Raw genomic sequence first — 1153433 nt, 5'->3', positions numbered from 1 at the left:
TCCCATGCTTCTGTAATGCAAACCATTAAGCACTTTCTGTGAGTATACTTTACACATTATATGGATGCTCCATAAATTCTGTTGACTGATTAACAAATGAGAGAGTGTTTTAAAAAATGATGAAAACAAAAAAATAATTACTGGCAGATACTAAAAAGTATGTATTCTTGAGATCTCTAGATCCATTTTGTAAGTCATACTATCCAAAAATGGAACTCATAAGAGATCACAAACTCAAATCATCTCATTATCCCAATCCTAAAAATTAATACTTATTGAGCATTTATTATCTGAAGTTTTTCCATGTAAACTTTATGAAAATAACTTGATTGGTTCTCCCCCAATCCCCTTAAGGTTGGTGAGCTAGAGGTAATTAATTAGGGTGGTTAAAGCAGGAGTTCTGTACTGCCTGGATTCGAAATTTGGTCCTACCACTTACTTGATGTAGTGCCTTGTGCCATTTAAATCTTTCACACCATTTTCATTGGTACAAATTATAATAACAGTATATTCCTCCTGGGTTTGTTCTAAAAGTGAAATCAGTTCATCTAAGTAGTTTAAGACAGGTGCCTGGAATTTTTTATAAATACTAGCTATTATTATTAGACTACATTATTTTTCTATTCTGCATTACTATATATGTACTATTTCCCCCCATGTCACTTCGTTTGCAATACATACCAGGCACAAGGCCTGAACTGAGGTGTATATGGGATAGGTTTACTCTGCCTCCTCTTTTTATACAGTCAGTGCAAGACCATAGCCTTTGGTAAGCACCAAGCGGTCCTAAACATGTACTTTTTTTAAACATATCTCAATCTAATGTGCACAAATTAAGAGATTAGTTTGACTCTAAAATTCAAGAGTGCAGGGAATAATCTTTCTTGTTTTCATTTTATTTTTTTCCTTGTCTTCAAAATACTCCATAGGGACACTCCTTTTTGGAAGTGTGTATTTCCACTTTTTACACTGGATAATAAATTCAGGATAAGTATGATTTGGAAAAAAAAAAGTTCCTTATGGCCATAAGAGTAATAAAGCAACGAATTGGGATGATTTCTTGAGTCCTCATCCCAAGAGAAATCTAAGAATAGAATTGGCCACTATCTATCCCTTATGACAGCCAGAAAACTAGATGAGCTGATCCCTTGTGGCAATACTTAGCTCTAAGTTCTGTGATTTAAAGAGCTCAGAATGAACACATTTCAATGCCTATATCTGTGAGTATGTGTAAACATGGTATATATTTACAAGAAAAATTATCATAACTTATTACATCTTATACTTTCATCTGATTATATATTTAATCAGCATTTGTTGGATTCTGGTTGAAATTTGTTTCACAGATTTAATATAGTTTTTGGTTACATCCTCATCTGGCGAGGATTCAAGTTACTTCTGCAGATGTACTTGAAATATTAAGCTCCTATTTAATTAGCTATCTTAATTAGGAAAAAAAATCTCATTTGTATTGGTATCACTGTTAGGAAATATTTATCGCTGCACACAAAATGTAATCCAAGCTTCTCTCAGAAATGACCTACAGCAAACCACATAAAGTATTCAGAACCTGGGTTCTCTGTTTTTATAGCCTATCTATGACATTTGCACTCCACTAATGACTTTAAATGTTAAATTAAGCCACATTCAAATTTCCTCAAATCTGCTTTCCTTCTTATCACCTTTGGCAGCCGGTTTCCAAATCCTCTCTCCTGTACTACCAGAATCCTCTTGTGTATTGTCCGTTTGACAGATGTGATGAGTTTATGGTGATCCCCTTCTCTTGGACTCAAAATATTAAGTTTAAATCTAAACACAGTTTGCAAATAACCAGAGGGCCTTTTCCAAACATTATTTAATACACTGAGCTACAGTGTAAACAGTTCCATATCCACTCAGGAAGGAGATTGGTTTGCTCATATAAACCACAGCTATGTATTTTTTTAATAGTCTCCTGAATTACTTACCTGAAAGTTAGCCTAAAAACGAAATTTTATTATATTTAAAACACATATCACCTTACTTTTTTCTTTAAGATTAAAAGAGCATTTTACAATAAATTGAAGAGAAAATATAATTTATGAGCTATGAATCTGTGTGGTTTTGCAAAGGAGAGTGAAGACTAACAATCTGGAGAATAGGGTAAGTATAAATTTCAAAATAACCCCTTTAACTCCTTGTTAAATTTAAAATAAAATAACTCTCCCCACCACCTAACTAAAATAAACAAACTGATCTCCATTTTAGGTCATTCTGTATTTTCCTATTTCTTCTCTTACTCCCTGCCTCATAGTCTGTGAAGATATGCTGGGCACTAGATGAGTTTTCATTCGGACAACATGTATCAAGGAATGACAGTATTCCTTTAATCAAAAATATTTTTAAAAGTGTGATTAACAGATATTCAACATTATTTCTCAACAAATTTGAGTATCAAAATATACATACAATTTAAAACTATATCTTCTCCCTATTTTTATGATTCAGTTGAAATTTCGGGCATTTTTTAGTCCCACCATAAAAAATCATTCTGAAGTACCCTGTTATCTTAAGGTATCTAAAATAATACTGACTAATAATTAATCTCATATTTATAAAACTCTATCCCAGACACTGTTTTAAGCCCCTTACATGAACTCATTTCACTTTAAGAACAACCCTGGAATGAAGACACTATTATTGTACTTTGAAGAGATTTAAATTGCCAAAATTAAATGTGCCATAAGTGAAGAGGATTAATACATATGTATCTGCTGAAAGTTTAATTACTTAAATAAGTCTCTCATATAAATGTATTTAGTTATCCTTGTTATCTTTTTCATACAAGCAGGAGAAAGAATGTCCAAGGTAAATATGGTCACATTGCTTTTAAAATTATTTGTGACTGTGGAACCGACAAAGGAGAATTAGCAACTTCATACTTAAATCCTACCCTCTTATTTTTTATTGTTGACATCTACTCCTGAGATCTTCATGAACATGCTCTGTGGGGTGGAGCATTGTACATAACTGATTCATGTAAATACGGAAGAGTTACTCAATAACTTAAAATATCTTTAAAAGGCCAAAGTAATATGTAGCTATTGAACTCCTCAAAACCTTCTATCCATTCTCTTATAAATAGAACAATTTATTATTTTACCCTGTGGATGGTGAATATAAATTTGTGGGAATTATTCTAAAATCAAGAAATACTGTTTACTCTCTATGTAATTATTTGAACATTAAAATATATCTAATGTAACAAACTACTCTCCAGCGTATTGTAAAATTTGCTTTTAGATAATGGTCATTATCTAAAATAAATGAAGTTAAACTTCAATATTTAGGTATTAGGGACCAAAATGTGCCAGATACCCTTTTCCTGCTAGGGATGTGAAAATGAATAAGGTAGTCAAAATTCCTGACCCTAGACTCATCATTCTGGACAAGAATCTGAAGCTACTGTTAATAATTAAGTGTATGCCATCTTGCCTTTAAACATGATGAAGTTTAAATGTTAGGAAGCTGGTCCCTGCAGGCAGTACCAACGATAGCTCGGAACACGCTTTTCTGCACAGCCTGCCCTCAGCCTGCCCTCAGCCAGCCCACACAGCTTCTCCACAGATCCCTGGAGTGGCATCTGTTGCCCTTTCTGTACAATCCCATTTTCAACCTTCTTCTTGGTGAATGGTTCCTCATCTTATCTAAATTTCACCACTTCTGTAAACGCCCCAGTGACTACTCTAAGAAGTGTGACACATTTTCCTCACTTTAATGTTCCCAATAAATACTTGGTATATAGAAGATATTAAAAAAAAAGTTTTGATGAATGAGTGAATTAATTAACTACTCTAAATTTATAACTGGCTAAGGCTCCAACGGGTTTCCTTGTGAGAAAATATTATTAAAACTATCAATAAAAAATAGAACAACAACCTAATCTATATCCTTCAATGATATTAATCAAATTATAGATGTTGGAATCTCTTACACTGAAGGATTAAATAAAAAGCTAAGATTTTCAGACACAGTGATAATATCTATTTCTTTCAAAAAATGTATCTACATGATCATTCTAATTAGAATAATTCCCATTGGTTTTGCCAGGTACTAACGGTTGCTCTCAGTAAGTATAAACAGGTAACAATCCTCAAAGGTCCCTGTGTCAATCAATACCTGCTCGTTGCAATTGTCCACAGTTTTTAGAAATCAGACCAAAAAATTTGCTAAAAGAATTCAAGAACTGGCTCTTTGTAAACATTAATATAATAAAATAGCTCTTTGTCAATCCTATTGCTAAAACATAGAAAATTGGAAATAAGAAGGTGCTGAAAGGAAACTTTTTTTTTAATATAGTATATGGCTATATAATTAGAGCTAATAATTCTAAAACTTTAAGTAAAATATCTAGTTCTCTGGGAAATACATATTTTCTCAAAAATAGAATTTACTCAAAAATAAAAAAAAAAATGGTCAAATGGTCCAAGAGATATGAAAACAATTTAAGTTAATCAAAGAAGAAACTTTGGATGGAAAGATGGAGTCAAATATGTTAGATGATTTGTTTTCCAATACTTCAATCAATAATCCTATAAATTTAAAGTGTTTCAGAGCATAAAAAATAGAAAACTTATTTAATTCAGAAATGTGCGTAAATATTTATGCTTCAGGATATAATTATATAATTCATGGTCTTATTTATGATAGGAAAAAATTAAGTGTTACCTACTAGGAATTAGCTAAAGAAATGGCATTCAAGTGAAAGCCATTCAAGCACTAAAAGTTATGCTAAAAAATATTTAATAATATGGGGAAATATTTACAAGAAATTAAAGTTTTAAAAAGTTACTATTGTGTGAAAGTAAAACTTGAGTGTGCTTATACATATGTATAAATTGGTATGCACTGAGAAAAAAACTGTGAAGTTTCATTGCAATATTTTAACAGTTTTATCTCTTGAGAATAAAAATAGTAGCAACCTAAAAGTGTCCCTAAGAAAAATATGTATCGTGTTTATGGTACTTAGCACAATTTCTGGCATAAAATGAGCTAAATCTTAGCTATTTTTAATATAAGCCACAACTTTGACTCATAAAATTATAGGGTGATATTTATTTTCATTTCTATAGTTTTTTCATTGCTAAATTTTCTAGAATTAATTTGTATTTCTACTGTTGTCAGAAAAAATAACATTAAATACTATTCTAATCATTATGAAAAAATTTTAAAAGAGCACTCAACATAGAAAAAATATGCTACAAAATTCTTGGAAGGAATTATTCTATTATCTACTCTGTCTCTCATAATCCCCTTTCTTGGGGAATTCCTTGCTAAATCTCTTTTTTATACTTCTCTTCTCCTTCCTTGTAGGTATCACTTGAAAGAAAAATGGGTCATGTGAAGAGAAAGAGCCCGAATAATATAATTAAAACTTTACCATATACCATGTAACTTATCATCCCATTGGCCACTTTAAAATGTTGGAGTGGGTACTGGTCAACTGGGAAAGGGAAAGTGTTGAATCCTGTGATGCATGTCCCATATTCCAAAGACTCTGTGACAGACCTATAGTTGTCCTCCTTACGGTGTCCACATTTTCAGACACCATATTCCTCCAACTACTACTTGTGGATGTTATTTTGTAAACACCCACCATGTCTTCCTATACAATATCAATTTTATTATAGACATTGTTTAGGTGCAAATTGGATTAAATTTCAAGAGATAATGTTCATAGATTAAGCCCACATCTAGTTATAAATGAGAATGCCTGCCACTTACCAATGAGCCATAATATCAAGAGTAGTTGTGTCAGCCTGTAAGGGAAAAGGATCTATCTCTTCTTCTGACAAATACCTTTGAAATTACACAGTGTTCCAAGTGGTACTTTCTGAAAACAACCTTATGGAGGAGAAAAACAAGTCTTTTGGCTGCTGTTGTTCAATATTTTATTTTGCTTTTCCATTTTGTTTCTAAATTGAGTTCCAGTACTAAGATATTTCTTTCTTGTATAACTTGAAGATAGAAACAGGGGACATTTTCTTGTAAATCAATTTTGAGTACTGTGGATATTTTTCAACCTAATTGTTTTATGGCATTGCAACAATTCATGTTTGTCCATCAGGAAATAAAACATTAAGCATCAGTTGGGAGTACTATAGAAAGGTAGTTTTAAGAGGACCATTATAAAAGAAATAATTTTCATCACAGTTGTTTTTACAGAAAAAGCAAAGGCTAATTACCTTGGACTTAGTAACATTTGAATAAAGAAACTGTGAAAACTGAAGTGTAGTTCGTCAAAAGGGAAATCAGAGTACATATGCAATACTGTTGGAAAATCAGAATTAATTTTCAATAAGTAACTATCAGCCAGTAAATTTTCATTGGCAGAATGTGAAATGGGATATTTAAATAGAAAGATGTGGTGAACTAGGAAAAGAGGCTCAAGTAAATTATAGACTAACAGTGCCAGAATATAATAACTTGTATTTTTAAAGTGACAATAGTACAGAAGATTTTAAATGCTCGTGTTAATCAGGTTTACTGGGCAAACTGCTCATTAAACCTGAATCATGGAGTTTTTCATTTTCACAATTCCTACTGCCATATTTCACTCATCTCCTTATTCTAGAAGTTCAGGAAACAGAAAAGCATACAATTTTTTACCTAAGTGAAATGGGAAAAAAAGAGTATTTTTTATTTCAGTCCAGTTAAAAAATACAAGAGCAGATGCTGACATATTAGCAATATTTAGGCACCACATATCCCTTAATGATTCCTCAGCAGGAGTGTTCTAATAAAGGCTGTTCAGCACGGGTCTTCTTCCCATCATTTTCCCATATTAATCTTTTTGGATCTTAGTCCAGTATCACTGAGTGGAGGTACAAACACATGCTGTACCACTCATAATGTAGAGAGGCCATTAGTGATAGTGCAACTACTGTGGAAGACAAATGGAACAAAGATTTTGAATGTATTTAGCAGGCAGAATTCAGAGAGAATCTCAGTTTATCTACACTTCATCAGTCAGCTTTCTCTTGCCCTTGGCAATGGACACACTCTTCATCTGTTACAGAAGTTTTTCACCAACTTAGTTGGTTTCCTTTGTTTCAAATATCAAATGCCTTATTTTTAACTGTGTGTGTGCATGTGTGTGCTTGTAGTAATTTATTCCCCATTTTAAAAATATCCTATGCATTGCAATTCCAAAGGGTGGTCCCTTTCATTGCCATTGTTACCTTTGCTTCACAATTTTAGTTTCAGAGCAATTCACTATCTTTATCACATGTGCAAAAACTGTCTTCCTACATTCTGATCTTTGAGGAAAGGAGGGAAAATAGAATTGGCTGGCAATTCCATCTCTGTAGTGATTCAGAATCATATTAAGCATGTCATTTGAAATGTTGTGACTGATTTCTTTGTTAATATATATAAATATATTTTCTGGCACTACCCAGGCCAGGTATTGAACCCAGGACCTGTTATGTGGAAAGCCAGAGCTCAACCACTGAGCTACACCAACTCTGTAACTGAATTTAATATAGTCATGCCAAACCAATTAGCCATTGAACTTACTGCCTTAGATTTCCAAGGGTTTCATCATTATGCATATTTTTGAATGTTTACTCAGTAAATATGGAAACCATACATTCCTTTCTAGCCAAACTCTCTGCTCAAATACTCCACCTATCTCCAAAATATGTTAACAACTCATTTTCAATACCTTATTTTCAGTATTTTTAAGGGTACAATTCTCAAAATTCTCTTAAAATATCTGTCCTTATTTTAGCTTATATTATAAAATTATGAAGTGAATAATTTGCTATATTCTTTTCTCTATTCACCTTAAATATACGTGGATTATTGCTTAAAATTAGACTTGGGTAAAAGGATTTCCACTTTCAAAGAGAAACAGTTATGGAGAGCAGAAAGGGAGAGAACATACAGGAGAACTTTGGGAGGTAGAAAATTCCTAATTGTAGCTCCCTAAAGCATTTCTCTTTAACATTCTAGGACATTCAGCCTAAACTTTCTTCATATGCTTTCTGTAGATAAAAACAAAAATTGGGCGGTAAGATTCCTTAGTATTTTTTTTTCCTGTGGAAATCTGCTTTATGGAAGCACAACACATATGTTTCAATGCTTACATTTCATTGTGTCTTTTTTTTTTCTCTCCTTTTCCAACTGGGCACACAATATGTGCCCAACATACCTATAAAAGGTTGACTGAAAAATCACATTTTATAGTCTGCCAAAGGAATGTTTGTATTAAATTGCTTCAGTCAGAGAAAGTTTCATTGTGATCAGAACCCAGGAGATATAAAAGGACCATAAAGTTTGGGTCATAATATGAGTTTATAAGCCAGGCTTCTACTTAATTTAAATTATAGTGGCAGTGCAAGAAATTGTGGTTTACCAATAGCAGTAGGCCTTGGGCCAAATGCTTTCGTTCCACTAGCTGTCTCGATAGCCTGCCTCTGTCGGAAACAGTTAACTGCCTTGCATAGATATTTCTTGTAACTTGTCATTTGAGAAAAATAAAACTTAGTTATCACATATAGGCACACGAATTACTGAGGTTTACAATTATGAAGCAGCGAGCAAATTGCAGTGTAGACTCCATTTCATGAACTTATTCTTGGTTTTTTGTTTGTTTGTTCATTTTGTTTTGCTTTTTCATTCCTGGATTAGTGCCAGTGTTTAAATATCTGCCTAGAACTGGTACATGAGCTTCAGAGAGAGAATGAATTTAACATCCTATTGAAAATTAAAGTTTACTGTATAATTTAGTCCGATTTGACTGAATATGTCTGTGATTTATAGTTTTTCATATTGGATACTCCAAATCAAAATTACATTTACACTAAGATGACTCATATTCATGTTTGCTACTATATCTATTTGACTTTGAAAGCATAAAGCTTTCTGTACAGAAGAGGCTGGAAAATAACAGATAAACTTGGCTGCCTAATCTTTGACCATATCTGTTTGGCAAGTTTTTTAAGAGATGGAAATGACAGAAAAGGCTTTGATCAAATCCAGGCTTTAGGGCTGATCCTACAGTCTAATATCACAGCACATTGGCAAAAATATCAAGAGGAAAATAGTAGGAAAAAGCAGTTTATTTTATTATTATTTTCCCAATTAAACATGATATATTTTAGACTTTTGAATAATAATCTGAAGACATATACTTTATAGTATAAAATAATGTCAGGACTACACATAAAGAGAAATAATATATATTGATATTAGGGAAGGAAACAGTTTTAAATATCGTCATGACATCTATACTTATGTTTCAATTAATGTATAAAAATGATTTTTATTGTGAATTCAGTTTAATAAAATATTACCTGAATAACTATCTCATAGATAAAATACGTGGTAAACAAAGAATAATAGCAAATATCCTATACATATGCTGCAGCAGACAAAAAGGCATTATTTATTTATAATTTATGAATCATATTTATTACCAATGATATATTTAGGTAATAAAAATTGCATTATAGGAAAGACATTGCCTAGTAAGGCAATGTAGTTGCATAGGGATTTACATCATGCCTAATTCCTGACCTTAATTTGATCCTTGAAATATGCCACAACTTGGAAGGAAATTGAGAGATTATCTAGTGAAGAAATCTTTTACACTGGTAACTTGAATTTCCAGTATCTTCTTACACACTTTCAGTAAAAATGAATTCCGTCTGCTTTTGTAAGACCTCCAGTAAACTTGTTCCTTCAATTGAATCAAAAGTGGTCTTTCCATTGCTTCCTTTTGGAAGTAACATATTTTCTGCCAGCAAAAAGAATGTAGGGAAGTGGATGTGAATCAACTAGTTGCGTTCATACCTACCACATGGGAGGTCCCGGGTCAGTTCCCACTGCCTCCTGAAAAAGGTGAACAAACAATGAGCAGACAGATGAGAGAACCATTTGGGGGATGGGGAACAAATAAAGAAAAAGAAAAGTAAATAAATCCTTTAAAAAAATACACTTTAAACCCTGTGGTAAAAAATGGACTATAGTTAACAGTACAATTAATAAAAATGTGCTTTCACCAATTATAACAAAATGTTAATAATAGGGTGACATATGGGAACTCTGTATTTTATGAATGATTTTTTGGTAAACCTATGATTTCTCTAATTAAAAATATATATTTTATTCATCTTCCATATAATATCCCTTTAAATAGCATATAACACCCATCATGTAGTCCCAATATCTTCCCTTCAGCAGATAAAATAACTCATTTTCTTCAAATGTTTATCTGTCCTGGTGTTTATTATAATGTTCCTGGCATAATTTGCTGAGTGTATTCAGTACCAGTGATAAGTGATCCCTTGAGATAATGCCCTCCCTCTTTTTTTTTAAAAGTTTTATGCCAACTTCAAAGATTAAAATAACAGACATAAGGCAACTTAACAAATTATAGAAGCATTACTTTAAAAATCCTGTCCAGGCACATTTTTTTGACACTTTACTTCTATTAATAAAAAATAAAACTGGATTGTCTTTTCTGGCATAATAACCAATGGTTGACAAATATTGAATTAGCACTCAATGAAAGCCATTAAGTAAAACTACAAGACTGAAAATATGCATTTTCTATCCTACACGAACACAGTAAGTATTTTGAACCAAGTCATGAGATTTAACAATTATCCCTATAAAATTTAATCTGATTAGTTTCAATCCATTCCTTCAGCTTTTTGAGATTTCATTCAGGCTTTACACTCATATGGCAATTCCTTAATGGCATAACACTGCCAGTGACTGCAGCCAGCAGCTGTGGCATACCACTAATGTCCTAACAGTTGATATCTATTTATTCATCATCCCCTTGGGAACACAGTTTAGCCAGATATTAATTTAACCATTTGTTTCATCAACAAGCTTATACTTCTCTGTCATACTCAGAAGAAAATATGAGAGATTCTGTTAAACATCTAGCTTTCCTCTGTTCTTTAAAAATCAAACTCATTTTATCTGAAGTTTTTGTTCTTTAACTCAGTAGATAAATCATTCTTAAATGTTTTAACTGTTATAAAAGTAAAATGGTATTATGTAAAGGTTTTCTTTTCATTCCTAATTACATTTTCTTGTGTTTTGATTTTTTTATATACTTTACCTAAGTAAACATGAGTAATTTTTGAAAAACAATTAATATGAAAATAAACTCAGGTATGTTTTGAGCACTCCAAACTCAAAATCATGCACGCTATTAACATAACTGTAGCTAAGTGCAATTGAGAGACATATGAAAAGCTAAACAATCTTTCTATCTGGAAATTGCACATCAATATAGTTTTTATGTTAGAATATTTTCTTGACCTGTGTGAGAGCTGCTGTTTGAAACCCTCCCCTCTGATTTAATTTCGCATCAATGAACTATGCTCCACTTTATTTTTCCTTCAGGTAACATTTGGATTAGCATTCTTTTCTTTCTTCTCAGATCTTTCATATAAATTCCAGACTTCAATCCATATTGACTTTGTGTTCAACCTACTGTTTTTTATGTGTCTAACCTGTTTGTGTCACACTATGGATGTGGGCACATGTATCTCTTTTCTGTTAATGCTATAGGCAAAGGGTAGTGTGGGTGCAAATAAGTTGATATAGACACGTTCAATAGGAGATGAAGCAAATAAAATCACCAAATTAACCTGAAGTTTCCTTTGTTATAATGTATTTGTTTATTTTCTACACATATATTAATTGTATTTCAGAACCTGATTTATTTGCAAACAGAATGAGAGATGATGGCCTGAAAGACGTTTGAACAATAGCAAGCAAACATCTCTCTCCCACCATTGGTCATTGTTGGGTACCTCTGAACCAGCAGCGGGATTTTCCCAAAGCAAGAAATAGAGAAAGACCCTGCTGGGACTGTCCCAAACCTCCCAAAAATAGGAACGGTTGAAATTCTGAATAAAGAGGCACTAAATGCCATGATAATCAGTCCAAAAACATTTAGTAGGGGAACTGACCTACGGAAAGCTGCAGCTACCTTGCAATGGGCAGCAAAGATGGCAAGACGTTCAATCAAGTATGTCTGCACCTATGAAGAGCTCTCTATGGAATATATATGTTTAAGGAACAAAAGTAGCTAAATACCAGGGGCTTGTGTGCAAGTATTGGGGAAACATTTGGATATGTGTTCTTTTCTCAAAAACAAGATGTGCTTGGGGATGAACTGTACCCAGTGTTATAGGAGCCAAAGCTCAGCCTGATTCCAGGGTGTTACAGAAAGGGATATCTGAGGGAGGATGATGTGAAGCATATTGTGACACAGAACATCATGGGAATGCAGGCCCAGGCACAGCAGAAACTTTCAGCAAATGACTACTTTATTACTTACATAGCTCAAAAGGTCTACAAGAGCAGGGGAAGAGAGCCCATCATGGCCAGTCTCCTAGTGTTTTAATCTGCTAGACTGTTGAAAGCAATATACAATAAATGGGTTGGTTTTTAACAATGGGAATTTATTCACTTTTAACATTAGTATTTTGAGGCTGAGAAAGATATCCAAGTCAAGGCATCATCAAGTAATGCTTTCTCCCCAAAGACTTGCTGCCAGCAATCCTAGACTTGGCTGTCACATGGCAAAGCACATGGCAGCATTTGCTTGTCTCTCCGTTACCTTCTGGGTTTCTTTGCTTTCAGTGTTTTGGTTATGTCTCTTTCTCTTTTGGCTTCTGTGACTTTCTCTCTTTTTTTCTCTGTATTCATCCCATTAATAAAGACTTCAGGAAGAGGATTAAGACCCACCCTGGGCCACACTTTAACTGAAATAATCTAAAAAAAATGTCCTGTTTACAGTAGATTTACACCCACAGGAATGGATTAGCTTTAAGAACATCATTTTCTGGGGTCCATACAGCCTCAAACCATCACTTCTAGGAAGGCCTAACTGTTTGGGTCAGGATTAGTGGACAGCAGCTCCTCATGCCAAACTTTGTGTCAGATGGAAGAGGCCCTGTGCTATTTGAATGAGTATTTATCTACCCAAGGGGGAGTGGAAACTGCAACTACAATTCTGGCCCTAATAATCATCTCAAGTTGCTTTTCTTGGTTTCCATGTTTCAGGTCTGAAGGGTCTTTTCATTAGACCCCACACCATCCTCATATTGTGTAATGGAAACAGACTGAAACATCAGCACACAATAGAAATGGAGGCAGGAAGTAGGCAAGGGCTTAGATATGGCCACTAAGGGTGTGTCCATGACTTTCCCAGCAGAGGAGGCATGGTTGAGGTCAAACATCAGTCAAGTAGAAGCCGCTTTGTGTATCACACAGATATTGCAGCATTTCTATGGAAAGTGGTCAAAGTGAAGGCCAACAGTCACATTCCATGATGCCATTCATCTAGGTTTAACTTTGTACCAGCATTGTAAAAGAAAAAGAAATAGGCATTCCCCTCCATGAATCTATTACCCACTTCCTTCTCTCTCTCCTTGTTGTGATCCATTCCAATCATCATCTCAAGAACATGATTAAGCTTTTGTAAAATATACTTCACTGTTAAAAAAACGAAATTAGGTAGATCTTTGCTTGAATACCAGCTCTTCAAATTCTGTTTGGGTGTCACTGAGAAAAGTCTGAACCCTGTACTTCCTCTATCCAGGACAGGCTACATAATTTTCAAAGGCCCAGTACAAAATAAAAATGTTGACCCCTGTTCAAACAGCAGGGGAAAAAAAAGCTGCTAAAGGTACTAAAAAAGATACAACTATTTCCTTTCTTTCCTGATGTCTTTCTCAACTTGTCATGGTGGTTTTTATTTGCTATATACTATCATCTAATTAAAAATAAATAAAGTATAAATTGCTAGCATGAATTTTACCATTCTTCTTTATGGTCTTCAATGCCAGTTTCACGTGCACATATGAAAGTGTTTGTTTTAGTTTCTTACATGATAAAATAAATACCATACAATGGGTTGATATAACAATGGAATTTATTAGCACATGATTTTAGATGTGAGAAGGCTTGTTTCCTCTTGCTGGTCAGCAATCTTTGTGGTTCCTTGCCATTTCCATCTCATGGCAAAACACAGAGTGGTGTCTTCTCCTTCCTCCTCTAGGTTCCATTGACTTCCAGCTTGCAGCTGCTCCCTGTGACTTCTCCCTTCACCTGATTATCACTCTGCTTATAAAGGACTCCAGTAATTCATTGTGGAGCTCAACCTGATTTATTTGAGGTACACCTTAACTGAAGTAACATCTTGAAGATAACTTATTTATAGTGGGTCCACACGACCAGCATAAAGACCAATAAAAAACATGTCCAAATTGGGGTACACAATTCAAACCACCACAGGAAATATTAAACTCATTTGCAGGCTCACTGAAATCATACGTTTCATATTTCTTATCTTGCACATACTCATGTCTTTCATTCTTATCAGAACAATAGAAATCCCATGCAAAACTATCTCAGTTGTTTTTATTACACTTTTATATATAGACTCATTCTACCTGCATTTTCTACCTTGACTTACTGAAGAGTAGGGAAAGACCCAAAGGAAAAGGAACTCTGGGTTGCCTTATCTTTCCTTTTACTTCTATGTCATCATTTCCAGCATAAGTTATAGGCTGATATAGGGAAATAACAGGCATAAGAATGGATATAATAGGATTACTTGACTGTTCATGTTTCTTAGATTTCCATGCTTTCTTTCTATGTTTGAAGCAAGTTCTCGTTTGAATGGCAAATGCACTCTCTCAGGGCTATCAGTGCCCCCACATATTTGTAGGTATAATATGGTTATCTTGTATTCTCTTTTGAGTCTTGCTGATTTCCCATGCCTCATAGATCTCCTGAGACATAGTGAGTGTTACATGAAAATAGGGAGGAAAGGAATTACATCAGAGGCACATTTTGTGTGCATCTCCTGTGCTCACATGATCCATTGCCCCACTGTGCTACACTTAGAAAATATGAGCTCAAAGACAAAATTATTAAGAATTTCCATACAGAGACAGCAGAGCACTTAACCAAACATAGGCCCTTCTGAGTCCCATGTCCTGTGTGACTGCACACGATGTATGTCCTTGAAGCTGTCCCTGCCTCTGTCATAGCATTTAACCACCAGTTTACTATTCTGTTCTTCCCAACTAGGTTATATGGTTTCTTAGAATTGCTATACCAATACCTAGCACAGTGTCTGACCTGAAAGCACTGATTATTTACTGACTGAGCGGATAACTCAATGAATGGATAAATAATATTTAGTCCACCTTACCTTCAATTTCTCCCTTGCCAAACAGGAATTAAAAATCAAAAGTAAATAGACAGATAAAATGATTAAATGAGATAATATTAAATGTGTACAAACTCCAGATAACAAATTTTGTTCAGAATTTTAAGTATCAGCTAAATGGCAACAATATAGTAAATTAATAGAGGGCAAAAGTTCTGAAGTGAACACCTTGGATCTAAATGCAAATGTCACTCATGACATAAATAGATCAGTCTGATAACAATTTTGATAACATGCAAGTTCCATGAAGGCAAGGACCTCTGTTTTATTCCCTTACTCTATTCCCACTATTCTATCCTATCCCACTACCTTTCACTAAATATAACTATTGATATATATGTATAAAATGAAATATATGAATTAGTGAAAATGTATGACTTGAATGTCAAACAAAATTAATGGTATTAAATTCCTGTCTCAGGGATTCTGTGAGAAGGTATTCTGATATGTTAATTATAAAATTAAATAATGAAAATGAGAATTTCCCAGCACATAATACTTCTTCCTTCTCCAGCTATAACTCCTCTTTTGCATCAGATATAGGGAAAGAAGCCACTTTCTTAATTTCCCAGAATATCATCTCTAAAGATCCTCTTCTGGAAAAGGACTGGTAAAAGAAGAATGGAAGGGAGGGTAAAATCAACTCTTAGAGCTATGCATAAGAAATTTGTAATTACTCCTTTTTAACTAGTCATCAATTATTCTGAAGAGAGCAGTCCTGTTAATATTTACTTATGTCATTACAAATAAAGTAATCGACTACCCATGACCTATTGCCCTGCTTATGTTTTTAGAGAAAAGTTTTGTCCAGATAGTGATAGATTCCTTCCCTGTGACTCATACATTATCCAGATGTTTCTGGCTTCCCAGAATTTTTGTTCAGAATTTCAAATGTCTTGGCATTAATCACCCATTTTAGAAAAATAGGCTTTAATTTTAAAGAAAAATAAATATTGCAAGAAACTGATCAAAATAACTTATTTCTAGTTCTTTGCAATATCAAACACTGTCCATGGCAAAAAAGAAAAAAAGCCACCTTTTCAGATTCAAGACTGAGCCTTAATTTTGCATGTGTGGGTCATCTGTGGTAAGTTGTCTATATGGAATTGTGTTATCAAGAAATTCAACCTTCCTTACCAAAACTTATCTTCTACATTTTTCATTTCTTATATATTAAACTTAGCAAACTGCAGTGGCATAAGAACACTAAGAGTAAACACACACAATCTTACTCTCACCACTCTGAAGAAACCAAAGGTATAAGAGTTTGGTGTTTGTCTTTGCAAACCTCACTTATCAAAAATAGGATCATTCTGTACCCAGAACTCTGCTTCTTGCTTTCAGCTTAAAACTGTATCATGGACTTCCCTTCAAATCAATATGTATAGATTAAATTTGTTCTTTTAATAGCTAACTGATATTTCTCTGTGGACATATAGCATACATTTTTTAACCATTCCCTTATCAATAGACACTCAAGATACTTTGAGTTAAGGGGTTACTGGAAAGAATACTGCATTAGATATCTTTATGTGTGTACTTCTCATGATTTTATATTTTTATTAACAGTCCCTAAAAGTAGGAATGCTGTTTCACAGATATGTCCTTTTTAAAAAAATTTTAATAGATGCTAACAGATTACTTCCCAAATGAGGTCCAGTATTCTACATTTCCACCAGCTTTATTTAAGCAAGGATTTCCCTTGCCATGCTTAACACTGCAAATTTGTCAATACTACTAACTTTTGCTTCATTAATAAGTTTTTATTTTGTTCTTATAAGATGAAAGACAATTATTTCATTTTGCTTTTCCCTAAGAGGAAGGTTAATGTGTTTTTAATATGTTCAGTGTCCATTGCAGTCTCTGGTGGTAACTCTTTCAACCCTTTTAGCAAGGATGAACAGAATTGCCAGCCCTTCTTTTATCATTTTCCCAGTTAGTCCTTACCACACCACTGGTAGAGAGCTGCTTAATCTAGATAATATACAGGAAAAGATTTATAAATTCATCGCCTAGGTATGAATTGAAATGCTTATTGTGTAAACATTTTTGGGGATATTTCTATCTGAACAGAAATCAAATGCTAGTAAAAGTTTTCTGGTGAGGAAGCATCATTATAGTGAATGCAAGCCCTCTTTAAAAGGAGAGGATGATGTAGAGAAGAAGAAATGTGTGAGATGTCTTACATTAAAAAACAAACAAATAAATAAAAGTCCATTAAGACTTCAACTTCTCCAATTTGCCCTCACTATACAGTGTGCATTAAAAGATAAATAATTCAGAAGATGAATTAAAACTCTTATCAGATCTCTCTTAATTAGTATATATGATTACTGCAATTTCAATAATTTTTTCAAAATGAAATAAATGATTTAAGCATTAATTTGGAAGACTGCATGATTGAAAGAATGGATGGATGGATGGATAAAAGGTGGATGGATGGATGAATGAGTGGACAGATACATGGATGACTAGAATCAGCCTCCTAGTTGCTTGAGAAGAGTAGTTTGACAGAAATTGAAGTTTTTCTTAACTCTGAATTCTTCCTCACTTTCTATATCCAACAGTTATTATTTTCTATGTCAGTCCTTTAGATCTCAGAAAACCTTTCGCCTTGTGCAGTCTGATTCTCTCTTACTGGGACATGTAATAATATCTAATTTGACTCCCTGATTTGAATGCATCCAATCTATACTTTACCTCTTATTAGATCCTTGTATTTAAAGGGGATCTGAAGACCACCTACATCAAAAGCATATTTTTAAATGTAAATTTCTTATTTTTATTTTTTGCTTATTTTTAAAATGTAAATTTCTGTGCTACTCCACCCAAGTACTGAATCATGTGCAAGAGATTGCATTCTTAACGATCTTTCCAGGTAATCCGTATATATACCAAATTTTGAGTTTTATAAGCAGTATTATATGTCTTGCTGTTCCCTGAACTTGCCTCATTGTCTTAAAAAATGCTAATCCACTGACTATAGTCTCACCCCATCCTTCTGCCTATCAAGTTACCATTCTTATTTTAAGACCCAATTCATCACCTTATAACTCTGTCCTTTATGTTTTTGTGACATTCCGTACATAAATACAAGGATTTATTCTAGTACTTGTCCATTTGTACTTTGATAATTACCTTACCCTTATTATATTTGAGATTATTTGAGGAAATTATTGTATTTTATTTGCCTTTGCCCTAATATCATGCTTACACATTCACCCAATTATGATTATGATTATTACTACATCTACTATTTGTTGAGAGCCTACACTTTTCCAGGAATTTTACTATGGGTTTCATATGCATCACTTTAAAATTCCCAATAGGTATTTTATTTCCATGTTACAGACATGGAAAATGTAACTCAGAGGGTGAACTAACATATTTAACTTTGCACAAAGAGAAAATAGAGCCAGGATTCAAACCCAGGCCTATGTAATTCCAAAGCTCATGTTCATTTCACAGTATTTCACCCAACTCAGTAAATATTGGTTAAATGATTGATTACTTTATATTCCTGGCTAATTCTCTAAGATTGGTGATTAAACAATCATCAGTCATTTCTCTAAACCTGAAAGGATCTATGGAAAAAAAATGCTTTCTTTTTCCTCAGCACACATTCTTGTTTCCCATGGAGATTGGTGCAAGGAAAACAAAAAGCTCTATTTTAAACAACTATAATCCCATCTATGACTTTTAAGAGTCTAGAAATTAACCTGAAAATTGTCTCATCACTATAAGCAGGACAGGTGGGTCAGATGGTTACCATCTTAATATATTTATTTTTAAGATTTATTTATTTATAACCACCACCACCCCACCCCCATTGTTTGTACTCACTGTCTGCTCTCAGCTCTCCGTTGCAGTGCCGGCCAGCTTGCCTTCGCCAGGAGGCCCTGGAAATTGAAACTGGGGCCTCCCATATGGTAGATGGGAGCCCAATCACCTGAGCCACATCTGCCTCCAATTACCATCTTTATTCAATGAAAAGAAGTGCTGCTAACTAAATATTTATTAATATAAAATAAGTAATTCAGTAGTGGATAAATTATGATCATCATTTTGACTCTTCACACATGTCTCTCCTTATTCTCACAGCAACATAGAAGTTAGATATTAGGCCCACTTTAAATATTATGGAATGAACTCTCAAAGGAATAAGGTGCCCAAGTCACACAGATGAACATTATTAGAGTCAGGTTTTGAACCCAGGTCTTTATAACCTCAAAACTAACATTCCCTACCCACTCCAACCCCAAATTTATTCTCTTTTTATTCTGCTACATTACATGTGGGCAATCACCAATACCACCTGGCTTAACTGAAGGTCAAGCATACTGGCCATGAATTAACCAAATGAAACACACAACAAGGTGACTTGATACATATTTAACAATATCTGAAATTATTATTATGCTACACAGTTTTTAGCAGAATGTTGAACAGGACATGTGAATGAATACAATCACATTTATTTTAGTCAAAGTAAAGGATTCCTAGCATTATTTTGGAATAATAGTTTCAAAAGGAACATAGGAGAAGTTGGACAGAACAAAAAGTTTTCTAATTTTGAGGAAGACACAGATGCCCTTACTACTTCAATAAGCAGTAGGAGCAACCCAAGTTGCCTATCAGTTTGGAATAATGGAACTTTGCTTCTTCTCTCCCTCCCAGAAGCTACTCTCACACATGGAAGGGATGAACTGAGTTGCTATTCCATTTGAGTAGAATTCTTCAAGCCCCAAATAAAGCTCCCCAAGGTATACTTTAAATTAATCACACTGTTTTTCTTAGACTTGAACTTAGAAGTGAGTAACTAAAGGCCACAAAAAATGGTTACCTGGGGGTATTGTTTATTAACTTAAATTCTAATGATTCAAAATTTTAGCACTATGGGGGAGCTAAACATAGATTGGGGTAGGGGGTTACAATTGGTTTCTGGAAGTAGTTAGAGGACCAGGGACAAATAATTTACCTATTGTACTCCTATTTGCAAAAGCAACTGATTTCTACCTCATACATCTAGTCTTGCCTCCAAAATTTAATTTCCTCAGTGTTATTTGGCTATATAAACTGGTGATTCAAGTCTATGCCCTTATGCCATTCCCCTCCACCCCTAAGTTTGCTTCCTTTAAAATGTGCATATTTCTAGCTTATCTTTTATTTCCTACCCCATTGCCAAAGTGAAAAATCCTCACTTCTTACTGTAGATTGTAGTTGAGCATTAATGAAGGTTAGAAAAGCTTTAAAAAAAGAGGAATCTTCCAAGCAGTGCTCTACAAATGTTAAAAAAGAGAGAAGATTGGACAAGATGAGTTTGAATAATGGTATTGCTCTTCCTGAGAAGAAATTAAGATGTAGTTTGAAAAGCAGAAGCCATAGCCCTTGGAAAAAAGTCACAGATAGGGAAAAGATATTTGTAAAACATATACTAGACAAAGTATTGGAATCTGAAATATTTATTTAAACTCCCACAAAGCAATAAAAGAAAGAATAAAAGCTAGAAAGGGGCAAAAGCATTGGTAGTCATTTCAGAGAAAAGAGACATTAAATGGAAAATGAATAAATGGAAAGATGCTTAACCTCATTAGTAATCAGAAAAATCCAAAGAACATTAAGAAGGTGCCATTTTACAAATATGAAATTGGCAAAATGTCTGAAATATTCAGTGTACAAAGAAGATACCAATGAACACAGTCTCTTAGATTCATGGAGGGAGTAAAAATTGGAAAAATCTTTGTGGAAAGCAGTTTAGCATCAACTTGTAGAGTTGTAAATTCTTATCTCCTATGACCCAGCAATACCACTTCTAGGTGTATGCCATTATACTAAAAGGTATATCTAAGTATATATTTCTTAAGTTAGGAAACATGTACACACATATTCATAGCAGAACTGGTCATAACAGAAAAAAAAGTGAAAATGACCCAATTATCTGTTGATGGGAAAATAGATAAATAAATGTGGCATATTCACAGGACACTATATTTTAGATCAATAAAACATGAATGACTCCTAAAATTCACTGTTGAGTTTTCTTGCTTGTGAGATTTTTAAAATAAACAGTATCATGCTAAATGTCAGTTTCTAATACCTGCTTGGGATGGGAGCTTTCTTTAGAACTAAGGGAATTCCACTTAAATGGAATTGGTGATTCTATACCTCACCCATGTGTTCCAATGGTTTCTTTGTTTCTAGTGGTTTTTGGTAATATATTGTTTAGGTGACTATATATATATTTATATCTATATAAAGAAATCAAGGGAATGATAAGCACTAAATTTAAAGCTAAAATAATTGTATTCTCAGAAGAAGTGAGGAAGGGATAGGAAAAGGGAAGATCACAGAAGTAGCTACAATTATATATTTAGTTGAATAGTGGCCCAAGGGGATTCATTTAATTATTACATTGTATATTTTATAAGTAAATTCATATTTTTATTTACCAAGTTTACTTCCAAAAGGATAGTCAAGGAAGGAATAAAAGGAGGAAGAAGAAGAAGAAGAAGAAGAAGTGGAAGAGGAGGAGAATAGGAGGAGGGGAAGAAGGAAATGGAAGGGGAAAAGAAGAAGACAAGAAGAAAAGCAGGAGTTTTGCAGTATAGACCTCAGTGTAAATCCTGATTCTAATAACTAATTACTGTTTGAGCTTAAACAAGTTCGTGATGTCTCTGAGACTCAATATTTTCAACTGTAAAATGAGAACTTCACTTCTGGGTTTAAGTGAGTAGTAAAGTAGATTAATTCATACAACATGGTCAGTTATTACCGGCACACACTTGTTCTTTTTCTTTCTCTTCTCTACTTACAAGGAATAGACTGAGGGATTGCAGTGGATGGAGATGGGAGAACTAATCTCTATTATTTTCCAATTGCTTGTTTCTTCAGGAGGTATCCATCTCAGCACTTTCCAGATCCCAGTCCCCTAAGCCTTAGAATACAACACACCTAGTTTTTGCTCTTCAGGACTGGAATTCAAACCTAGTGCTTTGAAGGTTCAATTTTTTTGTTTTTAACAAGGCCTAATTAAGGAAATTCGCAGTAAGGTGAGACTGTGGTTAATTTTCCCTGTGGGGAGGGGCAAAAGGGTCCAATTCAAAAGAAGAGCTTGTTAACTCAAAAGTCTCTCTATCTGGTCAAAGTTGGGCTGGAAGTTTTTGTGAGCACAGTTGCACCCAACCCCCCACACAGCCGTACCTCATTCTGACCTTTGGGAGCAAAACATAACGAATCAGCTTTACAGCTGCCGTGGATCCACATCGAACTCTGCCAGGTCAAGCCTTGCAGGCAAAATAAGCACAAACATTCATAAATCCAGAAAACCCAGACATCAATGGTGGGGTCTTTGGTTTTATCATTTTGCATTAAAACCCGGTTATGTTGAGCTCATTTGTTCTCAACTGAGTAGGGAGGGGTAGATTTTGCCCCCAGGGGACATTAGGCAATTCTGAAGATCTTTGTAGCTTCACTACACACTGGGTGGGGGTCTGGGTGTGGTGCTGCTGTCATCTAGTGGGTCCAGGGGCCAGTTATGCCGCTAAACATATCACAATGCACAGGGCCACCCCAACAACAAAGAATTATATGACCACCAAATATCAGTAAGGCTGCTGTTGGAGAAGCCTGGTGAGGGGGCTTTCATATGACCTAGGCGCCCCAAGCTAGCTATGTACTGTAAAGGAATTTTATGTCATGAGACTCATAATGCGTTAGTGCAGGAGTTATTAAGCCAAAGATCCATGGGTTGGCTTAAGGCAATTTTGATCATATGTGCATTTTTTAAAAACATGGATCTAAAGTTAAAACCTTTATGGGAACCCTTTCACATAGCTCATAGCTCTTTTTTTTTTTTTTTAATATTTCTCTCACAAGTCTGTTTATGTGCTAAAAGTCTTAGCAAATAAATGAATCCCTTAAAGTTTTGAGATATCATTTTGAATAGAGATTTAAGAAAATGCCATTTAGACTCAAACAGATCAGGTTTGAAACCAGCCACGTGACCTTTGAGTTTTAGTTTCCAAATCTATAAAGTGGAAATTAATTAATCAAATAATTAATGGTGTTTAAATCACCTAGTCACACAGGCATTTAGTAAACTGTAGCTTTTTTTTGGTTGAAAAATAACTTGACTTTAAGGCTTTGCTTGTGGAAGATCCTGGATGGCATAAAACATATCTAGTCGTGTGTGTTTATGTGGTTTTATTTACAGCATATTTATCCATAAAGTGAGTTGTTAGTGGAAGGAAGACGAAAAACATTGTTTATATAAAGATTGATAAAGCGTTTTCCATACCTTACCTCATCTTTGTCTCACACAAACCCAAGATGAGAAAAGGGAGGTGTGGATATTGAAGTAATTCACTAAATAGGCCGAGAATCAAATCCAAATATTCTAGAGACCTCTTCCCCTCCTTCCCCGCCCTATTCCATGAGAAACAAGAGCAGGCCCTTCAACATTCAGGCATAAGGCAGAGAAGTTTTAAAGAAAAGAACATTAATCCAGAGAATGAACTGCTTTTTTGGAGGGAATCCAAGCAGTCATTGAAGCCGGAAGTTTGAACAGAGCATCTTTTAGAAAAGCAATATCCCAAAGAGAGGAGACATTTAAAGTAAAGCTTAGTGGCGAAAATTTCAGAAGCCACCTTTACTTCCTTTCCACAGTCTTCTAGCCCAGATGCTCTTCTCTAATTGTCACTCTTATCTGCTTGCATTTCCCCTCATTTTCTTCTCATTCCAGGTAACCAAAGTAAAAGCTAAAGACTGAGCTGAGCCGTACTGAGTATGATGTGTGATGAAAAGAAGGAACTCAGAAAGGCCCAAGACCTTTTGTCCCTCGGATCTCCTGTTTGAATTGCCCAACCTAGTTTTGTTATGTAAATGAAGGTGTATGGAACTTACCAGTAAAGTCATAGTTTTAAAGGAAAAATTTGTCACAATCTAGACAGTTGGGGAAAAGGTTTTTTAGTTTTTGTTCATTCATTCATTCATTCACTCAATCATTCATTCAATTATTTTTTCATTCAACAAATAATTATTGAGTGCCTCCAACCCAATGGGCGAGAAACTCTGCTGACCACTAAGAATCTGAACAAAACAAATCGCCACCACCCAGACAGCTTAGAGTGTGACCTAGCAGGGGAGACAGACATTAAATACACAGTTCTTGCTTAATTATTAGACACATAATGTTTAACCAATTATAAATATAATAGAATCTGTGTATTAAAAATACAAACATCTATGACAGCCTATAAAACAGACATGATCAACTTCAAGGTATCTGTTCTGATAGGCATTTCCAAAGAATTCCCCAAAAGAAGTAGCAGGAAAATGTTCCTGGCAGAGAGAACTGTATCTTCAAAGACAAAGTGAGGGAAAAAAAAAAAAAAAAAGGATAAAGAAAGATAACTTGTTACCAAGTTACACTATGTGGAAACATTTATGCTGCTCCAGATGTTTCTGAGACTTCAAAGAGTTTCTTAGCCTTTCCCCTCTGATAGAATTCAAAATAAAAAATGAGCCCTTGAACTCTCTATTATCAATAATTTTTTTATTATATGAACTGATGTCAGGGTTAAAAGGAAAACCTCAAGTTAAAAAAAGTTCAAGGAGAAAATATAAACCTTCAGTGGTGAATTAAACATACGAGCCCATTTAAAAATATGTTTCTTTTTCTACTAATGGGTCATTTTCACCTGCTCCTGCAGTCCCACCTGGCCTCGGCTGGGCAGCAGCGGCTCCTGAACAATTGAATGAGCTATCATTGCAGCTTGATCACCAGGATGCAAGGGTGACCAAAGGGTCAAAGGAACAGAAGCTGAGCCATTACAGAAATGGGTAATCCTCAAACATGAAAATCCACTCCCAGATCATTTGGAGCCAAATGTAGACCTGCTAGGTTCAGGGAATCACCAGCTGGGTTTCTATTTAAAATGTGTAATCATCAGATACACTCGAAGCCAAACCCCACACCGAAACCTTGTGGTTAGCCATATGTTTGGGACACCTTTGGTGTTTACTAATGCCCCAGAACTGTGAAGCAGAAGATCCACGGGAGAAAACGAGAGCACTCTGAACAGAGAACACAAGGAGGTTGGACGAGAGCCCCTTTTGTTTGTGTATTCGTGATCAAAGCTGGAGCTTTTCAACAGTTCTCTACTGTGCTGAACATAAGAAAACCAATGCTTTAAAGTAAGACCGTTAAGGTTTCACAACATATCTTTAGGAATCAGTCTATTCTTAAGAAATTTTGTAGAATTGCTTCATAGTTTACTCTTCCTAGACAGTTTGGTTATTTTTATTTATTTATTTAACATTTAAAGGCCTTTATCTGTGACAAAAAAACTGACGCAACCACTTTGGATTTGAGGGTTTGATTACAAGCACTTCTGCAAACAGAGATATTTCCCTTATTTTCTGCCTAAAAAGACTTTGAGGGAAATAGAAGACTGAATATGTATCCTGGACACACACATACACACAAAGTCTGATGAAAGCCATTTTTCATTTTATTTCCATGCTGTGAATATATATTCAGGCTATTCAAACTACTGCAGCCGTCTGCTTCTCAAGTTAAACCACCAACCACCAGTCCATAGGGGTGAAAAACTATTTTTATGCGCTGTGACATTTTTAACTTGTAAAACACTGCAAATGTAGGTGGTAGTTCTCACAGTCTGGTGTATTTTTGGAGTTCCATAATCCTCCTAGTCAGAGTTCAGGGGCTGCTTTTTTTCAACATTTTGGCATGTTGGGCCTTTTCTCCATAATTGTACATGTTTAAAATATAAATCTTTTTTCTCACTGCTCTTCCAGTCCTCCTGTTGAAAGGCACTGAAATGGGAAATAGAACACACACATTTTCACACTTGATCCTGCCCTGTCCTCTCCTCTCCTCTCTTTTCCTCTGCTTCCTTCTCTTCTCCTTTTCTTTCTTTTGTCCTCTTCTTTCCTTCCACCTCTCCCTCCCTCCTCTTTTTTATTTCTCCTTTGTCTGGATAGTTCTAATACAACACCCTCAAGAAATAACTGCCCTGTATTTGACTGATTGGGTTTCAGTACTTCCCAAAATAACAACTTCTATTATTGGGAACATCTAGTTGTTAGAAAGTTCTTTTTTATATTAAAACCAGCCATACTTTCCTATTAGCTACCACATACTGGTCCCAGTTCTGCCTTTTACAGCAATGCAGGGTAAGAAACAAATAGGCAGCATGGAGTCTATTCTTTCCCTGAATGTACTTTTCTATTCCTTAGTCTCAGATCTGAAGTGTTTCACTTCAATATTTCATCATTATCATGATTTTTTAAAGAGCGTCTGCTATTTCAGTACCCCCCTTTTAAAAATATTCTATTTTGTAATATTTCACTTACCTCTATGAGACTATCAGGACAGGATGCTCCAGGCGTGCCTATGATTTGGTATCCCTCTAACAGACTTTTCTTATTAAGTATTGGTCAGCACTTGGAGAGGTAGAAACATTTTTAATAAATACAAATTTTATCTTTTTTGTTGATATTTAGAAATAATGTGTGCCAGTCATTCCCTTGACCTCTTCTGTGGGCTTTCCTCAATATACCCTACAATGACCAAAGAGCAGTATTGAATTTGCAAAAGTTATCTTGGTAGGGGTGAAAGAGATATTTTAAGTTAAACAGAGGATATCATTTCCCTTGCAAAATCCCCATTAGACAAATCTTTTTAGTGTGCTGACTCCTATTCTTCTCTCTTCCCTTTCCAATACACAGGCTTCTCAGCTTCTTTTCTCTACCTCAGATTTTCCATTTCCATCCCCTACTCCCCAGTTCACGCTCCCTTAATTAGAGCAATTTTGTTCTGTCTTGCTTCAGTCTCACACACTCTACCCCACACCCACTACTGTTTTCCAGAGTGCCAGAGACCATTAGGATAAAGATGACAATTTTGTGCATGTGAGCTCAGAAAACAAAAGACCCTATAGTTAGTATAACTCACCCGTCTTAGAAAGCGATGGAAGGTTATAAATAATAATTTTTTTTCTGTCACATGTTCAGATTCAAAATAAGGGATTTCTTACAAGCTCTGGAGCTGGATCATTTTCCTTTTTGACAGTTATGTTAGCAGTTTCTGGTGCAAACAGAAACTAGAACCACATTTCTGACCATTTCCTAAGAATGGATTTTTAACACCTCTCATAGACTGGCTGTCCAGGAAGTTGCCAGTCTGGTGTTTCTTGATATCAGCAATGACAACATGAAACTATTAAAGCGATGTAATCTAATCAGTGAAGAATACAATGAGTTATTGTACTCTACAATTGATCATAATATTTCAATAACTAAATGGTTATTTTATTCCTTTATCATTTTGTAATTCATTCAGTTGTTTAATGTCAATTGCTAACACCGTTACACCCTCCTAAAATGGGTTTTTACATTCAAATACCTGATTATTTACATCTAATCTTGTTCTGTTGCCCCTAAATTCTAACCTCTAGGGGTTATATTTAATCTCAAGTAAGAAACATTAAATGTATTATCTTTTCCAGGGTTGGGTATCATAATTTTAACAAATAGATTTCAAAATCTTTATATGAGAAACATAATTTCTTTTCACATCACCAGGACAGGACAATGTACCACCTGTCACAACAGGTAACACACATGTCCAGTTTGATACCAATCTATCAATATAGAATTTAGCTATTCAAACAGGCTGAAACACATTTATTTTTGTAGTTTAAATATAAAATTTGAGTCATATCTGTCTTGAGACATTCTCAGAGATGTACTAAATTAAAATTTCATATTGAATTCTATAACTCCAAATCCTCAAGAAGAGGAAGAAAACAACAATAAGCAAAGCAAAGCTTATATGCCAAGTATAGTTCTTACTCTGCTTCAAAGACTTTCTGAACAAATGGAATATGAACATGAAAATCTTGGAAATAATACAGGTAACTCTGTAGCAGAGTTTCTATACATACATCATGAAAGAAAAGAAGATGGGGACAAACTAGAACTGCCTTCTTTGAAACCAAACCTACAGTTCAATACCCATTCCTGCCAGAAAGCACAACATTTTTCAGAAAGATTTCTCAGTTATCAAAAAATAGATGGAATTATTTGAAGATGTAAAATTCAGAAGTAACTATTTGGAGCTACCTCATAAATATCCCCTCATATTCCCCAGCTATTATAGACTCAGAAAGTGTGTTACAAGCAATGTGAAAAATTTGTGCAAAAATACACTTGGGACTCAAAAATGACACCACTGATGTACTTTATTGAAAGCACTTATTTTAAAAAGATTAAATAGCATTCAATTTTTCAATTATCCAAGCTTAGTTACATTTTATTTGTTTTTATGATGTGTTCAATTTGCTTCTAATAATAACTTAATTTCTAATTGTGTCTGTTACAACTGAGTTAAAAGAGAATGCATTGTTTAATAGCAATTACTTTATTTTATGTCTTAATGCTCATTCTTTATATTGTAAATGTATTCACTGTTTTTCAATATTTAAAATAAATATTAAACACCTTTTTCGGCACCATGTAAAATTAATAATAAATTACCAGTATAACCATTTTTCTCAGCTGGTGTAATCTCCAGAATTTAGGGTGTTTCTGTTTTTTTGCTAGCAGCTGCCTTCCACTAAAATTGGTTATCATTCAAATCAGTTATTTTTATCATTCAATTCAACATAGATGCTGCAAAAAAAATTGTAAAATGCCTTGAAACTGTTAACATTTTTCTTATTTTGCAACTAATTAATTAATCATATTGCAAAAGTTAAATGAAGATGCATTGGTCCCTAGTAATAATTATATTATTTTCTGAATTCTTACAAACTGCTTATAATAATCAATTTTACATGAAAAATGACGCTCAAACTCACTGGACACAAGAAAATGGAATTCCATTTTTAGTGCATTGGATTGACAAATCTTTAAAATGTGGATAATATCTAGTGCTGGACCCTGGGAATGAGAATGGCACTATTTCTCTTGGTGCTATTTACGTTACCCATCAGAATTTTAAATATGTGTGATCTTTTTCCCAGCAAATCACATCTAAGAATCTATCAGGTGGCAGACTTGGCCCAGTGGTTAGGGCATCGTCTACCTCATGCGAGGTCCACGGTTCAAACCCCGGGCCTCCTTGACCCATGTGGAGCTGGCCCGTGCACAGTGCCGATGCGCACAAGGAGTGCCCTGCCACACAGGGGTGTCCCCGTGTAGGGGAGCCCCACATTTAAGGAGTGCACCCCGTAAGGAGAGCCACCCAGTGTGAAAGAAAGTGCAGCCTGCCCAGGAATGGTGCCGTCCACAAGGAGAGCTGACACAACAAGATGACACAACAAAAAGAAACACAGATTCCCGTGCTGCTGACAACAACAGAAGCGAACAAAGAAGACGCAGCAAATAGACACAGAAAACAGACAACTGGGGCCGGGGGGGGGGGGGGGGGGGGGGGGGCGGGGAGGGAAGAGAGAAATAAATAAATAAATCTTTAAAAAAAAAAAGAATCTATCATAGAAATACTAAAGCATGTTTTCTAGACATATGCATAAGCCAGTTCCTTATAGTGTCATTAGGGACAATTTATTAAACCATGTTAATCTGTCACTATGGAATGTTTTTTAGCCATTCAAAGGAACAAGGGAGGTGCACGTGAGCAAAGAAGGGACTGGGCGAGCCAACACAAAGTTCCTGAGAGCAAGTCTACCTTATGTTAAGAGTTCCTTTTCTGTTTTTTTGTTTCACATGTGTTTCTTCAGATATCTTCTGGAGAGTAGAAAATCTGGGAGCTAGAGCTGAAATATCCATATCTCTGCTGTCATGCAAAGACAAGAACTAGTCGGGGCTCAGAAGTCGACAAATTGGTAGCTGCTACTGCCCTTTAATGACCAAGAACAGAAGTTATACCCTATTTTACCTCTACATCCTTCCTCATTTACCTTTCTCCAAAGTGAAAGCACATTAGGACACTAATAATGTTCAAATAGATTTTTTTTTCTTTTTTACTAATGAGTCTTTAGTGATTATGTAAATACTGAATAGATTTAAGATAAAGGGGGAAATAGACTGTTTTCTTAATCTAACTCCTGTAGTTTCTTGTACTACCATAAATAGGGGCAAGTTTTCATTGTCAAGGCTTTCTAGAATTTTCCCAATGAATAGCCACCAGGTCTTTGGAGGGTCTCTAACATGGATCTCCGTTATTTCTGAATGTCTCCCTTGTTTACTTCTACAACTCAGTCTCCATAACCAGTAGAGGCAAAAAAAAAAAAAAAAAGACAGGAGAATATCTCTGACCACGGAGATGTTACTTGCACTAATTGGTATTGACTTATCCAGTACTACATACAACAACAAACACGTAAAGAAACAAACTGACATGTAGTGATTTATTCTCTGCAAAATCTACATTTAAAAGCAAACACACACACACACACAATTTGGTAACATTCCTCATTGAAATCTGGTTTCCAGTTTCTTTTGCAAACCTGGAAGGTAGAGCAATGTCGCACCCAAATACCTAAGTGGTGTTAATTATCTGGACTGCCTCTATTGGTCAAAGCATATGTCCTCCAGTTTGCTACAAGACCCAAAAATTCCAATTGTGTTCTTGACACTGAGACTATATGTCCATTATCATTTATCATGTTGCTTTATAGATTATATATTTAGGAGAAACAAATACTTATTGTACCAATGTTGCTATCAAAATAAGGGGAATAGAAAAACATGATTCTGTGATTCAGGAGAATAGAAAAACAGGGAGAAATGATTTCACAAGCACCTGCACAGTTTCATTTGTATTATATGCCTGCCATCCTCTCTATCTTCCTCCATGGGCATTTGAGTTCATAAAACTTGCTTCAAGTGTGATGTTCCTTTTTTTTTCCTTTTTCCCATTCCTACCAAGAAAAATAATCAAATTATGGTCTCCATCATTCCTTTTTAGTATCCTGCAAATTTTACAGCCTCAGAAAAATGTTCCTGCTCTGAATAAATTTTATTCTACAACGTCCAATTTGGGGGCTATTCTTCTTCCTGGAAAAGATGAAAGCAAAATAGAAATTCTTGCCTTCTGGCTAATGATAACATCACTTCTGCCCTAACAAGTCTTTTTCCTTGTGGTTCTGCGTGTAGGTTTTCAGAGACCTCCTTTTCATCCTTGTATTTCCTATGAGCATCCATTAATGCAGAAATTTATCACTTTGATAACATTTGTTGTAAAGTATCTTGCAGACACTCTCGCCTTTCCATGCGACCACACTCCCAACCCTAACACGGCTTTATTCATTTCAAAAATAAACATATGTAAACATGTCCTTTATTTTAGAAAGTCACCTTATTTTAAACATTTTGCATGAGATAACTTTAAAAGAAAAACCTCTTATCCCTATTTGACACAATAATTCTCTACGTTTGAGATGGAAAGAATTTGCTCTCATTTCTACAAGCTTGCTCTTTTAAAATTATTTAATGGACCACTAAAATAATGGCCAAGGAGTCTGGGGGGCTTGTCTTCTGGCAGACGTGTTCAGTGACAACACTGAGAGTTCTGGAATGCCTCAGGGAAATAAATACTTTCAAAACAGCCTCTCTTTAATATCTGTTTCAAGGGAAAGAGGGACATTGGTGATGCTGAGATGAGGAGATTTTTATTTCCATAATTTAGTTTGAGTGTCTCAAAGCACAGTTAGTTTGATTTGTCTTCTTACGTTCCGGACCACAGGTGTTTCCCATTAAGACAAGCAAGCTGACTTGAATGGAATCCAGCAGAGCGGTGGGCACAGAATGCCTTCTGTGAACTGCCAATAATTATTTGTCCTAGCTTTGTTTCTGGAGATTCTACTTAAATTGGTTCAAAAGCTGATAATCTGTTTCATCCCTGAAGATTAACCCCTTAAAAAAATGAGTGTGCTTCCACATAATTGGACTGAATAAAAGAGCTCTCTTAATATCGTTGTTAAATTAGAGAATGATTTTTAAAGTGTGATAAAAGGAGGCTTCGGAAGAGCACTCAATATGTAGCACTGCTAATAAAATAGCTTCATCAATTCTCTCAGTCTTTGCAGCAGACAATGGGATGAGTAATAAATCTAAACTGGCTAGTACCTAAATGCTTATATTATAAAACATGCTGACTGCTGAGTCTGCTCTAGAATATGAAGTTAAACTTAAGACATCATTTACAAACTTATTCTAATTTGCAGTCCTCTGTGAACCAAGATGCACTTTTTAAATCCTGCTTCTCAGCAATCCCATAGCCCTAAAGTGGCGCATATCCTCTTCTCAAAGAATGAATTGATATATCACTTTAACAGGAGTTGAGTTATGGTACAAATATTTTATTGTAGCGTACTTCCCCTCCTTTGGTTTAAATTGCTTTACTCAGTTTCTTCTATAGTGGGCTTAGATGAATCTACCCTCTTTAAATATTCTTTGAAACTATCTGCTTTTTCTGAAAAGAGAGAAGATCTCACATCGACAACCTGGCTGGTATAGCTTATGAGTAGGTATAGCTTATGAGTAGCCAATGCAATATAATCATTTCAAAGTGTAGTTCTTGGGGGACTCTAGGTAATTTTGAAGAAAAATTAAAGCTTTTGGCTATATTGCAGTCTTAACATTATTCCTTATTTGTTTTTACTAATAAATTTCTACTAATGTAAATGGCTTATTTACTTATTTCTCCTTCTCCTATTGTTTGCACTTGCTGTGTGTGCTTCTTGTGTGCTCTTCTTCTTTCTGGAGGCACCGGAACCAAACCTGGCATCTCTTATGTGGGAGTGAGATGCCTATCACTTGAGCCACCTTCGCTCCTTGCTTCGTTTTGTTTCTCATTGTGTTTTCTTCCTTGTGCATCTTTGTTGTGTCATCTTGTTGCATCAGTTTGCCACACCAGCCCATCATGTCAGTTTGTTGTCTTGCTCATCTTCTTTAGGATGCACTGGAAAATGATCCGAAGACTTTCCCTGTGGCAGGCAGGAGCTCAATTGCTTGAGCCACATCTGCTTCCCTGATTTTAAATCAGTTTATTTTTCGGATCCAGAAAACCTTCCAGGAGATTTAGAATTTGCAAGGATTATCTCAGATCACTGTTGAGAATCTGTGAATAACCACAGAGAATAGGAGCAATGGTAAAAAAAAAATTAGAAAGACAGATGTCCAAATTTTCAAGACAAGAGAAAATGGAGGATCATCAAAACTAAGGGCAACTGTACTTTTAATGTTTCTGTGGGAGAACAATGTGATGTAGTTATTAAACAAATGGTGAATGTATATGAAGAAAATAAGCAGATCGTTGGTAAGAATCAAAGGTGTTCAGAAGAATAAGTCAAATTGACTTAACCCCATTTCCTTGTTGATATGATTGCTAGAGGGTTAATCCAGTGAATGCTAGAGAATCTTAATTTTTTTTTTCACAAGAAATCTATTTTTATTTTTTACATTAGTCTTTGTGATAAGATAGAAGAATTTGGATTGGACATCAATTGCCGTCAAGGACTTTAACATCTAACTCCACTGTCTTCCCTTCTGTTTCCTCTACTTTTTATATAAAACTGCAGATGCTCTTGGCCTCATTGGTCTCTCCATCCAGCTGCTGCTGCAATGATCGGTTCTGCTTGGGCTCCTACCAGCTTCACACATGTTCACCTGGACCACACTTCCATCTGCGTCCACACCACGCACCTCCTATATCCCACCTGGAATTTCTCTGTGGAACTTGATGAAGTTGTAGCATGCTATGGAGACTAGATTGGCACAACCCAGTATTCTGGGTTAATTCACTGTAGGGCAAAATGTTGACCACTTCTCACACTCTTCTTTGGGATCAAAGAACTGTTTCCCCATAGCATAGTTAGCTTGATAACACAACCTCTCCCACATTCTCTGCTTTATGGTCCTCTCTTTCCCCAAAACCTTTCTAGGTCTCACTGTTTTTTTCCCCCTTTTGAATCTCGGTTTGATGACTTGAATTGCATTCAGCATCCTGATCTTTCTCTTCAGTCTGTAAATATGTCCAAATTTCTCTCACCCCAAATGGAAAAAAATGAAAAATAAAAAGCATTGTGTTGTGATGGCATGTACATCCCTCTTCCTTTCCCATCAAAGATCTGAAAAGAATAGTTATGTTCAGAGATTCCATACCTTCATCTTTCACCTGCTCATCCAACAACCTTACCCTGATCCAAAACATCTTTAAAATTCTTCCTGCTAACACCACTGAGTGCATCTAATTGCTAAGTTGTTGTTTTTTTTTAATACTCTTTTCATTCTTATCTTACCTGATGTTTTGCTTCTTTGATAGTTCTGAGCAATCTTAAGACTGTTTCTTCTAGGCTTCTCTGACACCATGCTTTCCTTGTTGTTGTTGAATATCCCTGGAAGTTCCTTTGCAGTTCCTTTTTTATCTGCCTCTGTAATGTTATTGCCCTTAGACTTGTTCAGCTTCTCTTCTCTCCTATGGCACTCCTGGTTTAAGCAACAAGCCCTCCTATTTTTTGCTCCCAAATCTATATTTCTGGGATTGACTTCACAGAAGACTTTTAGCTTCATGCATCTACCTAGATGTCCCACAAGCAAATCATATTTAATGTGTACAAGATTGTACCCATGATTTTGACCTGCACACTCATAAAATTGGTCCCTCTACTCTTTCCCATCTCCATTGTTTGTTTACCGTTAAATAAATCTGTCTCTCCAGAAGTGTTGGAATCTTTCTTGATTTTTCTTTTCCTCTCACCATCAAATTCATTAAATATAAAGACCTATCAATTTGTCTTCTGATAGTTCTTGATTATATCAGCATTGTCACTGATCTTTTATTACCCTTACTTTCTTACTTACATTATTACAATATATTCCATAGTAGATAAGTGAATTACAGTATTATATTCATAACTTTTTCTAAGAGAAACTGCCTTTTGAAGGGGCAACTCTACGTAGTGTAAGTGTGAAAATGTTTCCTCTGGCTGTAATTGATTGGCTTTGGTGGACTTATATTACTTAAAGGCAAAAGACACACAAGGGGGTCTAGTGTGGAAAGCTATGTTTGAATATAGAGAATATGGAGGGAGTTAGCCAGTTGCTGTATGAGCAGAAATTAAAAGATCACTAACCTAGGGAAAAAAACCTTAAGGGTACTGATGGCTATTACTAAGCTAGTTATAAGAATGGCAATGCTACAAGGTATGGAGAAAGCATGTGACAGAGGATAAAGAAAGCAGAAGTTGATAAAACCTCTTGAAGCAAGAATAAACATACTGAGATGCATGTTGAACAAGATGCTGAAAAAAGCTAAATCACATTATCTGTGAAGCATTTCAATGAAACCCTGTGAACTCTTGCCACTGAGGGTTACAACTCACAGTATCCTTAGATTTTCTTGAAATCCCATTTTCCTTATCAACATGTGTACCCATGTAATGAGACCCATTACTTAAACTAGCCTTTGTTTCTCACAAGCAAAAGTCTTACCAGAGCATACTCTTCCCTGATTTGACATTCTCTAGTCTCTCCCTCCCCAAATCCAGCATTAATATTGTTGAATTAAGTGACTCATATTAATATATATGAAATGATATGTTTTTCCCCTGCTTAAAATGTTTCTTTACTTCCTCCCTCTTGCCTTTAGTCACAAGACAAAACTCAATTTTGTAAGCATGGCATCCAAGATCTTCCCTGGAGATCTGACTTTCCCCCTCCATTCTGCCCTTCCTTTCATAATTCATACTCAAACAATACCACATTACAAATACCTTCCTAAATCCAACATGTCCTTTCACTACAATGTGCCTTTGTTCCTATTGCTCACTATTACTGGGTTGTCCTTCAACACATTTTTCTCTCAGCCTGTTTTACTCACCTTTCAAAGCAGTACATGTTTAATTGAACTTAGCCTTTCTCTAGCACCCTGTACATAAATATTTTGTAAAGGATATCACATTGTATTTAAATTAGCAGTCTTCTCCCATCTCTGTCTCCCCTCTCTAAATGTGATCTAGTAGTCTATCTTTTTTATTCCCAGATAAAAACATAAAACGTGACATATGATAGAAACTGAATAAATCGTTCTTCCAAAAAACAATGTATAATACAGTATATTTGAAAATAAATAAGTAGCTTCAAAAATAGATGGCTAATGCATTTTCCTACAATGCACTTGTAGGAAATCTCTAATGGACTAGGTACCCGTTTCTCAGTCTCTTTAACATTTTAATCATTTAATATTAGCAATTTTTAGCATAGCTCTCCTGGGCTCTCCTTTGTGTTGACCCTTATTCTAGATGAAAACATAAACTATCTTTCTAATCATATCACCCATCCCCTCTCATATCAAATCTTATCACTCATAACCTTCCTTATATTCAAACATTTCACAATTCTTAGAATACACACTTAGCTTTATTTTTAAATTCTACTTTGAGTGTCTTCCTCATCTGCATTTTTATTTACCCAAATCATGCTGGTCCTTTAAGACACTCTTCCGTAAAGTCTGGCTTATACAAGGGCCTTAAAGTTGAACACTGGCTTGGATTCCTTATTCACCATTTATTAACTATGGCAAACTCTTTAACTCACTGGACCCTGTTTTCCTTCATTTTTGTAAAATTGTAGAAATAACAACTCTTTTAAAAAGGATTAAATACAAAAGCATCAAAAAATTGCCCCTTTCATTTCCTTCTCTGAATTTTTACCATACATATAACTATTATCATATACTGTCCTTCCTACTTATGTACAGGACTTAAATCCTTAATTAGTGAGTAATTTTGGGGATTGGATGTAAAGGGGTGGTAAAGTTTATCACACTTTATTTTCATATAGTATTTTGCATAGCACATTTCCTTATATAAATATATGTGGTTAAAGATTAAAAATTCATTTTTATAAAATTTATAAATATTTAGCTGAAAGAAGGAACTGTGAGTTTTATGACAGAATCAAGATTCAAAATATCTCATTGAGGTGAAATTAGAGTTCAAAATTTCCATGGTTACAATAATCCTGAATTGTTACTAGTAATGTTAGCCAACTACAGGAGAAATATCTAGACGTGTTTTATTTATTTTACCATAGAATTGACCATGTGGGCATTAAGTTGCTAAACCAACATGAAATTGCTTAAATTAATTGAACAATCATAGGCACACAGTGAAAATTACAGATTCAATGTTCTTGATCTTAGAACATGGTGTTCTGCTTTAGAAACTTCTAAACAGAATTGAAGAATGTCCAAAGAAGGGCAGCCAGAATCGTGATGGCTTTGGAAACCACATCTTTTATAGCTCTGCTAAAGAAACTAGGGTTGCTTAGTTAGAAGAGACAAAAACAGAGAAAACATGACATCTGACTACAAGTATTTGAATGGTTGTAATTTGAAAGATATTAGATTTAGTCTCTGAGATTTTCAATGACATAATTGTACCAATGGGGAGAAGCAGCAGAGAGGAGAGGCAGACATTGACTTGATATGGAGAAAAACTTCAAAATTTTTAGAAGACAATAAATACAATGGCTGTCCAGAAAAGAAGCATGTTCCCGTGCATTGGACTGCTGAAATTAGAAAAGTATCTAATAATGGTGTTACAGAAAGATTTTACCTCTGAGGGGAAAATTCAATTAGAGAATATACAATTCTTGGAACACCATTCAATTAATCTGTAAAAACAAGATTTAAGATCTTAAAATTTGTTACTCTTCTCAATTAAAATTTCAAGCATGAATATATAAGAAAAGTATGTATTAAATATCCCTAAAATGCAAATGAGGTTAAAAAAATGTGAAGATGAGATAAAAAGAAAGAAAGAAAACACCTCAGATTTAGTCAAGTAAATATTTTTTTAAATATTCATAACCTTGGAAAATAAACTAAAAACCAGCCACATTTATGAAACATTGAAATAATTGGTTCCATACCTATTATAGTGCTTATATGCCCATTAACCTAATTAACTCTGAAATCTAGTAATTAACTGGCCCATGAAGTCACAGGCCAGTGAATAAATGAATTTTTTAAGATTAAAAAAAAGTCATTGATTTATGTTCAGGGATCCATCCTTAGGAAGTGCACTCATTCCTTGAATTTTGCATGAAGTTATGTGAATTATACAATTAGGCACTATGCATTTAGCCACAGTCAACAGAGTTCTGATTTGACTGGCAATTAGGGCCACATGTTGACTACCACTTAAGTGAAATATGATGTGGAGGGTAAAGGATTACCTCATCAAGTCTGCGTCCATCTTTTTCCTAACATATTCAAGCCTACATTCCGTGTGCAATTAAATCACAAAATACTAGACAGAGTGTGACCTCTGTGGCATTTATTAGTATATGTTCACTTCCTAGTTGGCAACTGATATAGTTATTTTAGAGAAATTCAAGTGATGTTCAATTCTGAGACTCCCACAAAATTATACACCATAAAAACTCCAAGTAGCTCTGGGATCGATTAAAAAAAAAAAAAAAGGTGGGGTTTGAAATGTTAGATTGAAGAACAGGTGAAGTTACAAAAGAGTGAAGAGTTACTGAACTCATTTTGACATGTTTTAAATAATGGCCAGAAAATACAAGGGCACGTACAGTGCAGTTAAACCTTTCCCACTCATTAATAGAGGGAATACAAAGGTCACTGCTGTGCAAAGAGAATTGACTAATCCTTTTGATGCATGGTGTATCCAGTACCTCTTTTATTTAATTTTGTGGAGGAAAGCTGGTCTGAATTAAGCCTTCAATAATTATTGCAAGGATCTGACACAAAACCTTAACAAGTCCCATAATGGTCTATCTATATAGTCAGGCCAATTATTACATACTGACTCAAGCAGTTGGGCTGCAGACAGTGTGTTGTTCACTCAGAACCTCTTTTGAATTTTTTATATGTCACATGACACAAAAGAAAATAGCCATGTAAATTAGAAAAATAAGCAGTGTACCACCCATGGGAAAGAAAGTTGATTCTTAATGCTATGTTTAAGTGAAATGTAAGTGATTTCATCTTTGATGCCTGAAATTGTGCTTGAAGTTGCAATTATACTCTTCCTGACATGCTAACATGTTATAGAACGAGATACAGTATGTGTTTTAGAAAGGGTAGGAGACAGCCTCATAGGTAAGACCCACAGTGGCATTCTCTTCCAAAACTGAGGCCAAGAAGTTACAGAGAAGTAAACATGATCTCTCTGGGAACAAACGAAGAAGAGAAGACATGGGTGAACATCAGAGCAATTTCAATTCCTGCCACATTATTTCCAAAAAAAATTTCAAAGACAGGTCAACTTGACCCTTATTCTTCGTCCCAATTATGCTGAGCATTCCTAAAATAAAATACATGCATTGGTATTTAATTTACCACCCTTGGGGTAACACCAAACAGGATTTCTTGTTACAAAGCAACCACTGTCAAATATTTCTTTCAGATCAGTAGGTAGGGTGCAAATGCTTCTACCTTCTGATTTGGAGAAGACATTCTCTTTTTTTCCTCTGTTTGCTTACTCATCACTAGAAGGTTAATGTTAAAGTGACACTTAGTTTTGCTCCTTTAGAGCAAATACTTTCCACAACTGTTACTTAAACTTCTTCTATAGATTTTATTAAAATATAGGAAAATGGAAACAGTGTTAAACATGACCTGTACATGACCTTAAACACAATGGAAATGAAACTATTTCTCTTGTTTGTTACGTTTTTCATCCCCTGTTTAACTAGCTATTTCAAAATGTGCTTTCCTTTCCTGCAAAACACATCTTTATGTCAAAAATGATGAAAATAGTGTAATGTTAAAAGAATACAGAAGCTCACTTGCAGTATTTATTTATTACTCAACACATGTTTCTCTTACTTTTGTTTTGCAAATCTTATAGATTTAAAATAAACTACTCGATGGGGTGAGAGGCTGCAGTTCTATGTCTATAAATAATGCAGCTTACTAAATGCAAATGTTTCTTATAGTCCAATGTTTCTGGAGTAATTTTTTGCAGCTCTGTTGGGAAAAAGTGGTTTTAATACCTTTCTTTTTGATTTTTTTTTTTATCTCTGTGATTTAAGTTTTAAAGAAAAATATTTATAAATTGAGCCCCATATGTCTGATTTGCAATAGAAATACACTACTTTTTTTTTCAGAGAAGAACATTAAAATCAGGATAAGGATGTGCTTGCAATTTACTTTCAGCTTGCAAGTATTAAAAAAAATTATTTAGCCTCTGGGGGTAATGCAATCTCTTTCATAATATTTCTACCCTTAAAAAAATAGTTTCTAGATTTAATCTATGCAAACCAATCAAAACCATACATCCACATAAAGCCTTTAAAAATAAGTTCTTTGGGCACTGTTTATAAAAGAAAGCTTGGTTGCATTAAAAAAAAAAAAACATACAAAAAACAAAACAGAACATGTTAGCTCTGAGTAGAAAGCAACCGTGAATAATTTCCCCTGAACCTTTCAAACACAAATGCAGCATACAAAAAGATTTGGTCTCTATGTAAGTACTTTTTCTTCTATTCCCTTATAAATGAAAAGTATGTGTACACACACATGCGCACACACACACACACATACATATTGCTGCTGTTGGAAGGAATCTTGCAACAATTTCAGTTACCAGAAGGCCCAAGGTCACCTGAAGCAGGACCATGACAAACTTTAACAGTAAATGAAGATAATTGAAATGCAAATACAATTTTACTGAGGGCCAATATAACTCAGGAACAAAAATGAGGCTTCTGATGTGTGTATCTGTGAACATATAAATGAAACATTAGTAGAACTTGGAAACTGGCCAATAGAGAATTACAATAAGGTTGTGGAAAGGAGGGAAAGAAAGGAAAGGAAAAGAGAAATAAAAAGGAAAGGAAGGGGGAAAGGCTTAAAAAATAAGAAAGCAAAACAATCAAAATAAAATATTCTTGTTTTTTGTTTGCTTATTTAGCTGGTTGGTTTTTTGCTCACTGAAAATATAAGTCATCACAGGTAGTAACAGACATGGAAAACATTCTTGTTTTATTCTTTTTAATGATTATTTTTGTAAAGGAAGAGGAAGATAAAAGATACTTTACAGAAACATGTCTCTTTACAGAGAACTAGATATACTACAAAAATATTTATAAAGGAAGATGAAAATGATTGGAATTTTGTTTAACAAATTGAAAGGGCTCCAAATTTCATTGCTTTCAATGCAATGTTTCTTTCATATATACTACAGTATGTATATGTGTATGTACATTTCTGTAGATTTGTGTGTACTTGTGGGGTAGGAAGGAATAGTAGAGGTGGATCTGAGTTGCTTAACCCCCTTCAAGATGGGCTATGGCAGTGTGGGCAGTAGATAACCAGCAGCTAGCCTCTTTTTCAGGGTCTGCAGAGAGCCACCTTGGCTGAGAAACCCTTTCCAGGGCAATTCATAGCTGGTAATTAAGTGAGGTGGGTATAGAGTCCTATCCAGCTCCACCTGAGCCTAGAAGCTTTCCCACACATTAACTTCCAAGCTTTCCTCCAGGCTGGTGGAAACTTTGATGGCCTTCACCATAATTTACCTGCTTCATCCATCTAAACAATCTTCTTCCCTGTTTCCTACACTAATGGGAATTTACATCTTAGCATCTACTTCTAGAGAATCCAATCTGTGACAGTTATACTAAACTTCAGAGACACCAAACTTTGACAAGGGAAATTATGATGTATAACCTTCATTGGAATGTAGTTTCAGGGACTCTGCCAAGATTTTCTATATATTATCTCAGTTAATCCTCATCACCCACTTTACAAATGAAGAAACCATGATTAAGAGAAATTAAAACCATGAAGTCCACAATGGATAAAGATTAAAATGAAACCCAGGAGTCTATCTCTAGAGCTCGTGATTAATTTTCAATATGCTACAATTCTTCAAAAATAGATAGCAGGCAAAATTTGTATACAATGTCTCAATTAGCCAGAAAAAAATGTGAAAAATTCCACAATTAAAACTAACCAAACTAACCAAACTAACCAAAACTAACTCAAAATGGATCAAAAAAACTAAAAATAAAAGCAAGAACCATAAAACTTCTAGAAGAAATTATTGGAAAATATCTTCAAGACCTGGTGGTAGGTGGTAGATTCTTAAAGGAGATAAGAGAAGGACTGAGTGGACTACTGATATTTAATGGATGTAGAAGTTTTAATGAACTTTACTGTAAAATTGTGGAAATTTGTAGAGTGGATGGTAACACACCATGAGTAACAGCTAGTTTATAAACGGGGATGTGACTGAAAATGGTAGTCTAGGTATGTAAATGCCAATTGACAAAATACTTGAGAATAATCTAGGACCTGGATAGCACAGTAAACCAAGAGGTGGGTGAGAATTGTGCTTGATGGTACAGATTCAAGAGTGTCCTTTGTGAGCTAGAACAAATGTATATCACTACTGCAGGTGTTGGGAATGTGGAGAAGCATGGGAAAAATCCAGCCGGAGTGACCTATGGACTGTGGTTAGTAGTAATAATATAATATTCTTGCATCTATGCAAAAGACATACTGTGTTGATACTGAGGCAGTATGGAAAATGTGAGCCAAATGTGTACTATGGACATGGCAATAATCAGATGATATTATTCTATCTGTAGCAAATGGCACATCACATTGTGGTGTCTTGATGGAGGTGTGTTGTTTGGGAATTCTGCACATGTGCATGATTGTTTTATAAGTTTACAACATCTGTCATAAAAAATATATTTAAAAAATAATAATAGAGTGGGTTGGGGGAAAAACATACCAAATGTAAGAAAAGAACTGATTGGTGGTAAGATTTTGACAGTATTCTTTCACAGTTTGTAACGTCTCATGACAATGCAAGGTGTTGGTGGAGGTTTGATGTATGGGACGCCACTATGATGTTATGCATGTTTGCTTTGTAAGCTCACAACTTTTGTTATACACTAGTTTATGCATGTTCCTATAAAAATGATATAAAGTTAATAATAATCAGATTGGTTAGGGGAAAAATACTTTGTTTAGTAGTAATATTTTGACAATGCTCTTTAATCATTAGTTAAAAAGTTTTAAAAGCAATGCAAGTTATTGGTGGTAGGGTGAGATGTTATATATGTTTGTTTTGTAAGTTCACAACTATTATACATTTATTGTTTATGTATGTTTATGTATGAGTGATATATTTCAATAAATTTAAAAATATATATATCCCCATGTCTGAGTCCATGTAAGAGGGACATTTGGATAAGAGGTATACATTAACAATTTTCAGGGTGATGTTGTACATTGAAAAATTCAACAAACTTTTATTATACAAATTTCTGTAATCCAAGAACTGTAGGCACAAAGATGGGAGGGAGGTGCAAAATCCTTACAGTAAATGGGGACTGCAGCTCAACAATTATAATCAATGTATCTGGTACTAAAATGAAGGTGCAAGATTCAAAAGGTTCACAAAAAGAAGAAGGGATGGATCTGTCTGGAGATGTCTGAGTAGACTGATTTCATACTGGAGACAATGTTAGTTTTGAGACTTGAACACAGAGAAGTCATTCTTGACAAAGGGGACAGTCCAGGAAAGATGCAAAAGCAAGAAAGAGCATTGTATGAAGAAAAGCAAATAAATCTTCAGACACTTGAATATTTTTTCCACTGGGATTTCATTTGATGGTCAGGCCAACTAAACTTGTAACTATTGTATAAACTTCTCCTTTTCTTTCTGGATCTAGACCTTGGTTTAGAGTGGTTCCATTTTAAGTATATCATTATATCATTTTTCCCCCTCCACTTAAGAAATGGGAGAATGATAATGTTGCCTCATGTACCACATTTAAACTTCTAATGTTCAGTATCTACAGAAAACAACCCTGCCCACATCCCATTCTCCCCATGTACAAGCACCCAGGCTATGCCATGTATTCTCACAGCACTCAGTAAAGCTCCTAATCTAAGCTCTTATCATTCTTTATTGGTTTTGCTTAACTATATGTCTTCCATGCTAGATTACAGATTCCGTACAGCAGGAACTCTTTCTAGCTTGCTCACCAATCACACAATCCCCAGTGTTTGGAAGTTAGCAGGTTCTTAATAAATATGTGTGAATGAATGAATGAATGAATGAATGAATGAATGAAGGCATTGATACCTAATATTTATTAGTTTTTTTTCATTGTAAATAAAGAAAAGTATGTAAATTTCCACACAGTATAGTGAAAAGGGAGTGCACTTTGGCGTAGGTCTAACTTGATTTAGAATTCTATACTTTTTACTTGGTAGCTCTATGACCTTTGGAATGTTAAATTAAATATATTAGCATCAATTTCCTTACTTGTTTCATCCATCTGGTAATAATTCCCTATCCCAGAGTCTTAGTGAAGATTACCTGAACTCTTATATGTAAAGCATTTAGTGTACTTCCTGGTACATACTATTAGTTCAATCAATATTGGCTTTCTGTGCTAATTCTTAGGCTAACCTAACCTATCAGGATAAACACAACTTCCTTATCCCAAGTTACCATCTCACCTGTTATGCAGAATTGAAATCATGCCTCTGATGACACCTCATTTTAGATGACCTTGGGGATTAAGTATCAAAATGAGTTTATGAAATGTCTTCAATGTGATAGTTAGAAAATGTACGTTGTTTTGTATGTTAATATAAATACCAAATAACTTATTATATGTACATTTTCAACAGAAAGTATTTGTATTATTATTATTATTATTATTTTACTGCCTAATAAAAAGCCAAATAGATGATAGCATATTCATAGGCACTAATTAAAATTTACAAACATATATTCCACATTTTTTCCCATTTCTAATTCTAGTAAAGGATTCATAGTTCTCAACTAGTCTACTAGTTTCATGGTTCATACTAATACTCAAGTGTAATAGTTGGCAGCAAATTCTAGAAAAGAATAAAACAATGAGGATATTGACTGAAGTGAGTACAACAGTTATGTTGAAATGCATGACACATGAAATGTATTATTAAAGTCATTTACTTTTTATCCTTTTATTCTTTCTAACATTTAATCTTTGGACCTCATTTTTCTTACGTCCAGCAATGAAATTTAGTGTAAGTTCCATAATGTTTTGGTTGCTTTCAGTTGTTGAAAACAATCTTTGTTCAATAATTAATATTATTCATAGTTGTAATAATGTAAACTTTACATATTATTCAAACATAGCCTTTCTTTCCCTTTACCCTCTTGGGCCTTGTCTTAGATTTCTAGGGCTATTGTAACAAAGTACCACAAATTAGATGGCTTAAAACTCCAGAAATGTTTTGTCTCACAGCTCTGAAGGCTAGAAGTCTGACATCAAGGTGTCAGTGGGTAATATTTCATCTAAAACCTGTGGGAGAGAATTCTTTCAGCTTCTGGTGTTTGCTGGCAGTCCTTGGTGTTTCTCGGCTTGTAGATGCAATACTCCCATCTGTCTCCTCCATCTTCGCAAGGCCTTCTTCCCAGTGTCTATCTGTATCTTCTCCAGTATCCAAATTTCTGCTTCTTATCTGGACACCAGTCATATTGGATTAGGATCCATGAAATCCAGTCTGGCCTCATTTTAACTAATCACACCTCAAAGGACCTAATTCCAAATAAGGAACAAGGGTTAGGGCTTCAGTGTCTTTCTTGGAGGACACAATTCAACCCATATCAGGCCTAATTTATGCTAAGCCCCTTCACTAAGGGAGTAGAGTGTAATTGGCATCTTCTCCCCCAACCCCTAAATTGCTCTTTTATCCTTCTTCCTCCATTTTTCTCACTGATGTTTTCTAACTCCAATGGGGGAAGGGAGGAAAAGAGGAAAGGGAAGAAAGTTCTTTCTTGTTTAATTGGCCATATTCTCTGGGTCAGTCAGATCTTTAGACCGACCTCATTATCTGATAGGGAATACGCAAATATTAGCCAAAGCATCATCATCCCTGACAAATTCTTACCTGTATTCCCTTGATGAGAATAAATGGATCACTTCCTGCTCTTTCCTTTGGTTCTTTCCTCAGTGCTTTACCTCACTTAGTCCACCATGTTGGAAACATAGACAGCCCGGGAGAGGACGGAAGCTGGCCCGTGTACATCTTACGCTAATGTACTCTCCTGTAGTCTGGTTTTGGTCCATGGAAGACCTTATACTTCATTTGCCAATGTGGGGGTTATGTGTTGCCCAAAGGATACACTTCTTTGATCTGTTGTTCTGATTTCTCAGGCATTCAGAGTTGGCAGTCTATTATGTATCCCAAACTCCAGGACACACTGCGAATTCTAAGGGGTTCAGCTGAATATTCTTTCCCAATGATTTCAGTGGGCTTGGATTCCCCTTCCCCAAAGCTGCCATTTGAGAAAGTTGAATGTGACTTTACATCCATTTTTTTTCACCAAAAAATACTTTCTCATCTCTACTTTTATTGCTTTTGTACATGCAAAGAGGCTGAGAATGTTTGGATTCGCAAAATTGGCTTCCATAATTTCTTTTGCAAATCCTTCATGGTGGTCTCATAGCTCAGCTTGCAATGTGGCATCAATTGTGTCCTCAGCTGAAACTGACATTAACTCTTTCTACTTTATTATTCGGTCACATACATTTTTCATAAAGTTAAATTTATTTAATTTCTCTTATTTTAAGATTGTCTTTCTTTCCCAGTTTTTGTGTGGAAAAAAATTATCTTTTATGAAATCTTAATGATAGAGTATTGTGGTTCTTTTTATATTATAATTCCTTGATAAAATAAATGTTTGAACACTGACTCATTTGACCCTTTATTTTAATTTTAATTTACAGGTTGATTTCCAAATGCCCAGGAATATTCATCTAGATAGTTCCTTCATTTTTTCAAAAATAAAGAAATTAAAAACCTGAAGAAGTGAAGTGAATTTCCAAGCCAAGCCCAGAGAGTAAGTGGCATATTCAGAACTAGTACAAAGTGCATAGTTATCCTGATTCCCAGTCTGGTATTCTTTGAACTGTTAAGATTTCTTTAAAGAGCTAGGCTAGGTAAATTGTTTTAAAAAAATTGAAAGTTTAAACAAATGAGCAGAAAGATGGTAGTTACAGAAGTGAAAGCATGTAGAAAATTACTGGTACTTATACCAATGAACATTAATCCTAGTTTGGTCCTGATATTGTCCTCATGTGGTCCTATTTGGTCCTTTTGGTCCTTATATGGTTCTTGCCTCAGATTAACTCATTTAATATTCACAGCAGCTCAATGGATAAATACTGTTGCTATCCCCAGTTTACAAATGAAGAAACTGAGGTACAGAATGGCTTTATAGCTGACCCAAGGCCACAAATCTAGGGTTGCTCTTAATCGTGACACTTTATCACAAACATCTGATTAAAAGCTGGTTATATCCACTATGGAAAGTCATTTCCGTTTATTAAAATAAAACTACATAAAGTTACAACAAAATCATTAGGTAATAGAAAGGTGAAGTAAAAAGGAAATCACAATAAAATGAAAAACTAATACCTGATTGCAACTTTTTAGGCACTTCTTAAAATACAATTAATTGCAAGGGGAAATGAATAGAGGAATCAAAAATATCAAGAGACTATAAATGAATAAAGTCTGCTGATTAAATTATCATGTCAAAATTTTGTATTTCCTCGTTCTTTTCCCACAATCCCTAGATTTTTAAGAAACATATTAGTGTTCAACCTAACACACTTATGATGTAAGATTTTACAGTCATGATATTTCCACTAAAGCTTTCATATTTTAGGAGTTCATAACAATCTACTTACAATTTGTATTGAACCTACAAGTTCTAAAAACACATGCTTTCAAAAATATTTTAAATCAGTTGGATATATAGAAAGCAGTCATAGAACAAGGTTCATGATTTCCGCTGTGCACAGTTTTCTTCCTCCACCTTCTTTTTTTTTTTTTGTAAATAGCATAACAACTTGATCTTAAACACTGACACTGTGCAGGCTTTGTTGGATTGTTCTTTTCCAATTTCAACAAAACATAAAACAGAGGAGATATTTATCTTTGAAGAGTGGCTCTCACCATTGGGATAGCGCCTTGTTCTCTATTACTCTCCAGGAGTTGAAGATGCAGGCAAAAATATATAGCAGGGCTAAAACAGCATATTTCAGTGAAAAGAATTAATTACCCAAGAAGTCAAAGATTGCTTGGAGCAGAATGAAAGATTTCTGGAAGCTTTCCTGTAGAGTTACAATGCTGAAAAATAGACTCCATGTTGAGAAACTAGTCCCGATTATATTTTACCTAACCTTTGGCTGAGTCACATTCACATATTCAAGCTCACTTACTTTTTTTATCCCTAATATGCTCTCCTCTGGAGTTATGGTATTGCTTTTTTTTTTTAACTTGCCCCCCGCTAAACATCAATTTTTGGTCCAGAAGAAAAGATACCTCCAGTATGCTTGTCCTTGGCTTCTCCATTAAGATGAGAGTTTAATTCTTTCGTCAACTTATATTAAATTTCATCAGAGTAAGAAATACTTTTTGAAACAAACTGACAGTGAAATGCCTTTCAAAATACTGTTTTGGCTTAGAACTGTCATTCTTTAGGCTTAATGGCTGCAGCCCCAGGGCTGAAAAGTTATACTAGTATTACAGCTGCTCAACGTACTCTTCAAATAATGTTTGCTATTGATTTAGAAGATTCAAACAGCTTAGATTTTGTTCTCTTTCATTTACATTCTTAGTATCAAAGCCACAGAATGTTAGGGTGGTAGAGTAATGCAGCTAAGAAAAAAGTTTGAATTTTTCTGACAGTAGGATCTTGTGTTTTTCGTTGCTGTGGCTTAACAATATTTGTGTGCTCACCATTCACCAGAACATAGGGGAACGCCATTTGTAAACCTGAAAGAACACTGAATTATGAAATTATTCTGACAGTTCATTCATATGAAGAAGACCTTGTGCAAAACAAAGATGCAATACACTCCCTGTTGACTCAAGGCCTCGTTTGTAAAGGGCTTAACCTTGTGTTACTTAATAAAATTCAACCCTAATATGGGTCAGTTTACTCTGCAATGAAGCCTGAAGGGATCACTTCTAAGAGCAGTGTGGTTTAGAGGAGAAAATGCAGGAGCGAAGAATAAAAAGATCTAAATCAGCAGTTGACATAGTAGATGACCTTGAGCAAGTTGCTTAACCTCCCTGAGCTTCAGTTGTGACATCTGAGAGTGGGAATAACATTTTAATATAAGTATAAAAGAGCCCACTACTTTGTACTTCATAGAATAGGAGTACGGATTAATGAGATAATGTATGTAAAGCAATTTGATCTCCTGAGGGAAAGGCATTAAAATACATAATATCAAGCATTATTACTAATAATTATTCCAGTTGACCTATGTGTAAAGGGTAGAGAGTAGTTTGAACTCTTTTGGTTGAATAATTACATAGGGATCAGGTTTATTTATTTATTTTCTTGCTCTCCTCAAAGAGCCAGAAGTTAATTGTGTTCTGAAATTAGAAGACAAGATTTTGACTTGGACATGGTAAACAGTTCACTTGAGCAGCTATTGAGTTAGATATTAATAATGTGTCCATCCTGTACTTAGAGCGGAATGTTGGGGATTTGGAAAAAAGTAAGGGGAGCTTTCTTGCAATAAGATATTATTTTTTTAATTAGTGTATAGAGATTAAGAAATGTTTATTCTCCCAATGGAAGTGTGATTGATGCTTTCTCCCACACCCTTATCCAAACTCTTTGATGACCTTGACTATCTGGTATGAAATGCAAGACATTTTAAATAAGAATTTATCTTTCATGATCTGCCATCAAGGCAGGGTCTCTTGCTCTAACAATTGGAGGCATAAGCAGGAACACAGTCAATGAATTTCCTAACTGGTTTTCTTTCCAGCAGACATTAATTAGCATTCTGTCTAGACAAATGTGTTCATTCATTCACTCATTCATACATTCATTCATTCAATATTTACTGGTTTATATCTACTATTTTTCAGGCATTGTGTAAGGTTTTAGGGATATAGGAGAAGGAGATATGATTTCTTTAGGGATGTAGGGAAGAGAAGTTAGGAAAAATCTCACAAAAAGGTGGTAAAGATTGAGTTTTGATGGATTAAAAGTGGTCGAAGTTCATTTAAATTGTTAACTCAGGAAACAGCAAATAGTCAAGGGAGGCTAAAGTATAAGGACCGTGGAGGAGAATGGAAGTATATGAGGCTAAAGTGACAGTGTGGGCCCAGTGATACTGGTCAGCAGAGATCAAATGCTATCTAGCAAGCCAGTGATTCTCAACAGGGTATGTGACATGTCACCCTTGGAGAGCATACCACCTTCTTTCCCACTATACATATCCTCACTATAGACAGACACTATTATTGATTAAAAGATACTTTGTATTTCAAATGTATCAGGGAAATTTAAAAGGCAATAGGAGCTTCTGCCTCTTAAATATAAGGACATAAAACAAGCAAATCATTTATGACATCTTTGATTTAGCTTATATAATCCTATAATTAGATACACAAAATGAATAGTGTTTGTATAGTTCTTTCTCTCCATAGAAGAGGGCACCCCTTTACAAACGTTATTTGGATCTGTCTTCAGTGCTTTTGAACATCTCTGCATACTTTCTCATCTTTTGTTTCCCATATATACTTGAGCCAAGGAAAATTTTTATATTTATAATTATAGTAAATATATATTATCAACCTGTCCAAACTTCATGTACAAAAATTCCAATTATTTTCAAAGGAATTCCCCAAACCACAATCTCTGTTTTGTACATCACCAACTAAAGTCATTAATAACGATTATTCCCTTGGTATACTTTTTTTCTTTTACCTTATTTTGTTTATGAAGTGTAGAAGAAAAAAGACAGAGGTTGAAAATCTGAAAATAATATTTCTCTTCCCTATAAAGCAAGTTACTATCCAGATGGCCTTGGTACTATTGTACAGGATAATAGTATCTGTCTGGCTTAATTTTTAGAGGTTTTGCCAATACTGTATGAGAAAATGAATATGAAAGTCCTTTGACAACACATAAGAATGGGGAAGAAAGGATTTACCAGCCAGTGACCTAGCAAAGCCCTGTGGTTTCCCCCTTTTGACTGGAGAAGTATCATAAAAGACCAAATTTATAGAAGTCTATGAGGGAAGTCAGGCCCAAAGAATGGCAACAGCCTGTTTTACAATGTCCTTCGGAAGCTTGGCTAAAAATTACTTTCTAGAATAGCAATATGTTAGAGTTTTGTGAAAGCCAAGAAATTTCTTTTCCGTCACATATAAATTTGCATCAGACAAAGCGTAGATATTTCATAAATAGGATTATTGGAGGTGATAACAGGGTAAGTCGCAGAAATAGAGTATATTCCAGTGCTATTTACAGTGACTGGGATTTCCTTGTATTCTTTCTTTTATTTATCTTCATATTCCTAAAACTGCAAAGTCCCTGGCTCATAGTAGTTATGTGATCGATTTTAAATAAACTAAAATTTAAGACAACTTTCTCACACATGCATAAATACTGCAAATACTTAGTGAACAAAAATAAAATAATCCGATTCTACCAATATTATATCTACATACAAAACATAGAAAGCAACTGTTTTAAACAATTTGCTCCTAAACATATATTTAAAACAAATTAGAGGGGAAATCAAGTAAAATGAATAATTAATTTTAAGTCGAAAAAATAGACTGATTGCCTATTCCATATGCAGCATCATGCCTAGTACTGGCAGAGGCAGAAGGAAGAAAACAGCATAACCTTTCCCTCAAGGAACTAACATCAGATAAATGATTTGTGTACAGGTAAACAAACAGTTACAAAATGAGGCATAATGTACTAAGTATTATAGTAATAAATGCTATGGGATCACCGAAGGATGTAAGAACAAACCTCCTTCTCAAACTAATTTCTCTATGTTGAATTTTTTCAGTTGTCAGTCCTAAATCTTCACTTTACACTCTAAACAATCTTAACCATTCTCATAGTTTTAAAAAGCACTTTAGCCAAACAATTCCCAAATTCTCTTTCCTAAAACTTCTCTTTTGAGTTTCAGCCTTGTATAGCTAATTCTCTGTTTAATGCCTTCCCTTGAAAGTCCAACAGGCATATCAAGTTAAACGTCTTTTTTCAGTTATGGCTCTTAGTTGCAAGCAACAGAAGCAGACTCTGAAAAATTTAAAAAGTTGAAAAAAGATGTCGAAAAGCTCACAGAATTGTTTGGAGGTCCAGAGAACCAGGTTCAAGGCTAAATTTCTAGTGAAAAGTCTCAAATCCGCAAAACAGAACTGGCCTGTTGAGAAAACCACTGTCCCTGCTGCTGCTGCAGCTGCTGCTATTACTAAACTTTAGAAGCTGCTGTTTGTGTGGCTGCCACAAATTTAAGCTTTCCACACTAGCTGCCTGTACTGATGTCCTAATCCAGGAAGATGGCATTGCTGCCACTGCCCCCAAGGTGTGGTAGCTAGAGCCTACTGCCACTACCCTCCTCAGCAGAATGGGTCTGCAGGGATCCTTCCCTCTCAAATGCCTCAATAGTCAATCAGCATTTTGGCCAAGTTTATAGGATTCATAGACATAATGCCATGGGCCTGTGCCCATGTGGCAAACAAGGCTGAGAGGGGTACTTTTTGGCTTTTACCTTGGATATTCAGAATTAAAAAGCATAAAATTCCCACAAAAATAGCAACATGGTGGTGAAAAGGTAAAAAGAGAGAGAGATGGGACACATTTTACCGAAGTCTGCAAAACAGAACTTTAATTTTCCCTTCCCATAAATCACTCCACGTTTAGTCTTTCACATTTAAGTTCATGGCATTTCCATTGACAAAGTTTTTTTATATAAGAAATGTAAATGTCCCTTTAAATCCCATTCTTCTTCACACCATTATATCTCAAGCCCATCGACTTATCTACATTTTCACTATTATTATTTATCATGACCTGAGATCTGCAAACTTTTCTTAAAGGTTCCTAACAGTATTTTATACTTTGGGGGCTACATACAGTCTCTGTCACATAGTCTTCATTTATTTTTATAACTTTTATAGTGCAATATGCCTTTCTAGTTTTTGGACATGCAAAAGCAGGCCACAAGCCAGTTTGTGCCTATAGGCATCTAACTGACCTGAGGTCTTGGTCACGCTATCAACTAATTTCTGTATTTACACTAAAGGCTCTCTGCTTCATTATCCATATTTAAGCCATTCCCAAAGAACAGTATCAGTGATGTCTTAAAAGCATAAATCTGATAATGTTGCTTTCCTTTTTAAAGTTCACTACTGATTGTTCATTGCACTTACCATGAAAAATAAAATTGCTAAATGGCCTTTAAGGCCTGAACTAATCTGGACCCTGCCAACCTCTTCACATTTATTGTATGTTCACTTTCACATGCTCACTACATCCCTGCTATATCAAAATTACTTCCTTTCCTTGAAGGCCAAGCCCTTTCCCAATCCAGGGACTTTGCATAGGTTATTCTCTGCCTTGAACCACTTTTCACTTTTCCTTCTTTGAAGTATTCAGAGTCACATTCTCCAGGCCTTTTCTGATCATCCCAAAGAAAGTTAGACTTTTTCTCTCTTTCTCTCTAAGAATATTATGCTGTTTTCCTGCCCAGTACATATTGCAATCAGGAGTTACTTAATTGCTTGTTTCTTACCTTTTTTTATTTACATCTGTCTCCTCCTTTGGACTGTAAATTCCAAGAAAACAGGGATCATATCTGATATACTCATTGCTGTAAATCCCATGCTTAACATCTTTTCATATGCTCAAGTAATAACTGGTTGAATGAATGAATGAATGCATGAAAACATAAATTCAGATGGAAATATTCAGGGATGTTTTCATGAAACTTTAAGTCTTAAAGTATTAGAAGAATATAGAGAGGTAAATTAATAAAGTTTCAGATGGAAAATATAGGGCATATCCAGAAAATAGCGGGTTATACAGTATATTGTGTTATAGGGTATAGAATGGATTATAATGGCATCAATCAGAAGAGTAGGTTGGAAACAGATTGTAGTTCATACATGCTGACAGTGGCAGTTTGCTAGTACTTATGATTTCCAAAAAGATATATTGATTATGTTTGTAATGTTTGTAAGGTTTGTAACCTGGTCATTTCCTCTGGGCATGATGACCCTTTGATTGTATTAGTTTCAGCTGAGAAGTCTGATTAAAGTATGTTAAGATTCTGGCTTTGATTTAACCACGTCATTAGAATGGTGACTGAGCATTGAGTCCCTGCTCCCTTGGTGGGCTCATAAAACAGACTCTCACATGGAAATAGAAACACAGAGAAGAACACAGAGGAAGAGAGACTAGACACAGCAGAGGCCCTGAGAAGAGAGCTGAGCCTAATAGTCTACAGCTGACCTTGTAAAGAGACCAGAGAAGGTAAGCTTGGAAAGACACAAGTCCCTGGGAGAGAGAGGAGACTTATGCCAGCCTACAGCTGAGATCAAAAGAAGCTGGGACCATGAAGCCTTAGGGGGAAGAAGGAAGGCTGAACACTCACAGGCATCGCCCTCCTTCTTGCTTCAACATGTGGCAAATGATGTTGGGTAAAAAAGTACCTCTATGGTACCTTGAGTTGGATTCTTTAGGGCCTTGTGATGTAAGTTTATACCCCAAATAAACACCCTTCATAAAAGCCCACAGAGTTCTGTACTTTGCATCAGTATCCCCTTGGCTGACAAATACACTGACATAGGAGTATAGACCTAATCCTGGTATGTTTATACCTTTGGCATTTGCTATGAGGCCATTGTTAACCAACCAGCAAGAAAATGAGTCTCTCATGCCAAGAGACCACAAAAAATTGAATTCTGCCAACATGTATATGAGCTTGCAAGTAGATCCTTCTCCAGTAGAGCTTTGAGAAAGGACTACAGCCCTGAATGGTTCCTTGATTGTAGTTTTATGGTAGACACAATTGAACTATTCCGATTCCTGGACCACAGAAATGAGACCATAAATGTATGCTGTTTTAAGCCACTGTTTGTGGGAATATTGTTATGGAGCAATAGGAAAACAATATAGGGGTTATATTATGCAGCATCTTTTCTTTTAGGGAACATCTGTTTTGGGGGTTAAATTGTGTGAAAGTCTTAATCCCCAGACCTCCAAATGTGAACTTATTTGGAAATAGAGTCATTGCAGATGGAATTAGTCAAGTTAAAATGAGATCAGACTGGATTAGAGTGGACCTGAACTCAGTATGACTAGTGTCCTCATAAGAAAAGGAAAGATAATTTGGGCACAGAGTGACAGAAAGAAGATGGCCATGTGAAGATAGAAGAGGCAGAGATAGGAGAGATGAATCTACAAGCCAAGGAAAGCCAAGGATTGCTTGCAACCACAAGATGGTGGGACAGTTCCGGTAGGATTCTTCTCTACAGGTCTCAAATGGAGCATGACCCTGCTGACTCCTTGATGTCAGCCTTCTAGCCTCCAGAGCTGAGGGATGATATATTTCTATTGTTTTAGGGACCCAGTTTGTGGTACTTTGCTATGGCAGCCCTGGAACACCAATACAATGTGGAAGACTACCAGAAATTTGAAGAATCAAGTTTAACCAAAACTGCCGTGGGAAATGGAGGTATTGAAGATTGAACCAGAATTTGACATGAGCAAAGCTAGTTAGGCAAATTTCTCTTTATTCTCCTTTTTCCTGACTATGGTTCTAATACTTTCTTCACTCTACTTTGTTCACTACATCTATTTCTTTTGAAAGATTTTCCTTTACCCATTCCTCAGATCTGCATTCAATATATCCACGATAGATGCATATCTCATTTTATTGTGCTTCACTTTACTGTGCTTCACAGATACTGCATTTTTTTCACAAGTTGAGGATTTATGGCGACCTTGCATATAGCAAATCTATCAGCACTATTTTTCCAACAGCATGTGCTCATTTTGTGTGTCTATATCACAATTTAGTAATTCTCACAATATTTCAAACTTGTTCATCATTATTATATCTGTTGTGGCGATTTGTGATCTTTGATTTACTATTGTAATTGCTTGGGAAACCATGAACCACATCCACATAAGACAGTGAACTGAATCGATAAATGTGTACCTTCTGAGGGCTCTATCAGCCTGTCATTCCCACATCACACTCCTTCTCCTCCCTATTCCCTAAGACAAAACAATATTGAAATAAGGCCAATTAATAACCCCACAATTGCCTTTAAGTGTTCAAATGCAAGAAAGATTCATGCATTTCTCACTTTAAATCAAAACTAGAACGTAACTAAAGTCAGTAAGGAAGGCATGTCCAGAGCTGAAACAGACCAAAAGCTAGGTCTCTTATGCCAAATAGTTAACAAAGTTGTGAATCCAAAGGAAAAGTGATAGTCCAGTGAACACATAATGAAAAAAACCAAAACGACTTTTTTGCTGGTATGAAGAAAGTGTTAGTGGTCTGGATAGAAGATTAAACCAACAACAACATTCCCTTAGGCCCCAGGCTAATCCAGAATAAGGCCCTTACTCTCTTTAATTCTGTGAAGGCTAAGAGGTAAGGAAGCTGCAGAAGAAAACTTTGAAGCTAGGAGAAGTTGGTTCATGAGATTTAAGGAAAAAAGGCATTTCTGTACAATGAAGTACCAGATGAAGCAGCAAATGCTAATAAAGAAGTTACAACAAGTTATCCAGAAATATCTAGCTAAAATAAGTTATGAAGGTGGCTACACTAAACAACAGGTTTTCAATGTAGACAAAATAGACTTATATTGGAAGAAGATGCCATTTAGGACTTTCATAGATATGATAAGTAATTCCTTCCTTCAAAGCTTCAAAGGATAGGGTAACTCTTATTAGGGGCTAATGCAGCTGGTGATTTTAAGTTGAAACCAATTCTCATTTACCACTCCAAAAATCCACAGGCCCTGCTTGTGCTCAACAATGGAATAATAAAGCCTGGATGACTGCACATCTGTTTACCACATGGTTTATGGAATATTTTAAGTCCAGTGTTAAGAACAACTGTTTAGGAAACAACATTCCATTCAAAATTTGACTGCCCATTGACAATGCTTCTGATCACCCAAGTGTTTTCATGGAAATTACAATGAGATTAATAATATTTCCTTGCCTGCTAACATAATATCCATTCTGTAACCCATGGATCAAGGAGTAATTTCAACTTTCTAGTCTTATTATTTAAGAAATACTTTTCATAAGACTAAACTGCCCATAGATAGTGAGTCCTCTGATGGATCTGGGTAAAGAAAATTGAAAACCTTCTAGAAAAGATTTATCATTCTAGTTGCCATTAAGAACATTCATGATTCATGTGAAGAAGTCAAAATATCAATGTTAACAGGAGTTTGGAAGAAATTGATTCCAACCCTCATGGATGACTTTGAAAGATTCAAGACTTCAGTGGAGGAAGCAACTGAAGCAGCTGTGGTGAAAATATCAAGAGAATTAGAGTTAGAATTGGAGCCTGAAGATATGACTGAATTGCTGCAATCTCATGATAAAAGTTGAACAGATGAGGAGTTTCTTTTTGTGGATGAGGAAAGAAAGTGGTTTCTTGAGATGGAACCTATGCCTGGTGAATATGCTATGGACATTGTTGAAATGACAACAAAAAAAATTTATTACACAAATTTAGTTGATAAAGCAGAGGCAAGGTGAAAAGATTGACTCCAATTTTGAAAGAAATTCTACTGTGGATAAAATGGTTTCCAGCATCATTGCAAGCTCCAGAGAAATCTTTTGTGAAAGGAAGAGTCAATTGAAGTGGCAAACTTCACGGTCTTATCCTAAGAAATTCTACCCCAAACTTCGACAACCACCACCCTGATCAGTCGGCAGTCATCAAGACTCTCCGCCAGCAAAAAGATTATGACTTGCTGAAGGCTCAGGTGATGGTTACCATTTCTAGGAATAAAGACTTTTTACATTAAGTGATTTTTTAGATATAATGCAATTGCACACTTTAAACTGACTACAGTATAGTGTAAACATACCTTTAAAATGCACTGGGCAACAAATATTCATGTGACTCACTTTACTGTGGTATTTGCTTTATTGTGGTGGTCTGGAACCAAACCTGCAATATCTCCAAGGTATGCCTGTTAGTTTGTTAAAGGATAATCCTTTTTAAAACTGACTATAAAAAATTAGTCTAAATATTCCTAACATGGGAAGCATAATGAAGCAAAGCCATTTTAAACAGTTAGGAACACTGGTTTCTTCACAGTTAAATGTGTACATGTATATAAAATCAGGAACAGAGATAAAGAAATGCAGTCAACTCATGAGATTATTTACTGGACTTGGCAATATCACTCAGTAGTCTGATGTTTGGAGAAAATTGATTGAAATTATTGCAAATAGCCTTTGTTTTCCCTTCATTTCAGGTCATATCAGGGTTGTTTATTCTCTTATGTATAATAAATGTCAAAGTACTCGTGGGTGGTTTTTAGGCAATGTATGTGGTTTCAACCAGTAATTTCCAAGTTTTGTTTGCAAAATCAGGCTTCTAAGACAGGGTTCTCAGAAGCTTTGATGACATATTTTAGCTGAATGTGTTTGAAATGGCTTGAGAAGTAGTTGCCGCTTGCTGGGGGTTCCTCTCCATCTCCTTGACAGTCATCCCCTCCTCCTTTATGATTTAGTTCTTCCTGTGAGTCTCCTACATCAGGATCATGGTGTCCCTTTGTTGACCTCTGATTGGTCTCCAACTGTGGTTATTTACTGGAATCAACCTATAGGTTGTTATGTTGGCTGAAGTTTTCACTTAATCAAGAAAATACCCTTTCTGACTTCTGTTTCCTATCAGGGCTGCTCTCTTTGAAAGTTTGTACACTCTGTCAAATTCTTCACATTTCATTAAGTCTTAGCTACTGAAATAGGATTTCTACTTTTATAACTCCCCTGAAAGAGCTCTCCCCAGAGTCACCAATGATCTCCTATTGCCTCCAATGGACTCTTTTCAATACTTCTTTTATTTGTTATCTCTGAGCCATGTGCAATTCTGTTATTTGACATCTCTGTGTTTCTTTTCTTTTGGCTCACCTGATATTGTTTCTCCAGTTCTCCTTTTATCTGTTTAATTAAATCTTCTTAGTATTCAGGGTGAGATACTCTTTCATATCCCATCTTTTAAGTATCATCATACCCTAGATTTTCTCTCCTAAGAATGTCTTCATTCTTCATGCACTCCTAGAATTGTCTAACTTAATGCTATTACTCCAAAGACAGCTATATCATGATTATATGATGACTTCAAAATTTATACCTCTAGCTCAAACTCCTTCACTTAGTTCTAAACTGGTATATCCAACTGTCTTTTGTATATCTTCAAATGAATGTTCTCAAGGAAGCTTGTACTTCACATCTCCAAAACTATACTCATCAACTCAGCTTACTGTCAAACCTATTATGTTTCCTGTAATCATTATCTTGTTATCTCAATTAATTGTGTCAACAGTCCTTAGGACCAGAGCCTTCTCCTATCCAATCTCTTACTCTTATTCCACTGCCACTTACCATCCTAGATCAAGTCTTCATCATCACTCACTTGGACAATGATAATAATTTCTTCTAATTGTTCCTTCTGTATCCAGTCTTGTGCCACTTTGATACATCTTCCATGCTACTGCCAAATAGACTTTCTAAAATATAATGATTATACTTCTTCAGTGTTCACATGACATCTATACAATACTTTGAATACTACAAAGATCATTCATGATATGTCTTCTATCTTCTGCTCGGTCTTAATCCCCTCTTTCTTTTCCCTATATTCTCTACCCTCCAGACACTTGAACTCCTTTTTGTTTCCTTAATGTACCATTTTTGCCCTTGCATACCCTGCTTACCCTATATCCTGCTTCCTGACATGTCCCCTTTATCTCATGTGCCTAAAGAATATCTAATCATCTCTCATAATTCAGCTCAACTAGTTGTTGCTCTCAACTGCTTTTTTCAAAGTACTAGATAAAACTGACCAATTATCTTTTGGCCACACTAAATATTTCTTTTATAATATTTTAATCATTCTATTACAGTGCTAATGAACATGTAAGTGTAGTTGATAACCATGCATGACTTGGGAGGTTGTTAGAAATCCAGTTCAACAACCTGTGCTACCCCAACCTTGTCAATCAGAATTTCTGGGATGGGCCCCAGGATGTGGTGCTTTAACTAGCTCTCCAGATCATTTGCATGCTCACTAAAGTTTGAGATGCACTACACCGCTCTGTAATTTGTTTAAATAAAAATTGAATAAATTGTATAACATCAGAAATTTAATATGGTGGGTGGAATTGTGATTGAAAGACAGTCTGAAAGGCAAGAGAGGCCTTTGGAGGATCCAGTGGGGGAAAAAACTCTCTAGCTAAGAAACAAAAAGTTACGTAGCGAAAGAAATAATGTGGCGCATATACATAATGTGACTAAGTTCATCTCTCCCCTGACAAAATTAGAGTGGATTCCTGCTATGTATGCATATTGGATGGGGAGTATGCCAAGCTGGTTGCTGTGAGGCCTCTGTTCTTCTGGAAAAGAAGTAAAACAATTGCAGCTTGAGCTGCTGGAAATGGAACTACTGCCAGCAGAGAAGCAAGAGAGCGATTAGATCCAGGTAGAGCTAAAAGTGCATGCTTGGCCTTTTTCAGCATTTAGTCCCTGTGTATTCCACTGGAATATGACAAAAGATCCCTACACTCAGATACTTTTTTCTTAAATTTTTTATGACTTAGTACATAATGTAGAAATACTTGTCAAGATATTCCTAAGAGAGTGAGAGAAAGTAGTAACAGGAGAGGAAGAATCAGGTGAGAAAAGCAGACGTAAGTGGTACAGAAAATTCCATGAAATAAATTGGTTAGGGGAATTCATGAAAGATGAACTTAATTATGCAATAAATTTTTGTATCTATTTTTTTAATAATTTCTGTAAACTTGTTGAAAGTAAGAATGATGTTTTATTTATCCTTGTTTTTCCTGGAACATTGTAAGCTTTCAATAACAGCTGGTTGAACAGTGAGAAAACATTTTCTATTCATACTGAATCATGAAATTCTCAAATTTTAGCTACCAAAAAAAAAGTTTCAATAGAGATGATAATCTGTTATCTAATTTGAATATCATTTTTAAAATCCACATTAGGTTGTTTAATTGAATTATTTCATTACCATTTTAAAGATTGCCCTACAACATCATTTCATAGAAATGGACAAACTGGAAATATCACTACCCTCCAATGCCTACACCAAGAGGCTGGCCTACATGTTCAGTGGTAACTGACTTGTACAGTCTCTGCTTATATTTAATTTTATTCAATGATCAGAAATGTGTCTATCTGTGCATAAAGCCACCTGTGTAAAATAATTTGATAAATCTGATAAACACATGATAATACTAAAATTTATAATTTAAAAAAATGTGTACAATTCAAGCATTAGCTAACCTCAATGTTATGTTTCTCTTAATTCAAAGGAATATATTATAGCAGAACAGTAAATAATATAGCAATTATAATTTTGATTGCCTGCTATAAGGCCCATCCATGGGCATTCATGTTTTGATCTAATTATCAAATTGAGACATGATACTGTGGGAATAAAATAAAATTCCTTGTAAAAATTATCTATTTACAAATTAGCCCCTTTAGAGATAAAAGCACCTAGAGATTCAGACTGTCTCTGCTCCATTTATGTAATGTTGTTTCATTAATACCATTATCTCAGGTCTCTCTTCTATTATATTTCTGTCCATCCATTAATTCCTTCGCTCACAAAAGCTCAGAAATATGCTGTTTTATTTATTTTAACAATGTTATCAGAAATGTTCTAGATCTTTCTTATTAGCTGGCCATGACAATGATGGAGTATTTTTATGATTTCTTGTTGAGTGTAAAAAACCACGAAACTACAATCAATGTGACAAAGATAGTGGCTGGAGTGAGATATTTCCAAAGTCAGAGAGAGAATTTTAAATGCCTTTGCTTACCATTAAAATATTGAGGGAGAAAAAATTAACTGAACTTGCACTGACAGCCTTGATCTGAGACACATCAATCCTCTTCAAAAAATAACTATTAAGTCTTCCATTATGGCTTCTTTTGTATTGGATATTTGCCTGATTTCCTCCAGAACAGACAATGATTTTTCCACAATATTTTTCCAGGTCCCTTAAAATTTGCTGACACATAAGAGTCATCCAATGAATGTTTGAAGGATAAATTAATTTATTAAATAAATTTAAGATACAACAAAATTATTAATAGTTTTGGGATAAATCCATACAAATATTACAGACAGTTTGTTGCTTTTAGGTCAGAATTTTGATAAAGTTTACTACAGTTGTTTTATATGTTTATATTGCATCTTGTTGAAAATTAAATGAATACAAATTCAGTGGCCACTTCATAAAAATTGGATTATTTGGAAGATAATGTAATTATTTAATGCAGCATTTTATGAACTGTGATATTTGTTTAATGTCATATTTTTGGTAAGTCCTTGATCAATAACTTATCTCTCAATTGTAACACTATTTTGATGGTGAAATACAACCAAATTTATGATACACTTAGAGGTATAGTCTGTAAAAAAAGCATTGTGAAAAAATAATGGGTAAATTGGATTAGTCACGTGGAATATTTGTAAAAACGAAGCACATATTCAATTCATCAAAAATTGTAGTTATTATGTTTTTGTGTGTGACAACCTTAAGTTAAAGGGATGTCATTGACTGGCGTTTGTTTTTTTTTTTTTTTTGGTAACTTCTTTTATTTTTTATTTTTTTATTTTTTTGACTGGCTATTAAGTCAGCCAAATGCCCAGGCTCACTTCAGGAATTCCACATACAGGGAATGCACATTTCTTTTTACCATTCAGAATAAGCACAACAGACCTTAGGGGTAGAAACCCATTATTTCATCTATCCAAAGGAAGGAATAGTATCCCAAATTCTAATGGGGAATATTCTGTCATCCCAACCTAGAAATTTCATTTGCAGCTCCCATGAATTTATAGACCATACCAATGCCAAGTTGATTAATCTAGAGGTAAGGAAGTTGATCCAAATTGGACCTATCATATGCCATATTCCTAACAACAGTAAATTTAATTGTTGGTGGATACCTGTCCCCTGAACCAATTAGACCCCTTTACACGATTCTTTTCTTTTAAATTTGGGACAAGAGTCAGCATATTCCAGGACTACTCTCCTGCACATTATTTTTATACATATATTAATGTTGAGGACCCTGAAGTAGATAAGGGTAAAGTGACTTGCCATGGTTTACACACCTAATAAGCATCAGAGATGGAATTCAAACAGTTTGGCTCCAGTGTTTGACATTTAACCACCATCTTCTGCTGGCTTTTAATGTATTATTGACTGTTCAGGTAGTCTATATGTGCAGAGAATATCAGAGAAAGTTTAATCCAGGTTAAAATAATGGAATAATATATACCAATACAAAATCCACAGGGTAGCCAAAATTTACAAATGAATTTTTGCTCAATTTCATAGTATTGTCGATACTGCTTTAGAACAAGTCCCTTGAAGTATGATCATATTAACATCTAGAAATTCTTTTCCTCAGACTTTCTTGCCATTCCTATTCTTTCTATTTCATTCTATACTTTAAGCCTCAGTTGTCATCTCTTTGCTTTTTCAGTATAGCCTCTGGGTATCCCCATTTAAATCTTAAAGGGTCACAAAGGTGACTCCCTACTCAACTTGTCAAAGATAGAATTATACCATTGCCTTCCTATTCAATGGAATCACAGAAGCAGGGCACAATTGATATGTGTCTTACTCAGGACCTTTTCCTTGTAATGAATTTGATGAAAGGTCTGTACATTTTTACATCTCATGTGTTTTGACTAGCTTTTCCTAAATCACCATATGGCTATACAATGCTGGTACAGAGTTTGAGGATTTATTAGGTACAAATCCTGATCTCAGTTTCGGGTAATCAGGAAACAGAGCAGTTATAGTTCAGCTATTATGAGGTAGCAAAGAAGCAATGAAAAGGTGGTCAGCAATTTTCAGGAATGAATTTGGGAAATGAAAGGCACAGAGCAAAAACAGTGACCTAAATTTCAGAGGAGACCAGTTATTAAAATGCCATCATTGTCATCCCAGTGGAGAGCTAGAAGTGTGCTCACAATGCACCTGCCCCAATTCTCCCCTCCCTCTTGAAAGAGCAGATTTATTCATACTGTCTGTATCATCAACAATGATATATTCAGGAATTGCTTCTCTGGGGGAAATAATGAGATAATAAGCAGTGGGTGGAAAATTTGGCAAGGACTGTGGTAATTGCAGTGTTCATAACAGAATTTGGTTCCCATTGCTTCATGTTTAAATGAAGCTGTGTTGGAAATAGATTCATTTCCATTCCTAATTCATCACAAAAGTTGAGGTTAATTGTTATAAATTTTGTGACAGCACTGTGCCACTGTTTTATTTTTTCATTTCTAAAAAAGACATATATAAACCTTGTGCTTAATTTTTTATGAAAATCTTTTAGAATTACTTGTAAATATCTAAAATGATCTTTGAGCCATCAAGAATACAAAGGATCTTATTTTTAAGAGACTAATTTTCACTATAGCAGTTTTATCATTTTTTGCCAACTGAAAATGCAGTGGCATTATGACATATGTATCTACGTACAGATTTATTTTTATGATTGCCAAGTTACTCTCAATACATTCAGAGGATCTCATTTATTTTTTCATTTCCTTTCCAATTATCTATAAGATGACATTTCAAAATATCTGAAATCTATTTTGTATTTGATCACCATGAGAAATCTATACCATATATGTATAATACATATAAACATAAAGCAACTAAGCTGGCAATATTTGTTTAATGTAATTGTTTCCTATCAGCCCATTTTCTATTCTTCCTACCATTTTATCTTAAGTAGCAAATAATCACTAGTACCACACCAGCTCTCATACAATCTTTTTTTAAATAAAATTTTATTGAAGTATTCCATTCATACATGAACATATATAAACAATAAGTTTATAGTAAAAGTTGTGAACTTAAGAAACAAATATGCATATCAGCATACGGGGATCCCATACATCACCCCAGCACCAACATGTTGCACTGTTGTGAAACATGTTACAAACTATGAAATGGAATCATCAATATATTACTAATAAGTATAGCCCATATCTTACATTTGGTGAATAATTCCCCAACCAGATTATTAACAACCTGTATTAGTATGGTGCATTTGTTATAGTTCATGAGAGAAAATTCCCATATTAACCAGAATCTACATTCCACCCCTGGATTCCCTGTGTTATACAGCCCCATGCTCTGTACAGTCCATTTAAAGTATAAACTCAGTGGTTCTCATTTTCATCTCAAAGTTGTGCTGCCATTACCTTAGTTAATTTTAGAATGTTTGAATTACACCAAAAGGAAAAATTCAATATCCCCTTTTACCCTCTTATGTTTGCTTCTTAGACTTGGTATGTCTTCTTTGCCATTGTGTCAAAAACATTACAATATTATTGTTAACTGTCATCCATAAATTACAGTAGTTGTAATTTTACCATGTATCATATTCTTAATACTTTGCAAAAGAACTTTCTTTTATTTATATTAGTAACCACATCTTCATCTAACACTGAAATCACTGTAACAGACACCCTACATTATTCTCTAGTTTCCTTACAATTGACTTTTAAATCTGCAGACTACCCCTTTGAGCCAAAATCTAATTTATAAATCAGGAATGTTATATTCACTATAATGTGTTATCATCAACTCCATTTCTATACTTTGACAATAAAGTTCATTAAAAATTCTACATACAGTGAGCCTCTGCTCCATTCTCAACCCTCAGTCTATTGCCTAATAACCTATACTTTAGAGTTGACCTCCATAAATTTACTCATCATATTTAGTTCATGAGATTACACAGTATTAGTCCTTTTGTGTGGCTTACTTCATTCAACATAATATCTTGAAGGTTCATCCATGTTGTCTTATACATCCTAATTTCATTTCTTCTTACAGTTGAAGAGTATTCCATTGTATGTGTATACCACATTTTGTTTATCTATTCATCAGCTGATAGATACTTGGGCTGGTTCCATAGTTCAGCAATTGTGAATGATGCTGCTATGAATATTGGTATGCAAATGTCAGTTCCCATCCTTACTTTCAGATCTTCTGAATATAATCTTAAAAACAGGATTGCTGAATCATACAACAGTTCAATATTCACCTTATTGGGGTACTCCATTCTACATTCCCACCAAGAGTGAACGAGTGTTCTTATTTTTCCACATTCTCTCCAGCACTTGCAGTTTTCTGTTTTTTTGTTTTTTATTTTTCTTGATGATGGCCATTCTACAAGGTGTGAAATTGTGTCTCGCATTTTGATCTGCATTTCCCTAATAGTTAGTGATGTTGAACATTTTTTCATGTGCTTTTTGGCCATTTATATTTCCTCTTTGGAAAAATGTCTGTTCAAGTCCTTTGCCCATATTTAATTGGGTTGCTTTTCTTTTTTATCATTGAGTTGTACAGTCTCTTTAAATAACATGGATATCAAACCCTTGTCAAATATGTGGTTCCCAAATATTTTCTCCCATTGAGTAGCCTGCCTTTTTACTTTCTTGACAAAGTTTTTTGAGGCCCATTTATCTATTTTTTTATTTCCTTACTCATGCTGTGGTATAAGGTTTGGTAAGGTTTAACAAATTACCACCAATCACAAGTTCCTGAAGATGTTTCCTTACATTTGATTCTAGGAGTTTTATGGTTGTAGCTTTTATATTTACGCCCTTGATCTATTTTGAATTAAATTTTTTTGTAATGTGTGGTGAAATAGATGTCCTCTTTCTTTTTTTTTGGATATGGATATCCAGTTTTCCCAGCATTTGTTGAATAGACTCCTCTGGCCCAGCCTTGTCAAAAATCACTTGACCATAGATGTAAGGGTATATTTCTGAGTTCTCAATTCAGTTCCATTAGTCAATATTCTACATTTATGCCAGTGACATGCTGTTTTCACTACTATTCTAAGTAATATACCTTAAAGTAAGGATGTGAGAGTCCTTCAATTTCATTCTTCTTTTTAAAGACATTTTTGGCTATCCTTGGCCACTTACCCATCCAAATAAATTTGATAATTGGCATTTCCATTTCTTCAAAAAATGCTGTTGGGATTTTTATGGGGATTGCATTAAATCTGTAAACCAGTCTGGGTAGAATCAACATCTTAACTATATTTAGTCTTCTAATCCATGAACACAGAATGTGCTTCCATTTACTAAGATCTTTTTGGTTTCTTTTAGCAATGTTTTGTAGTTTTTGAATACAGGCCCTTTATGTCCTTGGTTAAGTTTATTCCCTGATATTTTATTCTTTTAGCTGTTATTGTAAATGGAATTTTTTTCTGCTTCCTTCTCAGATGGTCATCAGTACAGAAATGCTACTGATTTTTGCATATTAATCTTGTATCCTGCCACTTTGCTGAACTCATTTATTAGTTCTAGTAGATTTGTTGTCAATTTTTCAGGATTTTCTAGATATAGAATCATATCATCAGCGAATAGTGACAATTTTACCTCTTCCTATTGATTTGGTTGCCTTTTATTTCTTTGACTAACCTAACTGCTTAGCAAGAACTTCTAGCAAAATATTGAATAATAATGGTGACAGCGGGCATCCTTGTATTGTTTCTCATCTCAGGGGAAGATTTCAGTCTTTCACCATTGAGTATAAGGTTAGCTGCAGGGTTTTCATATATTCCTTTTATCATATTGAGAAAGCGTCCTTCTATTCCTATCTTTTGGAGTGTTTTTATCAAGAATAGATGCTGTATTTTGTCTAATGGCTTTTCAGTGTCAATCAACAGGATCATGTGATTCTTTTGTTCAATTTATTAATATGGTTTATTACACTAATTGATTTTCTTGTGTTAAATCACCCTTGTATACCTGGGATAAATCCCATTTGATCATGTGTAATTCTTTTAACGTGCTTTTGGATTCAGTCTGCAATTATTTTGTTGAGGATTTTACATTATATTCATTAGAGAAATTAGTGTTTAATTTTCTTTCTTCAGAGTATCTTTACCTGGGTTGGTATTAGGGTGATGTTGGCTTCACAGAATGAGTTTGGTAGTGTTCCTTCCTGTTCAATTTTTTTGGAAGAGCTCCAGCAAATTTGGTACTAAATCATTTTTTAAATGATTGGTAGAATTCACCTGTGAGGCCATCTAGGCTTTTCATTTTTGGGAGATTTTTGATGACTACTGCAATCTCTTTACTCATCTTTTTTTATTACTATTTGTGTGGAATAAGTTTTTCCAGCCTTTCACTTATACACTTGTTGTGTCGTTACACTGGGATGAGTCCTTTATAGACAACATATGATGGCTCATATTTATCCATTCTGTCATTCTATGTTTTTTGAGTGGGGAATTCAATCCATTAATATTCAATGTTACTACTGTCAAGGTATTACTTATTTCAGCCATTGAATCCTTTGGCTTCCTGTTGTCATATATTACTATTGCCTGTCTTTTTACCCTTTAAATCATTTCTACACTTTTCTCCAAGTCTTTTGTCCTTGTATTTACCTTTCAGGCTGTAGCACTACCTTTCATGTCTTCTACAAATCTGGTCTTTTGGTCAGTTTTTGTTTGTCTGTGAAGACTTTAAACTCTCTCATTTTTGAAGAACAGTTTTGCCAGATAAAGAATTCTTAGCTGACAGTTTTTTCTCTTTTATTACCTTACATACATCATATCACTTTCTTCCCATCTGCATGATTTCTGATGAGAGATCGGCACTTAGTCTTATTAAGGTCCCCTTGTATGTGATGCATTGTTGTTCTCTTGTTGCTTTCCGAATCCTCTCTTTATCTCTGGTATTTGTCATTATGAACAGTAAGTGTCTCAGAATAGGTCTATTCAAATTTATTATATTTGGGGTAGGATGTCCTTCTTAGGTATTGATATTTATGTTTTTCCTAAGGGTTGGGAAATTTTCAATCATGATTTCCTCAAATAGCCTTTCTGGTCCTTTTCCGTTCTTCTACCCTTCTGCGATACTGATAAAGTGTATGCTTGTACATTCCATATTGTCATTCATTTCCCTGAGACCCTGTTCAATTTTATCAATTCTCTTCTCTTTCTGTTCTCCTTTCTTTTCAAGTTCAGATATTCTTTCCTCAATTTCACTAATTCTGTCCTCCATTAATTTAAATGTGCTGCTTTATATATCTAATGTATTTTTTAAACAATCATGTTTTATTGATACACATTAATAAAGCATACATTTATCCAAAGTATACAATCAGTGGTATTTAGTATAATCATATAGTTGTGCCTTCATCGCTTCAATCATTATTAAAGCATTTTCATTACTTCAATAATAAAAATAAACAAAAAACCGATAAACAAGAAAAATTCCTTACCTCTCAATCTTTTTGTTTCTCTACTGTACATAGCTGCTATTTCTGGCTCTTGCACAATTATTTATCTGTTTTTTAAACAGTTTTATTGAGATATATTCACATACTATATGACCTAGCAAAAGTGTATAATCAATGGTTTATTTTAGTTCTTATAAAGTTCTTTTTTTGTAAAATAAATAGAAAAATAGATTGAAAGAAATTACAAATTTTAAAAGAGTACGAGGCCAGGTTAGATTTAATATAACCAATTAAAAAAATAGATAGAATAGCACCACACATTTATAAATGTAAATAATAATTCAAATATAAGATAAATTAATTATAACCTAACTCTAATTTTTATATTAAGCTCTAACTGTTGGATAGAATAATCTCTAAGACTGAAATAAATTATTGGTTATTTTATTTCCACTTAGGCTATAATTCTTTCCACATAATCAAATGTCTATTTGGGAATTCTTCACATCTTATTGAAATGAATTACAGCAGATAACAACTCATAATTTTGTGAAGCAGAAAAACTCAATCTTGTTCAATAGTAGTCATGCTAATTCATTATTAATTGATAGATTATTTTAATTAAAGAGTATGAATAAGAAAGGGTTAAAGAAAAACAAAGTATCCAAAAGTATATCTCTTCTCCATCCCTCTTCAATTAAAAGCAAGTGTTTATTTTATATGAAAATAATTATGGAATACTTATCACAGGAACATTTGCCAGTTATGCTGAGTTATTATAGAAAAGTAAAAGAACACATGGGAATGATGGATGAGATTAAAAATACATTAGAGACACATAAAACCAGATTTGAAAGACTTAAAGGCAGAATTAGTGATTTTGAAGACAGAACATCTGAACTGGAAAAGACAGGAGAACAGAAAAAGAGAATGGAAAAAATGGAACAGAGTCTCAGGGAACTGAAAGACAACCCAAAATGTACAAACATTTACATAATGATTTACCTGAAGGAGGAGAAAATGGAAAAGGGTCAGAAAGAATATTTGAGGAAATAATGACCAAAAACTTCCCAACCCTTAAGGATATAAATATCAACATCCAAGAAGAACAATGCACCTGAAACAAAATAAATCCCAACAGACCCACCCCAAGATACCTACTATTTTCCAAATATCAGAGATAAAGAGATGATTTTGAAAGCAGTAAGAGAAAAGAAAAGCATCACGTACAAGGGGAACTAAATAAGATTAGGTGCCAACCTGTCATCAGAAACCATGGAGGAGAGAAGAAAATGGTATGATATATTTAAGGTAATGAAAGAGAAAAACTGCCAGCCAAGAATTCTGTATCAGGCAAAGCTGTTCTTCAAAAATGAGGGTGAACTCAGAGTCTTCACAGACAAACAAAAACTGATAGAATATGTTACCAAAAGACCAGATTTGCAAGAGATATTAAAATGGGTGCTTGAGCCTGAAAGGAAAAAACAGGGGTGAGAGATTTGGAGAAGAGTTTAGAAATGAAGATTATTAGAAAGAGTAAACTAAAGGATAAGAAGACAGACAAAAAATGATATGGCAACAGAAAGCCAAAGTAAAAAATGGATGAAGTAAGTAATGCCTTTATAGTAATAACACTGAATGTTAAAGGATTGAACTCCTGAATCAAAAAGCAGACTGATAGAAAGGATAACAAAATACAAGTAGTCTATATATTCTCTATAAAAGACCTCTCTCAGATATGAGGACACAACCAGGTTAAAAGTGAAAGGTTTTAAAAAGGTATTCCATTCAAATAGTAACCAAAAAAAGAAGAGCCGTAGTAGACTAGATAAATGTAAAATAACAAGTCTAATGTATTTTTAATCTCATCCATTATGTCTTTCATTCCCTTATGATCTGTTACTTTTCTTTACAGGCTTTCGAATTGTTCTTTTTGTTCACCTAATATCTTCTTAATACCATTTATTTCTTTAGTCATATTTTGCTTCAACTCTTACAGAGGGGGCTAACTTGATTTGGAACAAAGCACAGCCCCAGAGAGGTTATTAAAACAATAGCAATCTTGGTAGCAAAGATTCAAGTAAGGTCAACATCATAACTGGCCTAAGCTTATGTTACTGGTTGTGTCAAGCAATAGACTAAGACACTAGGCAGAAATTTAAGAGGGAGATTCAGAGAATAAGATCACCATATTGGGCTTTCATATGCATTCCTATATTCTTGCAACCAGGAATGCTAGCTATATTCATGCACAAAGGTGCATACGTGCTCAGAAGACAGAGGGGAAGTCCTTTAAAATCTACTAATCTCTTTACCTCTAGCTGAATTTTAGGCCTAGTGCACAGAGAAGACATTAGAAAGCCTAGCAGAAAATAAAAGCCAGAGCTAATTTTTAACAGTCTGTAATTTGAATGCATAACCTAACCCATGCAAAAATCCACTGGCAAGTGGTAGCAACTTTATTGACTCAAGATGTTTAAGCACAACCCCTAACCAATCATTGACTGACCACTAAGATTCATGGACCCACCTAAAAGAAGTCAGAGTTATACACTTTAAAGATAAATAAATTAAATAAAATAATCCTGAGCAGAGACATCAGCTACCAGAGAGAGAGAGAGACTACAGAATTAACCCAGTCAAGTCATTAAATAAATAAAAAATAAAACAAAATAAAGTTTAATAATGAAATTCCTGGGGAGGTAGGGGAAACAGAATCTAGATTTGCTAAAGTATATTTTTAAGGTATCCAGTTTGCAACAAAAAAACTGTGAATCCTACAAATAAACAGGAAAGTATGACACATACACAGTCAAAAATTAGCAGTCAATAGAAATTACCTCTGAAGAGACCTAGATATTAGTCTTGATAACAAAGACTTTAAAGTAACTATTGTAACTATGCTCACAGAAATAAAGGAAACCATGCTTTAAAAATTAGAGGAAAGAATATTAAAAACAGCATATTGAATAGAGAATTTCAATAATGAGATATAAATTATAAGAACTGTAGCAATTGACATAATTATGAATCCAAAAATAGATATTGGATTATGTTTGTAATCTGGTCTGTACCTGGGTGTGACTGAGTTATGATTAGGGCTTTGATTGGGCCATGTCATTAGGGTGTTGGGGACTCACAGATAAAAGGCATGGCAAAGGACAGAGTTGGGGGTTCTTACTGTTGGAGTTTTGATGTTGGAGTTTGATGCTGAAGTCTTAAGCTGGAGCCCCAGGGAAAGAGACAGAGCCATTCACCTAATAGTCTATAGCTGACCTAGTGGTGAGAGGCAAAGCCTAGAGAGCCTCATAGTCTACAGCTGACCTTGTGGAGAAAACAGAGGAGCTGAACCCAGAGGAACCCAGGAAGCCTGAACCCTCACAGATGTTGGCAGCCATCTTGATCCAACACATGAAAATAGACTTTGGTGAGGGAAGTAACTTAGGCTTTATGGCCTGGTAACTGTAAACTCCTACTCCAAATAAATACCCTTTATAAAAACCAACCAATTTCTGGTATTTTGCATCAGCACCCCTTTGGCTGACTAATACAAGAACCAATTGGAAAATCTGGAGTTGAAAAGCACAATAACTGAAATTTAAAAACTCACTAGAAAACTTCAACAGCAGATGTGAGCTGGCAGAAGTATCAGCAAACTTGAAAGTATATCAATAAAATTATTTAATCTGAATAATAAGAAATAAAAACAGGAAAAAAGAGAACAGAGCCTCAGAAACCTGTGTGACATCAAACACACCAATTTATGCATTAGTCCAGAAGAGGAAAGACAGACAAGACCAGAAAGATCTGTGAATCTATCATGGCCAAAACTTCCCAAGTTTGATGGAAACCATTAAGTTATTAATCCAGGAATCTCAACAAATTCCCAGTAGGATAGCACAAAGAGACCCACATGTGTAGATCATAATAAAACATAATCATAATACACATAATACACATCATAATAAAATTACTGAAAGTCAAAGACAAAAAGAAAATCTAGAAATCAGTCAAGAGGGAAATGACTCCTCACATACTGGGAAACTAAAATAAGATTAGCATCTGATGTCTCATAAAAAGGGAGACTGGATGGCAGCATGATGACATATTCAAAGGGCTAAGGGGAAAAAAAAGAAAGAAAAAAAATTTCAACTAAGAATTCTACAGCCAGCAAAACTCTTCTTTAAAAATGAAGGTGAAATAAAGTCACTCCCAGATAAACAAAAGACTGAGAAAATTTGTCACAAACAAATCTGCCTTATAAGAAATACTAAAATAATCCCTTCATGCTTAAAGAAAATGACATCAGACAGTAAATCAAATTTACACAAAAATAAAGAACATTGGTAGAGGTAATCATTTAGTTTATACAAAAGTAGTACAAATTAATCATAATAGGGTTTTTTTGTCTTAACTTATTTAAAATAAAATTACATAAAACAAGAGTTTCAAAACCATGTTTCTGGCTATAAAATATAAAAATGGTAAATATATGACAATACTATCCCACCACACATATGGTGACCACTAGGGAAAGCAATGGGGAAATAACAAAAAACATATAGCCAAATAATGAAAAAAGAAATTAAATAATACACTACAAAATATCAATTTAATTCAAAACAGGACAGCAAATAAAGAAGAATAAGAAGACATGAGACATATAAAAGACAAATAGCAAAATGGAAGACATCTTCAATCATATCAATCATTACAATAAATATAAATGTACAATGAAAAAGTAGAGATTGTCAGACTAGAAAAAAGAAAATAGTTAGTTGCATGCCACCTACAAGACACATACTTTAGATTCAGTGACATAAATAGGTTGAAATATTATGGAAGAAAAAATATATGTGTCATACAAACAGTAACCCTAGGAGATCTGGAGTTGCTATGTTGGAGGTTTGGACCTGAAGGGTATTGGGAATGAACAAAAGAGAAAAGGGGGAAGGAATGAGCACCCATGTGTCATGTACATGTACACCCCAGTGTACATGACAACAACCAGGAACACATAGCCTATGTGCCAATAAGCAGGAACATGTAGCCTACATGACATCAAGCAGCATTACCCATAGTCTAAGGAATTTTTAAAAAATCTTATCTCAAGGTACAAAGTCTAAGTGTTCTATTCACTATAAAATGTATGTGCTCATCTTTTCTTTCAGCTTTTAACAGCTTCATCCCATTTGCTGAGAACTCTTAATTACCACATTCCTTAGGTTGCAAGCAAAGCCATGAGACAGCACTAGCATGGAGACAGCACATCTCTCCTTGTGAGGCCACTGTGCCTCAGTTTCCAACATCTCCCCCTTTTTGTTTTAGTCGAGGTGACTGTGCCTGTCTTAGGTTGCCTTCCTCTGAAAGTCTTACCCATCATTGACTACCGGCCAAGCTCTTTGACTTGGGGAAATTATTGAAGTGCTTTTGCTAATACCAGATTATTTGCATATCCCATGGCTGTTATGTTTTGCAATTTTCTTTGAAAGCACTGTCCACCACAGGCAAGAATCATGAGCAACAGAACAAATATGACTAACCCTATTCCTAAAACTGACAGGAAATGCTGTGATTTCCACCAATTAACTGGGTTAAATTTTGTAATATATGAAATCATATCTGAGAAAATATCCTTATCATTGGTTACATGAATTTGATTTTGAGACATTTCTAATGTTTGTCTTTGTAATTCCATTATTTCCAGAGAGATATTACTTTTATGGCCTAGCAAATGATTTTTAATTTTTCCCCATTCTATATGAGATGAATTATAGGCAAGAGGAGTAATACAAAAGTTGCTTTCATTCCAATCACATTTCAATCCTCTTAACAAGTTTAAATTATACAATGATATCAAATATGCAAAACAGCAGATTTGAACTCATTAACCCATTATTTAACTGTTCATCAATGTGCTCTTGGCTATGACACAAATCACTAGCATTTTTATGCCAAACATGTACATATTGCTGTGTTTGTACTTTCATGTAAAGCTACCACAGCAGTAGCAGCAGCTGTAATGATTCCAAGTAGTCCCAAAATGCTTACAATAAGCAGTCCATTAAAGGATTTAGTCCATTTCAAGAATTCTTATGTAGCAATAATTGACTTTCAGAAGACAACTGCCAAATCTGTGTCATTCTCACCAGTATCCAGATGCCTTTTCTTCTTCTAGTCATTGCTATTGTTTCTCCATCCTGCAACACACTTCCTGATATGTATACAAGGCACAATTTTCATAAAACAGAGAATCATTCTTAATAGTTATCTTACCAGTTATGAAAACAAATGGATCTCCAACACAGGCTTTAAAATGATATGTTTGATTAAGGGTCAAATACTGTCCTGTGTTATTTATATTTCCCAGACATTCATAGAGAGGGGCAATTCCAAGAGATACTTTCCACAAATTCTTTAGTAGGTTATGACTATGACTGTCATTAGTCCAAGGGACTGGTATCCATTTTCCTTTTTAATGTTAAGGGTTCCTGCCACAATAGCATAAGGAGAGAGCACACAGGCCCAAAGTCCATAGGCAGACACAAGCTGCAAGTTCACAGTTCCAGGAAGTAATGAATACAGCTCAGGTGTTTTTTGCTGTATTACTTCCTGGAGGGTTTGAATTGTGCATCTGAGGGCTCATTCCTCTCAAGAGCAGGAGGGATCTGATCTGATGTTTCAGTCATTGGAGTAAGCATGAAGGAAGTTATGGGGATGTCTATGAGCTGTTGGTGAATAACAGGCAGCCTGAACTGCTTGGCTAGGCAGCACAATATTTGGTACTCATGATGTTTGCCTTTTCAGTGGAGCTACTTTGCCTTTTTTCAGGTTTCAGTGGTAGAGCCCTGGATCTTCACAAAGGCATCTGCATCAACAGTCCTAAAAGGGATGTTAGTGGAGTGGGCAGGGACATGACAGACAGTTACCTGTTACTACTAGCAGGTATCCCAGATGTTTTTTTCATAATTTGAGGGTGATTTACAACAGTCCATCATTTCTGCCTTGTTTTTAGTATTTGCAATCCACCCCTGGATAGGGATGGCAGTCTTTAGAGTGACTAAACACTATTGGGTTAAGTTCTTCACTTTTAGCAGGGCCGCCCATGCTGCACACAATTGCTTTTTTATATTTTGCTTTTGGCCTCTTTTTAGAATTGTGATTAAAACCCAAGGGCTACTTGTTTAGAATTTTGCTTTTGCCACAAACTTCACCCAAAGCCAATATTGGTGCTTGCTACATCCAGTTCATTGGCTAAGTTAATATCCACAATTTACCTTCCTTTGATTATTTTTTAAAGCAGCTTGCTGGAGGTTTTCCTCCTCCATGAAGGACTTTTCCCAATTAATGCATACAATGGTTTTAATATTTGAGCTAAGTGAGAGATGAAAGATTTTCAGTATTTCAACAATATTACAAACTACATTAACATGAGAAAACATTGTACTTTATCAATTACAGCAGGTTATAGTTTTGTTTTATGGAACTAAACATCATTGAAGAATTTGATAGAGCAGCAGGGGCCCTGCAGCCTGTCCCAATTGTTTGTTTAGTTCAGGCTCTTAAGATAAGATAGTGTCTCTGATGTTTCTTTTCATTCTGAAAAAAAGGATTCCTGGTTAACATAATGTCATCAGTAGAGTTTCAGCCACCAATTTTATGCAGCTAGATTATTATCACCATGCCAGGACAGATGGTTGGGCTATGCACACAGCCTTGGGGAAGCACTGCAAAAGTCCATTGTTGGGTTTTCCACAGATAGAAGAATGCAGGCTGGCTTGACTTGCCTAAGGAAATACTAAAGAAAGTCTTAGCACATTTTAAAACAAAGTGATAGTGACATAGTTGGATATTAATTTTTTACAACAAACTAACAATATTTGGGATTGCTGCATACTACAATGTTATTAGTTTAATTTATGATAAGAGGTTGTTTCTGCAACACATAACTTTTTATAATAATTAAAACCATAATTAACCACATTGTACTTCTTTTTAATATTATGCTGAAATATTGGTAAATTTATACACTGTTAAGTACTCATTTGAAACTTTTACTCATACAACTTTAATTAACAGAGGGTTAAAAAATCCTGTTAATTTTATAACACTTTTAAACACTCTCTACTTAACTTATAACATATTAAATGAACTTAACTGCTACTTTAATTTTTCTTTCAAGGTAAAAGAACAAATCTCTTGTAACTAGTTTGGAATAAAAAACTACTTTTCAGGATTTGATTTTTAAAAAGCAGGTTTAAACATTATTTTCCTTTAAAAGGGATAAGACCCTTTCTTCTTCAAACACTGAGGAAATGATGAGGTTAAAGCAGAAGAAGCTGTTTTGATAAAACAGACTTTTTTTGTATACTGATTATTAGGGAAACTTTTACCAAAACAGACTAATGACTTGAGTTGACTTTGAAAAAGGACAAAATTTTTAACTTTGTATTAATATATTATTTGATACTAAATCTTTTAAAATCTTTTAAATATTTTAAAACTTTATAGACCCATCAAATCCTACTCCACTTTAATCATAAAAATTTCTTTTCCACAAACCTTCTACACTTTCAGTATTCATTCAGGTTTTGTCCCACACTCTACTCTTTCCCAGTAATCAATCATTTTATCTTAGGACAAAATCATCTCCTGTTTCCTTAACAATAAAAATACATTCCATATATCCCACATACTAAGTTACCAGGCAAACTTCTTACAGCATATAATTGCCATCAACACTAAACAAGCTTGCTAAAATAATGAACTTTGCTTCACTTTAAATACTCAGTAACATGCAATACCAGAAACAGTCTTTTAGAAGCAAGTTGGCAGGGGAGGCTAGCTGCCGACAAGTTTTCCTGTTATAAAATTACCTTTTCTTATTAGTACTATTAATTCAGGTTTTGTTTAATAATGACTTTTTGGAATTAGCCATTTAAATACCCTAATTTAAACAATGCTTCATTAAACTTATTATTATTTATAACCATATAGACTATATTTATATTATTTTAAGACAAATTTTACCTTCACAGAACTCATTCACTTACTTAAAGTTACCACAATACCTTCTACAATTTGCCCCATGCATTTAGGTTCCAAGAGTTTATGAAAATTAGTCATCCTATTTTAAAGCAAAACACACTTTTTAGAAAAAACTTATTAAATTTCAGTCAGCATTTCCACAAACTCTTAACCTTCTTTAATATTCATTTTAGTTTTACATCCTTCATTTTATCCTGTGAAGAAAAATAAACTATTCATTTCAATCTAGGCAAGAACAACTTTTTATGAAAAAACTTATAGTAATTCTGTTAATAGACTATGGGTAATTTTGTTAATCAAGACTTAAACAATTTTTATCATTGTAGATATCTTATTAACATTTAAATTTATCTATTAATATAAGCACTTATTTAATTTTTGACCATTTGAATAGAGCTCTTTTAAAAAGTTTTACTTATTAATTTAAATCACCATCTGCAGGTATCAAAATATACACTTGACATTGAACAAACAGACAAACACAAAACAATTACAACACATTAACAGAAACATACACAACATTCTTACTTTCTTGGTATAGCTGCTTTTTAAGTTCTCCGTTATATCATCTTAGATTGTACTTTGTAAGATTTCTTCTGGAATCCATGTTGCCTGTAACATGCAAGCTTGTGCTTGGAAACATTTTTTTAGGTATCAGCTATCAGTTAAGATAACTTGAACAGCATAAATGTAGCTAAGCTCTTATTTAGCAGTTTAGACAGACAGTTAACACACATTTTTGGATTACTACTCTGCAGACTATACTGAGCACCTCAAGCTCCTGTTCTTGTTCCGATTTACTTTCTTTCATTTCAAATTTACTTATGGGCTTAGGAAATAGAGTAATTTCATCTTTCTCTCCTTCCTCAGACTGTAAAGGATCTAAAGCTGCCACTATCTGGTGGCATAAGGCCCATACTGATAATAGAATGAATTCCCTTTTTTGATATGCTCTTTGTAAAGCTTTCATTACACATCTCCACTGTTTCAAATTTAAAACATTACGCCCCTGAGGATGAAGCCACCAACAATGTTTTTGTATTAAAGCAAACAATTCTAGTAATTTATAGCTTTTTACAGGCACCCCATTAACTTTCAGTAAAGTTTTTAACACTTGCGAATATGCTTCCACACATCCCATTTGATTACCCATTACCCTGATGACTTTGTGGAAAATGTTACTTACTTAAAAGAAGATTCGAGTCACACAGCTTTGGATGTCACATGATCCTCAACAAGGTCTTTTCCGTGGTTCCAGATACTGATTTGGAAGACTCACTAACTTCTTTGGGCCCCATGTTGGGCACCAGATGTTGGAGATTTGGACCCGAAGGGTATTGGGAATGAATGAAAGAGAAAAGAGGGAAGGAATGAGCAAGAGAGCTGGGATCAGGGGGTCTGCGAGTAATAACTCCTCAGACAACTTTATTGTTTACAAGGGGCTCTCTATATACCCCAGTGTACATGACAACAACCAGGAGCACATAGCCTATGTGCCAATAAGCAGGTACACATAGCCTACATGACATCAAGCAGCATTACCCAACGTCTAAGGAATTTTTAAAAAATTTTATCTCAAGTACAAAGTCTAAGTGTTCTATTCACTACAAAAGGTATGTGCTCATCTTTTCTTTCAGCCTTTAACAGCTTCATCCCATTTGCTGGGAACTCTTTAGCATGGAGACAGTACGTCTCTCCTTGTGAGGCCACTGTGCCTCAGTTTCCAACATTGCTATACCAACATCTGACAAATAGTAGTAAAGATAAAATTGTTACTAGAAGTTTAGTGGGACATTTTAAAATCAAAGAAGTGCTTTTTCTTCAGGAAGATATGGCAATTTAAATATATTTGAAACTACCAATAGAGGCCCAAAATGCATGAAGCAAAAGCTGACAGAATTAATGAGAGAAATATACTATTTAACAAGAGTAGACAGAGACTCAAAATATCTCTCGTCTCAATAATTGGGATAATAACTAGAGAGAAAATAATCAAAGATAAAGAATGCTTGAACAATATTATCAACCAAGTGATAATTGATTGATATCTATTGAACACTATACCCAACTGACATCTATTGAACACTTTACCCAATGACAGAAAAAATACATTCTATACAAGCACACATAAAATATCCTCCTGTGTATAGAATATGTTAGGCCATACAAACTAGTTCAAATACATTTAAAAGGATTTAAATCATATAAAGTGTTTACTCTGACTAAAATTCAGTTATATTACCAATCAACAAAGAGAAATTTGATAACTCCATAGTAATTTAGAAATTCAACAACACATTTCTAAAAAAACTCATAGCTTAAAGAAAATATCAAAAGGGAAATAGAAAGTTTTGAAAGTGAAATATCAACTCTAAGAGCTGAAACTACAACAGTGCTCAACAGAATAAGATGACTTTGAATGCCTATATTAGAAAAAAAGAAAGATATAAAATCAATACTTGTTATTATATAAAATATTGTGGCAGTTCCTCAAAAAGTTAAACATAGAATTATCATATTACCCAATAATTATATTCTGAGGTATATACCAAGGAAAATTGAAAATATATACTCATGCAAAGAGCTGTGCCTGAATATTCATAGTAGTATTATTCATAATAGTCTAAAAGTAGAAACAACCCAAATGTCCAACACAATTGAGAAATAGATGAAGAATACATCAATACAATATTATTCAGCCATAAAGAGGAATGAAATACTGTTACATGCTATAACATGGATGAACCTTGGAAACATTAAAATAAGTAAAAGAAATTGAACATGAAAGGCCACATATTATATGAGTCCATTAAGTTAAATGTACAAAAGAGGCAAATCCACAGAAGCAAAAAGTATACTAGTGATTTTCAGGAACTTATGGGGTGGAAATTTATTAGAACTGACTACTAATAGCTGCACAATTCTATTTAGGGTGATGGAAATGTTCTGGAATTAGACAGTGGTGCTCATTGAACAACATAATGAATATACTATTACCTACTGGATTTTATATTTTAAAATGGTGGATTTTGCGTCATATGAATTACATATTAAGAAAAAAATCATACCCTGAACATCCACCTTTTAAAAAACTAGATAAAAGAAGAAACAATGACAGCTAAAGCAATCTGACATGTAAAGCAATCTGAAGTAATAAAGATTAAGGTGGAAGTCAATGAAATAGAAAACAGAAAAAACAATGGAGGAAATAAATAAGTCAGCAACTGATTTCTTGAAATTATCAGAAAAACTGACAAAACATTAGCTACATTGACCAAAAAATGAAAAGAAAAAGAAGTCCCAAATTATCAAAATTGGGAATGAAATAGATGTCTCTACACAACTTAGAGAAATTAAAAGAATAATAAGGTAATGTCATGAAAATTCTACGCTGACAAATCAGATGGTATAGATGAACTGAATATACTCCTGGTAAGTTTCAATTTACCAAAACTAACTCAAGATGACAAAAAAACCTGACTAGATACATAATTAATAATGAATTGAATTACAAACCCATTATTAATCCCAAATGGCTAATACCAAATGGCTGGCCCAGATAATTCTATCAAATATTTAAAGAAGAAATAATTTCTATCCTTCATAAACTCTTTTAAAAAGAGGCAAAATTTCCCAACTTACACTATGAAATATTACTCTAATACCAAAGCCAGACATTTCATGTTACATGAAAAGAAAACTAAAGACCAATATTCCTCATTAACATTGACACAAAAAATCGTCTACAAAATATTAGCAACATATAAATTCAGCTACATATAAAAAATATCATGCCATAATCAAGTGGAATTTTTTCTTAGGATGCAGGATTGGTTCAACATCAAAAATCATTAATAAAACATTAATAAAATAAAAGGCAAAACACAGTTATCTCAACAGAGCAGAAAAAATTTAACAAAATCCAACACTCATTCATGATAAAAACTTTCCACAAACTAGGGATGGAGAATAAATTCCTTAATCTATAAAGGGTCTCTATAAAAGTTCACAACTAAAATCATATTTATTGGTGAAACATTAAATGCTTTTCTTCAAATACCAATAACAAGGCAAAGATGTCTGCTCTTGCCCCTTTTAGACAGCATTGTACTGGAGATTGTAGCCAGAGCAATCAGGCTAGAAAAAGAAAGAAAATACATCCAGACTGAAAAGGAAGAAGTAAATCTGGCATTATTTGCAGATACACATGATCCTGTATATAGAAAATTCTAAGAAACACACAAAAACAAAAACTGCTAGTGCTAATGAACAAGTTCAGCAAGACAGTGGGATACAAAATCTATGCCAAAAAAATGAATTGTTTTCCATATACCAACAATAAATAATCCAAAAAAGAAATTAAGGGAAAAATTCCATTCAGAAGAGAATTTTTTTAAAAGATTTATTTATTTCTCTCCCCTTCCCATCCACCCCAGTTGTCTGTTCTCTGTGTCTATTTGCTGTGTCCTCTTCTTTGTCCACTTCTGTTGTTGTTAGCGGCATGGGAATCTGTGTTTCTTTTTGTTGTGTCATCTTGTTGTGTCAGTTCTCTGTGTGTGCGGTGCCATTCCTGGGCAGGCTGCATTCTCTTTTGAGCTGGGCAGCTCTCCTTACAGGGCTCGCTCCTTGTGCGTGGGGCTCCCCTACGTGGGGGACATCACTGCGTGGCACAGCACTCTTTGTGTGCATCAATACTGCACATGGGCCAGCTCCACATGGGTCAAGAAGGCCCAGGGTTTGAACCATGGACCTCCCATGTGGTAGATGGATGCCCTAACCACTGGGCCAAGTCTGCTGCCCAGAAGAGAATTAATAGTAACAAAATATTTAAGTATAAATATAATAAAAGAAATTCAAATCTGCTATAATGAAAACTGCAAAATATTGCTGAGAAAATTAGATAGATAGATCGATAGATCAATAGATAGATATCCCATGTTCATGGATTGGACAAATCAATACCATTAAGAAGTAATTCCGCCAAATGTATCTGTAGGTTCAAAGCAATTTCCATAAACAGCAGAGGCTTTTTTCTTGGAGATTTTATAAGCCAATCCTAAAATTTATGCAGAAAAGCAAAGGTTCCAGAATAGCCAAGACTATTTTGGTAAAAGGGAATTTGAAGGACAGACACATTCCAATTTCAAAATTTACTATAAAGCTACAGTAATCAAAACAGGTCACTACTGACATAACACTAGACATATAAATCTATGGGACAGAATTAAGAGTCTAGAAATAAATCCTTATATTTGTGGTCGATTGATTAGTACAAAGGTGCCAAGACAATTCAATGAGGAAAAAATAGTATTTTCTAGAAATGGGGCTTTGCTAATTGGCTATCTGAAAAGATGAAATAAGAACCTTCCTTCACGTAAAAAAGTTTAACTCAAAGTGGATGGTAGACATAAATGCAAAAGCTAACTATAAGTCCTTTACAATAAAACATAAAGAGAATGTGTGCATCAACTTGGGTAAGGCAATGCCCTCTTAAATGGAACACCAAAGCATGAACTATTATGGAAAATTTGATAAATTGGAGTTCAAAAAAATTTTAAACTTTCAACTTCAAAAGTCAACATCCATTAAGAAAATGAGAAACATGAGCCATAGACTGAGTAAAAATATTGCTAATCATTTATCTTATAATGAGTTCATGTTCAGAATATATAAAGAACTCTTAAACTCAGTAAAAAGATAAACAACCCATTTTTAAAAGGGCAAAAGATTTTAATACGCATTTCACCAAATAAAATAAACAAATGGCTAATAAGCATATGAAAAGGTACTCAGCAACATTTGCAATTTGGGGAATGCAAATTAAAACCACAGTGAAATACCACTTCATAGTCACCAAAATGAACATAATTAAAGAGAAAGACCATAACTAGTGTTGATGAGGATATGGAGAAGCTGAAGCACTCATATATTGGTGGGAAAGTTTAATAGTGCAGCCACTTTGTAAAACAGATTGGCAGTTTCTTTAAATGTTAAACATAAATTTACTATAAAACTCAATAATGCCACTCCTAGGTATCTACCCAAGAGCAATTAACCATGTACACAAATATTCATAGCAACATTATTCATAACAGCCAAAAAGTGGAAAACATCCAAATGTCCATCTACTTGGGAAAAGATAAAGAAAAAATATATATCCATCCAATGGAATACTATTTAGGCATAAAAGCAAATGATCTACTCACACATGCTACAGGTGGACCTCAAAAACATCATGCTAAGTGTAAAGAAATCAGATACAAAGAACTACATATTGCATTATGTCATTTAAATGAATTGTACAGGAAATACACAACTTTTGAAACAGAAAGCTGATCACTGGTTGCCTGGGACTGGGGTTAGAATGGTGATTGACCAGAAATGGGCACAAGAAATTTTTTTAGAGGGGGCTGATAGAAATGTTATAATATTGGATTGTGGTGATGATCACACAATTTTATAAAAATACTAAAAGGTTTGAATTGTAGGTGAATTTTATAGTATGCAAATTAAGATCAATATAACTTAAAAAATAAAAAGTAAACTAAAGTTATCTTGAACTTTTCCCAGTCTTTTTGCTTTAGTTGATATTTGGGTCCCAGAAGATCATTGTCTTTGTTTTTTGTTTGTTTGTTTGTTTTTTATTTTTTTGAAGATACATAGATCACAAAAAATGTTACATTAAAAAATATAAGAGGTTCCCATATACCACACACCCTACCCCCCCATTCCTCCCACATCAAATACTTCTTTCATCATTGAGGCACATTCATTGCATTTGGTGATTACATTTTGGAGCACTACTGCACTGCATGGATTATAGTTTACATTGTAGTCTACACTCTCCCACAATAATTTCAGTGGGTTATGGCAGGATATATAATGTCCAGCATCTGTCCCTACAATATCATTTAGGACAACTCTAAGTCCTAAAAATGCCTCCACATCTCATCTCTTCTTCCCTCTCACTGCCCTCAGCAACTACCGAGGCCATGTTCTCCACATCAGTGGTACAGTTTCCTCCATTACTAGTTACATAGCTCTATAGTAAAATACCAATAAGTTCACCCTAAGCCATATTTTACTCCTCCATCCTATGGATCCTGGGATGGTGATGTCCACTCCACCTCTATATCAAGAGGAGGCTTAGATCCCACATGGCTGATGGATGCAATTCTCCTGGCTGGGGCTGTAGGCACTCTCAGTTCCCTGGTGTGGTGGTTGACCATCTTCACCTCCTTGTTAGCTGACCTGGGTAAGTCCAACAAACTTGAGAGTAGTAATTGCAACTTTGCTGAGGCTCAGGGCCCAGCTGGCACATGGCCAGTCCAGAGATTCAAGTCTCCTGAGTATACACCAACCACAGGTTCAGTAAAAGTGACAGAAGAGGCATGTGTAGAATGGTCACATCTGAGTCCAACTCCATCATGCTCAGGAACAGAAATTACAAAGTAGGGTCCACTGACAAGGAACTGAACTCCAGAGCCATCTGCCATGGCCATAGAACCTGTGTGTCTCCATAGCCCTCAGGACCACTAGTACCTGTGGTTGCATCTATTTTGGATGTCTCTGGGATCCTGCTTAGGTGTGCATAAGTGTGACCCCTCTGATGACCTCCCAACTCTTTTTTGAAGACTCTTAGCCATATAAATTCATTTGTCTTTACCATTTCCCCCTTTTATTCAAGATCTTTTTCTAGTTGAATCACCAGTTAGTGATTGGTAGCAACCCCTCAGCACGAGGGAGGCTCACCCCCAGGAATCATGTCCCACCCTGGGGGAAAGGTAATGCACTTACATGCTGAGTTTGGCTTAGAGAGTGGCCACATTTGAGCAACATGAAGGTTCTCAGGATGTAACTCTTAGGCACCCTGCAGTTCTAGGCCTAGTTCAAATTTCAGGTGCAAAGGCTCATAAGAATAGTCATCAGTATCAAGTGCTCATCATTGGCCCATCTAGAGATCACTGTTCTTGAACAAGTTATCCTTTTAAAAACATCATTAAAATTAGAAGACAGAATAAAACACAAGATTAAAAAAGAAAAATGACAGCTGCAATTATGCCAATCATTTTTCAGTTTCTTCTTGTGTTCAACATGAGTATGTTATCTGGAGCTGCAGCAGCTATCTTGTTGCAGCCTCGAAGTAATAAGCATAAAGGTAAAAGCCAATAAACAATCAACAAGCAGAGGAGTTGGAGTGGAAAGTTAGGAAGGACCTGTGCAAGGGACAGCACCAAACAGAATCTTACTTCTAGACTTGTTAAACAAGAAAATTAGTCAATATTTTAAACCATTTTTTAGTGATGGTTTCTGCCACTTGCAGCTGAAAACATCACAAAATGATGAGAGATTGATGCAGATATAAGATGACAGAGATAGTGTCATACAACCCTTCTTTTCCATGATTCATAGTGTAGCTACATCACAAAATCTAATTTTGTCTTTAAATATCACTTGCCATGGCCTAGGTTTCAGAACCAGCCAAAGTCCTCAAGCCTCTGAGTAAGTGGAATATGATCCTAGAACTAGGCAAATGAGCAATTGTTCATCTTGGGAGGTTGAGATAAAAGCAAAGACCCAGACTGAGTCAAACCAGGAGCACAGGGTGAAACCCAAAATTGCAGTCAGCAGGTATAGGTTCTAAGATATTATTTGTAGGCAAGGATTCAGGTCATATATAACAGCAACGAATAAGTGTATATAAGCCAAAGCAAAATAGCCAAAATAGGCCAAAAATAGATATAGGGGTGACTGGGCAATAAAGATTAGGTAACACAAAGAGACTTAGGGACTAAGATGGATGAAAATCAATGGAGTGAAATGAGGACATAGATAAGTGAAAAAGAAGTTTAAAAAGAAAGAAGATAAACATAAAAAAAAACAAAAACAAAAACCCCAAACCAGGCAAGAACACAGAGGGCAGAATATTTGGGGGTAAAGGATTATTGTTTCATACATCTATTAGTTGATGGGTTCTTTCTGTGTGTGTTTGTTTCTACTTTACCAATATTTTGCAACAGTAATGATGAATTTTGTTTGAGAGTGAAAATTATTCTATTGCTAAGCAGCAGTAAGACTTATATTTTATTTGGTTTTGCCTATTAATGAGAATATAATGAGAATATATTTTTGACTAAATTTTCTACAATCTCTTACTAGTTCCTATTAAAATCAATGGAACATATTGTGAAAATTATGACTACAAAACCAAGGCACTCCAATAGCTATGTGTAGAAACTCAATCTGCAACCTGAGACTTATCAAAGAGCTAGAATTAATCTGTCATCCTAAATACAGAAGACTCTAGTTTTGATTCAAGACATTTTTAACACCTATGCTGTGAATGGAGCTACTCACAGATGCCCCTCCAAATATAATCTCAAAACCTTAACAATATGACCAATGGAAATCTGATTTATTCTGCCTAAAATTATTTTTGGGTAAATGTGCAAATGGTTATTTAAATATTCAATGGTGTATAAATTTCACAAACATATGATATATATTCAAGTGATATTGAAAGAAAAAGGTGATTTTTACATAGAAAGATTAAATAAAGTGTTTTACATATGAAAATACACTATAAAATTTTCCTAAGTAGTGATTCAGACTTCAAGTTGGGACTGTAAATATGTCAGATTGTTTAAATGCAATGCTGTTTACTATACAATCACTATACATCAGTTTTTATATTCATTTTTCACAATGGTATATCATATTAATTTTATTGCTTTACTATTTGCACAAAGAGATTAGTTACAGTTACTAAGGGAAACATAACTTGGAATTTTCTGACTTGTGCATTTAGAATGCTCGGCCTTAATGTTCTATTAATACAAGGTTTTGCAATTAATTTTCCAAAGCAGAAAATAAATGAAAGGAAAAATTTTAAAAAAGCTCTGCAAAAAATGTAAACTCATAATTCACTTGTAATGGGTTTTCTCTGTATGTGTGATTTGGAATTCAGCTAACTTTTAAATGCCTAATTATGTATCTTTTTATGAATTTGTACTCATTATAATAAATGCACCTGCTATACTTTTCCATTCCCCAGAATTTGTCACCTAAAATAAAAACAAATTCCACAATTTAAAGAGCCAGTTTAGTATAGAATTTCTGAAGTCAGCAATGAGGCATCATCAATATACAGGACTTGATTGCCCTTCTACCTCTTCTACTCATTTCTTACATATGCTTCAGGTTCCTCATCAAATTCTAGTTCCTTCATTTTGCCTTCTTTGATTTCAGTCGCAGGAAGCAATATTTCCCTCTTTTGTTCTTTTAAAACTCTATCTGTTCCTCCTTCAAGGCATTTATCACTTTGAACTTTATATCAGGTACATTCTAGAGCTTAGAATTTAACTCTAGTATCTTCTACAATATCTAAAAAAATTGATTAGAGGACATACTCTATAATATTTGTTGGAACCAAATGAATAATTTACCACAATCTAGTATCATCACCTGTGTTTTTAACCAATCTAACAAACTCTTGTGACCTTCCCCTCAATCCCGTTCCCTACAAAACTAGTGAGCTCCAAGATGAATTGGACCCCAATTTCACAGTACATCCCAGCCTTTAAGACACTGTCTTGTTTATTAACTAAAACATAATCATTATATTTTAAATGTGGTAATTTTATACATTTAGATTTTCCTTTTATTTTTGTCCCCAAGTATAAGGAATAATGAATAATTTCACTAAATGAAGTAATGAAGTCAATAAAAATCCCAATCAAAATCCAAAATGTTTGTTTGTCCTTAGGAAACTTGTCAAGTTAAAATTTTTTTAAAATTACAAATGCAAAAACTCAGGAAAAGACAAGATATTCTTGAAGAACTATGTAGTAAGACTACTGTACTAATTAGTGAGACTTATAAAGCTAGAGTAATGAAGACAGTATGATACTGGTACACAGATAGAATGGGAAAAAGTATAAAGACATGAAACTGACCTGTCCATATATGGACATTTGTTTTATTGGAAATGTTTGTTATCAAATACATGAGTATTCATCAAAGTTAGCTGGTATTCTCTGTAGGAGGATAATGCATACACTAAATTGTTTAACCATTGGCTGTGTACTAGCTTTCGCCGTAGAATCATGATAACTGAGTATCACATTAGGGCAAAAGCTTCAAGAGCCTGTGCATGCTTCCTTCCTGTCTTTCCCTTCTGCCACAAAGACCAGCAATGTTCCAAACGAAGGTCATGGTCAGAAACCACCCACAATGGTCAGGAAGTGTTCATGTGAAAAAAACTTTGTAGTTTTAAGCTGCCAAGATTTGGGAATTATTTATAGCTATAGCAAAATCTAGCCTTTCTCAGATGATATGAGTCTGTACTGTAGAGGAAATAATAGCCTTCTCAATTAATGATACTAGAATAATAATCCTTCCGAATGGAAAAGAATTTTTGAAAACTCTGCCCTACCTCACATCATACACGAAAGTTGATTCAAGTGGATTACATATCTACAACAAAGCAAAAAAGACCTGTAGAAGATAATATGGGAAACATTTACAGCCTTAGAATAGCGAACAACTTTCTAAACAAAATGCGAAAAGAATTGTCTATAAAAGAAAAGACTGAATTTAAATTAAAATGTTTCTTCGCAAAAATATATCATTAAAAACCATCAAGTCAAAAAAAGGTTTTTGTAATTTCTAGAACTGACAAAGGGCTCATATACAAAATATCACATATTTTTTAAAGGCAGAAAACCCTTGAATAGCCACTTCATCAAGAAGTTAATCAAAGGGCTAGTAAGCATATGTAAAGGAGCATCACTTCCTTGGTAATTAGTAAAATGCGAATAAATACCAAAATATAACATCACTACAGACCCACAAGAGCAATTAAAATGAAAAAGACAGATAATAGCAAATGTTGACATAGAAGTGAAACTCTTGTACACACTATAAGATTTTAACTTGGTATAACCACTTAAGAAAGAGTTTGGCATTATGGACTAAAGGTAATGGTACACTTATTCTTTCACCCAGAAATTCCATTTCTGAGGTGCACACTCAGAAAACACTTGCACATTTGCTAGAATTGGAGAGCTATCAAGGAAGGCCCCAGGTGCCGTGAAGTTAGTCAGCAAACAGCCTCCAGATATCTTTCATTAGGGTCTACCTTAGCTGCAGACTTACATCATCAGGCGACATCCTTTCCATGACAGCAACTCATATTTGGTCACTGAATGAGGCAGGTCTATAAGGGCCTAGCCATTTTGGCCTTATGTACTGAGTTCAGAACTCTCCGCCTTGTTTGCTGAGACTTTTTCAGACTTGTATCTTTCTTCATCTTCTTTCTCTGCCCAATGCTGCCACCACCATCCCCTTTCCTTCACAGGTGTTAGCCCATAAAAAAATATATATATACCACCAATTCTAACTCGATGTCTGACTCTGGAGAAACAAATCTCCTGAGAAGGAAGCTGGCAAGTTGGGATTTGAAGCTAGATCACTTGCAGCCTGGCTGGCAATGGAGACCCATCAAGAGGATTAGTGGCACATGAACAACCCCCAGCACAGATGGAGAGTGAAATGGGAGTATGTTCTAACACCTTTTATCAGGCGTTGGAGATGTTTGGAGATATTTGGATAAAAGAGTTCTTTGCACCATTAAATCTCCACAGAAAGATAATGAATAGCTGCAGATAAGTAACTGGCAATTCAAAGCCAGCTGCAAAACCCAGAGAACCTTTTGGGTTGCATACAAAGAATCTTTCATCAACTCTATTGGAAGAGTATTAGAAAGCTGAGGACCAAGCCCAGGACTGAATAGTCAGAGAATCTGAATTCCAAAGCCAGTTACATGCCCAACTTAGGCAGTTTAGGGTCTTGGTTGAGAAAATTTTCAGTTCACAGCCTTATTGGAAATTCTGCATGATCAACTGAATGCTGCCACAGTATGAAAAGCAGCATCAGGAGTGGAGATTAAGCATTCCCAACATGCCCCAACATTGTTCCTAAGGTTTTTGTTATTTTAAGTCATTTATCTTACCCATTAAACCTAAGAACAATGGGAAGTAATGGCCATTTCACTTAGGAAAGCTGATCAGCTGTCAGGACAGTTTTGCCCCATCTTCACGAAGTCATTCCCTCAATACCTAACCTCTTGGGTGTCATCTTGTATCCACTGGTGGGCAGTAAAAATTTGATTCCCCAAAGTCTGTGAAATTATTACACAGTACATTAAGCACATCCACTCCAAAGGCAAATTTATAGCCAAGGCTTAAAATTTACTCTATTTCTCATGCCAACCATGTTTTCAAACATAGGCAGATCAGAGTTTTTGTAATAAATGAAAACATTAGGATAGCCTAATAATTACATGTCAACTTAGAAATAATCCAATAATAAAATGTCAAATTTGAATATGAATCCCTCTATAATTACCAAATTTCCAGGGAGAAATTCAAATCCAAAGATTAATTCCCCTTGTAAACCAGCTGTGTTCCAAGAAGGAAAGCAATGAAAATGGAGTCACATAACCTACCTCCCTCAAATTTTTTTGAAGAATTCTGGAAGTCTCAAATATTACTTTCACTTGTATTTCATTAACTAGAGTTTCATCATTTAACTCAATAGAGCTAGAAAATGTGGTCTCTATCTTGATGACAACTTGCTAGAATAAAAATTTGGATTATTTTAATATGAAAGATGGAGAATAATATTAGGAAGGAACTGGTAGAATTTGTGAAAGGAGATCCTATTTGGCAAAATCGCTTAATTTTCATTTTGTGTCTGAGTCCTCTGTTTATAGCCCACCACTACTGAAACGAAAGCCACAGTTGCCATATTTTCTGGGGCATTCTCAGACTTGTGCCTCAGTGCCTATTTCCACTTATGCTTGGTACGATTTGCTAAGACCTTAGATACCTTCCTCTTAATGATATTTCTCTCTCATACATAATTAGACATATGTAAATTCAGAAACTGTGTTGTGTGGGGTAACTTTTGAGCCGGTGGGTTATTGTCTCTTCCAAAATTATTCCCCAGAAAACTCTGCATGCAAATTTCAGTTTCTGAGTCTATTTCCAAGAAATGCAAACTAAGACTCACACATTCAATTGACTTAGTGGCCTCCATTTTGTAATTATATCTATTCATATCCCCGAGACTTTTCTTACCCTCCTGCTTTTCTCTTTTTTTCTTTTTTTTTGTTCAGTCTTAAATGTCCTTTTCCAACTTGACTTTCACAGTGCTACTCATCTTTTAAGGTCAAGATTCAAATGTGTTTCATTACTACTTACGCCAAGTAAATTTAGTTACACTAACAATTGCAATCCTAAAGCACAAATGTGGGAATCTTTCATACTCTTCTCTTAACTTTAGGTAATAAAATAAGTTAACATTTTTAAGAGAAATGCATACTGTCATAGATATATGCATACCATTTCATTGTTGTATGTGTGCCTGTGTGTAATATGCAAGAGTCATGGGGCAAACAGAGAGGCAAACACTTTGAACATTATACAAGAGAAAAAAAAATGTAATCATTTAATTAATTTATGAATACATAGGTTATGTTTCTCTTTTTGCCTCACATCTTACTTTCCCTCTCAACCTGGAGAATAAGTTTTTGGCAGAAAATAAAATTGAAAAACCATAGTATTAATAATATGTACACTTTGAGCATTTTTAAGCACCAGGCACTACCTTAGAAGCCTTCCCAGTGTTAATACATTAAAACCTACCAGCAGCAAAGTAAGCAAGGTCCTATTAATTATCTCCATTTTGCAGGTAAAAAAATTAAACTCAGGAAGACTAAGCAACTTGCTGCAGTCACATAGCTCATAGTGGCAGAGCAACGATACAAAAGAAACAACATTTTAAACCACTACAATCGACTGCCTAAGAAAGACTCGGTTTCCTTGTTTTTATTAATGTACTCATGGCTTTAGAAACAGTCATTAGTTACAAGAAAAAGGTTCATTTGATTAACAATTAAATATTCTCCCTTGAAAAAATCTGAAATTTTCAGTTTACCTACTGCTGTCATCCTCAGAGGATGACATAACCACATGGTTCTAGAATGGAGGCTGGACCTGAGCAGGAGACAGAGTGATAGAAAAGACGGAGGAACTTGGAATGATGAGGAAAGGAGGAACAAGACTGTTGTGGTGAGTCTCTCAGTCACTCATCACATTTTTGTTGTCCTCGTCAAGAAATGTTTTTGCAACATCCTCTGGACTCCATGTGTACATGTTGTGTGCTAATAGCAACACTGATTTCTTTCTCATGGTAGATGAGACCTGCTTTTCCTCCTGGACTTTCTAAGCACAACCTAGGGGTTACACCTGGATCCAAGTTTTCAACACTATGTCTAAAGCAGTTTCTTTGCACAACATAAGCATCTAATAGATGTTTGACTTCTTTAACTAAATTGTGTCTTAAACATTTGATGTTTTCCATGTGAAGTTTAGCATTCATTTTGACATAATCAATAGGAAGAGGAGTGAGACTAATAAGATATCATCGTAAATAATTAACAGGTTTGTGATAGTGGACCTAATGATAAGAATAGATAAGATGAGAGCATTTTCAAATAGTAAGAAAAAGTAAAAATTTCACTTTCAATATGAGGCAGAGTTTTCACTTTCATTGAGAAGCAGTGGGTTATAGTGGAAATATCCCTAGGCTAGTAGTCTGAAGATGACATTCTATTCCTTGATTTGCCATGAAGAGGTGTACAATCTCGTACAAATTACTTGGGCTTTCTTTAACTTTCTTATTTCAGGTATGTTGGGACCTGTGAAATAATCCATGTTACAGCCCTGCCAAAACACTGACGTTTTGGAAAAATGAGTTGTTTTATTATTGATCACATAGCGTTATATACATTATCTAGTGTTGATCACATTAATTTGTTAGGCCTTCCATAAATACATATTTACCAAAATTAATTTATTTTCATTTTAACATTTCAATGACATGTATATGTATGTTCCTATTGATGCATAAAATATAACAATAAAAGTAACTAAAATATCTAATGAAAAATCACTGTGAGTTCCCTATTCCTGTTATAACCATTTCACAGAGGAAGAAACCAAGTATTGCAAAGATTACATAATTAGTTACAAGGTTCCATAACTGTTAAGTGGTAGAGAAAGGATTTAGCATAGGTCTACTGGACAAAAATATCCATACCATTTTCATCACGAAATATTTTTTACCAAGTATTTGATGCATAATTCTTGGAGTCCCTAAAAGATATACTCTCAGGGGCTCACAGTTGCAAATCAACACCCCAAACAATTCAAATATGTTTTAAAGTCACACCGTAGTACATATATATCTACAAGATATTAATGAATACTGTGAGAATAATGCCTTTCTTTGATGAAATTTATGTTCATTGAGCTATTTCCCATTCTATAATTTATTTACTTTACATAATTACACCCCCTTACAAAAATGAACATAGTTTGAAATGTTTTGGTTAGGAAACTTTCTATAAATTAAAAAAAAATGTTCTGCTTGCAATGCTACTAAGATAATGAGAACAGGTAAACCAAAGGAATAATATTGTAACAAGTCACTCTCCTATCATAAACCACCATTCCCCAAGCAGAGTCTCAAAAAAATAAAAAATAAAAAAGTTTTATTCAGACAGCAATATTTTATTTTAAATATAGATAGAAATATGTACTGAACTCTTCAGAAAAAATCTGATTATCTGTGAACCCAGGAGGCAGCCATCTATACATTAGCATAGATGATAATTGGCTGCTTTTTGATGAAGGGCAGGGATTTGACATTCCAGTTACCTGTTTCCACCGAACAAGTATAAAATATTTACTACTTCTGGCATCTGATCAACTAATTACTTGCTATATGATGCATCACGGAAACACAGACGCAGGCACAACAGAAACTTTCAGCAAATGACAGCTTTCCTGCTCACAGAGAACAAAGGGTTTGAGAGAGCATGGAAACAGATCCCACCGTGGCCTGCCTCCCAGCGAGGGCCAGCTTCTTGGGTCAGGGTTGGGAGATGGCAGTTCCACATTTCCCTTTCATTGCTGAGGGGAGAGACCAGTTGTGCTGTCTGAGGGAGCTATTTACATACCCTGGAGGGAGGGGGTCCCTGCCACTGAGAGTTCCTGCCTTGATAAGCATCCCTGGCTGCTTGTTCTCATTTTCCCAGTTTAAGGTCCAGCCAGGCCTTTTCATTAGGCTTAACATCTCCATGGGGTTCTGGAATGAAAACAGTCTGGAATATCATCGCACCTTGCAAGAGGAGGTGGGGTAGTGCGTAGCAAAGGGCAGGGATATGGTCACTGAGTGGGTGTTCATGACATCTTCAGCATTTACTTTTAAAAATGCATCCAGAATCTGCATAAAATATAAAATTAAAACTTTAAAAATGGTTTCCTTATCATCTTTACCTTTGTATTCTCTTTTAATTGTAAATTTCTAAGTAGCCCTTGGGGCTAAAACTCTTAGGGTGCTAAGAAAGTTACTCAGTGATCCTAGAAAAATAACTAAAGTAGTCTCAGTGGTTTTTAAATACACTTTATGTTTTTAATTGAAAGTCACATTTCCTTTACCTTCTTCTTGCATATATTGTACTTAACACTCTGAACATTAGCCCTCGGAATAAAGAAATGAATAATATATGAGTTGCTCTTTATTATGATTTTGAGGTCTGATTTAAAATTAATTTTCAAGACTGTTATGGAATACCAAATGTCATATTCACTAGTACCTGTACGCTGCTTCCCAATTGCAATGTGCTGTTTACCACAGCCATCTGTTCATACTCTCTTTCTTCCAATTTGAAAGAATATTGTCGGAACCTCTTTCTAAATGGAAAGAATTAGGGATTTGAAGCTCTCCATATTTTGCAGAAAGTTCATATAAAATTTGCACACTGTAGCTAAGAATTATACAAAAGACACTATTATAGGAATTCACATAAAGTTATTTGTGCTGTGTCTGGGTATGCCAGAAAGCTGTAGAATTATATTTAAGTAATAGATCTTGTTGCTTTAATACTCTAAATATGTAATATAAAGTCTATAAGGACTATGGACAATAAATAAAATGAATAACCATGGTGTGAAACATAGTTTAAAAAATAATCTTGGAAAAAAAGATTTTCTTATAAATGGATCCTAAAAGCCCAAGCTAAAACCTTCAATACATCATAATTATACTCATCAAGTAAGAAGGACATCTTAATGTTTAAATAAGCATTTCTTGGCTGGAAGATGTATCAGTAACTGTGAAAGTGATGTCCCTTATAAGCATTTGACAGTTTCAAATTTGTAAAGATTTGTATATACAGTCAGATTCACACAGTGATAAAAATTTTGTGTCTACTCTATATGGAGCCTTGTACTAATTTGGGGGAAAGGAGAGAGAAAGAAAGAAGGTACAAAGAAAATAAATGATAAAGTACTTATCCTTAGATTTGCTTTATATTTAATAGAATATATGGCCTAATACACTGCAAGGAGAAAGACTATTGAAAATCTTAAAAACTAACAAAAAATAAAATAGACAATACAAGCAGACCCCATCTCCACCAATCTTCTGAAAAGCAATATAATTTATACAGAAACAATCCTTTTGGGGAAAAAAAATACGTAATCTAAAGAAAACAACCCACGAATATATCATCAACGTGTTCCTATATTCCCAAAGCAGTTTAGGGAGTTGTCTTTGGCAAATTGTACAATATGAAGATGGCAGGCCTTGGATACTCTCTCTCCCCTTGCTGATAAATTATAAATAATGTTATATTAGTTAGCCAAAGGGGTGCTTATGCAAAATATCAGAAATCTGCTGGGCATTATAAAGATTATTTATTTGGGATAGGAGCTTACAGTTACCAGGCCATAAAGCATAAATTACTTCCCTCACCAAAGTCTATTTTCACGTGTCGGAGCAAGATGGCTGCCGATGGCTGAGGGTTCAGGCTTCCTGAGTTCCTCCCTTCCAGGGTCTTGCTTCTCTCTGTGTTCAAGTTTCCTTTCTTCCCAGGGCTTGCTTCTTCCTGAGCTCAGGGTTTCTCTCTTCCTGGGGCTGGCTTCTCTTTCCTCTGTGAGCTTACTTCCTGAGGCTCCAGGTTAAGGCTTTAGCATCAAATGCCAACATCAAAACTCCAACATCAAAAACCCTCAACTCTGTCCTTTGCCATGCCTTTTATCTGTGAGTCCCCACCCCCAAAGTGTGAAGATTCAATGACCCAATGACATGACCCAATCAAAGCCCTAATATAACTCAATCATGCCCAGGTACAGATGAGATTACAAATATAATCCAATATCTATTTTTGGAATCCATAACTATGTCAAACTGCTACAGATGCCTAGTGCCCTTCTCAGGTCAATTGCTCAATGACTTGGAATGAATTTTATAAGTGAATATTATTTGCCAGGGATATCTTAGTTCCATGACTGGTATAGAGAATGGAGTCAGCTCCACAGGCATCCCTTCCTCCTTCATCATTGAAGTGTGCCACACTAATGTGGAAATTCTCAATCAATATCCAAGTACACTTAAAATATTTTAAAGAATTGCTATATGAAGGGTTGAAGTCTCTTGCTGGAGACTCCATATAAATTTTATTGTTAGATCTTTTACTCAATTCACCTAATTTGAGACTGTAGTTTTTATTAGCCATGTAACTCATTATTTTTTTATCAAATCTATAAAATCACAGAATAAGACTGAATCATATCTCTGACAACCATGTCTGTAACTTTTCCATTTGGAATGAATGGCCAAAGCTGAATCAATTCTACCATAATCCTCAACAATTGATGATGTGCTCAAAATACTCTGATTGTCTGAGTGCAATATAATTGATTCTTCTCTACATATTCAACAATATGAAATCTTTAGTTTAGTAGAAGTCTAGAAACAACTTGAATTACTAAGTCCCTACAAAGAACTATTGTTGGAGAAATACAAGATTGGCCAAAGGCACAGTTTCTCCCAGATGAAGGTTGGAAAGCAGACACAAGTGGAAAAGTTTCAGGACTGATAACTCTCTTAGTTTGTGATGACAAATACCTTTCAGTGGGTTGGCTTAAAGAGCAAGCATTTATTTGCCCATGGTTTGAAGACTAGTCCAAAATCAAGGCATTGGAAGGCTGGGTTTTCTCTCAGAGTTTGCAGCACTCTTAGGGTTCCTTGACTTTCATCTTTGCCTCTTGGTCATGTGCCAATCTCTCTTTCCTTATATCCGCTCTTCTTGTGTCCTCTGACTTCTGGCTTTTTTCTTGTGTTTCCCTCCCTGGGGCTTCTATTTATAAGGCCTGACTCAGTTTGTCTATACCTAAATAGGATCTTAGAAGACCCTATTCCCAAATGAGACCACACCTTAAGTGACAATGCATCTTCAAAGTGTCCTATTTACAAATGTGTTCACAACCATTAGAATAGTATTAAGATAAAGAATGTCTTTCTTGAGGGTACATAATTAAATCTACCACAATGGCAATCAGATATTGTACAGATAAGGACAAACACAAACCTCATTCCTTATGAGAAAGAAAATACACTCTATCATTAATCATTAATTGGATATTTTATGGGATAGTCATCAAAGACAAAAAAGAAATGTGCATCTATATGTATGTATTTGAAGTTTTTTGTCCATTACTGAAAAGAGATTACTCTAAAAGGTATCCAAGAGAGCAAAAAAAGAGACACTAAGGTCATTTTTCCTAACTCAAACCATTAAGTAAGCCAAAATAAAGAGTTTGATGTATCAGCCAGGGTTGTAGCTGAATGTGTCAGCATGGAATACAAGCACTGTAGCAAGGGAGAATGGATGATGTATTTTCAAAACCAATGTACATTACATAATCTACCCTGTGGTGACCACGGGGTGAGACACATAAGGTGGGTATAATCAAACAAGCTTTACCAGTAAACATAACCATGTAGGTATTTTTTTTCTGTTAAAAACCACATTTCCAAGGATAGCTTTTATTCAATTCAAACAACTCCTATTTCTAATAGCTCATTTAAACCTTTTTTCTTTAACAATTTATTACAGACTGAAAAAGCCTTTGGTGCAGCATTTTGAAATGGGCTTTGCTCTAATGTGATAAGAGATATCTTTCAAAAAATAAAATAAAAGCCAGTCGAGCATATGGTGCTTACTATGCACACAAGTCATTTTTATACTAGGATTCACCAGAGAATACTGAAGTTTTTAAAAAACAAACAAAAATATTGCCATTACATACAGAGATGATCTTGCTTCTCCCATATTTTAATTAGCTTTAAACACCATATCACTGCATCTTTTAGAAATAACCTTAAGAGGTGAGTAAGGAGGAAACTGACATTTATTATAAACCTACTGTTTTTGTGTATTGAGCCTGGCATTTTGCATGTCATATCCTATTAGATTCTTGCAACAACCTATCAAGGGTAAGCACTATCACCCCATTTTACAGATGAAAAAGTTGGAAATTTTCTCAACATCTCATGACTTTGGCAAGTCACAGGATATATACCCAGACCCCTCCTAATTCGTGAATTCAAAATCACATGCTAAGGAAAGTGTGTGAAAGAAACCAAGTTCAAGAGAACTAGCATGCCCCTGCTTTAATGGCCTTGATTGAGTGATAGTCAGTACCACCAACAGCAGGAATCTTGGAGTCTTTCCCAAGTGTCCTACCTTCAAAGTCCTACAGGGTCTCCAAGAAAGCCCCAAGGCTATCATACTGGGGTTCTAACAGTTCATACCCAGGAAAATACCCAGCAGAGATTACAGACACAGACCGAAAGGGCATTTGCTCCAATCCCTTTGCTCAACTCTCTGGATTCTCTTGAGTTTGGTGTTCTATTTGGGTGGGTAGAAGAATTAGGAAAGGAATGAGAGAGTGAGGCCCAAGAAAACTAGTTTCTTCAGTGACATCTTTTAGATGAGATTTTTCTCTAAATATCTTCATTTGACTGGGGAGAAAAAAAAAATAACAAAGAACATGGGAGAGAGTCTAAATGATTGGGATAGTATAAAGAAGAGAAAAAAGGATGTTATTCAATGAGCTGAAGTTCATATTTCTTCTGTGGGTGAGCCAGATGCAGCAAACTTTTCAGAAGACTAAAAAGCACTAAAGATGATATGAAAAATGAATAAGAAAGAGGTGAAAGGGGAGTTATTAGCATTTATGGAATGCCTTCTATTACCAAGCACTTTACATAATTTTCACATATAGTGATATTGTATATATAGTAATCACAATAATACTAGAAATATACAGTACCATTCAAATTAACAAATGGTTAATCTAAGGCTCAGAGATTAAGCAACTAGTCCAAGGTGTCACAGCCTGCTGGACAGGCTTTTCAAGCCAGATGATTTGACAGCAAAGGCATGCTCTAGGCATTACCATTCTTCAGCCCTAGTTTTACTGGCTGTAGAGATTAGAGGTGCATATGTGGCTGTGTGTATATGTGCTTCTATAACCCAAACACAGAGATTTTTGCAAATAACTAGAAACATTGGTTGGCATCACATGTTGACAATACTGTGTGCTTATCCATTCCAAACTCATCCCCACTGTCACCATAGCTTTCTGATGAAAACAACTGATACTGCAACTCTGGCCATTAGAGCTACCCAGGTAGGGCCAGGGAGGCCAGATGCACTGGGGAATTAATCTACTCCCACCTACCTCCCAGCAATCTCAGCTAATGACAGGTAAGAGTCACTGGGTAAATGTCTCAGCTTCCTAAGCCAGCAGGTAGAATAATTCTGAGGCATAATTTTTGCCGTCTCTCAGAAATCCCCAGCAAGATTGAGCTTCAGCTGCCCACAGAGATACTCACATTAACTTACCCTATTTTGACTTCCTTTCTTCCCTTTCTTTCCAACACTTGCTGTCTTAGTTTGCCACATGGCTGCCAATAGAAAGTACCAGAAATGGGTTGGCTTTTATAATGGGAAATTTATTAAGCTTACATTTCTGAGGCCATGAAATGTTCAAATCAAGACACCATCTTAAATGCTTTCTCACCAAAGGTCATCTGCTGACAGATCCGGTAATCCCACCACATGGTGAGGCAAAACACGGGTCTGCCAGTCTTGCTCTACTTTATCCTTGAACTCTGCTGTGGCCAATCAGTCATCTCTCCCTGGGCTGAGGCTCCTTGAGCCTCTCAAGGCTTCTCTCCTTGAGCTCAGCTGGTGACAAACCTGGACTTCTTTCTCTCACATGACCATGGTCGGATCAAATATGGCAGCATCCTTTCTCTGTGTGTGTGTCTCTCTGTGTCCCTTTATATCAGACCCAGCAAGAGGGCAGAACCCCAAGGTGAGTCACACTTCACTGATGTAGTCCACTCTAAATTGTCTCACACCCACAGGAATGGATGAGTTAAAAAATAGTCTTTTTCTTTTTGAAATTCATTAAAGAACTTCAAACTGTCCCACTTGCCAATTGATGTTTCCTGGCACCATTTTTAAAGTAAACTACTCATATGTAATCCTTATGTCAGGTTCAGCTTTGGAGGAAATCTAACCCAAGACAGTTTGGGACACTTAGAAGACAGAATTCAAATTGGACCTTGAAAGTAAGTCGAATCACAAAAGAGAAGGGGAAAAAATAGATGAATGGAAGCCAGATGGAAAACATAAGTATATTTAAAAAACTAAGTCAATTTGGAGGTAGACAGAATAAACCAGTAGATTGAACAGGGTACATCTTTAAGAATGTTACAAAGTAACATTATAAGTGTTCTTCCTTATTTCTCTTTTGCTAGGCAATGATCTTAAATAACTTATTTGTTCTTCCTGTTGCTTTTTCTTACTGAGAAAAATAGGGATGTTTATTGTTAACTGTTTATTTATATCCTCTCTTATTTGGGAAAAGATTTGAGAAGACTAAAATGTTGAGGTTGATGAGACTAAAATGTTGAGGTTGATTACTTACAAATTTGAAATTTTAACTTATTGTCCAGCTCAATTCTTATAGCTGGCCTATTGATAGAATTCTTCAATGAAACTCATAAGGAAAAAAATAAATAAGAAGAGAAGGCAGTATTAATGCTCCAACTGATATAAAGTTAATTTTGAATTCCTGATCACTTTGTTATTTAATGACAATTTTCTTAAATGGCATTTTTTACTTTGCATTTGTTTATTGTCTTATTGAGATATAGATATAATGTCACTGTCAGGGGTGTTGACTTAATATGCTTATCATGTAATGTAATCAAAGATTTTTTTTCTTGAGAAAGGAAGAAAAACTTCTATTTCGATGCCACATACATTTCCCAGGGAATATTTTTGGTGTGTGGAAGATTTAAAGATGAGGTATCAAAGTGTCAATTCTTGATCGTCAAGGTAAAGGGTTACTATTTTTTATCTTTGGACAAAAACATTTTATTTAAACTACATCTTTTAAAGGTACAATATGGGAAAGGATTGATGCTGTCCCTCTCATATTTTTTTCTTTTTTTTACTTATTATAAACATATATTTTAATGCCACTTACTCTTAACCTGTTTTTAAAGTCTTGGAGGAACATTCAATTGCAGATTGTAAGCACACATAAACAGAGTAGATAGCATGCAAAACCATAGTTTATTTTTAGGGCTGGCAATTAGGACTTTGCAAAGTCAGCAATTGCAGAAGGATATCAAAAATCACCATTACGGGTGCCATTAGGTCTGAGGAATGAACTGCTTTGCCTGGACAAAATGCTATTTAAGAGCTGCATTTGGAATTGGGCAAAGGTATCCTATTTTCTCCTGCCTGCTTCCATGAGGCAACTGCACTTGAAACAAATTGTTTCAATGCATGGACGGTATTATTACCAGATTTTGTCTAGATTCTCAACTAAACTGTAAGAAATGAATTTCAAGCATAAACTACGTTGATTAGGCCAGTAATTTATTAAGATACGGAGAGGAGAGAAATGGGAGAAAATAACAGATCTTGGGTCCCAGGTAGAGAGGAAAGGGCTGAAAATTGATAAAGCGGGCTGTTTTACAGAATATAGTTCCCCATAATAGATTATAAATCCCCAGGTTTACTTGAATATTGATCCAGGTGGGGAAAAGAAGGCCAGAATGTGGCATGAACAGGCACAGTGACAGTCATTGGGACAGGGTGAATGCAAGAAGACTGATTTGGCTTCCTGCTTACTTGTTTGTTTTTTTTAAATGATGGGTGTGGGGGGTTGGGAGTGGGTTATATGGGAATCCCTTATGTTTTTTAATGTAACATTCTTTGTGATCTATTAACTTTAATTTCTTTTTTAAGATTTATTTTTTATTTATTTCTCTTCCCTTCTTCCTCTCCCCGCCCCAGTTGTCTGCTCTCTGTGTCCATTTGCTGTGTGTTCTGTGACCACTTCTATACTTATCAGCAACACAGGGAATCTGTGTTTCTTTTTGTTGCACTTTCTCCTTACAGGGCGCACTCCTTGCTCGTGGGGCTCCCCTACGTGGGGACACCCCCATGTGGCAGGGCACTCCTTGGGCGCATCAGCACTGTGCATGGGCCAGCTCCACATAGGTCAACGAGGCCCAGGGTTTGAATCGCGGACCTCCCATGTGGTAGACGGATGCCCTAACCATTGGGCCAAGTCTGCTTCCCCCTGCTTGCTTTTTAAACCACCAATTATTCTGCCCCTTTACTAGTGGCAGGGGAGGAGTTCCAGACGTTTGCTGTTTTGATTGATTACCCCACCTATCAATCCCCTGGAAAGGCCCAATGATAAGGTCCTTGCAGAATATCCGGAGCTTCTGCTAACTTCCGGAGGGAATCTCATTCTGAATGGAATTTCTCATGAAAGTCTTCCAGCAGCCATCTTGGGGTACTGAAAGAGACATGTTAATGGCAGCATTTTTTCTGTAAGGTTCCGGATCTGTCCATTAATTCCCTATCTAGCCTGCTTCAGTATTTGTTCTACCTGTAGTACACCTAATTGACTGAACAGTGTTTGTGATGACTTTGAGCTTGTTGGATAATGAAAGCAGCATCTAACTCAGCAGTTTATCTCAAGTTACGGTGAGAAGATTCCTAAAACTTCCTAAAAGTGTCTACCTATGTAGACATCTTGCTACATCACTAGATAAGAGAAATAAGAGGTATAACATGTCCATTCATCTGGAAAAGTGGTTTATTTTGCATAAAGGGGTGAACTAGTGATTTTTTCAAAATGGGAGTATTTTTATTTTTGAAGATGAAGGCGATTTTTTCTGTGTTTCTCAAAGGTGCAAGTATATTGAGTTGGTTTTTTTCCCATAACACAACAAAAGCAAAACCTTCACACCTGCATTTTATGAGCACAAATACAGGGTTAATATAGATCTCTTAAAATTTGACCTTAAATAATCATAATCTGTACTTATTCTTTCCTCATTATGGAGATTAATTTTGAGAGGCATAAAAAATAATCTGGATACATGATAATGATTAATTATAATATTTGTGATCTTAACCAGATGAAATTCCTAAAATTTAAATATTTCAAACTTAGTGTTTTGGCATATAGAATAATGGCCCCCCAAAGATATCTATGTTCTGATACCCAGAACCTGGAGTTATATGATTATCCATAACAAGGGCAAATGAAGGCTGCAGATAGAATTAAGGTTGCTAATCAACCGACCTTACAATAAATAGATTATCCTGGATTATCCAGGTAGGGCCACTGTAATGACAAGAGTCCACTTTAAAGAAAAATTTATCTTTCTCTTTCTCCTTAAATTTTCATACAATGATTCCCTAGGAAATTCTTTGTTTCATCAGCCTTTTAAAGCTTCTTCATTTAACCCCTTTCAGATACAGTATCATTGCCTTGAGAACATTTGGAACAATATTTAAACACTGTTTGTAATAAAGAGTTGAAACAGGAAGGGAAAATGGGTCTTGCTCCACCTCAGCAGGGAATGTAAGCACCCAGTACGTGAATTCTTTGCCACTCAGCACGTGACCTTGAATCATTCTTTGAATACAGAATCTGTGAATAATAAGGATCTAATGTAAATATGTGTTACTTCAAGCTCCTAGGTTTGTGGTAATATATTTCAACAGTAATGGGAAACTAATAAGTGTTAATGCATCATTTTAAATGTAAAATACATCTACGGTTAATTTAATCAACATGACAGTCTAAAATAGTGTTGGAAGTGTAGGGAAAATTTTTTGCTTCAGTAGAAATCTATGCATTGTCTATGCACATTCCACTAGTTTATCTAATTCTTATTGTACCTGAACAGGTTTACAGCTCTAAATTGTAGATAAGATATAAATGCAAAGTAATTCTTTTGTATATAGATATAAATTCTTTTCTTGTACAGGTTCAACTCACTTTCCTCTCCCTCTAGACAGGAAGCTAGTTTTGCCTCGAATTACACTTTAATTTCAATATTTCTGATCTATTAATGTCCCTTGGATTCTCCATTGGTTGTAATGCCTCACCAATTTATTGAGTTAAATAAAATATTTTATACATATTCATCTTATATCTCTATGTTAGTAATGATTTTTACCTTTTTTTAAAAAAATACATACCTTTTAACTAAAATTCATCATACATCTATTACAAGCTTTTTTAAATAAAAAGAATTTAGAGATTCACTTATCTCAATGTGTCCTACAGTGTCCTGGAGTGGGGAAAGCTGGATAGCAGTGTGAGATGTTTACCAAATTTAATTTTCTTCCATGTGAGTTGTATCCTCAGGCAAGCTCTTTTTACACGATGAGAAGGATGTTCTTTGGCAGTCATTCATTGATTTTAAAAATTGGTATGAAATGTCTATACTATCATCTATTACTTTATTGGAAAATTTCGGATGCATCAGTGAATACAACAAAGACTTATATGGACTAGAGTGGACTTACTGATATTCTACTATAAAACTATTGTGATGAGTAATAAAAGAAATTTTAGCATAGAGGTGGAGAAAGTGGCCACAGTAGTTGCTGAGGGCAGGAAGAGGGTAGAAGATATGTGATGTGGGGGCATTTTTGGGATTTTAGTTGCCCTTAATGATATTGCAGGGTCAGACGCTGGACTTTATGTATCCTGTCATAACCCATTGAATGTACTGGGGGAGAGTGCAAACTACAGGGTAAACTATTATCTGTGTAGTGCAACAGTGCCCCAAAATGTGTTTACCGAGTGTGATGAGGGTGCCACAATGATGAGGGAGGTTGTCGGTGTGGGAGGAGTGGGGTGGGGGGGTGGAGGGTATACAGGAACCTTTTATATTTTTTAATGTAACATTTTTTGTGTGATGTATGTATCTTCAAAAAAATACAATTCTCAGAAATGATGTGGTGAGGGGTGGGAAGTGGGTTATATGGGAACCTCTTACGTTTTTTTGTTTTTACGTTTGTTTGTATTATAACATTCCTCGTGCTCTATTAACTTTAATTTTAAAAAAAGAAGGTAAAACATGAAAAAATATATACATAATAAATAAATAAATAAATAAAGGACTGACATGCTTCTCGAAAAAGCAAAACAAAGACTTGTATCTTTATGAAACCCATCCTCTTAACAGAGACAAACTTTGAATAATAACCATAATAAAGGAGGATATAGCCTAGCATATAAGAAGGTGATAGTGCTGTGTTAAAAGAAAAAATATAGAAGGAGGTCCTGGAATTCTAGGGCTGGTGGTGATGTTGGAACATTAACTAGGGGTCAGGTAGGCCCCATCGAAAGAGTGCAGTTTGAATGAAGACTGAAAATAAATGAAGGAATAAACATGTTGATCATAAGTTGGAAGAGCTTCAAAAGAAGTGTACACTGGGGTACCTGCTTGCTGGTGCCAATCTGTCTATGTTGGCCTGAAGGAGTGAATCTGAACACACTTCTCTGGCTTGCCAGCCCCAAACTTGCCCTCAAGCAGAAGCAGCTTGCAGAGAGCTAAAGCAGTGTAAAAAAACAATTAAACCAGGCAGCCTGGAGAAAAGGATTACTGACATTAAGACATATAAATAGGTAAACTGGGGGGAGGGAATCTATTCTGTAGGTATTAAAGGAGACATCAAATTCCTGTTACCATGGGAATTCCTAAAGCCATGAATGCATGCTCAGACAAGATGCAGGCTCGGAAAAGACTGTGAGTGTCTGGCACTTTAATTTCAGGCTGATCTGCTTGAAAGGAGTGATAAACTCTGACAGAAAGCACCAGCCAATCCAGAGCCAATTTCCAAAGACTGTGGAAGGTTTATATATATATATATATATATATATATATATATATATATATATATATATATACACAAAGCTTTGTTTATTTTTGTTAGCTTTTGGCACTGAAGTAAATCTCTGTGACATCACTAACTGGGCACAAACTTAAAAAAACAGTTCAGGTACTAAATCCCATCATTAACACATTAAAATAGTAAATGTACGGTGTTCAATGAGAGAGTATAAGACGAGAGAGAGAGAGAGAGAGAGAGAGAGAGAGAAAGAAACAAGAAATGTTGGCAATTCAAATAAGATAAAACTTCAGAAACCTTCAATGAAGACCAGACTTTGGACTTACCAAAAAAAGACTTAAAAAAAAAAATCTTCAGTATGCTCAGAGATAAAGGAAAATGTGCAGAAAAACTAAAGGATATCAGAAAAATGATGAAGGAACATAAGATTCCCAATAAAGAGCTAGAAATTTTAAAAAGGAACCGAACAGAAATACAAGTTGGGAAACACAGTAACTAAAAAGAAAATTCCCTAGTGACTTTCTTTTTTCTTAAAAGATTTATTTTTATTTATTTCTCTCCCTTCCCCCCCCCAACCCCAGTTGTCTGTTCTCTGTGTCCATTTGCTGCATGTTCTTCTTTTTGTCTGCTTCTGTTGTTGGTGGCATGGGAATCTGTGTTTCTTTTTGTTGCATCATCTTGCTGCATCAGCTCTCTGTGTGTGTGGTGCCATTCCTGGGCAGGCTGCACTTTCTTTCGCACTGGGCGGCTCTCCTTACGAGGCGTACTCCTTGCACATGGGGCTCCCTTACGCAAGGGACATCCCTGCATGGCAGGGCACTCCTTGCACGCATCAGCACTGCGCATTGGCAACTCCACACAGGTCAAGGAGGCCCGGGGTTTGAACCGCGGACCTCCCACGTGGTAGACAGACACCCTATCCACTGGGCCAAGTCCACTTCCCTAGAGACTTTCGATAGATGATTAGAGCCGACAGAATAAAGAAGCAGTGAACTTAAAGATAGGGACAATTGAAATGATTCAGGCTGAGGAGCAGAAAGAAAAATGAATGAAAAAAGAAAAATGAATGGACCCTAAGAGATCTGTGAGATATCATCAGCTGGACCAGTATATGCATTAGGGAGTCCCAGAAGAAGAAACAGAGAAAGGGGCAGAAACAATATTCAAAGACATAATGGCAGTAAACTACCCAAAGAGACATACATATCCACATTCAAGAATCCCCCCCTCCCCCGCAAAATTCCAAACAGAATAAATTTGAAGAGAACCATGGTCAGATATATAGACAAATAATTGAATGACCTGAAAAGGAAAGACTTCTTTTAAACCTGCAAGAAAAAAAATCAGTGGGTATGCACAGGGAAGTCCCAATAAGTTAAATTTCTCATCAGAAACATGGAGGCAAAATCACAGGTGGTTGCAATACTCAAAGTATTAAAACTAATTGCCAATCAAAAATTTTGTATTCAGTAAGACTTTCTTTCAAAAATGAAGAAAAGGGGAGCTGATGTGGCTCAGTGGTTGAGTGTTGTCTTCTAACATATGAGGTCTAGGGTTCATTCCCTGGCCCCAGTACCTTAAAAAAAAATGAGGAAGAGATGAAGATATTTGCAGATAAACAAAAGAAGTCACTACCACTAGACTTGACCTATAAGAAATAATATAAGGCATATGCCAGACTGAAAAGGAAAAGACACTAGAGTTGCATTATTCAGGGTTCTCTAGGGAAACAGGACTGACAGGAAATACCTGTAAATAGTGTGAGATTTTATAAAATTGTCTCATGTGAGCATGGGGATAATGCAGTCCAAATTTTGTAGGGCAGGCTGCAAACCAGGGACTCTGATGAAAGTCCTTGATCAATTCCCTAGGAGACACTGGCTGTCTGAAGTAGATGGGAAGTCTCTCTGAATGCTGAAATCAGTTCCCATTTTAAGACCTTGATGGTAATCTCCTTAGTTGATTGCAGATGTAACCAGCCATCAATGCAATCAACTCATTGATGATTAAATCCATAAAATGCCCTTGTATTACAATTAGCCCAGTGCTTGCTTGATCAAACAACTGGGTACCATTACCTGGTGTAGTTGACACATTAGCTTAACTGCCACAGTCCACCCCTTGTAAAACTGGCAACCATACATATCAACTTAAACCATCCTTAATTCCTAAATAAAAACTATCAGATAAATATATTTCCCCCTAACAATATTAAACATATTATAAAACAGAAGTGCACTAAATTCTTCCAGAATAGGGTACAAGTCCTTGGGTAATATTCATTCTTTTTTTTTAACAAATCAATTTTATTGATACATATTACTAAAGCATACAATTCATCAAAAGTGTACAGTCAATGATATTTGGTATAATCACATAGTTGTGCATTCATCACTTCAATCATTTTTATAGCATTTTCATTATTTCAATAATAATGATAAAAAACAGATCTACAAACAAATAAGAAAATTCCTCTCAGTCTCTGTATGCTTTCCCCATTGTACATAGCTGTTGTGTCTGAATATTCAGTACAAAGTGTATAAACAATGGCTTTCAGTATAATCACAATGTTGTACATTCATCATCTCAAACAATTTAGAGCAATTTTATTACTCCAAAAAGAAAGACTCCATACCCCTTAGCATCCCTTTCTCTACATAACCACTAAACTCATTTCATCTTTATAAATCGATTTATATTTACATTTCATATAAATGGAATCATAAAATATTGTAGTACTCTGTGTCTGGTCTCCACTTACTATAATTTTTTTGTTTTATTTTTGTCTGATATTAATATTTTATAATATTAATTACATTTATTCAGTTTCAAAGAAAAATGTTCCTATATATGCATTTCTACCCATATTCATATTACACATAATATATTTATATTTCACTAATTTGTATAATTTGTTTATCCATTCATCATTTGATTGACACCTGGGTTTTTTCTATGTTTTAGCTATTGTGAATAATGCTGCTGTAAACACTGATGTGCAGATATCTATTTGTATTAGTGCTCTCAGTTCTTCTGGGTATAGACCTAGCAATGTTATTGCCAGGTCCCATGGCAAGTCTGTATTCAACTTCCTTAGGAACTGCCAGACCATCCTCCACAGTGGCTGTACCATTCTACATTCCCACCAAGAGTGAATAAGTATTTCTATCTTTCCATATCCTCTCCAACATTTACAGGGTTTCAACTTTGTAATAGTGACCAGTTTAATAGGTGTGAAATTATACCTCATTGCTGTTTTGTTTTCATTTCCCTAATCCCTAGTGATGTTGAACATGTTTTCATGTGCTTCTTTGCCATTTGTATTTCTTCTTTGGACAGTTGTTTTTTCAAGTCTTTTGCCCATTTTTAAATCAGATACTTTGTCTTTTTATTGTTGAGTTGTGTGATCTCCTTATACATTATGGATATTAAACCTTATCACATTATGATTGTCAAATATTTTCTCCCATTGAGTCAGTTGCCTTTGCACCCTTTTGACAAAATCCTTTGAGGTGCAAAAATGTTGAATTTTGAGGCGGTCCCATTTATTTATTTTTTCTTTTGTTGCTCATGCTTTGGGCATAAGGTTTAAGAAACTACCACCTACCACAAGATCTTGAAGATGTTTTGCTACATTTTCTTCTAGGAGTTTTATGGTTGTTTTTATATTAAGTCCTTGATCCATTTTGAGGTAAGTTTTGTATAAGGTGTGTGATAGTGGTCTTCTTTCTTTCTTTTGGATATGGCTATCCTGTTCTCCCAACACTATTTATTGAATAGACTGTTCTGGCACAGTGGGTGGGCTTAACAGCCTTGTCAAAAATTGCTTTACTGTAGATATGAAAGTCAGTTTCTGAGTTCTTGATTCAGTTCCATTGGTCAATCTGTCCTTATGCCGGTACCATGCTGTTTTTACCACCGTAGCTAAGTAATATGCCTTAAAGTCAGGAAGTGAGAGTCCTCCAATTTTGTTACTCTTTTTAAAGATATTTTTGGCTATTTGGGGCCACTTACTCTTCCAAATAAATTTGATTATTGACTTTTTGATATCTGCAAAAGAGGCTGTTGGGCTTTTTATTGAGATAGCATTGAATCTGTAAATCAGATTGGATAGAATTGACATCTAAATGATATTTAGTCTAACAATCCATGAGCACAGAATATCCTTCCATATATTTATGTCTTCTTCAGTTTCTTGTAGCAATGTTTTGTTGTTTTCTATATACACGTCCTTTATGTCCTTTGATAAGTTTATTCTTAAATATTTGATTGTTTTAGTCTCTATTATACATCTTTTTTTTTTTCTGATTTCCTCCTCCAAATTCTTGGCATATCAGTAGTGAATAGAAGTACTATTGTTTTACTTCCACCTTTCCTTTTGGGTGCCTTTTATTTCTTTGTCTAGCCTAATTGCTCTAGTAAGAACTTTTAGCACAATAATGGGCATAATGGGAAGCAGACATGAATCAACTGATAGAGCATCTGCCTGCCATATGGGAGGGTCCAGGGTTTGATACCTAGGGCCTCATGACCCGTGTGGTGAGCTGGCCCACACACAGAGTTGCAGCAAGCAAGGAGTGCCCTGCTATGCAAGGGCGCCCCCACATGGGGGTGCCCCAAGCACAAGGAGAACACCCTGTAAGAAGAGCCACCATGCATGAAAAAAGCACAGCCTGCCCAGGATTGGTACCTCACACATGGAAAGTTGACCTAGCAAGATAACACACACACATAAAATAAGAGATGCAATGTCCCAACGCCACCAAGGGTGCAAGGGGACACAGAAGAACACACAGTGAGTGGACACAGAGAGCAGACAATGGATGTGAGGGGAGAGAAATAAATAAATATTTTAAAAATATATATTGAATAATAATGGTGACAGTGGGTCTCTTTGTCCTGTTCCTGATCTCAGCAGGAAAGCTTTCAGTCTTTCACAATGGAGTGCAATGCTAGTTATAGGTTTTTTATATGTGCTCTTTACTGTACTGAGAAAGCTTCCTTTTATTCTCATCTTTTAGAGTATTTTTATCAAGAAAGGGGGCTGTATTTTGTCAAATGCCTTTTCCACATCAATCAAGAAGGTCATGTGATTTTTCTTCTTCAATTTATCAATGTGGTTTATTATACTAATTGATTTTCTTGTGTTGTACCATCCTTGCATAACTGGGATAAAACCCACTTCATCATGGTGTATAATTCTTTTAACGTGCTTTTGAATTCTGTTCGCAAGTATTTTGTTGAGGAGTTTTGCATCTATACTCATTAGAAATATTGATCTATCATTTCCTTTTTTCATAGTATCTTTAACTGGTTTTAGTAAGGTGATGTTCATAGAATAAGTTTGGTAGCATTCTTCCCTCTTCAATTTTTTGGAAGAGTTTGAGGAAGATTGGTATTAGTTCATCTTTGAATGGTTGCTAGAATTCAACTGTGAAAAGAAAACATCTGCTCCTGAGCTTTTCATCTTTGGGAGGTTTTTTATGACTATTTCAATCTCTTCACTTGTGACTGGTATGTTGAGGGCTTCTCTTTCTTCTAAAGTCAGTGAAGGTGGTTCACGTGTTTCTAGGAATTTGTCCTAATCTACATTTTCTATGTTTTAAGCATGCAGTTGATCGCAGTCCTCTTATGAACTCTCTTATTTCTATAGGGTCAGTGGTGATGCCACCCTCTCATTTCTGATTTTATTTACTTGTCTTCTCTTTTTTTCCTTTGTCAGTCTAGCTAAAGGTTTGTTGATTTTGTTACCATCTCAAAGAACCAACTTTTGTTTTTGTTGATTATCTTTATTGTTTTATTTTTCCTTTTGATTTCATTTATTTCTGCTCTGATCTTTACTGTTTCTTTCCTTTGGCTTGGTTTGGGATTAGTTTGCTGTTCTTTTTCTAGTTCTTCCTGGTGTACAGTTAATCATCAATTTTATCTCTTTCTTCTTTTTTAATGTAAGTATTGAGTGCTATAAATTTCCCTCTCAGCACTGCCTTTGCAGTGTCCCATTGTTTTTGGTATGTTGCGTTCCCATTTTAATTGATCTCAAAATATTTGCTGAATTCTTTTGCAATTTCTTCTTTGGCCCACTGATTGTATAAGAGTGTGTTGTTTAATTTCCATATATTTATGAATTTCCCTTTTTCTGCCCATTAATGATTTCCAGCTTTATTCTGTTATGATCAGAGAAAATGTTTTGTATAATTTCAATCTTTTTAAATGCATTGAGACTTCTCTTGTGGCCCAACATATGGTCTATCCTGGAGAAAGATCCATGAACACTTGAAAATAATGCTGCTTTGGGGTGCAATGCTCTTTAGATGTCTGTTATGTCTAATTCATCTTTCCTGTTATTCAAGTTCTCTGTTGCTTTATTTATCCTCTGTCCAGAAGTTCTATCCAATACTGAGAGTGGTGTATTGAAGTCTCCAACTATTATTGTAGAAACATCCATTTCGCCCTTCAGCTTTGCCAGTGTGTGCCCCATGTATCTTGGGACACCGAGGATAGGTGCATAAATATTTAGAATAATTCTTTCTTCTTGTTGAATTGCCCCTTTTATTAATATATAATGACCTTTTTATCCCTTATAACAGTTTTGCATTTAAAATCTATTCTGTTTGATAGTATCACTACTTCAGCTCTTTTTTTGTTTCTGTTTGTGTGGAATATCTTTTTCCAGCCCTTCCCTTTTAACCTGGTATGTTCTTACATCTGAGGTAAGTCTCTTGTAGACAAGATATAGATGGCACATATTTTTTAAAGTCTCTTCTATCAGTCTGTGTCTTTTGATTGGGAGTTCAAGTCATTAACATTCAATGTTATAACAATAAAGGCATTACTTACTTCAGCCATTTTGGCCTTTAGCTTTCTGTTGTCATATCACATTATTGTCTATCTTTTTTACCCTTTCTAATAATCTTCATTTCTGCACTCTTCTTCAAAACTCTCACTCTTGTTTTTCTCTTGAAGGCTACTGCACTGCCTTTAGTATCTCTTGTAATTCTGGTCTTTTTGCAACGTTCTATCAGTTTTTGTTTGTCTGTGAAGACTTTGAACTCCCCTTCATTTTTTTTTAGCAAATGTTTTATTGCCTTTTTTTAAAAAAGACATAGATCACACAAAATGTTACATTAAAAAATAGAAGCGGTTCCCATATATCCCATTTCCCACCCCCCGACTCCTCCCTCATCCACAACCTCTTTCTTCAGTGTGGCACATTCATTGCACTTGGTGAATATTTTTTGGAGCATTGCTATACTGCATGGACTATAGTTTACATTGTAGTTTACTCTCCCCAAGTCTATTCAGTGGGTTATGGCGGATATATAATGTTCTTCATCTGTCCCTGTGATATCATTCAGGACAACCCTAAGTCCCCAAAATGCCCCCATATCATACCTCTTCTTCCCTCTCCCTGCCCTCGGCAACTCCCACAATTGCCTTCATTTTTGAAGGACTGCTTTGCCAGATACAGAATTCTTGGTTGGCAGTTTTTCTCTTTAAATACCTTAAATACACCATACCACTTTCTTCCCTCCTCCATGATTTCTGATGAGAGGTTGGCACTTAATCTTATTGAGTTTTCCAGGTATGTGATGCTTTGCTTTTCTCTTGCTGCTTTCAAATCTTCTCTTTATCTCTGATATTTGTCCATCTATATACTAGGTGTCTTGGAGTAGGCCTATTTGTGTTTATTCTGTTTGGGGTGTGTTGTCATTCTTGGATATTGATATTTATATCTTTCAAAAGAGTAGGTAAGTTTTCAGTCATTATTTCCTAAAATATTCTTTCTCCCCTGTATTTGTCAGCCAAAGGAGTGCTAATGCAAAGTACCAGAAATTTGTTAGCTTTTATAAAGGGTATTTACTTATGGTAGAAGCTTACTGTTAGCAGGCCCTAAAGAGTTCAAATCAAAGAACCAAAAGTGGTAATTTCTCACCCAGAGTTTGTTGCCACATGTTGATGCAAGATGGTAGGTGATCTCTATGAGGGTTCAGTCTTCCTTCTTCCTCTTAAGGTTCCATGATTTAAACTTCTTCTAATCTCAACCATAGGCTAGCATAAGACTTTTGTCTCTCCCTGGGGTTCATTACTTTCCAGGCTCCACTGTTCTGTTCTCTCCACAAGGTCAGCTGTAGACTATCAGGCTCATCTCTTAAGCCTTAATCTTAAAATAATTTAATTGGATGTCTCAACTGAATCTAAAACAATCAAAGGGTATCACAAAAAAGGAACCAACCAGTTTACAAACATAATCTACATTTCTTTTTGGAATTTATGAATAATATCAAGCTGCTACATGCCCTTTTTTCCATTTTCTTCTCCTTCGGTGCACCAATAATGTATATATTTTTGCATTTTGCATTGTCATTCAATTCCCTGAAACCCTGTTCCATTTTTTTCATTATCTTCTCTTTCTGCTCTCCTGTCATGTCCATTTCTGATGTTGAGTCTTTGAAATCACTAATTCTGTCTTAGAACTATTCAAATCTGCTCTGATGTGCCTCCAATGTACTTTTAATCTCATCCATTGTGTCTTCCATTCCCATAAGCTCTGTTCCTTTTGTTTGCAGACTTTGGAATTTTTCTTTATGTTCACCAAGTGTCTTCTTAATATCCTTTATCTCTTTAGTCATATTTTCTTTCAATTCTTTAAGTTGATTTAGGAGAGTGTTGTGATTATTAAAAAAAAAAAAAACAAATCTGTGCCTCTAATGTATTTTTAATCTCATGTAATGGGAATACCCATAAGGTCTGTTACTTTTCTTTACAGACTTTCAATTTATTCTTTATGCTCACCCAGTGTCTTTTTAATATCCTTTATCTCTTTAGTCATATTTTCTTCCAATTCTTTGAATTAATATAGGAGATTTCTGTGATCATCATTGATTATCTTAAATCCTGAATCTCTTCAGGACATTTGGTTTGTTCCTTTGACTGCATCATCTCTTCCTGTTTCCTAGTAAGGCTTGTAATTTTTTGCTGATATCTAGGCATTTGATATGTTGGTGAATTTAATCTGATGGCCTATTTCTCTCTCTTACCTATTGCTATTATTTTTTCACAGTTCTTTGATATTTGGTTCAACTTATCTAAGTTATCAAAATTGTGTCAGGGACTCACTAATAAGATGCAGACTTTCTCCCAGGGGTGGGGTAAAGAGAGCTCTAAAAGCAGTTTCTGTCTACATAAATTCCAGACTGGCCAGCAGATGGTGTTCACTGGTGCACCTTTCCACTGCTGTGTATCTCTCTGAGTTTTCCTTTGTTTCCATCTGGCCAGAGCCAAGATTCAAAGTAGTTCTGCTGATCAAACTCATTGAAGAAAAGCTCTTCAACTCCTTTCCCTTTTCCCTTGTAACAGCTGACAGGGAGGAAGATGTCTGTTCCCTTTCAGTCAGGTGAAATGAGTCAAGGGTTTTTACCCCCACTGAGTACCTTGGAGGTGGGGAAGGGGACCCCTTCCCAGCAGCTTTTGGCTCTTTCTCTGTTGTTTTGGGTAGTGGTCTGAGCATTATCTACCAAATCCAATGCCATCATCCCCCAATATTCCCTTTCTTAAACTTGACAACCTTAAGTACTATGACATCAGTTAACCGATTTCAAGGAAATCCCCAAGTGGCCTTAGCTGTGGAGTCAGAAAGTGAAAGTAACATGGCAGGAGTGGTGATCATAGGCATTTGGGTCACTTCCTCATGTTACTTACTTATGCCTTCAGGACCCCTCCTTGAGCCCTATCTCATTATATCACTTCCATTTATGAGGAGAAAAATTAGAATTGTTCTGCATGTTAGTCACTTCAGGGCATTCTCTTGCAGTTTCTTCTGTTGAGACAGGATTAATCCCTTCTTGATGGGGCGGGGGGTGTTGAATGGCAGGCTTTTCAGGGCAGGGTGTAGTTTGAGAGATAGTATGTTCAGGCCAGGGGGGAGGTCTGGACTCCTTGGGGCAGGCTGGAGGCTGGATGATGGAAGCTGGACACTGAGTGGTCTCAGCAGAGCAGACTGTTAGAGGTTCATCTGACAATATCTCTGCAGAATTTAAGATTTCAATGCCCCCACCAATATCATCATCAATCTATATGTCTCCATCCCAATCCTCAGGTTTCTACTCCTTTCCAATTAATTTCCTCACTTTGATAGCAGACACCATGCAAGGTTGAGATTTTAGTTTCTGCTGTAACTCTGTTTCTCATACAATGAGACTCTGAGTCTGGTTTACAGAGATTTCAAGTCTGCAGGTACACAAAATAAGATAAACTTTCAGAGCACACATAGAAACTTTCATATCATTCATGTGGCACTAAGTGGAAAACTTGAAACCTTCAGTTCATCCCTTTTTTTTTGTAACTGTTTGCTCCGCATATTTAGGAAGAGCCAGCCAGCATCATTACAGCTCTTAACACTACTTAACTCTGTTAAGGTGTTAAAAACATTTCTACCTATATCCTTGCCTTTTATAAGCATGGAAGTATCATATCCAGTGGTGATATTTTGATATTTCTATTGCCAACTCAGTAGTGGATTGTCAGTGGATCCTGGATTTTTGGAAACAGAGGCATTAGTATCCTTAAATCTAGTCAGAGTAGAGAGCCAATTGCAAAAATCCCAGAACTAATTCAGAAATCCAATTTTTAAGCTTCTGTTTCTCAAGACCTATTCCCTGTACCAAGCTGTATTAGTCAGAATTCTCTAGGGAAACAAAACTGATAGAAGATATCTGGAAATGCATGAGACTTTTTTAAAAAGATTTATTTATTTATTTCTAATTCTCCCCCCTCCCTCCATGGTCTGCTCTCTGTGTCCGTTCGCTGTGTGTTCTTTTGTACCTGCCTGTACTCTCATTTGGCAGCTTTAGGAACTGATCCTGGAACCTTCCAGAGTGGGAGAGGGGTGATCATTCTCTTGCTCCACCTCAGCTGCCTGATCTGCTGCATCTCTTATTCTCTCTCCTCTGTGCTTCTTTCTGTTGCATCGTCTTGCTGCACCAGCTTTCTGTGTGGGCCAACACTCCTGCATGGGGCAGCATTCCTATGTGGGGCAGCACTCCTGCTCAGGGCAACACTCCATGTTGGCCAGCATGCCTTTACCAGGAAGTCCCAGGCATTGAACTCTGGACCTCCTATATGGTAGATGGGAGTTCAATTGCTTGAGCCACATCTCCTTCCTCTATGAGATATTATAAAATTTTCTCACACAACTGTGGGGAAATTCCACAAGTCCAAATTCCTCAGGTCAGGTTATAAACCAAGGACTCTGATGAAGGTCCTTGATGAGTTTCCCAGGAGACTCTGGCTTTCTTAAGTAGAGATGGGAATTCTCTGTGAATGCTGAAATCACTTCCCCTTTTAAGGCCTTCAACACATCAGATGATAGGTTACTCATTGCTGAAGACAATCTCCCTAGTTGACTGTAGATGTAACCAGCCATCTATGCAATCAACTCACTGATAATTAAAGTCCATGAAATGCCCTTATATTACAATTAGCCTAGTGCTTGCTTGACCAAACAGCTGGGTATCGTTACCTGGCTGAGTTGACACATGAACCTAATCATCACAAGAGTAAACTGATGCAGCATAAAGGAATAAAGATCTTTGGTAAAATAACCATATGTGTAATTATAAATGTGTGTAATAATGTACTGTTTCTTAGGGGGTTTTCTTGTATTTAACTCCACTTTTTACTTCTTACAGTTATTGTGGAATAAGTTGCTACAATGGTGCATCTTGGAAACAGGTTCATGGACACAACAGAAACTTTCAAAAATGACCTCTCTATTAACTTCACAGATTCCAGAAGGTCAAATAATCTCTTCGCTACTTACATAGCAGAGGAAGAAATCTCATCATGGCTGGTCTCTCAAGTGGCTGAAAACTACTCTAGGTCAGGGTCAATGGATAGAAGAACCATATGTCCCATTTTGCACTGGAGAAGAGATACAAATTTATACTGTTCGAGTATGGTGTTGATAACCATCTGGGGCTGCTTATTTCCAGTTTCCAGGCTTAAGGTCTGGTAAAGATTTTTTAGATGTAACATCTTCTCCAGGTTGTGGAATGGAAACGGCACAATAAAAGAGGAGGCAAGGTTCAGTGAGGGCGGGAAAATAACTATGTAGCCTGTGATCATGACTTCAGCATAAAAGGATGTTGGGGTCAGTGAGTTCTGGGTGATGGCCACTTAACAGGTGTTTGTGAATTCCTTAACAGTTTCTAAAATGCAAATGCATAAAAAGTCATGATACATCTATGATTTAGGAGGTACATTATATAAAGATAAATTTGTAACAAGTAAAACCATACTGGGGTACCAAAGGGTATAGGAATGGCATTTGTGCATGCTATTGAAGTTACATTGGTATCAAATAAAACAATGGAAATGAATTTATTTCTTATAGCTTTGAAGCTAAAAGAAAGTTTAAACTAAGTCGTCTTCAAGGTGATGCTTTCCCCCTGAAGACCAGCATTCTGAGGCTGGTTGCTGAAAATCCTTGGCTTCTTTGTCACATGGCATCATCTCCTAGTCTCTCTTTTCTCTTCTAGGTTGTATTGATTTCAACTTCTTGGTTCCTATGGCATTTATCTCCTGGTCTGAATTTCATTCTCTTTCAAAGGGCTCCAGTAATAGGATTAAGACATCCTGATTGAGGTGGGACATGTCTTGTGACAGTTTGAGAGTGTTTATGAATCCCAAAAAGAGAAAGATTATATTTGTAAATGAATCCATTCCCCTGAGTGCTATATCCTTTGATTGTATTAAATTCAGTGAGAGGAGGTGGGGCAAGATGGTGTCTGAGTAAGTACACTATTGTCATCTCTCCTGCAAAGGACCAGTGGAGTGGCGATGAAATCCTGCTGGAGTAGGCTGTTTCGGGAACCTACAAAGCAAGAGGTATCTGGATGTCGATCTGGAGAGACTACAACAACATTAGTGCTTGCTTAAGGGAACTTAGCCAACAACAAGGAAATAGAATAAGAAGAACAAAGGGACAAAGAGAAGGCTTAACATGCACACAAAAACAACAACTAATTAAACCCTGAGACAAAGAAGCTAATCAACTGAATAAACCCAAAAAGATAAAATGATGAGGAGACAGCAACAAAAAACTACAGACCATACTAATAAGCAGGAAAGCATGGCCTAATCCAATGAACAAACTAAAAACCAGGAAGAGGAGTGGAACATCGAACAACTAATTAAAGCTCTCAAAACATGTATCATGGACCAATTTAATGAAGTGAAGGAAGAGATTAAGCATATTAAGAAAACACTTGGAGAGCATACAGAAGAAATTGTAATCATATGCAAAAAGATAAAGATATGATGGGGATCAACAACACAATCCAAAAAATGAAAAATACACTCACAGCAAATAACAGCAGATTTGAAGAGGCAGAGGAAAGAATTAGTGATGTGGAAGACAGTACATCTGAAATCAAACAGTAGAATTGATGAAAAGATAGAAAAAGTGCAGCAGGGACTTAAGGACCCGAATGGCAATGCAAAATGCACAAACATATGCATTATAGACAGAAGGAAAAGAGAAGGGAAAGGAGACAGAAGGGGTGTTGGAAGAAATAATGGCTGAAAACTTCCCAAACCTATTGAGGGAGATGCATGTACATGTCCAGGAAGCACAATGCACCCCAAACAGCATAAATCCCAACAGGCCTACCCCAAAACATATACTTGTCAAAATATCCAATGTACAAGACAAAGAAAAAATGCTAAAAGCAGCAAGAGAAAAGAGAACCATCACTTACAAGGGAGGTGCCATATGATTAAGAACTGATTTCTCATCTGAAACCATGGAGGCAAGAAGGCAGTGGTATGACATAATCAAGGTACTAAAAGAAAAGAATTTCCAACCAAGAATGCTCTATCCAGCAAAGTTGGGCATTCAAAAATGATGGAGAGTTCAAAATATTCACAGATAAACAGAAACTAAAAGAGTATGCCAACAAGAAAACTGCCCTTCAAGAAATACTTAAGGGAGTTCTACAGGAGGGAAGAAAAAAACAAGAGAGACAGAGTTGGAGGAGAGTGTAAGAACTAAAATAACAATAAGAGGGAAAAAAATCAAAAGGCATATGACAAACACAAATCCAAGGAAAATATGGCTAATATAAATAATTCCTTAAAAGTAATAACACTGAATATCAGTGGATTAAACTCACCTGTTAAGAGACACAGATGGGAAGATTGGATAAAGAAATAGAACTCATCTATATTCTGTCTACAAGAAACACATCTTAGACTCAGGGATTCAAGGAGATTGAAAGTGAATGGCTGAAAAACAATCTTACAGGCAAACAATAACCAAAAAAGGGCAGGAGTAGCTATATTAATATTGGACAAAATAGACTTTAATGCAAGACTATTGTGAGAGACAAAGATGAACACTACATATTAGTGAAAGAGATAATCTTTCAAGAAAAAAGAACAATCATAAACATTTATGCCCCTAACAAGGGCACCTCCAAATACATGAGGCAGACACTGAACAAACTAAGGGAAGGAATAGATGTCTCTACACTTATAGTGGAGGACTTTAATACACCACTATCACCATTGGACAGAACATATCAAAAGAGAATCAATAAAGAAACAAAGACTTTGAACAATATATTAGAAGATCTGGACTTAATAGACATATTCAGAACATTGCACCCAAACACAGCAGGATATACATTCTTCTAAAGTGCATATGGATCATTCTCCGAGATAGACCGTATGCTAGGCCACAAAGTCTCAATGAATTCAGAAAGATTGAAATCATACAAAATAATTTATCTGACCACAGTGGAGTGAAGCTGGAAATTTTCAAGGGCCAGAGACCCAGATTTGGTGCCAAGATATGGAAGTTAAACAACATACTCTTAGAAAAACAGTGGGTCAAGAAGGAAATCTCAGCAGAAATCAATAACTACCTTGAAAATAATGAAAATGATAACACAACATATCAAAACCTATGGGATGGTAACAAAAGCTGTACTGAGAGGGAAATTCATAGCCATAAATTCATACATCAAAAAAGAAGAAAAAGTTAAAATTGAAGAACTAACTGCACAATTGGAGGAATTAGTAAAAAAAAAAAAGAACAAACTAACCCCAAAGAAAGACGAAAGAAAGAAAGAAAGAAAGAAAGAAAGAAAGAAAGAAAGAAAGAAAGAAAGAAAGAAAGAAAGAAAGAAAGAAAGAAAGAAAGAAAGAAAGAAAGAAAGAAAGAAAGAAAAAAAAAAAACAAAACAAAGATCAGAACAGAACTAAATGAAATAGAAAATAAGAAAGCACTCAGAAAAATAAAAGAAAGAGCTGGTTGTTTGAGAAGGGCAATAAAATTGACAAACCCTTAGCTAGACTAACAAAGAAAAAATGAGAGAAGATGCAGATACACAAAATAAGAAACAAGAAAGGGGGTATCACAACTGATTCCACTGAAATAAAGACTATCATAAGAGGATACTTTGAAAAATTATATTCCAACAAGAAAGAAAATTTAGCAGAAATTGACAAATTCCTGGAAACACATAAGCAGCCTACATTGACAAAAGAAGAAATCAATGATCTCAATAAACCAATCACAAGTAAAGAGATAGAATCAGTCATTAAAAACCTCCCCAATAAGAACAACCCTGGGCCAGATGGCTTCACAGGTGAATTCTACCAACATTCCAGAAAGAACTAACACCAATCCTGCTTAAACTTTTTCAAAAAATTGAAATAGAATAAACATTGCCTAACTCATTCTATGATGCCAACATTACCATAATACCAAAGCCAAATAAAGACACCACAAGAAAGGAAAACTACATACCAATCTCTTTAATGAACCTAGATGCTAAAATCCTTGACAAAATACTTGCTAATCATATTCAACAACACATTAAATGAATTATACACCATGACCAAGTAGGTTTCATTCCTGCTATGCAAGGATGGTTCAACATAAGAAAATCAACTAATGTAATACACCACATAAACAGATTGAAGGGGAAAAAAATCACATGATCATATCTAAAGATGCAGAAAAAGCATTTGACAAAATACAACACCTTTTCTTGATAAAAACACTGCAAAAGATCAGATAGAAGGAAACTTTCTGAACATGATAAAGGGTATACATGAAAAACCCACAGCTAACATCATTTACAATGGTGAAATCCTAAAATCTTTCCCTCGAAGACCAGGAACAAGACAAGGATGCCCACTATCACCCCTTCTATTTATCATTGTGTGAGAAGTACTTGCTCAAGCATTGAGTCAAGAACCAGATATAAAAGGCATCCAAATTGGAAAGGAAGAAGTCAATTTCACTATTTACAGATGACGTGATCCTATACATAGAAAGCCCTGAGAAGTCTACAACAAAGCTTCTAGAAGGTATGAAGAAGTTCAGTAAAGTCACAGGTTATAAGATCAATGCAGAAAAATCAGTAACATTTCTGTACACCAATGATGAGCAACATCAAGAAACAAATACCATTTACAATAGTAAATAAAAAAATCAAATACCCAGGAATAAACTTAAAATTTAAAATAAATTTAAAGGTAAAAGACTTACACATAGAAAACTACACAACACTGTTCAAGGAAATCAAAGACCTAAACAAATGGGAAAATATTCCTTGTTCATGGATAGGAAGACTAAATACTATTAAGATGTCTATTCTACCAAAACTGATCTACAGATTCAATGCAATTCCAATAAAAATCAACACAGTATTTTTTAATGAAGTAGAAAAACTAACTATGAAACTTATTTGGAAAGGAAAGAGGCTCTGAATGGCTAAAGACATACTGAAAAAGAAAAACGGAATTGGAGGAATCACACTACCTGACTTCAAGGCATACTACAAAGCTACAGTAGTGAAAATGGCATGGTATTGGCATAAAGATAGACACACTGACCAATGGAACCAAACTGAGAGTTGTGATACAGATCCTCATATACACAATCATCTGATATTTGACACGTCCACCAAGCCCACTCAATTGGGAGAGAATGACCTCTTCAACAAATGGTGGCTAGAGAATTGGATAACCATATACAAAAGGAGGAAAGAGGATTACCGTCTTACACCTTATACAAAAATCAACTCAAGATGGATCAAAGACCTAAATATAAGAGCCAAGACCATAAAGACCTTGGAAAACAATGTAAGGAAGCATCTATAGGACCTTGTAATAGGAAATGGCTTCATGAACTTCACACCCAAAGCACGAGCAGCAAAAGAACAAATAGATAAATGGGACTTCCTCAAAATTAAAGCCTTCTGCACCTCAAGGGAGTTTGTCAAGAAAGTGAAAAGAGAGCCTATCCAATGGGAGAAAATATTTGGTAACTATATATCTGATAGAAGACTTATATCCTGCATATATAAAGAACTCCTATTTCTTGAAAATAAAAAGACAAACAACCCATTTAAAAAATGGGAAAAAGATTTGAACAGATACTTCTCCAGAGAAGAAATAGAAATGGCTAAAAAGCACATGAAAAAATGTTCAAAATCACTAGCTATTAGGGAAATGCAAATCAAAACTACAATGAGATACCATCTTACTCCCATAAGACTGGGAGCTATCAAAACTACAATGAGATAGCATCTTACTCACATAAGACTAGGAGCTATCAAAAAAATAGAAGATTACAAGTGCTGGGGATGATGTCGAGGAATGGGAACACTCATCCATGGCTGGTGGGAATGCAGAAGGATCCAGCCATTCTGGAAGACAGTTTGGCAGCTTCTCAAAAAGTTAGCTATAGATTTGCCATATGACCCAGCAATTCCACTACTGGGTATATACCCAGAAGAACAGAAAATAAGGACACAAACTGATATATGCACACCAATGTTCATAGTAGCATTATTCACTATTGCCAAAAGTTAGAATCAACCCAAATGCCCATCAACAGATGAATGGATAAATAAAATGTGGTATATACATACAATGGAATACTACTCAGCTATAAGAAGGAATACTGTACAAACACATGTGATAACATGGATGAATCTTGAGAACTTTATGTTGAGTGAAGCAAGCCAGGTATTGAAGAACAAATACTACATGAGCTCTCTGATATGAAACAAGCAAACCAAGCTGTCTCAGAGAGCTAGAGTCTAGAAGATAGACTTAAAGAAATTTGGAGGGGAGAGGAAGGTTACAAGCTGACGCCTACATGGGTGAAGTCTATGATAAGCTGGAGGTAAGTATTTGTACAAGGAAGGGGTAAGATGGGGGGCATAGGAATATCTTTGGGTGAGGCTTTGCAGACTTGAGGGGGGCTAGGGTTGGGAGGATGGGTCAGATGGCCCAAGAAATTGGGGGGTAGGATGGGGTGAACAGTTGAATATGGGAGACTGTTAGGTATATGGTTGAAACTACAATGTTGAGAAAATTCTTTAGGAAATATAATAAGGAAGGATTACATGCTTAAGGTGCTTAAGGAGGGTATCTAATACAGAGGCAGGCTTCTAGGGAGTGTGTGAGTGCTCATTTTGTCATAGTGTGTTATGTCATTAGTTGGAGACCCATACAATGAGTGTGAAGGTGTACCCACATCCTGGGCAGACCTGATGTTCTCAAACAGAGGGAATTGTGTCTCTCGAGAGAATCAGGGGCTCCCAATCCGTTAGGGCAGTCTAGTATGTCAAGTCCTCATCATTGTTGCAAGTATCTGTAAATCTGGCCCCTCAAGTAGTGAAGATTGACTGTCACTGTGTGCCCTGAGGGGACAGTGAGAGAGATATAGAGTAGATGGAAGCAGGGCAACTGGGGGGCGATAGAAGTGCTCCACAAGATCATGTAATGATACATACAGGATATGTTAACTTATACCAAAAGTGCATAAAATTCTATAAGCTAAAATGTAAGCCAAAATGTAAAATATAAGGAAACTAAAAATTTGAAAATGTGTACAGTCTAAAATATAAAACCATAATGTAAAATGGAAAAAAATATAAATAAATAAATTCAGTGAGAGACATCTGATTAAGTTTACATGATAAAATCAATTTAGGACTTCTAATTGGGCTACATAAGTAAGACATAAGTCAGGTTGAGTCCCTGCCCCCATGGTAGGCTGATATCAACAGACATTCCAGAAGACACTGGAAGAGAGAGAACTGTTATTTTTTATCCTGGGGCCCCAGGAAGAGATGAGCCATTCACCACATAGTTTGCAGCTGACCTCAGAAAGAAAGCCAAAACTGATATAGAAGTGCTGGAAAGAGAGGCAGCCTTGAAAGACAAGCCCTATGCCAGTCTGCAGCTGAGAGAAAGGAAGCCCAGAGGGAAAGGCTGAACCCTTGCAGAGATCAGCCACCATCCTGCTTCAGCACGGGACAACTGACTTTGGTGAGAACGCATCCTTGAGTTGGACTCTTTAGGGTCTTATAACTGTAAGTTTTTATCCCAAATAAGTATCCTTTATAAAAGCCAACAGGTTTCTGGTACTTTGCATCAGCACCTATTTGGCAGACTAGTATATACCTTAACTAAAACAAAAGGTCCTATTAAAATGAGTTTACAACAACAGTAATAGGTTAAATTTAAAAATATGTTTTTCTGGTACATACATTTTCAAACCATCACAGAAGACTAACCCGAAACCTGGAAAAATAGAAAAAGAAGAGCAAACTAAACACAATTGAAGCAGAAGGAAAAAAATAAGAAAGATTAGAGCAGAATGAATGAAATAAAGAACTTTTTAAAAGAGAGAATCAAGGAAATGAAATTTGGTCCTTTAAAAATGATCAATAATATTGACAAACCTTTAGCTAGAGTGAAAAGAAAAAAATAAAGAGGATGCAAATAACGAAAACTTGAAATAAAAGGGGGGCATATTGCTACTGATCCCATAGAAATAAAAAGTATTATACTTTTTATAATTTCTTGTACATCAACAAATTGGGTAATCTAGATAAAAGGGGAAAGTTCCAAGTAACACACAAACCACCTATACTAACTCAAGAAGAAATAGAAGATTTCAGCAGATGAATAATGACTAAAGAGATTAAATCAATTATCAAAAATCTCTCATAAAAGAAAAGCCCAGAAATAGACATCTTCACTGGTGAATATTACCTGAAATTCCAAGAAAAATAATCAGCAATCTTTCTCAAACCATTCCAAGGAATTTCATAGGAGGGAAAAGTTCCTAACTCATTCTATGAGGCTGGTATCACCAAAATACCAAAGCCAGATAAAGATTCTATCAGAAAAAGAAAATTATGGACCAATATGTTTTATGAATATACATGTAAAAATCCTCAACAAAATACTGGCAAACTGAATCCAATAGCACATTAAAAGAATGATTAAGTAGGATTTATTTCCAGGGATACAAGTGTAGTACAACATAAGAAATAAATTATTGCAATACAGCATGTTAATAGAACAAAGGAGAAAAACAACACGTTTATCTCAAATGATGCAAAAATGTAATTTGACATAACCCAGTCTGCCTTCTTGATTAAAGAAAAAGCCTTCAGAAAACTAATAATAAAAGGAAACTTTCTCAGCATGATAAAGTACATATATGCAAACTCACAGTTAATAAATATACTCTACAGTGAATGACTGAAAGCTTTTCCCTTAAGATCAGGAACAAAACAAGGATGCACGCTGTCACCACTATTATTCAGCATTGTACCAGAAGTTCTAGTTAGAGTAATAAGGCAAGAAAAAGAAATAAAAGGCATCCAAACTAGAAAGGAAGAAGTCTTTTCCTATTTGCAGATGGCATGACACTATATATAGAAAATCCAGAATAATCCACAACAAAGCAACTACAGTTAATAACATATTCAGCAATTTGGTATGGTACACAATTGTAACAGTTTGAAATTCTTTTGAGTCTCCAAAAATAAAATGATTATGTTTTTGAAATATTCCATTACTTGGGTGTAGGGCCTTTTGATGGGACTATGTCAGTGAGGCCTGAGCATCTTGGGTTTCTGCTCTCTTGCTGGCTCTGATATAATTGGAGACAATTGAAAGAGGAAGCCACTTTCTTTTTAAAGATTTATTTTATTTATTTATCCTTCCTCCCTCATTGTTTTGGACTCACTCTGCTCTCTGTGTCCATTCACTGTGTGCTCTTTGTGTCTGCTCATCTTCTCTTTAGGAGGCACCAGGAACTGAACCTTGAACTCCCATGTGGGCACTCAATCATTTTAGCTAACTATGCCCCCTGCTTTGTTGTCTTTCTCATTGTGTTTCCTCTTTGTGTCTCCTTGTTGTGTCTTCTCGTCACATCATCTTGTTGCATCAGCTCACCCTGCCAGCCCATCACACTAGCTCACTGTCTTGTTTGTCTTCTCCAGGAGGCACCAGGAACCAAACCCAGGACCTCCCATGTAGTAGGTGGGAGCTCAATCACTTGAGCCATATCCACTTCCCAGAAACAACCATTTTTGACCTTACAATGTGAAGAGTGGATTTAAGGATCACTAGCAGTCAAAGCTTAGTACGAAATCCCCAAAAGTCTGTACCCACTCAGAAGTTCAAGGTTGAGGAGAAAAGCCCAGGTTGAAGGAATGAGCTTTGGCCTGATGGCTCATAGGTAAACTCAGGAAGAAAGCAGAGCAGCTGAGACTAAGGGAGGAAGCTCAGTAAAAGAAAAACCCTATGCCTGGCTCCCAACAGCTGAATTCTGGGTAATGGTAGATTAAGAAGGGGAAGGCAGGAACTTTAGCAGAGATCCATGGTCATATTCTCTACATGGCAGGACCCCAGAACCACCTGTACCTGGCTTTGATGAGAACGCGTTTCCACTGATGCCTTAATTTGGACATTTTATGGCCTCAGAACCTTAAGCTTTTACCCCAAATAAATTCCCTTTATAAAAACCAACACATTTCTGGTACTTACATAGGCAACACTGTGGCAAACTAAGACTATGGTCAGCATGCAAAAATCAGTACTGTTTCTACATATTAGTAAAGAAGAATCTGAAGAGGAAATCAAATAAAAAATTCCATTTACAATAGCAACTAAAAGAACCAAATATCTAAGGAATTAATTTAACCAAGGATGCAAAGGACTTAAACATGGAAAAGTACACAACACTGCTGGAAGAAATCAAAGAAGATCTACATAAATGGAAAGACACACAATGTTCATGGATTGGAAGACTAAATATTGTTAAGACACCAATTCTACCCAAGTGATTTACTGAATCCATGCAATTCCAATAAAAATTCCAATAACTTTCTTTGTATAAAGGGAAATGTCAATCATCAAATTTATATGGAAGGATATAAGACCCTTAATAGCCAAAACCATCTTGAATAATAGGAATAAACTTGTAGGGTTCATGCTTCCCAATTTTAAAACTTATTACAAAGCCACAGAAATCAAAACTTTTTTTTATTATTGTTTTCTTATTGAGGGTTCTCTAGAGCTCGGGGCTCCTCTGCAAACTACAGCCCATGGAATTATAGTTGGAAGAAAACTTAGAATTTAATCCAGTATCCTCAATTTATGTATGTATGAAACAGAAATACAAACAGTATAGTGAAGCCAAGGCCTCCTGAATTAGGCCAGGTCCTTGCATTCCCTTGAAATGGGCTCTTTCTGATTGTGCTCCAGACACTGCTTATGCTTTCCACTAGCTCTCTTGTAGCATTGGAGAACTGACTTGGAAGGGGGCCCTGGTCCTGCTTAGGCTCCAGCCCCTCTAGAAGAGTCTGGACAATCACATAGACCATTGGAATCAAATTGAGATTCCAATTTCAGCCCTCACATGTATGACCAACTGATTTTTGCCAAGATGACAAAGACCATTCAATGAGGATAGAATAATGTGTATAACAAATGGGGCTAGGAAAACTGGATGACCACATGGAAAAGAACAAAGGTAGACCACTACTTCAAACCATATACAAATGATTCAAAATGGACCAAAAACCTCAATATAAAAACTAGCCTATAAAATTCCCAGAAGTAAACATAGGGAAACATTTTCATAACCTTATGTTAGGTAATGATTTCTTAAATTTTGATACCAAAAGCATGAGTAACAACAACAAAAATGGAACTTCACCAAAGTTAAAAACTTTTATGAATCAAAGAACTTTATCAGGAATGTAAAAAGACATCCTACAAATTGGGAGAATATATTTGGAAAACACATAACTGAAGAGGGTTTAGTCACCAAAGTGTATAAAGAAATACTACAGTTCAACAGAAAAAAAAAGCCCCAATTAAAGAATGGGGGAAAAAAACATAACTAGACATTTCTTCAAAGAATATATGCAAATATATATATATACATATATATATATACATATATATATTTCCTAGAATATATGCAATAGGCTTATGAAAATATTCTCATCATCCTAAGTCATTAAGTAAATGCAAACCAAAACCACAGAGATTCCGTTTTGTACACACTAGAATGGCTATTATTTAAAAAATGGAAAATTGTTTAAGTGTTTGAAAGGATGTGGAGAAATAGGAAAATACATTCATTGTTGCTGGCAATGTAAAATGATGCAACCACTGCAGAAAACAGTTTGGCAGTTTCTCAGATAGTTAAGTAGAGAATTTCTATATGACCTGGAAATCACACTTCTAGATATATACGCAAAAGAATTGAATGCATGGACATGAACAGATATTTGCACACTGATATTCATAGCAGCATTATTAATGCCAAAGATGGAAGAATCCCAAGTGTCCATCAATAGATGAATGGATAAACGAAATGTGGTATGTATATACAATAGAATATTATTCAATTGTGGAAAGGATTGAATGTCTGAAACATGCTACAACATGGATGAATCTTGAAGAAATCATGTTTGGTGAAATAAGCCAGACAAAAAGGACAGATATTGTATGAACTCACCGACAATGGGGAAAAAATCGAATATGCAAATTGATATAGTCACAAGCTAGAATGCAGGTTACCAGGGACTGGGGTGGGGATAGAGAATAGGGATTTAACACTTAATTGGTACAGAGCTTCTTTTTGCACTGATGGAAAAGTTTTGATAATGGATGGTGCTGATGATAACACAACTGAACTGTATATGTGAAAGTGGTTAAAATTGGAAATTTTAGGTCATATATATGTTACCAGAATCAAATTTTTTAAAAAACTATAGAACTGTAACGTACATACAGTGAGGGCATAAGGGATCTCTGTATTTGATGCATGACTTTTCTGTAAACCTATGATTTCTCTAATTAAAAAATTTAAAAGGCCAGTGTAGCTAGAGAAGTCTGAGAATTGGAAGAGTAGAAGGAGATTGGGGTGGGAATAGGAACAAATCGTGTAGGTTCTCCTAGGCCATTTTACAGACTTTGGCCTTACTCAGCATCAAATGAGAATTCTTACAGGGTTTTTTCAGCAGGCAAATAACATGATTTAATTTATAATTTTAAAAGTTCCATCTGGCTGTTGTGTTATGTATTGACTCAGTGGGGAACACATAGATGCAAGCTAGGAGGTCATTGCAGTAATCCAGATAAGAAGGGAGAGTGGCTGGACCCACAGTGACAGCAATGGAATTAGTAGTCAATGTGGTCAGATTATAAACACATTTTGAAGATAGAGCAAATGGGTTTCCTAACAAATTTTTGTGTGTTGTGAGAGAAAGAGAAAGGAAGCAGAAATGATTCCATGATTTGGGGCTAGAGCAAGTGGAATGAAGGAGTTACCATCAACTGAGAAGGGAAAAGTTGTGGGAAATCCAAGTGTTGTAGGAAGATTGGCAGTTTGGCTCTGAATGGGCTGAATTTGAGTTGTCCATTAGACAACCAAATGAAGAAATCAGTAGGCTGTTGCGTACGAGTCTGGAATTGAGGCCAGAAGTTTGGGTTAAAGATATCAATTTAGGAATTGTCTTAGTTTGCCAGCGCTGCTGTAACAAAAGCTATGACTGAATAGTTTAAGTTAAACAGGAATTTATTGTCTTACAGCTTTGGAGGCTAGAAGTCCAAATGAGGTTCTTGACAGACCATGCTTTCTCCCAAAATCTGTAGTATTCTTCTGCTAGCTTGCTGCAATTGTTGGGTTTCCTTGGCTTGCATCTCTGCCTCCATCACATGGTGATCTGACTCATTTTCTGGTTTCTTCTGAATTCTGACTTCCACTGACTTGACTGCATTCTAATTTCCTCTGCTTATAAAGACTCCAGTCACATGGATTAAGACAAACTCTGATTTGATTTGGCCTCAACTGAATAAGATCTTTGAAGTTCCTATTCACAAATGAATCAACAACTTATCTAAAAGTATCTTCAAAGGTCCAATTTAAAAATGGGTTTAGAACCACAAAACCAAGACCCAACTTGTATTTTTTGTGTGTGGATTACACAGTTCAATTCCCAATAGTCATCATCCACATATGGATTTTATTTGAAACTTTGAAGTTGGATAAGTTTAGCAGAAGAAAAGCATTTAAAAAATATTAGCAAAGAAGTATCGATAGAAAAGATAATAAAGAACTAATTACTTTAACATTAAGAGGTTAAGAAATAGAAGAAGGACTAGCAACCTTGAAAAGAAAGTGAGATTATAGGAAAACCAGAGAGTGTAGTGTACTGACAGCTTGATGAAGAAAGTATATCAAGAAGGAAGAAATAATTAACTGTATCAAATGTCCCTAAAAATTGCAATGAAGACTAGGAATCGGGAATTGGACTTGGCAGCATGGAGGTCATTAGTGAGATGGACAAGAGCAGCTTGGGTGGAGTGGTGGAGTCCAATGCCTGATTCAATTATATTTAAGAGAGACTAAGAAGAGAAAAATGGAATAGAGACAATTCTTGAGTTTTTTTGTAATAGAAGAGAAAAGTGGGGTGGTAGCTGGTGGTTGAAGAAGTCTCAAGAGAAAGGTTTGTGTTTTGTTTGTTCTTTTATGGCAGAAATAATTGTATGTGTATATTCTCAAGTAATGATCCAGTAGAGTGTGAAAAAAAATGACAATGTAGGAGATAGAAGGGAAAATTGCTGGAGCTATTTCTTTGAGTAGATTTATGTTTCAGGGGTAGGGGAGTTCAGGATTGAATCTAGTATTCCAGGGGAGGGATTGGCTTACATAGGACTAATGTTACTCACTTACAGAAACAAGTAGGAAAGCAGAATATGTGACTGTACAAGACAGTGTAGGAGGTTGATTTTGGTGGGTGATAATTATCTACTGAATGCTTTAATTTTCTCAATGAAGAAGGAAGCATGATACTTAGCTGAAAGGGAGGAAAGGGAGGAGGTGTTGGGGTTGGAGAAGAGAAATGGGAAATAGTCATCAGAGTGGGAAAATGAAGAGATTTGGGACATACGGTATGAAGTCTGGCTGTATAAAGTACCCTCTTGAGGTTCGCAGTCATGAATTTAAAATGAGACTAGTCATCAAGATCGTGTGTTTTCCTCCAACACTGTTTATCTGCACAAGTACAGGTACAGAGTATGCAGAGTTTAATTTAACTAGGGCTTTAGCTTTGCCAAGGGAGTTTAAAATTCCAGGACACACAGGATATGTTTAACTTGTCTAAATCATGTAAAGTTAAAGGAATTTCAGCCTCTTGGGTATCATATTAGAAAACAAAAGTGTCTTATTCCTAAGGGCTTGCTTACCCGGGGAATGTTAAGGCTCCCACATATCTGGCAAGAATTCAGGAGCATGCATTAATTGTGAGGTTGAGCTTTCAAAGTTCATGCATTGGCCAACTATTTAAAAGTTATTTACAAGGGGGGAAACTGTGCTGATATAGTACATTTTACTACGACAAATAATTCAACAGTCTATTGTTGTATCAGCATAAAATGTAGTTACATATACAGCTGTCTTTTTCATTTATTGTTGGGAATATCTATGTTTTATCTCCCAACTAAGCTGTATGTTTCCTTTAAGGAGATACAATGTTTTATTCTTTGAATTCTCTACTGAATTTAGCATATTACAAAGCACATGGACAATTCCCTCCACTCCCCGCTGAAAATTTATTGATTGAAATGAACAACTTTATGGTTTTAGCTACTGTATTCCTATATTGAAATAAAGCTCCCATTGTAGTTTGTTTAATATTACCCAAAGACTCAGATTCACATTGAAGATTTTAAATGATCTTTAAAGAATATTTTTCACTTGAAATCATTTCTGAGTATTAGCTAAACAAAAGTTTAAATTCAAATTCTGTTCATATCATGTTTCAGTAACAAACATAATTTAAGTAATGTTCTGCCCACGCAAAATACTTAGTTTACAAGGAAGATGCATTACCAGGCAAGGGCCATATCTACTATGGTCTTTAAAAAACACTAAGGCAGATTTTAGGACTGAAATATAAATCCCTGAAAAATAGTGTTTATAATGGAAATGCTGACAGACCCATAACAATAGCACTGCTAGCAGGCGCTGCTATAATACCGAACATCATCAGCCAATTTACCTCTTCATTCATGTCTGTTGCTAAGTGTCTAGTTACTGTAAATGCTTTAGATTTTGCATAATTTATGTAAATTATTAAACACCTGTTCTCTTCCCAGAAAACAAAGAAATGGAACAGTCTCCTTAGTTTAATTGATTCCTGGCTTGAGTTCTGTCATTGTTTCCCCAGCAACTACAAGGGAGTTGTAGCTCTCTAATGGTCAGATATTGTTGGAGAGACACAGATATTAAGAACCGATCTTTCAGACACATATATCAGTATAGCTTTTTGTAGGATCAGGTGGTCATATAAATGTATAAATGAAAATGTCATTACTTCCCCTGAACGCATTTAGAACAGAATTTGTGTGCTATCAATGATAATTGTGAAGTGCCATTGTCAGTTTTTCCTGCCCTTACTTTTTATACTTTCAACATACCCTTATATTTTTAAAAATGGTTTATATTTGTCTTAATAAATCAATCCAAGTCTTTTCTGAACACCCAACTGCAATGGTTTTCCTGAAACATTTTCAAACATGCAGTTTAAGAGAGCTATGCTTAAGGGATAGAGAAAACACATGATAGTCACTTGAAGCCTGTTAGAGAAGCACATCTTTGTGGGAAAAAAAATTGTTTTGCTTAATTGCCAGTTCCTGTATCAAAATAACGTTGGAATTATCTGCTGACCCTAGATAAATCTGTCCCTCACTAGGCAAAAATCCCATATAGTCTAAAATAGTCCAGTTACACTGATTCAGTTTTAGATGTACATGTAGTATTTGTATATGTGAAATATTTATATAAAATTGTCTTCTTTAATGAAAGTTAAAGATGTTGTTTTATTCAGAAAGGCATTTAAAAATATTCGTAAAACATGAAACTGGTGGATCAACTATTCTACTATACTGAATGCCATTCCTTCTCTGGTTACCACACAAATCTAAATTAGCTGCAGAAGAAAGTCATGTAACTAAGAAGCAGGAAGTAAATGAAAAAACTCAGAGGAGATGTTTAAGTTCCCTCTACTTACCATATTTCTAGTCTTTAGCAGAATTTACAAAACATCCATAATTGTGTAAAATGTTCAGTATGTGGAACCAATATAGAAAATTAATATAAGAATTATGAATCAAAGTTAAATTCTTATTTAGCTATGGAATAAGGTAAGTCCTGATTCTTGGAGTTTATGAGAACTTAAATTCAGAGTGGCTTTTCATTTACCTAAGCACAAGAGGAAGATAAGGAAGAGAAGCAAAGCAAGAGAAGCCAGAGGAGGAAAAGGGGCTTGGTTGACAATGTAAATACTGGAATATTTAATACAGAATGTGCTCAATTATTCTGAAAAGTAAATTAAAACCTGATGTAGTAGATTTTATATAATAAAATTCTGGGTATTTAACTTAACAGAGACTCAATAGAGGTCCATAGTGTAAAATGAATAGTAAATGAAATGAAATAGTGTGCCTAGTACATGGCAAGCAGCCTGTGTACAAGTCGTTTTGTGCTGAATAATTAACACAAGAGTTCAGTAGCATTCAACAATAAGCATCTATTTCTTTCTGACATGTCTGTAGCTCAACGAGGTTTGGCTGATATAAGTGGGCTCATCTGGGCTTAGTTCTAAGCTGTGAATCCACCCAAATCTCTTCTACATGTCTCTCATTTACCTACTGGCTATCCAAAGTATGATCTTCTCATAGCCAAAAGAGTACAACTGAGCAAGCCCATCTGTGCAACCATATCTCAGCCTCCTGCTCACAGATTGTCTGCTAACATCCCATTGTAAAACAAGTCAAATGGCCAAACCCAACATCAATGGGAGAGGAAAATATTTTTCTTCCATGGAGGGACAGAGTGAATATTTGCTGAATGAAAGTTTAATCTACCACACATAGCTATTATTATTTAAATGCAATTATAAACTGAGGCTACATTAATAGAAATGTGATGCCCAGTGTTAGAGGTTTGCAATAATTAACAAGCTGTAGCTCAGTTTCCCCTGATATGCATTGAGGAAAGGCTAACCCCATCCCCCATAAGCCTATGTGCCTAAGGGCATGGCACTTCCCCACAGATTAAAGAAAGAAACCACGTAGAGATGGGAGTAAAGGGAAATGGAGACCTTCCCTACCTGCATATCAGAGGAAGATAAAGAAATCCTTTAATCCCTACAGATCAAAGAAACATCTGCTCCTGCAGCATTCCAAGAAATCATAACTCCCTAACCCACTACCCTCTAGCCATACCAGGAAAAATTTTCACCTCTAGGGCTTCCTATTGGTCCCTGCATGTCACTTGGTCCTTCAACCACCTCCCACCAACTATCATTTCCCCGCCTAGGAAAGTTCTGTATAAATTCAAATGCCCCCTTCCAGGAGTGGGCTGAAGTCTCTCTTCAGACCCCCGTCATGCTGGTGGGGGGTTTGAAGTCTGTCCTTCAGACCTCCTCCATTGGGAGAGCTTCTCAATACATTCTCTGCCTGTGGTCCTTTCGGTCTCTGTATCCCAGTGAGCATCATTTTTCTCCAACACCTATTTTAAAGGGAGTATGCCTAGTCAGGTACAAAAGGGAAGTAGGCAGTAATTTTAGTGGACTTAAATATGTCTCTGCTTACTATTAGCATATGTGTATATGATAGTGTGTGTACGTGTGTGTGAAGACAGTATGTTTATTTTTAGAAATAATGTTTAGATTATATTGTTATCTTTCAGAAAACTTGCTAAACCCATGGCCCACCCTATGTTTCTCTCAGTGCTGCCTCTCCAAACATAGGGGTTGCTCCTCTATATCAAGTTTCTCTAATATGATCCTACATACTGCCTGACACTCATCCCCATCTAATTTGATTGACAAGGGGATAATTCCTCAATCAAGCTGGACAATCAAATGACCTCTCCTGGACATTTATAATTAAAAATGAGAGGCATTATTCAGTCTAGGATGGTCATGTGACAGAAAGACCTGGACTATCCATACAGCAAAGTTTGCTCCAGTGAGAGGAACGAAGCACCTAGGCAGAAAACTTTGAAGAGAGAAAAGCCTTGCCTTTGTTCCTGGCAGCTTTGTCAGTCCTGGTTCTGTCTCTTATGAGCCTGGCCCTTCTTGAACTCTGTGATATAAACTAGTACACTTTCAACTAATTGATTTTTTGTGGGTAAGTTAAAGAGCTATTCTATTTCTTGCAACCCAAATCATCTTGATTCAAGGCAAAACATTCTTGAGATGAGGTTTGAAATGAGCACATCAATAACTTCCAGTGAAGAACAATACAGGTTTTGCCAGTCCACTACCATTTGTAATGTGCCTACATTTATGAAGCCCATCATAGATAGCATTTCATTTATTCTCAACAAAGCTAATCTAAATTAAACTAAATTATACTCAACTCTGAGAAGTAGGTAGGGTATATAGGATTAGCTACATTTAATATATGGTAAAAATTAATGGATTCTATAAAAAGTTCTGGAAATTTTTGACAAAATTTATTCAGGTAATTAATTTCAGAGAGTATTTCTAGATTGGGCATTTCCCCTTCTTTACCAGGGTTCCTAAGGATACCTAAAATGAAGAATGAGCTCAGGTACCAATACCTCATCTTGTTTTTTTTAATTAGCAACTAATATTATGTAACTCATTTACCAAATATGTGTAGTCCACATGGCTTTGCAGTGATCTATCCTCGGCTACTGGGTTTGACCAGCAGTAACTCATGTCTTGGTCCATGTGATGGGCTGTTGTCTCACTTTGCTTGATTACAGGATGACATGGAACAGAACGCAACTGTCCCTTTTGTTTCTCCAGGGCCAGCACATAAGATTTTGACATACATATTGAATTTCTTTACTGAAGGTTTAAGATAATTTCAGAAAGGAATGTCCATAAAAACTGGAAAATATCAAATTTCTAGCCAATTTTGACTTTTCTGTGAATCCCAACATGGAAGGAAATCTGAATACTTAGGACTTTCATTTTAAAAAGACTGTCTCTTGTGGTACCTCCTCAAACCTTCACTTTCTTCTCAACTTTTGAGTGCACACACCTCTTCCAAGAGCCTCCTTGTTTATATCTTTCCTTCCAAATCTCATTCTTTCTTCAGGTAAAACTCCAATCCTCTCCACAGGATGAAATCTCACTCCCTAGATTTATTAAATGACTGCTTCCCTTACATCTGCTCTTCTAGCTAAGAGGTTATTATGACAAGGATAGGATAAATTAATACATACAAAAGAGGAAGCATAGTACCTGCACAGAGTGGGTATTTAATAAATATCCATTATATTTTTATATAGCAATGCTAAGAGCATGGACTCAAGCATCAAACCGTTTACATGCATATCCTCTCTCTACCATCCTGTGGCCATCGGCAAATATTTAACCTCTCCATGCCCACATTCTTTATCTGTGAAATATTTATAATTGTACCTATGTTGAGAATTGAGTCACATACCCATAAAAGACATGTTCAAGTCTTAGTCCAAGTTCCTTTGGGTATAAACCCACTTGTAAATAGTACCTTTGAATATGGTAAAGTGAGTCAGGGTGAGAACCAATTTGTGAATAGGATCTTTGAAAATACGATTTAGGCATGACCAAATTGAATAAGAGTGGGTCTTAATCCATATTCCTGAAGACATTTTAAAGACAGGAAATTCTGGGGCAGTCAGAGTAGCCAGACAAGATAAAAGCCAGGTGTCAAAGAAAGCCACAGGAGACCAAGGATATACCTGGTGATGGAGTCAGAGATGCAAGTCAAGGAACCCCAGAGGTTGCAGCAAGCAATGACCAGAATCTGCAGATTCCAAGAGAAGGAATAGCCTTACTGCTGCTTTGATTTAGGATTTCTATTCTCTATTACTATGAGTCAATAAATTCTTGTTGTTTAAGCTGGTATTCGTGATAGCAGTTCTGGCAAATGAAATAGGTTGACATATCCAAATGCTTGAAGAGTGCCTGACATGTAAAAGAACAATATGTATTTGTTTTTATTTTAATTATTACTATCCACATATATTATTCCATGCCACATTCTTATAGGCTCAAGTAGTTCCTCAGGGTTGCGAAAATGACAGTGATATCAATTATTCAGTACCAAAATTTGAAGATGAGTACCAGTCCAATGGATGAAGGAAGTAATGCATACAATTAGCATTTTGTTCATCAACATTCTTAAGTGTGACCCTCTGGTCTGCTACTTCCTTTATCAACAAGAACTATTAAAGTAACACATTTATGGAGAATAAATTTAATTGATTTTTCAGTAAATGATTATTGATTAAAGGAAACCATGCTTTTTTTCCAATTAGCTATAGCCTGTCTGCTCTTGGAGACAATGGACCTTGATTATTGTGTGGATAAGCATTTTATTTTTTTTCTGCCCTACCAACCTGAATCATAAAAGAGATACATTAGTTTCAACTTGTGCTCTGCCCTTTATCATAGAGAGGTACAGAACACTGTTCTTTAGACTTAGTTGCTCCCACTGATGGAAAGGTAGAGTGGGTATGAAGTACTGATCAATTTTGGCACACCTAGAAAAAACCACAATTAGAAATTCCAGATGTTTGAATTTCAGATATTTGAAGGACAACAATAGCCTTTGTATTTCCTATAAGATATGTAAATCTCATCTAATTCAGCACTTCCCTGAGGTCACCCGGAAATTTACAGACTGGCTTGAACTACCACCTGTGTTTCCTGATTGCTGTCTTTTCATAATCACTGATGAGATTGTTTATATCCATAAAGCTGAGAGCTATGATTTCTTTTTTTTAGGATTTCTTTTTTTTAATTTCTCTCCCCTTCCCCGCCCCCTGCCATTGTCTGCTCTCTTGTGTCCATTTGCTGTGGTTCTTCTGTGTCTCCTTGCATTCTTGTCAGTGGCACAAGGAATCTGTGTCTCTTTTTGTTGCATCATCTTGTTGTGTCAGCTCTCCATGGATGCGTCACCACTTCTAGGCAGGATGCACTTTTTTTGCGTGGGTGGCTTCCTTTGTGGGGTACACCCCTTGCACGTGGGGCTCCCCTGTACAGGGACACTCCTGCGTGGCATGGCCCTCCTTGTGTATGGCAGCACTGCATGTGGGCCAGCTCACCACACAGGCCAGGAGGCCCTGTGTTTGAACCCTGGACCTCCTATATGGTAGGTGGAAGCTCTATCAGTTGAGCCACATCCACTTCCCTGTCATTTCTTTTTAAGAACACAAAAAACATTGTATTCTAGTTGTCTGATTTTATTACACTACGCTTATTAATTGCAACATAGAGAAATGGGTACTAGCAACTCTTTCTGTGTTGTATATACAGGCAAGGCAATTTGAGGGCCTTATTATTTAATTCATAAAAGCTTCTTCCAATGGAATTTTTCTATAAGAGGCCTGAAGCTGTGCTTGATACCTGTTGCTGGGAAAGCAGATAAAATTTGCATAAGTAAATTTTAAATATTAATTGTAAAGTTTCTTAATTATCTTTCTTCCACCTCTACTACCAACACAGTTTTCAGGTTTAATTTAATTTTTCCTAAATAAATCGCAGTCGAAATGATTCAGTCACCCAAAGAGGGCATCCTGGGGAATTGAAGCTAGCAGTCATTTGTTCTGAGATGCAAGTGTGCCTTAGAGGGATGCTTTAGAATCTACTCAGATTTGCCAGGTGTTCTAACTCAGATATATTCTTGACTAGCGCGCCATCTAAACACACTGCCAAAGAGGGCCTATTCCATTAATGGCTCTCCATGGTGTAATGCAAACTGATACAAGAAAATAGACTGGATTGGTATGATTTTATTCTATATTAATGGTAGCATATTTTGTCAGACCCTTTCTTCAATAATAATAGCAGATAGCATTCAAAGCTTATACTAAATTTAGAAATATTTCCTCCCAATAACTTACCAAATATGGTCAATTTCGAATACGTCCAACTTCATCTTAAACCAGGTCTTTTATGTCCTGATACTTTAATAGATTTAAATATCGAAATGATGATAGTCAAGATGTTATATAATTTTGAAAAGAATAATTTCTTGGTTAAGACTCTCTGGTTTGGGAAGAGGACTTGGCCCAATGGACAGGGCATCTGCTTACCACATAGGAGGTCCACGGTTCAAACCCTGAGCCTCCTTGACCCGGGTGGAGTTGGCCCGTGTGCAGTGCTGATGTGCACAAGGAGTGCCATGCCACGTAGGGGTGTCCCCCGTGTAGGGGAGCCCCACACGCAAGGAGTGCCCCATAAGTAGAGCCGCCCAACGCGAAAGAAAGTGCAGCCTGCCCAAGAATGGCACTGCACACACAGAGAGCTGACACAAGATGACGCAATTAAAAGAAACACAGATTCCCGGTGCCGCTGAAAAGGAGAGAAGTGGTCACAGAAGAACACACAGCAAATGGACACAGAAAGCAGACAAATGGGTGGGGAGAAGGGGAGAAAAATAAATAAATAAATAAATAAATCTTTTTTTGAAAAAAAGTCTCTCTGGTTTCATGCTATATTTATTTTCTGTTTGAAAAGAACTGAATCCTTTTTTCTACAGTGTTGTCAGAAAGCTTGGGTTCAAGTACTAATTTCCCTACAGACTATCTGGGCAAGCCACTTTAATATCCCTTTCTCTCAGTTGTCTCATCCTTCAAATGGGAATAATATAATCTATCATTTCTATTGTGCTCCAAAGAGCAATGTATGTATGTGGAATTACTGTAAGCATATGAAATACTGACAATTGGAAAGTCCACAAAGTGGTGGTATATTTATGAGAACAAACTTTAAGTATATTAAATATTAAAAATTATAAGTTATCTTCATGTGATAGTTTGCTCTTGAGATTTACTGTGAATTTTAGACTTGAAATATCTATAATTTTAAGAATAAAAGAGATGGTAAATATCATTAAATATATTTCACATGATCACTATCTCTAAATATTCCCAAATTGGTCCAAATCAAAGAGAATCAAATAATGGGGCACATTTCCAATAACTAATCTACTTTAGGGATAAAATTCTGTGCAAATCCCCATTTCCCAAACCAGTTTCCTTAACTCGTGCTTCTCTACGCTCCTCAAAAGCAATAATGGTACTGCTAAAATTTTGTTGCGGCTAAAATTTTGTTGCTTGCTAAATTTACTTCTTCTTTCACCATATCTTTTACACAAGTTTATTCATAAATGAAATGGACTAAATTTTTGTTTTGCTCATAATATAAAAAAGATGTCTTATTTGATGTGTTGTCTTTATTCTATATATTTTTTCTGATGGTGTATTTGCAGTCTTGAAATTTTCTTAATAAACTAACAGCTCCTTCTTATAACTTCATTGGTATTCTGATGTCTTTATCAGATAAATTATACTTTGATAGGTCAACATTCATGATTTCACAAAGTTCATGATAAACACAAAGTTATATTTGATCTATAAGTTAATTGTCTTAACCATGCAAGTTTGCAGGAAAAAAAAATGAAAGAAAAAAATGCTCATAGTCTCCTCCTGGTCCAATCAACAATCTAAAGAAAATAATTTAGGTGATTCAAAGAGTGGTAAACATCTTTTCTCATCTAATGTAAATGAGGGAACACCTGAATACCAGTTAACTGTCCTAGATGAAGCAGAATTGGAGTTTTATAGGGTAAAGAGAAGAGAAGGGTATGCAGTTTGTATGGTTTGGCTCAGGTAGCAGATCTTATATCTAACTGCTGAGAAAATTGTAGTTGCAATGGCTGGAGACTATTCTGGTTTTTCCTGCCTCTCACTCAGTATAGTTGGTACAATTCCATCCCAATACTTTTCCAGGATACATCATCTGAGAGCTGTTATTCACAAGTGTTACAGGTTTGTCAGTTAGCCAAGGTTCAGGGATGGTGAAGCCAGGGGGAAAAAAAGTGGCAGGAGAAAAAGGCAAGAAAGTACGGATTGAAGATTAAGAAAACTGGAGACTATATCATGTCTATTTTAATCCTTTTACGTGTCTCCTTAAAATTCTGAATTTCTTCACCATCAAATAAACCATCTTTTGGGTCAGAAAATGTGTGTGGAGTTAGTGAAAGGCTATGAAGTTTATAAAGCCTCAGTTCTGAATGTCCATTGGAAGGAAGATTCTACGCAGAAAAGCTACCACTCAATTACTAAAAAACATTTGGTCCCCAATGTATTAAAGAAACAGTTCTTCCTCTTCCGTTTCCAGTAAATTTCAGTAGTTTGAATAGATTTGAATGCACATATGGTTTCAATAAATCTAAATGATAGAAGAGAATGGAATTAGTCTCAATGACTTTGGAATGAAGCTCTGTTAGTTAACAAGGTTCTTGGTGGTATTCAGTCTTACTCTCCAGAGTCCCAAGGACAATTTTATCTACATTGTAACACAATGTTTTAATTTATAAACAATCTGCCTCTACTGCTATCTCTCTCTTTTTTTTCCCAGCTCTCTCCTATTTTTCTTCCATATGGTCAATAGATATACTAGACCTATTTCTCCCAGAATAAATTTTCTCTTATCTTCTCTCAAAATAGTGCCTTAGAATTCAGTATTGACAACTCAATTTCTTCAGGACCAAAACATAGGGAAAATATTTGGAAACTAAGTTTGTATTTAGCCAACTGTCTATGCCTTTGCTTGATTTCCTTATTATGAAATGTAGTGGTTTTCTGAATATTACATTAGTTATGCTGGTGTGTATTATCTGGTTAACTGCAGGAATGATCTCAACTCTATTCTTATTTAGAATAGCTAGATTTTGAACCAGAACCTCTCTGGAGTTCTTGCTGTTTCAGAAAATGTATGAAAAAAGATAGTAATTTAGCACCATGCGCCTTATAATTAGCTTAATCGTTGTCAGCATGTAGCTATAAAACAAATACCAATTAGTCCTATTTGTATATCCATGGGCTTTTCTAGTTGTCTTTGAGTTAAAGTTTCTTATTTGTGCAACTTCGATCCCCCCCAGTGTGCAAGGGAAAACGTTTTTTTATATATATTTTTTTAATGTGCAAATTAACTGCATATTTAGTTTCACTATGCAAATGAGCTGAGCTGATAACTTCTTATTAGCAAAAGACAGGTTTTCTAATGCTTAAAATTCAACAAATGTAGAAAAGCAATCTGTGAAATGCTTCAACAGTCTTTGAATGGTGGTGAGGTATTATTAGAGATTCAGTTACTGTTTAACAGTCATTTAATCCCTATAGTTTCCTGTATTTAACAAAAGCCTATTTTCCAAATTAAAGAAAGCATATATATCAAAATGAGCTATGTTCACATATTAAGACAAAAGCTGAGAAAAAGCAGTACTCAGGTGCTGAGAGAAGTACAAAATCCTAAAAGAGTTACGAGTGTATACTAAGAAAGTCACCCGTAAATAGAGTAGTTCACATACATACAGAGAAACACACAAACATTAAGAAAAACAAACATATTCCCATCCAAAAAATGGATTAGAAATCCCTGCAGAAGCAATAAATGTTGGCCAAAATTTGTCTCCCCATCTGATAACATAATTAAGCTCTATTTCCCAGCCTTCCTTGTAGATGTGGCTGTGCGACTAAATTCTAGGCAATAGAGCAAGAGAGAAGGCAACGAGTTCCACTTCCATGCTTGGCTCATAATAATCTCCTACATAGCTTTCTCCTCTGGTTGAATAGGATGGAAACAAACTCTAATGTGACTGTGGAAACTCAGTATTAAAAATTACACAGAGATGTTGTTAGCCTGAATACCTGACATGGAACTGAGCCCCTTCTCAACTCTTTTCTTTGCCACACTGTCATCAGAAATTACCACCCGGGACTAGTAAATGGAAAGAAAGAAGTTTCTGTTGTGTTTGAGCCATGATGTGGATTGAATTGTGTACCACAGTTTGGATATGTTCCTGGTCTTGGTCAGCATACTGGTATGGACCTGTTGTAAATAAGATCTTTTCAAGATGTTACTTTAGTTAAAGCATGGCCCACTGAAACTAGTTGAGATTTAATCCAGATTGCTGGAGTCCTTTATAAAGAGAGTGAGAGTCAGAATGAGAAAGAAACCACCATAGCAAGCTGTTAGAAGCTGTAAGTCAATGAAACCTAGCAGAGAAAGAAGAAGATACTGCCATGTGCATTATCATGTGACCAGAAAAACCATGGACCAAGGATCCATGGGTAGCCAGTCCCAGAATGCCAGTTTTGGGGCAGAAAGTATCTCCTTCCTGATGACTTGATTTGAAGTTTTATTTATTTTTTAAGATTTATTTTATATATTTATCCCCCACTCCCCTCATTGTTTGTGGTCACTGTGTACTTGCTGTATCTGCTCTTCTTCTCCTTAGGAGGCACTGGGAACCAAACCCAGCACCTCCATATGGAAGAGAGGTGCTCAATTACTTAGCCACCTCAGCTCCCTGGTTTGTTGTATCTCATTGTTTTCCTCTTTGTGTCTCTTTTGTTGTGTCATCTTGTTGCCTCAGCTCACCACACCTGTGTGCTGCGTCCGCTCACTTTATCAGGAGGCACTGGGAACAGAACCTGGGACCTTCCATGTGGTAGGCAGAAACCCAATTGCTTGAGCCACATTCACTTCTCTGATTTGAACTTTTAGACTCAAAACCAAACCATGAGCCTATACAATCTCAAGCCATTGCATGGTATTTGTCTTAGCAGCTGAAAAACTAATAAAAGCCATTACACATTTTGATCTGTTACTTTAGCCTACAATACTCAAACTAATATTACTTTTCATTTATTAGTTAATTTTTCTATTTTCATTGAAGGATTCTCAGAGCTCAGAGTTGAAAAAAATGCTTTAATAGATTTGACTTGAACTAACATGAAGCATTTATATTGCAGACCAAATATCAGGGATTAATGAAAAAGATAGGATAATTTAATTTAAATAACACTGGACTAGAAATTTAAAAAGTATTGTTTATATTCTTGATAATAGTACTTCTTAGCAGAGGATATAAATGGGGAACTTTCCTAAGTGGAACTCCCTCTATTTCCACATCTGTCAAATGTGAACATTTTGATTAAGTGATAATGAAAGTTCATTCTAGCTTTATCATTCTGTAATTCTATAATTCAAAAAGGCTGAAAATCGTGGTGGTATATTTTATTTTTCTCTGTAATAGAAAACAAAATTGAGGAAGGTAGAAAATTATTTCATATGCCTTGCTTTACTTCTTTTTATGAGTTGGGAGAATTGAGGTCTAGCCTTGATCTGTCCTGACCTAGTGTCTCATTTATTAGAACTCCAAAATGATAGGGTAGTATGGATAGTTTGTAAAATTATTTTCAAATCTAATGTACATGGCACTGAGAGGTAGCACATGCTAATCACCACAAATAATTTGTTTATTAAAGGATTTGTTAAACATGCCCTGCTTCTGTGAGCACAAGAATAGTTTAGAAAACTATCTGGATTTTGAAACAGGATCTGTGTGATAATGAGCAAGTTGCTTAACCTCTCAGAATCTTATTCTCAACTGTAAATTAGAGTTAACATGGCCTCCCACTGTTGTTACAAAGATTAAATGAGATTAGAAATGTGAAAGTTCCCAGTTTAGCCCTTGCCATGCAGCAGCCTATCTGCATACATGTTGGCTTATTCCCCAGTTTACTGCACATTGTAGAAAGTATATGCTATATAGCAAGACCCAGCTCTAGCCCAAACACTTTCGAGTTGCTATGAATCACTCACAGAGGCTTAAGTATTGGCAGAACAAGCATATTGTGGCAGAAAGACAAAATGGAGATGTGTTATTTTCAAATTAACAGTGACTGTTTATGAACATTTTCTTAGAGTTACATAATTTAAGTTTATAAAGAGAATGAAAATAATTGCTTTCATTCTTGATTTTTAATATTAAGCAACTGATTTCAAAGAAATTAAGGTAGACATTTCCTGATCGCTTGATAAATACCAGATGTGCTTTTTCTCTGTTACAGAATTTAATCTTCACAATAAAACTTTCAAAATAGATGTCTTCTTTCCCCTTTATGTAGGTGAGAATATAGAAGCTTAAAGAGTTTAAATCACCTGCTCAGAACCACACATTGAATTCAGCGTAGAACTAAACCCACACGTAGAGCTAAACTCAAGTTTTTCTGGCTCCAAAGACCTTTTGCTTATCACTATGTCATATTGACTTTCAACAATAAAGTCTACAACACCTCCAAATCATTGCACTTTAATTCACCAGTTATTATCACATCATCCTTCCCATAAAGTGAGTTTGTATATTGAAATTCAGAAGAAAAAAATTGCCAAGGTGAATGTAGGTGTAGTATAACTATACAGTCTTACAAATCCTTTCTAAATAGTGCTTTACATTGTGAAGAGCACAATCATTCCAAAATATTTAAGTTTATATATTTATTGGCAGAAAGCAAGTATGTAAGTGGGAGTATTCCAAAATGTGGTGAAGTTAAATATGGTACGGTTAGCTTAGAGAGAAAAGAAGAGACGCTTTGTTGTGACAGTTCCTTTGCATGACGTCATTTGGTTTTTGTTAGTACGAATCTATAAATGACATTTGTTTATCCATTTGTGAACAAGACACAGCCAAATTTTACACCAGGTCATTCTGCACAGTCCCCTGAAGGAAGGTCCCATTGTAAGTGATGATGTGTCAAAAGTCACAAAAAACTGTTAAAATTCTACGTTTGCTGAGAAAATAATACACATGATGGATTTGTGTGTGAAATGTATTAAATCCAGATGAGAGTGGTATTTCTGTCTCCATTAGCAACAAACACTCAAGAGAATGTAGTGTTTGACTTAAAGAAAAGATTGTTTGTGATCAGAATGGCAATTTCCTCAAGAGAGGCCAAAATGTAGACAACTATACCACCTGGATATAACTCAAAATTTTAGTTCCCATCATCCCTCAGAATCATTTTATTTGCACAAGTAGATGGCCATTATGTCTAGAGAGAATATTTAATCATTTAATGATGTTCTATCAGGAATTGTTATTCATAAAACTTACAGAGATTTTTGTTCATAAAACCTACAAATGAACCTTATTATCATAGGTCAGATCCCAAAATACACTTATAACTCATACTCATCTCAGAAGGGTTCCTGTTCAGATACCATTTGTGAAACAATGGGCCCCATACTCAAACTAGTATGGGGGCTGAGCGCAGCTGAAAGATTCTTCTACTGGTCTCATCTGAGATCACTAATTTCTCTGCAATCATCTGACTTCTAGTTGGGCTTGAATGATCTACGATGAGCTCAGTCACCTGTGTAGCGGTTGGTGCTGACTGTAGGCTGCAGCAGTGGAGGCAGTGAGGCCATTTTTTCTTTCAAATGCCTGTAAACTAGTCCAAGCTCCTTCACAAGGCATTCTCAAAGTAGCAAAAACATTACAAACCCCAAAGCACAAGTGCTTTTCAAGCCTCTGATTTTTTCACATTTACTGATGTTCCAGGTTCATTGATGGAGGGACAGGAATGTCACCTTGCAAAGAAGCATTCGTGAAGTGACAGTTTGTCCTCTAGTCACGAATTGCTCACATTTCCACAAAAGCAAAATATGTTCACCCTCATCTAAAGAGTAACACAAAGCATTCTCTATTCTTGCAACTATTCAATTTTGCTCAAGTTTTCTCATCTCTTTTTATGATTTCTTTCACTCCCACCCATAATCCTTCCTTTTCTTAGGCAAAATGCTCCATGTTCTTGTCTTATGCATATGCTCTCACCTTCCACCTAGAGAAGATTTTAATATTTGTAGGCAGTCCCATTCAGGAGAGAAATTTGAATATCACTTTTTGTGTGTGTGGATATCATCTATTTGAATTATTTACATATTCTGATTTATTGGGAGAGGACAAATTAGACAATCCTTTACTTTTCTCTTCAACTGACTTTCTATTGTATCTTCTCTCCTGCTCACTAGATAATATCTTGGGTAGATTTCCTAGTTTTCGGATAGTGGAAGAGCAACATTTGCAAGTATTAAAAAGTGAAATCAAAATTGAATCAGTGCCAGCTTCAGCAGCACATATACTAAAAGTGGAACTATACAGAGAAGATTAGCATGACCCCTGCACAAGGATGACATTCAAGTTCATGAAGCATTCCTTATTTCTTATTTCATTGTCAACTGAAAGAAATCTAGAGAATAATCTAGGGACTAAATAACACAGTGAACCCAGAGGTGGACGAGAATTCTGGTTAATAGTACAAATGCAGGAATGTCCTTTTGTGAACTAGAACAGATGTACATCACTATTGCAGGATGGTGGGAATGTGGAGAAACATGAGAAAAATACAATTAATGTAACCTATGGACTATAGTTAATAGCAATACTATAATAGTCTTGCATCAATGCCAAAGATGTACTATTTTAATAGGGGGGGTATGGAAAAATATGCCAAAGGTACACTATGGACCACAGTTAATGGTATTAGTCTGATAATATCTGATCTCTGTAATAGATGTTCCACAGCAGTGTGGTGTGTTGTGGGGGGAGCGGGGGAGGAGGTGTGTTGTATGGGAATTCCACACATGTGCATGATTTTTTGTAAATTCACAACATTTGTAATTTTTTTAAAAATTGAATTGAATCAAGTTTTTATTTCTAATCTAAAGTTTCTCCTCCTCCCTGACTTTAGGTTTAAATCTCAAATTCCATATATCAGCACTGAAGAAGGGGAAGTGGTTGAAATTCATTCATTCACCAAGAATGGGAAGGAAGTTGGGAGTTGAGGAAAATGGCAAGATCTTTCTTAACTGATACTGCTGATTTTGGGCATTGTTGCCAACTGTGTGACTGATACCCAAATACCAGCTATTTCTCTAACAAGGCACTGTTAAGAGTTATTCCAAGCTCCTGCCAGAAAATTTTACCCAGGAATTCTCCAATAGGGCAATTCCTCTTTGGCTGACTTCTCTGTGCCAGCACCCTTAATTCTTGCTCCCATAAAAACCCTCTTTCTGTTAGGATGATGAGTCACTGCAGCAGCCATCCTCTTGTGCAGGGTCCTTGCCAGAAGGCTGGGCTTAGTTGCTCTCTCTTCTGTCTGCTCTGGCCCACAGAAATGTTGGCCCACAAAACCTTGGGAGTATATGCTATTCCCATGGCCTACAAAGGCAACTTCAGCCAGGTTTTTCTCTTTAACTTTTTTAAAGTAAGAGTCAAGGGCCAGTCCTTATTTATCCCAAACTTCATACAGAGGTCACTTCTTCCAAGATCTCTGCTAGCTTGCTTTGCTTTGATAGCAGCAAGGGATGGGCGGATGAGTTTCTGAAGCTCAAAAAGCTGGAGTAAGATGTCATTCTTTCCTTATATTAAGCAATTTACTGATTTCGGAATGGTTTTCTAGCTTCCTCCCCACTTTGATTTGTGTAGGTGCATTGCCCTTTCATCCTCCAAAGAGAGGGAGGGGAATGTCTCAAGAGCTTTAAATGGAAGAAAGAAAAAAAAAAAAAAGCCTGTTGAACAGCTTATTACTTAGTATTTATTTATTTAGCCTTTTTCCCCTCTGCACACTTAAGTTCGATTACTAATGTGGCAGGCTTTCTGAAATAGCTATCACTACTGTTTCTTATTTATGATTTTTCTGTTCTATGTGGATATGCATTTTCTATGTACACGACAATGTAGACCAGGAGCCACTTCTTAACCTACTCAGAAAAATATGACTTTTCTTTTCTTTTGTATGCACCCAGCATTCATCTCTGCTGGAGTCATTTTTACTTTGCTGCATTAACTGAGGTTTTGTGCTTACTTCTGCTTTTCTGTCATGATTCTCTGTCTCACTTCAAGAGTGTTTTACTCCTGTGACCACTGTAAGACCAGTACTTGGCCAGTCTTTGCCCTATAATGAACCTCACCCTTGAGCAGGGACACAGGTTGGTGATCTCAGTTTTCACATACTCTTTCTGGCCTTGCTTTCACGGTGGCTCCTTGAACCACTACTCACCCAGTGCAGCCTGGTCTGCTGCTGACTGTCACATCTTCCTGCACTGCTTGAAACCTCGGGCCATGATTTCTCATATCTACCTGATTCTTGCCACCTGTCATCTGAACTACTCTGGGAACATTTATTTACCCTTCTCCAAAGAATCCTGTCTTCAGGGAGAAGTGGCTAGGATGTAGCCCACAGTTTTCATTTCAGAAAAATGAATTTAATCATTTTTTTCTGTTTTTCCTTTACAAAATTTTTTTCCTGACAATTATAAGAAAAAGATGGAGAAGTTATATTTCACTTTCAAACTTTCTAGCTCTCAAACTGTCACTAATAAAAAAAAAAATCAACAAGACCAATTTACACTTCAACTTAGTTTATCCCAAATTTCTCTGAATTACACTAGTATTCAAACCAAACCGGGAGGTGAGAATGGGCCCTTACTTTTCTATTTTAGATGCCAGTCAGTAGATAGGATTGACTGACCCATTTGTAAGCTCTATCACTTAGTGCTTCTACATCCTTCAATCTGGGCTCTTAAAATAGCTATTCAAGTGATTTCATGCAAGTGCCCAAACAAGACTAATGGTATGGACAATATCACCCCAAAGTGTACCCAGTTGAAATTGTCACAGACTCAACTGCTCCAGGCTCTTTGCTTTTTCTGAGGTATAATATACTGTGAAATTTTTAAATGGAGACAGAGCTATTATACTTAAAATTTGAATAAAATCCCAAGGTTTAGCAAAGTCTGAAACAGCTGGAATCTATTTTTTAAACATATGATTGGCTGTACTGAAAGAGGTAGTGATATTTTTTAATGGCCTTACGATTGTGTTCCCCTCTTGCGCCATGTCCTCCATGTGCTTACATAATTTTGGAAAGTTTGGAAAAGTGAGGTCTTTTCAGTGCAGTTGTACATATCTGCTCTCCCTTTACGCTCCAATGCCCCTTTATTGTACTTCACCTCTTGTTCAGTGGCACTGAGGGGGCATAGTCATAGCCAAGGTAAGGATGAGTAATGGATCGACTTAGTTTGGGTTTAGTGATTCACATGCCCTTCTTTCAGGTTTTCCTAGCCAGCCATCCTGATGCAGGAATTGCTACAGGAATGCTCCTGCCACCCACTGCTGACTGTGACTGATACTGCAAGGTCAGAAGTCAGTAGTGGGAATATGTCCTATTGGCAGCTGACAGCAGCATTATGTGGCTAGTGTTTAATGAGTTTGCTTCAAAAAGTATTTGAAAATAATTACTAAAGAAGAACTCTTGAAATCTTACAGCTCGTTTGTAAAAGAATCTTAGGAGTCATTTCCTCCAATTTGATAATAATCCTGAAAATGTATTTGGCATTACCAGTGATAAGGGGTGAAGCTGAAATAAACTTTTTAAACATTTGCAGTAACAAAACATTTCAATCAACAAGAGATTGCATTTTCTGACAAAAGACTGAATTATCTTACTATTATTTCTAAGGAAAATGGTAGAAAAAAAACGCTATCATATGAGGAGGTGATCAAAGCTATGCAGCCAAATGTAGGAGAAAAAAATTGTAGGAAAATGTGTAACAGAGGAGTGTCAGGCAGTTAACTAATTTAAAAATTGTGATTTCTCTAGGTTTCATGATATTTGTGATCAGCTTTTTTAAAAAGTTAGAGTTTTTCATGATTTCTTCTCTGGAAAAATACCCTAAATCATGCTTAATTTTGTATTGTAATTATAATTTCTTTTAAAGAGGGCCCCGCAAAACCTGGATCTATCCTTACCCCTAGAGCATATAAATCTAGAAAAGGTGAACAGCTCTCTCTAGTTCACCTCAGCTTCTAGGAAGTAAAATTGTTGTAGTCAGACAGTACCCAAAACATACAGGGCTTTATGGATTACAATCAATATTTTAATGCAACCAGCTTGCACTTAGGAGCTAACCAGGAGCCAGTGCAAAACACATAGATGACTCACATAAATAAAGCAAACCTCCTAATGGAGTGCCTGTGAAAATTAAGACTCCAACAACAACAACATCCCATTTAAGGAAATGATCTGAAGAAGCTAATCCCCTTTTGTAGAGACAGTTTATTCTCAGCAAAACCCTGGGACACATTAACAGGACCGTCCATCTGCCCTTTTCTGTAATTGACTCTTTGTGCTCTTAGTGAAGGGGAGATGGATTTAGGAGCCATTTGGATTTGGAGAGGATTTTGTCTGAAGATAGATTTATGATTAGCTAACACTTTTTCAATCCAAGTATTATACTATTTTGACACTCGATAAAATCACATTTATTAAAACAGGAATTGCAGTTCTATTTTTTGCTTTGTTTTGATTTTTAAGGTCTTTTATGACTTCTGAGTGAGGTGACTACATGGGTCTTTCAACTTTTTAGAACTTTATAGCGTGTTTGGAAAGAAAATACTTTTGCATGAAATCCAGTTGGTGAAGATGTTCCTGACAAGTTTTTTAAAGAAATATTCTTGCACAGAAGAATTTTAGCTGCCATTTTCTAGACAATATTTAATATTTTTAAATAAAAATGAATGTATTCTTATTTTAGCATGAGCAACTCTCTAAAATAGAATTTCCTAAACTTATGACTACGAAGTATAAGATTTAAAAAGCTATGGAGAGAAACAGATGTGGCTCCACAGAAAACAAGTGACTCAATCAATTGGTCTCCTATCTACCATGTACGAGGTCCAGGGTTTGATGCCCAGAGCCTCCTAGTGAAGGCAAGCTGGCCCACGTGGCAATCTGGTCCATGTGGAGTACCAGCCCATGCTGGAATGCCCCCCACGCAGGAGTGGCCCCCTGCACGGCAATGCTGCCCAGCGCAGGAAAGCCGCCCCACAAAGGAGTGCCGGCTAACTGAGAGCTGGCCCAGCAAGAAGATGCAACAAGAGATACAGAGGAGAGAAAATAAGACGAAATAACAGAACAGGGAGCTGAGGTGGCACAAGAGAGTAATCACCTCTCTACCACTTTGGAAGGTCCCAGGATTTGTTCCCAGAGCCGCCTAATGAGAATACAAGCAGACATAGAAGAACAGACATGAATGAACATAGAGAGCAGACAACAAGGGGAATGGTGGGGGGTGTAGAGAAATAAATAAAATAAATCTTAAAAAAAAGCAAAGGCTGGGAAGAAGATGTAGCTCAAGCAATTGAGCTCCTTTCTACCATGTAGGAGGTCCAGAGTTTGATGCCCAGGGCCTCCTGGTGAAGGCAAGCTGGCCTGTGTGGCAAGTGGGCCCATGCAGAGTGCTGGCCTGCATGGAGTGCTGACCCAGACAGAGAGCTGGCACAGCAAGATGATACAACAAAAAGAGACACAGAGAAGAGATAATAAGAGATGCAGCAGATCAGCAAGCTGAGGTGGCGCAAGTGAATAATTGCCTCTCTCCCACTCCAGAAGGTCCCAGGATGGGTTCCCAGAGTTGCCTAATGAGAATACAAGCAGACACAGAAGGACACACAGTGAATGGACATGGGGAGGGGGGATGAGAAATAAATAAAATAAATAAATCTTTAAAAAAAAAAGCTATGGACGTAAGCAAACCTGTATTTCTCTGCCAGCATTCACATTTCTTAAATGAAAGACCTTCCACAAGTTGCTTAAACTCAGAGCATCCTTGTCTCATATCTAAAATATCTCAATAGAACCTAAGATTAGTTCTATGGTGAGGGTTAAATGAGATTCCAGCAGAAAATATCTTAATATGCAGTCTTTAAAAAACAAAGCCATCATAAAATTCCCTTTCATTTTACATTTTCGAAACTAATGAAATTTAGCTTGTTGCTAAAATGCTGGTCCCAACATTTTGAGAAAATATTCTTCAAGGAAATAGAATGAGTGATTAAGAAAAACTGAAAATCCAAAAAAAGAAATAATGCAAAACCTACCAACACAGAAGAATTAATATTTTTTCAAACAAGAAAGAGGTTGGAGAGCAAAGAATATCTTCCCTTGGTAAAAATTTACCTTCCCAGGCCAAGTCAGTACTTTTCTGAGATAGTGATACTTAAGATAATTCAGAGTAATGGGAACCTCCTCTGTTTTATAGATGACTCAGTGCATTAAATAAGAAAAATGAACAATTTATTCCATTACCATTGGTTTTCTCGATTTACAATTCAGATATTATAATAAGGAAACAAATAATGCATACTTTTTACAAGGGCTTGGAAACTGATTCTCTAATTCAAAATATGCTGTACACAAACACATTATATTTCTATTCTTTCCTTTTTTCCCCAGAGGTGTAGAGAGGAGATGAGACTTAAAACCTTGTAGGTAGTGATGGAAATAACAATTCATGGAGAGGGGCTTTTAAAAATTGTTCTTTTCAATTACTATTAATGTTTTGAGTTTGACTTTTTTCCTATTGAAGGAAGCATAAATGAGTTGTTGCTATACAAATTATAATTTGCATTTAAAAATTTAATTTAGTGATTTCATGCACATAAATTCTTTCAGTAAATAATAGTATTTTAAAATAATGATATTCACAAAACTCTGAATTTGTCCAAATTCTATATCACTGTCCTATAGTTGCAGCAGCTACATGATAACAATAATGATAAATATTTCATTGTTTGGGTGCTCAAGCATTGAATTAAATACTTTATTATGTTATTTTATTTGTTCCTTAAAACTGTCCTCTAAAATGTTATTTTTAGATGAGGGAATTGAAACTGCATGAGTAAATATCTTGCAATAGAGAGTTATCCAGGAATTAATCAAACTGAAATTTACATTTTCTCTCAAGGAACTATTGTATTTCATTTTTTTCAAGGTTACCCAGAAAGAACCATGCTCAAGGCCATAGTTTGACATAATACAAACATTAATAGTTAATATTTTTTAAAACATGCTATGCCTGGCACTCTATCAAATGCTTTCTATATATGATTTATTTAATCATTACAAAAACCCTATGATTTTAGTATTTTTATTATCTCCATTTTACAAGAATGAAAGTGAATCTTGCAGAGGTTAAAAACTACGCTGAAAAGTCACACAGGTTTGCCTGATATCAAAACCTGTCTTACGTATCTCTATAGAAGTTGCTATCCTCGTGCACATTAAACAGTTGTTGATATAGGTATAAATTGAAAGATGTTTTAATTTTCCCACAAATAGTTCTACCTTTGGAGCCTTTGGGCAAAGCTACTGTTTAAAGGCAAGTAATGGCTGGTTTACCCAATAAGTTGTTGTTAGCTAATCTATGACATAGTTTAGGCTACCCTAGTGCCTTCAGAGAAAGGACTAGCTGAGAAACACAGAGAGCTGCAGGGCAGAACCAAAATGGCTGCCAGTAACGGAAAATTTCACCCTACAAGGACAGTTCAACTGGAGCAAAACAGTCAAGCTGCAATATCAGTTTTGTGACAAAATAAAGAGCAAACTTGTGCCAAAATGAAGCAAAACATAATAAAACAAAAGCAAAAAGCTGGCAAGTGACTAACATGCAGAGATCAGGACCTTTAGCTCTAAGACCTTAGTTCTTACCTCTTCTTTGCAAGAGATCAACAGAATTGAAAAGAAGGGTTTCAGTTCCTTGCAATTGTTCAAATAGTAACTGTCATTTTCTCTTTGGGGCTGTTGTTTCTTACAATTATAAAAAGTTTGGAGATAAAACAAGTTTTCCAAAATTCACATAGTTTTTGCTAACTTAGAACCACTTATGTACTTGGTGTGAGATGTATAAGCTAGCAGACTTATTAGTGCAATAGAGATCTTTACATATGCAAATTAAATGAACTCACAAAAGGTAATTCTTAAAGCTATATTTATGCAATAAATCCAAATTAAAAACAAGGTGTATTTGTGCTCAGAAATGTCCAATGAGGAAAAGGAAAAAAAGGAGTGGAAAGTTAGTCCCCACTTTAATAAACATTATTGTGGTTCATCTGGACTATATTTTGTTGACATTTCTGAGGAGATAATAAAATTATTTCCATGACAATGCAAAATGCCATCTTACGTCAATATAAATTAGCCTTGTCTGTTAATCCTACTGTTCATTGTACTGGTTCTGAGAGTCTTGAATGTTGTGCTCCAGTCTCATTTCAACTTTCACAAATGAGGAAGGAACTAAGACTTTTGGTTCTTGTATGCCAGGGTGATAGCACAAAATCTTATCAAAGAGCCTTTAGGTCTCAAATTAAACACATTATTTTCCTTACTTGTTTCCTGGCTCCTTTCCTCTTTTCCTGATTTGGTTTCATGGTCCTTTTAACCTCCCTTCCATGTGAACCAAAGGAAAGCTGAGGGAAAAACTTCTGAATGGCCTTCTCCTCTCATGGCCCAACTCACATTCCTGGTTCAACTATTCCCTTTTCAACTCCTTCCTAACAAGGTGACCTCCTTTTCTTTTTAGTGCATTGTCTGGGAGGGCAAGGTACTATTTCTGTTATTGATTTGGTCCCAGAGGATTGTAGGTAAAGAATCAATATCTAATGGGATGGCCATCTTCAATCCCAATGTCTCCATAAGCAAAAAATCATTTTTCTAGACACTCAAACATCTATTCAACAAACATTTTTATGCATCAGTACCTACCACCTCCTATGTGAATTTCTAGGGATAAGAAGATGAATTGGATATGGGCCCTGTTCTCAAGGGTCTTACCACTTAATATAAGTATGCCTGCATACATCTGGGTGCATAATGAACATGTTTCCACAGATGGTCACAACAATCTCACCCATCCTACAATTCTCTTTGGCAATGGAATTTTTCAGCACCCCTGAGAATATGTGTATATAAATAGTTGATTTCTCCTCAGTTTGAATCAGGACTTGTCTGAGAAAAGTGTAGAAAGTGATGCTGCATAACCTCCACGGCTAGGCCTTAAGAACATGCTTGGAACATTCCCTTTTGAAACGCAGCCACCATTTTGCAGAGGTTCACATGGAGAAAAAATTGAGGCTTCTGACCACAGACCCAACTGGGTTTCTTCCTGCCAAATTGCCTCAACTGTTGGTTATGTCTTTAAGGCCATTTTGGACATTCTAGTCAGCCTAGTATCCCAGCAAATATCACATGAATCAGAAATTCCAAGGCAAGCTATAGAATTATGAGAAATAGTACTTTGTGGGTTGCTAAGTTTTCTTGTTTGTTTGTTTTGTTTTGTTTTGAGGTCCTGGGTTGGGGGATTAAACCCCAGACTGCATATGTGGGAAGGTGGCACTCAACCACTTGAGCTATATCCACTCCCCCTAAGTTGCTAAGTTTTCTGCTGGTTTGTCATGTAGCAATACATAACCAAAATGAGGGTTTGTAAATCTTTCTCTGAGACTGACCTCCCTAACTTCAATACACAAATAAATGAATGTTTATATATTAAAAATATACTTATTTAATTGAGGAAGCGTGAATTTTGTTTTGCTTCTTAAAAAGTAATGGTCTATAAAGAGTCAATTTCAATGTACAGTGGAATGAAATATAATTTCATTCCATTTCATTCCATTTTATTCAACAAGAATTTGGAAGACTTAATTATGAAGCAAGCATAGTACTTCCCCTGGGGAAGAAGATGGGTTTCATGAACTTAATAAATCTCAGGCTAGTGAAGGAGATGGACAATTGCACTTCAGCAATATAGAATGTGGAACATGAAAGAATATAATGGGCTCCTTTGATGCCAACCCTCACATCCCTTCAGACCACATGTGATTTCATTGTCAGCTGCGCTGAAGGTTCCATCACCTCAGGTACACATTGACGTGGCAGTGATCCACCTCAAGCTCTTGCCACCCAGCTTTTTCCTTCTTGCCTTAGGGACTTCAACACAGTGGAAGTCTCTACCTGAACGTGCAGGGGAGTTAAGGCTCCCAGGGTCAATCTTCAACCAATAGGGAAAGGCAGCCAGTGAATAAGTATTCAACTTGCATCCTTCAGGTAGGCCATCTAGAAAATAGTCTGCATATTTCTGAGGTTCCAAGAGACTTGAACCCCTGTTGTCCTCTGTGTCAATCCCAGTAATGCACCCTTAGGTGGGCTTTTTCTTTCTTCCCTGCCCCACTCTCCCTTTCTCTCCCTCCTGAGAGATCTTCACAAATAAATTAAATTAACTGTATCAAGTCTTGTCTCAGCCTCTGCTTTTCAGTGAACTCAGAACACATGGTGAGCAAAGTATTCTGGGAACATTGAGGACGGTCACCTGAGACCAGACTAAGATAAGAAAGTTGTCTTTGGACAAAAAGAATGGTCAGCAGAACACATGCTGATTGAATGATTGATTAATTAAGGAAATATCATCTTTCTAATATGAACAATAGACATTTAATGACATTAGATCTACAGTATGTAAATTCATGTTCCTTTGGCTCTTTAGAAAGACAGAAGAAAATCAGAGAGGGTAGATGGTTGGGACTCAGATGAATAAATGCTGTTCCCAGATACTCATTTTAAATTTAAAATTAATGTGGTGAAAAAGCAGATAGTTTGTCAAAAGAGTCCATGGAATGGAAAATATTAATAACGAGGGTGTTTTATAAATGATTTACTCCCAAAAGAGCTGAGTATACAAAATAAATTTAATTTCACAGCCCTTGTATTGTTAGCAAACTACTCATGTTTCTCCCTAGGTTTATGGATTCTCCAGGACCTTGTACACATTGCAGATTCACTAACTTTTTCCCCCTATTTTGTTATTGTTTAACCCCTGAATTAATTTGTCTCTGTAGAATTTCCATCACCAGTGTTTTTCCAGACCAATAAAAGTAAATTCAATCTGAGTGAAAAAGTTATACAACTTCTCACTCCTTTCGGTATTATTTGGATTTGCTTGTAGGCCAACAAAAGTAGCAAGGAACAATGCCTACCATTTTATCAGGAGTTTTAACAACATCTTCCATGGCAACTTATTCTGTTGGTATAGGAGGAATGGCCCAGGTGCTAATTATTAATTTCAAATATAGGTAAAGCTAAATTAAATGTTATCAAAGTAGAGCACAGTAGTTCAGGGTGGAAATGAGTCCTAAAAAAAACAGTTTGCTCTCCTTTGTGTGACTGATAGCATGTCTAAGAAGAAGGCATAAAATTGCATTTTCTAAGATACATTTGAATTAGATTATTCATTTTGCAAAGTGTGAAGAGTCAGGTTTTTTAATGTGTGAAGTGAATTGAAAACATAGATGGGCCATGTGTATCTTTAAATGCTCAGTTAGGTTGGCAAGATTTGCATTTGTGAGAATTTTGATCTTGCGTTGATATTCGTCACAAGTAATATTTACAGATCAATGTTCAAGAGTCATACTAATAGTTACATAAAAAACAAATACATAAAGGGGACCACCTACTTGAAATGTAATCTGTGCATATGTATGCATTTGAAAATATATTCTATTACAAAGTATGTTGTAATCTATTTTATGATGTTTTCTTTAGAATTTCTACAAGTCATTTGAAACATACTGAACAGTCCGTTTGTAAATGAGATTTTTTCCTTAGCATTTTTTGCCTATACTTTGTTTCAAGCCAAATATGACAGGTATTATTTTTAAAATAGCTGCATGTATTTTTCCACATATCTCAGTTCTTTGTTGAATTTTATTTATCTTTTTTTTTTTTCAAATCTGAAGCATGGGGCATAATTAAACCTTGATTATGTAACTATGTTTCTCTTTGGTTCAAGATTACCACTTAGCTCCAGAGTGAATAAACAAAACTGCTGTCATACATAGAACCCAGAAATATTTCTTTAATGTTTGCTTAACTTTTATTTTTACCTATTTTGAACTTTAAATTTGTCAGGGAGTGTCCACCATATTTAGTGACCTGTGAATAACCATATCATTGTTATTAAAACCCACTCATTTATATTATCAGCCTATTCAGTCAGGGATTTTATTCTGTTTGATTCACTGCTGAATTCCCATCTCTTGAATAGTACCTCCCACTTAGTAAGAAAGGACACAATAAATATTATTAAGTAAATATGTTATCATTAAATATAGTCCAATATTAATAATAATTATCATTTTATTGATTTGTGACAAGTATTCTGTGAAAAAGCATCAAATCTTTCCATTTAAACTTTTAGTTGGACCCAGAGCCAATAGAGGGATTCTGTCTCTTGTAATACTGTTTTTGAAAATTTACAAATCCCAAAGCAGGCTGAACTTGGCAAAGCTCACCAATTCTGGCACTTACCCTTATGTTCTTCTCCTCATTGCATAGAGAATGACCAGCATGGACCTAGTGTCCTGAGCCTGGGATATTTTTTAAGAATTGTCATTGCTGTTGGGCATATATTCATTTTACCCGCTTTTCTCCCATACTCCCCATGCTGGATTTAAGAGTCTGATACTCTTCACAGGTCCTGATGGATTGTGCATCTCCAACACATTTAGCCACAATAAACAACAATGATATACAGGTGCACTGATAATTTTGATTCCTTCCTCTTCAAGGACTAAACATTAAGAATGAATCAGCCTTGCTGCAGAAAAGTCTCTTTTCTAGACTGGGCATGAACAGCATTCTCTGCATGTAATAATGATATGAAAGCCATTTTAAAACTCATTGAGAAGAGAGGACTAAGAGTAGGCTAGATTGTGGTATCCATTGTACTAATATATATATATATATAATTGTATTAATATATTGTACTAATATATATATTAATCCATTGTACTAATATATATATATGAGAAATTTTATTTCTCATTCAAAAGTAGTCCTATTGGGCAGGCTGCTTTGCTTCATGCAGTCATTCTGGTATCTCTGATAACAGATTTTATCACCTTCTATACATGTATTTCAAGGTTGCTTTAAGGGAAGACTTAATTCTAATTATATGGAAGAGGAAAAAACATGAATGACTTTGAAGAGGAAGTTCTTATTGGTCATACCTGGAATTTGCACAATTCTCTTCTGCTCACATTCTACTGGTAAGAATTTAGTTGCCACACCTAATTACAAAGGAGGCAGAGAAATATAGCCCAGCTGTAGGTTCATGAAGAAGGAACAGATTGTAGTGGCCATGAAAATTCACTGCTCTTATGTCCTGCAGGAGGGAGCATAAATGACTATTGTCCCCAGCTGCCATCCTTCTGGATGCACCATTGCATCTATACTGAGGCAATGCTTCGTGCCGGCAGCTCCCAGCCAAAGACTGAATATGACAGCGATAATAAGCCAGATCCATTTGTGGGAGAGATGGAATTCCTCCAACAAGCAAGTTTGACTTAAGACTCCTCATTGGCCTGGCCAAGCTTTTCTTGGAACTACACTGCATCCCAGTTCTTCCTATCCAAAACTATTTCTTTCCTCCTTTCCTTCTTAGGAGTCAGATCTACATTATTATCTGAAGGTTCTGTTCACCTCCTCTGGTTTCCTCTGTTTTATCCTCTACAGGAGCCTACACCACCACCACCCCAAATATAAAAATATGTATATATACACATACACACACACACACATATATATATATTGCACATATAATCTTTTATTGATTTCTGTGCCTAAGAGGACTCCAATTAACATAAAAGGTTCCGGTAAATGCCTAAATCTCAGTCACATTATACCCTTCGAGTCAATACTTGTAACTTTTCTTCCAAACAGGGAAAAAACTAAACTGTCTCGCCCAAAGGCAGACAACCCAAAGTTCCATTCATTGACTGCATTCAGCTAAAAGTCCAGAATGTCTAAGTTATATATAGCCTTCTTCATCAGGGCCTCATGTAGCACTTCATTGTCCTGTGACCTAAAACCTTAAAGGATTACTTCTCTTTATGACCATCCCCAGATATGCACCCAATGACAGAGAAATGATGATATATCTACCATATAATTGCTATTTTATACAGAAGAAAGGAAACACGACAGTCACGGGGAAACAATGTTGGAATTCTTTAGAGAAAGCCATTGTGAAGACACATTGCCTTATCAGAGGAAAAAATATCCATGATTAGAACAAATCCTGAATTTGTTCTGTGAGAAGAAGCCTTGTTCATTGTTCACCTGGCCCCCATCTTTGCCCGCTGGGATGTTGTGTCTGGTATTTTATCCTCCATGATGCCCCATGATCATATCTGAAATGGGCATGAGAAGGATGCCCTCTGTGGGGACAGTATGGCTCTCACAATTTGCTTCCTAATAGTAAAACCTTGGAGGTTCAAGGATTGTTTTATAGTCATAGCCTTTTCCTGGCCAATCTCATAGTCTTTTTTGAAAATCCAAGCCCCTTAAACACTCCAAAGACCTCTTTTTATTTGTTTTTTGTCAGTTCCATGTATCATTAACCACTCCAAAAATTTTTTTTTTAATTTATATTTCCTTTTTTTCTATATAAGGTTCTTAGGTGTGATTTATCACCACAAGGCTTCTTCCAGCAAATGGCAACTGAGTTGAGATCACAGAAATAAATAAACTTGAGTAAGAAGGCAACACGCTTAATTTGATCTTTGCTAAGGGAGTCTCTTCATTGAAGTGAGAATTCATAATGAGCTTTCCTTGCTCAAAACCTGTTTTAATCTTTGTTTTCTGCTTAGATCCCAGAAATAGTCAACATTTCAAATCTTGAAAACTCCCAAAGTTTTGGACTCTATTTCTTTTAATCCCTTCTCTTAAATCAGTCATTTCCTGCTTTATTTCATCCATTCCTTGTAATATCTTACTAAATGCAACAAGTAAGAGCAAAGCACTACATCTTGACTTTTCTCAACATCCTCCTGTTAATGACATTTCTCCACACTGGAGGAGAGCCCTCTAAAAAAGACTGATGGGAGTTGGAGGATAAATACCCAGTTTCCATGTTCCTTGACTGGGATACCTCTGAGGAATGTTTTGACAATGTGTTCCAGAGTGCCTCAGCAGACTTAAGCTCCAATTGCCCAAAGTGGTAACTTGGTTGATAACTCAAAGTTTACTGGCTTCCTTCTCTTCATCTCACTTTCCCCATTCTCCTAACTTGCTTCCTGGGATCATCTTACACATAAGCTCTTTGCATTCAAATCCTTGTCTGAGGGTGGCTTCCAGAAGAACCCAAACTAAAATATCACTAATTTATTACTGTCTAGCACAATGACCAGCACAGAGATACGTGCAAGTAACATTTGCTAAACTCATCCAAATATGAAACTCCATCCTTAGCAAGTGTTTCCTGCTTACTTTCTCAAAAACTAGAAGGTTTATTAGCCTGGGCATCTGCCTTCTTATTTCCTTATGACAGTGATTCATAACTTGAGGCCATAAGTTCAATGAAAACTGAATTTCTTTCCAAAAAATTATATAAGTACATACAAACTAATATCCGAAGAAGGAGAGACTCTATAGACACATCAGAGTCTCATAAGCCTCCATGAACCCAGTTAATAACTCCAGGATTGTGTCAAGTCAAATAATACTCATTCTTTAAGGCATACCCTTTTGCATTCTTACCTCCTTAAACTCTACGTGAAGAATTATCCGTGATGTTTTATTTGAAGATTTATGTGCAAAGTTTTAGAGTACAGACTCTGGAACCAAAAACGTTTTGACTCAAACTCTATGTGCCTATTTCCTTCTTTGTAAAATGGAGCATATAGTATGTATGTTGCAGAGTTAATAGGAGATTAAGAGTTAACATATACAGGGAAGCAGATTTGGCTCAACTGATCGAGCGTCCACCTACCACATAGGATGTCCAGGGTTCAAAGGTAGGGCTTCCTGACCCGTGTGAAGCTGGCCCACGCACAGTGCTGATGCATGCAAGGAGTGCCCTGGCCATGCAGGGGTGTCCCCCATAAGAGGAGCCTCACACTCAAGGAGTACACCACTCAAGGAGAGCAGTCCCACACGAGAAAATCACAACCTGCCCAGGAGTGGCACCACACACATGGAGAGCTGATGCAATAAGATAATGCAACAAAAAGAGACACAGATTCCCAGTGCCACTGACAAGAATGCAAGCAGACAAAGAAGAACACACAGCGAATTGACAGAGCAGACAATGGTGGGGGGGAAGGGAGAGAAATACATAAAAAATTAATCAATTAATTTTTTAAAAAGTTAACATATAGAAAACACTTAAAAGAATGTGTGCCCCTTAGCAAGTTCTGTATAACTATTAATATTTGCTCTTATCAGTCTGTCATTAATCTCTAGGGTTTTAGGGTTTGTACTGAATGACTTTGATGGTTGTCAGACTGAGATTGTTTTAGCTTGCCCTACCTTCACCCAAACAAGCTCTGGTTTAATCTGTTTATTTATTGACTTCTGTGGTAGAGTCAGACCCATATCCCCCTTAAGAAGGGGCTTGTCCTTGATGTCAGCAGACAGTCTGTAGCTTCGGAATTTTAATTGTTTTGTGAGTTTAAGACTTTTTCTGCAATAAGACTGTAAGCTTCTCAAAGGCAAGGATTTGATTAATACCTACTTAATTGACTGCATCTTTTGTTGGTTTATCAGTTAATTGATAGCCTTTTGGAAATAGTATGTTTAAACTATCGATGATATACAAAAAATTAACATATAGTTGATTTCTAACTGCTTAATATGGACACCCAAGATAGACTATTTCAAATATAGATAATTTATTACAATTGCAAAAGGAAAGGCACAACAAAGATTGTCTCAATTTTAAAAAATAAACTATAACAGCTTATTAAAATTAACTAAAGCTTTTAGTGATTATTCACAACCAAATACTTTGACCTTCTCTGATTTAGCCAGACAAATCATAGTCTACTTATGATGGTTAATTTTATGTGTCAATTTGGCAAGGTTAGGGTCCATTTGTTTGGTCAGCAAGCACTGGCTTGCTTGTTACTGTGAGGACATTTCATGGATTTAAACTGTCAGTAAGTTGATTGCATTTTTGGTTAATTACATCTACAATCAACAAAGATTACCTTCAACAATGAGAGAAAACCATAGAAGCAAGATGCTGAAATCAACGAAAACTGGAAGAGAAGGGAGAGACCAGCAAATGCCACCACAGCAAACTGTGATAAGCCTTGCCATGTAACAGAGGAGCCGAGGATCACTGGCAGCTGGTCTTCAGGAAGAAAGCATTGCCTTGATGATGTGTTGATTTGGACACAAGCTAATAAATTCCCATTGTGTAAGCCAACCTGTTTCATGGTATTTGCTGGAGCAGCCTAGGAAACCTAAACACTACTTAACACAGCCTCATATGTCAATGTTTGTCTCAGCCTTTGAGTATCCAGACCCAACCTGGCAAAGCCCTCTGAAATCAGTCAGTAGAGCCTGTTGCAACAGGATCTGCCCACTGGCTACTCCTATTGATAACTCTAACTGTTAAGTCTTCTAAATGCTCATTGAAATCTGCCCCAGTAAAACTTTCAGTTGATTTCTTCCTTATTACCATTTGGAAAAAAAAAGTCTGTATTTTTAAAGATTGTCAATCCCTCAAATATTTTAAGACCGCTCCCAAAGTCGCCCTATTGAGTCTTTTTCCCCAAGCTAACAATTCTTTGTTCCTTCAAGAGATGAGATTTTCAGATGATTTGTCACCTGGCTGTCCTCTCCTGGATCCATTCTAGTTACATATAGTCTCTCAGAAATTATGGGAGCCAAAATATAACACCATACAACACAGTTCATTGGGACTACTAGTTTCCTTGTTTTGGACACTTATAGTTCTATTAATGGCATCTCCATTTGCATTCATTTTTGAACATCTTTGTTAAGTTGTCCACAATAGTGACTTCTCTGTCAAATCTTTAATAATTTGTCTTCTTTCCAATTTAATTAGTCATTTACCACTAAAAGCTCCCCAGACCCACAACACCCCCAGTAAGGATAGAATTTCTTAAAAAATATCATGGAAAAATGTCCCATTTGGCTTTTTTATTAAACCATTATAAGTAGAAATCTTTGTCAGATGTTGAGTGACGTTGTTCCACTTACTGAATACTGGCTCTGTGTAAGTACTTTATAGGATCTCTGGGATCACCGTATATAAAATACAATCTATGAAATAGAATTTTATTTTTATAAAGCTAAATTGATTCAGAAGAAGGGAAAATTCCCCCTAAAACCTTTTGGAAACTCAAAGCAGAATTGCTGTTTTTATTATATGTGGACTGTGTTGTTTAGTTTAGAGTTTATATTTTGTTTATATGGGGCTGAGTCTATATATCTTTATAGTTCCTAGGGTCCAGCTTCTTCTGTAATTGCCTCAGAATTGCTATCCTGTGGGGCACTTAGTACTGGTAATTGCACAAGCTTTTTAAAAAATCTGAGTTTTATACAGTCTTCAGTCTGATGCGAAGTAAAACCACAAACTAAGTTTCCAAAGTATGGACACAAATCAACACAAACAATGGTTATTTTATTTAGTACACAAATTTGATTTTCATTTTCATTACTTATGAAGAACTTATTTTTCTAGAAGCACACGCTATAATATAAAAGCAATATCTTTTATTCATTCCCGGATTGTTACACATCAATAGTCAATAGCCTTGAACTGAAGTTTCATGAAGTTTTTTTCGATCACACAAGCAAGTCTCATATCACTTGAGAAATTGAGGGAGGAAAATAGATCCCGTAATAGGTATTTTTCCAGAAGAAATTTTTTTGGGGGTCCAGAATTTTTTTTAAAAGGATGCCATTGTTTAGGGCTTTACATTATGAAATCTCCCCTATAGAACACAGTATCCTGAATTTCTTGAGGGCAGCGAATGTCATGCTTGTCTTTGTAACCTCACTCCCTCGAATCATGATGATTATGAGTAGACCCTGAAGAGATGCTTGTGGACTGAGTGAATAATGAATGAGTGAATAACCAGTGCCAAACTGTGAGCGTGAGCATCTTGTGACCATGCCATGCATCACATTGAAAAGACAGCAGGGGCAAAGTGAAGATGGGATCAGGGGATCTGCAAAGCAGGAGAGGTAATTGAATCATTGTTTAGGAGACTAGAAGAGGAGAAGATGCAGGGGAGTGGAAAATCAACAAGGACCACAGTATATGGGGCAGGAATGGGAGGCAATCAGCAAGATGAGCAGGAAGGAAGCCAAATCGCTGCTGGGAAGTCTTTAGCAGGGAGGAGATGTACAGTGTGAGTAGAGACGATGTGGGAAGGCAGTTCTCAGCACACAGACAGAGCATATGCAGCTAGTTAATTTGGGGGTTTAAAAATTATATTTGATATATAAAATTAATAAAGATGATGAAAAATTAAAACTAAGAACAAGGAAATGGATGCAAAGAAGTCCTTAACTACATGTGTTTAATGATCATAACAATTTATTATAAAATGCTTAGAGCTATAGTCATGCTCATGGGATGAATGATTTTCATGAAATAAGAACAGCTGTGGGGAAATCACAAACTGTAACAGTATCAATAAAAGCAGTAAAATTGAAAGATATACTTTGAAATATTATTCAAGTAGATAATACATATGCAGTTATCTTTTATATATATATGTATGTATATATATATATATAATCCCACATATAGCTCAAGTAAATGCAATTATAAAATGTAGGTCATATCTTGAAAACACTCAGTATTAGCCAATATAGCATACCACAGGAAGCTTTCTGATGCATTGATATATCTTGATAACTATACAATTAAAAAATAATTTTATTGTAACTTCTGCACTACATCTTGCTACAGAATAAGAATAGGAAAGCACTACACTGATGGGGTAGAAGACTTTGCGTTTTATACGACAGCACCTGCCCTGTGACTATTATGCAAAGATCAGTGTTTCTATTAGCAGTAAAAGCCAATGGCGATATAGGCTATAAACACAAGGCAAATATCTTATTAACGTTTGAAAAGGACAAACATTGCATTACATATTGTTACCAATATCATAGAGATATTTTTTTAAAGAGTATTAGCCAAAATATGCAAGATGGATACTTTTTTGCTTTTTCTTTGAGAGTATTTGTATATAATAACTTTTTAAGTTATATGTGTTTCATTGCATTTGAAAATAATTTTGTTTTTTAATTTTTAACTAATTTATGATTTTTAAAAATATGAGTGCTTTTAAGAGAGGCACGTCTCTCCCCAATTTATTATGTGACATAATCTGTGACTCAGTAATATACTTTGTGTTGACATAGGAATTTTTTTATTCAAATTTTTCCTCATTCTTTACTTCCTTAACCCACAGCAAACTATGGATAAGCAGATAAGCATAAACTACATTTTAGAGGTAAAGACACTGAAATATCAAGAAGTTACAATATCTTAATTAAAGTTACACTAATATTTGTTTTCCTAGACCTATTAATTGGTTTCTCTAAAATGTCCTTCAAAATCCTTGTCAAACCTGTCTCCCTGTCTCCCTCTTCTAGCTACCTCTGTCACAAAGGGTGGAATACAGTCATTAGACAGAACGCATATGTACGAGCAGGTGAAGGCAGACAACCAGTCAAATACAGGCAAATAATAACTTTTGTTCCCATCAATAAGCTCAAGCAGGATATTAGCCTTATTTTCCAAAGCTGATAAAAATAGTAATACTTTTAGGTATAATGATCACATTGACTCTTCAAAACTAATCACCTTATAACAGAAATCAAGCAATCATCATTTCAGGAAGATATCAGTTTTACCTCGTGGGATTCTAACAGAGGGACTTCGGTTAAAGCACTCAACTCTAGTCTTCACAATGAGAATTTTTCTAATGTGTTATAAAGTTTTTTAAGAATAGAAGAGGTGGCACGTCCTTCTGGACAAAAGACCACATACCATTCCAGTAATCCTGATCATCCATCAACATAAACACTCTACTTTTCTGAAGGTTCCAGCTTATGAATTTTTCAGTATCATTCTTTTTCATAATAGTTTTGATTTTTTTCTATGACTCTCCATTATGCCATTAATGCAATCCCATAGAGGCCTTTTCAAGTAGAACGAGAGCAGCACTTAATTACCGGAATTAGAAATGACAAACATCACAGTTTTTATCTCGTTCATCTCCTCTAAGTAGTTCTCAATGTAAATTTGAATAATCTTGAATCTGTGACATTTGAATTCTTACAAAGACTTCTGAAATTATTATTTTAACTTACTGTTACTTTAAATTTTTCCCAGAAAAGCAACTTTTACTTTCTTAACATGAGCCAGTGAGTAGTGTGCTAAGAACAGTAGCCATGATGCAAGAATTAGCTTTCTTCAACAATGTTTTTTCCCTTCCCTTCCAGCTGTAAGGTTGCTTTCATTCATTAACATCAGTAATACTTTCAGATAAATAAGTAAGTTAGGGTTCTTTGGTTGTACATAGAAATGGTCTATTCCTGACTTAGGCCAAAACATTTGTTGGAATAATAGGTAGTTCCAAGAAGCAACAGAAAGATAAAACAGGCTGTGAAAAAAAAAAAAGAGAGAGGGGCAAGATCATCTCTGAGAGGTTAAGCATCAGGAACCACTCGGCTCACTCATCCTGTCTCCCTACTGGAATGACTGCGCTTAGGACAATTTTTTAAGCCATTTTTTCAAGAGTCAAAGAACAGCAATGGGAATCTGTTGGTCAAAATTGGATCCTAGGCCATTCCTCAGTTAGCATAAGGTGGTACATCTTGTTTTTCAGTCTCATTAAGACTGCATGAAATGGTAGAGAAACAATTCTTCAAAATAAAAGCAGAATGCTGACAGAAAAACATGGGAAACACATGCTGAGCAGCAACAAGCAATGGTAGTCACAGCACATGTCCAGTACCACAAATCATAATACACAATCTTTAATAAAAAGAATATGATATCAAGAGCAAATTAAAAGGTTAAATATAACTTTTCTTTCTTCTATGGCCAGATTTCTGGAAGTCAGAGACTATAGCCACTCTGTCTATTTCAAAAGCACTTGCTGAATTTAAATACCCAGCAACCAGGCATCAACAGCCAAATCTTTTCCCTAAATCCCCAGCTCTAAGATATCTAATAATTTCATTTTAGCTAAAACCAATGGTTTTTCACTTCAATAGACTCACTCTCTGCAGCATCCAATTCTAATGATCATAGTATATTTCATTTCTTTATTGTTTAACAAAAATTTTTGCATATTTAGTATGTAGCTGCTACTCCCTAGACTGGGTAAATATACAAAGATTGTTAGACTCTTGAGGGGTTCAGGTTTTAGTGGGGAAAACAGGGTTTAAAAGAATGGCTTTGTATATCTTGGGACCAAAGCATCAGCTGTTACCTGCATACAAAAGAGGAAAAGCTCACCGGGTAGAGGAGAGACAGTACTTGGGGTAGAGTAAAGGATGCATGCAAAGGAAATGAAACACAGTATAACAGAAGGAATTCACAGCACCAAAGAAAACCATGTAAGATTTAAATTCATGTTGTAAGAGAAAGACAAGAGCTAAATTTATATAGATAAATGGGACTGGGTTATAAAGGTATTTGTATGATAAAGGCAAGAATTTGGACTTTAGCCTATAGGCAATAGGGAGATATTGAAAATTTTTAAGACTAAGTAATAATCATATTTGTGTTATAAGAAAACTAGTTTAATGACTTTTTGGATGGGACTAAAACAAGAATAGAGTATAGAGAAAGAGGGACCACTTAGCATTATTGTGACAATCCAGGCAAAAAATGAAGATTAAGACAGTTGAATTAGTTTCTTATGGCTGCAGTAACAAATTACCGTAAACCTGTGGGCTTAAAATGATGAGATCAAGAGGTCAGAAGTCTGCAAGCTGTTGGCAGGGCCGCCCTTCCTCCAGACACTGCTGGAGATTGCATTCTTTGTCTCTTCCAGCTTGTGATGGCTCTGGCCCCTTGCTCCTTGGTTTGTGGCTGCATCAACTCCAATCTCTCTTCTCTTTTGCCTTTCAAATCTCTCCAGTGGCTCTCTTATAAGGAGACTTATCTTTGCATTTAGGGCCCACCTGAATAATCCTGGATGGTCTCTTCACCTCAAGATCCTTAACGTAATTACATCTGCAAAGACTGTTATCCAGATAAAGTAAAATTCACAGGTTCCAGGAATTCAAACTGGGGCACATTTTTTTCAGAGGCCAACATTCAACCCACTAAGGTTGGCCAAAGGAAACAGAAAGTGGAGACAGGCAGATTTGATGGGGAATTAGTACAACCTGTTGCATAATTGATGCACACAGGAAGAGTTCTGAGGGGTACTTTAAAGTAAATGGAAAGTTTGAGAATGACTCTCATGTTTATGCGTTGTGGGATGTAGGAAACTGTTCTTTGCTACCAGTAATGGTTTTCATCTTCTTAACCTATAGAACTCTAATTTGGGAAGGGCATTATTATGTAAGATAAATTACTTATTTCCTAAGTCTCTCTTGTAGCTAAGGTTATCCATATGGACAAACTTCTGTAAACAGGGAATTTCTGGATGAGCTTAAGAAATGCTATTTAAAGAGATTCAGTTTAGCAGGCATGCTTCCTTTGTACAAATGCCCTTCACATTATGCCTTTCACTTTCCTACTATTGGGAACAATGGTTCAATCAAGTCTCTAAGTCAAGTGTCATCTTGTGACCATGAGGTTGAAATTCAGATACTAAGAATGGTAGAACAGAAAGATGAATGGAGCCTGGATTCTTACCAGTAACACTGTAGAAATGCTTCTTTAGCCCTGACCCTCCAGATTATTGGTTAGATGAGAGAAAAAACATTAAACAGACAAAACCCTTATTTTATATATATATATATATACACACACACACACACACACATTATTTTTAAAAGATACTTTGATTACATAGATATTACATAAAAAATATAGGTGATTCCCATATGTCCCACTCCCCACACCTTCCACATTTTCCCACATTAACAACTTCCATCTTTAGTGTAGTATATTCATTGCAATTGATGAATACATTTTGGAGCATTGCCATTTAGCATAGATTACAGTTTACATTGTAGTTTACACTCTGTCCCACACAATTCTGTAGGTTATGGCAAAATATATAATGGCCTATATCTGTCATTGCAATGGCATTCCGAATGATTCCTGAGTCCTGAAAGTGCTCCCATATTACAACTGTTTTCCTTCTCCCTGCCCTCAGAACCACCAGTGGCCATGGTCTCCACATCAATTATATAATTTCTTCCATTGCTAGAATCACAATAAGTCTATAGTAGAAGCTAGAATGACAATAAGTCTATAGTAGAATACCAATAAATCTACTTTAGTCCAAAGTTCATTCCCCAGTCCTGAGGATTCTGGGATAGTGAGGACCACTCCACCTCTAATTGAGAGAGGGCTTCTATCCCCTATGGCTGGTGGATGGGACTCCCTTGAATGAAGTTGTAGGCTCTCTTGGTTCCTTGGTATGGTGCTTGCCCATCATCTCCTCCTTTTTAGTTGTCCTGGGTTGGTCCAATGAACTGGAAAGGAGGTTCTGCAATTCCATTAAGATTCAGGGTCCAGCTGGCATGCAGACAGCCCAAAGACTTAAGTCTCTTGGACGTACACTTACCAACTCTAGTACTAATTATAGGTTCAAATAGAAGGGAGAGTTGAGCTATGTGTAGGGAAAACACAACTGAGTCCAACTGTATCACACTGGGGAACATAATTTCTAAAATAGGGCCCACTGGCAAGGCACAAAACTCCTGAGCTATCTCCCCTGACTATACTGTCTGGATGTCTCCAGAGCACTCAGGAGCCCTGCTCTTTGGGGTAATATCGACTTTGGCTGTCAATGAGATCCTGCTGAGATGTGCATAGGGGTAACCTCTGGAATGACCTCCCAACTCACTTTGAAGTCTCTTAGTCATATAAACTCAGTTGTCTTTACCTTTTCCCCCTTTGGGGCAAGGTCTTTTTTCCAGTTGCATTGAAATTTGGGGCTTGATAGTAATCCCTCGGTGCCAGGGAGGCTCAATCTCAGGAGTCATGCCCCACTCTGGGGGGAAGTTATTGCATTTATTTGCTGAGTTCAGCTTAGAGTGAGGCCACATCTGAGCAACAAGGAGGCTCTCAGAAGGTAACACTTAGGCACCCTATAATACTAGGCTAAGTTTCAATTTCAAGAGTAAAGATTCATAAACATAGTCATCAATATCAAGAGCAAGTCAATGGGCCATCCGCCTTCACTAGTCATTGTCTCTGTACTTGGGGGATTCTTGCTGTTCCATTAGAGAATGTGGCAGAGCTCCTTAGGATGGGAATTCAATATTCTTTTGGTTGTGTGTGATCTCCATCTACTGTGACAATGCCCCATGAACATTAGGACACATTTATATGCCTTATATATATGCCCAGGTGAACTTCCTCCCATGTATCCCCCATCACTGACACCCTGCATCAATGAACCTCCCCTGTCACAGTTGTGATCCTTCTGTGATCCAAAACTTCTTCAAAAATGAAGCCAATAAAATTGCCAAATGCAATTAAAATGAAATAATAATAGCAAAACCCTTATTTTTAATATGCTGTTATAATATGCTGTCAAATGTTCTGTTGCTTATAATTAAACTTTTGAGAAGAAAGGTATTAAATTTAGATTTTGGCTAGTTGAAATTATGATACTGTGAAACATCAAAGGAAAGAGTCCAAGAAGTCTTGAAAATATAGGCTTAAAGTTCAGGGGACAGTATCAGAAGTTGAATTATAAATTCAGAGTCACCAGGGTAGTAGTGATATAAATAAGAAAATGTAAAAAGAATGGGCTTAGGAAAAAGAGAAAATAAGTATTTAAGGAAGGAGGTGCAGAGAGGCAAAGGGAAAATAAGTGAAGTGTGATATTAGGGAAGCAAAAAAAGCCTTTTCCCCCTCTTTGGAAATGGTGTTTACGTGTGATGAATCTGGACTCAGATGGGATCTCCCTTCATAAGACTTTCATGCCAATGTGCTGGAGGTGCAGTTAATGTTGGGGTTTAAGATATATTTAGGGGATTTGAATCTCTGGACTGACAATGTGATAGCCAGATCCTGAGCCTCAACAGATTCCAGCACCTACAATCTGATTTATTGGACTTACCACACTCAGCTAAGATGGAGTTGAAGAAGGACAACCACCACACCATGGAGCCTAGAGTGATTACAACTGAAAATGGGAGGATTGCATCCAGCATCCAGGTGGAATCTGACCCTCCTCTTGACATAGAGGTGCAATGGACACAACCAATCCAATGTCCACATAGAAGAGGTGGCATTGGAATGGGAAAAGTGGACATAGTGGACGAAGGGTATGGGGAAAGGCAGGAAGAGATGAGAGGTGGAGGCGTCTTTGGGACATGGAGCTGCCCTGGATGGTACTTCAGAGGCAATCACCGGACATTGTAAATCCTCACAGGGCCCACTGGATGGAATGGAGGAGAGTATGGGCTATAATGTGAACCAATGTATATGAGGTGCAGAGGTGCCCAAAGATGTACTTACAAAATCCAATGGATGTGTCATGATGATGGGAAAGAGTGTTGTTGGGGGGGGGAGAGGGGGGGTGGGGGGATGGGGTTGAATGGGACTTCACATATATATTTTTAATGTAATATTATTACAAAGTCAATAAAAAATAAAAAAATTAAAAAAAAAAAAAAAAGCCTTTTCCAAACTTTTTCCTTCTGTTTTTTTTAGAGCTTTCCTCAACCTTTTTCCAATAAATCACAAAATTACTTTATTGCTCCTGGCCTCCCTCTTTCTAACTGCCTACCAACCTTTTTTTCTTATGACCAGTGACTCTGAAACTTTCATAACCTTCTAAGTCTTGAGAAGACATTTCATCACATTTCACTTATTTTCCAGTATTCATGCTCAATTTTGTGATTTTGTCTAATAGTACCTAAAGTTACACACATTTTTAGAAATTTCAAAGCAGATTATATAAATTTACTTTAAAAAATAGATGAATCTCTTTTAAAGGGAATTCAACCTTGTCTTATCTCATGTAGGAAATACCCTCCAAAATTTTAACTGTACTTCCAAATTTAAAAAATAATCCAAGATTAAACTTCCCAGTAGACATAATATAAACTAAAAATAGAGAATAAATTCCAGTCCTTGCAAAGTGTCTTCATTTACTGAAAGATATGTATTTTGAACAGATTTGTTCTACAACATTTGTCTTATGAAACCTACTTAAACAATTTTAACTACAATTTTAACAGCATTGTTAAAGAACAAATTACCCCCAACCTAATAACTCAAACAGGCATTTGAATGGGTTCATGATAAATGGATCAAGAATTAGAGAAGAGATTGGATGGACAGTTCTTGGCTTCCCTCACAGGACAGCCATCAGCTATCAGTTAGGACTGCTGTCATCCGAAGGTTCACCTGTGCTGAATGTCCAAATGGTGTACTCACATGTCTGGCAAGTTGATGGTGGCCAGAGTGCCCACACATGACCTTTACATCAAGGCAGTCTCTGGCTAATAGACTTTTTGTGACAGGTGCCTTTCCCCAGAGTAGCACCACCAGAGAACCAGGAAGAAGTTGCTTGAGCTTTTCTAATCTGACCTTGAAAGTCATGCAGCATCATTTCTCTAGCATTCTTTTTAGTTAAATCAATAAGGATAGCTAGATTCAATGGAAGAGTCATAAACTTCATGTCTTGAGAGTAGAAATATTGAAAGGATTTCAGGCATGGTTATCAAATGACTCTGAGTTTACCATTATAACAGTATTTTGTTTTAGCTTTTTAAATGTGAAATGCAAAAAATTCTACAACCAATATATACTAGGAGATATTTACTGTTCACTCCTTCCTATGATTTTTCCTGTGGGGAATAGAATAATTTCCATCAATACATGTTTACAATTATAAATTTCTTACATGTCCAAAAATATATATACTGTTGGATTTTGCCTTTCTGCCTTTTACCCTTGAACCCATTGTTTTAAATAAATCTTTTAGCCTTTAGGGTTAAAGCATCACTTTATTAAGTCAAGAGACTACCTCTAGGGAGGGAAGACTTAAGTAGTGAAATAAGAACAAGGCCTAGAGCTGCAGGGTACCTAAGAGTTACCTCCTGAGAGCCTCCGTGTTGCTCAAATGTGGCCAGTCTCAAAGCCAAACTCAGCATGTAAATGCATTGCCTTCCCCCCAGCGTGGGACATGACTCCCAGGGATGAGCCTCCATGGCACTGAGGGATTACTACAAAGTACCAGGTGATAATGTAACTAGAAAATGACCTTAAATAAAAGGGTCAACTCGGACCAGAAGAATATCTCAATCTACACATAATACCAGGAGTTAAAAATGCTTTTTGACCTGGATCAAGGGGGAAATGGAAAGGACAAATGAGTTTATATGGCTATGAGTCTCCAAAAAGAGCTGGGTTGCCCTTATGCACACCTCAGCAGAGTCCCAGAGACAGATAAAGTAGATACAACCCCAGGTATTAGTTCTTCTGAGGGCTACAGAGACCCACAGGTTCTATGGACATGGAAGATGGAGTTCAGTGCCATGTCAGTTGGTCCTTCTTTGGAGATTGTGTTTCTGTAGATGGAGCTGGACTCAGATGTGATCTTTTTTCACAAGCCTCTCCTGTTACTTTTACCAGAACTGTAGTTGGTGCTGGGGTTTAATATGTACCCAGGGGACCTGAATCTCTGGACTGACCATATGATAGCCAGGCCCTTAGCCTCAACAGACTTCAGATCCTACACTCTGGTTTCTTGGACTTACCCCACTCAGGTAACATGGAGTTGAAGAAGGTCAACCACCACACCATGGAGCCAAGAGTGCCTACAACTGAAAGCAGGAGGATTGCATCCAGCATCCATATGGAATCTAAACCCCCTCTTGATATAGATGTGGAGTGGACACAACCATTCCAAGGTCCACAGGATGGAGGAATAGAATATGGATTAGAGTGGACTTACTGATATTCTATTCATGAGATATTGTGATTAGTAATTGAAGAAAATGTGGCATTGGTGTGGAGAAAGTGGCCATGGTGGCTGCTGGGGGTAGGGAGTGGGAGGAAGAGATGTGATGTGGAGGCGTTTTCGGGACTTGGAGTTGTCCTGGGTGGTGCTACAGGGACAGTTACCAGATGTTGTATGTCCTCCCATGTCCCACTGGGTGGAACGTGGGAGAGTGTGGGCTATGATGTGGACCATTGACCATGATGTGAAGCAATGCTCAGAGATATATTCACCGAATGCAATGAATGTCTCATGATGATGGAGGAGATTGTTGCTATGGGGGGAGGAGTGGAGTGAGGGGGTGGGGGGGTATATGAGGACCTCATATTTTTTAATGTAATATTAAAAAAAATAATAAAGACAAAAAAAAAAGTAGTGAAGGTCTTGTTCCTTCAAGCTGTGAACAGCAATTACTTTAAGTCTTGTCTCTGCAGGAAGAAAAAAAAAATAAGCATGCCTTCTTAGAGTAAAGAGGAAGGGTTAAAGTGAGGCCTTATATCTATACTGAAGGCATTGCAAAGAACATTCCTCCAGTCTGGATTAAGTAAAGTCCCAGAAACTTCCTTTAAATATAGAAATATAAGAAAGTAAATTTTAAAAATTTGAGGACTAATTCTTAGAATATCTTTTATTGATTTATTTTGATACATCATATCTAGTGACTTCTTTAGATTTTTATCTCTAAAGTATTTTGTAAAATTTCAATTAAAGATAGATAGCCAACTTTTTAAAAATTTTATTGAAGCAAAAATTTTCTCTTATTTTTATCTTAACAACACAAGCAGTTCAAACCCAACCTTTTATAAATAAATCCATCCTAATTTTTAAAATTAAGCTTCTTTTGAAAAGTTTCAACTCTCTCTTTTCTACACAATTATCATCAATTTTATCTTTCATGTTTGAAAAGGTAACTTACATAAAATATTTATCAAAGAGCTTGTTGGTGTATGAAAAGTTCAAATTCCTTTGTCTTGTTTTGCTACAAGAGCCATAATGGAAATAAATTAGATTTGCGAAAGACTCTATGTGTTTGTCAAGGATTTTGCCTGTAATTCTGGTTGCTGCCAGTAGATGATGGCTCTGTTGTTTATTAACATAACCAGGAAGAATAAGCAGACTTTATTTCCAGCATAGACAAATGACAATTGCAGTTTTCTGCTTTTCAAAATAGTCATGGATACCTGAATATGCAAGAGTTTTCTTTGGACTATAAAGCAACCAGGTCAGGATGAAAAGCTAACATCCAGAAAGTGGAACAGAGAAGGCAAGGGACAGGCTTGGTCTTTTACATCTTAGACTAGCTAAACCAATTCCTGCCTACTCTTAAACTCTTTCACATATGAAAGAAATAAAATAAATCTCTATTAAAGTGACTATTAGATGTCTATTCTATTCCTTGAAGAAGAGAGCATTCCAAGTGATAACATTTAATTGCAATGTTTAGGCACTCAAAATGAAGCAAAGCAATTCAATTTGCTTGTCTTATAAGAAAGTCTTTTGGGTATTCGGTCTAATCATGTTACCTATTCTGGGAGGAAAACTACTGTGGTCAACTACATTTCTCCATGGGTGGAACATTTTTAGAGAAGCGTGACTGAGGCCAATTAATCTAGGAAGGGACTCAGGGGTCAGAGACACATTGGGGTGAAGAAGAAAAGTAAATGCCAAGAGAAGATGGCTATACCACTTACCTTTGAAATTTCTTTATTTAAAAAACCCAAGTACATACAACCAGTCCACTATCCTACCCCAAACATGGAATCATTTCCAAAACAAAGAGATGAGAAAGTTCTTCAAACCTTTCATACCCTCTTCAGGTGTGACTTCTTTGTCCTTTTGAAACTGCCTTTTTTTCTTCTCTGTATTTTTAAAGAAGTTTTAGATTACATAAAGGTTATATAGAAAATAGAGGTAATTCCCATATACCTCATCCCTTATCCTCTCAAACTTTCCCCCTTTAACAATTTTCATTAATATGATACATTCGTTATGATCGATAAACAAATATTGAAGCATTGCTACTACCCATGGTCTATAGTTTGTTATGGTTTACACTTTGCACTGCACAATTTTATATGTTATGACAAAATATATAATGGCTTGTATCTGTCACTGCAATATCATTCAGAACAATTCCAATGACCCAAAAATGCCCCTTGTTATACCTATTCTACCACCCCCCTCCCCTCAGAGCCTCTGGTGACCACTGTCTTTATATCAATGTTACAATTTCTTCCATTAGTAGAATAATAATGTCTACTTTGGTCCATGATTGCATTCCCCCCTTATGCTTGTTCATTCCTCAGTATTGAGGATTTGGGGATGGGGATGCCCATTCTGCTTCTGATTGAGAGGGTCATAGATCCATGGGGCAGATGGATGGAACTGTCTTGCTTGCAATTGTAGGTACTCTCTGTTTTTCAGAATGAGCATTATCCATCATCATCATTTTGTTAGTTGTCCTACATATTTTTTTGTGTGGGAATGGGCTTTTGAGCTTCAGTATGTTTGCAAATTCATCCATTTGTTCATTCTTAAAGCATCTATTGACCACCTACTATGTGACAAACATTGAGCTCATAGTGAAGATAGGAAGGTTAGTAAGATATATATTTTTCTCCCACATGTATGTAACTGAGGTCCATTGTCATAGTAGCCATCCATAAAGTTATATAAAAACACTACAAATAGAGAGGAAGAAAGACTGACTTTCCTGAGTGGGTAATTAGACAATTGAACTGGGCTTTTAAGAAGGGCCATTAGGCATTAAAGGACAGGAGGGGATGCCTGGCATATGGAAGTTCATGAGACAAGACACTGAAAGATGAGAGGACTTTGCATATAAAGGCAATGAGAGTTTCAATTTCCATAAAATTCAAATATTGTATAGCCATGAGAAATGAGCCTTGAATAGTGGAAAGGGTCTGGAATAGCACACTGACTATTTAAAACTTCTAAATATTTTTTATTTATGTTTTATGTTGATTTTGAATGGACAGTCACAGAAGAATTTTAAACAGTGACTCTAGATAATGAAACATATTAGGGGGAAATTACCCTGGCAAAAATGTGGAGGAGTTTAGAATGAGAATGTGACTCTATCCTATTTAGTCTCCTAATCTAAAGAAGATTTTTGCGGGGTGACCAACAATTACCCAAATTGCCTTTCTTTGTTCATCCCTAAATCTAGTCTTCAGATTACTAAACCAAAGTCCTTACTGATTCAGGCATTGCAGGCAGCAGTTTGAAAGCTGCTCTGTCCACAAAATGTCCATAGAATCTAATTTAAAAAAACACACAAAAAACAAGTTTTCCTAATTGAATCAAGAATTTTTATCTTCTTTGAGCGTTTTTAAGTATTTTAGACAAATTAAACCTGAAAATAATAGTAATAACCGTTATTGGATATTCTAGAGTGGATTTTTTCTTTTACATTTTGATTACATTTAAAGCCTCATTGAGTCCATGATAAACTTGCATTTGCTAAATTATTTTATAATACTGAAAGCCCTGTTACCAGAATTGTATTACTACATGCAAATTTCTTTTTCCTCTGACCTGTTTGTGAACATACCCTTTCCCTGTTTAGCAACCTATGTTGGCGAAACTTATTAGATGCCCAGGCCTATCTTCACACATCTTCCCCATCTAATTTATTAAAGGTGTTCATTTCCAAAAGACAAGCTTCTATACACAACAGCACTTTTTCATTTTTCCTCATTTGGTCTTCCTTTAATCCTAGAGGTTTCTGAATTTATGACAATAGGGATAGCAGAAAGAGAACAAAAAGATTCCAAAGAATAGGATGAATTTGCCATAAATGGGCAAATTTATATGAACAAAATCCTAGTGGGGATTCCTTCTGCTGTGTGTCATCTTAGTTTTTATGGGAATTAGCATAACTTAGTGGATTATGTTCAGGTTGACTGACAGTCATTGTGCCTGTGCTTGAATATCTCTGACAGATCATCACAGCAGAGCGTGATATAATGGAAAGAGCCGTCACCTGAGAGTCAGAAGGCCTTTGTTCCATCCCAGATCTGACACAAACTTTCTAAGGAAACTTAAGGAGTGATTTTGCCTCCGATATATCATATATACAGCAAAGAGATTCCACTGCATAAGTTCTAATTTCCAGTCCCTTCAAGCTCTAAAACTCAATTATTTTTGAACACACTTTAAATTTAATTAGAGCTGTAATCATTTTAACTATTTTGTTTTTAAAATCATAGTACCTTGTTGTTTAAGCCAAAATTCATCATTAAGCCAGCTAGGTATAGGAAGGCCTTGCCTGAAATTTGCAAAAACACATTTATTTGGGAATTAACTGTTTCATGTCTAGCAATGTTTCATATTGAGTGCCCATTTCAGTACAATATTTTAAAAAATTTTATTAACAGAGGAAGAAATACTATAGAAAAGGGGTAGGGGGGGCGGGCAGTGTGAATCTTAGATAATCACCACAGGTATAGTGCGATCCTGTTACATTCCACTCAATATGAGTTGAGTTCTACTCCCCAAGTCCTTCTCAATTTGCACAGGAAAAGACCTAGAGCTCCATGCCTATGGATGATGAGACAGTACATTACTGTTATGTAGATATTTTGGCAGAATATGGCACCATAGTGCTTCCTATCTGTAAGAGGACAACCCAGAACCACAACTCTGAGGACACCAGAGTTGTCGTCAATACTCTATCTTTGAATTCAAAACAAATTTTTTAAAAAGGAAGTTTTGTTCTCAGAAAACCAATATTATTTGAGTCATGACTTAATATGTTAAGATAAGTCAAAAGTAATAAGCACATTTTGACAATGTCTTCACTGGTTGATCTCAGTTTTAGTAGACAAACATTAAATTACAATAGCAACTAATTTATAAATCGTCATTATGGACAAAAAAAGTTAATTTTTGTTTTTAAATGGATGAGAGGCATTATTCTCAAGAGTTTATACTCATCTTAGATTTATTTTCAAGTATTAAAAAAACTAACCTACCTATAATTATTATTGCTATTTTGTAATAGTTCCTTCCAGTCTTTTTCCCCCATTCATTACTTTCTATTATTGTGTGTGGATGTGCATGTGGGTGTCTATACCAGGTCTATACTGCTATCAATGATTTTATATTGTGTCCTTATTTAATATTATGTTATAAGATTTTTCCAAGATTTTTAAATACTGTAAGCATAAATATAAAAGTCTCTATACATAGCCTATCACAATAATTTCACTGAGTTTAAAACTACCTCTTTTTTGTTAGTATGATAAAATATGATGTAATTACCACAAATTTGAAAAGTTTGTCTCTAATCTCCATATAGAATCTTTTCATATGAAGTATAAAAGATAAAAATATTGAAAGACAAAATCACCATATTTTGAATACAACTAAAGAAATATCTACAATATCACATGTATCATGTAATATCTGAATATCTAAAATGCCATTCCTACTTCTGCATGTGCTCATATTATTTCCCACATCTTGGATACCCTCTCTTCCTGTATCCACACCTCCTCCTTCTCCAAGGTCTGATTTAAATAGTTTCCTTTATGAATGATGACACTGTTCACTCAGTGCCTAAGAAAGTCAGGAATTTCCAGTATGAAGTACTTTATACAGATTATAACTTCAATTTACAGTGATCTTTTCTTCTGAATTTCAGTATCATTTTCTTATAATCCATTTTCCATGTATTTTAAGTATTTTAGTCTTGTTTTGCAAATTATAAATTCTTCCTTGGAAGATAAAGTGTTTATATTTTGTCAGTAAAGTAGGTGATGCTTAAATAGGTGAGCAAAGAAATGGATGAAAGAAACTTCCCAGTCATTAATGCTCTTAAGATCTCTATAACTCCCTGCCTTCTCAAGGACTTGACTCCTTTAGGAATCTGACCTTTGCTTTGATTTTCAATTTCTCCCTCCCTCTTACATCACTCCTATTCACACTGAAACATGTTTGAGGAGTTTCTGCCTTTAAAATGTTTCATTTGATCTCATATATCTACTTCCTAAACCTCTCTATCATTTTGCTTTTAATTAAGCAGATCAAAATATTATAGATAAACATTATTTTGATTTCTCAACTTTGCATTTATTTTTTAAAATCAAAATTATTATACAATATTTAAGCTTACAAAAGGGTACAATATTTAAGCTTACAAAAGGGAGTAGCTATAGAAATCAAGTCTTCAAGCTGCATGCTACAATGTGCTTACTCTGATTTATCATTCTTCATTATAGCATGTATTTATTTGTTTACTATTTAATGCCTCCTGACTGAAGATATACTGCATTAATTCAGGATTTTGCCTATCTTTGTTATCACTGTAAACACAGAAGCAAGACTGACACAATAAATATTTATTGAAGAATGGAAATTTCCCTCCTAGACTATAAACTGAATGAGGGAAGGCATAATATGTTTTCCTCGCCAGTATTTATCTGCAAATTCCAGACAAGGCCTTCTTCACCAAAGTACATAGAAGGGGAGCAACAAATATTTATGAATAAACTAACCCATCACTGAAAATATTTAGCATATATCATATTGCCCAGTTTAAAATTTATTATATAAAGTGCAAATAATATGATTTATTAAGCTGGTTTTCACTTTTAGAAAAAATATATAATAATCTTTTTAAAGAACATAAAAGTCCCCCCTGATTAAAAGAAAACCAAGTTTAAAGGTCTTTGTGGGGTTAATCAAGGGATTAGATTTAGTTTTATTTACTTGCTTGCTTTTAAGGGGTCATAAAATTTCTATTCTATAAACTAGGAAGACAAGATTCCTCACTTAAAGGACTTTTTTAACTACGGAACATTTTACTGTCTCTGGAAAAGGCCTCAAGTATTAACAAAGTTAAAATTTGTAGTTGCTTTTAAAATCAAGGAGGCCTCCACTTTTAGAGACATTATATAAGCAAACTCCTATTGTAAGATGTCAAATGTTACTACCAGGGGTCAAACCTTATGTGCAATAATAAACTTGCCTGTTTATTCCCTGGTCACCTCACTTTTCCTCTGTGCCGTGAAGTATTAGTCACAACTAGGATACTATCTTTGAGGGATCCAATCTGGAATGACAAAGGAGAAGAATTAGGACATAATAAACTCCCTAGAAAAAAGTCAAGTCTACCAGTGCTGCTATAATAAGAAAATTACTACAGGCTTTCTAATTGCTTTATAACTTCAGGGACACCTGCCAATTATAATTAAAGAATCAAAGACTAAATATTCTATAAATCTTAATAAGGAACTATGGAAAACAAAGTCAGCAGGAAATATAAGTTACAATCTTTCCCAAGAGTTCAATGAAACCTCTCTGTCTGGGCCACTTAATATTATATACAAGCCATAAATCCATAACAAGTATATTACCTACTGTAAAGAAAAGGTACTATCTCTTTGTAAAAATATATTTTAATTCATCGTGTCAGAGATATACTAAATTTTAGGATGAATTATTATCATATAAGATTTTATTTTCTAATTTCATGCTACTATGCCACCCAGAGTGGGTTCCTGTAAAAAATTTACTCTGTGGAAAATAGATGTCTCTGATAGCTGATATTCCTAGGAAGGAAAGAAACAGAGGAAGGGTCATGGATCATTTTATTAATATTTTGCCTAATAGTTTTCATGTTATTGTTGTGAAAAATTTATGTCTTCTGACTATATCTCTGTTAATACCATCTTTGTCCCCCTCCCAGAACCTCCAACCATAAGCAGTCACTAACATGCCTTTGCTCCAGATTTAGATGATTCTTCCACCTGCAAAATTCACCATGTCCACTCTAGGATATTTGAATTGCAGTTGTCTTGATTGAAAGTTAGGCAAGAAGTATCATGTAAAGAATACAAGATTAGGAAGCAAACAGATGTAACTTGAATCCCCATTTGGCATTCTCTTGAAAAAATGAAGAAACCTCTCTAAGATTCTTCAGATCCAAGGCCTTTGTATTTTCTCTTCCTCTGCCTCCAACCCTTCCCTCAGAGGCCATCATTCAGGCCTGTTCTTAAGAGTCCCCTCCTCGGAAGACCTTTCCAAAAACTGTATATCCTGGACCCTCTTATCTTCCCAACAACACCCCTCCTCCCATTAATTCTCTATCCTATGATCATGTTTGTCATGATCTGAAATTGCTTTATTTGGTTGGTTGTGTTATGATTTACTGCTTGTCATCCCACACTATTATGTAAATCAGTGGTTCTTGACTGGGGGTGACTTATCTCCCAGGAGACAATTGACATTGCCTGGAGACAATGTCACTAAAAATGGGGCTGTACTGCTAGCATCTAGTAGGTAGAGATGAGAGATACTGTTAAATACCCTGTAAATTCTTAGAATGGCCCCATAACAAAGAGTTATCTAACCCATGAGTTCCAAGATTGTGAAACATGGATATGAACTCATGAGAAGAGGGATATTGCCTGTTTATGTCTCCATAGAATATCCGAGAGCTATAATACTGCCTGGCATAACATAGTCCCTTGAAAATATCTCTTGAACAGACCTAATCAGTTGATTGTGGAGAGGAGACAAGATAAACATATAACACTCTCAGTGGGTCTACATAAATGTGACTTTCCCCTTCTCTCATATTCTCACCTTGGAGTCTTAGTGGAGACCTCTAGCACATGTGTTCATGATTATAATCTGCCTGGCCCTCCAGTAATATTTCTTTTTTTTTTTAATTTCTCTCCCCTAACAACCCCCCCCCCCCCAGTTGTCTGCTCTCTGTGTCAATTCGCTGTGTGTTCTTCTGTGACCGCTTCTATTCTTATTAGCGGCACCAGGAATCTGTGTTTCTTTTTGTTGAGTCATCTTGTTGTGTCAGCTCTCCGTGTGTGCAGCGCCATTCTTGGGCAGGCTGCACTTTCTTTCACACTGGGCGACTTTCCTTATAGGACGCACTCCTTGCGCATGGGGCTCCCCTACATGGGGGACTTTCCTGCGTGGCACAGCACTCCTTGTGCACATCAGCACTGAGCATGGGCCAGCTCCACACGGGTCAAGGAGGCCCGGGGTTTGAACTTCGGGCCTTCCATCTGGTAGGTGGATGCCCTATCCATTGGGCCAAGTTCGCTTCCCCAGTAATGTTTCAAACTCTGGCAAGTGCATACTACAGAATTTCTGATACAAGGGCCTGCTTTGTGACCCCACTTTTGTTTTTATGACAGTTTGTACCAAATATATTACTCTTGCTTTAGGTAGAGAGTAAATCACCAGTAATTTGCACCATCCTCCAAAGTAACAAGATCTCCATTCAACATTCCTTGGTATCATCATTCTTGAAATATATTTTTTCCCAAGGGCAATATAAAAAATATACCATGGTATAGAATGTAATTATAACAAATACTGAGCATGTGTACAATGATGTCTGAATTTACTTGCTCTTATTGCTATAATCTATTCTTCTTCAATAAATAATCACTTGCCAAGTTATTTAATCTAATTAGTTGTTTATCTTTCTTGATATTTTTATTGGCCAAGTAGATTAATACTAGATGTGGCTTTGGTATAATAAATCAGCAAAATTATTTTCAATTTCAGCTATCAGCTGTTGCCACTGAAAACAGCCTGGAAAAAACATAAAATACTGGCAACTCATTACATATCTAATATAACATTTTGATATTAAGGATTCACTGAGTTAAAATACACACATTTACATATACTTACTGTGATATAAGTAAATAATTTATACCATAAGAGGGATTTTTAGTCACATATTTTGCATGTAAGCAAATGTCATCTTTTTATACAACACAGTAGATATGGAATTCTGTGTTAAATTATGTTTGCATGTTTTGCCTCTTTGTTCCTAAATGCTTCTCAGTAAATAAAACACATTACATAAAGTTTTAAGTGTGAATTTTTTTACATGAAGCTAATCCCTTATAGAAGTATAGTTTTATATTTAATTGTTCTCTTTAAACAAGTAAGTGAACCATATAATAATGTTTCCTTGTTCAGTAGTTATTCAAGTTACCACTACAAAATAATGCATTTGAGTAATTTTAACTCTACATTAGAACCAAACATACACTCGTCAAAGAGTTTAATTTACTTTCTTCATTTTCCAGGCCACTATGACAAATACTGTACAATAGGTTTGTTTAAATGATAGGAATTTACTGGCTCTCAGTTTTGAGGCCAAGAGAAGTCCAAAGTGGTAAGGCTTGCTTTCTCCCCAAAAGACCATGCCTTTCTGTAGCTGGCTGCCAAGAATCCTTGGTGTTCCTTAGTTTTCCTGTCACATTGTGATGTCCTCTCCTTTCTCTTCCAGGTTCCTGATGACTTTCCCTTCTTGCTTATCATTGTGGTTTTCTTGGACTCTCGCTTCCAGGTTTTACCTCTTGTTAAGGCATCCAGTGTTCCAGATTAAGATCCAACTTCATTCAGTTGAGTCATGACTTACCTAAATATAACATCTTTAAGAGATCTTATTTACAGTGGGTTCCCACTCTTAGGAATGCAGATTAAGAGTAAGAACAGGTCTAAATCGGTGCTTACTTCAATCCACGCTACTTTCCAAGCTATCAAATTATTCCAATGTGATTGTCATTTCAGTGCCATGTTTGATGGTCTATCAGAACTCATGGCACAGTTGCAGGTATACACCCTCAATTGTTTTTTGCTAGTAACTTTGATTTTAGAATTAGCTAGAATCCCTTGGGAGTTAATGAATATTTTAAGAATTAAGGTATTTAATACTGGTTTCGATTCTAAATAAAATTAAAACTAAGCATGGATATATAGTAGGTAACAAAACTAGTTTTCCTACATGCCTTAAAAACCCGTTCTGAAGATAAGTTTAAGAGCCAAATTCCAAAAATTCATGCCAACATTATTGGCATATACGATCTCCTGTAATGACATCTTGAAGTGCAAGTGAGCTTACTAGAAAGTAGGCAGAGCTTTCACAAATGATAAGAAATAAGTGAAAAACAGATAGCATAAGCAGCTTGAATTAAAATATGTGCTGCTTTATTTTTTTTTTTTTTTTACCAATTTTATAGTAGATAGTAGAAAATCATATCTTTGGCTTTCTTTTTTTGTGAAAAATTCTGCTACATAAGGAATAATCTTAATGGTATATTTATGAAATATTTTAGTCCTTTAGACATGGCTTTAATGGAGAAATACAAGTAAAGTTTAAAAGTGTGTGAAAAATGATATAGTAGTTACAAATAGTAGTATTTTTGCATTTTTTGATGGTAAAATTTGGGGTTCTTATTATATCAATGATAAAATGGGCATCCTCACAGATGAACACCATAAGCCATTCCATTAACTATCCAGTGCAGAGGCATACCTTTTCACTATGCAAAAAGTAAATTATAAAATTTACCCTTGATTTACTCAAAACTAACACTTCTTGTTTTTGTGACAATATTGGTAATATCTTACACAATAACAATTTTCAATTAAACAAGGACCTGCATGACACACTATAGAGAAAACCAATTTTGTTGTATGTATATGCAAATAAAACAGCCAAAGATTGTGGGTGTGTATTATAAACATTTTCTAGTGATCAGAGAGGGAAGAGGATGGATTAGAGAGGAAAAGCAGTGTGAAGATAGAACAGCTAGAACAAATTTGAAATATGACAACCTGACAACATAGTTTCCTCTATTTTATAAGCACTACCAGGAGATCGAAAAAAAGAAGAAAGTACCGGTGGGTCTTTGGTTCTATGTGGTCACCATACCCACATGTCTCATCCCATCCTAGATGAGCTAATGAGCTTGGGACTCCTGAGATGACACGGTAAATTGAGCGGTAGCTGCTTAACTCAGTAGAAAAGAGAACTTTTATTACATGATATCACCAGGATTTTATGGTGAGCTTTATGAGATCTCACATGGTGATTTACAATTACTCTGTGTCACCAGTGTGGCACTACTGTTGCATTGTTTTGGCTATTAAAGTAACTGCCTCCTGAGCCAATTTGCGAATGGAGACAATTCACAAAGCGGCAATGCTTTGTACTGTAAAAATAGATGCTAGAGATAATTGGGCAAGGAGGTGTCATGTCACTTGTGTGTAGTTCATTAATTAACTGCTTGAAACTGCTATAAAATAATAGCTATGTCATCAGGATGAAAGTACAAGAGTGCAAAGGAAATAAAACTTATAAGTAAGAAGGCAGACAGAAGTAGCTGTTACGAAGAAACCTGAAATGTTTCCTCCCTTTTAGTACCCATTCTTATTTCCCTATAGTTACAAACCTGCACTTCGACTTTTCTTATTATTACTTGTTAGTGTTTATTGGGTGCTAGATGATGCATGCAATTTATGTTCCACTCTGATCTGTGGATGCTGATGGATTGTTTACTAAAAGAGCTCAGGGATCATTGCCACAGACTGAGCATTACCCTGTGATTTTCCTCTCACAAATTCAGAAACAAAGTCCATATTAAAGACATTCCCAAATGTGTCACTAATGGGAATTCTCATTTCAGCAATAAGCATGTGTTTAGCAGATCCAGCCCAGAATCAGGAAATAAATCTACATAGGAGTACGTACTTTGCCAATCACAGTGGTTTATGTAAATATAGTATGTCTTTGTGTGTGTATAATATTAGAGTGCTTACTACTGTTTCATAACCAAACTGGTTAATTGGCATCAAAAGAAAGTGACAGAACTGTAAGTCAAAATATGGTCAGTAAAAAGTATTAGAATAGTAACTCTGTGTGTAACACATCAATAACTATTTTTATCTGCCTGCCAGTTACCAGCTCCGCAGCGGCCTTAAACCTGAAGCTGATATGTACTTGACAATTGGAAAGGTAGATTTGGGGAACCTGGCTGAAGATGCCTCTGGCAAAAAGAATATGCAATACCATTACATAGTACACAGAGCCTACAAAATGTAGGAGTGAGTACTTAAAGATATTAAGTTTATTTCTCTATGAGGACTTCCTCTCTATGACAATAATGAAAAAAACTGGGTCACCTCACAATGGTAATTTTTCACAGAATTATGATACACTTGAGTCAATTCGATCTCCTGTTAGCTGAACATTTAGCTAAAGAGGGCAGTGCTAAAAGAATCAACCCGTCATCCTTATCACTGAGTGGAAGGGAGAAGGGTGCCTTCAGAATAGCCATGGTCCTGTCAGTGATTTTTCAAGGGCTTAAGGTGATGAAATATTTCTTGTCAGGGCTTATTCCACACCTGACATTCCTCACATTTGATCTGTTAATGGTTATTGCCCACTTTGTCGGTTTCAAAGGTCAGATTCATAAAAAGGTTATGTCTCTACCAATTGAACCCTTCTTTAGGAATCTTGTTCAAATCTGTTTTGTAAGCCTCAGTGACGAGTACTTGATCCTTACCAGAAGCACACAGGTGTGATAGGGAATCAAAATAACATATAGTGTAAAGGCAGTAGTCACCAGAGGTTCTGAGTGACCAGAGAGGGAAGAATAGGTAAAATATGGGGACATTTTCAGGACATTGGATTTGTCCTGCATGGCATTTCAGTGATGGATATAGGCCATTGTATAACTTGTCATAACTTAAAAATTTTTGGGGAACAGAGGGTAAACTGTAGTCCATGGTTAGTAGCAATGCTTCAATGTGTTCATCAATTGTAACAAATGTACCACACTAATGAAGGATGTTGTTAATGTGGGAAAGTGGGGGAGGGGGAGGGAGAGGGGCATATGGGAATCCCCTATATTTTTTTAACATTTATGTAATCTAAATCTTCTTTTAAAATAAAATTATAAATAATAATATATGAATGTGACTAACATCCTTGAACCAAATGGTTGGATGGGTGGAAATAGCAGTACCCAAAAGGAGTTGGCAAGGAAGGGGGATGGTTACAATGGGCTGAGGGGTAGGAGAGGCCTTTTTCCAGAAGATGAGAAGAAACTGTTGGGCAAATAATTGTGTTAAGATTTCATTGGACATATTACTGAAAGTCAAAATACTACTCCAACAATGCAAATATAGTTTTTGCCTTCTTCTAAAATCCACATCTTTCATAAGAAAACAAACTTGGATGGCACCCTCAAAATAAAAAATTATATATGTTGATTATTATTTTTTATCTAGACAGCTGAAACTGTCTTGACCTCATAGAGTTTTATATTCTGGAGGGGATATTCAGACAATAAATAAATTAAAGTTAAATTATGTATAAGGTATCAGTGGAATATAGAAATGCACAGCAAAGTGAGGTAGACAGGGAGAGATAAGAGTTGATTGGTGTTTTGTATTAGTTTATATGGGAAGGCTTTGCTAAAAGGGGCCTTCATGTTGAAAACTGAAGGGAATGAATAAGTGAACCAAAAGATATATGGAGGAAACAGATGTTGCTCAAGTGTAAGCACCTGCTTCCCACATACAAGGTCCCAGGTTCAATCCCTGTACCTCCTAAAAGAAAAAAAGAAAAAGTGTATCCCCTTTCACCACTTTGCCTCCAAAATCTTAATTCCATTTACTTTGCTACATTTTTCCCTGTAGCACTTATCACTTTCTAATATAATATGTAACTAACTGATTTATATTAATTATTTATGGCCTCTCTCATTAAAAGGTAAACTCTATCAGAGTAAGGATGATCAACTGTGCAGATCATGAACACACTTTTATAGCCTAGAACGGTGACACATAGTAGGTGCTCAGAAAATATTTTCAAATGGATTAAATGAAAATGTAAGCTGGACAGTACTTTAATGATTACTTAATCCAAATCCTTCTCATTAAAATGAAATTTATATTTAATTTTCCTTAGCTAGAAAATACATGGTAATTATTTCCAGACATTAAACATTGATTTAATTGTTATAAATATTACTTTGTGTTAACTAAAATTAATACCTATAATATTCTATTGACTTATGTGTTGGCAATTCATAAACCCAATTTACTATGATTTTGCATTCAGTTTTCATTAGTCAGGGTATAGACTATGAAAAAAATATATATATATCCCCCCAATTTTCATTAACCTTAGCCTACCAAGCCTTTTGTTTTTCCATTGTTATTTGTTCACTCCATAGTGAATAGTGCATGATTTGAGGTTATGGTGGGGAGATCTGTTCCACACAATCATTCAAGAGCCTATTCTCATCTGGCTAGTGATTCTACTATTCACGAAGTCCTAAAGGCATGTATTTTAGCTTTCCAGTTGGGATTATAAATACCACAGAATGGGTTGGCTTAACAACAGGAATTGATTGTCTCAAGATTTCAGAGGTAAAGACTTTCTTTCTCCTGGGGTTGGTGGCATTGTGATTGGTCAGCAATCCTTGCAGTCATTGACTTTACTGTCACATGACAGTATCCTCTCTTTTCTCTTCTATGTTCCATTGCCCTCCAGCTTTCAGCTCTTTCCCATGGCTTTCTCTTTTTAAGGCCTTGTTTTCCTTTCCTGGGTTGCCCAAGCAAGTACCATGAAATGGATTGGATTAAACAATGGGAATTTATTAGCCCATGGTTCTGAGGTTAGGAAAAGGTCCCAATCGAGACATCATCTAGCTGATGCTTTCTTCCCAAAGACTGTGGCATTCTGGGGCTGGCTGCTGGTGATCGTGGTCCTTAGCTTGTCACGTGGCAAGGCACATGGCAGTGTCTCCTGTGCTCTTGTAATAGGATTAAGACCCACGCTGAGCCACACCTCCACTGAAGGAAACGTATCAAAAGGTCCTATTTACAATGGGTTCATACCTACAGAAATGGATTAAGTTTAAGAATATATTTTTCTGGGTTACATACAGCTTCAAACCACCACAGGCCTCCAGTAATAGGATAAGACCTATCCTGATTCAGTTGACCATAACTTAACTATAAATAGCATCTTCGGAAGGTCTCATTTACAATGGGTTCACACTCGCAGGGATGGGATTAAGAGTAAGGACATGTTTTTGTTTTGTTTTATTTTGTTTTGTTTTTCTGGAATACATAATTCAATCTACTACAACATGTAAAGAAGAGTATCAAGGACTTATAAGAGGTAGTAGGGGCCAGAAGTAAAAGTGGAGTACATCACTTTCAGCTACATTCCATTGGCTGAAAGTAGTCATTTGGCCCTACCTGTAAGGAACATAATTTAGCAAAGTGCCAGTGAAGAGGTGGAGATAGATAATGGTGTCTCCCAAACACTTAACCATTCTTTGCCACAGGACAGAGAAGGGACTGAGATGGATCCACTACATTGGTGCTGCATACAAATAAGACAGCCTTCAATTTTCTCATGGCCAAAGTCAGTGGAGATCAAAACCACAAAACTAGGAAGTTTCTCCTAGTCTCTCAATTGTGTTGTTTTGATTCAGTATTATTTCTTAAGGTAAACCACCAGAATATTAAATATATTTGTTAAGATGTACATTTAAAAAATAGTATAAATGGCAATCATTCTATGTATTCCACTACTATTGTTACCTGAACTTTTCCCTATGAATGCAGATAATTGAGTTCATTGCATATCGCACAAAGTATTTAATAGAACAAAGAAAAGCTGAAACATTACTCTTAACGCCTACCTCCAAATTAGTTATCATTGACTTCACAGGAATAATCCATAAGCTTACATCTAACTTTATCATTTTGAGGACCTTAATACTATTAGCAAATTAAATTGTGCAAAAGGAAAGACTTAACTAAGTTTATTCATCTAAAGTCATTCTTTGCTATGTTTAAAATAGGCACCGCAGCTTACCAGACAGTTAGAGAATACTGGGGAAAAAAGCTAATTAGTTGCTGGATTTCAGTATTTTACAGTCTAAATTGGTCAACAAATACATGGTGCTACTTTTAAGATTTGAATGGAAAGAACATTCGTTCTGGAGCCAGAGTGCCCAAGTTGTGGAATATGCATTCTAATACTAGCTAATTGTGTGAGTTTTGGTAAATTGCTTCATTTCCCAAATCTTAGTTTCCTCATTTATCTGAGAAGACAACGAGTATAGTTACCTTTAGAGGGCTGTTATGCAGTTGAGAATTGGTTATGGGAGCAACTAACTCAATACTTACTTTATAGAAAGCCCTGGTGGAGAAGTCACAGATGCTCAGTGGCCATCTCCCAGCCGTCTCACAACCCTGCCTCCTTTTCTATTGTGAAACAATGTTTCGGTCCGTTTATATTCCACAACCTGAGGGAGATGGTAGGGCTAATGAAAAGTGCTGACCAGGACTTAAACCAGGAAACTGGGAACAAGCAGTATCAGAGGCATATCAGAGCAGGAATTCTCAGTGGCCAGGATCCCTCCCCTGGGATGGATAAATACTTCTCACTGAAAGAGCACAGTTCCTCCCCTCTGACATGAAGTCAGGCATGTGGGGCAGCCATCCACTGACCCTGATCTGAGTTGCCCTCCGCAACTGTTCAAGGAGGCCCGGGGTTTGAACCACGGACCTCCCATGTGGATGCCCTAACCACTGGGCCAAGTCCACCGCCTGAAATACTGTTTCATACTCACTGCTATAAATACTAAAATATCTTCTTTTTAAAAATAAACAAAACACCATTCAGGTATGCTTGTCCACACATGACTATATAGCTATATATACTTCAGCAAGGTGTAAGGACAAGTTTATAGTCTTACTCTTTGTTTTTGTAAGCAAGGTATTTTTTGAAGTAAAATTTCATATAAATAAAATATGGATTTGCATGTACTTCTCATCTCTTTAAAGTCAAGTTATCAGAAGATGTTTCATGAAAATAATTTATACCATATTCAATTTGTCCATTTTCATATTTACCTTCTTTCTGACTTAGAAACAAAGAAAAATCATGTGTGAGAAAGCACAACACTGAAATTAATCTTTACCCACCATGAACTAAAAATTGAAAGCTAATATTTTATATATGTTTGGTGTACTAAATAGAAATTTAGAATATCCTGCTTCACTACTTAATTTTAACTATTTTATAAATTACAGTAGTTAGCTCGAGCAATACACATGAAAATTAAAACTAATTCACATGTTCTTATACTATTATTCTATAAAAGGTTTACTATATTCCTTTTGAATTTTATTGTTACAGAAATGTTTAAGTAATAGTTTTGTAAAATGATGTTTTTTCATAATCAATACTTATTGAACATTTATTAAACTGTACTTTTTATAAATTTGAACACTTAACTCTAGACTATAAAAAGATAAAATAGTAAGCCAAATGTGTATATACATCAAATATTTCGATTTGTTCCTTTAGCCAAGTTGCACCACTCTTTATTCTCTGAACACTTCCAATTTGAAATCCACTGTATTCCTGCTCCACTCCTTTCTATCCAGAGATTGCTAATAATTTAACGTACAGCTTCAGCCATACATGAATTTCCTTTCCCATTTTTCCAGCTCACATTTTATTTCCCATTGTTCTTAATTTTAATTACAGTTATTATTCATAGCACTTACATTGGCCCTTATAATATATTACCTTAAAGAGAAATAATAATAGCTATAGTGTATTCAGGGCCTGTGGAGCAAGTTGCTATATGGCATGTCATGGGAACACAGGCTCGGGCACAACAGAAAGTTTGAGCAAATGATCTCTTTATAGCTTACACAGGAAAAAGGATACAAGAGAACAGGGGAAGAGATCCCATTGTGGTAGGTCTCCCAGAGCGATGGCAGATCCACATGCTCCACTTCATGCTGAAGGCAAGAGGCTCCGTGCCTTTTCAGGGTGAAGTATTTTTTCCACACCCCTGCCAGTGAGAATTCCTGCCTGATAAGCATCTGTGGCTGCTTGTTTCCAGTTGCCTCGTTTAACGTCTGGTCAGGTGTTTTCATTAGACCTAACATCTCCCCAGAATTGCAGAATGGAAACAGACTAAAACATTGTCAAATAATAGAAAAGGAGGTGGGGCAAAGGTGAGGAATGGGAGAGGGCCACTAATTGTGTGTCTGTGACTTTCCCAGCAGTCCACCCTTGGCCTCTCAACCAGGTGTGTCTTACTCCTCCACCTTAGCTTCCACCACAAAAACCCACCTCCCACCTTGGACATGATGGCAGAGGCAGGTAGAGCCCGCAGTCCTGTGGCCCTCAACAGTGTTGCAGTCAAGGTTTGGGAACAGGAGCAATTGCAGCATACTAGGAGGGCTTCACCTGTGCACACCATTACTCCATGCAGAGTGAGCAGGCTTGTCTGCAGTAATGACTGCATCCATGTCCCCCACCCCCCAGGAGACAGCTGAAGAGTCCTACATAGAATGTGCTTATCCGCTTTGCAGCCACTGTGTTTGCCATTATATTTTAGTCACCTCTTTTTCCACCTTCCCCGAGGTATTAAGCCATGTATAACAGGAGGTATTAGAATAGCACATATGACTCCTTATTGGTCTAGGAGGAAGTCTAAGGCCATGTGATTATCAAACACTACTTTGGTTAGAGAGTCCAGGGATTTTTGCTGAGCCTGAGGGACACCTTGGCTGACAGATGGTATATCATTTGGTCATTGGTACTTACTCCCAACCATGGCAGTAATGATCTGCTGAAAGAGGTAAATTCAGAATCACGGACACTCCAGGCAAAATATGCTTTACTTGAGACAAGAAATTGGAAAGATGACTGAGCCACTTGGCAGTTTCTTTACATCAAGTGCTGTTGCATCCTCACAGGCTGTCTAAAGATATGGAGAAGATGAATGTGCCTGTGTTGTCACAGGGTGTAAATGAAGGACTTCTTGCTGTTGGTTCAAAGATGAGGCAGGGAATATAGCTTCCTGAGTGCCAATCCAGACACAGGAAAGAGAAGAGGAGGAGCTAGGGATCCCATGGCACATCCAGCAGTCAGGCAGTCAGGTTCCTTGCTGCCACAGTGACTTGTGTCAGCTGGATGAAGATGTTTTCATTCCAGGTTGCCACCAGGTCAAATCTGTAGGAAACAGGAGATGGGAGAAATATTTGATGTATATACACATTTGGCTTACTATTTTATCTTTTTATAGTCTAGAGTTAAGTGTTCAAATTTATAAAAAGTACAGTTTAATAAATGTTCAATAAGTATTGATTATGAAAAAACATCATTTTACAAAACTATTACTTAAACATTTCTGTAACAATAAAATTCAAAAGGAATATAGTAAACCTTTTATAGAATAATAGTATAAGAACATGTGAATTAGTTTTAATTTTCATGTGTATTGCTCGAGCTAACTACTGTAATTTATAAAATAGTTAAAATTAAGTAGTGAAGCAGGATATTCTAAATTTCTATTTAGTACACCAAACATATATAAAATATTAGCTTTCAATTTTTAGTTCATGGTGGGTAAAGATTAATTTCAGTGTTGTGCTTTCTCACACATGATTTTTCTTTGTTTCTAAGTCAGAAAGAAGGTAAATATGAAAATGGACAAATTGAATATGGTATAAATTATTTTCATGAAACATCTTCTGATAACTTGACTTTAAAGAGATGAGAAGTACATGCAAATCCATATTTTATTTATATGAAATTTTACTTCAAAAAATACCTTGCTTACAAAAACAAAGAGTAAGACTATAAACTTGTCCTTACACCTTGCTGAAGTATATATAGCTATATAGTCATGTGTGGACAAGCATACCTGAATGGTGTTTTGTTTATTTTTAAAAAGAAGATATTTTAGTATTTATAGCAGTGAGTATGAAACAGTATTTCAGGCGGTGGACTTGGCCCAGTGGTTAGGGCATCCACATGGGAGGTCCGTGGTTCAAACCCCGGGCCTCCTTGACCAGTGTGGAGCTGACCCATGCGCAGTGCTGATGCGCACAAGGAGTGCCACGCAGGGGTGTCCCCGCATAAGGGAACCCTGTAAGGAGAGTCGCCCAGCGCGAAAGAAAGTGCAGCCTGCCCAGGAATGGTGCCGCACACACAGAGAGCTGACACAACAAGATGATGCAACAAAAAGAAACACAGATTCCCATGCCACGACAACAACAGAAGAGGACAGAAAAGATGATGCAGCAAATAGACATAAAGAACAGACAACCGCGGTGGGGGGGGGAGCGAAATAAATAAATAAATCTTTTAAAAAAAAAGAAACAGTATTTCAAAACTACTGGTCAAAGACTCAGTTCAATTTTTTTTCTCTTTTTTAAAATATTTTAATTATTTTTATATTTTTAAAGAAGCTTTAGATTACATAAGTGCTACATAAAAATTATAAGGATTCCTATATGCTCCCCTCCTTTCCCCTCGCATACATTCCCATATCAAAAACATCCCTTATTAATAAGGTACATTTTTTACAATTGATGAACATTTATTGAAGCATTGCTACTAACTGTGGATTACAGTTTACATTCTGGTTTATACTCTGTCCTGCACAATTTTGTAGGTTATAACAAAAGCATCCATCTCTGCCATGTATGGGCAAAATCTACGATAAGGTGGAAGGGTGTAGTTGTGCAGTGGATGAGCATGACAGTGGTGCAGTGATGTGACAGGGTTCAGCACTGCTTGTCTGTGAGGGGGTGTGGGGTGGGGGTGTTGGAACTGGAAGGCAGGGTCAGGGGAAGGAGCAGGTAAACTGGAGATTTGCAGCTTGTCATTAAAACTACAATGTTGGGAATGTTCTTTTGGCAAATATGGAAGGGGAGGGTGTTAGATGTGGGGGTGGGTATGTGAGACAGAGTGTACCTGGGGCATGCTTCCATAGACAATGTAAGTGTTCTGTTCAATTTTATATTTCACATGAAAAGCAGAGTTCAATTCAGACAGCATGAATACTCAGCTCATCCATTTACTTTCTCCTCTGGGCCCCTCCAATGTTAATCAGAAATTGAGACTGAGACAAATGGTCTGTTGCATCCCCTTGGTATCACACATGCATGTGAACACACACACAGTCAAGTGATTTAAAGACATTTTTCAGGACATGTGAAATCATTTTAGCAACACAAAGGTATTCACAGTTTGATGGTTAACAAAACAAACAAACAGTCAGATGAACCACTTGGTATTTTTATTTTATTTTTCACTTCGTTGTGTAACTATATCATCATATCTGGTGTTTTATGTGAGCCAAAACTTCAGTCTCTGCTTGATAATCTACAAATGTCTTAGGGAATCATTTCCAGCCAAATGATAACCACTGAAGAAACATCATACTTATATATATTTGTTACATATGAATTGATTAATATTAAATGGAAATATTTTATTAACAACCATATTTTCATATGGGAATCAGAGTGAACACCAAATTTCTTCTAAATACAAATTCCATGAGTAGTTTTTATACTACTAGTAGAAATAAAGGCTAAAGGAAATAAAAATATTTATTAAAGAAGTTTCATTCACCAAAAATGGGTCATGTACAGCAGTACACTAACCAAAATGTAGGAAACCAAAAATGTAGGTTTGAATTAAGTGAAAAGTTAAATTTGGTTATTTCTCCACCTCCATGTCCTCTTTGTCTTATTCTTCTTATTGCTATCATTTACATTAAATGGAAAGGGAAAGAAGGATAATGACCTCCAAATTCCTTGTTTGGTGAAAGAAGAGAAAAAGGCTGGGCAGCAGGAAAGAAGAGTGGGACAAAGAAAGGAAGGAATGAAAGAAAGAAAAAAAGGGAAGAGAGAGGTAAGAAGAAAGCTAAATAACCTAATCTTGCTTGCATAGGAGACTAATCACTTCATTCTCTAAAATGTACCTTAAGAAGCAGAAGCACTAATATGATCATCCTTTATTTAAATATTTGTAAAAACTGTAGTTGAATAATTTTTAATTCCTTCTTGTCAAAAACATGCCAGACCTTTAAACTTTGCTATACAATGCTCTTAAATTCTGACCTATATAAGTGATCAGAGGACCTGACCAGAGACTTTCAATCTAATTATGGCAGGAAAAAGCAGAGTTGAGCAAGAAGTTATAATTTATAACCCAAATAATGACAGCTTAGTCATTATGTAGAAGCCTGTTTTTCATGCAGTACTGGCTGTCTGGACTCTTGCTAAAACCTTTCCTCTATTCTGTTTCCATATTTGCCTGCCTCACCTACATCCAATCTGGTACCAATGAACAACCCAAGCCAACCCACTCCATTCCAACTTTCATTGCCTTCACCAAGACATTCAGTTCTTACCTAAAGTCTTGCAATAATCTACATTTGGGCTCCTTATATCTGATCCTCCACCATTCAATCCATCCTCCATACTGCTTCCTCAAATTGACCTGTTAATGTCACTCATTTACTTTTTTAAAAAGGCAATCCCTCCACTGTCTTTAAAATAAAATTCACACCTATTGGCACAACATTCAAGAACAATCTTAATCATGTTTTATTTATGCTACAAATATTTCATGTTTCTATAAGCATGAACCTTTGCTAGATTCTGTGGTTATAAAGATGAAAAGACATAGTTCTTGCCTGCTTAAACTACAAAGTCAAATGAAGAGATAGCCATGGAAATAATCATAATTGATTGAGATAATATCTTAAACACATTTAAGTATCAGGTAAGAAAAATAGCACCAGTAACAGGCAAGCCCCAGCCTAAATGCTCTTTCTCCTTCAAAGTAACTGTTACATATTCATGCATTCATTCAACAAATATTTGTTGGATTCTTCTTATAAGCCAAGTGTTGAGTTAAGCTCTGGAAAATATGTATTCCATAAATGTTTGGAGATTGAGTAACGGAATGAATGAATAATAGTTAATTTCCAATAGTTTCACATTTCATTGATGAATCCTGCAGAAAGTACACAGAAGGCTCTGATGGACACAAGATGCACCACCCAGATTTCTCTTCAAGACTGATGGACATATTCTCCCAGTTGCTTGTAGTGCTGTGGCAGACAGTTCTCAGTTGTTAGTCTTTCTGGAATTGCCTTGTATATTTGCTTCCTAAGGTTGCCATAACAAAAGACTACAAACCGGGTGGCTTAAAACAGCAGAAATTTATTTTCACAGTTCTGCAGGATAGAGGTCTAAAACCAATAGGGCTGGTTTCTTCTGGAGGCTCCCAGTGAGAATCTGTACCTTGCCTCTCTCCTAGCTTCTAATGGTTGCCTGTAATCCTTAGCGTTCCTTGGCTTGTATACATATCACTCCAATCTCTGTCTCTCTTCACATGGTGTTTTCTTCTGTGTGTATTTATGTGGGGGGGGGGGTATGGGTTTGTGTCTGTGTCTCTGTTTTCTTATGAGGACACCGGTGCTTGGATTAGAGCCCACTGTAATCCAATATTACTTCATCTTAATTAATTACATCTGCAAACTCCCTATTTCCAAATAAGGTCACATTATGAGGTTCTGGGTGGACATCAGTTTTGGCAGGACATCATTCAACTCAGCACACCTTATCTAAAGAGAGTTGTCTCACCCCAGTAATGTCCCCATTCCATTGCAGCCCAGCTTCCCCTCTACCCCAATCTTGGTACCTCCCCTTTCTTTCCCTTCCCTTCTGTAAGTGGGGACTCCAAGAGCACACCCTAACATCTTGCAAATCAATTATTAACTCAGAGTCTGTTTCCCATGAAAAATAACCTGCAACATAGGCTGTTTTAGTTTGCCACATGGCTACCAACGCAAAATACTAGAAATGGGTTGACTTTTATAATGGGAAATGTATTAAGGGTAAAAGCTTGCAGTTCTGAGGCTAAGGAATGTCCCAAATCCAGGAACATCAGAGGTACTTTCTCATCAAAGTCAGCTACTGTTGATCCTGTTTTGGCCACATAGTCAAACAAGTTGGGCATCGATCTCTGATGAGGTCTCTGCCTTCTCCTGCAGAATCTCCCATCTCCTGGAGCTCAGCTGTGGGCATCCAGGCACAGGGTTTGTCTCTTTTCAGGCCTCCTCTATCAGTCTCAGCTGCTCTACTTTCCTCTTGAGTTTAGCTGCAAGATATCAGGCATATGGCTCATCTCTCCCTAGACCTTTGTTCTTTGAGTCTCTTGGGGACTTCTCTCCTTACAGCTCAGTGTGAATGAAACTGGACGAAACTTTCTCTCACATTGCAGGATCGAACATGGCAGCCTCCTTTATCTGTGTGCCTCTCTTCCCTGTGTCTCCATTCATATCAGAGCCAGCAAGAGGGCAGAAACAACTTGAGTCATGCCTCACTGATATAGTCCTCTCAAAATTATCTCTTTTTGGGATTCATGAAAGAACCTCAAACTGTCACATAAGGTCATCTGTTTTTCCCCTCAATTACAATTTATGAGTTTACCTTTCAACATGTGTTCACAAAACTCTGAACTGGCCAAAAATGATGTTATTTTCAGTGAGCTAGAAGACATAGTTATAAAAATTTAATGAAGAGTTACATAGGATTGTTTTTGTACATTTTCTACATCAAATTTAATTATATGGACTAAGAAAACATAGCTAATGCTCATTGTGTTATACTAAAAGTAGTCAATGAAATTTCAGCAAACAAAATCATAAAGTTATAATTGTTCATGATGTCTTCCTTTGTAGTCAGATCATTCAATAGCAATTGGTATTATTAAGGAAATAGAAATCTCTGCAGCTATAAAAATCTACATAAAATTCTAATTGAAATTTAAAACATGTGCAAAAGACTAAGTAGTCTTTTCCTGCTTACTTTAAATTATGATAGCTGCTATAAATCTTAATTGAAATATTTGAAAGTAAAGATAAATAATTACAGCTATGTTCATGTATCATTTTTACTAATATGCATGCAGAACCATATAAAAAGATCATGGTATTATCTACTTATTGTGATTGTCTCTTAGAAAATGACATGTATATTGAAAATTACAGTGGTTAATGAAATATTGTAAATTATCACCGAAAAGCCCAAATAAATTAAGACATGGTTATACTATTTTTTCCTAAAAAGTACTACCCTTCATATCATGCTTTGCTTAATTATTTATATTAATATAATTTAGATTCACAGTTTAAGCATTCACCTATAACAATACTCTTAAATTTTATTATTGTTGCTATATTCTTTTTTTAAAAAGCAGTTTCATTGAGATATATTCATATGCCATACAATCCATCCAAAATGTACAATCAATGACTTTTAGCATGAGCAGTGTTGTGCATTCATCACGCAAAAAAAAATTTAGAATAACTTCATTATCAAAAAAAAAACAAAAACTCTACACCCCTTAACAGTCACTTCTCAGTCTCTCTGTCCTCCAGCTCTACATAACCACTAATCTAATTCCATCTTTATAAATTGATTTATATTTACATTTTATATAAATGTAATCATACAATATATAGTACTTGTATCTGGTTTTTTCTGCTTATGTTGCTATATTCTTAATTACACAAATATTAGTTTATTATGACACCAAAGGTCTAAATGCAAATCTTTATTTCTCTGGATTATTTCTTTCCTTTTGGTCAAAATATTGACAAAATTTTTAAATAATGTTAAAATCTGCTTCTTAAATATTTAAAATATTCTCGGTTTGCTTTGAAATACTCTAGAATGTAAAGTTTTTCACATTTTAAGAGAGAAAACAATCACCTTGAGATAGTCACCTATTAGTATTCTCTCTTAACTAAGTGGATTATAGACTTTGAAACTAAATCTAAACATATCTTAAAATGATGCACAAGCTTAACTGTCTTGTCCTATAAATATGGAAGGTGCTTTGACAATAATTGGATCTCCCCAATACCCATATGGACTCAAATATTGCAAAAAGGAAATGGATTGTAAATTTTGGCAACTGAACTTAACTACACTTCCATATGTATGCAGCACCAACCACAGGATTTGAAATTCAGAGTGTTGTTCCAAACCATTTTTGCTAATTAGAAGCTTCTTCATTTTTCACCTTCACAAGTAAAGTTGCAAGAAGCCCAGTACTCGCCCTGCTTATCTCAAATTCCCATTTGGCAGGCAATGTATAAACTAACTCCCAAAGAGCTGTCATATGCATACAGTCTTCAACTTGGCACAGCTTCTAACTTTGACCTCAGGGAATTTTCATGTGTAAGTTTTCCTGTGGTTTACCTCTGAGAGTTCTCTCTAAATTGAAGGAGAGCAAGAGGGATGGGTAAAAACAACAGCTCAACAAGCCAGGTTTATTTTAAGTGGTACACAGAAGCAGTTCTTTCACAGGACCAAACTGCTGCAACATGGTCTCAGATAATTACTCTTTACAAAGTAATTCATGAAGAACAAGGCCAATTAACTTAACAATTAAAAGGTATGCTAACAACACAATGCACACACACACATAAACACACACACACATCAGAATTAAAACCCACAAATGTTTTTGTAGATATCACATCAATCAAATTGTAAGAAATAAAGATTTGAGTGACTACACCCCCAATTGTCATTACTTATCACCTACGGCCATATGATCTTATAATTTTGAGTTTATATTATAGCCCCAGTGGGAATTCTATCTACCCTGCCTCCTTGTAAACAGGTCAGAGTGACTAAACTGAACATAAAGAAAATTTAAAAATCAGTTTGTAACTTGTACAAACTATTAATACTAGTTATGCCAGCCCGGTCTCAGTATTTTAACTGTGTGATATGTTCTACTATGAATTTTTCTGTGATATTTTGAGTTACCATGAAGTTTGACGAATTATCTGTTATTCACTGTGGCTTGATGGAAAGCTGGAATCTGCCGAGTAATTTCCTTACTTTAAGTCGCAGCTCTGCCAACAAAAATTGAGTAGCTTCAGAAAACTGAATTAATCATTTGTTTGAGTCATTTACCTCTTTGCCCTCAGATTAATTTCCTGCTCACACCCTTACTGTGCTTTTCTATTGTAGACAACTACATTTCCCAAGCTCCCTGCTTTCTGGTTTCTGGCAAGTACGTAAAGCAGGAGGTACTATTTCAGATAAAGAGTAGACAGAATGGGAGAAAGGGAAGGTTTTTCTCCCCATTCTTCTGTGCTTCATGTGAAGTTTCTGACAGATTCTGTTCCTGCAGATAATGCTTGGCCAGCCACTCAATCACTGGGTACCCATAGAGCAGACCCACTACTGTTCTACATTCTGCAAGAGGCTCCCAGATCCTGAGCGCTGACAAAGGTACTGTCTCCATTATATCTCTAAAGCTTCTTGTTCTCCCACTACTTACAAGATCAATTTACTATATTATATTCCTTCTTTTAGAAATACCTAGAGAGATTTCTTTTTTCCTGATCGGACCTTGGTTAGTTTCACCTATACTACTATTTCATATCCTCATCTGTCAAATATAGTTGCCCTCAAGATCCAGGGTACATCAGAATTGTCTGGAGAACTTAATATAGCTCTGAAGTTGCGCCTAGTCATTAGGTCTGAGTGGGCCTGCAAATTTGCACTTTTAACATGTTCCCTGGTGACATGGGTGCTGCTGGTTCATAGACCACACTCTGAGAAACACTGGGCTAAAATAATGTAAACTACTTCACTCTTTATAGATTCAGGCTCTAGAATACCCTAAATATTAATGTCAACTGTTGTCCTATCATTTTCTTCTGTCCTTTCTAATTAGGGCTTTAGCCAGTATTTGAAGACATTCTCAAACTCAGAATAAACAAACAAATCTGAATTTATAGGGTTTTGTATGTACATGTTTATGTCATTTTATGAAAGATGACTCAGTCATCCAATCATTTTCTCTTTCTTTTTAGTCCAGAGATTGTAATCTTAGATCACAGATATACAGATAGAGAGAGTTAAAGATAGATACGATATATATATATATGTATATTTGTACTTATTGATCATGATTGGTGAAACTTCCATACTTTATAATAGAATTCCTTGTGGTGAAATTAAAACAGCTTGTGGGTTATATGTGAGCAGCAATTCTCTTTCCTATACAGGAGAGTAGATTAGAATTTTAAAAAAAGAAAGAAGAGAAAAAAAAGTAATGTTATTTTACATGTGACTTTGACTCTATTCCAATATATAAAACTGCATATCATTTAAAAAGACTTCTTAATATATTATTAGTGGCAAGTGCTGTACAATTCACCACTACATAAATTGAAGTGGATTATCCAGGCTCTGGAGGGAGGCTAAACATATCTCTGGAAATCCAGTTCCAAGTACAGAACATCTGTCTTGACTTCATTTCTATAATGTGGAGAGTGTTTTGACAAAGATTGGATTTCCCTTATATCCATATAGTTAATCAAATAAAATTGATTAAAACAAGAAAACAGGGAAGCGGACTTGGCCCAGTGGATAGGGCATCCGTCTACCACATGGGAGGTCCGCGGTTCAAACCCCGGGCTCCTTGACCCGTGTGGAGTTGGCCCACAGAGAGTGCTGATGCACCCAAGGAGTGCCCTGCCACACAGGGGTGTCCCCCCGTAGGGGAGCCCCATGCCCAAGGAGTGCACCCCATAAGGAGAGCTGCCCAGCGCGAGAGAAAGTGCAGCCTGTGCAGGAATGGCGCCGCAAACACGGAGAGCTGACAGCAAGATGATGTAACAAACAAAAAAAAGAGACACATTCCCCTGCAGCTGACAACAGCAGAAGTGGACAAAAAGAACATGCAGCAAATGGACACAGAGAACAGACAACCCCGGGCGGGGAGGGGAGAGAAATAAATAAAAAGAAATGTTTAAAAAACAACAAGGAAACAAACTATATATCTATATCTGTGCATTTATGTATCTACTTCTATGTCTATATTTTTAGAGAAAAGAAGTACCTAAAGTTGTTTTACCTAAAATCAAAAGTTTTTCAAAAATATTCTAAAGATTTGATAGAAATAACAAATGGAACTGGCCCTTTGTATTCCTACGGTTCAACTGGAGGTAACAGAATGACGTGGATTTACTAGTGTGTAATCCAGCTGCTAGTTTTCAATGATTACAATGGATTGAATTGTCTCCCCTGAAAAGATACATTCAAGCAGTAATTCTTGGTCTTGTGAATATGATCCCATTGGTGAATGGAATCTTTGAAGATGTTATTAGTAAAGATGAAGCCGAAATAAATTAAGTGGGTCCTTATCCAATATTCCTGGTATCCTCATAAAGGAGATGAAATTTGGAACAATCATGGACACAGAGAGAGATGGCCAAATGACAGACACGAAGATTGAGTCATGCTACAAACCAAGTCACATCAGTAGGAACCCTACATACTTCAAAGGAAGCATGGCCCTGCTGACATCTTGATTTTGGACTTCTAGCCTCCAGATCTGGGAGGCAATAAATTTCTGTTGTGTAAGCCAACTATCTGTGGTACTAATGTGGTTCTAGCTGTGGTTACAGCAACCCTGGCAATTTAAGGCAGTGGATGTATATTCATTTTTTATTGTTGTTTAGCAAATTGCCACAGATTTAGCAGCTTAGAAACAGCTTGTGCTTATCACACAGGTTCCTGGGTCAGGATTCTAGGACAGGTGAAGTAGGTCCTTTCTTCAGGGTCTCAGAAGGCCAAGAGCAAGATAATAGATAATGTCTGGCTACATCTTTATCTGGATGCTCCACTAGGAAAAGATTTTCTTCCAAGATCACTGGATGCTGGCAGAACTCATTTTCTTGTGACTGTATGGTTGAGATGACCTTTTTCCTGTTGCTGTCAACCAGGGACCACTCTCAGCTCCAACAGGCTGCACTCAGCTATCTACCACCTGGTCCTCTCTCCCAGAGGCAGCTCAAGACATGGCTCTTTGCTTCTTCAAAGTCAGCAGGAAAATCTCTTATTCTTGCTAACAAGGCAAGAGATGATCACTCTTAGTGCCATTCAGCAGCATTAAACAATAAATGGCATTCTGAAGGATATTATTGAAGTAAAAGAAATTATGATTGCCATTACCTAAACTAGGTGTTACATTGCAACATATTTTGGCCCAGTCTCACTGTAGAAGATGTCTTGAGAATCTGGCACTGATGAAATACGGGGGGGGGGGGGGGGGGGGGGGGGCAACGATCTCTACTTGCATAGGGAAGACAAAGACAGACTATAAAGATCTTATTGAATACGTTACCATTATGCTTAGAGACAAGAAACAAACAAATGTGCATTGCTGTTGAGAATGCCAGTAAACAGATAGAAAAATAAAACCCCAGCTACATGACAAGAAGAGGATGGTAGGTGAAATCTTTGTAGAGTAGCCAGAGGGGATTGAACAGTAATATTAAGAAAAAAATTGACCTTGTTTATGATCCCTAAAGCTGTACCATCAGGTACAATAAATCAATGTGGTAGCCTTCTACTCCTGAAGATGAGTATGACACATGAAAATAGAAGCTTCAAACAAAAGGAGATGGCTTAGTGTATGATAGAATAAATCTAATTCCTATCACTGTCTCTCTTATGCCCCAGAGAAAATGCTTCCCTCTTCCTCATTCACACGTCAGGCTGCACGCTGCCTATGGTTAGGTAGAAGAAGTAAAAGGAACAACAAATGATAATCAGTTCTATTATCTTCTGGAACTTCCTAACTTTTCAGAGCTGCAGTTTTCCACCTGGAAAATGAGTATTAAATATTTCATTAAAGTGATTTTTGAACTGAAAGGTACAAACCACACGGTACTGTTACACATTTGACACTGATGTTCTTCTAGGCCCCATGCACTGATTTGGCCTTACTTTGGTTATTACTGCTATCATTGCTCAAACTAAGTTTGCTACAATCCCTGAGACAAGATAACTGGATTGATGATTGCCTTCAATAACATAGAACATTGGTTTATGTGTGAAGAATTGAGCTTTAGAGATAAGTAGCTTTCCCAAGTGGGTGGTTTCTCTATTATGTCAAGTCTTAAAGTTCAGTTCTTCTGATGATGTAGCTTATGTTTTTTCCGCTGCACTACTATGCATAGAGAAGTCATATTGATAAGTGTCAATATGTTTGGTGTAATCCCTTGAATTGTACTTCAAAGAAAGGATATGCTACTATGTTAGTGTGGACCTGAATTGTCAATGAATACATCCTGAAAGAAATGGAAATGAAGGTATGCCTGAAAGGATTGATAAAGCACAGGGAGGATGGGAGATGACATATCTTGAGACGGGAAGACCTCTAATAAGGTAATGTTTGTGGCAATTATTTTCACAAGATTCTTCTTGGGGAGTGGTGAAAAATCAAGTTAGAGAATTAGGAGAACAAATGATAATGCTAGCCTTCTTTTAGGGAGTATTTACTATATGCCAAGCATCATGTAAGTGTTATTTCATTGAACCTTTACAATAATACTATGAGGAAGGAATTATTATTGTAACTTTACAAATAAGGAAACTGATGCTCAGACAGGCTCAAATCATACTGGTAGTGACTTTTTAAAATAACAAACACATAACACTACTGTGTGCTGGATGCTAATCTCAGCTCTTTACACATATTAAATTAACCCTGTGTCTTAATTTCCTAAGGCTGCTATAACAATGTACCATGAACTGGGCAGTTTAAAGCTATAGAAATTTCCTCTCTTTATAAAGACCAGTCCTATTAGATTAGGGTCTATCTTCACCCAGTTTGGCCTCACCTTAAATAACTAACCTATTCAAAGATCCTATTTCTAAATAGGATCACATTCATGAGACTGGGGGTTAGGATTTGAATATCTTTTAGGATTCAATCCATGACAGTCTGTTTATGATCCCTTCCCTGCCCCCCCCCCATTGATGTTATTCAGGATTATGAGGTCAGTATTATTTTTTCCCAGTGTTCAGAGACAATTCCAGAAGGAGGAAGAATCAGGAATCTGCATGCTCACCCGTTTTCTTTGCTGCCTGGTAAGTAGTTGAACTAGAATTCCATTCACCTCAGTCTTATTCCAGTGCAGACTCTCCAAAGAATCAAGTTTTACTTTCTTCTTCAGCTTCTAAAGACATGTAAAATGAAGTTTAGTTAAAGAAGTATGAAAGAAGTTGATTTTGACTGTTGTTTCATTGGAGCACCTTCGAAGACAAATGAGAAAATATTTTTATCACAGTGTATTTACCTGAAATCAGTTTAACCATCACAAATGGACTCCATTTATTCCCACCATGGTCTTTATGTCAAAAAAATAACAATAATAATAATGAGCCAATACTGCATACTTATAGAGTTTCATGTATCGAAGCGGTGTTTCCGCTCATTTAATTCACACAAGGACCTTGAATACGTTTACCATTTTCCAGATGAAGAAACTGAGATAATGCAAAAATTAAGTAACTTGCCCAAGGTCATGGAGCTAGCAGTTGACTGACATGGATTTAAATCCAGTCAGTGTGACTCCAGACCTGACATATCTAATCTCTAGTCCTCAATCCTTAATTTAACCTACCATTATCAGGGGCCTCCAGGATTTTCTATTCTCTTGCCTCTATACATTGGGTCCATGAAGGCAGCCCACTTCTCCACAGACTTTCCTTTCATTAGCCTTTTTTTTCCTGAAAATGATTCCACGTGTTATTTTTTATTCAAAATGAAAACACCTCAAAGAGCGGAAGAAAGAAAAAAAGAAAATAATTATTTAATAGGAATGGAATTGTGGGCATTTTCTGGTTCAGAATTGAACCCTCAGAAATGAATGAAAAGGAGAATAATCTTTTGCAATTTAAGTATTAACTAGCAGAGTGCATCCATCTTTTCTGGGTCTTAAATGGGTATCAAATCATGTTCCTCTTGTATTAGAATATAGTCTTCCAAGTATTAGCCAGGCCACTGGTATTAGGTAATTATATAAATTTCTGGTACAATTTTTCTTGAACATTTTTTTATTTTTGTATTTGGCTATTGGCCAAAGCCAATGGTACTAAAGATTATAAGAACAAAATAAGAATAGTAATTAATTATTACCTTCAAAAGGAGAGCTTTTTAAAGGCATTGTACAAATTCACCATTTCTCCTCACATAGCTTGCTTTTTAAAATTCAAATATATGTTACTTTGAATACTAAGTAATAGTAATACCAGTAAAGGCAATTTTTCGTTTAGGTCTAAAAAAAGTCTCAAATGCTCTGTTGTCTGGTTTGCTCAGAACACATGCATGAGAATAGAGCTTTTGGCTTCTAAATTAACTATTTCAAAGGTGATAGGAACTGGCCATTGGAATAGAGGTATCCCTTATGTTCTTCATTGCCTCTAATACACATTAAGATCTACTGGAAATTCTGTTCTATGTCAAGAAGTAAAATAAGGGACTGTTAGGGCAAGAACTGAAAAAAGAAGCAGAAGTTTAAGATTTTAAGAAAGCTGGTGAAAGAATAGATCATATCATTAGCTCCGCATTTCAAGAGGACAGAGCTCTCACATGTGAAGGAAAATTGATAACTCTAGAAACTTGGGTGGAAAAGTTAAAGATACATAGCAAAGTCTTCTGTAACTATTTCTATCAGCATTCTTTTGTTTATTCCTACTTCCTTAGGAATAAGAAAAAGTTTTCACTGAACAACATGCTCAACAAACTTTTTACAGAATATGATTTTATATATATATATATATATATATATATATAAATTCAATAATCCCACAACAAAATAAGACTGATGAGCTGTCAAAGGACTTGAGCTGCCCTGGGATTTAAAACCGTTAGCCTTTTCCAGTGCCTGCTCCAGCGCAGGCAGGCAGATTCCGTTCATATTCTGAAGTGGAACCTGACATCTTAATACATAAGAAATTTGCTTGATTCTACTAACATTTCTAACTAATTGGTAATGTGTCTTCCCTGGCATAAATTATCAGTGTTTATATGAATGCCTAGACTACACAGGAAGAAATTAACTTTCACTGGGCTTTCATATTGCATCTTGATAGATCCAGACAGTTTGGGTAGAGTAATTTTCATTATCTATCATCAGAACATTTGTTTTTTATTAAAAGCAAATAACGTTAGAGTCCATTGTTTTATATATATTTCCAGAGCCGAGTCCTGTGCAAACTCAGACTGTGAGCATTACACGGAGAGTGGACCCGGGCTGACGCTCCATTCTATCAGCAAAGCAATCTCGCCGGCTCAGTTTCTGTAACGTGGAAGTGTGGTCCTTGTGAAACATTCTGACACCATGAATTTGAAGTCTTCTTGCACTGTGACTGCCAGAAAGTTTAAAATGTTAAATAATCTCTCAAACTTGCCCTAGAAATTCAAGTTGGCTTATTAAAGTCCCCTCCAACCTCCACTGAAAAACTTCTTTGTTTCACTTAAGGCAAGTCTCTTGTGTTTTGTAACATTGTTATTGAACAAGTTTAATGATTTGCTGAGGACCTCATCTAAAGGCATTACCAAGCAACTCGAGATTAGAAACGTATGGTGGTGGTGGCTCTCCTAGAATAAATGAAAATATTTTATTCAGCTACTGAGAAAAGGTCTCCAGAGATCAAATTAGAAGCTAGCTGTGAAGGGAGATGTTTAGGCATGCTCTGGAATTTTTTATCAGCATTTTCTGCTTATGTGAGGATAAGCAGACATTAAGTTTAAATTAAACAAAGGGAGGAAGAAAACAAGGTTTTTTTTCCCCAGTAATTTGACTGCTAATGATATTTCTGAATTATTCTCGGCTTAATAGTTTAAGTAATTTGCAATGATAATAATTGTTCCTACTAAAGCTCCAATAGCGTGTTTTTTTTTCCTTTTTGCCAAGATTAACCCCCTTTAAAACCTTTAATGGACATGTAATTGCAAATTTATTGTGGGCTTTGTTAATTTTAAAATTTGTTTTCTTCTTGACATTTCTTTTAATTTAATTTAATTTTATTACATTCATCAACGATTTGAGAAACTGACTTAAAAGTCCATTAAAAGGGAATAAATGTTCTTTATGTTGCACTTGTTTGTCTTTATTTATAATGAGACTGAGCTTGTAGATAAAATAAAGGCAGCTTAATTATTACTTTCAACATTAATGTGCTTTTCTCATGCACTCATTCAAAATAAGTACGCTTTTAGGGTTTGTTGGGAAGAAGTAAACTGTTAACATGGGTTTGAAATCATCCTTTAAATAATTAAATAAAAAATCAGACCATATCCTAAATTAAAATGCAAGTCAGTATTTTAAGTAACATCTAGGTGATAATGCTCTGCCAAAAACAAACTTTTTTCTGAAAGGAATACTGCATGTTACCACAAATAATTGGTAATCAAAAATATTTTCATATGAAATGAAGCAGGGTATTAAACTAGAAACTAAAATCCTAAGTGTTATGGCTGCTTTCCCTACTAAGGAAATATAAATATATAAATCAATATTTTGTCATCCAATAAATTGTCTTCCCTGTGTTCTGAACTAAGTCATCATATTTATCATCTACATGGAAATGACCAGTACTACCAAAACTTCCCTTGACATGTACTGTTTCAGAGATAAAACATTCAACGGAAATGATCAGTTAACCTAGAAATTTATGTTGCATATTTAAATATTCTGAGTTCACATTAACCATTAAAAAAAAAAAAGATTGAGCTATCTGTTCTCTAGTAATTCCCATTAACTTAGTCCGTTGTGACTTAGAATTGAATTCTACCTTAAATTTTACAAAGAAAAGAAAGAAAGAAAGTAAAAAGGTGAGATGAGGTGAACTAAGGACTCAATAAAAGCATAATCATTTCCTTGCAAGGGGGGAAAATTCTCAGAAAAAAAATAATTGAATGCCAATATATATGCATATCTAATAAATTCCCTGTTTGTGTGAATTGGGAAGGAAGGCTAATTTTGTGTAAAACTCTTTTTTCTTACTGTGAAATGCCAGAAAAGATAATGGCTTTTAAACACTTTGCAGTGACATTCTCAACCTTTTCCTAATACTCTTCCTGTGCTTGGGAATTAAATAATTACAAGAGGACGCTTTAAAAAAAGTCAAGAATGCAATACAATGCTATGAATTAAAATGAGATGAAAGACTTTGTTACTGATATAAAAAAGAAGGGAACAATTCAAGTAGACATTATTATTAGAATTACAGCAAATGCCTTATTAGTATTTTTGAAAATTTCTTCTGTATTTGTATCTTCTTGTGTTTTTACTAAACTGCTTCATTTTCTGAATTGCTAGATATTGGTTTTTTCTTAAGTTTTGTGTAATATAACTAAAGTCCCTCTGATCACCCTGTATGCTTGGTATGTTGCAACTTTCAAAAGTACAAAACTGCTATTTTGCAGCAGTGTCATGGGTGTCATGGGTAGTGACAACTACATTCAAGCATTTCATGCCCATCTATCTCTATTGTGGAACTTTACCTTTGTCTCTTTCCTTATGGCTCTTGACACCTACAAATCCAAATATCAATATATTTGGATATAATTATTAAAACTGATGATCAGAATATCTAAAATAGCAAACCTCTAGAAGAAAGTCCTTTCAACATGATTCAGTCTTTTGAAAAGGAGTTAAAAAGATAAAAAAGTTAACCCTCTTTTTACTGCAATGCACTATAATTATGACTCGAGATGCTTACATTTTATGGTCGATTGTAAGTTCTCCTATTACACAGACTTGTATAATTTATTTTGTGTGTTCCTCACCCCAATACTTAGCATAGTTCCTTGGGGGTCATGGGCACTCCATAAATGCCTATCGAATCCAATCACTTATACATCAGTTAATTTATTGAGACATTGTCCCTTTTGAGATGTAAAATAATGTATTATCTGGAAGGGGTGAATATATTAAACTACATCACATGGTAACTATTTTGACCAGATAAGAAGATATTTAAAAGCTGTCCATTTTATCCATACCTGCATCTGGGATGCTGAGTATCAGAGAAAAGAATCACACAATTCAGCTGATTCTTGTCTGTCTTAGTTTACCAGAGCTGCTATGACAAATTCCATAGACTAGGTTGCTTAAACACCTGGTTTTTGAGGTTAGAAGTTCAAAATCAAGGAGAAGGGAGTGGGGCATATGGGAATTACCTATATTTTTTATGTCACGTTTATGTAATCTAAAATTTCTTTTAAATAAATAAATAAAGAGAAATCCAACATCAAGTGTGGGCAGGGCTTGCTTTCTCCCAGTGTCTGTAGTATTCCAGCCATCTTCCATCACACGGCAATCTGTCCTTCTCTGGCTTCTACTTACTTCTGGCTTCTACTTCTCCTGCTAGTCATCTATGCCTCTGTTTGGATTTCCTCCCCTTATAAAGACTCCAAACATATGAGGTAAGCCCCATCCTTAATCGATTTGGCCTCATCTGAATAGAAACATCAACATACTATTCCCGTAATATCTTCAAAGTTCCTATGTACAAATGGGTTCAAACCTTACAGGGCTGGGGGTTAGGACTTGAACATGTTTTTATGGGGGGCATGATTCAATCCCCATCAGTGTCATTCTAAATTAAATATTGTCTCCAGGATCTAATAGGCCTTCTTTCCATGTATAATTATTTCTATTTAAATCATCTTCACTCTCCTCAAATATTTGAGCCCATGACCTTGCTCCTTGCATTCTAGCAGGTAAATAGATTTCTACTCCATAGAAATCAGTAGAAGGGAAATATCTCTATTTCCCATCACCCAACTGCAAACCTTTCTTCCTTCCCTCATATTACAAATGGGGATACGTCCTCCTTTGAGATGAAAGCTAATTTTTCTTCCTCTGCACCACATCTATCCTTCCTGCCCCCTCAGAAAACTAAATTCCTTCTACCATTCTATCAGCTTCTACCTTTGACGTTTAAACATACTAAGGACTCTTTAATTTTAAAAAGAAAAAAAAAAACCCTCTACTTCAGGTTCCTCCAGATACAATTTGACTTCTCTCCCATAAATGTCTTCCTCTACTTCTCTTCTACAAACTGCATCTACTTCCTCACTTCCCACTCAGTTCTCAGATACTACAATATAGCATCTATCCTAACACTCCACAGAAAACTTGTTCTTACCAAAGTCACCAAAAATTATTTTTGCTAAATATTCTGGGCAATTCTCAGTCCTCATCCTGCCTCATCCATCAGCACCAATTGACAGCATTAATTAGTTCCTCCTTATTCCAAAATCTCTTCTCTTTACCTCCAGGATACTGTATTTCAAGGGTTCTCAAACTGCAACCCACAGACCAAATGCAGCCCACTGTCATTTTAGTGAATTAAATTTTATTGAAACACAGTCACACATTTCTTTATACCTTATCCATGAATGCTTTCAGATTCTAAAGCAGACTTGAATAGTCATGGTAGACATCTCTGCATAGACTGGCAAAGCCTAAACTATTTAGTAACTGGGCCTTTACAAAAAAATTTTGTCAACCTCTGCTATATTTCATGACATCTTTTTTCTTTTCATTACCTCTTTAGCAGCTGCAAGTTCATCTCCTTACTAGATTTCTCTTTCTTATCAGATTTTTAAAATATTCATGTTTATCCAGTTATAACCTAGATCTTATTCTTTTTTTTTTTGCCATGTATAAGCTGATCTGAATGCTGATAACTCCCAAACATATAGCTCCTGTCCAAACACCTTCCCTGAGTTTCAGCAACATATAGCCTCCTTCCACTTCAAGACTTCTCAAATTCAACAAACCCAGAATTGAATATACCATCTCACCCACTCTTTAACTTGCTCTTCCTTTGTATCTCTTTTCAATGATAGGCCCCACAGCCAGAGACAAAGGCTTCAAATGTGGCTCCACCCTCACTCTTGGACTTCACATCTAATCCATTGCACATTCTGTTCTGTACCCAAATATTTTTTTAATATGTTTGCAGTTATCACCATCTGATTCCCATACCTAGCTGCTTAAATGGGTTGGTTTAACAACAGGAATTTATTGGCTTACAGTTTCAGAGGCTAGAAGCCTTTCTTCCTCCCAGGGTCAGTAACTTCTGACTGGCTGGCAATCTTTGGGGATCCTTGTCTTTTCTATCACAAGGCAGTGCACACAGTGGTGTCTTCTTTTTTTTTTTCTGGGTTCTGCCTGTTGCTCATGGCTTCTCTCTCCATCTGACTTTCACTGACTCATAAAGGACTCCAGTATTCCAACCTGATTCAGTTGGGTCATACTTTAACCAAAAATGACCTCTTCAAAAGGTTCTATTTACAATGGGTTTACACCCACGGGAATGGAAGATGCTTACTGGGGAACATAATTTAATCTTCAACATCATCTCTAACCAAGATTACTTCAAAAGTCAACCAACGTTTTCTTTATCCAATCTTGGCAAACTAAGAAGTGAGCATGGCTCAGCCTACATTCTCTTTTCTCCACACTCCGACCCACTCCCTGATACCCTACACACACACACATTTCAGTTGTATATTCTCATCCTGATTAAAGTCTGTTTTCCTCCTTAAAAACTTCACTGCCACCACAAAACCTTCTAAATTATGTTACTGTCTCTTTTTAATGTTCCCCAAACTCTCTATAATAGTCCTTGTCATAGCATTTTCACAGTTTATTCCCCTCATCATAATCTAAGTACCTGTCAGATAAAGGCTGTGTCTACCTTCTGCAACACAATATTTTCAGCAAGTGGCATGGTATTGGTCATTTTAATCAAATGAATTAGTTTCAAATTGTTTTGTCCATTTGGAGAGTCATTCATGCCTAATATGCTTTCTGGAACTGGTAATAAATTTTAAAACATTTAATATTGTAAGTAACGCTGATTAAATTCTTGCCTTCAATTCTTAAAATGCAGCAGCCTATGTGTTTCTGATACCATTCATCAAAAGGGCCGGTTTTATTATGAGTAATACTGGTCTGTGTCTCTTACAGAAAAAAATACCTTTACCCATGGGTCTCCCTCTCTTTTTGTTGGGTACTAGGAAGACTTCATGGAATGCAAAAGAGAGGTTGTTTTTTAAGAACTGTTGGATAATATGCTGTTACAAAAGTGTCATAGACTAAATTTGAAGGTAGTAAATGTGCATTTTCCAAAATTAGCATGACTGTATATAATCACCAATGTTTTATATTTTAATTTATATGTTTTATATATAAAATATGTCTTTTAAAAATTTTTAAGTGCACTCAATTGATCAATTATCTTACAAAGCAACCTAAAGACATGGGGAATATTTAGCAAAAAAATTATTTACCATCAAGCAGAATGGTTAGCAATAAAAGATTGCTCTCCTACACTTACATATCTCCTACACTGAATATATTTTCTTAAAGCAGACAAAATTCTAAGACACTTTAGTTTTCAATGGGAAAATGTAGGCCAGTTCAAGTTACAGAAACATAAGATAAAAACATCTTTGTTTTCCCAATTTCTATAGTTTATCCAATTTTCATGACTAAATTTAAAATGTGGAGAAAGAGGGACATGCAATAAAAATTTGGACAGATTCCTAACAGTAACCAAGTGAATAGATCTCCTATACAGCTTCTTACTTATAATGAATTCTCCATTTACTAAAGGAGACAGAGAGAAGCATTTCTTGGCAAATTACAGTCTCTTCTGTGCTGTTGCCAAATGAAATACTTGAACAAGTGCAATTCCACATCCTATGCTTGATACGAGTCTAATATCACTACATATGTGATGAAACGTTGTTCAAAAGTTGATAATAAAAATGTTTTTGTTTTTGACAGGTCTCAACTGTCTTCTACATTACCTCCATTCTGATTATTTCTCAAATTCATACAGGGAGAATTGGAAAAAATCATTTTCCATTTCTACATCAAGTCTTCATGAAGAACCAGGTTTGATGCATCTATTAAGAGAAAATCCCAAGGCCTGAAACATATTTGATCATTGATGCTTTTAATTTATAGAAGAAATTTCAAGGAATGTTATCTTAATGACAGAGAAAATAAAACAAAGCTTCATATTAATTTCACATTTCTGCCAGCAGAGTCATAAAGCAGCTGAGGAGTCCAAGCACAGTGGGTGTGATAACAGTTTCAAGGCAATGAGGTCCACATATCCATAACAACCCACAAATTCTTACCGGTCTGACTTTTGTCATACACTGATTCTATCATACCAGTCTTCCCTTCAGGAAGTATTGTATCAATTGTCCCCCTTACCTACCTGAATTCTTCTGCTGGGCTTTCAAGCAGGTACCTTTCAAGGAGGTACCTGTGATCCTCCTTACTATAATCCTACCTAATGAAGCCTTTTCCTCATTCCTTGAACCTCTTTAGTGTCCCCAGAACATGAAATGCTTTGCAGGCAGAGAGGGCCAATGTGGAAGGGCGATAAGAGAAGGTAGATATGGTACCTAAACAAAAGGGCACTTAGGACACAGAAATTTGAACTTAGATCCCAGCTCAACCTCTTATTAGCATTAACAACCACTTCTACAGAAGATGATACCATAACCCTAGAGATAACAATTCTTAACTGAGGTAGACACTACTGCTGCGTGACTAATCACCCTTCCCAGGCTCCTTACCTGTCTTAACGATGGGATGCTAGAAAAGCTAGACACTCACATTCCCACACACTCTTGCAGCTAGGAGTAGCTATGAAAACAGTTCTGGCTAATAAGATATAATTAGAAATCCACTTGGGAGTTCATGGGAAGGCTTTTTCTTGCCTTATCATAGAGGCAGATGTCACTGATCTTCCTTTTCCCCTTTACTCTTGCCTTGAACATGGATGCGATATGTGGAATAGAAGTAGTCATATTTTGATCATGTGGTGATAAACAGTATGCTAAAGATGGGGACAATGTAAAAAGCCAGAAAGAATCAGTGTTTATTGTCTTTACTGAGCTTTTTCAATAGTATCAAACTATTCACTTCCAGACTTCAAATTGTGTGAGAAAACATAACGCATTTTGCTTATTTACTTGTAGCCACAACATTCCTAAACAAATTTTCTTCATTCAAGTCACCATTGATGTCTTTGCAATTTTTTCACAATACCCCCTGGGCCAAAAGAAATACCTAACAGTTTCCTTTTACTCACTAGTTAGGTGCAAATAACTTAAGCATTTCTGTCCTAACAACTTAGTGCCTGTTGGGAATAACAACTTCTCAAACCTTGGGATCAAATTGGACACTACCACCCTCTTTTTCTGTTCCGTGCAGATCTTTGTGTGGCATGTTATTTTTATTGTAGCAACTGCAGGAAACTGCAGCTTCACAAAGATAATGATGTCATTGAAAGGAATGAAATTAACTAATATCAAAACTGTGAATTACTGTGGATACTGGTTTATGCAGTTACCAGCTGATGCCACTGTATTTCTTTTGAGAATTATCACCCTTCACCTCTATGAGTTCACCTTGATGCACCAATTGGGAATCACAATACCAACTTTCAGATACAGTGTGATGATAAAGTGAGATTTTTAAAAATGTAAATACTAAATGTGACCAGCAGACATATAATAGGTGAACAATAAATGGTAGCTATATTAGAAGCTCTTGTCAATTTTTGGACACACATTCATGAGTGACTCCTTATGTACAAACAATTTCAGGATCTGAGAATAGAAAATACACTGCCCCTTGTTCTTCTGTATCCTGAACAAAATATAGTATGAAACTTGGAGCATAGATTGGATGAATTCCACCCCACACACGTACACACACATAGATGTATGTTAACATAAAAGTAAAAGCAGCTACTGAAAGCAAGAGGTACCATTCCTCTAAGTTAATTCTCCATTTAGAATTTCATTATAATGCTATATTCATGAACATGTCTTATTTGCCAGGCATATGCGACAAGTTTGAGACACAGAAAGGTACAAATATATAACATCCACCTTGCCTGCTCAAAGAGCCCATATTCAAGGATTTCCTATCTCATGGTTTAATTTGCCATCCTGTAACTTCATTGTCCTTTTTCCCCTCGTAGGTAGTTCTCTTTTAAAAGCCACAGAATTCCTTATAGTGCTTTCAGTCTCACCCACTTTGTATCCCTCACAACCAAGTTTGAGCATGGGTTGACCTGTACAGCATAATCCAGAAGCCCTATTCACTCTTCATTCAGTGTGAATGGTGGTCCCTTAAACCTTGTTTGGCCACTCTTAAGTTTGATGACTAAACTTTTCAAAAGATGAGCCTATTCCTGTACCAAGAACTGGAGATCAAACCCTTGTTTTTCCAAGCTAAATGCTGCTGTCATCTGGATAAGATGTCCTGGTTGCCCAAATACTTCAAGATTAGTGACTCCAGGAAACAATAGCCTATCTCACCCAAAGAGACTTAATGTCTCACTGGGTACAAGGCACCTGAAGGCCATTTTCTTTGGAGACATGAAGTGTAGAAAAAAGCAAATCTCAAGTTAAGGTCACTGTTTGCTTGGAGATCTTCAGGGCCTTTTTCCTGAATTAATAGGAGTTAGGTTAGACCATCATGCCATGTAACAAAACTTTCGACTTCTGTATAGTAAAGGCATCTGAAGGCTCAACCAATGGGATATATAGCAATGAGCAAAAGAATGGTTTTCTTTGTGAAGAAGTATTGGGTAAACTATAAATTCAAATTAGGGTATAGTGATGCAGGCTAAATTTTAAATGCTACCTACAGACCTACTTTTCACATATCCCATGTGGGAAGTATTGTAGAAGACAGACTTGTTCAGACCTATACAATACAATCCCCTTTGCAGCATTTTCAAATGTAAATAATAGTAACTCTGTAGTAACCAGTGCCTTCACTTCCTAATTTCTTGAGATAGATGAATTACTCTCTCTACTGAAATGAATAGGCTATATGGGCAATGCAAGCATTAATAATTCAAGTAGGCTCAAAATAGGAATCACTCAATTCTTCCTTCTTTTATCTTTTTGGTTCTCTCCCTACTTCCTGTTCCTTCTCCCCCCGCCCCCCCCCCCCCCCATGTTTCTCTGCCCAGTCCTTACTTCTTTCTTTAATATTATTTCCCCCTCTAAATGAGACAGTCTCATCAAAGAGAAATCCTGAAAACTGGAGGATTAAACTATGTCGCTGAATTTTCTTTGTGCAGCTTTAAAATCCCACCATTTCAAAAGGAACATCACACAGAACTCCCTCATTGCTCACCAGAGCTGCTTGAAATACTTGTTTCAATGGTTTGCATTCTGCAAGGGATGAGAGTCATTCATTCATTTCATGATATTCAATTTTAAAACTACATTATTTGATGCTGGGACAATAACACATTAGCTGTTTTTTCTTGTTGTTTTTTGCTTTTGTTTTTCATTTCCCACAATTAGAATGAAATGTGACAAGTAGATTAAAATTCACATAAAGAAGAGCTCGCAAACAACAAGCTGAATCAATAGCTTAGTAACTCTGGGCACCCATATGTTTTAAACATCCTATGACCAGGCTGACACTTTGCATTCCATTTCTTTATCTGTGAGGTGGTAAAATAAACCCCTTACCTGCTTTAAAGTGAGGATTAATGAGATGAAATTTGTAGCTGGATCAAAGTGTACTAAATAAGTACTGTAATTTTCAGGGAAAATATTATGGGTATTTGTATCATATATAGTAATGGAAATGGAAATTATTTACTCTAGGGACCCTGGCCACATTATTGTTAAATTATCTGCATCCTGATAAATGATTTGCATGCTAATGAGAGTGTATTCCCAGAACAGCCTTTCCAAAGTTTTCTCTATAGTTTTACTATCAGGTATATATGATACCATCTTATGCAAAGATAAAAAACCTCAAAAGGACTGTGAAGTAAATTACCCTTATTTTCCTTTGCAATATCCTTTTAGGGAATTAGTGAATGTTTTCTTTTAATTTGGCCAGTTTAGTGCTCACAAGTTTTTCCTAACTCTATGGGATCTCTCTACTCATTTATTACTATTATTTTTACTTCTTCCAAAATTACACCACAAATAGTCACCTTCCTTTTTGACAGGAGGAGCTGAAGGTCCTTCCTATCTCTGTGAGAATGAGATAAAGATTTAGTCCCCTGATAGAAGATAAAAAAAATTCTCTGTCAGAATTCTTTTCCCACTCCCATGTTTTGCATTTGACTTTTACCCCCATTCAACCAAAAGAGGAAAACAGAAAAGGAAACTCTTCTTTAGATTGCAAATAAGGTTTTGCTTAGTTGAGTGAATTTTAATGCTTCTTTTCTTCTCTCAAGTAATATTCATTATTCTGATCTCCCCAGAGATGGTATTCCCCACGTCTACCAGATTCAGCTACTACACTGACAGCACACATTTGATCTGAGAGTCTGTAGAAATCTATGGCAAATAAAAATAAGTTGATCCTCTCAAGGGTATTCTTACACCAGCTAAAATATAACTTGAAAGGTTAGTGGGGAAGGGGTTAGTTCCCGAAGGCAAAAGCTGGTTCCCCACACTTGGTTGTTGGAGGATGAATACGCTAATTGGAAAACTAGAAGTTCTGGGGATTTGCAAGTGGAACAGGTGAAAATGTAACTGGTGATAATTAAAGGCTAATTATCTTCAACCCACAATTGGCCACAGGAGGTTCTTCCAAGCCACATAAAATAAGAGCCTGAGAGAAAAAAGATATAGAGAGAATATAATTATTTTATTCACCTGTGCTATTAACTATAAGCAGGATTGAACCTGTTTAGTCATTGATGGTTGATGTCTGCCTTACCATCCCAGTCATCTCCCTCCCAAACCTTTTCATGGATTAGCACAAATATTGCCCATTAGCATTAATAGGATTTACTTTGTTTTAAGTCCTTCTGTTGATTAGACAGTAGATACCTATCTGATATTTTGAAGAAAACAATTTTATGACATCAGTGTCATTGTATTAAACTTCCCAGAATTTTCAGGGATATAAACTGCTTCTGCAGGTAACTTTTTTTTTAAGCGATCAGGATAGGGATTGAACCTGGAACCTCATATGTGGGAAGCCATCACTCCAACCACTGAGCCATATTGGCTCCCCTGAGTTGGTTTATTCTGTTTGTTTGCTTGTTGTTTGTTTGTTTATTTTTAGGAGTCACCGAATCAGGGACCTTCCAGGTGGAAGCAGGCACACAATGGCTTGAGTCACACCAGCTCCCTGCAGGTAGCATTTTAATTGTTGGGTTGTACAGTATCAAGGCCAAGAAAAATATAGACGGCTTTTTACATTTATGGCTGCATTTGGTTTTAATTAACAACTTCTCTGTTAGGAGAGCTTCTAGAAAGTTTTCTCCAAGAGGCTCCAGAGTTGGGTGGAGTAAGAAAGGCATGGGTCAAGAGAAATACATCAGCAGAATCATCATTCCAGTCATTCAGGAACGATGGCCTACTGAGTGCTTGCCTGGCAAAGTGTATGTGTTTGGGGGTGTACATAATATCTCCCTCACACCACTGCTTCCTTGTGAGCTTCTAGGTGGGCCACATAATCTGCCTAACCTCTCTCCTGGAACCTTTTTCCTACTTACATGCCCCCCTGAGAGAGCTAACATATTGCTCCATGACACTACTACCCTTCCCTGACTAGTGTTCAGTGATCCAGAAATGAGGGCCAGATCCAAGCCAGGAATGTCAGGGGACTCTTTAGAACTTCTCAACATGGATCAGAGTGACAGAGGTAATCTCTCTCTGGTGGCAAGAACTCAGAAGCTATGGACCACTATATTTTCCACCAAGTGGAGAAAGCTGATCTAAAGTTGATAGGCAGAAAGTAAGAGATAAAGAAAGAAAGTCTTGCTACCTTTTGAGCCCCTACTCTTTGCTCCAAATACATCTGTCTTCCCAATGATTTTATCATCCAACCCTCCTTGGATAATGAGCCAAAATTGTCCCTATTAACTAAATTATTTCAGGTTAGGTCTTGGACATTTCAAACTGAAAGACTTCTAAATGAAGGCTCATGTATAGAATATAATTTGGAATATTAACCTAGTTTTGTTGTGTGTTCTTGCCAATCCATTTAATGTCCTACCTTTCTCTTCCTTGGCTGAGTTTTGGTTTAATGGAGGGGGAAAAGTCAAATGGGTTTGGAGAGGTCCAGGAATTATGGGACTTTATTTCTTGCCACACTGTGATACCTGAGATGGCACCAAGATTTCCGAAGTCCCCTGGTAGTATAGTCATTGTGGAAAACAATCTGGCAGTTCTTAATGAAATTAAGTGAACATACACTCCACTATCCAGCAATTTTACTCCCAGACATATATATACCAGATATAAAAGCGAGCATGTTAATTGATGGATTGCTTGTGGTTGCAAGGAACTAACCACAGCCTAGTTGACTGTCACTAGGGAAATATATGTTGGAGTTGACCCATATAAAATTACTAGTATTTGACAATTATTTTTACTGCAAAAATGTCAATTTCATATAGTGCCACCTAACACAGGGTGGTAGATATATATTATACAGCAGGTAAAAACAATAAATTATATCATCCTACAGCAATATGGATATACCTCAAAGCTTAAAGTTCATATATATATATATATATATTGGGATTTATGGCATAGTGCCATTTATATAAATTAAAAACACATGTACAGAAATATACAACATCTCTTACCATGATAAGTGCATATATAAGGATACAAATCAAACACAATTAATTGGATACCTATTAAAGGATGGAGATGGGAGGAAGAATCTTGGATAAAAAAGAAAAAGTAATACAACAGAAATGCCTTACATGGATCATTGATGTGCCATGAACTGGAGAGTGTGATCAATTCAATTCTCTGCACCTGAAGTCTATTGAGGGTGGGCGTGCCTGAATGCCAAAGAGAGAGAGAAGGAGGAAAGCTCCCTGCACCAGCATGGGTGCTCAGAAGAAAGTAGAGATGAGAGGAAAGGTGTCTAAGCATAGGCACAGGAAACAGTTCCCAAGTCTCCAATAGTGCAAGAGAAATGCTCATAATTTTTCTGAATGTTTTCCTAACCTCCCAGAGGGCCATAAGGGACCAGAAATAACTGAAAGAAGGATGCCAGACAACCTTAGGCCTCTTTGTGGTGGCAGGGACACACTGTCAGTGTACGTGGCATGGACCATAGAAGATAGGGCCATGGTGGACTGTCAATAGAAGTTTTTGATGCTGTAGTAAATGAGACCAGTGATCAAAGACCTGACATCATGATTTACATCTCTGCTAAGTCCAGAAGAAGACAAATGTTGCCCATGGTCAAGAAGTGGCCTGTATTCTCACCTTCCTTGTGCTCACCTGTATCAGATGGATTACATCTAAATCTCCTAATTAAGATGAAACCTGGGGACAAGAGAGAGTGATTAAGTGTTACTTAATCAGAAATGACTAAGTAACACTAATTTCACTTAGTTTGCTTAGTAGAAACTTGAGTTGGAAATAGGGGCTCAAGTTATAAATCATGTAATAGAAAAACAAGGAAGGTTCAATTTTGCACCTTCATGTTTTTAATGAAAACTTCTTTCTATTTCTATTTCTTTTTTTTATTAAAGATTTATTTTTTTATTTATTTCTCTCCCTTCCACTCCCCCGCCATGCCCCAGTTGTCTGTTCTCTGTGTCCATTTGCTGCATGTTCTTCTTTTTGTCCACTTCTGTTGTTGTCAGTAGCATGGGAATCTGTGTTTCTTTTTGTTGCGTCATCTTGTTGCGTCAGCTCTCCCTGCGTGGGGCACCATTTCTGGGCAGGCTGCACTTTCTTTTGCGCTGGGCGGCTCTCCTTACAGGGCGCACTCCTTATGCGTGGGTCTCCCCTAAGTGGTGGGCACCCCTGCATGGCAGGGCACTCCTTGCACACATCAGCACTGGGCGTGGGCCAGCTCCGCAGGGGTCAAGGAGGCCTGGGGTTTGAACCGCGGACCTCCCATGTGGTAGACAGATGCCCTATCCATTGGACCAAGTCTGCTTCCCATATTTCTATTTCTTTTTATTTTACTTTTTATTTTTTTGTCTTTTTTAAAAATAATAAAGGTCACACAAAATGTTACATTAAAAAACATAAGCGTGTTGTCGTTTAGGGCAGCTCCCTCTCAACCGCCCGTCCTCCTCTGCCTCTCACTACCCCACTTAAGCCGCCCGCTCAACTCCGCAAGCGCAAGCGGCAGAGGAGACAGTGGGCGCATGGGACGGGCCAGCAGGGACCAGGCAGGAGAGATGCGCTGCGCTCGTCGGTGCTGCTCTCGTAAGCGGCTCAGTGCGTCACGCTGCCTGCAGCAGTGAGCGCCGAGGTTGGTCACTTTGTCTTGGATGCTCCCCAAGGCGATCCAACCTCACCGGGCAGAGGCTCTTGGGAGAGGGGACAGACCGCGGAGGTATTACCCACTCCACACAGCAACCACACAGCAACCACACAGCAAAGAGACTCCGGAGACTGCTTAATGGGAGGAAGCAAGTCCGTTTATTGTAAGGGGGGGGGGGGGGGGGGGGGGAAGCTACTTTATACTCTTTTTTGAAGGATCGTGTAAAAGGTTGATTGGATGATATTGAGTGTAGTGAGACGCACGTCAGAGCTCTAGTGCTGGTTGCCGTGCCCTTATTGGGTCTGTGCACACTCGGTTTCAGTTGCCTTTTCCTGGAAAGGGGCTGGGTCATTGCCCCCGGCACTCTTTTGTTACTTTCAAGCTGTTTACTTTCACACCCTTTACTTTCCCCGCGTTTGCCTCAGGATCCGTTTTGATAGCTCTAGGCACCATCTTCCATTAGGGACTTTCCAGTGGGGGGAATTCCCGCATAAGAGGTCCCATATACCCCACTCACCACCCCACCCTACCCACATCAACATTCCCTTTCGTCAGTGGGGCACATTCATTGTGTTTGGTGAATACATCCTGGAACACTGCCACACCACATGCACCACAGTTGACATGGTAGCTCACACTCTCCTCCAGTCCATCCAGTGGGTTATGGCAGGATAAACAAGGTCCTGGATCTGTCCCTGCAATATCATTCAGGACAACTCCAAGTCCTGAAAATGCCCCATATCACACCTCTTCCTCTCCCTGCCCTCAGCAACTCCCATGACCACTGTCTCCACATCAATGATACACATTTCTTTTACTTGAAACTTATACCTCATATCTATATGTACCTCTCTGCCTGTAACTTAGTTCAACTATTAAACTTATCTCTCTATAAATTCATGTTGAATATGGCATAGAAGTTTTGCATGGAGATATATTACTGTCATGCTGGAAACAAAGTTGGAGGATTTAATTTAATAGACATGCCATTGTTATTTTAAAATAAATAATGCATTCATTAGAAACTGAGATGTCAAAAGCTAATTATTATTCTTGGCTGGTTCTTTACACAAGTAGATTATTTTTTTTACTTTATTTTTTTGGAGTTTGCTTTGCATTTGGAAATGCGAAGCTTTACAAATTGTGTAGTACATTAAAGACAAAAGGAGTCTCCTTTTAGTTAATGGCACAGCTCTAACTTGATCTGACTAGAGCAGTATCAGGGAGAGCCAGCAATGTCACCCCTCCTTACATTCTGTATTGTGTCTACCTTTCATAAAATTTTCTGAGGAGAATACATCCTCAAAAACAGGGATTCTGAGCCCAATGCATACACATAAAGGACTGTACTGAGGAAAATTCAATGCCAAGTGGAAAGTATTTGAAAATGTTGATAGGAATAGAAAATCAAAGGAGTATTCCTAGGAGTACATCATTGGTTTATAAAATTGTATTTGATTGTGGAATCCATTTCAATTTATATAGGGCTGAAATCTACTGAAGTAAACATATGACTCAAGAGATGCTCTGACTGGAGTTACTTTAGAGGGTCATTGGCAGCCCTGGAACTCAGACCCACTAAAAGCCAGGGGAAATCCACAAAGCTTTGCAACATCCTAGGACTTTGCCGAGAACTATGAAATGGCTGAGTGGTAAGTAGCTATAAAAATATGACAATAAAAACAAAATTGACTTCAAGAATGTTTTTTATTTGGCTCTTAATACATGCTCAGCCCTAAAATCACATCATGTCATTAATCTTTACAGTGACTTTAATTCCCAAGTTATGAATTAGCAAATTATGACTCCAATAGGGTAAGCTAGTTACCAATAATACGAAACTAACTATTGGCAAAGTTGGGACAGTGACATAGGTTCTCTGGGTCTAAATGTCTGATATTTGCATTTACACTAGACATTTACATTGGGGCAACTTCTTGGTCAGTGATGCTGTTCATAGGGAAGGAGAGGAGAACTAAGAAAAGAAAAAGTTTCTTTGGAAGGAAAGTAGAGGTTGATAGTTGAGGACATGTTATGGTTGAAGTACTTGCAGGATTTCCAGATAGATTTGATTAAGCAATTGGACACAAGGATCAGAAATTCAAGAGAGAGTTCCAAGATAAGATTTAAGAGTAACATAGAAGAGACAGTAGAAACTAAGAGTGATGTTGCACAGAAACCTAGTAGAGAATGAGACTTAAGAAAATACAGCCTCAGAGAATATTGGCATTTAAGGATTGTTTGGAGGAAGGGGAGTAATTGAAGGAAATTAGGGAAGAGTACATTTTTAGACAGCTGGGAAGAAGAAAGTATGTAAGTATGGTGAGAGCAAGCCTTTTCCATTTTCTGCTTTGCTCAATAATGTGTACCAACCACCTGAAATTGTTCCAGATATATAGTAGAGATTCATAAGAGGTTTATAGAGGTTTATTGTTATAAGAATAGGTTGATCAGCATCAAGTGTTGCAATGAGGGAATTATTCTTTTCAGTGTAGAGAGAGGGTCTCTTATTAAAACACTCATTTGACAAGCCTAAATTCAATACACTCTATATGCTTACAATTTCTTTCAAACTAGATTTTTTTAAAAGGAGTTAATTATACAATTTCTATACAATGACTAGAAATATTAAATATTTCAGGTTTTTCTACATGCTTAAATATTTCAAGTTTTTTATTCAAGAACTTTTTCAAGTTCTTTATTCAGTGGTATGCTTATTGAAGTGTACCATTCATAAACGAACATCCATTAAAAAAAAGTGTATAATAAAAGTTGTGAACTTAAAAAACATACAAGTATCATACAGGGCTCCCATGCATCACCCACTACAAACACTTTGCATTTTTGTGAAGCATTTGTAACAAATTTTGAGAGTATTGTCAAAATATTACTACTAACTGTAGTCTGTATCTTATATTTGGTGTGTTTTCTTTCCCAACCAACCCTATTATTTTTTTTCATAAATCATGCAATTTGTCTAAAGTATACAATCAATGGCATTTGATATAATCACCGAGGTGTATTGTACTTTGATCACATCCATCAATATTAGAGCATTTTCACTCCCCACCTCCAAAAAAAATCCAACATTAAAAACCCCCACTATCATACACATATGTTAACACTACAAATTACAAATCCTATAATGTGCTTTCACAATTTCTACTCATTTCCAAACATTTGCAAACAACTTTTTACCAGTTCTGCACAGAATAAACCTCAGCTTTCCATTTTCTAACCACATTCTTTTCTCCAGTGACTTATATTCTAGCTCTTAACTCCCTGAGTTTGCTCATTATTAAATTTAGTTGATAATAATGAAGTCATATAATATTTGTCCTTTTGTGCCTGACTTGGTTCACTCAACAAAATGTCCTCCAGGTTCATCCACGTTGTCATATGCTTCATGATTTCATTTCTTCTTACACCTGCATAATATTCCATATGTGTATATACTACAGTTTGTTTATCCATTCATCAGTTGACAAACACCTGGGTTGTTTCCATCGTTTGGCAACTGTGACTTATGTCGCTATGAACATCAGTGTGCAGATGTCTGTTCATGTCCTGCTCTCAGTCCTTCTGGGTATATACCTAGAAGCAGTATTGCCTAGTCACATGGTAGATCTATATCTAACTTCCATAGGAAACGCCATACAAACTTCCACAGTGACTGTACCATTCTACATTTCTACCAGCAGTGAATAAGTGTTCCTATCTCTCTACATCCTCTCCAACACTTTTAGTTTTCTGTTTTGTTAATAGTGGCCATTCTAGGAGGTGTGAAATGATATCTCATTGTAGCTTTGATTTGCATTTCCCTAATAGCCAGTGATACTGAGCATTTTTTTCATGTTTTTTCACCATTTGTATTTCTTCTTTAGAAAAATGTCTATTCAGGTCTGTTGATGATTTTTTAATCAGATCATTTGTGCTTTTATTGTTGAGCTATAGGATCTCTTTATATTTCATGGATATTAGACCCTTTTCAGATGTGTGATTTCCAAATATTTTCTCTCATTGAGGAGGCTGCCATTTTACCTTCTTCACAAAGTCCTTTAAGGTACAAAAGTGTTTCATTTTGAGGGGGTCTCATATTCCTATTTTTTCTTCTGTTGTTTGTGCTTTGGGTATAAGGTTTAAAAGACCCCTTAAAGACCTACTAAAAGATCTTGTAGATGTTTCCCTGCATTATCTTCTAGGAGTTTTATGGTCCTGGCTTTTATGCTTAGGTTTTTTTATCCATTTTGAGTTGACTCGTATAGGGAGTGAGATAGGGGTCCTCTTTCATTATTTTGGTTATGGATATCAATTTCTCCTAGCACCATTTATGAAGAGAATGTTCTGTCCCAGAAAAGTGGATTTGATAGGCTTAGCAAAAATCAGTAGACCGTTGAGGTGAAGGTCTATTTCTGAACTCTCAATTCAATTCTGTTGGTCAATGTCTCTATCTTTATGCCAGTACTATGTTGTTTTGACCACTATAGCTTTATAATACTCTTCAAGGTCAGGGAGCTTGAGTCCTCCGAATTTGCTCTTCTTTTTTTAGAATGTTTTTAGCTATTCAGGATCCCTTTCCCCTCCAAATAAATTTAGTAATTGACTTCTTATTTATGTAAATAGGCTGTTGGAATTTCTATTGGTATTGCATTGAATCTATGAATCAATTTATGTAGAATTGATATCTTCACAATGTCTAGTCTTTCCATTCATGAACATAGAGTGGCCTTCCATTTGTTTAGGTGTTCTTTGATTTCTTTTAGCAGTGTTTTGTAGTATTCTGAATACAGATCCATTACATTCCTGGTTAAATTAATTCCCAGATATTTGAATCTTTTTGGTACTATTGTAAATGGAATTTTCTCTTGATTTCCTTTTTAGCTTGCTCATTATTTGTGCATAGAAACACTACTGATTTTTGCATATCGGTCTTGTATCCTGATACTTTGCTGAATTCATTTATTTGCTCAAGTAGCTTTGTTGTAGATGTCTCGGGATTTTCTAAATATGGGATCATGTCATCTGTGAATAGTGAGAGTTTTACTCCTTTTTTCCAATTTGAATGCCTCTTATTTATTTTTTCTTGCCTAATTTCTCTAGCTAGAACTTCTAGCAAAATTTTGAATGATAGTGGTGACAGTGGCCATCTTTGTCTTGTTCCTGATCTTAGAGGGAATGTTTTCAACCTCTCCCCATTGAGTACAATGGTTGGCTGTGGAATTTTCACATATGCCTTTTATTTTGTTGAGGAACTTTCCTTCTATACCTATCTTTTTAAGTATTTTTATCAAGAAAGGATGCTGAATTTTGTCAAATGACTTTTCTTCATCAATTTTGATGATCATGTGGTTTTCCCCCTTTGATTTGTTAATGTGGTATATTACTTTAATTGATTTTCTTATGTTGAACCACCCTTGCATACCAGAACTAACAGCCATGTGATCATGATGTGTAATCATTTTTATATTGGGTTTCAATTTGAAAGTGTTTTGCTGAGAATTTTTACATCTATATTCATTAGAGATATTGATCTGTAATTTTCTTTTCTTGTATTATCATTATCTGGTTTTGGTATTAGGGTGATGTTGGCTTCATAAAATGTGTGTTCCCTTCTTTTCAATTTTTTGAAAGAGTTTAAACAAGTTTGGTATTAATTCTTTTCAAAATGTGTGATAGAATTCACCTGTGAAGCCATCTGGTCCTGAACTTTTCTTTGTTGGAAGATATTTGATGACCAACTCAATCTCTTTGTTTGTGATTGGTTAGTTGAGTTCCTGTGTTTCTAGTAGCATCAATGTAGGTTGTTTGTGCATAACTAGGAATTTTTCCATTTCATCTAGGTTGTCTAATTTGTTAGCATACAATTTCTCATAAATCCTCTTATAGTCCTTTTTATTTCTGTGGGATCAGTCATAATGCCTTTCATTTCTGATTTTATTTATTTGCATCTTCTCTCTTTTAATGTGTTAGTCTTCCTAAGGGTTTGTCCATTTTATTAATTTTCTTAAAGAACCAGCTTTTTCTTTTAATTTTCTCTATTGTGTTTTTTATTTCTGTGGGATTAGTCATAATATCCTTTCATTTCTGATTTTATTTATTTGCATCTTCTCTCTTTTTCTGTGTTAGTCTTCCTAAGGGTTTGTCCATTTTATTGATTTTCTCAAGAACCAGCTTTTTTAAAAAAAATTTTCTCTATTGTGTTTTTGTTGTTGTTGTTCTCAATTTCATTTATTTCTTCCCTAATCTTCATTATTTCTTTCTTTCTCCTTGGTTTAGGATTGGTTTTCTGTTATTTTTCTAGTCTCTCCAGTTCAATTAGTTCTTTGATTTTAACTTTTTTCTTTCTTAATATAGGCATTTAGGGCTATAAATTCCGCCCCCCCCCCCCCCCCCAGCACTGCTGTCTCTGTATCCCATACGTTTTGTGGGGTTTTTTTTTTGAACACTTCATGAATTTGCATGTCATCCTTGCACAGGGGCCATGCTAATCTTCTCTGTATTGTTCTAATTTTACTATATGTGAGGCTGAAGCAAGCAATGTATCCCATAATAAGTTTTGAAATGCTGTGTTCTCGTTTTCATTCATTTCAAGATATCTACTAATTTTTCTTGCAATTTCTTCTTTGACCCACTGATTAAGAGTGTGTTATTTAGCCTCCATATATTTGTAAGTTTCCCCCTTTCCTGCCTATTATTGATTTCCAGCTTCATTCCATTATGATCAGAGAAGGTGCTTTGTATAAATTCAAACTACTTGAATTTTTTGAGGGCCATGTTGTGGATCAACATGTGGTCTATCCTGGAGAAATGTCCATGAGTACTTGAGAAGAATGTATAACCTGCTGGTTTAGGCAATATTCTGTATATTTCTGTCAGGTCCAGCTCATTTATCATGTTGTTCACATTCTCCATTTCCTTGTTGATATTCTTTCTAGTTGTTCTATCTGTTGATGTGAGTGGTGTGTTGAAATCTCCAACTATTATTGTAGAGACATCTATTTCCCCTTTCAGTTGTGCCAGAGTTTGCCTCATGTATTTTGGGACACCCTGATTAGGTGCATAGATATTTATGACTATTTCTTCCTGGTAGATTGTTCTTTTTATTAATATATAATGACCTTTGCATCTCATTGTTTTTTATTTTTTATTTTTTGCGTTTAAAGTCTGTTTTGTCTGACACCAGTATAGCTGCTCTTGCTCTTTTTTGGTGACTGTTTGCATGAAATATCTTTTTCCAACCTTTCATTTTCAGTCTATTTCAGACCCACCTTGGGTCTAAGGTGAGTCTCATACAGACAGCATATGTATAGTTCATGTTTTCTTATCCATTCTATCAGTATACATCATTTGATTGGAGCATTTAATCCATTAACATTCAATCCATTTATTCAAAGGATAAAATGTCTGAAGTAAGTAATGCCTTACTTTATCCTTTGAATAAAATGCCTGAAGTAATGCATTACTTACTTCAGACATTTTATCCTTTGGCTTTCATATGTCATATCTTATTTTAGTCTGTCTTTTTATCCTTTTGGTTTCCCTTTCTGATAGTCTTCAATTCTTCATTCTCCTCCAAGTCTTCTTTTTCTTTTCTGGCTGCAGAACTCCCTTCCATGATTTCTGCATAATTGGATTCTTGTTTATGAACTTTCTAAGTTTCTGTTTATCTGTGACTATTTTGAGCTCACCATCATATCTGAAGGACAGTTTTGCCAAATAAAGACTTCTTGTCTGGCAATTTTTCTCTTTCAGTACCTTAAATATATCATACCACTGCCTTCTTAGCTCCATGGCTTCTGAAGAGAAATCTAAACTAAGTCTTACTAAGGGTGTCCCTTGTATGTGATGTTTCACTTTTTCCTTGCTGCTTTCAGAATTTTCTCTATCTCTGGTGTTTGGTATTCCATATTATGTGTCTTATGGTAGGTATATTTGGATTTATTCTAATTGGCGTATACTGTGCTTCCTGGACATGTATATTCATATCTTTCATCAGGGTTGGTAAATTTTCAGCCATTATTCCTTAAATACATTTTTGGCCCTTTTCCCTTCTTGTCTCCTTCTAGAACTCCCGTATCATGTATGTTGGTGCACTTCATGTTACCATTCAACTCCCTGAGCCCCTGTTCACTATTTTCCATTCTTTTCTCTCTCTCAAGTTCAGTTGTTCTTTGTTCTTTCTTCTACATCACTGATTCTTTCTTCCATGGATTCAAATCTGCTGTTGTGTGTTTCTATTGTACTTTTAATCTCATTTATTATGTCTTTCATTCCCATGAGCTCTGTTATGGTTCCACCCAAAATTTCAATTTTTCTTTTTGCTCACTCAGTGGCTTTTATTCTTCAGCCAGATTATCCTTCAACTCCATGACTTGATTTAGAGGATTTGTGTGAACCTCAATTGATTAGCTGTTTCAAGTCCTGTATTCCATCTAGAGCTTTGCTGAGTCATATCTTCCTTTTTCTTTGTATGACTTGTTATTTTTTGCTGATATCTAGGTATCTGATTCTGACGCTAAATTTACTCTGATGCTCAGTTTCTTTCTCTTCCCTAGGAGTTTACTGTTAAGTAGCTGTGTGCTACCACTCTTCTTTGACTCTTGGTTCAACTTGTTCTAGATATTTAGTATTGCCCCTATTTAACTGCTCAAACCAGAGCTAAGGACTCAGTTATGGGGTGCAGGCCAGTTTCCAGGGTACTCGAAGAGGGTGGTAATAAAGCCATCTGCTTGCTTCTTTTATTTACTTTCCTTTTTCATGCACTTTTCTGGTGTGGCCAGAAGGTGGTACTCTTGGGCAGACCTCTCAGCTCAGCCATCTAGTATACAGTTAGGTTGTTTAATAACGATTTTTCATATTCCTCAAAGGCCAAGTTTTGGTACAGTAAACTGTCCTTTAGGTCTTACATATATGCCATTTTTTATGGTTATACCACACGTTTGCCAATCAAGGATTTCATTTCATTTTGGGTTCATTTTCTCAGTTATCTTTAAAAGTCAGGGAAGGGGAATGCATTCAGCATAACTCCTCAAGTGGGTGGGTGGGTGGTGCAGAAGCAATGTCCTCAGGGTTGGCCAAGCCTCACAAACAAACTTTCTCAGAGGCTATTCCCCACCCTTGGCCAGCTTCACCCTCCCTTGCTCTGCCTCTTCAGCTGCCAACCCCAGGGCAATAGGGAGGGTGTTTGGGAAGGCAAATTATCTTTAGCTCCCTGCTGGCTCTCAGGTAAATGTGGCAGCGTGACCAGGCCTGAAAGTGTGGGACCCCTACAATGTAACAGAACAGGTTCACTGGCCAAACCCTGAATTTGTTGTAGTTTGTGTCCCTTCCTCTCCCCTTTCTTGGAGAAGCGGTCTCCTGCAACTCTCTCAGTCCACAGCCATTGCAGTCCACAGATGCTGCAGTCTTCAGTCTGTTTCCTGTGTAGGTGAGGGGAAGGGCACCCACTGGTGGTTTGCAGCTCTATTCACAGGATTATTTTAGCTAGCTGGGTCTCCTTTCCTTTGCCCCTCTCTCTTCTCTGTGGTGTCTCACATTGCTCTGGTGTCTTGAGCCCCACTGCAACCTTTCAGAGAGTCTCTGCTTGTCCTCTAGTTATATTTTCTGGGAGAGAAGTGATCTCTTTTCCTCTCTAATCCTCCATCTGCCTGCAAAAGTTTTTTTAAAAGGAGATAATTACACAATATCCTGTGACCAAGAAATACTAAATATTTATCTATTTCTTACTAAAAATTCATTTCCTAATGAGAACAATGGTAGAGTTATCTAATTTTTTAAGAAAAGGCTAGAGAATTGTTTTAGCTTTTAAACTTAAATATGCCTACTTTTATACACACCTACATGTTAGAGCATAGACATTATTTTTTCAGTTGGCTTATGATTTATGAAGAAGTTAATATGAATTTAGGAATTATCTGCTTCCAAAAAAATGCATCATAATTTGTGTCTAAGTAACAACTGTTTCAAAAAGAAAACCACTGTCATCACTCGGTTGTGTTGGCTGACAAACCTGGAGTAATTAATCTTTGTTTTCAGTGAATATTTTATTAAATTAATTTTCAAAAATATGTGCAAATTACAGTTTAAAAAAAGCTTTTATGTGTGACAGTGAAATGTAATGAAATGTACTCACGCCCAGACATAAGCATCTGCCAAGATTTGAAAAATGATCTGCTTTTTTAGGTTTTAACCCAAAGAAATCCATGGGATAAGGAGTTTGCCACATGAATAGACATAGACATGGTTGTTATTATATACTTGCACACGTACTTCCTATTCACATAAATTTGTTCATGGCACTATGGCATGAAATATGTCAGGGTCTGAGGACAGACAGACAGACCTTGATTTGGCTCCTACTCCTGCCACTTCCTAATTGCCTGACTTTGAACAACTTATTTCACTTCTCTGAACTCTTGTTTCCTTACACATAAGTTGGTACTACATAGATGCCTATTGCAGGATTGGTCAATAAGCCCCATGATGGCTGTCTTAGTTTGCTACAGGGCTGCTGAGGCAAAGTACCAGAATTGGGTTGGCTTTTATAATGGGAATTTTATTAGGGAAAAATCTTACAGTTCCAAAGGCATGAAATTTCCACATCAAGGCACCAACAGAGATGTTTTCTCACCAAAATCAGCTCCTGGTAATCCTGGTGTCCTGTCATATAGCAAAACAAGATGGCAGACAATCTATGCAGAGGTCCCTCCCTTCCCCTCAATGTTCACAGTCTCTTGGAGTTCAGCTGTGGATGATCAGGTATGTAGCAGGGCTTGTCTCCTCAGTCTTTAGCTGCTCTGCATGAACCCAGCCCCTCAGGAACCTCTTTCCCTTTCTCTGTCCCCTGCTGATTCCAGACTCCAGGACCTCTCTCAGCAATTGGGACTGTTCTATTTTCCCAGAGTCCTCTCTCTCTCACATGGCAGAATCAAAATGGTGGCTTGCTTTCTCTTTATGTGTGTCTCTTTCTGTGTCTCCGTTTATATCAGACCTAGCAAGAGGGGAGAGACTCAACCTGGCTCATGCCTCACTGGTGTAATCTAATCAAAAGCCTCAAAGCTCTCCTAATCGCCTCCTTAACTGAATTCAGTGCACTCAAAGGGCCCCACAGCCATAGGAATGGATTAAGATTGTTTAAGAACATAATCTTGTGGGATTCCAAAAAGAACTTCAAAACTGTCACAATGGCATAAACTACACTTTTCTGTCCAACATTAGAGATCCGTGTCCTAGCATAGTAGTGGTTTAATAAAATACTTAATTTATTAGTCTGATGAATATGCAGGATAATATGAGAACACTGCCTAGCATACACAGGGTACTCAACAAATGCTGCTTCCCTTTCCTTCTTCAAACTCCTCAATTATTTGCATCAACCAATATGTCCCCAGATATATCTGTTACTGGAAACAATATGCATCTTAAGCTTGAATTGTCAAAATCATCATCTCAATCCCCTAGGAACATGTTCCCTTTGGAGATGCAACACCTCCTACATGACAAATAATATCATCGTTAGTCATCATTTAATGCCCTAATACAAAGCTGCCCAAATATTTTCCCCATTCTTCCAGAGTAGCAGGAATTACTTTCTTCCTTTCCATTCACTTATATGACATCCATAAATTCAGAGTTTAATTATCATAATAGAGTTGAGTTTGCAAGTGTTTTTGGTTAAATAGATGACAAGGCGTATCAGGCATCCTTCCTTTGGTTGACATGCAGAACATATGCCTCCTCCACTGTAAATTCTACTTATGGTTCTGTTGTCAACAACAACTGGTATAGTGAAATACACAATGATTGCTATTGAAATGAGGACAACCAACAAGAAAGATTCCAAAACAAGTTTATTACTTATCTTACATTAAAACTTTCATAAAATTGAAGTAGTGACATGATTCAATTTAGCTTTGCATAGAAATATTGATCCCGATTTTTGCACAAAGTCCTTTTGGGCTAAAGCTCCACACAGAAAATCAATTTGCTTAAAATGCTTCCTTTTATACATAATAGCTTACTCACGGAGGACTGAAATTCTGCAAGTGAATAACACTGCAGCTGCCTTCTTGCCAATCACTAGAAGCACTATGTAAATTATAATTGGAATATTATGGCAAAAACCTGGAGGCCACAATCTTTCCACAAGATAATTGAATGTCAATAATAATCCAGGAAAACATTTAAAGCTGTACCTCAGCAAGAATATAAATGTCCTAAAATTTAACTTTGAAAAAATGTTTCTGCTCATTGTGCACTGTACGTTCATCCACATTTAGGCAAATATGAGCAAGCAATTACACACTGGAAGCATTTTGATTCTATATACAAGCTAGAGATTTAGGGTTAAAATACTGTATTCTAGTATAGTTACAGACGTGTCACTAACTAGCAAGCAGACTTTATAAATTTGAGCAGTTATTTGACCGCTCTGTATCTGTTTTTTTTTAAATTTATTTATAAAATTGGGAAATCCCTCCCAAATCAGAAAGCTTAAATTCCATCAACATTTCATACCTTTAAACTAGATATTTTAAATGTTCTTGAAAACAAATGAAAGAAAAAGTTATGATTTATTAGGGCCTCCAAGATAAGGCAATAAAACAACAATCAGAGCACCCAAAAGATTTACATACTCAGAACTTTTCAAAATGTATCCTGTTTCGCGTGAATTAAAGATAGGTTTATTTTATAAATTCTATCACCCAATTTAGAAATAGAAATATAAGATCTCTCACAATATTTTCCATAAGGTTTAGAAAATAATGTATCAATTAAATAAATTTAATAAGAGATTTGGAAACATAAAATCTGACGAATAAGATTTTTCTATCTGAATCTGTGTCTTATATGAACTCTAGTGTATTAATATGCATTAATAATTTTTCCTATTAAGGTTTATGTATGAATTTGATGACTGATAGTAAGATATTGACTATGACTTTAAACATTAATTCCATTGTGACAAAAATATTTTTTCCATGGTTTCTTTAGTTCATCTGGTATAGACCTAACTTTCTCTAATACTCATGCAAATTATATTCCAACTCTAAAATAATACAGATTCCATGCACAGATATGAAATATACTTCTTAATGCTATGTATGAGTGTTATAATTTGCCGATGATCTGTTTCCACTCAATTTCCTTAAAGCTAATTTCATAATCATTTTCTTATAAAGATTTAATTGGAAGTGTCTCTTTAATACAGATCTAATTATTTCCTACTATACCATGAATATGACACACTTCCAGCCTCATATACCCTAAAGGATTTCAATTAATTCTAGTCATTGTGAAACATTAGGAAGTTAATTCCTAGCCATTGTGCAACATGCCTAATTTGTATATATCTAAAGAAATGTGATCAAACATAATCATATTTTACTAGAGGCCAAATAAAGGATGCAAATGTGTTTTTGCAAAGCAAAGTAGATTGAAATTTGCTTTCCTCCTGAGCAGTTTCTTCAAAATTTGTCAGAAACCAGGACTATTACATTTTTTCACCCATAAGTGGGAACAACTAATCTTTTAATTCTAGAAAATAATGGATGCATTTTAATATGTTTTTAAATATGAAATTTAGCATGACATACAAAGCAACTACATGTAATAACAATGAGAAAGTTCATTTTCTAAATTTTTATAATTTTCTAAGTAAATAGGTAACTCCATAAATAAATGAATACAGTTGAATAGCTTAGCCTATCTTAAGCCATAAATAGAAATCTGCTGCATTTTTGAAATTTGAATGAATAGAATAATGGTTGAGAATATGGTCTCTAGGTAAGACTGACCCAGGTTTCCACCTAGCTCTGCTGTTTACTTGCTATGGGAATGTGGGAAGTTTTCTAATCTCCAAAATCTTAGTATCTTCCACCATGAAATGCAAATTGAAGAAAAATATCTTCCTCAGTGGGTTCCTTACAATGGTTAAATAAGATAATGCTTGTGAAGTTGTTAATAAAGCATCAAGCACTTATTATGTAGGTCAATAGTGGGTAGTGCTCACTCCACATTCACCCATTCTGGAGGTCTTCCTAGTTTAGAAGAAAATTTGTACAAAATGAGCACATTGGCAATAACCCTGACTGGGTCAAGTTAGCCTAGTGTGGACTCGAGGTCTTAGAGACGAGTCCCAAATGATGGCCCCATGGCAACAAGTCACAATCTCTCATTCACCCGACTCTCCAAGGGTGATTAGTGTTTGAACTAGATTTTTTGGTATACCAGACCCACAAACAGAACAGTCAAATTCCTGCTCAATCTTTGTCTAGCTGTATTTTGTCTCCCTATGCTCTATTCAGTTTTACCTGGTCTCATAGGATGACATGTTGAGGTTTAACGTTCTTCTCCAGCAGGAAATTCTTTTCTATAGTTGAGAAAATTCTCCAAATGCATTCAAAGGTCTTTTGTTCTCTTGATTGAAATTGATATAAATAAAGCTGATCAGCATCCTTGGCATGAGAAGTCTTTACATATTTAATAGCATTATTAAGAATGTGACAGCAATCTTACACAAAGTTCAGTCTTAAGTAATTTCAGCATGATTCCAAATGCAGAAGGGAGTTTGTTCTATTCTTAATAATTTTCACCAAAAAAAATATTCAACTAGTATCTCAAAACTAGTATAGTTAGGAAGTCTTAGTCTGCAAAATTTAAATGCCTTTGTCTACAATGTAAGCCTATTTTGTTTTGTTCTCAACAGATTTGGAGAACAGCTACTCATTGTTCTGTCAGTAGTTTTCATCCTGTAAATTATTCCTCTTTTCTCAAAATCCTTTTTATCCTAGTCTTCTATTTAAAAAAAGCTACTTGCCTTCTTTAAAGTGTCTATGTTTATAATAGCTCCAAAAATATAAATGTAAATCGAGGTGTTATTTTCCTATTTAATAAAAACACTGCAAGCAGATAATTCCCCTGTTCATTCTCAACATGTGCAACTGTTGTTGAGATTTATATCTTTACATGTTCCTGCTTAATATTATGTCATACACATACACAGTTGTTAAGAGCAACTCTTATTTTATTTTTACAGTCCTCAATTGTGTCTCATTACATCATTTTAGATTTATTTCACAACATATTATTAGCTTGATTAATTTCATTCTCATAGCCTGAAAATTTTTCTAGATGTGGTAGATGTCTTTTGGAATATATTCTTTATTTCAGCATAAAAAAAAGAGATCATACATTTTTCTTAACAGGCCAGTTAAAGTCACTTTGTAGCTCCCAACCTCCTGTTGGGTTTTCAGAAGTAGAAGCACCATGACACAGGTCCACCAAATTAGAATTCCCTCATCTTCCTGCCATCCCTTAACCTACCAACATCTACTCTGCACCCCACTCTCCTGGGTTCTCTGTAGTTGTATCCATTTTCCCAAGACTAATTTATAGTTCGCCTTCTTGAGTAAAGAGAAGACAGCTGATCTATAGCTGCCCCTTGATTTGTTCTTTCACTTGAGTATCATTCTCTTGTTCTGAATCGATTGGATCAAGAATTCACAGAGCTAAGAAGCCAGGTGATAACCCATCCAAATCATCAACTCAGAAAAACAGAAATGTTGACTTTTCTTTTCAACTTTCCTTTTATGCCCCTCTTTCTTAACTCAGAAAGCATCACCATTCTTTCACCAATAATCCAAGTAAAGTCCTCAGAACTATTTTCTCTTGTCATTATCACTAAATCCACTTATGTTACTTGCTGTATTGTTGTTGTTATCTATTCTAAATAGCTATGCTTTGTTTTTTGCCTTTCTTTTCCTGCATTAATAGTCTTAACATAAGCTTTGCTCTTACATCTAAGTAACCTTAAAATAAATATTGAAATTTAGTCAATTTGCAGCACTCTCCTGATTAAACCTCTCCAATGGCACCCCATTGAGCATAGAATAAAATGTGAGCACTTTTAAGGAGACCTAGAAACAAACAAACAAAAAATGATGACCTAGAATACCCTGCAGAAGCTGGATCCTCCCACCCCCTAATACAATCACATACCCTTCTTGTTCTTTTCCTGTATTTCTTTGCTAGTTCTTGTATCTAAGACAGTTTGGGCCTTAGGTCCTTGGAACAAGCTTTTCCTTTTGCCTGAGGCTCCCTGCTGTCAGTTACCAGCTGAAATGTCACCCACTCAGAAAGGCCTTTCCTGACTTCATAATAAATAATTGAAAGTAGCCACACATTTACCCTCCAGTAACTCTTTATTATGTCACCTTGTTTTGTTTTCTTTTTGGTACTTATCACTTTCTGAAATTACCTTGTCATTTACTTATATACTATTTATTATGTGTAATTTTTACTTTATTTATTATTATGTCTTTATTATTTATATTGCTTATTATGTTTTTATACTGTCTCTATCTATTCTACAATTTCAGCTCTATAAGAAAAAGAGCCGTGTCTCTCGTATCTCTAACACCACACAAAGCTGGAAAGTATAGTATGCACAAAAAGATGCCTAGAACCTAGTCAACAATCAGTAAATATATTTTACTGAAACTCGCAAATAGTTGTTGGAAAATTGAAAAGTGTAATGACTTTATTGGATACCAGGAAGTGTTTTATGCATTTAAATATCTTGTAGTCTTGCCCTTCTTTTCTCCTTAAGTATATTCACTCTAAGTGTTGTCTTCTCTGTGATGGTTTATTAATCATCAAAGTTGATCAATTTGGAGTAGAGGATAATACAGTGGTTAAGAGTTCAAGTCTTACATTAGATGGACTAAATATGAATATTTTGCATCCATCTTTACCCTTTTGACTTAAGATACAACAATTATCATATACTAACCTAATGTATATCCAATAGTACTAGACATTCTATTTTGATTTTGATTTTTTAGAGTTTTCCTCTTTCTTTTCATTAGACTGGACATGTCACCTGCTATAAAATGCAACATCAAAACTTTAGTGGCTAAAAAAACAGGAGTTTGTTCCTAATTCATGTATGTGGTCAGTAGTAAAAACTCTGCTCCATGCAAGCACTTAGACTTCTTCATTCTCAGGTCCTCAGAGGCCCCTTCATTTAATCAAGGGATGGAGAAAAAAAAGAGGTAGAGAATCATATAGAAGGAATTTGTAGATGATTCCTAAAAATGGTACATGGAATATATGTCCCATTCCACTGACCAGTCTTGGACACCTGACCTGCAAGGAAGGCTAGGAATTATAGCCTAGCTGCATGATCAAGAAGGGAAAAAAAAGGTTTTGTAAATCACATATCTGTGTCTGATACCTACTCTTTTCAGCCAGATTTACTAAAGTACAGTTTATATACAGTAAAATTCACCTTTTTTAGTGTAAAGTGAGTTTTGACAAATGCTGTGGTATTGTTACCACCACCACAGTCAAGATTTATAACACTATCATAACCCAAAGAAGTTTCCTTGTCTCCCATTACAGTCAACTCTTCCCTCCATCTCCAGTGTCTGGAAACCATTGGTCTGTTTTCTTTCTCTATAGTTTTGCCTTTTCCACCCAATTTTAGTCAAAGTATTAACTTCCTGATTGTTTATTTTTGTAGTTTTAAACATGCTTATACTTTCATATCATCATTTGCCAGCCTGAATTATGTCGTTAGGTGACTGGGTCTTAAGAATAATTATCTTTCCACCTTCTTTACCCATTAAGGTTTAATTCTTAAGTTGAAATGATGTATAGCTTTTCCTTGCTCTTTCATTCTCATGTCAACATTTTTTTTTCATTTTCATTCTATAGTTAAATATGTTCTGTATGAACCATCCACATTTTTCTACCTATACATTCAACTCTTGGTTGGCTGAGGTTAATACTTCGATGGATTCTTCATGCAATGTTTGTGGAAACGACATTGTTCAAATTCTTGCATGTTTTGTACTATTTTTTTTCCTATAACTTATATGCTTGAAGGAAGATTGCCAAGTTAAAAATTCTTGGCTCACATTTCCTTTCCTAGAGTATCCGGGCATTTTACTCCATTTTCTACTACATGGTGTGTTTTGATTTTTTTTAATCTCTGAAATCCAAATGAATTTTTATTATTAAAAATGACTTGACACAGTCACTAGAATGCCAAAGTTGAAAGACCAACCAAATACCAAATGTTGTCAAGGATATGAAAGAACTTGCTCTCTTATAACACCATGAAGCTGGTCAGAGGATAAAATGGCACAACATCTTTGGAAGAGAAGTTGTCAGTTTATTTTGGTTAAATATGTATCTATCCTATATTAATGCCACTCCTGGGTATTAATTAAGTAAACTGGACATGTGTCTACAAAAAGATTTGTACAAATATATTCATAGTCACAGCAGCTTTATTGGCAATGGCCAAAATCGGGAAACAGCACAAAGTCCATCAACACGTGAATGTATAAAACAATTTGACATATTTACACAATGTCAAAACATGAATAAACCTCAAAATTATTAGGTAAGTGAAAAAAAAAACAAGCACAAAATAGCACATGCTATATTATTGCAATATATGAAGTGCTAATTGATGATAGAAATAAGAACAGGGATTGCTGTAGATGATATTAACTGGAAAGTGGGAAAGAGGTATGAGAAAATTTTAGTTCGTATATTCTATACCTTGATTGGAGTAGTGATTACATGGCTGCACATTTGTCAAAAGTCATCAAATGGTACATGCCAATTCTCTATATTTTACAGTTACTTCAATTAAAATATTGTTAGATTAAAATAAGGTGATGATCTTTTGCTTTGTTTGTCCAAATAATTTTTATGATCCTATAAATCCAGTAGTTTTTTTTCTAGGATATATCCCTATTAAGACCCAATCTCAATCATTGTTCTCTAGATTATGGTGTGTCCTTTAGTTTATAAATTAAATTCTTTTATTTCAGAAAATATTTCCTAAATTATGCATTTAAATATATAATGTGTGTCTTTTGGCTTTTCTTCAAAGACTTTAAAATATGTGTATGCTTTTCTCCCTATCTTTACTTATTCTTTTAGCCCTTTTTAACTCTTTTGAACCCATAATCCACTCCAAACTTGTATGTATGATCATTCTTCCACTGATAGAGCTTTAAATAAAGTCACAAATAACTTTAACATCACCAAATTTCATGGGAAATGTTTGATATTCATTTATAGGGTCAGCAGTTGCCCCTCTTTTTGAAATTAGTATCTTTCTTTTGGTTTCCTTGATAGTACATTTGTATGTTTGTTTTTTAGCTTTCCACTGACCTATCTGGTTTGCCTATCTGTTTTTGTTTTGAGGCTGATCTTCCTCTACTCATTCATGAAATATAGAGAAAACTCATGACTTTACCTTAATCCTGTTCTTTCTTCATTTCATATTCTCTTCTTAATGATCTCATCTATGCACAATTTTATTTATCACCTCTATTCAGATGATTCCAACATCTATACCTCCAATGTGGACCTCCACTCTGAGCTGTGAACTTGTATCTCTAACTGCATTCTTGCAGTCTCCATGTGGATATCTCAAAGCCATCTTAAAATCCATATTTCTAAAACAAAACAAGAGATTGACATTTTCCCCCAATATACTTTACTGAAATAGATGAATCCATCCTCTCTCAGATTAAACAAGCCAAAATGCTAGGCATCAACCTTCATATATATATATATATATATTTTTTTTTTTACCCACCATATCAAACCTATTACCAAGACTTGTTGATTTTATCTGAATATTTATCAATTCTATTTATTTTTTTAATAACCATAAAAAATGCTCTACTGGAAATGCATCATTTCTAGCCTGAGCTACAACAGACTGCTTATGGGTGCACATAACCATTCTTATTTCCTTCAAAACAATTTTCTATAGCAGTCAGAGTGATTTCTTTCTAATGTAATTCTGATGATGTCACTCTTCTACTTAATACCATCAATCGTCTCCCATTGACCTTGAATTAAAATCTGAAATCCCACAAGGCACCATTATATCTGGTTCCCATTCTACTTATGTGACTTCATTTTGGATTTGGAACCCTTCATTCTCTGCATTTAAGTAAAATTGTCTTGTTTTGGTTCTTTACATGATTCATACTACGTTGTGCCAAGGAGCTTTGTAATTTTTTTTCTTTGCCTGTCATGTTTTCCCTCTGTCTTCATTTAATCCATCTTATGTTCATTTTCATTTATCATCATAAATCATCAACTTAGAAAGTTTTATCCTTCCTGAATTGCACCAGGAAACTCTGCTGCTAGAATTACAGGTATTAATTTATGATCATTTTTTAACATGATCGTTATATTAATGCATTATCCAGGCACCATGTTATAACACATTTTTGAGGAAAGATTTGATTTTGCTTACTATTTGTAACACATGCCTAAGAGAGTGCTTGGAATTTACTAGGTGCTCAGTAAACATTTGTTGAATGATTAAATAGGTAAATAATCGGCAATAATCCAGAAAATTATAAATTGAGACCAACTTGTGAAGTGTATTTAACACAAGACTAAGGAATTGATTTATAATTTGGTGGATAATAGAAAATCCCTAAAGAGTTTTGAGCAAAAGAATGTATGAAGTAATTTGTTCAATGGAAAACATTAAAGTGTTAATATTTACATTGTTAATGGAGAACTGAGATAAGTTAGAAGTTAATATATATAAAATAGCTGAAAAATAACAGCTATGTAGACAGAAAAGGGAAGTGATATATGATTAGGTAGACGGTACCATTTATTGTGGCTTCATATGTGTTGTAAGAGATAGTAGAAGAAAGAATCACTGTACTTGAGGACAGGTCAAAGATCATCACATAATCACACTGTAGCACACAGGGCAAAATAATGAAAAAAAAATGTGAGATAATATTAAATAATTTAAAACTTAAGTAATTACAGTCCCAGATCAAGAGGAGAATGAGCCAGAAGATAACATTTGAAGAAAATATGGGTAAATTTTTATAAAATTGTTGGAAGATATCAAGCCACAGATTCCAGATGTTCAGACAACCTGAGATACAAATATCTAGGCACACATAGCCACACTTCTAAAAACCAAAGTTATATAGAAGCTCTTAAAACTTTACAAAGGAAAACATACATTACTTTCAAGAATTGTAATTGACTTCACATTAGATATAATGGAAATGCATAAAGTGTTGAAAGAAAGTGTTAAAGGAAAAAAAAAATTCACCTAGGAATTGATTTCACCAAAATAATTTTTTAATATAAAGATGAAATAATAGCATTTTTAGGTAAATAAAAATTTATTTACATTCTTTGTCATCAGAATTGTTAAAGAAATAGTAAAGAAAGTTTATACTGGTTAAAAAATTTTCCATAAGACAACCCAAATTGTCAAGAAGGAAAGAAGAATATCAGAAATAGAAATATGTAGGTAAATATAAAATATTTTTTTAAAATTTCATTAAAATTCAATTGACTTTTTAAGGCATAAATAATAAAAATGTGTTGTTTATAAAATGAACATATATAAACTACATCACATCTATAATATTAATGACTGGAATAAGGATAAAATGAATTTTACTCTATGTATCATACATTAAAATTGAAGTGATATGATAATTGCTTGTTAAGGTAATTTTAAGCAATTTAAGTGAATTCAGATGCATTTTGTATTCTCACTAGAAACCATCTACAGTTAAAAAGTAAAAGCCAGTGTAGGCAATGAAATGGAATATTGAAAATTAATCAATTAATTCAAAAGAAGATAGGAAAAAAGGAACAAGAAAACAGAGACTAGACTGGACAAACAGAAAAAATGTGCAAAACTGTAGACTTAAACCATTCATATCATAATTCATTAAATGTAAATCAAACAAACTTGTCAATTAAAAGGCAAAGATTGTCAAAATAGAAATAAAAAGATCCAGGTATATATTGTTCCAAAAAGAACAAGAGACAAACTATATTTGTAGAGACAGATGTGTTTTAAAAAATGAATTGCAAAGATATTCAATAAAACACTATTTACAGAGAATCATCAAGATGGTGGCAGAGTAAAGAGCTCCTAGAGTCAGCTTCTGCTACAGGGCAATTAGCAAACACCCAGAGCTCTCTGGAGCTAGCTGAAACACCTGTTTGGGGGCTCCAGGAGGACAGAAGAGCATCCTACAATGTCCTTGAAGGAGTGGAAGGAGGAGACTGCCCATCTGCAAAGAAGATTCAAGAGTAGAGACTCCTCTCTGCAGAGGCCAGTGCCCATTCTCAGCTGGAGGCACAAGCCACCTTGGGAGCTATACCATGGCTGGAATTGAAAGCTCCACTTCCCCAAAACAGGGGAGGAAGAGCTAGTTGGGCATCAATTTCAGCTATGATGAGGAAATTCAGTGGACTACAGTATGATACTGAGAACAGCTAAGGTTTGAGCCTGTCCAGGTCAGAAAGAGGCCAGGAGCCGCCATCTTAACTCTGCACCTGGCAAAGGGGAAGCGGGGTGGCCTGAGGATCCCAGTGCTGGGGGGGACTGACTTCTTTCCATCCAGTCAGATTATGGTTCTAGCCTAAGCCCCAGTGCCACCTCCAGCATGGGGAAAGCTGTGGGGACCTGCGCCAGCCTCTCCAGGAAGTTTCCAGCCAAGCTGTGGAGGCTGGTGATTATCCTACTCTGGCGGCACGAGCCGCCCCAGGAGCTGCTCTGTGATGGGAATTGGAAGCTCCATTTCCCAGAAACAGGGGAAGAGGAGACGGCTGGCTGCTGATTTCAGCTATGGATTGGGAGACTTGGCTGAGAGATAACCCTGGGAATGGCTAGGTTTTGAACCAGCTCAAGACAGAGAGAGGCCAGTAGCCGCCATTCTGACTCCACCCCGCACCTGAGGGGAAACCGAACTGACTGAAACTTTCAGTGTCAGCAAGAACCTCAGATCAGCCTGCAGCCCTAGCCTAGGCTTCATCCCCACCTCTGACAGGAAGGAGGCTGAGGAGCCCTTCACCAACCTATACACAAAACTGCGAGAACTTTGGTTGGCATAGATTCAAAATCAGAAGTCTACCAGGGCAACTGCGGTCATGTGAGGACCTGCACTGCATGGATTGCCGCCCACACCTGCAACTCCATCTCTGCCCCAGGCAGGGGAGAAAGGGATGTGAAGCTTCATCAGTCTCTCTGGGCAACTACAGTCTAGGCCTGCACATGAATTATTCCACATAGCTGTGACTCTGTCCCTACCCCTGGCAAAGGAGAAAGTTGGAAGAAGCATCATTGGTCCCTGGTGCAATGAGGGCAGCTTGAGCCTCCACAGCTTACAGCACCAACCACATTTTTGGCTCCTACTGTTCAACCAACAAGGGACAAATAATAGGAAGCCCTAAAGTAAAGAGAAAAACTGCACCCAGAATAAATACTCTAGTAAGCCAGATGCAAAGACATCAACAAAAAATTACAATCCACACCAAGAAAGAGGAAGCTATGGCCCAGTTAAAGGACCAAGATAAGCCTCCAAATGACATAAAGGAGTTGAGACAACTAATTATAGATGTTCAAACAAATCTCCTTAATAAATTCAATGAGATGGCTAAAGAGATTAAGGATATTAAGACATTGGATGAGCACAAAAAGAATTTGAAAGCATACATAGAAAAATGGCAGATCTTATAGGAATAAAAGGTGCAATAAATGAAATTTAAAAAAACATTGGAATCATATAATAGCAGATTTGAGAAGGCAGAAGAAAGGATTGGTGAGCTTGAAGAAATGTCCTCTGAAAGTAAACATACAAAAGAACAAATGAAGAAGAGTGGAAAAATTTTAACAAAGTCTCATGGTACTAAATGATGGCAAAAGGCATGCAAACATAAGTGTCATGGGTGTCCCAGAAGGAGAAGAGAAGAGAGAAGGGGAAGAAGGAATATTTAAAGAAATAATGGTAGAAAATTTCCCAAACCCTACTGAAGGACATAGATATCCATTTCCAAGAAGCACAGCATACTCCTGTCAAAATAATCTGAACAGACCAACTCCAAGACACATACTCATCAGAATGTCAAAGGCCAAAGACAAAGAGAGAATTCTGAGAGCAGCAAGACAGAAGCAAGGCATAACATATAAGGGATATCCAATAAGATTAAGTGCTGCTTTTTTCACCAGAAACCATGGAGGCAAGAAGACAGTGGTCTGATATATTTAAGATACTACAAGAGAAAAACTTCCAGCCAAGAATCTTATATCCAGCAAGAATGTCTTTCAAAACTGAGAGTGAAATTAGGATATTCACAGATAAACAGAAACTGAGAGAATTTCTAAACAAGATACCAGAATTTCAGGAAATACTAAAGGGTGTGCCAGAGCCTGAAAAGAAAAGACAGGAGAGAGAGGCCTGGAAGAGAGTCTAGAAATGAAGATTATATCAATAAAAGTAACTAAAAGTGTCAAAAGAATGGTGAAAATAAAATATGACAGATAAAGCTCAAATAAGAATAAACTTAACCAATGATGTAAAGCACTTGTATTCAGAAAACTGCAACTCAGTGTTAAAACAAATTTAAAAAGCCCTAAATAACTGAAAGAACATTCCATGCTCATGGATTGGAAGACTAAATATCATTAAGATGTCAATTCTACCCAAATTGATATACAGATTTAATGCAATCCCAATAAAAATTCCACCAGCATTAAAGAAAAATTGAAAACATGATCATTAAATTTATTTGGAAGGGTAAGGAGTCCTGAATAGCCAGAAACATCATAAAAAGGAAAAGTGAACCCTCATTTCCAGACTTCAAATCATAATACCTACCTAAAATGGTAAAAACAGCATGATACTGGCCTAAAGACAGACTCAATAGACCAGTGGAACCAAATTTATGGTTCAGAAACAGACTCTCAAAGGTATGGTCAAGTGATTTTTGACTAGCCTGTCAAACCCACACAGCTCAGGCAGAACAATCCATTCAACAAATGGTGCTGAAAGAATTGGACATCCATAGCTGAAAAAGGGAAAGAGGATCCCTATCCCACATCTTATCCAAAAATTAACTCAAAATGGATCAAAAACTTTTAAATAAAAGCAAGAACCATAAAACTTTTAGAAAAAAATATTGGAAAATATCTTCAAGACCTGGTGGTAGGTGGTGGATTCTTATAGGAGATAAGAGAAGGGCTGAGTGGATTACTGATATTTAATGTATGTGGAAGTTTTAATTAGCTTTACTGTAAAAGTGTGGAATTGTATAGACTGGATGGCAACACACAGTGAGTAACAGCTATTTTATAAATGGGAATGTGACTGAAAATGGTAGTCTAGGTATGTAAATGCCAATTGACAGAATGGTTGAGAATAATCTAAGAACTGGATAGGACAGTAAGCCAAGAGGTGGGTGAGAATTGTGGTTGATGGTACAGATGCAAGAGTGTCCTGTGTGAGCTAGAATAAATGTATATCGCTACGAAGGGTATTAGGAATGTGGAGAAGCATGTGATAAATACAGCTGGAGTGACCTATGGACTGTGGTTAGTAGTAATAATATAATATTCTTGCATCTATGCAAAAGATGTACTGTGTTGATACTGAGGCAGTATGGAAAAAGTGAGCCAAATGTGCGCAATGAACATGGCAATAATCAGATGGTATTATTCTATCTGTAGCAAATGACACACCACAAAGTGGTGTGTTGATGGAGGGGTATTGTTTGGGAATTCTGCACATGTGCATGATTGTTTTATAAGTTCACAACTTCTGTCATAAAAAAAATATTTAAAAAATAATAATAGGGTGGGTTGGGGGGAAAACACACCAAATGTAAGATAAGAACTATGATTAGTAATAAGATTTTGACAGTGTTCTTTCATAGTTTGTAACAAACTTCTCATGACAATGCAAGGTGTTGGTAGAGGGTTGATGTATGGGACCCTGTATGATGTTATGCATGTTTGCTTTGTAAATTCACAACTTTTACTATACATTTAATTGTTTATGTATGTTCATATATAAATGATATAAAGATAATAATAATTGGATATATTTTGACAATGCTCTTTAATCATTAGTTAAAAAGGTTTAAAACCAGTGCAAGTTATTGGTGGTAGGGTGAGATGTTATATATGTTTGTTTGATGTTATATGCTTGTTTTATAAATTTTCAACTATTATACATTTATTGTTTATGTATGTTTATGTATGAGTGATATATTTCAATTTTTACAAAAAGTTAAAAAAAAGTTTAAAAAAATACTATTTACAAGAAAGCCTATATAGCTACATTAACAATTAGACTTCAAGGCCAGGAGAATTAGAAGAGATAAAGAAGGACAGTCCATAATGATAAATAACCAAGCACCATCCCAGAGTCCACAGAATGGAGGAATAGAATATGGATTAGAGTGGACTTACCGATATTCTACTATAAAACTATTGTGACTAGTGATGGAAGAAATTGTAGCATTGAGGTGGAGAAAGCGGCCATCGTAGTTGCTGAGGGCAGGGAGAGGGAAGAAGAGATGTGATGTGGGGGTATTTTGGGGACTTTGGGTTATCCTGAGTGATATTACAGGGTCAGATGCTGGGCTTTGTATATCCTGCAATCACCCACTGAATGTACTGGGGGAGAGTGTGAACTACAGGGTAAACTATTATCCATGTGGTGCAGCAGTGCTCCAAAATGTGTTCACCAAGTGCGATGAGTGTGCCACAATGTTGGGGGAGGTTGTTGGTGTGAGAGGAGTGGGGTGGGGGGTGGGGAGTATACAGGAACCTCTTATATTTTTTAATGTAACATTTTTTGTATGATGTATATATCTTCAAAAAAATACAATTTACAAAAATGATGGGGTGGGAGGGTGGGGAGTGGGTTATATGGGAACCTCTTACATAAGTTTTTTTGTTTTTTCATGCTTTTTAATGTAGTGTTCTTAGTGATCTATTAACTTTAATTTAAAAAGTGTAAAAAAATAGTATTTACCGTACACACAAAAAAGTCAATATATATGCACTCACAGCAGCACTTCAAAATGCATTAAACATAAATTGATATAAATAAAAGCAGAAATAGATGTATTCACAGTCATAGTTGAAGATTTTAATGATCTATTAATATGATTGACAAAATAAGCAGATATTAAAATTAGCAAATATATGGAAGAATTGAACGTGTTAATACTCAAATTGGCATAAATGAAACTTATGGCTAATGCATCAATCAACAGAACAATACACATGTTTTCTTCAAGAACATTTGAAACAGTTACCAAAACTGAGTGTTCTAGGATGTAAAATAAATCTCAGCAAATTTACTAGAATTGAAATTATACAGATTATGCCCTCAAATCCAGTGGCTTTGCTTTAGAAAATTTTAAAAATAAAGAATATAGAGGAATCCCTTTACTAAAAACTTAACAACACTCTTCTAAATAACCCATAGGTCAAAGAAAAGGTCATAAAAGAAATTGAAAAAGTATGTGTTAGATGCAGTAAAAGCAGTAATATATAGATTTCTATAACTTTAAATGACTATATTAGAAAATATTACTTGCTTAAAGTTAGTGATCTACAATGACAATTGAAGAAGCTATAAAAAGCAACTGAAATTAAAACTGAATAAAGTAAAGAAAAAATATAAAGACAAAGTAGAAATTAATGAAATAGGAAGCAGACTAACAACCAACCCTTGATGCCAATAAATAACAAAGCCAAAAACTGATCCTCTGACAAGATTAGTAAAGATAAATAAACCCCCATGTAATTAATCCAGATAAAGGGAGAAAACCAACAAATTACCAATATTGAGTGAAAAAGAATGATTGGGAACAACACACCTGGACGCTGAAAAGATAATGAAGATTATACGGGAATATTACAAACGTATTTCAGAAACAAAATACTCTGAAAGTAAAAAAAGAAGAAATAAAGTATCCAAATAACTCTATATGCATTTTTTTGGTAATTATTTTTATCACCTTCTCTCAAAGAAAAATCCAGGTAGAGAAGTCTTTACTGTTGATTTCTACCAAATATATAAGGAAGAACTAATGCCAATCCTATGTGAACTAGATGCAGAAAATTAAAAAACAAAGAATATCATTCACAAACATAAACTCAAAGGTTCTCAGTAAAATATTAGCAAATAAATACAGAAATATATTTAAAAAGGTAATGTATCATGACCAAGAGAGGATTATTCCAGAAATGAAGGATTATTTTAATAGTTAAAAATAAAAAATCGGAATTAACTTCATTTACAGAAAACAAAACCACATAATTATCATAATATGCAGAGAAAGTGTTTCACAAAATTCAATACACACTTATGATAAAAGTTCTCAGAAAAACTAGAAATAGAAGGCAACCTCCCCAATCATATAAAAGATATCTATGAAAAACCATAGTCAAAATCATTGTAACAGAAAAACATTGATGCTTCCCCCTTAAGATCAGGAATAAGTTGAACATGCACAATTTCACAACTTCTCTTCAAAGGAGATTCTAATCAGTGCAATAAGCCAATAAAAATAAAAAAACTCATAAAGATCAGAAATAGGTAAATAAACTATATCTTTACTTACAAATGGCATGTTTGAGAAAATCAAAAGGAATCTATAAACAAACTGCTCAATCCAATGCAGACTTCAGCCAATTCACAAGATATAAAAATAATAGAGAATTTTGGAAAATGAATGTATACCTTAAAAACCAAATACCTAGGACAGCATGTAATTCAATTTGTGGATGAATTCTACAAAGAAAACTTGAAAACATTGCAGTGACAAATTAAAGAAGACTTAAGTAAATGGATAGATATTCTTTGCTAAAATACCATTTTTTTTCCAAATTGATTTTTAAAGTCAATGCTAACCTCATGAAGTTTGCCACATATTTTTCATTGAATGACAAATGTAACCTTGAAAAAGATAAGAGCTTGTAGGATAATATTTGAAACATATTGACATGTAGATAAAGATACATTGACATTATATAGAAAAATTGATCAGAATAGAATTAATAGCTCAGAAATAAATCCACACCTGTATAATTAATTGATTTATGATCAGGAAATATTACAAGTCAATAGGCAAGAGGTGGCTTTTCAGGAAATGGTGATTTAATGAATACTAAATATTACTTGCTTATAGTCAATGATCTACAATGACAATTTTAGATCACTGAAAAACAAGATACTCATAAGAAAAAAAAAAAGAACATTACCTCCCTCATTGAAAAATTGATTTGATATCAGTCCTAGACCTAAATGTAAAAGCTTGAATTATAAAACTTCTAAATGAAAACATGGAAGACAAACTATCATACTGATGTATATAGGTAGGCAAATGTTTAGACAAAACACAAAAGGCAAAATAGATTTTTCTTTTCACATCTTTACTTTTTAGTTTAGTTTTGTTTTTTAAAAGATAATTAGACTACATAAAATGTTACATAAAAATATAAAAGGGATTCCCATATGCCCCACTCCCCACACCTCCCATCCTTCCCCACATTAACAACTTCTTTCTATAGTGTGGTACATTCATTTCAATTGATGATCACATTTTGGAACATTGCCACAAATCATGGATTACAGTTTACATTGTAGTTTACACTCTCTCCTACTCAATTCTGTAGGTGATGGCCATATATATAATGACCCATAGTTGTCATTGCAATGTCACTCAGGACAATTCCAAGTCCTAGAATTGCCCCCGTATTACAACTCTCTGTCCCACCCCCTGACTTCAGCACCTCCAGTGGCCACTGTCTCCACATCAATGATATAATTTCTTTCATTGCTAGTATCACAGTAAGTCTATAATAGAATACCAGCAATATTCTATTATATAATAGAATATAATAGAATACCAGTCCATTCTAGTCCATATTTTATTCTTCAATCCTGAGGATTCTGGGATGATGATGCCCACTCTACCTCTAATTGAGAAGGAGATTCAGTCCCATATGGCTGACAGATAGGCCTCTCTTGCTTGCAGCTGTAGACTCTTTCAGTTCCTTGGTATGGTGGTTATCTATCCTTACCTCCTTGTTAGTTGTCCTGGGTGAGTACAATGAACTAGAGCATAGGTGTTGCAACCCTACTGAGGCTCAGGGCCCAGCTGGCACATGGACAGCCCAGAAATTCAAGTCTCTTGGGCATACACCTACCAACTCCAGAACCAACTATAGGTTCAAATAAAGGGGATAGAAGGGAAGCAAACTTGGCCCAGTGGTTAGGGCATCCTAACCTCCTTGACCTGTGTGGAGCTGGTCCGTGTGCAGTGCTGATGAGTACAAAGAGTGCTCTGCCACATAGGGGAGTCCCCCACATAGGGGAGCCCCATGCACAAGGAGTGCACCCCATAAGGAGAGCCACCCAGCGCGAAAGGAAGTGTAGCCTGCCCAAGAATGGTGCTGCCCACATGGAGAGCTGACACAGCAAGATGATGCAACAAAAAAAAAAGAAAAGAAACACAGATTCCTGTGCCACTGACAACAACAGAAGCGGACAAAGAAGAAGATGCAGCAAATAGACACCAAGAACAGACAACTGGGGTGGGGGGGGCGGGGAGAGAAATAAATAAATAAATCTTTTTTGAAAAAAAGATTTCAAGCTGAGAGATGAAATTTATTAAAAAAATAAAGGGGATAGAAAAGGCATGTGTAGAGAAGTCATATCTGAGTCCAACTCTGTCACACTAGGGAGCGCAAACTCCAAAGTAGAGTCCACTGGTGAGGCACCAGACTCTGGAGCTATCTGACTTGACCATGGAACCTGGGTGTCTCCAGAGGCCTCAAAAACCCCACTATTTGGGGTAGTATCTACTTTGGCTGTCTATGAGATCCTGTTGGGATGTGCATAAGTGTTACCTCTCAGAAGACCTCCTAACACATTTTGAAGTCTCTTAGCCATATAAACTCGTTTGTCTTTACCTTTTCCCCCTTTTATTCAAGGTCTTATTCCAGTTGCATTGCTCATTGGTGTTTGGTAATAATCCCTCAGTGCCAGGGAGACTCATCCCTGAGAGTCATGTCCCATGCTGAGGGGAAGATAGTGAATTTATATGCTGAGTTTGGCTCAGAGGCCACATTGGAACAACAGGGAGCTCTCAGGAAGTAACTCTTTGGCACCTTACAACACCAGTTATGTTGCAACTTCCAGAACAAAAAGCTCATAAGTGTAGTCCTAAATATCAAGGGCCCATCAATGGACACTAGTCATTGCTCCAAATATATATATATATATTAAATTAAATGATACATTGGACTTTAAATCCAAAACTTCTACTATTCAAAAGACACATTTTAGAAAATGAAAAATTATATCACAAAATAGGAGAAAATATTTTGAATACATATATATGACAATGTATCTAATCAATAGTGTATAGAGATGACCTATAAATCAATATTTAAAAAGAATGCATTTTTAATATGCAAAAGTTTTGAACTAACAGTTTACAAAAGGTGACATATGAATGGTCAATAGAAGATAAAAGATGTAAATGCAAATGGAAGTCACAATAAGGCAACACTAAACACCCACTAAAATGGCTAAAGTTTAAAAGACTGACAATAATATGTTAGTAAGTTTGTATAAAATTTTAATCTCCTATATGGTACTAGTGGGGTTGTAAAATGGTACATCCACTTTGGAAACATGTTGGCAATTTTTTAATAATGATTAGGGTAAAGTTACCGAATGACATAAATTCCACTCCTAAATATATAGCATATGTGAAATGAGAATGTATGTCCACAAAAAAATTCTCACAAGTTTATAGAATCTTTATTCATAATAATAGAAATCTAGAAAACCAAGTGCCCATCAACAAGAGAATAGGTAATAGTGGTGTGGTTTATTCATATAATACAAAAGAGAAAACAACTGCTGATACACACAATAATATGAATGAATTTCAAAAAACATTTTGTTGAGCAAAAGAAGGTAACAAAAATGAGTACATATAAATTTTTATGAAATTTATATCAGACAAAATAAATCTAGAATATAAGAAATTGGGATAATGTTTGTTTTGCAGGGTGGACTGGAAAAGGAACTTTCATGGATGATGGAAAACTTGATGTGGATATGAGTTACACATATTTATGTTAAAGCTAACCGAATTGTTCATTTAAAAGCTTTGCATTTTACCATATTTAAAATGTGCTTCAAAGTTTAAAAAGCTAAAAAAGTATACTTATGATTCTCAAAGTGAGAACTATATCCATGAAACAAGACTGAGTAATAACAGGATAAATAATAGGATATAATTTTTAAAATTAGGTGAATGCGAATGTGAAAAAAAACATTTAAAATCCAGGAAATGAGACATGTAACCAAAGGAATAACATTTTAAAAATTCATTAGACAAAGTATGTTATATATTATACACAGTTAAAGAGAAAATTATTGAAATAGAAAGTAGTATGAAGGAATACACACAGACTATATGTAGCACAGAGATGAACATTATAAAAGGAATGTGAAAATAGGAGATATATTGATAAAACTAATCAAGTGTATAATGGACTCAAAGTTGAGGAAATAAGTCTAGAACCAGATTCTTCTAACAATCTCTGTTACTTTAGGCATGTTATATAATGTGTCTACCTCAGCTTCTTTGTGTGTTAAATGGTAGGAATAATAGCTTCTACTTCAAAGGGTTATTGTCAGAATTAATTATTTGACATTTACAAAATGCTTAGAAAAATTTCAGCAAATATTAAAAACAACAAACATTAGTAATTATTATTAAGACAACTTTGGACGTAGAAAATAAATAGAATGGCAAACCAATAATATTTGAACTATAAAAGCTAGATGTATTTTAGAACTGTAGAAAAATTGTTTCAAATTAAAGAACATTATTAATGTTGGCCAGTGTAATTGAAAATAAAATCAAAATTTTCTGAGATAATTATTACAAATAAATTATTATTTTAAAAAACAGCAAAATTAAGCTAACTAAGTAACATTACTCCATTGTTTTTTAGCAATAAGAAAAAATAAATCTAAGTGGAAAGAATTTGGTGTATGAGATAATAGTGAGTTACCAGTGAAATATTTTGTTAAATTAGGTAAGTGACTGATTTGACTATCATTCTAGATTATACTAACAGAAAGAGAAGGATAAAGTTATTTCTGAGAATAATAAAAACTTTCAAATTTTACTGAAATGTTCAAGAGAGGGAAATAAATAAAGAATAAATTTAAATATAAAAATTAAAATTATAGATAAGTATGTATGCTAAATATAAGAATAATTATTTTTATAAACAAGCAGAGAAAAATGAGAATAAAATAATATAAATCAAGTGCATCAAAGGAAAAAAAGAAGAAAACAAAGCCAATAGAACCAACTTACAAAGCACTAAATAAGATGATGGAACTAAGTAACCATAATAAATTTATGAAGAATAAAATTATTAATGAAGGGGAGCAGATGTGGCTCAAGCAGTTGAGCACTTGCTTCCCACATGGGAGGTCTTGGGTTCGATCCCTTGTGCCTCCTAAAAACTAATAAAAAAACAAAAAGGAAATAAATTATTAAACCAACTCAGGGTAGCCAATGTGGCTCAGTGGTTGAGTGCCAGCTTCCCACATATGAGGTCCCAGTTTCAATCCCTGGCCCCAGTACCCCCCAAATATATTATTACTGAATTTTCAGTGATTAGTTTGAGGTATGTGGATATATATGTGTGTTTAATCTAGTTATATCCTGTATTAAATAATGCAGAAAATAAAGAGATGGAAAATCCTTGAGGGGATTATTTACCCAAGAATAGCTTTTTACATTGCAGTGTAAAAAGTATTAGACACACCAATTTAAAGTTTAAAACAACAATTAGTGAGTGCTAAATGTTGAAAACTGTAGTAATCCATCAGTAAGAAATAACAAGCATGGACTCAAAATTGAGGAAATAACTCTAGAACCAGGTTCTTCTTACAATCTGTAAGAGAAAAAAAGAGATGATTGAGTCAAAGAGAAAAGAAAAACCCTGCCAATACTTTGATGTTGGACTTGCAGTTCCCAAAATCATGATACAATAAATTCCTAATGTTTAGGATATAAAAAGAGAGAGACGTGATCAGTAAATCCAAAAACTGTTTCTTGGGAGAGACACAGAATAAATGAACCTGTAGCAAAACTGATTTTATAATATAAAAAGAAAGTGCCAATAAACACTCTTGGGAATATAGAACATGAAACCACAAATATATAAAACCATAGAAGAAAACTGCATGCAAACTTAGGCTGAAAACTAAAATAAGGATGAATTGGACAATTTATAAAAGATGAATTAGAAAATTGACCAGAGAAAGAGAAAACCAGTACAAATCAGTTATGTTTCATTAGTAATCAAACATCTCTAAACCCAATACTCAGCACTCTCTCTCATCCCCCCCAAAAAAGTTGATATTGCTTTGAAGGAAAGTTTTTCCAAATTCCAAGGAATATGTCACATGTTCTTTTATTTTTTAAAAAATTTATTTTATTTATTTCTCTCCCCTTTCCCTCCTCCCTGTTGTCTGCTCCCTGTGTCCATTTGCTGTGTGTTCTTCTGCATCCACTTGTATTGTCAGGTGGCACTGGGAAACCATGTCTTGTTTTGGTTGCATCATCTTGCTGCATCAGCTCTCCATGTGTGCGGCACCACTCCTGGGCAGGCTGCACTTTTTTCATACAGGGTGGCTCTCCTTGTGGGGTTCACTCCTCACACATGGGGCTCCCCTACGTGGGGACACCCCTGTGTGGCGAGGCACTCCTTGCGTGCGGCAGCCCTGTGCATGGGCCAGCTCACCATACAGGTCAGGAGGCCCTGGGTATCGAACCCTGGACCCTCCATATGGTAGGCAGACACTCTATCAGTTGAGCCACATCTGCTTTCCTCATCTTGTCTTATAGAAGTAATTCAAAAGGAAGAAAAATAGGGAAAGCCAACTAATTCATTTAATAAAGTAAGAATGAAGAAATACAACTGGAAAAGTATAGTAAAATAATAAAATAATCACACTTATGTATATAGGTTCAAAATCCTAATTAAAATTTAGCAAATAGAATCATAAATTGAAAAGAAAAACAATAATACTGAATCTTGATAAAATAGGGTTTATCCCAGAAATGAAAGAATTTAAATCTCAGTAAATGTATAATTGCAATTCACCTTAGGGAAAATGGAACATATCATTTTTTTTTTATTTTTTTATTTTTTATTGACTTTGTAATAATATTACATTAAAAATATATATGTGAGGTCCCATTCAACCCCACCCCCCCACCCCCCCTCTCCCCCCCCCCCAACAACACTCGTTCCCATCATCATGACACATCCATTGGATTTGGTAAGTACATCTTTGGGCACCTCTGCACCTCATATACATTGGTTCACATCATGGCCCATACTCTCCTCTATTCCATCATGTAGGCCCTGTGAGGATTTACAATGTCCGGTGATTACCTCTGAAGCACCATTCAGGGCAGCTCCATGTCCCGAAGACACCTCCACCTCTCATCTCTTCCTGCCTTTCCCCCTACCCTTTGTCCATTATGTCCACTTTTCCCAATCCAATGCCACCTCTTCTATGTGGACACTGGATTGGTTGTGTCCATTGCACCTTTATGTCAAGAGGAGGCTCAGAGGAACATATCATTTTGCTAGGAATAGTTTTGTAAGTCAACTTATTAAAGGAGAAATGCAATAACTCTTAGCAAACCAGGAATAAGAGGAGACATCTTTTTTGTTGTTGTTACAGTCTCCCTTTCCTCCTATTCCCCATGTAATTTTTAATCTGCTTTCTATAAAAGATTATTTTAACCATAAACACAATCTATGTCATATTTAACAGGAAACTCTAGTAACATTCCCATTAAGACCTGGAACAAGAGAAGGATACCAGATATTACTTCTGCCATTTAATATTTTCCTGGAATTATTATCTGGTGCATTGAGACAAGACAGATTAATACAAGTTATAGCAATTAGAAATGAAGATATAGTAACCATCTTCATGAATGAAAGTGAAAATAAAATAATTATCTGAATATAAAATCCAACAAAAGCAATAAGCAATTTTTATAATTAATAAGGGAGTTCTATTCTAGTTTTGGGAAGTAAAATCAAACCAAAAATATTATAGCATTCCTACATACTCATATTAACTATTTCAAAATTTAAATACTATTCAAATCACAGCAAAACCTATATGGTACCTGGGTATAAATCTAATGAAATATGTCCAAAACTTTAAGAAGATACAGGAAGCAATTTTTTAGAAAAGCAAAAGAATGTTTGAATAAATTGGGAGGTGTATCATGTTCGTGTAAGACGTAATAGCAAAGAAATGTCAGATTATACAAAATAAATCTATATATTCTTTGGAGTTCCAATCAAAATCCACTAAATACATTTCATGGAACTTTACATATTGATTCTAAAAAGCATATATAAAAGCAAAGTACCAAGAATAGCCATGAAAATTATGCAAAACAAGTAGAAGAGGGAGGATTTTTCACAAGGCCATATAGAGATTTTTTCAAAGCTATAAAAATTAAGACAATGTCATATTCACGTAGAGATTGACAAATGATAAATGGATCAAATAGCAAAGCAAGAAAAAAAGTCAAAACATCTAAACATATATGAGTCCTTTGTAAGGCATTGAAAATCTTTGGGAGAAAAACGACTGAGAAGTTTATTTTTAAATGTATAATTTAAATAAAAATAAACTATGCCCTTCATAACAGAAGCAAAAACTAAGCTCCAAGTGAATTTAAGTACTAAATAAGGCACAGAAACAGTAAATGCATTTGAAGAAATATCTTTGTGCCATGAATGTACAGAAGAATTTCTTCTACATACACACAAATACACAAATGAGAAAAGTAGTAGACTTGATTACATTGAGATAAAAGGAACAAGAATAAGAGGCATAACAATAGAATGTGCGAAATATTCAGACCCTGTCAAATACAGAAAATAGCATTACTAAAAATAAATATTTAGGCTTTCATATTTTGGGAAGAAAAAAGACAAATGGCTCATTTTATAGCTGCAAAATATGAATAAGCAAATGATTTAAAGGGCACAGGCAATGGTCAATAAACAGAGTCAATCCCTGTTTCTAATTATAAGAATGTAAAAAGTAAAAGAATAAGGAAACACTGTCTCTATCAAATTGGCAAATGTATAATTTTATGATAAAAAGTATATATGAGCTCGTGAAGAAATTTGGAATCTTGCATTGTTTTTTTTGTTGTTTGTTTGTTTTTTGAATTAGGCCAGTAATTTATTCAGGTAGAAAGGGACAAGAAATAGGAGAAAATAATGGATCAGGAGTCCCAGGTAGAGAGAAAAGGGGTGGAAAGTGATAAAGAGGGCTGATTTACAGGCTACATTTCTGCATTATAAATTATAAATGCCTAGGTTTACTTGTGTGGCCATTTGGCAGAGGAAATATGGTGAGAGCTATGTACAGAGGGCAGGAACGGGTTCAGAGGTAAGAAAGCAGGAGAGTGAGAGCCTTGCATTGTTAAACCAACACTCAAAGTGATATTTCAGCCCACCAAACACAGACTATCTGGATTAATCAACACTGGGTTATGTGGCCCACTTATTTTATCCTATAAACGTTGTGATCAATTAGACACTATGACAGACCTCAACAAGTCAGAATATCCAGATTCTCAGTGTGTCTCTTCACTTCCTTATCTCTGCCTGTTCATGGCCAACATCTGACCCTTCCTTTTCATGATCTATCTCCCACCATCATATCCAGACTCCACAAAGCTGTTTAAGGTTGCTGGTGCTCACTGTCCCAGGGCCTTTTTTAAGAACTTGGGAATAGAAGTGTACTCTGGGTCCTTTTGTGAGGGGTATGGTTTGGGATAGGTGAAAATGGTGTACGTAATAAATCCACCCCAAAATTCTTATCTCCCAAAGCCTTCAGACATTTCCCTCTATAGCAGAGTAGGGAAAAGTTTTTCTATAAAGAGGCAGATAGTAAATATTTTAAGTTTTGCAGGCAATGTATAATCCTTGTTGCACTTCTTATTTATGTTATTTTACCCTCTAAACATGTAAAAAAAATTCTCAGTTTGATTATTTTAAAAACACAGGCTGCAGTGCTAGGTTTGGTTCATGGGCCATAGTTTACTGGACCTGCTCTACAGAAGGGTTCTACAGAAGTTCTAACATCTCAAACTCAAGGGCTATAGGCTACTTGTTGAGACTAGCACTTGATAAAGCCATTAAATCAATAACATCGTTCCTAGTTGCTTGAGATAACACAGGTGAATGTAGAGACATCAATAAACCCTGACTCATGCAACCTCATATGTTTTCCACTTTGGTCTCATGTTCTTATTATCCACTCCCACACATATATCCCAGGTTCCTGCCAATACAAATTGACAAGATCCTGGGAGATCGTTCATCTCCTCCCAGATTAGGCTTTTCACTCTTCTCTCTGGACTATGCTGAATAGAACTCATATTAGTGTCTTGGAAACAAAGAAGATTGAGAGGGAATAGCTTGAGGAGAATCAAAGTTCTCTTGTCAGGCATCCACCCCAGATAAAGTCAATAAATATTTTATGCAAATGAAGTTAGGTACTTCATTTGGGAAAAGAAGAGCTACTTTTACAGGCAAAGAAATTTCAGGGGCAATTAGGATTCAAAGTTCTTAGCATACTCTATGTCTGAAAAATGTCCCCAAACCAGGTATTAGAATTACACTCCTTCCTAATGAGTGCCTTGACCTTAGGATAAGAAGCCAAGAGTGCCTACAACTGCAAGCAGGAGAATGGCATCCATCATCCATATGGAATCTAACGCCCCTCTTGATATAGAGGTGGAATGGATATAACCATCCCAGGGTCCACAGGATGGAGGAATAGAGTATGGATTAGAGTTGACTTGCTGATATTCTACTATGGAACTATTGTGATTAGTAATGGAAGAAATTGTAGCATTGATGTGGAGAAAGTGCCCACGATAGCTGCTAAGGGTAGGGAGAGGGAAGAAGAGATATGATGTGGGGACATTTTTCAGGACTTGGAGTTGTCCTGGGTGGTACTGCAGTGACAGATGCTGGACATTGTATGTCCTGCTATGGCCAATTGGGTGGACTGGGGGAGAGTGTAAACTACAATGTAAACCGTTATCCAGGTGGTGCAGCAGTGCTCCAAAATGTATTCACCAAATGCAATGAATGTCCCATGATGATGAAAGAGGTTGTTGATGTGGGAAGAGTGAGGTGAGGGGGGTGAGAGTGTTATGGGAACCTCACATTTTTTTAATGTAACTTTAAAAAAATAATAAAGAGAGAAAGAAAAAAAAAAAGAAACCTGGCTGTTACAGTATCAATTAGAAATGAAATTCTATGGCTTTTCTAATTAAGGCTTCAGCCTAATCCTTATCTATCTTCCCTAGACTACATGAGAAAAGATATTCTATGAAGGCTACCATGAAGAATTTTAGATTGTACTCTTATAAGATCCCTTGGAAATTTAAAGTTTAAGTTTATATGTTTAGGGTGTATATGCTTTCCTAGAAAGTCAAATGAAGGTCATCAACACATATGTCCATCTTGCTAATCTTTATTCTATTTCTGTGTTCTAATTTGGGTATTGGCAATCTATCTGTTTTTTATAGAGTCTAGATAAGAGGGATGTTGAAAAAATAAAAAGAAAGGATAAAAGGGTATTCTTCTAAGTTGAGTCAGCAACCTTTAAGTAGCCTTGTCAGAAATACAGCAGAACACATCTTTTTATACCTTACTGAGCAGAACTAAGTGCATGGGAATATGGGAAAGAGCCTTTAGATGGGCACGTTGTTACCCAAGTAAAATAGGAGAGTGGGGTGAAAACTGGGTTGGAGGACTTAATTCTTTCTTTTATTCATTCAGAAAATGTTGAATGACTATATCATTGAAACAGACATGTCCTCTTGCCTTTATCTAACTCACAGTCTTGTAAGGATTAATAAATCAAATATATATGAATAACTGACATGTTACAAAAGCAGAAACACAGATTAGTATGGCAGCACATTAAGGGAGAACTTTACTCTGCTAGTTGAGCTTCTTCTAGAAATATTAAATAGAATAAGTTTGATAAGTAGTCAAAAAGGGGATGGAAAAGACCCTGGGTTGGCTAATGAAACTCAGATAACTTGCTTTCAAGCACATCAACTCCAGTTCCAAGAATTTTCTAGCAAATTTATCAAACCATTGTCTATGAATCAAAAAAAAAAAAACAAAAAGAATTTTGCCATGGATAGAGAATGACTGAAATGATGTCTAGGCAGAATTAGGAAAGATGCAGACATAAAAAGGGACTACCACTCTGGAAGCATCGGAGAGGTCAAGAAATCACAGGTCATTGGAAAGCAGATGTGGCTCAACTGATAGAGCATCCGCCTACCATATGGAGGGTCCAGGGTACCATAACCAGGACATCCTGACCCACGTGGTGAGCTGGCCCACGCACAGTTCTGCCACGCGCAAGGAGTGCCGTGCCATGCAGGAGCGCCCCCACATAGGGGGCTCTCAAAAGAAGAGCCACCTCATGTGAAAAAAATGCAGCCCACCCAGGAGTAGCGCTGCAGACACGGAGAGCTGACACAGCAAGATGATGCAATGAAGAAGAGGTGCAATTTTCCAGTGCTGCCTGATAATACAAATAGATGCAGAAAAACACACAGCAAATGGATACAGAGAGCAGACAATGGAAGGAGGGGGAAGGGAAGAGAAATAAATTTTTTGAAAAGAAATCACAGGTCATAAATGTATAAGACTGAAAGAGAAGAAAAACAGACAGATAAAGTGGGAAAAGAGAAAGAAGGTGTAGAATTTAAGATGTGACAAAATAATTCCAAGTAAGACCAAGTTCCTTCCAGCTCATGAAAGATTGATATAGTTAGAGGTGTTTGGATTTGAGGACATTAAGAAACTCTATAGAGATCTTCTGTTTCCAGCAGTGATGGAATAACTGGTACTGGATTTACCCTACTACCTAAAGGGAAAAAAAATCAGGCTGCGTTGCTAGTAAAAAATCTGGGAAGAATAAATGAAACAATTTGTTTTCAGATATTGGATAGTAAACAATGCAAAGCAGTAATCCCTAAGAGAGAAAACGGATGAGGTAAGCCCTGCGATTGTTCCACCTTAGTGACTAGAAACAGTACAGGATTGACAAACCCGGGTGTAGCCCAGCAGTTATCCTGAACTGAAGAGACAAAGAATAGGAGGCTGGGAGACCAAGGTAACTGGAGTTGCAATGCAGAGTACCACAGAAGAGAGAGCTGCCTAAAGAGAGCTCCAGTAATCTGCAGTAAGTCTCCCTTGAGTCTTTGGCTGTATACTGATCAACACATGCAGGTAAGGAAACTACTCAAGGCCTGGGAAAGAACTATTCCCAAAAAAAGGGTAAACAATCTATTGAGATTACACGGGCTTGGGAATCATGGGTTCCCACCATCCAGAGTGAAAAACATAATTCACAGGGTATAGCGTATAGTTTTCAGAAGGGGGTTGTCTCAGAAAAAAAGCCAAAAAATGTCCATAGATTAAGCCTGCTCAGGTATAACCATTCTAAGCCAAAAAAGCAAGCATCAAAAAAATCAAAGTTGAAGGACAGGCATTATCAGACTTCAAGAACTTTTAATCTTTGCAGTAATCAAAACAGCATAGTAGTGGCATAAAGATAGACAAATAGGTCAATGGAATAGAGTCCAGAAATAAAACCACACATATATATATACAATTGATTTTTTAAATTTTATTTATTTCTCTCCCCTTCCCCCCCCCCCCCCCATTGTCTGTTCTGTCAATTTGCTGTGTGTTCTTCTGTGTCTGCTTACATTCTTTGTCAGGCAGCACCAGGAATCTGTCTCTTTATTGCGTCATCTAGCTGCATCAGCTCTGTGTGTGTGTGGTGCCACTCCTGGGCGGGCTGTGCTGATTGCGAGGGGCTGCTCTCCTAGTGGGGTTCACTCCTTGCATGTGGGATACCCCTATGCAGGGGGCACCCCTGCATGGCATGGCAGACCTTGCATGCGGCAGCACTGCGTGTGCACTAGCTCACCACAGGGACCAGGAGACCCTGGGTATGGAACCCTGGACCTCCTATAGGCAGACAGATGCTCTATCAGTCACATCTGTTTCCCTCAATTGATTTTTGACAAAAGTGTCAAGGCAATTCAATGGGAAAAGATCATCTTTTTAGCAAATGATTTTGGAACAACTAGAGAGCAAAAAAAAGAGCAGTGACCTTTACCTCATACCGTACACAAAATATTAAATTGAAATTGATCATAGACAAAAATGTAAGGGTTCAAACTATCAAACTTCTATAAGTAAACCTAGGAGAAAATCTTAGTGCCCTTGGATTTGAAGATATTCTTAAATACAAAACCAAAACACTAAATAAATCAGAAAATTGGAATTCATCAAAATGAAAAAATTTTGCTCTTCAAAAGACCTTGTTAAGGAAATGAAAAGACAAGTCACAGACTGAGAAAATATTTACAAAACATACTCAAACAGAAGACTTGTACCTGGAATACATAAAGGACTCTTACACTTCAATAATTAAAAGACAGCACGATAAAAAATGAGCAAAATTGTTGTGAAGAAATTTCATCGAAAATATGTACAGATGGCAAATAATACATGAAAAGATGCTTAGTACCATTGTAATTAGGGAAATGCTGATTTAAACCAAAAGACAATGCCACTACTTTCCCACTAATATTATTATAATTTTTAAGTCTGACCATAAAAAAATGGAACAACTGGAACTCCCACACACTGCTGGTAGGAATGTGATCAGCCCAAACACTTTGGTAAACAGTTTTGTAGTTTCTTAAAACATTAAGTATACCCCAACTCTCTGACCCATACATTCCACTCCTAAGTATTTCCTCAAGAAAAATGAAAGCCATATGTCCACCCAAAGACATATGAATATTCATATCAGCTTTATGTGTAATGACCAAAAATTGGAAACACCAAATGTCAATCAACAGTTGAATGGAAAACAGTTGTGATGTATTCATACAATGAAATAATACTTGACAATAAAATGGAATGAACTATTGATTCAATGACACAACATAGATGAATCTCAAACTTTTTATTCTAAACAGAAAGATCTGGACGCCACCCCCAACCTAACTCCCAAAAAAGAGTGTGTGCTGTATGATACAGTTTATATGTAATTCTAGAAAATGGAAAGTAATCTATAATATTAGACCATTGATTGCCTTTGGGGAAGTAGGACAGGAAAGAGGAGAAGAATGGTTATTATGAAAGAGCACAAGGAAACTTTTGAGTTTGGTGAATATGTTCATTATGTTTATTGTGGTGATGGTTTCATAGGCATATACATATGTCAAAAGTTGTCAGATAATACCCTTTATATATATATATATATACATATGGATTGTAATATGTTTCAACTATGCTTCAATAAAGCTGAAAAAGAAAGAAATTGTTTTCACAAGTTAGTTCGTTAATAATTTGAATTCAATAATTGTATAGAACATGACAAGGAATGGACTGGATTAAGAGAAATATAGAAAAATATATTTAAGTACTGGGAAGAATTAAATCCTCAGGTTAAGTGAATTACATCTGAAAAATCAGAAAATGTTGATAATGAATATAAAGAGATTATTTATTAAGAAGAAAGTGTGGGCTTTAGAAGAAAGTTGTTGAAAGATATTAGTAAAGTTGAAAAACAAAAGGTGAACAAGGGCAGTTGTTTTCATTAATTCATTCATTAATTAGGAAGTTGACAGAAATTCTTAACTTCCTCACCTGAAAATGGGTTAATACCTACTCAGTACCTTTTTTTTTTACAATTTGTAAACATGAGTATTTAACCTCCTTATTACATTTCTATTGTGCAAAACAAATGTTATCTCCATCTAACATGGATGTGTACATTACATAAAAAACATTTTTATCGTCATTGGCACGGGAAGTGTGGGCGGTGCCATTCCTGGGCAGGCTGCACTTTCTTTCATGCTGGGCGGCTCTCCTTACGGGGCGCACTCCTTGCGCGTGGGGCTCCCCTATGCGGGGGACACCCTGCGTGGCAGGGCACTCCTTGCGCGCATCAGCACTGTGCATGGGCCAGCTCCACACGGGTCAAGGAGGCCCGGGTTTTGAACTGCGGACCTCCCATGTGGTAGACGGACGCCCTAACCACTGGGCCAAGTCCGTTTCCCAAAAAACATTTTTAAATTCATTATATATATGTTCAATTGTACAGGTCAAACATGAAAATTTACCTTGTCTGTAGTCAGATTAATTCAATTAAACCAAATGGTAAAATAGTGTATTACTGTTGTAGTTTATATTTGGAAACAGTTCATCATTCTCAAAAGTGAATTTAAATGTTTCAGTAATTCTTGCCAGATAAGTTAACCTTAAAAGCAGTTTCTTTCAATGAAGTGCTAAGAACCTACAGTCTCATTTTATCAAATAGACAGTCATTACATCAACAAACACAGTGCTGTCAGAACTATTTTGGGAGTGTGTTCAAAGATTGCTTCTATTATCTGAGCTTTGCCTGAAAAATTATGTCCCTTTGACTCTCCTAGCCAGTGAGAGGAACCAAAGATGTAGTCATTGTGATTGCACAAATATTCAAGTCCCAAAAGGTCAATGAGAGCTTGCACCAAAATAGAAATAAAACATAGTTATATACAAAATGAGATAGTACTTATATACTAATAAAAATATACTAAAACTTCAAATAATAGAGAAAAATATACTACTCAATCAAAAGAGTACAATGCAGTCATTTCATTAAAACAGTATGTGCCAGGTACTGTACTTGGCACTTGGAATAATTCACTGGGGAGAAAAAGCCAAAATCTCTGCTTTAGTGGAGTTTGTATTTTAACAGGGCAAGATTAACAGCAAACAATATATTAGTAAGTGAAACATATAATATGCTAGAGGGTGATGAATTCTGTAAGAAAAAAAAAAAAAAATAGAGCAGGAAAGGCAGAACCAGGAGGGTAAGCGAGGAAATAGAGGAGGAAATTTTCAAAAGATGAAGGTTAAGATTAAAAAGGTGACAACTGAGCAAAATGTTGAAAGAAGTGAAGGATTTAGCATGAGGATATTCAGGTATGGTGTGAAAGCCCCCAGCTTCCTACAGTGTTCTCAGAGAGCAAAGACAAGGTGTGGCTAGAGAGGAGGAAGGCATGGGAGAGTAATAGGTAGAAGGTTAAGAGAGCTTGTGGGGACAAGATCAAGGAAATTTTGTGTCTGTTGGCTTTGACTCTGAAATGAAATAGAAACTGTTAAAGAGTTTTGACAAAAGGAGGACATGATCCAATTTCCATCTTAAGAGAATGACTCTGTCTGCCCTGTTGGAATAGAAAGTAGGGAATGGGAAACTGGAAGACTATTGGAATAATCCAAGTGAGAGTAAGGAGGCACAGACCATAATGGCAGCAGTGAATGTAAAAAGGAGATGGATTCCAGATATGTAGAGTGTAGAGCTTACAGTGTTTTATAATGGATAGGACGTGGAGTATGAGGGGAAAACAGGAAGTTAAGGATAAATCTATAGTTTGTAGCTCAGAAAACTAAAGATAATTCTACATTAATTGAGATGTGAAAGACTGAATGAAGTGAGTTTTGAGGACACCCTTCAGGAAATCCAGCATATGGGAACTTCCATTTTATTGAGTGTGTACTATGTGCCTTGCACTATTCCAACTGATAGATACAAAGCAGTGAGCAAAGCATAGTTCCAAACCCAGAGAATTAACAGACTAGTGGCAGATTAATAGACAGGGTACTCTCCAACTTAAAAGGAAATTGTCTATGAGGGGTTTATGCCTAGCATCTATAACATTCTCAAGTCTTAGAATACTAAAATCTAAAGACCCAGGAGAGCTAGAGTGAGAACAAATTAGATCGCTTGGCCTGATTAGTGTACTTATGAAGCTAATAGAATTCATTACTAATATTAAATAACAAGGAAGTGCACCATAGAGGTAACATACTAAATTTTTCAAAGTGCTCTCATAGCTTATATTTTATATTTTCAAGTATTAATACAAGCTAAAGATATAATTTCACAAAATGTTTAAGTAAATGCATGATGTGAGAGAAATATATTAAGTGAAATTAAGAATTTGAGAAAGCATTCCTACCTTTGAAGTTCATCACACTTGAAAGGACAAAGCATGTGACTTAAACTATCTTCTATAGTCTAACATTTTGTTTGATTATGAAATAAATTAAAAGATTATAGTAGAAATTTTGGAATACAAAGAAAAACAAAGAGCACCAAAAATAAAATCATTTTTAATCCAATCTCTCAAGATTAACTGCTGCCAATACTTTTATATTTGTCCTAAAATACCATATATTAAACGACTATTTTGGAATGAATGTACAAAAATCCCACACACTCCCATGTTAATATTTACCAATATCTTTCTGAGATGTTTTGGAAGAAAAGAACAGTTTATATGTTTAGGCCATATTTTGATGAAAAAAGTGAAAGTTAAGGTAAAAATCATCAGTCTAAAATAAAATGTTATGGTGAGAAACATTTTCAAGGAGAATACATCTGTAAAACAAAAAGAAGTCAACATTTCTATTCAAATAATATTCACTATGTGAATATTTTATTTTCTTACAAAGTTTTTGCACACGTCCTATGCATCAAATAAAATAAAACTCAGTGTTTAATATCTGTCTTGTCAGCATTGACATTTTACCTTATAAGATCTTTTTTTTTAAAGATTTATTTTTATTTATTTCTCTCCCCTTCCCCCACCCCAGTTGTCTGCTCTCTGTGTCCATTCGCTGTGTGTTCTTCTGTAACCGCTTCTATTGAGCAAAGCCATTTCATCCAATCAAAATGTACTGACTAATATATATTGATATTTATTTATATGCATGTACCTTTCTAAGTACTTCTTTCAGTCACTTGTTCAATTCTAAGTTAAGAATGATGTAAGATAATACTCTTAAATATAGAGAATATTATATAGAACTCAATGTGTGTCCAGACCCTTGTAAGTGCTTTCTTATTATTGACAAATGTGAACCTCACAACACCTCAATAAGCTAAGTATTCATTACCATCACCTTACTGATGAGGAGAAATGCGTTAGTTAGGTAGAGTACCTTATCCTAGCTTACCCTAAATTACAGAGATATGAAAAAGACACTGGGTTTCACACCCGGTCCATTGGGCACTATAATCTGTGCCTTTAACTGCCACATCCTGCTTCCTCATGTTGTCCTGAGCAGTCCATGTCTGCTTTTATGTATGGAACGGTATTTTTCAAGTGACATTTCATAAATCTATGTAATTGTGAATAATTACCATTACTCTTAACTCAGAGTCTAGATTTTTAGCCTAAATGTTCTCTGTGAACTTTTTTTTTCAGGCAACTTATACTTACCAATTGCATTTTACATTTTCACCAACCAATTTACATTTCTAATTTTTTCATTAGAGCCCAGAAACTTTTCTTAGATTTTAGCACCTCCTGTTATTTTCCAGTATTTATATATCCATGATTTTCCCCCTCAGGCTTGAAAAATAAGTTATTTGTAATTCAGGTTTTCTAGCAGCAATTAACAAGTCATTATACTAGTTGAAGTAGTTCTATTGTTTCTTAGGGGACTCATGGGCTGGACACTATTTAAACAAGAAATCAAAGGCATAGATCCTTCTCTGGAAGAATTTATAGTCTAATTGAAAAACAGATAGCTTATCTTCACAAATAAAAACTGCCAGACCAGCATTTCTCAGCTTTTTTTTTTTCCACCATGAAATACATAGTGACTTTCCTCAAGGCTATGCAATTAATAAAATCTGTGTGTGGTGTGCAACTGCTAGTTCACTCACTAAAACATCACACTCTTTTTTCTTTGATATAATAAGGTTAACAACATAGTAGTGAATGAGAGGATTGTCAGTACAGAAATCAGCTTGAATTTCCCCTATTACTTTTTTCTTCTTAAAATGTATTGTGGTGTATTGACTTTTTTGGATATGTTCTTGGTTTTGGTCCACATTCTACTGGGTGTGAACCCATTGTAAATAAGCTCTCTTCACAATGTTACTTCAGTGAAGGTGTGGCCCCACCAATAAAGATTAGTTTTTAATCTGGATTACTGGAGTTCTTTATAAATGGAGTGGAATAAACAGAGAAATGCCATAGTCTTCCAGGAGCAAACACTGCCATGCTGACACTTCAATTTTGGATTTCTCCTAACCTCAAAACCATGTGTCAATAAATGCCAATTGTGTAAGCCAACTCATTTTTTGGTATTTGTTTTAGTAGATAGGAAGTTAAAATACACATCATATAACTTTTCTTGATTTTCATTTTTACTAACAAATTATTCACAACCTTATCTTGGTTTTGCACAGCCATAAAATACTTACTGATATGATGGATCTTTAAGGATATGTATCCTTGGAATTCAACTTTTTACTAAAATAAAATTTTTGTTACTATGATCTATCCTACACTTAAATGAATCATTTAAAAATAAATCACCCTCCTTGAATTTTGTCATTAACCTAAACAACAACCAAATCACCAGTATTTCAAGAATATCCATTGATTTGGTTATCTATCTGTGTTTTCAAAACAGGCACTTCATTAAATAAATGTATTCTTTTGATGGGCATAGCCTGGAAACAGCTTTAACTTTTCTAGTGATATCACGTATCTCAATGGTCTTTATTTCCACTATATCCGAACAGGTGAGTTTATATGCCCCTCTCCATTCCCTTTAATTTCTCTTCAGCATCTCTAAAGACTTTCACTCTGTATCTGGAAATTGTTTAAAAAACACTTTATTATTTTAAAAAGAACTAGTTGACAGTGTTTTATAACTTCTAAAATAAAACATTTATATCTATCACAAAACAATCATTTGCAAATTAAAAACTTCTAGGGGAAAAAATCACTTTTTCTAATGAAGAAAATATTTTGAGTGTTGAGTTCAGCAAATAGAGATGCACATCAAAAGATTTCATATCTATACTAAGTCTTTAGGCATATTTGGCAGTCTATAATCAAAGAAAAATCTAGAAAAACAACTGAAAAGGTCTACAGACTTTCAACACAAATTTAAAATCTGATCATGGAATTTTTTATTGACACTTGCATTAGTGCTTAGGGCAGTGTTTCTCAGTTGTTTTAAATTCATGGAACATTTTTTAATTCTAGAATTTTCAAAGGACTTCTTGAAGGAATTAAAAGGTTTAAAGAATACTGAAAAAGTCAGCAATGATTATCATGCAATGCAATCACTACAGTAGCAAAGAGTACCTTGCAGTTTGTCTCGTGTAGGCCACAATTCTGCAGGCTGGGCTTTAGCTCCATGTCCTTGCTTGAATAAAATAGTTTCCGACATGTCCCATAACCCTCTTATGTTTTATTCTCAATTAGTTCTATCCTTCTTAGTATACCTCATGACCTAATTGACCTAATACCACCATACTCTGTATTATCAGTTGTACTGTAAGTAAATTTTAAACAATGATCAAATTTTATGATCAATAAAGATTATGGGACACTCTGGTATATCCAGGGAGAACCAGTGAACTAAGGCGTAGCCTAAGCTATGTGCTCTTTCCTCAACAGAGTTTTTTGGACAGTTACAGTTTGCCCTATAAACATATCCAAAGTCTATATGTGTTTTGAATGTCCCTCAAAGGTCTATTTTGATACCTTCATTAACTTTCCTTTTGACCCAGTTTAAGTCTTCCAGTGTTGAAATGCAAAGTCCAGATGACAGATTGTTTCATGGCTAACACTTCCATAAATTTGTAAGCATTTGGTATAAAGATCTGGGTTCTAATTTAATAAAAAATTAGCCTTTGATCTTAGTGCTATCCTGGGCAGGGTGCCAGTCTTAAAAGTTATGTAGACTTCTTTGAATGATTTAAGGCTAATAAAACACAGCTTCACTTTTCATGAGAGGCATAGGAATCCAACAAAAGCAAAAGATTTCTATAATTCTTAATTGTCCTTCTTAAGTGATTATATTCAAAACTCAATATTGTTTTTTTCATTATTAATGTGGTGGATATATATCTTAAAATATTGAAATAGTTCAGTTTTACACCTCAATAGTTCAAATCTCTAGTTTCATATTCTTATTGCAGTGGGAAACATGATAATATTTTCAACTATCTTTAAGAAAATTAGAAATTAGGACCCAATTTTAGGTAAATGTATTTGAATTCATCTCAACAAACAGTTTTTAAGAAGCTTTCATATACAATGTAGGTGTAAGGTATTACATGGAATTAAATGGTGAATACAATCAATTTCTACTCTCTAGGACCTGACAATATTCTATGGACTTCTGGCCCAGGTAGTGGAGAAAAGTTAGAACGTTCCCTGTTTGTATTAATAGTTAATTTTCACATGCTTAATCTAAAATTAAATTGCTTATTATACATCAGTCATGATTCTATGACGATAATATCATTATGACTTTACCAATTATGATTGTATGAAGATATTGTCCTTCACAATTGTAAGAAGATAATGTTTACTCTTCCCAAGAGGATCAGGAGTGCCTTCTTGAAGGTAACCATTTAAGGTGTAATTGGAAAAGGATTTCCAGATATAGAAGAATAGCAAGAATATAGGAATAGAAAAGGCATCTTATTAAAAAAGAGAAATTTTAGAGTTACAGTAAAGCAATATTTTTTCCATCCTTGAGTTCAAATTTGAAAGCAAAAATTTAAATGCATAGACAATGGGAATCCAATTAAGTTTGAAAAACAGAATGCTAGATTTAGAATTGTGCTTAGAAACAAAATTATTCCTATAGTAGTAATTATATTTTTCTGGAGTGAGAAGGTAGTAATCAAGGAGGTCTGCCAAGAGATTATTTTAATTATCTAGAAAAGAACTATTGAAGGCTTGTATGCACCTTACATCAGAAGGATTAGAGAGAAAGGGGTGGATTTTTAAAAAAAGATGGAAGAGATATCCAAAAATGAGTACCCAAATGTCATGACACAATGCAGAATGAAGATTTAACGTTAACCTTGAGGTATGCAGAGTGTATGACTGAGAGAATATTCTGCTAATATTATAGAACCTGAAGAGTCAGAAGCAGAAGCAGGTTGTGGAAAGAAATATGGCTGAGTTGATTTTAAGGGCTCCTTAAGATCTGAAGGTGTAGAGAGAGATGAGGCAAGCAGTGTAGATTCAGAAGTCGTCTAAACAATGGTACTGTTCAGTATAAGCCTACTCTTGCCAAATCTTTAATATTCCCTGAAACATTCCTCAGGCAATAAATTTATCACAGAGCTGCTCACACATTTTGCTAGTTAGGTTTTAACTGCAATTTAAAAAGCAATTACATGATCCCTCTTATTTCCTTGAATTTTGTAGCATCTTTGTGATCTCGAAATTGGAAAAATCCAACCACTTCCTGAGGTGACTTGAGGTTTAGGGGGTTACATGAGTTTTAGGAACGTGTTTTGGACTCCTGTCCTAGTCCTACCAGGACAAGTAGCATAATTCTTAATAGGTTATTTAGCCTCTTTTTAATTTATAAAATATGAGAAATAATCCCTATCTTGCCTACCTTATAAATGTACATAATTAGTAAATGAGACATGGCATGTAAAAGTATCTTTACAATGTAAAGCACTATTCAACTCTAAGGAGTAATTATTCTGAGCGCTGCTTCTAGCTTGTATTCCTACGCTAACATTTTAGGTAACTTAGATGCCCAGGACTTGGTTGCCAAGTGTCAGGCCTCAAGTAGGCTATCCACAGGGCTCAGTTGGTCAAGAAACAGAGATCAAGCCTACTCTGATGTTGTGGGCATGGGCTATGAGGCTTTGAGCAAGGCGCCTCTCACGGGGAGTTTCTGTTTCCTCCTCTGTAAAACTGAGGTAATACTACAACAGCTCTCATAAAGTTGGTGTAAACTACAAAGTGCTCAGAGACTTTAGCTGTATATTATTATTGTGATGGGTTCAAATTTTTAGTCTCAAGCTTAGATTTACGAAACTGCAATTTTATTTCCTTTCAAATTAATATAACTCTTGAGCCTTTATTTCAGATATTGACAGCAACATTTCTTATCAAATCAAGGTAAAAATTCACTTCTGGTTTAAAATGAGTTCAGTTCAGGATTTTGGTTCAGTTAATCGGAGCTTTCTCTCCTCTTCCCTTTGCATTTTCTCAACTCTGTTGCTTAATTATAGTCCTGGAATTATGTCAAGGGTATCTGCTTCATAGCATCATGCCATTCTCCATCTTGGTTTTTTTGTTTCTGCTGTTGTGTATCATGTTCATCCAGGTACTCATCATTGTGCACTGGCTGCTGACATTCATTTTCCTAGTGGCCTCTAGTTAAAAAGTCCACATACTCTGTCTTCTTTGTACTCCCCTCTGTTAATCAGCTTTGCTGCAGTAACAAATAACCCCCAAAACATAGTGGCTTATTTCTTCCTCAGTCTATGTATTCACCATTCAGTAGCCGTTCTACTTACTGCCCGTCTTTATTACACAATATAGTCTGAAGGAGTGGCTTCTGTCAAGGTCTTGGCCAATCTCATACTACAAGGAAAACAGAGATGGCAGAGCCACACAATGGATTTTAAAGCTTTTGGTAGAAAGTGCCTTTACGTCAGTGCACACCTAACTGACGTGAAGAAGCACATGGCTGGGTCTGATTCCAATAGAGTGGGGAAGTTTAATCTCTCCTGAGAAGGAGCAGCAAATGTTTCTTAAAATAAGGCAAACTACCCTAACACATCAGGATTATTTTGGTCTGCCAGATCATTTACTAGCAAAATCACATCTCTCAGGCAGTAAAATGCACGTTTGTTTTTTGGTTTTTTGGTTCTTTTACAATTAACATATAATTATCAATTTTATTGTTGTAGAACGGCACTAAAAAGGGTATTGAAATACAAAAAAGAAACCATGTACAATAGCAACTAATAGACATAAAATGAATGGCTAATATGCACACTAATTTGTAAGTTATACCCAGTTTCCTTTTTTTTTCTCTATTTTTTTAAAATGTTACATTCAAAAAATATAAGCGGTCCCCATATACCCCCCACCCCCCTCACCCCACTCCTCCCACATCAACAACCTCTTTCATCATCATGGGACATTCATTGCATTTGGTGAATACATTTTGGAGCACTGCTGTACCACATGGATAACAGTTTACATTGTAGTTTACACTCTCCCCCAGTCCACCCAGTGGGACATGGCAGGACATACAATGTCCAGCATCCATCCCTACAGTACCACCCAGGACAGCTCCAAGTCCTGAAAATGCCCCCACATCATATCTCTTCTTCCTCTCCCTACCCTCAGCAGCTACTGTGGCCACTTTCTCCACATCAATGCTACAATTTCTTCCATTACTAATCACAATAGTTCCCCAGAGATATCCAAAGTAGATACAAACCCAGGTCCTAGTTCTCATGAGAGCTACAGAGGCCCACAGTTTCTATGGTCATGGCAGATGGCTCTGGAGTTCAGTGCCATGTCAGCTGGCCCTACTTTGGAGTTTTTGTTCCTGAATGTGATGGAGTTGGACTTAGATGTGACCTTTCTACACATGCCTCTTCTGTCACTTTTACTGGACCTATGGTTGGTGTATACTGAGGAGACCTGAAACTCTGAACTGTACATGTGACAGCCAGGTACTGAACTTCAGCAGACTTGCAACTCCTACTTCTGGTTTATTGGACTTACCCCAGCCAGTTAACAGGGAGGTGAAGAAGGTCAACCTCCACACCAGGGAGCCAAGAGTGCCTACAACTGCAAGCAGGAGAATTGCATCCATCATCTATGTGGAATCTAAGCCCTTTCCTGATATAGAGGTGGAGTGGACATAACCATCCCAGAGTCCACAGGATGGAGGAATAGAGTATGGACTAGAGTGGACTTACTGATATTGTACTATGGAACTATTGTAATTAGTAACATGCACGTTTCATGTGCAGCAGCACACTAAGGTGGGGTGAGCTGGTCTCTGATTCTGCCCCAGTTACATCTGCCTGGATACACCAGAGAGTAGAGCTCTAGATTGGTAGGGAGTTACACAGCTTCATATTATCAGATTTCCAAACACTTTTAAAACTCAATGTCTAATACAGTTCCTAGTATAGAAGACATTTCTACAGGCTTGCTCCTAAATTTGCAGGGCAAAGGCAAGAGTCAAAGTGGAGGTTCACATAATATATGTCAAAATATTTAAAAATTATCAGGCATGCTAATAAACTGTTAAATAAAATATGTTCTAACTTTCCACCTTGACAAATAAATCTTCATTGAGTCTGAGAAGGCTGGTTCTTCATCAGAACATGATGGAACAGAGAGAACCAACCTAAACCCAGGACCCAGGCCCATTTTGAGGGGACTTCTCTTTCCACTTTCAATTCTGCCACACTCTAGGGGCCTTGTGCCCACATATTAGGACAAACTAGTAAATCCTTTGCAGGATTTACACACATTCCCTGAAAATGGCTGCTCTTTGACAGCCACAGTTCTAAAGCTTCACTCATCAGCAGTTTGCTCTGCCTTTGGGAGAGCAGACTTGAGGAAAAGACCCATATGGGCCTTGGAAATGCTCAATGACATTTGGGCTGGAAATCCAGGAGCCCTGGGTCCTGTAGCAGAGTCAGGAAGAGGAAATATTGCCACTAGGTGAGCAGAGCACATCCCTTTGGACCCTAGGACCCCTCACCCATGGGGAGGGATATAACCATTATTAGGGCCAAAGTGGAGACCTCTAAAGCACAGGACATGGGCAGGTGGAACCTCAGTTAGCGTCCAAGAGTGCTACAGCACTCAGTAAAAGTCTACATAAATTTTAGAGCACATAAGCATAAGTTATGTCTGAATCAAACTATATTTTCACATATTTATGTATGTAGTAAATAGAATCTAATCATAAAAATATTCTAAAATTCACATTTCAAGAGTACCTGTTCTTTGCAGCTACAGGAACTGATTATATTAGGTGGGATGATCAGCCTCACCTAATTTCTGAGCAAAAGTGCCACAGTCAGGAAGTATTTTAAGCAACCCCTTGTCCATTCCACAAAAATATCTGTTCCTTTTGAGAAAGAATTATCTGAAAGTTTCTTATAAATGGTTGTTTCCTTTAATGCTTTTAAAAGACAGTTTTATTTATAAAAGCGTGCACTGTTTTAAGACCTCTATATCTAATATGTAAAATAATGTCAATTTGTCTTTAAAAATAACTTAATGCAAATTCTGACTTTTGTCTAAGAGCATGATACGAACTTATCAGCAGGATGTCCATGTCAGTGTGATGGATCACTAGTGACTTATCTGCATTCTTTGGCATGATCCTGTGAGAAGGGAGATTCTTTTTATACACAGCTGGCCAGGATTCAAGGGATGTGCTTATGGCCATGACAAAGAGGTTTTGTTCTAGGTGAAACTAAATGAGACTAAAAGTATGGCCCCACTAGAGCACAAACTTCAACTTCTCTGCTCCCAACACATTTGCTTTAATGAATAAGTGGCATTTATGGTTAGGCTGGCAAGTCTTCTTTAGAAAACCACAGCATGGAAACACTACAAATGCAAGTTTTAACATGTGAGTTTGAATTCTTCCTGGTGCCAGAGTATCTGTTTTTCGGTGGCTTGTCACTCACTACAAAGGCAGTTTTTAAGAAAACTGTCAATTTGGTTTATCTTATATGTATTTAAATGTTTGAATCGCAATCAGGGAACACATGAAATAGAAAACCTCATATGTAACCAAGCTGAAACAAAAAAAGTCTTTTCCCTAATGAATGTTCTATTTCCTAGTTTGTGGTTTCATTAATTTCCCAACTTCATTTTATGCTGATTTCAATTTTAGTAGTTTTCCCTGAACATAACTTGAACAAAGGATATTTGGATTGATTCAAAAAAATTTTCCTTCTGCAATATGAGAGGAGATTTTCTCTGAGAATGGTACTGGGTATAACGTAAGAGGCAATCAAGATCTCTACTGTCATGAAATTTTCATATTAGAGATAAGATAGGGAAGACTACATCAGGTAAAAGAAATAAGAAGCATAGCAATAAATACTATGAAGAAATAAAAATGTTTATGTGACATAGCATTTCTGGGCAACAAACATATCACCTTCTCTGAAGAGGTGATATTTGAGTTTAGAACTTAATGATGAGAAAGATGAAACAACAGATGTAAAATCTGGAGGAAAGATCTGACACTAAAGTGAACATCAAGCACAGAAGCCTGAGAAAGGGACCAGTTTGTTATGTTCCATATTGGAAAAGTAAAGTCATTGTGGGGACAAAGTGAAAAAAGGGAAGAGTCATAGGAAGTAAGTAAGGACCAAGATACAGGACTCAAATCAATTAGTGTATTCTAATTAATTAATGGCATATCACAGGAGGATCCTCAGCTCAGGAGGAATGTGATACAGTACATACTTTTAGGAGATTACTTTGGCTTCTGAGTGTAGAATATATTTTGGGTCACATTGTGAAGCTGTGGGTGATAGGGCACGAAGAGTGAAAGCAGAAAAACAACTAGCACATTATTATAGCTTACAGTTTGGATCCATTTCTGTCTTTGGGTCTTCCCAAATAGAAAACTACAACAACATTCAAACCCTATGTCTGTTCACTTTTCTTCTTTTTTATATATATATTTTTTTCCTCTATTTTTTTAAAATGTTACATTCAAAAAATATAAGCGGTCCCCATATACCCCACACCCCCCTAACCCCACTCCTCCCACATCAACAACATCTTTCATCATCATGGGATATTCATTGCATTTGGTGAATACATTTTGGAGCACTGCTGCACCACATGGATAATGGTTTACATTGTAGTTTACACTCTCCCTCAGTCTACCCAATGGGCCATGTCCAGGATCTGTCCCTGCAGTACCACCCAGGACAACTCCAAGTCCTAAAAATGCCCCCACATCATATCTCTTCTTCCTCTCCCTACCCTCAGCAGCTACCATGGCCACTTTCTCCACATCAATGCTACAATTTCTTCCATTACTAATGCTCTGACCTGAGTTCACTGTGGCTTGTTTACTTCTTGGTCACGGACTTCCGCCTTACCTAAGGTCTGTCATGAGCTCACTTACATTTCTTGCAAATATTCAGAGCTCCTCCTCTGACCCTGAGTACAGAGAGCTGTGCAGAATTCTCCTTCTGGAAAAGATAGCTCAGCACACAGCTATGCACCTGGTGCTCCCAGGCCCCGATATCCAGATGGATGGGAGTATTTACAGAAGCCTCACATTATTTTCCAGAAGTTGTTAAATATTCAAGAGCATATCTATGGTCCAGGTACTTCAGATCATAGGCAGATATATTTTACTTTTTTCTCTTTCTGACATAGTCATAAGTCCTTAAACTATAGTTGATGAGGAAATCAGCCTCATGATCATGGAAATTCTTTCAGCCTATAAAAGAGCAAAAAGTCAGAATTTTTTGCTACAGGTTTTCCCCCTATCATACCTGCCCACCAAGATATTACATGCTGACAGCTGGTAGTATTAAAAGGATTAGGAATGAAGGTTTTTTTCATTTAGTTTTCTATCCTTATCCTACATGCCCAGTCTAATTTCTACAAAATCTCTTTTGTTGTCAGTTATTAATCTTTCTGAGGTGAAACACTTGGTGGTTTTGGTTCAGTCAATAACTTCTCTGGTATTAAAATGGCTTTTAAATGTAGAGCCTCCTGTGCATTGTTAATTCCATTTCTGGCTGAGTGTCTCAGCCTCCCTCTTTGTGAGAACCATGGTGGTGGCCAACTCCGTAGCAGTATGGAGTTGGACCATTTTGGGGGGAAAAAGTGTCTGGATTTAGTGGACAGAGTAAGGTATTTCCCACTTCTGGAAAGTGTTGATTAATTTCTACATTTCCTTTCTCCAAAAAATCTAATCATTGTGATTTTGTTCTTTCAGGAGACAGGTGTTCATGACAGAAATTAGGTTGCAGTTTAAATTGAGAAGAGCCACATATTGGGAAAAACTTCAATATTGCCATGCTTCCCAGTCGATGCTCTTTCTGGCTCAGGTCTTGAGTCTATCAAACTATTGAAAGGAACATTTGTAACATCATGTCTCAGTAAGGAATAGAAAGTGGAAAAAATACCTCAGGGTATCTTTCAAAAAGATTTGATGAATTTAGAACTAACTACTTTATTTGGCTGGACAAATACCATAAATGATAAAATTCACAAGCTGGTATTGACATTTGCTAGTGCCATCATAGTAGTCTTCTTCCTTTCTTAGAACAGCTTGCTCTTTTTTAAGAATGGGTCCAGATAACCAAACATAAAGAAAACATTACATTTTCTAGGCAGCACTACCTTTGTTTAAATTAAGTCCCATTATTCAGTGTGTGTCAATCTGTTTATCAGATATAAACTTGTATATTTAAGATGCAACAAACCACATCATGTGTGGTGGACTGAAGCTATGCATCCCAGAAAAATATATTCTTAAATCTAATCCTTACAAGTGGGCATAAACTGACTGCAAACAGGACATTTTGATGAGGTTACTTCACTTAAAGTGTGATTCACCTCATTCAGGATGGGCCTTAATCCTATTACCGGTGTCTTTATAAGTAGAATGAATTCAGACAAAGAGAGGGTAAACCACAGAAAGAAGAACCTGAAAGCAATGAAACCCAGAATAGAAAGGACAGACCAGCTGGTGCTGCCATGTGCCTTACCATGCGGCAGAGGAAGGCAAGGATGGCCTTGCTGATGCCGTGATTTGGACATTTTCCTGACCTCAAACTATAAGTTAATAAATTCCCATTGTGTAAGCCAACTCATTTCACATAATTGCTTTGAGCAACCTCAGAAACTAAAACATCAGGTATGTCCCTACCTGTTTCTTCACCCAATCTCACACCTAGAAGAATATGATCTATTACTTCCATTGTTGAAGATGTATAATTTAATGCAAATACTGTAATGGATAAATGGGTACTAGAGCCTTATTAATGAATAAGTTTTCCACTTTCCATACTAATTAATGCAGTGGAAAATTCTGAATGCTGACTGTGGAATCAGGATCAATTTTCTTCTCTTAATATTTACTTCCAATCCAGTCCATGTTTTACTAAAGAAAGAAAATCAGTATCTGTAACCTGTCAAATGCATGTTCTTTTAAAATAAGGAGTCAGCCTAGGCTAGGATTGTGCTATGGTAGCAGAAGGCCCTAAAATTTCACTGTCTTTAAAAAAACTTCTTTCTTGTTTATTCTACATGGACATTGAAAGTAGGTAAGGGGTGTCTTGGCCTTTATGCTCAATATGGCACTCAGGCGCAATCAAAATCTACCATTTCCAACACTGTCAATCACTGAACCAGAGGGAAAAGAGCAATGTGGGGAGCAATTAAAATCTTCTGGCCTACCAATAGCACGTGTTAATTCTGCTCACACCTCTTTGGCGGGTAGACACAGGGTCCCACACAACCAGGGACGAGGAGTGAGGAATGGGGGTTGTGTGGAGATTGTGTGTTGGTTGCAGCAAGGACAATTCTACCCTGTGCCCTAAAGGAGGGGAAATTGGAAATATTTTGACAAACATTTCAGCGATTACCACAGCAATCTATTATAAATTTTTCCTAAGGCTTTCTGTGGACTGCTAGATTAAGTTTCAAATACCTTGTTTCTTTTCAGCAACCTACCCTGAGAAAGCAGTCCCTGAGGGAAGGCTAGAAGACAGAAGGCTGCTAAACCAAGGGAGGAAAAGGAAAGCAGAGTACATACGACATCATCCTTTCTGGTTTGGATTTTGATTAGTTAGAAATACAGGGCCAATATTGGTATTAGTCACTTCCTGACACTTGCATGACAGCAGGTCCATGAAATGACTGCCCCAACATGTATTCTAACACTGGTCAAGACAAAGCATTTTGTTGCATGATATCTCTGAAATTTCCTGTTGGAGAACTGAGTGTTTCTGGCACTTTTTTGGCATCCTTGGGCTTTTGCTTTTCTGTGAAATATTTCAAGGCTAGTAAAAAAAAAAAAAAAAAGAATGTTAATAACTGTTAATTTAAAAAGGAAAGTAGAACAGATTGAAAAAAAAATTCTGGGTCGTGCCTTGGCTTTGCTCACACAGGAATTCCTCCGGCCCACTCCCACACATTCTGCTAGACTCCTCAGGTTTCATGAAAAATGTTAACCATAATCTCAACTGCTCGGTTAGGCAGAGATGTCTACCTTCAACTGGCAACATCAAACTGCTGCACTCTAGGCTCTTGTCAGAGGTATAAGCTTGAGCTTACTGCCACTTAAAATGATCAAGAACCTAGCAAAGTTTTTTTCCTTTCTTCCTTCCTTTTAACAGGTTTATTGAGTATAATTGGAACACAGTAAACTACAAATATTTTAAATGTACAATTTGGTCTGATTTGACTTATATAACCACCAGCAAACTGTGATCACAAAATGAGCATATCCATCACTACCCAAAGTTTCCTGGCACCCCTTTGTTATTCCTCACTCCCACCTTTTATACTTTCAATCCCCAGGCAATGAATGATCTTTCTGTCACTCTAAATTACTTTGCAAATTCTAGAAATTTATATAAATGGGATTGTACAATATCTTTTTTTTTTTTTGTCTGGCTTCTTTGATGCAACATAATTATTTTGAGATTTAGCCATATTCTATCAGTGGTTGAATATTTTTTTTTTTGCTGACTAGTATTCCATTGTGTGACTACATCATTTTTTTGTTTATCCATTAACCTATTGATAACCATTTTGATTTTTCCAGTTTTTAACCAGTAAAAACCAATTTGCTATGAACATTTGTGCGTAAGTGTTTGTTTGGACTTATGCGTTTATTTCTCTTAGGAAAATGCCTTGGCATAGAATGGTTAGGTCATATAGTAGGTGTTTGTTTCATTTTTAAAGAAATTTCCAAACATTTTTCCAAAGTGTTTGCACCATTTTACATTCTTGCAAGCACTTAGTACGGTCAAGCTTTTAAAATATTAGTCATTTTAACAGTGTGTAATTATATGCCATTATGGTTTTAGTTTGCATTTCCTAAGACTAGTGATGTTGAACATGTTTCCATGTGCTTTTTGCCATCCAAATATTGTGAACCAGCAAAAAAACACTCAAAATGAAAAGAGCTACTCCTAATGAAAATAATTACTTTGTCACAAATTCACTATTTTGGGGGGTGGGGCAGGTGGGAGGTCTTTAAGATATCTGGTTTTCCTTTTCCTAATCATTAGTACATGTTTGTGTTAAATGGCTGAAAAATGTTTTGAGTCCTTCAAAAGTATAGTTATTTAAACATTGAAGAACTCAGAAGGCTTCCTCAAAGTACTTTATGTGTATGTTATGTTTTGGTGTTTATTTACTTTGGTATTTAAAGCTTGCTGATGGAAGGTAGGCTGTGGTTCTCACATATCCGAAAGAAACAACAGCAGTTTCCACATAGTTTTTTGACTTTCTTTCTCCATAAGCAGTTTTGTTGTCAGAATTTTCCTTGGAGGCATTGAGTTTCATGCTAGGTGCAAGGAGGGGACCCTGAAAGTAAAGCATGTAACCTGTGTTTTGTGCACTTTTGACTAAAAATAATAGCATCCTACTTAACAAATGAACCTGTTTCCTCTTTTCCCTTGGCAAATAGCTAAACTACAATCCCAGTTATAGCAATTTGATATTATTTATGAATTCGAAAAAAGGATATTTGATTATGTTTGTAAACTAATCTGTTCCTCCTGGTGTGATACCCTTTGATTGTATTAGGCTCAGCTGAGATGCCTTTGATTAAATTATGTTAAGATTAGGGATTTGATTTGACCACATCATTAGAGTGACTCAGTTTGAGTCCCGCCCCCTTTGTGGGCTACATGAACAGACATTCAATCGAGAAGACACACAGAAGTAGATAAATAGAGAAGATACACAGAGAAAGGGTACGCCATAGACATGGAAGAGAATCCTACCATCCTGGGAAGAGAGATAGGCCTTTTGCCTGGTAGTTTACCGCTCACATGTGAAAAGAACAGAGCAGTTGAGTCTGAATGAGATGAGCCCTCTAGCCTACAGTTGAGATTGGAAGGAGCTGGGACCACAGAACCATAAGAGGAAAGAAGAAGGTTGAACTCTCACAGATATCGTCCACTATCTTGCAGCAACATGCAGCAACAGACATTGCATGAGAAAATACCTCTTATGGTACCTTGACTTGTACTCTTTAGGGCTTATAATTGTAGAGCTTTTACTCTAAATGAATACCCTTTATAAAAGCCAACAGATTTCTGATGCTTTGCATCAGCACCCCCTTGGCTGACTAATACACCAATCTTCCCTTGTAGTTAGGTGTGGTTATGTGCCTGGGTATTGGTTAACTGAACAGAAATGGACATGTTATATGCCACTTCCAGGCCTGTATCATAAATATCCACCCCATGTGATTTTCAGTTTATTTTCACCTTCCTAGATGATGATGCTACAAGTGTTGAAGATGGCAGATCAACAAAATGGAAGGAGACTGGGTACCTGAATCACCATTTGGAAGAGAATCATACCTGGATCAAGTACAGCAGTTTCGAAGATTACGTGAATAGTTTCCATTGTCTTAAGTCACTGAAATTTGTGGATTTACCTCCTACAGCAAACCTCATTTCCCTTCCTAATATAGAAATCAATAGGGTCAGAAAGCTATGCCAATAATAGGTTTCTAAATTTTTCTACCTGGTTTTCTTCCTCCTTGTTCGGACTTCAGGCTTCAAACCCTTGATGGAATGCTGAAACCCACTGAGACAATAGTGCTTGGAGTTTAATTGAAAGGAGTAACTACTGTGCAACAGTCCTTTTAATCAAGATGTTAAAAGGAAACTTTATTAAACTGTGATTGAATATATAAAATTAAGATGTAATGCATTTAAATATATTAGCTCAAATTATAAAATATTAAATTAAGATTTAATATATTAAATTAAACACAGATTAAACTAGATTGAAAAAATACTTTAAAAATTCCAAATACACCAGAGGAATTATTAACCGTTTTATTTAAAGTTGAAAGTCTGACAAGTACCAGAGCAATAAAAGGTAGAATACTGAGGAGAAACTAGCCATGTTGGGCATACAACAGTTGCTCCAGTCTGTAAATGTGATTATAGAAAGACTGAAGCTGAAATTTGGTTCTGAATTAAAGAGTATGAGAATAAGAGGAAAAAGTAACGACATCCACCAGATCCCCTGAGACCCCAGGGGCAGAGTCAACCCTGGTGGCAAGCACATTGCTCATCAATTTAGAGCTGTTATCTTTTCCCATGCCCAACATAAAAGTCCCTTGAAAGTGATTGTTATTTTCGCTTTCATGAGACAAGCTGGCTCTTCACAGATACTGACACTTGGGTCTAGCAAGAGACTTTTCACAGTGGGGTGGGGGACAGCAGGCAGAAGAGATTGATGAGCTATCTAAAATCCCCCAAAAAAATGTTAACTAGAAAAAAAAAGGAAATAGCATTAGACTCAATTTCTGTTGTTTAGTCATAAAGATAAATGAATGCAAACATACATTTATATTGAACTTTATAAGTGCCAGGAATAAAAGCCTTTAAATAAATGTTAACTTATCCTAGTTTCACAACAGTCCTATAAGAAAAGTGTTCTTTTTCCAATTACGCACATGAGGAAATTACAGATCAGAGAGGGCAAGTCATTTTCCAGGGAAATAGCAGCTAGAAATTGATAGAACTAGATTCAAGGCTTTATCTGTCTTGTTCCAAAGCACACATTTTCCATAAATGCAAGAATGTGTGTGTGTGTGTGTACACTGAACTATAACAGTGATCTTTGTCTATGGCTGGATTCCATCTATAAAGGAATTCAGGCAGTTTCTCTAGATGACAAGTCATTATGCATAATCACTAGGAATTAAATTAAAATGATGATGATAATAATAAATAATAATTATGGCAGTTATCATTTATTAAGCACTTAATGATGTAAGACAATGATAAATACTTTGCTTGCAAAAGCTCATTTGATCATCTAACAACTTTATGAAATAAGCACTATCAATATCTCCATTTTACAGCTGAGAAGCTTAAGTCTTAGTTTAAGAAACACATCCAAGGTCACCAAGTTTTTAAGTATCAGGGCTACCTACTCCTTCTCTACTCCCTGCTCAGGTGACTGGCTCTTTCCAGAGTCTGGACTCTTAGCACCAATAAGTAACAATAGACTGATATCCCTGCATGGATATTATCAGGCTTTCCTGGAATTTGTATCCTAATACTGAATAAAAGCAGTAGAGATACTTTTGGGTGGTATTGTAAGGGCCATACAGGTGAATAAAGTCTGTTTTTATTTAATGCCCCTACTTGTTTCTTCATCTCTTTCTCATTTCACCAAAAGTTGCCAATGAGCTATTAAATCTCCATGGCATCTTTTTAAACTTTATCGATTGCCACTATATTTAATACAGTCAATCAACCTCATTTCTCAAAATTCTCTCCTGACTTGCCTTCCAAAATACTAATTTTCCTGCTGGTTTTCCTTCTGCCTCTCAGATTGTTCCTTTATACTCTTTCACCATTTTCATTTCCCCAACCTGGCCAATAAATTTCAGAGCTTCTGCAATGGATCTACCTGATTTAGATGCCATCAGTATACATACTAATGACACTCTTTCTTCCCTGGTATTTCCTATCTAGGTCAAAGGCATAACCTTCTAGACAAGTCTTTTGGACGGTCTTATTCACACCCATGTTTCCAAATCTTTATGCATCTATTATATCTATCTTGACCTCTAGAGCCAGATTCCAACTTCTTTTATCTCAATATGTCTAGACACCTACACCTGGATGTAATATGCAATATTGTCCAAAGAGATCTCATTAACTAGGTACCCTAGCTTGTTACAGGACTGCCAATGCAAAATACCAGAAAGGGGTTGGCTTTCATGCTGAGAAATCTTTTTTGGGTAACAGCCTACAGTTCAAAGACCATGAAATGTCCAAATCAAGGCACCATCAGGGATGCTTTCTCACCAAAGTCAGCTGCCACATAGTGAAGCAAAATGGCCGCCAATCTCTGCCGAAGTCTCTGCCTTCCGCTCTCTGCTCACCTTCTCCTGGAGCCCTGCTCCCAGAACTCATCTCCTCGGCCTTTAGCAGCTCCGTGGGCCCAGCCTCTTGGGGGGTTCATGCTTAAGCTCTGGCTGTTAGAGATCTTCCAGTCCTCTTCCCATGGCAGGATCAAAAATGTTAGCACTCCCTTTTCCTGTGTGTCTCTCTGTGTCTCTGTTTAATCAGACCCAACAAGAGATTCAACCTGAGTCACACCCCTTGATATAGTCCAATCAAAAGGGTTTCACACCCACAGGAATGGATTAGTTAAAAAACACAATCTTTTTCTTTTGGGCAATTCACAAAAAAACTTCAAACTATCACACTAGGGTATGATTAAGAACATGTCCCCTGAAGTCTGATTCTTCACTTAGTAGCTGTGACCTTAGACAAGTTATTCAGCATCTTTCTGCCTTATTTTCTTCTGTAAAATAGGGGTTGTTGCAGGTCCTACTCCAGAGTTTAACCTGACTAGACCTAGGCTGGCCAACTCTTTTTGTCTTTAGTAATTCCCCTCAAAGTCCTATACCAATGTACTTTTGAATGGTCACTGTTCTGAATCAATGGTAACATACTAATAGCCAAACTTTACCATGTCTATCTGTTCATCATTAAATGTTCAACTTTAGGCATAAAGGTTTATCAATTGAATTTCTCTGGTCCTTGTAATTGCTTTTTCTAATTTGTTATTCATACTCATAAAAAATTAAAATTTGAAACAAAAACAAAGCAAAGAATAAAAAAATTTTAAAGTTAAAACTTGAAAGTTTAATTTTTTGCTTCATATGCAACAAAATGTCTGTTGCAGCATCCTGTTACTTGAGAATGGTTTTATTTTGTGTTGTAGCGCACCAGTGAAAGACTATAGTCTCTAAATTGTAAAGACCATTTTTCCTATTTTCATGACAAAAACCCATATTACAGAAGTGCAAAGCTTAGTACACACACACATGTATACACATATACAATTTCCTTTGGGCTTCACAATTGGAAATGCACCTACCTGCCTTATTTAATTTGGATTTGACTCCTTACCTCACTCTGACTCACCTAAGTGTGTACCAAAGCTTTAATAGTCTAACAGAAACCCCAATTCCAAATGTCTGCATTGTCATTTATCCTTTCATTTGTCACTTTCCTCAACATCAAATTTTAACATAGTTCATTTCCTTAAAAATTGGAAAGGAAAAAAGTATGCATTTTCAATGCAATATGATGATTTAGCCAATCAGCAAATATGTATTAAATGCTTGTACTGTAAAAGGCATTGTGAGATGGCCAGCAGGGAACAAACAGCAAAAAGAACCCTCAAAATTCTGTATCTTGAACTTTCAAGTATACTACATCGAATGCATTCCCATACAGTTCATGATTCGATTATAGTAAAATAAGACATATAAATATCCACAAATTAAGACAAAGGTATAATTCCATGAAGTTTTAAGTAGGTATCAATGCCTCCTGATAAGTTTTAGTCACAAAGTATTCAAGTCATGACCAACAACTCAAAGATATGAAGTATGATTTCATTAAGTTATTAAGATATAATTTTTTGCTGAACATTGTCAAAGAAAGTCTTGAACATTATGGAAATATAATCACCTTGATTGGAAATTGTGTACAGGTGACCCTTATCACACCAAAAATTGATCCATAAATATTTAGGCCAGTTATCCACTAAATATTTTTCTGTTTATCTAAAAATGGAAGAAGGTAAAATATTGTTTAAGAATTATCATAAGGGCATTTCTGGTTATGACATAAAGACATTTCACACTTCTTGAATAAAGGAATGATGGGGAATTAGTCACTAGTTGATCAAAACTTGATGGACAATTGCTAAGTATATAAAACCTATTTAAGAATAGAGGAAAATAAACTTATTAATGAAATGTCACATAATATCCCAGTTCGTTAGTCCTAACTTCCTGATGCTTACTGAACTAACTATTGAACTTTAAATAAATGGTTCCTTTCATGCACACATTATTAAAAATACCAAAATTCTGAATTATCAAATTCAACAAATATGACAATTAATAATTACTGAAAAAGTAGTTTTAAAATATCTAAAATCTCCTTACGTGAAGATTACAATGTACAAAAATATCTAAATACAACCAAATTAATTATTATGAAGCAGCTTTAAGCTTCAGTTTTAATTCTTGGATTTACTGAACTCAAGAAAGTATTTGGCAACCTGTTTATGTGTTATGTATATTGTAATTAAAGCTGTAAATGTATTCATAAGCACATTTATAAAAATTATAATGGCATGTGTTTAGAATTTTTTATTTTGTTAAAACTGAAGTTGAGAGAAAGGTACAAAACTCTTAGAAGTACTCTGCTTTTTTATCTTCTATCAATTTTAATTCATTTCTTTGTTGTACCTAAGAATTTTCTTAGTGTTACCATGCTTTTTCTTATTTCACAAGTTTCCATATGAGTGAGAACTTTTTTTTACTAAGTTTAAGTGTCTTACTCTTTATTGAACATTTAGAAATATGAAATTGGCATTAAAATTAAATAAAACAGTGCAACTTGTGTGTGAAAATATCCAAGTCTGGTCACAACCAGCACCATTTCCTTCATTTTACTCAGAAACAATAAGGGAAAAATCACTTACTAGGTTCCCTTTCTTTCTCTTTCTCTTTCTACTATTCTGTGTACTAAGTCATCTAGAAATGAAATCAAATAAGTAATAAATATTCCTATAGTGATAAAATCAAAGGAAATATTATTGATTCTGTAAATTATTTTGCAATGTACTCCAATAATATCATTTTTATTTTAACATATACTGGAGAACTAAAATATACTATAAATAATAATTTTTCCCTTGAGGATCTCTCTGCATCTACTTTTCATAGTTACTTTCTTACATATATATCTCTAGGAACCATCCTGCTTATAAGGATTATAATTATAAGCATCATGCTTATATTTAAAAGAATTAAGTCATATCTATATTTTTTCTTATGCCATGTAAATACACATACACTTGTATAGCAGTACCACAGTTCACTAGCTGCTCATTTAACCAGAGTATTTTTGTTTAGAAATACATACACTCATATATTCAGAATTTAAGCTTGGAGTTCTATATTTCAATATGCACTTTGAATAATGGAAATCAAACTTTTCAATTGGTTTTAATAGCAAAGCTATTTTCCAGGTCGATAGTGCAGCATTTGCTTAGCAACAGAATTTGCTTCCATTCCATTTTAGAAGGCCTGATCTAGTTTAAACATTATATATATATATTTTGGCAGAATGATCGGTTATCACAGATGTATGCCTTTAATTTGCAAAGAGTGCTTGCAAAAACACGGCTGTCTGAGCTGAGATCACCATATCAGATGGTATAGATATCATTAAAATATTTCCTTTGTGTTATGTTTAGATGATACTCATTCTATAGTCTGCATATAAGAGCTCGAGTCTTCAGGAAAAGTCAAGAGACGTTTTCAGAAAGAGAGCCTTCAGAAATTCAGATTTGGCTTGTGGGATTAAGAAGGTAACTAAAGCTAGACGAAATATGGAGTTAGTAATTAGAAAATCAGACGTAAGTGCTCTGAATAAGAGATGTTTATCAAATAATCCCAAGGAACAGGCTGGTATAAGTAGATGTTCAATAAATGTTTGTTGAATAAACAGGTAAATAAATACTCAAGGCTAAAAATAGGCCAAGTTTGATTTACACATGGTGTTTGTGCTGCTCTTTTCTATAACCTCATTGATTGGAACTGCGCTGTACCCACAGATGGATAGGTTTAACTAGAAGGAAGGAAACCTCAGGCTCACAAAGCTCCCAATTGTGCAAGAGCAGTAGCATTAAAATTAACAGATTTTTATATGCACCTTCAGTATATAACAGTGAATTTTTTGTAAAGGCAAAAGGAAGTTGTTCAAAAAAACTCTCAGTTGAATTCTGTGCAACAAAAATGAAAATGATTGTGGAAGTCTAATAGAAAATAGCAGGTTACAGGATAAACATTGCCAACTGTTTTCTTGCCCCTGGGAAGTTCGATATTTGCTACTGAGACACACACACACAAAGCAGAGACATCATACATAGCTTTAAACAACCAGCTTATAGGCAGCAGAAACAGAATTAAAATGAAGAATAATTACATTTAAAAAAAAACAGGAAGTTTCTCACAATTGGGAATTTGGTGTGGAGTTGAATGATGAATAAGATAATGTGTTAGAAATTGAGTCCGCAGGAAGGTGAAAATAAAAAGAAGGGGAAATATTTGTAAACAGAAAAATTTGGTGCACCAAGTTGTGCAAAGAGAGGGGGGAAGCATAGCATCAGTTGAATCTTTTTAAGACCAAGACTTCACACTTATTGTAGAATTTTGGTTATTTCGACTCAGAAATAAAGTCAGATACTATGTGGAAAAATAGTTATTAAACACTGTGAAACAACACTATGCAATGGTTTGAGGCACAAATTGAAGAGGAATGTATCCAATTGAAAGTGTAGGGGGAACTATGGTGGCAGAAAGTAATTACTCATATTGGAATCTGTCCAGAATACTGAAGCTGGAAACGGGAGCCATGTGGAGCTCATTGCGTGGAGTTTGGAGGAAATACATACAGAACATTTGTGTGCGAGCACTGAGTCATACACACGCATATAAGTGACTGTGGATAGCCAACACACTTGTTTAATTCCACATGAGATGCTGCTTCTGCAGCTTGTTTTACTTTGACTCAGGAAAAGATTATTATAGCCGTAATCATTACTTGGTATCTGAAAAAATCATCAGATAGCTCTCCCTACTCATAAAACAAAGTTATTATGTATTTTTTGAAAGACCAAATTTTCTTCCTGAATGTCAGTCCCAGCTTCATGCTGATTTGTCTTTGAGTAATTTGGCGTACCATACAAGGGGAAAAAAAGAAGGATTGAAATAAAATGTTCTCAAAAGAGCAGATTTTTTTTTCTACTTTGCATCATTAGATACACCAGTAAAAATTAGATATGTAATAAAATAAGATTTTATGTGTTTTTCAGTATTTCAACATGTTTAACTATTTTATGAAGACAAAACTTTGTGCTCATCTTCAGGTTACCAGAAGATGCTTTGATATACATGAACCATTTTCTAATGCTCTCATTATGAAATCAAATCCATTAAACCTCCTTAATATAAGATGGGAGGAAAAACTAGAAACTTTAGAGTCAGGCATCCTGAGTTTGAGTCCCAACTTTGCCAAGCACAGATAACAATTTAGGCCCTCTGGCCTTCAGTACTCTCATCAGAACTATTTAAGTAATAGTACTTAGCCCCAAAGGGTTGTTCTGATATTGTGCCAGCATACTATTATTGGCAGCACTGGCACAGCTGATGAGAACAAAAATAAAATTACATAACCTTTTCCTCTTTAGAAGTTCAGTTTCTTAGAAGGAAAAAAGACAGATCAGCATTTATAATATAATGAGATAAATTCATTAACCTAGCCTTGTACCTAGGGCATAATGGGCCTGAATTTTACATGACAAGAAAATTCCAAAAACTTCTTACCACCATGGAATACTCCACTCTTAAATTTTCTTTTCTAAAGTAGTACAGTGATCACAGTGGCAATGACACTGTGTAAAAGTCAGATGAACTCAAAGTAAATCTCAGTTCCTTTGGAGGTATGAGGACATGGAAAATCTCCATTCCAGTAAAGCTGTGAGATCATGTCTGATTTACGTCTCAATCCTGAATAAACCAGGCCTCAAGCTGGGTTTCACGTGTAGAGTTTCATGTCCAATCCCTGTAATGAGGTGATAAGGCCTGTGTCACAGTTAGTCAGTAGCAGGCGATGGCAATTAATAGGCTTGCACTGACCTGGAGATGAGCCAACCTGGCAAAAAAAAAAAAAAAAAGGATTAAAAAGTAAATGAAATGAACAACCATGAACCAGCAAATTGGGTTTAATGAAAAATACAAGTTAGTGAAGCAAAAATGGGCCAATTTGCTCTCATTGATTTTCAATTCCCCTTGAGCTGCATTCCTCTTTTGTTCTCTAATGCATTTATCTTGACCTAGGCAAGTTCTCTGGCTGTCATCCTGAAGACAATTCCATTGACTGCAGCAACTCCATGAATGACTAGAGGCAACTGAAGTGTAATTTGATCTACAGAACTCTCCTTCAGGCACCCCAATGTGATGTTCTGATGACTTAGATAGTCAGAGAAAGAAATTCTAATGGGTTCTTATAATATACCCATAAGATCACATTGGTTAAGAAGACTTTAGTGAGAAGAATGGTAGTAAATATTGAGGACTTTCATTCAACTCGAGTATTCTGCTTTATTTATAGATAATTCATCAAAGTAAATTAAAATTCTGCATCATCCCCAGTAGATGTGCCAAATGATTCCTGCTACCTAGAAAAAATATGCCTTGGTGACCATGCTTTGTTCACTAATTATGGTAAGAAGAAAGCCATGCAGCTACATATATTCCAAGAACAGACAAACTTTAAAGTGCCAGGTAGGCAAATTTATCATGGTGCTTGGAAACAGCAGCATTTCCATCTGTAAATAGTACTTACCTATCCTCTCCTCTCTTCTTTTGTCACCTCCTCTTGTCTCCTTTTTCCTCTCTGTTTCTCTCTATTTTGCTCTATCTCCCCTCTCTACTTCCTCCCTTACTAAATGCTTTCTTCCTTCTCCAAAAAGTAGATGAACTCTATTCACTACATCAAGAGTTAACAAGGAAAATTTACATTTGTCCATACAATTATTTGGCAATTATGTTCAAGATAATTTCCCCATGACCTTATCCTTTATGTTAATTCTTTGAATGAAATGGTTTCTGATATTTTACAGGGAAAAACAAAAATCTTTATCCAGTTTCAAGTGATCCCAAATATCTTACAATGAACTTTGAGTTAAGTTCCATGTCTTTAAAAGAAACAAAAACTAAGTTATCAATCTGTAATTGAAATTTTTTGTTGCATTTAGAAGTAGTAGACAATGTGCAAAGAGACTATGGTTGATATTTACCTCAGAATGAATCTCCCTGTGAAAGAAGCTACATCAGTTCTTTAGCAATTCAGGTCCTTCATCATCAGAGAGCAGAAGGAATCCACTTCAGGACCACTGCTGCTTGCAGCAGCCTCTGAGTTTCCTTTGGCTGTGCTAGAAAGTTAGACTCTATTTAGCTGATGAGAGCAAATGAGATTCCATGAGAAATGGCTGCAGACCTAAAAAAGACTTTTTTTTCCCCAAGCTACTTAAGAGGTATTTTTAATGAGTCCAGTAAAATAATTTTTCTAGTTGCTATTGTAAGCATTGCCTCATTAAACTATTTGGCACTAGCACACACACACCAAGAAATGATCAGGTATATTTGGTGAGTCTACTACTTGGTCATAAATATGTGATTCATATGTTTTGTTTAACTATTAACAAACCAGAAAATAATGAGGAATGGTATGGATAAGTCTTGGAATGCAAAAGTCATATTACCTTAAGTTATTAGTTCTACTTCTCTCCTCACCTATGCTTGGCTTTCCAATATATCATTTTCTCCTCTACCATCAAATAGCTTTGCATTTCTTAGATATAACCTGGGAATCAAACATCCAGCTGCTATGGTGCTTTATTGGGGGTGCTAGTACTGCAACCAATAGAAGAGATACTGGGGCATTCCAAAGTCTACAAAGTGCTAACTGCAGCTGCTAAGCAGAAAAAAATTCAGCTTTATTCTAGTTTATGCAATGCAAGGCACAGTTCATTTGACATTTCCACATTTGTTTCCAAAGCAGCATGTGTAACATATCACACTCAAACTGTTCCATCCGAAACACTGAGCAGCACACAAGCAAAATGTTCCAGTAAGAGTCTATTACATGTGTGCATGCATGTGCTCCACCTGGGACACCTGGTAATAATTAAACTTCCAAACTCAGGATAGCTTTGTTTTTAACGAAAAGGGGATCTCTGTAATGAAATGATCTTAATTTCAGCTGAATTAATTTATACTAATGTAGACCTTTCTGGATATTTTATCATTCCCTTGGACTACTACTAATATTCTCTGAATTGGCTTCCATTTCTCAGTTTCCTCCCTATCTTATCCATTATATCAGATTTTCTTCCTTTAAAAAAATACACATTTTGTCTGTATCGCTCCCCTACTTGAAAAACCATCAATGGTTTCACAATGCCAAAAATAAAGCTCAGATGCCTTTGCTTGACATTTAAAGTTCTCTACCATCTGGCCTCAACTTGCCTATGGTTGCTGCCTAGTTCCTGGTACTTCTAAACATAAATCTGCTTCAAAGTAGTCTAATCATTGTTTCCCAACCATACTATTTCCATGATTCCCCAACAAAATATCTCATGAATTTTTCTGAATGCCAATTCTCTTTCTCCTTGCTTGATATGACTCCCCTTCCCCTTTCTGTGTGCCTCTCTATTCACTGTCCCTTCCAGACTTCACTTGGCCTAGAAGGATTTCTCCTCATCTGCTTAACTCTTGGGTGTAGTAGACTCCACTGGCAAGTGCAGTGCTGGAATGGAAAGCTTTCAAAGTCTAGAAACTGCAAATAGGATAGGATTTTAGTTCCAGCCCTACTACAGAGCAATAACATGACCTTGAATGAGTACTTAACCCTTCCGTCCTCTGTGTCCTTATTCTTAAATTGAGCTTAATAGTAACTACCTTCCACAACTCAGTTTTAAAATAATATAAAAACATGTCTGAAAAGTTCTCTTGAAAATAATAAAGCACTCTTTGAATTTAACATCTGATGATATTTTTTTTCCTAAACAACTTGCATTTCCTTTGCATTTCTAATATGCCAGCACTTTCTGCCTAACTCATAAAAACCCTGTGAGGTTGTGACTATGATTATTCATATCCTGGCCTTATTCACTTCTCCCCAGTGTAACATGAAGTCTTAATTAGCCTTAAGAGTATGGATAAAAACTGGTCCTATAAGGCCCAATCTCTTCCCCACTCTTTTAAAGAGTGAACCTACCCACAAAAATAATTTGGTTCTCAATTGCTGCTGATCAATTTGGGCAGGAAGGCCGTGGACTCATGGTGAAAGCTTTTGGCCACTAAGAAATTCTATCTAATTTTGAGTTTCAATATCAGGAAGCTGGTTTACCTGCAGATAGAGGGCACAGTGTCCAATGCCAGTTACAGCAATAATAAAGTTGACATTTTTGCCTCCCATTTGCCTTTCTCTACTGTCTTATTTTTCAACTGGTTTAAAATTCAGGTGTGGAATATAAGGGCTCTTTATTGGCCTCTTGAAGCCTCAAACATCTTTCCTTTTTTAAATTATGTTTATACTATGACTAATTAAACTACATTACCTACTATCATGATCATGTCTATATCACTACTCTATATCTCAAGGGATATTGGATCTACATAAAAATCTGCCCAAAGAGGTTGCTAACTATAATTACTTTATTAAAAAAAGGAAATAAACCTGAATCTGCTTTAATACCAAAGAGAAACATGGTCTCCCTCACCAATGAAAATCACTATTCTGGTATTTGAGTTATTTCTAGGAGAAAGGAAGGATAAACTCATTCTTCTGAAGGTTACCATATTGGAATCTTCAAATTCTCCAGGCATTCTTTTGCTCATAAATTTTAGTTCCACAGATCCTAATATGCTATATCTCTATTATGAATTTTATATTATTCATGTTTCCTGGATCCACTTATTTCACTTTCCAGTGAAAATAAGCCTCTAATGAGTAAAATGCTGTTTTTCCACTTTATTAAGTAAAACATTAAACATAGTGAAAGACAAGTTTAAGTGTCATAGCAGAATGTGTCTATTCACTAATCAAACATGATTATAAATGACAGAAGTGGTTTGCATTTTCATTTCATAACATTATAATACTATAAAACATGAGAATAAGACACTAAACAAATTACAGTCATATTAAGAAGCTCTTTCAGTAAGATTTGGGGAAACAGTTTCTCATCACTCTTTAATTACAATTCTAGGATTTCACTAAGGAACAATTCCAGATTATCAACTTTTGTTTGAGAGTTTTCATTTTCATATAGGTTTTCTATATTTCAGCCATTTTTCAGTTTATTTTATCTAGAGAAATATGAGACTGCCATAAATGTCACATTATTGTTCATTTCTTTAGCCAATCCTTCACATTGAACTAAAATATTTTTCACTCACATGTATTGTGAGTTCAAAACTTTGAGAGATATCCATAAATACTTTATATACAAGTTATTTTTTTCTTAACCTTAAGGCAGGTAATGCAACTGGTGAACTATTTGTGAATGTAGAGTATAAAGAATAACCAAATGTCTATTGGGTGACTTATCTGTACAAGGTTTTGTCATAAACACTGTAAAAATTTATGAGCCACTTTTTATTTAGTTTCCATCCAAATTTTCTCAACATTTTCAAAACCTTTGTTAACTCATTCAGGTAACTAAGATACTGTGTGGCACCCTTATATTAATTCAGTATGCTGCTTTAGTAGGTGTTATAGATTCAATTGTGTCCCCCCCCCCGCCCCCCGAAAAAGATAGGCTAATTTCCTAACCCCTAATATTGTGAATGTGATCCAATTTGGAAGTAGAGTCTTTAAAGATGTTACTAGTTGAGATGAATATAAACTGGATTAGAGTGGGTGTTTATGACTGCTGTTTTATAAGGCAAGGAAATTTGGACACAAACTGAGAGAGAAGACAGTCATGTGATAGAGCTAGAGATTGAGATATGCCACAAGCACGGATTGCTGCCAAGTTACCACCAGAACCCGATAGGCTTCTGAAGGTGCATGACCCTATGTCTCCTTGTTTCTGACTTTTAGCTTCTAAGTGAGTGAGACAATACATTTCTATTGTTTTAAGCTGCCCAGTTGGTAGTACTTTAGTACAGCTGCCCTGGGAAACTTAGTGTAAGTTAATGATTTCTGTCTTCCATTATGTATATATGCTGGACAGTGTTTTTGTACTGAATTAAATATATAAAATATCTCTCTCTGCACTCACTCTTTGTCTGTATATACGTGTGTTTCATCTTCAAAATATATGTATCAGCTATCATTTTTTAGAAAAAAGTTTAAAATGTTCTTATGCTTACTTTTGCATTTATTAGCATACATCTTCATTCTAATGATACTAAGAGTGCAACAACAATAATATGAGGGCCTGAATTTAAAAGCAAAAAAACTGTTTTAAAGATATTATATTGGGAAAAGTATGATACAAATGGTATAGTTTAATCAACACCATTGAAAACGATGCCAAATGTTTAACTTATGTAACACTTTCCAGGTTTAGTAGACGTAGTGAAAAACTCACGAATTTTGAAAAACCACTGAATTTATAACTGGAGGAGAAGAATATGCATTAAAAAGAGCAAGAAAGTCCTCATTCACTCAAAAATCTTGACAAATCTTTATCCAAGGACTTATGGCATGTCGGATACTATACTTCAAGAGATTGACCTCTGGGAAGCAGACTTGGCCCAGTGGTTAGGGCCTCCATCTACCACATGGGAGGTCCGCAGTTCAAATCCTGGGCCTCCTTGACCCATGTGGAGCTGGCCCACACGCAGTGCTGATGCGCGCAAGGAGTACCGTGCCACGCAGGGGTGTCCGCGCATAGGGGAGCCCCACACGCAAGGAGTGCGCCCCGTAAGGAGAGCCGCCCAGCGTGAAAGAAAGTGCAGCCTGCCCAGGAATGGCGCTGCACACACGGAGAGCTGACACAACAAGATGACGCAACAAAAAGAAATACAGATTCCCGTGCCGCTGACAACAACAGAAGCAGACAAAGAAGAAGACGCAACGAATAGACAGAGCGAACAGACAACTGGGGTGGGAGCGGGGGTGGGAGCGGGGGCGGGAGAATAAAAAATAAAATAAATAAATCTTTAAAAAAAGAAGAGATTGACCCTCTGGTAATTATGTTTTTCCATTTTGCAGAAGTTTTTACACTGCTTGCGGTTCTATCATTTAGAATTTTATGTGAGTTAACAAAAGCCTTCTATATTAACCGATATATAATTGGCACTGACACTTCATTCCTACTTGTTTCTAGTGCACCTTCCTCTATGGTAATGATTGCAAAAGTAAAAACTTCATCTCTCAGACTTTCTTCATTGTTGGCTTCTGTGTATAAAAGGAGTTCTACCAATTAGATGCACTCAAAAGACATTCAGAAGAAGGAAGTGGCGGGAATGAACTTCACCCCAAAACACATAAACTAAGGGAACTGGAATTTCCTCATGGAAATTTTGGGTGCTATTAACCCAAAAGGGAGAAACACATGCTTCAAAGCCAAAGAAAAAGCATCCAGTGTAACTTTTCTCTAAAATACAAGCATTTGTGGCAGGAATATGATTTTAAAGTCATTTATATACTAGTAGGAATTTGCTCAATCAGGTCAATTTCTTTCTCTTTTTAATAGAGAATGGTTAAATATCAAACAGTTCATTTAAAACATTCATTAACTTCCTACCATGCTGTAAACTATAATCTCTGGCATTCTGTAGAAATTGCTCTCAAGAATCTTACAAATCAATAGTAAGGCAAGTGTAGAAAGCGTTACCAGCAGAAAAATAAAACTATCATAATGGAAGTATAGATAAAATGCTATTTACTGAAGGAAGAATTATCTAAATTGGGGAAATTGAGAAAGGTTCATGAACACAGTAATGTCTTCATGCAACCTCATAGGTTAGACTGGATGTAGTTCATGAATATTGAAAGAGGTCATCACAGGGAAAAGGTAAATGTGATAAGAATTTACTGAGGAATTTACCAAAAACTATGTAAGTAAAAATATACTGAGAATTGTAATCATTTTGTGACAATTACCTTTTTAAAGCAGTAAATAGAATAAGGAGATAGGAATTGAAAAGGAGTGACCAGAATAGTTGGCAAGGATAATTCAGCAGAACATGGTGATTTGCTATTATTGGTGTTTGTTTTATAATCTATTTGTATTAATTAGTCAAAGGGGTACTGATGCAAAATACCAGAAATCTGCTGGGCATTAGAAAGGTTATTTATTTGGGATAGGAGCTTACAGTTATCAGGCCATAAAGTATAAGTTACTTCCCTCACTAAAGTCTATTTCCACATGTTGGAGCAAGATGGCTGCTGATGTCTGTGAGGGTTCAGGCTTTCTGGGTTCCTCTGTGCTCAGCTCCTCTGTTTCTTCCATAAGATCAGCTGTAGACTATCAGGCGAACAGCTCTGTCTCTTTCCCTGGGGATCCAGCTTAAGACTTCAGCATCAAACTCCAACATCAAAACTCCAACATCAGAAACCCTCAACTTTGTACTTTGCCATGCCCTAATCATAACTCAATCATGCCCAGGTACAGATCAGGTTACAAACATAATCCAATATATGTTTTTGGAATTCATAACCACATCAAACTTCTACACTATCTATAGTGTAGAAAAAGGATCCCAAAAAAAGGATTTGCAGTGGCTGACCTGGCAATTGACTGGATATGTGGGGAAAGTAAGAATGAAAAGACAAAGGTGACAATCAATAAACATTTGTGGAAAATGAATTAATTTATTGAGGCTGAATGAATAGGCAATGAAAATGCCATTAAAAGGGTTGGAAGAATCAGGATGGAGATGATTTGCAAAGCAAATGGAAGGAGAGGAGAGGTGAGGGAAAAAAGGAGGCAGTATGGGAAGGACAAGGAGGAGGCAAGATGAGAGGGAAAGAAAGGAAAGAAACTACAATATAGTTGTCTTGTGGGACTCTTCACAAGCTGTGACTAAGAGTCCCCATGAACTTCAGCTGTGGACAGAGAGCCCAGTATCTTGAGTAGGGCAAAGTATTTCCCTGTGGGTGGAACTGATTCTCCTTTAGCTATAATGGGATTTACCAATCCTCCATCCTTTGCAGCTATGATCAGAAATGTCTTTGAGCCACTTAGGGTCATGAGGGCTTACATTGTATTTTATAAGAAGTATCACTCTATCTTTCCTTTCTTCTTCCCTCAAAACATGCATTAATAGCCACCTTTCATGACTCTGGCACTGTGTTAATGTCATTGCAGAGGTCGTTCCATGAAAAAGAGCTAGGTACTCCATTTGTGAAACAGCTAATTCAAAATAATCAAAGCAGTGCATTCATATTTTTTAAGTGGAAGAAATAGTCCCAGTATTCTTGTAGCACATGTAGAAGTCAAATGTTAGCTTGACTTTGTAGTTTAAACAAATAAATACACATCGATAGGTTAGACAGATAAGAGATTTGCTCACAATGGCAGGGCTGTTGAAACTTGAGGCATTAATCAGAACTGTTTTCTGACTAAAATCAATGTTTTCTGCTTTATCCACCACACTTCATGTCCATACTTTGCCCATAAATGCATTACAGAGAGGATACACTTCTCCTGCCCTCCAATAAACAAAATACTTGCCAATCTGATAATTCTGTTTGGCTGGTTTAGCACAGGTATTACATATCTAAATTCAAATCTATAGAATACAGACAGTCTGGGCCATAATGTATAAGTTACCTATACAAAGGTATAGGTAACTTAAGCCTCAGTTTTCTCATCTGCAAAATGGGGAAAGCAATATCTTCTTTATATGATAACTAAGTTTTCAGAGAACATGCTGTGTTTTCTGAACCCAGTATGTGCTCTGAAACCAATCGTAATTATTCCTAATAAGTTCTTTTGCTGATAAAAGATATTTCTTTTTTTCCTGAAATATAAGGATCCAATTTTAAATGCAATGCTTACTTGGAAATAATTAGCATGTTTGCAGTGTTCAGTTTGTTCATTTTAAGAGGAGCAGGAAAATGAGACTTTAGCCCTATGCAACTATTTCAAGAGAGGTCTCTTTAATAATAGCAAAAATAATAACAACAAAGCACTCTGTGACTTAAATCTTTCATTATTCACCAGGACTTGGTGAGTTGAGAAGGATAATTCATTTTCCTTGAATCTGAAGACCAAAAATGGACTCAGTTGTAGACCAATTATAATATTCAAGTGTTTTAAGACTGCTGAATGGGAAACATTGAATTGTGCTCTTATGACTAGCTCCATTGATTTCTACAGAAATGCAGTACTTTACTTCAATCAGTACTGTAGTTCAGGAGATCAGGGAAGTTTACTCTTCCTTTGAAACTCACAAGGAATACACAGTACAAAGCCAGTCTTGTAAGGAGTAGAATGAGGATTTACCAAACTAATTGACACAGGATTATCTGTGTCCTGTCCCCTAATTTGAACAGATTAGACCATCTCATAATTTAACTGTGTGTTTTCCTTCTACCTTACTTACAGATTATACTGTGCGATTTCTTGCAAACAACTATTGATTACTTTAAAAATAAATAGGGATGCATTACATGGGTGTCTCCAGTGTTTCTTTTGTTCCAGAATGGTTTACTGTCTTCTAGTTGAAATAGTGATGTCTTCTGCCTGGAATCTAATAAGCCATTCACTAAAGAAATATGGAGGCTTTTAACACAATCAAGAAACCATAAGTAGAAAACTAGTGGATAATGGAGCCTCATACATAATAGACATGAAACTTGGTGAAACCTTAACTCAATCTATCTTTCTCTCTATCCATTTAATTATTTCCATGGCGTCTATGGTCAAAGTTATGTAGGAGAGCTGACAGAGATATTAGAATTTTAACATAATAAATGAAGGAAAAATGTGTTTCCTTCATATTGGGAGTGTTTTAGGGTTAATTACATATTGTCCATAACATACCCTGAGCTCTATGGAAGGAAGTCACTACAAAATCTAAATGGCTAAATTCTTATGCTTATATTGCTTTTACTTTGAGGTGTGTCTTTCCTTGCAACTTAGGAGACATTTGGCCAACCAGCTACTCTTAACAATTTAATGGACATGATGAAATATTTTTTATTATACCAGAAGCACAGCAATCTGAGAATTTGTTCTTCACCCTTCTAGTGTCAAAGCAAAGCTATTTATGAAGATGGCAGCAGAAGCAAATTGTATGCTTCCATTTCTCTTTCCATGACGACCATTATCATCAGTTCATGATCAATAATGTGGTGAATAATCAATAGTTCCGACTTATTTTTGAAATAAAATTTTCAAGCATTTGCACAGAAAAGTGTTTAAAATACAGAACTTTTTTTCAGTATTATTCTTATTCTCAAGACTATGATAAAATAAGGATTTACTTTTGTTATGGTATCAGAATTACCTAGAATTGAAACTGAAACTCCCATCTGGCTGCTCTATTTTCTCCTTTGTCTTATACCTGCTCCACTTTTTGACTTTTGTAAAATGATATTCCAAGACAGAGTTCTTGCTGCCAATTGCTGTCTCTTTTACCTTCAGCCCTGAGAACTGACTGGTCTTTTGTTTTTGAGACCCTGTAGCTAATTGAGCCATGCATACAATGATGGTCAAATGACAGTTCAAATGCAGTGCAGTCAGGTGAATTCTAGAACTCACCCTCACCAAGGTCATTGTGAGTAAAGAATATTCCTCAGATTTAATCCTTAAAGGCTCCACAGATAGATGTTAGCAATGTTTTCTCAGGCTTCCATGGGGTTCCATCAAGTTGAATAAACATAATATCATATAAGACGTAATTTGTCATTTCATGAGAATTCAGCTCCTTGAAGTTTGGGGACAACATTGTTCAGATTTTCCATTTGAGAAGAGAAACATCTCTGATTGAATAATGTAGATAATATTCACTGGAATATATAAGGTATGTCATTCATTCATTCAGTGACTCATGCATTCAGTCAACACATTCAAATTCAACACATACATTGCATATTCATCTCTTCTGAGTAACAGAGGAGGCTTTTGTTTCAACAGAAGACTGAATTTTCATGACAAGCTTAAGTTTCTTCTTGTGTTTGCTACTTTGGATATAGGTCATCAGATCTAACCTGTAAAAGTATTGTAATTTTAAGAAATTTTATAAGGTTTCAGGTGCCTGGAAGTCTTAGATCTTATTTTCATCAAAGCATTGTCTTAATTTGACTTGACTCTTTTTTTTTTTCTTTTTGCTATACTGATATCAGAGGCTATTATAACTGGATTTCACTAAAAACACTATTTCACTTTTAAGCTCATTGGTGTTTTTCAGGTCAAAAATTATCGATAGTACTGTGTAATGTATTTATTGCAACATAATACCAAAGTATGTCCAAGCTGAAAGCAGTTGCTTTGGTTTTTAGGTCTTCTCCCATCCAATTTAGTTGTCAACTACAAGTTGTCTCTGCACCAGTACATGTGTTTGAATGGTAGTAGCAAAATTGCTACCAAACTCTCTAGTGTCACACCATGGCCAAAGATTAAATGTCATGGCATGACTATAATGGTAACCATTGATTATAACAGTAAAAAGAGTTTTGAGGTAAGATTATATTTTAAAATCTGTTGGATTGGGCATTTACCTCCTGCATGATGCCAGACAATCCTCAGGGTCTACCTCAAAGAGTTCCTTCAGTTATTTCTGGAATGTGTGAGGAGTGGTCATATGCAATGTAAACTTTGACTGACCATCCTGCTCTCAAGCCATCTCAGGTGTCAATTACACTCCTTTTTATTCATTCTCTGCTCTCTTTGGTTGTTAACTCGGTACTATCCATTTGTCACAGATGAAAATTCTTCCACTGCATGAATTCTGTCAGGTAGGTTTAGAAGCTAGTTTTCTCCTCAATTAAAGAAACCTCATTTCGCTGGGTAATAAAAATCAAGAAAACATTGCATACGTGGTATATATGTTATTAGAATGAAAAATGTTTAAATCTGTAACTTCTCTAATAAAACGAAAAAAGAAAACATTGCAAAATATTTGAGAAATGAATGCTCATAGCCTTCAACTTTTGCAATTGATCTGTTGAAGGTATTTGAAAGTAAAGTATAAATGAAGAATTAGCAGCCTAACACGCTTGAGTGGGGACAGCTACAAATTCTGATTTTTTTTTCACAAAGAAAATGGAGGCTGATGTTGAGAAAGCTTTGCCTTTCTATGGAAAAATCAATAAAAATCATTTATTACATACTGCTTTGGTGAAAGGGGCTAAAATCTAGGTGGTTAAAAGTGAATCAGTTTTCTTTTACAAAACTCTGGAAAACACTAAGAAGCAAAGTTCATCTTGTTCTTTAGTTGGGTGGAAGAATTCTGGAATGTAAGGTTGCTCAAAAACATCTGTTTTTGCCAGCACTTAATTTATGGGAATAAACCTTTTTTTGTAAACGTGATTAGATTCTCTGGGCTTCAAAGAGAGTGGCAGCATCTTAATTACTGCAACATAACTGCATCAGTATGAAACCAAAATATACAAGGTGAAAACACACAGTAGAATTAAGCAGTAGTATTTCAATCTGGAAACTGAAACTTTATTTTAGCACTGTATTACCCTGTAATGGAAAACTGAATTTGGGTTAATCAGTATGCCTGATTACAAACCAGGAAATTGTGGGGATTTTTTAGAAACTTCCTTTCATTTTAAATGAAATGTCATGACTTCGATAGAAAGATTTTACAGAAGTTAAAAGACTTTTAAAATTCTGAAAAACACTGGCTAACTTCTGCGATTTATGAGTTATTGACCTTTTTATACATAAAACATTTGTGTTAAATCATTTAAGTAAATGATTGGATTGTTCTGCTATCACTTTCTCAGCTGTACCTGCTTTGTCTTCCTTTCCATAAAGTACATTTAGTGTTTAGCTGAGTACATCTAAATGTCGTTTGTCTTAAATAAGAAAGTCTGAAGATAAATAGCTGTAACAATTAACTAAATAAGTAAATCTCTAATGATGCTGAGAGACACAAAGCTGAGAATTGAATAGATAGGGACGTTGCAAGAACTGAATATTGATTCAGAAATTTAGTTCTGAATAAGCGTATCTGCCTATCTAACTTATTCATTTCATATTTTTAACCAGGCCAAAACCAAATAAACATAAAATCTGCAAAACTACTTTTATCATTCTACTGTATAATTGCCTCCATGTCATTCCAGCAATACTTATTGCATAAAAAATGACAACCCTGGCCCGTGGCTATCGAGACACAGTTTTCCAACTATTTCGTCTAAACCAGGTTAAATAGAGCCCCATCTCTAAATCCCAAGGAAGTTTTGTACCTAGTACTCTAGTACAGACCAGAATTCTTCTGTATAAAAACCTGTAGCAGAAAACATTGGTAATCCACTGCAGTTCCAGATTAGTTTAAGTGACCCAAATTATGGGGCTTCCACTTAAAGGTTGCCTTACAGTTCTGATTCTTTTTTTTTTTTTTAAATAGTTCTTATTTAACTCAAGGATATAAAACAGGAAGTCTGGAAACCTTGTTCAAAATAAAATCAATAGCCTTGTTTTCCAAAATCCTTTAGAGTAAGAATTGAGCCATTTTTGATACAGACCAGGATCCATTTCTTCTGTACCCTCTGTGAGATGTTCACTTCACTAAGCGGCCTAGCAACCAAAGAACTAGAGTGGAACCTGAGAGTTTGGGCTAATGGCCATAAGAAAACCAGTGTACATATTTATCTCTACGGAATTTCAAGTCTGTCATAACCTCATGTTCTCTGACTGAATACTTAGCATTCATAAATATCAATATTTTTCATCATTTTTCACTGAATTAGAAAAATATTTATACAAACTCATGAGAAACTAGAACATGAGAATTATAAGAGTAATGCGCCATGGACCAAAGTTTTTGAGGATTAAAAATAGAATTACTGTAAATCTATGTATGTAGAAGACAAAGGTAAAAAGGTTCAGAGCAAGTTATGAACTGCTATCGATTTTTTCCATTTTTTTCCAGTATGTTAATTGTTTCCAAAATAAAACAGCAAGAACAATTCTTATAAATTGGAATAATGTTGGGAAAGTCTTAGAACGATCCGTTCTTTCTTTATTTATAGACAAAATGCATAAAGTGCTAAAGTGCCAAGGATGGTATTTTATGGGGCTTAATGCTCTGAGTTAGATTCTACTCAAAAGCAAGTGCTTCTTTTGGCAGGAACCCTAAGAAAAAAAGTCATGTTGTTTCTTGTGGAAATTTTTTATTCTTTTCTGACTTTTTACCACATTGCCCATCTCCCTTGCCAGCTATTTTGGTTAGTTCTGCAGCATAATTTGATCGCGCTTAGCACAGTGAGAGATCAGACTAATCTGACTTTCTCCTTTTGGATCATTTACTACAAAATGTTCTAGATCCTACTAAATTGCAGGATTTCTCTGACAGTTATATATACATGAATCATCTTTTGCATGTCTTTTTTCTTTAAACTCCATTCTAAATATTTGAAAGTAAAAGCATTCAGACTGAATCAAATGTTCTATATGAAATATAGTTAGCTCTAAATCATGTGTGTATTATTAAATATGCTTTAGATAACTCTTAAATCACAAAAAAGCCATAATAGATAGATACATAGATACATAGATAGATAGTGTGTAGATGTAAACATGTAGAGAGATATACTCACTGAGATTTTAAAATCTCTTCTAAGACTGATAATATAATATTGTTAACATCCTTTGTTTAATCCTTTGGAAGATTCAATTTATTCTGAAATTTTCTTTATATAATAGACAAGATATATTGATATAATTACTCTATTTAAGCAAATGTCTGGTTATTTTTTTCCTTTTTTATGAAGTTTATCATTCATACATGAACATCTATAAACAATAAGTGTATAGTGTAAGTTGTGAACTTCCAAAACATGCATATCTTCATACAGGGCTCCCATTCATTATCTCACCACCAATACTTTGCATGGTTGTGAGAAAATTGTTACAAACTATGAAAGAGTATCGTCAAAACATTACTAACTATAGCAAATATCTTACATTTGGTGTATTTTCCCCCAACACACTCAGTTAATGACCCCTAATATTAGTATCATATCCTTGTTATAGTTCATGAGAGAATATTCTCGTATTTGTTCTGTTAACCACAGTCCATCATCCACCACAGGAATCATTGTCTTACACAGTTCCTTGTATTGTACAATCCATTCAGACTGTACACTCAGTGGCTCTTGTATTGATCACAGAGTTGTGCTGTCATCACTTCAGTCAATTTAAGAACATTTTCATTATTCCGAGGAAAAACCCCATGTACTCTTCTACCCCTCTTTTGTTGTCTCTTAGAATTCATATATCTTCTTTGCCATTGCTGTAAAATATTACAATATTACTGTTAACTATAATCCATAAGTTAAATTAGTTGTAATTTTCCCTTGTATCACTATATACTTAACACTTTGTAAAGGAAGAACATTCTTATACTATTAACTACAATCTTCCTCCACCACTAAAATCAGTATGTTATACAATCCTAACATTATCCTCTAGCTTCCTTTCAATTGAAATATTATATTTCAGTCTATCCCTTTCAGCCACAATCACATTTACAAATCAGCAGTGTTAGTTATAGTCACTATAATATATTAACATCAACTCTATTCATTTCCACATATTTACAATAAACCTTATTAACAATTCTACATATATTAAGCAGCAGCTTCCATTTTCAATTCACATTAAGTTCCTAGTAATCTATACTCTAGAGTTTACCTAGAAAGTTTACTCATCATTCTAATTCCTATTTCATACAATATCTGTCCTTTTGTCTGACTTATTTCACTCAACATAATGTACTCAAGTTCCATCCATGTTGTCATATGCATCCCACTTTCATTTCCTCTGATAGCTGAATAGTATTCCATCATATGTATATACCATACTTTGTTTATCCACTGATCAGTTGATGGACAGTTGGACTGTTTCCATATTTTAGCAATTACGAATAATGCTGCTATGAACAGCAGTGTGCAAATGTCAGTTCGCATCCTCACTTTTAGTTCTTCTGAATATATTACTATTAACAGGATTGCTGAATCTTAGAAGTTCTATATTTATTTTCCTGAAGAACCACCAAGGTGTCTTGCTCAAAGTCTACACCATTTTACATTCCCACCAACAACAACGGAGTGTTCCTATTTTACCACATCCTCTCTAGCACTTAGAGTTTTCTGTTTTTGTAATAATGGCCAACCTATAAGGTATGATATGATATCTCAGTGTAGTTTTGATCTGCATTTCCCTAATAGTTAATGATGTTGAACATCTTTCATGTGTTTTTTGACCATTTGTTTTTCCTCTTTGGAGAAATATCTGTTCAAGCCTTTGGCCCTTTTTTTTTTCTTTAATGAATACTATTTATTTTATTTTATTTTATTTATTCATTTTTTAAAAAAATACTACATTCAAAAAATATGAGGTCCCCATTCACCCCCACCGCCCCCACCCCACCACTCCCCCCACAGTAACACTCTCCCTCATCATCATGACACATCCATTGCATCTGGTGAGTACATCTCTGGGCATCGCTGCACCCCATGGCCTGTGGTCCACACCATAGCCCACACTCTCCCACGTTCCATCCAGTGTTGACCCATTTTTTAATTGGGTTTCTTGTCTTTGTATCATTGGGTTGTATGATCTTTTTACATAACATGGATATCAAATGCCTATTGGATATGGGATTCCCAGGTACTTTTTCCCATTGAGTAAGCTATCTTTTCACTTTCTTGACAAAGTCTTTTGAAGAACAAAAGTGTTTAAGTTTGAGGAGGTCCCATTTATCTATTTTTTCTTTCATTGCTCATGCTATGAGCCTAAGGTTTAAGAAATCACTGCTTACTACAAGATTTTGAAGACATTTCCCTACATCTTTTTCTAGAGCTTTATTTTGTAACTTTTATATTTAGGTCTTTGGTCCATTTTGAGTAAATTTTTGTGTAAGGTATGAGATAGGGATCCTCCTTTCTTTTAGATATGGATATCCAGTTCTTCCAGCACCATTTGTTGAATAGGCTGTTCTGGCCCAGCTGGGTAGGTTTTTCAGCCTCATCAAAAATCACTTTGCCATAAATTTGAGGGTCTATTTCTGACATCTCAGTTCTATTCCATTGGTCATTAAGCCAATGCCATGCTATTTTTACCACTGTAGCTAAGTAATATGTTTTAAATTCAGGAAGTGAGAGTCCTCCAACTTTGTTTCTTTTTAAAATATTTTTGGCCATTCAAGACATACTACCTTTCCAAATCAATTTGATCATTGACCTTTCCAATTCTGTAAAAATGGCTATTGGAAGTTTTATTGGGATTGAGTAGAATCTATAAATTAGTTTGGATAGATTACCATCTTGACAATATTTGGTCTTCTAATCCATGATTATGAAATGTCCTTCTATCTATTTAGGTCTTCTTTGATTTCTTTTAGCAATGCATTGCAGTTTTCTGAATGCAAGTGCTTTATATCCTTGGTTAAGTTTATTTTAGTTTCTTGTAAATTGAATTTTTTTACTAACTTCCTCCTCAGATTGCTCATTAGTAATTACACAGAGATGCCACTGATTTTTGTGTACTACTCTTGTAGTCTACCACTTTGATGAACTCGTCTATTAGTTCTAGGGGCTTTTTTTGTGGATGTTTTGGGGATTTTCTACATATAGGATCATGTCACCAACAAACACTGAAAGTTTTACTTCTTCCTTTCCTATTTGAATGCATTTTATTTCTCTTTCTTCCCTAATTGCTCTAGCTAGAACTTCTAGGATAATATTGAATAATAGTAGCAACAGTGGGCATCCTTGTCTTGTTCATGATCTCACCAGGAAAGCTTTCAGTCTTTCTTCATTGAGAACCATGTTAGCTGCAGGTTTTTCATATATGCACTTTTTCATGTCAGGAAAGTTTCCTTCTCTTCTTACCTTTCAGGGAGTATTCATCAAGAAAGGATGTTGGATTTTGCCAAATGCTTTACTGAGTTAATCAAGATGATCATGTGATTTTTCTTGCTCAATTTATTAAGGTGATGTTTTACCTTGATTGATTTTCTTGTGTTGAACCATTCTTGCATACCAGGGATAAAACACACTTGATTATGATGTATAGTTATTTTGATATGCTTTTGGAATTGATTAGCAAGTATTTTGTCGAGGATTTTTCATATATATTCAATAGAGATCTTGGTTTGTAATTTTATTTCTTAATGTTATCTTTATCTGGCTTTGGTATTAGGGTGATGTTGGCATCATAGAATGAGTTTGGTAGTGTTCCCTCCTGTTGTTTTTTAGAAGTGTCTGAGAAAGATTGAAATTAATTCTTCTTTGAATGTTTGATAGAATTCACCTGTGAAGTCATCTGGTCCTGGGCTTTTCATCTGTGGGAGGTTTTTCATGACTATTTCAAACTCCTTACTTGTGATTGGTTTGTTGAGGTCTTCTCTTTCTTCTAGGGTCAGTGTAGGTGGTTCATAAGTTTCTAGGAATTTGTCTGTTACATCTGCTTTGTCTAGCTTATTGGCATACATGTATTCATAGTATCTTCTTATGTTTTATTTCTGTGGGGTCAGTAGTAATGTCCCCTCTCATTTCTGATTTTATTTGTTTGTATCTTCTCTCTTTTTTCTTTATCAGTCTAGCTAAAGGTTTGCCGATGAATTTGTCGATCTTTTCAGAGACCCAATTTTTTGTTCTATTGATTCTCAATATTGTTTTTATGTTCTCAATATCATTTATTTCTGCACTAAACTTTGTTATTTTTTCCTTCTGCTTCCTTTGGGATTAGTTTGCTGTTCTTTTTCTAGTTCCTGCAGGTGTTCAGTTAGGTTTTTGATTTTAGCTCTTTCTTCTTTTTTAATGTAAGTACTGAGGGCTATAAATTTCCCTCTCAGCACTGCCTTCACTGCACTCAAAAATTTTTATATGTTAGGTTCTTGTTTCCATTTGTCTCAAGATGTTTATAGATTTCTTTGTGATTTATTCTTTGACCTACTGAGTGTTTAGGAGTGGTTTTTTTCACCTTCATGTATTTGTGAGTTTCCCTTTTTCCACCTGTTGCTGAATTTCAACTTCATTCCATTATGATCAAAGATAGACCTTTGTATAATTTCAATCTTTTTAAAATTTATTCAGACTTGCCTTGTGACCCAATATATGGTCTATACTGAAGAAAGATCCATGAGCTCTTGAGAAGAATGTATATCCTGCTGTTTTGGAGTGCAATGTTCTAGCTATGACTGAAGTCTAGTTCATTTATCATATTATTCAAATTCCCTTTTTTCTTATTGATGTTAATTCACTTGTTCTTTCTGAAGATGGTAGTATTATATTGAAATATCCAAATATTATTGTATAGGCATCTATTTCTTCAGTTTTGCAAGTGTGTGCCTAGTTATTTCAGGGCACTCTGATTAAATACATAAATAGTTATTACTGTTATTTCTCTTTGGTGAATTGCTGTTTTTTAAAATACATAATGTTCATCTTCATCTTTTATAGCAGTTTTGTATTTAAAGTCTATTTGGTCTGGTATTAGTATTGTTATTCCAGCTCTTTTTTTATTACTGTTTGCGTGGAATATCTTTTTCCAACCTTTTACTTTCAGTATATTTATCTCCTTGCATATAACATGAGTCTCATGTAGATGGCATATACATAGCTGATGTTATTTTTATCAATTCAGATAGTCTGTGTGTTTTGTTTGGGGAGTTCAATCCATTAACATTTAACATTATTACTGCAAAGTTATTGCTTACTTTGTCCATGATACTTTTTAATAAATGTGATCTAACTTACTATTATCTGTCCTTTTACCCTTTTGGTTACCCATATGAATACGCTTCATTTCTACACTCTTCTCCTGTCCTCTCTCTTGTCTTTTCCTTTCAGGTTGCAGGACTCTGTGGCAGTCTGAGTTTATTTATGTACCCCCAAAGAGAAAAGGATTATGTTTATAAACTGGTCTGTTCCTCTGGGTGTGATCCCTTTTGAATGTATTAGATTCAGCTGAGATGTCTTTGATTAAATTATGTTAAGATTAGGTTTTTTATTCAACCACTTTGGTAGGTGTAACTTGGGTTAACTCCCTGCCCCCTTGGGGGGTTGTGATAAATGGACACTCAATCAGAAGACACAGAATTAGAAGAAGATACATGGAAAAGAAGGAGAGCTCCATAGATATGGCAGAGGAGAGAGCTTTGATCCTGTGCCCCAGGAAGAGATAAACCATTTGCCTGATAGCTTGCAGCTGAAGAGAACAGAGCAGCTGACCTGAGGAAGTCCTGAAAGAAACAAACCCTATGCCAACCTGTGCCTGAGAGAGGAAGACTGAACACTTGCAGAGATTAGCAACCATCTTGCTTCAACATATGGCAGCTGATTTTGGTGAGAAAAGCAACCTTGAGTTGGACTCCTTAGAGTCTTGTACCTCTTAGCTTTTACCCCAAATAAATACCCTTTATAAAAACCAATAGATTTCTGGCATTTTACGTCAGCACCCCTTTGGTTAACTAACAGAATTTGGTGCAAGGAGAGTGAGGCAGTGCTTTTGAAATTGCCGAAAATGCTGGGACAGTTTTATAAATGAGTAAAGCCTTTTTTTTTTTTTTTTTTTTTAAGGAATTGTGAGATGCTTGATGGAAAAAACTTAGATTGCTTTGAAGAGACTGTTGTTAGGAATATGGAACCTAAAGTTATTTCTGATAAGGCCTTAGAAGGAAATAAGAAAATTAATGTATACCCAGGGGACCTGAATCTCTGGACTGACCATGTGATAGCCAGGTCCTGAGCCTCAACAGACTTGCAACTCCTACACTCTGGTTTATTGGACTTACCCCACTCATTTAATATGGAGATAAAGAAGGTCAACCACCACACCAGGGAGCCAAGACTGCCTGCAACTGAAAGCAGGAGGATTGCATCCAGCATCCATGTGGAATCTAAGCCCCCTCTTGATGTAGATGTGGAGTGGAGACAACCATTCCAAGGTCCACAGGATGGAGGAATAGAGTGGACTTACTGATATTCTGTTCATGAACTATTGTGATTAATAATCAAAGAAAATGTGGCATTGGTATGGAGAAAGTGGCCATGGTGGCTGCTGAGGGTAGGGAGTGGGAGGAAGATATGAGATATGGGGGCATTTTAGGGACTTGGAGTTGTCCTGGGTGGTGCTGCAGGGACAGTTACCAGACATTGTATGTCCTCCCATGGCCCACTGGGTGGAACGTGGGAGAGTATGGGCTATGATGTGGACCATTGACCATGAGGTACAGCAGTGCTCAGAGATGTATTCACCAAATGCAATGAATGTCTCATGATGATGGAGGAGATTGTTATGGGGGGAGGAATGGGAAAAGGAGGGTGGGGGGTATATGGGGACCTCATATTTTTTTAATGTAATATTAAAAAAATAAAGACAAAAAAACATTTTAAAAAAAAGAAAATTACTGGAAACTGGAGGAAAGGTGATCCATGTTTTAAAGTTGCAGAGAACTTAGCAATATTCACTCAATTATATGGAGAGCAGAATTTGAAAATTATGAACTTGGACATTTGGCCAAGGAGATTTCCAAACTAAATGTGGAAAATGTAGCCTGGTTTCTCTTACAGCTTATAGCAAAATGTTAGAGGAAAGAGATAAGCTGATAACTGAATTACTGGGCAAAAAGAAACCAGAAACTGATTTTGGAAATTTCAAGCCTCTGGAAATCAAGCACCCAGATGAAAGTGACCCATTTGAGGAATTAACTAAACTTAGAACTTGTAAGTCAGGATTAAAAATACCCTTATCCAGGAAAGACTTGTGGGAAGAGTAATTTTCTGATGGCTTAGATCTCTCCATCCTGCATGCTAAATCGACAAGCCTTTTGTGAGCTCTATATGAACAAAACCACTGTCAGCCCGGACTAACAGAGACATGGAGGGGAGATATGGAAGGGAAATGGTTTTATGAGTAGTTCCATGGAAGGTGATGTCTGGAATTAAGACATCTCCTTGGGCCAAGAGAGGAACCCTATCCATGCATATGGAAAGTGTGTGTTTGCCACACTGAAGAGGGTGGATGTTTTAGCCTGCTTTTCAGGGAGTGTTTTCCCATCCCAGGCTACAGGGAGGGTGGAGTATATTTCCCAACAGTTGGTTAGAGTGAGGTTGACATCTTAGTGCTCTGAGAGGGAAGGACCTGTTCCCCATAGATTAGGGAAGGCCAGATCACCACCTTGCTGCTCTGAGGAGATTAGGCCAGTATGCCAGAGATTAAGGAGATTGTTGCCCCCACCTCACTATACTAAGAGTAAGGCTCTACCACAGAGGTTGGATAAAGTGTAGCCATCACCCCCAACATTCTTGAAGGGTAAGATCTGGAGCTTGGTCACTGCCCAGATGCTTGATGGGGGTAGAATCAAGAAAATGGCCATTAGGCAAGCCTGTATAAAGGATGGACCCCCATGAGGCCCCAAGGAGAAGAAACCATCATCTTAAGAATGACTCTCAGACATTGAAATCTAATGAGCTAAGCCCTGTAGGTTTTCAGAAATGTTGGTGACCAGTAACTCATGTTTCCCTCCCAAATTCCCCTTACAGTAATTCAGATGTTTATCTGTGTCTGTCCCTGTGCATATTGAAGGCAGATAAATTGTTTCATAAGTTTCACAGGTCTATGGCCAGTGAAAACTTTGCCCAAGTCAAACTATATTTCTATAAACTGATTGTGATGTGATTCTGTACTTAGTATTGCTAACCAAAAGGACTTAAGTTTTTTTGGAATATTGTAATATCTTTTCTGGGATTCAAAGGGTGAAGTGTGGCCATTTGAGATAATTTATGAACCCCAAAAATCATAAGGATTATGTCTGTGAAGTGGCCTGTTCCTCTAGATGTGACTCCCTTTGATTGTATTAGATTCAGCTAAGATATATTTATTAAATTCATAATTTAATAAAGATTAGGGCTTTGATTTGACCACATCAGTAGGGTATAATTCAGGTTAAGTCCCCATCCCTTTGGTGGGCTGACATAAATAGGCGCTCACTCAAGAAGGCACAGAAGAAGAAGATACATGGAAAAGAAGGAGCACTCCATAGACATGGCAGAGGAGAGAATTTTGATACTGTTCCCCAGGAAGAGAGATGAGCCATTTGCAGTGATAGCTTGCAGCTGAAGAGAACAGAGCAACTGAGCTGAGAAGCCCAGAATGAAAAAAGAGAAAAATCCTATGCCAGCCTGTAGCTGAGATTGAGGATATCTGAACCCTTGCAGAAATCAGCAACCATCTTACTTCAACATATGGCAACTGACTTTGGTGAGAAAAGCAACCTTAAGTCGGACTCTTTAGGGCCTTGTAAGTCAAAATTTTTACCCTCCAAAAATACCCTTTGTAAAATCCAATAGGTTTCTGGGACTGTGCATCCGTACCCCCTTGGCTGACTAATACACACTCGCTGTAGTATCGCTTATAATTCCATCTCTTGGTGGCATATTCTTAATTTTTTGTTTATCTTTGAAGACTTTAAACTCACCCTCAGTTTTAAAAGATTGTTTTGCTGCATAGAGAATTCTTGGTTGGCAGTTTTTCTCTTTCAGAACTTTTCATATATCATACCACTGCCTTCTCACTTCCATGGTTTCTTATGAGAAATCAGTACTTAATTTTATTAGGCATTCCTTTTATGTGATGTATTGTTTTTCTCTTGCTGTTTTCAGAAAGCTTTCTTTATCTCTGGCATTTGACATTCTGGAAGTAGGTGTTTTGGAGTAAGTCTATTCAGATTTATTATGCTTTGGGTGCATTGTCCTTCTTGGATATTGATATTTATGCCTTTCATAAGGGTTGGGAAATTTTCTGTCATTATTTCCTCATATATTTTTTCTGCCCCTTTTCCATTCTTTTCTCCTTCTGGGACACCTGTAATGCATGTGTTTGTGCATTTCACATTGTCATTCAGTTCCCTGAGACCCCGTTCCATTTTTTCTAGTCTTTTTTCCTTCTGTTCTCCTGTTTTTTCACATTCACATTCTCTGTCTTCCATCTTACATATTCTGTCCTCAGTCAATTCAAATATGCTATTATATGCCTCCAATGTGTTTTTAAAACTCTTCTATTGAATCTTTCATTCCCAAAAGATATGTTACTTTTCTTTGCAAATTTTCAATTTCTTCTTTGTGTTCAACCAGTGTCTTCTTAATATCCTCAATTTCTTTAGCCATCTCATTGAATTTATTAAGGAGATTTGTTGATTTGTTTGGATATCTGTGATTAGCTGTCTCAAATCCTGTGTTTCATCTGAAGGTTTACTTTGTTCCTTTGGCTGGGCCATATATTCCTGTTTCTTAGTATGGCTTGTAATTTTTTGCTGGTGTCTTGGCATCTAATTTTTTGTGTTTATTCTGTGCTCAGTTTTTCTCTTTAGCCTATGGCTTTCTTATTGGTTGGCTTTTTGCTAAAGCTTCCTCTATTCCTCCTCTCTGAATGTTAGTAGGTTCTGTTTGGTTTTTATTTGTCTCTTTATATTTTTAATACTCATTTTTTCTTCTCTTGCTCCTATGTCCTGGACAGCTAATTTTGAAGAAGTGTTCCCCTGGACACAACCTTCTCAGTTCTGGGTTCCCATTCAAAAAAGTCTCTGGGGCCTAGAAGAGAGTGTAGATTGATTCCAATGTGCTCTGGCAAAGAGAACTTAAAGCCCTCCAATCATCTCTTTGATATCTCCCTCAATCTAGACTTTCCTAAAGTACAGGTAGCTCTCTTTATCCAGTTGTTCTATGCTGCCTAAGGTTATTCTGTGCCTTTAATTCTCAACTTACTTATCTTCTGATGGGGTGTGGTTGAAACTGATGTTTCCAGCCTATCCAGGATGAAACTGTTGCACAGCTCCCAGCCTTTGAGATCTGAGTTCTCTGATCAACTGCCACCCCACTTCCCAGGTTGGAGAGATGACTCTGCCTGCACTGTCTTGATAGAATGGTCAGAGAGTTCTTGGTTCCTCTCTTTCCTTGGGCACCTTGGGGATGAGAGTGCAGCAGCTGTTAAGGCTGTGTGGGGTCAATCTGCCTGTACTGCCAGCTGAGAAAGTACCTGCTTCCTTTCCTTCCAGTGGACATTGGGACATGGAAGTGGAGTGTGCATCAGCCCCTTTAAGGTAGATGGCCCTTTTAAGGTGGACAGGGTAAATCTGCCAGCACTTCTGGTAAGAGAGTGTATGCTTCTTCTCCTTCCAGGGGGGCATTGGGGCCCTATGTGAATATACCTGCTCTGCCTAGAGACAGTATTCAAACTGCACCCAATTTCCATTCCTGCTTGGTGTGGGGGCCTAAGTGGATTTTCACGCTAGGATCACTGGATCTGATTCCTACTGCCCCAAGGAACCAATGTATTTTTCAGTTACGCCTGTGTAGCAGTTTGATATTATTGATGAATTTCAAAAAGAAATATTGGATTATCTTTGTAAACTGGTCTTTTCCTCTGGGCATATGAGATTATATTGGATTCAGAAATTAACTTGATTAAATAATCAAGTAAACCTCTTGTGTCGGTAGGGTGTTGAGTACCTGCCCCTTGGTGGGTGGGGAGTCACAGATAAAAGGCATGGCAAAGGACAGAGTTGGGAGCTTTTAATTTGGAGTAAATTTGATTTTGGAGTTTGATGCTGGAGCTGGAGTCCCAGGGAGAGAGACAGAGTCGTTAACCTGATAGTCTACATCTGACCTTGTGGAGAGAGGCAAAGCCTAGAGACCTTCATAGTCTACAGCTGACCTTGTGGAGAAAACAGAGGAGCTGAGCCCAGAGGAAACCAGGAAACCTGAACCCTCACACATCGGCAGCCATCTTGCTCCAACCCATGAAAATAGGCTTTGGTGAGGGAAGTAACTTATGCTTTATCTGTATCTGTATCTGTATCTGTATCTGTAAGCTCCTACCTCAAATAAATACCCTTTATAAAAAACAACCAGGGAAGCAGATGTGGCTCAACAGATAGAGTGTCCACCTACCACATGGGAGGTCCAAGGGTTCAGTACCCAGGGCCTCCTGGCTCATGTGGTGAGCTGGCCCACACAGGGATGCCCCCGTGTAAGGGTGCCCCCCACACAAGGAGTGGCCCCTGTGCAAGGAGAGTCACCTCACATGAAAAAAAGTGCAGCCCACCCAGGAATGGTGGCACATACAAAGAGAACAAACACAGTAAGTTGATGCAACAAAAAGAGACACAGAGTCCCCAGTGCCGCCTGATGAGAATACAAGCAGACACAGAAGAACACACAGCAAATGGACACAGAGAGCAGACAATGGTGGGGTGGGGAGTGGGTGAGAGAAATAGATCTTTAAAAAAAACCCACCAATTTCTGGTATTGTGCATCAACACCCCTTTGGCTGACTAATACACTCTGCTTCCACTCTTGCTAGGGGGTAGATGTAGCAGAAATGTGGCTGGCTTCTTCTCGGTGGCTTGGGCATGTTTAAACTAAAAATTGAAATCAGGTAACAAAATTCGCCAATCAAAGTCAAGCACTCCTGCATTTGAATCATAGCTTTATGACATACTAACTCTGGCAGGGTTACTAAGATTTTCAGAGCCTCAGTTTCCCACATATGAAAAGCAGAAACAGAAGCAGCATTATTGCAATAGATAATCATGAATGCTTATCATGTTCCAGACATGCTCTTTAGTGCTTTGCATATAATAACTCACTTATTCTTTACAGGTAACCCCTAAAGATAAGTATTATTTCCCTTTTTTAGGTGATGAAATTGAGACATAGAGGATTAAATAACCTGGCCACACAGTAAATAATTGGGGGAGACAAGATTTGATTCCAAGCAATTTGATCCAATATCTGGGTTCTTAACCTAGATTTCATACTGCCTGCTGAGACTTTTGTGAGAATTAAATAAAATAACCTATATAAACTACCCAGCAAAATGCAAAACCATAACTTCTAAATACCCTGATGAACAGGAACTTTGTAAAAGTTGGGTTTGCTTGAAAGTAAAACTTGGCTTGTGACTTAGCAGGGGAAAAGGCAATGAAAAGTTGTTTCACTTTTTTTGAAATACAAAGAACATTTGCCTGAACTTTACTGCACTTCCCTGGATATGTAATTCTTCTTCCTTCTCAGAGTACCTTAATTCTATTCCCAAGTAGGTTTGTGTTATCCTCCAAATTATTCTACTGAGCTTTTTGAAGACAAAATCAGCAGTAAGGTCATTCCTTAGAAATAATATAGCTAGGATATCCAGATTTCAACATAGATTTTAGAATACTAAGATTTCCTCAAAATATATACAGGCAAGGATTATTATGTGTTTTGTTTTCATTCATATTTTATCAGAATGTTTGTCCATGGAGTTAACATTTATTTGTTGTTGACAGATATTTATTAAGCACCTACTATATACCAGGTATAGTACAAATTACTGACATCAGTTTATTCACATTGGACTACTTCAGGGATGTTTGTGGTTCTTTCTTCTGGTGTCTTCTTCTTGAGGCAAGATTACCTCAATTTGATTTGGAGTAAATGTGTCCTATTCCTCAATTTTATTCATGTGATTCAGGAGAACCTGGTATCATCTCCTATGTTCTATTACACAGCATCCTCTGGCAATAATGATTTGTGCAGAGGTTGGTAGATGGATTAGCCCTACCAAATCCAATTTAATTCTGAGAGAAAGACATGGCTTCTGTCACACTAAGGAACATCATGGGATTGTGAAGTCCTAGGAGCCTCCAGTAGACATATTTCCACCTTGAGGAAAGCTAACATTAGTATGAAACCAATAGATGCCAGAGTGTAAATATGGTGAGAAAATACAACGCAAATATGACCTTGATCTTATCATTAAACTGCTGTATTAAGCCACACCTGAAATTTCATTTTCCTATTCCTTTCAGTTATACATGAACCAGTAAATTCTCTTTATTATGTAAGCCAGTTGTGTTTGGATTTTTTTCCCTAGAAATAACAGATATCGGGTTGCTATAAATTTCTAGTGTGACTATGATTTAAATGTAGCCCTGAGATGCTAGCAAAACAAGTAGTCTTTAGTCTCAAGAGTACCTGGCATGCAATTTGAGCTCCCTGGACCTCATTAGTACTCAGCTACTTCGCCACAAAGGATGAAATAATTAGTTGATTTGCCATTATTTGGGGGGTTTAGTTAGGGTTTCCAAAGGTGTGCTTTGTGTTTGTTTTATTTTCTACTATGGTTGCCAGGGAGAAATCCAAGCATTGGAAAGATGTCTGAGCATCTATATAACTTTTTGGAGTGGTTCAGTCAAATATAGCACTTTTGACAACCAAAGACTGAATAATAAGAAATTTCTGGACTGGTGTCCTTAAATATATCTTTAAAGGCTTTACACTATATTTGCTATTGTGAAAGTATCCTCCAGAACTCTGGCTATATTAGGAAGTATAGCAATCAAAAGTGAGGGGGAGGGAAGAGGACTTGGCCCAGTGGTTAGGGCATCCATCTACCACATGGAAGGTCCGCGGTTCAAACCCTGGGCCTCCTTGACCCGTGTGGAGCTGGCCCATGCGCAGTGCTGATGCACGCAAGGAGTGCCCTGCCATACAAGGGTGTCTCCACGTAGGGGAGCTCGACACACAAGGAGTGTGCCCCATAAGGAGAGCCACCCAGCGTGAAAGAAGTGCAGCCTGCCCAGGAATGGCGTTGCTCACATGGAGAGCTGACACAACAAGATGACGTAACAAAAAGAAACATATTCCTGTGCCGCTGACAACAACAGAAGCGGGCAAAGAAGAACATGAAGAATATACAGCAAATAGACACAGAAAACAGACACCTGGGGTGGGGGACAGGGGAAGAGGAGAGAAATAAAATAAATAAATAAATCTTAAAAAAAAAAGTGAGGGGCAGAGTTTTTTCTCCATTTCCAGTGACTTCTCCTACTCAGTCGACCTAACCAACACTAAACCTCTTTCTTTCTCCTTGAATAAGCCAAGCATGTTCTCACCTTGGAACTTTTGCATTGGCTCTTCTCTCTACCTGGTAGATAGCCGGTTTGAGGCTGCTGCTTGTTTCTCCCTTACCTGCCTAAAGTCTTTGCTCAAATATCACTTCTATAATGTGTTGCTGCCATCCCACCTAAAATTGCAAACGCTCCCCTGCAAATCAGACATTTCTATTCCTCCCCTGCCTTATATTCTCGATAGCATTCATCACCATTTAACATCCTATATATGCTTTATTTCCTTTATTGAAACATGTCCACCCACTGAAATGTAAAGTGAGGGCGAGGTGTTTCTGTTGTTGTTTTGTTCACAGCTGTATCCCCAAAGCCCACAAAAGTCCCCACCACACATTAGCTGATAAATACATGTTTGTTAAGTGGAGGAATGTGACCTTGTACCAAAATGGAATCATTTCTGTTCCTAGATGCCATACTGAGGGAAAATTTCTAAGAAGGGGAAAAATTAGATGATAGATTTGATTTCCATAGTGAGTAAATTTACATATGAAAAAAGATTAAAATAATTAAGACTGAAAGGGGCTATAATTGAAATATGAAATACTAAAACACTTTAAAGAGTGCATTGCAACATTGTGAGAATTGTCTCCAAGGTGTAATCCTTGTGTTAATAAAGACCAATTTAGAGGTGAAAAGCCTAGACACCAGCATCTGCCTCAAGCCTCTCCCACAGTGAGTCAGGAGCCCTCAAGAAGTAAAGATTGCACACTGTCTATTCCAATGAGGGGTCAAAGGAAGGTAACATTTTAATTAGCTCTTCTCAGGAATAAAATTATGGGACAGAAATTCCAAAGGAAGTTTCCAGTTCCTATCTTCAGAAGAGAGTCAAAAACTATCAACAAGAGAATAAGGCTGCAAGAACTTTGTAAGCATCTGTAACCCTCATCACTTTCCCACGTTTGTTATGTTTATCTCTTCAATGTTTTTCTCTGAGGTATTAGCATTAAAACCCTTGAAACAAAAGAGGTCTGTGTAATTCTGTCAAAGGTAAGTAAGCAAGGGAACAAACCAGCAAGACTTCACAAGCCTCTGCCTTCCCTTCTTAGTGGATAAGAAGCCCCCAAAAGATAGCGTGGGCAGAGTGGCTATTGCAAAGAGAGGAAACTGTCTGAGTCTCTCCAGCTTGTAGGAAGGAAGAAAAGAGCCCAATTTGAGATGAGCTTGAGAATGGTCCTGGGGCTGTTCTATAGAAATGTCTTTGGTTCTCCCCATTTAAAATTTATCCCTGCTAGAAGATACAGTGTTCATATGAAAAAGCATTCAAAACTAGTTTTAAATACATTTGTGGTAAAACCAATGTTAGTGGGCATTTTAAGCAAATGAAGGAGATTTGGTGTTCTTTTTGGAGTGTAACGTTAAGCAAAGCATCTTCAAGTACCTCTAAATATACCTTGGTAACCAAGAAAGGCCAAATCACAAACTAGTTAGATCATTAACCAGTTTGGCTGAATATGGCATATATGACCTTCTATGATTATGTTGAGAATACTCCTTTTAAATGAATGTGCCAATGGAAATCTAGGCTGATATTTCCTTGGTAGCAGAAACTGCTTCTAAATAGAACAAATTAAATGCATTTGATAGTGATGCAAAATATTTCATCTTGCCTGTGAAAATGTTCAGAAAGGTACCTTGACATACCAAAATGTCTACAAATATTATCACTCCCTCTTGCCAAATTGACCAAATGCATTAATGATGATGCCTCTCTACATAATTCTGATTGGATGGTGGTTCTTAATCTGGAGTGATTTTACCTCCCAGGGGACTTGGCAATGTCTGGGGACTTTTTGAGTGTCATGACTTCGAGGGTACTACCGGTATCTATTAGGTAGTGGTCAGAGACGCTGATAAGGCAACCTACAATGCACAGGACAGTCCTCATGACAAAATATCCTGCCAAAATGTCAGTAGTGCTAAGGTTGAGAAACATTGCTCATAGAACATTAGGCAGTGGAGTAAGCAGAACTAAATCGAAACAAAAGCAAAAACCTTCATACAATTGGTATGTCCCAAGTTTAAATTTTACTGTAATATTTACCTTCTAGGGATGTTTTCTTTTAGATTCACATCAAGAAAAGAATGTAGTTGCTTTCAACTTTTCAACTTTGAATTATTTAACAATTAACTATACAGCATGTAAATATATAGTGTCATATATGATACTCTCCGCCAAATTCCATTAATACGTTTTCATTTCTTCCTTATTAATAGACAAATGATTCTGACTCCCTGGATGGCATAACTCAATATTGTTCAAACTTCTGGCATGCACATCTTGATACCACATTGTAGATGATCAACAGCCTGCAGGCCAAAAATTTAGTCTCATTTAAGCTTTTCAGCAAACAATTGTGTCTACTGATTTCTTCGATGAAAAAATACTTAAGAAAACTGGGATAGCAGGGAAGTGAAATGAATAAGCACGGTCTCATACAAACCTACAAACCTGTTGTTTTGTCTTAGAACAAATTTTCAATAATCTGATGAGCTCTCTTGTGTGGCTGGTCAGACACATTCCTTGAAGAATGAGACAGGTCCCCAACAATGGTGAAGTATTCTATCCATCCCGAGCGATGTAACAATACACACATGTAAACATTCCATCCCTAGGAGAGGATTTCTGGAAAAATAATTTTGCCTATTCTCCCAATTCAAACAACTGCAGATACATTCCATTGTGTCATTTTCAATAAAAACAGGTGGCCTGCTGGTTCTTCATACTGGAACTCTGCTTTGTCCTGTGAATAAGATGTAAACTACAGTTTAACCACACGTGTGTGTAATGTATTTACAGTGATATAAATTGGAGACTCTTCAACTGACTTTATATCAAGCATTCCAATTCTCTGCACATTTTGAAGAGCAATAGGGTAGTCCCTCCTTTTTTCCTAGAGTACCAAGTACTAAAATTTGCGGAAAAAATTTTATGAACTTTCTCACTAGTGACTGAATTAAGTGGCAACACTACTACACAGATAAGTTACACTGTGTTCCCGTTCCAATTCCCAATGAGTCACTGTATTCTTTTTATGTTTGCCATTTCATGTGTCACCACTTGTACATCCACCCACATATTCTTGCAGAAATAAATCTATGCTTTTGGAGAAAGCTTCTAGAAAGCCAAGCAGGGGTAGTCAAAGTACAGAGGAGCTGTGTGAGAAGCATACAAAATGATGGTTCTAAAGTTGTGGTGCCTTTACTTCTGGTTATTAATAAAGCTTTTGGAAACAAATTTTTCTTTTTTTGCATTTGATTCTACATTTACCTTGCCAGTGGAGAAAGATTAAATAGTTATTAGTCTGTACAACTTAGTTTGGTGTAAAGAATTTATTGCTGGGCTAAAATTAACCAGTTACCATAGAGAAGCTTTGGGTCCAAGACACGTCTTTGGGGGTAAACAGGCCATGTGCTCATGAATGTGCAAACATATACACTTAGGTTTACTCTCCTGTCTTCTAGCCCTTAGGAAATACCTCGAAATCCTTACAAGATGTCACTGTCTTTGTATTGCTTACTGTGAACTCTCAGTATAAGTTGGGGGACTAAGGAGATGAATTTCTACTAGAAAGATGTCGTTTATATAAGCAACTTATTGAGAAGTCTTAACGGGGTGGGTGGTATAAATATGCTATTTCCCCAGTTGCTGCTGTTAGTCTTGCTGTATTAAATTTTGATATCTCAACCCTTAAAGAGAAGAGGAGATTCCCCAAAACTCTGGGCACTTTCAACAATTAAAACTCGATTCAGCCCAGTTTAAAACTTCATTATATATACACTTCATAGACTTCCTTCTTTCTCAAAAGAAGCTGGGCTTCTGGCTTGGAGAGGAGGAATGGAACTAAAAACATCCTGTGTGCTTGATATATGCCCTTCCCACCTCCTTTTTTGGCATTGAGTTAAGAAAGAAAGATAGAGGAAAATGGACTAACATTTTCTTTTGTCACAGAGCAAGAGTGCTGCTGTTTGTTTAGCTGGTACTGATAGGTAATGCCCTCTGTGTCGTAACTGTCCAAATGCTGAGCCTTGTGGGCTGAGAGAGTATCCTTTGGGCAGCCCTTTGGAGCTTCCTCAATACTGGCTGAGACTCTGGCTAGAGCCCAACTCTTCCACTCCAGCTTCAGCTACTGAACAAAAACTACTGGGGTTTCCACACCCACCGTGGAGGGCCAGCAATACAGCCTAAACTTGGTTTATTTCTTTGGCGTCCCCAGACTGAAAGGAAGTTCAAATACCAGCACTTGTGCCATGTCAGACAGTGGAGTGTAGGTTAGGTATAGAATAAGGGTTTATCTAGTATGTTTTGTTTTCATCTTTAACTAAGGGGAAAGTCATATTCAGCATCTTAAAATATTTAAATAGGAGAAATTCAGGAGATGCTATGTAAGACAGCATCAAATTGACTGGTATAAATGACAGCTGCACAATTTACTGTGTGACCTTGACTAAGTAACTTAACATCTCTGAGCCTAGATAGTTTCAAATACAACTATACAGATATGTTAGGTAAGCTATATAGATGTCAAATTTTTTTTTAACTCAGATATCTGCTAATGGGTAGAGATTTAAACTTCAACAACATAGGAAAATGAGAGCAGAGCTTTATTTCTGAAATGATTTCACATCTAGGTATTTTCTGCTAAAGGTATTTATTCTCCTCCAAATGCCTTTCAAGAAGAGGTGTTTTTTTTTTTAATACATCTTATTTCCTTGAAAAAATTGTAGTTTTGATATGATGTAAGCATAACAGCATTTTCTAGAACAGCAGGTCTCAAACATTACTATATCTAAGTATCACTCACAAAATGTATTAAAAATGCATTTTACTAGGCACAAACCTCACATTCTGATTTAATAGGACTACATTGTGGACAGGAATCTACATTTTTACCAAACACTTTCCTGCTTCCCAAGGATCTGATAAATGTGACCATCAGACCACAGCTAGAGGAACATTGTTTTAAGATGGATGTGAAACTTTTTCTTACTGAGGGATTTCTGTGGACGTTGGCAGCTGGTTTCCTTAGTTTGCAAGGAATGTCTTGTATTATACTAGACAAAGAGGAAAAAACAGGGGCTATGAAATTAGAGTTTTGACTTGATCACTGATTCTGTAGTAGTTACAGAAAGTAAGTGATATTTTCAAAAAAGTGATAGCCTTGTATACATATTATGCATGAGCAACTCTATTACAAAAAGGTGTTTCTTAATGTGCAGAGGAAAAAGCAGACCTTAAAGGCATTGCACCACAGAATTATAACTATACCTAGGGGGGAATGGCAAATCTCTATTTTTATTGTACAAATAATAGACATACTAACAAGAAGCAAAGCTTATAAAAGCAAATGGTTTTTTCGCTAAGCACACTTTCTTCCAAATTTTTAAAATTATATTTCATCTCTTTATATCAAATAAGGTGGCACATTTAATATCAAATAACAGGTGCTTTGCTAAATATTTGCCTGCAAAATACTGAGATTCTCAATTTAAATCTGTAAGCTTCACTCTGTTTCTGACTACACTTCTCTTATTCAGAACATATCCCTTATTCCAGAAACATCTGGAAAACCTCATTAGCATTTTGATGCAAATGATATATATTTTTCCTTTTGCATTTCCATGCCACCTTCTCCCTTACCATCAACCCCAACAGTGCCATTCCCCAAAGGGCAAATTGAATGAAATATCCCTGCTCCCAAGTAAGAAATAAATTGATAAGTTCAGTGATAATAAATACACCAGGGATCATAATATTAGAATGTTTAAATAAAATGATGAATTATCTAATCACTTTTTATGCAGGAAAGCAATGATACCATAAACCGGTAGATCTTTACTTTAAGGCAAACTCTCCCTGGTCTCTGATTCAGGCAAGACAACTCCATCATCCAGACTTCTCTGTGGGGAATGTAGGTGAAATTTGTTGAAGGAGTCTCAGCTTATTCTGAAACTCTGCAGCAAACCATGATTTTGCGACTGGGCTTGTTCTCGTTTAAAATAATTTTGGTTCTAAACTAGAAAAATTGTGTTCTCTAGACTCAAGATGATTTCCCATAGTACCTAAAATCAGTATATGAAGCGTTATATAAAACTGACAAGTTTGTTCTTCTGTCTCTTTCTGTGCAAAGCATAATTCAGTCCTGTAGGAAGCTCACAGCACTCAGGCAACCAAATAGCATGTGTAAGCCTTATGTTATTCTGCCCTTTCCCAATATTTAGAAACTGATATCTATCTCTTCAAGAGGATAAGTATTGTCCTAAGTTAAAGAAATGCAGGTCAGGCTTAGCCTGCCTTTGCTCTGTTGAATTCTTCAAATACATACCAGGTTAATGAAGGCTAAACTGTGGTGGGCTAGACTTTTGGATGAACATCGAAGTCTCCTTTGATCCTGATAACCCATAAATGTTCAGCATGAGTGAGTTTTCATGGTCAGCAAGCAGTGATTTTGATACTTTACTTAAGCTCTAGCCCAATGTGGTTTATTTTACTTATGTGGATGGTATGCTTAGAACTAAGAAGCAGGAAAAATTGGAAACAGCACAAGGGTACAAGATATAACGTATAAGGCACTTTTTCCTAATTATCTAGGAATCTGCATCATTTCTTTGTGGCTTCTAGGGCTCTTTCTTTGTCTATGAGCTTATCTGAATAAAATAAGCAAAAGCTCAGAGAGCTGTTCTTCACTTTATTTTGGAAGTCCCTATCTGCGTTCTTTAAGCTTCTTTCTATCATGCCAAAAGCTCCTGACCAGAGGCCAAATGTCTTTCTATCACCTGGTACTAGAGCCCAGGTACTTTTTCAACATCTGGGGCCAGCGACCACATGCTTTCTATCACCTGTTAACAGGAGACCCAAGAAGGATAAAATGAAGTAGAGTGAAGGTATATAAACAGACATGCATCAAATAATGGCCTTCTCTTTCAATACTTAAATAATAAAAACACCATCTCCTGATAAATGCACTGTAAACTCAAAGTATCTCAATTTTACTTGTGTTAGAAAATGTCCTATTTGTAGGATCCAGTGGAATTAAGGATTCAAATAGAAAGAAATATATTTATATAGTTTATGTAAAATGTAAATGTAATTTATTCCATAATTTATTTAGGTGCTCTTGGAAGACAGGGTAGTGGTTACCCTAGTAAGGGTAGTGGCTGGGAGGAGGCAGCATAAAGGCTTCTGGGGTACTGATCATCTTGTGTTTTTTCATCCTGGTGTTACCTACATGGATGTATTCAGTTTGTGATGTTTGGTTACAGTGTATATTTATATGTGCATCTTTTGAATACTATACTTCAATAAAAGGAATATATATATATATATAAGGATTTTTCAACTTCGGCACTACTGGCATTTTGGACCAGATAATTCTTTCTTGGGGGAGCTAACCTGTATATTGCAGGAAGGTTAGCATGCCTGACATCTACTCACTTGATGCCAGTAGCATCTTCCGTCCCCGGTTGTGAAAATTTAAAAAAATGGCTCCATGCATTACCAAATGTTCTCTGGGAAACAAAATCTTGAGACTCTCTGAGGTAACCTAATGCTGTGAAAGACTGTAAGTCACCTATCTAGAAGAAATAGTTCATGAAGATAAAATTATTACATCAAAACAATAAGGAATATTACCAGCCTTAAAGAAAATTATCTGGGTTGGCATTACTGGAAATTCATGCTGTCTTCATAATATTTAATGTTTATTAGGGCTTTGATATGCCACATTCTCCACTACTTAACCCTCATGCATAGCTTCTATAAATCAAATACAGCCAATTCAAAAATGCTTTTGACAACTGATTGATTGATTAATCTCAGTTTTGAGCAGAATAATTGGCAAGAAAAGGGAATTAATTAGAGGGCTATATTATTTATAGCAACAAGAGGGCTCAAGATTACCTGCAAGATAAATATACCAAGGTACTCTCAGTTCTATTAACAAAACCTGACTTTACAAATGACTGTGGAGGAAGACAAGTGAGTAATTGAAAAGAATGAAAGTTGCCAAATCTCTGGGTGTGAAGAATTCCTAATACAATTCAGATTGTTCACAACAATTGATAAAATTAGTAATAACTGGGTTATTACAGAGACAAACCAAATGAGAAATTCTGAGACAAAAGCACTGGGGTTAAGGAAGCAAACAAAAGGTGTTTTTTAAAAAAATGACATTAATATTCTAAGAAAACACTTTAAAAGACTGCAAACACCAGACTCACAAAACTAGCAAATCTTGATAACTCTTTTTATTAGGACAAAATGCTTTCTGTTTAAAGGGCATCCAAGATGTTTTTGTTTGGCTTTTGTTTTGGTTTTGATCTTTTGCTGTGTATAATTTTTTAAGACGACTTATGGTTTGAAAAGAAAAATAATGCCATCTGAATTCAATGTTTTACCAAGAACTGTTTATCAGTGTTTCATTCTGTGCACTCAGAGCATTAATGCTTTCTTTTTTTTCCCCAAAGCCAGATTTGGATCACTTGCTTGAGCTGGGCCTGGAGGAGAAACACAGCATGTATGATGAGCTGATTAATTACTAGAAATCAAATGCCTTGCAGTCAGGAGCTCTGTGCTTGAAAGACAGCATCCCAACTGGAGCAATGGTGATCCACATGTATGCGTGGAAAGACAGAACATCTCGGGGATCAAGTTTCACTGTGACCTGAAACAAAGGACTTAAGAATGATTGTTTATCCTTGACTGTGTGGCCTGTGCCTTTTTTTTTTTTTTTAACAAGCGCTTTCTAGGTATGATTTTAAAGTCAAAGAATCTCTATTAAATCAACCTCAGGATTTTTTCATCTTAAAAAATAGTATGCATGAATTTCCTCATTGCTTTTCCAACCCTTTCACACACCTTGCAACTTAGGTAGTAATTCATAATTAAAGGTTAGGATATGTCTTATTTCAAGTCTTGTCTGCATAAATAGAATCTTTCACGCCTGTCTCTTAGGAAGAGTTCCTCATTTAAAATAGAGTGTATGTCTACCAGAAGATATAAACAGGCAGAATAATAGGAAATTCTGGGAACAATATACTGCGAGCTCCAGAATCTTGAAAGTCATTAATAAACATAGATGGGCAAGATCAGTTTGTTGACCAACTTTTCATGACTTCAAAGATCACAGAAATATGCAACTTATTCACTCAATTCACTATGTAGCTTGGTTTCTTTTCCATGCCTAATTACCATAAAACTTTCATTAAAATCTCAAATCCATTTGTAAGAGGAACTAAGGTCAAAGGGTCCAGTAATGAATTCTCACATAGGACAGTTTGACTATTTTTAGTTGCTTGTTGTGTTTTTTGTTGTTGTTTATTGTTTTTTGTTTGTTTGTTTTGTCTCATTGGGATCATTTGTTTTCCCAAAAATTGCTTCCAAGGAAACAACCAGAGGTAGAATCCAGAGCTGCGTTGCTCCTATGCTGCTGCACACGGAGGATAATATCTCAGAAAGTTGTGTTGTACCATTAAAAACTTTAGATCCTGGCCTCACTACTTCAAGTCACTGAAACTCATGAGTCCTCAGTAAATTTTTAAAAATCAAAGCTATTGATTAACAAGAGCACTGGGACCAAACCCTTTCTAAACTATCTGAGTTTGTCTATCTCAGAAAACAGGTGGATCATGAGCTCTAAAATAAAACATAATGTTCTTTAGCATTGACTTTGTTCTCGTGTTGCCTTAGAAAGCTGTGAGGCAATGAGTTCGTGAAGGAAGTAAGATAAGAGATGAGGTGCTCCAACTAAAGAGCCTCAGATTTGGGGAAACAGATACTAGTACAAGCATGTAACTATAAATATTTTAAGATTAACCAGTGGCATGTGTTCATGTTTAAAAGCTATTTATAAGGGAAACCCAAATACTGCTGTGAGGAAATAAGGGGTAAAAAAGCTTTAAAATGAATGTGTAGTTTATCCACTCTTGTTTTACACTGTGTGTTCTCTGCTTTGGAATTACCATCTTCTCCTAGCCCAGGAGCCTGCCACCCTCTAGTAATGTGGGACACTGGGCAAAGAAGGATCCTTCAGTTAGGGAGGTTACGAATTAAATCAGGCTTGTTTGGCAGGGCACTTATTTAGAACCCAAATGCCATCTGGACTGGAGATCCTCTTGCTGCTAATTAGAAAATCATTCATCTGTCCTAGACTTAAACTTCAGAACTAAAATCATATCCAAGTATGTGAGTTGGAGAGGGATACAACAGATAGAAATTAGTCTGACATCAAAATAATCCTGACAGTCACAATGATCTGAAAATTTATGTATGGAACTCAAAAAATTCAAACCTTTTAAAAAGTTAAATGAAATTGGATTTTCATTCTTCAAGCCCCTTTTTCTTCCTTCACAAAGCCTTTACTATTTCTTTTGTAGTATACCACTGGTTTCAGGTTTACTTTATTCTTTGCCATCCTATCCTAACTTTGATTCTACAGTCATTTTACTGAGACTCTTCTCTGCACTGAATGAATATAATGATGACAGAGGCAAGTAGTTCCTGCCCTCAAGTAGCTCATATTTCCTCTCCGAATGTTCAATTTCCTATTTCTACTCAATAAAACAAATGACTGTGAAATGAAAATTAACCTCCCTAGATATCTTTTCCCCCTATATACTTTATCTCACTTTCTGATTTCTCAATTACCTGGGATGTATATTATAGATATTAAATGTTTATGGAGTTCTGCTTATTTATCTATGGTATTGCAATTTGTTGGCAAATTGGATGGACTTCATTGAACATTTTGCAAGAAAATTCATGTTTACTTAATTTAAAAATTGCTCTTCAAAAGCCCTCCACTTATTAGCTATGTAGTAATCATTTATGAATTATATCTAACCCTAAATGTCTTTGATCTGCTCTTTTTTAAGAAGTATGGCATAATTTTTTTACAAAAGTTATATTTCAGTTTTAAGTGCATTGTATAATTCTCCCCTTTTGGCAGCAAATTTACCCTCCTAATTATGTTTACCTCAGGCTAATATTAAAATTGGTTTGCATTCCATGACATAAAAACTGCCTTGGGGAGAGGTCATGGAAAGAGGGACTTGACCCAGAAACATGCAGACAAGGGAAAAGTCTGCCCCAGGGTATAGATTTAACCTAGATAGTACAGAAAGGGGATAAACCACAAACATAGAACCAGGAGGCACTTCTCTCTAAAAATTGAACTACAAATCCTATTAAAACTTTCCATTCATGCTAATTTTCCTCTCATTTTTTATTCTTTATCCTTGTCCAGGTAAAAATCACAAAAACTATTCCTCTGCCCACCCCCTTTATCATTTTATTTTGCCCTTAAAGAATAAAATATTCTAATTTTTGGTAATGTCATAGCAATAATAATTCAGTCTTTCACTTTGGAAGGAGTTTTTGTCATGTTCCTTTTTTTCAGGTTTTTTCCCCCTTAGCTTAGGAGCATTTAAATCTAGGTTGTGTGTCATCTCTTCATTTCCATCATCAACTCTTTAAAAATTAATAACAATTTTAATTACTTTCTCACTTTTTTTCCAATGAGCTCTAGATGCCTGTAACTATTATCTTAGTCACAGTCCTGTGAAGTAGGCAGGAGGTAGGTAGTATTATATTCATTTCACAGATGGGATATCTATCGCATAGAGAGGTTAAATGAATTGTCCAAGGCCACACAGAAAGCTATTGACAAAGCAAACTACTATATTTTCAAGATATACAGTGTAACCTCTTTTGATCTTAGTGGTTAGAAGATCACCCAGGTTGTGTCTAATTAGCAATATACTATTTTGGTAATGATTGGATGGTGAACATAAAGACTTCCATGGAGTAGTCTTCCAATTAGGAAGTCAATAGTTAGATAAAAAGATACACATAGGAAAAAAATACATCCTCTCAAGAATTTGACATATAAAACCAATCGTTCATGCAATAATTTTATTGAGTTCCTATTATGTGCCAGTTATTATACTCATACTGAAAATACCAGCATGAAGACTGAGTCCTTGCTGCAAGGAACTTCAAATTTGTCAAATAAAACTGATGTCTTCACGAAATACTTATATTTCTTTCTTTTTTTTTAAGATATTTTATTTTTTTATTTATTTCACTCCCCCACTTCCCCACCCCCATTGTCTGCTGTCTGTGTCCATTCACTGTGTGTTCTTCTGTGTGTGCTTTCATTCTTGTCAGCAGCACCGGGAATCTGTGTCACGTTTTCTTGTGTCATCTTGCTGCGTCAGCTCTCCATGTGGGTGGTGCTACTTCTGGGCAGGCTGTGCTTTTTTCTGCATGGGGTGGCTCTCCTTGCAAGGGCACACCCCTTGTGCATGGGTCTCCCCTACACGGGGGACACCTTGCACGCATCAGCATTCTCCATGGGCCCGCTTCACCACATGGATCAGGAGGCCCTAGGTTGGAACCATGGACCTCCAATGTGGTAAGCGGACGCCCTATCCATTTGGCCAAATCGCCTCCCCTTTATATTTATTTCTAAGGAAGTATATAGTGTACTATGTGACTCTAAAACACCATGCTCTTGGGTGCTTTCCTTTACCTCTTAGAGCTTTCTGCTTCCTCTCATTGTCCAAATTATATGGTTTAGTGTTCATTGAATTTGTCTCTAAGGTTCTTCTAATTAGGTTGCTTTTAAACTTCTAAAATATTATGTTAAATGAGAAATAAATGGTTAAGACTGTCCAAATTATTATTTTTTAAAAAAGATTCCATAATCCCTAAGTGAAAACTGAGGAATTTTTTTCAGGGTAGACAAATAAGCTTTAGTGTCTGGGCCTTTTTGACATCTAATTTAGCTACTTAAATGTGTTTTCTGCTTGATGGTGCTTCTCACAACAACAAGATTACAGGCTAAGTCTTCTCAATAAGTGTGTTATAACTCAATACCTTTATTACCTAATAAATACAGGATATCATCACTAATCTTCACAATGCTACTTCACTCTCTTGCAACATCCCTCCTTTCCTCAACCACTACCAAACCATAGAGCAGCTTGCAGAAATCACTCACATAGCTCCTCATTGCTGCTTCAACATACCATCTCTGAAACTGTTTTGGTTTTTTTTTTCTTTAACAATCCTTTATGCTTTATGCAAAAGAGTGGGAATACGGCATGTGGAACTCTTTAAAGATATTTAAAGTACCTAGGAAAATCAGCACATGCCCAGATCCTACAAGGTATCAATCTGAGTAAATCAAATTCACAAACTTCTCTTCACCATTTTGCTATCTTATACTCATATGATTAGGAAATATATATTGGTTAGTAATGTTTATATCCTGCTTTTGTGTTTCTCTAAAATTGAATACCATCCTACTATATGCATATTATGATTCATATGTGAAAATCCACACATCCACAGAATGCATAAAAAGGCTGATTTCCTAGGGCTTTTATTCATTAATGAAAATCCTTTTTTAAAAATGCAATGTAAGCTTTAATGTAATAAGTGAAGCTACCATCTTCCTCCATACTTTTTTCTTTTAGTTTTATTCTATAAATCTTTCTTTTTGTCTTTGCTTCCTTTATTACTACAAAGTTGTGAATTTGTGTGTGCAAATATACTATCTTTCAAACAGATAATACAATTCCCTTTATTATTTTATTATGATCATATTTTTTGTATGCAGAGACAGCAACAAAGGAAAAAGGATTTGAAAAATTTGCTTCTGAAGGAATCAAATGTTCAGAGGCAAACTGTAATATCCATATTGACTGCATTCATTAGTCGGTATCAATTTTCTATTCTGTGTTGTTTACCCAAACCCAAACCTTCATTTTCACAAAAGTTAAGGGTCATATTTGTGTTCATTCTTCAGTCTTCTGTGTGATCAATAATGTGCCAGTTCCCGAACAATTCAAAAATAAATGTTTCAGAACCTTGGAGATAATATACCTTTGAAGTGAGGTTTAATGCCATGCCATTGTCCTTAGTTCCACTGCTGACCAATATAGTATCCCTTCTCTCTGATGAACACCATAATATTTAGTAATAGTAATGTAGTGCATATTTGAACTGCTTCCTTTCCTTGGGAGAAAAATGGTATCGAAACTATGAAAACCAAACTTACTTCCTTCATTGATCTTATAGAGTGATTAATTTGGAGAGAGAATGGAAATCTTGGAGAGAGAATGGAAATTAGAAGAGAATATATGATTGTATTTTGCTGCTATTGTCTACTTTAGATTTAATTATTAAATCCCTTGAAAGAATTTGTCTTCCCAGGGAAAAAGAAACATAGGTCATCAACAATTCTTAAAACAGTTTAAAAAGAGTAAAAGGAATAATTCTTGCTTTTTGTTTTTGAATTGATACTCTCGTTAAGAACTGTTGTTTTATTAAGTGTGCAGATGTGGTGGAAACAAAATGAAGCATGCTTTCTCAGCTGTAGATACAGCTGAAAAAGGTTAGATCTTTAGGCCTGTCATATTTTGTGGTTCTAATTGTTGAAAAGGTAGAAAAAGTCTTATGCAGAAAAGAGCTCTTCTTTTTAAATGTTCTTTTTTTCATGTTGTTTCTAGCAGCAATTAGAAGAGCAAAGAAGTGCACATTCATAAATCTTGTTCATTTGGTAAGGTGCATCAAGTATTTATTAAACGCCAACCATGTCCCTTGACTGGAATGACATTACAGAACAAGGATTCTTACCATTATAGAGTGCATATTCTTGGGGGATGGGAGGTAAGATGAAAAGTAAAATTGCTTCAGAAAATGACAAGTACTATGGAGAATATAGATAATTGTAATGGGATGAGCCTAGATTGGGGTAGGGGAACCCTACTTAAGAAAAGGTAGTCAGGAAGTCAACTCTGAAGAGGTGATATTGAAACTGAAATCTGACTGATAAGATGGGTTCACCAGGCAAATACCTGGGAAAGGAGTGTTCCAGATATGGGGAACAGCAAGTGCAAAGACTGAGACCAAGTAACTGGTTGGACATGTGTGACGGAAAGAGAGAAGGTGAGAAAATTGAACAACTGCAAAACATGGAGGAAATAAAATCGGTGAGTTAGTTGGAGGCCTTGAAGACCATTGTAAGAAGATGTGGTTTTATTCTAATATGAAATCAAAAGCCATTGGATGGCTTTAAGTAGGGAAGTGCTATGGTAGAATTTATATATTTAGAATATTCATTCTGGTGCTGTGTGGAAATGGGACTGTAGGTAAGCAAGAAGGCAGAGCAGGAAGCTATTGCTATAGTCCAGGTAAGAGATGACAGTAGAGCCCAAAGGACTAGCTGATGTGTTGGGTGAATAGAGTGAGAGAAAGAAAGGAATCAAGATTAGCTCCTAAGATTTGGATCTGAGCAACATGTTAATGATAGTTCCATTAACTGGCACAGAAAATACTGGGAAGAATAGATTTAGGGAGGTAGGAAAAAGGATTCTGCCTCCTGAAACAAGGATGCCCTCAACAAGCTAAGGATGATGTAGGCCTGAGCACTAGTCCCTGTGTGAACACTTTCAGGAATGGAGTTTCACTAATTTCAGGGAAGTCCTAAGCCTATTACATACATGCCTGGTCATAATCAATTCCCATGACACTCCTATGTGGAAAATGCAATTATTATATTCTCCATATAGATTTTAAAAATTAAGATTTAAAGAGGTGACATGATTTGTGCACAAACACAAAACAAACACACAGCTTTTACCATACTGAGAATTCACACCCATATCTGGTTGACTCCAGAACCCCAATTCTGAAACAATATATGATACTACTATAGGAAGTTCCTCTTTATATTAAGTTGAATCTGGCCCCTTACATCTCTATCGTATTTCAACACATCGTTTTATTGCTGAGTGCAAAAGAAAATGCTATTAGAAATGCAAAAATGAACTATGGACAGACATATGTAGCCAAAATCCATTCTACTACCTAACTATTGCAAAAATTCCATAGCTAAGACATAGATTAAGGGTAATTCGATTGGAGGCGGGGCAAGATGGCATCTGAGTGAGTGCACCTCATAATCTCTCCTCCAAAGAAGCGGCTGAGTAGGGTTGGAGTCCTGCTGGACTGGGCTGTTTTGGGTGCTTGCAGGGCAGGAAGTGTCTGGACGTCGATTTAGTGGGACGGTGACAGAGGAGATTCTTGTAAGAAGTAGAATTTTGGGTCTCTTTCACAGAGGTCGGGGTTGTAGGCAGGACCTTTCCCCCTGGGGCTGGCAGCATGGCAGTGGTACTTCCTGAAGGCTTTGCTGTGCTGGGGAGTTCCCAGGCCCTGAGCAGGTTGTTTCGGGGGCTTGCAGGGCGGGAGGTGTCTGGAAGTCGATTTGGTGAGACAGTGATGGAGGAGATTCTTGCGAGAGGTAGAATTTTGGGTTTCTGACAGGGAGGTCAGAGGTTCTGGTTGGAGCCCCCCCGCTAGGGCTAGCAACTGGACCATGGTGATCCCTGGGATCTTTGTTGTGTGGGATGTTCCCAAACCCTGAGCAGGCTGTTTTGGGGGCTTGCAGGGCAGGAAGTGTCTGGATGTCAATTTGGTGAGACAGTGACAGAAGAGATTCTTGCAAGAGGTAGAACTTTCAGTTTCTAACATGGAGGTCAGAAGTTGTAGATGGAACCCCTCCTCCTAGGGCTGGCGACCCATCTGCGGCAGTCCCTGAAATCTTCATTGTGCAGTGGTGCTCCCAAACCCTGAGCAGGCTGTTTCAGGGGCTTGCAGGGCAGGAGGTGTCTGGATGTCGATTTGGTGAGACAGTGACAGAAGAGATTCTTGTGAGAGGTGGAATTTTGGGTTTCTGACACAGAGGTCAGAGGTTGCAGGCGGGACCCCTCCCCCTAGGCTGGCGCCCAGCTGCAGGGATCCCTGAAGGCTGTGTCATGTTGCAGTGCTCCCAGGCCCCCTGTTAACTGGATGTGTGGTTCCCAGGTCTGTGTCCCCTAAACCCTGGTGGCCCACACTCCAGAGACTCACACACCTTGAGTCTGCAATATCACAGACTTTCCATCCCTGAATCCACTGCACCCTGAGGTCCACCTAAGGTCCTTGATTACCCTAGCCCTTGGCATTTGTGTTTTCTTTCTTTTTTTTTCTTTCTCTCTCTCCTTGAACTTGGAGGAGTATACCAGCTGTCTAGGAAGAAAGGAGAGGTGAATCTGCTGAGAAAGCCCAATTTACCTAAACATCCTGGATAGGAAACTTGGTGTGGGAGAAGGTGGAGTCAGAAAATCAATTAGACCTCTCCTAGCACACCTAAGGGGGAGGGACTGTAGGAGGTGCTATCCAAGCTTCCAGTAGCATATTTGGGGTTTCTGGTGAGGTGTAGGTGATCTCACACTGGAAATAAAGAGCCATAGTCTTCTGTGTTGAGTTGGTTCAACAAGGACCTACTTGAATCTCCTACCAGATCTTTCAGGCAGCTTTCCTGCTGCCCTAGGAGAGAGAAGTGAGGAAAGGATAAAGGGAGAAGGTCAGATCCCTAAGTGTATTATTTAACTGCAAAGAGATTCCTAGCTTAAAACATTGGTTCTTTTTTTTGTCTTGGTTGCTATTATTGCTTTGTCTCCTGGTCTTTTCTCCTGTTTTATCCCCCAAGGTCATTTTTCATTTATTTAGATTTTTTTCTCTTTTTTCTTTTTCTTGCTTGCCCCCCCCCCTTTTCTTTGACCATCCCCATTTTCTCTTCTCTTTTTTTTCTTCTCTCTCTTTTTCTTCTTATTTTATTTTATTTTATTTATATAATAGGTGCTGCAGGGAGCTCTTCACACTTGCTGTGTTTCCTCATCCTCCATTTCCTCTTTTCTGTGTGTATTGATTTTGGCCACCTGCACTATCCCCTTTCCCCCACATTTTTTTATCCTCCATCATCTACTGTTTCTCTTACATTCCACCTCCCTTTCTTTGGCCCCCAAATTGTCTGACTTTTAATTTCTAATACCTTTGTTCTGTTTTCTGTCTTTTATCCACTCTTGATATTATTGTCTTTCTTTTCTCTTTCCCTCTCTCATGAAAACACTGGCTGTTTAATTCATACTATATTCCTCCCCATATTCAGTTGACTGTCTCATTATAGGTACTCCACTTACTGCTATAACTCTACACAACTTACATGAGTCTAATATCCATTCTACCAGATCTCACATTGTTGCTCTGTTAACATTTATTACCAACACTACTTTATACATTTTCTTTTCTTGCTCATTTTGCTTTCCCTGGCCCTAATATTTTCCTTCAAAGTGAACTTAGCCAGCAACAAAAAAATAGAGTAAGAAGTACAAAGTGACAAAGAGAAGACATAACACTTATGCACGAACAACAACTAATTAATCCCCAAGACTAGACAAAGAAGCTAAGGAACTGATTAAACCTGTCAAGATAAAATGATGACCAGACAGCAACAAAAAACTACAAACCAAAACAATAATCAGGAAAACATGGTCAAATCCAATAAAAAAACTAAAAACCAGGAAGAGGAGCAGAACATTGGACAAGTAATTAAAGATCTCAAAACATATATTAGAGACTAACTTAATGAAGTAAAGGAAGAGATTAACAATATGAAGAAAACACTTGGAGAGGAAATTGCAGACATATGCAAAAAGATAACAGATATGATGGTGATGAACACCACAGTTCAAGAAATCAAAAGCAAATAGCAGCAAGTTAGAAGAGGCAGAGGAGAGAATTAGCGATGTGGAAGACAGTACATCTGAAATCAAACAGATAGTAGAACTGATCAATAAAAAGATAGAAAAAATCCAGCTAGGACTTAGGGACCTGAATGACAATGCAAAACACACAAACATATGTATTGTAGGCATCCCAGAAGGAAAAGAGAAGGGAAAGGGGAAAGAAGGGGAGTTGGAGGAAATAATGGCTGAAAACTTCCCAAATCTACTGAGAGAGACAGATGTACAGGTCCAAGAAGCACAACACACCCCAAACACCATAAATCCCAACAGGCTCACCACAAGACATATATTTGTCAAATTATCCAATGCTCAAGACAAAGAGAAAATTTTAAAAGAGCAAAAGAGAACCATCACATACAAGGGAAGCTCCATAAGATTAAGTGCTGATTTCTCATCTGAAACCATGGAGGCAAGAAGGCATGATATGATACAGTCAAGGGACTGAAAGAAAAAAATTTCCAACCAAGAATACTCTACCCAGCTAAGCTAGCATTCAAAAATGATGGTGAGTTCAAAATATTCACAGATAAATAGAAATTAAAAGAGTATGCCAAAAAGAACCCTGCCCTTCAAGTAATATTAAAGGGAGTTCTGCAGGAAGAAAGAAAAAAAACAGGACAGGCAGAGTTGGAGGAGAGTGTAAGAGCAACAAAAAAGACAAAAAGAGAAGGAAAAAACAAACAAATAAAATATGACAAACACAAGTCCAAACAAAATATGGCTAACATAAATAATTCCTTGAAAGTAATAACACTGAATGTCAATGGATTAAACTCACCTGTCAAAAGATTCAGACTTGAAGATTGTATAAGGAAATATGACCTATCTATATGCTGTCTACAAGAAACACATCTTACACCCAGAGATTCATGGAGGTTGAAAGTGAATGGCTGGAAAATAATCTTACAAGCAAACAATAACCACAAAAAGGCAGGAGAGCTATATTAATATCAGACAAAGTAGATTTTAAATGTGAAACAATTGTGAGAGACAAAGATGGATACTACATATTAGTGAAAGGGATAATGTTTCAACAAGAATGAACAATCATAAATATTTATGCTCCAAATATGTGAGGCAAACACTGTAAAAACTAAGTGAAAGAATAGATGCCTCTACAATTATAGTGGGAGACTTTAATACACCACTATCAACTATGCACAAAACATCTCAAAAGAGAATCAATAAAGAAACAACAACTTTGAACAGTGTATTAGAGGAGCAGGAGCTAATAGACATATACAGATCATTACACCCAAATACAACAGGATATACATTTTTCTCAAGTGCATACTTATCATTCTCCAAGATAGACCATATGATAGGCCACAAAGAAAGGCTCGATGAATTAAGAAAGATCGAAATCATACAAAATTATATCTCTGGCCACAGTGGAGTGAAGCTGGAAATCTGCAAGGGCCAGAGGGCCAGATTTCATGCCAAGATATGGAAATTAAACAGCATACTCTTAGAAAAACAGTGGGTCAAAGAGGAAATCTCAAAAGAAATTAATAACTACCTTGAAACTAATGAAAATTATAACACAACATACCAAAACTTATGGGCTGCAGCAAAAGCAGTACTGAAAGGGAAATTTATAGCCATAAATTTATATATCAAAAAAGAAGAAAGAGCAAAAATTGAAGAACTAACTGCACATTTGGAGGAATTAGTAAAAAAACAACAAAGTAACCCCACAGGAAGAAGAAAGAAAGAAAGAACAAAGATATGAGCAGAACTAAATGAAATAGAAAATAAGAAAGCACTTGAAAAGATTAACAAAACCAAGAGCTGGTTCTTTGAGAAGATCAATAAAATCGACAAACCCTTAGCTAGACTAACAAAGAAAAAGAGAGAGAAGATGCAAATATACAAAATAAGAAATGAGAAAGGAGATATCACCACTGACCCCACAGAAATAAAGACTATCATAAGAGGATACTTTGAAAAACTATATTCCAACAAAAATGACAATTCAGAGGAAATGGACAAATTCCTAGAAACACATAAGCAGCTTATATTGATGAAAGAAGAAATTGATGATCTCAACAAACCAATCACAAGTAAAAAGATAGAATCAGTCATTAAAAACCTCCCAACTAAGAAGAGCCCAGGGCCAGATGGCTTCACAGGTGAATTCTACAAAACATTTTGGAAAGAACTAACACCAATCTTGCTGAAACTCTTCCAAAAAATTGAAACAGAAGGAACATTACCTAACTCATTCTATGATGTCAACATTACCCTAGTGCCAAAGCCAAACAAAGACATCACAAGAAACAGAAAATTACAGACCAATTTCTCTAACGAACCTAGATGCAAAAATCCTCGACAAAATACTTGCTAATCATATTCAACAACACATTAAATGAATTATACACCATGACCAAGTGGGATTCATTCTGGGTATGCAAGGATGGTTCAACATAAGAAAATCAATCAATGTAATACACCCTATAAACAGATTGAAGGAAAAAAAATCACATGATTCTATCTATAGCTGCAGAAAAAGCATCTGACAAAATACAGCAAACTTTCTTGATAAAAACACTGCAAAAGATCAGAATGCAAGGAAATTTTCTGAACATGATAAAGAGTATATATGAAAAACCCACAGCCAACATCATTTACAATGGTGAAATCCTAAAATCCTTCCCTCTATGATAAGGAACAAAACAAGGATGCCCACTCTCACCTCATCTATTTAACATTGTCTTAAAAGTACTTGCTCAAGCACTGAGACAAGAACCAGATATAAAAAGCATTCAAATTGGAAAGGAAGAAGTCAAAATTTCATTATTTGCAGATGACATGATCCTATATATAAAAAACCCTGAGAGGTCTACAACAAAGCTTCTAGAACTCATAAATGAGTTTAGTAAAGTTGCAGGTTATAAGATCAATGCACAAAAATCAGTAGCACTTCTGTACACCAATAATGAGCAAGCTCAGGAGGAAATCAAGAAACAAATACCATTTACAATAGTCAATAAAAAAATCAAATACCTAGGAATAAATTTCACTAAAGATGTAAAAAACTTAAACACAGAGAACTACACAATGCTGTTCAAGGAAATCAAAGAAGACCTAAATAAATAGAAGAATATTCCCTGTTCATGGAAAGGAAGACTAAATATTATTAAGATGTCTATCCTACCAAAACTGATCTACATATTCAATGCAATCCCAATAAAAATCAACACAGCATTATTTAAGGAACTAGAAAAACTAACTATGAAATTTATTTGGAAAGGAAAGAGGCCCCAAATAGCCAAAGATATATTGAAAAAAAAAAAAAATGAAATTGGAGGAATCACACTACCTGACTTGAAAACATACTACAAAGCTACAGTAGTGAAAACAGCATGGTATTGGCACAAGGAGAGACACACAGACCAATGGAACCAAACTGGGATTTCTGATATAGATCCTCATATATATAGTCATATAATATTCGATAAAGCCACCAAACCCTCTCAACTGGGAGAGAATGGCCTATTCAACAAATGGTGCCTGGAGAACTGGATATCCATATGTAAAAGAATGAAAGAGGATTACCATCTCACACCTTATACAAAGATCAACTCAAGATGGATCAAAGACCTAAATATAAGAGCCAAGACCATAAAGACTTTGGAAAGCAGTGTAGGGAAGCATATACAAGACCTTGTGATAGGAAATGGCTTCATGAACTTCACACCCAAAGCACGAGCAGCAAAAGAACAAATAGATAAATGGGACTTCCTCAAAATTAAAACCTTCTGCACCTCAAAAGAGTTTGTAAAGAAAATGAAAAGAGAGCCTACACAATGGGAGAAATATTTGGTAACCATATATCTGCTGGAGACTCATAACCTGCATATATAAAGAACTCTATATCTTGAAAATAAAAAGACAACTCATTTAAAAAATGGGAAAATGATTTAAACAGACACTTCTCCAAAGAAAAAATACAAATGGCTAAAAAGCACATGAAAAAATGCTCCAAATCTCTAGCTATCAGGGAAATGCAAATCAAAACTACAATGAGATACCATCTTACTCCCACAAGATTGGCAGCTATGAAGAAAAACAGAAGACTACGAATGCTGGAGAGGATGTGGAGGAATGGGAACACTCATCCGCTGCTGGTGGGAATGCAGAAGGATCTGGCCACTCTGGAGTACAGTTTGGCAGTTTTTCAAAAAACTAACCATAGATTTGCCATATGACCCAGCAATTACACTGCTGGGTATATACCCAGTAGAACTGAAAACAAGGACACAAACCAATAATGCACACCAATGTTCATAGCAGCATTGTTCACTATCACCAGAAGTTGGAATCAACCCAAATGCCCATCAACAGATGAGTGGATAAATAAAATGTGGTATATACATACAATGGAATACTACTCGGCTTTAAGAACAAATACACTACAAACACACCTGATAACAGGGATGAATCTTGAGAACCTTATGTTGAGTGAAACAACCCAGGCATTGAAGGACAAATACTACATGACCTCAATGATATGAAATAAGTAAACCAAGCTGCCTCAGAAAGCTAGAGACTGGAAGATGGGCTTAAAGGAAATTGGGGGGTAGAGGAAGGATGTAAGCTGACACCTACATGGGAGAAATCTATGATAAGCTGGAGGTAAGTATTTGTACAAGGAAGGGATAAAATGGGAGAATAGGGTTACCTTTGGGTGGGGCTTTGTGGGCTTGAGGGGGGCTAGGGATGGGTAATATTGCCCAAGAAATTGGGGGGAGGGTGGGGCAACATATGAACATAGGAGATTGTCAGGTATTTGGTTGAGAGTATAATGCTGAGAATACTTTTTCAAAAATATAATAAGGAAGGTTACCTGTTTAAGATGCTTAAAGGGGATAATCCAATGCAGGACAGGCTCCTAGGAGTGTGTGAGTGCTAATTTTCCAAAGTGGGTTATATCATTGGATAGAGACCCATATAATGAGAGTGAAGGTATACCCACATCCTGGGGAGGACTGATTCCCTCAAATAGAGGGAATTGTATCTCTCAAGAGAAATGGTGGCTCCCAGTGCATTAGGCAGTTGAGCATGTCAAGCCCTCAACACTGTTGCTAGTATCGCTGAACATGGCCCTTCAAGCAATGAAGATTGACTGTCACTGTGGGCATAAGGGCAGGTGGAAAAAAGTATTGAGTAGACTGAGCCAATATAACTGTGTGGGCAATAGAAGTGTTCTACAAGAGTATGCAAGGATGGATATAAGACATGTTAAATTACACCAAAAATATATAGGGGCTGATAGGCTAAAATATAAATCATTATGTAAAACATAAGATAACTAAAATTTTAGAAAATGATATAGTCTAAAATATAAACCACAATGTAAACACAAATGTTACCTTATTTGAAAGCTATTGTCTCAATATCTGTACATCAGTTTCAGTAAATATAGTATGAATATGTAAAAAGATTCTTGCTGTGGAAGGGAAAAGGTTTTATGTTGGATATGTGGGAGTACTGTATATTGTGTATAAGAATTACTGTGATCTAAAACTTTTGTGAAGATAGGCTTAATAATTACAAAAAAGAAAAGAAAAAGATAGAATGTAGACACTGAGGAAAAGACAGAAGTTGTTGCCTTGCCAATTTGCATATAGGGCAACACTTATTGCAGTGATGGAAGGCAAAACATCAAAAACAAAGCTTTTGCATTTTTAAATTTTTTGATACCCTAATTTATTTTTACCTTAATTTTTCTAAATTAATATGTATTCTATATCTAACCTTTAAACTCATCACTATATTCCATTTTACTATTAATGGAACCTGGAAATATATTGGGCTTCACTTTTCAAGAAGTTTTGGATCACAGGGAGGTTCAACAATGGCAGGGGAAGAATACTGGTGTGGGATGTTATTGACAGGGGACACACAGTTGGCAGGGAGTTCTCCAGGGCATATTTCCAGGGTATAAAAATGTTTGGATATTTTCATAGTAGATACAATTAAAAACAACAACTGAGGGAGTGCTGAGTTCCTAGCCAGGGGAGCTCTATCACAGTCCCTAAAGGAACAGCAACAATCCCCCAAGTGCAATGGCAAAGACCAAAAAAGAAGGAAGGACCAACAATGAGCCCTTGATACTAATGACTATGCTTGTGAGCCTGTGCACCTGAAATAAGAACAAGGCCTAGAGCTGCAGGGTGCCTAAGAGTTACCTCCTGAGAGCCTCTGTGTTGCTCAAATGTGGCCAGTCTCAAAGCCAAACTCAGCATGTAAATGCATTGCCTTCCCCCCAGCATGGGACATGACTCCCAGGGATGAGCCTCCCTGGCGCCAAAGGATTACTACCAAGTAGCAGCTGCAGACATAACTAGAAAATGACCTTGAATAAAAAGGTCAACTCAGACCAGCAGAATATCTCAATCTACATATAATATCAGGAGTTAAAAATGCTTTTTGACCTGAATCAAAGGGGGAAATGGAAAGGACAAATGAGTTTATATGGCTATGAGACTCCTAAAAGATCCGGGAGGTTATCAGAGGGGTTGCCCTTTTGCACACCTCAGCAGAGCCTCAGAGACAAATAAAGTAGATACAACCCCGGGTATTGGTTCTTCTGAGGGCTACAGAGACCCACAGGTTCTATGGTCATGGCAGATGGAGTTCAGTGCCATGTCAGTTGGCCCTACTTTGGAGTTTGTGTTTCTGTGTGATGGAGCTGGACTAGATGTGATCTTTGTTCACAAGCTTCTCCTGTTACTTTTACTGCAACTGTAGTTGGTGCTGAGGTTTAATGTATACTCAGGGGACCTGAATCTCTGGACTGACCATGTGATAGCCAGGCCCTGAGCCTCAACAAACTTCAGCTCCTACACTCTGGTTTATTGGACTTAACCCACTCAGCTAACATGGAGGTGAAGAAGGTCAACCACCACACCAGGGAGCCAAGAGTGCCTACAACTGAAAGCAGGAGGATTGCATCCAGCATCCATGTGGAATCTAAGCCCCCTCTTGATGTAGATGTGGAGTGGAGACAACCATTCCAAGGTCCACAGGATGGAGGAATAGAATATGGATTAGAGTGGACTTACTGATATTCTATTCATGACCTATTGTGATTAGTAACCAAAGAAAAAGTGGCATAGGTGTGGAGAAAGTGGCCATGGTGGCTGCTGGGGGTAGGGAATGGGAGGAAGAGATGAGATGTGGGGGTGTTTTTGCTACTTGGAGTTGTCCTGGGCAGTGCTGCAAGGACAGTTACCAGACATTGTATGTCCTCCCATGGCCCACTGGGTGGAATGTGGGAGAGTGAGGGCTATGATGTGGACCATTGACCATGAGGTGCAGTGGTGCTCAGAGATGTATTCACCAAATGCAATGAATGTCTCATGATGATGGAGGAGATTGTTGTTACGGGGGGAGGAGTGGAGTGAAGGGGGTGGGGATATATGGGGACCTCATGTTTTTTTAATGTAATATTAAAGAAATAAATAAAGACCAAAAAATAAAAATAATATTAAAGACCTACAGTAATCTAATAAACTGAAAAAAAAAAAAAAAAAGGTAATTCATTCAACATCACCCAAGTAATGTATATTGAGGCCATCAACAGAGACTGGGGAAAACATGTTGCTGACAAGAGAAGAGTCCCAGTAGAGGAAAAACTTTACCAATCAAGATTCAAAGGCAAAAAAGTAATTTCAAGTCCTGAGGGGAATGAATTCAGGAAGTTTGGTCATAAGGATCAAGAGAAAATCCAGAATGAAGATCCAATATTAAAGGGGAACCAGCAGCAAAACTGCCTTTTGGCTCACTCCTGTATCCATTAGACTAAAGAACATAAATTCCTCCTCACTGGGAAGAAGATTGTTCCAAGAACAGGGATGGCACTTAATTTGCAGGTTGGCTGTTAAGTGATTCCTGTTACATGGATTGGAAAGATGCTGGTTCAAGCAATCATTCAATCATTCAGTCAGTTGGAAGGAAATTTACCCTTTTAGGCAAGGCATCGCTGATTGAACAAGACATGAATAAGTTACCCAAGAAGTTCGAGGGCTGCTTCCATCAGGCTATGGAGTGTCAGGTCTGATGCCAGGTAGACTCTGACCATCTGAGCAGCACCATGAGACAGAGCAAGACTGCCATGTAGATCTGAAATCAGTCAACTTCTCATTCAGTCACTTAGCAGTTCTCTGAAATACTTGATTTCTTTGAGCCTCAATTTTATCATATACTTAATGAAAATAATCATTTATGCCACATTAAAATGTTCATTCATTCAAGAAATATTTTGACTGACTGATATGTGAAAAATAAAGAGAGAACACTTGTAAGATTTTGAGATGAAAAAAGCTGGATTATCCTCAGAACTCTGGGCAGTTTAGGCTGAGGGATGGATGGTTTCTATTTTTATTTTAGAAGTGGCCTGTTGTTCATATATTTCACCATGGGGTGGGTTGATTTCTCATAAGAGTCTCTTCAGAAAGAGATTTCCTACCAAAAGGAGATTAAAATACCCCCTTCAATTATAATAAAGTGTAGACTGTAGATCAGGCAAGACAGAGCACTGGGAATTAAAAGAGAAAAACAATTTTAGGGCCAATAATCAAAGAGCAGAAGAGATTTCACAGTGCATGGAAGGAGAATAGACCAAGTTATTCCATAAAAGTGGCTTAAGGTCCTATTCCAGTTCCTTGACTGAAGGGACTTAAATGTGTATATCTGGACCATACATTGTAACTTAATAATATGACTTAATTTGGTTATTTATTAATACCACTTTAGCTAATTAATTCAACAGATACTGTATTAGTACCTACTAGGCTTCACACACTATGCTGGATGTTGGGTACAATGCTGGGACAAGTTCTTTGCCCTCATGGGGTTCACAATCTGATGAGGAAGGCAACTAAACATGTGTAATTGCAAATCCGGGTAAGTGGAAGGCAGCAGAGAATAGAACTCAGTGGGAGAGAATAATGAGGAAGATCTAGCTTAGACTGGATAATCTAGAAAAGTTTTTCTGTGGAGGCAAAATAATTAAACTGAAATCTAAAAAATAAGGGTTTCATCAAGTGAAGAGTTAGAGGAGGAAAAAACTGCAGGCAGTCTAGCCTGGTCAACAACCAAGAAATTGATGAATTCAGGGAATTGAAAACAAAGATTGTGGCTGAAGAGAGGAAACGGATGGAGCAAAATGAATTTGGAGAGTATGGGCAAGGTCATGCAAAGCCTTAGTAAGATATGTTTGTTTCTAAAGGAAGAGATACCAGGAATATGGCATAATCTGATAGAGATTTATAAAAAAGCACACTGTTACGTCAATAATGGATTCAAAGATAGCAAGTGTAGAGATAGAGAGACAGATTAGGCTACATTTCAAATGAGGAATGGTGATGGCTTAGGCTAAGAGGGATGGTGGTAGTGGAGATGGAAAGAAAGGTATAGACTAGATTTTAACTTTGAAGTAAAATTAGACAGCTTAACGGTGTATTATTGCAGCTAGACAAAGAGAATAGGGTAAAAGAGTAAATTCCAGGCTTGAATCAATGGGTAGGTAGAAAACCAGCACATCATTAACTTATTACGATTCAGTTATTAATTCTGAAGTGTTTGTTTTTTCCTTTCTCTCATTTTTGGCAGAAGATGGAGGGCAATTTCCTTAATGACCGCACACAAAGAGAGCAGCCAAGACTTTGTGCCTTGAAAACATTTTCTCCTTTGGCCCAGGGAAGAATTGACTGCCCTGGCATAGAGGACAGTTCAGGAGGGAAAATGCTGGAAGTGTGGCATTCAGAGGAATATAGTACTAGCCTGACCTGGGAGTCATGAGACTTGATTTGCTAGGAGTTGAGAGAGTTCTTTTGATGATATTGACAGATGCCCATAGAGTGGGTTGAATTGTGACCCCAGCCTGGACATGCTCTTGGTCTTGGTGCACATTCTGTGGGTGTGGACCCATTGTAAATAGGATCCTTTGAAGGCATTAATTCAGTTAAGGTGTGGCTAAACTTAATCTGGCTGGACTTCAATCTAGATTACTGGGGAACTTTATAAATAGAACGAAATTCAGACAGAGAGAGAAGTCACAGGAGGAAAATAGAAGATAACAGCACCCAGAGAAGAACTCTAGTCCTTACCAGGTGCATTCCCATACTTAAAGAATAAAAAGAGAAAACTGTAATTAACTGGAATACATATGTCATGACAAGAGTTAAAATAGGCTTTTAAAAGCACAGAATTTGAAAAGCTATTTTGAAAATTTGGGTCGTCCCACAAAATATACCAGTTACATTAAAAATAATCAGTGACACTAATCTCTCTATGGTGTTGGCTGTTCTGAATTCAAAACTTCCCCAGATGGACCCATATATCTCAATTCTAACATCAAACTTTACTCTGAACAGAAATAAGTTTAAGACTGAGAAAAATAAAAAGTCCTAGAGTTGTAAAGTGCCCTGATTAATTACTAAAGAGATTTCTTTGTACACCAGGGTAATGTGTAAGAGCAAAATATGGAATAGGTAAAGGATATATCTTTCTTTATAAAGTGAAAGAAGCACTAATGTAGCAGGCTTCTTCTCTGTAAGGTCAATATTAAGAAAGGCTATATGGAGAGGTTCAGGTTCTGAAAATAAACTACCTCAAAAATATCCATGTATGCATTCCTCATAGAAGGCCTTTACTTAAAGCCAATGTGAAGAGTTTTGCTCTATATCATACTGCCTCTAGCAAACAATCTCTATAATTATATTCCCCAAGTTTGAGTTCTGATGGACATTAGCCTTCACAGGACTGAATTATTATATTGCCTTTTCTAGCTGGTGTCCACTTCCAAAGCTTCCCCTTCTACCAAAACAAACTGAATATAATTCGAATGATGAGCACCTTAAACCTTGGTATGAAAGATGACATGTAAGGAAGAGTACACTGTTTGGCAAATAATAGAGGTTTAACAAATAAGTAGAATAAATACAACAATGTACATAAATCCAATTTGCTTAAAGTACCCCTCACTGTTTTTACTTATGAAAATACATACATGTAAAATAAAACAGAAAACAGTCCTTCATACTGTGGTTGCTGTGTATTTCATGAGTTCTGCCTAATTTTCAGGACTCTGGATATTTCTGGTATGATTGCCTTTTCAAGAGAACTAACATTCTTTTTTTTTTCTTTATCTTTCTAGGTTTTGCATAACTTTGTTTTGTTTTTACTTTATAGAGTTATCTGTTTGGGGGCTACCCAATCACCCAAAGAGATTTTTAGCCTAGTTATTAAGAGGGTTCCAAAATATAAGTTTCAGTATTTTTGTTTGAGTTTTTCTCCCTCAGGAGCAGAATATGTTGGAGACTTTTATTTTTTCAATTTTGCATTTTATTTTTGCCTCTTCAGAGATAGAAATTGAACTTAGGTCCTAGGAGGTAGAACATAGTAGTTAAAATATGTCCCTAAGCATAGCAGATAGTTTGCTGTTCTATTCAATTTATCTGGCATATGTATATTTTTCTCTGTGTGTGTGTGTGTAAGCGTGATTCCTTATACATACACAATTAGATTAAACAGAGAGTGGGAATGCCTATGCTTTACCTTCTGCCAACTTGAAACTAGTTATGACTCTGATCCTCAACACAATATATTAGCTGATCTAAATTTTCCATACATATATTTACCAACTAGATATGGATACTGAACTCATTTATATGCTATACAATTATTTCCTGCGAATTGGAATCTGTTGTGGATAAGAATTCAAGTTTGGGTGTATTAGAATGGTTTTATAAGATGGTTAATTCAGTTTTTTTTTTTTTTTTAAATTTTTTTATTTTTTATTGACTTTGTAATAATATTACATTAAAAATATATATGTGAGGTCCCATTCAACCCCACCCCCCCACCCCCCCTCTCCCCCCCCCCAACAACACTCGTTCCCATCATCATGACACATTCATTGGATTTGGTTTTTGGGCACCTCTCCACCTCATATACATTGGTTCACATCATGGCCCATACTCTCCTCTATTCCATCAAGTGGGCCCTGTGAGGATTTACAATGTCCGGTGATTACCTCTGAAGCACCATCCAGGGCAGCTCCACGTCCCAAAGACGCCTCCACCTCTCATCTCTTCCTGCCTTTCCCCATACCCTTTGTCCATTATGTCCACTTTTCCCAATCCAATGCCACCTCTTCTATGTGGACATTGGATTGGTTGTGTCCATTGCACCTCTATGTCAAGAGGAGGGTCAGATTCCACCTGGATGCTGGATGCAATCCTCCCATTTTCAGTTGTAATCACTCTAGGCTCCATGGTGTGGTGGTTGTCCTTCTTCAACTCCATCTTAGCTGAGTGTGGTAAGTCCAATAAATCAGATTGTAGGTGCTGGAGTCTGTTGAGGCTCAGGATCTGGCTATCACATTGTCAGTCCAGAGATTCAAATCCCCTAAATATATCTTAAACCCCAACATTAACTGCACCTCCAGCACATTAGCATGAAAGTCTTATGAAGGGAGATCCCATCTGAGTCCAGATTCATCACACATAAACACCATTTCCAAAGAGGGGCCATCTGCCCTGGTAGTTAACCCCATCGGCCATGACCATAACTCCCATGGGTCTCTTTAGCCCTCAAAGGAACCAATATCTGGGGGTTGTATCTGCTTTATCTGTCTCTCTGACTCTGCTCAGTTGTGCATGAGGGCAAACCTTCTGCCAGCCTCCAGACTCTTTTTTAGAAACTCGTAGCCATATAAACTCATTTCTCCTTTCCATTTCCCCCTTACTTTAGGTCAAACAGCATTTTAAAGTCATGGTATTTTATGTAGACATGGATATTCTGCTGATCCGCATTGAACCTTCCGTATAAGGTCATTTTCCAGTTGCATCATCAGTTGGTAGTTGATAGTGGTCCCTCGTTGCCAGGGAGGCTCATCCCCGGGTGTCATGTCCCGCGCTGGGGGGAAGGCATTGCATTTACATGCTGAGTTTGGCTTCGAGACTGGCCACATTTGAGTAACATGAAGGCTGACAGAAGGAAATTCCTAGGCACAAAGTTGCTCTAGGCCTTGTTCTTATTTTGGGTTTATCAGCTCACAAGCATAGTCATTAGCATCTGGGGCTCACTGTTGAACCCTCACTCCCTCCCGGTCCCCACCACTGTACCTGGGAGACTGTCGCTGCTCCCCTAGGGACCACGACAGAGCACCACTGGCCAGGAACCCAGTACCCCCCCTACTGTGGTTTTTAATTGTTGCCACTATGAGTATATCCAAACATTACCATGCACCCTGGACATATGTTCTGTACAGCTCCCTGTCAGTCATATATCACCTGTCATTGGTATCCCATACCAGTATCCCTCCATTGCCATTGTTGAAACACTCTATGATCCAGAACTCCCCGAGGTTAATTCAGTTTTGACCCTCTTGAAAACTTTTTCTAGGAAGAATCTATAAAATATTCATTTTACAAGCAGTTGGTTGACATACCAACAGAATTTATTGAACATGTTGCATGAAGAGAACACTGGGGGCTATATATAATTTTAAAGGAAGTAAAGGATTTAATCCCTTTTCTTAAGGATGCTGAAATCTAATGGAAAAGACGAGTATAGTATCTATTGATCTAGATGTCTCCCATTTATGTAACTATTATCTGAAGGAACCATATGTTTGAAGTCAAAATAATAAGAAATCAAGAAAGCTGAAAATTTAAAGGATAGGAAAAGAAGATGAGAGAAAGTGCTCACAGAAGAGCGTTGGATATTGTTTACTTTCTGCTTTGTCAAGCCAGGTATATTGATTTAGAGGATTTAAAATTGAAAAAAGGGGGGTAGATGTAGCTCAGTGGTTGAGCACCCGCTTCCCAAATATGAGGTCTTGGATTCAATACTTGGTACTTCCTAAAAAAAAAAAAAAAAATTGAAAGTAGCAAATCATAGGGCATGAAATACCTAGGTGGGCCCTCTATTATATACTTGGTCCTTTAAGAGATATCCTCCCAAAGTCATTCCCCAAAATTAGGACTATAACTACTTTGTACATAGAATTGGAAATATATTTCAAGCCTGTGGTAGTTAGTTTCATATATCAACTTGGCTAGATTACTGTGTCCAGTTGTTTGGTTAAGCAAGCACTGGTCCATTAGTATGAGGGTATTTAATAGATGGGTTCCCACCTATAGTCAGTTGATTGCATCTACTGGCTGATTGCATTTAAAATCAACAAAAGAGACTGCCATCAGCAATGAGGGCAGTCTCTTCATCCAATCTGTAGTGGGTCTTAAGGCCAGAACTAAAGATTTCCAAAGTCAGAAAGAATTCCTGCCTCTATTTCAGCCAGCCAGCTTCTCTTGGGGCATTCAGTCTCACATTCATTGGCGCTTCCAACTTGTGGCCTGCCTACGGGATGTGGACTTACAAATCGCCGTGGCTGCATAAGCCTGTTCCTATAATATATCTTGCAGTAGTTACATGGTAAATATAGATAAATAGATATTCTGTTGGTTCTGTTTCCTTGAATAAAACAAAGTACAATGTACTTCTCATTTGCTGTTAGAAGCAGTTCATAGTGCTATTCAATCGGTGTAATAAGAGAATAAAACAATAGTTTAAAGAATTGTGGGATCCCCACCAGGAATTTGTCCTCTGAAACAACAAACCACACACTCTCGCTCATAGACACACAAACTTACCCATATCCTGTGGCTTTATTTATTTAAATTCTTGGAGTTCATTTTAACTTCTACTGCAGTCAGATTATCTAATTTCCATATTCATTACTCAGTAAGGGTCTGATCACATTAAATGTTACACAACCCTCTTGAGCATGAGAAAAATAACTTTTTGTGTCATGATACTACTTAAACTTAACTTGAAAACACTGTGGGAGACACTTACTGAATAAGCATCCACTCATTTTATTAGAGGAGAGAGGAGACTGGTGCCATGTCTGGAGGCAAAACTGCATATTCATCACTTTTCCAAATTTTGAGATTAATTTCTCCATGTTAAATTGATCAGTGAAATCTTTCCCAAGAATCCTGTGGAGCCTAAATGATAAAAAAAAAAAAAAAAAAAAAAAGAATAAAAGGACTTCTTAAGGTTTTAAGCTTCCCTAAACTGGCTCTATCCTTTGGCTAAATGCAGTTATACTCAGAAGACTCTCTTACAGCAAAGTAGAGATGCAGGGAAATTGTGGGTGACCCTGATTGCAAAGTTTGAGGTATGCAGCTTTCAAGGCAGAAACAATATAACTCCTGTTTGTGATACCTTAGTACGTCTTAAGATAAATTTAGCGTATTCTAAATGGTGTTTTAAGAAAATAAGTCAGAATAGATATTATATTTTGGTATTAATTGAATCATATTTAATATTAACTGTGATTTTTGTTAGATTTATTAAGGTAAGTATTGTTTAAAAAAACATGTATTTCAGATACACACATATACTTATTAGGTCACAAGGCAAAATCTATTTCTTCCTCTAAGTAGAGTTGACTAAAGTTAAAACACTTATTGGGACAAGGCATTATTATATCCTTGAAGTTTTTGTGTGAAAAAATAAATATGCTACCTAAGGCTTGGACCAAAAAGAAGGACTATATAGAACATCCTATACAAAAAAGGTCTAGGCAAAATGGTACACTTTAGACCCAGGCCCATCAGGAAATATCACTGGAGACTGAAAGAATGAAATCTTGACAAAAATAGAAGTTAAAAGACTGACAATATCAAGCACTGCTTACGTGACAGTTTTGTACTGGCCCAGCCTTTGGATGATGACACCTAGTAGTTGGTTATTAAATCTTTGTTGAGTAAGAGAATGACTTTAACCTCAGAAGACTATATTTTGCCTAAAACCTCTAGTGTTACTTCAAATAAGCATAGAGTTAAACCTCAGTGACCATTAGAATAGAATAAACCCAATGCTAGCATCAGGAGAAAATTTGTCTTGGATGTCTACAGCTCCACACTTGTAGTCTTTACATTTTCTCAGGTGGGACAGGCGGCATTCTCCAAGAGAGAATAAATGTACAGAATTGCCAGGGCTATGGGTGGAATACAAATTTAAATATGTAGATTCTGCTCTCAAAAGACTTACATCTTGATTAACTGACCTGGTCAGAGAGAAAAGACATACTAATAGAAACATAAAATTGCAAGGCAAGGGAGAATCTGATGAAGTACCAGGCATGTGCTAAGACCAGCCTGTAGGAAGTCAGAGCTGTGGGCGAGCTGAGTGGGGAGGAGGGTGAAGAGTGCTGCAAGGGAGGGTTGATAAGCACTACAAGGTTTGGACCTTGAAGCATAATAATCAGAGGGCTTGAGTCAGAAGAACAGAGAATTTCCAGGCCGAACAGGTTGAATGAGCAAAAGCACTTTTGTAGGAATGTATTAGATATGTTCAGAGACTAATGAATATCTGTCGTAATTACTACAGAGGATTTGCAGAACAGGAAGGTTGGTGGAGGCAGATGTTAACCGTTGCATGTAAATTCTTGTAGAGTTCTAAGAGAATCTATTCCACCTCTAGCCTCTCCTCAAGGGACAGATAGGTCTAGCCTATCATGTTTGCCTAGGGGTGATGCAAACCTGCACTTCTCTCTTTTTCACTCTCTCTTCCTCAGCTTACTGGATCCTGACATGTGCTGGATGAATCAGAAATTTGGAATAGGAACATTGTGAAACTAAGTCACTTAGCTCTGGAAAGCAAAACAGCAAGGACATGCAACCAGGATCAATGCCATGGCAGACCAAAGGTGCGTGCAAGCTGAATTCATGGGGAAACAGAGGAAAGATCCTTGAGAGGAAACCTAAATGGAAGATGAAATGGAGCCCAAAATACAGAAAAATACAATGCTTTAATATTTAATAGTGTGGTCTCTGGAGCTAGACTGCCTTTATTCTTCTTCTCACGAGCACTGTGATATTGGAATAATTACTAATTGTCTGTGTGGAGGATGAAGAAAGAATAGTGATACCTGCCTTTGGGTTGTTCTGAGTATTAAATGAGATGCTATGAAAGTGCTTAGAAGAGGTCAAGGCACACGTAAGCAATGTTAGCTATATTGCTGAAACATGACCTACAATTCTGTCTTTATTTCCTGTACAAGGGTCCCTCTGTCCTTTATTTTTTTTAAAGATTTTTATTTTTTATTTATTTCTCTCCCTCCCCTCCCCACCCCCCAGTTGTCTGCTCTCTGTGTCCATTCACTGTGTGTTCTTCTGTGACCGCTTTTATCCTTATCAGCATCACCGGGAATCTGTGTTTCTTTTTATTGTGTCATCTCTCCATGTGTGCAGCGCCATTCCTGGGCAGACTGCACTTTCTTTCGCATTGGGCAGCTCTCCTTACAGGGTGCACTTCTTGCCCGTGCAGCTCCCCTATGCCAGGGACACTCCTGCATGGCAGGGCATTCCTTGTGCACGTCAGCACTGCGCATGGGCCAGCTCCACACGGGTCAAGGAGGCCCGGGGTTTGAACCGCAGACCTCCCATGTGGTAGACGGAGGCCCTAACCACTGGGTCAAGTCTGCTTCCCTCTATGTCCTTTAAATTAAGTCACTCCTAAAAAAAAACACAACTATTTGTTTGTTCACTGAAACAGTTTGAGCAGTTTTCTGTTCCTTGCAACCAAACACTTCCTGTCTTAAATGATGTTTAATAATAAAGAAATCTAACCTAGGGCCACACCCAGCCTTTCTTATATGATCATTGCCAAACCCTCCAATATTCAAGAAACCCAGTCTAATTTTTTCATTTCTAATGAAATATAAAGAAACTCAAGTTTTCTGAAGTGGTTTATACAAGGATTTATGAGTTCTTCAGTGATCTATAGCAATGTACTAATATCAGATGCTCCATCATTTTCCAGGTACACTGCCTGATGGGATCTGGAATGCATTTTAACATGCTATTTTAAACGCTTTTATTCAAATAATCAGTTTTCATCAGCTGTAAAGTGATATTCCACTTTAAGCAAGTATTGTTGCAGCTAATTTTGGAGGGACAACTTTTCAAAATTAAATTATTTTTGATATCATCTCAGATTTTCATGTGATTTATATTCAGGGAAGAAAACAGTGACCTTACTACGATCATCTGTAACAGTTTGTGAGTAAAACCTGAAGTTGATTATTCTTGATGAGTGAAAAAAATATAAATTAGCCATTTTTCTAGTATTACAACCTGATTTGAATATGATAACCCTAATTAGAAAATTTTCTGTTACATATTTGAATTCGAGAACAAAGTTTTCTTGTCAATAGTGCATTTTATCTGATTAAAAATTAAAGGATTAAAATATTACTAAATTATATAAAGCATAAAAAAGCAATTGTTTCATTATAATAATCGTTTGAAAAATATGTTCTACATGACAGCTATTATCCAAAGTAACTTTCTACTTAAATCCATATAAATTAAAAACTAAAGTTAATAAATGAGAAGTAAAATAAACTATTTTGTTCCTAAAGAAAATTGGAATATATTTTATACTCCCATCAGAAAAATGCACAATTTAAAATTTTATCATGAGACGATGTTTTTTCAAAAAAGACTATGAGTGAAAGCAAAATTTTAAACAAAAATTAAGCTGAAATTAAAACTAAAGCAATTGTGAATGAATCCCTTTCACATGGGTTTGTGAAAATCCCATGTGGTTCTTAATGCATATCACTTTTTTGTTATATGGTCACACATCCTGGCACCCATACACCAGTGCAGGCTATGCTTTTTGTGTGTGTTTTTTTAACAAATCAATTTTATTGATTTATATTAATAAAGCATAAATCCATCCGAAGTGTATAATCAGTGGCATTTGCTATAATCACATGACTGTTCATTCATCACTTCAATCACTATTAAAGCATTTTCATTACTCCAATGATAATAATAATAAAAAACAAGAAACAAACAAAAAAAATTCATCAGCTCTCAATCTCTCTTGCTTCCCCTGCTGTACATAGCTACTAGTCTGTTTCAGTCTCTCTAATTTATTTGTATTTATATTTTGTAAAAACAGTCTTATATATGTAATATTACCCATATTTCACATGAGGTTTCACTATGTTTATAGTCCCATGTTACATTTTTTAGCATTTCATCTAGTAATATACATGTCCTTAGACTTTCCCTTTCAACCACTGTCATACCCACACATAGCTCTGCTAATTAAAAACACTGTGATGTGCTTTCTTCATTTCTGTTCATTTCCAAAGATTTACAAACAATTTTTTACCAATTCAGCACAAATTAACACTCAGCTTTCCATTCTCTATACTCATTCTATTTTCTGGTGACCTATATTCTAAGTATTAACTCCATGAATTAACATAATATATTTAGTTCATAATAGTGCAGTCATTCAGTATTTGCCCTTTTGGTCTGGTTTGCTTCACTCAACATAATGTCCTCCAGGTTCATCCACATTGTCACATGCTTCAAGACTTCATTTCTTCTAACCACTGCATAATATTCCATCATGTGTATACACCACAAATTGTTTATCCATTCATCAGTTGTAGGATGACCTGACTTGTTTCCATCTTTGGTCAATTGTGAATAACACACCAATGCACATCAGTGTGCAGATGTCTGTTCATGTCACTGTTCTCAGTTCTTCTGTGTATATACTTAGTAGTGGTATTTCCAGGTCACATGACCAGTCTATATTCAACTTCTTTAGGAACTGCCAAACAGTCCTCCACAGTGGCTGTACTATTCTACATTCCCACCAACAATGAATAAATGTTTCTTTCTCTCCACATCCTCTCCTACACTTGTAGTTTACTGAATTTTTCATAGTGACCAGGCTAATGGCATGAAATTATATCCCATTGTAGTTTTGATTTACATTTCCCTAATTGCTAATGATCTTAAACTTTTTTTTCATGTGTTATTTGCCATTTGTATTTCTTCTTTGGACAAACGTCTTTTCAAATCTTTAGCCCATTTTTTAATCAGGTAGTTTGTCTTTTTATTTTCAATTTGTAGTGTCTCCTTATATATCACGGATATTAAACCCTTAGCAGACATGTGATTGCAAATATTTTCTCCCATTGAGTAGGCTGCCTTTTAACCCCTTTGACAAAGTCCTTTTTTTTTGTTTGAGGTACTTCCTTTATTTTTTTTTTTTTTTCATCTTATTTTAAGTCTTTAAACTCGTCCAGCTTAATTTATCTAAACTTGTCCAGGGACTCACTAATGAGTAGCAGATTTTTTTCGCAAGGATGGGGCTAGAGTGAGAGACCTAATAGCAGCTCTCTCCTTGCAATTTCCTGGCTGGCCAGCAGATGGTATGCGTCAGTGAACCTTTTCACAGAAATGATTCTTTCACCCTCCACTTTCCTATGTTTCTGGTCTAGCAAGAGCCAAGATCAAAGATGGCTCCGCTAGCCAAATTCACTGAAGAGAAGCCCTCTGACTTGTAACAACTGACAGGGAGGAAGATACCTGTTCCCCTCTCAGTCAATATAGTGAGCCAGGGGTTTTACCCAGGCTTAATGTCTTAAGGGTGGGTGATAGGACCCCTTCCTGGCTAGAGCCCTTTCCAGCCTCCACAGAGTTTAGTAACTCACGTTTTTTCTTTCAGGTTCTTTGTCTCTCACCCTCCTGGGAGTTGTGCAGCAATGTTCTGGTTTACTTACCCCCAAAGCAGGTCCCTCATATAGCTTTTGGCCCTTTTTCCACTGTTTCTGAGAGAGCTGAGCTCTGTCTGAGTACTCTAATACCATTTCCTGGAACTCCAAGAACAAAGTATTTATCAAGGTACTTTACATTTATTCCACACTACTACTACTACTAATATAAAGAATTCTTGTTTCTCCAGAATCAAAATAAGGAATAATCTAAATAAAATTATATTTATACTCCACTCTCCATTTTTAAATCCAAGCCAATAATAAGTGAATAAGTTGTTATTTTTTTTGAAATGCAACTTTTTAACTCTTATTTTTAAAATAATTTTAGATTTACAAAAAAGTTGCAAAGGTAGTACTGAGAGTTTCTGTATGTTGCTTCCAGAACATTAATAACTTACATTAGTGTGATTCATTCTTTTGAAACTTAGAAATTATGAGGAGTCCAATATATTAAATAAGCTAGGAGCTTTATTCAAATTTCCCAAGGTTTCCCACAAATGTCCCTTTTCTGTTCATGATTCAGTATGCTGTTAGGCATTTGTCATCACATATTCTTGGACCTCCAATCTGTCAGTTTCCCAACTCTTCCTTGTTTTCTATGACACTTTTAAAGACCACTGATATTCAATTTTGGAATGTTCTTCAATTAGAATTTTTTCTGATGTTTTCTCATGATTAAACTGGGTTTATGGATTTTGAGAATATCACAGAGGTTGATGTGTCCTTTTCATCACCTTATATCATGAGTTCATTCCAGCATGGCTTATTCCTGGTGTTGTTAGCCTTTATCATTTGGTTAAAGTGATATCTGCCAGATTTTCAAAATATTTTTCCCTTTTCATACTCTATTCTTGGAGACAAGGCACTAAGTCCAGCCCATACAGAAAGAATGGGAATTAAGCTCAACCTCCTGGAAGGATGAGTATCAAACAATTTGTAATAATGCATGAATATTTAGGGGGAGAGACTTTGAGTCTATGCAAATACTCTGTTTATCTTTAAAGTTTTGCCCATGAATTTTAGCATTGATCAGTGGATCTTGCCTGCTGCAATTAACTGTGGTGTTCTAATTGTGGTTTCCTCTTTTCCTTGTTCCTTCTACATTTATTATTTATAATTCACCAGTGAGGAATGTGTCCCTTCTCCACCATTTATTATTTATTTATATTGGTATTATGAGTATTTATTTTATTCTTACATTATAATCCAATAATACTATTAAACTTTTTGCTCTAAGTGTTCCAGCTTTGGCAATTGGAATCTCTTTTAAATTGTCTCCCATGTCCTTTTGACCTGCCCCCATCTTTTTTTTAAAATAGCACTTCCCTACCTTCTATCAATCCAGGACACTTCAGGCTCATCTCATATTTTTCAGCCTTAGCATCAGTCATTTCTCCAAGGAACCCTGTTTCCTTTTACTGGAGATTGATATTTAGAAACTAAGTTCTGGGCACTAGATGTGCTTATTGCTTCTAGGCCATCTCAGTAGAAAAAGATGGGAAATAGATGTGTGTATCCTAACTCCTAAATATACATATCAGTATTTCTATATCTATCTGACTACAGATATTTAAAATAAACATGAATTTAATCTGATTTCTCTGATCCTAATCCAGTACCATAGCAATCATTATAACCTTCCCTCCTTTGCAATGTTTGTAACTCCTTTCTCTAACAGTAGAAAACCTGACTCTAATTATCTGCAATTTATTTACTTATTTGTTCAACATATGTGGTATACATATGTGGTAGGTCGAAATCTATATCCCAGAAAAAAAGACATATTCTTAATCTTAATTTGGAGAGAGAATCAAAACAGTTACAGTAACTTACATGATAGCAGGAAAAACAGACTTCTCAGCAATCTCCATCGGAAATGAAGACTTTATACCTATATTTGTTGTATATCCTTGGCCTCTTGGCTGCCAAACCATGCCCATCTGTTTAGATGGCAGGTTGCCGACTCATAAGTTGGCTGGCCTCTTGTACTATGACATGAGTTTCAGCCAATGACAGCTAACAAAATGCTTCAGGAGGCAGCTCTTCTTACAGGAGGTCCTTTCTTATGCCAAAGTCAGAGAAGCTGTTGGCAACAGGCATCCATTTAAACTTTGTTACACCTGTTGACACTTTTGTGCCAAAAGCAGACAATACAACAAATGAACAACAGAAAGCACAAAGGGTTTAATGGAACTTAAACATAACCCCTCTCACCCTCCTACAAATAGATGCTCAATTTCACTGCTGATTATTTGCATAGCTGACATTTAATTAATAGTGAGACTAGCCTTCCAAGCTACCAGAAAAGATTTTTCACTAAGAGATCCTACATCTCTAAGATTTGGGCCCTCAATGCCCCATATTGTGCAATGCAGTGAAAGTCAATAATCACACTAAATACCCCTTTTGTCTATCTTAAAATAAAAATCATATGCATGTGTCAATCAAGGAAGGTCTGCTTGAAGACTGTTTTCTTTTAATGGAAAGAAAGGTAATTATCTCAGTGATTTGGGCTCCGAAATGCACTGAATTACCTAGATTGTCTCTCTCCATGAGCAGGTTAAAGTTCTTTGGTGGAGACATATCTTGTAACACTGTCCCAGAACCTCATTTTAATAACCATCACATGATGATTAAAAAAAAGAAACAACCTACATTCCAATAAAATTTTATGTTCAAGTAAATAACATTTTTCATGTTTATATGCATTATTTTTATTGTTTTAATAGCATGTGATTTATTGAGGTTTGTTGTGTTTTATCACAAACATATCCCTAAAATATGTTTCTATAGATAAGACGAAGTGAAGTGCTTAAGATAGTATACTAACCCCCACCCCACCCCTCACTTCACCTTGGGCTGATATGAGGCCAGTCAATTTTCTATTCGATATCATAGAGAAGATTCTGAAATCCAGGAAAGTTATTTACTTGTAATAATAATGATAGAAAGATGATAAAACTAGCAATGCATGATGTCACAAAGGTTGTTGGGACTGGAGCATTATCTATTTCCCTGGCATGGCCCGCTAGCATCATAATGACCTCTTCCCTGCCTACATGACAAGGCTGACAACAACAATAAATGATGATAACAACTTGCGTTTGCTGAGCACTTTTTTTTTTTTTGCCAGACAGTATGTTAAATTCCTTAAATTCATCTCATTGAATAACCAAGACATCAAATGAAATCATATTCTCTCCATATCACAAATAAACAATCTGAACTACAAAGAGATTAAATAATTTTCCCTAGTGTAACAATGAGTAAGTGACAGAAGGAAGCTTTAAATCTGTGCAGACTGATGTTTGAACGCCGCTCTCAACCACTATATGACTCCATCTCTTCTCTCATTACTTTTGTTTCATACTTGGGGTTCCAGCTTATATGCAAACTATTACACAAACTATTAAAGTTCTCCCAACATACCGTTCTCTCTCAAGCCCAGTTCTTCTGACTTGATTAACTCCCTTTGACCCTTCTTCACTACTTAGGTCTCATGATTACTATTACTCTCTTCGTTGTTTTGATGTCACTACCCTTTTTGCTCAATTTTACGTTCAGAGTTTTTTTTTAGGTGTTCCCATTGCACCTCTACAATGGTACTTTTTGCATTATAGCGAAATTGAGTGAATAATGTCTTTCTTTCAATGTAGATCATTTAATTATTTTGAAGGGAAAGACCCCATCTAATTTGTTCCCTTTGCGTCTTCAACCTAACACAGTGGGTAGTACTTAATAGATTCTCGGTATGCATTTGTTCACTCATTCAGCCATTCAGCATCTCATATATAAAAGGCAGTGCTCTAGATCCTGTGGATACAGCAGGGAACAGGAAAGATAAAATTCTTGACTCAGAGAGCTTAATTTTCTTATTGGGCGTTGGAGAAAGTATAAATAAAATAAGTAAACCATACATGAGGTAATGATAAGCTATGGATAAAATAGACAATGAAGTGGGATAGAGATTGTGGTGAGGTAGGGTGAGGATTTTAAATAGAGTGGTTTAGGGAAGCTTCACAGAGAAGGTGACATTGGAGAAGACTGAGTGGATGAAGGGTAAATTATTTCAGGAAAAAGCTGCTCAAAGCAGGAGGAAAAATCAAAAGCAAAGGTCTTAAAGCCAGAGCATGAATTGACCTTTGGATTTAGCAGTATGACAACCATTGGTGACCTTGACACAAGGAATTTTAGTGGATTGATAAGAGGAACCTGACTGGAGTAGGGATAAAGACTAGAGACAACAAGGAGTTTAACTATAAAAGGTAGCAGAGAAATGGTAGTTGGAGGAGGAAGGGGGTTCACAAAACAGATTGTTTTAAAGATAGTTGGAATAACAGCATGCTGTCATGATGGGGAAATCCCAAAAGAGTGAATACTTGATGATACAGAAAAAAAGAAAGGATTACTAGAGTTAAGTGCTTGAATAAGTGGGGAAAAGGGTGACTTTACATAGAATAATCCAATTAATAGCTACTTTAAACAATAGTTTATTTCTTTCCGGTGTAATAGTTGAGGTAAAAGTAGTTATGGCCTGTGATGTTTGCACCACAGTGTCAGGATTTCAGGTAAAGATCTTTCTTACTTTATTTCTTGGCTAACTCTAAGTTTTCACTGGTCTACATTGTCCAAAATTACTTATAGCCACTGCTTTCTCTTTTTCTGTTTTTACCAGGAGGACCAGAGATCGAACCCATGTCCTCCCATATGGCAGGCTGAAGCCCTATCACTTGAGCCACATCTGCTTCCCTATAGCTTACTTTATAATTTACACCTTGGCCTGCACAATTTCATAGTTTTGACAAAATGTATAATGGCCTGTATCCGTCATTGCAATGTCATGCAGGACAATTCTAATATCTCCAAAATGCCCCTGTATTGTACCTTTTCTTCCCTCTCCCTTCCCTCAGAAACTCTGGTGACCACTACCTTTATATCAATGATTATTGCTAGAATAATCATGTCTACTTTAGTCCATAGTTGCTTTCCACTATGTTTGTTCATTTCTCAATCTTGAGGATTTGGGATGGTGATGCCCACCTTATCTCTGGTTGAGAGAGGGCTTAGGTCCTCCCTCAATAAGAGAGGACTTAGGAATTTCTGCTACATTCTCTAATAGAGCAATAAGAACCCCCTGAGTACATGGGCAGTGCCTAGCAAAGGAAGGCAGACCATTGCGCCAGGTGCTTGATATTAATGCTTATACTTCTGAACCTTTTCTAGTGAAATTGCAACTTAGCCTAGTATTATATATTGCCTAAGAGTTGTTTTCTGAAAGACTCTTTGCTGCTTAAATGTGGCCTCTCTCTAAGTACCACCTTTCTCCTAGTGTGGGACATGATTCCCAGGGATAAGCCTCCCTGGCATTGAGGTATTATTACCAATGAATCTGGAAAGAGACATTGAACAAAGGGGGAAAATATTAAACACAAATTAGTTTTATGGCTAAGAAACTTCAAAGTGAGTGAGGAGATTACTTCAGAGATTACACTTTTGCATGTCTCAGCAGGATCTCATTGACTGCCACAGTAAACAGTGCCTCAAACAGCAGAGCTCCTGAGAGCTCTAGAGACATCTGGACACTATAGTCAGGGCAGACAGTCTCAGGAATTCAGGACTCTGTCAGTGGGCCTTACTTTGAAACATATGCTCCCGAATGTAATAGAGTTAGACTCATTTATAACTTCCCTACCCATGGCTCTTCTGCCCCTTTTATTTGAACCTATAATTAGCACTCTACTTGATAGATATATGTCCCAGAGACTTAAATCTTTGGTCTGTTCATATGCCATTTGTTTTGTTTTGTTTTTAAAGATTATTTATTTATTTCTCTCCCCTTCCCCCTGTTGTCCGCTCTCTGTGTCCATTCGTTGTTTGTTCTTCTGCATCCACTTGCATTATCTGGTGGCACTGGGAAACTGTGTCTCTCTTTTGTTGCATCATCTTGCTGTGTCAGCTCTCCATGTGCAGCACCATTCCTGGGCAGACTGCACTTTTTTCACGTGAGGCAGCTCTCCTTGTGGGGTGCATTCCTTGCGCATGGGGCACCCCTACATGGGGACGCCTCTGCACTGCATGGCACTCTTCTGCACAAGGGAAGCACTGTGCATGGGTTAGCTTACCACATGGATTAGGAGGCCCTGGGTATCAAACCCTGGAACCTCCATATGGTAGATGGACACTCTATCAGTTGAGCCACGTCTGCTACCCTGTTCATATGCCATTTGAGTTCTGAATCTCAGCAGAGTAGCAACACCTACTCACCAGTTCATTGGACTCAGCCAGGACAATTAACAAAAGGATGCTGATGGCCAGTGTCCATCCCAGGAAGTGGAGAGGGTCTGCAACTGCAACTAATACAGTTCCATCTATCAGGTGCTTTTTCATCTAAAATTAATGTGAAGATAATATAAATTAAGAGGAAATTCTTACAAGTGACAGTAACGAAAGTTGCCCAACCATCCCTCTATGAAATATTTTCTGATATTTACAGCTGACTAGGAGGTCCTTTCTGAATATATCTTTGAGTTTTTTATACTGCAGGTTGTTAATAACAGCAAATAAATACCACTTATAAAAGCCAACAGATTTCTGGTACATTGCATGAGCGAATTAGTTCAGTTATACTCATGGTTCTTTGGATAAAACAAAAAATAAAGTAGAATCATTTCTTTAATGACCCCAGCAAGCCTGCTTAAGAAACTCCTGAGGGAAATGGACTTGGCCCAGTGGTTAGGGCATCCACCTACCACGTGGGAGGTCCGTGGTTCAAACCCCGGGTCTCCTTGACCCATGTGGAACTGGCCCATGTGCAGTGCTGATGCGTGCAAGGAGTGCCATGCCACACAGGGGTGTCCCCCGCGTAGGGGAGCCCCACACGCAAGGAGTGCACCCCGTAAAGAGAGCAGCCCAGCATGAAAGAAAGTGCAGCCTGCCCAAGAGTGGTGCCGCCCACACGGAGAGCTGATACAACAAGATAACACAACAAAAAGAAACACAGATTCCCATGCTGCTGACAATAACAGAAGCGGACAAAGAAACAAGATGCAGCAAATAGACACAGAAAACAGACAACCAAGGGGGGAGGGAGAGAAATAAATAAATAAATAAATAAATCTTTAAAAAAAAAGAAAAGAAACTCCTGAGCATACCAGCAACTGACAACTAATCAGTTTACACAAATAGATAAAACACAATTCACTGTTTGTAGACTCTGAAGGAAAATTTTCCCTCCTCCTCATTTCTTTATAAATCAACCATTTTATTCCTTGATAACAATCTAATTGTTATTTCCATCATTTATGAGTATATTTCTCTATGGATAGCTAACTAAATATTTCTGACTAATTTTTTGAGAGTACCTTTCACCCACCCATCTTCAACAATTATCAATATTTTGTCAATCTTTTCCATCTTCTTCCTCTCCTTTTTTTATTTTGCTTCTTGGTTTCTAGACTATCTTAATACAAACCCTGACATCACCATTTTACCAGTAAATAACTCAGTATGTCTCTATCAGATAAAGATTTTTCAAATAAATCATAATACAAATATTATAACAAAGTTAACAATTCCTTATTAACATAAAATATACTATAATGTTCAATTTTTCTGATTGTTTCAATCATTTCTTTCTACAGATGGTTTACTTGAAGTAATTTTTAATTTCTTGAGGTGATACTCAATTTTGCCCAACTTTCTAAATTTATTACCAATTTGCATGTGTTTCTTGGAAAGCTACTAGTTTATCAGGTCCATTCCATGTGTTACCAGACTTCTTTGTCACATAGGGTGCTGGCCACTATATAATTCTGCAGTTCGAAATTTTGCTCTAATTTTAAATGCCAAAAATACTATAGTAATTACTACAGTTTTTGACCAAAAAAGATGATGTAGATAAATTAGAATGAGAAATATATGCTAGATGATAACTAGATAGAGGATTAGCTAGAATATAGGTAGGTAGATAGATAGATAGAGATAGATAGATAGATAGATAGATAGATAGATAGATAGATAGATAGATAGATAAAAAGATAGAAGAGATGGATGGACCATGTAGTCTATAAAGTTGTACAGAATTGAGTTAAACTCTGGCTCTCTTTTACACAGGTTTTTTGATTAAGTGACTCATTCCCTCTGAGTATCATTTTACCCATTTGTAAAATGAGGAATACTGATACTGTCTTTATAATGTTGTTAGGATTAAATGAAATAGCAAATAATAACTCCTCCATTCAAATCCTGACCTATGTGCTGCATAATGTATTTTAATTAAACTCATTTTCCTTTCAGATTGAAGAGAAACATTAGATTGCATATCCCATAAAGCAGACATTTGGTATTGCCCACCACTCTATCCTCAATGCCTAGTAAAGTACATGGAATATAAGGTGCTTAATAAATATCCATTATATGAGTCCATTGATGATATTCCAGCATTATTTACAAAGAGTATTAAAATAAGGCCCACAGTCCAAGATCTTTTTTCTTTCTGCGATTCCAAGTTTCTTATTAGGGAGCTATTGCCTCTATGCAGTCCCTCCGCTTCATTATTTTGGGCTGAAAACAAACAACTCCATATCTCTGATTATTGTATATCAGTTGACCTAATTGATATCATTTGCAGCCAGTTTGCACTGGTGCTGAAGAGCTTGAAGGTGTGCAAAGGAATATCCTTGTGTTCCTTCTGCCGGGTTTTCTTGAGCGATCCAGCAATTCATGCTCGCTGTATCCAGTCCAGTGGTCTGCTTTCATCTGAATCATGATGCATACTCTTTCCAGTAGGTGGCCAGGCAAAGCACTGCACCTTAGTGTGCTGGAAGACCTTTACAGCTAAGTAGAGAGATTCTGGGATGTTGATGAAAATGTCTGAGACATTTGTTGCTTATATCTGTAACCTTCCCAATTGAGCAGCAGGATGAAGGATGGAAACTACTACTGCTCAGAAGAATATTAGCTTAATTTTAAAAAAAAGTCCTATTAGTAAATCAGAAATGAATTAGCTTTCATTTAGCTACTGCACCTTTGCCTTATTTCAACTATGACATTTTATGATGAATCAGGAGTATTTGATCAGTAGTGTTTCTGATGTGATAAGCTATATTAATTCAGTGGACTTGAGAAGGTTCAAATTTTTAGAAGCAAGCTGCTTATAAAACGTGCCCTCCCTTGCAAATTATCTATACTGCTTTTACAGCTCTATTTGAAAATTAGCACTTACCTCCAAAAGAAAAGAAAAGATATAAATAATTTTCAGAGAAACTTTCTGAAAATAAAGTACAGTAGCTTTTTAAAAAAATCCCAGTAGTTATAAATTACTGATTCTGTCTTATAGTCTTGCCTGCTTTAAAAGAAAGAAGAGAACAATAGAACTTGTTTGTAAACTATGATTTACGCTCAGGTTAGGAAGGAAACTATATTTTTAAAATATATACATTCCACAGATTTCACTTTCACTAAACCTTTTCCTCCCTTTATACAACAGGATAAATCTCACTTTTACCCTGAAGGGAAGCTTTACATTCCACAAAAAGAAGAAACTAGCTGAAAAACAAGTGTTCTCTGTAACAACAAAGCAGACTATATGTCTGAGGGTTTTTGCTTTTTTCAATGACTTTTCTCCTAAGAAGGGAAAATTTGACATTCTGTCTGGGTGAGGATTTTATAGGTATTTTCTTGTCCATATTTGTTAAACTTTTATTAGACTCAAAAATAGTTACCATGGTAATAGTCCCATTTATATCTAATCTTAGAGTTGAATTATAGAAAACCTTCCCACTGGGTTGCATACAATGCCATTTGACGGTTTCATCTAGCCTATTATATTTAAAATAGCAATTATTTTAAATACTATCAAGTTGTTACATTCTATTCATGATTTTTCTTTTGTAACTCTCAAGTTAGTGAAATCTTTTGGCATGTAATTTTGGAAGAACTGTGTTTAATTTCAATATGCATCTTTAACATTTTTTCTTATTGTTCTTTATATGAATGCTTTATAAGCTTAGACATAGATAATAGTTTGTTTTCTTTTATAACAATGATCAAAAAGATTATCCAAAAAAACAATTATTTTAACTTAAAATCTGTATTAACTCATAGTATTAGCAATTTCTAAGAATACTTAGATATAAGGAAATCACTTTCTCTGAAATATACTTGTAACTCATGAATAAGACTCATAAATAAATGCATGGGATCACAGATCCACAGGATTTAAAGGAACTTTGATAGGACCTCCAGTGTATTCTCCCAACTCCAATCTGAACAGAAGTGAAATCATTCCATGTGGCAGGTTGCTAAGAGCATGCTGTAAAGAAGACTCCTCCAACCTCCATGATAATTTGCTTCAATGTTTTACAGGCCTTACTTTTTCAGAAAACCTTCTCAATATTTAACCAAAGTGCATCTTCCTGACATTTTACTACCCCTCCCCTGCCTCTGTGCTGTATTTGTTCACTGATACCTATAAAATACTACATAATTATGGAAAGAATTCACAGTCTCTAATATGCTTTAAATTGAAATTTTTCTGACTATAGCGACCTGAATATGAAGAAATATAGGTACCAAGCATTGACAATATGGGATTATAAGAAAATAAGGCTGACTCTATCTACTGGAGAGTCATTAAAAATGGTGGCTAAAAGCACTATTTAGAAATGTCCAAAAGTCTTATGATATATTGTAAAATAATAGAAAAAGGAGACTGTAAAATTGTGAAATAGTATTATTATGACCAGGTTTAAAACCATGTGAATAGAAAACTTTAGAATGACATACATAAACTATAACTGCTGGCATAAAAATTGAAATATGAGATTTTTATACTCCATTTTGCCAAATTTTGGCAATGTTTTATAATAAATTTTTAAAAATTAAAACATATGTGTCAGGAACTATGCAAAACTAACCCAACATTCATTTCTAACTTTTTCTCTCATTTGTTTCCACTTCAGATGCTGAACCGACCAAACACAACTATATACTTCCTCTCCCAGCTTCCTATGAAGGGAGTGATGACTCTGGAACAAAGTTGTGAATAATGAGACAAGCAGAAATCTTTCAGTATGTATCAGAGAAGACGTGTGCTTTCCTGCTTTAAAACAAAACTAAGACAGATAACTGTTAGTATTCCTTTATTCCCTGCCCACTCACCTATTTTTCCAGCTTTAAAAGGAGAATTAATACCTGATCCAAGCTTCTATCTAAGAACTGTGAGAGAAAATCTGATGCTGGTCTTGATATCATTTAGCTACTCAGCCAAAACCAGCAATTTCTAGATTTCTTGTAATGATAGAAAAATAAACTTCTATTTGTTTCAGTCACTGCAGGTCATATTTTCTGTTTCTGTTGCAAAATAATTTCTCTTTGATACAATACAACATGTATAATTTCAATACCCTGTGAGTTTATCTAGGCATCTCTATATGAGAAATCTTTTAACAAATTTAATCCCACCCCCAAAAGTCTTGGTGTCCAGCATAACTTGAACACTTTTGGTTTAAATGTATTGGAGGTATATATTTTTCTATCACTGCTTTCAAAAAGAAAGGGAAAAGATAAACTATCTATTGGAAAAATTAGTGTTGTAATTGGACATATAATTAGCTCTTAAAAAGATTTTGATGATGAAAGAGTAAATACATCTCAAATCAATGTGGTTATATACCACTTCGTTTTATATAATTAAAAAAACAAGCTTGGCAAAATGCAGTTATGATTTATCAAAAGTAAGTCACTTGTATTTGACTGTTTCTAAGTTTTGATTAATCTTTAACTAGGTTCCAATCATCAGTAAACATCTTTAAAAGATACTTGAGTAACTAGTAAACTATTATTACTGACATTTACACTGAAGAAGTTTCTCCAAAATATGTATGTTTCATATGAATGACTAGGCCATGTTAACATTAGCTAACATGATAACATAAGTTATAACTTAAGTGATAAAATAATATGAGATTTTATGTATTCATAGAGGGATCAAATGAAGAAAGATAACATCAGCTAAGAATATGCCCTCATTTTTAACAGTCCCTTTGAACTACATTAAAATTTGGGATTGCTGCTTTTATTTATTTTTTATAACTTTATTTTTAAAGAAATTTTAGATTATAGAGAAGTTACATCAAAAGTATAGGAGATTCCTATATATCCCACTTCACATTTTGCCCTATTAATAACATCTTTTTTTTTTTAATAAGTAAAAGGAGATTGGATGTAAGACTCGGATTCTATGCAAAATGATGTATTTCTAATTCCTAGTTCCTCTTCCATTCTTTCTGTCAAAGAAACAGCTGTAAAACTGCCTGCATCATTGCTAGCAGTTTTTCTGGCAGTCATTCAAGCATAGGATTTCCAGTGGAATTCTAATATTAATCTTCCTACAACCAAATTGTTTTCCTTGGTGAAATCTGACAATTGTGTTTCTTTATCAGGGTTATTAACATTTACTTTTCCACCTTTATGTACCACACAAACAACATCTTATTCTCCCTTTACATATAGTATCCTTGAGAATTTGAAATCCGCAATCTCTGAAAATGTGCAAAGTTAGAATCAAATGCTTCCAAGGAAAGAATCTGTGTTAAAACATTTGTTGGTGTGGGGCATGTTTTCGCTGATACTTTCTGAAAACATTTTAAATATCCCTTTGACACCATCTTTTTTCTTTGCAAAAGGACATATTTTTCATCTCACTCTACAAATATTTCTGAAAGACCACTCGTCTACTTGGTGGAAATCCATCATTGAAGAGTAGTTTCTAAGCCAGGGTGATAAACTCTTATTACAAAAGAGAAGGAGAAAGTGAAGGTATTGAGTGGACTTTGAATTTAGACTCATGGTTACACTATGCAGTACTTAAAATATTTTCTTCATTAAAAATATCAGCATTTAAAAACATTATTTTACATTATTTATTTATGATCTTATTTGTAGTAAAATAAATTTCAGTTTAACTGCCCAGATATATGAAAATTACCTCAACTCAGGTTCTATTCTCAACATTTCTCACATGAAAATAAAGCTAACAAAAAAGCAGCACCAGCTACTTTGAGATGAAAATGCCTCATATTTTAATACTACCTATTTAGGGATCAACATTTCTCTTTCAACTCTAACAAATATTCACAGATAGGATCCATCTTTATTCACCAACTCATACACAATTTGAAAGTCTCCTTTGTTCCTTAGTACCTACTACAGAAAGTTCCCACAATAGTATTTAACCTACTGAAATATTTATGCCATTGTAGGTACAAGTAGGCTCACATATTGATGTTTACATTGCAGTAAGTATTAATAAGTTAAACTGATTCTCACTATCAGAAAAGTGAATATTTTTTCCTTAGGAAAAACTAATGAAGGCAATATATAATAAATTTGGCACAGGTAATTCTAGACAAATAAGAAAAGAATCTTACATGTTCTTTTTTTCCTAATTTTTTGAGTTAAGCTTTTATTTTTAAAGTAGCTTTAGATTATATAAATGTTACATAAAAAATATAGGGGATTTCCAAAACCCCACCCCTCCCCCTCCCACAGTTTCCCCTGTTAACAACATTTTTCATTAGTGTGGTACATTGGTTACAATTGATGAACACATATTGAAGCATTGCTACTAACCTTGGTCTACCATTTACATTATAGCTTACACTTTGCACTGCACAACTGTATAGGTTTTGACAAAATGTGTAATGGCCTGTATCTGTCATTACAATGTCATGCAGGACAATTCCAACTTCCCCAAAGTACCCAAAGTTTACACCTATTCTTCCCTTTCCCTCCTCTCAGAACCCCTGCATAACCACTGTCTTTATATCAATGATACAAGTCCTTCTATTACTAGAATGATCATAAGTCTACCTAAGTCTGCCTGGGAGTTTCCTCCTGACAGCCTTCATGTTACTCAAATGTGGCCAGTCTCGAAGCCAAACTCAGCATGTAGATGCAGTGCATTCCCCCCAGCATGGGACATGACACCCGGGGATGAGCCTCCCTGGCACCGAGGGATCACTACCAAATACCAGCTGAAGATGCAACTAGGAAATGACCTTGAATTAAAGGTTCAACGCAGATCAGCAGAATATCCCTGTCTACGTATAATAACATGACTTTAAAATGCTGTTTGACCTAATGTAAGGGGAAAATGGAAAGGAGAAATGAGTTTATATGGCTATGAGTCTCTAAAGAAGAGTCTGGAGGTTGTCAGAAGGATTGCCCTTATGCACACCTCAGCAGAGTCTCAGAGACAGATAAAGTAGATACAACCCCAGGTATTGGTTCTTTTGAAGGCTAAAGAGACCCACGGGTTCTATGGTCATGGCAGATGGGGTTCACTGCCATGTCAGTTGGCCCTTCTTTGGAGCCAGTGTTTCTGCGTGATGGAACTGGACTCAGATGGGATCTCTTTTCGCAAGACTTTCATGCTACTTTACTGGAATTGTAGTTGGTGTTGGGGTTTAAGATATATTTAGGGGATTTGAATCTCTGGACTGACAATATGATAGCCACACCCTGAACCTCAACAGACTTCAACTCCTACACTCTGATTTATTGGACTTACCCCACTCAGCTAACATGGGGTTGAAGAATGTCAACCACCACACCATGGAGCCTAGAGTGCCTACAACTGAAAGCAGGAGGATTGCATCCAGTATCCATGTGGAATCTAAGCCCCCTCTTGACATAGATGTGCAATGGACATAACCAATCCAATGTCCACAGAGAAAATGTGGCATTGGTGTGGGAAGGGTGGACATGATGGCTGCTGGGTGCGGGGAATGGGAGGAAGAGATGAGATGTGGAGGTGTTTTCGGAACTTGGAGTTGTCCTGGATGGTGCTTCACGGACAATTACGGGACATTGTGGATCCCCCCAGGGGCCACTGGATGGAACGTGGGAGAGTGTGGGCTATGATGTCGACCATTGACCATGAGGTGCAGCGATGCCCAGAGATGTACTTACCAAATGCAATGGATGATGGGAGAGAGTGTTGCTGTGGGGGGAGTGGGGGGTGGGGGTGGTGGGGTTGAATGGGACTTCATATTTTTTGAATGTAATATTTTTTTTTAAATTAATTTAAAAAAAATAAGTCTACCTAAGTCCATAGTTGCATTTCACCCTTATGTTGTTGATTCCTTAATCTTGAAGATTTTGGCATGGTGATGGCCACTCTATTTCTGACTGAGAGGAGGCTTAGATCCCATGGGGCGGATGTATGAAATACATTCTTTTAAACAGTTAGTTGGTGATATTCCTGAGTTTTAACTAGCAGTATAAGTGTGTCTGGTACATAATCCTTAACCCATCCCGTGAAATGGAAAGAAATGCCCTCCTGTAACAGGAAGAATGAGAAGATGCCAGATAAAAATTTAGATGATTTTTAGCAAGGAAAAAGAGCTCTCTGACAGTGAAATCTCTGGCATTTTTTTTCATACTAGCCATTGGGGTAAATTGAAGAAGGTGAAAGGAAGAATAACTTAAGTATACTTTAGGTTCTAATTATCCTGATTGTAAAGATTTGCAGTTAAAAATAAGTCACACGTAGAACTTTAAGAAAGGGTTGTTTTGTTGTTGTTTTCTATGTATGAGAAATAAAACAGTATCAGGTAAAATGGACATTACTATGTTTGTAAACTTTATTAGAAATTAGCTGTTTCTAGGGAACTAAAACTGTTCAACTGATGCCAAAAGTGCAGAAGGGACGAGCCTTTGTATTTTGAAAGAACAATGAAACCACAGAGTTGCAGCCAAATTTTGAAGAGGAGGCTAAATGGCTGTTTGGGGAAAAGATGACTGAATGAATTACCACTGGCTGTTTGTCACCTCCCAAAGCTCTGCTAGAGAAAGACAATACTGAATAGATTTTATAATCTTTTTTTCTTATCCCTTTTTTTGAAATCAAGTCAAGCAGAATATAGTTAAAGGCTTAATTTCCACTGAAATATTCTGTGTGAAATTAGACCTTCTGAATTCAACTTTTCCCAGCCTCCTTTTTTTTCTTTCTAAATAGTAATTAAGCAGTGCTTAATTACTTGGACTTTTACATGGTACAACCTTTAAGACCTTACTGACTTGCTGAGGCTTCAAGGCGTATTGTTCAGATTGTTCAACAACCCTAGATGTCTTGTTGGCACTAACAATACAAGGATTAGGTATGGAGAATGTGAACTATAATGTGCTCTTCACATATATCCTCATAAAAACTATGGATCCCCAAGATTAATTAATTTTTATGTGATCAACACAAGGTAAAAATGGAGATACAAATCCATGTTTGTATTTTTACTTGTGATTGCTCTTTCAAAACTAATAATGGGCACTTGAAGTATCTTCAGATGAGAAATATTCTTTTATAACTACAAAGTGAAAAATAAAGCATTGGCAAAGATCCATTTATTTTGTGAAAGCAGATAAATATATAATCAGAACCAAAATGTGTGCTTTAACAATTAGTTCACTTATAATCTATATGTGAATATTAAGTGTAAATCCTCTAAAGTTTTGCAGATGTAGGCTAGAAATTGATTTTAAATAACTCAATTTGAAAATCATACTACTTTAAAAATTGTTTTCCAGCAGTTTTTTTTTAAGTTTTGATCAGATATCAAGAAACCAATTAGACCAATTTAAGGGGGGAAATTAGAGTGTTCTATCCTTAATTACCAGTAATAAATTAAAGACTTGTATATAATCTAGAAAAAAAAGTACCAGAAGATCTTATGTGGTTTTAAATATATATTATCTCTAACTTACCTACTCCAAAAAAACTCACAATTCATTACAAACATGCTACACACACACACAATAAAAGATTAGATAGTGGTTTTTTTAAATCGTGGAAATCATGTTTCTCTTGACAAGAGCTTATAAATATGAATTTATTTACTACTTATTTGATCTTTATTTTTGTGTCTGATTTTTATTTGTGATGAGTTCTGACCTGTTACTAATGCTTTTCTCTCCTTGCAAAAATTTTCTAACCCTTAGTGAGACACAGCACACCCTGCAATCTTAAACATCTCTTCTAACTGCACGTAGAGAGAAATTCAAAACACAATCTATTTTACAGATTATTTTCTCAATATCTTAATATGTGAATGGATGAAATAATTCTAGAATAAATCCACTAGGAAAACTTACCCTTGCCATTGCTTTTAGTCTATAGATGTAACAAGCTATAGATTCTTTGAATGGGGTAAACAAGCTCTTTTGTTCACTCTTCTATCCCTAATGCTTATGACACTGTACAATAAAGTGCAGATGCTCCATAAACATAGGTTGAATGAAAGAATAAAAATTAATAGGAGCTGATCAAATCCATAGCAAGTAGACAATGCTTTTACTTTCCTTTTTGAAGATAAATCGTTAATTCTCCTCTTAGACCTAATCTATACCTACAGTGTAAAAACGAATTCATACAATTTAGTTAGTTACACCTGGTTGTTCTCATAATTTTATTTTATTTTACTTTCCTATATGTTCTGGTTGTTTTTTATTTGTTTGCTTTGTTTTATTTTGTTTGCGATTACCATGTATTTTTTTTATCATCAGGTAAAGCAATAATAAGCATTATTCGAATAGCAATTAGAACAATTTTAAAAGGAAAAATCTAAAGAAATACATGTTTTTACCTAGAATAAAAGTGGTTTAAATAGGTTAAGAAATTAAAAAGAAAATGGTACAACTCAAGCATCTACTTTTTTTACAGAATTATTTTATTTTTAAAGTAGCTTTAGATTACATGAATGTTACAGAAAAAATATAAGACATTCCCATATGCCCCTCTCCCTCCCCCTCCCACACTTACCCGCATCAACAACATCCCTCTTTCTTGTGGTACATTTGTTACAATTGATGAACACATATTGAAGCATTGCTGCTAACCATGGACTACAGTTTACATTACAGTTTATACTCGGTCCCACACAATTTTGTAGGTTAAGACAAAATATGCAATGACCTGCATCTGTCAATGCAATGCCATGGAGGACAATTCCAATGTCCCCAAAATACCCCACATTACAACTATTCTTCCCTCTCCATCCTTCAGAACCCCTGATGGTCAGTGCCTTTGTATCAATGATAAGAGTTCTTCCATTACTAGAATAATGCTATCTACTTTAGTCCATTGTTCATTCCCCAATCTTGAGGATTTGGGGATGGTGATGCCCACTCTGACTTCTTTTTGAGAGGGAGCTTAGATACTATGCAGCAGATGGATGGAACTATCTTGTCAAACATCTACTGTCCAAATCCATTTCATTTCTGGTGTAATTTTTCCAGTGCAAACATTACTATATAATAGCTATCCCATAGAATTGCCATAAGGCTCACGTTAGATAAAGTCAATATAGCTAGCACTGTGCTTGATGGGAGTAAACATTTGGAGGAGGATGGGGAGTGGGGAGGAGGAGGAGGGGAAAGAGGAAGAAGAAGGAAGGTGGAAAGGAAAAAAGAGGAAAAGGAGGAAGAGGAAGAAAAAGAATCCAAAATACTATTATATAACATTACCTCTTCTTTCCTCTTGAAGCTCTAAAGTGAGTATCTAAATTATCTGTGCAATTCTGGGTTCTTTATTTTTTGTGTGCTATAACTACTACTATTTATAGATGTCTCAGATGCCAAATCAGATATTCTTCATTTTAAAAATCTCATTGCATCATTCATTACATATGCCCTGTGAGATGGATACAGTTTCCACTTTAGAGATGAAGATGAGTCAGTTTTAAGGAATTTGCCTAAATTCACACAAAATTGGACAAACCTAGAGCTCAAAGTCTAATCTGTTTATGAACATCCCTTTGAAATCTTTAGATAATTTGTTTTCAGATAAATTATTTTACATTTTGCTTTTCTAATGGATAAAGCAAAAAATTTTAAAACATAGATTTGAGGTTGCGATATGTACAGCAGCAGAAAGCATAATTTTAAATTGTTATTTTTTCAGGTTACACTACATGATATTCACTTAAATTCAAAGTAGGCAATAGTCTGTAATGATTTCAACTAAAATAGGAAACAATATTGTTTTAAGTTATCTCACTTCAAATATGGAACATCTACTCTCATTAAAAAATTCTTTTTAATTCTTGCCAAGACAGATATTCTAGATTATTCCTTTGTCATTGATTCTGAAATAAAAACAAAACCAGGACAGTAATGAGCAAATGTTACTTTTATTAAGTTCACAGTGGGTATAATTTTTTTTAATCAGAAAAAATAATTTTTTATTTTCTGTAAAACTCTTTTTCCATGCCTATAAGAATATTTTTGACTGCCTAGGTTACCTGCACCGGACAGATAAAAGCAAAAAGAAATTCCAGTCTGCTTAAGAGTCAAAGCCATGAGTAAAATATTGGCTAGTGATTTTTAAAAAATTATTGGACAATTATCCTATACTTTTAAAAACTCATTTTCATTTAATTTTAGCTACTTTAAATCAATATAAAGTGTTTCCCAGCAAAAGTATAAAATTTATATTCTTCTCTTATCTTCATTGGTTTTACAACTCTCTGATAATTGGTTGGTCCCCACATTTGTAATTGGCCTTTTCTTTGAATTTTTTTCCTTTTTCATACAAACAAATGCAACTGACTGATATATATATTCTTGGTTTAGTCTAGTCTGAAACTTGAAATAACTTGGAAGCAAACAACTGACCTAATTATCTACGCAGTGGAGGTATTTAACAAACAACATATGAAGTCTGTCTTGCTTGACTACAAAATAGAAGCGCTCTGCTGTGTTCTCCTGTTCAGGTAGAAGTCATTGTAGTGACAGCATATTACATTAACTGTCCGCCTAACACTAATAGACCCTTACATCACAGACAATCCAATTTGGCGATAGGGGTTATTCAGTGTGGAAAGGAAATTAAAGCATTCAGAAGCTCTTCTTCAATTTGCATTTCTTTTCTTTAAAATAGTTAGCTTTGGGCTTCCAACAGGCTTTCTTTTGCAGGGTGTCTGAGATTTCTCCTGGGAGTCCAGGGAGAGGGGTGGCTGGGGAGAAAGAAGTGGAAGGAATATATTTACATTAAGAATAAAAAAAGAAGTAGATAAGCTCTGCTTTCAAAATTATAATATAGAAATAGATATATATCATTGACTTGAGGTGCCCCAACTGAATGACCAGAAATAAAAGTTACCTGTAGCTTTGGGCTGTTAGAATATGATAAACTATAAAGAGCTTCTGTTCAAAAATGATTTAATTCTGTTAACAGGGAGAGAAGTCAGCAGGGCATATCCTTTGGATAGTAAGGTTCCTTATATCTGAACTGCAGCTTTGGTTAAGGACTCCAAAAGGAGACTTCAGAGATTGGGAAATTGCATGTTTTGCCAGTGGAATTTGATAAGCATGGCATTTTTTGCATATCAAACATGACAGGTAGCATTCATCAGAGAATCCTAGTTGCTTATAGTTGCTGCTAAATTTTAAGTTACTTTAAAATACACAGCACTTTTTAGATTTTAATTTGGAATATATTTTAAAGTAAGTTTTAAGGGCATAGATTACAAATTGAACACTTTGAAAGCAGAAAGCAATAAAGCTTTCCTAATTTTTCTGGGACCAGAAAAATAAAAGTTATTTAAAGTAAATATTAAACCCTAACAACTGTACTCATACGTTCTGAGTATATGTCACATAAATGAAAGTTTCTTTCTCCTCAGGATAAATTTCCATATTTCTTTCTTGGAATTTAACGTTTTGAGTATCCTAAATTCCTTCGGACTAAATAAGGAATTTGAACTCAGAGCAGTCCAGCTTTATATAGTCAGTATCTATTGGCTTTTGTTTTACTTTAGATTTCTAATTTTATTAAAATCTTACATGTATTGTATAAGTGTATACATGTATATACATATATAGTTCATGATAATATACAATGCAAACCTTAATTCTATGGCAAAGAATGTTTCTTGTGGTTCAAGAAAATAAAATAAATGTTATTAAAAATAGTCAATTTGCAAACCACAATCTGACATTCTGCATAGAAAAAAATTGAGACTCTCCTCTACCAAAACATGACTTCATAAATGTGTTCTTTCGGTACAATAAAAATATTAACTTAATTTTGCACAACTAATTACATGTAATTTTTTAAAAATCAACTTCTCATACAGTTAGTTTAAATGCAAATATACTAAAAAGTCTATACTCTAAAACATTGAAATAAATAAGATATAATTATTTCATACCTACATAATCCATGGTACTGAAGAGAGATGTAGGGATGGAAGTGGGAGGGGAAAAAAATCCCCTTAAGATTGACGATCTGAAAGGAAATGCCTTTCAAGTGCATGTATGAAAAGGCAAATACAATGGTATTAAGGTTCATTTTTTAAAAGTATTTCTTATTCAAATATCTTTTAAACTTTTGCCTTCTTTTCACAAGGTGAAAAAAAATGTTACTGGACATGCATAAGACAGAATGCTGTGGTGAAATGTCCATTAGCAGACTATTTAAATTGTTACTTAAAATTGTTTGCAGGCAGCAAAGAAATATCTTCTAAAACCTCTCCTGGGCATAGAAAAAAAATCTGATTTAGGAATAATTTAGCACCACATACTATTCAACTAACACGAAACAAAGGCCTTAACATCAGAAGTTCTTTCTTCTCTAAGAATTTTTGCAATTTTATAAAATATACCCTTCTAATCAAGCCAGCCTTATTTGCCAGGCCGTTTGGGGGCATAATGGTCTAGATCATTGGAAGCTGAATACGTTCGTACTGCACTTTTCTGCTTCCAAACTTCCCTGAACCTCAGTAACGAGAGCATCCTCCTCATGAATAAAGTAAATTAATGCATGTAAAGAGTTTGTTAGTTTGCCTACGACATAATAAACACTAGAAATATTTGCTGTTTTCCTGGAGGCATTTGTCTTTACAAGTGTTAAATGCTAACATCTAATTAAGTTTGTATTTTTTAATTCCAATAATTTGTTAGTAATTGAAAGAGACTGTTTATGCTGAGTTATTTAATATATTTATTCTATAGGCCATGAAGAATATTACTTGATTATTTTTGATGATATGTGCACTATAGAAGTATGAAAGGCTCAATGGTTAAAGGTTTGGCTAATTTTGGCTCTATTCCCATTCATCTTTCTTGACCATTTTTCTGTCCTTTTTAACTTTGGAGGGAAAAAGTTGATGGCTTTTACCATCTCTCCATCTGTCCATCTATTATTTATCAGTCTGTTTTCAGGGTGCTTATTTTTGTTCTTCTGTTCTATCTGGTGCACATTGCAAATTTCAGAAAATCCAGCTTCAAGATGGAAGTTGCAGAAGACCTTGATTTGGCAGATTCAGAGGGAAAGAATTCTCAGGCACCAGGTCTTTGTTGTCTAGTGAGATAAGAAAACAAAGAAAACACACAGAGCATGAGCAAAGAGAGGTCTGAGAAACAGAAAGAAAATAAGATATTTAAGGAAGGTTGTCAAATCCCTGAGAGTAGAAGGAAAATAATGTCACCTCTGCACACTAGGCAGTTTCCCAAAGGAGATGCCCCTAATCAAATCTTTACTGATTTCAAAGTTGTCTTTGAAGAAATGTTGGTAGAGGGGTATAGTATACTATTCATTTGTAAAGACTTTTCTAATGTTTTGCATTTGGGAAATTTCATAAAGATCCTTTTTGCTTGACTAGTTTCTAAAGGAAGATATAGGTAAATTGAATTAAAAATAATTTAAAGCAATGGAATATCCTTCAAAAATAAGCTTAAATATTTTCCCTACCTATTGATTGCTATCATTTTAAAAATAGATATGCTTATTATCATCATTACTTATTACTAGTATTTTTATTATTAAATAAAGGTTGTTAGAATGAGCTTCTCCTGGACAAGAAAAATTAAATAAATTACAAGAATAGGCATCAGTACACTGCCTCCCCAAATGCTATACACAATAGAAGAAGAAAAGGGAAAATGCATCATTTTCATGAAAGAGATGTATTACATTACTTTGTATAGACTTTTGTATGTTCAGTAAAGAGTGAAAAACTTTGTATTTTTTGAATTTTTACAAAATTTAAAATTCTACACCCACTTTACTGTTTTTAAAAAAAAATGTTCTCTTCATAAGTTTGTGGCAATGCTTTCAAGGACTCTCTAAATGGCCTTGAATTGTTTGGATAAGGTGACATTGGTATATTTTAAAGGTGCATTACTATTTAAAGAAGCAAAACTAATTTCAATCTTTTAGCTATTGACTGCAAACATTCAAAATGAAAAAATATAATCTTTAAATCTTTGGCCATTAATTTTTGTAAAAAATGAATATCTAATGATGGTTATAATGATCATTGCTGATATTTGTACATCCTTTTATAATTGACAAAGATTTATATATGTATAAATACACACTTATTTAATCAGTATTTTATTCCCTTCTTCAGAATTGTTGATGACTTCAATTGCTTTCCAAAAACTGTGCCCAAACTCCTTAATTTATTTCTAGATCATGTATAAACCTCCCTCCTTCTTAGTCTCATTTCTTGCTATGGCTTCCAATGTGCCCTCTGCAATAGCCACCCCATAATTCCGCCCTACTCTAAACCACATCTCTACTGCACATGCTATTGCAGCGCTCTTTGTCTGAACTTAACTTACCTTTTCCCTTCATCCTGAAATGGTCATTCTTCATCTACGTTTCCTGAAATCCTCCTAATTTCTTAAGACCCATCCCCGTGCACATAATTAGAAGTTCTCATACTCCCTATCTCTCTCTTGGGTCTCCACTACATTAATTTACAGTTTATTTCATTTTTTAGTTAGTTGTCTTCTACATTCAGCTCATCCTGATAAATACATCAGAATTTTGTCTAAAATTTATTTGTATATTTCATTATATTTTCATCCTTACAGTTATAATTTCAAAATAAATGCAGTTATCATTCAACACTCTCCTTAATGTAAAGACTAACTGAGATGAGTGCTTTCATCCTGTATGTTTAAATAAAATTATGTTTCAAACAACTTTCTGACCAAATTTATAGTCCCATGTACATATAAGAGAAACAATATTGAGTTCTCACTATTGTAAGCCAGAAACTGTGCTGTTTTGTAAACAATGCCTAATTTATTTTTGACAAAACTGTATGTGTTAGTTACTACTATAATGAATGAACAAATCCAGGGTAACTGAGATGTATGAAGATGAGATAAGTGGACTGAGGTTACAGCTAATTTAAATGCCAGAGGTAAGATTCAACTGCAGAACTTGGGAGTTAGGTAAAGAAGTTAGAGTGAAACTGCAAAGGGTGTGAGGGGGAGAGAGGAGGAAGAAAGGGAGATTGGAAAAAAATTGGAACAGGCAGACCTAACCAGGGTAAAAAGAAGGTGGTGAACTTTTGAACCCTGCTAGTATACAAAGCATGCAATAACACACACACAATTCTAAAGCTAATACAATCACAGTACTCAGAGTAAATAATGTCTAATCCCACCAAAATGTAGTTCAAATAAGAACTTCGTTTCACTGGTATTAGAGCATTATTTTTTCAGTTGTTTCTAACTCGTTTAAATATTAGTATCATCAGTATTGCTCTGGGCTAAAGATAAGGTCCAAATCTTTAATCTTGCAATGAGAAACACCTAGCAATGAACCAAGAACATAATATTGTTTAATATGCGTTTTTAAATTATAATGGCATTTTCCACTTCTCTTTCTCAAATGTAAATTGTGTTTAATTATTTAATTTTAATTAAATAATTTTAGTGTGATATAAACATTGAATAAAATAATTCCTTAAAGGTTAAAAAATACTTTTTTACACCCTTTTACTTCATAGTGCACAGCTGAGAGAAGAGAAAAACAAAGTCACTGCCCTGACCTTCTAATAGATTTTGGTCTTTCTAGCTTAAGTTGTTTATTAGTTGAATTTTTATGATTTTTAATCTTTAATACTGTTCAAACTTGGCAACTTGTGCCAAAATGTAAGAATCGTTTTCAGAAAACAGTGGATTAAAGAACATCTATTGTTCATCCTCTTGTCTTTGTACAAAATATTACCAAGATGGGAAAAATAAGTAAATATGATGATGAAAAATGTGTATACCTAATCAAAAGGGTAACCCAAGCTAATGCAGCTAACGTTTACCAATTGCTTATTACTTACCAGCACTTGCTGTGGATCAAATTCCTTCTTCCTGTAATCTTAGAGGTTGATTCTGTTATTACTTTCCCACTTCACAAATTAGAATAAAAGAGGCAAAGAGAAGTCATTTGTCCAAATGACACAGTAGCAATTGTCAGAACTACCAGCCTTAGACAAAGGCCACACAACTCAACATCGCTGTCCTCTGTGGAATATAATTCTTTGTTATTTAAACAAATAAAAATTACATGCCCTATTCAATGTTCTTGGTTTACTGCTTAAATTATTTAAAAATCATAAACAATAATAAATTAAACTATGAAACTGTTATAAAGTAAATTGAAGGAATTCTCTATAATAAAGGGCATTTGTTTTTGTCCTGTAATCTGGCCATACAATGTCAGATTTACATTTATCTACAGAATTTACTTGAAAGCACAATATATTACAAAATTAAAGATAGCCATTTAGAGGTAAAACATGCCAGGTATTAGTAAGTTATGGAAGAAGATATTATACTTTGTGTAGAGCAAAATATTAAAATTTCATGCATTAGTATCCCTATATCACATTAATTTGGAATTATATTTAAGGATATTGAGGAATCAAATTTGAAGAATCGTATGCAAAATATTAATTCTTTGGGATCAATACTGTAAATTAACTGCAGACTTCAAGCCAGTTGAAAGCAATTTATGAAAGCATTTAAGATATATTTCGGGAAAGGATATAGCTGCTTTAATACACACACTCTCTCTCACACACACACCCGTAATATTTCATTTTATGTTATATACAGCATTTATGATTTAAATAAATGTACAAATACTTTGTGTGAGTATATTAAATAAATATTATGGACATATTTTAAACATATAATAAAGGCATATAATATAAAATATATATTAACAGTTCATTTGGTTTACTTGTAATTTGCTTTATTTTCCTATGTGTGTGATATGCACATACATATAAATACACACACAGGAAAGTGTCATAATTCAAACAAGTCTATGTATGATGCCTGTAATTAGTAGAGTTTTATGACTTGTAATATTTTTTTGGAAATTACAATAAACTTTTGGCCCAGTTTGGTGTCTTTACTGGAAATATTTGTTAGCTCCAAATTTCAGAGGAAATTTTAAAAATAGAATGCATTTGGGGTTATTTTTAGTTTGGTGGGAAAGGAAAAAGATTTCATCCTTAACACTGCAAATTTAATCCTTGTAGGATTAATTTGGTAACCCCTTTGTCACTGTTTTAGTTGACAGAATTAACTTCACTTTGTTCATCTAACACTCAGACATTATAAAACATTACAGCTTCTTTTGACTTCTACCTAACTTCTTTACTTCAGAGACATTCTGAATTCCAAAGATTAGTTTATGCCCTAGGAGAAGATTTTGATTTTCACTTCTACTAAGTAAACACTGTACACACTTTTGTCACATTGAAAAGTAAAATAAACACAGTAAAAAAATAAAAGGAAAGAGTTTTTATTGGGAAATGATCACAGATGGCATAAACTTAAAAAAATAAAATAAAAAAACTTTATTAAGTACATAACCTCACTCTTATATCCCAGTACCAAGCACAGAGTCTCACTTGCATAAATACAAATAAATATTTATTGAATAATTATAATTTATGTGAATGTTAATATCATTCAAACCTATATGACCAGAAAAATCTGTAGCACAGTCGTCACTTTTGCTTTTAGTGCAACCCTAAATATGGTTCAGGAAAAAAACGTAAAATTTTAGAAGTGAAGCAAGTACATCAGGTTTCTTAATAAGCTTGCCATTTTAAAACTTCTAAAATAATTGATAAATCAATTAAGAACAGTGTTAAATGTTTCAAGAAGTTCAGATCCTTGGCAGCTGTTTAAACCAAATATTTCCCAGGAAAAAAAATCAAAGTAAATCACTGTCCATGAACCATAAATCATAATTCTAAGAAAATATTCCATTAACATGTTTTTATCTCTTTTCTTAAACCTATATAATGTTATTCACTAGTACTGTAATATATACGATATTTTCTTAGGAAATGCCAAATGTCAATTCTGCATCTCCCTAACTTGTCATTTTATTATTTTCTATAATAAAAATTAATTACATATTTAAATAAATATAATCCTTTAGAGTCAAATTTCTGCAACTGTAAGACATCTATGAACATATGTCTGTATTTGTGCATGTCCCACTGCTTTATAGGACACTCTTTTCTTATGGCAAAAGACAGGAAAACCAAGAGTAATTATCTAGGTTTCATGTTGAGTCTTTGACTTAATCCAAAGATCATGTACTATTGACAAAAATAAAGGGGAACTGATGTTTGGAGTAAGGGAAAATTAATATATTTAAATATAATTCAATTTGCATTTATATCAGAAGTTATTCACCTATTTTTTGTCTGTTTGAAAATATTCTTCACATATCTTAGAATAAATTATAATATTTTCCATACAAGTACCCCATATTTAAAATTTGCGCATTTTATATGTTGCAGTTGGGACCCAGATTCCAACTATATATCTGCATCTTACATTTCTAACCTCAAGACCACATGTGACTATCACAATAATATGGCGCTAATTAATGAATGAGCTCATAGTTCTTCTTTCTATAGACAGTAGCAGCTAGATTTGCTTCAGATCACCTTTTCCTATACTATTTTTTAAAATAATATCATCTTATGTTCTTTCTCATACTGCCTTAAAAATTTTAGTACAATAACTCTTTTTTTAAAGATTTATTTATTTATTTTTAATTTCTCTCCCCTTCTTCCCTCCCCCATTGTCGGCTCTCTGTGTCCATTTGCTGTGTGTTCTTCTGTGTCCACTTGCATTCTTGTCGGTGGCACTGGGAATATATGTCTCTTTTTGTTGTGTCATCTTGCTGCTTCAGCTCTCTGCATGGGCAGAGCTACATGTGTCATCTTGCTGCATCAGCTCTCTGTGTGTGCAGGCTGCACATTTTTTTGCATGGGTTGGCTCTCCTTGTAGGGTGCACTCCTTGCACGTGGGGCTCTCCTATGAGGGGGACACCTCTGCGTGGCATGGCACTCCTTGCACGCATCAGCACCATGCATGGGCCAGCTCACCACACAGGTCAGGAGGCCCTGGGTTTGAACCCTGGACCTCCTATATGGTAGGCGGACACTCTATCAGTTGAGCCAAATCCACTTCCCTAATAACTCTTAAATAACACTTTTTATGTGACTACACAATACAATACAAAACTAAACATAATACTAATTTGCTCAGTGTTATGATTATAAACTGTATGCTACTTCCTCCAGGAAGAGCAAAATCATAGAAGTTTTCTGGCAATTTATTTAAAAATTCCCAGCACACTACAGTAACAGCATATTGCCTTTGACCTGTGGTGGGTGATTTATATTTTCAATTGAAGTAGATACCCAATCAGCATACAGAAAGAACATCACAAGAACATCACTTTTCAAAAGAAACAGTGAATTGAGATGATTTCTTTAGTCACATTTCTGCAACCATCAAGCATTTATGAACCGAAATATCTGTATTTGTGCCTGTCCCTTTATTCAACAAGATGTTATTTTCTTATTGCAAAGACATGAAAATCAGGACTGACTATCAGGTTTTCATGTTGAGTCTTTGAATTAATCCAGACATTAGATTTGTCTTATCTTACCTTATTAATATATTTAACAATCAATTTTTTCCCACGTATGTCATTACCTTTCAGAAGTTGTTAAGGTCATTTTCTAAAGTATTTTGTGCTGATAAGTGTAAAAATCTTAGAGAAAATAACATTGCATGCATATTTACCTCTTTGGGTATCTGAATATTTTTCATAACTTTTGAGAATGAATCTATAAAGTAAGGATCATTTAAAAACTTAGCACTTATAATGAATGCTCAGGAGGATTTTCATTGCCATGCTTTAGAGTAATCATTTGTGCGGACTGGAGTTTGTAAAATGTTAACACAAATCAGAGGGAACGAAGTATGAATAAAATGCTACAGTGACTGCAATAAAGAACAACAAATAAAATTCGGAAAAGTTGAAGGACTCCACAAACTAAGTGTTGTTAGTAATATTACTAAGCTAGCATGTGTTTATCTTGCTCTTTTGTGATTGTTTTAGCCTATGTCTGATATAAACTTAAGCAAATAGATGCTTGTCTCTGAGGCTATAGCTGTCTCTGCAGAAATTTGACTTTTCCAGAGCAAGCATTTCCAAACCATTTACCTGACCTTTCGTATGTACGATAAACTGACAGTTTCCGGGCAGTATTCATGCTACCTCCACACTTCAATAAACCTTTCTGAAATGTGATTTTATAATGTACTCTATGACTTTACTAAATAAAATGTTAGTTTTGACTTTATCCTGTTATAGAGATCCTCACCTTTTTGTGTCATGTTTTCTCAAAGGTAGTCTTTTTTTTCCATTAAAACGTGTTTCCAAAGTTTCAAGTTAACTCCTTGAAAACATGTTATTATTAAAATCCATTACTCTTAATAACTAGTAGTATTTTACTAACTTCAATGATGGATGGATGCAAGTCAACTAAGTCACTATTTATACTTTCTGTGTCTGGCACAGGGCAAGTTCTCTAAATATATTAAGTATTCATAGTCTTAGGATGCCAATAAGAGCAGCCTGTGGAATATATTGTGGATATAAAGAGCATTCAAAATAATTTACAGTGACTAACTATCTTTCCATTACTGATTTGTTTATAGTATCTATCTCCTTAAAAGTAATTTAGGTATACACACACACACACACACGCAAACATACATGTATTATACACAGGCAAGATGTTTCAAAATATGTATTTTTTGAGACAGCTCGTCTAACAAAAAACTAAAATAATTGAAGTTCATGAATCAGGAAGCAAAGCAATTTGCTAAAGATGTGACTAATATAGATACTTTAAGTGAACACCAAAATTAGCTCTGAGCTTCTTGATAGTCATGCACAAAGGAGTTCTATATGATATATAATTCTGATTATCAGAAAGAAAGCTTCTAGTTTTTTAAGAAAGTCAGTTTTGAAAGGGAGTTTACCCTAAACTATAAATGTGATTTAGTTCACACAATACAGAAGGTATTTGAAATTATTATTAACAATATTTTGAATCACTTAGGTTATTCCTATTATCACTTCAAAGTTCATTATATATTAAGTACAATATATATACCTCCCAATCCAACATGTGAACATTTTCTTTTTCAATAAAAATAAAGAAGAGAAGCACAAAAGATGCAGGATTTAATTTAATAATAAATTAAAGGATATGCATTTATTTAAACGCATAGTCTATCCCACATGATTTTTAAAAGCATTGGACAGATCCATAGTCACATATCTTAATTTTTGATATCTCTGATTAACTTGTCTATATGTCACCCTAATTACCCAAGACTGATCATTGGCATTCAAAAGGTAGCAGAATGCACCTGTCACTCTGAACACCACTGCTGACCTTCACCATGAATTAACTGAAAAATCCATGTCAGGCAGCTAATTGAATGAAACCGCAGCCTTGTAAGTGGTAATGGTTATGATTAGTGTGTAACACACCAGGTAACAGTAATGATGTAATATGGATCTCAAAAGATCTCAAATTGAAGTCTAAGAAATTATATTCTAATGAAAGGGAGAATAAATGAGAATAAGAAAACTTTAAATGGACAGACAAATCTCCCTTGTTCCTACCTCCAAAAGAGAAATATTGAATTGGATTTGAAAGGTTGGTAGGTGTTATGCTGCACCCTTGTACTTGATAGCTCATTAAGGTAGATAGACCTGTCAGCACTCTTTTCATTTCGGTCTGAGGACTTATTCTTCATTTGCAGCAGGGAGTAAGAAGTCGAATTGGAATTGCTGACTGCTGTCTTTCTTAGGAGCCAGTGAATTGTGTTTCAATGAGAAGCACGCTGAGCATGGCCTGTGTATATGAAGTAGCTTACCAGTACTTTTTTGTTGCATGTTTCCAGAGCCATTACAGTAATGAGATTAGTGATGCACAAGCAGATCATGCTTTCTTTAGACATAACACTGTGTAGACAAGTGACAAATATGAAGTGAACAGCCAGAAAATGTCGTTTGGTGAGAAAACATGATATGTGGGTGTTCTGGCTAAGCACACACTGTGTGCAGGAAAGAAGAGCTTTTGTAGGCTAGCTGAATCCTGCTGGGCTCTCAGCCCTAGTGCTCTCAGATAAAAAAGAAAGCTTGCACTCTGTGAAATTTTCTCCTGCCTCCAGAGCCTATCCCATGCTTTTTAGGATATGACATCTTGTAAATATCTGCAGAAGGACTTGTTGAATCGCCATGTGAGAAAAATTAAGCCTTTCATAGCCATACCAACCCAGTGACTGACTTACCAAGAAGCAAAAATTGAACATGTGTCCAGAAATGCATAAGAAGTCCTCAGAATGTGCTGTCAGTCTAGGATACTCTTTATGTGGTTGGTATTTCTGTGATTCCGCTGTATCCTATGGGGCGTAAGTGGGTTGCATTTCTGTTATTCCTTTCTGCAGATTCATATATTTACTGTGTAAATGATACTTGAAGTTAATGGGGACTAGAAAACTGCTTAATGGAACTCAAGAGCAGATCTGAGAAATGGCATTGGTCTACCAATAGAGCTATTAGAATGGTCACAGATTTGCATCGCAGATGCTACATTAACCTTGCAAGAGCACCAACTAATTCCATAAAGCCTGGCGTGTTTATACTGTATCCTGTCAGTAGGTTTGCAAGCTGTCTGCAATAAAGCCAAAGTCATGTATGGGACTATTAGGGGAGTAGCATATGTCTCCTATGTGTAACCAGCGTGAAAGGTAGATGGAATGTTCTTTTTCTTCGGTAGATACAAAAGTTAGGCTAAGAAATGTGTTTTCAGTTGATGAACACGGGAATTCAAATTCCTGAATTAGAGGATTAAGAATATGTATAACAAGGAACATCATGATTAAGGAAAATAACCATGAGGTCAATGGTAATCTCATCAACTCACAATGCCAACTGTGTCTTTGCTTTCCAGAATATTGTTTTCAAAATGCAAGTTTGAATTGATATGAAATGTTTTGAATTTAATAGTTGGCAGTCAACTCAAGCTAGAGATTTTTCTAGTACCTGAAATTTAAAAAAAAAAAAAAGTTCAAGGCTTGAAAATGAGTTTAAATCATTTGAAAATATTGCTTGAAAATAACTTCCTGGAAATTATACTTGGTATTGTAATTATTTATTCCAGCCCAATAAATTGAACAGATTTTGGTTAAAATAAAAGGCTTCTGAATGTTTCAATTAAGGTATTAAGGTCAGATTCCTATGAAAAATTCTCTGTACACAAAATTCCTTTTCTAGCATAGTGGTTTATTTTTAGCTATCTATTATTCACTCATTTGCTCAAAAACACTGAGAAATAAGAACTTTTTCCCACTAAAAAGAAAACAATATCTTAAATCAATATTTCACGTTACAAAATTTTGAACTCAGACTTTAGAAGCATGGCCTCAAATATTATGACACTGATTCTACCTTGTTAATTTTTTCCTTGTTTTGTGTCCATAAAACACATTTCTACACTCTGACATATACATATATCTTTAATTTCATTGGTCTTTAAACTAAGTTGTAGGCAATAAATGCAAATCGAAATTGAATAAATACTGCAACTGAATATTTCCAAACAATGTTAACTTTGTCATTACAACATAAAATTTGTCAGAAATTCCAGGCAAATCGTAGAAGAGGCAAGTGGACCACCTTTACTAATTAGAAGTTATTCAAAGCTTTGGGTGGTTTGTAGTAGTATAGGTCAATATGAAACATACTAACCTGCTTGGCTAGACACTATCATATTAACTATCTGTGGCTTTAGATCATTCTAATGATCTTTTAAATTCATGAGCCACAAATGTAATTTTAAAATTACCAAAATATATTTTACTATTGCACTTGACACCTAAAATTTAACATATTTTTTAAGTTCCAATTATTACAACATGCCTAACAATATTGTTATACTTCTATACTTAGATCTGAAATTTACTTAAATCAACAACTCTGCTCTACCTACAAATTTAATAAACCTGTATATGGATCCCTGGATAAGATGCACGCTTGTTGGGTTGCAATGTTTCTTGTACAGAATAGTGCATTAAGCATGAAAGAACAGTCAGCTATATTTTCTACTTTGGTTACCTGTCAGTATTTTGTCATATTTGTAACAATTTTGAGGGAGGGGGAGAATGTACATATAAAAGCTCACAATAAAACAGCTTTAAGAAAGGCAGTGCATGGGGAGAAAGTATTAAAAATCCAAAAGGATTTTTAAGATAAAGCATATTTATATAACTTTAAGTCACTCAAAGCAGAAAGAAAATCAATTTTTTAAAGCAATGGCCGTAATCTGTATTAAATCTAATAAGGTAAGAAAACAGTAAATACCACAAAGTTTGAATCCCTCCCTATCCAAATACACTTTTCTTCTTGTTCCAGTTCAATTTCCTTTAGCATATTAACCCAAATTTAAGGTCCATCAAGAGCACAGTAAGTCTGATATAAAAGTTTGACGAGAAAGAGCAAAATCTTCTCTTGTAAAGATTACTTCAATGAAAAAAACTTTATTTCTGAAAAAAAAAAAAAACTTGATAAAAGTAACTGGTATCATTGAAGTAATATTTCCAAGGATACAAATGGCCACCATATTAGGAATGGTTATAAAAATCAAATCTGGGCTTTAGGAATATATTCCTGTCTTGGATAAAAATCTTTTCAAAATCAACCCCATCATTTTTAAATTTGAAAGCCTTTTAAAAAGTTGGACGGGTAAAATTAATATTGTTCTTAATAAGCAAAGTTTTGTATATTCATAGGTGATTATATTAATAATTTAATTTTGTTAGCATTTCATGCACTAAGAATGGAAACACCAGACATTCTTCAGATGACATTAATGTAAAATATTAAGAAACATAAGGAAGTCATAGAAAGAATCCACTTCTGTTCTCACCATGTACCTAATCGAGAGAACAAGGATCCACAGTCACTTATAGGGACTGGTTGTTCACAAGCATGGTGGAAAAGACCGTGCTGATATGCTTTAGTAACCAGACTGTTTAGATGAGCCCTATCTGGCCTATGTCAAATTTGGTTCTAGTCCAGATTATTCATGACAAAGGCAGTAACACTAATAAAAAAAATTGTTCCCTGACAGGCTCAGTGTCTCCCAGGGCATCACTCCATTACTATTATAAATAGCATAAATCAAACTATATGCATAAATTGAATTATCTACTATTACTCATAGGAGCAAGTCTTTAGGGCTGAAAAAACAAAAATGTAAAATAACATCTTCATTTTGAAGTGGGTTTGTATCAACTTTGAAAAACCATGATAGTCATGTATGTTTATTTCTATTTTTTTAATTTGAAGAAACATGAATTTTTATGGGAAATGTTAATATTTTAATGTATTTTAAAACTCTTAAGTATCTTTATAATTCTAACACTCTGTGTCTACTTGAAACCAAAGAAACTATTTATTGATCATCTTCTATGTGATAAAAAATATAGATGTTTCATCTGATTATCCAAAAGTGGAGAAACAATGTGACTATATCTGCTTCTTGAAAAATTCTTTGGACAATCGTCCATATTTTGGAAATAACGAAATTCCTGCAGGAAATATTAGTTCTTAGTTCTAAATATAATGGAGTATCCTAAAGGTATACTAATTATATTTTCCATATTTTGTTAACAAATTTAAATCTGCTTCAATCTACATTACATACATTTTTTAGAACTATAATATCTATACTGTTGATCACAGCTTGCCTTTTAAAACATTTCTTTTCTTATTTTTCCCCCTTATTTTAATGTATTGGATGGCATTTCAGATCTCTTAACTAAGACTTCTGGTTGATCAAGGTAATTTTACACTTTCTTAAACTAAAACTTATGTGCTTTCTCTTTTTAATCTCATCTGTATTTTATATTTACACATTTTTTCTTTGTTTTCTGAGAATGCCATTCTGTGGATAGCAGTTTCAAAAAATTCATAAGTTAATATTTAGTGTATATATTTACAGTTAAAAGCATTCAAATTTTATTTCTATCAAAGTATATAAAGCTATTATATATGATTAGTCTAAATTACTGAAGTAAAAAACACACGTCTCTTGCTGTATAAAGCTACTTTATATTTTTTAAAATAACTTTTCTATAAATTTTACTCATTATATTTCTCAAAGTCCTTTTCACTAAAACTATCAAAGCTTTTGCTTTTTGTCTTCTTAATGGATGTATCATATATGCTACCAATCAATTAACAAATTCAGATAAAAGATCTAGTTCAGATTTCTAATCCAGGTGCCTGAAATTCAAACAGTACATTTATTTTCTACTATTCTCAGCTATTTTGGGTTTGGGTCATAGACTGCAAATTAGTTATTCATAGCAAAACTCTAAAATGGGTATCCTTCATGCCTATTTTCTGATTCCTTTACTTATATATGCAGCCTGCCTTGAGGTAAATACAATGTATTAGCCTCAAATACTGCTGTGGATGTTTTTGTGGATGTTAACACAGATAAAGTAGGGCACTGCTCCATGATGTGTGTGTATGTTGTGGGGGGGAACCTTCTCTATAATGCTGCTAGCAAGGCTTTATCTTTATGACACTAACGATAATCCCTTGTGTAATTAACAGTGGAGTGGTTATGCATGCAGCATGCAGCCCATGACAAGCCTCATAGAAAATACATCAGTATTAGCCACAGGTGAATTCGTTTAGAAAGATTAATGACTGCACCTGAATTTTAATGTCTGAAAAGGGATGGAACACTGAATCCTTAATTAAAAAGTTGAATGACTGGTATGGTTTGTTTAACATCACAAATTTCAACGGGAGAGTTTTGTATTCAAATGAAGTATGCAAAAGGAAACTTTCCTTAGAAAGTGATGAAGTAAGGGTGAAAAGCAAAAATGTTTTATGTGCTTTACTTTATGTAAATCGATACATGGATCAGTTGCTTTGATATGGATCAAATGTGGCATAATTATGACTCTTTTCTGTTTACCATGTGAAGCAAAGAACTCTTACAGAACACGAGCTGGGATTACCTTCGAACCAAGAGAGTCAGAGTAGGAGGGCTGTAAAAGCGACAATCTTATTTTTTCCTTTATGGGAAGCAGTTTCTTCTTCATTATTATTTTACAAAGTTTTTAATGAAGAGAAAGTAACCTTGAAAAACAACTTGGCAATGCCATTCCCAGAAGGGTCTTAACTCTGCTTTGCAAACTCTTTTACTGAGTTTGTTAATGCTTGTCTCAGACAGAAGATTTTCAATGACAATTTTAATCTCCTTTTTTAAGACTAAGAAGAGGGCAAAGGGAAGCACAGCTAGGGCATTCTTCTCTCTATTTAGAAGAGAAGGATATAATTCAACTTAGTTATTTATCCTTAGGGTAAGAAGAGTTAAAAGCTGACGTCTTATACAAAAAATGACCTAAAATATTACATTGTCCCCTGTTTCCAACTTGTAAAATATTTTCTTATAACTTTCTAATTAACTACAGAAACAGTTCACTTGGTGTGGAGGTTTAACAAAATCTGAGTTGGGGATAAACAGTATCCAAGGATAAACCAACATAATATCATCGATCTTCCCCAGTAGACAAATGACCTAACCAGTGTAGATGCATATCCAGATTATTATTTTTCCTTTTAAAGAAAATTAGTTTTTATTGCCATAATGTGGAATTTTTTTTCAAGAAACCAAGAATATATCTGATAGCTTTGTGCTAACTATAGTTTATACTATTGTCTGTATTTCTAGTTGTTTTTTGCTTCAAAATGGGAGTACCACAAAAAAATGTAGTATAAAAGAAATCAAAGCACGTGTAAAATTCTTTTGCCTTTTTATTTTCTAGGTCAGAATGCTGATCACATCCATGGCAAAGTAGATTTTGATGCTCCTTAGCTTCACACATTGCCTGCTGTACTACTTTTTCTGCCAAGTGAAAACATGGCTTTTCGTTCTGTGTGCTTTCCAAGGGAACACATTTTTAATGAAATGCCATTTAGGAATATTTGTTACTTCCTGTAAAAGCTTTTTCATGGTTTATGTGTGTGTGAAAAAAAAAATCAGCCTCTGAAAAACGTTGCAGTTCTAACTGTTCCCAGTACTCAGAACACTGGAGAGGGGAAGAAAGAAAAAAGAAACAAACATACTCCAGTTTTCACAGATGTATCAGATGTTTTTAATAATGAATTGAAAAAGCATGTGTTCCATGAACTTCTTGCATCTCGGAGATACATTATTAAGTAAGTTTATTGCTGCCGATTTCCATTAGATATAATTACCTGTGCCATAGTGTGAGACAAAGTTTTTGGCACATGAACTGTAAATATTTCTCAGAGATTGGATTTAATTTTAAAATAAACATTGACATTTTAGCATAAAGCCAAAACTGAAATGTAAAGAAATGCTAATGTTTTGGCAGCCCTTGTCTGCTGAATTCAGTTAATCCATTAGAAGTCAATCTGTAGGATAAGGTTCGAGGGGGGTTGAGGATTGGTATTGTTAATATCAAGTAAAATAATTTACAAAGGAGTCCATTAAACCTGTCAGCAAAATGTTGACAGATAAAATTAGATTGAGTCTGGACCTGCCTGGAGCTATTCAAATGAAATGTCAGCTAATAATGTCTATTATAATTTTAGTTAAGTAAATGTCTAAAATTTCAGTACTATAGCTTTTTCCCAGCTATGTACCTAAATCGTTCCCCAAATGTATTTAAATTCTCATCATTAAAGTTAAACATAGTTTCAACAGGTTCAAAACCATTGCTGTCCTTGTAATTTTCTGAAACACCAAGAGGTAGGTCATGTTTGCGCCAATTCCAATGAAATCAGAAAAGAAGATAAGGAAGTTTCCAATTAAAATGTATATATATATATTAAGTATTGAAACCAAAAGTATTATATTGTTATTTATTCAAAACCATCATTCAGGGAGAATAAGCGTCAAAGGGGACGTTATTTAAAGAAAACCTTGTGTTAGTCATTGACAGATTACATTTGGACCATAATGTGAAATAATACTAAAAATAATAGTCACAAGCATGTAGATTTAAATATCCTTTGTATAATATATGTATTTATGATTTCCTCTAAAGGTCTTGTGCTTAATTCCTCACATTCTGATAACTCTTAAAAGAACAATACCACTCTCATGATACATGATAAATTTCCACATATGTGGCATCTTACCTTGTTCAAAACCAAAAACCTGCCACGTGTCTCTGCCTGCTCTTTTTACTATTTATCATTGGCTAAGTGAAGAGCTATGAAGTCTTCACACTAGAATTCTATAATATTTGTCCTGGAGTTTGTGGAGAGATTTGTTGCAGAGTTTGTAGACAAACCTGTGGCAGGGACTGCATAAATAAGCAATTGCATTAAACTGTAACTGCTTTTTCTCTCTGGTGGTGATATAATTATATATGAAGTTTGCAGCACTCATAAGCCATCCTGTTAGTGCTATACCTAGAAGGCAACAATAGCTGTTGACAACATTTATGGAAACAAACCACATAGTAAATTAATCAACAAGCTGTTTTATTTTAAAAACACAAGAAATTGTATTTGCTGTTGTTGGTTTTGTTTGTTTGTGTTTAAGCAAACAGGACACAGATTTCTTTTCTATGAAGCCCTTATTCTGTCCCTCTTTTTTTCATTCCACGTCTGAAGTCCTCAGAAAACAAAGAAAACTATAAATGACAATTACGTACTTTGCATTTCTTTAAAATGAAAGCCATTTAAAGAATTAGAAATGAGAAGCACTTTTTAATTTAAAAAGTTTAAAATTAGTAAAAATTTAATTCTAAATCTAGTTAGTGGATATGTAAGTATTCACTGAACAATACTTTCATCTTTTCTGTATGCTTGAAAATGTTCGCAATAAAAGTTGAGTAGGGGAACACTGAACTATTAAAAATGATTATCATTGGGGATTGAGAAATTAATGAGATTTTCTCATCATCTGTATTGTTTATATTTTTTTGCAATAGCTTGTGCTATTGGATAATGGATATTTCCATTTTATTTATAAAAGATGTGTAGGAAAAGTCATCAGTAAAAGAGAAAATGTTCCAACTAGACTGTTGTAAAGGTCTGAACCTTTTTGATAGAGAGTGTAAAGGAAAATTATGTCACTCGCATTCAGAGAGGTTTCTACCCCTGGGTTGTGTTAGAGGAGTTACTTTTTAAAATTTCATTAGGATACAGATATAGAAAAGTAAAAGAAGAATCACAAACAGGGCCTGCTGACACTCTATTATCTGCAAAACACTGTAAGAGATAAAATGTAGATACAACTTTTCCCTATCTTCCAATTGTATATGATCTAGTCAGAGATATAAAACTTCATTTACAATCAAACTGTCATTAAACAGAAACTCAGAGAACGGGGCTTGAGTAGGGTAATGATCACACAGAATTAATGTGTTTGAAGAAAACTACAGTGGAAGGTCTGAGACTAGAAAAATCGCTGAAAACATTTAAATATTTGGATTCGTTTGTCAAAATCATTTTTAAGTGGAAATCTATTTTTCTTTCTAGGCTTTTTTCTTCTATATATCACATACATATAAATCAGGATCATACTGCATAAGTGATTTTGAATCCATTTTTTGTAAATATAACATAACATGGGAACTTACTAAATATTCTTAAAGTACGATTTCAAATCGCTGCCTGGCATTCTACCATGTGGGCATATCTTATTTAATTTTCAATTCCTTATTCTGTTAATAGTCATGTTTGGTCAGCATTTAATGAATATTCTAAGTAATGTTGGCAAATATCCTAATATTGAATATTTATATATATATATATCTAATATATCACTCTTTTCCTTTACTGTTGGTTTTTCCTTTGCTTTTATCTTGGAGGTCTGAGAAAATGGATGATTTTTATATCATAGATGAAGTTTAGCAACAGGTGCTCTTTTAAGGAAAAGTTACATATGAAAATCAATTTCTTCAAGAGATAAGACTGTGAACAAATGCTTTACACTGTGTAAGAATGATCTCCCACAAGTTCTCTTTAAATACAGATGTGCTTAAAGTACACTTCTATTTATAACATTTTATTATATTTGCTTTAGTGTGCAAATTAGTGTTGATATGTACACTGAGTTTTTTCACTATATTTTCTGAAGGTAAAAGTAATCGCTACAAATGCTGTAAACCTTACTCCTAAGTATTTTTTAACTGACTGTGTTAAGAATTAAGCTCTGTTTCACTCTACATCAACATTATGCTGAAAATTATTTTACTAGCATAGCAAGCCAGGCTATTTGTATCCAGCATATCAGAGATTCAGATATTAAGGTTTTCCTGGAAAATAAGTTATTCTTATAAGTTCAAAGATTGAGTAGGTACTTCTAGGAAGAAAATGCTGTATAGTCATTCTTACCCTGGTAGTGGAAATATTCTGTTTCTTTTAAAGAGTTAATATTTTCCCAAATGTAGCTGTAAGAAAAAGCTAAAGTATAGCACTTCCTGTGGAACCATTTGTCATTTACCTGCATTTACTGTGTTTACTGTCCTCTGTGGATTGCTAAACTTCACTTTTAATAGGGGAAAATAGGCCTTAAAAGGAAAGCAATCTTTTATTGCTGAGCAAGAAACTATTTGTATTCCTCTTTCAAAGCCTGCCTAGAAGCAAGTAAAATGCTTTCTGACCAACGGAGATGGTATGAATATTCATGTGTTTTATGAATCACAGAGTTGAGGCCGTATGGTTTTCCCATTTATCAATTACTGGTTTAGGATTATCCAGCCGAAGAGCTGAACTGATTAACAACGCTCTTTTTGTTTGCTCGGTGTTGAAGTGAAACAGCCCAGTGACAACTGTATTATTTCTTGCCTCTTCAGCTGTCCACACTTGTGCAATAAGCTTAACATCCTGTCAGGTTTCATCATGTATCCTCTTTATTATCACGTTGTGAGAATTTGTATAGTTGTAAATCAGAGCGACTTTTTAAAGTTTAATTTCTCGTTGCTGTGAGGCCCCCATGGTTACTATGTCTAACAAGCATGGCTAATCATGCCCATCATAAGTGATCTCAGGTATGCCTGGTATCTGACTGCAAAGTTAAAGTTTTAGAAGTTACTGCCACAGACAGTTGAGAAAAGCAGCTGCAGTGAGAAGCTGACTATTGTAGAGAAGTCGGGATAAATTAGACAAACTTGCCTTGGTTGACCAAAGTTAGCCTATTTATTTTGCCATTGGCTTGCATTTGTCATTTGTCTTTCTTTTTTCCTCTAACCTCCTAGTTAAGTACCTGTTTAAAATTTTCACTAGGAGATTTCTTCTAGGACTAGTGCTAATGTTACAGTTAGAAATGTAACAACAGTGAGGACTTTCATGGTTTGAGAAGTCTGCTTTTTAAAACTCTAAATTCTAAACTCTGAAAAAACTAGTAACTTACAAAGGATTCTATCTATCCTTCTCTCTCAAATTTTCGCCCTCTTCCCCACAACTCTCAATTTTTCTTCTCCCCTTCTTCGTGTTTACTTTCATTAGTATGCATTGGTAGGTTTTAATGGGATAGTGCGAAAATAGGCAAAGCCCAAAGGGGCTTTCTTAAGTATATTTTCACTTTAAATGCTGAAAAAACGATTTCTTTTTTTCAAGAGAACAATGAACCTGCTCATCCAGTATTTAGCAGCTTAGATTTAGATCCAAACTTCTCTTTCTGCATTGCTATGTATTGATTTCCCCTTTTCCTTTTTTTCTGTTTCTTTGTGGTTTCATTAGCCGTCTTTGACTAGGGTCATCTATTTTGGTTTGTTTGTGTGTGTAAACATCCCCATGCTTTGTCCTCTTCTTCAGTGATGGCAGCCAGTTTCAACTCAATGGTTTACTACATTTGTTTGTATTTTGAATTATATCTTACATGCCTCTTTTATTGCAAATGTGAAGGAAATTAGACTGCTCCTACATTCTACAGGATATCCCAGTGCAGTTTGAATCAGCTGGCATTAGGGGTCTTTCATTTACTGTATGCAACTTTTACTACTAGCCTATTTGGAAAAGAGCCAGGAAGAAGAGAAAGAGAAAGACTGCCCAGTATTTTAGTTGTGTAGAACTGATACCTCTGCCAAAGTGTGGGAGAATCTAATTTTCTCTGTGAATCTGAGACTACATAAGAGGCAAGTTAGTGCCTTCTAATTCAGGAATCCCTAAAACTGCATTTGCTGACAAAGGTCTCTGATTGAATAATTTACCCTACGGAGCAAAACTGGTACAAACACACTCACAAAAGAAAAACTACATATTTTTAAAGTGGGTGTAAAAGAAGTCATACAGTTTGAGAAAACAAATTAAACTTTTTCCTGAAAAAAAAAATTCCATTTGCTACCTAGGACTCTCACATCGAGGCAGACTGTGCCAGTGCTGTTGAATTTCTTCTCTCAGATCCAAGCATATCATTCCACTCAGAATACGAGGCTTTGGTTGTCTGAGATTCTGAAAATTCTGTTTGTGAGGCAATGAACAGTGTCAAATTCTTTGTTCAACATTCTGAACACCAAGTTTCACATTGTGGATTCCGTTTTTCTGGTTTCCAAATCCTGAGTGGTTGCATGCAATATACATGTGGGATGGAGATTAGAAAGAGTCTGCCTGCATTAGTTCTTATTCCTTCTAAAGCATGTGCTTTCTTCAGTGAGTGTGATTTAAAGTCATACTCAAATATATCCATGTTCATTCTTTTCTGATGAGGGAGATACATTGTTTGATTTACATTTTACCAAATATGCTTTTAACATTAAATAAGATTAGGAATTCATTACCAAGATAGAGTGACTAAAACACAAGAAGAGATGAATAAACAGTGAGAGAGAGTGAAATAACTGAGAGTAGTTTTCAATATTGAGATTGTTTTTCAATACGGTCGACATGTTCTATTGTCCTCCTTTCTCATACACTTTTCTCTTTTATTCATTTCCTTACCATGTTATGGTACATATATAAAATAACAGCAAGAATCGTGTATTTCTATATTGCCATCTTTAAAATTCAAAATCTTGCCAATTAAAGTCACTAATTCAGCTGCTTAAATGGAAACATAATGTATAATTTTCTTACAATTTTCTACACGGTAAATACTGTTTTAGAGGGAGCTGTATTCAGAAGCAATAATGGAAAAAGTTGGCTTATGGTTTTTAAATTCACTAAGTAATAGGTGCAAAACTTAGATAAATGATGGGAAGTATAAAATCAACATGAAGCATGAAACCAAATCTCTGAAAAATGCAAATATGTCATCTCTATTTATACTGATTTTTATATTTGTTAGTGAAAAGAGACAACTCTTGGGTGTTGATTTCTTTGACACTCTGGGACAAAAACCCTACTTTTTTGTTCCATCTCAAGGCTTCATGAGTGCATTATTCCAAGACACAAAGAGTACGTTCAGTGTTGCTAAATACATGATATCAAATGAGTTTCTGAGGACGTACTGTGCTCAGTGTATAACACAGAAGAGATGCTAAAAGTATCAACTTGACAAAGAGAAGCACTTGCTGGTTTATAGCCATAGCTAGGTAAAGGACTCACCAGCGATCAACACTGGGAATGCAGTCTAGCCATAATGGAGGCTTGTCTTCTTTCTAACATTGGCATTTGATCCTACCTGTGAGTGGACAAAATTCCAGATGTAATCATTCAACTACTTCCTCAATCTGCTTCCTATTGGGACTATTCAAACTGAAGTTCTACAGAGAATTAAAAATATAACCTGTCATATCATCTTAAAAATAAACTATATTTTAAGCCGAACAAATCCCAGTATACTAGAGCAACAAAATAAAGAGCAGAGACATGAGAACAGACTAAACTATCTGAAAGATGGGCTATTTAGGAAAAATACATATTTAGATAGCCTGGGCTTTTTCAAACTATCATAAGATTATAAACATGCTTAAATGTTCTTAAATTCAAATGGCGAATCTTTCTAATAGCTATTCCAGGAGGAAAACTGATTCTGAGTATTAAATGCACTGTGCTGCAGACGCTGCTAAACCCATGAATCAGTAAGATATCTGTCCTGTCTAGCCATCCAGGCCTTGAATATTAAATAGGAAAGCCTTAACCATCTAGGTTCTATATGCTTTCATTTTATTGGCGACAGAAGTATTTTTTTTTTTTTTTTAATGAATCAAGACTACAAGTATTGATTCTATCACTGAGTTCTGGGAACATTAACAGAAAAAAAAGATGCTCATGACATCATGTCCCTCAACATAATGTGTCCATGTAAACCATGTAGGCCATGTATATTTTATACAATTATTGATGAGAAACAGAATCCCTATAAGCCTCTGCTCATTATGTCATGTTCCTCCACCTTGCTGCATTGAGGCTTTTGGGAGTGACTGCTGGCTCGTGTATGTACTGAACTTCTGCACCACCTTCTTGTTTCATAAATTGTCCTGAAGCTTACAGCCACTCACTGTTGTGATTGCTGCCAGTGCTTTTGCCTCTAGACCCCTTCTCATCCTACTTCAGTCCCACAAACCAAATAATTGTTAATTAAGAGTGAAACATTCACAGGCTCCTTCTTTGCAGAAAAATTGGCAGTAAATTAGAAAAGCTGATGCCATCATCAAATATTACAACATTTCTGGAGTTTTCAATTTCAAGGCCAACACTATATAGCCAAAAATAAGTTGTTTTTTACTTGGTGAAACCACTTGATTATTGCTCATTATTTGAGTGCCAGTGGTGTTGAAATCATTACCTAGAACAATAACTAATTTCTATCCATTTTTATCTTGCTCACTTGTAGACAAATTTGGAAAATATCTGTGTCAACCCTGACACATAAAAAATATCCTGTGAGTATTTTTCAAATGAATGAACGAAGTAAAGCTTTCTTCTTGGTATCACAGGTTTTCTTTTCACAAATAAAGCTTGTAATGAAATAAATATGGTGAAGCATTACCAAATCCATATGTATACAGACCACAAAATACTTGGGTGTTACTATTTCTTTAAGCATTAAATGTAATTTTTGCCATCCGTGTTTTCAAGACAGTAACAGGTCTTTTATCTTGGCATAACGTTGTCAAAAAATAGAAGCAGTCTTCTTTTCATAGCGATGCTCTGACAGAAAGAAGGGATTGGTGGTTTCTATCTGTGTGCTACACGATTGAAGGCAGACAGTTACTTAGGGCTCATTATGTGTGGTTTGAATGCTAAGAATAGATATGTTCAAAACATAGATATCAATGTCTTAAAAGCCACTCATGGGATAGACAACAGCTTCTTCTTCAAGCCACTTAATTTTTTTGTCTCGAAATTAATATTTCATTATTCCTTGGAGCACTTGACATGGTCTTTATGGTTTGAAGATGTACAGCAACCACCATACAAACTAATATTAAACTGTGTCTTCAAAACCCATAGAGGGAAGGTGCTGGAACTAAATGCTTTAGCACGTAACTGAAGTAATTAACTGTGGTAGACAGATTTAATGCTATAATGGTTTATTTTAACCAAGGACAAAAGTAGGGAGGGGCTGGGCAGGAGAAGGAATGAATAGAGTCGAAAAGTAAAAAGTTAAATGTCAGTGTTGCAAATGTCAGGAAGAGGGGCTCCCTGCTTCTTTCTGAGCTATCATGTTCAAAGCTGTTGATTTAGGCTCCTGCTGGTAAACATGGTTTTTTATAACCTCAACTCATCCATATTTCACACAAGAGACTTCATAAAAGAGACAGATTTATAATTTTCTGTCACTGAATTCAAGATTACCAATTATTTCTTTATTGAAATCTTTGCATCCTTTACTAGAATAGGTATTCATAACTTTATAGACCTTTTCTTTTTCCCCAGTCACTCACTCAAATTAGATCTCTGAAGCCTAAGGGTTTTCTCCTGCAGCAACTCACAAAAACATTCTACTTCAAATTCATAGTGCCTCAATCAAGGAAATTATTTCCAGGAACAAGCCACAAGTTTTAAAATTGATACGCTTTAATAGTACTATATTCTTAGGTTATGTAATGATTTTGCATGAATAGAAAATAAGAGTTTCCAAGAGCAGAATATAGGGAACACTTAAAGATCCTTTGTAGATTAATTGGGCATGCATATTTAAAATTTTAACTTTTCTTTTCTCTGTATATAAGCCAAGATTTAAAACTTTCCAAACTGTATCAACAGCATACTTTCAGAACAGTGATTATGTTGAAATATGTAGAAATAGTACAGAATTTTAACCTAGATCATATATAGTGAAAGTACAAAAATGAGGATAGGAAAATCTATGAAGTGCCTGTGATCTTTAGACCCCAAGAGCTTTTGGGCAGTGTCTACAAAAAGATGAACGATATGTCATATCATCAATGCAAAAGAGACAGGTAGCACTATTGATTCATAAGAAAGGAACAAAATATTTTGGATTCATCTGTGGAGGTTTTATGGAATGATTAAAAGCTGAAGCTTTTGCTGACTATTGATGGGTAGAATTCATAGGGGAAAATGAAGAGATTTTCTATAGCTGTGTTAGGACTTCTTTTTCTAGGTTTTTAAAAATTTAATCTTTTGAGCTTTTCAAAATATGCTGAAACTCACATTAATGCTGCCATGTTTCTCAAATTGCAGTTTATGTGGTATGAATGTGAGAGGGTATGTATGTCATTTGATGTTGGTTGCAGGAATAATTAAAACCCATTGAAGGAAATCCAGATTAGCATAGAGGGATAAAGATTAAAACAGAGATTTTTTTGGTGAGAATATCTAATAAAGAACATAATTGTAAGAAAGTTTATAAATAATATTATATAATAATTTCTGATCCTTCTCATAAAAAGGTGAATTTTCACAAATTAAGAAAAAACAATAAAGGGCTCGCATAAAAAGGTTTCCTGGTTAAATCATTTTCTCTTCCTGTCTTTGTTCAAAATTTTAAAAACTGTATGAAAACCCTAGGTTACGTGGACATTAAGGCTACATAAAGCATTAAGAAGTATAAAATGCAAATGTTAGAATTTTTGAAATTCTAAATATAGCACAAGAATTACAAATATTCTACTTTATGAGTGCTAGAAGTATACTGTATATGTAATGATCAACAAGTCACATTGCAAATGAATTGAAATTATGCAATTCAAGAGTTTTTGTTTATCCTGAAGGGTATATTGCTTTTATATTTTAAAAACATAAGTATAACAAAGTACAGTATCAAATTTGTGGTACAAAGTCCAAGTTGCTGGCATGTCAAAAGCACTGTATAACTTAAAGGTCATAAAACCAAAGCAAGAAAATAACAATGCACTTACGTAAAATATCTTGTCTTATAGTATGCTAGCTGGGGAGAGAAAATTGCTGGATGGTAGCTTTCACATATTAATGTTTATGAACGTACTAACAGCAAAATCTGGGATTCACAAAGTCCCCCTCAGTCTGTTTATTTTTCATCAGTATTTGGGTCCTCTACTCTATCCTCTAAACAATATACTGAAAAGAAAAGAGGAGACATATACTCAGTGAGGTTTCCAGGATACATTTTAGAGAAGTAAAATCAAGTAAATTCCTTTATATTTTCTTTTCTTTTCTTTTTTTTTAGTGTGGTACATTTGTTACAATTGATGAACACATTTTGGAACATTGCCACTAAGCATGGATTGTAGTTTACATTGTAATGTGTACTCTCTCCTACACAATTTTGTTTTGTAAATTACCACAAATATACAATGGCCTGTGTCTGTCCTTGCAATGTCATATAGGAATATTCCCAAGTCCTGAAAATGCCCCAAATTACACCTATTTTTCCCTCTCCCTCCCCTCAGAACCTCCAGTGGCTATTGCCTCCACATCCGTGATGAAAGTTCTTTCATTGCTAGAATAATAAGTCTATAGTAGAATAATAGTAAGTCTACTCTGGTCCATCGTTCATTCCCTAATCCTGAGGATTCTAGGATGGTGATGCCCACTCTGCCTCTAATTGAGAGGAGGTTTAGATCCCATAGGGCAGATGGATGGGACTATCTTGCTTACAGTTGCAGACTCTCTCTGTTCCTTGGGATGACTGTTGTCCATCGTCATCTCCTTGTTAGTTGTCCTGGGTGAATCCAATGAACTGGAGAGTAGGTATTTCAACTCTGTTGAGATTCAGGGCCCAGCTGGCACATGAAAAGCCCAAAGATTTAAGTCTCTTGGGCATACACCTATCAACTCTAGTACTAACTATAGCTTCAAATAGAAGGGGCAGAAGAACCATATGTAAGGACCTAACTGAGTCCAACTCTATCACTCTGGGGAGCATAAATTCCACAGCAGGGTCCACTGGCAGGATGTCACACTTCTGAGCTGTCTGCTTTACCAGTAATATGTGAAGCACACCATATTGTATTCTAAAGTCTCTTGATGCATTGATTTTATTCCATGTCGTTAGAGGACTCCTTTAAAATACAGTTTTGCAACTACTTTTAAAGCACAGAAAAACTACATCTCAATATTCACCTGTTTTCATGGCTTAAGAACATGCAGAAATTTTTAAGTACTATTGAAATAATACAAAGTAATGTATAAAGAGAAATCTGGGTGGTAAGAGTTCAAAATGTCAATAGATTAAGTACTCCTTGGTTTCTAACTCTACATTTTCTTTTTTGAGTAGAAATCTTCTTTTACTCTATTTCTTTCCCTTTTTCATAAGATTTAAGAAATCCTCTGAGGATTTTGCAAGCTTCTTGTGGGGGCTTTTCATAATGACTGCTGCAGGCTAATACTTCAGGTGACTGTGAATTCTTCTTCCTACAACACAAGTCAACTGAAATTATGCTGGCAGTAATCATGTTGAATTTACCCTGAGAATAGACAGAGCAAATAAATATGTATAGGATCAATTTTTACATTCAATTAGATATTTGCATTTTACACAAATAATTAACATGAGGATGAAAATTATCTTAAGCACACTATACACATTTATATAGCATGCACTGCTTTACTGGGATTAAAATATTAAAATTATGCCTGATATGCACATGTGGAAGCAGATCCTAGGAATGAAGCATTTAGAGTAAACATCCATATGTTTTAGTAAACACAATTGCAAGCTTTCCAGAGATGGCAAACTTGTGAATTCTTTAAACAGTGATGAAGAATTAAAAATACTCGCTCTTTATATTACTAAAAGAAAAAAGACAACATTAAGTAGCTTTGCAATTGTAACAAAATAAAAATAATGAAAATAGTAATGATAAGCACTTATTGGGGCTTAATACATTTTTTTTTATACAGCCTTCACAATAAGCCTACAATTTCAGCACAAGCGTTCTCCTATTTTACAAAAGTCTGACCTTAGAAGAGGGCAATTTAGTAGTTTTTGGATGACAAATCAAACAAGCCTTAAAGAAATAGTCCATAATAATAACATCTAACTCTTTTATAGTACTTACCATGTTCAAGGTACTATACTAAGGGCTTTTTCCATATATTAGCTCAAATTATCTACCTTCTGTAATTGAGTCCATTATGGGTTCCATTTTACTGACAAGGAGACTGAGCCACAGAATCATTAATTATCTTGCCTAAGGTCACACAGCTAGGAGATGACAGAAGGGATTCAAATGTAGGTATTCCAGCTCTGGGGTCTGTCTTAACCATGATTTGATTTAGATGCAGCTTCTTTAGTTTTTGCCACAAGATTCTTTTTGTATTAGTATGTTGGGATCCCTTCCTCTCTTTCAATTAAGGACGCCATTGTCATAAGACTCTTCACGTTTTCAAAACTTCGTGGTCTCATGACTTCAGGGAAATAAACAAAGGTGCCATTCATTACAAGTGTACTTTTTAGGTAGCCCCAGGTAAAGTAAGAACTTTTAGACTATGTTGTAAATCTATTAGTTTATCTCTTGAAGAGAGAAATCATGGGGAGCAAGCAATATATGAAAACATTATTATGAAGTGCAATGAAATGAGTTTCTATAAAATGGTTATAGGAAATGAGTTACGGTTAATTAACTCGACTGCTTTGTAAGTATCCTAGAATTGTCACAGTCTCAGGCTAGGTATCAGGCAGAATTTCAGGAATACTGCCAGGACCTGGACAGTGCCTTTTCCAACATCATATAGCTGACAGGGGTAGGACACTGACCATTTTCTAACCTCTAGTCTGCTAATCCTTAGCCTCCTGAGGAGGCGCCAAACCAGCCAGCTTAGGTACTGCTCACACTGCTTTTACCAGCTACATTTATTATAGCTGTGGGAGCCAAAAATGATTTCCAGTGTCTTTCCAATCTGAAGAAAATGGCCAAAATTAAAAAAAAAATAAAAATGGCTTTTTTGGCACTAGTGGCCAGGCATCTTAAAACTTACCATTGGAGTCAAATCTCTTTGTCCCTGGGCTGGGTTTCATCTAAAACTTCCAATATAGGATTTTCTAAATGCATTTTACAAGTAGCCTCACATCTTCTAGCCTTGGTTCTTGATATAATCTCTTATCAAACTCCCAAAACCTCTTTTTCATAGAAATTCTATAATACTTTGAGCTCCATGTAGACATATTAAAATGTTCCTAACTACCCAATTTTCACCATCAAAGAGTAATAAATGTGTGAGCACCTACGTAAGAACAGCACTGCATGTTATATTGAACCCTATCCAAAAAACTGACACAGATCCATTTACTCATGCACAAAATTGAATTAATATTGGGTGGCTTTTAAAACTTTGCCTAAAATTTCAGGCTTTCTAGTTAGTAGAAACACCACTTAGACATCACAATTGGGATTTCCTATCACTATTTCACTACTCTCCATATACTGACCTTAGCATTTAAGCCAGTGTGAGGGGTGGGGGGGTGGCGGGTTGGGGGGGATGATATTTGATGATTCAGGGTGCAGCATAAGACAAAATAATTTTAGGTGAAAGTCATGGTCCAATTTCCTTTTCCAGAAAATTTAGCAAGACTATGGGAATTGAAGAAAAACTGGACCTGGCAATAATCTGTACTGCTTCTCTTGGCCTACTTGGACCTCTTTCTTCAATATAAGAAGCTAATAAAATATAAAAGCATTATGCAAATATTAGTCAGTGCTTATACACTACAATTTAGGGGAAACCCATTTCTGTTCCCATTTCTTTGTTTTCTTTCCCTTCGACACACTCTTCCAAAACAGCTATATTCACTTGGAGATTTTTATCACCTTGGCCCTGTACTTCTTTGCTTATAGTTGTACATAGTCCTTCTCTGGAGGCAAAATTTGGCTCCCTGGTTATAGAAGTCTCTTAACACTGGTGTGTGGTTTTTTTTCATACAAGATTTCTGATAATCTTGCTATTTGGCTAGTTTTTAACAAAATAAATTGGCAGTTCTCAAATAATTACCAGATCTGTAAAAATTAATCTTAGTTTCTTTAGCTAAAATAAGGAGAAAATACTCATTTGAGTCCATGTCTGACTAGGATATACTAACAGCCTCATTTGACCTTAATTATTGATATCTTGAGAAGTGAATGAACTTTACTCTACTTAGATATATTTTTGACACAAATGTCATCTTTAGCTAGCCATCGATATCACTTATATGAAAGAAGTTTCTGTAATTAGTCTTATCCCAGATATGAATGATACTCTACAATATGTTTTCCTACACCAGATCAATATCTCACTCATATTCTGTTAAAAAAAAAAATACCTCACTCATTCTTTATATACAGAAGTAATGCTTTTGATAAAAAGCATCTTTTGGTAACAACAAACTGTCAGTCTCACTGAAATTCCTCTATTAGCTTTTGACCAAAAAAGTTTTTAAAATCTTTTCTTTGTCAGTCATTATACTATAAATGTCAGCTATTTTTATTATCACTATCTTATTGAAAGAATTAAATGAGACATTTGCAAAACACTTTGAATAATGTCTTACCTGTAATAAAATTCAATACATTCTATCATTATTAGTATCATCTTACTGAATCTTCACAGTAGCCCCATCAAGTAAAAAAAATTAGGATCCCAATTTGCAGATGAAAAACTTGAGACTTATGAAGTTAGGTGACTTATCATTGATCAAAAAGCTGGTAATTATTGCTATCAAGACATAAGCTTAGATTCCTCTGACTCAAAAGCCCATGTTTTCAATGAAGCATGAGGAAGATTCCCCCAAATTTTGAATGTTTTTCTAGTCATCTATCCTTTTACATCTTGCAGATTGCAGAAGAGTAAAATATAAACTCATCACTAAAGTGCTTCATGACTAAGAATAATTAAAAGAACCAAAGAACTGTGTGTATACTGACAGCTTTTCAATGAATACTATTTGACCAGTGCAAAAGACTCTATACATAGCCCACCAATCCTACCTCATCACTTCTACCAGGGGGAAATGAATTCCATGATAACAATAAAGTGTCATCATCTAAGCAAGTTGAGTGAAGAAGGAGGGAAATTATGTAGACATCTGTTTTAGCAATAGGGGGTATGGATTATTCATATTCAAATCACAGTGCATTGGGATTGAATGCTTTGGGGATACTGCAATCTAGAAACACTCTTAGATCAAATACACATGACTATGCACCATAAGCTTAATGAAACATCTGATAAGGAACTAAAACAGTAATGATTAAGCTAAACTAAAAATTAATTTATAATTAAAAAGCAAAGGTAACAGCAATTAAAAATCTTAGCCAACTCAAGACAACTTTTCTGGTTCACTAGTAATGAATTGTTCTTTCCCCAAACTGAGGGAATATTTCAAACATTGCCAACACTTCTGAGTAGAAAACTGAATTAGTCTCCAATAAACTCTACTAATTTGATATTTTTGTTTTTAAAAAGCACCAAATTATAATATCATAGGATACTAATAAAACAAAAGAAAAACCTCTTAGTTAAAAATAATCATAAGATCAGTGTATAGAATGAAGCCTGATACTTCCTTACAGGTAAAAGAGAACACCTGCAAATTAGAACAATTTGAGGCTCTTCTGGAGGTCTCCTAAAGCCCACCTTTGGGCCCAGAACATTCTTTGAGCATGAGTGTTATAGAAAATATTTATGTTCATCTCAAAGAAGGTGAAGTTAAACTGCCCATCTCCATTTCATCTCCATTTATGCTATTTACTTTAAATTTTTTAAGATTATTTTTATTTATCCCCCCTACCCCCACCACTTGCACTTGCTGTCTGCTCCCTTTGTCCATCTGCCGTGCATTCTTCTGTGTCTGCTTGTCCTCCCTTCACGTCTTCGCTTTAGAAGGCACCAGGAACCAATCCCAGGACCTTTCAACATGGGAGAGAGGAACCCAATCGCTTGAGCCACTCAACTCCCTGGTTCGTTGTGTCTCTGTATCACCTCTGTGTCTCTTTTTTGTTGCATCATCTTGTTGTGTCAGCTCTCTGTGCAGGCCAGCTCTCCACACAGGCCAGCTCACCCTCACCAGGAGGCCCTGGTAACTGAAGCTGGGATGCTCCATATGGTAGACAGGAGCTCAATTGCTTGAGCCATATCTGCTTGCCTATGCTATTTATATTAAACAATAGTAATTGTTTTTTATATCCCAGAACTATGGTAGGCTTTATGGTGAACACAGAAGATAAAATTTCTTCTGAACTTTCAAAAATATCCCTTGCACACAACTTTACTTCAATTCCATCATTCCTCATTTGGTAAAATGAAATCACCATTAACACAGTACACCAAAACTCTCTTTTCTTTCTTGCCCCTTACCCTACTTCCAGTCTATGAGCAAACTCTGTCACCTCTATGTACAAAATGTTTCTCAGATTTAGTCAATACTAAGTTAGTCCAAGTCATGACCTCTCCTGACTTCCTACAATAGCGGATTGGACACTCTAGTTCCACTTACATGTCCCCTATTCTCTCTTCCTTACAGAGCGAGCTTGAAAAAATAAAACACTTTTAAATGATCATAACATTTTGAGGAATTCAGCTACCTATGGCTTTCCAAGGTCCTTCCAAATCTGTTCCCTTAGCATCCTACATCCTCATCTCCCACTCCTCCTCTCCTCACTCCCTTTAGGTTGTCATATTGCCTTCTTGGTAGTCCTGGAACAAAGCAGGAATGCTCCCATCTCAGGGCCTTTTTCTTGGAATTCTTTCACCAGGAATACTTACCCAGGAATGTACACATAAGTTGCATCTTTGTCACTTCCTCAGAGATCTCTTCTCTCAGCAGCTCTTCAAAGTGCACTCTTTGTCACTCTTCCTTTCCTTACCCCGCTACATGTTTTTGCTTATCACTACATAACATGATATTATGCGTTCAATTGCTTAAATGTTACTAACCGTTTCTCCTGCTGCAAGGTAAGTTATCTAAGGCAGTGAATTTGTTTTCTTCATCTCTGTATCCACAGTTCCTGAAAGAGTTCTTTTTACACAGGGCTTGTTCAGTAAAAATCTTAAATGAATTAATGTCTATTTACAATCTACACTTAGGTCATAGTTGGGACCAGTTTAGATAACTTCCTAATGCCACAGTCAGGTAGCTAATCATTGGAGAGTTTCTCTAGAATTCTTCTTACTCATTTGCAGAACTCCTGATGCTTTTGCAGGCTCCCTAAGACCAAGTGACCATTTTCTAATCTAGGGCGAAAGCAGGTGGCAGAGTTGATTTCAGTTTCTCCCACTCATCTAGCTTGACATTTAGCATTCCAGATTTAATCTATTATTAGAAAAGGAGAGTTATCTTCTCACAGTTGCTCCACCCAAATGCCCACTCTCAGGGATCTGAACCTCCACCAAGTGCCTCCTATTCATAATTCTAAATGACACCTATTGTAACCACACTCCTCCCCCTAATTTTGCTGCCCCCAGGGAAGAAAATAAATGTTAAGAACCTGAAACTTTCAAAAGCCTCTGCCTTTATTTCATATGACACTTTGACTTGCTAGCTGGAAGGATTGCAAATTGGAACTGAATTACATTTTAAATGAGCTAAACGTATTCCAATAGGGAAAAATATTTAAAAGACATATCCTGGCAATATCATGCAAATCTAATCACGATAAGAACTTTTTCACCTTTTTAAAATTGAAGAGGCTGGCTTAAAAAAATAGCAATAACTATAGCAAAATAATTTTACTGAAAATAATTGAAAAGTTATCATCAGAATGGGATGTCATAATTATGGGAAACATGAAGTAGGATACAGGGATATTTTATTTATTTTTTATAATGAAAGTAAATACTAACAATAACACTATGTGAGAGGCAATGTTATAAGCATTTCATATCTAGCAATCACTCCCTTTCACCCTGGTGCAAGCTACATCATCTCTCAACTGGATTATTGCAATAGCTTTGAACTTGTTCTACCTGCTTCTGCTCTTGATCCCTAACAACCCACTTTCAACTGCCCCAGTGATGTTTTAGAAAACAAGTCATTTCATACCACTTTCCTGCTCAAAACCCTTCTATGGCTTTTCATCCTCTTAAAGTAAAATACAAAATCCTCCCCACATCCAACAAAGTCCTACATCATGTGGCTCTCACAATCTCTGATATCATCTTGCTCACATTGGTTTCCTGCTGCTCCCCAAGCAGTCCAGGTCACCTGGGACTGGGCCTTTGCACCTGCTTTTCCCTCTGCCTGGAAAGCATCTTCCAGGTATTTGCGTGGCTACTTTCTTTCCTTCTTCAGGTCTTTGCTGAAATGTCAGCTTCTCCATGACACCTTCTCTGGCCACCCAATTAACAAATGTAGCCCTTCTTCCAACATTCCTTTTCTTTCCATTTGTTTCCATAATAACATCTATCACCGTCTGACATTATAAACATTTACCTATCAATTTGTTTGTTCCAGTTTCTACCTCATCAAAATATAAGCTCCACAGAGGCATTTTTTTCTAATTCAGTCCCTATTGTATCTCCATGTCTCCGTGTCTGATGTATAAAAGCTACAAAGTATGAATGTAACTATTATAAAATATTACATAATATAAAATAGTAGTTTAAAAATAAATACATTAATATTCTCAATACTCACTAAAGCACCCTGATGTAGTTTCGCTTTTCTTTCCATTTTGGAGATAGGAAAACTGAGCCACAGAAAGTTAGGTGACTTGCCCAAGCTCACACAGCTAGTATTTGGGAGTGGCAAGTGTGGAACCCAGAATGGATCATCTCTAGAAGCAACGTTCTCAATTATTACACTCCTTAAAAGCATTTATAAGGGAAATACAACGGCAAAAGAAGAGCTATTACAAGACATGCAGGTTTAAGTGTATCTTCTACCCCTGTGGGCAGAGGTGGCCTGTGTCTTGTGGTCAGAGAGTAAAGGCATCTGTAGGTAGTAGATGTACTGAGAAGAAAATTACCATTCAAGAACTAAGGCTGATAGTTTGAAGGATTTGTCATCATTGTTTACTAATTTTATTGTTGCCTTTGAAGACAACTTATGCACTGCTAGCCTATGCAGTCTTTTGGTGATAAATATGAAGATTTTCTGCATTGCTGGACAGATCTCAGTACGGATAGAGTAAGAGACATGTCCTTTCTATTTTGCTTTTAATCCATTTGCGAGGCTACTATGTTCATGCTGTAGAGGGAAAGATTGGTTGTCTAATTTTTGTAAAGGATTTTAAAATATACCTGAGGTGATATATATGTAAAATTAGAGCTATGGCAGGACAAGTCACAAAGTGAGAAAGAGAAATTTCTGGTGGACTGATGAGTCCCCCAGGCACATCAAGGAGCGCTTTATGGTTTTCTTCTTTAAAGTAGTTCCTAGATATTCTGTTATCATGGCAATCCTTCTCAAAGTCTGAATCTTCAAAGTGACCTTTTCCCTGCACTGCCCAAAATAGAAACTTCACTCCATTGCTGCCTGTGGCAGGAATAAAACAACCCTACTATTCAGCTGCTTTCCACATTACACAGTCCATGATAGAATATCATCATAACTTCTTTCCTAAGTAGAATATCCATCCAATTAACCTTGAATATTTCCTAAGAAAGCTCACAATAGTAAAGATAATTGCATGGTTGTCAAAAATTATGACTAACCAGGTACAATAGAGCCCTGTAAAAGAATTCCTATCAAAAGATTAACATTTACCATGGAGCATTAATAAAATATAATTCTAAGAGATTTTTTAATAAATAACTGGAAAAAATAAAAATATTCATTGTGTGCAAAGTATGCAACCAAAAATGAACCAAAAGGAGTAGAAAATGCATTAAACATAATAAAGAAATACATTTTCTGAATTTCACATAGGAATATATCCCAATTATTCTCTCCATAGACTTGCTAAAGAAACAGAACAGATGAAAGAAAATGCTTTTCTCGCCCCTTTGTGGTATCACAATGTTATTCTATGCCTAAGTTTCTATAATATCCACACACTAAAAGTTAAAGCCTTTAAGGTACAGTCTTCAGTAAGAAATAGTAGGGAAAACCTTTCACACACAGACATAGAGAAAATTGCTAAAGAAAGAGAAAAAAAAACCCTCGGCAGATAAGCAATAGCTCTGCTTACACAGTAATTTATGGTAATATCAGAAGGCTTTTGATAAAATTTCACACATATTGCAGGGTAGGACATTGGAGAAGATAAAGGACTCAGAGAGATAGGGGGAAATTAAACCATTTATAAGAGGGAGAAGAATTTTGTTAAAAAAATTTTTTGGCAATTGGTTTTGATAGTCATGACAATTTATGTAATTTCCATGTGCATTGGACACTTGCTAGCTGCAAAAGTGGCAGCCTACAGTTTCCCCTATTGCTAGAAAAAATCAGTTTTAAGAACAGCAAATATGGGAGTTTTAAAAAATATATATATATATATATGTGTGTGTGTGTACAAAACTATTGTAATACACCTGGTATTGTTTGTGAGCTAATTTTCTATCATGTGACTAGCTTAGCTCTTTTAAACTCCTATCTGTACTTTATTTGATAGCAAATCAATTTTCCAATAAAATAATTTTACCTTTGTGGTATTATAATGAAAAAGCAATTTAAAATATATTTCTATAAATACTACAAGCTCTACTTGATATGCGGTAAATAAATGAAGAAATATTCACGTAAGTTGCTACTTCCTTTCTTGTTATCTGAAAAATAATGAGCCTTAATTTACATATTTCTCCATCAACCCCCAGCCCTTATTAAGGTCAAAACTTGAATATAATATATTATTCTACAAAATTTATATTGTGAATTTTAAAGCACTATTTGAGATCCTGATTTCATTTTCTGTATTAAAAAATTTAAGTGACATCCATGAAGAAGTTTTAAATGAGCTTTTTTAATATCTTTCAATGACAATTTTTAATAAAGCGGCCCTCTCTTCCTCTGAACGTCAATGTGTCTTTGGCTTGTCGTTGTCATCCTTAATCAATGATTTCTCAACTTATTTTATGACAACAGCCATTTTGGAGATCTCATTTTAGGAAACACAGTAAACATTCTGTCATAAAAAGAGCATAGTAGAAGGACTCTGTTATTCATTTTAAAAGAAATCCTAAGAGGAAATTTTGGGGAAAAAAATTCCAGCCTTTCTCTGTTCTCCCTAACAAATCCCTTCTGAGGCAGAAGTTTAATGAGTAGTTCTGGAAACTTCTTAAACAATATGTATCCCTGAACATGACGGCTGACCCTTTCAAGCTAGCTGATGCTTCTCAATAAAGATACTATCAGAACCTGAAGTCACTGGTTTGAGTTTCTAAAGTATTTTGAGGAAATAGTTTGTGAGAGGGAGAAGCATATTTTAATGCCATTCACAAGATTTCCCGAGAATGAAAGCTGATCTGAGAGGACGCTGAAAGCATTACAGCCTAATTTCATTGCAATGTCGGGGACTGAGAGGGAGTCTGGGAGGACCAGGAGTTAGGTAGGGGTTCAAGAGCACTGAGGTGAACACTGTTGACCCATCAGAAAATCACTAAGTGCTGGACTCCACTGTAGAAGGCTCGTGGTTTATTCTTTACAGTTATTGTGCAGCACTCTTGAAAATTTACACTGTCCTTTTATTTATAACAGATGTCTCTTAAAGCAAACATTTTTACTTTATACTATACAAATCTTATGGAAAATTGCAAACATAACGTGGAGTTTTGGGTCATGCTGTAGAAATCTACAGCATTTTCTATAATGGATATGAACAAGGGGGAAAAAACTGATACTGATCTAAGGTCGAAGGAGAAAGGGTAATCAAAACAAGGCTCCTGCAGATGCTTTCATCAAACTTGTTTGAAAAGAAAAGGCAAAAGTTGAAACTGTGGATTAAAACAACTAAAGTAAATCATCTTCTATCCAAAATACATTCTGCATCTCAGAATGAGAAGACTGGAAGCCAGTGTGGGCCTTAAGAATGGCACAAAATTGCTCGTACAATTCTACTACCTGGACTATGAAAAAAAGTTTTCTTTGCTTTCTCTCAAGCAAAACTTTTATTTGTGTCTTGGGTACATCGAATGAAAAAGAAAACCTAAGCATCCATTTCATTTTTCTAGCTAGCTCTGGATGTATGACATACTGAAATATATGTCCTGTGGCTCATCAGCAATTGCCTAACTGCCTGATAGAGAAATTGTAGCATCTGAAAATCAGTTCCTAATATAAAGACGTAAAGTACAATTAAAGAAGAAAATAAATTCTGCCTGGAAAGTTACACTGGGAAATATAACTAGGAAGAAAAGGAGAGAGAATACAATTTACATAAATGAATGTCAGCAACTTTAATTTTCCAAGGAATAGTCTATCCAGCTACAAATATTTACTTCTATATTTGTTTTCCTAATTAGCAGAACTCAAAAATGGAAAATTATATGAATTTTAGAAATTGAAATCTAGATCCAGAAAACCTATATTTCTGAGAATTCACTGTTCATTATGCATGGTTTGTAACAATACACATTTCAAAAAGGAAGTCATTAAAGTAATGCTGCTGTTATGTTTTCACGGCCCTTTGTGAGAATTTAACCAATACAACAGCATAATCTCTCTGGACTCTGAAAACACAAATCCATGACAAGGACATGAGATTGATGGAATTTGTAATCATGTATTTTTACTTATGTAATAAATTTGTAATTTCAAGGACATTATTCAAAATGACCCCACTGAATTACAATGCTGGCTTTCTATGCTGTTTTGCATTAATGTCTGTGGGAAAATTTTACACTCTTAACAATTTGCTGTTGGTGCTTCAGTGGGTTGCTTACCATTATAATTCTGGTCACAAATGAGGGTTAAAATATCTCTAACCTTTACAAATGTATTATGTGGCACCACTGACATAGCTTTTATTGCAGATAAAATCTATGACAAATTTTCTGTATGACAGAAGAAGAACACGATTTCATATTAAATTCTGATCATAGAACATATTTCTCTGCTTGTACTTCTGAAATGTTTTGGATAAAGTAATAATGGGCAATACTTTCTCTTCCATTACATCAATAAAATCTCAAAATCCACTTCATTTTTATTGGTCCAGAGCTTCAGTATATATTTCTTAAACAGAACTGAAGAACACTACAAAAAATATTCAGAATTCAGCTCACTTCTAACCTTGATGATCAAAACAGACAAAACATTCAGCTGGTTAGACATAATGAGAAGCAGAAGGAGGAGGCCACACACACACACGCACACACACACACATATACAAAATCTGGAAATGGAGTGTTGCCATGAAGGTATAAGAGCTCGAGCAAAACTTTCTCAAATATAAGTGTCAAGATAATGGTAGGTCCCTCTGACAATCATTTAAAAGAAAGAATAAAGCCTATTATATAAACTTTATGGAGTTATAAAAGCACTTGAGTTTTTAAGAAACTACAGACTTGTAAGATGTTTCTGACATTCCATCAAATAATTGATGTTATGACATTGTCATAATACATAATCATATAGTCAAGGAATGATTGGGAGTAAATCCATAATAAAAGATTTTTTTAAAACAAATTTCACATTACATACCAGACACCTTCTTTCTCCCTTTCTTCCCTTAGAGTTAATGATCAAGAGAAAGTTAGACAGAGAAGTACATTGTTTCTCTTGATCCCACTTCCTGACAATTTCTTGGGAAAGGGAATTCTGGTGGATCCACATTTGTTTAGGTTTTGTGGTTCTGAAGGGCCTCAAGTAAGTCTATGTCTGGTGATGAAAACTATCAACTATTTTACCGAACACCTCACTGTGATGGTTAAGTTTACATGTCAACTTGGCTAGGTTATGCTGTTCAGTTGTTTTGTCATGTACACACTGGTCTGATTGTTACAGAGAGTATTTTCTGGATGGCATTCATGGCTGATTACATCTACGGTCAAAAAAAGAGATTGCCTTCACCAATGAAGGAGTTTCATCCAATTAGTTGAAGGCCTTAAATGGAGAACTGATGATTTCATTAATAAGAAAAAAGAATTTCCATCTCTACTTCAGCCAGCCAGTTTCTCATGGGGAATTCATCAAAACCTTCAACAGAGTCCCCACTTGTGGTTTGCCGTACAAATTCATAATTGCCAATCCCCATGGTGATGTGAGCCAATTCCTGTAATAAATCTAATAATATCCTGTTGTTTCTGTTTCTTTGGAGAACACTGACTAATATAAGGTAGGTTCTTGAGAAATAGGATGAGATTCCAGGGTTGGTTCTGGAGTTTTGGGAATTGGTTCTCTAATTTAATTAGATTAAAAGCCACTGAGGGGACATTTTTGGAGCTGTTCTCAATGATAAAGCAGGGACAAGTGCAGGACATTATATGTCCTGCAATAACCCACTGAAAGGACTGGGAGAGAGTGTGAACTACAACATAAATTATAATCCATGCTTATAGCAGTGCTCCAAAATGTACTCATGAAATGCAATGAATGTACCACGCTAATGAGAGAAGTTGTCGATGTGGGAGGAGTGGGGATTTGGGGAGTGGGGTATATGCGAACCTCTTATATTTTTAATGTAACATTTCATGTTATTTATGTATCTTTTAAAAAATAACAAGGAAAAAAAAGCACTGAGGAATCTATATCCAATGATCAAGAGGGCACTAATAGGACCATAAAACTCCTAGAAGATAATGTAAGTAAACATCTACAAGACCTTATAATAGCTGGGGGTCTCTTAAACCTTACATCCAAAGCACAAGAAACAAAAGAAAAGAGTAGATAAATGGACCTCCTCTAAATTAATCACTTGTGCACCTAAAATAAATTTGTGAAAAGGGTAAAAATGCAGCCTATTCAATGGGAGAAAGTATTTGGAAATCACACATTTAGTAAGGGTCTAATATGCATGATATATAAAGAGACCAAAAACTCAATAATAAAAGGACAAATGACCTGATTTAAAAATGGGCAAAAGACCTGAATAAACACTTTTCTAAAGAGGAAGCACAAATGGTGAAAAAACACATGAAAAAATACTTAGCACCACTGGCTATTAGGGAAATGCAAATCAAAACTACAATGAGATATCATTTCATACCTGCTGGAATGGCCACTATTAACAAAACTGAAAACTACAAGTGTTGAAGAGAGGATGTGGAGAGATACAAACACTTATTCACTGCTGGTAGGAATAAAGAATGGTATAGCCACTGTGAAATTTGTTTGTCAATTCTTAAGGAAGTTAGCTATAGATTTATCATGTGACCTGGCAATACTGCTACTAGGTATATACCCAGAAAAACTGGGAGCAGTGAGATGAACAGACATCTGCACTCCAATGTTCATAGCAACACTATTCACAATTGGCAAAAGATGGAAAGAACCTAGGTGTCCATCAACTGACAAATGGTAAACAAACTGTGGTATATACACATGATAGAATATTATTCAGCTGCTAGAATAAATGAAGTCATGAAGCATGACAACATGGATGAACTGGGAGGACATTATGTTGAGTGAAGCAAGCCAGGCACCAAAGGATAAATATTGTATGACTTCACTATTATGAACTAAATATAATAAGCAAACGCATGGAATTTATAGCTAGACTATAAGTCACCAGAGAAAAGAATGTGGTTAGAGAATGGAAACCTGAGGTTTAATCTGTACAGAATTGGTAAAAAGTTGTTTGGAAATGTTTGAAAATGGATAGAAATGGTGAAAGCACATCACAGAATTTGTAATTAGTAATGCTAACATATGGGTATGATAGTGGTTTGTATTTTGTTGGGTTTTTTTAGAATAATGAAAATGCCCTAATATTGATTGAATTGATGAATGCACAACTCAGTGATCATACCAGACGCCAAAGATTGTTCAATTTAGATAAATTGTATGGTTTATGAGCAAAAAAATAATAATTATAGGGTGGGTTGGGGAAATACACCAAATATAAGACATGGATTATAGTTAGTAGTAACACTTTGATGATGCTCTTTCATAAATTATTATAAATTTTTCATAACACTGCAAGGTATTTGTGGTAGGGTGACATATGGGAGTCTGTATAATGTTATGCATGTTTGTTTTGTAAGTTGAGAACTTTTACTACACATTAATTGTTTATGTATATTCATGTATGAATGATATACTTCATTAAATTGTTTTTGAAATGTAAAAAAGTGGGCACTGATAGTCCATGTGGTGAATTGGCAATAGATATATGCAAAATATCATTGAGTATTGCTACTCAAATGCTTACAAGGTACAAGGCTCTGGGTGACAATGTATTTGATAACTTACAGTTTTGTGGAGTTAAAATGTGTAATGATGTTGTCAAGTTGTTCTTAAATACACTGCATACAGTTGATAAAGAAAGGGATGAGTTCAAGGCTTCAGATTCTCAACTCAAGTGTGCATGAAGTTATTATGTCCACCCTGAAAGAAATTCTTATTTCTTGTAACCACAGACTTGACATGTCTGAAAATCAGACCCAGAGTCTTGGCTGTGCAAATGGCTGAATTACAAGGTAAACTGAATCTCCAAACTTTCAGACTATCTGCTGTTAAAGTGAAGACATTGATTGGAAAAGAATGGGATCCTGAAAATTAGAATGATGACATATGAGCTAATAAAGGTGACAGGGGATATCATTAATTTATATGTGCCAATATGACCTAAATGCTACTGAATCTTCCTTATCAGCTAAATCAATGCCTGCCTTGAGGAATCAGCCATCTGACCTCCAACTTGCCCTAAGTCATCACCCATCCTACTCCCCTTGAAGAGATTAACCATGTTTTGCCTGCTAAACCTGTAACTACCTCCACTGAGGAAACAGCCCTCACACCTCTGAAGAGATTAACCCTGTTTCACCAGATGAAACTGTAATGGAATACACTGAGGTAGTTGACTTGCAAGACACTGCTAATTCCTCTCATATCCCACACCCACCACTGTCTTTTCTTGCAGACATATAACTAGACTCAAGTTTCAACAGGCTCCAAAAGATGAGGTATAGAGTGTGTGAACCATGAGGAGGTTATACTTAAAAATAAGTGTATGATTTTTCCAATTTATACAGATGAAAAGCAGGGTAAAATTTGTGGGAATATTAAAGGTGTGAGATAACTGGAGAAAGAACATAAAGTCGGATCAAGCTGAGTTACTGATTTATCTAATTAAGCAGAGATTGTGGATTCAGTATTGTAGTTCAATCATTTAGGATAGGTGGTTGGCTGAGAGGATCCAAAGGCTTAGAGAGAATAGAAAGTTAAGAGTATACTTATCATGTAAGACCTGATCACCCACCTGAGGAATGTCCAGAGAACCCACCTTTCACCAGGACTATGAGGAATAAATTTGTGAGAGCAGTTTTATCATTTTTGAAGAGCTCTGTGGTTGTTCTTCTCTGTATATCAGCTATTATTAAGGGAACTCCTACCACTGAACTTGTATATTTAAGAACAATGGGAATGACCAGACCCCAGATTGGCAGGAGTCAAGTGGCAGAACGTAATTGCCAAAGACAAGTTGGGCATGGCTATCATAATAGAGAGCAGAGTCAAAATGATAACCAAAATAGTCTGACTCACAAAGATCTATGGAATTGTGTAGTTGATTATGAACATCTAGAAGTGAAATATATGGGCAATCTACTAAATTTGTATTTGATCTGTATAAGCAGAAAAATTCTAGGTCACATGAACAAAAGTCTTATTTAAATCACAAAAACAGAGAGTCATGGTCCTTAAACCAATTTCTAGACTCCAGGCAGTTTACAGACCCAGAACCCTTGAATGAAGAGAAGGTTGGTTGCCTTGTGAAAGGATGCTGTTACCTTCCCCAAACGAACCTATAACCTTTTACCAGCGTGAAAGTGCATTGGGGAAAAGGAAATTGTCAGATATTTTAGGGGTTATGAAACACAGGGTCTGAACTTACATTAATTCCAGGAGACCCAAAACACAACTGTAGCTCAACAGTCAGAGCTGGGGCTTATAAAGGTCAGGTGATCAATGGAGTTTTAGTTCAGGTCCATTTCACAGTGGGTCCAAGTGGGTCCTGAACCTATTCTGTGTTTATTTCCTCTGGTCCAAATGCATACTTGGAATAGACACACTCAGTAACTGGCAGGGTCCCATATTGGTTCCCGGATTTGTGAAGTGAGGGCTAGTAGGATAGGAAAGGCCAGGTATAAGCTACTAGCACTGCTTCTAGACAAAATAGTAAAAAAAAAAGCAATACCGCATTTCTGGAGGGATTGCAGAGATTAGTGCAATCATCAAGGTCTTGAAGGATGCAAGAGTGGTGATTCCCACTACATCCCCATTCAATTCTCCCATTTGGCCTGTGCAGAAAACAGATGGATCTGGGATGATCACAGTGGATTATCATCAACCTAACCAGGTGGTGATTCCAGTTGCAGGTGCTGCTTCAGATGTGGTATCATTACTTGAGGAAATCAACACATCCCCTGGTATGCAGCTATTGATCTGGCAAATGCTTTTTCTAAGTGTCTTTTATAAAAGATCACCAGAAGCAGTTTGCTTTCAGCTAGCAATGTCAGCAATGCACCTTCACTATCCTACCTTAGGGAATTATTAACTTTCCAGCTTTGTGTCATCATAGAGTCCACAGGGCCCTTTATTTCCTTTCCCTTCCACACAAAAAATCACAACAGTCCATTATGTTAATGACATCATGTTGATAGGACCTAGTGAGCAAGAAGTAGCAACTACTCTAGATTTATTGGTAAGGCAGTTGCATGTCAGAGGCTATGTGATAAATCCAATGAACATTCAGGGGTCTTCCACCTCAGTGAAATTTCTAGGCTTCCAGTAATGTGGGCATGGCAAGATATCCTTTCTAAAATTAAAGATAAGCTGTTGCATCTGACTGGTTCTACAACCAAAAAGGAGACACAATATAGAGTTAGCCTGTTTGGATTTTGAAGGCAATATATTCCTCATTTAGATGTGTTGTTCCAGCACATTTACTGAATGACCTTCATAGCTTCTAGTTTTGAGTGGGGATGGGAACAAGAGGAGGCTCTATAACAGATCCAGGCTGCCATGCAAGCTGCTCTACCATTTGAGTCAAAGGATAGGCAGTTCCAATGATGCTATAAGTTCCAGTGGAAAATAGAGATGTTCTTTGGAGCCTTTGGCAGACTGCTACAGAAGAATCACAAGGGAGATCCTTAGTACTTTGGAGTAAAGTTTGACATCCTTGGCAGATAACTACTCTTCTTTTGAAAAACAGCTTTTGACCTGCCACTGGGCTTTGGTAGACACTGAATGCTTAACCATGGGTCACCAATTTACCATGAGACATGAGTTGCCTATCATGAAGTAGGTATTGTCTGATTCCTCAAGAAATAAAATTGGGTGTGCACAGCAGCATTCCATTACTAAATGAAAGTGTCAGGTACAATATCGGTCTTGGGCAATCCCTGAAGGCATAAGTAAGTTACATGAGGAAGTGGCCCAAATGCCAATGGTTCCCCCTCTTGCAACAATGCCTTCTCTTTTCAGCTCACAGCTATGGCCTCTTGGGGAATTCCTAACAATGAGCTGACTGAAGAAGAGAAATTTGGGCTTGGTTTACGGACAGATATCATGATACACAGATACCACATGAAAATGGAGAGCACTACAGTCTCTTTCTGGGATGTCCTTGTAGGACAATGGTGAAGGGAAATTCTGCCACTGGGCCAAACTTCAAGCAAAGCACCTGGTTGTTTATTTTGCTTGGAAGGAGAAGTGGCCAATGGTTGGTTGGTGGTCAAGGACTTGGGCTTGGAAAAAACATGATTGAAAACTAGTGACAAAGAGGTAGGCTAGAGATATGTGGAAAGACCTTTCTGATTGGGTGAAATTATAAAGATATTTGTGTTCCTTACCAGAGGGTGACTTCAGAAAAGGAATGACCCATTCTGTGGATACCAGTCAGGTTCTTTCCCCAGATACTGCCATCATTGCCCAATGGACTCAAAAACAAATAGTCATGGTGGTAGAGACAGCGGTTATGCAAAGGCTCAATAACATGGTCTTGCACTTAGCAAGCTTGACTTAGCTACAGCCACTGTTGAGTGCCCAATCTGCCAGGAGCAGAGGCTAACACTCATTCCCCAAGGTAATTAGCCAGCTACCTGGTGAAAAGTTGATAACATTGGACCACTTGAATAATAAAAGGGAGAACATTTTGTACTTACTGGAATAGATACAAATTCCAGGTATTAATTTCCCTTCTCTTATCCAATGCTTCTGCCAAAATTATTATCCACAGACTTACTGAATGCCTTACCCCCTATCATGGTATTCCAAACAGTATTGCTTCTGAACAAGGTATAAACTTTGGAGCAAATTAAGTGTGGGTATGGGTACATGTTCACGGAATTCACTGGTCTCATCATTTTCCCCATCATCCTGAAGTAGCTGGGTTGATAGAACCCTAGGGTAACCATTTGAAGGCTCAATTTTGGTGCCAACTGGATCGGAATACCTTGCAGGGCTACAGCAATGTTCTCCAGGATGCTGCATATATTCTAAATCAGCATCCACTTTATGGTGCTGTTTCTCCCATAGCTAGTATTCATAGGTCCAGAAATCAAAGAGTAGAAATGGGAGTGACACCACTCCCTATTACCTGTGGTGATCTACTAGAAAAAATATTGTTTCCCTTCCCCACCACCTTAAGCTATGCTGATCTACAGGTCTTGGTTCCAAAAGGAAGAGTGCTTGCACTAGGAGACACAACAATGATTTCACTGAACTGGAAGACTGCCACCGAGCCACTTTGGATTCCTTGCTTCTGAATCAGCACCCAAAGTAGGGAATTACTGTACTGTTTGGGATGATTATCAAGAGGAAATAGTACTTCTACTACATACTGGAGGTAAAGAAGTGTTTACCTGTAATACAGGAGCTCCCCTAGGGCATCTCTTAGTACTACCAAGCCATGTAATTAAAGTCAATGGAAAAACTGCAAAAACCCAATCCAGGCTAGTTTACTAATGTCCCAGACTCTTCAGGAATGAGGATTTGGGCCACTTCTCCAGGCAAAGAACCAAGACCAGATGAAGTGCTTGCTGAGGGCAGACGGAATACGGAATGGGTAGTGGAAGAAGGTCATTATAAATATGAGCTATAGCCATATGGCCAGTTGCATAAACAAGCACTGTATTGGTTGTATTTCTTCCTTGTTTTCTTATGTTTATATATATATATACACATATATCAAATGTTTTTGTTTTCTTCCCTATTGTATTCCCTTAATATAAGTTGTATTAACTTCTTGTCATCCAGTTTAAGATCGTCTATTACACAAGGCCTTGCAGATTTTTCTGGGAAAAGAGTACAATTCCAATTGTATACAGGATAGTTGAATTATATTGGCTGAAAGTATGGCTGATAATGTCTTTTATTTAGAGATTAATTACGGTTTAAGGAAATGTGTATGGGTGCCAACTTGGCAAGGGGTGGACTGTGATAGTTAAGGTCATGTGTTAACTTGGCTAGGTTGTGATATCCAGTTGTTTGGTCAAGAAAGTACTGGGTTGCTTGTTACTGTGAGGGTATTCAGTTAATTTAAATCATCAGTCAATTGATTTCATCTTTGTTGATTTTATTTATAATATAATCTCCCGGGGAATTAATCAAAAACTTTGGAGTTTGCAACCAGTATCCTGCCCCACAGAATTAAGACTAGCCTATCCCCACAGACATATGAGTTGATTCCTATAGTAAATCTCATATTTACTTCCATCTCTCTATCTCTCTGTCTGTCTATCACTATCTCCTGTCATTTCTGTTGCTCTGGAGAAGTCTTACTAATATAGTTACTTACACAGAAGAAAGTTTCCCTTTAAATTGTCAGCATACCACACAGCTATATATATATCAAGGGCTGCATAGATTGTGTTTAAGATTCTCAGAGGTCTGCTGAGCTTGAGTCTCCATCCACTGCTTTCTCTACATGTTACCAGAAACTTTCCTAGACTGTTTCATGAATAGGCCTTTAATCAGAAGATTACCTGAAACCAGACCCAAGCTTAACATGTGGAGTAGCCAAGAGTCACATAAAAATGCCAAATAAGAAAGAAAGGAAAAAAGGTAACATGTGGCTTTAATTTAATTTAATTTATTTATTCTTTCAATTTATTGAAAAAAACCCTTGCCCATTGCCTAAGCCTTTGGGCACATGTGCATAATAAAAAACACTGCTGAGCATAAATAATGTATATTAACTCTGTCTATTAGGATTCTCCAAAATAGTCCATCAAAATGACTTATTTCAGAGTCAAGAGTCTCAAATTGAAAATCTATTAGCAAAATAATTCTATTAAATTTGTATGGTATTTTAACCATCAATTAATTACATTTATATCCAACTCTATAGTGTAATGACTTCATAATATTAATTGAGATTTTAATTTAAGGGGATAACTTCCAAGTTTGCTTCAATTTTTAGTGTTTAATGGTTTTTCCATATTCAGACTTGTTACATATTCTAGTCAAACAACTGGTCATTTCAAGCATATTTTGTAAGAGCTTTTCCTCTAAGTTGACCAATTTAATTTGCCTTTATGCAGTAATGGAACCTAGCATTAGAAAAATCTACAATTAAACTAAAAGTTACAACAGAATAATGTTTGACTTTGGCCATATACTGTTCATATTTGGCCATATGACAAATAACTTTATTTTACACACAATGGGTTTGAGGTTTTCTAAGGCTGAAGCCAATAATGGGGTTTTAAAATAAAGGATTGTCATATTTGGCATGAGTTAATAAACCAACTAAGAAGTAGAAAAGCAAATATTTTATACTAGGTTAACACTAAGTTGATTCTTTTCCACAATCTATCAGTTTTACATCTGCTCATTGCAACCAAGGAAATAAACTGGCTCTGAAATTGCCAGAATCTGGATCTCAGCTCCTCCTTAGACAAGTCACTTATTTCTCTGTGACTCTGTTTTCTCATTTACAAGACAGAGATGGATGATGAAATGATGCAGTAGAAGCAAAGTGCTTAGAACAGTCATGCACAAGTAATCACTCAGTATTTGCTAATACTATATTATTATTCAAGCTTTGTACTTTTAACATGTTACAACCCTTTCCTAAAATGGCCTCCTCCTTCTGTATCACCTTTATAAATTCAACACTTTCTTCATGGTTCAGTTGATCGCCAGCCCAAGGTGCTCTCTCTCTTCTCATAGTTTTACCCCAAATCACAGTTTAAGACATGTTATTCTCTACATATTTCTTACATCAACAATAAAAGGACAACTTGCTTTAGCAAGGGGATGGGATCTTATATTTATTGTGCCTAGATTTGTCACATAGTTTGTGCTCTACAAACACATCACAACCGATGATGTACTGCTCCTAGAGTTAACTAGCCACCATTTTGGACATCCTTTATTCTTCCTGATCAACTTAGAGAACCATGTTGTTTCAACAAAGGCCTAGCTGTTGTGTTTTTTTTCTTTGCTTATTTTTGTTGTTGTTGTTGTTGTTTTGTTTTGTGTTTTGCTTTAAAAAATAAGTCATGTCCCTTTAATGGTGACTCTATATCATTCTGCCTTTGGATTGCAAAATACACATTCTTACACACTAAAATTCTTTGGATTGAATCCAACAAGGTTCAGCATTATATAGTATTTTCTTCTATAATGCAATTTCCAAAACAGTTTGTCTTCTTGTTGCATTTCTAATATAAACATAGATTCTTGGAGATGTCTGTCAGACTTTTTCAATTCTCTGAAACCAATACATGTCTACTATTATTGACATAATTAAGGGCAAAAACTACTGGGCATATTGTTTGCATTCAGGCAATTCTCATTGGCAAAAATGGCAGTTTCAAATATTTAAGATTTATATATCCATTTTATTTGAGCCCATTAAGTGAGTGGCTTAGATGAGGAGAAGGTACTTAGCTGAATGATTAGATGCCTGGAAGATGATTCCTTAAATTTTTAATTGCCTCATAGCAAAGTAAAAAATCTGCTTGCATATTATAATGAAATCCCAAGGAATGTGATTTGATTGCTTATTTTGTTTTTTCACTTTGCCAAAAACATAGTTCTCATCTACTTATAATTCTTTTCTTCTCATCATAAACCAGAGTCCTTTAGTTCTTCCGCTGTGTCATAAAAGATTCAATAAATTCTGATTTGCATTTCAAATTCAGCTCTTTTTTTAGAAGGACATCAGATTCAATGACAATTACATCACTAATCTCTTTAGTACTGACAGTGGGAAGCTAAGCTCAAGCACCTTCTGACTGATATCCTAAAGATGGAAGGTCATATAATGCTCTTCTTTATCAGTAATAGTTAATGTTTTTTGATGAATTCTTCAATTCATTTTTATTCAACAATATGTGCTCATTTAAGCCATTTGTTTTGTTTAGTGGTTTCATACCATTTATCTTCATTCAAAAATGAGCATGTCTATTATTTTTGCAGCAAAAAGAGGAAACTTTCAGTGTTGACTAGCCAAAGTAATTTTTAAAAATTTTTTCATTGCTATTCTTGTGGAATTGTTACCTGAGGAAATTTTTTCCATCTTGTTTTCAGAGGTATTTTTTCCATTTTGTTATTGTTGTTAAAAAAAAATTTAAACTGACCAAAATTTTGCAAGCTGAATATTTTAAATAATCATATGTGAGTGCTTGTGTGTACATAAACATATACAAACATTCTTACAACTAATAACAGGGAGAAAGATAAATCTAGCTCCTTAATGAATATTTTATAAATTAACTATTGCTACTCTAGATTGTATATAATTTTTCCTGTGCTTTCAAGATTTGTCAGAGTTGCATCCAATTAGAAAAAGTTAGGTCCAGTTGCAGAAATTGTTTTTCTAATAATTAATAAATATTGCTGACTATGGTTAAACAACAACATAGTAGTTGTTAAAACAATTTTGTACAGATTTAAGTAAAGTGATTTTCAAATATCTGAATATGCACATTACATGGATAGAAGCAGAAATTAAAGTGAAGATTTAACCTTTCATTTGAAGAACCAAGTTTTCAGTGCATGAAATTTTCTGACTTTTGGTATAACAAATTATTTGAAATCCTAATTTCTTTCTTTAATTTAAAACAGAATTTTTAGCTATTAATCATTTTTTTAACATGTTTTCAACAAATAAGATATTTTGCATAGAAATTTTTTATATTAGAAATTTGGAGTAAGGTTATGTGGGTATGTACAATGAGATTACAAAAACAAAGTACAAATGTCGGGAAGCGGACTTGGCCCAGTGGATAGGGCAGCCGTCTACCACATGGGAGGTCTGTGGTTCAAACCCTGGGCCTTCTTGACCCATGTGGAGCTGGCTCGTGTGGCAAGGAGCCCCACATGCAAGGAGTGCGCCCCATAAGGAGAGTAGCCCAGCATGAAAGAAAGTGCAGTCTGCCCAGGAATGGGGCCGCACACATGGAGAGTTGACACACAAGATGACAACAAAAAAGAAACACAGATTCCCATGCCGCTGACAACAACAGAAGCAGACAAAGAAGAACACGCAGCAAAATGGACACAGAGAGCAGACAATGGGGGGGGGGGCTGGGAGGGGAGGGAAGAGAAATAAATTTGAAAAAATAAATCTTTTAAAAAAAAGTACAAGTGTCATTTCTGTGTGTAAATCAATTTAATGCACTGAAGCAGTAAGTCAAACAGCTGTTGTAAACAAACATCATTTCAAGGATAAAAATAAGTATTTAATAAACACTTTATTGGCATTATACAAAAAGTCAAATAACTTACTTTGAACAAGAAATTCCATTTTTGTAGCAGCATAAAATGGTCAAATGATCCAAACTGATGATTTGATGTGATCCATCATTTCAATTTCAACATAATGATGGGGGGGGGATCAAACTTTAGAAAATTTTAGAAAATTTGTCTCAAAGGAAATCAAACTACAAAACAAAATCCAAAATGCAAATTGTAAATATGTCTAGGTTAATTTAGTGCAAGATTCCTAAGCAAATCATAGGCTAGATAAACAAATACTAGGAGCAAGAAGGGAGAAAGGGGGGAGGAATGAAGGGAGAAGGATGTTAAAATGTATTAAATAAATACTCATTTGTCAAAAATGCTGTTGACACTAATAATGTAACAAAGAGTAACTTTTCATGATAAAAAAAACAATCCTAAGATCCACACTAATGTAAGACGAGGTAAAATTTTAATTTTCTGATCTCTCCCATCCTATCTAAATCATTTAAAAATTTAAGGAATTAAATCATAATTTTTTTCAGTTACTATTTCGGTAGCTAAATGCATTATAAAATAAATAAATGTTGTTAAATGTTAAAACTAGATTATATGAATTACCTGTATCACTTTATATTAAAAAGTCTATTTGTTCTGTGAAAGAGAGAGAATAAAATTAAACTTGTGTGATGAACTGAAAGTAACATTTTTATTTCTTGGAATCTGTCTGATTATAGAAAAAATATTAGCAATGAGCTCACAGTACATAAATTACCCTCTATGTGTTAATAGCACCCACAAAGCTGTGTCTCCTGGCACCAGAATAGCTAAATGAAAAGAAAAGAAAAAAATATATATCTACATCATTATCTGAACACTACCCATTTATTCAGATATTTTTAAATACTCAGTTGCTTGATACCTTCAGATTTAACAAATATATAAATGTTGGTGTCTTCTTGACCAAAAAGTTGAATAATTGACTGAATTCTCCCACAAGATGTTTTAGCATTATGTAGACACAAACAATGAATTACTGTACTTTTAAAAGGCCTGGATGAGTTCCAGGAAGATATTTATAGGCACAATGACAATGAAGTCCAAGAGGACTTTTTTTACTATATGTGAACTGCAGAATTTTAGTGGTAGGAGAGGTAAATTTTCCTAATTTTCTGGGAAAAATATGTGTACATACATTTTGGTTCAAAGTTATCTCTTTCCTTCAAGCATGTAGCTACTGAAAGAGATCAGAAAATGACTCCAAGTGGAAAAATAGTAGACCAGTGGAGGACATAGCTGGCAAGCAATAGAAGAGATAGCTGGCAGAGCATATAAACAGAAGACCCCAGAGGAGAAAAGGGTGTAGGAAGAGCTAGTCCTGGATGGAGGGGTATGTGGGGAGTATACAAACTAGGCGAAACTGTACTGAAACCAGACCACATCTTCACAGTATTTTACAAGTAACTAGGCTTTAGTTGTTCATTAAGATAAAGTTCTATGGAATTCCCTGTTATTGAATCTAAAACACACTCACCCACTTCTTTTGGTAACTTGGATTTCCAATGTTCTAGACGTTAGCCGTTACCATGCTGCTTTGAAAAACTGTGGAAAGGTAAAGCAGAGCATTCATTTCATTCACTGAATGAATCAGAAAGCTTTTGCCTAAATAACTACCATGGAGAATTTAAGAAAACATTTCAGATGTATTTTCTTAGGCAGAGGCTAAAATGAAAAAGTAAAGGTTAAAATGCCCCAGAGTCAAGCCATTTTATGTGGCTCCAGCTATTCACTTTGTAATTCTTCTGCACTTCTAGATTTAGCCAGGACAATAAGTAACTTGAGGGAAACAAACCCATCAGCGTGTCTACAAGAGAATTCAATAAATTAGCTTCAGAAATAGATCTGTATAGACAGACTTTCTTGTGATTTCTGTTTTTCCAAGGAAGAGTGTTGGAATTACATAGGTCACCGTCTACATCATTGTTTTCACTCTGAAAATAGCCGAGCAGCGAAAGTCATCTTTAAAAATCCCTAGAGCTGCTGCAAATCCTGCAACACCAACTAGCCACAATACTCTCCTCCAAAAGGACTGCCATTTATTTGTACATCAATTAGATGCCTCATAGGCAAGACCTTTAATTGGATATAAATAATAAACATTATGAAAATATGAAATAGAATATATCAAAGTTCTATTAGGCTGACCAAAAGCCTTTGTAGCTTTGTTTTTTGTAAATATCAAACCTTTCCTTTATTGTCTTAAATTAATATTTTTGGGTTTTAGACACCTAGGGAATTTAGCAGATAATTGAGTGCCTTAAATAACCCAGGGAAGAGAAAATATGTGGACCCATATTCTAGGAAGGTGCCAGAAAAAAAAATTCTGACAAGTGTTTGGTCTATTGTGGTGCTCAACAGTATTAAAATAAATAAGATACTTATAAAAATAATATTATTAAGCATATTGAACTGATTTTAATGTAACAGTTTCAAAGGTTTTCAGCCAGGGGCTTCTTTGACATTCAACTAAGTTTCATAGAGTTTGATTTTTATTTCATTTGCCTTCATACCCCAAGGCTAATACTTAAAAGAACTCCAGACTCAGGTTCCCTATATCATCCTCATCATCTGAGTCCCCAAGACATTTCTTCTTCCCCAATTCTACCTATATCCTTCATCCATCAAAAGAACTATCCATTTCGTTTTCATTTGCGCTACATTCTCACTATGCTGTCCTTGAAATTTATTCTATGGGACCATGTTCTATGTGAAAGTGTTATAATCAGATCCTTCTGGTTCATTTGGTAGTAAACCCATCTGGATTTGATCCAGCCTGCACTAGCTTTATACCAAATCCTGACCTGTAATGGCTTGAATTACACTAAGGTTCCAGTCTACGCTCCTTCTAATTTAAACTGTTAGCAGTCTTCCAAGGATTTTAAATTATGAAAAACAAGTTGACATAAAGATAATTTAGCTAAAATACAGATTATTAGTTGTGACTATTTTAGGGCACAGGTAAGGCCAAAAAGAAATAACCAGGTTGTGAGTATCCTACTAATTATGAGAGAAGTTCTCAAACTATTTTAAACAGTGCCCTTTTAAACATGGGAATGACTCTGAAATTTACTTAGCTCTTCTGTTCTTAATTTCCATTGGCTAAATTCCTCTATGATAGCAATGGAATGTCACTCACTGTACAATTAAATTTGGGGGCAGATGTTAGGGCTAGATGATATGGGTGATTCCTATATGATTCACAATATTTTTTTCTTTCTTCCTTTTTTTTTAGGAGGTACTGGAGATTGCACCCAGGACCTCGCATATATGAAGCAGGTGCTCAACCACTGAGGTACACCTGCTCCACAATGTTTTTTAGAGTCTAGATATTGTAAGATTAGAGGACAGAAAATTAGTGATAAAATTATGCATAGCATTCCACAATAGGGTGAGCTAAATAGACAACATGCAACAAAATAGATAATGATGAGGTTAAACTAGAAAGAACTTATAAATAAAAGCTAAGAATAGTAACAATCAAAATTTATGACCAGTTGAAGACAGGCTTCACAACATTTGCATCAAGCTGCTTTCCTGGGGATAGTGGAAGTGCCACTCATGTCCAAGAGTTTCTCAGGATTGTCAAGCACTCAGTGTCAGCCAGGCCATTTAGTGAAAAATGGAATGAGATGCAGAATATACAAAATTTGTCTTATAAGTACTAAATCATGGTAAGTCTGATTAAGGTACATAGTATTTTACAAGTAACTAGCCTTTAGTTGTTCATTAAGATAAAGTTCTATGGAATTCCCTGTTAGTGAATCAAAAGAACCAAAAAAAGAGAGAATTTACATTGCAATCGTTCATAGCTCATCAGTGGAACAAGGAATTTAATTTGAAAATAACCTGCTTGAGTCCAGAGCTTCTCAAAAAAATTGTGTTTTTTTCCCTTTGGTAATCCAAAAATTTGGCAATATCATATTTTGGATCATCTGGATGACAACCCAATGAACAAAGCAATAACTTGCCTTCGGCCCCCAAATATTCATTTGTGTTCAGAATATCACTGGATCAAGCTGTACCCTTTTAATTATCTAAGGCTAATGAGAGGTATATTTTATATATAGCAGGGTACCTACTGTGTAAGGGTCAATCCACATTATTTGAAATCCTGAAGATTTCTTGATAGTTTGAGAAAATTGTGAGGGAGTTAAGTCATAATAAGTCATGAGATAGCATTGGCACTACAAACTGAAAGGGCCTGATTATCATTTATGTTGTAAGCAGCAATATAATTTCCAGAAAACAACTTCATTTGTCCATTAAATTAATGATCTTAATTTAAATTTTATTAGTTTTGTAGTTTTACTGAATTGAACTAATAAAATGGTTTTTCTTTTACTTAGTGATATAAAGGCTATAAGTATATAGTGTTTCTACCTATTATGTTTAAATATGTTTAAGGAATATTTTAATAAGAATAATTAAGTCAAAAATTAGGGTCATTAAAAACTTTACTTTGAAAGGGGGGCTATACAATATTGTTCTTGGTGGTAGTATAGAGAGGTAGCTATTTAGCTATTTAGTGAGATAATCCCTAAGAAAACAAAAATATAAGAATGGAGCAGGCTGAACCTGAGAGGAAAATGGGCACATAGTGGTGGAGAAAAAGATTAGGAGACATTTCTGTAGTCACCTGAGAGGATTATAGTAAGGAATTGCTGAACAAAACACTTCCCCATGCCCTTCGAAGATTTCTGGAATAATACCTCCATGAAACCCCAAGCATCTGGCAGTACCTGGTTTGTCTAAAGACTAAAGACTCCAAAACATCTTTCTCAAACTTCCAGAAACTTCCCAATTTGTCAGTTCTCATTTGTCCTCATATCAAATAAAATACCAAGTCCTATCTACCTCCACATTCTCTTGTATCAGAAATCTCCCTACCCCTTTCATTGTTACCACTATTGGGGGAAAAAATGTGGCCATCTTTTCTGTCACTTGGTAAATGGACTGGAGCAATAATCCTAAATGTGTAATAGATGGCCTCCAGAACTTGAAGAGGATTTCCAGGAACCGCACTTACTTCTTAGGAGGAGTATGAGATACAATATTGTGACCTTTACTTTGGAAGGGATATTCCAGCAAGCACTAGATCCCTAAATTTGCCACATTAAATCTGGCATTTCTATTTCCACTTGTTTCTTGCTTCCAAAAGCCGTCCCAATATCACACTACCACTGTGTCTTGGGGTTTTATATCCTGTATGATGGGAAATTACTCCCATATTGATAATGGCTCCCTTATCAAACTTTATGTTCTGTCCCTTTGTTCCAGCTTCCTCAGGATGCAGTCCCATTGCATATTCTCCCCATCTGCTGCCAATACATGTAGGCTAGGTCCTGAAGCTCCTTTAGGGTATATTTCTTTTTGTTTCTTAGCAGACTCACACTTACCCACCTGGTTTACTGTTGAGATTTAACCCTATTTATTGTTCCAGTGGCCAGGAGGGGAGATAGAGTTAAATGCAGAGGGCATGGATGCTGTCTTACAAAGCAGAAACGCCTGCAACATCTTCAGACAACAGCCTTTCCCTGAAAAGAGTGGCCGCTATACTAGTTGCAGAGAGGTCAGGGAATCAAGAATTTTAGTATATCTTCCCAAATGTCCAGAACCCATATATCATCTAGACATATCGGGTTTGATAAGGTAGAGAACTCAGATTCCTCTGGAAATTTTTTGTTCTTAAAAATTAAGACCCTCAGCTTCTTCTGTCTTCTAACCACTTTTGAGTGTTTTCCCTCCTGCCTAGGAGACCCTCAGGCTTTTGCACTTAGCCTATAATTGGTGCTTACTCTTAGCTTTCCTTTGGCTTTCTCCAATGCATAGATTGCCCTCCCCTTCCTATGAACTGCCACAAAACTCTGCTGTACCTTTCTTTGACACTATCTTCTCTATATTTATAGATTACTCTTTCCTTTTATATTTAAAATTTCTTGGGTACAGAAATTGTACCTGATTTATCTTTGCGTCTTATACTTAGTCTACCCCTGAACTTTCTCATCATATAATCCATATTTGTTTTATACTGCAGGATCACATTTATCTTCAGACCCCAGCTCACAAACCATTTATTCAAAAAACCTTCCCTAACCTCCCAGATTCAGTAAGGTTATAGATGTTCATAACAACTTGCATGTGTCTGTCATTGCATTTATTACAATTATACCTAATTCGACACAGAAGTCATTGTTTAATAGGTCTCCACTGCTAGAAATAAAAATTCATGAAGGCAAGGTCTCAGTCTCTCTTGGTCACTATTTTATTTACAGAAATTAACACCGTGCCTGGTGCATAATTGGTTGCTTAATAAATAGTCAATGAGTGAGTGAAAGGATGAATGAATTAACGAATGAATGAGAATTTCCTTCCGGATAACAGCCACTTGGTAAAGAAGGAAACTAACTGACATTCCCCCACTGACTTGAGTTAGTTAATGAGCCTGCTGTCCCCCTAACCCCTTGCCAAGATCAGCAGCATCTAGGGGCTGTTTGACGAGGAAATGAAGGATAAAAGCATTCAGGCATTTTGATTCAGGGCAGAGCCAAGTGAAAGACCCTCAGCCGAGATGGGCTGGTGCCCCTGAGCTTTAGGATAGGATTGGAAGCACATCTGTATGACTGAGGGATGTGGAAAGTAAAATAATAGCATTGAAGCCAAATTTCATCTTGTTTGCTATTTGACCACATTCAACCAATTATGAGAGGCCAACATTGGTGCTATCTCAGGACTCTTATATCTAAGTCACTTCCCTCTGCTTTTAGAAAACAAACCAAGAGAAATAATGACCCTAAAGACATTTTTTAAAGTAAGTTTCTTGCCTGGGTTGCACTGGAGGCAAAAGTACTCTCTTTTCTAGACCCAAAATGAATTTTCTATCAAGGCTGGCTCATTATACGTATGTTCATATACATATGAACTTATATATTCCATGGGACAATGTGCCAACACTTGTTCTTTCATTTCAACATTTAACTATTCTAATATTATAGAGCATGGACTTTGACATCAAAATATCTAGGTTCAAGCCCTGCCTAAACTGTAAAGACAGTAAAATGAGCTGTCTTTGATAAATCCCTTGGCCTCGGTTTCTTTATCTACAAAATTAAAGATTATTCTGTAACCTAAAGCTTCTCAGAAAAGGAAGTGGGGAAAAAAAGATACTGGGGGATCAGAAGAATTTGTCAGCATACATGAAAGAAGAGAGATCTTACAGAGATGAAAGGCAAAATGCAAAAAAACATGTTTTATTTTAGGTGGGATTTTAAAATTTTTGTTGATTAATTTTTTTATTTTATTATTGTTATTTTTTTGTTGGCTTTGTGTTGGGGGAAGCTTTGGATTGGAAAGGGGTTTTAGCTGTGGTAGAGGAAGGTCAGTGTTCTGGGGTGGCAGTGGTGGTGGGTTGTGTGGGGGGAGGTACACCTGAGGCATACCTCTATGGAGTGTGTGTTCAAGTGGTCATGGGGTATTGTCTCAGTGGGTAGAGACCCACAGATTAACCCATGAAATACTGGATTCCCATACTGGCAAGTCCTGCTACATTCTCTCATAGCATGGTGAGAATCTCTGGAGTACATGGCAGTGCCTAGCAAAGGAGGGTGCACCAATGTGCCAGGACCTTTATATTTACGCTCATACTTATGAACCTTGTTCTTGTGAAATTGAAACTGGGCCTGGTAATATATATTGCTGAAGAGTTACTTACTGAGGGCCTCCTTGTTGTTCAAATGTGGCCTCTCTCTAAGTCAAACTCAACATATAAAGTCACTATCTTCCCCCTGATATAAGACATGACTCCTAGTGATGAGCCTCCTTGACACCCAGGGATTAATACCAAGTGCCAACTAATGATGCATTTGGAGAGAGACCCAGACCAAAAGGGGAAAATATTAAATGCAAATGTATTTTTATGGCGAAGAGATTTCAAAGTGAGATAGGAGGTCATTCCAGAGGTTACACTTATGCACATCTTAGGAGGATCTCATGGTCTGCCACAGTAAACAGTGCCTCAAGCAGTGGTGCTCCTGAGGGCTCTAGAGACATCTAGGCACTCTAAGCAGGGCAGACAACCCCAGGAAATCAGCACCCCATCAGTGGGCCTTACCTTGGAATACATGATAAACTATCTACTCCAATGTATCAGAGTTAGACTCATTTATAATTTTCCTACACACGGTTCTTCTATCCCATTTATTTGAACTTATAATTACCACTATATTCATTAAATACATGTCCATATTCCAGGATTTGCAGCCAATACCTACTCCCCAGTTCATCAACTCACCCAGGACAACCAACAAAAGGATGATGATGGGAAAGCTGTTGTGGGTCAACCAGTTGGGTGCCCACCTACCACATGGGAGCTCCTGGGTTCAGGTCCCAGTCTTCTAGAGAAGACAAGCAGATGCTGCACCCACCACAATGAACTACAAGTTGCACCTGTCACAACAAACTAGATGCCATGATGAGCAGACACCACAAGCAGGCAGATGCCACAGCCCATGGGGAGCAGATGTGGCTCAGGCCATTGGGCATTCACCTTTCATATGGGAGGTCCCAGGCTCGGTTCCCATTGCATCCTGGAGAAGGCGAGCAAACAATGAGCAGACAGATGAGACACCCATCTGGGGGAGGACAGAGGTAAATAAAAATAATAATAATAATAAAGTAAATAAATAAATCTATTTCAAAAAAAAGAAAGAATGTTGATGGACAACACACAACCCAAGAAACAGAGCATCTTCAACTGCAAGCAAGACAGTTCCACCCATCTGCCCCATGGGATGTAAGTCCCCTCACATTCTAAAGCAAAGCTGGGCATCACCATCACCAAATTCTCAAGACAGAGGAATGAACACACGTAAGTGGGAAATGCAACTATGGACTAAAGTAGACTTATTGTTATTCTAGTAATGAAAGAACTTGTAAGACTGATATAAAGACAGTGCTTACCAGAAGTTCTGAGAGGAGGGAGAGAGAATAATAAATGTAACATGAGGCATGTTTGAGACATTGAAATTGTTCTACATGATATTACAATGAAGTATACAAGCCATTACACATTTTGTCAATACCTATAAAATTGTGCAGTGCAATGTGTAAAACATAATGTAAACTATAGACAATGGTTAGTAGCAATGCTTCAATATGAGTTCCTCAATTATAACAGTTGTACCACAATAATGAAAGATGTTAACAGGGAAAGTGTGAGAGGGGTAGGGAGTGGGGTATATGGGAATCCCCTATATATATATATATATTTTTTTTTTTTAAGATTTATTTAATTTATTTCTCTCCCCCCCCAACCCAGTTGTCTGTTCTCTGTGTCCATTTGTTGTGTGTTCTTTTTGTCCACTTCTGTTGTTGTCAGTGACATAGGAATCTGTGCTTCTTTTTGTTATGTCATCTTGCTGCGTCAGCTCTCCATGTGTGCGGCACCATTCCTGGGCAGGCTGAACTTTCTTTCATGCTGGGCGGCTCTCCTTCCTTACAGGGCACGCTCCTTGTGCGTGGGGCTCCCCTACACGGGGGGCACCCCTGTGTGGCACAGCACTTCTTGTGCGCATCAGCACTGCACATGGGCCAGCTCCACACAGGTCAAGGAGACCTGGGGTTTGAACTGTGGACCTCCCATGTGGTAGAAGGACGCCCTATCCACTGGGCCAAGCCCGCTTCCCCCCTATATTTTTCATGTAGCATTTATATAATCTAAAGCTCCTTTAAAAATACAAAATAAAAAAATTTTTTTAAGTTAAAGATACCAGGAAAACTACCACATAGTGATATTGTAAGGAACAAATTAAGAAATCAGTGTAAAACTGTTTTCTATGTGTAAATCACCACCCATGTGATTAGATGTGATAGTGACAAGGCAATAATCAAAAAAGAACATTGTCAAGGCATTTATTGATATGGTTATGGACTTTTTCTTGTTCGTGCTTTATTTGGAGGAGTTAAAAGAGGCAATCATAGTCTAAAAGATTATTTTATGTGATAAATGTTTTAGAAGGGAGCCTTATTATTAGGGAGGTACTAACACAGGCACTCCATAACTGGCTGCTGACTGTCCAGTTGGGGTTCATTGAGTTTCGAATGGAATTTTTCTGGCATTTTCAGAAGATGTAAAAATAGATCATCACCAAATACCATTTACAGTGCTTCTTTTTTGAATTGTGTATTGAGATTTGAGATATAAGTGACTTCTCCACATCAAACTACATACTTAGACCTAATCTTACTTTTCTCATAGCTGAATATAATCTTTCATTTTTTATGTCACTTATTTATGAAGGAATTTTTAGGGTACACCGCTCGGATTAAGTCTCTGCTAAAGGAATCTTTTAAGTGAGTTTACGACCACAGGGAGCCCTTTGACTTTCTGGCAGTTTGACTGAGTTTAAAGCACAAGCTGAGCATCAGCAAAGCTATCTTCTAGCCCCAGCCCAGCTTAAAAAGTGGTTCCACGAGTTTGGGCATGTCACTTAACATTGTGCCTGTGCTCTCAACTGTAAAATTGGGAATCTATTTCAACTAAAATTTGTTAAGCACCTCTAACAATCCTGATAATGTAGAAGGGATAGACAATGACGCCAGGATGGCTTTTGACAGTAGCACAGAACCTAATATCAATGTTCCATTTTGGAATCTTAAGAATGGTTTCTTCCACTCTCAACCAATTCTCATCATTTTTCTCCTCCTTCCATTCACTCACTTGTGTATATGTGTACATATCTATGTCCCTACTCAAATAAAAATCTTTCCTGAGTATAGGACCTCTGTTATCATCTTTTATTCTTTTTACCTCCTGTTTTCACCTGCAGCATTCAACAAAGCGTTTGCACATATAGGTACTAGATGAAATCTAAAGAATATAAAAATATTAATGACTAATTTCAAAGGAGGAATCAGGTAAGTACAATAGCTGAAGTTTGAGTAATTTACTCTGAATAATTATTGTCATTGAGTGTCTTTTATATTTTCTCATTTAAACTTAGAAAACAACCTCACAAAGCAATTAAATATACCCATTGTGCATACAAATAACTCAGGCTCAGAGTAAGCTAATTATTTGTAGATTAAGCCTGGATTCAAACACCAGCCTAGACAATTCCAAATCTTATAATTCTTCCTTATAATCATACTGCTCAGGGGATCACGCAAGAAAAGGATGTGTCCAAGTGAGAAGGATTGGAAAAGGTTTCCTAAAGCAGTCACGCTTGAGATAGGCCTTGAGATTGGATAGGATTCTGACAAAGAGAGATGGCAGAAATGTGTCCTGCAAAGGGGAATGGAATAGAAGCAAGAGAGAGGGCAGCCTGGAGCATGATCAGAGAATAAGTAATCTATATAGGCTGTAGTTTAGGGTCTGTGGATAGTAATCAAAAATATTTTGATAGCAATATCAAAATAGTAAAAGTATATATACATCTACTATTTTAAGAATATATTTATGTAAAATTGCATTAGCCTCTTGCTCAAAATGCTCCAAAGACCTTCCATTTCATTCAAAATAAAATCCAAAACCTTTGCCATGTAATCCTCATTTCTGCCACACTATTTCTCACTCAATTCCATCCATATTAGCTCACATGCTAATTTGAAATCCACCAATGACTTACTTCAGGGCCTCTACACTGCCATTTAGGGAAAGAAATCTCTTTCTCTAGATGATTTTATGGGCTGGATCTCACAATGCATTCCAATTTTAGTTCAAATGTTATCTCCTCATAAAAGAATTTGCCTAGTCAAACTATCTGAAAAAATAGCCCCCTTTACTCCCTAGCTCTTCACTTAGACTTACTTTTCTCTACCTGAGATTAAAATGATCCAAAAGAAGGCAAGTCTGAAAAACTGTCACAGCCAAGAGCTGCTTTAGCAGGCATGACAACAAACTGTAGAGTGGTACCCAGATGGGATCCTAGTATAGAAAAAGGACATTAGGTAAAAATTAAGGAAATCTGAATAAAGTAAGGACCTAAGTTAATTACAATGTGTCAATATTGGTTCATAAATTGTGGCATATACCATAGTGTTAATGTAAGATATTAATAATAGGGGAAATGGGGTGTCAACCATATTCCTTATATCTTCATAATTTTTCTGTAAATCTAAAACTATTATAAAACAAAGTTTATTTTTTAAAAACAAATGTGTGTACATACCATTTATTTGATTATTGTGCATCTTCTTTTTCTTTTTCTTTATTTCCCCCACCTCCCCCCCATTTCCCCCATTGTCTGCTCTCTGTGTCCATTCGCTGTGTGTTCTGTGTCTGCTTGTATTCTCATTAGGTGGCTCCAGAAACGGATCCTGGGACCTTCTGGAGTGGGAGAGAGGCCATTACTCTCTTGCGCCACCTCAACTCCCTGTTCTGCTATGTCTTCTTATTTTCTTTCTGTGTCTCTTGTTGTATCATCTTGCTGCACCAGCTCTCCACATCAGCCAGCACTCCTATATGGGGTGGCTTTCCTGCACTGGGTGGCTTTCCCACACAGGTCGGCACTCCTGCGCAGGGTGGCATTCCAGCATGGACCAGCACTCTATGTGGGCTAGCTCACCACATGGACCAGCTTGCTCTCTCCAGGAAGCTCTGGGCATTGAAATCTGGACCTCCTATATGGGTAGATGGGAACCCAATTGGTTGAGCCACATCCATTTCCCTGTGCATCTTCTTATAATCACTTGTTTACTGTTTTATAACCAGTCTTAGAACAATATCTGGCACATACAGGTATTTGATAAATAGTTGTCTAATCACTGTAATCATTTGTTTCATTTATACTTCACAACAATCCTAAAGTGGGCTCCAAGATTTTAAATAACATTTGCTAAAAAAGTTAGAAAAAGTAATTGTTAGATGCAAAATTCAAACTTAGCTCAAACCAATTCCAAAATTTGCATTTTAACCAAAATTTAGATTGAGAAAGAAAATTTAAACAGCATGTTGGGTGGTCTCGTGGTCCCCCAGGGTCCCAGGGGGACCAATTTCATCCAATTTCATCTCCAGTTACAAACTGAAGGACCATCTTATCAGCCATCCTCTACTTCTGGGACCAGCTAACTTCAGTTTTTTGTAGTTAGCTCCTCATGGTCCACCAACCATGAGCTCCAGATCTATCAAAATTATTCCACTGATGTGGAGGTCTCCATCAACTGTCAGGTCAACCTACAACTGTGGACCTACTGCACCTATCTCTCTTGGGGCTTCTATTCCCACCATGATAATGTGGTACTGCAGGGTGCTAACCATTTCTTCCTCAAGTTGGCCAAAGAGAAGCACAAGGGTCCCAAAGGTCTCTTAAAGATGCAAAGTCAGCACATCGGCCATGCTCTCTTCCAAGACATACAGTACCATCATAAGATTAGTAGGGTAAATCCCTGGATGCCATGGAAGCAGCCATGGTCCTAGACAAGAAATTGAACCAGGACCTTTTGAATCTGCATGCTCTCGGTTCTACCAACATAGACACCCATCTCTGTGACTTCTTGTAAAGCCATTTTCTAGAGGAGGGAAAACTCATCAGGAAGATGGGTGACCAGTGGACCAGCTGCTACAGTCTGGCCATCCTGAAGGCTAGGCAAGTATTACTTTGAAAGGCTCACCCTCAGGTACAACTAGGAGGCTGCAGAGCCCAGAGGCCTTTGGGGTCCTTTCTGCCTTCCTCTGACTTCCAGTCTTCTTCTTGAGCCCCTTCCTCCAGTCAGGAGGCATGTTTTTAACCAACCACTTTGCAGACCTCTAATCAAGCCATGAAACAAGTTTAAATAATAAAGCTTCTCAGAGCCCTCCAAAAAATAAATTGGACTACTGAATTTGTACTTACAGTGGTGTAGAAGGGAACTATGGAAGGTTTTGAGCAGGGATGGTAGCCAAACAGCTCTTCAGTAATGAATTCATTGATGAAATAAGAAAGACAGAGCCAGTGGTGGAAAATTCAATTTGAAAATTATGACAATGGTACAGATTAAAAGAAATGAGACCTAAGCTAGATGACAAAGGGAACAGAAAGAAATACTGGGAGTAAGTGAAATTTTGGTCTAGGAATACATGGGTCTGACAATTGATTCAAGGTAGTGAGCAAGGAAACAAAATAGAGATTAAAGAGAGGTTTAGAATCTGGATGTTGAGAACAATGTTAGTATCATTAGTTGGAATGAGGGATAGAAATTCCTCCCTGAACTTCCTATACATCTACATATTTCATTTGGTTGTCATAAGCAGCACATGAAATATAAATATAGAAAATCCTTTGAAAAAGTTAAAAGCACTAGACAAAATGTAAATTATTTTCAAAATGAATTTTTTAATAAGATTTCTAAGTGAAAAACTAGAGCAGGAGAAGTTTGTTATACCATCTTAGAACATGCTTAGCTTTATTTGACAAAGCATTTGAAAGGTTTTCTTTGTTTCATGTCTCAGGAACAGAACTTTGATGATAAAAATAAAATAAAATAAAGCTCTATAGAAAGCATACTGAGACCTCCGCTCTCCACATAAGTCTTGGGTTATTAAATGATAATTATTACAATTACTTAATATCTATCTGAGTCCAACAGTGAACCACACAACCTACAGAACAAATGAATGGTGTTACCCTGGAGCAATGCAATTTTTTTATGATCAATAGTCTATCATTAGCATAATGTTTATTTTATGCATTTGCAGACTTTTTATCACCTGAATTGTGGTTTATGAATATTAACCTATTGATCCTTGCTGCTCTTCCATCCACTATAAGAGTTTCTGATAAACAGCATTATTTCCTTTTATATATATATATATATATATATATATATATATATATATATATATATGAAGGACAAAACAATAAAGCAAATCTCTAGACATTTAATAACTGGACAGGGTAGTAGATAGATTCAAAATCCAAGGTTGTTTAACCACATAAATTCCACAAGCTTTCCTAGAAGTTTATGTTATGTCCCAGCTTGCTGATAAAATCCAAACAGATAATGTATTCTCTTTTAAATAAAAAATATAGAATGAGCACAATAAAATGACAATATTTTGCCCAGAATTGTGTCTTATGACTAACATATGCTTTACAAATGATCAAATAACATGCTGAAAATGTACATGATTTGTTTCATTAAAATCTACTGCCATTTACTTTCTTTTCTATTTTCTCTTTCAAGAAAAAGTTTATTAAGCACGATTAGGAGAAATTTATTAAACTGAATTCATCCCTAGAAATGTGGGGTTTTTTTGTTTTGGGTTTGTTTGTTTTTTTTCATTCTTTTGGGAGTTTATTACTCTGGATAGCAATCTGATTTCGTTTAGGTAATGAAGACCAGCGATTTGAATGACCAAAAAAAAATATATTCTTAAAGCAATAAAAATGTACCTGTAGTTGAATTACAAAATCCATTACTTTTCTGAAATTCTGTTTTACTCAGTGAGTGTAGCTTCTTGATAGAAAGCTTTATTTAGTCCATTATTTCTTTAATTCATTTTGCTAAAGTAAACCTGACACAAGACTGAGGACCAGGACAACCATCAAGTTATATTTAATGAAAATTTGGAGCACAAAAGCACTTCAATTATTCATGTTTCCTGATTTGTACTGAAAAATGGGTGCACATATGTGTGTTCCTTTGATAGGGTTCAAATTAACAGTGAGCTTTTGAAAATCCTATCCTTAGTACTTTTGACAAATGTCTTTATACCAGCTTATCTTAAGCAAAACAGAGACTTTTAAATCAAACTTCTATTTCATCTATTTCTTTCTTTATTACTGAAATGAATAAAGTAATTTTGTATGGGAACTTAAATGCTTATCAAAATTGGGAAGCAATAAGTGCAACAATAAAATCATTTGTTAGAAACTTCATATATTATTATGTCTGGGGTGATACATTTGTCTTTTTAAAGGGAGTTACATGGATAGCTTAAAACAAGAACCTAGGCGTGAGCCATGTGAACGCCAGGTAAGGACCAAAATTTATGGCCAGTTGAACTTAGTGAAATTTGTTTATGCAAAGTCGGTTTAACTAGAAACCAACAACCTCCATTTTACCACTTGCAACACAAAATTGACTCTCAGTAACAGGTCTGATAAATCCACATTCAGCTCCAAATGGTCATTTATCCTCCCTGTATCTTTAAAAGTAAAATACTGTGAAGGCAGCTTTTGAGATTTTGGTGACAAATCACTTTTCTCAATGGAAGCAAAGGCCGCGACCATCTGCAATGAAATAGATGAGCCACAGCTGGCTTTCATAATAATCAATCCTGATTGCAGCAGCACTGTGGACTTCTGGATTGATTGTGAGGACCTGCTGTGACAAACAATACTGACCAATTCAGTAACATTGACAACCAGTTATTTCTCATGTTTAGATACAGACTCTACCCCATGTCATCAGAGGAAAGGGAAGAATTGGAAATCATCCAACACACTTAATCAATAGTGGAAACCTGAAAATTAAGAAATCCTTAAACTACATTTGGAAACTATACTATCTATACAGTATGACAACACTGAGACTACATGTATGTTATACCAGCAAAAACGCTTACTAGGGATTTCTGCCATTGTCTCCACTACCATAACTCCTGCTGTGTGAACAAAGGACCCCTTGACTCCATATTTCCTCTTAGGTCCCCAAGCATGGGCAATTGGACCAGTGACGGATCTCTGATGAAAAGGCAGACAGTCCATAAGCATGGAAGTGACTTAGAAAACTGTGATCTAAGCCAACCAAATTCTCCTTTTGGATATAAGGAGTTGAACATCTAAGATAAGTTAATTAGCTGTGGAAAACTATACCCATAAGTTATATAACCTTCTGGACTTGGTAAGTTAATTATAGGCCAGATATCAGTGGTAGAAAAGGGAAAATATGATTAAGATATATTGACCATTTACTCTATGCCAGGCACTATGCTAAATGTTCATTATCCACTATCTCTTTTAAACCTTGACCCGGCCCGCAGGTCAAACGAACCGGCACCTGAGAGAGGGAGTGGGAATTGGGGGACAAGAGGCGAGAGAAAAGGAGACAGGACAGGATTCTGATCAAGTCTCCGTTTACTGAGGGTAGAGCATCAGAATATATACTAAGGGGAGGGTATTAGCAGGGGGTGATAGGTTGATGAAGCGGCTCTTCCATATAAGGCAATAAAATGCTGTTACACCACTTATAGATATATATACACCACTTATAGGTATATAGCTATAGGTTGCGAGTCTTCAGTGCTGGTCATGGCTTCAACATCTTGTTGCGCAGGCGTGACACTTTTTGTCCGGGAAACTGGGGAAAGGGGAAGAAGAAGGCGGAAGCGCAGGGGTGGTGTAGGCGTACTTATGAAAACCGCCATGTTGCTGGAGACCGCAAATGCATGTAGCTCCGGGCGGCTCCCCACAAAACCTCATATCATTAGTAATACTGTTGGTAAGATGCATTGCATAACTGAAGAGAAATCTGAAATTTGGAGAGCTTAGTTCAATTTCCCCCATCACATAGGTGGGAAATAAATATGGGAATGAAGCACAGTTCTATTGGACTTCTCTTGACTATATACCTATACAGCTGGGAATCTATGACAGAGAGAGATGAAGGGTGTAAAAGTGACCTTACCACATATCCCTAAGCATATGGCTTTCTTTCCTTATGGTTTCCAAGTTTCAGCTACCATAAGGTCTAAATGTTCACTGATATCTTTCCTCAAGTTATCATGGACACTCACTATGTCTCTAGATGGATATAAATTGCTTTTCCCTTGAGACAAGCAATTCTAAATAGAACAGAGATCATTATATTTTAGATCTGTTGTACATAATACCTTGATCAGAGTTATCCAGGTAATTAAAGCAAAAGTAATATTTCTCTTCATTTTCTCAAACATTTGTTTCAATTTTTAATTCTCTCTGCTTTTAGAGATTTGACCTTAGTATTGCTGTCTCTTTCTGAATATAGGATACGTAATTCTCTAGTGACTGTGAGTAAATGTGAAATTTGGGTTTTGTCAGCAATTTTCTACTTTTTAATTTAAAAGAAATACCCAAGACCAAATCAGAAAAGATTGGTTTACTTATTATTAATAAATGGCCATGATATTTGAATACACGTTTCTTCCATGCTGTGAAATGAAATTTTAAACTTGCTCCAAAAGACTAGGTCACTGATGGCTTCAGTCCATTATAATATTGCAGTCACATAAATGAACACTCTATTTGGAGAGAGCAAAACCAGTCCCTTTCCCCACTCTTTAGCAACTGGTTAAATTGTTATTGTAAGTACAAGGTCTTGGGGGTTTTATACCCAAACTTCTCTCCTCAAGGCCTGAATAAAACTGAAAGTGATAAAGAAGGTCTGAATTATTCAGATAACCCTGGATTTTTTTTAAGAATGTTGCTGTTTTATATAGAAATGACATTCAGTGAAGATTAAAAATTCAGTATTATTTTACAGTCAGCATTATTTGTGTATTTCCGTCCCTGGATTTTCAGTCCCAGGTTTTGTTTCAAGGTTTTGTTTGGGTTTTTTTGTTGTTGTTGTTGTTGAAGAAGTTTAAGTCCATTGCTAAATTTGACAAATTCAAGTTCCAGATGTTCAAAGGCCAGATGTTCCAATACCCTGTCGCTAGCCAAGTGGCCCAGTCTGGCCAAGGCCTCCGTACTATCTGCGAGTCCATCAGCATTTGTTTGTTCCGTGTTCCACAAGCAGACAGTACAATAAGTGTTTCTTCTCCAGAGAGTCTACTACTGCTATATTTGACAGTAGTTAACTGTTTAAGCAAATCTAGTATACTTAATCAGCAATTTGAGATGTATAATGAGGCACAAAAATAGTTCCTTAGCATTTTCCACTTCTTTCATAATACTTCACCATTATTCTCTGTAAAATTGCTTTCTTTGTTTTTAAAGAGGGGTGTAAAGAAAAGCTTATTTACTGTAAAAATATTAAGGCTCCTTAATTTTCTTTGATATTATTCACAAATTCTGTGTCATTATACACAACTGCTGAAAAGATTTGCAGATAATCTTTCTCAATTGCCTAAAACTCATTCACTGTATTTTCCCCTTAAAATAATGCCCTCACTATAATGGAATTTCAACTATATTAACAAATACTGTCATTGATCTTTTTTCCTGTTTTAAAAAAAAAAACTATTAAATGTGTATGTTGTTCATATAAATAAAATACACAACCACCATTTAAGTACATATATTTACATTTTATATAACTCTACTTATTCCTATAGCATATTTATAAGGAATAATGACCCAATTTGTATTTCTTTGAGTTGCATGGCTTCTGCAGTGACAAAACAAGCAAACAAAGCCTACTTTTTAAGAGGCATAGATATAAATGTATGAACTCTTAATTGAATATGTGTGTAACAATTTAAATGTTACATATGAGATTCTCTTTTTTCTTACAGTTTTGGCCAGAGTTCCAAGGGTCGAGATCAACATGTTAGAACTTCTATGCTGGACACGTTAAAAGGTTGTGAAACTGGTTTAGTAACTGTACCTTGAAGATATGTGTAAATAAGTCAGGAGATTGATAGAAAGAGGATTTCTTTCAAGGTGGTTGTGGATGGGGCCAAGCAAAGGGGACTTCAAAATAGTATACAAAACATGATCACCTGGAATTTGGGAGGATACACAGAAGTCTAAAGAAAAGTGGTTGACCATCCAGAATAGGAAGAGGAGCAGTGCCTTCAGAGGTACTAGAGGTGGAAGAGTAGTACTTCCACCAAAGGTGGTGACAGAGTGAAAGGTGAAGGGCAAGAATAAAGGAATTTTCCTCTACACCAAGTAGATTCACAAAGGATAGCTGGACTTGAGTCAATTTGAGAAGACCTAAAGGGAAATCCAAGGGGAAATGTGGAGTCGTACCACTGTATGCAGAAGCTGATGAGGAATTATAGGCATTTAGTCAAAACTAAAGAATATTTTCCAGCAGAAGACCCACCCCTGCATGGAAGATCTTGTCTGCCACCCCTACAAACTTAAATGCTCCTTATTTCCCCCTGAGGAAGCAGAGTCAGAATGCTGAGTTGTAGAAAAGTAGAAGAAACATAGAATGGTAAGATGAAGAGTGAAGGAGCCAACCATGGCATTCTTTCTCTTTGCAGCTTACAGAGTTGTGTCAGACCCAAGCCAGATGTTTAGAAGAAGATTTAAATTAGATCAGAGGGCGGTGGACTTGGCCCAGTGGTTAGGGCATCCGTCTACCACATGGGAGGTCCACAGTTCAAACCCCGGGCCTCCCTGACCCGTGTGGAGCTGGCCCATGCACGGTACTGATGTGCACAAGGAGTGCCCTGCCACGCAGGGGTGTTCCCGTGTAGGGCAGCCCCACGCACAAGGAGTGCGCTCCGTAAGGAGAGCCGCCCAGCACGAAAGAAAGTGCAGCCTGCCTAAGAATGGCACAACAAGATGACACAGCAAAAAGAAACACAGATGCCCACGCCACTGACAACAACAGAAACGGACAAAGAAGATGCAGCAAATAGACACTGAGAACAGACAACCGGGGAGGGGGGGGAGGGGGGGAAGGGGAGATAAATCAATAAATCTTTAAAAATAAAATAAAATAAATTAGATCAGAGACTGAAACTTTGATAATAAACTGAACTATATTTTGAAGTATGAAAAATGAGATTAGATATTATTTAAAAGTGTCCAGATATGTAAGAAGATAGGCCCCAGAGATCATAAAGGGCAGAAAAGACAAATTGACCAAGCATGTACAAACGGCAATTGAGGAAAAGAATAAAATCATTTTTTACTACTACAAAGTTCTGTTCCTTCATTATATACATACATAGAAATGTCATTCCGGAATTAAACCAAATGTACACTGGTAAATATATATACACAAACACGAATGCACATATATTTTTTTTAAGGAAGCGAGTCTACCGAAATTTTCAGAAATATTCATTTAAAATGTCTAGTTGGATTAATATTATAAAGATAAAATTGAATAATGAAGACAGAGTGTTATCAGGAACAATGTCTTTAACAAGGTGCCTTCTGAGTAAAAATCTACCTAAACTGATGGATTACAGCTTCAATTTGGGGAAGATCGTTGCAGACAGAAGATGGAACAGGACAAAGGCAGGAGACCTAGACATGCTTACCGTGTCCAAGTACCAGGGAGAAGGTCATGGGACTGGAATAGCTGGAAGGGGTTTTGTCAGAGAACTACTAGGCCAAATAGACCCTCATAAACAATGGAAAGGACTTTGGATTCTGCTCGGAGAATAAGAAGAAAGCACTGGAGATTTCTTAGTAAAGGAGTAGCATAATCTGATGTACATCTTTAAAGGCTCACTCTCATATGTTTTGATTTTTTAAATTACCATGTATGTTTTTTAGTTGGGCAGGGCATGCACTTTTGGCCTCATTGTACTAGGCTTATTGTCTAATAGGCATTCACTTTAGCTTCTTGGCCCTGAAGACACTTGAATCTATAACCCTTCTTCAGGTTCTTGCAATTTCTGCCTTTTATGAAACAATAAGGAAAAATTCATGAAACATAAGCTCAAGCTGCTGCCCTTCATGTTCCCGTTTCTTTTTTTGTTTAAAAGGTTTCACCAGACATTGCCCAGTCCACATTCTGAATTTTGAAGCTCCAAAACTTTTGAGTCTGCTGTGATACTCAGCATCATTTAGGGCTAAGAAATTAGCTACTCCAGAAGGTCATAAGCTTGTTCCCACTTAGAGACCTGTTGGTTCTAGAGATCTTTTTATTCTCTCTTGAAGAACAACCAGGCAGAATGGGAACAGGACTTATGCCCAGCTGAGGTCATCCCTAGGAAACAGGGAGCCTAGCCAGAATGCAGCTTAAAATGTACTCCCTGATGCCAAAACTTATTATCATAGAAATAAAATCAGTTGAAAATCTACTTCCAAGACAGTCTTGAAGAAGGAAAGAATTTCCAAGAAGCAACCTAAACATATTTACAAATGGAAAGAAAATGGTACCAATTTGTTCCAGTAATGGCATGTGTGAAGACTAAGTTGAGACTTTAAAAAGAACCTCAGGTCTCTTTTTCTTACAACATTCCCTCCCTTCCACTCCCTCCGTGACCCAAGGATGGCAGGGGAGTTCAGAAATGTCACTACCAAGCCAGGACCTGGTAAATACTCTAATTTCACACTGCACAGAAAATCAAATAAGTCATATTTTGGCATTAAGTTTACTCTTTGCAGAGATTCCCAGACCAAGCTCTATATACTTATGAATCGAGTTCATATAGTCCATAAAATTCCCAAAACAAATTTAATTCTTCTTTGCTCTTTTTAATATGCACTGCCAGGTAGATTTGTTAAGTATGTACTAGGTGTTAAGCACTCTAGATTCTGGGTATTAGGCCTTAGATATAACAAGATGAATAAGAATCATTCTGTCCTTGATGAGTGCATGTTCTCATAGAATAAACTAAATAAAAAATGGACAACCAGTGATGTAGTCTATTAATTTTTATTACAGAGGTATAAATAAAGTGTGAATGAATAGAGAACACTATCTTGCTGATGGGAGAGGATCACATGAACCACACTTTTCACTTTTCACTTTATATGTTAACTCACTCTAGAACCCAGGAAAAAGAACTTCATGTGTCACAAATCCTATAAGGTTGTAAAGGTAAGATGGCAGAAGGGCTTCAAATGACATTTTAAAGAACTAGATTTGTTTGCTGTATTAATGGGAACCCACTGAGGGTGTTTAAGCAGGGAATTTACTTGATTGTAATTGTATGTGCTCATTCATATCACTAAGCCAAGCTTCTCCTCTGAGCCAATTTAGATATCCAGCAGCCTACATTCTTCACAGTATGTCCCATGGGTCTTGCAAACATAATATGTTCAAATTTTTCCATTCCCTTTCCAGCCTAGCTCTTCCCCATCTCTGCAATCACCTCGCCATGAAATGAAAGCCACAAACTTGAAAGTAATTCTTGAGTTTCTTTTATCCTTACCCCCCACATCACCAAGTCTTTTGTTGTTATTGTCCTCCTATTTCCAGACTGCATATTGAATCTGTACGTTCCTACTTATTTCCATTACTCTCGCCCTAGTCCAATTTGCCATCATGCTACACCTCTACTATAGAAATAACCTCATCCTTAGTTTTCCGACTTCTACTCTTGCCTTTTCAAGAGTCTATCCCCTACTGCAGCGAAGAGTGATCAAAAAGTGAAAATTAGATGAAGACGTTCCATCCCACCCCCACTCCATCCTGAGGTACTATGCCAACCCCTCCAAGGTCTTCATATTGAACTTTCAAAATAAAACTCAGATCTTTTCCATGGCTTCAAGTTTCAGAACGGTCTGACTTTTCTACCTCTCCAATTACACGGGGCATTCTCTTCCTCACTCTGTATGCTCTACCTCCAGCTTTCTTTTAGTTCCTAAGTATGCCAAACAATTTCCCATATCAAGGTATCACACATGATGCTGTCCCTTCCTTCATTGTTCTTTTTTCCACCCCTTATAGTGACGTTTCTTATTACTCAGTTCTTTTTTCCTTTTTTTTTTTTTTTAAGATTTATTTATTTCTCTCCCCCCACCCTGGTTGCCTGTTTTCTGTGTCTATTTGCTGCATCTTCTTTGTCTGCTTTTGTTGTTGTCAGCGGCATGGGAATGTATTTCTTTTTGTTGTGTCATCGTGTTGTGTCAGCTCTCCATGTGGACGGCACCATTCCTGGGCAGGCTGCACTTTCTTTCACGCTGGGCAGCTCTCCTTACGGGTGCACTCCCTGCGCGTGGGGTGCCCCTACGCGGGGGACACCTCTGTGTGGCACAGCACTCCTTGCACGCATCAGCACTGTGCATGGGCCAGCTCCACACGGGTCAAGGAGGCCCGGGGTTTGAACCGAGGACCTCCCATGTGGTAGACAGACGCCCTAACCACTGGGCCAAGTCCGTTTCCTCAGTTCTTAACTTAAATCGTATCATAAATCTTTGACTGCTCTCTGGTAACCATTCATTTACATCATAATACTTATATCCTACAAAGCATATTTCACAGTCTGTAATTAGTTAGATTAGAGATGATAGATAGACAGATACTAGATGGATGATAGATAGATAGATATTACTTTCTTGTTAATATTCCCTCTCCCATTAGACCATTGCACTGCAGAATCCATGAGATCCATTTTCTGATCACTACATCTGCAACATCAAAGAGATCAATAAATTTTTGTTTGAATGAATAAAATCTAATTCAATTTTCTCTTTTTTTAACCATTTTTCTTTGAAATTATGGAACTAATTGGTATACATTTCCAAATTATTTCATTTAAATATCTAAGAAAAACCTATGCTTCTATTAAGTACCAAGAAGCATGAAATAGTACTACTCATCTTTTCACTGCAAAGTACCAAGAAAGCACTATTGAAACGCTATAATGTGTGATATTCATTTTTTTAATCCAACAGTCCACTGAGATTTTTATATTCACATATATGGTCAATTTCCAGATTTACTAAATTTTTTAATTTAAAAAAATTGATAGTTATTCACTATCTCCCATAATCAAAATGAAGCAGATAGTTAGGTCTGTTTCTTCATTGTTTGTATCTTGAGCAAAAGAAAATAATTCCACTCAAATCTTGTTGTAATACATAAATAGTGTAGGTTAACTTTTAATTTGAAGCACACAAAAACATGCTTTTCTTGTCATATTTCACTCCCAGCAAAACATAAGGAAAACAACAGTTCTTGCTATCTTTGCAGAATTTCAAACATTAGCATATAAAAAAAGTACTAATAATCTTTCCACAAATCCTGTTTGGGTGTTATTCCTAGTCTAATTTTGCAGACCAAGATGTTTGGGCAGTCCTGGTATGCCGGGGATAAGCAGTCTGAATCAAACCCAAATTATAACCATAATTAAAATGCTGGTGTTAAACACTGGTTTATTTGAACTGATTCCACTTCTGGAACACAATCTTTCACTTATGTTCCTGCAGATTACTTATATTTTCATTTCAACTCTTCCTTGCTTTACAAAGAATAGAAGTATCATCTCACTTTTTGTTGTTACACAAACATCTCTGGAGTTGCATAAAGAAAGCAAAATTACTAAAATCATGTATCATTGATATGGTGATAAGAGCTTTGTGATTGTATATTCAATTTTCCTCCTTGAATGATGAAGAAGAATACAAAAGATGTCTTGTTGATATTTATTTATATTGTCTTACACATTTTAGAAAGGGAATATTGATATATATATACACACACACATACATACATACATGTATATGTATGCAATATATACTATATACATATAACATTTTAATAAGCAACTAAATTTAACATTGGCATTTTAAGCCCATAGTCTCTTACAGAGCAGAATACTTTAGAAAGCATGAACTGGCAAAACTTGTGCAAACTCTGTTTATATCACCAGGCATCTATGTCATAGATGTTTAGCAGTTACTGAGATAGAAGAATATGCCCTAAATTATTTGAAAATCCCACCTAATAAAATCAGAAAGGACACATATTCTCTGTCCTTCATCCCAAGACCACTTTGCGTGCATATCCACCTTTTGATCCTGTTGCCTTCAAACCTTCAAAAAAGTTCTGAAATTTCAACTTGCATTACCTGTTGCTAACGCTGCTGCTCTTCCCTTATTACTATTTCACTCAGTGCTCTGGAACCTAGGATGAAGTCAAATGTAAAGTGACAAGTGAAAACCAAGGGGCTTCAAAGTACAAATTGTATATGATCTCCTTGCCATAACAGAATAGTGTCACTGTTCTGTAAAATTAGAGCATCTATACTCTTCTACTCCAGAGAATTAGCAGCATGAGTTCTCTTTGCAGCTAATGGGAATTTCCAAGACATTTGGAAATGTTCCCCAGAAGTATAGGGGAAGTACCCTCATTTAAACACTTTCCTCAAATGGTAAGTATATCATTTATTAAATTAAGCAATAATTTACTGGGCATTATCCTAAATGCTGGGCATAGAGGAGTGACTGAAGTCTAAGATCTCTGTCTCATGGAGCTTACATTCTCATTGGGGGAGACAGACAAAAACAAGTGGATATGTATAATATATATTGTGTCAGAGCATGATACCTATGGAGGAGGGTATTAAGGCAAGGAAGGGGGCTAAGCTAGGGAAGATCAGTGATGAGCAGTGGAAATAATTTTCATAGAGTGACCAGGAAGATTTCACAGTGTGACAGACATTTTGGAAAGACCCTGAATGTGTCATTCACTTAAAGTATCTGAGGGAAGGGCATCTAGGCAGCATAAACAGTAAGTGAAAATTGTTGGAGGAAGAGCCAGAAGGCCAAAGTGGCTCAAGTAGAGTGAGTAAAGGGGACAGCACAGGATATATGTCAGAGGGTTCAAGGGTAAGGGGTAGGTGGTCCAGGTAGGGATTTGTAGGCCACTGTAAGGCCTGTGGCAGTTATGCTGTTCTTTTTTTTTTTTGAATGGTATAAGAAGCCATTGGAAGCTTTTGAGTAAAGGAATAGGAAGACCTGTGTTTGGGGAGGATAATTCTAGTTTCTGGTGAAAACAGACTACAGGGGAAGCAGGGAGACAATAGGGCAAAATCCAAGAGATGGTAGGGAGCTACAAAAATAATGTAGGTGAGTACATGACCTATACCAGAACAGCAGTAATGAAAATCACGAGAAGTTGTTGGAGTCTGGCTATCTTTGATGACAGAGAGGACAGAATTTACAGAGGATTTTATGTGAGATGTAAAACAGTTGATCCAGGGACAACTCCAAGTTTTTTGGCCTGAATATCTGTGAGCTCAATGGAAGTATATGGTTGAAATGCCTCCTTTCCTATAAACCTTTTCTATCACCTGGGTCAAGGTCATTAGAGAGCTGCTACTCCTCTTTCAAGTCATGTTGGATTTCATTTCTTTCTGGCAGCCTTCCCTGACATCAATACATTGGATTAACATGTGTCTACTCTCTGCATGCTAAATTTATCCCTATCATAGCTCTTTCCTTCATCTGAGTAATTTGCTTTTCTACATAAACTACCACACCCAAAACTTGGTGGTTGAAAAAAAAAAAAAACATATATTTAGCTCATGAGTTTGCAAATTATCAGTTGGCTTAACTGGGTGGCTCTTCTGGTTTGCAATTAGCTGGTAGGCCAGCAGTGGTCAGCTGATTTATGATGGCCTCACCGAAGATGGCTCAGATGACTGGCGACTCTCTCCATGCATCTCATTCTCCAGCAGGCTGTCTTGGGCTTGTGGACATAGTGCTCAACGAATTCCACTAGTGCCAGAGCAGAAACTGCGAGGCCTCTGGAAGCCTGAGTTCAGAACTAGCACAATTTCACTTCTCCCAATTCTTTTGGTCAAAGCAAGTCATAAAACCCTGCCCAGATTCAAGAGGTGATGAAATAGACTTCACCTATCTAGAATAGTTGCCAAGAATTGTTGTGAAATTCATAATCTACCACAGCATGTCATATAATCATTTGCTTTGATGTCTCTCTTCTCAGCTAACCTATAAACTCCACCAGGCAAAGAAACAGGTCTCCTGTTCACCATTGTATCCCCAGATATGAGACACTGAAAAAATATTGGCTAATGTAATGATTAAGTGGAAAATAAAAATGAGTGAGAGAATCAATTGGAGGACACACAAAAATGCTACTCAGTCTACAACTGTTATGATCATAGGATCTGCCTCCATTTTCTTAAGTACTGCATCGGGATCTGCATACACTCAATATCAATAACTATTGCTTCAAAGCAAAGGTCTGAATAAGTGTAGTCATGTGCAGGAAATGGTCGATTTTATCTTAATTTTTTCAATTTTTAAAAGATTATACATATTCAGGATTACTTATTTTAAAGATTTATTTTTATTTTATTTATTTCTCTCCCCGTCCCCCGCTCCCCGACCCCAGTTGTCTGCTCTCTTTGTCCATTCGCTGTGTGATCTTCTGTGACCACTTGCATTCTTGTCAGTGGCACTGGGAAGCTGTGTCTCCTTTTCTTGCATCATCGTGCTGCATCAGCTCTCCATGTGTGCTCTCCATGTGTGCAGCACCAGTCCTGGGCAGGCTGCACTTTTTTTGCATGGGGTGGCTCTCTTTATGGGGTACACTCCTACTCAGGGGACACCCCTGGGGCACAGCACTCCTTGCACGCATCTGCACTGTGCGTGTGCCAGCTTACCACACAGGTCAGCAGGCCCTGGGTTTGAACCTCAGACCTCCCATGTCGTAGGTGAATGCTCTATCAGTTGAGACAAATCCACTTCCCTGGGATTACTTTTAAGGAAGTTATTCATTTGTTTTATATTAACCTAGAACAATGGATGTTTTTAGTTTTCTTTGTGATAGTTTTATTTTTACAAGCAGGTTAGCAATATACTTCTTAATTATAGCAGGAATTACATAGACTCATTTTTCTTTAAGTTTCAGAGTTCAGGTAAATGTTTTCTTTGCATAAGTCACTTGGATCTCTTTAGGAATGACTTGCAGAAATAAAAATTTTCAAAAGCATTCTTTTCTTCCACGCTGGTGTTAATCTCAGAATCTAAAATGCAAAGGGTTCATTAATGGCAGTACGCCTTTACCATTAAACAAAGTCATTGTCTGGGAAACCCTGAATGTTTTACAAATGGAATACAGTGGCAAGTTATTATCCTTCTTTTTGCAGTGAAAACATGTAAGTGTCTTGGTGGTAGAGATAAGAATTGAATTTAACATCCCAGTACCCAATCATTTTCTCTAATGACTTCATTCCTAAAGCTTCATCCATTTTTTCCCTGTTACTCCGTATACCACAAAGAATTCACACTACCTACCAGTAAGCTCCTTTTAGGCTCTCTAACATCTTTCAAACCCTCCTTAATGTGAACTTCTTTCAGCAGTGAACCTGAACGTCTTCCAGAGCCTTATTGATCTAAGTACATCGCGTTGTTTGTGCTGCTTGTCTGTCTTTTGCTGTTAGTCTAATAAGTCTATCAGACAATTCAATGCTGTGTTTGGTAGAGTGCCTGTATCTATGTTTTGTACTTAGTACACAGGAGATGTGGGGAAAAAAAAGGAGCAATCTGCAAAGCAATTCAGTGAAAGCAACTCCTGGAGAACATTTAACTATCCAAAGAATCTTTTACCGTTCTAAGCACACAAACATCTAGAAGTAGAAACAGTGAGCCACTATCCAGGAATCCTATGGATATACTGAAGAGAAAGCGCCCAGTTCTTGGAAGCCAATGGGAAGAAGAAAGAAAGACGAGAGAAAGGTTAGTCCTGCCACCAGCAAAAGCTGTTGATTATTAGGACCTGTGTCAGCTGGGGAGCAGATACAGAGGAGCTAGGTGTGTAAGAATTTTATCAGGGCATATGCCTGTAAAAGTTAAAAGATAGAAGGACCATGGTTGGGCAGGGAAAACCCCAGAACACAAAGCCAATGCAACAAAGGCTTAGCTCAGGGACCTCCTGAGCCAAGACTGCCCTTAGAGGAGACCTGATTTGGGCAAAAACGACAGGCCTTAAGAATCTGTTTGTGCCTGAAGGTACTAATAGCTGGAGGCTGTCAGCTAATTTCACTACTTGCAGTAGAACAGCAAAGTTTTTCTTGAAGGGACACCCAAGCAACACACCTCCCAGGTGGCCACAGAACTTTAAGTAGTTTTAAAGTGTTTGGGAATGCGGTAACTGTTGAATTAAACCACTCTTGCCATCTCCAACTGGGGAAAAGGGAGTGATGCTGCAATCGAAAGATAATTTAAGAGTCCTAATATATTTGGTCATTCTGTTAATCAGCATAATTTTTTAATCATTTGTGATTTGGGTGCCCTTTTTAGAGGTTTTACTTGTTGTTGTGTTTATGGGAAATAGACAGTTATTAATTGTTTTTAAGCTTGAACCGGTCCTTATTAGAATTTAAAATATATTTCCCACTACAGGGTCCAATATCTATGTAATCATTTATCTTACAGTGAATTTTACTGTAAATGTAATATTTACAAGAAGCAATTTGTCATTCCTGGATTAAGTATAGAAACTTCAATATTTTCTGGATAAATATGTCAAGATAACTAAGATGCAAGCAATAGAAGAGAACAGGAAGCTTATAATATAGTATTTTATATTAAAGATGGGAGGTTTGCTATCTGATTTGGCTCCATTTTCATTATTATTTTTATAAACATGATTTTCCAATTATTAACCATCATCAGTATTAATGGCATTAATGCTGGTAATCCGTCTCACTAAGGATTTCAAAGTGCAGTAATTTTTATATGCTAAATGAGTTCTAGGACTCCAGCAGTGATTCCCACCCTGATTTGCTATACCCCAAAGTCTCCAAACACAATTAATTTTAATTCATATATGAATATGCTCTACAGCGCTTTGGGTTAAAGAATGGAGTTGACAGACTCTCACAAACAATTTTGGACTATTTCAACTCCCTGAAGACTTATATCTCTGATCTAATTGGCACTATACCCCCTTTTTCGCAGCAGGGATAGCACTGTTTGTCACGTGTTTCCAGTCTTTGGCAGGAGGCAAAGCCCAGGAGGTACAGATGATCTGTCATGCTCATGCCCTGTGTCCCCTTTCTGTGACTAGCTCCCCAACTCCTTCCTTCCATTCCAGTCACATCTTCTCCATTTCCCACTCATCCATACATCTTGTTACTCTGGGCTCGAGCATGGAGGACTGCCTGTTATTACCCCTCAGCTGGCTGTGCTCTCTCACACATGAGAGAGCCTCTTTGCATGTTTTCACGTGGAACACATTTGCAGCCTTCTCCTCCTTCAGCTCTTACTTGCTGGACAGCTCCTACTCGACCTTCAAGAGTCTCATTGAGGGCGGCACACTCTGTAAAGGCCTTCTTAATTACCCTAGTGGATTTTACCTTCTTTCCTCTGTACCCTTCTCTGTACGAATGTCCAATATTAGAATCACTCTGTTTATATATCTGCTTCCCATCATCTCTGCTAGGAAGTGAGGGCAAGGATCATATATTTTCATATATGTAGCCTTGGTTATATTGCTAATAAAAACACTCAATGATTTTGATGAATGAATGAATGAATACTTTTTCCTCATTCCAGTGTATAAGGGAGCCAGCATCTCCATGGTGTTCTCTGAGTGCCTACTGCAGGTTCCCACACATACTGGTGACCTCAGTGCATACAGAGGCATAGCACATCCTCCTGAGGATTTCATCTCCAAACAAGGTTACAGACACCAAAAGAACTTTCTCTCCGCCTTAGTTGAAATCTGGCTTTTCCTTAGCATGCTGACCTTCAACTAACCACTAGGAAGGAAGCATCTCCAATAAAATAATGAAAACAACTATGGATTCATGTGAAAATTTGTTAATGAGTTAATTCTCCCAGTAGAATGTGCATTGAAATAGAGAATGGGATGTCAGTAAAACATCAAAATGAACTCCTAATGATGGCATTTCAGGAAATGGGAGAGGACAGACGGGAAGATATTTCTGGACCAGGTAGCTTCTGGGAACCCTTCAGGTTGTACTGCACCAGCCATTTCTTATTCCTGTACAGAAGGCTGGATCTGCTGCTACAACACTCTAACTCTCCTGAGAGCAGTATTTCTATTTCTGTCTTTTACAAAAAGCTAGAGGTACCATTCTTTCTGGCTGCCAGGGACCAGGAAGGCCTCATACAATAGCTAGAAAAATCCAAGAACAGATAGGGAGGCCGTTGTTTTTTCTACGCCCAATAGATACCACAAGAGTTCTTCCCAGTTCAGAGAGAAGTAATCAAGTTCAGTGGAAACAGAGATATAATAATAACAATAGTTTACAATGATTGTTTACCCAAGTGCTATGCTAAGCTCTTTCCTTCATTCCTCACAGTATACAATAAAAGTTCTATTATTATCCCCATTTTATAAATAAGTAACTCACCCAAGATCACAAAGCTAATAAATGTCTGTGTCAGCACCGGAGCCCAGAAAGTTATGATTCAAATCCAAAACATACCTTCTAGAAGGCACCTCCCAGCATGAAGAAGGGACACCTGAATAGGTTTTAGTGTCAATATACACTCTCTCACTATTAGTACTATTGTTATTATCCTGTACATGGCAAGACATTACCTTCTATTTGCTTTATTTCCTTTTATTTCATTAGAATTTTGAAAAGATTATAATTTCTGAGTTCAAATTTTTCATTAACAACGGGCAACGGGTATAGGGAATAAAAATGCTTTACCATTTTTTAAATTTCTTTTCCACAAACACTAATGAAACATCTAAATTACATAAAGGCCAATTTCCAAATATTTGGGGAGATGTTTAAAAGGATATTTTATGCTCCCTGTCTCCAAAGAGTTTGTAACCAGAAAAAGTAATATTAAAGCCAAAATAACATTAAAACTCTGAGCTTCATCTTTTGTACAAGCTGTATCCAAATTGATATAAAAAAACCTGACAACTCACCTATCCACTCCGAGAGCAATCAGGCTATTGAATGTCAGAGACATAAAATAACTATTGTCTTCACCCTTTCACTTTCCAGCAATTGTTTCCTAAACACCGTTAGAGTCGCTAAGTCTGTACACTTCAGAAATTCCAGATCTGTCCTAAATCTCATGAAATGCATGTTGGCATTTTCCTTGAGATTTCTTTTTAAAGTATCACTTGTGTCTATCAAGTCAGAGTTCTTGTATGTATAGTGTGTTTAAATTCTTCATCCTTTCTGACAGGATGTGGAGTCTCAACAGCAGTGAAATTCTAACTGAGCTCCTTACTACCCTCTGCAAGAATTGCTCGTATGTTTTAATGCCATTTGTTGAAATATATTTAACTTCCATCATTTGGTTCACACCAAGTTATTGCTGGCTATTTCTACAAGGCTATGATCAATTCAGTCATCCAGCTGGTTTGACTGATTTTTCCTTGGAGTTGACCTAATTGCTTGGCTGTTTGGGCAACTGCAGACACCACTACACAAAGAGAAGGCAGGTTTCACGTTCACTTTACTAAACAAGGGTGAGTCTTTGCTTCTGAGTTCTCCCATGGACTTACTGAGTGGCTGTTGGCAAGAGCTACAATCATATTGTCCCTTTCCTCTTTCTCATTTAAAAAATAATAATTGGAATGTATAACCTTCCAGAAGACGCTAATAGAAAAGTAAGTACTAAATGTATATTTAAAGACACATTTGCATTGTATAGAAAGAAAGATTTCTTTTATTCAGAAATGCAAGGAAGAAATGATATGGAAAAAAAAGACAACTTAAAGGTATTAAAAAATACCTCTCTCCCTTTTAATAGTACATTTGGGTCCTTTCAGATAGGTAATCATTAATAAATATTCAAATACTACTTTCTTTTTACATTGCAGTCCACACCACTAGCACTTTAAAAGTTAATGTGGATTAATTTTCTTTCAAATAAATATTCCACTTAACAAATTGTCATGTTCTTTCCCTGATATCCATGCCACTCAAGTCAAAGCACTGTTCTTATTCAAAATTCAAATTTTTTTTCCTGGATCCTTATAAAAGATGTTAGGTACACCATCTAAAATCCCAATGACAAAACAGAAAGAATCATAAAATGTTCATTAAAATCTGATCAGATGGCGCATCGGCTAATCTGGGTATATTTTTCCTTATGATTAACCAGTTCTTAATGACAACATTTCTTATCTTACAACTGTGACATGAAGAGGGAGCTGTAGCTCTTCTGAGACACAGTTCTGCAAGAACCAGCTTATCCACGCTCTCCGATCTCATGTCTGTTTCTCTTTCTCTCTCCCTCTCTTGCGCTCTCCCTCATTCATTCACTCTTCCATCTTTTTGCCATTGTGCCAGCTTAATTTAAATGTATCTGCTCTGTATCTGTTCAAGTGGAGATAATCCATGCAAATCAGGAGCAGTGGCTTTCAATGCTTGGTTCACAGAGAGGACTCAGCTTGAGGAGGTCACTCGTTCATAGCCGCTCCTCCCATTATATTTTTCCCCCTATTGCAGAACTGCTGTATGTATACAGTGACTGAAAGGACTCAATTTACTGCAACTGCTGCCTGGCTTTACTTACAACTTTTTATATATATATATAAAGGAACTTACCTCGTCTGTCTTTTCAAGGTAGGAAGTCTAATTCTTCTAAAGACGTGTGTAATGCCTCCACTGTCTGCTCATTATCAAATGTCACTTGAATGCTTTATATTGTTGCTGGCATTAGGCACAAATGCTGTGATTCCAGGTGCCTCACGCTTTTGTTACTTAATTGTATAGGTACAATTGTTTAAGTGCCGGGTATTGTAATGTTTATTTTCCCTGCGGCCAGCTTCAGTTTTACAGTGCCTGAAAGATTACAGAGTGTCCGCTCTCTAATCTAGAAATATAATCCTCTATCAAGTTTTCCCTCTTTAAAAAAAAAAAAAATGGCTCAATATGTTTTAACTTATCATGTACCTGGCCAAAAATAACCGTGTAAATAGCCAATCGTGTAAAGATTTTTTTTTTAAACCTGGAACCTTCCTGCAGCATTTTCTGTGGGGAAAAAAAAACTGTTGAAATGTTTTTAACAGCAAAAAAAGGATGCATTTTACTTTATTCTGCTGCAAAGCAGGAAGCTGAAGGCCTATTGCTAACAGGCCTGTCAAGTAGATTTATTCTTCACAATTCATAAATTGTTACTATGCAGAAGTATTACAATTAGTTAGGATTCAATTAATGTCAATATACATGCTATTATTTATTGTTTTGAGATTGAAATTGCATTATAAAGAAAGTTTAATCTAACAAAGCTAAAAAAAACCTGGTGTTTATATAGCATTGTTTGATATCTTTTTTTAAACAATGATTTCAATAATCAAATGGTTAAGTTTTGATTAAAAATGTGTGTAAGAGGTGAATGGCTTGGACAGTGTACATGCTGATTTATGAAGGCAATTCCTGGGCTTACATTACTTCATATGTATTTCCTTGAAGTTATGTATAATAACATTTTAATCATCTTAGTCATTTCAATTTTAAAACACACTAAAATGTCATAAAATTACAAGCTCAAAAATCTCTTTATGGTTAATACAAATATAATTAAAATATTCCTGTTACCATAGATTTCAATCAATGTAACGTCTTTGAAAGTCCTCCTTACTAATATAATTTTACATTTATTACTTTATTTTTCTAAGAAGGTTTTGACATGATGCTATGACAAGACTATTTAATCTCTTATAAGGATGGAAGTGAACAAAAACAGTAAACAAAGTTGACTGTCCTGAAAAGAAGAAAAACTAATCCTCTGGTATACTGAATAGTTCTGATAACATAAATCTCAGATTTCATTTTCTAGATAGATACTTGTAGTTAGTAGAGTTCGAAGGGAAAAAATTTATTATCCACATAAAATATCCCAGTGCCAAAAATGTGCAGCTCTTTTTCTTTCTGATACAGTCTTCTATTGAAAAAATACACTCTGATTTTTGAGTACAGTACAAGGCATGAAGCCCTGTCATTGTTAGCATAAAGAAGACATCTACACAAGTATTACTGTGCAGAGGGCAATCTTCCTGTCTCTGGCATTTGTTAGGTTACTGTACATAGAATTTAACAGATAAATATGTTCTGCTTCGTGGCATTTTAGTGATCCTATTGGTATGCAGGCTACTCTGCTAGGGTAGCAACAGAAAAAAGGAGATATATGTTTTATAGCAGCAGATAATAAAAGCCCTTCACTGTGAGAGAAGAAGAATTTGACTTATTTCTAATGCAGTAATTAGAATTTCTTTAAAATTCTTTGAAATACTGAGCTGTAAACTGAGGTTTCCTAGGAAGGGCTAATTGAATTTATTTATCTGAACCATGTAGTTGTCCATGAATATCTTCTCCACAGACCCTGTCACTGGAGGATTCCATTCACATCTTCAGCAGTACAGGAAAAGAAAAGGATTCCTCACTAATGGCAGAGAATGATTCTTTCATATTTAAAACCAGTTTGAGAAAAGCACCCTTCACAGGAAAACATTATCAAATGGAAAGGTGTGTGGGATTGCCTAGTTGTGCGAACTTGAGACTAGTGTGAAACTAAAGGATGCCCTTTTAGAACAAAGGACTGCCTTGTGATACTAGGTCAGCAGTCAAACTGAGGCTAGATGTACAAAGTGGGCTAGGAGATCTTTGGGGGACAGAGACAATGAAAACAACTAGGCATTCTCTTTTCAACCAAATTACCAATATTTGATAGGTATGAGAGCACTTCCCCTGGAATCTAATCATTGTTTCAGAGTTATTTTGAAAGCACATATTTTACAGACTTTCACATTTGTTTGAAAACCTTCTAGAAAACTCTCCAAAGACCTAACTTATATGCATTAAGTTAGGTTTTACTGTGCATTCTAAATGAAACGGTCAGAGCCTTCAACTCCCCGTGGGCTTCTTTTGCTTCATCTGTAAATTTGCCATTCCTCTAGTAACTCACTCAAGCAACTGCTCAAGATAAGTTACATTTTACTCCATTTTAGTGTGCCTTGCAGCAGAATCTACAGAACTGGTAAAACTTGTAGCTGTATATAATACCATGTTCTTATTCCCACCTGCCTCTTTTCTGCTGGTTTTACTGAGTACAGTTAAAAAGATAAATTATCATCTTAAAATGATGCTATGGAGGATGCTATGAAGTTGCAGAAAACTACAACTTCAGGAGTGCTCAGTAGTGCCAGAAAAACTTGCAACCATGCTTGAAGGAAAATGATATGCTTCCTCACAGACAGTCAATGCTTATATCACCTGTAGACATTCAAAACTTCTCAGGAAGAATTCTATCATGCCATCAAGATTTTCTAAATCTCGGAAGCTATTATTATCCATAGAATGATGATAGGGTTCAGTGAAAACTCAGCAGCTACTAATTACTTTGCCTGTATTGATTATTTTAATCTGTACAACAATGCTAGGAGATGGAGAGAACCATCATTCCCAGTTCATAGATAAACTGAGGTACAGAGAGGGCAAGTAACTTAGCCAAGGCCACACAGTTATGTTTGAACTGGGATTTGAACCCATGTATTCTGACACTGGCTTGGATAAAAATATACACAATTCCCTCCCCACTCTAACCCCCATAGAAAAACCAGATATATTCATCTATTTGTAGTCTTGACTCAAATATCTGAAACTGATTGTTCAACTCTTTTCAGAGTTCCTCACTCTCTATGTACTACCATGATTGCAGTTTTCAAAAGTTCTTTTCGTTTAATACATGCCAGGAATGGTTACTCTTGCAGAACGTTTATCTTTTACCTTAAGGAGTTAAGAACTAAATCAAATCTGTAATTGAATGACTTGTCTACTGACAGCCTTTGAAGAGCCACCCCCCCCCCTTTTTTTTTTTCTGTCTAAAGAACAAGATTGACATCTCTTTATATGTTTGGAATTTTTTCAGTGGTGTAAAGTGCTTGGTAATGACGGAAATTAACCCGAGGCTTTATCTAACTACTTTCCTTGCAACTCCATTGAAATTCTGGTAACGGTTAAAATTTTGATGCAAACAACTGTTCATATCACAAAAAATATATATTCTTCTGTCTTGTCATGCCTTTCTTCAAAATCTCCTGCGTAGTTAAAGGTGGCCCTTTCCCTTGCCTTTCTTTGCATTGGATGCATTTGAAAGAAAATTTCCTCAGGTGAAATATACCAGAACATTATAACAGTAGACTAAAAAAAAAAACAACAAATGAAGTAAAAATGCATCTTAATCTGGCCAGACTGTGAAACACTGAACATAGTTATCTGTCCTTGTGTCAGAGGATGTTATCTCCTTGAGGAGAAATGAGTGCCAACAGGTCTATAGACGGAAACATTTGTGACTTTACTTCCGTCTCTTTATTTGGGATAGCTTAAACTGTCTTAACACTGTTTTTCCTCACGGTTTGAGAAGATAAAGCAATTATAAATGTAACCCATAGGAATCTGATTACTGTGTTCATTTGCCCAGTGGATAGCAAATATCTAAAGCAAACAAAAATCTGAACAGCATCAACACATAATCTAGTGATGGAAATGTGGAGAACATGGGTCAGTAGCAAGTGAGCAAGCCACACATTTCTTAAGTAACAAATGAAAAACAATTTCGATGCCCTTCTGAGATACCAGCATTCTTTTAGATTTTATTTGACGTATAAAGCAGATGGACTGCCTTATATATATCTAAAACACCTACCTGCTGGTGAGCAGAAAGCCAGAGAACCTAACTTTAAAGTTATTTTAACATATCAGTTTTACCTGGATTAGCTAAATTAGACCTGACCATCGGTATAGGGAAGGTTGGGAAATAATTTAAATTTGTGCTTACCCTGCTATCATCTCTTACTGAGTGAGTTTCTTCGCTTGTGAGACATTCCATTCAGCTTTGTTTTCTCCATTACTTTGTTGGTATTCCTACCTAGAAAGAAAACAAAAGAGGGGATAGGGAGATCAATGAATAATGGTTATGAGCTAGGTATTGATATAGTCAAAGGAGTTAAAATTGACCTAAGATCATTTGAAGAATGTGTCCCTCAATGCTAAACTCTTTAGCTGCGTGGCTAAATTACCTATCTAAAAATATTTCAATTTCCTGAAATTAAAAAAATCAAATCAAATCAAAAGATTTTTCTCACTAAGGTAGTTTTATGATAGGAGAAAAAATATCCAGACAACATAATTCTTAAATGTATTAGCAATTGGCTCAGACTGGCCAGTTACCAACATATCGAAGCTCAAAAATAAAACTTTGCTAACTAATAGGATCCACAATTTGGAAAACAAAGTCAAAATCTGTACAAGCTTTAAACCAAGATTTTAAAGTCAGGTGTTTTTGTTTGTTTGTTTTTAAATTGCTATTGTTTAACATGTATATGTATTTCCCCTTTCTATATGTGTGTATATATATATTTCCTTTATATCTTCCCCACCCAAAAATGTTCCCCCCACAATCATTGAAACCTCTTCCCTATATATTCATAGCACCTATTTACACATATCAGTCTCTAGTTATGTTCTTTTTTCATATTTCCTAAGTTGTTTTATGGGTCATATTTTTGTATCCTAAGTAGCCGAAATTATAAGCTACTTGGTGGATAAAAATTATACTCAGTGTCCTTCACAGACCTTGTTTCTGAGACAGAGTTGATTCTTGTTTAATATTTGAATGACTGATTGAATTTTATAAAGAAAATCTATTTAGTTTAGGTTATATATAGAGAGAGATTTAGATTTGTTTCAGTGAGAAAGAGAAGAACATCTATCCATTGGATATATTTCTTAAGATTCAGCTATCTTCCAGACACTGGAGCTATGCTTTGGCATCATATGAAAGTTTACATGTGATCAATTTTTAAAATAGAAACAGTAAAAAATAGTTATTAACATGGATAAAGTAATATACACTGATTTCCTTAACATTTAAAAAGATAAAAAAGATGGGGAAAAACTACTGGTGAAAGAGTTAAGGGGGAAAGGTGAGAATTGGAGGACAAAGAAAAAGATAGAGAGAAAATACAGTAATTGAGAAGGCAGAGGAATGAGGAAGAGAGAGATACTATGAGAAAAGAAGAGAGGGACTTAAGACTATTTTAAAGAATCTTGAGCATGCATCTCTTATTAACCACAGTTTACAGCACTTTAATTTCTATCATTAAATCTTCATATACTATAAATGGAATAGAAATAGTAATTTATCTCAAATAGAAATTATTCTCTGACCTGAAGCTTTGGCTCCCTGGGAAAGAATAGACTAAGAGGGTTTGGGGCCCTAAGTAAGAAAGAGAGCAAGGAGGAAATAAGGTGGCTTTTAAGGCAAACTATAGAATAATCAATCCTATAAGAAATCCCGGAGAGGTGGCTAATGACAATAAATCATGTTCTAAAAGGAATCTGGCAAATTCATTCTTACCCAGGCAGACATCAACAGCTAAAGGTAGAGATGGAACAGATCAAAAGAGCTGGTTGCAGGACATCTTCAAAGGTACAATGAGTGTCATCCAAAGACACTTCTAGAAAAAGGCTGTGATATATGGAACAAGACTTGGGCCCCAGGAAGCCGCCCTGGGAGGAGCAAAGCAGGAAAAGAATCTTGGGTAGAAAGCAGGGCTCCCCATATATACCTCTTCTGGGTGCCAGAGACTAGGGGAAACAAAAAGCTCTCAGCTTCTGGGAAGATTCAGGGTAAAGGCCAAAACAAATGGCTTCCCCTATTCACTGGGGCAGTCTAGCCTCATGCTAGTGGCATTCTGTTGTTTTGGCTCTCAGTCATTTTCTCATCCCTCAGCCATGGCTGTGTTAGACTATTCCTGCAATCCTTCTGATTAGCAAGGAAAAAGCCACTGCATACTGCCTACCAGGATCATTGGCTTCACAGAGGGACAGAGAAACCTGCAAATGATTCTTGATGCTTATTTCTAATTGATGAAAGGGACCTAGGACCATGGTTTAAAGTTCCTCACCCTTGATTAGAAAACAAAAATCAAAGGCTTTTAAACTCATGTGAATTGAATTTACAGAGGAAGCATTTTAAAACAGAAAGAGCAGTTGCTTCAGACAGACATGGTCTGGAATTCAAGCTATTTACTGAGAATATCATTTAATCTGATCTTCAGATTCTTCATCTGTAAACTGGAAATGAAAATACCCACCTCTCAGTTTATAATCAAGAAATGAGATAATGTCTGTTATATGCCGAAAACCATGCTGAGCTCACAAAAGACATTTGAAAGTACTTCCCCATCCTCAGTTGGTTTTCTGTCCAAAATGAAATTTGTATTATCTTGGATCCCACTCATAGATATGCGGGCTTAGATGTTTCATGGCTTAATTTCATAAAGTTTTGTAGTCAAGCAAAGAAAAGAAATCCATGGGACAGTAAAGCCCTGATCCTAACTTGTTACTGAATATATCATATTACCCAAACATAGTTATATTAAAATTCTTAGGACTTCTCATATGGTGGTATGGGTGATCATAGTCGTTAGAAGCACATCCTTAAAAAAACCAATGCTTCTTATGCTGGGGGTTATATTTATAATTTTTATTAAAATGAATATTTTCACCTAATTCTGCTTCTCAGTTTCCAATTTCATATCCTTAAGGCCTGATGCCTATTGACCAATCTATATTAATTTGTATGGCTCTTAAAAAGGCTTGCTTGTCAGTGCTTTGAGGTATTTCATGATGGGTACTAGTTATAGAGCTTGCTCAATTTCCTTTTAAGTGTCGTATCTATGCAAACTCCTGAGTTTCCTATACCCACATTCAAAAGTCAAATTGAGGACTTTGGAAAGAGCTCACTATGTATTAGCAAAATATAAAATTCATCCTAACAGGACTCTTCTTTTTAGCTTTTTATATGAGTGAAGTGAGCACAGGACACATACCAGAAGAAAAGTAGCATCAGAGTATGAGCTAATGAGAAGGGTGTTTCACAGCTTTGTAAGATTTTCCTAGTTTCTATGTAAATGAATTTCTTAAATGCAGACTGCTATTGATTTTTCCTGAAGTTCAATGATTCCCTCGTCATTGCTTCATGTATGTGTTCTCCCAAAACATCTAATATTGATATTTCTCTCCCTCAACTCTGTCCCCAATCTATTACAAGTATATCGTTAAAATCTGTTTAATTTCCTATGAAAGATTATATTAAGTGCACTTTTAGTGTAATTATGTCAATAGTGGAAGATAAACATGTATTAGGCAGTGCAAAATGCTGATTATCTGTCAGGGTAAATCTGTTTATTTCAGAAATAGCAATCTGACAACCCCCTGGTGTTAATCGTGAAAGTACATGCTCGTGCCAGGTACTGTTTGGTGGGACTCTGACAGCGAAATGCTCTCAAAGGCTTCCTGCTGTAACATAAGCTTCATCAGATATAAACCCATGTACATGTGATTCTATATAATAAAACACAGACGTGTGGATCATGTGTTTTAAATATGTGCAGTATTCTTAGATTTGGGTGGTTTTTGTACATATAGAAAACAAGTATGATTTGAGAAGCACAAGTTTACATTAACAGTGCTGTGTAGGATGGAATGGCTTGAGAAAGGAAAGAGTGGATTGTAGGATTAGGATGCATTTTAGCTAGTGCCCTGGGCAGGGTTTGCCCTCGGTAATGTCAGCTCAGAACCATTTCTATTAATCCGCGGAAAAATGGAAGAGCCAGTGGAAATGGAGTCAAGAGAGATAGGACTGGCAAACATGCTTCTTTGATTCTTTTAGAATGTTTCCTTGAGATGGTAATTTCTAAATATATCCTTGAAACACTAATAACTGCCAGCTGCTATTAAGCACGAAGTTCCTCTTTAATAAGATAAAACAGTATCAGGGAAATCAACATGCCACCCGTGCCATGACTGAATTTCACCAGGTTTTTGTGTAGCAGAAAATGAATTGAAATGAAAATGAATGGAATATTCGGGCACGGTTTGCCAAACCTTCTGAAAAATAATTTTGTCTGAATTTATTATATTGTGATCATTTCCTGAATGCCATAAAATGCTGAGTAGAATAACAAAAGTTGATACATATATTGACATTTCAGTTTTCTAAATAGAAGCTGAGAAAATATAAACAGCATTTGGTCTTTGCAACTTTTCCGACCAACCATTTGTATGCTGACTAATTCACTTACTTTCAAATACCTCATTCGGCCTTAATGTAAATGTCTCCTGAAATAATTTCTCACCAGTAGATTATGCACATCTTCAATTTGATTCAGAATTTACATGTGTAGTTTGCATATTTTTGCATCAGAGTGTCTGCTTTAAATTAGATAAAGGTCACTGTCATTCATAATCAAGAAGAAGGTGGATTAAAGGTCATGATTCAATAAAAAAAAAAAAACCTGATTAGATGTAGAGATTTGTTCATGTGATTCGATATCATTGGATAAGTGGAAATCATGAGTCAACAAATTAACCTCAGTATAATGGGTGACTTACTTCACTGCAATCCAAAATCATATTCACAGATATTTTTCCCATATGTGTAACTTGTTTGTCTCTATGTAGCAATGACAGCTATTTCTGTTCATACTTTTACCACTGGATGTCTTTTATAATGTCATTTGGTTTTTGGAATGATATAAATGACAATTTTATCTGCAAAATAAAGCAGTAAGTTATAATGAATTAATAATAGACAGATGTGGATTTGAAAGTCCCTAAGGGCCTATGGTTGCTTCTACCACATTTTCCCTGAGGTCGTTCCTAGTTCTTCCATTCTTTATAAAGGATGGAGCTGTCACAGCACATTTCTTCTCTTATATAACTATTTTATTCCTCTCGTGGACGCTTAGGAGCCCCTCTAAACCCTTCCAATCTTGCCATCTATTCAGTATTTCTGCCTGAGATTAGAATGGATATGTATAAAATAAATGTAGCTAGTGCCAGGCAATTAGTTTTTTTTCAATTTGTTGAACTTTTTAAGTTATGTTTAACAATGACTTTAATAAATGGAAAGCAGTTGAAAACAAACAAATGCTGTTTCATTTATTTTGCCCATAAGTCAATCTGAATGACTGAGGGAAGATAATTGCTAAACCTTTCTTTTATGTTTAGAGATTTGGTATATGTACCCAGGTGTTAACTATACAATGCTTACCATTAGAGAACTCACTATTTCCAAAATGTCAGGAGTCTTATTTCCTCATCACAAACATTTCTTTTCCCTTCTCATATGTACTTTTGACTTTAGAGGGAAATTTATTTTCTCCTTTAAATAGTTTATTTACTCTATTTGTTATATCAGCATTTATATACTACTGGCATAAGATCATCTACCAAAACATAAAAAAGAAAGAAGGAAGAAAGAAAGAAAGATAGAAAGAAAGAGAGAAGAAAGAAAAGAGAAGAGGTAAACAAAGAGGCACCACCTTTTTATTTTTCAAAAGAAAGGCAAACATTTTTAAAGGAACTATAAAGGTTAAATGGTTTAAAGGGATTATAATTAGTTAATTTTGCTAAACATATATTGGATCAATTTTACATTATTTTAATTACCTTTTGGAATAAATGGTTTGGTGAACAAATTCACTTGATGTTCACGATCAAACAAAATTACCTTTCCTCTGGGTAGGCTTAAGTTTCACAAAATGATTTGCTTTCATCTAAAAATATCTCTGGATTTAGAAAATGATTAAAGTTGGATATATTGTGTTTAAGGCCAATCATATTTTATCATTTTCATAGCAATTCTCTCTTTTAAAGAGGAAAATAATGAAACTTCACCAAGCAGATGTTCCTCCTTTAAGGAGATCTAGAAATTCATGCAGGATCATGGTATTTATAAGGTTGTTTCAGCTCTTATTTTTGCAAGAAGACATATATTGTGTTCTGGCAAGTTTGTGATAAAGTGTTTTCTGACAAGACATAGGAATGAAAGCTATCTACTCTAGATGGTCATTAAATATCATGACCGAATCAGAGATGTTCAGATTTGTGTCTCTGCAGCCCACGGGGTCGGGGTGGGGGTGGGGGTGTATGTGACCGCGCACATGCCCGTGCACGTATACCCGTCCCTACCCCCATACCTATAAACAGGCAATTCCTGAGTTGTAAACATCACTGATCCCAGGTAGTCGGGAAGTACATAGGAAAACCACTAAACTATTTCTCATCCACCCTAATTTAGAGCATCTAGGGAGCAACTTGTTGAGAGAAGGTAAATATAATTCGTCCTTTCTTTGACAAAATGGAGTTAGTAAGTTATTCTATTACCCATGCATACCTAGCTTTCTTTTTGTTTATACCAGAGGTTTTCAACTAAGGACGATTTGTAGGTTGTAGGGAGTGATACTCTGACATCTAATGGGTAGAGACCAGAGATGCTGCATTTTAAAATATACTGGACAGTCCGCAAAGAATTATCTAACTCAAAATGTCCATAGTGATGAGATTGAAAAAACCCTTCATATAGGAGAGAAGGAGATGTTTATTCATTTTCTCACACTCTCTCAATACTAAATTACCTCCCTCCCCATTCTCACTCCTGTAACATCCCAACCTGCACTGGGCTAACTCCTTTTCATGCCTCAGAAGGCTAAGAACACACATCCTCTTGTTTAGGAGAGCTACTCTGACTGGTTATCTGATTTTGATGACATTCTTTTGTGTTGCCAGACTCTTGTGCACATCATACTACTTGCCCCTCCAAACACTAATGCTTGGTTTGATTTTCTGTATCCCATACTAGACTCGTGAGAGTCTCGTGAGAGTGGCAATATTTGCATTGCTAATATCTAGCATATTTTATGGCACATGATAACTGTTTTATTAAGATTTGTTGAGTGAATTCAAGTTTACCTCTAGAAAATAATATTGTCCCTGGTGTATGAATTTTTAGCTTAAATAGCACTGAAGATATTACTTCAGGCATTGTGGGTTAAATAGATAAATGTAGTTCCTGGTTTGAAAACATAACTATTTGAAAACAAAAAATTTTTTGAAGAAAAGTATGTGTTAGTGTGATAAAAATATGCTTATTTACTTATGTCTATATTGGTGAATGCATTTTAAAACATAATTATGTTTATGAAACTTGGCATGATTATATATATGTGTATGTATATATATTTCAAAAAGGTATACATTGTGATGAAGACATGCCAAGATAGTATCACGAATATATACATGTGCCCAAATGAAGGCATATTTCCACATTTACATCAGTAAATATTTCCAAAGTCCAATGATTGTTTATTTAATATACCAAATATTATATTTGCAATAAGATAGAGACACATACCCTCCAGATCTAAAGGAAATTGATGACCCTAATGAAATCACTGATATTTCTACATTTTATGTTTTCTAGATTTCTGTGTTTTAGATTATGAATATGATCCATTACAGTGTCAAAGTAAGAAAATACATCAGTACAATTGAATAATAAACACATTGGCTAATTTATTGATTGCTAGTAATCAATGCAAACTCTAAGACTACCATTCACATCACTTGTTACACCTTTCAATAGTAATATAGATGACTACATTTGGCAATGGTATACCCCATTATTTTTTCATGAAGAGAAAGTCAAGCCAAAATCTGGCATATCTCTGATTAATAAAATTCAATGTAAGCAGCTAATTTGGCTAAATACCAAAAATTTACTTCAAAGGAGCTCAGAGATTAAGAGTGTAGCTTTGGAACCAGAAAGATCAGTGCTCAAATCTTGGCTCTGACGTTTAAAAGCTGCGAGAGCTTAAATAAGTTACTTCACCTTCAAATCCTCATTCTCACCTATAAAATGGGGACAATACTAATATCTACTAATACCTACCTCACATGGTTGTTGTATAGATAAACGAAATGGTATACAAAAAGAACTTAGCACACAGGCATATAAACTAATTCAATAAATGCTGACTATTACTAATGTGGCAGGAATAACTATGGTAATAGCAACAATGGCAGGATGGTCTGAATTCAGGGATTTTTAAATACATCATCAAAGAAATATGCCTAATAGTATCTTTATAAGTTAATATTGGATTTATATTGGAAAAGCTACTTTAATTTAAAAATCCTCTGATGTGTTTTCCTCCTGTTGCAAACCTAGATCTGTTGAAAAAATATTCAGCATAATCCATGTCCTTTAAGCCAGTTCCTGTCTCATAAATGGATTCTTTTTTCAACTGCTCTAGACTGCTCTGTCTTTTTCCACCTACTTTCACTCTTCTATTGCTTGTAACATTAATTTTATGATCACCAATTGGTGGTGGTATTTGCTTATTTATTTGAAAGAATTTTAATGGCCTATCCCAAGCCTGCGTTTCTCCAGTAAACTCAACATTTTGCCTGTGCTTCTCCATGCTTAGCCATGGCTCACCAAAACATAATCTTAAATAGAAACCCAGATTCTTTTTTTAACAGTCTGCATCATAGGAAAGGCCATAAAATATGCAAATTTCTCATGAAACAAGGAGAATTCCATCTCTTTCTTTCCTATTGATCCCAAAAAGCCAGTGCACCAAATTATACTTGAGAATAACATTTTTATCGGGCTGACATAGAGCTGCTGCCCAATGAATGCTTTCTAATGGAAATAGAAGTATGATCATTTCTAGACAGTGGTCTATAAAGGCTAAAATAATCATGAATCAATTTCCCTGACTTTTTTTAAAAAATTTCATCCATTACTATAATTTCTTAGAATAAGGCAATGATTGTAAAGGAAAATAAAACCTACGTACCATTTGTCTTCTAAGCTTTCCAGGGACATTTCTCTAAATTGTTCTTTTAAGTACTATCTGAACATGTATAACTAAATTTCATAAGATACAGTGAATACACGACTTTAGCAATTTTATCTTTTTGAATTTAAATTAATTTTCAAATGATTGAGGCACAATACTACTTTAAAAACTTAAGGAATTAAATTGCTTTTGACAGTCTTTTGGATGGGCTACCGCAATTCTACCAGTGTATCTAAAAAGTAAATGTTGAAAAAAATTGTAAAGTTAATTAAATATATATATTTATGTTTATATTTTATATAATAGATATAGATAGACAGATATTGATAGATAACCAAAGAGTGTGGATCTTTGACCCTTACCTGGGCTTGGGAAAGGAGAATTGTTCTCATTTGCCTCAACACAGGTTTCTAACTTTGACTCTCTTCTTTTTCACATTGAATGAGAATAAAGTAAATATGTTTTTCCAGGTTATATGTGAAACAAAATTGCAAAAATATAATTAATACCATATCTGACCAAAAGCAATAAAATAGAACAGGATAAGTGCATAATTACCTACATCAGTTTAAAACATTAAATGTACACATTTAGAATGGAGCTTTCTAGCAAGGAAAGTTATTTCAGAAGGAAACGATCAATGGGCTTCAGTTAACCATAAGTTTAATATGCACTAATGGTGAGATATGGCTGCTAAAAAAGCATACCATCATCTTAGGCTAAATTAATGGATATGAGAAAGAGCGGAAAAAATAATTCTATTTAATTGTCCAATTATTAGAACACATTTACAATATTGCAATGAGTCGCTATGTTTATAGAACATTGACAAAACATAGTGTGTCAAAAAATATAGGGCCAAGTTGGAGAAGGGGTTTCAAAACCATTTCATATGAGGAACAGTGAAGGAATTAGAAGGTTTAGCCTAGAAAAGGGAAGATAAAGGGAAGATATAATAAGAAATTAATATGTCATTACTGTTATTCTTTAAAAATATTTACTGACCTTTACCCTGTGGCAAATACTGTGCTTCAGTATGAGATAGAAAACAAAATAGGATCCTTTATCCCTTTGTTAATGTACTTTAGACTCAGGAGAAAAAGGCACACTTTAAACAAAGAATCATGTGTAATAAACATGTGATAAGAAATAATGATAAGAAAAGGAAGGAAAGACTACAATGAAAAAGTTAACTGATCTGATTTAATTGAGATGGGGCAAATAAGTAAGCCTTCTCTAAAGAAATGATATTTAAATCAGATTAATTAAAAGGGAGTGGGGAGAGGGACACTCCAATCAATGAGAATTGTATTTTCAAGGTCTCATAATCGAGGCCATGATGGTAGAAAAGAGCTTATTAGTGAATGTGAGAAATGGAATGAAGGCAAATGGAATATAGCATAATAATAAATGAGGAGAGAATGGTGTGAGAAGAAAGCAGGGCAGATTGTTGTAGCCAATTTAGGCCATGGACTTTTGAAGTCTGAGTTCCAGGAAAAAAATTTTGAGCTACAGGAGGAAGTTAAGGAAATATGCTTTTTACAAAGATCACTCTGGCCTTGTGTGGATAATCTGTTGGAGGGTGGCTAGAGGTGGTAAGGAGTGCAATTGAGATACTACTGCCCTAGAAGAAGCAAGAGATAAGAGTCATTGGAGATTGAATGGAAAGAGAGATTCAAAAGCTATTGTGGAGGTAATATCAAGCAAATTTGATGATAGATTCTATGTGATTGGGGTGGAGAAAATGAGGTTCTAAGCAAGACTTCTTTTTTCTGGCACAAGTAACAAGTAGAGTATGGTAAAGAAACTTTCTGAGAGAAGTTCAAGAGCCTTGTTTTGGCCACAATGTTTGAGAAACTGAATCAATTACTAAAAACAAAACATATAAACAAGCCTGTAAAGATAATCTTTATATTATTTGGGTAAATATTTGGTGAACTATCAGGCAAAAGGGGTAGCAGAACTATTTTTGTATTCCAAAGAATAGATCCACAGCCACAGTGTCAAATTTATAAGGAGGCCAATTTCTACTCAGTACAATGAAGAACTATTTTTAAGACCTAAACTTTCTAAAAAGATATGGACTGCCTTAGAATGGGATAAGTTCTCTTACTGTTTCTGCACTGGAAGACTGAAGTTTACTAGAGAAATTAAAAAAAAAAAAAAAGATTTCTCCATGTGTGGAAGGCAGTTCTTGAGTCTCTTTCCAAACAACTATCTTTAATTCCAGATATCAAGTATTAAAACTGTTAGAAGAAGCAAAGAATATTCTCACTTAGGTCACTCCAGGTGTTGTGTAACTATTTAATTACTGATTGCAATTGGACATATACCTAGCCTCTTTCTACCAGAAGGGTTATTGATTGCATCAAGCAGCTATTGGCTCTTTGCTGAAACATGAGCTTTACCCCTTCCAGGTGACTGAAGGGCAGCTCCATGCCAGGAGCAGGCTGCAAAGGTTAGGAGTCAAGAGCTCTCTTTCAATATGACCCTAAACTCTCCTCTCCCCATGTCACTCATGTACTATGGCTTACTTTCTCCCTGTACCTAAACTTAGCCTCAAGCATCCTTCTCAATCCAGCACTACCAGACAATCAATACCCACTGATAGGCACAGTTATTTGAGATGATATTTAACCCAGTTATCATCCCTCTTCAACCTCCTGACTCACAGCCCTCAGGGATCTCTACCCTCACTGACTCTAAAGAGATGTGAAGCTGTGATGATTTCTTCTAGGCCCAAAAAATCCCAGGCATTCATTCTACTTGTTAGCAAGAGAAATCCTTGTTTTGTCAAATGAACTGCTACTGCAAATAAAAAGAGCATTATTAACAGCATAACAATTTGCAAATTGGGTAACACCGAGTAAAAGCAGGTGGTCCAAATCATTCAAGGGGAATTGGGAATTTATAGTCCAAAAATAAAAAAGAGGGGGAGGATTGCAGTTGTCAGGCCAGTTCTGTTCTAACCGCATACTGGAACACGGAGGCAGCAAAAAGTTGTTTGAGCTGATTGGTCAGAGACTAGGTTTCTTTTCCTTGTAAGCTTCCAGTTTCATTTCTCAAGCTGCATGTACCTTAAGTATGCTTGCATCAGTGCAGAGCATCCATCTTGTGCAACTCCTTTGCCAGGACCCATTTTGTAACCCAGAACCTGAAAGAGCTTCTTCCACAGTTTCCAGTGGTTTCCATTGAAAGTGCTTCTTTTTTTTTTTTTTTTTTTTAGATAAAGGTTTGTAAATTCAAGGAGATTCTATGGTGTGGTCCACATAAACAGATGCAGGTGGGAAAAGTGAAAAGTACCTTGTCATTAAGTTTGTCATATCTTGAAATGCAAGACTGCCTTAAGAGGAGAATGGGGCTAGAGAATTGGCCACATCGCCAAGCATCTGTGATAGATACTATGCTTAAACACAGCCAGAGTTTGGGGGTGAAGCACCCCAGCCCTTAGAATAAAAATGACATATTTCTCTTTTCCATAGACTTTGGCCTTCAGTAATGACTGTGTGTTTGTGATTGTGGTTCAGGATAGTACCTATCACGTTAGAGTTCAATTTTAATATATCTAGAGCTCTTTAATAAGACAGTCTGTTAAGACTAGAGCACTGACTGATTAATAAGTTGGTTCAAGTAAACTCTCATTCAGGTCTCAGGAATAAGTACTCTGTCTAGTTGATAAATTTCCACACTAAACACAAACGTTGTTATTTGTCATATACTAACTGTTTTAATGGGTCATTCTTCATGATCTTTAACAACTATCAGTTGGTCTCTGGACTCCGATGTCTCACTGCAATCCAGCTATGTTCAAAAATCCAACTTTTCATGAACTACAATATAAATGAAGGAAAAAAACATTAATTTGCTCTAGGGACAGAAATATATTAAGCATATTAATGAAGATGCGAGCAACAAGCAGTGACTCAGGGCTGTTATTTTTCTCTACAGCAGAAATACAGTAATCAATCCAGGCAGTTATTTCTTCAGATCCTCAGGTTTTAATAAAGGTAAGCTCTAAGAATTCTATTTAGGCTTCCAAACCATTACATCTTGAACCATCAGAAATAATCAGGTATGTTTCAAATCAGCTGGGAGATAAACTGATCGATTTCATACTTGTAAAACATAAACTCTAGAGGTAGCTTAATTTTCACATTCATCATTTGTGATTATTTTTTCCAGTTTCTTCTTGCTTTAAAAACTACATCAAACTCTGATTTCCCCTCAGCAGACAGGCAGGCCCAAGCCACTTGATACAAATAAAGCGTAAAATGCTTAGAAATGAAGTGAGTTGTTTTTAAAAGAGGTTCAGGGCAAGCACTTACGTCCTAAGAGTACAAAGGGATATGCCTACTTCTTTATCTGATGGTCTCCTGTGGCAACATTAGCACATCGATGTTTTATGCATTTCATACATAATGTTCCATGTGATTATAAAATCCAGACTGTAGAGCTGAATTAAGTTTGCTGAGAACAGAATGGAGTGAGGAGGAAGGACCTGGGCTATTGAGAAAAATCATCCCATTCCTTTATCTTCTAGGAGATCTGTGGAAGCCTTTCTTTTGGAAAGTGCTCAAAGACAGATCAAATGTGATAATGAAGGTTCACTATCTGAACAGGTCTGCCCTAGAAACAGTGCTTTGGAAATGTGAGGTGGGAAAGAAAGGCAGCCTGTGCCAGAAACTGATTAAATTTCAGTCATCTATCCAAAGCAGTCCCTAGTTGCTTGTAAAATGCTCCATATAATTACAGTAACTATGGGTTTTAGAGGAATTTACACATTAGCCTTTATCAGGGGACTTTCTTTGTGGGTGCATTTCTACTTTAAAATCAATATCCCTAAAATAAACTTTAATAAGATTTATTAATTTTATCTATGTGGACCTTTTAAAAGTCAATATCAAATATCTTTCTCCAGATTCTTCTTGGCATTTGAAGAAGCTTAGATATAATCAAATGTCATGCCCTCTGTATGTTAAACCATCATTGTTCTATGACTTTGCTCTTGTATACAACTTAGCCCTATTTTAAACTTTGGAGGAGTTGAGAATCAGTACTGAAGACCATTTAAAATATGTGGGCCATCCTGATACGTGATCTCAGTGCTGTGGACAAGGCCCATTAGTTGCTTCTTGAGCTATATTATCTTGCTCAGTGTTAGTTAGATTTGAATAACCCAGGAAAGTAGTTTGACAGCCCCCAGCTGACCCTGTACCATGGCAGCTAAAATCACTTCTTTGAAAGACACTACAGGCTCAAGGAACAGAACACAAAAAGGCTTTTAGAAAGCAGCATCATACAGAAGAACAAAACTACTACCTTTCTTTCAAAGAACAGTGAGAAGAGTTTATAGGAGACCACAAATTTCAAAGTTTTCCCTTTACAAAAGAAACTGAGCGCCAACATTTATTTACAGTAAACTTCAAATGTGAAGAAACCATACCAACTTCACATTCAGTCTAGGTAGCTATAATCTTAATCCAGAGAAAGGTGGATTTATGGTTTTCATTGGAAGGACAGCCTTTGAGGAAGCCAAATGTCAAGATTCTATCATGAAAGCATAAAGGAAACAGAATTGTGTTACCTTCCGAAAATGAAACCTGATTTAATCTTAAATCTCAGTCATTTGGAAAGGTCAGCTGTGTCCCCCTTCTCCCTCCCCCCAAAAAAAAGACAAACCATAAGCCTTAGTACAAGACTGGAACCTTATTGAAGCAATAATCGGGTCTCTACTCCCTCATCTTTTATAATACCCAGTTTCTCACAATATGGTTTCTGTGTAATAAATGTCTTTTGCTATCTTGGAAAACTTATTATAAAATGCATTTATAGTATTGAAAATAAACTGTATTGCTTAGTCATACCTTAAAAAAGGTAATTTAACGGTAAGCCACTGTAAGCAGTGCATCATTCCTCTTGGGTACAGAGGACTGTGGAGAGGACAACATTCTTTAACATAGCCACACAGCCTCCTACCCAGTTATAAGGATCTCCCCAATTTCGATATCTTTATCCACCCAATAAAACAATAAATTATCTCTAGCCACCCTAGTCTTCCTCACACTCACACACACACAGAAAAATGCTAATTGACACTGCATTGACTTAAAACATTGAAGGACACAGAAATGCTTAATGCTTTTATAGTTCTGCTCTTTATCTGGATTATTTAAGAGAGGTTTTGATTTCCTTTGTTATTTGCTAGTAAAGGATATTTCCCATGACCTCTAGAGCATCTATCAGTCTATAGTAGGATTGGACTTAGAAGAACATAGTGAAAAAACCAATTAACACTGGCTTAAAGCAGATAGTTTCTTTTTCTTTCATGTAAAAGTCTAGAGATCATCTGTCCAGAACTAGTGTGAGCTCTGAGCCATCCATGTTCCTGTGTCTTTCTGCTCTGCCATCCTGAGTGAACGGTCACTATTCTTTAAGGTTGCCTTATGATTGCAAGAGAGCTCTAAAGCTCTAGCCATTATGTTCATTTTCCAAGTAGCAGAAAGAGCAAGAGCAAGAGGGCAGCAGTCACCTACTGCACTCTTCCCAGAAGCCAGCTCACTAACACCACACAGTCAAAGGCTCATATTTCTATCTCATGATCCACCCTGATGTTCAAAGGAGGCTGAGGGAGAGTTTTATAGACAGATGTGCTGCTATTACCAACAATATTTGGATACTGTGACTTAGGCAAAGAAGGAGAATATGTGTTAGGTGGGCAATTAATAGTCTCTGCCACACAATCTTTAAATTTGCCCCTTAGGTGTGATCCCAAGGTGACAAATTGTGAGGATTCAAATCTAATGCAAATATTTCTCCAATCAACTGCACAGAGAGTCTGCCAACTAATATCTTTTAGCTTCACATGTCTGACTAAGGAGCATCATATTTTAGAAATGAAAGCTGTAAATTTGAAATGATTCGATCTAACCAAAACTGTGCAAACCACAAACTATTTTTTAGTCTTCAAATTTATTTAACTTTTTACATCTGAAACTTTGATGTGAACATGCCTATGGTTTAAACAACTGTTATTGTTCAAAAGTTAAGGAAAAAATTGTTGTTTTCACACTCTAAAATGCTCCTATTCTTCTTTCTCTGAAACTCATAGCTACTGGCACATCAGTATATTAATATTACTTTAGAAACTGCAATCTTGCAAACCAATTGCTATCTGACAACTCTGCTAGTAATAATTTCCTTCTTTTGCTTCGCATATTTTTGACGATTTGTTTTTTGGGTTTTTTGTTTGTTTGTTTGTTTTGAGGTACCAGGACCTCATGTGTGGGAAGCTGGCACTCAACCTCTGTGCCACATTGACTTCCCTGAGTTTGTTTTTCCATTTGTTTTGCTTGTTGTTTGTGTCTGTTTCTTCAGGAGGCACTGGGAACCAAACCCGGTACTCCCCTGATGATCTGTTTCTAAATATTTGAATCAATGTGAATAAAAAGGAAATTATTCTGATCTTTTCCCCTTAAATAAATGGCAATATTTTCAGTCATCTAAGGAGTTTTTTTTTAAATTTCTTGCATAAACTAATGAACAAGAACATCATGAGATGAAAGACTATTAAAATATTGAGTTTTCCTGACTGGGGTTAGCATCTCATCACCATGATGAGAATGACCAAAAATATCTGAAATGTTTACAGAAAAATAGAGTCAGAAGATAATCCCCAATACTGACCCAATGGGATTAATTCAAATAGACTTTTTTTTTTTAAGATTTATTTTTATTTATTTCTCTCCTCTTTCCCCTAACCCCCCCCCCCCCCCAGTTGTCTGGTCTCTGTGTCCACTTGCTGTGTGTTCTTCTGTGTCCGCTTGTCTCTTTTTTTGATGTTGTTGTTGTGTCATCTTGCTGCATCAGCTCTCCATGTGTATGGCACCATTCCTGGGCAGGCTGGACTTTCTTTTGCACTGAGCACTCTCCTTATGGGGTGCACTCCTTGCCCATGGGGCTCCCCTATGAGGGGGACACCCCTGCATGGCACAGCACTCCTTGTGCACATCAGCACTGCGCATGGGCCAGCTCCACACAGGTCAAGGAGGCCCTGGGTTTGAACCATGGACCTCACATGTGGTAGGCGTACACCCTACCCATTAAGCCAAGTCTGCTTCCCCAAACAGATTTCTAAAATGGTCACATGCCACTGAATGAAGCACATGTGACTCTACTCCCAGGTTTATGTCCTCTGCAGGACATTTACAATTAAAGAAAGGGAAGTCACACAATTTTATACTAACACCTACATATACACTTCCTCGGGAATATTCTATCCCTGAGAAACAAAACTTCAATAGAAAATAGTCTAACAGAATTTTCTTGATCAGAGTCAAAGTGTGCTGCAGGGTTAGCCAAGTTTTCTGGAGCATTTGGATGTCCTTGGGTCAGAAATTATTGTTTTAAACTGGACTATCCTTAAAATTCAGTCCAGTAAATGGCTCTTTCCTATTTTACTATGCCAGTATTATCTAAGTATACAGAAGTTGCTGACACCTAGCATACCTGATCACCATCACTACCAGCTCCCAACAGATGCGTCAGCCAACAGCAAATGTATTTTAACTGTGTCCTGGAAAGAACTGTTTCACACCTTTGGAGGGTGACATCTGCACCGTGTAGAAGTGCGAAAAAGTTGTTTAAGATGTGTGTTTATTGATATCTCGTATGTTCACTTGAGAAAATATATAAAGGTAGATCTGAGGATGTTTTTGAGGAACTCAAAACACATATTAAAAACTGTTATGGCTAACCTTTTAAATTTTAACAATGCAGATTAATTTGGTTGATAAGTACATAGCTGACTAAATTATAAATTTCACAAGTGCTGGAATTGCATCTTAAATTTATTTGCAGTTCCCGTAAGTGCCTAGGTCAGTGCCCAGTAAATTGTATGTGCTCAATAAATATTTGATAGCAATGAGAATTTTACTTTATTTATATCTATATCACATGGAATGATAAACAGAAAGGGGTATTTGATGTTCAGATCCCTTTACCTCCCTATACTAACACCCTGTTTAATTGAATTAAAAACTAATAATAAGGTAGTATGAACTGCCCTGAATAAGAACTATGTAAAAAAGCTAAGGACACAAGCTAACTTAAAGAGAGGTTTCACATTTGTCAGTAAAATAGATGACTTTTGGAAATAATTCATGTTACTAGTTAGACTCTGAAATAGTGATTAGGTAAATTTTGACTGGAAATAATTCATGTTATTAGTTAGATTCTGAAATAAGGATTAGATAAATTTCGACCCTTTGTGGTGTACTATTTTTTTCTTTACATTTTGGGGCCAAGTTATCAAGGCAGTAGAAATAAAGACAATATATCAAGTCACAGGCATGATAGAGCAATGAATAAGTGCTCATGTCTTTCATGATTACTGCCTCTGTGTTATATTTATTTTCCCCAAATAATTATTAGCTTTATATAAATAATATACTTTATTCCCATGCTAGTGGAAAATGATGTTTGACATTAAGGAAAGGTCAGGTATCATGAATGGGAAACCACAATGAGCATTGCCTTTAAGGATTATTGAATTAAGACGTACGCATATTTGACAAAGTATAGAAATCAAATAGCTGCCATGTTAACAGTGCCCTTTCACATGCCATAGATTTATTGACATTTACAAATTATATTTTTTTTAAACTTGAAACTGTGAATGCTTAGTATGCATTATGATGTAAAACTTAATATCACTTCCCTGAAGATTATATGTTAGCAGTCTAACCAGGGTAAATCCACCAATTGATTGGACCTCAGATTAGAATATAAATTAAGCAAGGATATTTCATTTTAGAAAGCACAAAAAATTAGTTAAGTTACTTAGGTCAGCTAAGATGTATATCTGTTATTCCCACATACACACACAACACAACGTTTTTCTGTGGGTAAAACTTTAGTCACACTTGATGTTTTGATATCACAAATGGATTCTGCAATTCCCAAGGATGCTTACTGCTAAAGATAGCATGGTAGTAGTTTTCCAGCTGAAATGAGGGCAGAAAAAATTGCCATGAAACTCCACGCCTTTCACTGAAGAGCAAAATCACAATGTAGATTTTATGTTCAAAACTATCATGATATCAGTCAAAATAAATACATGCATTCAAGATTCTAGAACATGTATTCTCACAACTCCATCTTTTATTATTATTTTTCTTATGGATAATATAGTTTCTGCCCTTAGTCCTGGGCTCTCCCATTCTATTGCCAGTATATTTGATCAGCAGAAGGATTAATTTTTGCAGAGATTGGAAAAAAAAAATCAAACCTATAAAAATCTTCATAGAATTTTCATTGTCTTTCATATGCCAATAAAGGTGGATAAATACTTAAAGGGGGCTAACTGAATTCATATTCATCAAGTTTAGTGTTATCCTTGTACTAAAAGTTTTAGAAACATTAAGTTAAAGACTCCTTATGGAAATAAAATTTAGTACAGGTAAATGTTCTTGTTGTTTGCAATTACCTGAATGATTACATGCCTTTGAAAGTTACACAAGCTTGAAATGTACCTAAAATGTTGGACTCCTCTCAGGAAACATATATTTAAGTGTATAATGATAATACTTTTATATGAAATTGAACCAAATCCATCACATAAACGCCGTTTGCCTTACTTTCTCTAGTATTACATCAAAGCAAGAAAGCTGGTTTTTAAAAGGAGGAAAGGGAAGAGATTTCATATAAAATTCGAAAGCATCTGAGCTCAAGCAACTTTTGGGGTGGCTTTTTTTTTTTTTTTACATTTCTTTCATTTTTTAAAAAAACCATATGTTTGTCTCTAGTTTTTTTTCTTTGCTCAGAGAAAAATGAATCATTATGAGATCATAATATTTTACATTCAAGTGAGCTTAGAGTTCATATGCCAGAAAGAACAGAGGCCTGAGAATTAAGAAACTGAAATGAGCTCTGCCACCATATGGTCCAGTTGTATAACTTTGGGCAACTCACAAAACCTCTCTTGACCTTGTAGACATTCACAGTGTTATGAAGTGAAGATATTGGAATAAGTCATTTAAGCAATTTATGTTTATGCTCTGCTTTACATCTAACAGTATCCAACAACTGCATGTGGGACCCAGAAAGAGATAACGCGAATATGTGGCTGTTTTTTTCTTTGTTTTTTTTTTGTTGTTGTTGTTGTTTGTTTTTTCCTATCAGGGTTCTGTTCTGATTTTTGAGTTTACAATCCTATCCAGAAAAAGTAGGATGAAAAAATGTAAATACACTAGGAACCTTCTTTTTTTTGTTTGTTTCCTATAGCACCAAGCCCTTACCTGCCCTAGGCACCTTCCTAACTCCCCTGGGCACCTCCCTAACTGCCCTGCACCTCTCTGGCCTTTTAGAGGCAAGGGCCTAACTCCCTTCCCCCAAAGAGTCAGAAAAAAAAAAAGATAATCACTTCCCAGTCTAATGGAAAGTGATTAAGTAGGATATTGTTCTTAGTAATCCATTCCCTTGGGCCATTTTGACTCTGAAACCCACCAAGAATCTTTTCTTTCTGCCTCTTGTCCTAGAGTCCCATTTGAGTAATCTAAGTTTGGATAGGGGTTGCTCAATATTTGGAGTTCAATGACATCTTTAAGCCTTTCAAATTTAAAGCAGAATGATTAGTTGCATGCCTCTGGAGTCAGTTTGGTTCTTGTCTCAGTCATTTATTAGCTGGGTAACTGAGCACGTTGCTTAATCCCCCTGAATCACACTTTCCCATTTGTGAAATGCAGATCAAATGAATACAGAGGACCATATTCCTTAAATCTGTCTTTTTGTCATAGTATCTCTATAGTAGAGGGACACTCTGGCCCATATAGCCTTCTTCCCCCATAATCCCTACTCTTTCTTACTACTCTGCCTCCCACCAGCCCCATTGTGCCACACTTCCTACCAATTTCCATAATAATGATTATCTCTGACTTTTTTGACTCTTTCTAGAACAGAGCATAAGGGCGATCTAGAATAAGACTTTATTCTTCAAGTACATGAAAATACAATCTGGATTTGTTGTATATCTGAGACTCAATAAATATTAGTTTCCTTTCTCACTTTTGGGAGCATCAAGCTTTAGCACAGTGCCTTGTTCAGTACAATGTTTGTCCAATAAACAAAATCTTCACTTGCTTATTCCCTTACAAGTCACAGTGAGGAGGTGGCTAGTTCCTGACCTTAACATCGTCCTACAAACAACAAACTACAACGGCTTGTCAAAATCATTGTGATATGAGGTAGGTTGGCCCATCATTTGGTCAGGAATGCAGTCAAGTAAACCTGGGAAAAATGTGTAGCTCCCCGCATTCATTTGTCCACCTATCCTTTCATTCTTGCAATGAGTATTTACTGTGCTATTATTATTGACCAGTGAATAAAGTTAAGCCCTTACAGATGGTCTAATTAGGTGAGATAGCAATAAAAAGGCAAAAAATCAATTTAAAAAACTGTTAATATCTGATAGTATGTGTTTAGAAGACAGGTTTTTAAAAAAGTGATATGATAGGGTGACTGAGTAAAGTGGGAGGCTACCTCAAGTGATCAGAAAGAACTCTGAGGAGGTGAATCTGAATAAAATCTAAATGGCAAGAAAGAACAGGCACAGAAAGATCTCAAGAAAGAGCATTAGAGCAAGTAAAAGGAAGGCCCTGAAGAAGGCTTGAGCTTGGATGATTTGGAGAACAGAAACATCAGTGGGCCTGATGCTAAATGATCCAGGGGTGTTACCTGGATGGGTGTTTCCAGATGAGGCAGAGAGTTAGGTCAAGCAAGACCTAGTCAATAAGGGAGAGAGTGGCAGAGAAAAGACATAAAGCATGGGCTTTTCAGCACGTTTGGTTTCAAATCCCTATTCTACCCCTTGCGAATTATGAGAACTTGGGCAAATTACTTAAACTCTCTGAGCTTCAGTTTAGTCAGTAGAATGGAAGTGAAAATAATTACTCCTCCCAAGTCTTGTAAGTGTTGAATGAGATAGTGAATGTAAAGAGCCTGACTCAGCTCCTCATATATAATAAGCACTTGGCAGTTATAGTAATTTATCATCACTATTATTGTGATGAAAGTGGCGGTGGTAGTGATGAAATTATTCCTCTGTCCAATTTTCTTTATTCTTTTTCTTTTATTTCATTTTTACTGTCTGAGGTATCTTTTACTGATACAAGGCAATATTTGTATGGCCTTTTAACCAAACTACAAAATCATTTCAGTGTCTCCACTTGTACATTAAAATACAAAAAATAAACCCATTACACAATGACAAGATTGTCACTAGAAGAACATTCAGTACATTTTAAAAATCCCTCATCCAATTTCACCTGGATATGACTTTGCTTATAATCTCCTACTCTAGATCCAGTGCTCACGATATGTCTGAAGGGGCAGTTTGTAAAGGATCTTTCCCACATTCCCAGTATAGTATAATGGTTAGCGCACAAGCTCGGGAACCCTGCAGCCTGGTTTTCTATTCCAGCTCCACCAATCCCCAGCTGTGAGGCTGTCTAAATTGCTTATCCTGCCTGTGTTTAGTTCCCTCACTTCTAAAGGCATTAACTATATCTTGGCAATCTTGTGTCAATTAAACAATGCATGTAGAGTGCTTGTTACAGTATCACAGTTTTTAGCATAAAATAAATTATCAGTCATTCTAGCTCTTATTAACTATTATTTTGACCCATGAGGCTGTCTTTCTACCTTAGCAGTTTCATTTAAAAAATAAACAAAAACAACAATAACGAAGAAAACCCAGGCTTTTCTAATCTCAGGATGAAAAGTTAGAAAATGGTTTCTGTATTGCAATTTCTCCATATATACCCAGATACTGCCATTTTAGTGGCTTAAAAAAAAGGCCAACTTTAATACCTATGTTTCTAACCAATAAAATTGATGTATTATATGAAAATATATTTCTCCAAAGGTCTTAATCAAATAAACAAACAAAAACAACAAAGAAGGTATTTGTTAGTATTCAATAGGATCATCAATGGATGGTGGGATTTCAGGTGACTTTTACTGTATTCTTTTTTAAATATATGGACTATTAACACTTTTATTTTTCCAGAATTGGCACTTGTAAGAAATGGTTCCTCACCTCTGCCTGAAGTCATTATCACACATTGATTATCAGTCAACACCTTAGAGGGATTAGTTTCCAGTCAGGGAGAGTAAGAACCCACAGAGGATAGATCAGTGGAAGGCAGGGGAAGCTGAGCAACAGGGCAAAGTGTTTCCAGGAAAAAGGAATAGAGAGATACCTGTGATGAGGATTAAACGAGATGGGGTATGTCGAGAGTTTAACATGTTTCTTGACTCAGAGCACATTTTCTATATGACTGGTGAACCTTCCTTACTTGTGACTGACTGTCACCAATTCCTTGCAGAAAATGAATCTCACAGAGGTAAAGCATCTTGCCCAAAGTTGCACATATGGAAGAGTTAAAATATGAAAGCAAATTGACTTGAATCCAAAGCCTTATAAATAAAATAAAGATATGTTTTTTAAACTTTTGCATATGCCTCTGTATTATTAAAAAAAAAATCTTGTGAATTATTTCAATCATCACAAAGTATCTTATTGAATACCATTGCCTCATTTTGTAAATGAAACTGCATAGGTCAAAGTGCACAAGTAATTTAAACTCACATAGCCAGAACTGGGCCTTGCACCACAATTTCTGACTCCTCCTCTAGTGTCTTTCCAGTACCCCATACTGCTGTCATTCATTACTTGCTTACACACACAAAAATACCAACATCATGTCTACATAAACCGACTCTCACCCTCAAACCAGAGACTGCGTTTCTTGTTCACATAAGCATACAATTTAGTATGTGAGAAATAAAAATTTGTATGCACAAAAGAACTTAAGATCCCTTTCATAGTATAGATGAGCAAATATAGGTTTAAGCATAATTTGCATGTCTGACTCCATCTGCCGCCTCACACATTCCTCCCACCTCCATTTTCCTCTAACGCTGGTCATTTTAAATCCGTTTTGGAAGAGGGAATATAATGTATGTGTTTCTTCCACCATCTGTCTCCGTTTGCATTGACTTTGAGATGTTGGTTCATTCATTCTCTCATTCATTCTTTCTTTCATTCTAAATTTATTAAGTCTTAGTAAAAGCCAAAAGCCTCCTATACCAAGCACTGGGGATATAGAGTTAAAAAAAAGACATGATCCTTCCCTCGTGGATCTTACCAGGTCTCACAGTGTTTAGTGGAAACCTGTTGGTTCAATAACAGCAAAATCAGTCAGAATCTATGATTCCCAAATTTCCTTAACATTTCTTTTTTTCAGCAAGCCCTTGTTTTAAGTGCAAGGCTGCTTTAAGTGTGGCTGTTTGTAAGACAAAGAGAGATTATTATCATAGTCCTGCTGTGAGCACCTTCACTTTATCATTCTTTTCATTCCTGAAGACGCCAGTGGCCCTGTCAGAGTTCCTCCTCCCCTCTGCCATTCCGAGGCTTTCAGACCTGTGTCCCCTCCCCTTCTTGACTGTACCATTCAGAATAGGATTTCCAAAAAATCTTTTGGGCAAACTATAATAATGTTTCTTATAAACATACTGATAAAAATATGAATGTGACTTATTGTGATACTAATCCAAGATTAGAAATGGGCTCTCTGGTAGCTCATTGCCGCTCTGTAAGCCCGCATTCCACGCTTCCTCATCCCTGCAACAAGGGCTGTGTTATGGACAGAATTGTGCTCCCCAAAAAGTGTGCTGAAGTCCTAAGCCCCAGTGTCTCAGAAGGTGACCTTATTTGGAAATAGGGCTCTTGGGCAAGTTAAAGTGAGGTCGTTCTGGAATAGAGTGGGTCCCTAACCACACATGACTTGTGTCCTCGTAAGAAGGGGGGAGGACACGCCAACGGATGCCAGACGGCCGTGCGACCATGGAGGCAGAGACTGAGTTATGCCCCAAGCCAAGGAGCACCAAACATTTCCAGCACTGCCAGAAGCCAGGAGAGAGACGTGAAGGAGACTCTAAGTCTTCCCTGCAGACTCCAAAGGAACATGACTCTTCCAAAAACTTGATTTTGGACTTGTAGCCTCCAGAACTGTGGAACAATAAATTTCAGTTGTTTGAAGTCACCCAATTTGTGGTTTGTTATGCAACCCTAGGAGATGAAGGCAAGGGAATATTAAAAATATTTAACAGTCAGAATGACCAGAATCCTGACAAATCAGGGCAAACTTTGGCTGTTAACAACCAGTACCCTGTTCACATGCATATTGAGTAAATATCAGCTGCACCTAAAGTGACAATGGCCCTGAGCATGCCTCTACAGCCACCAGCCAGGTCGCTATGCTCACACTGACAGAGTCAGAAATTGTCTCCCCTCTCCGAACCCCCTCCCCAAGTCACACCCGTTTTTTCATTTTTTGTTTTGTCAATTACCCAATAGCATCAGGACATTTATTAGCTATATAGCTGGGTTATAAACTGTCAGCAAAGGTCAGCAGATAAGGCCATGAATACACTCCTCACTTTATGTTGATTAGACATAATTTTCTTGCTTTAAATACTAGCCAGATGCAGAAACAGGTGAAACTGTAAAGTCTTGATGGGATGACCAGTTAATTTTGTCTATTTCCTTGATCACCCATCCGAGCTCAGGCTACTTCATTGCCTGGGTAATTTTCTTGTGATCTTTGCCGTGGTCTCTGATGGTGTTAATGTGAAGTGCTGCTGGTTCTCTATGTGGTGCCGATGCACAGGGTTATTCTATTCTGTTAACTCTAGGAACCAGATGAGTGGGGAGATAATTTGCCTCACCTCAAGAGTCTTCACCACCCTTTCCTCTGAACAGAACTCACAAGCTTTTGCATCCTAGCACTATGTCATCCTGGCTAACCAAGTGTCATCCTTTATCATCCCAGCACTATGTCATCCTAGCAACAATCTCGCACTATGAGATCACTTCAAGAAATCATCATTAGCTTTATACTAGAAAAGACTAATTTTACCATGTGTTTCATATGTGTTGCCAGTAAATGGTCTTCTTTCAAGTTCATCTCCAAGTTAGTTCACCCTCCTGTTCCACATTTTTTTTTCTCTTTTTTTAGATTTCTGTTAGTCTAGAGGGTTTAGTAGATGACAAGAAAATTGCTGAAGAGAGTTATGATACATTTTATACACTGGTCTGCTCTTTTTCTCAAAGTGATTCCTAGAGCATTGGATTGTAAACTGGTCAGTCATGGTCATCTGAGGTTCCATTAGGTAGGTTAGGAATTTTGTGAGCAGTTGAAGTCTTCTGACATAATTTGCAAAAGGAGATAAAAATAGGGCAAAAGTTTTTAGGTCTGTGAAATATTACTCTCAAATTTGATTCTTTTTTTTTTTCTCAGTCATCTTCCCTAAGTAGGAAAAATAATGTAGCTGGTTATTTAGATGATTATTTTAGAAATTATCTAGCCAAAGATGGTGCTGATTTATCACAGTTAAGACTCTTCTTGACACATAAAAGTAAACAAATTTTTCTGGTGTCTATACTAGGTACAAAGATCAATGAATACATAGTGCCTAATGTTGAGTTCACAGGGATAGAAATTAAGAGGTTTAACTAAGAAAAGGCAAGGAATATACAGAGTTCCAAGAAGCTCATTCACAACTGTAAAAATTACTTTAGACTAACTGTACCCTAAATCTGGAAATTTCACAAGAGTTGTTGGTAATCACATAGCATTCTGCATGTATCAGATAATGTTCTAAGTAAATCTTTACTCCATCCCTAGGGAGTATTCCTAACCTTTTGTAGATGAGGAAATCAGGCACAGAAAGATTCTATCACTTTGACTGAATTTGGACAACCTACAAATGACAAAGCTGGAAATTGAGCCCTGAATCTTAAAATGCCCTCTTCTTCCCTTTGGGAGTTTTATCTGCTTTCGTTATTCCTTCTGGAATGCCTTTCTCTGTTTTTTCTTGGTGGCACTCATTCCTATTCCTCATATAAAACTCAGCTTATGGTTTATTCTCTTCCTTGAAATTTTAGTCTAATTTATATTTACCTTCCACTGTGTTCTGCAGTGCCTTGTGTATGTGTGGTTGTATAATAAATTATATTTATTGAGCATTAGTTTGACAAACATTAAGAACTTTCCATGGATTATTTTGCCCCATCTTTACAACAACCCTATAAGGAAGGCATTCCATTTCATTGAAAGAAATTGAGACTGAGATAATTAAGGGATTTAAGATTAAATTAATCAGCTCTTTGATGATAACTGACAAAGTTAGATTCCAACTCAGGCAATCTGTCTCCAAACCCTCTGCTCGCAAGCACCACATACATATGTAGGTTGCACATGCATGAGCACACACACACACAATTTTAATCATACTTGTTACATTGTATTTCCCACGTTTAGTGAAAATGCCTTGAGAGTTAGAGCCATAAATTATTTGATTTTGTATCCCCAGTTCCAACCACAGTACCTGACAAATAAATAAGGCTTGACTTTTTAAGTGCCATAAATCTTTCTGATTGTTGCCCATTGGTACTCTCCTCTTTTGCCTTTACTCAATCTACGACTTATTCCATGATGTTTCCAGGACTTCAATTCTCAGTCTTGTCACCCTAGAGGAGATTCACTAGTACAGCTTTAGCTCCCTATGTACACTCATAATTTCCAAATTTAAATACCAGTACTGACCTCTCCTAGGATTTGCCTTTCTCCTTACCTTGTACATACTGATCCCTCTGACTAGTGTGCCTTTCCTTCTTTTCTCTGGCCGGCAAACTACAAGTTATTCTTCTGAATTCAGCTCAGCTATGACCTCTGTTGAGTTCATGTGTTTATGTCCACACTTGTATGATAGCAGGACTTCAGACTTGCATCCTGTCTACATATCTCTTCCCCCTAGTTGACTATCAAAAAGAACTGGACTAGTTTCATTTCAGTATCTCAGTGCCTGGAAGAGTGCTCAAAAAAATCATTTAGTTACATTAATAAAATGAAATCTGAAGAATATATTTTTACTAATACCAGGAAGATGCTTTTCATTGGGAAGTTATGTGTTAATATTCCATTAGTGTTTCATAATGGAAGTAATGTGAAGACATCACAAACAAATAGTACGTTATTAACTATTTAAAAATATAGATTTAATGTAGGGAGATTGATACTATATTCTGTCTTTTTTATGCCTTTTTAATGTATAATTCACAATAGGGAGACACATTAATCTTATCACTAATACCCAAGGCTCTGCTTTTTGAAGAGTCAAAAAACCCAACTTGTGCTTGCCCTGGGTCACAAGTCCACATCAGTGCTTCTAGTACAGAAGCAATTTTTTCCCTATTAGGGTAGCAGGTCATCTGATTGGACTTTCCATGGTCCTAGCTGAATAGGAAGGGAATTAAATTGCAGTATCAAAGGAAATTACTCATTCTAAGAAGCAAGCACACATTATCTATGGCCAAAGCCATCTCTGACACTCATTTATGATTTAAAATTAAAAGTAAGAAAGAGAAGGCAGTTTGGCAGCACTTATATGACAATAAAAATGTGAGCACCAAATTAAATCAATGGTACCAGTCTGTAGCAAACCAGATAAGAAAGTGGTTTTCTCAATGGTGTTTTAAAATTTAGAGATATCCCCAGGGAGACAAGGAGAGGAAATGTATGTCCTGATGGAAAGGGTCCATATAGAACTTCCTTCTAGAAAAAATACATTAAGATTAATGCTGATAAGTTCAGATCACACAGTCTCTCATGGGGAGTTGTTAAATATCAAAGGTCTGAACACTAAAGGTCTTAAAGAAGAAAAACTTCTCCAAAACAAGCTCTTTCTTCACATTGTCAATAAGCATGTATGTATACTTCTCTGCTTAATTTTATTTTTGCCATAGTCCCAGACATATATTTGAAATCTGTTTACATATTCTAGGGTAATGGATGGTTACAATGAGTGGTAGAAAAGATAATAATTTTCAAACAATGTATTCCTGAAATAACATCGAGTTTTGAGGCAAAATGCATGTGTTAAGAATTTCAAGATTATACAGCCTTAAAAATTGTGCTGAATCTTTTGCCTGTGGAGGAAATAAAATTAAAACATTAGATTTAAAAGGAAGTTCAATATTGATTGTAAGGAGTAAAAACGTTTTTTTGAAAGGCCATGGACCTATTTTAGTTCCTGGAATAAATAGAGCAGCAAAATAGTCTAAATGAAAAAGACTTCTAGATTTATTTAAAAGACATGTCATCTCTTTGGCCTCTTCACACAGGGCAGGCAGGAAAAAAAATGATTTATCAGCTCGGCTATCTGCCTGTTAGATAACTGTGATTTGTTTCTTATATAGGTCTATTTTTATTCTTTTATTTTATCGGTTGGCATTTAAACACTTAAGAGGTTTTTCTTCAAACATCAGTTTTTTTATCCTAGTGAGCACATATATTCTTTTTATAAAAGCAGGCTCTTTTCAAGTTTGAGATAACATTTTGCTATTTATTTTTATTCTGATTCCTAAACATTTTAATGGACGTGGTGCTTATAATTCTCCCATGTGATCACACTAATAGATGGTTTTTTATTTCTATAAAAATAAGGTTATGGAGCTCACTGAGAGTTATATGCATTTATGGGATCTGTGATATACCTGTCTGCTAAAACCCATCTGCACTAATGGAAAATTAGCAGCAATTACTCTAGTAAATACTGGTAACTGTATCTAATTTAGATCAAAACTTGAACTAAAACAAATATAATTTGCAGGTGTTTGTCTTTTCCTTCAGGCAGTGCAAATTATAACAAAAATTAGCTCTTTTCTGAGAAACAAATAGAAAGTAGGCAGTGGTTAAGGTTATTCAGGCAAATGTGTTCAGTGCAGACTGCGGAGCTGACCATCTCTGTGAGTGGAACAGGAATTTCTGAGCCAGTGACAGTCCTATTTCATAGACTCTAAACTTGCAAAAGTAAGATTGCTCTAGACCAGCCAAAGGGCTAGAATTAAAATATAGCAAGTACAGGTATTTAAGAACTGATAGCCATTTTAATCAGAGCCCAAAATTCCTGCACAATTTTTTCCCTTGGTAAAACTCCTTATAAATATCCAAGTGACTCTATTAAATAACATCACTTTAAATGTCCACATATTTTACATCCTGTGTTGAGTCCATGGAAATTACAACAAATATTGAGGAATTAGAATGGCACTGGAATTGATCAAGTCAAATTATTCCAATTTTATCATATGGCCTTTGACAATCATTTTACTATGATTCTGGAAAAAATTGATTGATCTTGTCTGTATTTGGTAATGCTACTAAATGATATCAAGCTACACCTTTACTATGAGGCATGGATCAGTTCATCATTTAACAACAAATGATAGCCAGAAAATGCTTCCATATGACAATTTAGATACAATTTTAAATAGACTCTAGCAGGATTCAAATTTCTTGGTTTAACCACTTCAGCAGGGTAAAAGAAAAATCAAAGTAGTCTAATCAATCTTAATTATCCATTAAGTAACTTTATTTTTCTTGAGTTCTTAAAACATTTATTAAGTCCTTTATATTTAATATGTTATTTTATTCTTATTATAACCTATTGAGGTCAGTATTATTATCACTACCTTATGCAGAGATGAAAAAAATATCCAGTCTGAGAACATTTCTTCTGACCTACAACTAGTAAGCTGTAATTGGAGTTCGGCAATTTGTGCTTGCAAAGTCTCTCTCTTTATCACAATATCAGTGTTTTACAAATTCTACTGTGATGTACTAGGGACATTAACAGCTATTTTGAGGGGAAAAAATTGCAAGTAACATTTTTCTCTAAAATAAATGTTTTAAAGTATATGTTAGGAAAATAAGTAAACTTATATAGTCGTATTTATATAATAATCTTCCTTAAATAATAAACTATTTCTTCATGTGCATAAGTGATAAAAATATACTTTAAAAAGTACAGTAAAAGATTAAAACAAAATTCAGAACTGTAGTTTTCTCAGGTGCAAAATAAGCATGTGATAATTGTGGGAGTAAAACAGTAAGAAAATGTAAGTTATTATCCATAATCTAGTTCTTGGGTCAGGTGTTGAATTCACAAGTGGTCATCATATTGCAAAGAAAACTAAAAAGTTAAAAGCTATCCAAGCTTAAATGTATGCCAATGATAATGGTTGTTAATAAGCTGAGAATAATGATTAAGCTAATTTTGTAGGTTTGAGATGTGGGGGATGGATGGTAGAGAAAGAGAGAGAGGGAAAGAGAGAGAGAGAAGAAAGAATGACTTTGCAATATGGAGAAACTTGAAAACTCAAATGAGACATAATCTGTTTCACAAAAGGATGTTTTTCAATTTTCAATTTAAGCTTGGGTAGCTTTTACCAACTAACCTCCATATTAATTTTGAAACTATGTTATGTCTTTTATCTTTTAACTTCAATGTGCTTTCATGATCATTAATTTTTATCTTATGTTAGTTATACAACATAAATTTTCCCTTGATTTTGTGGTTGAAAGGACACTTTAAATGAAAAGAGTTTGTCTGAATCAAATAAGCAAAATTTTGAGAACAACTCAAAATAAAGATCAACAACTTAGCCTTTGATTTCTCAAAAATCATAAAACAATTGTCCTGCATGACAGAATTATTTTTGAAGAGCCCTAACTCACTGTGAAGATCATGTGATTAGTGATTTTCTTCACCTTTAACCATCTGTTCTCATATCAAAGAACTAAATGATTGTTATCATTTTCTCATTAAAAAGATCATTTTTTCTTGTATGTAAAACTTTTCCCATAAATGTAAAGTAGTTATGTTTTATGTTTTACCTTTTTTTAAAAGATACCTAGATTACATACATGTTACATAAAAAATATAGGAGATTCCCATATTTCCTGCTCCCCATACCTCCCACATTTTCCCACACTGGCAACATCTTTCATTAGTGTGGTATAGTCATTGCAATTGATGAACACATTTTGGAGCATTGCCACCACTAAGCATGGAACAAAGTTTACATTGTAGTTTACACTCTTTCCAATCCAACACTGTAGGTTATGGCAAGATATAAAATGGCTTATATCTGTCATTGCAAAGTCATTCAGGACAATACCCAAGTCTCAAAAATGCCCCCGAATTACATGTTTTTTCCTCTCCCTGCCCTCAGAACCTCCAGTAGCCACTGCCCCTATAACAATGATATAATTTCTTCCATTGTTAGAATCACAATAAGTTCATAGTAGAATACCAGTAAGTCTACTTTAGTCAGTAGTTCATTCCCCAATCCTGAGGATTCTGGGACGATGATGTCCCCTCCAACTCTAATTGAGAGGGGGCTGCAATGCCATAGGGCCAATGAATGGGACCTTCTTGCTTGCAGTTGTACATGCTTTTGGTTCTTTGGTATGGTAGTTGTCCATCATCACCTCCTTGTTAGTTGTCCTGGGTGAGACCAATGAACTGGAGAGTAAGTGTTTCAACTCCATTGAGATTCAGGGCCCACATGGAACATGGACAGTCCAATGATTTAAGTCTCTTGGATGTACATCTAACAACTAGTACTAATTATAGGTCCAGGGAAGCGGACATGGCTCAACTGATAGAGCATCCACCTACCATATAGGAGGTCCAGGATTCAGTATCCAGGGCCTCCTGGCCCATGTGGTGAGCTGGCCCATACACAGTGCTGCCAAGCACAAGGAGTGCCATGCCACTCCAGGGTTCCCCCCACGTAGGGGTGCCCCATGTGCAAGGAGTGCACCCTGCAAAGAGAGGTGCACCACGAGAAAAAGCGCAGCCCACACAGGAGTGGTGCCGCACACACAAAGAGCTGACACAGAAAGACGATGCAACAAAAAGAGACACAGATTCCCAGTGCCACCTGACAAGAATGCAAGAGGACACAGAGGAACACACAGCAAATGAACACAGAGAGCAGACAATGAGGAGGGGGGAAGGGGTGGGAAATAATAAAATAAATCTTTAAAAAAAAATAATAGGTCCAAATAGAAGGACAGAATTGTCATGTATAGGACTCAGTCCTCTGAGTCCTACTTTGTCACCATTGGCAAGGCACCAACTCCTGAGCTATCTGCCCTGACTACAGGGTCTGGATGTCTCCATTGCCCTCAGGAGCCCTGCTACTTGTGGTATCTAAATTGGCAGTCAATGAGATGTGCATAAGCGTAACCTCTGGAATGGTCTCCCGACTCACTTTGAAGTCTCTTAGCCATATAAACTCATTTGTCTTTACCCTTTCCCCCTTTTGGTTAAGGTCTTCCTCCAGTTGCATTGCTAGTTGGTACTTGGTAATAATCCCTTGGTGCTAGGGAGACTCATCCCTGGGAGTCATGTACCACACTGGGAAGAAGGGGATGTATTTATACGCTGAGTTTATCTTAGATAGAGACCACATTTGAGCAACAAGGAGGCTCCCAGGAGGCAACTCTTAAGCACCCTGTAATACTAGGCTAAGTTTCAACTTCAAGAGTAAAGATTCATAAGCACAGTTATCAATATCAAGAGCTTGTCAATGGACCATCTTCCTTCACTAGTCATTGCCCTATTCTCAGGAAATTCTTGTTGTTCTACTAGAGAATGTGACAGAGCTCCTCAGGATGGAATTAGATATTCCTTTGGTTATCGTGTGAATCTACACCCACCGTGACAATGCCCCAGGAACATCTGAACACATTTCTATGCCTTATATGTATGCACAGGTGATGTTCTTCCCATGTATCCCCCATCGCTGACACCCCACGCCAGTGATCTTCCCCTGTCACAATTGTAACCCTTCTGTGATCCAAAACTTCTTAAAAAATGAAGCTAATAAATATTTTACCTTGATTAAGTTTATTTTTATTCTTAAGAAAAAAGTTTGCTTTATCATGTTTTTACTGAGAGTTTTGGGCTAACAAAGTTTGTGTGTGCATTAGCTATCTATTGGTGAACAACAAATTACCTTGAAACACCAATAAACGTTTTATATTTTTCATGGTATTTATGGGTCAGGAGTTTGGGAGTGGTTTGGGAGAGCAGGCACTCTGGCTCAAGGTATCTCAGGAAGTTGTAGCCAAAATGTCACATAGGGTTGCAGTCATCGAAAGGCCCAAGCTGACAAGAGTCATATGCTAGGGGTGACTCATATACCTCACAAGAGCTGATCGCTAAATAATCTGGAATTTTGCAAGTCTGCTATTAAATACAGTCATTATTAAAATAAATTATGTAAAGTTAAAATTAAATGCATGACATTAAAAGCAAAGGTAATGGGGAGCAGATGTAGTTCAAGTAGATAAGCGCCTGCTTCCCATCTATGACGTCCTGATTTGATCCCCTGTACTTCCTAAAAACAAACAAATGAAAAAACCAATGCCATTGGGGAACGGGTGTAGCTCAGGGGTTAAGCACGTTTCCCAAGTAAGAGGTCCTGGGTTCGAACCCCAGTATCTCCTGAAAAAAAAAAGCTGAGGTAAAAAATACTCAAACTCATTTCCCAATTATTTTACTGTTTACCATAACCTATGCTTTTTAGTTTATTTTACTTCTTTCTTTCTGTCAACTCAAGTGCAGTTGCCAATATTCCTCCAATGCATCATAACACAGTAGTTTTTAAAGAACCCCATGATCAAATAAGTTTTGGAAGCAGTACACTGTGCTACATTATTCTCTCTATTTGTAATCTCCAAAAAAGTCTTCCTAGAAGTAATTGGAAGACTAATAATGTTTTTGATAAAATACCAGAGAGAGAAGTAATAAGTATATTATCCATTAATGTCAGAATGAAAAATACAGATACAGATATAGAATCATTTTCCTTTTATAAATATTAATTCCACAGAATCTGTATAATACCTGGAAAACTCAGGTGAACTGCTTTTGGTCTCCTCGCCATAACTGCCCTAGATTTAGAATTATTTCATGAAAGGACGACAGAGAAAGGAAGGCAGAAAGAAAAACAGGAAGGAAGGGAGGAAGAAAGAAACCCTAAACATGAAGGTGTAAAATTTAATGCTTAGGGATTTTTTTTTCATTTAAATTCTAAAGTTCGTTATTAAAAATCTAGACATTCAATTGAGTTTATGAAGTCTGAACTATTCATTATATATTCTATTCACTTACCTGAGTACCATTTCAAAAGATCTGAGCTTTTGTTGGATCTGCTCTTGAATTCTGAATTTTATGAATAAATAATTTTTGTATTTCCAGCCTCTATTGTTTCATATTTGATTTTCTGTGACAAGATATAATACAGCAATAGCAATGCTTTGCTTTTCCATAACAGATTCTACAGCAAGTTTATAAAAGTATTGTCTGTTAACCCAAAGCTAAATCATATGCTGAAAAATATGACAGGTATTTGGGTGGGTGGGGGGAGTGGGGAGAGGGTTAAAGGGAATGGAGGAAAGGATACTCACCTGGGAATACTATGCTTCTTACACGGCTTGGTGAAATCTTTGCAAAATGAAAGTTATCCATCATGTGTATGTAGAAATAGGTCACAGTCACATTTTTGCAATTGTTATAATCCATTTTGTTAATGTAAATGCCCACTCCACATTTGTGGCACTATAATCACATAATCAGAAGGAACAACTTGGCAAACTATTTTTACCTCAACAATGTGATTTTTATTCTAACTCAACATACTGCATCCACATCCCAGATTCTATCACTGCAGCATAGGAGTCAAAGCCAGGCTGAGACCTGCACCCAGTACTACCATCTCTATGTGTCACATGGTCTTGCTTTCCTATCACTTTCCAAGAAAACTCTCTTCTTCCTATTCTTTTTTTTTTTAATTTATTTCTCTCCCCCACCCCGTTGTCTGCTCTGTGTCCATTCACGGTGTATTATTCTGTGTCCACTTGGATTCTCGTCAGCAGCACCAGGAATCCGGGTCTCTTTTTTTTTGCATCATCTTGCTGCATCAGCTCTCCATGTGTGCAGCGCCACACCTGGGCAGGCTGCGCTTTCTTCCCACAGGGCAGCTGTCCTTATGGGGCACACTTCTTGCATGTGGGGCTCCCCTACATGGGGGACGCCCCTGCGTGGCAGGGCACTCCTTGTGCACATCAGCACTGCAAGTGAGCCAGCTCACCACACAGTGAGGAGGCCCTGGGTTTGAACCCCAGATCTCCCATGTGGTAGGTGGATGCTCTATCCATTGAGCCAAATCCACTTTCTTCTTCTTCCTATTCTGAACAACTGTCATGACAACATATTATCACTCTAAAAATTTCATCAAGAGTTGCCACTTAGGAAAATGTGTGGACATGGGGGATCCAGTCACTCCCACGGCTAAGATTCTACACCCGGCCCATACCCATACACACATCAGTGATTCAATTCAGCTGCTCCGAGTGTTTTAAAAAGGATAATGACAAAAGTGTCTTCTGGGATTGCAATTTCCCTAAGTATGGTATAGAATCCAGTTCTTAAAAGTATCCCTCTCCTTCATATATGCTCCATTTCTCTGACCTTAAAAAGTATAATTAAGAAGATCGTATAGGTAGGAGAAAGAAGAAGACAACTTTATTTAAAGCTTGTGGTGATTTTCCTGAGGCTAGCTGAAAGAAACATGAATTGAGAGCCAGATTTTAGAAATGCAAAAAAAAAAAAAAGAAAAAAGAAAAAAAAGGAAATAAAAATAAAAACAACAACAAAAGAGTTCTCACAATGAATAGCCTTAAAAGACTACTCTGCCTGGCTATCATTTAAAATTTTTTAAATTTTTAAAAATTAGGGGAGGTTGAAATATGAGGTGGCCCAAGCAAGCTTTTCCAGTGTAACATGGGAAACTGTAAACAATTACGTTATATAAACCAACCATCTGAGCCGGAATGATAATTAAAGTAATGCATTCGTATGCTTCATTGATTTATGAATTTGTTTAATGATTCTTGTTTAGAGTAGCAAAAGCTATTTTGCATTCACTGGTTTTAAGAGACAATATATAACAGCATGACCTTTTGTGCACCAATGGAAGTAATCTGCAGTAATACTCCGAGAGATTCAAACAGTCGCGCTGATTTTTTATTACACTTTAAACCATATATTTTTTCTTCCTTGAAAAAGTTTTATGGTTGTGTATTCATAACTATTGATTGTTTTGGAAAGAATCACGGCACCGGAGCAAAACTGTCTCCCAAGAGCTCGGGTTAGGCTTAAATCAATGCAAGCAAAGGCATTAACTATGGGAAGGATCTTGGCACCAGACCCCAGCATAGGTCTCATTCCACAACCATTAAAGGGATGTCTGCGTGTAAGGAGGTGCTGGTAGGCAAATGCCGAATGGATGGCAGTGGTCAATCCTAGGAGGGGATTTCTCTGTGTGTGTGGTGTTCAGTTACAAGCTGATCTTTCTATTCATGTTGCTTTGTGGTGTAAATATTCTTGTTTGTTTTTCCTGCCATTTTAACCTGGGAGCCAGTAAACCTTAGTCCACAGGCTAACCTGAGAATGAAAAGTAGGAACTTAAGACCGAGTGATGACAAGAATGGCGAGAATGTAGGAATGGTATTAGTGCTTTGAATGATGAACTCTTTAAAAGCTTCCTTCTCTTTCTTTTTTCTTCTCTCCTTTTCACCTTGCACCCATCTCTCCAAAAATCCAAAGAAAGAGATGCTAAAGAGAGTCCTGTTTTGCAAGTTGCGTATACACACATATTGGCTTTTATTCATTCAGTAAATGCAAGCATTCTCTCATCAGTGTGTCCATGCTTGACTGGAAGCAGATATAAGAAAAATATTGGAACAACCAACTTGCCATATTAGATCAGACCACACATTTGTCTGTTCTATAACTTGCCTCTGGGAGTGCCCAGTTTCTGATGCTTCATAGGAAGGGGGTGGGGAAATCAAACAAAAGAAGAAGGAAAAAAATGCTATTTTCAAATATGCTTTAAATGTTCATTCCCTAGTCAGGAGAGCACTTCCAAAATCTTCTCTTCTCATGCTTTTTAATCTTCTTTTATTCTGCACCTTCCTACTCCATATCAAACTTAAAGTAATTATTACAAATCCCATCTGAGTATTCCCTCAAATATTTTGGCCACCTTATAATTTATTGGGCAACTTTTTTTTATTCTTCTTGTTTTGAGATTTATCTCTGTTGAAAAGCTGATTGTGTTACTAGGAATGATTTCTTTTAGGAAAAAACAACAACAAAAACCACTATATGACAAATAACTATCTTTGCCTTTACTAGCAAATAGTTGTAACTATGCCACACGCCACTTTCTCATAGGATGTGTTATAGTAAATGAACATTCAATCTGAGAATGTTCTGATAATAATATGTGCTTATTGCTATGAGAAATCTGCACAGAACCGTGGATGCAGAAGTCTGATATTGATTTAAGGGAATAGTTGCAAAACCTTTTGGTAAAGTAAACTAAGACTAAATAGGACCTTCAAGGATTTTAGTAAACAGTTCCCAGAATCATTTTGGAGGAAATTTGAAAAGAATTGATAAGATTTAATCTAAGGAAAAATTGGTAAAGGAGCCAATGGGATGACATCAAATATTGAAAAGATATCAGATTTTAAAATGTGAAGATAGTTTGAACTTTTCTATATTTATGAAATAAAAATTTTGGAACCAGAATGTATGGATGTATAAAACATAACTGAATCAACATAGTCTACCAAGATAAGATTTTTTGTTAGCAAAATTTAGTGTCAATAAAGCAGGATTATGATATTTGACAATTTTTATTCTTCACATTTTTAGTTTTTTTCTGTTGGAATTTGCTTATAAATGTAGATGTGTGGACTTGACTGAAATGGAGCATTAGACAATTATTTTATATGTTGATTTTGTAGCAATAGCATGGATTTTATATCCGCTTAGCTCTGATCATGAAAAGGAACATTTTGTCCCATTTTTATTGACATGTCTCAAAGGGATGGTTCTAACTAAGCAGTGCCTATTACGTTTTTGTTGATTTTCATGAATAAATGCAAAGTTACAAAAATAAAAGTATTTAAAATCTGGAACATATTTCCCACCAGATTATGACAATTTAAAACTGGTCACAATTTGACCCTAAATTATTTGACAATGTCCCCTTAAGCCTTTTAAGGGTCACTTAGCATTTCCATTACAAATCTCAGCTTTCAGAGATTTAATGCTTGGCAGTTTAAAGTTGCAGGAGTCTGGAACTTATACAAGTTGTCAGACCAGATGTTTTTTATTTATTTGTGTGAGCTCTCCCCCACCCCCATTTCTTTTCTTTTCTTTTTCACTAAAAGTGTTTCTAAAACCTCTAGCAACTTCCAAAGCACACACAAACTAAAACATTTAGGTAATTTTTTCTCTGTACCAGCAGCTATAAATACTTCCATTTGAAAATGTACTATGTAGGAAGATGCTCCCTGCCCCTTGATGAAAATAAGTCAACCTGATTCCAAAAGCTTCCATATGTATTATGACAAGGACAATAAATAAAGATGAATTTTAAGGAAGACCAATAAGAAATAGCAATCTGGAGATACGAAACCAAATAGAAGTAATCATTGAATGGAACAGTTTTTCAGCAAATATACAAATAAAAAAAATGATTTCATAGTAATCGTGGACAAGTCCTTGATATCTCTTACCCCATGTAAAACCTCTAAGTTTGTGGAAGGTTTGGACGCTAGAAGGAAGGTGCTGAGGGTCAGAATCAAGTTCAAATTAAATAATCTTTTTAGTGTTACATTTTCTGCCAAAAATGTATTCCTGTTACAGATCCTACTTGTGTTTTAAGAACATGAATGACTACATAGGTGACAAAGTTATAAACCCTTTCAAGTAATTGACAAGTGTCTAAGTCAATTTAAAAAGATTAAGAGTGGCTCCCTTGTTCTAAAATCATACAAAAGTGCCATTTCACTTTTCAAGCAATTTGAAAGCCATGCATTTCAGTGGCAGGTAGCCAAAACACAGAAGCCAGAGAATGGCAGCAGAGATGTCATACAAGCCTACACACAAGTTTTCCAAAGGTGTGTGCTGCTTCCAAACTCAAAGGTACAACTTCAATTATATTTCTCTTGTACAGAGAAAGGAGTCACAACGAAGATCTGTGCTAGGTGCATGTATGTGGACTAGATTCACGCTTGCACTGAATCGCCTGCTGATGGCCATTCCTTTACTGAATCCTGAGTCTGGATGGCAATGTGAAGGAGGTGCTGGTGACAGTGCAGAATTTGCATCATATCAAACATCTGTGGGAAAAGTGTCAGTGGGCATTCTGATTGGCCAGACCTGAGTTACAGTTTCTGAATTCTTCTTGCAGTTTATATATCTCTGACATCCGTTAGAAAGTCAGAAAACCCTAATAAAATACATGCAAGTATCACCCTCTCTCTCCTCCCCACCCAGTATAGCTAAGATAAAATTTCATACAACCTGCTTAAACACTAGCTGTCCAAACCTAGGTTTGAACTGCCTGAAATAGTTTAAAGAATAGTAAAAGATTTAGGGCAGGTATTATGCTAGTTCTGGGGATACCAAAGAAGGAAAGCAAGACAATCTTGGAAAACTTGAAACATTCTTCTGTACCTCAAAGTTCTACCTTAAATTTTTTCAAACCAAGATACAGTATGTGTGAGGCGAAATTGGTGTTTTTCTAAAGCTGTCCTTGTCTTATGCAACTGTCTGGTTGCTAGCTATTCATTTTAGTCATCAAGAGACTGTTAATGTAGAAAAAGGGAAAGACATGTAAGTAAGTATATAGAATTAAAACATAAGTAATGAAAGGAAAGGGAAAATAATGTTTACCTCTGATTGGTTGAGTCCTGAGGCTTCACAAATGAGATGACACTTAAATTTAGTCTTTAAAAAGTAGGAACAGACGGAGCTAGTCAGGTCAATGAGTAGGAAGCAGGGAGTGGGATAAAACACAGTCCAAATATTTTTTAAATATGCAAAGAGATGACAGTATTAGAATATAAATGAGTGTTGGAGCAGGCAAGGAGAGCTGGATGTAACGATAGCTAGCATGTAATGAATGCTTATTACATATTGGGCAACACTGTGCATTTATATATATATTGCCGCAATCATTTATCATGAGAATCCTATGGCTAAGAGTTATTGTTAGCCTCACCCTACTTGCCAAAATTTGCACCCACAGTCCCACTGCACGACCTATGTACTTAAGCATGACCAAAACTGCTTAAGAGCAAAAGATGAGGCTGGGCTGCCTGGGAAGTATGAGCTCAATCAAGAGCCTCACTCGGCATAATGACCAGTCCATACTGGGTCCTTTTATTCTATAGGTGTTGGGGAGCCTTTGAAAATTTCTGAGCAGTTGAATGCCACAGTTGGATTTAGTTATCAGAAACAAGGATAGATTGATGAGGAACAAACTTGAAAGGAGAAGGACCACAGTTTAGGATAGAATTTCTGATAACTGGACCTCAGAAAACCCCTGAGCTTAGAAATGGTGCAAATTCTCGGGCTCCACACCATACCTTCAAGTGAAAATTTTTGGAATAATGAGAACTGTAATGAAAGAAACAACAAGAATAATGTTGTAGAGAAAGAATGATGAACGTGAAGAGTAATTTGGAGGGAAAAAAAAGATTTGAAATGCTATGAAGAACAATTGGCTATGGAAAGATGTAGAAGAGGAAAAACCCCTCAGCTCCTATGTTTGTGCCCAGATGCTCATTGAAGAGCAATGTCTTCAAAAAATTAGAGACTACAAGTGGGAGAAAAGGGTAAATGTATTGCTTTTTATTTTTATTTTTTTAAGATTTATTTTATTATTTATTTCTCTCCCCTTCCCCCATCCCCCTCGCCCAAGTTGTCTGTTCTCTGTGTCCATTTGCTGTGTGCTCTTCTTTTTGTCCACTTTTGTTGTTGTTAGCGGCATGGGAATCTGTGTTTCTTTTCGTTGTGTCATCTTGTTGTGTCAGCTCTTCTTGTGTGTGGCGCCATTCCTGGGCAGGTTGCACTTTCTTTCACACTGGGCATCTCTCCTTATGGGAGGCACTCCTTGCACGGGAGGCTACCCTACGCAGGGGGCACCCCTGTGTGACAGGGCACTCCTTGTGCGCATCAGCACTGTGCGTGGGCCAGCTCCACACGGGTCAAGGAGGCCCAGGGTTTGACCAACGGACCTTCCATGTGGTAGGCGGATGCCCTAACCATTGGGCCAAGTCTGCTTCCCAAAGTATTGCTTTTTAGATGGATCTTCGATGGCAGAGTGGACATGCCAACACTTGTGTGATTCAGGTACTCACAAGAGAAGTCTTGGGCAAAGTTACAGATGGGCAGTAGGTAGTCACAGTGAAGAGATGGACGTTGAAACCAGGTGAAAAGATGAGAGTGTCCCAGAATAAAACATGTGAAGTAGAAGAAGGTCAGGCATGACCCCCTGGAAAGTGTAACATTTAATGGGTGGATATCAAAAGAGGACTCTGAGAAAGAGCACCAGAGAAGTTGTACTCAGAGGGAAAAGGGAGAGTAAGCACCAAAGAATCATGATATGAGAGTATGGAAAGTAAGAAAAAGTGATGCTAAAGAGCATGGACTGTGGGGTCTGATACATCTGGTTTCAAAATTGTTGGATAATTACTATAAGCCAGGCCCTATGTGAGTACATTATATCCATTATTTTATTTAATCCTCACGAATAGCCCTATCATGAAACTACAATTTCCATTCTCATCTCACTGATTGAGGGACAAATCTTAGGAACATTAAGGAATTTGTTGAAAGTCTAAACTATTAAAATGAAGCTAAGAATCCACTTCTTTTTCCAGAGCCTAAACTGCTCATCATATGTTAAACTGCCTCTGTAAATCCATACTACAAATACAAGGACATGTATATCTTGTTGAACATTGTATTTCCTTGCACCTAACACAGTACCATAAAGAGAGTAGGTTCTCAATAAACATTTAGTGAATGTAAAAGAACAAGCATTGCTGTCTGTGTGTCTTACTTCTCATCACCTTTTGCTTCCAAAAATGCCTTCCCAGTAAACTTCTTTGAAACCAACACATGGCTAATCTTATGTCCACATCATAAAGCTTTCCCCAAAGACAGTTTTTCCTGTACTCATACATTTGTCTGTGCCACTTACATAGAATTTATTGTCTTGCCTTGTATAATCAAATCCCTTTTTGAGTTCTTATATCTTGCTTCACAAGGGAACCTCAAGCTTTGCAAGGATGGAGGTATATTCCTCAATTTCTTACAACTAACCCCTGGTCATTTACCAGATAGGTCTCAGTAACTGCTAATTGATATAACTAATTAAAATTATGATATTGACTGGCATGTAACCCATGGCTGTGTCACAAATATCATGATCCTCCCTTCATCTTTTTCAGAAAGATCCCAAAGGACATAAAAAATAGATTTTCAGAAAAGCAACCATATAGGAAAAAATATGTGCTAGACATTCACAGTGGTTCTCCCTGTAATTCTCTTTCCTACTTACCATTACAGCAGACAGGCTTTTCATACGCTTTAATAAATCCAAATTTCCATAGCTTTTATGTCTTAGGCACTTCAAGCTATATGAGGTTGAAACTTGGCATGCAAATTTCAGAATTTCAAACCTGAAAAAATATAAATATATATATTTAAACTCTTTTAAACTTGTTCGGATTGATAGCAGAAAAGGTAAATTACTAAGCATTTTAGGTGCCTAGAATAAGATTTTAAAGGGGGGAGGTGTAGTTGCCCTTAGAGATAAGGTAATGTCCTCTGGCATTTGGAAAAGAAAGTATTGCAGCACCAGAAACTGTACTGCAGAGAACAACATGCAGAACCTGCTCAGGAAGATGCGATGTGATTAGAACCAGGCGTGCCCTGGGCCCACATCTTTGCATCCGCTTATATCCATAGCAGCTTCTGACTGCCCGCAGGTGTCCTGTGGACAAGTGCCTCTTTTTAGCAACCATTACCCTATGAGTGGTGACCTCCTCCTTCCTGGCCTGACCTTGCCTCCATCTTTGTAACCCCCGGACTAGGATGTTGCTCTGCATTTATGAAGATAACATTGATAACTGCGTAAGACCCTCCCTCATCTTGGGCAAAATTCAGAAAAATGTTTCTTTGACATTTTTGTTCCTGTGATATGTTCCCATGACATATTTTTCTCTCCTGGTGTTTTTTTTCTATGTTTGATAGAGCATGATGATTGTTTGCTTCAGGAATCCTAGCCCAATGCCTACCAGGTGACATGAAATTACTCCATTGAGTAATTATTTGCCATTGGGTAGAAACAAAAGAACCCAAGAAAGCAGTGCAGGATAATTCTCAAATGCTTCCCTCACTCCCACCCCTAATATTTATGCAAATGCTCTCCTCAGATTTAAAATTAAGTGGTAGAAATAGTGTCAATTCTAACAGAGAGTGTTAAAAATTAAGGGAAGCAGATGTGGCTCAAGTGATAGGGCCTCCACCTACCGTATGGGAGATCCTGGGTTTGATCCATGGGGGTTCCTGGTGAAAAAGAAGAAGAGAAAGCGTGCCCGCATGGCGAGCCAGTGCCTGTGTGGTGAGCTGAGTGTCCATATGGTGAGCGCGTGCCCACACGAGTGCCCACGTGGCAAGCCAGGGCCTGCACAGTGAGCCAAGTGTCTGTGTAGTGAGCCGGTGCCCACACAAGTGAGTCACGCAGTAAGATGATGATGCAAAAGAAGAGAGATGAAGGGGAGAGTCAAGGTGAAGTGCAGCAGAGACCAGGAACTGAGGTAGCACAATTGACAGGGAACCTGTTTCCATATCAGAGATCCCCAGGATCAAATCCTGGTGAACCCTAGAGGAGAAAGATGAGAAGAGAAGACAAAAAGAAAAATAGATACAGAAGATCACACAGTGATAGCAAAAACAGCAGGGTGGAGAAGGGGGATGGGAAGGAAAAAATTAAGCATACTAAATTCAAACTAAAATTTCACAGAGGGTGTGTGGGTGTAGCTTGGTGGTTGAGCGCCTGCCTCCCACATAAAATGTCCTAGATTTATTCCCCAGTACCTCCTTAAAAAAAAAAAAATTCACAGTGGGTTAGGTTATACCTTGTAAAATCCAGCTCCTTTCATGGAAAGAAAACGGGAGATATTATGGATTGAATCATAATCTCCATAAAGGCATGTTCAAATCTTAATCTTTGGTCTAATGGATATGAACTCACTTGTAAGTAGAATTTCCAGAGATGTTATTAGTTTTGGTGAGGCCAAACTGAGTCAGGGTGGTCCCTAATCCAGTATGACTGGAGTTCTTATAAAGGGATTTGGACACTGTGAGTAGGAGACAGACCAGAAGAGTGAGACAGTCATGTGACGCAGGCAGATTGCTGGCAAGTCACCTCCAGAGCTCCACAGATTCCAGAGAAAACATGATCCTGCTGACACCTTGATTTTGGACTTCCAGTGTCTAAAGCTCTGAGACATAAATTCCTGTTGTGTAAGCAGCTAGTCTGTGGTATTTTGTTGCAGTAGCACTTGGCAAACTAAACCAGGAAAATATGGGTTTATGATCAGCCATGTATTCAACTGCTGTCTCTTCTGCTTACCATCTAACCTTGGACAATTTATTTAGTCTGACCTTGGACACTTTATTGAGTTGGGGAAGGTGAGCTGGAGGACTCAGAAAAGTAGAAAGCAGGAAAGCCCAAGAAGAAAGAAATGAGAGGGTCACATCCTATTGTTTTGTAAAGGAATCCCTGGCTATTTTCTTAACATTATAGAATGATATGTAGGAGAGTCTCTTCTGACAAAAGCCTTCTAAACATCTTCTCAGTGGGGATGCTTCTGTCTGTCTTCAGCGGTGCATTGTTTCCTTTTAAATCCTGTTAAAAGTCACAGCATTTCTTTAACCTGATACACTACGTACTTAAAGCTCATATGTCTGAGGATAGTTAAATAATGAAGACTCACATCCAAAAACTTTATGAGAAAGAAGAGTAAACAGCAAAACCTGTTTTCCCGGTTACTCCTCTTCTTCATTCTGAAGAAAGAAACCCTGAAAGAATAGAACTGTGAGTCTTTGCGTTTTATTTATACTTTGCCTTACCCGTTGTCTCCTGATTTGTGTGCACAGGCTATAAAACACTAATATTTTGTGATCATGCTCCCAGATTGCCTTCCTTTTCAGTTTTTAGGCTATAAGCATCCTACACTTGAAGTATATTTTCCTTTGCCACCCCCACTAGTTTTAAGTCCAGGCTCTTTTGCATCCAGTTGCTTACTTTGCTAAGCCCTAAATATACTAAAATCATCCATCTTTATTCTTTTACTAGCTGCTTCTTTTAAAATTTCCATCATATTGGCTGGGATATAACTTAATTTTTTGTTTTTACCCCAGAATTTTTTGTTATATAGTTTGAAGTCATGGAAAAAATACTGGACTTAGAGTAAAAAGCATTAGCACAATTTTGAATGATTTTTTTTGGTTCAGATATGGCTCATCATTTAATCTTTACAAAAATGATATGAGATAAATTTTGTTAACACCATTTGAAAGGTGAAATAAATGAAGCTTGGTGGGAATAGAGGATGGGTAGTGGTGATATGGGACATTGTAAGTAATTTGCTTAAGGTCCTACAGCCTTAATAAAACCCTTATACAAACCCATCTCTGCTTGACTCTGATGGTCATACCCTTTCCACTAAATTATCGTGCCTCTAAAGTTACTCAAACTTCTTAAGCATTAATTGACTCACTTACAAAATGAAGACATTAATCTCTGCATATCTCAGAATGCTGTTATGAAAAATAAGTGAAAATTTCTTGATAAACATTAAAATGTTTAGGAATATGAGATAAAATAAAGGAGCAAATACCGAGTAACAATCATTTTCCTATGAGTCATTAGAGACATTAAACTAAAGGCACTTATTAATGTTAGCCATGTTTGCATGAAAGAATCAAGCCCCCAAATGTGGAAATCAGACATCTAATTCCCTTGTCTTCATAATTTATTTTTAATTCACAAAAGCTAATTTATGGAAACAGGGTAAATTTTACACTTTATAAACTGTGTGACTGAGGGTGACTTACCAAGGCAATGTGGGAAAAGACAGATTTATCATAAGCAGATATGAGAATATTTTTCCCATATCATGTGAAAAAGGTGCAGTGAGGGAAAGCAGTGACCTCGGCCTCTCTTGAAATGAATGTGCCTTGATGACTAAGTAGAGGTGCCATTGCGTGCCCTATGTGCTCAAGGTAAAGTACAAGCAGTGAATCTAGATTTTGTAGAAGCAGATAGTGTCCTAGATTTTTGTTGTATTAAGTTCAGTCTGAGTCTCTGAATAATCATGGTTCAAAAACAGTTGTGTTCAGAAGAAACTGATTTTGTGTTCTTTAATTTCTTCAGAGAGATAGCATGTATGACATTTTCTTTCTGGTGCAAATTCCATTGATCATTTGATTAATTTCTATTAAAAATCAGTCTGAACAAAACAACCTTGTTTCATCTTGCATTTTTTAGGTTCCATAACTCTTGCCACTTTGGAAATAATGAAGATATTTATATTAAGCACCTAGTAATGCCCTGGCCCAGATACAATGGTGAGAGAAACAGACCTGTTTAAATTATAAAAGCAAGATATTAATCAAGCAATTACACACAAGTATAAGCAGAAATGTTAACAAATACAATACAGAATTACCGAGAGATATACTCAGGGAGATCAAGGAGGGTTTCCTGAAGAAGTGAAGTTTGAGCTGAGCTCTGAAGAAAGGGCAGGGATTAATTAGAGGAAGAAAATGATAGCTCAGGAAGACAGAATAAAAGGAAAACAGCATATTAAAGTCCTGATGTGGAGAAGGTGTGGGAAGCATGATATGTACAAAAGGGGGCCAGATCGTGCTTAGGTGTAGACACGTCCTTGGCTAGGAATAATAATAATGACTGTGTTAGCTTAATAGTTACACTTGATTGTTTCATCCCTGACATATGTACTGAGCATCAGCCACTTTGACACATTACGCTGAAGGGTCGACTATAGATCCAGCAGTGAGCAAGACAGAAATAGCTCTTAGCCACATCGAGTTTATAATCTATCATTCCTATCCATCTTGGACCCTCTATGTTCTTCAAAAGAAAAGGTAACTCTGTGTTTTGATTTAAATCCTAAATTTCAATGAGGCCCTGTAAATGTTACATTTTATTTATTTCTTCATTTGTTCATTTATTTTGTGTTCTCCATTCTGAGAAAATTGATGACTCCTTAGAAATTAAATACATTTCTGATTACACTTTTAAAAAGAGCCTACAGAAACCATCTCTACATACAGATTATCCTACTATGTGGGCAAATTCATATCCCAAGTTCCTATTTAGCTGAAATGTACTTTTCACAAGTCAAAATGCATGTATGTGGGAGAAAGGGCAAGTTAGGACACTAGATCTTTCAAACTAAATTTCCCGTGTTTGGTCTAAGCACTTACTGAAGATTCCTGATGGCTTCCTGGGTCCTTTTACAACTTGATTACAGGTATCTACAGAGATCTGGGTGCAGGGTGGAGCGTAGGGGCACTCCAGGGGAATTCACAAATGATTTCTGTTGTATGGATAGGTAGATCAAGTCATTCAAAATGTGGAGCTCGTCAAATCGTGGTCATTGGGAAATGCTGGTTGCTTTGTTTGGTTATGAAGCTTTAGGCTGTATTCCTAACGTTTTTTCCAGTCCTCTGTCACTGATCATATAAGCGAGAAAGTGAGGGAGAGGGTGAGCATATTGCAATTCCCAGGTAGTGAATGAGAGAAGGTACCTGGAATAACTTTATTTGAAATATGTGCCTTAATGATTACATGTAAGTAATGTCAAATTAGTACACATTGCATAGCATTACATTTAATGTATTTTCTCAATTGACATGACTATTGTTAATGTGAACACAACAGAACTAAGTTTCTATCTTCAGCCTTGATCTTGCCCCCAAGCTCCCACTTTGTATATCCAACTACACATTTGTCACTTCACTTAAAGATCTATTAAGTGGGAAGTGGACTTGGCCTAGTGGTTAGGGCGTCCGTCTACCACACGGGAGATCCACGGTTCAAACGCCAGGCCTCCTTGACCGTGTGGAGCTGGCCCATGTGCAGTGCTGGTGTGCACAAGGAGTGCCCTGCCATGCAGGCGTGTCCCCTGCATAGGGGAGCCCCATACGTAAGGAGTGTGCCCCGTAAGGAGAGCCGCCTAGCCCGAAAGAAAGTTCAGCCTGCCCAGGAATGATGCCGCACACACGGAGAGCTGACACAAGATGACACAACAAAAAGAAACACAGATTCCCATGCCACTGACAACAACAAAAGTGGACAAAGAAGAACACGCAGCAAAATAGACACAGAAAACAGACAAGGGGGGTGTGGGGAAGGGGAAAGAAATTAAAAAAAAAAAAAACTAATAAGTATTTCAAACTTATCATACCCTAAAGCAGAACTTTTTAATCACCACATAAACCCACTTATCCCCCAAACTGTTTCCCTCCTAGCCTTCTACTCAGTGAGAGAAGCCACCACTCACTTTCCCAAGGAAACTTTTATGAGCCACCCTGGATTCCTCTTTCCCTCATCCTCCCCACATCTAGATCCATCGGCAAGTTCTTTATGCACCACGTCTAAAATTTGTCCAGAACCCACAGATATCCCTCACCTGTGGTAATAGACAATTCTCCACACAGCAACGAGAATGATCATTCATTTAGAATAATAATCAAATTGTGTCACTCAACTTAAATCTCTCCTTGTTACCCTGATTACTCTCCTTGGTGTCTGTAATTACTTCCCAATTGAATACATGAGGAAAGCCAACAAACTTCCAAGATGCTACAAGATCTACTCTTTGCTTAGTTCTATCACCTCATTTCACACCATGCCTCCCGTTTGTGCTATAAGACTCACTGTGCCATGTCAGTTGGCCCTACTTTGGAGTTTGTGCTTCTGTGTGATGGAGCTGGACTCATATGTGATCTTTGTTCACAAGCCTCTCCTGTTACTTTTACTGGAACTGTAGTTGGTGCTGGGGTTTAATGTATACCCAGAGGACCTGAATCTCTGGACTGACCATGTGATAGCCAGGCCCTGGGCCTCAAAAGACTTGCAACTCCTACACTCTGGTTTATTGGACTTACCCCACTCAGCTAACATGGATGTGAAGAAGGTCAACCACCACACCAGGGAGCCAAGAGTGCCTACAACTGAAAGTAGGAGAATTGCATCCAGCATCTATGTGGAATTTAAGCCCCCTCTTGATGTAGATGTGGAGTGGACACAACCATTCCAAGGTCCACAGGATGGAGGAATAGAGTATGGATTAGAGTGGACTTACTGATAGTCTATTCATGAACTATTGTGATTAGTAATCGAAGGAAATAGGCATTGGTGTGGAGAAAGTGGCCATGTGGCTGCTGGGAGTAGGGAGTGGGAGGAAGAGATGAGATATGGGGGCGTTTTCGGGACTTGGAGTTGTCCTGGGTGGTGCTGCAGAGACAGTTACCGGACATTGTATGTCCTCCCATGGCCCACTCGGTGGACTGTGGGAGAGTGTAGGCTATGATGTGGACCATTGACTATGAGGTGCAGTGGTGCTCAGAGATGTATTCACAAATGCAATGAATGTCTCATGATGATGGAGGAGATTGTTGTTTTGGGGGGAGGAGTGGGGGGAGGGAGGAGGGGGGTATATGGGACCTCATATCTTTTTAATGTAATATTAAAAAAATAAATAAAGAGCAAAAATATGCTAAAAAAAAGATTCACTGATGCAAGTTATTTTACTATTTCTTGAATAAATCAGGCAGGGTCTTTGAACTTGCTGTTTCCTCTGCTTAGAGCTCAAAGCCCCTACATCTTGCTTGACTTTTTTTTCTTTTCTGTCATTTAGGTCTCAGCTCCAATATTATTTCATAAAAGAGAATTCTCTCTCAACCACAAATATGATGTAATACATTGCCCATCCAAATTACTGTCTGTAATTTTGTATAGTTTTGTTTTTTGTGTTTTTACTTTCTTTCTGAAAATTTGCTTGCTTCCTGTCTATTCCAAGTAAAATATAAATTTCATGAAAACAGAAGTAATATCTATGTATTGTTCATGTCTATATTTCCAGAACCTTGGGAAAAAATTATAAATATTTATCAAAAGGACGGGAGGGAAAAAGAAAATACAGTTAATATGTCCAATTAAAAAAGTTGGTATTCCTTATCTTTCATATCTACTCTTCATACAAGAAATAATGCAAGGAAAAAGTGCTTTTCCCAAAGCAATCCAAAAGTGTTTTAATGCACTCTGGGAATACTTACTTAATATATATGTATAGAAGAACTGCATAGTAAATTTGTAGATAAGTGAAAAATGCAAATGAAAAAAATAAAGTCCTAATTTTATATTGTTGGGCAATAGTAGTTGCATTGTGTTTTCCTTTTAGCTTTATTTTTTTAAAAAAGAAAACAAATCACAGTGACAACTCAAATGCATGTTTATTCTATTGGGTATCGTTCATTAGATGATATACTGGGCTATGTTCTCACTATTAGTATTAGTCCCTCTGAGTGGAACTCCATTGATTTCAAAGTCTCTAAGCTGCCATTTTGGAGACTGCTGAGTGCAAATATTATAATGCCATTTGGGATACTCTAATGTGCTTTTTAGAAAAGTAGTCTCTCAGTAATACTTAAATTTACCCTGATTGGGGTTTGGACTACATTCTTGCCGAGAAAAGATGGCTCTACTAGCTCTTATGCTTCATTTTCAGTACTTTAAATGTAACAAATCATATCAAAAATCTTGCCCAGGACTTCACTGATTCTGAACAAGGTGGACTAAAACCTTGAATAGATCCTTGGGTTAAGTACTCCTTAAGGACAAGGACCCAATGTTATAAATCATTCTGTCACAAAGAAAACTGGTAAGTTTGAAATAGTAAATGATCACTGGAGGGACAGATGAATGAATGAATGAATGAATGAATGAATGAATGAATGAATGAATTTTTAATTTCTTAATAAGAAAAATAGCAATCTGTCCAATCAATCTGATTTTCCACTTTAGGCAACAGGGAGTGAAATAGAAAATTCTTTCATAAGTCTAAAAGGGATAAACACTCTATTCCCTGATCTATTTATAAAGCAAACATTTATTAACCACCATTTATTTGCAAGACTTTGGAAGAAGCACAGAGCAATTAAAATATCGTCTATCCTCAAAGAAAACCTATTCAGAAACAACTACGTGAAAGCCCCTGCCCGTCTTTCTTTTTTTTTTCTACCTAACCTACATTAATTTCCTGGTCTAGCAAAACAACTTTTTTTTTCAGAAGCAAACACCCTGTTAGTATTGTCTCACATTCCTGAAAAGTTTTTGTCCTCCTGAACCATGTTTATATACGGATAAGGAGTTCTTCAAGATTTAACAGATACTATCTCTGTGTTAAGGTTTCCCAAGAAGCTACATATTATGTGATATTGGTTGGGCTCTCTTTAGGATGGCTTTCTCCAAGATCCTTTGGTATGGTATACTAGGCTTTCATTAAGAGTTCTTATAGTAAATAGCTATGGGAAAGTTTTTTTAAGATTAGTTGCCTCCTATATCCCAACTATATTGCCCCATGTCCCTTTTTTCCATAAAGCTTCACATGAGAAGTTTTTGTTTTTGTTTTTATTTTCAAAACTAAGAACCAGGTAAATCCTTGCTTCTCCCAAATAATTATTTTCATCATGTTCTAGGTTAATCTTTTAACTTTCGTAGCTCTTCTCAAATGATAGAAAAATATTCCATTAGAGGGCATAACATAATTTACTCTACCAATCTCAACATCTTAAATATGTAGGTTCTTATTTTTCAATAATTGTAAACCTGTTGTACTTTGGGAACATCAAACTATAGAATTTTCTACCACTTTTCCTGTTAGATTATTCCAGTCACACATATATTATCAATTTATTGTATTCACCACCATAAATGTATTCTTTTATTCAACAGCATTTATATGCTACTATATATATTTATATACTTGATATATTTATTATACCCTAGTAAATATATATTAAGTGAAATGAACAACCTGAGTCATTTAAAAGTATTTGGATGCAATTATTGACATGAAAAATTACATTACAATAGAAAGACATAAAATATGTAATGTGTAGTATTGGTAACAGACATAAAGATACAGAGTAGGAAACTGATTAATCTTGGTAAAAGAGACTTTCTGTGATATTTCAGTAATACCTTTGCTACAGTCAAGCATGCTAAAGGGTAACTTAGTCATTATCCAAATTAGGCTATTAATGAGTTGATCCTATGTTAATCCAACAGAATAATTTTTTTCTCTAAAGATGTCTATACATAATGAATTTTCCATAAAGTTGGACAATTAAAAGCAAAAGTGTTTCGAACAGAATCACCCTCCCACTGAGGGCGTATAGGGCTATGAAATTCATAGAATTTTCACATATAAACAGTCACTAGAGAATTCAAAGCTATGTTAGCCCTAGGCCTAAACAATTGTTTCGTTTGGTGAAATAAATGACAAAAGTCATCCAGTGTGCTGCTAACCAATGAATTCACTTTGTTGAAACAACATCTTAAAGGAGTTTTGTTTTATTTAATTTTTCCCACTTTGGAGAAAGAACTCTCCTACTTGCTAAGTTAAGAGATTCTCTAAAATATACATTAGGAGATAAATTTTTGCTCCTATTACTGAGGAGATACTAGACTAATAATGGAAGCCTACAAATACACCATATTTTCCTCAGGCCCCTGTGTAAATATTCCATTGATGAATTCCTATCTCTAAGAAGAAATGAAGAAACTTCAAGTAAACTCTATTGTAAATGACTTGGTTAAGGAAATTTAATATTGTTGAAAGACTTCTGTTTCTTTGTGTGGGTGAATCGCTTTTACATTCTGTATCAGTGGAAGACTTAAATCATTCCCCATGGCTCATTTCTGTTGTGTGTTTTTTTTTAAGCCATCTATTATTACAGCTTTCTTTTTTCTCTCACTCTTTCTGTTCCTTGTCTTCCACCATTCTAAAAACCAGTAGAAACCCACATTCAAGTAAAGACATGGGAGGGCTGAATATTTGGGTCAGACAAAGAAAGGAAAAATGCTGAAATTATTTCTATTTTATTTGTGTATGGTTTTGCCTTGGTTCAGGATCATGCTCTTTTTTATGTCAACCAGAGTGGAAGCCCACCATTTGTATTTCAAACTATTTCCATGTCCAGAGTGCAACCTTTTGTGGGTCTTCTCTGCAATCAAGCATTTACCCTATCCAATCACTCCATTAGTAAAGATACAGGAAGGATAGAAAATTAATTATTCATTTTAAATCTGATCACTTTAACATGATACAGAAGGAGTAGAAAATTGATCATTGTTCAAGTGCAGAACAATTAGATTAGACACATACAGAGCTTCAGCTCTGCTATCCAAACCCAACCTTTCTTAGCATGAAATATGGTAAAACAATTCTTTGAGTACTCAAAAAGTTAAAACCGTACCTTTCATTATCTGCATTACTGCAAAAGAAGAGTGAAAATGTTAAAAACTGAAATATTCTAAACAGAACACCTGCAATCAGTCACCAGAATTCTTCACAACCAATAGTATCTTTGATAAGCCAGAAATAGTAGGATATTGTACATTATTATTCTAAATCTGCTAGTCATCTCATACACAGTTAGGAATAATAAGCTGTTCCCTGCTTTTATTTGTTTGACAGATGACCCACTGGAACTAGAATTCAGGTAGCGGTACACTGAAGCAAGCCTAACGGGACATTCTCCTTCTCCTTGGGACATTCCATCAAAAAAAGGTATTAAAAGTTAACCAGGGAAGTGGATTTGGCCCAACTGATAGAGCATCCGCCTACCGTATAGGAGGTCCATGGTTCAAACCCAGGACTTCCTGGCCCATGTGGTGCTTATGTGCAGTGCAGTGCTTATGTGAGCCCATGTGCAGTGCTTATGTGAGCAAGGAGTGCTGTGCCACTCAAGGGTGTTCCCCGCATAGGGGAGCCCCAGGCACAAGGAGTGCGCCCCATAAGGAGAGCTGCCCCACACAAAAAAAGCTCAGCCTGCCCAGGCGTGGCGCCGCACACGTGGAGAGCTGACGCAGCAAGATGATGCAAGGAAAAGAGACACAGATTACTGGTGCCACTGACAAGAATGCAAGCAGGCACAGAAAAACACACAGAGAGCAGACAGTGGGGGGTGAGGGAAGGGAGAGAGAAATAAATAAAATAAACCTTAAATTTAAAAAAGTTAACCAAACGTCAGTTTCTGTGAAATCAGTCAAAACGAGTCAAGCAAGAGGAAGGCAGAAAAACATGAATTAGAAGATGAACTGGTAATTTAGGCTGTGATTCACACTGGACCAAGGTAGAAGTTGAGTAGAAGACTGGTAGAATACAAACTGGACATGAGTTTAGATATCCTTCATGCCCCTTCAAGTTGAATATAAACAAAGGTCATACATGGACCCTCCCTCTTCACATCATGGTTATCCCCACTTCTCTTATCCTCATTTCTATCAAGAATAAAGGATATCAAGTGTTTTTCTTCTATCTTGAATCAAAAGAAGTGAGTCTATAGTTTGGGGAAATAAAGGACTTCTATTCATGGCAATGGATTATTTAGTAATATTGTTTAGGAACAATAATGGAGGATCTTTATTTGATGACCACAAAACCCACAAGTATGATTGGGATGTCATCCACATTCCAATGCCCTAATTCAATTCTGGCACTTTTTCATCCAAAATTGAGATCTGGAGGATGTTAAGCAATATCACTGACATTGGAGCATTTGACATTGAATGATATTTCTATCACTGGTTAGTTATCTGATTTTTAGCACATTATCTGATTTTTCCAAAGGTTTGGTTTCCTCACTGGTAAATAGGATAAAATACCATAAAGCATTGTGTCCATTAATATAAATGGGCATTATTTGCACAAGGTAGACAGTCCATAGGTTTTTAAAGAAGAATGGTTTCTTTCCATTCTCTGTTACTCCTGTGAATTATCTTTTCTTCTGCTGAATATAAGGGAGACTTTAGGGATAGTTTGTTGTTTTCAACAAGTATCTCATACTACCCTCTTCTTTAAAATAACTCTAAAATCTTTAGAGACTGGCTCTTTCAGACATCATAAATTTCCCATGTTTTCCTATTTTTCAATAATAACTGAAATGATCAGTACAATAATATTTGAGAAAATCTTGTAGATAGAAGGAATCCCATGTATCTCCATCACTTTCATGAGCTCTTTATTAAGGAACCTACCTGGATATGATGTGTATGGCTCCAGAAAAAAAAAAGAAGAAATCCAATTTGGCAAGATATGTTCTTTTTAAAATCACATTTATTCAAAGAAGCAGGTTCTGTGCAAGAATATTTACAGAAACATGCTAGAAACCCTACAAAACCACTGCCACCAGAGAGTAGTAAAACAAAGGGTTGTAAAATTCAATGCAGAACTTATTTTATACAGATGCTATGTTTTCTACCTAGTTTTCCTGCTTGACTATTCCTATCTTTATGCTATTCTCTAACCCAGAATCGCATACTCTTTAATATATAGCAAGAAGATATTTCTCTATTAATCTCTTAAACTCTCTAGCTCTGATTTAACATAGAAATATATTTTGCATTAACCTGAATTGCACTCTTGGACTGTGGATTCAACTAATCTTCTTCTGAAATAAAATAATACGAAGAGCCTCAATATTTATCTCTTTTAGGCTTTCTAATGGATTTTAGTTTCCTCTCTTCAAATTTATGATTTTGAAGAGCCTCTGCTTCCTTGAATTTTATGAAATAAGGCTCTCTTAATTCTTCTTCTACTTATTTGATCACTTCTATCTCCTCTTCTCCTGTCTATGCTGAATCGTTATTGTATCACTGGTGTTTTACCATCAGCTTTATTTTCTTTTTATGCTACATATTTTCCTGAGATAATCATAATCATGCTTATGATTTATAAATTATCCTACAGTGAACTTTCTTCCAAGTTCTAGATCCCTATTGCCAACAAAATAGTTCCACCTGGATATCTTACAGTCATGCAAATTCAAAATGTTCAGCAACTTTTCTTCTAATCCTGTTCTTTACATATCCCTCCTCTTAGTGTCACTATTTTCTAAGCCAGTAGCCAGGCAGTACCTCTTTGCTCCTTCTTCCATCCCTCCCTTGTTTAATCATTTACCAAGTCAATTTTGTTTTAATATCTTTCAAGAGGGTTCACTATCTCCTGCTCCATTATCTACTTCCTTAGGTAAGCCCTCCATATTACTCCTTGTCCCATTCCTCTCAATTCATCACACATCTGCTGGAGTGATTGATCTAAAATAAACATCTGGACATATCAATCCATTGTTTAAAATCTTTTATTGACTCTCTGTCAAGTATAAGATAAAGCCAAAACTCCACAAATGGCACACAAAGTCCTACTAGCCAATCTCTAATTATTTCAACATCTGTCATCAATGTCTGTTCTTCGGCCTCTACATTCCTATAATGCTCCTATTCCACTACTTCTGTGCCCCCACTTTCCCACCACATCACTGTTTGCATCCATCCATCCCATTGAACATACTTCCCTGCTACACACAATGCTTTGCTGACAACTCCAGGAGCTCATCTACTTGAGGAGCTCATTCTTATTTTTCAATCACTTTTCGGGTATTAACTTCCTTGCAAAACCTTTCCTGTCACCATAAAACATCCTGCTAGACAAGATCATCCCCACCTCCAACAGAAAATATTAATCTTCTATACATTGCCATTATTACATCCAACTTATTTTGTTGCAAGAACTCAAAATGACAAGTGGTTGGTCCTTGCTCTGAATAAAGTAAAAAGGAGTGACAGAAGAAATAAATATTTGTAGGGTATGTGTGTGTGAGAAAGAGCTACAGCGAGAAAAAGAGAAATGCAGGAAGAAAGAGAGAGAATGTAAAGGCATATATTTGGGTACTCAGGGGTTCCAAAAATACAATATTTGGCAACAAGAGCAAAATTAGTGTTAATATATTTGTAGTTTGGCTATTGTTTCTCCTTAAAACAATATTTTAATCAGGAATTACCAAAGGAAACCCCCAAATACTTATAGTCAGCAATATTATCAAGATCTTAAAGCATGTAGTGACAGCTTAGTTGTAGTTGGTCTTTCATTTACTTGGTAGATATTTGCATGTATTTAAGTATTAAGTAAAATATGCAATATATTTAACTTTACATATATATGTTAACTGAAAGGTATACTTATTCTTCCATCAAACCAGATGTGTCAGAGATGAAAATGAACGTGTATATTTACACATACATAAACACACACACAACCATACACACATACATGCTCATCTACACATTTAGTTACCTGAGACACATAGCCACTTGGCATAATTCAACGTTTCCAGGATTGTTTTTTGTTCAAGTTTGAGTTAAAGGATTTTTCACAAAGCATTCAGATATAGTCTACTTCTGGCAAAACGTATGCCTCCCTCTATGGGGCTATTGTTCTGTTTCTGGAAGCAATCTTGCTTCAGCTGAATGGATGACCTTATTCTGAAGTGATTGGCTCATTTGAAAGGCCATGTATACTCATTTTTTTTCATGTGCAAAAGAAAACTAGACTAAATCAATTTATATTTCCTATGAGCATAGAGAAAATCCGTTGGCTCAGAAAAGCCATGGTAGAAAAACATGTTAAATAAAACAAGGCATCATTGAAAGGAGCATTAATTTGCATGAAGCACCTGTAATCTATAGGAAGTGCTAGACTACATTTCATACTGAGATTAGGTATTTTAATTTGTTTCATTATCACTATGCTTTTTGGTACTGGAAGTATTGCAAACTGGACAGCAGCTTGTACTGATTTCCAAAGCCAGTGGAATAGCCTTGAGAGTTTCTTCCTATCGGGGTGATGGCATCAGTTAGCCAGTTTCCGTTGTGCCCCATACACTACCAAAGAAGTTCCTCTCTGTATTAGTTCTACCTTCACCTGCCAAGAAAAGAAAACACACAGCTTCCTTTATTCTACAGTGAAACAAAGTGGTTTGGACACAATTTGGAAAAGAACTGCCAGAAAAAACAAAAAAAGGGCTTTAACTTAATAATGTTTCCATATATTTAGGTGCTCTTCTAGAATATATGACTTTAATTGATTTTTAACTTTTTTATGGAATACAACTGGTATAGTAGAATTGGACTTTGGCACTGACCCAGAATTTTAAAGGAAAGATATAAAACTTTATAAAATTCAAAACTATTAAATCAATGCTGGAGGGATTTATTTTTCTTTTTACAAAATAGCACAATGCTTGTTTTTAACAGAAAATAATCCCAATTTTAACTGAGGTAATGCTTTTGTCTATTTTAGAGACAAAATTCTAAAAAAGAGGATTCATTAAAACCATATTGTGTACCAGAGAAACTGAAATAATTGCTATTGTTTCCATAAGAAAATTATTGTACTCACAACATTATTTATACAACTAAACAAGCATCTTAAAGATACTTGTATATTTCATTCTCAGAACTCTACACTGCCCTGCCATCCAAAAAGTTTTCATGCATTAAGCTCTAAAAATGTTTAAAATGGATTTATCATCAGAATGTTTAGGGCAGAGTACTTCAGAAATTTTGAATTACTCGAATTATTTTAGGAACATACTGTAGCTCTTAAAATCAGCATATCCTTCATTAAATATAAATATGATCCCCCCTCCCCGTGCCTTTAAAAAACTTCACTTGTATGTAAGAATTATCATTTTGGAGATATGAAAAAGAGTTAAGTTATACTAAGTATAATAGAATCATTGATATTAAGATGAGAAAAATATATTAAGTCTAGTCTTTGAAGTCTCATGAAGGACAGTTTCGATATGTGTGACAGTGAGTTCTCTAGACTAGTGTTTAATGGGAATTTTCAGTATGTTAATAAAATGCTTTTAAAATTCTGTCTATTTGGGCCATGAGTACCCAAGCAAGTCAGATTTACTAAAGAGTAGAGTAAGTCCTCATTTTCCGAAGTCCATTAATGTTGGCCTTGATTGGAAAAGGCAACATCTTCAGGGCCTTCACCACCCACAACACCATTAAATCCTCCAACGCAACTAGAACCAACCATTTCTTCCCTTACTGCCTGTTTGGACCATGGTTTTAGGATACAACCTTAGGGTTCTGCACAATTTAGGGTAGCTATATCCTCAAATTCTGATTTTACATACCAAATTAGCTTGGAAAAACATAACAGAGAAATAACCTGGAGCTAGAAAAATACAATTAAAGGTAATGGAAATAAACCAGAGGTTCTGAGGGAGGAAGAGGGCAGACTAGGTATAACATGGGGTACTCTGGGGACATTGGAATTGTCCTGCAGGATATTGTAGGCCATTATATATTTTGTCAAAACCTATAAAATTGTGCAGGGCAAAGTGTAAACCATAATGTAAACTACATTCCATGGTTAGTAGCAATGCCTCAGTATGTGTTCATCACTTGCAACAAATGTACCACACTAATAAAAGATATTGTTAATGGGGAAAGGTGTGGGAGGGGGAGGAGGTGGGGTACATGGGAATCCCCTATATTTTTTATATGCCATTTTTGTAATCTAAAACATTTTTAAAAATAAAAAAAATAACAAAAAAAAAGTAAGGGGAGTAGGGTAGTGAGCAAGGAAAAAAATAAATGAAAGGATGAGTTTGAATTAAACTGTAAACATTAAACATGTCTACTAATATTATCACTTGTAAATACTTGCTTAATGTGAATATAAAATGAGATAATAAATGTAAAGCTTTTAGCACAACTCTTGGCATAGGATAAGTATTCCATAATTAATGACTTTTTTTCTTTATAAATGGAACTTTCTCTCATATGCTAGAAGTAACCTGAAATACAGTATTAAGGTAAAGCCTTAAATCTCTATGATAGTTTCTATAGTAATTGCTTACCAAGAAATGTACAGGCCATTTTTCAGAAAGTATGCCATGGTTTTGAGTAGAGAAAATCATGCACTTGATCATGGATTATTTGATTCATTTCACCCACTCATTTATCCATTCTTTCAATGAATATGTATGGAGAAAATCATCTCCTGGCATTGTATTAGTTACTGGGGTTATAGAAAAAAAAATCTGTATGTTCAAAGTCTAATGGAGGTGACTGATATCTAAAACAGTTAAAGAACAAATGAATAAATGCTGAAATAGAGATCTGTTGCAGGTATAGCTAAGTGACAGTCAAGAGAGAAGGATCGCAGCAGCAAGCTTAAAACATAAGGTCTCTGTTCCCTCCCATTAGTGTGCTGGAAGTATAAAGATATTAGATATCATATGCCATCCTGAAGCAAGCAACCTATCAATTGTTCATGTAAAATGGGAGGCTGACTTTAAATCTGCAATGTTGGTGGAACCTTACAAACTCTGAATCAGTCATTTTTAAAAATTGAAAGGACATTATGGCAATACTTCAATTAATGAATTATCTGAGGATAATACTAAATAAAGACAAACCCTGTTAAAAAATTGTGATCAAAAGTCTCCATAAATCATTCAAAGAATGTGGGTACATGTCATTGCATCATAGATCTTAGAAACCACATTCATTCTAAGATTTAAGATGTTGGACGATGCCAAAGAATCCCACCTTGTGTAAGGATGGCAAAGTGGAAAAAATACTGGGAGAAATATGAACGCAGCCTCGCATGATTTTCCCATGCAGACCCTACTTGTCTCCCTTTGCTGGCATTCACCCAACCTAGAAAGCATATCTGTTACTAGATGGGCTGAATATAATTTAGTTTGAGTAGCTTTCAGTATGGTACCTCATCAGATTTTTGTTTCCTCTGCTTATGACTCTTTGATTAATCAGTTCATTGATTATTTTGTTCTTTGTTACTCCATCTCATTCCAAAAATATTTTGAGGTGAATAAGTCTCTAATAGTTTAATAATAAACTTTGCCTCCTATTCAAATATCTGTGAAACCAAACTATACCTATCTACTTACATGCATGACTATGGCATGCTGACTTATACTCCAACTCTATTTTGGTTAATCACTCTGTCCTCTATTCTCCAAAATCACCTTGGCAACAATTTCAGTAGCTTTATAGTTATTTCTCTATGGAAGTGTCTTATTCCAATGGTTCTTAAACTTTATTTTATATCAGAATTATACAGGGGTGGTGGGAGGACCTGTTCAAATATAACTTCCAAGAGTTCCTAATTCAGTATGTCTGGGATGGGTCACCATAATTTGCATTCCTAACATGCTCTTTGGTGAAGCTGATACTACTAATTTGAGTATCATACTTTGAGAACCACTGTCCTTTCCAACACCTGATGATGGAACCTGTCTTACCACTCTAGAGAAATTTATAAAAGTGTTCAATAAATATGGAAAACATTGAATGAATAGGGAATAAGTGTACCTGGTTTAGTCCTTTAAGGAGGAAAGAATAAATATTTCCTTACCTCATTTCTCAAAATGTTGGCCTTTTAAAACCCTTAAGTTGGATGGAACCTGGGAGAAAGACCATAGTGATCATTAAAAACTTAAGTCTAGAAATGTCAAACATTATTTCAGTTTTCAATTTCCCCAATGGTAGATAAATGAGTTTGGCAAGACTCAAAACAGATTATTAAAGTGATAGATTGTAAAAATCTATAAAGTGAAGTAGTCAGCATATGAATCTGATGGGTTCATCAAAAACAAACAATAAGGATTACAGCAAGATGGTGGTGGAGTAAGGAGGTCCCAGAATCTGCTCCTGGTACAGAGCAATTAGTAAACACCCAGAGCTCTCTGGAGCTAGCTGAAGTACCTGCTTGGGAGCTTCAGGAGGCCAAAAGAGCATCCTGCAACATCCTTGAAGGAATGGAAGGAGGAGACTGCCCATCTGCAGAGAAGACTCGTAAGTAGAGAGCACCACACCACAGAGGCCAGTGCCCATCCTCCACCGGAGGCACAAACTGCCTCAAGAGCTGTTCTGCGGCTGGAATTGAAAGCTCCATTTCCCAAAAATGGGGAAGGAAGAGATGGTTGGGCACCAGCTTCTGCTACTGATGAGTAAAATTCAGCAAGCTAAAGTATAATCCTGAGAACAGCTAAAGTTTGAGCCTGTCCAAGTCAGAAAGAGGCCAGGAGCTGCCATCTTAACTCCGCACCTTGCATGAAGGGAAGCAGGGCGGACTGAAAATCAAGCGCTGGTGGGGACTGGCTTCTTTACATCCAGGTCAGATTGCAGGTCTAGCATAACACCCAGCGCCACCTCCAACAGGGAGGAAACTTCAGGGACCTGCGCAAGCCGTGGAGGCCAATGATTGTCCTACTCTGGCAGCACGAGCCGCCCCAGGAGTTGTTCTGTGACCAGAATTGGAAGCTTCAACTCCCAGAAACAGGGGATGAGGAGACGGTTGGCTGCCAATTTCAGCTACTGATTAGTAGACTCAGATGGCTAAGATATAACCCTGGGAACAACTGGGGTGTGAATTTGTCCAAGTCGGAAAAAGGCCGGTGGCCTCCATCTTGACTCCACCCCCAGCCTGAGGAGAAGCTGGGCTGACCAAATATCACCGTGATGGTAGGAACTGGTTTCTTTTACCCAGATCAGCCTGCAGCCCTAGCCTAGGATTCAGTCCCACCTCTGGCAGGGAAGAGGCTGGCTACCTCAGCACCAGTCTATCCAGGTAACTGAGGGTACATTTGGATGGCACAAACTGAATAAAAGTCTACTGGGGCAACTGCGGTCATCTTGGACCTGCACTGCATAGATTGCGGCCCACACCTGCAGCTCCACCCATCCCAAGGCAGGGGAGAAAGAGGTGTGAAGCTTCATCGGTCTCTCTGGACAACTACAGTCTAGGCCTGCATGACTTGGATTATTCCACACAACTGTGACTCTGTCCCTACCTCTGGGAAAGGAGAAAGTTGGGAGAAGCTTCATCTGTCCCTGGGGTAATGAGGGCAGCTTGAGCCTCCACAGCTTATAGCACCAATTACATCCTTGGCTCCTCCTGCACAACCAGCAGGGAGAAAGGGCATAAAGCCATAAACTACAGAGAAAAACTGCACCCAGAATAAATACTCTAGTAATCCAGATGCCAAGACACGAACCAAAAATTACAATCCACACCAAGAAACAAGAAGCTATGGCCCAGTTAAAGGAACAAGATAAGTCTCCAGATGACATAAAGGAGTTAAGACAACTAATCATAGATGTTCAAACAAATCTCCTTAATAAATTCAATGTGATAGCTAAAGAGATTAAGGATACTAAGAAGACACTGGATGAGCACAAACAAGAATTTGAAAGCATGCATAGAAAATAGCAGATATTATGGGAATGAAAAGCATGATAAATGAAATTTAAAAAACATTGGAATCATATAATAGATTTGAAGAAGCAGAAGAAAGGATTGGTGAGCTTGAAGAAATGGCCTCTGAATGTGAACATACAAAAGAACAGATGAAGAAAAGAAGAGAAAAAATTAAACATGGTCTCAGGGAACTAAATGACAGCAAAAGACATGCAAACATATGTGTCATGGGTGTCCCAGAAGGAGAAGGGAAAAGGGGCAAAAGGAATATTTGAAGAAATAATGATAGAAAATTTCCCAACCCTATTGAAGGACATAGAAATCCATGTCCAAGAAGCACAACATACTCCCATATGAAAATTTCCAAATAGACCAACTACAAGACACACACTAATCAGAATGTTAAATGCCAAAGACAAAGAGAGAATTCTGAGAACAGTGAGAGAAAAGATTAAGTGCTGATTTCTCACCAGAAACCATGGAGGCAAGAAGACAGTGCTCTGATATATTTAAGATACTACGAGAAAAAAACTTCCAGCCAAGAATTTTATATCCAGCAAGACTCTTTCAAAAATGAGGACAAGATTAGAATATTCACAGATAAACAGAAACTGAGAGAATTTCTAAGCAGGAGCCCAGATTTTCAGGAAATACTAATGGGTATGCTAGAGCCTGAAAAGAAAAGACAGGAGAGAGAGGCCTAGAAGAGAGTCTAAAAATGAAGATTATATTAATAAAAGTAACTAAAAGTGCCAAAAGAGTGGTAAAAATAAAATGTGACAGATAAACTCAAATAGTCAGGAATAAAGTTAACCAACGATGTGAAGCACTTGTATTCAGAAAACTGCAATCCAATGTTAAAAGAAATTTTTAAAAGTCCTAAATAACTGGAAGAACATTCCATGCTCATGGGTTGGAAGACTAAATATCATTAAGATGTCAATTCTACTCAAATTGATATACAGATTCAATGCAACCCTGATAAAAATTCCACCAGTATTAAAAAAAAAACTGAAAACACAATTAGAAAATTTATTGGAAGGGTAAGGGGTCCTGAATAACCAGAAACATCATGAAAGGAAAAGTAAACCCTCATCTCTGAACTTTAAATCATATTACCAAGCTATAGAGGTAAAAACAACATGGTACTGGCATAAAGACAGACACATAGACCAACGGAACCAAACTGATGGCTCAGAAACAGACCCTCATGTGTATGGTGAAGTGATTTTTGACTAGCTTGTCAAAACCACACAGCTTGGGCAGTACAGTACATTCAGCAAAATGGTGCTGAAAGAACTGGATATCTATAGCCAAAGGAAGGAAAGAGGACCTCTATCTCACACCTTATCCAAAAATTAACTCAAAATGGATTAAAAAAATCTAAAAATAAAAGCAAGAATATAAAACTTCTGAAGAAATTGTAGGAAAATATCTTCAAGACCTGGTGGTAGGTGGTGGGTTCTTAATGGACATAATGAAGGACTGAGATGGACTACTGATGTTTAATGTATGTAGTTTTAATTAGCTTTACTGTAAAAGTGTGGAAATGCATAGAATGGATGGTAAAATTTTAATAGGTAGTTTATAAATAGGGATGTGGCTGAAAATGGTAGTCTAGGGATGTAAATACCAATTGACAGAATGCTAGAGAATAATCTAGGAACTGAATAGCACAGTAAACCAAGAGATGGATGAGAATTGTGTTTGATGGTGCAGATGCAAGAGTGTCGTTTGTGAGCTAGAGCAAATGTATATCACTACTGCAGGGTGTTGGGAAAGCATGGGAAATATACAACTGGAAAGACCTATGGACTGTGGTTAGCAGTAATAATACAATATTCTTGCATCTATGCCAAAGATGTATTGTGTTGATAATAGGGCAGTATCGAGAATGTGAGTCAAATGTATGCTATGGACATGGTAACAATCAGATGATATTATCTTATCTGTAACAAATGTTCCACCACAGTGTGGTGTGTTGATAGAGGGGTGTTGCTTGGGAATTTTGCATATGTGCATGATTGTTTTATAAGTTTACAACTTCTGTCATAAAAATATATTTTAAAAATACTAATAAGGTGTGTTGGGGAAAAAACACACCAAATATAGGATAAGGACTATAATTAGGAGTAAGATTTTGACAATATTCTTTCATATTTTGTAACAAACATCTCACTACAATGCAAGGTATTGGTGGAGGGTTGATGTAAGGGTCCCCTGTATGATGTTATGCATGTTTGCTTTGTAAGTTCACAACTTTTACTATACACTTAATTGTTTATGTATGTTCATATATAAATGACATAAAGATAATAATAACAGGGAGAGTTGGGGGAAAATCATTGGGTTAGTAATAATGCTTTGACAATGCTCTTTAACCATTGGTTAAAAAGGTTTAACAACAATGTAAGATGTTGGTGGTAGAGTGAGTTATGAGAGTCCCGTATGATGTTATATATCTTTGTTTTGTAAGTTCACAACTATTAATATACACTTATTGTTTCAAAAAAAAACCAATAAGCCTTTTTTTTCCTTAGAAATGTTATTTATGGGATACATCAGGGAATATAATAGGCCTAAGGTATCTGGGGTCACAACAAGGTTGTGCTTCTTATGGACAACATGGAAAGAGAGAAATTAGAGTCCCAGAACATTAGCTGTAATCATTGTATAATGTTTATACCAATGCCAACTTGGAAGGTTATCTCTAGTGGTGTGGCACACGTGTGGCACCTCTTTACTTTAAAGAATTTAGAAGATGACATGGAGGTTGGCCATCACAATTGCAGACAATTCAAAGCTTGGAAGAAAGGAAGCCATTTAGGAGACATAATGTGGATCTAGCAGTATCTGGAAAATATGAAGCAATAACTGAAGCAAAATTTATATTTACTAAATGCTATAATGTAAAAAATATAGTATGTCCAAAAGATTCATCACATAAAATTCAGATGGCAGATAATTAGTTCAATAATAACATGCATGAGAATGGCTGATAAATAGCAACAGGTTTAACAGGAGTCAAAAATATTTTGGGACCAGTTTTTAAATTATTTAAATGAATATAGAGAAGAATATCTATCAATAATATATATGAATCTTTATGCTTTAGCCATCGTATCAGTAGACATGTTTATATATGTGTGTGTAAGCATCACATACACTGAGAGAAAGAGACAGAAGTATAGCATCACGATGAGTAGGATAGGATGAAAGGTCTGTTCTGCACCGAAGTAGTTAGATTAAACATACTAATCAGAGAACTTAATTTCATCCTTTTATACAGTTATTGATTCCTTATTAGAGCATACAACAAAACCCCAGTGTAACACATTGAAAGGGGTAGAAAAATTTAATTCCATAAAATCCGAAGTTGTCTTGCTAGGAGAATAATGAAATGACTGGAACAAGGCTTCCCAGCTAATCCAATGGCAATTCTTGGGTTCCTGGCGCGCAATTCAAACGTGTGCGAGCACCAGCTGTGAAAGCTGGCTTACATAGCCTTGGGGACCTTCATGGATCCTGGACTTAGGGAGCCTTCCAGCACAGGGAAAGCTATTTCAGATCTCTCTTGATTAGCTGGTACCCATTGCCCTGAGCCCATCTGCGAAGATGAGATGATTGAGTACTGAAGACCCAGAGATCCAACCTCGGCCTCCCTGCCTCCTGAGTGCGGGATGCTTCTTCTTTTCCCAGTTGGCCCTCATTTGAGAGCTGGAGTGGGTAGAAGGCCATGCCCATTACCAATCACTTTGTGTCTGCTCTGCTGTTCTTATAGGAGGCAGTTATCACAGGTTTTTGATCCAAGCACCATATTAGCTCCTCAGGCCACACAGTTAGCATGACTTTATTCCTATCCTCAGGGAGCTTGCAGTCAATTAAGAAGATGTGAGTACTAGCAAGATTTAGTTTGATATCTGTTTTAACAAGTTATACAAATTGCAATGGTGGCAATATTGAACATGCAAGTCTAGCTGGGGGAATCAGGGAAGTCTTCACAGAAGAGGTATCATTAAAGCTCAGAATTAAAGGATAAGAGATGAATGCTAAAAAATTATCAGATTTTGCCATTTAAAGCCAGAAGATGCAGCTGGCCAATTAAACGGAACAAAATTATGAAGGACCTTGAATTTTCATTCGAAGCTTTTTAAGGTAATAAACAATAGTAAGAACTGATCATCTATAATAAATGTGCATAAATAAAAAGAGAAATTTTATCAGTTAAGAAGCTATGAATAAACTACAGAAAGAAATGTCAGCTAAACATCTGAATTTTCAAAAACATTTATTCAAATGGAAAGAACATATTACTGCTAGCTGACATATTCAGGAGATGATCATCTGTAGGTGCTTCTAACATTCTACTCTTGGTTCTAGGATTAGGGAATTTTAAAGTGGAATGTTGCAAGTTTATCAGTACTTGGGAGTAATGTTGCATTATTCACCCAGTATCCTAACTTGGATGACTCTTTGACTATGCTTAAAAGTCCTCCTTTAGTAAAGGGAATTTCTGGACTCTCTTTATAAATTCTTTTGTACTAGATATATGCTATAGTACAATGGTGGCCTCGGGAAAATCCAGCTCTGGTTCATCACTTGAACTGAATGATTTTTTTTTCCAAAATGCTATCCTTGATGCTATTTTTAAGAGCAATTGCATGATTTTACATTCTCTTAATTAGAATAAAAAGACCCATATTGAGCCTTACACTTAACATGTTCAATAACATAAATGAACTCCTTTTTTTTTTAGTACGACGACAATCTTACTCCCGATACAGCAGTGAACACCATATTTCACCCTCAAGAAATCCTGTGCCATCACTGGCATTGGCCCTGTTCTGTCTTCCCTTTTTTAGGCCGAATAATATAGATATCCTTAGCTTTTCTTCCAAGTCTATTTACAAACTTTTAAAATTCAATTTTGATCAGTTCAAATCTGTGAAGTCCAAAGCCGAATGTACTAGTTATTGCTAATCTATTCCAGAGAACTATTAGGCATTTACCCAGCTGCCTGTGGTGTAATTTTTACTTTTCACTCTTTTCCAGCACTGAGACAGGAACAGTAGAATGCTGCCAACCCAGGAAACATTGCCTAGTGGCCTGGTGTTCTGGGAATTTTTCCAGCCTGCTTTATGAAAGCAGCCCAAACACCATAGTGTTCCCAATATGCCTGACAGTGTTGACAAAGCCTATAGTAATTTCACACAATTGTATGTGATAACCTTGTTAATAGAATAGAATTCCTCTACTTCCTTCTATTTGTACTTCCTTCCCTCCCTCCCTTTCTCTTGTCCTCCTTCCCTCTCGCTCTCCCTTCCATATTTATATTATCCACCCCGCGGTATTCTGTTCTTTGGCATGAGGTCCACTTTATTTCTTTACTGCAGAAGAGGTTAAGCACCCCAGAAGAATTGGTCAGCCTTTTCACTGAGATCCAACAAGAATGAATACGGGTGGCCACGGGTGGAGGCCAAATGTCTTCAGGCTGGGGCTGCCAGCAGTAACAGAACAGTGTATAGGTCAAGAAGATGAATGCATAACTTTTCATTGTTGTTACCAAAAACAACCAAACTGGGGTAAAGAAACAAAGTACAAAGTATTTTCAGGAAAATTTAAAAATGCATCATCAACAAATATCTTTTGTCTCTCTGGAATAAAGACAATAATCGTATCATGGCAAGGCTACTCTGAGATCTGAATGAACAAATAATGCAAGTATTCAGCACATTGTCTAGCATTTAATAAATGCTCAATGAATGGTATCATCATCACAAATATCTTTATCACCATTCTCATCCCTTAACTATTACCAGTAGCAAAAGCATAAATTCAGACCTATTTTTTGGTAGTCATATCCAGGTAGAGGTCCTTATTTCCCAGATGTTTCTTATACACCCATAATAAGAAATGTTGTTATCCCTGAAGCAGTCTAGGTTTGAAAATCCGCAAATTTGCACACATATCACCCGTGCAATTCCTGAAGAGAATCCTGTTGTGCACATCACCAGCCTAAGTACAGGTTCATCTTTAGACTTCCTTTTGATGTGACAAATTTAAGATTGGAAAATATGTGCAAATATGTAATTGTCTGATAATTATTCTTCATTTTATAATATCTTACTTTAAAGTGATCTACCCTAATGTTTAAAACTTCAAAAAGAGAAAAATGGTGCATTACCTGTCCACCACATAGCTCAGCATTTTATTGTATTTCATTTTTAATTTTCATGCACTTTTCAGACTTGTAATAATAATATACATATATTATCATACTAAGCATTTTACCTAACATAAATTGCAATGATTAAGAGCAGGCTTTGGCAACAGAATGTCCAGGTTCAAAGTATGGCTCTGTTGTTCATTAGTGGTGTGGTCTTTTTGAATATCAACTTTCCTGAGACACACTTTCCCCTTATTGTAAAAAAATGAGGGTAATAATAACAACAGCAATAACAGATACCTCATTGTGGGAACTAAATTAAAGAATTCATGTAAAGTGCTTTCTGCAATGCCTAGGATGGAGGACTTGATAAATGTTATACATTTAAGTAGCCAAGTAGTCTCTAATCTTTTAATTATCTTTTACTGGTAGGCATTTAGTTAATATGCCTACCATACTAACTATGCCATACCATTTAGTTAATAATTCTGCATTATGAAAGACGCTATAGGTACTACTCTTGACTGTTTATTAACGTTCTTACTTCAACTAAAGGAAATAATACCTTTCTTGACAGATTTCATCTCCATACAAGCAGTCTTCTTCCCTACCACCCTACCACCTGTCCCCAGGCCAACTTCATGCAGAAAATTACAGAGTATAGCAGGTCAATAAGACCTGGCTTTCTTCTGTTACCAATCTCACACTTATTCTAACACACTGAAATCCCAAGGCTCAAACTGTTTCTATTCTCCTCCTCCTTTTAGAAGCTAGGGCTACAGAAAACTGCAACTGTTTTACTCCAATCTAAGTTTAATTTGCATGTCTTTGATTACTAATGAGGTGAACATTTTCCCATATGTTTGTTTACTAGTTGTACTTCCTCTTTTGTGAATTGTCTATTCATGTCCTGTACCCATTACTCATGAATTTACATGAATTTTTTTTATTGCAAAGCTATTAACCGTTTATCAAATGTAGAGTGGGATATTGTTTTTGAAATATGGATTTTTATGTTTATAAATCAAACTTTTTGGCATTTTTTTCTTTACCATTGCTTTTTTTTTAGGATTTATATTATTTATTTCTCTCCCCCATCCCCCCCAACCCCCCTGCCCCGTGTCCCTTCTCTGTGTTCTGTGTCTGCTTGCAATCTCAATGGCACCGGGAATCTGTGCCTCTTTTTGTTGCATCATCTTCTGCGTTAGCTCTCCATGTGTGCAGCACCACTCCTGGGAGGGCTGTGCTTTTCTCAGGTCAAGTGGCTCAGTGCGGGGCACACTTCTTGCACGTGGGGCTCCCCTATGCAGGGGACACCCCTGCATGGCACAGCACTCATTGCACGGCAGCGCTGTGCTTGGGCCAGCTCACCACACAGGCCAGGAGGCTCTGGGTTCAAACCCTGGACCTCCCATATGGTAGGCGGACACTCTATCAGTTGAGCCATGTCTGCTTCCCTACCATTGCTTTTTAATCATTTGTAAATTCATAGTCATCTCATATCAAAAAATCTATTCACTTCTGGGGTTTTTTTCTAGTTTAACAATGGTGTTTGTTTTTTTTAAATTCTAACATTTTAATCCATCTTGAATTTATTTTGGAACATAATGTGAGGTGAGCAAGTACATGCATTATTTCCCAATTGTTAACCAATTTATCCAGTGCTATTTTTGACTAAGGTTTATTCCTTCAATTTTATTGATTTGCAATGACTTTATCACACATGAGATAGCTATAAATAAAAAACTTCTGGGCTATTTATTCTTTTCTGTTTTGCAGTGTATTTTTATAGTAAAATTACAGATTCAACTTATTATAAGTTTATAATGTGTTTTGTTCTTTTGTTTTTGTAGTGGTAATTGTGGTTACTTCAAGTTTATTTAAATATTTTTCCCTGTTTATTCTTTTTAAGTGAATGTTAGAAATGTCTTAAATTATTCCCAAAACTATTTTATTTGAATTACACAAACAAATAAATGTTGGAATTACACTGAATATATAAATACAGGAGCTTCAATTATCTCTTTCTGAAGCGTGTTTTGGCCTTAATAAAAACTCAAGGAAGTTTTAAACTTTCCTTATATGTGTCACTTTTATAGACATGAGCTATAGTTCTAATTCTTTATATATGATTTAGAAATTCCTTTTTAAAATTATTTCTGTATTAGTGGTATCTATTATTGATATTTTGATTGCAATTCAAAAACACATAAATTTCTAGCTTTATATTAAATATACTTGTATTTACAGTCACATTCATAATCTTTATTTTATAAGACTCTTTCGGTATTAAAACTTTCCTCAATAGTTATACCCCGTGTTTTTGGTTTCATCTTATATTGCATTGGTCAGAAGTTCTCAAATAGCACTAAAATTTAATGATGGTAATGGGCATCCTAGTTTTATTAACTTGTATGGAACTGCCTCTAGGTTTCACCATTGAACAAATGCTGGCTGTTGGTTTAAACTAGAGATTCTTTATCATGCTCAAGAAATAGTCTTCTATTCCCTTTACAGCTTTCATGAATAACATCTGTAGAAATTTTTAGTCTCCTTCTCAGCACCCTTTGACATAAACTTATGATTTCCTTTTAATATATCGATTTGCTATTCTCTATGAATAGATTTTATAACACTGAATCATGCTTCCTCTTCTGTGAATAAGCCTCATGTGATTTGTGGTAAATTATTTTTCACAACACTTCATGGTGGATTTATAGCTTCAGAATTTAAACAAATAATAATTGTTGTATCAAGCATTTCCCTGAAGTCCTGCTCTATAACCCTGCTTGCCTTCCTTTATCCACCAATTTTGTAATCCTTTAAAAAAAACAACAGCTAAGTTTGTCTGACCTGATCTGAGCTGAGGGAGGTCATGCCCTTCCTGGGTATAACTCCTTTGTCCAAACGTGACTTAGTTTTTCTCCCTTAATATTATTCCAATGTTTCACTAATTATTAACATAAATGAATCTTATGGATATTCTTTCCAAATATTGGCCCAACTGAGCCTTTTTGTGCTTTTAGGTTCTAGTTAAATCTCAACATAGCACGACATACATTATATAACCATCATTATATAGTATTTTTCCAGCGGAGCTATTCTGTTGCTTGCCAACAGTTAGCAATCCCTCAGCTCTTACACCACATCACATCAACATTCATAGTTATAATGCAGGTTTTGTTCTCCTCTGCCTGATTAAAAAAAAAAAAATTCAACCTAAGAGATTTTCAATATCCCATTATTATTGAGGCCACCACTGTTAGCTTAGCTTAAAATAATCACAATCGGCATATCTGTTAAGTAAGGAATAGCACACAATAGCGGTAGCTGTTGTGAGTTAACCACTAGTTAGGCATATTTTGTGACTAGTGCACACAAATACATGAGATAAAATGAAACATTTGCAAAAGCATACCATTACCTGTTTGCTTTTTAAATGACAAGTTTAAATTTTAAGATGGAAAGAACTTGTGAAGCTCTGGAAAAAACAGAGGCAAATAAAAGACATAAATGCAGAATTGAATTTGATCAAAGACCAAACTGCATTTAAACATCCTGGTTCCATTACCCAAGCTGAAAGTCTGCCAAAAATAAACATAGTGAGAAATGAAGAGAAAATTGGATTGCTATAATTGTTCCTATCTTAAGATCCCAGGATTATTAGAAGTAATAGGAAATATGGAAGATTTTATTAAGTGTGTAGGGAGACCCCTTTCTGTTAGTCTGATAATTATAAATCTTGAATGTTTCCATAGGGATCCTATCTAACATTAATTCAGGGGTGTGTGTATTTATTTTTTTTTAATCCAGGATTCTTCCTCTAAGATAACTTCCAATTTACTTTACTTACATGTTTTAGCATTCACTGTTATCCATTCATTTGTTTAGCCCATTCATACTAAGCACACACAGTAAGGCAGGCTCTGCCATAGGTTGTGGGATATACCAGGGATAACTCCTCAAGTCTTTGATATTTTCCTCATCTACCTCATCTGATCTTTTTACCCATCACTCCAATGCCTCCTTTAAATCATTTTGGAAGAAAGTCTAAATACATAGTTTATTCCATTAGAATTATTTTAAATTAAACTGGACTTCAAATATTCCTTTTAAAGTGATTTTAGTTGTGTATCATAGTGATTGACCTGAGTTTCCACCACTGAAACACCTCTCTTAAATATACTAGATTTGCTTTAATGTGGTACCAATGTTGATAGATTCAACATCTAAAAAAGGCTTTTGGATTGCGAGTATTCCATTTCAGAGTGTGATTAAGAGATAAAGGAGAGAGGGAGAAAGAAAAAGTTATTTCTCTTTTATTTAACAACAAAATGTTCTCCAGAAAATAGTTTGTCAAAGATACTAAACTTCTCTGATCATTAATGAAATGCAAATTAAAACAACTATAAAATGCACTTTTTAAATTTTAAGTTTTTGTATTACCCAATAATGACTAAATAGTCTTTCTCCTATACTATTCGTGGAAAAGCAACTTGCTACATTTTTGGAGAGAAATTTAACAATGTCTATCAAACCTAAAAGTGTACAAACTCTTTTACTCAATATTTTCATTTCTAGAAATTCTTTCCTATGGAAACTCTCAAATAAATGTGTGAGGATATATGTTAAAAATGTATATTGTGGCTTTGTTTATCATAGAGAACAATTAGAAACTATCTAAATGCCTATCAGTTGGAAAATGGTTAGATAAATTCTTAACAATGGCATGTTATACAGCCCTTGAGCTGAGAGATCAGTATATAGCATATGCTGGGAAATATATACTTTCAGGTGATTTAAAAAAAAAAGTTGCTCAACCATAATAAAATCTCATTTTCATGGACAAAATGTGTGTGTGTGCTTAGAAAATTGCGAGAAAGATATTTAAGAAACTCTTTTTTTTTTTTTTTTTTTCAGAGTTTTGGACATCTTTATTTTGGGTCAAGTCTAAAATTCCAGAACTGTAAAAACTGTAGCAAATAATTTACACAGACTCCAAGGGTCTTATCTGCATACAAGCACTGGTTATTAATCACTGTTTAGCTTCAAGAGGAAGACATAAACCCTAGAAAACTTGACCCCATTTCTGGCCTTCAGGATTTCCCAATTTTTTCCAATAGATTAAAAAAAAATAAACTATTAATTCTACATTCTGGTTAAAATTAAAAAGCTTTGGTCCAAAATAAGGGACCCAGGAAGAAACCTTTAGGATCAGGAATTTAGCCCTATAGAACTGCCTCAACTCCACGGCTCAGTAGAGGCCACCCATTTTCTCTTTTGAGACTGAAACCGGTAAGGGTTCATTCTCCACCCACTGTAAACAATGCAAATAGGTGTTCAACTAAAATTAATAGGTTACCATCCTTATAAATATTAGACTCAAATTTGCTAATTGGCTAAGACTTCCACATTCTTTGTCCTAGAACCTGGTTATGGTGGATTCCTGATGCTGAGTATGCTCTGCATTAGCTGCACAGGTTGGGATGCAGAGGTGCCAAAGAGTCTACACTCAGACCACAAGGGAAAAGCACGTATTTAATGAACCTCCCTCCATAAGGCTTTAAGCCACCAGGACACAGGCTCCCCCCACACCCTTAATCTTCTCCTCAGCTCTTCTGCTGAAGAATTTGGCCTTGACGATGACAGGCTGTTTTGGAAGCTTTCCCTTCCCCAGAACTTTGTAGTAACCCGATCGCACCACATCAATGATGGGAGCAGCTCCAGTCTTGTTTTTGGCAGCATTTACCCGTGTCTGCTCACTGACCAAGGTCCACAGTTTATCAAGGTTCACAGTTGGACAGAAGCTCTGATTCCTCTTTAAATGATAATGTCTCATACCAACCTTTCCGAAATAACCTGGGTGATATTTGTCGAAGTTGATCCTGTGGTGATGCATGCCACCAGCATTACCCCGACCTCCTGGATGCTTCCGGTGTTTGCCGATACGGCCGTGGCCATGGCTTACATGGCCCCGGAGTTTCCGGGTCTTTCTCAATCTGGATGGCATGTCGGCGACCGAGACGAAAGGCTTAAGAAACTCTTCACACTGGTTACTTGGTTGGGGAGGGTGGTAGAAAAAGATAGGTCAAAAGAGGTGGAGAGAAAGAATTTTACTTTTCACTTTGTACTTTCCCCCTATGTTTAATTATTTTTTCCATATTGAATTTTTCAATAATGAATTATTTATTTCTCCTTTTTGAATGGTATAAAATAACAAGTTTATAAAAGATGTGAAATTAGAATTATTACAGCCACTTTCACTATAATTCTATACACTATGCATTTTAAAAGAAGTTTCATTGTACGTGATCTGAAATATTTGGATAGCCTTTAGAACCTCATAGTTAACCAAGTATTAATGACAATTAACACACTTTCAAAACGTGGCTTAAAAAGTCTGTTTCATAATATACCTGGTAAATAAATTAAGGTAAAAGGAACAGCCAAATGATCTATTTTGTCCACTCATTTAAATGATAGAGGTTTTAAAAATAATTTTAGACACATATAATCTCTTCAGAATGTTAATGCTTATGAAACCATGACTTCACCATTCTCCTATTTACTTTGAATATAATTACCCTATTGCTGCCATAACCTCCACAGTTATCCAACAAGTTATCAAGTTGTGGTCTATTCTATAATATGTCACCTGTCATCAGGTAGTCTTTAATAATATATGAAAAGGGGAATAGTATTCCATTTCTTTGTTCTTCTGCTACACCTGAAGAGAATACTTAAATTTTATCAATAATACTTCCACATATTTTTTATTATACAGTCATGTAAAACTCATAATCCTATACATTCACTTAAAACCCGCAATTTTTCTTTAGTGAGATGAAGTTTCAGGGGCTTGGGCGAGTACTAGAAAAATCACAAAGCCTTGTGAATGTAAATGCAGCATGAAAAAATCGTTTTTAAATTGGCTTTATTTTTCAAAGTGTAAATGCATCCCAAAGGCTGTATGAAGTCAAAAGCTAAAAAGATGTTCATATTATTACATTTGCTACAATTTTATCTTTTTGTAATTTCTGATTGATGCCAAGTAAATTAAATCAAAGGGGAAGGCAGATGAAGAATCATATCAATAAGAAATAATGAACACAAAAGTGATTTAGCTAAGACAGAGAAATGTTTTTTGACATTTAGGGCTTTTAATGTTGTTTTGAGGAGAGGCAAGAAAAAAAAACTCTAACTTGATAACACTTTCTTTTTTTAGGAGGTACTAGGGGATCGAACCCCAGACCTTGTACATGGGAAGCAGGCACTTAACCACTTGAGAAGAAAAACAAACTTTAAATTTTACTTTTTGAAAGAATGCCTGCCCTGGAATTAGAGAAAATTATGGTAATCATTTAGGAGAATTAACCAGAAAACGAGTTAAAACTATGTTGATAATGAAGGATGTACTATATTTCATTATGAACTAAAATAAAAACTAAAGGGGTTCTGCAAAATTTATACCAAGATAGTTCCCTGCCAGAAAACTAAAGAGATGGTTCTGATTTTCTAATCTAGAGTTAAGTAAATGTAAGGATTTACTCAGAAGCAAAAAACGGGAATGATGGCTAAATAAAATGAAAGGTCTTCAGAATCCAGGAAAATAAGTGTTAACTTGAAGTCTAATATTACATAGATGAATATATTTCTATAATTGTCTAATGTCCTTTAGGAACTTGTAGCTAATTACAAAAAAAAAAAAAAAAAAACTGGCTCTAGAGCAATTTTCATTTGTTTTCTGTTTAAATAGCACAATCTATTGGGTTTGAATGTCTGTAGCTTGAAAGGATTTTGTTTCTTTTTCCTGAAAAAAGTCCTATTCTTTACCGTAAAAAATGACAAGTGCAAGGTCATATTCAGAAGTAATCTAATGACATGTCTGACTGTTCTTCTATCTAAATGAAATAAAACAGACACAGTCTCTTTTATAAAGGACCTAATAGAATAAACCTAGTAAGCAGGAAATCATTTCATTTAAGTTTAGTTGATTCAGCCTAGGTTTCAAAGGTGACCAGCAGCCCTTAGTATGTGGTAAGGTGGCAACCGAGCTAGTTTTATTTGCTAACTTCTAAAATGCCTTCTCTCTCAGCTTTCAGTTGATTGTGCACCAAAATATCCTTCTCCCCGATGAGATAATAGACAGATATATAACAGATCCCCAAATACAAACAGATAAATATGTTTTCATCATGATTTTCTCAGCAACATCCTAGAAGCGGGCTTTGTCTTTGTCCTAGGACCCTACGTTTTTGATGGTCATGCCTAACCAAAGCATGTATATTCGACTAATAAAAACATATTAATGGAAATGATGTGATATGTGTACACTAAGTTGAAAAGGTCCTTGCCCAATTTGGTGCAGACAATTGGTGCTAAATAAGTATACATTGAATCAATGATTATTATGAAATGTGGCTATTGCTACCACTCTCATGAATAGAACACACTTTCTAATTATGCAGTTAGATTTTATATCATCATACTGTCCTTGATGATGTCTTTTTCTATTTTGTTGTCTATAAATAGTCATCTATACTGCATGAGGACAGCTGAGGCCAAATTTTTGCCATTACCTTAAGGAGCTGTTAGGCAATATGCAACAAATACTAGACACCATGGTTTTTTGGAATTGATTTTAATGTAGTCCTAACTTTACTGGAAGTTGGTCCTTATTTTCAGAATTAACACCAGCTAGTTTTGCTTGTGATTTGAGATCCCACTAAAATTTACTAGTCTCCAGAAGCTGATAATGTTGAAAAAATCAGTCATGAATTGGTGTATTTTTAAGAGACTTTGAACTTAAAAGACAATATACCAATATGACTTGTTATCATTGTTGCTTTTTTGAGTCTGTGCCTTATAGAATACTTGGTTCACCAGTATTTCTCTAAAATAGAGATCACAGAGAAGCAGATTAGTCTGACAAGGTGCTTCTGTTGTAGAGATAAGCTTTTAGATAATAAGGAAAATAAATTCAGAAAATTTTCATACATAAACGCCGAATCACTCAAATAGTCATTTTATTTTTTGTGTTATAACAGAAAAGGTTTTCTTTATATTGGTTTACATTTGTTTTGAGCTCCCCATGTAAGGCACTGTTCCATGTGCTTTAAATCATTATTTAATCATTCCTGCAATCATATGAGGTAATTACTATTATTATCCTCTTTTACAGAAGAAGAAAGTAAAACTCAGAGAGATGAAGTAACTTATTCTATATCATAAAATCAAACAAGCTAGTCTAACCTCATAGCCCACAGTTTTCACAACCAGGATTAGTTCATTTATCCAAAGTTGGTGACCAACTGTGATATGCCAGGCTCTGTGTATTTAGCAATCTGTAGTTACACGATGATACAGGTAGGTCTGGCTTTCTGTTTATCCTGCCTAGGAAGAGGAATGGGAGGACCTCTAGAATCTATGGATTAGTGTCTTTCTTCAACTGAGAAAAATTCTTAACCCTGTTCTCTTCAAATAATGCCTTTTTCTCAACCTCTCTCAGCTCTCTTCTGGAATTCTAAAATACAATTCTTCATTTTACGCTTTATATGTTTTTCTCTACCTTCGTATTTTGCATCTTCTCCTTTCTCTGTGCTTTGTTCTGAAAAACTTAAATGGCTTACTATCATCTATGTTTTATGTACTCTTACAACTGCCTATTGAGTTTTAATTTTAATTATTGATGTTTTTTCTCAAAAAATTTTGTGTGACTTTCCAAACAGTCTATGTCACTCTTTATAGCCCCTGTTCCCAGCAACTATTTTCAAACTTCTCTTTTATTTCCTTAGGTGTGGTAATAATAGTTTCAGACTTTGTGACTGATAATTCCATTATCTGAAGACTGTAGGTCTTCTTGAACTGGTGCTTCCCCTGGTTCTCACTCATAGTGCCTGGATTCCTTGTATATGTAGTCAAGGGAATTCCTTGAGGCCCGGAAAGGATGTAACTTCCTCCAGAGAGAATTTACGTTGATTTCTGCCAGACACTTAAAGAGACACTAAGTATCTGAAATCCCTCAAATCAAGTTCATAGATTGAAGATCCCTGGACAACCAAAGCAATACAAAGTAAAGGCTTTGAATCTGTGAAAACAGTAGTTACAACTTCCCTAGGACACACCGTTTTCCCTTTCTTTTCCTCTCCGACTCTGTGACATGCCAAATCAACCCAACCTACAATCCCCAGCCAACAGATGATGAAAGGGTAGATATATGGTTACTACTGGCTCCTTTGTCCTCAGTAGACTGGAGACTTGGGGTCACAGCTCAATGTATGTAAAATGCCTTTTTTTTTTTTAAATTTCTCTCCCCTTCACCCCACCCCCCATTGTCTGCTTTCTTGCGTCCATTCACTGTGTGTTCTTCTGTGTCCACTTGCATTCTCAGCAGCACTGAGAATCAGTGTCTCTCTTTTTGTTGCATCATCTTGCTGCGTCAGCTCTCTGTGTGTGCAGTGCCACTCCTGGGTGGGCTGTGCCTTTTTCCCATGCGGTGGCTCTCCTTGAAGGGCACACTCCTTGTACGTGGGGCTCCCCTACATGAGGAGTGCCTGCATGGCATGGCACTCCTCACGCACGGCAGCACTGCAATGGGGCCAGCTTACCACACAGGCCAGGAGGCCCTGGGCTTGAACCCTGGACCTCCTATATGGTAGACAGATACTCTAACAGTTGAGCCACATCTGCTTCTTTGTGAGATGTCTTTTTATACTCTTTAATTTAGAGATCCTTGAAGATTCTGCCAAAACTATAGCTCCAATTGGGCAGGATGTAAAAATACCATTGGAGCAATGTAACTTAAGTACTTCATTGCTCTACTTGCTTGGTATAGCTCTCTACTTTTTCTTTGTTTTTATCCTCATGTAGGTCTTACTGTTTTGTCACCTCTTAGATGCTTTTAAGAAAACTTTTAAATTTTAATTTGTAGTTGCTTTCAGCAAACTTTCTCTCAGTAATGTAACTGCCATTATTGAAAATAGAGGACCTGTAAACAATGGAGACCAGGCCTTTTTCATAATAGATATTACATTCTACTCAGAGAATCATAGCCAAAAGAAATAAGTAAAAAGACAAATACAATTATTTTGAGTTATGATAAGAGTTATGAAGGAAATGGACAATGAACTGAGATGGATAATAATAGAGGATATAGAGGATGGATAATGCAGAGGAGGAGAATATTGCATAATAGTTTACTGTTTTTCCTAAATTTAAAGGAAATTGGAAAAAATCAACAATATTCTATAAAGGAACTTAAGATTATATAGACATTAAATTAAATGTCTTGTGAGAAATGACAAGCAAAGTATGATGTAGGTTACAAAGAAAGAGGCCTGGACTGGGAGTCAGGGTTTTGGGGATTGGCCCTATTGGTCATTTAGCTGCTGCATGATCTTGAGAAAGTCATCTAAACTACTCAATATAATTCAACCATTATGTAAATGTACATTTGTTGGTTACCTATATAAGGCACTCTGTTAGGTGCTAGATGGGAATGGTCAAGAAAGTAAATGCAAAGTTGAGAAAAGCATGGTTCTTGCACTTCCTGCAATACAGAGCTAATATAAAATTAAAATGACACTATATATACAAAATTTCACATCTGTAAATTTGAACTCTAATTACAACTCTGTAGTTAATTACCTTTCTTGACCTTGAGAAACTCTCTTAACCAAATGATCTGATAATACAGGTTGAGGCAGTGGTTTTCGTATTGGGTTCCCCAGAACATTAAATGTTTTATAGAGTCACCCTTCTACCCCTCATCTGCACTTTAGGTGCTGCCCTAGAGCAAGGGAGAAGGGGAGCTCTGAACCTTCATTATGGACTCAACCAGAAGAGTTCTGCTTTTATCTGTTTTAATATTAGACTTTGCTGTAAACTATGAGCAAAGAATGGTGCCACTAGCAAACATTTGGAATCCAGTGGCTAATAGGCTTATTTGTTAGTTTGTTGAAACAGGTAAAGGCATCATGAAATCTGTATAAGACTAGTTTTCATCTTGGTGGCCAAATAACTTTAGGAGAACTATCAAATTACTTCGAAGAGATTGGACCAAAAAAAAAAGAGAGAATGGATATAAAATCATCTAGCAAATGTTAGACACTGGCAGAATATATAAGTCTTCAGCAAAGGAAAAAAACATATATATAGAGAGAGATGTAATACATACATAGGTATATTACTTTAATTTTTAAAATACAAATAAGTTATACTCATGAGGGAAAAATTCAAATAGTATATTAGGTTATAATGTGAGAAGCAAATGTCCTTCCTATCACATTCATTTCCATTTATTCTGTTCTTTCAGTATTTTTCCATATACATACCAACAGATTTGTGTAGTTTTCTTTCACAAAGGGAATTATATGTATGTTCCACGCTGCAATTTAATGTTCTCCCAAAATAGTTTAGACATTTTTTATCAGTTTATATTGCTCTACTTCCCTCTTTTTTAGTCCTGCAAAGTATTTCATTATTTGAATGTAGCATAATTTATTTAACCAATCCGATATGGATGGACATTTACTATGTTTTCAGAATCCGTTTTCAGTTGCTTTGCTATTACAAAGATGCTGCCTCAAACACCCTTTATATTACCAGTTTTGAATATATGTGGAAGCTGCTTTAGCAGCTGCTGTGTCATGTATTTTCTCAATCAAGAGATAATTCAAGTACAAATACTCATGAAAAGTTTTGACACTTAAAAGGAAGTCCTCATGCTAAAATGGTTTGATAACTATTGAGTTAGGAATTTGCTTTACGATTTAGTTTAGCATATGCTGTTCTGAAGTATAATAGGCAATCAAATTTGTTAACAAATGAGATAAATGAATGCCCTCATCTGGGACTCACCTAAATTGATTCATTTATGCAGCAAACTCATTTTTTTAAAAGTACTTATTCTGGGCCTGGGATTGGTGATATTGGAATAAATCGTGACCTTGTACTTCTATTGCTTGTACTAGAGACATCCATGTAAGCATAAGTTGCAACACAATGCAGCAAGTGCTATCATAGAAGCAGTCTACTGTGCTTTGCCTATTTTAATGTAAACGCTGAAAATGATGAACTAGAGCTACTGCTCTCTACCAATGCATTTAATGGTTCTCCAGGCATTTTCAGTAATTGTTTCTTGTTTACTACAGAAGGGGGAAAAAACAAAACAAAAACAAAAGCAGAGAACTTGGCAAATAAGCTTCCGTTTTCATGTACTTAATAATCATTTCCTATCTTGACACACATATTTTTGCCACTAAAATAAAGGTAGGATTTATCTTTCTACCCTTACCTCTCTGGCAAGTCCTTTGCTCCTTTATTTATTTTTATGTGGCCTCTGAATGCAGCAGAGCTTTATCCTTGTCTTTATATGGAAAGTTCAGACTAACACAGTCAGAATTTAGTCACTTACACTCCATTCTCTACCCAAACATTTGACACATTGAGTCTTTTCTCTGATCAGAAGATGCCTGTCTAGCATCCTTTTCTCCAAAGGAGAAATAGAGACTATCTAGGAGCAAGTATTCAAGTGGAGCGAATGAAGCTTAGAATGCACCTAAAAATTAATAATAATAGCTACCACTTATAAAGCCCTAACCACGGGATAAGAACTTTATCTGTTGCACTAAGTACTTTATATATATATCACCTAATTTAATTATCATAGCAATCATTATTTCCAGTTTACTCATGAGAAGCATGAGGCATGAAAGGGTAACTCACCAGGTCATATAACCTGCAAACTACAGAGCCAAGATTTATATCTTGGTCTGTCTAATTCTCCTGTCCATGCTTTCTATCATGACACTACAATGCCTCTTCAATTAAAGGATGTCTTCAAATATGAATAGTATTGATAGCTCTAAACTATGTGTAAAAGCACCAGATACATGCCTCTCTCCTTCCCCACCTCCCTACTCTCAATCACCTCCCCCCCAACAAAAGCAACATTTCTTGCTTTTACAAAGAATAAATGAATAAAAATAGTTTATTGGTGGAGGAAGGTTTTGAATATATTTAAGATATTTAAGTTTCAGAACTGCCTTCCCATGTAACTTCGCCGCCTTAGGGTCTTTATGGATAGTAAGTCCCATCTATTTTTACCAATTTCTTCTAAATTATGCTGAAGGAGCAATCTAATGCTAACAAAGAAACTAGCTTGACAGATAAAGCCCCAAGGAAGAAAAAAAATTATCTATATTAAAGTAGTATTAGTCTAATCCCACATTCCAAAATGCCATACTTGGATTAGCCAATGTCCATTAGATAAGCTGGATATAAATTAGCAATGGAAGACTTGGTCCAACCTCTCTGCTGGAAGCTCATTATTAAGAGACCATGCCCAATAGTATTAGGGAAATATATGTTGGACTACAATCTTGAAATCCAGTGGGAAAGAGAGTGCCAACTTGCACAGTTTTTTTTTATTATTTCAGCCTCTCTTGTTTATATAATGTGGTTGGGTTAAAATCATTCACATTTCATAAATCCAGTCACCTACTACAGACCATACTTATCACTGAGTTAGAAAATCACTTGCAAAATCTTACTCTGAGGGAAGCAACTGTGACTCAATCAGTTGCGCTCCCGTCTACCATATGGAAGGCCCTGGGTTCACGTCCTGGGGCCTCCTTGTGAAGGCAGGCTCACCTGCAAGCCACAGAGCGCCACCTGGCCCACAGATGCTGCAGAGCACCACCCAGCCCGCAAGCGCCATGGAGAGCCAACTCAGCAAGGTGACACAAGGAAAGAAAAGGGAGACAAGCAAAAACACAGAAGAGCACGCAACAAATGGACACAGAAAACAGACAGCAAGCAAGCTGCAAGGGGGAAGGGGAAATAAAATAAATAAAGACACAGAAGAAAACACAGCAAATGGGCACAGAGAGCAGACAGCATGCCATCAAAAGCCCCGGCAGGCAGGGGATAATTTTTTTTTTTTTAATCTTACTCGGAGGTAATCCATCTCATCTGATTGATTTGTGATGTTTTTCTGAAAACAGGCAAGTGTAACTTTGTGTGTCCAATCCAACTGAATCATACTTCTATAAAATTGCTTCCTTCTTTCATTGTTTGCACACATTTTTTTGAGTGTCTGATAACATCTGCACATGAGAGTGTAAACATCAACATTGTTGATGTTTCCAAATAGTTATAAGTTCTAGCTGTTTATCTTTTTCTTTCCAAGGAGATCTAACATTACAAAGGAAAAGAGAAAGAAAGAAAGAAAGAAAAAGTATATATATATGACTAGTATCCCAGTCTCTCATTACAGAGGAGCTGAATTGTATGGTAAAAATGTTATTAACAGGGGAGTGGGTGTAGCTCAATGGTTGAGTGCCTGCTTCACATATATGAGGTCCCTGGTTCAATCCCTGGTACTTCCTTAAAAAAAAAAAAGCTATTAACAGTATTGTTTTTAGCAAATCAAAAATTCTCAGAAAGTAATATTTTAAAGATTTCAGCCAACTTTATCATTTTATCAAGATCTAAGAGATCTTCTCCCCAAAATGATAGGTAATTCTTGATTAAGTTTCAGTATGCAGAAACTTCAGATAAAGCACAAAACTCCGTAACCCAGAAAAATCATTTTTTATATGTTGGATTTCATAAAAGGCATTCTCTTCTTTATTTGAAAAATTTTCTATTGAAGTGCTAATATATCATTCATACTTGAACATATATAAACAGTAAGTGTATAGTAAATGTTGTGAACTTACAAAACAAACATGCATACCATCATACAGGGCTACCATATATCTCCACATCACCAACACTTTGCATTGTTGTGAAACATTTGTTGCAAACTATGAAAGAGCATCATCAAAATATTGCTACTAACAATGGCCCATATCTGACATTTGGTGTATTTTCCGCCAACCCATGCAATTATTAATACCTTGTATTACTAGTATTATATATTTGTTCTAGTTCATGGGCGAACTTTTTCATATTTGTTCTATAAACCACAGTCCATCTTCCACCACAAGCCTTGTATGATTCATTCAAAGCATGCACTCAGTGGCTCTCATTTTCATCACAGAGTTGTGCCGTCATCACCTCAATCAATTTTAGAACATTTTCATTACTCCAAAAGGAAAAATCCCATACCTTCTTATACCCCTTATTGTTGTCTCTTAGAATTGATATAATATCTTCTTTGTAAAAGATATTCTCCTGAAGAACATTCAAGAATATTTACAACATAAGCACCAGTCATTTCATAGGTGAGTCCATTAAGAGCTAACCAGTTTGTTACTATTGCTGTCTAAACGGAACATATACCAGTTTAACTCGCGGTAAGAAAATAATATTCTACAAGTTGTTTCCCCCTTTTTAATGATTTGAGGGCTACTCTCTGATTTAATTTAGCAGTGGAGAAGAAATACCAATGATAAGCACAGGCAAATCAAGAAATAGGAAGATGCTATCAATTGCCCAACTCCATCAGGTAAGATCCTTATAAAATCATCTTACCAAAGTTTAATGTTGAGGAGGACTGTACCAAATGGCTACATTAGGATGCTTGATAGGGAATCTACCCCATATAATAAGTACACATCAGTCAATCAACCAATAATTGAACACCTAGTATGCTAATACCATTCCCCTGCTCATTTTGAGAGTGTTTATAAGGCTGGATTTCTGAGAATCTTTTTCAGTCTACTTCAGGAAATTTCTTAGTTATCCGTGAAGTAATTAAGTAGCAGCATCTTCAGTTCCTTGCCTTAACTCACTATGCATTAGGGAATTGTCGATTTAGGTCAATAAAACCGACATAATTGGATTCCATTTTGAAATTTAAATTTAAAATAAAATACACCTAAATGTACATTATGCCTATATCCCTAGAAACTCCCTCCCCTACAAGATAATCATCCTTTCAGCCACACGATAGAAAAAATTGTTATTGCAATTCCAACAGGAATAAACTAAGCGGATATTGCACTGGCAATGAAAGACTTAGTGGATGACAAACTTTCTTCCAGAACAGGTAACCAAATTAGACTCTTTCTTCTTTCTCAAATACCAGTGAAATCTAAATGAGAAGATAACTATCTCCCAGTACTACTGTGTCCTGATAGGATCTTTGCCATTTCTCTTTGCCTGGTATTATTCCACTTGAGTGTGTCATACAAACAGACAACACAGTGTTCTTTGGGAAATTGAGGTCAGGAGAGAATATGCCACTCTGCCTGCCAGGCTCCCTAGCATGTTATTTCACCTGCTGGGTACAGAAACTTCTCTCCAGAGTTCAACAAATAAAGTGCTTCCTTGATTAATCACATACGAGTTCCTGCACCCAGCGGTCACTGGGTGATTTCTTGAAACATAGCAAGAGACTCCACCAAATAAAGGTGATATTACTACTGCCATCAACCCTCCTGGTATACCTTGTTGTAATCTATGGATTCTAACCACAGCCAGCTTGTTTTAATAAGATTACAGAGAAAGGACTCAACTCTCTGCAAAAGCCTTGTGAAAAAAAATTTTTTTAAGATTTCCTCTTGAACTCCCTATACTCTCTTGAAATAAAATGTTACCCTGATTTTTGTTCTTAGGTTGCTCTTGTTTTTTCTACTGTCTTAAACTTTCTAAGTATTTTCTTTTGTTCATATTTACGATGTGAAGCAACCATGAAACTGCATTGTCTGCAGAACATTCTTATTCACACAGCTTCTAAAATGTTACCACCAGTAGGCAACCAGTATTTATTTGAACAAATCAAATGCCTCCTTCCTCCTTCCCTCCCTGCAGCTTTGCCATGGGCAGCAACTTTCCTTTATTCATTCAGCAAACATTTTTTGAGCAGCTATTCCACTTTCTGCTAGGTATCCATCTAGGTGTCAAAGAAAAAAGGATGAGCAAACCAGAAATAATGCCTACATTAATGGAAACTTCAGTGGATTGGAGAAGACACTCATTTTTTAAATAATCATATTTGAAATGTCTGATAAAAACTGTAACAAGGGAAAAAATGGAAAGTATGATCAGCTGAAAGAAGACCTAACCAATGCGTCTGATCTACGCAGAGCATCTAGAAAAGCGTTGCAGATGAAGTGACCTTGGTAATGAGCAACCAATTCCAGAACGGCAAGAATAAAAAATAAACTTATGAACTGGAATTTGTATAATACTTTTTCTGTAATGTCTTAATGATGATACCACTAGATCCCCATATCAGAAGCGACATTACCCTCAAGGAATTCAATGCATGAGTACAACTTGGAAAGGAAAAATTGGCTTAAAAATTAGAGTTTTTGGGTAAAAAAATAAAAAGCACAGGTCTACAGTTTATGGTTATGTATTCTATATTTTGGCCATTTATCTCCCACTCCTTCCCTAAAAAAGAGATTGTAGACAGTGAAGTCAGTGTCTTTGATTTTATCAGAAATCAGATTATAGTTTCTTTTTTTAAAAGAAGTCATTATTTTTTTAAAAGAATTATTTATTTATTTATTCCCCCCCCCTTCCCCTCCTCCCACCCTGCTGTTTTTGCTGTGTCTGTTGTTTCTCTCTCCTCATTTTCTCTCCTCTAGGATACCAGGATTCTATCCTGGAGACTTCTGATAGGGAGAGAGGTTCCCTGTGAATTGCACCACCTCTGTTCCTGGTTTCTGCTGTGCTTCACCTTGACTCTCCCCTTCTCTCTCTCTTTGTGTGTGTGTGTGTGCTGTGACTCCCTTGCACAGGGCACTGGCTCACCATTCAGGCACTCGCACAGGCACTGGCTTGCTGCGCAGGCACACTTTCTCTTCTTTTTCACCAGAAGCCCCAGGGATCGAACCCAGGTCCTCGCATATATAGGCAAAAGCTCGATCACTTGAGCCACATTCAATTCCCTATAATTTATTATTTGATAGTTAAATATTCGTGGATAGATCTCACTATACGGCAAGATGAAGCATGTGATCTCTGGTATCTGGCTTACAGAATACCCATCTCTTCACCACCCACTAGCTGTATGATCTTAGGCAAGTCGCATAAACATTAGGGGTCTTCAGTATGAAGTTTTCGTGAGAATTAAAAGAAAACATTTTTCACAGGCTTCTAATGAGTGTTTAATATTTCCCAGACACTGTTTCAAGAACTTTCCCAGTATTTACTTAATTAGTCCTCGTGACAAACCTATGAAGGAAGTTCTATTATGCTTTTTAAACACACTATCCATATGAGGAAATATAGGCACAGAAAAGCTAGGTATTTGGCCAAGTTCATGCAAAAAGAGGTAAAGCTCAAATTCAAACCCAGAGCTCACACTCTAAACTATTTAACTGACAGGTTGAATGAGTATATATAAAGAAATGAACAAGATGCCTGTCATACAGTAAGCAATGAAAAACATTATTGTTCTGTCTATATATCCACCTTCTACTAAGTCATCATTCCAAATTTCCCCAGACATATTTTCCACCAGATGGAGAATTAGATCTCCTCTTCCTCATTTCTTCCTTTTTCTATCAAAATTGTCATACTTTCTCTTTCTTTCTCATGTGTGCTCTCATTACTCCCCTCTTACAGATGGATATATGGCATCTTCTTTTTTATTTGTTTATAATAGACCAGTGGACAATTAAAGATTACTATATTACACTTATAGATTTGTACAATGTCTGAATTTAATGTAAATAGGGCTTTGTGCAACAATACAAAAAGCCTAGTTTACATTCCAAGACAGTTTTTCTGGCATTCCTCTGTAGTGTTGAGGTTTCAATATTGGGATTAATCATTCATTGTCTTCTCAACATAGAAATTACCATATTAGTTTATGCCTCAGAGTACATAAACTGCACTGAATTTTATGATGGTTTAGTAACAAAGCAAAAAGCATGTGTGAGTGTTTTCTGATGAATGCCCACTCTGTTGGGGGGAGCATGCTTAAAAGTAAATTTTGCTGAGATATTATCACTTACTCAGCACCACAAGAAATTTAAAAGAATGAAGTCTTGGCGGCAGATTTGGCCCAGTGGTTAGGGCATCCGTCTATCACATGGGAGGTCCACGGTTCAAACCCCAGGCCTCCTTGACCCGTGTGGACCTGGCCCATGAGCAGTCCTGATCCGCGCAAGGAGTGCCGTGCCACGCAGGTGTGTCCCCGTGTAGGGGAGCCCCACGTGCAAGGAGTGCGCCCTGCAAGGAGAGCCGCCCAGTGCAAAAGAAAGTGCAGCCTGCCCAGGAATGACGCCGCACACACGGAGAGATGACACAGCAAGATGACGGAACAAAAAAGAAACACAGATTCCCCTGCCGCTAACAACAACAGAAGCGAGCAAAAGAAGATGCAGCAAATAGACACAGAGAGCAGACAACCAGGGTGGGGGGGTTGGGGGAAATAAATAAATAAATAAATCTTTTTAAAAAAAAGAATGAAATCTTCTCTTTGCGTTGCCAATAATTCTGTGTTAATTTAGAATTGGATGAGGTATTTTGGGTAAGACAGGACCTGATTCAAATTTACTTCTACATACTCAGGAAAGTATTTGAGATTTTGAAATACACTATTTCATACCTGGAACCAACTATTACAGACCATATTCTCAAAATAATCATAGAGGTACTGTTTCCATAAGGTAGTTTTCAACTTTCCAATAAGCTTTAAAAAAATCAATTGGATAAACTTTCCCATAATTCCCATGGAATTATGACTTTGGCATAAATGGGAATTGTTCTTATATATAATGGTTTTATTTTATTTCCTTTTTTTATTTATTTCTCTCCCCTTCTCCATCCCACCTTGTCTGCTCTCTGTGTCCATTTGTTGTGTGTTCTTCTGTGTCTGCTTATATTATCCAGCAGCACTGGGAAACTGCATCTCTTTTTTGTTGTTGTTGCATCATCTTGCTGTGTCAGCTCTCCATGTGTACAGCGCCACTCCTGGGCAGGCTGCACTTTTTTCACATGGGGTGGCTCTCCTTGCAGGGTGTACTCCTTGCGCGTGGGGCTCCCCTATGTGGGGGACACCCCTGCCTGCATGGCACGGCACTCCTTGCGCACATCAGCTCTGCTTATGGGCCAGCTCACCACATGGGTCAGGAGGCCCTGGGTTTGAACCCTGCACCTCCAATGTGGTAGGTGGATGTTCAATCAGTTGAGCCAAGTCCGCTTCCCTCATTTCCTTTTTAAATCCAATAAAATGTTACCTGCTCATGGAAAGTTATAAAATTTTAGACCTCTTGAAAAAGATTTTAATTAATCTGTGGTTTCAGACACATTTAATCTATTAGTAGAAAAAATGTCCCATCTCTACTGTAATTATCTTGAAAAAGTTTGAGAACAGACTTTTGAAAATCTTTGCCCACCCATTGAACACTTTTGAACACTGCTCTTTCCCTGAGAACAGACCAAGAGGAATTACATTCTTAGGGACAGCATAAAAGGTTTAGGCTAGGGAGAAAAATGGCCTCCAGGAAAGTTTTTACAGCATGGAATATTTTTTACCAGTGGAAATCACAGACCTCCTGTGCTAAGAGCTTTCACAAAAAGAATTTTCACCTGTCAAATACAGTTTAGGTTTAAAACTGTTTTGAACTGAATGATACAGTTGGCATCTTTTGATCCCTCACTTTGAAGGGACCATCGTAGCACCAATCTTGAGTGAAGTGGGGTTGATTTTGGTGAAACATCTGAAAAACACTCATCCTCAGTAGTAACATCTGGTCATACAGGCAATCCCAGGGAGTCTTTGCTCTCAGGAGATTCTTCAACCCAGTTTTACACCACCAAGAGGATTAGGTAATACCGCTAAGGTCAGAGAAACACAGAGATGGGTCGAGCCTCTGGCCTGTTCTTTGAATAATATTGTTTCTCTCACTTTCCTCACTCCCAAGTAGTAAAGCCAAAGCATTTTCAACTATTCCTATCGATATTTTTCTGTTAATTAAAAATAACAAAGAACGTTGTTGTCTGAGAGGAGTTACCCTCTCCATGGTAGATGCCACCAGAGCCTGGAAATCACTGACTTTGGGGAAAGCAGAAGTCTGCTCCCCAATCAGCAACATCTGCGATATGAAAAGGGGACTCTAGGGGTTAAAACCAATTTAAGCACGTCAGTCTCTAGGCAAATGCTGCAGAATCTTGAGAAACAGCTTGTGTTGCGGGAGTGTTGAATGGAAATAAGCACAACCAACCTTCCAGTATGGATCACTGAGAACACCAAGATTTAAAATTTACTTATTTATGCATTTGTTTATTTGTTTATATATTTTTGGTTTGGGGTGATTTGCAGTTTTTGGGTTATGTTTGGTTTAAGCTCCTTATTCCTTGTCTGGTGTCACTTGAAAAAAAAACCTGAGTTTCTGTGAGACATTTCCTTCCGTTTTAAGAAATCTTCTTGGAAGAGAAGTTCCTTGCAACCATCTGTATTTGGTTTAGGAGAGCTTTGATTAATAAGGACCACCCTATTGTTCATTTGTTTGACATGTGGAAATATTTGTAATCTGTTTCTGGCAAGAGAGATTTCAGCAAGGTCCTGGTTTGACTTTCAAACCCATGTTGCCAATGAAAACCAGCCTCCTGAATCTGGAGGTCAGTGGGGAACAAGCAAAGGTGTTTTATCCTCCCATCACCCCTCCTGCAAACACCAACACCTGTTAGAAGTGAGGTTGAAACGATCCTGTTGGAACTCTGGGAAGGAGACACAATTCCAACCTGAAAGAGGATCTGATGTATGGCGTATAATGAGAGCTGGAGACTGCCCACTGTTACACATCATTATCATTCAGATCATGAAAGAAAATGAAATGGTTCAAGCAGATAACAGCTGTTTTTATTCTGCTTTTCAAAGATTCTCTTAAACAACCTGATCTCATTGCTTTTATTTAAGGGTGAACACCCAATTGTAAACATAGGAGAGATGCATTCTCATGATGTCAGTAATAAAAGCATGTATAAAGCTGCATGTGTATTCTGGAAAGCTAACTAACCATTAAAGCCAAGAAACATAGTCTGGCACAAATCTTATTATGTGTCTGAGAGGACTTGATGGTATGCACATAAGAAAATGTAATGAAACAGCATGAAGGAAAAAAAAAAAAGAAGGGTGGGGGAGAAACTGGAGGGTTGGGGGTGCACAGTTTCATATCTGTGAGATGTTAGCAAAATTGAAAGCTAAAGCTGCCAAGATCATCTGAGAAAGGGGCTAGCATAGCAATTAGAAATACAAGCAATTTTGTTTCTGTTTCACTACATGCTGTATTGCAGAATCATCTCAATGCCTTTTTATCTATTTAGTTTAGGGAATGAGGCTCTTACACAAGACACACAGGAAAAAGGAAAAGGTTCAGTCTTCCCTTTGTCAGAAGTTCAGATCTCATTTGGGGCAATGTACATCTATTGTGTTTGTAATTGCTGTGATCATTATCATAAGCATTCAGTCTCGCTTGTGGAGGAATTCAGTACCACACATTGCTCATCAGAATTCTGTAAAAATAAAATTGTTTACAAGGGAATTTTGACAAAGTAAACCTTATGCAAAGCCAATTTAATAGATAGTTATCATAATTTTTTATTTGTAAAAGTATAGCAAGAAAATAAGCAAATATCTCCTAGATATATTGTAAAGTGGTGATGCTCATTTTTAAATGTTTTCTTCTTATTTCAGTAGAATGGGTGTCATCCTTTATTAAATGGGTCATATGTGTTTAATTAAAGTAGAAATAAACCATTCCTTTACTATAATGGATAATGAAAATTTTTGTGTCTGAGGAAAACTTATGTATGTAAATACATAAAGTTTATATATAATGCTGGTTTATGAACCACATAAATTGTAATATAAACCCAAAAGGTGAGTTCAACAAGAAGTACAAAATTGGGAGTTTGCTGTTCTCATGCTTAGACTTGTGCTAAAAAAAAAAAAAAAACAAGACATAAAAGTGTCAACTCCACAGATTTGCTGCTAAAAAATCCTTGTTCACCTATGCATAAAATGCAACCACCCCTAAGGGTGTGTAAGTTTACAAAGACAAATTAATCTCTTACCTGCCCAATGAACAAACTATAATCTATATCTAAATTGGACAATATAAGCTACTAAATATGAGATGGTTTTAGATAGCTCTGCCAAAGGAAAACTATAAATGCATAGTTTGGGGCTCCTAAATTATAACTGGATTTTTTTGTTTTTATAAGCTCAGTGGTTTATGTGGAAGGGACCAATGAAATAAAACAGCAATGCCTTGTACCAATACATGACTTTCTATTCCTTTTAATCAAATAGGAAAAGATGTGGAAGTGAATGCTCTTTTGAAGTAGTCTTCCCAGTTCTGTGAGAAACAATGTTCAGATTGAACGCAAAAAATTGTTCATCAGTGTAAAAAATGCTGCTTCCTTGAGTGTGTGTTAAAAGACAGTAGTTGCACAAAAACAAAGACAGAGTACAAGAAGTCAGACCTAATAACTTAAACTAATATTCTATCCCTCATTGGCTATGGATATGTCAGTTTTCCATAGATTTGTGAATTAACTGGATTCCAGTTGTCTGTTCTTTGCTCCTCATCATCTACCTACTGGTCATTTTACTGCTTAGGGTGTATCTACTGCTAACAAGAAGTAAAAATAAAAGGAGAATATCAAGAAGACTCCCAGCACCCTGGAGAAGAACACAAGAAGCACATACTTTTATACTGGTTAGCAGCTCTAAATATTTGATAGATAAATGGTATTAAACAGTTCGCCAAACTAAACATTTTGAATCTGCAAATATATCTTGAAACAAAGAAGCTGCATAGGTTAGGTCCAGGGTCTAGCTATGATAATCAGAGGATTGCTTCTATTTATAGCATATTAAATAGTCACATGGCTATGAAACATGAATTTGGATGCCAAATGAATAACAAGTCAGCACCAAGTGGCTTCAAACATCTGTGAAGTGAAAATTTCCCTGTACCAAGGCGTGCTACTGTGTTGAAAACAATTGTGTTACTGATCGTTTTCTTGCTTTAGATAAAGTACGACTCTTCTGATGGGAGCAGGTGTACTGATGGCTTTGTGAATCTTCATTATCCAAATCATAAATGGACCTCCTCATTTTTCTTAAATTCATACAAACAAAATTATATCATCTTAACACCTCAGAGGAAGAAACCTGCAATTTGTTATTGAGGAAGATAAATTTCACCTTCCCACTTCTCCAGAATTTGAAGTAATCCAAAATCAAGTGAGCAGAGACACTTTGAAAATCTGCCCCTTTACCCCCAAGCCTTTGGTGTATTAATGACTACAAGATGTTCAACGCATATTTGAGCAGTAAGAAGAACCTGCTTCCCAAAGGGCAAAAGAAACTGGGAACAGACACAGTGGAACAATAAATTAGTAGGCAGGTCTAAATAGCTCTGAATATCAGCATGTACCCAGACCTAGTAACAAAGCTTAGACTATTGCCCAGTCTAAAACAAAGTCAGTGCAAGCATTTTCTTTCATTATGACTTCTAGGGCATAACTTATTTCTCACAAACAATACTTTTCTTAAATTGGAATTCATTTTATGTGCTAACAAATAGCATTCTACAATCGCTTTTTTTCCTGTCCTAGTCATAAAATGTTTTACTAGCCAGCTAAGACAAACAGAGCCAAGAATTAAGAGAGAGGAGAAATTTGCATGTGAGGCCATGAATTGAATTTTTTACCCCATTCTTTAAAGGATGGGGTAAAACACAAACGTCCTGCTTTCAAAACGCTTTTATCGACTTTGAGGAACATGCAACCAGGTAGCATTCTTTCCTTTCGTTTACTTCTCTTTCGATTATCTCACTTTTCCTCCACACATCCTTGATGCAGATTAGCACAAGCCTCCAAGCCCCAGGCATCAAAGGAATTAGGTCAGACCCAGAAGAAATCAGGTTGCAGGCAAGAAAAAAATTTTTAATAAAATAGAAGCTATGCCAGCTGAAACTTCTATACTCCTTCAGGCAGACTAAGAAGCCCTGGCCTTAGATGTAACAGTATTAAGTAATTGGTATGTGGGAGAAAAGCAGAAGAGAAGATGCTTCAGAGACCAAAGATTTTAATAGTATTTGCAACATGAGGATATGTTGAATTTATTTAAAGCCAGTCTGCACATACTGCTTGGGTAGGCCAGGCTCTCAGCCTTAAAACAATATTTGCAATTAAAAATAATTCTGGGGAAAGATATAGTGCAATATCAGGTTTCCTATCTTTTAAGTTTTTATAAAAGTCATTTTATATTTGTATTCCACCTGAGATTAGTGGCCTTTTAAAGCATATATTATATATCTACAGGAAATACTTGCTCTATTAACATGCTTAATGCTTATTTACTCAAACACCATTATATTATTTTCTTGTGGATTATTCTTAGGAGAAAACATAGAGAGAGGTTTTATTTTTTAAATGTCCATCCTCAGTTCATTCTCCAGATGATCATTTTAGCTGCCATTATTACTGCTTCCAAAATGATTGGAGGAGTAATTCAAATTCAACCTATCACATTATCCAAGGGCATTCTATGAATAGCTGCAACCCAGAGCAAGTTCTGGCAAACATGCAAAGGCAGCCTATCAAAGTCAGCAATAACATTCAAGAGTGTTTTCCAGAGTTAGCGAATGTAGATGAGAATATTTATATGAGAACTCTCAGACTATAGAAAGTATTTTGGGAAAGATATTTTTTTACAATCCTTAGATTAGCCATTTCATTTTTTTCTAAGCATTTAAAAGGGCTTTGGGGATGATGAAACAAACCCTTGGGTGATGGCATGCACATTTACACATTATCAACTCACTTTGTCCGGCCAGTGGCCTCAAGAGGGAGAAAATGGTGTCATTAGTACCCTCTTTGTGACAAGAAACTGAGGCACAGATATTAAGCAACTTCCCAAGGCCTCCGAATTGGGAGGTGACAAAAACAGAATTTAAACTCGGGACATCTGAATAAAGTTCTAGTGGTTCCTGTATCTTGTTGCTTCTTAAAAAGAAGCAGTTTTAAGTTTTACATTCAGTTTCTGAAAGTAGTAAATATCAGGCTGTGACAGCTCTCAGACATCCCTTCAAAAGCTGATAAAAGATCATTTTAACCAAGGAAAAATATTATCCTATCTAACATTTATTGAGAGATAATTTTGTACTAGGCAAACAGATGTATTTCACATATAAATCCATTTAATACTCACTATAGGAGATATGCTATTAGCCCCAATTTGCAGAAAGGGAAACTGAGATAGAAAGAGGTTGGATGATTCCCTCCCTCCCTCCAGCCCCCAAATTATCCACTAGGAAGAGTAAAATCCAGGATTCAGACCCAGGAAGTATGGCTCCAGAGCCTGTACATGTAACCACTAAACTCTATTGCCTCCCCAAGGCATCACTCAACTGAATCACTATGCCCTATTGTAAATACAGGATTGGCATTTTAAAAACATGACTATCGTGTAAATATAAGGACATGTTTCACATATTCCACTCCTTTTATCTAGAATTACCTTTTCTTTTCACCATCTACCTAATTCTTACTACATGTCTTGTAAAGTTCAGTTTTAATATCAGATGCACCAATCTGCTTAACATGCTCTTCTGCTAACATCATAAGGCAATGCTATCATAGCCTCTACTGCAATATGTTACGCTGATATACTTGACTATCTCCCCAGCCGGTCACTATGTTCCCTAAGGGAAGGGACTCCATCTTCTATTTGGTCTTTTTTTTATTTAAGATTAGTTCTTTTTATTTATTTTTTCTCCCCCCTGTTGTCTGCTCTGTGTCCATTCGCTGAGTGTTCTTCTGTGACTGCTTCTATCCTTATCAGCAGCACTGGGAATCTAAGTTTCTTTTTGTTGCATCATCTTGTGTCAGTTCTCCATGTGTGCAGCACCATTCCTGGGCAGGCTGAATTTTCTTTTGCACTGGGCAGCTCTCCTTACGGGGAGCACTCCTTGCACGTGGGGCTCCCCTACATGGGGGACAACCCTGCATGGCAGGGCACTCCTTGCACGCATCAGCACTGTGCATGGGCCAGCTCCACACGGGTCAAGGAGGCCCACGGTTTGAACCGCAGACCTCCCACATGGTAGGCGGACGCCCTATCCATTGGGCCAAGTCTGCTTCCCCTATTTGGTCTTTATATCACTAGTAACAATGTTTGTCATGTAGCAGGAATCCAAAATAAGAGGGATGAATTAAATGAAATGGGCAAATTAACAAAATGACTTAAAACACTCAGTTAAGGTATATATATATCATACTAAGAAATGTATGAGTCTGTGCAATTTATGTGCCAACTTTAAATGAAAAGAGCTTTCTGGTCATATTTTCAAAAAAGAGAGTTGTTTTTAACCCAGTCATTTTCCTACCTTATCTTTAAATATTGTTCTTTCTTCTATGGTTTCCTTATAATGACCATTAATGATGAATCAGCAAGTTGCTGAAAAAGTCGCCTTACAATTTTCTCCTTTGCGATGTATATATCAAAGCTTTTGAGCTCGCTTTCACTCCTCTCAAATCATACACGGGATCCACCAGTTACCTTTGGCTAGAGGAACAGCATGACACACCTTGGCTTTCTGGCTAGAGCCCTCCACTTCCATCAGCCATTTGCCTAGCAGGTGCTACTTGAAGATTTGGCCTGGGTTGCCCCTACTAGATTTAGCAATGCAAGCAACACGAAATCCCAAACCTACTGCCAAGTGCGAATCTTCTACAACAGAACAGATATATCACCCTGGTCTTAACAAGGAACAGACCACATAATACTTCTAATAATTTTAATATTTTGTCCTCTCCTACTGTCAGATTGTATTTAGCTGCCTGGCAGAAAAAGAAAAAATACTGTTTTCCTCATCAATAATCACATTAATTTCACCTAAAAAAAAGACATGAAAACTGCAGACTACCATCATGGGTGCCCTTATGACATAATTTATAAATATAATACTTTTTTTAAATCAGAATTGTTGGAGATGCATTCCTCCCTTAAAGATCTGTGATTGTTTATGGCCCAAGGAAAATTATCCAATGCCTCAAGAGTTGCACTGGACATTTACATGTCAAAATTAAAAAATATGAAGGCAAGTAAAGATTGGCCTTTTTACTTGAGCTTTACTGATTTTTGTCAAGAAAAAAAGTTTATGGGAATTTCTTTTACATCATCAGACAGCTCTTCGTTTTTATCTGATAGACTTACTATGTGTTAGTTTCCACAGTGGCATAATTCATCCATTTGTTATTTCATCAGACATTTACAGAGAGCCCGCTATGTGCCGTATACTGGGCTGGTCACATGTAAGCAATATATTTTCTGAGAAGTAGTTAAATTTCTTCCTTTGCTTCTCCTGATTTTGCATTCAATGACTTAATGTTTATTATGAATATGGACCACATGAACAAACTCTAAACAATCTCCAAACAAAATAATATTAGGGCCAATATATATATGCATGTGAATGTACTTTAATCAATAGCAACAGTAGTCCCCCAAATCACATAATGTTAAACTACTAGAGACTTGAGTAAACTAAAGGACACATAAATACAAATTGTCCTTTGTTACGACTGAATGACAAGATGAGTGGCTAGAGTCTTACCATCTTCTAGTTTTGTAAACTAGAAAATGCGTAAAACCTTTGCTTGTTTCTTCCTTTAATTTTTCTTTTTTTTTAAAGATTTATTTATTTATTTTATTTCTCTCCCCTTCACCCCCTACCCCAGTTGTCTGTTCTCTGTGTCTATTTGCTGCTTGTTCTTCTTTGTCCACTTCTGTTGTTGTCAGATTCTGTGTTTCTTTTTGTTGCATCATCTGGTTATGTCAGCTCTCCGTGTTGGGCAGGCTGAATTTTCTTTTGCACTGGGCAGCTCCCCTTACAGGGAGCACTCCTTGCACGTGGGGCTCCCCTACACAAGGGACACCCCTGTGTGGCAGGGCACTCCTTGCACACATCAGCACTGCACATGGGCCAGCTCCACACGGGTCAAGGAGGCCCAGGGTTTGAACCGTGGACCTCCCATGTGGTAGACAGACGTCCTAACCACTGGGCCAAGTCTGCTTTCCTCTTTAATTTTTCTTAATCAAATATATGCTTATGAAATTTAGGAATTGTCACATTATGTGTGTATGTTTATGTATGTATATAGTACACATATGCAATATGTATATGAATATATGTAAGTGTGTTTATATACATATATTTAAATATATATCTCTATTTAAAACCATGACACTGAGTTCACTGAGGAAGTGTACCAAAAGTTCTTTAGGATCTTTTGCATAGTAAGGGAAACACAAAAGGAGCCAGATGGCCCACTAAGTAGTGGCCACTAACTGTGAGGAATTTGTGAAATTGATTTGAAGACTGGTCGTTCAATATACAAAGATCATCAAAACTTTTAAAGACTTCCAACATAATCTTTTAAGCAAGTTAGAAATTATATGTTGGAAACTGTTTGCAGGTTACCAAAACATTCTTTACCTCTGGCTTGCTTTATGCTATCTCATATTCTTGCAAGTCTCATCCTGATGCTTCTTAAACAAACTTCACCTTCCTTTCTCCAGTTTCAGGGTAGAAAGGGTCTCTTTAACTCCTGAAGACAGTAAATCACAGTTTGTGTGGTGGTTCTCAAAAGACTCTTAAAGGAGTGAATTGGATGCTCTACATAGCACCCTTGCCAAAAGAGTTCGGAAATGACTTCCAGCTTCCCACAGTAATAAAATGGCACTGTTTGGCATCTTTAAAGTAATAAAAGTGATTTTTTTCTATTCTAGTAAGAGAGAAGAGAGGCCTGGTTGTTTTAAAAACTGATTAAAATTCGTGTGTTTCCCTCAAATTATGGAGCGTGATATGAGCACACTTAGGTGAAGTTCAGACCACCTCAGAACATGATCATATCCAGCTCACTGAGGGGAAGCAGGATATGCTAGGGGGTGGGTGGAGGGAGACAGGGCAGGACCGGTCAGGTGCTGTGAAGCAGGAGACAGAGATTCAATAGGCGGCACTCTTGCCTATGAGTCAGTGGTGAACAAATTCCGAGTGTTCTATTTGGAGGATATTGTTTTGCTTGAAAGAAATGCCTTGGAAGTTCATAAGTGTTTCTGGCACTGTTAAACAGCTGCTGAGTCTAATCGCAGACACTGGCTGTATTTTGGTGATTCAAAAAGCTCCAGAAAACAGGTTTCATGTCTTTGAAGAAGGAGGCTTATGTAAGGCATTACTGTCATTTGTATGGAAGATTTTTTAAAAATTCAGTCTCATTCTCCTCACTATTGGCAAAGGAAAATCCATTGTCGTTCCTATTCCTATTTGACTCATAGAGTCTAGGAGGAAGTTTAATCATCTTCCATTTCCTAACCAGAAATTCATAAGGCACCTGCAACTCAGTGAGTTCTCCTAGACTACACAATATTACCAACTCACAACAAACATTTTGTAAAGGAAGATCATCTTTCAGAAAAGGAACTTGACTGGACCATTGGAAGCTATGAACTAAAGGAAGTGAATATAACTTTCTACCCCCTACTTCAGCTGTACCAGTAATGGAAATTTTAATTGTTTTAACCAGAATAGATAAGACAGACACTTTTTACATATAGTCTGACCCACATTTGTCTTTGTTTTATACTGTAATTAGAAGGATATTACAAACAAATTAGTAGTATCACAGAAGAATTTCTAATGACTTGCTGCTTTCAATTATTGCCAAATACCTTCATCTGCCCGTCACATTCTTAATTAAGAGACACAGTGTGCATGTGTTTATATACTCTCTTTGTTAAAATTACAAAATAGTGGCCTCAGTAGTTAGGAACTAGCTCATTAATTAAGTAGACAAAACTATTAAAGTGGTTCAACATATTATAACAAAAGAAGCAGGATATAGATACACCCAGTTTAACAACAGTGAGTGGGGAGGAAGGAATCGCTAACAAAAGATACGATAAGAGGAAGAGGAAATATTACTGCTGCTCAAAATGCTCGTCTGTAAATACTTGAGTGTTATTAAGCCTTTAACAGCTCAGTCTAACAAAGACAGTTAGAGGTAAATGCTAATTCCTTTTCCTCACAAATACTCCCAATGAGTATGACCCAAATCAGAACATCCAACTTCAGTGATAAATGAGAAACTGTTTCCTTCTGGGTTAGCCCAGAAATATAAATGGAGGCAGCCTTCCTGCAGTTAGTCCCTGTCTTTCTCCTTCAACTAAGTAATTTACCTGCTAAATTAGGTGATACTCAAGCTGACTCCTGGCAGAGGTTTAAGAAAGAAAAGTGTAGTACCTGATACAGTACGGATCGTCAATAAAATATGGCATCACATGTTTTGCCCTTATCTCTTTGTCTGTAATTCAGCCATTACTCTAAATATTTTAAGCTCTGAGATTTTCTTGGTCATGACCATGTCTTATTTTACTATGCATAGAGTAGGCAATCAATAGTTATTTGTGAAATGAATTAATAAATGAATAAACATGTGAAAGCCAGTATCTCATTTTTCTCCTTGCTAAAATGGAAGTGATCTTACTTTCAACAAATAATGTAAGGTAAGAACATGAGTGTCCTTGTTTTTTTAATTTTAATAAATTGTTCCGTATAATATAGAAACTGTACTATGCCTACCCTACACAACCTTCCTACCTAAAAAAGGAAAGAAACTTTTAATAGCTAGCAAATTCCATATCTCTACTTCCTATCAGCAGAGACCTACTAAAGAGTTCATGATTATACTTAAGTTTAACTTGCTAACGCCTAATTTAAACTTAAATTATCTATTTACCTTCCCATGTTCCAAATATTATTGTATAATTGTACTAGATGAAATAATAAATTTCCTTTGAATACACGTTACTGAGATTTCCTGTTTTAATGAATATATTTTCCATCCAAGTGTTATTTGAGTTTGTGTCATTAAAATTCTATTTATTCATTCATTTAACATATATTTGTTGAGTTTTTACCATGTGCAATATAATCTACTAAATGCTGGGATGCAAAAGAACATATTCAACTTCTCTTTATTACACATGTTGAGTTATCTAGTCCTATTGATTGCTCCTGGGTGAAAAATACAGGCTGAAAATTCACCTTTAAGAAAGTGATTCTGAAAGTTTCCCATGCCTAAGTAGCATCTGTGACTATGAATGCAGAACAACAGGTTCTGAATTTCATTTCCCTGGAATCAGGCTCAGGAGATTTGGCATAGAGCCCAGCGGTCTCCAACATTTCTAAAAAATTGCCCAGGTAATTCTCAGGCAAGTGGTCTTCAGGTACAACAAATATCTTCCTTTACTTTGTCTGTATTTTTTCGTACCAAATACAATTTAACTTTTCCCAAATTGTATTTTATAACTACAACATAATCTATTGTGACCCAAGAAGAGTACTATCGGGATATCTTATCCCTATAAAAGGAATAGGGATAAATGAGAAACACTAAATGTGATTAAAAAAACAAAAGATAAGAAAAATACCTTAAAAATGCCATTATGCAATTCAAAATGGGTAGATCTTTATGATGATAACTCATAGTTCTTAGATATTAATTTGATTTCCAGTTCAAATCATTTTCAGAAGCTTCTATTAGGTCCTTTTCTTTGATGCTTTCTTTTGTCATTTTCCCTTCAAAATATTCCCTCAGGTCCTAATGAGTTTTTCCTGACTTTAGAGGAGAGTCAGTAAGACAGGTGAGATCTGTTTTCTTGTTACGACAATAATCTCTTACTGGAGCTTCATTGAATGGATCGTTTCTCTCTACAAGTCCTGGCAGCAATGTCACACTAAGTCACTGATGAACAGAGTGAGATATTTAAGGTTAGAGTGAAGAGAATATCTGTGACTATCTTTTACTTATCCTATTAAGGTTCAACATGCTCCTACAGAAGTGTGGTGTGGTATTTCATAATTTCGGTTGTATGCATGGTTTACTTGCTTCTAGGGTTGATAGGTCATTTCTTTAATAAGATTTGCTATATTTCTAAACTTTCCTAATTTAAATGTTATCATAGTATGATCCGGAAATTAAAATACAATAAGTCAATATTCTGCTTTAGGACATCTCAGTCGATATTAGCCCTGTCTACCTCCAGTCAAAAGTGGCACCACATAGACACTTTCTTTGCATAAAAATATCACTTTTACTCTTAATTTTGTCTCCCCTTTTTAAAAAATTTAAGAGGCTCACTTGGAAACAATTCATGGAAATAGTCAACTGTGAAATGTTAAGTTTTGCTGAGTGTTCTAGTTACATTCACCTGAATAATCCAGTTCACTAAAGATGGAATCTATTCAATCTATTTCTAAAAATATACTGTCCAATGATAGCTACCCAAGAAGTACGTAAGGCTAATCAAAATGAAATGAACCAGAATATTGCCCTTCCAAAAACTAACAATAAAGGAACAGATTTTTATTTTCACAGTTTTAAAAGGCTAAATAAATTCGAAACACCATTTCAAAATGTACACTTCCACATAATAATATGCCCTTGGGCCTGGAAACAATTATAATAAAATTTTGTGGAGAAAATCCCCCACTGTTTCTGTGGTGGCATTTCTACCACGGTTCAAATTAGAACTCCTATAAATCTTGGAATTGAGCAAATAGGGAAATAAAAATCTCGTAAAATACCTGTCTCTTTTCAAGCTGAAAGAATGAATTTGGATAGGATTCCAAATCAAACTTTCTAACTTGTGGAGGTTGATACATTCATACTTAATGTCCAGCTTGTAGCAACTTATCTAAAATGTTCATTCTTAAAATAGATTTTATACATTGATCTTTCATATCTAAATGAAATCACGATAATTTTGGACCAATTCTCTTTACTACTCTATCAGTTTGCACATATGGAACTCTCTGAGATGTTGCAAATACATAAGCAACTGAAAGGTTTTCTCCACAAACAACGATAAGGCTGAGAATCCAGGATTCGAATGCACTAGACCAGCGGCAGATCAGGCAGGACTTAGCCTTAAAAGGGAATGACTGACCAAAAAAAAAAGTGAATAAAGGAACCTTCTACAACTAACTTTAGAATGGCAAAGTATAAGGACATTTACACTTTTGACTGTTTCCTTTTCAGCAACTTCATTCATAGAGTCTACTTTATCCTTTCAAATATCATAATTGCATAATTATAAGTGATATACAAATTATTTATTTGTGGAATGACCAATACAAAATACTAAACGCCATCAGACTTTGGGAAATGCATAAATATCTCTCGGGCAGTATATTCAAATGTGCATAGAGGTAAATATAAATCCTTTTAAACCATGGGCAACGCTTTAAAAAAAAAATTCTTTAAACAGGAAAATCCCTTGAGAAAAGGCTTGACCCTAGCTTTAAGAGTGAAAACTGCTGCAGTGGGTGAGAGGGACCCATATAGTAGTTTCAGTCTGTCTAATCCCATCAGACTGGACACCCTAAAGTACGTTTCTCACAGTGAAAACATCTGGTCTAACCACCTTCACTGTTTTAGGAATACATTTTTGGAAATGGAAAATATTCTTGGTCTACTATAAGCAGTCAAGGGATTAGACATAATCATAACTACGCAATAGTGGTTGTTTGGCAGGTCTGTAATTGTAATGAAGGTTCATAATCCTCTTCTTTCCTTGGAAATCCTAATATACAGATGTTAGAACTTGAGACAAAAAGAAAGAAGAAAAGCAGAAAAATAAAAAGAAGCAACCCTAGCCTATAATCTGCTTTTCAGCTGCTTGCCAATAATTCCAAAGTAAAAATACATTATAGAATTAAGAAATGCTTTTGATGCAAGGGGAAAAAGTATTGAAAGTATTCTATGTGATAACATTAATATCACCATTCTCATCAGCATTTGGATATCATCCTCCCTATAAGAGACCTGAATCTCATCAGATATCTGTCCCTTAAGCTTTAGTTTTATAAAAGGCGTTTTGCTTTAAGTAGTCTCTATCTATCTATCTATTCTATGTACAATCCATATATTTACATATCTATATAGATATCTTTTTAAACCAAAAGAAATAAACCTTCTCAAATATTTCACAGAAAGCTCCCACACTAATAAAAATAAATACATGTGATAAGAAAATTAATTTATCTTCCAGGTTTGAAACCAGGGACAAATGGTTTTAAATTATTTCTACACTTTTAATTGATTTCAGCTCAGGGTTGATTTTCCATATGTTTTCTGAATTTTCTCAATGTTCTTTTGATAATGAGATAAAGTGCATTGGTTTTTCCCCAAAGTTCCTGAGTGATGTTAACACAAGGAGTTTTGATTTGAAAATCTTTATCTAGCATAATTATACATTCTACCCAGGACTCCACTGACGGGAAGTAAACTGTTTCTCTCCTTCAGTTGTCGTGCTTAGGGGAAAGGCCAGATGGGTCCAGTAGCTAAAGCTACAAAAGATGCTCTCCTAGGTCGTTGGTGGGAAGTTCAATATTATTGCATCCCTAATAGCAGCTGCTTCTGTTTGAACTCAGGGTTATGAAAGATGAACTACATTAAATGGTAAATCATTAAATATCAGCTGAGTAAAAGCACTGTGGTGCGTTTCCCTGCTTAAATCACTAGCATCTGTCTTCTCACATGCAAAGAGTAGCTCTTTACAATCATGCACTGAAACACTGACAGAAGGTCCAAGGCTAAAACCGCACAAAAAACCTCAAATAGCATCTTTTGGGTTTTCAGTTAGTGAGTAAATGATCATCAGCAAGTATACAGCAATGGTACTAAAGCACAACATTGCATTTAACACAGCTATAAAATATTTAGGAATGCATAATCCCTTGAGAGCCTCATTTTTCTCCTATTATGTGTGTATTTTTCAGGAAAAGAAAACAACAGTTTAAATTATGCCCATCTAATACCTTAGGTTTATTGCAAAGCCTATGATTTGCTGGTTTCCTTTTGCTATTGATCCTCCTCTCCCTTATAGGGATGTGAACATCAAAACTGGAAATAAAACTTTTACTGATATACTGATTCAAAACTAAAATTGTACAATAATGACTGCTGCACATAGGGCTTTGGGGCTGTTACAAAAATTAGACACTTCTCATCTACTTGAATTAGGCAGCAGAATAATCTCAAATGGCAGATATAGCTATAAAATCCCACTCTGCTTGGCTCAGATTTATAGCAGTGCACTCACAACTGCAAGCGCTTACCATAAGACAACCATCGTCCATTATCTGTTTGCAGCATGTGCTTTCAGGGTGCTTGGCTCCGCTGTGGGTTTGCCTTCTCCATATAAATGTTTGAGCTGTCGTTATGATGTCATACTGGGTGGCCAGAGTGGACTCATGGCAAGATATCGGAGGTAGTCATAGAACACCTGAATCCCACATTCTTTTCTCTCCCCAATGTATCATCCTGGAAGAAAAAGCAAGCAAAAATGTAGAATTCCCTTTACGGTTTCCAATTAATCATCTCTCTTTGACAAAAGACAGACTTCAGGAGGCTGCTTCTTTCAGAATTTGGGAAGAAAACACAATGTTTAACTGCAGAGATTATCCAATCATTTTTATGGCATGCTTATTTTGAAAATGTATCCTGTCATGTCACCCCTGCACGTGTCTCAACTGGGAACCATATTACCGTCTTTGGACTAGAGAAGGAGGGTCTGTAAAATGTTCTTAGTAGTTTACTCATACATTTAGTTCACTCAACAGACGAAAGGAAGAATTTTCTTTCATTTGTATTCATATTAAATGAAAGCATAAAGATATATTTATATTAATCATGAAACGAATGAATATTAAGGGAAAATTATTTACTAACACCCTACTTATTTATAGAGATACCTGAATCCCTCATTTTTGTATCTATCAAACTTCTTTTTTGTTAGGAATTGTAGTATTTTGAAAGCTTTAAGGTAGTTTTCATTATAAAAATAAATCTGTCTTTTTTTAATTAACACCTATATTCAGTAGAAATATCATAGAATATCTTAGATTCACAATGTACTATTGTTTAAGGAAAAACCAATTAGAATCTTATGAAAAATTATGACAGTATGGAGGCCATCTTACTGTATGACCTCAGGCAAATTATGTATCAACTTTGTACCACCATTTTCTCATAAGTAAAATGGGAATAATGCCTATCTCACATTTTTTGTGAAACTAACATATAAAATATGTGAATTATTTGTAATGCCTTGCACATATTAAGCTCCTACACTATAAGAAATTTTTGTTTCAAAACTCACATAATATATTTAGAAGCTATACTATTTACTTAAAATCATCTTTCCTCCAGCCTCTGCCCCCGCTACACCTCCTCTCCCATGCGTTTACTAAAAAAAGGCTCATATTTACAGCTTCTCATTCCATGTGTTTTATCCACTGGAAGTCTTTCAGAGAGCAACATGAGACCAACTTATATTAACAGAAAATATATAAGACATGTGGTTACCTCTTTTGGGATGTGAATAGACAGAAAGTGTCAGAATGTCATGTTTTAGAAGAAATATAAATCTTTGCAAACTGCTGGACATGATTTTGCTAACATGAAAAGGGAAAGACAACAATTTTGACAAAATTAAACTTAATCCTGTGGGGCTTTCAAGATTTTAAGGGCCTATTTTCATATTCAGGTCAAACTAAAGATAGCTAAATGTTATTTAGGAACACTGGAGGGTGGATTGAGGCGGTTAGGTGGGCATGCTCAGGACACTGTCTAGAAACACAGAAGCAGAACACATACCTATTACTCAATCCTATCCTGTCATTGTAGTAAAATATATACATCCAGTCAGACCCGAATTTTCACTGGATAGCACTGAAGCTCTAGAAACTGAAAAAGTTTGTGTAACTCAGAGTAAGAAACACAAGTAAGTCATATGGAATCTTTGACTCAGATCCTGAATACTAAATCATCTGGCACAATTGCTAGCAGTGTCACATCGTTCGGCATCTTTGTCGATCAGATTCCTCTGTTTTCTTTTTCCTATCATAATATTGTACACATATATGTACTGTATAAGTAATGAACGGAAAGGCTTAAGTATTTCATGTTAAATGCGACCAGAAATGTAAAAAGAAGCTACTTAATTCCTAAACCATTTAGACTAATATCATCACAGATTGTCATTCAACAAGTTATGTCATTACCAAAACCAAGGTCAAATTGCACTTTAAAAAAATATGAAGCCAATCTTTAAAGAGTTTTACAAAAATGAAAGAACCGACTGATCTTTTCTGAACACTCTTTATCCTGATGAAAAAGTAATCTATCTACCAATGTATCAGACTATATATTCATCCATTCTTATCTGTAATAGTTAAAAAGTTTCCAAGGACAATACATTTCAGTATTATATTGCACATTTCATTTCCTAAGGGCACTTCAATTTGTCTTCATTTATGGAAGAAGATGAATTTTGTCACTGAGCATTCCAGACCCATGTTGCCTGAAAGGGGTCAGTGGCACACCAGCATTTATGGAAGTCCTGAGCGCAGGCGTCAGGAGAACATCCAAAAAAGGATGAAGCATCACCTCACAAGTGCCATCTGTTGAGTGTTTTCCCGACAGCTGTATCTCTTGACCATGGCAAGTGCAGATAATCACAAGAGGCACGAAGGAGGTGCACAGCCATCAGACGCGGAGGGAAATTCCATGTTCCTCTGTGAAACAACATTGCTTTTAATTGCACCATAATGATTTTCTAACAGACAACAATGGTATGTAGTGTAGTCTTAGAGCTGATTTAAAGCACACAATAAACCACAGTGCAGCTGAAAAACCAATTGAGACTTCTTAGTGCCAGGAAGGTTTTTGTCCTATGTGAGTACTTAAGAGCATTTTCACCAGCTACTTTGTACACAATCCACTTCTATCAAAAATAACTGCCTCTATCTTTGTGCCTGGACAGATCTCTACAGTGAATGAACATTTTTTATTTCAAGTATCAATAAACTCTAGCCTTGGTTTAATTTTTAATCTTCGAGCATCATGACCCTAAAATAAGGCAAGTTCATAGGCTCTGTGACGATCCAAAATCTCACTCTCCTGCTTTTTTTTTTAAAGCACTTAATATTTTTATTCTTACCCTTCAGTGTAAAAGTCTGCCCAACTCTCACCTGTCATTACCTCTTTCAAAACATTCTGTGACCTACCATTTGAGATGATGTCGAGATAGTGGGATTAGCTGGTCAGACGCTGAAATCCTTGGTTTCTTAATGGGACAATTAATAACAGCACTAGCAGCTACCATTTGAGCACCCAATATGGAGCAGCCACTCCTCTCAATTCTTTATGTGCTTTGACTTAAAAGATTACGGTCCAACCTTCTCTTTATACAAGAGTCCAATACTCTGTTTCTGGGAACTCAGTTGTTAGAATATGATAGATTAATCAACAGGGCTTTAAATCTCCCCAGCTCCTTTCCATTCTGTAGCATAGAGGAATAAAAGAGAAAGAGAAAAAGAGGAGAGAAAGAACAAAAGACAGAGAAAGAGGGAGAAAAAGAAAAAATTAAGGAAACTTGAAAAAGCTACCCTTTGCATTTACTCATCATCATTATTATAATAACCACGGTATGTAGATCTTATCGTACACACACGCACACACATCATGCATATATGCATTCTAGACTCATTTTCTTCCCCTAATGCCAGTTCTCACCTATTTGGATACTACCATATTACTACTTCTCACTGCTAATTGGGAGTATGGCAGCAAGAAAGGATACTGGACCTAAATAAAATTTTAAACATTCTGTGCTTAACCTTGCTTTAGGTACACTTGGACACATTCTCTATATTTTTTTGGGGAAAAAATCTCCTCCAAAATGAGCCCTACATGCTTAGAATTCATATTTTTGGGGGGGGAAAAAAAATCTAACCCTCTATCCAGGACCATAGATGGCACAAAATCTGGTATATATACATTTGAAACATACTATCTATATTTGTAAATTATCCATATTATGTTTTAAAAACAGCTTTTTCTACAATGATCTACTCTTCTTTGTAATAAGGCTTTTCAGTGAACCCGACTTCTCTGTCCCATCATTTCAGAGTAAATAATTGTGAGAGATAATAGTTAATTGCTCTGTCACCTGAAGGCTACAGTAACTTTTTTTTTAGCAAAAGGATATTTGCACTTGAAGAATAGGTAAAACATCCTCTTGTTTAAACAATGGCATACACGATTCAAGAGGTGTAAAGAGCAAAAAGAAGCCATGCCTAATCTATGAAATTCAGTAATTTGGGGAGGATATAAATACAATCTAACCTTGCTTTAGGCGTAACTCTTTTCCTTAAATCAGTAGTCAGGTGAGATTTCAGTTATTATGGATGTGTTTGCCAGTCCCAAGAAATACGACTTTCTCTGCTGCTATTTGAAATCATTTGCTGTAAAGAATGCTGCACCACATGTCTACTTCCTTCAGTTGTGCCCTGATCTATGCCACTCACTAGGGTCTCTTCAATCTCTTTCTTAAAACAATGGTTTCCATACACCAAGCAGTGCAGTTTCAGCAGACGTTTTCTCCTGTCTATGATAAAATGAGAACAAATAAGGGCTATGAAATTATACGTGTATATTGATGGAACAAATACGTTTTGAGTCTCTCTCACGTGCCAGGCAATATTTTGGGTGGTGAGGAAAAGCAGTGAACAAGGGATCGAAAGCCCTTGACTACATGGACTTAGGCTGTAAGGGGGAGGACTGATCATAAGCAAGCAAATAATATCTAGCCAGGTAGTGACAAGTACGTAAAAAATAATAATAATAATAATAATAAAGCAAAGCAAAGGAATGGAGAGGGATGAAAGTGGGGGAAGGGGAGGGTTTGTTGGTCTGAGATCCGAGGGAGGAGGGGTTTCAACGGTGTGGTCGGACAAGCCCTGCCTATTGTGGTTGGTTTAGAGTAAGAGCTCTGGAAATATCTCAGGGAATAGATTTCCAGTCAGAGAGATGGCTGGTGGAAAGGCAAGAAGGTGGGAAGGGACTCGCTGTGTTTCAGGAACTGGCTGTTTCTGAAGGTCTTCGTTGCATGCTGGTATAAAAGTGGCCAGCTCTCCGTTTCTGAACGAGCCAATCCTTGCCAACTTCTTACCATGTCTTTTCTTTTAAGAAATGACGTAAGATTTCAAAGTTAGTTATTTTTTTGTCCTTTTTTCTTTTAATAGCCTAACTTGGCAATATAAAATGTTGGCAGCCTTAGTCATTCTGCTTTCTTAAAAGAAAAACAAAACTGATTCATAAAATCCAAACCTTCGTAAAATCTTGGCTAAAGACAACATTGTGCTGAAAATGCCAAATCTCCCTCTGTGTCCATGGAAAACTCCATCTTCAGCGGTTCTTGACTATTCATTTGTTTGATTTGTTCTACTAAATTTCATACGTCCTAATTTTCCAGGTTTATTCTGAAAGAAAGAAATACTGCTCCCCCACACCCCCATTCACGTTTTATATGTTTGGTTTCTTCTATTTTGTTTTAACATGAAAAAGTGGTAGTGAAATTTATCCTTGATTCTTTCATAAAACAGCATGTCAGCAGAGCAGGTACGGGAAATGAGGCCCTCCCAAGATCTTTTATAGTCTGACATCAAAATTAAATTGGGATGTTGAGAACATCTGGGCCTCTCTCCCACTCACTCTGCCCCCAAGATTTCTTAGGGATATCCGTGTTTTGTTTTGTGTTTGTTTGGGGGGTAGGGTAGGGAGTCTGAAGCTGCATTTTCTTTTTTTCTTTAAGGGAAAAAGAGAAAACCAGATATTTTCAAGGGAATTGACTACTAGTGGCCAGTATAACAAAGAAACCCCACTAAGCCTAACCACAACCTGACAGAATGAAAAGTGATTCCAGAACTGCCACTCACCACAAATCCCCATGAAACATGCCAGGAAACCAGCTGAAAGCAGTAGAGAGGCTGCTTCAGAAGGGCCACAAATATGGCCCCCAGAGAATCTTTCTGGTCCTATTCAAATTCAAAGTTGTAAAGCGGGGGAGGGGTGGAAACTGGAGACAGAATTAGCAGCCCTGTGATCATTTTCAGGGTTATGACTGAACTGATTTAAAATGCAAAACCGCATTCCATTGTAAACACAGAGACAAACTGGAAACAGAAAGGAAATAGGATTTCACTTGGTGATTTTCAATTTTAGGATTGAAATGGGGACGGGGAAAAAGAGTGCTATTTATTTTTCCAGAACTGAGATTGCCTGTTCTTTTTTGTAAGATAAGTGAACACGGGCTGATATATTATTTCTTTTGGGCTTTGATGCTAATAAGGCAAACTTCCCACAGACTCTGACAGAAAGGATGAATACCTTGCCCCGCTAATGGTTAATTTGTAGTGGCATGTGTATTTCTTGAAGGTTCACAAAGTTTCCTAATTCATCAGCACACAATTGGGCTTTTTCCCTCCCTTTAAGCAGAATAAAATACCAAGGGGCCAAGAGGTGATGCCAGATATTCAGGGTGCTATATTATTCTTCAGTCGGTATATTTACCGCCACAAAGTTATTGCTAATTTTTTTTCTACCTTAGGAACAAAATGGTTCTTCAGCAAATAATTTAGTACTGACCACACTTTAAAATGTTTATTGCTGTTGAATCTGTCACAGATTCCATCAAGCCACAGAGATGCTAATCTATCCCATGTATTTGAAACTCCTCTGGGAAACATATATTTGGGCTTACTACTGAGTGAACATGACTGTTAGGATTATGGAGACCATACATAGTGAAGAAAAGCAGCATGCCTTTTCTGACTGGAAAGTAAACAATAGGGCGATTGTCGGCTTACACTTGGGACCTAACAGCCCTACTGCTGAGGAGCTGTATGCAAAAACCCCGATCAGCAAGCAGTCTTGATGTTTGCTTCTTGGAGTTGGATGTTGTCAAGGATTCAGATGAGCCACCCCAGTGAGTATGCAGGAAACAAAACAGGATATTCTTGTTTAAGGACTGCTTTCTATAATTATGTTGATTTTTTATGCAACACTTGAACTTTTAAAAACGCAAGGATGCCTAAGTACTCCAGAGGAGAATAAATGATTGGAATTTCGTCTTAAGTGAAATGTGATTGTGCTTTCTTAACAACATTAACTTGTTTGTATTTGTGATTGGGTCTATGAATTAAGTACTCTTAGGCCGTGCCTGGGCTGTACCCTCCTTCCCTTTCCTCCCTCTCCTCCCATTCTCAAACAGGTGATGGAATTGTCTTGGAACTTCATATTTCCTGCTCGGAAAAGGCACTGGACTGTGTAATAATCTGACAGGGACGTTTCAAGAGTATCTGGAGTTTCCCCTGGACAGCTGGGGGTGGGGGTGGGGGTGGGGGTGGGTGAGGGAAAAGTGCAGCATCCTTTGAGCTAGTGAACTGCAGCAATTTGAATCCAGCCCCACTTTGGTTTCTGCCAAAACTAGGGTCTTGACTGAAGTAGTCCAATTGTCCATAAGCTAATCGTAAAATAGTTTTTAGTTGCTTAGTTGAGAAACAGAAGTGTCCAATTTGTTTTAAAGTTCAAATGAAGCCTGAAAGTTTAAGAATTAACAAATAGTCATGATTTGAAAAACCACTATATAGATGGCTTTATATTACAAAATAGCGAAAGGATAATATCAAAAATTGCTGGGTCAAGCTGGATTTACCCTAGACCTGCTATTGCGCTGGTCATTCTAAACAGGACTCACCCCTGCCTATGGTTACTCTAGACTTAGCCTCTCCCTAGTGTAAGACAGAACTTACCATTGTTTACGGTTCTTTCACAACTAGTCTCACAGTTGTGTATGTTTGCCATTGTAATGGTAACCACTCTACTCTCCCCTGTTGCAATCCAAGAAAACTCCTGCTCTCCGTGCTTCAGAGAAGGCAGATTTGAAACACCCGGTCTCCTGTCATTCTGCCCTTGTTAATAAACCTGCTTTCTCTCATGACCAGTCCAGTGTGGACTCCAATTCATCTGCTCTGGGCAAGAACCCAGAGGGACCCCTGTGGGGTTTCCTTCACTACCATGAACTGTTCTATTGTTGTATATACAAAGTCTTCAGAATGCAAACAGCTGAACTCAACTGTAAATACTCTGAGGAAAAGCTTCTTTAGAAGTGTGTATCATAGTCTTGCTTAGTATACTGCCCTTTCATCTGTTCTTCCTTGCTGAGGAAGGAACATTTGGCTCAGTGATTTGCTGGATAATGCTATCATGCTACAGACATCCGGTCACTCCTTTCCCATCCAAATATCAGTTCTGCGTATTAGGCTAGGGATGTAACGTATTTGTTTGCCAAGAAATTTGATTTTGCGACAATTATTTGCCCGTTAACTTTTAAAAATTACTTTGCACTCCTTTAATTTAATCAAAATGCCACACAATTTCCTATTTCACATGAATAATTTTGATAATTTTATAACACAATGAAAGGATTATAGATTAGTGCAGGTAATCTCTTCCATATTCTCCTTATTTTTCTTAAGATTCCAACCCACAAAAGATCACAGACAACATAATGCTTCTGGGCCAAGGGCACTAGAGGTCCCTTTGCTAAAGCACACTGGCTGGGCAATCACATTCAAAAGGAAGTGTGCCCTGAGTGTTAACCACTGTGATTGAACGGAGAAAATGAAATGTGAACTAGTCAGCACCTGCCAAAATTAGTCAGGGGCACCCTGCAAATGCCAATCTCACTCTAGGGGGAAACTTCTTTGGGAAAGAGTTTAAGATGGTGCTTTGGGGTCAAATTGCCTAGGTTTGAATCCAGATTCTTCCAGTTGGACAAGCAAATTATTTAAAACTTTCTTCCCAGTGGTTTTCTTTTTCCATTTATTCATTTCTGCCTAACAAAATATCCCAAAACCTAGCGGCTTAAAACAGCAAATTATTATTTTCTCTCACTTTTCTATGAATTAGCTGGTCAATTCATATCTGTGGTTTTGTTGCCATCAGATGGCATCAGGCACTAGATACATTTGCTGGCTTGACTGGACTAGCCTTGCAGCAAGGCTCATTCATATGCTGAGTATGGCACAGAGCACAGGTGGGGTGGGTTATGCCCCCAGTGGTGGGCTTTCTCACAGTGTGGAAGCCGTAGAAGAGCCTGACTTCTTGCATGGCAGCTCAGAACTCCAACAGGGCAAGGCGGAAGTTGCAAGTCAACTTAAAGACTACGCCTGGACCTAGTGTATTGTCAGTTCCACCACACTATTCATCAAGCAAGTCACTAAACCAGCTCAGATTCAAATGGGAAGGAATTAGATTCCGTCTCTCAATTAGTGGTGTAGTAAATAATTTGCCACCATCCTGAGCCTCCACAAACGTATCTGGCACATAGAGTTTTGTGAGGATTAAATGACTTAATCTATGTACAGTAGTTAGACCAGTGTCTGGCATGTGTAACATATGCTGTTATTATTTTCTAGATCCCTACACTATTTTATTTTCCTTCATTGCATTTATCACCATCAAACATTTCTTTCTCTCTTTCTCCCCCTCTCCTCTTTCCTCTCTTTTATCTTTCCTGCCTTCTCTCTCTCTTTCTTCCACGTGTTTATTGTCTTTCCTACCTTCTCTCTCTCGCTCTTTCTTCCATATCTTTACTGTCTTTTTCCCACACAAACAGGGACTTCACAATCATAGGGACTGCATTTTTTTCCAGGGCCTAGGACAATGCCTGATAAGTAATGAGTACATCATAAATATATATTTTTTAATGAATGAGCAAATAATTGAATAAATAAATGGTTTCTTAATGGAAAGAGAAACTAGAAGAAACCAACATTTTTGATTTTGGGTTGTAGAAGATGAGATTAGGGTTGGGGTTTGGGGAGGTAGTTAAATGTAGAGAGGTTGACATTCCGATTTATTTCAAGTTAGGATCAAAATGATCTCTCATCTGGAGCACTTGTTAACTGAAACTGTCTGAGGACACCAAAAATATATGACCTCAAGTCTATTTTACCTCCGAAATAGCTCACCACAATCGGCACCGTTAGGGAACTTCATGTTGCCACCCGCAACTAGGCTTGCTGCAAGGCCTTAGATCTGAGAGGTCTGGCCTTGAGTTCTGGCTCTGCTGTTTAATTGCTGTGTGACATGAAAAGGTTTTTGACTTCTCTGAGTTGTAAAATCAGACAACCAGGCAAACCTCATAAGATTCCTGTGAGAACTGAACACAGCTGACAAAGTGTTTCAACAAAAGTACCGGACACATTTGATAAAAATGTACCAATCCCTAAAAATATTATTAAGGCAACTTTAATGACATGGATCTTCTTATACTTTATATTTCTTGGTTGGTTTTTCAATTTTTATTTTTCAAAAACTCGTCTTCTGTTTCCAAACACATTAAAAAATATTAGAGCAATAATAAGATGACTTTTTACTAACTCAACATTCAGTCTGTGAGTATATTGATCCATAAATCCAACACTCTATCCCACCAGTATTTGACATAGGAAGTAACACAGAATATTGAATAAGTTTCAACAACCATGTTAAAAATAAATGTTTAAATTTATGAAGAGAAATGTGACATCAAGGGAAGAAAACATCACGTCCAAAGAACAACTTCCCAGAATTGAAGGGGAATTCCCTTAGCCCCAACCCTGTGACAGGATGTCCAAATGTAAATTACTTAATCAACAGATGGTGATTGTTGGGAGTTGACCAAATACAAAGCTCTCAGAACTTTGGGGAATTTTTAATGAGAAACCACTTCTCCCTGATTTTTAGGGCTCTCAGTATTTCAAAATAAACTTATTGACCAAGATTAATTGATAAATATAACATTTTTCCCTCAAAATAGTGAGGAAATATATGTATATATATAAAATCAATTTCAAGATTGGCTATTTATAGGTATACACACACACAAATATAGATATATAAAGTCATGGTGGGTAACTTGGGCAGGAATTTTTTCTGTTTTCCTGTTTTAGAAAAGCTGTTGAATATTTCTTACATTAGAAGACTGTTACAGGACATGTGGAAGATCGAAAATAGAAAAAGAATGATGCAATAGAAAATCATACTCCTTTTAAGTAAAATATTCAACACTAATGTTGCATATTGCTGGAGATAGACAGTACCACATACATTCTGCTTTCCAACCAGCAAAACACCAGAACAGGCACATGGCAGGCACAGCACAGTCCTGCTAAGTGAAGGAGAATGTACTTGCAGAGATCACAGCATAGCATAGTAAAAATTAATTGATTTGTTTCCAGGAAAAATGTACAAATGCAGGATTCATAGGTTTAATACCACACATCTGGCAGGACTAAAATTACATAACTTGAATGTGATGTGCCAAACAAATAAGAGATAGTAAATAGTTTTCTTTCTTTCCTTCTTTGAATTATTTTTTCCCTCATTTTTTGTGTCCATTACCATAATATCTGGACCCTGCAACTAAGAGTGTAGTCACCTGTGCTGAATCACCTTGTCATGGCTCTTTGCATTAACCAAGGACAGGTGATGGGCTCCATCAAGGACCACTATGGCGAAGTAGAGGATCAGATAAGATCATTCGTATGGGCGTTTCCATCCTTCCAGAATCTCTTCAGGACCCAGACATTAGAAAGATAAGTGGGAAGCAGATGTGACTCAACTAATAGAGCATCTGCCTAGCATATAGGAGGTCCAAGGGTTCAATACCCAGGGCCTCCTGACTCGTGTGGTGAGCTGGCCCATGCGCAGTGCTGCCGCATGCAAGGAGTGCCATGCCACGCAGGGGTGTCCCCTGCATAGGGGAGCCCCACGCACAAGGAACGCATACCGCAGGGAGAGCCGCCCACACAAGAGTGGTAGCACACACACGGAGAGCAGCAAGATGATGCAACAAAACGAGACACAGATTCCCAGTGCCGCTGACAAGAATATAAGTGGACTAAGAAGAACACACAGAGAATGGACACAAGAGAGCAGACAATGGGGAGAGGAGGGGGTGGAAGGGGAGAGAAATAAATAAAAAGAAAATAAATAAATAAGTCTTTAATAAAAAAGAAAGATAGGTGTTCTGTAGGGACCGTGCTCGGCTCCTACCCAGTCCCCACCTACCAGGAACTGGGGAAAACCCTATTGTTCCCTGTCTGGATCTGAGAGGATCCAATTGTAGCAATCCTCACATCCGTAGGCAGCTATTGGCTATCTTTACTACACATTACCCCTTCCAGGGAATGTCTAAAATTTCCCTCTTTAAAATAGTAAGTCCAGATGGTAATAATTCTCAATGAAATGTGTTCATAAACATTTACGTTTTTCTTTCATATTGGTAGTCATGATTAATAACTAATGCCTATAGTTTGGATGACAATGTATTCAATGATTCCAACAAGGCAAAAGCCCTTTCGAGGAATTTCAGTGTCCAGACTATTATTTAATCCAATGAACAAAAATATTGTTGCTTCCTCACTTAAAAGGATTCATTCCAAGGGTTAAGGACAGATGAGATGGATGTCTGCAGTCTCCAGGAATCACAAATGTACAAACGAGAACAAATTTTTCTCTACTGTTTTTACAAAAAAATGGAATGCTTTTTTTCACACTAGGCAAACAGCAACTGGTTTAGTCTCATAAATTTACATACCCTAAATAGTGTCAGTATTCAGGCAGATTAGATTAACAGGCCTTGTGTTATCATCCAAGGGAAAAAAGGGAAAATATACCCAAAGTCATCTGGTTAATTGGAGGAGTTGAAGAGATGAAGTTGTTTCCATTAGGTTCTTTTGGAACAGTTGCAAAATCCACAAAATCTGTTTTCAGCTCAGTCATTCATCCTGTTGGATGTGTGCTGTATTTTCAATTTAATGATAATTGCCCTTTCCATTTCTTTGATAATTGCCCTCTCTATTATCATTTATGGAGATTCAAATTATAAATCAAGACAAGACAGCCAGAAAAATATTATGATTGTCCCTTCTGAGGCCACAGCAAACTCAAGTAACACTGCCAAAGTCTGAGTGCTTAAGCTATTTTCATTTGCATGTTTCTGAACATTTTATTTTAGGGTCCAGTGATTTCTCTAAAGAGGAGGTTGCACGACAATAATAGAACTGAATGATAATGTATACAGAGAATGTAAATTTAGCTTCGATTCAATAGTTATAAACTTGTACTTGAAACCAGCAACTTGCTCTCCTGTTTGAAAGCAAAGGTGAGGAGTCAGCTACAAATGTTTACTATGAATCATAGATGCCACTGTGAGAGACTTTGCTAGCACTGCCTCCTGCAAGCTTCCCCCTCTTCCTACTCTTGGCCTATTTGGGAAAAAAAGACCAACATTTTTCTCACTGACTGTGCTTGATGATCAGCACAATGAAGTGTACAGAAAGAAATGTGTGAGATTCTACCTAAGATTCCAGGAACCACCTCCCAAAACAAAAGCAGAAAAAAATCTTCCACATAATTTTTTTTGAGGTGTTAATGGTGGTGTGTTGGGACCAGCCACTCAGGAGACACTATTGTTAAATTTTCAGGAATTTGTCAAGCTCTTTGTTCCCTAAGAGCCATTAATAAAAATTAAATTATATATATTTAGAATGAACTATATAATCAAAAGCAAAGGTAATAAATACACAAAACTCCTCACTTCCTAATTATTTTAGGGCATTGTTTTATTTTCTATGTTCTTGAGGCATTTTCATCCACTGGAAGGACACCCAAATCTCTTGCTCTAGTTTCTCCCCTAATTTATAACCTTACAGTTCCAGCTACTTACTGCCATTTCTGTGAGACTTTTTGACACAGCAAACACAATGGACCACACCTGAATTCATCATTACCCCATCAAACTAGTTCTTTCCTTTGACATCCATATTTCTGTTAATAGCATTCCAATTTCTTCACTAAAGCTCCACGTTTCTAATTTGTCTATGTCTCTTCCTTCTCCATTACTGTACGTTTCAGCAGTTGCCAATTCCTATAGATTGTCTCTGAAATAACTCTTGCATCTTTTTCTTTCTTTTAATTCCCACTGCTGCTACCTAGTCTATGCTCTCATTAATCTCTTTCTTGTCTGGACTATAACAATAGCCTACTCTCCGATTTTCACAGCTTTAGATTCAGCTTAAACATAACAAGAAGCATTCTTCTACAGTTAATACACTCTGGTAACACATGTTCTCTGTCTGTCTCTCTCTGTCTCTGCTAATTGTGTTATGTTTTATATCTGTCTTTATTCCATGAGAATAGAAACTCGGCCCAACTCTCTGTATCCCCAACACTTAATAGTACCTCACAGGTGCTGAAAATATTTGTTGGGTCAATTATTGATTAAATCAGTTGTCTCTCCTTGCTCTGATCTATAGTATATATACTTCATCTACCTAAATTGGATTCCTGGTTAATTTACTCCCTTGGTCAAACATCATCAGCATTTCCCAATTGATTGCCTAACAGCTAATCTCCTGACCCCTCCATTCCCCTCAGAATATTCTAGATCAATGCTGGGTTCAGGAATTGTGGTTGTTGTTATTGTATTATCAGGAAATGGCAATATTGGTCATGATTTCAAAAGCTTACTCAGTCTGTATCATGCAGAGCCTTAGAGAAAGCAGAAGAGCTAATCTTTTCCTATCAATAATATAATACCTCTTCCTAAAACAAGAGGTGCATTGAGGAGTTTACCATCATAGCCCAGGCATAAAGAAACTGGTCATGGAAATGACATGCTTATTTTTAAATTTAAAAAAATTAATATTGTAGAGTTTCCTAACAAATTTTCAAAGTAATTTTTCCTTTTTTTAGATGTAAAAGACAACCTAAAAATGATACTGGAGATTTCCTCCATTTTACTTAAACCCATTTCATTTCACCTCTTCCTTAGATGAGATGCCATTGGATAAACTTTTTCTCTAAGCTAACTTCTTTTAATTCTTGATGATTTTTCTTATTTTATTATATACTCTTCTCTCCATATATGCACATGATTGCACCTTCTTCATTTGCATTGTAATGATTAAAATATTTCTTTCATATTATTGGAATTTATTTTTTCTTAAATCTTGTATATATCCGCCCCTGAATTACAGTTTAAAGAACACCCTTTCTAAACAGGTTTTTAAAGTTCTGACCTTGTATTTTTCTAACAGTGATACTACTATGGCATAAGAAATAAGAGTTACTCAAACATCTGCTTGTTTATTAAAATGTTATTGTTTTGAACCTGGGAATTTTTCCAGAAGAGGTGATTTCAAAATCTGAGGGCACCACACAAAGAGCAACCCTGTTCAAAATAGAGTTTTTCAACAACTGAATAAGACTAGCTTTCAAAGGAGACTGTCAATATACCATTCTGATAAAAAAAAAAGTCATTCTCAAGCTTTGTCAGGAATAACTTATTTAATATAATTGGCTACACTTGGTTAATGCTGCCCTTTTTAGGTTTATTAACATTAAAGATCTATATGTAAAAGATACATATAGCAATTAATTTAGTTATTATATAACTAAACTGTAAAGAAAGTATTTAAATTTCCTCGAATCCTGGAATTCTGTAGTTTAAAAATTCACTAAACAAAGTTTTTTTTTTTTTTAATAGGCAGCCATTTCTTGGTCAGCTCTCTGGATTAACCTTATTTCAGTTTTATGCCAGATTCAGTACTTAATTTTCCATTGTAGGTATGAAACTCATTTGATGTGAAATTCAACCTATATAATTGTTTAATTAGGAATGAATTTTAAGTATTCAAGACCTATATACAATACTTTGACTTTAAAGACTGAAATGAACAGGACAGCAGTAATTAATTAAGGGGTGGCAAATTGGCTTCACCATCTCATTGTCATAAGAAATTGTTACTAATTGCTGCATCTCACCATTTCTATTCTAAGTTAGCTTTTTACTGCCTACAAAATATTTTTGACTGCAGTATGTACAACTTTCAAAGCAGAGGGAAAGATATTTCTTGGTAGCCAAATAAATACTTACTGCTTGAATAAAAATAATTAATAGATAGTAAATATCTATACCATTAAAATAAATGAGGTAAATTAAATATTCTCTTTCCATTACAAGTGAAATGAATGCTTATCAGCTACAAAGGTGTGGTGGTCTGGAATCTTCCCATCACACAGCTGATGCCAGTAGGTGCAGTGTCAGAGAATGAGAAGTTAGGAGACCCATGGATAGTTAGATTTTGCAGAAGCTGAGAGAAGTAGATAATAGCTGCTGGGGAGAGGGGGATCCTGTCACCAATATATCAAAAATAAAGTTTCTTTTCTTGCCACCAATGGTGAGCAGGCACTTGCACCTCTGGAAAAACATGGCATTGCTCTGGGATCTTTAATCATTGGTCATCAATACCAAAGCAAGACAGGTAAACCTGTCTTTCAGGAAAGAATAATTACCATTGGAAAAGAGCAACTCTCAAAGACCATTAGAGCAAACAACAAACACGCAAAAATTTGTGTTATCTGTTGTTTTTATTATATGACAACTTCGAAATTGAGAGATATAATTACCTAAGAGGAAAGAAAATCCCCTGAGTCATTTTAGTTTTTATATTTAAAATGTGTCCTGAGTTCATGTTAATATTAACTTTATAAACTCCTCTTAATTTGTCATATTTATTGCAGATAAAAATCACCCAACCTCCCTCTACCTGTAAAGACTTGCCTTCAGATTTGCCCTCATATCTGCATTTACCAGAGGAACAGATGCTCAGCTTTTAAGGGTCAGAGTTTGACCCATTTCCTCCTAGCACTAAAGCAAAAAGAAATGGGGTTCTGAAGTGATGGTGGCAGTTTTCCAATGGCTGACCTGTACTTTTACATTCAAAGTAAGCAGGTGGCATCAATGGGCTGTGTAATGACTAACAAGACAAGAGAGCAATTGATCTTTTTATTAACCCATTTCCCCAGGTGGGTGGCAGCCCATTCCCCGCTCCTGGGTTCAGATGTCTTGCTCACTTCCAGGAATCAGTTTAGACCTTTTCTCTTTTCAATCTCAGCTGATACTTAAAGCACCTGGGGCAAAAACACTGATATTCCTGGAAACAGATGTGGCTCAAGCAGTTGGGCTCTTGCTTACCATATAGGAGATCCAGGGTTCGATGCCCAGGAAGGCAAGCGGGCCCATGTGGTCAGCTGGCCTATGGGGAGTACCGCCCCACACAGGAGTCCCTCCGACATGGAGAGAGAGAGCTGGCACAGCAAGATGAGGCAATAAGAGACACAGAGGAGAGACAATAAGAGACATAGCAGAATATGGAGCTGAGGTGGTGCTCCCTCCCACTCCAGAAGGTCCCAGGATCGGTTCCTGGAGCTGCCTAATGAGAATACAAGCAGACACAGAAGAACACACAGCAAATGGACACAGAGAGCAGACAATGGGGCGGGGAGGGGGAATGGGAGAGAAATAAATATACAACCTTAAAAAAAAAAAAACACTGATATTCCTTCTCACCTAAATTCTGCCCTCTCCTTACTGCCAAATTGGTAAATGCCTGCACAGTTTGAGTCTAATAGAAAACAGTATTTAGTGCACATGCTAAAGTATCTGTAGTCCTACTCATACTTTTTTCATGCTGGATTTGAACTGCGGGTTTCTCTGTTTTCCTTCTAGGTCACAGACCACTTAACTCTAAATCTCACAACTAGTTCTGAAGAGCATGGAGCCTACATAGAATTCTAAGGTAAAGGATTAATTTCGAAACAAGGCATACTGGATTTAATTATAGAATGAATTAAGCACTGTTTCAATGTGTTGTGTTTTATCTCTTGGTGGTTTTCAAAGTTCTTTAAGTAGAAGGCAGAAGAATGATCCTGGTTTGGACTTGAGGAAGAGGCCAGATCTGTGGTTCCCGCTTCTCATAAGCCAGGTTATCTGTTGCTTGATGCTTAAGTCTGGCTACCTATCTTGCAAATATATTCTCATGATTTTAAGATGATCCTTTCCTGGAGTATGCCTGGGCCTTTACAAAGCACATAGGCAAATGGAGATTGATTAGAACTGCCATTTTCATATGAGAAAGCCAGATTTGTTAGGATGTGCTCCTCAGCAGAGGTAGGAAGAGGTACCAAATAGCTCATTAAATCTACTTCTACCACACATGGTATGACATGAGGAAGTATGGTGTAAAAAATTTGTTGAAGATGAACTCATATTTCCAATTCTTTGAATCAGAGTGTCGTTTGCTTTTATGGTTGTTACTAAGGAATTGCGTACTCCAAGGGGCTATCGATTTTATATTAAGATGAACTCTTACAGGATCTTTGAGTCCAACTATAGAAAAATGATCAAAACCCTGGACTTGAGATAAAAATTCTCTACGTTTAAATTATGGTTCTGCTATTTACTATATGTCTGTGGGCTTCAGTACTCTCATCTGCAAAGTGAGAAAAAATAATAATATCTACTTTCAAGAGCTGTGGCAGAGTGTATACAAGTTAGTAGATGTAAAGCGCTTAAAATATTGCCTGGCACCTAGTGAGCACTAAATTAACTTAATTATTTGGGTGCTTTTATTCTACCTGCTAACTGTATTTGTTTCACTCTCTCAGATCTCCTTTAGTCCACAAATTTGGTGATGGTAGAAATTATTAAAGGAGTCAAAGTCCTCTTAACAGTCTCTCTCTTAAAGGAGATATATTACACCCTTCATGTAAATGCCAGGAAGGAAAATAATTGGCATCCCATTGCCATTTGAATGGGTTCCTGCTAACCCTAGGTGGTGTGACGTGTAAAATGACCCAAGAGCAGGGCACTTGCCAGCTCGGAGCACTGTGTAGTCAGAGAATCAATTAGAAGACTCATCGCCATTTCAGAAACATGCAAACATCAATTGGCATTGAGTTTCAGGAAGCAGAATAGAAAGGAACCTACGAAACAAAAGTCCTTTCAGAGGGATGGAGTCACCATTTCTTCAAATCACAAGCGGATGATTATGATCAACATTAGAGCTTAATGAGCCTATATATGGTTAATGACCCCATCCCTGCAGTAGATTTGCCAATAGTCCATGTTTCCACTGGCATGCATCCTTCTCTTCTAAGAAGCAATACCATAGTGCTAATTGGTCAGAGGAGAACAAGTCATTGGATTTCCCCCTCCTCCATCAGCAAAAGCATATTTCTCAATTCTACCATCACCATGTTTCCTTTCAGGATTGCAGGTATCAGAGCAGGAAAAAAAGAAAATAAAACCAGAGTATGGTTTATAGAATCCTGGAACACCAGAGTTCACTCCAAAATGAATTAGTCATTGATAAATGCTCTCCCACCTGTTTTTTTCATTGAAAAAGTGTCATTGATCATTATTGTATTTCAAAAGATAATTTTACAAATAACATGAAATTGATCTTTTAACACAATGCAAGTAGAGATATCATTTGTTTTACTTAATTTAGATCCTTGGTATAAATGCTATCATTTATTATGCCATATTTTTATTTTAATAACCTAAATGCAGAAAATGATATTTGTAAAGTTTAAACAAGTTATCTGCTGAGCCATTTAAAAACTATTAACTAAAATAAGAAGTCAGACCTAAGCTGGTGTTGGAATCTTTTTTTTAATTAACCACACTATTACAATATTTGGTACTAAATCATTTATAAGGGCAAAACTTAGAAAGGTAGAATAATGATGGTATCTTTTGAAGAACAAGTATTTACTAATAGTTTATTTATTGAAAGAATTTTTTTTAAAAAACAATTGTTTTTTAAATCATATTTTTTTAACATTTCCATCATGATTCTTACTTGAATTTTCATATGAAAATTCATTTTCCTATTTTCAAAATACAATGTGGTAAATATAATAGAGCATATAGGTGTACAATATTGAAAGTAAGATTAATAATAGTTCCCATGAAAGGGATAATGTTATCTTTAAGACAATGCTTTAGTGTAATACTTCAGAAATTTTACATTGTTTTATGTTAAAATATTTCAGCATAATTTTTCTAGTTTGTTTTTTTGGGTTTTTTTTTTTTTTGCTATAAACTTTGAGTGCTATGGTAATATAAAAAATATGAATAGATAATGTCAATTCCTTGAAACCGGCATTTCAGGAAAGTGTCATGGTTAAAAACATATGACAGTATTAGCGTTTCTAGGTTCTAGTCCCAAATGTGCATCAGAAATTTGAGTGATCTTGAGCAATTAACATCGATCTGACTAAAGTCTTTGAGATACAATTAGTAGAAATAGATAAGGGACCTCAAAAAAGAAGATTGTTTTAGGAAAAAATGTCCAAGAAAAAAACTGTTTAGCAGATTGTGACATGTACCAAATCCACATTCTACGGTCAACCTTTCTTTACAACTATCTGTCTGCTTCTCTTTCCTCTCTGATCCCATCATTTCAAGAATGAAAGGGTTCGTTTAAAATGGATCTTCATCATATTTACTAAAACTATAAATCTCCAGAGATTGCAAGCTAAATTTACTGTTTAGTGTCACTCTCTTACTGTTAGGAGAATTTAAAGAAAAATTAATTTAACAATTTTATTGAAGGTCTATAGTGTATCCAAAATTGTTCCACAACAGAGGTGTATAAAGAGAATGAAAAGTTGTCCCTGCTCTATGCAATTTATCAGTAGAGGTAAAATTAATATATACAAAGTAAATATTAATGTCAGAAAGAATATATATATATACATATGCTCAACTTGATATTCTAAATTATGAATTTTGTAGACGTTCTGATTTGAGATATCCAGGATGGGGACAGTGACAGTACGAATAGGTATCTCATCAAAATCCCCAACTTAACTGAAGTCTGAGGCTCTCCACTTAGACTGTAACAGTGAATCCTCTGGACAGTATAAAGAATTTATTCTCTCAGGGAGAACTACACCTTCTACAGTTAAGCTCCGAACTTTGGGCTTGGGTACAAAGTTTACTGACTAATCCCATCTTGAACTAGAAACCCAGAGTCGGTGAGACTCCTCAGTTATACACATTAATCTAATTAGCTTTCCCTGCTGGCACATCAAGCTGCTTTTTTGAGTTTCTGACCAGTCCAAAGGGAACAAGTTGAAAAAGCTGGTACCATTGACCTTGACAGAGAGAGGTTTGAGAATGAAGAAGAGCCTATTTCAGACCAAGTTCTGTGAATTAACCATTTGCTTCTAAGGGAAAAAATGAGATCAATTTCAGATTAATATTCCAAAAACTTGACTCACTCAAAGGGAACTTAAAATTAGATATTGGACTGGAAGCTAAAAGTTGCTTTGTCTTATGAAAGTATATTCTAAGTATGCAGATGAGATTCATAATCTTAGCTACCATTTATTGAGAGTTGTTTTTTTTTATTTTTTTAATATTCTGTTATATTCATTATGTATTATCCCATTTAATTATCACAAAATTTATATTAGGAAGAAGGTATTGTCCTTAGTTTAAAGATGAAGAAATGAGGCTCAGAAAATTTTGTTCAAGTTTAACAAGCAGCAAGTGGCAGAGCTAGGATTGGAACCCACATCATGCTCTTTCCATTATATTCTGCTTTTCCAACAATGCTGCCTCACAGCCTAATGATGCTTTAATTATATACTCCGATATACCAGGAAGATGGCTGAGTTGACAGTTTTATTGCATGTATGTACATTAACATCAACCAATACTAATTCTTTAGTCCCATGAAGTCAATGAATGTTTTGCAAGTAGATGGGCAACAGAGTCAAAAAAATCAATGAATATTTGAGTAAGCAAGTGAATTATGAAGAGTAAAAGCATTATATGTGCTTTTTCTTGGAAGTAATGAGAAAGCTATAGTGTCAGTAAAGCAGGCCCAATGCTAATGACTTAGAGTCCCCCACAGTAGACATCAATCTGACTCTGTGTTAGGTTGATTTTTCTCATGCCATAAATTTATTTCCCAATGAAGTTTCTTAATTTTGACATTCAAAATACAAAATCCTGTTCATAGCTCTTTACTTTCAAATTCAAGGCCTATTTACTTGCTAATCGTTTTCATTTATTACTCACTTTCGTATAAGGTTGCTTTGCTTGTTCTCAGTTTTCATGTTTTTACATACTTTACAACAGAATGTTCTCACTGTCTGGAAGATTTTCCATTGATCTTACCTTTTTTTCCTCAAGTCTATCAAATCTTCACTGTACTCAACTCCCAGGATCTGAAATTCTGATTTTGCCTAGAGCTTTCCCAATTAATTAGTTATAAAAACATTATAGTCCTTCTATGAAAACCATTTTTCCTATATAGCCAAAGGCATTACCAGTGGTAAAATATATTCATATTGTATATAACAGTACTTTCAACAGTTAAATTGCATTTTCACTTATCTATTTTCTTCGGTTATAATAGAAATGCTATTACAGAAAATTTGTAAATATCAAAACATAAAAGGAAGAAAATAAAAGCCATTGTTTATGCTAAAACCCAAAGAAAGGCATTGCTAACATTTTGTTATATTTCTTTCTAGTCTTATTTTTTTTCAACACATTTGGTTGCCTTTTAACTTAAATTCTCCCTGCCTTAATATATTTTCGTTCTGCTTTCCTCCCCCTAAAATCAGAAACACAAAATTTGGGTTTATCCGGGTCTCTGGATCCGTAGCTGCCAAGACTATTTAATAGTTAGAAGCCTGGTGAAGCATTGACTTGCAGGAGCCTAAAAGTATTCATATTTCTGGACTTGTTTACAAAGATATAACTACTGTATGGTCTCTTGGGTACAAATTCTGGGTAATTCTTCCTTTGCCTCCATCCTTTATCAATTTCCTTTAAATTGAAGCTGTTCTTTTCTTTATAAGCCAAAACCGCTTTGTTTTTATAGAGGCTAAGAAAATATAGTAATATCAAATTATAAAGCAAGGCATGGCATTATAAAATAATACATCTATCTTCTTGATGTCTATAAATTATAAATCTAAGAAACTATTTTCTACTTATGTTGTGTTGTAAATGCCCTCTGTATGTCTTCTCCCTTGCCCACGGACCCATGTCAGCTATATGGAAGATGAAAGTTTCTTGTTCAGTTTGCACTTTTTAGATAGCTAGCCTTCAATCATATTTTTACCAGCTCATTTGATCAAGACCTCATTGGCTTTAAGCTGATGAACATACATTGTCTGAAATTGTAGCTTTCTCCATCTGACCTTACTGCCCATTTTTGAGTTCAAGTTTTTATCATTTACCACTTTCAGAAGGATTTTGCTCACAGACATCTCATTTCTTCCACTTGTCGAAAATAATGTTTAATTATTCCACCCTACATTTAGGCATTTATATCATTTTTTTTTTAAATCATTTAAAATCTGACCCTCACAGAAGTGGCTTTACACAGACTTGCTGAACATCTTTCTCAAAATTCCCCTTATATAAAGTGTAGCCTCAGCACCCAGGACAAGTATGTCATCATTAGCTATTTTTAAAAGAATCAATAATGTCCTTCCAGGCATCAAAGCCCATCTTCAAGCAGGCAAGACTACTGACTTAGGGCTAAAGGTTTCCATAGTTTGGATGAGATACACAGCCTTTTGTTCTGCAAAAATATGCTTCCTTAAAATACTACCTATGAACTTCCATGTTTATAAGAATAGCATTTCTCTTAACTTGTATGTTTTTCTCACACCACCTGAAAGATATATCAGATACTTCCCAAGTTAAACCCTGATTCTGTAACTATTGGGAAACCTCTAAGTGCATTCATGTTGTGTAGTGTAAATTTTGTAGATGAAGATGAAGGAACTAAAGTATCAGTACCATTGAGTACAAGCCTGAGAACTGAATAGCTGTGAGCACAATGACATTCCCCAGGCAATGGGAGTCCAAGAGGACAATCACGAGGTGTCAGGACAATCAAGTTGCACAATATTTTAAACTGCAGGCATTCTGCATCATGACAGGTATTGCCAGCAAAAAACTATGTTTTCTTGAAGTCTAAACTAATTCCCCTTGTTTTACATTCCCGAATGGTTCTTTTGCACTGGGAGTCCCAGGGGGTAAGGGGAAACAAATTAAGTCAAAACTGTGAAGACAGGTTAAAACTACAAGGTGTATCTAGCTCTTATTGTTGTAGATACTCTGAGAGAGAGAAAAAAAAGTCTCTGCAATTCCACCATGACTGACTCCATAACAACACACAGCTGATTAAGTCCAACTTTGAAACATGCAATGAAAGTACAGGGGGAACCAAACAATATGCAATTGCATGAACTGATCATGATTTCATTTTCTGGAAATTGTGTTGGGCCCCAGGGTGAGAAGTAGATGAACAAAGTCCAAGTAAAAAATTTCTCTGTAATTCAGTAAATTTATTGATTAATGAAAAGTTCAGACTTCCCTGTTAAGGATTTACTCACAGTGATTATGGGCATGTCCCTCCATAATGGTTGCCTCTTAGGAGTTCCAAGATGAAGCTCCTGTATGTGCCTAGAGAAAAAAGGAAATAGAAACATTTATGACTTTTGCACCATACAACATATGAACAAACACACCCTCTCTTAATCCCTTCCTATAAAACTTCAGGTTTTTGTAAATAGGGAAATCTCAACCATAAAAGTCTATACGATTAAATCTACAGTGTTTTAGTGGACTGGTAACTGTGGCTATTTTGCTTATTTTTGCTTTTCCTGAAAGTAAATGATATGAAATCACAGGGAATCCATATCTCTAAAGCTGAAGAATAGCTCCCAGTCATTTGTGACATCATTAGCATTGTGATGTCCCTTAAGGATAAAGCACATAAATGTTCTCATGTCACTTACAATTGTGTCAAGGAGAAAACCAAAATGAACTTGCAAAGTCATGCACCAGCTCAATTTTGGAAAGAAAAAAAAAATCTTCCTTTGAAGGAAACGAAATCAATCCCCAGTTCAAATTAAATTTAGACTATTCTGTGAAGCTCCAATACACAGCTCCAATATCAATCAGTACTTATGGACTTAAGGTACAGGCAAATAATGTTTCATTTAAAAGAAATTGAATGAGGATTACTGACAGAGAAAGTTTTGATGCTATTTTGTCATTACTTAAAGTTAAATCACTCCATTATTGGCTCAGTCTTGAACATCTCTATCTCCTTTTTTTTTTTTTTTTAAATGCACTAGGAACCCTTTGCCTGGTTGGACTTGTGCCTTCATCTTATTAAAACCTTGTCATGCAAATGTATCGTAAGTGTAGCCTGAAGACTTTTGTCTCATGCAAAATTTAGCTTAAATTCTACTGGCATGAAATACTTTGTTATGCACAAACCCTCTGTTTGGTTTGCTGACATTCTTCTTAGTGGGCTCTCCTGGTGATTCATTATCTTGTGATATAGATTTCCAAGTATCATCTTTGTATTGATTTTTATATCTTTAATAACCACTCCACAGTAGATGGCTCCACTGGTGTCATTGATCGCATCAAAAATTCAAGGCTTACAGAAATACTAGAGGGCTAATTGGTAGCAGAACATTTCAGACTTAATCTTAATGCAGTCTTAATCTTCTGCATTAAACCTACCTGAAGGTTTCCTCTTGGAGTCGACAAGGGGAAGTTTAGTGCTCAGTTGAAAAACACCTGGTGAGGGCATGCAAGAACATCATAATAAATGGACTGCAAACTTGAAAATGTCATATAATAAACATTTAGGAATTAAGAACAATCCTTACATCTGGGGACTCCACACTTGCAATGTTTCTCGCTTTTCCTTTCCATTGCCTCTGGCTTCCCAAGCCAGGTTTGTTTATACATTTGGGAAAAGAAATCATCAAAGAAAAGTCTCCATAATTCTCAACCATGTGCCTCTCTGGGTTTGATAATTTCCCACTTTAACAATTAGAAGGGTTTCCTCTGCAAAAAACAAACAAACAAAAAACCAGTGTGAACATCGTGCGTGTGTAAGTGATTTTAAACAACAAAGTTAGAATTGTTGGTGTATGGCCAGCAAGTCCTGAGATAAAAATGATATGACCTGATGTATTACACTTTAACTTCCTTCTTTCTAGCACCCCATTTGCCGAACAACAAGGCCTGCTTTAAGTAATCAGAAACTGGAACCAAGGAAGCAGGTGGTTGCTGCAAACCTTAAGGGTACCTTGATCAAAAAGTTGAAACTTTGACTTAGTTTATGCTTTCAAAAAATAGTTTTTTAACTTCTTCTGTACCAGTTACTATATCAAACACAGATAAGTGTGATCTGGTACCTTCCCTAAGAGAAACTTACTTTCAAAAGCCTGGGGTTGTAACACAGTCAGGAATGCCTTAGGTAACTAACGAGGAGGCAGGATATACAAGGATTAAAAATGTGGGGTTGAAATTGGCTGGATACAGATTCTATTTCACCTCCAACACTGTGCTCTGTGACACTGAAAAATGGTAACAGTTATAAGTTTTTTCCTTGTGAGAATAAATGTAGCAATGCATGCAATACCCAGTCCTGGGGATGTTGTCATATTCCACAATGTGTTAGAGAACCGTAAGGGAGGAAGCATGGGTTTTGTTTTGTTTTGTTTTCCTTTGGGAGATGAAATCATTTAAGAGGAGATCACATTTAAGATGATTGGTTTTAGGAGTTTAAAAGTGAAAAAGCAGGGGGAATTTTTTTTTTAAAGTAGGTTTTGGCAGGATTTAGAACATAATGTACACACCTGTGATCATGGATAATCATTGTATTATCAACTCTTGAGGGGACTTTGGACTTTTCAAGGTATTTGAAATTAGGGTGAAAATTTTAGAGAGTATGGGAACAGGAAAGATGAAACAAGAATGGAAACCATAATGTGTCATTTAAAGGTCATAGTGAGTTTTTTATATTTAGCATGTGGGTACTTGTATCTTGGGATTCAAAAACATCATTGAAATTTATAATTGGAAATTTCAAAATTTCTAATTTTAAAAATGAGACTAATAACCTCATAAACAAAAGAAAACTAAGTATGTGAGTGTTTGTGCAAATAATGTAAGTATCAATGCACTGTTAGAATTTTATTCCTGATATCACCTTTAAAGAGGTATCTTACGAATTTCAAACACTTTACTTAGAATGTGGTATTTAAGAAATGGCACGTGTGCTTGTATTATCCCACTTTCCTGCCTCCTCCTTTTGTCTTTTACTTTCTTGATCCTTTGTTTTCTTTCCTCTCTTTTCCTTCCTTCCTATCTTTTGTTCTGTTTATGAGCTTCTACCACTTTTCTTCTACTTCATTCCCAGTCTTATTCTCCCTTCCTCCCTTTTCTTTCCCTTGTGTTATCACCCAAACAGAAACCCAGTGAACAGATTTGTAAGCTTGATTCAAATTTTATTTACCCCTTTGGATATTTTAAATAGCAGTCCAAAGTGTGCCAATATGGAGCTAAATTCATATTCCACCTATTACAAGAAAGGAAGATGACATGAAAGTAAACAAACATTCTACTAAATCCAAACACTATAAAATTCAGTGAAACTCTTTTTTTGAGTGCTGAGAAATATCTTTTTCCTTAACTTTGACTCTTTTTTTTTCCTGCAGTAAGACATAAATTATTAAAGGCCTCTGTGTCCTGAAAAAAAAAAACAAACAACACAACTGTTCTTCAATAGTAAGTTAATGAAAACATGGTTCTCAACTCCTGATACACTAGTAAAAAATTAGACATTCAACACTTACTTATTTTTACTGAAATTTTTATTTTCTTTTTTAACAGTATATATATTCTAGGATTGATGGAAATTGAATTTTTACTTATTAACACAATAATACTATTAATACTAATTTGATTATTGACCAATAATCAAAGAATGAGAATGTAGTAAAATACCTCTAATAAAAACCTGTTTTTTATTTTTCTTTTTATTAAATTCCTCTTTAATAATTACAGGAATTGTAAAAGTGAGTGCTAACAAATTTCCAGGCAAATGAATTCATTTGTATAAAAACCTGACATTTGTAGAAAAACCTGTATACATTTGTATAAAACCTGTATAAATTTGTATAAAAACCTGATATTTTCATAGCTTTCACTTTTCATTGTCTTTTGGTCACAATGAGGTACACGTCACACTCTCCAAGTGGAATTCCCATGTCATCATTGCACATTGGGAGCCACAATTGGAATCGCTATTGATCTCATTTTTTAGAGAAAATTAAACCATGCCTTTCAATTTGTTACTATGGAATCTATGAAACCTCAAATTATCTAACTAGATATCCAAGGGACAAAACTGACATCCTAGCTTCCAGTCAGATAATAATATTACCTGCCATTATTTGACCTTTTATTTGCAGTATCTTAATTCCTTACAAAGTTCCAAGGTGAGAAGTATTATCATATTCATTTCACAGATTAGAAAACCAAGAATCAGAGAAATTAAACAATGTTGCCCAAATTCACAAAATTAATAATTACACCATACAGACATCTCAGTTCTAACCATTTGCTAGATAGCAAGGTCCTGCAAAAGAGCAATTTGCCAATAGTGGGTAAATGTTTTATATTAATTTTTAAAATATATCTATCAGGGTTTGAGATAATATATCAAATATTGGATTGTTTGGTGTGTGCAGAAAATTATTTTGCACCCACTGTACTTCGCATCAGATAACTGAAGTATATGTTTATTTATTTTTTAAAAAGTCAAAATGAAACATCTGGTTCACTTCAGTGAACTTAAGAGAAATTCATGAACTGATCCATTTTCAAAGTTGAAACAAAAGTTGCATAATTTTTACCTTAAAGAGACAGACATTCTTTGTCTGCCAGGTTATATTGTAATCTCCTAAAACTTTCTTTAAAATTTCCTATTCCCTGGGCCCCAGAGCACACTACAGAGTCAGAATTTTTGGCAGTGGGCCTGCAGAATCTGAGTATTTAACACTTTTTCCCCACTGACTGAATATGCCTCTAGGTTTGAAGAGTCAACCCTTTCACTTTATAAAAGACAAACAAAATGATCAGAACATGACTAGAAACTTTTAATCTCTTGACTTCTATTAAGGATTATATTTTGTTTTTGTTTTTTTGTTTTTTAAACCAAGTGCCTCAAAATGCTGGACTACTTGCTGGGCAGAGAGACACTAAGGACAATGGCTATTAAGGAACAGTTCCATGGCTTAAGTTTTCCTGGCAAAATTGCTGGAGATCTCACTGATTCTGGACCATCCATCTTGTACGCCAGTCAGGTGTATGTTTTATATCTACTTCAAAAGGAAATAGCAGTACTTAGGCAGATGTATGACAGCATATGGTCAGGATTTAGATGAGTGAATACTTGCACCTGGAAATCAAATATCAGCACAGGCAGACAGATCCCTCCTGCTTGCCCACGGCAGCATCCACCGAACGGACAAGAGAGAGCTGCCAGATCAAACACAACCCAGATGTCTGTTCTGCCTCCTCCTCTTCCCCATACAACCTTCCATTGTTTTCTTTTTCCTTTGGCAGTATTTACACATTTATAAAGGAGGAAAGGGGGCCTGGAAAATAGAACCGAACTCAGTTTTAGAGCAGACCCAACACATTATCCACTGAGCAGTAAAAGCTTTCTTGGAAAATTAGTTTGTTTTGCTCTTTTAAAATGTTTTATTTTCATTATCCTTTTCAGGAACATATCAGATTTTTGTAGTAATCCATCAAAGATTTAAAAGAAGTGTCTTTTTCAGCTTAATTTCCAGATTGGCTAAGGTAATTTTTGGAAAGTGCTATCTCACATGTCACAGACTGTCAGTAGCGTCCCAGCTGCCTGCACTGATTCTGTCTTTTACATATTATTAACTGTCGTTTTATTGCATTTTATATTGAAAGCCAGTGTGTTGCTTGGGGTTGCTCCCTATTAAGGGATCTTATTTTGGCTTTTCAAAATGCTTTTTCCCCCCCTTAGGTTTGTCATATAACATCTTTGTACTTTAATATCTGTATATACATCAAAGAGATGAAATATTGTTAATAGATCAATAGTTTTAATCTCTCTGAAGCAGTGATTAATCATTCAAAATTTCCCACATAAAGATAGCTTTATGAAACCAAAAAGATAAAGAAAAACCTAAGAATTAACAAATGAAATGAAAATGAAAACTAGCCAGTAAACATGAACTCTTAAACCAGAAAAGAATGGCCAATAGGGTTACCAAAAAATGAAAGTGAAGGGGAGGGGTGAGAAGGAAGGTAAGAAGGGGGAAACAGAAGAAAAGAAAAAAAAGGAAAATTTGCTTATTGGTCTATGATTGTCTTTCACAGCATGTGGACAAAATGCTCACATAGAAGTAAACTTAAAGAAATAAAAGCTGTCAGCTTCTGGTGATTAACTCTTTTTCCTCTGTGATCTAAAAATGTAGCTTTCAACTTAAAATTATTGCATATGTAGTAGTCTGTGTCTAATTTTTACTTATTTATTCTACTACTAGAATTGGACCTCATTCACAGTAGCACTTAGCTCCTGGGCTTTCCAAATATATTACTAACTGTTTAAATATTTGACTTTTTTGATTTTTTGATTTTTTAAAATATCTTGTCAGTCAGAAGCTCTTATACCATATTCTGAAAAAGAGGTAATTGCTTTCATTTTTCAGAAAATTATTTTATCAGTGGAAGGTTAAACAAAATTAAGACAGAAAAATAAAGTAAGTCATATAAACTTAATGAAAAGTATAAATGATCATGGTCTTAAAGTGTGTTTGTAGCAAGGGGCAATTTGGTCAGACACTGGTGAGTTGGAATCCTTACTCCTTCCTTTACTAGCTATTAATACATTCCTGCTTTCTCTGCGGCTCAATTTTCTCCTCGGGAAAATGGATATCATAATTTTTGTGAAGTTTAAACCACAAAAGAGAATGTACACCAAGTGTTTGGTATTTTCAATAAGCCCTTGCTAAATGTGATTTTTTCCTTGTAAAAAAAAAGGGGGGGGGGGCTTTTTTCCTTCAAAATATTCCTTCCATTTGTTTTAAATGTCAGTTTTCCAAACTAAGGACTTTTGTCCCAAAACTATTCTAAAGGCTTAGCCCTGGAAAGCCAACCTGCAGCTGTTGTCTGATTTCAAAATGAGAAGAGTTTCTCCTTTGGCCTCTTTTACCACCTAACCAAACTATGAAGGTGCCCTATGTTGTGAACCATTGGGTCTTTTTTTAATTTGTCATGGAATCTTTCTTTGTGAGATAGTTGCCTAAGTTAGTCGATGAAAATATATAGACACAAAATGAAGTTGAAATACAATATCCCTTGGCCTGTTGGCTGAGATAGCGTTGAGTCTGTTAGAAGATAGATGTATGTGAAGACAGTTTAAATTCTTTGCAGGAAAGTGTTCCTATTGTCATTATTTATAACCACCAAGAATGAAAATATCACCACTGTTCTCACTAAGAAAAATTTGTTTTAATTCCTCCTTTTATTCTATTTTATTTTTTTGAGGTACCAGGGCCAGGGATTGAAAACAGAACCTCAAATGAAGGAAGCAGGCGCTCAACGTCTTCAGTTACATCCACTTGCAGTTAAAACCCACTTTAAACCTTTTTCTCAAAGATAACCGATAGCGTGAGGGAGAGAGGGGAGTTTTTCTTTCTCTTTCTTTCTTTCTTTCTTTCTTTCTTTCTTTCTTTCTTTCTTTCTTTCTTTCTTTCTTTCTTTCTATACTTTATGCAAAATAGTTTGCAAAATTTAAGCAGACAAAAATAAGTCCTGTTAGTGCTTCTTTATCCACAGGAGAAGGGTATTGTGTGCGCACACAAGGACACACACAAGGATATTAGTAGTATGCCCCATCAGAAAATCTTGAAATGATTGCCATTTATACTGTTATGAACTCAGGTGAAAGTACCAGAAAATACAGGTTTACATTTTCCCTTTTTTATTCTTTCTTTACCATAAACATATAATACAGACCTAAAGTAATTTGCTAGCTTGCTCACTCTTTCTCTGCTCAATGTCCTCATCCTCTCCCTACCTCTTCTCCCTACCCCGCCCCCATTTGTACACATCCCACACCTACCCCGTCCTCCCATCTCTAGTAGTGTGAAAATAGAAAAGCATCTGAGTATCTGGGTAGCCTATCAGTTTGCTAAGGTTCATTTTAGCTAATCCAGACATCCCGCACAGCAGGGGGAAAACTGCTGTATCTAGTGAAACAAGAGCATGAATAATTAAAACTCTGTTATTAATGAACTTCCAGTCGTTATGTAAATGAAACTGATTTCAAGTCTAATTTGTCAGCCTGGATTCTTTTTCTGTTCTCCCTTTGTCTAGGACAAGAACTCATCATAATGGACTTGATAATAAAACACTAGTAGACATGCTGTGTGCAGTGCCCATCTGAGTTGGAGCTTTTAGCGTGGTTAATTGATACAGTTACTCCAGGACACGTCTATAAGGCATTTTGTATGGCTTTAAGTTTTAGGAGCCACTCTTTTTTCCCTTTGACAGGGCTGTCTATTCTTTGCACATACCTCATTATCATTTACCTTTACATGAGGGGTGGCATATAATTACTGCCTAGTAAATAGTTTCTTTTGCAATATCCATGATGTTCAAAGACAGCAGAGTTCAAAAAGGTCCAGGGGAAGGGAAGTCTGTAGTCTTCCAAGAATGACAAATAGCCGCTAGGGAGAGAAAAGAAAAGAAAAGAGAAAGGAATACATGACAAAGCACAAGACCACTAAGGACCAGTCACTCACTGTTCCACCAAGTGTCACTCATGCTATTGGTGGCATTGTTGAAGTGATACCCTGATGTCTGTGGTCACATATTTCAAGCACATTGTTTAGATCCACTATATTGCTTGTGAAATCATTCACTATTAAGTTGACAACTTCAGATACTACAATCTGATTTCCTATAGTTACAAATATTTTACATAGCATAAAAGCAATAATTCCTTCAACAGAAAACTTCAGCAGTGTCAGCTCATTGAGGATTTACAGAACTGGACTCTTTAGACGTGAATTTTAGCAGTGCTTCCTCTGTGATTTTTAGAGCAATGTGTATATTAGATATCAGGAATTAATGGGCATTTTGGATCTTTAGCTTATGATTTTATCTTTGTAAGGCAATGTTTAAATTAAATATAATAAATTAACTGATATTTTGGATACCTATTACATTAAAATAGTTAATTTTGCTCCACATGAAGGAGAAAAAAATGCTCTCAGTGCAGAAAATCCTAAGTATTTTAAGCTGCAAGTAATAATATTATTCTTTCTAATCTAGTAGATTTCATTATTGGAATTATAATGCAAAGTAATATTAAGAACTGAAAAACTTATCTTAGTTCTCCAAATATTGATGTGCCAAATCCTAGGGAGGTTTATATTCCTGTATCAGCAGCTAGTTGTTTTGTATTGTTGAAACTGGGGAAGTGTTGTTGGTGTTGTTTAACTGGCGATCTTTTATTTTGCACTATTGCTTTGTTTATAGTACCAAAGAATATATAGTATCCTAATTACTTCTTTCCAAACAAAGAGAAATGGACATCTCAGCATCTGAGATGATATAACCAATTATAACCTGAATGATAGTCAGCCTTGCAGAGATGAGTCATTATAAATTCGCTAAAGACACACTTTGTCACCTAAAATGTGCCCGACACTGGGCCAAGCAATGGAAATAAAAATTTGACAAGGAAACAATCCAGTGAGAGGGGAAAAGACCAATTAGCCAATACTTACAACCAAATATGAAAGACCTTCTAATTGAAGAATATATAGTGTACAAAATGAGTTGTGTCTGCGAAGCACTCAAAATGTAATTTGCGGGAAGTCAGGAGATATGATGCTTCATGGAATACCCTCTTTTCTACTTTGTCCAAATGGCAAATTATTACATACTCTGAGCCCACTGTCAGTGTTGTCAAATACAAGGATCTGATTATGATTTAGGTTTTTTTTTTTCATTCTGGATGCATTATATAGCAATCCATGCCTCAATTTCCTAGCCCGCAAAGGAATACAGATCTTCTAAAACATGCCTGGTTTTAAAAATTCAGTTCCTTGCAATTTCACAAGAACTTGACTGGACCCGTGCCATCGCAGCAGGGGCAGTGCAATTTGATGTCTGGTGGTGCCCAACTTGACCCACTCAAGTGACTGTCCTACACACATCTGTCAAGCCTGCCTTGAAGAGGTTTCCTCTCCATCGTGCTTATGCCAGACCTTGCCATAGCTGCTGCTCACCCTTGCATTTTGATAAACCATTGAATACCTCAATGATCTAAATCTAACTGCCACCTACATTAAAAAGCAAAAGCAATCCAGTGACAAGCCTAAGATATGTGGTAACATGTAAAATCAAACACACACACACAGGCGCGCACCACCTTTTTCAGCTTTCTACTGATAATATGCCTCATGTGGTTCGCAACCCCTGTTAATTCTAATTCCAATCCAACTCCAGAAGAAGTCATAAAAATACATAATCTGAAATTAAAGTCAATTAAACTACGTTACTTCTTTGGAAAGTTAAAAGGAAAATACATATAAGTAATAGAAATCAATTATTGTATATTCCCAGGCCTGTTCTTATAAACTGGGGAAGTAATCAATCACTCCAGAGACTTCTACAAGGTAATTACTGTTTATTCCTTAATGATAGTACCATCTCCCTCTTCTTCCTTCACACTAGCCCCCTGCAGCTGCCACCTCACAGAAAGCAAATAAATTGCAGTGTAAAAAAACAACAAGAGAAATAAAAGAAAGTTGGTGTTCTGCATAATGTGGACAGTAAGACAGTAATGTGATACTTGATGGCCCATCATAAGTGCTTCTCAGTAATAAATGCTGCTGGGGGTGGGGGGGGCAGAGAGGGGAGGCTACTGCATAGGGAGAAATAACGGAAAATATCTTCCCCATGTATGTTTAGTCACTTTAAAAAGAGTGAAGTTCGAAAATAATAAGCTGCTGATAAAGTACATGGGCCAATTAAGATTTTAAAATGACTACGATCCAACTAAGTTTCTTCTTTCTCTTTAAAAAGGGGGAGGGGGGTATAAAGAGTACAAATTAATGCTGCTGCTGTTATTGAAAGCCAAAAGCACTAACCAAGAGATTTCACAGCGCTTCAGTCAGAGCCCGGCTAATGAATATAAGTTACCTTAGCCGGTTTTAGCTGACTTTGAAATTAAAGTCCCAAACCCTTGCATGCAGAGAGAGCTGGACTTGAGCAAAATGGACTTAATAAACTCCATTGTGCAGTTAGATCCCCAGTGAGATTTCCTGCCCATTCCTGAACAATCAGTATTATTTTTTCAGCGACTGGTACTTTTGTGAGCAAGACTGGGGTTTCTGGGAGTGATTAGCACTTTTCACCATTGATTGACAGGTTCAAACAGAAATGAGACAATAGGAGGAGTCATTAGGAATTCAAATGTAAGGTTAGTGTTTGCAGGCTTTGGATTTTAATAGAAAGGAACTATATATTTAAGGAAAGGAATTATTGTTTAAAATGTTAACTTATGAGATATACATTAACCTTTTAAAATAATTTCTTTTCTGAATTGAAGTTAATAAAAAATAATGTGGAGATGAAACAGCAATAATTTAGGTGTTTTTCCTAGCACCATCTTTTCACCCATGGATAACTTCTGCTCCTTGTTTTAGATATTTAAAACCTGAAGACTTAAATTCTTAGAGAAATCCTCATTTGTAAAGGTTTAGTTTTGGTTTTCTCATAGGTTGAAAATCTTTTAGAAAACAGTAAGTATTGTTTTTCTTTTAAAAAAAAAAGAAGAAACATATGATGAAGCTCTCCATTAGATGCAGGGAAGATACCTTAGGGAAATAATTATGGTGAATGATTCTAGCATTGACCAGTAATTGATAATTGGCCACAAATAATTAGGGTAGAATATCTTCACTGGTGTAAATTATGCTAATAGCTCAGCCTTGTCCCTAGGTGCTGATGTTGGTTTCTTATAAGTAATTTTGTTTTAAATTCACATTATAAATTTAGCATACTATACTTGAAACTTTAATCTTGTTTGGCATCAAAGCAAAGGCAGATAACACAGAATTAAACAAGCCTAATCAAAGAAAAAAAATAAGATGCACACCATAATTTTCCAGGATTTTTAAGTAAGAGTTGACTTCTTAAAGGAAAAGTTTTCTGTTACAACGATGAACATAAACTGAATTTAAAAAGCAAATCCAAAGCAGAACAAAACGTGTTAATTGAAATCACCTCACAAACTTGAATGGAAGCATTTTCAATACCTCATAAATTGCTAATATTTAAAGGACAATAGCATAAATCCAAAACTGTTCATGAAATAATCACCGCATCAGGTTTTTATACATATCCTATGCATAGCTCAGCGTTCAAGCTGCAGTTTTGAATATGTTGTGACTAATTTATGCCAAGTTTTCATCAACCTAGCATTTTTTCCCCTTTTTCAATTGACATACAAAGGTCTGTAATTCATGTGCTCAGTATGTTAATACACTGAGATAGCAACAGAAAAGCCAATGTATCAAAGTAACTAAAACAAACTGTCAGGAAGCCTCTGTGGAAATAAGGGGTCAAAAAACAAGTACATTCCAGTGAGCACTTAGTGTCAGCATTGCTGTAGATTGTTAGAAAACCACACTTTCATGTCATGAGACAATTTCTGTCACTCTTTTTTGACTTATCCACTCAGTACCTGCTCTTCAGTTTCCCTTCAGAATTTCAAGACCCGCATCTATCGGTGGGTCCCACACTTTAGGTACCGGGGATCTTTATAAAAAGGTCCGATGCTCGCCTCCCAACCCACACGGTATGATTTCTTGGAGTGGGGGACAACCAGCACATCAAGAAATTTTTATAAGCTCCCCAGTTGATTCTAATATGCAGCAAAATTTGAGAAGTACTGCTTTATGTGCTTTCTGCCTCAGTTTTTTCTAATGTGATCTGAAAAGACACCAACTACTCTTGTGTATAGTTAGAAGAAATGCTGCTTCATCTTGCAGTTGATTTCAGGCGCAAGGCTTCTTGATCTGCTGTCTTTTCTAAGGATCACATCACCAAACCCAGTGCTTCTGCCAACTCGTTTTCAGCCTCTCATACTCTCTCAATTTCTTTCTTATTTTCCCTTTTTATACTCTATCATCCCCTGAATTACTACAGATCAACTATTATCCATCTGAGTTTTCAGCTCTTCTTCAATTCCCTATCTTTAGCTATCTTTGGTATCTTATCACCGGTTTAAACATGAAAAGGGTTCCTTTTCAATGTTACCTATTTCTTCCCCTTTATCCAAAAACCCACAAGCAGATTCTATTCCTTTCTTCAATCTCCATCCAAGAGCTAAGTTAAGACTCTCAGTGATTTTTTTTTATCCTCATTATAGTGGACTTCTCTGTTTCAGACTCTAGGTTTTTCTGTCTTCTCCCAAACAGGCTCGTCACTTTTCTGTACAAAAAGTTACAGTCAAACTTATCATTTCTCTTGCTCGTTATGAAAATCTCATGTGTGTTACTTAAAACACATCCTTTCCAATTCGTCTCTCTGTGTTCTCTTTTCCCAAAGCTTCCTTCAGTCCCAAGCTAATCCTGAATTCTAGGTCTGCATGAGAGTCAGCCCTGTGGATTAATAACAATGCTTAATAAATGCTTGTGTATCAAAGGATTGCATGCAGAGGGCTGTTCCAGAACATGGACGGCCAAGAGTCTCGCTATGTTTCCTAGAATTGTTGTAGACCCTAGAAATAAATTTATTCTTTATCTTTGTTTATCTCTCTTTCCTCATCTCATTTTGTTCATATTCACAGTCAACACTGAGCCAGGATCATCTGAAGAACTGGGAATGAAGACATAGGTCTAATAATGATAGACATCTATCTCTGTGTTCTAGTCTTTGTCAGAACACAAAAATTGTACTTGTATTTGAAAAACTCTAAAAAGAATGGCTGCCTTTTTCCCCTCCACCCAAGGACCTGTTTTCTACATAAACTGGGCTGCATAAAAGCCATTCTAATTCCTGTTTCTGTCCCTCAAGGCTCCTACCTTTTCATCAAATCCTGCACTCAGCTGCTCCCTGCCTCTGCTCTTTCCTTTCTTATCTCCATGCCCTCTTTTAAGTTATACATTCTCACTTGCCAATGAGTTACATTCTCAATTCCCTCTTGTAAATTTACTTCTTGTCATGATGCTTTTCTGTGACAGCTTTTCAAATACATCTTCCAGAGGAAAAGAAATAATTTTTTTTTTTAATAAAGGGAATGTATATATCAGTGAGAGAATCCTATTCTTCTTTTTGGGTGTATTGTATTCCTGAACTATTTAATATACATAGAAGTCACATGATTATGTATGTCGTGGATATAGGAACAAGTGCATATGCTAATTAACTTGCAAGAAGGAAAATTGCTCAAAAATCAAAAAGCAAGATTCAGTTGTTTCAAAAGAATCACGTTTAAAGCAAGAATTTTCACTCTCAAAAAAAATCACTTACAATGATCATACAATTATTTTTAATTTGCTAATTTTAAATGAAGTCCTTACCATATAGATTACTTGTATGTTTACAGAGCAAAAAGTGACTTTTCTGAGTTTGAACTTTTGAGCTGGACAGATCTATACTTTTGCTAATTATGTAACCTCTGACAGTCTGTTTCCTCACTGGTGACATAATGGTGTAAATGATGTTTTTTTCAAAGGATTTTTGTAAGGTCTAAATGAGATAAGATCTGTTAAGATCATTCCAAGGCAGGACATTGGAGGAACTCTGTAAATGGGAGTTGACAATACTCCCTTAGTAAGCCTACCACCAAGTATCTGGATATTTTGCCTATATTTCAAACAGCTATGATATTTGTTCTTCAGACCAACCCAAATCCATCCCTAGCATTTAACATATCAATGCAAACAGATTTTATACTTCCTTACTAATTCCTTAGCACTATTCAGTATTATGTATACTCTGTCCTCTTTCATTTAGCAGGTTTTTAAATGGGAAAACATACTAAGATACTTCATGCACTTTCAATATGGTATATCTGTTATCAGCCTCTGTAGCCACTAGATGTCAATACAATGTTTATCTGAAGAGTTTAATAAAGGCTCATTAGTATCCTATTTAATGAATAAGTGATGTATTCTCTTTGCAAGACATTTTAATATTGGAGGGATTCAGAGTATTTTACCACAATATTTTTGGAATTCACTTCACCAACAACTGAAATGCTTTATCTCATCCAGGTGTAAACAGTTGTTGAATAGAAACATGGAGTTTTAAACCTGAATAGAATTAAAATTCCTAAGAAAAATGTGTATAGGCAGAATAAAACTGTCCTAATTGGATATTTTCCAGGTACTCTGTTTGCAGATAAAGCAATGAGATCTATTTTATTCACATCTCAATAAGGCCTAAATTTTCTATTTCATCTAAAAGGTGGCATCTTACCATGTTATTGTCACAATAGTAATTCAGTAAGAAAACATAATCTAAAGTGTTTCTAAAAGTCATTTCCTTTAGGACATTGGCCATTTTATTAGTGATTTGGCTAAAGACAATTTAAATTCCTGTCAAAACTCAGCTTTGGTAGGCTTGGGTATTTATTTGTCAAACTTTAACCCTAAAATAACAATCAATAATTTTTTTCTTGATCATAAAAATATTTTTATTAATTTTGAATGTACCAACGTGGTATACAGAAATATAATTCAAATCTCCTTTCCTTTGAAGGGAGAGTGTCATGACTTAAATGTAGAATAGGAAGAGGAGAATCTGAAAAACAAACAAAGAAGAAGAAAAATGATATTGTATTTACCTAGGGATGTTACTAGATGCCTTTTTCCCCAATCCCAGCTTTGTGTGTTTTTTCTCTGAATATATATCATTTAACCTATTTGTTCAGCTCAATTGAATAAGATAACAAGAGAATGTGGAATGACCACTAGCCTAAAAGAAACCCTCAGTTTATAAATCTCTTGCCATGTGTCCTAATAGAATCCCATACTGCCAACCTCACCTAAACAAAATGCACTGTGATAAAATTTTAGGACAGCAAATAAATATTGTTTCTTTATTTTCTTTGCCTGCCTTTTCCCATCCATGCCTAAAGTTGACAATATTTCATATAAGATTAAAATGTAATATATTAAATATTTTGGGAAAGGAGACGTAAAAAAAAGCGGGGAGAGGGGGAGGAATGAAACTGAGGGCAAGAAGGTCTATTTGAGGACCCATTCATTTCTTTCCCAACTCGTTCATGTTAATTGAGCAATTGATGACTCAATGTAAACAAATTAGAGATAGGAGAAAAAAGAGGAAGACAAGGATGATGTGGCAAGGGAGAAGAAGACGCAGGTGGGTGGAAATGATAGAAGGAGTAGTGTGATAGGTAAGAAAGACTCGTGCAGGTTCAGATTGTTCAATTGAATTTTCCAGTTGTCTAGAGTTTCAGTTAAAGAGCAATGGATGAAAATAAAGTTTCTGTTATGCCACCCTTAAGGGAAGAAGCAGCCCTGCGCTATCCACTGCAGTAGCTGCTTGGCACAGGTGGCTCTCAAGGGCTTGAATCGTGGCTAGTTGAACTGAGATATGCTCTAAGTGTTAAATACATACCAGATTTCAAAGACATGGTACTAGGAAAAGAATGAGAAATATCCTATTAGTACTTTTTATATTGATTACATGTTGAAATAATAAAATTTTGGATTAATTTGGTTAAGTGATGTTTTATTAACACTAACGTCACTGGTTCTTTTTACCTTTTAAATGGGGCTACCAGAGAATGTAAAATTACATCGATGTCTCATAGCATATTTCTATTGAACATCTCCACACTACACTGTCCAGGAAAACCTTGCTAAAAAGATAGCAAAAATGGTTCTGAGAACTTTCTCTCACCTGCAGTCAATATTACAAAATCAATTAAAGAATGAAGAAAACTTTTTAACAGACAAATGTAAGCGTCTCAAAAGTAGCACACTGGCATCTTCCTTCCATTGGGCAGGCAATGTGTTTTCTCCCCAATTCCAGCCAAGCAGACAGGAAGTTCAAAAGAGAACCATTTGTTCAGGGTGGGATGCAGGTCAGAAGGAGAAGCTGATACCTCACACAATATGGATGCCCACAGGGTTGCAGAAACTCTTTGGTGGTTCTTTCCCCTAGTTTGTGGAGCTGATTGTGGCAAGCGAGCTCTTAGAGTAACTTACGTGGGACGTGGGACACTAGCAGTTGCAGGGAGCCAGAAGCAGGAGCTAGTGAAGGGGAGAGAAGGAAGAGCCAGGAGGCAAAAGGAAAGACTCCTCTCTACCCCATCTCCCCAGCTGCCGGCCTCCTGCTGTGGTCAGGCTTGATTCAGGGTGAGAGAAAGGAGTTTTGAATCAGGTGTACAATTATGATTTGGATAAAACTGGATTTTTTTTAAACTTTTAAAAATTGAAATATATCACTCATACATAAACATACATAAACAATAAATGTATAATAGTTGTGAACTTACAAAACAAACATACAACATCAAACCAACATATATAACATCTCACCTTACCACCAATAACTTGCATTGCATTAAAGAGCATTGTCAAAAATTACTACTAAACAAATTATTTTTCCCCTAACCAATCCGATTATTATCTTTATATCATTTATATATCAACATACATAAACAATTAAGTGTATAGTAAAAGTTGTGAACTCACAAAGCAAGCATGCACAACATCATACAGGGTTCCCATACATCAACCCTCCACCAACACCTTGCATTGTCATGAGACATTTGTTACAAACTATGAAAGAATGCTGTCAAAATCTTACTACTAATCATAGTTCTTATCTTACATTGGTGTTAAACAGCTGAAAGTAATACTTCTAATACATCAAAAAGACAGGACATACTATGGACTATGACTGTGATATTGTTCAGGAACATGAAAAGAAGATCTATTATGTTTATTGTCTAACCATCTCCTTAGAATTTAAGCTCCAGGAGGGCAGTGTTGACTCATGTTGTGTGCACTTGTATACTCCAAGGGCCTAAAAGAGTAGCTGGCACATAGTAGATGTGCAATAAATAATGGTTAAATGAATCTGACAGATTATGATTGAAGGCAGTAGTTGGAGGTGGAAAATGCTTCAGTAAAGTGGACATTGTGTTAGGAAATGCAATGCCTATGTCGTTTAATGAGCACCAAGTGGCTGGTAGATAAGGGGAGGGAGTGCTGGTCAGTTCAGCAAATGCAGTCCATGTTAGAAATTATAGAGTATAGTTAAATCGCTGCATGATGCTATGCTATCAAGAACAGCTTTATATTTTCCTTGCCAATAGATTCATATTAAGGCTTGTGGTGCTTAAAATATTTCCAGTGCTTTAGAGTTATTGACCCTTTTTCAGTCAGTAAGATCCTTGGTGAAATTTCTTCCATCATTCATGGCCAATTACCTTTGTTTTTTCAATTACTGGTCACTTTGCTTGAGATTGAGTTTTGAGTATGATGAACACTTTTCATCATTATTAGGTAGATTCGGGTAACAGTGAGAAAGATCTTAATGTTGACAAAGAGACATGCTGCCATCTGTATCATTTCTAACTTTTACTAACAAAATATGTGGTTAATGGTATGTGGCCACTGCATAGAGTACCCAGAGCCAAAAGCCAACAGGATCAGCATGATTATTCTTTAGGCTCCTAAGGCTTTAGTCTTCTATTTCTTTAATTTTCTAGAGTTCACTGATAGCAGGTATTGTACCGCAGAGTCAATAATAAGGATATAATAAAATGTTAAATACCTAGTTAGAAAAAATCTGTGCCTGAACATTTTTAAAACTCTACTAATGGCTATGTCTTTATTTTCTCTCAACATAGAAAATGGTGATGATTATTTTATTTGGGTATGGGAACTTGGTTTAAAAAGATGCACACATAATCAGCTCTCTGCCTCCTCCCCAGCACAGGCCGACCATCTCTGGTTTCATTAAGTTGTCCATGCCCAGACAGCTCTTCCTCTTTCTTCATGGCCTGATGAATTTGCTCAAAGGTGCCAACCAAACCTTTAGTGACATAGATGAACTTTTTCTCAAAAGGTTTTTTAAAGCATTTGGGCATATTTAAATATATTTTTGGAAAGGAATTAGCGATCTCTGTTTTTCAATTTCAAGATTTGGTCAATTTTAATATGTTCCATCATGTGATGGATGGTAGGAAAAAAGAATGCTGCAAAAATGAAAAATTTTGTAAATGATTCCTTCTTTCTTAAGGAGCAAAACAGCAACCAGCTCTCACACAAGATGGAGTATACTGAGAGAGGAGAAAGTCAGAGACATACAAAAGAGAAGGAAAGCAGTAAGAACTAAAGATTGGGGGCAAGTAGATCAAGTGGATAGAAGTGGAACAAAGAGTAAATATATCAAATTGCTGTCAACTCAGATGTCAGTTTGGATTAATAGTGGCTCTCCTGGATGAGGTTATTTAGAAAACTTTTGCAGCTGTCACAGTCTCTGAAGGAAAGCCATCATAACCAGCTGACTGCAATGGGTGCAGGTAGCATGAGGAGGGGTACAAGTGCCATGTATTTCCGTTCCTATTCTAAAAGGTGACATTCTCTGTCACAACAAGAAAGCCAGTGAGAGGAACAAGAGCTCTGATAGTTGTCAGAGAATCATTGAGGAACTAGTTCTGAATTTATTTTTTTCATTGAAGAGAAAACTGTTTACACTAGATTAAAACAAAGAGGTAGAAAATAACATAAAGTGAAAAAAGGACGAGATTAAGATCATTTGATGCAGTTCATATCTTTGAGGTCTCCATCATTATGCCTTAAATACTGGAAGAATTTCAAACATGATGGGTAGGTCAGTCTAAGTGAAATTACAGGAACTATGGAGAATAGGAAATGAGAATGAGGCAAATATAATTCCATTGCCCAATAAAAGGAGGAAAAGATGGGTTAAATATACCAAAGAAAAATGTTCTGTCTTTCTAAAGTGGATGACTTCTCCTCTCCTATGCCTAGATCCTTCTTCTTTTTCTCTTCTCAAATTTACTGAAAGAATAGTGTACCAAATTAATTTCAGTTTTTCTTTTCCCATTAACCTCTCAACTACTTATAATAAATTCCATTCCCTTAAATGGAATCTCACAAAATTCCAATTTAAAGGATTTCTCAATGTACACTTTTCAGCAAACAGATTATTAAACACATCTCATTAAAACTTTTTCATGTAACATTTTATTATTTTAATTTACAAGATCCTATGGTTTGGGGGTTGTTTTGTTTTGTTTTGTTTTGCAATCATCTTACATCTTTTTTTTAAGGATTTATTTTTTATTTCTTTCTCTCCCCTCCCCCCCACCCTGTCTGCTCTCTGTGTCCATTCACTATGTGTTCTTCTGTGTCCACTTGCATTCTTTTTTTTTTTTTTTTTTTTTTTTTTTTAAAGATTTATTTCTTTTATTTAATTTCCCCCCCTCCCCTGGTTGTCTGTTCTTGGTGTCTATTTGCTGCGTCTTGTTTCTTTGTCCGCTTCTGTTGTCGTTGTCGTCAGCGGCACAGGAAGTGTGGGCGGCGCCATTCCTGGGCAGGCTGCTCTTTTCTTTTCACGCTGGGCGGCTTTTTCCTCACGGGCGCACTCCTTGCGCGTGGGGCTCCCCCACGCGGGGGACACCCTGGCATGGCACGGCACTCCTTGCGCGCATCAGCGCTGCACATGGCCAGCTGCACACGGGTCAAGGAGGCCCGGGGTTTGAACCGCGGACCTCCCATATGGTAGACGGACGCCCTAACCACTGGGCCAAAGTCCGTTTCCCATCCACTTGCATTCTTGTCAGCAGCACCAGGAATGTCTCTTTTTATTGCATCATCTTGCTGTGTCAGCTCTCCATATGTGCGGTGCCACTCCTGGGCAGGCTGCACTTTTTTCGTGTGGGATGGATCTCCTTGAGGGGCTCACCCCTTGCGCATGGCGCTTCTCTATGGGGGGCCACCCCAGTGTGGCATGGCACCCTTGCGTGAGTCAGCACTGTGCAAGGGCCAGTTTACCACATGGGCCAGGAGGCCCTCGGTTTGAACCCTGGACCTCCTATATGGTAGGCAGATGCTCTATCAGTTGAGCCAAATCTGCTTCCCCTTACATCTTTCTCAAGCTCCTCTTCTCACCCCTCCTAATTTGCCTCTAGGTGTTCTACCAGATAAGGTCTTCAGCTTTCTCATTCCAAATCTTTGAATTTTGAAATTTTATTGATACCCATAGATTAAATTGTATTCTTCTATCACTGATGCTCAAATCTACATGTCTAGTCCAGACCCCCTTAATCTTGACCTTGTGTTCCAGCTGCCCAGTGTACATATCCATGGATGTCCTGCACATACCTCATTTCAACTTGTCCAAAATAAAATTCATCTTCTCTGTTCTCAGACCTGCTTTCCTTCTTTTTTTTTTCTCTCCTCTTCCCCCACCTCCACCCACCCAATTGTCTGCTCTCTTTTTCTATTCACTGTGTGTTTTTCTGTGACCACTTCTAATCTTATCAGTAGCACCAGGGATCTGCATTTCTTTTTGTTGTGTCATCTTGTTGAGTCAGCTCTCCGTGTGTGCAGCGCCATTCCTATGCAGGCTGCACTTTCTTCTGTGCCCAGCATCTCTTTATGGGGCGCACTCCTTGCACGTGGGGCTCCCCTACACAGGGGACACCTCTGCGTGGCGCAGTACCCCTTGCGTGCATCAGCACTGTGCATGGGCCAGTTCCACATGGGTTAAGGAGGCCCGGAGTTTGAACCGCGGACCTCCCATGTAGTAGGCGGATGCCCTATCTATATCCATTGGGCCAAGTCCACTTCCCCTGCTTTCCTTCTTTTTCCCAGTTGGTTAACCATTGCTACTGACCCACTCTTGACCCAATGCTATATATCTACCATGCATTGTGCTATACCTTTCTATATGTATATTATAAAATATATGCAATAACCCTCTAAGATGGACCCATATACACATCCTGTTAAGTAACTTGCCTAAAAAAGACCCTTGGCTAATAATTTGTGAAGCCAGACACCAAACTAAGTCTATCTAGACAGCCCATAACATATCAAGCCAACCTGAAAGAAACATGTAAAAATAAATAGAAGTGGATTTATTCTGCAGAGGGCAAAACTGGAATCAGTAAATATAAATTATGTGGATATAGATTTCAATCAATTTATCAAAGAACTTTATGAAAAGTGGTGTTATTCAGCAATGAAACAACTTTCCTGACAAAGTAACAGTTTCAGACTCAGGAATGTTTCATAAAAAGCCTTTGGGATGTAGAGGAATTTAGACTACAGACTCTTCAAGTTCACAGCAGATTAATATTCTCTGGCACTGCTTCAATTTGTATAACAGTTTCAGTAGTCTACTCACTAATCAAATGAAAAACTAAACAGATGCACACGAACATTTAATAAATATACTGCATATTGGATGATTAGTGATTTTATATTGAACAGTCTAAAGTCATAAAACATTTGTAATCTGAAATTCTAATTTTAAATAGAAGGAAAATGTTTCTCTCTTTATTTTCATGATTTGGCTGCTTTACGTCATCATTAAGATCTCTGTTTTGAAAAGCAGCTACCATGGCTGCTGCAAATATTTTTAAGTGATCCATCATTATAATGTAATCCTGGATAAGGCATCATCTTGTGTGGTTTAGATAGAATGAGGGGTGAAAAGTGACTTGAGTAAATCTGATGCTATGTTCAAAAACTAAAGAGAACCTTCCTTTTATGTTTGCAGGTGATTGTTGCTTCTTTCCCATAGGTTTAATACATCTGTGTTTTATGAGGCTTGGATTTCTGTTTTATTTTTTTGTAGTGATTTTTTGTTCTGTTTTCACATGGACTTTAACATGTTTTGCTTTTTTTTTAACCACTTCTTTCAGAAAAGGTTTGTGTTCAACATTTTCCATCATGTGATTATTATTCCTCCAGAGAATGGTGAATAGGTGCAAAGGGCAGGGGACATCACCATCTCCAATGTACACAGGAGTGGGGGAAAAGAGAAAGAAGTATCAGATAAGAGATGCTGGAATTCATGCTTGGTTCCTGTGACTGGACAGGCCAGCAACCCAGGGCTCTGGCTGATTCTGCAGAGGCCACTGGCAGGTGCCTACGATGTAACTTTGTTCATCAACTTTAATTAGCACCTCATCACTTTCAGTTTAGTGTCACCCAGCTGGCTAGAGCAAGACGACACCTCCAGCTTGAACTGGGCTTCATTCCATTTTCTTGGAGCTCATCAAGACATGTGGTGCCTCCTTTAAGTGCAGCTGGTGCTGGCACTTTCATTGTAAATTTAAATCTCTGTTTGGAAAAAGGTGATAAGAACAGTTTGTTTCAAGTCCCTGGTGTTTAAGCCTTAAGCAATTCCCAGCAAATACATTCAAGGCTCCTTCTGGTTTGATTGGCTACAATTTGTAGTCTTCTTCTTATTAGTAGCAGTGTTTAGATTACCCTTGATGATATGCACCACAAAGAAGTCTCTACTCAGGCACCGCAGTATCTCTATGGTTCAAGGTTTGCGCTGATTGCTTTCAGCATTTTGGGTAGTGCTTTTTGATCAGCACAGTTATGGGAAAAATACTGGCATCTACATGCAGTTATTTGATGTTATTTTATTTTACTTTCCTTTACTATTTTATGTTTTATTTTATTTTAGGAGGTACCATGGATTGAATCCGGGACTAGGACATGGGAAGCAGGTGCTCAACCACTGAGCTACACTTAAGGATGTTTTAAATCTTGTTTCTTTTTTTTTTTTTTTAAGATTCGTTTTATTTCTTTCTCTCACCTTTCCCCCCATTGTCTGCTCTCTGTGTCCATTTGCGATGTGTTCTTCTGTGTCCACTTGCATTCTTATCATGAGACACTGGCAAACTGTGTTGCTTTTTTGTTGTTGTTCTTGCATCATATTGGTGCCACTCCTGGGCAGGCTGTGCTTTTTTCGCATGGGGCGGCTCTCCTTGCAGGGCGCACTCCTTGCACATGGAGCACCCCTACATGAGGGACACCCCTGCATGGCATGGCATGCCTTGCACGTGGCAGCCCTGCACATGGACCAGCTCACCACACGGGTCAGGAGGCCCTGGGTATTGAACCCTGGACCCTCCATATGGTAGGTGGACCCTCTATTAGTTGAGCCACAACTGCTTCCCTAAATCTTGTTTCAATGGACAAAAAACGGGATGTGTACTAGATGCATTCTGTTTTATTGCACTTCTTTTGCAGTAACACAGGATGTTTCTATCCAGGACTGCATGATGAACTAAATGTGAAAGCTTAATGTTCTTCAGTTTTTTCTATACAATTATTGCACCATCAGTATTCAACTCATTTTTTATGAATTATCTTGATATACATCACAAGGTAATGGAAAGCATTGTATGCATAGCATTTTAATCTATTTTATAACCAATTTGTGTATTTCTTGACTTCTGTCCCCAAGTTTGGGCAAGTTGATTAAACTATCTGCCTTCCTCTGACTTCTTCTTAAGTGTTATTATATATACTTTCTAGGCATCAGATACCTATGTTTTGGAAACAGAGAATGAAATCACTTAAAATTACCTCAGTATATTTATATATTTCAAGCAACCTACCAAGATGTCTTCATATATTTTCTCAACTTCAAGATTAACCTTTTATTATCATCACAATGACATAATAATATCTTAAATCGCATGCAAAATGTATTTTTGTACATATTATCTAATTTGGTTCTCATAGCAGTTCTGAATTTTATAGATAAAGAAACTGAAATTCAGACAAGTTAAGTCATGGCCTGGAATCATATAGCTGATGATAGAGGAGGCAGTCCCAAGCCCTGAGTCTGCTACACAACCCAAGGCTGGAAAGCAGCAAAATGGCTCTAGACTGACCTACCTTCACCCAGATTCTCTTGCCTAATCAACAACCAACAACAAGAATTAGGAAGCCTTAGGCCAAAGCAATGATTTATCCAATATTAACCGTATTTCTTTCCTTGGCCTAGTTGTTGAACTTCTCAGAGAATAGTTTTATCATTGTAAAAATTTTTTTAAAAATCACACCAAATTTACATGACTATTTGGAAGATTAGTTAAGGTAAAAGGTCAAGTATCTAGGACAACATATGTTAGTTACCTTTATTTTTCTTTTTTAACAAAAATTTATATGCCTAGCCAAGCATTACCAGATGAAACTAAAACATTCTCATTTGGTCAGTTAAGAACTATGATAATGTTTATCCTGACAATCTGTCTTGAAGGAGAATAGTTTTTCAAAGTATAAAATTTCATTTCAGAGCCTATAGCACATACTTACCCTCTGTTACTATAAAACAACAGATGGGAAACATTTTTCAAAAGGTGGTAGGTAGGTATTAGGCAAAGGAAGTATATATTTTTAAAAGCCTTTACTTGAATCATTATAATACTAGCATAATAATGATAATGATAATAAGACAAATAGTAATTGCTTACAGAACTATTGTTTTTCATAAGCTCAGTTTATGTTCACAACAAAAGTATCTGATGTGTAGTTTTATTATACCCATTTTGCAGATAAGGAAACCAAGGTGTAAAAAGGCAAGGTCGTCCAGTACAGGGATGGTTGTCAGTCCGTCTGGTAATAGTGCCCACACTCAATCATCACAATATATTGTTCTCTAAGATAATTTAACTAATTAGTTGCAATAATTTTATATCTCATATCTTACAGCCGTGGAGAGATGTTCCCTGAGCTTCTGTATTCACAGAGAATTAGCATATATGTGTATTTCAGCATTTAGGTCATTTTTTTACTTGCGAAAATCTTGTCAATAAAACTATTCATTACACTTGAAAATAGATATTTAACTTAAACATATAAAACTGAAAAAATCTGCTCACTAAAATATTTTTCAATTATTTCTGTCAGTCTGGCGATAATTATTTTGAACATTAAAAAACAACTGCAGAGGAGTGGATGTGGCTCAAGCAGCTGAGCGTGGCTTCCCACATACGAGGTTCGGGTTCAATCCCCGGCCCTGGGACCTCAAAAACAAAACAAAACCTACGGATGTTGGGAAATTATTTGTAAAAATAGTAATGAAGCTAACTGAGATTTCTAAACCAGGAAATTCAGTAAACTGCTGATAGAGAAATAATTCCACAAAATTCAAACCTTAGAAAACACAAGTTTTCTGTTCACATTCGCTCAGACATTAAATCACACGGGAACTATGGTTAAGCACTGATTCTATAAAGAGAGGGAAATTGGAAGAGTGCAACAGTCAGCATCGTTTATAATGCTGTAGCCACCCTTTTGGGATTGCTTCCGGCCTCTGTGGTGAGGGGGCAGGGAGGGGGCAGGGAGAGCTACACAGAGGCTCCCAGGCACTGCCCTGGGGCCCGGGAGAAAGGGCCGGAGGCTTCCTCCTCTTGCTTGGGAGGAGGACCAAGAGTCATGTTTTGTTAATCTGGGTAACCTCATTTTCATCTCATTTAACTAGTGGGAGCTAATTGAACTACCTGCTGAGATCTCTGGCACATAGCTAAGTAAGGTGAAATGAGGTTACAATGTTCTGTAACCCACTTTTGTCCCCTGTTTACAGTATGGGCTGGTTTTCAAAGAGGGTCAGAAAGCACTTTGAAAACGCAGGTTACATCCAACTACTTTATAGCTACACCTATGTAGGTTCCCTGTCATCTATCTGCCCAACTCCATTCCCTAAAGGAGTATTTAGTCCTTCCCTGTTTCTTCCCCTCCATCTTGCCCAGCTCCATTTTCCATCATTTCAAGCCAATTACCAGCATATACTTAGGATCTCCCCATCCACGTGTTTCTTTGAGGTTCCCGCATGCTTTGTGTCCACATCTTCTATTCTCTACAGCTTTGTCTTACAACAGACCTCACCAATCCTTCCTTCAGCCTGAAAAGATTGTATCTACACAAGGGTAAATGTTGCCTTAAAAAATTAAAATCCAACCCAGTGGCTTGTATTCTTTTTCAGTATTGAACTGTTTGATATTTAGCACTGCTATAAATTTATTAGTTGATTATTTGGCTTTAGTAGAAACAGATTTTGGTTATTTCTGACATAGAGAACAGAACATAGTTGGTGGCAAAAAGAAAAAAAAGTTTGAATTAAATCACTATTTTCTGCAGTGTTTTCCCTTGGAGAAGTGCTGGTGGAGTATTTGTTTCTGTGACTCGCTATTTCCTTAAAATATATATTATTCTTTTACTACCAAAGCAATACTTGTTTAGTATAGAAAGTGTTTTGATTTTAAAAAGTATAAATAACCACTGTCTTTTTTTCTTGTCCTGAACCCATACATATAAATTACTGTAACAAGATGTGGCAAATATCCATTCATACCTCATTTTGCCTGTGCAGTTACGAAATTGAAGCCAAAATGATGGAATCAGCCATGTATACTAATTGACATAAATTTCCACTTCATATCCAAAGAATTCACCAAACATTTTTTCCTTTACTTTTAACCTGTGTTTCCATTTCTATGGGTACTTTATGCTAGTAGAATAGCAGTAATTATAAAACCATTAAAATATATCACAGCATGGATACAGCTTTACTTTGTATTTATGAACACAGACATTAGTTAGGACTCTGTTTATAAATGTGATATAAATAATTTTCCTTCTTATAGATTTATCATTTTAAGCCTTACACCTACTTTATGCATATTCTAACATTTTACATTAAGTAGGTAATAAAGACTTAATATAGACTACTCTAATGTTATTTAAATTGGACACCTCTCCTCGTTGACTCCTCCAGTCCTCTCCAGTCTAACCAAGTGTGTGTTTTTACTTATTATTTGGCTTGTCTCCAAACTTACTGTAGGAAGTTTACTACCAAATGACACCATGAAGTGGGACAAGAAAAGTCTGAGTAAATAGTGTCTTTTTTTTTTAAAGATTTATTTATTTATTTCTCTCCCCTTTCCTCCCCCTACCCCCGCCCCGGTTGTCTGTTCTCTGTCTCTATTTGCTTCGTGTTCTTCTTTGTCCACTTTTGTTGTTGTCAGTGGCATGGGAATCTGTGTTTCTTTTTCTTGCTTCATCTTGTTGTGTCAGCTCTGTGTGTGTGTGTGGCACCATTCCTGGGCAGGCTGCACTTTCTTTCGCACTGGGTGGCTCTCCTTATGGGACACACTCTTTGCACATGGGGCTCCCCTACGTGAGGGACACACCTGCATGGCACGGCACTCCATGCGCGCATCAGCACTGCACATGGGCCAGCTCCACACGGGTCAAGGAGGCCCGGGGTTTGAACCACAGACCTCCCATGTGGTAGACGGACGCCCTAACCACTGGGCCAAGTCCGCTTCCCAATAACGTCTTTCATATTGTCTTGACTCAGTTTTTACAAATTCATAGTTATTATGTCTCAAGAGAGGCTTTGTGAATCCGTCAAAACGAAGAATGTGGAGCAGTTAAAATGAACGCTCACGCCTCCCTTGTGCATTTAGCAGCAAAGACATGTGCTGACAAATAATGGAATATTCCTGGGGTCAGTAAGAAGGGAGCAGAACAATGAGTATGTTAGCCAATAAACAGCAATTTCCATTTCAGGATAATTCATTCTTTCAATGATAACACTATATAAAACCCAGAAATGTAATTTTTTTAAGAAGTCATCTATAAACAGAATCAAGAGGCCCAGCACAGCAGTCTTATCCATATTTCCACATGCCACTAGTCATGGAATGATCAGGTGGGATGTTGGCCAGGTTACATTTTTTGGTGGATGTAACACAATGTTTGTGCTTAAACAAGGTATCTTCAAGCACGTTTACATTCATAAAATTTTTAATAGACATATGGAAGTGGAAGGCACATATTTGACAATCATAAAACACGCTCATTTGAAACTTTCCAGAATAGGACTGAAAGTTCTTTAAATCATGGAGTCTCTAATTTTCAAAAGACTTAATCAAGTCCTCAAGCCAAAGCAGTTATGATGGAGTTACTTAAGAAAACTTTGTTGCAATGTTTGCTATTTTTAAAGTGATAAGTGTAGGTTTTCACAATTTGAATTGTCTTCCATATAAAGGGGCCATCTCCCTTCACCAGATGTGTATGTATACCTGCTGGGAACTGTTCATGCACAAAAACTGTGGGAGAATAAACTCCCTGTTGATTTGGTTCTTATAAGTCTAAATTAAAGAATGAAATTCAAAGATTAATTGATCAAAATCACCTACTGGATAAAAAGCATACCTGTCTGTATTTCCTTGTTAAGTGTAATGATTTAAAGCATGCATTCTTAAATTGTAATCTCTTTTCTAGTTCAAAAAACATTGGACTACAGAGAAACAAAACAGCTTGTTCATGTCAACAGATCATTTTATTTGGGCTCCAGGTTTCTGAATGAACTTCAACACAGACCCTTGTGGACATCTGAATTCCATAAATCCACAGGTGTTTAAGTAGCCCTAAAGGTTGGGTCAGATAGCAGACTTGTTCCACTATGACTTTAAAAGGATTTTGTACTGACCGTGTAAACAAAACTTGCAAGGATTTGTCTTTACTGCTGAGTAAAACCAGTAGCAGGAAGGGCCACTTTTGAGTTTCCTTCCATAAACTATGATGTGGTTCAGTTTTAGTTCATTTATGAGTTGTACAAATTAAGTTATCTTGTGTACAGCATAGTAAGCATTTTAGTTCTTTGCTTCATGATCAGGACAACTTAGCACATAGCACAGTCTCTTAAAAGGAGAAAATCACAATCTTAGAAGGGGAATGTATTCTATTAACGATTTTCTATCTTTCCATCTACTGTATTAAGAAAACAATTTTGAAATACTCAAATATCATTTGTTAAATATAACTTGTTTGGTCCTCTTTAAAATCAGACAATTTGCCTATCTTTGGTTACCCTTCTCATTAGGGGAATTTTAGTGAATTAGTATAAGCAAATGAGAGATTCTGCCTGTAAAATTTATAGAAAAATGTAGTTTTGATTTGTCTTGCTTCTGTTGTTTTATTTTAGTAATTACAAGACAGAAACCTGAATCAGGGGGCAATTTCAGAGGAAAAACTAAAACCTTCATTGGTGGCATAGCTATAAGGTTCAAAAACCTCTTTTATCGCATGAAAAATACACAATATGCCTTGAGTCCTATGACCAAACTGTGATATTCAAATGCCCCTCAATAGAATAATATTAGTTCAGCTGAGATGGGGAAATTGAGTATAAAGAAGACAAGCAAAGGGTTGAGAAGAGAAAATCTGTTCTTGAAAAGAGAAATTAAGGTTTCCAGTGTCTAAGTGATATACAAGTACTTATAAACTGGAGAAAAATCAAGGTCATTTGGGAATTTTCAAGATCAGAAGAATTGAGAGGTACAGTAGTTGAGGCCTACGAGAGGAAGTTTCCTACAAAGACATAATTAACTGAAATTTTAAAAATCTAGTATCTCCATGTTGCTCCTACTTGAAGATCTAGAGTATTTTTTTAAAACATGTTTATAATGAAAGAGTTCTGTCCTATATAAAAATAATATACTTTAAAGTGTATTTGATAGTGAAGCAGAATAAAACATGAACATCAAAATGTTCCTTTACATGGACTAAATGGTATTTCTGTGTCTCAGTTTAAATACAATGATTTTTAATACGGTGTTTCTAGGATGCCTCAGGAAAAATGAATGCAAGCCTCCTAGAAAAATAATCATTCCTTAGATTCCTTGGACAGCACTGCCTTAGGGTACACAGGTACCAAAGAGTCTGTGACCTTTCCGTGCTAAGAAGGTTGCTAAGGAATACTGTCCCTGCCTACAGGATGACTAAACAAACATTTGGGAAAGAGAGAACGAGATCCACTCAAGTAAACATTGATTAGCAGTCCAGTTTGATTCACCTATCAATGAATCATGTATAAATGATGAATCAAGTGAAGGACTGAAGATCAAAGACCATCAGCACATAAAAGTAAAGACTTGGAGTTAACCTCCACATGAGATAAGATGTCTACTGAGCTAAAACCTCTGCCTGTTCAACACCCTCCTCAGGGTTTGTGTGCATTTACAGTGTCAATAAACTGTTAGCACCATCTGTATACAAAACACTGTGTTTGTTTTTCTGCGAAAACTTGATCAAATCTTTCCTTTGAATATCCTCAAGAAGAGGAAATTGTCATTTCTGAGAGGAGTTTGGTTTTGAAGTTTGAAAAACAGGAAAGAGATATTTGTAACCTCACTGAGTGAATCAGAGGACAGTGCATGTGTGGTCCAAGTTATTGTGAGCACGTACCCCCGCTCTGGCTCTGGCTGTATTTTACTGACATCATCTGTTTGTAAGGTTGGTGTTCCCATGGACTGTAAGCACATCAAGGTCAGGAATCAAGTCATTTTCAGTTTCCTGTTTCAAATCCTAGCACATGGTCCATTGGTGAAAAGAACTAATGTTTTTGTGTGGTTCATAAATTGCCCCTGCAGTCGATCCTAAAGAGAATTGCAAAGTTTTGGCATCCTTGTAAATAAGTATTACCTGTTTTGGAGGAAAATAATGTATACATACTAGGATTTTAAAAGCTAAGTCCAGATATTTAAAGGCCAATGCAGAATATCTCTTACAAATTGATAAAACTTGAATAAAATATATAATGCTAATAGATAGATGTGAATTATTTAAAATTGATACTGAAGTATACATCTTATTCATTATTTTTTTCCCCCAAGAGTGCCATATATGGATTCTGAATTTATCTCTTGCCTACAGAGTTATAGAAAATTTCCTCCATGCCTATATTTATTTAGGCAGAACATGGAGATGTATTTCTCATGCTGTGAACAAATGAGTTAGACAACCTTTCCCATATTTGGCAGATTTCCTAATGATTGAATACTTTCACTGCTACTTCTAATTTGTGGTTATTGTTTCAGCAAGGGAAAAAAGAAAACTTCAACAAAATGTCTACCTGTTGAAAGTATCCACATTTACAAATGTAGCTGGAAGCGATAAGGCTAGCAGATGGAATTAATGTGCAGGCGAATCATGGTATAGAATTAAAAGAAAGAAAGGTAAAAGAGACCAAATCACATCTGAAATTCAAGCAATACAAATCCTTTCAAAGACATATTAGAAAATGGGGATATTGCTGAACTACAATGAAATTCAATAAGACCATTAACTCATATAACCCTTTAAGATTATATCCTACACAGTTTGAGGCAGAGATTATCTGAATACTCATTTACTAGAAAATGGACAGGCTGAAGAGATGTAGAAATATGTACACATATGTCAGTATAAAGTACATTTTCCTAACAAATACTTGGATAGCTGGTTTCTTACTATGCATAGTAATATATTTAATGCGGTGAAATGCTTAATTTAACAAAGAATACATGTATTAATTATATCTTCTGTTTGTTTCTAGTAGAAAATAAAAATGGCCAATGCTCTGGTGATATTTTCTTCATCCTTTTTCCAATCTAATATTTTCAATATCTTTGACCTAATATGTCAAAAATGCTTATGCTTTTGCATATGTTATTTGAATTAATAAGATGAAGAAGAAGAAAGAAAGGTGGTAAGTGCTCACCATACCGAGGAGATGGCACTTTTACATAAATATATATGTAAAATGAAGAAGTGAAGAATACTTTAAATTCTATTCACTTTTTTAACATCAATTTTCAAGTTTTAATTGTTCTGCATATATCCTATAAGTTCAAAGTAGTTCAGTTAAATGTAAATAACTTTTTTCTGCTCATGACAGACTATTGACCCAGAACATCAGAGAATGAGAAATGTAATAAAACATAGAAACACTTAGATTATTGCTAGGAAAAAGTAGTTTGTACATGAGAAATACTTGGGCCAAGATGTGCATACTAGTGAGAAGCGCCTGTGGCTCAAGTGATAGAGCTTCTTTCTACCATATGGGAGGCCCTGGGTTTGATCCCTTGATACTCCTGGTGAAAAAGAAGAGAAAGTGTGCCCACTTGGTGAGCCGGTGCCTGTGCAAGTGAATCACGCAGCAAGATGATGATGCAACAAAAGAGAGATGAAGGGGAGAGAGTCAAGGTGACGCACAGCAGAGACCAAGAACTGAGATGGCACAATTGACGGAACCTCTTGCTACATCTGAGGTCCCCCAGGATCAAATCCCGGTGAATCCTAGAGGAGAGAAAATGAGAAGAGAAGAAAACACAGACAGCAAAAACACCAGGGTGGAAGGAGGGGAAGGGGGAAAAAATCAATACCTAAATCTTAAAAAAAAAAAAAGATGTGCCTACTAGAATGTGTTTCTAATAGTTGAAAATCATCACAGTGCAATATTTAAACTTCAATTAAGAGCACATCATATCTAAACTTGGAAGTACTGATTTCGAGTGAATAAAATCATCAAAAGTGGATATCATGTTCAATAGTCTGAGTTCAGAAAGAAGTTTTAAACAGCAAGGCATTTACTATTGCCACCCAGATCCTATTCTGATCTGCTGATGCAGAGTGTACTACTGACGTCAATGGGAAATTTGCCTCTGTAGGGACTGATGAATACACTTCCTTTTTGGATTTCTTCCTTTATCCAGAAACAAAATGAGAAGGCCACTTGTTTTAGGAATAGAAGAATATGTGAGAAGTCTACAATGACCTTGGATTATGGCCTCTTCTTAGATTGAATATATAATGTATTTATTTTTCACCTAGAAAGAAATATACAAATACATCTAAGTTATAGACAATATCTGCAAAAGAGAAACGGAAATGTTTTTTAAAGGAATGTAACCTTAGTATCAGTGAGAAATGCTTGCATCTAACCATTATAAAAGACAGGGTCATTCAGCATCACTGTGAAATGTGTAACAGGAGCAAACAAACCAACAAAAACTAAATGCAGTGGCCTGATAGTTACGCAGATGCAATATCAGGTTGTCTTACACATCATGATTTCGAGACAGTGTATTAAAGTAGTCAATAGCCAAACTCCTAGGGAAAGAATATTTGCTGTCCATCAAACATAGTTCTATAGTTGCATAAATGTTTCTCTCCATGTTATCACTGGCTACAGGCCTATCTGTAATTTCAGGCCCTTGCAGTTATATCTCATGAAATATTAAGATATTTTTGTTCTCTCCTATTTTTAGTCCTATTTTTCAAGAGTGTTCTATTTGTAAAATACATCAAAAAGGAAGACAGAGTGGTTGCATGTTTCTTCCCTTTGCTGGGATATGTGGAAGGAAGGGAGTGGAGGTTATTTTGGGCAAGAGTTTGTCTCTGGTCAGCTGAAACACATCAATGAGATAATTTCTATTTAAGTCTTGGCTTTGTCCCTCTGTAATAAGCCAAAACTATCAAAAAAAAAAAAAAATCAGAACACAAATCAGTAATGGTTGCCAGAGAAAAAGCAAGGAAAAAAATTAACATTTCTAAGGCAAGAGGGGAGTGGTCAGTGGTCGTTCACAGAAAAAGCCTATAGTTTCATCAGAAGTTTGGGCCACTGGATACTATATCAAAAACCCACGTAACTTACTGTTTAAAACATGGGGGCAGCTTCATTATTCTCAGTCGGATATTAGATGTGGAGAAAATAAGAGGAGTGTTTAGGTGGGTAAGACAAGAACATGGCACTTTTTGAAGCAATTTTACATTAATAGCTCTCTTCACTTTAAATGAGCTGAACACCAAAGAGTGTCAACATTCCCAAACTTACGTCTCCTTCATGTTTTGACAGTGTTTAGTGACCTAATAGCACCAAGTTTTGCAAACTCTCTTGCCTAAATGCCAATTCTGCATATAAAGTTAGTTCTGTCTTGCTAGGGGTGTCAGAATCTTGCTGATTTTCACTCACTGAAGTCTAAAACTTATTTCAGTCAATCAGCAGCATTCTTAGCAATTTATGCATTCCATGTAAACTGAAACCAGACATGGTGTCCCATTTTTAAAATCTAGTTTATATACTCATCATTTTAAAATACATAATCAGGAGGTTCTGGGTCCCTTTTCTGAAGGTGAGCAGATTACTTTGAAATGCCTTTTCCCTTGGCAAGATCAAACACCATGCCAAAGCCAAACCATTAAGTAACTTCCCAATCATCTGCAATGTGTTTCATGGAATAAAAAATAGTTATACAAATTTATGGGTGGAAAAACCTTAAAGATCATGTATTACATTCAGTTTATGCCTCCACTAAGGAAACAGACGCTCAGGGAAATTAAGTAGCTTTCCCGTGGGCAAAAAGCCCCTTGGTGGCAGGGTATGGATGGCACCCAGAAGTCTTGATTCCTAGTCACCATTCTTATCAGGACACCTACACATGTAACTGAATAAAGAATACATCAACACTTCTCTTTTAGAAATTTTCTATCTCTCTTTTTTAAAAATACCATTTTACTTTTTCCCCATAGGAGATTCAGAATATTGTCTAGGAAAACCATATTAAGACATCAGTTACCCTTTTCCTTCCTCCCTCCCTTCCTTCCTTTCATTCCCTCTCTTTCCCTCCTTCTCTCTTTCTTTCTGCCTGACTGCCTGCTTGTCCTTTTTTTCTTTTTCAGTATCTCTGCCCAAGACCATTAATAACAAAAGTGTTTAGAACTGATGCATTCCATATAATAAAGCTAACTTACATTACCGTCTTTAATGAATAAAATTAATCTGCTCATGTAAACCCTAAATAGGCAAGTTTGCACTTAGAATGCATCAGAGAACCACATTTGTGGCACAGATAGATGACTATTAACTCCTTTTAAACTTTTAAATGCCTTAGAATGCCAGAGTAAAGAATCTGAAAACTGCAGATCTTATTCAAATGAATCAGGATATAGCAGATGGTTGAAGAAGGCACACAAGCAAGAAGGAAATCTCCTGTTCTCCCTTTCTGATTGCTTTGCCCACAGAGGAATAACAATTCAAAGAAAATCAGTAATCATGGCGGATGTCATTAGCATAGTCCCAATAAGGGAGCTTACATTAAAAATTCCCAAAGAAAATGAATTGAAGATCAATGTGTAAAGAGCACATTTCCAGCTGCCTCCCTTCTCCCAAAATGTGAGAGATTTAAGACTTTTAAAAATTAAAGTCTGTAAAAGATACGGGCAAATACTGAATGCTGTTTAAATTAACGATACTAATTTTGACTAGCAAAACAAAGCAAGAATATTACGCTTCAGCACCTAATGTTTCATAGTTCTAATTAAGTTCTATTTGGGCTGCAACAAAATCCAAAGACCTATGAAAAGATGAATTAGCTTTCTTTATCTCATCCCTTTGAAATGGAGGATTAAACAAGCTGTAATAAGCACCTCATTGCTTTTTTGTGAACTCATATGGTAAAGTATGCTTTCCTATCTTATTTGATGATCAGAAATCAGTGAAACAATGCAACTTCTCTAAAGAAAAACTTGTATGAAAAATTTTGAAGGGAGCAAAAAATTCTAACTCAGGGTACTACGGATAATGTGCTCATGAAGAGAAAACTTTGAAAGAGGTGCTTTTAATTAAATGCTAAGCAATAAATTAAGAGATGCTTAAGTAAAGTCATATGTTACAGACCTAATGAGAACTTGTCATTGGTATACATTTCTGATTACTTCTTAGAATTCTAGTTATGGAGGTGATGAGAACATCCATTGTTTTCTGTGGAGCTAAATATTTAACCCTAACATATGAGACTAAATAAAGAGTCTTCACTTGATAGGAAGAACAGCAGTCACCAAATATGCAAACATTCTTTATCAATAATAAATCTCTCTAGTAAATTAACCATGAGACACATTATTGGCAGGTTTTCTTGTTAAATAGAGAAGATCTAGGTAATGCCATCATTGATTAAACCAGTAGGAGGCAGATGGTTAAATAACACAATAGGATACGTCACAATAGTTTTAATTTTATTATTGAAACTCAAACTTTCAGCGGCGTTAGACAGATTGCCTTCATTTTTTATCCGTAAAACAACCATCTTGAACATTTTATCAAAAAGAGTTTTTTTTTTTTACATTGGCATTGCAACCAATAAAACCTTTTATGCATGGCAAGTTGGCAGAAACTATTAATAAAATGTCTGTCAACTGCACATCTCTTTTTTTCTCTTTAACAAAAAAGGGGAAAAAAATCATTAATTATAGTTTCTGCCACACACAAAAGACACAGTGATTGTTCTGGTGTCTTAATGGCCTGAATTCACCTAGTGACCACCTCTTCTGTTGACTTTGAAAAGGGATGGTCCTTATCCATCTAAACAAAAAGCTACAGTGCTCTCCTGACACATTGCCTGTGTCTGCCTGGGCAACAAATGTGGTATTTTAGGTTGACTCTGAAAGGAGGATTATGAATATGGATAGAATGCAAATACTTCATCTATCTTAATCAGAATACAGGAATTCAAGCTGTTGAGGGGGGAAAAAAAAGCCTTAGAATTCCCATACAAGGAAAGAAATTTTATAGAGCTTATTGAATTTAGAAGACAGAGATTAGAAATGAACTTAATGAATCTGTTCATCAGAAGGCAAAGCAACAGACTTAGCAACAAGTGTAGATCAATTACCCTGATAACAAATAAATATAATGACTTTTCAGAGTGGGAAACAACTGTTCAACTCTACAAAAAAAAGAAAATTTGATTTTTTCCTTCTGTGTACTTGCTTTATCCTCCCTTTTTCCATGATCATTTTTTAAATCTTCAGTTAACCATTTTAAAATCCCTCCCCTTCCTCCAAAAATGATCTTTCCTCCCACAAGTTTTGCAGTGGGTTGTATATAGTAGAAAAGAAAGAGCACACCTATACAATTTCTGTAACCAAATATAAAGAGCACAAAAGGGCCAGGAATTACTTGTAAAGATTCTTTCTGCATTTGCAGCAGGATTTTAACAATAACATTGTGTAGAAAGCTGCCAGTTTTCTTTATTATTTCAATTTATCTGCTCCACGTAAGTCAACAAAGAGGTCTAGGTAGCTGTGTTCACTGTGCTGGATTCCCCATTTCCTTTCACTTTTAAAGGACGCATTTGCTCTAGGCGCTAGAGTATTGAAATGCAAGAGGTGGCTTTGTCTATTTAAAGAAACTTTTCAATTCAGTGTACTTCTTAATATGAACACTAATAATTTCAAGTCCACGCCGCTACGTTTTTTCCTATGCTATAATTATTTTATGAGGATCATTCAAACATGTCTTTATCTATGCAGAGTATAAATTTGAAGATATTGAATAAGTCTAATATTATGGAACAACAAATTGTTATAATAATCTATAAACCCCAGAAGATAAGAATAGCTAAAGGTTCTTCATCTGCAAGTTTATAAGTTTTAGTTATAACACATGTAACTTCGAACCCTAGCTCCACTTGTTATACAAGTTGTTTAACCTCTCTGTACCTTAGTTTCCTCATCTGCAAAAGGAGGAAAATACTAGTATTACCTCCTATAAAGATTAAATTAGCTAAAGCTTATGAAGTATCTAGAAAGCTACCGGGACATAGAACATACTATATAATTTTTAGCCAATATTTTTCTTTGCTCCAAAACCAGATATGAACAGATGTGAACCAAATTTAAAAATGAAAAGACTAAAGTGTAGACTAAATCTTTATTCAGAATATTTGTGGTAAAAGTTTTAATAAGAACTATATTATTAAATGAAAGTAGGAACCATTCACTATGAATGCAGATGCTATGAGCAATTATTCCTTTGGTAGTCTGAGGACAATAATATCATTTTTGTTCATGTGTTTTTCCTCTCAGAACAAATGACTACAACAATCTGGCCCCTATCATGAGCAATATTATCTTACATACAAAGTTTGAATGCATGGTAAGAAGTGACAGTATTCTTTCTTATTCTACCTAGCATGTGCATATGCATATATTTTATATACACATATATGTCATCTTGGTAGTCTTTTTTTAAAAATCTCTATTGAGTAAAACCTTTTATTACCACTGGTTAAAAATGTCATGTCATAAAAATCTGGCAAGCATTCAGAACCATTTAATCTTTCATCGAAGTTTAATCAGAAGAGGTTTATATCTCTTTTGTGCATTGTCAAGTGCCCACCACAATTTGTCTCCTCCATACTGGACTGACAGATTGAGTGAATAAGCAAAGAGCCGGAACATTTGAGTATAATTGCAGTGTCAGCACTGTTAACTGTATTTATGAGCAGAGAGTTAACACTATGACATTAATAATTTCATCAGATTACACATGTTTGCTTGACAAACAAGCAAGCAATTCTCTTTAAATTATCTGTGACTAGTGCCATTTTCAGCTGGAGAACAGCCATGAATTCCAGTTTTGAAAGAAAAATAAACTCACCAAAACACTCTTCAACGTATATTGTTATGTTTGGGGGAGGGGGAAAATTAAGTCTTTAAATATTTGCATTGAGCCAGACTTTATAAATCCAGGTTTCCTGTCAATAAGAAAGGGAAAAAATGGTTAGGAACTTACAATAAAAAGGAAGGGCCAGGAAGTATAATAATTGTGTCTAGTTGTACTGTAGTTCAAAAATAGCTTCAGGCAGAGACATGAAGTCTTTAGTTTGTCTTGACTTTTTAAACCACTAGATGCTCACCTGCAGTGGTTTCTGTGATTTGTGGCAGCTTACCAAAGGCACAGGATAATAAAGACAGTTTGTTACCCTCTAATTTTGGAGGGGCATAACACATGAAGCTTGTACAGCAATCTCATAGCTACATATTTCACTCCATAAGGAGAAACAATAAGAGAGAACATGACATGTATTAGAGAAGTAAATTACAATGTTGTACTCTTTGGTCCAATAAACCATCGTGGGCTGTCATGCTCCTGACTACTGAAGTGTTGTTTTATGCTACAGCTTAATCAGCTGGGTCTAGGCTGTGCTTTCATATGCCGGTGCCTTAGGCAGAATAAATGCTATGATTCACACACGTGATCACAGGAACCTATATGGTGAGGCCCACACATCTGACATGTAAGTTATTGGCTAGGGTGATGGATCTCCTTGCACTTAATTTAGAAAAGGGACTAAGACTTGAGCCTGATTGTTAAAATTATCACAAAACATGGAGCCACCTCTTTGTCTTATTTAGTAGGACCACCTTGCTGGTGTTAGTTCTAACAAATGTAATGTTTCATCATTTGAGCTAGAATGGATGCCCTTGTGAGAACTCTGCAGGCAGGAAGTGTCCATATTTATGAAGCTTACGTGAGACAGCATGATATGAACCTGAATGCAAAAAGTTAAAAATATATATTGATTCTATCGTTAGAAAACCCCACCACTTCTATGAATACTAGCATAATTGAGTATCAAAAGCAAGAAAATATTTGACCTGCAATTTTACAATTCTGATAATAGTTTTATATTGGCTTTCATTATTATTATTGCAATAGGTATTGGTTAACATAACAAAAACAAGCTGTATGATAGGAACAGAAGATTAGATAGATTGAGCAATCCATGATAGATAGCTAAATAGATAGATAGATAGATAGATGTAACCTCCAATTACAAATACATAGAAGTAGACTATCAAAATGCACTCTGGGAAAAGAATAGATCTGGTTAGAAAAAGAAATGATATGTCCTTGACCTGAAAAAAATCTCAGCTCTGTATCAGTCACTTAGACATCAATAGTCAGACTTTCAGATAGAATGAAGAGAAAGAAGTATTTATGAAACATAAAACATAAGGCAAGTTTCTTAGAGAAAATTAACACCCCTTATTAAACTATTTGATACCCAGAAATAGTCATCTGACTCTGTCAAAAGGGAACTCATACATTTAGAAACCTTAATTAGAGGAAAAAATTGCAAAGTTGTGGATCTCACATTGAAGGGTAATATTTTCAAGCCAGATCCAATATTCCTGTATATCGGACACACATCATTGTCTATTCCTAGAGACCACAGGGGCTCATTAGTACCATCAAGACTGTACAGGCATTTCAGGGACAAATCCACTACTGCTGAAATGTTAATTGTTAAGGATGTATTTGATGCCAATGTTAGAGAAATGCAAATATGAAAGTATCTGGATTTATAAAATTTATTCCATTCACTTTTCTACAAAACATAGCATATTAGCCTTCAAACTGTGAGCAAAGTTTATGGGTTTTTACCAAGGACATCTGAATTTGTCTAGAAGTACCTCTCAATAACTGATTGGTATGCTGTTCTGCAATATTTCTGCTATGTGATTTTACTAGCTCTCTGGGTCAGCTCCTATGTGTGTTGAGAGCACAATGCAAGTTATTTCTGCTTAAGGCTGCTGCAACTTGAAATCCCTTTTTAGTAATAGATCACATTCTGTTTTGAAAATGTGCTGTATGCTTATAATATTTGAATTTTGGTTCACCCAGCATGGTACAGATCATGTCTTTTTGTTTCTACATTAATATCAATTATAATAGCAAGATTCAAAAACCTAGAATCAAGGAAATTTCAGTTTTTGTTTTGTTTTTACTTTCTCTCACCTACTTAACTTTTGTTCTTTTAAAATGGGATAATATCATTACACTATTGCTGTTAAAATAATTTAGAATGTACCAGAAAATGTACAAGATTGGACTAAATATGTGCAACTACATGTAGATTGGGTTCTTTCCTTCCTTCTGTAGGAGTGCCTGTTCCTATTCTTGAGAAAAACACACTGGTGAGCCTGCAGAATTAAAAGAAGTGCAGAAAATAGGAAATGCAACCAAATCAGGAAAATCCACTGTGGCGTTTGTATCAAATACAGGTCAATATGACTCTTTTAGCATGAAATGCAAGACCACGTTGTAACTGGAAAGAACTGAGTCACAAAGGTAACACCTTTGTAATCAACTCGAAAAAGGCTGCCTCATAAAATATTAAGAACTTTAAGTGGAGGGGTAGATTTTCCCTGGTAAAAATGTCCTTTAAAATTCTTTGAGGTCAATAAATTACCACTTAGCATGACATTTCCCAAAATGTGTTGCAAAGGATACTTGTTCTAAGAGGAAAAAATTTAAAAATTCCTTGGTCCAATTAGCTTCTGCATTAAATCTCTGTTGAAGTTTGTCAACATTGCCAATATTGAGTTCTCAAAGACCCCACTAAGTCCTGCAGTAAAGAAGACAGTTTAGTTTTGTTTAATCCAGTCTTTCCCAAACTTATTTGACCTCCATCCCTTCCTATTCTTCCTATACATTCATCTATCAGCAAATGTTTATGGAGCACCTACTCCAGGCCACGTGCTATTCTAGACTCAGCAGTGAAGAATACAAAGGCCTTGCCTTGATGAGTGATATTATTGTGAGGAGACAGACAGTACACCAATAAACAAATCAAATCTTGAATACAACATGTCAGAAAGATTTAGTGCAATGGTGAAATTTTTTTAAAAGTTGCAAGGGAAAAGGGTTTGCTGGCCAAAGAAGGCTTGCTGCTTCTCTGATAAGGCACAAGATGTGATGGCACTAAATTGGTCAATTGCCAAACCCTGTGGGAATATGAAAACTAACTCTCCTCTACTGGCTGAGCTCCTTACCACTTTCTTTCTGACAGAAAGAGACTTAATATTGATAGGAAAGTTCTACATGGTGGCACTGACATTAAGGAATTCTAATAAGGGATTGATTTTTACCAGTGTGGATGAGTAAATTGCTCATCTTCTGAAAGCAGATTAACTCTTTGAGGCCCCTAGGGTATTGTTCATTTACTAATTCATTTACAAATTGTTGACTCCTGGACTTCTAATTAGTGACACTCTCCTTGGTGACTGCATGTTTTCAAAGTGTGTTACTCTCCATTTCACAGTATATGGTGGCCGTTTACTCTCCTCCTCAGGAGGGAGGCAGCATGTGGGAACAGCTGGTCATACATCATTTGTCATAACCAGAAAGAGATCCATCAGGTTGCTGAGCTAAGTTGTGGGTAGCAATGAGAGGAGATTGGCTTTTTTAAAAATATATTTATTTATTTATTTTTCTCCCCTCCGCCCCCCACCCTGGTTGTCTGTTCTCTGTGTCTATTTGCAGTGTCTTCTTTTTTGTCTGCTTCTGTTGTCAGCTGCACGGGAATCTGTGTTTCTTTTTGTTGCGTCATCTTGTTGTGTCAGCTCTCTGTGTGTGCGGCACCATTCCTGGGCAGGCTGCACTTTCTTTCATGCTGGGCGGCTCTCCTTACAGGTGCACTTCTTGCACGTGGGGCTCCCCTACGCGGGGGACACCCCTACCTGGCAAGGCACTCATGCGCGCATCAGCACTGTGCATGGGTCAGCTGCACACGGGTCAAGGAGGCCCGAGGTTTGAACTGTGGACCTCCCATGTGGTAGACAGACGCCCTAACCACTGGGTCAAGTCTGCCACCAGAGGAGATTGACATTTTTGTTGCCAGATTCAAATTCTTGATATCCTAGGAAGGGGCTCCATTTTCTATTGTTGTTATCAAGATTGAATGACACTCCTTCGAAGATAAAATAATTGAGAAAGGGTGGAACGTTACACTATCTGGGGATATATACACAGACTGGTAAAACTATTTCTTACTTTTAGGGTCAGCTACATAATTTGTAGGGTTCTGAACAAAATGAAACTGTAGGGCCCCTCTTCAGAAAGCAGAGGAAAAAGTGGCATTAAAGGCACCATAATAAAAAGTTCTTTCTCCTCTCCTCCACAATTTCTTTCTTTCGATTTGTCACAGGGTTTTATATCTGCCATTTAATGTCATTCTAAGTAAGAAATAAATTTAAATTACTAGTATGAATGTTACCATTCATGTTTTTGCAGTGCAATGCAACTTTTAAATGCAAATATAAGAGCATTGAGCCCCTATACAGAAACACTGAAATTACACAATCCCTACACTGTAGCTCATATATTCATTTGTATTTTGTTCTTATCAGGACAGTAGAAATGCTACACAAAAAGAATTCAACTGTTTTTATTTCACTTCTTGATAAGTGCACATTCCACAACAATCTCTCCCTTCTGCTTTCTGATAAATAAGGAAGTACTGAAAGAAAGGAACTATGGGTTGTCCTTTTAGTTTTCTTCTGCTTTCTCATTTTCAGTTTAAGTGGTTGGCTAACACAGGTGAGTAACATGAGTAATAAAGAATACGGTGGTTTCCTTGGCTGTTCATTTTTCTTTGAACTCCGTTCCCTTCTTTCTGTTTTCAAAGCAAGTTCTGGTTGAATGGGGAGCAAGGCCTCATGGAGCTGCTGGAGTCTGCAGTGAATCAGTTGTAGATATATCACACTTACTTTGGACTTGCTTTCACTGAACTCCCATACATTATGGGTCCACTAGAATTCTGTGCTCACGAGGCGTTGCAAATATTAAATACGAAGGGAAAGTAAGGAACGACAGACACGTATATTGCATGTGTCTTCTCTCCCCAAGTACATGCTCCATTGTCCATCAAAACACAAGTTCAAAGATGAAATTGCTAAGAATTTCAAGAAAGCAGCAGCAGAGCACTAAAGCAAATGTGGAGCCCTCCTGAATGAGAGGCTCTGTACTTAGTTTGCATATCCAAGAAGCTGGCTTTGCTGACTTTTTACAGAGCATATCAACAGGCAATGCAGGAATCACAAATGAGGGTACAGCCATCTCATAAGGAATGTTATGTTCATTTATTTTCCAGATGTACCTCTGACATAACCTTTAGATGGTGAAATATTTGCCAAGAGTATATATTATAAATTCATTTGAAAATAGCTTCAGGACTTAGTATGAACAATCAGCTTCAAGAACCTCCCTACACACGTGTCTTTTTTCTTTAGGCTCAATTCAGAAAACTTTTGATCTGCTAATGGATGGCTCCCCCATGTTTCAATGCATGCAAAATAGCTCCTTCTTTCCTTTCTCATGCTAAAATCATATTTTGATTAAAGTTGCTCTTGCTTCCTGCTTTCTTTCCACCACTGCCACGCTCCTTGTGTATTACAACCCTGTCTTTCAGAATGATTAAAATCTAGAGTAATGGAGTACTTCAACCACCTAAATGTATTGGAGATCAATAAGCAAAAATGTCCAAAACCAAGGAGGCTGCTAGTAATTCTGACACCCTTAGCTGCATCTTAGGAACTAACTGCCTTTGCTTCTTCTCTTGGGGACAATGTAGTTCTCATTCCACTCAAGGTGTACTGTCTTCCTTTCATGAGAATTCACTTAGGAAAAATTTGTAAGTGGCATGGCAAAAAAAAAGATGCTGCTTATAGTAGTACAGAAACAAAAAGCTGCTTCCCAGCATATTCTTTTCACCACTCTATCTGCCATCATATATTGTATTGACCTTCTGCCCTGTTCAGATATGTGCTTTGTAACCAATATGGAATATTCTGCATTTTGACTGACAGATCATATGAATTTACTGTAAACCCGGTGCCTGCCTGCATTCTGGTAGAAATCATATTATCAGATCCCTAACAAGAAGCATTATGATGTTAGAAACTGTTAAAAAAAAATGTATGAAAAAAGACCCCTTTACTCAAAGCCTGAAGAACTAGTTCAAGTAACAAAGCCCTATTTTCCATCTTTTATGTAAAGCATAGGATTAACAACTGGCATGAAGCTGAACTGACACCCTGACTGGCTGTGCCAGGCAGCCTTTCTATTGAATTGTTTGCATCAGCCATTTCTTGTGTGCAAACAGGAGGAACTTGTTCAGGCAGCAGCCACTCTGAATGGTATGCAAGGATTTAGTGAAATACATGCCCAGGACAGCTTTCTTAATCCCTGCAAGTCTTTGCCCAACAGAGGGAATTCCTGGATGACAGATGAAGGAAGCCTCCAAGCCTTTCATTGTGTACAATGATGTCCAGAATAGAAAGTTTCTGGAGCGTGTTTTGTATTTAGTCTGTAGTCATCCAATAAACAACACGGTTAGTAGAGAAAAGTTTAATGAATGATGGCAATAAACAGTCTGGTACTACCCACTGATTAAAGTGTCATGATGCCTCTTTAGAAATCAAAGGAGTTATCTTGTTAATGAACTAAATTAGACTGAACTAACATTCATGTTAATAATTATTACTTGCGGAACTGCCTGTGTTTGGAGTGATGATAATGTGAGCTGAATATACTAATAATATTTCTCAGGTGCATATACTCCAGTTGAAAGCAGATTCAACAAGAACATGCAAGTGCCTCAGTGGCCCAATTTTGAAGACTGGAGGGAATTCTTCAGAGTAAGGATGGTAGATTAGGTCCTAGGTGAATAATGAAAAGAAGATCGAAAAACAAAATTCCTTATTAGGACCAGAAGCGTTAAACTGATAAACATTCCCATTCAAACTCTTTAATACCATATATGAAATACATATGGTACTCATTTTCCCTTAAAATGAGCCATGATAAAAGACAATTTTTTATTCTCAAGGCTAGAACCAGAGAAGACATGCATTGGTAATAATATTGATTTTTTTAAAATTCTACTAAAAGGCCATTATTAGACATAGGCTATAGTTACAGTGAAAACTGAGAGCTGCTTTTAATTCCCTGGGGGGGAAAAGTTATGTTGGCTCCTTTTTGTCATTGTCAAGGTGTAGAAAGAATGAAAAATACTTTGGTGTATTTCATTATTAGTACACATGAACAGTTTGAACTCTCCATTATTGAGGTTGTCTTTTTTCATAGTCAATGCCTTTTTCAGCCTCCTTTTAAAAAACTATTTGACAAGGGAAAAATAGCCTTCTTGGTTTGATATGTGAGTATATACAAGTTCACACAAGTTTTCACAAGAAAGTAAATGAAGAGCATGCCCCGCAAGCTTAATCACACTAAGCCTAAATCCAATCAAAGCTTCAAATTTTAACTATATCTTGGCACTAAATATGGAGATATTTCTTGATCTTGGACCAAAAAAAAAATTGAATGAGTAAAATCTATCCCTACCCCTCCAAGTAAAATTTATGTTGTATCTGTAACAACATGAAATACATCAGCTACCTCCAGATACTGTTACTAGGCCATTTTGATTATGAAATAAATCCTTCAAATGTAAGTAATAATAAACAATAGAAATTTTAGTGGTACCTTGGGGGATGCTATGTCCCTTTTACTTAAGAACATACCTAAGAATCTGAGGCTCCACTGATATGCTCAGAAATAATTATCATTTCTGATGATATATTCCTGGGTGAGAAAAATCCTCTGTTGTTGTCATTGGCTATTGAAATGCTTCCTCTACTCTTTGTATAATATTTGGGGAAGTCCAGAAGGTTATAACATGTCACTGATCTTAGGCAATCTTCTTCACTGAATGTTTCAGGACATCTAAATATTTTTCCCATTTCCTACATACCTGTCACATGTAGCCTATCACTTTCTGTAAGAAAAAGCCTCAGATTCTCAGGCACCCACATCCTTGGATTATTTTGTTTTCCCTTATATCTAATTAGTACACGAGGATAATGGATTTTAATTAAAATGAGTTGATAAATATTGGGATATTTTTTAAAAATGATGAATCAAGGGTAATATTTTTAATCAAACAAAAGTAAGTATGTGAAACAATTCCTATATTCCTAAACTTGCTATTTTAAATGTTTGCTTTTAATTGACTTGTTTCCTAAATGATATTTACCATCTAAAAATAACTTGTGAATATTAAAAACAACAGCTTTTAAAAAATATATTATTGTCCATCTAATAAACATTGTCTGAAAGTGTAAAACACAAGATGAAGTTTGAATAAAATAAACAAAAATATAAACTAATTTAGCATTTTAATATTATGTTTTTGAGGCATTTAGATGATTTTTAATATTTTGTATTCAAGAGTGTCTCTATGGCTTTGGTTTTAGCACACTGCTCAATAATTTATTTGACAAATCCAAATGTGAAGGGATTCATTATTTCATTGAGTAATTAGGTGTGCAATTCTGTGTTCCAAGAACACTTCTAAATACAGGCATCATTTTGGGTTAAACCCTGAGCCCAACCAGGAACTTCTGTGTAATTGTAAATAGGGTAATGTGAAGAGGATGAAACGTGTCTTAGCATCATGGCTATGCGTTGAATTTATGGAGTGATGTAACAATAGTGGGAAATGGCCAATGGATTTTATGTAGGAGTTATATCTAATGAATTTTAATTGTAAAGAAAAAGATAAAAGAATATACATAAAAGAAACCAGAGTTTTCAAAACACAGATAATTGGGAAGTTTAAAATTGCTTCTTTAAAATTTCAATTCTCTGAAAGTATGGTCATCAGTCAGTAATCATAGATAACTTGCACTTTCATTTTCTTTGTTTGGGGGGAGAGAAGTGGCCAAAGCATTTTACTTTGTTAATCTCACTTTTCCCACCAAAGTTTAATTTTTTGATATGATTATACTTATCACATGTTTCTTATATTCTGCTTTGTCTTTCAAGGTTGGCAAGGTGAGTCAAAAAAGAAAACAAGTTTCATGTGAATGTTTGACTTTGACCTATTTGGGCCAAATTACAGTAAAACAATGTTCTCGAAATCATTATATTTCTATAAAACATTTATGACGTATCAGGATAGTGCTTAGTGAAGTAAGCAAGCACATTTTTCAAATTATTTCAGTAAAGGGTGTGGAGTTGTAAAAACAGCTTTCTACATCTCAACATTTTATAAAAGTTTTTTTTCCATTTTTCACAGAGGAACACTATGTCTTTAATATTTCGGTGTTTGTCCATAATGTGTATCCGTGCAAATTTAGTACGGGCTTTACCTCATTGTCTTAATTGAGCAAATAAAGAGATCTGAAACACATCTACATTTTAATATGTGAACTTCTAGCCTGTTGTGCATAGTCTTCTACAATTTATAGTGTGATGTTTCACATCAATTAAAAAAAGATGAGAGTGGGTTATTCGAAGAGTTTGTTTCCTTGTAATCAACTGTAAAGAGACCAAGGTCATGTAACAGATTTCTTCTTTCTTTCTTAGCCAGGAAGACTCTGTGAATACAAATTGCTTTATTGGTGAAGGAATTAAAATTATAAAAAGCCAGTCTTAAAGAAGTGCAAAATCAGGGCTGTGTCAGAGCAGGGACAATATAATTGTGGTATGGATTCCCATATGGGACTAAATTATCTAGATTTTAGTAACATCAGCAGTTCTGTGTGGTTGCTGGAATACTGCCAATGTGCCATATTTGCTTCATTTTTTAAGACAGTTCTGATTCTACACAATTTTAAATATGCAGAAAGCTAAAATTGTTCAGGGTAACTTAGTGGCACTTCTCAGATACATGTCTTTACATGTCTGGAACTTTATTTGACTATTAAACAGGAAATGACACTTATATGGCTTTATTTTTCTAAGCAAAATGCCATTTATTATCATTTCTATCTAGGCTATAAAATGTTCCCAGTGGGGGGAAAAGTACCCTCTTCTGTGAGTACATATCAAGGTTGTCTTCCTTTACAGTGTACCATTCAGTAATACTGTTTTGTAGCAACTCAATAAAGCTGATAGTTTTTCTGGGTAATTACCCACAGCCCCCTGCAGGACAAATTAGCATTCATGACCTGAATAATGCTTACTAGAAAGAGTTCAATGGAATTTACTTAATCAGAATCGTTGCTTTCTCTTGGCTAATTTTTTTCTTTTCTTCCCCCTCTTCCCTCCACCCCCCCCCCCCCCCCCCCCGGCCCCCTGGTCCTCAATGCCCGTTAACAGTCAATATCTTTTAAGCCAGTGTTTGGTACCTCATAGACAAAAAAGCACGAGTCTTAAAATTTGTAATATATTTAGGGTCTTGGAAAAATAAATGTATATATTTATATCAATATATGTTGGTTAAAAATTAAGATTACCATCTTAACATTTTCTAATTGGATTTTCTTTTTCTTTTTCATGCTTACTGGCTGTAGAAAGGAAAAGAGAGAGTTGGGTTTTGTTTTTGTTTTTTGTTTTTCCTAATTATTCCTTAACCGTTTCTAAATTTGTTGAAGACAAAGACAACTGGTCATGATTTCTAAGTGGATGCTTCCCGGGCATCAAAAATTCAAGAAATTGGTAATAATAGGTGGTGTTTTTGATGATTTGTGTAGGAACCCTAATACTATGGTATGCAGTTATTAGGATATTAGAAATAGGGAGGTGACGGTAACATTAATTGAACTTCTACTCTGCACAAAACATTTTGACAGGTAAATCATTTATTCTATTTCATTAATTCTTGAAATGGCTTAGTGAGAAAATACCAGAACCTCCATATTTACAAAGGAAGAAAATGAGTTTCTGTATTTAAAGTACTTACTCCAGTTTATATAATGAGCAAGGAGCAGAACCACATGTAATCCCAGCACTGCCTGAATGAAAAGCTTATAATTTTTGCTTGTTTGTGTCTTTATGTGTAATGATTTTGCAGTTTTATAAAGTCAAGAAAATGAAGTCTTAAATCAATTCCATTTACTGAATCTCTATTTTGGGAAGGACTCCTAAACTGGAAGAGGAGATGTTTCTACCATGCGAGCAGCAATCAGTATCTTTGAAGGATGGTCCACACCAACCATAGGTAGGAGCAGACAGTCTGATAAGAGTAGTTTGGGTCATAGAATGGGACCATTTTATATATTTATCCTCCTTCCTGTCATCTTCTGTGAATTTCCACAGCCCAGCAGAGTAAAAGGCCAGTGTGAACTACCAAGACCCAGTGTTCCCCAATGGAACATTACTGAGAGTTGGGAAATAATCCAGTCAAATCAAGCTAAAGGACACAGGTGTGAGATATGATCCAAAAATAACAAAGCAAAACCAGGGAGGTCCTTCAAAGCTTCTACTTAACTCTCTAGGGCTGGGAGATTTGTCTTGAGGTTTATTTGCATAGCAAGCTCACAGCTTTTACTTAGGTGGTATGGTTGTTTGAGTTAGTATGTTGTCTTGTTTAGAGTGTGTATTTATTGGAGGTGACTTGGGGAGAATTTGATGGAGATTAGGTGGAGTAGTTAGAATCCCAGAAAGAAAACTCTTGGACCATTCACTGATTTGATTCCACACCTCAAATGTATTAAAACGTGCAAGGAAATAGAAAAGGCAGATTCACTCATTCAGGTCCCTGTGCTATGCAGTGCTGAATTGAATTTGGTACTTAATTAAGTTTTCCAGGGTGCAAAATGGTTATACCATTTCTAAATATAAACAAATCAAAATGTTTTTTCAACTTTGGGGGTTTCAGAAAACCAGCAACACATTTTTGCACAGATTTTTCCTTCCAAAACTAGAATATTGCAAGGAAAATTCAATCCATATGTTTCAGATTTACTTTCAGTTGTATCAAAATCTTGTGTTGCAATTGACATTTGATGTTCATGAAGTTTTCTGAATACTTTTTATTTGCCTTTAACTCAAGAACAGAAAGTTGATTTGTCAAGCTTATATGTACCAAAACCCCAAAATATTAAATTTGGGTTGGAGATAACAAACTTAAAATCAGCATCAGGCATTAAATTTAATAAAATGTTTGTCTTGCCTTCTCTACAAAGCTGTGTACTTAAAGTCATGCATATGCCTGGCAATATGGAATACAAAGATATACTTTTGATGTTGATAGTAAAGAAAAAGTGAGACAAAAGAAACAGGGTCAAATGTTTGTTTTTGTTTTTAATTCTGGGATTTTCTTGCTTTAAATATTCAAGTGTATTGTTTATAATTTAATACAAAAATTTTATGTAGAGACAGGCTGTATCTGGTTGTTCTTCCACAATCTCCAGTCACTGGTTGGCACACTTCCAGCATGCAGGAGATGACAGGTCTTCTGGTCAATGGCATGACCCTTTTCATCACCCTGCAGACAGACAACAGTAAGAGGAGAGACAAGAGTGAAAATAATTCAAACTCTTAGTGTTAGGAGTTTAAATGTGTCCCCCCAAAAGAGCTAATGTTCAAGTACCAACTCCCAGTCTTGTGATTGTTACCTCACTTGGAAATAGAGACTTTGAAGACATGACTAGTTAAGATGAGGCCAAACTGGAATAGGGCCAATCCAGTAAGACTATTGTCCTTATAAAAAGAGAAAAATTTGGACACAGAGATATACATGAGGAGAAGACCACTACATGACCATGGAGGATGGAAGTGATGCAGTCGCAGCAAAGGAATTCCAAGAATTGCCGGCACATGGCCGGACACTAGGAATTGGCAAGGCAGAATTTTCTTGTACAGGTTTCAGCAGGAGTATGATCCTGCTGACATTTTGATTTCGGACTTCCAAGCTCCAGAACTGAGAGACAGTAAATTTCTGTTGGTCTCAACCACCAGAAATGAAGACATGTAGGGATGATGGGGTAAAAGAATCTGTATTTGCTGTTAATGCTATTTTAGATGTTTCTAAAATGACTTCCTCCCCATATTCCTGGCTGACAATGTAATTCTGGCTTTGCTTATAGCATGGTGCTGGTGCTTCCCAACCAGAATCAGTTCAGAGAAGGACACGGCATTTCTAAGGAACCTAGTACCTCAGGAAAAAAAAGAGATCTTGATTAGCCCAACATAAATAGCAATCTTGTGACATTTGATTATGAGATTGTCAAGAGACAGTGTAGGAATGGACTACTCACCTTGTTATGTGAATAGCCTCTTTTTTAGTTTTCTTTATTTTTACATTAAATGTTTCCTTTTCTTAGAACAAAAATTATATGTATTCAAATAGTGTAGAAAAATGAGAACATGTATGTAACTAAAAGAAGAAAATTAAAAATTGTTGAAATCTTACTTTACAAAGATAACTGCCACTAAAATTTGTCATATGTCTCTGCATTGTATTTTTTATACATAACATGCATGCATTTTACATTTTTTTAAAAAATGGGACCATGCAGCATGTTCCACTTTATTCACTGGCAGTGCAGAGGCGTAGAAAATTATATTAATATTTTAAATGACTGCATAGTATACCATTGTTGGAATGAAATATTTAATGATCCAAATATTTAAATATAATTATTTAAATATAGTCATTCAAAATTTTAGTTTTCAGCTTGTTTCAACATGTTGGCTACATAAACATCTTTACTTTAAATCTTTGCCAATAATTATGTTTCTGTAGGATAAATGTCAAAAAGTGAAATTATTGGTCAAAAAGTTAACGCTTTTGAAGCACATTTACAAAAATAGGCATGTACTTTATATATTTTTTTCCTTTCAGAATGACAATGGATTTATGCCTCTATCTCCATGCCCTCATCAGATCCTTGTCAAAACCAATAGCCCACCTTTGCAGGATGGCTGGAAATTTGAAGATGTAAACATGGTGGGTGGCCATGAAAAAAATTAGGCTGAAGAGGCTAAAATACTTGCTTGCTCCCAGACTACTCCTTGATTCTAGGTTCCTGTATTTCTTTCATTTTTCTGCATCTTCTTACATTATTGACTTCCTGCATTTTACCCAAAGCTTTTTATCATTCTTCCAAAGTATTCCCTGACCTTTAGTCAGTTGCAGTATTACCTATGAGCTAATGTGCTTTCCATTAGTACATGCCATTTTTATAGTGAAACCTAGTAGTCTGATAAAATAATATTTGATTTTCATGAAAACTTTTAAGCCCATTACTGGTCAACTTCTGTTTTGAGCCTTTTGTTATTATTGAGGAGGGAGATCCTATGTGACATTGCTGTCAATTGAATAAAGAATAAAGCACCCAATCTCTATTTAAATAAGGTAGGGGAGCTAAGAGAAATTATATGTAGATAAAGACCAAACGTCATATCCTACCCCTTTATTTACTCATTTTTATGACATTAAACAAATGGCCCAATCTGCCTGAGGAGGATTGAAGTCTTCCTCTGTTAGACGCTGATAACAACTTCTTTGTGTCATTATGTAAGAATTCAGTGGAGAGGTTGAGGCATTTTGCGTATAGTATGTTTGTAATAAATAGGTACTTTAAGTATATTTATACAGGGAAGGTGCAAAATATTCGTTGAAGGCCATCTTAAATGCTTTTACTCCATTTCAGACAAGGTCATATCGACCAAGAATTGGGTTTTGCTGCAAGTAACAGCAATCCCTTAAGAAGAGTAACTTCTGAGAGCAGGTTTTTCATGAGAGAGAATGGAGAGCTCAGTTCTGGGCAGTGAGCCCTAAACCAGGAAAGCAGGTTTAGAAATAGGTGAAAGAAAATAAAAGCAGGGAGCACAATGTAAAGACACAGAAGGCTGTTATAAAAGATTTCATAAATATCACCTCCTTTATAATTCGTCCTAGGAATAGCTCTGATTGCACTCTTCCCTTTAGCCCTCAACGTCTGTGAATATATCTGATCACATATAGAATTTTATATTCATACACATCTCAACACACTAGACCACAAAGGAGAGAGCTAACACAACCTGTGTCTGATATCCTGTTAGATACTGCTTCAAGGTACACATTATATGAAGCCCCATGCAGCTATACTTAGGACTATAATGCAAAGAAATGGGTAATATTCTCCCTGCCCCCCTCCAGGCTGCCACTCTGGTAGAATCCTCTGATTTGATGTATAAGGTATTAGGATAGAGGCATTCATCTTACTTGTTTTTAAAATACTGTAAAGGCAGTGTAGTACTGTGGTTTTCTAGAAACAAACTGCCTGGATTCAAATTCACGTTGACTTTTGGAAAGGTATTTAATATCTCTGCCTTCAATCTTCATCTATAAAACGGCCATAATAATGGTATTTATCTCCTGAAATTGCTGTGAGATTAAATGAGTTCCTATAATTTAAGTACTAGGAGTTGTGTCTGGAACCTAAAAGTATGTGCTTTATTAAGTTAAAAGGATTCTTTTTTTCTATCTCAGGTATTTTCCTTAGGTTTTAATAATCATGTCTTATATTTCTACACCATTTTCAAAATGTTTCCCTATGTGTTAATTCATTTGAAATAGGTAGGCCATTTTTATTATCCCCATTTTGTCCATGGATAAATGGAGTCACAGAAATTATGTCATACCCAAAGTCACACAGATAGTGACAAGGCATAAACCTAAATCCAGATAACTTGAAGATAAGGTCAGTGAACTTTCTGTTATGCCACATCAATTACTATTTGGAATATAATGTTTTGAAATCGTGGTAAAAGGAGCATTTATTAAGATTATTTCTGATTGCATGTATTCGTAATTCCTAAAAGCTGAGTCTACCTTTATGTGTAGCTCAGGTGAACAGTATTTGGCTTCCTGATTTCTATGTAATATTTTTGCTATACCAGAGAAGTCACAATTTATCCCACTAATATTGAATGATCCAATAATTATACTTTGAGGAGTATACTCTAAGTAAAGAACCCTATACACAGAAAGAAAAATAGTTTTATAAAGAACAATGATAAGTTTAGAGATACATATAATAGCTATAAAAGCAACAAATAACGTAAACATTGGTTAAGTAAACTATGACACATCAACTCAATGAAATAATGATAGTCATAATACTTACCATATATTGAACATCCGGAGCTCCTTTCAAATGGCAACTTTTTTTTTTTAATTTTTCTTCCCTCCCCCTCACCATTGTCTGCTCTCTATGTCCGTTCGCTGCATGTTCTTCTGTGTCTGCTTGCCTTCTGTCAGTGGCCCTGGGAATCTGTGTCTCTTTTTGTTGTGTCATCTTGCCGTGTCAGCTCTTCATGTGTGTAGTGTCACTCCTGGGCAGACTGTGCTTTTTTCACATGGGGCAGGTCTCCTTGCGGGGCACACTCCTTGTGTGTGGAGCTCCCCTACATGGAGAACACCCCTGCGTGGCACAGCACTCCTTGCGCACATGAGCACTGTGCGTGGGCCAGCTCACCACACAGGTCACGAGGCCCTGGGTTTGAACCCTGGACCACCCATATGGTAAGTGGGCTCTTTATCAGTTGAGCCACATCCGCTTCCCTCAAATGGCATCTCTTTTGTTTCCTTAAGAGTTGGACATTATTGTCACCTCCATCGAATTACATAGTTCATGCCATAAGAACCAAGGTCAAGTGGCTAGTGTGGCAGATATAGCTAGTTACTGATCCTTCAGCTATTCCTGTTTTGTTTTGTTTTTTCTTGCTAATGGAACCCTAATTGTGTTTGAGAAGCTAGGTGACTAGTTCCAGCAGATGAACTGGGGATAATTTAAGCTATAGAGCAGTCTCAATCCCCTTTGCAAGTAATAAGTCTATGGGTAGACACGTGATACAATGCTGGTCAACAAGACTTAAGAGTAAACTGCTAGGGGCTTCTTAAAAATAGCATCCTCTTTGTCTTTTTCCCCTCCTTCTCCTGCTTTCTTTCTTCCTGCCTTTGAACACTTTTATGTGAGTGGATGATGCTGCAGGCTGAAATGGCCATTTTGGAATCATGAAGGAATTAAAAGCAAAATGATGAAGAGAATGAAGTAAACAATGAAAATACTAAAATTTCTAATTGACTGGTGTGAGCTGCCAAGTCACCCTGGGATTGTCTACCTTTGGGCTTTGGGGGTTTTCGTTTGTTTTTAAATCATCCATACACATTCACATTCATCTATTGTTTTGTACTGAAAGCAAGTATTTTAGTTAAGATTAGGTTAAGTTGTGAGTGACTCAGAAACCCCAGACTACCTGGGATTTACACATATATAACTCTCTCTCATAAAGGCAGTATTAAGCAAATATGGCAATTCAATCAAGACCTCAGAGAAACAAGATTTCTACTTTTCTATTTCCCCTATTCCTAGGTGTGTCTTTACCACTGGAACTAAGAAGATTGCTTTAGCTGCAGCTTTCATGTGTATATTCCAGTGGGACAGCATGAACCCTCACTCTTAGGTTAATACCAGGTTTCACATACCATTTCACTCATAACTGACCCGGCCCGCAGGTCAAACGAACCGGCACCTGAAAGAGGGAGTGGGAATTGGGGGACAAGAGGCGAGAGAAACGGAGACAAGACAGGATTCTGATCAAGTCTCCGTTTATTGAGGGTAGAGCATCAGAATATATACTAAGAGGAGGGTATTAGCAGGGGGTGATAGGCTGATGAAGCGGCTCTTCCATATAAGGCAATAAAATGCTGTTACACCACTTGCTATAGGTTGCGAGTCTTCAATGCTGGTCATGGCTTCAACATCTCGTTGCGCAGGCGCGACACTTTTTGCCCAGGAAACTGGGGAAAGGGGAAGAAGAAGGCGGAAGCACAGGGGTGGAGTAGGCGTACTTATGAAAACCGCCATGTTGCTGGAGACCGTAAAGGCACGTAACTCTGGGCGGCTCCCCACAATAACATGTTGGGTAGAAAGACTAATAGGGGAAGCAAATGTAGCTTAAGCATTTGGGTGCCCACCTACCACTTGGGAAGTCCTGGGCTCGGTTCCTGGTGCCTCCTAGAGAAGACAAGCAAGACAGCTGTGCTGACTCAGCAGGCTGGTGCGGAAAGCTGAGGCAACAAGATGATGCAACATGGAGACACAAAGAGGAAACGCAAAACAGGGAGAGGAGGTGGCTCAAGCAATTGAGCACCTCTCTCCCACATGGGAGGTCCTGGGTTTGGTTCCTGGTGCCTCCTAAAGAGAAAGACGAGCAGACACAGAAAGCACACAACAAATGGGCACAGAGAGCAGACAGCAAGCGCAAACCATGAAGTGGGGAGGGGGAGAAATAAATAATAAATCTTTTTTTAAAAATGGCAAGGAGGGAAATGGATTTGGCTCAACAGATAGAGTGTCTGCCTACCACATGGGAGGTCCAGGGCTCAAATCCAGGGCCTCTTGACCCTTGTGATGAGCTGGCCCACGTGCAGTCCTGATGCGCACAAGGAGTGCCGTGCCACACAGGGGTGTCCCTCGCATAGGGGAGCCTCACGTGCAAGGAGTGCGCCCCGTAAGGAGAGCGGCCCAGCACGGAAAGTAGAGCCTGCCCAGGAGTGGCACCGCACACACGAACTGACGCAGCAAAATGATGCAAAAAAAAAAGACTCAGATTCACGGTGCTGCTAACAAGAATATAAGTGGACACAGAAGAACATACAGTGAATGGACACAGAGAGCAGACAACTTGTGGGGGAGAGTGGGGAAGGGGAGAAAAATAAATAAATCTTTTTTAAAAAAGGCAAGGAAATGTCATTTTCATTTTAGGAGGTAATGCAATCAGCTAAAAATCAACAATTCAATCAGTAGAAAGAAAAGAAAAGAACATAGAGGGGAGACATATACAGTTAGTGAACTCACATCCATCTGACTCTAAAGCCATGCACACATTGCTATATTCCACTATCTCTTATGGCTAATTAGACTATTTAATGATGTGGGAAATCTATTATATTATATTCTATACTCTATTTTTAAAGTATTCTATAATTTTAGCTTATTTTAAAAGAAAAAATGTTTTTAATATGCTATACAGAAAAATATTGGGTATAGAATATATATGATTAAAAATGGTGCTTTCAAAAGAGTGGGAGGAGAGATTTGTTCTTACTTTTCTCTATTTTTTAAAGCTACTTTAATAAGCAAGTAATAATTTTATAATAAAAAATACTATACTCATATATGCACTATATTAAAATCATATAAACCACCCAGTCAGAAAGCCTTTTTATATATAGCCACCAAGTAGAGTCTATAAGTGGTGGATTTTATGCTGAAGAAAAATGATAAATAGCATGTCATTTGATGCTTCATAATTTTTGGTTTTTAACTTTCTGGGTCACTGACTTCTCAAAGAGTTTTCATTCTTTCCGCACGTTAGTTAGGTGATTGAGGAAGGTGTCAGGCTACTGAGACATGGGAAAAGATGATGTGGAGGAATTAAATTCTTTTCTTTTGGCTGAGTATAAAGTCTATGCTGCATGATTTAGTAGTCCTTTCCTTGTGTGTTTTAACCTCTGTCTACTATGGTCAGTGTTGAGAAGTCACTGTCATTGGCATCCATATGAGAGGCATAATTTTGTAAAGTACATATTGATTTAATAAAATCAATGCTAAGAACTGGTGGCATAGTAGGACTGAGAAACAAAAAAAAATGGGGAGAAAGAATAGCTGGTTCATTATGTTTAGGAAGGAGGTTGATATTGGAGTAGGAAGAAACATTATGAGAGAATATTATGAATATAATATATCAGTTCAAGAGATCGTCATCTCTGTTCAGGGAGTATACATGCATTGGTTACTTAAGTGATAATCAGGAATTGCCAGCATCATATGTCAAAGAGGAATGGAATCCCGAGATTGGCCTTTAGAGTATGTGTTGTCCATCTTAAGAAGTTATACAATCTATATGATTTAAGCTGTACTTTTATTGTCTTTTACATTTGCTTTTTTGCTGGCTTTTTAAGAGAAAAAGTGGGACAAAAATGTATTATTTAGAATGTTGTAAACCAGTAACCTAGCAAGTAGCCATGAAAAGACAAATCCAATCTATATTTTACCACTTAAATTGTGGTAAAAGAAATACAATAAAGCTAGCTTATTTGGTTTGTATCCATTTTACAGTGCAATAAATTGAGTCTATAAGCCTTACTCTTATTCAACAAGAAATCTATGGTTCATATCTAGTAATTTATTGACATTCAAAAGTTCAATAGGAATCTCATCTCTGAATATATTTGAGAAAAGATAAACTATTTTTTCAATTTTCCAATTGTATCATTCAAGAACTATTAAGTGATTGAAATTACAATAAAAGCTTGGCTTGCTTAAAGCAATAGAAAACAAAATGGGAATAAATTTAACAAAAAATAAACATGTGAAAAAATTTATAAAACTACTGAAGGACAGAAATGACTTGAACAAATTGAAAGACATATAATGTTCTCAGATAAATAGACAAAACACCATAAGGACATCAACTACCCTAAGCTCATCTGAAAAATATAAGGTAACCATAATATAAAATACTAATCAAATTCTTTTTGGAACTAAAGCTGATTCCACAGTTTTTGTGAACTTCATAGGAACTTTATGAGGGAAATAGATCTTCCAGTTATTAAAATACATTGCAAAGCTTCAGTAAGTAAAACAGTATAATTGGCATGTGCCCACACATAAAATCCTGAAAGACATAAAAGCCTATAAGTAGAGAAAAGATTAATTACTTTATAAACAGCATTGAAAAACTAAGATAGCCATTTGGAAAAAAAATAATTTGAATACATTACTTAGCCATACTCAAGTATCAATATTTTTAAATGATCTAATAAAACATGGGCAAAGAAATCTCATAGAATCTCATAGGGAAAAAAATCTCATAGAAAAAAAGTACATTTAAATAAAATAAAAGATGCTCCATCTCACTTATAATCTGAGAAATGAAAATGAAACTCATCCTGAATTTTTTTCATGTATGAGATTTGTAAAGACCCAAAAGTTTGAAAACACACTATGTTGGTAAATTTGTGGAGAAAACATGCAGACATACAAACCCCTTGAGTTCGAAATTATACTCCTAGGAATTAATCTGAACGCATCTAGGACTATCTGCATGTGTGTGTAAAACCACACTTACAGATTTTTATAAAAGGAGTCTTTTATTTGTAAATAAGAAGTTAAAAAGCATACCAATATGAGACACTCTAAGCTATATAAGGGAACATCCATACAATAGAATATTTATGCAAATGTAAGAGAGAATAAGGAAAATCTTTATCCATAATAGGAAACTGTCAATATATACTAACAAGAATAACAAATCCAAAATACAAAATAGTATATAAAGTATGACATCATTTTAGTTTTAAAAAAAATGGGCATAGTGAGATATAAACACTTTTATAGAATATCTTTGTATAGATACCTTGGGAACTGACAAAATTGTGTATCTTCGGGGAAGAAACTTGCTGGGTTAGGGCATAGGGCATAATAAAGAGATTTTTCACACGTTTTTTTATTTTTTGAATTAGAGCTTTGAAAGTAAGTAATTCAAAATATAAATGAAAATATATTAAACTTTAAACACCTTAGCTTGTGACTAGCAGTCATATTTGAAATATGACTGGTTTCAGGCACATATTCTCTAATTAAAGGGAGAATAACTCAGTGGTGTGTTGGAACCAGCTCACCTCAAACAAGGTTCGAATTAATTCTAACTACAAATTAGAGAGGCAGGGTAAAAAGTACCCAGAAAGAATCTAACATTTTACACATGTAGATATGTCAGCATAGACATTAAAATTGTACTTTCCAACATAATTTGTAAAATGTCTTCCCAACTTCAACGACATTGTTTTGAAGGCTTGAAATTAACTCTTTACATTGAGAAAATTGTCAAACACTACAATAAGGGCTCTATTTATCTATCTATCTAGCTATCTTTTTTTTTTTTTTTTGAAAGCCAGTTGTTAGACTTTAACCAGCGCACCACTGGTAAGAATATTCTAATCCTTGCCATGATTTTCTTTAAGACCTTGTAATTACTTGGCTTTATTATTCTAAAACATGGTTTGGTATTTATTTGACAGTGATGAGCTGCATTGCAAGGGGGGTATAACCATGATGCGAGTGGCTAGTATTTAAAATATATATACTCATCCTGATGCAAAACTGTGGCACCCATTTGAGAGAGCATGAGAGAGTGGTGATGCCACTCTGTATCTTTCCACTTTAAGGGATGGAGAATATTCTGTGCTTCATTGTTAGAAAATTACATAAAGGCTAAGGAAAGAAAATCAGGCAGATTTGCAAACTTATTTTTGTTTCCTTTTATCATATAGTGCATCTTACTTAATATTTGCTTGTTTCATTAATAATTGAGAGCAACTTTGCAATACATAGGCATGAAAAGTAACTTTTGACCCTATGGGAATTAAAGTCTAGTGACAGTGGTCTAGAAATGATCCAAGTTATAATAAAAACTCTGGTCAGCTATTTTGCACTTAACCATGTATTGCACATCTTCCCTTATGAAGGTACTCCCCCTTCATATGGAATTTGTACAACAAATTGATCTATTATAGCCTGGTAAGTAGCAAACTAACTATAACATAAACAGCTATATAGACAGGGTGTAAAGTTAGCCTACTATTTAATAAATATGAAGAATGAAAAAGAAGAAAATCATTATGTATCTTCAAAAGAAAAGTACTTGGAATGTAAAGAAAAAGAAATGAAATGCTTAATATCATTCTGTGTTAAACATTTATAAGCCCCAATTAGGTCTCCTTCCTTATTAAAGGTTTTCTCTGAAGTGAATATATGCTTAAGAGGGGGGAAGATTTTATTGTTCAGGAGTGTCTACATTTTTTCTGCTTCAAAAAACAGCTCCTGCTTTATGTAAATAAGCCTATTTTACCATTACCTGTGTCAGTATTGCCCAAAGGAAAGTCTATATCAAATATGCAAACCCTCCATATATGGGAAATGAAAATTAAATCAGATATTTTTGTCTATTTGTTTGTTATTAAAATTCTAGCATAAGTTTGCCCAAGGGCAGAGGTAGCACACAGCACACCTACTTATACTGCTGTAATGCACATATTTACTTTATTTGAAAGAGTTGTATTGACTATTTCCAGACACCTCTGGCTACAACAGTCTCTGGCTATCAGGTTAATGGATATGTTTTGGTGGTATTAAAATCAAAATCCAGCAATCTTTAAATTATACCTAGTTGTAGAACTTGCAGAAGCAAAAATTAAAATCAATATAGGAAAAGCAGAATGTTTCTCATTCAATAAATTCAAATTGAGCATTTAATCAGTTAGGTACTTGGAGGCTAACCAATGAACTTGCCAGCATTGCTTCTGAATTTTAGGAACTTCAAAGACAACATAGATCATTTATCAGATGTAGAAACTTTAGTAAGTCACAATCGCTCCCTAAACCTCATTTTCCTTTTCTCAAAGTGTTGTTAGTTGGATAAAATAAGCAATATGATAAGCAAAGTGCATGGTCCAATAAAATGCCCTAGGAATTAGAAAGGGGGCAATTGAGATTCTTTAGAATAAAAACTGATCCGTATTCATACTGGTATTCTGAACACCGAGCATATTGCCTGGCACATAGTAAGCAACAGTAAACATCTATTGAAGGATTAAAATGAATTTGGTTGATGTAGAAGGAAAATATTAGGGATGAAATAGAATTTTAGCTCCATCTTGAAGGATGGGCAAGATTTGTATTGATGGGGAGAAAAGGAAAGTTTATTAAGAGTGAGGAAAATAACAGAAGCCAACTCTGGAGAGGAAATGAGGAGAGAGTTTTAAGAGGACAATGAATAAGATTCGCGGACTAGAACTAAGAACACATGGAGGCCAAAACTAAAATCTAAATGTTGCTAGGAAAGGTGAAAAGTGATTTATGACGAGTCTTGAAATCCAAGCTGAAGAGAGCTGACTTTATTAGGTAAGCAAATGAGCAGCGGTGGAAAGACATGTTGAAAAATGCTGTTTTAGGGAGTTAACGTGGCAAGGTGGGGGGATAAGATCTAAGGAAGGAAGTATGAGCTGCAGCCCCAGGAGGGGAAGTCGATGCAGCAAAGCAACTGTTGCTATGGTGCAGAGGTGAAGGGCAGTGGAAACAAGCAAGGAGCAGAATTGGGGGAAATTATAAAGTAAGAATCCAGAGCATTTATAGTGACTTTTAATATGGAATATGAGGATGAGGGGGCAGGAGAATCAGATAAAGCTGGTTCTAGAATTGGACTGTAGCAAAAATAACCTGCATATTTCAGATAGGCCCTGTGGCATTCTTCAAAGAATAATTGAATTATTTGTTACAAGGAACCATCTGACATATTTTGGGCACAATTAGGTATTTTAGGTAATCTGTACTTGGTGCTATGGGAAATATAAAGGAAGTAAGTTTGTGACATCTTAATCAAGCTGCTGATTAAGATGAATATTAAAAATATTAAGAGCAACATGTACCGCACATTTAATAGATACCTGACTCATTAAACAGCCTACTTTATTTAATCCTTACAGCATCTTTATCAGGCAGGCACTACAACTTATACCCATTTTACTTCTGAGGAAGCTTGAGTCTTACAGAGGTTAATATAATTTTCCCTACATAAGCAGATTCAAGAATAAAATCTTGACTGTCCAGCAAAAAAGCCCACACTTCTATCACTACACCATATGTGAGTTACATCATGAAAGTAATTAATGGTTAATATAAGACTAACTGTTATTGAAGAACAAACTCTGTTGTGTCCTGAATTTTTTTTAGAGTAGGAAGGAGAGACAGGGCATACAACAAAAATCGCATAAGCAACTACAAAGATAGGAATAGATGTAATGTCCAAGAATGTCAAGGAATAATGAAGGAAAGGGGGTTGAAGGGGAAAGAAGGGGCCAGATTATGGAGACAGGACTAAATGGCAAGAACAGAGATGTGACTCCTTATACCCTAGGATTAATCAACTAATAAATACTGGTCACCAATCATCCTTCCAGTAGCGGAGGCCCAAACGTTCTGGTTGAATTGGACCCCCTCCCCTGACATTTTCCAAGCTTCAGCTTTATCTTCATACCAGTATAGGCCCAGCATGTAGTCCATCCAGGTCTGCCTCCTACTCCTGATCAGCTCGAGCTGCTTCTTATTCAGGACGGTATGAACTCAAAAACATTCCTGTGGTCTTCTAATCACACTCTACTTCATCATTTGTAGTCTTACTGCTCTGGGGCAAAACCTCTAGAGGCTTTGGGTATTCTAGTAATCTAAGTTTGAGGACTGGACTAGTAGAAACGGGAAATTAGGAATGCATCAAGACATTCTGCAGGAAAAAAATTAACATAATAGATTGGATTTTTTATGAAGGAAATAAAAGTCATAGGCCATACCAAGTTTTTGAATCTATATGTTTGAGAGGAGGTAATATAACTGACAGAAATTCCAAGAATTAGAAATTTCATTAAGGTAGAAATTATGTCTCTGTTTCTCTGTTGGCATCTAGAAGCTGGCAGCCTGCTTAATACATAGTAGACAGGCAATAAATAATTAGGATGTTGAATACAAAGTATGTTAGCTCTTTTTTAAGATTTATTCCCCCCTACACACACACACACACACACACACACCTGCAAACCCCCCCATCCCAGTTGTCTGCTCTCTGTGTCCATTTGCTGTGTGCTCTTCTGTGACTGCTTGTCTTATCTTCTCTTTAAGAGCAACCGATCATAGGGGCCTTTCGACATGGGAGAGGACTCAATCTCTTGAGCCACCTCAGCTCCCTGGTTTGTTGTGTCTCTCATTGTCTTTTTCTCTGTGTCTCCTTTTTGTCGCATCATCTTGTTGCTCCAGCTCTCCATGAGGGCCAGCTCTGGGAACGTACATTAGTTTTAAGAAGAAAACCAAACGCTATATTCTTGAGTTAAAGTTGTGAGTTTCAACTCAGAGAAATGACATTCACTGCAGGGAACGCATGCCTTAATGAGTCACTGATATAGAAGGGACTTTGTTACACCCTCAGAGTAGGAAAAAAACAGAAAGAAAAAATTTGAGGACCACTGCCCCAAGCCTGGCAAAAATGCCTAACAGCCTTCTAGATTTCAAGTGAGTGTTAGGATAGTTTCCAGAATGAAATGTCTAGATTGACTATGAGCTGAACTTCTGAAACCATTTCCAAGGTGGATTTGTCATGAAGCTACAGAAAGTCAAGAGTCAAAGCCCTTCATTTACTTGGTCCCTTAAACCTATTTTGTTGGTGATTTTGTAATATTTATAAAAGCTACAGACCATGCAAAACCTCTGTCTACCTCTGAATCACTAGCCATATGCATTAGGTCCAGCTGGTACTCCTCTCTCCCCCCCAAAACTGAGGCAATCTCCCTGTTGCCTTTTTGTCAACCCAGACTTTGCAATCTAGACTTTAGTTTGAATTAGAACTGAGCTTGAATTCCATTTGTGCCACGTACAAGTTCTATGACTTTGGTCAACTGTTTCATTTCTCTAAGCTTCAGTTTCCTCATCGCAAAATGGGAATACTAATAAATACCCTTCAGTTCTTATAAAGATTAAATGGGTTGAAGGACTTCAATCAATAATAAGTCTGTTCTTATTATTAATTTGTACAATGATTCTTTTTTTAAAGATTTATTTATTTATTTATTTCTCTCCCCTTCCCCACCCCACCCCAGTTGTCTGTTTTCTATGTCCATTCGTTGTGTGTTCTTCTGTGCCCACTTCTATTCTTGTCAGCAGCACAGGGAATCTGTGTCTCTTTTTGTTACATCATCTTGCTGCATCAGCTCTCTGTATGTGTGGTGCCACTCCTGGGCAGGTTGAAATTTCTTTCGCACTGGGCAACTCTCCTTATGGGGCACACTCCTTGCGTGTGGGCTCCCCTATGCAGTGGACACCCCTGTGTGGCAGGACACTCCTTGCGCACATCAGCACTGCATGTGGGCCAGCTCCACATGGGTCAAAGAGGCCCTGGGTTTGAACTGTGGACCTTCCATGTGGTAGGCAGACACTCTATCCATTGAGCCAAGTCAGCTTCCCTGTCCAATGATTCTTGCATTAATTTCTCCAACATTTTATATTTGAAAGATTAAATAAATCATTGGTATTTCTGTTATAAATCCTAAGGAACTTACATTAAATAAGGTTACCACTGGAAGCAGATGTGGTTCTACAGATAGAGCATCTGCTTACCATGTAGGAGGTCCAAGGGTTCGATACCCAGGGCCTCCTGGTGTGTGTGGTGAGCTGGCCCATGCGCAGTGCTGCTGCATGCAAGGAGTGCCGGCCCACGCAGGGATGCTCCTGTGTAAGGGAGCCCCCGAGTGTGAGGAGTGGCCCCTGCACAAGGAAAGTGACCATGCACAAAACTGCAGCCCGCCCAGGAGTGGTGCCACACACAGAGACCTGATACAGTGAGAGGATGCAACAAAAGAGACACAGATCCCCAGTGCTGCTTGATGAGAATACAAGCCAACACAGAACACACAGCAAATGAACACAGAGAGCAGACAATGGGAGGAGAGGGGAAGGAAAATAAATAAATAAATCTTAAAAATAATAATAATAAGATTACCATAACTTTTCCTTCACCTTCTAAGTTATCCTCCTAAGAGGATTCTGGGATATACTGAAGTACAATGGTTATCTTTTAGATAGAGATAGATAGAGATGGAAATAGAGATAGAGATAGAGAATCTGCATTTTCAATATCCATTGAGTGTAAGACTAACTTAAGCACTGAACTTTTATGGATGACAATCTGGCCTGCAGAAATTATCTCCTTGTCAAATTATAGCAAGGGATTTTTCAAACTGAACAACAAAAAGACAAATTCATAAAATAATTTAGTGGTCACTCTTTGCCATCTGAAAACCCCAAAGAGCCTTGAAAACCACTGAACACAGGAACATAATTTGAGTTATAACCATCACCAACTAAAGAGTGAATAGAGTTCTATTACTTGCATAATCATCTTTTTAAAGAAAAAGTGGACTCTTGCATACTTTTGGCTTTAAATATGTACCCCTGAATTTGCCTCCCAACTCACCTAACCATTTTATTACTCCAGCATTGAAAAAAATGATCAGGCCAGAAATTCCCAATTTTTAAAAGTCTGCAGACTCCTTTCTAATGTCAAAACATTCTCAGAACCCAGCAATTGTACTTTATATATCCTTTAATTTCAAAAAACACAAAATAACAAAAGCTAGTCTGAAATCTGTAGTACCTTTAGGTGAATTTTATCTGAATAATCTTTACAGTAGCTACATACATTCAAAGCAAAGCAAAACAAATGTGTGTAAGCTATATAATTCATTTTGTCTACAGAGCTTGCTGTACATTCTTCTGGAAATAACTCCATGCCCAATTCTCTCCTCCCACTCCCAACCTCATCCTAGGAGTCTAAGGAACATCAGCTGGGAATTTCTGGTCCTGCCATTCATTAAAACATGAGTGAGTCTTAACCACTAACCACAATGGGCATCATTTTCCCTATCTGCTGATTAGCATTGTATTAGAAGTTAATACCTTTTTATCTGCAGCATGCTTTGCCAGAATCAAAGCTTTCGCATATATTATCTTATTTGATCTATACAGCAACTCTGAGTGAAGACAAGACAAATAATACTATTCCTGTTTTTTCAGATAAGAGAATTGAGACTAAGCTTAAATGGCTTGTCTAAATTAACAAATTTGTATTTGAGGTGGATGCCTAGGAAAGTCTTCTCACTCTTCAACAAGTGAGCTTCTGACTGCACCACTCTGGTTCTTCTACTTCTATTAATCTACAAGCCTAAGAATCATGTCTGTGGTAGATCGAATTATGTACCCCTACAAAGGACATGTTCTTAATCTACATTTCAAAGATGTTATTTTTTAGTTAAAGTGGAGCCAACTGAATCAGGGTGGGTCTTAATCCATGTTACTGGAGGCCTCAGAAAGATAAAAAACCAGAGACAAGAGTCAGAGAAGGCCAGGAAGAAGCCAGAAGTTAGCGCAAAGTAGAAGAACAAAGAGAAGGCAAGAATATCACCATGTGGTGGGACCCAGAGATATAAACCAAGGATTGCCAGCAGCCAGCACCAGAATGTTACAGACTACAAGAGAAAGCAAGCCCTCCTAATCGCTTGATATTGAACCATGAGTCAATAAATTCCTATTGTTAGGCAAACCTATTGTGTGGTATTTGTCATATCAGGCAGGCCAACCGAGACAACGTCCCACCTTTGGCATCTTTGCATGGTTTGTGCCTGAGAATATTCCCTGTCGGGTAAGAATAATGTGACTATTCTTTAAAATTGTTTTCAAAGGCCACAGAATCAAATACAAGTTATTTTTTCAAAGATTCTTTATTAATGCAAATACTGGGTGAATGTTATGATTTTTATTTCGAGGACAAGAACATATATTCAAGTACCTTCTTCCCTCTCAAAGTCCCTTCTTTTTTTCTTAACCTAAAATCAGCAGTGTTGCTGATGCCAAGCTTTTTGGCATCTCTGGATGAAACTTTGTGATTTGAAATAGCTGCTACTGAGCTGTTATTTAGTACTTTAGTCCAAGTCTTCTCTAAGTGTGTACAACGAAGAAAGAGTTCTTTTCTGAGGACTGAGACTCTAAGCTTCAAGACATGTTGAAGGGTTTTGTTTTCCCAGAGCTGCCAAGTTTCTTTGAAAAGACTGAAAAGAAACAACAAAGGAAAATGTGAAAGTGATTTAAACATTTTTAAAATATCTCTCTGGTTTTCCAACCTTTTCAAATTAAAGTTCTGTTGTTAACCATTCCATAGTTAAATGCCTGTGTCTTGGAATGTTGCTCTATAAAGCATGGCCCTTCTTTTAATGTGTGTGAGTGTTCTTTCTTTCCTTTTTCTTTCTTTCACCCTTTTTTTCTAAATGATAAAGGTTTATCAGAGGCTGAGAATATCTTATCTTTTGAAAGAATTGAATCTATAATGAAAGTGGTTTGATCTAGAAAGAAAGAGGGAGGAGAAGTGGAAATAAAAGTAACATGGGATGAATAATAAGGGAGAAGAAGCAGACAGCAGACAGAAATTGTACTGCAGACCATGTTTAAGTGATTTACTTGGGGTTATGTGTTTCTAAAAGCAACATATAAATGCATAGCAGGATTTTGGCAGATGAAATTGTGTGGTGTTTACTTTAAGGCACTTGATGATGATAAACAGTTATTTAGTACAAGTAGTATGCCTGATGGTGCAAAGAACACTGAATTAGATACGGTCCCTGCAAAATAGGTTTGAAATCTAAATACAAATTAAAGAGGCATGGTATAAAGCACCCAGAAAAAGCCTAACATTCTACACATGTGAAAATATCACCCTGGGTATTCTTAGTGTACATTCTGACATAATTTGTAAAATGTCTTAACTGTACATACAAACATTGTAAGTAGAGTCATATTTACACAGATTGAATATGAGCACAGATAAAAGCACATAAAGTTCAATGTGCAATTTAAGAGTGATACATTATGCTGCTAAATATAGGCATTCACCTAAAAATTGCTATCTTTACTGCTCATCTCCCTTACATTTTTAATTACATTTAATTTCCTTTTTAAATTAAAAGTTTTCATTAGCATGCAAACATTTGTTGTTTCTAAATAATAGATGCAATATATATTAGAATGAAATTTCCTCTAAATAATCATTTTTTATTTTATATTAGGTCTCTGTAGTTACTGTTTGCTCACTTTATGAAAGTATTTTACTTTATTATTTTAATTTGTGAAATGGAATATTGAAGGGCCTTTAAGAAAAACAAACCAAATGTTTCATGTGAACAATCATTTCACATTGATGTCTTGAAGCAAAAAGATTTCTGCTATTTATTTACCAGAGATGAGTACAGATAATTTCATTGTGCATTGATTTTCTCTAAGGAGGAAGTGTGGTCAGCTAAAACAAAGCACTGAAATGGGAAATCAGCAGCCACAACTTCTATTCTCATCTCTATCTTTGGAATTTGCTCTGTCTTTTAGAAACTCACTTGGTTTCCATGGTCCTAGCTTTTTGTTTCTTTGTTGTTTTTTTCCTTTGTAGTTGTTTATATTTTTTAAATATTCATGGTCAGACTTACAAATGAGTTTTTGAGCTCTTTTGTTGGGATATTTTAATTAGTCTGATCTATATACACAACATATTGATAAAATGGAAGGCGGTATTATTGTACACCATTAAGGAAAATAGTCATTCAACATTCATATGGCCAAACATTTACTGAGGGCCTATTGGTGTGCAAGGCACTGAGATAGGCACTGAATAAATGTAATTGGTCCTTAAATCACAAAATAATATGAAATTGTCATTATGTGAACACAAAATACACAGAAGACTAATACTATGGGAATTGTTAGTTACTGAAAAAAAAGGGAAAGAAAAAAAGATTACTTTGTACTTTAAATAAAAAGAATGTCTGTGTTTTGGGGAAACATTTGCTATAGGCATAAACATTTCAAATTCCTTGACCCTTGACCCAAACTGTTTTTAAATTTGTGGAATATGTCCATTGCATAAATTTGAAAACTTAGCATAAAATTTATATTTATATATGTATATTTATATATGTATATAAATAGCTTTTTAAAACATCATGCTTATGCAGAAACACGTAACTGTCTTTTAAAATTATGAATTAGACTTTCCATTATCACTTTTTCTTATTAAAAAGATTTTATCCTTATTAGGAGTGAACCTCCTACTTTTTATGTTCCATGTTTTTAAAAAATATATATCACTTCTGTATCTTTGGCTACAGTGAAAGAAGAAAAATAAAATAAAATTAGCAATGCCCTTTTCAAATTGTTGGTTTTAGATTCATGCTGCTTATATTTATCATTGAAAATGTTCTCAGGACTGGATGTTTAACAGGAAATTTTTTGACTTGTACTAGATTTTATTTCTATTTTGCTCCTCCCATCTGTTTTAGATAAAAATCTAGTTTAGCTGCTGTAACAAAGAAACCCTGAAACACTGGCTCAAACCAGATAAAAATGTATTCTTTCTCACGTAACAGTGTGCATAGGCAGAATAAGTTAGTATACGGCATCTGTACAGTGTCAGGAACACAGTCTCCCTCTGTTTAGATACTCTGCCGTCCCTAAAATGTAGCTTCCATTTCCTAATCAAAGATGACTTCTCCCGCTCCAGCCATCATGTCTGCATTCAGACAATGGGAAAAGAGAAAGGGATAGATGGATGCATGCTTCTTCCTTTTAAGGACATAGTCTGAAATTTACACACATAACTTCCAAAATAATTCATAGTAGATGTTCAGGTACAACCGCACTACGACCTAAACTTAGGTTCTCTATGCAGCCTTACACGAGGGTATCATGTTGATGATTTACTTCAGGCAGCATTGTTCTGGGTGATGTGATTTTTCTGAAATTGTGTACAACTCTTAAGTAAAGTTTGGAAGGAAGCAACCTAAAAGCTTGAATTGCACTTTTTAAAAAATCAATGTGTTAAAATAATGCCAAATAAAAATTAAAAATATTCTGTTGAATGTAAAACAGAATAGGTTCTAAGCTTGGATATCTATAAACAGATTTTTCACTTACATCAAGGTCCAACAAAGCATTTGAAAGAGAGATGGAGATCAATTCCTTATTGTATGGGACTGCCTAACACTTTGTAGGACCTTTAGCATCTCTAGACCTGCCCACTAAATTCTTTTCTCCAATTACTGTGACAAGTAAAATCAGCTCTACAAATTTCAAAAATACCCCCCAGGGACAGTAAAACTCCTGTTGATGGCTCTAAGGCTAAAAGGTGTACTGGCACTTGGTCTCACTTCCAGTTAGCCACAGATAACATTGTACCAAATATTTTGCAATTGTCTAATGAAGTGTCATCAGATTTCCAGTCACCTGTCACCTAATGCTTCTTCACATTGAACATTTTTATTTAGGGACAGCATTTCACTTCAAGGAACAAAATCATATTCATGTTATGAATTTAGGCTGCTGTAATAAAAGAATAGTAACCTGGAATGAAGTTATTTCCTTCTCATGTAAAAGTTCTCCTAGGCATTCAAGGACTGATATGACAGAGTGAACAATGTGGGGCATCCTGGCCTTTTCTCTCTTCTTGCTCTGTTATTCTCAACATTTATAGCTTACATCCAAGAAGGCTACTCTAGCTTGAGCCATCACATCTGTATTCCAGCAATGAAAGGGGAAAAAGGAAGGAAGAAAAAGCCATATTCCTTCCCTTTAAAGAGCTTAGTATTTTTTATTTTTAAGAATTCTGAAACTGCAGATTTCTAGTGACTTCAACATCTAGTAAATATTGTTTTACCAGACAGGTGACATAGGGAAATGAACCCTAAACTAGAAATTCTAATTCTGGTTCTACTACTAACTAGCTACAAGATCACAGGCAGTTAGTTCATTAACTACTTTGGTTCTGTTTCCTCATCTGTAAAATGAGGAAAAGAGAGTAGAACAGGTTATTGCAAATCCCCAATTCTAAAATTCCAGAGTATACTACAATGCCCAGGATGTTTATGACTAGATTCAATCTTAAACAATTTTTTCCCCAAATTTTCTAATACATTCATTTTAAGTGATTGATTTTTATTTTAAGAATGCATTTCAATTTTATAAAGTACCTTAGGAACATGGAATTTGATGGAGAAAAATTCCACTTTAAACAAATATATATTGAGTAGTTACATGTTGGATACAGATTAGACACTGAAGATATAATGGGTAACAAGATGGGCACAGTATCTCTCCTCATGGAAAATAAAAACTAGAAAATACTTGCAATTTATAGCTAGTGCTATGAAAGAAAGCATAAAATTGTCTAAAGATAATAACAGAGGTGACCAACTTTAGAAAGGGCATAATGAAAGGTCAAACTGAGAACTTTAGAATGAACTGGCTGTGCAAATCGTGGCGATAAGGGAAAGCATTCCATGCAGAGGGAACAACTCATGTAAAGGCACTAAGACTAGAGGAAAAGAAAAGAAAAGAAAAGAAAAAAAAAAGAAAAGAAAAGAAAAAGGAAAAACCAGGAACCTACAGCACAGTGAGGGAGAGGGAAAGGAACCAAGAAGAGGGCGGAAAATAAAGAGAAGTCACATCATATAGGCACTGATTGGCCTTGAAAAGAAATTGGGATGTATTAGATGTACTCTCAGGGAAGGAGGAAGAGACACTGAAGGGTTTCAAACAAAAGAATCATGGCAATCAATTTTCAGTTTAACACCACTTTCTCTTTCTGTGGAAAATTAGTTGGAAGGAAATAAAAGCAAAATGGTACAGTCCTGAGATGATCAGGTGATTATAGAGGGAAAAAAGGAATTATATATTATGCAATCAATATGACTTAATTATACCTAATATTATATATAATCAATCAATGAACAGTCACATTTCAAGGTCCTACCATATACCCAGCGTATTGGTAAGAACCACGGACGCGTAAAGATGCGTTACATATTGCCCTTGCCCCTCGGGAACTTACAATTTACGTCAGGGAGCAAATAACACAGAAAACAGTATTAATAATGTCATAGGCCTACCTTGATCTGTTATACAAAGGTCATTTATTTCATTGGAGGAACAGGGGAACATGTAGAAATCTGGAGATAGTATTTCTGTGTTATATTATTGCTCTTGCTTATTATATTTACAGTCTGATTTTCTTGTGCCAGTAACCAGAATGTGAGCAATGTCCAAATAGGTATTTCTTTCTTTTCTACATTTCATATTTTTCCTTATTTAGGCCAAGCCTTGGATGTGGGGTAGGTACCAGATTGCAGCAGGTGGTGTGAAGATTAAAAGAACACTCAATTTAGACTTTACCCGCATGTTCCAAGATCTCACTCACGCCTGCCTACAGAGATCCCGAACTCCGGCCTCTTCATGCATCCACTTTTACAAACACTTCTGCCTAAGGAAGAGACAGACTCACAGATGGCCAACATAGGCGATTTGCTTTCTAGAAATTATAAGAAATGTATTTAATTTCAAATAAGAAAATAAGATCAAATGTAGCAAATGATCTCATTTAAAACAATCCATGCACTGTATTAAGAAAATCTTTTCAAAGCAAATGTATTCGAAGAAACAGAATAACTTGCCTCAGACATGAAGGTCTTAGATGAAAGGGACTATACTTTGCTACTTAAATTACTCTTTGAAGCAGATTTTTAAAAATAATGACAGTGGGGGACTTCTTGTAATAGCCACCAGCCAGTCGCATAGCGTTCTCACCCTGCACTGTGGATTTGGAAACTACAAGACTTTCACATTCTTAACAGTAACCCCAATTCTTGTCAATTGTACTGTGGATGGCCCCTGAGCCTGCCAGGAACAACTGGAGTAAGGAAAACGAAAAGAAACCTGAGGTCTAATACTTGGGGCCATTACCATTCCCACAGTGACTTTTGCAGGAGTAAGGAATGGTAATTCTGATATCCTGGACACATTTTAAACTGAGTAATAACACTTTGCCTACTTAAATGCCCCCTGTAGTTTCAATTAGCTGGGCAGGCTTCTGATCATTCTTTTGCTGCTAGGTGAGACATGGTTACAGCCATATACTGCTTCAGTGGTGAATAAAAGGTATTCTCATCAAGTACCAAATTTGCAAACCTGTGTTACAAGACTTTTTCAGAATATTAGAGTTAATAAAACTTGTAAAACATTTCCACTCTTGTAACAGGCTAAAATCCAAGAATACGGGGGCCTATTATTTTAATTATAAATTCAAAGAATAGAATCATGACATTATTGCTTTTGAATGCCTAGTTAATAACCACATAATAATATTCCAAAGTTCAGTATAAAATATATTCATATTCAACCACAGATTATTCTGATTTTAGAGTAAACATTTCTCAGCAAATAATTCTGGTTATAGAAACTGTATTTCCCTAATCCAGCATTTTTTCCACTGTTTCACAGAGTACTGCTGCTCTTGAAGATTTTTAACCGACATCGATCAACAATAGTTTATGCTATCTAATGAGTTTGGGATATGTTGGATTAAAAAAAAAATTTTAATGCCTTTTATTTTGGGGGTTTGCTGCTTGTGCAAAGACTTCATATGCTAGTGTTTATGTTGACTTCCAAGAAAGGGGACAGAGTAAGACTGTATTTCCCCAATTCGCATGACTGTAGAGTGTGGAAATACATATTAACCATGTTTTTTTTCTATTTAAAATGCAGTTTTTTCTCTGACAGCTTCTCACTCCCTCCACCTTAGCTAGAGTCGCCATCATATTTCCCAGGATCACTGCAATAGCCTGCCTAATTTGTCTCCCTGCTTCTGGCCCTGTCCCCTACAGTCTCTTCTCAAGATTCGGTCAGTATGATCTTTTAAAAATCCACACAGAACTCTCTGATGGCTCTCAATTGCCCTCAGAACAAAAGCTAAAGTTCTCACTGAGACCTAAAAGCCCTAGGTTATCTCAGTCTCACGCTCTAAATCTTTCTGAACGCATCTCCTTTTGCTTGCTCAGATTCAACTTCACAGGGTCTGTCAGCAGTTTCTCTGTACCTTAGGAATGCTTTCCCCAAAGCATCTTTACTCTGGCTATTCTCTTTGCCTGGAAGGCACTCTCCTAGAGTGCCCGGTGGTTCACGTCCTCACTTTCTTCAAGCTGTTTAATCAAATGGCACCTTCTCAGTTAGGCCTGCTCTAACCCAAGTGCTTAAAGTGACAAACCCTACCCCTACTCATCTGGCAATCCTGATTTCCCTTATTCTGGTTTAGCTTTTTTCTATTGCATTTATTGTCTACGGATATACTACATAATTTATTTACTTAATATGTTTCTTGTCTGACTTTGACTAGAAAGTAAGCTGCAGGAAGTCAGGGGTTTTTATCTTTGTTTTTCTCAGATGTATCCCCATATCTAAAATGTCTATCATGTATTAGGTGCTCAATAAATATTCACTGAATGAAAGAAAGAAAAAAAAAGAATGTTGTCTATGTTTTTAAAATCAAAATGTGTCATATAAGGAATGTTTGCTTTTTTATCATTTATAAAATTTATGTTACACTCAGTTGTATCTTAAAATCTAGGAAGTATAAATCAGGGACACTACCTTTTTTTTTTAACTCACTGCTGTCAGAGTTAATTTAATATCTGGTGAAAAAGAAAGACCTTAATGTCATCCTTGACTTCCCTTTCTCTAATTTCATCACTCCTTCCACCTGAAATTAATTTTTTTGTCAAGTTGCAAGCCCTGCCAACTCTATTTCAATAATAACGTCCTCATTAATTCCCTTCCCTCCTCCCTTACTAGGAAGGGCACACATAGGGGGACAGCTGGCAATAAACCTGGAGAGGAGGCCAGAACCCTATCACAGGTGGCCTTCCATGCAATTTGACTTTATGTGGGAAGCAAAAGGGAGCCACTGCTGAGTTTTAAGTAAGATTAGAATTTTTAGAAAGATGAGGTGACAAGGATTTATCAAATGGACTGGGGTCAGCATGCTTTCATTTGGATCTCTGCACTAACTTTAATTTTCCTTTCTCTGCTGCTCTTTCCATCAGTTTCTCATTTGGCTTCTCTTGGGCCACCTACTCACATGTCAGACCTAGTAGTTTACCAGGAGATGTGAATAGGCAACAAAGACATCTCCTCTGAGGTCTTTATGGACTTTTTGCACATACTGAATAGCAAATAAGGGTCAAAGAGAGGAAGGGGAGTTAGAGACAATCTTGACACATATTTCATACCATAATGTCTAAATAATCTCATACAATCTAAATCAGTCCTACTTCACAAATGAGGAAACTGAGGACCGGAAAACTTAGACATTTTACCCAATATCACACAGGTAGTGAGAAGTAAACCTAAATCCATCAGATTCTGAACAGTAAAGGAGAAAAGAAGACCAGCTAACTTCTAACAAGCCCTTAGTTTCAGGTACTGGGATGCATGTTTTACATGAATTATCTCATTTAAATTCCACAACAACCTTATGAGAAGCACTTCAATTGTTATCTCCATTTTACAAAACAAGGGACTAAGGTTAGTAAGGTTAGGTACTTGCCCAAGCTCACATAGTAAAGGGCAACTCTAGAATTAGAGCCCAGTTTTATTTACCTGGAGCAAGAAGTCTCAACCACCACATTATCAATAACTCCTATACATCCTACAAGGCTGCATTGCCTCCTGTGGCGTGGAAAGCAAGAGCCACCAGGACTGACAATGACCATGCCTAATCATCACCACGTGGTGGTGTCTCCCCTGGTAAGCCAGTGAAACTCTGGTTTCCCTGCTGTCAACATACAACAGCCATTTATCCCGCCACTGTGTTTTGTGGGAGAGAAGGAATAGCTGTGGATGGATTGCTGCTTCTAGAAATAGAAGGACTTTTTTCCTATATATTTTTCTATTTTGTTTTTCAAATTTATATGCCCCTTGTGGCAGTTTGATATTATTTGTGAATTCCAAAAAGAGAGATTATGTTTGTAAACAGATCTGTTCCTTTGGGCGTGATACGCATTGGCTGTATTAGATTCAGCTGAGATGCCTGTGATTAAATTATGTTAAGATTAGGGCTTTGATTAGAATATGTCATTAGGGCAACTCGATTTAAATCCCCACTCCCCACTTTGTGGGCTATATAAACAGACACTCAATCAAGAACACAGAGTAGTAGATATACAAAGAAGATATACAGAGGATCCTGTGGCACTGGGAAGAGAGATGACCCTGACAATTTACAGCTGACCTTGTGAAAAGAACAGAGTAGCCAAACCCAGTGAGGAACAAGCCCTGGGAAGAGAGACCTGATCTATGCCAGCCTACAGCTGATATCAGAAGGAACTGGGGAAGCAGATGTGGCTCAAGTGACAGGGCTTCCGCCTACCATAAGGGAAGACCTTGGTTCGATCTCTGGGGACACCTGGAGAAAAAGAAGATGAGAAAGCATGCCTGAGTGGCAAGCCAGTGCCTGCGTGGTGAACCAGGTGCCTATGCAAGTGCCCACATGGCAAGTCAAGTGCCCGCGTGGTGAGCCGAGTCCCCGCGTGAGGGCCACGTGATGAGCTGAGTGCCCACACGGAAAGCCGAGTGCCCATGTGAGTGCCCATGTGGTGAGCTGAGTGCCCATGTGGCAAGCTGAGTGTCTGTGAGAGTGCCCGCGTGGCAAGCCGAGTGCCCGCGTGGCAAGCCAGTGTCCACGCAAGTGAGTCACACAGCAAGATGATGATGCAACGAAAAGAGACAAAGGGGAGAGAGTCAAGGTGAAGTGAGGCAGAAACCAGGAATTGAGATGGCACAGCTGCCAGGGAACCTCTCTCCACATCAGAGGTCCTCAGGGTCAAATCCTGGTGAATCCTAGAGGAGAAAAAAATGAGAAGAAAAGACAAAAAGAGAAAAAAATACAGACTCTCACACAGCGAATGAACACAGACAGCAAAAACAGCAGGGTAGGGGGAAAGGGAGGGGAAGGGGGGAAATAAATAAATCTTTAAAAAAAAGAAGCAGCAGAACACATGGAGCTTTAAGAAGAGGAGGGCTGAACCCTCACAGATGCTGCCTGCCATCTTGCTTCAACACGTGGCAACAGAGTTTGGTAAGGAAGTAACTTTGAGTTAGACTTTTTGGGCCTTGTAACTGTAAGCTTCTACCCCAAACAAATACCCTTTATAAAAGCCAACAGATTTCTGATACTTTGCCTCAGTATTCCTTTGGCTGACTAATACATACCTCCACCATCACAATCTTCTTCAATAATTTTGGTGAACGGACAAAATTCTAAAGCTTAAGACACAAAAATTGTAGATGAATTTCAGACTCTGACTATCTAAGTTTAAGAGTCTTCTGTATACTTTTAAAGTTCCCATTTGCTGGCCTACCACAGTGGGCTTCTTGTAGAGTTGGTAACAATTTATTTTGTAATCCAAAGGCTGGCTTTCCCCTTTTCTTCGTTTTTAATACTCATTAAGGTTTGAGGTTCTTGGATAGACACTTCTCATTAGGTAGTTGTTAATTTGTATTTGGTTAAAGGACTTATTACTCAAAGTACTTCATGACACTAAAGCCACTTCAAAAAAAGATTTTTAAAAATATAATTCCCATAGATATGACATAATAATAATGATAACATAGAAGCATCACAAATGCACTCAAACTATGCTCAGATGTGCAAAGAAATGGAGTTTCTTTATTTCTTATTAACTGATTGGTTTTTTTTTCAGAATTTCACAGCCACCAAGTAGTGGAAAAAAATCATTTTAGTTAAAGTGTCAATTCAGTCTTAATTGGTCATTCAACCCATCTCTCTTTTTTTTTTAAGATTTTTAATTTATTTTTCTCCCCTTACCCCCTCCCCCCAGTTGTCTGCTCTCTGTGTCCACTCGCTGCTGCACACTCCTCCGTGACCGCTTCCATCCTTATCAGCAGCACCGGGAATATGTGTCTCCCCTTATTGCGTCATCTTGTTGTGTCAGCTCTCCGTGTGTGCAGCATCATTCCTGGGCAGGCTGCACTTTCTTTCGCGCTGGGCGGCTCTCCTTATGGGTGCACTCCTTGCGCGTGGGGTTCCCCTACGCGGGGGACACCCCTGCGTGGCACAGCACTCCCTGCGTGCATCAGCACTGCGCGGGCCAGCTCCACACGGGTCAAGGAGCCTTGGGTTTGAACAGTGGACCTCCCGTCCTTTGGGCCAAGTCTGCTTCCCCATCTCTTTTTAATGTAACTCAGTTTCTGCTTAGATGAGAAAGGTAACTGCTTGTCAGAATTTTGTCTCCTACTCCCAGATAGGGGGATGAGCGAGGTACATGTAACCTTAGGGGAGGCCATGCCCAGGAGTCTAAAGATTTCCTCTGAACTCTCCAGTCTGGCATATTCCCAGGGCTAGTAACCTCTTGGAAATCACTTGTCCATTCTCTGGACATTTTGATGCCACTTTTGCTAGTGACTGCCTTTTGTGACATTCATTCATGTTTAGTCATTCCACTCTCAAAATATTCCAGAACAACCTGATTCATGTCCCCTGCTGACCGGGCTTCCATCTACAATTTTGCTGATAATACTTATTCTTGAACATATGACTGTGACTTCTAATTTGACCCTGAACTGGATGACCAACCTGCCATCCTCAGCTACGGGACTACTTTATCTCCCTTTGGCAAAGTCACCAGACAGGTACTTCAGCGACTTTCATCAGATCCTTCTGGTTTATTCAATAGGATACTTAGGAATTTCTAGAATATCTATTACACCATACAGGAGCTGAGAAAGACTCTGAAGGACTAAGCTCAGACCTTTCTGTACAAAACTACCTTAGCCAATGAATTTGATTTGATGTAACAGTCCCATATTTAAGCCAAAGCCACAAGGTAATAGCTTACAAAGGCTTCTTGAAGGGGCAGAAGACTCTCTCCCCTCAGTATTCCCTCTAATCTCTCTAGAGCATCTCTACATTTCTCCTCTCCCACTCAATCCCCACCTCTAGGAATCTGAGAAGATAAAAGAACTGGAGCAGCCCTCATCTACTTCTCTGTCTTCTTCTGTCCAGAATCCAATGAGATTTGAGGAGCCAGTCATTTTCCATCCTCTTCTTCCCAGGTGACCCTGCACTCAGTCTCCTTTAAGATTCTGTAGTAAACATTTGTCAAGTCAATTTCTCAAAAATCCTGAATAAGAAATAAAGGAATTTAGAAAATCCTTTTCTTTCTTACAACCCAAATTTCATGACTATTGTCTTGCTAAAGAGTCAGCTTCTGAGTTTCAAAGCTGATCAATACTTCTTTGTTCTAATCTCAGGAATGCCCAGCTTCTCCTTGCCTGGGTCATTATACTTGGGAGGTAGAAGTTTGCACAGAAACTTACTTTAAGGGAAGTATAAGTACTTTGATTTGTTATTTCAAATAATTTCAAGTAATTATCAATATAACTCCCATGAAAACAACAACATTATGTTCTTACTATGTCAGATACTTTACTAACAGTATTTTAGTGTTTACTTAACCTGTACAAAAACTGTATTTTAAAAGTCTTTTCTCTTTTCACACACATTTTCAGTGAGGGAAACAGAGGCTAAGGAGTTCATATAGTTGGTAAGGGATGTGAACTTTTTTTTTTCTTTTTTTGAGGGACCAGGGCCGGAGATTGAACCTGGTGCCAGATATTGAACCCAGGACCTCATATGTGGGAAGCCAGTGCTCAACCACTGAGCCACATCAGCTCCCCTGAGTTGCTGTTTTCATTTGTTTGCTTGCTGTTTTGTTTTTTTGTTTTTAGGAGGCACCAGAACCAAAAACTGGACTTCCCATGTGGTAAGCAGGCACTCAACTGCTTGAGCCACACCTGCTCCCCTGGGCATGAACTTTTAATACAGATGTATCAAGACCCAAAGTTCTTGTTCATATCCACTGCAGTCTTGGATAGTGTTTCTCAGCTTGACTACAGCCCACATGACAAATACAATACATCTCAATACAAATATGCACATAACCGAAGCAAGTTTCACAGAACAATATTTACTTGTGCTCAATTTTTATATCATATTGAATAGTCTATATTCTAGTCCTTTGTATTACTTTTTTTTTTAATGTTGGTCACAACTAACCAAAATTATTTCATAACCTACTAAAGGGTTACAAATGACATTTGAAAAATCCTGCTCCAGCACCTCTTTCATCAATATCAATGAATTCTAATAGAAATTACATCAAACTGTTTAGCCATATGGAAATCAGGCTAAGGTAATTTTTCATGTACAAGTTGTAATTGGAAGAGTTTGGATATGAAAGACTTGAAGCAAATAAACTAGTAAGTAAAATGTCAATTAAACATGCTAAGTAGATTTGAAAATACTTAGCAAGAGGAAATCCAAAAGCTGAACAAACATGGACTTGTTGAAAGACTTGCATTTTTAAGTTGCTTCGCAACATCTTCATCTTGAATTTGGCCTCTCGGAACTAACATCTAGATATTTTCACCCTTCATTTTGATCTGCTGGGCTTCATTATATCCTAGGATTTTAATTTTTCCCCAAGGATTTAGATAGAAAGGTAGCAATGACTCCTTCAAAATTGTGTTCCAATTCTCTAAATGGTTTCAAAAGAGAAAGACTTTCCTGAGTTGCAGATTCTTAGATGGTAAAGGATTTGTGTCATTGAATATCTCCACTTAAAATAAGCAAGATAAATTCAGGCTTGATAAGGTAAATTAATAATTTGGGGATGAACAAATGATATTTTACAAAACAGAAGGTTTGGAAAGTATTCAAGAATTTCAAGAGCATACAATGTAGAAAAGAAATAAAGGCAACAGGTTTCTGCCTTTTCAGCCAAAGTATCATTACAAGTTTGTGTTTGGAGTACTTTGCTTTAGGCAACTTTCAAGTGAATCAAGAAATGACCCCTCTTCCATGTTTATTGCACTTTCTAGTTCTCACTGAATTATACCTTTGACCTCTGAGATATTTGCAATGGCACCAGGATGTGGGTACAAATTGGATTAGTATTACCAAGCAGATCCTTTTGACATGCTGGAAGTCCTAATCCACTAGTTACCTACCGAAACCAAGTGGATGACATTAGTAGCTCTTAGGGGCAGAATTTTGAGATGTACCACTAGAGAACACAACAGAAGCATTTGAAAACAAGAAAAAGAAGCTATTAAAAACACAGTAAATGAAAAGGTGCTTGGGTAGGAGCTGGGTGACCTGGGTTCTATTTATCAATTTCCACATGGTAGTTTTGGAAACCTTACATTTCTTGACCTCATTAGACTTCAGATTTCTTTCCTTTAAAAAATGAAGTTATGCTATATGATCTCTTACATCTACTAATGTGTGTGTTTTTTAAAGAATTATTTTTATTTCTTTCTCTCCCCTTCCCCGCCCTGCCCCCCCCCCCCCCCCGGCCCATTGTCTGCTGTGTCCCTTTGCAGTGTGTTCTTCTGTGTCCACTTGCATTCTTGGCAGCATTGGGAATCTGTGTCTCTTTTTGTTGCTTTATCTTGCTGCGTCAGCTCTCTATGTGTGTGGCACCACTCCTGGGCAGGGTGTGCTTTTTTCACGTGGGGCAGCTCTCCTTGCGGGGCACACTCCTTGCATGTGGGGCTCCCCTACATGGGGGACACCCCTGCAGGTAGGGCACTCCTTATGCATGGCAGCACTGCACATGGGCCAGCTCACCACAGGGGCCAGGAGGCCCTGCGTTCTAACCCTGCACCTCCTGTATGGTAAGTGGACGTTCTATCAGTTGAGCTATATCTGCTTCCCCTTTTAATGTTATACCCAATATTTGGGATCACTTTTTAGCCTCCAATTGTCACATAAGATGGAAATCACCATTTAATAAGCACTTTCTTCAATTCTTTCATTAGATAAGTACATTTCAGAGTATAATATAGAAAAGCAATCTTCCTGGAATCTAGCGTAGTTGAGAAGAACCTAGCACCAATGGTTTCAGGAGAGGATTAAAAAATAAATATGTGTAAACAAGACTGTAGGAGGAGAAATTCACATAGCCTGCAGGGGGCACTAAGGTGCTTTTAGAGAAAGAATCAGATGAATGGGCATGAAAAGTACCTGTTGTGCCAAAATGAGGAGCAAATGGGAAGAAAGGATGTTACAGAGATATCTTCATTTATCATTCCTCATGTGGTTTCCGCTACTCTCTGTCTTCTATCTCCAGTAGACAGCCTAGACAGCTATCAGTGATTTAAAAAGATAAGTACCAACTGACAGAAGAGGAAAAAAAATCCAAAAGAAGCTTCTTTTTAAGGATTTGATCAATGAGCCCTTGCTACCTAATAACTTCAGGATTTACCATTTTGGAAGGATTAGGGAAACCAAAGAGAAAATGTTCGAAGCTCATGACGTTGGCAGAGCAAAAGTAAATTACAGGGAGTATCCTAAGAGTCATAGTTCTTCCTTTATAGGTTAGGGTCAAAAGGACATCACAGATGGAAGACTCAGGTCAATGTCTTCTATTGCAGGATTGCTCCCCAGGAAGGAATGAGTCGAATTAAGAATGATGCCCTTACATTTGTACAGTACTTAGCAATCTGCAAAGCCCTTTTGCATAGATATTATCTCATTTGATCCTCATGACAACCACTTTATATTTGAAGGTTTAGAGAAGTGAAGTGGCTTTCCTGAAGTCACACAGCGAATTTCAGAGTTGGTTCTTTACTGGAAATACTGACTTCTAGTGATTTTGAACATATCACCATACTGTTCTACCGCCCAAGTGTGTTCTGAAGGACTTAGTCACAATGGAAAAATTCTGTTCAAGACTAAAAAGATGTCAGTTTATGTTTTAAAATGAAAATCAAATGGCAGATATTCACAACGCAAATAAAGAAAATTTCTCATCACATGTTTTCTAGCTCTAAGAAGCTAACTATGAGTTTTTTTTAATAAAATTGTCAAGCCAACACAAATGGCTAATCTTAACAGCACGCTAAATCGGCAGTCATGTAGTCTGCCTGATCAACTATCTTGCTAACAATAGGCCATGCTGCATGAAATGTATCCTATTTACAACTACTCTGGGCAAAGGTATCATTTCCAAAGGTTCCTATCAGAAAGTAACTAGGAATCTAGTAATAAAAGTTAATAGAAGAGGAAAGACCATGTATCCTTTCCACTCTCCCGCCCACCCCAATAATTCATTACTACCTATATTCCAATTAGCCAAAACCAAAGCCATGGGAAGAGAATGTAGAAAGAGTCAAAACTGGAAGAACAAGTTTGGGTGTGAATGCCATAGGAAACTTTAGGCCTCATTATGAGACATGATGATGTCATGGGCTTGAGAAGGGGCTTTGAAGTTAGCTCTGCCATTTAGAAGAAGTACTTAGACTCACTGAGCTTCATTTTCATATCTGTGAAATGGGGATGAAACAGTGATCATGTAAGTTGATGAAAGGACAAAAATAATACATATAAGTGTGTGGAACATCATAAATCCCCAATAAATGGTAACTAGAATTTGGGAGGCCCTGATCCTGAGGAAGAAGTGGGACACAAAGCAATATCAAAAGCCCTGAAGATGAATTTGTTCTTTTACCAAGTCTGCCTAAGGCTAACCCAGATACCAGGTCTTACCTTGAGTCTGCATATTCAAAAGACTGACTGTCAGAAAGCATCCTTTGTCTGGGTGTCACTTTAAGTTACCAAGTGTAAGTATTTATTGCACTTTGATTTGTATAGTCCGCCAAGATCAAAGATGTGTTTTGAATGTCGTTTATCAAATGAACAAACAAATATGGAAATATAAAATCAAAGCAATCTGATTTGCCTTAGGAATAGCTCATTTGTAAATCTAATAGGCTAGTACATTGACATATTTCCTCATTTCATCTATTAAATCTTCCATTTTAGTAAAATTAGTTTTTCACAACCAAAATGCTACAATAATATATACTTATGTACACATCGTATGTGTATAATCTGCCTATAGTGTCTGAAGAACTTTGGGTCTGATTTGAAAACACCAAGAAATTAAGGTTCATAGAAGAATTAACAGCATCAGCATTTCAAATGATCTCAAGTGCAGCAACGTCTGAAAAAAAAATTTCTGAAATTTTAATTCTTCTGCCACATTGATCAATTAAACTAAAAGTTGTTGTAAAAAAAATATTCATTTGAGAAATCTATGAAAAGTAGATACCATGAATTGAAACGCAGATTAACTGTGGTATGTTAATGGGCTCTGCTTTTGAGATATTAGAGTGGAAGTGGGAACTAACTTTTCTGTTCCCTGAGCTTTTGTTCTAATCTTCCATCCAGGACTTGGCTTATTTTATTTTAATTTGCCTCATTTTGCCTGGGAAAAATGTTTATGTAAAGATCGACCTCTCTCTGGGTCTCTTAGCAGCTTGTTTGTGGTATGGATGAGTGTGCCAGCTCAAACTCCTCTGTTCACTGTTGACTAAGACCTTGAAGAGTTCTTCAGGCTCCACTAGGCCCGAGAAGAGTCTATTGAGAGTCTCAGCCCTTTTCTTCCTGCCAAGCTACTTTTTTTATTAGGCTGATAAACTCCTGGATTGTTGAAAAGCAGCTGTTCGAAGAAGGATTTCTTGATTCCCATGGGGTTTCTGGGTGTGTAGAAGATGTATTTGTGTCTGGGATCCATTGATCCCTGGCACAGTTAGACCTAGGTGACCTCTTTTCCAACTCAGAAAAAAAGGTTTCAGGAATGTGATGGAAACACAGCACCACTTTTCGGAGAAAGCCATAGTCATTCAATCAAATTCCTTTTCTTTTGCTTCTGTGCCCCATCTGAATGTGGATCTCTCTTTACTACTGCTAGTCTTTCATTGGAATATCAGGTGGTTTGATTTTTACCAGGTAAATGCTAACCAAAAAAGGTAAGTGCAGCTTTGCTTTAAAAAAGAAAAGGAAAAAAAAAAGAAAGAAACAAAAATTTGCAGCCAAACACCATGAGTTCTGACTAAGGCTAAGTCTAGTCAGATGCATGAAAAGGTTTGAACTGTTAATTTTCACATATTGCTCATGTAAGCAAAACCAAAAGCATTTAATTTTTCTAATAATCTCAGACATGGTTTCCTTGTAATGTACTACACAATCTGTATTGATTAACCTGTCTGTGAGATATGCATTTAATAAACATGTATTCCAAAGTGAAGCGTAAAATCAAAGTTTAAATTACTATTTTTGAAAGTCACTTTTTTTCTCCCAGTGTGTCAAAATAAAATGTCAACAGGGGGGAAAAAAGACTTACATTTCAATTGTTTCTTGAGAAACTAATTCAAAACAGGCATTAAGATGAACAGAGTAAAAACAGGCAGCAAAGGACCAGAGGAATCAATTCCACACATTTTTAAAGCAAGTTAGATGCAGCAACTTCTCGGATGAGATTATTTGGGAACAGGAAAGAGCTTAGATGGAAGCTGTAAAGGAAGAATAAGTTCTAATGCTTCTGAAACAAACAAAAAATTCCAGTATTATTATAAAATTGATGAATTGATAAAAATATTTAACTACCAAACATTGATCCACTACATATGCCATTTATGCCCATGTCATAGATATTCAATGATACATTTCTAGCTTTATGATAAAGGCATTATTAATTTTTAAAATTATTATTCTTTTTTGAGGTCCTGGGGCCAGGTATTGAACTCAGGCCCTCGGATGTGGGAAGCCAGCACTCAACCACTGAGCCACATTGGCTTCCCTGACTTGGTTTTTACATTTGTTTTTTTGGAGGCACTGGGAACTGAAACTGGGACCTCCCATGTGGGAAGCACGCTTTCAACTGCTTGAGCCATATCCATTCCCTGTAAAGGGCATTATTTATGTGTAAGAACAAATTTCTTTGCCAGAAAAAAAAAGTTTCTGAACTTTTAGTATTTCCCAAAGCAATATTTGCAACTATGCAAAAATTTTACACATTTTTAATGTTCTATAGAGGTCTATAGAAAGCAAATTGCAAATATGCAAAGTGGTAAATAGACAGGGCGATTAAAAGGAAAAGCAAATTTACATTTGTAGAAGTAGAGGGTACTGTTATTTTTTATTTGTTATATGCCTTAATCTGGCGTGCTATTTCACCCTTCATGACACACATCAATATCTTCTTTATGTCTGGCTATTACCACTCATTTAAAAATCTATTTTACATGATTCTTTCAGCCAAAAATGGACCATAATGACACAGAATACAGCATGTGCTTCATAAATTCTGTAAGAATCAATACTTTGGCTGAGGATTTGTCAGTCTCTCAAAGTTATGCATCATTAAACTTTACTGTTATTACAGTGGACTCTTCTTCAAAGTTCAGTACCTAGCTTATATTGGAGAAACACTTTTAGTGCTACGAAAGGTTGAAAGAAGCAAAAGCTGCTTGCAAGGGGATATATACCTTCAGATGATGCTTAATTGTGAAATCCAAATAGAGCAAAGATTATTTTGGTTATATATGCGTAGGTAGTTTTTAAGATTCATCTGAAGGTCACATAGACCATATCTAAACAAGTCTGGAGAATATGAAAAAATATTCATCTACTGATCAGATTCCACCTCTTTTCCAATACTCCAACAACTATAGCAGACAAGTTAAAAAATAAATGACACCTGATTTCATCACCTATTTTATACTGCTCCCTGGATTAACCTGTAATGAGAGCACCTTGAGGCGTTTTGTTTTTGTCCTCTGTGAGAGACACTTGCTGTTGGTCAAAATGACTGGTCCATGTTAGACGCCTTCTTTTCAACCACACCTATGAGGATTCCAGCTATAACCATGCCACCTGTGGACAAATTCACCGGCATCAAAGACAGACATTGGTGGTGTGCCTTTTGTGAGCTGGCTCCTGCTTGCCTCTCTAGCCTCATCAGTCAGGATCTCACTCTTCTACCATAATGAAATATTTTAAGTTCCCAGAAAAGACAGACTGAGCTCTTGCTGCTGGGTTCAAGGCTTTGGTTCCTGCAGTTCCCTCCAGCTGCCCTGCCCTTTCCCCTGCAAACTTTATTTTCTTTATGATTCCACAATATGTGTCTACTTTTCTGGGTAGTCCTCTCTGATCACTTTAGATTGAATTGGATGCTACTCTCCTGTTTTACTGGTAAGCACCCCTGTGTTACCCTCATTGTATTTATGCTGTAATGAAATTGCCTTTTCTTGCCTAGCCTCCTCTGTATAAAAGACAGTTCTAACAGGGACTGCATCTTGTTTGCCATTGTACACGTCTCCCCCATAACCAGCGCCTGGAACATAGTACTCAAAAAGTAATCAGTAAATAAATGAATACAGTCTTGCATCTGCAATTAAAAGGGTAAACTGAAGAAACCTCACAGAAGTACAAAATTTAGTCCTTGTTCTTGAGTGACTTACAATACAGTGGAAAAAAAGAGCATGGACAGAGTTTAAAAAAGATTTTAAAAAAAGGAAATAAGAAAAAATAATAATAAATATTTTTGTCAATTACAGGAAGCTATTACTTTCCTTATGATAATACCAAAGGAAATTTACCATCTATAGACTACATGGATAAGTTAAAAACAACCAAAACAAATGGCCTTTTGAATGAAGGAATAACCATGTTGTTACTTATTCCTGTGGCTAAAATGTATCACCCATTGATTTGCTGACATTGCCTTTAGGGCCACATTGCTACATTGGAGAGTTTGAAATGCAAAGATTCCTTTAAATTCATTCCTTCACCTGGTCTTTCAGCTCCAGATCTTTCTAAGTTTTGCCTAAACTCTTTTTTTTTTTTTAATGATAAAGATTTATTTATTTTATTTATTTCATTTATTTCCCCTCCTTCCCCTCCTCCTGCCCTGCTGTTTTTGCTGTCTGTGTTGTCTTCTCATTTTCTCTTCTCTAGGATTCACCTGGATTCAATCCTGGAGACCTCTGATAGGGAGAGAGGTTCCCTGTCAATTGTGCCACCTCAGTTTCTGGTTTCTGCCATGCTTCACCTTGACTCTCCCCTTGTCTCTCTTTTATTGCGTCATCATCTTGCTGCATGAGTCACTTGCTCAGGCACTGGCTCACCATGTGGACACTGGCTTGGGCACTGGCTTGCCCCATGCGCATGCTTCCTCTTCTTCTTTTTCACCAGGAGGCCCCAGGGATCGGACCTAAGTTCTCCCATATGGTAGGCAGAAGCTCTATCACTTGACCCACATCCGCTTCCCCCTGAACTCCTAAAATGTGTCCTGCAAACACACACACACACACAAACCCTGATTCTCACTCCTAAAGTGTGATAACATAATAAAGTGCTTATAATAGGACCTGACACATAGTTAATGTTCAATACCTGCTTGTTATTTTTATTTCATATACTTATATCCTCAAATTACCCTTTCAGAAGCAGTGTATCTAAGCCCAAAAGCAAGTACAGATTGGAGAGAAACATGATACAAATTCTTGGACTATATCATGTGTTTGAAATTATAGTTCAGAGTTCAGGCACTCTAACTGGTTGCCAAACAATAAGGTGTTGTGCCTAGTCTGAGTCAGGTGTGAGTCAGCTGGAATCCAGTGCAGGTGGAATCATCACTAGTCCCTCTTATACTGCCATAATCATTATGTCCAATTTTTCTATCAATCGGATGGGGATGGGGTGGGGGAGTGGGAGTGGGATCATCCTCTGACCATATGCTGAGAGGCAGCCTTTTATGGTGGGCTTTGGAGTAAAAGTTTCTGAGTTAAAACCTGGCCGCCACCCTTAGCCTCTCTGAATCTTCTTCTCTGTATTTGTAAAGATTGAATTACTAACCAGTCATACTCTAAAGTTTCATAAGGATAAGTGCTAATTAATATCAAATTAAAGACAGAGCTATACTCTGATATTGGTGAGAGAAAAGAAACTCTTCTGGTAGAAACTCATCACCTTTAATGTCAGAGGTGAGGGGTGTAAATATGATGAAGAATTAGCATCATGTACTGTTCAACAGCGCTCTAGTGCATCACAGTATATGGTGTGCCCAATAGGCTATGGTCCATATTTTTAAAATGTGCCTACGACAACTTGTTAAGAATCTAATATGTATTTTTTGAACTGAATAGAATTATTAAGAATAAAAGATGGTCCCAAAAGAATGAAAGAAATGCATTACTAAAACTTAATCTTATCACTGTTCAAATAATAATTTTCAATACTGCTCGAGTTATCTGTTTTCAAATAGGGACGTTTTGGAAGAATCTATCAATAAAGTACCCAACAAGCCTTGTAGAAAAGAAATGAGTTTTCTGACCTATAATACTATGGGTGTTTTATTTTTAATCTCTAGGGAGCAATGTCTTACTCTCTTATATAACATTCATACGGGGACATCATGTACAGCACTTGAGGTCATACAAGACATGTCATCTAAAGGGTATTAATCGCACCATAAACATCTTTAGTACTTTGGCTTTCTTATTTATTCTAACTTTGTACGTGCAAATAATTTTGTGTATTTCTTACGACGATGTTTGGGCAATGACAAAAATAAGAATCAGAATAAGGTCAGAATATCATAACAATTTCCTGACAGAAGAAAGTAAAATGTCTTGAAGAAGAGACACTTTTTTCTCGTTCATACAAAGACACCATGTAATAGACTTGCAGCCAATTTGTCCCATAATGCCTAACAGTGCTGAGAAAGCAGTAGGAGGTTAATAAATGCTTGGTGAATGAACCAGTGAAAAAAGGAAACATTTGAAAGAGGATGGATATTGTAAAGGATTATGACAAGAGAAGTCAGTATTGTGAATGTTCAAGAACACAGTCTCAGGAGACAAAATCTATAGTGTTTAAATTTTACTTCTGTCGCTTACTCTCTGTCCTAGATGAGTTATTTAGCTTTTCTTTGTGACATTTTTCTCATCTGTAAAATGAAATAATAATCATAGCATCCATTTTTCAGAATTGCAGTGAAGACTGAGTTAATCCCTAACACTTGGTATGGTATCCTGTTCAATGGCAGTCTAGAGCATCATAGTCTATGGTCAGTGTCCAGTAGGCTACAGTAAATGCAGTAGGCACATTGTAAAATTGTGCCTACCACACAGTTCTGCCCATATTAGAAATTCAAAACATATTTTTGGGTAAATAGAACTGATGAGAGCGACAGTATACTTCTAAAATGTTGGAATCTTATTGTTCAAACAAAGTAGGTGTTCAGTAAATACTTTGGCTATAAAGGTGATAATGGTGAGGATGATGGTGAAGAGGAAGAAGGAAGAGGAGGGGAAAGTAAGGAACAAATTGGTCAGTTAGGAGAATGTTGAGGGCATAATGGTACATGGTCTTTAAAATAAAGATAAGAAATTTATTCCAGGAGGCAAAGGGCAAGAATGAAAGAACACTGGCGGTATGTATGAGACTTGGACAACAATAGAAGACAAGAATATTTTTATGTCTTACTGGTTGGCACTATCATATCTGCAGGAGCCTCCTAACAGGAAGCTGGTTTTGTCCTTGCTCCCTTAACAGTATTTTTTTTTTAAAGATTTTTTAAAAATTTGTTTCTCTCCCCTCCCCCCTTCCCAGTTGTCTGCTCTCTGTGTCCTTTTGCTGTGTGTTCTTCTGTGACCGCTTCTATCCTTATCAGCAGCACCAGGAATCTGTGTTTCTTTTTGCAGCGTCATCTTGTTGTGTGAGCTCTCCATGCGTGTGGTGCCATTCTTGGGCAGACTGCACTTTCTTTAGCCATGGGCGGCTCTCCTTATGGGGCACACTCCTTGCACATGGGGCTCCCCTATGCAGGGGACACCCCTGCGTGGCACAGCACTCCTTGTGCACATCAGCACTGTGCATGGGCCAGCTCCACACAGGTCAAGGAGGCCCAGAGTTTGAACCACGGACCTCCCATGTGGTAGGCGGACACCCTATCCATTGGGCCAAGTCCACTTCCCATTAACAGTGTATTTTCAACACAGCATCCAGAATGATCTTTTATTATATATCACCAGAGTAAAAACCAAAATCCTCACAATGGCCCACAAGTCCCTAAATGATCTTCACCACCACCACCTCTTCCACACACACATTCTTCTCTAAGCTCATCTCCTTCCACTCCCCCTTAGCTGCATCTGTTCTAGCCACATTTGCCTTCTTGCCCTTCCTTGAATGGACCAGACTCATTCCTGCATTAGGGCTTTTGCGGAAGCAATTCCCTCTGTTTCAAATGTTTTTTCTTCAGATATTTGTTGGGCTGATTTCCTCACCTCCTTCAAGCCTTTGCTCAAATATCGCTTTCTCAATAAGGCCTACCATGCATCATACTACAACCTATGCCCCTCCTACCTTCACCCTGCCTCCACACACACTCTCAATGCCCCTAATCCTGCCATTTGGCACATTCCACCTTCTAACATATTGTATAATTGTTTATTATATTTATTAATTACTGCCCCTTTCCCTCCCCTACTAAGATGTAAGCTGCAAGAGGTGGGGTTCTTTGTTGATTGTGTTCAGTGGAACTCTACCAGACCCATTATAGGTATTCTATAAATTTTAATTGTGTGAATGTATGAATTTTGAAGTTATGTCTAAGTGAGTCTATGATGTCTCAATTTTTTATCTCTTGTCATTGGGTTTCCCTTCCAAATTTTCATTTCCTACCAATATTACTTTTCATTTTGTACTGATATTACTTTGCTTATAGGATTACCATGAAACAATTAACAATTTTTCTCCTGACCTTGTTCTAATGTGAGCAAAAAGCAAACAGAGCTTAGAGGAACAAAACTTTGTTTTTTGTTTATTTGTTTCATTGCTTTTGTTTTGTTATGCTCAGCTCCAAACAACTTGCCCTTTTAGACCTAATTTGCCGCCCACAAAATACAGAAGTTCCCATCATTTACATAAAATCTTTCCTGATTCTTATTTTTCTTGAAGATACTAAAAGTTTGTCATGTTTAAGATACAAAAACAGGGGCATAAATGGCTTTCCAAGTAACCAATCATCAATGTGTATTTCTGATTGCAAAGAAAAGTCCAACTATATAAATAATGAATAGGAAATAGATATTACATGAGTGGAGGAGCAAATAAATTGGACAAAAAAGGCCCTTTAGGAGAGAAGTGGGGAGTTAAAATATATATCAATTAAATAGTTCTTGAGACTTTTAGGGTAGCTTCACAGGTAATTCAATTAGAAACACCAGTATCTTTGTCCTATATGTAAATTGACATGTGTACATATAGGCATTCATTCCACCCACACTTATTTTTATTTAAAAGGAGACTAGGAAACAGCCATACCCAGACTGTGTTTATTTAATGTAGTATACAACTAACAACCAAAAATTAAGAAATTAACCTTTTTTCCCCCAATGTAAATCTCTCTCTATGTATACACTTAAATTTTTCTTTGGCCCAATAAACGTAAATAAAGTTTATTTTTTTCCACCCTGCCCCAAGTCCCCAAACATTAAATTATACATTCTCAGCTGGAAAATACCATTTATATAGAGCTGGTATTTGTTGTTTGCTGCTATTTCCTAGTATATATTTCTATTAGTTCTTCTCAGCAATTTAATTTTAATTTTTCATAAACTGAATTTTTCAGTTTAAAATAAGCTTTTTGATGCCAACATCCTGTAAATATTAGAAAATTTTATTCATATTATCTCCCTATCGAATAAGGTATTTAAAGAATGGCTTTTCCTATTTTGGTTTAATTTTTGTTTTATTTCTAAACCAAGAGAATAATGTGTAGAACATTAAATATTATTAAATAAAAATTAATATTTTCATTCAAAATCCTATAAACCTGGAAAATATTTCATTCATTCATTTGTTCAATTGTTTGTTTGTTCATTCATTCTTTTAAAAATATTTCTATATTCTTTTATTACCAAAGCAGAACTTGATGCTTTGACTTTGAATTGCACAAGCTCATTGTAGGTGGATGCCATAATGTGCTTAATACCATGATACGTCATATTTAGCTGTCAATATCTATAAACATTTCCCAATATGGCCTGTAAATGTTAAACTGTTTACAGTATTTCCTACAATTATCTCTTCAGAAAAGTGACAGAGGAAATGGGCTCATGTCACCCATAGGATTTCAGAAACATCTAATGAAAATCATTGTAACTTGGCTTCTATTTTAAGACCTTGCACATCAGTTATCATGCACTTAGGTTATTTCTGTGTCTTGGAAAATATTTTAGAATGTTTTTTATTGCTGTTCCTTGACATCCTCCTGGTGCTCAGGTCACTATTTTTTCCCTTTTCAATGGCAGTTCTTTGATTATTTAGGAAATAAAACAATATTATTTGTGATTAATTACCAGCCTTCTTAGTTGGAAACATTACCTGAAAGAGGTAGGAGAGGAGAAAAAGAAAAGAGTAAAAAGCTCAAGGAATGTAGAGTATGGAATTTCCTTGTTGTTTTCGTCCAATTAATACAACCCCCATGATGTAGAAGGCATTGTTTTATACATACTTTGGTGACTGATGAAGTGGACAATGATATAAGAAGACTTTACAGTTAAAAACTCTCCGTTTTTCAAAGAGGAAACTAAGAGAAAATAAAATTAAGTCTCTTACCATTTCCACTATTTCTCTTAATAAATCTCCTTTCTGCTTATGAGATGCTTAACATCTCAAAACAGGAATATTATATTTAACATAAATACAAAATTTCCTTACCATTTATATACATATATTTGCATATGAAAACAAACAGCCTGAATGTACATAGATAAAAATAATGAAAGCCAAATTTAAGGCATGGGAAAGAAAATCGTTTCTCACCACGACCAAACCTCTTCATGTCTCCCAACAATAAACAATATCAATATAAACGAAGAAGAAGTCACTCACCCACTTTGTTCCCTAGTTTCCTCCTATCCAAAGGTGTGACTCATGTTTGGTCACTGATGATTGCAAAATGCCATCAATTTGAGTAGTAAGGCTTTCCGTAATGAAAGTGAATGTTTGGAATGCAAAACGAAAACAGGTAGATGTAGTTGAAAGATTTAAGTTCAGAGTAAGAAATAATTCTTTTAAAAATAGCTAACACTTTCTAAGCGCCTACTAGGTGCTACATATTTTGCTGACTATTTTGTTTGTATCTTCTCATAAAACACACACATACAGATAAGGTAGGAAGTGTAGGTAGTATTGTTTTACAAACGAGCGAATGGACTGAGGGCTTCCATCGCTCCCTGTCTGTTGGCTAGAGGTCCGCCTCTGTTGTTTGCCACATGGACTTTTTCATAAATCAGCGCACAGGATGGCAGCTGGCTTCCATCAGAGCGAGCGAGCAAGCAAGCAAGCAAGCGAGGGTGAACAAGCCTGAAGTGACAGGCTTGCGAGGTTTCTGTTTGCTTTTTGTGGGTTTTGTGTGTGTGTGTGTGAGAGAGAGAGATTTTATTCATTAGAAGCAAGTCACTAGGTCCAGTCCACTTTCAAGGGACAGGGAATTCCCATAATCCCAGGGAGAGGAGGTCATTGGAAGCCTCCTTAGAAGACGCCCACCTCAGTCAAGGGAATAATCGCAGAGACTATTGAAGACTTTGGTCTTTGGCTCTGGTTAAATTCCTGAAGCAAATACCCCTCGGTAGCATCCATGGCAGGTCAGGCAAAGCTAGCACGCAAAGTGCAGGATGACAACATCCAGCATCAGTCTAAGAAATAATGTAATTCTTCCTACGAGTCTTCTAGACCAAAATTTATTTATTTTCAGAATTAAAATGTTTATTTAAAATATCAGAAAAAACGGTGGATGTAAGTAACCAAGTTTCATATAATCTAGTGAAAAGAAAGCAGGTTTGGGACTCTTCTGACTACATTTAGAGATATGCCTCAAAGATACCAGTTGTTTGAACACAGACAACTTCCTTAACCTACCAGAGCCTCCGGTTCCTGATCTGCAATTCAGGAACATGCTAACTCTCTCACAGGGCTACTATGAAAATGAAATAAGATATGTGACAGAATTCTGTCAACTGGAGAGTGTAGCCTGTATTGTCAGTATTCCCCTTACCTACAGAACAGGCTAGATTGTTAAGTAAGAACAGCTGCTTAGCAAACTATTTATCTATCTTCTTAGAATAATATATATCTTTGGATTATGACTGATAAATGGAGAGTGTTGTCAAGACTTCAAAGTACTGTTAGGGGCCACATTTGTTGCTCATTTATTAAAGAGAGGGGGAAAAGAAGATTTTCAGGCAGCCTTGTTTCAAAGAGTCACTTGACTAAAACGTGCATGCTTTGGCCAAACTCTGGAGGCTTAGAAGCAGTGCAGGAGCCGTCTGCAGTGTGGGAGCAATGGGGCAGCACACATTCCTTCAGTCATTGTCCTGATTCTTGCCTGCTCACAAATAAACTGTTCCCATTGCGTCTGCCTGTGACTTGAGAGAAAACATTTTCCCATTTCATGTAAGAACTACATGGACTTTAGGCCCCTGATGGACCCGAAGAATACATTAGCCTTGCTTCTTTAGTGGCCCAGATTGAAATCTCATCTGATGTTTTCCCATTAGAAATGAGATGGCAAGATATTTTCTGGGAAGTGATTTAGGTACACTAAAACAATCTATAAAGATCTATTGATTAGAAGTAGACTTGACTCAAACTTGATTTGTGTGCAGAGAAGTACCTTAGAAGGTGATGTGATGGACAGGCAGTGTAGAATTGACTTGGGGCAGGAGTACTTAAGATATTGCAGCTCTGCATAAAGGTGCATGGGCAGAGCTAATCTGCAAAGAACTATAAATTGAGAAAGAAAAATAAGGAATTTAGAGTAGTGGAAGACAGCATAGTCTATGATTTTGATAGTGTATATAAATTCAAACAAAAATAAAAATAATTTTTCATACAGGGGTTAGAGGAGCAAGGGAATTTCTGGGTGTTTTCATGAACTTTGGAAAAATTTCTGTTTCCACAAACATCTACTGGTTGCCTAATTAGTTTTGGTCAATCACACAGTTTTCAAATAACTTCTAGCAGCTAATAATGGCATTTTCATTTAACTGGCATTATCATTACCATTAAACAAACAAAAATCCTGAATCCAAATGGTCTGTTCATTATCTTGTAATTAATCATAGTAGAGAATAGAAAATCATAAGACTTGTACAACTTGAGTAATAAGGATAAGTTAAATCCAAGCCAATTTTGAAAATGCAGGAGTCTCTTGAAAATTTTGAATTTATTATCCCTTTACTTCTCCCCTGCTCTGTCCACAAATTTCCTTGGAACTCAAGTCATCATGTCGGGAACTTTTAAAATAATATGATGATAGGTATCTCCAGGAACATTTTGCCAGGGACAAAGATTCCTTCTGCTTCAAACAAGTATACTATTTTACTGACGGAGACCCTAAGAAAGAGAGAACAAGAAAGAGCGACTTCTTTGAGCCAAGCCAGTCCCTCAAATATTTTGCTTTTCATATAAATAGGAAATTATTAACTGATAACATTTTATTTATTCTGAAAATAATTCATTATATTCCAGTTTGAAGAAATTTCAAACTTGTGGTTTAAGACAGGGGCTCTTAACCTTTTTTGTTCCATGGGCACCTCTGCCAGTCAGGTAAAAATCACAGACCCTTGCTAAATCTACACTATGCTGAGTATTATTTGATAAATATATGACACCCACACCAACATGTCTCTACGAGAATAATGTTTTTTGAATTTTCAAATCAAGCTCATGGACTCCTTGTTAAGAACCCCTGGTTTAAGGGTAAGGAAGAAATTCAATTAAAAATGACAAATTAGAAACAACTAAATTTAAATTAGATTTCATCTGAACCACTCAACTATTTACAAATGATAATTAATTAAATCTCATTGTATCCACAGATATAAAACCCATTGAGGGACAGACATTCCACAGTAAATTTAAAACTATAGCCTTTAAAAGTCACACATATATTGATCTGTTTCACAGTGTGGGGACAAAAATAGCGGCAGCTAGAAATGGAGATTAAGTTGTTATGGAATTAGCTGCTCTTTTTTAAAATATGGTCATGAATTAACCAGTTCTACACTGTCCAATGTGGTAGCCATGACCACCATGCAACTATTTAAATTTGAATGGGTTAATATTAGGTAAAATTAAAAACTCAGTTCCTCAGTTGTACCACATTTCAAGAGCTCAACAGCCACATCTAGATAGTGGCTACAGTATTGATCAGCACAAATACACAACATTTCCATCAACACAGAAATTTATTTGCACAACACTGAATTTCCTACCTCCCGTTCGCCATGTCCTTATGTGTGGTGTATATCATGGGTAGAATCAGGAAGAAAATATAGAACATTTGATATTCCGACCCCAATAACAATAATTAGAAAGCATTTCCTTTCCTCTTTAAAAGTTAATGAACACAAAACACTTCATGGCCCAAGGTGTTCCATTAAACCATTAAAGTTATAACAAAATGAGGGTTGAAAATAGACAAAATTACATACTGGGTTCAATGAAGCTCTGAAATATGCGTATTAAGTCTTTATTTGTCCTCGGTGTTTGAAAGAAGTTAATGGAAAAAAGCATATTTATTAAAATACTGTTTGCATTAAACAAAATAATACTATGAAAGGAAGTTCTTAATGTGTGTAAAGATTAGAATGTTATTGAGTCAAAAGACCTGATAGAGTAAAGAAAAGTAGTCCTCATTCTGTTGAGAAACAGATTTTTTTCCTTCCCATATTTCAATATTTTATTTAGGAAAGTTTTGAATTGAATAAGATATAGTATTTCTTTATACCTGAGGGTCACACAATAATGTAATACATTTCTGTAAAATAGTAAAAAGTCAGCCTGCCTAATTTTTTTTTTGCCAGTTTTCCTAGTGGTTATAGTGTTACGTGAAATGCAATGGCTTCACAAAGAAAATCAAGAATTCTGAAACCTCAAAATTACTTATTAATATGATTACTTAAATAGAATTTGTTTTTTTTCTAAGAAAAGTATAGTGGTATATCCCATTGCTAAAAAAATAAAATCTCAAGAAATGGCTTTTTATCCATATAAATATTTCTAGAAACAGGGATCACTGTCTCTTAACTTTCTTGACCTTGGCCTGTTCTCTTTTGTTAAAGTCATTAAAATGATTAGAACCTCAAGGAGGTTTACAGTGTTAGATTTTTCCTCTCTTTTTTTAACTTACTCTAAACTGAATCAAACAGCTTTAAATCCTGCACACATCCTATTAATCCCATCTTTCTCTTCTGTCTGTCTGGATGAGTTTCTTCAACAGATTCCCTGAATATGCATTAAAAAACATAAATCACAGGATTAAACTTGTAGAGAATGATGAAAGCTAAATTCGTGTATATACATGTGGTGGGACAAATAGACCCTTTTATTATTTAACCCGAATGAAAGCTATAAATTTGAAACAGGTTTAACTGATGATATTGGTAATCCACAACAGATTTCAGAAGTGTTTTTGAATGAACGTTGGTTTTGTTCAATAATCCCTTGGATTAAAGAAGGGTTAGATAACTCAAACAATCTGTAAAGGATCATATTATTTTGTTATTTATCTTTTATATTTACCAAAAAACCAATATATATGGTTTAAGCTTGAGCAAATTAGACCAAATATTACATTTGTCATTTTGTTTTTAAAAATTTGTGGCTGTTTCTACCTCTGTTTTTGGTAACAGCCTGTTCTTCATCTTCTATTGTTCATCTATAGTAGATCTTGTTTTCAGGGATACTGACAATGTCCTCTTCTCTTAATTACTTACTTTACTGTAATTTACTTTAGGTCTTCTAGTTTAATGAATTCTAGGATAAAAGTCTTTTAAAATTCTAATGTATATTCATTTAGTTTGATGTGCATGAAAAAAAAAGGTTTGAAATAACTCTTAGGTGGGTACTTGGAATCATTTTTAATAATAATTAAAAGTAATTAATTGTTAACATTTATTTAGCAATTACTATGGGCCAGGAAGTCTTTTCAATCATTATTTCATTGAAGTCCTCACAAGAATCCTATGGGATAGGGACAATAATATCTAGCCCAATTTTGCGCAGGAAAAAAAATTAAGTAACATGGCTAAGTAATCCGTCCAAGGTTCCATCTAGCAAACAGTAGATGCAGGATGCTAACCCAAGTTGTCTGACCTCAGAACCCATACTCCTATACAGTCTATTAGTTATCTATTGCTGCATAATGAAGTATCCTAAAACAGTAAAAATTTGTTATCTCACAGTTTCCATAAATCAGGAGTTTGAGAGTGGTTTAGCTGTGTAGTTCTGGCTTAGGGTCCCTCAAGAGGTGCAGTCAAGATGTCAGCAGGAGCTGCAGTCATCTAAAGGCTTGACTGGGCTTAAGGCTGTGCCTCCAGGATTGCTTATTCAGATAGGTGTTGGCATGAGGCCCAGTTCCTTGCCACACGGACTTTTCAAAGACCTAACTGAGTATCTTCTCCACAGAGTATTTGGTTCACTCAGGGCAAGATGGAAGATTTTACAACCTAAATTCAGAAGAAACACTCCATAATTTCTGCAACACCATAGTGGTTACACAAGTCAGCCCTTTTTTGTGTAGGATGGAACTACATAAGTGAATGAATGCCAGGAAATAGGGATCACTGGGGTCGTCTTGGCGGCTAGCTACAACATCCACTAAGAATGCTACTTCCCAAGATAAGCTCTACGTCCCCAGAGGACTTCAGACATTCCAGTTTTTTTCTTGACTATTCTTATGGCTAATGAACAAGGAAACATCACTGAAAAGTTACATCGAACCCCAACAGCTACTAACTCATGTCTTTAACATGTAGGATATTACTATGTTAAAGAAGAATTCCCACAATAATATCCACATCATATTCAAATATAGAAATAAAATCATATCCAAAGGGAGAAATCATATCCAAGGGAGATGCTGAATGCTTTTTCAGTTATCCATCGTTTCGCTCATACCAAAATTACCATTTTGATCTCGTCCAAATTACCAAGGGTTGTTTAGACCAAGAATATGGAAAGCTATTTCTGTAAAAGGCCATATGGTCCCTGTTGCAGCTACTTAAATTGACTTTTGTATGATGAAAGCAGCTATAGACAATATGGAAGTGAATAAGTGTGATTGTTCCACTAAAACTTTTTTTAAGATTTATTTTATTTATTTCTCCCCTGCTCCCCATTACCCCCATTGTCTGCTCTCTGTGTCCATTCACTGTGTGTTCTTCTGTGTCTGCTTGTATTCTCATTAGGCGGCTCCAGAAACTGATCCTGGGACCTTCCAGAGTGGGAGAAGGGTTATTACTCTCTTGCACCACCTCAACTCCCCTGTTCTGCTTCTTATTTTCTCACTTCTGTGTCTCTTGTTGTGTCATCTTGCTGCACCAGCATTCCATGTCAGCAGGCACTCCTGCATGGGGCAGAATTCCTGTGCAAGGTGGCATTCCCATGCAGGGTGGCTCTCCTGCGTGGGGCCGCATTCCCTCATGGGCTGGCACTCCGCGTGGGCCAGCTTGTTGCATGGGCCAGCTTGCCCTCCCCAGGAGGCCCTTGGTAACAAACCCTGGACCTCCTATATGGTGGACAGGAGCCCAGTTGATTGAGCTGCATCCACTTCCTCCATTAAAACTGTATTTACAAAAATATGTGGCTGGCCAGATTGGACCCACAGGGCATAATTTAGCGCCTCTTGGTCTAAATCATTCTCTGAATGGACTTTTGAATAGTTATTATTTTGATTTCATGCAACTAAAACTGCTTGAAATTTTATTTGACAGAATTGTATTAAGTGTTTTGTCTGGACTCATAAAATAGTGCACAGTTTTATGAAAGTTGAATGTATTGACAAGACAGAAACAGATATATTCTGTTAAAACAGTATAATAGATAAAGGCAAACAATTTACACATCAACTCATTGCTCTAAAAATGTCAAGGCATTCCAGAGTATAAATTGAATTTAAGGAGACTGAAATTTGGATAATTCTTAATTCTGTCTGCATTATGAATATTTCAATTTTTTGGCCAACCTTAAATTCTCTATACTTTATTCACTGTGCCTGGAACAGAATAGATACACAATAAATATTTGCTAGATGAATTAAGCATTTTAGTTCTTTTTCCTCTTCTACACCAGACTCCTCACTGCCAGGTCGTTACAGCTTTCTCTTTCCACTTTACAATGCTTTCTGGCATATCTTATGATGTTAGTTTTGGTTTTAAGAAGTCAATGAACAAAAAGTAAACAGAAGGTAAGAAAATAGCTATTGGAAAGATAATTGAAGATATGAAACCTTAAAAACAAATTTAAAAATTATAGAATAGAATGAACATTGACTTTACATAGACTGGCTAACAAGAGCAATGAAGACTCACACAATAGAGTAATTGGTGAGGAATTTAGGCCTTTGGCAAAGCTATTAAAGATCAGTTCAATCAGTCATTCTCACTTTTCTTTCCGTTATTTTTACCTTGACGCTAAGCCGTTTTTTTTTAATTTAAACCCACATTCTAAGATAGATGTAGATATATATGTATCTTAATAGAAGTCCACCAAAGGGATCATCCTTTCATTCTGACAAATATTAATTGAGTGCTTACATTTATAGTGCTAAGCACTATGCAAGCTCTCAGAGATACAATTAAAAAATTAAAAATTTAAAAACATGAACCCTTCCTTTAAACTGCTTTGAGTCCCATGGGGGATACAGAAAAGTAAACATATGTGGTAAAAAAAAAAAAAAAAAAAGTAACATCATAAGATATAAGTCTCACATCCATCAGAACTTCACATTAAATAGATACGTTAATTTTAATATTATTAGTCCCGAGGACCTCACCTACTGTGCATTTAAGCAAATTCAACTTTTTTACAATAAAAGCAAAAACAAAAAAAAATCATGAATACTATGATATTATCACTGGAATACACTGCTTTATAATACTGTGTTCCAGAAAACACAAATTATTAATAGAGTTTTAAGGGAGAAAAAAGTTTGTTAGCCAAATTATTTTATAAAATGCTGAATTCAACAAATTAACAGGATTTTTCACTCCAGGACATCTCAACACCTTTAATATGGCAGTAAACATTGTGACTCATACAGAGGGCAAATATGGTTTAGTGTTTCTGGAACATATTTGATGAGGGCATATGTTTTAGTTTGCTGTTATAAAAGCTGCAGGGAGCAATATACCAGAAATGGGTTAGCTTTTATAATGGGAACTTATTATGTTAAAAGCTTGCAGTTCTGAGGAAGGGTCCAAATCCAGGCATCATCAAGAGATGCTGCCTCACCAAGCTGCAGCTGTGGGCAGTCAGGCACATGCAATGACATAAAGGCGGCTCTGCCAGTCTCTGCCTTCTCCTCCAAGCTTACTTTCTCCCTGAGATCGCTGCGAACCATCAGACATAGACTTGTCTCTCCCCTCTTCCCCAGGCCTCATCTCTTTCAGCCTCTTGTGGGCATTTTTCCAAGCTTCTGTGCTCTGCTGATTCCAGCCCCAGCCTCCAGGACCTCTCTCTCAGCCTCTCAGGGTCTCTCTGTTTCTGCAGCTTTTTCCTGTGTCTGTTGCTTTTTCTCGTTTATAAAGGACTCCAGTAAGAGGATTAAGACCCACCCTGGGAACCTGGGGTAATTTAATCAAAAGGTCCCATTTACAGTAGGTTAACATGGGCAGGAATGGATTAGCTCTTAGGACATGATCTTTTCTGGGATCCACAGAAAGCTTCAAACTGTCACAGAATACTTTTAAAGGAAACACCAGTTAATTATTAAAGAGTATGGATGTTTCTTGAAAGGTAGTTTGAGGAATGCTAACACATATAATCTCATACTTTTCTTAATCAAATACTTATTATATTCTAGAAAAGCTAATTTTTAAGCAAAATATTAAATGACTCCTTTTGCTAACCAACATAATGTTTTTCGGCAAAACATTATAATTTTGCATTGCATTTTTCAAATTAGGAATTTAGTTGATTTGCTCTTTTTAAAAGAAGCATTTATGCATGGTCCCATTGAAAGCTATCTGGTTTGCTTATACTCAGGTACTTATGTGCCAGCATTCAGGCAGTCCAGATAAGTAGCGGAGGCATCTATGGTCTCAGCCTACAGAGGACAGCCAAAGGATGACCGGATTGAACGAACTGATGGTAACACTTCAACAGTCTCCAACTTAAGCACCCCTTTCTCTCTCCCCTCCTATTTCTTCATAACTTTTTCTTCCTTCCCAACTGTTTCTTTGCTGCTTCTTCCTTTTATTCACCTCCCTTACCAATGACTTAGATCCATAACTACCAATGTTTTAATTAACCCTACAGATTGCCATCATAGCAACAATATTTCAACAGTATTTTATACTTTATGTATTTGAATGGAAATAGTGAAGTAGGCAGCTCATTTATAGCAGTGGAAAGGATAAAGGAGCTCTCACCATCAGCACAAACTGATAACTGGTTTTCCAATTTCCTCTATCCCAGTGTCACTGGCATCAACTCAATCTTGTTCATGCACAAAACAGTTTTGGAGGATAAGACCATGCCATCTTAGGAAAAAAAAAAAACATGTCCTGGCATGTAGGGGGCACTTGTTTTTAAGATAGCATTTGACTACTTATTATGTTCCCCGCAATCAGGCACCTTATATTTGAACTTCCCATATAATAAGGTGCTTTCTCAAATACTTATTTTGACCAATAAAGAAATTTTTGGAGAAGATACATAAGTCTTAAAGAAATTCAAATAACAGTAGTTTTGAATTGTTATAGATAGCAGTGTCTGGTAAAAATCAGAGACAAAGAAAGTTAACACAGATTAAATACTTATTCCTGGGGGTAGGGAGGGCTTCATAATTGCAAGTGTTAGATAACATTGTAAACAAGCCTTTATTCAGATTACTTCAAAAAGAAATATAGTAAGTAATTACAAAGTGGAGATAAAATGAACACCTACAAAATGAACTTTTGTTTAAAGGTATAAGCACATTTAAAAGAAGCCATGGGAATCCCTATGGGCTTAAGCAGGAAAATCCTCAAACATGCAGTAAATAGTTGTGGAATGGTTTAAACTAAAGAAGGAAGGGAAATCAGAGATTGGTGACTGACCAAAGGGAGCACCTGCTTTCCGGAAATTAAAATCATGTATTAGGCAGCTCTGATTTAATTGCCAAATGGGGTGAAGCCCAGTCTCTCATGTGAAAGGGCCCCAAATTATAATTGGGCATCATGGATTAAAATTCAATACCTGAAAATTTCCTCAGAAATGAATAGGCAACTGGGACAGACTGCAGAGCCCAGTACAATATGCTTCCCGCAGCTGACACTGGCAGGTCACTTTATTTGGCACCAAATAAAGTTCCCAAGTGGTCTTTAAGGGCATTCAGCTGCTAAGTGCTTATTTCATTCATCCCTTATTGTGCTGCCTGTAGCAGATCCAAAGAACTAGCATGAATCAGCTCTGTGGATGAAATTTTCTCAAGCTGAGTGATGGAGATGCAACTGGACTTACTCCACTGCTTTAGCGGGACCTCTGCTAGTCAGTGGGACTCTGAATAATAATGGTTTTCACACAATGTCTTCCTGAAATTTGGGGGAAGGCAGGATGAAAATGAACATCGGAGACTTCCCAAAGGGCTACTGTTTTGTGCAAAAAAAGTTTAATGAAACACATTATATATATATTTGTCATTACCACGTAACTTAGAAAATTGTGAGATAAAATTGTGGCTCCCCATTGTGAGTAACTCCAGGTGCATAGAGGCTAACCCTTAAATTCCATACATTTACTGTGAAACTCACGTTATATGTAGCTCTCTTTAGTTGCTTCTCTTTAAGGTATCTAGAGGAATAAATGTCAATTCATTCAACATCTTCACTTTTTATGTACTAATTTCAGAGCATATACTCAACATTGGAGTATATTTTCCTGTTTCTGTCAATCCTAGTAAAATTTTCTAATCATAAAATAATATTTCGTGTCCTCCCCCATGCTGGTTTAAGAACTGTAGGAGCTATAGCAATTCTACAGAGGTCATGAACCTGTCTGATGAAGTACAGATGAATGTAAAATATTCTTCCAAGCTTAACGGGCCTTATTAATGTGCAATTCCAGTACACATTTTTTATTTAAATTCATGGAAAGGTTAAAAGGTAGTAGTTCTTATTATTGTTTTGCCTTTGGTTTAGGACAAGTTCTGCATGTTTCTACAACAGAAACAGTCTGCTAATTATTTCATATAAATCACTGTTCGCAGCAATACCTAATAGTGCTACCATCATTGCATAGTTAAAGTCTTACATTTCCATTAGAATTAAAAACAAGGGCTAATTATTTTCATTAAAGCTAAATTTGATCTAAATGGAAAGCATATTTGGCATTTAGTCTAGAAACCTAGGATTGCTATGAAAAGACGGCTTGTGCATACAGAAACTAGAAAAATACATACAAATATTTTTCTTTCCCATTTTTAGGAGAACTTGGTAAGTTACAGTGGGACTGTTAATGTAAGTAAGAAATATAATTAATATGAGGCGCTCTATTTTCCCATGTATGGCCAAATTTTGCAGTATAAAATAAATAAACTTGCCCCAATAAATTTGTACAAGTATCTAAATGCTTCTCTAAATTTAATTTATTTTAAGTATTTTGTTATGGAAAATCCCAAATTTATATGAAAGTAAACAAAACAGTGTAATGAACCCCCATGTACCCATTACCTAACATCAACAGTTATCAACTTATTGTCTCTCTTGCTTCATCTATTTCCCTTCCCCTCCTCAGACTTCCTTTCCTCAGCAGACTAAATGCAGAAACCAAACAGTAAGGCTTTAAAATTTGGTAGAATTTATTTTACAAGCTGGCTCATTCTCAAGGCCAAGTATTCTACCTAGGAGTCATTTTTCCCCAGCCTACCCAGGAAAAGAGTGATGGGTCCCATCAATAATGTGAAATGGTGAATTAGGTGAGTAGTTAGTAAATTCAGTCTTCAAACACAGGAAATTCAATGAACCAGATATTCATTTTCTAAGTGTTATCAATGACATGGTGTTCTTTTTCACCAGTGGAGTAGTCTCTAGTCTTCTAAGTCTCTCACTCTAAACCTCTCAGTCTCTATTTCTTCCTTCCTTTCTCCCTTTCTTCCCATATTTATTTATTTTTTTGCATCACTATAAATCACAGATAATAATAGTTCCCACATCATAGCTTTTTAGATTTTAATGACAGCCTCCAAGGACAGGTGCCAGTTAAATAAAACATATAATTAAAATGTGTGCTATTTTAAAATTGGGTTACTTGGCAGTACTCAAATCAGAGACTACCCCTGTTTGTATGATAGGCAGGGAGTACTCACTTGGCTTACTGGGTGTGTGGCAGACTCAATCAAGGCCAGACTTCGCTGGATGCCAAAAATGTGATGGAATGTTTAGTATGACACACCCACAATCAGGTATTTCTACTTGGCACCTGAATAAACTTTCTGCAACTTGGGACTTGGGCAACCAATGTTCCTGTTCTTGATTAACTCTACAATTGGGGTGGAGGCTATATATTTTACCTACCAATTAATTTAAATATCTATTATCAAAGTTATATCATATTTTTCATGCAGTTATCATGCTTACCTGCTAAGTGTGATGCTACACAATTCTTTAAGCTGCAGTACTTCACTGCTAAAAATAGGATCTGTTAGCCCGAGGCAGAGGGAGGTATGAGCTCAGTCTCAGTCCCAGAATTGGACAGACATCACCTTGTTGGATCTCACGCTTGTCTTTTCTGACATAGTTATCATTTTCTTAAAGGAAATACCTCTTGAAGTATCCTGGCTTGGAGAGGTTCCAGAGCATCCTTCTATATTTACTCAAGAGCAAGCCCTCTGACTTTGTTACTGTGTCTGTTAATTCCTCTCTGGTAACTCTTCAAACTTTCACTGATTTCCATCTTTCTGTGTTCACCATTTGTGCCCTGTACCACACTTTTCAGGGAGAGACATGTAATCTCTATTGAGTTGGAAAAGTCATGATCTTTTCATATATTGCACTCAGCCCAACACCCTGCATGAATTCGTGCTGGGCTCTAGTTCTAGTGGCCATGTTAACCACTGAGATGTGTTCCCTTCTTTCATTCCCTTCTACTCTTTGACTCCTATATCTCAAATCTGCACCTGACCTGTGGCCCTCTGACAAAGGCCTCACCTGCCTGTACAATGCCTCTCAGATAATATTACTTTACCAGTTAGTCTCTCTATGACCATGTCTTCTTGGTGATACCCTGGCAAACATGCCAACCCAGACTCAGTTCTCCTCTACTGTTGGGTCCCAATGGTGCCACTGGCATGTCTTATCCCTTAAATCTCTGCATCAGCAAATCAGTGACCAGACGAGGACAACTTCTTTTCCCAAACTAAATGTCAGAAGCACGATTATCCTGTCAGGGAATTAGCCCCATCTTTATGCTTATTTAGTTTCTGGTTTCAAATCTTCCCCTTCTCCCATAGTTTCAAGGCATAGGACAAAAAGCTTTTAAGTTGCTACTACTCAACCAGAAACACCTTTATTTTAAAATTATTTAAATGCTTAATATTTCCTGCCTCACTGTGTGTGGGCTTCATTCTAATAAACGTGCTATAGAAAGACTTAGCTATATGTGTTATTTGCTTTTCTTTTGGATAATTCTGGATTTTTTAAAAAGTCAGTAAGAAAAGGTACAAACCATTAGGAAAGCATTCAGGGTGGATTAATTGCTTATCAAGTTTTCGTTCTCTTTTCAAACCATATTGAACCACTTGTTTTATGTGAATTCTGATGGCTGGCACTAGCTTTCTCTTCAGGAAATAAATGACACAGGGTATTATATTTTAAGGATCATTAAAACTTTGAAATTGCACAGTGACTTAGAAAACAACAAGGTATTTAGCCTGGATAACTTTGTAATGGTTATACAGTGGGCAAATTCATTGTTAAATAACCCTCCCAACTTATTTCATATACAGTGCTTAGTAAGAACAGGAAGGAGAAATGAGACAGCATCGGGGTACACAGGATGTAATGTAAATTGTGTAGAAGCATCATGGGTCTGCATACCAAGTGGGTCAGATAGAAAGTACCAAATCTTCTTTAGGGGTCTTGTGCTCGTCGAGCCATGGCTTGTGATTAGAAACTATTTTTGCCCTGGCTAATGAAGCTATTTCATTGCTGTTGTCATAATTCCAAACCTTTATAATCTGTTACTAAAGTTGCTCTTCTACATATTGTAAAATATTTGATATAAACAACAGATGGTAGTTGTAATATTCTTAATGGAATTATTCTAATATAAATAACTTAGGAATTATACCAAGTGGCATTTGAATCTGATGCTTTAGTTGTCTAATTTATCACCTTTCTAACCTTTTCTTTTACACCTTCATTAGAACATCTATTAAGGTAATGAAAACTAGATACCAGAGTAAAGGCAGAATATGGTAACAAGTTCAATAATAATTAGAACAATGATTAGTATAAAGAATTCTTTTTTACAAAATAACAAACAGAAAACACTTCAACAGACAAACAAACACCACCTGTTTTTATGATGAAAACCAAAAAGCATTTCACCTATAAAGAAGAAATAATTGCTTAACTAACCAACGTGATACAGTTCATTATTTTCCTATTGCAAATAAGTGCACATTTATATAGTTTTTCCCCCTGAGGCACATGAATAATTTGGATTTTTTTAATATGATTTACATATGGCACTTGAAGGGAGATGTTTTAGGAAATCATAAAGTGATCTTCCTTGTAAAAAACAATGTCCTTTCTTGTTAATGGCAAGAATGTTTTCCCCAAACACTCATTCCCTGCTCAAGACACTATAGCTGCTAATGAGGAAACACAGGAAGTACCTTGGTTGAATGTTTTCCTTTGTTTATCTACAGGGAGTTCTTTCTGCAATGGGCAGAATCCCTTAGTATCAATGAGTCTGAAAGTACTCAAATTCTGCCAAGAGGAAAATTATAAAGCTTTGTGTGCCCACAGTTTAATCTAAAACAATGTTAAAGGAACTCTATCATCTCAAAGAACATCAACCATACTATTTCTCGTCTCCATTTATAAAATACATCCCATCTTATTTATTTACATGGGTTCCATTTCAGTTGCAGGGTCAACGGTTGACAATATTAAAAGATGTGGATTTAAAATTACAATCTGTGATACTCACACTTGCCACTTGTTCAATGTATATGATGTTTTTCAGCCTGCTTGGGATTTCCAGAGCAGTTGCCGTTACTGGCAAATAGTCCTTGAAAACTCTCCTCCATGCCTAATAATATGAGCACCTTCAGACGGATTTTTAAAAAAAGAAAAAGGAAAAAAAAAGACATGCTAAGCACTAACTTAGAATACAAATTAAGAGAATATGCTTGATGGTGTAAAAGTACAAACCTATTCACACATTTTGGATTCATGTATAAAATAAAAACAGCATACGCACTCTCCCTTGTGCCTTCTGAGAGTGCTACAGCCTTTCCTCCTTCTGAAGGGTGTTCAAAATATGCTATTTTAAATATAATAACCTATAAATAAAATACAGTGCTTGCCAAAATTATTTTTACCCATATATAGGATCTTTAGACACTGTTCTGAACTCTGATTTTCTCCTGAGATGCAATTTAAGAGCTTTAGAAATGTCTTTAAAAGTCTTCCCATGAAACATGCAGGTTTCTAAAAATTTGTGTTTCTATATGGCCAAATTGCTCTGTTGTTATAAATACTGTACATAAAATTACCAGATTGACTGGCATTCTATTTTTTATAGGGGATACTGCATCATTAAGCATTGAAAGAATATAATATAACTATTCAAACTGCTTAAAATATTTTGTAACCATAAATTATTATCCAAAAATATTTTTCGAGTAGATAAAAAGAGTTGTCAATTCTGCATAGTGAATGCCTCATAAGGGGCTCGTTTGTGGTTGAAAACTGAATAAAAGCAGTAAATTAAGACCAGACTTAAACGTAGAGAAGCTGTAATCCACTGCAGATTTCCTTGGTGAATGAAGTATTGTTATGTGGATTTATCCTCCTTGCTTGTACAGTTAACCAGCCACATCTGTGGCCGAAGTGCTGTCTGTGCTCACAGACAACAGGGGGTTCACTCACCCCAAGGAGGTAAGCCCATGCTGATTTACATTGTATTGATAAGTGCAAAATAAATTTCACAACTGTTTCATGGGGGCTGGCTGTTAAAGGGCAGATAGCATATTGAAGATGAACTATGGTTAAGGAAGGAAAGCGGTATGCAAAATGAGCATGCACTTGAGAAACTGCAGTTGACACTGGGTGTTCAGATGTCTAATAGGCATGATAGTAGCAGAGAAGGTCTCGATGAAGCCAGTGAAAGGCAGGCCTGAAGAAGGACAGGCACGCCTGGGGTTCCTGAATGCAGTAAGAGCTGAGAGTTGACTGAAGTATGGTATATGTTAAAAGAGTATCAATCACCATAAATATTCAATGTTAAGAATTTAAATAGTTTACAGCCACAAAAACCCATGGCGATTATTTGATACAGTATTGCAGAGTTCCCTGTGTTGTTTGTCAGCAGCCACCATGATTAATGAACAAGACCCCGGAAGTCTTGACAATGAGTCGGTTTAGTCATAAGGCTGTGTGTTTCTCTTTGTCATTACATGGCAATAAAACAACTGATTTGCCTTTTTTGTGTAATATATTAGAGTAAAGGGAGCCTAGTGAGTCAAATCTCCTCAATTAATTTTTTTTTTTCTTTTAGAGCCCAATGTTTGTAAAGGATATTAATTTTGATTTTGCTGTTGAAGGATTGAGGTTGCCCCTCACGCTTTACAAAATTTTACCAACTCAGAGCTGATATGTGAACATGATTTCAAAAGAGGTTTTTTCAGTAATTGTTTAGGAAACATTGCTCAGATTTCTCTGTAATTTATTTCAATATGTTTACTTTGTCAGAGATGTGAGAAAAGAAGAGAAGTAAAAATGACTTTTTTTAAATTCTGAGGGGGTTGATATTTAAAAGTGCCCAACACTTTCTAAAATAATATTTTATAAATAAGATCAGCTCTACAAGAGAAAAGGTTAATCTTGAACATAAGCAGGTACTTGTACCTTAATATTACAATAAAATATATGTAAAGTATGAACATGCTAGCCTGTTTCAATATTCGAATCCCTCAGCTAAAGAAACATCTATTTTTTCTTCAAATATTTTTCAATATTTGAATATTGGTTTTATTTATAAAGAAAATTATTTGGGCTAATGGAATCTCAGCAGCTCCTCTAAAGTGTAAACTGGGTTATCGAGCAAGAAAAAGCCACTGGGACTTGAGTAACATAGATCACCTTACATCATCAGTAAAGAGATTCCAGAAAGCAGGAGTTCTTCCAAATATGTACTAGATTTCATTTGACTCCCAAAGAATAAAGTTTGTAATTACCATCTCCACTTAATTAAGGCAAACCATACCTTGATTACACTCATTACATTTCTACCAAGGTGTCTCTTTCTGAGGAAAGCACAATCTTAAATCTCTCACAGTATAGGATAATATATTCCCTCAGTTCTTCTGGAGTCAGTGGAAAAGGGGTACCTGGCTAGCTGTATGTGGGTTTAGCTCACATTGCCTGCAAATATTTTATGAGTGCCAGAACTTAAGGACAATGTTTCTGCATTCAAATGCGGCTATTTAAGTGATACCACCCCACCCTCACCCTACCCCAGACACACACACCCCTTGGAAGTTAAGAAGAGAGAACTTCAATAGAAACTGTCATTAGCTGTAAATGACAGGTGCTTTGAAGTTATATTTTCTAAAAGGTTGTATACTTAGCAAAGTAAAGATTCAGTTTCATACTTTCCCATGGCTTCTCTGTACTATAATAATTTAGTAAAGTTATGGGACTTCCCTTTAAATAAAAAATGTTCATTAGCGTTTGTAATTTGGTGTTGTGCAGCATGCTAAGTGTTGTGAAAAGGTTATGGATCCACTCACTACAGCGCATCAAAAGTGTAAAGGTCAGAGGTGAGATTCTCTTTGTTGCAAGTGCTGAGAAATAATCATTTAAAGGTCAGTCGCACTCAAAAAAAGAACATTTGTTTAATAAGTAACTCATTTTGGGATATGCTGCACTTTTAAAGGTTACAGAGTAGACTAATTTGCCAGTGATATCAGCAAGAACTACTATTGAAGTCATTGGCCCTATTAAAATAATCCTTCACAAAATTAAGATTGAATGCTTTCTTACATATCCCACAGCTCATCAAAAAGAGTGTCTAAACTATTAATATTTATACTGTGATTTCAAGGAGACATTGCCTTGTACACTTTGCTTAATCTGAGCTCTCAGATCCTTTAAAATGCAATAGATTGTTAGGTGAGAAAATACGTGAGTATACAGCCTGCCCCAAAACACACACACATAGATACACACACAGATATCCCACATCTGACTCATTCTATTTTGCTTCATTCTTTTAGTTTTATTAATTCAAAAGACCAATCCATACTTCATTGTTTATGGGACTTCCCACTGGATATTTCATTGTGCGACATACCAACAACTTTCTTGTTAGAAACTCCTATATAAATGGGGTGGTCCCCAACTATTGATTCAACTATATAAACTAAAAACTTTCTTTTCTCCCCTATACCAAGATCAAGATCAACTTCCCTTCCTTCCCCTCCTCCAGAAAAGCCCAAGAAAATTTGACTTGACAATACAATGGAATATTAATCTGATATGTAGACGAAAAAGAAGTAACGGTAATTGTAATATACAAAAATCTTTTAATACCTGATTTTTTCCCAAGATCTGAGGAAAGGTAGTAATTTATTTAATATAACTTTTGTTCTATTAAAAAAGATTTGCCTCTAGGAGATTGATGCTCAACAAATAGAAGGATTTTTGCTGTTTTTATAGTTAACATTTTATTCTCTCTTCGTGGAGTGTTTTAAATTGTCAGTAATTTTCTCTAGATTAGAGTGAAAAAGTAAAAAGAACTCTGAAAAAAGCTCTGTAGAACATGAACCCTTCTGAACCGTTGATTGCTTAAGATTTACATTTACTTTTTTACTCATCACATTGGTGGCAACACTCCCAGTTATGATGTTTTGTTGGTGGCAGAGAGTGGGTTCTCAGATTTTTATAATGAGTTAGTGTTTAACATAGGCTGAGTCAGAAATTCCATTGCAGTTTGGAAATAATATATTTTCATGCAGACTTCTAAGGTTTGCCGTTTAGATTAAAGGAACTAGACAGCTTGTAACTCTTACCCTATTGTAAAGTAAGAACTATCTTTGTGTACCGAAGACATTTGCAATTAGAAGAAAATATAACACGCTTATTTCAAGAACTTTGCTAAGAACCAAGTTATTCTCTTAATTTGCCTTGCTTTTCATTTGGAAGAGGGCAAAATCTATTTCCTGGGCAATTTTGCAGAGCAAAGATATTAATACTTTGGGGTTTAATTGTATCCTGTGTTTAAATACACTGTGGGTGAAACCCCAGACCTCTGCTTAATTGCTGTGAGAAAATAGCCTGATTTCTCTGAGATTAGGCACACGCTTATGTATACTTTGACCCAAGAGTGCCTCCTTCAGAATTAATCTTCTAAGGTAGAGGGATTTGCTTTTACATGTGAAGCAGGGCCATTCGTGACAAACGGGGCCTAATAAACTAACTTCACCCCTCCAGATTCTGCTTTCTGCCGTCAGTGTTTTTCTTTATCTGTTCATTTCACACATCTCTTGTCCAGTAGCTTATGAGCAAAGAACCTCAACTAAACAGAAGAAATGATTCTAATGGCATTTTTAAATTAAAGGACTTTGAAATTTAAATCTAAGTCGGATAATTCAAAAATAAAACAGTAAAAAAAGAAAAACCTTTCGGTTTTGCTAATGAAACAGAAATTGTTCTAAAATGACTCCATTTACGTAAATATCCTAGCCCTGTGAAAAGACAAACAGTTCATATTTACTTAAAATTTTGTTGGATTCTTCTAGTGCATGAAAGCACTTTTTCTTTCCCATCAGCTACATCAGAATTGTTTTTGTAAGATGTAACAGAATGTACTGGTTTTAAAATATTTACATTAATCAAAGTTAGTGCTGTTTATATTTTTTGGCAATAAGGCTTTTCTTTAAAAGTGATGTACTTCCATTTAACTAAACAAAAGTGTTGAAATGGCCTGTCATATAAACTTCAACATAATACAGTTGGTAATAGAAATTTTGAAGACAGGAAGAAAGAGAAGTTGGTTTCCAGGCTTCCAGTTAAACATGGATTAATAAAATGTGCAACATTGGTAATTTCCAAGATTTTTCTGAAGAAATGTCATTCATTGCCAGTTATAAACTCTAGAGTTATGTGGTTGAAAGGTTCACATTCAAGTTTCTTGCTCTCTTTTCTTGGGGTATTGGAAAGTCAAGCCTAAGAGCTAGCTAAAAGCAATGACAAACCACTAAGCCAGAGGCTTACTAAATCCTTTGATGAAAGCAAAAAACAAGACAAAAAAACCTTCTTTATATTTTATATATCTCCAAACTCTTTAAATAATGACATGATACTTCCATACTACTTGCCTCCAATCTCCTATTTTTGTGAACAGAAATAATGTTACCAAAAGCCTTTCTTTTTTATGTCAAGCCTCCTGCTCTTATTTTTGATATAAGTTTTGGTTGTCTTATACAGAACCATATGGTCTATCCAGACTCTCATGAGATAAATGGAATCTTTATTAAAGACCTTTTAAACCATAAGGCAATTTGATTAAATTCATATACAGATGAAATCTCTTCTTTATAGTTCTTTTGTAGTTTAGACAATCCCAAATAATCTGAAAGTTTAATAAGACTCAGTTTTAAATAGACTGGTCCACTTAGAATTTTGTTATTGTTGTTATTTTCATTCGGTAGATTAAATTGTATTGATTCACTTCTGTGGAAAATATTCATAAACAGTACTTAGTCCCTATGAGGGATGCTTTTAGGTGCTTTTTTTTTTTTCTTTCAGGGAAAGGTAAACACACATCAAACAAACAGCAAGTATTATTATGTATTGAAGGCAAAAAAGCTAAAGATCTTCTGTTTGAACTTTTGGCACTTCCAGTATCCCTGAACCTTTTGTTATTTTGTTTTTTAGCTTCATATAAGTCTTGGTCAGCAGCTAATTCCCAGTACACTTTTCCTGACATCATTTCCAGAGGTGATGTGGGATTATTATGCATTTTGGGTTCAGAATGAAAAATCCAAAAATGATTCCTGGTTGATACTTTATGTCTGGTCTTTTAATTACCATGTCAGGCTAATTCATTTCTTTGGCCTTTAGCATTACTTCATTTTCAAACTTTGATGAAAATAATCAAGTACACATACACACATTCACAGACACACAAACACATTTAAAGGGGGAAAAATATGCTGTCGAATAGGAAATAACTAAACTCTTTAATTACCTCATTCACAATATCAAATGGTAAGGGAAGAGCAGGAGAGGTCATAGTATGATAAATATAAAATTTAAATTTCTAAATTAATTAATTCAGCTAAAGCAGTGAAAATAAACATGTATTCTACTATGTTACACCATTACGGATTATAATTAATAACTTGTTTCCAATTTTACGCATTTTTTCTGTAATCCAAATTATTTATCAGCCTGGGTAAGGGGTTTTGTTTCAGGTAATTCACATTATATAGTCCAAAGCACAGAAAGAAGAAAACATATCTATAATCTTTACCCATTTCTAAACAGAGGGGGATAATCGCACCAATTCTTCTATTGTATGCCCTCCCTCTTCATGCAGTTTCCTTTGAAGTCTGAAGAAACTACAGGAGCCAAGGCTGAGAAAGTGGCTGGAGGAAAAGAATGACTATTATCAGGTTAGATTCTCATAACCAGGTTTTATGCCACATTACCCATTGGGTTTCCTATGATGTAAAGCCTTTTATTATTGTTTTAACTTGTGGTTTATTCCAATTTCTAAAAATATATTGAGGATTTTTTCTTAAGTATGTTTATTTGAACTTCCTAAGGCTAGATTCCTAAGAAAAATAAAGAAATCAATTTTTTTTAGAAAAAGTTGAAAACCTAAAAATCCATCACTTTGTGGTTATTTGTGAGTCTAGAGTAATCATAAACACTGGCCAACTAAACTGGTATCCAGAGTGACTACAATGCAAAAAGGAAGTCATGAAGTAAATGTGGGTTTATTTATTTGTTAAGCAGTTTTCTCTCAATTCTTTCAAACTTCCTATCATCTTAGAGATAAATGTAGGATAGTTTTTTATGTCATTTAGTTAAAATACAGGGTTTCTACTGACACTCGAAAACTTATTTTTCAATGCTTGCCTGTTGCAAATATTTTCACAGGCAGCATGAATGCGTATGAATGCATACCAGGTAAAGTTGCATAAACGTATACAATGATGGACAGTCATCTATCTCAAGTGAGTTGTGCAAAGATTTCCCTCAGTTTCAAAATCTCCAAAAAGAGGAAAATTTCTGAAGGCAGGAATAGAATAGACTCAACTTGCCAGACTGCTAAACTCTCTGAGAACAAGCCAAGTTCTTCATTTAATTAATATACATTTTTTGGGCATACCATGCCAAATTGTGTGATAGATATTAGAGATACAAAGACAAATCACAGAGCTCTTTAAAAATTCAATCTATTGGGGAAGAAAGACATGTTAATAAACAATAACAAAATAATATATGACAAGCATCATAACCCAGGTGTATACTTATTGCTCTAAGAGATTTTCATTCCTCCTAGAGTTTGGAAAAGGTGCTAGGTTGGTCAAAAACAATGCTAAAGAAAGGTGATATACAACTGTCTTAAAGAATGAGAAGGCATTCAACAAACAGAAAAGGAAAGAAGGGGCATTGCAGACAGAAGGAATGGCATGGATTCAAACCAGGGCACGTCTTACTCAGGGAACAAGAAGTTGTTGAGTATGACTGTAGCATATGGTGTACAGGCTGTGTGGCAGGGGTAGAGTCTACTATAATTTGGCTCCAAATTGCAGCCCAATAAATGAAGCCTTTTTATGTTATGCTAAAGCATTGAGACTTTCTCCAGGAATCAGTGGAGAGTCACCAAAATGTTTTAATAGAGGATTGACACAGTCAGAATTGCATTTTAAAGGGAAACTAGCATTAACATAGAGGATGACTTGGAGAATAACAAGAGTGAAATAATGACTATCAGCCACAGTAAGCCTGAGAATTGAATGTGAGAGCCTTTGCCATGGTAATGAGTTAAGTAGAAATTGTAGGAGGTAAAATTGGGGGAAAAAATTGGCAACCTCAATTTATACAACCTTTCATGTGCATACTATTAGGTTTGGGTCAGAGTGATTGGGTAGAAAAAGATTTTTCCAGTATATTTAGTAGTAGAAGATGGGAAAAGAGGGGTGTCTTATGTTATAATCCCGAGAAGAAGGACCTAAGACTGAGAGTCTTATGAAAATAATTTACTAAGAGAGTGCTCTCAAGAGAAGGGGAGCAAGGCAAACAAAAGAGGGAAGAAAAAGAGAGATAAGCGAGGATGTGATTACAGCTAAAAACTTACTTGGCTGTGTCTCTTCTGAAACACTGGAGCATAAATTGTACCACAAAATCATTCCGCCTTATTCCCATGTTAGGGTAATTCTAGGTGAATGGGCACTATTCAGCTAAGCGCCATTCTTTGAGAAGGCTATAGCTGTGAACTGTAAGCAGCCAAACACAGAAGCTGGGAGAGAGAAGGGGTATTAACAACAACCATTGTAGTCTACCCCTTGTATTACTTAGACTCACTTGCTTCTTACACTAAATTTACTCCATCCAGGTACAGCTGCTTAAGGATTCTGGTTGGTCACATTTTCTGTTCTAATATATAAAAGAAGCCTTAGCAGAACAAACTACAGCTCCTGCTGCTACACTTTGTCCCAGGGCCATAACTGATAGCCATTATCTCATTCCTCCATCACCCTTCTAGATGGTCCTCCTTATTGGTTAGTACTTCTGCAGATTTAGGTGGATTACCTGGATGGGAAATCATATTCTCATTTCCAAGGAGTATGAGCACCTGTTTACTATGCCCTAATGAGGTTGAGGTTGCTATAATTGCCCATTGCAGTTAAAAATAGGGCATGGGAATACTAAGATATGCACCAATGGAAAACTGAGTGACCCCTATCTCCAATATTTAAGAGCATTTCTACCTCCTCTTAATAATCAGAGTCAGTTACCCCTACCATTATGTAATAGTAACTGTGTGTGTGTGAGTGCCAGCTGGTCGATTGGCACAAGGAATCTAAAATAATCTAGAAATAGCCATAGCTTTAAGTTTAGTGAAATTCTTATATTTTCTTCTATATTCTCTGGTGGAAGTTTTCCTCCTCTGTGGCCCACAATCTCTAGCCTAACAAAGTCTAAAGTTGCAAAGATTATTCATTGGGAATGATGAATGTAGTAAGAGTCCCTCTTATTTTCACTCTTTGATTCCTGGATTCACATATTCTACCTACTGGGGACACAGCACCGTATAATATCCATGGGTTTAAAGTATATACTGTATGCTGAAAGAGGTGCCCATCCTCATAAAGTGACATCTCTAAACTGGCTGTGGCAGTGTGTGGCAGGACCAGTTAACACCATGGCTATATGCCCATTGCCATACCAATTCCTTTGCCATAATGTGAGTTCTTTGGACCAATTACATGATGCTATCCACGTAATATACAAATGTAATGCTCGACAGAGTTTTCAGATGGTTTTATTCCTTTCAGACTATATTAGCAGAGAACTGCAGCAACAGCATGACCACTGTTGTTCATCCCATAAGAAGGCAAACTCCTTTTCATTCTCCTTCCTGATATGTACTGAAAATAATGTACCTGCCAGATAGATATTCACACACCACATAACCAGTTAACTAGCCCTGGTAAATATATCACATACAGCACAGAAGTTGCAACTGAAATTGGTTGAGTTGGCAGTAGTTCATTGTCATCTGCCATGATCCATCCAGCTTTTGTAGGGTCCAAGTTGGTGATATAAATGGGGAAAAACTGGAGGTTCCCACCTCTGCATCCATCAAATCTTTGAGAGTGGCATTAATCTATGCCTTTTCCCTCAGTCTATAATGTTGTTTTTGGTTTACTTTCTTAGCCAGAGGGAGCAGTTGCAAGGACTTCCAATTGGATTTTACTAATTTAAGTAGATCAAGAAAACAACTGGAGAGTTTTGCCATCCTCTTATAGGTGCCTTCCAATTATATATTTGGAGAACAGGGAAATGTCACTGGGTGGATGTGTTGTCCTAGTAGGCCTACTATGAGATGGATCTGGATTAGGACTCTATTTACTTCCTGACACTTATATGCCTCTACTCTAATGAGGGGGGGGGAAGGGGATGTTACGCCATCAGCAACAACTTATACCTTGTATCTAACAGTCCTAGAAAGATCTGAGTCTTCTCTTTTCACCAATGTACAGTTGGCCAAGTAAATCTCACATGGCTCTTCTGGGGAAGTCTTGGGAAGTCACAAAATTGCTATAGTATTCAGGTTTTTTCTCATGGAGACCCAACATCTCCTGCAGTCAGTGGATTCTGAGTCTCAGAACTTGCTGTGATCTGGGGACAAAATAAGAGATCATGAGCTTTCCACTGAGGTTCCCAACTTCAGCTTTTTACTCTTCTATTTTTTTAATCTCTTTTGATTATATATACAAATTAATAAATTTGCTGGTTGTCCATCTACACAAGTTTGCTTTTCCATAGATCATTTGGAACAGAGTGCACCCCCACAACACTGGCAACCATTCCACATTTGCTGCCCAGTGTTGTGATTACACCTACTTTGCTTCTGGCCATTAAGTACCGTGCCCTTCTCCTTGCCAAACTGAAATCCTATCATCCCCTTGCTATAAGAAACCCACTCCTGCCCCTGTCCAAAAAAGGAGTCTGCTTCTCCACAATGTTAGATTCCTCCTAATTAGCCATGTTCTTCAGCATGGTAGTAAACAGAACATCCTGCAAAACCTTGCTGAAGAACATAGTTAAAAGTGGATTTTTTTGGTCTTAATAGTAGACCCATTTTTGGATCTTCCTTCCACTTTTTAAAACCTGTGTGATCTTTCTTTCACAATATTTTATTAGAGTGCTGGAACTCTATTTCTTTTAATTCCCAAGCTACCAAGAGCTATCCCAGTAGCATGTTAGACCTATTTGCCAGCATTTTGCCAGGGTGTTAAATTCTATGTCACAGCAGGCTAAACTCATATCAACATACTGTCCCTTAGATAGCTGTCTATTTAGTCAACCTTGCTCCAGCACCCTCAGGATCTACTCCCAGGCACACTCCTAGGATATATGTCAGTGACTAACAATACTGGACCTATTTGCTGGTGATAGGTGCCTCATTGCTGTCCATCTCCAGAATCCTACCTGAGAGTTGGCTTTCTAGGACCACTTCCAATTTGGCTTGGGTTCCCTGAAAAATAAAACCTTAGAAGAGGATTCTCATAAAACTTATTTATTAAAGGAGTGCTCTGAGGAGAAAGGGAAGGGGAAGACAGGAGAGAGCAAGGAAAAAAAACTAAGTAAAGATGTGTGTTCAGCTGAAGACTGTAGGATCTTGGTACCATAGGAAGCTATGGTGCACCAAAGCTTAATCCACCCTTGAGGCAAGGGGTGCTCATTTCTTCTCCTTGTAGGTCACTTATTTACTGCTGGCTACCCCAGTGGAGGTAACCTCCCAAACAAGGCAGCTTTCCTTCTGTGAAGAAGGAGTAGTTGTAAGCTCTTAGTAACTAACACTCACAGCAGCTGGGATATGGATGCTTCTCTATTTCTCCCCTGGGGCAATCATTTAACCCCAATTAAACTTTGTTAATAACCTGGAAGAATTTTCATTAATTTCTATGGAATAGAAATGGGGTAGTTAAAAATACAAAGGATATTAATCATACCAAAAAGGATGAAAAATAATACCTGTTAGCTTTTCATGTATACTTAATAGTATTGTGGATAATCACTTGTAGTCCATAGTCCATTTGTCATAACTAAAACCAACCTACTCAAAGTGGATAGAATTGAATGGCACTTTGGGAGCAATTAAGAGAAACATGGTCAGTACCAAGATTAAAAATAGCCTGCGTATGTGAAAAACCCACAGCTAACCTTATACCAATGGTGAAAGACTGAAAGCCTTCCCTATAAGATCAGGAATAAGATAAGGATGACTGCTTTCACCACTGCTATCCAATAGTGTACTGAAAGTCCTTGCCAAAGCAATTAGGAAAGAAAAAGAAATAAATGGCATTCAAATTGGTAAAGAGGAAGTAAAACTATTTCTATTCACAGATAGCGTGATCCTTTTTATACATAGCAAATCACAAAGAATTCACAAGAAAACTACTAGAATTGATTAATGAATTCAGCAAAGGTGCAGGTTACAAGATTAACATTCAAAAATCAGTTGTGTTTCTATACACAACCAAATACTATTCTGAAATGGAAATTGAAAAATAACATTGCCATTTACAAAGATTCAAAAAAGGAATAAAATATCTAGAAATAAATTTAAATAAGTGAAGAACTTGTACACTGAAAACTACGAAACATTGCTGAAAGAAATAAAAGACCTAAATAAATGGCAAGAAATCCTGTGTTCATGGATAGGAGTATGTAACATAATTATGATGTCAATATTACCCAAAGCTATCTACAAATTCAATACAATATCCATCAAAATTCCAATAGCCTTTTTTTTTATTTGCAGAAATAGAAAGGCCAATCATCCAATTTCTATGGAATTACAAGGGTCCCCAAATAACAGAATCAACATTGCAAAGGAAGAACAAAGTTGGAGGCCTCACACTTGCTGATTTCAAAACTTACTAGAAAGTTACAGTACTCAAAACATTTTGATACTTGCGAAAAGATAGGCACATAGAACAATGGAATAGAACAGAAAGTTCAGAAATAAACCCACACATCTGCAGTCAATCAATTTTTGAAAAGGGTGTCAAGTACTTTAATTGGGGAAAAAACAGTCCCTTTGACAAATAGCATTGGCACAACTGGGTATTCATTTGCAAAAGAATGAGTTTAGGCCTGTACCTCTCACCAAATACAACAACTAACACTAAATGGATTGTGAAGTATGTGTGGCTCAAGCAATTGGACTCCTGTCTACCATATAGGAGGTCCAGGGTTTGATGCCCAGGGCCTCCTGGTGAAAGCAAGCTGGCCCAAGTGGTGAGCTGGCCCACACAGAGTTCTGGCCTGCATGGAGTGCTGACCTGCGCAGAGTACTGCCCCAAGCTGCCCCCATGCAGGAGTGCTGGCCCACACAGAGAGCTGGCATAGCAAGATGATGCCACAAAAAAAGAGACACAGAAAAGAGATAATAAGAGACACAGCAGATCGGGGAGCTGAGGAGGCTCAAGAGAATGATTGCCTCTCTCCCATTCCGGAAGGTCCCAGGATTGGTTCCTGGAGCTGCCTGATGTCTGCTGATACAAGCAGACACAGAAGAACACACAGCAAATGGACATTGACAGCTGACAACGTGGGGGGTGGGGGAGAGGAATAAATAAATAAATCTTTAAAAAAAAAACAAACAACAATAACAAAAAAACACTAAATAGATCAAAGTCCTAAACATAAGAACTAAAACCACAAAACTCCTAGAAGAAAACATAGGGGAGGAACATTCATAAGCTTGCATTTGGTAGTGGATTCTTAGATATGACACCACAAGCATGAGCAACAAAAGAAGAAATAGATAAAATGGATTTCGTCAACATTATGAACTTTTTTATGTCAAAGGACACTATCAAGAAAGTGAAAAGACAGCCTAAAGAATTGGAGAAAATAATTGTGAACCATATATCAGATAGGGGTTTTATATCCAGAATATATAAAGAACTGCTATAATTCACCAATAGACCAATAAACTAATTTAAAAGTGGGCAAAAGAATTGAATAGATATTTCTCTAAAAAGGATATACAAATGGCCAATATGCACATGAAAAGATGCTCAACATCATTGGTCATTAGGGAAATGCAAATCAAAACCACAATGAGATACCACATCACACCCATTAGGATGGCTATGATTTTTTAAAACTGATAAGTGTTGGTGAGGATATGAAGAAATAGGAACATTTATACATTGTTGGAAGTATTGTAGAATGTATAGCCACTGTGGAAATCAGCTGGCTGTTCCTCAGAAAATTGAAAATAGAATTACCTTATAACCTGGCAATCCTTCTTCTTGATATTCCAAAAGAATTGAAAACAGGGACTTGAACAGATATTTACACACCAATATTTATAGCAGCACTATTTACAATAGCTAAAAAGGTAGAAGCAAACAGGTGTTGATCAATGGATGGAATTAAGAGTTCAGAAACACAAAATGTTGTATATACATACAATGGTGTATTCTCCAGCCATAAAAAGGAATGAAGTTCTGATGCATGCTGCAACATGGATGAACCTCGGAAGACATCACATTGACTGAAATAAGCCAGACACAAAAAAGACAAATATTGCATGATCTCTCGTGTATGAAATATCTAGAAGAAGCAAACTTCACAGAGATAGATAGTGATTTATAGGTAATTAGGGACAAGTAGGGGACAGGAAAAGAAGAAGAAATTATAAGTGAATAATTTCTATTTGATGTGATGAAAAAGTAGGGGAAATGGATATCTGCAATGGCAGCACAATATTGTGAATATTATTAATACCACTGAATTGTACACTTGAATGTGATTAAAATGGGAAATTCTGTGCTCTATAATCTGTTACTAAATAAAAAGTTAAAACAAATAACCCTAAATTCTCATATAATCTAGTGCTCACTATTAAAGAGCATGATGGTAATTACCATGGAGCCAAACAACATCAGTTCCTATCCCACTCTATTCTTTACTAGTTATATGGCCTTGAATAAGTTAACCTAAGTTTTGTGCCTCAATTTCCTTATCTGTAAAATGGGTATAATATTAGTATCTACCCTCATAAGGTCACTCTGAGGAGGAAAAAAATGAACTATCACATGGGACTGTTTACAACTGTACTTCATAAATAGTACATAATCAGTAAATGTTAGCTTTATTATTGTTGGTGTCACATTCTGATCACTAACTTATCTACTGTTATAAATAAATGTAACTCTTCCAGTTCATACTTACTTTGTGTTATAGGTTCTAATTCCTCTTAGTCCTGTACTTCAGAATGTTAGAAAATAAAATTAGGTTAATCTGAACTCAAGCAAAATTCCAAATCTTCCTAGGCCCCAAGAAAAACTGCAAAGAACTATATTCTATAGGCTCTTCTGTAGACACAGAGTTAGAAGGTTACATATGCATCTAAACAAAAACCACCAAAAAATCAAATATTTCTCTATCCACAATCCAATATGAGATAATTATTCTTTGGTAACAAAACCTAAAAAGCTTCTAATTTTGGGTAAGGTAAAACTGTGCTCTAATTTTGTGACCATTGTTAGCAGGGCTAAACATAAACCAGAACTTTCAGAGAGTTTGAAAATAGATACATTTACATACTTCCACACATAGGTGTATAACTAGGTGTACAGAAGCACGTAAAGAATATGATTCACTGTGTATTTATGTATGATACTTCAGGATATTACAAGTTTCCAATTTTTAGTTTTGTAAATATACTTTGAAATCCTAATAATGCTCACAGTACATGCTTTGGACATTGGACTCTCATGAAATCTATCTGATCCCCATGGTCCCTATGGCACTTCTCTTTCTCTTCATCTTTATGAATCACTCAGTAAACAAGGAAATAGGAACCATGCAACCAGGGAGATTTGGAGTCAAGATTACAATTATGTGATGAGCAAAACATCTGGAAAGGGATCATGGCCTCATTATCTTTCAAAAATAGTTAATGAAACTCTTCTTTTAGTTCACTGAAGAATTGTAAGTAGAAATGCTTCATCAAACATTAACTAAGAAAATGTATGCCAGTGCTTTGGAGAAGTCAAGTTGTCATTCTGCTCCATAAATATTTATTCTGCAGATGGTTTTTAAACCTACCAGTTTCCTTTTCATAAGGAAAAGTTAAGTTGGTATATTTATTTTAGATTATATTACAGAACTTTTCAACAGTTGGGATTTTCTTTATTCAATTCCTTTTCATATGTAAAATCAGTGGCTTGAATTGAGCATATCATGAAATAGTAGGAATTTTCATATTTATCAGGAGAATGATTGGTCTTAAATATTGCTTCTTTCATAGCAATGTGAAAATCAGTTTTAAAAAATTAGAAATCTTTTGACTCCAACTTTGCAAAAGGAAATATTTAAAATCAATAAGCCATTGGAGGGAAGCAGATGTGACTCAAGCAATTGGGCTCTTGTCTACCATATGGGAGGTCCATGATTCGATTCCCAGGGCCTCCTGGTGAAGGCAAGCTGGCCTGTGCAGCAAGCTGACCTCAGCAGAGTGCTGGTGCAGCAAGATGACTCAACAAAAAGAGACACAGAAGAGATACAGTAAGAGATGCAGCAGACCCGGGAGCTGAGGAGGTACAAGAGATTGAGCACCTCTCTTCCACTCTGGAAGGTTCCAGGATTGGTTCGCAGTGCCTCCTAAACAGAAGACAAGCAGACAGAGAAGAATGTACAGCAAATGGACACAGAGAGCAGACAACTGGGATGGGGGTGGGGAATAAATAAATAAATCTTTAAAAAAAAAAAAGCCTTTGGACAACAGCCTTGCAAGATAAACTGGAGACCTAAATTATTTTCAACCAGTGTAGTTCTGCCTTTGTGGCTTAAAACTTCAATCTCTCATAAGGATTTAAGTATAATATAATAAGTTAGGACTGGTATGATGTGTACCAGCAAACACATTAAATATAAACACGGGGCATTGCTTCTATTTGATTCAATCACTAAGCACTTACTGAACACTATCTAAATGGCAGAGACTGTGACAGAGGCTAAGAATACAAAAGTTAAATGGTGCTTACTGCCCTCAGGGAACTGATAGTCTAATAGAGACCAGAGGCTTTAGTTCTGCAACTATCCATAACACAGTATGACAAGTGCCATACTAGCAGCATCAGCTAAGTATTATAAGAACAGGGGAAAAAATCCTTGCTGCCCAAATGCAGTCTAAAATTGAGAAATGCAGTCCTTTTTAAGGGGTAAAGGTCACAAAGGGACTCAGTAAATATATGAATGAAGATCAGAAAAAGTCTTTACGGGAATGAATCTATAAGAAATTTCTTAACTCTTACCTTCCAGTAAAAATGACAGTAAGAACATTTAGAGTCACAAGACTGTGAAAAATACACATATTTTAAATCTCAAATATATTTTCATGACAGAGTTAGTCATTTTTAATTTCCCTACTCATGATTCTTCTACCCCTTTTATTTGAACCTATAATTAGCACTATGCCCATTAAATATATGTCCCAGAGTCTTATGTCTTCAGTCTGTTCTTATGCCAGTTGAGCACTGAATCTCAGCATGGTTGTAGCCAGCACCTACTCTCCGGTTCATTGGGCTTGTCCAGAACAACTAACAAAATGATGATGATGGACAACCCCATGCAAAAAAATACAAAAACAAAGACTATCTATAACTGCAAGCAAAACAGTTCCTTCCCTCTGCCCTATAAGATCTAAGCCTGCTCCAATCTGAAGCAGAATGGGTAATATCATCCCCAAAGCTCAAAACTGAAGAATGGACAAACATAAGGGGGAATTGCAACCATGGGCCAAAGTAGACTTATTATTACCGTAGTAAGAGAAGAATTTGCAACATTGATATAAAGGTATGGTTACCAAAGGTTCTGAGGGGAAGGGGAGGAGAGAATAGGTGGAACACAGGGCATTTGTAGGGCATTGGAATTGTTCTACATGATACTGCAATGGCAGATACAGGCCATTATACATTTTGTCAAAACCTATAAAACTGTACACTGAAAAGTATAAACTGTAATGTAAACTAAGACCTTGACTAGTAGCAATACTTCAATATTGGTTCATCAGTTGCAATAAATGTACCACACAAATATAAGATGTTATTAATAGGGGAAAATGTGAAGGGAAGGGGATGGGAATCCTCTATACTTTTGATGTAACTTTTCTAAAACATCTCTAAAAATTAAGTTTATAAAAAAATATTTTTATGGGACCTAAATTGTGATTGTAATAATATTAATAGATCTCATTCCAGGCAAGAGTATCCCTGTAAACTGCTAAGAGTGTGCTAAATTTAGTTAAAATCATTAACAATTACTAAAGACCATTATTTCAATGTAGCAGCCACCTATACATTAAAACTGAATTTGCACTGTTGGTATGTTCAGTACCAGAGTAAATGTGGTCACAATTGATTAACATCCAAGAAAATTATGGCATGACAGAAACTGAAGCAAAGTGCTCAGCTCTTCATTCAGTTAATAAAACTCATTTTGTCAGCAAGATATAATTATGTGAACCTACAATATGAATGCATTGCTTTGGCATTTGCTTTCACATCTCTTTAGGCTAAATACATTACCAAGAACAGTTCCTTAACAGTTTTATCTACTCCCCCATTTTCCCTTCCAGAATTCATAGATTTTATTTTACTTTCTAAATAGGATTTCAAACAAGGTGGTTAAAGTATATCAAGCAACAAAAATGTCCGGCGTGACAGATTTTTTTTTCCCTAAAACAATTCCCATATATTTGCTTTTATTGAGGAGGTAACACACAGGGCTAAATAATTTTCAGTTCTTTGCCTCACCATTCAACTTGATTTTTGGGTGATGACCAGATTCTGCTGGCACAATTGCTACTTCTTAACCTCTTCCCCCTGTCTTTCCCTCATCTGTCTGTCTTTGCTCAGTGAGAAGTTTGCCTTATCGTTCTGAATATTTAAATTACCTGATTAACTTTTTTCTTCCCCTTCTCCTCCCCCACCCTGCTGTTTTTGTCGTGTCCATGCATGACATGTGTGATCTTCTGTATCTATTTCTCTTTTTGTCTTCTCATCTTTCTCCTCTAGGATTCACTGAGATTCAATCCTGGGGACCTCTGATGTGGAGAGAGGCTCCCTGTCAATTGCACCACCTCAGTACCTGGTCTCTGCTGAGCTTCACCTTGTCTCTCTCCTTCATCTCTCTTTTGTTGCATCATCACCTTGCTGCGTGACTCACTTGCGCAGGCACTGACTCGCCACATAGGGACTCACACGGGCACTCGGCTCACCATGCAGGCACTCACATGGGCAGTCGGCTCGCCACCCAGGCCCTCCATGCGGGCAGTCAGCTCACTATGTGGTCACTCTGCTCACCACACAGGCACTTGGCTCACTACACAGGCACTGGCTCACCTCACAGGCACACTTTTTCTTCTTCTTTTTCACCAGGAGGCCCCAGGAATGGAACCCAGGTCCATCAACTTGAGCCATATCACTTGGCCTTATCACTTGAGCCACATCCACTTCCCCTGATTAACTTTTAAAGGCAGGAACATTTAAACACGGTCCCTGCCCTGTGAATTTATAACATGACAAAAGGCACCTTACAAACAAAGAAAAGATATTCTTCCTAAGAAAAGCACATGACAATAGGAAAAAAAGCCAATTGCCTCTTTTCTAATCCTCTTTGACATCTGTCATTTTGGGGAGAGGTTATGTGGGTGTTGGGTGGTATTACAGGAGCAGTTGAAAAGTTCTCTTCATCCTTTGGTGCCAATTCTCTCCCCCTTGTCAATGACTTCCTAACTTAACATTACTACTTTCAGATATTTTCCTCTTGAGCTCGCAGTTTAAAAAAAAAGCATTGTATTTGCAAATATTTTATGTCTGAACTAAAGTTTGAAAAGCAAAATAGCAGCAATCATAATGGTTAAAATATGTGACTAGATCTAATGTTTAACGATTTTCAAAGCACTTTTACATATATTATGGCATTTGATCCTCACAGCAACCATGAGTATACCTAGGGAATTTCACAGATGAGGAAACCAAATGCTTGATGCGGCTCCCCCAGAAGGCTATTCTAATACAAGGATTCAAGCACAAGTCATTTATTTGGAAGCTGATCCCAGAAAAAGTGAGCCAGCCAATAAAGGTACATTTTCAAGGTAGTTTGCATTTTGGCAACTGATGCTCAGTCCTGCTGGGCCACTCTGAAAGATAGCATAGAATACAGCTTTGTGTTAGTTCAATCAAGGGCCAAGGAACCTTGGGTATTAACCTACCATCTTTGGTGGAAATCTATTTCCAGAAATAAGCCTCTGGAACTTCTGGCTTGCTTTATGTGTAAACTGAGCATATTCCCAGAATCAGAAAAAAAGTTGTCAGGCAGAGAGTCACAAGTTCACAGTAAGCAGTCCTTGGGGTGCAGAGGTAAATGCTGAGGGAACATGGGTAGTGCAGGAGAGGGTCTGCTAACCAAACTTCAGCACGGTTAAGTGATGAATCCATCCAACATTGCACAGTTGGTATAGGCAAGGCCAGGAAAGGACTTAGGTCTTGGACTGTTCAGGCAGATCTCCAGATATAGTAAAATAGAGTATTCCTACTGTTCCAAGTGTAGGTAAAAGAGGGAGTAGAGAAGACAGAATATACTAAAATGAAAAAAAAAAAAATTCTTTGAAAACCTCTTAGAGTAATTGAAGAGTAATTCACCTTGTGCATATAATAAAGATTATTCAAATCCTACAGCTTTTATGGAATGCAAAGTAATATCAATATATGGTCCTCAAAACAACAAACATACTTTACCCTGCCAAAATACATTGCCAAGGTTTTCAGTCAGATTGAAGGCATTTTGCCAGGAATACCAGAACAAATTCTAGTATTTACAAATGCCATAATACATTTATAGGGCATGTATATTGCAGAAAATTATGACACACAAGTAGATAAGGTAAATACTATGAGGGAAAGTCACAGCCATCATGTATGTGTCACCACTTGACAAATTCTTGACACTTATTCATTGGTAGTAGTGGGTTTTCACAGGTGTGAAATATCTGCATACATATGTGAAGGTATTCTTGTGCTTACTCAATTAACCAGACTGGGGCTTTATGCACCCCTGAGTTTTCAATTAATGTTGTTGACAGAATGAATGGCTATTTATGCCAACTAGCCTTTCATGTTCATTCATGGTGCAAAAAACCTAAGTCTTAAAGATCCCATCTAAGTGCCTATCCCCTTAGGAGGGTGCTTATGATTCCATTGTATATTACATAGAGGGTAGCATAAGGTTCAATGATTCTATCTAATCAGCAGAGTGGACTTTACATTCCAGCAAACTCTGCTGAAGCCTTTGTTCTGCCATGGGGTATTATCCTACAACTTGTACAACAAATCAAATGTCTGATTATACAATGATCTTAGGAAACGAATGCCTAAAATTAACTTAGCCAAGTAAGCCTCACCCTCCGCACACCCCAACACTCATATATTTGGGAAGAGGATGCCTAGAAAGGAAAATCATTTTCTTATGTGTAACAAATCCATCATCTGACTGTGTAAACAAGGGCCTAGCGTATAGTCGGGGCACAATAAATGATGGCTGAATTTAATCCAACAAGAAAATAGCAAAACTATCTGCTCTGGCCTCTGTGTGTTCTAAGGTTTCCATAACATGATATAGTTCCTGGGAGGTGGAAGATATCCCAGTAAAACTGAGTAACCCCCTTCATCCCACCCATTCCACACTCTCATCCAGCAGGGAAAAGAATTTGTAAATTTTATCTCAAAAACTTTTTCCTGGTAGGTGGAAATTTATTTGGATTAGAAATGGAGAATTACATTGAGGTTAGTCATTATTCACATTAATTAAGGTCAGAACAATAATTTACCTTTCTATATGATTTACCACTTTAAAAAAGAGCTTTCAAAAGTACTTGGGGGCGGCAGACTTGACCCAGTGGTTAGGTCGTCTGTCTACCACATGGGAGGTCTGCAGTTCAAACCCCGGGCCTCCTTGACCCGTGTGGAGCTGGCCCATGCAGTGGTGGTGTGCGCAAGGAGTGCCCTGCCACTCAGGGGTATCCCCCCGTAGGGGAGTCCCACGCACAAGGAGTGTGGCCCATAAGGAGAGCCACCCAGCGCCGAAAGAAAGTGCAGCCTGCCCAGGAATGGTGCCGCATACATGGAGAGCTGACACAACAAGATGACACAGCAAAAAGAAACACAGATTCCCATGCCGCTGACAACAACAGAAGCGGACAAAGAAGACGCAGCAAATAGACACAGAGAACAGACAACTAGGGTGGGGTGGGGGGGAAGGGGAGAGAAATAAAAAAAAAAGTCCTTGGGGAGTGGATGTGTCTCAGGCAGTTGGGCACCTGCCTCCCATATGGGAGGTCCTGGGTTTGGTTCCCAGTACCTCCTAAAAAAGACTAACAAGCAATGAGCAGATGAGAAAAAATAACAAGCAATGAACAAGACAATGAGCAAACAATGAACACACAGTGAACAAAAACAAGAAGCAGGGAACAGATGTGGTGCAAGCAGTTGAGCACCCACCTGCCACATGGGATGTCCCAGGTTCAGTTCCTAGTGCCTCCTAAAGAAGAAATGAGCAGAAAACAATGTCCCAGGTTCAGTTCCCAGTGCCTCCTAAGAAAGAAATGAGCAGACAACAAGCAAAAATAATAAGCAAACAGACAAAGGAGCTGTCTCAGGGGGTAGGGAAAGAGTGCCTTATCTCTTTTTAGCCACATATTGGCCTTATAAAATGGTTAGGGATTACTGTCCCCATTTATCAAACAAGAAAACTGAGGCTTCTTAAGCTTAAGGGATGGCACCAAAATTGTATAGAAGCAAAAGAAAAGCCAGAATTCCATTCAGGCGACATGGGAGACTGAGATACTGATGCAAGTTTATAAAATGTAATTTAAAATAACATTTTAAAAGTTCAAACTATGTTTCCTAACTTTCGAGGCTTCAAATAAAAAGTGCAGACACATTTGTTTACTTCTGCAAAGCAAATTAAATATGTAGTCCATGTATTATTGATGTATATTATTTTAATCCTTAAGAAGTATGTGTATCAAATTACATTTACAAAAGAAACTATATTACAACAACTTGCATTTGCATGTCTTTTAGTTTGCACTTGACTATTTTACTGCTTAGGACAGTTATATGGTGTGACACTATTTAAAAATCAGACAAGCTAATAACTGTTGCAGTGCACAGATCAGTCTTTGGATACCAGGGAACTCCAGTCTAGAATGGGAATGCTCTGAGAGTAAAGGCTCTTCATGAGCAGGTGTACACGCAAAGCAGCAAAGGCCACCAGACCAAGGGTCAGGACAGGCCATGAATTGTAAACTAACTCTTGAAGGTCTTCTTAGAGCTTCTACAACATTTGCCCATAGATTCTAGAAGAATTTCAGTGGTTCTACCCTATCTCTAACTTCTGATTTTTCCCAAATATGGCTAATTTCTCCCTGAAATCTTTCTCCTGCTCCATGGTCAGTGCAGACAAGAAGCCAGCAGACAGGGCCAGAGTAGACCTACTCTGTGCAAAGACAGAGAGACATTCTGGGCAAATTTTCACAGGACATCCTGGAAGCTCTAAGACCCCATCAGCAAGGGATATTGCTGAACCCACTTAGCAGATATGCACTATGACTAGCAGAATTTTAGGACTGGAAGATAATTAATAGAATATTTAATATAACAAACCCTTTGGCTAGATTATGAAACAATTCTCCAAATGGTTGTCTTGCCCAAGTCAATGGGAGAGCTGGAGGTAACACATGTCACTCAGAGTGAAGTACAACATATCTGTTTGTTTAAGAACATGTAATGTAATCAAGATAGAGTAGTGGTGAGGCTGGTGGACCAGATATAAAAGCACAATCTTGATTTACTTAGAAGGCTTGAGACAGAATACTACAAGTCAAACTCTGGCCTCCCTGCCTAAATAATACGTTAAAAGGTATTTCTAAAAAGGCTTAGATCTTTCCTTTAAATTCCTAAATCATGTTCATTCAATGCCATGCTTAAGTATTCTAATAATGAAAAGGAGCAGCCAGTCTGAAACAGAAAAGCTGCTGATAGATGCTAAAATAATGAGTATGCTTCCATCCCATGCATAGGTGATCATTGGCGAGAGGAGGGCATGCCCAGCAACTGCTTTTTTCTTGAAGTAGTGCAGGTTAAGAAGGATGATTTATAAACCTCAACACATCGAAGACCAAAAAAATAAATCATTAAGTAGCATGGCTCATGATTCAAGTTGCTTTTTTCCCTTTTAACATGAGTAATAAATTGTGTGGGCTTTAATAATTTATAGGAGATGTTGTTATAATGTGAGAATATTAACTTCGGTGAGTCTTTTAATTTGCTTGCGATGTCAATAGTGTACTGAAGTGTTTCTTCTACAGGAAAGCAATACCACTTTCCTGCACAATTGTATTTTGACACTTCAGTCAGAGGCTGCTGGGGACTGGATGAGACAGTTCACTTTAGCACTGAGCTTATCAATTTGGTGCATGTCCCTCAGGAATCACATGCCACGAAGAGAATTAAACAGAAGGGTTTGAAACCACTTAGAAGAATCATATTAGCACATTCACATACAACCCTCTTCTCCCATGTCCTTGTGGGAGGATAAACTGACTAAGGCCATTTTATTTCTGCCTGGGATGACTACAGGATTGCTACACACACAAAAAAAATAAAAACAGATGAAAGAGGAGGTTAAAAAACTGAAGGATGATGCTAGACGCACAGCTTTGTGAACACCACTGAAGGATGCATTTTTAAATTGTTAGGGAAATTTGTTATGTGTTTTTACTACAATTGAAAAAAAAACACAAGAGGAATGCAACAATAAGAAAGCTGTCAAGTTTTTCTAGCTTCATCTTGGAATGCTGCCAATGTCTTTCCAGTTAATAATGTCCTTCCCAGATTTCCTCAGATGTTTTCTCATCATTCCACAAATTATACTGTGACAATAGTGACCCTCTCATATTTCAGAAATAACTCCTCATCCTCCTGCCTGCATTTTCACTCAGGAAGGAAAGTGCCATCTAACAGTTTAGTTCATATCAGAGCCAGAAAAACAGATACTATGGAGCAGAAAGAGAGGAATGAAAGAAAAGGGAAGGAGCAGCTGTTCAAGAGATGATGCTGTGGGAAAAGAGGTTGCCTGGGTGACAGGGCAGAGCAATATCAGGATTAAGAGCATCAGCCCTTTGTGAAGCGGATGTGGCTCAAGTGGTAGGGCTTCCACCTACCATATGGGAGGACCCAGGTTCGATCCCTGGGGCCTCCTGGTGAAAAAGAAGAGGAAGTGTGCCTGCATGGTTAGCCAGTGCCCACGCAAGTACCCATGTGGTGAGCCAGTGCCTGCACAAGTGAGTCACACAGCAAGATGATGACGCATCAAAAAGAGAGATGAAGGGGGGAGTCAAGGTGAAGCAAGCAGAGACCAGGACCGGAGGTGGTGCAACTGACAGGGAAACTCTCTCTACATCAGTGGTCCCCAGGATCGAATCCTGGTGGATCCTAGAAGAGAAAAAAATGAGAAGACAAAAACAGAAATAGGTACAGAAGATCACACAGTGAATGGACACAGCAAAAACAGCAGGGTGGGAGGAGGGGAAGGCAGAAAATGAATAAATAAATAAATAAAAGCAAACAAACAAATAAAAGAGCATCAGCCCAGCACCACCCCAGCTTTCAATGCTAATTCTGAAACCACACCCATAACTGTAGACATAACTCTTGTTGCATTTCAAACCAGCACCACTCAGTATATAGTTTTGTTCATTTTTTTACTTAAAAATTTAGCAGTAAATTTGAGGAATTAAAATGAAGTGACATCAAAGTATTCCAAAATAAAAAAGTTTTTAAAAATGAAATGACAAAGACAGGCAGGCACATGCAGAATTAGAGAAGTGTTGAAGTTGGAATACAATGCTAATACATTGACCCCTTATAGTAGTAGGTCAGTGAATACTTATTGAGCTTGTGGACAATTGGACAGAATCAACAACATAAAGCTAGATTCCTCTATCTCTCTTTTATGTTAACAGCACTCCTGCAGTTTTGAATTTTTGTTAAAACATTTTCCCTATGGCCCAAAATAATTAGTTCCTTTCTCCAAATCCAGTCTAAATTTGGGCCTTTCTTTTATATCCCAAACCCAAGAAATTATCACCAGTCCCATTTGGCCATTTATTCTTCTGCCTCAGTACTTTATCCTGTTTCCCTCTGATTATAGTTCTAAGTCTGATTCTTTCCAAACTTGATGTATTTGTGTGTGTGTGCATGCACAAATCAACACATGTGCAAGTAACATAGAATTACTTTTGCCAGAAAATATAAGTGCAAGCCTGTGCATTAAATGCCTCCATAATTAAAGAACCAATAAAACACCAAGTCCATTTGCCAATTTACAGATTGACCCGCGTGATACGGTAAAATTTTGACATACTTAGAAAGTTTTTGAAACTGCAAACTTTTAAAAAAGTTTTCTTGTACTTCATAGTGCTATCCATTAATCAATTGTTAACTCTGACTAACGCTTACATGTGTTATGTTACAAGGTGTATAATTTTTCCAAAGGGGTGCCAATGCAAAGTACCAGAAATTTGTTAATTTTTATGAATGGTATTTATTGGGGTAAAAGTTTATAGTGCCAAGGCCATGGAAAGTCCAACTCAAGGTACCATAAGAGGTACTTTGTCACCAAAGTCAGCTGCCATGTTTTGAAGCAAGATGGCGGGCGATCTCTACTGGGTTTCAACTTTCCTCTCCAGGCTTCCTCTTCGTCTGAGGCTTTGTGGGCCCAGTTTCTTCCCAATCTTAGCTGTAGGCTGGCATAGGGCTTGTCTCTCAGGGCTTTCTCTCTTTCCTGGCATAGGACTCATTTCTTTCCAGGCCTTCTACATCAGTCTCAGCTGTTCTGTTCTCTTCCTAAGGTCAGCTGCAAACTATCAGTCAAATGATCCACCTCTCCCTGAAGCCCCAAGATCAAAACTGACAGAGCTCTCTCTTCCCATGTGTCTTCTTCTATCTATCTGTCCATGAGTGTCCATTTATATTAGACCCTTACTGACCATGGTAAAATCAAGAAAGCCCTCAAAGCAATCGTAACAGATAATCTAATCAAAGGCCCCTCAACTGACTTTAATATAATCAAAGAGTATCACACCCAGAGGAAAGATTTGTTTACAAACATAATCTTTTTCTTTTTGGGATTCATAAATAATCTCAAACTGTCACACAGGGTAACTTTTGCTATCAGAGAGGCTGAGAAGGGAGCAGCCCAGGAAAAAAGGCAGCGGGGAAAGTATTTCACAATTAATGAACATTTAACTGCAGGAATGCCATTTTTCATCCCTAACAAAAGAAGAAAATAACAAACAAAGGCTAGTTCTACTCCTCCCCTTTCCCTAAATTCAGCCAGGCTTGTTTATTAATGTCTAAATGTAGTTACTACTTCATTAGAAATACCATTCTTGAAATTTGTTTAGCAAAGGAGCAGCTTTCCTCTGTTCAAATCTTACTTAGAACCCACTATCTCAAACATAATACAAATGAGATTCTTTGGTTAAAATGGTGAGAGGAGGTCTAAAGCTCCATGCCCTTAGCCACTCATCTCAGTCGCTCTGTAGAATACTGGAGTTCAGTGAGATACAGGTTGAAAACCCTTGAGTCAGACCTTGCACTAAGATAATGGAGAAAGCTGCATTCAAACAGAATAAAATAAACAGTTAGGTTAATGGAAAATTTCAGAGAAATGAAAACACAGCCAACTACGTGCAACCATCTCACAATGTTGAGTTTTCATAATGAAGTACTGAGAACTGAGAAGCTGTCAAGTCTAAGACTAAGAGATTTCCCAGGATGGTAAGGTTTTCAGTGCTAAAATTAAGACAGTCCTGGGCAAATCAGGACAATAGGTCACACTCTTTTTGAGAGTCCAGGTGATAAGTCAAATCATTCCTTTCAATATTGAGAGAGTACCAGCAACAACATCTTCATATAGAACTGAGAAATTTAGGATTTAGCTGAGCCTTATGTGGCTGATATTGGAGAACTCTAGGTTCTTTGATAGGGGTAAGGAGAGAGGAAACAATGTAAAATTACCCGTTATAAGCCACAACACAGAGAGCAGATATCCACATGCACACACATACACATACTTTTAGAATGACTTAGGGAGTTTATTTGTATTTATCACCAGTCAGTTCTTAGAATAGTTATAAAGCACTTGCAGACAATCTCATTTTGACCTCAAAAGAGCTGTGCAAAATAGGGAATTTTACAAATGATGAAGCTGAGGCTCAGATCTTTTCACTTCAGATTTAGTGTCCACTAATGACATAATCTGAGGATAAGATTTAGGGTCACAGATGAAGACAGGCATAGGAGAGGCAATTCCCTCAAATGCTAAAATGCTTGCCATCCAAGGGCAACACAACAAGCCCATCCTCCAGGCTGCAAATCCTTCTATACCAGTCCTGCTTGTGGAGATTGGGCCCTACTTCATTACAAGGCTGAATTCAAAATGTGCTTGGTATTTGTCAAGTTAGGAAGAAAGAAAACTGTCCCACCTGCGATTTATAAATGTCCAATGACAAACTGTATATTCAAGTGAGAAGAGCAGCAGATGTCTCCAAAGCAAGACCAATATGACCAACAATTCTAATACTTATAGTACCCAGTGGATCTCCAGGATACCAAGAGAGCAAGGAATCTAATAGCCACCCGAATGATATCTAAATGAAAAGTAGTTGAAACTAAGCCCCCAAGCTAAAAAAGAAAAAGGAAAAATCAAATTGAAACTCTTGTTCATCAAGAGGCAAAGGTTTATCTCCTCCCGTTAGAAGAGAATGTGACAGGCTGGCCAAGGGAGTAGGCCATGGCCCCAGGTAGAACTTGCATTTTCTCTGGGAATGCCATCAGTTACTTCAGTAAGCATCGTTTTGTAAAGACATTGCTCTATTTGAGTTATCTTGGGAGAAACCTCACTTCTCACAGGCTGATTTACATCAGTCATTTTTGCTCCTTATTTCCATCACCAACAGTCTGGTTCTATTGTCTGTGACGATTAGATTTTGCAGTCTTGAAAATAGCCATGCAAATTACCAAAATGTTTTTCATTTGAGACCTTATACATATTTGAATAAAATCAACTCTAAGCTGTTAAATGGAATTAAATGAAACAGGCTAAATCTGATGACTGAAATTTTAAAACTACTGCAAGAGGTTCCCCCTATCCCAACCCCTTTATTAATGGCCAATTGCAAATGACTTTCACAAATGGAAACACCATTTGTCATTTTTTTAACAAGTACTGCACTGTGCTGTCTCAACTCCCCCCACTCAATTTAAGCACCAAGATTTATAGCTTGTCGTGAGCTCCTCTATCTTTCTGTTCCTTCTTTGTACCTCTCCAAATGCTCAAGCAGCTTTTTATAGAATAAAGTGAAGATAGTTTGTACTGAACTCAAACTGCACATTCTGAGACTTGACTTTCAAAAATTTGTAATCTCCCCTATTCCCTTGATTCTAGTCTTTCCCATAATATAACTTTGAGCTCCAGTATCTACCGTATTCTGTAAGAGTCTACTCTTTCTTTCAAAATCCCACCCTGTGTTTTATATATATAAAATGAAACCATATAATCTTGATTGGCCAGTAAAGATTTATTTGCCACATAGCAATCAATTACACTAAAAATGCCAAACTCTTTCATTTCACTTGATCTTTCTGTAATGTGCAACCAAATTTTGGTCATCAGCAAATTCTTTTAGTATGTGCTTTATTTGTATAGAAGAAAATTTGATAAAAAATTACAGGCACATGATACAATTTACATATAGAACATTTGATACAGCAGACCACCAAGAAATGATCCATACTCCATATTCTCTCTCTCACACATGCACATTCTCTCTTTCTCTCTCTCTCATACACACACACACACACACACACAGCCTTCAGTAAAGCAATATTTGGCATGCAAATAAATGTCTCAGGAAAAGCAATCTTCAAATATACATAGCTATCAATCTATCTATCATCTATCTATCTATCTATCTGTCTATCTATCTATCTACTTACCTATCTATCTGTATATCCTAAGACTTTCATTTGCTGGCTTATTCATCTTTGACTTTCACATATGTACCTGACCTCTACAATCATATTTTGTGTGAACATGTTTTATATGACTAGAAAACAATAAAGCAATCTCTTGTACATTTCTCTAAGTCAAGTTTCTTAAACAATGAAATGCCTCTTGATCATCTAACTGACTTTTTAACCAAAAGCAATACTTTCATGAAGTGCATTATTTCCATGAACTTGCAAAACTCAAGATTATTTTATAAAGTTTACCTCTTAACTCTTTATCTTCAAAACGTTTTAAATTAAGCTTTTCTTTAGAATTCGGATTAAGTTACCTTAAAACTCCTCTCAGGAATGTCCTTCTCTAGGTGACTAGCACTATTAGTATATGTAAGAACATGGAATTAATAATTATGCTGATGCTGTAAGAAGAAGTAAGTGTGGGATGCCTATGACAGCATGGATGAACCTTGAGGATATTAAATTGAGTGAAATAAGCCAGACAAAAAGGGACAAATACTGTGTGGTCTCATTAATGTGAACTAAATATGATGAGTAAACTCACGGAGGTTAACTCTAGTGTATAGGTTTCTAGGAAATAGAACGTGGGTTGAGAATGGGAGCTGACACTCAATTCGTGTACAACTTTTAATAAAGTTTATTGTAAAACTGTGGAAATGAATAGAGTTGATGGTAAATTATAGTAAATATAACTAACACTGTTGATTTATAAATGAGATTGTGACTGAAAGCAGTAGTCTTTGGATGTAAATGTCAATTTAAAGGAAACTAGAGAATAATCTAGGATGTGTATAACAGTGGTTTTGGTGGTGGAGGAAGATTGTGTTTAAGTATAAATATAAGAATGTTCTGCTTTCACAAAGTGTTGAGAATATGGTGATACACAGGAAAATTACAACTAATTTAATTTATAGATGATGGTTAACGGTAATACTATATTTTTTCAACAATGGCAAAGAAGTTACTATATTACTTCAAAAGGACAACTAAGAGGGGTATAAGGGGGGTTGGAACTATTCCTATTGGAGTAATGAAAACATCCTAAAATTAATGGAGATGATGACAGCACAACTCTGTGACGAAAATGAGAGCCACTGAGTCTATGTTTTGAATGGATTGTACAAAACATGGGGCTGCTTAGCCCAGGGAACCCAGTGGTGGAAGATGGACTGTGGTTAAGAGGACAAATAAGAGAATATTCTCTCATGAACAAATGTATTATAGTAATGCAAGGTGTTAATAATTGGGGGTTTGGGGGAAAACATCAAATGTAAGACATGGGCTATAGTTAGTAGCAATATTTTGACAATGCCTTTTTATACTTTGTAACAAGTGTTTCACAACAATGCAAGGTTTTGGTGGTGGGTGGTGTATGGTTGCCTTGTATGATGATATGCAGATTTGTTTTGTAAGTTTACAACTTTTACTATATACTTATTGTTTACATATGTTCATGTATTTCATGTAATTCAATAAAAATTTATATAAAAAAAAGAATGACAAGGCAGAGATTAGACAGATTTTCATAATAAAATCTTTGTATTAAGAAATAATAATTATGCTGATGTAAGTGTCCCCTAATGTACATTTGCATATCAAAATGTAGGTTATGCTCTAAGTTAAAACGAAATGATATTTACCAATGAACATTTATTAAGCCTCTTACCTACCAGACAGTTCATTAGGTACTGGGGACTCACCAGTGAATTTGATACATATACTTCTTGCCCTCATGTAGCTTACAATCTAGTAGCAACCAAACACTCTCAGTTGACAACGTACAATGCCTTTTATGAACAAGTGTTCTGTAACTGCTACTATGTCTATGTTTTTAAATAAAGATAACACTGTCTTTGAAAAATAAAATAAAATAAAAGATGTATATATTTTTAAAAAGCAACCAAGTATGATAAGGGAAGTTACTTCAGAGCAACTGACCAGGTTTCTCTAACCTGGACTAGGCCAGTGGTTCAGGAAAGGCTTGCCAAAGTTAATATCACTTAAACTGAGCAATGACAGATGAATGACCCTAACTGAGGCTAAGATAGGACCAAAGTGTACCAAGTAAAAATGGCAGCACATATGAAGTTCAGGGAGTGAGAAAGAACACATTCACTTTGTTATATTTTTGACCATTGCCTATATTAATAAGGCCCCTTTTTTTTTTTTAAGATTTATTTATTTATTTCTCTCCCCTTCTTCCCATCCCGGTTGTCTGTTCTGTGTCGATTTGCTGTGTCTTCTTTGTCCACCTCTGTTGTTGTCAGTGGCATGGGAATCTGTGTTTCTTTTGGTTGTGTCATCTTGTGTCAGCTCTCCATGTGTGCAGCACTATTCTTGGGCAGGCTGCACTTTTCTTTCGCACTGGACGGCTCTCCTTACGGGGTGCACTCCTTCCGCATGGGGCTCCCCTATGCAGAGGACACCCCTGCGTGGCAGGACACTCCTTGCGCGCATCAGCACTACACATGGGCCAGCTCCACGCGGGTCAAGGAGGCTGGGGTTTGAACCGCGGACCTCCCATGTGGTAGATGGACACCCTAACCACTGGGCCAAGTCTGCCACCCCAATAAGGCCCTTTTGTTTTTCAAACATTTAACAATGTAATTGTATGCATTTGACATGTTTATATTTTTGGAATCTCTCCCAAAATGTATTTGCCTAGTTTTCTGACACGATTTCAATTTTTAGTGAACTAAGGACAATAAGAGAAGGAAAATAATCATGTCCCTTTGGCACTTACTGAGTTTAGAAAGGAGAAATAGACAAAATCTATAATAGTAGCTTCTCTTTTCCTCCCTCTAACAGAATCCCTAGAGTTTATTCTCAAGGGCATTCTCAAGGCCATAAACTCATGAACCTTACTAAAGTGAAACACCTTTATAATATTTCTCCAAGGGCCATGGAAAGGAAGTGTAGTGCATGTGTGAGTGTAAGGCTGGTCTTTAAAAGGACGTAGTAAGTGGGTTTCACTGCACTGGGAACTCTCATGGGCTCATTTTCTTCTGCTTCACTGGACAGCACGTTCATATCCAATTTTTAGTGCATGATTGTTCCTAGTTATCTCTCAGAATTCCCGCTTCCAAGGTTCTGCCATTCCATCCATCTTCTTTTCACTGGGTGAGGAGTGTGTCAGAAGGTAGAAGCCGACCAGCTTATCCCTTATCTGCTTCAGAGCCCTTTTGCAAAGCCCTTCATGCAGGAGGTCCATGGGTAGGGAAGGCAGCTCTTTGTCCAGAGCTAACTTCATGAAATAATGAAAGCACAGGTATTTTTCTTCACTGGTTTCCTATCCACATCCTTGATGTCCTTCTAAATCCTTTTTCAGATTTTGTTAATAAATGTTACAGGGAAAGGTTGTGTAATACTGGGTAAAACAAAATTAAACAGGCTTTGTTTGTTTTGATTTTTGTTTTGTTTTGTTTTTTCCTTCCCAAAATGTCTCTAAAATATTTTAGTATGTGCTTGTAAATTGTGTATATTTAAGATAGAGTTATATACATCCATCACCAATTTTATTTAACTACTAAATATATTTTTTCCTCACATCATTTCACAGGGCCAGTGTTTCAAAAACCAGACTTAGGAAGAGACAACTTCACCATTTTCCTCAGCTGCCTGTTTAAAACTAAAAATTCTTTGGTTTGCTGACTTCCTCTCCATTCACCTGTCCCTCACTCTTCACCAAAATGTCCTTTTTTTAAAAAACAGATTTATTTTTTATTTATTTCTCTCCCCTTCTCTGCACCCCACCCCCTCACCCCCCACCCCCAGTTGTCTGTTCTCTATGTCTATCCACTGTGTGTTCTTCTGTGACCACTTCCATCCTTATCAGTGGCACCGGGTATCTATGTTGCGTCATCTTGTTGTGTCAGCTCTCTGTGTGTGTGTCACCATTCCTGGGCAGGCTGCACTTTCTTTCGCGCTGGGCAGCTCTCCTTAGGGGCACATTCCTTGCACATGGGGCTCCCCTACACAGGGGACACCCCTGCATGGCACGGCCCTCCTTGCATGCCTCAGCACTGCGCATTGGCCAGCTCCACATGGGTCAAGGAGGCCCGGGGTTTGAACTGTGGACCTCCCATGTGGTAGGTGGATGCCCTATCCATTGGGCCAAGTCTACTTCCCACCATAATATCCTTAACCCCTGTTTCTCTGTTCTATTCTTCTCTTTACCTTTCTTACTTCCCCTCTCCTTTATTCTCTTTTCAGAATTTAAAATGGCTAGCGAGTGCCTCTGACGTGCCAGTCTCTGTTCAAGGGTCTGGGACTGTAGCTATGAAGAGATCACCTAAGATGCCCACTCTAGAAAGGTTTTCATGGGGAAAGTAACAAGTAAACAAGTAAATGAATAAATGTACCTCTAAATTTTATCTACTAAATGTAAGCCAATTTGATACACACAACTCGTGGTTTCTTGTTGGTAGATAATGGTAGCCATCAAAGGTTTGAGAGATATTCAATAAGAGCAAGCTACAACCCCGACAAACTTGCTGTTAGGTTATAATGAAAACATATCACAATGAAATCTGCCCACACATCCAGATTTTTATTAAACAAAATTTATGATCAAGTAAGCACAAGACAGTTAATACAATTTGTTCTGTGGCTTGATGGAGTGCCACCTCTCTGTCCTTTTATGTTTTCTCACAACCATTTCACATGAAAGGTTCATTAGAGACCTGTGTGACAATACTCCAGAGGCAGGATTCTGCTAACCTCACAGTCTGCATCAGGCAACAAAAAGGCTTCTAAACCAATTGCTGGGACAGGAGAGATTTAGGGGTCAAGTTTGGTGTTCCGATTCAAAGAATAAAGGGTTTACTAGTTTGCTCTACCTTGTTCAAACCACTGTGGGATTATGACCAAAATATTTTTGACACATATCCACCTCTAATTTTACCAATGCGAGACCATTTCTAGCATTCATCATGCTAATTAACAAGGTGCTAATTTCCCCAATAAAAATCCACTCTGACATTCACTATGCTAATTAGCAAAATACCTTTATGAGAGATCAAGATAGCTGAAGTGCTTGTAGTAGCCTCCTCTGGAGTCTGGCCTTTCTGGTGCAGTGTTAACTAATAGACTCCCATCCTTCTCTGGAGGAGTGAACTCCTGATTAGAATGCTGGCTACACCTGGGTTATAACTTCAGCTAGCAAGGCTGTAGAGCACAAGGTCTATTCTGATATATTTTATGTAAATTAGAGTGTGGACCAAGAAAGAGTCTAAGAGCATAAAGCAAATAAACAAGTTAGTGACTTGAAGTTTATATGAGAAGGTCTCTAAGGTCTCTAAGAGGAGGAATGGCAACATCTAAAGATATTCAAACTAAGACCCAAATGAAGTGAGCAGCCAGCCTAAGAAATGCCTAAGAACTTCTTGGGGAAGAGCCTTCCAGGCTGTGGGAAAAAGAAGTGCAAAGGTCCAGATACAAAAGTAGGCTTGGTCTGTTCAAGGAACCACACAAATCCCACGTGACTAGTGCCCTGACTCGTCATCAGAATGAGAGGAAAGGAAGTCAGAAGGGTGACCAGGACCATCGGGAAGGGTTATGATAAGGGGGCCACATGAAATGGGAATGCATTGTAGAGTTTGACGTGGGGGTGGTGGTGGCAGATTTACATTCTGCTGAGTGAAGAGAATGGATTGCAGAGGGACAAGACAGGAATCTGTGAGATCACTTAGGAAGCTACTGCAGTTCATAGAAGAGACTATGGTGGCTAAATTTAAGGTGATAATCGGAAAGTTGAAGAAAGAAAGATAGAAAGAAATGGAAAACTTGGTGATAAAGTCAGAGATAGAATCAATAGGACTTAGTAATTAGGAGCCACAGTCAGTGTAAAAGGAACCAAAAACTTAGTTTTGGGTTTATGCAACTAGGTCGATTGTGGTGCCATTTACTAAAATGGGGAGGATTGAGGGAAAACAGACCATTTTGGGTGTAGGCATGGGGAAAGATGAAATATAAATATCATACAATGAGATTTTCAACATTCAGATCAGGATCTACCTATAAGACCAAAATCTCTTAATTCGTAGATCTCAAGCCTGGCAATTTTTTTTTCAAGGTTTGTGAAAGTTGCTAGAAGCATAATATAACTTTCGGCAGCATTATGCTATCCATTCCTTTCAGAGGTTTTGTAATTTTAAAAATCCTATCCTTAGCTTGAGAATCTAAAAGCCTTGTGAAAATGAAATGCAATTCTTCATATAAGGTCCTACTGTAATGGTCATAGGCTATAAGGCACGTGGTGGCTTAGACCTATGCACCCCAAAAAAATGTCCTTAAACTTAATCCATTTCTGTGGGTGTAAGCCCTTGTAAATAGGACCTTTTGATGAGGTTACTTCAGTAAAGGGGCAGCCCAACTGAATCAGGATGGGTCTTAATCCTATTACTGAATGCCTTATAGGAAAGGCCACAGAGAAAGAGAAAGCTTCAGGGGGCAGTCAGAGGCTGGAAGTCAATGGAAACAAGAACCCAGGAGAGGCCACTGCATGCACTTCCATGCGACTGAAAAGCCAAGGACAAAGATCACTAGCAGCCAGCCTCAGAACACCACAGTCTTCTGGGAGAAAGCATCGCCTTGATGACACCTTGATTTGGGGCTTCTTCTAGACTCAAATCCATGAACCAATAAATTCTCAATGTTTAAATCAACCCATTGCATGGTATTTGCCTTAGCAGCTTGGAAACTATATCAAGGCAATTTTTGAGAAATGGAAGACATCACAGCCTTTAGATTATGAAGATACAGGATCAAATTCTGGCTCTGCTCCTGATTAGCATTATGACTTCGGACAAGTCTGGAAACTTCAGTTATCTCATTTATAAAAGGAAAACAATGATACTTATGGAGTAAGCATTAAACGAAATAATGTATGTGAAAAGTTTTTAAACTTAGTAAAAGTCCTCTATAATGTTAGGTATTAATATTATTACTATAAAAAACAATTTCTAATAATATAGGCCTCATTTGTGAATGTAATAAATATGAAACTCATTTATTGAGATGACTACATGTGAGACCCTCATTTAACAGGACTTTAATATATGTAAATTACCAATTTTAACAAAAACATATTCTCCTGGGCCTTTGAGAAGCAAGCCTGGATAATAAACTATATTATCTCTTAGTTAAAAATCATTTAGTTTGGTGCTATGCAAAAAAATTCACTACTGCAAAAACACTTGGGAAACTTTTGGAAAATTTTGTCTTTGTCCTGGGAATGAGACTCTCTGGGAATGGAGACCAGGAATCATTTCTTTTCAAATACTCCCCTTGTGATGACGATGGATCTGGACATTCCACACCTGGGTCACCAGGTTGTAAGTGAGACAGTAGAGGTGCAGAGAAGTAAAATGACTGGCCCAGTAGCCCTACTGGATACAGAGCCTTGCTTTCGAATCTACACCAAAATGCCTTTATATCCCATGGGCACCAACCAATGCCTTTTTATTAAAAAACAAACAAATAAAAATTTTTGATAGAGAACAGCAATAAAAACTAAGCCTTCCTCGTTGGTGCCAGCACATGGACCTCAATGTTCAATTTATTCACAAAAATAGCAAGTACCCACGGGACTAAAGCATAAAAATGGGCTCAAGTGAAGCAGATCAACAGGCTTAACAAAAATTTAACAGAGAACCTACATTTATGCATCTATTAAGTCTTTCCCATCTCTCCCATAACTTTAAGTTGATGCTCTTTGGCAATTGTTTGTGGTGGACTCAGGGATATTTTATGCCTCTTTTCCATTACATGAGGATGCAAAACAGTGCATGAAAAGGAGTAAGGGCTTTGGATGCAAATTTGTATGATCTTGAAATTGTTACTTAGCCTCAGGTTCTCCGGGATAAAATAAAGATGATTTACCTACTTTCCAATTTTTTGGTGAACAATACATACAAAAATATATGTGAAGTGCCTAGCACATAATTAGCATTCATTACATATGAATTATCCTTATTATTATTATTATTATTAAGTTGCATGTGCCTTGAAAGGTATTGTAGATGCTCAATGGTCATTATACATTCCCTATCTTCAAGAACCTTACAAAACTTCAGGTGAAGAGGGAAACAAATTATTATAAGGAGGCAGATAGGGAAGCAAATTGTTATAAGAGTATCATATTTAAAATCTTGGACTTTGTTAGCAATTTGAATCCCAGCTCTGCCACTTACCACCTCTGCCATCTTGGGGAAGTTACTTAACCTACCACAGAATTATCTTATCTATAGAACTATGACTATTATAGTCATCTCCTAAGGTTATGTGAAGATTACAAAGATAATACATGAGAAATACACAGCACAGAGTCTGGAACATAATTAAGTGCTCAATAAATACAGCCATTGCCAATGGAAATTTGTTATATCAGATGTGGGAAGCGTGTGTAATAGAAGGCACTAAACCAACCTGAAAGGTGAAAATTGTTTCTGAGCATAAAAGCTTCCTGGAGGAGGCAAAGCCAGAACTGAATCCTGAAGGTCATATAAAGATAACCCAGGAAAGAGAAAAGAAAGGGTTTTAGGCAGGTGGTACAGTTAACAATAAGGTGAAATGTAATTAGGGAGCTACAAATAATTTGGCATGGACATAATGAGTTGTGCAGAGTAGGGAGACCTGTGAATGAGGTTGGGAAGATGCTAAAAATAGTGAGGAAGGGCATTATAAGGGGCTAAAGAGCTTGGATTCAATCCTATGGGAAATGCAGAATCTTCCAGACTTTAAGCCACCGATGAATGACATGATCAGAATTTTTTTTATTAAAAGATGGGGATAAACAGTGTGATCCAATAGAATAAAAATAGCTAGGGGTGGGGAGGGGTTAGCACTTATGCATGTGAGCAATGTCTATGAACATTTTCTAGGCTAAATGACTTTTAAAACAATTTCCATTGCTGATTTAAGACACTTTGCACAGATGTGAGAGCACATTTTTTTTTTCTGACGGAATCTCATTTCTGTTCTAAATTCTTTATATCCTTTTGTTTGCCCTCATTTCTGTTTACACCACCTGTCAATTTAGTATAATCTGTGATTTTAATGTACTTTCCCCCCTTTTCCAGATCATTATTAAATGCGCTAAATAAAACCAGACCGATCACGCCTCTGGCACTTCCCTCCCTAAACACTTCCACCTCGTTCAATATGCTGATTGTTATTGACGTCATATTTCTAAACTCCTTGAAACATCCTTCGTACGCTCTAGTCCATTTCCGTGAACAAGCAATATAGACAACAAAATGTTTTCTCTATAATGAGGCAAGACCAGTAGCCCCTAGCTTGGTCCTATGTATCTTGCCCGTTTTAATTTAACCCCGCACAAGTACACACACATGGAGTCCAAAAAGATTTTACTTGATGAAGCGAGTATAAAAGGATGGGTTCTTGCTTGTGGTTCTTGCTCAAGGCGCTCTTCAGTGCAGATGTCTTAATGGATAGACTTAATCAAGCTCTTCGTTCTGTGGTATAGTAATTGGTGGGTGTGTGCTTTGAGGGGTGTGGGAACTTCTGAAGCCAGTCTGCATGGAATCAAATCATTTTTTCTTTACTGTGGAAAAGCCCATCTTTCCCTGGTGTTCCAAAGATTCTTGAAATGCCTTAATTATTCAGTCATCTTAAACCTTCTAGTCACCCCTGCCTCTTCTCTCCACCTCCTCTTTTTATACCTAGATCTCAGGCTTACTGGGCATACTGGAATGACATGTGTAAGGAAAGGGGAGAGACTGTCACCACTGTGACACTCTAAAAACAGTTAGCAGTAAACCAAGAAGCAGTGGACACAAACACAAAATCGTTGCGGATAGACCATTCTTATCTTTATTCTTAGATTTTGTCTTTCCATTGACTCCTCCACAAACTTTTTTTGAGGTCCCCTCTAAGTGTTAGGCACTGCTCCAGGAACCACAAAAATATGATAATAATAATGAAGAACACTTGGTGTCTATCAACAGGACTCTAGTTGGGTGTGATGGTTAGGGAGAAGTAACCCAAGACTTATGTTGTCTTGCACTTTCCATTTTCTTCCATATCCAAAATGGCGTCTCAGAGAACAGTTCTGTTAAAGGCCTTTCACTTCATTACACTGGGAGTTTCAAAGCAGTGACAGATTTGAATGGCATATCCCAGGCATTCCATCATACTCATGCCTTATCCCACCACAAAACTATACCTCACCCTCTTCCACTTGTAACCAATATCAAGGCGTGAAACAGAGTCGGCCTTATTCATTGGCCCCAGAGTCACTGTCCAAGTTTGCCTGAGTTGCTATCATAAATGCCATACAATGGATGGCAGATGAAGAGCGTGTCTAAATTGGGGCACATAATTCAATCTACCAAAGTGTCTGGTGCTTGGGCAACTCAACTAGTGCAGAACCTGCCTCACGTCATCCAATGTAAAGGTCTTTAAAACCTTAAAAGGTGAATTTTAATAGTGCTCAGAAAAGAGAAACAAGGTACAAAGTTTATCCCTTTCCCTTCCACCAGGCATCAAGCACAGGGCCCAGGGTGAATGCTCTGGTTGCCCTAAACAAGAGACAGGCCTAATCATCTGAATCCTTCTACTGTATTTGGAACTTTACAAAATCTGGTTATTTCTTACCACTGCCCATTCGGGCCCATTTTTTCCATTTCAGATCTTATCCCTTTCAACTCAATTCTTTGAGGGTAGAAGGGTTGTCAGAAAAATTTTACCCTACTAGTTGTACATTCCTTGAAGCCAATTTGTCTCCATGCTCTATTTTACAAAGCTATTAATTTTAAGTCTTCAGCACTGTGAGAGCTTTTACTTTGTATCTGAGGTTGCCTGTAGAGCCGGGATCTAAATATAAATTCTAGTTTTCAAAGAGGTTAGGCACTGACTTCCTCGCATGAATGAACCTTGAAGACATTATGTTAAGTGAAAAGCCAACAAAAGGGACAAATATTGTATGATCTCACTTATATGAAGTAACTAGGATACGCAAATCCATAAAGTCAGGAAGTAGATGACCATTTACCAGGGACGGGATAGGGTGAGGAATGGAGTGTTAGTGCTTAATAGGGGTAGAGTTTCTATTTGGTGTGATAGATAAGTTTTGGTAATAAATAGTGGTGATGGTAAGACATCATGAATATGGTTAATACCATTGAATTGTATATTAGCAGTGGATAAAATGGGAAATTTTATTGTATATGTTACCACGATAAAAAAATTTTTTTAAGTTTCTTGGCTATATCAGGACAGAAGGCAACAGAGCGCTGGTGCTATATCAATGTTTCTTTGAATGGCATTTTTCCATTGCAAGAAACTTCCTGTAGCATAATCTAAAATATTCCCCCTGGAGTTACTTCCACAAACACACTTCAGTAAGTAGCCCTTCGCCAGGGTCACTGGAACCAAAATGAACAATGAAAAAACTTCCATTCACTCTTATTTTTGACGGTGACCTAATGCTACCCTTGAAATGTGGAAGGACCAACCTTGATCAGTTATGGGCCTTCCCCTTGATTATAGTTTCTTTTATTTTTGATCGCTGAATTTTTGCAACTATATAACAAAAAGCTTCATTGTTCAAGATTATGTTGCCTTTTTCCCCTTTCCAATTATAGGGAGTATATCTTTGTCTTTGCAGTGTAAAGAAGGCAGGGAAGAAGAGTTAAAAGAGTCATGAAAGAAATAAACTAAGTGTTTTATCTTTATCGTAGGTAGTTTGTATTATGGCACTTGGACATCAACATTTGACTATTTCAAAGCACGAGGACACAAAGTTTAAATAGTAATAATTTTAGCAGGAAAAATCAGTTCTGAGTTATCATGTAATAGTTTTGTGGATTTGTTGCCGCTGAATCCCTTGCCATCATTCATAATACACTCTTCCCAGTTCACTCAGAGAGTACTGTCTAAACAAGATTGACTATTAGAGGGGGGAAGAACAGAAAGTTCCCATGTAATGTTGCCAGTTTTTTTTACATTCTGAGAATCCCTCCCCAGGCACCAGCACAGTTTTAAAGGCAGAAAGGTGACCATATTTTTATGACAGTTTTTTTTTTTCCCCTTGGTCTGAGGTTGGAGCACAAGAACAAAATAGCTCTTTTTGTTCATTGTACCAAGAAATTCCCTCCTGGATCTATCAAGTGTGACTGTTCACCTAGCAAATAGCTTGGACACATCCAGACATAAACACCATATGAATAAAACATGTTGCAATTGTTGGATATAGTTATGTTTTTAGAAAGACAAGGTGTTCTGCTCTACACTATCTGCAGAAGTTCATGATAATCATTCTCAACTGTGACACTTTAGCTTATTAGCTGAATAAAAGTACTTTTAATTATCTCAGTTAACTCTGTTTATTGTGACAGGATATGCATCATTAATTTGAAGGTTTTTTTAAAACTGTTACTGTAACATAATAGAATATCTAGGTTGAGTTATGAATCGGTTTTAGAAAAGGGTTTCACATTTCAAGTCAGACATTTATTTATCTATTTTCTTTTACTATTACCTTTAAATGAATTCCTTTAAAATGGAGACTATTTGGGAGTCAGGGACATTAATTAATCATATCTTGCTGTTTTATTGATAATCAAAAATTCCGCAAAATAAGCAGTTTTATGTAATCTCAAGTACTGTGCCATGTCTAAAGAGCATCTAATCCCTAAAATCAAATTAATCTAGAATACACAGACTGAGATCAGCAACTTGGTTTGAACTCTGAGGCTGAAGAAGCCTGAACACATCATAGATTATGGGTAGAACACTGGCAGGAGAACTGTTGCGGATGTTTTATTCTTTTGCTTTTTAAGGTGCCTGTCTTCAAACCACCTGCCGTGCTTTCAGTACCTCATTGCCCTGGGCATTGACCCAGTGGAGATTTCCCTATTCAACAACAACCTGTAACAATTTGCACTTATTGACACCATAGCAACTAATTGGTTTTCAACCTGCAAACTTTCAGGAAGAGCAATTTAAGTCAATTTTATTGTGTCAGGGATCACTGTAAAATTCCTCAAAACTGATACACTGTCATCTCTCTAACCCCACTGGAAAGTTTCTGAAGTTTTCTTAGTTTCCTCAATAAGAAGGCATCAGACTTACCCAGGCTGAGGTTAAAGAATTGATATAGCAATATTTTGTGATCCTTAAGAAAGAATGAAACGAAATATCCCAATATATATCCTGGAAACATAATTAAATTGTACTGAATTCTTTCTATAAATCAGGCCAGGTGCTAGGGTTGTACCATATTTTATTTTGCTTTAAACCTCATAACACTGGGTTAAACGAGGACAGCAGTATATACAGCAGGCAATGGTACAGCCCCCAAATCCAGACTGCCTGGGTACAAATCTTTGACACTTGCTTATTAGGTGTGACCTTGAGCAAGTTACCTAAATTCTCTGTCTCTTAGTTTCCTTAGGTGAAAAAAAAAAGTGGGGGGAGGAGGGAAATGGTCACATAGGATTGTTTTGAAGATTTAGTAAATGAGTATTAATACATACAAAGAACTGGAACTTCACCTGGCATACAGTTCTTAATAATAAACATTAGTTATTAGTATTATTACCCTTATCCTATAGTTTAGAACTCAGCAGGCCAAGATCTGAAAGAGATAATGCCAGATTCTGAGACTAGAAATGTCTTGTGCTATGCAAGTAGTTTCCAAAAAGTTGCATGAGTGTTATTGGTAGTACAGGAAATAATTGTAGGTAGTATATGGACAGTATTTTATATGTTTATATACTATATATTTATGGGAAATAAATATTTTTATGTGAAATTGAAAAATCTAAATTGTATAAATAACACATGAAGTACATGGTTTCATGGATACTACAATTCAGGTTGAGGCCAAGTAAAAGAGTCAATTTAAAGAAAAATATGATGTAAATGATAGTCCAAGACACAGCACAGAAACTGCAAAATAATGTAGTTTGAACATGAATATCTAATGTTTGGGAACACTCCACTATACCATATTACCTCTGGAAAATATGCTCATCTGAAGTGATGGTTTTCTGTATCTAACTTAATAACACATGAAAACGAAGTGCCTGTGCTCTGTTTCTATTTTCTCAGTTTCACAATTAATGAAGTTAAATTATATACCTGTGATAAGCTCAGCAATCTGCTTAATGTTAATATGAGATAAGAACTCTACCCTGGAAGAAGGAACAATTTAGTTGAGGGGATGAATCCAAAAGATATGAAAGAGAACTCAAAAACTCACTAATCTGTGTGGAGGCATTTGTAAGTAGATATTCAAATATGTTCAGGCTAGGGAGAGATTAGTCTGCACTGGAATAATTAGGAAAGGCTTCATGTGAAGATGGAAGTGAGCAGGACTTGTGCAGGGTTTACATAAGTGAATGGAAAAGGAAAGATTTTCCGAGTTTTGGAACATGGGGCTGAGATCAACAGAATGCACTACAGAACTTTGAAAAAAAAAGGAATGCCAGAAGCAGACTTGGCCCAGTGGTTAGGGTGTCCATCTACCACATAGGAGGTCTGCAGTTCAAACCCCGGGCCTCTTTGACCCGTGTGGAGCTGGCCTACGTGCAGTGCTGATGCGCGCAAGGAGTGCCGTGCCATGCAGGGGTGCCCCCGCGTAGGGGAGCCCATGCACAAGGAGTGCAGCCCACAAGGAGAGCCACCCCGTGTGAAAGAAAGTGTAGCCTGCCCAGGAATGGCACCGCACACACGGAGAGCTGACAGAACAAGATGACACAACAAAAGAAACACAGATTCCCGTGCCGCTGACAACAACAGAAGCGGACAAAGAAGAACACACAGCAAATAGACACAGAGAACAGACAACTGGGTAGGGAGGGGAGAGAAATAAATAAAAGTAAATCTTAAAAAAAAAAAAAAGATTGCCTTCGCTGTAGTCCGTAAGTTTAAAAAAAAAAAAAAAAAAAAAGGAATGCCAAGATTGTATCCAGACTTTTAAACCAAAGTCTCCAAAGGAGTTGGGCAGGAGCATTGTGTGCCTTTTGTCTCTATACCATAACAATTACATTGTACAGGTGACTATATCCTCTTGTAGGTGTTCCTGTTTTCTTGACGCTGAGGAGCTTTCCTCTCTTGGCCATGAAAGAAAGAAGCCTTCACTAGAAGGAAGGGACTGGACTTTGAGATGAAGTCCACCTTTCCTGCTCTTTCCTTGGTTGTTGGCTGGTGATCGGTCAGTGAGCTTTAGCTCTTGGCTTGTGTGGTAGGCAGGATGCTGAGATGGCCCCCATGATCTCTATGCCTCAGTGTCATGATCTGCCCCTGTCCATGAGTGTGAGTGGGGCTTGGACTTGCTTCTAGTCACTAGAATATGCTAAAGTATGGAATGTCTCTCCCTTGATTAGATTATGCTATATAAGACTGTCTTAGCAAACTAGAAAAAGAAATTCTCCCTCTGGTGTGGAAGGAGTAAACAGCCATGTTGTGAACTGCTTATGGAGGGAGCCATATGACAGGGAACGGCCTGGCCTCCAAGGCCTGATGGGAACCTCTAGCTGACAGCTAATAGGGAGTCTGGGCATCCAGTATTAGCGCAGTCAGCAATGAATCCTTTGAACAAGCTAAATGAGCTTGGAAGCAGATTCTTCTCCAATCAAGCCTCCAGATGAGAATACAGCATAGCCAGCACCCAAATCCAGCTTTGTGGGATTGAGCAGAGCACCCACCTGTGCCATGCTTGGACTCCTGACCTGCAGATACTGAGCAAGCAAATGTGTGTGTTGCTTTAAGCTGTTAAATGTATTGTGATTTTTTTAATGCGGCAATAGGAAAGTAATTGTCTCATTTCAGCCTACACAAATGGTGGGGCAAAATCACCTTGGGATGTAGACCAAAGACGCAGATTGAGTCCCCTACTTCCTGCTCTTCTCTAGTTATAATTTATCAAGCATTTACATATTTCCCTTGGTGACTTGAAAGAATGAGTGGTTTTTGACTATAGGTCAAAAGCATCTACCTCTTCAAGTAGCATTTAAATTCCATCCCATTTCCAATACAGTGGATGAATCTTAAAAAGCAGAGGACCTAAATTTGCATACATAGGATAGAAGCCAGAATATTTGCAGTAACATTTTTTCTCCTTATTACAAAATGTAGTGTACTACAGAATGTAGTGTATATCTTCGTTGTAGGAAGTAAGTTATAAAAAGAAGGGAGTCATCCAAAACAACAAAACCAGAGATGTCCAATATTAGTATCATCCAGTATTCCATCTGTCTTTTCATATACATAAATTAAAATTTTTTTGCCATGTGTCCTTCAAGAATTTCATCTTGAATTAACATATTTTGAAAGTTAATCCAAGTTATTTAGTGATCTTTGACATCATTGTTGGTCATATAATGTTCAGACATAATATCCTATTTTACAGATATGTTTTAGTTAATTTAATCAACATGAGTAAGGCCAAAATTTGAAGGGATTTTAAAAATTGCAGACAATTTGGGAAATATTAAACTGACATCGACTGTGCTTCGGGCCACATAATAAGAAGCTCACATAGTATTACCTGAGGATCTTGTTAAAATGCGGAGTCTGTTTCCAAATCAGGTCTGGAGTAGAGTCAAGATTCTTTATTTTTTGCAGCTGATACTAACGTTCCCCGCCCTTGGACTACACTTTGAGTAACAAGGAACTACGTATTAGAAAGACTAGAATCAACATGACTAAGTTGGTAATGAAGGTCTGACCAAAGGCAGATGTTTTGGCAATGGGCAGTGAAAGAAGTTGATAGACATTTCAAAAAAAGAAACAATAGAGCTTGGTGAAAAGTGAACCTAGAGCAGAAGTGGGGTGGGCGAATACAAAAACCGTCCTTGTTTCCTATCCTGGAAAACACTAAGATTAGTGATATTGTTGACAGAAATGGAAACGAATAGTTAAATACAAAAAAAAAGTAATGCGGTTGCAACTTCAGTCGTGTTGTGTTTGATATGAATGGGTTATCTTACTGTTAAAGTTGTGGAAACAGATGGAAACACACACATCAGGGATAGAGGTGCTGATTGTCAAATCTTTAAAATACAGATTATAGTTCAAGTTTAAATTGTTCAAGCCACTAAGAAAATAAGCAGAGAAACAGTAGAACTGAAGAACTGACAGCATAGCCTTGAAGTCATTCAGACTTGAGGAAACTGAGCAAAAGAGTATGGCAACCCCCAAAAGTCATTTAATGTTTCTAAGGTGCATTATCCAATTCTGCATAAAAGAAAACGCTAAGTTCTTCGCAGCTCTATTATTTTACATCCATCATTAAGCTCCTACTTTGGCTAGACACTGGGAGGCGAAGAAGCAATAACAGGAAAGTACAGAGCATCTTTGGCGATAATGACGACAATAGGAATACTTTGTATTGTGTCTTTCTGGGGAGTTCTAAACATTTTTATCTACAACATATTATTAATTCTAACACCTTCACCATGAAACAGAACAAGCATTATCATCATTTAAAGGATAAAGAAACCAAGACACCAGAGAGTTAAATGAAAAAGATTCTTCAGTGTAGTATATTGCCTGAATGAGACAGAATGCTTATCAGGAGAAAAACTAATGGCCATTTAAAGAGCACAGGCACACTGGTGGGAAACAGCAATTCTCTCACTTGTTCCCTCCTTTTCTCGCCCCCTTTCTCCTGCTCTCCCTCCTCCATCTCTCCTTTCCTCCCTCTCTCACCTCTAAATTTCTTTGCCTTTATTTATAAAAATAGATTTCAGTTACAGACTATTTGACATTCTACTAGAGGAAATTAATTGACATGGGTGATCAGGAAAATAGGTATTTTTCTTCCTGGTTATTTCCTGTATTTTCCTCCTTGGTATTAATGAATAAAGAATAGTTATGTTAGATACTCTATCATTTCTGTAAAGCTGTCAGTTTTCTTCAGTCTTTAAGGACTAGAGCCGTTATCAATGGAATTTTACTTATGGAAAGAACCTGCAGAGCTGCCAAATCTGTGTCGTGAAAGTTGAGCCTCATTTTATTCTTTAGAAAAAGCCAATTCTTTAGCTGTCTTACCTCTTCAAAAGAGACATTCCCAATGTGCTTCAACAAAGTATTAAAATTTTACCCTTTCTTTACATTAGGGTTTACATTCTTTCAGGTGTTGTTACCTGGAAAGTTGGAAAACAACAACAATCAACATCAAATAGTCTGCATTAAAACAGACACACCACCAACAACGAAAGCTTCCTATTGGCAGTTACCATCTTAAGAGCAAGTCATACTTAAAAATAACAGCATTTTGTATGACTTGCTTGTGGACTATATATAGTTAAAAGTTCTTAGTTTTAAAAAGCTGTCAGGGAGGAATTTTCATTCTTTCATTTGACTTTGAAGAGTGACTTGCCTGCAGCAGTCTCAGCTATATTTTTTCCACTGTGACACAACATTCCCAAGTGACACACCCCCAGAATGATTAGAAGTATGTTTGGCTGCAGGAACCTGGGACCCAAAATACAGTGGCTTAAACACACTAGTGTGCTTTTCTAGTGGTACTTGCCTAGAAGCACTCCACCCTTTTCCACCCTTTACTGGTAAACACCAAATATCAACAAGCAATAGCAAAGACCAGATAGTTATGTTGTTACCAGACAATGAACTATTGCTTTAATGAACTGCTACATGTTCATGTAAGCTACAAAATAGTACAAATGTTGTCATCATTTAAAACGTTAGAAACTGCCACATGGAAATTGTAGTAGAAAAAATTATTTGCTCTAACATAGTGAACCCGCCAGGAGTGTGGACTTTTGAGATGCTCAGAGGCTGCTGGACTAGATGGACCGTGAAGGGAAGTCACACTTCCATCCTTTGGCTAGGGCTAGCCCAAAGAGGTCACTTAATAACAAGCTGCTGACAAATAAATGAAATCATTTGTATATAAACTTTACCAGAAAGAAGAGAAAATCGGCAGGGTCATATATACAGTTCAGTGATGGCTTAGCTACTCCTGATTACCAGGATGGTAAAGGGCATAGAGGGAAGGGGGAGAGTTGAGTTAAAAATAGGTGGAGAGCATTGTTCTGCTCTTTTTGCTTCAACACTTTATTTATTATAGTGATGGCACCCAAATATGCACCCTACTTCGGGGGTTTTTGTTAACACCCTTAGTAATTTTCAGTAAATATTCACTGTTATTATTACAGAAATGAATAATGGTTTCAGAAGTTATGAAAACTGAATCCATATTTCCATAGAACATGTGACTATAGAGGCACATGACTTTATTTTATAAATTTTTAAAAAAGATATTACAATGTATAAATCCATTTTATCCAACAACCTTGGTGCCCTTAATGGCATTCTCTTTTCTTATAATCTCAGCTGCAAACACTGTATGAAAGGCTCCTAGCCTAGGTAGGAATGGTTGTCTGGCATCAACCCCTGGATGAACTCAAGAGGGAAAATGTCTCTAATTCTTAGGTTTTGGGCTGTGCACAGAGATAGGTGCAGCTGGTCTTCAGCTATTAAGACTAATAGTAATAATAGCTATCATTTATTGAGAGTTTTCGATGTGCCAGGTGCCCTACTAAGCACTTTATTTTCATTATCTTATTTAATCTCACAACAACTCTACTGACATGTACTATTAATACCTCTAGTTACCTTCTGAGGAATTTCAGGTTCAGAGAGGTTGAATAGCTTTTCCTGCAATCATCATGAAACTATCTCATTCTGAGTAAAACCAGACCCTGTGTAGGAAGGGAAATTTAAAACAGTAAAACAGAGGGCTTAAACTGGATCAGAACTATAATCCCAGCCATATTTTAACTAAAACACATTCTGAGCATGGAGCCTTAAAAATCCCTTGAAGCTCTGGATTTTTACAAGCTCCCAAGCCAATATCTTTGTGCTCCAGCTCACTACAAGTTGGAATTACTATCCCATTTTACAGACAAGGAACCTGGGATTATAAGCAAGCTCTATGCCACCTGAAGTCCTTCACACAATTAGTGTTTAAACACAGGTCATGTCAAGGAGAGTGCTTTATCTCCACCATCCATAACTGCTTTGGCTCTGGTTTTTCTAAGCACTCTCCACGCAGAATATTTGGGAAAAACACAGTACTTTCTTGCTTCTAAATCAATCAAATCACACACATTTGTCATAGTCTCTTCTCAAAGAAGAGAATGAATTTCTTCTAGACTCAAAAAACTAAAAGTTGTTTTATTTCCCAAATATGGATGAACTATATTATATTTATGTCTCTAAGAAATAATGTGATTTATTTTAGATGAAGTTTTAAGATTGCTTAAAAGCCTCCATACATTTATAGGATGGTACCTAAATCACAGATTGTATATTATTCCCAAGTCTCATTAGAGTTTTCAAGGAGAAAGTCATCCTTATATCTACTACCTAGTAGAGTATCTGCCAATAGAATTTATAGTGCAAGAGTGACCATTAACTCCTACTTCTTTAAAGCACATTTTCTCTTAAAGACCTTGACAGTTTAGACATAGGGCACAAGTTTCCTTTATTGACTTCTAGTTAAAGAACCTGAAAGGGTATTTTCAAAAGAAATAGTAGTGAAAATAATGTTTGAATCATATAAGCATTATAGGAGGAAGATAATAATACTATGCATATGCCAGTCATATATTTTCCTTGACATTAAATATTATATCTTACTGAAAGCTTGAAGATATTAACAAAAATATCCTTACACCTTATAAAATCAGAACTGATACCAAGATAGTGTTTTCAAATTGATGCCTATAACCCTCAAGTGCATTATTAGATTAACTTAGTGAGTAATGAGCAGTATTTTTTAAATGCAATAGAAGAGATTACAAAAAGAAAAGAATAGAAAATAAAACATTAGAATAGAATTGAATGTATAAGCTTGTATAACATATGGTAAGGTTAAGCATTGTAATATGAATGTTAACTCCATATTCACTGATGTGATAGAATAGATAGAACAGAGAACAATGCCTGGCAAATAATAGGTAGTAAATAAGTATTTGTTGGGAAGTCGTTGTGGCTCAATTCATAGAGTATCTGCCTACCATATGGGGGGTCCAGGAATTGATACCAAGGACTTCCTGACCTGTGCGGTAAGCTCGCCCAAGCTCAGTGCTGCCTATGCACAAGGAGTACCGTGCCATGCAGGGGTGTCCCCCACGTAGGGGTGCCCCACGTGCTAGGAGGGCTCCCCGCAGGGAGAGCCACCTTGCAGGAAAAAAGCGCAGCCCACCCAGGAGTGGGTGCTGCACACACGGAGAGCTGACGCAGCAAGACGATGCAGAAAAAAAAAAGCAACACAGGTTCCCAATGCCGCATGACAAGGATGCAAGTGGACACAGAAGAACACACAGCGAATGGACATAGAGAGCAGACACCAGGGAGAAGGGGAGAGAAATAAATAAGAAATAAATCTTTTAAAAATATATATTTGTTGTTAAGTAAATGAATGACTATATATATAAACTTTTATTAATATTTTATAGTGGATCATAATATTAAATGTACATGTTGTAGGACAGAATAAAAATTTAGAAAACTCAGCATATGTGCACTGGGTGTTTATTATGTATGATATATTTACACACATATATACACAACATACACATATACAAACATATATAATAGATGTATACTACATATACAATATTTTTCATACATTCATATAAATGTCTTAGTTAAGATTTCCTAAAAGCAGAGTCTAAGGCAGGGATTCTAGTGTAAGTGATATATTGATTACCCATAAAGGAGGTAGATGAGCAGGAAAAGGGAGTGGTGAGAAAGCAAAGCAAAGCTGTACTTTCCAGACTAAGTCTAACCTCCAGACTTCTCCAAAAAAAGGCAACTCCCAACAGCCAAGGGCGGTCCCCTTCCAGGAAAGGGAACAACCATGAGCCAGACTCCTCCCAGACTAAAAGCTGGGAAATGTTCATTAACTTATACAAGAGATAGTTACTGAGAACTATCTCTATGCCAAGAGCTGTGTCAGATTCTGCCTACCTGATAGACATTATAGTTTGCTAGGTCAAAGCCCAAATGGAATAACAATATATAGAATACATATGTTACAAGACTTTTGTAATAGAAAAAGGGATCATTTCTATCACTATCAGACCCTAAAGTTTCTTTTGCTTCCCAGTTAGCCTATATTTCTTGACAACAGCAATCAAACCAGCACAAGTTTAGACCACGATGAGATGACTGCGACGATATGTATTAGGTTTCATTAGCAGCCTAAAGGAATTTTTTAATATACCAATTGTTGCAACCCAGCTCCTGAAGGGCATGGGTCAGGGCGGTGGCACTCAGCAAGGTGTCAGATGTGAGCTTTATTTATTGAGACTTATGAACAAGAGAGGGTCTTGGGCAGTGGCAGGCCAAAGAATGCGAGCAGTGCTTCGCAAAGAGGCAGGAAAATGAGGGGCACTATACAGGGTCTCAGAACAAAGACATTTCATAACAGTGTTTCTGCTAGGGTCACATGAAGTACATAAATGGGGTCTGATGACGTTACTGTAAGAAGGAATTGTACAGCCTAGAGAAAATAAACATCTATGATACCATCTGTACATTTTTCTCCAGTGAGGAGGTTTGTTACATTTTAACTTGTGTTCTGGGGCATGCAGGTGGCCTACTGCAAACTGAGTTTCCCTTAGGGAGGGGGAGCCAGGGCTGGGGGCTCACTGGACTGCCACACAATACATTTTTTATGAGGTACCCAGGGATTAAACCTGGGACCTTGTACATGCAAACAGGTGCTCAACCCTTGAGCTACACCTGCTCCTCCCAATACATTTTTAATTATGTAAAATGTGTTATAATTTTAAAGGTTTGCAGTTGTAAGAATAATTATATGCTATTGACACAGAAATAAAACATTATTTTTCTAAAAGACAGAATTTAACAGAATCTTAACAAAGTTAACCACGCAAAACAATTTCTAATCTATGGTTGGCTTATACATATTCTCCTAATTTTAGATGATGTTAATATTTGTATGATTAAAATAATGTTATGTAACCTAACCTTCTAAGGATTGTGGCATACATTAATAGTGAAGGCAGTGAAAGGATATTCCCCCTTGTTCTTGCTCCTGTGCCATCTCCACCTCATTATTGTTTTTTCAGGAGTGCGTTGAGTATTTCTACCTTGTCAATTTGAACCCAAAATACAGATTTAGGCAGCGGACTTGGCCCAGTGGTTTGGGCGTCCGTCTACCACATGGGAGGTCCATGGTTCAAACCCCGGGCCTCCTTGACCCTCGTGCAGCTGGCCCACACGCAGTGCTGATGCGCGCAGGGAGTGCTGTGCCACGCAGGGGTGTCCACCGTGTAGGGGAGCCCCACACGCAAGGAGTGCGCCCTGTAAGGAGAGCCACCCAGCACAAAAGAAAGTGCAGCCTGCCCAGGAATGGTGCCGCACACATGGAGAGCTGACACAACAAGATGACGCAACCCAAAGAAACACAGATTCCCATGCCGATGACAACAACAGAAGCGGACAAAGAAGATGCAGCAAATAGACACAGACAACTGGGGTGGGGGGAGGGAGGGGAGAGAAATAAATAAATAAATAAATCTTTTTAAAAAATACAGATTTAATCATGTCACTCATCTGCTCTAACACCATCCCTATCTGTGGGTCATTTGAAGTCTGGAAGTGCCACAGTGGGTGGAGCTCAGCAGTTGAATACCTGCTTTGCCTGTGCAAGGTCCTGGGTTCATCAGGTACCTCCTTAAAAAAAAAGTCTGGAAAGCCCACCTCCCCAATCTTATCTCTGGCCATGGTAGGACCTGGTGTTCTCCATTTCCAACCTGTTTCCAGATAAAGCCAGAGATGCCAATTTGGGGACCACACTTGGAACTGCAAAAGCCTAGTCCACTGTGTCTCGAACTTGACTGCATATTGGAACCACCCATTGATGGTAGGATCCTATCCCCATATAGTATGACTTTATTGATATGAGGTGCAACCCAAGCGTAGTTTTAAAAGCTCTGCAGTTGAATCTAATGCACAATAAAGTTGGGGAAACACTGGTCTTTTTTATATACCTGACATCAAATCTGAGAATGTACCCCATTCTGAGAATTAGGTCCTAAATAGTATTACATTGCCTGAGCTCTAGTCTCCATAGACTAAACACCATGATTTTTTTGCTATTCTAGCTTCCTCCCAGCTCCACCTCTATCGCTCAGTCAGACACTAAAGCTCTTAGCCTGACTCATTGCTGGGGCCCTGATAAATTTTGATGGATTCCCTTGATGCTGATTACAGGGTCTGACTACATGGATCCTTGAAATTGGTCCTTAGACTACTGGCTCTGAAATTTCCGTTCATGGCATGTTTCTCCTGGCCATCAAATATTTACCGTGTGGTATTCTATAGCCACATAATAAATATTTGCTGACATAAATTCAAAAGGAACCACTCATTTAGTCAACAAATTCTTACTAAACACCTTTACATGTCCAACAATTTTTTAGGATCTGGGGATACAGGAGTAAATGAAAGAGACCAAGTAAAGCCCCTGGTATAATGAAACTTACATGCTAATAACAGGGATATAATGAGAAAATAAAAACAAATACAGAAACTAATCTCAAGTAATAATAAAAGTTGTGAAGAAAAATAAGCAGAGTAAAGAGAAAAATAACAACAGTCTGCTATTTCACATTGGATGGTTAAGAAGGGTCTTCCAGCCCATGGTATCTAAGCCCCTTCTCAATCAGAAGCAGAGTGGGCATCACCTTCCCAAAAGCCTCAAGACTGAGGAATGAACAAACATAAGGGGCCAATGTAGCCATGGACCAAAGTAGACTTATTATTCTAGCAATGGAAGAACTTTTATCATTGATGTGGAGGCAGTGGCCACTAGAGGTTCTGAGGGGACAGAGAGGGAAGAATAGGTGAAACATGGGGCATTTTGGGCATATTGGAATTGTCCTGCTTGACATTGCAATGATAGATACACACCATTATACATTCTGTCAAAACCTATAAAACTGTGTGATGTGAAGTGTAAACAAAAATGTAAACTATAGACCATGTTTAGTAGCAATACTTCAGTATGTTTTCATCAATTGTAACAAGTATACCACACTAATGAAAGATGGGGAAAAGTGTGGCAGGGGGAGAGGTGGGCTATATGGGCATTACCCTATAGTTTCTATGTAACATTTATATAATCTAAAGCTTCTTTCAAAATAAGATTTTAGGAGTCATTTGTAAATATAGGTAGAGTAAAATTAAAAAAAAAAAAAAAAAAGAAGGGACTTCCTGTCTTCCTGTGCAGGCAAATTTTGAGCAAAGGCCAGAGGGAGGCTGAGAAACAAGCCACACACATATCTGGGAGGAATAAGGGTCCAGGCAGAATGAAGATGCAGCAAGGACAAAGACTCTGAGTGCGCAGTTTAGAGGGTTTGAGGTAAAGAGGACATTATGAATGGAGTTGGGTGAGCAAGGGGAATCATTTAGGAGAGGAGGTGGAGAGATGGGCATAGATTAGGCATAACCTGGGAGAACATATTGTAATATGTTTGCTTATTTCTTTCAGTTATTGACCTGCCTGTAACTCTTTTAGCATATACTGCACAGGTGTGTTTATTAGCCCACATCATCCTGTGCTTTCCCAAATTTTTAATAGTTAGACAGCTCTCTGGTTCAAATGTTCTTCTACTCTCTAGTCCCAATAACCAGAGAGAAACTGAGAGCTTTTATGTGTTGCAACTTTAGTAAAATCTTTGTTTCCCTTTTAAATGTGGGTGTAAACTAGGTAATTGCACTTTTAAAAGGAGCATTCAAATATATCAAACAATCTATTTGGATGCCCAACAGGCATCTCATCTTAATACAGCAAAACAGAACCATTGATAGTTTCTGCCTAATCCACTCCTCCTCATTTCAATAAATAGCACCACCATCAACCAGTTGTCCAGGTCAAACAGAATTGCCATCATAGATTCCTCTCTTGTCCCCACATCTAATCTATCATTAAGTCCCGTCGTAATACATCCAAAATGTTTTAAGAGTCTACCACTTTTCACCATCTCCACTGCTATAACCCTAAATCAACCCACAGCTATTTGCAAGAGTGAGGGGAATCAGGAGTTCAGTTATTGACATGTTAGGTGAAAGAGGTCAATCTGACACCCAAATTGAGATGAATTTGGTAGATACATAAATCACTCTGGAATTCAAGAGAAAGTTCTGAGTTAGAGATATACATTTTAAAACCCTAAGACTACATGAGATCCCTTAGCAGGCATCTAAAGAGAGAGAAAATGTCCAAGGAATGAGCTGTAGAAGAGAGCGAGAAGGAGAGAGAGACAGACAGACTGGGTAAGAATTCCAGAGAGATAACAGGAGAATCAAGAGGTAAAAGTGTTTGAAGAAGGAAGAAGTGATCAAAGGGGTCAAATTGTGCACATAGATGAAGATGATATGAAAGCCTGAAAGTAGGTAGACCCCAGAAGATCTTGTCCTTATAGCTAATACTTTCCCGTGCATGAAAACCTATTTTAGGTGTGAACTCTTGATTAAAAATTACCTCAGTTAAGGGTCTTTGATTAGATTTCATGACATAGGGTGGGTCTTAATCCTCTTACTGGTGTCCTTTATAAAATGGAGAAATAAAAAGCCAGACATAGAAAAAAAAGCTGCAGAGACAGAGAAGCCACCAGAAGCTGAAGGAACTTGGAAAAGAGAAAAGCCACAGATGGAGCAGCCGGAAGCTGACAGCAAGCAATCAGAGGAGATGGGGGAGTGGACCCTGCCATGTGCCTGGTTGCCCACAGCTGCAACTCTGTGAGACAGCCTCTCTGATGGTGCCTTAATTTGGACACTTTCATAGCCTCAGCACCATAAGCTCATAAGTCAAGAAATCCCATCGTAGACGCCAGCTCATTTCTGGTATATTGCTTTAGTAGCATTTAGGAAACTAAAGCACATGAGGACTAGTAATTGACCACTGAATCCATTCACAGCTCTGATCTCTTGCCTGGACTACTGCAATCGCCTCCTAATCCATCTTTCGATCTCTGTTATTGCCTTCTTACAGGCCATTTCCTCATACATACACACAAAAAAACAGTGATCTTTCTAAATCTTAATCATATTAGATTATTTCCCACTTGAAACCTCCCAGTGGCTACTTATTGCAAAGAGATCACTTAGAGCCTTAAAACAGACAACTTTGAATTCATGTTCCCCTACTATGCTCCTATCAGCTTTGACTGTCCTCATATATTCTGTGAAAGATATTGCTGATGCCCTGCCTTTATCCTCCCACATGCAGCTACAGGTGAAGTGTTTTCAGCATACTGATGGCTTACTATTGTGAGCACCTGTGTTTCCCTTTTTATTTGCCTGCAGGCTTGCTTTCAATTTTTCAGGAATTTGTTTGACGTCCACAGGCATAATACTGAAGTGCAGGGTAGTTAACACCTGAGGTTACTAGTCAACCAGTAGGAAATGGGGGCTATCGACACATGGCCCAGCCTCCCTGGCCTCTGGTGGGATGACGCTGAGGTATGTTCCAAATGGTTTCTCAGGGGATCCCCACCCCCACCGAAATGAGGTCCCATTGCCCATAGCAGTGACCCACTCATAACATATTCTTTCCAGGCTTTTCTCCTGCCTTGTCCCACTTTCTCCTGTGCTTTCTGGGTGAACTCCCTGTACCCAAGTCCTTATCCCAGAGTCTGTTTTTGGAAGAAACCCAAACTGAAGCACATGCCAAGGCAGTTTCCATCCTTGGGCTTTTGCAGGTGCTCTGCCTTCAAATTGGAAAGCTTTTCTCTCAAATCTTTGCATAGTGGCCTTGTTATTGGGCTTCAAACGATCATATCCTCAGATACGCTTCCTGGTTCAAGTAGCCCTCACCAGTCACTCTATCCCTGTTTTATCTCCTTCAGAGTATCTTAGTGCTAAAAGTTACCTTATTTATTTACGGCTTCACGAGTACCTTGGCTGTCTCACCTTTCCCCTCCTCACACTCAGTCCTTACCTCTCTCCCCATACATGTATTCATGGAACACAAGATTGAAGAAACTCCCTAAAGACACAAACTCTCTCTGCCTTCTTGCTTAACCCCTAAAATAGTACCCAGGTTAGAAGAAGCTGTCCATATTTGTAGACTGACTGACATAAGGCTTTGCTTCTAACCCTGGCTACATGAACTCCCAAGGGTACTCATTTTATGATAGGGAATTGCTATTTATATACTCAATAAACAGGAAATACAGCATGTCTTTCAGGAACATAAATTTAATTGGGAAAAAATGTGTGTGTGTAGGAAAGTACTAAATCAATTACTTTTCAATAATTAAAATTTTTATTTTTATATTTAAACAAACAGATATCTTATGGAGTAATGTTGGAGATTCTCATGGGCTTTCATGATAAAATAAGTTTTCATTGTCCCTTGCTTTAGGGGTACTTTGATGGGAAAGTCTGAAAAGTCTTCCTCTAAGGGACCTGTACTCTAATTGGAAAAAGAGAAGAAACTCTGATGGGAATGGACAGCTACACAAGCTGTCCCTAATTTTTTTTTTTAAGTTTTCTCCCTCCTCTCAGGAGCCTTAAAGCCATTACCCAGACTTCCCCATTTCCTGGCCCAGTTTTGCCCAAACTGAGTACCTCAGAACCATTAATTTATCTCTCTAGAGACTTTTAAAAAATTCTGTGCTCAAATAAAATTGGAAAACATCATATTAAACCTCATTAGAAACTTTAATATGCTAATGCACATTTTTCCTATAACAAAGAGAGGGTCAGCAGAGGGTCCCTCAAATTTATTTGAGGGAAATCCTTTATAGGATGTTTTGAAACAGGTAGGGAAATACTACTATGACCCAAGAAAAAGATGATGTCATTCCAAATGCTGATACCATATTCCAGGTCAGGAACTATGCTAACTGTTTTGCATATCTACGAAATAAAAGAGTGATTAGTTCACGTAATCCATTAAAAAAAGGAAATCTTCAAGGCAGTGAGGCAGGTTAGTAGAGGGAAAGAGGGAAGACTGAGTCACAGATGGGACCAGGCAGAGAACATGACCATGAGACTCCCCCACCCCCGAAACCCTCAGACAGAAGGCCACTCAGAAGGACAAAGCTGTAAAGAGAGACCCCTCTGAGACCCTGGGCTCAAGAGGAAGCCCCAGATAACTCCAAGCAAAAGGCCTCCCCACTGGTCCCCTGAGAGCTAACAGGAGAGGCTCATAAGGCAACCAATCAGAACAGCTAACAGCTGGGCCCCTCTCCCCAACATTAGGAAAGGGAAGGAGGAAAGGTCTTAAAAAGGCCTAAACCTGGGACCCCACACATGCTTCTCACCCTGTAGTACACCTGCACCCATGTTTGAGGTTGTGTACTATCTCTTGTTTCTTCATAAACTCTCTACTCCCATGCCTACCTATGGCACTTCCTTAAAGTCCTTTATGTGACATAGCCAAAAACCTAGAACCTAGAAACCCAGAATGTCCCATTCACAGAAGTAAGGATCATTTTCAACTTCTGAAGAGAAAATTGAGAGGTAAAATAATTTGATGTAGGTTCCACAGCTGGTACAGTAGTAAAGAATTTGAAATCATGTTGGTCTGGTTCCAAAAGTCCTTTCATATATTTTGCATAGCTTTTTTTTTTTTAAGCTGAAGTATTCAGAAGGAACTTGTGCTAAAAGCTAAAGAATAGGATTTCCATGTGTCTTCCTCAAATAGAGAACATGGCAAGGGGAATGGTGGATAAGGATTTAATTTTTTATAAGAATTGCTCATTTCAGCTCATATTTTGTACTTGGTAAATTTTTCACTTATTTTGTATTCTTAGAAATAATTATTTTTAAACAGTTACCTGGATTTTGGAAGAAACACGAAACTTCAGTTTAAATGCATTCTATATAATCTGTCCACACATTGAAAATTGTTTCTGTTAGCTTTTAAGAAAGGAATCCATGCACAATTATGAAATAAGTATGAAAATATTAAATTAAAATTCAACATAGAAAAGACCAAGTGGATGTAGTTTGCCTGCAGAAGCATATATTATGAAGGCATCACATTAGTCTAATAGCAATGTTAACACATAAATACATATTATTTAATTCCAATTTCTAAAAAGTTTACATAATTTTTTTAAGCTGTCAATGCTTCCCCCTTTGCCACCTATTGTTTTCATTTTACCAGACAGCTAAAATATAGGACTGTATAATGCCAGTACTGGACATCTGGCAAGCCTGTTGAGAAAAATTAAATAAGAAATATATTTCTAAATATATATATGTACAATCATATAGAGAGTTTTCTGATGCTAGAATAAGCTGAGAAATGTCTCTGATCCTGACCAAGCTTCCGTTTCCAAGTATTTGACCTTTTGTCTTCCCCTCATATTTGTCTTCTACTCCATCCCCAAGAGAACTTAATCCTCCCCTTGCTCCTCACCCCCATTTGCAGTAAACAATCAGCAGTAGGTCCATTTGATGACATAATAAATGGTTGAGGAGTGATAGCACATTTTGGAGTAAACAATTCAAGCCCCTCACTCACAGAGCGAGTATTATACAGTATTATACCGTTGATACTTTTCTGACAATCTTAAGGAAAGCAGGTAGAACGTTCTCATTCTTACTTTCAAAAGAAACCATCAATGCGTTTATTTGTAAATCACCCAAGTGGAAGTTTTCTCCTACTTAGTGACTTTTTGCAAGTCATTTAACCTCTCAGGCTCTCAATTCCCTTATCAGTAAAATGAGGCAGTTGTAACCACTGGTAATGTATGAAAACTACCACAAACTCCAAAATTCTATGATTCCTTATCAGTTCTCCAAAGCATGCTACACCTCCTTTGTTATGCCCTCTTTGTCTCATCTTGCTCTTCATTTTTATTTTGCAAAAGTTCTGAAATAAGAGTATTGAAAAATAGTAAAATAGAGTCCAATTCAACAAAGAATGTATTGTACACTTGTCAAAAAGGTAGGCATTGTCAACCATTTTAGAATATTTATTTTTACCAAGAACCTGGAGACTAAGGTACCACTCTTCCCATATCATATTCAGAATTTTCATCCAACTGTAATGTGCAAGCTGGGCACATATCTACAAGCCATCCTCCTCTGCCTTTCTCTCCCATACTTCTCAATAGTGACTACTCTAGATGCAAATTTTAAAAGAATGATTAAAAACAGACTCTTCTAACTGGTCCCAAGGAAAGGTATAAACTAGATAAGCTCAGTGTTTTGTATTTGAAGTCACAAACCTTTCCCAAAAGTGGCCCCTACCCTAACCGCTTATCCCACATGCATAATGACACCAAATATATGCATAGCAAGTAACTTTAACAAGATATGCTGGCATCCTGAGAGTGAGTCTAAAATTGTGCAAGGGGGCAGTACAGCTGATGAGATCAAGGATGGCATTCCATCTGAAGCACTAATAGGCAATGTGATCTTGAGCAAATTCTTGCTTAAAAAGGAAGGGGTGGATAGTACTTAAAACTTTTTGCACTTTTTTCAACTCTCGCTTTCAATGATTCAATTTTGATTTCAGAATATCTGTCCATTAGAACTTAATATGTGTACAGTGGATTTCCTCTCTTTCTAAATACATGGGTACATTCCAATAAAAATTCCCAACATTACAGTTCTGTAATCTCCCTTAACTCTGCCCCCAATCCCAGACCTAGGGGCTATCACTATTATCCATTTTGAGTGAGACTTCCAGAATTTTTCCATGCATTTATATACATATATGAACACAATAAATATACAATAAGGTTAAAAGGAGAGAGGTGTCATTTTTTTCCACTTCCCAACATATGTTAGGTATTTTTCCATGTCAGTAAATATTGATTGTCCTCATTCTCCACAATTGCTATCTAGTGTGTCATGATATAAAAGTACTCTGTCCCATTAAATCATTCTTCCTTTGCTAGAAATGTAGGCTATTTTTTTTTCTGTCTTTTTCCTGCTACTGGGTATCCTAGCATGTGTCTCTTTGATCATATGCATGCTGTTTCTCTACGTTAAATTTTGAGATAAAATTTAATTTTATTATACTACCCACTCATCCTCTAAAATAAATGTATCAGTTCATTCTTCCTACCAATGGAGTATGAGAGAACTCCATGCATTAGTCAGTACTTGATATTATCAAACATATTAAAACAATCTAAGGGATGAAAACGTTATCTCATCCTTGTTTTCATGTGTTTCCTTATGCACTTCTCATTTCTGGTCTCCATCTCTCACCAACACTCCAAAAGATATGATGACCTTTGTGGGTTTGTTTGTTTGTTGCAGTGTCCCTGTCTCCAGCTAGATATTTTCTCCAAAAGATCTAGTATCATTTGCTTTCATACAAATTTGTCAATTAGCTACTATTCTTATGGATATTTGCATTTCAAGCCTTATCTCTAATTGCAGAATAAAAGACTAGCTAAAGTTAAAGAATCTTAAAAGAGGAGAGTTATTTCGGTGGTCCATGGAAAGAATTCAGGGGGTTCATGAGCTTGAATTAAAAATTCTAAAAATACTATTCTTTTGGGAACATGTTGGTGTAGGCGTGATATATTTATTAAATAATACACAGTATAGCATGGACTTAGTAAGAAGTCCCTGGTTTTCACCTGACTGGCAAAGGGGTCCAGGGGAAAAAAAGGTTAAGAACCCCTGGACTAAGGGCTTCCTCAGCTCCAGAAAGCACACCATATATGGAAGGTCTGGTCCTGATCCACTAAGGATTACTTATCGATGCATGGAAAATCACAGTGTTCTAGTTAGAAAGCACTTGTTTATGCTGATAGCTGTTCAAATCATTTTAATATCAGGATTCTTCAAGTAGCAAATGCACTAAACTCTGCTATCAAAGGCAAAGTGAAATGGCTGGTGAGGAAAGATTAAATACTAGACAGAATTCTGCAACATTTATTTATATTAACAAGAACATGTATGCTTATATCTTTACTCATCAGAAACGTCTTCCTCCAAGCTTATGGGAGGAGTCAGACATATTGGTCATCCAACAGGTCCACTCTTGTATTGATAGAGCTCTATCTTATTTGTTAGCAAATACCCTGCCTCTGAGGAAGGACTTTGAACCTCGGATTCTGGCTGAAGAAATGTCTGACATATGCCATGTCACTCAACTTCTCAGAGCTCACTTTACTTATCTGTTAAATGAAGATGTAATGCCTAACCAGCCTCACAGGTTGGGTGGGATTAAAATGCTCTATGAAAGTATTTTTATCAACTCTCAAAAGGGGGCTGTAATTATTGTTGAGTCGACAAACTAATAAAACAATACTTTTGAAACCTATGTACCTCGTAAGTTTATACTCCCATGTATTTGGCTAGATAATTATTGCTCCCAAAAGTAAGTGGAACCTCAGAGAAATTGAGCCTGATGCTGAACGTCACACAGCTTAGTCAGCACCAGCAACAAAATTCACACAAAATCTTGTTGAGTCTAAAATCCAGAATCTCTCCAGCATATAATCTGCTTTTGTCATTTTATAGTATACTACACATAGTAGGTAAATAATAGCTGTATTTCAAGTAAATGCAAAAATGCATGTTTTCATTATATTTGAAAGCAGAACTCTGAATTTCCTTTCATTTAAATATTCGAAGGTCTAAGCCATAATAATTATCATCAGTCATAATGCTTAACAGTCCAAAGTTCTGCTAGCTCCCCACCAGACAACATCTCTCAGTGGGTCACGTACAAGAATTTGGACTCACAAAATGGATGGTAGGACTGACTTAGCAACGAGGAAGTTGCTATTACATGCAATTTCCCCAGGCTGGTGCCAGTACACATTCTGGGGAGATGCGATAACAGCACATTTTACATCTTCATGTGTTAAGACCAATAAATCTTAGTCCCTCCAGAAGCACAGTCCTGCTTTGAGGTAAAATTGCGGCCATTGATCTATAGTTCAGCCTGGACTTAACTTTCTGCTTTTTCTCTTTACATGCAACCTTTACCTATTTAGATGTGGGTTACTGGGTGGCAAAACGCAAAACAAACCAAATGTGGAGGATGATGGGAACAATCCATAAACAAGTGTTTAGGGATTTCTGCTTCTAAATAAAGGGTAAAGAAAGAGTCTTCATAGGAAATGCTTGTTATATCCTAGAGCCAGCAGTGAGATCAAACCGAGGGGCTGTGGCTGCTAATTTAGAGTGAACGAAAAAGGGCCTTTTTATCAGGAGTGACTGGATCACGTCAACTCAGAGGATTAGAAGCACAGACCAGTGCCTATGACACCTTTGTGTCATAGATCAGGAAACTGAAGTCCAGACAAGGGACACAGCTAGGATTCAAACTCAGAAATCCAGGCTCAGTTCAGGGATCTCTGCTCCAGGGTGCTGCCTTTTGCCACCCACCTCCCTCTCAGCCACAGGTCCTCCTCACTGAGTGCATCAACTCGTTGGACTCATTTATATTTACTGTGGTAAAACAAAGGAAAGACACATATCCTTCTCTCAGAACATTGGGCACAGGATCATACCCAGATGCCACGGTCGATTGTGGTTAAAATGCAATGCAATGCTGACAAATTGCTTAAGATGGGGATTGGGGTTTAAGAGTTAATGGGCTCCGAATTTCTGATCCTGCTTGAAAGGAAGGGTTGGCATGAGGGCCATGCACAGCTTTTAGGAACATGTTCCCTAGTGACATTAGTATAAGCCTGAGGTTTCATTCTAACTAACTCTCTTTGAGTAATAGTGGGGTTGAGATATTTCTGGGCTTTCTAGCTTGAAACGTTTCAGAAAAACCATATAAAGATTGAACTTAAATAGGAATGCAAGCAGATTTCAGGGAGAAAACAAATTCTGCACTCCTAGGGACGTTGACTCATCCTACTAGACCAAACAAGTGTTCACCTGCACAAACCCTTGGACACTGGGATCATCGAGTTCTGTGCTGTATTGCAGGATTTACCTTGTATTCCCGGGTCAAGCTTCAGCACCATGGCAGCAGTGCCAAATGCAATCCAGGAGATGATTTTTATTGATACCGAGTAGTTAGCAGTCCCAAACAAAATTGCAAATCAAAGAATTTATTTTGCAGCTCTCCCACATTTTCCAGGATCTTCTTCCCTCTTTTAGAATTGCCCGCTTCTTCTCATCCGAGCAGCTAGGGTTCTCAGGCCTCCACAACCAAGATCCGTCAGTCTCTCACCTAATTTTACCTCTTCCAGACCTACCCTATCCAAAGTGCAGCAAAATTCCCTTTCTGCTTCTTTCTGTTGGTGCTGGAGATCTCCAGTAGGATTTTATTTGACTAAAAAAATTTACAACAGGGTGAGTCACTGAGAAATGCTTTCACCTTGCTCTTTCTTCCCCCTAAGGATTTTCATTTTAAAAGGTCTGTTGACTTATTCCAAAGGAATCTCTTACACTATGTAGAGATGATCAGCAAGCTGAAGCCCCAAACTTCCTGGAGACTTCTCCGTACTCCCAGTCCTAGTCCTGACCCATAAGGTGTACTAATGGTTGATTTCCATTTCTATTCTCCCAGAATATCTTTTTTCTTTTACTCCACCCCTAAGTTTTCAAGAATTCTATAAGGAAGCTAACAAGTTCATACTACTTAACTCTTTCTAAATCAGGACTTTGTGCTCAGCACAAAACATGTGTTACTTATTTTTCTCCACAGCCCTATGAGGGAGGATCTATCATGATCTCCACTTTAGAGAAGAGTAAACAAGTTTAGAAGGATTAAGTAACTTCCCCAAGATCACAGTAAGTAACAGGACTCCAAGTGAAACTCTTCGGATTCCAGAGCCCTCATTCTTAGCCATTTCACACCCATAGGTAAAGCACCTATTCTGTCAGAAAGCCCAAGTTTGAGTCATAGCTCTCTGCCACTAATCAGTGATTATTATCATTTTTCTCTTTTCTCATCTGTGAAATAGGGAGATAAATAATACCTATCATGTCATGCCAAAGTGAGAATTAAATATAAGTGATTTTTAAAGTGATACCAAATCTATATGGGTATTTCTCATTGATATCAATATGGTTCCTATTCTGTATGTTTGTTTTTAAATCACTTTGCGCCAAGAAAATTTTATTTCTTTAAATATATGTATTCTACAAAAGGTGGACTTAAATGATTTTTTGCTTGGAAAATAAAAGAGGTGCAAGGCAGATAAAGGAAGAAATTTGTTAATTCAGAAATTGTCATTAGTATAAAGAAACACTACTGATTTTTACAGATGGTGATCCAAGCCTAAGCAGTTACATAGTAATAAAGTGTATTCTGTCATAATATTAAAATGAATGAAATTTTGTGTTAGTTTTTAACAAATCAACAGGGTTATTTAAGGTTTTACTCGTAGCCCTATTTTGACCTGTGTTTAGAACCATTTAGGCTTGCTAAAGCTACTTTAATCCTACTTGAACTTTTGTACCCCATTTCCCAGCGATTTGCAAGTCTTAAAAAACTGGCCTGTGGAGAGTGTGTTTGTTTAGTCCAGTTCCTTTCCCCACCCCCACTTCATTTTCTATTTTCAGCTTTCACCCTCCCATCTTGTACCTGGCATGTTTCCCAAGAAGTGCTTCAGTTGCAAAGAAGGAAAATACTGACAGTGCATAATTTAAATGAGAGAGATGTGCCATGCCACATTTTCATTAAAATTACAGAAAAATCCAAGCTGTGTGGAGTTTAAGGGAGATCAGAATAGAGTCCAAAGTGCTATCATTACATTTTGTAGTGTTTTTTTAGCTCAATAAAGCAGCTGTCCTATATTTGCAAAATAGCTTGGAAATTGTTGGTCGTGAAAAAGGAAAGATGCACACTGGGTTTTTTCTTTCTTAATTTCAGTTTAGAGTTCTCTACTAGTTATAGGAATTAGAAAAAATAAAAAAGTGCACAATTCTTATCTCTATTAACATCTAAATCTGAAACGAAGAATATGTTGAATAGAGCTTCTAAAAATGCATTGGGACAGAGCCTTGCTACCAGATTAACAAATTCAGACCCACGGATCAAATACTCCACAGGCTGATAAACTTAATAAAAACAACGGCACTTGTTCATAATGGTGTCCCAGTAAGCAAAACAATTTCTGCCAACATAAGCAAAGCAACCAAATAAAGATGTCATTCTGGAAAAAGAAAGAAAAGAAAAAAAAGGATATGAATTAAATATGGAAAATAAGGAATACCTAAACAACGCTAGTTTTTGAAGTAATTATAGCGCTCCATTATTCTTGAGCTCAATCATCTTTCAGAACTGGCGGTTCATTATATATTTTGGCATCAGTTGGAATAATGGAACACTCCTGTGATTAATCAGGAGATTTTCATCTCAGGACTTAATAACTTTCACGTGCAAAGCTAACACCCATTTTGTCTTAGAATCATTATTGTCTTAGAATCTAGACTCAAGAGTTTGAGATACCGATTAAGGAAAATAATCTTTCTGCTTGGGAGTTCACAAGGAAATAGGCAAGAAAGTAAAAAAAAATCTCAGAAAACAAACCAAAAAGATAACACTGATATTTCCACTCTTTCTACAAATAAACCACACTTCTATGTCTTCCTAACTGAAAATACATAATTCTGTATCTCTGATTACTATGTCCTTTCAATTGTAAGTCCATCTTCAGTTTTACTAATAAGTGGGATTTTCACTTTAACATATACCTAGAGGGGAGCCAGTATGGCTCAGTGGTTGAGTGCCTGCCTTGCATGCACAGGGTCCTGGGTTCAATTACCGGTGCCAAGAAACAAAAACCAAAAAAACACAAGAGGCTTAGAACTTCCTTTCCACCAAACTGCTCTTTACATATACTACGTTCCAATTTTCTCTTTTTGATGTCATATTTAATTACACAAATAGTGCATGAACACATTACTGTAAAAAGAGTAAACAGTACAGAATACTGAATAAAATTTAGAGCCCATTTGTGTCTCCTTTTACACATATAACCAAAGTCAACAATCAGTTGCTGCTTCTAGACTTTTTATTTTTTAGACATTATATTATATATCAGATTATATACACACAAACATCAATTATGAACCATATAATTTTATACTAGCAACCATCTTTTCTTTTTTTCTTTTTTTCTTTTTTTAAAGATTTATTTATTTATTTATTTCTCTCCCCTTCTCCCCTACCCCGGTTGTCTGTTCTCTGCGTCTATTTGCTGTGTCTTGTTTCTTTGTCCGCTTCTGTTGTTGTCAGCGGCACGGGAATCTGTGTTTCTTTTTGTTGCGTCATTTTGCTGTGTCAGTTCTCCGTGTATGCAGTACCATTCCTGGGCAGGCTGCACTTTCTTTTGCACTGGGTGGCTCTCCTTATGGGGTGCACTCCTTGCGCATGGGGCTCCCCTACACAGAGGACACCCCTGCATGACACAGCACTCTTTGTGCGCATCAGCACTGCGCATGGGCCAGCTCCACACAGGTCAAGTAGGCCCGGGGTTTGAACCGCGGACCTCCCATGTGGTAGACGGACGACCTAACCACTGGGCCAAGTCTGCCGCCTCTTTTTTTTTTTAATTTCAACTTTTTATTGATGATGTAATATAAATCCAGAAAACTATATGACACAAATAAGCAATTTATTGAATTTTGAGATGTTATCCCTTTAAGCCACCAGCCAACTACAAGTGCTCTAGATGCCTTCTCTCAATCACAACCCTTTTCCTCTCACCAGAAACAGGGATGATCGAGCTATTGCTCAAGTAGACATCCACAAATATTCTAGGTTAGTTTTGCCAGTTTTGAATTTTTTGAAGTTTCTTTAAGTCAAAATTCCTCTTCCATCTCTCCCTCTTTCTCTCTCCCATGAATTATTGCAGTTTGTTGAATAAACTGGGTCATTTGATCATTTGTTCTGTACAGAGCCCCACAGTCTGAGTTTTGTTTATTGCATTCCCTTGGTGTTATCCAGCATATACCTCTGCCCTCTGTAATTTCTATTCATTGGTAGTTAATCTAGAGGCTTATTCAGATCAAGAGTGTGTGTGTTTCAGAATACTTCCTAGGTAGTTGGGTGTTCATCAAGACATTGTCTCTCTTGCAATGTATGTTTTGACATTACAATATATCTTGGAGCTTCTCCCCTTGATTCATTATTACAAAGATAGATGTACTGTCTCCTCCTGATGGACCTCTAGGTTATTTTCACCTTTATTGACAATGCTACATAGAACATCCTTGTAGTTAGACCTCTGCACATACAAGAAAGAGTTTTGTAGGATAATGATGTTTTTAGTTCTTTTTTTCCTGTGTATACTGTCAAGGGACCCTGAAAAGAAGAGAATTTCAATCACAAAAGAAGCTTAGAAGGTCATTTTGTTCAGGGCATTGTATTTAGGCTCTTTTCCAGCACTGGAATATCAGTGGTCTCCAAAAGAGGGTAACATGCCATGCAGTGAGTACTCAAAAACTTCCATTGGGGGAAAATTCTCAAATTCCTATTTCTCTTTGATATTTTCTACATGTATTTTTATAATGCGAAGGAGAACGTGCAAATGATTTGTAAGTAAATCAGCATATAATAAGGGTACGTGCTCAAAGGTTTTCATTGATAAGGGTGTTCAGAGAAAAAAGATTGGAGATGGCAGCTGAGCATTTGTTATATGAATCTGAGTTCATACAAAGCTGACTGCCTACTGAGTTTCTCCATCTAAATGACTTGTCATCACCTCAGATTTTACCTATGAAATAAGATAATCATCATATTTTCTCTCAAGGTCCAGCTTCTCCCCTGATTTTTGTGTTTCTATGAATGGCCTCAGCAGCTTTCTGCCAGCCACCCAGCCTCGAAACCTTGAGTCATCTTCTGTTTGTTATACCTTCCCTGTCAGTCTCTGCCTGTCTTTTACATCTCTGTTTCCCTCCCTTTCTGTCTTCACTGCCACCACCCTTTTGGGGGCCCATTTAATGAGATTATAATAAATTTCTCATTGAGAGCCTTAGTTCTTTGTCTTCAAACTTTTGCTCTCCCCCATCTTCATCCTCCTCCTCCTCCTCTGCCATGCTAATAGTTATTCAATTGAGTCCTTACTCCGCATCTGGCACTGGGCCAGGCATATTACAGGTGTTATCTCGTCTAATCCTATGAGGAAGAAGGCTGGCCTTGGTAGGAATGAAGAGGGCTCTGGAACCAGAATGTCTGGATTCCCATCCCTGTTGTATCAACTGGCAATAAGGGACTTGTTGGACAAGCTTTTTCACATCTCCTTTCCTCAGTCTCCTCATCTGCAAAATCGTGGAATGACTGTGCCCACCTCACGGGGTTGTTGTGAAGAGTAAATGCATTAAAAATACCTTTAACATGCTTAGAACAATTCCTGGTACAGAATCGATAAGGGCTCCATAAAAGTTACTATGTAAGTCCTCATTTTTATTCTTACTATTAATAAGTCCCATTTTCCAGAAGAGAAAACTGAGGTTTTAGATGTGAAGTCTGTCACTCCCATTTATACAACTAGTGAGTGTCAGAATAGGAACTCAGCCCCATATCTGGACTCCAAAGCCCGCATCCATCCTTAACCTAGGGCTTGGCTGTCTCCAGTTCCTCGACCCAGATGCTTTTACTTCCTGCCTAAGTGCAATCAAAATTCCAGGTAAGTCAGGACCCGTGCATTTCTCCAGGCTGCTTCATAATTTTTATTTTTATTTCTTTTTTTCTCTTTTGCCTTTCCTCCTGACGTGTTTCTGCTTAAAATGCTTTCCATTCCTTTCCTTCCTCCTCAGTTGTAGTCTCAGCTTCTTGAAATCCCCTTCCATTGAAACAAGCAACTGCGATTTCTCGCCTATCTAAAGGGATTAATATTTTATGGTTCTTTTCTTGGTTCTGTCTTTTATTGCAGGTATTTGTGTACCTAGCGTAGATGCCAGGGCATTGTGCTCCTAAACTCCCTGAAGACCATCTCGCTGGATGTTTGTTTCCAGAGATGCCCAAGGTTCAATGAAGGCTTTCAGGACTCCTGGAGGTGCTGAGAAAGGCCCTGCAGGTAGCCCTCCTTACACACCCACACCCCTTCCAACAAAGTATCTCCTTTTTATCTGTTTCACAGATTGGGTAAATGTCTACACCCATTCCCATATAAGTTGTCTTCTCTCCCACTAGGCCTCCAACATTTTGTGGGAGGAGAGTGTCCTCTGGATAATAGTAACGCACTCAGGACCCCGACTGAGGAGCTGCTTATCCGGGCAGCTCCACAGTGGGAAGAAAGCCCCTCCACTGCATCCCTCCCTGTGCTCAGTCTTTTAACACACCCTGTCCCAAAGATTTAACCTTTCAACAACCCTGTGAGATAGATAGAATCTCCACTTTAAATTTCCAAAAGTAGAGTCCTACCTCATCAGTTCATCAATATGTCTTAGGTAGCAAGGAACAGAAGCATCATTCAAAGTTAAAGCTAACTCATAGTTTGAAATTTGAGGGACCAAGTTTCAAATCCCTATCTACCTATAACTATTTCTGTGATCTTGACAAGTTACTTAAGCTTGAATCTCATCTTTATAATGGGTATAGCCATATCTCTAGACACTATTTTTAGGATTAGATACTACACTCCAGGTATCTGGCAGTCAACAAAAGTTGTCTAATGTTATTTTCACTCCACTATCCTTTTTGGCAAAAGGTATGAAAGAGCAGCATTCTGAGACATTTTGCCTTGTACCCTATGTGGTTTTTCCTTTTAAAATATTTATTTTTATTTATTCCCCTCACTCCCCCACCCCCAAAGGCTCCCTTGTATGCTTGTCTTCTTTTAGGAGGCGCCAGGAACTGAACCCTGGCCCTCCCATGTGGGGGGTGGGTGCCCAATCGCTTGAGCCACATCGGCTTCCCCCTACATGGTTTTAAAGTGCTTAGACACCCATGCATTTTCTGTCAGAGAGGAATCACAATCCAGGGCTCCAATACGAACCTGTGATAGAGCAAGCTCTGCTTTTTAGCACAGTATTTAATAATGAGGTTTGCTGAATCTGTTGTGCTAAGGAAACTCCATCATGGTTAAAATAACCTAAAAGAAGTAGCGTGTCTGTCCCCTTCCCACTGAGCTCCCAGGCACAGCACCCAACTCTCACTCCTTCTACCAGGAAGAGCAGCAGCACTGGAAAAACTGTGTGCGTGTTTGAGTGCTTGTGTGAGCATGCATAAGTGTGCCTGTGTAGGGGTGTGTGCTAATGTGCAAGCTATGTGTGTGTGTATGCATGTGTGTGTGGCTTTTTGAAAATATTCTCTATGGAAAACATCCCTTTTATATTCTGTATGCATTCTTAAGAAACCCAAACGTAATTTTTTTATTTCTGTTCCTTTCTTGGGTTAGTGGGCAAAGCTATTTGAGAAAATCCAGAAACTGCAGGCTATCTCAAAAAACAATATAAAACTATTCTAAAATTGTTAATAAAAATATTAATTATATCCTATTATAACAATTGCATATTTCTAATTTTATTACCACATATTATTCTTAACCATGGAACTTCAATATATATTTGTTCTGATTTTACTGTTATTTGGAAAACTAAGTTGCTTGTAAAGCTTAAAAATAGAAAGAATGGTAAGTTGTAAATGCTTATTAGCATCTGAAGGAACCCTCTTGATAGTCACACAGTGTCATTTAATTATGCCATTGTGTACTATGCAGTAAATTCATTGATGATTAATCATGTCTTATTATTACTTTGTATACATAAACACTATCTGTTTTAAAATGCTTGCTTCTGATATGCAATTTGCTTTACAGAATGCTCTAGTTACATTTTTGAGAAAGCAGTGATGGATATGTTATACCTGCCCCAAAAATGAGCATATTAATATGAACCAAAGAAGTAAATCTTGGACCCAGAAGGGGACCATTCTGTGAGAGTTTTGTATAAAATTTCTTTCTTGTCTGTATCTTCCCCTTCTAAGATCTGGATTCTGTTCTTATATGAGAACTCAGTTAAAATAAGTATGATTTTGTAATTATTTATGATTTGTAGATGACTGTTCACATGTCTCCATGACCTTCCTCATCACATTTTCTTTTAGTGCATTCCACTGGTTTTACCACATTCTAATCAGATGCCCCATAACTGACTTTAACATAATGGAATGTATTAAAAATATTTTGAAATGACTTTCTTTTTCTGGTATTAACTTATGAAGTGGCCATGAATCAATGTTTATTGGAAAAACAAAAAGCTTCACATACAATAAGTGCTGTTTGTGTGTGGGAAAGCACTTTTTCCCAAAGAAATCCATTATTCAATATGCACATATTTTCTGGACCTATCAGCCAGTATATGTGATCACTAACCAGCGATTTTCAGATTAGTTTTTGCCTTACTGTCAACCTTTTACTAATACGACAGGGGCCTTATTTTCTTCCTCCTGAGCAGAGGTTTCAGTAATGAATTGGGTGCACTCTAAGAATTTGGATTTAGTGTCTTCTCTTAGACATGCCTATTTCAGAGCTGTGGAAAATAGACTCAAAGTTCTAAGAAGACAGATGAAAAAAGTATGCTTCTTAGGTTTATGTTTATTTAGTGGCTTCCATTTGTTTTAGCACTCTGAAAAGTAATAATGTGCTGTCTTTTGTATATTAGATCTACCATCAGGAGCTTGTTTTCCAAACTGCTAATAGGTTGCATCGAGTATTGCACTCTCTTTGTGACCCAGGACAACTCACTGAGGTTGGAGGTACAATCTGTTACTCTGGGGCAGTTTTTCTCTTTGTAAAGCTAATAAAACCTCCAGCCTTACCCTTATTAGTGCTGTCCTCTCACCAATCGAACTAACACCTCCACAAGTAAATAGAAGATTTGCACAGAGCCACATCCACATTTAATTTTCAAACCTGTTCTTCCTGTGTTGTAGTGGAAAGGCATCCTGTGGTGAAAATTTATAGGACTTTTAGTAGTTTGTTTAAGCTTCCTTCTTCAGGTTTTTGTGAAAAAGGGCCTTTAAAACAGGTAAAACAAATTTCAAAGAAAATAGATCCTGACAAAGACCAAATAGAGCACGATTCTTAACAAGGGGTCCATGAGCTTGAATTGAAGTTCAAAAAAGCATTATTCTAGAGGGGACATGTTGGTGCGGGTGTGATATATTTATTAAATAATACACAGTACAGTGTGCACTTAGTAAGGTGTCCGTGGTTTTCACCTGACTGGCAAAGGAGTCCATGGAACAAAAAAGGTTAAGAACCCCTGAAAGAGGGTGTTAATACTCAAATAGAGATGTCTTATTCTGTTTCTCTAGGTTCATCATCAACATAACATTAAGTTAATCTGGTCAAAATATTTATTGAGTATCTACTTTGCATCAAACACTGTGTAATTTAATGATAGTAAAATATAATTGGTTTTTGTAAGGCTTACAGTCTAGTGGACACAGATTAAAAAAAGGAATAGCAATTTAGAGTTATAGGGTAGTTCAGGGTAAAGTCAGGGCTTTGGGGAAGAGTTTCTGAAAGTGTTAGCATATCATCAAAGGCTGAAAGTTTTTCAGTCAGAGAGAACAATTTTCCTTCCGATCTCTGTGCACCGTTTTCACCATCATGTTTAATTCTATGCTTTTAAGATTCTTACTCCCTCTTTTACCTTGCTTATTGCTACAAAAGTTTAGAAAATTCTTAAATGTAAACGTCTTATGTGTTTAAAGAATTTCTATAAGTAGTCTTTTATTTATCCTTATGCTATCCCTAGGTAGTTAACAGTGATACTATCACTTTGTACCAATGAAAAAATTAAGTCTCAGTGAAGATAGGTAGCATTACACCCCGAACAATATTCTAGTTCCTCGATTTCCAGTATAATTGTTTCTCCATTAGGTTACAACCCATATTCTGGTCAAAACAACAGGATTGTGATCTCCCTTAAAATAGCCCTGCTTCGGATCTTCTCATAGTCAATATATAATTTTGAATACCAATAGGAGGTAAGTAAAATTTAATTGTGATAGAATATAGGAGAATAAAGTACCCAAGAACACAGTCTGCCTAAATGCTCTTGAAGTATCAGTGGCAAAATCACTTCCATGTCATTGGTCTAATTCTTTTTAACCAATCACTGCAATTTGGTCATTTTGCTAAGTTAGGTCTGATTGATTGCAGGAGGGCATGAGCAGGTGGAGAGCACTGTGGCCATTTGGTCCTGCTGTTTAAATACTCCATTTGTAGGATCCAGGCATTTGCTGGTCATACTAATTGCTAACGCCAAGTATACAAGTGTGGTGATGGAAAGTATTATGCTCTTTAACAACTGCCTCCTTATTCTCATTTTCAGTATTTCAAATATGTGATTGGTAGGATTTTTTCAAGTATAGTAAGTAAATATGACAACCATAAAGCTTTTAGTATGGTTTTGATTTTTGAGAAGGGGCGGATTTCCATTTTTATTTTAGGTTATCACGTGTTCACAGAACTAGAAAGTTCATTGTTAAATTATACATACAACTGCCCTGAAGCATAACTTATAAGAAAATATCTCAAGGATCAAAAGAAAATACAATGTATTCAGGGCCTTTTTTTAAGAGGTACCGAAGATTGAACGCAGGACCTTGTACATGGGAAGCAGGTGCTCAACCACTGAGCTACATCTGCTCCCCAGTGAGAGTTGGTTTTGGTTTGCTTGTTTTGTTTTTAGGAGGTGCAGGGGATCAAACCTGTGACCTCGTACATAGGAAGCCGGCACTCAACCATTTGAGCTACATCATCTCCCCTTTAGGGTCTCTTGTTTCTTTTTACAAATCATTTTTCCCTTCATTTATATCTCCAAATTTTCCATGTCTGGAAAAGCTTTGCATTTTCCTCACTGCCTAACACAATGCCTTATAACTAATTCTCAAATATTTATCACATTAACAAAGAAAATGACTATTCATTATATCTTAACATGTATCTTAGATTTTTAAAACTTCATGATACTGTAAAGTAAACCTCCCCAGATTTATAATAAGAATGTTTTTTTATCTTGTTCTAGTACTTTGATGATGTAAGACCTCCATTTATATGTGCAAATCTCTTTAAAAAGCAATTTTAAAAAAGTCCAAGAAAAGCAACCCATAATCTTACGCTACTGACACTATAATAGTGTTGATGTGTTTCTTTCTGGAATAATCAGTGGTATTTTTTTAAAAACATGCAGTGATTAGAATACACATTCTGTGAATGGTACTAAACCTTTTTGTGAATCAAATTCTTCCTTTTCTTAAGAGTTTCCCTAACCAGGCAGAGATTCAAGAAATTTCTCAGTGGTGATTGCCTTGCTTACCAAGAATGACTGCTGGGAAAAAATTTAAAAACTTATACTACGTCTCCAAAATCTGTAAAGCTGTGTGAGGGCACAAATAATTGAGACAACTTAAAAAACTACTTTTATTTTAGACTATGGATGATAATAGTTGCATTATTTCTTCCTCCTTTTGGTCCCTCTCTAGTCCTAGCATATCAATATTATGTTTTTGTTTAACTTAATCTAATTTGTTGAGTATATTTATATAGGCAGAACAGTAGACTGAAACTGAGTCAATATGTGTGGTGTTTAGGGCACATTCACTTTTAAGATATATGCTTACTGAGTCACCATGATGTATCACACACTGAACTTGATGCTGTGAATACAATAAAAAAAATGAATCTGCATTGTCCCTCCCCACAAGATCTCATAGTCAAAGAAGGGAGGGACGTCAAGAAATAATTAAAATAAATACTGTGTGAGCCAGACAGTAGGAAACTACTGAAATAGTGGTGGCACAGAGGAGAAAGTGATTCATGATGAACTTGTTTTGGGATTGTCAAAAAGTCTTCAAAGATAGATACATAAACTGAATTTTTAAAAATTGGTAGAATTTGCCAAGTAAACATAGTTTGCAAAACAATTCCAGGTAAAGAACATGCGAAGGCACAATATATGAAGAGCATAAGTTCCTAGAACCACAGAGGAAATGCCCAAATATGAGTAGTATCTTTCCTTAAAAATTGATATCTTATATGGTTTCTACATATATGATAAAACATTTGACCCTTTCTGGTCATTCTTTAAAGTGAGATACAGTGCATTTCTCATTCAACAATGTAGGCAATAAATTCTCACAACGGTGTTACTGATCCCAAATTCCAATTTAAAATGTCATTTATTCCAGACTTCTATGTTTGTAACTAGAACCAGTAGCCAGAGTTGACTTTGGGTCTCCCACCTCCCTGACTCTCACTATAGGAAACAGAGGTTGATATTCCTGTTGAGATGTATGTTAGGAACGTGTCATATTGTGTCTGTATAAAGAATCCTTATTTATCACAAGCCATAAATTTCTGAAAGAGAATCTATTCTGGAAACCCCAATATTAATGACAATGCAGGTAGTCCTCTATACAGAGATGGTCAAGTATCTTCCTTTTCTAGGATACTGTGACTAATTCCCTTTTGAATCTGCAGAAAACCTAGTTTACATCAGGAACCCCCAGGATACCTTGCAATATCTGGGTGGTTTGGCGTAACCTGCATTATGACACATAATAACAATGTCAGCAAAACTGAAAGAAGAGAGTTCCCATGAATGATCTCACTTGTTAACACTCATGTGTTTCTTTCCAGTCAGTCAGAAAATAAGTTTCCTCCCTAAAGCTGAATGGCTGGACTAAGTAAGGCAAGGCTGTGGAAAACACTTACTAAATAAATAAATAAATAAACAAGCAAGCAAGCAAGCACAACCTACTAAAGCTCCTGCCCCTGCCAAAATGTAAGGTGTCCTTTTAAATCAATTTTGAAATTCGACTCTCAAGGAAAGAAACTACAGCTGCATGTCACAGCATCTGCTAAAGTGTATTTATTTCCAGCAGAAACAATAGGGCAACTCCATGTGGCATTTAGATTACTGTAAGAGATCAAATTGCTAAAAAGATGCAATACCATAATCAGACATTTGTAAAGGTTTGTCAACTCCAATGAAGTGGTTTCTGTGGACTCAGCACTTTTCCATGTTCCTCTGTATTTCCTCACTCCCTAAAAAATAAAAACGAAGGGATGATGCTGGCTAAAATGATGAAACCTTAATAAAACCTTTTCAGCAAGAGATAAAAACATATTGATTGGTGACAGCTGAAGGACATCATTAAACTCTGTGTTTGATTTCATTTTTCTCCTATTTTATTTATTAAATTTTATTTATTATTTGGTTGCCCACAGGCATCTCTGTACTGACTGACCCTGCTAGTTTAACTATTAAAGAATTTCTCTCTCAAAGGAGGCCTGATGTAAACATGTTAATCTGTTTGGCAGATCCTATGATGGCCCATGAATAAAACATATGACAACTCAGTTGGACTTGAAGCAGTTTCTCTGTTACCAAAGAGAATGTTTGGAAGCTCCTGGAAAGCTTCACCATGGTTAATCCCAGAGGCCTGGAATTTTATTCTTGGCTCCAACTAACCCCAAGGACTGTGGCTTACCATTGACCTTATGGTCAACAATCTTATAATAGGTTGTTAAACAGGACATAAAGCTAGGGCTTGGCTTTGAATGCTTCTCTAATTGTGACAAAAAGCAAATGTGTGCAGCCATATCTATCATGTTTAATGGTTCACACACTGATATCAAAGTGCAAAATTAACTACTTGGTTCTTCACAATATTACAAAGAAGTGACTGGATATTTTTGCCTTTGATTACCTGTTGAGACCAAGATAAGTTTATAACTATAACAAAAGAAAGAGCTGTGCTATAACCACTGTACTGGCAAATCCGAGAGGCAAAACCTGTCCCCGGTTGGGTGGATATTGTTGGGTGGATAAAATCAGAGAGGAATTATTTAATTGACCTTTCCCACACAACAAGAGAACAATTGTTGTTATAATTCAGGTTTGTTATTAAAGCATAGTCATTAAAAAACTGCTTATAACACATTTTTTTTTCCTGGAAATCTCTCCCTTTGTGTATTGGCTTTGGCCATTAATCCTCTAATTATGTTCCTGCATATATTTAATTTTTGATCTCCTGAACAAGGCACCATAAAATGAACATTTTATATAAAGACAGTTTTATATTGCTTTGTAACAGCTGCTATTGACTAAACAACTTTCTTGGGACTGTCTTTTGTCTGTCAACAAGTCCCCCTTATCACCTTTGACATGCTTTGTACTTTTTTCCCGGTTGTCATTATTTTTTCTTTCAGTGAAAAACCTAAATGCAATTCTGGATACTACGAACATTTGAAATTTTGAAATCTATTTTTGCATTCCTAATATTTCTTAGAATAAGCATGATTTTGGAGTATATGTAAGTATGTGTGTTTTTTTTAAATTCAGCATTCTATAAAGAACATTGTCAAAATGCAGATGCATAATTAATGTGAAATTATAAGATAATGTCCAAGATTCATCTACTTTTAAAATATTATAAATAACATTTGCATCTACTGCATATTCATAAGATCTACATTATTATGCATCTGTTGTAAGATTTAGGTTGCTTGATTTAAAGATACTGTCTAACTCAGTAAATCATTATTGAAAAATGCTTAAACCTTTTGAAGTCATAATTAAGTCTCTTTTTCCAACAATTACCTAAAAAATTAACATCTAAATAATTCTGATAATTTTCAGTGAGAAAACTGCAGTAGCACTTAATTTATTAGCTTAACTTTGTAATTAGGTGTTCCACATAAACAAGTTTTCCTGACAGCTATAACTTGTCCTTCCTGTGTGTTATGTAAATCAAATGAGATAAAGTTTAGAAAACTATATAATATTCAAAACACCTTCTATTGGACACTGTTATTATCATTATGCTGAAATCTCCGTTTTCAGTAGTTTATTTCTAAAAATTTTCCAAAATATATTACTTAATTGCCTTCTTAAGCAGCATATATTTAAATAAATTTTTACCTGTACTTTTTTAACTGAGATTTATAATTATCAGCATTAACTGAGGTTTAGCTGAAGTACCCTGATAATGGTTCCTTATTGTCATGCTCTTTTAATTCTTTTATCTGTGGTGTTTTGTCTTCTCTCTCTGTGAAACTGTCAGTCAAATCAGACTTTTTTTCATCCTTTCTTTATTCTCCTCTCTGCCTTCTGTTTCTAGTTTACAATACATGTCCATTGTGGTTTGGGAAAATAAATAAACAAATCCACTTGAATTGTGTCTAAAGAGCAAAGAGATCTGGCAGAGGATCCAGTAAGTTCCTGTAAGTCTAACTGGATGAGCCCTCTTAGACAACATCAGGCCACTAAACGTTCATTTATCCACAAGTATTTTTGGGGTGTCTACTATAATCCAGGCACAGAAGTAGACATATATGGCTTTTACTCTCATGAAGCTTATAATCTACCTGGAGAGAGAAACAGAAAATGCATGATGACCCAAATACTTAATTAGTTTGGATAGGTGCTATGAAGGAGAAATATTGGATGCTATAAGAATATTTAACAGAGGACACATAAACTAGATTAAGAAGCTTGCCATTTAAACTAAGACCTGGAAGAGGGATAGAATTAAGTGGGTCAGATAAAGAAAACAGCATTTAAGGAAGGTGTGTGGTGATCAGAGGCTCCTTGTTTTCAGAATCTTCTAGGTAGGTGAGACGGCAGATTTAAAAGAGCCCTTAAAATTCCTTTGATCATTGATTGTAGTGTTCAATCTATTTTCATCTGCTTCTCCATCCAGAACTTGGGGGAACTCTAATTTCTTAGTGCATTTGCTATTTAATTTTACATTGTGACTCTTCTCTCTTGTAGTGAGGCCACTTGTGCTGGCTTACCTTGAGGACAGATTTCCAGGTCTAGACAGTATTCTGCTCTCAATCTGATTGTAGAACTCCCAGTGATGGCAGTCGGAGCTGTGCTTGTATATCTAGGAAAGTACGCTGCCCTCTGTGTCACTGTCAGACTCCTCTGGCACTGAGCCTGGAAGCCTGAGTATAGATATGAATCTCTAAGGAAATGGAGCTCTCTACTGAGGCACACCAGCATGATGTGCATAGGGGCAGGGAAAACAGATGAAAAGGAAGGACATGGCATCTGCTGAGCACCCTTTATACTGCCAACCACGGGCAGGTGAAGGAGAGGTGAAAGGAATTACAAGCTTTTTTCCCCCAAGACTAGGCTCTCCATTACATAAAATCATCAACTTTGTAGCTTTGCAACCACAGATTGATTTTTAATAATAACCATACCCCTAAGATATTATGCAAGGCAAGAGTAAAATGGGAGCCCAGTCTGCACCTGGATTTACCTTATGTCCCACCTCTGCTCCCTCCCATAGAGCAAGGGCCTCTCAGGCATGTGTCTAACCTCCATCTCTCCCCTGCTCTTTGCCTCACATGGCTACATCCTCCTGAGGACTGATCCTGGGAAGTGGCCAAAACTGGCCTTGAATGCATGGGGTTTAAAGATGAGACAATTATGCATCCTTTTAAACTTGATTTTAAATGAGTGCTTCTCAAACGTAATGTGCACAAGAGTCATCTGAGATCTTGTCAAATGCAGATTCTGTGTCAATAGGTTTGGGGTGAAGCTCAGGATTCTGAGTTTTTAAGAAGCTCTTTGATTAGCAAGGTCTTTGTGAATATTCTGGTTTCAGTTGTGTTTAGGAGCATCTGTGTGCACACATGCTCTTACTTTGGGACGGTAACTTTTAAGAGTTGTGTGTAAAAAAAAATCACACAGCAGGGTAAGTTAAAAAGACACAGCTTTTAGATTTATCATTACTTAAGATTCTTGTCTCAGATGATGTCCCAGACAATGGCCTTTCATTCTTATTCCTCCATATTAATCCATTATCAGTGATGTCTCTGTGTCTTATCTTTGAATTGGACTCTCAAGGGTTGCTTTAGAAGCCTTCTGAACTCTGTAGATTCTGAGATACATATTAGAGCCCATGGAAGACTAAATGTCTCCTGGTGTAGAAAAGAGTTTTTTATTACATTTAAACAGCTGTCATCTCTGAAATGTCCCTCTCTAAATCATTTTCTGCTTTCAACAAGCTCTTATACGTTGCTTTCTTGGATGGATGCTACTACTGGTGCCCTTTTAACTACTCACGTTAACTGCATCCTGTGGTATGGAACTGATACATATTTAACACATCTTCACTAGCTAAAAAAGCACTCGGCTTGGAGAAATTTGACTCTGATATCTTTACTGCCATAATAACTATTTTTCCTTGTATTGAGCAATATTCAACTACATGAAGAAGGACAATGATGCTGCAGGTTGCACTGCTAAAAGCAGCTTTGAAAGCTGCCATAAAATCCATCACTTTTCATTTGACCTACATGAAATGCAAACTAAAGTATATGTGTTTTCAAAAGCAACTTAATTTCAGTTACTGAGGTCTCTGGATTTGTGGGAAATGGCAATTAAAAAAGCTTGCCATTGAACCAAGATTACCTTATGGAAAATTGACTACTTTAATGGTTTAAGAGTAAATGTATTTCTAGATTGTTATTCTACATTTTAAAAATAAAATGTGAAATATTCTCCTGGGTATTGGACTAAACCTCCCCCTGAGAATTTATAGATTATTAACCGAAATGGCAGTTTTCTTGTTAGTCATGATCAAAGTGAATTGAGAATGTCTAAAACCATGTGAAAGTTGATTACACATTTTATTGCTGGCACCACAGTGACCGGCCACCCATATGATGGAGCAATTGTGACTGCAGACTAGTTCCAGCTAGCCTCAGGGAAAGACTACACTGGGTTGAGACCTTTAGAAAGCATTTGCTTGCCTCATTTAATCAAATGACTTTCATAATTTTGCAGCGTTTAGCCTTATTTATTGCACAAAATAAAAAAGAGAAATATCTTATTTCTGACATTTTAAAAAAGAATATCTACCACTATAAAAATTTCATCTCAATCCACAAATACCTACATTTTTAAGGGGATAGTTCACATATAAATGTATCTGTTTTATTTTTCAGTGAGACAAAAGGCATACTTAAAAAAGGGTAATTATAATGGATCTTAAAGTAGCCAATATTTGTCTTCAGATCTTCCTACCTCCCAAAATCCTATCCATTTTTCAAGCTCCAGTAAAACCCCTTCTCTTCCAGGAAGCCTGTATTTTTTTTTACATCAGAATTACTCTCTCACTCCTCCATACTCTGACAATGGAACTTATGCACATATAATAAAATGTCTTGTATATAATCTTTGTGGAGTAGTACGTGAGCTTCTAGGGAAGAGAAATCAAGTTTGTTTGCTTTTTCATATTTATTTTCCCAAAATAAGCCTAACCCAGTGCTTTCTAATAATAGAGGTATAGTTTTTAAAATATTTGAATTGAATCTTTATAATGTCATTGACTATGGATGAATGAATTTTGGGATGATCCTCTTTATTTATTAAGATCACCAACAAACTAAAAGACATAATTTTTTAAAATGACCAACAGGTCATCATATTGACCTTTTAAGAGATGACCTATGTAAAAATTTTTTATAAATTATTAAAAACCTGGCCACATTTCTAAATTTAACACATGAATACAGTACGGATAAAATAAAATCACAGTTAAAAATGTTTTATGTCTCATGAATCTCTCTTTAAAACATAAAATTTTAAGTTTTAATGGTTATTTTATTATATGTAAAATTTTACATAGTATTTACTTTTCCTACAGAAACATTAACAAAATTATATACTCAATATTCGTGCACAGGATTTGTATTCCTAGTATGTCAAGATACCTTCCTTTGCATTCAAAACACTAGTTACATTTTGCAAAATTGTGTATTAGCCAACTTAACACATAAAAAAAAAAAACCCACCTAAACATTAGCTCCATAGTCTGATTACTATTATTGGAAACTAAATATGACAGGCTAGTGGAGGATAAGAGCCAACATTAAGAAATGCCTTTGTCCCAACTTTAGTTTTAATTTTTAATTTTTTTGCAATAAAAAATATATGTATGTGCTTATATATTTTCTTTGCTGCCTTGCTTTTTTATTTTAATGGGTGACCTTGGTAACTTTTCCCTTTTCCCTATTTTTAGACAATTGTTAACAAGTCCACAGGCAGCAGAGGAAATACACTCTCTGGAGTAGTAGAATTCAAGAAATGAAATAATGATAATCTATCCTCTCCAATCCAGGGAACTGTTTTACAGTGGCACTAAAGAACTTTCAGATGAGAAAATATAAATTAGTCTTTTAGACTCAGGTACTGAAGCCAGAAAAACATGGGTAAAAGAACTAGTTCCATCACTTAGTGTTTGAAGGATCTAGAGAAAGACACTATAATTTACACTCAATTCTCTAATCTGAAACAATGGAAATAATAATGTGACCACCTCACAGAGTTGATTTGAGGACCCTAATGCCTGTAAACAACCTACCACTGTGCCTGGCATAGAGTCCGGAATTTGAGATTGCACCATGTGATAGACAGGTCTTGTTCCTGAGAGCCAAACACTGCCGTCCATCAGCTAGTCAGCCTTCACCAGTTGTTTCTGTTTGTGTTTACTCCCCGGCAAAGGGGAACACCAGACTGTAGTAATTAGGAGAGCAGGTGAGAACCCTCAACGTCAGAGAAAGAAAATGAGAACTAAAACTTACTAACTCTTCTAGAAGATAGAAGGAGGAAGAGGAGCTAAAAAGCTTGATGGAATCAGTTCTGAATGTAGTATCCTAAAAGGAATTTTTAAGGTAAGGGACAATGGAAAGATACCAAGTTACAATAGAAACCCAAGGGCAGGCCTCATGGAAATCAAAGAAACTGGCACTACAGGCACATTGTAGAATAAGGGAATGTTTGAAAGGAGAGGGCTATGTATTTACCATTTTGCTTGATCTACATATCAAAAGGATCCTCCACAGTATATAGAAGATCCTTGCTGGAAAACGTTCTGTATGAAAAATTTTAAAAAGAAACGAAAAGAAAGAAAGAAGAAAGAGCTGGAGGCCATGTCATTTTTTTAAATCCTGTTTTCTTTCACAGATTTCAGGCCAGGTGTGAGTAGCTCATGCAAAGGAATGCCTTCCCAATTCACTACAGAGGCAAATGAAGATACTGGGGAAAACAGCATCCATCCCACTGAAATGAAATGACCTGAGATGTAGGGATAATCACAGAAAATTAAAGTGGCCTCAGTGTGAAAAAGTGCTCTTTTTCCTCTATCTAATAATCTGTTATGTAATAAAAGGAAACAAAAAATTAAAAATGTAAATAAGTAAATAAATAAATAAATGGAACTCTTGCCCGGCTAACTTCAGAAATATTTTTATTTGAAAATATACTGCCCTAAGTACTTGAATCAGTAATAATGAAAAATTCGAAGTCAAGTATCCAATGAGGTGAAATCCAAGTGGTTAGCTAATTTAAAACCTTTATTATTTTACCCATGGATTAGGCCTCATTTCTAGCAGACCCTTTCATGGCAAAGATTTTTCCTTGGCAAAGAGATGTCAATCTTTTTTATGCCAAATCAGTTAACAAATTAAGCTATTTTGGGTTTTGTTTGTTTTTTACAGCAAAGAGATTTGTCCAGGCATTTAACCAGAACTACTGATAAACAACTTAAGGAAAAAAAAAAAAAGATTAAAATCAAAATGAAAGTTTTAAATTTGTTATAGAATTTCTTAATCTAATTTATGATTTGCTTTGATTCAAAAACCCATGTCAGGGCTCATTCATGCTTTCTTTTTTTAAAAAGATTTATTTATTAATTTATTTCTCCCTCCTCCCCCCCCGTCCCCGCCCCCGAGTTGTCTGTTCTCTGTGTCTATTTGCTGTGTGTTCTTCTTTGTCCGCTTCTGTTGTTGTCAGCGGCACGGGAATCTGTGTTCCTTTTTGTTGCGTCATCTTGCTGTGTCAGCTCTCCGTGTGTGCGGTGTCATTCCTGGGCAGGCAGCACTTTCTTTTGCACTGGGTGGCTCTCCTTACAGGGCACACACCTTGCGTGTGGGGCTCCCCTACGTGGGGGACAGCCCTGCGTGGCAGGGCACTGCTTGCGCTCATCAGCACTGCGTGTGGGCCAGCTCACCACACAGGTCAAGGAGACCCGGGATGTGAACCACGGACCTCCCATGTGGTAGACGGACACCCTAACCACTGGGCCAAGTCCGCTTCCCCATTCATGCTTTCTAAAGACTGAATTTGTGGAGAACACATTGGATTTTTAAATGAAAATACAGGGTCAAATCCTGCTTCCATTGTATTCTAGTGGGGAAACTTAGCAACTATTTTCACCTTTCTGAATTTCATATAAAGTGGGGGTTTAAGTCACATCATCATTCAATGATTTGACTAAATTAACCTAAGGAAATAGCACAGTTCCTGAAATATTTGGGGTGCAAAAAAAGTTAGTACCATCTCCCCTAAGAACACCACCTTATAGATCATTGTTGGAGTTGACCTCCCTCTCACACATGCCCTATTAGTTATAGAGTTCTGTCATTCCTACCTCCTAAATCCCTCTCAACTATGTCTTTTTTTCATCTTCCCTGGCACTGCCTGTAAGGCCCTTAGGACCTCAGACCTTGACTAAAAATAATGGCCTTGTAATTCACCCTTACCTGTAGACTCAACCACTGCCAACCCATTCTTTAAGCTAAATTCTCTTTCTAAAGAGTAAATATAAACATATTATCTTTCTGCTTAAAACTTTTAATGGATTCCTGATGCCAAGACAAAACAAAACAAAACACCACACCAGACTGTAATCTCCTGAGAGTGATACAAAGGCCTTCATCATTAGGTAGTTTTACGTCTTCTACGATTTCTCATCACATCCCCTTTACCACAGACACACTATCCTATCCATCTCTGAAGGTCTCTTGTGCTGTTGCCTTTGCCTCTGATGTAGTCCCACCCTCTGACAGTGAACAACTATTCATCTTGAAGACACAGCTAAATGTCACCTCCCATATGCTGTCGTCTCCAAGCACGTAGGAAGAATTTATCACTCCTGTAAGACTTATAGCTATTTCCATTATACCACATCATATTTCTTTAATTACTTGTGTACATATCTGTCTCTCAACTGAACTGTGAGCTCCAGTGTATACCATAGAGCCAAGCATGTGATAGTGTCTGATAAATATTTACTGAATTAATGATTAAGAACAACATAAATGATAATGTTACAATGGATCTGCTTGTGAGTTAAGATGTCCCAAATTTGCAAGTGGCCTTTTATTTTTTCAGTAGATTTGTAGGCTCTGTTTACACAGGAGAGCTAAAGAAATTGAACTGAGACAATTATATAGGGAAATCCACAAATAAATAAATAAATAAACACCGACACCAACAACCCTTTTGAATGTATTATGTGGATATTTCAAGTAAATGATTCTTTGTCCTAAATTGTTTACAGGTTAATAGACACAGCATGAACCTAGAAGTATTTTAGTTATCCCTACAAGCTGTAAATTTTAGATGATCCACTCTTTCCTTTACATACCAGCAGAATGTAAAACCAGGGATCTGTGCAATGGCACATGGACTTTTGTACATGGCTTCATAACTAACTCTCCAAGAGATCTCATTCAATACACTCTGTATCTTGGTTCCCCCCTCTAAAAACGGTGCTGGCCTCACTCTGTAGGATGCTGTTAATTTAATGAGAAGAATAAGTAGCAGTATCTTTTTTGGGGGTCACAAATATAAAGGAGAAAAAAAGAAAATATCTTGTTGTGCAAAGGTAGGAACCAGACTTCACTAATGAACTTCATTTAGTGCCTAGCATGGTGCTGACAGTGAATAAATGTGCCTTGCTGGTGATGAAATACTAAATATAAGGACCTGTGTTTCTGGTTCTGTGCAGTCATAAAGCTGCTATTATTCAGCATTTATTAGGTCTCCACAGAGTATAAGGCATAAACATGACAAGTAGAAAACACACAGTTCCTACCCTCTGAACTACAAAAGACAGATGCACAGGAAAATAGGAGGACCTCAAAATTGTTTCCAAATGGCTGAACATAGGAGGACTTAGAAAGTAGGAAAACCTAATGGGGGAAGTGGAGGGTGGACAGGATGGAGAGTAAGGAAATGAGAGGTGTAAGAGGAGTTAGTGTTTTCATAAAAGGAATAGGGTAGAAGTTCAGGTCAATTTCCAGAAGCCTTACAGATAACATGAGAGATCTACCAGTGATAATGAAGACCCCAAGGGATGAAAAAGAGTGTTTTTCTATAGTCTCTCTAAGTCTTCTTTGTTAATGGGGGCACTTCTTCCAGAGTCCCTGGAAGGGAGTCAGAGAAAATAATGATTCTTTTAAAAAAAGATACTCCCACACTAAACGCTAGTACTGGCATTTGCCAGCTAGATCACTCTGGGTAAGTCACTTGCTCTGTTTTAGCCTCAGTTTCCTCATATATAAAGTGGGACAATAATGCCTTAAATAGATACCCTGAGAATTAAATGAGATGACGCATGTAAATGGTCCACTCCAGTGCCTTGCACATGGTGTAGGAAGCAAAGTCAGAGGCCCTGGAATTTTAATCTAGCATTCCAATCTGTGATGTTCCAGGTTTCTTTATTTTTCTTGCTGTTTCCTTCTGTCTGGCAGGAGTAAGATAGTTTTTAGAAAGAGAGGGTTGAGTTTAAACAAGCAGTATTTATTAGCAAATATGTAGACAGGATTTATATTCCTGCTAAGGCTCTTTCCAACTGAATTTGGGGCCCATGACATTTTAACCTACTTAGAATTTTTTTAGCAGTCATTAGATAAGAGATGGAAAAATATCACAGCAGGAGTCTAGTAAAATGGTTCTTGGGACCCTCCAGTGCATTTCTCTCAGTCTTTTCATCAACGGAGCTGGTCTATATCATAAGTCTTATTTATAAGGAGAGGCTTTCAGGCAATTTCACAGTGCTTTTCTCTGATGCAACCCCCCAAAAAACATGTAAACCCAAGGGATTAGTAGCTACTTAAAGGGAAAGTAGTGTAAAGTTACACTACGAATGGAAGCAGTGCACCTGCTCTGATGCACTGTTCCCTTGGGCTCCTACAGTGAATGAAACTTATCTAAGCGGCCCAGTCCACTCCCACACCGCCAGATCTGCAGCCCTTTGTTAGAGTGTGCGCAGGAGAATTGCTCAATCTCAGGGGGCAGTGGCGTCTGTAATGACCTGCATTGTAGAAACACAGAGGAGTTCACTATCTAGGAACGAAAACCTAAATCTCCTTTTATATTTCTTTGCTGACAGTTGCAGGCCATGCTGTGTAGTAAATAAAATGTTTATTCTAGCAATGTTGCCTTCATAGGCGGTTCAGATACAGTTATTGAATAGTGCAGTAGCCTGAAATGGAAATAAAATGGGAGTATCATCCCAGGGCTATGTAGAAGTCTTTAAAAAAAAGAAGAAAAAGACTGAATATTCCCCAAATGCAACCATCCTGAGGCTGGCATACTTACATTGATGATCTCATCAGACCAATAATTAATAAGTGTGCATTAGGCTAATGAAATCAGATAGGATAATGAATGGCTGCATCCTACTTGTTAGCATTTTTATTTTCTCTCTAATTTAATCTCTAAGAGAAACTGAATTTACTGCTCAAGATCTAATTGTGCCTATTTGACTTCTAAACAATGTTTTTAAATGTACCAGAGAACCTTTAAGAAGGTGTAATTGTTAAAATATTAAGCATCTGCACAATGACACAAGCACATTGAGAACATAGACCAAATAGGAACAACTGCAGGCATTTCCTACTTCTCAGATAAGAGTAAAGAAATCACAAGTTAAGAAATGAAGAAGAGCAATCTTTACAAGGCTGAGATATTTCAAAGGCATCCCCAAATAGCAGCTTCTCAGAATTTGTGACACACATAGTTCAGTAAATAATTAAGCAAATGCATCCTTCCTCCGAGGAAAAGCCCTGTTGCATGAGCTGGAAAAGTAATGAGGGTTCAATTATGAGCCCTTTGGCCTACGTAATGGATTTGTAAAGATTTGACCTGGAAATGGAAGGAGGGAAATCCCCTTTTTCTGGTGAGAGAATTCATGAGCTGTCATTGTATCTTAAATCTGAATGAAAAAGGAAGATGTTAATTTGATGTGATTTGGTTTCAAATTGAAGTTTCTTTAAAAAGGAAGCTGGAGAATCCACAACAGGGAGCAGGGCAAAAGAAAGTGCTTCCCGTTCTTCTTTCCAAATAATATGGATAAGAGAGCCCCATGTGAACTGGTACTCGTTGGGACCCAGTCCAGTAACTTCACGTGTTCCCACCTCTTCTGTTTGAAAGCCAAGACCCAAAAAAAGAGATAGGAAACTTGCATTTGTAAATAAAGGGTTAAACCCAGTAGGACATGTGGGGAAATTACAGTATATTTCCTACTTGATAATATTAGGTCTATTTTGAGATTACTTATCAGTTGGTTATTGTGCTAATAATTGCCATTAAAATTAATATTACATTTTGGGAATTAGGCAAAGAGCTAACAAGTTTGCTTTTACACAGAGCTTTCCAAAAGCAATCTGGGTAACTTGTTTCTGGAATGCAGCTGTGTAAGTTTCATTAACATCTTGCAGGTGGAGCCTAATTTTAGTTCAGCCTTGAGAAGGGGGAATTGTTTTCCTCAAGATATGCAGAGCACCAGGACAGCAGCAAGGCAGGTGGGGCTCTGCCAAGCACTTGTTTACTTTCCTGTTTTTTAAAAAACAGATGATTCATGTCATTAATCATGCAGTTTCCATTTGATTTTACCATGTCTTTAACAGAATAGTCTGGAGTACATTTGACCTACAGTTACTCAAATGTAAAACAAAAGCAATGAAATGGAAAATGATAAGAAAATGAGCAATGAATCCTAAATATAGTGGAGGAGAAGCTAGTGAATGAAGTGAAGTAAAATTTAGAAATACATCTGGCTACAAAAGCTTTTTAAAAAGCAACCTTCCAGATTCTAGTCTGGCAATTTGAAGCTGGCTCAGTTAAAAAGTTCCTTTTTAACCCCTGCTATTGCAAGACGGAAACTATTAGGGGAAGAAACTGTTGCTGGGAAGCGGGGAGATGAAGGGTCAAAAAGGACAACTGAGATACAGATTGTTTTCTCTTGCAAGTTTTTCCCTGGCCTTTGAATCTCAGTAAATGGCTGGTAATCAGCTTAAATTTTAGGTCTGAGGAAAAACATTTAAAAGAATCAGAGTGATTAATGATGGTAATTTCTCTTTTAATTTGTTTAGGAAATATCTTAAAATCTACCTTAAATTTCGAAGCCACATAACCCATACCTTCGCTGTGTTTACTGTGTTTCACCACAGTGAACCTACTATGTGTGTGTTGCTTTGGATGCGAGAACAGTGTGGTGTCTCCATAATAATGCAGCAGGTCAGCTGGCTTAATTTCCTCTGAGTTCTTATACCTTGTGGAGTATGCATGAAAATTCCATTATCTCCACAGAGAGGGGGCAGCTCCACGTACATATTTGTTTCTTTCAATTCGGCCTCTTGGAATGGATGGAATTTGTGATTATGCTGCATAAAGGTCTATTGTTGTGAACCTTAAAATAAACCTTTTCTTGAAAGCCCTCTTCTGGACCTTGAAGGTCACCATTCAAGGACTTTGCCTCTATGAAATTTCTTAACCAGGGACGCAGGTTTGCTCATGAATGTGCTTCAGGGTGTTCATGAACAAAATTTTTCTTGGACTCAATGAGAAGAATGTGCATTTTTTTTCTTAAGAGAGAGTTCATAGCTTTCCTGCAATTCCCAAAAGAGTCTGTAATGCCACAAATGTTAAGAACTATTGCTTTACAGAGAATGTTTTCAAGTACTACCTTTAATGTAAGTAATAGGCAGTAGGTTACTTTGGTTAACAATTTTAACTAAAATACAGTATTTGTCAGCCTTCCTCATACAGTGAGTGATTGGTCTTAGTCTGATTTAGGAAGATTCACAATTTAAGTCTGCCCAGTTACTTTTCCTAGGATATCATAATTATTTCCCTCTCTCTAGCCAGTATTGTTGCTAAATGAGCATCTAAGAGAACACGAAATTTTCTAAAAGTTTGTTTCTGTATTCAACATAGATTTATTCAGCACTCATTATAAATTCCCCTACTTCTGGATTTCAGAAATATGTGATAGAGTCTCTCTTTTTCACAGAAGTTCTCAGACTTGTGGCAAAGATAGTCAGTCAGGGAAAGAAGCTCAGACCAATGAGTTTTTCTATCAAGAGGGAAGATGCCGTGTGAAGTTTCAAAACATTTTGCAGATCTGCATTTTGAGTTGTAAATACAAAGGATGAAAATGAATGACTGGGACTCTTTGACAACATAAGAACCATACCACAGACAAACCTGTTTGTTCTCCATCCCATTCCACCCACTTGGTGATCTGGTTGTATAGAGGGCTGTGTGGGTAACAGGATGGAGCGATGGAACTTTAGAAGAGCCTCCCATGAGTATAATGGGGGAAAAGGTCATCAAAGGACAGGAACAAACCAGTTTGTTTGAGACTTAGGCTAAATATTTTTGACTGATTTGATCTTACAGACTCCTGAAAGCTTTACCAGACTGTGGTTTTGCAACTTTCTTGAAGATAATACCACAGGGGATTTCACAATGTAATGAATAGCCTTTACGTTTCCTGATAAGACCCAATCTTTGGATGACATCTCTCTTGTAGATACCTGAATTGCAGATGGTTCTATTTCTTCAGGTCCCCATCATCTGAGATGCTTCTTACCCTGTCCAAATTTTTCTTTGACACCAACTGATTCATAGGGAGTAGAAAGATCAAGAGAAAGGGAAATAGGTTGATGCAGGGGAGAAATGGAGTTCCTCCCATTTTCTCCCACTGCGACCCCCACTTTCAATAGCAGATGCCATCCATTTGTTCTTCCTGGTTTTCAGTTTGCTTGTAGCCTCATTCAAATGTAAAATTAGTATCCAACATTTACACATCACGAAATTCAGGGGAGCATGAAGTTGTGTTGCAGAATTTATGAGAGTCTTTGGCTATCTAAACAGGGGGCTCAGTTTTTTAATATTCCTAGTTAAAAATCACAGAATTGGCAATCTGCCTTTCTCTTTCCTAGGTTTTTCTTTTCGTTGCAACTTTTTCCTATTCTCCTCTCTAGGCAAACCTACATTTTTCCTGCTAAGATTCCTTAAGTTACCTATCAGAAACAAGTGATTCATTTCACTCATGCTGGCAGGTACATTCAGAATTCTACCTCAAGAAGTTTATTTCCCATTTTTAATCTAAACCTTATGGAGCTGCCTGCAGTGGACACCTCAACCGCCGCTACTGAAACCGTCTTTAGAGAAACATTTAAAGAAGACATGGTTGTTCTGGTGCTGCTGCTGAAGAGATTTCTGAAGAGATTCTTAAGAGATTTTTGGTTTTGTAAGAGTGCACATGCTAGAGAAAATCTTAATACATTTCACAAAACTTGTATAGTCCTGTTAACCAACACAAGCATATATGCAGAAAACTCGAGGTTGCTATTTGGAGGTATCACGCTAAAATTATCTCAGACAAATGAGATAAATCCTGTTTAAATGCTGAAAAGAAAGAAGGAGGTTCTGTATCTCCAATGAGGGAGCTGTGCCAATATCTAATTGTTATTTTTAGTATGAGACTCCATCTTTAGTATTCACTGGTAACAGCTCTGCTTATTTTTTTTAGCCTGCAAAGTGGGTAAGGATAAACAAAACTTTGGCTAAAAACTCTAAATACTTGAGAATCTCTACTTTGTACAAAATAAGTGACAACTGAAAAATAAAGAGTATTTTGATAGCTCATACCAATATGCTTGGGTAATGTCTATCATTAGTTTTCTTTTTAAGACTTTTGATTATAAAGAGCTATGTGTAGGCTGAGGCAAAATTCTTCATACATATATACATACATATATATCAATATATTATCAACTTAGATAAGGTATTTTAAAAGTGTTTACACCCATCTACTGCCAAGAGAAGATTCGATTACTCAAGTGGATAGAATTATTATGGATCACACAGATGCCAACAAATCTTCGCCCAGCAGTGCTGGACCAATTCCTCTGATGTTAGGCCATCGTACATCATGCTCTTTTTTGACCCTAGATTATTGTTAGGCAAAAATAAAGGCCAGGGAAAAATAAACAAGACTCAAATAGGCTTGTTGGAAAAATGAGATCTGGTGACATTAATAATAATGTAAATGATATATAAAGTGCTATAACACATTGTAATTTTCTGAGTGTTTACCTACAACATGATTTGATCTTTCTAATAATTTTTGAGGTAGTGAGAACAAGTATTATCACCCTATTTTAGAGAACAGAAAGTTAAAGCAGGGGTTGTAGAGTGGCAGCAGGCAGTTTTTGCCTGCATAATAGTAAATAAAACATTAAATTTGTTACTAATACTTAATAAATTAGAGATTTTGCATAAAAATCTGGCTATATGATTTCTCTAGGAAAGTTGATAGCTCTGATACCACTGGCCAACAATGGACCTGTATGCCCCATAGCAACAGTGCAGCATCACCACTTCTTATGCCTTGTATCCAGTCTCCTCACTCATTTATTTTTACTTGCCTGGCCTTTTCCAGCATTTCAGTTTTGAACCCTTGGTGCGAAAGGATTTTTCTAAGGCCCTGAAGTCATGGCAGAGCTAGGCCTAAAGCACAGGTCTACTGACTGCTTTCTTTTATCTTAAAATGTTCACACGGGCCTACTGTGTGGTAGTAACTCCATCATCCCTCTCCTTTAAGATCCCTCTGCTACACTGATCTTCTCACAGTTGCCCAAGAGGTCATGTGCCCCCAAAACCCTGTAAGGCTGGCACTGCTCCTCATGCTTTTCATAATGCCTGCATGCCATTCTCCCCTCCCCTGACTAAACCTTACTACCAGTGCCCAGCTCAAAGGTCTTTTGCTCTGTACAGCCGGCTCAGAGCGCACCAGGAGCTTCCCACCTCTCCTCCATGTCGTCATTTATTCAATCACAAATTCACTTAGTAAATGTCAGCAGAGTGAATGAAGAAAGAACAACTAGTATTAAGCTAACGAATTTGTCTGCACTTGAACTACTCTGCCCCCCAATTCCATGTTAGGGGTTATTATATTAATTCCTTCTCTGTTTAAATTTGGGGTCGGATTACTTAGTAATAAAAACTGATGGGGGTTGGGTGGGAGAATGGCATTGAGCCACATCTATCTCAGGCAATGTGATCATACTTTGGGCAACTTTTCTTTGAGACATTCCAACATAGACCTTGTCGATTCAGCATTTTAAACTCATTTATTTAGCAAAATGTTCCCTGCTTGAGCAGAGAAGCTCATGTTTCTTTATGGCTTTTTTGTTTTGTTTTTTTCCCCCACTTCAGTTGGGTAAACAGGGAAAACATTAATTCAAATTCTAGAGAAGGCAATACTCTGCTTTTCCCCAGCAGGAGATAAATTGGTGCCTGGCAGGGAAAATTATATGTCATGAAATGATGTAGAAAAGATCAAGACTAGCCCCAGTTATTGATTCGTGCCACCAATGTTCTTTAACACCTACTATGTTCCAGACACCGAGCTGGGCCCTAGGGATAAGGAACTATGTAGATAAATAGGTGCAATGAATATTACAGGTGTTACAATGGGCATCTATACAGGGTATGGGGCATACAAAGGAGATGGTGGTCAGTCCTGCTCAATGGAATCAGCCAAAGTTCTCTACAGAAGGTGACACTTGAGCTAAGTTGTAATGGGTACAGACATGTTCTGCACTCAATTTGGATAGGGAATTAAAGACTGCTGAGCACCACAAAATAAGTTTTAAAAATGGAATCTGTCTTTCCTGAGTGCAAAGATAATATCAAAAAGACTTAAGAACATAGTAGGTGCATAAAGAAAGCACCCAGTTAGATGCAACATAACTGAATAGAGATTGCAGTTTTGAGATTCTACCTGAGTTTCAATCCTGGCCCAAATTATTTGCTAGTTTGACCTTGGTGGAGTTGATTAACCTCTCTTTGCTAGTTTCTTCCTCTGGAAAAAAGAGATAATAATATTACCTACCTCATAGAGTTTTGTTTTTTTCCCAAAGATTTATTTATTTATTTCTCTCCCCTCCCCCCCCACCCCAGATGTCTGTTCTCTGTGTCTGTTTGCTGCATCTTCTTTGTCTTCTCTGTGTCTATTTGCTGCGTCTTCTTTGTCCACTTCTGTTGTCGTCAGAGGCACGGGAATCTGTGTTTCTTTTCATTGCGTCATCTTGTGTCAGCTCTCTGTCTGTGAGGTGCCATTCCTGGCAGGCTGCACTTTCTTTTGTGCTGGGCGGCTCTCCTTACGGGGTTCACTCCTTGCGCGTGGGGCTCCCCTATGCGGGGACACCCCTGCATGGCAGGGCACTCCTTGCGTGCATCAGCACTGAACATGGGCCAGCTCCACACAGGTCAAGGAGGTCCAGGGTTTGAACCGCAGACCTCCCATGTGGTAGACGAATGCCCTAACCACTGGCCCAAGTCTGCCGCCAATCTCATAGAGTTTGGATTGTGAGATAATGTGTGTAAAATGCTTAGCATAATAGCTGGCACATAGTTATAAAGAAGTTAACTATTAGCATTATTACAATACACCGTAGTATAAGCCATTTAATATTTTTTCTTTGAAATAACCAATATAAGAAAAGAATTATTTAATTCAAAGCACTTATTAATGAAACAGATAACTAAAACAAACAAACAAAAAAGAAATCTGAAACCTAACATGTCTTTCATCATTTATGTTTCAGTTTTGCATTTTATTCTCACTTATCTTAGGTAGTGAAACCAGACCAGGTCCCATAATTGTCATTCTGTAACTAACTATTCAGTATTTGAGTTTGTTCAGTTTCTTGAATTTTTCAGTGAGGTTCATCTTCCAGTCATAATGCATTAGCTTAATTCTACGTACTAAAGCTTCCAAAGAGAAACACTTTCAGAAAACAAAATTTTCTTTCAAGCATTGATTAAAATTGTGAATCTTAAATATTGTCACATAAAAATATGTACATGTCTTTAAAAATAATATGATATATAGATTATTCTATACTCTCCATCACAATGGATTATTTTTATTGATAAACATGTTTTTTTAGGTATATTTTAGGAATACTGAAAATAATATCAATGTTTATGTATACACACTCATACACATACCCATATCATATTCTTCTGGAAAAGTTACTTCAAAAAGCCTTTACTTCCTACTAATCATTTGATTATTCCTATGATATTAGTATGAACCTGATAGCTTTAATCATTTATAGATAGTATAAAGTTAAATTTTAAAAATCTTTCATATTTTGTGGCCTCTAAAGTCTCTGATAACATACTATCCTTTCATTTTATGCTTACCTTCCAAAATAATCTTGAGCCTTTGTTTGTAATAAAAAGAGGTACTAGTCTATAAAAGAATTAATAAGTTCATAACAGTACATGTATAATAAACAATTGTGTTAACAATGTATAATGAAAGTACTATTACTGAAAAGTCATATCTATAGAATATTAAAAGAAAATAATGGTTTTATTATTTTCTAATACCCACTAAAACTGGACTGATAAATGATGCCAAATAGAAGTTGTTTCTTCTTCTAAAGATATTTATCATTTTACAAAATTGTGGCCACTCATTTTATTTCATCTCAAAGGAGAGGACCTTTTCTTATACATTGTTTCCATGTCACCACTTGGGCTAGATAGCGCTGAGGCAGCGATGTGTTGAGATTTGAGTGTGAGCGCCTAGAGCATTTCTCTCTGGCAGTAGTCCTCTGTTGTGTTCTGGGCTTTCTGCCATATACCTGGGCAACAACTCACAACATTGTCCTTTTCACATCTCCTCCCTTCTTCCCATTTCCAGTTCTCCTCTCCCAAACTGACGAATTATTCATGATTTATTATAGAGAAGTTTAGTCCTCTCTTTACCCAGTACTTCCTATCAGGCTATGCCTACAGGGGCCTTGACTTTCTCAACTTGAGTCTCCCATACGGATTTATTCAGTTGTTCCCCTCAATAAAAGAACTACTCATGTGTGATATGTCTTGCTCCTCCCTAGAATATAAAAATAGCTTCTTTTTTTACAAAACAACATTGTGGTTTTTTTCCCCCTCTCTCGTATTATTTCTTTCAGCAAATAGTTTTGGAGTGACTTGTACATGTAAGAGTTTGTGCTGAAAAATTTGCTTTACTTCCAATGACTCCCACTATAGATTATGAATCTCAGAATGTGAAACAGATAGCTACATATATAATTTCTAGTGCCTTCCCAACAGAAACAACTTCTTATGCCTTTTCGGAAACTCCGTCAATTATTTTTGAGGGACCATGGGGAATGGGACAGAAGCAAGAAGACAGGAGATAAGGCAGTGCTGACCTAATGTTATTAGGAACCAAAGAAAATGTCTGAGAAGTACAAACCAATGAGTTTGATATCAGGCCTCAGCAAATTAAGACAGAATTATTAAAGTAAAAGTGAGCATTTTGAGATGACAGTAATCATCAAGAATCAATATGGGGGAAATGGATGTGGCTCAAGCAGGGAAACGGATGTGGCTCAAGCAGTTGGGCTCCCATCTACCATATGGGAGGTCCAGGATTCAATACCCAGGGCCTCCTGGTGAAGGCATGCTGGCCCACGCAGTGTGCTGGCCCACACGAGAGTGCCGTCCCATGCAGGAATGCCGCACTGCACAGGAGTGCTGGCTGGCGCAGAGAGCTAGCACAGCAAGATGACACAACAAAAAGAGACACAGAGAGACAATAAGAAATGTAGCAGGACAGGGAGCTGAGGTGGTGCACAAGAATGATCACCTCTCTCCCACTCTGGAAGTTCCCAGGATCAGTTCCTGGAGCTGCCTAATAAGAATACAAGCAGGGAAGTGGATTTGGCTCAACTGAAAGAGCATTTGCCTACCATGTAGGAGGTCCAGGGTTCAAATCCAGGGTCTCCTGGCCCATGTGGTGAGCTGGCCCACACGCAGTGCTGGTGTGTTCAAGGAGTGCCGTGCCACACAGGGTTGTCCCCCGTGTAGGGGAGCCCCACACTCAAGGAGTGTGCCCCGCAAGGGGAGCCACCCCATGCAAAAAAGTGCAGCCTGCCAAGGAATGGTGCTGCACACGGAGAGATGATGCAGCAAGATGATGCAACAAAAAGAGACACAGATGCCCAATGCTGCTGACAAGAATGCAAGCAGACACAGAAGAACACACAGTGAATGGGCACAGAGAGCAGACAACAGGGGGGAAAGGAGAGAGAAATAAATAAAAAAATAAATCTTTTTTAAAAAAAATACAAGCAGACACTGAAGGGCACACAGCATATGACACAGAGAGCAGACAATGGAGGGGGGCTGGAATAAATAAATGAAAAAAAAAAAGAATCAGTATGGGTTCAAAAAGAACAGAACAGGCCCAACTAAATTAAAATAAAGTGAACTCATTTATTTTTTATCTTCAAAAGAGAGTATAACTAGATTTTGACAAGTCTTTCAATCAAAATACTTGTGTGTTCCTAGAAGATAAGATAGAGGTAGATTATAGAAGAGTGAAGAAGTTACCAAAATGGCAGAAGTACCTCCTTAAGTGTGGTTGAGAATAGGTTTTGGGGTCAGAGAACCTTGGAGATTCTAACTGAAGCTTAGTAACCTTACCACTTAAGTAAATTTGAGCAAGTTGCATAAGATCCTGAATCTTAATTCCTCAACTGTAACGAGGGATGAAAACTATGTGATAAGAATGCTCTGTTTCTTAAATGGCACAATGTACATAAAATACTTTTTACCAATCATTTAACAAGTGCTCGATGAAAATGATACGTGTTATGTTTTACATTACCCAAGACTGATTGATTTTTCTCAATCTGGGGAGAAATCTCTAAAATGTACACTAGTACTTTTTTTTGCCAGTGACTTCAAAGAAAACATGGAGGGCATAATAATCATATTGGCAGGCTCCTTGCCGTGCTGTGAGCTCTTTGAGAAAAGGGGTTGTATCTTTTTTATCTTGTTATCACAAATGACATTGTGTCCGACCTAGAGTAGCCTGTCAGATATCTCTTTAAAAATGACCCAAGAGTAAATATGACAACCAATAGCAAAACTAGGATTCAGAAATACCACAAATAATTAGAACAATGGGCCAGTAAAAGTTCACTATTTTCATTTAGAACATCAACTGAGACAAGAACAAATTGTAAGAGATTTAATTAAGGAGTATTTGGTGTGAAAGAAGGCTTCAATAGTTGTTTTAGTTTGGTAAAAGTTTAAGAACTAAGATAATGATGCACCCTTCTTCAGAGTACATTTCCTGCCTCCATAAAATTCTAAAGTATTAAGAAATAGAGGCAGCGGACTTGGCCCAGTGGTTAGGGCGTCCGTCTACCACATGGGAGGTCCACAGTTCAAACCCCGGGCCTCCTTGACCCGTGTGGAGCTGGCCCATGGGCAGTGCTGATGCGCACAAGGAGTGCCCTGCCACGCAGGGGTGTCCCCCGCATAAGGGAGCCCCACGCGCAGGGAGTGCGCCCCGTAAGGAGAGCTGCCCTTGCAGCCTGCCCAGGAATGGTGCTGCACATACGGAGAGCTGACACAGCAAGATGACACAACAAAAAAGAAACACAGATTCCCGTGCCACTAACAACAACAGAAGCGGACAAAGAAGGCACAGCAAATAGACACAGAGAACAGAGAACTGGGGTGGTGGAGGGAAGGGGAGAAAAATAAATAAATCTTTAAAAAAATAAATAAATAAAGGCCAGACAAGGATGCATCAGTGCTTTTGTCCTTTGCATAGTTAGACTGCGTCTCAAAAATACACTCCATTTTGAATGCCACATTTAGGACAAGTATGAATAAACTGGAATCTATCCAACATGGTGATAGGCCTTAGAACTATATTTTATTAGAATGATTAAAGGAATGTGCAGTCTGAAAAAAGAGTAGAGTTGGGTAGATGATATCCATTTTTCAAATAGTTGAATAACTTTCATGTGAAATAAGGATTAAATTCATACTCAGAAACTTCAGAAAGAATTCATACCAAAGAATAAACAATTTGGAAAGATTTGGTAAAAAAATAAATAAATAAATAAGGAAGATCTCAATTTAAAATGAGAATGAGTTGTCTTAGAGGTTGTAATTTTACTTCATTTTAATATATGTAGCAAATGGTTATAGTGTGCATTTATGTGCTTACCATGTATAAACCCTATATAGGAAGGAGGTCTTCAAGAGTTTTTTGGTCAGTTTATTTATATTATTTACAATTTCCACATATGTGGTTATAAAGGTACTGCTGAACATTTACTTAACAAATATTTATTGAACATCGTTGTCTTGTCAGTTTTTTTGTGAAATGGTGGACAAGTTGAAGCAAAGGCAGTGTTACATAGGAAATTCCTGCTTTAAGTGGATTATTGGACCACACTTAGATATCTGAGTTTAAATCAATCCAAAAAACACAATTTGCTGGATATAAATGTCACAAAGGAATCAAGAGGTCTGAGAAAATTAATATCCCACCCTTAAAGAATAGTGACTATACACAAAATAGGTTTAATTGTAAATCAAGACAAGCCCATATTTTCTAGACTTTGTTCTGATCATATTTGCAATGACTAATAATACACATAATTTTGGCATATTTCTACAATCATGTCTTGCCTCTTCATTACCCCAATTCCACTCTCATGTGTGAATAAATAATAATATAGCGAACCACTTGTAACACTATCAACAATAAAAAGCATTTAATAAGTCCCAACTTTTTAAGACTTTGTGGGTAAAAAAAGATTCCCTTTCCATAAGAAGTTTATAGATATTCTTTTCTTTTAAGAAAAATGAAAGACTCATAAGTAACAGATGTATATGATTTGCTAACAGAAAATTTAAGGGCAAAATGTAAAACATACACAGTGATGTTCATTTTCATTGTTTGGGGAATTCCGAGTTTCTTTTCTTTGTTTTATTTTTGCTTTGCAAACATTTAGTTTTAAAAAGGCTAAAATATAACAATTCCTTACTTTAACAAAAAACAACTCTTTGTTTTTAAGGAAGTAACCTCAAGAAGAATTTATTTTGTTAAATGGATAATTAAAAGAGAATGGTTTTTCAAAAGGAAACAAACAGAAAGCAGTAGAACTGCCTGGTCCTGCTCAGTGCAGCCCACTCCTGATTCAGCAAATAGGTATTTGCCAGTAGCAGTGAGCATTGTATAGTACAATGACGGTGCTGCTTAACTCGATACTGTTCCCACACCTCAGTTCGCTGGGCCCAGTGCGTGGGTATCTTATGAAGTCACTGGATACCTGAGTGAAATATTGAAAGCAATGGAGGTTATGAGAGTTTAGAGACAGGTGGAACTGGCTACATGATCACAGCCACGCCCTTCTCTTAAAATGTATTTGGCAACGATATTCATCCTACTATGACACCTGTCTGCGTAGGAAACTCACGACAAGACAGAAGGGCAGACAGTGTTCTGACTGTGCAGTCCCTCGGAGCCTCTCCCGGCAAAGCTCAATACTCTTTTTTTTTCTCTTGTGTGCCCGTTGGACTTCGAAGGGAGCTCAAGAATTGATGTCCTATGTGGACCCAGAATTACTACATTTAAGGTAAGGGCAGTTCTATCTCTTGATATGATAATTAGAGACAGGTTAGAAAGGAATTTTCTATTGATTTTCCCTTTTAAATGTAGATTACTAGGGCAATTTTCTTGGCAGTGAATAGTGGCTTGCAGGATCTTGAACTTGAAGGACAGAACTTTTTGGTGCCTGTTCTAAAAAGAGACATCTAGCCCCTGAAATGGCTGTCTGTTGAGTTTCTGGCTAATAGAATGCAGAGAAATGAAGATGGGGAGCTGTGGTTGAGTGGTGAGGAGGGAATTCAGAGGCACATATGGAAGCAGCTCATCTCTTGAGGCACTACATGATAATGTTTTAGTAGTCACCTATATCCAGAGACTTAAATATATGAAACAAGGACTGTAATGATATCTTAGTTGCTCTGAGGATGTCTTTTCAAAGGAACTGTCACAGAAACAGTTCTTTCAGAGGAACAGAGAAACCAAAGGAGGTGACTTTATTGAGGAAGAGCTGAGGAAGGCCTACTGCCCGAAGTTAGCATTTATGGACCTTTCTGGCAAATGGTAATCTCCCTTTCTGTTCTGTTTGGTAAGGATTCAAAAAGTCTTAATCAAGTCTAGCTGTCTTCCCTGCTTCTTTCTCCCCTAATCTCCCTGATCTTGAATTATGAGATTCTTATGTCTTAAAACAAAACACCATTTGTAAAAGCCTTTTCAAAATTAAGACTGAAACCATCAGAACTAATTGTTTGTTAGCACCAAACAAACACTTTTTTTTTTAAAGTTGATAAATTGCTTGTAAGTGCTAATCAAGGGGGTGGAGTCATAAAAGAGAGGAGGGAACCCACTGAAACAATATATGTAATTTGTTTGCATTCTTATTTGAGATAATTACAAAGCAGACATTGGAAAGCTGTTTTTTATCTTTATACCAGTAAAGGGGGGGGGGGGGGATAAAGAGGAGAGGAAAAGCACAAGAACATCCAGCCATTGACAGCTACTCTCTAAAATATTGCCAGGTTCACACTTGTCAAACATTACCATTAAGAAGAATGCCAGGGACAGAAGTGTCACATTGGATATAGAGTGATGACTTCATAGGAAGGCAAAGCTGAGGATCTGACCAGTTTGCAGTCACAGAGAAATCAGTTTTAATTAATTTGAGTGCCAGCTCTGTGTATAATTACACAGCATGAGAGTTTGCATGCAAATGCGGAAATGCTGATTGTTCAAATACTCTGCACTTGCTCATTAATACATTGGGAATAAGCAGGGCTGGCAAGCAGACAGGGTACAGCATGCACGGTGCCTGCAGGCTAATTTGTATTATACTGTAGTTAGCAAACAGATTTCAGATGTTTCTCCTTTCTTTAAATAATAAGCACAGAAATATGTGTGTCATTTTCATCTGTGACATACCTTATTTTCTTCTTGATTAAAATAAAATGGTTGGGGTTTTAAAAAAAAACTGTTGTGGGTACAATAAACATTGCTGTAGCACTGATGTATAACTATTTGATGTCAGTAACATTTACACCAGTTCTAGGATATTTCTATTTGACATTTCGTGTAATTACCAGAATGGTCATTTTTCACAATTGGTGGAACTATTTTCAAACTTGGTAAAATTATGATTAAATCTGAGGAGGCACAAAGTGGTGGCCACAGTTGAATATCCTACTTGTCTGTCATATCTAGAATCTTGTTCCCAACATCCGCAAGGGCCAGGAGCTTCAGAAGAAGGATTAAACTACATTGATATCTTTGTGAAATACCTAATCCTAAAATGTACTAAGGAGTGGTTTTTCATTCTGACCTCTGGATCTCTTAGCAGAGAGCAGCTTCAACCAAATCTCCAACTTCCCTGACTATGTTCCAGGGAAGAATCTTCCAAAGTCACAACCCCAGAAATACCAGGCACTTCTTTCAGAAAATATGGTATTTGCCCAAGTCTCAAAGATTTGGTGCTACTACCAATGCTGTCTATTTTATTTCCAATATTTCAGTACATTTCAATTCTACAAATATTTACAGAGCACCTATTTTTGTCTGGCATTGCAAAGTAGAAGATATACAAAAAAAGAAGCAAGATAGTAGATAAGGTCCATGCATTTGTCATCAATCACTCCTTTCAGTAATTTGTCTTAAGAAGGGACCTAATTCATTCCTTTGGAAGTACATGCTATTAACAGTTATTACCTTGGGGAAAGTCCACGTTTTAAAAACATACATCTATGACCTTGTGTAAACAGAGTCCTCACAGCCCTCTGGGAGATTAACTGCTCTCTGACAATTCCTTAACCCCATTCTTATGTAAGATAACGAGAACTGCCTGTACCCCTAGGGTGGAATGGAAACTGTAGAGGATATGTGAAACAGGATATCGGGCAACTCCCGAAGTGTTATAAGAATAGTTTGGAGAGGAAGGTTGTCAAATCCCTTTCTGAAAGCCAGTAACCATAAGAACAGTCATTTCACAAGAAAAAAAGGTGGCCACATCACCTATATAGATATAGAACCTCAAACTGTTTGGTCCATCCAAAGTTAGGCAATCATCTACTAAAATGTTCTCAATCAGGTGAGGTGAGTATATGACATGCTGAGGAGGACATCATGTTCAACTAGAAAGCATGGTCTTCCCTTGTAAAATGTCTGTTCAATTGTTCCACTTCTAAGGACTTCCTGTAGATGGGGTCTGCCTATGTACAAAGAGAAAATGGCAGTAAAAACAGTCAGATAACACTGCCTGGGCACCCACTTTACTTTGAGAGTGGTTATAACTCTCTCACCCTACATAACAAAAATGTGCAAGCAGGAAGGAGAAAAGTCAGAATAATGAAAGAACTTAAGGGTATCTCCATGATGTACAAAACAGTAATTTGGAAACAGTGGTTTTCAGGAGCTAACTGAATTTCACTACCCTGATCTCAAACATCTTTTCCTTATAATCTTAAAATCAGAGACCCATGTTCACAAAACAAAAACAAAAAGCCACAAAAATTTCCAAAATATATATGACTTAAGAAAATTTCATCTGACTGGGACAGAAATATTAAAAAATATTTGGTATGTAGTTTGGTATCATTACCGAGGAAAGCAAAAAGATCTTACAGGATTTTGCCCTCAGGAGTGATTTCTAGTGCAAGGTTGTAGTGACGTATGAAAGGACCTACATTCATGGATAATGCAAGAAATTTCATGAAGCAATTGAGTGATACAAAAGAAAGAGAAAAAAACATGTAGAGACAAGGAGAATTTACTATGGAGACAGAAAGTGTTTAGGAAGCCTGAGGACGCTCTAGCCAAAGAGATGAAGAAAGCTGGAAACCCAGTGTGGAAGCACAATACACCAGGGGTTCAGGATGGTGAACTATTATTCTGTCACAGAATCAGAACCATAGAAGGGCTGAAAAGCAGCTAATCATTCAGCAATGATTAGGCCAACAAGAGATAGTTTTAAAGATTCATGGATGTGGAGTACATAATTAAGGGAATGAGAAAAAGAAAGTGAGAAAAATTAGAGAGAACAAATTTGTGGAAACTCAGAGAGAGATCTGAGAGAAAAGAGCCAGGGGGACACGAGCGATGCTATACCAGGGGAATTGTGAACATTATTGGAGCAGGAATGGGGTAAAATCCAGGCAGCTAAGCCAGCACTAGAGTTTTGTTTGTTTGTTTGTTTGCTTTTTAAGTATCTTATTCCAAGAGAAAAGTAGAGAAAAATGGGATGGTGTCAGAAAGTCTGAGGTGGAGTTGAGGAAAGTTGTGAGTGTATGTGCCGGATGACTTTGATCTTTGTGAAGACATAGGTGAGATCATCTTCTGAGAGGGAAGAGGAAAAAGCAAATATGACATGGAGGTGAAAATGACTATGTTGTTCCTGGAAAAGAGAGAGCAAAATATTTCATCATGGAATTAAGTGAAGAAAGGAGGGAGAATTAAGAAATGTACATTGTGCATTGTAAGAGCTTCACTCAGACGTTAATTTGTGTAAAGATGAAATGAGTTATGAGACTGTACTTGTAATTAGCTAGCAATCGATAAATTTACATTCTCCAATAGCAGCACACATAAAGTCATTTTTCCTAGCTTAGCACTCTTGTATCCTACACTGAGGAGAGAAATTTGGGGTAGGCATCGACACATGAGATAAAGGAGACAAGTGATGAACAGAAGAGCTTAGTCTTGGGAAATCCTACCATCTTCCAGGCTACCCCTTCTCCCTGCCCAACCATGGCCTTGCTGGTGACAGTAAATGTATTTATTCAAAAACAGAACAACCTGTTTGGGACTGCCAAGTTTTCCTTTTATCATAGAACTTCTCCCCTTTACTCAGTCCCAGGTTCCTGTTGGCTCCTACTCCCTGGGTTAGATACCGAAAGCAGGGCACCATCTCTTGAAAGTCACTGTTAATTCCAATACCTATCCTATTACTTGGGAGAGAAGGCTCCAGAGTTCTAACTACCCATTCAATATGTCTGGATTACTATTAGATCTTTAGGACAGGTTTATTCTTAGGCTTAGCTGACTATACTTGGTTTTTCTGCCAGAAGACAGGAAAAGAGTGGCGGCTAATGGGCAATAGACCTAGGTGTGAGGTATAACAGGGTTGCTGGGCATTATGAGATTCTGGGAGAGATTGGTGGTTGTGGAATGGAGATGCCTGGATGCCCAAGAACTACAGTGCACTCAATAGGCAAAGGGACAAGCCTAAGATTTTTGCAGAATGCTTCATGTCACTTGCCACTTCTTTCAGTTTCTTTTTTTTTTTTTAAGATTATTTATTTATTTATTTATTTATTTATTTCTCTCCCCTCCCCCCATTGTCTGTTCTCTGTGTCCATTCGTTGTGTGTTCTTCTGCATCTGCTTGCATTATTCAGCGGCACCGAGAAACTGTCCCTCTTTTTTGTTGCATCATCTTGCTGTGTTAGCTCTCTGTGTGTGCAGCATCACTCCTGGGCAGGCTGTTCTTTTTTTCACATGGGGCAGCTATCCTTGAGGGGCACACTCCTTGCACAGTGTGGCATGGCACTCCTTGTGCGCAGCAGCACTATGTGTGGGCCAGCTTACCACACGGGTCAGGAGGCCCTAGGGATGGACCCTCCATATGGTAGAAAGACGCTCTATCAGTTAAGTCGTGTCCACTTCTCCAGTTTCCTTTTTCTCTGGCCCTCTTTCTTTGCTTGCTGATGTTCTCTTCCTGACCTTTCCTATTTCCCAATTCTAAGGATTTTGTTGGCCAGGTAAAAGAGTTTGGAGTATATAGCAAATAGGGAATGTCAAAGTATCTTTTTTTTAAAGGAGTATTTAACCTAACCGCAAATAAAAAATCTCCTAAGGATCTACTTTATGTCAGGCACTGCAGCATCTATTGTGAGACTTGAGAATAATTATATTAGACCCTTCACTGATGATGGAGCTCACCATTTACTGGGAAGATAAAACTGTTAGATTTGAATACTTGATGATATGGAGGCTCCAAAGAGAGGGAGATTTCTTCTGTAAGAATAGAAAATCTTGGCAATACAAATAAAGAGAATGCACATAAACATGAGCAAAACTTTTTTTGGAGGTTTTTCTGGCAGTAATATAAAAAGTGGTTCAGATGCAGAAGAGCCTATTTGTGCATTTAGAGGGCTATCAGGATAGTCTATTAAATAGAGGGGATGGAGAAGAAGATATAAGTGACAGATAAACAAGAGGAAGAATTGGTAGGGTTTTGCAGATATTGCAAGAAGGGACAGGAATGATGCCATACTTGACTGAGGTTTCAAATCCTGGTGATGACATTTAAAAAAAATAAGAAACATAGGAGGAGATGAAATGTGAGAGGGAAGATAGTTATTCAGTTTGGACATACTAAGAGTTTTGAGATTCCAGTAGCTTATCTCTGTAGAGAAAAGCAGTGTACATGTGGAAATGTGGATCTGGCACTTTTGAGGAGACAACATGGCCAAGACAACATGGAGGAGGGTCTTCTGCAGATAAGCCCAAAGAGTAGAGGGCACTGTCAAGGAAGAGAGAGAACAAGGGGAGAAGAGGGCTGAGGAACAAACTTTAAGATCACTTATATGAAGAGTGTGAAGAGGAAGAGAGAAATTGCAGTCACCCAATAAAAAAGAAAATGGGGAATGTCCATAGAAAGGATGGGTGGAGAGTTTCTGGAAGGAGAGCTTCCTCAGGAGACAAAGAGGAGACCAACAAGGAGAATGAAAAATGAGAACATTGGATGTCACAATTAATTAGTCATTGATAACCTGCAGGAGAGATGTTTCATTCAAATGATGGTAAGAGAAGCCATATTGCTGGATGATAAAGAATTACCGAGTATCTACAGAACATTTATATATTGAAACACATTAAGCTTTCTAGGAGTTTGCCCTTAAATTAAAGGAAGAGAAGATAAGAAATAGGGACTAACTCAAAGGATGATTCAAGTAGCACCAGTTCAACTTGGTCTGCTGTACCCAACCAGAGGTTTTTTTTGTAATTCTGGTTTCTCCAAACTCTTCCTGTTGTCTAGTGAAGGTGGGTGGGGATTAAGGTTAACAGGGAAGAGAGGGTGATGCTCAAAGGTGACTAAGGCTGTAAACGACAATCAGGCTCTTCCTACAATTTGTGCTTAGGAATAAAAAGAATTCCTCCCTAAGAAAGTCATCTCTACCCCACCCATTGCTCCTGGCCTACTTTTTCTTTCTGAGCACATGAACATATAGTTTAACCTTACAGGTGTGTGAACAAACTTTTTATGTGGAAAGCCAATCTGAAAAGCCCTTGATGATGTCCCTTTCAAGGTGTGTTCCTCAGCTACTGATGACTTTTTTTTCTTTGGAAGTACTGGGGATTGCACCCACGGTCTTGTGTGTGCTCAAACCACTGAGCTACACTCACTCCCCAACTGACGACTTTTAAATGCTACAGAATTCTCAGAATAGCTTTGTTATTCATGTGGTAAATTCAGGGAAGCCAGCCTCCCTACTTTATGCTTAATTTAAGAAGCAGGCTAATCTAGAAAATCCTAAGTGAATGTCTTCCCTTGGTTACTGCATTGATGTGTTCACATATTTGTAGCACTTAGTGCTCACACCTACCCAAATCAATCTGATTAAAAATAGTGCCATATTATCTATGAGTAGTACTTATTTTTTGGCTTATTCAAACACTTTTTTTGCCACTCACAAATCACCTCCAACTATATAGATGCCTGTCTAACTATACAGGCATTTATATCAGCCAATGTTTGGTATCTAGATTGTTTGGAGGAGAATATAATTATGTGTTTACCTAATAGGTAACCCAGTGTTATCAGAGTAATGTATTGGGAATATGAATTGTCTGTGTGACATACTAATATAGCATTCAATTTAACAACATAGCCCATAGTTTGTGTTCTTTTAAAAATAAAACTAGCTTTCTGGTATTCCTAGGATTTTTCCCTATTTTTTTTTTTATTTGTAAGAATATCTGTGCCACTTATATAATTCTGCAGGATTTTTTGTATGTTTGTATGTATATGTATGTGTGTATATGTGTGTATGTACACAAATTCAAGCACTCAGGAAGGCACCTTCATAAACTTACCCTGAATGGTTGTTGCTAATCTGTCAAAGAAATTCATTACCAAGAGAACGTCTTGCTTTATATGCTTACTAAATTTTAAAAAAATGTTTTTCATTATATTTATGCAAACGTAACTTGGCTAGCTCATAATTTACCAAATGTGAGCATTTGTCAGGGTTATTTCCGATCACTCAGAAAAACATGCCTTTGTGTATTTTGATTATTTAAAGCAATTTTGTTTCCATTATGCATATGCACAGCCAGAACAGCATGACTGTCTTGACTGAGGAAGTGGGAATGCTCTTAATTTTCATACATGCATCTGCAGAAGTACTTTTGATTGTTTAACCAATGTACAGATAATGACGTGGGTAGACATGTTTTTTGCACACGTTAATTTTCCTTGGAGTTTCAAAAGAGGGTTAATGCAAAGGAAAAGTGCACATTCTGTAGTTTGCATTAAAAATATATATATACTCAATTATATGCTGAGGAAATGTTTGATATTTGAAGTGTAGACCTTAGGATGCACTCTTGTGGTGGATTGAATTGTGTACTTCAGGTTGGACACGTTCTAGGTCTTCATCCAAATTCTGGTGGATATGGACCATTATAGAAAGGATCTCTTGAAGATGCCAGTATGGTTAAGGTTTAGCCCAACTGAATCATGTTGGGCTTTAATATGTATTATTGGAGTCCTTTATAAACAGCATGAAATTCAGACACAGAGAGAGCAGCCATAGGGAGAAACCAGAAACTAGAAGTCAACAGAACCCGGAAGAGAAAGAAGATGTTTCCATATGCATTGCTAAGTGATGGAAAAGCCCAGGGAACCTGAAAGATTGTCAGCCAGCCCGAAAATACCAAGCCTCAGAACAAGCAAGACTTCTAGCCTCTGGAAACATGAGCCAATAAATTCCCACTGTTAAGTTAACTCATTGAACGGTGTTTGTTTTAGCAGCTAGGAAACTAAGACAGCACCCTATATAGAAATCTCTCATGAGACTACATTTTATTTATACACTTCAACTAAACATATTTCTACCCCTCCAGGCTTTTATAAGTTTTATACCAGACTCAAGAGTTCTCAGGGATCAAATAGTGTCTTTAAAACTTAGGTATCTTTCCTTGAACAAATCAGCTTATTTGCTTTTTAGATGGGTACATTATTTTCCCAAGAACCAAGATAAGGAACTAGAGAGAGAACACTCTCCTGAATTAGTATCCCCATAGAACCATAAAATATATTTCCATCTGTGGAGGGGGACTACTATAATTCATTGACTCTATGATGCTCTCAATAGTAAGATGGACACTTATTTTATATTTTACAAAGAAAATTTTAAGCTCTGTGAATAAACTGTATGTCATTGAGCAACATACCCCAATTTCGAAGATGGTTAAATGGGAGAAAAGAGGCACTTTTCAATGTATAAAACTGATATATAGAAGAATGATAGGGAGTTTTAGCTCTTGCATATAGTTTGCTTCTGTAGGGACAAAAGAATATACTGTCTGTTTCAAAAAGTTGCTCCTTATTCCCATTCATTGAGTTGTCACAAAGATATCCTCTTCCTTTAGGAGAGTTAACTTTGGTTTGAACAGAGCAGAACAGTAACACAAAAACAAATAATCATAGGACAGAGAATTTTAAAAAAGTTTTGGCTTGAATCTTGTTTCTGTGAGACTTTCGGTTATGGGATAATCCAGCTGAGACTGTTTCCACAATCTCTCCTTAGTTCCCTATTTTTCTGCCCATCAGTCTTCCCCTCCATACCCCTTTGGGACAAACAGGCATGCAACACTTTATTACAGGAACCTGGAACAGACATGGGTACTAACAATTCTTTAAAAAGCAATTATAAAATGAAGTAAAAAATGGTTAACCAATTTGCAAAAATCTTCCTCTTCCAGACAAATTGCTGTAAATATATAAACTGATAATTAAATAAGAAAATTAAATTATTTGGCTGTTAGAGAATTGGCTTTATGAGAAATAGCCTGTTTCCCTAGTTCAGTGTCTGGCATGTAGTGGTATTCTCCCAGTGATATTTTTTGAGGGATTCAATTAATTGTAGCCAAACATTTCCTTATCTCAATTTCAGAGATAGGATTATATGGCAAGAAATAATTCTAGGGGAAAAAATTAAACTGCATTTTAATTTATTCATTAATTATTGCATATCAAGATATTTTCTATCATAGTTTCAGATTCTTCTGGCATTATGCACAATGATCAGTTACTCATCAGCCACCCATCTATTAAATAAACATGCATGAAGTACATAGTAACTGGCACTCTAGATAGAGAGGTGACTAATACTGCTTAATACACCGTAGTTCTTAAACTTTTTGGTCTCAGGGCCCTTTTCCACTCTTAAAATTATTGAGGATTCCTGAAAACTTTTGTCTTTGTGAGTTATATCTCTCACTAGAAATTAAAACTGAGTATTTTTAAAATATTCATTTATTAATTCAAACAATAAACCCAATATATAGCATAAATAAATTTTTATGAAAAATAACTTTTCAAAAAACAATAAATTAGTCTGAAAAGTGGCATTGTTTATACTTTTTTGCAAACATCTTTAATGTCTGGGTTAAAAGAGCAGCTGAATTCTTATATCTACTTCTGTATTAATCTGTGACAATACATTGTTTTGAATGAAGTATATGAAAAAGTCAGTCTTGCATAGATAAATTGTTGGAAAAAGGAACAATATTTTAATAGCCTTTTTAGGTAAATGTGCTATACTTCTTTGATACTCAACCAGTCTTTGACAAATAGTAGTTTATTAATGATTAGCTGTAAGGTAGAGTCTGAAATCATATCAATGAACTTTTAAAAATCTGTTCCATTAAAATACATTGGTTTGTCTTACATTTTGAATGTTCTTTTACCCACATGTTACATGCATGGCTTTGTAACAAGCATTGATCATTTGGAAAATATTATTTCACTGAGTCATGCAGATTTTCCAAATGTTGACAAATTTCATAAAATGATTTAAAAAAATCACCATGGTTACTATCAAAAAAAGACTTTAAGTATTGAGAAGCTGTTAAGTTCAGGATTGCACACACAAATTGTTCTTTAGATTATAATTTTCACTTTAAAGTTTGAATTTTATCATTCACAATAAATTCTGTTGGTTGTTTTCCTTGAAGTGACTAGCTGCCCTTCCTTCAATTTTTTGGTAAATATCTGCAAAATATCCAAGTCTGAATAACAAACACTTGTCTGCTAATTGCTTTTTTAAGTAAAAATGATGTTCCATGAAAAGAGCAGCTATTTCAGCTTGCAACTCAAACATTTATCTCACAAGTGCTTTTCCTTGAGACAAATATCATATATACTTTGGTTTATAGAAGAAGTGCTTTTTTAATATATCCCACAATGCCACACAGAATATTAAAGATGTGTATTTAGAGAGATAGAGTTTATAAAATCAACAATAATTTTTAAGGTTTTTAATGGACATTCTTAATTGAAATTGGTGTATTTTTTGTCAGTCCTCAGTTTTTTGTTACTTTTGTTTTGGTTTCTGTTTTTATTACAACTGTGAGATGCTATCCTGGTTTGTCTTTTACAGACCCTGAAAATTTTGTTCTTAAGCTAAACCACTCCTGTGACTGTAATTGCACTGTAAATGGGGCCTTTTGATTAGATTCACTTAAGGGACCTTGCTTAGATCACTTGATTAGATCACTTTCGATTGGACTACATCAGTGAGGCATGTCATAGGTTGGGTCCCTGCCCTCTTGTTGGGTGTTACATAAACTGGACACAGAGAGAGAAAGACATACAGAAAAGGGAAGCCACCATTTGACCCTGCCATGTAAGAGAGAACTCAAGGATCACTAGCAGCTACAACCCCCAAGAGAATAAGCCCACAGAGCAGCTCAAGACTGAAGAGAAGTGTGGGGAGCCACCCGCTGTGAGGTCTGTTTACAGCCTCCTACAGCATGGTGAATCTCATTTTTATTACAGCCCTGCCCCGCCACTTCCTTCTTCTTCTTCCTTGTTTCTTTGTTCTCCCCTTCCCGCCACAACTCTAGTGACCTCAGCAAGCACGCAAGCGCAAGACATGAAACTCTGCAGACCCGGCACGAACTTTCAGCCAATCCCCTCCTTGGACGTCTGCCACCCGCGAAACCAGCCTACCACCTATGGACATGCTTCCTTCCCTTAGTATAAATTCCCATGTTCTACCCCCAATAAACGAGGCTTCATCAGAATCCTGTCTTGCCTCCATTCTTCTCGTACCCCTGCCCTCACTTCTTCCCACAGGTCTCTTGAATCCACCCCCGCCGGCTCGGGCAGAGAAGAGCCATATGGTTCGTCACCCACAGCTGAGCTCCTAGAAACAGTGAGCCTTGAGGGAAAGCAGAAACCTGGCAGAGATCAGTTGCCACCATGCCTTACCATGTGTAGGACACCATGATCAGCAGTAGTTGACTTTAGTGAGAAGGCATCTTTGATGATGCCTTGATTTGGACATTTTTACAATCTCAGAAGTGTAAACTTTTACCCTAATAAATTTCCCATTTAAAAGTCAACACATTCCTGGTACTTTGCATTGGCAGCTCTGTGGCATACTAAGACAAATGGTTAAAAATATAATTACCAGCCTTGCAAAAAAAAAAAATATATATATATATAATTACCACAATACAGTTTGCTCCCACTGCCTTAATTATTTGTTCCAAGTTGTTAGCAGTTTTATCCAATAATGCTTTTCCATCATCAGTGCAAATGTCAACACAGTGAAAAAGACAAATAATGTCTTAGAATTGTTTTAAAAAGTTTTGACTTTGCAACTTAAAGAGTCTCAGGAAACCCCAAGGGTCTGCTGACTTTACTTTGACAACTGTTACTCTAGAGAGTCAAAGGTTAAGGGAAGAGATAGCTAAAAAAGAATTTTCTGAGGTTTGTAATAAATTCAGCAATAGAGGAAAGCACAAGTTCTTTTAGGAGCACTTCCTGAAAGAAGATATACCTGAGATGGTTCCTGAAAGACACCAAGTGTCAGCCAAGTGAAGAAGGAAGTCTTTGGCTGATTGAATACTGTGCCTGTGAATATTAGTTCTGTCTTCTCTACTCTTTCCAAAGTCTAAAGAGATCTCAACCATATGGTTCTTATATGTTAATTGAATTCCAAAAACATTTATGCCCAGTCAAGTAAGGTTATTAGTAAGCTATTACCACTCAAGTTTGAGTTGCTATGGGAATTTGGAAGAGGGAACCTGGATAGTTACATGAGATTCCATGTAGTATTACACAGACATTTTTATGTGGTGAGCCATATGTCATCTATTTTATATGCTTCTGAGCTCAGGGTCCCAAAAGGAATAAATTCAAACCAGTCATCATCAATGTGACCTAGCTAGATATCATTAACCATTTTAACTAACACTGTAAGAAGGTAAAAAGGACTGGCATGTATTCTATACCTAATATGTGACTTAGAGACCTTATGGAGATGATCGCATTTAATTATCAGAACAATTTAATAGGTATGGATAAAATCCCCATTTTTAAGGCCATGAGACTGAGGTTCAGATGTATTAGGTAGTATCTCCAAGGTCACAAAGTGCATAAGGTGCTGAACTGGGGTATTTGCTCTTTCTTGTTCAGATAAGGCAGAAGTATGTCATAGAGTTAAATACAACCCAGAGCATACATTGTGCATCCCACTGGAGCACCAATTTATCTTGGTGGTTGTGGTCACTCAGAGCAATGTACCCCAGAAAAACAAGTTCTTAAACTTAATCCATTCCTGTGGGTGTGAAACTTGATAAAAGGACCTTTTGATAAGGTTACTTCAATTAAGGTGTGATCCACTTGAATTCTGAGCAGCCAATCTACAGAAGGCCTTATAGGGAAGGTCAGCCAAGGGAAAGCCAGAGGGTTCAGCCAAAAGCAGGAAGTCAACAGGACTGACAAGCCAGGAAAGGCCACCGTGTGCACTGTTATGGGACAGAAAAGCCAAAGACCAAGGATTGCTGGCAATTAGCCTCAGAATGCTATTTTTTTCTGGGAGAAAGTATTGCCTTGATGACGCCTTGATTTTGGACTTCTCCTAGCCTCAAAATCATGAGCCAATAAATCTCCACTGTTTAAAACAACCCACTGCACAGTATTTGCTTTAGTAGTAATTGTTTTTTAAGTCTATGACTTGTGCGGACTAGGTCTGGTCTTCTTGGTTGATGGTTTCTGATGATTCAGTCTTCTAGTTTGCCTGAGCCATTGCGTTCTATTTCTTTGCAAGTTTTGTATTCTTTTGTTGAAACCTGGACATTTTGATATTTTAATGTATTATTGCTGAAATTTAGACTCTGCAGTTCTATTCCTTAACATTGTATCCAACTAGTTTTATGAATGAATTTTCCTTGAATGCCAGAAACTGTCAAAACAAAACAAAAAACAAACAACAACAACAAAAAGAAAAGAAAAGAAAAGAAAAGAAAGCACCTTTCCCAGTCTTTGCAGATTTACCTCTGCAAAGCTTATCCATATAACTGGTTGCATATGAATAGCTCCAGGCCAAAGTGTAGGGACCTCTCTGATCCTTCCTGCACGAGTCTTGTTTGGGGTAAGCAGATGTGAACTGAGGAATTCCCCTGTTTATAGCAACACAAATGCCCTCTTTTCCTGGGAAACGGTATTCTCATGGTGCCAGGGACTGCACTATATCTCCTCTCACCAGCAATCACTTGCCACAAGCAGCATGATTTGACACTCTCCTACAGTATTCTGTGGGCGAGCTTTCTGAACTGCTTTCTACAAGTCCTGGGACAGTGAGTCCCTCCCATCACCACCAGACAGATTGGGAAGGACATACATTCTCCCAGCATATGCAGAAGAGCTCTTTTGTTCCCTCCGGGGAGCAGCACTAGGAGTGCTGACTGGCTCTGTGCTGGGCTGGTGAGGGCTGGGTAGGAGCCAGCCACGGGCCAGGCCATCCTTTCACTTCTAAGAAGCATTTTTCTTGATTTGGCACTTGTGCTCCTTTAACTGTTTTCTGGAGCCCTGAGAGAGATGTTTCTGCCAGTTCTTGCTGGTTGTTCAAAGTTTCTATGGGAGGACTGGCCGTGAAGTATCTCTCTCCACTAACTTGACTGGGGATAGGTCCTTCACTGGAGGTGGTAAATTTGAAGGAAAACCCACAGGGGTCTCTCCTGGGTTCTTGCCCAGAGCAGATGAATTGGCGTCCACACTGGATGTTCAGGACAAAAAACAGGTTTATTAATGCCAGCTGAAGGACAGGAGAGGGCAGTGTCTCAAATCTGCCTTCCCGGAACCAGGGCAGCAGCAGTTTTTATGGATTCAAACAGGAGAGGATAGAGTGGTTACCGTCACAATGGCAAGTATACCCAAGGGTAAGCCTTGAAATAAACATCAACAAAAGTAAGGTCAGTTTAGTAATTCCAGGTTTTAACTTTTGGCTATTAACATACTAGAATAGTAGGAAAAGGCATTTATATAGTGTTTCAGCAATCAATTATTTGTCTGTTTTAAACTCTCGGTTACAGTTTCAGGTTTCATTTTTGCTTCAAATCAAACTGGGCACTTTTATCTATCAACTGAGCAACTAAAACTATTTTAACGTTTTGGTTATTGGAGGACCGGACTGCCCTAATCACTACCCTGGTGTTCGCACAAACCAAGGTGGGCTGCATTTAAATTATAGTGGTTCAGATTCTTAAAACATTTTTAAAATTCAAAACAAATGCAGGTATATAATGGAGTAGAATGGAAAACATTTGAATTGAATTTTTAAGAGAAAGCTGGGACTTGAAAGAAATTCCCTCTTAAGAGGAGAGGATCTGGGAACTGCCGGAATTGTCCAAGATTCTGTGTACATACGCTTTGGCCTTGAGGGGTACTGTGGGAATACGTTATTGAGAATTCAATTCTTTTTAAAAATATATACCCAGTATTTATCAGAGTTACAAATGTGAACAGTAAAGTGCACCCATTTATAGATGTGATGTGATTGGAAACCCATCAGTGAGAGAATTGTGGCAAACGGAATGCACAATTTTATGAGAAACCCATATGCTGAAGTTTGTCATTGCTTCTCCATTTTAGGGTGATGGGAATTGGTTGAGTGGATCTTATTAGTTTATCTCCTCCTGCCTGATTGAGACATTCATTCTTTTTTTTCCCTTTTTTAAAAATTCTGATTGTGTCATCATCCTTTCGGTACATCGCTTTGCTATGCGGGAGCCTGGGTCTCTCCGCACCTGCCGGGGTCTGTACCTCTCCTCTCCACACCAGGAAGGTCTGGGATGCCTTTTTGCTTTTTTTTCCAGGAGGTCCCAGGGATCGAACTGGGTCCTCCATATGGTAAATGGAAGTGCAATTGCTTGAGCCACAGCCGCATTCCTGAGACATCCATTCTTATACCAAACGAACCAACATGTTTTGCCCCATATATAGAACAACTGTTGTCCAGTTAGTGCTCAGATCTGTCTAAAAGTACTAATAAAGGGCTCCTAATCCCTGATTTTTATGGAAGCAAGACAAATTTCTTAGCATCTTCCACAGATACGTTAGCAAATACCGGAAGAGAAAAGGTTAGAATGGAGAAGCAGTTAAGGGAAGCAGACTTGGCCCAATGGATAGGGCGTCTGCCTACCACATGGGAGGTCTGCGGTTCAAACCCCGGGCCTCCTCGACCCAGCTTAGTCGCAGAAGAACACACAGCAAATGGACACAGAGAGCAGATAACGGAGGGGGTGTGGGTGGGGAATAAAAAAATAAAAAAATAAATCTTTAAAAAAAAAAGAGAAGCAGTTAACCTTAATATTTACAAACAACCACTGATGGCTGATGATAATAATGAGGATGATGGTAAGAATGACTATGACAAAAGCTACATTTTTGTAAGCTCTACTATGTGCTAAGCACTAGTAATGAATTCATCAGTCCAAGTAAACAGTAAAACCATCTTATAAGGTGATCATATTATCCCCATTTGTGTATGTATCCAGACATAATCCTTGTGCTTTCATGTTATCCCAACAAGTCTATGAGCTATTATTATCCATATGCTGCTGATGACAAAATTGCTCTCAGAGTAGAAAAGTAATTGCCCAAGTTTACATCATAAGTAAATGGTAGAAATATGCACAGACCCTGGTGAGCTTGTCTCAGAAGCATGAGATCTTCCCATGCTGCCTTGATAAAAGGTAGATCTAACTACATAATTTGTTGTTTAAATTTAGGTATTTTGAAAGTATGCTATTAGTAATTGTGCCAGAGCAAGAGAAATGAGTTGGGATTGCCCCAGACAAACTGGGATAAAAGTTACCTTAATTTTAGACGAAGATAATGGCTCTGTGGTATCAAATCTCTTAAAAATAAATGTACTTAGATATTTCTGTGTTTTAAAATGTTGGCTAAACATTTCAATTTAAATATGTTTTTATAATTTAAGGGGGAAGCCTTTTTGAATATTTTTAATACCCAAGAAAAAATTTTACTTAGTAATTTTTTAAATGACTGCAGAGTAAAAATTATGCATCATTTTTTATACATTTTTATGCTTAATAAAACAGAAGTCAGACCCCAAATTGTAAAGGAGATAAAGAAGATTTAGAAAATTCTAATTCAGTATTCGAAGTTAATGAGTGTGGCACTTGCTGTGTTCTGAAATGTTATAACTTACTGATTGAGGGGAGAAAAGTCCGAGAATTAGTTGCATACTTGAGTATTTTCCTATTTCAAGAAATAATCCTGTAACAATAACTTGAGACAGTTTTATATCACTGCAGCAAGTAGCTACTCCACCTTGATCCAAGTGCAGGTTCAGGCATGTTTTTTTTCTTTTATAGTTGCTTCTATTCCTGTGTATCATATGTGTAAGTCTTAATTTCTTTCCAGTAAAAGAATAGCTTATAATTTCTTTTGCTCCTTTTTCTTTGATGCAAGAGTTCTTTCCTCCCCATTTTTAAACTGCTTTGTTCAGTTCTTTTTTTCTTTCTTTTTTCCCCTTCTTTTTTTCTTTGTTGGTAGATTTACATAAATCTTAAGTCACTTAAGCTGTTTGTGAAATTATTTTTGGATTTTACTGTTTCTTGCTTTGGCTGCTCTTGATCATATCCAGATTTATTTTCTAGAGGAAGCTAATTTAGTAATATCTCTTTTTTTGTAAAATAAGTACTGTAAACTCCAACCAAACAGGCCACTCAAAAGTACAGGGGAAAAAAAACAAAACAAAAAGCATTACATTTGTTCACAAACAGATGGGTTTTCTTTTTTCTTTCTTTCTTTTTTTTTATTCTAAGGAGGCATACATATAATTTTGAATGATACAATATGTACTGGCTTTGAACAAACATTTTATCTAGGTATTAGGTCTAAACAAGAGAAAGAGCAACAACTCAAAACAATATTTTATTAAAAAGAGATTTTTCTCTGTGTGTTGTGTGTGTGCCTCTTGTAAATTTTTGTGCTTAGAATCACCTTTCAACCTTTTAACATCATCCTTACGAATCTTTTCAGTTAGCTGGACATAAGAAAATAAAATTTTTCTTTTGACTGAATATGAGAGTTATTATGTTCAGCATTGAGTAAGAGCTTGGTGAGCACTTAATGTGACATGACACGCATGGAGCTCCCCACAAGCTTACCTTCAAAAGGAGGAGACACAGACAAATACAGATCTGCATGCATGTCAAACTGCCAAATGTTGGGGGTCGGGGAGGTATCCCCCCCTGCTTTTTCATTCATTGTTTCTTCATGCAACCAAGGAAATAAGACATAATAAAGAACATAAGTCAAAGGAAGCCAAGTTCTCAGATCCAGTATAGGCATTACAGAACCTGGTATTACAATTAATAGCTTATTAAGCAGATTAAGGAAGATCCTGTTCTCACAGGTACCTTTAAACTTGGCAGTACTAAAGTTACAGACGTTTTATCTCTTCTCTTCATTTATGGCACCACCACCAGGATATTCAAAGCCACACAGCATCGTAATTGCTCACACACTGACGTATATACTATCATTTCATATGAAAATGAGACTGTGCAGAGAGAAGAAAGATATGATAAAAAGGGAAGCAAGAGAGGCATTTACGCTACTGTATCTTATACTAATGCCCTTCACTCTTCACCTCTGACATAGTCCATAAGATCTTTTTTTTTTTCCTAAAGATTTTTTTTTAAATTTCTCACCCTTTTTCCCCCACCCCGCCCCAGTTGTCTGTTCTCTGTGTCCATTCGCTGTGTGTTCTTCCGTGTCCACTTCTATTGTTGTATTGTCAGCAACACCAGGAATCTGTGTCTATTCTTGTTGCATCATCTTGCTGCGTCAGCTCTCCATGTGTGCGACTGCCACTCCTGGGCAGACTGAACTTTCTTTCGTGCTGGGTGGCTTTCCTTATGGGGCGCACTCCTTGCATGTGGGACTCCCCCATGTGGGGGACATGCCGCACGGTACTCCTTGCGCATATCAGCACTGCGCATGGGCCAGCTCCACACAGGTCAGGAAGGCCCGGGGTTTGAACCGTGGACCTCCCATGTGGGAGGCGGACGCCCTATCCGTTGGACCAAGTCCGTGTCCCAGTCCATAAGATCTTAAAAGTTTATTTCAAGCCTTAAAGAAGGTAGCTTGGAATAGTTCATATTCCTGGATATAGCAGGCAGTGTGGTAAGGTGAAGAGCAAGGTCCCTGGAGGCAGAAACACCCCTGTTTGAGCAGAGATACTTTACACTTTGCATGACCTTAAGCAAGTTCCTTAGATTATTTAGGCTTTTATTTCTTTATCTGTAATACTTAGTCCAAAGGGTTGTAACACTTAGTCCAAAAGATTATAATACTTAATCCAAAGGGTTGTCATGAATGAGTGCTGAGTGAGATTTATACCCATAGTATCTAGCACAGGGCCTGATACGTGTCTGTGCTCATGCTCATTCATTGGCTATTGTTATTGTCATTAAAATATTAGTTATATTCCCAGAAACTACATTTCGTTACTGTCAAAAATCATATAGAGTAACAAGAGGGTTGGGAATCTCTATCTTCTCTTTCCCTGTGTGGTCAGCACTTGCAAAGAAAAATCTCTTAGAGGAAAATTAAAGTAGTATAAACTGTGATTTGGTCAGGGTTGTACAAAGAAACTGCATGGTACCATCAACAAGGAAATCAGAATTTAAAAACCAGATGAAAGCAGGTTAAAAACCACCAAAGGCAGCATAAAAGGAGAAATGAAGTCACAGAAATCAATATATAATCTGTAAATGTTTACATACTGTAATGTATGTATAGCAGGTAAAGTACATGATTTTTTAAAAAATGGTAGTGATGGGGCAGATCAAAGGGAAAGGTGGTATTTAAAGTGGTTAAGAACACTGGACATGGATTCAAATCTAACTCCACCAGATAGCATTTACTCTCGAGAAACCCTGGGTACTAAAATTTTCTGACCTTGAGTCTTCTCATCTGTAAAATGGGAACAATAATAAAACCTACTACATAGTATTGTTGTAAGGCTTATACTAGATATTGTATAAAAAGCCAACAATAAAAGCCTGAGCTAGCACTCGTATTATTATCATTATACCTTAGCTGGCGACCTCTAGCATCGGTTGATGACATTGTCTCCATTTTCTCTTCTGGCTATTTCTCCAATTCATCTGGATTTCCCAAAGCAAAAGCCTGGAGTGAGACTGCTTCTATAACCCTTGAGTGCATTTGAGAGCTCCATGAGAGTGATGCATTCTAGAATGTAAAAGTCATGAGCTAGTCATGTGTGACTCTCTGCATAGTTCCACAGGAGCCCTGGGCTGTGGGACTTCATTTTTTTGGAGAAAGACAACACATAGTTCCCAAAAGGCCAAGCACAAGCCAAAGGTCATGCATCATGTTTTGACATTTCACCATCAGAATTCATCTATCAGTGAGACACAGTTTGTATGACTAATCTTGTTTGATTTGGCAATGAGGTGAAATGTCAATAGCTTTCCTATTTTGACTGGAATTATTAAATATACCAAAGGGAATATTACATGTGTGTTAGTCATCCCAGAATAAAGATGAGCATATTTCCTTGAGAAGTTCAGCTATACTAATAGAATAATGGCTCGCCAGATTACTTTATATGCGAAATGCATTCTTTTTTCACATTCTTGCTTCGCTTGGAGAATTGTGTCACTGTTGCCAAAATCTTGGGTTTCCTTTACCCCATGCCTGGATTCTCAATTGACACTAATGGAAATTTCACTTTCAGGCACTAGATAGTATATGAAGCTAAAAATGACAATAGCAGAAGGGAAAAAATACATTTTATATATTGTGCTGCAGAATATTTTACTTGAATGCTTCTGCTATAGTCATCTATTGCTAAGAAAGATCCATTTGGAAACCAAAAACATGTTGTCCCTGGGGGGCTAGTCTTTTGAAAACATACTTTTACCCATTCATGTCATCACAAATTATGTAAAAGAATAATTATAGATAAATCTACATAATTTTAATTTTGTGGTTAGGTAACTACAAAAGCATATCCCTCTGGCACTGCCATTAGTCTATAAGGTACGTGTACTTCTTTTTTCAATCTGAAGGAGTGGCATTTTAGAGAAAAGATTGTCTATATTTTCTTAAGGAATCATAATGGAAAATTTGCCACATACTGAATGTTAAATTATGATGAATTCTTTGTATTTAATGCACACACATTTGCAATTACCTGTGGAGCTATGAGCTGTTAGGATGTAGTATTAAAAAAAGAAAACCTATGTAAAAGAAGAAATATAAAGTCCATTTATTCGAGTGACCGAATGTCAAAAATGTATTAAAACAGTTTAGGGGACTATCCTGTTCATTATTTTGCTGACTTAGAAACCTTGAAGTGTTTTGTATCCATTTCATTTTCTGCAAAAGTATGAACTGTAATGGAATTTACATAAAAATCCTGCTAGAGAGTGGGGACTTTACTGCACAGTCAGCTTGGCCTCCTAATTCAATCTTCCCCAATGCAGTTGGTATGGCAGTTCCCAAACTCAAACAGCGGGAACTCTTTTGTAAAGAAAAGTATGAATTTGAGCTGTAAAATGAGCAAAAATATTTTTCTATTACTCGGATGTTTCCTCTTGCTGAGTTTACATGAGAAGTCTAGCAGGAGGTGTTATTAAATAGCGCCAGAATTAGCCCCAAAACAATTATCTTGGTTTAGCTATGGAACAAGACACGAAAGGTTTAATGAAAAGAGCAATTGAATTTTCATGATTGAATATATGTTGGACACCTCTATAGTTATTAACCCTTGTGAGCAGGATTTCAATTTTTAAAAATTATTTTTAATTGAATTGTTTTTGGAAAACTGCAGTTTAAAAACAGCTTTCTTCCCTATAACAGTGAGAGATCCCAGGGCAAACTGTGTAATAATGGGTTGTTTAAAAGTTTGGTTTAAACCTTGCTGCATGGCAATATAAATTTGGCTTTTTACATTATAATAGATTTACAGAAATACTAAGTAGGAAAGAATATCACAGTCGTATAGTCCACCACCCATTCTTTCCAATCCTTTTTGTCCAACCCTTCCTGGCTTTGTTTGCTTTTCATCTTAGATTTGCCATTAATATGGGAATTCTATTTTATCCATGGTCTTTCTATAAACCTACAACTTCTCTAATTAAAAAAGAAATCCACTGTGGGAGAATTTTTTGCCATGAGTTAAAACTTTTTTTTCGGTTTTTCACTTTTCCCAAACATAGCAATAATGCTGGCTTTCTCAGTTTTGCTTCTTTTGTTGTGGTCTTCCACCATTCCAAATAATTCCCCTCCTTCTATAGTATTCACTATTTTAAAATATTCTTGGCTTTTATCATGTCAATTCTTAGATGTCACTTAGACAGTTTCTTTAATCTTCAATCTCAGGCCCCTTCCCAACCTCATCTCCCCAGTCACTTCATTATTTCTTTTTAAAAATATTCCTCTTAACTCTCTCCAATCTTCCACATATTTCTGGAACTGAGTTTATCCAAACTGAATGTACTTTTCCAGGTGCATCATATATCATTCCTTAAGTCTGGGATGTGATGGTTCTTTGTATACAGCCCAAATGCTATGGAGTTTATCTTTTTTTCCTGATCATTGTCAGCAGGTTGACTCAGAGTATTTTTTTAACATCCCCCACTGATTCCTGAGGGAGCCTTTCTGCAAATGGACTATCTTCTACACATCTAGTTTAAGGAATGTGATATGAAAGAAAACATGATTTTGTGAACTGTGTGAGAAAACACATCCAGTTACCCCACCACACCTTCTGCTGTTTTTAGAAATAAATCTATTCTCTTGGTATTTTCTTTTTTGCTAATTATATTGTATTATGCAAATAGAATTGAAATATATATAATCAAATTGCTACTAAAGCTATCAGAGTGAAAGTGGAGAACTCAATACAACTCAATTTAGAGCCAAATTATTTTCCTATCTGTATTAGAGAAATTTTTTTAAAAAGTTGAAAAGACCTGAACAGACATTAAAGATTACTTAAAGTTAATAAACTGAACCTTTTCATTTTCTTTCACCTATTCATTCCAATTCTTTTAAAACTACTTTTTTGGAAATCAAAGCAGTTCATAGGAGGGACAAAACTGGTAGTGAGAAACAAGAGAAAAGAAACAAAATTAAATAAGACAGTACAGCAAACATTTTAATAATGTTTAATTATACAAATTTCTTTTTATATCATCATAGGAAGTACTATTTAATATTAGGATTACAAAACGAGTATTTATACAGATATTAGATGAAAGTAGGCTACAGCAAATTCAACCATAACCATTTTATTTTATTTTATTTTTCAAGATTTATTTATTTATTTATTTATTTATTTCTCTCCCCTTTCCCCCACACCCTGGTTGTCTGTTCTCTGTGTCTATTTGCTGCATCGTCTTTGTCTGCTTCTGTTGTTGTCAGCGGCACGGGAATCTGTGTTTCATTTTGTTGCATCATCTTGTGTTAGCTCTATCCTTTTTAAACCATATAAGAAAATATTACACAATACCAATACATGAGTAAAATAAACATGGAGCATGTATAAGTCCCATGAATGAAAAAAAACTTTACTGTCCTCCTGAGTTTTATATATTAATGCAAATATATATCATATTCATGGATTCTTAGCAGCTACCATTTATAAGATTATCTTCCACTGATTTCTTAATAGCTTTTCAGAAAAGAAACTACATTGAATATAAAAATGAAATTTCTTTTTGCTAAATTACAATAGCATACATTTATCTATAAAGTTACATATCACTCTCATCTTAAATCACAAAGTTTGATTCAAAAATTTTTTTCTATCCTTGGAACTCTTTTGACCCTTTATGGTGACATTAGCATACTGCATTTCAGTTCATTTTCCCTCAATTATATAACTCAGCTAATATTCTTTCAGTCGCAAATCTAAACAACTGAACAGACCCAAATTATCTTGAGCAAAAGATGTTATTGGCTTTTGTAACTTAAAAATTTGTCAGATACTGTTGGCTCACAGACTCAAAAACATCACCATGACCTGATTTCTCTCAGTATGTAGGTGCTTTCTCTTCTATGCAGTCACCAGTCTCAGCAGGGCAGCCCTTTGTGGAAAAAGTGGTAACTCCAGATCTCATATCCTCTCACTTATTCCAAAATGGTTATAAGAACTTCTCTTCCTCAGCCCTTACAAAGGTCCCGGGCCTGGCACTCACTAATCTGAAATTGGGTCACGTGCTCTCTCCTGGACTCATCACTGCGGCCAGTCACACAGGATTCACTGAGCGGCCAAAACCTCACAGCACTGTCCAAGGAAACTTTCTGTAATGATGGAATTGTTCTAAAATCTGCATTGTCTAATAAGGTAGCCACTAGTCATATATGGCTACTGATCACTTGCATATGCCTAGTGCAACCAAGGACCGAATTTTAAATTTTGTTTTATTTTAGGTAATTTAAATTTAAATTAAATAGCCATATATGGCTAGTAGCTGCTGTATTGAATAGCACATGTCTGCACCTTCGTGTATGGGTCAAACCTATTTAGAGTACATGGGCTGAAAAGCGGTTCCCTGAAGGGAATTTTTGGAGGCAGCAGGTCCTATTTTATGAGAAGTGGGAATATGATATGAAGGGGTAAAAACAACAGATGTTTACTACACTGTGCTCCAAAACTTGACCATTTTCTTGACACTTTTTGGACTGATTGTTAAATTTCACATTATATGGCTCACATCTGCAGGTTTTCTGTTTTCTTTTGCTTTGTTCATTTGTTAGGTTTTCCTTAATTAAAATGCATTTAGTAGGAACGCAGACCTAAGTGCGAATCCATCTTGATCTTTTGTTAAGGATCCACTGGCTCTAATTGAATTCTTTTATGTACACTGTGCTGCTTCATTTCCTAAACTTTTCGGAAGACATTTTAAACAACAAAGATGGATCCAAATTTAAGTAAAAATTCATATGGAATTCTCAATACAAATAAGTCAACTGAAGTGACAAAAGTATTAATCAAGGTGTAGGCATTATTATGTCACACACACACAGTGACAATCACATTTCAACATACTTCTGTGCCTTAAGAATGGATATTTTTTTTATAATGACTTTTTCCCTGATTCAAATAAGTTCTCAAGGCATGCAAGTTTCCTGCCCTCATTGAGCTTATGTTCTCTATTTTAAATATATGAAAATGCAAAACACCAAAAATCTTAGACTTGAGGCAAAAGGCACCAAGTTAATACAAGCTTAACTGCAGACAATTTAGAAATATGGAGTTGAAATAAGAGAAAAATAAAAATTAGCTATAATCCCACAACACAGAGACAACTACTTTAAACATTTTAATACATATTTACTCCAGTTAAAATATATACATATGCACAAATATGCATTTTTCATAAGGATGAGAACCTCCTGGGGTTACTCCTTTACAACCTATTGTTTTAACCTAACAATATATTCCTTTAAAAAAAAAAATCTCTACTTCTAGCCACATAACTTCCTCGCAAAATTAATACTGCACAATATTTATCTTCTAAGCACAAGGTTGGTTCTATTAGGATTTAATGTTACAAAATAAAGAGGAAGAACCTGTCAAACAATATATTCTTAAGCAACACCATGTTTAATGGCTACATAATATTTCATTATGTGAATATAATAAACATAAATCTAAAAAGTGCAATTCAGGTTAAAATGATATACACTTTTAAACATTTTGAAAAATACAAGGTCCACGTGGGCAGAGATTTTTATCTGTTTTTTTTTTTTTCACTGATGAATTTCAGTGCCTAGAATGATGTGAATGAATATTGGTATATTTCCCATTATAATTCAAATTGCCTATTTTCATAAACCATCAACTCCAGGATTTTTTTTTAAGTTTTGTAGACAGAAGATGGTAACTCATTATAGTTTTTATTCTAAACGTTTACTTCTACTGTAGTACAAATTGTGTCAAATCATGCTTACTTAGGCAAAAACAAATTCTATAAAGCAAGAATCTTGTAGCCTAATTTTGGCTGTCTCAAAATCTTCAAATTTTTCGGGACATCAGACTGTTTTATTTCAGCCTTCAAACAACTTCTGATGCCAAACCGTACAAGTAATAGGAGGCAGAAAAAGCATTAACAGCAATAAAGAAAATCATTTTTGTAAAAAATGCTTCACATTTCATTGCAGTGCTTCGGCAGCATTGGCAATGGTTTCTGTTAATTGTTTCTAACTGTGGTCTAAACTAACACCCTGATCTTAGCATAAAGTACAGCCACATTTTCTGTCTGAGATTTTATACTCTGACTACTCTGCCTGGTTGACTTTTGTAAACCTGATCTTAAACTGTTAGCTAGCAGGTTCACAACAGAAACTAGAAACAGAGAGTGCCAGAAAAGTAAACAAACTCCCAAAGTTTCCAGTAACGCATCAGGAAATCGCTGCTGGTTGAGTCCTTCCCTTTACCAGCTTACAAAAGATGTTTTTATTTTTATTTTTCAGCAAACCCAATATTCAGAAGCTTCCAAGTCAGTCCTTCCCCCTGCTTTTTTTGGGTAAATGTTTCATAAAAAACATGAAATCAAGTTTTTACTTAACTAAAAAAAACAACACTGACTATTTTTAATACTACAAATATATATGTTTTTATTTGTCTTTTAAACAGACATTTAATAACTATACTTCAAAACACTGGGCTTAGCCCGCCCAGCCCTCCAGCTTTCAGGCTGGCACAGACACATTAAGGCACAGGTTCTCAGAGAGGCTTGTCCTCCCCGTGGGCTGGGCACTGAAGGGCCTCTTCCTCGTGCTCATCGAATCATCCCGCATCCCAAAGTAGACTCTTTGGGCCATATTGATGAACAGGCCTGTGTCCACCATGCCTGGGATCATTTTGAAAGCTGTGTTCACTTTACTCCTTTTGTGCACCTGGTCGAACTTCCAATCCAGTATAAAATTCCCATTATCTGTCACCGAGGCACTTGCCTTGTTGAGTGCCATTCACAGTCCAACCACACCCCCAGTTTCTGGGTCACAGCCCGGCTCACTGGGACACAGGCCATTGGAATGACCTCAGTGAGGATCCCTTTCTACCACTGATCCCCGAAGTACTTTAAATCCTTCCCGAAATCGGTGATCAAGATGAAGCCACGGGCATAGCCAGACACAATCTTCTGGGTCAGGCGGCCTCAGCCACCCTTGATGAGACTGAGGTTAGCACCCACTTCATCAGCACCATGGATGGCGACGTCAAGCACTGGGTGTCAGTCCTGGTCACTGAGGGTTAAGCCATGTTGCAGGATAAGCTGACAGGCATGAAGGAAGTGGGAAAAGAGGCGAGGTTCAGATTTTCTTGTTTGACTCTTAACAACCATTTGTTGCACAGCATGGACAACTGTAGAACCACTTCCAATTCCCAGCACTTGGTTATTTCCCATATGGTCTTCCATGCCCTGTGGCCCACTAACCTCTTGCCTCCTTGCCTTGGGCTTCATGGAGAGGGCTGAGCAGATGCCATCGCCACCCCATGCCCAACCCCTTAGCCCACACTCCACAAAATCTTCAAGTTTTGACAAAGCAAAGTCTAGTGGGAGCATTGCATGTTTAGAATCTACTAATCTACTAATCTACTAAATTCTAATCTACTAAGAAATGATATGACTAAGAAGAAAGCACTAAGCATACTTCCCTTCATTGTTATGGTAACATATAAAGATTCTATAAATGCAGGTATTGTGTTTTAATAAGCTATTAATAGAGAAAGCTTAAAAAAGAGAATGTAGTGCCTTGCTCTACTTCTGCAAGACCTAATGCTTTCCTCTGTACCCTAAATTTAAATCATAGCCAAATACTTAAAAATGACAGAAATTTATTAATAAAACTATAGGAAAAACTCAAACCAAGGTTGGGAACTCCAAGCAAACCATATATGGAACCAAAAAAAGGATGTATAGAGCAAAAACATTTCATGGGGCTGCCTCTCATTAAGCATCTTGCTCTTGACTCTGATCAATCTCTGTCTGTGTCTCTTTTGTCTTTTCCTCCCTCTCAAGTGTCTTTCTCTGATTCTGCACATGCAGGAGTTCAAACATGGCACTGCCCAGGTCTACAATCCTTTCCTATTTGAGCACTTAATTAACTGTGTTTCCTACCCAAATTCTCTAGAAAGAGAATCAGACCCGCTCAACTTTGGATAGATACGTTTCTTCCCTCTGTCGCCATCCATTCAGCTGTGCCATGTGGATAGTATCACCTAGTTCAAATATGAGATCAAGTACCCACTGTAGATTCTAGACCAGTCTTCAAGAAGAGGGGTCAGGACTGGTAAACATGCCCAAAGACTTACGACTCAGTGTGCCTGCACTTGTTAGATGCAGGGATACAAATGTAGTAGAAAGTGACCACTGTTCCGTAGAAACTAACAAATCTAAGAAGGGTTAACAATTTTTAAAAAAATCTTCTCACCCATCAATATTTAAAAATCATTTATGGTATTCAGATGTTTTTCAAAAATCTGGTTTTATTTCAGTTGCTAAAATTCTCTATGTGAAGTTTTCAACTTATACGTTTTGCCATTTACCGTATCAGAGCTTTCATTCCACAGCAACAAATTTTTTTAAGTTTATTTTTCATTCTACCAAAGTATATGTTCCTTTTTTGTAGTTATTTTTAACTGGACTGCTGTTTCTAGCAATTTTAGTACTTTCTTGCCATACTGTTTTCTTTAAAATTTTCTTACGTTGCAAAAATTAAATAAACGAACACAACTACCTCTTACAATGCCACATTTCAAGCATTTTTGGAGATAATCCATTATTAACTGTGCTCTCTGTACTAAGCAAAATGATTCATCTGCATTTGCAATTTGATGATGTGTGTATATATTCCATCTTTTGTTTTTCTTTGCATTTAACAATTTTTATTTTTCCCCCTTTAATTCTGTGGTAATTTACCTCTAGTATAGCATAAGCTAAATCATTTTCTCTAATTTCTGAGAGTTAAGCTTCCTAATTCTATCTTGAGTTAGTTTGAGGAAAAAGAAAATAAATTACATTGTAGTTACACCTATGAATGATAAACTATTTATATCAAGCTATTTCCATTATTAATACCCATCACCCTGACCACATACCATAGGTCTTGCAATATGATAAATAGCTAAATTTACAGGATTGACCATGTGGTAGTTTCATTGCTTCCACTGTTCAGAGATTTCCTCAAATTGAGGCAACATGCATGCCATGACAGTCTTCCTTCATGACTGATGGGGGTTGTCTCATCATGGTTTTGGCCGCACTGATGAGCATCAATCACAATGACAGTCAAAGATGTCAAATTTGCTGAGATGCTCTTTAATCCTGTGATCCTAGGAAGTCGCGACTGTCAACACAGATCCAAGCAATTGTCTAGATCGGTGGTCCCTAAACTTTTCCAGTTAGAAAAACCATATCAGCTCAGAAAACATTGTTGAAGAATTCTTTTTGTTTTGCTCGAAAAAGCATATATTGACAAAAAAGACAAAAAGAACAAAAAAAAAAAAGCACACTGTAACATCTTTTGAGCTGCTTGCTCTGCCTAAACCAACCCCTCTTCTCTGAAAACTGCCCCCATATCTAAAGAAATGGCACTCTAGGCTATGTTTGAGGTTAGAAATATTTGTAAATGAATTTTTAATTGGCTAACTATAAAAACACCTACACTTATTCAAAGAAATAAGTGTGAAACCTGCTAATTATTCAGTCACAGTGCTTAATACTTTGAACAAGGTAAGAACCACGGCTCTATGGAATATACTTTATATAAAACCTCTTACATTGTAGATTCAGATAACTGAGGGAAAGGTTTTGTTTTGTTTTTTTCCTTACGTAACATTATTGATCAACTCAATTCTCTACTTCACCTTACAAATACAGACAAAGCCTATAATTTTATAGAAAACCATGCCTAAGTTATCACATTACCCTCCCAAGATCTGGGTAGGGTAAAATTATGAGTGTATTTCCCTGAGGTACAGTAAAATAGTTTATTTATTGCTACTTCCTCAACATCTTACTCACAGGTGGTTAGATTTTGAAAGATTATTAACTAGACTTGTGTAGGCAAGTACAATAATTTGACGTCAGGAAGCCATTATCTGAGCCAGCCTCCTTCTTGCTAGGGCCTAAGGATATTATTTACAGAAATGAACCAGTATATTATGTTTAATACATTCTTAGAACATTTGTACATATACATATTAGGTTTTCCTGTTTAAATGTTTCTATGTTACATGAGTTTATTAACAATTTTTTCTCATATAATTTTTTCCCTTTATACCATTAGGCTCTTCAGATTCCTAGTGTTCCTTAACAATCAAATCTGTACCTCTCTGTACCTAACGAGCGCTCTTACCTCCTCCAAAATCTGGTTCAAAACTTAATTCTTCCAAGAAATCTGATTTTTCACCTCCTCTAAATACTTCTTTAATGTGACTTCAAATGTTCCTTTATATCATAATTTTTTTTGGTACAGAATATATACCATGCTTATATAATCAGTTTAAACTCTGCTCTGTGCTTGGTGATTTTTTTTTTTTGTAATTGCAGTTATTTTCTTATTTCACAGATGTGTTTATGTGCTTACTTCTCTCTCTGCATCTTGATAATTCTTTGCTTGAGCCTGAGGCAACATGGCCTATGTTTTTTGTTTTGTTTTTCACCAGACATTGTTCAGTACTATTTGTCATTGTTGAATAAGTAGCTAATTTTTTTGCAGTGAAGAGTGGTGAGACATTTGTTGTTTGTTTACTAATTTATCCATTAAAAATTATTCTTTTTATCATCTTCTAGGTACCTGGCAGATTGCTGAGCATTAGTGATATAGCACTAAATGAGATAGACCCAGACCCTGTAGAGCTTATAGTCTACATTACAGCCATCTGCTCAAGGCATTTGAACCACAAAGCTATCCAGTTTTTTCTAATACTCACATGTTTACTGTACAGACTAGAGTATCACTAGTCTCCTTCTAGGTAACCTACTTAGTGCTGTTTACACAGACAACAAATAGTATGAGAAATCCATATATTTTCAAAGGGTAGTGAAGAGTGGATCACATATTCATTTTCTTGACCTTGTAGTAGGTCAGAGAGACACAGGAAAGGAATGTTACCTGCTACCAATAATTGTTAAGAGAGTACAATGTAAGATCCAACCCTAGAGCACTAGTTGATGTATTGCCCTAAATCTCTAGGTATGCCAGCTGTAAGAAATACATCAGATGGGTATCTTAACAACAAATATATTTAAAATTATACTTGTTAGAGAAAAGCTTGGGAGAATATATGTTTCCTCAATTCTATTGTACTTGCTTTATGACAGATTTTGCCAATATCATTAATAATATTTACTCTTAATTGCTTATATATACTATTTGAATGCCAGAATAGTCTTACAGATGTGCTCTTTTTAATGACAAATATAACAATAACTGTAATGGTGATTAAAAGTACACTATAAGCTTAGTACTTTCATAAAAATCCCAGAGCTCTTTACAAAAGCAATAAAACAATGAATTGAAAAAACAGCTGTGCTAATCATAAGCTAGTTTAAAAAGATAACACTTAGGAGTTTAGGGGTTTTTTAAGTCCATCAATCAAAAGATGCAGTGTTTCAGGCTAATGAAGTCTAACTTTTAGAATTTGCAAATGGAGAATGCTTGACTAGAGGACTCAACATACAAGTGAAAATGGCTCTGAAGTTGAAATGGGTGAAATACCAAATATATGCCATAGGACTTTTATTTTCGTAACCAAAATTGTCAACTAATCAGATTTTTTAAAAAAACACGTAACTTGAAAAAAGGAAAAGTATATCATAAGAGAACAAACTGATAATAGCAATTTTTATTTTCAATAAACCTTTAATACCTTTTCATCTAAATCCTCAATATCCTCTATATTTCACAATAATTGTAAGTAATATTCACTGATGGTTTAAGATACCATAGAATTCCAGTTATCATGCTTCTTGAATATATACACTGTATTTCACTTCAGCAGGGAAATTAAACAAAAATTCAGTAAGATAATACTGCCTGTTGCATTAATTAGTATATGAACAGGAGATAACATGAGCTCCCTTAATACTGTAAGACTGCTGCAAGCAAGGGGTCAATTACCACATAGCATGGACTCAAATTCAGTGCTCACATTGCTGTCCAGAGAATCCTAAAGAAACTAAAGAAGCTAGGCCAGTCATTAATTATATGTGTTGTAGTGAATTGAATAGTGCCTCCCCAAAAGACAGCCCACCTGCAACCTTAGAATATGACCTTATTTTGAATATGGGTTTTTGCATTTGTAATGAAGGTAAGAATCTGGAGATGATCATCCTGGATTAGGGTGGTCTTTCAATCCAATGATGGGTGCCCTTACAAGAAAGAAAAAAGGGGAAGACACAGAGACACTGAGAGGAAGATGATGTGAAGTTGGAGGCAGAGACTGGAGTATGCATCAAGAATCAAGGAATACCAAGCATGGCCGGCAGCTACTAGAAACTGGGAGACAGACAAGGAGTGGGTTCTTCCTCAGAGCCTCCAGAAGGAACCAACCGTGCTGACATCTTGATTTCAGACTTCTCACCTACAGAACTATGAGAGAGTATATTTCTGTTGTAAATCACTCATTTTGTGGTCATTTGCTATGGCAGTCCCAAGAAACTAATACCTATGTCTATGATCTCAAACCAGGGTCAAAACATAAGCAGCTAATAAAGTAATTAAATAACTAATTAAATAGATAAATGTACAATTTCAAAAAGGTCATTTTTATTTTTAAAAATCCATTCTGTGTGGTTTTCAAGATGAAACAAATCACCAAAAAATGTTACCAGGAGATATATCTTTCATAAATCAAAAAAATAGTGTTTAGTGATCGATACATTTTCTCATGAAATGATAAACAACATCCAATGACTGAGATAATAAACACAGTTACCATGTTCTGATGATTTCCATGTGCCAGGCACCATCCTAGCTATATATTATTCTTTTAATCCTTATTCAACCATGTGAGATAGGTACCATTATATCCATTTTAAAATAAGGAAATTAAGACAAAGAGATATAAGGAAATTGCCCCAGGATACAAAGAGAGTAAATGACAAAGCCAAAATTCAAAACTAACAGTTTGACTCCATGTTGTGGTCATTCTATTACGTTTCACAGAATTGGGAGATAAGAGAATCTTGGGAGTATAATGAATTAAAGATATTGTTCTTGAAGGACTCAGTTTGGTGAACTTAAAGAGTGACATATGGGGGCAGTTACAGAAAAGAGCAAAAGGCAAATAGAAGAATTATCTCTACTCAATATTATAGGACATACCCTGTCCCAGCATCACCCCAATGCTAAGAAAAGAATGACCTCTTACTTCTCTCCTAAACTTCCTTTATATTCCTATATCTATTAGGGTTCCAATGATTTATTTCTTCCCTCAAATATCTGCTGAACCCATTTTCTTTCTTTCTTTCTTTTTGGCTTTTACAATGGAAATTTATTAGGTTAAAAGCCTATAGTTTTGAGGTGATGAAAGTGTCCAAATCAAGGCATAATCAGAGATGCTGTCGCTGCAAAGGTCAGAGCTGGCGATCCTGGACTCCTTCCACATGTCAAGCCACATGGAGACATTTGCTTGTTTGGGTCTCTGCCTTCTTCTCCAGCCTTACTTTCTTTGGGAGCAATAACTTTTTTTTTTTTGAGGTATCAGCGCCGGGGATTGAACCGGGGACCTCGTATGTGGGAAGTCAGTGCACTCAAACCATTTAAATTGGTTTTTTCTTTTGTTTGTTGTTTTGTTTTTAGGAGGTACCAGGAACTGAACCCAGGACCTTTCATGTGCAAGCAGGCACTCAACCACTTGAGCCACATCTGCTCGCCTGCTGAATCCATTTTCACCTGCATTTCTTTTTTTTTTTTAAAGATTTATTTATTTTTATTTATTTAATTCCCCTCCCCTCCCCCAGTTGTCTGTTTTCTGTGTCTTTTTGCTGCATCTTGTTTCTTTGTCCGCTTCTGTTGTAGTCAGCGGCACGGAAGTGTGGGTGGCGCCATTCCTCGGCAGGCTGCTCCCTCCTTTGCGCTGGGCGGCTCTCCTTATGGGTGCACTCCTTGCACGTGGGGCTCCCCTACGCGGGGGACACCCCTGTGTAGCACGGCACTCCTTGCACGCATCAGCACTGCGCTTGGGCCAGCTCCACACGGGTCAAGGAGGCCCGGGACTTGAACCGCGGACCTCCCATATGGTAGACGGACGCCCTAACCACTGGGCCAAAGTCCGTTTCCCTTCACCTGCATTTCAGTGTTGCAGACAATGTTCTAAGAAGTCATATTCAGTTTGCTTTTCTCTTAGATTCAGATCTCAGTGCCTGTAATTCTGTCCCAGTAACCTAAATCTGATTCCAGTTGGCTTCTTTACTGTTCTTTACAGTGAACAGAGACTAAGTTGTCAGTGAGGATGAGTAGATCAGGAATAAGGATATCTTTGGCATCTGGAGATTGAGCTGGGCACTCTTACACCATCCATTTAATAGGTTTTGTGCTTCTCCTCTTGTAGCACTAGAAAGACTCCTTCAATTTCAATACCTCATCAGGATTCCAACTAGTAACTTTTCCGTTTGAAAGGAGCTCAGTCTTCCAAACTTGTAAGTCTGAACCTTGTAAGAGAGAATATTTCAGTCTGTTTTCATATAGTTGCTTATTTTCATGTTCAGGGAATATACTTATTTTTCATGTCTCCAAAAGCCTACAATACTACCAGCATGATCTGAGTTCACAAAGAGTAGCTATCTAAATAACCAGTATAGCGCTTCCAGGATCATCCTGGCAAGTAGAACCTTCAGGTCTGATCTTTAAAGTGGAAACAATGAATATCTATTTTCATTCATAGCTACAAAAACTAGGTGTTCAAATTCCATAAGGTAATTAAAAATATATTTACCTCATGAAATATTTTTGCCAAAATTATCAAACTACTCTTTGATACGCTGAATTTAACTGAAGACTTGAAAACTCAGGTGAGAATTCAGAATATGAAAGAGTCTGGTAAGACAGACCACACCAACCTCAACACTAAATTTAAATAAATAACAATTACATAAAATAAACAAACTCTGAGTGTCCTGCAATGCAGCAAATGTACCAGCACTGCCTAATTATGTCTTTATGGTGCCACACAATTTGGCAGGATCTGGATTTAGGTTAAGGTTGAATTCTGAGCAGATAAGTTACATGCCAACTAATAGCTCCCTTACCTGGGTGACCTAACTCTCATGACTGGAAGAATGGCAGATTCTCTGAGTTACCGCTTATCATTTTCCAGTAATTTCTAGTATAACTTCCTGCAACTATTAAAGAAGATCTCCAGTCTCATTCTAGTTCTCCATTCATAGGGCCAGCTTAGCACAGAGGAAGGTCAATGAAACAACAGAGTGGAAAATGAAACCTTTCCACATATTTCTAGAGTAGCCCCACCAATTTAGGAACCGAAAGCAGAAACTGAGAGATTATATTCATGGTTTTCACTGTCAAGATCTTTCAGAGAAAGTATTCAGTCTGGGCACAGAGAGTTAGCTTGGTAGTCATGGTAAGCTGCAATAGAGATCTCACCAAATGAAGTGGGGTATTCTCTCTGTTGTTCATCTGACAGTTTGGCCTTTCCCCATTCTACATAGTGAGACTTAACTGCTATGCAACTTTTCTATCCTTTTTTTCCTGATGCAGCCCGGCATTCTGACGAACACCTGTGTTTCTGACCTCATTTTTCTTACTGCTGTCTTGGCCTCACCTTAAGCCCTGATGCTCTTTACCTGGGAACCTTGGCCTAGTGACCAAGTGATCATTTATCTGGATTCTATCTTTACAACAATTAATCAGGTTATAGGGCAATAGCTGGCAGGATTTGGGCTACTTCTATTGACACTTAATCCATTGGGTGTTTCTCTGTGTCTGCTGCCCCAGGGACCAGTGGCCTCATGTCCTCCTGATAATTCTGGTGCTTTTGCCTTTGAATAACTAGGCCAAGAGAAAGAGCTTTACAAAAAGAGCTTTTGTGCTGGCAACTGTAGACAAGGCAATCTATTCAGCATGAACCAACCCATAGAGGCCCGCCTGGCAGACAAATAAAAAAACACACACACACACAACTACCTCACACAACAACAGTTGAATTAATTAAAGCATTTATTCTAGGGCAAACTTGGTTTTTAGAGTGTAGTCTCTGGAGTCAATTTTCAGGGTTCCAACTTTGGCTTTACCACTTGCTACACGACCTTAGACAAATTATCTAACTCAGGGCTTCAGTTTCCTCATCTATGAAGAGTATATATTTAATGGGAGGATAAAAATGAAATCATACACGCAAGCAGGTAGAACAGCACTGGTACTGAATAAGTGCTCAATAAATTACTAATGATTTAACATAATCTAGCAACCCATTTCCTCCCCTTTAACAAGAAAACATCAACTCACACAAGAAAATGCCCTGGCTTGAAGCAGAGAAGGAATAGGTCTTATTAACTGTTTATATTAGGACTTACATGGACTACTCTCTTTTCCACCCCAGCCATACCCTGAAAAAAAAGTATTGAGCCTAACCTGTTAACAGTGCTTGGTAAACATTAATTGATTTTTAAAAAAGCAGGAAAATGGAGCAATAGAGACTCACCTCATCAAAGGTCATGCAAATATCAAGGTTAGACTCAATCTACCCAGCATGCCAAGCAAATCTTCAAAATGCTACGATATTTCTCAACAGGGGAACTCTTGGCTTTGTTGATGAGACAATCTTTTATTGATCAGGACTGTCCTGGGCATGATGGGTCCTGTAGCATACCTGATTCCATTCCACTGAAGTCCTGTAACATTCCCCAGTCTTTTTGACAATGCCAGATATTCTCCACAACAACAGCGTGCATGTGTGCATGCTTCTGAAAGCCCTTGGGGATGATAGCATCCCAGATTGAGAACCACTCTGGCTATCCAATCACATGGAACTTTCAGGACACAGGCCTGGTGGAAGAAAACCTGTACTGTGATGCTGAAGGGAATATTAGCATTAGCTGAATTCAGATGTTAGTCCATATCTAGGAAAGTAATATCTACTCTTATAGGTCATTAATATTAAGGCAAAACCATTTTAAAGAACAGAGTCTAGGGAAGCGGACTTGTCCCAATGGATAGGGTGTCCACCTACCACATGAGGGGTCCGCGGTTCAAACCCCAGGCCTCCTTGACCCGTGTGGAGCTGGCCCACACGCAGTGTTGATGTGCGCAAGGAGTGCCGTGCCACACAGAGGTGCCCCATATGTAGGGGAGCCCCACGCGCAAGGAGTCGCCCCATAAGGAGAGCCGCCCAGCAGGAAAGAAAGTTCAGCCTGCCTAAGAATGGCACCGCACACACGGAGAGCATGTGTGATGATGCAACTAAAAGAAACACAAACTCCTGTGCCGCTGACAACAACAGAAGTGGACAAAGAAGAATACGCAGCAAATGGACACAGAGAACAGACAACTGGGGCAGGGGGTAAGGGGAGAGAAATAGAAAAAAAAAGAACAGAGTCTGAGTTAATGTGGTTTTCTTTCAAAGAAATCTTTGACAAAATATTGACTGTTCTGTATTCCCATTCATTAAAAAAGGTTTATTAAATGCCTACAGGGTGCATAGCACTACTAGATGCACTTCCTTTAACCCTCTGTTCTTTAAACTTTAAAGGTTTTATTTGAGCCAGCACAAAGCACAATGAGTAACTGGTTCCTTCGGTCTAATTTCTAGTCTGAAAGTGGCAACTTATTTGGGGGTTCCAAGTAGTGGCCATAAACACAATATAGTTTAAAAACAGTTATGTTGCTGTTGTTACTTTTGTGAGGCTAAGCCGATCCCTTTTGCTTGGCAATATTTCTGATAGAGCCTCAATGCCTATTGTCCCAAATGACTGCAACAAAGTTGAGACAAGCATGCAGGGGTGTCCCCTGTATAGGGGAGCCCCACGCTCAAGGAGTGTGCCTCGTAAGGAGACCACCCTGTGTGAAAAAAGTGCAGCCTGCCTGGGAGTGGCACAGCACACACAGAGAGCTGACACAGCAAGATGACGCAACAGAAAGAGACATGGATTCCAGGTGCCACTGACAAGAATACAGGCGGACATAGAAGAACCCACAGTGAATGGACACAGAGAGCAGACAACTCGGTGGGGGGGAGGCATTGGAGAAGGGGAGAGAAAAAAAAAAACATTAAAAAATTTAAGCATGTATGTGAGTTTTACACAAACTCATCCACTTTTTCTCTGAGAACACAGTAATAGCCTCTGACTGAATTTCCTTTGGAAGCTATATTTTTCTTAGTAAGGGAGATCAACTGAGCACAACTTCTAAATATTTCCAACTCAGAGGAATGCAGTATTCAATCAAGTTAATGTTATCAGGAGGTGATTATTTGAATATCTTTGATGGCAGTCATGCCTCAAAACCACTTGACTTTGAAACTCAAGTATACATACTTTTTCCTACTGTAATATGAAATATATACTAAAATTTTATCAAAAAATTCTAACACACAAAAGTAAAAGTGCAAACTTTGCCAAGGATTTGATAAAAATATAATTTGTTTTCAAATATTATCTATAAAATATAGTAAGCATAAGTTAACCATGAATGTAGGATATATTTTACCATTTATGTGACAAAAGACTGAAGATTTGCTGCTGTGAGTTTACATTAGCATGTGCATTTTTAAAAGGCAACTGCTTGTATTATAATGGGGGAAAAATTGGACCCGGATTTGGAAAATGTATGTCTTAGCCCCAGTTCTGTCCTTATCTACAAGCTGTGCAACTTGCCTAAAATTTTTTTCTCTTTAAACTAGGAATAATGTTAGCTACCTAGTTTGCTGGACATAAAACAATTGTTTTAAACTAAATCTTTAAAAATACATGAAATAGGGAAGCAACTGTGGCTCAACTGATTGGGCTGCCGTCTACCATACAGGAGGCCCTGGGTTTGCTTCCCAGGGTCTCTTCGTGAAGGCAAGCTGGCCCGTGCCCACAGACAGCTGACGGCCCATGCCTGCAGAGAACTTGCGCAGCAAGATGATGCAAAAAAGGGAGTCAAGCAGACACGGAAAAATTCGCAGCGAATGGACACAGATCATTTACTTTAAATGTAATTCCCTTAAGAGTCATAAGCAACTTCACCCATTTTGTGGCTATCTCTCTTTTTATTCTCCACCTCTAATGCCCACCCCCTTCAATTTCTTCTGCCAAACTGTTGAACTCTTCTTCTTCTACTAGGAAACAGGATAAGGAAAAGAGAGAGAAAACTGTTCACTCTTCAAATCTATTATGCTTTTAAACTACCACAGTTGAAGATTTTTAGAGAGATGACATTGAGTACAGTATTTAAAAACAGGGGAGGGGAAGCAGATGTGGTTCAAGCGATTGGGCTCCCATCATCCATATGGGAGGTCCAGGGCTCAATTCCCGGGGCTTCCTGGTAAAGGCAAGCTGGCCCATATGGTGGGCTGGCCCAAGCAGAGTGCTGGCCTGCACAGGAGTGCTTGCCCATGCGGAGTGCTGACCCACACAGCAAACTGGCCCAGCAAGATGACACAACAAAAAGAGACACCAAGAAGAGATGATAAGAAATGCAGCAGACCAGGGATCTGAGTTGGCACAAAAGATTAAACACTTCTGTCCCACTGTGGAAGGTCTGAGGATTGATCCCCACTGCCGCCTAAAGAGAAGACAGGCAGACACAGAAGAAGGCACAGTGAATGGACACAGAGAGCAGACAACAGGGGTGGCAAGGAATAAATAAATAAATCTTTAAAAAACTAACAAACCAACCAACCAACAAACAGGGAAGCAGATGTGGCTCAGTGGTTGAGTGCTTGCTTACCAAGCACCAGGTCTTGAGATCAATCTCTGGTACCTTCTAAAAAAAAATTTTTTTTAAACATTTAAAATGAACTGTTTGATGTCATAATTTATTTTTTACCCTTTGACTTCGAGTAGCATCATGTGAAGAATTAAGAATGGGATGAATTAAGAATGGAAACAAGAACTAGTAACAAATAATAATTTATTCCATAAATGAACTCACCTGAAAAGGAGGCATTTTACTGGATTGTTACTAATATGCAAATTCCTGGCATAGTGAGGGATCAGGAATGTTTATGGTATCAATGAATGAATAAATGAATAAATATCTCTATTTTTGCAAGAATAAAATTATTTCTATTCTTCTTATACCTGATTGTAATAGAGTCACTCTTACCACAAATTTTTCTCTGATTCTGATTTTTTGTCTCTTTCCTCAGGATTTCTGAATTGTGATTTGTTGCCATTTTATCAAATATAGAACATACAGTCATCCATTAAATTGTTTGGCAAGTTCAATAGTAACCCTTTTTTCTTTCAATTAATCTAGAGGTGAGATTCCCAGAGGTATCATAAGGACAAGAGGGACAGAACTTAGTGACTTTAAAAAAAAAAAGCACTGTCCTTGCAAGAGAGTGATATAAGAGGTAAGGAAGTTAAGAGACAAAACTGAACAAATGAGTTTGGGAGAAAAGCTAGCCTTTCACGGAGTAAAAGGAAACAGAAAGGTTGAAGTAGTTTTGGCCAGTCTAATGAAGGGTTTTCAAATTGAGGGTCCTTAGAGGAAACCTGGAATTAGAATAAGTTAAAGAAGTAAAGAATGTAGGGAATGAATGAAGAAGGCTTGCTTGTCTAGACTTGGTGCCTTAATAGAAAAAAGTCAGATCAGCAGTAATGGCTGCAGCTGATAAATTGGCATGCATAAGAATAGGGGAAGGAAGGCACAGTGCTAATGACAGTTAGACTTTTTTTTTAAAGGAGCACATGAACTATTCCAAAGGAGTTACTTAAAATTACAGTTTCCTTTTTTTTCTTCTCTCTTTTCTCCAGAATTGTTTAAAGAAAAGGAGAGGGAAAGGAAAGGAGTAATTTATGGGATGTACCTTAGGAACTATTATTGGAAGAATAAAAAAGAGAACTACTGGCAAATCTAAGTGCATTAGAAATGCAGTAATTAAAAGGTTCTATATAAGAAAAGGAACAAATCAGAGCCAACAGTTTTCTATTAACCTCCTGTGACTTACAACTCACATTTCACTTTCTTCTCTTAGCACAAAGTTCCCTTTATACCCATGGATGTCCACATGTAATTTTTTGTCATTGTTATCCCATATTTGTAGCAGTGAGTGGGTTTTTTAGGGGGGGAAGTACTGGGGATTGAACCCAGGACCTTGTATGTAGGAAGCAGGTACTCAACCACTGAGCTACATCCATTCCCTAGTGAGTGGATTTAATTTGTTTTTGTATCTGCTTCTAGTTCACAGGTTTTAATTTTAGGGCAGAATCCTTTTTGTATTGAAAATTGAACAAGATAGTTACTATGTGTTAACATTTGATGTCTATTTTGGTAATTTGGAAGTTATTGATAAGAGAAAAGGAGAAACAATGAAATGAATAACAACACTGAAGGAATGGAAAGGGCACATGTGTATGTAACTGGTAATGAAATGCTTTTATTCCGAGAAAACTGATACAGGATATAAATGATGTTAAGTGGCAATTTGAAGTTATATCTAGGAACTAAAGTACAAATAAATCGTAAGGAATGTGACGAATCTGTTCTTAAAGAAATTCTTTTAAATTAACCTAAATGCCCGATAGATGTTTAAACATTTTATGAACACCTGTAAGTGTTTCTATGTGTTAAACTAAGATGCTCACAATTTTATGAGAAATCAATTATCCACTAAAATATTGAGTATGTTTGGCAATGTTCTAAATACTACATATATTATCCACTTAACATACCCCAAACTATGTGAAGTAGTAATTCCCATTTTACAAATGAAAAACTGACGAATAGAGATGTGAAGCAACTTGCCCAGAATCACAGAGGTAATTAAGTGGCAATCTGTTTGCTGTCTGCTTGCAAACCTAAGTTATTTGACTTCTTTTTTGTTTTTTATTACCACCCCACCCCCCGTGGCTTTTTGTGTGCCATTTGCTGTGAGTTCTTCTGTGTCTGTGTTTATTTTATTTCCCCTCCCCCCATGCAGCTTGCTTGCTATCTGCTCTCTGTGTCCATTTGCTGCACGCTCTTCTGTGTTTTTGCTTGTCTCCCTTTTTTGTTGCAGTCACCTTGCTGAGTCAGCTCTCTGCAGCAGTTGGGAGCTGGGCGGCTCTCCAGGGCATCTGCGGGCTGGGTGGCGCTCCACAGTGTGGGGGTAAGCCTGTCTTCACAAGGAGACCCTGGGATGCAAACCCAGAGCCTCCCGTATGGTAGACAGAAGCCCAACTGATTGAGCCACAGCTGCTTCCCTATTTGACTTCTTGAGCCAAACACTGGTAGGGTAGCCTCTTCACCCTTGATGCCCAGGAGAATCACCAAAAGAAAATGTTACTGTTGTAGTTGAAATTATTATTTTAAATAATCCAGCAACATTGTTTAAGTACTTCTCTGAAAAGGCAGGACATGCTGGGGATCTAAGAAAGTACTTAGTGTTTGTTCTTCACTCCAGAGTTGAAGATTATCCCTCTTGTTCCAAATGCAATGCACCAAATGCTGCTCAGAGTTAATGTGCCTCAAAGTGCCTAACTTATTACCAGGGAGTGACTGAGACACTGATGAAAATAGAGCAGAAGAGCGAAATAGAATAACCAGATGTCCCTGTTTAAGTCCCTCTTTCTCCTGCTGTATATATTTTCCAAAATGTCTCTGGTTCCAGCTCAAATAAAACCATATCAAATTATGTTTGAAAATGCCTATCTTACTCACAAGACAATAATATTTCATGAATTTTAAATGTTATCTCCAATACCCCTGGAACCTCATTTGTACCAAGGACATTACAGAAAATAATTTGGGACCAAAGCAGAGTACTCTAGGAACTTTGTATTTAGGATTGAATTGGCAACAGAAAAAGCCAGGGGTGGGTGATTGTGAGTCACCCTGTCATTTCAGAGGAGACTCATCTCAGAAGATTATAAATTAGAGTCTTCTGTCACACTAGAGTCCTCATTTGCTTGTAATCAGTGGTTATTGGGGAATGAAAGACCCAAAAGGTGGCAAGGGAGAAAAGACTTCATGAATGGTAACAACAAAAACAGTTTAATTTTTATAGTATTATGGAATTTACAAAGTGCATCTGCAGATACCATATCTCTTGATCTGTCTTGCTGAGAAATGTCTCTCTAAGGCTACTGTGAAGTCATCTATTCTTTTTTGAGCCTCAGTATCCTCAATTGTAAGATGGGAAATCAATGTTTTTCCTTAGACAAGTTGCTTAACCTCTCTGTTCCTCGGTTTCTTCATTTATAAGACAGATGGAATAATTGTATTAATTGTATTATTGTATTATGTTGAAATACAAGTTTGCCAACAGTTGTTTTTTAACTTTGAAATGACAATTTCACTTGGTTCAATCAATCTCCTACCTACCTTAAAGAGCCACGGCAAGGATTAAATAGATTAATACTTGTAAAGTATTTGGGACAGAACCTCACTCTTGGTATATACTCAGTAGGTGTCATAAAATATGATCTCATTTCATCCTAAGATAACCCTGTGATGTTTAATAGGGTTCTACCTTTAAATATAAATTTATGTGAGCAAATGTAAATAGCATTTATTGATTTATAAGGGAGAATAAATGTAACTTTATAACAAATAGCTGTATAGCTCAGTGATTCTAAGTTGCTTGGTGATTGTACATTGAGTCTGCTTGCTTGTAAGGTCTTTGCGCTGTTTTTCCTCCCAGTCCAATTTTTTCCCCTGCATTATCAATAATCACTTTATTTATAATTTTTTAAATATAAATTTTTTATTTTTTTAAAAGATATTTAGTGTAGCTGTTTGATATTATAGATGAATTCTAAAAAGAAATATTGGGTTATGTTTATAAACTGGTCTTTTCCTCTGGACATATGAGATTATATTGGATTCAGTAGGATTATGTTGTGTCAGTAGGGCATTGAGTACCCGTCCCTTGGTGGGTGGGGACTCGCAGATAAAAGGCATGGCAAAGGACAAAGTTGGGGGCTTTTAATGTTGGAGTTTTGATATTGGAATTTGATGCTAAAGCTGGAGTCCCAAGGAGAAAGACAGAGCCATTTGTCTGATAGTCTACAGATGACCTTGTGGAGAGAGGCAAAGCCTAGAGACCCTCATAGTCTGCAGCTGACCTTGTGGAGAAAACAAAGGAGCTGAGCCCTGAGTAACCCAGGAAGCCTGAATCTTGCTCCAACACACGAAAATAGACTTTGGTGAGGGAAATAACTTACGCTTTATGGCATAAGTCTGCAGCCATCTTGCTCCAACACATGAAAATAGACTTTGGTGAGGGAAATAACTTATGCTTTATGGCCTGTTATCTGTAAGCTCCTACCTCAAACAAATACCCTTTATAAAAACCAACCAATTTCTGGTATTTTGTATCAGCACCCCTTTGGCTGACTAATACATTTAGATTACGTCGCATAAAAAATAAAGGGGATTTCCAAATGCCCCACTCCCTACACCTCCCATATTTACCCACATTAACAACATCCTTCATTAGTGTGGTACATTCATTACAATTGGTGAACACATTTTGGAGCAATGCCACTAAGCATGGATTAGTTATGGCAAGATATATAATGGCCTATATCTGTCATTGCAATGTCATTCGGGACAATTCCTAAGTCCTAAAAATGTCTCTTATTATACTTGTTTTTTCCCTTTCCTTGCCCTCAGAACCTCCAGTGGCCATTGCCTCTACACCAATGATATAAGTTTTTGCATTGCTAGAATCACAATAAGTTTATAGAAGAATACCAGTAAGTCTATTTCGGTCCATAGTTCATTCCCCAATCCTGAGGACTCTGGGATGGTGATGCCCACTCACCTCTAATTGAGATGGGGCTTTGATCCCATAGGGCAGATGAATGGGACTCTCTTGCTTGCCACTGTAAACTATCTCAGTTCCTTGGGGTGGTCATGGTCCATCATTTCTCCTTGTTAGTTGTCCTGGGTGAGTCCAATGAACTGGAGGGTAGGTGTTGCAACTCTGTTGAAAGAGATTCAGGGCTTGGCTGGTACATGGACAGCCCAAAGATTTAAGTCTCTTGGACATATACCTATCAATGCTGGTACTAATCATGGGTTCAAATCTCAGGGTCAGAAGAGACATGTGTAGGAAAACCACAACTGAGTCCAACTCTGTCACACTGGGGAGCATAAATTCCAAAGTAGGGCCCACTGGCAAGGCACCAAACTCCTGAGCTCTCTGCCCTGACTATAGAGTCTGGATGTCTCCAGAGACCTCAGGAGACCTGCTATTTCTGGTAGTATTTATTTGGCAGTCAGTGAGATCCTGCTGAGACATGCATAAGTGTAATCTCTGGAATGACCTCCCAATTCACTTTGAAGTCTCTTAGCCATATATACTCATCTGTCTTTAACTTTTCCCCCTTTTGGTCAAGGTCACTCTCCAGTTGCATTGCTTGTTGATGCTTGGTAATCCCTCAGTGCCAGGGAGGCTCATCCTTGGGAGTCATATCCTATACTAGGGGGAAGGTAACGCATTTTTATGCTGAGTTTGGCAACAAGGAGGCTCTCAGGAGGTAACTCTTAGGCATCCTGTAATACTAGACTAAGTTCCAATTTCACAAGTAAAGATTCATAAGCACAGTCATCAATATCAAGGGCCCATCAGTGACCCATCCTCCTTCACTTTGCCCCTGTACTGGGGGATTCATTGTCCCTGTACTGGGAGATTCTTGCTATTCCATTAAAGAATGTGTCAGAGCTCCCCAGGATGGGAATTTGATATTCTTTTGGTTATTGAATAAATCTCCACCCACCATAACAATACCTCATGAACATGTGAACACATTTTTATGCCTTATACCATTCTAAATATTCTACCCATGTTATGGTTGGCTAATTTTGTAGTAGAGGTCTCATAAATTCTCATGACTTTCTTTACCTTATAAATGGCTTGAGTAATCCTAGGCTTTTCAATTCAGAGAAGGGTTTAAAAATATGTCAATATATCACAGGAAATTTTTTTATTGGCTTCAGGTACTGTTTAGTTAAAAAGAATGTAAAGTTTAACATTAAATTATGTTATTTTTCATAGGGATTAGTATGATGAAAGTTCAGTTACTTGTTTGCATGTTCTGATTATTGCGAAGCAAATTTTCATTTTGATTTTTATTTCTAAAATAACATTTATAAATTTCTTGACACTATGCCTTTGCAAATATGTCTGTATACTGTGTATGATTAAACTGGTGTATATGTAAGGAATGATTTATTAAAATTGATGCTAAATTTTATGGAGAAATATGAGTAAAAGAAATATTTTAAGAACAATTTAGCTTTTTCTTTTAAAAACACTTTTGAGAATGAACTAGAAAAATGAAATGCAAAGTGTGTGTTTTCCCTTGTGAATATAAATGTGTTATTGAAAAAAATCACAGTATTATTGCAATTAATTAAATTTAATATTGAGTTTTTCCCAATAATTTGAACAGTATAATAGAGAATTATTTTGGCTACTTTTCTCTCCAATGAGTATATTAATTCAAAGCTGTATTTTAAAAATTATTTATTTGAGCAATAATAAGATAGACTCAATTTTTTCATAAAAATGATATTTTGAATATATGCAAAATCTAAATTATTAAGATGTAATCACCTTTGTGGACAACTAAGAAATAAAAATTAGGAGAGAAATATATTGTAGCTACTCCTCCCACCTTTTTTCTTAAGTCTAATCATTTTAGAGAATTACTGTAATTTTTGAAAAGGTTGAAAAGAACGTATGAGTAATCCTAGTAAAAGGAATTTAAATAATTGAGTATCCAACAAATTCTCTTACTTGACTGAAAAAAATATTCTCTCTTAAAACTATGTGTGTGTGTGAGTGACAGAGACAGCGAGAGAGAGAGAAATTATGTGTATTTGCAGATACCAAGAGACTGATAGGTATTTTTAAAATTTCTTGTATTTTTGTTTGTTTGTTTTAAATTAAAATGGTTTCTAAATCTGACTTTAGACCAAGGTTAACACTATACTCATTTTATCAAAGAGAAAATTGGGTCTGAGATAGTAGGAGTTACATAATGGGAACAAAGAAGAGTTCAAGCCAGCTCTCAAAATTCCTTTCCAATGCTCTTTCTTTCACATATGAAGGCTACTGGCTTCTATTTAACCCTATCCTAAAATTTAACAACATTCAGACTCTACCTTTTTCCCCCTTCAACTGATATCAATTATTTAAATATTTAATGGCATCATTGGAGGAGACAGGTACCTTTTGAACTAAGGACTAAAATACCCAAGTATTACTTGACAATAATAGAAGACTCTTAAGCCATATGCACAATTTAAATTATTAAAATAGAAAGTTGGTGAAACATATTCTCTGGAAAGTGGATAATAAACAATAGACAGACTTATAGATTTTATCTCAATCACTTCATTTTCCATATATTTTTGTTTAAGTTCATCTGAGTACAATCAACATACTTTTTGGAATGGAATTCAGTTACAATGAATTTATCTTTTTCAAATACAAATAGCTTTTAAAAATTATGAAGGTACTGTAACTCACTGAGAAAAGCCAAGTAATATAATATATAAAAGGTGTTTTTTTTCCATTTGAATGCACTCAAACTGCTTCCCCATTCAACCACTATTTCCCTTCCATTTCTCCAATTTACCATCTTGATTAATATCATCCTAGTCTGTAAAAGATTATTTAGATGTCATTAGGAGTTCGCTATAAATTTGTCCCAAATAAAATAAATAAAAAATAACAAATGAAAGGATAATATATCTTTCATATTCAGAAAAAGAATTTCACTGAAAAATGACAAACTGATGACAAGAAAAAACTACTAAACTAACTACATATATAAGTTAGTTCACTACCATCACCACCACTCATTCACACTTTCTCAGCTTTCTTTATTTTCTTTTTAACACTTAAAATAACCGGGAATACCACAGATTGCCTATTTATTGTCTTTTGATGCATCACTAGATGATAAGCTCCATCAGAACACGAACATTGTTTGGTAGATTCTTATTTTTATGAACAGTGCCTGGCACATATAGGTGTTTTATAAATATTTGTTGAATGAATAGATAATCTAGAAAATGCATGTTTATGATATATAATTTTAGGTTAATTAAGTAAAACTACATTTGTTGAAAAGACTTCTAAATTGTCTCTAGTAAGTATGGAAATGATTTGATCATGGTTGAGTTTCATATTCTTTTTTGCATTTATAATTGTAAATATAATTTACCATTATATAGTATAACTTATAAGTCATTGTAATATAATTTACCATTGCATGGTATAACTTATAAGTCATAGTTATACTTACAAGTCATTATATAATATATTCTATAACATAGGTTATAGAGTATAACTTAGAAGTTAAATCCATGCCTGGCCCTGTTTTGAATAAATCTTCAACTAAATGTGATCTTCTATAATAGGTCAATTTCCCTGGAAAACAAGTGAGTAAAATATAAATACTAATTGAGAACTGCAGGTAAGTGGGTTTTTACCAAAATTTATTGGGCTAGCACAGAGTAGGACCTCAGTAAATATTTACTGAATGAGTAAAATCTAGGTGGTTAAAGAAGAGTTATTATTTTGTTTTTACTTTCTCAAATAAAAATGGATAAACAAAATGTGATATATACATACAATGGAATATTATTCAACCATAAAAAGGAATGAAGTACTGATACATACAAGAACATGAATAAAACTTGAAGATATCATGTTGATTGAAATAAATCAGACATAAAAGGACAAATATTATATGATCTCATTGATTTGAAATAATGAGAATAAGGAAACTCATAGAATCAGAATCTACAATTCAAGTTACCAAGAGGAAGGGGGGGGGACGGTTAGGGAATGGGATGATAAGGCTTCAAATATACAGGGTTCCTATTTTGAATGATGGAAATGTTTTGGTAATTGATGTTGCTGCCAGTAGCACAACATTGTGAACATAATTAATAGCATTGAAAAATATATATCTGAATGTGATTAAAAGGGGAAATGTTAGATTATACACATGGTAAAAGAATAAACAATTTTTTTAAATCCATGGAACTACACTAAACAATGAACACTAAGTTAAACCATGGACTATAGTTAATAGTACAATTATAAAAATGTGCTATCATCAGTTGTAACAAATGTTCCATTAACAGTGCACGTTGTTAACAATAGGCTGGTATATGAGAATCTTGTATTTTATGCATGATTGTTCTGTAAACCTACAACTTCTCTAATAAAGAAAAAAATGATATTCAATAAATGTGACATACAAAAACAATGGAGTCCATGCAACAGATATGCAATTATTTTAAAAATATTCCAAGTTCTTGTCATTGCCTTCTTTTTTTTTTCAATTTCCTTTTCCTTACCCTCCCTTTCTTAAACAATTCTGTCCAAAACTCATTGGATGGGACCAGCAGGTAGGGATGCATATGGGAGTAAGTGGGTTGGGGGAATGGCTCAGTAGCCTAAAGTAGAGTGTTGGACCTCAAGTAGTGTGAGGAAAGTATCTGTGTAGGATGGAGAGTTGGGGAGGATGTAAAACAATAGGATATTGGTTACACAAATAAGTAAACATATTAAGGATAATGGGAACTAGGTTTTTCATTGTTGGAGAAAATATGACAAGGAGAAACTATACTGAATCCTGTGGTTTGGGTTTGTAATTAGAGGCAGCAGTGTGAACTATTGGTTTTTAATATAAATAGATAAAGGAAAGATGGAAAGATAGATAGATAGGTAGACAGATAGATAGATATTCATCTATGTGTGTATATGTAATATATATATATGTATATCTGTGTGTTGGTGGATAAATAGTCATAGACAGGTAGGCAGAATGAGATGATAGCTACGTAGATAGGAGGATAGATTTGCATACATATATTCCACTGGCTTTGGATCCTGGGAACAATGACACCCCAAACAAATGGACACATCTAGTTCCCAGATCTTGGTTTCTAGATATCATTCTCGACTCAAAAAACCAGGACTCCTGGGAAGCAGATGAGGCTCAACTGATAGAGCATCCGCCTACTATATAGGAGGTCCAGGGTTCGATACCCAGGGCCTCCTGGCCCATGGGCAGTGTTGCCACACACAAGGAGAGCCATATCATGCAGGGATGCCTCGAGTAGGGGTGCCCCATGTGCAAGGAGTGTGCCCCGCAAGGAGAGGCGCACTGTGCAAGAAAAGCACAGCCCACCCAGGAGTGGTACCACATACACGAAGAGCTGATGCAGCAAGATGACACAGCAAAAAGAGACACAGATTCCTGGTGCTGCCTGACAAGAATGCAAGTGAACACAGAAGAACACACAGCAAATGGACTGAGAGATCAGATGGGGGGGAGGGCAGGGAAGGGGAGAGAAATAAATACAAAAAAAATCCTTAAAAAATAACGAAACAGGATTCCTTAAGTGATATAGCTGATTCCAGGGCTGGGGCATGAAAAATACAAAAATGAGCCTGGAATAGCTTGTTGTGCCAAAAGTAAGGAAATAATCAAGCAATGCTTGTGATATGTGAAAAGAAAGACATAGATGGTTGCTCTGGCCATGTGTGAGAACAATTTGAAAATTAAGTGAGAAGTAATAATAACAGATTATAATTCATTGGATACAATAAAAACCCATGAGTTCATACTGATATAAGTAAATGCATAAATAAATAAAAAGCAATTTAATCGTTTTCGTGAAATGCAATGTTTACATAATCTCAAAATACCCACAATATACTTGTTATAAAGGGAAAAAGAGCAATTTTGCAGTGATCAACTTAATCATAAGATCAATATTATCATCACAATCAATGTGCTACCTGATGGAATGCAATAAGATGAACACAGCATACTTTTTGTGACTTTCCTTCCAAAGACATTTAATCTGAAATCTAATCAGGAGGAAGCCAGCAGACAAACCCCAATCGAGGGACATTCTATAAAATAACTAGCTAGTAATCTTGCAAAGTGTCAAGCTCTTGAAAGTCTTGGAAAACCTGAAGAAATCCTACAGATTGAAAGTTACTGAAGAGGCATGATAACTAAATGCAAATGCTTGATCTACACTGCATCCTTTTGCTGTAAAGGTAATTATTATGACAAATGGGTAAACTTAAATGGGTTTGCAGATTAGGTGGTAGTGATGTATCAGTGTTAATATTCTGATATTTGTGGTTGTATTTCAGCTATAAAGGAGAATGTATTTTTTGGTAGGAATATATGTTAAAGTTCAGGAATAATGGGACATTGTGTTGGCAAATTAGTCTCAAATATTACAGAAAATATATTGCACTGCAGTTGCAACCTGTGATTTCAGATTGTTTCAAAATTAAGAAAAATTTAAAAAAACATTTCAAATTCAATATCTTCCATGAAATTTGATCATAATACTGAAATAGTTTTTAGGTTGGCTTACAGAAAAGTCTTTTTTGTTTCACAAATTTTTATAATGCAGTCTGAGTTATCAGGCAGAGCTTCCACCCCACCCTTTAAAATTTAAGTGGATTCAAGGAAAGCTCTTTCTTAACCGAATCTAGGCACAACATTAAGGAACAGATGCCTCAGAGTCTAAATTTCAGTGCTAACACATTAAATATAAAAATGTCCAGGTTTCAACGAAAGATTATAAAACATGCAAGAAATAAGAAATGATGGCCCAGGAAAAAGAAAAGAATAAATAATTAGAAACCATCAATGAGGAAAACCAGACCTGGGACATACCAGGCAAAGACTTTTGTAAAATGGCCCTAAGTATGCTGAAAGAACTAAAGGAAAACATGGACAAAGAACTGAACAATTCAGGAAAACAATATATGCATACAAAGAGATTATCAATAAAGAGATGGAAATTATGAAAAGGAACAAAATGGAATTGAAGACCATGGTAACAGAAATTTAAAATTCCCTAACAGTAGATTGAAGCAGGCAGGAGAAAGAATGAGTGAACGTAAAGATAAGGATATTGAAATCATCCTGCATGAGGAGCAAAAAGAAGAAAAAAATGAAGTGAACTGAGCCTGAGGAACCTGTGGGATGCCATCGAGCATACCAAGATATGCATTGTGGGAATTCCAGAAGAAAGAGAAAAAGGAGCAGAGAATGTTAAAAGAAAAAATGACTGAAATGTTTGCCAATTTAATGAAAAATATGAATATTCACATCCAAGGTGTTCAATGAACTCCACACAGAATAAACCCAAATAAATCCACACCAAGCTATGTTATATCTTTTGAAAAACTGTCAAATGGCAAAGATAAAGAGAAAATTCTGAAAGCCGCAAGAGAGAAACAACACATCACATACAAGGAGCTTTTAATCAGATTAGGTGCTGATTTTTCATTTGAAACCACAAAGGCAAGAAGGGAGTAGAAAATCATATTTAAAGTTCTCAAAGCAAAAAATTGCCAACAAAGAATTCCAAATTCTTTTTTTTTCATACTTTTTTCCTTTTTATTGACAAGTAATAGCCCATTGTATGGATATAACTTTTGTTTATCCATTCATCAGTTGATGGACATTTGGGTCACTTTCACTCTTTTCTTTTTTCCTAAATCAGAAGCATCTTTTCAATACAAAAAATTTTAGAACAATTTCATTACTCCAAAAAGAAAAACTCCAAAACACTTAGCAGTCACCTCTCAATCCCTCCATTCTTCCCAAGCCCTACTTAACCCAGAATCTAATTCCATCTTTCTACACTAATTTATTTTGACATTTTGTATAAATGGAATCATTCAATATGTAGTACTTTGTGTTTGATTTCTTTCACTTAGCATAATGGTTTTGTTTTGTTTTTGCTTGATATTAATGTCTTGTAACATTGACATACATTTGTTGTTTCAAAAAAAGTAATATATGCAATATTATCCATATTCATATTTTGCATGAAGTTTTACTGAGCTATACAGTTCCATATTTCATTTTTAGCTTTCCTTTTACATGACCTTAGTCTTTCCCTTTCATCCACTGTCATATCCATATGATAGCATTGCCCATTACAAATATTATGTTGTGCTTTTACCTTTTCTATTCATTTCCAAAAATTAGCCCACAACCTTTATACTAGTTCTTCACAAGTTAACCCTCAGCTTTACATTCTCTAGCCTCATTCTATTTTCTGGTGACCTGTATTCTAGTTTTCAACTCCATGAGTTTACACAATGTACTTAGTTCATAACAGTGCAATCACAGTATTTTGTCCTTTTGTGTCTGGCTTTCTTTAACCCATGTAACGTCCACCAGGTTCGTCCACATTGTCATATGCTTTATGACTTCATTTCTTCCTACAGCTGCATAATATACTATCACGTGTATACACCAGTTTGTTTATCCATTAGTCAGTTGACGGTTTGTTTTTATTTTTTGGCAATCATGAGTAACACCACTATGAACAATGGTGTGCAGATGTCTGTGTTATTGCTTTCAGTTCTTCTGAGAATATACCCAGTAATGGTATTGCCAGTCATATGGCAAATCTATATTCAACTTCTTTAGGAACTACCAAACAGTTCTCCACAGTGGCTGTACCATTCTACATTCCCACTAACAATGAATAAGTGTTCCTATCTCTCCACATCCTCCCCAACACTTGTAGTTTTCTGTTATTTTAATAGTGGCCATTCTAATGGGTGTGAAATGATATCACATTGTAGTTTTGATTTGCATTTCCCTAATCACTAGTGATGTTGAACATTTTTTCATATATTTTTTCACCATTTGCATTTCTTCTTTGGAAAAATGTCTATTCAAGTCCTTTGCCCATTTTTAAAATTGGGTCATTTTTCTTTTTATTGTTGAGTTGTAGTATCTCCTTATATATCATGGATATTAACCTCTTATCAGATACGTGACTTCCAAATATTTTCTCCCATTGAGTTGGCTGCCTTTTCATCTTTTTGACAAAGTTATTTGAGTTGCAAAAGTATTTAATTTTGAGGAGGTCCCATTTATCTGTTTTTTCTTCTGTTGATCATGCTTTGGGTGTAAGGTCCAAGAAACCACCACTGTACACAAGATGTTTAAGATGTTTCCCTACATTTTCCTCTAGTAGTTTCAGGGTCCTTTTATACCTGGGTCTTTGATCCATTTTGAGTTGATTCTTGTATACGGAGTGAGAGAGTGGTCCTTTTCCATTCTTTTGAATCACCCAACACCATTTGCTGAAGAAACTGTTTTGTCCTTTTAACATGGACTTGGTAGGTTTGTCAAAAATCAGTGGTACTTAGGGGTGAGGGTTTATTTCTGTACTCTCAATTCTAGTCCACTGATTGATATATCTATCTTTATGCCAGTACCATGCTGTTTTGACCACTGTAGCTTTGTAATATGTTTCAATGACAGGCAGTGAAAGTCTTCCCACATCACTCTTCTTTTTTAGAATGCTTTTGACTATTTGGGTACACTTTCCCTTCCAAACAAATTTAATAATTGCCTTTTCTATTTCTGTGAAGTAAGTTGTTGGAATTTTGATTGGTATTGCATTGAATCTATAAATCAGTTTGGGTAGGATTGCCATCTTCATGATATTTAGTCTTCTAATCCATGATCATGGAATGTCTTTTCATTTGTTTAGATCATTTTTTATTTCAGAGCATTATTTTGTAGTTTTCTGAATATAGGTCCTGTACTTTGGTTAAATTGATTCCTAGGAATTTGAGTCTTTTTGTTGCTATTGCTGATTTTTTTGCTGATTCCCTCCTCATATTGTTTAGTACTAGTGTACAGAAACATTATTGAATTTTGTGTGTTGATCTTATATCCTGTCACTTAGTTGAACTCGTTTATTAGCTCAAGTCACTTTGTTGTAGACAATTCAGAATTTTCTAAATGTAAGATCATGTCATCCATGAATAGTGACAGTTTTACTTTCTCTTTTCCTATTTGGATGCCTTTTTCTTTGTCTAATTGTTCTAGGTAGAACTTCTAGGACAATACTGAATAACAGTGGTGACAGTGGGCATCTTTGTTTAGTACCTGATCTCAAGAGGGAGAGGTTTCAACCTCACCCCATTGAGTACAATGTTGGCTGTGGGATTTTCATATATGCCATTTATCATATTGAGGAATTTTCCTTCTATTCCTATCTTTCAAACTGTTCTTTATCAAGAAAGGATGCTGAATTTTGTCAAATGCCTTTTCTGCATCAATTGAGATGATCAGGTGGATATTTTCCTTTAATTTGTTAATGTGGTATGTTAAGTGATTTTATTATGTTGAAGCAACTTGCATACCAGGAATAAATCCCACTTCGTTATGGTGTATAATTCTTTGAATATGTTGTTGGATTCTATTTGCAGGTATTTTATTGAGAATTTTTGTATCTATGTTCATTAGAAAGATTGGTCTGTAATTTTCTTTTCTTGTATTTTTATTGGGCTTTGTTGTTAGGGTGATACTGTCTTCATAAAATGTGTTGGGTAATTTTCCTTCCTTTTCAACTTTTTGGAAGAGTTTAAACAGGAGTGGTGTTAGTTCTTCTTGAAATGCTTGTATAATTCACCTGTAAAGCCATTTGGTCCTGGACATTTCTTGGCTGCGAGATTTTTGATGAGTGATTCAGTGTCTTTAAATGTGATTGGTTTGTTAAGTTCTTGTATTTCTTGTAGTGTCAATGTTGATTGTATGTGTGTTTCTAGGAATTTATCCATTTCATCTAGGTTGTCTAATTTGTTGATATACAGTTTCTCAAAATATCCTATTATGATTCATTTTATTTTTGGGGGGGTCAGTCATAAGTTCCACCGTTTCATTTCTGACTGTATTTATTTGCATCTTCTTTCTCTTTTTTTGTTAGTCTAGCTCAGGGTTTGCCAATTTTATTGATCTTTAAAAAAACAGTTTTTGGTTTTGTTGCTTTTCTTTATTTTGTTTTGTTCTCAATTGCATTTATATCTAATCTAACGTTCATTATTTGTTTCTGCTTGCTTTGGGAATGCTTTTCTATTTTCTCCAGTTTTTCATTAGATCTTTGCTTTTAGCACTCTCTTCTTTTTTAATATAGGAGTTTAGGGATATAAATTTCCCTCCCAGTACTGCCTTGGCTGTATCCCGTAAGTTTTGAACAGCTGTTCTTGTTTTCATTCTTCTCCATATATTTACTAATTTCACTTGCAATTTCTTCTTTGACCCACTGTTTAGGATTATGTTGTTTAGCCTCCACTCTTTTCCAAATTCCCCTCCTTCTTGTCTATTATTATTATTTGAGGTACCAGGGCTGGGGATTGAACCCAGGACCTCATATGTGGGAAGAGGATACTCAACCACTGAGCTACATCAGCTTCCCTGAATTGTTTTTTTCATTTGTTTGCTTGTTTGTTTTTAGGAGGTACTTGGAATCGTTTAACTCTTGAACTGTTATTGTAGAGATGTCTATTTCTCCCTTCAGTTTTGCCAGGGTTTGCCTAACATTTTGGGGCACCTTGGTTAGGTGCATAGACATTTATGACTATTTTCTTGGTGGATTGTCCTTTTTATTAATATATAATGACCTTCTGTATCTGTTAAATTTTTTTTTTTTGCATTTAAAGTCTGTTTTGTCCCATATTAGTTCAGCTACCACTGCTCTTTTTTGGTTAATGATTGTGCAGAGTATCATTTTTCCAACCTTTCACCTTCAACCAGTCTGTATCCCTGGGTCTAAGATGAGTCTCGTAAGCAGCATATGGATGGTTCATGCTTTTAACATTTTTTAGGAGGTACTGGGGATTGAATTGGGACCTCGTATATGGGAAGGAGGTGCTCAATCACTGAACTATCCCCACTCCCTGTCTCATGTTTTCTAATCCATTCTGTCAGCCTATATCTTTCTTTGATTTTCATATGTCTTTCTTATTTTTGTCTGTCTTTTTCTTCTTTTAGTTATCCTTTCTGCTATTCTTGCCTTCCACACTCTCCTCCAAGCCTCTCTCTCCTGTCTTTTTCTTTTGGATTGTAAGGCTCTCTTTAATACTTTCTACCTAGGAAGATTCTTTTCAATGAACTCTCTTAGTTTCTGTATATTTGTGAAAATGTTAAACTCACCTTTATCTGTGAAGGACAATTTTGCTGGATAAAGAATTCTTGACTGGCAAGTTTCTCTTTCAATATGCTAATTGTATCATACCAATGTCCTCTTGTGGCCATGGTTTCTGATGAGAAATATGCACTCATTCTTACTAAAGGTGTCACTTGTATGTGATGGTTTGCTTCTCTTTTGCTGCTCTCTCAATTTTCCCTTTATCTTTGATATTTGGCATCCTGAGTAATATGTGTTTTTTATCTCAGCTATTGTGTCTTTCATTCCCATGAGCTCTGTTAATTTTCTATTCAAGTTTTCAAATTCTGCTTTATGCTCACTCAGTATCTTCTTGATGTCCTTTATCTCTTTAATACATTGTCTTTCAACTCATTAATTTGATTTTGGAAATTTGTATGAACCTCATTGATTAGTTGTCTCAAATCCTGTGTCTCATCTGGGGCTTTGATATATTCTTTGCTTGGGCCATTTCTTCCATTTCCTTTTCATTTTTTTATTTTTAAAAAATACTTAGATTATATAAATGTTGCAGGGAATATATAGGGAATTCCCATATGCTCTGCTCCCCACACCTCCCACATTTTCCCACTTCAGTGCATGCTCATTTATATCAGCACAACAAGGGGTCAGGGACCTAACCTGAGTTACACGCAGTTTTGGTTCCCAGTGACTCCTAAAGATGAGCAAGACAGTGAGTTGACATGACAGGCTGGCATGGTGAGCTGACACAACAAAGAGACACAGTGAGGAAACACAATAAGGGGGAGCAGAGGTAGTTCAAGCAGTTGGCCACCTCCCTCCCACATGGGAGGCCCAAGGTTCAATTCCTAGTGCCTTCTAAAAAAGAAGATGAGCAGACACAGAGCAGAAAATGAGTATAAAAGAATGGGGGTGGGGGTAAATAAATAAAATAAATCTTTGAAAAAAAAAGAGTGAGTGCTTATAACTGCCCCAATGCTAAAGGGAGTTTTGCAAATTGATAGGAAAAGACACATGAGACAATTGACTGAAGCCACATGAAGAAAAAATGATATCTGATAAAGGTAATGATATGGGTAAATATAAATACCAGTACTATTGTATTTTTTATTTGTAACTCCACTTTTATTTCCTACAATATTCAAAGGGCAAATGCATAAAATGTAATAATAAACCAGTGGTATTGAATGCATAATGTATAAATATGTAACATGTAACAAGAATTACATAAACTGGGAGGGGAAGAATAGTATAGGGATGTAGCTTATATTTGTATACTTCAACTTTCTGAAGTTAAGTTGGTATCAAAACAAACAAGATTGTTATGTATTTAGGATGTTAAATGTAAACCCCATGGTAACCACAAAGAAAAAATCAGAGAATATGAAAACAGAGAGTAGAGTACAGATACCAGGGATGGGGGCAGGGGCAAATGTGAGTTAAAGCAAAATGAGCATAAGGTTTCCATTTGGCATGAAGGGAAATTGCAGAAATGGATGATGGTGAGGGTACTGAAACATTGTGAATGTGATTAATCTCAGTGAACTATAGGGTTGAAAGGGGTTAGGATGGGATGATTTATGTTGTATATAGGTTTCCACAAGTAAATAAAAAAAAGAAAGAGAAATTAAAGAGAAAATGAAAATGAAATGCAGTGCATGATAGTGGATGGATTTTAAGAATGGAGAAAATTCTCAAAAGGACTTTATTGGGACATATGAAAAAAATTGAATACAGAACATAAGCTAATATCAATGTGAAATTTCTTGAAATTTGATAACTGCACTTAAGGTGATTACATAGGTGAATATCATCTTTGAAGGAAATGTACATGTTAAGTATTATATGTTCAAGGAGTATTTGGGCAAACTCCTTGTTTTAGTTTCCTTGGTTGCTCAAGCAAAAACCATGACATGGGGTCAGGTTAGACAATAGGAATTTATTAGCTTACAGTTTTGAAGCTAAAAAGAAAGTCCATATCAAAGTGTCATCAAGGCAATGCTTTCTATCCAAAGACTGGTATTCTGGGGCAGTCTGCCATAGATCCTTGGTCCTTGGCTCCTTTGTCACTTGGCAGTGCACATGGTGGCCTCTTCTGGCCTCCTTACTCTTCTGGGTTTTGTTGAATATCAGCTTTTTGCTTTCCATGGCTTTCTCTCTCTCTGTCTGAATTTCATTTCACTAATAAAGGACTCCAGTAATAGGATTAAGACCCATCCTGATTGGGCTACACCTTACCTGAAGTAACCTCATCAAAGGTCTTAATTTACAATGGGTTAACACCCACAGTAATGGATTAGATTTAAGAAATTTTTTCTGGGTGTACATACAGCTTCAAACCAACACACTGCTCTCAAATGTTGGAAGGGAAGAAGGAAGGAAGAAAGGGAGGGAGGGAAGGAGGGAGAGAGGGAGGGAGTGAGGGAAAGAAGGATGGAAGGGAGAAGGGGCAAGAGGAAGGAGGAAGGGAGGGGAGGGAGAGAGATATGGCAAGGTAGCAAGATGCTAAAATTGGTAGATCTCAGTATCTAGGGGGGTGAGGGTATGTTGGAATTGTTTGTACAGAGTCTGTATTCTCTTTGCAACTGTCTTAGAGATAGTTGCAAAGAGACAGTTTGCAAGTGTAAGTTTGAAATTATTTTGAAATTATTTCAAAATAAAAAGTTTACTTAAAGTTGATTAATAATTTAAAAGGGTAGTTACACTTAGTGGGGTTCCAGTGAAAATTATCATTGGTACTGATCGCTGTTATGATGGTTTTCTGTTCTCTTTTGCTTTTATTAAAGACCTTTTCTTATACTTTGTTAGGAAGAAGGAGTCAAATATGTACAATTGGTATTAAAATAACAACTAATTTATTCATCCAAACAGAAAATTATACTTCCCTGGGTCAGAAATCTTAGTAGAAATATGTGGCAGGTAACCGGGTTATATTTATTTACATTGCTATAATACAACTATTTTCAAATAGAATGGTAAATAATATATTATCTTTTCCCCTGGCTGCCTAAACTTGAAGTGAATTCTAACAAGAAAAAGTCATGCAGACTGAGAAGAATCTAGGATGGCACTGCAGATATCAATGAATCTATTCACAGATTCTGATGTCTAAGTGTGCAACACATATAACCAAATTAGAGCAGCAAGTAAGCTTATGAAATGAAGGCTGAATATTCTATCCAGGATTGATTAGTTAAAAAACATATTGGTGAGGAATGGATGTAGCTCAAGTGGTTAAGCAACCTGCTTCCCATATATGAGGTCCCAAGTTCAATCTCTGGTACTGCCTAAAACAAACAAACAAACAAACAAACAAAAACCAACTTTCATTGGGGAGTGGATGTAGCTCAGTGGTTTAATTCCTCCTTCCCATGTACCAGGTCCTGGGTTCAATCCTTAGTATCTCCTAAAAATAAATAAATTTTAAAAAGTATATTGGTATATTTGGGAACATTGGATGATAATTTTTAAACCAAAATATTAATGTGCATAATTGTGAAATTATGACATTGTAATATCACATTTGTCAGTTTGGTATTTAAATATTTAAAAACTTAGACTAGAATGTTAAACTCTAGTAGAATAAGCTGAAATACACATTCTACTTGTCTTTGGTAGCTTTTTATTATGGTGATGTGCTGATAGAAATAAAGAAATCATGAGAAGTTTTCTTGGACTTCATGGACTCTTAATTTTTGTGGCAAAGTAAACTTAAAAGGAAATTTATGTTGTGTGTTTAAGAAAGCACTCAAAATTCTATGTTACTAAAGTAAAGTTAGACTAAGGTCATTAACACAGCTTAATGTGTTCAAAATCCAGCTCTGCTATCTCTTTTTGCTTCATTTTCCACATATAAAAGTAGAGGTATTAATAACACTGAGCTCGTAGGGTCATTATGAGCATTTGTCCTAGTTTCCCAAAACTGCTATGATAAATATTACACAATGGGTTGGTTTTTTTTTTTTTTTTTTTTTTTTTTAGGGGTAAAATTTATTAGGGGTAAAACCTTGTCCAAATCAAGGTATCATCAGAGATGCTTTTTCACCAATGGTCAGCTGCTATCAGGTCCGAGTCCTGCCACATGGTGAGGCAAGATGGCAGATCTGCTGGTCTCTACTTTCTCCTGAGCTCAGCTGTAGGTGATGAGGCATCTGTCCCTAGGCCTCGACTCATTGAACTTCTTGGTGATTCTCTGTCTTTCTACAGCTGTAGGCAACTCTGGAGTCCTCTCTCTCACATAGTCAGCTCTAAAGGGCCGAGTTCTCTTTTCTGTGTCTCTTCTGTGTGCTCTCACGTTATATAAGACACAAGAGGTTGGAGAGCCACTGACATAGTCCAAGCAAAAGTGATCTGATCAAGTGATCTAATCAAGGTAATGGGTTGGTTTTTAAAATGGGACTTTATTTCCTCACATTTCCAGAGGGTAGAAGGCTTGCTTCTTCCCAAGGTCGATAGTGTGCTGGTCGTCTGTAATCCTTGTGTTCCTTGACTTTTCCATCACATCTCTTTTTTCTTCAGGGTTCCATTGACTTTTGTCTCCTGGCTCTTCCCGGGGACTTCATCTTCTTTCTCTTTAGGGTCAGCTGACTTCAGGTTTCCTGCTCTTCCCTGTGGCTTTTTTTTTTTTTTCTTTTCCTCTTTGTGTGTATTTCTCCTGCTTATAAGGGACTACAGTAATCGGTATTAAGTTCAATCTCATTCAGTTGGGTCTCACCTTAGTTAAGATAACATATTCAAGAGATCCTATTTACAATGGGCCCACTCGTATCAGAATGTGGACCAAGAACATGTCCAAACTGAGGTAAACAATTCAATTCACGCTAGCATTAAATTATACAACACAAGTAACTTGCTAATTAATAGAGTATTTCCTGAGACATGGGAAACACTCATTATTGGAACTAAAGAACAAAGATGAAGATACCATGCAAATATAGAAGCTACACTAAGAAATCAGTGATTTCAAAGAAAACATTTTGAGCACTTGAATAAATTTACCTGTATGTAACATAAGCAATAGTGGGGCACACAAGGACACTTTTTTTTTTTTTCATCTCTAAAATGGGTGTGGGGAAGGGGACTGGGCCCAGTGGTTAGGGCCTCCGTCTACCACATGGGAGGTCCGTGGTTCAAACCCCGAGCCTCCTTGACCCGTGTGGAGCTGGCCCATGTGCAGTGCTAATGCGCTCAGGGAGTGCAGTGTCACGCAGGGGTGTCCCCTGCATAGGGGAGCCCCAAGCACAAGGAGTGCGCCCCATAGGGAGAGCCACCCAGCACAAAGGAAAGTGCAGCCTGCTTAAGAATGGCGCCGCCCACACAGAGAGGTGACACAAAAATATGACCCAACAAAAAAAAGAAACACAGATTCTCGTGCCGCTGACAACAACAGAAGTAGACAAAAGACGACGACACAGCAAATAGACACAGAGAACAGACAACTGGGGTGGCGGGGGGAAGGGGAGATAAATAAATAAATAAATAAATCTTACAACATCCTCACAGCGATATTATGAGGATTTAATTTAAAAATATTTTACTTCTGTGTCTGTCAGTAGTAAGCACTTAAAAAACACTAGTTGTACTACTATTGCTAATTATAACTATTATTTTCATTATGATAAGAAGTTAAGAGTTTATGACAGTACTTGTGATGACATAATAAAAATTTTATGGTATGATAAGAACAGGAGAACATGTCAAGTTTTTCAAAGAATGAATCCAGTTTTTCCAAATGGAGAGAAAAGGAAAGACATTGATGGCTTCCCCATGTGTTTCACCTAAACTTGACTTGTTTTCAAAAAGTCACTAAACCCACAATTATTCCTCTGAGAATCTACTTCTGAATTGACCATGTCCACACAAACTAATCAATCAACAGGTGGTTGAGCACCAAATTGGTGAAATATGCAAATAAAGTATGAGAGTCTCCCAGCTGGTTTTCTTATATACACATTCTTCCTTAGCACATTCTACATGTGCTTGATATACTGCTCTCCCTAAAATACAGTTTCATCAAGCCATAACTGTTGGAGAAGAGAGTGGTTTTCAAGTGTCTGTTGTATCAAGCCAAAACAACTCTATTAAGCTTTTGAGATCTTCGATAGTCTTGCAATCTGGAGTGTGGTCCATGGACCAACGTCACTTGGGAATTTGTTAGGAATTTGTTAGAATTGTGTAATCTTTTGCCTCAATCCAGACCTACTAAATTAGCCTATATTTTAATAAGATCCTGCAGCATGCAAATTAAAGTTTGAGAAACTGCTCTAAAATATCCATTAATCTAAACCAAGCAAAAATCACTAATCTGTAACACAACTTCTGTACTGATCAAGAGGTATTAAATCTTTTCTCTAATATCTCTGCATCTCCAGCAATCCCTTTAATGTGGTCTTAACTCCACTGGAAAGACTCCATTTCCTTCCTACTTACTATTTAAATCCCATCCATTCTTGAACACCCATTAAAAAGGCCCATATCTTCCACAAAATTAAGACCTTTACAAACCACAAGCTAACATTGCTGACCATTTCTTGCATTTAAGGGACCGCCATTTCATTCTTCTTTCTTATTCACTTATTATTCATCAATTAACTATTTCCTGAATGCTTATTATTGATTACAAGGGACAGTGGCATTGGCTGGATTGCAAACAAGAATGCAGGCTTTCCCTGTCCTCAGTAAGCTCTCAATAAGAACAATAACGGTTCCCATAGCGTATTGATTTTATGGGCCAACAATATGTCTTTCTTTAATCTTTCTTTATTCATTTGACAACTACCAGATTTTTAAATAGCTCCTTTTCTAACTTCTTAAGTTTTAGACATGGTAGGAACTAAATAAATAATTGTTGCTTGAAGACAATCTTTGATCTCAGCTTGGGGACTAAGTTTACACATATGGAACAACCGTTGTGCAAAGCAGCTCTTTCCTCCTACTGCTAATCATGACACAAGGAAATGTTCATGAATTTGTAACGACATTTTGGTTTACTAGTAGTGTGTTTTGGATCAAAAAGTTTCTCCAGGGTGCCATGGAAGTTTGTTTCTCTGTAGCTAATGTTTGTGCTCACCAGAGAATGTGTTGGAGAACAGTTAACCAAATAGAATTGGCTAGTAAAAACTTTGTAGGTGAAGATTTTGGAAACAAATTTCAAGACCATTTGCTAGCAAAACCTCAGCAGGTAGAATTTTAAGCAACATAATATTGTAAAAATTTGATTTGAAGACATATAAAGGAGTGGCAGAGATAAAATGATTATGTAATATCCCATATTCTTTGATAGAGAAAATAAAAGCAAACTCTTCCTGTTGCAAAACCATTCATCAGCAATTTATGTAGAAACAAATGTTTTTGGTAGACAGTAATTCTTAAAAACATCTCAAATTCCAAGCAACAGCTCTGAGAATAGTAAAATGAGATATTATGCAAGATTATTTAGGAGCTCCTTTGTTCCTTCACTGTGATTTGAAAGCAGGTCATAGACAGGAAACTTCAAAACCAAACTAAGTAAATACACTATTGCCAAAAAAACATAAACTAGAAATTTACATAAGATCTTATGTTACAGAAAAGTGCACACTGGGAAGTGGACTTGGCCCAATGGATAGGGCATCCACCTACCATATGGGAGGTCAGCAGTTCAAATCTCGGGCCTCCTTGACCCGTGTGGAGCTGGCCCATGTGCAGTGCTGATAGCGCAAGGAATGCCATGCCACGCAGGGGTGTCCCCTGTGTAGGGGAGCCCCACGCACAAGGAGTGCGCCCCGTAAGGAGAGCCGCCCAGCGCAAAAGAAAGTGCAGTCTGCCCAGGAATGACACCGCACACACAGAGAGCTGACACAACAAGATGACGCAACAAAAAGAAACACAGATTCCCGGTACTGTTGATAAGGATGGACGCAGCGGTCACAGAAGAACACACAGTGAATGGACACAGAGAGCAGACAACTGGGGGGAAGGGGAGAGAAATAAATAAATAAAAATCTTTAAAAAAAAGAAAAGTGCACATTGACTCAAGAATTAGCAGTGTCCTAATATTTATAATCTTCAAATTGGTTACAACTTTTTCTTATCTTATTCAGCAATCTTGCTGAAGATGAGCATTCCCAAATGATGTGCAATTTTTCCAACTTTTAATTTCTCTGTGTACAGAAGAAAAGCTCTGGACTCTTAATTGAGCAATTATTATTTCTTAAGTAAATATAATTTGAAGATAATGCCAACATTTTCCTTTTATCCAAAGAATAAGTCTAACATAGGCAGCAATGTAATCATTGCCTGGTAAAATCCCAGCTCTAGGTAGAAGAGCCAGTCAAGACTGAAAAGGGAACTCATTCTTCAACTCTAGTCAGTCCCTTGGCATCTACTGAGGTTCTTGAGTGAGTGCCAACTAGGACGGATTTACATGTCTCCTCTGAGGTCTTAGATAACTCTTCACTAAGAACTATTTGTTTTTCTCATTTAGACTGTTTCTCCAGAGTAGGCTTTGCGAACTTGCTGCTTAATATGATGTTTGCAGCGCATTACTACAGTCCCATACCAACATAAAGCACGGGTATTTGAAAAATTCATTAAGAAGTGACTCATCTTAACTCGCAGATTTAAATTTGTGGAGTGCTTCTACCACATTTTCTACAACATTGTCCCAGAATTCAAGTAACAAAAAGAGTTCATATAATTAGTCCACGAATAGCACATGGAATATGCCTAGACAAGGAACTTGTTATGTAGCTTGTTCCATTGTTTAAACAATTCTTTTTTTCCCCAGTTTTTCCTTTTATAGAACCAGAATTCACTTGCCTGAAATTCCTACCATTTGTCTTAGTTTTGAAGATACCCACTGTCTCTTTAATCTAAGCCCTTCAAATATTTGAAAATGGGTTCATGCTTTCTCTCTCTTTCTCTAGACTTCTTTTAAACTTTTCCTGTTCCTTCAGCTACTCCTTAGGCTATATGTCTTCCATACTTCATCTTTAATACTGATGTGGAGAGGGTGGCCACGGTGGCTGCTGACGGTAGGGAGACGGAAGAAGAGATATGGTGTGGGGGCATTTTCAGGATTTGGAGTTGTCCTGGGTGGTGCTGCAGGGACAGATGCTGGACGTTGTGTGTCCTGCCGTGGCCCACTGGGTGCACTGGGGGAGAGTGTGGACTACAGTGTGGACCACTGTCCATATGGTGCAGCATTGCTCCAGAACGTATTCTCCAAGTGTAGTGCAGTAGATATGCCGCAATGATGGAAGAGGTTGTTGATGTGGGAGGGGTGGGGTGGGTGGGATGGGGGGTATATGAGGACCTCATATTTTTTGAATGTGACATTTGCAAGAAAATAAAGAAGAAAAAAAAATAAAAAATAAAAAAATAAATGAAAGTAAAAAACCTCTCACCAAAAAACACAAAAATCAAATAACAAAGGAAGAGCGACCGCTCTTTAAAAATGTAGAAAAATGTAGGATAACTACTGAAGTAGACGTGGCATAATCAAAACTCTCTCTCTCTCACACACACACAGAAGTTATCTTTTTAATAACCACATTTTGAACATAGTCTATTACTCAGTTAAATTAAAGTAAAAAAAAACACTGTATTTTCAATAATCTTTGTTAAGTTTGGTTAAGTTTTAACTGAAGGCCATATGTAGCTTCAGTAATATATAAGATACAATCTAGAAATTGCTATTTAAATTTTGGCCTAGGAGACCCCAGCTATAGAAATAATCTGTTTAGTTGCCTCCATTAATGAAAATATTACTAGACACTACTAAGTGGTGATTTTTTAAAAAAACATGCTGAAATATTATCAGCTACTGTTGTAAAACTTCTCACCAGAGAACTATTACAACTTCAGGATAAAATGTGTTATTTAAAAACAAATTTTAGCAGCCACTAAAATTGTTAGCAAGATCTTAGATCACTTGGCTTTTTAATGACAGCTTTTAAAAATGAGATACCTTTATTACACATTATCAAATTAAATTAGGTCACTATTTGCAAATTTTCAAACATTTATGAAAATATAATTAGCTACCACTTTAAATCAGATTTGGAGGCAGTTTGAATATTCTTTATATGCCCAAAAAAGTTTCTCTACCCTTTAACAAAATGCTCCAGTGATGATGTGTCCAACAATGTAGGAAGTTAATATTCATCCAAATGACATCAACAATTTAAGGCACAATGCTTTTAGGTCTCATTAAAATATCGATATTACTGAAGCTTGACCAAATTTCCTTCATTTATTTTAAGTAGGATATTCCACAGTTTTCCTCCCATAGATGGATTTTTTTCTTTATCTTAACTATTTTCCTTTCTTCTCTTACCTGTATTCAAGAACTAGAAAAAGGCTATTTGATGTGCCAATCTAAAGTATGTTCAGATAAAGGGTAAATAATTCAATAGGCTTGTTGAGGAGGGGTTGACATTTGGAGGTTGTTTCCTTTATCATGGGCTCTCCTAATGAGGTCATGTGACCCATGGTAGTGACTTGCTGGAGTAAGTTTTGAATTTGTGAAAACATCTAAAGGAAGAATAGTGGCAGAAAGAGAAAAAAAATCAATGAAGTAAGAAAGTCTAAATGCATATTCTTATCAAGTCTTACACTTGTACAATAGTTACCAGCCTCTCTGAAAATATTTATATATGTGGGTGGAGGCAACTTGCCCATTAAATTGTAAGAGGCGTTATCAGATTCATCAGGACTTGGTTGTAAATTTCACTACACAGTTTTGGCTTAAAGAGAAACGAGAAAGAAATATCTGATTAAAGTGTGCATTGCTGCTGAGGCAACTGAATTGTTGCCATAGCAATTGAGATGAAATGTGCAAGAAGTGAGATAATTAAATCTAACCCCTTTAGTAGTTTTGACAGTCAATGCACTGCCAATAGAAAAAGTTATCTAGAGTATTAAGATAAAACACATTCCACATGGAATGTCTCCTTACTAGTATTTTGTTGTTCCCTTTCTAAATACATTGCTTTAAGTGTCTAATTTGAATGTTCTCTTTTAGTAATCAAATACAGTTTTGACCTTGGTCTGCAGCTGCCTAGAATTTCTGCTGGTTTATTGTATCATGTGAGCAGACTTCTATAAAAAATATCCAATTTTTTTCTACTTCTTAAAAAAAAGGATACTAAAGCCAAAGCTGTCATATTTGAGCTTAGAATTCAATAATATCTAGAACGTGCTGCCCTCTTCAGGAGCTGATGCTTAAAAATACTTTGATTTCTTTTTAGCATTTCAGAAACTGTAAGTATGAGTTGTGATATCAATAGTTATGATAATATTTTTATGAAAAAGCCATTACATAAAGTATTTCTAAGTTAAAAATTTTCCCATTAAATATGAAATTTTGAAATAAATTATTAATATTTATGAGTAAATATAAAATAATAGTTTTTAAAAAATAAGCTATTTTCAAAGGAAGAATTCTTGAATCATCAAGAATTTTAGACTTCATATTTGCTATCCATTCAAATGCTTCTTTAAGAATAATGGTTCTAAAAAATAAAATATTTTCTATGTGAAAATCTAAGACCTTTGAAATCCTAACTTTATTCTCCAGCAAAGAATCTCTGTAAATTTTGTGAAGATCACTGTTTGTAGTTTGAAATTTTCACTAGTTTTCATTTATAGAAACACTATATACCTTGAGAATGATTTCAAATACATAAACATAGTATAATTTTTATTCAACATTACTTAACTCAAAAAATAGCAATGGGTCTAAAATACCATTTCCAGAAAATTTAAGCATCTCTTTTCTATGTATGTTAGCAATTAAAATTCCTGTAGCCATGTTCTGATTTTGACAGAGTAACATGAAATTAGTGTGTTTTCCTTCTCAAAATTAGTTTTATGATACTTAAAAAAATAAAGGAACAGAAAATGACCAATATCTAACAATATTAATTATAAGGGCGTGAGAAAAGCATATTTTCCTACATCTAAACATATTCCCTTATATTAGAACTATTGATGGTAAGATAAATTATTCTGTATTAATTACTAAAAATCAAAATATATATTATTAAAAATTTAAAGTACACAACAAATTCAAGAATAAATACCTTTTCAAAATATAGTTTTATCATGTGATATAATTATAACCTTGTTTTTAATAACAGAAGACAAGATAATACATACTTCTTTTTTATTTATTTACTTTGGAAAAGTAGGAAATTGAACTCTTGATTTTGTTTCTTAGCACCTACATCTGACTTTCAGTTCAAGATTCTAAACAGGAAATTTATTACCTTTAAATGGATGTAATGGTCATTAATGTTGACTTCAGGAGAGTAGAATTCACCCTAATTATCCCTTAAAGAATTTTATGTACAGTTGCTCCATCTATATGAAGGAAAGTACAGATGAGCTGAAGGGATGTGAGAGAGAGAGAAAGGGAGAAAACTACTGACAATCTTCTCTTAATTCTATTTTATTTGTTTTGTGGGGGAAAAAAGTTTTATTCCTGAATTTGAAAGTTCTTATTGCAACAACTGCTTAGTCAAACTCTAACTCTGTCCAAAGACATGTAATATATGTTGAAGAATCTTTTAGAACACTGGTTTGTGTTTTCTACACTAGATTTACTTCATTTTTGTTTTGCTGCTGATGTATTATGTTTGGCATTTAGGTTCCCTGAAGATGGAGGTATAATAAATAATAATATTTTCTTTGATTTCCAGGGTATTTATGGCACAAAGATAAATTTCATCTTTCCCAGAATGGTGTAAGTAAAGAACCCTTTCTATATTTGATGGTACTGAACACAAACAAGATAAAGTGAATTTTTATAATAAAACTAATACAATTTCATTTACTAAATGTATTGAATGAGGTGATAATTATAAGGTAGCTTATGCCCTTACAATAAATGGCTGCTGCATTCAAATTCTATAAATATTCCAAAATTTACACCAATATGCTGCAGGCTCTTCAGAGGGAATATACAATTTTGCTTTCTCTATTGGATTACACTTAAAAGCAGTATATTCAACATTTTGTTTCTAGAGTAATTTATGTAAAAATATACACAGATAAAGAAATAAATTCAGTTTACATTTCATGAGTAGAAGGAGAAAGCATATCTGTGATACATATTGAGAGGGGGTGAGTGTCCTCTGGAATTTTTACTGTTACATAAAAATTGATTGTAATTTATGTTTGATCAGGGCTTTGCAGCATCTCTGAATTTTAAAATGTTTATTTTCTAAGAGCATATATCATAACTTCTCCTAAGCAAGCTAGCTACTATTTTATTTAAATATAGCATTTTGGTTGTCTTTATATTTTTATGACTTAAAAAGGCAGTATTTAGTTTTAATCTCGGTCATAACCTCTTTACAATCCAAATAAAAATGAAATTTAATTTTATTGAATGGGGAAGGTCAGTGTAAAATGATATTTCTCAGCAACTTATTACTGTGTCTTTCCAAGTTATATGTATTTTTGGTGGTAATTGGGAATTCCCTATATAAGAAGGAATTTCTCAGTGTAGAAATAACTTTGAAATAAACCAATCATCAGAAAGTGCTGTGATACAACAATAAGGAAAAAAACAGGCACGAAACTATATACAGTATATGGTATGTGCATGCATGCTTGTTTGTAGATGTCAGATGGAATTTGAATCATTTTGAGGGTATAGTAAAAAGACTCACAAAAGTTACACAAAATAGTGGGAGCATGGTGGCTTGAATAATTTTAATTCATCATTTTCTGAATCTCCTATAATAAATATGTGTTTTTCTTGCCATTGGAACAAAAGCATTATTTGACTAATAAGATATTCAAATTAGCATATTTATTACAAGGGAAATATGTGTTTATAAAATTGAGGAAATATGTTTGTGCCAACTGCACAACTAACATGATCTTACACAATAAAAAAATATCTTTCAACTAATCCCCAGAAGGAACTAAAAATATAAAATGAAGATTAATTATAAATGTAATGGGTAAAAGAAAAAACGAAGCAATGGATGATTTAAAGTGAGTGTAGGGAAGTGGATCTGGCTGGCTCAACTGATAGAGTATCTGCCTACCACATGGAAGGTCAGGGTTCAAACCCAGGGCCTCCTGAGCTGTCCCATGTGCAGTACTGATGAGTGCAAGCAGTGCCATGCCACGCAGGAGTGTTCCCCGTGTAGGGGAGTCCCACACGCAAGGAGTGTGCCCTGTAAGGAGAGCCGCCCTCCGTGAAAAAAGTGCAGCCTGCCTAGGAGTGGTGCTGCACACACGGAGAGCTCATGCAGCAAGATGATGCAACTAAAAGAAACACAGAATCCCAGTGCTGCTGACGAGAATACAAGTGGACACAGAAGAACACACAGCGAATGGACACAGAGAGCAGACACCTGGGCAGGGGGCAGTGAGGGAGGAAAGGGAAATAAATAAATAAAAATAAAATGAGGGTAAGGTTATTACTTTTATTAACATTACTCTGATACAAAAGTACTCCTAGAATTCACGCATGCATATGAAAAAAATAAATATTTTAAAACTAAAATTAATCTGCAATTTCACATTTTCTTTTAGTATATAAAATTTAGTATTTTATGATTTATTTCACAAAAAGAAAAGGCTAAAGCATGTAGGTGAAATTTTAAAAATAAACCCACACTTTAAGAGTAGATTAAATTACTCAATAATAACAAAACTTCTATCTAAAATGTATTGTGTAACTTGCCATCTATAATTGTCATCTTCAAAATTTAATGTCAAAAATTATTTTAAGGTCTAGGATTAAAAGCAAATAAAGTAGAATAGATTAGGCAAGTATAAAGAAATGTCAGCCCAAGAATTACTTTTAATCCTTAATAGTTTTGTCATTTATTAATTGTAATGCTAATAAATAGTCCAACTACTAAAATATTTTTGAGGTTAAAGAATTCTGTACAAAAATAACTTATTAGAGGGTGAAAACGTTCCATAAAAATATAAATTATAGTTAGACCTCACATACCAGTAACTTTAACTATCTGGTACTAAGATAATAATTTTAAAAGAAAGAAAAAAATAAAGGGGGAAGCTTTAGCATGTGTTTAGTATGGTTCACATTAATTCTTCCCAGATCCTTGTGTCCATCCTACTTGCTCTCAGTTTACATAAAATTATAGCAGAACTGGTTCTATGATTATACAGTACACAAACTAGAAGAGATACTATAAAAGACGAGAGGGTTAAAAGAAGAGTGCATTGCAAGGGTAGAGGCTGTTTGCAGCTATTCACAGCAGCAAAAACTGAGAGACCAAATCTAGCTATATGATTTTGAATAAGCTACATCATATTCTTAGGTTTAAAATTCCTGATCTGTTAAGTCCGGTATTTATACTGGCAGATCTTTGATAAAACCAAAATCCTTTCTTGCCTTAGAACTTTACAATATAACGATGACTTCTTTAACTTACTATACAAAGCATAAGATAATATTGAAAGATTTAAGGTCTTTAGAATGAAAAAAAGCATTAATGGTTGACAAGGTAAATTTCACTCATTTGCAAAATTCACTCATTTTGAATTTTTGTCTCATCCGAATTATATTGTGTAAATGAGGGATCTTGTATTACGCATTTTTGTAATATTCATTTTATATTACTATCTTAAAAATGTATCTGAAGATTTAACATGATTTTCCTTTTTGCTCTGATTGAGATAAAATTATAAATGGAGTGCCCGAGAAAAGTGAGCATAAGCATTTCCTAAAGAATAGGGAGTCAAACTCCATCTCTGTTTGTATATTGAAATGTACCTTTCGAATAGGTTTGTGTTATCAAGCTGCTAATCTGATATATTATGGAACCAAATACCTTAATTCATAATTTCTATTTCTTCATCTACTCTATAAAATCTTTAACACAACCAAAAAAAAAAAAACAAACAAAATTAATCTGTCTATAACCAAGGTGAGGTTCAATATAACAATTAAATTATTGGATTAATAAAGCACCTCTTTATTCAAAATATTACTTTCCGATTTATAGGATTGCAAATTTGAGCAAGCAGAGTTCTGAGCTACCCTGGTGACCTGAATTAAAATGTAAATGTATATTTTGTTGACATGTATCTATTAAAACTGAACTTTCAAATAGAATAGACCTGCAACATTGCCAGTCATTTTTAACAGATAAGTGTAAATGGTAATTAAATAAAATAATTCTATAATAATCTGTACATCAACAAAATAGGCCTTACTTTTCATTCCCAAGTCTAGCTGGACTTGGTAAAAGATTGAATGCACATTTCCGTGAATATTTATAGCATCAGCCTTCAATCAACAACTTAATTTTCTGTGAATGCTAATAAAAATGTGTTGCTTTATTTCCTTATGGCAAAAATTCCATACTGGAGTTGAGTATGGCCAATAGCCATTTTGTCACTTAACTTAAAAAATTCCCCAACTGTTTTCAATCTATCAAATGTCCAATTTTAAGTCAGGTAATGATATTACAAAAGAATTGTTAATTAGCCAACAGGTTGATTACCTTTAAGATTTTGAAAAAAGCAAAGCTAAAAACAGACCTCTCCTTTTCCTTCAATTAAAATTGCATGCAATTATTCCTGTAGATTATAGATCTCTTTTGGGATTTCCGGTTTCATACAACTTTTTGGTTCATTTCACAGGAATAATATTCATCTTAATTAGCAAAAAAACAATTGATGGGCTTTTTACAAGAGGGAGTTAACTTGGTGCACTGATTACTGCCACTAGATTATCCTGTTAAAATAAAAAGGCCCTGCTTTTTTAAAAGCAGATAGTTGAGTATGTTATCTGATAGTAGCCATTGCCTTTGAAGACAGGATATCTCTCTTGCAGGGGTGACTGACCCATTTTTTTTTTTAAGATTTATTTTATGTATTTCTTTCCACCCTTCTTGTTGTTTGAACTCACTGTCTGCTCTCTGTGTCCGTTTGTTGTGTACTCGTCAGGCACTGGAAACTGGGACCTTGCATGTGGGAGGGAGTAGCCCAATCACTTGAGCCACCTCCACTCCCTGCTTGTTTCATCTCTCATTGCATTTTCTCATTGTGCCTCTTCGTTGCGTCATCTTGTTGTGTCAGCTCACCATGCCAGCCCATTGCATCAGCTCAGTGTCTTGTTTGTCTTCTTTAAGAGGCACCAGGAACCAAACCTGGGACCTCCCATGTGGTAGGCAGGTGCCCAATTGTTTGTACCACATCCACTTCCCGCATTTTTAAAAAAGATTTTATTTTACCTTCTCCCCTCCCATTGTTTGCACTTGCTATCTACTCTCTGCTCATTGTGTGCTCTCTGTGTCTGCTCATCTCCTTTTTTTTTTTTAGGAGGCACTGGAACAGAACCCAGGATTTCCCATGTGGGAAGGAGGCGCCCAATTGCTTGAGCCACCTCCATTCCCTCACATTTTGTTTTAACCTCCAAACTTCCCTAAGCAAGATGCTAAATTTGCTTCTGAAATAATTTTACACAATGTTACATCAGTTCAAATATATAAATCACAATTACTAAATAAATAAAAGATATTTCTGGCCTGTCAGTGAATTGTATTGTGCAGTTCATAAGGTTGATATAATTTCTTCCCTTTAAAAATGCTTTATAATATTGAGTAGATAAAAAATGAAAGTTATAAGGTATATAAAAGAATCATGAATATTTGTGTATCCACTAGCCAGTTAAAGAAAAAGAATATTATAATGACCTTTCAAGTCCTCTGCATACCCTTCCATTAAAAAAATCACATAACAGAGGTAAACTTATTTTAAATTTTCTTTATTCAGGGCTATATGTATATATAACTTATTTTTTAATTAATTTCTTTCACCTTCCCTGCCCTGCGCCCCACAGTTGTCTGCTGTCTGTGTCCATTCACTGTGTGTTCTTCTGTGTCCACTTGTATTCTTGACAGTGGCACCAGGAATCTGTGTCTCTTTTTGTTGCATCATCCTGTTGCCTCAGCTCTCTGTGTGCGCAGCCCCGCTCCTGGGCAGGCTGCACTTCTTTTTGCGCTGGGTGGCTCTCCTTATGGGGAGCACTTATTGCGCATGGGGCTCCCCTATGCAGGGGACACCTCTGCATGGCATGGCACCTTGCGTGCATCAGCACTGCGTGTAGGCCAGCTCATCATACAGTTCAGGAGGCCCTGGGTTTGAACCCTGGACCTGGACCTCCCACGTGGTAGGCAAGCATTCTATTTGTTGAGCCAAATCTGCTTCCCTGTATATATAATTTTACCTCATATTAGATAGGGGCATCTTTAAACATATTCTTGTTTTGTTTACATTTTTGTGAACAATATATATTAATAAGTAGAAACACATTGTGACTTTTTCTTTTATCATTAAGTTTCTCATATTCAACCATGGTGTAACACATAGCAGTATTTCATTAGTTTCCACTGTTTAATGCTAGATAATATTCCATTGTGTGTATATACCACATTTTAAAATCCATTCATTGGTTGATGGACACCTAAGTTGCTTCCATCTTTTGGCTATTGTAACACTGCTATGAATGTAGATGTGCTAATATCTGTTCAAGTCCATGTTTTCAGTATTTTGGGAATATACCTAGTAGTGGGATTGCCAGGTTGTATGGTAAATCTATACTTAGCTTCCTGAGGAGCTGCCAAACTGTCTTTCTCAGTGGCTGCACCATTTTACATTCCTACCAGCAATGAATGAATGCTCCCATTTATCCACATCCTCTACAACCCTTGTAATTTCCTGATTTTTAATCGTGGACATTTTAGTGGGTGTGAAACGCTATTTCATTGTGGTTTTGACTTGCATTTGCCTAATAGCTGATGATGTTGAGCATCTTTTCATGTGTTGTTTAGCCATTTGTATATCCTCTTTGGAGGAATGTCTATTCAAGTCTTTTGCCCATTTTTAAATTAGGTTGTTTATTTTATATTTTTGAGTTATAGGATTTCTTTATATATTATGGGTAGTAAACCCTTAATGGGAAAAAATATTTGGCAACCACATATCCAATAAGTAGGCTGTCTTTCCACTTTTGAGACAAAGACTTTTGATGTACCAAAGTTTTAATTTTAAGGAAGTCCCATTTGTCTATTTTATCTTTAGTTGCTTGTGCTCTGGGTATAAAAATCTAAGAAACCATTGCCTAATAAAAGATTCTGAAGATGTTTCCCTATGTTTTCTTCTAAGAATTTTACAATCCTTGTTCTTATATTTAAGTCTTTGATCCATTTTGAGTTAATTTTTGTATATGGTGTGAGATAGGGTTCCTCTTTTATTCTTTTGCGTATGGATATCCAATTCACCCAGTACCATTTGTTGAAGAAAGTACTTTCCCAAATGAGTGGACTTGGCAGCCTTGTCAAAAATTAACTGGCCGTGATGCAACAAAATGATACAACAACAACAATAAAAAGAGACACAGAGGAAGGAAAATGAGGGACACAACAAACCAGGGAGCTGAGGTGGCTCAAGTGATTGAGTGCCTCTCTCCCATGTCAGAAGGTCCTGGGATTGGTTCCCAGTGCATCTTAAAGAGAAGTGAGAAGAGAAGACAAACAGACACAGAACACACAGCAAATGGACACAGAGAGCAGACAGAGCAACTAGCAAGGTGGAGGGGGGCAGGGGGATAAATAAATAAAATAAATCTGAAAAAAAATCAATTGGCCATTGATGTTAGGATTTATCTGAAATTTCATTTCAATTCCCTTGGTCAATATATCTATCCTTGTGTTAATACTGAGCTGTTTTGATCACTGTAACTTTGCAATATGCTTTGAAGAATGGAAATGTGAGTCCTCCAAATTTGTTCTTTTTCAAGATGTTCTTTGGCTATTCAGAGCCCCTTCCAAATAAGTTTGATAATCGACTTTTCCATTTCTGCAAAGTAGGCTGTTGGAATTTTAACTGGGATTGCATTGAATCTGTAAATCATTTGGGAAGTAATTAAAATCTTAATGATATTTAGTCTTCTAATCCATGAACATGGAATGTCTTTCCATTTATTTAGGTCTCCTTTGATTTCTTTTAGCAATGTTTTGTAGATTTCTGCATGCAAGTCCTTTATATCCTTGGTTAAATTTATTCCTAGATGTTTTTTAGTTGCTATTGTAAAGGTAATTTTTCTTGATTTCCTCCTCAGATTCTCATTAGTAGTGTATAGTAACACTCTTGATCCTTGAATGTTAATTTTGTATGCTGCTATTTTGCTGAATTCATTTATTAGCTCTATAACTATGTTGTAAATTTTTCAGGATTTTATGTATATTGGATCATGTCATTTTCAAAAAGCGAGGGTTTTACTTCTTTCCAGTTTGGATAGTTTTGCTTTCTTTTTCTTGCCTAATTGCTCTGGCTAGAGTTTCCACTACAATGCTGAATAACAGGAGTGACAGTGGGCATTCTAATCTTGTTCCAGATCTTAAAGGGAAAGCTTTCAGCCTTTCATCATAGAGTATGAAGTTAGCTGAAGGTTTTTCATATATGCCCTTCATTGATTTGAGAAATTTTCTTTCTATTCCTATTTTTCTAAGTGTTTTTATGAAGAAATGATACTGGATTTTGTCAAATGCCTTTTCTGCATCAATGGAGATTATCACATTTTTCCCCCTTTGTTTTGTTAATGTGGTGTATTACATTACTTGCTTCTCTTAGGTTGAACAACCCTTGCATATCTGGGATAAAACTCACTTACTTGACCATGGTATATAATTTGTTTATTGTATTATTGGATTCGATTTCCAAGTAGTTATGGAGAGGATTTTTGCATCTATATGTATGAAAGAAATTATTCTGGAAATTTTCTTGTAATATTTTTATCTGGTTTTGGTATTAGAGTGATGGCATCATAGAATAAGTTAGGTTGTGTTCACTCATCCATTTATTAGAAGAATTTGAGCAAGATTGGTATCAGTCTTCTTGGAATAAAGAATTCACCTATGATGCCATCCAGTCCTGGGCTTTTCTTTGTTAGGAAGTTTTGGGTTTTTTCTAAAGATTTATTTTTATTTCTCTCCCCTCCCACCCTCCCACGGTTGTCTGCTCTCTGTGTCCATTTGCTGTGTGTTCTTCTGTGTCTGCTTGCATTCTTGTCAGTGGTACTGGGAATCTGTCTCTTTTTGTTGCATCATCTTGCTGCATCAGCTCTCCATGTGTGTGGTGCCGCTCCTGGGCAGGCTGCACTTTCTTCACGTGGGGCGGTTCTCCTTATGGGAAGCATTCCTTGCATGTGGGGCTCCTCTATGTGGGGGACACCCCTGTGTGGCATGGCACTCCTTGCGTGCCTCAGCACTGCATATGCGCCAGCTCACCCATGGGTCAGGGGCCCTGGGTTTGAACCCTGGACCTTCCACGTGATAGGCAGATGCTCTAACAGTTGAGCCAAATCTGCTTCCCTGTTGGGAAAGTTTTTGATGACTGATTCAATCTCTTTTTGTAATTGGTCTATTGAGGTCTTCTATTTCTTTTACAACCAGTGTACATAGTTCATGTTTTTCTAGGAATTGTCCTTTTCATCTAATTTTCTAATTTGCTCATAATATCGTCTTTTGATCCTTTCTGTTTCCATGGGATCTGTAGTGATGTCTCCCTTTCATTTCTGATTTTATTTGGGTCTTCATTCTTTTTTTCTTGGTCAGTCTAACTAATCATTTGTCAAATTTATTGATCTCAAAGAACCAACTTTTGGTTTTGTTAATTCTCTATTTCTTTTTTCATTCTGAATTTCATTAATTTGTGCTCTAATTTTTGTTATTACTTTCCTTCTGATTGCTTTGGGTTTAGTTTGTTGTTCTTTTTCTAGTACCTCCAAGAGTAATTTTAGGTCTTTGATGTTACCTGTCTCTTCTTTTTTTTTTTTTTTTTTTAAACATATGTGCTCTAGGGCTATAAGTTTCTCTCTCAGCTCTACTGTCACTGCAACCTATAAGTTTTGATAAGTTGTACTATCATTTTCACCTTGAGATATTTACTGATTTCCCTTGCAATTTCTTCTTTAACCCACTAATTGTTTAAGAGTGTGTTAACTTTCATGTATTTGTGGATTTTCCAGGTCTCTCCCTGGTATTGATATCCAGCTTCATTCCATTATGGTCAGAGAAGATGCTTTGTATAATTTCAATCTTATTACATTTATTAAGACTTGTTTTGTGATCTAACACATTGTCTGTCGTAGAGAATGATCCAGGTACACTTCAGAAGAATGTAGATCTCTGTAGGGCATGTCTTTTGTTGACAAACTGTCTTGGTTTTTGTTTGTCTATGACTATTTTAAACTCTTCCACATTTTTGAAGGAACGTTTTGCCAGATAAAGAATTTTTGGCTGGCAGTTTTCCTCTGTCCATACCTTAAATATATCCCATGACCACTTTCTCACCTCCATGGTTTCTGATGAGAGATCAGCACTTAGTCTTATTAAGGATCCCTTGTATGTGAGAAATCACTTTTCTTTCGCTGCTTTTAGAATTCTTTATATTTGGCACTTGACTTTGTTATTAATATGTGTCTCGGAGTATGTCTATTAGGATTTATTCTGTTTGGGGTTCATTGTGCTTCCTGGACAAGTATGTCTTTCATAAGAGTTGGGAAATTTTGGACAATTATTTCCTAATATATTTTTTTCTGTCTCTTTTCCCTTCTCCTCTTTATCTGGGATGCCCATTATACATGTTTGCGTATTTCATCCTGTCACTCAAATCGTTGAGACACTACTCTATTTTTCCCTATTCTTTTTATCAGTTCTTCTGACTATTATTTCAATTTTCCTGTCTTCTAGTTCACTGATTCTTTCTTCTGCCTGCTTAAATCTGCTGTTTTATGTCTCTAGTGTATTTTAATCTCTACATTGTACCTTTCATCCTATAATTTGTTAGATTTCTTTTTATACTTTTAAATTATTCTTCATGTTCACACATTTTCTTAATTTCCTTTATCTCTCTCTTTTTTTAAAAGATTTTATTCCCCCTCCCCATTGTTGTTTGTGCTTGCTGTCTGCTCACTGTGTCTGTTCATTGTGTGCTCATTTGCTTTTTAGGGGGCATTGGGAACTGAACCTGGGACCTCCCATGTGGGAAGGAGGTGCCCACTGGCTTGAGCCACCTGCACTTCCTGCTTGATGTGTCTTTCATTATGTTTCCTCATTGTGTGTGTCTCTTTGTTGTGTCACCTTGTTGTGCCAGCTTACCATACCAGCCCTTTGCATGCTGTCTTGCTTATCTTCTTTAGGAGGCACTGGGAACCAAACCTGGGACCTCCCATGTAGTAGGCAGTTACCCAACTGCTGAGCCACATCCACTTCCCCCTTTATCTCTTTATGCATATTTTCCTTCACCTCTTTGCATTTATTTAGAAGATTTGTTTGAACTTCTTTGATTAGTTGTTCCAAATTTTGTTTCCTCTGGTTTTATTTTTTTCCTTTTACTGAGCCATATTTTCCTGTTTCTTGCAATTTTTTGATGATGCTTATGCATCTGATTATCTTGATGAGTTAAGTCTGAGGGCAATTTCTCCCTCTTGTATAGGGTTTTATTTATTTTTTACTTTTTATTTTTTAAAGATTTATTTTTATTAATTTCTCTCCCCTTCCCTCCCTGCCCCAGTTGTCTATTCTCTGTGTCCATTTGCTGTGTGTTCTTCTTTTTGTCCGCTTCTGTTGTTGTCAGCGGCATGGGAATCTGTGTCTCTTTTTGTTGCATCAGCTTGTTGTGTCAGCTCTCCGTGTGCACGGCACCATTCCTGGGCAGACTGCACTTTCTTTCGCACTGGGCGGCTCTCCTTACAGGGTTCCCCTATGTGGGGGGCACCCGTGTGGCACGGCACTCCTTGCACGCATCACTGCGCATGGGCCAGCTCCACACGGGTCAAGGAGGTCCGGGGTTTGAACTGCAAACCTCCCATGTGGTAGATGGATGCCCTATCCACTGGGCCAAGTCCGTGTCCCTCTTGTATAGGGTTTTAAGGTTCATTGGCTTTGTGTTAGGGTTCTTTTTTGATGCTTCATCCAACTTTTTCTAGAACTTTAGAATAGCCTGTGTTTAATCAGATTTTTCTCAGCTCTTCCTCATTTTATTCTTCCCCTGGATATGTGGTATAATTTTTAAGACTGCACTTTTTGCATACTTGTTTCACCTCCAGGAGAGTTTCCTTTCCTCTGTTGCTTTTCTAGAAATCTTGGTACACTCTCTTTGTTTTTGTGCAGAATTTTCTCCCCAGTTTCTATGATTTCTTTCAATTCTCTCCCTTACTTAGGGTCCCATTTTCCTCACACTTTTCAGTTCTGAGACCATCCAGCCTTTCAGTAGTTCAGCTTAAACCACCACCACTCCAAACCCTCCTTGTTTTTTTCTGAGTCTTTTCTGCCTTTGGCTTCTTCCACCCTCATGAATGAGAGGAGGTCAGTCCAGATTGGTGGATCACTCCAAAAAGTCTACTTTGTATTTAGATGGTCCATCCAAGAGAAATTGTATTTCATGAGTGCAGTTTCCAGGTGCAGTTTTACCATGCACATGCTCTCTCTCTTTTTATTTTTCTCCTGGTGGCCTTCTTCTTTGCAGCACTTCTCCACAGCTTGCATTCTGTCCTAGTTCTCTGTGGATTTGAGTCCCTGTGTCTAACACGCTGCTGTGAGGAATCTAGTCTGTATCCTCAGTGGGAAGTGGGAGGTGTCCAGCCCACTGCCTCTGAGCAACTCCTGAACTGTGAAGGATTGAGTGAGGGGGAAGGGAATCGAACTGTTGGGTCCAAGGACTGAAGTTTCTTACCTGATATTTTTCTTTTTCTTTGATTCAGTGTTTGTGGAGTCCCTTCTCCAGTCTCTACTGTCCTCCAGAGTTCTAAGGAAACAGGATTTGTCCTTTTATTCACTGACTCTCTGGAGTTGTTTTTCAGGGGATATTCTACAATGTCATGCTGATTTATCATCTACTTACTCTTTTTAACTGAATTTCTAAAATTGAATTGCCTTTTACTAATTTATTTGTAGGAAATAACTATACTAATCTACTGTTCCTTATTTGTATGGCAAATGTCTTTTCCTAGTTAGTGGACTCTCTTTTCACTTCTGTTAGGTGCTCTTCTATGAAGAAGCTCTTAATCTTAATGTAGTTAAGTTTAGCAAATTTCTTTTTATGTTGAAATTTACATTTCCTACTTAGGAAAAGTTTCATTTTATTTTCTAAATGTTTTATCATTTTATCTTTAATATTTAAGTATTCAATAGATTTGAAAAAGATTTTTGGTATGGTATGAGGATAAAATAAATTAAAGAAATAGAAAACCACATAAAATACCATGACTTTAAAATGCTGTTTGACCTAAAGTAAGGGGGAAATGGAAAGGAGAAATGAGTTTATATGGCTACGAGTTTCTAAAAAAGAGTCTGGAGGCTGGCAGAAGGTTTGCCCTCATGCACAACTGAGCAGAGTCAGAGAGACAGATAAAGCAGATACAACCCCCAGATATTGGTTCCTTTGAGGGCTAAAGAGACCCATGGGAGTTATGGTCATGGCCGATGGGGTTAACTACCAGGGCAGATGGCCCCTCTTTGGAAATGGTGTTTATGTGTGATGAATCTGGACTCAGATGGGATCTCCCTTCATAAGACTTTCATGCTAATGCGCTGGAGGTGCAGTTAATGTTGGGGTTTAAGATATATTTAGGGGATTTGAATCTCTGGACTGACAATGTGATAGCCAGATCCTGAGCCTCAACAGACTCCAGCACCTACAATCTGATTTATTGGACTTACCACACTCAGCTAAGATGGAGGTGAAGAAGGACAACCACCACACCATGGAGCCTAGAGTGATTACAACTGAAAATGGGAGGATTGCATCCAGCATCCAGGTGGAATCTGAGCCTCCTCTTGACATAAAGGTGCAATGGACACAACCAATCCAGTGTCCACATAGAAGAGGTGGCATTGGATTGGGAAAAGTGGACATAATGGACAAAGGGTATGGGGAAAGGCAGGAAGAGATGAGAGGTGGAGGCGTCTTCGGGACATGGAGCTGCCCTGGATGGTGCTTCAGAGGTAATCACCGGACATTGTAAATCCTCACAGGGCCTACATGATGGAATAGAGGAGAGTATGGGCCATGATGTGAACCAATGTATATGAGGTGCAGAGGTGCCCAAAGATGTACTTACCAAATCCAATGGATGTGTCATGATGATGGGAACGAGTGTTGTTGGGGGGGGGGGAGAGGGGGGGTGGGGGGGGTGGGGTTGAATGGGACCTCACATATATATTTTTAATGTAATATTATTACAAAGTCAATAAAAAATAAAAAAACTAAAAAAATAAAAAATAAATAAAAAGTAAAAAAAAAAAAAAAAAAAAAAAAAGAAATAGAAAACCATAGTCTTAACACCATTTATTGAAAAGTTCATTCTTTCCTCACTGATCTTGAAAGCTAGGCTTTTTGCTAATCAAGAATCCATATATTTAGGATCTATTTTTTGGTTCCCTAGTTTATCCTATTGTTCCTTATGCCTATTCCTTCATTAATGCCACACTGCCTAAATTATTGTAATTTTATAATGACTTTAAATATCAGTTAAGTTCCTCTATCTTGTTCTTTTTTGGGAATATCTTAGCTAATATAGTCCTTTACTCTGCTATGTAAATCTTGGAAGAAGGTTGTTATTGCCTCACTCCAAAACTTGATTGAAATATTTTTAAATTTACATATTAATCTAAGAACACTGATATCTTTATTATGACTTTCAGTTTTCTGATAAACAAGCTTAACTTTTCAATATATTTAGATTTTCTATAATAGTTTCAAAGAGTTTTATTTCCTTCATAAATTTTAGACTTATCCTAAAATACTTAAAAAACTATTTTAAAATTATATCATTTTAATAATACCTTTTTTAAAATGGTAGTTTCAAATGTTTATTTCTGGTACACAAATGCAATTAATGTTGTACTTCATTTCTATCCATCATACTTTCTACACTATCTTATTAATTCAAGTAATTTATCTGTTTATTATCTTGGACTTCCTATATAAAAAAATTATATCTTCTGTGAGTAATGTTTTATTTTTTCATTTCCTATTCTTATACTTTCATTTTTTCTTTCTGTACTCCCTCTATTGTATAGAAATGGTGATAGTATGCAACTTTGTCTTCTCCTGCTCTTGAAAAGGAAATGTTTTCAACATTTCACCTTATGCTGTAGGTTTCTACAGATACTCTTTATCAAATTAAGGAATTTTCCTTTTTAAGGAAAATTAAGATTAAAAATCTTAATTTGTTTTGGATTTCTACGTTTAATGGATGTTGGATTTTATCAAGCATTTTTCTACATTGTTTTAGAAAATAATGTGATTTTTCTCACAAAGGATCAGCTGAGCATTGAAGTATCTTTCATCTTAAGGGCATTTACTAAGTGAGGTGAGCATGAACTTCAGTTTTGACGGCCTGGCTGGGCAAAGTGGAAAAGTGATGATGAAGCCTAGGACTTAGTGATTGGATCCAAAATGGATATACTCTTATCATTAAAGCAATCTAGAAATAAACCCATCCCATAGAGAACTGCAAGGAAAATTGCAGGTCTTACATATATGACCGAAGAGGGAAAAAAATTCTCCCTTGAAAATTCATAATTATAAACCAACATCATGGTGTTTCCAACAAGAATTTACACTATTTCAACAGTTTAAATAGCTCCAAGATAATAATTTTATTTAAACTGGTCCCTAATTGTACCTTTTGTGTCCAGTAGATTGAAAAGAAAATCCTCTCTGGAGAGCCCAACTTTATTCCATCCCTCCAAGAACTCTCAGATGAAATTTCATGAGCATAACTCCACAGTCAAATATCAGAAACACACTAGGAAAGAAAAAATATCTAAGCAAGAATTAGCTGAAAAAAATAAAAAGCAGAATCAGACTCCCAAAGACTTCAAATATTGGGAAGTCATTTCAATTTTCACTCATTATTTTTCATTCGCACTATTTTTTTTCATTCCTTATTGCACTTAAAACTATACTCAAAAATACTTTATCTTTTGGCATTGAATTTCATTTTAAAAAATGCATAAACCCTTTCATTTCTATGAAGTTAAGAAATCAGTAATACAGTTAAACTTTAATTTGTAAGCTAAACATGATTACACTGATATGGAATCTGAGGATGATGTTGATATACCAGGCTGTAAGAATTTCAGTGTACAAAGAAGAGTAAAAATATGAATGGGTACTTTTTTGTTGACCTTAAATAAACAAGGAATTTTGTAAAATTTAAAATACCAAACCATATATTGAAAACTATTGTTTTAAGTTGCCAAAGGGCTTCTGAGACAAAATACTAAAAATGGGTTGGCTTTTTAAAGTGGATTTATTTGCGGTGAAAGCTTATAGTTCCAAGGCTATGAAAAGTCTAAATTGAGGCACCATAAGAGGTGCTTTCTCACCAAATTCAGCTACTGTTGATCCTGTTGTCTGGGTACATGGCAGAGCAAGATGGCCACTGGTCTCTCAGAGCCCAGCTTCCAGAATTCAGCAGCAACCAGGCATAGAGCTTGTCTCTTTCTGAGCTTCCTCTATCAGTCTTGGCTGTGCCACTTTATTCTCTTGTTCAGCTATAAGCTATCAGGCATATAGCAGGGCTGGTCTCCTCTTGAGCAGCATTGCAGGCCCAGCCTCTTGAAGACCTCATTCTTAAGCAATCATCTAGTCCTCTCTCACAAGGCAGAATCCAAAATGGTGGCTTTCTTTTCTTTCTTTTCCTGTGTCTATCTCTCTCTGTGTTTCATTTGTATTAGACCAGCAAGAGGGCAGAGAACAAGCTGGCTCATGCTTCACTGACAAAGTCCAATCAAAAGCCCTAAACAGATCCTACCAAGTAATCTAATCAAAAGACCCTCAACCAAATTTAATGCAATCAAAGGGTATCTCAGCCACAGGAACTGATTAGTTTAAAAACATAATCTTTCTCTTTTGGGGATTTGTAAAGTAATTTCAAACTGCCACAACTATTATGTGAGTAATTTTTCAAACTTTAATATTTTTGTAGACAGAGACAGTTTAACTAAATGCTCTTGATGATAAGTAATATAAATTATAGAATCTGCTCTATTTGTGTAGGGTGATATTTTCAACCCAGTCTCAAGAGCTTTCAAATGTATTAAAAAGATCTTTACATTTGTTTTTTGAAATTTTTAAGAAAGTTGCTGTATTGATCCTGTATTGAAAGTTCTTACTTGATCCTGAACCACAGAACACTGGTCATGTAATAGTCACTTGGTCAAAGTTGAGCTAACCATAGTCTGCCACTGGAATTAATAAATAAAGAGGGGTAAGATTTAAGGAATAGACTCCTGGCAAAGGAAGAATTTATTGGTTGATGAATCCTAAAGAAGGCTGATTTTGAGCCTTAATTCCAGTTATTAAACTTCCTAGAGATCTATGAACCAGTAAATTGCCTTTGCTGAAGCATATTTGAGTTTCTGTAATTTGCAACCAAAATGGTCCTGACAACTACACTTATATATAAAGAAATTGAATTCTGAGAGGGTTTCCCTGCATTCTGATAGTCATAGAAGGCAATGCATGAATACTCTCTTTTCTAATATGATGTGTGGAACTGGGAAGAGTTGCACAGTATGAGTCTTTTGGAATTCCTGTCTTGATCTGAATGAATCCCTTCCCACTGATTTATTCCAGAGGCAGGCCAAAGTCAGGATTGTCCAAGATTATTCCTTATGACAATGTTTTGGACCATTAGTATATTGATAATTAAACTTCTGGAATCTAGAGGAATTCCATCAAGAAATCTTTCCTAGATGTGATTTTATTTTCCAGTTACTTTTTACTTGAGTTTTCATATGGTCTGAATGGAAGAGAAGAGGTCTGAAGTTTAGGGCAAGATCTAACAATTAATAAGCATTTTACCTATATCAAGGAACAAGCTGTTTAATTTGAATTTATTTTCTGGTTAGGTTATATATAGTCTCCTCACTATCAAGTACTTGAATATCAAGGTCTGCCAAATCTACCCATAAAATAGTTTTCAAATGTCTGCCCCTTTTCTGTTCCCATTATTACTACCTTAGTCTAAGGCTTTATTTTTCTTATTGAAATATTCCAAAGATTTTCAGCTTCTCCTAACTCTAAATTCAGCATTCATACTCATGCTAGCAAACCCACTAGATTCTGAGGTGGTGTTAGTGCTGGGGTGCTCTCCGCTAATCTTCTTATTCATAATATGTAGTTCATGGTTGCCAAAAGTGACTAAGCATCAGAATCTTGGAGGGGGGGGGATTTAAAATAAAAGATTTTCAGTTTCCAGACCTTATTTATTGAATCAGAATCTCCATGCATGTGTTTTATAAATTGGTATTTTAAATATGTTTTCAAGTTCATCCTATGAATAAAGGAAATCTGTTCCTTTTGTTTGCCTGTCTTTTCTTTTTAATATATATTTTAGGCAATTTGTAGATTTACAGAAAAATCATGCAAAAAAACCAGAGTTCTCATATACCTCCCCCCATTATTAGCACTTTGCATTAGTGTGGTACCTTTGTTAGAACTGATGAAAGAAATTATAATTGCACTATTAATTATAGTCAGTAGCTTACATTAGGGCATATTTTCCCCATATATCATCCTGTTATTATTATTTTTTAAAAGATTTTAAAAATTAATTAATTAATTTATTTCTCTCCCCTCCCCTCTCCCCCCTCCCCCCACCCCGGTTGTCTGTTCTTGGTGTCTATTTGCTGCGTCTTCGTCCCCTTCTGTTGTTGTCAGCGGCATGGGAATCTGTGTTTCTTTTTTGCTGCATCATCTTGTTGTGTCAGCTCTCCGTGTTGGTGGCGCCATTCTTAGGCAGGCTGCACTTTCTTTCTCACTGGACGGCTCTCCTTACGGGGTGCACTCCTTGCGCGTGGGGCTCCCCTACACGGGGACGCCCTTGGTGGCACAGCACTCCTTGCATGCATCAGCATTGCGCATGGGCCAGCTCCAGACGGGTCAAGGAGGCCTGGGGTTTGAACTGCGGACCTCCCATGTGGTAGACAGACGCCCTAACCACTGGGCCAAGCCCGCTTCCCTATCATCCTATTATTATTAACACCTTCCATTAGTGTGGTGCATTTGCTATAATTCATGAAAGAACATTTTTATAATTGTACTGTTAACTATTGTCCATTGTTTATAACAGGTTTCACTGTGCTGTACAGTCCTGTTTTTTATTTGATTCTAGTAGAATATGTGTGATCTAAAATGTCCCCCCTTTATCCACATTCACATATATAATTCAGTGCTGTTAATTACATTCACATTGTTCTGCTACCATCACCACCACTCATTTCCAAACCTTTACAATCAACCCAAATAGAATTTCTGTAAAACTTAAGCATTAACTTTCCTTTCCCTACCCCCAACCTAGTCCCTGGTATCCTATGTTCTATATTGTAACTATGAGTTTGATTATTCTAATTATTTCATATCAATAAGATCATACAATATTTTTCCTTTTATTTCTTGCTTATTTGACTCAACATGAGGTCTTCAAAGTTTATACATGTTGTTGCATGAATCAGAATTTCATTCATTTAGAATGCTGAATAATATTCCATTGTATGTATATACCATATTTTGTTTATACATTGACACTTGGTTGATCTGACACTTGGATGCTTCCATCTTTTGGCAATTGTGAATAATGCTGCTATGAACATAGGTGTGCAAATATCTGTTTGAGTCCCTTCTTTCAATTCTTTTGGGTATATACCTAGTAGTGGGATTGCTGGGTCATATGGTTATTCTGTACTTAGCTTTCCAAGGGACTGCACCATTTTACATTCTCACCAGCAATGAATGAGTGTTGCTATTTGTCCACATCCTCTACGACACTTGTAATTTTCTGTTTTTTAAGCAGTAGCCATTCTAGTGGGTGTGAAATGGTATCTCACTGTGGTTTTGAGTTGCATTTTCTTAATAGTTAATGATGTTGAGCATCTTTTCATGTGTTTTTTAGCCATTTGTATATCCTCTTTGAAGAAAGGTCTATTCAAGTCATTTGTCCATTTTTAAATTGTGTTCTTTTTATTGTTGAGTTGTAAGATTTCTTCACATAGTGTGGATACTAAACCCTTGTCAGATAGGTGGTTTCCAAATATTTTTTCCCATTAAGTAGGCTGTCTTTTCTCTTGCATGATAAAGTTGATTGTTTTCCTGTCTTTTTATTAATGTTGTGTAGAAACTACCCCAAGTTTCTTACCTTAGTCTTTTGTTCTATATTTCTCACTGTGCCTTCCATTATCACAATATTTGTTCAATAATAAACCTTATTATACTTTTTAAAGTAAAATAGTAGGAAGCAGATGTGGCTCAAGCAATTGAGTGTCTGCCTACTACATGGGCGGCCCAGGGTTTGGTTCCCAGTGCCTTCTAAAAAGAAGATGAGATACAGAGAGCATACAATGAAAAGACACAGAGAGCAGACAGTGGGCTCAAACAATGGGAGGGGGGGGGGTAGCAGGGAGGGGAAAGGCAGAAATAAATACATCCTAAAAATTTTTTTTCTCATGGAAGTTCTGTATCTATTGTAGTCCCTCTCCTGAGAAACCACAAAAACGTCATGAGGAAACTTTAAGATATATAACAGTAAAAATAAATGAAGCCTTTCCAGTTTGCTCACTGTAAAACTGATATGTATCTTTTAGTACTAGGATGTTCTCTTTACTACAGCCTCCAGTCATGTGAATGAAATTTGGAAAGAGCTGGCAGAAACATTTACTTCTCTTATAGTTGTTTTGTGATCAGGCCCTATTCATATTGATACAATTTGTGTGGTAGGACATGTGATCATACATGTAGAGTTCACCTTGGAAAACCAGGAGGTTATATCTCAAGTTCTATCTGGTTCCTACATTATAAACTCAATTTATGCACTTATCACTTGACAAAAGTTGACAATTTTACACCCTGAAAAGAAAAATCATAATGCTTTTGTTATTCTGAATAAAAATAGCTCCAGTGCCGAAGCATTGGATAGGAAAATGTGAATCTAGGAAAGGATAACAAATAAAAGATAAACTTGTAGTCTGTACTCAAAATCAAGGCTGTCTTTCTGGCCACACATAGACAACAGAAGAAAAATTTCCTGACTGTATCTGTCAAACTGACTAATTAAATCATATTTGTTGTGTGTTTATTATATCAAGCAGTACACAGTCTGGGAAGATCAAAACAGACAGGGTTCCTGCTTTCCTGGAGCTTTCAGTTTAGTTAAGTAGGAGTCCTGGTTAAAAAAAGAAAAAAAGCGATGCTTACAGGGAAGGAATGGGGGCAGGGAGGTTGATTGTATGAGAGGAGGTCATACCCAAATGACACTTCCTGGAGGGACCACTTATTCTCTGCTCAGATGTCAACAGCCAGGAGCACCCTGGGACTAGTGTAAACAAATGAGCATGAACTCCTCTAGTCTAGTCTTTGCTGCCTGTGAATATTTTGTAAAAAGTCTGTATAGGAACTAATATTATCCATGTGCTATTTTCCTTGTTCTAAATGTAACCATTCATTCCACAAATACTTTACTAAAAGTACTTACAAGACTCCTTAAACAGACTGAAAGATCAGAGTAGAAAGTGAGTTAAAAAACAACTACCTAGTGCTTGGATTAATTTTTCCTGACTCATATCTCTAATATTCTGGTCCTTGAAATTATAATCTTGACCACAGGGAATGATAAACTTTTAATGGTTCCAGACTAAAGTTAGCATCTGCAGGAACAGCAAATACACTATTTTTTCTATGAAGTTATTGCCTCTTTAGAAATTTCTGATTATAAATGGTTCTGTTTTTAAATATGTCTCATTATACCTTGCAACATCTTAATTCAGCCTCTTTGGGCCATTCAGAAAAAAGGTAATCTTTTTCTATATAAGAAGTTGATTTTTTTATTTAAAAAGTGTAGGTGGGATTTTCATGTAATTAGGAAAGACTTAGTAAGAAGATTTGGAAAATTAAATGAAGTCGATAAAAGAAGAAAACAGTTCTATTCCCCTTATCCAAGCAGAGCCACCCTATATTTTGATATATCTATTTCCAGCTGTTTACTGTACAGTTTTGATTTTCTGTCATTTTATATAATCTTATCATCAAATATGTAAACATAGATGTACATAAACATACATGCATACATATTTGCATAATACGTACATAGTATCCACACACCAAATATAATTTAGTTTCCTTATTACTATCTTTTATAGGGGATAAGTGAGCAGGCACTGGAGAACACAGACTTGGGTGCAAATTCAAGCATTATCACCAGCTAGCTCTGATAGCTCTGGGGACATTATTTAATCATTCTCAGCTACAATTTCCTAATCTGTAAAATGAGGATAAGAGAATAATCTATAACCCACATTTTGAGATTGTTGTAAGCATTAACTAATTAATATAAAATAGCGTCTAGCAAACAGTAAATGATGAATATTTAAATTATTATTATTATGTTTATACTATTCTGATAGCTATCAAATATAACAACTGTTAGGGTAAATTCTTAAATTCTTTCAACTCTTTCTCATATGGAATGATTTAAAGTTCCCTTACCTTACAGGATGTTGATTACTGAAAGTTTTGTAATCTGTCTATCTACATCTTTCTCAAAATGTTCCTCACCAAACCAAGCATAGTAATCTGTGAACAATTCAAAATGTTATGTCCTCCATTACTTTATGTGGATCCTAAATTTTTTAATGCAGCCTAAACCATTTTTTTTGATACCCATATTTTACCACTGATTCATTGCCAAGTAAATCCTTCCCTCCCCCCACCCCAAGGGGACTATAGCTAAATAACATATGTGTTAACACAAATTAGGCAGTTGGTATTTTTTTGTCCCAAACAGGACCTCACAATTCTTCCAAACAATTGCATATTGTTATTTTCTACTTTTAAGTTGTTAAAACTTTTAGATTCTGATCTTGTAATCAAATATATTTATTCACCTTCTCTATCTCATGTAATCCATATTCTTGATAGACATATCTTCTCATAGTTTTATTCTAGTCATTGATAAATATGTTACATCAGATAAGAGCAAGGACAAAGGCCTGTTGTGTATCACCTGTAAAACCTTAGTCAGGCTGACACATTTTCATTAAAACTGCCATTGGTTGCAATCATTTATACAGTTATGAAAACACCAGCACTATCCCTAAATCCATACATGTATTTCTCCATCTAGTCCACAAGAAAATAAGGAAAGAACTTATTAAATGCCTTGCTAGAATCTAGATACCTATTTCTTTTGTCCCAGTATACTGGTTTATTAATACTCACAGAAAAGAATATATAAGGTTGGGGTGACCAGCTTACTCTTGTTGAATTTATAGTTTCTCCTAGAAAACACTTTTAAAAATTTCCACAAAGTAGCCTTTTAATAATATAATCTAGATTATAATATAATCTATTTCCACCAATCAACATCAGTTTCATGGATCCGAAGTTTGCAGGCTCTGCCATCTTTTGAACAGAAGGCATTCCTCTCTTATCCCTTCCTTCCCTCTTGATTCTCAAAGATAATCAGCTAAATACTCAATAGTCTTATTTAGAAAGTCTCTGGTAATAGTTCATAAAGGTCAAGAGACATGTTGGCAGGCAGACCAGTTAGGTTCTCTTTCCTGAAGGGCTCTGACCCTGGACCTAATTAAATTGGCTCAAATCCTACCTCTGTACTTCCCTAGTTGTATGATCTTGGGCAATAGTTATAATAACGCCTATTTTATAGGTTGTTGTGATGATTAAATTAATCAATGCCTATAAATATTTAGTTTATGACATCTTCTAGATCATCAATAAATTTTACCCATGTTTTAATCGCTTCATCTATAGATTTTAGGATTTATTCTGACTTTTTTGGTACAGAGATTTTGACTTTCATTCATTCAACAAGAATTTATTGAGTAATACCTGATATATTGTAGTGAACCCTATTGAACCAATCATGGAGCTTATATTCCAAAGAAGGAGAAAGAAAATACTTAAATATGTAAAATAATGGCAGTTACTAGAAGAACGAAAGTGTTAGAGAATGTCAGAAATAACCATTTTAAAAAGGGTGGTCTAAGTCTTCTCTGAAGAAGTGAATATGTGAGCAGAGAAAGAATGAAGGGATGGGGAAGAAATATAAAATAATAAAGAACCTTTTTCTTTTTCATGAATGAATTTTATGTCCTCAACTTCAAAGAGTGGGCCTATTCCTTTATTGAGCTTCCTCCTTATTTCATGTTAAGGAAAAGCATTTTTGGTTCTTTACAGCATCTTTCACAAGCCCCAGCTCATTTCGTGCTGATGTTATTTTAATAGGTCTATGCTACCTTCATATGCTTATGCTTGATTATGTGTCTCCTTTTACCATCTTTTTCACATACTGTTTTAAATTCAGAGCCTGACAGTAGGTCCCTGTACAGCACACTGACTGGTTTCTTTAGTTTCCTCCCCATTTTCTTGCTCATTAGAATCATTTATGTTTGCATAGGCAGAACACTGCTTAAATCAAACTCTGAGATCGCATGGTTGCTTTTCCCCAAGGTTCCAATCATTTCCATTTTACCTACTGGTTTCTGTCAGAATGGGGTCCAGAGCAGGAGTTCGCCTTACTGCGTACTCTGCCTTCTGGGAAATGAAATTATCAGCAAGGCTGGTCAAGAACTTGTCAGTGTTTTGTTATCTGAGGGAAAAAAGTTGCAGATATTTAGAGATGAAAATCCCTCATACTATGATATGTTGCTGCTCTGCCAGTTCTGTTGTCTGTACTAGAAGAGTATCTTTCAATATCTCCCTCTGGGCAGAAAGTCTGTCGTGCAGTCACATAATGCTATCACTTCTCTTCGTCCTTTATTTAAAATTCATCCAGATTTTTCTCCAGTGTGTCTTTACCCACAGGTTCTTGAATTTACATGTTGGTTCTAGCTTCTCACCATTAAGGAATATTCACCTCCCTTCCAATCAGCGTGGTCTAATTATAACTAAAATACATTGGATTAAAAATCTGATTGTTCACATAACCAAAAGGTATGCCAGGAAACCCAAATAATAAGCAGATCTCCTATTCTTAATGTTAGCAAGCAGCATGAAATATAAGAAAGCTTTGGAATAAAAGGTAGTTTATTTACCTGACCAAGAGACTAGTTGGGTGACTATCAGCAAGTTGGATATTCATTGAATATCACAAGTGAAGGGCCCTTCAATCTAATACTTGCAATATTATAATACTTTAAAGGCCATTTGCTCCTTCCCCGAGACTGGAATCTCCCACTGTTTATGAGAGCTCAATTTGAGAGATCTCCATTGGTCTCTGTAGAGCCCCACTGAAATGTTTTGTGTGTATAGCAGAAAAGAAACTCTAAAAGTATATTTTAAAGCAGTTACCTCTGAGGAATAGAATTATTGGTGATTTTTTTTCTCTCAACTTTATAAATTTAATATTTGATTTTTTTTTTTACCATAGTATGTCACTTATATAATAAGGTATGTGTGGGGGGAGGACTACTTCACTTTGAAAAAATAAAATAAATGCCTATGTGTTTCCTGAATGGACACTCACCAAATACACTTTAAAGAAAAGAAGTAGTAAAGGGCCCTTAGGGGTGAAAAATCTGTACCCTATACTTCTGTTGATGAGTGAGTTGAGTCCTAAAAAGGTTAGCTGACTTGCCCAAAGTCTCATGGCTAGTTAAAGATAGTGTCAAGCCTGCAAGACAGGTTCCCACTCCTCTCCCCACTTAGGCCACTAAATTTCACCCCTACAGTATACCTTTAATTAATATCTCAGAGATTTACTTCCACTTCTATGAAAGGAAAGTAATATTATCTGCTCTACTGACCTCACCAGTTTGTTATGAGAAAAGGAGATAATAAGTGTGTAATAATAGTGGTTGTGTAAGGTGGTATTAATATGATGATCATTTTAATAATTTAATCTGTAGGTTTCTGTAGACTTTTTCCCTTCCAAGTGATTTGCATTTTAAATTTAAATCTGAGTTTAAGTGTGCTTACTTTATTGTAGATTTACAATTTGCAGGCTGCTTCCCACAGAAGAGCCTGCTCTTTGGAGTCCAGGAGACCAGGATGGTAATCTCTATTCTGTCAATCATGAGATGCATGACACTACAACCTCTTAAACTCTGATGGGAAGTTTTCTCTTCTGCTACAAACTATTCCTATCTCTTATGGTTGTTGTGAAAATTGATATTGAAAAGGCTCAAAATCAGTGGTTGTTTTATTTATGTATATGTGTTTTACTCCTTCCTCAGATTATCAGCTCCTTTAGGGCAGACTCTATCTTTGTATTCCTAGTGTCTGATGCAATAACTACACAGTATGTTTGTGGAATAAATTATTTAGCAAAGTGAATAACAAGGGATGGTTCTGAGTATGGCAGCATTTTATAGGTTAGTGTTCTTCCAACTCTGCTCTTAAGAGAACAACACTGAATTTTGTGGAGGTGATTCAGGAGCAGCCAACAGTAGTGGTTAAGGGTGTAGCTGAGTGTGAACACTTGGCTCCCTATCTTGCTGTAATCAGGGCAGACCAAGTTGTTTCTCATTAATATATTGGGCTGTCTTGTAAGACTTTTTTGAGAAGGTTTTTCAGCTAAAAGAAAGTTGAAGCAATGTATGTAGCTGGGCAGAATGTGGGCTTTTGCGTCTCAAAGACACAGCTGATACTTATTTTACCAGCAGACATCTCAGGCAAGCAAACATTTCCATGCCACATTTCCTCATTTGTTGCAGGGTTTATGGCATTTCAGGTTGGTCAGAGATGGGAAGGAAGAGACCACTTGCACACCTGCCATTTCCCAATACAGTTAGTCAAGGATACAGAACTTACATGGATGGAAGTGGCCCTTTGTATCAGAAGCAGGTGCATGCAGGCACAACCTTCCTCCACTTTGCTCTCCTCTTCCTTTGGTTCCCTACAGGCCACATACCTGCCAGGGACACTACTGCCATGGTAGAAAAACAGTGTTTTAAACTCGAAGTTGCCTCTCTAGGAGAATTTATACTCATGGCACAGGGAATGTTTACAAACATTTTGCTCTCCAGTTCTAGAACCAAACTAGCCCAAGTGAGAAAACTTCCTCTAGGAAGAGCGGGGGAGGAGCAGGCAATGTCAGAATCAGAGGTCTCTGAATAGTTTCTTTGCCTCCAACTCCCAGTGCTCCTGTGTCCCTGGAGGTTTTTTTTGAGGACTGTAAAAAGCAGAGGTGACATTAAAATATTTAATAATGTATAAATGGTTGGTTTGGGCACCAATAGATCAGAACAGATGCTGGTCATAAACAACAAGAAAGTCATGTCAGAGCATTCCAGCTGAATGCCAGTCCTGAAATAAAGTACCATTAAAATGTCCTCATTATCTGACACATAGATTGTGCTTGATTAATGTCCATCTTTCCACCTGCATCCTCCTTCCTCTTTGTAGCAGTTTGGCATTATTTATGAATTCTGAAAATAGATATTGGAATATGTTTGTGAACTGGTCTTTTCCTCTGGGTCTATTAGATTATATTGGATTAAGAGGTTTCACTTTTACTTGATTGAATAATGATTAAGGCTTTGATTGGACCATGTCAGTAGGATGTTGAGTCCCTACTCCCTTGATGGGCAGGAACTCGTGGAGAAAATGAAAAGGCACAGGAGTTAGTTGGAGTTTTGATCCTGGAACCTGGGAAGTAAACACATAGAGAAGCAGATACATGAGGAAAGAGAGAAGGCTCAATTGGACACAGGCAAGAGGACCCGAGAAGAGAAATGAGCTATTTGCCTAATAGTCTACAATTGGCCTTGTGGAGGTGAGCAGAGGACCTGAGGCGGAAGAGAAACCAGCCCTGGGGAAGAGAGGAACTCAGGAAGCCTGAACCCTTGCAGATGTCAGCAATCATCTTGCTCCAACATGTGGCAACAGACTTTGGTGAGGGAAGTAACTGATGCTTGATGGTCTGGTAACTGTAAGCTTCTACCTCAAACATACTTTGTAAAAGCCAACAGATTTCTGGTATTTTGTATCAACACCCCTTTGGCTGACTAATAGACTTTCAAATAAAATCCAGTTAAAAACAAACAAACAAAAAGGTAAATCCAAGAAGATAAATCTTTCCTAAATAACCCAAGAAGTCAAGTTTATTGTTTTATTAGTATAATATATTAATGAAGGGAAATTTTCTAACACCAAAATTCTTTCTGTGGTCTACAGTAAAATGGATCAAATTAAAATAAAATTAATCGTAAACTATTCCTTGAATTAGAATCCAGTTGTTAGCCAGAAGTGTATCTTAATTATGCTCAGTGGGCCCACTGTCTTGCCTTACCAAGTTTTTAATTTTCAACATCAAGAAGGGTTAATAAATTAGTTAGATTCTATCAGTTGCTTTAACACAATGTTTCCTAGTGGTTGGCAATGGAAATTGGGAACACTTCAACACAACCACCAGTCCTTCTCTACAATTGCTCAAGTTCTTCTGGAGATTTTGATGTTCTCCCTCTTATTAAAGAATCCTTTTCATCCTTTTCCAGAGTGAGATGTGTGTAGGATTCTTTAGGTGAGTTAGCTTAGAAAAAAGTTGAATTGCCTTTTGGGATGTTTTATTGGGAGCAATAACAGAGAAAAGAAGGCAGAGGTAAAACTGGATCATAGCTACTAAAGTAGTGGAGAACACAGGATAGAGGGAGGGGCCAGGCAAGTTATTGACCACATTTACCATTTAGTTAGAGTTCTCACTGGTCTCATCATAAAGCAATGCTTTTGCTGTGCTTTGGGGATCTTGTAACAGTATTGGTCTTTGCTTAGTTCTTAGAAAGCTTGGAGGCATATTTAGAGCTTACAGGCAAATTTATAGCATACATAGCAGCATTCATTGCTAGAGTTATCTTTTCCCGTTACTTATTTTGCTTTTCTATCTTTATTTCTCTTTGCCTCATTATTCATACATCCTCTTACTTTTATTTCTGTTTGTTTGTAAATCTCCCTATATCCTTTTTGGAAAATGAAGTGCTATAAAAATAAATAAATAAAAATTAGGATTCATGGTAGATAACTGTCTTCAATTGTGTTTACCTCTTTCAGAGTATAATCAGTTTAACCAGATTTTTTCTACTGTCCCTTCAAGATCTGGGAGTCATGGATTTAAGGAAAAATTAAGCAGTTTTGATTAAAAAAGAATATAAATCATAAACTGTGAATTAAACTAAGAGTGCGCACACCCCTCAAAATGCTAACTTGAAATAAAGCAAAAAAAAAGCACCATCAACAACACTGGCATACAAGAGATGATGGAATTTTTTATGTACCCACTATAAAGCTAAACTTTTCAAAATATGCTTCTAAAGTTCTTTGCTATAATACAACCCAATAGGTAAGATAGAATGTTCAAACTTGTTCCATTACTAGCTAGCACATTTTAAAGTATTTATGTGGCAGGACTTTGAAAAATTGTTAACTGTTTTGTACTGCTAATAGTACCAAAATAATATAGCAAATGCTTGAGGACTTATGTGCCAAGTATATATGAGAGCTTTTACAGATCTTTTTCTAACAGATTTTTTTTTCAAGTTAAGGAAGAAGAAAAGGTTAACCTTCAATATGGTTTTCATTTTTAAAAAGTAATGTCTGTGGCTTCTTTGAAAGACGCATTTGAGCACTTCAGTGGTGATGTTTCAAAATCTTTTTCACAGCAAAGTGATTTCAAATGGTATTTACCAAATTCTAGACTGCAGCAAATTGCAGAATTTTGAGTAAGAAGTGAATATAAATGGTTTCAGCTAGGTATACTCTCATGCGATGCTTATTAAGTATCCAGAAAATAAATTCCAATTCTCACTGTATGTGATCTAAGAATAAAAAGCAATAGTAAAAACATTTCATACTTTTTAGTGTGGATACAGACTAAATTAACTAGCCAAATTAATTATCCAATTTAATGAATTGAATATATACATATATATACACCCTCCTTATACATATAATATTTGTTATCTTTCAATTTGGCAGGAAAAAAGGGAAAGATGACAAAATTTTAAAAAAATTATATATTTTATTTGTTTTTATCAATGTTACAAATTACTCAGCTAACACAAGATAATAACTACAATAACAATAAATTTGCTTTGATTTGTGGTTACATTCCTCCCTTATTTTTGTCCATCCCTCAGTCTGGAGGAATTTGGGATGATGTTCCCTCTGCTTCAGCTGAGAGGGGCCTTAGGTATTATGGGGAAGAAGAGAGGAATTGTTTTGTTTGTTGTTGAAAATAAATAAATCTTTAAAAAAAAAGATATCTTAATTATTTAACTAAGTCCTTTAAATTATCTGTATTTATCCATAAAAGGATGCTGGCTTCTGTTTATTTGTTTGGTTGAAAAAGACAAATTTCTTTCATTTTTTCCTCCTTTGGTGACCTATAGAATGGGGATATTAGGTAATACAAAAATGATCAAAATTATTATTTGCTTCTACAGAGGTAACTTTCTATGCAGGGGAACTGAACATGTCACAGAAAGAAAAGAAACCACAAGAGCTTGTATCAGTGGAAGAATGGTGGGAACTGGTAGCAAGCAGAGAGAGAGAAAAAAAAAATCTTGCAAATGTGAATAAAAGTAGTGCAGATTAAGCCAATTAGTAAGCAATACGGAGGCAATATAACTCCAATATTGAGCTATGTTTTCAGTAAACATATGATATTGTATATATGCAAATCCTTTAAACACAGTAAAACACTTATTATTATTCAATACATTTCTTCACATCTTAGTATATATTGACAGCATAATTCAAACATTTATTCAAAATATAAATTATTAATCATCAAGGCTCAAGAAATAAAATGCTTACTGGGATCAGGAAGAAACATTTATTGAGCGAAGGGCAGTCATGTGAAACATCAAGTCCTCTTAATCTATTTTTCCATTTCCCACTTTTGATAGAGATATAGTAAAGATACATTTCACTTTTCTTTAATACTAGAACACAAGATATAATCACAATTTGGATGATTCATGACACAAGACACTTGCCTTGTTTTTAAGGGAGCAGTGGAGAATGCCGAGAGTCAGAGAGTCCATGTTTTGTCTAAAAGGGAAAACCGTTCCTGCTGAAAGTTGCCATGAGGTAATACCAAATGTTCTCAGATTTTTTCCATTTTCTTTTCAGAAGGTGAAAATACATATTTTAATTTAAACCTCCTGATTTTAAAAAGATGACAAATAAAGAGATTAAAAACAACAACAATAACACTGTGTGACCGAACATCTAACAGGCAAACAAACCACATTTGTTGGCTACATTTATATGCAAACCCACAGTTTGAGACCTCTGTTGCATGCTGTGCTAGGAGCTGAGCATATAAAACTCAGTGGAAGTTTAAGGAGCTTACAGTCTGGTTGGAGCAAGACAGGTAAATGAATTAATACAGTGACCTGTTATATGTGCTATGATGGGGAATCTATGTTCATAGATCCCTCAGCACTGAAAAATTCTGTTTTCAAGGACAGATGAAAAGATAAATGATATTTGTATGCTTTTCTTAGATAGCAAAGTAGTATACTAATATATTTGTATAAATCAAGAATGTAAACAAAAAGTAACACCATTTAAAGTGTCAGCAGGAACCCCCTTCCTTAGTAATATTGTTTCATTAATTTACTCTTACAGATATTATTAATAAAATTTGCTGGTGATTTGGCAGAAAAAAATACTGGTTTAAAAACGGTTTTTGGCACTTGGATGTAGGGTTCCAGGTTTTGACTGGGTTAGTGGATCATAAATAAGTAGGGGAATTTTTACTACAATATATAATTCTTCAAAGATACTTTCCTTTGAATAAAGCTGAAATGCTAAGGTGCAAAAACATACCCTTGAAAGCCACATGTTAAGTCTTGCTGATTCTAATTTATGAGTTTCCTGGATACATCTTAATCTTATGTAGGCTGTTAGGACAGGAAGGGTAGAAGGGAGAAAGGCTGTCCTAGGTAAAATGGGATGCATGGCCAAGTTTTGAACTTTTCTGAATTCACAAATGGCGTTTTTCTTTTGCTTTCCATGAGCTATTTCCCACCTCCCCAACGTGCATGCACACACACACACACACAAAGATCAATTAATAGTATTCAGAAATTTCTTGAACTATTTGTCTACATTTGTGTTTTTTCTACTTAAAAGCATACATACTTACATTGTTATTACTTTTTTTGGAAACCACTCAGATTTTTATTGCAATCACTAATTTGTTTTATTACAATATTTACATATGGCCTACTAAAGTTTTTAAAGATAAATTGACTAAATCTCTTCCTAAGTACATCTATGTGCATATTTTAATATATATATATTTGTGATAAGTATTTTTGTTGGATTATTAGTTTGAGTTGTTCTAGTCATATCAGCAAAGCAGTACTAAAATGCTATATTGCTTTGGACAATACAACAAGTAGCCTTATTATTGAATTAAATTTTGTAATGGGATTCATGATAACGAATTTGAACTCATTTGTTCAACAAATATTTATTACCATCCTACTCAAAAAGCTCAGGCTTTTTGGCCAGACACTGAAGAGAACATTGTTCTTCAAAAGGTTTCTGAAAGTAAGTGAATGTTTAAAAAATTACTGCAATTTGGTTTATGTTTGCATTCTGAACAGTATGATATGACTTGCTGTGTCATAATAGTGTTGGAGGTATCTTAGGAGCCATTTTCATTTCAGGATGAAAGAATTTGGGCAGAGAGAAGTGCTTCCAGGTAGAAACTTCTAGAAAGTTGTTTGAGGCATCCAAAACTTCTTCAAGACTATTGAATCCTCAAAAGGTCATGAGCTCACTTTGATGTATTAAGAACTTTTAAAAGTTGTATTGCTGAGGATTTTTCATACCAACTTACTAATGTTTGAGAGTACAGTGGGTAATAAGTATAAAATGGTTGTGCTATAGCTGTGTTTATGGATGGTTGGGTAAGTGGGAGAAGAGATAGAGAAGATAGAAGCTCCAAAATTTACTAAATGCCACAAACACAGATTGAGATTTTCTATGTGTAAAATTAGGACTTCTCTGGTAAATTAAGCTGAAAGGAACTTGTCACAGTTATGGGACACAAAAATTGAAGTAAAACTAGAATTAGTCCACCTAAACCTAATATAATTAGAAGGGGAATAGTATCATGAAAGAAAACTGAATGGAATTTCCGAAGAAAGAAGACTAGAAAGTAGAAATGACAGATGTATTATCTGGCTGTTAAGTTTTGCAGAGTGTACCAGAAATTGAGATATTTAAATGAAAAATGTTTTATTTTCCTGCATGTTTAAAAACAAAATAGTTGAGAACCTGCCCTAGATTTATTCTATAACCTCACAAAAGTTGGGGGAAAATGCATCTTCAGGGGGTAAAAAAAATTAAGACGTATTTGAAAGAAAAATTTGGAAGTAATAGTCTGTGAGAAATAGTATACGGTTAAAATTCCTGAATGGTATGCATATTAAACATATTATAGAAATCTTTATATTCTAATTAGTTTTATGTATTTTATATATTTTTATGTATATTCCTATTTATTTTCCACATGTATTTACCCCATGTTTCCACAGATGATTTATTTCTCTGGGGAGAGAGTATGTTTACCACTTTCTAGTAGCACCCAGAGCACTGAATTGAGACAAGGCGATTTTCTATGAGTGTTGAATAATTGCCTTTATTATCCCTACATTTTGAAAAATGTCAACCCACAATTTCAGTAAAAAAAACAGAATTAAAAATGAATATAAAAAATATTGTGCAAGCCTCTCTGACATTAAATCACCCTGTTGTGCTAAATGTACTACAAAAGGTCTTCTAACATGGGCCCAAAGCAAACAGTGGGTGATCAAAGAACACATCAGCAGTGACACCGAGTCACACTGTGGTGTCAAGGACAATATATGCTGAAATCTCTTTTATATTTCTTCTGTGATATTATGCCAGAATACAAATATATGGACACAGATATATACATATACATGTGCCTATATATTTTTTACAGAATTTAAATAATTTATTCAAGTAAATTATTTAAAAGATTAAAAAATTCCTTTGTCAAACAGATTAATGGAACCTTGTTATTCAAAAGATAAATCATTTTATATGAGGTGGCAAAGACTTCAAGGGCTAATAAAGGTTTTATGAGAGATCAACTTTTAATGAATTAATACTTTTACATGCACTTATTTTATATAAATATATAAATATGCACACATACTTACAATGATATTATATCAACATTTTCTGGCAGATTTTTAAGGAAACAGTATTCACAGTATTTAAAATAAAGTATTTTCATAAATTTAATTTTTAGGAGCTGATGCATGTAATTCACCAAGGAAAATAGAGGAAGATTTAAATAATAGTACACTAAATGTTACTATTTGTGTAATGAGATAAAATAGATTAATTACATTTTTTTTCTATTTTTATTTTATATTAATCCAGTAACCATTAGTCCTGAACAATTTTATACATGTAGTTTTGTAAGGTTTGAAATATATTCAGCACTCAACTCTTTTCGTTGTATAGTTTTTAATCAGAAAGAAGTTTTGCTGTATAAAATTATGGTGAACAGGTATTTGTATAACAAGACCTCAAGACTCTGGGAAAAATTTTAAGGATTTTTATGAAGCTCTGTATACATTCTTCTGCTAAATTCTGGCATAGTTTCAATTTGAGACTCCAGTGAAATTCAATTGGTTTATTTTATAATTAAAAACAAGGAAATCAAAGTAACAAAAATATATAATGTATAGCACTCATGTTTATAATAGAAACATCCATAAAGAAAGAAACATGTTCTAACTTTTCTCATTACCCCAAAGGGAATTGCATCTTTAATCACACAAAGCACAACTGCTTTCTAATTTTGTTTAAAGTGTTTCAGTACTTACAAAAACCAGATCAGGTTATTGTAAATCTAGAGCAAATTAGAATCATTGGCCTCTGCTCAGCTGTATGTATGGGTTCTATGTAAATCATAAATTTAATGGCACACTAAGACACACATCTGTTTCAGTTTTGCAGAAGTTAATAATCTCACTACAGAGTATTTAAACACTTCTTTCATTAACTGGAAAATCGAGGCAAAGATAGACTTCCCTCAGTCATAAGGTACTGTGATATTTTACCTCCATATTTTGATAAGCTATAAATTTATATAAGTAGCTATGCATAGGTTTCTCAATATTCTGTCTAGTATCTATTTTTGATGTTACACAATTTTCTCTTGTATTGGAATATTCAGTATAAACAAATCATATCAAATCTACACCTGCATAAAATAGCTTGGTTTATACATATGTATAAAATCATTTTGCAATAGGGCATTGGAGAGAAGGTAAATATTAAGTAATTATATGAAATGTCAGAATTTATTCTTTTAAATATTTTTCAGATTCCTTATTTGATTACCCATACATTAGATTTTAAATGATAAATGATAGTCTTCCTGGGATCCGCGTTATTTAAAATATTTCATGTTCTTGGGTTTCCCAAACACATATATTTTATAGCAAACATTCTTACACAAATTTTCCTTAATTTTATTTTGACAAGCCATAATAATTTTTAATGTTTTATCTATGACCTCTTTTCTTTGAAACATATAGAAGTATCTTCAATATTATAAGGCATTATTGTGTTTCAATTATCATTAGATAATAACAGGAAATTAGTTTTTCCTGCAGTGTATCATACGTTGTCTGAACAATTAAAAATATGTGGTTTGAATTTGGGCCATTAATTCAGGTAGTAAGGACACAGTACTAATTAAGCTGGTGTCATAAATTATATCTCCATAATGAAGGGAAGAACTCTTCTAAGGCACTAATAATTCTCTTTAGTTATTTTATAAATACGTGATTTTGGTAACCAGGGCAGATGGATAAGAATATGGATGGTTCAATTCAACACACCTTCATTACCAAAACAAAACAGTTTAAGGAGTATAACACCAAGTAATGCTTCGGCATTATCTTTTTAATGTAGAATAGATGTAGAGGTATTTTATTTATTTTTATTTTTAACCTAAATCAGAAAATTATTTCTTATGATTTTTTTCATTGAATATTTGCTCAACAAAACCTTATGATTATCAAATCATTTCTGTACCTTCTTTGAGAAATAAATGACATTTTAATATGATTCTAAATTTGTATGCTAATTTTAAAGAAAACTATGATTCTTTCCTAATGTATTTTTACTGATCACAAAAACATATGCCTATTACATCATTGTTTGGTCTAGGACCTAAGTGATTGATTTCATAGTGACCTTTATAAGGATTTAAATTTTTCTTGAAAATAGAGATGAAAACATTCTGTTATCTTATGAAGAACTGTATGATGAGAGCTAGGTTTAGAAGACGGTGTTTCACTTTGCAAATTGCCTTTCTAGTTTCCACGTGCTCAAATTTATTTTCACTAAAATATGCACAACAAATGAAAACTTTTTTTTTATAAGGCAGCAGAGAAGTGGAACAAAGAAAGGCAGTCCAATTAGAGATTAAAACAAGGAAAAATGTCAGTAATGACTTGTAAAATCAGAAGGATTAATAAAAGGGTCAAACATTTTACACACTATTTTAAAGTATTAAGTATTTTTAGAAAGGAAAAGTTTTGCATAAAAAAAATACTAACAGGGAAGCGGATATGGCTCAAGTTATTGAGCTCCCACCTAGTACATGGGAGGTACTGGGTTTGATTCCTGGTGCCTCCTAAAGAAGATGAGCAAGACAGTGAACTGACACAATGGGCTGGCACAGCGAGCTGATGAAACAAGATGATGCAGCAAGAGATACAAGGAGGAAAACATAATGAGAGGCACAACAAAGCAGGGAGTTCAGGTGGCTCAAGCAATTAGGTGCCTCCCTCCCATATGGGATGGCCCAGGTTTCATTCCTGGTGTCTCCTAAAAGGAAGATGAGCACACAACAAACAGACACAGCAAATACAAACAACGAAGGAGTGGGGAGAAATAAAGAAAATAAATCCTTAAAAAAAAAATTCACTTAAAAAATATTAACACATGTATTTCAAGTATTATTTTATAGTATACAATTAAGAAAACTTTAATGTATTCTAAAGTGAAAAATTTTAGTTACATCATTATATCTTTGACCCAACTTATAAAATGCAAAGAGAGCATTTGTGAATTTGTTTCTTGCCTTTTAAAAGACTTTTGCAAGTTTTTCCATACTACAATGAGTAATCCAAGTCATATACCCAGGGTCACTAAAAATTCACTTTGGACTATTCTGTGACATTGTTATTTGGATACCTATAAGAGTTAAGATCTGATGAGTGGGGAGCTGCCTCTACCATTACCCATTGCTTTGCTCTTGTTCACACCCAAACAATACATGATGATGCTTTACCAAGAACTGTCCATTCAAATGTTTTATATTAAAAACTAAGGATTATAAATTTAGGTTACTCTTAGTGTATCTTCATCTATTTTAAATAAATTTTAAAGAAATTTCATCTTCATTGATGACAGAAGTGGACATTTGCATATATTTAAAGTAGATGGAAGGCCTATTTTTAAGCCACATACTTTAAAAAGAAAACATTTAGTAATGAGTATTCATGATAAGCAAAATAATTATCACAAGAACTTAAAGAGAGCTTTGTATAAAATGACTATTCTTAGTTACACTATGAGGTTTGGCAGAAAGAATGATAAAATAAGATCTATAAGACCCAATTATAGAAAATCCTCAAGGTGCAGGGCTTAATGAAAGTAATGGGAACAATCTATGGGAAAGACTAACTTTGAGTTGTGTAAGACCCAGTGCAACAACTATTATGAGAGATATCTTTTTAAAATTTGCTTACCTTTGAGTATCATAATGGTAATGGTATGACAATTACATAATCCTTTATATACACCTAAAGATATATAAACACTCAATACACAGCAACAGTCATGGATATTTTTTCAAGTACTAATTACAAAATGATAGGTAGTTCATAACATATGTAATTATATACCACAAAATAATAGCATTAAGCACATCATAATCATATTTATACTATGCTTTAAACTGTCATTACTTTTGGAGACTGCATCCCTACATTTTGGATGGGGTTTGCCAGCTTGGACAAGATTTATTCAGCCTAGAGACAGCCGAGAGAATAGTTAAAAACTTATTGGCTCTGCCGAATGCTTTCATATGTTTTTGCTCTCATGGAAAATGAGTTTTGATTTCTTTTTCGCCCACATGCATGGCAAAGCTAAAATGAGAAACAAAACTAGCAACTTTCAACCAGTTCTCGTTAGGTTTGGTATTCACATATTGCTTTTATCTGCTCTAGAGCTTTAAAACAGTTTGTTTTCTAGAAGAGGGAAAACTAGTTTCAGCACCAAGCATCATCAAACAGTAATGATGAAGAAAACGGAAATGATTAGGTTTAGGATGTAATATAGTTAATTTTATTTTTATGTCTGCATTTTGTTTCACTTTATAACTCAAAGAGCTATGGTCAGAGGCGAGGCGAAAATACACTCCCCATCAGGGATATAACCCCTTATGGCTGTGTGTCTCAAGGACCAAGGCAATTTTCTGCCTGCTGTCAAGTCCTGGCATCTACTCCCCATCATAGCCCGTTTTATTATTGGCTTAGCTTTAGAATTGTTTTTGCCCATGTGGGACAATGAAGAAGCTTTTACTATGTTTTACTGGCTTTCAGGATCACAGTATTTTGTAACCATATCTGTTTTCATATTTCTTCATATTCTTTATTTCCTAAACTATTGCTATGCATATGTGTATTTTGAGATGTACCCCATCCCTCCCTCTAAACAAAGATGCTTGGATAGTAAATAGCTTTAAAAGTTAGTTTAATTTCTGTATCAGGAATACGTGAACCCATTAAAAAAATAATGTTTGGTTTCTTAAAGTTGCTTAAATTAAAAACATGAGTTTCTACAGTTGGAAAAAACATGCATGGCTAAAAATGTTTGAAGCCCATCAATCTCTCTAACCACATAAGCTAATGAGTTCCTTCTGTTTTCTTTGAATGAAATCACCATGAGTGGTTAGATGCTGATTTAACATAAAACAAATGAAAATGGGTGTTTCCTTAGCCCTTTGTAGAATTTATTTTAAAAAACAATTAGCAAGTATTATGAATAAGTCAATGATTTTGCCATCACTTAAATAATAATATAGATTGAGTAGTTAAATTGATTGGGTTGTAAGGAATGCATAACACACTCTAACTCCCCTTAACTTGTTAACATCTGCAAACATTATTAAGCTTCTCGTTTTATTTTTTTCTCCCACAACACCTGTATAGTTATAAATTATGTTTAGAATTGTCATGAAATGTCAAGCAAATTATGTTTTCTGGATGTGGATATACTCTGTAGTATGTGTCATTTTTAAGTGTTCCTTTGTAATGGCAGGTTTGTGACTAACAGCTTAATCCTGAATATATCAATGCAATTGAAAACCCAGCTTCTATTCTTTGTGTATATGTACTGTTAGGTCTAAAGTGTGAGGAAGGATTTTAAAATTCTTCAGTACTTAAAACATTATCAAAGAGGAGCAATAGTTTTAGCTATAATTTTTAGTACATATTATGCTTCTGATGTTCTTACATGAAAGTGCTGAACCCTTTGAACACTATCAAATACACATCCTATTGAATTAAGATTAAAATTTACACGAGAGTTTTTTTACTCCCTATAGTTTTTAACTCTCATCTGACAACTCCTTCCCCTTCCCAGGCATCTTCCTCATTTGTAGTATAGTCAAGACTGGAGAATGACTCACTGTGTCCTGAATAGCAAAGGATATCAGCCCTATGAAAGTTAGACAGTAGGTGATTCCAAAGAGTATTTCTGTGAGAGTTAAATAAATAAATAAATGAGCCAACATATGGCTACCCTAATTCAGGCAAAAGTTTCTATTGATTACTTACTAATCTCATTAAATAAAAACTTCAGCCCAATTTCTGCCTCCCAAGAAAAAATAGGATTAGACTGATCTGTGCATTCATTGGGACATCTTGTGAATTATGCCCAGGTGGTTGAAAATCCTTCAAAGATGAACAAAAGAAAGGGTTAACATTTTTGGTAAAGGCAAATTATTATCAGTTTCAGATATTAATTTTGATTTACATTCCCAAATAAAATGATTTTAAATTCCAAAGAATACCATGATATAAATGACTTCTGAGGTCTGAGAATTCTGTTTCTGCCTTTTCCCCAACTACTTTGAGTAGCCTGATTTAATTTGCTAGGTAGATCTATTGTATGTATATGTTTTGACAGACATAAAACCTTAGGTACATTATAAGGCTTCACACCAGCTCTGAATAAGTGTGCTTTTTCTAGACTAAACTATATGCTGCATTTGCATTATATGCTCTAAGAAATTTCAAACAAAAGTGTGTATGTGTTTTAAAGCCTAAATGCTCTTAAGTTGCTCCTTTTATCTTCTGTAATGATGAGAACATAAAAACATCAATACATCAAGTAGAAAGACATTTTATAATCAGATTGTTTTAAGTTGTGAATTATAACGGATCGACCCCAAAAAACATGTTTCACCTATTTACATTTATGTACATCTAATTTAGGATTTTTACAAGATGAGCAACAAACTTAATAGTTGAATCGCTACAATATCTGGCTTTGTGCCAAAATACTAATATGTATTTAGAGTCCTCATGTTTTTTGAACAATCTGCTGTTGACATTTTACTAACACTATTGTTTGAAATTTCTGAAGTATGATGACTGCAATACACCCGCAGCTACGAAAAGTACATATTTCTGAAAGCCAAGAAGCTCAAGTTTCATCCTATCATCTAGAGGTTTCAAATACTGGTGTATCAGTTTTTCGTGAAAACCAGTGCAAACATGCTTCTTTAAATGATGGCTGCATTCATTAGTAAAATCAATGAGTTAGGAATATATCTGAAAACTTCGTCATTTTCAGGTCAGAAATTTTGTAATTAAGAAATAATACAGGTTTGATTTTCCTCGTACGCACGAGGACACGTACTGGCTCTTCAATGCTTTTCAAGCCTGACTGCCCTGCCGTGGTCTGTCCTCTTAAGTCTGGCTGTCTGCTGACAGGGCCGACAGAGAGGGGCAAGGAAGTGTGTTCAGAGGACAAGAGCAAAAGTAGTTTCAATGTAAGGAAATGAGGGAAACAGACCGAGCAGCACGATGAGTGCACTTGCGAGTGAAAAACCCTGTAGTCGCCTTTCCTTCCTTTGCTTATCCTGGTGGGTTTAATCAAAAACAAACAAAACAATCTTGTGAAAAATAGTCAAAGCCAAAGTTTAGCTAGCTCTACGTAACTGCAAAGAAAAAGTCATCGCATAAAAGAAAAATGTAACTTTCATTAACGTGCGCGCCGGAAATCTCAGGTATCAAAGACGCATTAACCCTGGAGCGTCCCCCCAGTGCGCCGCAGCCGGACGGAGGCGACCGCGGCTAACAGACGTTCTTTCTCCTCCGAGCACTTACACAAAAGGAGGGCTGCGGAAACTAAAAGTTTCGGGGCCTCCGGCTCGGTGCGTGGAAAAGAGAGAAAACCTGGAGACCGGGTGGGTTAAGGACGCATCTTTAGGCGTCTCTTCGAAGTCCAGGCAAGGAGAAAGCTCCTTGGCCCGGAAGGGGCTGAGGGGGGACCTCGAGCCTTTCGCCAGCCCTTTGCGACTCGCCTCGGAGTCCGGAGCGCTGCGCTTCACCGCCATCTCCCAAATACCCTTCACCCCATTCCAGAAATAAAATAAATATTTTTTAAAGTGCGTGTGTGTGGACAGGATGGAGAGCGGGCGCCAGTGGAGCGCGCCGAGACGAAGGGCGCAGTAAGTGGAGTTTGGGGGGTGGAGGCTGGATGGCTGTGTCGATGGGGGTGGGGAAGGAAGGCTGGCTGCCGACTCCCCGGGCCAGGTGGTGGGGAGGTCGCGAGCCGCCGGGGAGGGGAGGGGAGGGGAGGGGAGGGAGGGGGCGCGGGCCGGCGCAGGCCGCCTCTCGGGCGCGTTCCGCCGCCGTGCGCGCGCGCCCCTCTCCGCCGCCGCCGCCACCCGGACAGCCCTGCGGCCGCCTCGCCGGCGGACCCGGGCCGGAGCCAGGGCCGGCCTGCTCTTGGGTGGCTGCGCGGCCACCTCCGCCGGCGCTCGGACGCCCTGAGCCTGTAAGTGTCCCTTTTCGCTACCCCTCCCCCAGTTCGGGCGCACCGGCGCCGCAGCTGCTCAAATGGAGTGGAAAATGGCCATTGGGCGGCAATGAGTTATAGATTATCTGCTCCACGTTTTGTACTTAGCTGCCTGTAATCTTCTTTTGAGTTTGTCTGAGCCCCTTGCTGGAAAAATCAGGAGGGAAAGATTTGTCCTTTGCCTCTGTACACGTTAATATGTTTATATGATTAGCCAACTCCGAGGGCGCGCGCGGGGGTGGGGGTGGGGGTGGGGGTAGGTGAGGATTTGAGGAGGAGGAGGCTGGAGGTGACTCCAGTTCAGACCTCGCCGAGAGTCTGTGTCAGGACTTCGTACTCCCCCGTCTCTCTCCCTCTCTCCCTCGCACTCGGGCTCTCTCTCGCTCTCACTCTCTCTCTGCTCACACACGCACGCTGAGGTGCCGGAGCGAAATCGGGAGCTTACCGGAGAATTCCTTGGGATTGTTGGGGGGCCTCTCCCCTCTGCTGCTGTGCGTGGTGCGGCTCGTCCCTTCTCTGTTCTGCCTACCTGAGCCCGAGTCCTCGCCTTCAGCCTTGCGTGGGGCAGCGGCCACCTCTCAGCGTCGCCCAGAGATCCGAAATGTGAGGAGGGGCCGCCGCTGTCTCGCCCCAGGCCGCAGTGTCGGCTCGAGGGATGGTCGGCGCGGACCGCGGGCGGAGGGGCTTCGCCTGACAAACTGAGTTGGCCTCGCGCCCCGGCGTCTGGTCGTCTACCCCCGCCCCTCCGCCGCCGCCGCTCCGAGGGGACTCCCAAGTCTGCGCACCTCTGCCGGGCTTCTTTCCTCCAACACCCCTTTGGCTCTGATTTTTGCAAAACGAAAAAAAAATTTAAGGGAGCGTGTGGTCTGGGGGTGTGTGCGTGTTTGTGAAAGACCCCTCTCGTGGAGCGGCGTGTGGGAAACTGCGGGAAAATGTTGACTTAACCCCAGGAGCCGCCCGGCGCTGGCTGCTTGGCTGGAGGAGGCGGCGGCGGCGGCCAAGCAAGAGGACGCGCCGAGCAGCGGCGCCGTGTCCGGCCGGCGAGCCGCGGCGCTGCCTCCCGCGCGGACTCGGCGGCCGGCGCCCGGGACGGGCTCCGCTCGTGGCGGCCGGCTCCGGGCCGGCCTCGGCCCTCGCCGGCCGGGGTTGTCGCTGCCCTCTGCGCCTCTCCCCGCGCCGCCCCCGAGCCAGACGGCCCTCTCCCGGGGCGCGCTCGCAGACCGAGGTAAGCGCCGCGGGAGCGAACAATGTGCCTCTGTGCGGGGTTTCGGAGACCTGTTTGCTTTGCGCCTCCGGCCCGGGGGTGGATGCTGGAGGTGGAGAGCCGCGGGGTTGTTGAAGCTCGACTATTTGTTTATGTTCGTGCGGGCCAAGGGGGAGACCCCAAGCTCGCCAGCTCGGGCTGCTCGCCCCCTCCCTCTTCTCCTCCCACCTCCTCTTAGAAATCGATACGAAGAACTCTCAGACCGGTCCAGCCTGCATCTTCTTTTAACACTCAAGGCATCAGTCTATGTACTGGGGACGGCGGCTGGGAGTGTGCGTGTGTGTGTGTGTGTGTGTGTGTGTGTGCGTGCGCGCGCGGGTGGGGGGGGGGCGGGGCGCGTAACAATCGGTTGGGCTGAAAAAAAATTTAAAAAATGTCCTAAATGCTTGGGGTCCGTAGGTGCTGCTGGCCCTTTCACAGCCGGGCTGGGAGTGCGAGGCGCTTTCTCGGCGGGGTTGCTCGGGGGCTCCCGCCGGAGGCCGGGCAGGAGCGCGCCCCTGCTGCCCGCACCCCCTGCGGGTGGGCCAGTCCCGGCCAGTAAGTGCAGCGGGGAGACCGAGCGCTGCAAGCGAGTTGAGGGGACGTGGACGGTGGGGGAGGGCTCGCATGAGTTGTTGGGTGTTGTTGGCTTTTTCTCTTTGGTGTCTAGGTGGTGTGGCGAGGCGAGGATGACAGGAAAGCGCAGCCAGATGTGGCCGGCGGGTCCTGAGACAGGCAGTCATTAGGGGCGGCGGGCTGCCATTGCCCTGGCGGCCGCCCGGGGCGGGAGGGTGGCGGGGCCAGGAACCCGGCGGACAGCTAGGAGGGCAGAGAGCGTCCCCGACCCGCAGTGAGAGGGCAGCAGCGGGCCGCGTTGGGCCTGCGGGAGAAGTTACGGATGTGGGCGCCTGGGTTGGCTGTGGGACTGGGAGCACTGCGGGACACGGGCTTGTAGGACAGGGTGGCAGCGTGGGGAGGGGCGCGAGGACGGGGGAGACCTCTGGGCTAACGGAGCGTGGTCCCCTTTATTGGCTGGGGCGACCCTCTGGCGGAGGGGTGAGGGTGAGCAAAACGACTAAAGCGTCCTGCAGTGTGGAGAGAGCAATGCTTGCAGGACTCTCGCTTGGGACCAGTAAAGTTTGTTGCTTTCGCGGAACTCTATGCGATTTGGGTTAGGGAAGTCGCTGGCTTTACTTGATACCAGAGTGTCTCTGAGCGGAGACTAACGTGCCTGTCTTTCTTTTTAAAAATCTTCTGTTCACCATGTCCTCTAAAAAGCATGGTTGGAGGGATAAATCCCGCGGTGTCTCTTCTCCCTTCCTGACGTTCTAGGGACTCCTCCTCTTCTTTCTTTACCCCTTTTCTCCCCCCCCCCCCCCCCCGCCCCAATACTGTTCTTCTTGATAGAAACTGTTGTCTCAGATTCAGACTGAGAAAATGTTTTCCTCCTGTTTCTTGAAAGGTGTCAGGCTGCTTAGCAGCTTCTCCAAGCTGCCTGGGAGCGTCTGAGCCGCAGCCACCAACCATATGGTTCCCGTTACAAAGACCAGGTTCTAAGGCACTCTCCTCCCCACCGCGCCGCCAATTCTTAGATTTTCTTCTGCAGTTTTGCCGTGTGTATACTTCTCTCTTCTCTTTCCAGAGACGTAGATTTAGCGATGGAGTTAGTTCATTTATTTCCCTGTGCTTATTTGTGGAAAGGGCCCCACCGAGTTTGCTCTTTGCTCAACTCGCATTGCACAATGAAGAAAGTCACTTCCATTTGGCAAATAATTACCTGTTGGGGTATCTCTTACTAACTCTGTTTTGATCCAGAGTAAATCTTAGAAGATAGGAACTAATGAGATAGTACAGACCCATAGCAGAAAAATGGAATAGTTTTTGCGGTGTCTTTGGCAGGCTACATTTCAAGTTGTGATGGGACCTTTTTGACCTAGGAAAAGGTAACTTTAAACTTAGGATCCTTATAATACTAGAAACCCTTGATAAGAAGGTCTCCTTCTGTTCAGGTGTGATAAGGGACTTTTCGGCCATCCCAACAACCTCCATCCTCCAATAAATTTATACGTGATAGAAAAGAGTACTGCAGAACAAATGCTGTGTTGTTTAATTTCATCAGACATTCCGATTCTCTCCTTTTGTTGCTTGCCTCCAAAAGAGGTGCCATTTCACATCATTCTGCACAAATTGTTTGAATTAATGCAAGTGTGAATTCTTACCGTTTGAAGGGGACTATTAGCATATCAAAGGTTTCTTAGCTTCAGCGCAATTGAGAAAACTTCAGCCTGTCTTCCATTTGCTTCCAAGCAGAGGCCCAAAGGGCAATGAGAATTGTAAAGGGTAAAAATGGGGAGGTGGATTCAGACTGTGTTTCTGAACTTTTACTGTTTTGTAATTATGTGAGTGAAAAACATTGTCTATCGCTGTGGAGCCCTTGCAAACGGCAGGACAATTATTTTCTATTGATAAATGGTTTGTTCCTAGAAAAAGGGTGACCTTTTTATGATAGTCACTGTTGCCTGTCTTTTGGGGTTCCTTCAGTGGAAGTGTTAGAAAGTCCTTCTAACGTCATAGTTTTGTAGGGCCTACACTTTGTTAAACTAGTAAAATGATTTAATTAACCCATAAAACAATTTATTTCTTGTGAGGACACTCATTTCTATACCTAGGAAACTTTACTGTTAATACAAAGCTAACAGAATAGGAAAAAAGTCAATGGAAGATTGTGGACATTAAAAACTCTGAAGATCAACTTTAACACAACTTTTATTGCAAATGTAAATTGGAAAAAAAGATTTCTAAGTGATAATCACCCTAATTTTTTATGAATATTAAGTAGAGGTAATTCTGTTTAAATATCGATTGTCTTACCTAAAAATTTTTGTGTTTTCAGCAAACAGAGTAAGCTCTAGTATTCAGTTTAAAGTTGGTTCACTTTTTTATTTACAGCTTGTTTCCTTTTTCTTTTTTACATTTGCAGAGAGATGTTTCTTTGCATTTCTTTTAACAACTCTTGTCCATGAATGACGAAACCAGTAAGAAGAACATGTACTTGGGTCATTTTATAGAGAGCATTATGGGTCAAGGGAGCAGAACTTTTATCTTAACTTTTGGGAAAGAATTGGTTTTGTTTAATTTAAGATTTTATAATGCCTAGTTTTAAGATGAAAATTAATTTCAAGGAATGTTTTGGAGATTTTAGGCCCTTATTTTTTAGAGTTTTGCCTCCAGTGGTTGGTTACTTTGGAACAAAGTACGTCCTTCATTCGTGGAGGTATTTTTTAACTAATGTTTAAAAGAACTCCTTGTTTTTATTTTAATAGTGAAAATGACGTCTGTAGTATATAACAATTATGGAGGAAAAAACATTAATTGCCTGACATTTTTAGTTTTTTGTTAATAGGGTGATCATTTCTTTTTCAGATTGAGATGTGATTTTTTAGTGCCATTCAAATTGGATATCATTACCCCCAATCATTTTATGATGTTTATTTATCTGATCTCTTCAGCTGTCTAAGTACTTAGTGGTAAAAAAGCCCACATTAATGTAATTACTATTATTGCACTTAGGTTGTTGTTAACTAGTCTGCTTTGAATGCAGAGTTTTGTAAAGAAAATACATTATCCATTGAGCTATTAGTGATAATCTAAAAATTGTCTAGAAGCATTGCTCTTCGTTTTACATGGTGGTGATCTTGAATTCAGCAAATCACCAAAGGTGTAATATGCAGTGAAAAGATTTTTCAAGTTTTAGATGCCAAAATTGGACTAGAAAAAAATTAATGTGTTGTGGAAGCACACTTCAGCTGCCATTTTCAATCACTGTGGGTTATATGTGTTGGCTACAGAAAATGAATTTAGAAATTCAGGTAGCTTTGGGAGCAGGTAGTTGGGGAAATCAGAATATTGAATCATAAGGGGTAGAACAAACCAATTACCTCAGGTTTTGACTTGAGAGTTTCCAATAAATATAATTTTCCAGACATTTTACTCTGCTCTATTAATGGACTAACATCAAAGGAAACAAAACTTCCAAATGTTATAAAAACTAATATAAATATACGAATTCCACATGCAGTACTACAAGTCTTAAATTAAGACAGGTAGTTGGAGTTTTTATTGCTGCAGTTTTCACAACCAACAGAAATGTTAACACCAGGCATTTGGGGGTTTCCTTTTTTAAAATGAGCGAGAGGAGACTTTTAAAACCAAAGTTTACTTAGGGTTAGATCTTTGTTCATTATGGAAGCATTGTGTTTTATTTAAAATTTAAAATATTATTAATGACTTAAGTAATACAGAGCTATGTGATTTAGTCTTGTCGGGAAGGTCAAGAGGTAAATAAAATCTGCAAACCATAGTAATAAAATATTATTACTCTTTTTTCTGTCAAAATGTTTGTATGACCAACGTTTGGAATAAATATTCAAATAATGCTTAGCTTCTTGATAGGTGTAATGTGGAAGGAAGAGAGCTTATAGTTTGTTTCAAATAAGCTTGTTTTTTTATTACAACACCTTTGTGTTATAGCTAAGAGAAATCTCTGTTTTCATTTTAGCACTATCTGTATCACTTCCCCAATTACTGATACAGAACTATACCCATTAAGTGTACTTAGATCAGGAATGTTTTGGAAACAGATTTATATAAGGTTGCTGTTTATAATAAAAAAAAGTTTCATCAGAGACTAGCACTTTTGCCTATTGATGTTTCATTGTATCTGATTTTGAGTCTTGAAGGAGTACAACATTTGACATCTGTATTTTTTTTCAGGAAAAGTGCTTGTAAAACTAAAGTGGAATTAATTTCAAGTTAATAAATTTTAGAAATAAAATACGTAATTATTTTTAAAAGTTCATTAAATTATTTGCAAAAATGTATAGCTAAGAACTTTGCAGATTAATGAGTTCGATGCAGTGTTAAAAATGAGAAGATTACCTAATTAGATAACTGTTTTGTCCCTATTTTCTAGAATGGTTTCCCCATATTAAAAGACATAGGTTAACTAACATCTCTTATCTAATACTATTTTATAGCCCCACCCAAATATTCATCTCTTCAAACTATTAAGATTGGAGCTTGAAAGGTTGAAAAGTGTTTAATTATCTAGATTACTGTAATTATACTTGATGTTATCACAAAAATAAATTAAGACTGTTCTCAAATATTTTTTTGCCACTCAGGATGCTCTGAAAAATCGATCAAGTAGTAATTATTATTATTTTTAATACTTTAAGAAAAAGCTTAAGAAAGTGTTTTAACAGAGATGAATAGTTAATTATTAGACGTAGGGAATTAGAATACCTAAGTGATAATTTCTATGTTCATTCCTAAATTTTATTTAAATTTTATTTGGTATTTCAATATGGTATTTTGAATTTAGTATATATTTGAAGTTTAAGTTTTAAACTTTGAAAACCCGTTAATACTCTTGCGGTAAGTAGATACATTTTAGGTGAGTCATTGTGTCTTAAGAAAAGGTCTTAATTAACCTAAAATAGTTAAAAATCTTTATATAGGTCATTTACCTGGTAGACTTAAAAGTAGGCAATAATTTGCAAGTTATTTCTAATGTATTCTTATTCAACAATTTTTTAAAATTCCCATATTTGGCAAAAAAATTTGAAAAAATCCTGAATGCAGGAACCAAGCATTGAACACCTGCAGGTGAAGTACAGCTTACAGCAATATACTATTGATTGCTTCCGAAGCTCAGAGCAAGTGTAAATACATTTTGTTTAATTACAATAAAAATGCAGTTTTATGAAGTAATATAGTTTGTCTTTGTAGAGGATTTTATGCATTGTGTGATGGTAAGTAAAATCCCATCACAGTGGTATAAATTTGTTCAATTACCAGAATGGCTAAAAGAAAAAAATCAATTTACATGGAAAAGCAACAGAAATTAGATTACCTTGCTTAGTAGAAACTTGCCAACAGTGTCTAAACTGCTTATCAAAAATTACCATCTTTCAACAGTGTAAGAATATTGGCATTTGTTTTAATATTGCATGCATCTTTTTTAGTGACTTGTGTGAACAATTTTTTCTTTTCCATTTTTTAAAAGGAAGCTATTGCATGTGAGTTAGACATACAAGAAATTATTTTCGCTTACATATTCTTGTAATCTTTAGAGGTTTAAGTAGTTGCTTTTCTACTTTTCTAGAATTTGTAATTAGTTTGTATTTCAGGTCAGTGCAGTGAAATATCAGATGTAATATTATGAATCAAAAGAATTCCATCTACCAGGAGGGATAACAAGGCTATTATCAGGAACAGAAATGCATTTTACTAATTTTATTACTAATTCTAGTGTTATACCAAATTTGAAATCTTAAATTCTTATAGCAGTAAAGTGGCATGGGATCCATCATAGCAGATAGATAGGCACCTGTTTTATTACCACCTTGATTCGTTCTGGCACCCAGATTTACCAAAGTGCAAGAATAGGCACAACTGCTTAAAGCTACCCAGCTGTTTTTAGGTCATGAAGTCAACTTCCTGGAATTTTTGGGGAAACCAGTTGAAAAGGGAGGACAAATGTCACTTTAAATAGAGATGTTTAAATCACATTTCTGCCTGAGGGTAAAATTTCAGTCTGTTTTAGCCCGGATGTAGTGTCTCCCTCTACAGAGCACCGCATTAATCACTACCTGACAAGAAAACGTATGCTGAGCAAAAAGAGCCCTGTTGGTCTTGTCATTGATTTCTCCAGTCGGTGAGGAGTATATTTTAAACCTTAAAATTCACACACAATCTCTGAATTTCACTGTCTAAATTAGGTGTCCAAAAATAATCCTATTTAAAACAAAAATATTTGCAGGACATTTTTTAGGATAGATCCAATGTTTTAATAAAAATAGAAATAAAAGGTTACAAAGCAAGTAGGTTAAGCAAAAGTTAACTTTCTGAAATATATAACAAAGTCTTAATTCCATTTTAAAATGTACTGTCACTTTGAAAAGATTTTTTTGATGCGGTAGTAGAAAAAGAAACATAAAAATGAGCTCCTGGTTCTTGGACAGGAGACATGGTAGAAGGTGAAAAGGTTAGATTTAGAATTTGCATAAATTCAAACACTTACTGTTTTGTTAAAACAAAATGTGATACCACCCTGTATCTTTGTCTGGATGAATACCAATTTTTAGCCTTTGTAGTAGTGAATAAGAATGCACCATGAAATAAAATAATAAAAGAAGAAAAATAGAGCTTAGCTTTGTTCTTTCAGTTATTAGATAGTACTCAACATCTTTCTTGATCAAACATATACACGTATTTATATGCACACAATTTGTATTCTGTTAGTTTGTATATTATTTGTTGATAGTTATTGGCTAAAAAAATCATATAAAATATGTACGATTAAGGTATCTTTTAACCTGATTTTTAAAATGGTGTGACTTATTTGGTCTTTATTTTGTTCCCAACGGTATTCCTGTCGGGAATTTCATTGTACTGTCCACACTTTGCATCCTTTATGTAGGTATTTTTGCATCAGTCCACAGCTCAAACTGATCATTGCTCTGGGTTTACATGACAGAATAATCTAACCCTAATTACAGTCAAAAGTAGATCTTGGTTTCCTGGGTTGACTTGGTGACCTTGCTTTTCACTAATGCTTTTTCTTGGAGAGGATAGTAAATAGTGTCTGTCTACAGATGGGTCAAAAAAGGATTTTCTATTTTGTTCATAAAGTGAGGTCTAATTTTAATCATATATTTTTAACATTATGAGTACTATGAGAGCAGTTCTCCATATAACTGTTGAATCATTTCAAGATCATAGATAAGGTCTTTAGTTGATGTAATATTTGTTTTATGTAGATTACTTTTAATCAATTTTCAACTACAATTTTTATGAGAATGAGTCATGTTGAAAAGTATTTCCCTGTGTTTTAACTTCCAAGCAAAATATTTCTATCTGGAATTATTATTTCTTTTATACCCTGAGAAGTTTCATTGGTACCTTCCATGCAGAAATTTCTTTTTTTTGCCTTAAAAGCCTACCCTTTTTCAGTGTTTGCTCCTGTGGTTATTGATTAGAAATTACAGAAGGCGTTACTTAACAGCATTCTCGTCACTCTCTGTGTGTTCTTAATCTCAGGATGCCTGTGGTGTATTTTAATTCTTAAAATTCCTGGTTTTCCAGTGGTTAATATCCAGGATAATTTAGGAGACATTAATTTTGATAATGTTACATACTTACACATTAATGAGAATTTAATGTGTTAAATGATGTACTGAAGATGTGTGTGTGTGTATAGATATATCATTTTTAATTTTTAGAAAGATGAGCATAATTACCTAAACACTTGCTACTTCATATGCATCAAGAAATAAAGGTGATATTAAAATTATTGTTTCTTAAGCATTTCATTTCCTAACATTTAGGTATTTTTGTCCTTTTTCTCAGAAGTCTGTCTGTCATGAATAAGATAATATTTTGATAGTATGTGCTGCTTCTTGATCGCTTACAGATGAACAACAGAGCCGGTCACCCATATGCTTTTTCTGTTGCAGGTGCTATGATACCCATTTGAAGTTGCGTTTCAAATCTTTGCTGGTTTTAAACTAGTTTACAGCCTAGATATTTAAAATAATCGTGAAATGAAGTTTGATTTATTTCTCTTAAGAATATCTAAAAACACTCTTTGCTGCTTTTCTCCTTACTTTTTGTTTTTTCTTTGGAAAAAACAAAATATAACGGATCTATTTCTGTATGTTTTAACATAAAGTTAGCATCTTTTACAGTTTTCTTTTGTTTAATAAGAATCTTAACTTTAAAAAAAACACTTTATGTAAGTCTGTCAATTGATTTATAGGTAGGTCAGTGGATTGCCTTAAATTTCTAGTCACAGGTTACCTGTTATAAAGATAGTGTGTATGTATCGGAAAGGAAAATTCTTAAAGGAGGAAGCATCAGACATTTTCCAGCAACATTTTTTTTGAGAGCATACTCCCCCTCCAAGACCTTGAAACTGTTCTTAACTTTTTTCCCCCCTCCTTTCTCAGAGAAGCACCCCTATTACTGTTATCTTGAGAAAGGAATATCTTGAAAGAGGATACTGAGTAACAGAAATCTAAAATACTGAAATCTAAACAAATTCTGGAAAAATACTGTAGAAGGATAAAGAGCATGTTATAACCCAAATCAGCTTTTATTTTCCTTTTTTCTTTGTATTGAATTAATGAAAATATACAAACTTATTTTTCAAAAGTAAATGCACTCCAGATTTAATTTTTAGATTTACTCAAAAAGGTAAGAAATCATGCTTTGTAATTTACTGCATACATATAAAAGAGATCATTTATCTATCTCTGTAAATAGATCCTAAGATGCTAGCTTTGTTTATTTGTATTCAAAAGATGAATCAGGTAAATGGGTTGGGTGGTCTGTCATTTCAGGCTGGTGCCGTGTAAGCAAGGTGATGTTTTCTTTTCCTTGAAATACGCTTTGTATGAGTAGGTATTAGTTGACTGTGGAAATTTGTTTATCCTGCCTGCTAAAGCTGCGTTCTTGACCAGGTTGGAGGACAAGGATAAGCATTGAGCAACAGATTTTTGGGACCAGTTATAGTAATCAGATAATTGGTAAAGGGGAGGTAACAATGCTAGATAATTGTAATTCTATAAAATGCTGGTTAAATTGCCTGCATTTTTATGCGGGCAACTGTCTATATTTCTCACGTTTTTGCTAACCCTTATTATTACCTGCAGAGGGAGCTTGTATATGAGATAAAATAATCAAGGCACTATAAATGGATAATTTCCCTTTTGCATATTATATTGTTAAAATATATTTTTGTTAGAGAAATATTGTTCTAAGGAAAGCAAAGTTTTTGGAGTTAGCCCAACTGTAGTGAAATTTAATATACTGAATGCCAAGTATTTGTCATTTCCTGTAGTCACAGATTGCAAATGTACCTTTTATCTTTTCTTAATTAGTGTAAATAACTTGAAAGATAATAAAGGTAGTTTCATTTTGAAATATTTATTTATTAATTTATTTTAATGATTGACTATTATCCTGGGAGAATGACTGGGGAGCTGTCTCATTTAAATAGTGGTTGCTTAGAGAGAGAACCCAGCTTTCTATATGATTTTCTAGATTGTGTAAAAATACAGGCAACATGATCACTATACATAAGCTAGTAGATTACATTTCTACATTTACTAAGTAGATCAGATTAGATGAGTTGCAAATGTGTTTCCTACAAACAAAAATTATCACTATGAATTAATGACTTCTACTTGTAATAATGGGCAAATTAGCATAGCGACATGACACTTCAACAGGGAAACCATCAATAAGGATCTAATATTAAATGATTTAGAAAACTGCTGACTAACTAAAAAAATGAATGCAGGCAAAATAGTACTTCATTAAAAACGGGTTTTATAAATTCTGTGCCAACTGAATTTGTAAGATTATAAATTGATATTCAAATATCTTGAGAGTTTTGAGTTCAGGTGTTTTGGCAATCAGGGTAATAAGCCTTTTGGAGCATTTAGATCTTTTTAGAGAACAGAATATATCACATTACCTTTCATATACTTAATTGTGGCAGGAAATCTAAAGATGTAATATATTAAATTTTGCTAAAAATGATTCAGTATTTTAAGTTTTACATTTTGGTATAGTAACGTTGGGAAAAAAAGATTACGCACTTATGCAACCCTAAAAAGAGATGTAATAGGTCCTTTTTCTTTTTTGTGATAGTTCCTTTTCCCCCTTAGTTTACCAAAGAATGATGTGAAAAAATTGCACTTTGCGTTTTAAAAGGGTTAGGTTCTTAATGAAATTCGTTGTTTCAGGTTTATTTTATTATCTTATCTATACTAATGCGAAAAGTCAGCTTATGAATACTATACAAAATAGCACTCTAAGTAAAGAAACCATTGTCTAATAAAGAGATTTATAGTACTGGCCCTGGCTATTCTGTAAGTTACCATCTCAGCATGGTCCTATGTTTTCTTAACAAGTCTGTGCTACATTAATGCAGAGCATTTTCACAACAGGGTAAGAATATCAGCAACAACAATTACACTTCAATAGGATTTTAATGGTATGTTGTACAAAATATACAAATGCTCCTTTTCCATAGAATTATCAATAGGTAGCATTTACTGCCAAGCTGCTTCTTTGTATTAAATAATATAACGAGATTCTTATGGTTGGTACTAAATATAATAGACACTGGAAAATGAAATAAAATACTGCAGTTCCTTATCCTTTCCCCCTTAATACCACACCTCCCTTCACAGTGAGGTAAGGGTTCCTAGAGAATTCATTCCAGGAAAATTGTTATTTGAAGCCCAGTAACTGTCACGGAGTGCATAACTTCCGTGATGTTATTGGAAAGACACAGCTAGGGTAAGTTCTACTCGTTTTGTCCATACTATTGCGTGGTTTTAAAATAGTGATTTTTGAATTCATTGTAAAGAAAATATATAATTTAAAATTAATTATTACTCTTGCAAAAGTATTGTTGTCATTTTATTATCTTGGGGATGTTGATGACAAAGAAGTTAATTTGTATCTGCTTTTCAGTTTAAAATAAGCCAGTCATTCTTTTTAAATTGCCAAAAAAATTATTAAATATTCTCGAAATACTGAAAGAGTATGAATTATGATAACATCCTATGCTCATTTTTATATGTCATTTAAAAGAATGTGAATGTATTATTCTTCTGTTTGAGCAGATTGTTTTCCTTCTTTTAATTGTATTATGAACAGAATATATTATGAAGACTTATCTTCAAGTAAGGTTAATATGTGTTATGAGTATAAATTTGAAGTAATCTTTTAAATATTAAATTCATTAAAATAGAAGTTTCATACAAAAAACCAATAATTTGTATGTGTTACATTGTTCATTAACCCAAAGTTGAATATTTTAACATGGTAAACACTTTAAAGGTTAAGTTAACAATACGTATATACAAACCCTTAAAAATAGGCAAAATTTTACATACACTTCTAGGAAGAGTATGGAATGCAAAACTATGAATCTGCATGTATTACTAGCTATACTGGAAAAAAAATTAAAATGCACCAATATTTTAAATTGCATAGTTAGAAACAAGGATTTTTAAATTAATGTTTTCATCTTAATTATAACATAACCAATCTTAATTTCTTTTTGCTTTTTGTGTGTTCCAAAGTAGTTACTCCTTTTGTCTAGATTTCCTAAAATAGAGATCAGATATAAAAATATTCTTTTTATGTGCTTTTTATAGGGCAGATTTTGTGGCACTACTATGTTATTTATTTAAAGCTTTATTGAAGAGTAAAAATGTTGAAATCTTGAACATTTGAAAATCAAATGTTTATTAATTTTTAAAAAGTAAATTAAAAAAGGCACAAATTTTGTCCAATAATTTAAACATTTGTATTACCTTTATATAATAATTAACATCTAAGGGAACATCTGGGATTTAAAATATAAGTACTGGTGCTTTCCATTCATGGGTATTTTTGTCTCTAATATTTTTGTGGATCTTGTATTTTAATATAAATATGATTAATAACTGCCTTTTGAGATTCATGTTTAAGAGAGAAAAGTAAAAACCCATTAGTAAAATTATTTAATCACTAATTTTTTTATGTCATATGGTTTTTAAATTTAGTTTATATGTAATACTCTGTAAATCAGAATTATTGATTCAAAAGGCATTGTTGCTTTGGCCAGGTATAAGTCAAGGCAGAAAAATAGTTCTTATTACTCATGTCAGAGGACTTAACTAAAAAGTTAGCTTTGGTTCAAGGAAATGGCTTAGCACAGCATTTTACACCTTGCCAGAGCATCATAACAAATGCTTTGTTATCTCTAAGTTGTAGTTACTGGCCCACCCTAGCTTTTGGCCAATGCATAAATAAATACCTGTACTTTTGAAATTATTCCATTAATACTTTGTTTTAGGTCTTTGCTAGTTGGGATTCAGATACCAGTTACAACACATTAAGGTATTGAAGCATACTTTCTAGAAGTACTGTTCATCATTGTATCTTTATAGTAATTTAGGGTCAATTAGTGCTTATAAAGAATTTTGTAGAATTATGGTGCCATAGAATTATAAAATAGTGTTCACTTGATGGTCAAATGTAACTTTTTACTTTTTTATTTTATTAATATAGTTGTTTCTCATAACCCCCAAAGTGTTTTGTTTTTTACTGGAGTTCTTTGTATTGTGTTATTAATAGGTAAAGAAGTACGTAAGTTCTCCTGACATTTCAGGGCTAGAGACCTGTAACTGATTTAAATTAGAATGGATTTCTGTAAAAATAATGGTTATTCAGTTAATAATGTGATTAAAAAATTCAAAAACAAATCTTAAGTATCATGGAACTCATGTTTTTACAGTTTAAATTTTCAAAAACATTTAGGATTGATTTTTAATAGCATAGAAGTATTCCTAACAAAATAAGAATTAGTTCTTTTGAACGGTGCTAAATTGAGTATCTTGTGGTATTATCAACCTTTAAGTATTTTAAAAATATTGGGTCTTATAGATTGCATTCACTAATAGCCTCATCCTCTATATTGCTTGTTAATTCTGTGAAAATCAAGAGAAGAATAAAAAGAATGTAGTTAAATTACCAGAATGCTAACTTTTTTTTTTTTTGGCAAGGTGTTAACAGAGGTGTTTATTTGGGGTCTTAGAATTGCATTCAGGGAGCACAGATTAAGGTAGCGAACCATATTGTGTCCCCTGGACTGTTAATTTTTAATTGGGAAAAAAAAACCCCTAAATTATAGCTTTGTTAGCTTACTTTATTAAAATTGATTTTCCTGTTTTTAAGACATCATCACAAGCTCTTACATTTTTATAAATTTGATATCAGACATATCTGCATTGTTTTTAAGAATACCTGTTCAGTATTTAATATTAAATATTTCTTCTGATAGAATGTTTTCTTCAGATGTTTTAATAATTTGATGTTAGTCATGTGAATTGATGACTTTATCTCCTTTTTAAAAAAATTAAAATTACACATAAAAGTGTAAGCTGCTGTTTTACTCCAAAAAGAGTCAGATATAAGTTTAGTGATTAGTAGCGATGTATAGGATTTTCATTTAGTGTGGATTCATTAATTATACGGTGGTATTTTCTGTAGCGTTTTCATGTGACTTAATATACATGAAGTGCTCCACATTTTTTAAAATATTTTTACCATGCCTTCATGATTGCCATTATTCAGTTCTTTTACAAGAGTCTTTTAATGTTTGGTCTGGTAATTGATAATTCATTGTAATATATAAAGGTAATCTTTTTATACTTGCCGACTTTTATTCAACCTATGAAAAAGCACCTATCTATGCATGTTTTCCTTAAAATATGAAAAATTTTAATTGAAGCATCTTAAGTGACAATTTGATTGTTTATACCCACTTTAAAATTGAATTTATGTTAAGAATAGAATGATTTTAAAGGAAAAAAAGAGATGTAGTTTGTATATAAAGACGGATTTGCACGGACCAACTACTTAGCACAATTGACCTGCCATCCTCCTTTACTTTATATTGATTTGTTACAACCACATTTATGAATATATATATATTTATGAATATATATATTTATGAATATATATATAATAGTTCTATATTATATAATATATATATAATAGTTCTTGACCAGGATTTAGCATTATCTTGATCTCATTTTTTTTGGCTGAATATTAAGCTCTATTATATAAACTTATACATTATTGTATTCTTGTAAGACTTAAGAATTGATTGATTTTTCTCTCCTGATCTCCTTTTCTGTTAGAATCTAAGAGTTGGATAAACTTCAGTTGTAATTTTACTAATTTGTTGAAATTATTAAGTCAATAATTAAAATAATTAGAAAGTCAAACTAAAAAAGTTAGGAAGGATTCCATGAAACGACATATAATTTTAGCTAAATAGTTAAAAATTTCGTTAACACTCCTTTATAAAGGTTTACTTTTGGACAGTATTGTAACTATACCACTCTGAATTTTTAAAGCTTTGTTTATCTTTTTAAACATTGTTTCCTTATGCTGAGTACTTATTAAAGATTAAGTATTTCACATCATTTTAATAATAAAAAATTGGTGAAATTTAAGTGTTATCATTTAAGTTAAATTTTTTTGAACTCTACCATCATGATGACAGACTTGAGGTAGGACTTGAGTTATATATTTATGCATATATTTTTCAGTATTTATGAATATATTGTGAAGTATTTTATCAAAAAAATTCAGTTGGAAATGCAAGTCCCCTGATTGGTAGTGAGTTTCCTATATGTGAACTTTGAGTCTTATATATTCTATGTGTGCACAGCAGATGAGGAATTGAAAAATAAATGGAGAAAAGCTCAGTTTTGGCTTAATATATATAAATTATTTTTTTAAATTTATGAATTCTTAATTTTAAATGTAATCAAGAGTTTTATATTTCAAAATATAGGTACAGGTAGTTAATGATGTATTTGTTTAGCTGAAAGCAGATGTTTTCTTCTTTGGAATTAACTTACATTCAAGACTATTAATTTAACTAAAACTCTTTAAACCAGACTTTGACCTTATAGGCTATTAATTGCAACATTTATAAGGTAAAATTAAGATCGTAAAGGTAAATTTGAATGAAGTATATCTTAATTTTTGTCAGCCTTGTCAGCCTTCTGTTTTGTGCAAATTAGTGTTTTCTCAAGGTCACAAGAAATCAAGACAGAATGATTCAATTTTTGCCATTGTCAGAGCTCTCATTCCCACATTTGATAAATTACATTGTATTAAGGTGCACAGTACTAAGCAATTCTTACCATATAAATGTAGACTTTTGAGTGTCCTATTGGAAAAAAAAGTCATAACCAAATTATCTTTTGAAAAATCTGCTTATTTTCTATGTTGGTGTATTCTTTTAAAGTAAAAACATGCTTCTTTTGTTCAGAGCAGCCATTTCTGAAAATGTTGTATACATGCAAGTGACAGATAAGAGATTGGATTTTCTTTAATAATTCACAATATATGGAAAGTTTTGGATTTTAAGGTATTATTTTTGGTTTTGTACAGTGCCGCAGAGGTTATTGTGGCAGCCCATGTGGTTTTAAAATGTACCTAGTTTGCCACATGCAGAAATGTGCCCTGTGGTTTTGAAATGTACCTAGTTTGCCAGAATTCACAGACACAAAAGTATGTATTTGTTTGCATTGGTCTTTAAGTCTGTATTTATAAATATTGTTTTTCTTTTTCATTTCCAAGAAGAATTTTACCTATAAATACATTTTATCTAGTTAACTATTAACTTCTAGGCTTTAATTTTATTCATTTTGATTTAAAAATCATTTATTGAAGCCCATCCTGGTGAGATGTACTGTGTGAGGATTGGGCTATCTAGGTACTTAGAATCTCTAGAGAGAAACCAACGTTTGCATAAATAATTATGAGGTAGCTAGAATGGCAAGCCAAGATGAACTATGTAAAGGAAATGTTATGAGATATAGTAAGTCAAGTGAATTCAAAATGAGTACTGTGGAAAAGAGAAATATGATCCCTTGGTGAGTATACGTATGTTTATGTTTAAGAGTATGAACTGCACAGAGAGTGTGAAGAGATGAAACTATGATGGTAGTTTGAGACAAATTTATAGAGGGCCCGCTTTATTTAGACTTTACCTTGTAGGCCATAACAGGCTAATATTTTTGAGAAAATACCTTTAAATAGTCATTGTAACTAATAAATTAGAATGGGAGAGTACTGGAAGGTGATAGAAAACTAATTATAAAGGTGTGTCTGATAGTCTAGGCAAATGGCAATGGATGTGACACATGGGAGAAATTTTTAAATAATAGGATAGAATTTGGAATTGATTGAATTGGGGGAAGAGGAAGAGTTAAAATTCTCAAAGTTTAGACTTAGGATTTTAACTACGTCACTCATTCATGCCATTAACCTGATTTGGGAGCAAGGGAGGAGGAATGAGCCCATTTTTTCTGATAATACTTTGAAGTGCATGCATCAAGGCTAAGGAATAGCAACTGCTAAAAATTTCTTTGGTTATAGTTGATATATATATATATTTAATACATGTATTTTATAAAAGAAGTTGTGAGCTTACAAAACAATGATGTATGATGTGCTGAATTCCCATACATTACCCCTCTACCAATGCCTTGTATTGTTGTGGAACATTTGTTACAGATTATGAAAGCACATCATCAGACTGTCCCCATTAATTATGGTTCATAGTTTACGTTGGTATTTTTTTACATATATATATTTTTAATGTGATCTTTGTGGAAATATAATTTTGCTTTTATAAAGATTTCTCAATATTCTTAAGTATATTTGCACATGTATAAAAGTCTTTTTTGTTTCAAATGCTGATGTAAAGTAAAACATTTTATGGGTTTGATGCTTAGATTTTTGGTATATTTGTATTTTACATAAGGTGTCTACTAGGTAATCAAGAGTTTTTAAAAGTCAACTACTATAATTTGGTTAGAAATTTTTCTTTTGTTAAATAATACCTTTGTCAAGATTAGACCTATTGAGACATTCTTCATTGTTAGGGCAATTTTAGTATCAGTCGTAATAGCTCTTTATATTCTTAGACTTCCTTAGCTACTAGCATGCCCCTTTTCAAAAACTTAGGAGTTTCTATGCCCTCAGGTTTGTTTATTTATTTATTTATTAAATATAATTTCTCTTTCCTATGTCTTTCTCTTTTGTTTCTATGAACATCTAATAATATTTTATTGGCATATAGAAAATTCCTAGCTACATATTGTTCATTATATGAATAACAAAGCCTTACAGCTTATAAGATAGCTTTTCAGTTCTTCATACCCAACAATAAATTTTAGGCTTCATAACTAATGTTTTGTATCGCATTAATTATGTGCGACATACCTGAACAAGAAGCACCTTTTCAGTACCTATCCATCAATTGATGACTTCCAAGTAGGCTCTCAATATGTTTTTGAATAAATGGTTATCAGAGATGCTAATGAAGCTGACCATAAACTTTACCAGTTTTATGTGTCTCATGAATACAAAAACAGTAAGGTGATAAGGAAAAGAGCTATAATATTGATTTTTTTTTCCTGCGTTAGTCCAAAAGTTTTCTTGCTTCTCTTATTTAGTGCTTAATACAGCTTAATTCATGGAAAGCCTCTCAGTAAATGTTTATTATCATTATTGATATAGATTAATTCTGGTGAACTTTGATTCACATATTTAAGTGACATCCATTTTGACATCCATTTTTACTCTTCAGATTTGTTTTTTTTTAAATATTTTCCATTAGAAATAAAATTGTACACACACATATGCCGGGCCATGTTGGAGTGATGGTGATATTTTGGTATATTCTCTCTTCCTCCTTTTCTGAATTCTGCTAAGGGTTTTCTATTACAGGGCTTTCCACTGTTGTTTCTACCTTTTGTAGGCGATAATTCTGTGATTTACCTGATGAACATTTGTCAAAATTGATGCTCTGATTCTGAAAACAGGAAGTATTGATGTCTACCTGTCTGCTTGAAAGTACCAATACTTGCTGCTTTCACTTTTACTGTGCAGCTTGGTAAAAGAGACGTGTGGTTTTGGTTATTTTATTGTTATATTGTCACTTGATTGTATTACCATGTGGAAAACATGCAAATAGGATTCTTTTTTGTAGTTCTTTTCCCTCGCCTATGATTAGAGCCCATAAATTCCTGCCCACAAATCATCCTGAATATGGGGAGCCTCCCCTGTATTAACAGTTTTAGAAGGAAGTCAGCGCCAGCAGAGGATACTAGTGAGAACTGTGTCCAGGTTTGAAGGCTTGCTTTTCGTTTTCTACTGGTGGATCTTGCTGAAGACTTAGTTTCATAAGGTAACCAGTATAAAATTAAGGGGTTGGACTACAATATGGTGTGTTGATACTGTAGTCTGAATTTATTTTATTTCAGTTAAGGAATATAAATATTAAGGAGACATTTAATTATAAGACAAAATGTGTAAAGAAAAGGGGTTTTGACAAATATTTTAACAAATCCATGGTTGAACAGTTATTTTTTGAAACTAGTCATTTTAGCAACCTGGGAAACAATGGCACTTAATATTTCATATAAACTTTTTGCAAAGGTGGCCCAAATTTTAGCTTTGTAGACAATTTCTGGTATGGAGGGAGCTGTTCTTCCATAATTCATTTCTTTAGTGGGAGCTTGGATATCAGAGGTGGGTTATCTTTTTTTTTTAAAGTGTTACATGATAGTTTTCTTGAATGATATGGTTGTTTGCCTTCCAAAAAGTATTCCAGTGACTAATATAAAAATCTGGTTAAAATCTTATTGTGTTCTTTTGTTCACAGCAGAGGCTACTATAAATCACTTAATATGAAACCGAATAACTATGGTTTGATTTAAAGTATTAATAATATCTAAATTTGTACATTCTAACTGGAGGGATTCAAGATTTCAATTTAATGAAATGCCGAACAATTTCTTGTATTTAATTTGATGAGTGTTATGTGAGAAGTCTGTCTTATAAAATTAGGACAGACGTATATATGAACACCATTTTGAGTCTAAGCATTAATATCTGTTTAATTTCGTATTTAATATTCAGATATCTTTTTGGAAATGACCTGCTTAGGTTATTGTCAAGGTTTTTAGATTCTTAAACTGAAGTTTATTAAATTGCAATTGCTGATCTGAAGAACAGTGGAAAATTAGAATTTAGGAGTAGCCATGGTTTTTCAACAGCCTCACTAGATCGTAAATAGAAAAAAGAAATAGTCCATAATGCCTTTTACATTATAGGCAGTATCAGAAACCTCAGTTGCAAAGTAAGGCTGAAGTTTAATTCTGGTTATAATTTTTTTTTTTTTTTTTTAAATATAGAGATGAGATATAAGCCCAAGATCAGCTGTTGAACTGAGTGCTAATGTCAGTTCTGTAATTTTGGAGAATTAAAAGGTGGGGACCTTGATTTTCTCATTCTTTGTCCTAAATGATGATAAATGTGTATTTTACCCAAATGTTACCCTCTATTTGAAAAAAATTCACTATTAGGAGGAATTCTACTGATGGAAACAGTATTCTTTCTAATTCAAAATACTGCTAAGAAAATGTATAGATATGAAGTGACCTTGTCAAAATATTACAAGAAAATATTTGTATTTTTAGTATTTCCAATTTTATTTAAAAGCACACTTATCAGATATATTCAATATATAATTTCAAATATAATATTTTTAAAAGTTTTAAATTTAAATATTGTAAATTTTTAAATGCTTTTGTAGGTACCATTACATTTTCAAGTATTTTCCTTTTAAAATCACTCAGCATCATGATCAGATGGTTATATTTAGCAGTAAACAACATGGGTGCAAAAAGCCTCAACTACAGAAAAAACTTCTGTTGGAATGCTTTACACTTTCCACAGAACATAAACTAAATCAAGTATTTTAATGAAAAACTTCAAGGAGTGTTCTCCTGGAGTTGGGTTCTGAGTTGTAGGTTTAGTTTCCCCTGTAGTTTTGGACCTTTCTGCCTCCTCACTTTACAGTGAGGCAGCTCAGTGATCTTTAAAACTCTTCCTTGAAGGATTTATAGGCTTCTATAAATGGTGAAAATGATGAAGTATTTTATGCTAATCAGTGATAAAACTTCCAAAGAAATGGATTCATTGTGTTTTCTGTCATAAATTGGCATTCTCAGTACTTAATTAAACATTTAATTTAAAAAATTGTCCTGCATAGAAGTTCTTGAAAATCTCTATTCACATCTCTAAATTTGCTCTGTTTTCAGAATTATTTCACACTTCTTTCTGAATTTCATTCACTTTGTCTTTTTACTTCCCACTTTCATGTAATTCTCATAGTTTCGTTTATTCATTTCCTCTCTCCTTTCCCCCTTCTTCTGCTTCCCTCTCTTCTTCCCTTCCCATCACAGACATTTGTTATGTGTTGGCTATTTGCCAGGCATTATGCAAGGGTGCCTGGCATGAGGTTACAGAAGTGAAAACCTTGTCTGTTTTCAGTTAGCTCACAATCTTTTAAAAGTGATCTTTCAGGTACTTTTGCTAGAAAGTTAAGCACATGGTACTCTGGGCCCCAAAAGACCATGTACTCCTGGTATGTTTGAGATTTAGGGAGGGAGGGAGTTAAATAGTCAAGTAACAGTTATAAACTGAGTCTTAGAAGAAGGAGTAGGAGTTGTCCGAAGGTATAAGTGGCAGAGATGATTCTAGGCAGAAGGAAAAGGATAAGTACGCCAAGAAAGGGACAGAGGTAAGGCTAACTTTATAAGCTGCAAGAACATAAAATCCAATTGCCTTAATATTTAGAAAGGAAAACCAGGAAATAAATAAAGATGGCTATCCTCAAATATTGAATAAAAGATATCCATTACAAATTATAACAATTTTTCAGAATGTTGGCTAATAACTTATTTTATATATTCACTGTATTAATATGATACTACTCATCAGAATCAGTATGAAGATGTTGCCCCTTTTTTCTAAAATACATTGAAATTGTCTCTATATTTGCCTCATTTCCTTACTCTCTGCTTCACTGTATTGCTTCAGTGCCTTGAACAAAGTATGAGTCCAGGAAATATTGTTATGTTTGGATTGAAGAGAATTAATGTTAAAGAAGGAGAAGTATTGAGAATTTTGACCAAAAAAATGTTAAAATAGTTAAAAAAGCCTAATTGAAGAGGATGGAAGAGCTCAATACCTACTGCTAGAGAAATGACACAGATAAGTATAGTAGGAATTTACTAAGGCAGAGATTTTTTTAGTTTGAAGTGGTCAGGTTTGCTCTGTGGCATGGATGATACTTGAACTATATCAAGTCTGTGGAGTTTCTTTAGGTGTAAAGAAGGGAAATGGTTTCTGTGTAGGTAAAAAAATCTTGAGTAAAACTTAGTTTGAAAGGCAAATATAATACATTTGACAGAAGCTAAGGGTTAGCTAAAATATTTTTGAAGTTAAAACTGTTTGGGATGTATTCCAGCTTTGCTTTTTGTCAATTTATTTTTTTAACTTTCTTTTTTTATCTCCTGCCAACCTGGAGAACAACTTACCTATTGATAAAATAGACATAGTAGATCTGTTTGGATAATTATATTACAGTGAGATAATGTATGTACCTATGGCAGAAATCAGTTCTGAGATCTGCCTTTGTCAAAATCAACATCCCAAGTGTTTTCTTTTTCTTAGATAAAAAGTGATCTCTAAGACTGATACCAGTTTTACACAGTTTTGTGGTTTTAGAGTGGTATTAGGAAGGTTAGTATGATAGAGATTGTCATGGTGGATAGAGGGTGAGAAATCGGCTATGAGGATTTTGTAGTTTAGGGAGAAGGAAGTCAGGGCAGACAGAATAAAAGGAGAATGGGAAGGGAATTAAGCCATTTCAGAGTAATAATCATAATAGTTAAGGTATACCACCTTAAAATGAAATACCTTTGTATCGATGGAGCTATATTTGACACGAAATCAAATGATGCTTTTACTTATGAGGAAGCTACAGAAGATTTTTGAATTTTTGGTTTTAAAAATCATATATGACACATGCATCAATGTACATATGCATATTTGGTAAGCTTAGTTAAAAGAAAATATGTTGTTTCATAGTGGATGTGTTTTTTCTTTTACATATTTCATACTGATGTTTTCCTTTGTTACTGTAAGTAAGTCACCAATTGAAGGATATATGTGTAATTCATGCTAAATCAGTATATTGGTCTAGAAGGTTTTTCAGGAGACTAACAGTGGAGTAGAGGCTTCTTTAATACATGTGACTATGTAAAATATTATTAACGTTAACAGATTTTGCACTTTAATCCCCTAGAATGATTGTTTGGTACCAGCAGGAGATTTATTAAGCCTGAATTGTGTGAAATTGTGTGTGCATAAGCTGCTACTTAGATTGTAAAAATGCTATTGAAAACTGTTAAAAAGTTTTAGGTTTAATTGGCAGAGAAGTATTAACTGTACTAAAAGAAGTATGTGTATATCATTGGCCAATGTGCCTTAACCTTTTTATCATTTATCTTCTTGTATTAATGTCACTGAATTACTAATTCATGAGCCAGGGTGGAAAGGTGAAGGCACCATTTAAATATGTGGCAAATTTATCCTTATCGCTAGAGACATGAAAAAAAGTCATTTTGTGTTATCTGTAAAATGGAAAGGACATTTTTAAAATTTCATTTATAGTAATCCACATTACTTTCAGTAAAACACCTAGATTATTACTACCAAACTATACTATTTTTATTAAAAATTTGTAACCTCCACTTTTTTTGTCTAATATAAATATACTGATGGAAAAGTTTAACCTTCATTAATTTTAAGATGATACTTATTAATTATAGCATAGAAATGTTATTTTATAATATTTGTTATAGTATGAATGGTATGTTATAGCACGCCTGTTAAATTTTAGAAACATTCGATTTGTAGAAAGTAACTATTATAACAATAACAGTGTTATGATTCAAGGGAGTCTGGATATAGGAAATTGGAAAGCTCTAGAAATACATTTTCTCTGAAAGAGAGGGGTATATTTATTGTGGCTTTATAATTATTTGAAGTAAGATTGGTGATTTTGGCCTTCTAGATGTTTTAGTTTTGTATTTAGCAGTTTCCTGTTGAATACAAAGTAGAACTGGGATAGTACAGTATTTCATATAGGTGACTAGCAGTGTGACAGAAATATCAGGAGTTTGAAGCCAGCTTTAACCAAGAGCTAATAATGGTAGCTGACTTCAGGCATCTTGTTCAAACCTCATTACTTTTCAGTCTCCTGTAACTTACTGTTTTGATTGGTTTTACTGTCCCTCCTGCCAAACAAAGTAGTAGGATATGTTACTGTGGTAATGTCCTTTGTTTTCTTTTCTGAAGTTTGCCCCAAACACTGTAAGCTCTACATATAACTCTTAGTCACACACCCAAACACAAATTTGTTTTGGCCGGTAAAAATAATGCTGCTTTGTTGTATTTTGCTAAGTTTAGTATGGTTAATTTATGCTTTACATCAACATTTTAATTTTTAAAAATAATAGCCTAAAGTTGGTTTGATTATTTTGGCAGACATTAATAGTTAATGATTCCTTACTTGACTGAAATGCACCTAGCTGTGTTGGCATTGTGCTTTTTCATCTTTGGCAGGGATTGGCAAACTGCGGCTTTAAAAATAAAGTTTTATTGGCACCCAATAATGATCATTTGTTGAGGCATTGTCTATGGCTGCTTTTGTGCTACAATGGCAGAATTGCATAGTTGTGACAGAAACCATGTGGCTTATAAAATCTAAAATATTTACTGTCTGGTCTTTTACAGAAAAAATATCTTGACCTCTGATCGATAGTACCAGTTTACATAATTCCTTGCTTCTCATCTTTTCAAGTTACGAGGGAATCTTAGCGATAAATTTAAGTTTAAGAGATCTGGGACTCACTAGTTGGTATCAGTGGTAGTTATTAACAGTTTTTTGCTTTCTTTTACATTTAGAGTAGCAGCAGTGATTTTTTTTTCCCTCCATGTTTTCTGAATCGGAACATTTTTACAAATAGTTAAAATGTTGCAGAAATAAATTAGTCTTTTACCAAATGAGGAAGTCTTTGCAAGTAATTCACACTTCCACTGCTTTTTCCACTTTTCTCTGCTTTTTTTAATGTTTTTTTAATGATCTATGTTTTCTCTTAACATCACTGTTTGCAACTGAAATTTTAACAGAGGTTATAAAATTATGTTTTAAAGTTGAAATTCCATTTTTCTAAAAACCATGTATACCTTCCCTTCTCTGTGACCGAGTAGTTAGTTATGTACTTAAGCATAAAACTTGATATGTTTTACTTTTTTAAAGAACTAAAGTTTGTTTTTTAAAAAATATTTACTATTTACTAAAAGTGCCTCAGTCTGTTGTTTTTTGTTAATGCTTATGCTCATGAATATTTCTCTTGCTTTCCATGTAAGTCCTCTGTTGCTTTTCAGAGAAATCAGCCAATACTAACCACACAGTATCTTAGCCTGACATTGGAAGCAAAAGAGTATCCTCTTCATTCACTTATTATAACTTTATCTCTAGTTGTTAAGTAAGTTAATTATTCAGAGATAATTGATGTATTTCTTTTCTTTATCACCCAAGTATATACTATTATTTTAATTTAATTTTTTTATTTCTTTCCCCTCCTACCCCCCAGTTGTCTGCTCTCTGTATCCATTTGCTGTGTGTTCTTCTGTGTCCACTTACATTCTTGTCAGCGGCACCAGGAACCTGTCTCTTTTTGTTGTGTCATCTTGCTGGGTCAGCTCTCCATGTGTGTGGCGCCACTCCTGGGCAGGCTGCACTTCTTTTCACGCTGGGCAGCTCTCCTTATGGGGTGCACTCCTTGCGTGTGGGGCTCCCCTATGCGGGGACACCCCTGCATGGAACGACACTCCTTGCGTGCATCAGTGCTGCGTGGGCCAGCTCATCATATGGTTCAGGAGACCCTGGATTTGAACCCTGGACCTCCCATGTGGTAGGCAGATGTTCTGTCCGCTGAGCCAAATCTGCTCCCCCTATTATTTTAATTTTACTTACAGACATAGATACAAATATTTGGAACATAGGGCTTAATGGGCACAAAACCTGGTTAAGTCCCAGAACTTGCTCTTTCTGGAAGAAATCCCTGTTATTATATTGCCTTTTTTTTTTTAAGATTTATTTTATTTATTCATTCACCTGCCCCTCGTTGTTTTTGTACTCACTGTCTGCTTTCTATGTCCATTTGCTGTGGGCTCTCTGTGTGTGCTCGTCTGCTCTTTAGGAGGCACCAGGAACAGAACCTAGAACCTCTCATTTGGGAGAGAGGTGCTCAATTGCTTGAGACACCTCAGCTCCCTGCTTTGTTGTGTCTCTTGTTGTCTTAACTCTTTGTGTCTCCTTGTTGTGTCAGCTTGCTGTGCCTGCCTGTCATGCCAGCTCACTCTCTTGCTCATCTTCTCCAGGAGGCCCCAGGAACCAAATTCCAGACCTCCCGTGTGGTAGGCAGGCGCTCAATTGCTTGAGCGACATCTGCTTTCTTTATATTGCTTTTTGATCAAATGTGTAATTTTCTAAGGAAGGCAGGGTGTGAAATGTGTGAGCTGAATAACTCAGGCTATCCTATTATGGCTGCCTAGGTAATAATTTGTGAGTAGGTTCCCTCCCCCTAAGTTTTTTGTTTGAAATAGCTACTTAAGATAAAAATTTGAAAAATGTGTATTGTTAGGATAATTGCTCAGGCATATTTTGATAGAAGATACAGGCCTCTAAAGTCTTCCTTAGTATTTCTTAAGATGAAATCAGGATCCTACATATGTAATGGGTATAACTAGAAAAATAATGAAATCATAGATTTACTGTCTCTTCCAACCCTAGTATATAGTTGCTGAATTTGAGACTTAGATGTTTTTTGAATTGCCCCAATCCTCATAGTCACAGATTAAGCAAGGATTCTAGAGTGCCCTTCATTTCAATCTTGTATTCTTTTCATCAAAATGACATTAGTTGATTTAAGTTCACATCTCAGTCCAGAAACTGTTCATATGTCTTTTAAGTTTTGGGGAGTTTAATAATTATTTCTTGTATATTTTGGGCTATGTTATTTACTTGTGTACTTAATTCTCCTTAGAAAACTATTATCTTCTTAAAGATGTCGATCATATCCTAATCTGTTTTAGAATCCCTTTAGAACCTTTCAAAATACAGGACCAATTGATATATAAGGTAAAAATAAATAAATAAATGACACTCATTTCAGCACTCAATGTCAAAATATCTAGAACATACCCTCCAGATATTCATTGACTTGAATTGACATACAGTTTTAGTGCTAAGAATTGCAAGTTCAGATGACACTGTATATTAGCATAGTTGGCAAATGAATTGTATCATTTATTGATTACCAAAGGCAATATGCTATACTCACAAGGTTTTATTCAGCTTCTTTATCGTTAATTTTTAATATTTATTTTTAAGATCATTTGACATATTTTACTCAGATTACCTCTAAGAAAACCCTGATGGTGATATTGATGATCTAATATACGGCAGATCCTGGGGCATTATTATTTCATTTAGTGGTTGTATATATAGACCAAGGGGGAATTTGAATATTGATTCAGGGAATGGCTAGTAACAATGATTTATGAACAAAGGATCCAGTGCAGTGAGCCAGACACTAGATTGCATCTTACGAGTCACATTGGATTTTCCGTTTATGTTTGTCTGAATAACAAATAGTCCATAATCTTATTGATGTTAACATTAAAAACATTTCTTCCTTGACTATTAAGATGCAACTCTAATTGTGTTGGAGGAAATATTTATTATATTTCTTTTTCTGACTTGTTACAAGCACTTCTCAGGTAATTGGGCTGATAATATTGGTCTAGAATACTTGTTAATTTGTAACATAGTGTAAGAACTTAAATAGCAGTGTAAATGAATAAAGATAGCTCAAGTGAAAATAACTAAAATTAAGTTAAGATTTTCATTTTCATCCCTATATTACCTTCGGGATGTTAGTTTTACGCATGTAAACATTTTTAAACCAACTCATTATTCTTCTGGTATTTCATCACTGTCATAATCCCAGAATGACTTTGTTCTATTTCCATTTTGTATTCTAATAGGAAAAGGCAGTAAAACATATAAAGTGAGTAAATTTGTCCAGTCTACCTAATTAGTGACAATAGTTGATTTAGAACCTAGACTTAGATCCTAGCCCTGCTTTTACTTACTGTTCTTGAGCAGTTTAAGTGTTCTCATTTTAGGGTAAAATGGGGATAATAGTATTTATTTCTCTAGGTGGTTGTGAAGATCCTGTAAGCAAACTGTTTGGTTTTCCATTTTAGCTCTCATATTTTGGGAACTAACTATGTGCTGGCAGTCATAGCTTTTTATAAGGTAGAGTGGAATTTGATGGAGAAGGTAATCCCTAAAGGTGAGGTTTTTTGTCTCTTTTGTTCCTCAGGACACAACATGTAATAGGTGGTCAGTAAATGTTTGTTGAATGATTTGGTGAATAATGGAAAAGAACAGCTTTACAGTAAACCTTGATTGGGATCCAAGCTCTTCTCTTTACTAGCTGAGTTACTTTACCACTCAGAACCTCGGGTTTCTATCTTTATAATATCTGCTTAGCATATTTATAAAGATCAGTAATATGTGTCTGATATATATTATTTCCACACATAGTACTGGCTCTGGAAATGGTTGCTTAGAAGTAAAAGATTATTTCTGGTCACAGTACTCATAATTTATTTTCTCTTCTAAAAACTTGTATGAGAAGTCTAGCCTACTATGAAGTTAGGAGGAAATATGTCTTCTAAAATTGGAGAGGACTGCTCATTTAAAAATAACCTTTCCTGCAAAGGGGAAAACTACCAACTTCTATTTTATAGATGTGTTATTTGTATTAAAATAATACAAAATATTTTAAATAAATGGATTTATGACTTTGCTATGAAAATTGGGGAAGCCATCAACTTTCATGATATATAAGGTAATATTTTCACTATGCATGTACCTTCACTTACATTTCTTTGAAACTTCATTTGCAAGTTTATGCTCAGTCATAAAATTGGTTTCAAAATGGCAGCTATTTATTTTAATTGTTTTAACTTGTAAGGTTTTAATGAAGAGAATGTTTGACAACAGTAGATTGTGCCTCTAGTGCCTTATTTTGCTTCTTCTGCCTGACTAAATAAATATCTGACTGCAGATAAACCATGTAATTTTCTTGGAGCATTCCTGAACTCTTCTCCTTTCTGCTGCTTCTCTAGGCACTCTGATAGGAGAATTTATTGTTTGATATTGTAGAAGTTTCAGTAAAAGGGTAAGAACAATAAAGTTAAGGGGACTTCAGTAAAAACAGTTTAACTAAAGCACTCCAGATTTGATACCAGTGTGCACTGAAATGAAGAGGAGAAAAAGGGTAGTGGTTTTAGGATCCCTATCAGTATTTCCAGCCTCAGTGCTATCCCGGTGAAGAGAAAGAAAATAGACTCAAACTTGATAAAAGTTGGTTAAGTGCCTGGAGCCAAAAAAGCCTTTCTGATTAGTGATAGCAAAGGTTTACTTAGCCAACTTATTGAAGGAAAACTCCCAGGGGTGTTGATGTTTTTTTACATTAACAAGAGGAGGAAATGTAGCTTGTGAGGATTGTATATAAAATATTTCTGAAAAGTCAATACCCTGAATAAGGTTTAGCTAAATTGAAATGAACTTGTAATTTTCTTTTCATTTTCTAAGGCTTCCTGTGGAGGTGGAATGGGATTAGTGTCATCCTTTTGTTTGTGTGTGTGTGTGTGTTTGGTAAAATATAGAAAAGCAGCTTTCTTTTGTGTGTAATTCTGTCCCTTCATGATAATTTTATGCCCCAAATATGATCAGAAAAACCAATTTTGTAAAGCTAGCATTAGTTTTCATTTAGAGTTGATATATTGCATAGAATTTAGGCTTACTCAAAGGATAATGTTTCACTTTATACAGCAATACTGTGTAGTAATGGTGATTGACTTCGGTAGGTCTTATGCTTAGATGGCTCTTTTCATTCCCTTTTCTCCTTAAGCATATAGTTGGTTTGGGTTGTTGAATATCCAATGTTCACAGCAGTAGAAATAAAAAAAATAAAAATTTAGATATAAATATTTATGTGGCTTTGCTCTTTATTAAACTTATTTAACTAGGTTTAGAAAACTTTCGTTTATTGTTACCTTTTCCTTTTATCCCATTCATTTGAAGCTTGTTACATTTTCCTTCTTTCATTGACGCTAATCAACAAATGGTTTTTTTTCTTCTTCTATGTTTTTGACAAGTAGGCATCATCACCTAAAATGTTTAATGATTCCCTGGTAATGTAACATAAAAATGTGACCATTAAAACTGATCAGTAAATAATTTTACTGACATTTTTAGGTATGGGATATTTAATGCAGCTAATAAATATGAGCAGGTTACTGTCTGAAAGACTGTAGCTGACTGTACATTGTAAGTCGTGTATAAAACATTGAGGGCTGTTGGGATACAAACAGTGCTGTGGCTTATTCCTGGAAGTCACTGTTCAGCTTTGGAAGGTTTAGTAGTAATGATGCATTAATTGACTTTTTACATGACAGAGTAATAGGATACTTAAATCTAAAAAAACTCATGACAGAGGTTTGGTAGACAATGGCTTGTGGTTTATAGAAACATGATAGGAAGGAATTGAATCTTTATTTGAAGGATAAGAAAGAAGGTAGGAGCAGTTTGCACAGTAAAGTGTTTTTAAAAATCAGTCATTTATTGCTTAAGTAGAAATGTTCAGTTACTGTTTTTAGTAAGAAATGAGCCATCATTTAGCACTAAGGAGGTTTTGCCTGTGTTCTTCATTTCTACATTCTTAATTTTTCTCTCACATTTTCATGTTAAGCTCTCTGAACTTCTTAGAAAAAGGTTTTAAAAATCTAAAGACAAAGGGGATAGAAATGTAGGGAATGACTAAAAATCTTTGCAGTGTGTTGAAAGGAAACTTAATAGCCCTTTTCCAATTTTTTTTTTTGATTGTGAGATACTTTTATTGGGCCTCAATTTGCAGGTTATTAGAGTTCAAAGTAGGAATCTACATATATGCCTGTGAATGTATTTTGGCTCTGGTTTGATTTAGGAGCAATGTGTCTTGGGATTTGTTTCACCATATTTTGTATATGTTTTTATTCATTCTGTTTTTAGCAGACTGGTTTGCTAAGTATTGCGATTTTCATTAACATTTTTCTAATGGAGGGGTTGTTTTTTAATTTGAATCACAGCAGTAAAATGGTTTGAATTAGTTTTCTAAGTTGCATTCAGAGCTTGAACTTTTAAAAATAATTGCTTTTGATGTGAAAGTGATTGCCTATAGATTGAAGAAGTGAGAAAAATAAATGATATTCTTTTTACTTACTACACAGGCAGATGGACTTATGTTTTATTTTCAGAAAAGAAGCCATGCTTTTATAAATTCCAGAACCTGTTTGTCTTTGTCAGAAGCAATCCTTTATACTAAATCTTATAATTGATTGGCGTGTACTTTTAAAAATTGTGTTTCACATTCTCAAACCTGAAGTTAAGAATACGTTATATTTTTAGTATAGTTAAAATCTGTTCATGGAATATCCAGTCCTGGCCAAAGACCACACAAAATAAGTCTCCTTTTCCCTCACTAACAGAGGTTTTCCTATCTTGGCAGCTGTTTCCTACAAGGCAGCATCAGTTTCTGATTTCTTCCTTCCCTTTCTTTCCACAAACAAGGACTCTTTGAAATAGCGATGACCCAAAACAGACTGATCTTGGATCACTTTAAGAAAGTGGAAATGTGTTCAAGAGTTGTGCATGCGGGCAAGCAGCCTGCAGGCATTAGCTCATTGAAATGAGAGCGCTCATTACGACCAAAACTTGTATAGTCAAAATTCTTTGCTTGAATCAGGAGCAGTCCAAAGGCGGACTTCATTTTACTTGTAGCAATTAATGCATCTCATCCACACATTGGAATTTTAATTGCTTGATCAGATCATTGAACAATTGATAGGATCTAAGAAACTGTTGACTGATTAGCCTTTTTGATATGACAGACCATAAAATGATCTGACTTCTTATGATTTTTATAAAATAGCTTTTTTAAGGCAAGTACTTTACTTTGCCACTTCGGATGTAAACTGCAGATTTACTTTTGATTTTGTCTTCTGAATAGTCTGTGGGAGCTCAGAGTGAAAAATGAATGGAGAAAGCCAGCCAGTTCTCCAGGGATGTGTGCCATGTGCCTCCATCAGATTAATTTTTGATGTATCATTCTTCTCTTGATATTTTTGGCATTCAGAGGAGGAAGCTTACTCTTTCCTTTGTTCTTGTTTTTTTTTTTTGGACAGAGAAGCATCTGAGGAAGTTTCAGAAATGAACAATACTAATGGTGTCCCCCCCTCATTATGACCTAAAAGGTCTTGCTTTCAAAGTTAAAAAAATGGGCTGATATAGGTCAAGGAGGGGAATGCAGGGGATGCACTCAGAAACTGAGACTATAGGCATGATAAACTCCTTATTACAGAAATATTTTGCTACTGTCATGTGATTTTATGGATCTTCATATTTAAACACTAGATAATAGCTTCAGATTAAATTTTCACATTCTTTTTGGTGTGTTTGCTGGTAAAGCAAGATAGTAACTTTATAGTGTGAAAAGTGTTCCAACCATTTAGAATCTGATTGTTTTTCCTATTGAAGTTTTATTCTAGTGAACGAAAAGAGATTATAGTGAGCTGATAATAGAATCATATGATACATGGAACATGTAGTAAATGTAAAGTAGTTTGGATAATGTGGAATAGAGAATTCAAAGTTGTCCATAAAATTTTTGTTTTTTAAATGTTCCTTTATGCCTAGTGGCTTCTAAATTATGTGAGAGTTCATTTTGTTTGAGTCATATAGGCACCTTCAAGACAGGGTGGGTATTTCCATCATGGCCTCCATTTGATAAAATTAAAATTCTTCAGTTGTGGCATGTTAAGCATGAGTGACTTGAGGAAACTTGGTAGGGATATTATTACTTAGAAGAAAATAATGGGAAATTAAAAAGAGGAAACTGTAAAATTTCACTTTAAAGAAAAAAATTCTAATTTCTTTACCCACAGGGCCTAGACCAGCAGGCTAAATATATCTGGGAACTGACTACTTTTTATATGTATTATAAAGCTAGTATTTACTCTGCCCCTTTCCAATACTTCTTTAGATTTGAGGCAAAATGCTTGAATAGAACCCAACAAATGGCCTGGTCTTATGATCCTAGGATTTGTTTGAGTCAGACTTCTGAAGTTTGGAGAACTAGGCCCTAAGGGTTAATCAAACTTAGTTTGGCTTGGCTTTTGTATTCTTTGCCACTCCTCATTACCTCCCCCTTTTAATTGTGATGGCAGCCTTTGAGATAAGATCATAGTCTTTGGTTTTTATTTACATCCTGTGGAATCAAGAGATGTAGGTCTGATCTTACTAAGTTATACCTTACTGTAAGAAAAAATAATATATGAAAATCTAAAACTTTAAAATGAGTTAGTTTCTTTATTAAACTGAGTTTTCTATGAATAACCAGCAATTAGAGAAATAACAGTTTGATATATGATGTTTAGCAATGTGGTGTTTTAGGAACACCTTTATTATTCAAATTAAAGTATACCCATGTGCTGTTATTACCCTTGTATAGAAAAAAACAGGTTTGATTACATTTCTAATCTACCTCACACGGTCACTGGATAAAATAATAGATGATATTGCTGTTACCATTGCTAGAAACTAATGTATAGGTACTTAGAAAATTTTGTTTAAAGACGTTCCATACCAAAGCTAGTATTTTGATAAACGTTTACTGTTTGACATGGAGAGACATGCTGTATTCTAAAATCATTTTCTAAGTTTTAGATGCCTTTCTAAGAAAAAATCATTACTGGGAATTTATATATAACTATTCTATAAATCTGTGTCATGGTTATTTCTAAAGTTTTTTGGACTTTGACCATTTTGAGAAATATAAGGTTCAGATCTCCATTGTATGTATCTTCCATGTTGGATATAGAAACAAAGTATATTCTGTGCCATTATATTTTACACTCTGGAGAAGGAGGGGGAAGAGGAAGGAAAGGAAAGAGTTGTTGTTACAGCTATTATCTCTGCATTTTTTGGATGTAGCATGGCCACGGAGTTAATGATGGATTTGTTTGTTTTTCAGATATGAGGATCAATGATGCAGATTGCTGGTTTCTATGAAGCTGGGCATTTATAACTAGATTCATTAAGGAATACAAAGAAAATATTTAAAGGGATCAATAATGGTGTCTTCTGGTTGCAGAATGCGAAGTCTGTGGTTTATCATTATAATTATCTTCTTACCGAAAACAGAAGGTAAGATTCTGTTGAAAAATTTTTTCAAGCCAGGAGAACTTTATGCAGTTTATTTATATGGGAGTGTCTAGAATGAGTATTATTTTATTTTTTTTTAAATATGAGTTAAAAATTTCCCGAATGTGGAAATCTTTGGATGGTAGACATTATTTTCTTTAGAGAACTGTATAGTATCAAAAGCAATAGAAATTGAATTATAATTTATATACTTTTATCAAATATAATTATTCCAAGTAATTTTAATGAAATGAATTGAAAGCTTTGTATTGGTCTATATACTTTACATTTATTCACTAAAATTGAAACTATTTTGTGGCAGTGCTTTCAATTCAAATTTAATTGTTCTGCATCTTAAGTGTGGTCATAGTTCTAGAACTCGTAAAGAAAATTTTTTGTGTCCTCTTGAAAAACATATTGTAGTGCTTCATTTTTAATGTTATCTATATATAACAATATGTTTTCCAAAAATGTGAAAATTTGCAGAAATAGAATAACTATGTCCCTGTGTACATAACAAGAGATGGGAAATTTCACTCAAGCAATGTTATTTGAAAGATTTTTTAAAGCTTAAAGACGTGATTTTGAAGAAGTAAATTTGTCTTTTGAGGCTTAATGAAATAGTTGGAGCCATCATTTATTAATTAGTACATTGATTTCCTAGCATCCTTTATTTTAATCTTGAATGTTACTTACCTGGGAGTGGGGTGGGGTGGATAACACCTGCCCAGGTGCTTTTACAGTGAAGGTTAGAAGTTAATATGGAGCTAAGATGTTTAAATTTTACAGTTAGTTGATAGTGGTGGTTACTGTGTTCAGGGTGGAAATACATTAATATTTTAAAGCTTGTGAAGAATACCAAACCTTTGAAATGCATTTAAAATAAAATGTATTTTTCAGTCCCAATTAGATATTGTTAAAAAAAGGTTTTAGAATTTTCAAATTGGTCTTATATGTACTTTTTAATGATTCCATTTATACATACCAGTAAAATGAGGAGTGGAGAAAAAGAGAAATATTGTTAACATAAATAAATAACAAATAAATAATGTATTTGGAATAAAAGTCTTCAAAATGTGAACATTGTAATTTTGCAGAAAGGGTTTTATTTGAATTGCTTGTTCTGAAGTCATGCTTTGTTATTTTCTCTTTGCCCTGTCTGTTTCCTACCTTCAATTCATTAAAATAGCAATATAATTTAAATAAAAAATTGAGAAATTAAAAAAAAATAACTTTTGAAAATAGTGCTCACTTGGGATTAATTTAATGAAAAAATTAGGAAATTAAAAAAATACACACTGTATTTTGAAGGTAAATAGTGATCACTTGGATTTAAATTATACTTGAAAAATTACAAATGAGTAAATCATTTTATATTGCATTGCTTTTTGCATCAGGATTGAAAGATATATGAAAACTGACCTTAAGGCGTATTTACTCTAGTTATAAAAATGAGCAACGGAGTTTAATGTAAATCTTTGTGTTGTTATAAAAATCTTGTGAATAGTCTGTAATTTTGCATATTATTTTGGGTGGAGAACCTAACTAAATTTCTGCTGTTAACGTTTGAATGTTTTTATACATTTAAAGAAGATTCCAGGTGTGGACTAATGGCTCATTAGTCCACATAATGAAAAATTTTCCAATCAAGATAGTGGCAACTTTACTGGCACAGTAGCTTTACTCAGTGAGGGGTCTAGCAAACAGAGACTTTTTCATGAGATGCTGCAGTTTTATTTCCAGTGTCACCTATCAGGTCAGAATTCATATCTGCTGTTAACAGAAATTTCATTTTTGGCACATCAGGCCAGGGGAGGGGCTTTTGAAGCAGTTCCCTCCTATGGATAAAAAGTACCTGGGAAGAACCCACACTGCTAGTGACAAGAGTATACGCAGTTAATGCACACTGTTAGGATGCATCACGTGAGTTTGTCTTAGAAAAGTTTTACATGGTGTGATATTCCTCCATTGTGGGAAAGCAGATAATGCTCTGTGAACCCCTGCTGTGAAAACCAATCAAAGTTAGGTATGAGGACACAGGAAAGAAGATATAAATTTAACCATTCAGCCATTAAGTTTCTTCTAGACCCTTACATGATTGTTGCCAGTTTAAACCTTATCAAGATGAGCTCTTTTTGTACAGTTCCTAGATTCTTGAAGGTAAATTGAGATAAAGTTTCCAAGGTAGTTTCCTCTCTTCTTCCTCATTTGTTAAGTAACTGAAATGAGTCAGGGTGCTTAAGATTCAGAATGCACAAGGCTTGGTTTCTGCTTTTGAGGCACTCATGGTCTTGTGCAGGGGCAGAACCCCCCCCAGCAGGTGCAGAAAGCTCTGTGCAGCAGGCCCATTGGGACCTGCTGCAGACTGAAGAGAGTGCTTTTCCCGGTGCACCCATGATAGACCAGTATTTAGACTGGTCTTGTCAGTCTTTTGAATAAAACTGTTTTTTTAATATATAAAAAACGTTAGATTTTTAAGTAATGAAATCTAATTCAGGTGCTTTTTAAAAAAAAAACAAAACAAGCCTATATGATTTGTTCAGCCATGGTCCACGCCTCTCCTTTCAGAGCTGCCTTTTCTCCTGTTTACAGCAATGGCATTTCGATATTCTATCAGGAATGTTCATTGTGTTATGCACCTTCATTTTCCAGATCAGAAAATATATGAATCAATAGATGCTAAGTATTGTTATTAGTTTTTTACCTTGGTACATGTTTTTAAAGGCATCATATAATTTTGTATTTGTTTTACATCTATAAATATGAGGGAAAATTTTCCAAATTTGCAAAAGGATTGATTTATTATATTTATAGGTGAACATTGTAAATATGTATAATAATATTTTTCCATGTACAAAGAACAAATCATAAATCACTTTAAAAGTTTTCCTGTGGAAGAATCTATATATAGGTTTGTTAGAATTAGCTTATTTACCTAGTATATCAGTCAGTTTTTAACAATCAAATGGATTTTGTTTTTGTGAAATAGATTGTTTTTGCAAAATAGAAACAATGTTATAGATCTTAAATTCTCTCCTGTTGTGTGTATTTTTGAGAATTATGCTTAGAATTTCCAAATGAATTATTTTTTAAATGACTAAGCTTTAAATTTATTTTGTAAACTTTTCTTTGAATTCATTTTATTCCTAGAGAACTAACCTCTCAAACCTTACAAAAACCAACTTTGTTGAGAAACTGGTATGCTTTGATTCTTTAGGCCAGTTTTTATAAGGCTAGTAACCCATTGTGGAATCATGTATCAGTAAGTAGGAAAGTAAATTGCATTTTTGTGTCCTAGAGAATTAAATTATGCTATATAATGGGGCCCTGACAAGCATAAGTCAAGACATAAGAAGGCTTGCTCAGGTGACACGTTACAAATAATAGCACTTGCAGGAAAGTCGGTAATACGGATTTCAGGTTGAATTTTTCATGTAGTGACTATATGATTAGATTTCATTTGTCAAAATTTTGGTTAATTAACTCAAATTACATTGTTGTTTATCTTTATTTCAAAGAAAATATGTACTAGATATAAAATAATGAATATTAAGAATTCTGCTTTAAGTATTTATTTTACATAAATGAAGAAAATTTAAGAACATAGCTATAGAAATAGTATCTTACCTGTTTTTAATGTACTTTTAAAATTCTCTAAGCACATTTTATACTGACTTTTTGGGTTAATGATGTATTACTGGAAAATGATGTGTGACTCGGGGCTTTTCACTAGCAGGGAGGCAGAAAAGGGAAGGTGTAAGGGTAAATATAATTTAGAAATATTGGATTTATTTAAATATTTCCTTGAGGAGGGAGCGGGTGTAGCTCAGTAGTTGAGTACCTTCTTCCCATGTATAAGATCTCGTGTTCAATCCCTGGAATGTCCTATAAAAAAAGAAAAGGAAAAAAATTTGCTTCAGGAATGGTCTGTATTTTGGAAGGTATAGTAGCTTTGTTAAACTTAGAAAGAATTAAAATACTTCAGACAACTGTATTTGTTCATTCTCTCTTTTTTTTTTTTTTTTTACATTTTCTCATTTATACACCCATAAAAGAAAATGTACTCATTAGTAAAATACATATATATATGGTATATTAGCATTGTTTATGTATCCAAGTTTCTAAAACAATGCCTGACATATAGCGTTCTTTATCCATCATGTAAATTGCATCACATAAGTAGTCTTTTTTTTTTAAGATTTATTTTTTTATTTGTTTCTCTCCCTTTTCCCCCTGCCCCAGTTGTCCACTCTTTGTGTCCATTCACTGTGTGTTCTTCCATGACCACTTCCTACCCTTATCACGGCACCAGGAATCTGTGTTTCTTTTTGTTGCGTCAGCTCTCTGTGTGTGTGGCACCATTCTTGGGCAGGCTGCACTTTCTTTTGTGCCTGGCGGCTCTCCTTAGGGGGCATACACCTTGTGCATGGGGCTCCCCTACGGGGGACACCCCTGCGTGGCACGGCACTCCTTGTGCGCATCAGCACTGCGCATAGGCCAGCTCCACACGGGTCAAGGAGGCCCGGGGTTTGAACCGCAGACCTCCCTTGTGGTAGGTGGATGCCCTATCCATTGGGCCAAGTCCACTTCCCACGTAAGTAGTCTTAAAGTGAGGTAGGGGAAAAAAAGCAGTTATAATAAGTTGATACAGGCCATGAGAAGTATTCACAGGGATGTCTGGATGAGAGATAGTTGAGTGGATGGGATGTATGTCAGTAAATGCTCCCCGTGGAAGTGATACTTATGCTTGATTTGAGTCTTGGTATAAGCTGAAGTAGCTAGGCAAAGGCAGTGATAAGCATTATACTGGAGCAGAAATCTATGGGGAGACAACAGCATGGATGTGAAATAAAGTATTGCTATGTTGCTATGGTTTTTAAACTTTTAAGTGCAGCAGGATCATCCGGAGAGACTGGAGGTTTTTTTATTTATTATTTTAGAAGTACTGAGTTTGAACCCAAGAACTTGTACATGGGAAGCACTAACCACAGAGCTATTACCTGCTCCCAAGACTCAAGTTTTGATTCAGTACACCTGGGGTGGGGCCCAAGCATTATTTGACAAACTGAGTGATGCTGAGGATCTGGCTGGGCCTCACATTTTGAGAACCACTGCAGTATTGTATGTGTGTGGGTGGCTGAGGTATAGAGGTAAGGACATATTAGTGTATGATATCTAGCCAGTTATGGTACTGGGAATTATTTTCTGTACTGTGATGGTTTGAGTTTTTCGTGGAAAATACTGTTCTTAAAGCCAATCTATTCCTGTGCTTGTAAACCTATTGTGGATGGAACATTTTGATTAGATTCAGGTTAAGGGAGTTTCTTGATTAGATCACTTCAGTAGGGCATGGTCCAGGCTTGGTCTTCATTCTCTTGCTCGAGCCCTTTATAAATGGAGGGAAAAAAGCCACAGAGAAAAAAGTTGCAGATGCAGAAGAACCCAGAAACAGAGAGAGAAGGCCCTGGGGGACTAGAAGCTGAAATCATCGAATACAGGGGCTGAGAGGAAGCCACTTCAGCCAGAAACTGAAAAAGAGGAGGCCTGGGGAAGAGGGGAGAAATGCTGATACGGCCATGAGCCTGATCACCCACAGGTGCTGCTTGTTGAGACAGCATCTCTGGATGATGCCTTGGTTTGAACACTTCCATGGCCTCAAAACTTGGGCTTTTGACCTAAGAAATCCCTAATGTAAAATCTAACCCATTTCTGGTATATTGCATTGGCAGCCTTTAGCAAACTAAAAATTATACCTTTCCACATTGCTCTTTATTCTACTGATTAGACTCCAGAGGCATGGAAAAAGTGAATTTCAAACCTTCCTTTCTTCTAAACCTCTATTTACACTTTTAGAACAGGAAAAAAGAGAAAAGAAAACCATTGGTTAGATTTGGTGTTGATTACAGAAGTATAGCATTTATCATTTCTGTCTGTTCAGTAATAAATCCTGTTTTATTTTTATATTATGTATGTGTATATATACATATATATATATATATTTTTTTTTTTTTTTGATGAAGGCAAAATAACCATATCCCTTAGTTTGGGGTTACTTTTCTGTTACCAATCAGAATTTTTTTAAAAACTTATTTTGGGTATTATACTGAGAAAGGAAAAAAAATACTTTGAAAAGTTGGCTCCAGATTTGAAAAAGCAACATATTTTCTAAGGATAAATTTTATATTTTTAAAGCCTTCTAAACTCTTGTTTTACTTTGTCTCTTTTCATTGTGATAACCTTGTTCTTTTTCTCATTGGGAATAACTATATCATCATTGCTGTGATAACATTGAAGTAACTTACTTACTATAGGGATTTTAGATCCCCTGTCTAGCAAAATTGACTAGTTTTGTTCATTACAGTATTTTTGATTAGTTGGAGGCTAGAGGTAAATTTTCAGCAAGATGCATGGGGATTTGGCCGTATGACTCCTATTAAACTTAATGGAAGTCATAACTCCCATTAAAATAATTGGAATTGTACAGCATATCTGTGTTTGCTGCATAGCAAATGAAACCTTATTTTTTAAATCTACAAATCAGGTAAATTAACGTTGTTCTAAACAAAGCATCACTGTATTTTTTTAATGTTTTTATTTATTTTTTTAGTGTAAGCCAATATAATTTTACTTCTTAAAGTACTTCATTATAGCTCTTAGGGCAATTTAAAATATTCTTTTGTGCTATATGAGTGTAATGTAATTTGATTGCAGCAGCTTTCTTCTCCATAGGTAGTGATGTAATTCAGTTATAAAATTATGAATATTAATGTCATTTATAAATTAGCTGATGTTGCTTCTTGGGAAATCTAGATGCTTCAGAGTATCACAACCAAGAGTCCAGAGCAAGTTACAGCAGGGAGCAGATGTAGCTCTAGTGGTTTTGATGCCTGCTTCCCAAATACAAGGTCCCTGGTTCTGTCCCCAGTGTTAGCTTCTAAAAACAAAAACAAAAAAGTAAAAAGGAAAAGGAAAAAAGAACACATTATGGCTGTTCTGAATGTGACTGAAAGGAAAAAAACCTTAAGGAAAAAAAATAACCCATCCTGTAAAAAGTTGGAGTATATTTTGTTCCTTTATGTATTTGTATATATATATCGTATTTCACAAATGAGGTTTAACTTCACATACTTGATCTTTTTTCTTCCTACTTTCTCTGAAACTTTTTTAAACAAATAAATTTTATTGATATATATTAATAAAGCATACAGTTCATCTGAAGTGTACAATCTAGTATTTGGTGTAATCACATAGTTGTGCATTCATCACCTTATCATTAGAGCATTTTCATTATTTCAATAATAATAATAAAAAACAAACATGGAAATTCTTTACCTCCCGATCTCTCTGTTCTTCCTCTACTGTACATAGCTGCTATTTCTGACTATTCTTTTTTTTTTTTTTTTAAAGATTTATTTATTTTATCTAATTCCCCCCCCCCCCCGGTTGTCTGTTCTTGGTGTCTATTTGCTGCGTCTTGTTTCTTTGTCTGCTTCTGTTGTCAGCGGCATGGGAAGTGTGGGCGGCGCCATTCCTGGGCAGGCTGCTCTTTCTTTTCACGCTGGGCGGCTTTCCTCACGGGCGCACTCCTTTGCGCGTGGGGCTCCCCCACGCGGGGGACACCCTTGCATGGCACGGCACTCCTTGCGCGCATTAGCGCTGCGCATGGCCAGCTCCACACGGGTCAAGGAGGCCCGGGGTTTGAACCGCGGACCTCCCATATGGTAGACGGACGCCCTAACCACTGGGCCAAAGGCCGTTTCCCTGTGACTATTCTTGTAAAATTATTTATTAAGCAGCTTTATTGACATCTATTCATACACCATTCTATCTATCCAAAATGCATAATCAATGGCTTTTAGTATAATCAGAGTACTGTGCATTCATCATCACAAAAAATTTTAGAACAATTTCATTACTCTAAAAAGAAAAACTGCACACCTTAGCAGTCCTTCCCCAACCCTATATAACCACTAATCTAACTTCATCTTTATAAATTGACTTATATTTACATTTTATATAAATAGAATCATACAATATGTACTCTCTGTATGGTTTCCTTCACTTAGCATAATTTTTTTTTGGGGGGGATCTGATATTAACATCTTATAGCGTTAACATACGTTTGTTCACTTTCAAAGAAAAACAGTCTTATATATGCAATTTTACCCATATTCTTATTTCACATGTGATTTTACTATGCTTTTTTACCATATTCCATCCTTTATTATTTTACAGTAGTAGAAAAGGTTCGTTCGTCTATAGTCTTTGTTTCACCAGCAGGTCCTATTGCTGGTGGGAAAAATATGTTATAAATAAGTTTCATTCACAATAGCCATCCAACAGAATTTAGTAACATTATATTGTTTGGCTGTTTAATTTTTGTAAACATTTTTCTAATTGAAAAGACTGCATTAATAAATAGATATGTTATGAAATAATAATTTGATAAAAGTAAAGAAGAATAAACTTGTCCATACTAGAGTAGCTTATTGAAATACCGATTTTTACATGTGTATTGGGCATTTATCACATTTATTGTTATATTTTGAAAGAATTAATAATATATTAAAGGTAGCTTAATTAAAAGCACAGGAGGCATTTGAAGCTTTAATTTTGCAAAATTTGTAATTCTGTTAATTCAATAATTAATGAAGCTTTTGGCTCAGTTTTTGGATGAATACACCTATTATACTTTTTATATAATATATATACTTAGGTTGCATGGCTACAGAATAAGATAACAAAAAATGATTGAGTACATCTGAGTTTTAATGCAGAACTGGTATGTCTTGAAGAACCGATTTATCTGCCATTAGTGAGGGAGTGTCTTACTGAAACATATGCTTGGTACCCTATGGTACTCTTTATTTTCTTTTCACCTCCTCTGCATGACAAAGAATGACATATGACAGCCATGCGGGATACATGTATTAGTCATCAATGTGGATTAGTGAATATCTCATGACATCTTTCAACTTTGTTCTTGAACTCCTTTTGTCAACTTGACAGAAAGGATTCCAGGAGAATACCTAGCCCCTAACCCTGGGATCTCTTGGCTAAAATGTAAGACTGAGAAGAGAATTCCATACCAGAGCTGTAGGAAGCAAAAGCAACTTTTAAAATCTCTCTTTATCGGCATGGGGATTCTTGAGTTTGACTTTTAGGTCTACCATAATTCTTGCTTTCAGGAGCTATTTTTTATTTTAAGAGCTTCTTTTTTACCCTCTGATTTTGAAGGTAATATATCCTCATGGTTTAAAAGAGAAAATAAAAGATGTATGACCGTAATATAACTGCATGTTTTCTTTTTGTGTTTTTTTTTCAATAAACATATTTGATTTAGTGGATAAAGCAAAATGATATATAATAATAAAATTAAGTTCTTCATCTGCATATACCTTTGTATTCTAATTTTTCACTCATATTAAGCTGTATTACTGTGTCATTGTATAATTAGGATAATGTATTTTAAGTCTGCATTGTAATTTATTCTGCATAGACGAAAAGTGATTTGTTTCCCTTCCCCCACACAGCTGACCATTTGCACTTGTTTTAATTTCTTGCAAGTATAGGTGAAATAAATATCTGCCTATGAAAGTCTTTGTCTTTATACATGGCTATTCCATTGAGACGAGAATTCTGGAATTAGGATTATTATATCAGAGATGTTGACATCTTTCAAACTTGGTTTTCAGAAGGGTTATATACCACTATTCACTTTGATTATTAGTGATGTGTAAGAGTATAAATCTTTACCAGCACTGATTTTATTTTTCCCAACACAATTTTAAATTTAAAAAAATCACTGATAACTTTCATAGTTATCATAGAGAGTATCTGATTGTAATTTGAATTTATAAACTAGGGCTACTTGTGTGAACAAAAACATTTTCCGTAGATTTATTTATTGCCCATTTGTAATTTTGATGTGAATATTTTTTTCCACTAGAGGTTTGTCCTTTTTCCTGTTTGCATCCCAATTGCTTTTCTTAGTTTTTATATAACACATTGATAATAATCCTATTTGTCATTTTATTACACAAAATATATTCTGGTTTGCCTTTTAATTTAGCTTATACTGCTTAAATTTTGTAGTAAAAATACTAATCAGATTTAACACAGATTTAACAATTCATGATTTTATTATATTTGCTTTAACCCCTTTTTCTTGTTTCCTTACTTTTTGATGTATTGCTATTTCCTTTTATAAGATCTTCCATTATTTTTATGCCTAGAGATTCACCATCTTGATTAAATATTTATTTTAAAAATAACTCGATCTTTTTTTTTAACATTTATTTTCTCTCCCCCTCCCCTCCTTCTCCCTCTTGCTGTTTTTACTGTTTGTTTGTGTACATTTGCTGTGTCATCTTCTGTATCTATTTCTCTTTTTGTCTTCTCATCTTTCTCCTCTAGGATTCACCAGGATTTGATCCTGGGGACCTCTGATGTGGAGAGAGGTTCCCTGTCAATTGTCCCACCTCAGTTGCTGGTCTCTGCTGCTCTATACCTTGACTCTCCACTTTGTCTGTCTTTTGTTGCATCATCATCTTGCTGCGTGACTTACTTGCACGGGCACTGGGCTTGCTGAAAGAGCACTGGCTTACCGTACAGACCTTCGGCTTGCCACGCGAGCACTCGGGCGAGCACTGCCTCATTGTACAGGCATGCATAGGCACTCGGCTCACAATGCAGGCACTCGCTCACCATGCGGGCACTCACATGGGCACTCGGCTACTCACATGGGCACTCAGCTAACCACACAGGCACCTGGCTCACCATGTGGGCACTGGGCTCACTGTGCAGACACCCACATAGGTACTCGGATCGCCACACAGGCACCTGGCTTACCAAACAGGCACTGGCTCACCGCGCAGGCACGCTTTCTCTTCTTCTTTTTCATCAGGAGGCCCCAGGGATTGAACCCCGGTCCTCTGATATGGTAGGCGGAAGCCTTATCAATTAAGCCGCATCCACTTCCCTTAAATATTTATTGACTTGTATTTCCTTGTGCTCGTAAATGGTTTTGTTTAAATATTTAATCCATAGGAATTAACTGTTATAAAATGAGAGGTAAGGTCTTCAGTCAGTTAATTTAAAATGAAGTGAACTATTATTATCAAACCATTTGTTATCAATCAAATCTTAACTGACAAGGTAGGTGAAGTTGGAAGACACCCAAATTAAAAATGGATAAAGACAATTAGTTTAAGAAAAAATAAATGAACACCATTTAAATCTGTACAGATCGAGCTATGTATGAAAATACCACTGCTCTGATTCAATAATATATTGGTATGATCCTCTTTTTGATTAAATGATTTCATTTTGCATTCTATATTAATAAGTATTTTTAAGAGTTTTTTTCTTATAAAGCACACAGAAAGAAAGAAATATGAATGAGTAATAACATTATACCCCATAGTGATTAAAATACCCCATGATTAAAATATCCCATTGTGATTCAAATATCCCTTACTGAAGATAAAAGTCTGCATTTTAGGAATTCTGGAATGCCTGAAAAACTCAAGGAATTTCCTAGAAAAATTAAGGTATTCAGATAAAGCAATTTTATTTTGCACAGAGGTTTAATCTAAAATGGAGATGTTTAAGTAAAATTCTCATTTATTTTGCTGTTTATAGGGTGCTTCTTCCCTTGCTTTGTACCCATCTCTTCGTATCTAATTGGTGTATGTTTCTATATTAATCTTTAGTTCTGTCTTCCTTTCTGGAATTTTGTTTTCTCTTTGTAATTTTAAAATCTAAGTTGGGTGGTATATATGCCTGATATTAAATTCAGGTTTTCATTAGTGGCAATATAATATGTTTACAAGAAATAGGAGCTTTCGTCAAACATAGTAGAAAGATGGATGGAGCATTGCTGGTGGCAGTGTGGAAAGCCTGTTGGATTTCAAGAGACCCCTTTTGTATGTTAGAATGCTGTGGTGAGGTGATAGGGGCAGGCAATTTAAAAAGTTGGTAAGTGAAGCAAAGGATAGGTAGTGTAGGTTTAGTGTATTCCATTGCTTAAGGCAATATATATATATGCTTTTTGTAGGTATGTTGGTTACCTGAATTTGTTTATAGGCAGAAGGAAAGGAAATAGAATCCAGGGCAGGGGCAGAAAGCCTCATTTAGGAGTGACAGATAATGCATACAGTGATCCAAGGGAGAGGGAGATTCAGGAAGAGATATATTCAGGAAAAGAAGAAATTGAAAAAAGGTCAGGCTGGATGGTTTTAATCTGTTTAGGTATTTAGAATTACACTCCTTAAAATTTAGTGCACATATAAATTACTTGGAATTTCTTAAACGTAGATTCTGATTCTGTGATGGGCCTTAAGAATCTGCATTTCTTATAAGCTCTGATGTGATGTTGAGGCTTCTGGTCTATAACAGAACACTTTTATCAACGAATTTTGGCTATTATTATAAAATGCTTAGTCTAGAAATTCAGGCTTTGCGTTTGTTTTGAAAAATCTCTGAGCTAGAGTACAGCCTAAGCCTTTTCCCCTAATATTCCTACCTATTTCACCCATTGATCTAGTCTACTTTCATTCTCTCTTACCTGGAAGCATTATTTTTAATAGCATTTTAAACAAATGTGTTTTTATTATTTAAACACTGTAAAATGTGTAATGCAAAATGTATTATGCTAGGCTTAAACCATTTTGAAAAAGTTTAATTATATTTTCTTAAAATCAAAATATACTTGGAAAACTAAGAATAGTTGTCATTTTTACTTCAGTGTTAAAATTCTGACATATTAGTACTGTAAAAGTATAAGATGAGAGTACTTGAATATAAAGCAGTCATCCATAATGGCTGAAAATATTTCATCTGTTTAAAGTTACCTAGTGATTTTTTTTTTGAAGAAAGTAGTCAATTTCATTTCATTTCATTTATTTATTTATTTTTAAAGATTTATTTATTTATTTCTCTCCCCTTATCCCCGTCCCCCAGTTGTCTGCTCACTGTCCATTCACTGTGTGTTCTTTTGTGTCCGCTTATATTCTTGTCAGCGACACCTGGAATCTGTGTCTTGTTTTGTTGTGTCATCTTGATGCGTCAGCTTTCCATGTGTGCAGGCTGCACTTTTTTCGCGCTGGGCGACTCTCCTTACTGGGTGCACTCCTTGCGCATGGGGCTCCCCTACATGGAGGACACCCCTGCATGGCTTGGCACTCCTTGTGTGCATCAGCACTGCACATGGGCCTGCTCATCACCCGGGTCAGGAGGCCCGGGGTTCGAACCTTGGGCCTCCCATGTGGTAGATGGATGCCCTGTCCGTTGGGCCAAATCCACTTCCTTATAGTGATTTTTTTTCCATTCTGTAGTATTATACATACTCAAAGATTTTATTTCTTGGGAGTAGACATAATCTCCTTTTCCTTTTTTGTGTCAGGTATAAAAATAGGTTAATGATATGATTTATTTTAGTTTTATGATAATACAAATCACAAATTACATTTATTGCTTCATGAAACTCATTAGATCTTCAGCCTTTTCAGCCAAATCAAAGTAAATAGCAAATTTTAAACAGAAGAATTCCACACGGGCATCTTATTGGTCAAAATACATATCGAAGAAGTGTTTTTTTGGGTAGAATTCAAGAATTTTAGACTTGGAATCAGAACTTGGAGATTTGAAGTACAGAGTTTTTACTTTACAGGTGAAGAAACTAAGAATTCCTGTGCCATGCTCTACTAACCAGCCAATCCATTTTTCTTTCAGTTGTACTTTCTATTTAGTCTTAGATCTTTAGTATACATTCCTTTCTCATGAAATTGTTACTCAAAAATTAAATATTAATTAAATATTATGTATATTTTAAAATTTATTGCTCAGCATGGTTTAACTTAATGTTGATGACCAAAAAAAAATTTTGTCATTTCAAAGTTTTGTAAATATTCATTAAAATTTCAGATTAAAACCTATATTGACTATTCTGTAATACATGAGATGTATGTATTACTGGAGGACTAATCTTGCTAACTCTGTGACTTTAAAACACTCTTCAGAAATTGTACAGCCCATTATATAATTTTTAAAAAGCACATTCATTTTATATTTGAAAGTACCAGCTTTTGAAGAGAGAACACTGATGAACTGTAATTATATTAATATAACAATTTTAACTTTTACTGTATTTAGTTATCACTTCACACTGATTATTGGCCATCATTAAAATACTTAAAAGCATGCCTTCTGAACCCCTCTTTGGGTAGGGGTCTTAGACATTATCTTTTACCTTTTGTTTGCTTAAAACAGGAAGCTCTTTTAATACTTTGCTTTGTTTTAGACTTTAAGCCTAGAGACCATTCCCTTTGCTTTTAAAAGCTCTTTCTTTTATGGCTTTAATGGCACTTACCTTAGTGTCTGTGATCCTGCTTTATTTACCAGAAAGCTTGTCTTTGAGAGCTGTCACTCCATTCTTTCCACAGTGCTGTTAATTGATAGCAAAGATTGAGTGGAAAACTTTTAGTGACAAAAGACTGGGGATAGGTATGACTCCAGTCTCAGGGCTAGTGAATCTTTGCTTCTTGATTCCATGTCTCTTTGTACTAAAATAGTAAATAGGGGCTAGAGAACAAAGTGCATGTGAAAGCATTCAGAAATGTTAAGCAATAATAAAACCCGGTAACCATTTAAATGACAGCAGCTGACTATTTGAATTAACTGCTTAATTTGGGGTCCTAATTATTCCTAACTTATGTGAGTAGATTTCAGTTATAATATCCTGCAGGGATTCGTAGCTAAGGCAACTAAAAGAATCATTTTACATAAAGTACTTTTGTTAAACTGATTAGGCAAGTTAAAATTTAAGGATAGAAAATTGAAACCCTTCTGACAAGGTCCCTACAAATGTTTCTTGTAATTTCATTAAAAAAAAATTTGGAAAGACTGACTTCATTGTAATATTGATAAATATGTAAGTATGTGTCTTAAGTTTATGTGTTTTAGTGAAGTAATAAAACTTCAAAGATAAGGGCATATTTGTCACAGTGGTAACTTTCTTAGTAATGCTTCTGAGTAATATTCCTAAATATTATTTATTATCTTTAAAATCCCTCATGTAGTTTAACAAATTTAAATACATAGGTTTAGAAGAGGAATAAAATTGAGTAACTTGAATGATTAGCACCTCTATAATTCTTTATTTTGAAATGTATTTCAGTTGAACACAGATCAGAGACCCATTGACAGATTTGAAATGCTATTTAGAAAGAAGTTCTGGTACAGATGATTATGCCTGACATTTAGCTACTGTTGGTGGTCAGGCTTAACTCTTCCTAAATACTCTTCTCCACTACAAAAACCCAAGTTACTTTTTGAACACCATTAGGAGATTGAAAGCTACTTTATGACTTACTTGATGCTACTTTTTCCCTTATTAATTTATTTACTGGAGCAATGATTTTTTAAAAAAAGCATTTTCTGGCCTTAATAGAACATTTTGAGCTTACGCATGCCATTTTACTGGGGTATTACACTGTCTAATATTAGTCTAGTCTAGTGAATGAAGTTAAGATCCAGACGCTTCCTGGTTTTTAAAAGACCTCTTACTCCTTGCCTTTCTCTTCCCTTCTTTTTTTTTTAAGGATTTATTTTTTATTTATTTTTCTCCCCTTCTCCCCCCCCCCCCCCCCGCATTGTCTGCTCTCTCTGTCCATTTGCTGTTTGTTCTTCTGTGTCCACTTGCATTCTTGTCAGCTGCACCAGGAATCTGTGTCTTTTTTTGTTGCGTCATCTTGCTGCATCAGCTCTTCGTGTGTATGGCGCCCCTCCTGGGCAGGCTGCGTTCTTTTTGCATGGGGCGGCTCTCCTTGTGTGGCGCACTCCTTGCTCATGCGGGGGACACCCCTGAGTGGCGCGGCACTCCTTGCGCACATCAGCACTGCACGTGGGCCAGTTCATCACAAGGTCAGGAGGCCCTGGGTTTGAACCCTGGACTTCCAGTATGGTAGGTGGACGCTGTATCAATTGAGCCAGATCTGCTTCCCATCTCTTCCCCCTTCTTTATCCCTCTTTCAGTTGTTGGACATCTACTATATGCTAATTATTGTTATTTCATAATTACATGTTCATTATTTCCTTTAATCATGTATGTTCTATGATCTGTTTTCTCTTAGTAAAACAAAATCTTAAAATATTAGCTTAAAATTCACTGATTTGTACTTTCTGACTCCAAAGTGATTTTTTAATGTGACATACCTGCAGGCAATTTATATTACTAACTGTTCCTTAAAAACACTGGAAGATATTCACTTCCTATATCTTATTTAGGATAGTCTTCAAAAGCTACTACCTTTAGAAGACTTTCCCTTATATAAGTGGGAGTCCTTATAACTCTGTATGGTAACATATGTCAATACAGTAAGCCACTAAGGGCCACAAGTGGCTATGGAATACTTGAAATATGGCTAATACAACTGAAGAGTTTTTATTTTATTTGATGTTAATTGATTTAAATTTAAGTCCACATGTGGCTATCATATTTAACAAAGCAGTTTATAGCATTTTTAGTCTTGTTATAGTACTTTTCTTTTTTCATGTAGTGCTTTTTTTCTTTTATTCCTTTTTAGTCATTTGTGTATCTCATTTAGTGAGTTGTCTGAGGACAAGGACCATGTTTTATTTATATATATATTTATAGTTCTTAGGCACTCAGAAATATTTTAATTAATTGAGAAACATGTATTCCAGGAGAGTTAGAAGCAAAGAAACATTTTATATATGTTCTTCATTTATGGGAAAGCTGTTTTTAATAATGAGCACCTAAAAACAACTTGAGTTTGTAAATACATATAGAAAACAGACATGTAGGTGATATACTTAGTGTGCAGCTAACAGGAATGGAGTCTAGAATTCTCAGCTAAGTGTAATATACAGACTTAATGGTAGCAAATCTAGTTACTGATTGCAACTTTAGTATTCTGTAATTTTGATATTTCTTTGTATTATTTAGAATATAATAACCTAAATCCAATTGTGTTAATGTTGGCTTCTATTCATCTAAATATGGAGCTTCATTTTTGATGTCCAATGATGAACCCAGCTGATACTGCCATTTGTTATCTAATCTTAGTCTTTTGTATGTTTTGACACTGTACATTGGAAGATTGTGAAAGTATCAGTTTAAAAAATGATGGGTAATGAAAAAACACAGTCATTTCAATTTGAGGTTTTAGAATTTTTAGTTTCTGAGCCTTATATCTAATAGTTTATTACCACTTCCCTTGTTTTATAACAATAAAGATATCTTTCAGGTCAAAGTGTTATTTTTATCAAACTTGGTCCTGAATGGTTTTTCTTTATTTTAGAAAGTCAATTCTTAGAATGAAAGTTTAGGACAAATGAAAAGAATTGAAAATAATGTTGTCATTTCTTAGGACAAATATAAAAGGAAAGTTCCAGAAATTACTGAACAATGACCGCATTTTTAGAACACATGAACAATCTTGTAGATTAACTACCTGGAAGGAAAGGGCATAGCCTATTATGGAGAGAGATAGTTTGACTATAATACTTCTTCATAATATGATCACATGAAAACATCTAGAGGAACATAAAACCTGTGTGGATTTGAGATTTTAAGTTGATTTTGAGTTAAATTTTCTTGTTCTTTTATTATATAGCATTTGCAAATGGATGTTGGAATTGCCATGCTAACTATCTCCCTCTCTGTCAACTTAGAAAAAAATATTAGTATGTTCTATATTTAGTAGAAATATATACTTTCATGGTTTTTGGCAGCTGAGAAGTACTGTTCTCAGTATAAAGATACAATCAGTGATTTTTTAATAATTTCTTTAAATTATTTTCCTTACTGTGCTTAAGAAAATTTTACTGGTATTTATTCAGCAAGATGATCTTATACTTAAAATTTATCCTGTGAAAATCAAATTTTATTTGCAAATTTTGATTTTCATAGGGTATCGTTGAAAAAGGAATCCAACTGTCAGTCCATTCCAAGAGCGAAAAAGGCAGATGCAGCTGGTCCAGAGGAGAGGGTCTGGTTGGTGCATAAAAATTCATGTCTGCATTTTGACACTGCATTCTTTTTGGGTATCTGTTATCACTGAATAGGAAACTGTTTCAAATTGACAGGCAGACAGAATGTTGTGCTGAATGTGTAAATTGGAATTATCACATCTAGCAGTTCTCCTTCACCAGGTGCCTACTTGGAGCTCCAGTTATACAGTAACATCGAGAGAGTGCCAGTCATAGTTATATTTGCTAATTATCCCTCATCTTTTCCAATATATAGTTTTTTTTTTAGTAAACAGCTTGCCCAGGTGTTTCTAGGAATGCCTAGCAGGACAGTGCAGAACTGCAGATGCTTATGTGGTAATATGATGCCATATAGAAACTGAAAACATCTCTATCTTTGTGAAATAGATTATTGCTTTCAAGGGCTATACTCCCTAATGTACTGAGAAAAATACTTGTCAGTATTTTCTTGCCTCTGAGATACTGACGAGGGCCAAAATGTTGGGATAGATGTTAGTATTTGTGTCAGAAAATTTAGAAAAGCAAGTACATTTAATCTTTATACTTCAGTCTCTTTAAAAACTTAATAATTTGCAGCCTGTGAGGATAAGCAGTAAAGTTTTCCAAAAAAAGTAAAAATGGAAAATAACACAAGTATTGATAATGGAACATTAAAGGTTTTTTTGTTTCTTCAGACTTTTTGATACTACTGGGAAGATAGTACTATTACATGGCCTAATTGTTATTTATTTCTGTCATTTTTTCTTCTAAGAAATTTTTAAGTTAAACTAGCACTGTGATGTTTGATAGCATTATTCAGAATTTTATGTTTTAAGAATTTTTATATAAACAAGCTGTTGCTAGGGAATGCTCAAATTCATATATACTTGAAGCATTTGTAATTAAAGGAAAGTTTTGTGATCCAACTTATTTTTCTTGAAATTTAATAAGTTGGATCACAAAACTTTCCTTTAATTCTTTTAATTGTGTCTTCTTGACTGTCAATACTTTAAATATTTTTCTTAAAGAGTTTGTGGTTTATCTTATGCCTGTTATGTGGGCTTTGAATATCCTGAATACATTTTCTGTTATAGATAGCTTTTTCATTTTCTGTTTTCTAATCATCTTTCCATTGTGGTAAGATAATGAAGGAAGTGCTAAGTACTCAAAATATGAAGGTATTATAAAGTTTCTTGCGGTTTTCTTTGGACTGTGAAAGTTGTTATGACATTTTCTATAGCCAGTCACTTTTCAGTGATACTGCTGAACAGTTCACAGGATTTATCCTGTCAGCTTTGATTTAGGATTAGCCATTACTGTCGCTTGTATTGACTTCGTCTCTGTTTCCTTTCACTGACAAATCCTGTAGTGAAATAGCATTTATACCAGAACTAGATTTCTTATGGGAGAAGGAAAGGGTATCTTTTCAAAAGCAGTGAGTTTTGTTGTAAAGTCAGTTGGTTCAAATTTTGACTTTTACATACCAGTCTTGTGAATATAGGCAAGTTACCTAACTTCTTTAAGTCTGTCCTTTATTACGGATTATAACATTCAACTAATGTCTAGTTTTTAGAACCCTTGATTCTTATAAACTATATGTTTAAAAATCATTTATTCATCAGTCATTACTGAACATGTGAAGAAAAGCAACTTATCAATAATTACGGTACGTCATGATACCTAGAAAGGAATAAGAGAGTGCTGCGTAGGCAGGGTACGGAGCTGAAACTGGGAATGACAATGAAGGTTTTCTGGCAGAGATACCTGAATGAGTAAATATGGGTCAACTGAAGGAAGATGGGAAAGGTGTTCTAGGAGATGGAATAGAATGTGAAAAACATAGTGGCTTAAAGATGTGATGAATTGCAAGTCATTCAACGTATGTGCAAAGTGAGAGGAGACAAAAGATAACAACGGATAAAGAAATCAGGGCTAAATTACAAAGGACTTTTTGTATGTCATGTGAAAGAGTTAGGATTTCATCATGTAGGTGATGGATATTCATTGAGTAATTTAGAATGGGGTTGTTGCTTAATGTAAGCAGAGAAGACAGTGAATTAGTTCCTGTGAACCCAGGCAGTTAACAAGAAGTGAAGCAGGTGTAGTATAAAGATACAAAGCGAAACTGGAGAGTATCATACTTGTCTTCAGACAGCAGCTGTTATTGAGTTCCAGGAACATGAATATTTTGTCAATTGTTGTTTGTTTTTTTTCCAAGAGAAGTCAGAAATTGGATCTTAATAAAATATTAATGGTTCCATATTTTGAGATGTTGGCAATCAATTTTAAAAATGCTCAAATACTGAGGTTGTCAAATAAAACTTAAGTGTGGCTAGATTCATTCTGAGGTCTGCCTGTTTCTGCCCTTTTTCTTAAATAAGAGACCGTTAGAGTAATCCAGGTGAGAAAGATTGAGAGATGGAAAAAAGTTACGGTGAGATTAGATAGAAAGGAATGTATTGATAAAATTTCAGAAGTAGAATTCAGGTATAGAACTGGTGATATTTAGTCACTAGATAGGGAAAAAGTGATTTAGTCAAGCTTTGTTGGTAGTAGGAGACTCCCTCAAGATAACTCAAATAATGGATGTTTTATTGGGCTCTCTCAGGGATCAGGGATAATCATATTGCTTGACTGGCCCTTGTGGATTTGGAAGATGGAGTGGGAATTGAACAATATATTTCAGAGACTCTTCTGTTCACTTGTCTTTGTTATTCGTCCCATGGGTTCCTTCTCCCTGCCATCCACGAGATTTTCTTTCCCTCTACTTATTTTTCTTTTTTGTTTCTTGCCCTCACAGTTTCTGTTCCTTCACAGTTTTGTCTTAGGATGACTTCTTGTATATTCCACCCAACCTTGCCCAACTTTAGCTCTTCCTCTTAACTCGGGAATTACCTCATGTTTCTCAATGCGGATTCTTGAGAAAGAGAGAAACTCATGGGACTCATCTTTTTGAATGAAGCCACAGCATACATTGCTCCCTGGTTCATGGACTGGATATTCTTGAGTTGGAGTTTTGCCAGTCAACAATGGTGATTCATGCTAGATCTCTTAGATTGGGTTTCCCAAACAATCTAACAAAACATTTTCAGTTACAATGAACCCAGTTCTGTCTGAAATGGTGATTTATACAGATGTTTGGTGAGACATGACTAGGGGAAGTAAAAGCAGCTTGTGAATTCACCAAAATAAGCAAAAAAGAGAAGTGGACTTGATAGGTTGTGAGGATAGTTTAATGAAATTACTATGATTAAAATAAAATAACTTTCATTACTGGTGGGAATGTAAAATGGTGCAGCTGCTGTGGAAGATAGCTTAGCAGGTCTTAGAAATTTAAGTATAGAATTACCATATGAACTGACATTCCCTCTTCTAGGTATATACCACAAATTATTGAAAGCAGGGACTTGAATAGATATTTTCACACTGATCTTCATAGTGACATTACTCATAGTTGTCAAAAGATGGAAGCAACCCAAGTGTCCAGCAACTGATGAATGGATAAACAAAATGTGGTGTATACAAGCAGTAGAATATTATTCAACTCTAAAAAGGAATGAAGCTCTGATAAATGTGACTTCATTTATCATGAATGAATCTTGAAGACATCATGTGGAGTAAAATAAGCCAGACACCAGAGGGCAAATATTGTATGATCTCACTTATGTGAAATAATTAGAATGAACAGATTCATAGAGTCAGAATCTAGAATATAGGTTACCAGGGTTTGGGATTGGGGCAAGGAACGGGATAAGGCTTAAAATGTTCAGAGTTTCTTTTTGGGATGATGGAAGAATTTGGTAATGGATGGTGGTGGTGGTAGTACAACATTGAACATAATTAACAGGACTGAGTTATATATTTGAATGTGGTTAAAAGAGGAAATTGTAGGTTGTGTATGTCTTACTAGAATAAAAGTTTAAAAAATACATGGAACTGTACAACACAGTAATCTCTAAATTAAGCCATGAACTATAGTTAATAGTACAATTATAAAAATGTGTTTTCATCAGTGGAACAAATATAGCACACCAATACAAAGTGTTAATAATAGTTTTTTTTAAATTGGAAACCTGTATTTTATGCATGAGTTTTCTGTAAACCTACTAATTCTCTAATTTAAAAAATTAATAATAGTAATATGCTAAGACAGTCTTGTTCATAGGGCATAATCAATTATAGAATTTAAAAAATATTTTTAAAGCTTTACTATTTCATAATTTATAATAGGTATTTATAATGAGGTTTCCTTTAATTATTAACTAATAAACATGAACCAAACTTGGAAACCTAATAAAAGTATATAGAAATAACTAATTAAAATTTTTTTTTACCCTAATTTATGCTTTTCATTTAAACCTCAGAATGATGTAAAGCTAAGTGATTCCTGTTCATTGTCCTGGATAATCCTCACAACAGCTCAGTGAGGTTTTTATTTTCTCAGTTTTGTAGGCGTGGAAACTTAAGAAGTTAGGTGAGTTAGGCAGGGTTAAATTGATAATATATGCAGAGATGAGATTCATTAAATCCTAGGACTGTCTGACTCAAAATTCATGATGTTTTTAAAAATTTATGTAATATTGGAAACCCATCAGTATTTTAAGTTTTGGGACATTTTATAAATGTTTATAGTATAATAGATATAGCCATTCATAATTTCAGAAACAAATGTGAAAAAAAGGGATTGTGTTTTAAAGGTTCATAAATTTACCAGCACTGTTTACAGTAAACTTAGGCCTACTTTATGCTGTAGAGCCTACTGAGGAGAGGAAAATGTGGGCACTCAGCATATGCTTTTGTTTTGGGTGCCAGACATCTTATTTAACTTTGTTTTTTGACTGTGCTGACTAGATATTTTTTCATTGTGTAGACATATCAGTAGAAAAGCCTTTATCATCCTACATATTGTTCTTTTGTGTGGCAGCCTTTACGTAATGCTAGTTTCCTCATCTCTAAAATTCACCGTCTATTTAAAGTTTGTGTAGAGAGAGAGTTTTTTTCCTAATCAGTTAGTGTTACTTGAAAGATTTTATTGTGATTTGAATACGCCACTATTTTTCATTTTAAATTTCTGGTTTCTTCTCATGAAAAGTATTTAAATAAGTCATTATTGAATAAATGGCTATTTAAAAAGCCATTTTGTGTCATTTTTAGAGAGACTATCACAGGCTATATATGTACCCTTGATGTGTAACCATCTATGACTCCTAGAGAGAAGAATTTTTCGTGTGTTTATACAGCAATTAATCTTCTTTACCCTCACTGCTGTCAACTAAATCTTTACTGTTACATTGACATTTTAAGAAAAGCCCTTGAAAAAGTATGAGGATGGTAAAAGATTTTTTTCCTCAAATGGGAAATTAAAATTAATGGTTACTTGGGACTAGGGTAATACGGAAATACAAAGGTAAAGATGACTATAATTGGACCAATGGAGATGAAACTGGGAATCAGGGAGGATTAAAGTTTAGTATTATAATACCTTAATTCTGAAGCCCAGGCAGCTGAAACTGCAATTTTTCTCCTAGGACAGCAGTGATGTTGGTTTAAAGGAAACTACATCTAGAAAATTTGAAGTTCTACACATAAGATGTCCAAAGGGGGAAAGCCAGATCTACTATCACTTGTGATATAGAATTATCTCCCAGAACTGATTTTATTAATAAAATAATTCATCATTTTACCCAGCAAGTGTTATATTCAGCAAGTTCTTATTCTGTGCATTTTTTGGGTGTGTGGTTGGTAGAATGATGAACTGAAATTTGGAAGAATGAACTTCTTCTTTCCTATTCCCACAAACTTTCTTTTAGGGTAAGAATAAAGGTGTTGTAAAAATGTTTAGCACTAAGACTTATGGCGCAAATCCATTGTCTTATCTTTGCTGTCTTCCTAAGGGTGATACATACTCACCTCCATAGATTCAGCTTGTGCAGAAGGAGACAAGGTCAATCTTTTACTTAACATTCTTTCTTCTGAAATTATCTAAATTTGAGATGATTACATAGGTCAGGGTCAGTGAAATTGTAGCATACTTTAAAAATGTTTTGTGTAAAGTGACCTGAAAAAACAATCATTTGCAAAATGAGCTAAAAAAAAAACATAACTAAACATATGAAATGCACTGTAGACATATTTAGCATTCTCCCCTGGTTGTTGTTTAGAATAAGTGTACTGTTTGTAATTTAGAGTGTTTATTTTCTGTTGGCTATGGTTTATTTATAGTCATAGAATGTATCATTTATTTTTTTCTGTATGTTGACTAAATACTGTTTTATTTATTTTTTATTTTGTTTATTTTTAAAGATTTATTTATTTCTCACGCCTTCTCCCCCGTTGTCTGCTCTCTCTGTCCATTTTCTGCATGTTCTTCTGTGTCTGCTTGCATTTTTGTCAGGTGGCACAGGGAATCTATGTCTCTTTTGTGTTGCGCCATCTTGCTATATCTGCTCTCCATGTGTGTGGCACCACTCCTGTGTGGGCTGCACTTTTTTCACGCGGTGCGGCTCTCCTTACATGGTGCTCTCCTTGTGCGTGGGCCACGCTTGTGTGGCACGCCTATGCAGGGATGTCCCTGTGTGGTATGGCACTCCTTGCACGGAGCAGCACTGTGAGTGGGCCAGCTAACCACATGAGTCAGGAGGCCCTGGGGATTGAGTCCTGGACCTCCCATGTGTTAGATGGTTGCTCTATCAGTTGAGCCATGTCTGCTTCCCATAAATACTGGTTTAATATGTACGTCTATCAAATTAATTTTTCAGAGTGTATTTAAGTAATTATATTCACATTTTCATATTATTTTAATACTTGATAGACTGCATGTTATTAAAAAAGTAAATAATTGACATTTTAATATAGCAAAGAAATAATCATGAATTATATTTTAATATTTGATCAGCAAGTTAATTTAAAGCGTTTGCTACTTTAATTCTTTTTTTTTAAGACAAATTCCCCAGAGGTTTTTTTTTTTAAGATTTATTCTTTATTTATTTCTCTCCCACCCCCTTGTCTGCTCTTTGTGTCCATTCACTGTGCGTTCCCCTGCGTCCACCTGGATTCTTGTCAGCAGCACCGGGAACCTGTCTCTGTCTCTCTATGTTGTGTTATTTTGCTGCATCAGCTCTCCACATGTGCAGCGCCACCCTTGGGCAGGCTGCATTTTTGTTGCGCGGGGCAGCTCTTCCTACGGGGGCGCACTCTTTGCACGTGGGGCTTCCTTACATGGGGGACACTCCTGCGTGGCACGGCACTCCTTGCGCGCATCAGCACTGTGTGTGGGTCAGCTCACCACACGGGTCAGGAGGTCCTGGATTTGAACCCTGGACCTCCCATTTGGTAGACAGACGCTCTATCTGTTGAGCCAAATATGCTTCCCTTCTACTTTAATTCTGACACAATTTTGTATAAATGTTCTTTTATTTTTATGAAGAGAGATTGTGGCTTAAATAATCTGTTTAAATTCACAGAAGTGTTTTGTCTCTATTTTTGTGTAGTATATTTATAATGCTTCACTCTTCTATATCTGCATGATTAGGAAGTCTCTTTTAAGTGAAAAAGATTTCAAAAATAAATCTATTAATGTAATTTGATTAATACTCATTTAAATTTGTCTTTTGGATTTAATATTGTATGAGGCATTTTTAAGTAAAATAAATGTATTTTAATGACTTAACTTCCAAGAAAACTCAAACATTACATAAAATTAGAAAGGAAAAAAAATGATTTGAAATCCTGACACCAGAAACTAACATTTTCTTGAACATCTTAGTATTTTTAAAAAACAAGAATACACTTGTTTAGTTTTCTATATTTTAAAGACCAAATATTATGCTACTACCTTGAAGTCTTTGTTTAGTGTGCATTAAAATCTTAAATTTAAGTATGCAAAATGTCTTGCAAAATTAATAATCACATAGTGTATGAATTTAGTCACTTAGGCATCTATGTTAGCTGGAAAAATGATCCTTGATAATGTGGCTTAAGAAGTAAGTTGGAAATGGAAAAAAATTATTTTCCACAAATCTAGACTGGTTCTTGACCTGTCTCTGAGTATAGTCAGTCAATTTTGCATGTCCAGGTTCCCTCATCTTAAAAATCAAGAAATTAGACTACAAGAGGGCCAGTATCTTTGCTGATTCTAAATTATGAGATAGTTCACTGGGACCCAATATTTGTTTCTAATTTTTAAAAAATCTGGTGATCCCTAGTATACTTTTTATTCATTATTTTTCATTTTGCTTTACAATTAGTATTTTCAGCATGTTTTAACTGATTTTAAGTGTATATGCAGTTGTCTGTCTCGTCTTGATAATTCTCATTATATATTCCCATTAATTTAGACATGGGTGCATTTCACTGACATTTTTATAGACATTTAAAAATATCAAAGGTTTTCACAATAGCTAAGTGGCAAAGATTGAAGTGATTTCAGTAATATTAAATTAGTTTAAGAAACTCATCAGTTGGTAGAGTTAACAGAATGTCATGGTAGGTTCCACATATTTTATTAAACATAACAAGTGTATTACATGTGGTGTTGTGCAGTGTTATACCCAAAAGGAGAAGCCTAAATTTTGTTGATTCTGTCAGCATCACTTCTAATATGTCTTCAACATTTGATATTGTTCTCTGTTAGCAAACAGAAAGGAGCTTTATTTAGGCATTTAACATTTTCTATCAGGTATTTTATTTTATGAAAATTCAAGCTTACTGTTTTTGCCATACTCCTATTTATATTTGCTTTTGGCTCTTCTTTCTGCTAATCCTTTCTTCTACTGACTCTTCTAAACCTTTCTCTCCTATCTTCTTCTTTTGGGTTGCAAGTTCCCCATAACACTTCCTGCAAAGGTGGATTCTTTTTTATGAACTCTCTTAGTTTCTATTTATTTACAGATATTTTAAACTAACCTTCATATTTGAAGGACAATTTTGCTGGTTAAAGAATTCTTGGCTGGCAATTTTTTCTTTCAGTATGCTAATTTTATCATGACATTATCTTCTCTCCATTGTTTCTGATGAGAAATCCACGCTAAGTCTTACTCCATGTCACTTGTATGTGATGTTTTGCTTCTCCCTTGCTGCTTTCAGAATTTTATCTGTGGTATTTGACATTCTGATAAATATGTGTCTTGAAGTAGGTCTGTTCAGATTTATTTTGATTTATATTTATTTATTTATTTTGATTGCACTTCTTGGACATGTAAATTCATTTTTTTCTTAAGAGTTGGGAAATTTTCAGCCATTATTTCCTCATAATCTTTCTGCCCCCTTTCCTTTCTCTTTTCCCTCTGGAACTTTCATGACACCTATGTATTGCACTTTGTTTTATCATTCACTTTCCTGAATCCTTCCTCAATTTTTTTCTGTTCTTTTCTCTCTCTGTTCTTTCTGTTCTAGTTCAGTTGCTTTGTCTTCTGCATTACTTATTCTTTCTTATATCATGTCAGATCTCCTGTTTTATGCCTCTAAAGTGTTTTTTTATTTCACCTGTTGTGTTTTTCATTCCCATGAGCTCTGTTATTTTTATATTCAGGTTTTCAAATCCTTCTTTGTGCTCACTCAGTGACTTCTTTAGCCATATTGTCTTTTAAGTTGCTGATTTGATTTAGGAAATTTGTATGAATCTTGTTATTAGTTGTCTCAAATCCTATATCTCCCCTGGGGCTTTCATATATTCCTTTGTTTCGGCCATTTCTTCCATTTTCTTAGGATGGCTTGTAATTTTTTGCTGATGTCTAGGCATCTGATTATGATGATGAGTTTACTCTCATGATCAATTTTTCTCTCTTGCATAGGGGTTTAGTGGTGGGAAGCTGAATGTTACTGCTGTTCTTTAATTCTTGTTTCAACCTGTTTTAGGCCTTTAGGATTTTTCATGTTCAGTTGCTCAGATTCTGGCCATGGACTCAGTACTGGCTTGTAGACCCACTTCCAAGGGCCCTTTGGAGGGAGACTGTAAAGACTGGAAAAAGCCTCCTTTTGAATTTCCTAACATGCACTTCCTTGGTCAGCCAGCAGATGGTGTGCTTCAACAGGTCTTTCAGTTCAAACCCTGGTGGGAGTGTGTTCATTGCAACAATGACAGCAACAGTGTGACAAAGGATCCTGCCCTCAAGGCTGTTCAGAGCCTCACAGATAAAACTTTCTCTCAGGCTGTTCTCTAACCTTTGCAGACAGCCCTGTCCCTTTCCCAGGTAGGAAATAATTGCACTACCCTCTATCTCAACAACCAGTCCTTGTCAGTGAGGAGGGTGATTGAGAGGGGGATATCTTTAGTCCCCTGCCAACTCTCAGGGCAGATGATGGTCTCGCCCCTGAGCCTGGAGGGGCTCGTGGGACACAGCACACCAAATCTGTTGGCCCAAAGCTGAATTAGCCTTAGGCTGTGTCCCTCTCTCTCCCCATTCCTGGGGAGGTGGACCCCTGTGGTCCCCTCTGTCCGTGGCTGCCGGCCAGAGGCAGAGAATTCAAAACTGCTCTAAGAATGAGGGGAAGGATGCCAGCAGCTGCAGCTTTAAATCACAGTTTTGCTGTCGAGATGCTTTTCCTTTGTTCCTCTCTCTTCTGGGCGGTGTCCAGCATCTCCCTGATGTCCTAAACCCTAGAACATTTCTTTCCAGACTTTCTTTGCCTGTCCCCTGGCTGTTTTTCCGGAAGAGATGTGAGTTGAGTGTCTCTCTAATCCACCATCTTCCCGGAAGTCCCCTATACATGCTTTTGGCATCATAGAATTTGGTAGAAGATAATTAAACAATAACTCCAACAACTTACATTTTATTTCTTTTGCCAAAGTTAAACTAGCAAAGTTTGGAAATTAAGTGAAAAGAAAATTAATATCGTGACGTTACAGATTATTATGTGGATCTATAACACTTTGGTTATCTAGGAATTGAAAAAAAAAAGGAGGAGGTAGGATGGATAAGAGAGAAAGTAACCAATTTTTATATTGTTCTCATTTTATTCCTATAGGTAAATCCCAAGGTGGGGAAAGTCAGTGTATCCATAACAAGTCAACATTTTAGCAGTTTTTGCTTCCCTTTTTATTTGTTGCCTCCCAATTTTTGAACTTTGTCTAGGCCACCTAGTATTCCCTGTAAGCTTTCTTTCATCTTCTTCTGAACCTAGTTATATATCTCTGACAATAACTGTGTAAACTACTTTTTTCATGGTGTAAATGGTCTGTCTTGATGTTTAATGTTGATTCAAAGCTGGTTTTATGTAGCTTCATGAGGGCAGCAGCCATGTCTTTTGTCATTGTATTCCCAGTGTATTCCCAGATCTTAAGAAAGGCAAAGCACAAAACAGATTTTTGTATAAATGCATAGATTAATAAATGAATTAATTTTCTGGCAGAAGGCTTTTACCAGTAGAATATGTACTTTATAAATTCCAGGGAAAGAAGATGAATGTTTAATTTTTTGTAGCGTTTTTGCTCTCTGACAGTGCAAATTCACCTATTACTTTTTAAGATTCATTTTATTTATCCCCACCCCTTGCTGCCTGCTTGCTGTCAGCTCTCTGTGTCCATTCTCTGTGCATTCTTCTGTGTCTGCTTGTCTCCCTTTGCTGTGTCATCTTGCTGTGCCAGGTCTGCATGGCCACAGGCCGTCAGCTCTCTGTGGGCACAGGCCAGCCTGCCTTCACAAGGAGGCCCTGGGAAGTGAACCCAGGGCCTCCCATATGGTACACAGGAGCTCAGTCGGTTGGACCACATCCGCTTCCCTCACCTATCACTAAATGTTCATCAATACCTCCCATGCAACTAGAATCTCTGGCACATGGGAGAAACTACATAAATATTGCTGAAAGAAAGAATAAATGAATGATCCCTTCCCTATTCACACTATTATAAAAAAAAAATCACTAAACCTTTTTTTGAAAAAAATAAAATTGCCAATGAAATCAATTAGCATAAAAATGTTACTGGTTTCTAAGTGCTAAGTCACAAAGGAAAATGATAAAACACTAGAAGGCTGAGAATAACATTCATACATTCTCATAGGTGGTATTCTGCATAGATTTACAAAACCAAGAACTGTAAAAGGCATGCAACCCAACCTCTTCGTTTTAATGGAGGTTAATAGTGCAGTCAGTTTAGATGATTTGGTTGTGATCAACATCTGGAGCTAGCTGGTGTCAGAACCTGAATTAAAAATCAGATTGAAAGGTTCCCAGGCTATTGTTCATTGGCCTGGGTAGGATTGATAACCTTCTGGTTTTACGCCTTGCCACTTCTGAATTGAGGATGGGTAACAGACATCTCAGGAGGTTCTTTATATTGTCTTGCAAATGATACAAAGTTTCTCAAATCACAGTAACCATTGGGTAAATCTATGAGTTACCTGGTAGTAGCAATTATTTATTGCCTAAGTATTGCTTCATGCCAGAGTAGCCTCAGGTCTTAAGGATGATCCCAGAAAAGGATCCAAAAACTTAGGAAAATTCTCTAGAATGGTGTATGACAATCTCTTTTTTTTAGCCCCGCCACCCCACCTGCTACCTTAAACTTTTGCTATAAACAGTGCCTCCCTTTGTTGTTGACTGATTAAAATGTGGCAGATGAATGAGAAACCTCATACTCTTGCTGCTATTTAAATTTGATTTACTGAGAAATTAATTGTTTATGTTAGGGCCAATTAAGGGGTGGGAGAGGAGAAAGAAACCAGGGCATTAAGAGCTTGCTACAGAAAAAATGAGCATGCGTTACTCACACACACAAAAGTAATTGAGTTAAATACATTTAGTTGTGAAAAAAAAAATAATGAAGTTGTCTGAAAAGATTAGAAGTCAATACATTTGACCAAAACTTACTGGGTTATGTGTCACAAGTATTAAATCACCTAGACTCTTGTAGTTCCTTAGCACAGGAATTAAAATAATGTATATAGCAACAGAAATATCAGTCCTGTTAATTTTATACTTGATGGTGTATTTCTTTACCATGGATATGAGTCAACAATGTTATGGCATAAACATTCCTAAATAGTGAGTTGTCTGACAAATTTCATGACTTAATTCCTTCTACCTTTCTATAAATAATGCACTTACTGTGAGTCTCAGAACCAATCAAGCATGAAGATTTTGTTGTATAGGGAATTAAGTGTCCGGTAATGTGTCTGAAGACACTATGTAAAAACGTACATATTTAAGAGAGGACCTGCTTCTGATTCAGAAGGAATTGAACATGTTCCCTATAGCATTGAGACAATGTGTTTTATATATTATAATGTGTTTATTATATTATATATAAAACACATTGTCTCAATGCTATACCATATATATATATAGGGTAAAGTAAAATTTTTATGTGATTATTATACTAGTCTGTTTATTTGGACATTTGGTCTCATTTGCTTTTTTGTTTGTATGAAAATTCCATTTACTGTAAATATATTTATATACTGAAGTAACAAAATGGGAAATTTCCTTCCTCCTTGGTTTGATTGCCTTAATTTACTGGTATCTCTACCCTTGTTTCTATAAAAGTTCTTGAATATTATTAGTTTTCTAATCAAATATTCTTTAATATTTATTTTATTTTTTTAAGGGTTATTTTTATTTCTTTCTTTCCCTTTGCCCCCCCCTCCCGCCCCCACCCCCATTGTATGCTCTCTGTGTTCATTTGCTGTGTGTTCTTCTTTGTCCACTTGCATTCTTGTCAGTGGCACTGGAAATCTGTGTCTCTTTTTTGTTACCCAGGTAAGTGATTTGGCCTTGTTAGTAAGCTTTGCTTTATGCCCCCAGATAATACTGAGAACAAAACTCCCAGGGAGCCAATTCATCGCTCTAAAGGGAGGGGGTAGTGGCTTACATCATACATTTCCATGAGAACTTGATTATTTTAAGAAGCATTGCGATATTTGGTGGCAAATTTTATTTAATGTGCCTACAAGAGATTAAGAAATTTAAAGAAATATTTGCCTAAAGTTCTTAAAGGCAAAAAAAGGCTCCAGTTTTAAAAGGAACATTTATTTAATCAACAATTTTTGTGTGTGTGCTTAGGATTTCTTATGCTAACAGTCAAAAAATATGGATCTTATTTATCCATTATATAGAATAGGAAAAAGTAGCTAAAATGTGTTTCTAACTTGCTGCTCAGGATTGCCAAAAAATTAGTAGGGCTGAGATTGAAATCCAAACTTCCGTACACCAGAGTTCATGTTCTTATGATTAAGCCTTGCTGCTCTCAGTAGAATAGAAAAGAAATGTTAGCATTTTATGTACTTATCATCTGTTTCTGGAACAAGCCACTTTATCTTGTGCACAGAACTCCTTTCTCAGTTTATCTCATTGCTGAATCTTTCTCATCCTTTATGTCTTGACTCTAATTAACGTCAACCCCAGAGACTCTTTTCATATCCATCCTATGGAAGGCACTTCCCAAGTTACATCATCCTATTTATTTTATTCACAACACTCTTAGTATCTGTGAATACTTTGTCTGTCTCTTCCAGTATATGAAGAGTGGATGAAGACTGGGATCTGTCTTTCCCTTTTGTTTTCTCAAGTTTATTTTTTACAGATAAGTACTTGGGACACAGCATAGTTAGTAGCTACTGGTTCAGTGAATGAATTCAACTTTTTATATATTCTGGCTCTTTTTTTAATGCAGAGATAAGTTCTGTTTCCTCAAAAATGTTTGAAATAATTAAAACTGCACTTAAATTTTAATTTGCAGTGTTATTGTAGCAGCCCAAAGTTATTTCAAAGGAATAATAACTTATGTATACATTTCTATGAAAATTTATATTAATAAACTTATTCTGATACTATCCTTTACAGGTGTAGACCTTTTGTAACCTTGCATTTATTATCTATAGAAGATATATTTCTCTGCAAGTGCATCTTAATGGTTGCTTTATTAATTTGATTGTCATACAACAAAGAAAGCAAACTCTCACTGATGACTTAGGATTTATGTGATTTCTTTCTGGACATAAAACAAATACTGTAGACCTTGTCTATAGCATGTATAGGGATCTTCTGTGATTCTTAACAAATATTAACAAAGGGAGAGCTGGGAGTGTAAATTTAAAAGTGGGAATTAAATGCTTTCATTGTTAGAAAATAAATTGTGATCTGTAATTACAAATAAAGTACACAAAGTAACTTAAATACTGCATTTTGTTTTTTAATGTAAGAATTTGATATCTATGTTGGTAGATGTTACTTTTAATTGTTTGGAAATAACAAAAACAAAAGAAATTTCAATTGTTCTTCATAAGTAAATTTATGTAGCAACTTTTCCCTCCTGCCCTTGTGTTAGAGGAGATACAGAAGAGAAAAGAAGTCTTGCAAAAATGTTTGTAGAAAGTAGCCTGTAGCTTTTTTTTTTTTAAACAATTTGGAATGCTTCATGAATTTGCGTGTTATCCTTACATAGGGCCCATGCTAATCTTCTCCGTATCATTCCAATTTTAGTATGTGTGCTGCTGAAGCGAAATCATTCCAATTTTAGTATGTGTGCTGCTGAAGCGAACACACCAGTAGTTTTTATTTCTAAGATTTACAGTATTTTCACATTTTAAAATTCTTATGCATCTTAATTTGACCTTGGACAATGTTACTAGTCTTATCATTAGTGTTTGATTATTACTAAATTCTCAGTGTTTTGAAATGTCTTCTTTCTAAATTAACAAAAAATAGCCTGAATATAATAGTATTTATATTGTTAGCCCCAGGCAGAGAATTTGCTGTTTTAGGTGTCTATACAAATCAACCGAACTACTCCTTCCCTTGGGTGTTCCTATTTCCTTTCCTTGTGTGCTCAAGGGTCGGTTCCCTGTAGCTCTTTTTAGATCTATGTCAGAGTCAGAGGGTAGGAGACAGCTCTAGTGATATATATGGTAGAGAAAACAATAGCTTTTGGTTTGATTTTAATTCTATGCTTGAAAGTCAATATTCAGTTAAGTAACTGCAAAACAATCAGAGCTTATTATCTGCAAATTCATTGATATCCACAAACATAAAAGTGTGATTGTCAACTCCTTTCCTTGGAATTTCTCATACTAACTACCTAAATTAAATATAGCTATAATTAAAAATTAATTAGAAAAATACCCAATTTATTTTCCAAAAATATATCTATAAAAAATAATTGATGGAAAACGGACTTTGGCCCAGTGGTTAGGGCGTCCGTCTACCATATGGGAGGTCCGCGGTTCAAACCCCGGGCCTCCTTGACCCGTGTGGAGCTGGCCCACGTGCAGTGCTGATACGCGCAAGGAGTGCCGTGCCACGCAAGGGTGTCCCCCGCGTGGGGGAGCCCCACGCACAAGGAGTGCGCCCGTGAGGAAAGCCGCCCAGCGTGAAAAAAAAAAAAAAAAAAAAGAAAAAGAGCAGCCTGCCCAGGAATGGCGCCGCCCACACTTCCCGTGCCGCTGACGACAACAGAAGCGGACAAAGAAACAAGACGCAGCAAATAGACACCAAGAACAGACAACCAGGGGAGGGGGGGGAATTAAATTAAAATAAATAAATCTTTAAAAAAAAAAAAAAAAGTAGGTTCAGTTTAAGAATGAAAAAAAAAAAAAATAATTGCTATGTTTTTAAGTAGGTCTATGTAAAAAAGTTTTTATTTATGTAAAAAATATCTAAAATCTTATGAAAAACTGTAGTCCTTTAATAAAACTGCAATGTAGAAAAAAATAAAAATAAAAAAATAAATATAACTATAAAGGACAACCAAATATTTAATTGCAAAGTGAAGAATAATTTTAAAAAAATCTAATACATTTACTGAGAGTTAACTTACCCATCTATCAAGTGTGTACAAAGCAGATTCTATTTCATTTCCTGTTCTATTTTTGACTCTTTTTTCTTTACGTCCTATAACAACTCTACTTTCTAGAATTATAGTCAGATGTAGACTTTAGAGGTTTAGCGGTTCTAGGTTGGGAGCTTTTGTATTTCTTGAAGAATCTAATAAAACTTGGGCATCCCAAAAAACCATTTGACAAACATGGACACAAATTATTGTACCCTTGGAATCAACTTAATTATAACATTCCTTTGGGTTAAATGAGTGTGTATATGAGTTTTTTCTTATACATTTCAATTTCATTGATAATATCCATATGCCACTGCTATGTTCCAGGCACTGTGCAAGGCATTATTGATTTTGTATTAGTCCAGGTTATCCAGGGAAACAGAAACAACAGGATATTTATATTATGTTGGTATGTAAATATTATGATATTTATTATTGGAATTGGCTAATGTAACTGCTAGTTTGACAAGTCCGAATTCCATAAGGCCAGTCTCAAGTTGGGGACTCTGATGAAAGTTTTGATGAAATCCCAGGAGTAGCTGATTGGTTGAAAAGTAGAAATAGAAATTCTTCTCTGACTGCTTAAATTATCTGTTCTCCCTTTAATGCCTTCAACTGATTGGATGAGACTTTTCTAATTGCTTTAGGCATTCTCCTTTGTTGATCATAGATGTAATCAACCAAAGATGCAATCAATTGACTATGACTTAAATCCATGATATACCCTCTGAGTAATGATGAGGCCAGTGCTTGCTTGATCAAACAACTGGATGCCATAACATAGCCCGGTTGACATAGGAATTTAACCATCCAAATATTGTTGAAGAAGAACCAGATAGGGCTAATTGATCTTACACTTGGTTAAAATGTGGGAAAGGTATACATTAAATTGTAAGTAGGTTAGATACTACAAAGGTGTTCGATTGATTGGTACAGTGACCACTTTCATTCGTATCTCATCTTTCCTCATTCATTCTTCATAGCTTAGCAAAAGTGAAATTTGTAAAGTATAAATTGGATCACTTTCTTTTCCTATTAAAAACTTTGGGGGAGTGGATGTAACAAGTGGTTGAGCATCTGCCTCTCACGTATGAGGTCCTGGGTTCGATCCCTAATATCTCCTAAAAGCAAACAAACAAAAAAACATATCTTATTGGGGAGCTGATGTAGCTTAGTGATTGATTGCCTGCTTCTCATGTATGAGGTTCTGGTTCAATATCCAGTACCTCCTAAACAACAACAAAAAACAAAAACAAAAAACTGTGGGGAGCAGGTGCAGGTCAGTGGTTGAATGCCTGCTTCGTATATACGAGGTCCTGGGTTCAATCACTGGTACCAACTTAAAAAAACAACAAAACAAAATATTTCCACGGCTCAGTTGGCACAAAGCCCTAGGTAATAGCTCCTGATTCTCCATCTTACTGTGGAGCCCCTTTTTAGTAGATTCCCTTGACTCTTGGCATACTCATCTTAGTTTAGTTCCTTTTTACCTGTAGTTTCTGTTGCCCAGAATCATTTTCCCCTACACTTCATGATTACTTCTTTTTTCATGTTTAGATTAAAATGTAAGCGTTTTTATCTCAGAGAAGCTACCTGCCCAGTTAACCCCTCCTGCACACATCCACATATGTTGGCACAACATGCTTAACTCCTTACTTATTTCTTTATTAGTAGTTATTACCTGAACCTGAACCTGTTTATGTCTTTTAGTCTATTTGCTAGCTAGAATGGTTGGCTCAACACAGCAGGAATCCTGTCTTGGTTTTAACCAGCTCCTTGAGTATACTGTATGGTCAGTATTTACTAAATAAAAAGATGAACAGGAGTGTACAGTGGGGACTCAAGTAATCCTTGTGTAGAGAACTGAAGGGTGAATGGTATATTTGTCTAATTAAAAGAAAATGTAGCTAGTGGGCTTAGAAAACCAGTGTCCAAACAAAATGGACCTTGTGACTTACGTTTAGGTTTTTCAAAAACTGGGTGAAATAGAGAAGTTTAGCCATACTCATTGATTTCTGATTTTTTAAAAAATGAGCAAACTTATTTTTGACTTATAAGGATTGGAGGATTCTTGAACTACATTACCTTAAACTATAATATAAGGATATACAAATCAATTTATCTCTTTAATGGAGACCACTCTTGCTATTTATGTAAAAGAAAACCAATTTTGGTCACCTCATTATTACTGTCATGACTTTTAGCCATGGTAAGTGTACCAGAGTATACATATAGAATTATCTTGGTAGGAAAATACTAATATATGGGCGTAGCTTGAATACTTCACCTAATCTCTTTAAAATTTATAGATAAAGAAGTACAATTTCTTACTGTTTGTTTCATATAGATAGATAGATAAAAGATGAATGTCAAATTGACTATTAATACCACTGATTTATTTAAATGTCTAAATAAAATGAGTGTTTTGTGACTTAAGATACAATATATATTCAGATGCATCCTTTATTATTAAGGTAGCTAGGTTAGCTTTTTTGTTTAAATGGGAGATGTGAGTCCATATAAGTTCAAGTTTAATTTTCAATTCCTTTGCATTCACTTGTTAAGTGTTATCTCTACATGAGAACTAGTTAATCATTTTATCTAGATTATCAAATATTATATTTAATGGCTATATATCTTGGAAACAGAGTGCTGTATTATGTTATAATTGGACAATGAGAAAAAATACATTTTTATGAAACAACAAAAAAGTACAAACTTTATGAAACAAAAAAATTAGTAATATTCATTATGGTGTTTCCATGAAATTTAAGACTTGGCTTGTACCAACCCATTATTGACTGTTAGTTTCATACATATTAGTATATGTAACTGATAAAACTTTTATTACATGTTCATGAAGTTTTTTAGAAGAAGAAATTGTAGTTAATTTATTAAAAATGCATTTTTTGATAACCCAACATTTGTTGAAAGTGAAGACTTGTGCAAAATCTTCTATTTGCTTCTTATTACCTAAATTGGAATATTTGGTTTCTTTAGTTCTTATTTAGCATATCCACTCAGTTTAAAAACAAAGATGACCAATATTCCTTTCCTATTTATACTTTAAATACTGTAAAAGCAAAATAAAATACTTTTGTTTATCCTTTCTTGAAATAATTAGATCTATATTAGCATAGTATATGACTTTACAAATTAACATTTCAAATTGGACAAATCAGTGTTAAATTAAAAAGCAGAAATAAAATGGAGACTTTGTTAGTTTCAAATAATAGCTTCACTTATTTTGGATAGTACACATAATGATAATCTAATTTTGGCATAGTTTAAATGAAAGGATATGATTATTTTCAAGATATAGGAATATAAACTTCATTTTAAATTGTCAGATCAGCTTGTCCTAATAAAAGCATTTTCACATTTATTTGCAAAGTGTTGTATTGTAAAATGATGAAGGTTTCTTTTTTATTGGTAATGATACTGTTGAAATATAAATGGGTTCAACCTTTACTTTTACTTGTTAACATGCTTAAACAACCAAACGTTTATTTTTCTTAATTTTTTATCATTGTGCTTAGGAAAATTTGTAGTTGTTATTTCCATTACACTACTATTTTTTATCTTTGTATCTTTTTACCCATTTAAAGCTTCAGTAAATTCTACTCTTCGCTCCTGTTTTTGAAAGACAGAAATTTAGTTGTATGTAATATTGAACATAACCATAAATGACTACATTATTGGTAGAAAATGAAAAGAAGAGCACCAGGCCCAAGTTTTTATGAAAAACCTGAAAGTTCCACGAACTGCTGAAATGTATGTTTCATTGTGTATGGAAACAGAGCTCCTTCAAAATACTGACATTAATCTGAATTAAGTGCAAGTTGTAGAACCCATCCCCAAGTACTTATACTTAAAAAAATATGTGTTTTGATCTTCCATATATTTACTTTGAAAGCATTTATAATGCTGATGATTTGTAGCTGTTTATAACTTACTTGTATTGGCATATTCCTATCCCAAGGATTGTTATTCACACTTTATCAAATATCGGTGGTACTGACATTTATGTTTCTGTCTGACTTAAAATTCTCATATGTCAGACTAACTAGAAGAAGGCATATGTCCTAGGAAGTTATTTTTAATTATTTCATACCTTTATTTCTGAAAAATCAATACCAACAGAACATACCTAGATATTTCTATACATATCTACATAGATATGTATCTAGGTATTGTATGCCTAGAACATAGCCAATATAATCATAATTTTCCTACTGTGGAGTTAAAAATGTGATTCAGTGTTCATCAGTATAAAGGATTCCTGAGAAGTTTATTTTTTGTGCAAAAATAAGTAAAATTTCATAAATGTAATATTTTGCTAGAGGATTTTACCCAGTTGTGTTAAGTTTAAATAATGCTGAACTCTTCGGAGAGCATACAAAATTAAAGTGAAGTTAGTTTAGGATATGATAGCAGTATGTGGAATGCAGATTTAAAAGGAGTACAAACTACATACTTGTTTATTCTGTATTATTACATCTTAGAGAAAAAATGTAGGTAAAGTTTATTTTTATTTTTTATTTATTTCTCTCCCTTTTCCCTGTCGCCCCCCAGTCTGCTCTCTGTGTCCCTTCACTGTGTGTTCTTCTGTGTCACTTGCATTCTTGTGAGTGGCACTGGGAATCTGTGTCTCTTTTGGTTGCATCATCTTGCTGCGTCAGCTCTCCGTGTGTGCAGCACCACTGCCTAGTGGGCTGCGCTTTTTTCTTGCTGGGTGGCTCTCCTTATAGGGCGCACTCCTTGTGCGTGGGGCTCCTCTGTGTAGGGAACACCCCGGCGTAGCACGGCACTTCTTGCCCGCATCAGCACTGCAAGTGGACTAATTCACCACACGGGTAAGGAAGCCCTGGGTTTGAACCTCCCATGTGGTAGGCGGACACTCTGTCAGTTGAGCTAAATCTAAATCCACTTCCTAAAGTGTATTTTTAATTCAGGTTCTTGACTGAAATGTAAAGATATTTTAAACCACCTACCTATTTCAAAGCTGCCAACATACGCTGTAATGAAAATGGAGAAATGTAAATGAGTTTAGTGATTTGCCTGCCTTTGAATATAAATGAAGCTGAACATTTTCTGCCCTGTACTCTTAATTGTAAACTACAAGTGTGTTCAAGTCTTTGTGAAGAGTGTAAAGGTTGTCGTAAAGGATTACCATTAGATCTTCATTTTTTATTTTGTGAATACTTGTTAGCACTGGATAATTTTAATATAGTTCATTTATAATATTCGCTTTTTAATATGTCTCTAGATATGGTACTTTGTAAATGTGCCTTGACATTAAGGAGATAATTCTGATTAAAATGTAGAAAAACTCATTTTACTTGTATATCGTAAATAAATAGTTTATGGCCATGAATAAGAGAGAGAAAATAGAATAGCCTTTACAAGGTATATAAAGCCAACCTAGCTTAGACAGTAAATATATTTTTATAGTTTAAATGCCTTTTATGCAAGGTAAGAACTGGTGAAATTTGCCAAGTATATTAGATGGCAAGATGCTGGAATTTTCTTTTTTTAAAAAGTATACTCTATGAAGATTATTGTAATCTTTTTGAGGAGAGGATACAGTAAATTGAGATAATAACTTGATTCTTAGTTTTTTTCCCCCCAAATGTGGAAATGTCTAATTCTTACCATTGAACACATCCAAAGAACCAGTGTTGCTGAAAAAAATTTGTTTTGTTTTAGTATTAATAAAGTACTAAAATGTTCTGTCAGCTCACATTTTTTCTGATGGTTTTATATCATGGTGAGGGAAAATATGCATAGCTTTCTGATTTTAGATGTAGTTTGGAAAATGGAATAGTGAGTAGCTATATTTGTACAATAAAATAATTTATAATTGTTTAAGTGTTGGCTCCAAATTTCCATCTGACATTTAGGTGGTTTTATTCTGAGAATGTGAAAAGAGTTTCCTAGATCTTTTCCTGTTCATAAACTTTAAACACCACAAAGACATGATTCATTTTGTTTGGATGGCTTGCTCTAACGTGCCCTCTTCACAATCATCCATGGCATTGAAAACTTGCCATTCCACTCTCTTTACCTGCCTCTCTTTGGAAACAACTTAATTGCATGAAATTGTCAGAATGTAGCTTTAAGCCCTTCTGAGGATCATAGGTCATGCTGAAAATGAAAGGTAAATCTTACTTTATATTACAAATTATACCTGTTGGAGCACCAGTAGAAAATCTATCAAATATTTTAATAATAAGTTTCAGCCTAGCTTAATTTATGTGTTTTGTAGAGTTCGTTAAAGGTAAGAATCAACAGAGAATTAAATCAAGAAATTTCTGAATCTTGGAGACACTTGCCTTTTCTATTCTAATGATAAATTAGTCATAAATGAAATTTTTACTGAAATTTAAAACAAGATAAAGCTTCAAGATTGTATCTTCAAGCTTTCCAAAATTATTTTCTCTAATCTCTGTGTTTTGTATCTGAATTGGCAGCAACATCTTAGTATTTATTAATATTTGCTTGTTACTATTTTGTCATTAAATCTGTCCTTTATATAACTTTCATGTAGACTTAAAGGAGAGAGGATTTATGAAAAGAGATTTGCTTTGTGTATAGTTTCAAGTATTTGAAATTAGAATTAAAATTTCACCTGCTCATTGAGCAAATTTTTTTGGTCTTGATTTGCTTGTGTGTCATAAAGAAAAATAGCGGGGTTGCCTGTGCCTTGAATTCTTAATTCTGTAGGTAGCATACCCTTTCTCCCCAAAATTCCTGTAGCAAGTGACCTTGTCAAACAAAAGTGTGGAATAATGGGAGGCAGCCCAGGGATGGTGGCTCATTTACAAGCAGCTGTTTGCTACTGTCAGAACAAAGGCAAATCAGAGTTGAATTAAAGGGTTATGACAGGCAGAGTGAACAACTGTCAGCCTACTTCCCTAATAATACTTATTATATTTGTTTGGTTGAAAAACTGACTGACTCGAGTAGTTACTCATAAGGGTATGGGTGAAAATACTTAAGAAAATAAAGATATAGTTCTATCTTCAAAAACGAAGTAAAATTTGCTTAAAGCATCATTATGATACTTTTGAGTGACTGAACCATTATTTAATATATTTCTAATAACTTTTAAATCCATTGTTCATAGTTATGTAAGCTTTTAACTGAAATATTTGAATCTATTTAATATTGTACCTTTAATGTTGTTAAGTTCTTGATTGTACTTTTGTAAATTTGAAACATTTAAGTCCTGTTATTTAAATAGTAATTGATACAGTACCTTTCTTATATGTCCACAATGAAAAATGTGACTTGAAACATAATTTACCCTTTTGTCACTGTTTTTGGAGGGAAGCTTAGGAGTTTACTGTGTGTGACTTATGTGTTAATGTGAAATGGAGAGTATAACCTGGGTATAACCTGGGTCTCGCATTTGCATTTTTTGTTCCAGAGAGGTACATTTTCTTCCACCTTGTCTTTCTCATGCACAGTTAATAATGTGTCCTTCCCTTGACCTTTTCCCCCGATAAATCAATTATGCATTTGCTATAGTAGTTTAACTTTTTAAGGTGCATAAAGAAGGTTGTATTAAATGCTTGTGGATTAAATCTTACGGTTTGAATAAGAGTACAGACACTGTGAATTATTATTTTTTTGTGTATTTCAATTGATCAGTTAATATAGGTAAAAAAGTTGACATTTAAAAATCTAACTTATTTGAGCTAAATTTTGTAGTATTAAAAAACCCCAACCTTTAAAAATTTCCCCACATACAATTTTACATGATAGAAGTGCATTTAAAAAGTGAGAATTTAATTGCATAACTAAAAGTGGTATTCATATTGGTATTGTTTTAGGCTTTGAATGTATTCTTGAAATACTTTTTAAAGTAGATACTTACATATTGATAACTTTTATCATTTATTTTGATCAGAACTTTGTGTATGCTGTCATAAAATAATATATTGATATTTTCATCATTTATTTGATCATAATTTTATATGTACTGCCATGAAATAATACCCCATCATTTGTTTTTTTACGGCTATGTTATTTCATAATTTGTGTTTTTATTTTCCTTTAAAAGCACTTATTAATAGACAATAAATGATCTTTTACATTGACTCAAAATACACTATAAAATTACTTTTTTCATTGATTCTGCTAGACTAAGTCAGACCCCCCAGAGGAATCCCTGATTTGCACTTAGCAAGTTACCTGGCTATCAATAAATCCTTGTTAAATTTAGGTGACCAATGTCTAGAAGTTAGAAAGGACTTTGGAGCTAATCTAATCCAACTCCCTGATTTTGGATTTGAGGAATAGGACTCAGAATAGTTCATGATTTGTTGATTATTCCAGATAACAAAGTTAGTGGCAGAATAAACATAACTTAAATCCTCAGACAAAGAGAAAAACTATTAAACTCTTCACTTTATTATTATTTCCTGCCTTTGGTTTTTATACAGTATAATCTATAGCTTTAAAACCTTTCAGCTGGGAAACGGACTTGGCCCAGTGGTTAGGGTGTCCGTCTACCACATGGGAGGTCCGCGGTTCAAACCCCGGGCCTCCGTGACCCATGTGGAGCTGGCCCATGTGCAATGCTGATGCGCGCAAGGAGTGCCCTGCCACGCAGGGGTGTCCCCGTGTAGGGGAGCCCCACACGCAAGGAGTGCGCCCTGTAAGGAGAGCCGCCCAGAGCGAAAGAAAGTGCAGCCCGTCCAGGAATGGCGCCGCGCACACTTCCCATGCCGCTGATGACAACAGAAGCGGACAAAGAAACAAGACGCAGCAAATAGACACAGAACAGACAAGGGGGGGGAGGGGCGGGTATTAAATAAATAAAAATAAAAGTCTTTAAAAAAAACCCTTTCAGCCATAGTTTCTAACATGGATTAGTTCATGAGATATGCTTGTAACCCCAGGTGAAATTAAAAGTAGGTCAGTTCCTTTTCTGAGCCAGGATTCTATAGGTGCTCTTAGCCATTACTTACCAGCCGCTTATCCTAATTGAGCCTTGTCTCCAATTCCTTTTTCTTCCCAAACACCTTTACCTTTTTTTGAGTGCCAGTGAAATAACACGATTTTATGATAGATAATCTCTTTTCTCAGGATTGACTTCTGAACACAAAAGCATTTACCTTCATCTCTGTGCATCGTAATTTATTGCTGTATTTGACATGACTGAAGTGACATACCATGTGCTTAAGAGATGGTCTAGAGCCAGCCTGGGTGGGTGTGAATCAGAGTTCTGCTGTTTGTAACTGGTCCACTTAACCTAGTTTCAGTTATCTTTAAAATGGGGATTGTAAAAGTACTGTCAGGGAGATTAAAGAAATTAATATTCGTAAAGCTCGAAGAATGGTGCCTGATAGGTGCTCTATGAGTGGTAAATAATGGAAGATCTAATGAATTATTTCATTGTTTTAAAGTGTGTGTACTTGGGGTTCTACAGATACTCCAGGAATGAGATAAATTCCTATTCTGAACTAAATGAACCATGGATGTATATATCTTACTTGTTTTTAGAGCCATATTTTATCAAAACTGTTGGCCTCTTAAAAAGTATAGGCTCATCATAAATGACTTTTTTTATGCTAAGATCCTTGGTTCATAAAAATCACTTATTTTTTTTGCGGGGGGGGGGGAGGTGAGTTGGAAAAGGTTAGGGATCTTAAAAGAAATTTGTTTCTGGCTTTATTAGGTATTTATTGGATAACATGCCCCTAGAAGTCATTGAGTGTGGTTTATCTGCTTATTAGCAATCAAAAACTTAAAAAAAAAATTTACCAGGTGTTAATCATATTAATCATTTGAAAGAAAGAAAAATCTCTTATGTCATGTTTAAGGATTAAAAAAAGACTGACTTGGGATATTTAATTTTAAAAATATATAATTTTCCATTCATTTATCATATTTATAACACTATGTGGTTTTAGTGAATAGGCATTTACAGTTGCTGGTCCTAAAAATGTCTACTACGATTTAGGGTGACTTTATTCCCATCTTGTAAGCTGCCCAAGAGGTTCAGGGATTCCATAGTTTTCCAGAGGGACCTTACCTTAGGGACAAGAAGACTATTTGGTAGTTTGGCTTGTGCTACTCCACTAAGCTAGCCTAACAAAACCTAACCTGAGTTTCTTATCAGGTATGCAGCTTATGTACTGGATCTATATTATACACACATAGAAGATACCACAAAGTATAGCAGATATTTATTAAATGATTTATCATTTTATAATAACTTATTTGTAAATAAACATCTCTTTACCCAAATTATTGAATGCATGTGATACACGTTTTAGAAAATGTTTCAAAATACATGGAAACTATGGGCAATTTATGAAATTTGAGTTATTGTGCATATATTTTATAAATTGTATATGTTTATGTTATCCTATCTATATATATGGATAGACGTTCAAGAAATCATAGGAAAAAAACTGATAGGAAGTTTGATTTTTAGTTTTTTGCTTTGTAAAATATGTCCTGCCTTAATGTAAAAAATAGATTTCAGAAGATTTATTTATACTATTAATTAAATCATTCATTTAAATATTTCCTAGTTATTTCAACTTGATTGAATAGTGAAAAACATTTTACATGGCACTGAATAAATGCTTCATATTTTTTTCTGAATTTATTTTTTTAATGGTCTCTTTTTTTACAGCAAAGGACATTTATTCATTACTTTGCCAGACTAATGCTAACATGCTAGCAGATGGTCACTTTCCAACTGGTTTGTCTTCAAAAAAATTTAAATATTATAGTGCCAGAGAGAGATGTTTTAATGTGTCCCTTTTAAGGTAATAGGTCATTCTTTTCCTAACTATTTTATAATTATAAAATAGCTCAATGCCACATAAAAGGCTAAAACTAAAATAAATGGCATCATGGGAAATATGAAATAAATACAGTCGTTTATATTTTATAGCCCTTTTTTTGAACAGACTTGGGATATATTTCTTTTCTTAAAATGATACACATTATTTACTATAGTAGCATTTTGATTCTAGTAAAAGTAGTTCGTATAAAACATTAGCTCCTGTTTTAAAATATATATATATATGCAATTCTGAAAGAAGATACTTCCCTCAAACCATTTATAATTACATTGAATATATTTTTAGACAAATCTGTTAGCCTAACAATAAAATGAAAACCAAATATGAAAGTAATATCTCTGCTTCCCCCGCCCACTCCCTCAAATGCATATGATACCCATAAGATATCCGCTAGTGGACTGTTGAATTATTTCCGTCTCTAGAACCAGCTGAAAGCAGCATTGTAAGACTAGAAATGCAACATATAGGTAAGTAGATTTGGAGTCCATGTGATTGGGAAATGTCTAGAGAGATTGAACTATTCTTAAAGTACAGTCATTATTGAACAAACTCAGGAAAAATCTAATAGTACTTAGGAGTAAATGAAGAAACTAGAATCATCACAGTTGAAAGTAAATCATTTGTTTTGACCTGTCACTTCTCAAATTGCTAGGTGTCCTTGGTCACTCACTCACATCTGGGCTATGGTTTCTTCTTCAAAATGTTGAACAGTTGAATTAGGCAAATTTTAAGACCTTTTAATTTTATGATTGTTTGGTAATTAATTATTCAACCCAGAAGAAAAGATATTTAAAATGTGTTTTCTCTGGTGAACTGTGTATATTTGTAATGAAATGTAAGGGGAGTTCTTATAATCCCTATTCTTCACACTACTGATTAAAAAGCAGGTTTTATACAAGTCTTACCCATTATTAAATTGAGTTGCTTGTCTTTTTATCTTTGAGTTGTATGATCTTTTTATACAACATGGATATCAAACCCTTATTGCATTTGTTGTTTCCAAGTATTTTCTCCCGTTGTGTAAGCTGCCTTTTTACTTTCTTGACAAAGTCATTCAAAGAATAAAACTGTTTAATTTTGAGGAGGTCTCATTTATCTCTCTTTTCTTTCCTTGCTTCTGTGTTGGGTGTAAAATCTAAGAAACTACCACCTACCACAAGATCTTGAACATATTTTCCTACATTTTCTTCTAGGAACTTGATGGTTGTTACTTTATATTTAGGTCCTTGATCCTCTTTTTTTTTTTTTTCAATCCCCGCCACCTCACCCCCTACCCACCGGTGGTCTGCTCTCTGTGTCCATTCACTGTGTGTTCTGTGTCTGTTCGTCTTCTCTTTAGGAGGCACCGGGACCTGATCCTGGGACCTTCCAGAGTGGGAGAGAGGTGCTCAATCTCCTGTGCCACCTCAGCTCCCTGGCCTGCTGCATCTCTTATTGTCTCTCCTATGTGTCTCTTTTTGTTGTGTCATCTTACTTCACCAACTCTCTGCGTGGGCCGGCTTGCTGTGTGGGTCAGCATTCCGCATGGGCCAGCTCACTGCACAGGCCAGCACTCTGTGTGGGTCAGCTATTGTCTTGGGCCAGCTTGCTGTGCGGGCCAGCTTGCCTTCAGCAGGGTTAACTTTCATATAAGGTGTGGGATGGGGATCTGCCTTCTTTCTTTTGCATATGGCTATCCAGTTCTCCCAGCATCTTTTGTTGAATAGACTGTTCTGGCCCACCAAGGTGAGCCTGACAGCCTCATCAAAAATCATTTGACTGCAGATGTCAGGGTATATTTCTGAGTTCTTGATTTCGTTCCATTGGTCAATATGTCTATCTTTATGCCAATACCATGCTGTTGTTGGTTTTTTTTTTTGTTTTTTTTTTTTTACCACAGTAGCTGAGTAGTATGATTTAAAGTTAGGGAATAAGAGTCCTCCAACTTTGTTCTTTTTTGAAAAGTCATTTTTGGCTATTCTATTCTGTTTTACAAAGAGGAAGTACAGATGGCCAGAAGGACTTGCGAAAATGTTCAGTATCACTAGCCATTATGGAAATGCAGATCACAACTACAAGATACCATTTCACATTATAGAATAGCCATTGTTTTTAAAAAACCAAACTACAAGTGCTGGAGAGAATGTGGAGAACTAGGAACACTCCTTCACTATTGGGGCATGTAGAATGGTGCAGCCTCTGTGGAAGACAGTTCGGTGGTACCTCAAGAAGCTAAATATAGAAGTGCCATAAGATTCAGCATTCATGTTACTAGGAATATATTCAGAAGAACTGCATGCAGGGACACAAACTGACATTTGTATACCGGTATTCATGATATTCATAGCAGCATTATTGATAATTGCTAAAATTTGATAGCAACCCAAGTGTCTATCATCTGATTATGGGATAAACAAAATGTGGTATATACACATAATGGAATATCATTCAGCTGTAAAAAGAAATGGAATTGCATATGAAAACTTAGATGAACCTTGAGGACATTATGTTGAGTGAAATAAGCCATACACAAAAGGACAAATATTTGTCTGGTTTCACTAACCTTGAACTAAATACAATGAGTAAACTCATGGAGGTAAACTCCAGAGTGTAGGTTACTAGGAGATAGAATGTCGATTGAGAATGGGAGCTGATAATGCATGTAGAATTGTTAAAAAGGTTTATTGTAAAACTGTAGAAATGAATAGGGTTGATAGTCACAGTGAGTTTAACTAACACTGCTGATTTATAAGTGTGATTGTGGCTGAAAGGGGTAGTCTGTGGATGTAAATATCAGTTGAGGGGAGCAGATGTGGCTAGAGCAACTGGGTGCCCACCTCCCACGTGGGAGGTCCTGGGTGTGGTTCCCAGTGCCTCCTAAAGAGGGTGAGCAGATGCTACAGCCAGCAGAAGATGAAACCAGCAGGGAGTGGAAGTGGCTCAAGCGGTTGGCACTTGCCTCCCATATGGGAGGTCCCGGGTTCAGTTCACAATGCCTCCAAAAGAAAACAAGCAGACAGATCATAGAGCCATCTAAGGGAGGGGGGTGATAAAAAATTGTTATTAAAAATGTCAGTTGAAGCTGGACAATAATCTAGGGATTATATATCAAAGTGATTTTGGTTGTGGATGAAGATTGTGGTTATTAGTATAAACATAAGGATGTTCTTTTACAAAGTATTAAGAATATAGTGATACATGGGAAAATTGCAACCATTGTAACTTATGGATGATAGAAATAATGTCATATTTTTGCAGCAATGGCAAAGAAGATACTATATCAATTCTAAGGGACAACAATAGAGGGATATAAGAGGGTATGGGATTTTTCCTTTTGGAGTAATGAATATATTCTAAAGTTGACTGAGGTGATGACTGCACAAATCTGTGATGAAAATGAAAGCCACTGAGTGTATGCTTTGAATGGATTGTACAAAGCAATCCTGTGGTGAAAAATGGACTGCGATTAACGGAACAAATAGGAGAACATTCTCTCATGAACTATAACAAATATACAGTACTAACACAGGTGTTAGTAATCAGGTAGGTTGGGGGAAAATACACCAAATGTAAGATGGGCTATAGTTAGTAGCAATTTTTTGATGATGCTCTTTCAATGTATTACATTTGTTTTGATGTGTAACATACATTTCAAAACAACACAAGGTGTTGGTTGTAGGGTGATACATGGGAGCTTTGTATGATGTTATACATGTTTGTTTTATGAGTTTACAACTTTTACTCTACTTTTATTGCTTAAATATGTTCATGTATGAATGATATACTTCAATAAAATTTTTAAATGGAAAAAATCAGGTATTATAGAAACTAAAATGTAATCTATGTTAATTTGATTTTCAGTTTTATTAACTGAACAAAAGAAAGTCATTTGAGTATCTTGTGATTTGGTTCCTTATCTCAATGGAAATAATAATAATTCATCTTGTTAACTCATCATGTCTAATGTTTTGTCTTTTCAAAGAGCAATACTTTGAAATCCTTATTGGTGTCCTCGTCAGAATACTTTTCAGCATGTTACTTGCCTCATATACTTCATTAGTCAGGGGAGTAATTTCACAAACAGTTGGTCTTCTCCTGTCCCCTTAAGAGTAAAAGATATGAAACAACTTTTAATGATTTATACAGAAATAGAAGAAGATTAGGTGAACCTTAAGGTCTTTCTCTTAGTCTTTCTTTTTCTTGGTAGAGGTACCAGAGATTAAACCCAGAACCTGGTATGTGGGAAGCAGGGACTCAACCACTTGAGCGACCTCTGCTCTCCCTTAAGTTCTTCCTTTTTTTTTTAAGATTTTTTTATTTACTCCCCCTGCACCTTGTTGTTAGCGCTCACGGTTTGCTCTCTGTGTTCATTTGCTGTGTACTCTGTCTGCTCGTCTTCTTATTTTAGGAGGCACTGGGAACCAAACGTGGGACCTTTCATGTGGGAGAGAGGTGCTCAAGTCGCTCGCGCTGCCTCAGCTCCCTGCTTTGTTGTTTCTCTCATTGTGTTTCCTCTTTGTGTCTCCTTTGTTGCGGCATCTTGTTGTGTCAGCTTGCCATGCCAGCCTGCTGTCATGTTCATCTTCTCCAGGAGGCACTGGGAACTGAACCCAGGACCTCCTATGTGGTAGGTGGAGGCTCAATAGCTTGAGCCACTTCTGTTTAAGTTCTTTTTTAACAGTATTTGTAGAAAGCAATTTATGTTTTTATTCTGCACCTGCTATCCCTGAGTTTAGCTATTACAGTTGTATCTTGCATTCTTTAACATTGTGGTGGTATTACCTGCCCCCCCACCCCGCAACTCTCTGTCCCATTTCTACACACCACTATATTCAGATTTTTTATATAGGGGGAAATAGGTTTATATGTCAAAATGTGAAAATTATGTATGTGTTAAGAATTTGTATGTATATTGATGGATCTGGGCTCAAGCTAATGAGTGTTAGTTGGTAAGGCATTATTTCGGAATACTTTATTTCATCATTAACCACATGTTAATGTTTGGATTTTCCTATCATATCTCTTTTGTTATTTTTAAGGAGTAACAAAAAGTACTTAATAAAAGAAGAAACCAGTCTTTGAGATTGTGCTTTCCTCATGATTGCTTGGTCATCAACCTCGCTTTTCCCTCTTGCTCATCTTTCAGAGTTAAGCCGAAAACTCACCTCCTCCTCCTCTCACAGTTCCAGTTCTTATTAATCTTCCTTCACTCCTAGTTCTTACACCACCTACAGAACTGAATATGCATTTATATAGTTCCTTAAATGCATTGGTGGTGTTTCCTGTTTCTAGGTTCCCTCAAGACACCTTAAACTATTTAAGGGTAAGGACAGTGTTTTAATCTTTCACTGAATCTGCCTCAGACCCTGCGAAAGCTCAGACTATGCTAAAGCTTCCTCCACGAGTACTTGATTGGTTCATTAGTTTGCTCCATTTTCCCACTGTACGTTTTCTTTCATTGAGGATGAAAATTACCTCGAGAGTCCCCCCTTTATTTTTTCTATTACAACTGAACCCTTTGCTTTTCTGGTATGCAAAGTTAGATGTACTACAGAAGTCTAGGTTGTTTAGAATTTGCACAGTCTTTTTCTTGATATTAGGTATATGAAGAATCTGAAAACAGAGAAATGGTGATTCATGACAAGGTGTTCTCACTAGAAATGTGAGAGTTAAGCATCCATAAATCAAGTGGGTTTTCAATAGGCAGAGGGATGATGATGATGATTATGTTCCTTGAGGTTAGCAGAATTTATTGCTGTAACCCAGAGGTTAAGAATAATTAAATTGTCCCATGTAAATTCCAGACCCACTTTTTTTTTTTTTTTAAGATTTATTTTTTATTTGTTCCCCCCGTTTCTCCATTTACTGCTTTCTGTGTCCATTTGCTGTTTGTTGTTCTTTGTCTGCTTGTATTCTCATTAGGCAGCTCCAAGAACTGATCCTGGGACCTTCTGGAGTGGAAGAGAGGTGATCGCTCTCTTGCGCCATCTCTGCTTCCCATTCTGCTACATCATATTATTTTCTCTCCTTTGTGTCTCCTGTTGTATCATCTTGCTGCGCCAGCTCTCCACGTTGGCTAGCACTCCTGCGTGGGGTGGCTTTTCATGCGCGAGGCGGCATTCCTACGCAGGGCGGCTCTTCTGTGTGGGGTGGTGTTCTAGTGTGGGCTGGCCTCTCTGCGTGGGCCAGCTTGCCGCGTGGGCCAGCTTGCCACGTGGGCCAGCTTGTCCTCACCAGGAGGCCCTGGATATTGAGCCCTGGACCTCCTATATGGTAGATGGAAGCCCAATTGGTTGAGCCACATCAGTTTCCCCAGACCCTCTTGAAGAGAGAGTTAATTTATCTTAAAAACTTTGTAAACTTTTTGCAGTGTGTGTCCAAATAACCCATATAACCAGTGTTTGTATGGATAATGACAAAGTAAGTGTGAAAGCAGTTTGAAGAGGTAGAAACATTGTAAACATACAAATTAATATTATGAGTGGAAGAGACTTCTGAGGGAGGTCTTTTGCATCTGACATTTTTCAAACTCAAAAGTATAGTCTGTGTTTTAGTACCTAAGATGATCTACCAGCCCTTCCCAACTAGTTCTGAGAGGTAATTGGACTCTAATGTATCCACTGTAAGTAATGAGTCCTCTCTCCAATGCATCTAGAATAGCAGAATTGGGAAACTGGGCCTTCAAATCATTTTATGTAGGGTTTGATTCTCCTGTGGAATCCTAGTTGAGAAAGTCTGAAAACAATCCATTTTAACCATCATTTAAATAAAACTATTTCTTCAGACAAGTATGTTTGAACAGCTTTCTGCTTCTAGATAAGTCTTTAAGTGACCCAGCTGGTTAGCAGTTAAGAATGTATTGACTATACAATATATTCCAAATCTGGTTGGTCCTGTTTGTTTTCCAAAGTTTAAAATCTTATAGCCATGTTTTACCGAAAGCATTTTTTTCTGCTTAATTATGTCTTTTGTTGACAGCTCAAACTGTCTGTATTTACATTCATTTAGAATGCAGCTGGCAACAGCAATTGGTTTGTAAAACCAAAGCACGTAGTTAACTTCCCCAGTTAAGGTATGGTTTGTTTCATTGGGGGAGAAAGAACTTAATGGGATATAGTACATGAGTCTGAGAAGTTACACTGACTATTTTCAGTATTTTATATGCAAGAACTAAAGCAGAGAATAAAAAATACATAAACATTTTAACACTATTTGTGTAGTAGTTATAGAGTATTACAAAAAGTACTTTAAGTTCTTGTTTGAGCCGAGAAAATCAGATACCAATATTCAGTATAAATTTCGAATAATACAGAGAGGTTGTAGGAACATCCGGACCATGCACCATTCATGATCTTACATCTTGTATGAGTAATCAAGCTTTTACTATATATATATATATATATATATATTTATGTAGAGTTTTAATGTTCAAGGAGTTAATATTTTTATTTAGTGTTTCAAACAGTAAAATTCTATTTATGTGAAATAAAATAAAACATGGAGAGAAAATATTTAAACAATACATTTCTTACTGTCAGATTTCTTAATACGACCTTGCTACTTTCTTGAACCCAGTACGCTAGCAACCCTGGAGTTATATAATATTATACCAAACTTTCATTCTAGATCCACTTTTCCCAGGTTTCTGCCAGTTCAAATTTTAATGTTTTCCTTTTTCTAATATTCTCCCTGAATCCACATAAATATTATTGTCTTCCTTTCTCAATTATTAACTGCTTTTTTACTTACCTGTTTGTTTTCTCTCTCCCTCTCTCTCTCCCTCTCCTCCCCCCTCTCCCTCTCTCCCTCTTTCTCTCTCTCTCTCCCTCTCTCCCTCCCTCCCTCTGTCCCTCTCTCCCTCTCTCCCTCTCTCCCTCTCTCTCTCTCTGTCTCTCTCTGGTATGGGACATGGTATTTTTAAGATCACAACTGCAGCCATTGTAGTGACACACTACTAATATTAAAAGAAAAAATCCTTGGTTAGCAATTTTTTAGGCTCATAAGTACTACAGACTAAGAAATTTTTCTCTTTTTCAGATGAAATGGGTTTCTTTACTGCTCAGCACATGACAACCTTGTTGTTTCAATTTTTTTTTCTCTCATTTTTTTTTCCTCCTAGAATTTATGAATTGGATAGAGTGTACTAGAAGATACTGTTAAAAATTTTATTAAAAATTTGCCGAATTTTAAATGTCAAACGATGAAATTGTTAATAAAACTAAAATTTACTGAATGTTCTCTAATATGTACTGAACAGAATTAAGCACTATGTGTCCATTATTTCATGTAAGAGTTTAGGAACTCTTATGCCATAGCATTATAGATGATGAAGCAAGCTCATAAAGAAAAAATAATTTTCCCATATTCACATAGCTAGTAAGTAAGAGACTGGCTGTAGAGAAACCTGGTATGTATGTGACCCGTCTTGAGTTTAAGTACATAAAACAGAAAGATTGAGTACATTGAATCATGGCAGTAGTTCCATTAATTGAGAAAGTAATTTGTAATTTGATAAAATTTTTGAAAATGCAGGTAATACTGCTTATAATATTCAACAGTACTTGAAGTGATCAGAGAGAATTTCAAAACTAAGTAATTTTAAAAGGGTGTCCCTAAATAACATGACAAAATGAACTAAAGGGGTACTTTTGAAAATGAATAGAAATATATTGGAAAACAAGTGTATCTTTTATGGAAAATCCATTTAAGGAAATTAAAATAATAGAAAGCAGCAGAAGCAGTCTGTCATATTTTAGATATAAAATGCATGTTAGTTTTCTTGCATTTACCTATATGATTGGAATTAGACACATAAAATTGCCAGTTTTCCTCCCAGTATTTTATTTTTTAGTAGTGTTCAAAAACTGACCCAATATAATTAGCCAAAAGTAAAGCTCTTCTGAGCTGGTAAAATCTGTTTTAACTTTTTTGCTGTGATTTAAATTTGGCTTATAAATATTAAACCTAATGTTTTAACTTAAATATTTATGCTTACTTTATATGTCTTTGAACCCTAATGTTTCATTTCTATTCTCAAGAGAAATTTTTAAATAAAATGTTCTTTAACTTTAAGAAATTAGTGATTCCTGGTTCACAAACAGGTTTTCTAATAATAAATTAGGAAAAACTTTTTATAAACACAGCTGCTAAGACCTGCCAAGGCGCCATGGCCCCATTTCTTATCTAACCCTTGATGGGAATATACTGCAACTTACTAGTTAATTACTGTCTTCATATAAAAAAGGAAAGGCCTTGAATTCAGCGTTTCTATGGTCGCATGGCCCTGTTCAGTCAAGCTCAATGCATGTTACATGATTGCCTGAGAGGAATAGAAAAGCTACTTTCTCAGTCTCTGACCAGAATGCATGATAAGGCTTGGTGTCACAAAGGGCAAGGTGGGGATCACAGCAATTATGGCAGAGGCAAACTAGTTTCCTTGACAACCAGATTGAGGATTCATTGTGATTTATTATTTACTACCTCAAAACCTCATTCTATGATTTAATTGGGGATTGGGATTTCCATAAAATCGGTCTTTTCCAAATTTGAAAACCCTGTTACTATTGTTAAGATATATACCAAAAACGATCCCAAACTAATGTTACCCTACAAAAGGGACAAATTAGGCTTATCTTGTAGCTTTGTGAAAATCTAGGCAAGTCTCTTAGACAACAGTTAACTGATATTAAGTGGATCTTACATTGGGTGATGTTATTAATAAACATTAATAACATTAATAACAACCCACCTTAATATCTTCAAAGCAGCATGGTTAATAATAAGTGAGTTTTCCTTTTTACTAAAAGCAGTTTTAAATAGTTTTATATGGAATTTGTGTTTCAGTCTGTCATATTCTAGATATACGTACCAGTATTTTTGCAATTAACTACATAATTAGACACCTTTTATGTTGCCCAAATTATAGACTTTTAGATTTGGCAGTAATTAGATAGTTCTTGGTCACAAAACAAAAATTCAGCTTCTTAGAGTTAGCCATCAGATAATTTTTTATTTCCTATATTTCCTCTTTGCATTATTCCTTAGATGCTTATTACCTTTGCAGATGAAGCTCTAAGCTCACTACTTACTTTACATTAACTAATGATCAAAATGTTATTTTTTAACATATAGTTTTTATTTAAATAAAGCCTTCCAAATAAAATAATTTAAAAATATTTATTGAATTCTGATTCAGGATGAAATATTTGCCTCTACTCTTTTTAATTAAAATAGTCTACTTAGTGAGTTTGCATTCTTTCTGTCAGAATTTCTGCCTGAGGATTCTATATATAATTAATGTAAGAAAAACAAGAGGGTAATCCCTTGGTAGAAAACTGGTAATGGATTAAAAGACTATAGCTCTGAAATTCCAGGAATGTGACATACTTTCTCAGGAAGATGCACTTAGGCCTAAAGTCTATAGTTATTGAAAAGTGCCCCCTAGTGTAATTAGCCAAAGATTCTGAGTTTATTTTGTTGTATGTTTAATAGGATTTTTAGAAGTAAATTTATAACTGATAATAAGTGTGATTTGAGGAGAATAATTACTTTCTTTGCCTAAAGGACTGCTTTGAGTGTCTATTATAAACTGTAGCTTTCTTACTGAACCAATTGATAGAATACACAGAATGCATGTTAAGAATGTATAGAAAATTCCCTAGGCAGTGTGACCAGTGTCTTCCTTCATGGTGCCTAACAATAACTAGTCCAGTAACCTAGGGAATTACTTAACCTTGACTTTGCAGCCCATTATCAGGTGGTGAAGTCAGTATTTACTGGGTTGCAGCCAACATTTAAATGAAAAAGAGTCACAAATAGAATATATTGCCTCTAGAGTAAGAGTATTTTCTCATGAAATTTGTTTTAATTGTATGTGCACATGATTATTAATAATATACATGTGTGTACTGTGTTTGGACATAAAGTGTCATACCCCTGGGATATAGTAAAAAAAATAAAAAGAAACACTGGGTTAGATGATCCTAGGCCTTTCCAATTCCAACATTCTCCAAATGAAATTTTAGAATGTTTTGACATTTTTATAAAGTGATTTTTAAAAAATAACTTACAACTTATAGATAGTTGTTAGGATAAAAAGTAGGAAAGGTACATGATTTACTATTAAGCTTTTAATATTCTAAGAGACTAGAACTGTATAAATTGTAATTACTTGTAATTGCTAAGCATGATGATTTAGGCCTGCATGAAATGCGATGAAAGCATAGAGAAGCAAGTGATTAGTTCTGATTGTCAAACTCAGAAAATACCTTATGAGAGTATTTCCTTGAATGATGACTATGATTTCACTTGTTTGAGGTAGAGAATGCAGAGAGATGAGTCTGGACACTTTGGATATGGCTAGAAAGTCACAAGGCCTTGCATACCATACTCTGCCATATCAATTTTATTTTGAAGAACAGGGAGAGCCATCAAACCCATTAAGCTTGCTAGGAGCATATCTGCCTTTAGGAAGATAATGGTAGAAGAAGGATTATTGACCTGATATGGACACAGACTCATGGTACGGAGATGATGAGATTTGAGAAAATTTCAGAGGAGCACCTCATGAGGTCAGTCAGGAGCTGTAGAAACAGTGAGAAAGAAAGTGCAAATAACTACTGTTTTGATAAACAGTTAAATAAATTAATTTGGCAATCTTTATACAGTACCTTAATTGAGTTTCACTGAGTTTTGCAGTACACTGAGTTCCATTTTAGTATTTTGGAAATACTGGAACAACTTTCGATGCTTTTGCAAAAGACCCAAGTAAATATGTGTGAAATGTTGAATGATTGCAGTGAGCTTAGCATATACAGGAATTTACCTTACTGATTAAACAGAACTATATTGAGAAAAATATTTTGACTGGATACTTTGAACTATGTATTCCATATATTATAGTATTTAAAAAAAATTAATGTTCTTGGACTTAATGAATAATAATAGTAGTTTAAAAAATGACCTTTACATGATCTTTCATTCATTTCACTTTTGCTCAGAACTTGGCCTGTTTCAGTTTGTGTACTTGATATTCTTGATATTGGCGGCTTAAAAATATCATTTTTCCAGAGGAACCTTCCCAGGCATCTACTCTGACAAGATAATTTTCTGTATTGTGGTCTTAGAATAATATTTGAAGTCACTAACAATTTTCTCATTGTATAACATGCTCATACTTTATACTTTTTAAGACGAACTGCTTAAAAGTAAAACTGCAAAATTCATTTCAGTGTGCAGTGCCTTCCTAAAACATGGACTCTAAATAAATGCTTGTTGAATAAATGGGCTAAAAAAATGAAATACGCACCAAAAGTAGGAAAAGTAATGGGAAATTGATTTTAAGAATTTAAAAATGGAATTACAAATTTAGTAACATTTGAGCATGTGTTAGGTTTTTGTTGGTATGTTAACATATATTTATTAGGTACCCAGTTTATGAGGTGCTGTGATTAAGGTAGTTAAGTAGAACGGATACTCTCGGTACCCTCCTGCACACTGTCTTCCATCTTCAGGCAAACAACACATTATTCACATTACCTCATGGTGGATACTGGGAAGGTATCATGAAGAAATTCCTAGTTATTCCTGAGAAAAGAGTTGAATTGCTTATTAAAGATAGTTGTAAGTTATTTTACTGAAATTATTGACATGAGATTTTTACATGATGGTATCTCCCATTTTTGTAAACTTTATGTGGCATTTGACACATATATTGAGTTTGAAAAAATGAATGGTAAGAATGTTTAGAAATAGTGGAACTACCCTCCTGATTATTTTTGTTCATTCAGGTAAAGTTAGTGAAATAAGGGATTGAAACAGAAGCACAGTCAAGACAACCACTACAAAAAGTCTAAGTAGTAGTTATCCAGTGCCAGGAAGTACATACACTCTGCCATGTTCCTTCAAAGCTCTATCTGGATGAGGAAAACTGTATCTACTGCTCCCCTGCAGGACAGTCTGTTTCTTCCCAATTTCCTCAGAGAAATTATCCATACAGACTTCCAGTACATGTTTATTTCAGCGTAATGTGTAGGAAAGCATATTTCTTCAGAAATAATGAAATGAAATCTTAGTGAGATTAATTTCTTCAACAAACTGACTTTGTGACAGACACTGTGAAAACAAAGGTGACCAAGGAAATAGACCAAGACAGAAACTTTCAGTCTATTTCCTATGAATCCTGCAAAGGTTTTATGTCTTTGATCATTTGGTTAGGATAATAAAAAATGCTGACAACTGAATGCTACCAAATTATAAAAATGTGACAGGTAGTGAACTTTTCATTGTTAAAATGTGTTACTAGCTTTTGGATCACTTTGAAATTTGGCCTATCATATTTCCAAGTAAAAATCTCAGTTTGTATAATGCACAAATGTGTTTCAAAGTGAGGGAATTATAGATTCACACATAGTTTACAAAATAAGTTTAGTACAACCTATGGAAAAATTTAAAAAGTGATCTATATTCCTCTTTAAAGTGCATTTAATGGATTTAATATAAATACCTAGGAAAGGTTTTGAGTGAGTTAGGATTGTATTGATGCCCATTGTGAAATAGGCTAAAAGAGTGCTGAAGTGAAATGGCCTGGAAACTGAAAAATAACTACTGATAGATACAGTACTATACTGATTGGCAAGGCACAGTGCTATAGTGAGAGGAGCATTAAAGCCAGTGTCAGATTCCCTGTGTGGTAAACATGACCTGGGATAAAATAGCCCCGATACCCCATTTACTTAGCTGTGGAATTAACATATTATGTATGTATTGAGTGTTTACCCCATGTCAGACATTTGTGCTGGGTGTTTGGGGGTGAATAAGTATGTATTTATCTACATTTAAGGAATTTATCACCTTAAAGGAGAAATACACAGATTGATAATTATGTATAGTAAGCATAGGAAATCCTAAGCATCTGTTAGAGGACTATTACCCAGATTTGGAGGTGAGGGTGGGATAGCTTGAGTATTTGGTCTGAGAAAACTCCCCAGAAAGATTTTTTTTTAAAGATTTATTTATTTATTTTATTTCTCTCCCCTTCCCCCCCCCCACCCCAGTTGTCTGTTCTCTGTGTCTATCTGCTGCGTGTTCTTCTTTGTCCGCTTCTGTTGTTGTCAGTGGCACTGGAATCTGTGTTCCTTTTTGTTGCGTCATCTTGTTGTGTCAGCTCTCCTTGTGTGTGGCGCCATTCCTGGGCAGGCTGAACTTTCTTTCGCACTGGGCGGCTCTCCTTACAGGTGCACTCCTTGCGCTTGGGGCTCCCCTACGCTGGGGACACCTCTGCATGGCAGGGCACTCCCCCAGGGTTTGAACCGCGGACCTCCCATGTGGTAGATGGATGCCCTAACCACTGGGCCAAGTCCGCTGCCCCCCAGAAGAGATTTTTAACTGATTCTAATCTCTTAAACAGGGATGACTAAGAACCAAGCAGTCAGGATATTCTGCAGATTCAGCCAGGGTCATTGTGAGAATTAAGTGAGATAATATACACTATGACTAGAATATTTTAAGTCATTACAAGTGATGGTCTATTTTCCTGACCTGTCTACTAGTATAGTGCACCCACAACACACACCATGCACAATTGGCAAATAAACTTCAAACCCTTAAAGTATAGGGAAGAGAGATGGAACAGCAAGCAGTAGCTTATTTCTAATTACCTTTACTTATAATTTCATAATCTGCAATTATCTATACATAATGGGTTAGCCAATTATATATGGTATGTAATTCACCGATTAGCCTGTTCCCTTAATTGTTAGGAGATGGAAACCAGAACTTCTCTCATCACTTCCACTGCTGAAGCTGTGACGACCAGATGTCAAATGCACCACTTAAGAAAAATATGCTGAGTGATTGACATTTATTAATTTATTTAATCCTCACAAAAACCTATGAGATGTAGGAGATATTATTATCCCAACTTAACAGACAGGAAAACTGAAGTAAGAGTTGGACCTCTGAGCAGAGTCACTCAGCTAGTAAACAGGTTCAAACCCAGGTGGTCTGTGCTGGACAGTGTTCTTCTGCAAAGTAGCATAGTTGTTAAGAAGTTCTTAGAAGTAAGCCTCCTGTCCCCGAAGACTAAGGTTTTCAAGATATATGTACAGTTAACAACTAGGGTTTAAAGGAATTAACCAAATTAGCCAGTCCGTAGAATAAGAGTGGATACTTGTAGAAAACAATTTAGTTGATAAACTTGCAGAAGACTGTTTCAGAATGGAACCAAGTAAACCCCTAATGTCAGAAATCAGCATCACCTGGGAGATGGAAAGAGCATCTCAATAAAGGCAGTGTGGTCCTTTTCCTCTGCATTCATAGGGCATCCTAAGTAATTTATATGTGCTGGCTATAATCTAAGACTTAGTGCATAAGAATGGAAAATTATCTGGAATGTGCGTACCATATTTTAGATAATGAACAAACTATTTAATCCTCAATTCCACAGTGTAAATGGGTTAACGTTGTACATTTTAGCAAATTGCTGGAATTTTCTCTATAGCCCCTTAGTGTCACAGGAAACTTTTGCTTCTTTCTTTTATATAGTTTATTTACAGAAAATAGTTCACTCATTTATCTTTCACCATGTAAGAATGAACCCTATCAATAGCAAAGTGCTGGCCTTAGAACATATTGGGAAGAAGCCTAGACTAAAACAAATGGCAGGAAGGCGATTAAGACATCCGATTTAGTCTGTAGGAAAAAGTCCCCTGCTTTTAGCAAGATGCTTATCTGCTTACTGAATAAATGTGTTTTGAGGCACGGGTCATCAAAGGGAAGTAGGGTTTAGGAAGTTGGAATATATGCAGTCTTTGGAAAAGCTGCAGGATCTCCATGTCCATGAGCATCTGGTATATAGTACCTTTTGAATCAGTTCACAGGGTGGGAGATGGTATATGTTCTGATCATCCCTACAAGGGGACAGGATCTCCTTCCTTCCCCCCCCCCCCCCCCCCCCCGCTATGCTAAGAGCTCATTTGTTCACCTACCTACCCAAGTTCCCCTTCTTGATACCTCAGGGTTCATGGCCAGTTTATCAGCTCTCAGATTACTGAGACCAGTTAATTTAGTTGAACTGGTCCTTGCTGTTTTTTTGTTTGTTTGTTTTCCTTTTCTATGCACATGGATATTGAAGTGAATTTATAATTCTTTCCCATACTTCTCAGGGAACACATTCCCACGTCAATAAAAATTACTTGAAAATATTTGTTATGGTTGCATCATATTCCATTTTATTTGTATACTTAAAAAAACACATTTCCCTATTTTAGACCTTCAGTTTAGCTCAGATTTTTCATTACTATGAGTATCCTTTTATCCAAATATTTGCCAAAATTTGGATCCTTTTTTAAGGAGATGTTTTTATATGGTTCCTCTTTTCAGAGAGATGGTACTAGTTTATGGTCTAGGAATTATATGAGGCTGTTTATCTGTACCCAAATAAATGTTTGCTGATTTGATATATATTTATTCTCTTTTCCTGTTTTTACTGTACCTACTTAAAATTGGTATTCTCATCATTTATAAGTATTTTTTATATGGGATATTTAACCTTTGTTGTCTGCTTAGTTTATCTTGGTTCATTCTTTGGTGCTTAGTTTTTTTTTTTTTTTTTGTTTTGTTTTTTAATCAGAATGTGTATATTTATTTATTTTATTTTTTTTATTTCCTTCTTTTTTTTTTTTAATTTTTTTATTTTTTATTGACTTTGTAATAATATTACATTAAAAATATATATGTGAGGTCCCATTCAACCCCACCCCCCCACCCCCCCTCTCCCCCCCCCAACAACACTCGTTCCCATCATCATGACACATCCATTGGATTTGGTAAGTACATCTTTGGGCACCTCTGCACCTCATATACATTGGTTCACATCATGGCCCATACTCTCCTCTATTCCATCAAGTAGGCCCTGTGAGGATTTACAATGTCCGGTGATTACCTCTGAAGCACCATCCAGGGCAGCTCCATGTCCCGAAGACGCCTCCACCTCTCATCTCTTCCTGGTGCTTAGTTTTTTATGGTGCTTTTCAATGCATAGAATGCTTTGGTTTGAGATAGATCAATTGATGTTTTCTTTAGTGGCTATTTTTTTATGAATACGAATTCATTGCTATTTTAAAATCATATTTGCACATATTTTCTTGTTCCAGCATGAAGTTAGTTAATATTTGGAGGACTTGTGGCCATAACTTAATACTTTAGGGAAGATAGTAAGGGCACCTAATACAGATATATGTGTTTTCCAAGTGTCATAATTTTAGAGTTGCTTTATCTCAATTTCTAATGAATTTCAGTTTCTACTTGGGTAGTGATTTTGGGTTAAAGTACATTTTGATTTTCATAAATCTGTTGCTACAGCACTGAGTTAATTAAATATCATATCTATTTTTCAGATATAAGTGACAGGGACACTGATATTTGGGGTGGTTTGCCCCATGTTATAGAACTCCTAAGGGGCAGAGCAGGAATGCCAAGCCAAGTCATGTGACATTTCCAGAATTATGTTTGCTAAAAAAACTTGCCCATTTTATAATTAAACACTTCAGATTTAAGTAGTTTGGTCTCAATGACATCTGTACAAATATTAAATTAATATACTTGGGGAGGTATGCTTTAAAGAAAGCATTTTTAAAAACATGAATATCCATGTAGTCATAAACTTCCCCTTCTCCCAACCTTGGCATTTTGCTAAGCAAAGAACTTATTCTATGGATCTTGTTCTTTGTGTAATTAGCAGTGATAAACTTGAACCACGGGAATCATGTTACACTATCTTTAATCTGTATCTATGCAATATCAAAACAGCTATTGAGAAGCAGAAAATTTAGCCCATTCGCTGATTTTTCTGAAGTGTTTAGAACAGTGGTTGGCAAACTTTCTATTAATGGGTGTATAGTAAATATTTTAGGCTTTGTAGGCTGTGGTAGTTTTAGATTATTTTATGAATCCCCAAAAGAGAAAGATTATGTTTGTAAATGAGTCTGTTCTTCTGGGTGTGATACCCTTTGATTACATCAAATTCAGTTGAGGGGCCTTATATTAGACTGCCTGTTAAGATTGCTTTAGGGCTTTTGAGTAGACTGAGTCAGTAAGGTGTGACTCAGGTTGAGTCTCCCACCCCCTCGCTGGGTCTGATATAAATGGACACACAGGGACAAACAGGCATAGGCAGAGAGTGCTCTGTTATTTTTGACCCTGCCATATGAAAGACAGGAGAACGTTCAAACAGCTGATACCCAGGGGTAGGTGAACCATTTTGTCAGTAGCTTACAGCTGAGATTGGGAAGAAAGCAGAACAACTGAGATTGATTTAGGAATCTGGAAAAGAAACAAGCCCTGTGCCAGGAGAGAGGACTGCGGCATCACTAAGCATGAAGCCTTAAGAGGCTGGGTCCACAGGGCTCAAGAGGAAAGGGTGAGCCCAGAGGGGAAGTCTGAAACCTAAGTAGAGATTAGCAGCTATCTTGCTTCAACTGTGGCACCTGACTTTGATGAGAAAGCACCTCTTTTTTTTTTTTCAAATCCCTCCCCGCGCCTGCCCCAGTTGTCTAATGTGTCCATTTGCTGTGTGTTCTTCTGTGTCCGCTTGTATTCTTGTCAGCAGCACCTGGAATCTGTGTCTCTTTTTTGCATCATCTTGCTGCATCACCTCTCCGTGTGTGTGTGGCGACACTCCTGGGCAGGCTGCACTTTTTTCACACTGCGCAGCTCTCCTTATGGGGCGCATTCCTTTCACGTGGGGCTCCCCTATGTGGGGGACACCCCTGCGTGGCAGGGCACTCCTTGAGTACATCAGCACTGAGTGTGGGCCAGCTCATCAAACAGGTCAGGAGGCCTGGGGTTTGAACTGTGGACCTCCCAAGTGGTAGGTGGATGCCCTGTCTGTTGGGCCAAATCTGCTTCCCAAGAGAAAGCATCTCTTATGATGCCTTGAGTTGAACTTTTCACAGCCATGGAACTGTAAGCTTTTACCCCAAATAAACCCCCTTCATAAAAGCCAGCACATCTCTGATATTTGCATCTGCAGCCCTTTGGCAGATTATGACGTAGGCTAAGAGGTAAAATCAAGATTGTTATACAGATTCTTATATAACAAGAAAGAAAATGAATATCCACATTTTTTTAATTGATGAAATTCAAAATTTCATTGGTGATCACTGAAACTTGAATTTCATATCATTTTCATGTGTCATGAAATGTTGTTCTTTTGTTGTTTTTCCCCAGCTCTTTAAAAATATAAAAATCATTCTTAGCTTATGGTCCACACAAAAACCAGCAGCCTGTTTAGAATAGAGCATGTAGGTATCTGATACAGACTTGAATTTCATTTTAAGAACATTTGAGTGCCTATGATATATTAGTATCATTTCTAATATTAATACCACAACTGCTTTTGGACGAGCTAAAACTCATTTGTAAAGACATTTGTTTAAATTTTTCCAAGTTAGTAAATGGCAGAACTGGAATTCAAAACCACATGTATTTTTCAAGACTCGAGTAGTTCATTCATTCCTCCTACTACTTACCAGGCACTGAGTGTGTACTCTCAGAGTTCCTGCTTCTAAGTAGTTTTTAGTTTTGGTGCTTGGCAGATTTGGAAGGTGTAATTTTCGTAAAAGTGCCTGTTATTGCTACTAATCAGATTCATCCAAACTTACTCTCACTTTGTGATTGTAAATATTGGATTTTTTTTTTTTTTTTTTTTTTTTTGGTGTTGGGGATAGGCTCTTGCCAAACTTTTTTTCTTTTTCTTTTTATGGAAGAGTAAGGAAACTTTTTCATCTGGTGACATTCATTCATACATATGAAAGTAAAGGTATTTGAGGTTATAAAGGCAAATAAAGGGGCATACAGGACATTACAACAGGACACAGCAACACTGGCTCGAAAAAGGTTCCCATGGCTCTTTTCTTCCTCATATTTGTTAGAATTTCTGGATCCAGAAGTTGGAACTGCTCAGTTGCCTTTGCACTATTGGTACTTGTAGGGAACAAGTAAGAGAGAAGACAGTGGGCTCAAGCATGTAGGGGCAGGGCTTACATGTTGGATCTGCTACTATGCTGTTTCTTAGTTCCCCTTAGGTTAAGTTTGATGGTTAAATAACAAGAAAGGGCATAATTTAATTCTGCAAACAAGGCAGTAGTATTTATTTTTTCAAGGCAAAATTTTTGACTTTACTGTGTCAGATTAAATTTAGCACTTTCTCCTCCTGCTGAATGATCTGGTGACAGACATTTGAAAATAGTTTTGAGTTTGTTCATTAAAACCTATTCTTTTCATTAAAAATTGATCAAACCTCAACAGCAAACACAAAATTGATAACACCAAAGCCAACCACAAAATCAAAGTCATTTTTGTCATTAAAGAATGATTTTGTAGCCTTCATACCATTTTGGGAAGCAGTTACAGTTACATCTTGAAAGTCATCTCTTTTCTTTAGGGAGGACCTTTACCAATAAGTGCACTTTGTCTAGTTTATCACAGTAATGGAGTTGCCGCTAACCTGAGTATTGGTAGTTTATTTAGCTTATTCCAGAATAGTTTAATGGAGCAAGTAGAGTGTGCTAAGGACTCAAGTAATGAATGAAAGAGCAATGAGTATGTTTAGATGGGGTTGTCAAAGGTGCTAGCAAAAGATAATGTTAGAAATGCTATCTTCCATTAAGGAGTTTTATTTTGTATTTGCATCCATTGCATTTCGAGGTGAAGTTCAAGTAGCCTAACAGTGAACAAAGTGGACTCACTACTGCATTTGGTTTCACTCATTGTGGCATTTTGCAATTGTTTAATTGATGTGGGTGCAGTCATTGAAAATCACAGTAGAAGGGAGATGATGTGGCACAAGAGAATGATTGCTATTCTCTCACTCTGGAAGGTCCCCAGATCAGTTCCCACAGCCACCTAATAAGAATACAAGCAGAACCAGAAGAACATACAGCAAATGGACACAGAGAGACGACAATGGGGAGGGGGGAGAGAAATAAATTTAAAAAAAAAAAAAAAAAACTTAAAAAAAGAAAATCATTGCAGAACAATGTTCAATGGAACATTTTAAAAAAGATATCTTATTGCCCACTTGGTTATTTCTTCCTACAAGCTCCATACATCTTTTAGAAATTTATCTTTAGATCTCTTCATGAAATGAAAATGACAGTCAATGACTAAAAAAACAACACTATATATTAGTAGCAATAGTGTAGTTTTTTTTTCAATTTTTAAAATTTAATTAACTTTTTTTAAAAAAGATTCATAGATCATAAAAAAATGTTTCCTTAAAAAATATAAGAGGTTCCCATATACTCCACACCCCACCCCACCCCACTCCTCTGTATCAGCAACCTCTTTCATCATTGTGGCACATTCATTGCATTTGATGAATACATTTTGGAGCACTGCTGCACCACATGGATTATAGTTTACATTGTAGTTTACACTCTCCCCCAGTACATTCAGTGGGTTATGGCACAAATATTTTTGTTTTTGAATATATCACTTAAGTATTATGAATTTAGAAACAAATTTTAAGCATTGTTTGGGGGGGGGGGGGAAATGGGAATTTTAAAAAATCAAATTAGGTCTCATAAGTTATTTTTAGAAATGGGAAAGTACTTTAGTAAACTCCTCTCACCACCACCACCCCCCCCCCCCCACCTCCCCAGAAACCTTTTTGAAAATGCCAGCAGAAACACCTTTTTTCCTAGTTTTGATAGTGTGAGTGTGTTTGGTAAAAAAACAAAAATAAATAAACATGACTTCCAAAAAGTCCTTTGAGGTGCATTTTTAAAGAAAGACATCATATTATTGCCTTCACTACTGGGAAAAAAGTTCAGTGACTGGTGCTTTTTAAATAATGTAAGTATTATTAGTATGGGTGACAATTTGTCAAGAGAACAATTGAGATTGGTTTCAGGCCTACTCCTACCTGAAGGGAGAAATACATATTTCATAGGAATTTTTATGGGTATATAATGGCTTTTCTTTCTAGGACACCTGTGTGAGTCAGCAGTGGTTGAATATGACTACCTTTCGATTTCTTCTTGGGAATAGGAGAACCGAGTGGGTGGTTTCAGTGCAGTTTCAATGTTGTTAACTTACAGATGATCTAGAGTTGGTACTAATTGCCTCGCTTATGGATATCTTTAATGAGGAAGCCAGTTCTTATACAGGTAACTTCTTTACACCTTTAGCGATTGTTGTTTTCTAATAAAATTTCATTAATTTGGAAATCTTATGTCCACATACAGGGCCGTTCCTCTTGTGAGGTATTTAAATGTATTTTTTTAAAAATGAAATTTTAGGAGTTTTTTGTCTGGTTTGTATTTTCTGTTGTATATTTTAAATACAACAAAGTACAAACAAAAAGACTTAGAATCCAAATTTTGACACTCTGATCTGGGAGACCAGCCAAGGGAATGCTTCAGATGAGGAAAGGGATAAAATCTTTTAGACTACTTGGCTTGGGGTGAATCACTAGATGGAGGACAAAGCTCACATTTCTGCATTTTTACTTCTTGCTTAATTGCTTATAAGAATTAACTTTTTGAGGGTAGGGTAAGCAAATGAAATTTCTCATACAGAGGGGCTATTAAAAATTACAAAACAATGAATTATGTTAAAAAATCAGTACAGAGTAGAAGGAAATTTTTGTAAATTGGGAGATGTTGATGACATTGTTCTCTTATTCTGTGATTATTTTCTGGTTTATTGTGAATAAATTCTACAGGATTGTATAAGAATTTTAATTATATATATATATAATTATATATATATATTTTTATATATATATATATATAAGATTATATAACTTATTAATGTTAAACTGTTTTTTTAAGTATTTATAAAAAATAAAGTACATGAAAAGAGTATTTCCCATTTCCCTGAAGGGAAAAATAAAAGGAAGAAAAGGGTGTTAGTTACTAGTCTGGTTTTGTGATTCATTTTCATGAGTAATGACTGACACAACACTAGGATGATTTTGAACTCCAGGAAGTGGTTCATCATTTAAGGTACATTTTCACAGTTAAATTCACTTAGTTTGGAACTCTGGTGAAGTCATCTTTGTAATGTTTATATTCATCTATTGACATCTAGATTTTTTAAATGCTTTCTAATAATGTATACAGCTAAATACTTTATAAACTAGAAACTGATATATGGAAAAGTTATAGCTTTTTTTTTTTCCCTGGAAATTTCATTTGTTTTTTGCCCCCCCCTCCCCTTTTTTTTTTTAGGATGTACCGGGGATTGAACCCGGGACTGCATGTGTGGGAAGCAGGTGCTCAATCGCTGAGCTACATCCACTCCCCAACAATTTCATTTTATATTCTTTGGTATACTTGATATTTTTGAAACACAAAAATGAGAATGTAGATTAAAAATAAAACACACACACACTAAATGCCTATTCTTTGCTGGGTACTGTCCTGAAACCAAGGAAACAAATGTAGCAGGAGAACAATCATGCAGGGAAACTGATGTGGCTCAACCAATTGGGGTCCTGTCGACCATATAGGAGGTCCAGGGTTTGATACCCAGGGCCTCTCGTGGTGAGGGCAAGCTGGTCCAAGTGATGGGCTGACCCTTGCACCCGGGAATGCAGCCCTGTGCAGGAGTGCCTCCCTGCGTAGGCATGCTGCCGGCACAAGAAAGCTGCCCCACTCACGAGTGCTGGCGGATGTGGAGAGCTGGCACAGCAAGATGATGCAACAAGAGACAGGAGAGAAAATAAGAAGACTAAGCAGAACAGGGAGCTGAGGTGGCACAAGAGAGTTATCACCTCTGTTCCATTCGGGAAGGTCCCAGGATCGGTTCCCAGAGCCGCCTAATGAGAATACAAGCAGACACAGAAGAACACACAGCGAATGGACACAGAGAGCAGATAATGGGTGTGTGTGTGTGTGGGGGGGGGATATGAATGAAAAATAAAAAAACAACAAAATAATCATGCGCATGTGTGGAATTCCCATATAATACCCTTCCACCAACAATGTGGAACATTTTTTAAAATTAAGAGATAATATCCTGAGACTATTACCACTAACTTTGGTAACTTCAAACTGAAGGAGTTTAAACAGAAGCACTGAGTAGTAAGGCTCCTCAGGCTAATAATAATACTTAACATGATATTTACTCATTTTTTAAAAAGTAGATTAGAAGTATTCTATATTTGTGAACTTTGGAAAAGTTGTAGCTATGTGCTGAGAATATTAAGAGCATCTTTTTCTATGGCATATATTATTTTTATAGGCATGCTTAGCATGGATTTTTCTTTTAGAGTTCAATATTAAATTGCTAGTGTTTTATAACTTTTAAATTGCTATTTTTTAGTGGTAGTTGTGAATTACTAATCAGTAGTGGATAATTTAGGAGATTTTAAGTGGGAGAGATCATTTTCTTTCTAATAAGGAATTAAATCCCAAAATGTTTTGAAGGATTCATAATACATACTTTTTCCTTAAAATGTCTGAGACTTTTCAGAAATAGTAATATTTGGACCTAACAGATACTGGCATTTTAAAAATGTACCTTTACAAAAATTATTAGAGTTTCCAAAGTGTCTTTTATAACTCTTAGCAAATCCCAAAGAGGAATTTTTTTCCCCTTTTAGTTTGTGTAATTGGATTTAATTATGTATAAATTTTTCATCATGCCTTTATTTGTTAGGAATTATTGATGTGTTCCCTAATGTAAATCACAGCGTTTGTATTTAAATTGATTTTGTTTAATAAGTTATAGTAAACATATAACTAAACAGTAAATACTCTTTATAGAAAAAAGATTTTTCATTTGAAATGTTTCATAATTTAAAACATATCCAAGATAGAAAAAAGCTTCTAAAGCAAAATGACAGAAGCTGAACTGTTTTGTAGTTACATGATCTTAAATTGTTTGAACATTTTCTGTTGCAGTAATTTTATATTTCTGTAAGGATTTGTTTGTTGTTTCATGTTAACAGACCTACACACGACTAGTTACATTTTCAACACCAATGTGCTTATTTTGGAAAATAACACTGTATTCTTTTATTTTTTTTATTCTCAGCCTGAAAAGAAGTTCAGAGATGAGAGTAGGGCTTTTTTTTTTTTTTTTTTTAATCTCTTTATGTCATAGCTTAAGCTCCTTATGTAATACTTAACAGGTCAAAAGATTTTTATGTTAAAGAAAACAGGAATTAGATGCTCTTGGATTTGATTGATATAGATTAGTTATTTCTAAAATGGAACTGAGTAACGAAAACAGTGACATTCAACAGACTCATGAAATAGCTTTTTCACATAACTTTTTTATACAGAAATTTTATTGTATACATGATTTATAAAAGATAAATGAAATATTATTTGTGAATAAACAATTTAGCTATATTAGTGAATTATTTTATCCTTACTTTCAGCATTCTTTCTCTCTTTTTTTGAAGTATCAGGGCTGGGAATTGAACCCAGGACCTCATATATAGGAAGCCAGCGCTCAACCACTGAGCCGCATCAGCTTCCTTGAGTTGGTTTTTTAGTTTGTTTGCTTGTTGCTTGGTTTTTGTTTTTAGGAGGCCCTGGGAACTGAACCCAGAATCTCCCATGTGGGAAGCAGGCACTCAACTGATTGAACCATATCTGCTCCCCAGGCATTCTCTTTTCATCTAAATTCTTAGTACATTTTCTGGAAGCCTGGTTGAATCATGTACCCTCCTCATTAACTATTTTTCTCATTTCCATTTTAGGAAGAAGTACCATTAACATACATAAGCAATAATAAATCACTGATTTCACATGCCAACACTGGTAATAGACTGTGGCCTCTGTTAATGTTTCAACAGAGCTCAGAGTCACAGCTTCAGTCTCATAGAGGACCCTGATAATCAAGAGGCACGGTGCTTACTAGGACACTCAGGCAGCATGAGGAGTAGCATCCATGATGGGGTTTAGTTCAAAGATATTAAGAAAGATAGTACTAGAAAAGTTGAAGTTTTTATATTACAGCTTAATAAGATGATTATATAGGAACACATGATTTTACAGCCATGTACAAAGAGCAGACTGAATGGAGACAATGATAGAAAAGCAGAGGAGAATGTTCCTAATCATCTGCTTGAAGCCGATCACAAGTATAAGCTTGTAACGGGGTACTACTTACTGCCAGAGCAGCCTATTTTCTTACAAAAATGCTCGTAAATGCTGCAACATCCAACGATAGAACTCCACTTCTGGCCTTTCAAATTCCCATCCAGAAGTGCATCTGTTTATTAGGAGTTTCCCCTGAATGTGAATGATTTCAGTCCTGAGTCACTGCACCTGTTGCCAGGAGGTATTTATTCCAATCACTAGCCTAAAGCTCAGAGAGTTATTGCTTGACATTTTATAGCTTGGGGGGAGAAACTCTTTTCAAAATCATTTGTTCAGAGAGGAGAAAATGGAGCAAAACAGTTCATTTTACTCTAAGCACCACTCTGACAGTATTCACATTTGCACAGCACAAAGCTGCGATATTGATTTTTTGTTCACAGGGCCTCCCATCAGTTCTTTCTTCAATTGTCAGGGTTGCAAGATGGATTGCAACTTTACGTGTTGAGATGTTTTTTTCCCCCCTTTGTTGAAATAGAAATAGATTGAAAATACAGCTTGGAATAAATGTCATAGTAATAGTGTGGTTAAATGACTTTAATTTGGGGATTTCTTTATGTTGATTATGTTGACTGAGCAATTTCATTGAATACTTGACCATCAGGCACGCTGTTTGCTTTCATGCTCCTGTTCTCCCTAGACTGGCAGCAGGTAGCATATCTAACTATGCCCTGAACAACAGTGGTTCCCAAGCCTGCTGCTGACTGTCATCATCATTTAGAGAGGCATTAAAGTAACATTTGAGAACATGAACCATGGAGTTTAATTGCTGGGCCTCAAACTTTGATTTCACTCTTATTGGATGTGGCCATAGACAACTTAGTTAATCTTTATGTGCCCCAGTTTCCTCCTCTGTATTACCTATGTCATATGGTAGGTTTGAGGATTTATAATCAGTAAACATTTGTAAAGTCCTTACAGGGAATTCCGGTGATGGTAAGGTGAAGAGAGTGGCAAATCTCTCCCCCAAAAGCATGTATAATGCTGGATAAAATTGTCAAAAACAAGGATTATTGAGCTGTGGAAATAACCAAGGGCAAACAACAAATTGAGAAGCATTTACTCTGAAAAGCAACTACAACTTTTAGTATGAACAGTGGATGTTTGAAGCCTTTTCTGGGCTGCTGCCACCTCCCAGCCCCCACTCCTTAGCTCTGTCATTGTGGTATTTTTTGTCAGGGCAGATTGGCTATGAAAACCAGCAGCTTTGCTGCCAGGGAGAGTTGACTTGATTTGGAGCAAAGGGTCTAAAGCAATGCCTAAAAGTGTTGTCAGAAAAAGCAATAAACACTGGAGGAAGCAAGCAGGGACAACCCACAGCTTCTGCTAGTTTGAACTTCCATTCCAGTTGAGGAGAGTGGAGGGCCAGTCTGAAATGTTTATGAGAAATCCTGGAAATGAAAGAGCTGTAAAATCTTCCTTCATTGTTGACTAACTCAGAAACACACACACACACACACAAGTTTAGTTGTGAACTTTTGGGGAAAGAAATTCCTTTTGAAGTATTGGCTAGTTTACTGTTTCTCTTGACATTTTCCCAGCTTTTATTTCTGTTTTCCTTCTCCATTGATAATGAGCCTCTCAGCATTTTCCTTGTACTCTCATGATCCCATAAACTTTCTTACTGAAAACCTACCAACTTTGAGGTTTGCCGAAATCCCTAGAGAGCTCCCTGCTTCTAATTCTTATGTCCTTTTCATCCCTCATCATTCCAGTTATACTTTTAGTTTTCTCTGTGGAGTTGAGAATACCGTCATTCTAAATGAGAAAGGAAGGCCAGTATAGAGTTTTTATTGCTTTGAACAAACATAACTTGTTCCTTGTAGTCTATATTTGCAAAACTTGTCACTTTTTATGAATCAGTTGTTTAAATTAATTTTTCTTTGGGTTTACTGAATACCAACCATTTAATTTCTGATTGTAACTAGGTTATACAAAAAATGTGTTATTTTAAATGTCTTATAAAGATGATGAGCCCAAATAAAGATATGTAAAAGAAAAATATGTAATATTTCATTTCTGGCACATAATAAAGAAACAGAGAATCATTTAATAAATGCACATAAAAACATACCTTGTGGCATCACTACAATTGACTATAGATATGAATCATATTACTTAAAAATGCCTTCTTACGAAGTGATTATTATGAAGTTATATAACATTTCATAAATGAATATTTAATTTTCTTTTTTCTTTTTCTTTTTAAGGTTTTAGTAGAGCAGCTTTACCATTTGGGTTAGTTAGGCGAGAATTATCCTGTGAAGGTTATTCTATAGACCTGCGATGCCCAGGCAGTGATGTCATCATGATTGAGAGCGCTAACTATGGTCGGACAGATGACAAGATTTGTGATGCAGACCCATTTCAGATGGAAAATACAGACTGCTACCTCCCAGATGCCTTCAAAATTATGACACAAAGGTAAACATTCATGTGTTAATGTCCCATTTTTCACTACTATATCAAACTTAATAAATTATAATTCTGAAGTGGATGGGTACAGTCCATGTCTTGCCTTTTTTTTTTTTAAATCTGAATAAAGGTCTCATGTAGTACTGTTGAATTCTACTTTAAAAGTTACTAACAATATTCAGATCTCTGCTACTTTTATAGAGATTGACATGATATATCAGGAATATATTATATACATCTTATAGTTTTATATATCATAAGATAAAGAGTAAGAAAAATGATTCAAATGTAATTGTATTTTAGGGCTTAAAATTTTTGAAACGTTTTCTGTAATAACAAGACTATTTACATGCCTGGGTCTATTTTGTAATTGTTTCTTGGTTTTTTGTTTTTGTTTTTTTAAACAAAAGAATAAAACAAACTAATGTTAAGAAAGCTAAGCATTGAGTCCCTTATTTTTCCAGGGACTATAGGTAAAATCCTTTTAACAGATTAAACAACTTTTTGCTCTCTTTCTTAGCAGGTGCAGTTTTACTCAGTGTTCTTGATGCCACCATGTTATAGAAGTATTATTAAGTAAGAGAAGGCCATCAGTGTAACAGATGTTTTAGGCAAGATGGAAAATATATTTCTGAATAGTAAATAGGATTTTTGTCATCTTCAGATACTATACAGATAGTTAGAGTAAACATATTCTAATAAGATTCTACTCTTTATAATTTAAACCAATCCTTTTATTTCCCTATGTATTGCTCAAGATGATTTTAAAGATATAAGACAAGCCGTGAATTATCTTTTCTTTAAAATTGAGATTTGAGAATATTTTTTTCCGACAATGAAGAAAATTCCAGTTTGGGACAGTATAAAATTTGGCATCATTGGTTGGATGTTCAAGGCCCTGTAGTTTGTATTAAGGAGTTTTGGAGATGGTTATAAATTGATCTTTAGCTATTTAAACAAGACTACCATTCAGTAAGGTGGGAATTGGTATATAGTAGGTATGTATGTTCAGGTGTGACAGAATACCTCAATCCTTGGATTGAAATATAGGCTGTGATAATTCTACTTCATTGAATTTGAGCAATTTTATTTCTTTATCCATTGAGCTCCAATTTATTAGCTATAAAAAGTGTTAATTTTACCATTGATTTGTTTTATATACTAAATATGATCATGTTTTAGGAAGTACATTATACACTTTAAACATGTAAATTTCAAAGGACAGAATATGATAACATGAGAAATGCTACGTGGTTTTCAGAAGAAAAAAGAATGAGATGATAGTTGTTTTTAGGAGATAAGTTTTTGTAAAGGAAGTTAGCAGGGGTCATTTGTTTGTTAGTTCATTCATTCACTCATTCCATGAGCATCTATTGTGTGCATGCAGCATGAACTTTTGAAATACTAGCCTCATTTCCAATAATTGTTTTTTAAGCTCTTGTATCCCCTGTTAGATTTTTAAGGTATAGAAAAACAGGTATCAAGTCTGTCTTGTTTTCTGTTAGAGCTTCAGGATTCTGGCATGGAACTTGGCACCTAACAGGTATCTAGTAAATATTTTGTGACTGTATGAAGAATTGACCAATTGACATTGATGAACGTTATGGTTTAATAGTATACCAGGGTAAGAAATTTGGTTGAAAATTTTGTGTACCTATTGTGTGTAGTTGGGGATTTCTCCATGTATGACTAACTAGTGTTTATTGATTTCTGGGTCCCAGATTTTTTACTTTTTTCGCGTTGGATTGTCAGCCAATTAAAATTTCCAAATGCACATGAAACAGATATGCCTTAGGCTAAAAAAATGCATACCTTTACAAATTATTATTATGCTTTCCACAGAGAATGCATTCAGTATTTCCCTCTATAATAATAACTGGACAGTTGTCTTCCATGTATAGGTGAGCTACAAAAAACAGGGGTATTGCTTTTCCTATCCCCTAGATACAGAGCACCTAGCTCTTACAGCTTAATTTGAATTTTCTTTTATATAAAATATAAAATAGTGCTTAGTTGTAATTGCAATTGAACTAATACAATAATGTCTCACTTCTCCAAAGTTTCTTCTAGAGCAGTCTTGGGTATTTGGACCATAAACACCCTCTGAAGGGATATCTAAGTATCTTAGAGTTGATGGCTTTTATAGTTTCATTCCTAAGAAAACTCTTCACTTTCTATTCAAAGTCTGGTCTCCCCTTCCCCATCCTACCTATTCTGTGCAAAATATTCCTACTAGCATTTTGGCTTATTTACTAGTCCACCTTAAGGCAGGATAGCAGATTTTCTAGACAAGGAGCTGGTCACTATAAGCACAATTAAAAAATTAAAAGGTGATAAAAGACAGTGAAGGAAAAGATAGAAAATTTACTTTTAAAAAATATGTGATGGGAGCGGATGTAGCTTAAGTAGTTGAGTGCCTGTTCCTCATACAAGGTCCTGGGTCCAATCCCTGGTACCTCCTATAAACAACAATAACAGAAAAGACCATAATGTAAGAATATGGTCACAGATTGCTATAAAATCTCAGAATTTCCAGAAAACACATATTGCCATATTATTTTGATTTGTCAAGGTATTTTCAAGAAACCACAGGGCATAAATAATACTTTAGAAAAATTTCCATCAAAATGTTTTATTTTTTGTTCTTAAGGTGTAATTAGATAATTAAGGCAATCCTTTTTTTTTTTTTTTTCATTTTTTATTAGAGAAGTCATGGGCTTAGAAAATAATCATGTATAATGTACAGAATATTCCTGTATATCACACCCCCACCAATACCTTACATTGTTGAGGAACACTTATAGATTATGAAACAACATTATCAGACTATTACTGCTAACTATATCCTTAGCGTACACTTGGTATATTTTTGCTATATACACCCTATTAACACTATGTATTAGTATCGTACATTTGTTATAGTTCATGAGAGAACATGCTCATATTTGTACTGCTAACCACAGTTCATCTTGTACCACATGGTTCACTGTTATATAGTCCCATGAATTAAGGCAGTCTTGTTTGCATATATGGTATTCTTATTTAAAATCTAAGTCTTCATGGACTATATCAGATTCAAAGTCTGGATTGTGAAATACACCACTATCTATAATTTATTTTCTTTGGGAAAATGGATTCTGTGCTCCATTAAATTTGTAATAGATTATTTTGCATATGGTATTTCAATATATGGAAACTGCTGGTGTTAGGGAGACAATATGGCAAATGCTAGTAATCCTCCACCTGTCCATCTTTACTTGTTTATCAATCTGTTCAATGATTGGGATATGCTTTGGGGCATCCATATGTAGACTGATGAGAAGCGGGAAGTAAAAAATGATTATTATGGGCAATTACCCATTGTTACTAGACTGGCAAGCAAATACTAGTACAAAGAGAAAATATGGAAGAGCTGGACTTGAAGGATTATACAGTGTAGGTAACATCTTTATTTGCAGTGTTAAACATTTACATGCAAAGCCAAATATCTAGGCAGATACATCTTATTATCCTTATACTACTGAATAATTTAATATGTATTATACCTTGTGTTCTTACACACTTTTTTTTTAATTTAAAAATTTTCCTTCAGTACTTATAAATAAATTTAGTTGTTTTTAGGAAGTCCCTAACAATCTCACACATTTTTCCCATCTATAATCCTCAAAAGAATGTGATACTCAGTAAGGTGGATTAGATAGACATGTGTTTTTTCAATGTAGAAAATTTTTCTGCATAGCTCAAATAGAAGCATTAGAACTTTCTCATTAATTTTAAAAGTTGCCCTTTCTCTATAATGATAAAGATAGGCACAGAAATTTCAGTACCATTCAAATATGCTTATATTCTGGTTTTTCTAATTTATCTTACTATATTTTGCTGTCATATTTGTTCTTTTTAAATTTTATTTTTATATTTTAAAGATACTTAGATTACGTGATACATAAATGTATATTTATATTTTAAAGCTTCTTCACTTTCCTCCCCCATTGTCATTTCAGCAGTTGAGAATCAAATAAATAAATTTACTTGTAATTCAGACTGAGGAGTAAAATTTTTAGTAACTGTTATTCATGCTCCATTTTCTATTTCTTGCTCATTTAAAAGTGTGAACTGAAGACTCTCTTAGCAACTTATTGTATACTTACCCGATAAGTGCCCAGAAGGTACATCCTAAAAAGTGAGAAATGAATTTATTTCCTAAAATGTTGTGTATTTTAATACTTTGTGGAATAATTGCCATTACATATGATTTTTTTAGCACTCTGAGGGTAATGGTAGTGGGGCAACTTAAAATATAAAATAAGTTTAGTAACACTTGTTTATTAGTCTGCTAAAAGTGGTGCTGATGCAAAGGATCCAGAAATCTGGGTTTTTTTTTTCAATTAAAAAAAATTATTTCTTTATCTCTCCCCAACCCCTCATCGTTTGCAGTTGCTTTGTCTGTTCACCTTCTTTTGTTTCTCTAGGAGGCACTGGGAACTGAACCTTGCATCTCCGATGTGGGTGGGAGGAGCCTAATCACTTAAGTCACCTCTGTTCTATGCTTTGTTGTGTCTCTCATTATGTTTTTCCTCTTTTTTCTCTTGTATCACCTTGTTGCGTCATCTCTCTGCACCTGCCTGAGGTGCGAGCTCTCTGACCTGCTCATCCTCTTCGGAGGCACTGGGAACTTCTGCTACCTCTTTGTTGTGTCTCTCATTGTTTTTCTTCTTGTATCTCTTGTGTCATCTTGCTGCACCTGCCTGTCGTGCCAGCTTGCTATCTTCTTTAGGAGGCACTGGGAACCAACAACAGAACTCCCATGTGGTAGGCGGGAGCACAGTCACTTGAGCCACTTCCTCTTCCCTGTTGGTTTTTATAAAGGATATTTGTTTGGGGTAGAATATTACAGTTACAAGACCCTAAGGAGTCCAACTCAAGGTACCACCTTCTCTCTCAAATTCTGTTGCCACAGGTTGACTCAAGAGGCTGCCAACATCTGCAATGGTTCAGCTTTCCTCTTTCCTCTTAAGGCTCCATGGGTCCAACGTCTTCTGATATCAGCTGTAGGCTGGTATATGGCTTGTCTCTCGTCCCTTTTTCTGAGTCAGCTGCTCTGCTCTCTTCACAAGATCAGCTGTAAACTATCAGGCTCCACTCTCTTCATAGGCCCCTGGATCTTCTTTATATCTTCTGTGTGTACCTAATTCCCTGTGATCTTGATTGAGTGTCCATTTAAATAGCAGACCAGGGAGATGGGACTCAACCCTTCAGGCCCTAATGAACAAATCAAAGCCCTAATTGTAACATAATTTAATCAAAGACATCTCAGCTGAGTCTAATACAATCCAAGCGTTATCATACCCAGAAAAAGACAAGTTTACAAACATAATCAGTATTTCTTTTTGGAATTCATAAATAATCTCAACCTGCCACAACTTGGAATTCATCAAAACCAAAAAACCCTACTACTACTCTGAAGTATTTGATAGGACAAATGGTTCCTTGCACCTCTCAGGTACAATCCAGTTGTCTTCAAATGATTGTGTGCCAAAGTGTACCACGTTCTTGTTCTTTATGTTTGATTCTGGTGTTGTTTAAACTGTGTCTTTATTCATGTTTTCACTCTTAAGAATCTGCCTATTTCATTAAGCTATATACTGCTTTAGATTATGCTTTATTTCTTCAAGTTTTTTTTAGCACTCTGGTCTAGAGATCTGTAAGTAATTATGTAAGTATTTGCTATTTTTTAAAAATTAATGTGCATGAACAGATTATGCCTTATAGTTTTAATTCAGAATATCATGTGTACAGCAGTGTACTTCTGAAAATACAAAGAATTAATAAAAAGTAGTATGTACTACCATAAGCAGATAGTGAGGATTTATACCTCTGATATTCCTTATGGATGAAAGATATATTTAATGTAATTGATTGAAAGCTAACACCCTCATGTGCCCACCCCTACCTTTTTGTAGTGAAGTTGTTCAAGGAAAACACAATTATTGTACAAGGAAAGCACAGTTGTACCCTAGATTCAGGGAACTAGGCTAACTGCTTCAAAACTTTTAGCTAATTTTCTTAGCCCTCTTAAAGATAGCAACTAACTAGAATCTTATAGTGTGTAACTACCTTAGATTTCTTGTTTTATTAAACATAATTCAGTATATTTATGATTGTCATACTTCCCATTTAAGTACCTTTAAATTCATTTGGGAATAGGGCAGAATATAAATGTATAGTTCAGCAGGCAGCAATTTATACACAGTTAGTATTTAAATATGGTCAAAGAAACATCTAGATGAAGCAAAAACATGAAGTTGATGATCGCATAGTATAGCTGGTATTACTCACAGAGATAAGTGTAGTATAAGCATGAAAAGTCCCAGAGAACATTGCATTTAAGGGGCAGATGTCAAGTTGCCATTAAGGACTTGAAACAGGTATAGGAGTGTAATGTCTCATAAGGCAGTAGTGAAGTACGAGAGAGAGAGATTATTTTTCTTGTTTTATTCTGTTTAGACTGCTCAAAAGAACATACTATAGTTTTAAAGATAGGAGAGTTTCAGGATAGAAATCAAGGTAGCATTTAGCTTTGTATAGGTCAGCAAGAATTAGGTAGAAATTAGGTTCTACCTAATAGTTACATGTTATTTCACATTTTTAACTGAGAACAGGTTAAGTGGTGACAGTTTCTTGTGTGCATGAGAATTTGAAGAAATGCTTCATTGTATATATATGTGTGTTGGGTTTCCTGTTCTGTGGTTCTTAACATTACAGTTGATGTACAGCAGGACTGGAAAATTGAGTGCATACTTTCAGTGTGCAGGTTAAAGTATGATGCATGTAAAGGAACTTGTATGTCTTTGTCTGGAATAAGCACAATGATCTTTTCCTCACCCCATCACCTCCCATTCTTTCTGCCAGGCAAGGCATGTAACTAGGAAACCTGTGTGGACAAAAAAAAAACCACCATAGGTCATTGCTTCTATTTTAAGAGTTATTGAGTATCAGATTGTTAGAGCTGCAGAAGAACTTGGAGTTCATTGTATTCTTTCCTTCGCTACATATGGGGAATCAACTGTCATTGCTCTTCTACACTTTGCCTGCACTGCATCATGTATATCCTCATTTTAAAAATACCTTTGAGAAGAAGATGAGAAGAAGAGGCAATATGAATGTCTTCTTTTTACTTTGTGAACCTTTTGAATTTTGCACAGGGGTTACCTCAGATTGGTACCTAGGATCTCATTGGTTTTTGTGGTGTGAGAATGTATTCTTAAGCTTGAATTTTAATCCTGTTTTCTAGGTTTAACATATTTCTGTTGTTTTCGAGTATACTAATAGATATTAGCATAGATAAATTGTTTAAAGAAAGGAGATATTTAAATACACACACCAAACCAATTTTGAGGAATGAGGAACCTTGGAAGCTTTTCAGGATTTAACCAAGAAAACACATTAAAATGCAGTCATAGTTCTGCCATTGTGCTCTGGCAGAGTTCACATAAACAGATTTCAATGTGTATATCCTCAGCTTGACATTCCACCCTCTCAACCTTTATACTGATCATTGTCTTCATAAAGAAATTTGGTATCCAACTACAGTGTTAAGAAAGCATTGATTATTTAATTATTTTTTTTGTTTCCTGATCTATCTTTCCAGGGAATAATAAGCTTTAATTCTGTCTTTCCAAGGTCTTCATATCCTTTCCTCAATAATGAATTTTTCAGAGGGGAAGAAATAATGAACACAGTCTGTCTTTTGACCTGATCTGTTATTTAATGATATTTTGAGTGTTGGTATATTTTATTCTTGCATTAGTATTAATGCTTACTGGTGAGGTGTACTCTTTCTCTTTATTTAGTTTATTTGTTCAGTGAACCTAGATAGGATCTAACCTAGTCACTCTGAGAAACTATGGTCTTACCCTTAGCTGTTTATCCCAAATGTGCTTATTTAACTATGGTATCAGGTTTATCATCCATTTGTCCATTTGGATGAAATGAATCTGGGGAAAATTAAATAACTCAGATGCTACAAACTCATCATCTCTGTGTGATGTACTTTCCTGTCGTGGTGGATTTCCATTAATTTTCTCATTCTTGGCTGATCTGTGTCAAGACAACTAACTGGAATTACAATCACATTTTTTTATCCAGAATTTGAGAAGTTACTAGTATAGTAATAAATACCCATTTAAAGTCCTGATTGGTATATCTAATAGGACACATACTTCACATGTCACTTTCTGATGGTCATTTAAATCAAAGCACTCACTACAGAAAGAGGAGACTCGGCTGTAATAAACATGAACCATATTAAACATTCACATTTAGTGTGCAAGAAAGACTAATAAATTCTAAGTTCTGACTTAGAAGACCTCTGCATGTCCCTTACAAACCTGCTTATCAAATATAGAAAAAAAGAAACAATGGAACATCAAAGGGTCTGCCCTACAGGATTCTGTTTCGATCCTTTTTAAAGAAAATTTGTAAAATGAATCTCCTACTCGATAATGACTTTGAGAGTACAAGCGTTTATTGCCAGTTTTACTGGTACATCCATATGTGGAATTTTACATTTTGTATCATGCCTTTTGGTCTAGGAACCCAGGACAATTTTCCCTAAGGGAAAACATGCAGTTGAATGAAATTCAGAAATTTCAATGAAATTCAGAAACTTGAATAATACTTTAAAAGTTTGAATTTGTGTTTCTTTTGGACAGATGTGTAAGAGAAGGGAAAAACAATTTGGTTTTGAAAAACAAAGCCATATATCATTTCAATTTTCAAGATTTTGTTTAAGTTTTTCAATATGATTGTCTTTATTTTAGAAATCAAAGTAGAGGTAAAGAAGTAGGATCAAAATCAATTAACATGGATAAGGACATTTCATTTGACGTATAAATTTTAATAAAATCATTATGCTTTCATAATGCTTTTCATGGTCTTAGAGATCATCTGTTCCTCAATTGAAAGTGTTATGAGTGACAGTATTTAATTAGTATACATATTTTACACACGTTAGAATTTTTACTCAGAATGTCCTATTACATATTAAAGCAGAGATTTCTATTTAAAAAGTATAAATTTAAACAAGTTAATTGAGAAAAATTGCCTAATTCACTGTTAAATGACTGAAAGACACTAGAAACTAGACCATCAAATGTCTAGGACTAGACAGTAGATCTGTTTACATAACAATTTTAAATAACAATTTGAGTACTTTGTTTTGTATCCAATGTGTGATTTATTTTTACTCTGTATCTGCTTTCTGATGTCAAACAACCAAATGTAAGTGTTAATTTGACTTATAAGCATCCCTTAATAAAGTTATACTTTGAACAAATAAGAATAGATTTTTAGCCACAGCTGTAGAGAACAGAAATAAAATTCTGCTATAGAGTTTCAAATCAAGGCATAGTCACTATTTTTCTTGTGTATTTGACTTCTCCATCTGTCTTCTTCCCCCAAAATTTCTTACAGCGAAATGCTACTAAAATGTAATATAATGCATATTTCTTACTAGTATAATAATGGATGATGAATTATGAATTATAACTTTCTTTAATAATTTGGAATTATTTTTACTAAGTAGTACAACTTCATCTTGTCATTTTTATCACCAAGTAATGATTACATGCATTCATTGAAGCTTTAGATAAAAATATCATACTTTAATACATTCTATGATTTAATAAATATTGACCAGATATAATATTAGGTAACATTAAGAATGTACATTCTATTTATGCTTGTAGATTTTAGTGAGAATGAGAAGTAGACAACAAATGCCTATATATTATATGGTAGAGAAAATGTCCATAGTTATCCATTTACCGCATATCCCTTTGTTTTCCTGCTAGCAATTTAAGAGCTTAATTTTTCACATAAAATGCAGGGTAGCAGTGGTGAGTCAGTATTAGTCATAATATACTCTATTTATTGACTAATTTTGTTAAATGAGGAGAAACAGCTTTTATCTTAAATTAATATAAAAACTTAAACTTTGATTTATTATCACCCTATTAAATTTTCCACATTGTATAATGAAATTACAAACCTAAGCCATATCAGCAATAATAACAACAACAACGTAAAACACTCCAGGATTGGTATACTACTTTGTACATTATTTATTTTGTGTAATTAAGGTTTCTGATGGCATTTTACTAATATATATATTCGTCTTAGTCTTGCAGATTTCAAAGATTGATTGTTTTTACATTTTGAATTTTCCTTCTTAGATGTATTACAGTAATTTAGTTAGCATTTTTAGTGTTGTTTATAGTTCCACAATTAGGTTTAGATTTAATATGTATCTATCAAGAAAGTATCCAATAAAATCTGGTTATAACAAAATACAGAGAGGTGCATGGTTCTTGTTTATTTCATATAAATCAATCTAATGTGTCATATAATACATGTCTCAATTCTCTTTGTATTTCTTCAAATGTCATATGCAACCAATAAAAAAGTGATCTTCAAACTCACCTAAACACACTCCCTATGATCTTGAAAGGACAGTTGCTCTATTTAAGATGGCTTGAGATTGTATCAGTGGTCTGTTTATTTTTCCAGACCACACATGTGTTGTTTTTGAACTCACTTGTATTTTTGAAGATTATTCTTTCAGTGAAGGTGGGTTTCCATGAAGCTGATGAAGCTTACACTTCAGAGTCTTCTTTTGCACAGGCATCTTCCAAATGCCTTGTTAGGACACCTAGCAACAGGATTACAGGGTCCTATTTTCTTTTTTTCCCCGTAAACTTGCAGAAGATACTTAAAGCATAATCTTTTAAGGATTCTATTTCATTCCGTCTGAGTTCTTCTTTTATACTTCCCCCTCATTTATGGCTTAGGAGAAACCAAGAGCATTTTGGGATCCTGTTAAGTGGAAGCACAGTTGGGGATAAATTCAGTTTGGGTTTAATGGGGTATTTTTACGTGGCTTGCATTCACTTTGTGAACAGTTAGCTGTTCCAGTGAAGAAGTGACATCCAGAAATACTCCTGTTGCTCACTGTACTGCCTTACTCATCATGACATAAATTTGGAAGGCCAGATGTCATACTGCAATTTAATTGTGTCCCATGGCACCTGAAATATGTGGGTAGTGGAAGAGAAATAATGTGTGAAATGTATGGGGCCGGAAACTGGTCTGTGTGATTGTCTTCCAGTCATTGAAAATAGAAAACAGTAAGCAGAGAATTTGGTTCTTATAAATACCTAGTCAAAACTGAAGTTCTTTCCTATATATTCTTGATTAGAGAATCTAGAGTAGGTGGAACCCATATCAAGTGTAGGACTTCAAATTATAAATATACCTATTTTTTCCCCCTTGATGAACCTCATGTAAAATAGAATTTCTCAGAATGCCTATATCTTTGTGGCATAGGCTATGGCAGTGTAATAAACATGAGCACATATGGGATTGTAGTTGCATGTTTTATGCATCCTAACCATCAATAATAAAAAACGAATTTGACCTGACTTTCCAGCAGAACAGCAAAATTACAGAATGTATTACTATAAAACTGTTATATGCAAAGATAATCATAAAATATGCACCTACAAAGATTAGTAAGGGAAGTGTTTTAAAGGGATGTTAGCCAATTAGTGAATTGAAATATTGTGTTCATGTTCTGAACTTTGTTTTGTCATACTTACTGGCTTTTAAAAATTTGTTATTTGTTGTGATTTATTTTTTATTCTAAGTAACTATTCAGATTGATACATGGCTTCATATTGTTTTTGTTTTTCTGAAAGAGAAACATGAATCTACCTTTGCTTTTCTTATTTATAATGTTAGTTTTAAGAAATTTTTACCAGTTATATTCAACAGTGCTTTGGCATAGTGTGCCTCTTGACGCTGATAGGCTGATGTGTGCATTTTAGGATATTTAATATTATCTCTTGATATCTCCTTTGTGTTCCAAAGATTTAAGATTTAGAAGAAGGGAGACTAAAAACTTAAAAATTGAAAACATGAATGTAAGTGGCATTAATTAAGTAAATAAGATTAGAAAGCATCCATTTATTCAGTAAAAGATTTGAGGATATAATATTCTATTTTCAGAGTTTATGCTAAATAAATTCTTGGTCTAAAACCTTGCCGTTATAACATAAACAAAAGTAAAATGGGTTCTGGACAGATTTTAAGTGAATTTTACTAATGTACTTTTCTTTTACATCCCTACTCCCTCGTTCTATTCTCCATTTTTTTTTAAATCCCTCACCCCTATCCTGACCTTCCATTACAGGTTTTGTGTGTAGAAAACTTTTATTTTACTTTTCTTTAGTAATAATTTCAATGGATTTCTATAAGGTCCATAATAAAATATAGTTTTAGTAAGTCAGAGATTTTTTTTATTACTCCTGAAACTTGCCAGAATAATACAGAAATAGGAGGCAAAAGAATGTATGTTGATTTCTGTAGGATATTTTATAATTTGGCAAATTCCCCCCCATATATTAAATTATCTTATGTCCCAGTCTTAATATGTCACATCCTTAATTATGAAAGTCTGTATATATTATTTAAAAGAGTGTTTTAAGTAACTTTTCAAATATAATTATGGGTTGTTTTGTGAATAAGACTCTACTTAAAAATATAAACAGGTTCAAGGTAAGTAGATGATAAATTTATAGATGTCATAATGAACATATTATCTGATACATTGATTTGGGATATTTATGTGTGCATTGTCATTTATTTCAACCCTTGATGAGTAGACCTTTATTAAGCTGTGATGATTACTGAATATTAAATGTAACCGAGATTATTTTTTATTCAAATATAATTTAAATATTCATCAAAGAAAAGTTATGCTTGAGACTGACGGAGACTATTAACATCAAAAAATATAATTAACTGCATTGGGTATCATGAAGCAGAGTTAGCCAAATAGCCGAGAGGTCTAATTGCTTTAGAGTTTGAGAAGCAATGGATTTATTTTACACTGTAGCTATGGAATTGATAATATTGTGGTTTCCTATGTGGGCCAATTAAAAGTTGCCTGTTAAGTTCATTGCTGTATAGGAAACCCATTGAATTATCACTTAGTAAACAGGATTGACAGGTCAGTATATACAAGAAGATAAAATAGAATAAAAACTGTGAAAATGAGAAGTAATTTTAAGAGAACTGTTTTGAAAATAATTCATAAAACACTTTACCATAACTGTTGTAATGGATGTTGAAATGTGCTCCCTGATGCCACCTTTTAGACACTCTTCACCCCAGGTGCCAGGAGAGCTGCCTGCTGATGGGCTAACAGCAAAATTCCTTCCCCAGGAGCTGCTCTGGGTTGAAGTGATCTGCCATTTAACCCCCTCCCTAGGGAAAAACCTGCATTAAACGTCAGGGCACAAAGGCTCAACTCCTGTACCTGCCCCCCACTTCCTTCCATTTTAGACCTTCTCTGAGGGCTCCCCCAACTCAAGGGCTCCCCCAACTCCAGGGTTCCAGCCAGGAGGGATTTACTGGGCTTTTGTTGCATTTGCATGGGATTTCAGCTTCTTACTCTTCCAAATCCTATTTCCCTCATCCCCTCACTGATACTTCTGAGAGCACACTCCTATACAAATATCTGCATTAAAATCTGCTTGCCAGGTTACCCAACCTAGGAAAGGTATTTGTATTTATATAAAAACAGGTTCTGGTTATAGATATTATAGGAATCTGGCAGTTAAATGTAAAAGCTAAAATAGTTTTTTTTTAAAAAGTTGCAGAGTTTTAAAAAAGTTGTCTAAAAAGGTCTTTGTTCTCTATTCTAAAAGTTTATTTTTACCATGTGGTTCTTTTGTTTTTTCTTTAATAAAAATAATACCCTCACCTTTGTGGATTCTTTTTTTTTTTTTAAAGATTTATTTTTTATTTATTTCTCTCCCCTCACTGCCCGCCCCCAGTTGTCTGCTCTCTCTATCTGTTTGCTGTGTGTTCTTCTGTGACCGTTTCCATCTTCATCAGCGGCACAGGGAATCTGTGTTTCTTTTTGTTGCGTCATCTTGTTGTGTCATCTCTCTGTGTGTGTGGCGCCATTCCTGGGCAGGCTGCACTTTCTTTCACGCTGGACGGCTCTCCTTAGGGCCGTACTCCTTGTGCATGGGGCTCCCCTATGCGGGCGACACCCCTGCGTGGCCGGGCACTCCTTGCGCACATCAGCACTGCGCATGGGCCAGCTCCACACGGGTCAAGGAGGCCTGGGGTTTGAACCGCGGACCTCCCATGTGGTAGGCAGATGCCCTATCCACTGGGCTAAGCCTGCTTCCCTGTGGATTCTTATTAAGCTTTTTAGCTGAATGCAAAAAAGAAAGCATTCCTGATTGAACCCAGAAATTTTTGCATTGTCCAGACTGTAGAGATTTAAAAATAGGCAGACATTCTAATGGCATTTTGACATAATGGTCCAAGTTAAGAGCAGTAGTAAGATCTTTCTGCGTTTCTTTTTCAATGAAATAATAGAATATGATTACTAAATTGAGCATGACTTCTAACAAGATATGTAATGTTGTGTGTGAATATAGTACTTTAAGATCAGTTTTATAATGCTTGCAAATCTATAACTAGCTATAAAACATGCCACCTCAAATACAGTATATTAAATTTAGATAATCTCATTTAGCTTTAACTTTTACAAGACATAAAAAATCTTAAAATTGTTTAATAGATTTTAATGTGTACATTATGGCTTAAATCTGCAGGGATAAAAATGTGTTTGTAGTCATCCGTTATTTAATATTTACACCCTGTTTATATCTGTGGCATAGAGTGCATATTAGCTTTTCAGAAGAGTACAGTGTTTGCTGCTTCAGTTCGCACACTCCTGTACTCCAAGACTGCACATGGTGTTAGCGATATTTAAAGCACTTGTCTAAAATTTATAGGTCATGATGAACTGAGTCTTTCACACAAGTTGCTCTGATAGGAAGGCAATTTAGGCTAGTAGTATATTATGAAATGAAAACCTTCCTTTGCATTCATTGTAATTTTAAAAATTATACAAACTGTGTAAAACAAAAGTTTTAAATTGGTTTACATATGGTTATGGAACCATGCTTGGCTTCTGAAAATTTTATCATTATCTTTCATTCATTGATTAATGCCACCAAACAATTACTGAGTTCTTCCATTTGCAAGCAAATGTGCCAAGCACACTAAAGGTTTTTTATGAACAACTGAGTGAGAATATATATTTTCCAAGTCTACAGACTGGTGTTGATAGAGTTTATAAATTTTAGAATAAGGTACATTCTGCACTGCAAATGGTTCAGAGATTTTTAAAACAATTACAAACCTCTCAATGATACTATAATCTGAAGAAAAAGTAATAGTGTCACGTGATCTCTCTTACAACACAACAGACTTAACAAAATCTGGATAAGGGTGTGAACAGTGGCCTGAGATGGGAAAATGGATACTCTATGTGGGGTGAATAGTGATTATGTGTGTTAAGGAGCTATTGAAGTTCTGTCTTCAGAACTTTGCAACTTAAGATAGGAACCTCATCTTTCTTCTACCTTTTGAACATTATGAATTCTCTCTCTCTTTTTTTTTTAAATGAATTCTCTTCTTGCACGTAGGCAAGCAGGAAAGGATCTTTCAAATAGTGCGCTTTTTTATTTCTCAAAATTATGGAATAGTTTTACAAAATATTGTATTTTAAATAAAATTGTTTTTCACTCCATATGACAGCATGGCAAATAGGACTACAGATTTGGACCCATCATATTAACTCTGAAGCAAAGTCACTGTTTTCATGCCAGAGAGTAGTAACACACTTCCATGTCCATGTGTTCATTTTCTTCTGCATAGGTAATGTTTAAATGTGGCATATTTAGTGTATTACTGTGCTTCCAAACTTGTAGGTTTGGAAGCACTAGTATACAACAGTAGATAATGTCTTCTCTCTCAGTTTCTAGTGCCAGAATCTCAGATGGATATAAAAATCATCATATTTTCTCACTCGATTTCTTTCTCCATGTCCTTCCATACCCCTCCTTACTCACCCTGCCTACCTAGTCACACATCTTTTAGATAATTTCTTGCCTTTGTGACTGAAATGCAGCAAAGGGAAACTCCCTTGATCTGTGCTTTAAAATTGGTCTTTGTGTAATGTTGTATACTGAATGCTTATGAGTTCAGTTATCTAGAATGCCATCAGCAGTCCCTTGTTGCTTTCTTATCTGCTCCTTCCTGCTGTCAGCCTTGCACTTATTTCAATAGAAAAGGAATTGCAACAAATGTAATACCCTATTATATACAGCTAACATGGGGTTTTTAATTGTACAAACACATGGGACTCCTGCAGTGGTTTTCAATTTGATAAAAGGATTAGATTATGAATATTTTGCTATGATTAAAGATTAGTTCTGATTTATCAGAAGTAAGCCAGTGAAATTTACCATGTATTTATCAGTCAGGTGAGACTTCATTAAATTTTAGTGTATGAACCACAAAGTATCCATTTCTTTATAAGTCTCTGGTGAATTTGATCATTTATGTTCAGATTATGAGCATTAAGGATTGTTTTTGGCCTTCTACACCTATTTTACTGCTCAGAGTATCCCAAGAGCCTCTGTTTCCAGCTTTTGACTTTATTGTTTTTTTCATCTCATGTCTTACAGCATAGTTAGATAAACATCTATCCAAAATTTCTGCCGGATTTTTCTTAAGGAAATGCCAGCTGGTATGTATCAACAAGAAATTGAGTCATTCCTAGTGCAAAACCTTTGATAAAATATGGAAGAATGAGAATTCAGATTTAGAAAGTATTTATTGAGTGTGAATACTTTTTACCTTAAACAGGATTATAAGAGATCAGGATGGATTTAAAAGAAGCCTAACATTAACTGTAGAGGCAAGACTAGAGTCCTAAAAACACCTAAAGGGCCCCACTTGAGACTTGATACATACAGTAAAGTGTTCAGCACTAATTGGGTTATTTGGTGAATACTAGAAAAAATATTTGTTGTGTTAAATAATTTACAACTCTGATAGAAAATACAGAAGAGATATGGCACAAAGAAGAATGTGATTAATTGCCAAATTAATTAAATAGAACATTATCTCTACAGGCAAAGGACAAAAAAATCACTTCACGTTTCAGTAATCAGGGAAAAATATATACTGCTTGGCCAGCATAGTTTAGGTGCTGATTTTCTCTAAATCACCAGCTTTACTGCCTCTATGTATGTGTTTCCCTCAAGTGCATAACAAGGAGTTGCTGCTTTAAGTTTGCATAGTTGGTACCGCAGGGAGTTGGAAAACAAGTCTAACCTCAAAGCTCTGAAAATTGTCTGCTTAAGAGACTTTAAGTCATACCACTGGATCTTAGTATTAAGGAAGAAATTGTTCAAAAAGTGAATGTAGACATTGATTCTACAAGAATTGAGTTCAGAGGTATTCAATGAATCTTGGCTAACCAGTGTGCTAGCTGTTTCAGGCTATGTAGATGTTAAGATCTACATGGAAAAGATACCCCTGTTAGAATGTTTTTGTAGAAACAAACACTAAATCATGCCAGTATAGTAGACGGTGCCTAGGGGAGAGAGAGATAACTGTGGGACAGGCTGACTCCCTTACCGTTGGTTTGGGCAGTCCATTCACTTTGTCTGGGTCTTAGTTTCTTATTTGTATTAATGAAGCATTAGATTAGTTCAGTGATTTTTAAGCTGGATTTCCTGGAATAAACCCTTAAGTTTAGGTGTGAGTGAGGTATAGGGAAAGGGAGAGCAAAAGGAGTATGTAATGGACTTGGAGAAGAATTTAAGCTGCTACAATTCCAGGTCTGTCTCCACCCACATTGCTAATCCACTGTACACTACTTAGGCAGCTTCTTTTTATTTTGTTTCACCCTCTTCAAAGAGATTTCTTTGCTAGAAAAAATTTGTATGCTGTATTTGAAGGTGGGCTCATTTATATTGCATAGCACATACGTGTTAATAAAATTTTCAATGGGGGAGCAATCTTGTATTAGAACAGAATAGTTGGATATAAATTCCTGGGATAAATTGGAATATAATTTTACCATTAGGGTAGAATCACAATAAATAAATGGTAAGTTTAATTCTTTCTAAGTTGGAAAGAACAACATAAGGAAATCATAGATCATAATTTCTGTAAGTACAAAGTTAAAACTAGATAGTAGAAAAATATTCATAGTTTCCAGAATAATTGCCTGACACTTTCCTTTAAAATGACTGTTTTCATTTTGACCATTGTTGTACTTTGTTAAAACTTGGGAGAAACACTAACTCCATATTTCACTTATCTTCAAACATTAATTTAATTTATATTATTAAGATACTACTTGCTCAAACTTCTGATGGTTTGTCAAGGTATTCCTATATATCTGTTTATAAACTAAACCATACCTTTTACTACCAAAATATTTTAGAAGGTGCATGAGGAAAATAGATTAGTTTAAGAGAAAGTAATCAGAAAAGTGTATTTAGCTGAAAAAGAAGTTTAATGAGAAAACGTATGATCTGAAAGTACTATCCCAAAGTGCTCCTCCCAAATAATTAAATCAGAATTCACTTTAGGTAATGAATACCAATGCTTTCTTGCCTCTTGTTTAAAAAACAGGGAGGTGGATTTGGCTCAACTGATAGAGTGTCCGCCTACCATATGGGAGGTCCAGGGTTCAAACCCAGGGCCTCTTGACCCATGTGGTGAGCTGGCCCACAGTGCAATGCTGATGCGCTCAAGGAGTGCCATGCCATGCAGGGGTATCCCCTGCATAGGGGAGCCCCATGTGCAAGGGGTGCACCTCCACAAGGAGAGTCACCCTACGTGAAAAAAGCGCAGCATACCCAGTAGTGGCAGCGCACACAGGGAGAGCTGACACAGCAACAAAAAGAGACACAGATTCCCGGTGCCACTGACAAGAATGCAAGCAGACACAGAAGACACAGAGAGCAGACAGGGGGATGGGATAAATAAAAAACAAATCTTTAAAAAAAAACAAAACCAAGCACTTACTGAATGTAGAATCATCTTCATTTTAATTAAAAATGGAAAACTCTTCCTGAGTAAATCAAATACTTTACCAAAGATCTTTACCTCAAGTTTTGTTTAGATGCGAAATTGAAAAACCACGTTAACAAAAGTCTTATGATTTTCTCATGATTTCAGTTGTTTGTATAGAAAGTTCTATAAACATTTATTGCCATGCTGAAATCAAAGTGAGGTCTAAAAAAAATTATATTAGCTATCAAGTAGAATGGAAACCCATTTGTTTTATATACAGATATTTATAATAGTGACACTCCATTATACATCTCAAAAGTCAGAAAAAATATGGCATAATTTTTCCTGTTTGTCAAAAGTAAGGGAATAATCTTGAAGTTAAATTTAGAACAGCAACAAAAAAAATTAGTTTATTCAATTTTGCCCTCTAAAACTCCTTTCACTTGCAGGTTCTTTTCCATTATTTCAAATACTAATCCTCTGAGTGGGTAATTAACGGACCAGAAAAGCCATTTGTGGAAAAGAAGAGCCATAAGGCTGGAAATATTTCTTCACCAAATGATCTTTAAGAAGTAAATAATTATGAAAGGAAAAGATTTGAGATGACCAGTCTAAATCAGAGGATAATTAGAAGAATAGTGTATGAAAAATTGAAATGCCTGGCGTGTACAATAATTCTCATATCATAACAAGACTAATTAAATATTTAGAAACCAAAAATCCCCTCACAATTTGAAGGAAAATAACCCATGACAAAAGGGTCTGTAACTTTGCAGATAATTAGCAAGGGTTATGAGAAGGAAAAACATCACAGATTGGCTCCAAGGTTCTGCAAGGTCATGTCTTATTATGCTGTGTCTTTTATATGGTCTGGTAACAAGTTTCTTGCTAATTTAATCGAACTAGGGCATCCCGTAGTGATTTCCTATTTCCCTTGTTAAAAATATGATAGTTTCTGCAAGTACAAACTGCAGTAGCTTAACATTTTTATAAATAATTGTTCCTAATTGATACAGGTCATAATTTTTTGAATTATTAAAAGTGGAAGTCTTAAGTTTGAACACAGAAGTGATACTTTTGAAGTATTTCAGCATTTATGGTTTTTTTCCCCACTTAAATTATCTTGTTCCTTTCATTAAGTAGTTAGTCTTGATGACCCTGTGAATGAAACTTAGCCTCAGTGGCATTCTTTGTAAATAAATACTTCTTATTTTGCTAATAAAAGCAAGTGCATTTATGTTGAATGTGCATCTTTGCAAACAAGAGATTTTGCACTGGATTAATAAACCTGAGTGAGTCAAGCCTAATTTGCATTAAACTGACCCCAAGGTCCAGTAAAAGCTGCAAGGAATTCAAAGGTTTCCAAAACAGACCAAATTGTTTTTAGTAAATCAGCATTGCCATTTCAAAATGCTTATTTTATTAATTAATGTGGAATTTGGGGGGAAAATTTGATGTTTCCAAGATACAGATTAACTTGAAATAGAAGTATGCAGACTTTAGTTGTTATTCCTAGTACACTATTTTATTCAGATATAACATTACAGAGGGTTTTACTTTTATATTATTAATGTTTTAACATATTGAAAACTAGTATGACAGTCTTGTAGATATGAGTTTAAACAGGATTTTACTATCAAGCTTTTTAACTCCACTGAAGTTTACCTACTATTTACTTCTTATTTTCGACCTTTATAGTTCTATAGTGCCCATATACAGGAGAGAGAATGAATATCATTACATTATTATTGATTTCTACAAATTATGTATCTATGCATGTATTAATATTGAAAAGTTATGCTGGAGAGTTTGATAGTTACTTTGTTTTAATTATTTCAGGAGACTTTAAATATCACAATATTCTAATAATACTTAAAGAATTTCTCTATAATGAGTTAACATCTTGTAGATTATACAAATTATTAAATACTGAGAGCATAGTTATGTGAAAATGGGAACATTACTATAGAGCACCTCTTTTTTTTTTTGCTATTGTATATTAATTACACACAATTTAGCTTCCTAATGTTATGTTTACCTAGCAATTAGTTTGGCTCACAAATCTTCATTAATGTTTAAAGAAAGTAGGACCTACTTTCTTAGTGCTACAGAATAGAAGTTTAGATGGTAAAAGAGCATCTCATTAAGAAGTAAAAAAATGAAACAAAAGTTTGATTTAACTTTCAACTCAATTTTCTTCTTGCATCTGCCGGATCGATTGTAACCTTTTATCTTGGTATATAGCTCCTTTTTGTCCCTTTACCAGTTTGTCTGATTACTTTGCTTAAGCAAATCTAATTATATACCAGCTCACCTGTTAGTGTTCTAAGACCATCTGCTGTCTTTATAAAATTTTTTTCTAAATTTGGACTCAAGCAGACAAGTTTCCTGGTGGCTTGTAGAGGCCTGGGTTTGTTGGCTATTTGGAATTGTTAGTGTATGGAAAAGTGATTTGGAATTCTGGTATAGCTGATTGCAACAGAATTAAATGTCTAGTGTTTATATTCTATTAACCACGATTATTTAAGAGCAGATAATAGGTTAACCATTCATCATTATTTCATTCATTCAAACACAGCTGAATCCCTATTATGTTTCGGTCAAATAATACCACCAATAAGAACTATAGATGGGCAGCTTCTCTTTTTTTTTTTCTTTCTCTTTTGTTTGCCATTTGTGGTAAGGTTACTAAATTTTTAAAACTCATTCATTCGAATAGAATATAATTTGCTTTTTGAAATATTATAATTTCCCATTAGTTACTGAGGCTTAGTAATTAATCACTCCATTAATTTTTTTAATGGATTAAGATTTATAATAATTCACCTGTACATGTTCTCTTCATTTGGGTTATACAGTTCACCTGTGAATGTGTTTTAAACTCTTCCAAGGTACTCCTCTGAATGTTTTGCTCATACATGGAAGTTTTGGAAAGGGATAACTTTACATAATGCCCTGGTATCTGGAAAGCAATTAATTCATCTTCAAAATTTGAGTGGTTTTAGCTAAACAGAAAGGTTAACTCAGGAAAGGAAAAGATCTCTTGTTGGTAGCATTTTATGATTTGACTGAAAAAATATCCGATGCTACTAAGAGACTGAAATTGGTGAAGCAAACTTCACGGATCATACAGATTCAATAATGTATTGGGCTAATTCTAGAGGATGAATCAAGATTTCAGCAAACTTGAATTTTTAATTTCTGTCATGATATACCGAGCTATTCTTTTGAATGCTGAAGTATTTATTCATGTCGGTAGACTTTGCATTTTTAATCTCCCTTAGAACTGTGGTGAATAATGGCCCCTGGCAGGAGATAATGAAATTTTCTTAATTTATATTTTCAAGCAGAAGCTTCAATTGAAAATGGCATCCTATGGCCTGGAGACATAGCTCTAGTGCAAGTTTCAGGGGAGCTGCAGTAATAATGCAGTGCCATTGGTGGCAGGGAATGATAGGACAGTGAAGAAGTAATTTAGGAAAGAAAGGAGATGTACCAAAGCTTTATTGCAGCATATCTAATGATCTGCTGAAGATTCCCAATGGTTTTTGGAGCATGACTGGAGAAACTAATGTTATCTTGCCAAAACAGAGGCCCTTGCTTAATCAGCAGAACAAGACTATTGATTAAAACACCTCTCAAAATAGATTACACATGGAATCTCATCTCCATACTTTGCAATTGGTAAAGTGTAATAATGAGCATACGATAATCAAAAGAAGAGTAAAAGCAATTTGTTGGGTATTGTACAATTGAAGATTAGAGTTGGAATGGAAACAAATCTGCGTGAACAGTTCAGCCTGTTTTTAGAGCTGTACACAGGTAAGAATAGGCCCAGTACAGGGGCTACTTTGAAAGAATAAAAGATGTTCTGCCTCTTTAAGATTTGTAAGGCTCTGCCCATTTTATGTAAGAGTCTACTCATTGTTACTATTGATGTTTTTATTTCCTAATTCATATGTATTGAGGTCTGTGATCCAGCCAGGCACTGTGCCAAGAGCTTGCATGCAATATCTCATTTAACCTTAACAAACTTGTAAAGAAGTTATCATTAATACTTTACAGATGAGAAAGCTGAGGTTGGAAAGGTTTTGTAAATTACCTATGGACTTCCATTGCAACTATCGCAATTCTTTCTATATTTGACCCCAGTACTTCCTGATTCTAAAGCCTCTGCTTTTAATCACAATCATCTCAATTAGCAAATGATTTTGCTTCTTTTAGCAGACAGTATGCTATATTTTTTGTTTCTATACAATTTATTCTCGGATTAGAAGATTTAACATGTGCATTGTCATTAAACTTCTTTTACTTAAAGTTTTAAAAGATTAAGAAAGCAATCTACTAATAGTTTGTGTTCTTAATATTTTAATGAGGCCAACAATAAAAAGGTGTTTTTTTTTTCAAAATACCATTTTTAATCTGTACATGACAATAATTCCTAAGTAATGTCCACATACAATATGTAAATTTAAATGATAATGCATTTTATAAAATGCCTTTCCATTAATTACATTATGTTTTTAGAGAAAATTTATCTTGATTTTTAAAAATAATGTAAATGCCCCAGAAGTTAACTTTGATATCTTGAGAACATTGAATACATCAGGAAGGTAAAATATGCTAATTGTAAAACATTTAACTCATTGCCTTTTATTAATTTTTGTGGTTTAGTTCATTGGATATCCTCTTTCAAAGTTTATTTTCTTAAATATTGTGCACAAACCTGGACAATATTGCTGACTTTAAATATTTATTCTAATTTTGCAAATAAGCAAATATATTGATATTACCTTTGCAAAGGAAGTGAATTAATAAGTTATATATATCCAGAATTAATTTCCTTCAGCCTTTGAGTTAATTTGGCTTCATTACTGAATAGAATTACTCCTTCCCCATAGAAATGTGTTTTTAAATAATTTTTAAAGCTCAGCGTTTTTTTGCAGCTCTATGGCCCAGAAAGCAAGATACAGATTTTTCTTTGTTGCAGTTGATAGATTTTATGAATAAAGTATAAATCTTATGAATATTATTTTTCAAAATAATACTTGATTCTGATATTAGCACTTGATGCTATCGAAGCATTTATTATTGGGTTTATTAATATGTGGAATGTTGTACTTTAATATATAAGGGTGTTGTAGTTAATTTAAGATACAGAATAGATAAAAAGGTAAAGGAAGAAATTTTTGATATGTAGTCAGAAAGTTGCAACCAAAAATAATACATAGAAGCAATGTAAGGAGATATTTTTCGTAGTTTTCACTCAATGATGTAGAATAATGATTAGATTACTGTCTATATTGATTTTAAATGCTAACTTTAGAGGATGTTTGTAAATGTGGTTAGAAGAATATTAAAAATGATTAAACCTTAAGAATTTGGAACTGAATACTTACTTTCGTACATTTTTCCCTAGATAGTGTTTAATCATAAACAATACTCTGAAAATTGCTTAAGCAGTATTTGCAAGGCCTTTCTTAAGCTCTTTGAGTTCTCTATTTTCTTAAAAAATGTAGCTATGTAGTGTATTAATTGCCATCCACTAGTTCATTTACTTTATTTGTTTATTTAAATAAATAAAAGGTCAAATATAGAAAGAATTGCGATACTTGCAATGGACTAGATTCTATTATTTTTAATGACATTCTCCTATCAAACATTACATATTTTTACAGTTTGTAGAAATCCATTTCTAGATTTATTTAGGATTAGAAGTTTTCATTAGAACTTTTTAGGAAAAGAGTATATTTTCTCTATATCTGTTAAAAATGGTTTTGTATGTGAAGTGTACCTGTACTTAGAAATTGTACTATTTAGACTCTACTCAGGAATTTATAAATATCAACATTTCAGCAACTAAAATCTTTGATTCTAATCATTAAAATTGGTAAGAGAAGACATGTTAACACTGTAAAATCTGCTATTTTTGTACTTCCTGTATATATTGTACTCATTACTTGTTTTCTGTTACACCTGTATTTTGTTACAATTCATAAAACAAAAGCTTGTTCTGTCATAGTATTTATTCTTTGCAAAAGTATCCAACCAAGTCCCCAGGTATTGCTGGTGCTGCTGGTCTGAGGTACACATTTTGAGAACCATTGCTTTAAGTTATCCTAAGTCGTTTGTACAGTTCTACAAATATAAGATCAGTCTTTTCAATTTGAACTGTAAAATATTTCCAGAATCCTTTTGTTTATGAACAGTACAGTTTTATTTCCATCAAAATGTAATCAAAGATCCACCTATTTTTAAAACCATATTTAGTCTCTTCTGCCTTATTCTCATTCATCCTCAATTTTAAAGAAAAAGCAGGTTATTTTTCTTACCCCACATGGATATTTTGTTAATGCTATGGTAAGCTTTACTGGGAAAGAAGTGTGTTTTGTTTTTTTTTTTCCGTGGAAGGAGAGGAGGTGGAAATCATTCCAGGAACTATGCCCAGGTTTGAGAATACAAACAACTGAATATCTTTTCTTGGCTTAGTTGTGTCTTTTCATTTTTATTACAATGAAAACATGATACAAAGCAGTTGGTGGGAATTTACCTCGCTTCTATAGCAAAGTAATTGTTTTCTCTTTCCTTAGCTTCTTAAATGATAGCATTTTGCAGTCTTACCAACAGCATATTAATTAAAGAATTTTCAGAATTTTCATAATACTTAACAGCTTACATTGGGTTATTTCCTTCACTCTTGTGTATCCAACAATTCACGCCATCTTTTTGAAAACTTAAGGCTAATTGATTCATTCATGAAGGAATGTTTATACTTTGTGGTTTTCTTCCCTTATTGTGGTTTTATTCCCTTTGTCCTCTAAAAGTGTATATTCTTTTTCATGAATAAAAATACTAGTATGCAAAACTCATATTGTTATAGATTTTATGGTGGTTTCTTCTTCTCGTTGACCCTGTACTGTTTCATTCCTAAAATTCCATATTTTTTCAAGACATCTTTTTTCCTTCTGATAGATAGTGAAAAATAAAATGTAAAATTAACATTTTGATACCTTGATAGTCCTTCAATTTTAGAAATGTTCATACTTTTATTTGTAGGAACTCCATTGTCTCCTTACATTCAGTAATAATTCTATAGCAATTTAACAATAGCTATAGAATTGCAGCCTCAAAGTGAATGCTTTGTACAGTGTGATTATTAAGAGAAATAAAAGTTATGTGGTTGGTATAAATATGGTAGTTTCTTTTTTATATGTATGTAAAAGACTACTTACACAGGAAAATCTGGAATGACTTATAAGTCACTGGTTCTCAAACTTGAGTGAACATTCCACTCACTTGGAGAACCTGTTAAAACACAGAGTACTGAGTTCACCTCCCCAAGTTTGTGATTCAGTAGGTCTAGAGCAGGCCTTAGAATTTTTATTTCTAAAACTTTCCCAAGTGCTGCTGCTACTGCCAGTCCAGAGACCACACTTGGAGAACTATGCTTAGAGCCCTGTTCAGAGCTATTTTAAAAGTATTTCATGGGTGAAGGGGCTTCGGAAGAGACATTGTTGGTTTATTTTTTACTTTACTCTCTTCTGCAACAGAAGAAACTACTTTTTCTTTTGTAGTTAAGAAATAAAGATCTTTGAAAACTTGCATGTAAAAGCATAAATAAATATATGGTAGTTTCATTTGACTATTAGCATTAATTTGAACTTGTAATTGTGGTCAAAATAATGCAAAGTTGTTTTTAAAAGGTAAATGTGGCATTTATTTTTCATTTTATGGTGTTGGTCTTCTTTCAGACAAAACACAGTGGAATCAGAAGAACTTCCATCCCTTGTATATCTCTTGCCATAATATACTGTGACATTGACAATTATAAAATTTTAAAAAACTTTTTTAAGGATTCATTTATTTCTCCACCCTCACCCCCCAATCCCCGGAAGTTGTCTGCTCTCTGTTTCCATTTGCTGTGTGTTCTTCTGTGTCTGCTTATATTCTCATTAGGCAGCTCCAGGAACTGATCCTGGGACCTTCCAGAGTGGGAGAGAGGCGATTATTCTCTTGCGCCACCTCAACTCCCTGTTCTGCTATGTCTTCTTATTTTCTCTCCTCTGTGTCTCTTGTTGTGTCACTTGCTGTGCCGGCCTTACACATGGACCGGCACTCCTGCATGGGGTGGCTTTTCTGCACTGGGCGGCACTCCTGCGCAGGCCAGCACTGCACGTGAGCAAGCTCACTGCATGGGCCAGCTTGCCTTCACAAGGAGACCCTGGGCGCTGAACCCTGGACCTTCTATATGGTAGATGGGGGCCCAATTGTTATTAGCCACATCCATTTCCCAATAAAAATATTTTAAATCTCATATAAAGTTATTTATTCATCTGTTCCTCTAGGGGAAAATAATTGGGTAATTTTCTGTGTATCTTTTTTTTAAGTTGTCATACATTCTCAAATCCTTTGAGCTACTTCCTCCTCTACTTTGATCCAAACCTCTTTATGCTTTTGGTCCATTTTAACCTTGAGTACTAACCACTTGCTTTTCTACATGTCTTTAGTTTGTGTAAGGAGACTTCAGTGGGAAGAGAAGGGTGATAGAGTATGTGAATTGTTTACTCACAAGTGGAATTGTCTCATTTTATAGAATTTGTATAATGAGTATATTTTTAGATGTGTTTTAAATCCATTGTCAACATAGCAGGTTTTTGTGTTTTTTTTAATTGATTATACAATATATATAAAGGAAGTATATAAGTGGAATATCATATATCTAACACCTAAGAGTTTATATTTCTCTGTTTCTGAGAGGTGTGAGTGTGAGATGAAGCGAGGAGCCCTGCAGATAAGAATAAACACAAAAAGGAAATAAGAGCCTTTAGTTTTTGTTCGGGGACTACTTTAGTGGTTGAGAATCCCTGGGAGATTAAGAAACTTTAAAAAAAAAGTTTAAAAAAAAAAGGGCAACCATCCTATTTCTGTAGAATGTAAGAAAGAAGAAAAATTAAATGTCAGAATTATGTTTCTGAATTCATTGAATATTAGATAAAGAACTATTGAGAAATATTAAAAACCAACTGCTCTTAATGATTTTAAAATATGAAATAGGTTTTGTGACTCATATTAAAGTTATTAATTACAAAAAATGAAGAACCATTGGCAAATTATCAACTGATTTAACTATTTAAGAAAACTATAGAATGAGAAGGAAACATGATGTTTTAGTGCGGAATAATAGAGCCTATTTACATTATCCATGTTCTTGAAAATTAATTGCATATGGTATGTTTTGTAAAAAAAATTAGGGCATGATAATTAATCAGATAAAAGTTATAGTTTTTTTGTATAAGCAGTATTAGTTATAATTTATTTAGTATATAAGACCATCCCTTTGAAGTTCATTAGATTATAATTTGGTCTATAAGCATTACCTGGAGATTGTTTTTGTGTAAATTTTCTGGTTTTGCTGCTCATCAGAGAACTGTCAGTCTACTTTTGAGATTATAGTTGAAAGGCATCAAATGCATAAGTTAATGTGCCTACCCCAATTTAACATAAATCTCCTATTGTCCTTTAGTTACCTGTTGTGCTGGAAATTGGCTGCATTTTCTTTCTTTATTTTGCCATTTTAAAGTTGTTATTTTATGCACTCTAGAATATCTGGTACTCAAATTGTTAAATAAATGCTGTAATGTTCTTGTTCTGCTTGCTTTGCCTTTTAAATTTATATACTATCAGAAAAATGATAATGAAACCCTGCAAACATTACACTCCATTGGGTTATAATTAAATCATATTATAAAGTAAACATTCCTTGCCCTTTCAAAGCTTAACATCAACAGAGACATAAAAATATCATTTGGAAAATTTCATGGAACTTTAATATCATTTTGCTTAGAATATTAACTTGTTAGAATTGTTTTGAATTAATGACAACACAAAATAAGAGAATACTTTCAGAATTTAACAATAAATAAGACATTCTAGGCATTAGGTTAGTGGCATTCTTTTTAATGATAAATTTTGGGGGGAACTAATTTAGAAGAACCAAGGTGCATAGTGATTTATTGTTTTGATAGTATAAGCATGTTGAACTGTGTAACTAACAAGAGTAACAACAATCCTTAGACACATTATTTGCCAGGTACTGTACTAAATACTTTAAATGTATTCTTTTATTTATGTGGGCAATGTCACATAAGTACAGATCTGTTAGCCTAATCGGTATATTCAAGAGTGCTAAAAGTGCCCGTAATAGAAAAGCTAACACAAAACTGGATTTAGAGGATAAACTTAAAAACCTGGCTCCCCCCTTTTTTAAGTATATGTTGTCAAAACTTCTGAACTATTTAGTTTATGATTATGTTTCTGTTCAAAGTCATATTACCATTTTAAATTAATTTAAAATCTGAAGTACAGCAGCAAGTATCATAAGTTGCACACCCCCCCACGAGAAATGTTGCATATCTTGAAACCTCATATTAAAAGTATAGTATTAATAGAATAATTGAGAAGAATTATGTTTTCTTTTTACTTCAAGTTAAGATTGAGTGCTACCAGTGATACAGAATTATTACAGCATGAAGAAATTGCAACTTTTATAGCTCTTAATGTGAAACAGTATAATATCACTTGAAATATTTGTTTCATGGCTTGAGTTGCTTCAAGAAAATAGCAATCAGTTCTGTGTTAAATTTTTTGATAAAAAATGAACAAATTGCTATATTACAGAAGTACGATTCGTTTTGTTTTTCAGGTGCAACAATCGAACACAGTGTATAGTAGTTACAGGGTCAGATGTATTTCCTGACCCATGTCCTGGAACATACAAATACCTTGAAGTCCAATATGAATGTGTCCCTTATAGTAAGTATGACATTTTTATTTTTCACTTTCTCCAGCATTCTCCGTTGATGCTGAAAGACTACACACGTGAAAGAAGCATATGTTCATGGCCTACAAAACCATTATGCATGCAGAGCACTAACAGACTCGGGCCTCCAATTAGCTTCATGAAGTGTGGAAGGAAGCCATAGTGTGATGCTGGCCAAGTGTCTGTCTGTGTTCTTAAGTGTTTGGCTTTTAAGGCTAGTGTTTTTCCAGAAAACAAACTTGAATTAGCTATTCAATAGGGCAGAGAGAAATTTGTACTTTTGCCCAATACCAGTTGCTGACAAATTGGTTTGGCTCTCAGTTTTCTAAAGAAGGAATTGACTTCAGTTTTAATCATGAGCTACTCGAATGGCTACCTGCTATTATTGTAACTTCAGTGCCTGGTAAAAGCTACTGTTACAGTAACCTAGGCAAGTTCTTTCCTTTTTGTTCCATTGTGGTTAAGAGAGCATTTCTTTACCAGATTCAGTGGTGAAATCTTCGTACTAAATAAAGCTGATAGGCATGACAAAACCTTGCAAATATTTCTATTTTCTAATTTTGTAACATTTTTTGTAGGATCCTACAATGGGATATTTAAAACTCAATAATTTTATAAATAGGCTTCAGCTAATGCTCTAAATCTGTACAGTTTTCCTCCTAATCTCAACTCATACTTCTAAATTTTATTTTGTACTTCCAAAAAAAAATGACAACTTTTTAGAAACCTTAAAAGATTGACTATATTACCCTTTTTTCATGAACTGGTTTAATAGTGTTCTTTCATTCTTTCCTGTTAAATTGGTAAAAAAAAATAGGCCTTCACCTCTCTCTTAAAAATATATTGGCTTTACCAAATAATGAAATTGTAGTTTCTAGAACCTTAAAATTTAGGTGTCTAAATTCTGACAGATTCATGTCCAGACCATCTATTTTTACAAGCAAAGTACTAAATTCTAATAGATATGTTCTCTCCAACATGGTAGCAATACTTTCTTACGCATGCAGTGAAGGTACCCTCTCTGTCCTCTCTGCTATGGTTTTGAAAAATTGGCTTTTATAGGTTATCAGTAAAAGGCCAAACTCAGATTATCTTTCTTTTCATCTCTTCTCTGTGTTCCTGTGTTCCTGTGAAATGGATGCTTTTCATGTTTTCAGTTTTTCTATACCATTTGTAGGATTGGAAGCCTACTGAGTGCGCTGATCTTTATATCATTTCTCCTATGTATAGAGTTAGTGGCTTACATAATCATTCTCCTGTGCCACCAGAGGAACATGCATTGTTTGGAGCTAACCAAAATTATTTTGTTCCATAAAGTCATTTTCACTTGACTCTAGCATGGTTTCTGTCCTCAAATTAGAAAAGGAATACAACATCCATTCCCAAACAGTGGAATCAGTCAGAGCTGCCAAGAATTGTGTCTTTCTGGAGCCAGTTCCTGAAACCTAGTCTATAGTCCAAGAACACTGTTCAGCAAATATTATTTTCAGACTCTTAAGTTATTTCTTGCACTCTTAAAGAGGAAAATGTGGATATCTTTTGGAACGTCTAACTTTCAAAATTTTACTTTTTCAGTCCCTCCAGAAGTTTTGTTCATTGTGCACTAAACTTGCACATTCTAAACTCAGAGAAGTATTTATTCCTTTTAGTTTTTGTCCTTTAAAAAAAAAGCACACACCACAACACCCAGTAATTAATTTGCTGTTACCTTTCTAGACGTTTGCACGAGGCAGAATTAAGTCTATGGCTTTCTTATTCACCACTCCTCACTAAAATATAGTAGAAAGTATGATTCTTATATACTGTACAGTAGTGACACACTATAAATTGCTTGATTTTCACAATATTAAAATTTAATACAAGGAATCTTTCAAAATTATTCTAATCTTATGAAGGACTTTATTTTCTTATCCCTTTTCACTGTTTTCTCTTTTTTTTTTTCTGTATCCTTTTGACCATTATCCTCAATTCATAAACTTGCTTTTATTTTAAACCTATAGTTTTCACTTCCCTCTTGTTTTGTAGTGTTTTTGTTTGTTATGACATTTGTATGCCCTTTTTACAGTTAGTTGATAAAGATTTTCATCATCAGATATCATTGATTATATGTCGCTCTTACCAGTTGGCTTCATGCCAACTTCTATCTAGAGCAAATCTTTCAGGACAATATACTTTCTAAATGTTTTCATCCTACTGCAAAAATATTTCAATAATCTATGATTTCTGAAAGTTTTACAATAAATTTGCTCAAGAGAAGCTATTAGAAATGCAGTTGTTTATAAACACATGCTTTATATATAACTTCTACATATTCCCGTATGTACACATATTCCGTGTAAAAAATGTATGTCTACAAGGAATTTTTTATCCTTAATAGAAGTGTTAGGAATTGAATATATGTGGAAGAAGTCCTGACAAGTCATTAGGATTTCAATTTTGTATTCTCCAGGTAGGAGTTGGTTGGTTTTGATTTTTGTACCCTCTTTTATTTCACATTATCATAATATTTTTAATAATTATACTATAAATTTAGCTACAACTTCTATTTGAGAAAAATAATAATTGTTACTGTTAATTAAATTATTAGTGAACCGAGTTCAGAGATTGTTCTCAATGAAATAGTGTGTCACTTCGAATACAGAACATGTAGGCTTTAGTTTGTTTGAGTCAGTTTCTTGTCTTGCATATCCATGTAGTCCTCCACTGATGTTGGTGGGTCATGTGTATTTGTGTTTGGTCTACAGAAAAATAAATATATCATGAATTAATTCATTCAGTCTTTTAAGAAAAGTTGAAATATGTACCAGGCATGTGATGAAGAATGCAGATTTTGTTAATTTTATTATGGTTTTATATTCTCAGTTGGGAGAATTTTTGAGAATGTTCTTTCTTGCAAGGCTGATTTGACAAAAATCTGTCCTTTTGGGTTCTCTTAAAATCATAGTGTTGGCACTTTTACTTTTGTTTTAAAAATCTATATCTTCTTGATTCATCAAAGGTTTTATTGGATTATTTTTACATTTGGGTGTTATTTTTCAGTTTTCACTGGCATTATAAAATATACATAATTTTTATCCATTTTGTTTTCCTTTAAAATTAAATGATAGTTAAATCACAAAGCAATGAAGCCATCCCTGTTTGAAACGGTGCTCAGTAACTGCACTGTCATTTTAGTAGATGAAATAATGAACTCCAGCCATTTTCACGTAATGGTAAACATAAAACATATTTTTACACCCTTTATTGAACTTACAAGTTCTGTTTTTAAATATGTAAACATTTTTAAATGTTTTATCCCCTTTATTTACATTTAATTAACCAATATCAGTAAAACATCCTTTTCTGTAAAAACATAAAGCTGTATATCAAGGTACTCTGAGCAATCACAACACTAATGATTTCTCTTATCCCCATTTTTCTACCACGCCCTTCCGTTATTGATTCTAAGCAGGTATAATATTGCTCTTCCCTGAGGAATAATTTTAGGATGCAGAGGTTTATAAAAACAGTAACAGTGAATTTATTCTATTTACCAAGCTATGGTCAAAATTACACATTATTGGAACGACAAGTATGTTTCCTGAAAATGGTTAAATAGACCAAATTGGATGGGGAGGTGGTGGCTCAATGTGGAAGATTATGTTATTCCCATGGCAAAATGTTTGCATGTTACGTTTCTTCCAAAGGTATTTCAAGAGGTCGATATTTAATCGTGATGAATTATTGCAACTTTAAAAAATTAATCATGTTAAGGCACTTTAATGAAATGTACAACTACAGTATCTTGGAGTAATCAGTTTAGAGGTAGAGTATTAGCACAATGTAATGCATTTAATCAAGGAAGTGAGAGAAGCACAGACATTAATCTGGGCATTTTATGAAATTCAGGCAACATACTTCAAAGCCTACAGAAAATCTAAAATAGTATTTTATGGTTTGTAATTATTTTAAAAAGTATCTACCAACAAGATTCTTAGCACCTTTACTATAACTGAGTAATTCATTTCTTTAAACTTCTTGGAGGGGGGAATTTTTTGTCATTTAAGTCTACTAATCAGGTTTGTTTTATGAAAGCATTTACCTTTTAATGGGGTCTGTGGAGTCAAGGTATTTGCTTTGAATGCTCAATATGATCGTTGTTGCATGCTAGCTTGCCTTTTGTGTAAATTGACGATGGTAGAAAATGTCACAATAAGCTAACCATAATTCTTTCTTCCTTTTTCTCCTTGCCTACTGTGCTTGCTTTTCCCTTGTATGTATTTTGCTTACTTTTTTAAAAATAGATTTAGTAATAAAGTCTGAGATATATGATACTGAGAATTTAATAAGAATTTTATATGATTAAATATATTTCAACCAAAAAAAGTTAATTTGCTAATTTTTATTGGGGAGGACAAGGTATTAGTATTACCTTATCCTACCCTATCTAAAACCTATCTTTGGGGCGGGGGAGGGGGTGAATGGGCGTTATATTTTGCTGAAAAGGAGGCTTTTTAAATATTTTTAAGATGCATTTTTCTAGAAATAGAAAAACATATACTGAGATATATGATCATATGCATCTAACTTAAATATCTTTGAAAAATTGTGAACATATAAATATTTATTAAATTAGACCTAAACGCCAAGTTGAGTTGTCATTTTTATAAATGTGTTTTCCTGTTTTTATTCTTACCTAATTTGGGTCAATTTAATAATTGAGTTCACATGATAAAATAAATGGGGATGATACACCTATGCATGCATTTATATTTATAGCGTACATATATAAAGTAAAACCTGATAAGAATACTGAATGACTTTGAAAAGGCAAGAGTATGTATAACATGCATTAGTGAAGAGTTTCATTATTTATTCAGGTACACTAAGTGAAGCAACATGCCAACATATTTGTATTGCCTCCTTAATCTACTAAAATGATTGATCCATGTTCCTTTATGTAACATTAGAATCTTTCTCCTGCTAGGTTTTCCTGTTGTGTGTTTCTTTTTATCCAAAGTAGTGCAGCTCTTATTCTTCCTATATTTAGCATCTATTACAAATTCAGTCTTAGACTAATATTCAATTTATTTTAATCTTTTTTCTTTTTTTTCTTGCACATTTTTTTTATGTTTCTTCCGATGCTTAAAATAGAAGTGGAGCAAAAAGGTAAATAATGTATACAGTCTGAACCCCAGCTCCCTGTTATGTGCCTTATGGATGTTAACCTCCTCCCTTCCCTTCCCCTTCAACACATCTGATATTAAAATAATCAGCAGGATCTCATAAATGCACCTCGTAAAGAAGTCGACTGTTTACAATGAATTTGACTGCTAAATCTGGTGATGGGATATAAATTGTGAAGTTGGTGAAGGGGATTTTGTCCTTTCTCTGTTTCCTTTTTCACCCTTTATCTCTTTTTCTGATATCCTTGAATATTTACTTATTATTAAAGTGTCATCTTGCCTGGCTTCCAGAACCCTGTCCATAGCATGCCATGGTTACAGGGTTTCCTGGTTGTTTCATCCACAGCTTTCCTTGTATTTACTTTACTTTTCTCTGTTCCTAATTGTGTTTTCTGAATATTTATGTTTCTTAAATCAATCACCTTTTTTTTCAATCTAGCTTCTTTAAAAGTTTTAAATAAACCTTCACATTGATTTTTCTGTTCTATTTGTTTTCTTTTGGGGCTTTGTTTTTGGGTGCTTATAGGTGGGCTGGGGGATGATACGAAGATTGGACTGAAATGAAATATTGAGAAATAAGTTAAAAATACTCTTATATACAGGCATAAAAAATTTAAAGCATAAATAACCAAATTGTAAGATAAAAACATATCACAAAATTTAAATTGTCAGTTCAATTATGAATGCTCTTAAACTTTGGTTTCTATTTGTGAGAATACATCCTACCCACTTTGTGTGCTGGTACATTGATTTATAATAACTTCAGGAAAGAAGATTATTACTTATATTAAGTATAAAATAATTATACAATTCAGTGTTAAAAATTATTTTTTTTCTTTTTTGATTTATAGTCATTAAAACTTGTGTTTGTTTATATAAGTTTTTTAACTTGGCTTAATTCTTGTCTTTTCTCTGTGACTGTTAGTTTTTGTGTGCCCTGGGACCTTGAAAGCAATTGTGGACTCACCATGTATATATGAAGCTGAACAAAAGGCAGGTGCTTGGTGCAAGGACCCTCTTCAGGCTGCAGATAAAATTTATTTCATGCCCTGGACTCCCTATCGTACTGATACTTTGATAGAATATGCTTCTTTAGAAGATTTCCAAAACAGTCGCCAAACAACAACGTATAAACTTCCAAATCGAGTAGATGGTACTGGATTTGTGGTATATGATGGTGCTGTCTTCTTTAACAAAGAAAGAACAAGGAATATTGTGAAATTTGACTTGAGGACTAGAATTAAGAGTGGCGAAGCCATAATTAACTATGCCAACTACCACGATACCTCGCCATATAGATGGGGAGGAAAGACTGATATCGACCTAGCTGTTGATGAAAATGGTTTATGGGTCATTTATGCCACTGAGCAGAACAATGGAATGATAGTCATTAGCCAGCTGAATCCATACACTCTTCGATTTGAAGCAACGTGGGAGACAGTATATGACAAACGTGCTGCATCAAATGCTTTTATGATATGCGGAGTCCTCTATGTGGTCAGGTCTGTTTATCAAGACAATGAAAGTGAAACAGGCAAGAATACAATTGATTACATTTACAATACCCGATTAAACCGAGGAGAATACGTAGATGTTCCCTTCCCCAACCAGTACCAGTATATTGCTGCAGTGGATTACAACCCAAGAGATAATCAACTCTATGTATGGAACAATAACTTCATTTTACGATATTCTCTGGAGTTTGGTCCACCTGATCCAGCCCAAGGTAAGAATGTTTGTTTGTTAATGTTTATGTCGTTTTGAGAACAGCTTACTTTTAAAGACTTTCTTCTTTTTCTAATTATTTTCCTCCACTGTGGTCTTCCCCTTTTCGTAAAGCACAGAGGATAATGTGGCAAATCATAGTATGTACAGTTTAGCATTATTGTGGTCCAATTTCATTTTCTCAGTTTCTTCATTAAAATGTTGTCTTTGAAAAATTGTAGCATTACTGCTAGTTTTTCTTTGCTAAATATATATTACCAGGTATAAACCTGTTAGCTTTGTTTTTTCCTACCTGACTTCTGCATTGATTATAATCTACAGGCAGACCTTTTAGCTTCTTGGCGCCAGTGGTTAAGAGAAATGTGCGTTAGGAATCCCAGGTGAATTGGTAGGCTTGATGTACAATGCCAGGCATAAATGTTGTGAAGTTTTGGTGTCTGCTCTCTGTGTTAGAGTCATCCCAACTTCTTTCTAGAATGTTACATAAAATTATATATTTTTATTTCCTGAAAAATCAGTGACAGTTTTAATTCAGTATTTTAAAGGATCATTACTTTTGCAAAGTAATGCTAAATCTCGGGAAATATATTTTGGTTTATCAAGTGAGTTCAATTCTGTGGGAAATAATTTTTGAGAGTAAATTAACTGAATATTTCATTAAAACACAATTACTTCATATGTAAGATAATATAGTAACCTATTAATAGATTACTATAGTGATCACTAATTATAAGAATTTTCTATTTGAACAGAGATGTTTGTGTTTTTAAGATCTGAATTAATATTTCAATTTACTTAAATTAAATGGAATTTTCAAATTATTGGGTTACTTCAAATTTTTAAGAACCAGAAAGTTCTTCAGAGTGATTAAATGTCTCTTCATCAGGGTGGAACAGATATTAATATCTTTTTCTTCTATTAAAGAAGTACATATACATACACTATCAATGTATACCCACACATATGGATCTGTGTGCTAAATATTTTCATAGGGGTCAGGCCTTAAAGGCAGAAACTACAGCCTTTTATAATTAAGTTTTTTTATTTGAATCATTATAGAATACCAAAGTACATGTTTTTTGTTCATAAAATATGAGCAATAATGACATATTGACTTAGTGCTGTGTCCCTCAATCCTATCTATAGCATGTAGTTTGGAGTTTATGGCTCAAACCTATTGCAGTAATGTCCCATTGGTCGTTTTCAAAAGTAAATCTTTTAGGATGTAAAATCTTTATTAATAGTATCTTAAATTCATTTATTTTTAAGTTTAGACATAATATTTTTGCTCTTGAAACCATCAATTTGGGTTGATTCATCTATCTCACTTGGTTTCTCAAAAGCCAGTACTGTGCTTCATCCTATAGGTTTGTCAAAAAGCAAACTTTTCATGCACTGATGAAATTTGACATTGTATTGATCCTTATGTTAAGTGTTTTTGTAACCTGTATAAACCTGACAGCTGATATATTTGTCTTTTGTGGCAGTAAGTCCCATCCCCTCAATTAGAAAAAGTGAAAGAAAATACTTTAGAAATTGCAAATCTATAGTCAGAAAACTCTTGAAGAATTGTGAATCAAGTTGAGTAAAGATTCAATTCAACAAAGAATCATTGCCCATCTACTTGGTGCAGAGTACTTTAGTGAATACAGGATACAATGGATATTCATTCTCCAAGTATGGCTTATATTCTAGTAAATAATTTGATCCATTTTGAATGGAAGAGTCTTGGATGATGTAAATGCTTCTTTGGAAAAAACAAGTTAGCATCCTTGAAAGTGAGAACTTAGACATACAGTACAACTGTGTTCCTACAAGTGTGTTTTGTCATCTACAATAGCTATTTATAAATCTTACTAAAACGTAAAAAAAGTTCATATTGACCTCTTATTTTAATCCTTGGTGATAAAAAGTTTTATCTATCTTAAACTTCTCTTTCTGTTGTTTAACCCTTATCCTGTTCTCTACCTCCTTATGATGACTTACTTTTAAATGCTTTTAGAAACTCCTGTCTCTGATCCACAGATACATAGATGTGGGGCTTTGCTGAACTAAATTTAATTCAAACCAAGAAACCACTGTCAGCTTTCCAGAAGAGCCAGGAAACTGATAGTAAAGAGTTATCAGAGATATCAGGTCTTTTTGCCTGTGTCTTAAAGCAATGATTGACTGATTTGGCTAAAATTCACATGGCCAGTGCATGCATAGACTGTGTTATGAAGTTATCCATTACTTTCATCTTTAATTATGGGCTGTTTCACACTATTAGCCTCAATACTTCTCCCAATTTATAAATCCAACCCTTTTTATAACTAACAGCATAAGCATATTATTTCTCTGCTCTGATAATGATTTTCAAATGAATATGTTTTTCCTTTGAATTTTTAGACTACTTTCTGTATAGTTCATTTGTTCCATACCCCTAAATGAAGTCAGTTTTTTCTCTTTCACCTTTTTCTTCTCTGTTGTGGACTTAGAATTTGAATTTTTAGACTACTTTCTGTATAGTTCATTTGTTCCATACCCCTAAATGAAGTCAGTTTTTTCTCTTTCACCTTTTTCTTCTCTGTTGTGGACTTAGAAAAAACCCTTTCAAGTTCTTCTTTTTTTAAAGACTGACAATAAAATTTTACTGCTGGAATGATCAAGTTCTTTTAAAGCTCTTTTCTATTTCTTAATCTGGTTTACTTTAGACTTGCTTACTCTACCTAAAAATTTGATAACCCAAATATTATAGAAAACTGTTGCATTTTTACTTGGCCTTTGACAGATCCTGAGTATTTGTCTTAGACTAATTGTAAGTCAGGCACCTCATTGACTTGAGGGGAATTTTTTAGTAAGAAAGCCCTGTTACATTTATTTACTTACGAAGTGTATACCATAAAGCACTTATTTCCTGAAATATCTTTCCCCTGATAATGAATGCTCAATGAAAGACGATGAGTATTTTTAGACAGTGAATAAAGATAATTTAATAAAGACTCATTTTTGCCTTACTAGGCTACAGACTTACCCTAGATGAAGTTCATTCAATAAACAATAGTGGAGTTTTCTGACCAGGTTGAAGGAAAAATTAGCCATGGTATATATGGATATTGTCCTTAAGCCCTTTCATGAAAGAAAAAACTTACTAAAAATTTTTAAGTTCTTGGTAAACACTACCATGAAAAATTGATCCATTCTGTATATTTTTGCCAAAATTTTCATGGGTACTTATTAAATACACTTACTAGTACCATTTCCAGGTTTCTCTGTACTAAAAAATGATAAATGGTAAGCAGAATGCTAAATCAATTAATCTGGGTGCTTGATGTGGCATCCCTGATAACTCTAGGTTAGAACTTTATAAAATAAAGTTTTGATTTAAGAAATGATTGTTATTCTTATAGAATTATTCTTATAGATTTGCCATGTTTTATAATGCCAGTCATAGGATTGTCTTAAGTATTGAGCCTTTTGTACTGCATACTTTTAATTATGAAACTTTTTATTGTTTATTCTCTACTGCTTTATGTTATCTTTCCATGTCTTTTCTCCTTTTAGAGTTTTAAACAGAACACTTTATCAGTTAATATGTTCCAAATAAGGGCAGTTTGTTTTGTGGGATGTCAGAGTCTATGAAAATCTTTTACCTAGAAAAGTAATATCATAGCATTTGAGAATGTGGACAAATTACCTAAAGTAAATTACTCAATTTCTCCATGCCCCAGTTTCCTCATCTGTAAAAAGAAGATTATCCTTTGTGGTAAGATGATTCATGAATGTTGATTAGCATAGCATCTGGCACATAAATGCTGAATACATAAAGGCTGAGTAAGTGTAAGGTATTATCTTGACCAGATGCTCTCTTGGGACATGTCTCTACCCATGGAAAGAGATACTACTTTTTAAAAATACTGCTGCTTTCTAGTTTCAATATTAGAAACATTGCTTTCTTTCAATTACTTCATTTGTCTGATTAAATATCAACTTGCAAAGTCTAAGCACTTCTAGATGGCACCATCAAGAGTCTAATTTTGCCACTAAAAGTTTACTTTCATGTTTGTTTTTACAGTATTCCAGTAGTTCACTCTTACTAATATTTTTTCATGTTAATTTGATTCACTTTAAACTTCTTATGATGATCAGAAGGTGAAAAGGTATGAAAATATCCATAAAACACATGGAAACATGGCTATAGAATGTTGCATGAAATTTTATGCATTTAATGGTGGTCATTTTATTACCTATCTTAACTCAGTTGTCATGAATCATTACTGAAGCTTAGCTAACAGATCACTAATTGTAGTGTTTTTAATACATATTTCAGTGATGAAATATGTACTAATTAGTACAGTGTCAGGTGATATATAAGTTGGTGTAGCGCTAAACCATATTGCTCTCCCCTTTTTGTTCCTATTCTCTACTTTAAGATTTGATGCAGCAGCAGTTATTTGACACTTCTGCAAAAGATTGTGATGCTTTTGACAAATGTTAATTGAGAAAGCACTGAAAGCCTTGACTGCATTGTAATCAAAAGAAAATTACAGAGGTTTAACAAGATGTCAGGCAAGTGCTTTAAAGAAAAAGACAGGTTTGAATAGGTTTCTGCAGCAGCTGGCTAGGCCTGAAGTTTGACTAACACACATAGGCATCTCTCATGTGGTCAATAAATTATGCCCTGGAAATAAGACCTGTGCTTAAAAAGTTTCTCTTGAGATAGAAGCAAGAAAAGTGTAGAAAGTATATATAGTACACTTACTGATAACAGGAAGTGTGGCAAGAGTCACTACTGAACAACTATGAACAAGCGCACACTAGTTTTTCTGTTGAATTTAGTCTAGTCTCTCAATAGGGTCAGACCAGACTTCTGATATTTGATATAAGACAAATATCAGACCAATACTTATGGACCAAAGCTTAAAATATTAAATACATCTGTGAAAATCAGAACTTGTTTTCTAATGAGTTAGAATGTTCTAGCTTGATTTTTTGTTTTTGTTTTTTTTCTCTTAGGTTTAAAGACAAGGCATAAAACAAGTTAATTCTTTTATAGAGTATTTGGGGAGAAAAGTTATTTTTACAGTTTGTTCTACTCTGAAAATTTAAACATAAGGCTTTAAGAGACTGTAATCTATAAATGTCCATAAAACTTGAGTGTAATCTAGTAGATTTTAAATATATTAAGTGTGTACTGATTTTTTTTGTTTGTTGAATAATTTATGCTAAGAACATTCAACCTAAATATTTTTAGCATAGTGGACTTAACAGTTTGAAAGTAATTTTGGAAGCCAAAAATCACTTTTTAAAAACTAAGAAAACTCTATAATAAATGGCATTATCACCTATTCTGTATTAGGCGGTTTGTAAAATATGTAGGGTTGGCTTCAAATTAGGCATAATTGGAACGAATTTATCTTGAAAAGAGATTAAGTTATACACCTCTACTGGAACTCCTTCGTACCTGTGTTTTCAAAAGTAAATATGCCGGAACAGGAGATGCTTCCTTGTTAAAACATCACAAGCATGACAGGCTTACATTCTGTTTGGATCTAGTTGGCTGATCTCAAGCAGGAATGGCTGCTGGGTAGAAAGATGTTACAAATTAAGTTTCCTATAAGTTGTAGAGTGGATGACTTGAAATTTTTCACTGCTCTGGTGATTATATATAACCATTGGACTTTTAATACTTTGAATTGGGTTGTTTATAGAGTATGATTCATATCAAAGCAGGTTTTTTCCCTAAGTCATTTAGTAGTGACACAGTGCGTTTACTAGATACAGCGATGGATGATACATGATGCAATCATGCTTAAACTATAATATCATGTTTCATTGAGAAGTAAACACATGGAATCATGCAGCAAAAGCTAGAGTAAAACCTAAACTACCATCTCTTAGTCAAGAATATGAATAAATTGGAATAAATGAAGACTTTTATTCTTTCTCCCACTTTACTCTGTTCTCAGTAATTCTGATTTTGTTGGCTTGGGATAGTTGACTAGGTGGGGTTTTGTGTGTCTGTACACACATTCACAGATGCGTGCCTTTGAGTGTGTGTGTGTGTGTGTCTGAGATTAACATACTCATCTTCTTTCCATAGTGCCTACCACAGCTGTGACAATAACTTCTTCAGCTGAGCTGTTCCAAACCACAGTATCAACCACAAGCACTACTTCACAGAAAGGCCCTATGAGCACAACTGTAGCTGGATCGCAGGAAGGAAACAAAGGGACAAAACCACCTCCAGCAGTTTCTACAACCAAAATTCCTCCTGTAACAAATATTTTTCCCCTGCCAGAGAGATTCTGCGAAGCCTTAGAAGCGAGGGGGATATGGTGGCCTCAGACACAAAGGGGAATGATGGTTGAACGACCGTGTCCCAAAGGAACAAGAGGTATTCCTGTCAAATACCACCCACACTTTTTTAACTTTAATAAATAGGCCTTAAGTTATAGCCAAGGGATTTTATTTACAATGGCTAAATTTATTATGTTTGCCACTCTGGTAATACAGGGGCATCTGACAGCTTAAAGATTTTTAACTGCTGGGTCAGGTGCTGAATTCCTCACCCTCTCAAAGACCTGGGTCAAACCTGAGGTTTTTGCCAGAGGCCCCAATGAGGAAGGCTTCCCTACAGCTGCCTTTCCCATTACAAACTTCACTTTGGATGAGCCCCGAGGAAATTGGAATTCAAGAGCTTTTTGTTTGTTTGCAGTAAAAGTCTCCTATTTCTATGCTGACTTTTTATTTACTATTTACATTCTGCATTATACCCTGCTTTTTGTCAGTTACTGTCAACTGCTTCCACTAGGGTATTCAAAATTTAACACACAGAGCAGGATCATCATCATAGCTGACTTCCCTAGTGCATGCAGAAAAATGGTTTCAATTTCACTGTTGTTTTCTGCATCTGTTTTAGGAACTGCCTCGTATCTCTGCGTGGTTTCCACTGGAACATGGAACCCTAAGGGCCCCGATCTTAGCAATTGCACCTCACACTGGGTAAATCAGCTGGCTCAGAAGGTTGGTTGGAACCTTTTAAATATGATACACATTGGTGATTAAGGGCTTTAACTTCTAACGTAAATAATTTAGCTTTGTATGCTCAAACCAGTTTCATTGCTCTTTGTTTAGCATAAAAGTAAAAAAAAAAAATATGCATATTTAGGTCTGTAAACTATTTATTGAAAGTTAAACTTAAACATATGTTTTGTGGTATGCTGTTTTCTGTGTTACACTTTTTAATGAGTACATGCTTGCTTAATTTCATATTTAGTTTGTTCAGTTTCTTTTGATGTTCATAAGACAAATAGTGCATTGGCCTACTAAATCAAATATCAAGTTTGCAACTGAATCCAGAGTGCACGCAGATGTTTATATCACAGATGATTGATAGAATAAGTAAAAAATGACTTTAAAAGATACTAGTAACTTTAATATTACAGTTTAATGCAGTACCACTGTTAGTTTCTCTTCTCTCATCTACCTAAATTCTGGATCATTGAAATAAATAAATGGATTTTAAAATAGCAGTTTAAAAGCAGTGAAATAAGAAAGCTGAATGAAATTCTTTAAAAAGGGTCTTTGTTTTCCTTTTTGTCCTTTTGTTTCTTTTAAATGTCTCTTAAGAATTTCCTTTGTGTGCTAAGGATCTAAGAACCTTTAATCTTCTGAGATGAAGAGAAAGTTATTGATCTCAATTAGTTGCAGATTTTGACATATTTGCAAATATTTTTTTTCACCACAACAAAGATACTCAAGGAGAACTATAAGCCACAAACAGAACAAGAAATCTTAGTGAGATAATATAAATTGTCATTTCAGATCCGAAGTGGAGAAAATGCTGCTAGTCTTGCCAATGAACTGGCTAAACATACCAAAGGGCCTGTGTTTGCTGGGGATGTGAGTTCTTCTGTGAGATTGATGGAGCAGTTGGTGGACATTCTTGATGCACAGCTGCAGGAACTGAAACCTAGTGAAAAGGATTCAGCTGGACGGAGTTATAACAAGGTAGGGTAGAAATGTTCTGTTTTTTTTCAGTTAAGCATTTTCTATGGCAACTCTGGATTATTCTAACATTTGGCTGCCAGACACCTTGCTCCCTTTATATGCATACCTAGAAACACAACTTTTAATTTGGTTCATTTTCCTAGAAAGAATTATAGTTGAGAAAGAAGCAACAACAAATGATGTAACTAATGTCAGTTACCTGAAGGAGATTTTAGTTGGTGGCAAGTTTTGTAGGTCTATTTGTGGTCAGTACTCTCACTTTAGAAGAATTCATTATCTGTATTTGGAGAAATTAGGTTTTATATAATTGATATATTATGTATTAGCTCCTTCTGGTTGCAGTGAAATTATGACACATACAGGATTACTAGTCATTGAAATACTGCTTTAAGTGACAGATCTTGGGGAGAGGGGTGAGTTTTTCTCTCCAGGAATATATTGTATCAGTGCTATTAATTTTTCCTACTATGAAAAAAAAATGATAGTTTCAGAATGACATGAGTGTTTATATGAAATTCATATGAATCCAAAATCTGTGGCTTATTGTTCTATAGGGTTAAAAATATAGACTTTTTTTTTTTTAATCCACAATATATATTTTGTCTCTAGTTTTACACCTAAAAATTATAAATGAGCAATATTGGCAGTTAGCATAAGCTCACAGAGATCCAGAGGACAACTATACATAATAAACTTTGAGCTCAGGAATACCAGCTTAATTTCTGAGGATTTCTTTTTTCCTCATTTTCAACAGATAAAAATCTAACCTCTGATTTTCTTTTCTTTTACAAAAAAGCTCCAAAAACGAGAGAAGACATGCAGGGCTTACCTTAAGGTATCTCTCCTGTGCTGTCACCCTGCTTTCTCCCTTCTTCGGCTACCTGCCATGCTTTAACATCTTGCTGCATGATCCAATGTATTTCAGTCTTTGATAATTATATAATGTGCCCCATATCAGCTGTACAAACGTTGGCTATTCACAGGTATATTACTCTCAGAATAAGCAAATATTTTATACTTTTTCCCATTCACCCAAAAGTATAAGAACTTTAATGAAATACTCTCTGAATTGGAAAATAATTACATAGTCAGTGTTTCCTGTTGTCATCTTTTGGACTAAACAACAAGTAAAACAGCTATGATATATTCTTGGCAGTTTATCATATCAAAGACTGTGCGGTCATAATGTATGTGCATGAAAAAGCCACTATTCTCTTATCTCTGTGGTGTACTTTTAAATAAAATAAAAAAAGACTTTGTACTGAAATTTTTAGGCATTATTTTCAAGAAGCAGGTTGCTATGGGGGGATGGGTTAAAAAGAAATATAATTAATGTGACACTGTTATCAGTGTTTTTTACCCAGCTTTTAGGACTAGAAAGTCACTGTTGGACTCAGACTCTATGTCAGTTTTTTCTCCTTGGTGATATATCCAAGTAATAGGAAACATGCAAGAGCTAATAGTGGAATTATATCGTGCGAGTTCTGTGATGGGTCAAAACATTAATATCAAATTGCATTGTTTTGTTCTGGGAATTTTAGAGGTTGCTTTTGGGCGTCATTATTTTTTCACTTTAGTCTTCTGGGGACCATGTTCATGATAAACATTGAAGAACTGATCCACATATATATGATAAAACAGAAGCACTTTTGTAGTTTCATTGGACAGAGGTTATTCCAAAGCCAGACTTCACCAATTTTGTTTGGCAAGATCTAGGAAAAAAAGAACGGCATGTTCCCACTTAGTAATACACGTTGTCGAACCTGAGAATTTTCCAAGAAAAGGTGGTGGGAGAGTGTTTTTAAGTAGTAATGTTCTGAAACTTCCTTTTTAGACTGGTTAATGGGGGCAAAGAAGTAACTGCTGAGGTGTATAGAATTTTTCATATCAAATTTTTAGTTCACCTTTAAGGTATTGGTTAATGTGTGAAATGTAATAATTGGTATTTTGCCCAGGATATATGTCTCAGTGGGAAAAGAATAGCCTTTTTTCTTTGGCAAGGAGAGACTACTTCATGAATATGATTAGGCTAATGATCATTTTGATCCCACTAGAAAAGTACAAATGGTAATAAATAAAGGAATGTTTCAAATTAATAAAACCATGTCATCAGCAAGTTATGTGTATACATAATAAATTTCAGCATGACCTTAATTTCTGACCAGTGTCATTTTCCGTATGTCTCACATGAGCTCTGTTAACATTAGACTAATAAAGCTCCTTAAATTACAAATCAGAAGCAGACTTGCACTATGCAAATGAAGTGAGTTCCCACTTTGCGACGGAGAGTTCATTTGTAAGTTAGATTAGAGGCTCCATTCTGTATTTTTTGGTGACTAATGAATCTGGCCTCAGCAGACCAATTCCTGTTCCACTCTAGTTAATGGCTGCAGCAGTATCAGTGTGAGCATTTTGACTAGTCTCTATCCCATTAGAGAGAGAAAAAAGCGTTTAACGCCACTTGGAAGTATCTTCCACCTGTCAAGAAGGTCGTGGTGGTTCACAAGGCAGGCAGAACAAGGATATTAAGATGAATTAGACTAATCTTATAACTTTTCCCCCTGCTCATTTCAATACAGTACCTCAAACTAGCAATTTTTGTTATACTTTGTTCAGTGTATGTTCCCTCTCCCCTCCGGTGAGTACAAATAGATCAAACTATTTATATATAGTCTTAATGACACATTATGGGATAAACAATGATTTCAGCTATTTAAGGCATAGTCAGTACACAGCTACAGCAAATATTGGTCTAAGAGCCTGCTTTCAGTTGATTAGCTGGTCATTCTCATTGGGTTCTATTTTTATCTAATGTCATGTTGCATGCTAATAAACTTAATATATGAATATATAAACAGATGCTTATTAAGACTATTTTGCTTTATTCTTTTCATTAAATTTTCAGTATGATATCTTTAAAATATGACCTTTGTTTATGAATTAAGTTATACTGTGTTAGCTGGAAGGGAAATTGGAAGAGTAAAAATGTTTATGGACAATTTATAAACTTCAAAAATCACTTTTTTTTCTTGACAGATGATCTACTAAGTAGACTATAAGTTAAAATTTTGGTTACTCTTCATATTCCAAAAGGCAATATAGTTTAATTTTCAAAAATAAATATTAGTCTACTCCATTGATATGAGCCAAGGTTTCCTATTTAGAACATTTAAGTCTTAAAATTATAAATAAAATTGATTTAGTGGTTGTGACAATACATCTCAGTAATGCATCAGCTTAAGAGCTGACACTACTTGTATTTCTCTTCAACAATTGAGGTGTGATTAGATAAACAGAAACAAGCATCTTTTCTACTTTTACTCTGCATTTAGTCATATTTTGAAATGATTAGGTATATTTTATTTGTACTTTGTTTAATATACAATATACAAAATAGACAAATAAAACAAAGTACAACATTAGATAAATGTTGGCTTGATATTCTTCTATCTTGAAATAAATGTAAATCATCCTGACAGTTAAATTTTGCTATAGTCACTAGTCAGTGATTGAAAATCACATTAGTACTAGAAGCAGTCAAAACTAATGATAGTTTTCTAATGGATGCAGGCAATTGTTGACACAGTAGACAACCTTTTGAGACCTGAAGCTTTGGAATCATGGAAACATATGAATTCTTCTGAACAAGCACATACTGCAACAATGTTACTTGATACACTGGAAGAAGGAGCTTTTGTCTTGGCTGACAATCTCTTGGAACCAACGAGGGTCTCAATGCCCACAGATAATATTGGTAAGTGATTCTGTTATCATATTTCATGTTGACTTAGGATAAGGGTTCTTAACCCAGGGGTCCCTGGAAAGATTTCAGGGTATCAGTGAGCTTGAATTGAAAAAAAGCAACTTATTTATTTTCTCTGACGTCTAACTGAAATCTAGCACTTCCTTCACTTAAGAATGTATGCAATAAAGAAATTACAGTAGTATTCATTTCATTTGACAGGCAAAGGGGTCCATGGAACAAAAGGGTTAAGAACTACTGACCTAGAAGATAGCTGTTTAAGAGAATGGCATTTCCATTCTGAATCAGTTGAGTTATTTTCCTATACCAAATTTCTCTTATCAAATTATTTTTGCCTATTAGGAAGAAAAATTCTTGATCACACCTTGCAAAATTAATGCAAAAACCTAAATATATTTTATATACTTTTAAAAGTTGGTTTTATGTGGTTTTTCTTTCATTTGGAAAATCAAAGAAAGAAAGTGTTGAGAGCTTAAATGCCAGAATATGGATTACTTAAGTAATAAAAGTGCTTTCTATGGAACTGTGGTAAATGCTTTTCCATTTTCTATAATATATTCCTAATGAATTTAAATTACTTTCTGGAATGTGTTCTCCCAGTCAAATATTTTAGGCACACAGAACTTGAGCCAAATGTTTGTATTAAATACAACAGCCTTCAGGTGAAAATGAGGTCAGTCAACTACGTCTCCCATAATGCAGAATGTCCATGCTTCATAGGTTGCAAAATAGCTGCAGATATTTTTGAAGCATAATTTAGAATTTAAATGCTAGCACTGAGAATTAGGATTTCACTTTTGAAAAGATATGAAAGAAGTAGAGTAGATTGGATTAATTTAGTTTTACTAATTTGGAATTGCTGGTTATTCAGTGAGGCTAAGTTAAGTTGAGATTTACAGTATCCCTTAGTAATAAGTTTCCGAAGTATACATGTAAAATAAAAGGGGGAGAAATTTCACAGACCACTCTTCCACCAAAAAAAAAAAAATGCTAACTTCATTTAGGGCATGAGGTACTGAAATCTTGCTTTCTCCAATCCCATATCTTGTAGCCTACTTGTGCCTTCAGGTCATGCAACTTTATATAAAATGCAGAATAAAAGAGTATAGAGGAAATGGATATTAATTAGAATGTGATTAATACCTGGATTTAAATTTTAAACCTAAAATCTATTTTAAATAACTGAATTTTTAATGGAAAATATTAAAATCATTTTTTCTTATTTACTCTGAAGTTTTTGGGGATGATAAATCATTCTATAATGTCAAACTAAGTGAAATTGAGAAATATTTGACTTTCCATGATCTGAAATACCATTAACAATGAAACTATATTCTTTCCTAGTCTTAGTAGTTATACAAAATGAATAAAGCTCTCTCTTTTCGTCTAAAGCTTTCATTTTGAGGCTGATTTAATTACTGGTCTATTAAAATTCCTAATATATGTTTATTAAAGAATAATTATCAAATATTTCCACTTCATACCTTTAAGGATAAAGGAGTGTGAACTTGTTCATGGAAGCTCTCTAACTTGCTTAAAGAATAAGTCATAGAAATTATTACTTGAAGTAGTATACTGCGACCTCAATTTGATTTTTAAATCTTATAAAGGGTTACATATCCTTGAAATTTCCCTCATCTTCTCCTTCAAATCTGTGAGAAAATTTAATGGGCCAAGATGACTTTCAGTGATACCATCAACCTCACATATGTAGAACACACTGGATTTTACACTATATTATACATTACATACATTATGCAAAAATAATATTCTGAACTTAATGTATCCATATACTAATCACCCAAAATTTTCAATATAGAAACATATGTTTTAATTATCTTTTTCTGATATCTTAAGGTATAAATAATTTTGTGCATAAAAATGATACATGATTTTAGTATAAGGCAAACATTCAACTGCTAGGACTTTTTATTGCTTTCTTTTCAGACATAGAACTAAAATAGCCTGTATACCCTTTATGCCCTTACTCTTGAAGCTTTTATCTAAATTTAGGGCATGACTGCGATATCTTTGGTTATTTAAAAAATATGATTTCTTCTTTAGTGGTTTCACTTTTTAAAAAATTTTCTTTCTTTTTAAAGATAAGTAGATCACACAAAATGTTATGGTAAAAAAACATAAGAGGTTCCCATGTACCTTACTTCCTCCTCCCCCCCCCCCCACTTCTCCCACATCAACATCCCCTTTGATCAGTGAGGCACATTCATTGCATTTGGTGAATACATCCTGTAGCACAGCCACACTACATGGACTGTAGTTTACATTGTAGTTCACACTCTCCCTCAGTCCATCCGGTGGATTATGGCGGGATAAACAGTGTCCTGCATCTGTCCTTGCAATATCGTTCAGGACAACTCCAAGTCCTGAAAATGCCCCATATCATACCTCTTCCTCCCTCTCCCTGCCCGCAGCTACTCCTGTGGCCACTGTCTCCATATCAATGATAAATATCTTCCATTGCTAGAGTCACAGCAGTTCTATAGTAGAATACCAGTAAGTCCACTCCAATCCATTTTATATTCCTCCATCTTATGGACCCTGGGGTGGTGATGTCCATTCTCCCTCTAAATTGAGAGGGGCCTTGGATCCCACGTGGCTGATGGATGCGATTTTAGTTTAACTGTTTAGCATGACTTAACCCTTAAAGTACAGTGGCCCCATAAAAATGGCATAATTATATCTGATTGTAGCTTTTAAAAATCAACTGAGATATAATTTATATACAATTAAAGCATCTGTTTTAAGTGTACAAATTGAGTTTTGACGGAGGTATATCCATGTAACCAACACCACGGTCAATATTTCTATCACCTCAAAAGGGTCCCTTCACAATCCTTTGCAGCTTACTTCCAACCCCTATCCCCAGGCAACCTTTGATCTGCTTTTTGTCACTATAGATGAGTTTTGCCTTTCCTAGAACTTCACATGAATGGAATCATACAGTATGTATTCTTTTGGTCTGGCGTCTTTTACTCAGAACAACATTATTAAGAATTATCTAGGGCGGCAGACTCGGCCCAGTGGTTAGGGTGTCTGCCTATACCACATGGGAGGTCCGCGGTTCAAACCCTGGGCCTCCTTGACCCGTGTGGAGCTGGCCATGTGCAGTGCTGATGCACGCAAGGAGTGCCCTGCCACGCAGGGGTGTCCCCCGCGTAGGGGAGCCCCACGCACAAGGAGTGCGCCCTGTAAGGAGAGCCGCCCAGCACGAAAGAAAGTGCAGCCTGCCCAGGAATGGTGCTGCACACATGGAGAGCTGACACAAGATGACACAACAAAAAGAAACACAGATTCCCGTACCGCTGACAACAACAGAAGCAGACAAGTAAGAGACGCAGCAAACAGACCCAGAGAACAGACAGCTGCGGGGGGGGGGGGGGGGGGGGATAAATAAATAAATAAATCTTTTAAAAAAAAAGAATTATCTGCATTGCTGTAAGCACTAGAAGTTCTATCCGTTTTATTGCTGAGCATTGTTTCTTTGTAAGGACATAACACAATTTGTATATTCATTAATTATTGAACTTTCGGGTTGTTTCCACATTTTGGTTTTTATTAACAAAGTTGCTATTTCCCAAGTGGTTGTACCATTTTATACTCAGAACAACAATGTATACAAGTTCTAGTTGCTCTCCATCCTCATCAGCAATTAGGATTGACAACATTTTTAATTTTAGCCACTTTAGTCAGTGTGTAGTAGTGCACTGTGGTTTTATTTTGTATTTCTATGATGACGGAATTACATTTTTTCTGATAACTATTGACCTTGTTTTCATGTCCTTATCGGGCATTCTTTCATCTTTTAGTGTCCATGCAAATCTTTGTCCATTTTTAATTGGTTGTCTTCTTAGTAATGAGCTATAAAGATTCTTTCTATATTCTAGATAAAGTCCTTTGTCAGATATTCTTTTCATTTTGTTAATAATATATTAGGAAGATAGGAAGTTTTTGATTTTGACTAAAAAATCCCCTTACCCAGCTTCAACACCATGTAGCTAATCCTGTTTCACCAATATCCCTTACTGCTCTATTACTTTACAGCAAACCCTGACATCATAGGATTATTTCTATAAATACTTGAATATGTATGTCATTAAAAATACTATTATCACATTTTAAAACAAACAGTAGTTTCAGAAAGTAACAAGCATGTGTTCAAATTAACTTGATATTTGTCTGTTAACATTGGATTGTTTGAATTGAATCAGGATATGAGCAAGTCCACATACTATATGTTGCTTGAGTTTTTTTTAAATTAAAAATCATTTCTCCCTTTTCCCATTCTTCTTGCTGTTGGTCCTTATGCCACTGCAGACATTCGTGCTTCTAATACATTTAAAGCTATGTGGACTCTTGAAAAATACCCTACTTTTTTTAAAACCTTTTTTCATTTTTGTTGAAGAAGCCAGGTATGTGATTTGTCCTATAGAATTTCTCATAGTCTGTATTTGGCTTATTTCATCCCTATTGTGTCACTTAACTATCCTTGGTACATACTGATAGAGTTAAATGCTTCATCAGGTTCAGTTATTTTTTTGTTTTTTCTGTCAAGTCCTTACTGTTGCAACATACCTGTCATTGGCATGCGTGGTGGTTTGAAGATATGTGTATCTCAGAAAAACATATTCTTACACCTAATCCATGCCTATGAATATAAACCCATTGTAAGTAGGACCTTTTGATGAGGTTATTTCAGCTAAGTGTCGCCCAGCCCAATCAGGATGGTTCTTAAACTTATTACTCTCAGAGTCCTTTGTGAACAATTGAATTCAGACATGAGAGTAAAAGTCACAGGAAGCAAGAAGCTCAACATAAAAGGAACCTGGAAAAAAAAGAGAGACCAGGAGAAACTGCCATGTGCCAAGCTAAGGACCAAGAATCTCTGGCAGCCAGCCCTAGGCCATCACAGTCCTTGGGAAGAAAGGATTGCCCTGATGACACCTTGATATGGATTTTTCCCAGTCTTAAACAATGAGAGAATTAAATTCCCATTGTTTTAACTGACTTATTTCATGGTATTTGCTTAACCAATCCAGGAAACTAAAATAGCATTTCATGTTATGTTATCTTTCTTTGTAATCTTCAGATTAGTTATACAGTTTAGATGTTATCAGCATGATTCAGCTATTACAAAATTCCATATTGAGTGCTTTCCTAATGGAGTTAGCCAGTGTGATTGTAACCATCAATTTTAGGATTAGCTATATTGTGGTAACTAAAATTCCAGAGTCCCAGCAACTTAAAACACCAATTGTTTTTTAATTCTCCTTCATGTTATGTGACCACTGAGGCTGTGCTTTGACTCTGTTCCATGTCAACTTCATTTCTGCTTCATGTTATCTTTACCCAAGGACCCAGGCTGATGGAAGAGCACCTACCCAGAACAATGCTGGTCTTGTGGCAGAAGTCATAGTTTTCTTATATGCTCTCCTACTGTTCTTCCATTAAAAATCTGCATACAGCATTGATTGTCATGAGGCTCTTGGTGGTTCTCCTATCAATCAACTATATTCACTTTCAGGAGGTCTCTTAGACGAAGCATGTCTTAAGGCATACAGAAAGTATAAAGAACAGCATAAACATTGGCCACCTTCCCGAGTCACTTCTTAGTATTTTATCATATTTTAGAAAGAAATAGTTATAGATAATGTATTTTCCTTATGAGCAGACTTTTCATATTCATGCCTGCTGATGTGCATCTGTAGTTCATTAATTTGATCTATTAATTTGTTCATTAATTTGATCTCTCTGTGAATGTACCACAATTATTTAACCTGATAATAGGCACTTTAATGACTTAGACTTTTTTGCTGATAGAAGGAAAACTGGTAAAAAGGTTTATATTGTCTCACTTATATTTGTGTCTTTCTTGGCACATACATACACACACATACACATATACACACTCACATCCAGAAATAGAATTTTTGAGTGATAAAACAGACCTGTCTTTAGTTGACTAAATACTGTCAAATTGCAACTCATCTCTTCATTTGTAGTTCTCTGTGCTTTCTGGATAACTACTTCTTAGGAGGATTATATGGTTTACAAATATTTATTCTTTTTGTGTCTTTTCTTTTTTTACTTTGTATATGGTAGCTTTTGCAGATTAACAAAGTCAAATTTATCAGCTATTCTCTTTAGGGTTGGTGCTAAAGAGGGTTCAGTATCCTTTTCAAGGGTTAGTATCTTTCTTAATAATATTTTCCCTACTTTGAAGCTTTAAGTTTCTTATGTTTACTTTAGAAATGGATTTTTTTTGCCTTTTTACTTTTCTGTCTAATAATCCACTTGAATTTTTTTGTTGTTTATGATATGTGGGAGGGATCTCATGTAATTTTTTTCCATATAAATAACTAGTTGTCTTATTAATTTTAGTGCCCAGAGTCCCAGAGACAGATAAAGTAGATACAACCCCAAGTATTGGTTCTTCTGAGGGCTACAGAGACCCACAGGTTCTATGGTCATGGCAGATGGAGTTCAGTGCCATGTCAGTTGTCCCTACTTTGGAGTTTGTGTTTCTGTGTGATGGAGCTGGACTTATATGTGATCTTTGTCCACAAGTCTCTCCTGTTACTTTTACCGGAACTGTAGTTGGTGCTGGGGTTTAATGTATACCCAGGGGACCTGAATCTCTGGACTGACCATGTGATAGCCAGGCCCTGAGCCTCAACAGACTTGCAATTCCTACACTCTGGTTTATTGGACTTACCCCACTCATCTAACATGGAGGTGAAGAAGGTCAACCACCACACCAGGGAGCCAAGAGTGCCTACAACTGAAAGCAGGAGGATTGCATCCAATATCCATGTGGAATCTAAGCCCCTTCGTGATATAGATGTGGAGTGGACACAACCGTTCTAAGGTCCACAGGATGGAGGAATAGAGTATGGATTAGAGTGGACTTACTGATATTCTTTTCATGAGCTATTGTGATTAGTAATCGAAGAAAATGTGGCATTGGTGTGGAGAAAGTGGCCATGGTGGCTGCTGGGGGTAGGGAGTGGGAGGAAGAAATGTGATGTGGGGGCATTTTCGGAACTTGGAGTTGTCCTGGGTGGTGCTGCAGGGACAGTTACCAGACATTGTATGTCCTCCCATGGCCCATTGGGTGGACTGTGGGAGAGTGTGGGCTATGGTATGGACCATTGACCATGAGGTGCAGTGGTGCTCAGAGATGTAATCACCAAGTGCAATGAATGTCTCATGATGATGGAGGAGGTTGTTGTTATGGGGGGAGGGGTAGGGTGAGGGGCGTGGGGGAAAGTATATGGGAACCTCATATTTTTTTAATGTAACATTAAAAAATTAAAGACAAAAAAAATTTTAGTGCGTAATCCATTCCTTCTCCCAATTACTTGTTTTGTCATTTCTATCTTAAAGCAAATGTCTGTACATGTTAGTAGGGTCTGTTATTGTTCGCTTTTTTGTTTTAGTAATGTTAATACCTGGTAAGGCGAGTCTTTCCTATAGAATTGTGTTGGCTGTTTTTTTGGTATCTCTCTTCCATGTGACTTTAAATCAGTTTTGTCAAATTTCACACACCCCAAAAAAATCTTGCTGTAATTTTAATTTGAATTAGATTGAATTTGTAAATTAATTCTGAATGAATTGCCATTTGTCTGTTGAGTACTTTCAAATGAGAACGTGATATAATTCTTTTATTATTATGTCTTCTAATAAAGTTTTCTTTTTTTCTTTAATATCTTACACTTTCTAAATTAGGTTTTATTCCTAGGTAACTTACAGCTTAGTTTTTATTGTAAATGGTATCTATTTTTAAATCATATTTTCTAATTATTTGTTACTTTATGTATAGGAGAATAGTTAATTTTGCTGTATTGCGAGCAACCTAGCTAAATTCTTATTAGTTCTTATAGTTTGTCTACAGAATCCCTTGTGCTTGCTCTCTAGTTCATTATATTCTCTTTGACAAGTGATAAGTTTGTTTTTTTCCTTCTAGTCTCTATGATTGAATTTTTCTTGATTTTTTTTCTCTGTTGACTAGACCCTCTAGTATTATGCTAACTAATGTCTGTGATAGTGATCATTCTGATTTTAAACTTTTTTCTGTTAATAACTCTTATCTTTAATTTCTTAGTTTAGTAAATTACATTAATACATATGCTAATGCTTTCTCTTCTATGCCTTTTTGAGTTTAACTCCGTTTAGTTATATATCAAGGCAAAGAACTTTGTCTAATTTTCATAAGTTAGAATAACATTTGTTTCCTTGTGCTGTTTTATGCTTCTAGGTTATACAGTCTTCTGAAATAAGTTGGGAAGCATTCCTTTTATTTTCTGGAGCTATTTGCATACAATTCAGTATGTAGTTAACTGTCAATTAATTTCCTTTAATATCTTAGAACTATTGTTTTTGTTTTGTTTCCTTTAGTCAATTTTTTTTTCTAGGATAATTTCCTCTCTGTCCACTTTAAACTTATTGGTATGAAGTTGATTATTGTACCCCCTTATGGTTTAAGAAAATCTACGTTTTAGATATCAAACAAATTATATTTTTCTTTACTATTGATATAGATTATTAAACTCTTATTGGTAAATAGCTGTTGAATGAAATTAACAGTTTATAGATAAGTATGCATGTAGTGAAATGAATTTTTTTTTTACATCTATATATAGAATTTTTCATGAGAACAAATTATTTTCTTCAGTGGTCTTGTCTTTTGTCTTGTTTTAAAAATAATTGAGAGTCCCATTGTGTATGAGGAAGAGGCAGTATATATTAGAAGTATATTTTTGTCCCACTTTCCAACCATCCTCAACCCTACACACAGGGAATCTGGTGTGAGAAGAGATGATCCCACTTATCTGTCTGCTTAATCTTTCCAATCTTATCAATAAAATAAGTGTTCCAACAGCTTCTGAAGATTACACAATTCCAGGACATATTTTACTCTCTGTTTAAACTCGTATTTCAGGGAGGGGCTTAACATGGGGACTACAGTTATATCTATATTTATTTTATAAAACAAATTTGAGAAATTTTAAAAAATAATATAGGTGAGTTACACTATAATGGTATGAGCTCATCTTTGTAAAAAGAAAAGGGCAAGTAAATTCATCAATCCTATTTGTGTGTGTAGTTGGGCATATGTGTATCTGGTAAAGTGAGTCTTATATATACACATACATAAACATAAATGTTTGTCAAAGCATAAAAATAGTTATGCAAGGATACATGCTATGAGAAAAGGTGAAATTCAGAGGAAGAAATATATGACCTCTATTGCATTTTTATTAAAAATATGTAACACCTTAATTCAAATATCAGAATTTAATAAAGTTTTCATATAATTCCCTTCATTTCATCAATAAAATGATATACTAATTGGTAGTATGATAGCTAAATTCAGTAGCAACAATACTTTCCCATTTAAAGAAAATTAAATGAATATTGAGGTAAAGTATTGCAATCTTTATTGGAATAGCAGACAGTACTTATAAAAGTTGATGGCAGTTACTATCAATTATAATTTTGAAATGAAATTAAAACAACAGTAGCCTTCTTGATCAGATAAATGTTCTTAATATTTTCCTTACATGTTTTCAATTTTGCTACTGATCTTAACTTTTGAATTAGATTGCAGCAGTTGGCAAATCTTTTATGTAAAGGTCCAGATAATATATATTTTAAGCTTTGCAGGCCAAGCAGTCTCTGTTGCTGCCATTATAGCACTAAAGCAATCCTAGAAAAGAATGAATATGGCTGTATTCCAATAAAACTTTATTTACAAAAACAGGCAGTGGGCCAGATTTGACCCATGAGCCTTATTTTCCCTGACTCTAAGGGTTGAGTATGTAAAGACTGATAGTTAATAATGGGACTTAATTGGAATTTTAACATAATGCCAGACATTTTCTCATAAATATACTTGGTTGATCAGAGTATTTTTAGAAGTTAAAGTCTGTTATTGTAAATTTTCTGTATTTAATCTTACATATTAAAGTGTATCATATGTAAGGACATAGATATATACATGCAGTAAAGGCATCCAAATTATACTTCCTCTTTACTCTTACCACAACCAAGTAGTGCTCATTGAAAAGTCATTTAATTTAATGATTTAAATGAAATCCTGAAGTAGTATAAATTCATGCACTATTCACATTTAAAGGCTATGAGTGTGAAATTAGTTCATGACAAAAAGGATATAAAAATGTGAAGAAACAGTTAATATGATTATGCAAAAATTTTTAGAGAAGTCATGGTTTACTCGTAGTGTAATTTAGTTTTTGTTTTATGGTATTGTTGAAATCTACTGGTAAAGTTTTATAATAGAAGGAAAAAACAGTATTTTCCACACAATTATCATTTGCATCTTTATATTAAACTTTTTAAAAAGCATTTTAGCTTTTAAAAATATTTTCCTCCTTTATTCTTTCATTCAGTTCTGGAAGTTGCAGTACTGAGTACCGAAGGACAAGTCCAAGACTTCAAATTTCCTCTGGGCATCAAAGGATCAGGCAGCTCAATCCAGCTCTCTGCTAATACTGTCAAACAGAACAGTAGGAATGGTAAGATGCAGCATATTCTTTTAAAAATTGACAGTTTTATTCGGTTAAGCCTATTTATTCCTGAATGCTGAGTATTTGAATCTTAATATAAGAAAAAGGACTTAATATTTAAAATAATGCTTTACTTTTCCCTAATAAACATAATCTAAATTAAGGTTGTTAACATTTTTACTGTAAAATCATATGACCTTATTCCCCTTTCTAGGCCTTGCAAAGTTGGTATTCATCATTTACCGGAGTCTGGGACAGTTCCTAAGTACAGAAAATGCAACTATAAAACTGGGTGGTGACTTTATAGGTCGCAATAGTACTATTGCAGTGAATTCTCACGTCATTTCAGTTTCAATCAATAAAGAGTCCAGCCGAGTATACCTGACTGATCCTGTGCTTTTTACTCTTCCACACATTGATGTAAGTAATACATGCTAATGAATTAATGGGAAGGTGATAAAACCAGTGAGGAAGGAAAGCAAAACTGATATGCTAGAGATGGGGAGAGGGAAGTGATGGGAGATTGGGGAGAGGAAAGAAAAGAACTTTTCATTTGAGTTTTAAATCTTGGACTAGGTCAGAGACACAAGTTTATTTAAGTCTGTGAACATAAAATTAAATGAGCCTGGTTCAGTGATTATTAGAACTTAAATGTATTCTTAATGAAAGCTAATTCAGTAATCAACATGAAAATGTAAATGACTCCAATTTGTTTCAGAGTGAAAATTAACTCTTACCTTAGCAGCAGGAGAGCTGAATATTAACTCTTAGAACTCTGTATTTTTAGTGTGTCAAATCAGTTTTTTAATTGGTATTACTGATCACCAAGCACTGTGTTTAAAAAATTTAGGATCAAGGAGATGATATTCCTCCTCTGCTGTGACTTAGAATTTAAGTCAGTATGTTAAAAGAATCCACTTTGGTAAAAGATTGTGTAGAGTTGCGCACTGTTGTTACAAGGAGAGTGAATAAATGCCCTCAGATAGCCAAGTGAATCTCCAGAATTGGCACAGAAAAATAAATTTGCACAGTTAAGCACACCTTACATCTGCTTCAGTTGATTTACTCTTTTAAGAATCTTAAGGTACTAAGTCCTACATGATCCAAATTGTCACTGTGCCACTTTAGAACTAACCAGAAATTGGCCCAAAATTTTAAATGGATTTTAAAACACATGGTCCTTAAAGAATTTCCTCAGAACAAATTCATGGCTTTAATTTTGTCAAACAGAAAAAAAAAAATGATTCTAATGTACCATCAGTATGTAAAATCATAAGATGGAAATAGTAATTGTGTAAAATGGGTCTTTGGTAATTTAGAGTACACTTTAGAGTGTTTCGGACTATAAAGCCCCTTTTAAGCTAGATATCTAACTTGTATAACATAGTCCACAATTTTGCTGATGAAAAACTTTATAGTCCGAAACATGCAAAGTTTAATCCAAATTACCTTTTATACATATTAAACAATTGCTATTGCCAACTTAGAGTGTAAAATCCTAATTTTATCTTGTCATTTTATTTCCCAGCCTGACAATTATTTCAATGCAAACTGCTCCTTCTGGAACTACTCAGAGAGAACTATGATGGGATATTGGTCTACCCAGGGCTGCAAGCTGGTTGACACTAATAAAACTCGTACAACGTGTGCATGCAGCCACCTAACCAATTTTGCAATTCTCATGGCCCACAGGGAAATTGCAGTAAGTATTTGCACTTCTAATTAGTAAGAGAGAAAAACTGCAGAGATTTAGTATAGCTTGTATAATAGTCCTTTCTTTGGGTGCTTATCATAACTAAAAAGCAAACAAACTAATGTGGAATTCTAATTGTTTCCACACTGTCCATATATTTTTAAGAAACCTTGGCTCTATATTTACTATTACTTTTCAAAACCATGTGTTTTTACAGGCTCATTATAAATTTTCTTTTTGGGACAGGTGTCTGGGAGAGGCAGTAGGGGGTAAAAAATGGAAAGCAGTAGGTCATACAGAAGAGAGAAAGAGCTATAAAGTTTTTATGCCATCCAAATTAATTTCATCACCTGCCCTTGAAGTTTCCTAAAACCTTGTCACTGTAATTGCGCACACTGTAAAGCTGCAGAATTTGAAAATTCATAATAACTTTTAGAATATTTTTCTTTTTTGTGATTGAGAGTGAAAGGCAGAAGATAAAATTATTTTTAAAAATATAGCATAAAACTCAGATCAATTGTGTGCTCAACTCTCAGTATGTAAATATAATATAGAAACACAAGAAGGAAATAAAAATTTAAAACTTGGCTTATTTATTGGCCTAGAAAATGATTAAAATGGCAATTATTTTTTTATCACAGCAAAGTATTCTTTCTTATTCTGTCATATAAATATTTTCCATATATTTATTTAGGTAATTATGTCAATAATTATTTTGATAAAACTGTGCTCTTACATTATTTTGTATTTAAAAAAATCTTCCTCTTTCCTTGGTCATTCTTTGGATATAAAAGTCAATAAGATAATATTGAATTCTATTATATGGTCAAAATTGAGCTCTGTTTGAACATACATGAAGTTATTCTTCAGAGAAGTTCAGTATTAAATGATGTTCTGTTACATGTGAAAGCTATCTGTCCTTCGGTTTATATGATGCAGGAAGATTAATGATTCTCATATCTCTTTTTTTCCCAGTACAAAGATGGAGTCCATGAATTACTCCTCACAGTTATCACCTGGGTGGGAATTGTTATTTCCCTTGTTTGTCTGGCTATCTGCATCTTCACCTTCTGCTTTTTCCGTGGTCTACAGAGTGACCGTAATACTATTCACAAGAACCTCTGTATCAACCTTTTCATTGCTGAATTTATTTTCCTGATAGGCATTGATAAAACAAAATATATGGTAAGCATCCCTTTCGTTTGTTGACCTTGGTTCTCTAAAAAGTGATTATCATGGGAGTGAATCTATAGACATATTTGGCATGGCAATATTGAAAGTATAATTTTTAATAAATTTAACGGCAACCATATCCTTAAGCAATATTATTATGTGATAAAAATATCACCCAAAATCTGCCTGGTCATTTCATTTATTAAGGTACATTTGCATTTTTCTGGATTTTTATTAAGTTGTATAATTTGAATGGAAGTGTACTGGCAATACTGAAATGAAAAGATGCTTTTCAAAATTTCTTATTTTGCTGATACTTTTGCCCTGGCCAGTGATCATTTCTGTATATTCAAAGCAATTTATTCATCACAAAGTCTCAGTGTCAGAAACAGAAATTAATGATTAGGTAGTGTTTCTCCCTATATTTATCTGAACCAGATGAATTTAAGAATGCTCCAGATATGACAGAAAATAGTCCATTAGAGCCAGGGTATTTTCCATTCAAAGAAATTTTTAAATTGTTATATAAAAATAGGAATAATGTATTTGAAAACAATTGTTTTAAATACTTATAAAACAAATCATCAACAAACAGAATATTCAGATTTTGTCATGGATAATCCAAGAAGAAATACTAAGATTTTTTATTGGATGCCTAATTTCACTGCAATATGGTAATAATTATATTGATGAAATTTCTAGCCCACCTGGCATCCTGTAAACATTATACTGTTAAAATTTGGCATTGTTTGTAGCTCACTTCCATTTTTGAAAAAAAATATTTTGAAGTCATAATGTAATCCAAATAATGATGCACTTTAAAGAAAATAGGAAGTACTGTCAGTGAATATGTAAGTTTTGAGGTGGGAAGTTTTTATTCATGTGATTTCTTTTGTGTGTGTTGTTCTTTTCCTTTATAGATTGCATGCCCAATATTTGCAGGACTTTTACACTTTTTCTTTTTGGCGGCATTTGCTTGGATGTGCCTAGAAGGTGTTCAGCTCTATTTAATGTTAGTTGAAGTGTTTGAAAGTGAATATTCAAGGAAGAAATATTACTATGTTGCTGGTTACTTGTTTCCTGCCACAGTGGTTGGAGTTTCAGCTGCTATTGACTATAAGAGCTATGGAACAGAAAAAGCGTAAGTAATTGCAAGTGACCTGAGTGTTTTTGATGTGAATAATTTTTAAAACCTGAAAGCTGTCAGTGAGGGTCTCTGACACACTAAAATAGCATCTGAAGGATTTATTGGTAAGAGAATGGGCATGCCGAGAGCAAATTACAATCAAGTCTTTTGTAATTTTCTAGGTTCGGTGGATTTGTATTCTGGCAAGGCAGATTCTAAATTATGGACTTTCTTTTTAACACAAAAGATGACCTGAAACAAATTGAAAAAGTAAATAACTTTTTGGCCTTAGAGAAATATTAAGTCAAAATTCTACTCAACTTAAAGCATCTGACGGGTTTAACTACTTAGTTTTAAGCTATTGCTTCATTAGGTCTCTTTGTGCAGCCAACCCTCTAGCTAACTCTTATTCTCAGTTGTGACAGTAGCACATTCCATCCATATGTTTTTCTTTGATAATATTTTATCAGGCAGTTTGAAAGATTAAAATAGCTCACTGTCTTTTATTTATAAAAATAAAGATATTTATGGAAGGTGACAGAAGATACACATAGGCATGTTTCTAAGGATTTGATATGCTACAGGCAGGAATTTGCCTTCCAATTCTGTTTCTTTGTTCCTTTGATAAAATTAGTTATATAAATATTCTTTAAACTAAAGAAAGCTTTTTTATGACAGTACACATGATGAAAGAAATGAAAGAAATTCAGTGGGGATGCAATGTAATATGAAGTGTAAACCACTAAGTAAAATCTGTTCTATTTAGTTTATCTGTTTAGTTTAATAGGCAGTTCTGTGGTTTGAGTTTATTTTTCTAGTATTCATTCCCAGTTTAGGTGTTATATTTGTACTATATTACATTACAGCAAACATGGCATCTGAACAGTTTTTTGCCTGTTTTGTTCCATTAGTTATAAGCACTTTTCTTCATACATAGAGATAAAAGGTAAATTTTGAAAATTACATGTAGAGCTTAAGAAATTAAAAAAATTTGGATATCAAGTTTTAAGTTTTTTTTAATAAAATCTGATGCCTTAAAAATTTGGTAGTAGGGTGAGGCTTGTTGTTTGCCTTTGTACAAGCATAGTTAGTTATGCTCTTGTCAAACAAAAAAGCTGAAAAGAAAAAACAGCAGGTTCAAGTAAATAAATCACATTATACTTTGTTAAGTCAAAACCAGCTCAGAATTATTAAAATTGTTCTTGGCCAAGAAGAATTTCAAAGGTAATTGTATAAATACTTTTGTCTTTTAGATTTTTAAATTTCTCTTTTCTTTGTCATGCTAAAAATTTATTGAAATTGCTTAATAATTCATATTTCTCTTTCATAATAGTTGCTGGCTTCATGTTGATAACTATTTTATATGGAGTTTCATTGGACCTGTTACCTTCATTATTCTGGTAAGCATCTTTTGTTTTCCTCTTCTTTTTAATTGCTTCTTTAGCAGTATTACTCAAACAAGGATAATTTGTCTTATTGTTAATTTATCTGTGCATTCAAAGATCTATGCAAACGTCCATCTTACAAGATAGAATTATATAGTTTATTTTAAACATTAGACTATTATTGAGAGCTCATATACTTGCTAATCAATACTATTTCTAAAAATTATTTTACTCTTAAAAGTATTTTCCAATTTTTAATTCAATATGCCAAAATGCAGTGTCATAAATTAAGCTTTCTTATAAGCCATGTTATGATTATGTGGATTGAAACTAGTGGATAATTATAGAAAGGATAACTAATGGATAACTAATGGGTATGGAATATTTTCTTTGAAATTATATATTTCTTCACCTAAGAGTTCTAGTTCAGAAGGTTATATCTCCAAAATCTATGTTATTTGCCCTGTACCAGTTTATGTAACATTTATGAATGATTCTTAAATGAATCATTTAAAAATGATTTTAAAAGGTAAATACTTAATTTCTACATAGTGATGCATTATCTGTAAATGTCCACACCTTCTTTCCTTTTTAGAGCACAAAAAGTTTTAAGCAGCTTAGATTAGAAATGAATATTAAATCAATTTTTCAATAATTAGAAATAAACTACTTTTCTAAGAGTTAAAATACTAAATAAAATTGCTGATTTTTAACAAAATATTTTAAAATTGAATTTGGCACAATTTTAAGTATAGTACATTAAAGGTAATTTTTATTACATTACCTTTAGTCATATATTTGGAATACAGTTGAAATAAAAGAACGTAACCAAAATATTTGATTTCAGAGATTACTCATCTGTAGCATTATGCTGGTAGAAATAGTTACTTAACATTATGAAATTTAAAAAGAAATCGAAATATTGCCTTTATCTTTTTATTTTTTTAAGCATTTTTAAAATGTAATAAAAATGATTTTCTTAGGAGATTTCTGCACTTAACTAGTGTTTTATAAAATTTGAGTAAAGTTTTTAGGAGTTGAAGGAAACTTAAAATCACATCAAATGTATGTATATTTGTCATTAAAATTAATTACAAAATTAAATACTCAAAGCAAAATGAACATTTGAGATGGATGCCTACATGAATCAAACCAGTAAAATATTCTCAAATGTTCCCGCTGATTTTCCTTCTAAATTATTCAGTTTAGATGATTGTCCCAGTTTTTGTTATTGGATTACTTATGTTAACATAGCTTTTACGCCTATCTAGAATTGATAGCTGACACGAAGAGGTAGCACCCTTAAAAAGACATTCTTCTTTTTTCCTCTAAGCACTTGGCCAAACACATTTATACTTTGAAGAACATAAAAACTGCTTTAGGGATATTGGTCTGATCTATAAAAATATCACCTGTCATTTCTGCAGTTTTGTTTATTTTGTTTATTTGTATCTTGTTTATTTGTTTATTTTATATCTCTGCAAGTAAGTACTGACTTCAGAGCTTTAAAAAACATTCCATTTGGTGAAAGGAGGTAATGTTCAACAAATTCAGATTAGAGTATGAAAAGAGATAAAGGACATTTTATTATATTTACCATTTATAGTAAGAGTTCATTATTATTTATTAGTCTTGTTATTATTATCCTCTAACAGATCATTTAAGTTGAAATGTGAAGGGCTTTTGGGAACAATGCTCCCAACTTAAAAAAAAAAAAAATAATGAAACAGCAGGTAGCAATCACAGTACAGACCCTGGAAATTATTCTTCTCGATTGCTTTGCCCTCTAATCGTCCCAACGTAGAAACAATAAGTGGTATAAGAGTGCAAAACAATATCTTGCATGTAACCTAAATGAAGATGTGCTATGATTGTACAGCATATGTTTGTTGAAATAATACATTTACCTGCATATATCTTTATGGTGATTAAAGATCTTTAAAACTAAATTCAGATATAAATCTAAAACTTAAATTCATATAAATTATACTATATTCTCTTTTAACAGAATTATATAGTGGCATTCCTTTAAAGTATTGTTTTACATTTCCAACTTTTCTGAATCATCCATTTAACTAGTAGAATTAAATAGTAATAATAATATTAAATAGCTGTATATTTTATATAATAATGATTTTATGAAGAAAAATAATATGCTAAGAAAGCTAAAACTTCCAACTTCTGCATTTCTATAGAATGTCTTGCCTACAGGCACTGGAGTTATTATATCTATGAGAAAAGTGCTTATAAGTAATGAGCAGTGGGAAACCATTAGTGTGCCTGAAATGGTTTAATGAAAGCTTGGATCATGACACGTCAGGAGCTGTTCTTATCATTTGGACAGCTCCATCTGCATCGTTAATAATTAATTCAGTTCAGTAAGAGTTCAGCTCACACACTCATTTAGAAGTCTTCTTCAGAGAACACCTCTCTGGCTGCTAGTCCCAGGGAGAAATAGGTTTCTACTTGGCTAACAGCAAAGATCTGGAGATACAAGTGAAGTTTTAGAGCTGCATTTGCCAGGTAGCAAAAGCTCCAAGGAGGACAAAAAGGGTCAGAACATGTGCAGTTCAGCTAGGTTACTTCAGAGTGGTAAATCTGTTCTTCTGTCTTATCATATCCATATCAGCGCTGCAGGCTGTGGAAAGAATTTTAAGTTGCTGAGCTCAGACAGATGTGATTCAATTGAGCAGGTTGATGTCTATAAAACAAACAGTACACTCCTTTAATCTGTGGTGCCTCCTCCCCCCTTTTTTAAGAATTACTTTTTATTTTCATGTTCCTCAATATGGATGATTGATTGTCCTGTGCCAAAACATTTCAATATTTTATCAGCAAGTACTGATAAAAATTATATAAAGAATAATTTATGAAATTATTTTTTGGGGACAGTTAAAGAACAATATCCATCAATGGGAGAGAAAGAAATCATTTTGGTGATTTACTCTTTTGCATCAATATAAGGAAATTTTTTTTTTCTTCTGAACTTGGTCTTTTTCACTTTAAGTTCTATTAAAAGATACCCATGTACCTATTTAAAAGTACATCTACACATATACAGCAGTTAAAATCTGATTAATTCCTGGATGAGTTGTGTCACTTCCATTATTAAGCATCAATGTGGGCATTTAGACTGATGGGCTGTCACACAGTATGTAACTCAATCCTGTTAATCTTAGTACTTATTAGTGGCTTCAATATGTAAAACAGAGGTTGCAGGTAACGAGGTTTAGACAAATCTTTGTGTGTGTAGCTTTAACTCCACTTGTTCCCTCTCTCACACCTTTTCACTTGTCCCCAAATATTTAAACTTAGTATTCTTTATATTGGAAAGGTAAAGCAGTGAACAAAATGGGTTTAAAAATGGCTGCTGTGAAATTCAAGAGCAGCAATTAGACATGGTAGAGACATTCTTCTCTTCCTGACTCTTGGCTTGCTTTTCAGTGAGGAATGGGGAAAATGCTTTGTTAAGTGTTATGCTTTCTTTAAAAAAAAAGAAAAGCATATGAAAGGTAGGAAAATAAACTGGGAAGAAGTAAAAATGAGGAGAAGTAAATTACTTAACTTTAATGAGAAAAAAGAAATGTACGTATATGGAAAGAGCCATTTATGTCATGTGAAGAATGCAAAGAACGGAACTTCAGATTTATAGCCAGTAGTCCATTTGAAACCTTTAGTCTTCAAGTAACTATTTTGAACTGTAGATTTTATCAAAGATATTTTTATTTGTCCCTCTTTCTCTTGTTTTGATTCCCACAGTTGAATTTTAAGAGAACAGGAAAGGAGTTGGAGAGGGAAAGATCTATTGAAATATTTTACACTACAAAAATCATCATTCTTCTTACATATCCCCTGAAAAAGAACATAGCAACAGTATTTGTTCTATGAAACTAAAAATTGAACTTTTACATTTTTTAAAGTTTGGAAAAAATAAGAGATCTTGAAACCTACATTTTAAAAAATTGTTTGTTTGGATATATGATCTATTTATTTCCAGAAAATATTTCACTGTCCATGTATATTGGAGGTAACATGTTAAAACATTCAATATCTGAATGATGTATTCATTTCTCTAACAGAATTAATAAATTTAAATGTGTTAGTGAAGTTTTAATTTTTTTATATGGTGTTGGGGAAAAGAAAAATATTTTGCAATCACAGAAGATTCCTTTATTATTTTAGTTAGCTTTTTCTGCCATCTTATGATTCACTATATGTCTTGCATGCTTTTTTCATAATTACTTTACCTTGAAATGACAGTACTTATATGTGCCATTGTCTCATTATTTGTATACCTTTAGTCTTATTAAAAAGATTAAATTAGTATTGGATTTAACTATACATTTTTGACAGTCTTAATGTTAGTGCATTGGCTATACTTTTTATTTTCAGTTTATTTAAAAAGGAATAGTTTACAGACATTTATGAAATAGTACAAGTGCAGAATCTTTCTGTGGCTTTATGATCATTCCCAGTATTTTCAGTTCCTTAAAGAGAATTTTAAAGGTCTTTTTGAAATATTTAATTTTAGGTATGTTAGACACAATATCTTTCTTTTTTACACTTTCAGGGATTTGTGTGATGATTATATGATTACAGAAGTTATAACAGACATAAGTTTAGATGAAACACAACTAACTGTTGTTAAGCAAACAGTGTGACTAGTGGGAGGAAAATGGGATGTTTTAGCAAGTTGCTGATTGTAGGATGGTAATATTTTAGGAAAGGAGTGTAGAACTAATAATTCTAAGTCCATCATGTGGAAGCCATTTTAAGAGCATTCCTATCATTATTCAGGATTTCTCTGAGACTGTATTTTATATATTTATTAATTGTCTTAAACTCATTCATCATACCTTGGTGCTTTCTTAAATTAGATTACTCTTTATTGAAATGCTATCTTTTTACATATATAAAAAATGAATATATCTTTGCATGGTTAGAAGATTGATTCTTTTCTCATCCTGAAACAATTGTTAATTGGGCTATGGAGCCAGACCATATAGTACTTTGAATCTTAACAGTAAAGTTTTAGTGGCTAAAGTGTTATTTGACAAGATACTTAGCATCTCATTTATTTGTAAAATGGCATACAAGTACCTGCTACCTCTAAGAGGTAGGATTATGTAGGTATTTGGTTTATGTTTTCTTAGTAATTTTCTGAACTCTTTGTACTGTGAATACATTGCATTTGTAACTAGAAAGAAACACTTGTATACGACTTTAAAAACCTTAGTTGTGTGAGGGGAAGGGAAGGAAAAGAATGCACCCAAAAAGTCTAAATGAGATAATGTTTTCTTGCAGCATATTGTATCCACTCAATTTCGTTAGTCCTCAGTCTTACTAAAAAAATATCTTTATATCATATTTAAGCTTTAATTGTATTTTATATTGGTAGATTTCATTTTATTTCCATTTTATTGGAAAATATTTTAGTTCATAAATGATTTTTACCTGCTTCTCTTCATGAAAAAAATATTCTAGTGGGTTCACTCCCAAGATCACATTTTCTGCTTATTTTTAATTCATGACATAATACTTTATACATACACATTTTTTCTCTCTGTACTTGTAATTTCATATGTGATAGTCAAGAATTAATAGTCATTTTCTATAACATAGTCAAGAATTTATAACTTAGTTCTAATAATATTCCAGAAAGCAAAAAAAAAAAAAAAAAAATTTTGTTCCTGAAGGGATAAAAGGACAGTTGTAATTATTGCTTTGAAGACTTTAAACACCTAATTGTGAACCTGTTCAGGCAATTATTTATGAAGAGAGTGTGGAAAACAAAGATCCAGAAGTTTGGAACAAAAAGTTTCTTATCTGAAGCATTCAGAAAGAAAAGAAGTTTAAAAGACTCAATAAAAAGTAGGTTGTATGACCCTAATTTTCAACAAATAACAGGCATTCTTACCCAAGAATTCCAGTCAAGTTGTCCTTTTACATGATTTTGTTTGTTTTGGGGATATTTATAGAGTTCATTACTTTTAACCATTCCTTAAATTTACTAATGAAACCATTGCTTCATAAAATAAAGTAAAAACAGTGCTGCTTTTGGCTTAAAAACAAAAACACAATCAGAGATACACTTTACAATGATTCATAAAAAACAAATAAAGAATTTGTAGCAGGATCTCTCATTTCTCAAGGACATAAATTACATCTTCATATCCACAATATAATGAGCACCTCTAAGCATAGACCAGGAAAGTCAGTAAGTATTTGTTGAATGAAATTTCTTGTAAATATCCCTGAAAATTCAAGCATTTATTTATATTGTGGTCAAATGGGATCATCTTGAGAAAATAATATTAGAAATTATTTCCACAAACTTATTTATTTTTCTCTAAAAAGATATTTTAAGAAATTAATTTTTAAAATACCATTATTTAAAACAAACTTATCTTCAAGTAAATAAGAGCCACAGATATAGTGCTATCTGAAAACACGTGCAGATAATGCACTGCCCACTAAATTCATTTTATCCCTTAAGAGGAAATACTACATTTAAGAGAAATAATAAGGAACCATAAACAAAATGATGCATAGCTTTAAAGATTTTCCTCTGTTTCTAGATTCATTATTAGGAAGGACTTGGAAATTTTAATTTAAGGCCCGTATCATTTATCCTCATTATAAAATCAGAGGCAGTGATGAATGAGTAAAATAATGCTGTCGTTTTTATCATATAGTATGGTGACTCAGTAAAAACAATTATGTTACTCTGACAAAATAATGTTGATGGTCTGTCACCAAGGAATTTGTATTCAACTCCATGCAGAAAAGATCATTTTCTGAGTATATACCATTTGGACTTGTACTCTCATATTAAGTCATGTTAAACTCACAGAATAGCTTTTATTTTTAAAGTAGTAATCCAAAGTAAATAAGATGACAAAAAAGTCCAGAAGCAGTCTAGCTTAATTCTGTTTTTTAGAGCATAAAAATAGAATTACCTCCCCTCCAACATTTTGTTAGTTGTCTATAAAAGCAAATGCAAATTACACACTTTTGTTTCTCCTCAGTCAGACATACTCCTTTCCTTTGAGTTTGCTCTTGTTCAACTATTGAAATCCCAAACCTTCCTTCAGTATCAGGTTTCATCACCCCCTTCCCCCATCACCCTTTTGCTTTTCTTTGCATCTAGATTTTTTGCGCAGTTGAGTCTTTTGAAGGACTCAAAACAGTCTTCAGAATGTATCATCTACTTGAATTCAATGTAGAGACAAAGAAAAATGAACTGATGACTATTGACAGGATATTGTTATATATATATATATATAATTTTATCTTATTTTATAGAAATAATAAATATTTTTTCATGTTTTTTCTTTCATTTGATTCTCAAAATTGCCTTAGATATAGATTGTACAAATGTTGTTATCCTCAATTAAGAGATAGTCAAAATCAAGCACTAGACTCTCAACCAAAGTCTTAACAGTTCCAAACTTGGGAATCTAGCCATTATAAGTTACTTGATGTAAATGCTTCTTCTAAGAAATCCAGTTAAATGGTTCCATCTAAGGCTTTTAGGACCTGGAACAGCTCTACTTAAGGAAACGAATTTAGATTTACTAATTTATTTAATCATCTTCATATGATACTGACTTAACGAGGTTGCAGTTTCATGTCAAATGATCAATTAAGAATTGATTATACCTAGCCAGAATATCTTTATATAGACTTGAGTTGATCCTTGTACACGAAAATGGAATAGTCTAACACATGCCATTGATATTTAACTCATTAAATATATTTGCAAAAAATGTATTCAGTGTTTACTCTTTGTTCATAGTGGTCTAATTCCTTCTTTGTTATAACAGCTAAATATTATCTTCCTGGTGATCACATTGTGCAAAATGGTGAAGCACTCAAATACTTTGAAACCAGACTCTAGCAGGTTGGAAAACATTAAGTAAGTGTTTTGTTTTTTAATTTTAGTACTTGGAAAAACTTAGTAAAAGCTATTTTCCACAGGGAACACATGAATACCTTCTATCAACTCTAGAAATTATCCAGAATGAAATTTTACTGATCAAGGTTGAGCTTCAGTGTTAACCATGTTACAGATACTGGTCAAAAATTTGGTAATTCTGTCCTGACTTAGAGGAAGAAATTGTTTCAGTGACTTCCTGTAAATTCCATATCACTGTAGCAATTTCATTTGACTTTTAAAATACAGTTCAAAATGATGTTTCTGTTTGCATGACTTGATATGATTATATTGTTTGTTTTGTTAAATGACTTTTTGATTTAAGGATTCTGAGCAGTTTCTACTCCTAATCCTATTCTCCTAAGAGAATTTACTCTATTACTATTGTTAACTTGAAGATTATCTGTTGTTTTCAAGCTAATTAAACAAATGTGTACTTTATCTCAATGCTGAATAAAAACTGCAATATCCTATTAATGGAAAAACTGCTATGTAATTAAAAGAAATTAATAGCTGTTGCTTTATAAGATCATTTTATGTAAGCATTTTCAGAGTTACTTTTTAAATAGGAAGTTTTATTCAAGTTAGTTTTAGTAGGATTATGGAAAATAATATTTTAATGTAAAAAAATGGCAGATTCTAGAGTAAGGGTAAATATGTTAACAAATCAGATGTTTTAGATAGGTTAGTGCCAGCTTCATTGCATGTTGCATGGTAAGAGAGAGAGCTAATCTTTAGCATCTCTCTCTTTTCTTCCTTTTCCTCTTTCTGTCTTCTCATCTACACCAGTAATTACCGTGTTTGTGATGGCTACTATAATACGGACTTACCTGGGTAAGGTAGAACCCTACATTAACAAGTTTATGGCATGATTTATATTTTTTACAAATCCGTCAGTATCATGAATTGCCCTTAATTTTTATAATTATTTTGGAGTATCTAATTTGCTATAGTATTTTAAACTATAATATGCCTTTATTTTTTAATTGCTTGCCTCTGCATTTTGACTTAATTTTGACTAATTTATAAAATATATAAATGCTTTCTTATTACTTTCTATTTTAATTCTGTCTAATAATTTTGTTTCTCTTTTCTGCTTATAATGCTTTCTAGCTATGAAGATAATAAGCCATTTATCAAGTAAGATCATTAGTTAGACATGGAATGCACTGGTTCTAAATCCTTCTCATTCCGTCCTATTTTCTACAGTTCTTTTCTCCTTAAGCTATTCATGATGAAATCTCTCAAAAATTATTTTATTTTGAAGTTGTTCTCATGTTTTTTTGTCCCATTTCAGCGAGGCTTCTTCATGCTTTATTTATAAACCTTAGGTCCACCTAAGATTAGTTTCTTAGAATCTAAAGTTTAGGTGCTAAGTAAATTATCTGCCATTTAACCTTTCTGTATGTGTCACATTGTTCAGTGTCATAAGAGTACAGCACAGGAATAAAAATATAGGAGTAAACTAATTAAGGACTCCTTGATTTCTTTTACCAAAATACACAAAAAGGGGGTTGTTTTTACACCTTGTATTTTAATATAGATTTGCTACCTTGTTTATTCTCGAGTAAGGAAAGGTCATACCTGCTGTTGCTGTTTTCACTGGAGGCTGCAGTACTAAATACTATTGTTCTTTCTTTAATCAATGAAAGGTTAAAGCCAAAATGCTGTTGAATATGAATGTGAACATAGAGAAAGTCAACTGCTACTACTGAAATGTTAATATTTATATATGCATCTCTTTTTCCCCTTGTTGAGCCTGTTAATAAAGTCCACTTTACTTTGCAGGTCGTGGGTGCTTGGTGCTTTTGCTCTTCTGTGTCTTCTTGGCCTAACCTGGTCATTTGGGTTACTTTTTATTAATGAGGAGACTATTGTGATGGCATATCTCTTCACCATCTTTAATGCTTTCCAGGGAGTGTTCATTTTCATCTTTCACTGTGCTCTCCAAAAGAAAGTAAGTGATTGAAAACACATAGATATTCTGCTTGCTTGTTTTTGATTGGAAAATAAGTAGAACAGAGAATATTTAATCTATAGTTGGACTTGATCTTAAATAGCATCATATTTTTAACCTTAATTTTAATACCTATCTGGAAATACAGGCTTCACATATGAAATATTCCACTATCAATCATCTTTTGGATTTCAGTTTGTGAGTGTAATAAACTTAGTTACTTATGTAAAGATTTCTTCTTTGCCAGAGGGGTCTACAATGTACATTATGCAAAGAATGCACAGGGTAAAGAAAAGGTCAAATAAATTCATTCTTTGCTTGACAAAGGGAATGCAGTGGGCCTAAATGAAATTGAGCATAAGGATAAATGGCCTTAATTTTAAAAAAGAATTAATAATTATGTTGCCTTTTGAATAACTTTTGAAAGACCTCAGATGTGGTACCTCACATCTTATTTTATCCTGATTTTATGTTAAATGGAGTCAGCAAAAATGATTCAAAAATTAAAGTTTAGGATGAAAAACATCGTGTAGCAAGAAAATAATAAACCTAAGAGAATGACTTAGCTGCATTTAGGTTTGAAATTTCCATACCTTTCATTAGGTATAGTCCTTTCTCTGTCTGCATATCTAATGTAGTCTTTTTATTCTGTTATTACTAGTTGGTCACTAAATTGAACCGAGAAATAGAATTGTGAAAGTGAAAACTATTATGTTTTCGGTCCTGACAAGATGATAGTGTTGTTACTTCCATCAGGTTTGAATAAGCTATAATTTTGAGATAATGACAGTGGAATGTGCAATACCGACAGATAATGTACATTCACAGCAATATAGGCATTAGACAAAACGAACACTGGAAGGTATTATTTGGATAAAATACCATTTTGATTGCCATTGTCTTGGTTATAGAGAATTTCAAAACAGTTAATAGTGGTTAAATGTGCAGGAAATTTTTTGTGAGATATCTAATAAAAATGAACTTTAACTTTTAAAATATTAGACAGGGATAACCTTAAAAATTACTTTTTCATTTTATGTATTTCCTACCTAAATCAGCTTTTGTATGTATGTGTGTGTGTATATATATAAATATATCCATATTTTTCTGTGTTGTTATCAAACATCTTTGACAGAGAGCATGAATTTAGTAAATGGGTGAGGTAGTTATTTCCTGTTATAGCTATATGTATTAATTGAACAGAGATTTTACTATGCCTTTTATATGAACAGTTATGTTTTAAAGCCATCATTTTTCACTTCTTTTGAACATGTTCTACTTAGTCTTGGGTACATCCTCTTGGATGCTGCAAGATGGTTTGTTAAGGAAATGATAAAGAATGATTACGTTAAAACCATGGTTCTTACAACTTGAATGAGCATATTTAGGCAAAGAAAATGCTTTGAAAACTCAACCCCATTGTTATGTGTTTTAATATGTGTAATTAAATAAAGGTAAGAGGATGGAAATGCAAATTCACCTAGATTTAAAGGTCCTTTAGTTACTTTAATGCTTCAGTTTGTAAGAAATAAGTGTCAGAGTCCTTGTTTTTGAAGGCACGTATTGATGATAGAATGGTAAGGGAAAACAAGCCTTTGAGTGTTTTTTTTGTTAACCTACTAGTAAAAATATTATCTTCTACAACTTTGTCTTGTCTGTCTTATAATTTCAAAGTCTGGCTCAAAGCTACAATAAAACATGCTTATATGCCAGTATAGCTGCCCGAAACTCTGGACATGCTGTCCACCTCCCACCCCATTAGCCCACCCTCGTCATGCCCCCTCCCCTTTAGGAGTGACCCGATCATTTAGCTGTTGTTTGGATGGCTTATTTTTCTTCAGCTTAAACTTTCTTTCTAGGCCTAACAACTTTTTAAGCTATTCATATATCCAGGCTCCAGGGGAAAAGGGAAATTACATGGGTAACACTCATTAATGTGAATGGAAATTATATAAATAGTTCCCTTGTGTGCTAATGAAGTAAATAGATATCCTAGACTCTCTACACTAAATGTTAAAGCTAGACACATCAGAAAATGAAGAAAACACTCCAACCTAATTAATGGCAAATGTAACCAAAGTTCCTTTTTTTTCTTTATTCTTGTGCTAAAGGAGCCATCATTCTACAAAACTGTGCCACCCAATAAAAGAGGTTTATGTATTGACGTACCTTAAGAGAGCATGAAGTATATAAAACTTAAATAACTGAATTACAGAATGGTTAAATGTAATGTAGCAAGGAAAATATTAAATTTTTTGCCTTGTTTTTCTGGCCTGAAATTTAAAAATTGAGATTAAAAACTAAAAAATTGATAGCTAAGCTTTATAAGAAAATTGCCATTGTATATTAATGAATAATCAACATTTACATTATGGCAACAAGGTATAAAACATTTCTATATGTTATATCACATTACAAAGATCCTATTAATCAGTCTAGCAGGCAGAGATATTTTTTCTGATTACTGTTTCAACAATTTCCATAGCTAAATCTTAGTGGAACATCCGTTCTTTTCATTTGTCTCTGCTACTTCCTTTTAATTAAAGAGAGGAAACAGAGCACAGATATGTTCATATTAATTCCTTTTTCTCATGGTTATTGAATGCAGGTACGAAAAGAGTATGGAAAGTGCTTCAGACACTCGTATTGCTGTGGCGGCCTCCCAACTGAGAGCCCTCACAGTTCAGTGAAGGCATCAACCACCAGAACCAGTGCGCGGTATTCCTCTGGCACACAGGTAACAGAAGAGTTTGACAGCATCCTTAATTAACCTTATTTATAGAAAGCCTACTGAGACATTTTCTGTTCAGATGCACTAATTGTGTTCTCATTATAACAATCTAGATGGCAAATACTTGCTTTTTTTGTATGTCGGTTTCTTTTAAAATATTTCTTGAAATCATTCTTTCAGGTGTAAACATCCATTTTTTGAGGGGGGTTCTTTAAGAACTATGTCATCTTCATTATTACATCCCAAGTTCATATGGCATAGTGCGTGGCTCCCAGTGGGCACTCAGTAAACAGTGGTAGAATAATTAATCATCTCCACCTTTAAAAAAAAACAACAACAACTTTTAAGAGTAGAAGACTAAGTGCCCCATAGTAGAGAAGCAATGAGACTGTAGAGACTACCTTAATATTAGACCAGACACAACATGCATTCTTTAAAAAGCCAGCTGATAAACTGACACATATTGCTTAGGTTAAATCTTTGTGTGCCTTTAATAAGGTAAGCTTGGGGAAACTAACATAAATATCTGTCTTGCTGTTTTATGTCAATAGAGTCGTATAAGAAGGATGTGGAATGACACTGTGAGAAAACAATCTGAATCTTCTTTTATCTCAGGTGACATCAATAGCACTTCAACACTTAATCAAGGTCAGTTACTAGGAAAATTTGAGTTTACAATATAAATTTTGTAATTATAAGTGGTAAAAACACTTATAATAATGCTAAAAAAAAGTGCTTAACTTTTCTCAGTGGGTTTGCATCACAAACTCTTAAACCTGAGTCAGTTTTTACTATCACTGATAAAGTACATGTAAAATCTTTGTGTTCAGTAATGTTATGCAAAGATAGTTTTAACTCCACATTATTAGGGTAAGGCTAGATAAAAGTAAAAATTGAAAGTACATTTTCAATGTTTTCCTAGTGAGTGTAAATTTAGCCTTTCTAACCAAGAGACACTTACGAAGCTTTCTTAGAACAACTAGCGTAGTCGATTTCTGCAGTGAAAATTCTTATAAAGTTATTTTACGTTTCTTTCAAAAAGTGGAACCGTAAGTTTTAAAAACATAGTAAATATCTTTTAACAAAATTTACATGAAAGAGTTTATGTAAGAAATTACATAAAGTTTTTTTCTGTTTACATTACTATTTTTGGATGTCTCTATAATTCTTATTTAAAATAAGCTGAGAAACAATTATTTAGCAATATAGGAGCACATGTACGCATATTCTTAAGTAAAAGCTTAGTAAATTTCAATTTGATATGAAAAGGCATATGTTACTGTATTTTTACTTGGAAAGATAATTTATGCAAGTAATGTCAGTTTTAATGTGCTGATTTGTAATATAGTATAAGTTATATTTTATCACAATGAAATATGAAAGCCGCTATTTTTAGGTGTTGGCATTGTGCTGACAAGATGTTTTAAAAATGAAAAAAAAAGTTGTATATATGGCATGAAAACAACTTGAATTATGAAACATTTTTAGTTAAATTACATTAGCTGTGCAAAAGATATGTTGGATAAGTATTGAAAGATTTGTAATTTGTCAATTAGAAGAGAGAAGTGCATTTAATCCACTGATCTGATGTTTTCCCTAATTCTTTTAAGATGACTATCAAAAAATAAATGAATTATTCAATGATTCATTTTTGAAACCTGGCAAATAAGATTACAGGATGAAACTTCTTGCTGTTTAGAATTCGTGAATGGTCTAATAATTCATTATACAAAGTGCTTTTTTTTCTCAGCATGACTTCTTTTGCATATACTAAAAGAACCTTTTGCAGTGTGTCATACTTTACCTGTTTGTGAAAGTTGTTTTTCCTCCTGCTTGTATTAAAGTTGGTATTAACACAGATGCTTTCATGAGGGATAATCCCACACCTATAAATTCAGAAGTTTGAGATTCCCTCTTCTGGACCTCAGTGGTTACGTTTTTAATATTAAGCAGTAACATTTTGAAACATAATGTTGATCTCTCTGCATTTAATTACCATTTTTGTTTAACAGTGATTTTGTATAAATTAGTAAATGTCATCCTCAGCAGGTGTTTGCTTGGGGGACATAGAAAGCACCTGTGAATTACTGAAATTTAACTTCCTTCTCCCCTTTCTACTTCAAATTAGTAGTTCAAATACAGTCAGAAAATTTCAGCAGATTTTGCATTGCCAACTTGTCCACTACCCTTGATGAACACAAAAAGTACTTTACTGCAACTGTAACATTAAAATAAGAGAACTGATTTTTTCTTCTGTTTTTTGTTTTGTTTTGTTTCTTGCTTTAGGAATGACTGGCAATTACCTACTAACAAACCCTCTTCTTCGACCCCACGGCACTAACAACCCCTATAACACATTGCTCGCTGAAACAGTTGTATGTAATGCCCCTTCAGCTCCTGTATTTAACTCACCAGGTGTGCTTATACTTACGAATAAAACTACCTTTCTTTGCTGCTAAACAGAACTCTGGTCTTTGCCCTTTAAAAATGAAGACCCTCAAGTTGCTATTGTCTTTTATTATGACATCCTGAGTTTCTCAATTTAAAAAATTATGGTATTGCCCATGCCAGGCTTCCAAAACTGCACTATATTATAGTAAAATCTCGGTCATGATAGTATTTACCAATAATTATCCATGTTTTTAACACAGGTGGCATAAATCTTAATATATTATTACAGGACTGACATCACATGGTCCGAGAGCCCATCTTCAAGATTTATATCATTTAGAGGTATCCTATCTATGTAATATATTGTTCAGTTGACTCTAAAGCTTGCTGACAGAATTTGCTTCTGAAATGAATTAGCTAATAAAGATAATTTGGATATCTAGCTATAGAAAACTGTTCAGCATTATCAATATAACCAAAACTATAGTATAGTGCAGCTTTATGGTTGTTTTTCCTTTTTCTTAAGGAAACTCTTTGCATAAAGTTAATTTCAGTCAGCATATATCTATGTTGGGGGAGGGAAGAGACTATCACTATTCCAATCCTATATTACCATAATTTCTAATAGCTTATTTTAAAAATCATATATATCCTGTATTAACAACACTTTCAAGATTTTGTTAAAAGTTATCATATAGATATTGCTAGTGTATAATCTTAATTTATGATTAATATTTGACACTAAATTAAATGCAAAACTTCGTTTCATTTTTTTCTTAAAATTCTTTTTTAACGTAACTGCAGCTTCTCTTTTCATTCTCTTGTTTTCTTACTTTCCTTATGCTTTCCTCTAGCAACCTACAGAGAGACAAGTATGGGAGTAAAACTTAACTTTGCCTATCAAATGTAAATTTTTTCAGCATGATTTTTAACGGGCACAATTAAACATAACTAGCAGTCATGAAGTAGACTCAGCGGGCAAGTGGTTCACAATTTGCAGCTAAAATGTTCCCAAATTCAAACAGTATATCCATACTGCTTTTTGTCAGTAGAAGCTGTCTGTAGCAAATGTTGTCCATTCTTAAATATCTGCAATGCTGAAATAATTTGCTATTTAAAGCCTGAAGTACTGTCAACCAAAATGCTTAATAATTGACTTATTTCTGCAGTCCCACAGTAATCTTGCTACAGGCTGGGGAAAGTCTTCAAATGAATTACGTGAACTTGGGCAGAAAAAGTTGCCTCTTCAAAACCAGTCAAAGATGTGCTTAAATCTGCAGTATATCATAGAAAACACCTTTTGGAATACCCAGTATACATTTCTATATTTATTAAGCAACAATGGAAAGAAAAGAAAAATGTTTGGCTGGCAAGACAGAACCTCAAAAGAGGAAAAGAATGCTAGCATGTGTTCCATGTGTCACCTAAAACTTAAAATGCCAGTTGTTTTGTAGTAGGTGGATCTTTATAAGTAAAGTTTGTGGCACATATCTGAGTTTATAAAGCGAGAGAATTGTCAACAAAGCTAAAGGGAGCCTTACAAATAACCATCATAGCTTTATTTTGTTGCACATGGAGGGATACAAATTGAGTTGTCAGTTTTTCAAATGTAGAAGCGGGGTCAGGGTTTTAAAAATAACACAAGTTTTATTACTTTAAACAAATATAATTCATAAGTTTTCTCATTTTTTGCTAATGATTTATCCAACAATTGTCAGACATTAACAAATGCCATGAAGTTTGTGCCAAATTATACAAAGATTCTTTTTCTTAGAGAAATTGTGTTTTCTAGGATAATCTGCAGCTTTAAGAGTGGAGTGAGCTCAAAAAGGGAAATTTCTTACTTTTTCTAAGAGTTAAATTTTTTCCTAAACTCCTCCAAGCCTTGCATACAATGCAGCAGCCTCACAGTGGTCAGTTTCATTTCAATAACATCATTTCATTTTTTTTTTTCCAGACCTATCTGTAGGCAAGTGATTTTCTTTTCTCTAGGATTTTGAGAACTTTCCATGGTGCAGATCATTTAATTTTTTCTAAAACTTTTTTTTCCCATTTGCCTGCAAAGCACTGTGATGTCTTAGTTTACATGTTTATGTGTCTGTAGAAAATGCAACTGTGATTCAAATAGAGCATGTTGCCATATTTTTTTCCTCCTAAACCTCTTTTCATATCTTCAGCGATTTATTCAATCATTCATTTGTTTAGCTATAAAAATATATTAGGCAAGGCTGACACCCTTCTCCCATTCCATAGTTAATATTTATTCTTGATTTAATTTCTGTGACCCATACTTAAGAAATCTCCAACATTTCTGCGTTTGACCTCCATGCCCATGGTGTCTATGGGCCAGACTCGTACAGTAGACTCTGCTGGTTCATTCGGTGCTGTCACTGTGACTGATGCAGACTGCAGGGCTGCAGGCAGATCTTGACCATTAAAAGCCTGGGGCCATTGCTATTAGAGAGATTATTCATACCAAAAGAATCAAAATGACAAAAAAACATTAAGTGAAAAAAGACTGCTATTGCTGGTAATATAATTTGTTGAACCCTTGCTCTGACTAAGTTGCTGAGAAGCTTAGAAATTCTTCATCATGTTACAATAAATCATTTTACTTTCTTTTATATATCAGCTACTCTTAGGCCAGATAGCCTGAGCAGACAGACATGATGTGAGTTGTCCAAAGTGAGTCATTTCACCTGCTGTCTGTCATGTTGTTGGATGGTGCTTGTGGGCCCCTGGTCCAGTTAGTATGAGAGATGGCTGTCTTTGTTTAACATGAATTCTTTGTATCTGTCCATTTTTTCATTCTCTCTCTCTCTTTTTTTTTTTTTTTTAACTTCATCTCCAGAAAAAGGAAATGTTAGAATGTTGTTTAAAAAGTTTGCTTGCCAGTTCTGTGGGTTTATGTTGTACATTTGCCTTTGGTTTTTGTATGTGACTTGTTCCTTTTTAATTTAGTGTTGTTTAGGACAAATTCCGTTAATTTTATTTTTATAAGCCATAGTCTTGTACTTTAAAATGTAAATGTCACTAATGAATTGCTTTGCATTAACTATGCAAGGGCATGGAGTGAAGTCTTCTTTGTAACAGTGTCAGAGATTCGACCAAAAATCAATTAATAACTACTGTCTCCTCGAAATTATAATATTTGTATGCCATCTTCCCTCCCTGGAAAACAGTATTATTCTTTAACATTTTTTCCTGCTATCTAAGGGTTTACAACTGTTTACAGTTGGGAATGCTGGAAAGCCTGGCACTTTTCAAGTGTTAGCTTTCAAATACAACTTTGTCCTGAACGACATTAAAAAGTTTTGTACAAAAGCAATTAAAAATTCTTTAGGAGGAACAGAGGCAGTAACAGAAACCCCCCCTTTTCTATTTCAGGACATTCACTGAACAATGCCAGGGATACAAGTGCCATGGATACTCTACCGCTAAATGGTAATTTCAACAACAGCTACTCTCTGCGCAAAGGGGACTATAGTGAGAGCGTGCAAGTCGTAGACTGTGGACTAAGTCTGAATGATACTGCTTTTGAGAAAATGATCATTTCAGAATTAGTGCACAACAACCTACGGGGCAGCAGCAAGACTCACAACCTCGAGCTTACACTACCAGTCAAGCCTGTGATTGGAGGTAGCAGCAGTGAAGATGACGCTATCGTGGCAGATGCTTCATCTTTAATGCACGGTGACAACCCAGGGCTGGAGCTCCATCACAAAGAACTCGAGGCCCCACTTATTCCTCAACGGACTCACTCTCTTCTGTACCAACCCCAGAAGAAAGTGAAGCCCGAGGGAACTGACAGCTATGTCTCACAGCTGACAGCCGAGACTGAGGACCACCTACAGTCTCCCAACAGAGACTCTCTCTATACAAGCATGCCCAATCTCAGAGACTCTCCCTTTCAGGAGAGCAGCCCCGATGTGGAGGAAGACCTCTCTCCCTCCAGGAGGAGTGAGAATGAGGACATTTACTATAAAAGCATGCCAAATCTAGGAGCTGGCCATCAGCTTCAGATGTGCTACCAGATCAGCAGGGGCAATAGTGATGGTTATATAATCCCCATTAACAAAGAAGGGTGTATTCCAGAAGGAGATGTTAGAGAAGGACAAATGCAGCTGGTAACAAGCCTTTAATAGTGCAGCTCAGTGATTCCTCCGGCCACATGCAAGAATTAAATAAATAAAGACACCTCTGGCCCTGTGCATCTCCCTCAGAATCTCCTTGAGGACATGACTGACTCTGTTGACCTGTGGTTTCTAGTGTAAAAAAAGAAAGATGACTGAACCTTGCAGTTCTGTGAATTTTTATAAAACATACAAAAAGTTTGTATATACACAGAGTATACTAAAATGAATTATTTGTTACAAAGAAAAGAGATGCCAACCAGGTATTTTAAGATTCTGCTGCTGTTTAGAGAAATTGTGAACCAAGCAAAACAAACTTTCCAGCCATTTTCCTGCAGCAGTTTGTGAACTAAATTTGTAAATATGGCTGCACCATTTTTGTAGGCCTGCATTGTATTATATACAAGACGTAGGCTTTAAAATCCTGTGGGACAAATTTACTGTACCTTACTGTTCCTGACAAGACTTGGAAAAGCAGGAGAGATATTCTGCATCAGTTTGCAGTTCACTGCAAATCTTTTACATTAAGGCAAAGATTGAAAACATGTTTAACCACTAGCAATCAAGCCACAGGCCTTATTTCATATGTTTCCTCAACTGTACAATGAACTATTCTCATGAAAAAAATGGCTAAAGAAATTATATTTTGTTCTATTGCTAGGGTAAAATAAATACATTTGTGTCCAATTGAAATATAATTGTCATTAAAATAATTTTAAAGAGTTTGAAGAAAATATTGTGAAAAGCTCTTGGTTGCACATATGTTATGAAATGTTTTTTCTTACACTTTTGTCATGGTAAGTTCTACCCATTTTCACTTATTTTCCACTGTATACAGCGTTCTGCTTTGACAAATTAGTCTTTATTACATTTAAATTTCTTATTGCCAAAAGAACATGTTTTTTGGGGAGAAAACTCTTTGAAGCCAGTTATGCCATGCCTTGCACAAATGTGGTGAAATCTAGAAAAGATTGTGTGTCACCCCTCTGTTTATTCTTGAACAGAGGCACAGAGGGCACTGGGCACTTCTCACAAACTTTCTAGTGAATAAAAGGTGCCTATTCTTTTTTAAAAAAATAAAATAAAACATAAATATTACTCTTCCATATTCCTTCTGCCTATATTTAGTAATTAATTTATTTTATGATAAAGTTCTAATGAAATGTAAATTGTTTCAGCAAAATTCTGCTTTTTCATCCCTTTGTGTAAACCTGTTAATAATGAGCCCATCACTAATATCCAGTGTAAAGTTTAACACGGTTTAACAGTAAATAAATGTGAATTTTTTTTCAAGTAGTTAACGTGCACTTTAATGTATGATACATAATTGGCTTTAACACACTGGTCCTTTCTAACCGCAGCCCCTTTGTACTATAGCCCATGGATATATGAAAGGCTGCAATATGTTGCCTGTTTGTTCTGTGTACTGAACAGCATATAATGTATTTGTGTTCTAATCACCCATTACACATGCGCAAAGAATGGCAGAAAAATTTCAGTACAGAAGTATACTGAAAGTATTTTATCTTTGTTAGTCATATTGCATCAGAACACAAAAAGAAAATAAAACTAAAAAAGCAAGAAGCAGGGTTGGAAATTCTACTACCATATTTGGGCATCATAAGAAAATTGATTTTTCAGCAGAATTGAGAAATTCCTAAAATATATTTTTATTGTTTAAGGATTGTAAGTATCCCTATAGGCAGCTGCTGATGACAGTATTTGTTACCATGGAAAGTTTTTACTCCAAGATAAAAAATTATATATATATAATATATAATGTTATATAATTGAATCCCAGCCAATAGATTTTTCCTGACTACAACATAAGTATACCAAGTCCTTTTAAAACTTAGTGATTCTTTCAAGTGCTTCCACTAAGTTAGAAATCATTTTATGTGTACAAACTTAGCCATGCCTTTTAAGTTTAATGAGTAAAGAGAAATGTTTTATATATTTAATATTAAGGTTAATGAAATGGGGGAGAGAATGTATTCACAAGTTAATAATACCTAACAAGCTGAAGATTAACTCTCCAAGAAATTATATTCATATTCAAATAGATATTATTTTATTTCTCTTGCTAAAATCCTTTAGGAATTTATAAAATTATTTGCTAGAAGGGGACATTAGTCAAACATTTTAATTATCTGGTTTGTTACACTTCTTCATTTCAAAGCCTGAAACTATACAGTATTGTATGCTTCCCAGTATACAGGCTAACTAAAGTTGGGCTGGTTAAGTAATGAATTATCAAAACAAACAAAAAAGACAGCATTGATTATTCAGTTGGTCCTAGTGGGTGCTCATTGTTTCTCTTGAGGGAGTTCCCAAATAGAACTCTGGTATGATGTGAACAAGTACATAAGTACCATTCTGCCTAAATGGTTAATGTTCTCTTTAGAAGAAGTGATTTATAATAAGTTATTATCCTAAAGAATACAATTTGGAAGCTATCATTTATCTGTGTCATGAAAAGAAAAATTGTTTTTAAAACAGACTTTTTAAAAATATATATATAAATCTTGCCTTACAGTCCATGCAAGATTTACCCCTATTAAAAGGTCATTTATTAAGTTTAAAACTTTTACTTTGTTTTATTTCTGACTGCCTTTTTAATTCCATTGATTAGCCCACTTTCTTTGGGTCTGCCCAAGGATTTCCGCATCCTTGATTATTCTCTTTGTGATAGTCACATCTGTAAGCTTTCATAAAATCATATTATTGTAACTCTTCCCAGGGACAGTTACTCTATTGGACTATTAATAAGAATTTTTGCTTCCATTTATTTTAAATGTGACTTGATACAGGTTAGGCAGCATTCTCTTTATTGTAAAACATAGGCTTGTGTTTTTTCTATTTGCTAAAAAGAAAGTAAAGCTTATACAGCTTTATGCTTATCTAATATGATTTTAAAATCATTTACAGGAAAATCCATACAAATCTATAAATTATTTAAATGTGTTAACTCTGACTCATCTACATTCATTTGATGATAACTACATATAAAAGTTTATATGTAAAAAATTTTTTTAAAAATTATTTGTTAGAAAAGCACCACCACTATCCCCTCTCCCCAAAAGGAAAGGCGTCAGGCACAAATTCATTCTAAATTTTAAAAGGAAAAGTCATGTGCCCTTGTTTTAGGGGTATATTCACAATGCTTTATATTTTTATTTAAGTGGGGAAAGAGAATGTACTTTTCCATACTTCAGTCTCGAATAGTAGTCTTAGAACATCTTTAAGATTTTCTCCTGGGGTGGGTTATTTTGTAAAAATTTTAACTAGAATTTTTATTGCAGTAATAATGCTCTAAGTACAAAAACTTGAAAGGATGTATAAAAGTTGAATTTCTGAAATTAAAGCAATTTTTGAGATTTTCTTGATACTGAAATTTCCTTTAAGGATAGTACTCTGCAGTGTTTCACAAATAAAACATAGTAATAAGAGCTCACACGATTCTGTTCCAGATATTTCTCTTTCCATTAAACTGTTATATTAAATCTCTAATATCTGAATGAAAAATTATTGGTATGTTGAATATACATGAGAATTGCTTCACAGAGTAATAAAATTAGCATGCTTTTGGTGAAAATGCTGTATCACATGCTTCCTGCTCAGCATCAAAGCTGATTTTGAGTGGTTCTTAAATAGTATGTATTATCCAACGGGAAGCATTAGTGCTAAAGAATGAATAGTAGCAGGCTTGGAGATTAATTCATGACAATCTTAAGTATCATTTGAATGATTTGGAATGAGAATTTTTTTTACATTGGTTTGATTCTTTCTCCAAGTGATCATAGAAACACAGTATGTTAGCTAAATGCACCAAGCCAAAAATTTTGAATGTTTAAGAATATTACATTGTAACCTCCACATACTTTGTGCATGTCATTGGTGCACTATTTCAAAATGTGCACTAATGAAGACTCCTGGAAGTTACCCAAGTTCATTTTAAGGCACTATGGCCACTGAGCTTTGAAGGCGTAACATATCTCTGTCAGAGGATATTAATAATAAGCTGGTGTACATGCACCATGTAATTAGGCTAATTAAATGTGCACTATAAGTGTTTTTCAAATATTGGCAATAGACCACTCCTCATCTCTTAATAGGGCTTCTCTAGGGTCTTCATCCTTTTCCTGGTGGCATTGTTTTGTGTGTGTGCAGTTTGTGAGAAGGAAGGTCTTCAGAGGCCAGTGTGATTTTTAAAGGCTATTGTTTTAAATGGTGAAATTGGCATTTAACATTATGGATCACTGTATGAAATAAAACAACAGAACAGGTAACCTATGAAAATTGAGCTCACCAAAATCTTTACCCTTTGTGGGGTTAGGGAAAAAAAAAATCTGAATCTTCCACACATTTCTTACATTGAAGCTATAAGACAAAAATAAAAATCAATTAGAAATGTTCAAAAGGCATAGTTAATCTTTAGCAAACCAATGTCTTGTGCACGAAGGACTGGTGATGAATGATGAATTTGTGAGTATTCTGAAAGTTTTTCATAAGCACTTTTAAATCATGTTAGAACTAAGCTTTTTAAAACATTTTGGCAGTTGCAACATCATGACTTGTTTGATTTTATTAGGCAAAAGTGACTTTTCTTTTGATACTCTTTTAGAAAGGCCAACAGCTACTATATAGAACCACCTGGGAACAGTAATGATAAGTATCAGAAATATTGATTAGATGAAGGATGCATTTATGTGTTTCTGCTTAAATATAAATCTTAATAAATGGCTTTTAAACCAAAACATAGCACTAGCATACAGTAAATTCCTTTAATGCTAATGAAGGATCTACAAAACAAGAATTTGCTGTGTATTTTTAAAAAATGTCTCAGACTACATGTTTTTGTCCTATAATTTTCCATATTGCAACTAATAAAACTACTAGCACCTGCTGTTTAATACATGCTTAATGTATGCCAAGGTCTGTATTAAATTTTATGTTCTTTATTGCTTTTAATCCTCTCCACAACCCTTTGAGAAGGGTACTCATGTTACCCACTTTGGCAAAGGAAGAAAAAAAAAATTTGCTTAAGGTCTCCCAGCTGGTGGATGGCTTGTTAGGATGATAACTTGATCTCGAGTCTGAGCATTTAACCATCATGTGACACCCTGGGTTTTACTTGGAGTTCTAAGAGTTTTCCTTCATGGACTTTTTCTTCTTTCTCTGCTGATAGTTGCAGAGGATTGGGTTTGTTTGTTGTGTCTTTTTTTTTTTTACTCTATGGAGAGAAATGAAGTATGGAAGTTAGTTTAAGTCAAAGTGTTTCAAAAGAAGTTATGCTTGCTAAAAGATAATCTGTTTACCTCCAAAAGGTAAATTTTAAGTAGAAGTGGGTCCATTAGCTGGAGAGAAGTCAAATGTACTTTATTTGTCCCTTTTGGAGATGAGAAAAAGATCATCAGGAAGGAATTGCAGTGAGGACAAAAATGTCAAAAGAATTTTGATTCAGGCCACCCAAGTCCTCACCCCATCAATAAACTAACACTGGCTTACTCATTCAGCAGATTAAGCTTTGTTTGAGTCACCAGCTAAACGGAATCAATAAGCACAAAAACTGGAAAACAATTTATTAAAGTATGTGACATTTGTTATTTCCCTCAACACCAAACAAGAACAATGAAATAGCCATGTGAAAAATCAAAATGTATGTTGTTCACTTATATTTGCGTTAAAGGGAATATTGTTTAAATTTCCTCTGTGTATGTGTGTACCACTATTTAGGACTTTAAAACTTCATAATTTAGCTCTGTCTTTAACAGGTAGGCAAAGCTTTTTCTCTTAAAAATTGTTTGTACTAAAATAATATTTTTCCCGAAAATGGGCCCTGCAGAGCCCTGGAATTATAACAGAGAGCTCAGAAGGATAAGCCAGGTGGTGATGGGGGTGTGGGTTCCTTTGTGAGTTTGTCTGAAGTGTAGTCCACTAAACCAGGCAATGTACTGGTCTCTATACAACTTACTGCATTCGTTGTCCAGGATAAGTAGTATTACAAGTTAGGAAACCGAGGCTTTAAAAAGTTAAGTACTTCAACGTAGGCCTCTAGAGAGTGGTGAGGTCAGAATTCATACTTTGCTCTTAGGCACTATTCCATTCTGGCCCTGGGGGACAGGCTGCCTGGCTAGAGTCCCCAGGAGCTCAGCAGCTGTTACTTAGCACAACAATGGAGTCACGGGTCACCTGCTTTCTAGAGACCTACTTGTTACGAAGCTGGTCCTGGTGTCGAGGTAAAGGAAGAGTATGTAAGGGATAGGACTCACTGCCTGGGCTCCTGCCGGAGGTGGACACTCTCCCCTGGACAGCCCCTGCTGAGGACTGCCTGGGTGAGGGACTTGCTGGCGCCGTGCCCTTCTCTGCACTGCTCTCCAACTCCTGCCTGCCTGTGCTCCTTCCCGCTTTCCCTCCCCTATTTCTCTTCGAGCTTTTTGTTTTTCTTTTTCTCTTTATTTCCCCCTTTTGTATTGTTTACTTGGTTTTTAAAACTTATTTAGTTCTTAGTCACATTTACTTTTACCTATCTTTTCATTTCATGGGAGTTTCGATATTTTTCTTAGCATAAATATTTTAGTTCGTGGGTTTGGTCTTTCATTGTCTCCTGATCTCTAACCTTTTTAAAAATCTCGTATATTTTATATTATTTCTTGATACTAACGTTTTCTCGTTATTGGAATATAAACTTGCTTATATCTAATTTGTCTTTTAATCTACTTTTTTAGTTCCCTCCTAATTTTCTTCTTGCCTTTCACATTCTTTAGATACTAAAAAGCCCCTTTGTTTCTTTTAACTTTTTCTCACCTATTGTTTTAATAATTAGCAAGAAATAGAAATATGGCCGTGAAGATGGTAGCATGGAAAAGAAGCCTCCAGCATTTCAATCCTACCTGTAATTCAAGGGCCAATTAAGGAGTGGAGGACCCTGAAATTGTAGAAGCTATGTAGACTTGTAGAAAGAATTCAGAGATAATAGTGTGATGGGGAATAGAATATGCATAAGCAAGGTGATTTCATGTCTCTGGTCCCATGACATACAGAATGACATTTTTTAATGTTTCTCTAATCCTTTTCAGTTATCTTGACCACACCTAACTCAATAGTAAAATTTTATCAAGTCATTATCAGAGTCACCTTTAAAACTCATTCCTCTCCAATCATTTAATCAGTATATACAATATTTAGTGAAATTTTATCATTATAGTAGGTACAGCTGATTAGTTAGTTATATTGGTTCCACATCATGGTGAGCTAAAGTCTGGGGATTCATTGTGATCTCTATCCTCAGATTTATACCAGAACAACTAGAAAAGAAGGTAAATTTCTGTGTTTTCCCTAGTCAGCCAGGTGTGGCCATTGAGGGACTCCTAGCTTCCAGGTGTAACAATTCCACTTAAGTGCTCTGTGATTTTAGACACAACTTCTTTGAGATCAGTTACACCAAATCTAAAGCAAAAATAATTGCAACCCTTGATGTATCTCTTAACTAAAGAGTAATATTAATACCATAAAAACTCCCCAAATTGATTTTAGTCAATTGACTTTTCTGAATAACATCAGTTCTTCAGTCTCTCTGTTAAATGTATGGACAACTGCAAGCCTGTTTGCAGCTACAGTGGCTATTGTTATTCTGTAACTTAATTAAATATTATATACTGATTAAATGAGTATAGGGAAAAGAAATGTCTTATTTGTCATGTCTTATTAGCGTGTCTTATTAGCCTGAGACAAAAGAAATTTACTGTTAAACAGTAAACAAAACAACTGGAAAATACTAGAGAAATTAATAATAAAACTCTGAAAGGATTCTGTACTCCAATTACCCCACAAATGTCTGCAGATTTTCAGCCCCATTTAAAGAAAGAGAAACCAGACATTGTAGACGTTGCATTATGGGTAGAATATATGCAAGAAAACAGTTTGGGACTCCAATCAGCAAACTGATGCTCAAGGAAAAACCTGTGCCCCTGCATAAACTGACTTGATAAACCAGCCAAAGTCCTACTCAGATTGAGTAAAACGTCTTTTGCAGAATTTAATTGTATTTGCTTAATACAATAAATTTACCCTTATAGTTAATTATCCAAATAATTAATTATCTGAAGTATTTGTCACATATTTCAACATAAAAGTATTTATATCCATTTCTTATATATTTACCCCAATTTTAGTATTCATGTTGTATGACAAAATATTCATATAAATAATTTAATGAAGAAGAGGCATTATGGTTATGGGAACTTTGGATTCACATAGACATAGGTTTAATCCTTTGCTCTCTCGGGCAAATTACTTAACCTCTCTCAAATTGTTTCCTCCTCCGTAAAATTGGAATCAGCCTACCTTGTCAAGGGTTGCTGTGCAGATTAGAAATAATGTATGTAAAGTGCCTTAGCACAGCGTCTGGTGCGTGATAGGCACTCAATAGATGGTGGCTGGCTTTCTTTAGAAAGATATTGTGAGTACTATAAACATCTTGTGACTTTTCAGTTTTAGAAAAATAATCATCAGGACTTCAACTTATCTTCCTCAAGCCATGTGGCCAGGATATATCAATAACACTTAAATGAAAAAATGCACCAACAGCCACCAGGCTCATACCTACAAGGGATGGGTTTCTGTCTAGAACTCTAGGGAATCCTCGGCTTCCTGTTGCGATCAATGTTAATGAAAGCAAAGGGGAACAGGCCTCTGACTCTCCTTTTGGAATATTAACTTACCTAATTAAAAATTATGTATCCTCTGCAAAGAAGTGTCACTCAGTTTTTCTACTTTACTGTCCTATTTTTCCATTTCCTTCCTTTTTGCCTTCTTATTCCTACAAAGCAGTAGGCAAACTTTTTTTTTATTTGTTTCCTCTTTCCTTCAAGTGATGAATATTGGTTGAGTTTGTGTTTCATGCGTAAAAACAGGTGGTAGAACAGAGTTTCTTTACAGATTGTCTCTCTGCCCTTGATTTCTTTGCTTCGCTGATTTTTGCACCTTTTTGTGAGAGGGAGGTGATCATAGTTTCAGAATGGATTTTGTATCCCTTCTCCTTTGGTTTTCTCTTGTTTGCATTCTGCTCAATTGTTCTATGTATTCTCAAATCAGCTTACATTTTTTTTTAAGGTTAAAAAGTAAACTGTCCTTCCTGGAAGACTTAACTGGACAAACTTTGTAGCTTAGTAAATTCTAGCCAGAGTTAATATAAGCCTTTGTACGTGAAGTCTTACCCAGTCACAGAAGTAGAACTGACCATTCACCAAAGTTCAATTAGTAATTCTGATGCTGGGAATTGAGATTTCCTAATGGGATGCAGCTGTGCGGGCATTTTAGCACTTATTGTCGAGTTCTGACCAGGCTGGAAGTAGGGAGATGGGGCGTGAAGATGGCAGACTGGAGAACTTGGGGAGGAACATGAGCTCGCACAAAGTGCCGATTCCATTTCAGCCAAGAAAGAGGAAGAGGGAGTGAAGTCATTTTGCTGTTGAAGGTTGAGGAAACATTGAAACTAAGTTCAGTTTGCTTTCTCAAGAACAGTAGCAGTGATTGCCCCTTGGGTTGCTGCAGCAGTAGGTATGTGTTCGGTCAAGAAAAAATCGTTGCCTCAACCTCACAGTGTCTAGACCAGGCACCTAGAATCATATTGTCAATACACTTCCATCCAGGATTAGGTTTGTTTTTATATACAGGCATGTGGTTTTCTCTTGGCTGTGTGAAAATTAGAGACTAACATTTACTGATTACCAACTCTTTGCTAATCTCTGTATTTAAACCCTTCATGAACATCACCTTATTTTTAAAATTCCAATTCTTGTAAGAATCTGAGGACATAAATACTACTATTATTTGCATTTTATAGATGAAGAAACAGGTTTAGCAAGGTGATGTAACTTACTGAAGATTTAAGATCTAGTCATTGGGAAATCTGAAAGCATAAGTTCCTAAGGATCATGTCAGGATACAATTGACATGCCTTAAAACTGGGAGAGATATTTAAAACGATAATTACGACCTAAGAAGATTAAGGCTCTCCTATTGTGAGAACATAGAAGAGAGAGTGATTGAATCTGAAAGGGGTGCTGAGATATGCTTTATAGAGGACCTGGAGCTGGAGCTGGGCTTTGAAGGATAAGTAGGAGTTTCCTAGGTGAGCAGAGTGGAGTGAAATCATTCTGGGTAGAGGAAACAACATATTCAATATAATTGGTATAAGAAGTTCAGTGTGCCTGGAACAATATAATGTGTCTGATGGAGTATATTGGACTTTTAAGTCTGGAGAGAGAGATTGAGGCCAGATTGAGAAAGATCTTCAGTGTCCTTCAGTGTGGCTGGAACTGATTTCAGCTGCTTTGTGCACATGTTGGAATAAGAGAGGGGAATTAATTAGTGATAGTGTTTGTGAGTTCCCTAACGTAACAGTTGCTATACTTCATTCTTTATTTACATTATTTCATTTAATTCTCACCACCACAAAAGAGGCAGGCCTTTTTTCCCTTAAAGTATACAAATTAATAGGGTAGCACTCACTGAATTTTCACAAAAGAACATGTCATTTTAACTAGCACCTAGATCAAGAAACAGAACTTGGAACCACAGAAGTCTTCTGTGTCCTCAGTCATTACACTCTAAACATAACACCTGTCTTCTAAAACCATTGTTTAACTGCCTCTTTCTTAATCTGCATAAGACTGGAATCTTGCAATATATGGTTTGTATATGGCTTCTTTTCTTCAACATTATGTATGTGAAATTTATTTACATAGTCATATGGAGTTATAGTTCATTTCTTTTCATTGAATAATATTCCACTGATGAGTATATCATAACTGAATTTATTCAGACTTGGAGTGGTTATTATTTCCATTTCACAAATGATAGAACCAAGACTTGACAAGAGTTAAAGAACTTGTTTTAAATCACAGCGCTAGAGAGTGACAGAACTAAGACTCTCAACCAGTATCATTTCATTCTAAAGCCTGATAGCAAGTGTAATGGGGATTTTGAATAATTTGCTCTCTAACCAACAAAAATGTATTGAGTAATCACTTAATATATGCTTGTTGGATTCCCTGACCTCATAATACACATATAAATGTACAAAAGCATAGCCTCAGTTACCAATAAGTGCTATGAAGAAGAGAGCATTAAAAATATAGAGTACTGGGAAGCAGATGTGGTTCATCTGACAGAGCGTCCACCTACCATAAAGGAGTTCCAGGGTTTGAAGCCAGGGCCTCCTGGCCCATGTGGTGAGCTGGCCCATACACAGTGCTGCCACATGCAAGGAGTGCCATGCCACACAGGAGTGTCCCCCATGCAAGGAGTGCACCCTGCAAGGAGAGCTGCGCCGTGTGAAAAGCGCAGCCCGCCCAAGAGTGGTGCCCAATACACAGAGCTGACACAGCAAGATGACTCAATGAAAAAGAAACACAGATTCCCGTGCCACCTGACAAGAATGCAAGCAGACACAGAAGAACACAGCGAATGGACACAGAGAGCAGACAACTGGAGGGGGAGAGAAATAGAAATAAATAAATAAACAAACAAACAAATAAATAAATAATGAAAATGTGGAGTACTGACTTTGTAATTTTACCAGGCCTTATTCTAAGTTCCCTACCTATTTTATTTCACAAATTCTCAAAACGACCCATGTGATAGGTGCGATAGCTATTCTCATGACCCTTATTTTGCAGACGTGGAAGCTGAGGCATGGAGAGTTTAAGTAAACTCTTAAGTCCCACAGCTAGTAAACAGAGGAATCAGGGTTCAAATTTTGGCAGCTGGCTGCAGAGCCTGTGCACCTAACTACAGAGCTATCAAGAGTACAGTGATAAAGAGGAATGAGATGGAGCGAGTTTGAGTTGGAGGCCTTAGCAGCAAAGAGAAGGTAGATCCGGAAGGAAAACATCCCAAGTGTGAGGAACAAGAAGAAGAAAGGTCCTGAGTCAGGAATGAGCTTGGCATCTTTAAGGATCAGAAAGAAGAGGGACGATGGAGGAAATGAGACCTTAGCCAAGTACAGTTTGTGAGCTATAGAGAAATGAGTTGGAATATCACCTTTAACACATTTTAAATATTATTTTTCATTCTATGTTGCTGTTTCACAATCGACTGAACTGGTCTCTTGGGAAGAGTAAATGTGATGATCCTTGTTGAGGTGTAGAACACTGACAGGTAAGAAGTAGGTGTTCAAAACTTTGCTTCTTCCCATTCATTCTCTTCTCCGGTGCTACCCCTACCGTGATGGCCATGCTGAACCCAGAAACTACTGGAGGCCAGTAGTTTGTGAAAGAATGTGACTGAGTTGTATTTTCTCAGTTTCCTGCTAGTTTTTGTTACTGATTGCAAATCACCAGCTGAGGTTTGGAGTTGCCAGGAAAGACCTCTGGGATCAGAATCCTTTCCACACGCATGTATCAGATGTGGGCAAGAGTTAAAGAGTGAAAGGAGAAGAAAGAAATAGGAGGAGGGGGCTCAATGAAACTTTACAAGGATGCCTCGGAAGTCTGGAACTGCATGTCCAGGGAAGAAAGCAGTGTATTAGGATTCATTTCATATATTAAAACTGCCTCTATGTGGGATTAGTTATTACTTTCAAGACAGGATGCTCTGCACTATTTCAAGGTGAGACAATGTTATGTGTTGCTCCTCGTTTTATGAGCCTGTTCTAATTATATGCCTCCTTGATTATTGTTCTGCAGATTGATTAGAACCATATTCAAGACATTTGTAGATCATAGTTCCTGGACACTTCTATATGTTAGCAAATCAAGTATGATTTATCCCTGGAATTATTGGTTAGGGACGGCTTCTTTTTTTCAATGCGTGTTCTCTCTAGCTTATAATTTTAATTAGCACTTGCTCCCAGTTCACACTGAGAATGGGGATGATTGTCACTTCAGCACTGATGCACAGCCCTAGCTTGTAATGCAACTTTGACTTTTGCATTCAGATTCCTTAATCAATGCTGGATGTAGGATAAGAGAAACTGCTGAATTAAAATTACAGTGCAAAAGGAAATTGAATAGTTATTCAATTGAGGAGAGGAATTTGACTTAGATTACTGATAGGCAAAACTGAATTTGACAGTGCCAGGTATCCTTATCTACCATGCCCAGTTCTGAATAAATGTCCTCCTTCTCCCGAACCCATTCCTCTCACCCTGAATTGGAAGTGAACAGATCCATATGTTGAGAGAGCCCAGGGCAACTGGGGAAACCCTATGTTATTCTTCTTTGTTGCTTGCAGCTACTTGAAAAAACATGAATAGCAGCTAACATCGCTGCCATGCTAGAGTAGCAGATTTTGCTATTGACACTGCCTCATTCTCTTTCTCTCTCTTTTCTTTTTGCATTGAGGTTGTTCAACAGAGGCTTCCTTAGCAGTTCTCTATTTACTGGTTGTGTCAAATGTCTGTGTGTATGGGAAGAATAATTACTTCCTGAAAATGTAAAATAACAGTAAGAACAAGCTGCTTTCAAGTTCCACGAAGATATTATGTTGTTTCTTGAAAGATCTAGTATCTTGAACTAGATAATTATATTCCTCTTAATACTCAAGTAGAATTTTCCCTCTGTGAAACACAAGGCAGCAACCTACTTCAGCAAGATTTAAGTTCAAATCTAATCCCTTTGTCTATGAAATTAAACTGAAATTTAATTATTGTCATCATGACTTGACTAAAACACAAACAGTGCCAATGAGAGCAGAAAGATGAGAATTTGTGCTATGAAAATAAAGAGCTGAGAGGAGTTTGACAGAAGTTTGGAAGTTTCAAGAATGCAAAATGTTTCAGCAAATTTAAGCTCTTTTCCTCTTAAATATTCAATTGATATTAAAATACAATAGCTTGGCAGTACAAACATGAATATTTAACTGTAACAAGTCGATGCAATTTAAATGTTCCTATACCTAGATTTAACAGAATTTTGTAAGGGAGATTTACTTTTATGAAGTGAAAGTAAGTGTTTGAAATGAAGTAGAATATATCCTTGAAGATTTTTACCACCCACTAAAGCTTAGAGAAGGCTGTTTTATCCTAGAGTGGAGTTATATGATCAGAAAAATAGTACAAACTTTGCCCTGAAAATAGTCCAGGTAAGAAAGGATTACCTTAAGTTTTATTAATGTTTTCATATTTGTTGATGACAATTTTTGAGGTTTTTATATTCAATTTGAGACATTTCCAAATATTGCATTGATCTTTTTCATTTTTGCTTTATTTTTAAATATTTTAAATCTTAGGACTCTTCATGTCAGAATCAATAATAATTGCTGTGAAATAGATGGGAATTTTAGGCATAAGGAAAATATAAGCAAACTCATAATTTGGAGGATGATGGGTGGTAGGACAGAACTGCTCATGATAAAATAAATTCAGCTGAATTAGAGGTCTTACTGCCCTTCTGATCTTATCGTGTACATCCAATAATTCATCAAATCCCATGAAGAAATATAAAAGAAAACTAGTATTTGTTAAGTGACTATTGTTTGCTAGTCATGATGCTAAGTATCTAACAAATGATTTTAATTCACATATCTGAAATATACCTTTTCTTCCCAATTTTCATTACCAATGCCTTAATGTAGGCTGCATCAGTTCCTGTATTATACCAGATATATTTTTCCAAGGCTTTCCACTCCCTTGCTTCCTAGGGCTGGGTTTTAGTTTGCTAAAGGGCTGCTGATGCAAAGTACCAGAAATCTGTTGGCTTTTATAATAAGGATTAATTTGGGATAAAAGTTTACAGTTCCAAGGCCATGAAAGGTTCAACTCAAGGCACTGTAAAAGGTGCTTTCTCACAAAAGTCAGCCGCCACGTGTTGAAGCAAAATGGTGGGTGTGCTCTGCCTTGCCTCTGTCTTCCTCTCAGGTTCAGCTGCCCCACTTCTAGAGTTCAGCTGCAAGCTGGCATAGGGCTTGTCTCTTTGAGGTTCTTCTATATCAGTCTCAGCTAGTCTGCTCTTTTCCTAAGTTCAGCTATAGACCATCAGGCATATAGCAGTCTGGTCTCCTCTTAAGCTTCTCTGTGGGCCCAGCCTCTTGGGGGCTTTGGGCTTAAGCGATCCTGTAGTCCTCTCTCTCCTGGCATAGGGCTTGTCTCTTAGGAGTTCTGTCCTTGCAGCTCAACTCTCACATGGCAGGATCAAAAATGACAGAGCGCTCTCTTCCTGGTAGTCCATTTATATTAGACCCAGCAGGGAGGGGGAGGAGGAAGGAATCAACCTGAGTCATGCTTCACTGACCTAGTGGAATCAAATGACCTAAAGCGATCTTATCAAGTAATTTAATCAAAGGCCCCTTAACTGAATTTAATGCAATAACAGGGTATCACATCCAGAGAAACAGATTTACAAACATAATTTTTTCTGTTTTGGGATTCATGAAACAATCACAAACTACCACTGGGTGCAAAGTAAAATCTTCACTTTTTTTTTTTTAAGATTTATTTTATTTATACCACCCCCCCATTCCCCCCATTGTCTGCTCTCTGTGTCCATTCGCTGTGTGTTCTTCTGTGTCTGCTTGTATTCTCATTAGGCAGCTTTAAGAACCAGTTCTGGGACCTTCTGGAGTGGGAGAGAGGCGATGACTCTCTTGCGCCACCTCAACTCCCTGTTCTGCTACGTCTTCTTATTTTCTCTCCTGTGTCTCTTCTTGCATCATCTTGCCACACCAGCTCTCTGCATCGGCCAGCTCTCCTGCGCAGGGTGGCACTCCTGTGTGGGCCAGCTTGTCCTCACCAGGAGGCCCTGGGCATTGAACCCTGGACCTCCTATATGGTAGACAGGAGTCCAATTGGTTGAGCCACATCCGTTTCCCAAATTTTCACTCTTGACTGTCAAAGCTCCCATAATCTGACCCGATCTAACCTACCCAAACTATTCATATGCACTTCCATTATATCCTACCACTAATTCTCTAGCCCAATTGTGTTATTTATTTGGTGTCTGACTCCAAGTCCTGCTCTTCCAACCATCCTTTCTCTGAAGATTTCTCTTACTCCTAGACCCATGGCCTACAATTTGATGGATCCTTTAAGCAATTCTTATCTGTGCCTTGAATGAACTTCTGTTTCTGGCAATAAAGAGATAAAACATCCTGGCTGCTCCTGCCACTGAATACACTTTAAAATGCTAAATAAAATATTCTAAAATGTCATTTAAAATGCACTGATGAGCTGGTAAGAAACTAAGAGAAAGATAAATCCTATAGAGCCAAACTAATCTAAATGAATACTGATGTAGCCCTCATGTACATGTACCATATTTGGGAAATTTGCTCTTTGATCTTCATGGTATATTGAGGCACAGGATTCAGAAAACAATGTGCAGGGACCACTTCTGAGAATTCATAACTTCAAGCTGGCTCTCACATGGGTTTGTACCTCAAAATCATATTGGAAAGGAGAGTAAGTAGCTGCTAGAGTCAGCCCTTGCTACAGGGCAGTTAGCAAACACCCAGAGCTCTCTAGAGCTAATGTAAGCACCTGTTTGGGGGCTCCAAGAGGCCAGAAGAGCATCGTGCAACATCCTTGGGGGAGTGGAAGGAGGAAACTGCCCGTCTGCAGAGAAGACTCATAAGTAGAGCACCCCATGCCCCGGAGGCCAGTGCCCATCCTCCACTGGAGTCACAAGCCACCTTGGGAGCTGTTCCATGGCTGGAATCAAAAGCTCCACTTTCCCAAAACAGGGGAGGAAGAGACGGTTGGGCACCAATTTCAGCAATGATGAGGAAATTCAGTGGGCTACAGTATGATCCTGAGAACAGCTAAGGTTTGAGCCTGTCCGGGTCAGAAAGAGGCCGAAGCTGCCATCTTAACTCTATGTCTGGCACGAGGGGCAGTGGGGTGGACTGAGAATCCCAGTGCTGGTGGGGACCGGCTTCTTCCCATCCAGATCACACTGCAGCTCTAGCCTAGGCCCCAGTGTCACCTCTAGCAGGGAGGAAGCTGTGGGGACCTGCGCCGCCTCTCTGGAAAATTACCGGTCAAGCTGTGGAGGCCAGTGATTGTCCTACTCTGGCAGCATGAGCTGCCCCAGGAGCTGTTCTGTGACCAAAATTGGAAGCTCCATTTCCCAGAAACAGGGGAAGAGGAGACAGTTGGTGCCGATTTCAGCTACTGATTGGGAGACTTGGCTGGCTAAAGATAACCCTGGGAACAGCTGGAGTGAGAACCAGCCCAAGTCAGAAAGAGGCCAGTAGCCACCAGTCTGACTCTGCCCCCAGCCTGAGGGGAAGCCAGGCTGACAGTTTCTTTCCAGCAGATCAGCCTGCAGCCTGCTTCGGCTTCAGCCCTGACTCTGGTGGGAAGGAGGCTGAGGAGACCTGCACTTGCCTATACAGGTAACTGTAGGGAACTTTGGCTGGTATAGACTGAAAATCAGAAGTCTACCAGGGTAACTGAGGTCATCTTAGGATCCGCACTGAATAGACTGCTGCCCACACCTGCAGCTCCATCCCTGTCCCAGGTAGCGAAGAAAGGGATGTGAAGCTCCATCAGTCTCCCTGGGCAACTACAGTCTAGGTCTGCACATGGATTATTCCACATAGCTGTGTCTCTGTCCCTACTGCTGGCAAAGGAGAAAGTTGGAAGAAGTTTCATTGGTCCCTGGTGCAATGAGGGCAGCTTGAGCCTTCACAGCTTACAGCACCAGCTACATTCTTGGCTCCTACTGCATAACCAGCAAGGGAGAAATGATAGGAAACCCTAAATTAGAGAGAAAAAACTGCACCCAGACAAAGTACTCTAGTAAGCCAGATGAGAAGACACCAACAAAAAATTACAATCCACACCAAGAAACAGGAAGCTATGGCCCAGTTAAAGGAAAAAGATAAGCCTCCAGATGACATAAAGGAATTGAGACAACTAATTATAGATGTTCAAACAAATCTCCTTAATAAATTCAATGAGATGGCTAAAGAGATTAAGGATATTAAGAACACATTGGATGAACACAAAGAAGAATTTGAAAGCATACATAGAAAAATAGCAGACCGTATGGGAATGAAAGGTGCAATCAATGAAATTAAAAAAACATTGGAATCATATAATAGCAGATTTGAGGAAGCAGAAGAAAGGATTGGTGAGCTTGAAGAAATGGCCTCTGAAAGTGAGCATACGAAAGAACAGATGAAGAAAACAATGGAAAAAAATTGAACCAGGTCTCAGGGAACTAAATGAGAGCAAAAGATCTGCAAACATACATGTCATGGGTGTCCCAGAAGGAGAAGAGAAGGGAAAAGGGGCAGAAGGAATATTTAAAGAAATAATGGTAGAAAATCCCCCAACCCTACTGAAGGACACAGATATCCATGTCCAAGAAGCACAATGTACTCCCATCCAAAAATATCCAAATAGACCAACTCCATGACACATACTCATCAGAAAGTCAAAGGCCAAAGACAAAGAGAGAATTCTGAGAGCAGCAAGAGAAAAGCAATGCATAACATATAAGGGATATCCAATAAGTTTAAGTGCTGATTTCTCACCAGAAACCATGGAGGCAAGAAGAAGAGAGTGGTCTGATATATTTAAGATACTACAAGAGAAAAACTTTCAGCCAAGAATCTTATATCCAGCAAGACTGTCTTTCAAAAATGAGGGTGAAATTAGAATATTCACAGATAAACAGAAACTGAGAGAATTTCTAAGCAAGAGACCAGATTTTCAGGAAATACTAAAGCATGTGCTAGAGCCTGAAAAGAAAAGACAGGAGAGAGGGACCTGGAAGAGAGTCTAGAAATGAAGATTACATCAAGAAAAGTAACTAAAAGTATCAAAAGAGTGGTGAAAACAAAATATGACAGATAATACTCAAATAGTGAGGAATAAACTTAACCAATGATGTAAAGCGTTTGTATTCAGAAAACTGCAAGTCACTGTTAAAACAAAATAAAAAAGCCTTAAATAACTGGAAGAACATTCCATGCTCATGGATTGGAAGACTAAATATCATTAAGATGTTAATTCTATTCAAATTGACGTACAGATTTAATGCAATCCTGATAAAAATTCCACCATCGTTAAAAAAAATTGAAAACATGCTCATTAAATTTATTTGGAAGGGTAAGAAGTCCTGAATAGCCAGAAACATCATAAAAAGGAAAAGTGAATCCTCATCTCCAGACTATAAATCATAATACTTACCTATAGTGGTAAAAACAGCATGGTACTGGCCTAAAGACAGACACAATAGACCAATGGAACCAAATTTTTGGTTCAGAAACAAACCCTCACAGGGTCAAGTGATTTTTGACTAGCCTGTCAAGCTCACATAGCTCAGGCAGAACAATTCATTCAACAAATGGTGCTGAAAGAATTGGACATGCATAGCTGAAAGAAGGAAAGAGGACCCCTATCTCATACCATATCCAAAACTAACTCAAAATGGATCAAAAAACTAAAAATAAAAGCAAGAACCATAAAACTTCTAGAAGAAATTATTGGAAAATATCTTCAAGACCTGGTGGTAGGTGGTGGATTCCTAAAGGAGATAAGAGAAGGACTGAATGGATTACTGATGCTTAATGTATGCAGAAGTTTTAATTAGCTTTACTGTAAAATTGTGGTTATGTATAGAGTGGATGGTAACACAAAGTGAGTAACAGCTAGATTATAAATGGGAATGTGACTGAAAATGGTAGTCTAGTTATGTAAATGCCAATTGACAGAATGCTTGAGAATAATCTAGGAACTGGATAGCACAGTAAACCAAGAGGTGGTTGAGAATTGTGGTTGATGGTACATATGCAAGAGAATCCTTTGTTAGCTAGAACAAATATATATCACTACTGCAGAGTGTTGGGAATGTGGAGAAGAGTGGGAAAAATACAGCTGAAGTGACCTATGGACTGTGGTTCGTAGTATAATATATTCTTGCATCTACGCAAAAGATGAACTGTGTTGATACTGAGGCAATAGGGAAAATGTGAGCCAAATGTACACTATGGGCATGGCAATAATCAGATGATATTATTCTATCTGTAGCAAATGACACACCACATTGTGTTGTGTTGATAGATAGGTGTTGTTTGGGAATTCTGCACATATGCATGATTGTTTTATAAGTTTACAACTTCTGTCATTAAAAATATATTTAAAAAATAATAATAGGGTGGGTTGGGGGGAAATCACACCAAATGTAAGAAAAGAACTATGATTAGTAGTAAGATTTTCACAGTGTTCTTTCATAGTTGGTAACAAACGTCTCATGACAATGCAAGGTATTGGTGGAGGACTGATGTATGGGACCCTGTATAATGTTATGTTTGTTTGTTTTGTAAGTTCACAACTTTTGCTATACACTTAATTGTTTATGTATGTTCATATATAAATGATATAAAGATAATAATCGGATTGGTTAAGGGAAAAATACTTTGCTTAGTAGTAATTTTTTGACAATACTCTTTAATCATTAGTTAAAAAGGTTTAAAAGCAATGCAAGTTATTGAAGGTAGGGTGAGATGTTATATATGTTTGTTTTGTAAGTTCACAACCATTATACATGTATTGTTTATGTATGTTTATGTATGAGTGATATATTTCCATAAATTTTTAAAAAATCATATTGGAAAAATCTCAAATAGATTCCTGTACTAAAAATTTTCTTCTTACATGAAAGAGTAAAAACTCATTCTTCCTTAAATAGGTGCCTCTAATCTACTCAGCCCTTTCATATGCAGGTTTCGCTTTTTGATGTATCTTGAGTCCTGAACCTACCCTCATTTTTATTTCTCTTTCTAAATCCATTCAGTACAGAAATTAAAAAGAGAAAATTAAAATAGCAATAGTACATTGAATATGGGGAGATACAATGCCACTAGGACATGCATTTTTTTTGTGGCCAGAGAGTCAGGAAGAACTGTGACATCATTGAGTCCTGGAGTCTTTTTTTATGAATTCCATCAGACGTTTCCTGGGAAAAAGCTCTCCTGGACCAGAGGACCCGAAATTCAATGGCCCTGCATCAGTCCAGGAGAGATGTTTCCCAGGAATACATGGGATTTGGGTTAGGAATTAGGTACCTCAACCTTCTCACCAGCTGAGGATCTCAGGAGATTCCCCGTAGAGAGGAAAATGACTGGGACCAATGACAACCACATACTCTATTGAATAAATGAGTAAAACAACCTGGCACTATGATAAAATATAGTATATGTGGGGAAATGTCATCCTTCTATTAAGAAGTTATGTTAGTGTAATTAGTAGTGCTGAAGTGTGAGTGTGAACATAGTTGAAAGGGGAAGTTTTGGCCGGTCCGGTCCATGAGGCTCGGTGAAAAGTTGGAGATAAAACAGGTGACTGTATAATTCAGTGAATTCTGGGGTAGCTGAGGATTGTAGTTAAAAATACAAATATAAGAATGTTCTTTCAGGATCCATAACAAAGGTGCATCACAAGCACAGGGTGTTGATAGTGGGGTGAAATATGGCAAAAAAAAATACGCCTAAAACATACTTCTATGGAATATGAATGTGTTCATGTTGTTATAGGTATGTTTTCTCAATAGATAGAGGCCCACAGAGCAACTAATACAATATTAAACTTCCCTCAGAAGCCCCTCTACTTTCTCAAATAAATTGGCAAAAATCTCTGGAATATAAAAGCCGTGCCTAAGAAAAGAAAACACAAGCCTGTATGTCAAATCCTCAATCTCAGTGCTTGTATGTATGAACCTTACTCCTGTAAAAATGAAATTTTGCCTAATTATAACTAATGCCTAAGAGTTACTTCCTGATAACCTCCTTGTTGCTCATATGTGGGATCTCTGTAAGCCACACTCTGCCTTTAAACTCACTATCTTCCCAGTGGCGTGGAATGTGACCCCAGGGATATGAAACTTCCTGGCACCAAGGGATTATTACCAAGCATTAATCATGGATACCTTTGGAAAAAGACCTTGACCAAAAAGGGAAACATTAAATAAAAAAGAATTTTTATGGCCAAGGGATTTCCAAGTGAGTCAATAGGTCATTCCAGAAGTTACGCTTATGCAGGTCTCAGGCAGATTTCACTACCTGCCACAGTAAGCAAAGCCTCAAACAAGAGTGCTCCTGAAGGCTCTTGGGACACCTGAGCAACAGAGGTAAGGTACACAGCACCATGAAATCAATACCCCTTCAGCGTGCCCTATCTGGGAACAGATGATAACCTTTCACTCAATCTAACATACTCATTTTTAAGTCCCCTAGTCATGATTCTACTATTCCTTTTATTTGAACCTATAATTTTCAATGTACTTTCTAAGTTTTTTCAGAGACTTAAATCTTTGGACTGTTCAAGTGCTGGTTGATCCCCAAATCCTAGGAGAGCAGTGGACAATTCCTACTCTCAAATTATTTGGGCTTGCCCTGGACAAGCAACAAAATGATGATAATGGACAGGTCTCATCCCCAAAAAGGGGGAATGTTTGAAGCTGTGGAAGGGATAATTCCTTCCATCTGCCCCGTGGTATCAGGGTCCCCTTTCAGTCTGAGGCTGTTGGAGTTGACATCATCCTGGGTCCCTCAGGATTGGGGATTGAACAGTTGTGGTGGGTATGTGTGGCCTGGATGCAGTAGATTAGTTGTTATTGTGGATTTTATCTTGTGTTGACAGAAGCACTTGTAATGTCATAAAGACAGGAGTTCAGAAGGAAGAGGAGGAATGAATGGGAGGAAGAGGGCATATCTGAGGCAGTGAGATTCTTCTGTATGATACTGCAATGATGAACTCATGACATTACACATTTGTCAATCTTATGGCACTATACAGCACAAAGTATAAACCATAAGATAAACTATAGATATTGGTTAGTAGCAATGCTTCAATATTGGTTCATCAACTGTAAAAAATGTGCTACAATAATCTAAGACATCAGTAATAGGGGTAATTGTATGTGGGTATGGGGCTGGGGTTATATGGGAATCCCCTATTCTTTTGGTGTAATTTTTCCATAAATGTGAATCTAAAACTTGCCTAAAAATAAAGTTTAAAAAGTTATCTGAACTTTTAACCCCCTTTTAAAGCTAAAATATTAATCTGCATATTAAACATTTATTTACACTGCCTAAATATAGTATATGGTATAAAATAGACCCAGCAATCAACTGAAAGCAATACTTTTCCCTGAATCATACCATTGGTCTAAATGTGGCCTTAATATATAAGAAGGACTATCACAGAACTCTAGGAAATATGTTGACTTCTTGGAAAACAGAAATAAAGAGTCTTATTTCAAATGACATGCAAAAAATTAAAAAAAGCCTTAAGTAATAAAGAATTAAATATGAAAATTGGAATTTTTTAAGTAAAAAATGTAGATAAGTTTAGAATATAGAAAGTTTTTTATAATCATAACAGCTATGAAATAAGTCACAAGATACATTACATGAAAACATAAAACTATATAAAATTATGATAAAATCAGCATCCAAAACTATTTGTTATTACAATATTAGTATCAAGAAGATGCAAATTATCACTAGAGTGGTCTGGTCTGTCAATTAAATAAGCATTTCCAACATCATAGCAAAATACCTAACTTGAGAATCTTAGTTGCTATTTGTATTAAATTAATCAATAATCAAGTCAGAGTATTCTGTAAATTTGGACCTTTATAAATTTTTGTGGGAAATTTCTGAACAAATTCAGTGAAGAGGCACAAAAACAATTAGACTGTGAAGATCTAATAAGCTGGTAGTTATTTAATATAAGAAAAAGAGTTGCTTAAACTGAAAAAGTAAGGTTATGATATCAAAGGGTCCTAATTGGTTTCATTTCTAAGAAGGAAGAAAAACAGGAGGTAGATCTTGCAGGGTAATTTATATTACTGTGAAGTAATTTTACATATTTTGAGACAACAGTTTTGCAGTAGGGTGTGAAAGATGGTTTGAAAATCTTTTCTGATATTTAAAACAGGACAGATTCTCTTCCATCTCAGGTAGGTGGTTAGAAACTCTAGCAACATTTTTCTCAAGGTCCCTGTGGTGGTTGGACAATGTATGTACCCCAGCAAAACATCTTCTTAAATCAAATCCATTCCTGTTGGTGTGAACCCATTGTAAGAAGGATATTTGATGATGTTACTTCAGTTAATCAGGATGGGTCCTAATCCTATCACTGAATTCCTTTATAAGAGGAATGAAATTCAGACAGAGAGAGAGAAAGCCACAGGAAGCAAGAGGCTGGACATTGACGGAACCCAGAAGAGAAGGGAGAGACAAGTGGATGCCACCATATGCCTTGCCATGTGACACAGGAGTCCAGGATCACTATATTAAGTACCAGAACACCACAGTCTTTGTGGAGAAAGCAACACCTTGATTAAGCCTTGATTTGGACTTTCTTTTAGCCTGAAAACTGTAAGCTGATAAATTTCCATTGTTAAACCAATCCAGCTCATGTTATTTGCTTGAGCAGCCTAGGAAATTAGGTATACTCAGAGTTTTTAATGAAGCATATTAAATGAAATTACAATGTGAAAATACCTAATCCAGTACCTGATTGTAGGAGTTATCTGTCTTAGTTTGCCTAAACTACTATCACAAATACCACAAACTGGTTTTTGGCTTAAACAATGGTAATTTCTTGGCTCATGGTTTTGAGGCTAGAAGTCCAGTATCTAGATATTGGCAAGGCTTGATTTCTTCCTAAAGAGTGTAGCGTTCTGGGGATGGCAGCCCTCTGTCATATTGCCATGCCCTTGGTCTTCTCCCATGGCCTCACTCTGACTCCCAGGTTCTCTTCTTAAAGTCTCCAGTAGTCAAGATAAAGACCCACTCTTATTCATTTGGGTCACAACTTAACTAAAAATAACATCTTCAAGAAGTCCTATTTACAATGGATTCATACCCACAGGAATGTGGATTATAATTAAGAACATGTAAACGGGAAAATAATTTAATCTGCCTTAGTAGCTCAGCAAATAAGACTTGGTACACTAGCAGAAAATATACTTGAGAAGGGGAAAAATTATATATATTCAAAGCTGGACTTAGATTAATAATATTAATATATTACATTAATAATAATATTACTAATAAATTACATTAATAATACTAATAATGCTTACTATGTGCCAGACCCTCATTTAATCCTTCCATAATCCTGTGGAGAAGGTACTATTATTATCCCTTTCTAAAATGAAGAAACTAAGGCACACAAAGGGTAAAAGATTTGACACACATAATATAACTCATAATCCCAGCTGGAACCCAGGTAGTCTGGCTTCAGTGTCCACAAGTTTAACAACTAACCAATGGTGCTACAAGTGAAAATTCAGTCAATAGGTGGCTTGTCTTTGGTAGTGTTTCTTAAGGTCAGATCCTCATTTTACCTGCTTTACAGTCTCTTGGGTCACTTTTTAAATGCAGATACTTGGATCCAACCCCGGATCTACTATATCAGGTTCTTTGAGATTGGTGCCTAGGATTCTGGATTAATAAAAGGCTCCATAGATTATTTTTATGTTTTGCTAATTTTAGACTCAGTGGATACATAAATAACCAATTCCTTTATCTTAAGGCATAGAAGTTTAATTTGCTTTTGTTTGCAGTTTTGTTATTTTGATCTTATAAATATGATACCTCAGGTTTCTAAAAAAATTCAATGCTAAGAACTATCGGTATATATATCCATCATAACATCAGACCACCTAAGATGTTTTTAAAATGTTGAATTGTGAATAGATTTAGCTCTGTCTTGAAGCATCTCTGCATTGATTGTGTAGGCCATTTTTAAAAAGCTGAAAAACTTGGTATTATATCAGTTGCAAATAAGTTAAAATATATTAAGATTTTGCTGAACAATGGATTTTTTCAGTGCACTTTTCTCTCTTCCACTTATTGAACATAAACTATTACAATAAAAGAGATA

At 35.9% G+C, this 1153433-nt stretch overlaps 2 protein-coding genes, 1 long non-coding RNA gene, 4 other non-coding genes and 1 pseudogene across 32 annotated transcripts; 2 read left to right on the top strand and 6 right to left on the bottom strand.

Annotated features, from left to right (window-relative positions):
- Nucleotides 1-654: 654 nt before the first annotated feature.
- LOC111764736 (small nucleolar RNA SNORA51) lies at nucleotides 655-786 on the bottom strand. Its single transcript, XR_002797275.1, has one exon. It is a non-coding gene; the product is annotated as a small nucleolar RNA SNORA51 (small nucleolar RNA).
- Nucleotides 787-150166: 149380 nt separating this feature from the next.
- LOC111765257 (U6 spliceosomal RNA) lies at nucleotides 150167-150273 on the top strand. Its single transcript, XR_002797650.1, has one exon. It is a non-coding gene; the product is annotated as a U6 spliceosomal RNA (small nuclear RNA).
- Nucleotides 150274-235129: 84856 nt separating this feature from the next.
- LOC111765258 (U6 spliceosomal RNA) lies at nucleotides 235130-235234 on the bottom strand. Its single transcript, XR_002797651.1, has one exon. It is a non-coding gene; the product is annotated as a U6 spliceosomal RNA (small nuclear RNA).
- A 150254-nt stretch (nucleotides 235235-385488) lies between these two features.
- Nucleotides 385489-475413, bottom strand: LOC131279734 (uncharacterized). The gene is made up of 4 exons (XR_009187175.1): nucleotides 475136-475413; nucleotides 442556-442623; nucleotides 388990-390140; nucleotides 385489-387792 (listed from the first exon to the last, which is right to left on the bottom strand). It is a non-coding gene; the product is annotated as an uncharacterized lncRNA (long non-coding RNA).
- ADGRL2 (adhesion G protein-coupled receptor L2) lies at nucleotides 475013-1128880 on the top strand. 26 transcript variants are annotated; one of them, XM_058303275.2, is made up of 25 exons: nucleotides 475013-475153; nucleotides 533892-533984; nucleotides 604121-604190; nucleotides 893367-893410; nucleotides 969820-969992; nucleotides 1043884-1044097; nucleotides 1073751-1073860; nucleotides 1079958-1080758; nucleotides 1086840-1087133; nucleotides 1087659-1087762; nucleotides 1088564-1088749; nucleotides 1089546-1089584; nucleotides 1092320-1092503; nucleotides 1102943-1103068; nucleotides 1103274-1103479; nucleotides 1104588-1104761; nucleotides 1105728-1105937; nucleotides 1106846-1107066; nucleotides 1108385-1108451; nucleotides 1116263-1116354; nucleotides 1118161-1118329; nucleotides 1120938-1121066; nucleotides 1121612-1121708; nucleotides 1123347-1123475; nucleotides 1126839-1128880. In XM_058303275.2, exons 5-25 carry the CDS (start codon nucleotides 969920-969922, stop codon nucleotides 1127591-1127593), a joined length of 4380 nt encoding a protein of 1459 aa, XP_058159258.1. In that variant the 5' UTR covers nucleotides 475013-475153; nucleotides 533892-533984; nucleotides 604121-604190; nucleotides 893367-893410; nucleotides 969820-969919; the 3' UTR covers nucleotides 1127594-1128880. The 26 variants fall into 26 exon arrangements, with proteins under 26 accessions (XP_058159258.1, XP_058159268.1, XP_071073427.1 ...); XM_058303276.2 differs by lacking the exons at nucleotides 475013-475153; nucleotides 533892-533984; nucleotides 604121-604190; nucleotides 893367-893410 and adding exons at nucleotides 936013-936076; nucleotides 955948-956022; XM_071217326.1 differs by lacking the exons at nucleotides 475013-475153; nucleotides 533892-533984; nucleotides 604121-604190; nucleotides 893367-893410; nucleotides 1123347-1123475 and adding exons at nucleotides 934653-934830; nucleotides 1126084-1126136.
- On the bottom strand, nucleotides 555192-555692 carry LOC101436039 (large ribosomal subunit protein uL15). The gene has a single exon (XM_012526941.3). It carries the CDS (start codon nucleotides 555674-555676, stop codon nucleotides 555230-555232), a length of 447 nt encoding a protein of 148 aa, XP_012382395.1. The 5' UTR covers nucleotides 555677-555692; the 3' UTR covers nucleotides 555192-555229.
- Nucleotides 850273-851147, bottom strand: LOC101436462 (ribose-5-phosphate isomerase pseudogene; annotated as a pseudogene).
- On the bottom strand, nucleotides 1003318-1003420 carry LOC131279929 (U6 spliceosomal RNA). The gene has a single exon (XR_009187434.1). It is a non-coding gene; the product is annotated as a U6 spliceosomal RNA (small nuclear RNA).
- Nucleotides 1128881-1153433: the final 24553 nt, after the last annotated feature.

The sequence above is a fragment of the Dasypus novemcinctus genome, chromosome 9 (genome assembly GCF_030445035.2).
Source record: "Dasypus novemcinctus isolate mDasNov1 chromosome 9, mDasNov1.1.hap2, whole genome shotgun sequence".
NCBI lineage: Eukaryota > Metazoa > Chordata > Mammalia > Cingulata > Dasypodidae > Dasypus > Dasypus novemcinctus.
The sequence above is the reverse complement of the archived record's forward strand: the minus strand, read 5'-3'. Positions and strand labels throughout refer to the sequence as shown.

Excerpts from the sequence above, each read along its gene's own strand:
- LOC101436039 (XM_012526941.3), bottom strand. The coding sequence starts at position 555,676 with ATGCCATCCAGATTGAGAAAGACCCGGAAACTCCGGGGCCATGTAAGC.
- ADGRL2 (XM_058303275.2), top strand. The coding sequence starts at position 969,920 with ATGGTGTCTTCTGGTTGCAGAATGCGAAGTCTGTGGTTTATCATTATA. Across the intron at positions 1,103,069-1,103,273 it reads CAAACAGAACAGTAGGAATG|GCCTTGCAAAGTTGGTATTC; the intron begins GTAAGATGCAGC and ends TCCCCTTTCTAG. Across the intron at positions 1,108,452-1,116,262 it reads CTGTTACCTTCATTATTCTG|CTAAATATTATCTTCCTGGT; the intron begins GTAAGCATCTTT and ends TTGTTATAACAG.